Source organism: Chionomys nivalis, chromosome 4, assembly GCF_950005125.1.
Source record: "Chionomys nivalis chromosome 4, mChiNiv1.1, whole genome shotgun sequence".
NCBI lineage: Eukaryota > Metazoa > Chordata > Mammalia > Rodentia > Cricetidae > Chionomys > Chionomys nivalis.
Window position 1 is genome coordinate 91,220,063 of NC_080089.1, and position 1,089,716 is coordinate 92,309,778.

General features: G+C 42.8%; 9 protein-coding genes across 13 annotated transcripts; 3 read left to right on the plus strand and 6 right to left on the minus strand.

Annotated features, from left to right (window-relative positions):
- Window positions 1-18,996: 18,996 nt before the first annotated feature.
- On the minus strand, window positions 18,997-38,499 carry Dipk2a (divergent protein kinase domain 2A). Its single transcript, XM_057768797.1, has 3 exons — window positions 37,626-38,499; window positions 25,099-25,402; window positions 18,997-21,768 (listed from the first exon to the last, which is right to left on the minus strand). The coding sequence occupies exons 1-3, from the start codon at window positions 38,280-38,282 to the stop codon at window positions 21,437-21,439; spliced, it is 1,293 nt and encodes a 430-aa protein (XP_057624780.1). The 5' UTR covers window positions 38,283-38,499; the 3' UTR covers window positions 18,997-21,436.
- A 96,246-nt stretch (window positions 38,500-134,745) lies between these two features.
- Window positions 134,746-135,354, minus strand: LOC130873559 (proline-rich protein 23A3-like). The gene has a single exon (XM_057768397.1). It carries the CDS (start codon window positions 135,352-135,354, stop codon window positions 134,746-134,748), a length of 609 nt encoding a protein of 202 aa, XP_057624380.1.
- A 15,329-nt stretch (window positions 135,355-150,683) lies between these two features.
- LOC130873560 (proline-rich protein 23A3-like) lies at window positions 150,684-151,457 on the minus strand. The gene has a single exon (XM_057768398.1). It carries the CDS (start codon window positions 151,455-151,457, stop codon window positions 150,684-150,686), a length of 774 nt encoding a protein of 257 aa, XP_057624381.1.
- Window positions 151,458-160,328: 8,871 nt separating this feature from the next.
- Window positions 160,329-179,944, minus strand: LOC130873561 (proline-rich protein 23A3-like). Its single transcript, XM_057768399.1, has 4 exons — window positions 179,927-179,944; window positions 176,063-176,227; window positions 165,396-165,516; window positions 160,329-161,176 (listed from the first exon to the last, which is right to left on the minus strand). Exons 1-4 carry the CDS (start codon window positions 179,942-179,944, stop codon window positions 160,329-160,331), a joined length of 1,152 nt encoding a protein of 383 aa, XP_057624382.1.
- Window positions 179,945-183,705: 3,761 nt separating this feature from the next.
- On the plus strand, window positions 183,706-727,978 carry Slc9a9 (solute carrier family 9 member A9). Its single transcript, XM_057767041.1, has 16 exons — window positions 183,706-184,037; window positions 199,990-200,192; window positions 225,602-225,679; window positions 227,117-227,193; window positions 321,489-321,604; window positions 360,899-361,004; window positions 433,836-433,974; window positions 436,835-436,940; window positions 461,313-461,401; window positions 515,524-515,637; window positions 517,024-517,135; window positions 549,787-549,940; window positions 620,646-620,697; window positions 635,056-635,135; window positions 724,272-724,377; window positions 726,408-727,978. The coding sequence occupies exons 1-16, from the start codon at window positions 183,863-183,865 to the stop codon at window positions 726,633-726,635; spliced, it is 1,935 nt and encodes a 644-aa protein (XP_057623024.1). The 5' UTR covers window positions 183,706-183,862; the 3' UTR covers window positions 726,636-727,978.
- An 85,874-nt stretch (window positions 727,979-813,852) lies between these two features.
- LOC130873406 (60S ribosomal protein L17-like) lies at window positions 813,853-814,430 on the plus strand. The gene has a single exon (XM_057768226.1). It carries the CDS (start codon window positions 813,876-813,878, stop codon window positions 814,428-814,430), a length of 555 nt encoding a protein of 184 aa, XP_057624209.1. The 5' UTR covers window positions 813,853-813,875.
- A 56,292-nt stretch (window positions 814,431-870,722) lies between these two features.
- Window positions 870,723-874,946, minus strand: Chst2 (carbohydrate sulfotransferase 2). Its single transcript, XM_057767697.1, has 2 exons — window positions 874,203-874,946; window positions 870,723-874,098 (listed from the first exon to the last, which is right to left on the minus strand). The coding sequence occupies exon 2, from the start codon at window positions 873,914-873,916 to the stop codon at window positions 872,324-872,326; it is 1,593 nt and encodes a 530-aa protein (XP_057623680.1). The 5' UTR covers window positions 873,917-874,098; window positions 874,203-874,946; the 3' UTR covers window positions 870,723-872,323.
- Window positions 874,947-918,979: 44,033 nt separating this feature from the next.
- U2surp (U2 snRNP associated SURP domain containing) lies at window positions 918,980-977,237 on the minus strand. Of its 5 annotated transcripts, none has more exons than XM_057766716.1 (28): window positions 977,175-977,232; window positions 968,394-968,438; window positions 966,245-966,376; window positions 961,189-961,287; window positions 959,114-959,228; window positions 958,552-958,685; window positions 957,746-957,813; window positions 957,148-957,242; window positions 957,032-957,064; window positions 956,856-956,938; window positions 955,750-955,915; window positions 955,363-955,574; window positions 954,393-954,436; window positions 951,318-951,422; window positions 949,684-949,750; window positions 949,447-949,610; window positions 947,531-947,693; window positions 947,061-947,140; window positions 945,236-945,323; window positions 942,976-943,098; window positions 939,714-939,870; window positions 938,513-938,608; window positions 937,692-937,758; window positions 935,247-935,406; window positions 928,995-929,105; window positions 926,731-926,849; window positions 925,119-925,295; window positions 918,980-923,615 (listed from the first exon to the last, which is right to left on the minus strand). In XM_057766716.1, the coding sequence occupies exons 1-28, from the start codon at window positions 977,217-977,219 to the stop codon at window positions 923,477-923,479; spliced, it is 3,087 nt and encodes a 1,028-aa protein (XP_057622699.1). In that variant the 5' UTR covers window positions 977,220-977,232; the 3' UTR covers window positions 918,980-923,476. The 5 variants fall into 5 exon arrangements, with proteins under 5 accessions (XP_057622699.1, XP_057622698.1, XP_057622701.1 ...); XM_057766715.1 differs by having other exon boundaries at window positions 957,029-957,064; XM_057766718.1 differs by lacking the exon at window positions 966,245-966,376 and having other exon boundaries at window positions 957,029-957,064; window positions 977,175-977,237.
- Window positions 977,238-1,025,272: 48,035 nt separating this feature from the next.
- Paqr9 (progestin and adipoQ receptor family member 9) lies at window positions 1,025,273-1,031,115 on the plus strand. The gene has a single exon (XM_057768887.1). The coding sequence runs from the start codon at window positions 1,025,935-1,025,937 to the stop codon at window positions 1,027,054-1,027,056; it is 1,122 nt and encodes a 373-aa protein (XP_057624870.1). The 5' UTR covers window positions 1,025,273-1,025,934; the 3' UTR covers window positions 1,027,057-1,031,115.
- Window positions 1,031,116-1,089,716: the final 58,601 nt, after the last annotated feature.

Sequence of the window (1,089,716 nt, forward strand, 5' to 3'; positions counted from 1 at the left end):
ATGGCCCATCTGTTCCCTGTGGAAAGACATCTTTGTGTCTTCTAATATCTTTTCTCAATTATGAATAAAATTTCTATCACCCATATAAGATTTCATGTGGACCTGTGTTTTCAAAGTCACCCCAACTTCCAGTGACTTTCAACCTCTACAAGTTCTGAAAAAATTACAAAGGGGTTCAAAGGTTTACTCTCAAGAGTTTCTTCTGAATGGAGTTTCCCAAGGGACATAAAGAATTCCCTCAAATAGAACAGAAACATCTTAGAAACACAGATTCACACTTAATGTTTTATTACATAGTTTATATAAATGCTATGCAACTGCTTCCTATGGGTATCTTGGCACAAATGAAATTCCTGAACCGCGATAAAGATGCAACTGGAGTAGTACCAATCAAGATTTGTTTTCACTATCCTTCAGCTGATAAGAAATGAAAAGTTTCAGTGCAAATGAGAATAAGAAGAGGGTTGTTTTCTAGGACTCTCGTCCTCAGAACGTCTCCATCTCAGACACATATCTTAGCGTGCACACATAATCAAAGGAGAAGGCTGTGCAGAAAAGTGCAAGAACCTCATGGGCGCAAAGTCCTGCACTCCCACGCGAAGGCCAAGGCTTGACGTATGCAGAACTAGAAAGCAGCACACTTAATTCCCAGCCATAAATTCTCTGCACTCTGTCCAGTGTGGGCCAAGGCAACTATTTTCAAACATGGACACATAAAATAAATTCCATTGTTCACAGCTTGCGGAGTTTATTTTGAACCGCATGAATCATGTTTAACATTTATATGAATTTTTATTTATGTACTGAGTGTTACTTCAGATCATTTCTTCCCTTGTAACCAGAAGAGATGGAGACAAAAGCAGTCTACAGGAAAAGAAGCATTCAATCAACCCCAATGGCATCAGCAGCACCGTGACTGGAAGGACAGGCAGGGAGGGAGGAAGGGAGGAGAACTTGCCTTATTCCACACAAAGTGAAACAGAAAACAATAGCAGAAGCCGCTGGGAAATGCCAGTTTGTCCTGTGGCTTTGGCGCAGACATCACTCATGTTATTTAATCCTTTACGAGGCTCAGGCTGGTAAAATGACCAAGGGAAGGTGGTACCTACTCCTCATCTCTGGGCAGCTGTGACCACACAGGACAGTGTGAGCCAGCGTAGTCAAATTTCATTCTGCTTTGTGGGCATCAAGAACAATGAAATTTTTGTGCAAGGTCATACTATTTAAAATTCTATGGGACCAATTTACATGTCTAATCCAGTTCTTGTGGTATTGTTTTACAACCAATTGTTGTAAGGTGAGGATTACTGACTAACTAACCAAATAGTCAACAAAGAATAAAACGGTGTGAAAATCAGTGTTGAGATCTCTTTCTTTTTAGTTGAAGTGCATACTTGCAAATAGTCACAGTGTGCAATTTGTTAAGCTCTAGTGTTCATGCAGCTGTGGAACCATATTAACAATGAAGATAGAACGAACACACCCTTGAGGAGTAAGCCCCATCTACCTGCCCTCAGGGTCACTCACAGTTTTCCCATCCTAGTAAAAGATGCTTAGAAAGAAGCAGAAGTGTTCAGAATGAGTCCTACTACTTTGCCCCAGCCTATTTTGAAGTGTCTCACCTTAATAGGGACTAGTTGACAAGCAATGAACTAGTTGACAAGAAATAAATTATCGAATTAAACACCCAAACTTAATTTTCCCTATTTTGAGATATTCCAACACCTCTGAGAATATCAGTATGATCAGAGAACCCACTTCCAATCCCACAGGTATCTTTGCATAAAGGCTGAAGGAGTTGAAGAAAAGTGTATTTGAAACAGAAATGTCAGGTTCTTTACATATCTGTCTATCACCCTGTAATGTGATTTCCCTCACTCCAAATCTAGTGAAGGAAATTCAAGGAGCAGTCATGAAAGTCAGACTCACCCTGAAGACTGGGGACACAATGGACAGAGAGAGGACAGAAAGATCAAAAAGAAAGGGGGCTCTCGGCCAGAGTGTGGAGGAACTGGCTACGTGAAGCTCATTGTGCTGGAGGAGCAGCTGCTGGGTCAAGATCCTGCAGCTTTGTCTCTGGGTCTCCTGGGAGCTACAGGAAAGAGAGACAATACAGTGACATTTCCTACGCTTCCAGGAAAAATCACCTGGGTAGGAGCATACGGACTCAGTATGGAGGACGCCAGGAATATACAGGAACCTAAGCAGCATTCCAGCCCACTGCTAGTGATCAATGCCCCTTCAACTTCATGAGCTTCCCCTTACAAATCTCTGTATAAAGTGCCTTCCCAACCCAAACTACTGGAAAGTGTTCTGTAGGCAAAGTTGCCACACACACAAAGTAGTGCTTCCCACCTCCTGTCTTTCCAAAGGCTGGTCGGTCATCCTTCAGCTACTGGCAAGGGTAATCGTCGTAGCTTTAATGTACTCTAGTTGAGTTTCTGTCAACTCGCAATCAAAGAAAATTAGCTCCATTGGCCTTTCCATTTTTCCACCTGTCATGTATTGTTTTAAGTGCCAGTTCTGGACTGTGCCCAGTAGGTTCCTATGACGAGGTAGGGCCATGCTTGCATGGCTGTCATATGTAGTTCTTCCTAAAGGTAGAGGAGCTAGGCGGGGCAATATCCTTTCTTATCTTTGAATGGCTTGTGCTGTGTTCCAAAAAGGACATGGAGAGCCATTTAGATCCCAAACCGTCCAGCTGACATTTGTGTCACATCTCCCATCCAGTCATTGATTTGATAGGAACCTCTGTTTATTCCCCTAGTCATGTCATGCTTACACGTTTTCTTAATATTCACTTGGACATTAGATATCCTGACAAGACTGTTTATAATATTTGAGTTTATATAATCAAAAGCTCCACTAGGTTCTACTGAAGCAAAACAACCGTGTTCTATTATTCTTTGATCAGTAATAGTATGTGGAGGACAGGACACATTTTCCTTCCTACCTGTTAACTTAGTTCAGTAAATTCAGTAGACTATTACAGAGGAGGCCAATTTTAACACCCTAGACAAATAATCTCATGATGAAAGCGAGCCAGGACAATCACTAAAACTTTGGGAGAAAGAGGCACTAGAAACTATTTCACAGAATTAATTTAGAGTGTGTTCTGAGACACAAGAGGTTCCTTAAATCATGAATTCTGTTTTAACAGAGGCCGTCATCACTGCTATTTATGTAAAACAATTTCAGCAGAAGAAAGTTTTGATTGAAATAGGCAATTGTTAGAAGGAAGAAGACGCATATAAATATCTTTCCTAATATGAATAAATAATCCTGTCTTCTTATCACTAAGATAATTTAATCATCCATCCACATTAATTTAAATTTGCCAATAAATATTTTAATTAAAAATAAATAAACACCTTTAGGCAAGCGTCTTCTAATGAAAATTCCAATTTCATAAAAGTAAAATGCAATTAGACACTAATTTCTTGGGTTGAAATTTCTGGTTATTTGCATGCTGGATAAAGGAGATTGTTACATGTTTGGAGCTTGCTTGTTTAGATGTTAAATAAAAAACAGCATAGCATCTAAAATTCGAGAATTTATTCTCATTCATCCATTCAATAGTACTTCTGTGTCACTGCCTGGCAATATTGTAACCATCAAGTTAGAACAGTGTTGCAAACATCCCTACTTTGTGGGCATCACACACTGAGGAGTGTAACAAGTTTTTCTCTGTCCCTCAACTCAGCGCCCAAAACACAACACAGAAACTTATTATTAATTGTGAAAGCTTGGCCTTATTTTAGCTTGTTGTTAACTAGCATTTATAGCTTAAACTAACCGGTTTCCATTTGTCTACATTCTGTCCCATACTGTCCAGCCTGCTTCTTCCATGTCTCCTGGCATCTCTCTTACACCTAGATTCAGCACCTACTTCCTCTCTTCACCTGGAAGTCCCACTTATACCTCCTGCCTTGCTACTGGCCATTGAGCTCTTTATGAAACTAATCCCAACAAATACAGTGTACAAATATTCCATAACAGAGAAGAGTTGATAAGTGGCAATAAAAAAAAATAAACAGCTAAGATATAGAGTATACAGAAACTCACCATGGAGAAAATTCAGTCTGGGGAGGCGCAGACTTATACTTAATGCAGCTTTCCACAGGTGAGCGCTTATGTCCAATTTCAGATGAAATTATAATTTTGTTTTACAAATATTTAAAAGAAATATGATGGTAACTTAATGAATTTAAGATCTAGTAGAATGTAGAGTTATTTAAAGACGTTGAAGAACATTCAAAGGAGGGCAGTTTCATAAAGCTATAGTAATAGCTTCTATAAATAAAAAGCTTCACAAATTCTACAGAAGAGCACCTATTTTGCAACAAGGTCATCCTCCACACTCAACCCCATCATCTCCACACCCCACAGAACACAGCTATGCTGCTAACTCAGGTCGGGAAAGGCAACAGGGAGATTGTGATAAGTCAGTTTGGGGAAGGCAGCAAAGAGGCGGGCAAATGGAGGCAGATGGAGCTTCAATACAGAACAAATACATTTCCGGGTATTTCTTTTAAGGCTGTGGTGTCCACATGGAAATTTCGGTGAAAATTTTTGTTAAGGATCATTTCCTCGTATCGTAGAAAGCACACAATCAGAATGATTTTTCTTAGTCGAGATGATATGAATGTGCTAAACATTCTCTTTCATTCAGCTCACTTCCCTTCTGACTACTGAAGAAACATGCACACTGATTTCCAGGGCAGATGTGCAGAGGGAAGGCGGGGGAGCCAACATTTCCCAAAACTTTTAACAATGTGCTAAAACTATATTTGAGATAGGAAAAGTATATTCAATAGCAAATCAAGAAAAATAAAGACAAAATTCTATGAAAGTGTTAGCTGCCCTTGAGTTACTTATTATGTTACCTTGGAAAGACCAAGGTGGCATTCAAGTGAGTTTTCTTTAATGGCTCATATGGTGGTGCTGGACAGATGGCTCAGTGATGAAGAGCACTGGTTACTCTTCCAGAGGTGCCGAGTTCAACTCCCAGCAATCACATAATGCCTCACAATCATCTACAATGGGATCTGATGCCCTTATGCAGACCTACATGAAAACACAACACTCATTTAAAAAAAAGCCTCATATGGTGCTTTAGTCAAAGGTTTATTGGTTTATTGTACCTAATATATTATGTCAAAAAAGCCACCACAATATGAGTAAATGATTTACATCTGTGACATGAGCCACCATGCACTGAAACTGTAGCTAGCATGAAAGAGGTACTGAGTCTTAACAGTTTTTTAATTACTTAGCCTCATACATATTACCACAGATTTCCACACTCTGCAGCATAGTCTGTCTAAACGTAGTCACTTGACATTAGATGCCAAGGTGAGGATGCTGAGCTTTGCAGATCACGCTCCCGTCTCCCAAGGGGCAGCTTAACTGTCTACAGCTTCCACTTGGAATGTGCAGTCACTAGTGGACAAATGGTTACTATGGTGAGAAAACCCACGCTTAGCATGCTTTTATATGGCTTCAAAGTGGTAAAATAAACTCACTTTCCTAATGACTTGATAACAGAGGAAAAAAAATGAATGAACAAGCCTTTGTGGTCTTTCTTTCTTTTCTTTTGTTTCAATGCTAGTCGTTTTATTCCTTTAAGAATGGTTTCTCAAGGTTGGGGAGATGGCGCCTGAGAAGAAGTACCTGTCGGACAAGCATGAGGACTGAAGTCTAGCTCCCAGAAACTCACATAAACGCTAGGTTGCTGAGGTAGCCCACCTGTAGTGCCAGCACTTGGGAGGAAACAAGGTAGCCCAGGAACAAACTGACTAGCAGACTAAATGGGCGAGCCTCAGGTTCAAAACTGGATCCTGCATCAGTAACTAGAAAGTCATTGAAAGAGACATCTGTCGTCAGCCTCTGGTCTCCACATATAAATACATGTGTGTGCTTACACAGACACATGAACTATACACACACACACACACACACACACAAACATACATAATGATTCTCCAAAACACTTTCGTTTGCTAAAATATTGACAAGCTGGTCCGGAATGTGTCCCTGATTCTGCTGGAGACAGGCGATGAGTGTGTGAAGGATGAGTTCCTATTGCTATGATGCTTCTTCTCTCCTAGTGTCCCATCTGTGTGACTCTAGTATACTTAGCCACAAGCAGAAACTCCCTGTACAAAGGGAAGAAAGAACCTTGCAAATGAGGCAACACATACAAGAATGCATCTCACTCAGCTGAAGGCCTGCAAGAAGCCAAATTCTAAGCACCAACAAACAAACAAACAAGTAAAGAAAATGAAGTCAGGCAAGTGGGGAAGATCACCGTCAGGGACATAGCCTTAAAAACATCACGTTGTTATAAACTTGCCAAGAGGAAATTAATACCACAGAGAAAAATAAAACCTTGCCAAAAATTTGAACAAAGTTAAAAGATCTGCAGACCCATAAAAAAAAAAAAAATCTTTGGCCAGTAGCCCTAAATATAACCTGAGGTGACATATGAACCAAAAATGCTAACCTCATCTGATGGGTCATTTCCTAAAATGTGACTTAAAAGTGTATTTTTTAAAGAAAATATAAAACAGCTACAAATATTACTTTTATCTTTTGTCAAATGCAAATTTGGAAGTTTTATTAAAGCCATACATAAAGACTTACAGCCTGATGGCTTGAATTCATGCTTTTCGTGCTATTCATTTTAGTATCACAAACCGCACAACGAAAGGTGGTAGCGTAACATTTCTTAATTAAGACAGAACTAGTTTTATAAAATACTTTGGAGGAAGAATGGGGATCTCAAATGGAATCCAAGTTTGTGAGCTATTTACTTAAAGTGGTGGAGGCGATTTCTTCTTCCAAAGATATGACATGAATCATTTTCTCTTCAGGGACCAAATTACCTAGATATGCTTTTGACAGCCTGGACGGCTTGTCGGGATAACAAAAGCATTGCTGAGGTCTGGAGAGCTTAACAATTTTCCTCCTGATTGCCAAGATCCGTCTAGATCGTCGAGCTGGCAATGGCACATTACAATGCCGAGCTCGGATTTGTGAATTAAGAGCAGACAAAGGATTTTCTCCAAATCAGACTGAAGTCTCTGCGCTGAGAAAACTATGCATCTCAAAGGAAAATCAGAATCCTGAGAGAACTAAAGATGCTTATCTTCCAGCTTAGAGTTTCATTATGGTTAACATTACAAATGCGTTTCTTTTTTAGATTTAAGTATTTCCTCACACACCCATTATATTTAACTCTTCCTTTAAAATATATGTCAGACTACCATGATGGAGAGAAAAAGTATAAATACCTTACATAAACCCTAAAATAAGCATAAAAAAGAGATTCTGAAATATTGGCCATAAGTAGCTAAGTTATAGAATTTTACCAAGAAGAGACTGAAAGAGAACAAATATACAATAAAGGCAGCACCAAACAGGACATGAATTCCAGAGTCCAGCTACTGCTACCAACTGCCTGAATACATTGACTTTAACCTCTCTTTGTCTCTTTTCTCCTATCTTTGCAGAATAAAATAAATTCAAAGAACTTAATGATACACCACCACTAATTTGGTCACCTAAGTTTTACTGACTTTTATTGGGAGTCACATGTAGTTACAGACACTGTGTGGCACAAATAATTCATGGCAGTGTCTAAAATGGCCTCATGGTTATATTTAGCAGTGTGTGCTACTTGTCACCTAAGACAAATGTCCCCAGGATCCTTCACCAGGAAGCACTGTGTACAAAGAGGGCAGTAGTAAATGCTTCCAAATCATTTAACGCATTTAGACGTAACAACATCCTACCACATTCTACTGATCCAAGCCAGTGCCAGGAACAATCTCAGATCCAAGACTGAGAGGACAGAATCCACCTCTTCAGAAGACGAGCAGAGATGTTTTATTGCAAAAGATGTTGGCTAGCAGATAGATAATAAAGATTCTATCTTCACAATTAACTACTATATGTTTTGTGTATTCCCCCCCACACACACACACATAGAATATCAATTACCAATGAAATAACATGGCATTTAGAGAAAACTGCATTGTCCTAAGTTACTTTGGAAAGCAGTGTTTTGACTGGAAATACGATAAAAGAAAGGTGCATAAATACTATGCAATGCAGGTACATATATAGTTTTAAAGGAGCATAGGTACACATATATTTTGCTAGCTACTTTTCTTGCCATCATGACCAAATACCTGAGAGAAGCAACTTCAAAGGATTAACTCTGGCTTACGGCTTGAGATGGTACATGCTGGTTGGGCAACTCTGCCCATGATGGAGGAAGCCTGGCAGCAGTGATTGCTAGGTCCCACATATGGCAACTGACAACTTAGCCAAGAGTGAAGGTAACTGATATCCCTCAGGCTCCATCCCTACTGCCCTCGATCTACCAGCTACAGCCACGTCCAAAAGGTCCCCCAACTTCCCAAAAGAGCACCAGTAGCTGGGGGCCATGAGTTCAAATGCATGCTGTGCCTATGAGGGAAATTTCACACTCAAATCATAACACACTCTAGTTTCCTTCTCTACTGCTATGATAGAACACCAACTAAAACCAACTTTGGGGATGGAGGAGGTGGTATTTGGCTTAGAGGTTATAGTTCATTATTGAGGCAAGCCAGGGCAGGAGCTCAAGGCAGCATCTGAGGCTGACCTGCTGCAGAGAGCCCATGGAGGGCAATGCGTAATGGCTTCCTTCCAGGCTCATGCTCAAAGCTACCCTTCTTATACAACCCAGGACCACCTTCCCGGGGTGAGACTGCCTCCGGTGGGTTGGGCTATTCTCCATTAACTAGCAACCAAGAAAATGCCCCACAGACATGCTCAAAGGCCAATCTAGGGGCGGCAATTCCTCAGTTGTGGTCCCTCTCCCCAGGGGTCTCCGTGTCAAGTTGATGAAAACTGAGCAGCTCGCACACATAATCACCGCGTTACAGAAATGCAAAATGAAGATGAATATATCAAAACTCAAAATGCAGCAGGTAACAGTTCTCTGCACAGCTCATTAGGCTGGCTCTGATATGAATATATGGATATACTTGATGCATTATGCATGTATTATTTTGTAAAACTAAAATGAAAGTTTTATAAGGCTTTCTGAAACCCACATTCTTCATAAAACATACCGCTGAAGCTCATGTTTCAAAGTCCCATATAGGCCCCTTTAAAGTACTTGAAGACACTTTCCTCTCAAAGATGGTTCCTCAGTTATTGAAAATTCAGGGCCCACAGAACCTGGATTCAAGTGAACAAAAATAATATATATATCTGCAATTCCTTCATAGGCAGCAGGGGAAATTTGCTGCCTAGAAACTATCTTCCTATTTTAATCCTTAGATGGATACCTAGTTTTTTCTTATTATTTGGATTATTACCCATTCAATACTAAGTAGGAGTTTGGATATGGTTTGTTCTCCAAAGGCTGGAAGCTTGGTCCTCAGTGTAACACCCCTGAGAGGAAGCAGAATCTGGGAGGAGGTGGAGGCTGGTAGAAAGCAAAGAGGTCAGAGGTCACAGAGAACTAGTCTCAGAGAAATGAATGTCCATCTCTCAGGACTGGGCTAGTTGCTGGTTTGGGATCAGCTCTACACAAGAGCAGGCTTATTTTACATTTCTGTAATAAGCACATATAAATTCTACACAATTATAGGTCTCTTCATTTTCCACACATCTATAATATACTTTGCTCATACTTGCTCCCTATCACCCTCTTTTGTCCTCCAGACTCATGACGGGAGCAGCCCCATGTTGGGGTTCCTTTATACACTGTGCACCCCTCTTCTGCTCCTGCCACATGGCATCAACCACTGTGCCACTGCAGCGCAAGGCCCTCTGCAGGTAAAGATATCCAGTTTCGAATGTCTATGTCAAAGCCATGAGATAAAATTGACCTCTTTTCTTCCTAAACTTCCAAGGCTCTGGTATTTTCCTTACATGAGTATTTATGCGGTGAGAAGCGTCAGAGCACACGTCACCCAGCGTAGAGACCAGAGGACAGCCTGTGAGAGTCAGCACTCCCCCTCCACCATGCGGGTTCTGGGAACCAAGCTCTCAAGGGCTTTACCTGCTGGCACGTCTAATCAGCCCTTGGTGTTTTTTGATGGACAACACAAAACGGACTGAGAGAGGACCACTCTGAGACATATTCTTGACACCCGGTGACCCTACACTCAACACAGGCACCTTGGTACCTTGTCTCACAGTGGTTCTCTTAACCCGGAATGGGGCGGTTTGGGACATGGGAAAATAAATGCTGGCTCCTGAGGAGGAAATTGTGAGCAAGCTGAGGGTCTGAGAAGGCCACGATTAAAAACAGTTTGTCAACAGTAAGTAGAGTGTGTCTGCGTCTGCACCGAGCAAATGAAAGACACTTTCAGAGAAGGAGAAAGAGCAACAGTAAAGCATTGGCATGGAAGCAGGAACCCCGGAGGCAGAAAGTCCCTTAGGCTGGATCTTAGGAGATACAATCGCTCTGAAATGAGGAACGAAAATATAAACATAAAGAAAAACAGTCCAAGCAGGGCATTGGCAGGCATATTTTGAAAAAGTTTTTCTTACGATCTGGCTTCCCCCAACTCCCTCTTAGGAAAGCTCAGGGTTCCTTAAGGAGTCGAGAGTAGAGCTATTCCCAAGGAGGGTCAAGTCAAAGCTCAGCAGGGGTAAGCCACTCACTGACCTACGCTGAGACTAGGCAGAGTGTAGGGAGAAAGAAGCATAATTCAAGCTTCGCAAGAGGCTAGATTAAGAGCTTGGGATGATCAAATTACGTGCGTGAGTGCATGTATGCACGTGTGCGTGCCTGCGCGCATGTGTGTGTGAAGTGCTACAGTGAAACTCACAGTTCTGTAGACTGTATATAATGCTTAGGATAGTAGTAACCTAAGGAGTTTGGGAATGAAGCTTTGTGCTCTGTGAAGTAGACTGGAGACTCTAGAATTGTAGCACAGCCCTGGGCAGCCTCACTGTAGAACAGTGAAGCGTCACTACAGTGGACCAGGAAGAATGGAGATTAGAAGAAAGAAGTAAAAACAGTTCATGGAACTTCCGGGACGGGTGTGGCATGTGACTAGGACTGGCGTGTATGGTGATAACGTGTGTGGACACCAAGAGCCGGAGGCTGGACTCAGATACCATCTTGGCAGCGTCCCGTTCTGCAGTCTCGGGCAAGTCACTAACACAGCAGGCTGCTTTAAAGATTAGCTATACAGTACTTGGCACAATGCCTATCACTCAAAATGTGTGCGTGAGGAGCAAAGTTATTTAAAATTATGTTCACAGAACAAACGTAGGCTCTCCTGCTTTCTGACTCCTCGTCCCGCAGCAATGGATCCCTCCAGTTCCCCTCTCTCTTCCCCTTCCCCCCACAGTGCCATGGAACTGGTCTATGTCCTTTCCCAAACCTTACAAGGGTGACATTCAGCAGCTCTAAGCTGATTCTTTAAATTCATTTGCAGTAGTTAATTTCTTCCTTTCTAGCAACACAACCAAAGAACCCAGGGAGCTTTTGCACTTCCGCAATTTAAGCCTACGTGGACACTGCTATAGATGGGCAACACCCAGTTCACTTGAAGTCACTGCCACCCCCTTCCTGGTTCTGGAACAAGAATAGACAACTCTGTACTCTCCCCGAAGGCACCTGTCAGATGTGCTGAAAGATGTGTGCTCGTTTAATGGTTCACTGGTGCTTCAAAATATCAAAGACTGAATTATAACAGGGCCTAACAATGTTAGTCCTAGACATATATCCCAAAGGATTAAAAGTAGGGACTTAAACAGATACCTACGCGTACAATGGCATTCGTTGTGGCATTATTTACAATAGGTAAAAGCTGGAAACTCGAGTACAAACCAATAGATAAATGCATGAACACATGTGATCACTATATACAATGGGTATGAGCCAAAATGAGAAAATATTGATATACAAGACGACGAGGGTGACATTTGAAAATAGTATGCTGACTGAGAGGAGCCAGACACAAAGGACAATTATTGCCCCGTGAGTCCACGGTAAATTATCTACCACAGGCCAATTACTGACTTGAAAATTACCAGCGACAGAGGAAAAGGGAAACGAAGTTATTTCTGAGTTTGAAACATTTTTGAGATGATGAAACATTTTGAAAATAGCGATGACGGTTGCACACAGCACGGCAAATATAATTTACGCTGTTGCAGTATGATTTTAAATGGTGAAACTTTGCTAATTTTGTTTTGCATGTTTTCCAAAACGTTAGAAAAACATATCACACTAGAACAAAAAGTCCACTGTCTATCAACTGTTACAAATAGATCCCAAGATTTGGGTATCTAAAATCATGATTTGTTTTGTAATCCAGTGTCTAACACCGGCTAAGAGCTAGGCAGTATCTGTGGAGTGGTATCATTGCCAATACTAGCTCTAATTTGTTATTCCTGTAGTTACTGGGTGTAGAATAACCTCTAAACATTTTGGTAAAAAAAACTGCTTTGGGATTTTTTTTTTTTTTGTATGCTGTGAATATGTGTTATTCTCATCGGTTGATGAATAAAGCTGCTTTAGTCAATGGCAAAGCAGAATAAAGCCAGGTGGGAAATCTAAGCAGAGATACAGAAGAAGGGCAGATTCTGAGAGAACTGACTCCCTGGCTCTCCAGCATGTGGTAGAAAGTGTGAGTATTCTCAACCTCCCTTCCCCATTGCCAGTGACTCACTCACTGGTATCCATGGGATAGACAACAGTGCTGTTTTTTCCACTTTCCCTTCCCTTTAAAAAAAACAAAACAAAACAACTGTGTCATGAATCACCAACCGTCAGCTTCCCTGTCTATGTGACCCAAGGGGAGCTCCGTACACATGCTGACAAAGGAACTCTGGTTTTCCAACCCCGCCTGCGATAAGTGACAGTTGATGCTAATGTGTCGCACTGGGAAGCCATTGTCACATCTTTGTCAACAGGCTCAGAGACATCCCCCCCCCCTCCTCAATTCTTGCATCTATCTCTTATTCTAAATCACACAGGAAGGTAAAGTGCTATTGTTTTTTCAAGCCTCACAGACTAGCTACTAAGGCATTGGAAAAAAAAAAAAACACACCACGGATAAAAGATTTTCATGCATTAATAGCAGTAAAAATTAAAGGTAATTCAGTAAAGGTTAATCTAGTTTTGGAGAGTAAGAAGCCCACTTTCATTTACTATTCGGGGGGGCGGGTAGTTTAAGTGAGATGAAGATCTCCACAGGACAGTTTGGAAGCTAACCTGAGGAACAAGTGGTAAGGGCCTCTGAATTGGCAGTTCAACTTTTCACATGGTACTCATCCATGGACGGGCTGTTTGTGGAAGGATATTTCAAGCAGCCTGTTTAATGAATGTGGAATGCGATTAGACAAATGGCTAAGCAAAACACAGCATGTTTTGATGCATAAATAGTTTACGGTGACTTAGAAGAGGGTTTCACTATGGCCCATAGCCTGACTCCCACCTGCGTTGCTACAGTAGATATTAAAAACTGTGGCACGGGCACAGGAGAGGGTAAAAGGGGAAGAGGCACCCATGTCTCTAGATCCACCCAGGTGTTTCTCCTCACTTGCCAGCACTTCCCTACTTCCTCACCGAAGACTCGGCCACGCCAAGAGAACTCAACCTCACTCTTTCTCCTCTGTACTTGCTTTGCTTTCTCAGGGAGGAGCATGGAAACAGTATGGATCTGATTTTGATGAGTTTACATATTTAGTTATATTTTACCGTTTTTTTTTAGAAACCCCTAATCCTTAAGTCACAGTTACTAGTTTCCTATAGTATTTAACCTGTTTTTTTTTGGGGGGGGGGTGCAGGGTTTCACTATGTAACAGCCTAGATTAGCCTCAAACTTTTAATTTCCTTTCTTGGCCTCATGAGTGCTGGCTTACAGGTGTGCCCCACATGTACCAGACAAACTTAAGTGTTAAGTATCCCACCATGAATAGAGATTGCTGTATCAATTTATTAAGTTATTTCTTCAGTAAAGATGATCCTAAATGAATCCACAGTCTGGCAACAAGTAGCCAAAGACCGTCATTGTAGATCCTTTACATTGATTTGGATATTTCAATAAAAACGGGCAAGTTAGTTCCATATGGGAGTTTTGAACTACCTACTCTTCAAATACGTCCCCTCCCCCGCACAAATTATTTTTTTTTTTCCATAGCTGACTCTGAACATCCTGTGAAGTACAAGGAGCTGCAAACTTGGAATCTTCATACTAAATAATAGCTTCGGCCATTTCCTGTGAACCACAGCGGGGCATTCTAAAAAGAAGACTCTGCTGAAAGCCTCTCCCCAGCTAAAGCTGGGAGGTAGAAGCCACAGGTGGCTGAGTGCCAGCAACTAGCAAGAAGCCAGTCAATGAATCCTGAGTGAAGTTCCGTGTTTCTCTTTGGGCAAAGCATCAATGCTTGTGACTACAACTTATGTGTAGCACTTTACACTTCCGAAGTGTTTTTCCATATACCATCCAACCCTGCCCAATAATCTCATAATCGGAGGCAAATAGGCATTCTAGTTTCAGACTGAGTACCTGTCTGACAGACATTCAATAGCTTATCCAAGTCACAACTGGATCAAACTCTCCACGGCTTTACACGGTTCAGTGGCATGCTAGCTTTTTTTAAGTTGTATTTTCAATGGCAGAGAGATATCTTTCCCTTGGGAACAAAGGGGTATCAAGTGCTTGTGGTTTCTATTTATACTTTTAACAGCAGGCAAAGATTCGTGTATGGGGTTGGGGAATGTGTGTGGAGGCCACAGGACAATCTTCGGTGTCATTCGGTGTTGATCTGATACTTGTCTGGCAACCTCCTTACTAACTGAGCTATCTCCCTAGTCCAGACCACCAAGGATTGTTCAAAAAAAAAAAAAAAGTAGTGCTAGAGAAAGATAAAAACTACTCACAAAGCCTAATTACTTCTTAATTACAACATTGATTTCTCTGCTTTCCCAAGACAAAACTGCCTGCAACTTCTGATCCTTAGTTTATACTACTTCTCAAAATATTTGAAAATAATTTGCCTTTAAAAAAAATCACACAAGAACCACAATGTTTCCTACCAATAATGGGGGAAATCAAAGAAACCCAAATCTGCTGTATTACTAGAAAAATATGAGCACTGTTTAAAATTCCACAAGATATCCTTCAAGGATGGTTACTGAAACAATGGGAAACACACGTTATAAGGCAAATCTCAGGAAATAAACAATTGTGGGCAGATGTTTTCATCACCCTTCTTCACTCTTTACCCATCCAAAATTAACAAGTCATTCTTCCGAAATGGAGATAACCCACATTCACAGTATAACTGAGTATAACCACATAGTTATGATAGCTTAAAGATGCATGGGTGGTGTCAGAATGGCTAAAATCAAAAACACCAAGGATAGCCTTTGCTGGAGAGGTTGTGGAGAAAGAGGCACACTCATTCATTGCTGGTGGGAATGCAAACTTGTGCAACCACTTTGGAAATCAGTGTGGCGATTTCTCAGGAAATTTGGGATCAACCTACCCCAAGATCCAGTAATACCACTATTGGGAATATACCCAAGAGATGCCACATCAAATGACAAAAGTATCTGTTCAACTATGTTCATAGCAGCATTGTTTGTAATAGCCAAAACCTGGAAACAACCTAGATGCCCTTCAATGGAGGAATGGATGAAGAAAGTGTGGAATATATACATATTAGAGTACTACTCAGCAGTAAAAAAACAATGACTTCTCGAATTTTGCGTGCAAATGGATGGAAATAGAAAACACTATCCTGAGTGAGGTATCCCAGACCCAAAAAGAGGAACATGGGATGTACTCACTCATAATCGGTTTCTAGCCATAAATAAAAGACATTAAGCATATAATGTGTGATCCTATAGAAGTTAAATAAGAAAGTGAACCCAAAGAAAATCATATAGTCATCCGCATGGAGAGGGGGAAGTAGACAAGATTGCAGGGCAAAAACTGGGAACTTGCGGGTGAGGTGGCATGGGGCAAAGGGGAAATGGGATGAGAAATATGAGAAGGGGAGGATGGGAGGAGCTCGGGGGATTGGGATGGTTGGGATATAGGAAGGATGGATACGGGAGCAGCGAAGTATATATCCTATCTAAGGGAGCCATCTTAGGGTTGGCAAGAGACTTGACTCTTGAGGGGTTCGCAGGTGTCCAGGAATATGTCCCCAGCTGGTACCTTGGGCAACTAAGGAGAGGGAACCTGAAATGACCCTATCCTATACTGATGAATATCTTGCATATCACCTTAGAACCTTCATCTGGCGATGGATCGAGGTAGAGACAGAGTCTCAATTTGGAGCAACGGTCTGAGCTCTTAAGGTCCAAATGAGGAGCAGAAGGAGGGAGAACATGAGCAAAAAATCAGGACCACGAGGGATGCACCCACCCACTGTGACAGTGGAACTGATTTATTGGGAGCCCACCAAGGCCAGCTGGTCTGGGACTGAATAAGCATGGGTTGATTCCGGACTCTCTGAGCATGGCGGTCAATGAAGACTGATGAGAAGCCAAGGACAATGGCACTAGGTTTCAATCCTAATACATGAACTGGCTTTGTGGGAGCTTAGCCTGTTTGGACGCTCACCTTTCTGGACGTAGATAGAAGGACCTTGGTCTTCCCGCAGGGCAGGGAATTTGGACTGCTCTTCAGTATCGAGAGGGAGGGGGAATGGAGTGGGGGGAGGAGAAGAGGAGTGGGGATAGGGGGAGGGAAGTGGGGGGAGGGGGCAATATTTGGGAGGAGGGGAGGGAAATGGGAAACGGGGAGCAGGTGGAAATTTTAATTAAAAAAGAATAAAAAAAAAAAAAGATGCATGGGTGGGACTAGAGAGACACCTCAGTGGCTAAGAGCACTTGCTCCTGCAGAGGACCCAGGTTCAGTTCCCAGTACTCACGTGGTGGCTCACAACTATCTATAAATCCAGTTCCAGGGAATCCAACCTGCTTTTCTGACATGCGCACTGAGTCCATACACACATACAAGCAAAACACTCATAAAATACAACTTGAAAATAAAAAAACCTAAAAATATGGGTGAAGGCATCTTACAAGAAAGTACGACTCATAGCCAGAGCCCTTGAATACAAAGAGAAATTGGTTCCTTAGTGATACTGCAGTTCCCACTGGGTTATTCATCGCAAAATAACACAAACACAGTAGCATTTGTAATAATGTGCACCCTAAAGGGGCAGACTTTAAGTCTATACTGTTTGTACGGCCTATAGCTGCCAGACATGAAAGAAAGTAAAATTCTAAGGCAGTCTCCTAAAGACAGACTTAGTAAATGGATGCTGGGGCATCTACCTACCTGGTGTCTCACGGTTTGAGGTCAAAGAGAACAAAGCCCTTGCCTGTCTTTAAGAACTGAGTTTTCTATCCTCTTCTCCCTTTATCTTTTCGTCTTTGTTACTTTGTCTGTTGGGATTCTTCTATCTCTATGTGTTACTATAAATTCTCCCTTCCCCAAATTTATAATTGGGAAAACGCATGATTTGTCCTTTTACAATATGATCTTCATCCCACCATGTGCTTCTATCCCTTAAAAGTTGCAGACCGTGGGAACATTGGAAAAACTGTCTGGGCCCGTCAGAGAACAGTTAGAAAATTGGGCCCAGCTTTTCTTTTGTAACTATGGGTAAGTCATCTTACAAAAGGAAAACATTCTTGTTCAAATCTTAGACTTACAAGCTAACACTATATATTAGTAATTTATAGCTTGCTTAGCATAAATATCATAATAGGTATTTTAGGGCTTCAACATGTTCAAGTGGAAATGTGAAGCTGATGAGGTTATCCAGGTTGTCATTCTGTTGTTTAAATTTTCATTAAAGAGATATTCTCAAGCTGCAGAGCTGATGTTTGCGTTTCTTTTACCTCTTTTAATCCTATTGTTTTTCCATACAGCTTTTTGTAGAAAATCGTGTCATTTAGTGCTTGGAACTCAAAATCTGAATTCTGACTATACCCAGTGCTATCCTTTTATTTGTTTCCTGTTACGTGTACTTTCTATTAATGGACAGATTAGGCATGTGGCCAGATTCCACAGTACCGGTTGGTTTTTGACATAGGTGTCACTGGGCACTTGCCACGGAGTCTTACCAGACCTGTCATCGTAAGGTTGGACTGCAGGTCCAATAGCCACCCTGATCCACGAGTATGTTCCCCATCAGCTTTTCAATAAATAGCTTCAATATGACCACCATGTAGATTTGCTAATGCATCAGGAATTTCAACCTTGTGCTAACAGTCTTAATTAGAATTCTAGATGTTCTGCAAAATTTCCTGGTATCATTAGATTTCTTCAGAGATAAGGCAGGGTGCTTCTTTTTATTCTATCCACCAGTTTCCCCAAGAACTTCAATATCTTCTCAAAGATGGCGTAACTGATGTGCTGATGTGGACTGCTGCTTCAGTACCACTTGAATTCAGAGACTGCCATCTAGAATGTGTCTCAATCCACTTTGGCTACCTTCTCACTTGGTCATGACGATGTTCTATCTATTCAGCCTGTGGTTCAGAATTCTTGTAGTTGGAAGTATTTATGAAAAACTTTCTGCTTTGGCAATACTGAGGTATTTCACTCATTTTTGATTGGTTATACTGTGGCTTTGCTGGAAGTAACACACCTGAGGTGTACTCCTGAATCAAACAACAAAGCTAAATTTGCTTCAAAGAAACGTTTGGTAATGTTGACAACTTTAGAAGTTAGTATAATAGCTATGAACATTATATAATTCTCTTATTGGCATTTAAAAATTCCTAAGCTCCCCCCGCCCCCCGCCGCCCTAGATCTTAGTGGTAGGTTTTAAAAGGTCATTATTACAGAAACACACAGCATACATTTTGAGCTCAGCTTACACCCAATCAAAACAGTTTCCAAAGACTGAAACAGAAGTGTTTGTAAGGGGACAAGAATAACAACTATTTTTTATTCAAGAAACACTTGAATATTTGAAGACAGACTCTGCAAAGTATGGTTCTTAAAGTATTCTTTATTAAGATCATTAAAAGTTGCAGAGACAACTTTATATTTTTATAAAGGCACAGGGAGACAGTTCTGATAAAATATTCAAATTAAACAGTAACGTACAGTACAAAAGACAATTTAAATGCACATACAAACCCCAAATGTTTGATTCAAAAATATTTTACCGCGTCTATTAATGGGCAATGATTAAAAATATAAATTGCTGCTGTATAATAAATATCTGAATGTGAACATCTTGATAGCAAAAAGAACAAAATATTTATTGCTTTTCACATACATATTTTTTCCCTGTAATTTAAAATTCCTAATTCTTTTACTATCTTCTCAGTCTTCTCCAAAGATAAAAGAAATTCCACATACTCTCTAATGGTGGTTATACCTGAAGTAGCCATCACTCCCAGCAGCGCTTCTTCACTTCCTGCTCTGTCATCACAACCGCAATCACTCACCAAAAATAGGAAGATGTGTGTGGAACCACAGGTGGCTCCTGTGAGCTCTAGCCTCCATGTTATGAATATGTAGAAAATATAATAGTGTTCTGTTTTGAAATTGTATATTTTAGTGTAGCTCTAAGGAAGAAGCAAAGGAGTCTTGTGAGACGATTTCTCCTATTCCCCTCAAAAAGGTTTCCAAGTTGTAAAAAGTTAGCTTAGCAAAATCTTCAGTGTTTCATTGAGAGCTATGCAATCTACTGGTGCATAAGAAGGAACACAATGCAATGCTTTATAATGGAGCTCTTTTACCCTTTGCCTTCCCATTTTAACTGTGGATTAACTCTATTGCTGTCTTCATCCACTTTGGGCTAAGGAACTAATTTAGGATGGTGCAAAGAGACTTTCCATCACGACAATCAAATAACATGGACGTGTTACCACAAATAATGAATCAGCTTAAGTACTTTTGCTAGTACATTTGAGGAAGTCACTTGCCCACATCATGTTTAGATGATATATAGCAGCTACGAGCGCACCTAGCACAGGGTGGATGATCAATAAATAGTTGCTGAATGAATGAAAAGGACAAGCTTGGCTTTGGTTGTGCATGTTTTAATCACTTTCTGTTTTCAGCAAGTCAGTCAAGAACCCACTACTGCACACTACCCCAAACTTTACTGCAAACAAAAGCAACAATTTCAAACGAAAACTATTGCCTGTGCTATTGAAAGTCAACTTTTACACAGAACAGTTTTTAAATAGACAAAAATTTTACACATTATTTTGTTAATCTTTCTACTCATGTATTTAAATTTGATGTTCTGATATTTAGCAACTGGGTAAAGATCACAGTGGGCAGACAAGCTTTATAAAAAAATTATTACTATATCAATAAGTAAAAGGTTCTGATACCTAATTAAATTCTAACAATGATTACCGTGTTCATTTTGAAAAGCCTACCAAGAATACGATGGTAGAAGATCTTCTTTCAGTTATACGTTTTTTTCTAAAGCAGTAGCTCAACTGTCAGCATTAAAGAACAGGCAGATTTTAATTTAATAGTGACAGCTAAAACACTGAAGAGGGCTAAGAATTGATCAGTTCTCAGTTCTAAACATGGAATGTGTCTAATAGTTCTTTGGCATATGCATTACTATCTTGGACTAGTTAGCATTTAAAAACATTGAGTTTTATTGTTTCTTTAATCAAAGTTATCGAAGTGTAGACTGCTAGTGTATTCTTCTTAAAGCCTTTTAGCAAAGGATGCGGTGACATTTTGTAGCGTATGCTGAACGACGTGTTCAGTATACACTTAGAATTACTGGCATTGAGGGATTTAACTCTTAAATAACCTGAAATGATCTCATGCAATGATGACGTACAGAAGGTTGAGGGGAGATAAATTATTTACATAATGAAATACTAAGATCTCTGTAAAAACAGTAAACCTGGGAGTCCTGCTCTAACAGTTAAGTATGTACCGCATAGCACTGAATGAAAACTACTTATATTAAAATTTAAGTGAACACCTATAGTAACCTGGGTGTGTAAAACTTTTTAAAAATGGAAAATAATTTTACACATCAGAAGGAAAAGGTGGCCTATAAAACAGGCCGATCTAACTTGACATTCAAAGTAAATGCAAGAGATTCACAAAATCATGAGAGCACGCAAACTAAGTACCAAGTCCCCTTTGATACACAAGCCATGTAACTATCAGACTCCTTTCCAATAGCTTAACAATGTCATTAATCCACTCAGGTACGAGAGGGGGAAAGCAGTCAATGGTTCTCACGTCTCCAAAGTGAAGAACGGAGTCGCAGAAGCATCATGTGGACTTGGATGTAGAGCAATGTCTTATTTTGATGGGTGTTAATGTAAGATCTATCAGAACAAGTTCCTCATCCTCTGGTATAATACTTCCACACTGTGTTTTTTCTAGGCAGTCTTTTGGTGGTTAAGTTTTGCCAGTGCTATTTCAGCGAAGAAAATCACCAACTACCTCACGTTGTGACTTAACTGTGCTAGATATCCACGCAATTCTTTCGCAGCCTGGAATCGGCCATAGCGCTTCTTGGGGTTGGCACACTCATCCAGCAAGGCCTCCAGTCGGCCATCTTTGGCAATTTCACTTGGTGGATCATGAAGGAGTCCTCCAGAAGTGCCACGCCAGGTGGCATGTCTAGATAGGAGGTTTTGACAAACAGCATAGTAATTGTGGTCCACAGTAACGCGAGCACAAAGAATTTCTTTTGAAAATGATAAGCAAGCCTCCTTGTCACAGTCATCAAACTTGCTTTCATACCATACGTCCCAATTCTCAGGTTTATCTGTGAAGGAAAAAAATCAGAAAATTTATCTGAAAACCAACTTATTGTTCTCTAAATAGAACATCCCATTAACACATAATGTGTTCTATACTTTTATACATAAAACATTTGATAGAGTTAATCAATATATTAACTCAAAAAATTCATTAGTTAATATATTAATTCATAAAAACATCATTTATTGGGATCTCAGGTAGAAGGATCAAACAAGGCCCTGACCATTTTTCAGGTTCATCTAGGATTTTCTCTAACCTAAAAAGGATCACAAAACATCACCTAAAGCTACAAGACTGGAGAGATCTAGATTTCTGCCTGGAGTAGCAGAAGGCTGCATAAGAACACCTGTTTTCGATCTGAAAAGGTAGCAGTCAAGCGATGAGAGAAAACAGCACTGAGCTCAGAGTACAGGATCTGCAAAGGGATGAGCACAGGGACATTGTTCCACCTGGCCGAGGAAACAGCCCTGCAGCTGGAATGTGAGACAAGCACCAGGAAACAGGTACAAGGGAAGGGAAAAGACAAGCCGTAACTTGCATGATCATTTGCTGCTTAGAAAGGTAACTTTCTCAGGACAGGAGGGACTAGGCTGATGACAGCAGGCCTGTGGATGGGTAAGCCTGATGACCCATATGAAGGAAGGAGACAACAGAGTCTCACAAGCTGTCTTCTGTCTCCACACAGGCATCATGGCATGCCCACACTCACATAAGTGTAACTTTAAAAAAAAAAAAAGTTACCAAAACAACTAAGGAAGGTCCAGAAAGGAAAGCCAAACCAAAGAAACATTTGAGACAAAAATTAAGACTAAGCAAGCAAAGTTTAAGGTTCTAACTGGATGGCAGGATAGGTAATAATATGTAACTAGAACTAGATTTGAACCCCTGGACTTAAATTCCGAAGACTAACACCATATGACAACACAAAAGCAAGCAGGTTGTTAGTGAAGTCAAGGCTTAAAGAGCAAGTAGCAGCCTGTACAAAACAGCATCGAGCCTCCTTATGCAGAGAAAATGCACTCAGCCCAGAAACAAAAGGTTCATCCAGGGAAACAAAAGTCCATTATTCCTGAGAGTAATGGACAGATACAGACAATAAAGCAGACAGAGTAGGACCAAATCACATAGCCCATGCCCTGCAAGAACGCTGGATTCTACCAGAACAATAAGAGGCCATCAGACCCACTTAAGCAACAGGAAGCTGCTGGCATTAGCTAGGAGAAAACAGGTTATTTATTTATTTTGGTTTTTCAAGACAGGGTTTCTCCAAGTAGCCCTACCTGTCTCAGAACTCCCTCTGTAGAGCAGGCTGGCTTTGAACTCAGAGATCCGCCTCTGCTCCCTGAATACCCGGATTAAAGAAAGGCGTGTGCCACCACTGCTCGGCAGGCACAACTTTTAAAAAAGGAAAGCATGGCAGTCACAAATATACGAAAAGGAAGAGGGGAGCAGGACCCGCAGTTAGGGCATCACTCCCTGTGGAAGGAGTCATGACGAGTCAAGGGAAAAAAAAAGCCCCAAGCAGGGCCGTAAGGACCACAGAAGACTCAGTGACTACACAGCAGCAGCTTAGCCACGCGGGCCAGAAGCCACAGCCTGGCAACTCTGACGGTGACCTAAAGCTGCTCAGGCGTTGAGGTAAGATAAGAAAGTTAAGATTCTCAAACAGCTCTTGAATTTGGTTGAGAAAAGATCTCAATTTAGCCCAGGATGGCCACTAACTCAGCAAGTACCCTACCCTAAGATGGCCTCAAACTTGGGATACTCCTACTTCCAGAATACAGACTTTATTTATCTTTGACACTTTGAAATTCCTATGATATCTGAATTTCAAAACATGTCCTATACTTTACCTAGCAATCACACAGAGAGCTCACAAACAAACGGACAGCAAAGTCTGGAGCGAGATGAAATAATCATAACGTTAGATGATTATTTTAGATGATTAATGAGGTCAGATCTGCAGTGCTAGACATCATCCAAGTTAAAAATAAGACAAAACTATCACTCTGGGGACCCCAGAGAAGGAAAAAAAAAAAAAAAAAGAAAAACAGAACATTCCTGTGAGACCCTACAGAGAAATGAAGCCTCCACTAAAGCTGGCACCTGGATGAGTTGTAACAGCATAAACTTCCTTTTGCATTAAACAAGGGCTTTGCAACTTCTTCCATACACAACCTCCTGTTGCTCAAGAAATGTCTATACAACTCTGAATGTATAGGAATATAAACCAAACATTTACTGAAAAGAAACCATAAAAGATTATTATAAAACAATTATTTGATATATAGCTGTGCCGTTTATTAAAGAAAGGAAAATTTCACATTAATGGATGAATGTGTGTTTATTTTTATGTAAGAATTAGCTCTCAGTTGAGTATCTAATATTGAAGGACACAGAGCATCTCGACATTTTTCAGAGCTGATATTTTGAATTTGTAATAATAGTCAATGTTGGGAGTGCCACTGTGTATAAATACATACCAGGAAATAGCAGAACTATGTTTTGAGCCATTTCAGAAACTGCTATCAATTTTGTCCCAATCCCACACCAAAACAGATTTTTCAAATGAAAACTTAAACCAGCAAATCAAACAGTAATTTTTAATATCAAAGATTCTAACATAATACAATCTAAAACTATACTAATTTGATATTTATATGCCAAGGAATGACTATAGGGAAATATTAAGCTTTCTGTGGTCCAACATTTCTATAGTTTATAGGAACTGTTTGCAATTCATAAGACACAGTAGTCTTCAGTCTGTATCAAGGCATTGCAGGTAGCAATGACTGGAGCTGTACGGGCTGATAGTGTGCCCTGCACTTTACACAGCACATACAGTGTTCAAGGCTGCAGTGAAATTACATGATACAACACAATCACTGGTAGAATTACCTCAGATTCATTATGTACTTGATTTTTGAATTAATTTTTGCTTCTTTCACAACTTAGGATCATTTGACTATTGCTGTATTTGTTTCCACACCAACACATTTGGTTTGCAACCCCTGAGGTCATAATCCAGTTTAAGAAGTTGTGTCCTAAACCACAGAGCAGAGTATGCAAAAGATGTGCATACATGTACACATACTTCCACAGACTCTACAAGGGGTGGGGAGAGAATCTGCATTCATTAAAACACAGGCATTTTACTAAATAGAGAGAAATTCTAATTAGAAGAATGACAAATATTTGTTCATCCTGATTATACAAAAAATTTTTTAAAAGACACGAGGTTGTTATCTCAAGAAGAAACTTAAGTTTTTATTATAAATATAACATTTAAACACAGAAAATGTACCAAAGATAAATCTGAAAATTAAATACTTACTTTGTCTAATTAATCTTTTGTCAGCAACTAAAACATTTTCAGCATCCACAATGATTACCTTCCCATCTCGAGGACCAACCGCAAAATTGTCAAAGCTGACATCCAGGAGGTAGAGTGCAAATTCAAAGTCATTGTTTGTAAGCTGCTCTGCTATTTCCATTAACTGCCAAGCAAGGTCAACTCTTTTCTCCCATGGCGCATTAAAGTAACTCCACAGCTCCTCTCCGACATAATTCACAGCCACCATTCTTCCACAAGCTCCGAGATATTTTGCAAATGGCCAACCTTCATCAGATGGAAAACTCTACAAGAGAATTAATTATCTTAATATTATAAGGCAGCCTGATGAAGTTAGCTCAGTGTCTCCCCAGATGCTCTCAGGAGAGTCCTACTAGATACAGTCCATCGATATAAACCCCATTTTCCCTCCTAACTCAGACCATTATTACTACGGACCTAAGAAAAGTGTGAAAAACTTTGTTATTTGCAATCTGTCAAGTCTTACTTTTCAATATCTTAGAATATAAGGCATGAGGTGCTGCCTTCTTACACTTCTTTCGGTTCTGCAGATGCAAGCAGTCAATGGTTTCTTTTGAAATGGACAGTTCTGAACACACACGAACCAGTAATTATTTAGCTCATTTGGAACTGTGCTAAGCGGGCAATAAGGGTGAACTATCGAGGTTCTGTTTAGCCACAGGCTTTTATTTTAGAAGACCAGACACTGAACAAACCGTTCTGTGTTAGTTACTACATTTTGTACAGTCTTAGAGGCTTAAGCAATTCAGAAACAGGCAAGGAGTCTTGAACTTTTAACAGTTTCCAAGATGGGGAAGAATAACTGATCTTGGTTAACACAACCTCCATCCTGAGCATCTATGGTCTTGTATTAGTCTTATTTCCCTTTCCCACTTGCCCCAGCTACAAAATTACTTTTTCACATTAGTGAGGTTTTCAAATAGGCTCTTTAATTACTGGGAAGATTCTAGTTCTAAATCAAAAGTAATGCTTTTATAAACATAAATAGATCATTTTCAACTTAATTATCAACTAGATCTGCCCATAATCCCATGCTGGGTGGCACTCAAACTCAAGGTCCTGTGCATGCCAAGCAAACACTCTACCTCTGAAGATACTTTCTACTGCTAAAATGTGTCTCTAAGAAATGAACACTGGAGGAAAAAAGCATGCTAAGAGTTATAAGTTTCATAGTAGGATTATTAGGTCAGAGTCTGGTGTCACTCTTGTACTTCTTAGCTGGAGGAAAAAAACAAAAGGAGCTCCAGGGGATGAAGGTGAGCCAGAAGACAGTAAGTACAGCTAACCTCACAGCACCCCAGAGAAACCACTAAACCCACTTCTACTACCGGAACCTGAATAATCTATGTACATTTAAAAGAGTCAGAGATGTGGTCCTCTTAGGAAGGAAGAAAGGGAGGGAAAGAAGGAGGGAGGGAAGGAGGGAGGGAGGGAGGGAGGGAGGGAGGGAGGGAGGGAGGGAGGGAGGGAGGGAGGGAGGGAGGGAAGAAATGCTAATTTTGTCTAGATCTTTAATTGTCCAAGCAGATTGTCTTTACTTTAAAATTCCTATGCTAGCCGGGCGGTGGTGGCGCACGCCTTTAATCCCAGCACTTGGGAGGCAGAGGCAGGTGGATCTCTGTGAGTTCGAGACCAGCCTGGTCTACAGAGCTAGTTCCAGGACAGGCTCCAAAACCACAGAGAAACCCTGTCTCGAAAAACCAAAAAAAAATAAATAAAATAAAATAAAATTCCTATGCTAGAACAGAAACATCTTTAGAACTAAACCTCACCTGTAATCCCTAGTTCTCACTTATGCTCCTTTATAAGTAGACAGCAGTCATACTTTGCATATACAACTTTTACTTTCAAATCGAAGTATACTATGACAAAATATTAATTACATTGAAAAATACCATGGATCTTAAATATAGTAAATTAATGGATTCACTCTGGGGGGCAAAGTCAATGGCTACTTAGTCCTTAGAAATTAGAGATAAACGATGTTTTTAATCCTTAACAATATTTTTATTTCTTTTGGGCACTAAGTGACAGATCACTCATGTGGAACGCACAGTGCAAGAGACTATTCACAAACCACCACACACCGTTTCAGCTTCCCTCGCAATTTAAAATGTCTCATGACCTTGACATTTGGTTAGACAACAGATCTAGCTATTTCTCAGACGTGTGAATGTATCAAGATCCTGACATGACAAAAATGGAGCACCAAAAATTTACTAAGAATGTGGAATTACATTATTTTGTCATGTAGAAAGTAAAACAAAACCACCTCCATACACTGTTATTCCCACGCCATATTGTAGAGCAGACACAAGCATATCTTTGCGAAAATAAAATGGTCTTTGACAACAAGGGAAAAGGGATCCCTGCCAGCATCTGCACATGTACAAATGCCTCCTTGTTTCTGGAGCCTTTCCAACTGGCAAACAACAGTCAAATGTACACTTCATTACCCGTGCCCCTCATACAGGAGGGCAAAATAGATGAACAAATGCCACACGGAATGACTTTTGTATTAGCATGGTGATTTTTGACGATTTTTACCTGAAATTTTATGCCTTATTTTAAGAAGAGCACCACAATTCTTTCATGTAGTTTGCTTGCTATCCAATCTTTTGGAAGAACTTTAATCAGTGAAGTCACACCATTTGTTCATAAGACAGTATTTGTTCACTGTATAATCAAAATACTCTTCCTTAATGAAAACTAATTTTTATTAAATACACTGTAGTACAAAAAAAAAGGCTCAGGGTTGGAAGTCAAGATACTTCTGTAATTGCATTTAAAACAATTCTGGCATAAAGCAAAATACCACAATCAAGCAGAGTGACATTTTTAATTTATTAGAGCTTGGATTTGGTAAATATGAAGCAATATTAAAAATGAGTTGTTGTAAGTCCGAGGAAATATGAAATTATATTATTGAATTATTTACAACTGAAAAATGTGCAAAAGCTTCTCAAGCGAAGGAAAGAATCTTCACTTAGAACAGTACCAGCTGCAGCTCTAGGAGGGGCTCTCAACTGTTTGTAAATGTTGGCAAGATATTAATGCGTGTATAAAACATAAAGCGTCAATGTTATAAAAATAAAGACCGCACAAAGGTGCAACAGTTGTAACTCCACATGTTTACTTTTCCATTAGTGTACTTTAAAAGTTAAATCAGTGACAGCACAAAGACATCTATGTAATATTAATGTAAACATAGAAATTATTTTCATGTAGCATGTACTGCAGTAATAGAACATGTGTGTGTATATTATGTGAGGCCCTGGAAAAGACTGAGATCCACAGAGACAAACAGAACTTATTAAAATAACTAATATAAGCATAGTTAATGGGTCTGATCTAAATATTTAAATGCCTTTAACATTAACTTGAAAAATAAAATATTTTGATCATGAAATGTAATACAAATTATCACATCTAGGTATTTTGTTTATTGTTAAACAATAAAACCACAATCTATTGGAATATCATACAATTCAAGTGATGTCAAAAACAGCAATGGACATACTGACAATGTCGGAAAGACAGAAGTTTACTAAGGTCATCTTCCACTATACAAAAACGCCTCCCCCCCCCAAAAAAAAAAACAGGGAGCTCGTATACCATTTACACGTCAAGATTATGGGAAAAGACAGGAAAATTCAGAGATGTTACACTTTCTATTCCATACAGTTTTCAACACAATTTCTATACTAAGACAAAAATACTGCACAGCACATAGGAATAATAGGTTTGAAATGATAAGGGTAGACTCAACCGTTACCTCTCACTACCTGAACATAATCCTTCTTCCCCCACTCCAGACTCCAAAGTCAAGCCACTTCCCTCAATCATCTGCTACAGCTTCATGGCATTTCTTTCCACTAAGAATACATTTCAAATGTTAACATAAGCCTGGGATGTACTTACTGCATCTACAGTCGGTCTAATAACACAGGCCTAAATAGAGATCATGTAGCGGAAATAATTCTAAATTATTTTGTATCATAGTAATTGCTGTGGAATGCCGTTAGTAGCATATGAAATTACCTTTATAAAATCTGAGAAAATTCTTAAAAGTAGAATACTGGATTAAAAACAGGTAGTAATCTGCCTTGAATCTATCTTGATTATTGCAAAAAGAACAACAGCTGGCCGTTTGCTTTTTTTAAAAACTTTTTATTACCCTTTTACTTTAGGTCAATTAATACTGTACTAATAACAATGAATTAATTTATAATTCACATAACCATCTCAATATATTTGAATCTATCTTTCTAATACTAAAACACAATGATTTTGTTTTGTACTTTGATAGTAATAGGTTAATGAAGCATTTGGAATTTGTTTTGTACATGTTACCAATTTTTAAAGTCTTGTATTATTGGTACTTAAGGATGCAGTATACATTTTCCTAACATCATATTTTTTAGAAAACTTGCTAACAAACTTGTATAGTAAAAGCTCCTAGAGGAAAGTGAATAGACTGAATGGTTCTTGGTCATCTTTGGAACATGTTATTCATAGATGTCTTATAACATGTCTCAGCACATTTCTTGATGAATATGTGGATTTGGAGAAGCAGTTCTTTAGAAAGTTGGTTAAACTCACAAAGCACATAGCCCTTTTCTTTTGGTTCTTTGATTACCTGACTGAAGACAATAGTACAAATATCATTTCGGTTTTACAGAGGAAGAAAACAGAGCTCTCAAATGATTTACTATTTTGCTACGTATGACATGAAACTAACAGATCAAAATGAGGTCAGCTTATAAAGATTTGTGTTCTACTGTCTTTTTCTCTTATGTAACCAAAATTAGCTTTATATCCTAAATTTTAAATACCCAAATTCTAGTCACAGAAGAATTTGTATAATCATTCAGGAGCTCACCGCATTCTACTGAAGATACATATCTGCAGGTCACAAGAACTATCAAACAAACACAAGAGAAATGATGTAAAGAGGGAATTCTTAATATAAACTAACTTCAAAAAGCCTATCAATCATCAAAATATACAATCAGTTTTTGTATAACAAGCATTTCTGCACAAAAAAACAAACTTAAGAACATTTTAAGAAAGCAAATATTACAAGTAGCACAGAAATGTGTAAAGGTTTAATTTCAATCTTAGAATTATTTTAAAAACCCAATCTGAACGAAATCCCAGTGTGGCAATACATGTTGTAACAGCTGTTCATACAGATTAGTCAACTGTGCTGTGCCGGTGACAGACTAATGTGTTCACAGTTTTCTGAACTGTCTGGAGGGGGAATATAGTAAAGTTACTGGAATGATTTAATAGCTACTTAATTTTTGCTAGAATTTCTCTAAGATCTTAGCTTTTTAATTTATACTGGGAAGGAGTGGCCAAAAATATATCAAACTGCAGCAGACACCTAAGAACTAAAGATATTTGAAGTCTCAAGATAAGCCTCTTTTCTCATGAAATCAATTTTTGAATGCATGTTCCACCCACCTCAAATTCCAACATTAACCAAGGCTTTGAAAATAGCAAGGTGGTGTTATTCACTGAACAGTATGTCAAATGGCTGTATGCAAAACTGGAAACCAATGCCAAATACATTTAACAACAAAAACTTACTTAAATTAAATAGAAATAAGTCATCTTGTAGAACAGTTTTTTAAAAAATCTCCTCCCCAAACTAACTTGGCAAAGCTTTCTGCAACTAATGTCAACAGATCCTGCCTTACCTGTTGCACAAAGAGCAACTGTTACCCACATTTCTAACTTGAATGTGTAAGTCCAAATGCTACATGAAAATATTTGCTCCCAATTAAAAAGCCAATAAAAGAAAAAGAACAACAAGCTTCCTTAGCACCCGATAACCTAAGAATGTGATCTTACTTTAGTCAACACAGTACTGACTGCCTTGGTTCCAAGGCACAACCTTTCTTTAGGACAAGAAAACATCTGCTTACAGCACTGTCTCCCACCATTAAAAAAAAATCTGGTGCTGGTGTACGAAGATTAGGATTCTGGTTGTCTTGAATTTAAGATGAAACAAATTTTCCCCACTCATTTCTTCTCCGTGCATCCTTACAAAGGAATCTAATAGTAGATGCTACGATAACTCACTTCCCTTCCCATCTTAACTCAAAAGCATGTCTTAAAAGTTACTTTCCTCTCTTCTTCCTTAAATGCATTCTCTAAAACTACTTCACATTCTCTACTGCTTTGAAGCTCATCCTGCATGGGTACATTATACTAAACTACCCTTCTCTATTCTGGTGGAAGATCCCACTTGAAGCCCTGATTTCTTATCACCAGAGATCTTCCTTGTCCTCCACGTCCTCTTCATACGTAAAAATCAAACTTATCTTGTTCTTGTGTACTACCCAAATTTAATGATCCAGAAAGCAGAAGCTGTGCAAATAGCATCCTGATCTGTCTTCTCTGCTGTGAGCCAAGAACAGTTGCTGGCAGTATTCAGCAATGCCAGAGGAACTCAGATATAACTTCCCTATTTTATATCATTCATCAATGTCAGTGTACTGAATAAAATTATAATCAATGATTTACCAAGAAAAATAAATGATTTATTTTGTATTTATGATACTTATTCTACTCCACTTACCTCATACGGAACAAATGTCTAACGTCCCCCCATTTTAAATGACTGTTCGCAGTAAACTAGAACCTGAAGCAGTAGCTATGTAGATATGTACAAAGTGTGTGTATGTGCATCACATACACAAACATACATATGGAAAGTGGTACATGAATATCTGCCAAGCTAAAAACTGTATTCTGACACATATAACAGCATAATAGGCCGGGTGGTGGTGGCGCACGCCTTTAATCCCAGCACTTGGGAGGCAGAGGCAGGCGGATCTCTGTGAGTTCGAGACCAGCCTGGTCTACAGAGTTAGTTCCAGGACAGGCTCCAAAACCACAGAGAAACCCTGTCTCGAAAAACCAAAAAAAAAAAAAAAAAAAAAACCAGCATAATATACTAAAGGTATTTTTTAATTACTATAGCTGTCTGAAAACTAAAAAAAAAAACTTGTAAATAATATGCTGTAAAGACTTACATTAATAAATTAAAGGTATTTTACATATATTACTTAAACAGTTCAATCTCCTTTCATCTTTAAAACAATCCTGTTTGATAAGTACTAATTACATCTTCATTTTATTAATTAAACTTCAGGGTCTGAAGCATTTGAGTGACTTGCCCATGTCATCAAATAACTTTATGATATTACAGAATATAGGTGGGTATGATTTCAGCACAGACCCCACCTTTCTACCACCTACTATCTACCTCTGTACTGAAAAAAAATCCCACACCCTTCAGTATTCAATCCCTGCTCCTCTGAAGGAGAGGAATATACTACTTTTATGATGGACCCAGGCACTCCACCCTAAATGAGACATCTGATGTGTATAGACCTTCACTTCTGGGCTTATATATAATGATTGCAACTGGTAAGTGTCTATGTGAGTGTGTGTGTGTCCCCTATACACTAAGCTAGCTACTTGTGGCCCAGGGCAGTCTCTCTAACCTTTTAATGCAAAAGCCTTACAAGACAATTTGCCAAATGAAGAAGCAAAATTTAATTATTTTTGTCTGCAATTCTAATAAGCTCTGTAATATCTCACAGATAACTCTTCTTTGCAACCTATAAATTGGATAAATGATTTCAGTATATAACTTCTAAAACTTTCTAAAGGCCATGCTTGGTGACTCATGCCTGTAATCTCAGGACTTGGGAGGTAGGACAGGAAGATCAAGAGTTCATGACCAAAAATAAAACTTTGCATGGTTTATAACTATCCTTCCTACCTTAGACTCATCATTTTCAATCTTTAAGATTTTTCACAACCATTTAAAATTCACTGTATGTGTAAGAAATGCAAGAACCTTATTACTTTACTATACAGATGATGAGTGCAAGGTACAGGAATAAGTTGGCATTCTGTGAAAACTTAGAAGCAATCAATGACAGTAACATAAGCCAGGGCAGTTACAAGGTAGAGAAGTGGAACAAAAACCAGCTTGACCATCCCCTGAAAAACTAACTGGCCACTCAAGACCAGAAAATCCAACCAACAGTAAGCAGAGCAAGCAGTAACAAAGATAAAAAGATCTCTATTCCCAGTGACAAGTGTAAGGAACAGAGACTAATCCCATGCATAGAAATAGGAAACGATACTTCTTTAAAAGATGTCTGTTCCACTGGCTTTCCTAACTTAAATATGTAAATAAATAAATTCTCTGTTCATTTTCAGACTTGAAGTGTACCAAATTGTTTTTGCTATTTTTATTTGTAGTTTCCTGAAGTACAGTCAAGTGTCAAACATGTTGATGAAGCCTCGGATTCAAATGCTTAGGAACTCTGATAAAAAGTGCTCCCTCTGCCCTGTAGGGTGTGAGGCTGCAAGTCTAGCACCCGGGGCTGAAGCAGGAAGACTGAGCTGAGCATCAAATGAAAACAAAGTATCAACCTCTCATGTGTTTTGAAGCCTAAATGCAGGAATCCAATTATTAAAATCAGCTTTTAATAAAAAGCTGAAATAAAAAAATTTGAAATCTCCAAAGCAGAAAACACCCATTCTAGAAACTCCCACTAAACAACATGCTTGGCTCCATGGTTTTCTGCTCCTTAAACAGATTCTTGCTTTTATTTTGATGTCTGAAAGTTTGAAGTGTGTAAAATTTAGAGATAGGAAGAAAAGCTTCAAAGGTTATTCACTCTGGCCTCAAGCTCACACTCTAGCAGAGATCTAGTACCCTAGTCGGCCACCAATCCTCTTTTAGAAGAGATTAATTAAATCCATTAGTTAAAGGTAAACTTAGAATACAAACAACTGCAACAAAGAAAAACAAATTTCTCAAGAATTTGTGAGTTCCCCAGCACAGTCTTATCAAAGAACCTAACAGACTCATTTAAGAGAAAAGAAAGTTACTCATGTAAAATAAGAAGACAACAACAACAAAAAACAATGCTTGTCAACTTACCCTCACTCTTATCTAAATGACCACAAGCCTCTTGTCTACTTATTGTCACAAGGCACTTGGAAGTACATCCTCCTTAACACAGCTTGCTGCTGAGGCTAAAGCACAACTGAATGCCTCTACCAAATTCCCTGGGCTCTGTCAGGTGGAAGAGCTCAGTAGAGCTGAGGTCCAGTTCACAGTCTGTCAGCATCCACACTTACACCGTATTTCCGGCAGCTGACCTGCACTAGGTGATTACAGTCACCCTCGGTCCTTATGCTAGCATTTATTCACTGTTTGCAAAGCATCAAGCCCTATACAAATGCTCTGTATATATTTTGCCTTTTACTTACAAAAGCAAAGCTTAAAAGTCACAGCTTGAACAATGATAATTGCATGCTATAAAAATTAAGTCCTATTAAAACCATGATTCAGAAAATTTAAGGCATATAAAGTTCTACCAATATAATATAATTAAACAAATTCCTGGCTCTTCCCCCTAAAACAACCAAGGGCTTTCTTCCCTTGCCAGCACTCCTAGGTCAGTCACAGACAGTGGCTGAATTTCAGCATCTCCAGACACTTCCCACCCTGATCTCCCCCTGTTTAAGAACAGTCAGTACAAACACCAATAGAAAAGTTAGCAGTGGAACCTTCCAAAGTTCTACTTCTATTTTCAATGATCCAAGATTGTTATTACACATACAAAAAAAAAAAAAAAAAAAAAAAAAAAAAAAAAAACCGGCTTCCCAGTACCGGGTGAGGACCTGCTAAGCAGGAGACTAAAACTCTTGATTGGCTGAAAAGGTCCTGGGGACTGTCCTGTCTATTGCAGAACAGCTTTCCTAGAAGCCAGACTAACCGGTGAGACCAGTAAGAACAAGAACACTGTGCTTGGGCAGCACAGTCTACAGTTAACAGAGTGTTTGTGTGTGTGTGTCCTACAGACAACACTTTTCAATTCATTTTTCACTGTTTCTTAAAATCTGGAGAGCTAATGAGGTAAAATAATCTGTATTTTCATTTCTTTCACCAGTGGAAATTCACCAAAGGAAATGTCAAGTGACTAATTCATAAGCATTATGATTATGTTACTTCTGTAAAGAACAGTTTGATAACACAAGCTCAAAGGGTTTTTTTCCCCAAAATTTTAGACAATAGAAATAATTGGACAATAAGAAAAATCTAGATTGTCTTCAAGCATCCAAAAATTCGTTAAGTGGCTCCCTCTCCTGGAAAAAACTGAAAGGTGAGTTCGCCTTTAAGTAGTGGAGCTCCTTAAAGACCCCTTTTAAAACTGTAAAGAAGCAACTGTGACCTTCCTATCAGCACCAACGTCTTAACACGATCAAGACAGCGGGCTTCACAGAACCTGTGTGCACTAAGTATACAGAATGCACCATTAACAAGGAAAGCACATCGTGATCTCATTTACCAGATAAAAGCAGCTACTTCCTAACTTACTGATTGATGCCATCGACAATTCCCAGTCACACCACTCATACTTTCAAGCGCTTACAAAGATCAGGTATTTCTGTAAGGTAAGCAGCTACTCCAGGATCTCAGGTCAAACTTCATCCACTCAGGGAGAAGGAAAAAAAAGAAAGAAAAACCACACTAGTAAAAACTCCAAATGTATCTTTCCCAAGTATGTAACATAATGAAGTATTAGCACTATCCCTGGGAGCTGGGTTGTCTAAAGATGGAATTTAGGAAAGCCAGGATCTAGTACAGCTTTCTCCCATGCCTTTATCCTGAACTAAGGTAACCTGTTCAGCCACCCAGCCACCGTGCCATTAGCTTTCAAATCAAGTGAGAAAATGTCAACTTTTTGCCACATCATCACCTGAGCTGTAAATAAGCAGTGGGGGAAGTTAGTCAGGAAACAAGCCACAAGCTCATTCGACTATCTCAACTGCAAACCAAGAGGAAACGCCAAAACTGCAAGGCACAAAAGCACTCTGGGAGAAAGCTTTGCTGTGCGAAAATTGCAAGCCAAAGTTTCTCAAGTTCAGACGCCTAAGTTTATAAAGAGGCAAACACAACGTTTCTGAGAGACTAATCTTAATATTAGTTGTTCCTAATACATTTCCACTCAGATTCAACCTGATAAAAATCGTTCAATAGGCACTCAGTATTTAAATGCTGGAACTGTAAATACATAAGTTCAAGTGCTAAATTTTGGGACCCCAAAGAATTTGACTATTGTCTTCAGTCAAGGACACTGCTAAAGCTTTGTCCAGGGACTAATCTTGCTGATACAAATATAGCTGGGGGGGTGGGGGACAAGGTAATCATATATAGGGACCCAACCTTTAGAGTCTGAAAATTGATGAATAAAACATTTCTCCAAGGTAAGCTTAACCGATTTTACACACTGTTCACTAATGGTCAGAGATAAAACAGTATTTATTAAAAACTGACCAATCACACATATCCTATCGGCACCTTACAATTTTACTGAGACTCATATTAGGACTTCACCTGACCAAATATTCGTGCTAAGATTACTTGGCTGAAATAGTCAAAGCTGATTTCTCCCGACGAAGAGGGACGTAGAAAACTTTTAAAAAAATAAATCAATAAATATAGTACATTCCTATTCATAGTTTAATCAACAAAAGCAAGGTCCAAAGCCTCTAGCCATAAGTGACATTCTTAGCAGAGAAGGGGTGTGTGCTACACAATCAATTACTTGTGGTTAATTTAAAATCACTTTCCCTGGCATTTGACTTACAGAACTAGAAAGTTTCCCTGCAGTCAAGAGGGATCACACCCCTACTCTGCAGTCACCGCCCAAGGGCACAGCACTTTAGCCGGCGGGGGCGGGGTGTGTAGAAACACAAACTACTCCAAAGATAAACGGGATTTTTCTCTTATCTTTTTTCTTCTGGCTGCCACCAGTAAAAAGAATCCATTCTATCTTCAAAGTCAGAAGAGAACAAATAAGTCAGCTGGGCTGGAGGCCAGAACCTCCTACCCTCGCTCCTAGCTTTGACCTAAACACTTTAATTCTTTCCTTAACCGGATTACCATATGACTAGGACAGATCACCGGATCAGGCCGCAAACGGCCCTCCCCGCCTTTAGCCTTCCCAGTCCAAACCCAACCCTAACTTTCCGCCCCCCATTTCCCAGCTTCTGATTCCACGCAAAGCCACGAGTCACGGATTAGCCCCCTTCACTTACCACCACCCCACTCTTTGATCTCATCTTCCCCACCTGGTCCCAAAACTAGCTGAGTGACTATTAGGGAGAGGAGCTAAGAAATCAAACAAAGACTGACCCAGGGAAGTTAGGCTAGTCAGGAGGGTCAGCACGGGAAGGGTGACCTTGGTGCCCTAGCACTCAGAAAGGGCTGCGAGGGGCACAAGGACTCTCCAAGGCACAAGAACTGGCATCCAGACCGGGACCAGCAGGAGGGCGGAAGGAAACTCGCGGAGAGGCATTTCAGGAGAGTTGGGGACGCACCCCCTCTGGCGTTGGCGAGCCCCGCGCCCAGGTAGCGGTAACGGCCCCCAGCCCGCACCTACCTGTAGCACCAGCGGCTCGGGGTTGAAAGCCAGGGTGAGCAGCAGCTGCATGCGCTCCGAGTCCTTGAGGTTGCGCAGCAGGAAGCTGCCCGAGTCCTTGGTCTCGGCGTAGCGGCGCACCAGGCGATCCAGGAGGCGCTGCGAGGGACAGTGCACCAGGTCCGACCAGCCCTCCACCGCCTCCGGCGTGAGAAGCCGCACGTCGCCGTTGAGACGCGCGAACTCGGTGCGGGGCATGGCCTGGAGCAGGTCGCAGCGCGGCCGGCCGGTGGCCCGCTTGCAGATGCTCTGGTCAAGCTGTGCCAGCTCCCGCTGCGATCCCAGGCGCTTGAGCACCACGCGCCGGCGGCCGCCCTCGCGGGGCTCGCCGTACTGCGCGAAGTACACGTTCTTCACGTTGAGGAAGTCCAGCAGGCGCAGGCGGCCCCACGCCTCGAAGCCCACCTGGCCGTTGAGGAAGCGGCGACACCAGCTCGTGCCGAAGCACGCCGGGCACTTATTGAGCTGCAGGAAGCGCCGATCGGCGAGCTCGTTGCGCTGCCAGGAGGCGAGCAGCGACGGCGAGTGCAGCAGCATCAGCACCAACAGGCTGCCGAGAGCCGCCAGCTTCAGTGCACGGGACAGGCGGCCCAGCTTCAGGGGCACCAGGCGCCACATCCCGCCCGCGCGCGGCAACGGCCGGGGCCGGGGCCGGGGCGGCGGGCGAGCGCACCCCGAGCCGCCCCACGGCGCCGAGGCCCGCGGCGCAGACGGAGGGCGGCAGCGAGGGAGCCCGCGAGCGGGCTGCGCCGGCCGAGCGCGGCGACTTCCCCGGTCGACGATCTCCACAACTCCCGGCGCCCTCCTCCGAGCTCCCCGCCCTCCGACTCCACGGGCGCCGCCTCCTTGCCCGCCAAGTTATAGAGGCGCGGAGAGGGGCGGGGGAGGGAGAGCGGGGCCCGCGGCCGCGCGCACGCGCACTCCCGCCCGGGACGCTAGAGCTGTGCCTGCCGGTCCCGGGCGAGCAGCGCGCGCGCGGGGGAGTCAGGAGCCCGGACGCTTCACACTAGGGAAGCCGTGGGGGGAGGAGGAGGGGGAGGATGCAGCGGGCCCCACGCGCGGGCACGCCCGAGAGCGAGGGGCGGAGTCGGGGGGCGGGCCGAGCGCGCCGCCGAGAAGCGTCGGCACGAGCTCGCGAGGATGGAGAGGGGGTGGCGGATGGAGGGCGCTCCCGGGAGGGCGGAGCTCGGCGGCTCTGCCGCCGGAGACCGTCAGAAACGGTTACTCTGCTGTGACCGTCGGCTCGGACGGGCGCGGCGGGAAGTCTTTGTGGGAAGGGTCTCCGCGGGGAGAGGGCAGAGAGAAGTGCGCCGCGGAGCACGGCGGCTCCGGCCCGGAGCGGGCGGGGGCGGAACCCAAGCCTGGGGGCGGGGCTGGAGCGAGGCGGGGCTAGAGCTCGGGGGCGGAGCCGGGCCGCCCGCTCCGGGCCTTATATGGAGTGACGCGCGCGTGGGCAGGGTCGGGGTTCTGTGACTGGCGGGAGCCTGGGGTCGCGCGCAGCCACCGCGGTAAAGCCTGGGAGCAGGCGGTGCGGAAAGCTGCAGCGGTTGGTTCCGGGCCGGGTGGCCGCTGCGGGGCTGGCGCTGTGTCTGCGGAGGCGGTAACAGTTTCGCTGAGTGAGCACTGGCAGCTTGAGGTCCTGGCGTCTGGAAGCCGTCCTCACCGGCGCCGCCAGGCGGGTCCCTGAGGAGCGCGGTTCCCCACGCTGAGCCCAGGCCTGTCTCGCTACCAGGACGCGTTGCTAGGGCGATGGCCTTGGGGACCCCGGCTGCGAGGTGTGGCACCTGTGCTGGCTCCTGATCTCAAACTAACACCAGACTACGGAAATAACGTGGCCTAAAGTGCGTTAAGTTTTAGAAGGTCTGGGCTCTTCAAAATAGGTTCTATTAGGACACTTTAAGTTGTAGCCTTCCTGCGGTCTAATGATAGCGCGCTCCTGGGACACCGTCACAGACACTTTACTGCGTTAGTTTTCTAGAGGTCACACAGGAAAATCACGATAAAGGTAAACTCTCCTGAGACAATGAGCGTTATCTAACACCAGATTACAAATCCCTTTCCTGAATTTTCTCAGTCTGACAGGAGCACGTAGACTCGCTCCGAAAGTGTACTGGTGGGGTTAATGTTTTGTGCTTTATTGTCTAGGAGTTGAAACTTGGGAAGAAATCTTAGAGTATGTTCAACATGGTACTGATTTTTACATGCTGTTACAGAAAACGCATTTTAAGATGTTAAAAACTATGCAAAGTGACTGAGAAAAGTGGCTGGCACAGAGGAGCATCCCATGCCTCCTTTGGCAGGATTTTGATTTAGCTTGCCCATCAAGCATCCCACAAGGCCATATGATAGCTTACGTAGGCAAAAGCTCAAATGAGGTTTCCTCTGAGGGGACTGGACACTTGAGCTACAGGATTCATTCGTGCCGCTTTGGCAGTTGTAAACGAAGCGAATAATTACTAACCTCTGTATTGTCCTCAAGCCCCTTTGACGTGCTTCAGAGATAGGTTTTAATACTAGACAGTGGGGGATTGCTTTAAAATAAACAAAACGAAAATATATTGGCGTTATTTTATCGGTGTAAACAAGCAAGGTTATTACTCTATACAAGATGCTTGGAGGTTCTTTGCATAAAATAACTTTATATCTGTTTAACGGTTCTGAATTTAGGGAGTGAGTTTGTATTAGTGACCTTTCTGCCTTAGTCTGCTCAGAGTGAGTGAGCATTTAGCGACATGACACAGCACATTTGGCTGTCTGAAGTTCTTTGCTATAGTCTTCAAGAATTTAATAACTTTTGCAAGAGAAAAGTTTTTTAGAGACCATGAGATAAACTCAGAAATTGGAAAAGATCAGTAAGTATTAATGTACTCTTCTTCCCCTTTCCAGTAAACTATGGGATGCTTTTAGCTAATGGATCATAAGCTGCAAGCCAAAGTTCTTGATCATTATTTTAAATAATGACAATGGAGTTTTCAGTGTGGCTGCCATTGTTACAAATGTGTTTGGTACAATTAAAGACCACAGTGGTTTAAATAACTTTTTTTCATTTATTTATCTGCTCGCACACACACAGGGGTGTCACTGGGGTTGGGGTGGAGGTCAGGGGACAACTTGTAGAAATCAGCTTTTTCCCTCTCCCTTGTGAGTTTACGGTGATTAGGAATTCAGATAGCCAGACTTGGCTGCAAACACTGTTACTTGCTGAGTCATCTCACCAGCCCAAGATCACAGTGCTTTGATACCAGTCATCTAATTTTAAAAACATTTAATGTTATGCATGTGTGCACACCTGTTCATATGTGTATATGCGTGTGAACACGCATTTGCATGCTCACGTGCCTGAGTGGATGTGTGTGAACTGCATTCATGCAGGAATCCTGGAAGATGAGAGGAGTCATCAGGTTTCCATGGAGCGATATGAGTCTGGTCGACCACTTCAAATCACATCAGTGTCTAAGGACACTAATCTGGAACATTCTGATCTGAATGGCCAGTGCTGGAGCCATGGAAACATTCCGGCACATGCCGCTGCCAAGAGCCTTGTCTGGGTCTGTGGCCCTGTGGAAGCTTGGGTCTGGAGTGATGTTCATGGCTACAGTTGCCACCAGGGGCTCTGCGAATGTCTGGGGTCTGGCCAGCCACGTGGGACTACATTGATGCTGGGGCCATGCTGCTACTGGGGCTGTGCTGATCTGAGGGGCCTGTGCTGCTACCAGGACCTTAGTGGTGTCTGGGCCCAAGTTGCTGCCAAGGGTCATGTCTAGGTCCTGCTGCAGCTGGAGTCTCTGATGGTGCCATAATCCATGTTAGCATAGGATCATTGGAACCATGCTGTGCTGAGCTGGCCCACCCTTCACTGGCCCTGGGATGGCTTGTTCTGCCCCTCACTGGATATTGCAACAGGGAAGCTGGCCCTACCCCTCAGGGGAAATCTCGCCTTGCACTTGAGAACGATGGCCCCATTCCTAACCATAGGTGTGTAACTCATTTGGGAAGCATACTGGACCCTGTGATAGGGAATGCAAGTGAGGCAACCCTTAGGGCATGAGAACAAAAGAGCTCACCTTGCTCCGAGTCATTGGCCATGTGGTGGCATGGGTGAGGGAAAGATCCCCTCCACCTCTCCATTACCCCCTATGGCAGGTGAGATAGCTGGCTTTGGGGACATAAGGGCAGGAACACTAGCCCTGACCCTTACCAGCTGTAGTGCATGAGATAGTAGCCCCTGCTTCCTATCTGGGCAGCCCGCTAGAGCTGACCTTTTTGTTAGGGACATGGGCGAGCCAGCCCTGAGGACAGGAGAGCTGACCCTGCCCCTCCCCTCACCATGCCCCTAAAACAATTGGGAGAGAAGTTCCTGCACCTTGCCTTGACAAAACAGTAGAGTGGCCCTGGCAATATGAGTGAGGGGGACGTGGATCTGAGAGACCAGAGAGCAGGAGACCTGGCCCAGCTCCTTGCTGTAGGCTGCATTGGATGAGCTAGCTCAGACAGCGCTCAAGAGATCATCCAGGTAGTGAAGATAAGGAAAAGCTAGTTAGCTGATCAACCCAGATACCACCCAGGCCTAGGCCCAGAACCAGCACTGTGAATTAGCCCACCCCAACATCTACCGAATCTGTAAACTGCTGGGCCATGTGAAGGGGAGGAATGTAGAAATACAAAACAGAGCCCATTGTTGGTAGTGTAGCAGAAACCAGAGGCCTCAAGCCAGATCAATGAGTCCTGGCAATGAGTACTTGAAAGATGAACAGACCAAAGGGTAAACTATGTGGCTCAATGGGCCACACTGTAGCTTCCACGAAAAGCTTCTCTTTTTGTTTGTTTGGTTTTTGGTTTTTCTTTTAAATTTGGTTTTGTTTAGGTGAATAGGTTGCAAGGGCAGAGGGAGGACTCCAGGGGACAAGGCGATAAGTGGGATCGGAATGCATGATGTGAAAGCCACAAAGAATCAATAAAAATAAAATAAAGTTTAAAAGGTGATGAGAAACATTGTGGTTCCCAATTTGTAAAATCTATTCTTAAAAAATAAGCTAGCCTGAAACAGTAACCATTGAGCCAACAGTGTGGTAAGAATCTACCTTTGGGGCAGGAGAGATGGAGCCCCCGTGAAAGCACTCTGTGCTCTGAGGAAGACAGCGGTTGGGCGCCAGCACCCATGTTAGCTCACAACTGCCTATAACTCCAGCTCGAATATATCTGACACCCTTTTCTAGCCTCTGCAGGTATTTACATGTGTGTATACTCACATATGAACCCACATACAGACACTTACTTTTTAAAAGAATAAGTCTTTTTGTTGGATTGCAGTCTACCTGTTGGAAGTAATGCGCCCACTTCCAGGCTTGCCTATAAAGTGTCCTTTGTACTTTCCCTGCTTTTTGGTTAGGGAAATGCAAAAGACCTCAAAACACTGTGCCGATGCTGTAAAGGACGGCTTGAAGAACATTTTAGTTGGCAACATATTTGTGCATCTAGAAGAATGGATTTTCACTAGAAAATGGTGTCTATAGAGGCTGTTTCCTGGCATCTGCTCAAATAGCACATATCAGAAACCTTTAGGTTTCAGGTAAAAGGCAGTGATACCTGCTGGTAGTGCAACACAGAAACCATAGTCAGCCACTCCTGTGCTTCAGAATCAGTTCTTTCCAACTGTTAAATGTTGGGGGGTCAGTGATATTTCATTTGTATTTTAATAAATAAAACTTGCCTGAAGATCAGAGAGTCAAACAGCCCCACTGGCTAGCCTTACAGAGCAGACAGTGATGACATACCTTTAATCCCAGTAGCCACCACTAGTTTGCCATAGAAACCGAGCAGTGAACACCTTTAATCCCAGAACTAGAGAGGATTATAAAACAGGAGAAGATAGCTCTCAGTCTCATTCTGCGATTCCTGGAGGCCGGATTGCCATTTTGCATTGAGGTAGAAGTAAGAGCCAGTGGCTGGATGTTTTGCTTTTCTGACTTTCAGGCTGAACCCCAATTTTTATCTCTGGGTTTTTATTAATCACGCTACAGTCACATTCTAATTGTGTCCCTTTGGCCCTCTTTTCCTATTCTCTATCTCTTAACACAAGGTTTTGCGTTCTGGATAGAACCCTAGCTGGTCTCAGCATGCTTATGTTTTAAGTATAAGCTTACTACTGCCTCCTGGTAAATCGTATTTCTACCATTTTGTTACTGTTTTTCACTTGCAGCTGTTCAAAAAATTTCTTTAGTGCAGATGGCAAGTTATAATTTTCTTTCTTGTAAAATAGGAGGAAAGTGTTTGTTGTTGTTTCCCTCTTTCGAAGCTCTGAAGAATTTGTGTTAGTGGCATCATAGACTTTTTTTTTCTAATTGGTGATAGTAACTATTAATAACCAAATTATATCAATGTACTACAATGACCGATGAGTAGGAAAATAACACCACATTTTACATCTCAGAGTTCAACTGACCTACTCTAAAAGTCTCAGTCTTTGCCAAATCACTGTTGACAAAGTGATGGATGCTGTGCTCCTCTGAGAGCATCCTTATGGGATTATTTAAAATTATCCCTCTCCATCTATTTGGAGTGTCTGTACTGCCTTGGCCCAAATCAAATATTGCTTCAGGCATTTGGACAACGTAATGACCTACCTTGTCTTTTAGGCTTTGGCTCTGGCAAAGTTTGAAGGGACCTTGTTAAATGTTGTCATCACCCATTATTATAACCCAGGCTCATATTCTCCAGGTATACTTGCCAGTTTTGTTCCATATCCAGAATCACTGAATAATTCGCTTAAAGGGGAAAGAAAAAAATGTGTTTTTCTGGGGAAAGCATAATTTTTTTCACTTTAAGATTATACAACCTATGTAACATTGCTTTTCTGCTTCTCCTTAACGTCTTGTGAAAGATGGGAGACACAGCCCCTGACCCTATAGAGAACAGCTCATCTCCCTTAAAATGTTATGGCTTTTCATATGTGGAAGATTTATCAAAACAGTGTTTGTCTTGATTTCCCAAGGATGTATTAATGTACCACACCACAAAGTTGCTAGCTTTAAAAATAGCCTGAAATCCGTTGTCTCACAGTTCCAAAGATTACAGTCTAAAGTCAATATGCTGGCAGTTTTAGCCCGCCTTGCTCTGGGCAAAGTATACCTTGCCTCTTTCTACCTTCTGGTGTTAATCAGCATCCTTTTCATTCGTTGACTGTAGATGCATGACTCTGATACTTTGACTTCACATAGTGTTCTCCTTGTTTCTTTTTAAAGCATTTCTCATTTTGAAAATCAGAACTCCAGACATATAGAATATAATGCAGAGGAATGGCAATGATTTTACTCTGTGTTCTTCAATTACAGGGGCTGGCAATAGGACAGTGTTAGGAGACAGGGCCTTGAAGGAAGGATGTGACCATAAAGTCCCTCTTTTGTGAATGGGATTATGTGCTAGTTGAAAACAGCTTCATGGAGGGAGTTCCTCTCTTGTTTTTCTCTCTCTGACTATGTGAGGAAATAGCATTTCTCTATACCATGCATAGAACAAGGAACATTCTTGACTACTAAACCTAATAGCTCTTCGATCTTACATTTTTCAGCCTCCAGAATTGTGATGAAATATATTTCTATTACTTATTAATTTCCCAGCGTGTGGTACTCTGTGAAAGCACAGAAACAAACTGGAAGAGATGGAGGCCAGGTGTTTACTAGTAGATCTTTAGATGTAATAGTGAATGATGCAACTCCCATGTTCTCTATGAGGTTAGTTACATCTAAAGTGATATACAGAATGTGGTGGCGTTTCTCTTATAAGCAAGATTCATAGAGCCAGGAAACAGTTGATAGATAAAAATGGAAAGGAATCCCATTACACTTAACTGCTTTTTTGTCCTAAAGCTTGACTTATCATGGTGTTTTCTGGCCAGTTAAAAGTAACTCTCCTTAAACAATAAATATAAGGTGATCCAAGATGACATGCAGGCACTGTCTGCTAGGATCTTTAGGGAGTGAGCTTGGAACATCTGAGTAATAGCTATCAGAAAAACTGGAGTTGTGCAACACTATTCCCGGAGAGACATGAGCAAATGTCTGTTCACACCAGACAGGGAACAGGTACACAAATATAAAAAGAGTTGAAGGTGAGTTGCCCCGTGTGCTAGTTAGCATTTTTGTCAACTTGATACAAGTTAGGGACATCTGGAAAGAGAGAACCTCAATTGAGAAATGTCTCCATTGAACTGTCCCATAGGCAAATTTGTGGGTCATAACCTTCACCAGCTGTGGTCCAAGAGGGAAGAATGCAGCATCTCATGTTGACAGCCAAGCCTGGTAATGTGTAAGATGCCCGCAGGTGGCACCTGGTTGAGTAGCATGAGAGCTGTAGGATTGAAAGGGTCATGATGGGAAGCTGATGGTTGACATTGTAAGAGGCCAGGAGAGGCCATTGGTGAAGGTGCAATGTCAAATACAATGAAAGCCCCAAAATTGAGGGGTCCTGGAAAGAGGCTGAGGCTCGGCACCATATGCAGGATTGTAGTTCCTGAAGAGAGTCTAGGAGGCTATAGTGAATGTGAAGCCTGTGGAGACCCCTGTCCTGGAGATGCCAGGACTGTGAGATGAACACCAAGGATGGTGGTAGGTGTGGCATGGAGCAGGCCTGTCGTGTGGTTTTAGACAGAAAAGCCAGAGAAGTGGAGCTGCGTATGCCCTTTGGAAGGGCAAAGAAGTTTGTGAGTGAATCCCAGATGTGGGGCATTGAACTGCAGGATGATTTACACCACTGGTTTTCTGATTACACCCATTTGATTGTAACTGTGTCCTGGTTCTTGCCTCTTAGAATAAGAAGTATGTAACTAACTTTTTAATGTACAGAAGCCTGCAGTTAAGGAACTGTGGATTTTTAGACATTGAACTTTTAAAGACTGTAACACCTTTAAAGGTGTATGTGTTATTTCTCACACCACAGAGACCTTGAAAGTCGATTTACTATCTTTTTTATAAATAAAGAAGCTGGGATTTGGGTATTTAAATGATTTGTTTGTTGGTCACAGAACTAATTTAAAGACAAATTTCAAAATCAAACTTCTGATACTATTCTACATTCTTATAAACTAGCCTTTAGTAGTGATTTCAGTAGAATTTACTTGATCTATTAAGATTTTCCCTTTAAATTACCAAAAAGTAGTACTTCTGTGAACCTCACTCTAGAAGCCAAAATAGCTTGTGTGTGTGTGTGTGCGTGTGTGTGTGTGTGTGTGTGTGTGTGTGAGAGAGAGAGAGAGAGAGAGAGAGAGAGAGAGAGAGAGAGAGAGAGAGAGAGAGAGAGACCAAATGAGTTTAATTAGGGTTATCTAAAGGAATATGGGTCAGGGCTTATTTGCAAGAACATTGTCAACTTCCCAGTGGCTACACCACCAAAGAAAATGTCTCTCCTTTCCCAAAGGAAAGATCATAAACTGCCTATAGATCTTCAGAATGGCCGGGGTCTCATGAGCCTCTCCCTCTCAAGCTAAACTTTATTTTTATTCATTCTAAAGGAAACTTATTCGTAGCTGAAAGAAATCATATTTAGTCATAACAAGTTTGTCTGAGTAACAGTCTTAAGATACCTCCTGTATCATCCTACATAGTTTTTACAATTACTTTTTTTTTTTTTTTTTTTTTTTTTTTTTATTGGTTTTTCGAGACAGGGTTTCTCTGTGGCTTTGGTGCCTGTCCTGGAACTAGCTCTTGTAGACCAGGCTGGTCTCGAACTCACAGAGATCCACCTGCCTCTGCCTCCCGAGTGCTGGGATTAAAGGCGTGCGCCACCACCGCCCGGCTACAATTACTTTTTGAGTACATCCCGTGGACATTTTAAAATCATGATGGGAGCAGTTCTTCTCTGTGTTGCTGTAGTAGAGAGTTCCAAACTGTCAGGTGCCAGTGCAGTTTAGAAGATTACAAGTTTAACCTGCAGCACAAGCAACTCACTTTGAAAGGGAATGACCATCCTTACTATATTTATAAACTGTATGTTAAACTTTAGGGGGGAAGCATCATGCTTCAAAGAGCTAATTGGCTCAATAGATTTCTGCAATCCTGATTGCTTGGGAGATTCGGGTGTACACATCAGCCCTATTGTCTCCTGGGAAGAGTGTTAAAGACATTCCAGGGTTAGTGGGGCCCTGTTGAACTCTGGTGACACCTCACTGTCTGCATTGAGTTCTAAAACATCCTCGTCTAGTCTTTCCTTCTTGCTCTAGATGCAGCCTACCAGCAAGTACTGTTGGGTTCATTTTCTGAATCTGTCTCTTAAAACTGTGACTGTTACCATTATGATGGTCTCTCATCACATCGTCTCTCACTTCCAGTAGTTTATGTTCGCCTGCTTCTGCTTGACCATTATTGTACCACCCAATCTATGTGGAAACAGGAATAGTGTTTTTATAATATAAATCAGACCCTGTTTACTACCCTGCAGCCCAAAGCTGGTGAATTACAGGCAAGTTGTATCTGGACTATGGACTATTATCTTTAGCTTGCCCTTGGTGCCTACACACCTTTAGTTTGCCCCCCTCTAATGGGCTTTCTCTCTGGGATTGCCCTACCCATGCTGTGCTTCCAGCATTAGTAGGGACACAATGAACTTATCGCTCTAACTTCAAAGACTTTACACTCGCTATTTCTTTGACCTTTTACTGGAGAACTTTGTATAATTCTGCTCATCATTCAGGATTATGGTCAGATGTCCCAAACGGTCCCAAAAGCTTTCTCTGATTGTACCACCACCAAATTCATTTTCAGTCTATTTCACATATTAAATATTATTAGCTGTACACTTTAATTGTTCTTTTTTAGAGGAATAGAAGTTTTGTCTTTCCCATGGCTCCATCCCAAGTCTCTTGTAGAGTTTCCAGTGTTAGATGAAGTAAGCATTTTCAAGTGAATGGATGAATGTATTTATTTATTTAAATATTCATCATTCTAAAACTGAGTGAAACAGTTTAATTTTATGTGTAGTCCTACATTAATGAAGTTATTTTGCTTTGGAAAAAAAAAGTAAGTTGGCTAAAATATTGTACCAATTTAGGGTTTGCTGAGAAAACCATTAACTGCTTCCAAAGACATGAAGCCTAGGAGAGCAGTATGTGTCTTCATCCACAGCTCTGGTTATCAGCCTTGCCCACGCACTGGGATCACCTGGAGAAGCTATAAACATCTGAACTACAGAACCTTTGGGGATTTAAGGCACAGCAATTAAAAAAAAAAATTTCCAGCCAAATATAATGGTCAGCAAAGGCTAGGAACTACTGATCCATGAGGTGTCTCTCTCTCTCTTTTTGCCTGCCTTCCTTCCTTCCTCCCTCCCTCCCTCCTTCCTTCCTTCCTTTTTAAAATCTCAATGCTGAAAATGGTTCAGAATGAAAGAAAACACTCATCAAATGAACTAGTGGGCGAATGAATGAATGAGCATTGGGGCCAGTGGTAGAGAGCTTGCCTAACGTTTATAAAACCCTGCGTTCAGTTCACACCACTGAATAAAAATAAAAATGTATTTGCAGAAATTGAAAACTATTTTTAAAACATTTAAAAAGTATAGTCTACTAATGAGCTTGCCAGATTTAGCAAATGAAATGAGAGATTCCCAGTTAAACTTGAGATGTAGAAAAACAGCTTACTTAGTAAAAAGAAAACATCAAATATTGCATGGGACATAATTATACTAAAATATATTCATTATCTATATTTAATTCAAATTTAACTGAGCGACCTGTATTTTATCTGACATAACTAACTAGTGATGAGAGGACAGTTAAGATTCCGTTGTAAAATTCAGCATGTTATTAAATATGTTAAACAATTCACTGTGAAATGGTAATTTAATCTCTACTATCTTCTGCTATGCAAAGTTGCCATAAAATAGTCTATTATCTTTAGGAATGAAATTAATTTTTCCTTTTTAAACCTTTAATAAAGTAATCATAAAAATGAAATGAGTTCCTACATGCTATTAATGTTCCAAATGAATATAGAATTTTAAATATTTAGTATCTGATTTTCAGTTACCCACCTGTGGGTTGCGACCTCTTTGGGGGTCAAGCGACCCTTCCACAGGGATCTCATATCAGATATCCTGTATATAATTATACTATGATTTATAATAGTAGCAAAACTACAGTTTTGAAGTAACAACAAAGTGATTTTATGGTTGGGGGTCACCACAACATGAAGAACTGTATTAAAGGGTCACAGCATTAGGATGTGTAGGAACCACTGCTCTAGAGTGTGCTGCATAGTCAAACTGCCATCTAAACATTTATCTTTGTACCCAAAGATTAATGTGGCTCTTGGCCCTCATCAGAGAAGCTTTTTGCAAGAAAAGCTTTTTGAAAAAATATGTTGATACAGAGATTTACAATGGGCTGATATGCAAAGAATATCTGATTATGTAATGCCTAGTCCCCAAAGGACCAACTATGCTACTGCAACCCCAGAACCAAAGCTAAGGGACCGTCAACATTACCCCAACCCCACCACCAAGGCTCAGGGACCATCTATGTTACCCCAACCTGACCCCAAGGCTTTAGGACCATCAGTGAAACAGGGGTGGAAACTGTGCTCCCCAGAAGTTGGGGGTGGGAGCCGACTACAGTGAAATTGACTGAACATGTCAAGTCTGATACACTCATGAACTCACTGATACTATTGTTAACTGTACAAGTACCACATAAGATTGAGCCTCTCGATATTTCATCAGGGAAGAGAGAAGGACTCGTGAGTTCTCATCCCTTCCTGAAGGATTATTGACAGTTGATGGTGACTTGGGGGAAGAATGTCCCTTTCTTCAATGGTGTGACTACAGACAGATAAGCTGTTCACGCTCCAGTATATAATATATCCCACCCATGGTCAACCATGCAACCCACGGAAAAAAAAAAAAATGAAAGTAGGAGGGGACTTGTGAAGAAGAGGGTTTTCAGTAGAAGAAGGGGGGATCAGATGGCAATGGGAGGTAATGGGTACTAAAACTCATAAGATACATGCATGAAACTGTCAAAGAAAAATAAAATTTTTGGAAAGGACTATAACCCCAGCCTCTGGATCAGGGACTACGTCTTAGAGACTCTATTTTGAATTCTCATTCCATTCCAACGAAGTGTGAGAAGGATTTCAGTCTCTCTGGCTATGAAGCCTTATTTCTCCTTAGCTATTTTCTACCCATATTGACCAGATAAAACAAAATTTCTGTAGCTGTTATAAATATGGCCTGTCATCAATGACCAACAAAATTATTGCACAAATCAGATAATTGGTCATGTGTCCTACTTAGCATTGACTATAGATCTGACACAGCTTAGAATCACAGAAAAGCGCAGTCTTGATTGATTGTGTTTGTCAGTTTGGTCTGTGAGCATGCCTGTGAGGGGTTGCTTATTGGTAACTGATGTAGGAGGGCCCAGCCCACTGTGGGTGGTGCCGTTTCCTGGGTAGATGGCCCTGTGCTATATAAGGAAGTTAACTGTGGGCACTGAAAACTGCTCCCCCAAGCAGTTCCTTCATGGGTCCTATCTCCAAATTCCTGCCCTGACTTCCCTCAGTGATGGATTGTGGCCTGGATTTACAGGCCAGTAAAATTCTTTCTTCCCAAGTTACTCTTTGTCAATATTTTCATGAGAGCAACAGAGAAACGAGAAATCACACGAGTAGAAGCTTTCTGGATCCGGACTTCTGCTTACAGGGCCTTCTATGTTCTCCTGGCGGGTTTGCAAACAGCAAACCAATGCCTTCCACAGCTAGCTGAAGAGTTTGTGCTCTGAAATTCACCAGCAAGCAGATGTGATACAAAGATGGATTAACCGTAGATCTAGTATAAAGGATGAAATAATGAAAATGTACTTCACATTTCTGATTTTTTCCATCTCTGCCCAGACGACAAAATAAGGAGTGACTCCACAGCTTCCTGCAGATTCTGTCACATGACTTTCTTAGACTTCAGGTCATTCACAGAGACTGGCTTTTAGGAACGGTGTCTTCTGACACTTAAAGAGAATGTTTTCCTTTGAAACTTGTCTAAATAGTGGAACAAAAACTTATAGGTGTTTTTATTTGCTTTCTCTTATTAAATGTATGTCTTCACAAATTTTTGCCATCTCTAATTTTAATGCAAAATGAAAATATCAGAGGAGGAAATAAAACAGATCTACTCAAATAGAAATGTCTAATTTACTCTGTTATGCAGGAACTACTTGTGCAATGGCATAGTCAGGCAAGCCGTAGCGCTCAGGCTGACAGTCTATGATGAGAGTCATTTTTTCGATGCAAAGTGTGTTTGGCACCACACGGCTTCATCAGCATTCCATGCCCAGCGTTGTCAGAGCCTGCAATGACATGGAGAAACCTGGGAGTTCTCAGCATGCCGTGACATCGGGGACAACTGTGAGTGTGACAGTTTTTGTTCAGGTTTTGTTCCTCTGGCCATTATCCTGGGGCAGTGTCTGCTTCGCCTAGCACTCTTGGAACTGGTAGCAGTTGTTTGCATCTACTTTTGACTTAAGACAAGAATGGAAACTCTTGGTATTAGATTTATGACTCCCTGGATCCTAATTGCATATATCATGTTTAAAATGTGGCTTCTGTGTATTCATCTCATATCTTTAATCGGTGCCATTAGGAGTAACAGGTATTCCTTGATGAAGAAGTACAGTAAATATCAGAGCATAGGAAGGGCAAGGGCCTTGGTTTTATCTTCTTGGGTTCTGACCCTTAGCTGTGTCTCTTATTAGGGGAATACCTTTTGGCAAAGTACTTAACCTTTCTAATTTTAGTTCCCTCGTCTGTAAACAGGAGACAGTATTTTCCTCCTGGAGCCATCATCCTAGTGTTGACAGGTTCCAAGTCAGCACCCCGGCCTTTACCTTATAACAGCCACACATGGGTGCTGAGGACGCTGAGCTAGGCAAACAGTTTTCGCTCCCTGTCCGCTCTCCTTCAGGGAGAATGTAAAAGTCCACTCTAGTGAAGTGACTGCCACCCCAGGATAAGCTTATTTGTCACTCACACCATTTTGTCGTTTCTGTCTCCGGTGAGCGGTTGCTCCTGCTTTCAAGGCTTTTAGCGCAAGCTAGCACAGCATTCGGCTTGCTGGTCATTTTCTCCCTGGGAACTTGAGCTCAGCATAAATACTGCCACACTTGCCTTCAAGTGGCTCGGATCTCTTGTCTGTTTTCTCAATCTCTCTTGATTGCATCAGCTTTACAAACAAAGTCCACATGCCATTCTAAACCATTTTGATTTACCAAAGCCTCTCCCATCTCGTACAGAGTGTGCCGCATCATGGAGTTCAACAAAGCTGCCAAAGCCCTATATGAGACCTGAGATGTCTTCTGAATCAGTTGCTTCCTTAACTCTTTGGGGAACACAACCTATCTGCCCAGTGAACTGGACATCATATACTGTCTCTCTCATGCCCACTCTCCTCAGTTAAAGTCTGTCCTTGTTCTCTTGTCTTCCAAACTCTCCACAGGGACTTCAGCTGGTGATGATCAAGTGACCTCACAAGCCAATTCATCAGGGACAAATTTGCCTGTATTGTTTCAAACTATACTCCCTTTATCTCAATGAGGTATGAGCAGTTAAATTATTCAGTTTCTCTGCTTCCATGCCTTTCAGACTGATCATAACCTCCCCTATGCCCCACTGTTTCAGGAGCCAGGTTCTGGGAGGCTCTGTCATTCCCCATTTAAAATTCTTCCCCAATTCGAACAGTTCAATTGCACAATATCTCTTGGTTATCACTGATTCCAGTACAGGCCATTAGGAAAGATGCCACCTGCATGCGGAATCATGGATTTTCCCCTTTATTAAAGATAAAACCTGATTTCTATCACTTCTACCACATTCTCCTCACTGTCCAAATGAGTTCCAAGGGACCAAGGGCTCCTTAGAAAGACCCAATTGGCATCCTTTCTCTTGCATCTAGCCAATTCTAGGAACCAGCAAGCCAACACTGCAATTTCATCTTTCCCTTTGCCCAAGTTTCCTGTCAAATCATAAACTAGATGAAACAGAAAGTGTAGTATCTGCATGTCTTTTTTTCCATTGAAGTTCCTCTGTCAAATTAGTAAGTTCTTTCTGGAAAGACCAAAGCATACAACTGAAGCCACAACCTGTTTATTATCACTTCTTGCATGCCTACTTCCAGCGATTTTAGTACATTCTGTAGTCTACCAGCAGTTTGGAGAGCATCTGCACACTTTCATTGTGGACAATACCATCCACCAGTGTCATATGTCACCATATGCCTTGTTCAGAAAGATGTGCGTCTTGGGATTCCTCTGAAGTACACTCTAGTCTCGGATACCTGGTCTTAGTTGCCTGTCATACCACCAACTGCAGAAACATGCAATCATCACTATAGAAAAGAGGCATAGCATGGGGAAAGGTCCCCATTTCCAGATCATTCCCTTGGATGGTCCACCCTCATATGAATCAGCCTCAGTTGAATGTGTCAGGTTCCACCATATGTGCCACATAACCACTTTTCCCAAACTCATGTTTGGTTATCAGTTCATGTTTGTGTTGTGTAACATTTCATGGGTGCTGAGAGGAACATAAACAATTGCATATTCACTTCAGATAGGATACCAACAACAGACCAGAGTAATAATTGTACCCAAGTCTATTAATGAACCAGTTAGCTAATTGTAGCTACTTAGTATTAGTACTTACCCACACCGATGAATGGTTACTTACATGAGCGTGGGTGACTCAAGGTAACTGCATCACAGAACACCCCAACTCTCAGCATGGGTGGAAACTTCAGAAAGCTGCACAGCTGGAGTTCCATGTTCAACCACAGGCCAAGCAGCAGACCGATAGAAGACTTTCTCTCCCAAGTATTTCCTACTTTTATCACCTTGAGGAAAGAGACATGAGTTTTTGTACCTTTCTATACTTGGAAATGTTTTTAGTTCTGAAAACCCAGGCTAGAATCTTTTAATAAGGAAGAAAGAGTCATACAACTAATTACTCTGTAGTGGTGAGGACAAAGGAGTCAATGTGGTAACTACTGCCATGGAGACAAGTGGCCATAAGCTCAACCTTGATGCTGGCAATGAGCAGAAGATTCGAGATACATATTTCTAGTATCACATCATCAGGTGTAATTAGACTTTAAAAACTAGTAGGGTTGTACTTATTTATGTTTGATGATACTTGACATTCTAGAGAAACATGTATTAGATAGTACACTGCCCATAATGTAACAGTAATGATAAAAATAGATTTCAAGAATGGTGGTTCTATTTTCATACCATATTTATGACAGAGATACTACTAGTTTGATTATTTGTTTATCTGCAGAGTCTATTCCTGGAAGGAATAGTCTTTGAAAACTCTTAGTGAGCCATTTGTGACTTCTGCATTTCCAGAAGTAGCTTCATGTAGTGAGAGTGTCTGCTTTAAAGAACATCCCAAGGCACAGGAACTAATTAGAAGTTCTAAGAAGAGCTACAACAATCTACTGAACCTTCATCACTAAGAATTTTTAGGTCACTTAACCATGAAATCTTACGCCGAACACAATTTAGTACCATCCGTAGGGTAAGATGAAGACTTTGGTCACTAGCAACATTGATACTATTTCACTTACTTATTGTTGACATTTATTTGTTGATTCAAAAATTTGCTACTTAAAATTCTTATTTTTAAAAAAATGTTTAGAAAGAATAATAGCAAGACATTTCCTCAGGTTTGTGTATGTACCTTCCTACTCATGACTGACACTGAACTCAACTTGGTGTGGGACCATGGTCTATATTCTGTCAATTATATTTTAAATAAACACTGATTGGCCAATAGCCAGGCAGGAAGTATAGGCGGGACAATCAGACAGGAAGTAGAAGCCAGTCAAAGAGAACAGGAGAATTCTGGGAAGAGGACACAGTCTTGGCCCAGACACAGAAAAAGCAAGATGTGACTGCCTCACTGAAAAAGATACCGAGCCATGTGACTAACATATACTAGAATAATAGGCTAATATAAGTTATAAGAGTTCATAAGAAGCCTGAGCTAATGGGCCAATCAGTTTATAGTTAATATAGACCTCTGTGTGATTTCTTTGGGACTTAACTACTGCGGGAACCAGGCAGGACAGAAACCCTGACAACATCAACTTGCCCCAACCTATTCTCTTGTTACTTCATCATTCCTTATGGGATTTTTTTTTTTACAATATCTATTAGTAGCACTCAAAGTCAGTTATTTACTTATCTAGTTTCATGCCTACTTATGAAATCCTAGAGGACTTGTACTATAATGATCTTCATGCTCCTAATATCTAATATCTGACTTTTAGTAGAAACTTGTTAAGGGGATTCTCTTGTGAAATATAAAATTAATTCCTAGATATTTTAGACTTTCTGAAAGTTATGAACAGACACTCATTGGAACAGGTTGTTTAACGTTTGAGGAATTCAAGCCAACTGATTTGTAACAGTGCTTTGCCATTGTGTTTTGATGGAAGTGTTTGCTCTAAGGAAATTGATGAATACTAGAGTTGAGGCTACTTGATCATGGAAATCCAGTTGTTAAATATCAATAGCACAATATTATATATGCTTATAATGTGTATATAACTAGATCTACAGATGTGCAATCTAAATATCTCATATGAAGTACTTCTTTTCTTAGTATATATTAATTGGACAGAATAATGGCTTTTACTGTGACACTGTTATACATGTGTCCAATGTACTTCTATCTGTTCACCTCCATTACATTTTAACAGGATAAAATAATTTTTAGATGCTTAAAATAGTTTGCAATATAAATGAGGCGATAAGAGAACTCACTTAGAATTATTTTTAAACATTTACAAAGTACTGTGGGAAGACCAGGTTTTTCGTTTAGTGTCTGGGTGCCTTGAAATTTATAGGCACTCAGGTATTGTATGAGTTGTGGGGAGAAATTGATGCCCTAAACAGACTTTGTGTTTTAAGCAGTGGGCCTTGGAGGAGCGGGAGGGAGGTGGGCTTGAAAAGAAGCAAATGGAAACTCCAGTCAAAGGTTTAAAGATAAACCTATCAGTGAGTTATATTTTCATAACTCTGATTAAATAATTATTTTTGCTTCTGATTTTATAGTCTCCAAATACAAATTTATAAAATATTCCATTCAAAACAAGGACATAATCATAGCTTTAAATGTTATGATTTATGGATATGGAATTTGGAAGTGACTAGATGACCGAAACACACCTCCACTGCTTCAAAACTGCCGTAGAAAGAGCTTGAGATGGAAAATTCCCCTTCCTTCTCATTTTGAGCATCTTACATTGATAGTTATTTGTTTCCAAGAGCATCAGTTGCCTTATGTACACCAGTCTGCTGATACATGGACTGTGAGGTGGCTGCAGAACGCCAGTGAAAGTGCGTTCCTTGCTCACTTCTGTATTTGCTTGCTTGTTTTTTGAGAAGAGTCTCCTGTAGTTTTGCTCTTGGCCTCAGTGTTTAGCTGAGGGTGACCTTGACTTAAAGTCTGGGATTACAGATGTGTATCTTTATATTCAATCAAAGGATCAAACCCCGGGCTCGGTGCATATTGTATAAGCACTGTATGAATTGAGCTCAGCCCCTCAATGCAAATATTTGACCTCACATGAGATGCTACCTGCAGGATGCCCCAAGCAGTTTGCTCCTGTTATTTCAAAGAAAATGAATCTTTGAAGTCAAAAGTAATACAGCTAGATATAATATGTTTATTATAAAATGTTTTTAATTACGTTATACTCTGCATAGAGTAAAATAAACAGAACTTAGAATCATGTTTAGTTATTTTTTATACATGTAAACCTCTGTAAGCAACCCTTTTTCTGCCCTTCTTTGTCAGTCCCATTCTTCTCATTATCATGAGACTGCCATCTACTACCATTGATTAATTTGTTTGTAAAAGATTCATTCTAACTCTCTTTAAAGTGACTCATTAAAAACTGAGCATGTTAATGGGGTAGTTTCAACACCTGTCTATGTTGTCATGTATTCAATACAATTCAATTCAATATTCAAATAAGGTTAGACGTGTCCATCTTCTCAAACTTTTACCTCAGATGCCTTGCTCATGGCCTTTTGGAATGCATTTCTGTCATGCCGAGCCACCTCAGGGTAGAGCCAACACTAGGACTTCTTACCTCTGCCTCCCTATCAGTCTCTCTGTCCCCACTCCACCTTCCTTCTGTGCCTCAGTCGCTGGTGGCCTTCGGTCTCCTCTCAACTTCTCAGAGAGCAACTTGTGAAGGATGGATCTTTAACAATGCATTCTTCGCTCTAAAACACAGAAGGGACAGTTTCTATTTGGAGACTAAGACAAATAAATATAAATATATTTGTATTATATATTTAGTTAAAATAACAGGTGCTCACTCTTCAGCACCTGGCAGTATACTCTAATCCCTTAGGAATAATCAGTGGCCATTTGCCTTTATTTACTCTTTGCCTACAGTTAAGCTATAAATAGAACGCTATTCTCTGGAGGAGCTCACAGACTAAGAGCTATGAGGTCCAGCGCCTTTCATCTTTCACAGGCTTTGCTGTGTATGCGTCCCTCCTGAACAGGGTGTTTTAAAACCAGTCTACAATTAGAATGCCGTTCTTCACAACCCTTAAAACATCATTAGCTCAGCCTAGTTTGAAATAAAAAAAAAGTTTTCTTTCACCATGGGTCAGAACCACAAAGCCAAATGTTTTGTTCAAATGAGACTTTGTATGCTCTGAACAGAGGGTTTCTGGGAAAGACCTGAAAGGCTGTTTTTCTGCTGTGTATCTGTAAGGATGAGCTAGACTTCAGAGGCCAGAATGCTAGCGGCTCTACTCTGACAGTATAGGGTGCTCCGTTTCCAAAGCTGTTTTAGAGATGAGACAGAAAATGTAATGAAACGAGCTCCCCAAGACAGCTCTCTCAGAGTGCTGCCTTCCTGGGTCGCTCCCCACCTCTGTCTACGCTTCAGCCCATCTATGATTCACAAGAGAGGCACAGCTCCTGACCAACCCGGATCCTGAATGAAGACCAGCAAAGGGCAGACTGGAGACTGACTGCCTCCTTAGGAACCAAGCACCTTTTTCCAAATGGTAATTCAAACTTCATGAAATTCTACACACAATTAGAAATATAAACGTGAGCATTGTGCGGAATGTGTGTTCTCTAAAGGCCCTGGTTCAGAGTGGATTAACGTTACCCCTGTTGGCATTGTTGGGCTTTCTCCTAGGTTGTCAGTAAGAGTGCCAGAAAGGGCATAGCCTGCCAGCAACAGCTTCATAGATGGGCAGAGGCCCAGGACTCGGTTCGGGATCAAGCACTCCATGTAAATGTGAGACATTGTCCGGTGTAAGAGAAGAGGACCAGGGAGAGCCTCTGCCAGGCCTAAAGTACTTGAAGTAATAAAAACCAAACCAGAAACCAGGACTTCAACTAACATGCCCTCCACTTCTGAATGGCTGGTGTATAGTCTCCTTCCTTTCTGCCTAACCTTTCTGCCTTGCCTAGCTTTATAAACAGCTATGCCTCTGTCTACGGTCTTCCTGCTTTCTTCCCAGAATAGCTAACACTGCATTGGTTCGTGACTAGTGACATTTGAAGTACAATCCTGTTGCCATGTATTGCAGATTGCCTGGTACTCTTGGCTGTCAGCATCTCTCTCCCATCTCACCCTCCAAGTCCCTTAGTGTAATCTGCAAAACTGTCACAAATGAAATAATTTAAATATCTTCTTCTTAATAATTTTGTTAAATAAATTACTCCATCCATCATCTAAAGAAACGATTTTCTTTCGAAGACTTCTTTCAACGCATCCCTCCCAATTTTCTAAGCTTAACATTGAAGTAAAAATTTTACAGCTGAAAATTTGCCTAAGTATAATTTTTCTTTTCTGTTAATCTTTCAAAATTCAGTTTAAATGAACTCAATGAAATGTTTTCTGGTGTCCATGTGCCCGGCACACATCATAAAAGATAAGTGTCACCAAGTCAGGTGCTCACAGTCTACGATATGAAGGCTTCCCAAGAGTCCGAAGTTACCAGCCAGTGTTTTGCATTCTGCTTGTTGCGGGTAATTTGAGAGCCTTGTGTAGCACTCTAGTTTGCTGTAATAACAGGTAGAGAGTAGGCATTTCCCCCTGACATGCTGTTTCAAAAGTTGAACATGTCTTCCCGATATTATTTCATCCTTTGTAGGCAACTTTGAGCCAGTCAGATGGTCCTGAGGATGCTAGTAGTTTTCCTTGACCCATTGTCTCCCCTATAACTCTAACTATTATCTGATTTTCATCTGGTCTGCTTTTCTCCGAGGGACAGCCCCCAATGGTCTTTTATTGAAAATGTTGAATCGTTAATTTTCACAGCACACGCAGAACTAAAACATTTTCCAGTTAATGTTTACTTGAACTTGTTCAAACAAGGGTGTCGAAGCAGACGGTGGCATTTACAGAAAAGGGCTTCAAACAACCAACACTTGGTCAATATTTATTATGCTTCCTGGGTGATCTAGCTGTAAATAGCTCATTTTAGCCATCTGGTTCCCGTGTAAACTTACAATGATGGAGTGTTTTAGTTAAAACCTGAGAAAGCACTATCCCAATTTTATTTTAAGATAAAAAACTATTCATTACATATGTTTTGTATAAATATTTAGAGTTCAAATTTATTGCCAAAAATAAAACCAAATCGTATAGGCATGGACAGGCTGTCCCTAGCATTCTCATCTTGCAAACTCACTTGCCAGGTCTCTGGACAGACAAACATGAAACACTGGTTTGATGGGAAAGATATTCGGAGTTCAAACACAGGAAAAACAAACACAGTCCTGGCTGTTTTAAGTAAACTCCCTGTCCTGGGGCCTCTTTCTCCTCTCTGTCATGAAACATCAGCACAGTAGATTCACCTGCAGACTTGTCCACAATCTTATGAATTAGATCTGAGATAAGACCCTGGAAAGAGCATGTTTACCAGATGCCTTAGCTGAATCTACTCTAGTGTGCCCAGTACCAACCCGTGAGAAGAGCTTCAGTTGACAGAAATCCAGTTCAAATCACCAGTATCTGTGACTGGCACTGCTGTGTGGACTCTGAGATAGCTTGCCCCAAACCCCAGGACAATACAATCACAGAGGCCTCAAGAATGAGTGAGACAGCTGCTGCTGAATGTCCCGTGACTCATTCTTTGTTTTTGCTTCTGTCCTCACAAGACTCCCAGCTGCTGAGGAAGTCCCAGTTCACACATCTCAGCATGAGCCAGAAGGGACGACTTCCCTGGCCTCCAGATACCTAACTGTGGTCAGGAAGACATGGTCATTTGTCAGAACTGAGGGACTAAGTGATGGATGAGAAGCACTTATGGGAAGTTGCTGGGAGAAAGCAGCAGCTGGCTGGGTACAAACTGCCACAGGTGCTCATGACAACTGCATATGAAAATTGACTTCTAAATTTATAGTGTCCATAAACCAATAACAGCACATACATTCACTTTCAAACATCACCTTCAAGTCTAAAATATTCTTTCCAGAAATAGAAATGTATTATCAGATTAGACATTAAAAAAAAAAAACAAAAAACAAAAAAAACAAGGACAGTATGATAGGCAATGCTCATGGACAAAGGCAGAGACTAGTTGCCTAGAAACAATTATTTCTGATTCTATTGTGACTTACACTTCCCAAAGTCTTTTCATAAAAACATACTGTGACTGGGACAGCACTGTGATAAAGGACAAGAGGACCCCAAACAGTGTCCAAGTGACTAACTGCACACATAGAAAAAAAATCAGGGATTTGGAAATGTGGCAGATGTTGTTATAAAGAGAGAATCCACTGCTACAGGTCCTTAACTGAAGTCTTAACCTCTTAGACTGCTGTGGGAATCCCTACAGCCAGTAGCCTTTAAGTTACCCGCCCACTTGGGCGTGGCCCCTTGTGCTGTAATGCTGGTGTAAAGCTCATGTTCCGTCTCTCTTCCACCTGTGGGATTCTATTGTTGTCCACATTCGAGCAGAGGACTATGATCTATGAGTCCACCTCTAAAGAAATAACCCTTTATTATACTCAGTTCTGAGCTCGTGGGGATTTTTTAGTGTACGTCTTCATCTGGCTCCCACGTGGATCCAAACTCCACACCTACCTGGTGAACCCGTCTAAATGGCCTAAATGGTCCACTGCCCAGAAGGTCTCTCACCTACCAAGCAGGTTTTTTTTTTTTTGTAAAACCCCCACCACAGCGGAGCTAAGTATGAGTGGTGACTTGGAAATATCCCAAGCTTACACACATTCCCCCCGATACACACTGCTGCGTTCCCTGCCTCACAGCAACTTGCACAACTTCTGGTTTGTGCTCCCCGCTCCTGATTTTTGGGCTCCTTGCTTTTTGTACGGGATTGGTTAATTGCTTGTAATTTATCAAGCAAAGCATATTTGTCAGTATTTAACCAGCACCGTGGAGGAAAACCAAAGCAGCTCAAGTCTGTTAATGGCATCACAGGTTGCACTGCTGGTCATAACTCCACAACCATGACACCTTCTGGACAATAAAGATTATAACACTTAAAACAATTTACCAGACTTCATAACACAGGTAAATATTTTATTAATTAATAAATCAATAAACTTGAAAATTATATAATGTCAGACAATATTACCATTGAGAATTTTAGTAACCTCTTTGCTAATATTATGGATTATATTCTGCAAGGCTTATATGGGTATTGTGATAATCCATTTATTGGATATTGGGACTCAGTTTTTTTCTTCATATTATAGCCTTAAGAAAAGAACTTTTAGAAATGATACAGTCTGGTTGAGACATTTGACTATAATACTGAATCTTGGATAGGAGAAGCAATTTCCAAAGATATGAGGAGACATCAAAATGCCAAATGTTTCATTGTGGTAGAATAAGACATCTGAGAACAGATTGTAGACAAGGAATTCCTAGAAATAATGTCTCCTCTGGGAATGGCAAAAATAAAAGCTATTAACCTTCTGGATTATGGAGAATGTGTGGCAAAAGCCAACATTGGACCAATGAATGCAGAACAACAAAAGACAGACAAGGCTACCTGATACCATTGGAAAACTCTTTGGCGGGGGGCTTCTCACAGGCCCCTGAGTCAAAAGTGGTCCAGTCATTCACAGTCACTGTAGAGGACATGTCTCACAAGGAAAATTAAAATATCCAGAGCCTTCTATAAAAAAAAAAATACTGAACGTACTGTTCTGGATGGTGGAATAAACATGGAGGGTGAATCAAAAATTCCAATAGGAAATAAGAAACATATATTCTGACAGACATCTATAAATGATCAAAGACCAAAGCTAAGAGTGCATATAAATGGCATTGTAATTGTGGGATTGATAGACACGGGTGCAGATGTGAGTATCATTACTCCAGAATCTTGGCATCCAAACTGGCCTCTTCAAGAGGCAGATGTTCAATTCTTAGGAATTGGAACCCTATCTCAAGTGAAACAAAGCACAAGATGGGTTGAATGCATAGGGCCAGAAGAACAGAGAGGAAGGTGGAGCCCATATGTGGCTAATATTGCAGTGATTTTATGGGGTTGTGACTTGCTGCAGCAATGGAATAGCAAGATTAACATTCCTGCAGTCCCAGAAACTCATAATTCTGGGAAGGATATTATAATGTACTATACACAAAGGTCACTAGCCCTTCAGGTTGTACAAAAAAATAAAGCAACTACCAAACCTTTAGAGGTACCAATGGCCCTACCTTTAAAATGGTTAACTGAAAAACCAATACAAGTTAACAGAAGACAAACTGTAGGCTTTAGAACAGCTGGTACAAGAGCAACTAGATGCTCAACATATTGAAGAATCAACCAGCCCTTGAAATTCTCCTGCATTTCTTGATAAAAAGAAATCTGGTAAATGGAGAATGATGACAGATATAAGAGCTATCAATAATGTAATTCAACCTATGGGCCCTCTACAGTCTGGAATTCCTCTTCCTTTTCTGTTACCAAAGGGATAGCCTGTTATAGTTATTGATTTAAAAGATTGTTTCTTCACTATACCTTTACAAGAAAGGACAGAGAAAAAATTTACCTTCACAGTGCTTACTTAAAATAATTCTCAACCTACTAGGAGATACCAGTGGATTGTTCTACCAGGGAATGCTTGATAGCCCCACCCCATGCCAATATTTTGTAAGTCAACCATTGGAAATAATATGTAAAAAATTTTCCTAAATCTATAATTTACCATTACATGGATGATATTTTGCTATCTGATTCAAACAAAGATACTTTGAAAAAAATGTTTGAAGAAGTAAAGGAAGTTTTATCAAAATGGGGATTACAAATTGCTCCTGATAAAGTACAGAGAGGAGATTTTGTCAATTAACTAGGTTATAAAATAGGTTTACAGAAAATTAGAATACAAAAGGCACAAATTAGGAGAGACCGGTTGTGGACTCTTAATGACTTTCAAAGATTGTTATGAGACATTTCCAGTCTATGACCAGCTTTTTGGATAACACATGATCTAATAGTTCATTTAAACAAAGTCTTAGATGGTGACAAAGACTTAAATAGTCCCAGAGAATTAACAGCTGAAGCAGAAAAGGAATTCATTGTTTTTGAAGAAAAATTGCAGGAGGCACGTGTGGATAGGTTGAATTCAAATATTAATTGAATTCTAGTCATATTGCCTTCCAGAATTTCCCCTACAGGAATTTTAATGCAAAGGGAAGATATTATCTTAGAATGGATCTTTTTACTGCGTAAACCAAGTAAAAAATTTAAAACATATGTGGAAAAATTCTCTGAATTAATTATAAAAGGAAAATTGAGACTTCATCAACTAGCAGGTATAGACCCAGCAAAGATTATAGTGCCTTTTACTACTGATGAAATTTAAAAATTATGGGAAGAAAATGAACCTTGGCAAAGACCTTGTGCTAATTTTTTAAGGAGATTGATAGCAATTATCCCAAATGTGATAGAATTGACCTTATAAAGAGGACTACTTGGATCCTTCTTCTCATTGTACAGGACACATCAATAACTGGAGCTCACACATTCTATACTGATGCAAATAAATCAGAAAAGGTAGGTTACAAATCAGAAGATTTAAGTAAGGTAGAACAAAGCCCTTACAATTCTGTCCAAAAGGTAGAATTATATGCTATTCTCATGGTGCTAAGGGATTTTAAAGAACCTCCTATGGATATGGGAGCAGGGAAGTATATATCTTAATTAAGGGAACCATTTTAGGGTTGGCAAGAGCCTTGACTATAGAGGGGTTCCCAGGGGTCCAGAGAGATGTACCCAACTAGGTCCTTGGGCAGCTGAGGAGAGAGAGCCTGAAATGGCCCAATCCTATAGCCATACTAATGAATAGCTTGCATATCAGCATAGAACCTTCATCTGGTGATCGATGGAGATAGAGACAGAGACCCACATTGGAGAAATGGACTGAGCTCCCAAGGTCCAAATGAGGAACAGAGGAGAGAGAACATGAGCAAGGAAGTCAAGACCGCGAGGGGGGCACCTACCCACTGAGACGGTAGGGCTGATCTATTGGGAGATCACTAAGGCCAGCTGGACTGGTACTGAAAATACATGGGATAAAACCAGACTCTCTGAATAGGGTGGACAATGAGGGCTGCTGAGAAGCCAAGGACAATGGCACTGAGTTTTGACCCTACTGCATGTACTGGCTTTGTGGGAGCCTAGCTGGTTTGGATGCTCTCCTTCTTAGACCTGGATGGAGGGGGGAGGACCTTAGACTGCCCACAGGGCAGGGAACCCTGACTGCTCTTTGGACTGGAGAGGAAGGGGGACGGGAGTGGGGAGTGGGGGGAGGGAAAAGGGAGGCAGGGAGGAGGCGGAAATTTTTAATAAAAAAAATTTAATGAAAGAAAGAAAATGGAAAGGAGGATAGTGAGAGAACAAAGTTACAATTGGGGTGAGGGATGATGAGAGAGAAGAGCAGAGACTGTAGACAGACAAAATCAAATTCTGTATAAACATGTCTAATGCTTTCTACAGACATAAATAAAAAAGTACCAAGATCAAAAAAAAAGAACCTCCTAATATAGTCACTGATTCACAATATGAAGAAAGAGTTGCATATTGAAACTGCTGAATTTATACCAGATGATACAGAATTTACTTCATTATTCATACAGGTTCAAGACATAATCAGGAATAGGCTCTGCCCCATATACATAACACACATTTGATACCATAAAGGTCTGCCAGGTCCTCTAGCACAAGGTAATGCAGAAATTGATTGATTACTGATTGGAAGGGTGTTGAAGGTTTCAGAATTTCATAAGACACATCATGTCAATAGCAAAAATTTAAAGAAAGAGTTTTTTATTAAATGGCAACCAACTAAGGACATTATAAAGAGATGTCCTACTTGCTCTTTCTATAACCAAACACCACTGCCTGTAGGAACTAACCCAAAGGGTACTCAAAGGAATGAAATCTTGCAAATGGATGTGTTCCACTTTGAAGATCTTGGAAAATTAAAATATATACACCACACCGTTGATACTTATTCAGGTTTTCAATGGGTAACTGCTTTGAGCTCAGAAAAGTCTGATTCAGTAATCACACATTTGTTAGAAGTTATAGCCATCATGAGTATACTTGCACAAATAAAGACAGATAATGGTCCAGCATATGTCTCTAAGAAAATAAAAAGGATTTTTTCTCATTATAATATAAAGCATATTATAGGTATACCAAACAATCCTACAGGTCAGGCAGTTATAGAAAGATCAAGTTGAACTATAAAGGATATGTTAAACAAACAGAAAGAGATAGAAAATACCCCCAGAAATAGATTAAATAATGCTTTATTAACCTTGAATTTTCTTAATACTAATAAGAAAGGACAACAGCAGCAGGAAGACATTGGATAATAGAAAAAACATCTGAATTAAATCAGCTGGAGTATTTCAAGGGTGTGTTGACCTCACAATGGAGATGTGCTACATTGGGGAAGGGGTTTGCTCTTGTTTCAGTAGGAGGAGAAAAGTTATGGATGCCATCAAAATTTATAAAGATTTGGTTTAAAAAAGAGAAATCTCTTGAGAAAGAGAAATGCCAGCTCATCCACAGAGGTGACAACCAATCAGGTGGTAAAGAAACCTCCAAGGTTTGGGGCAGGGTTCTCTTCTTGTCTTTGCAGGAAAATACTCATCTTTAAAAAGTCAAGAGAACCTGGACATCTAGATGCCTAAAGAGGAAAAGATAATTATCCAGATAGGATCCCCAAACAAAGAGAATTACCATTTATGAGGACAGGTCATCTGAGGGTAAGAATCTCTGAATATTAATTAGAATAATAGTCATGACTCACTTAAAAATCAAATCTGGCTTTGGAGTTGGACAATGGCTCTGTCCTTCTCTAAATCCAAGCATGATGTTAAAAGAAAAATTTAGAGTTTCTGTCTCATGTCAAGAGCTGTCTGGTATGGGACAGAAAGAAGAAAGAATTTAGAAATAATTTTACTTTTCTTTATACCTATTTTAATCTCTATTATACCTTTTATTGAATATATATCTGTGTAAATAATGTTTAAGTTTTCCACAATGAACAATGAATTCTCCTGCAGTAATCTCTGAAGTTTCCAGAAAGAAGAAGAGGCCCCACAACAACAACTCCACCTGGTTGTTATGATGTCATGATGCTGATAGCATTACTATAGGACCTGTTTTGGGTACCAGCTGCTCAAGATGGTTCCAACTTGGTTAGCTGAAATGGTGCACTTTTTTTTTTTAAAACAATGTTCTGGCCAGAACTCCAAATAGAAACCTCAGAAAAACCCTATCGAATACTCAGAGACTATTTGCAATTATACCAGACAGTAGTCTTGAAACTTAACCATCATTTTACTTTCATAGGATCCCATAGAAAGAACATGGCCCCCATGACAGCTGGAAGTAATTCTAGAAGACGATGTTCCCTCTCCCAACAAAAGTTTGTCTTCAAGGTTAGGGACATCATTTAGGGGTTGATTATAATTGGTATAGGGTTGGGGGTTGGGGGAAAATTTTGTAGGCTCAGGATCTCTTTGGGGGGAAAAGGAAATTGGACAGGATAATATATTAGTGTGAGCTTACTCTAATAATAATAGTGAGTAATAGAGGAATACTTGTGAGCTATTATTTATAGGCAATTTACATTGTTATAGATTCTTGTATACTCATACAAACTTAAATTATATTGAATATGTTTCTATTTTTCTTTACAATATTTGCATACCTAGACAAAGTTATTTTGTCATATTTTATGCTTCTACCTCTGCTTAACAAATTTTGTATATTGATACAATTTTAGGATATATTGCAATATACATTTCTACCTCTGATCAGAACAAATAGGATACAAGAAAAAAGACTGTCAAATCTTACCAAGACAGGGTAAGACAGCTTTGAAAAATTTCCTGCCTCTGAAAATGGTCTGTCAGTTACTCTAGGACTTAGCCAAAGTTGGTTGCTCCAACATTGCAAATAAGACTTTGGGTGATTGCCCAGGTAGCCAGTTGTCTCTGTCTTTTGTTGCACAGTTTGGAAGTTGCTTGATTGCCCTTCCTGCTTACTCAAGTAGTATTATTTCCCTTCTTGGGTCTTTGATGGGGTTGAAGACTAGATAGTTTTAGTTACTTTCCTCTCATGACTTCGCCAAGTTATTTATAATACAAGACTTAAACTCCATTGGATAGGATAATTATTGAAATATTTATCATGTTTCTTGCTTGATATTGTTTTTTAAAATATTTATTTATTTACTTATTATGTATCCTGTCTACATGTATGCCTGAAGGGCAGAAGAGGGCACCAGACCTCATTACAGATGGTTGTGAGCCACCATGTGGTTGCTGGGAATTGAACTCAAGACCTTTGGAAGAGCAGGCAATGCTCTTAACCACTGAGCCATCTCTCCAGCCCCTTGATATTGTTTATGCTGGTTGTAATTCTATTTTTTATACCTAATATTTGTTCTTATTGTATATAATTTTGTATTAGGCTTAGAACTCTCTTATTTAAACAAAAGGGGAAGGTGCTGTAGGAATTCCTACAGCCAGTAGCCTTTAAGTTACCTGCCGACTTGGTCCCTTATACTATAAATGTGGATGTAAAATGCACGTTCCCTTTCTCTTCTGGCTCTGGGATTCCTTGCTATTCCCCATTTGAGCAGAGGACTATGATCTATGAGTCTACCCCTAAATAAATAACCCTTTATTATACTCAATTCTGAGCTTGTGTGGGATTTCTTTTTAGTGTCCATCTTCACTAGACTTTCTCAGTTTTCTTAAATACAATCCCCCAAGAATCAAAGCTCTTCACCTTTGTCTTCATCTGTTCTTCACTGCCAGTGAATGAAGTGTATCCTTCCCTGGAAGGGATGGTGGAGGGGAGTAAGACAGAGACAGTCTTCAGGTAAAAAAGGTCCTGGGTTGACCCAAATCCTTTGCTGAAAAAAAGGTTCATAGAAATGTCCATCCTTTCTAATTGAAACCATGTTCATTTATATAAACATCAAAGACCTATTTCTTTATACAGTTTTTCTTTTCATAAAGATGAGATCAATGTTCTCATTAAGAGATCTCAAATATAGCCATAGCCATCTCTCCATATAAAAGCCAGTCCAGCAGATGATTTTTGCTTGGGTTAATTTTCCCTTTTCTGTTTAAAATATTCTTGTGCTGTGTAAGATCTAAAATTCAGCTTTTGAAGGCTCAAGGGAATGACATCAGAGGTTCCTCAAGTAGCTGCTGTCTCTCTGAGCTCGGATGTTTTATTTCCATCATTAAAGATTTGTTCTTTTTGGAAACTGTGCAGTATCCTGCCTCTTTTCAAACTCTAAGGTTTTGAGTTATAAACATATAGACATATGCATTTATTTACAAATATACAACTCTAGAGTCCCTAAAATGTTAGGGTACTTCCTTTAATACAGATTCTCCTTAGCAACCAGGTCTGCTATAGAAAACATTTTATACACTGTCCTAAAGATTTTTCTGCAAAGAACTACTACCATTTTGGCAATAAAATGGATTATAACGGTAAACAACAATGCTTCCTTCACTAAAAAAGTAATTACAGTCAGTTGATGTTCTTCCAGATGCACAATAAACACTATGTAATGGCTATACATACACACACCCTGTCACTAAACTACGTTATATTGATTAGTACCAAGGTAAAAATCTAAGAGATAAAATGTTTATGTCCTCTATTAGAATTCCAAACACGGATACTAATTACATACCATATATTATTTAACTTACCAATAATAAAATAACAATATATTACTGGCTAGTAGAGGAAGTTTGTGTGTGCATAAGCATACACACACACACACATTCTGAGTTGTTTTATATGCTGACATGGGATTCTTAAATTATGATACATTTTGATAAAGATTTGTCTATTGGCCAAAAGGATCAATGAACACTTTCACGTTAAAGTCGCTGTTTACATTTTGTTAACTGCATTAAACATTGGCCATCAGGCTCAGCAGTCTTTTGTGTCTGTGCAAATGGACCCAGTGGGGTGCGAGAAGAAAAATAACAGAATTTTTAAGTCTGCTGACTTTTTACACACTTGAGGTGACTGTTCTTGTGAACTGCTATAAGATCTAAGGTGGGAATAGAGGAACACCGTGCAAGGATGGTGTAAAGAAACCTATTTCCTGAGTGTGCTGGTGCGTAGTGGTGTTTTCTGTAACATCACAAAATTTGCAATGTTTATGAACCGTGTTTAAGGTTTTGAAGAACCTCCAGGCTCATTTACATCAGAGCTGGGCTGATCTAATTTACATTCCTACTAGCAGTGTGCAAGGTCCCCTTTCACCTGATACTTGTTATTGTCTGTGTTTCTGTCACCAGGCATTCTAGCAGAGGTGAGGTTTTATCTCATGACAGTTGTCATTTGAATTTCCCTGATGGCTGCTATGTTGAACACATTTTCAGACACCTCTTGGCCACTTGCATACCTTTTGAGAAATGCCTTTTCAGGACCTTTGTCCATTCTGAATCTGTTTATTGGGTGATTTTTTTGGTTTGGATTTGCTATTGAGCTGTTTTGAGTTCTTTGCGCATTTTGGATACAGACCCTTCCCCTCTCTCTCTCTCTCTCTCTCTCTCTCTCTCTCTCTCTCTCTCTCTCTCTCTCTCTCTGTGTGTGTGTGTGTGTGTGTGTGTGTGTGTTCCTTTTCACTCTGTTGATTGCTTTCTTGCAGTGAAAGAAAGTTTTTAATTTGCTACAACCCCACTTCTCTAATTTTTTTTCTGCATGTGTGTGCACTGTGCCTCTGTTTGCATGTACATAGGTTTGTTTTTCCCATGTCACCCCACTTTATTTACTGAGACAGGCTCTCCTGAACCTGGAGCTCACTGATTTAGCTAGCTTAGCTAGCCAGCTTGCCCCAGCGATCCTCTATCTCTACCTTCGTTGTGCCCACTTTGCTGGCTTTCATGTGGGTGCTGGGGGCTAGAAAGCTGGTCCTCATGTTTTATCCAGTGTGCCATCTCCCCAGCAACCCATTTGTCTCTTTGTTTTGTTGGTTGTTTTTGGTATCATAGCTAAAAAAAGAAAAGAAAAGTAATTGCAAAGACTAATCATTTAGTATTCTATATTATTTTAGGTCTTATGTTTAAATTTTTAATTGGCTTTGAATTAAGTTTATATAGGGTGAGGAAACAATGTTTTAAACATATGGATATTAAGATTTCCTGGCGCCATTTAGAGGGTACATTGTCCTTTCCCGTAATGTACTCTTGACACCTTTATCAAAGATTAGTTTTACTGGACATTCTATCTCTCTCCTCTGTGTGTGTATGTAGGTGTGTGCATGTGTGGATGTGAGTACACAAGGAAGCCAGAACATCTGGGCATCTTTCTTTATCTTCCTTTATCACTTTCCACATTAGTTTCTTTTAAGATTTTTCTTCTTAGAAAGTTAATTGTGTTACATTAATTTCTTTATTGTGTGTACCAGAGTGTGTTTGTGTGGGGGAGGTACCCACATCCCATGGCATATGTGTGGGGAGGTCAGAAGACAGTCTGAGGGAGTCAGTGAGCCAGAGTTCTCTAATTCTGCCATGTGAGCTCTGGGAATCCAGTACAGGTCCTCAGGCTTGGCTGAACGTGCATTTACTCACTGAGCTATCGAGTTTGCACCATTCACAATATTTTTTGAGACAAGGTCTGTCACTGAATGTGGAACCCATTGATTCAGCTAGGCTGGCTCAGGGGTCTGCCTGTCTCTGCCCCACCTCACACTTGCCCAGCATGCACTGCGCTGAGTCGTCTCCCTACCTCCTACATAACTGTTTTTAAGACAATATATATAGTGAGTGTGTGAAAGATAGAGACAGACAGACAGAGACAGACAGACAGAGATATACAGAGAGAGACCGTGTGTGCATGTTTGTGCATGTGTGTGTTTAGGTAAGGGTGTAGTTGTCACCTGTGTCTGTAAAGGGCACAGGACACCTTAAGTATCTTTCCTGAGACACCATCTACCTGTCTCTTTTTAAATTTGAGACATGGTTTTCTACCTAGTATGAAAGTTACCCATGAGGCAGGTCTGGCTGACCAGCAACCATAGAGATCTGCTTGTCCCCAGCTCCTCAGGACTGGGACTGCCATCGTATGCCATTATGCCCGTTTTTTTTCATAATGAAATTTGACCTCACGTCCTTGTACTTGCAAGGTAAGTGTTTTATTGATTGAGTTTGCACCCCAGTCCTACAGCACATATTACTTTTATTGTGTAGCCTTATACTAGATTTTGGAATCAGGAAGTGTGATTCATTAGTTTGTCTTTGTTCAGGTACTTTGGTCATTTGGGGTCTTTTAGTACTCTGAAAATTTTAGGGTTGTCTTCTCTATTTTTGTAAAATGGTTGAGGTTCTCATAGGAGTCATATTAAATTTGCTCATCCTCTTGGGTTGAATATCTTTATTCATGAATATCTTTAAAGTAACAATACTTTAAATCCATGTACACAGGCTACTTTTCTGATTATCTGTCATTGGTTTCCTTCATCACTTTTTTTCTGTCAGTACACAGAAATTTGCCTTTAATTAGCTTTTCTACTTGCCTGCTGTGTGTGTACGCACACACGAGTATGTGTGTGTGTGTGTGTGCATGCACGTGTGTGTGTGTGTGTGTGTGTGTGAGAGAGAGAGAGAGAGAGAGAGAGAGAGAGAGAGAGAGAGAGAGAGAGAGGGAGGGAGGGAGGGAGGGAGGGAGGGAGGGAGAGAGAGAGAGAGAGAGAGAGAGAGAGAGAGAGAGAGAGAGAGAGAACATGTGTGTTCTCTTTGGACATTGAAATGGGTAGACTTGTTTAGATGGTTTTGTTGCTGCAGAGAAACTCTGCTTAGTTTCGTGTGCTGCTCTGTGTCAAACAGCCTTACTGAAGTACTGGGTTCTAAGGCATCTTTGTTCCTGAGTCTTTAGAGCTCTTTGCAAACTGTGATCCATCCACTCATCGTGAAGTCTGCAAGCTACATTGTTTCACTTATTTGGAAAAGACTGAGATGCTTATTTCCCATTTTCCTCCTTTCTCCTTTTCTTTACTGTTTGTTCTGGCTAGGAGTACTTTCCTGTAAGTGTTAAATAGAAATGGCAGCAGAGATCAACCTTGCTTTGTAGCAGGTCTTAGAATGAAAACTTTCAGTTTTCTGCTACTGATTTTGATGTTAGCAGGGTGTAGTAGTTAACTGCTGTAGTTTGGTAATGGTTGCATCTCCAGATTCCTCAGCTTCCTCCACCTAACCTGGGTACCACATCCACTGCATGTTTTGAACCATCCCGTGCTGTGGGACAATGGTCTTATACCCTGTCACTTGTATTGTTTTAATAAAACACTGATTGGCCAGTAGCCAGGCAGGAAAGTATTGTCAGGGCAACCAGGCAGGAAGTAGAGGCAGGCAACGAAAATAGGAGAATCCTAGGAAGAGAAAAGACCCAGTCTGCAGTCGTAACCTAGACACAGAGGAAGCAAGATGAGAATGCCTCACTGATAAAATGTACCAAGCCACGTGGCTGACACAGATAAGAATTATGGGTTAATGTAGGATATAAGAGTTAATAAGAAGCCTGGGCTAATAGGTCAAGTAGTTTATGATTAATGTAAACCTCTGTGTGTTTCTTTGGGCATGAATGGCTGTGGGACCGAGTGGGGACAGAAACCTCTGTCAATTGTCCTGACTTCCTGGAGATAAATCTCTCTTGGCCATGGAGTATCAGCCTTTCAAAGTGCTGTCACTTTCAGTTTCGCTAATGTTGGATTGGTTCATATCTGTGTCAGTAGAGATGCTAGCCTATGGTACCATTTCCTATGGTGTCACTGCTGTCCTGGAAACAAGATGACTTGCTCTCACGGAGTGTGGCAACAAGTTGCCTTCTATTTTCCAAAAGAGTTTATGAACTTAATAAAGATTGTGATTATTTCTTCCCTGATCTTTGGTAAAATTCTATATGGTGGGCTGGAGAGATGGCTCAGAAGTTAAGAGCATTGCCTGCTCTTCCAAAGGTCCTGAGTTCAATTCCCAGCAACCACATGGTGGCTCACAACCATCCGAAATGGGGTCTGGTGCCCTCTTTTGGCCTGCAGGCATACACACAGACAGAATATTGTATACATATAAATAAATAAATATTAAATAAATATTTTGTAAAAAAATGATATTTTAAAAAATTCTATTTGGTTCTGGAATTTTCTTTACTGAAAATGTTGGAGATTATTGTTTGTTTGAGAAAAGATCTTATTATGCAACCCAGATTGTCTTCAAACTCACAGTCCTTCCACATCAACTTCCCAAGTCCTGGAATGTAGGCATGGGCCCTATTCCCAGACTTAAAGGGAGCTTTGTAATTATCAATACAGTCTCTATTTATTATTGGTATGTCTAGGCTCTTTAAGGAGTCATGGAAAAGTACATATGTCTAGAAATTTATCAGTTTCTTTACATAGAGGCATAAGGTACGTTGTTTGCGATCTTTTTGAAAAGACATTTATCACTAGTTTAGCTCTATCCTATTACTTTGTACTGCTTCTTTGATTTTAATGGTTTATTTCTTAGAGGAGTGGGAGGAACACACGTGCCACCACAGGCATACGAAGGTCAGAGAATAAATTATAGACGTTTTATTCCTCTACCACAGGATCAAACAAACTCGGGTTGTCAGCCATGGGCCAAGTGTCCTAACCCACTGAGCCATCTCGCTAATCCTCATCTCTCTATCTTTCAATAAAGTTTGATATTTTTCTTTGAAAAAGAAATACAAGCATGCCGCCTGTCCTTTCCTGTTTAATTGGCCTTGGCTTACAACTTGTCTTCTTGTGATGCTCCTTGAGGGCACTGACTGGTTCTCCTTCTCCAAAAACATTTTACTTACTGCTCAGCACTTCATAAATGCTCATGAATCCTCTGCTAGTACAAATTCAAAGAAATAAGATCCTGGCATTGATCTGGAAGTGACAGGGTATTTATTTATAGGTAATAAATGGTAAATATTATAAAAAAAAGAGCATGCTTAGAAATATAAACAGTATTTGATTAATTGACCTTCCAACTAGAGTAATCTTAATCATCATGTCCGGAAAAAAGCTGGTAGATATGTAGACACTGACTCTAACTACAAACCTCTTTGTTCTCTGTGTGACTGCTCCCGTGGTAGGGTTGACACAGGGTAGAGATGCTCAATGATATTTCTGGATGAATAATTAATGAGAATGGATAGAGAAGGGATCATGCATTATTTAAACCTTGGAATGCTGTAGAAATGGGCCCCAATGCACAAGTAGGTCGAGTAAATGTTTCTTGGACCTCTTTTTTTTGTTATATTTTTTGTTTCTCTCAAGCCCTGGGGTGCATGGCTTAGTGACTTTTGAAGCCCAGAACTGTCCAAGAAAGCACAGTGCTTTTCTGACACACTCCCTCCGTTAAATAAATCTCCATATTGCTTTTCTGCAGAACAAAATTTAACACAAACTGTAAAACAACAAAATGAAAGCATAAAGCCATGTGTAGTGGGGCCTGCCTATAATCACAGTATTTGGGAGCTATCATAAGTTTGAGGTTAGCCTGGGCTACATGGTTTTAAAAAACCAATGATGAAGAAAGTAGCACAGTGATAGAGCATTTGCTGAGCAGGTTCAAGGCAAAATGAAGAAACAAAAGGCAGGTGATTGACATGCTGGGCTCCATAGTGAAGAAGAGATCAGAGAGGAAAATTCCCTATTGTCATGTTAAATTACACAAGGCATCAACAGGAAGGGTTACAAAGACCTGTCTTCTACTAGTCTACTGAAGTTCAAAATCTCAGAATTCAACTCAGAATATAAAACATTTTTACTAAAAGAAATTTACAAATTATTTTTATATATTTAAATTTACCCAATTTTTTAAAAAAAATTAAATTAAGTCATGACAATAAAGAGGTTTAAAGAAGAATTTAACCCTTAAAGCACTTTTAATTACATGTATATGAATGCCTTGTGAGCTTATGGGTATCACTTGCAAGAGCCCACAGAAGCCAGAAGAGAGTACCCCATTCCCTCAAACTGGAGTTACAAGTTGTTGTGAGATTTTACGTAGGTGCTGAGGACTGAACTCTGGTATTCTGCGAGAGCAGTAGGGGCTCAGAATAACTGAGCCATTTCCACACCCAGAATTCCACTTTTTTAAAAAAGAGTGAATGACGGTATAGATTCTCTCACAGAAATTGTAGCTATTTGGAGAATAGTAGCAACGTTTTCTCAGGAACCTTTCGTGTGAGTCTTGTCAAGCTGTAGGAAATGAAGGAAGTAAGACTGCTGTTGTCATCGAATTACAGCTCAGAGACAAAGATCTAACTGTAGGTCAGCAGCCTCCCTGGACAGCGCATCATCTGATAGTTCTGTGGAAGGAAGGAACTTCCGATGGGATGAATGAACCAGCCACTTGCTCAGTCATGCTTCATCTGCTTTCCAGCTAGACCTCAGAGTCTTGCTAGTGTCCCCGTGGATACAGGAAGTAGAACCAGTGGGCCGGGCTGCACTGTTCCCATGACTGTTTGTTGTTATACAGCAGCTTGAACACTGGGTTGGGGCATGCTGGGTAAGCATTGCTTATCCTCAGTCCTCACCTGCACAGGGACTCAGTGAATCACAGCACTTTCTACTTCTGCCTTCCGGGTGCTGGGATTACCACACAGACTGCCCCAGAGCTGCCACCTCTGACTAATCTACCTGACTTTTGAATTAATATAATTAATTAATAATAATTAATTAATTAAATCAAAGCCATTTCAATCCAGATGTTCAGGTTGAGCTTTCTGCAGAGAGTGCACCTAATGCTTTTTACCAACTATAGGATTACTTATTGCCAAGCTCTAGGGCTGAGATACTCATTTCTTACAGTATGTTATTTCTTCACATTTTTAAAAAGGATTTTAGCTTTTACTAAAACAAGAAACAGCCCATCTGATACTGGCTTATTTTCAAAATAAAAACAGTGTATCATCAAGATAGTCAATAAGTTGTCTGATCTGTCCTCATGTGGATTTATCTACTGCACAAATTAAACTCACTCCATAGCCTGGGCTGGCCTTGCAGTCACAGCAAGCCTTCTGCCTCAGCCTCCAAGTGCACGGACTGCTGGTATGCCAAACTAACCTCAACTGCCAGTGAGTTCCATGCCCTAAGACAGAATTCTTATTACGCCTGAACAAGTTGGCATTTTGGTGACTTCCTCCAGATCAGATTTATTTTAGGATTCAAGTGCCGAGGTTTGTCTTATGAATGAAGTACAAAACAAAGTCATGACCGTTTTTCAAGGTTAAAATTTGGCCTAAATCCAAGATCTAGCAGTTCAGGGAGCTCCCATTTAAAGAACTTAGCTCTAAGCTCATCTCCCCTGGACTGTCTTACCCCAGAAGAGACTTTTACGTAAAGCATACATTCTTGAAGAACAACTCAAAGGTTGTTACGTTGTCCTAAGGGGACAGCACAATTATTTCACACTGCATGGCAGGACCAAGCTCCCCACTGCACCATTAGCAGCTCCCTTCTTAATGATTTCATCCCCAGAGCAGCTGGGCTAAACCAGTCTCTCCTGCAAGCCAGCCTCTCAAGCACCCACCCAGCATTTCTCAGTCCTTAGCTCAAACACCCCCTCACCCCCATCATCACCCAGATGGGGTGACTCTGAGTGGTTGCTGGCTGAATAGTCCTTAGGGTGCAGGAGAATAAAATCTTCTGCCTCCTAGGAGAAGTGGGAACAAAAACTGCCTTGGTAAGACGGTCTTTGAGATGCTACATCATTTTTGTCTTGAAAATAAACCAGTATCAAATGGACTGTTTCTTATTTTAGCATAAGCACAAATGCTTTTAAAATGCAAAAAACAATGTACTGTGAGAAAAATGAGGATCTCAGCCCCTGAGCATCGTGCTAAACGGTCCCATCACAGGTAAACAAGAAGGCCTTGAGGCTGGTGATGTAACGAAAGGCTATGACAAGAATGTCAAGAGATTTCGAACTGTTTGCTAATGAAAGACTATTTTGAGAAGTATTGGCAATATTATAAAGCCAAATGGTAGGCTAGCATTCCCCTTAGTCTTACTCACAGTCCATGTTAATGTGTTTTGTTTGAATGTTAGCCTAAGGAAAGTCATTTGGTTTAACTTGATCACTTTTCATGCCTCTTGGTGATCTGATGCTAAGGCAACTTACTTTGAACTTCAGGTTTTTGGGTTTTGGTTTTTTAGTCTGTAACATGGGGTTGCTATTTGTTCTGTATGTCGTAAAGATTAAATGGTATACAGACAACTCTCAGTATCCATGGAGACCAGCTTCAGGATCTCCACATTTATTACCTGTGGAGACCAACACTCGCGGATGCCAGGTCACTTCTATAAAATGGCTTAATAGTAGCATATAACCTGTGCATCCCTCTTTAAATCACCAGATTATTTATAATAGCAAACACTACCTATGTAGATGGTAGATACAAGAATGTGCTTTCCTGACTTGGAGCTCATAAAATAATTAAGTACAATACCGAAAAAAAAAATTCATGTATTTTCAGAGAGACTTTTTTGAGGATCATTTTAATAACAAAAGCACCAATATTTCTGGGCAATACTATAAACTCAGTAAAACCTGGCAAGAATCATAGTTACACAACTTGCTGGCAAACAGTGGTTCCTTCAGTGAAAGCAAAGGGTCTCTAGAAGTTTCTGCATAATTTTACACTGTGTGCCCCCTTCTTTAGAAGATTATCTCTTGTTTTGTTTTATTTGTTTGTTCATTTTGTTTTGTTTTGTTAGAGATAGGGTCTTTCTCACCATATCCCTGGCTGTCTTGGAACTCACTATTTAAACCAGGCTGTACTCAACTCACAGAGATCCACCTTCTTTTGCCTCCCAAATGTGGGTATTAAAGGTGTGTGCCACCACATCTGGCTCTGTAGAAGTTTGTACTGAAAGGAGAACACTGGGGTACAGAGGAAAAGAGATGAGTGAGAGTCAGCGACATTTTCCGCCCCGAATATTTTGATGGTTGGTTGTTCGGACCTGAGGGTACACAGAACTGGTTGTAAATTGTATATCTGTAATAAGAAGAATGTTAACCTCCGAAATCTCTCTAGCATGAAAGCTAAGTGACAGCCACCTGCTTAAGAAACTGTAAAGTGACATCTTGTTTATTTTATTCTCCCAAGTATTCATTCCTCCGAAAAGACAGCAACTTTCAATTCAAATGGCATGTGGTAGGACAATTTTTTGAGTAGCTGCATTTTGGAAAACAGAGGATTGTTTGGGGATGATTCCTAAGGCAACCCCAAACAATGCTAATCTTGGCTGTGTCTAAAAAGCCACTCAAAAGAATTGGTTGTAAGAAATGGAAAGGAAGAGATTTATCCCAGCTGTGGTCATCATTCCCCAGTACAAACGCTAAAACGCAACAGTTGGATGTCTTGTAAACAAGGCTTAAAGGCCACTCTAAAACCAGCAAACTTAATAGGTGTCTAATGGAGAACATAAATAACAAATGTTTGTGTGTTGTGCTGTAGGATAAAATATTGGTAAAAATAGCCTGATTGGGTTTAAATGCTATACCTCAAGTTGGTTACAAAGAAATGTACCAGTGAGACCATGAAGGATGGGAAAACAATGCCCTTGAGTTACAATCGTCATGGTAACCTGTACACTGCAATGTAAGTCCCTTGTAGATCACCCATCTCCTGCTATGCCCCACATAAGATTTTCATAGATGAGATGATCTGCATTTTAGACATTAAAAATGAGGCAAAGGATGCTAGAAGCTAAAATGACTGTATTAAGAATATAATACTTCCCTGTCCTTTCTGTACATGTGGGATTTCTGAAGATGGCTGACGACTTTCACAATTCAGAGGTCGGGTCAGTCCCACCCTCATCCCACTAGAAAGGAACTAGATATGTGGACCACAAGCACATGGGATGTCAATCATCAAAGCACTTGGAGACATTACAATACTTCTACTCTTATCAAATAATTTGGGGATTCATTTAATGTAAGTTCCATGAGCTAGGGGGTGGTGGTACATGCCTTTAATCCCAGTATTCAGGAAGGCAGAAGCAGGTGGGTCTCTGTGAGTTCAAGGCCAGCCTGGTCTACAGAGTCAGTTCCAGGATGGCCAGAGATACACAGAGAAACCCTGTCTTGAAAAACCAAAAAGGAAAAAAAAAAATGTTCCATGGTGTATTTGTGTCTAACTCTTTTCTCTGACATTTAAATTTTTTTTTCTGAGCCTTGTGTGTTTTTGTGACTCAGATTAGTTCACAAGAGATAGTCCCTTGAGCTCTATTTTCAAATGAAGATACATGAGTAATGGGTTACTGCTTTCGAAATGAGCACTTTGTGAAACTCAGATACACATTTTTATTGAAAACAAACTTAGTCTGAAAATTACAGTGAGTTTTTGTCTTCCTTGTTTTCTTTTTTTTTAAACAGGGACAGTAAGTGCTTTGCTGAAGACACAGTTAATTAATTATCTGTGTACCACTGGCAATATAGTCATGTCTCTCACTTTACAAAAAGCCCTGCCAAAATTGTAACTGAATTGTCTGTTTTACCAGTGAGCTTTTGTCTAGAAGAAAATACAGGAATGGAAGACACCTTGCTCATAGCACCCAGGTAAAAGACGATCAGGTAAAACCATTAAGGAATCATTTGAGAAGTTAATGGAATAGGCACTGACTTTAAGAATCATAGGTTCTTAAAAAAAAAAAAAAAAACACAGAATAGTAAAACGTTTTCTAATTTCACTTTTAGGTGGCATCTTTTATTTATTTATTTCTGTTGTCAAAAACAATAAGATGCATTCATCATTTTGGGTAAATGACAGTAACATTCCAATTTTAGGCAAGCAAGGCAACCCTAAGCAGTATCTGCTTACATTGATAAGCCGGCAAGCTCTGCTTGACCCTTTTGCTCTCTTCAAGCATGTTAGCATGTGCACTCTCTAGAGGAAGGTATCTAGTTTACATGGGAATGGACAATAAAGAAGGAAAATGATGTGCTGCTGTGCAGTTTGCTGTCCCAGGCTGTAAGGGTTTCATTTGGGAGCGTTTAGCAGTGGAGAACTGGAGAAGGGCACAACGCCACTTCCTTAGTCACGAAGGGTTCTTGCTGAGATCCTTATGTCCCTTGTTATCTTGGATCTATTCCTGTAAAGCTTGTAGTAATTTTCTAAAAAAAGAATGCGAGGGCCTAACTGCTGACACATAATTACAGCAGTATGATGACGGCTCGTGCTATAATCCACTATAATCAAGGCTGGATTCTCTCTGATTATATGTCCAGTTGTTCTCAGCCTTGAAACAGTTGCTAGCAATGTTCTTGAGAAGCAATTTCCCCTTGTTCTCAGTCCTTTGTGAAGTCTGCTCGAGCATTTATTGTAAAATCTTGGAGACTTTATCCCCCAGACACTCACTACCTTCTACATCAAGTGTCATACATAAGTCGTTTATTTTAGAACTTAGCCGGGAGACCTTAGCTTTCCACATCAACAAAGAAAAATGAGAAACTGGAGAGAAATGACAAGAGAATTGATGCAAATAAAAAAATAGAATTCTAAGAAAAAAAGAATTGACATTGACCAGCTTGATCTGTAGATCTGTTTTGCATGGCTGGGTGCTTTCTTCACACAAGACGCCTCTATGTGAGGACTCTGTTTGTCCTCGGAGTGGAGAAGCATTGGTAGTCAAGACTGGCATACTGCACTCCTATGTCGCCCACTTCCTGTGCCTACTCGGTCCAGACAGTCTCGGAATGACTCTGCATAAATTGCCTCCCCTTTACTGTCCTTCTGATGAAATGCACATTTTAGTGTATACTTTCATCCGCTAAAGACCCCTTGTATACACCCAGTGATGTGCCCATGGGAGCAGCCTTACTTGGGGAACTGAGATAAAGAAATACTTTATCCATCTGTTATTTTAGTCTGCTTATACTACTATGACCAAACAACACAGATTATGGCTTACTTTGGCATGGGTCTAGAGGCTGGAAGGTCTAAGATTAAGGTCTGGCAGAGGGCCAGCTCATCACTGTGTCCCCACGTGGTGGAAAAAGAGCAAGCAAACTTTCTGGTGTCTCTTTTTATAAGGACTAATTCCACAATCAGGGCCCTACCTTTATCACTCTATTTGACCCCAATCTTATAAAGACTCAGTCTCCAAAAGAAGTCACATATGGTTAGAGATTAAACCTAAATGTTCTTGGTGGAGGAACACAATCAGTTCTAAACACAAGCATACATTTTGAGCCCTCCAGGCTGGCTGTCCTGCCAGCAAATCTCAACCTGAAGACAAGGGAACAGTATGTTCTTGTTGTGCCAGGTGATCCACAGAGTTCTGGGACAGGAGGGAAAGGTCACTTAAGTGTAGATCTGATAATACTGAGGAAAGTCATAGTGGTCTCTGAGCCAAGGAATGTCAGAAGAACAAGGTTTAGCCACAAGTTCAAGGAGACATGTGGAATCGAGTTTTGAAAGCTGGCTAATGACATTGTTGCCCTGACTCACTTCCTCATGGGGGTCTCTTGGGGATCCTCTAGAGGAGATTCATGAGTCCTCAGAATGTAGACACCAAACTCTACAGAAGGATTGGCTAGAGCTAATACTTCTGTCTGCTTATTCTCTGCCCGGAAGAGTTGAAAAGCACAGCTGCCTTCAGATGCAATTGAAGTTTAGTCCATTTCCTGCTCACTCTTCCCTTCTCTGTTTCCCTTGTTCTCTTAGGAAAATGATTTGCTAAAGATTAAGGGAGGGCTAGGGAGATGATTCAGTGGATAAAGTCTTGGATATACAAGACGACCCGAGTTCTGATTCCCAGCACTCATGTAAAAAGTCAGGTTTGATAGCTTGCTTCTTTAGCCTCAGTACCAATAGGTAGAGGCAAGAGGATAGCAGGGGCTCCCTTCATAACCAGTGTAGCTGAAATAGTGACTATCAGATTCAGTGAGACGGTTTCTCAAAAAACAAAGTGGAAAATGACAGGGAAAGGCACTTGACACAAACCTCCCCATCTTTGCAGGGGCACAACACACACACACACACACACACACACACACGGTATAGGAGTCCCCTCTGTGTGCTGTGATTACAATGAATGGATAAAGAAACTGCCTTGGCCTGTTGATAGAGCAGAACTTAGGTAGGTAGAGAGGACTGGACTGAATGCTGGGAGAAAGAAGGGCGGAGTCAGAGAGAAGCCATGGAGCCACTAGAGACAGATGCTGGGAATTTTACCCAGTAAGCCACAGCCACACACACACACACACACACACACACACACACACACACACACACACGAGGATTAGGAGAGATTGATCTCTATGGATTTCAGTTTTCCTAGTTGTGATGTATGTAAACTTGCCCATGGACCCAGACTCTGCTCAGATAGCAGAGTTTATGGGGGAAGCAGAAGCAGACCCATAGCATAACAGACAGCACAGGCTGCAGCTCCTCGGCTTTGCTCTACTGCATTCACCAAGAGTTCTTTGAATGGGAAACAGCAACATATTCTGAAACTGAGACTTCATCCAGGGTCTCAGGTGAAGACTAGGGGAGGAGGGTGAGTTTGTGTTGAGATGTGGTTTTGAATGTGAGAGGTGTATTGGAGAGGCCCTGGCTTGGGGCATAGACTCATAAGAAAATCACTGATGGGTATTGCATTGAATCTCTAGATTGCTTTTGGTAGAATTGCCACTGGCAGTGGTACCAGAATTTACCCCTACTGCTTGTACTGGCTTTTTGAAACCCATTCTCTTTGGATGGATAACTTGCGCAGCCTAAATATAGTAGGGAGGGCCTTGGACCTTCCATAGAGCAATGTGCCTTACCCTCTCTGAGGAGTGGATGGGGGTGGAAGGGAAGGGGGAGGGAATGGGAGGAGGAGGGGGAGGAGGAACTGGGATTGGTATATAAAATGAAAAAAGATAGTTTGTTTTCTTTAAAAAAATAAAATAAAGGAGCAACATTACCCCAAAGGTAAAATTTCATTAATGTACATATATAAATGCATATATTAATATGTATTAATACATAAAAAATCACTGAGTCCTCTTCCCAATGTGGGAGCTAGTAAGAAAACCTCATGACATAGCACAGATTTCAGCTCACGGTCAAAAGCAAGAGGGACAGAAATAGAAACCCTTGATCAGAACTGTGTAAAATGAAGTAGGTTCTTTTGCAGAACAACAAATTTCCTGACACTATGGACACTGAAGAAGGAATGGTCCGACGCCTTGTAGCGATAGAGCAGTAGACTCTCCCATATCAGATGAGGCTGGCTCAGATGGCATTGGGCTATTATTATCGGAATATCGCAGGTTCTCTGGCATCATCAGAGGCAGAAGCACCAAAACAGAGAAGTAGCTGAGGAAAAACAGTGTTAAGATGCAGAGTCTATGAGTCTATGAGTTCTGATTGCAGGTGCCGGGTCTGGCCATAGCAACTTCATCTCCTCTCAGTGAGGATGACCTCAGCTTTCCAGCATCAGCATCTTGGGTCAGGCTAATTTGCATATGACTGATACTAGCAAGAATGTAAAGATAATTCCTAGAAGAAATGACTGCAGAAAGGAACGGTTGTCACCTCTACCATATGGGTTCATTTCATTGTGTTTTTATGTTTGTTCTGTCTTCTTAGCATATACTCATTGTTACGAATGATGGATTTCATTTTGATGATTTCATAATGTAAACCATGTACTTTTCTTATTTTACCCACCCCATTGTCTCCCACACACACACTTTATTGTTGTTTTCCTTAGGCTTCAGTGTTGAGATGGACCAGAAAGTATAGATCTCATTTAACTCTGACAAAATGATTTGATCTGTAACAGCCAAGGTAGTATCATGGAAGAAAAACATCACATCTGGAAGATGTCCAAAGGAGGCATGCAATTTCTCACAGGGCAGAAAACATTCTAATGTGGAAGATGATCCGTGAGTCAATGTGGCTTCTCACCAAAGAATCAAATGTTGGGTGCTTCATCCCACCTCTTATGAACGTATGCTGTAGGAATTCCAACCACCAGTAGCTGTTAAGTTACCTGCTCGCTTGGGCGTGGTCTCTTATACTATTTATGCCAAAGTAAGGCACAAGCATCCAGCCTCTTTTCGGCTGCAGGATTCAGTTGCTGTTCTCTGTTCCAACAGAGGATTGTGACTTGTAAGTCCACCCCTAAATCAATAACCCTCTATTACTCTCAATTCTGAGCTAGTGTGGGATATCTTTTAAGCATCCTTCTTCAAATGTATGTGGGAATGGGAAATATATAAATAAGACAATTCTACATGGGATCTCTATAACAAGTATAAGAGGAGGCTACTTTGGTCAGTCTCTATTATTCCAAGGTCATAGGTTTATACTGCTTATTGCTCATTTCTCACCACCCAGCAGTTCTGAAGTACTAAGGTCAATACCTCATTTCTTTGGTGTCCTTTCCAGAGAGGTCATCATTCCTGGCTGGAGTCTTATGGCAAAGAAGCAATGCCCAAATCGTGTATCTGCCAAGGCAAACTGCTTGCTCCATTCAGCAGAGACACTGAGGCCATCTCTGAGATTGTCTGGGTCTCTTGTGTCAGATTATTACTCCAGAAGGACAGAGTGGGTTGTTAGGAGCTTCCATTTTGCCAGGAATGAAACAGAGTTGGGTAGACCAGAGTTGGATTTATTTTCAGCTTCTATAATTAGCAAGTTCTGGCATCTTTGTACTCTGAATGCTAAAACCCGCCTTGACACCAAATCCTGGCCTGAGGACATTCCGATTTTTCTATGAAGCACTTGTGTTCTCTGGAGGACCAGATATTTCCAAACTGCCCTGAGAACTATACAGAAAAGGCCCCTGCCTACCACCTATATCAAATTGCAAAAACTCAGTTGTTTTATAGAGTGACTATATGTGTGTGTGCGTGTATGTGTGTCTGTATACATATATAGTGACTTACAGAGCAAATGAGAATTGCAAGACACTTATGAGCTGAGATGGGACTCTACCCAAGTCAGAGGACATTCAGAGTTGAGGACTCTCGCCTGCAAAAATGGTGGTGATGGAGGCAGGGCAGGGGATAGCTGAAGAGAAATAACCACTTGCTTCCTTTCTTTTGAGGTGTTGAGCCTTTTGAGAAGGGAAAAAAATGTAAGAAGGGGAAGATGCTCCCTTCAACATGACCAGTAGACCAATGCAATTTCTCACATAGAACGCCTCTCCTACATGAACTAGTGTTCACATCTGGAAGATAACCAATGGATGAATGCTGCTTCTAAACAAGAGTCCCTCTCCTTTAGGTGTGTGTGTATTCACATCTGGATTGGAGTTTGTCTGGGTCACTGAACCAGTGAGTCGTCTGGTTTATCCTCTCTCGCTGCCCACACCAGTCTGGTTTATCCTCTCTCTGCACAGGTCAGAGGGGCCTGACCCTTTAACCATCAGGTCTCTGGGGCCAGTGCCTAGGGAGTGGTTAGGAACAGAATATGGGTTCACACTATGCGTTTTCCAGTTCCCATGCTACAATATAGAGAGGGTTAGGTCCTGGCAATAAGATTCCAGATCAGCTGAATTCTAGAGTCTGATACCAGCAAATCGGCCACCTAGAATGATGAGACCACCTATCCTTGTCACTGGATCTGGTCACACTGGATCTGGTCACTGGAATTAGTTTTCTAAGGCGTCCTTGGCAAAGCATCACAGACTGGCTATCATACCAACATCTATTTCTTTTTTTCACAATCTTGGAACTATAAGACTGGAGAAAGTAGAGCTTCTGAGCCTCTATTTCTACAATTATAAAACGTAAAGGGAAATACCTACCCCATGAGTTTCCTGAGGATATTTTTACTTATGCCATTTGTAAATAATCAAAAGACATTTGGGTTCTGGGGTCCCAGCGTGACTGTTGCATGATTTCTGAACGTGCATATGAGTTATAGCCTGGTCTTCCCAGTCACTCCACTGAGCCTGTGTGGATATATATCAATGTACATTAACATAAAACAAAAGCAAAAAAACCCTGTCACTTTAGATAATAGTTCATACATGTTCCTTTTCATGGAGTCTGTATGTGGAATTTTAGTCTGGGATAAATTGAAAGTTACAATAAATTCATGTATTAAAAAAATGAAAGAAGGCCAGCTTTCATTTTGCTGCAGTATTTTTTTCTTTCAACACTTTAATTTTAGAGTGAAGCAATTCAAATTATGTTCCCTAATGGTCTTTGGTGCGCATTTTACAAATTGAAGAAAGAACAAAACAGAAGAGAGAACCCGTTGCTATAATGGGTTTCATTTTTCTTCTTTCCTTTTTAATCTAATGTTTTTGAAGTACTTTCCCATGGGAATAGAAGTTCTTTCACGAAAGTTGAAATGAAAGGGAAGAATTCTCCACACAGAGAGGCTCACAAACACGTTTCCTATCTCATCTCCATGAGTAAAATGTGCTTTTGCTGACCTTACTGAGGAATGCAAGCATCATAAACGGAGGTCATCTTAGAAGGAAGACTTCATCTCAGGCAAACGGAGAAGAAATGTGCTAAGAGAGAATTTGCTTTTCCTTCTTGCTCCTTGCCTGGCAGAACTGATGATTCTGTCCTTCCTGGAGGCTAATGTCGGAGGTTAGATAGAGGACAGGACAGTGGATGGGATAGATGTTAGCCCACAAAGGTGTGTCCTGAGATGGGCAGGAGAACATCACAAAGGGAGTGAAGAAAGGCAACAGGCTTAGTGACATTTTCTGATCAGTTGTGGGGCATTTTAAGGGCACAGGAACTGTGTTTGGAGATCTCTTTTCTCCCTCCTTGGGTAATTCTTTTGCCCTTCAGCTAACCTCAAGGGTACAGATTGCTTTTACATCTTTCACCTACTTCCCCTATGGACCTACCTGCTGAGACCCAGGCCTGGTCCTAGGAAATGTTAGCCCTTTTTCAACGGTCTCTCCAGCTTTTCTCAAATCCAGATAATGTCCCAAATCCTTTCTAAATCACACGGTGTTGCCAGATAAAATACAGGGGCCCAGCTGAATTTAAAGTCTCGATAAATAACGCCTTAGCGTATGTTACTTTATCACCATTGCCTCCAAATACATGACAGGAATAAATTAAGAGGAAAGGTTCATTTTGCTCATGGGTTCAGAGGCTTCGCTTCATCACGGTGAGGAGCATGGCAGAGCATCTTGCCCCGTGACAGGCAGGAAGCAAAGTGGCAGTGTAACTGGGACAAGGTTTATCAACCCATGACTTCCTTAAAGCAGAACCACCTGCCACAGTCCCACTAGTTCTCCAGAGTCATTTCGAAGTTTGAGCCCACCAACGCCTATTTGTGTGTTTTCGATCAAATTAACGAAGGCCCTATGTATTATGACCCAGCTTTTTTTTTTTTTCTTTTTGTTTTTGCCAATTTCTTTGTTGTTCGGTTCCCCCCAAACAGGATACTAACTCTGGGTTCCCCACAGCAGACTCTGATATGAACTGGAGTCCGTGCACATCATTTTGGATGCTTTGAAAACACTGGTAAGGAAAGCGGATGGGGGCATCACCCGCAGTGGCTGTCTAGAGCTGAGTCCTGTGGGGGAAATTCTGAGAGACAAAACCCGTTCGCACTCAGCCCGCCTGTAGGCAGGAACAGCTAGGCTGTTCAGAGCTACATTTGGAGTGCTGTTCCTCTCCTGTCACTTTCCCAGGAGATGAACAGTGATCTTGCCGTCCATCTGAAGAAATGACCTCTACCTGATGCAGAGGCAGGCAGGTTAGAGCACATTGCAAAGACAGGGGAAATCATCATGCCTAGGAACAGGGGCAAGGGTAGCTGCAGTAGACACTATGTTTCTGTTTTCGGACACTCCATGTTGCCACTCTCTCAGACTCTTTGCATCTCGTCCCCACAGCCCTTTGTTCTACTCAGATTGTAGCTTAAACTTTGACTCACGAACTCAGAGGGGGTCATAACTGAATGTGGGGGTCGTGAAAAAGCCGAAGCAACACCCTGCAGCAGCCCGAAATTAATTCAAAATCAGATGCACAGTGAATCCAAGGTATTTCTGGAAGGGCTCATTGGTGTTACATCACCTGACTTCCCTGCAACCTTGATTCTGAACACACAACATGCTCACTTCACACCATGCCGGACCACACACCATACAACTCCAACAAATGCAGTGAGCCTGAAATGCCTCTGCCCAGCTTGAGGCTACTGTATGCTATGAGTTGCAGTACTTTTATTATAAATGCAAAGTCTCTGGCTCCTATAGAAATATAATAGTTTAATTAGAAAAAACAAGACAAATTTTTCTATTGTCATTAAGCAGCATGCAAGCATACAATTGTTATATCACTGAATTGGAGTGAGTTAGAATATTATGGTTTTTAAAACTGTGGAGTTGGAGTATTCATTGCTTGGCAGTGTTTACTGCTCTTCCAGTAAGAATATGTGGTGATTCACAACTGTGATAATATTTTGTGTGTGCTTCGGCAAATAAAGCTTGCCTGAAGATCAGAGTGCAGAGCAAGCCACTAGATAGCCCTAGAGGCCAGGCAGTGGTAACATACAACTTTAATCCCAGGACTCAGGAGACAGAAGCAGGTGGATCTCTGTGAGTTCCAGGCCACCCTGGGCTACACTAGATTGTTCCAGTCTATAAGAATCCTCCAGTCTGAGGATTCGTAGAGGCAGGATCTTGCCCACTTTGGTCTGAGGATTTGGTAGAGGGAAAAGGTCTCTCTAGTGGCTGCCTCCTTTACTTCTCTGATCCTTCATCATTTAACCTGGTATCTCACTACAGGTTTTTGTTATTAAGACCAATTAGAATTCACATTACACAAAACCAACTGCAACTCCACTTTCAGAGGATCTGATACCCTCTTCTAGACACCAAGGTCCCCTGCACTCACATGTACACTCACATGTGCACACACACACACACACACACACAGAGAGAGAGAGAGAGAGAGAGAGGTACATAATTTAAAAATATAAAAATCAGAGCCAGGCGGTGGTGGCGCACGCCTTTAATCCCAGCACTTGGGAGGCAGAGGCAGGCGAATCTCTATGAGTTCGAGACCAGCCTGGTCTACAAGAGCTAGTTCCAGGACAGGCTCCAAAACCACAGAGAAACCCTGTCTCGAAAAACCAAATATATATATATATCAACCTTTAAAAAGTGCTGTTTCAGTTGCTGACTTATCTTTTATTTAAAACAAATTATTTAATGGATTTGGCCTGGAATTAGGATAGAATTTTTAGAAAAAGTTTGAAATGTCCCTGAAGATGTACGCCTTTTGCACTAAGTATTTATGTGAACCAGTATACTCAGCATTGGTGATCACTCAATTAAAGTATCAGCCAGCTCTGGACAGTGCTGAAGATGCTCTACATCCTGGAGCATCAAATATTCAGCCAAGATTTAATTCTTTAAGTAAAAATAAATAAGCACATCCAAATCTTAGCAATTTCAAATTGCCATACTTAAGAGACGAAGTTTTCTGCCAATTTAGCCATTTGTGAACATTTTATTAAACTGTGCTCCAAGGAGCAGGCCTGTGAGAGAGTAGGTCAACTTAAAGAGTCTCTCTTGATAGGAGGTATAAAGGATGGACTCTCTTCCTCTGAGTGACCTGAAGTGACCTGTGAAGGCTTGCTACTCTCGTGGTTCAGAAAACCTTACAAACAGTACAATTCCAGTGTACTTCGTGTTCGCTGTAATACCTGTAAAACTCCCTGGGCTTTTTGGGACTCTACATATCTGAAAATCTAGGTGAACATATCACTTTAAAGGAGACATATATGTCACTCTGGTGATATGATGGCAGACTTGGTGGGTGTGCCCAGGCTAAACTAGGGGAGTGAGGGTGGGGTGGACAAAGTGTTAGAGAACCAAAAATCATGTAAAATATTGTGATATATACTTGAAAATGGAGAAAGGAATCTTGAACTCAAGGGTTTAGACATGGATCCTTTGGTTATTGAAAACATCCAAGCGAGCAAAGCACCCAAAATGATATCACCAAAGCTATGGAGCTGAAGGTCACAGTGATCCCCATGCCTCCACCCTGGTAAGTAGTACCCTTGTCAAAGCTGGTCTCCAACAACCTACATGGGAGGCGTCCTCTGCCACACTGAGAGGATCCTCACAGGATAAGAAGACGGGAGGAAAGGAGCCCACATCCAAGAGAGAGAACCGTAGGAAACAGAACAGGGTGAATCACATGGTAACGAACTCAGCATACGTGCGAACACTTACACACATACTGATTTCAACATAAAATGTTTTTAAAAGAAGTAAGAATGGGACCAAACTGAAGAAATCAATAACTTTTCTTATTTTTCAGAGAAATGAGGTCACGGGGCAAACTGCAGCTCCCCAAATTGGAATGATAGACAATCAGACTGAAGAATTACATCCTACTGTTTGAAAATCAAGCAGAATCCTTCCTGAAAATGATTGGGGAGTGGGGAAACCCAGACTATAATTGGAAAATGCTGGCGGCTCAGGGTGAATATGGTGGTCAAAAACCCCAGGACACGTAGTCAGACAGGCACCCTGTACTTTGTCGGTTTATTTCCAATATCACCAGGGGGTTTTCAAAGTAAATACTGAAGGGAAAACAGCCGTGCTTTGGTGGAAGGAGGAGAGACGGAACTCTTGATGTCTGCCAGAGCTGTCTGTTCTTGCCAAGGTCTGCACTTAGGAGGATTGATTTTCCCAGAAGCTAAACGGATGGGTTTTTATCAGACTGTAACTTGTCTTAGAGAAGAAAAAGAGGAAGCACGACTCCTCTAGTCATCACCACCCCACATTAACAGAACCTGAAACTTGCTGATGGAGTTCTTACTTCAGGAACACACAGAAAGTTGGGAATCCAGCGACAGGACCCCAGATGGTGCCTTCTCCCCACACCACCTCACGCCCTGCTGGGAAAGGTCCATTTCCCACGCTTCCGTTTATCTGTGGTGAGAGCGACAATCAGACACCATAGCACATCTGGAATTATCAGATCAGCAGTGGTTTTGGTAAAGTTTTACCTGACACAGTGTAATTTTATGTATTTATGGATACAGAGCGATGTATTCCAATTCATGTATACTAATTAGTAGATTAAGGTAATTGTTATTTCCATCACTTCAAGCATTTATCAATTCCTTGTAGAGATCAAGAATTTTTGCCGGGCGATGGTGGCGCACGCCTTTAATCCCAGCACATGGGAGGCAGAGGCAGGCGGATCTCTGTGAGTTCAAGACCAGCCTGGTCTACAAGAGCTAGTTCCAGGACAGGCTCCAAAGCCACAGAGAAACCCTGTCTCGAAAAACCAAAAAAAAGAAAAAAAAAAAAAAAAAGAATTTTTGAGAACCTTGTGATTAATACAGTAATCAAGTTTTTATAAAATGTGATCAGAAGGATGAAGGCTGAAGTTCTGCTATAGACTCTAAATGAACAGCCACCTATAATATAGAAATGACAGACAGAGAATGTTTTTACTATGCTCACTAGGAAATTACACACATGGCACAGGAAGACTCTCTGAGGTTAAATGTACAAAAGCAGTCACTTCCCAAACTGAAAAACAGACAAAAGTCTGGAAAATAAAAATAGCAGGGTACCTAAGGATTGTCATACAAACTACAAACCATGCAACATATGTGTGATGGAATCACAGGAAAGGGGGTAGCAAGAGCAAGACTTTGAAATAGTAACTAAAGACTTCCAGTTAGGAAGCCATGCTTCCAGAAATCCCAGCTAAGACTAGTAAGTGAAACCAAACAAAAAGAGAAAGTTAAAAAAAAAATCAGGTTAGGCATACTGATACACACCTGCAATCCTGGAACTCAGAAGGCTGAATAGGGACTGCAAATTTGAGGCTAGTCTGGACTTTTTCATTGCTAAATACCAGCCTGGAATATGTAGTGAGTACCTGTTACTAAACAAACTAATCAATAAACTCCACCTCATCCTATATTAGTCAACTTCTCATTAGTATAACAAGAAACCTAAGGTAATCAACCCAAAAAAAGGAAGCTGAGTTTGGCTGCCAGTCTTACCCTGTGACTTTGGAGCACATAAAAGTAATCCATTATAGAAAGAGTGGGTAGCCAGGGAAACTAGTGAATCTTAGGCAGTCAGGAGAGGAAGAGAGAAAGGGAGAGACAAAGGAACCATAATTCCTGTCAAGGCTGTCCCCAAAGACTAGAAGCATCCACCTCACTCCCAGTAGCACCAAACTGAAGACTAGGCCTTTAACATAGTGGCATTTCAGGGACAGCCCAGACCTGAGGATAACAGAATAGCATTTAAATTTAAGAAAGTCCAAGCTAAATTAAATATCCTGAAAGGAACCAGTTTGGGGGGGGGGGGGGGTGAATGACATGACCCCACAGTCTCTTGAGCGTTTGAATGCTCTGTCCCTAGGTGGAGCTGCTGTTTGGTTTTGTTTAGGAAGTATGGCTTTGTTGTTGTAAGGGCTACATCACCAGAGGTGGGATTTGGGGGTTTAAAGACTCACATCATTTCACATCCATCCTCTGCTGCATGTTTGAGGTTCAGGATGTAAGCCTTTTCTCCTGCTCCAGCCGCCATGCCCACTGTCGGCTGTCTCCACTCCACCGTCATGGAGAATAAGCCTTGGGAACTATACGCCCAAATAAACTCTTCTATGAGTTTTCTTGGTGTTTTATCACATCAGCAGAAAGATAACTATTATACTTTCCCTACAGAGGACAGGAGGGAGCGGACTTCTCAGAAGCCAAGTAAACAAAACCAGAATACCATGAGAAGTGCGGAAAAACAAGGACACCAACAGAGAGTCTCCACCTAAGGAATATTCCCTCAAAAGTGAAGGAGAAATAAAGCCTGCCATGAAAAAACAAAAATAAGAAATTTGTTGGTGTTAGATGTAACTTGGAAAAAAAAAACAGTAAAATGAATTCTCCAGATAAAAGGAAAAGAATATAGGCCAGAAATGCAAGTCTACAGGCAGAAGAGTATTGGAGATGGAACGAGTGGGAACAGATTAAAATGAATGTGCTATTCTTAAAGTTTTATTTAAAGTAATAACACTAGCAATGTATTCCATTGTGTCTGACACGTGTAGCTGAAATGAATGGTGCAACAGTTGAGGAGATAAGGGGGGGGAAACTCAAAATATTTTGTAATTATGAAGTACACACACTGACTGCATTGCAGAGTTATTTGAAGTGGATTTGAATTGGTCTCAAAGATAAATCACAAATGACAGAGTAATCGCTAAAGACATTGCTAAAGAGATAATCTAAATTGAAATGCTAACAAAGAATAAAGCTTGAAATCCTAAAATGCTAATAAGAACCACAAAAGGTAAAGACTGGAGAGGAAAAGTAGGAAGAAAACAAGGGTAACTACCAGAAAAAAAGATTAATCTAAATATTCCAACAGCAACAAAAGAAAAACGTATTATCTTTGGGTCTGAGCCAAACCTTTTAATGGCTGAGCCCTGCGGGAGTGAGAGCTAGGGAAAGATGCCCTCCCCACCTAGCCCCTACCACCTGTGGTGGGCAAAGGCGCTGACCTTCCTCCTTACCAGATGCAGGACTCAGGAAAGTGGGATCTCTCTGTGTTTCAGGCCCACCTGGTCCAGCAAGCTCCAGGACAGCCAAGGCTACACAGAAAGACCCTGTCTCAAGACAAGCAAACAACAACAACAACAACAAAGAATTCTATCTTAAATACGAAGATCTGTACTGACTGTAAGTAAAAGGATGAGGTTATATGCTGTGCCAAGAAGAAAAGTGAGAATACATAAATACTTTTAGACAATGCTGACTTCAAGCATTAGGGGTAATGATGGCATCACATATCGATAATGCTAGAAGATATGGCATTTTTAATATGCATGCAGAAGTAACTGAGTATCAAAATGCATGCAGCAAGAACTAATAGATCTCCAAGGACAAATAGATGAAACCACTATTATAGTTGGAGAGCCAGTGGCTCTCTATCAGAAACAGACACCTCTTAACCTGGCAAGGAGGCTTAATGGGAACAAATGTGCCTGCTGCCAAGCCTAGCAGTCCCAGTCGGACTGCTGGGACCCACAAGGTAGAAAAAGAGAACCAGCTCTAGCAAGTTGTCCTCTGATGTGCACATGTATATAATGCATGCATATAAATAAATAAATGTAATTTTAAAAAAATGAATAGATTGATTTTACAGGTAGAATGAACATGGTTTATCTAAACAGCATATGTCAACCAGAGATAATTGATATTATTTGGAGTTCATCCTCAAAAAGAAAATTAAATGTTCTTCCTCAGTGTTACATGGAATTTTCTCCAAAGCAGACCATACTATGGACCATAAACATCCTTAAAAAATGTAAAGGAGTAGAAATCATATGTTTGCTCTTAGTTAGTAGTGAAACTAAACTAAAAATCAATAACAGAATGATATATTAAACAGTCTAAAAGTATACAAAAATCAATAATACTTAAATCAAGAGAAAATTTAAATTATTTTAACCTAAACAAAAATGAAATTTGTCAAAGAGAACGGGGCTCAGTCAGTGAAGGTCGCTCTTATATTGCAGGGTACAATTTTAATATATATATGAATTGTTTTCCTACATACCAGCAAAGAACAAATAGAATTTGAAATTAAAAACATATCACCATTTATATTAGCATTCTAAGAAACTTCTACTTAGCATCAAATACAATAAAATAAAAATTCTATACAACAAAATCTACAAAACTCTGAAGAAATATATTGTATTTCTTACTTTTCTACTCCTGTGGTAAAGCACCATTTTTATGGAATATTATTTTTAACTAGGCAAAGTTGTGTTACTCTTGTTTATGCTGCAGAATATTACTTTAGCTGTGAAAGGAGTAACAATACATTTGTTTATGCTGCATTTGTTAATGATGCAACAGTGTGTTCAATTATGTAAAGATGTGTTTTATTTGTTTCATCTTGCCTTCTAAGATGAAAGCTGACTGACAAATAGCGAAGCAAGAGAGGAATAGGTGGGGCTGGCAGGCAGAGAGAACAAGTAAGAGAAAAAATCTAGGTTCAAAAGTAGAAGAGAAGAAGGAGAAGAGAATGAAGGACAAGGAAAGGGACACACTTGGAGCAAGAAGCCAGGCAGCCGCCAGCCAGATAGGAGAAGCAGTAAAGGTAAGATATACAGAAGCAAAGAAAAGTAAAAAGTTCTGAAGCAAAAAGTAGATAAAGGAAAACAGGTTAATTTAAGTTAAAAGAGGCAGTCAGAAATGAGCCTAAGCTAGGCCGAGCATTCAAAACTAATAAGAGGTCTCTGTACCATGATTTGGGAGCTGGTTGGTGGCCCTAAAGAGAAAGTCTAGTACACACCAAGACTAAGGCAGTAGTATGAGAGGAGGGGATGCTGGGATAGGGGGTGTACAAAAAGTCTATGTGCTTATGTCCAATCCTTCTGTATGTAGGGACATAGCCCCACCCATTGGGGGCGTGTTCGCCTCGGGCTAATGTTTACGGATAAATCTGCCGGGCGTGAGCCCAGCAGCCTTTTTTGTCTTTTGCTCCGCCGCGGGAACCTGTGGTCCTGTAAGTCTATTTCCTTATTAAAGCTGTATATATCTATATAATCTGTCTACATTCATTTGCTCCGCCACATTTGGCGCCCAACGTGGGGCTATTTTGCCCCCGACCCGGCACAGGGGGGGCGCAAGCTCCACCCGGGCCCGCGCCCTAGGTTTCAAGGCTCACCGCAGCGGCCCTCCTACTCGTCGCGGCGCTTGCGCCCCCCCTGTGCCGGGTCGGGGGCAAAATAGCCCGACGTTGGGACGCCAAATGTGGCGGAGCAAATGAATGTAGACAGATTATATAGATATATACAGCTTTAATAAGGAAATAGACTTACAGGACCACAGGTTCCCGCGGCGGAGCAAAAGACAAAAAAGGCTGCTGGGCTCACGCCCGGCAGATTTATCCGTAAACATTAGCCCGAGGCGAACACGCCCCCAATGGGTGGGGCTATGTCCCTACATCTGTAAGTTAAAAATGCATTTAAAATAAAATTATTAACTGAAGTATTCAGTGACAAAAGTTTTACTTCTACCTCCTGAACTTCCGTTGCCTTCCCCAAAGCCAGTTAACTCCTGGGGTAATGATAGCAAGCAAGGTCTTATAGAGCAGCAAACTGAAAGAGATGTCAACAACATCTCAGTGAGAGCACGGTCATCTCTCAGTCATCTGACATGGGGTCAGATGCTCTCCCCTCAGGAGTTCTGTCTAGTTCGGCTGAATTCATACACCAGTGCCTTGCTCTGCCATCATCAGAGAAATCTCCTCCTGCAGCAAGCGGGAACAAATACATAGCTCCACAATCAGATAGTACACAGAGAATGAGAGACGTTGGAGCACTCGGGCCTACACGGGATGTCTCTATCAAATCTCTCCCCTCCGGGTTCAGGGAACCCTGCAGAAGAGGAGGTGGAAGAGTGTAGTGTAAGAGCCAGAGAGGATGAAGGACACCAGGAAAACAGGGTTCTCTAAATCAGCAGGATCAGTGCACATAAGGAACGCACAGAGATGAAGCAGCATGCGCAAGGCCTGCACAGGTCTGCAGCAGATGGGGTAAGGAGAAGTGGAAACAAGCCCCCATCCCTAATCCAGAAGCTATCTCCAATTGATAACCACTTACAAATGAAAATTTAGGTTTTTGCAAGGGAGTCTCCCTCGGAAAGCAAACTATTCTTAAGGGTAGGCTGCCTGCCCAACAGTAGATGGCCGACAGAAAATGAACTCAAGAGCGTCATTGAAGGTTCATTGGCTTATAAGGTCATGTCAGGGCTCTTAAAATATTATATATATATATATATATATATATATATATATATATATATATGTAAACACACACATATATGCATATATATTCTTTTTAATGTATAGATCTTTTATGTATATATTATGTCTTGCAGGTTAGTGTTTTTATGGAGTCCTGAGCAAGTGAACGAATGTGTCTCTGCATCTCTACCTGTTCCCTGTGCCTTTTCTTGGGCCCTTTTCTTTCTGTTTGTTTTGTTCTAGTCTAATGTGTCAGTTTTTGTTTTATTGTTTATCTTATTATATTGTTTTATTATCCCATTGAAGCCTATTTGTTTTCTAGTGAGAGACAGAAAGGGGGTAGATCTAGATGGGAGGTAAGGTAGGGAGATACTGAGAGATGCAGAAGGAGGGGAAACCTCAATCAGGATATATTATGTGCACAAATATAAACAAAAAAAACAGAAAAGCAAAAGAACAATAATTATTTTCAATAAAAAGAAAAATTTCAAAAAAGAGTCTTGCCTAGTGAAGGGTAGCCTAGCCCTGGAGACTAAGCCAGAGGTAGAAGAACAGGCGACACCTGCCCAGTAGGTTTCTGTTTGCATACAATATACAGAAAAGGCAAAGCTAGAGGATGGGCAAACCTCACAAATTAGTGGTTGATGAGGGCTGCAAGAAAGAAGTCGCCCAACCGAGTTGGCTAAGAGATGTCTGGGGTTTAGGGAAAGGGAACTAATGAAAAAATTTCTAAAATTACAGTGACGGTGGGACAAATTTGAACATTAAACTCTCTCAGGTCTACTCTAAGGTGGGCAGAGTGGCTCATGCCCATAAGTGAAGCACTTGGGAGGACTGCAGTGAGATCAGAGCCAGTCGGTGTCACACAGAGCATCCTAGTAAGTCTAGGCTACAGAGCAAGACCTCGTTCCAGAAACACCAAGAAGAGCGGAAGAGGACAGTGAAGGTGGCGAGGGTGGAGAGGAGGAGAGGAGTGGTGAGCGGACATGCTCTAAAGTCAATTCAACTTTACCCCACAAAACCACACTTTAATAACATTGTTTACAACACGGAAGGCATGACAACCCGAGCATAAAAGTGACCAAATAATCAAATGATTGCAGGGAGGAAGACAATGAGGAGAAAGAATCAAGGCGGAGAGGGAGCAGATATCTTTGCTGACCTCCAGCATCTAAGGAGAGGCTCCTTGTGAGTGCCTTCATGGTTTTAAATTTTGCTGAATATTTTTTTTAAGTAATTACAGTAAATAAGGGTCAAGAAGGCAGCTGTGTATCCTCAGCTCCTCTGTGAACTGTGTTGGGCTTAGAAGACTGCATCAAAACCAAATGAAGAGAGAGAGGATGTGTACAAACTGCTGGGTTCTTGTGAAGGCCACCTCTTCGCTCTGAATGGACTACTGTGCCCTGCGTAAGAAGTCACCAATCTTGGAATCTTTCCTGGTGTTTCAAATAGGGTCAAACATGATCCTCTGAGAACTCTTAGCCCCCATCATATCTGTTTCCTCATTCTAAAGTTTGTTCCTGCTGAAAGAGAAAAACAGCCGCTGAAACTCCTCATATTGATATCAAGACTGGTTTCCAAAAGTACACCCATCATCTTGATACCATTAAAGGCACCTGAAGTTTCCATCAAATGCACAGATGTCAAACAGCTAAATCGTGAAGTTGGGCTTGAGGTGTAGTGTTACCCACTTAGCACTGAGCTCTGTGAGAACCAGGCATCTTCTCTTGAGCATCCCAGAAAATCACTATCACACATCATAATATCGTGCTGTAAAAGGAACTATGAGAAAGACCCCTGTCACCTTTGCCCTGGGGAAACTGTCCAGAGCAAATCCCACACACCCTTTCCCAACCACCACCCAGGAGCTTAAAAACACAGTGAGTTCTGTCCTTGAGCATCTTTTCCTGTTTAGTTCTGCTTTTGGGAAGGTCAGAACTATTTCTCTTTAACTCCAATTACTTCAAAAGTTATTTTAATGTGCTTTCTATATACCATCCCAATTTGTAGACTATTTACAAAGAGGTTTAGGTTGATAAGCAAGATCTTTCATAGTTTAAAACTTTGCTGTCCTAGAGACAGGGAACCATAGCTTAGAAATTTGCTGCTACTCCCATCCTTGTTTGCAGAGGAGAAACTCATAGATATAGCCCTCATCTTATTACCAAGACTATTAACCACAGAGGCATTATTAAGTTATAACTGAAATACCTCTAAAGTTTTGGGAGCAACTGAAATCTAAAAGGCATGTAATTGTCTCATAGGTATTCTGAGGATGGAAAAAGAACTGGATAATCATCAGGTCCTCTAATCGTTCAGCCAGATCTTTCTGTACCACACTCACACCGCTCACCTCTGGGCTCACGTCTAGGGACCATCCGAAGAGGTCACTGCTTCTCACACCCAGTGTATTCCAGATGGTGGCCTGAGGGGTGTGCTGTACATGACCCAACATTTAAGCACTTAAAAAAAAACCCAGTTCCCAACCTAACACACTTCTTGGGTTAGCTCATAACAGTAGTTCAGAGCAGAGAGGTCATAAAATGTCTGGGTGTTAAGAAACTGGCCAATCTGCTGCACTTTGTCCCTCTGCCCACTGGGTTAGCCTGGCTCTCCTTCATGCTGGGAGAAAATTTCCTGTTTCTCCTGCCCCTTCATGGGATCATCTCTTAGAAATATGAGAATCCTCATGTTTCTGTGGAGAATCTCAGTGTGACACAAACGTTTTCAAAGACGAGATAGTTATTTGAAGCACATTTATTGATGGGATTTTTCCGCATAAGGGACATAAAAGCCTCCTTGTGAGAGCCCAGGCATTAGACAGGATCTCTTCTACTTTGGGATTCCCAGAAAGCAAAGTGTGAGAGAAATCACACAGCCTTGAAGCAATTTGGTTCTATCATGTACCGATTAGCAATATGTAGACGCCCTAAAATTGGTTATGACTGTATATTGTAATGACTTCTTTTTTAATCGTGACTCACAAACTGACTAATGAAATTTTAAAATACAGCCAACAGACTTTTTCTTGGGCCAGTCTGTTCTCAGTTAGGCTCCTTTGCTCGCCCCCCCTTCATGTACACGCATAAACATATGTGCACAAAAACTCCTCTTCATCAGCTTAGTCACTGGAAGCTGGAGGAGGGTGAAGATCAAAGTTTCTTTATTTCTACATTACACGTTTTCTTAAATGATTAAACACAGCCTAAGGACTCTTACTTTTTTGGGAATCTCATTTTCTTTTTTAAGCCATTGTCTACTTGACTCATTGGAGAAAGGTGGTAAGGAGGACAAAAGCTTTGGTTAATGTCTTACTAGTATGACGGGGCCCACCGGAGAAGATCACACAGAAACCGTCGATAAACAACTGAAAGTCCTTATCCCAGCTGGCTGGGACCACACTTAGGTATTTAAGACCCATATGTAGCAAGTGTTTAGGGTAAGACATTTTGAAGTACAGAAAACGCATCCTGGTATCTCACTCTGTAGCTGCAGGGAGAGATTTTTGTACACGCAGGCAGTTTAACAGAAGCTAAGAAAAGCTAATTGGGGCATCTTGACCTCGGATTCCTAGACTAGAGTTGGATAATTTTCCACAGGATTCTCCCTCATCAAGGAGTTGAAATTCTAGTTAAACCTAACATGGCTTCTGCACTCTGCAGGAAATACAAGATGCAGGAGCCTCTGCACTGTTTTGCCCTAGCACAAGGAATAAACTAAGACGCCAAAGTGAGGTTCAAGGGTATCAGCAGCTGTTCAACTCCTTTGACTCAGTCGTGACTCAGGAATGTAAGCAACTGTCTTCGAGGCCAGCCAGGTTTCAGCACGTTCCTTTGGCTGACAATGGCTTGGGGTGGAGTATCTCTTTATATTCTTGAGCTGTGGGGAGAAATCTTAGAATTGTAAGCTCAGCACCTCGGTTGCTTCATCTTCTCTTCTAGGTTTTACATTTATGGTGAAAATTGGAAGTCACAGATTCGACTTACTTAAAATTGTGCCTGCCACACATAGACAGTTATTCACAGACGGTAGAAAGAACACAGGTTTGTTTTTCTTTTTTCTACGACAGTAACCAGAAAAATCAAGTTGTTTAAACAAAATCAGCACAATTAAAATAGAGTAACAGATACTAGCTTCCACACCAACATAAATGCAGGATAGTTTTTCTGGAGATTGCCTAGGAATCTTCATTTTTGGAATACTTATAACTGTCACAAAGAGTATGTACTGACAATATAGCATACTGTTGCTGGCTTTTCTATCATGTGCTCAAATAATGTTATTTTGATTGTCACCTTTAGTGAAAGCCAATGTGGAAGCCAATAATCTCTTCATTAGTGAAACTATGCTTAGGTGTCTTTTACTTAACACACGGTGAGAAGTATTAAGTTTCCTTCTCCATTTGTAACTGTGCAAGGTCAGTCACCGGCCTTCGTCTGGCTTTTTGAACATAGAATGTGTGTCACCAAGAGGTGCGTGTGTCATTAGTTCTGAGCAAGCTTTGATGTTGTGGCTGCTCCTTTCTCCCCCAAATTCTGAGAGATAGGAAAAAGACAGCTGTGAGACACCACACTTTACAATCTAGGGAGGTCACACAGTGACAATAACATGAAACAATTGTGTCCTATAGCCATAAAGGTAATTACTTCCTAGTCTCTCGAGACTAAACAACAAAAGACTCCCAAAATGTAGCAAGTGGTGTCACATGCTCCCTCCTGGTTCTTCTAGAATTCAGATACAAACAGTTCACAATGCACAGTATAATACTCGGATTTTATTTGGATATATTTCTAGAGATTGGTGTCTCTAAAATCAAAAGAACCTAACAGAAGTTATGAATGTTAAGTAGTATTGAGATTTATGGTAATCAGCTTGTGCTGCCATAAGAAACGCCATAGCCTGAGTGGCTTAAACAAGGCAAGTTCATTTTCTCATAGCTCTGGGGGATTGCAAGTGTGTGATTAAGGTGCCAACTGGTTCAGTGCCTGGTGAGGGGTTTTTTTTCCTGATTTACCTTCTTGCTCTGACCTTTAAAAATGTTTTTATTGGCATGTTTATTCGTTGTATAAAATAATAAGTTTCCTTGTCCAGTTTTCATAGATGTATATAATTATGCTCACCTTTTTTGGTCCTCCCTTGGCCCACCCTTCCACTGGTCTCCTTCTTCTTGCTATGTCTTGTTCTAAGCCCACTAATCCTATAGAATTAGGGCCTTACACTCACAAGTTGACTAACTGTGATTACCTTTGAAAAGTCTTATTTCCAGAAGCAGCCACGTTATGGTTTAGGATTTTGTTACATGAATTTAGAGATGATAGAGCTTCACCTACAGCAACTATATCTTTATTAAATTAGAAAATATATTTTTATCAAACATTCAATGTAGGAAAAAAGACCAGACAAAAACTCAGACAGAGGGAGGACTTTTTTCAGGAATTAAAACATAAACATTAGTATCATAGTGTTTTAATCCCAGAAAAATGAGTTGCCCTTATTTGTGGACTCATTTTTTTGTGCTGTGAACAGCTATTAAATAGGAAGCATCTCACAGCAAGCTGTTCCACACTTGTGAACTAGCATCTTTGTCACAAGTTCCCACAGATTTCTCTGCTGACTGGCATTGTTATAGCAACCGGAGTGCCAGGGGAAGTTGTCATGGCCATGATAATCATGAAATATCACTATGGCAACAGAAACCTCTGGAAAGTTTTATTTTAGAAAAGGAAAGAAAAGAAAAGAAAGAAAACAGACTGTCAATTGGAATTGGAATCAAAGAGGGCTACCAAGGGGGTAAAGGTGGAGCTGTAATGAACACGAGGTTGGAGCAAGGGCCAGGGCAAAGATGAATGATTATACAGAAGCTGAACAAGCAAGGGAGGCGGGAAACAATAACCAAAAACAGAGGGTGAAGACGTGGCTTGCACAGGAAAGAGGGAGACAGGAAGGAGCACGCGAGCCCCAGCTGTGGGCATACCCCCAGGAGTGTCACCCATGCGTGGCATACATTGCACTACCCCAGGATAGGTAGACGAGAAGGGGTGCCAAAGGCTCTATTGGAACTGCCCAGATGCTGACTTTCGTACTGCAGGAATATTTCGAATGAGCCACAAGCTAGTGAGACAGCCTAAACCAATTTGTGGAGTGCTTTTGGCATGGCACCCTGCTGACTAGGAATTCTTATAATATCTGTGTTCAGAGGCACCACATTTGAATGTGGCTCTTCTTCATTGGCCATTGGGATTGCTTCAGACAAAGGCACAGTGCCATTAGCTCCATTATAAATACATATTTCCTTCATTACAGAAAATTAATGGACTTTCTTCCATGAGAGAATTAAGGTAATTCTTTAATATTCTAAAAGAGTAAGTGGCAATGTCACTTGGAATAAAACATTTTCACCTAATATTTTTCATGTTTTATTATCAGTCAGGATCGAAGTTTTTATGGGTATATATATATGTAATATATATATACATACATATGTGTGTATGTTATCAAAAAGTGCCACTAAGATCTAAGATGTTGAAAATTTTTATTTCTAGAATTAAGAAATTAGTTTTCAAACATGAAAGAATAAAGGAAGAATGGAAATAGAAGCAGAAAAGGACATAGATAATGGTTGCAATCATAAATAAACAGAGCAAAAGGAAAATAACAAAAGCTTGAGATGAAAGTACAGAAATCAAACGGGCAGTCTGGGTATGTGTGGAAATATGGGCCCAGGAGTTTTAACAGGACTTTTGTAAATGGTGTCTGTTTTGTCTGGGCACTGCATTTTAGTCGTCATTTGCTAGCATGCTAAGGATGACCAAGTACTTACTACATAGCTGAAGATGACTTTGACCTTTGACCTTTAGGGGTGAATGAATTAACCAGCTGATAGTAAGAATAAACCTCTACAGGAAGGTGTGGTCTGTGCTCAGATGCTCTGCCCACCCGTAATCATCAAAACTACGCATCATCCATCCACCTTCAGAATCCGTCCCATGAGTGTGGACATTAACAATTTATAACTCCTCTTTCTTCAAGTTCATAAACAAAAAAGCAGCACAAAGCTTCTTGCTGCATAATCTTCACTTCAAACAAGCAAGGTCTCTGTTGAAGAGTGCATCAATACACTAACTCTGTTTCCCTGCACACACACACACACACATACACTAAACATTAGTTGATGTGGAGGTTTGAATAAGAACAGCCCTCATACATAGGCTCACATATTTGAGTGTTTGGTTTTCAGTAGGTGGGGCTGTTTGGGAAGGATTTGAGACACGTCATTGTTGGAGGAGGTGTGTCACTGGGGATTTTGAGGGGTCAAGAGGACTTCCGCCATTCCTCATGGTTGCAAATGAAGATACTAGCTCGCAGTTGTTTCTTTGCTCCACTGTCACAGGCTCTAAACCTCTGAAACCTTAAGCCAAATGCTTTCTCTTTAAAGCTGCATTTGTTATGGTATCTTATCACAGCAACAGAGAGTGGCTAGGACAGTGGGAATACATAAAAGTCCATGAGAGAAGCTGGGCAATGGTGGTACAGACCAGTAATCTCAGCGTTTAGGAAGAAGAGGCAGGAGGATCAGGAGTTCAAGGCCATCCTTCCCTACACTGCAATTCTAAGGCTATCTTGGGCTACATGAGATCCTGTCTCAAAAAGAAATTTAATAAAATAGATAGGCATGTTATCTCATGCCTACTGTTCTAGCATCTGGTAGGTAGAGAGGATCTCAAAATATTAATAATAATAATAATAGTTATGAAATATATATTGTTCTACCAAAATATCCAAAGTCCTAGATAAACAAGTAAAGAAACAAAGGAAGTTAAAAACACATGTATTTAGGAGTCTAGTCAGGGACTCTACTCAATGATATGTGCGTGGAGTCTGAGTGTTTTACTTGATGGATGGAACATAGTGAACAAACGAGTTCATCATCCTGCTCGTGGCTATGATGTTGTATTTTATCTTTTCTGGGGCTTTCTAATTCTATAAGGAAAGAATGCTGGCATGTTTTGCAGGAACATCTATCTCCACGGCGCTGTGGATAAGTCAGATGGAAGAGACTGCAGATGGCAGGCACGCTGCAAACCATGTGCAGAGAGAGACCCCTGCTGGAACCTTAGTCTCTCCACTGTAACCGAGAATGTCTAAATCAACCCAGAGAAACTGGTTGAGAAAAGAGAGCCATGACTCTGCAGGTTTGAAGATTAAATTGGAACATTTTTGGTCCAAGATAGAAAATATTTAACTTCTAAAACACACAGACACACACACACACCTTTAACAAGAAGGATTTAGAGGATTTGTTTCTATTTCCTTTTCTTCTCCAAGCTTGAGAAATGAAGGGATCTGACTGGCTGCCCAACCTGGCTCTGCTCCCCAGTTAATCCCTTCAGTTCTGGAAGCCTCGGTCCCATGGGGTGCCATGGCCACTCCTCTGCATTTCTCAGACACTGTTGTCAAGCTTGGCTGTTTTCCTGGGCTGTGGGAGAGCATGTCTCTGGAGGTGGCTATTGGCTCCACTGTGGATTAGTGCTGCTTACTACTTTTTCCATGGTGAGATTTAACCGATTCTAGAGGTCTGTCCTCTGCACCTGTTCCTACTAGGATGCTCTGAGTGATGTTGCTGGGATCCGTGATTACAGATTATGAAAACTGAGTTTCCAGGCAGGCCATGTAAATAAAGATTGCCTTGCCAAGATAGCGAGCCAACAGATGCTGGCCCTGGAGTGACAGACGGATGGTATGTTACCCAGCCTGGAGCAGAAAGTGGAAGGCAGAGCGATGCCTGCCTCAGCTCGTATGCTTTGGTGAAGTCTTCACCAAGCGTGTCTTAGGCAGAAGATAGGCACACTGGAATATGAATTTACTCCCCTCCATTCCTACCCTTTTCCTGTTTCCTGTCTAAGTAAAATGCTATAAAAATATCCTCTCTTCCCTCCCTCAGAGTGCTACATGTTCCCATTCCTTCCTCCTTTACTTGGACCACATTTAAATCACTATTTTACTGATGACAAATTCTGGTTTTTGTTTGTTTTGTTTTGGGTTTGGCTTGGTTCTTTGAGACAGGGTTTCTCTCTGTAGCTTTGGAGCCTGTCCTGGAACTTGCTCTTGTAGACCAGGCTGGCCTTGAACTCACAGAGATCCGCCTGCCTCTGCCCCCCAAGTGCTAGGATTAAAGGAATGCACCACCACTGCCTGACTAATTCTGTTTTTATATACTCATGCTTTCTTCATTTTCCTGCTAATATTTTATTGTTATCTAACAATTCTACATATATGTGAGCTATGGTGTGATTTTTGATGCATCCAATACTAGCTATAATGATCAGATCAGTATACTTACATTTCTCTCGCTTTGAACACTTATTATTTCTTTGTTGCAAACGTTCAAATTCCTCTTTTCTGGCTACTGTAAAATTTGAACTGTGCACTCTATTTACCCTCCTGTGCACTATGGCACTAGAATTCTTTCTCCTTTCTGTGCTACGTACTTGTTATCTGCTTTCTCTCCAACCTTCACCTCCTCCTCGCTTCTTAACATGCTCTGCATTCTTCCTTTCTGGCTTCTGGAATATGCTGGGGCTGCTCAGTGATGACCACCATCTCTCTCAACTGGACATCTACACTTATCTAAGAACTGGTATATTTAGCATTAAGATAGTCCATGTCGGCTGCTGGTGCATTTGAGGTTGAAATTCCAAAAATAACATGAAGGCCATTCCTCATATTCTGCATACTTGTTGGGTTTCTAGTTCCCTCTCGTGGTAAACACTTCTTTCCATTCTGCCATTCTAATCTTCACAGCTCCTTGAGGTTGTTTGTATTTTCCAACAATATACATTGTCTGTTACCATGACAACAGTTGCAAACCACCACACCCCTGCCTTTTCTCTGTTCTAATCCTGCGCCTCTCACACCCCCCCACCCCCCACACCCCCACACCCCTACCCCCCCGTGAAAAGGACTGGGAACTTCTTTACATTATCACTCTACCTGGAACTGACCATCATTTTGTAACATTTTAGACCTCGTTGCTTGCCTTCCGTCTTCTCCAGGCTGAAAAGTCTGCATTAGTCTTCTTCTAAGTAGTATTCCTAGTGTGGTTAGCCTGGGACTTAACTCCCATAAATTGCACCTTAAATAGTTGCTGAATGTGTGGTCAGGCCTTTAAAGCTGAACCCACACGGCTCTGAAAAGCCACTGGCAATGTAGATCACCTGCTGTTGCAGGTAACGGACAGATCGAATAGATTTTTATAAACACTGTATCAGGGCACCCAATGGTTTGCCAAGAGAAAGAGCAATTCAGTCCCATCATGTCGAAGCCGGGCACCACAGGACCAAACCGAGCAGGGCAAAGGGTTACCTTCAGTCAAAGTGGTGATTTTACTGAGTTTATGACATCATCCAAGGAGCACAGGGTGGAGGCAGATGAGGGGAAGGAATTAGAAGGTAACTTCATAAACTGAGTTTTTAAAGACAAACCCTTTACTCTGATATGCCAGAAAAGTTGCTACAGTAAATGCAAGGTGTTCATAATGGCACTAGTTTTCCTTTACATGTCACAAAATCCGTATGACTGTACTGAACTTCTGAGTCAGGGGGAGACAAGATGCCATTACATTAGTATTCCATGGGAACCTCCAGTATGTGAATGAAAAGCTGCCAGTAAGGGCAGGAGAGGGCTGACCATAGGGAGTACCATCATTTCTGCCTGAGAAGAAAGGGCTGGGATGCCTGGGCATCTTGATCCCTGCTCACCAGTGCCCCTCTATTCTGAAAGAGGTAAGATGTCCAGTGTTCACCATTTGTATCCAAAAGCAGCTGCTTCTACTTTGAAGGCAGCAAAGAACTGGAATGTTAATGACAGGGGACCAGATTGAGAACTGTCGGCTAGTGTTTGGAAATACAAAGGGGATTGAACCCTGGCGGGGATTGGGAGGATAGGGAGGGTGAGTCAAGCTGGAGCACCTGGCCCCAGAGGATGAACAGGGAAAAGAAGCCGAGCAGAAGCAAATGCCAGCATAGACAGATTGGCAGGGTTAGGAGACAGAACACCCGAGGCGTGCTGCACAGAGGGTGGCCACTCCATGTGGAGGAAGGCATGGGTGGGAATGAGACTGTAAGGGCCAAGCGAGTTCATTTGTCACATTGTGTTCAGAATCCAAACACTTCCTCTTCGGGGTTAATTCTATAGAAGAGACACCACCTCCCCCCATAGCATCACAAGGGAGGCAGATGTTGCTTTTCCCAGTTCGCTGGCAGTGAGGCCATGGCGTGAAGCCCAGGATCAGCCAGCTGCTCCAGCTCAGAAATTTAAGATTTAAGGGTGTGTTGCTAAATTAGCACAGGTTTCCCAGGACACAGGGATTAGGGGAAAGAAACTTAGAAGCCCTGTTTCTGCTGGGACAGTGTTATCCTGAGGAAACAGTGGAGGTGAAGCAGAGCAGGAGGTGAAGAGAGTAAGTAAGTGTGGCCAGAGGGCCACAGCTCCTCAAGAAGACAGTGAGCTCTACCAACAGCAGGTGCAGGAAACGTGGTCAGGCACTTGTGGGCAGGCTCTACATTGGTGTGTGCAGGCTAGATTAGCCTGGAGCTTCTTGGGCTCAAGTCACAACGGCAAGATACTGGCTCTATTTGTTATCATTTATAAAAATGGTGACCGGAGGCTGGTCCCACGAGGGGCAGGGTGGGACCACCTGAGACTTCAGTGGGTCCCCTTGGCGGGTGGGAAACCATGGCAGGTGAGAGACAGACAGATACACCGTGAAGAGAGAGCTGGGTTATGGAGGGGAAGAGGAGAAGCGGGGAAGGAAAGAGGAGAAGAAGAGAGAGAGGCAGAAGCTGCCTTTCCAGACAAAGGGCGGGAGGAGGGGAGGGAGAGAGAGAGAGAGAGACAGACAGAGAGACAAAGAGAGAGAGAGAATTAGCATGCAGGCTGTAAAGAAGGTGGAGATCCACTTGCCTTGGAAGTGGGGAATTGGGAGTGGCCCTGGCTCACCTCTTAAAGGGACAGGGTGACGGGCCAAACGAGAAGATTACAAGACTATTAGTGACTTTTCTTATTGCTGTGATAAAATACTTGACAAGCAGCACTTTAGGGAAGGGTCGTGTGACATTAACATCGACACACCCCACATAGGAAACCAACAACAGACCAAGGACACCACCAAAGTCCAACTTGGTGAACCAAGGAGCTTTACTAGGGTTACTTACAGGAGCAAAGTAAATCAAAGAGAGTCACATCACATGAACTCACCACAGCCCATGAAAACTGGGAACCTGGAGCTCACTGCACAACCTACAGGCAGCTCGACAAGCTGAGGGTGGGGGGTCTCCTCTCCATATAGTTCAGATGGGCTGGTCCCTGATTCTTCCAGGCCGCTCAGCTACTCTGAGAATCTGAGCGAGCCCAGCCCGTCTGAGCAGATCCCTTGCTATGTTTTACTGCATATAAATGCTTGGGGATGGAGAATCTTAGTCTGCTTCGTTTCAGGGACATCCTGAGTCTCTGAGCTGTTTGCTTCTGGGCTTAAAGAGCTTCTCTTTCTGATGGGAAGTTTTACTTCCCGTAGGTGTAATTTTCTGTCCCGCCAGCCAGCTCGCAAAGAACGACACAGAGATTTTTACTACTAATTATAAATGCTAGGCTGAGAGCTTAGGTTTGTTTCCAGCTAACTTTTATGACTTAAACCAACCCATTTCTGTGAATTTACTTGCTGCCATGTGGCTCATCGCTTGTTACCTCATCTTGTACATGTCCTGCTTCCCCTGCATCTGACTGGTGACTCCACCCCTCTTCATCCCGGAGAGCTTTTGTCCTGTCTGCAAGTCCCACCTAACCTTCTCCCATCTAGCCTTTGGCCATTTAATTCTTCATTAAACCAATGAGACCAACACATCTTCTCAGTGTACAAAATGATTAGTCCATAACAACCTCCTCTGACAACATCCTGCTGGTTCACCTCCCTTTTAACATCCCATGAGCCCATGAGCTTCCCCACTTAGAATAATGAGCCTCTGATCAAGACGAAGGTTTCAATCTGGGGGTAAAATGCTGCACCACAGAGCTCACATTTTGAGGCTCTACAACCCACCATGGAGGGATGAATAGCGGCAGGAGCAGGAGACTGCTGGCCACACTGCCTTCACAGTCAGGAAGTAGAAAGGGAAAGAGTACCCATTCCCACCTGACCCCCATACTAGGAACCCTCAAGATCAGTCCCCAGGGGTGGGTCGCTTCCTTCTGCAAGGCTTCAGTTTGTACAACCTTCTCAGCTAGTGCTACCAGCTTGGTGGCCAAGTGTTCGCACAGGAACCTCCAGGAGATGTGACTTTAAAACCACAGAACTTACCATGCAAAGCCCAGCCCCCTTCCAGTGATGTGATGAAGGAGGTAAATTTACATAATCAAGTAGGTGAGGTGACAAAGTTTACAGCAGAATTTCACTCACCAAAAAACTAGCAAAACCATCCATAGTCTGTGTCTGGGAAACCACCTTGAAAGTAACCCAGATCTGAGAGCACTGGACTCCCCAGTTTGGGCGTGCCATGGAAACTGGGTCTCGGACCAGTAAGTAGTCAAAGAAACCCAGAGAACTACGTAAGGACAGACCTTAGTGTTCAGGTTGGCTCTGCTGGCAGTGGCGGTGTAGTAACTGCCCCCTTAGCTAGGAAAACAGGAGGAGCTATTGTTTTGTTTTTTCTTTTTCTTTTCTTTCTTTTTTAAACTCTCAGTGGATGACGTAAGCTATTGGATTTTCTTTCAGCAAGAACGTCTTAAATTGCTAGGGAGGAATTTTCTTGCCTGCACCCGACACCCCTGATGTCTATCATGATCCATTATTGGTTGTTTTACAAAATGCGGTATTCTTCATTTGCTCCAGATGAAGGATTGTGCAAACACACAGATACACCGAGGCACTTGAGATAAGCAAGAAATATTTTTGGGACTCCAGAGTCTACCAGAAAGAAAGGGGATTTATTAGAGCGGTTGCAGCCCGTGGTCCTTCTAGTCCAACAATGGCTGCCTACCAACCACAAACCCAAGAACCCAGTGGTTGTTCAGTTCATGAGGCTGGATGTCTCAGCTGCTCCTGACAAATTAGGCTCTATGTCAGTGGAGGAATGCGCTTGCCAGACAAAGTGAGGGCAAGCAGGCAAAGAGAGCAAGCTTCCTTCTTCCATGTCATTGACACGGGCTGCCAGCAGAAGGGGCGGTCCAGGTGAAAGGTAGATCTTCCCCCCTTGGTGATGTGGATTAAAAGTGAGTCTTCTCATTTCAAATGATTTAATTAAGAAACAAAAAATCCTTCACGGGTGGTTCTAGTGGCTTGGATTTTAGTTAATTCCGGATGTAGTCAAGTTGATAACCAAGAATAGCCATCACATACATGCTTTCAAATGTTTAAAATACTATATCACATAGTGGAAGACAAGAACTGGGTAGTGTTTGCTGGAGGTCAGTGTGTGTGCAACGTGTGTTCTGTTCGTTCACTTTAAGCCTCTAACCATGTGTGATAAAAGGCACTTCAGAGGCAATGATTCACTGAAGTTTCTTAGGTTTTGTAGCATTCCCCCACTGCCCGCCCCTGCATCTTTATGTATCTTATTCTTTTATCTATGAGCTCCTTCTTGTATTAAACACAGCATTTCACATAGAGTGAGAAATGATGTTCGAAAATGTTCAGCAGATACAGTCATGCCATTTGTTACAGAAAAAAATTAGCCTTGCAGCCCAATTAAGCGGCTACTTTGTATTCACTCCACACGCTATGGCAATGGCTTTTCATTTTCTTCCGGACCTCTACAGCATAGCAATCTTGATGTCTCATCAAGCTTGTTAAAAGAAGAAATTACCTGTCTGCGTAGTCTGTGCATGTATAAGTCTTTTGTTTTGGAAAATGACAGTGGCTGTGATTACTATCTACGAATCACTCAAGTGACGGTATATAATTAACCGTCATTTCTACATGGTACCCACAAAGCTTCCCACCTGAGTTTAACCACTTGTTACCATTTGTCTTGTGGTTTGTTCTTCTCCTCATCATTTGTAACCTGCCATTTAGGGAGGTTTGCTCAGGCTGTGTTTTTCGCACTAGCCAGAGACCTCAGGCCTTGACAGCTCTTAGTGGTGCACGCTGACATGTGTATCGAGTCTTACTATAGTCCAGGCACTGTGCAACTTAGGTGCTGGCTGGGAGCCAGTCAATTAGAATTTCCTTGGTTCTTCACATGAGCCCTTGGGGTTTTACATGAAAATCTGTATGATCGCAACAAAAGCCCCAGCTATCCTAAAGACTAAGGAAGATTATTTCTCTTATCTCTTGGTCCAGAATGAACAGAGCTTCTCTGCTTCACATGGCCATTCAGGGATATAGCTTCTCTCCTCCTAGCTTGCAATCTGTCTTGGCTCCTGGCCCTCACTCTGTTACTAGCTTCATTTCATGGAGGTGGAGAAGCAAGGAGGAGGCTGATGGACAGTTTCTTAAGCTCCAAGCCTGAGCTTCTGTATACAATTCACAGGTTGCCAGCAGACTTAAGACGTGGTATTCCCTGGCTACAAGCGTCCAGGCACAACCTCATTTTTAGGGAGGAGGGAGGAGTGGACATGGCTTAAAAACAAAGCAATAACAACAACAAAAACCTCGTAGTTAGGATTCTGTTGCCGTGATAAAGCATGGATCCAAACCAACATGGGGAGGAAGTGTTTATTTCAGTTTACAGGTTATAGTCTACCATCAAGGGAAGCCAAGGCAGAAGAAGCTCAAGGCAGGAACCTGGAGGCAGAAGCTGAAGCAGAGATCATGGAGATCTCCTACTGACTGACTTGCTCTCAGGATCACATTCAGCTATCATTTTTTATACAGCCTAGGCCAACCTGCCCAAGCACAGGACTGCACACAGTGAGCTGAGCAATCGCACATCAATCTGAAATCAATAAAATGCTCCACAGATAAACCCACAGGCCAATCTGATACAGGCAATTTCTGAATTGAGGGTTCCCTTTCCAGGGGTGTCGAGTTGACAGCTAAGACTAGTTAGCACATCCAGGAAAGGTTTGCCTCAGCTCTCCTGCAAACCCATCTCTTGGGTTTCAAACCATGGTAGTTGGAGTGTGATTGGCCCCATCAGCTCATAGGGAGTGGCACAATTAGGAGGTGTGGCTTTGTTGGGGTAGTTATGACCTTGTTGATATAGATGAGGTCACCGTGGGAGTGGGCTTTGAGGTCTCCTATGCTCAAGTTCAGTGTGGTACTCTGACCACTTCCTGTTGCCTGTGAGTCAAGATGTAGAACTCTCAGCTCCTTCTTAGCACCACGCCTACTTGAGTGCTGCCTTGATTTCCACCATGATGATAATGGACCAAACCTCTGAACTATGAGTGAGCTACCATATGGTTTCCTTTATAAGAGTTGCCATGGTCATGGTGTCTCTTTACAGCAATGGACACCGTAACTAAGACAGATATATTGTTAGTTGGCTCGTGATTTCAGAGAGTTTGGTCTATGGTTGCTTGGCTTCATGCACTTGGAGAGAATGTTACTCTTGGGTTTATGTGGCAAGGGAAATCTATTCACCACATGGCTCTCCAGGAGGCAGAGAGAAAAACAGCAATGACGAGAAATAATGTATTTGCTCTGAATAACTTCAACTTCCAACTAGACCCACCTCCTAAAGTTTCCATATCCTCGCAAAACAGAACCACCAGCTGAGGACTAGGTATTCAAAACTTGCGTCTATGAAGCTTACTTCGTGTTTAGTCCATAACAAAAGTCATGAGAAGATAAGAGCTTGGACTCCATGGTGTCATGTTGACCTTATTCAATCTCTCTGTTACCATATTTGATCAGGCTATAAAATGTATCGCAGAATGTCCAGAACTTGTCTAAATATATATACCTTGACTGATACTCCTGGGTACATTGATGCAATCATCTGGGACAGTTATCCTTCAGTTCCTGTCATTCTCAGTGGCAAGATGCTGGGCTTGAGTCCCGCTCCATCCTGGTATACTCAGACTATTGTGTATGAGCCCAACCTGGGAAGAGGTGGGGGAAAACAGCCAGGGCCAAAGGAAAGAACACACCCAGGAGGCTGTGTTAGTAAACACTTCACTTATTTGGAGAGGGCAGGGAACACTTATACACTGGGAGGAATGGCTGGTTGGATCCATGTAGAGATATGTCATTGATTATGGCAAGAACAGCAAGGGAATTTTCATTTGTGTATGTGGGAGCAGCAGAGGCCAGGGGAAGAAATATTATAAGGTCATATAGGAAGTAAAAGAAGGCCAGGCTGGGATGTTTCAGGGAAGCCCAACTGCTGGGGTCTGCTGGCACCTAAGTAAGGCAGGGAAACAGTGACAGTGAAACTCCTACCAATCTCAGTATGAGAAAATCCATGGTTTTAGGCATGCTGCGACTCCTTCTTAGCTTCAGGCCAGCTCCACAACAAGAGTAATCATCTATGTGATGGACATGTAAAGAATCAACTAACCCACTGATGCTGTGTCCAAACTGCATTTTGTTCAAAAACATTTTTTTCCCGCTGCTCCTTTAAGCCTCCCCATCGATCCCATCCCTGTTCCTTTGCGTCACGGAACCACTCTCTGTCAGGGATCCCCAGTGGCCACACCAGTATGGAGCTCAGGTAGGCAACCTTTATGATAGAGTATGGTGTTAGGGAGAGAGAAAGTAGAAACTAGAGTGGGAGGGCTAAATAGGGAGGGAGATTGGAGAGAGGGGTAAAAGATAGAATGTGGAGAAAATGGCCAAATGACCCAACCTGACAATAATGGGTCATATGCCTGGGAGAAAAATCTACTATAATCATGTATGATTCTTCCTGAAGGAACACAGCAACAAAATGACTCCCAACTGCATATTGTTATGCCCAGAGATCAGTGCATTGCTCAACTCTCATCAGAGGAGCTGCTTCTTGCAGTACAGAAAGACTTGGGAGCATGCAGTCTTAAGTAAGATGTTTTTATAAAACCTTTCCCCTCAAGATTCAGGGATCTAAATGGAATAGGAGGCAGGAAAATTGTGTGAGACAGAGGTGGTGGGTGACTCCAAGGAAAGAGTATTCTCCTAGCACAACAGGACTGGAGCACATATGAACTCAGAGAGACTGTGGCAGCACACACAAGACCTACACACATCCAAGCCAGACATAATGCCAGCCCTGGAAAGGGAATGTGGAAATGATTTGCAAATGTTACCTTCTGACAAGGGGAAAACTCAGCTTTCTCCAGTGGAGTGTCGATGGATAGGTATATCAACAGCACTTCAGGGCAGGCCCCATGCCCAGGGCTAGTTGGCCAACACACACACACATGCACACACACACGCTCACACACACACATGCACACACACACAAAATCCTCCATTTTCTTTGTTTGTTTGATTTTGGAGGGAGGGTTTAAGGGACATTTTTGCTTATTAGTTTTTTTGTTTGTTTTTGGTTTTGGAACTGTTTTTTGAGAGATAGAGTGAGTAAAGTTGGATAAACAGGGAGGTGACCTGAAAGGATCTGGGGAAAGAGAAACATGATCAAGATATGTGTTATGAAAAGAATTTTAAATAATAATAAAAAAAATCTTTTCTTCATTGTGGATTTGGACACAGTGACATCAGTGGCCATGGCTGTGGAGTGGAGTGGGATTCAGGACTTCGAAGCTTCCCAAGACGTATTGAGTCAAGAGATTCCTGACTTTTTTAGGATCCTGGTGTTTAATGACATACAGTTCATGCAGTTATGGGTTTCCCCACTGACGGGCACTGGCTTTGATGAACTCAGTGCCCACGTCACTAGCTCAGCCGAAGAACAGAAAAGGAAGAGGGCCTGAGGGAAGCAATAGCCAAAGCAGAGAGGGCAACTGGAGGACCGCCTGGAATGCCTCTAGGAAAATAGACTCCAGGTCCACAGACATAGGAACTGGCAAGGACAGTGGCTCCCCTGTGCTTGACCCTTCTGACTTCAAACTGACTCCCAGAATCCTGGATAAAGAGGAGGCCTACAGCAAGACTGATGCCATAGACCCCCGGAGTACAGAGGAGAGCCACAAAGAGCCCGCATTGCAGAATCTTGTATGATGAGTCAACAGCACAGAACTGGCAGAGAAGCAACAGGAAAAAAAAAGACTTTTGGAAATTTTCCACTTGTTTTTAGAAATTCAAAATTCTGGAACTCGGTGTGAATCAGCTTTGTCTCTGCTTGAGAGACACAGCCAGAGAAGATTTCTATTTCCCCAGCTATGGTCATTTATGTCAGTAATCTCAGCATTAAGTGGACAGGAATGCCATTGTGAGTTCAAGGCCAGCCTGAACTACACACACAAAATAATTCCAGGCTAGCCTGAGTATACACTTTAAGACTGTCTTGGAGTGACGAAACAAACAGACGTTTCTCAGAAGTGCCAAGTCTCCCCTTTGATGCAAATGGGACAGTTCAGTGACATCAGGGGTAGAGAACTCAAAACTCTGAACTGTCAGAGGGTGTCTGGTCTCCTTTTGCTGTGCTTATCAAGGAAGAATCCACACCCTGGCCTTGGAAGTTGATCCTTCAGGCCTGAAATGTCAAGTTTTATCACTGAAATTCAAGCACTTTTTGCTGCCACAGGAAGACAGAGGTACCCACATGGCGACTTCAAATCTCTTTGTTTAGAATGTATATATAACCCAGCCAGGGACTCTACACTGGGAGTTACCCTTATTGCATCAGAAAGCGAGAAGGAAACTTTATCTTCCCTGTTGTACCTAGGGACCATGAATATAGTCTACAGTATAAAATGAGCCTCACATTGGGCAACTCATTATAAGAAACCAGATTTGTTGAAAATCATAAGCAAAACTAAAAATTTTGAATAAGAATCTGTTTAAATGGTATGGCAGATAAAGAGTTTTAATTTTAAAAAGTAATCAAATGTGTAAAAGTAACTACTCACTAGGGGCTGGTATTGATTTACATTTATAATTACAAATAAATTGGTTTAAAAGCAGCTTTTGCTGTTATAAAAGCAACTTTGGATACAAGTTTTGTGTAAGGGAGGCATTTGCAAGTCAGTTGATAGTCAACCTCCACTCACAGTGCCTCCAAATTCTGTCTTATTGGTCTAAAATCAAGAAGCTCTACATCTACGTCTCCTACAATGACCCCACAGTGCTAAGGGGTTAATATTGTCCCCTTGATTTTACATATAGAAGCAGAGGCTCACAGAGGTTCTACTATTCAGTGGAGGCCATAGACGGTACTGTTCCACCTCCAGGTTCTCTCATTCCTATATGGCCAGACCTCCTTCATGGAGCCATCCTTAGGACAACTCCTGATTGGGTGAAGCTGATACTGCCTAACTCCCAGGCCTGGGGAGATATGTGTGTGCAGACAGATACAATTCCAACAAGAGCCCTCCTTTGCTGGTCAGTTAGGGCCATCTCTTTCCCCCTGCAGCCCTCCCTCAGTCCTTCTGGTAGATGGTAGGGAAGTGTCTCCAGTGAGCAGGAGTATCTCCACTTCAGCAGGAGTGTCTCCTTGTCACCCGGCTCTCACCAACCCACAACTCTTACGTTTGATGCAGATCTTGTCCCTGTCAAGGATTATCACTCCCAGCCAGAAATATTTGTTGTCTTCTGAGCTTCCAGCGCTTTGCTGTGGATTTTGTTCTGCCTTTATAGGCAATACAGAAAATAAACAAGAATAAAATATACACGAGTACCACACACACTCATACACATATGCAATTGACTGCACATTGTAATACATGCTATGAAGTTTTAGACCCATGTGGTTGCAAAGTTGGTCAACAGATGCTTATCTTCTTTTTCCTCTAATTGTTATTGTCTGAAGATTTGAGCTTTACCCAAGTTCATATGCTGGAAACCCACATATTGGTACTAGGAGAAAAAAAAAAAAAAAGAAAGAGCTTTGGGAAATGATAAAATCATGATGATGAAGCTCATGATGAAAGAAATTGTCCTTTATGAACCAGGCCTGAGAGAGCCGCTTTGCCCTCCCACCATATGAAGACAGAACACATGCCATCTATAGGACAGGAAACAAGTCCTTGCTAGACAACAAACCCTTTGGGACATCAATTTTAGACTTCCTTAGCTCAAGAACTGTTAAGGAAGAAACTTCTACTGTTTACAAACTACCGAAGATAGCTGTTTGTTACAGTGGGCTACATGAGCTAAGACCACAGCTTATGAAGAAAGGGCCATCCAAAAGGGTGACTCTGATCCGTAGGGGTCCTTGGCAGTATCTGGAGACACATTTAATCAAGGGAGGAGATGTCACTTATATCAAGTGAATAGAGGCTGAGAATGCTACAGACCATCAGACAGTGCACAGGGCAGCCCTCCACACCCAGATGGGCTCATCTAAAAACACCAGGGTTAAGCCCGGCGGTGGTGGTGCACGCCTTTAATCCCAGCACTCGAGAGGCAGAGGCAGGCAGATCTCTGGGAGTTCGAGGCCAGCCTGGTCTACAAGAGCTAGTTCCGGGACAGGCTCCAAAACCACAGAGAAACCCTGTCTCGAAAAACCAAAAAAAAAAAAACACCAGGGTTGAATCCTTTTCTACCAAACCTGATAAAGACCTATCTGACACTCAGGGAATTGTGATTTGATCTTTCCATTGTTTAGGTCTTAGACGTTAACACTGATAAACAGCAAGTGGCTCCTGTCTAGTATCAAAGTTTTATTATCTACGTGGTCATTGACCATTATTTGACCATTTTTCAATCATTAGCATTTTTTATTTTCTAAATAAAAAAAATTACCTGATGGTCATTATTCCAAGTAGTTATACTATATAAACACATAAAATTAAGAATATCTAATTGAGCGATATTAAGCTATTTCTCCTACAGAAAATAGGCCAATGCAAATAGAAAACTGCTTATCAGCTATTAATATTTATGACTCAGACAGGCAAATGTTCCATGTCTCACAGTGTTTTGAGGCAATTTCTGTTATGGCTTATTTTAGTGACCCGACTCGCCTTAGAGGACCTGTTGGTCCTAGAAACACATTGCTTACTGTACTCTGGGCCTTCTCTCCCATTAGCTGTGGCCTAAGCCTATTGGCCTGTATCTGTTTCCTTTATGGGAATCCTCAGGCATAAGAACTCCTGAGCCTACCCTACCGACATCTTCCAGAAATACCATGCTTTTCTTGTTCCTAGCCAGGTCCCCAAATGGGACTTCTAGTAGTAAGTAGGCAGTCCTTGGGGTCAGAGCTGAGTCAGGGGATGTTCAACAAGACTAAACTAAGATCTATTAGGTTTAAAAAGGAGACATGAAGGAAGGAAGGGGGACATTCTGGACATGTCTGGGGAGAGTGGCAGATGGAGATGACTAGGGTCATATACACGCATGAGATTGTCAAATAATTTGTAAAAGAAGGATTCTGAAAAGCAAAGAACTCTCAAAAAAGGGGTTCCCCCAGGGTGAACCCTCTAACCCCTCTCAGAACAAAACATTCTAGAATGTGAACTAACAAAGTCTAAGACCTGTAACATCGTAAATATATACTTCCTCAGAACACCACTGGAGTGTGCCAGAAAACTTGGAAAAACCTACTGCATTTCCTGATGGGCTGCTCCAAGGAAGACAAATCTCTTGAGAATCAAGTCGCCTTAGGGTCCCCTCACCTTTGAAACCCAGGTGTGGTTTGTGCTTGGGGGCATTCTGAATATCATTCATTCATGTTTCAAATTAAAAATGGTATGAAAAAAAACAACTCAAAAAATACGTTTTGTCTTTTTCTATCCTCCCTGCCTCCTCTTATCTTCCGTGCCCCTTCCCCTTCTAATCCTGTGCCTACTCAAGTCCTCTGCGTAGCCTCAGTCAGGGGATTGCTCCCAAGGAAATGACAATGTCTGAAGACATTTTTGCCAAGAGTTGGTGGCATCAGTAGGAGAGAAATATTATAAAACACTGACACCAGTTGTGCATGCCAAGGCAGAGAAATTCCTCCTCCCCTCTGCTGAGAGTGGGCATTAAGACTCCAGGGCAAGCCGGGCGGTGGTGGCGCAGGCCTTTAATCCCAGCACTCCGGAGGCAGAGGCAGGAGGATCTCTGTGAGTTCGAGACCAGCCTGGTCTACAAGAGCTAGTTCCAGGACAGGCTCCAACACCACAGAGAAACCCTGTCTCGAACCCCCCCCCCCCAAAAAAAAAGACTCCAGGGCAACCAATTACCCAACCCATGCTGCCATACAAGGTATGTCCAATGTGAAAAAGTGAATGTGGCTACACGCTAAGAAAATGTCATGGGTAGACACTGAAATTTGAAGTTTAGTTTCATATACCAAAAATATTGTTCATTTGATCATGTAAAAGATACAAACATATGTAAAACATATATAAATACAAACATATATTAAAGAGGCATGTATAAAAGCTTCCATAGTCTGTAGATCATGTAATGGATGGTGGCCATGAATGAGTCTGAGGGTCCATGCCTTGAAAAGTGTTGGCTTCCATCTGATTTTTGAGGAAACACGGTATTTTCATTAAGCAAATCTATTTATTCATTATCTGGGTGTTTTGTTTTGTTATTTTTTTTTACTTATAGCATTTTAAAGTATGATTTGTGCTTTGTATGGTAAATACTAGTGATTCAATTAAGTACTATGAATGAAGGATGGACCTTTTATGTAAGCAATGATGTTATGTTCTGGTCATTAAGAACTGAATTTTTTAATAAACTCCTGGTCCAGGGAAATAATTCTTTCCTCTAAGTGTTTATGACTTGCTTCTTTAATCTCGGTCCTCTGTCTCACTTCTCTTGGCTCCAGGCAGTAGTTCTCAGAGTGAAGTCAGACCCAATTTTCTGTGAGGTTGAAATTTCACCAGGGACAAGTTCATTCAGATTCTGGCTCATTTACATTTCAGGCCTGCAATTTGATCTGGTTATCACTGGTTGGAAAGAAACTAAGAACTTTATTTTGTGGGCTGAACTGGGAAACCGAGTCCTAGGAAAAGAGAGAAAATGGGAGTTCAGAGCAGTGACTTTCTTTTTAACAAAGTTACGGAGTGGTCTCAGAAATTCTAAGAGTTTGACAAGGGCCATTTTCTAAACAGCCTGAGAAAAGCTCCATATTTTTTTGCGGGGGAACCAAAGAGGGAGAGAGATGCACCCCAACCCAGAACAAAAGTAGTTGAGATAGTGAGGCTGAGGCATGCCTGAGATTCCCTGTCACACTTCAGCACTCTCTCCTTTTCTTAGTGCTGGGAACAGGGCTCACAAATCATTTTAGAACCAGTGAGAAAATGGCTTGATCAAATACAATATGAAAGATAGAAAAAAAAATCAATAATTTTTTTTAAGTTTATTTACTGGAAGTCATAAGGAAGCCAAAGATCCTTTGCCCCATATCAACAAAGAATCATCCCAAGAAGAAATGTCAGAACATGTGTGATGTTCAACACAGCACTTAACTGAGAACTGTAAGAAAAAGATTGAACAGACATGGTAATTTGCCCAAGTTCTAATCAGTGAAGCAAAATCACCACAAGGGGCCCAGAAGGGAAAGATATTGAGGTGTGAAGTCAGTGTGATGCTATTGTTTCTGCAGAAGGACTGTCCTCACGACAGCAAGTCTGCAGATGAAATGGGCCTGCGGGGGAGGCCACTAGGACCAGAGAATTTGTGTCCTTCTTCATCTCCAGCTTCAGTGACGTGGATGACTCACATGTTAGCTCCTACTCTTTCTGCAGAGCATACCGTGAGCTGGTTAGCTTTTGTCCTCCTAAGCTGGAACCCTCTGGGAAGAAAGAATGGCAATCGAGAAAGACCTCCATTAGATTGGCTTATAGGCAAGTAAGTGGGGAGCATTTCTTTGATTAATGATTGGTGTGGGAGGATCTAGCCATTGTGGGGGATGCCACCCTAGGCAGGTGGTCCTAGGTTGTATACAAAAGCAAAATAAGTGAGCTATTGTAAAACAGTAAGTCTGCTCCAGTTCCTGCCTCCAGGTTCCCATCAGAGTCCCTCTCTTGGCTTCCCTCAATGATGGACTATGATGGGGCATATAAGCCAAATTCTTTCCCTCTTGAGATGCTTTTGGTCATGGTCTTTAACACAGCAACAGAAAGCAGAATACAAATGGGTATCAAGAAGAAGGTTTGAAAGAGAAATGTTTCTGTTATCATTATAAAGAAGTGATCAGTACTACAAAGGGCAGCAGTCCCATGAGAGGCAGCAGCAGGCCACCCGAGGCTGGTCCCCTTGGCGGGTGGGAGACAGACAGATATGCCATGCAGAGAGCTGGGGTATAAAGATTATTTAGTAGGTTATGGTGGGGGGAGGGGGAGAAGAGGGGAAGGAGAGATGAGGGGGAGAGAAAGGAGAGAGGCAGAAGCTGCCTCTCCAGAAGAAGGGCAAGGGGAAGGAGGAAGGGAGGGATGGAGGGAGGGAGAGAGAGAGAGAGAGAAGCTGGGCAGGAGAGGAGGCAGGAGATGGCCTTGCCTCAGAGGAAGGGGAAGTTGGGAGTGGGCAGGGCTTGTTTCTTGAGAGCTTGTTTGGAGGTTCTAGCAGGGGAGCGCAGCTACTCGTATACCCTTGACGGAAGACCGGTCCTCCTCTATTCCGGGAAGGTCGTCCTCTTCGACCCAGCGCACAGCTTTGGGAGGGACGCACATGGAGCGGTGAGGGAGGAAGGGGACACCCGCCTAGCCAGCCAGATCAGCCGAATCAACCCTGGCGATCAATGGGGTGACAGAAGCAGCCAGATCGCCCTCACATCCCAGGGCTTGTTTCTTAAAGGGACAGGGTACCCAGGTGACAGGTCAGGCCAGCAGATTACAACAGTTTTCCTATCAGCTCCGGTATTTGAACATTTGGCCTCTAGTTGCTGGTACAGTCTGAGGAGATTTAGGAGGTGCAGCCTTGCTAGAGGAGTACATCACTGCAGGTAGTCTTTGAGAACATATACCCTGCCCTATTTCCAGTTCTCTTTCCCCTTTCATACTTGCCACTGAGGATGTAAGCTCTCAGCTTCCTGCTCCAGCCACCATACCTGCTGTTTGCTGCACCGCTTCCCTGGATGATAAAATCTTAACCCCTAGAACCATGAGCCAAAATAAACTCTTTCTTCCAGAAACGTCTTTAGGTCGTGGTGTTTTATCATAGCCACAGAAAAGTAACTAATATTTACCCATTAAACCTGGCCCCAACTCTAAAACTCTGGGGGCAAAGATCCTGATTGAACTAAAAATGCTGTAGACCTGAATTCTGCTTCATTTTTCACAATTAAAGGCATGCAGTTTTCTTAGGGCTAACCCAACCAGAAGCATGGCAGAGGGCAGGGGTCTCTGGGAAGTCTGGTTCTAGTCAATCCAGGTTGGGTCAGTGTAAAGCGACCTCACAGACTGTGTTGGACTCGCCAAGGTGTTAGCATTAAGGTGTTCGCATTAACTGGTTCCCCATGCAATCCTTGCAACAATGCTCTGGGTGAGGTATTACTGCTGCTTTATAAATGAGGAAATAACCCTCAGGTTACACAGCTTGCCTGCAATCACATAGGTTGCAAGTAACAGAGCCATCCCATAAACCCAGCAGTCTGGTAAGGCTTTGAAATGCTAGGCCTCCCCAGATTAATATGTTTTAATATCATCACGATTAAAATCCTCATGGACTGATTGTAGAGAATTTTTAAAAAATTTCTAAAGGGCACCTTGCTATAAAATCCCAGTAACTGAAGTCTGTGTCTATAGGGATCAATAAAGCATCCGAGATAGCCCTAAACAGAAGAACGTCAATGCACAATTGCCAGAGAAAAACAGAACTCTGCCAATGGTCTGTGAAAAATGCCTGTTGGGGAAGAGTCTGATGGGATCCTGTCCCTCAAGCATCGCAGCGCGCAGTGACACTGGCACTAGTGAATTTTAGCTTGTTTTAGTTTGTCTACAGACGTCCCATGACTTATCTAGGAGAGTAAAGCCTCTGCGGTCACGTCACGTCTAGTTATGAAAGTGGGTGGGAATTTCAGGAGAGCAACCTTCTCTCTGGAGGCAGAGGCTTAATGGCGGCACGGCTCTTTATCATGAAGGAATTCGCAGGGAGGTGAATGTAAAGAGTCCATTCAAAGCCCCCACCCACTGCATACCTCTTCAGGCAGGGCTTTTCTTGGCCTTCCAGCTCAGCTCCTGAGTGTGTTTGACACTAGATAGAATGTAGGGTAGGGAAACCTCACACTTTGTCCCAGACTGACAGTTTTTCTTAGATGAGACTTGTTGAAACTGAGGCAGTCCTGGGTAAAATGATAAATAAAACAGAAGGCGAAGTGGGTACTATACAGCAGGCCTTGTCAAGGTATGCTGCTAAACAAACACGACCATGACATGCACCAGAGTTAGTGCAAGAGGTTTACTGGGGGGAGGAGAAGAGCGAAAGGTCCTGTGGGAGTGGGGACTTAGGAGAGGTAGACAGACAAGAGGAAGACGAGAAACAAGAGGCAAGATGAGGCAAGAGAGAGATGAGAGACAAGAAAGGTAAGAGTCAAAGAGAGTGAGCTGGGCCTGGGGGGCACCTTTAAAGGGTGCACATGTCACATAGCTGGCGGTGGAATGGCCCCTGTTGACAACAGATGATGTAACTGTTTTGGTGGCAGAGGAAGGCGACTGCTATGGAAACTAACCCTGGGAAAACAAGGATGGTTGGTCAACAGAGTAGGTGTCCTTAAAGGGCAGCAGTCAAACCTACTCCCCACCTCTCCTGTCCTCACAGTGTGTGTGTGGCAGGTTGGGGGATGAGGGGCGGGAGGGGGACATGACTGTGAGCAATAAGCACTTATGCCTAAGTGTCACTTCTCTTACTTAGCTCTGTGCAGCCCAAAGTCATTTCAGCTAAGGTAGCTCCAGAAACTAGTGGTTTAACATCTGTCTAGGGCAGCGGCTAGGAACCTGTGGGTCGCAACCTCTTTGCAGACCTCTATCTCCAAAAATATTTACATTATGAATTATAACAGTAGCAAAATTACAGTTATGAAGGAGCAACGAAAATAATCTTACGGTTTGGGAAACTCACCATAACATGAGGAGCTGTATTAAATAAAGGTTTGCAGAATCATAAAGGTTGAGAACCACTGGTCTAGGGGATTTCTGAGCTCTTTCTGGGGTGATGTGGGAGTGTCATATATCAATCTGTTGCTTTCATTGATTAATTAATAAAGAAACTGCTTGGCCTAGGTTAGAACATAGGTGGGTGGAGTAGACAGAACAGAATGCTGGGAAGAAGGGAAGTGAGCCAGACGCCATGCCTCTCCTCTCCAAGACAGACGCGATGAAGCTCCGACCCAAGATGGATGTAGGCTAGAATCTTCCTGGTAAGCTATTGCCTCGTGGCACTACACAGATTATTAGAAATGGGCCAAGCAGTGTTTATATGAATACAGTTTGTGTGTTGTTGTTTCGGGTATAAAGCTAACCGTGCGGGACCCGGGAGGGATGAAAAGCAGGCCTGCCCGCAGCTCCTACTACACTGGGGTACAGACAGAAAATTGAACATTCAGGAAAGACAGATGACCAATCTACAGAAAAACCAAAGTAACCGTTTTATTGAAAGTGAGCAAATAGCTCCCTTTTGGGTCGGAGAGGATCAAGACATGGTAGTCTGTGGGACCCAGTGACAAGCTCAATAGAGGCCCAAGTCTCAGTAGTTTACCCTAAGTCAATACCTGGTTCCAAAAATGACCACAAACTGAGACCGCCCAGGCACCACCCAGGAGCAGACCATCCAAAGGAAATTCCTAACGTTCCAACCATTGTAGATAGGATCACCGGCCAGCACACACCCATCGCTTTTCACCAGAACACCCCTAGACAAATGTCAACCCATCAAAGGTCCTTAACCTTAGAAATCCCTCACCCCAACCTTTGCTACTATAAAAAACTTCACCCCAACTGAGCTGGGGCTCTCCGATCACACCCATACCTTGGACACATGGAGAGTCTGAGTTTGTGAACTTGTGTAAGAAAAAAGGCTCTTTGCTTTTACATATAGGACTCAGTCCCCTATTCAGTTCTTGGGGGACTCTGTGATCTGGGCATAACATAGTCCACTAAACCAACTCCAGGTTGGGTGTTTTGTAGCGTGCTGGGTTCCTCTTCTTTTCCCATTGTTCCTATTTAGAGCCCTGTCTTTCTGTCTTTCTGTCACTTCTCTTCAATATGTCTTCTGGGAATAAGAAGCTAGGGTCTTAAAGCGCCCACTCTTACCTGCCCTCTCTCCCTATGTCTCCATAACTCTGCCTCAGTGGGGGAACACCTTAGCTTCGTGCCCTCCACATTTTCTGTCAAATGAAAACACACACCAAACTCCCTGAGTGGCATTGCAAGGTCCCCCAAATGGGCTGAAGATGAGAAAGAGGACCCCTCCTCCATTTCCTTTTAGGGTTGGTATGGAATATATCCCAACAATATTAGTCAGCTTTCTGTCTCCATGACAAGACTCCTGACACGGGTTTGATGGCTTTAAGCCTAAGATGGTCAGCTGCATTGCTTTGAGCCTCTGGTAAGGGTGGTGTTTTGAGAATGAATGTCAGAGCAAACTCCCTTATTTCCAGCTAGTAAGCAGTACAAAAGACCAAGAGACCAGAGTCCTACAGTCTTTTCTAAGGGCACAATGGCCAATGATCAGCCTCCCACCCCACCACCCTGAGCACCGAGCATTTGCACAAGACCTTTCCGGGATGTTATCAGTACTGCAGCAGGTTTTTCATTTTAGGCCTGTTTCTAAGGATTGGCCAATGGTTGCCCTGGTGTTGATAAATCCCGTCAGCATTATAAAGACACCATTTTGGAGTATGCGAGCACCCGTACATTGCTGGCATTTCTAGGTCTTAGAAAACAATATAACATAAACTGTTAGAATTTTAATGTTTCATAATGTTTCTTAACTACAAATAAAAAGAAAGAAAAGAAGAAAAGAAAAGAAAAAAATATTTCAGAGTGTTGTGTATGGCTTCATAGAATGACCTAACTGGGGCAACAAGGGAATGCAGAAAGGTCAGATGCACAGACTATTGTGGTGTACAGTTGCCACCCAATGGACTGTGCTTTCTCTAATGAGGGGCACCAACTACACCGAGAAGCTTCGCCTATTTATTTTACAGTTAAATCCAGGATGGGTGTTCTGTATACAAAGGAACATGGAGGCAGGTTTAGCTAATCTTGATAGGAGGTTTCTGTAGCGGAGCCCTCTCAAGTGGTAGTCATCTTGGAGGAGGAAACTGTGGTTGATTAATTCTACACACATCGTCAGTTTTCACTGACATTCATGTCTGCAGCAGAGGGAAGCTTTGATATTTATCTGAGCCTCTCCCAGGGAAGTCTTGGCCTCTCCCATGTGTGAGGCACTGGGATGCTTAACACGGTTGTGCTTTATGTCAACAGCACACAAGTCACTCAGGACTCCATCCTCTCCTCACACATTTAATCAGGGCTTCCTCTGCTTCCCACACCAGAGCTATGGGAAATTATGAAGCAAGAAAAGACTTGGTACACAGAAAAGTTAACTTATTTTATTTTTGTCTTGGACTCTCACCAGACAACCTGGCCTCAGACTTGCTGTGTAGTACAGGCTAGCCTTGAGGTTGCAGTCATCTTCCTGCCTCTGCCTCCCGAGTTCTGGTAGCAGAAGACTTGTACAAAAAGTTACATTTTGATACATCAAATATTGCACTCAAACATAGAAGAAAAACAATAATATTTGGAATATAGTTCTAGCAAAATGACAAGAAACTAAGATAAACCAGAGTTACATATTTAAAAACCTTTGCAAATAGTGTGAAATCTACCTCTCATCAGTTGCACTTGTACCTCATCCGTTCAGGCTGCCCTACCCATTTTCCAACCCAGAAGGATAAACTGAGACCACTGGATGTACCTCTTGCCCCCGCCCCTATTAACTCACCATCTGTCAGTGGGAAAGAGCTTTTAAATCAATAAACCAGACCATGCCACTACTCTCTCTCTCGACTATATGACTTTATATTGCATCTAGAACAAAACCCAGTTTTTACATGTCAGCTTTGCCATCTGTTACTGGTTATGTCTCTGACCTGGTTTACACTGCCCTTACCTGAAGGCAGGGACTATCCATATAGTTAAACCACCGCATGTAAAATGGTCTCTGACACAAAACACTCACTTTTTGCTGAGGTAATTAGTTAGTGGGGGCTGGGGAGATGGTTCAGTGAGTAAGCACTGGCAGTACAAGTGGGCATGAGTTCAAATTCCAAACACACAAGTAAAGCCACCACTGTACCGCTGTGCCGCTGTGCCCCGTGCCCCTGTGCCACTGTGTGCGGCCAGAAGTGCCCATGACCCTAGCATGGAAGGGTAGCAACAAGTGAATCCTTCCCTGTAGGTCACTGGCCAGCCAGTCTGTCCAAACAGTAAGCTTCATGTTCAGCTAGAGAGCCTGTCTCAAGGGAATAAGGAAGAAAGCAAGAGTCAAGAAGATACTTGGCTTCCAACTATGACCTCTGCATATACATCCACTGGGGCTCATGCTTGCACACACACACACATACACAACAACACACTCCATATATGTATAAATGTTAAACAATAAAATAATAAATGAATAGGTGACTGTAGAAATGAATTATCCAACAATGTTTCTAAAGAAAACACATTAGTCACTCATAGCAATATAAGGGTCTCCTCATATATTGTTTGTCAGAGTTCTAATTAGAATGATTATGGTGGCATATATCTGTAATCCCAGCATTCGGGATGCGAGGCAGGACAGTCAAGAGTTCAAGGCTAGCTTCAGTTACATAAAAAAAACTCTAGTCTACTTGGGCTTATCTAAAAAATAATTTTAAAAAAGTTTAAATTTAGACTGTAATTTGGGAAGCATTTGAAAAATAGTAATGTAAAATGTTGACAGAGGTTTCTGTCTCACACGGTTCCGCAGCTGTTTAGCCCCAAAGAAACACACAGAGGTCTACATTAATTATAAACTGATTGGTCTATTGGCTTGGGCTTTCTATGAACTCTTATAACTTATATTAGCCCATAATACTTGTCTGTGTTAGACATGTACCTTGGTACTTTTTTTGGCGAGGCAGTCACATCTTGCTTGCTTTGTTGTGTCTGGCTTCCTCCGTGTATGGGTGACAACTGCAGACTGAATCTTTCATCTTCCCAGAATTCTCCTGTTCTTGTTACCCCGCCTCTACTTCCTGCCCTGTCGCCCTGCCTATACTTCCTGCCTGGCTACTGGCCAATCAGCATTTTATTAAATAAGTTCAATAAACAAATCTTTACAGGGTAAAACCATTGTCCCACAGCTGTAAAACATGGGTCTGAAGAGATGGTTCGGTGGTCTAAAGCACTGGCTGCTCTTCCAGAGGATCTGGGTTCAAATCTCAGCATCCACACAGCAGCTCACAACTATCTGTAGCTCTAGCTCCAGGGGATCCAAAACCTTCACACATGCAGGCAAAACACCAACACACATGAAAATAAAAATAAATAATCATTAAAAATAATGTAACACATATGGAGATGGTATATTTTTAAAATTTAATATTTTCAATACTTAAAATATAGAATATAGCATGCCTGGTGGTCTAAATGAGAGGGTTTATTGCAGTTCATTAGTCATAATGGGAAACAGAACAATGGACATGTCCATTAACAAAGGAATAGGAAAAACATTTTAATAGGGGAAAGTTTTAATAAACCCTAATTTACTCACATGGTAGAATATTCTCTTGGTGTTGAAATATTTTGAAAAACATTTTTATTCCTAGGGGCATGTGCCAGCTTAAAAGTTATTTCAAATGCAACAGAAAAGTCTAAACTTAGTTGAAGGTACAAGTCATAAACAATCCCACACCAGTTTGGAATTATGATTAATAGGGTGGTATTTATTTAAAGGGGAAAAAACTTACAGATCACCGTCCCAGACAACAGCCCTCTGCGCAATTAGGAAGAAATCTAGTCACCGGAACCGGAGCAGGAAGTAAAGAGAGCGAGGAGGGAAGTAGCCGCTTTTTTAAAGGGAAAGAGACCACGCCCCAATGGGCTGGTATCTCAGCGGCTATTGGCTGGAGGAGCAGAAGGACCTCCCGCAACACCTCCCCCTTTTGTTTAAGTAAGAGAGTTCTAAACCTACTATGAAATTATATACAATAAGTACAAATATCCTATTCTAACTAGCTTAGGTCTTATATAATAAATAGCTTGGCTAAGTCATGAGTTGAAAGTAACTACATTTATATAGTCTTCAACCCCATCGAAGATCTGAGAAGGGAAATAATGTCACCTGAGTAATTAGGAAGTGCAATCAAACAACTTCCAAAACATGCAACAAATCACAGAGACAACTAGCTACCTGGGCAATCACCCAAGATCACGTTTGCAGCGTTGAAGCAACCAACTTTGGCTAAGGCCTAACATAACTGACATACCATTTTCAAAGGCAAGAAACTTGTCAAAACTATCTTACCCTGTCTTGGCAGGATATGACAGTCCTGTTTTTTCCATTCACAGATACTCTGTATTTCTGTCAGTGGTTGAGGTATGGGCATTTCTTTGCCCAAAGGCCAGTTCAGCCAAGAAGAAAGGCTCCAGATGGAGTGTCTTTGGTACTCAACATTCTCTCGGGAATAGAGCGGTGTTGCCAGGAGCAATTGTGTCTCACTACCACAAAACTCCGAGTTAGATTAAAGGCCATTTTCTACAGCTCTTTGAAGAGGTTGAAGATTATCTATCTATACTGAGTATAATCTCTATGTATCTAAAGAACCTGATTAATCTAATTATAAATGACAAACTTAGAATACTATTGATCTATATAATTCTCAATACCTATCTAACTTAAAGACTAAGACAATAAACAATGTGAAACAAATGAGGGCAATGACCTCCAAATATAAACAATGTACAAATATACATTGCAGTATGGTAAATATATATCAATACACAAGCAATATGTAAGTATCTTAATCAGAGGTAGAAATGTACACTGCAATATGGTAAATATATACAATATATATCAATACAATATATGTCAATACATAAAAAATGTTTTTAAACAGAGGTAGAAACATGCATGCATACAATAGTCAATATAATTTCACTTTGTATCAATATATAAGAATCGATACCAATATATTTGTCTCAAAACAAAAACTCACAAGTACCAACAAGTACCAATCTATTATCCCTCTTTTTTTTTCAAATGATCCCTGAGCTTATAAAATTCCTTCCCCAACTCTCAACCGTATACCAATTATAATCAACCCCTAAATGATGTCCCTAAACCCAAGGGCAAACTTTACTGGGAGAGGGGACGTCATCCTCTAGAGTTACTTCCAGCTGTCATGGGGGCGACGTTCTTTCTGGGGGATCCTGTGAAAGTAAAATGATGGTTAAATTTCAAGATCAATGTCTTTTAAAATTGCAAATAGTCTCTGAGTATTTTGTGCACGTCTGGCCAGAATGTTGTATAAGAAGTGCACCATTTCAGCTAACCAAGTTGGGATCGTCTTGTGCAGTTGGTACCCAAAACAGGTCTTATAGTAGCGCTATCAGTATCATGACGTCATATCAACCAGGTGGAGTCGTTGTTATGGGGCCCCATCTTCTTCCTGGAAACTTTAAATGTCACTTCAGGAAAAACTCATTGTTCATTGTGAAAAACTTAAACATTAATCATATTCACTCTGTCTGCTATGGCGAGTAACCTCTTTGGAAAAAATCTCCTAAAAGTTTCCACTACTTTTGTTGTTTCCTTCTCCTAAGATCTTTTGGAAATACTGGATATCATTACGGCATTCTTAGACCCGTGAGAGATAGTTTTTGATTTCGCTGATGCCCCACCTCGCTCTCCTCTTACAGGTTCTATTCTTTTTCTGAAGGATTGCTCAGTGGGCCCTGAGGACTTTGAGTCCCTCTAGCACTTCTTTTACCAAGTCCTGCAACATCCCAATGGGAGTCAAACACCCTATGGAATGAGGATAACCTTGGTCTTGGGATGGAGTGTCTCCTCCCCCCGAAGGCTGGAATGCATGGAGTACCTTCACTTGCTATGCTGGTGATCCTTCCACCGCCCAAGGACTGGACTGAGGGTGGGGCTCAACACTTCAAATTACTCAATCCAGACAAATAGCCCAGCATCAACCTGGTTCCTAAAACAGGTGTTTTAGTTTATTCGAGGTCTGATCAAGTTGAGAACCAAGAATATACACCACACATGCTCTGTCTATGAAGGTCTTCTTACCCTCTGATTTTATTCTGTATTTTGTTCAACGCTAATTTATTTATTACTTTTTGTTTATGTGCGTGTGTGTGTGTGCCTGTGCTGGCTTTTGTGTACTGCAGGCATGAAAGAGCCTGGGTTGGAGAGGGTGTCCGTCCTTTGGTATCATCAAGGGTCTTCTTCATGTGAGTGCTGCAAGAGCACTAAGTCCTTTGGTGTCAGTGGTTCTCAAGCTTCCTAATGTCTCGATCCTTTAATACAAGTCCTTATGTTGTGGTGACCCCCAAATCATAAAATTATTTTTGCTGCTTCTTCGTAACTGTAATTTCGCCAGGGTGTGCATTGTAATGTAAATGTGCAGGTTCTTTAATTGGGTACCTGTAGGAAAGAGTCATTTGACCCCTCAAAGTGTTCTCCACCCATAGGTTGAGAGAGAACCTTTATTCTAAGTGCTGAGCCATCTCGCTGGCCATGCTGCTCTTCTGATATCTTTCACATTGCCCGATGTAGCCCAGCTTACCCTAGAACTTTTTCTGTTTCTGAGTGTGGGCTCCAACTCCTGGGTCATCTGCCTTTCCCTGGATGACAGGCATGCCACACCACCCACCCACATTGTGCCCACCCCTCATTCTCTCTCTCTTATTCACACACACACACACACACACACACAGAGAGAGAGAGAGAGAGAGAGAGAGAGAGAGAGAGAAAGAGAGAGAGAGAAATCTCTCTCTCATAAAGCTATTTATCCACACCATATAGTATGGTCTATATGTTTTATTAATAATAAGTGATGTTGGAATTAGAAACATTGCTTTGAAAACAAAAGCATTTTGCAGTAAGAAATGAGTTTGAGTTTCTTGGATAGCAAGCCAGACTTCACAGATATCTGGTATCTTCGGCTTCTCAAAAGCAGCGAACTAAAGGGCCATAAACGAGGTTTTCTTTAGTAGCTGTCCTGTCTGTCTGTCTTTCAAGTCAGAGTTTCTCCGTGTAGCCCTGATTGTCATGAAGAGTCTGAAGAAAACCACTCCAGCAGGTGAAGGGATGGCTGCTAAGAAGCCAAGAATCATCGTCTACTCAGGGCAAGGAAACATCTTCTTTGGGGTATTTGTTCCCCAGAGAGCAGCTTGAACTGTCCAGGGGGACCAAGGCAGGCACAGTTCTCCTTCCGGTCAGGAGCACACAGAAAGGAGACTGGCAGCCTAGCAATGGCAGTGCTGCCTTAGTTCCTGAGATCCATGCTTGGCTCACCGAGGGTTCTTAGAGGGAACCACCTGTGCAGAGGAGGTGGCAGGGAAGGTTTTGAGATGAATCCCAGAACTGGAAGAGAACTTTCTGTCTCTGCAAGGCAGCTTTTGAGCTTGAGGGGTGAGATCCAATGTCTGCACCCTTCTCCAAGTCCTTCTCTTCTCCCCTCCATAATGTGCAGTGAAAAGTACTCACTGTTCGCCCAGTCTCAATGGCAGGTTACTGGGTGTCTCGGGGCACCCTGGGAATCCCCTAGGGAGGCCAGATAAATGTCCGAGGTGCTGTTTGTTGGGGTGCAGTCGTCGTCCCTTTCCTAGAAGAGGCGCCTCTTGGCCTTGCACGGTGGCCGTGGAGGCTTCTGAGGACTCTCAGAGGTTTGTTCTTGATGACTTGGAGGAGGAGATGGAGGGAGAGGCTGCAGTTGCGAGCTGGGCAGACGCCAGCGCGTGTTGCTTTTGAGGCTCCAGATGGAGCAAGGAGCATACCTCTCGGCACCATTGAATCCCTGGCCTAGGGCAAAGACGTGGTGGTCCTGGAGCATGTCCGGGACAGGGGCCTCCTGCGTGCCGGCGGGCCAGAACACAGTCTGTCCCGGTTGGGAGGAGGCCTGGAGGCCCTCGGGGACCAGTATGATGGTGTGTCCAGGTAGCGACACTCGCCTGACTGAGGTCGGTTCGGGCTCCAGCAGCAGGTCGACGCCTTCCACGTGTAGTTGCATGGCACATCCGGTGGGAATGACCACCGTGGAGGTGAGCTCTTTGCTGGCAGGCCTGACGGATGCTTCCAGGTCTGGCTGTGCCAACGACCCCAGGCAGGCAGGCTCCTGGAGGCGGCGGCGCTTGGCAGGGTTGGCGTCTTCTGGCTGCGGGTCCCAGCAGGGCACCGGGTAGACCCTGGGGCTTCGCGGAGGCATTTTCAGCATGTTGGTGGCAATGAGCTCTTGCCCCTCGGTTGCGGTTGCCAGTGCACAACAAGGTCCGAGGCAGGTAGGTTATGGACCTGGGCGCTGCAGTTCTTTGCAGCTGTCGTCTGGTTTCTGCAAGACACTCTGTGGACTCTCTGGGACAGAGTGGATGCTACCAGGTTGACAGGCTGCTGATCAAGAGCAGTGGTGGGAGGACCTGTCTTCCTTATATAAGCCTTGCTTCCAAGGAAGCCCCGCCCAGGCATGGGAGGGGCCTAGGGAGTGGAAGACACACCCCAGCCCCACTGTCTCTCGGTTGCCCTTGCAGTTGCACAACAGGGCCAAGGCAGGTTATGGACAATACCTCAACGACAGAGTGTTTGCCTGGCTTGCTGGAGGCCAATGGGCGTCAGCCCTTAATGAAATACAATATGGATTAATGTAAGGACTTTAGAAAACCCATAATCCCAGGATGGGGCAGAAAAGGACAGGGTGATTAGCAGTTCAAGGCCAGCCTGCTACTGGGCGTGTTCATTGCCAATTTGCATTCATAATGATTTCAAGGCTAGAGTGAGAGCTTGAAATCAAGTCTCCAGGATTTAGTTCGCAGATCCTCCCAGTTCACACAGGTGGGAAAGGAAAATTTCAAAGTGGATAAGTTGTTGGATTTGAAAACGATAATTAAGCACAGACCTGCTTTTTATATAAGTGGACCTTTGATATTATCCCTTCCATTTCTGTCATCTTGTTGTATTTTATATGTGTTCGACAATTGAAACCAATTTACTCTTTATGACTGTCTTTCTCTCTCTCTCTGTTCCCTCTCTTTCTCTTTCTTTACTGTCTCCTCTTCGAGCATATTCTCACACATGCTTGAGAAGCACTATAGTTCACGGTGACATCTTGGCCCCTTCTTAGAATCATGTATGTGTTTGTGCATGTATGTATGTAATTATACCTAATGGGGGTCAGCTGACCCAATCTTATGTGTGGTGTTCTTGCTGTGTGGCCGTCAGTTGATAGGAGAGGTTGCCACACTTTCTCAGTTGCATCTTCATTGAAATTTACTCACCACTTAAATGATATGCTTCTCTATTGACACCATGGATATATTAATATCCTATTGGAAAATACGTTAAAAGACAGGCTGACGTTTGAGTGATCACTCTGTCTGCCATGGCGAGTAACCTCTTTGGAAAAAAATCTCCTTAAAGTTTCCCCTACTTTTGTTGTTTCCTTTTCCTAACATCTTCAGGAAACACTGGATGTAATTACGACATTCTTCCACTTGTGAGGGATAGATTTTGATTTCGCTGATGCCCCACTATGCTCTGCTCCTGTAGGTTCTGTTCTTCTTTCGAATGATTGCTCAGAGGGCCCAAAGGACATTGAAGTCCCTCTAGCACTTCTTTTACCAAGTCCTGCAACATCCCAATGGGAGTCAAACACCCTATGGAATGAGGATACCTTGGTCTTGGGATGGAGTGTCTCCTCCCCCCAAAGGCTGGATTGCATGGAGTGCCTTCACTTGCTATGCTGGTGATCCTTCCACCGCCCAAGGACTGGACTGAGGGTGGGGCTCCGCACTTAAAATTACTCAGTCCAGACAAATAGCCCAGGATTAGTCTGGTTCCTAAAACAGGTGTTTTAGTTAATTGGAGGTCTGATCGAGTTGACAACCAAGAATATACACCACACATGCTCTGTCTATGAAGGTCCTCTTACCCTCTGATTTTATTCTGTATTTTGTTCAACGCTAGTTTATTTATTACTTTTTGTTTATGGGCATATGTGTGCATTTGTGTGTGTGTGTGTGTGTGTGTGTGTGTGTGTGTGCCTGTTCTGGCTTTTGTGTACTTCAGGCATTAAAAAGCCTGGGGTGGAGTGGTTGTCCATCGTCTGGTATCATCAAGGGTCTTCTTCATGTGGATGCTGCAAGAGTACTAAGTCCTTTGATGTCAGTGGTTCTCAAGCTTCCTAAATCTCAACCCTTTAATACATGTTCGTATGTTGTGGTGACCCCTAAATCGTAAAATTGTTTCTGTTGTTTCTGATTAACTGTAATTTTGCCCAGGTAAAATACTGTAATGTAAATGTTCAGGATTCCTCATTTCAGACCCTTTGACCCCTCAAAGGCTTCTCCACCCCATAGGTTGAGAGAGAACCTTTATTCTCTTGCCAAGCCATCTCTCTAACCACGCTGCTCTTCTGATATCTTTCACATGGCTCAATGTAGCTCAGCTTACCCTTGAACTTTCTCTGATTTTGAGTGTGGGCTCCAACTCCTTGGTCATCTGCCTTTCCCTGGATGAAAGGCATGCCCCACCACCCACCCATGTTTTGCCCACCCTTCATTCTTCCTCTTTCATTCACACACACACATACACACACACACATATACAGAGACAAATCTCTCTCTTATGAAGCCATTTATCCACACCATATTGTATGGTCTATATATTTTATTAGTAATAAGTGATGTTGGAATTAGAAACATTGCTTTTAAAAAAAAGCATTTTGCAGTAAGAATTGAGTTTGAGTTTGTTGGATAGTAAGCCGGACTTCACAGAGATCTAGTATTTTCGGCTTCTCAAGAGCAGCGAACTAAATGGCCATAAACAGGGCTTTATTCAGTAGCTGTCCTGCCTGCCTGCCTGTCTGTCTGTCTGTCTCTTTCTTTGATTATTTTTCAAGTAAGAGTTCTTCCGTGTAGCCCTGATTGTCATGAAGAGTCTGCGAAGAGAAACCAGTCCAGCAGGTGAAGGGATGGCTGCTAAGAAGCAAAGAATCATCGTCCACTCAGGGCAAGGAAACATCTTTTTCGACTGGGGTATTTGTCTGTTCCCCAGAGAGCAGTTTGAACTGTCCAGGGGGACCAATGCAGGCACAGTTCTCCTTCCGGTCAGGGGCACACAGAAAGGAGACTGGCAGCCTAGCAATGCCAGTGCTGCCTTGGTTTCTGAGATCCATGCTTGGATCACCGAGGGTTCTTAGAGGGAACCACCTGTGCAGAGGAGGTGGCAGGGAAGGTTTTGAGATGAATCCCAGAACTGGAAGAAAACTTTCTGTCTCTGCAAGGCAGCTTTTGAGCTTGAGGGGTGAGATCCAGTGTCTGCACCCTTCTCCAAGTCCTTCTCTTCTCCCCTCCATAATGTGCAGTGAAAAGTACTCGCTGTTCGCCCAGTCTCAATGGCAGGTTACTGGGTGTCTCGGGGCACCCTAGGAATCCCCTTGGGCGGCCAGATAAATGTCCGAGGTGCTGTTTGTTGGGGTACAGTCGTCGTCCCTTTCCTAGAACTGGCGCCTCTTGGTCCTGCACGGTGGCCTTGGAGGCTTCTGAAGAGTGCAAGTGCGCATGAGTGTGACCGCCTGCCTGCTTTTGTGAGTGTGTGTTTTAGTGTGAAGTTGTTGTTGTCGTTGTTGGTAGCGGATCAAAGAAGGAATCAACCCGTAGATGTCCTACAGTTTGTATTGCCTTTATTTGCCAGTGTACATACAGAACCACACGAAAACTCTTTGCCCACCCCCTACCACAGTCAAGTGAGTTCCTTGTCCCACCCACACTTAATAGGTCCTAGAGATTTTCTTAATTTGTAAATTCAAATTGAAACGGAAATTAACAAAGTGACACTTCAACTTTTCATGGAAGGTCAAGCTTGGTAATACAAGTGGATTTTTTTGACTTTTACTATGCCTTTTTGGAATTGAAAGTCGACAAGGACATATGTGTCACTGAGTGAATAACTGATCTAGGGCAATACCTCAACGATAGAGTGTTTGCCTAGCGTGCTGGAGGCCAATGAGCTTGAGCTCCTAATGGAATCCAAAATGGATTAATGTGAGGATTTAGGACACCCATAATCCCGGGATGGGGGAGAAAAGGACAGGGTGATTAGCAGTTCAAGACCAGCCTGCTACTGGGCGTGTCCATGACCAATTTGCATTCCCAGGATTTCAAGGCCAGCCTGCTAGCCAGCTTGAATTCAAGTCCCCAGGATTTAGTTTGCGGATCCTCCCAGTTCACACAGGTAGGAAACTCTCAAAGTGGATAAGTTGTTGGTTTTGAAATCGATAATTAAGCACAGACCTGCTTTTTATATAAGTGGAACATTTGATATTATCCCTTCCATTTCTGTCATCTTGTTGTATTCTGTGTTTGACACTTGATACCATGTTTACTCTTTCTGACTGTCTTCCTCTCCCTCTCCATTCTCTTTCTCTTTCTTTACTCTCTCCTCTTCGAACATATTCGCACACATTCTGAGAAGCACTATAGTTCATGGTGACATCCTGGCCCCTCTTAGGATAATGTCTGTGTTTGTGCATGTATGTATGTATTTATACCTAATGGGGGTCAGCTGACGCAGTCCTGTGTGCGGTGTTTCTGCTGTGTGGCTCTCAGTTGATAGGCAAGTTACCACACTTCCTCAGTTGCTTTTTCATTGAAATTTCCTCACCACTCAAGTGATATGTCTCTGTATTGACTCCATGAATATATTGATATCCAATTGGAAACTACTTTAAAAGACAGGAGGACAGTCGTGTGATCACTGTCTGCCCTGGCGAGTAACCTCTTCGGAAAAAATCTCCCCAAAGTTTCCCCTAATTTTGTTCTTTCCTTCTCCTAACATCTTATAAAATACTAGATATCACTTTGACATTCTTACACCTGTGAGGAATAGATTTTGATTTCCCTCTAGCATCTTTTCACCATGTCCTGTAACCATCCCAATTGTTGTAAAACTCATGATGGAGTGAGGATAACCTTGGTCTTGGGATGGAGTGTCTCCTCCCCCCAAACGATGGAATGTATATCATACCTTCACTTGCTATGCTGGTGATCTTTCCACTGCAAAAGGACTGGATGGAGGGTGGGGCTCCCCACTTCAACATGTTCAATGATTAGAAATAGCCCAGGATTCACCTCTCATATGCAAACCCAATTGTCCTATCACAAGCTCACCAAAATTTTGCCTTATATTTCCTTAAAATGAGTCTCCGTTGTCAATTAGAAAGTGTGTATATTTATAGGTATAGTGTGGAGCTTTGATAGATAGTCAGTTTGATAGCTTGGAATGATTGAAATAATTCATTGGCCTACTCATTACCTCTCACTGAAATCTCTTCTTGTCTGTGTGTGAGAACATTTAAAATACCCTTTCACAGCATTTTGGTAGGAGCATGTCTTCACTCCCGGCACTTATAAGGCTTAACAAGCAGGAGGATCTTTGTAAAATTGCAGCCAGACCAATCTACATAACAGAGGAAAACAAAATACTCAGATAGTTTCTTATTAGTAAGTTTGAAATATTTATGACAGAAGTATTCTTGTGTAGCTGTTTCCTGCATACACAACATTCCCTCGAGGGATGGAAGAGATTGACAAGGCTGAAGAAATGCAGAAAAAACACCATCGTCCTTACATGGCTCCTCCCAGATCCAGGAGAGGAGACCATCTGCCTCTTAACCCACTGTTATTCCACTACCTTCTGACTTCCGTGTTTCGTTTGTTTGTTTTGAGATTTTAGTTTTCATTTTATGTTCATGAGTGACTGAATGTCTTTACACAAACTGCATGCAGTGCCTATGAGATCCAGAAGAGGGCGTCAGAGCCCCTGGAGCTGCAACATGTTGTATGGGCGCTAAGAATTGAACTAGGGCTGTTTGGAGGAGCAGTCAATAAATGCTTTTAGCCACTGAGCCATCTCTCCAGCCCAGAGAAATCAGTTTTCTAGTGGATTCTTTTTCCTTTGTAGTTATCTATCTGCTTTTTCTGCAAATCTTCTTTCTTTTAATGTTTTTTTCCTAATTGAGATCAAATATACTTTATCTGTACATATTTATTTTTTAAAAAAGTTAATTTTTCTTTATTCTTTCTTTTAAAAAAAGTTTTATATGCATTGGTGTTTTGCCTGCGTGTATGTCTGTGTGAGGTTGTCAGATCCCCTGGAACTGGAGTTACAGTCATGAGCCGCCACATGGTGCTGGGGTACTGTGGAAGAGCAATCAGTGCTCTTAATCTCTGAGCCACCTCTCTCTGGGCCCCCTGTGTGTGTCTTCTTTTTCCCTTAGCATTTGGTGTCTTGTTGACTTACAGTAATGTCTGCCTATTTATCCTTTTCAGAGCTGTGTTTCTTCATTTAGGACACTCTAATCAGAATGATATACATTCTTTGTACGGCACTGTAGGATGTTACTTACATCTGTCTTCAGAGGTGTCCTGAGCACTGATCTCGTCATGTCTTTTATCCTTAATCCAGGTAGGAATGTGGTCATTCCTCTTTTGCTAGACTAAAAGTTTCAGACTTTCTGTAAATAGCTTTTCCCCCTCCCCCAGTAGCCCATTGTCCACCTCTGATACTTTCTTTCATTTCTGGAGTCATAGCAACTGGAAAGTCCAGGCATCTTCAACCTCTTCACATTGCTCTTCCTACTCTCATTGAAGCTGTCTCCTCTGAGTGCCTTCCTTTCCCTGCAGGTTTTCACACTGGGGCTCGTGTTCTCTTCCGTGGCCCTGTTCTTTCCAGGAGTTCTACTGTCCACTGCTCTTTCCTGGTGTAGCCCCCTCTACCCTCTTCCAGCTCCAGGACCCCTCCTGCCAGTTGCCTGATTGCTTGTGGTTCTTGTTCTTTGATCATTATCTTCTACATTGTCATTTCTACAGATGATTTTAAAATATGATTATTATTAAAATAGGTATTTATTTCCATCTTGTACCATTTTCCTTCAACCGAAATCTCACTTGCCATATTTTGGTCAATATCCACATTTGGTATGGAACAGGCACCTCAAATTACACGTGTGCCCAACTGAACTCATTATCTTTAAAATAAAAAAATTCTCTCAAAGTCTTTCCATTCCTTTTAAATAAATAACGTTCTCAGTGCCCGCTCTCTCACTGCCAATGAGCATCTGCTAGAACAGCTCCCACTGTCCATTGCCCCAGCTCAATTTCATATTTTATATTTCTCACTTATCTCATGGTTTACTTTTCCCTAATTTGTTGTTTGACTCCTTCCTTACGGTTGTGTTTCAATGTTTATGCAGGATGCTTCACAGAGGCTTATTTGCCATGGTTATAGTCATATTTTTCTCTTTTATGGCCTCCATCAAATCACATTACAGATATTTACAATGGATAATTTCTTTACCACTTGAAGGTCTGCTTCTCCTTTCCCTTATTTTTCTAGTGTTTTGTTTCCTTATGTGATCTTTGACTTTTGATTTGTAGAACTTTAAAATAACTCTAAAGCCATTTCTGACAACTCTGAGGCCTCTCAGCAGTAGTGCCTGCCCCCCCCTTCCCTGGGAACCAGGAATCTAACAATTAGTCTTCGAGAACGTTCTCCAGAAATTGGGGCAAGATAACCTTTAAGATGTTGACTCAGTTCTTGATGTATGTGCCAGGTGGGAGGCCTCCTGGAGACTTAATTTGACTCAGCCCCTGGGAAAGGGGTCAAAGTGACCCTCAGATGTTTCCCCTTACCTCATCTGACCTGGCAACTGCCCTCCAGCTAATTATTGGTAATAGCTCTTTTTGAATAAGCCAATCATAATAGTCAAAAAACAACCCCAGACACGTGCCTTGCTTCTATGGCTTTTTCCTTTAAAAGTAGCCTGTACCAGCAATTTGGGGTCTTTCTGGCCTCTCTAATGCTGAAAGACCCTGTCATGACAGAATTAATAAAATCCTCATGCTTTTACACCAGCTGTGGTGTGAGAGATGGTTTGGGGCAACTCCTCCTCGGTGATTGGACTCTAGGGTCCAACAGATTCAGGGCTTAGAGTTCCTGGACTATTGTCCCTAGCAAGAAAGTTAGTCCTGGGTACTAGTGTATTCTCCCCAGAGAAGGTTAGTTTGCCTTTTGCCAGGCCTCCCATTGACTTGCCCTGTAGTCAGACTGTTGAATATCTTAAATATCACCATAGAACCTTCATCCAGCAACTGATGAAAACAGAGGCAGAGACCCACATTGAAGCACTGGACTGAGCTCCCAAAGTCCAGTTGAAGAGTGGGAGGAATGAGAATATGAGCAAAGAGGTCAAGACCATGATGGGTACACCCACTGAAACAGTCTACCTGAGCTAATGGGAGCTCACAAACTCCAGCCAGACTGGGAAGGAACAAGCATAGGACCAAACTAGTCCCTCTGATTGTGGTTGACAGTTGCATGACTGGGGCAGACTGAGGGGCCACTGGCAGTGGCACCAGGATTTATCCCTACTGCATGTACTGGTTTTTTGGGAACCTATTCTCTTTGGATGGATACCTTGCTCAGTGTAGATATAGTAGGGAGGGCCTTGTACCTTCCACAAAGCAATGTACCTTACCCTCTCTGAGAACTGGAGGGGGTGGGGTGGGAGGGTGTGTGGAGGGGAGAGAGAGTGGAAACTTGTATTGGTATGTATAATGAAAAAAGACAGTTTTTTTAAGTTAAAACTTTTCTTTTTATTTAGACAGAAAAGGGGAGATGATGTATATGTGTTGCTTTTATTTGGTTAAAGAATAAAGAAGCTGCTTTGGTCTGTGATAGGGCAGAATAGAGCTAGGTGGAAAAATTAAACTGAATGCTGGGAGAATGTAGGTGGAGTCAGTGAGACGCCATGTAGCCCCATGTAGCTGCTGGAGGAGACAAATGCTGAATGTTGCCCAGTAAAGCCACAGTTTGTGGCGATACACAGATTAATAGAAACGGGTTAATTTAAGATATAAGAACTAGCTAGTGATACACTTAAGTGATTGATCAAGCAGTGATTTAATATAGTTTCTGAGTGATTATTTTGGGTCTGGGCAGCTGGGAAACAAATGAGCAGCCTCCAACAACAGGTGGTGGTAGTGCATGCTTTTAATCCAAGAACTCGAGAGGCAGAGACAGGTAGATCTCTGTGAGTTCGAGGCCAGCCTGGTCTACAGAGTGCATTCCAGGACAGGTTCCAAAGCTACAGGGAAACCTTTTCTTGAAAATACAAAAACAAAACAAAAGTGATGCATTGGGTATCAAATTTCCAAGGGAGGATATCTTTGATGGCTAATGCTGGTGCCACCTTGATGGGGTTTAGAATCCCCATGGAAATTAATCCACAGTAAGTTCTGTGAGGGGTTCTCTCCTGGATTAAACAAGGTGAGAAACCGATCCTAGGTGCAGGCGTCCTAGATGGAACGCAAAGGTGTAAGGGAGCTGGGTGGCACTATCGTCCCTCACTTCAGCAAAAATGATGGAACCAGATGCTTCAAGCTCCTGCTATTCCCTACCACGATGGACTATATATCTGAACTGTGAGCCAAAACAAAAGAACACAACAACCAAAACCAAAACCCTCCCTTCTTAAAACTGCTTTTGCTGGATGATTTGTTAGAGCACAGAGTGGAAACTAATTAGCTTGTTGGAGGCACGACTCTCAAGAAGACTAATGCAGCTGTAGCAGGAACCCGGTTTTGTAAGAGTGGGCTGCTATAAAAGGAGAGAAGCAGGTCACTGTGTTTCTCTGGCTCCCTGCATCACCACATGCTCTCCTGGTTATGCTATCTGTCATGTTTCATGTAGCCAGAAAAAAAAAGTATCCCACAAGACATGTCAGCCTCCATTTTGTTTTTCAATTTTTAACAGTGTCTTTTAGGTATTCTTTGACAATTTCATACATGTAAATAATGTATCTTGTTCACATGCATTTCCAACTCTTCCTTATTCGCTCTAGGCACCTCTAACATGTCCCCTTTCCTACTTCACGTCTTCTCATCCCCTCCTCCTCTTCTGAGCTCAATTGATACTGTCTGTTGTAATGTTGTCTGACCTCATGCGCTTAATCCCGTGCATGTCTTGTGCAGACAACAACAGCTAATGAGCTGCAGTGGCCACATCATGTCCATACGTCAGCACTGCACAGCCCCTCCTCACCTCCAGTTTGCAGTCTTCCCACCTCCTTTTCTGTGATGCTGTCATGGTGCCCCTGGGGGTGTGGCTGACACGGATGTCCCACTAGGGCTGAACACAAGATACTCACTTATTCTTAGCACTTTAAGAGCTGTGGGTTTCTGTATTGGCTGTTAACCACTGCAGAGAGAAGCTTTCCTGGTCAAGGCTGAAAGTAGCAGCGGTCTATATGTATAAATATAAATATTGAGAAGGCAGTTTGGCAACAAATCTATTTATTAATACAACAACATTAGGTTCCACCCTAGGACCTATGACTTCCAAGCCATGGATCTTTAATCAAACTTACTTGTATTCAAGGCATTAATTTCTACCTGTGGAACAAGTCTCAAAGTCAATACAAAATCAGTTGTTTACCCCTACGGCCTTCCAACCAATATTGCATCAGTGGGCATATCTTGCCTGGCAGCTTAGCGCTGCAGCATGTAAAGTTTCCTACTGGCTAATAACGGGATGTTATTATACCCAACATCTATTTTAAAAGAAAGGTACCACTATCACCTCCATCCCAAAGGGGAACCAGAAAATGAGTAGTAAATCCAGCTGTTGGCTAACTAGTTGACCTTTTAATGTATTCATTGAACTGAAAATACAAGTTGTGGTAATTAAAGATTGCCATTCCTACAAGGAGCTGAATGCTTGCCCATCGTCAAACAAATTGTGAAAAGCAATTGTGGAACCGCTTCAGCTTTAGAGATGCGCTGCAGACCTTCCGAGGGGGAGTGAGCCACCGGAATGCAGGCAGGCGAATGGAAAAGGCAGGACGGCCCATCCCGACAACCACATTGCACGTGAAGGCGGTGAACGAACAGATCCAAACAGCAGGCTCTCAACGACACAGAACAGCAACAGGATATTCATGAGGAGCCCCAGGGAGAGCCTGGAAAACAGAGGCCTTGAGCCAGACCAATGACTTATGGCAATGAACACTTTCAAGCAAACACGAATGGACTAAGGGATAAACTGTGTATCAACGGGCCACATGACAGCTTCCACGACAAGATTCTCCTTCCTGCTCTGTTTTCTTTCTTTTGTTTGGGTTTTTCTTTTAAATTTGGTTTTGACTGGGGGAGGTTGCGAGGGGCTGGGGAGATAAGTGGGATCAGAATGTAGAATGTACGATGTGAAATCCATAAAGAACCAATAAAAGTTAAAAGAAAATGCAGGATGAAAAAAAAATAAACTCCCACTCCCACTGTGTCCACCAAAGAAAACTGCTGAGTATTGAGATAATCCAATATGATGAAGAATAAATATATTTACAAAAAAGGTAAAATGTATTATCAAAGTAACATCCACAGAAAAAACCTATGACTTTAAGGGGAAGTTTTAAAATAAGGAGATAAATACCGTGGAAAATTAATGCAATCTTGAAATGAGAATTTTCTTAGATATATTATTAATAGAATTCTAGAATGAACTAACGAATAGTTATTATGTTATAATCATATAATGTTAAGAATTACGAGAAATGTCTCCTTATGGCTTCACAGGTTTGCACACTTAGGCACAGTCAGAGGTACTATTTTAGGAGATCTGGAATCTTTAAGAAGTGGAACCTTGCTAGAGGGAAATAGGTCACAGAGGTGGCTGCACTGGCTGTGTTTTATGTCAACTTGACACAAGCTAGAGTCATCAGAGATGAAGGAGCCTCAGTTGAGAAAATGTCTCCATGAGACCCAGCTTAAGGCGTTTTCTCAATTAGTGATCAATATGCGAGGGCCCAGCCCATTTTGAGTGCCGTCATCCCTGGGCTGGTGGAAAGCAGGCTGAGCAGAGCAGCAAGCCAGTCAGCAGCACTCCTTCGTGGTCTCTGCATCAGCTCCTGCCTCCAGGTCCCTGTCCTGATGTCCTTTGGCGATGAACAGCAACGTGGAAGCATCAGGTGAATGAACCCTGTCCTCCCAACTGGCTTTTCAGTCATGGTGATTTGTTGGGGCAATAGAAACCCTGACTAAGACAAGCTGATAACAGCATGGTGGGGTATTACTGCGACAGACCTGGCCACACTTTGGAGAAGATTGTGGAAGGACTTTAAAACCTTGGGCTAGAAAAGCCATTAAACATTGAGACCTCAATGGGATATTCTTTGGGAGCTGGGAAGAAAGAATGTAGGGAGCAGTGCAGAATATGGAGGCCTGGCTTGTGAAGTTTCAGAGGGAAATTTAAAGACTCTGTGTGTAATGATTGTCTGTCTCTTTAAGAGACAAGCCACACCCACTCCCTCCCCCATCTGCTGAGACAGGCAGATCTTCAGCTTCCAGCCTGAGTTCTCTGTTTTCCGTCTCTCCCTTCTCTCCCCTCCCCTCCCTTCCATAACCACTAAATAAATATATAACCTCCCTCTGCATGGTCTGTCTCTCAGCTGCCGCTGCCACATGGCTTGCCAGGCCACGGGAGACCTGCCGCGCATGCGCAGTCTCGTGCACTGTCCCTGCCTGGGACTGGCTGCTCTGGGGACCCTCTGCCCCCTGCCTGCCATCGCTTGGAGACCTGCAGCATTTCTGCTGCCTGCCACCACCGGGGATCCTGCAGCTTTTTAAATTTTTCCATTACACTGTGGCCTTAATTTAAAGACAGTGGCTTTGAGTTTCCGGGCTTACCCTACTTTCTGCCCTCCCTCTGCTTCCTGTGTGTAGAGTGTAGAAAACGTGATAAGGCAGCCCATCGCTCTGGTAGCCATGCCATGCCTTCCCTGCCGTTCCGAATTCCTGCCCTCTGAAGCCGTAAGCTAAAATAAACTCCCCTGTGTTGCCTTTGATCATATTTTTATCACAGCAGCAGAAAAGTTACTAACACAATGAGTCCTAAAAGATAGACTGAGCGCTGCCATCATACATTTGACTGAATTTTCAACCCGAGGATGGATGGGTGGGACACTCCAAGACAGAGTCTTTGGTGGGATTTCAGGTAAAAGATAATTCTCAATACCACAGTCAACTACATTCAGTCATGCCACATAGAAGTAGCTCCTTGTGGACACATTACAACCACACTGTGACATGAAGAAACCAAACAGTATTTTAAGTATGGTAAAATGAAGCCAGATGGGGTAGCACACACCTGTAATCCTGAGACTTGGAAAGCTAAAGCAAGATCAGGGCTTCAGGAACAGCCTGGGCTACTCAGCGCCTGTTACGAAGAAAAAAAAATCAAGTACAAAATACTTCAAACCTCCCAAATTGAAATGTACAAAACCAAAAAACCCCACACAGTATTTTATTCAGCAGATGACCATTTATTTAAGCCAAAAAAAACCCTCAAAAAACAAAAAACGGTGAGACACTAAATTAGTCTATTCAATGTACTCAAGAGTCATGCTAGAATTAAGAGTAACTATGTGTAGAATCAAGGGCTGGGGAACAGACCACAGACACCACATCCTCCACAAAGGTGGCTAGAAGCCTGAAGCCAGCCCATGGACATGCTAGTGAGACAGAGGAGGAAGTTCAAAGTTTCCGGCAGAGATGGACAAAAAGAGCAGAAGAAACTCCAGGAGCTAAATGAGAAGCCTGCAGGGAGGGGGCCTTGGTCATAGGCAGAACAAAGATGAGTGGTTTTATTTCTTATGTTTGACCTGAGATGCCGGTGCCCCTGGATTCTTTCCACTTCTACGGAAACTTCCGGGTGCCCTACCAGTTGTTTCTCCCACCAGTGTCTAGAGTACAGCACTGTGTTGGTGTCTACTGTGCATTTAAGAATAAACTTTAGTAAAAAAAAAAAAAAATCATCCAGTGATTGACAGGCTATTGATTTTTACTCTGTCATTTCGGTCTCAGGTTAAATAAATTTTAGAATCCTGAAAAAAAGTGAGGATGTAATCAGGCCATTTTCAAGCATACAATTCTAAGAATTTACCACGCAAACTCATGGCTACAGAACCAAGACAGGATGGACACGGGAGATAACTATGAAAGCATAGTTTTTGTGCCACTAAGATGGGATCGACGGGGAAAAGCATTCACTATCCAGGTCTGATGACCTCAATTGATCTGATGAACTCATGCCAAAGCAGAGAACTGAATTCAGATCGGGCCTCTGACTTCCACAGTGTGCTGTGGTACAGACACACCATGGCACACGTGGTCCTGAACTCACACACAAATCACACACATTCACCCAAACATACATCAATCATAAACTAAACAGTTAAAAAAGCTGTGTGTAAGAGCTAGGCTCTGGCCCATAATCTCAGCTCCTCTGGTGGCTGATGGCAGAGGATTTCATATTCAAGGTAGCTCTAGGTTGAAGAATGAGTTCAGTGCTAGACTGGGCAACTTAGTGAGACCCAGTCACAAATACAAAGGAGAGAACTAGAGACATAACTGTATTAGACTCCTTGCCTTACGTTAAGTATGCATTAATGCAAAAAGAAATTAAAAGCATACACACACATTTATACACATACATTACATACATACACACACAAAACTATATATATATATAGTGGTTAGCCGGGGAACAGAGAAGAAAGATTTGGTTCAGTAAGCTGGGAATTCTGAACAGCTGTGATTTTAGGAATGATCTTGTAGACTTCACCTTTACCAGTAACTTTTTAAAAATAAAAAATAAAATAAAATAAATAAAAAATAAAACAAGGCAAATATGGTAACTGCATACAAAACATTACAACTTAGGTTTACTGGAGAAAATTATTTGAGAGTTTAAAACATAAAATAACATGGGATAATAATAACAAAAACATTTTCCATCAGCTTACTGGTGAAATTTTGATGTGAACATACTAAAAAAAGAAATGCATACACAGGTATTTGATCCTAGCACTTGGGAGGCAGAGATGGTGGATCTCTGTGAGTTCAAGGCCACATTGGTCTACAGAGTGAGTTCTAAGACTGCCAGAGATACATAGTAAGATCTTGCCTAAAAATAAGTATATAAATAAAACAACAAACAAAAGAAAAAGAAAGCAAATGCATATCCCAGTGCGTGCTGAAAACAGCCTGTAAAATTCACCATAAATCTCATCTATAAAGAAGAGACAGAAAAGGAAGATTCTACCAGTAGCTTCGGAGATTGCTGAGAATACTGCACATTCAAGTAAGTAAATGTCATAGCTCACCATGGTTCTGGGCCATTTCTCAAGAGAGCAGCCCGAAACACCCAAGGAGTTGAGTGTTGTCCAACTCTTCAAAAACTCATGTGGAAAACAATAAAGGCCACCGAAAGAAAAGAAATCTACTTATTTCTTGGTTAGAGAATTAACAGGTAAACAGAGGGTGTTGATAATTTACCACTAGAACTTCTTGGAATCTGTTAAGGCCGTCGGCAAGAGTCTATGGTACTTTAGGTCAACGAGAGTGGCACTTTTATTCCTAAAAAAGGTGACTAAGTATCTTGCATCTAGGGGCAGAGAAACCTCTCACTTGAGGGGCATCAGGATTTGTGCAGCGCAGTTCATTCACAGAACAGTCGCTTCCTGGCCTTGCACGGGGACCTAGGAGAGGACAGAGGACGCTGCTCTTGGGGATTTGAAGGAGATGGAGGCAGAGGCTGCAGGGGTGAGCTGGGGAAGGGTCCCAGCAGGTAGCTGTCCTGGTCCCAGACAGACCTTGGAGAATATGGCTCTGCATTAGGGGAAGGCCCTAAGGGATATGGTTCTGGGATGTGGCCCTGAGGCCAAGGAGTGGGCATCCTGATGGTGGAGGAAAAGTGCTCACTTGCCTGACCAGCTGGAGGATCCATGCATGGTGACAGGGAGCCAGAGTCCTCATCCTCATCAAAGGATTCCTCTTGGTAGGAATCTTCTAGAATGAACTGACAGGAGGATCCCGGCTGGAGGACTAGAAGGTCGTCCTCTGGCATTTCCAGGCCAGCGCCCCCCTGCGGGGTGGCGGACAAGAACCCAGGCTGTCCAAGATGGTCTGGAGCCTGGAGGCCCTCGGGCACCAGGATGATGGTGTGTTCGGGGAGCTCCACTTCCAGGACCGAGGTGAGATTCGGCTCCAGCAGTAGGTCGACGTCATCCACCTTCAGTTGCACGGCAGAGCCGGCGGCCAGGTACACCACGGAAGTGGGCACATGGCTGGCGGACCCGGCGGGCTCTTCCAGGTCGGGTGTCGCCGGGGGCTCTTGGAGGCTGTGTTGCTCGGCAGGGCTGGGTTCTTGTGGCTGCGGTGTCCAGCAGGGTTCGGGGTCGGCGCCTGGGCTGAGGGGCCGCGCTCCCAGCATGCTGGTGGTGATGCGGGGTTGGAGAGGCGAGGAGGGCGGCGCGGATAGGTGCGACGGGGCGGCTGAAGTCTCGCGCTCTGGGCACCTGGGCTCCGCCTAGCGCAGGGAAATCTCGGAGCTTGGGCACGCAAAGCCGGATACGACTAGACGTCAATCAGTTTTCAAAGGGTGAACCGGAACCCCGGTCAAGACGAAAAGGTCAGGTTAGGCTTCGCCTTCGGGAGCCTGCGTCCTGGAGGCTCCGCCCAGGAGTGTCGGACTGACCAATAGTCTTGGCTGTACTTGGGTAATACTTTTTTTTTTTTTTTTTTTTGGCCTATAGGAAGCAGAACAGGTTTCACCTCACCGCTTGACCCATCAGGAATAGAATTTCAAGATGGCTCGTGACTAGAACGCTTGTGGTTTCGGGTGTTCAAAAGAGCACTGAAAAACTTGCGCTCCTTAACCCTACCCCCACCTCAGTTAAATGCCATTTAAAATTGCTTTAGCGTTTCCTACCCTGTGTTTAGAGAATGGGTTACGAGGTAGTTGGGCCTGATGTGAGACGTGAAGTACTCACGGCTGAGATCATACGTGTCTTCGCGCAGCTGGTAAATCTCTCATTCCGGAGACTGAGGCCAACATGAACAGCAGGGTGACACATGGTCTCACAAACAATAAAACAAAACAAATCTGGCCCAGAGAGGGCTTGATAGGTAAACGCTCTCTTTTCCTAGCTCCTGATGATGTGCGTTCGGTCTTGGTCCTACATGATGGTACACTGTGGAACATACATATACATGACAAATAAATGTAATAAAAATTCAAAAAGAAGCCAGGTGATGGTGGCGTACGCCTTTAATCCCAGCACTCAGGAGGCAGAGGCAGGCGGATCTCTGTGAGTTTGAGGCCAGCCTGATCTACAAGAGCTAGTTCCTGAACAGGCTCCAAAGCTACAGAGCAACCCTGTCTCAAAAAATAAGTAAAAAAAGAAAAAAATAGAAAAATGAAAATAAAAACTTTTTTTTTTCCTTCTGTGAAAGGGTCTCTTACATGTTACGCTTCAGGCCTGGACTTGCTTGTGTAATGGAGTGCTTCCAACTCCCAAGTACTGGAATCAAAAGTCGTGTACCAGAAGTGGCTTTATGCCACGCCTAGAGCTGAATTCAGCGGATTTTCTGCTTGCACTTGGCCTCTAAACCTGTGGTTCTAAACACGTGGGGTGCAACCCTGGGGGTCCAATGACCCTTTCCCAGGGGTCACATAACAGACATCTTACATGGCAGATATTTGCATTATGATTTGCAACAGCAAAAAATTATAGTTATGAAGTAGCAATGAAATAATTTTATGATTGGGCAGTCACCACAACATGAGAACTGTATTAAAGGGTCTCAGCATTAGGAAGGTTGAGAACCACTGCCCAAACTAAATAGAAAATCCCCTTCTCCAGCTTTAGAAAAAGTGTTTTTTTTTTTTTCCCTGATTTTAGTTTTTCAAGACAGGGTTTCTCTGTGTAGCCCTGGAACTTGCTCTGTAGACCAGGCAGACTCAGATCTGTCTGCTTCTGACTCACAAGTGCTGGGATTAAAGGTTTGTGCTAGCTACCACTGCTGGACCAAAAAATACTTTAAAAACTGATAGTGATACTGGGATTTGCCTCTAACTGCATGTACTGGCTTCTTGGGATCCTATTCTCTTTGGATGTATACCTTGCTCAACCTAGATGTAGTAGGGAGGAGGGCTTTGGACTTTCCACAGAGTGGGGTGCATTGCCCTCTCTTAGGATTGGAGGGGGGTGAGGTGGAAGGGTGTGTGGAGGGGAGTTGGAGGAGGGGAGGGAGTGGGATTTTGAATTGGTATTTTTTCTACTTTATTATTTATTTATTTATTTTGGATTTTTCGAGACAGGGTTTCTTTCTCCGTAGCTTTTTGGTTCCTGTCCTGGAACTAGCTCTTGTAGACCAGGCTGGCCTCGAACTCACAGAGATCCTCCTGCCTCTGCCTCCCAAGTGCTGGGATTAAAGGCGTGCGCCACCACCATCCGGCTATTTTTTTTAAGTAATAAAAAAAACCAAGTGGAACAATTGTGTACATGCTTCCTGAATAGCAAGGACTGCACTATGATCTATTAAATTTATAATTATTTTGTATGTATGGGTCTTTTTTCAGCATGTATGTCTGTGTACCACATGCGTGTAATGTTTTATGGACTCCAGAAGAGAGCACTGCATACCCTGAGGATGAGTCATGGTGTGGGTGTTGGGAATCAAACCCGAGTCTTCTGGAAGAGCAGCAAGTGCTCTTATAGCCAGAGGCATCTCTCCAGTCCCCTTTCTTTTTAACTTATTTTTTTTGTGTGTAAATTCATACATGAGTACTATTTTTGCATCATTTCTACCCCTCCCTCTCTCCCTCTAACTCCTCTTGTGTCTACCGCAAATTTCTGACCTCTTCATTGTCACATGTGTATCTTTATATGTACACATGAATACAGTCTGTTGACTCCATTTAGCCTTGCTTCCATGTTTATTTATTTAGGGCTGATGTCTGGGGTTTGGATAAACTACTTGTGGGGCTTATCCCAGAAGAAGACTGATGATGGAGGAAGGTCATTTGTCAATAAACAAACTGCCTTGGCCCATTTGATAGGCCATCCCTTAGGTAGGTGGAGTAGACAGAATAGAATGCTGGGAGGAAGAGGAAGTGAGCTCAGATGCAGGGCAGCTCCTCTGAGAGACAGACGCCATGCTCTCCTCTCCAGAGCAGACGCGATGAAGCTCCGACCCAGGATGGACGTAGGCTAGAATCTTCCTGGTAAGCGCACCTTGGGGTGCTACACACATGAATAGAAATGGGCCAAGCAGTGTTTAAAAGAATACAGTTTGTGTGTCATTATTTTGGGGCATAAGCTAGCCAGGCGACCATGAGCTGGAGCGGCAGGAACACAGCCCACAGCTCCCCACTACAGACTGACTCACTCTTTCAGGAGCCAGTTATCGCCTGCAGTTCTTCATCTAGGGGTAGGGCCTTGTGAGATTTCCCTCATCCTCATTGGTGTATCAACTGCTGTTGTCACTGTGCAGGCCTTGTTAAGGTGACCGTAATTTGGAGTTTTCATGGGTGTAGCTTTTATTTTTTTGTCATAGGGAACATAATATCTCACAGCAGATGTCCGTCCTTTTTTTTTTTTTTTTAGAGAGAGAGAGTTTCACCATGTATCTCTGGTTGGCCTGGAACTCATTATGCAATTATGTCACAGAGATCCGTCTCCCTCCGAATCCTGAGTGCTGGGATGAAAGGCATGGACCACCATGTTTACCTGGTTCTCAGTATTCTCTGCTCCCTCTTCCATGATGTTCCCGGAGCTTTTGTTGTAGAAGTTGTATTGTAGATCAATACAACTTGTATCAATTGGAGTTGAACACTATCTGTTGCAAAAGAAGCTTCATTGATATGGAGTAAGAGCTACATTTATCCATGGGTATAAGGGTAAATATTTAGAATACAGCCAGAAGTTATACTGTTAGGAAAGTGACTGTCCTTAGGGTCCATCAGCCATGGTTAGTTGTCTAGGTTTACAGTGCTGTGTACGAATGGCCTCATACTGAGCAGGCTTTAAGTGCAATTGCACAGCTGTTGGTAGCTGCCACGATGCAAATATGATGATTGTACCCTTTGGGGATATCTTGCCATATTGGTCTCTGTTGTGGTTCATAGGCTTACTTACATCTGATTAGAACTATTGATTGCTTTTCTCCAGTGGTAGCTTGCAAGGCATTTCTGGATGCTATGAGTGCTAGTCATTAAAGGGGAGGCTTCCAGGTCAGTTCCTGCTCGATTCCTGTGTCTAAAGTGTGTATCATTTTTAGCAATTGCATTTAACCTTTGAGTTCTGGGAGGCAACCAAGGACAGTGGCAATAACCTATGTTAGTGGAGTCTCTTGAATTCCCTCACCAAAAACTTGGAGAGAGGTTTCTTATTCTTGTGCTTGGCACTGGTGGGGGGGGGTAATTGTTAGGTAGTCTATGCCTATCCGTAAGTATTTTCCTGGGATAATTTATTTAAATTTTGATATCAAGGATTTAGGATATTGTGATCAATATGTGTATGAGATTGATCATTTTTACCCAAAGAAATGTAAGTTCATAGTCAACTATGGTAGTACACACCTATAATCTGAATACTTGGAAGGCTGGGCACATCCTAATAATTCTTAGAATGTCACCTTCAAGGTCAGCCTAGGGCCAAGACAATTCTACAAATATTAATTGGTCTTGTCTGAGGTTAGGGAAAAAAATCAGGTTTTAATTTAGCTTACATCAAAAGCTTAAATTCCACATTTTCCTTAATACCTAAACCTAATGGTCTCAGGGAATCTTCAGAGAAAATTGGTGCATGAGCTGACACACATATATGTATACACACACACACACACACACACACACACACATATATATATATATATATATAATGTATATACAGTTTTAACTGTATGAGTGTTACTGTACCACATGACAGTACCACATGTACCTCCATGGTGCCCAAGGAGGCCAGAAGAAAGCTTTGGATCCCTTGGAATTGCAGTTAGAGATAGTGAGATGCTATATGGGTTCTGTGAATTGGACCTGGGTCCTCTGGAAGAGCAGCCAGTGCTCTTAACCCCTAACCCATCTCTCCAGTCCCAGAGCAAGTTGAGTTTAAGAATATATAGTTAGATGTTTTGAAATAAAAGAGGCACCAGTAAAGGGAATACTGTCTTCTAAGAAAAACAAGCAGAATTTTGAACAGGATGAGGCATCAGCTAACTGTAAGTAGAAACACATTACAATCAAGGCTGTGGAAATATAGACAGAGACGGGGGGAGCACGTCATGGAACAGGACACCATGTCCCTCTTGCAGAGATTGGAGAAAGTATCAGAGGCCTAAAAGAGCAATTTCTATTCTTCTCTTTCGTATAGAGACTCGGGATTCATATTCCTGAGCTACATCCTCAGCCCACTGAGACATTTCATATATTGAGACCTGAAGCAGGAATTAACGCAAAGGTGTAGTTCACTGAGTCCCAAATGACAGATTTCTATGATGAACCTCATCCATGTGAAACTAAAGTGAGCAGATTAATTACACAGCCACAGCAGTATGAACACAGAAACTTTATTCAAGATGATAAAATTCATATTTTATTTGTATAATTTTAAACTTTTTACTTACTTTATATACCACCCACAGTTTCCCTTTCTTTCTCTCCTCCCTGTGCCTACCCCACCCACTTCTCAGAAATGGTAAGGCCTCCTATGGGGGAATCAACAAGGCCTGCCATATCTGGTGGAGGAAGGCCCAAGCTCTTCCCCACTGCTTCAAGGCTGAGTAAGGCACCCACCATAGGGAATGGGTTCTAAAAAGTCAGCTGATGAACCAGGGACAGATTGCTTGGGACCCAACAAAAAGAAACTACACAACTGTGACACACACGCAGAGAACCTAGGTGAGTCCCATGCACACCCTAGTTGTCATTCTAGAGTCCATGAGCTCCCGAAGGCTCGGGTCATCTGTCTCTGGGTTTGCCCATCATGATCTCGACTCTGTTTGCCTATATCATCCTCTTCTTCCTGTTCTGCCCAGTGCTGTGCTGTAGATCTTTGCATCTGCTTCCATCGGTTACTGGATGAAAGCTCTATGGTGGCAATTAGGGTAGTCACCAATCTTATTACGGAAGAAGGCCAGTGCAGGCACCATCTCCACTGTTGCTAGGAGTACTAACTGGTGTCATCTTTGTGGGTTCCTGGGAGTTTCCCTGGTACCAGGTTTCTCCCTAACCCCATAATGGATCCTTCTACCAGCATATGTGTTTCATTGCTCTCCCTCTCTTTCGTTCCCATAAACGGACCTTCCCCATCCCTCATCTTTGCATCCCCCATTACCTCCCGTTTACACCCTTCCCTGTTTACCCAGGAGGCTTCTTACATACATCACATAACAGCAGGAAAGAACAGTATCTTGAAGTAATGTGAGAAAATAGATGTGATTTTAGAATCCCAAACACAGCAAAAATAGCACAAGTTTGTAGGTGTCAGTGAAACATTTCCAGACATAAGCTAAGACTTACCACATAGGCCATGGAAGAAAGAATTTCTGAGGCTGTTCAGTAGGCTGCTCAGAGGTGGTGGCTCACACCAATCATCTTAGCACTCGTGAAGCTCCAGCAGAAGAACTTTAAGTCTGAGGCAAGCCTGGGCTACACAAGGAAACCCTAGGCATATAAAACTGAACATTGTAGTCTAGAAAGAGGACAAACGAGGGGCCAGTGGGATGGATCAATGGGTAAAGGTGACGGAGGCCAGACCTGACATCCTGAGTTCAAGTGTTGGGACCCACAGGATAGATGAAGAGAACAGAGTCCTGTTAGCCTCTGACATGCACATGGTGCCAGGCCACTAGCGTGCACACACAAGCAAAGCAAAGACAGAAATGTGTTTTTTTTTAAATTGAAAAGAAGTAAGAAGGATAGAAAAAAGGACTGAGGAGCATAAACAGAAAAATGAGTAAAAAAACTGGTAATGAGCTTGGAACATTTAAAATCTAATTATTGATGTTCCCAGACAAACTTTGTTGATTTGTTTCCAAATTAGCTTTATGTTGATATCTACTTTATTAGTATTTATTTATTTCATAATAAAATATGGATCAGTTTTGGAATGGGCCAGCGGTTAGAACACTGGTTGCTATTATAGAGGATCCTAGTTTTATTCCCCGCACCCAGATGGCAGCTCAAACTGTTTTTAACTCTGCAGGAAATCCAATGCCCTCTTCTGGCCAAGAGGCATTCAGGCTTTCATGTGGTATGTGTGCGTTTATGTACATATACATACATATATATATATATATTGCTTTGTATATACATGCATACAAAATACATAAATATGTACATGTATATGTATGTCATTTTCTTATGTACATTTTAATATTAGTTAATAGTGGTTTGAATAAAAAAAAAAAAAACAGCAAGCCAGGCAGTGGTGGCACACACCTTTAATCCCAGAACTCGGGTGGCAGAGGTGGGCCAGGCTGTTCTACAAAACAAGTTACAAGGATAGCCAGAGTTAATCAATAAAACACTGTCTCAAAAATTAAAAAAAAAATCAGGACATTGTTGTCTCAAACCTTTAATTCCAGCACTCGGGAGGCAGGCAGATTTCTGTGAGTTTGAGGCCAGCCTAGTCTTCAGAGTGAGTTCCAGGACAGCCAGAGATACACAGAAAAATCCTGTCTCAAAAAAAAAAAAATACACCAAACACATTTACAAAAGTATACAATGAAGTCAGACTTGGTACCATATACCTGTAATCCCAGAACTTGGGATGCAGAGGCAGGTAGATTCCTGTTGGTTTCAGGCTGGATTGTTATCCGTACATGGTGAGTTTGAAGAAACTCTAGACTATAGAGGGAGATCATTTCTCAAAAAACCCAACCCTACCAATCAGCCATTCAAACACTCTCCAACCTCCCAAAGAAAAACTCCCCAGAGTATAATGACAATCAGAGGAAATCCTATGGATTAGCAGGAGTGCAGAGGGCCTTCCTTACTCGTCGTGTGTTCTGTCAGCATTAACTGATGGAAAAGACACCATGGAACACCACGCTCAAAACAAAAACTTCTTAAATGTTACCATGTGACACCGTAAGGCAACTCATCAATCATTTCTGCTTCTAACCATCTCTGCTCATGTATCTGAAAGAGGACCTAACTTTTACAATGTCCTTAGTCCCAACCCGGGTTTCATTTGTCCTATAACCGTGTTTTTGTGTGTTTGCCAAAGACTCAAGGCTCAACGTTGCTTATACATGAAGGTACTCTAAACACAAGTTTTTAAAATACAATTTTATTAAATTATTAAATACAACATTTTGACAAAGCCTTAGTACTTAACGAAAACCAAAACAGAAGAATCTAATTTTTTTATGATCAGAAACATTATAAAGTAACATCTTCAGCAAGACAAAAACTATCTAACTACTATGTACAGAAAAGCTAATATTCTATTATAAAATTTAAGTAATTACATTCTATATGACAGGAATGTCCTTAACAAATAAACTTCAATTGAACTTAACGATTTCATAGGAATTATTAAGGATAAATAAGATGTATTAGATATGTCAGAGGCCCCCAATTTCTCAGTAGAGATACTGTTTTTATTAAACATCCAAAAGAAGGTACATAAGATCACTAAAGAAATTAATAAATTTTGTTGGATATGAAATAAACATAAGACATATCTATACTCAAGTTACAATGAAAAACATAAATTTGAGATCTAATTATTCTAACAATATAGTCTTATAACAAATTATTGTAACATTAGAATTATGATCCCCAGAACTGGAGAACTATATTAAAAATATACAAAATGAGATCAAAAGACTTATTTCTTGTTGAAAGAAAAGGTAAAACCAACTCCTCCTAAAGCAAAATCAAAATAAACCCCAAAACAACCCCCACCAAAACAAACAAAAGCCCCATTTATTTAAAAAAAAAAATAACATGAGCTGGGTAGTGGTGGCACACACGCCTTTAATCCCAGCACAAACGGCAGAGGCAGGCAGACCAGGACTGCACTGCTGGAGCTGCCCAAGGGTGACTTCTGTATAGAAAAAGTCTAAGTAAGCAGTCAAGTCAAAGAGCAAATGCAGGCGAGTGTCAACCAGCACGTGATCTGGAGGCGATGATCTTCCTTCCAGATATTCTGGCCAACCAACAATCCAATATTCTGCATTCTTCCCATTTCAGAAACAAGAGTATCCTTCTAACCTTGTAGGCTGTGCACTCGCGATGGCGTTGGGAAGCCAGTCTCTCATTTGAGGGTCATCCGGATTGGTGCAGGGCAGTTCATTCACAGAACAGTCTCTTCCTGGCCTTGCATGGGGACCGAGGAGAGGACGGAGGACGCTGCTCTTGGGGACTTGGAGGAGGAGATGGAGGCAGAGGCTGCAGGGGTGAGCTGGGGAAGGGTCCCAGCAGGTAGCTGTCCTGGTCCCAGACAGACCTTGGAGAATATGGCTCTGCATTAGGGGAAGACCCTGAAGGATATGGTTCTGGGATGTGGCCCTGAGGCCAAGGACTGGGCATCCTGATGGTGGAGGAAAAGTGCTCACTTGCCTGACCAGCTGGAGGATCCATGCATGGTGACAGGGAGCCAGAGTCCTCATCCTCATCATAGGATTCCTCTTGGTAGGAACTTTCTAGAATGAACTGACAGGAGGATCCCGGCTGGAGGACTAGAAGGTCATCCGCTGGCATTTCCAAGACAGCGCCCCCCTGCGGGGTGGCGGACAAGAACCCAGGCTGTCCAAGATGGTCTGGAGCCTGGAGGCCCTCGGGCACCAGGATGATGGTGTTTTCGGGGAGCTCCACTTCCAGGACGGAGTTGGCATCCGGCTCCAGCAACAGTTCGACGCCATCCAGCTGCAGCTGTAGGACGCAGTCAGCGGCCAGGAACACCATGGAGGTCGATGCATAGCTCGTGGCCCCAGCGGGCTCCTCAGGGTGGAATGGCGCCTGAGAATCGTGGAGGCAGTGGCGCTTGGCAGGGCTGGGTCCCTGTGGCTGTGGTGTCCAGCTGGGCGCGGGGTCCGTGTCAGAGCTGCTAGGCTGCATGTTCAGGATGTGGACGGCTCTGTGGGGCTGTTGAGGCGCGGGGTGCAGCGAGGACAGTGGCGCTGGTGCTGGCGGAGCGACTGCAGTCACGGGCCCTGGAGTCCTGCGCTTTATTCACGCCCCACCGGATACACCCAGGACGTCAATTAAATCCCCAGTGTTGGACCGGAAAGTGAAGTCGTGAAAAGTCACGCTAGGCTCCGCCCCTCGAGCCTCCAATTCAGAGGCTCTGCCCAGGAGTGTGGGCTGGACTTTCCAGTAGCCTAGGCTGTACTCTAGAAATGCTTTTGGCATAGTGCAGCCAGAATATCTTCCGTGTGTTTTATTTTTTGGTTTTTCAAGACAGGTTTTCTCTCTGTAACAGCCGTAGCCTACCTGAAACTATCTCAGTAGACCAGACTGGTCTGAGACTCACCAAGATCTGCCTGCCTCTGCCTCCCGAGTGTTGAGATTAAAGGCATGTACCAACACCTCTTGGTTTATTTTTAATGTTTTTGGTTTTTCGAGACTGGTTTTGTCTGTAGCTTTGAAGCCCATCCTGGAGATAGCTGTTGTAGACCAGGCTGGCCTCGAACTCACAGACAACAGCCTGCCTCTCTTCTGGAGTGCTAAGATTAAAGTGGTGTGCCCACCAGCACCTGGCCGGCTTTTTTTTTTTTTTTTTTTTTTTTTTTTTTTGACAGATTCTGAATAGGACTTTAATATGGCTGATCTTTAGAATTCTGTTTTCGAGTGTTTCTGAAATTTAAAAGACCACCTAGAATTTACCAGGCTGGTCTACAAAGCTCTAGGACATCTGAGACTATAAAGAAAGGTCCTGTCTCTTCTCTCTTAAAAAAATAATTACTGAAAAGAATGCTTCCTCCACTTCCCCACTTCATATCTTTCAATGACTACAGAATATGGCATTTTAAATGTTTTAATAACTTAGGGCTTTTCATGACAATGAGACACGTCTGCTCCTGGCAGCACCAGCTACTTCAAGAGAAAGATGGGCATCAAAGAGGCTCCTTATGGAGTTTGATAGCCATATGGGCAAGAAACTGCTCTTGCCTGGACTGTTGCATAAACTGGACACAAAGAACCCACAGAAAGAGGACTGTTGAACTTGCCTAAAGGTGAGATGGTCTTTCGGGGTTCCTAACCTATAAAAGAGTCTACGAGACATTCTGCAGGACACAGCAAAAAGTGACTAAACTGTCTTTAAAATTTTCCTGCTTCATGGAAATGTCTGCTAAAAACTATGGGCCTGTAGGCTGAAGATGGATGCCCCAACGGTACAGAGGAACTTTGGGTGACTGTCCAGGCAGCAAGATGTCTCTGTCATTTCTAGAGTTTTCTTATTTCTTGTTTACTTAGGTAATATTATATCCTTCTGGAGTCTTTAATGGAGTTGAAGAATAAATAGATAGTTATAGTTTTCCTTAGTTATGATAAAAGATAAAATAGATATAAATATTATAACTGTAATTCTTGCTTGATAACTGTTTTGCTATATGTAATCTTACTATGTTAAAGTGAAAGCCTTTCTTTTTTGTTTAAACAAAAAAAGGGGAAATGATGGAGGTGGGTCTTGTATTAATCTGTTGCTTTCATTGGTTAATTAATAAAGAAACTGCCTAGGCCCATTTGATAGGCCAACCCTTAAGTGGGTGGAGTAAACAGAACAGAATGCTGGGAGAAAGAAGCCGAGTCAATGAGTTGCCATGATTCTCCCACTCCAGACAGACGCAGGTTAAGATCTTTCCTGGTAAGCCAGCTCGTGGTGCTACACAGAATATTAGAAATGGGTTAGATCAATATGTAAGAGCTAGCCAATAAGAGGCTGAAACTAATGGGCCAGGCAGTGTTTAAAAGAATACAGTTTCCGTGTAATTAATTTGGGTAAAGCCGTGCGGGCGGCCGGGCGCCAGGAACGCAACCCGCCGCTCATATTACTACACTGACTCTGCTGCCCAGGGACTTGGAATATTGGTGTGTACCTAGGCCACGCCATGCACCTCTTTTCTTTCCTATAGAACACTTCGTGAACTTATATTTCATCATTGCTTGGGATGGTGCTAATATTCTCTGTAGTATTTCAATTTTAGTATATAGGGTGCCCAACTACAAGGCATGCTTTTTAATGGTAGAAAAGGTTGATTACTGTAGGCTAAAGTTGTCTCTATCTCATTTGAAATACTATATGTTTAATCACCTGTGCTATGTTTTTATTTCTTCAATTTATTAAAAATCTGGTTTGTGTAACTCTGGAATATATGACTCTCATAACTCGGCTCCATGAAAGTGTCATTTAGCCCTAGTTGGATCTGGTGATAGTATTTCATATCATCTGGCAATATGTAACATCTGCCACAGGGTCTCAGCCTCTTTGCCACTGTGTTCCAGCTCTGTCAAGCACAAGGGTATGTCTGGTTTCATCTGGATTCGGTGCTGTTTGCAATTGTGTGCTGGTTTGAGTAAGAGTTGTCCCCCATAGGATTGGTCACTTGAACACTTGATCCCCAGTTGTTGGTGTGGTGTGGGAAGGTTTAGGTGGTATAGCTTATATCCCTTGGGGGGTGGGGGATTCTGGGGGCTGCTTTGAGATTAAAATGCCTTGCCAGCCATCTTCTAGTTTGTTCTCTCTGGTTTGTGCTTGTGGTTAAAGATGTAAGTTGTCAGCTTCCTGCTCCAGCCATTGTGCCTGCCACCTGCTGCCATGCTTCCTGACCAAGAGAAACTCTTGCCCCTCCAGAACCGCAACCAGAATAAACTCTTCCTCCTGTCAGTAACTCTGGGTCATGGTGTTTTATCACAGAGAGAGAAAAGTAGCTAAAACAACGAGTGTGGCTACTAAGCCTTTCCTCTGCGTGTACTACATGCCAGACTGTTGCTCTGACAACTTGAATTGTTAGCGTGCTATCTCATGCCACTCATAACACCTGTGTGAGAGAGGGAGAGAAGGACACTTAAGGGGACTGAGGGGCGCAGAGCTTGATGGCCTTGCCCGCAGTCTGCAAATGTCAAGCTAAGAATGTGCCTACACTGGGTACTCCCCTCTGCTGTTAGGTCCCCTCACACTGAGCCTTCTCTTTTGACCCTGGCCTCTTCCCAAGCCCTTCCTCGGGAGGAATCTGTGATATTTCTCCACATCCTGCAGGACTAGTCAGGTCTTATGAACTTGGTCTCAGATGCTGCTCCGAAGCTCCTGAGTCACTGCAGCCTTTACCCCCCACCCCCATCGCCTGCCCCAGGACAGGTGGACAACAGGCATGAGGGCTTTGTAGGTTCTTCTGGGGAAAGATGGGCACTTGCCATAATGACTAGGACCTTCCAGAACCTGTTCATTCTAGGCTGAATTCTTGTATCCGCCTCTACTTATACGATGAAGTCCTAACTCCCTTGTGGCAGCATTTGGAGATAGGGCCTTTAGGAAGTAAATGGACTGAGATAGCATTTCATGGGCTCCATGGGTTAACCCTCTCACGTGACGAGAACAGCCAACTTCTGAGTCACATGATGTCTTTTTCTTCACGTCCTGTTTTGACTTCAAACTGTCAAACTTAATGACAGAAAAGTCGGTTTGAGAATATTCAGAAAAGTCATAACAAGCTGTATTGTTGGGGGGGAATCTTACTATGGACTTGGGGGCAATGTCCAACTACTCTTCATTTCTTATATTACATTTCACTGATTTTTATGAATTGAACAACATGCTGTAAAGCTAAAGAGAAAAAACAAAAAGGAAAAATTAAAGATGCATATTGCACAGAAAAAAATTTTGGCTAGCATTTCAAAACATGCCTCTGACTGATCCACACTGGCTGTGGGCCTTCCCCACCTGCGGTCACCTCCTTTATCTCAGGTGTTTCCTCCGCCACTCTGCCACACACACACACACACACACACACACACACAGAGAGAGAGAGAGAGAGAGAGAGAGAGAGAGAGAGAGAGAGAGAGAGAGAGAATAAACTTGTATTTTAAACTTGACTTTTCATCCCCCAAGCCATTTGGATCAGGAAGCCTAACATGGAAAACACAAAGAAATGCAGCCACTCTGGAGGCTTTATCTGGGATTTTTTTCTGCCTTGTCACCCAGAATGTGGCAGAGGAGGGAAAGGAAGGGACTGGTTAGTCACTTGTGCTATTTATAAGGCCTCCAGGAAAAGCTTGAGATAGTGGGAAAAATGTCCTTTTCTTTGTATTTTTCATGCAATTGTTTTCCTACTCTGCCCTGCTGGCCTCAGTGTCACAGAAAATCCAAAGGTGGCCATATCCAAAGCAGCTACATGGCTTTGGTCTTCTTCCATTCACCTTCCTTTCCCCTTTTCACGCTCAAGGTCACGGTCACAAAGTCTCCCACACTGTCACCGAAGAGGATTTCTGTGTCCAGCTTGACTTTGTAACTAATGATCAGAGACCCAGAGAAGCCACTCTGCAACATTCAAAGGTGATTAAAAATGAGCCAGCAGGGGCCTGGAAACATGGCTCAGTGGTTCTGAGCACTGGCTGCTCATCCAGAGGACCAGGGCTTGATTGCCTCATGGCAGCCCACCAATGTGAGCAGATCCAGTTCCAGGTGATCCCACACCCTCTTCTGACATCCGCAGGCACCATGCATGGAAGAGTGGCACCGACATGCACGCAGGCAACACACACACAATAAAATACATATGAATAAAATAATAAAATAATTTAAATAATAAAAAAAGAACCCACAGAATGCATGTCATGGTAGAAAAGGCTCAACTCAGAAGGATCATTTTCACTCAGGTAGATTTATGAAAATTTTAAAATCAAATGAACTTTTCCTGAAAGTTGAATCAACAAACAAGCTGATATTCTGAACAATGCAGTTCTGCTTTGTTTTGCAATGGTGAACCTGAGGGCCCACACTGTGTCCTTCCCCAAGGACAGAGGGCCAGAGGAGCACCATTCATCTGAATTAGCCTTCCACGGCCTTCTGCTCTTAACCAGGTGTCTCCGAGACTCTCTTAGAATCTCAGTCTTGGGACTTTTGGAAGTGACTGAATCCGAGGCTAAATACTAAAAGACACCCTTGTTACCCGCTGGTCCTCTCTTCCAGAGATCCTTGGCAGAGGCACTGAGGTCCCATGTTGTAAGGCATCCCACTGAAAGATTCTGGTGTCTCAGCTGACAGCCAGCATCACACACACACACACACACACACACACACACACACACCCCAATCTCAGTCTGGGGAATAAACTGAAACATTGACATTCAGGCAGCCTTAGTCTTCAAGCTACTCTAGCTAAACAGGGCACCTGTCCGCTCAGTCTTCAAGTGACTCCTGCTAAACAGGGCACCTGTCCGCTCCCAGCTCTGCCCAAACTGCAGATTCATGAGAAAAATAAATGAAGGATTATTTTAGGCAAGTGAGTGTCAGGATGATTTATGAGCACACAGTGATAAAGAGACAGAACACAGGGGCAGTGGTGGGTAGGTTTTGAGATGATCCCCAAAATGTCTTCTAAAATCAAGGCAGGGACACAGGTGCCTCGGGCACAGCTGGAGTCTGTTTGGTCTCTTTCAGGATCTGCTGGCCCTCCATCGGTTTCTCTCCCTTTGACCCTGGAGTTTAGAGATAGGGAGACTGAGAAACAGCTAACACGCCTTTGACTTTGGAGGACGTCTTACAGGCAAAATGTCACTTTAATTTTGACAGAGATGACTAGCAAATGGAGGAGCTGCACAGACAGTCTTTTACCAGTATTGTCTTCTGTTCCCGCTGGGAGAATCATCCAGACCCACTGTCTACATTGCCTAGGGAGTGAGTGGGCAGTAACTTAACAGTCGACAGACTGAGGCCAGTGGCCAGTTTCATCAGCACGGGTCCCACATGTCAGGCAAACTGGTGAAGGCCCAGCACTGCGCTCTGGCTGTGAGGAACTGGGCTCAGGAGCCAAGCTGGGAAACCTGGCTTTGCCATTGGTGTCCCTACTGTGTCTAGCAGCTAATCTTCCTGCACGTCTATTTCCTCAGCTCAAGGCTGGCTCTGTGAACACTTCCTGCCACTTAGGGTGGCTGTGAGATGCAAAGAGAGACATGTGATGCACTAACAGTAGAGTTCAGCACAAACTAAGTCCCCGGTGTACAATGGCTGTTATTTTTATATTCCAGACACCAGATCTGCCATCCTGTGCGATTTATCCTAAATTAAGTCTTTGTCAGTAGAATTTAAGTCATAGATGAAGTCCGTGCCGGAGGGAGACTCCTTTGACTGTAAGAACTGGTTCTGGCCTCTGCCCACATTTGATAGCTTTGAACACAGTAGGCTGGGCTCAGTGGAGGCTGGAACAAGAACTTTGCAATGAATGGGAACTAACACCTGCCTTTCCTAAATTCCCAAATACCATGCAAATTGGGGTCTCCAAGAGTTGTGTTTAAAGTCTTTAAGGCACTGGTTCTCAACCTGGGGGTCAAATGAAACGTTAAAAGACCCTTTCATAGGAGTCTCCTAAGACCACCAAAAATACAGATATCTACATTTTAATTCATAGCAGTAGCAAAAATTCCAGCAATGAAGTAGTAACGAAAATAATTTTATGGTTGGGGCTCACTACAAAATGAGGAAGCAAAGGGTCGCAGCATTGGGAAGGGTGAGAACCACTGCTTTCAGAGGATGTGTGTATGTCAGGGCTTGCTTCTGCTATGTAGTCTCTTTCTACAGGCAAATGTGACAGGGGCCTGTGGAGCTTTTCTGGAGATGTCTTTTCTGGTGGTGTTTTTTCAGTGTGAGAGGCAGCTGGGGAGACGGTGGCTGCAGCTCCTGGCCCGTAGCATGCAACACAGGCGGTGCCTTCCCCCACCAGTCACCCCTACCCTATCACATAAATGGCCCCTTCTCTGCCTCGCTTGCTTCCAGTTTTTTTTTCTTGTGGGAAATGTGACTGATTCCAGCAGGAGCCATGCATTTGTCTTCCCTACAGCGGTCTTCTGCTAAGTGACTCATTTGTATAACATTCTCCTAGAGACCAGATTGTGCTTCTCCTGACCATGTGTACAACAAGGGAAGGAATAGGCAGTCAGAGGTTTTTAAAAACAGGCTAAGGACAATTCCTGAGAAACGTTAGCAAACTGGGCTGTTGTATTTACTCGGGAGAAAGACTGCATCCTGTAGCGTCATGAATCGGGCTGTGCTCTGGACAGTGAGACCATTCGGGGTGGCCTTCAGCCATCTTAAAATACTGACTGAGTTTATAAGCTATTGTCAGATATTTCCGTAGCACTGAGAAACTGGCTTTTGAACAACCATCATTTTTCAAAAGAACTTCCCTTACAGGGGCACACGGGGCATCTCGGAGACTATCTACTGACCTTGGTCCCTTTTCCTCGCTGCTTCCCTCTGCTCAAGCCAGAAGGATACACTAGGGAAGAAACAAAACAACAATAAAAGAAACCATGCTTGCACTGCTTTCGTGGTAGTTTGATGGCCTACATAGTCTCAAGCATTTCAACCCTTGGCACCTAATTGACGGCTTTGTTTGAAAGGTTTAGGACTATGGCCTTGCTGGAAGAAGCGTGACAGTAGAGGTGGGATTTGAGAAGTTGAAGACTCTTACCATTTCTAGTTCACTTTCTGCTTGGGTTGGAAGTTCAAGACATGAGTTCTCTGCTTACTGCTCTAGTCACCAAGCCTGCTACCTGCCGGCTCCCATCTGATTCCAAGACACTAATTCTCTGAATCTGTAAGTCACTAAGACACTTTTTAATTGTCTTGCCTTATCAGTGATCATGTGATCCAGGTCTAAAAGAACTGGACATGAGGTAAGATCTGTTAAAACAAACAAACAAACAAACAAGGAATAGATGTAATTAGTCTCTTTCTTTTGTATTTAATACCTTCAAAATAAATATGTCATGAGGAACTGGAGTCGCTATTTTGTGATCAGGAAGTGACAAGCCATTACATCAAAGATGACAAAGACAAAGTATACAGTGACCTTGGATCTTTTATGTCACTATGGAGTTGGCATCATCCCTTGGTACCTTACCCCAATTATTCTCCTTACATGGGAATAATATTAATAAATAATTGTTTATGTAAACAAATGGTTATGTAAAACAGTGTTTGTAGGGCCTTCTATCCCTTATAGTCGTATTTCCAGAAAACATGGTTGGGTCTTGCTATCTCCTGGAATTGGTTCTAAAAGCCTACCCTGCCTAGCCTTGTAGATAGCAACGTCTTTGCATGCTCAAGTCTCTTCTGCTAGGCTGGGTCATCAGATGGCCCAATATGAATTGTGATTATATTCCCATATGCAAGTCATCCCTGGATCATGTATAATAGCTAATGCAATAGGAATGTCTGTTAGCAGTTAGGCTGAGTTCCTAGGGCACAATGACAAAGGAAAAAGCCTATGCGTGTTCAGTTCAGATGCTTTTCTAAAAACAGAATCTTTCCGTCTGAGGGTGCTTGAATCCACAGCGTCCAGCCCACACACCGGGAGGGCTGGCTGTGTTTTATTTATACCACCCGGGGACTTTCTGAGGAGCACAGCAAGACAGCTGCAGCAAAAGCACACCGAGCCCTGTGAAACGAGAATGAATCTTAAAGTCTCCTTTTAAAGGAATCAGATGGTTTTCTGAGAAACTTGGGGCGGGGGACGGCTTAGAGGCGAGCTTGATGCTGCACTGGGAGGAGCTGTGCACCGCTTCCCGCAGCCAATGAAGGCTGCTGCATCCCTAAAGCATTAATAAGCAGTTAGTGCTGTCGAAGCTCTTGGCCATCGTTTGGTATTTAGTCCTCAGGATGTCTGCATCAGATCCTAAATCTCATCTACCAGTGGAAGGACCAAAGACAAGGGTTTCCAAAGGCTCTCTCAGAAAAGCCGTGGGCCTCGGCAGATTCAGGATGAAACTCGAAGAACTTAGTGTGCCCTTGTAATGGACTTTCTCATGTGCGTTTGACCTGACACAGTTCAAGGAAGCATTACATATTTTTTAAAAAAATATCCCATATGTGTATTTAAAATAAAATTCATATACATTCATGAAATGTTACAATGAAACCCATCATTGTATCTAATGACAGTAAAAGATGAAAGAAGAAAGAAAGAAAGAAAGAAAGAAAGAAAGAAAGAAAGAAAGAAAGAAAGAAAGACCCTCCTGTCCCCACTCTGCCACCTGCTTGGCATGAGAACTTGGAGAAGTCACTTCCTTTCTGTATTCAGCTCAAGTGTAATGGCTGCAATGGTGAGTCTTAAACGAAATGGATAGCAATGCTCATTGCCCCGGAGGGCCTTAAAGCAATCACACAGGCAAGCAGGGGCACACTGGACACCAGCTACAGAAGCTACCACCTAGCCTGCTCTAGGTGGCAGCAAAGGTGCCTTAACTCTCAGGATGGCACTGTTCCAACCAAACCTGTTGCGTTTAAACTATTGTTTAGCCATTTCTTCTTGGCTTGCTAGAGTCTGGCTGAACCTGTCCTGAGTACATTTTGTAAAACCACTAAAGACAGGTCCTGGAGAAGAGAGAGGGGATGATAATTGGTTCAGCCGGTCATCAAGGGCAGAGATGGTCACTTGCCCTTGTATAGGTGGCCCAGATGGATGAGTTTGGGGAATGAGGAGGCTGCTGTGTAGCAAGCAGAAGTCTATCTCTGAGCAGAATTCTAATGTCAGGAGGAAATGATAGAGCTTGTTGAAGAAACGCTATCTTGGAGGCAGGTGGCTGACCAGAAGTGTATCTTGCAGAAAGTAGGTAGAATTTGGAATTTCCTATTGGGACTCGTTGTTGGGAAGAGGGCACTTTGTTAGATGTTTCAGTCTCCAAGACTGGAAACACAATAGTGAATGTGTTCATTTTCTTTCTTTCTTTTTTTTTTAAGATTTATTTATTTATTGTGTACACAGTGTTCAGCCTCCTTGTATGCCTGCATGCCAGAAGAGGGCACCAGATCTCATTACAGATGGTTGTGAGCCACCATGTGGTTGCTGGGAATTGAACTCAGGACCTTCTGAAGATCAGCCAGTGCTCTTAACCTCTGAGCCATCTCTCCAGCCCCAAATGTGTTAATTTTCAAATCCCTTTGTGCTGGTAAGAATAGATTGTAAGTTACAACTATAGCAGCTGCAACCCAGCCTTCTAAATATGTTTACTACCCAGAATGCTTAGCAAAGGACTGTATTTTCAAAGTCCAAAGTCTCTGCTAAGCTTCTCTCCACTACAGATGGACTAAAAGAAAAAGGACAGATGAAGAAGAGCAGACACTAGGCAACAGGAACTGTCTGTGGAAGAAGGCAGGAAACCAAGAAGAAGAGGAAAACATGAGGAGAGAAATGAGAGAAGGCAGAAAGCCATGTCCTGAGAGGGGCAATTGCAGAATCAACAAGCGCTCCACTCAGTGCTGGGGCAGTGGATGCTGTGGGATATTTGTGTGAAGACATGTTGCTGTGATTGGTGCAATGAAGAACTGAATGGCCAGGAGCTAGACAAGTGGTATAGGTGGGACTTCTGGGATCACAGAGGACTGGGAAAGAAGAAAGATAGAGATGCCAGGAGATACAGAAAAAGCAAGAAGTGAAAGAGGAGAGGTAACAGCCATGAGCCATGTGGCAGAATGTAGATGAATATAAATGAGTTAATTCAAGTTATAAGAACCAGTTAGAAACAAGCCTAAGCTATAGGTTGAGCTCACATAATTAGTAAGAAGTCTCCTTATCATTATTTGGGAGCTGATGGGACAGAAAAATACTCGTTATAGGTGCATGCAGAAGGAAGGAAGGTTTTCCCTTCAGGAGAAATGGGGCAGAGAAAGGAGAGTGTGCTATTTGTTGTTCCAGATGGCTGGAGTAATTAATCATCTTTATGTCAATTGTGTTAAAGTTTGTATTGCAGAATCACAACAAATCATACTCCAAAGCAGTGATGGCTTTAGTTGAGAGGAAAAAGTACAGATGAGAAGGAGAGGAGAAAATATTAGCCAGGTGAGATGTGTCAGAGATCAACCTGGGGTAGAACCTCTGGGAAAGAAGGTATGCAACACCTAAGAGGAAGCCAGGTGTTGACAGTTTTTCCACAGGCATGGAAAGGAAGGAAGAGAAGGAGAGAGAAGATGGAGGGAGGAGATGAAAGAGGGAGGAGGTGAGGAGGGAGGAGATAAAAGAAGGAGGGAGGGGGTGAAGGAGGGAGGGGGTGAAGAAAGGAGGGGGTGAAGGAGGGAGAAGATGAAGTGTTGGGACCATTTGGAGTCCTGGCCTCCAGCTGCTCTTCCCTGGTAGCTATCTTTATTTTCCTTCTGATTTGAGCTACTGAAAGCTGTGTCAAAGTTGTTTACCAGCTCTGCTTCACGAGCACGTGTTGCCTTGCCTTGAGGATCAGAGGATAAGGTTTTCACCTGTTGGCCCACCTAACCGTTGGGTATATAAGCCTCCGTGGTGCTATTGATAAAAAGGGCTTCTAACGAGTGACTAGGGGTCGGTGTCTTTGTCTGTCTCTGTGAGTCTTTGTGTGTTTCAACCTTCAGCCCTTGCCCAAACCTCGCGAACTGTATGGTAGCGCATAAAGCGCAGACAAATTGGGCGTTGCAGTGAAGGAAGGAGGAGGTGAGGAGAGATGGAGGAGGAAGGGATGGACAGAAGGACGAGTTCAGGCACTGGACACACAAACTCCTTTGAGGGAACTCCGTTTGGCTGTACTGGCCTAGTAACTGATGTCTCGCGTCCTCACACGGCTGGCTGTAATTTGCTCGTGTCATTTCTTTGTCCCTTCTTTTCTAATGAGGAAGTCATCCCGCAGAGTCAGCTCCAGGGTCTGGGGTTCCTGCATAAGCAAATTGAAGTCAATGCTGTATACACAGCGTAATTTAATTTGAGCCTGTCCAAGCAGAAACTGCCACCTGACCTCCACAGCTCAAACAATCAAATACTTTCTGCAAACACTTTGTAAGCTTTTCCCCCCTCGTGCCTCTTGACAGAACCTAAATTGTTCACGCTTGGGCGCTTGAGCTCCTGTCAGGTCAAAGGGATTCGCTAAAGGTTAAGTGCAGCTGAGTTGATCTTTTAATAGGACTTATTTTTGAATAAACTGTTAGTACTACCAGGTATTTGGGCTCCATTTACTTTATGGCCCAAATTGATGCATCCATCTCTCTCAATCTCTCTTAGGGCAGTGCTTGCCAGTCTTCTGCTAGTGTCAAAAATCATCCCAAAGAATTCTCACACCAGAGCTTTCGTTGCAGGGTATCTGAGATGTAAGAAGCAATCTATCAATCTCTCTAGATAGATAGATAGATAGATAGATAGATAGATAGATAGATAGATAGATAGATAGATAGATTTTTGTTATCCCCAGAGGAAAAATCTTCCTTTTCTGTTTGGCGCAGTGGCCCTTGTACATCGTCCTCTCTGTGACAGCCTAGATCTTTCCCTAGGCAGTCAGCCAGACCCATGGAATAGAACCCTCAGGCAACTGGAATCCTTCTCAGGGAGCTTCCACTCTTGCAAAGGGAAGGAACGTCTTTGTGTCATTTTCTCTCTTAATGAGTGTGATGGCTGGGGAGCCATCCGAGATCTTATATTGACACACGCTCAGGGAATGAACACAGACTGCAGAGTCCTGAAGTGCAAATCTTACCCTGGAGCCGTGAGATGGCTCAGAAGTTAAAGGCCTTTACACAGTGGCCCGAGGAACTGAGTGTGAGCCCCGTATCTCATACAGTGGCAGGAGAGAAGTGACTCTAAAGAGTGAAGGCACCAGAAGGAACCTAAAGAGCAGGTTAAGACCGCCACATATGCACACACCTGTATTCACACACATACAAATAATAAATAATAAAGACCGTGTCCAGTTTGAGAATAGGAAGGTACTAACTAGGGGTGGAGACAGGCAAGATGGTGACGGAATGGTGACAATAGCAGATGACTGTGTAGGACTGGCGGGTGGGGGGGTGGCTTGAGAGTCTGCCCCTTGTTTTCCTGATGAGACTGCTCTGTTCTACTCTCCTTGACTGGATGGAGAGCAGAGAGCTGGAGGACAGCGAGCAGTGAGCCCCCTCTGATCTGGAGACAGGACATTTCAGCCCTTCCTCAACTGCATTCTCCTGAGCACCCAATGCTGTCTAGGCTCCCCCGGTGTGCCAACCGAGGCTTGTCTATCACCGAGTTGGTTTATATCACTCTCTGGGCTGGGGGAGGATTGCTTCTGATACATGTCATTCACTGTGCTGGGGAGGAATGGAGCAGAGAAACTTAAGGTTTAGGAATTCTGAAGGTATTCCCTACCAGGAGAGGGTCCTTAACAACACAGAGAGGCATGCCTTGCAAAGAGGAATGGCAGGGAGGTGCAGTTGAAGCTGAAGGTGGCAGAGCTCAGAAGGAGCAGTGCTGAGTCTGATGCTTGGTTGGGAAGGGGTGGGTGGAGCAAACCTGGTAGAGGGACCAGGACCTTCTCTGCTGGGTCTCCTTTGAGCTCCACAGTTCTGAAGGTCATGCTGACACTACCCGTCCAGAGACCCTCCTCTGAGATCTATGGTATTTGAGAAGCAATAGAGTGTACTTGCTGTGTGTTCATACCATGGGGATGTTTAAATACAAGATTGAATTTCCAAGGATAACAATGAACACAGTTCAGAAAAAAAACTTGCAAATTTGCAAAGTGATTGTATTTGTCATTGTATGTTGGGTTTTTTTTTTTTTTTTTTTTTTTTTTTTTTTCAGACAAGGTTTCTCTTAGATTTGGAGCCTGTCCTGGAACTAGCTCTTATAGACCAAACTGACCTTGAACTCACAGAGATCTGTCTGGCTCTGCCTTCCAAGTGTTGGGATTAAAGGCGTGCGCCACCACTGCCCGGCCATTGCAACCCTTTTTTTTTTTTTTTTTTTTTTTTTGGTTTTTCGAGACAGGGTTTCTCTGTGGCTTTGGAGCCTGTCCTGGAACTAGCTCTTGTACACCAGACTGGTCTCGAACTCACAGAGATTCACCTGCCTCTGCCTCCCAAGTGCTAGGATTAAAGGCGTGCGCCACCACCGCCCGGCTTCATTGCAACCCTTTTTTAAAGTAAAAACTTCTGCAATGTTTTCCAGGGCAAGCATCTGACACTCAGAACCAACTAAGGAGACAAATCACTTGAAGTCAGCCTCCCCAATCCATTCTCTTCAGCTTTAAAACTTCAAATTTAGGAGATCCAATAGATCCTTGTCTTCACACAGGTCCTGGTTTGGCCCAGTGAGAACACTTTCACTTACTCTACCCTCTGGACATAGTTCTCACAAGGAAGCTTGAGGCCCTATGGCACTGTTTCACCTCCTATGGACAGAACATGATCCCGGGACCCTTGGACAGTGTTCTATGCTAGGAGACTATATTTCATAACAAAGAAGGGCTTTCACTCTCTCTGTGTCTCACAGTCTGTCTCTCTGTCTGTCTGTCTCTCTCTTCCTGATTTCCTGACTTCTCAGGTAAGAACAAGCTAGCTTCATGTCCCAGGTAGGGGCCTTACCTGGGCAATCTTTGCCCAGGCAACGTCCATCCTAGAGACAGTATGCAACACAGGGCTTGTGTTTGCAGCCAGGTGCCCAAGTAAACTCAGAGTCTTAGGCCCACACCTGGATGTACCCTCAGTGTGAATATGCAGGTTCCGGATGAAAGAAATCTGCCAGTCTAAGCTGTATCCCCTGCTAATCTGATAGTGTGCCTGCCTGTCTTTCCTGTGAGTGGTTCCTTCATTAGTTAACATACTGGAAGGGAATGGGAGTTTTAGATTTTTCAGTACTTCTAAAATGTGGGTTGGGGAACATGATCATGACCACTGGACGCGCACAGGTCTTATGTATGCTGCTGCAGTCTCTGGGAGTTCATATGTGTATCAATATTGTTGTCTCTTGAAAACACTATTTTCTCAGAGCCATCCACCACCCATCTCTGACAGTTTTTCTGTCTCTTCTTCTGCACAGATCCCTGAGCTTTGAGGGGAGGGGCTCCCACTTAGGACTGAGTGCTCCTGCATCTCTCACTCTCTGCACACTGACGAGTTCTTCATTCTCATCTGCTGCAGGAAGAAGCTTCTCTGATAACAGCTGAGCTAGGCACTGATCTGTTTCTCCACGCAGGGTGGCCACTCGGGTTGCTGATAGAAGGTGCTTTTTCAGGTCGGTGGCTGACCCAAGGAGCAAAGATGGCTAGAAGGAAAATCAGAGGGTTGGCAGGGGAGAGTTAAATGTCCAATTCTTGGAAACAGGTAAACTAGAAAGGATGTGTCCTAGCTGCCACTGACAGTTGGGAGGAGGGAGCTTCAAAGGTCAAATAAAGAAGGCAAGGCGGGGAGAATCAGCAGGGCCAACTCTCTCAGTGAAAGTCCAGACCAAGAACACCATGAAGAAAGAACTAGCCTTTTGCATTGATCTTATTTTAAATTGTTACTTATGGAAATATGCAAAATGCATTAAAAAGAGATCAGAACATGCACAACTTCCATGTGTCTATCTCTCAGCTTCAGCATACCTCTGCACTCCTCCAGCACCTGCCAGACTCCTCCCCTGAGCAACTGCTGAGCTGCCCCCTCCCCCCACAGCACCTATAAGACTCCTCTAAACACCTACTATATTCCTCCTCCCCCTCTGAGCACCTGCTGGACCCCTCCCCTGAGCACCAGCTGGACCCCTCCCCTGAGCACCTCCTGGATTTTCCCCAAGCACCTACTGGACTCCATCCCTAAGCACCTGCTATATCCTCCCCTGCAACAACCCTATAAGCACCTGCTGGTTTTCTCCCTCCCCTAAGCACCTGCTGGAGTCCACTACTCCCCTCTCTTGGCACCTGTTGGACTCGGACTCCCCTCCCTGCTCTAGGCACCTTCTGGACTCCCTTCCCTGCTTGAGGCACCTGCCGGACTCCCCTCCCTGCTCTAGACACCTGCCGGACTCCTTCCCTGCTGTAGGCACCTGCCGGACTCCCCTTCCTGTTCTAGGCACCTGCCGGACTCCCCTCCCTTTTCTAAACACCTGTTGGAATACTTTGAAGTTACTTCCAGACATCTCGTGATTTCATCTGTATTATTATTTTAAACAACTAAGTTGTGTGAGCTGCTTTTGTTTGATTTGTGTTTTTTGAGATAAGGATCTCACTACATTGCCAAGGCAGGCCTTATGTCAACCCTCCTGCTTCCCTGATGCTGGTGTTACAGGCACAGACACCACGCCCAACTAAAGGAATAAAAATTTGAAGAAAAAATTAACTATAATATTATTTCACACCGAAAATATTGTAATATTATATACTGTCCACCAATTTCCTAACGTCTCTAGTTTTGTAAATAACACATATATGGTGCATACATAGACGTAGATTGGTTTGAATCAGGGATGTGTTCACATCACATGTGGTTGGTATGTCCGCTACTTGTCCTTTCATCTAACAGCTCCACCCCGTTTTGTCTGTAAATTTGTCAAAGACACTATTATTCCTTTTTTTAAAATATTTATTTATTATGTACACAATATTCTGTGTGTGTTTGCAGACCAGAAGAGGGCAGCAGATCTTGTTACAGATGGTTGTGAGCCACCATGTGGTTGCTGGGAATTGAACTCATGACCTTTGGAAGAGCTCTTAACCACTGAGCCATCTCTCCAGCCCCACTATTATTCTTTTGAATCTAACATTTTGATAGCTGTTTTCTGTAGGGACATAGCCCCACCCATTGGGGGCGTGTTCGCCTCGGGCTAATGTTTACGGATAAATCTGCCGGGCGTGAGCCCAGCAGCCCTTTTTTCTTTTGCTCCGCTTTTCCAGTGCTCCGCGGGAACCTGTGGTCCTGTAAGTCTATTTCCTTATTAAAGCTGTATATATCTATATAATCTGTCTGCATTCATTTGCGCCACCACATTTGGCGCCCAACGTGGGGCTATTTTGCCCCCGACCCAGCACAGGGGGGGCGCAAGCACCACCTTTCCCGGCTAGTTGCCTGAGCTCAGGAAGGCGATTTACAGCGTGCTCCCTGCTCGCTTTCCCTTCCCCCACTCCAGGCCACTACAGTCGCAGAGCAGCGACCCCCCACAGAGCAGTTAATAGCTCCCTGCTTCTTCCAAACCCTCACTGCCTGATTTAAGGGAAGCAGCTGCGGTTTTGAAAAAAAAAAAGCCGCCAACCCCTTCCCTTAACAGGCAGTACAATAATTTTTGTTTTGAGTTAATTGTTTCAGACCGGCTCTGACTTAGACCACGTGGACTCAGGTACATTTCTTTAGCCACCACTGGCAGAAAAACTTCATTACAGGTACATAATTTTCTTTTATAAATAAAAAAAATGTCTAAAAACATTACCATTCAAGACTTTAACAGCCTTTTCAGTTGTACCATGTGGGAGATTTTACAAAAAGTGTCTGTCAGCCCACAGATATGGATCTTTCTGGGATTCGTAGTTTTCCTTGGTACTGTATGGTTTGATAATAGAAATATGATAAAGTCTTTACGAGACAAGGTTAAACGCTTAAAAACAATTGAAAATGACAACAATCTTCTCAAAAATCAGTTTAAAGTTCTCCAGGCAAAAAACAGATCTTTGTTTAACACAACTCGACAAACTAAAAAAAATTTAAAAGAGGTACAGGCTGATGTTAAGGAAAAATTCATTACTATGGAAAAAGAAACAGCTGATTTGAGTCGTAAGCTTCAGTCCCTTTCAGTAGGAACTGAAGCATTAACGGCTGATATTAAGAAAAAATTCATTACTATGAAAGAGAAAACAGCTGATTTGAGTTGTAAGCTTCAGTCCCTTTCAGTAGGAACTGAAGCATTAACGGCTGATATTAAGAAAAAATTCATTACTATGAAAAAAGGAACAGCTGATTTGGATCGTAAGCTACAGTCCCTTTCAGTAGAAACTAAAACATTAACTGAAAAAATCAAAACTACTAAATGTGACAATCGGATTTTGTCTAAAGCTTATGACAGATTGACAAAAAGATTATCTATACAAAAAGGCACGGTATATGCTATAAAAATTGGCTTTAAGTGAAGGACTCTGAGTCAGCTGAGTGATCTCAAACAGAAAAGCAGAAAGAGAGCAGAAACTCGGGCCCAGAAACCGGGGCTACTTACAAGTGAGGAAGAGGTATCAGAATGAGATCAGTCTAAAAGTATAGAAACACAAAAGGAAAAAAAAAATCTAAGTTTGCAAGGGGGGGCAGTTAGATCTCAGGGCTTTTGTTTTGACAGTGAACAGCTATAGCCAGGTGTGTCTGCAGTCCCAGCTCTTGAGAGGCAGAGGCAGAAGAATTGCCATGAGTTCAAAGCTAGCCTGAGCCACATAGTAAGTTCCAGGCCAGTCAGAGCTACATAGCAAGACTTTGTCTCGAAAAGCAAAACCAAACAAAACGAAGAATCTTATTCATTGAGATTAATGAATAAGTACTAAATACTTCAAGTACTAAATACTGTTTCAGGATAAACTTTTTTTTTTAAGTCCATTTAGGCTGACATTAAAATGCTGTACTTTGAGCTACTTATCCAAAAACTCAACACAACTTGGGATCAACATTAGATGTTTAAACATTAACATTAGTTATTTGTTGGAATCACATTTAGATGTTTAAAATGCTCAAAGAGTGCACTGTCACCCTTTGATGTGGGTAAAGGAACTTCTCACCCTTTTAGGGCATCATTTAGAGCACTGACCACACAGGTCCCAATAGTGTACAGAAAGAGTTCTCATGAGTACAAGGGCAGCCTTCTAGTGCAATGCTAGTTTCTCAGTATAGCACTGTTGGATCACTGAAGATGATTTCCAATGTGCAGACAGTGTCCATGCATCCCTGTCCCCAATTGCTTTCTCTCTCCTTGGTACAGTTCCTTGTTGGTTTATACCAACGCAAGCCAACTTACTTTCCTCTTTCCTTCCATTTCCCCCTTTTCTTTCCTTACTGAGATTTTTGTTTTGCTTTTGATTTGGTTGAGACACCACCTCAACCTGTAGCTCCGCATGGCCTGGAATTCACTACACAGCCCTCAGATCCACATTAGTTCTCTTCCCAAGAGCTGGGATTGCAGGCAGGAGCCGCTACCCCTGGCCACAGGAAACTGAATTGATGCGAGTCATAGGGCTGCAAGGGAACTGGAGTAGTTAGTACTCCAGAAAGGCCGTGTGCTCTTAGACAAGGACTTAGGTTTTACATGTGTTTATCACGTGGACATGTGAAAGGGGAACAAAGAAAGGGAAGTGCTCAGGCTTCTGGCTTCGGGGTTATCCTGGCTGATAGGTTCTTTGATCCTGCAGTGTTACTCCCCTTGCTCCCTCTCTGCCCCTGGTTCCAAGGTTCCTACTCCATTCCAACCCAGAAGCCTACAGGGTTTGGGGCAGTTGGAGCTACTGGGGCTAGCCTGCACCTTCTTCCTTGTCTGTGGAAACCAAACACAATAATAAGTCAGTAAACCAGTTTTTTCCCTTATGACTGGTCCCTCAACATGTGCAGGACAGAAGAGAGGCCAATGGGCCAAAGCTTGTTTTTATTGAAGAAACTTCCTCCAGAAGTTAAGAAGTATATAGACAAAGGGGAGGTGATTACAGGAAACAAGGTAAGAATGGATAAGATGACAATCGAGGGGTTCCCATATGGGCCTTAGATTCTTAAGGCCTTAGATAGAAAGTCATTGCCCCTTTGATGGCTTTGGGATAACAAGGCTAAATGACAGGCACAATGCCAAGCTTGCCTGGTTCCTGCATAGAGCATGAGACGAATTCCTCAGGATCTCTTCTCCCAGCAACCCTCTAACACCAGTGCTCACTGCTGGCTGTAGAGTCTGTGCTATTCCCTTCTGTGTGCAAGATCTGCTCCACCCTGGCTTGTCCTGGCAGTACAGGTTCCCCTCTTTGATTCTTTCTCTCTCTTGGGCTTTGTGGACAAGCTGAGGCAGGTCATACTGACGCCAGTAAGCCCAGCTGATCTGTCCTTTCTCTTTCTTACCTCATTTGCATGTAGTTCATTTATGCAAGTTCATCTATATATGCCTGTGTGCTCATTTGCCTGGGGCATCTTGGGATGAGCACCTTTCACTCAGTTCCCAACAGGTTATAAGACAGGGATTTAAAGTCATTTAATAATTTCTCTCAGGCTGTATTTTGCATCCCAGGGCTGTGCTAGTTAGGTTTTGTTTGGTTTTTGTTTTGCTTATTTTTTTTATTTTGTTTTTTGTCAACTTGACACAAGCTAGGGTCTTCCTTCTGTCGGCATCCTTCATACAGACAGCACAAAGTCTAGAAATCGGGAAGTCTTGGTGTTCCAGTAATCTGCTATCCTAGTTTTTCTAGGACACAAAACTATTACTGGAAATTGGGGTCTTAGGCAGGCTTTCTTGGGTTCTTGGCATCTCATCTAAAAAACTGAAATCAGGGCTCATACTGATTTACAAAAGAAGCATGGTAACTTTGATCAGAACAAAACCACAGTGCGGATTGTAGAGGGACACACAGACAAGATTGACAGCTGGCCACATGAGTGACAGCACTCACAAGGGTCAGAAGTGCCAGAGGACAACTTGCAGGGATCTGCTCTCTCCTTTCATTCTGTGGGCCTAGGGAATTGAACTCAGGTCATCAGGTTTGCAGCAAGCACCTTTACTCACTGAGCCATCTCGCTGGCCCCTTTCCTTTTTTAAAACAGATGAAATTGCATGGCCTTTCCAGAGGTGCCTTGAATGGGATTGTGAACTGGCAATAAGAAAAAACAAATGAACAAAAAGTCACAGAGTTGAATGAGGGAATTATAAATCTGTTTTACTATAAATGGGTTTTTGAGATCCCCAGCTTTTAAACTGGGAAAGCAGAAAGGCCGTGTGCTCTTAGACCTGAAGACAACGCCTTACTACTGTAATGTTCCCATTTAAACATCTACGGAAGCCGAAGAGCGTCTCTGTCCAAACCTTCCCAGAGCCTGCTGATACTGAGCTTCCATTCTCCACCCAGCAGACTTCCAGGTGAGCAGCCCCTTTCTCTACCCACCCTCCTCAGTGCTTCTCCATGGTCTCATGTCGGCATCAAATTCAGAGTTTTTGTCCAGTCAACCAGACATCTCACTCTCGTTCTCACCCACGGATCACATCTTACTGGGTGGAACGGTGAGGTGGATGTGGTAAGACAATCAAAGATCATGGCTTTTCTCAGACAGAGAAACCATGAAAGAGTCACCCGAAGTGACTGTGACTAGTGATGACTTAAAAAGCAGCAAAACAGGAAGCGCTCAGGTTTTGAGGTTTTGGATTTGTATTATCTTATATAAATCTAACGACTCAACCTGCTGGGTTGCTAATGACGAAGGTGAGGCTGCTGGCAACTGCTCGCGAGCAATTGCTGACAGGCTTCAAAACATCTTGAATATTAGTCAGCAGGGAGCTGACTGCCAAAAGGGGCCTTGCATAGGAACATCTGCACTGCACACAGATGCCCCCTGCCAAACCGAGTACCCTGAGAAAAGCCAGCTCCAGAATTCATAAGCAAAGAAGCTGAGGCAGGGGAATTGCTGAAGTCTCCCAGAGTGCAAAACTAGTTTTTGGATGGGTTACCTTCCAGTGTCTGTGTAGCTCAGCGAGTCCTCAAATTCACATTGGTCCTCCTGCCTCAGCTTTCTGGATGCTAGAATTATGGTCTGGAAGTACCTAATATTATTATGTGTTTGTCCAGAAACCTTTAGTGGCTTGGATTCTACATACTCAGTGAATCGCACGATAGAAATGGAGACCTAATTCAATCACAGTAGAAAGCAGACATTAACATTCCTCCATTGCCAGGCGGTGGTGGCGCACACCTTTAATCCCAGCACTCGGGAGGCAGAGGCAGGCGGATCTCTGTGAGTTCGAGGCCAGCCTGGTCTACAAGAGCTAGTTCCAGGACAGGAACCAAAAAGCTAAGGAGAAACCCTGTCTTGAAAAATCCAAAAAAAAAAAAAAAATTCCTCCATTACCACCATGTGGTGAAGTGCTGGGACTCCAAGGCATACCTGGCTGCATGGTGATTGGCTGTTAAAAGGAAGTGTTGATGTTTGCCAAGGAAGAAGAAGAACTGGAGGTGCCACTGTCCTGAACACCTCCCCATCTCCTTCCTTGTCTCTTCCCTCCCTCCCTCCCTCCCTCCCTCCCTCCCTCCCTCCCTCCCTCCCTCCCTCCCTCCCTCTCTCCCTCCCTGTCTCTCTCCTCCTCCTTCCATCCCTCTCTTCCTTCCTTTCTTCTTTTCTTCAACATATTCAAATAGATATGGGCCAGGGAATCACATACCGGATCTGGGCTTCTCAATTTAAGAAATAGTCCCGTGTAGTCATATCTGTCAATCCTTATCACATGGGAGAATCTGGTGGGGAAGGAGAAACCTGAGCAGGTGAAGGCAGGGGTCTGCACTTGCCCTTTTGAATGTGGAAAATATTGATGTGGTGAATTGAACTGTTTTATTACTAATCTATAATTTGCCAGTTGTACATCTTAGACATCATACTGGAAACAGGAGGGACGCAGAGTCTACATATCAGCATCCTGCTTTTAGATCTGACCTCTGTGGAAGATCTCCTCCCAGAATGAATCATTTACAGACAGAGTCTTCGATGATGAAAGCACCCTCTGGAGTTTGAAAAGAGACGAGGCTGCTTTAAGAGAGAAACAGGAAGTTGTAACTAGAAGCCCTCTGAATGCTAAGCCATCTGAACGCTTGTGAAGTAGCAACAAAGTAGCAGCGTTTATTCTGAAATTCTGTGGCCACCAGTCTGTCCTAGGCAAAGCTCTTCAAAGTGCTCACCCCTCATCCAGGGATTTCTCTGAGCTTCACGTTCTGGGAGTGGAATGGCGGGGCAGCTTCGGCTTACGTCAGGGAAGGATGAAGATCATTTTCAACACCAGGGAGCGGTGGAGCTGCTTGCCTTTAATTTTTTGCTCATCCTTACCATTCTAACCATCTGGCTATTTAAAAATCACCGATTCCGCTTCTTGCATGAGACTGGAGGCGCGATGGTGTACGGTGAGTGTGCAAACAGTGGGATTGATGTGAAACTTGTTGCCCGGGCGTAATTAGAGACTTGTGCTCAGATGGCAAAGTACCGACAAGTGAGGAGAAGATGCTGACTGAAGTGTCATTAGCCTGACGGGCGGTGCAGCGATGTTATGAATGCTAGCCTCTTTCTAGAGAAGCGACAGAAATTCGCCTGCTCACAGAGCTGCTGTCAGAGCCCCGTTTGAGGCAACGCGCTTTAGGCGAGTCTGTTGACAGCTGCAGTCCTTTGTCATGCAGGGAGTCATGGGGCACCAGTCTTGAAAGTGGGTTGTGGTAGCCTTGCGGTAGAGCAGCCTCTTCCTCAGGTAGCCGGAGGAGCCTGCAAAGTTAACCCAATAGCTTCAGGATCCCTGGAGGAAAACGCTCTCCCTCCCTACTATCTTCAAGAAGAAATACTTGTAGAAGCAGATCCCACCCCATTACAGGAATAATTGTGTCAAATCCTTTTTCATCATATGAACACTGTCTAAGCTTCTGGTAATAAATGTGTTAAACTAAGAGTTAAACCAAGATTTTCCTATGCAATACTGCAATACTTTCCATCTCTTAGCCTGAGTTCTTCTGATCTTGTTTATAATCCTTGTTTGTGCTTTCACACACTTTCTCCTGCTTCTGCTTTTTTTTTTTTTCTTTCTTTTAGACAGGGTCTCTGTAGCCAAGGCTGGCCTAGAATTTACTAGGCTGGCCTCGCACTCAGAGTGATTCTCCTGCCTCAGCCTCCTTAGTGTTGGAATAATAGGTATAAGTAACCACACCTGCCTCTTTAAACCACAGGGGAAAGTGACAGTTTAGGGTTTAACCTCCTAAGGTGATTTTCTTTCTGTGCAAGTACCACATCATTCATCCTTTGTAGAAAGTTTAGTAAAATGTGATTATGTAGTCTATGCAGACTAGACTGGATTATTTAGTTTTTTTTTAAGGTGAGATACTAGGTACCAGCAGTGAACTGGTACCAAGACAACCATCACACTACAAACTAGCCTCACTACCCCTATCCCACCTAGCAAAAAATAACAGTCAAGGGGATGCCAAAACACACAGTGAAGAACAGACTTTTTGACTTTCCCTCATTTCAGAAGTCTCGAGGTCCTTTCATATGTCTGAGGTCCAGGGAACAAGATGGGTGCACTTTCAATGTGCTAAGCATGTAACGTTCTGATGTTAAGCATGCTCAGCCATGGAGTGGAGCATGAGAAGTCCTGTCCTTAACTAGATCCCCTGTGAGATACTTGGGCTATGGGACAGACATTCAAGGCCAAGCAGACAGTTCATTATCAGGTAGCCAATTTAGAGCAGAGCTAAGTTCCTTTGCACCGAGAGTCGCACAGCACACAGCAAAACTTTTCTGGCTGGGGGTTGAACTCAGAAATTAATATCGATCAAAGTTAACATGATATCTGCCCCAAACAGAAGGACACGGTGCTTTCAGAGGCAGAGCCCCAGGCATGAGTCATTCATCCTCTCTTTCTCTATAATCAATTTACCAGGATCCTTCTCTGTCTTGGGTAATAAATAATCAAAAAGATACAGGATGTAATCTGAGAAGCCAGAAACAGTGTCATCCTTAGCATCATCTCCAAGGGTTGGGCATATCTTAGTGATCTGTCACAGATTTAAAAATAAGTCCTTCTTGGAGGAAAGATTACTCCACAGCCTGAAACTTGCTTGAATTAAAGCTATTGTTATCAATGAAAGACCCCCGGTAGGGACCTTCCCTCAGGTGGAGACCCCGGACCCACAGACCAGGCCGAGACCACGAGTCGGATGCAAACTGCAAGAGGTTTATTAGGTAGACACAGGTACCTGCGGGCGGCAAAGTCTTTCGGAGGACTTGCGCACCTGCAGTCTGGGAGGAGGACTTTTTATAGGAAAGAGGGCAGCAAAAAGCAATTTACAGAAGCAGAAGCTTGGTTATCGGAATGAGGCGGGGGGCATGAATGGTTTTCCTCTCCCAGCATGGATGTCTGGCAGCAGACATCCTGCTCTTATCTTATAGATATCCTACTTTGCAGTCATCTTGCTTTGTAGATGTCCTATCTTATAGATATCCTGTTTTCCTCTCAGGAGAGCAGGCTAGCTGCTGATCCTGAGAATCTTTCAAGCAAACAGGACGTTTTCCCGGGGAGCCTGCTAGCTGCGGGTTCTGAGGAGGGGGTCTGTAGGGTCTTTCAATCAATAGTTATAAAATTGTTACCAATTTCCTTCTCTATGGTAGGGATGTTGTTTTATCAACGTAGTTAAATCAGTTTTACTGATTTAATCTTTGATTAAATTTTGGCTGATAGGCAGGCATGGAGGTCCTCCCCAAGCTGAAGAGCCAGGCGGCATGGTCATTGCCATGTGTTCTCACACACTTCAGGCTGTTGATGAGGTTCTTGTTCATTTTCCAGGCTAGGCTCTGAAACTAATTCATCAGGATGGCCTCCACACTCCTCTTCCAGGATAATCAAAACACTGTACCTGAAGTGTTCCATGCTTTCTGTCAGGGGTCAAACACAGGGAAAAAAGGAACTCTGAATAGTAAGCGGAGAGAACTTACTATTGCATTGGTTTTCCAGTCTTTGTAAATGAATATTGAATTCATACAGTGAAAAGGGACCGTGGCAGATAGAATCATCAATTTACAGAGGAAGTGGGAAATATGGAGGTCATGGTATTGGTTTGGTGTCGAGCTAGGGTTCATCACAGCTTTCAACTAAGGATGCTGAGATAGTAATAAGTAAATTCCTTCAGTGATATTCCAGGGGAGGGGAGAGAGAGAGTGAGTGTGCAGGGGGTGGGTGGGTGATGAAGACATTCAAATGAGCAAGCACCAAATATATGCCCCTATGTAAACACTTCAAGAATTGGCCATACCATCTCTGTCCAGCAGGTCTGACAAACTGAGATTCCAGGGTCAACCCTTTCTCTATCTGAGGATGGAGAGCATTGTTTCTACAGTAGACTGGCAAGAGGCATAATGGGGACCAATGGAAAAGGAAGGTGAACTTAAAAGTTTTAATTGTCTTGTTTTATGAAGGCAGACACCTTACAGTGGACCGCAGCAGCCCCCATCCTGCAACAGGCTTGCTGCCTTAAAGTAGACTTGCAACAATTCTCTAAACCCCTCAGGTTTGCCTTGGAGAGTGGTCTTTTTCCTCAGGATTATCAGCAAATTAGGCTAGCAGCCCCTACTTTTCTGGTTACCTCACCTTGCCATCATCGACCGTTTGCACTGCGTGCCATTTGCCCCCAAACTGAGACAGGGATTTTCTTCAAGGCAGCACAGTCCCTGTATTCCCTCAGCCCAGTCCACTACCTGTCTCTCTGCAGGCGCTCTGGTAAACTGTGCTGAATGTCCCTTAGAAGATTTAATAGATGTTGCTACATTTAATCAGTGTACTTGGGAATCCAATTAAAACAATTTCTCGGGATCAGAGGCTTAGAAAATGAGCAGTTAGAGATAATCGAGGGGCAAGGTGACCAAGCGGAATGTTGAACGCTTCTTTCATAATTATTGTTAGGAACAATTTTCAAGTTGTTAACCATAAAATATCATATGCAGGGTTGTAGGGGCCAAGAAGTTTCCTCTGTGTTGATTGGAAATAGAACTGAAGATATAAATACAAGTAATTGCTTATAAAAAAAAAAGGTCTTCTCTCATTATTTTGGGTCATGGGATGCTTTTAAAAATTAGCAGCGTCATTGTAGCAATATTTGCTTCACCAGGCATAGTGGAGGGTGATTTTCGTTCATGACATCCTATGGCTCTGAATATTTCAAAATGGAACAGTAAGCAACAGTAATAATCATTTAAACTGGACTAAAAGCCAGGATGAACGTTAATGGTCAAAATATTGATTGATGGCAGCTGGAACACTTAGTGCTGCTTATTCAGGACCTGGAGTCATCTCCTCGATGTTGATAAAAAAAAATCACTGGCTCCTTGGTCCCAGATAGCATTAAGGAATCCATTGTATCTCCCTGGAGGCTGCAGGACATTTGCAATGCCATACCTTTGAGAGTTGGGATTTAAGATTAGGGACAGAACAATTTAAATATCGTAGAGTTCTATCTTTGGTTTTGTAGTCATCCAATTAGAGACTGTCCTGAATCCATGTAGAAATCTGTTCATCATTGAGTAGGAACCAAGGAAATTCCAAGTCTCTATGCTTAGACTTTTGAGTTCATCAAAAGCTGTGTCATATTCGAATGCTTTTCAATCCTTTAAGAGTATTCTTAGCTAAAGTTTAATAGAACAATTTAATTTAACGAACAGGTTTTTTTTTCAGGTTTAAAGAAACAATAATCACAAAACTGTCTTTCCCCAGACCTTTTATAGAAATAGTTTGCATCCCAGCCCGTCTCAGAGGTTCCAGGATGAAACTGTATTGCTGGACGTGATGTTTCTCCACCTTACTGGTCCACTTCTGTGCCCCTGACAGACTGACCCACTTTCCCCTCTGCCCTGCCCGAGTGGTCCTCTTTGGGCACTTAGCCTGTTGAAAGCTGGCAAACTCTGTAGAGAAAGAAGTCATGCTCTCTTTGAGGTTATTGCTTTTAAGGCTGATTTTTTTTCTTTCTCTCTCAGTAGTGGGGATGTATTGTTCTGTTATGTGACTTAATTTCTGGTCTGATTTTTCTCATCTGTGAAATGAGGAGGAAATGAATTCCTTTCTAACTTCAAAATTTCTCCAAACTTTAGGCCCAGGCAGACATTAGTCAGCCAGACATCTTGGAGTTACTTCCATTAAATCAGTAACTTTCTCTGTGGAATCAAATAAGCAATCCTGAGATCTGGTCCTTTCTCCTAGACACGATTTTACTTAGTAGCACTGATGTATCAGTCTTTGTTCATTCAGCCTGCTTTGATTTTTAATTGGGTGTTTAGTAAATCTTACTGAATTTCTATTGGCATTCCTCTACCAGAGCCCTTCAGGGTGGCTGTGGGCATCTCTGTAAGTTCCTTTCTCACTAAACCAGAGTGGCTCTGCCTTGACCTAAAGGATCTGCAGGGCAAGTACTTAAGATCGAGAGTCTCCCTTATGCTATAAAAAGCTTGATTTAGGTGCTTTAGAGATCTGTCCAAGGTCTTCCACACTGTGTGGTGTCGGCTAAATCAAATATGTAGAGGAACTGAATCAGAGACTTTTTTTTCTGCATAAGATGTTGCATTGGGGCATAGTGGAATACACCTGCAGTCCTAGCACTTGGGAGGCAGAGGCAGGAGGATGAACACGAGCTCCATTTCACATCATGCTGATTTGCATAGTAAGCTATAGCCCAGTGAAGGCTGTGCGTTAGACTCTGCTTCAAAAAGCAGACGGGAGAGAGGTTTTTTTTTTTTTTTCTTTTTCTTTCTTTTAAAGTGAAGTAACCTCTGTATTCTAAATAAGGCTGTGTACTGTGTTGAGGTCCTGACCCTTCGGAGTTGGACAGCTTTGGTCTGGCTGCCCCAGTGTCCTTCATTGCTCCTCTCAGGCCTGAAAAGGCTACTGCCCGTGCACACCAAGAGGGGGGTTTGGGACTCAAGTTATTTATGAGCTATTATTTAGAGTCTAATTGAACTAAACTCATGATTCATGACAGGGAATATTAACATTTGACATCTCAAAAAGTTAATATATAATAAAAACTAGCTAAAAGCAAAAGTATATAAAATGCAATTTTTACAGCTGTAAGGACTTTACACGTATTAACCCCGTTTAATCCTCGCCACAGTCATTTTTAGATAGGGAAACTGGGACAGCAGAGAATCAAGGAACTTGTCCGATGTCACACAAGTACTAAAAGTCAGGTGTGGGACTCAAAGCTTACCAGTTTGGGTCTATGTGGCTTCTAGGTATCATATTGTGCATGTGTGTGTATGTGTGCGTGCACACGTGTGTGCTCACTCAAACGTTCATGAGCACACAAAAACGCATAAAGAAGAGATTATTGCTTTCATGTTACAGATGAGGAATCCAATACTCGGAGCCACTGAGTAACTGGTAATTGCACGGCTGTGTTTCATACTCAGGACAATGACACCAGTGTTCTTCCAGCCTCAAGCATTCACTCCAGAATAGCTACTGTGATGTACAAAGGGTTTATTCTGCTCCAGGCAATGGTACCTGTGCTGGCTAGTTTTATGTTAGTTTGACACAAGCTAAAGTCACCTGAGAGGAGGGAACCTCAACTCAGAAAATTTCTCCTTAAGATCAGGCTGAAGGCAAGCCTGCAGGGCATTATCTTAATTAGTGACTGATGGGGAGGGTCCAGCCCATTGTAGGTGGTGCTATACCTGGGCAGGTTGGCCCTGGATTCCACTGAACCTCATAGACGAGAAAGTGGGAAGTACACTTGAATGCATTGGCACAGGAGACCACTTCCTAAATAGAACCCAGTAGAACAGACACTGAGAGCAACAATTAATCAATGGAACCTCCTGGATCTGAGAAGCTTCTGTAAAGGACACAGTCAACAAGACAAAAAGCCAGCCTACAGAATGGGAAAAGATCTTCACCAACCCCACATCGGAAAGAGGGCTGATCTCCAAATTATACAAAGAACTCAAGAAATTGGTCATCAAAAGAACAAATAATCCAATTTAAAAAAGAGGGATACAGACCTAAACAAAGCAGAGAACTCTCAACAGATGAATCTAAAATGGCTGAAAGACACTTAAGAAAAAGCTCAGCATCAGAGAAATGCAAACCAAAACAACTCTGAGATTCCATCTTACACCAGTAAGAATCAAAAACACTGATGACAGCTTATACTGGAGAGGATGTAGGGTAAAGGGAACACTTCTCTATTGCTGGTGGGAGTGCAAACTGGTACAGCCTTTTTGGAAATAAGTATGGTAATTTCTCAGAAAATTAGGAAACGACCTACCTCAAAACCCAGCAATACCACTTTTTGGGTATATACCCAAAGGATGCTCAATCATACCACAAGGACATGTCCTCAATTTTGTTCATAGCAGCATTATTTGTCATAGCCAGAACCTGGAACCAACCTAAATGCCCCTCAACTGAAGAGTGGATAAAGAAGATGTGGTACATTTACACAATGGAGTACTATACAGTGGAAAAAATAATGACATCTTGAAATTTGTAGGCAAATGGATGGATCTAGAAAACATCAGATTGAATGAGGTAACCCAGACCCAGAAAGACAAATATAATATGTACTCACTTACAAGTGGCTTTTAGACATTAAGGCGAAGAAAAAACAACCTACAATTCACAATCCCAGAGAACCTAGACAACAAAGAGAACCCTAAGAGAGACATACTTTGATCTAATGTACATGGGAAGTAGAAAAAGACAAGATCTCCTGAGTAAATTGGGAACATGGGGATCATGGAAGAGGGTAGAAGAGGAGAGGGGAGGAAGGGAGGGGAGCAGAGAAAAACACATAGCGCAACAAAAACAATAAAAAAAAAAAGAAACAGGCTGAACAAACCATAGGAACCAAGCCAGTTAGCAGCACCCCTCCATGGCCTGTGCTTCAGCTCCTATCTCCAGGTTCCTGCTCTGTTTGAATTCCTGTCCTGGCTTCCTTCAATGATGAATAACAATATGAAAATGTAAGCCAAATAAATCCCAGCCCCCAAGTTGCTTTGGGCATAATGTTTCACCACAGCAAAGGAATACCTATGGAAGTACCTTTAGAAATTTACAAAATAAAATATAAAGAAGTCAAAGAATTAGAAAATGTACAAGCTGCACAGAGTTAGCGGGAACACTTTTAAATGTCTGTGGTCTCAGATCTGGGTCACCACTGTGTTCTCATCAGAGTTTGACCATCCAGGCATCGAGGAATTGTGGACAGGAGCAGTTCAGTTCCTTTGTTACCCGAAGCCTCAGAAATGGTAGTGTCCGGAACAAAATGCCTAATGTAACCCAGTGGATGCAATACTGTGACATCAAATCCATGCTAAGTACCTGGAGCTGAAGTATCCCGGGGAAAGTGATTTGGCTGCCTGGAAACACCTGCTCACACCCTTGGGAAGCTACCTTGCCAATTGTCTCATTTAGATTTTAAGTACCCGTGGATTGCAGAATGTGTGTGATGGACACTCGCTTGACAAACAAGAGTGGATTTGTGTGAATCATAAAAAATGAACTTTTGCCATGTGTGATTTGGACTGAATTTAATTTTTGGAAGAGTCTGGAAGATGATCACTTTTTTCTTAGGGGTCTCAGAACCCTGAAAGCTTTATGCTGAGTTGACACCGTTGATCTTGGTAGAATTCCAAGGCTGTAGTCTCAATCCTACTGACTATTGACGGGAACTACTGTCTCTACTGTCATATACATTACTTCTAATAGCCTGGGTCCAGCATTGATTCATCGGCTAAAGAACAGTGACCAAAAGCAGATGGATATGATCAAAAACTCTGGGCTGTGCCCAGCAGTCTGTCAAACCATCTTCTAGGTGGCTTCCGTGTATTTACTCTAGTGTTACACTAGGAAAGGAATTAAACAGGGAGTTGCTAGCTTCATTTTTCTATCATCTTTTCCACCCCATTAGGGTGAAAACCATCTATCTTCCTTCTAGGAAGCCCCTGTCACTGTCCACAACATGATGCTACTAGGAGGAAAATGACAGACAACAATCTCTGTGTAAAGCTATGAAGAAACCATTGTTTATCCATTACATATCTAGTTAGACACTCTTGTCTACAGTTCTGCTGACAGCTTCTTAGGGATCATAAGGAAGGATGTTGTTTCCAAAAAAAACTGGTGCTGGAAGTAGCTTCCAGAGAAAAGTAATCTACAGTCCATGTTAGAAATCCCAAAACCCAGTGAAATGTGTGTGTTTTGTGTCACGAATGTGTTTGTATATGTGTATGCTGTGTGTTTTGTATGCACACACATGTGTGCATGGAATATTGAGTATTATCTAAAGGGTACCAATGATGGGTCCTGACTAAACTAAAGTCTAAAGCAAATCACTAAACACGAACTTGTTGGAAAATGCATTTGGACATTGGCATCCAAATCTTCGTCACCTCTTTTGACCAGTGTGAGTACCAAGACTTTGACAAGGTGAAAAGAGAACAGATAACTATAAAATAAGAAGTTAAAAGTATCAGAGATGAAGTTAAACTCCAATACCTGTAAACGTCCACCGCTTGGCTTTCTTAGACTCTCATGCTCTTTCCTTCACTGGCGCCTTTGTTAGCCACCCCACCTGCCTGATTGTCCAGTCTGCACTGTGGTCCCTCATCTACACATGCTTCTCCATGACAGCTGTGTGTCTCCTCTTCTCCACAGACTGAAGTCGTGTGCATCCTTAAAGTCGTTGGAGAGGACCGGGCTATCTGATCTTTCTTTTAGATTTTCTGGAACTTGACATGTTAGTATTGGTTTTTCAAGACAGGGTTTCTCTGTAGCTTTGGAACCTGTCTGGAACTAATTTTAATAGACCAGACTGGCCTCAAACTCACGGGGATCCGCCTGCCTCTGCCTCCCAAGTACTGGGATTAAAGGTGTGTGCCACCACAGTCTGGCTTCTTCTTATTTTTTAATAGAGTTTTAAGACATGTTCAGGGCTGAGTATGCACCTCAATATCAATGCTTGCTCAGAGAGTACAGGACCTGGGTTCTATTCAGCAACAAGTGACAGAAACCCTGTCCCCTGACTTCCCTCACCTCCCTTTCTCTCAAACTTTTCTATGAAGCTCCCTGACAGGGTACTCTTCACTTGTTATTTGATGAAATAAGGTCACATAGACATTCCAGAGCTACTAGTCTACAAGAGGAAAAAGAAGGTGCCTGGATCCAAGGATGAAGTCAATTAACCCTGAGCATGTGGCTGTGTGGGGAGGGATGGGCAGTTAAAAAAGAACAGGGCATCCTGTGTGTGTGGTGTGTACATTTGCAATATCAGCTACTGGGGAGGGGCTGGCATCATGAATTTGAGACCCTGTCACAAAACAAACAAATAGGACTTTGCTACATGAAGGTAGAGAGAGTTAGCAAGCACTTGTTTTTTACCAGACATAACAGGTCGAGATACTTAGGAATTCACCTACTTGGTTTAGAGAAGGGGCAGGCCATCGCTCAAAATGTGGAGAATCAATTCCAGAACCCAGCTGTCCTGCAATCTTCATGTAGTATGTGCATGCGGCTTCTAAGATCTTATGAACTCCATGCAGCATATGAGTGGATGCTGTGTAGTAGCCCATAATAGTCATACCACAGTGGGGCTAGCTGTGCCCTTCGTCTCCAGGGAAGAACCAATCCTACAAAACCGAGTCCCATGGGAGCTGGAGTTGTGCTGTGCCCTGATCTGGGGCACTATGCATGACTATGTGAACACAAAAGAGACTGGGATATGTCTGTACTTTGAAGACCATTCTTCCATAGGCTGCCATTTATGATTTGTAGAAGTATTAAGGTCCCGTCTATATTTCTCTAAGCAAAGCCCTGTCAGAGAGACATTTCTGTACCATATTGAACAGCTGTCAGCAGGATGCAGAGAACTTGGCTGTGGGATGAGGTTTATAGTGAGACACTTACAGTGTCTTATTCTTAGAGGACATTAGCATGGCAGGATTGTGCGGAGGAAAAGGCCAGTAGATTGCTGGCCTATGCTAATGTTTTATGGGATAAGAGCATTTTATGTTCATTTTCCAGCTTTCACAAGGCTCAGAACATCTTACATGTCTGTGACATCCAAGTAGAACAAGGTGGACAATGAACTAAGAGAATCTAAAGGACAAGGCTGGTATTTCTGAATGCTCTTTGATGGGAGTGTTCCTAAAGCTCTGTCTGCCTCCTCTCTCTCTCTCTCTCTCTCTCTCTCTCTCTCTCTCTCTCTCTCTCTCTCTCCCCCCCCCCCCCCTCGTTCTCTGGTTGTTTGTTCGATAAAGAGTCTCCTATAGCCTAGTCTTGCCTCAAACTCTTGATTTTCCTGCCTCCATCTCTCTAGTGCAGGGATAACAGGTGTGTGCAACCACACACCACTGCCCCCCTCCCCTTCTCTATGCTCTGACATAGAATAGCTGTTTTGCCAGACATCTGTTCAATGACAGCTGTACAGAAAGCCCTTAAGGACAGGGACATCATAGCATTCATTGAGGTGTTCATTCTCTGTGACAATTTAAAATCCCTGGGACTGGCGGACTACATAGCAGATCCTTTCCTTCTTGACGTCAAGGGAGTTTGTGCACTGGAAAAACTCCAACTCTGCCTGAAGGATTTGTCTTTCCTGAAGGAAAGGAGATAAATCGCAGCACAGCGCCTCTGCCTTAAATGGTCTCATTGTGTAGTTACTGGAGGTCTTCCGCAAAGCAACACTGGATCATGCGGGCTTGCACGGGACTGGCTCCTAAAGCAGTGTAGCTCACACTAGGTGAGCAGAACTCAGGGAGGGAGACCTGTGTACCAGGCTCCGACAGAGCATTTGTTTGCCGAGGTCAGGCCAAGCTGCTTTTTCAGGTGCTGGGTGCTCTGGGAATAAAGCTCTGTAAGGGAAGTGTGACTCTGAGGGAGGTCAGAGTTCCTCCCCCTACCCTAGGTGTTCAGACATTCAGACTTCAAGAAGCATTCGGGTGGTGGTTGTGGCGGTGCACGCCTTTAATCCCAGCACTTGAGAGGCAGAGGCAGGCTGATCTCTGTGAGTTCAAGGCTAGCCTAGTCTGCAAAGCGAGTTCCATGACAGGCTCCGAAAGAACACAGAGAAACCCTGTCTTGAAAAACAAACAAGCAAACAAACAAAAATTTTAAAAAAAGAAAAAAAAGAAAAAGAATCCCCCGAGGCTTCTTAATTAGAGACTGCCTGCAAAGGTGACTTGGGTCTCAGACGTGGCTGTGAACAGGTGCTCTAGGAGGTGATCCCTTAAAGAGGCAGGATAGCTCCTTTAATTGTCTGATTGTCTTGGTTTCCAATGGACATGGTGCTTTTGTGGTTTGCAGCTATGGTGGCCAGTCTTCTATTCATCTGTAATTCTGTGACTGGCACTTCCTTTATCCTGTGTGTGGATAGGAAAACAATCCCTTCTCTTCAGAATTTTCTTCCTCTCCGCAGCCTTCCTATCTCTCATCTCCCGCGCGATCTCGCCAGTCCAGCCTCCCGCGCGATCTCGCCAGTCCAGCGCATGCGCCAGCTCACCGCTCCAGTTTTGTGTCCGCATAGGCCCAGAGCACTAAGTTTGCCTGTGAAAAACCGTGGGAGGCTGCGTTGGGAGCACCTGGTCTCTGACAAGCAAGGATTGTCCCTCTGCTGTTCCTGCAGCATGGGTGTGCTAGCCATGTTGTCTCTGGAAACTGCCAAGATTTGATTCCTCTGAACCTTTGGGGTTTGGTGGTTTGGCGCAAACTAGGGCCAGAACCTTTTGGCTCATATTTTAAGTTGGCGTCTATAAGAAGTAAGTGCTGGAAAAGATTAGCTCTAGAAAAGAATTTACTCTGAAAAGCTCCTTTGACAGAAAATGGGGAGGGGTGTGAGAACTCTGGGATAGCTGTCTGTCTCTGATGTTGGAGAAAGGAAAGGAAAAGAGGTTGTAAGGGGTCTTTAGCATATACTACAGTTCTAAGAAAGGGTTGCCAAAGTTACGGGGCGATTGCACCCATGGCTGGCCTTCAGAAGGGTTCCTGGCTCCTTGCCTTAGCAAACCTGCTGGGCTCAGGCATTGGCTGTACACGGGGTATAGGATGCCTCAGCATGAACGCGCTGATAAATCCTGGGCACCGATGCTAAGTCCACGCCGACTGCCCTCCTCTCAGGAGAGCCGCAATTGCGTGACTATTTACATCTGCTTATTTCTGACTGCAAATGCCTCTACTTACTTCAGGGTATTTCTTCTCAAAGTCTGAGACCCAAGATGGCACAGGACTATTTAGGTTTGGAGGCCTTATGTGAACTTAACCACGCCAACAAGTAGGCATTTGCTATTGTGGCAAAAACTTGCTTTCTGTTCTTGGGAACTGACTATGGGCAGGATACTTTTTGTTCATTTCTTGTTATCTCATTGAGAGCATTTCTCAAAACTAGGTAGCTTACTTACTAGGGGGTTTGGAAGGACATTAATTTGGGTTCTTTCCATTCAGACCCCTGCAGATTGTTTTGTGCTTCCTTTAGTGTTATGTCGTGGACTAACTTTTAGGAGAGAAGTTGATTAAGTTCTTCCACAGGCACCTAAATAGCGCGAGGCGTGGGGGATGTATCCTCTGCCCCCTTATGGGTGGTTAAATTGTAAGCATTCAGTACCATGCCTAGAAGGTGTTCACTCTTCTGTGGACTGATAAGACATCATTGCCGTGGTGAAATAGCCAAGAATACAGCAAAGGCAGGGTTTATTTGAGTTCATGGTTTCAGATACTTCAGTCTTTGGCTGGTTGGTCCCATCTCTGTGGCCTGCGGTGAGGAAGAAGATCATGGAAGTAGGGGCACAGTGCCTGGAGCTCTTACTTCATGGCAGAAGCAGAGAGAGACAGAAGGAGCTGAGATAAGGTATGGTTTTAGGGAATTCCCCCAGTGACCTTGATCCAATCATGCCTCGATAATTGAACCCAGCAGCTAAGGACAAACTTTCAACATATGAACCTTTTGGAGGGACCCTTTTTATCTAAACCATAACACTTAAGTATCTTTTCTTGTTCATGAAAATTGTATGCAATATTTTTATTATGGAAGAGTAAGTTAAAGATATGAGGCAAAGATAAGTGAGACTTTTAAAATTCATCAAAGAAATTTGCTAATTTGTTTTTTCTTATCCCTAGTCAATTCTCCACATTGCTGCCCAAGTGATAATTCTTATATAAAATCTAATTATTTTACCATCTTGCCTATAATCTTTCACTAGTTCTCATTAGGACTGAACTGAACGTCTTAGCATAGCTGAGTTGCCTTTTGATCTCCTCTCTCTCTCCTCTTTCCCTCACGTCCCTTCCCCTCTCTTCTCCCTCCTATATCCTTCCTACACCACTAGTGACTTGCTAAAAGTATCAGATCTCCGAAGTCCCTTTATACTGGTACATTGTCCTAATGAGGTTATCACTAGCAATTGTGAACACAAAAACGCCAAGATATTGGATATTTATATAACAGGTTTCCCTCATAGCAGCCCAACACAAGTGCTCCTGGCTAGCAGATACCCCCTTTCTTTCCCCCACTGCACATAGACACACTCCTGGTTTCTCAGGGACCCAGGTTCCCTCTGACCCGTAACACTGTCTGTCTTTAGGATCTTCAATTTCTCCCCATTCAGCCCATAAGGGAAGGAGAGAAGAGAGAAAATTCACTCTATATTCTCTGCCCCAACCTAGAAGTGAAACACAGCACTTTTGCTTACTTGCTATTGATGATAATGGGCCAGAGACAAAGCAGCCAGTTCCTGGCTGAGCAAGTATTTCCTCCCAACAGTTGTGCTGGAGAGAGTTTAGCTCCAGATTCACTTTCTACTGAACTGTGATTCCCATGGCTACCCAGATGTGCAGCCCAGATCCCACTCACTGTCTGATCAGCTCATGGAGATAAGACGTGAGCTTCAGCTTCTCCTCGGACTCTGCATTATTTAGTGCCTCTCTCGACAACAGCGCTCTTCCCAGCTGCCCTGGCACATGCTCTGCTGTGTTAGAGTTTCCTGCCTATGGATCTTCAACTCATACAAATTAAAGCTCAGACAGGCCCGAAACTATGTTTTTTATATAAGACCTATAGATTGTGCGGAACAAAATATTTAATGCCAAATATCTCACTGGAAAAATGGAATGTTGAGCTTGGTAAGGTAGTGGACGCTGCAGTCTCCGCCCTTAGGAAACAGAGGATCTGGAATTCAAGGCTACCCTTGGCTACATAGTGAGACTGAGGCCAGCCTAGACTACACATGACCCTGTCTGAAAAAAGAAAAAAAATAAGACCAAAAGAAAAAAAATGTTACTAGATTATAGTCTTCACAAGCAAGAGGCAAAACTTCCAAAATTGAGGTTCAAAGAATAAAGTTGGGTGATTTCTCTGAAAACACACACGTCAATCCAAATTTTAAATCAAGAGCTGTTTTGAGCCTCTCAAGCTTTTTTCTCCATTTTTAAAATAAATCTGTATTTTAAAAGTTTGTGACAATCTTACTACCATGAATGTCCTAATAGATTTTAGAATCTTACAAGTCAAGGATTGGCCCCTTGTATAAAGTATGCTATGTCATGAGAACACTTGTGACTATGGGCAAGCAAAACTTAAAACTGCAGATTGTTTGAAAGGTTACAGAAAGGTACCTTATTGCCTGGCAGGAAGTACGTAATTTGTGGCTGGAGAGGAAGTTCCTTGATCCAGTGGCTTGGAGACGTCACTCAGGAACCTAAGTCCATCTGTACCTTGAACCTGTGTCCTTGAACTAAACCCTCTTCTGGTTGGTGCCAGATACCTGCCATTAAAAATGGAGAAGTTATTGCTTTCTTATGCCCAGGAAGAGCACAAGGCCACCTCTCCCACTAGGCCTGATACGTAAAGCAATCATGTCAGTGAGAAGGGGCAGTTCTCCACAAGACAGACCTTCTCTAGGGAATCCATCTTCTGAGTAAGCTGGGTTCTTAGAGCTGGACTGTGGTGGCGCACGCCTTTAATCCCAGCACTCGGGAAGCAGAGGCAGGCGGATCTCTGTGAGTTTGGGGCCAGCCTAGTCTATAAGAGCTAGTTCCAAAAAAAAAAAAAAAAAAAACACAAAAAAAGAGCTAGTTCCAGGACAGGCTCTAAAGCTACTGAGAAACCCATGAAGGAAAAAAATGGGAATATATTAGGATTATTCAGGCAATAGTGTCCATGATTTATTCTAATAACATATCCCAATGAGTTAGTATCTGTGAGTGAACAATTTTCAAACCAAACAATGGCCCCGTGTTTCTTCATGTCACTTCTCTAGGTTCCAAATCAAGCATTTGGGTCATTCAATTACAGAAGACTTAGATCGCCTTCTTCCAGGACAATGATTTGTTCTTTGTTTTAGGTCTCATAATGGGATTAATTTTACGATATGCCACGGCACCAACCGATATTGAGAGTGGAACCGTCTACGAGTGTGGGAAATTGTCATTTAGCCCGTCAACTCTGCTAGTCAACATCACGGACCAAGTCTACGAATATAAGTACAAGAGAGAAATCAGCCGACATAACATCAGTCCCCACCAAGGCAACGCCATACTGGAGAAGGTAAGGGTGCTGTGGGCTCATGTAGCCTGGCTGTCCATAACTGATAGATCTAAGCTTCTCTATGTGAGGTATGTACCTACACTCCTGTCCTTTTCAACACTGTAACACTGGGGCATTGAACACATAAACACACTTGTCAGTAGTTTTCATAAAATTTGGGGAAAGATTTTAATATACTTCTCTGCCAAGCCAGAGCTGTATTTAATTTTGAAGACAAAATCTTTCAGCCATTTTTTCTTTCTTGAGTTGTATTCCAGTGTTCATGTGTGTGCTGTTAGTGGTCGTACATGTTACCAGCTGGCTATTTGGTTCAAATATCCCCAGGCTAAAGAGGAAATAGAGACAAATGAAAATGTTCTCGTTTGTGAACCTTGGTCTAGAATGGCTTTGGCTGCCAAGAGAAGGCACTGACTGCTGGTGAGCGCTTATAACACATTGGCCTAGAGTCTGCCCAAGAGCTCTTCGCCATGGTGGTTTAACTAAGGGATTTTAGGTTAAAAATTGCAAAATGATTCATATTTTAAAAACTAATTACAGGCTTGGGATGTAGTTCAGTGGTAGGGCACCTGTCTGGCATGTGTGAAGTTCTAGGCTTGGTTCATCCAGCAAAACACACACACAAACACACACACACGGGGGGGAGGGGGGGTTATGCTGCCCATTTGTGACCGTAGCTGCTTTGGCCACTAGCAAGAGACCTTGGTCTTACTGCAAACACTCAGGATGAGGAATCAGCTTCAACCATCCTTTGTGACCTTGTGTGTCGAACATCACCCTTGAGATGGTGAGATCCTGTTGCCAATGAATGAGTGTGGTAGGAATCAGAAGCTTGTAGGAATTACCTGAGTCTTTGGGTCAGAGGTGAGCACTCTCTAGTGGGATAGTAAGGCATTTTTATCACTTTTATCCCATACAGACTTAATTTTCTTATTCAAACATAGTTCCAGGCTATAGAAGAGCATTCCTTTAATCCCAGCACTTGGGAAGCAGGAGTAGGTGGATCTTAGAGTTTGAGGCCAGCCTATTCAGAACAGTGAGTTTTGGGACAGCCAAGGCTACACACAGAAACTCTGTTTCAAAAAACAAACAAAAAAACCCCAAAATGAAAAAACAAACAAACAACAACAACTACAACAAAACCCAAAAATGAAACAAAACAAAATAAGAACAAAAACATACATTTGGGGCAAAAGGGCTCGAGTCAGTGATTAAGGGTGCTTGATGCTCTTACTGAGGACTCAAGTTTGATTGCTAATTAGATCACACACACACACACACAATTTTCCCGGTTTTGAGAGATTTAGAGAAGGGGGGTTGGTTTTCTGTTTTTTTCCCTTTCAAGATGACCGATTTACAGTCTTTTTGTCATTTTTCTTCATTATCTTCCACTAATATATTTCTATATTAAGTGTGTGATAGGACTTGTTAGGACTCAGGAAAGTCAAATTATGTTAAATAAAATTACACTGAGCTAGTGAAGCAGGTCTGAGTGCACAGCAAGGACACCGAATAATGCACTTCTGTAATAAATGGGGCATCTTCCAGGATTCATGTTTTGAATGATCTCAGTCATATGATTCTCTTTATCCACAAGGAAATAGAAAATTGTTTATCAAAAATAATTTTATATAGCTTATTTACAATACATGATATTAATTTTAAAACATGTTTCAATTTTATGGGTTTATTTATTGTGAGTCCAGGTCTCTGTGTGTACCCTAATGTTTCCTGGAGCTCTGTGTAGCCCAGGCTACCTTTGAATTCACCTTAGCCTCCCTAGCGCTAGGCTGACAGGCATGTACCAGAACACCTGGCCACTTTTACATTTGGCATTTCCTGGATCTAAATTACTTCTCTCCTTCTGCTCCTACCCAATTTTGTCTGTATTTCTACACAGCAGTACTCCAGACAGGTTGATTCTCCAAGGATGCTGGAATTATTCCTGTTGCCATAGCGATTTTGTTCTCTAGCAGGACTGCCCATAAATACCTGGCCAGAAATTTTGGGACTGTGTTGTGATACAGTAATGTCTTTATCAGCAGCCACAATCAAGTGTTTGCTTTTGAATATTTAAGGCAAGAGATGAAAATATTTCTTTCAGTGGTCAGATTAGAAGCTGTGCTCCTAGGGTGTCTCCTTGACATGACTCCTGGATACACTGCTAAGCCAGGAGACTTTGAGTGAGAGTCAGCATTTGGTGCTTTAAGGGCCTAGGTTCTGTAGTCAGTGGCCCTGTGCCCAGTACAAATACTCCCGTTTCTGCTGGGGGAGAACAAGACATCTTCCAGAGTCCTTGCTGCATTAGGTGACTTCAAGGGGACTGGATTTTGTTCTTAAATAATTGGCGTGTGACTGACTTCATATTTGTTGCTCATGTGACATTATGAGCAGATCCTGGGACTGTATAAATGTACAGCTGTTGGCTTGGCTCCCTCTTGACTTCCCTACTGTATGCATCCATTTATATCGATCAGCTCCTTTCTATAACACAGATCATACGGTATGTCATTTCCCCTAGGTTCGTTTAAATTACTGTAGTTTCCAACTTCATTTAAAAAAAATATTTTAAAAATATATCTATTTTATTTTATATGAGTGTTTTGCTTGCATGTATGCATGTGCATCGCATGAGTGCCTACTGTTAGCTGAGGTCAGAAGAGGGGGTTGTATCCTCTGGAACTGGAGTTTTGATAGTTGTGGGCTGCCATATGGGTTCTGGGGACTGAACTTGGTCCTCTGCAAGAGCAACAAACTGTGCTTGTCCACTGATCAATCTCCTTACTTCTCTAAACTTTGTTTTTAAATGCTACCTAAAAACATAAAATTGTATGTATCAATGGGGTATCATGTGGCGTTTTCAGATACATACACATTGTAGAATACACTTAAATAATTCTTAAATGACCATCCTCTCAAACACTTACCATTTCTTTAAGCTAGAAACAATCATAATCCTGTTCCTACTTTGTAAACTGTGCAGTATATTACTGTTATTAGTAACCATTTTTTCTGAGTGAGCAAAAACACAACAGTCTTTTAAAGACTCTATTATTATTAGTGTTTTAAATTGTGTGGATGTGGATCTGGATGTGAGTGCAAGTGCCCTTGGAAGTTAAAGATCAGAGGTGCTGGATGCCCCTAAAGATGGAGTTAGAGCTATGAGCCACCCAATGTGGGTGCTAGGACTCACACTCTTGTCTTCTGCAAGAACAGCGGTGCTCTTAACCACTGAGTCGTCCCCAAGTCCTGTCCTACTGACTTAGTGCCTGCAATGGTCTGTGCCAACTGTCAGCTTTAGAGGATCTGGAATCACGTGGGATATGAGCATCTAGGCCGGTGCTTCTCAACCTGTGAGTTCCAATCCCATTGGTAAACCTCAATCTGCACAAATATTTACATTACAATACATAGCAGTAGCAAAATTACAGTTATGAAGGAGCAACAAAATTAACTTTATGGCTAGGGGTCACCACAACTTGAACTGTATTAAGGGTCGCAACACCAGGAAGGTTGAGAACCAGTGCTCTAGGCGTCCCCTGAGGAATGATGTAATCCTTGAGTCTGACTCTGAGGGGCTGATTACATTAATTGAGATAGAAAAACCCATCCTACAAGTAGTTGGCCCCATTCCTGGTCTTGAGTCCCAGACTACATAGAAAGGGGAAAAGAGAGCTGAGCACCCATGCTGTTGAATTCTTGACTGTGGATACAAGAGCCGTTGCTTTGAGCTCCCGCAGCTGTGACTTCCCCATGTGATGGACTGTGCCCTTGAATAAGTCACTTCACCTTTAAATGACCTTTTATCAAGGTATTCTATCATAGCAAAGGGAAAAAGAAACTAAGACAGCTCCCACTGATCAACCTCTCTCTGTCCTTCCCCACCTCCTACTCATCCCAGGCTTTCCTCACTTCTACCCTCTCTTGTATGAGATCAACTCTTCTTCTGAGACTTGTAAGAATGTTTTAGTTTAGATGAGCTGTACAGAAAGCACCAGTTTTTACACCTTACCGTTCTCACTGCCCCTACTCTTCCGACCTGGTGTTGGCACTGTGATGCCACCCTGCCGACATCTCTGTCATTCTCACTGCCTCCAACAACGGTGCTGCCTTGGTACCGCAACATCTGAATGCTTAGTATTTGCCAAGGTTAGTAATCTGTGAGGCTAGGGGGCTAGAGAGATAGCTCAGATGTTAAGAGCACTGACTGTTCTTCCAGAGGTTCTGAGTTCAATTCCCAGCAACCACATGATGGCTCACAACCATCTGTAATGAGATCTGGTGCCCTCTTCTGGTGTGTATATACATAATAAAAAAGTAACAAAATGAAAAAAAAAAGAGTGAAAAGTAATCTGTGAGGCTGGTTTCTTCACGTACTCAACATCTGTTGGGAGAGATATACCACACACTAGATAGTGAACTCTGCATGGACAGGGACAGAGACCCTGCCTCTTAATGACCAGTGTATCCTTAAAGCCTGCCATGGTGCTTCATCCTAAATGACTATCTGCTGAGTGCATAAAGAAATGGAAAATTTGAATAAATCTGCAAACTTGCCAATATGTATGCATCTGAAGAAAGATGCATGGCTTGAAAATTACCATCCTGAATTTGATAAACTTATGGTGTCCTGGATGCTAAATGTTTTAAAATTTTCAATTATCCTCTCATGTTAGTTGTACATATGCAGATAATAAAATTAGTGTCTACAAAGATTACATGATGGGCCAGAATCCAGTGCCAGTGGGAAGAAACCACACTGAGATTCATAGCACTTGATCCTGAGTCGTGACAGCTTATTGCCCCCACACACTGGCCAGGCTCTCCAAAATCCCAGAGAGAAGAGACTGAGGCCCAGGGAATTTCAGCTCCAAAGGCGGGAGGAGGTGGGCAGTTCAGAAGTTCCACAGAGTGGGGTGAAGAAGCCACCACAGGGCCCCACTGAATCACCTTCTTTTTTGGCATATATTACAATGAGTAGTCAGACTTTGTATCTACATTTAGGATTTGACAGTCAATTTTACTCTCAGAAGAATGGAGTGTGAAGCTTGGATGAAATGCCAAGGATTTGGAGAGCTGGAGGAATCCCTCTGCCATGCCACGCCAACACCTCTCGGAAAGTTTTATATGCGCACATGCATTTCTGGGATGGCTAGGGGCTGGTGGTGCTTGGCAACAGACACAGCTCAGTGCCCTCATGCACTCCTTCCAATAGGAAAGTATAAAGCTGGAAAATTGAGAGCTACTGGCATTTACAGCAGCAGCGGTATGCTGTGTGCTTATGCTGCATGTAAGCTTCAGGAAATACCATATGCTAAACCTGTTCTATTTATGCTCAACACAGGTAAAAACGTAGGACAGAAAAGAGTGTTTGACTTAAGAGACAGGTGAAAACGGTGATGCCCATGTCATGAGTAGATGTGCACTCAAGGCCACCGGCTGCACCTGTCCTGTTCTGCTCTGTAACCACCCATTTAGTTCGCAACACCGCTTGCCAAAGTTGTTCTGTGGATCCTAGGTATATTAATTTTAAACTGTTGGGGCAAACAGTATGTTATATAATAGTTTTACAAATGTTAACTTGTCAAGTAATATTTAGGACTAACGATTTCTAACATTCATGTAAATAGGAAGTTTAATTTTTTTCAAAGGAGATGGAAATTTAAAAAGTAAAAAAAAAAAGCTGGGTGGTGGTGGTGGTGCACGCCTTTAATCCCAGAACTCAGGAGACAGAGGCAGGTGGATCTCTGTGAATTCGAGGGCAGTCTGGTCTACAAAGTGAGATCCAGGACAGTCAGGGTTGTTACACAGAAAAACCCTGTATCAAATAAACAAACAAACAAAAAGTAAAATAAAAAATAATACAAAAAACTATCCAAGCATCAGGGCTGGAGATGTAGTTTGGTGAGAAAGAGCTTGCCAAGGATGTGGAGGTGCCAGGTGTGATTCTCAATACCAGCCAAAGAAACAACAGCCTTTGTCTATCCTTTAGTATCAATGACCTGAGTCCCCACAGTGATGCTTCTGAAATAGACACGATTTCCAGGAGGGTATGAGGAAGCCAGAGGAGAACAGCACCTGAGCAACACAGAGTCAGCAAGGGCAGGTGCCAAAGGGAGGGTTGTACCAGGATCCCCAGGCGCTCACAAGGGGCTGGTGTCCTGCTGTGGAGGGCAGACAGGAAGGCTTACAAGGAAGCGCCCTGATGGATGGATTCCGGATACAGTCATGTGGGAGGATGGGGTGAGGGTGGGAAGACATTTCAGGTAGAGAGGGGCATGGTATGCAAGGGGGAATGGTAATAAATATTTCAGGAAAGGAAACATTTCTGATTTGGGGGAGTATGGAAGACTGGAAAGGCAGGAGAGGAAATGAGGGCAGATCTCAATGTCGGAAACCACTGAACAATACCAGGTTGTGTGTGTTCACTCTTCTTCAGAGTCAGCAGAGAAGGGGAGGTTAACAAAGGCAGAGGGTTGCTTAGGATGCAGTAGGCAGGAATAAAGCAAAAGCAGAAAAAGCACTTGGGTGGTGACCCAGGGACAGGTGGAGAGGGAGGACAGGTGGCAGGTAGGGTTCCAAAGAATTGGGCACAGGGGAAGCTACATGGTGTTCCCTGGTGAGCTTACAGAAAGGAGGGGTGGGAAGAATGAAGAAAGGGCAGGCGAGGAGCTGGGTTACAGGGGAAATCTCAGGACGACAGGAAGTGGTGACTTCATCAATGTGTGGATCCCATTATTACATTCACGTGTATTAGTACATTATGTATTTACACTGCCCAGCTGGGAGGGTGAGTTGCACATTTGATTGGAATGTCATGCAGATCTAGTATGTATTTAAAATGTTGTCAGCACTTAAATTTATCGTTCCTGTCCCCCACAAATCTCATGACTACAGTGTATCCACAAAGGAAACTCGGGGTGAAATTTGCTAAGTCTTCACTTCCTGTTTGAAAAGTGACACTATCAGTTGGTTAAGGGAAGTGGCTTTAGGGTGCTGAGCTATATAATGTCCTATTGTTTCAAAAAGGAGAATCTGGGCCTCTCCCAGTAGGTCACAGAACATGAGTAACAACAGGATCATGGTTCTTAAGGATGTTTTAAAGAAACTTCTGGACACGGCTGACTGTGTGGCTTCAATCTGCTTGTTCTCATTAAGTGGATCACTTAATTGTCTGTTTTTCTCTGATTCTTACATTTATCTGTGAATTTTCTGGTTTTTCACTCTGCTTGATGAATTTCCTGCACAGAGGCCAGGACCCGAGCTCTTCTGAAAACAGAACATTTTAACCAGGGAAAGCGGCTGGACCAGGAGACAAATCTGTGCAGTTAATGCTAGCGCACTCCTGGGAAAGATGAAGGGCTGGGGTACAGTCTCCTGTGTAGTTTCCCTAGGCATGCTGGGAGGGAGCGAGCCTCCAGGTGATTAATCAGCATCAGGACTTGGAGAAATGCCGGTGGGCTGCTCTCAGTGCAGTGGGTTTTATCCTTCACAGTCTACAAAGGAACAGGCGTAATTATTTGTGCTTCTCCATCTGGACTGGTCTTGACTACTGCATGAGAGGGTCCTAGTGCAGCCTGAGCTTTGCAGAGAAGACCATGAGGATGCCTGGACACTTAGATGCTTTTATTCCAAACCATAGTTAAAACAACATTTGTATAAAGAAACAAATCCATTTATAAAAGTTCGAATGGGTAAATTGTTATGAAGGGGCAGCCCTTTTGGGTTGGTCTATGGTGAGGGCGTCAGATGGTATCACCTCACAGTGGCAAAATGTTCAGGAGAAGAAGGTCATATGTCAAACAATAAATATGGTGGGTGGCTTGTGACCAGGCTTCCTCTTGCTGTAACAGGTATCTCTAAAGAACTCAAGGGGGTTGTGTGAGATTACCTCAAGACTCAGGTAGGCGTCACCTTCCAAAGGGTCCACATTCTGTCAACATCACCCTGGAGGAGGAGCCGTCAGTCACGATGTGACCACACCTAAACCATAACAGTAAACACAAACTCCTCAGTAAAAAGTCTCGGAGCACCCACTATTACCCTATTTGTTTACGAATTACATGCAAACAACACATGACATTATAACACACACGTAAAAGTAGAAATCTTCAAGGATTAGTCAAAAATGAAACAACCAAACCCCCTCTCATGGCACCTCTCTAGCACAAGGGACACTCACTTTAGGGGTCACCACAATGTCATATGTTTTATTAGAACTTTTTTTTTTCTTTAACTAGTTTTGTCTTCATGCACTCTAGTCCTTGATAATGGGATACCACTAGACAAGGTAACATAAAAGAAGGTAAACTTGGCTTGTCTTTCTGAAGGCTAAAAACCAAAATCAAGTCACCCACCTAGTGAGAACCTTCCTACAGAGTCAGCAGAGAGGAAGCCATCAAGTGGTAAGAACAGGAAAGGGGAAGAGACCAAAACTCATTCATCTTCCTGGAACATACTTGTTAGGCTTTAAATCTAGATTTCTTTCCCTAGAGGCTCACTGTAGTTTTCTGTTGTTGTTGTTGGTTTGGTTTTTTTTTTTTTTTTTTTGTACTCTTTGGAGGTCTGCCACCCAGTTCCCAAATAAATACATGGAAATTCATTCTTACTTATGAATACCCCACTTTAGCTTGGCTTATTTCTAGCCAGCTTTTCTAACTTAAATTATTCCTTTTCCTTTTAGCTACATTTTGCCTCTGGGACTTTTACCTTTATCTTTCTTTCCTTCCTATGCTGTGCCTGGCTGTGTGATGGGGTGGCTGGTCCCGGGCATCCCACTCTCCTTCTCCTTTTCTTGCTCTTTTTTTTTTTTTTTTGGTTTTTTGAGACAGGGTTTCTCTGTGGTTTTGGAGCCTGTCCTGGAACTAGCTCTTGTAGACCAGGCTGGTCTCGAACTCACAGAGATCCGCCTGCCTCTGCCTCCCAAGTGCTGGGATTAAAGGCGTGCGCCACCACCGCCCGGCCTCCTCATTTTTTTTTAAACCTAGATTTTTTTCCTACTTATTCTCTTTGCCTGGCAGCCCTGCCTACCCCTCTCCTGCCTTGCTATTGGCCAGTCAGCTCTTTATTAGACCAATCAGGTGTTTTAGATAGGCAAACTGACACAGCTTTACAGAGTTAAACAAATGCAACATAACAGAATGCAGCACATCTTTGCATCATTAAACAAATATTCCACAGCATGCACGAATGCAACACATCTTAAACTAATATTCCACTCCACAGCAGCTCACCTTCTGAACATGCAGTCTCCAGCTTCTGGCTCTATTTTGAAGGCTGAGGAGACTTTCTGAGAGCATGGCCTGGCTGGTGGAAGTGGCCCGTCCAGCCTGCTTTTGCTACATTTTCATCTGCACCCAGGTGAAGCACCTCAAGTTCTACCACACTGCACCCATGCCTTCTTCTCTGTGATGGACTGAAATCTCTCAGTGGCCACGGTAGACCCTTCCTCTCTTAGGATGATATTTTAACAAAAATATAGAAAATAACAAGTGCAGTCCTGTACAGTAATCCCCTCCTGAGAACAATGCCAATTCATTCTTCAGACTCAGCCCCCATGAGCCCAATGTCTCCTAAAGGCCCCACCTAGTCGTGAAATTGTGTTGGGATTGAGTTTCTAACTCGGAGCTCTGGAGGACATATGAAAACCACAGAAACTTAACTGTAATCTTCTATGATGTTCTGCCTCCACAGCAATAAAGCTCTCTCCCCCCCCCTCCAGAATCTAGTGACTTTGTGTACCACACCCACAGTCTCAGACCACTTTTCATCCTCCCTTTGGAGTTAGTGGTGTCCTAAGTCCGTATTTCCCTCTATGATGCTTTGATTAATCTCTCTCCTCCCCAAACTTGACCTCCAGGAGGTCAGAGCCTCGGTCTGCTTTCTGTCACATCGTGTTTATGCGCAAATCAATCCCACACCAGTTATGATTTAAAGGGATATTTATTTAGGGGGGTAAAACTCACGAAACACCAAGCGTCAGGAAAGGAGCCTAGTCGCCTGAGCCAGAGCAGGAACCAAGCACCGGAACCAAGAGAAGGGGCCCGAGGCTTACCGCTCTTTTTTAAAGATAAATAGACCACGCCCCAGTGGGTTGGTATTTCAACAGCTATTGGCTAAGGAGCGGAAGGCGTTCCTGCAGCTCAATGGGCTCGCACTTCCACTTCAGCGACTATTGGCTGAAGGAGTGGAAGATCCTCCCTCAGCATCGCGTTCCAAGTGCCTGTCATATGTGGATACTCAGTGGATCTAGGGACATAAATAGATGGTGCAAGTAGGTATTGTCAGTTTCCGCTTTGAGCTAAGATCTGTCACCACCACGGTTTACTGTCTGAACTGCTGGCTACTCTGTACTGAAATGTGCCATTGGTTTTTCCTCAGGGTAAAATATAAGGGCTCTGAAATGGTTCTTGCTACTCAAAGGCCTGCATTGCTACAAGTCTCCAAATACTCTAACGGGGAGAAGTGGGGGCAGAGAGACTGAAGAGAAGGCTGAGCAGAGGCTCGGCGAGTCAGAAGGAGCAGGAGGAAGAAAGAGGCTTCCTATTAGATGTTGCGTCTGCGTAGATCCAACTGGAAATGGATCTCTCACTATCTCTCGTTTTGCTTGGCTCCTTCCGAAATGCTAAACTAGCGGAGCTGCAATGTCACCATCACTGGTCTCCAGGGAGCAGTTACATAAAACTCGGTCCCATGGCACTCTCCACGTTTTTCCTCAGGCCACCTGCCAGAAGCCCCTCCCTGACAGCTTGCACAGCTGGGGCAGTGCACACAGAGCTGAATGAAGGATGCTGAGAGCAGGCAGCTGGGGTGGAGGGTGAGGGGCCTCGCTACTCTTCTCATATAATTTCTTTCTTTTTTTTGATTTTCGAGACAGGGTTTCTCTGTAGCTTTTGGTTCCTGTCCTGGAACTAGCTCTTGTAGACCAGGCTGGCCTCGAACTCACAGAGATCCGCCTGCCTCTGCCTCCCGAGTGCTGAGATTAAAGGCGTGTGCCACCACCACCTGGCTCTCATATAATTTCTTATCTAAAAAAATACGTATTCAATTGTTCATTTATCATCATCATCATCATCATCATCATCATTATTGGTCCTGGGATAGCACCCACAGGCTCACTCATGCTAAGTGTACACACTCCAGCACCTCACAGATAGTTTCTCATCGCAAGGCCTACTGGGCACTGATTACTGCGGTTCTTCAGGCTGAGCCTGACACCAGAAGTTAAATGAATCTTGTCTTTCCTTTTGCCTGTTGTCACTGAGTCCCCAGAGAAGCATGGGCCCACAACAGGGTATAAGTACCTGGAAGTTTTGCCTATGACCAGAGGAGGAAGAGGCCTGAGGGCAGAGGGCCATAGAAGAGAAGCAGGCCTCACATGTTACTGTCTCCTAGGGAAGCTGTGGTTCTGCAATGGGCCTCAGAGCCAGCCTCATCTGAACCATATGATCTGGACCCTGAAGGACCAAACCGTTCCGTGTCTAGGTAGCAGACACTCTGGGAAGGGCATGACCTTGGGAGGCGTGGCTCTCCCAAAGTAACCTTGGCAGTCAGTGAGTGGAGTAGACTTACCCCATCCCTGCAGCAGGAACAGCAAGGATCTCTTCTAGATGGCTCTTTACAGCATCATCACAATACTGGCCTCCTCAAGCCAGATTTCATGCCCCCAAACTGCACCTATGTTAGTTAGCGCAGAGTGCGCCTCAGGGGACCTGACTAGAATATGAGGCTCGCCTAACTCTTAGAAGCTGAATTTCAGTACATTTTCAGACTTGCATGAGCCAATTGTGAAATTTGACAGCATGAAATGGGTCACAATAGGAATACTTATGCCACAAGAATTGGGAAATGTTTCAAACCAAGCTTGTAAGATTTTATTCCCTCAGGAGAGATGATTTGCCAGCACGGAACATGTGCTCAAGTAATTACATTTTTAGGATAATTGAAGTATCCAAACATCTCCGTTTTTATCTCTCTAAAAAGTCCATCTCACATAACTGGCTGTCTTCAGAATCCCTGACAGACAGAGCCTCCCAACCTAGGCTTAAACTCTGGCGCCTCTAATCTTATGAGGAAGTACGTCGAGCTTTCCAGTCAGACCCGGGAGTGAATCTCATCTGGCCACTCTCAGGAGTAGGACCAGAATGCTAATCTCTCTGAACAAATTTCCCCTGGTCTGTAATGTAGGGGTTAGTGATCCCGACAGCAAAGGTTTGCTTTCCAAAGCTATATGTGAAAATACGTGTTTAATGTCAGACATGTTGTAAATATTAGTCCGCTTCCATTTCCCATTTCTGTAGCATTTGCCCCTGACAGGCGTGAATTCCCCTAGTGTGAGGGGCCTGAGGGGGGTTGATGGAGGAGGGTCTGCGGCTGCTGCTTTTTTCCTGCACCGTTTTTTTAAGGTGAATGCGGGCATTTAAAAGTACATTGACTCATTTCAGTCTGACTTTCTGCTGATGTCAGCAGGCACTCCCCCCCATCCCCCCCCCCCCCCCCCCCCCCCCCGCCATCCTGCTCTGACCCTGCTTCTTACTGACTCAGCCCTTCCCAGTCCAGCTTCCCCAGGCCGGTTGCTCCCCGGTGAGATCTTGTAATGGGGAAGCTGGATGCACAATTCATAGCTGAGCCTAATAAGGATAAGGCAAACTCCAAAGAGTTGCGAAGCTTAGGAAGCAGTGGTGAGACCGGGATTCCCCTGTGTCTGGTATGAGGGAAGCACGGTGTCTTTGGCCTGAGGTATCAAGGTTGGCCAAGAGTAAGGTTTACTCCAGACAGGGGCGGGGAGGAAGCATTCACTCCTAATGGAAGAATAGATTGGGTGTATGGGTCCTGAGAAAGTCCACTGTGGTGGGAGAATAGCCCCTTCTCTTGTCCACCTGCTTTTTACTCTTCAGTCTGTCCTATACCAGCCTTAGAACTGAGCCTCCCTGTCATGTCAAAACCACAGACTGTGAGGTATGCCAGGTCACAACCCCATGAAGGTCAAGCCGGAAGAGATCGGAAGCAGTCCATGCAAGCGTAGAGTGGGTGAAAGGGTGAGAAGTCTTGGCATGTAGGGTCAGGAGGAAGCAGCTATAGCCTTTGTCTTGCAGGCTGGAACTTGAGAGTGAAGGGAGAAGCTGTGTACGATTAGGAGGGGACAAAGACATTAAGTGCAGCCAGGCCACATGATCTCCTGAGTCGAGAGTCACATAGGTGACATGGGGAGTAATCTGTGAGATCAAGAAACTTAAGCAGAAGACAGGAGTCTCTCAGGCCTTGCCGATTTGATGCCGTGGTACTGTCTGGAACACCTCAGATATGACAGGCAATGAGTGATGCCTGCAGTAGTGGACTGTGTGACTTTAGTCTTCTTTTGGGGACAGAAGGGACACTGTGGCTAAGAGGCCAGTCGCCGAGCTGTATGACTTAGTTCAAATGTTACTTTATATCTATGTGACTTAAGGAATTCTAGGTAAACTCTGCAGGTCCTATTTCCCCATTTGTAAAAATAAGATATTTCTGTTCACACTCTAATGCCATCATGAATTACATACAAACAAACAAAGCACACAAAGAACTTAAACTAATGTCAGGAGTTGAGCAAGTGCTCACTGTACTGACTATTCTTTCTTCCACTGAAGTCACTTTTGCTGTCAGCTAACCTGCTGGAATCTAAAGTTTGAATCTGGGCCATGTTGCTTACCAGGTATGTAACTTTGGGCAAATCACATACTGGGGCTTTCGTTCCACATCTGTAAAAACAAGGCAATTGCAAGATTTAACTGGAAAGGTTGTTGGGAAGAAAAACTGAGTTGCTATGTATATAGAAAGTTTGAAAATCAAAACAGCATTATGGAAATATAATTTGTTATATTTGTTAATTATTATGAAGAATTGATAAGTGGTAGATATACAGGTACTCGCTTCATTCTTTGTTGTTCCAATTTGTAATCTGTAGAGTTGTTATTATTTGTGATATGAATTTTATTACATTTTCTCTATAACTTCCAGGAAATATCACAGAAGGCTCATTTAAATAGAAATGTGTATTTTGAAAGGAAAGAGTCCAAATAATTCTACATTATACAACCACCACGGAAAATTTTAGATGTCTAGGCTCTCTTATTAAGTGTGTGTATTTCTAGGAAGTTTAGACAGGATCTAAAACTTTGTTCCTTCCTATTTTTGCCTAAACTTAAACCTTTTCTCAGATGTTTAGAAACTCGAGTGTAGTAGACAGACTCACATTTGATATTTGTGTTCTTTTTAAATTTTCACTGGTGTGAGTGATATTTTAGTGTATGCCATCTAGCCAAAGCCTTCCCTATCTTCTGGAGCACTAAGTGGGCCATCTATCAATGGCAGGCATGAAATATTTATTGAAATAAGTGCTTTCTGTATCTTTAAAAAAGCACTTGACAGTGACCGCAAACCCAACAGAAATCGGTGGGAAAAGGAAAAACTAGGGCCTTCCCTGGGACAATTGGCTCTCCATATGACAGAAAGAAAATTACTGATTCCCCATTTCATGTCTGTAACATATAAATTTCATGAGAATTAAAGACCTAATTGTAGAATACAATACAAAAAATGATAAAAACTGGGGAGAAAATGTAGTTACACTATTAGAATATGGAAAAATAAAACCATTCCTATAACTAAAATAATATAAAAATTCACACATTTCACAACATTGAAATTATGTAAGAGACTGTCAACAATGTCACAAAAACAAATTATTGAAGGAGATGATAAGACTAGAAGAATGTATTTGAAATATAAGTAAGTAAACAGATTTGTATCAGATTCTTCAAGTAAACAAATCAATAAGGAAAACCAAATTGGATAAAGATATGATCAGGAATTACCCTGAAGAAATATCATAAAAGCTCAACAAGCAAAATAAATATACTTATTTCATTAATAATGGAAACAAAGTAGACAATGTGATGTTTACTATTGATCAAACCTCCAACTCCAACAAATTAGAAAATGATCAACCATAGTGTTGGCTTGAACGTGGGAAAATAGTCTGAAACTCTCCAGCTCTCCAGTGGGTGTGTAAATGAGGTCTCAGTTGCAACATCTATAAAGGGGCAGTACACGTTGCCTACTGCTTAACAGTCCACATCTAGAAAGGTTTTTTTTTTTTTTATTTTCGAGACAGGGTTTCTCTGTAGCTTTTGGTTCCTGTCCTGGAACTAGCTTTTCTAGACCAGGCTGGCCTCGAACTCACAGAGATCCTCCTGCCTCTGCCTCCCGAGTGCTGGGATTAAAGGCATGCGCCACCACCGCCCGGCTTAGAAAGGTTTTTGAGTGTATACCAATGCATAAGTACAAGAATATCTTCTTCAGTATTTTGTGTTGACGGAAGATATAAATCAGCCTGTCAGAGAAGAAAATCTGGATCTATCCTCCAGTAGAATGTTCCAAGGCAGTTTAAGCAAATAGATAAGATCCACATGTTCATTAGCATAGATAAATTTAAAACCGATCTCATATGTAGAAACCAAGGCACAAAAGGATATTTACCAGATTCCTAGAACATAGACAATGTATAGTGCTGATTATTGTTTATGGATACATGCAGAATTAAAGAATACAGCTGAGGAAGGAGAGGACCCTGACTTCCAGGCGTGCCTTGCTTACTGGTTGAGATGAAGATGGATATCAACCAGATACACTTACACTTTCTAGAGGTATGTGGGGCAATGCATGCCTGCCGTCTTAGCTATTGGGAGGTCGCCATAGGAGACTTGCAGCACATTTGAAGTAGCCTGGCTACATAGTACCAAACTACCCAGAGCTACATAGTCCTATCTAAAAGATCACCACCCCCAAAAGAATCTTGAAGTCAAATTAATATATAAATAAAATAAAGGATAATAATTTCTAGCTTAGAATTTCCCAGCCCAGTGCTGCCCCCAAGTGGCCAGGATTTGACATGTATGCCTTGATTGCTCCAGGGTTCAGGTTTAGGCTAGAAATTCTAATAATTTTTATCAGAGGAACGTTTCCTTCGGCAAAAGCCTGACACAGCCTCACAGGGTATAGAGCAGGCAAAGTCAAACTGCTTAGGCAGGAAGAGAAGTTGAGCCCTGGCAGGAAGAGAGGCTGAGCCCTGGTAGGAAAAGAGGTTGAGTCCAGGCAGAAAAGGTGGCTGAGCCCTGGCAGAAAGAAGGACTGGGCCTTGGCAGGAAGGGAGGTTGAGTCCAGGAAGGAAGAAAAGCTGAACCCTGGCAGTAAGAGAAGCTGAGCCCTGGCAGGAAGGGAGGTTGAGCCCAGGCAGGAAGGGAGCCTCAGCTCTGGCAGGAAGAGAAGTTGAGTGGTGGTAGATGCTGGGCATGCGCAGGACAAGCACCCTCCTCCCATTGCCTCCCATACACAGTAGCTCCTGTACAGATGCCTCTCTCTGCCAGCTCCGTTTCCATCATCGCTAGCCTATGTAAGGCACATCCTAACTCTCTGACAAGTGCCCACTACATTTAAGATTTAGGGATTCTGCATAAAAATCTGGGGAAATGGAAGAGTATTTCCTACATGGATAATCATCCCTTAATGTGGCCAAGCCACAGTCTTAACGCCCCGAGTAGGATTTCACGGATTCAAAGACAATCAGCAGCTCACTCTTTATTTGCAATGTTGCTTTTACCACTTGCTTCATTTCCTAAGCTCATTCAACATCTTAATTTTGCCGTACTCCTCCCTCCAGCCCAGCCCCCACTCTTCTCTTTCTTCCCTGCTCATCATCTTTGTCCCTTTATCCCCCCCCACCCCGCTACTTCTCCCCCTTTATATCCAGTTGCTATTTTCCAGGCCCCTAAAGGCACCCACTCCCTGAGAGAGGGGTCCAGAGCCCACCGCACCTGCTTCTTCAGCACACCCTTCTTTCATAACCCCTGTGCCCATTGGAGTCAACCGAAAAGATCAGTCTATGCTTCCAAACCACGAAATCCCAGTCTTCACATCGCATTCTCCGTACCTGGGCATGGTGGGCTCAGTCCCTTCCCAGCCCAGTTCAGAGATTCATCCCTAGCAAAAGCACGGTTCGTTTCTAAAGTTTGTGTTCTTGGCCCTGTCTGAAGCGATTGAATTTCACATACATCGTGAATAGCTGGGGGAAATGTGTTCCAGATGTGGTGCTAAGAAATTATTCTGAGAACGAGGTTATGTACACAAAGCCCCAGCTTCCCCACGCATCTGTTACTGGAGCTGGCACCTGCATCCAGCCGCAGCAACTCTCTGTAGCTCTTTATTGGACTTTTCTACAGCTGAGCTCTTTGTCACTCTGTCCCGCCATCTGTCTCTATCGTCTGTCTCTCTTTGTGTGTGTCTCCATCTCTGTGTCTGTCTGTCTCTCTCTATATCCCTCTGTGTGTATGGGTCTGTCTCTCTGTGTCTCTCTCTCTTCCCAGCCTTGTCCCTCTTCTTTCCATGACAATCACTCTGCAGAGACCCTGCCGCACTTCGGTGATTATGGAATCTTTCTCCTTGGCTCTATCTTGCCATCAAGAACACTTCTCCACGTGTTCCAGACAGTCAGTCTCAGTAAGCTGAGGCTCGCAAGGCCTTGGGGAGGTGTTGGGGGGTCCTGACCCTCTTACCCACACCAAGTCAGCAGGTCCCCAGCCACATTCTCTGTCACTCATCCAGGTGTAAAGCCGTAGGTCTCTTCTTTCTTTTCTTTCATTTTTACCTCTCTGTTTCAACCCTAAGCCCTGCTAATCCTCCCTGCCATATGCCTGGTTTATTTTAAGCAAATCCTCGTTGAGTGAATAGCTGTGTCCTGGGTTTGTTTCTTCTCATTCTGTCACAGCCACCTCCTTTAGCACTGACAGTCCCTTGTGCTGGCTTTGGTGACTGCAGACTGACAGTGTCTTCCTTCTACCCAGCTCAACTTTGATCTCTGCAAACTAATCTCAAAGGACTTATTTTTTATAAAGGATAAAAGAAAGAAAAGAAAACACACACTGTATTCTTTGAGTAGGTGAGACAGTCACATAAATCAGCATTTAAAAGATTCAACAGTATATGTTGGGATATTGAAGCATCTGTCCTTTGTCTCTCCTGTTGGCCTCATTCTGCCGCCAATAGAGAAGTAGATGGGAGGTCAGAGGGCATGAGAAGTGAGCTGAGTAAGGAGGAATTCAGGGATAGAGTGGGGAGAGAGAACAGCAAAGACAGGGGTCCCACTTGGAAGGAGTATTTATTACTTCCCCCTGGATTCATTGGTTGGAACTCAGACATAGAAGGCACCTGACAACGAGGAAACAGTCTACATGTCAGGATGTGTGAGTCTTGGGCAGTTTCAGCTACCCGTGCCAGTCATACAGTTCTGCCCCTTGTCCTTTGGAGATGACAAATGGCAGAAAGCAACTTTATCCGCTTATAGGCTGCTTCTGTAGTTTTTCTAATAATTGTATCAATTTCAGCTGTGGATTATATCACAATGGACGACCCAGGCCGTGGGTCATCCCACCATCTTCTCTGCTTTGTGGGGGTCCCGTGCATGCAAGTCTATTTACAGAAGAAAAGAAAATTCTCAGGTTAGATGTTGTTAGTTGAAGAGGGATGGACAGTATTTTCATAGCCATTGCCAAATTGTATCTCTTAGAGATCATACAAGTTCGTATTCCCACTAGCCATTTAGTGTTTGATAGTGCTTATAAAAGTGTCTTGATTTGTCTTCATCTTTGAGTGAATCGAATTCAAATTCATTACCAGTGGATTTGAGAGAGGTTTAATCTGGGTTGGCATGGACCCATTGAACCTCCCCTTTCCTCCCCGTTCCTCTGCCTTGTTAATTTCTGATCTGTGGATATGTCTTGTGTCTCCAGCTCCTAGACCATTAGCATTTTCTTTCATTTAGATTCAGACCTATAACGGTTGGAATCCTGCAAATTCATTAATCCTCTGAGGCCACTAGCTTGTAGACACTGCCCTACTGTGTAAATGAGGAAATGGAACTCAGAGAAGTTGAATAAGGAGACCAAGGCCGCCTGATTAGTGTCATGGCATGGTCTCATTAAGTATTTTGAGTCTGCTCTTTCACTTCTGTAGTTGAAGTTAAAGTGAAGCTGGGGTAGAAGAAAGGACAAGCAATACCCGAGAACCACCACCAGGAGTGTCCTGTGGCTACGTGCCCCAGGTCATCCAAGTTTCCTTTAAAGTCTCCTATTTGCACTAAAAATGCGTGCAGACCACGAATTCTACTTTTTAATATAGCTTCACTTATTTTAGTATTTTAAAATATTTTAAGTTACTTTCTTCCAGTTGTAAGTGAACTCCCACGAGCTGCTTGCTTCCACTGTGGCTTGGAAGACCCTGGCCTGTGGGTCCTATAGCTGATGAATGAGCAGGACTCTGCACATAGGAGGCCTATGGATAGACTCCTATTGATACCGCAAATCCTAGCTCATCCAATGCTTTGACCTCCCAGAGTGGTGTCTCTGTACTGGAGAACTTCAAATTAAAGTTTCCCTCACGGCATTGTGCGGCAGGTGTACAGTTTGTTGCCTTTCTTTGCTTATAGCCTTCGGGGAATCGATCTCTTATGCAATGTATCTTCATCTTCCTTACAATAAGAGGCTTGCTAAATTTCCAGTGATAAAACTGAAGATGACTGGACATGCCATTCGGCTATCTGTTTTGACTTGTCCTAAGTAATCAACTATTCTCCGAATAACAAAAGTCGAGTTCTTAGTCCCAAATCTTTCTCAGTTATATGAAGTTAGTTCCCTTGGTAAGTATGCATTTAGTTGGCCAATACATACACAGTCAATTCCCAGTGATGTTCCTGTCATGTTGACGGACACTGGGCATGCCATTAATTTCTTCTTCTGTCTTTGGAAAACAGGGATAATTGCATTTGCCAGTTACCACTCAAGAATGTTGTCAGATGTGATGGAATACTGTTTTTAAAACAAGTCGCTGGAAGGACTAGGTCACATCAATCATAGTCCTTCACCAGTGTGGTTCTTTTAGTGTTTATTTACTTAGTAGGTCGGTAGAACACTGGAATTTCTTCCCAGACAAGTCATCTTGAGTCATTGCTTGCTCAAGCCCAAATATAGTTTCGTATCTATAACCTTCTGAAGCCTCAAGAATTAAGCTTGGAATATTCTTTCTGTCCTTGGAAATTTTCTAGTTTGTTATCTCTGGGAACATACTCATGGGCCATTTCTAGTCAAATACTGGTACATGTGAAAAATAGCATTTCAAATAGACTCCACTGTTGTGAACATGCTGATATTTTATTCTCCTCGTGTTATCATTAAGATTTAATCCCGATGTTTCAAAGTCTATTTTCTTGAAATGTAGATAATGCTTGGATCTTAAAGTCTCAGATCTGTTGTTTTAAATCAGCCACATCTCAAAGAGTGAAACATAACGTTTGGAAACTAAAATGGTGTGAAAGTAGAATCTTGCTAACTGTGTAAATGTTAATGTGCTGTCTGACTGCCACTAGTCACTACCAATGTGAGAGGTAAAAATTCAGTCCTTCAGAGTAAGAGCTCAGCCTGCCATGTGGCTAGTGGCCACACTTCAGTTTCTGATCACATGAAGTTCTGATGGGCAGGGTCTGTTCTGCATGTAAATTGTGTAAATTCTTTGATGGGCATTTCGGCTCTCTGTTCTTCTTTACTTTCTGCTCAGGGAACACCCACACACACCCACACACGCACCCCCCCTCCACTCACACATCAGTATTTTAATTTAAAAGATGTATAGTTTACCCCTGACAGCCACCTCACTATCAAGGCCACGACTGGAGTATAAGTCTCAGGAATATGACACGTTGGATTTCCAACGGAGGCTGGGCCGATGGCAAATCCAGCTATTTCTGAGAAATTGCCCAGATTGGAGTCAATCCCAGAACTCTGATTTAGCAGCGACTAAGCGTCGAGCTAGGCTAAGAGGAACACAAATCTGTTTGTATACACAAATAAATCCCCCTGTGCTGTGTGCCTCTCTCAGCCTGCCAGTTTCATCTGGCTGCTTCAGAAACTGTAATCCATTGGTGCATTGGTTAACCTGTGTGCAGAGAGTGGGCTGTTCTGATTAGTGAAAAGTTCTGCTTCCACAGTTAGCCTGGTTTCTGCAGGAAAGCTGCAGAGGCAAAGGTGAGGAGGTCTTGCCACCTAGCTTCCACCTTCCAGATGTTCACAGCTGTATGCTCACCCCTCTAGCTTCAGCAAGGCTCCGCTGCTTGGAACACTTACAGCTGCCATGCAAATCTAGAACAATTAGAGTGTAGGTGACCATCTCAGGAAGAGTCAACCTAGAGGGAGCATTATAATCTCAGCCCACACTTTACACAGATGTGGAACGGTCAGGAGATCCTGGTAATAGAGGAGATCTTGTTGTTGTTGCTTTTTAGTATAGAAACAGTCTTTCCCAGGGAAGAGCATACTTATTGCTTATCTGGTAACAAATGGTCAGCCCTGAAAGTATACATATAAGTAACAACATACAGACCAAGCAGGTTGTAATTTTATATTTTTAATATTTATGCTATAAATGTAATTATAGTATATATATTTATATATATACTATATATATTTATAAAATGTTTTCTATTTTCATATTTGTAATTATATTTTATTACATTTATTATGTATTTAGTGTGTATATGTATGTCACAGCACACAAGTGGAGATCAAGGGCTAACTGTGGGAATTGGTTTTCTCCTTATAGCATGTGCATCCCAGATATTGAACTCAGATCATCAAACTTTGCCAAAAATACCTTTACCAACTGCGCCAGATAGTTTTATGCCAACTCAATACAAGCTAAAGTTATCTGAAGAGGATGGAACCTCAGCTTGATGTGCCAGGCCTTGTTCAAGTCCATGCCTCTTTCTGAATGGAGACAGAGGAGGAGTGAATGGGGTGGAGGGTAAATGGGATGTGGGGGAGGAAATGGGGAGTGGGGACTGTGCCCCACACTGGGCACCAATTTCTTGTCATACCAAGGAGTTCCACAATAGCCTGGAATGGAGTATAACTAAGGTTTACTTATCTGGGGATAAACTCACAGTAAGGGTAACGATCTGCAGTCCTCTCTGTGCGCTGAGAACTGGAACTGAATCCAGCTGCACATAGGACTGTGCATGCTTTTTGTCTGCATTTATAGTACATGAGATCACACACAAAGTGGACCAGTATCTTAAAGGCTACTGGCTGAATGAGTTCCCGCAACACTCGGTATGTAAAATGAATAAAACAGTTAATTGAATAGAATAAAAGAACAATAAAAAGGAAATGCCTCCATAAGATCAGGCTGTTAGAGTGTTGTCTTGATTAATGACTGATGGAGGAGAACCCAGCCCATTGTAGGTAATGCTGTTCCTGGACTAGTGGTCCTGGGTTCTAGAAGGCAGTCTGACCAAACCATGAGAAACAAGTCAGTAAGCAACATTCCTCCTTTGCTTCTGCATCAGCTCCTGCCTCCAGGTTCCTGCCCTGCTTGAGTCCTGTTTTGAATTCCTTTGATGATGAGCAATGATGTGGATACCTAAGCAAAATAAATTTTTTCCTCCCCAAGTTGCTTTTAGTCATGGTAACCCTCACTAAGACACCCACTGAACCTTCTTACAGGTTCATTACTTAAAACTTCTTAGTCATAGATTTTATTTTATTAGTAATGAATGCTTAGAAATTGCTAACTGGGTACCAGGTTGTGGTATAGGGCTTTACAGGCGACATCTCTTTTTTTTTTTGTTTTTTTGTTTTTTTGTTTTTTTGTTTTTTTGTTTTTTGGTTTTTCGAGACAGGGTTTCTCTGTAGCTACGGAGCTTGTCCTGGAACTAGCTCTTACAGACCAGGCTGGCCTCGAACTCACAAAGATCCGCCTGTCTCTGCCTCCCGAGTGCTGGGATTAAAGGCGTGCGCCACCACCGCCCGGCCCAGGCGACATCTCTTAATCCTTATAACTTCCTTGTCTGTACACAACATATTATTGGGTTTGTTGTACAATAAAGAAATCAAGGCACCAAGAAGATGAACAGCCATCCAGGCCAAGGAGATGGGATTTGAACCTAGGCAGCATGGCTGTTAGTGCCCACACTCTTACAACTATGCTAGGTAACCTAGATAATGATGATTCTATAGCATAAGGGATTTAGGGTTGAGATTGGGCCTTTTGACTTACTGCCTCTTTCATACACTAAAAGCCAGCAGCTTGGAGACTTAAAAAAAATGAAATTATAACATTAATGTTGTCCGTTACTGAATTTCTAAAGCAAAGGGAAGATGTCTTAAGAACCAAGAATGAATTATCAAGCATAAACTCTGGCAGAACTAGGCTAACTTTTTCGAAAATAATGGGTAGCTCATTTTACGCATTGGGTGAGCATCACCAACTTTACTCTCTGTGGAGATTGCTGGATTCAGAGCGACTTTTATGAGTGAGGCAATGCACAAAACACATAATGCAAGATATTCTCCCCCCCCACCCCCGTGTGTGTGTGTGTGTGTGTGTGTATGTCTGTGTGGATATATATATTTAGAGAAGCAAACAAGGGCCTAAATGACTCTTCCTTTCCTGTCTTCCTCACCACCTGTCTGTCAACTGTCCATCCTGTCTCCCAGCACCTACAAATGAGGCTGTCTTTTCCCCAGCACCAGGCCTGGATTCTGCAGCTGTCACCAACTGCATCTCTTAAAGCGGTGGTTCTCAGCCTGAGGGTCGCAACCCCTTTGAAGGTTAAACAACCTTTTCACAAGGATCCCATATCAGATAATTACATTTTGACTCTTATTAGTAGCATAATTACAGCTATAAAGTAACAGCAAAATAATCTTATGATTGGAGGGTCACCGCAACATGAAAGACTGTCTCAAAGGTTCACAACATTAGGAAGGTTGAGCGCACTGACCTGAAGCATGACGTCAGATCTATCTCATTTGTGCCCCAACTTTCTCCTGAGACTCTTCTATCCAGATTCCCATAAGTCTCATCTTTCATTTCTTTGGCCTCTTTGGCCATGCTCCCGCCTGGCTTCCCTGACCTAGCCACTCCAGCCTTGGCATTCTGCTCCTTGCCTCAGATCTCTGCAAGTGTTATTCTTTTTACCTGGGTTATCTTTCTTCGCTTTGTGCCTTTTTATGATTTTTCCTATCAGCTTGAGTGTTACCTCCTCAAAGAGCCCCCAGGAGGGCCTGCTGGGTGTCATGATCTGGATTTCTTCACACAACTCTTGGTCCATTGGAAAGTTTGTTGGTCAGTTTAGCTAACAGGGATCTTGATCAGTCAGTTTTGTCTGCCTTCACACCTAGTGACAAGTTCTAGAGCAGTGGTTCTCAATGCTCCTAGTGCCATGACCTATTAACACAGTTCCTCAGGTATGATGACCCAACCATAAAATTATTTTATTGCTACTTTAATTTTATTACTGTTATGAATCATAATGTAAGTATCTGACATGCAGGATATCTGATATGTCACCCCCACCAGAGGGGTGTCTGAGGGATTTGGATGAAAATCCTAAAGGTAAGTGGGTCTTAGGGATGCAGTGAGTGGTGTGTGTGTGTGTGTGTGTGTGTGTGTGTGAAAGGGGGGGGGAGGAGAAGAAGAAGAAGAAGAGAGAGAGAGGGAAGAAGAGGGAGAGAGGAGAAGATGAGGATTAGTATAGGATGGTTTGAGAAGTCAAATGAACGCTCTGCAACTTGTCACATGTGCAGTAGAGACTGGATTCAAAAATTCTCACATCTCATTTCATTATATTTCACATTAAATCATACTTTTTGGCTAAGTTTGTTTTAACACAAGTAAAAAGCAATGTATAAATGCTAGAAAATGCATTTTCATTTTCAAGCGTGTTTTCTTCAGTTTGGAAATATATTTTAAACTTTGGAGGAGAATAAAATAGAGAAAATGAAAACCAAATTTCAGTTTCTTTTATTTCAGAAATACTTTATCAGCTAAAAACTTGTTATCAGCTAAAAACTTGAGCATTACAGCTTTTTAACCAAGAAAAAGTAAAACATAATTAAAAACGCTTGAGTTCATATTATGAAGGAATGAGTGTGCATGGTGATGCCTACCCTATAATCCCAGTACTAGAGAGGCTGAGGCAGGAGGATTGTGAGTTCAAGTTATTCTGGATGTATAGCGAAAACTAGGATAATAAAGTAAAATTAGGAAAGACAATCAAGTTAAGAGAACAAGTTTCTTCCCTAGAGAAATTTTATTGATATTTAATTTTGTGTGTTATTGTTAGCACCAGGATGAAAAAATCTACATTATATATTTAAATATTATTTTACAAGATGGTATACTTATAAGTTTCTAATTTTATGGTTTTTCTTATTTTTATCTTTGCTAATTTAATAGCATGTCAATATAGCTTTCATATAACCTTTGCAAAAGTGTTATACCTGTTTTCTAAACACGTGTCTAACTTTACTTTTGTCTTTCTTTGGCAGATGACATTTGACCCAGAAATCTTCTTCAACGTCTTACTGCCTCCCATTATATTTCATGCGGGATACAGTCTGAAGAAGGTAAACCTAGGCAGCCACCCTTCTTTTACCATTAAGTAGAGAATTTGGCCAGCACCAATGAGAAGTAGTTATATATTACGGGATTTCCAATTCAGTAGGAACAGCATCATGCAGTAAGTGTTCAAGTCTGACATTCTCAGAATTCTTTTAACTCTATTAAACCTATGCTCAGGGCTCAGTCATACATAGCTTGTCTAAAAGTGAGATTTGCTGTAAATGCAAAATGTACCCTAGATATTAAAGTCTTAGCATTTTAAAAAGAATGAAAATCATCTCGATAATATTTTATATTGATTTCATAAAGAAACTATAGCATTAGGAATATACTGTGTTAAACAGAACATTTACAAGCTCCATTTCATCTTTTAAAGGTTTATTTAATGTGCCCCTGTAGGAGATCCATCAATGCATACATGACCTATGCGATTCGATCATTGGACAGTGTTATCCTAGATGATGTGCCCCAAGCACTCACATTCTAGCTGCCACTGGGTTTGTTACCAGGGAGCAGAGTCAGGAAGACTGGGGTTATTCACAGGGAGAGCCACAGTTTTCAGTCTCTGAGCTCCTGCCTGGCGGTTCTCGGGCACAGGCTGACTGTCCCTGTCACTTAGATGACTGGTGCTGTACCACAGAGTGGGACAGAGGGATCATGCCACTCCTCTGCTGCCTAGTCCCCACCTTGGAGACCCCCTGGGGCTTTGGCCTGCCATACCCTGCAGTAAGGCAGCTTCTTCATTACAGACCCGGATGGGTTTTTGTTGTTGTTTTGTGGACTCCAGGCTCCCTCTTGCTGTCAACGCTGGCTACTCCGCTCTCACTAAGTCTGGAAGGGAATTTCCCTAAGCAAGCATTTGCAAGGATTCAGGCTAGATTTTTGCGGGTCATCTTTCATCAGACCCTACCTCAGTGCTAGGCATCATTTCATTTTCAACCCATGAAGTGTTTATTTAGCTAGGGTTTTAGTGTTTGGTTATAACACATTCAGAAGATGTGTGGTGGGGAGAGCACAGAATATTCTATGAAAGTCAGAAGCCATTTAAGTCTTTTAGAATAATATTTTGAAAGTTAAAGGTGTTGTGTCTACAAAACCCTTCTTGACAACTGTGTCTCGATTAAGTAATTGTCCCAGAGCCCTGACCATTCATGGCCCAGCCTGTTCCTCTCCTGGGTTCTAGGTGGTTCTGTGGGTTATCTTTCCCCTGTTGTCATCATTCAGATTTTTTTTTCTTTTTTTGCTTTTCTTTTCTCCTTATTTGTGGAGAAATCACTTGATTAGATTCATACTCAGGTGAAGTAAATCTAAGGATGAGGTTACAAGCAGATTTGCCTAAATACTGAGAGAAGGGGAGGCTATGAGGGCCAGGCTTATTCTTACTTCCTGTTTCAGTACGAAATGCAGATGTACTTTATGAAATATTTTCTGTTTCTCCCCAGAGGCACTTTTTTCAAAACCTGGGATCCATTTTAACATATGCCTTCTTGGGAACAGCCATTTCCTGTGTGGTCATAGGGTAAGTGACATTCGGAGCCTGAGCTCTTGGTGGCTGGAGGGCATCAGTCTGGGACGGGATCTCAGACCCCTGGACTCTTGCTTCTTGGACCAAGTGTGTTTTCTTTTAGTGCATCTCATTTGGGTTTGTTTCACTTGGTTTGTGTTGTAGCTGTTTTGTTGAATTACCATAGTGGGAATCTAAGATGTTAGGCAAGCCTCGTGCCACAGAGTGCCATCCTCAGACATCACGTCTTGATAGATTTCTTTGAGCTATGGTCCAACATTTCTGTATCTCCTGACAAACATAAGGCTTTAGAGCAAAGCAAACTGCTACTAGATGACTGGATTTTCTCTGTGAGTTTGTGCTTCGGATTTAGGGTGTGTGCACCACTTGGCCTGAGTTATGAGAAACCAACCACATTCTTACTTAGCTTGAGTAATGGATATGGTATCAATGCATTTTCCCATCATCTTTGTAAGGCCTTACCTATATTTGACAGAAATGTAGCAGTGACTATATGCCAAGCATCTTCCTCTAAACGGAAATTTATAAGCAAGGAGTTTGAAACAGGTAACTCAAATTCCAGCAGAACTGTAAATGTCTGGGGTGACTTTGTGGTTGCCACTCTATAGAATCTGAGCTTTTTTGTTTCTCAGTATATTTATTGGTTATGCTGCTGGTCCAGAGTCTAACTGCAGCGACTCTGGCACACAGCTCACCATAAAGCAAAAGAGGTCCAACACGCTGAAATGTGTCCAGAAATGAAAATGATAGCCCTCTGCAGACAGACGTTCAGGTGCTGCGGCTTTGATGATGTATCCATCTTAAACCAGGAGACGCGCCAACTCTACATGTTTGTTTATTTATTTATTGTTTTACTCTCTGCATTTCTCAACACTCTAACCAAGAAAGTGATGCTGAGCGCACATACCAGTCTCGCCTCCAGCTTTTCTCTTATGAGGTGTTCTGTGTGTGCCGGCCAGAGCCGAGGAGGTGTTCGGGGCTCTGCGCAAACCCAAGAGCAGGGAGAGTCTGTGACGAACACTTGTTTAGTTAAGAGTGAGAGCCACTGATCTCTGTACTCTGTGAAAATGCATAGCATGGCTAAGGTGGGGCGGCAGCTGAAGATTTTAGCTGCCAGTGGAAGCCTGCGTAAGTGAAAACTCATCACACGTAGACTCTTGAGTGGCCCTTAAACTGCCTGTGACCTGACAAGTACAGCGCGCCTGGTCCTTCACAGAGCGGTTCGGGGAGGCCTCCATGACCCATGTGTGTATGCAGGAGCTCGATTATGTAAGTTTTGAAACTGGTAAGGGCCTTAAAAATCATTGAACGCCATTAAACCTGCTCAGTCTGAAGAGAAAGCATCTTGACAGACTGACTAATTAGGCCAGGGTTATTATCAGTGAGAAGCAGGGTCACGGTCAAGACAGAACTCCAAAGCTTAGCTCGTGACCCAGTAGAGTGTAGCTCTTGACCTCCCTACACCCCTCAGCACCGTACCAGACTCACAGAGGGTTCTGAGATACATGGCCTCTCGACAGGCATTTGTTGGTTCATAGCAAACATCAATTTTAATGGGTCTGTATTATGGGGATCTGAGTTTTATAATGGATGAAGTTTCAAAACAACTAGACAGTACTTAATTATAGCATAATTAGTTTTCATTAATATCCTGTTCCCTTTTTATATCATCTAATTTTAAGTATATTTACATGTATTTACATTTTATACTTTAATTTCTTAAGATCCTCTATTTTTTTCTTAGGTCTGAAATAGTCCTTAAAAAGTAGAAGGAACCATGCATGGTGTGCATGATATAGCTTTTCCAGAATGTTCCAATTTAAGAGATATGGTCATTTTCACTTACTGCAATTAGGATTTAATTTGGGAGGGGAGGAAGGATCACTGTGTAGTTCATTCAGGTTAGCCAAGGTTAGCTTCGTAGAAAAGTCTAGCCTCGAACTTGTCACAGCCCTCCAGCTTCCCAAGAGCTGAGCTTCAAGGTGTGTTTCACAGCACTTGGCTTCTTCTACTGGATGCTATGTGCATAACCAAAATTTAAGTAGTGATTTGAGGAGAAGTGTAGTTCTGGGAAAATCTTCAAAACTACGCTCCTTGTTTAAATCATGCGTAATAGGAGTCACAAAAATCTTGCAGGCTGCTTTCTTTTTGATTTTTTTTAAGATTTTATACACAAGTACCATAGTTACATCTTTTATAACTCTCTCCCCACTCCAGCTCCTCCTGGGTCTCCCCATATCTCTCCCAAGTTCATGACCTCTTCTTTCTTGTTTCATCTATGTATGTATGAATATATAGATATGGCTTGCTGAATCCATTTTTTTTTTTTTTTTTTTTGGTTTGGTTTGGTTTGGTTTTCCTAGACAGGCAGGGTTTCTCTGTAGCTTTTGAGCCTGTCCTGGAACTGGCTCTTGTACACCAGGCTGGCCTGAAACTCCCAGAGATCCGCCTGCCTCTGCCTCCTGAGTGCTGGGATTAAAGGCATGCGCTACCACTGCCTGGCTCCCATTTTGTATTGTTCATATGTATCTGTGTTTAGTACTGACCACTGAGGGTTGGATAACCGTCAGGAACTTGTCCACAGAGAAGACTGAATCTCTTTCTAATAGCAGCCATTAATTGCATATAGCTCTTCACCCAGAGGTGTGGCCTGTGAGATTCCCTCCATTCACGTTGGCATGTTAACTGGTGTTGACATTGTGTAGGCATTATTTAAATGACCATATTTTTGAGATTGTGGGTTTGGCATCTCATCATAAGACACAGTGGATGCCCTAGTCCTCTGATTCTTACAGTCTTTCCACCCCATGTTCTACAAACTTCCTGGAGCCTCAAGTGTACGAGTCGTGTTGTGGATTTATCTGCTGGCCTGCACAGCTCACAGTCAGTTGTTCTCTGTATTTTGACAAGTTGTAGATTTCTGTAATGGTCTCCATCCACTGTAAAACCCAAGCTTCTTTGGTGAGGAATGAGAGCTGTACTCTTCTGTGGGTGTAAGGTTAATTATTTAGAATGCAGTTAGAAGTTACATTAGATTAGGGAAATGGTTTAAGAAAGAGAGTAGATTCTCCTTTATGGACCATGACATCTCCAGCCATGCCTAGTCAGCTAGGTTTACAGTATTAGGCATTAATTCCATCCTATTGAGCATGCCTGAAATGCAATAAGAAAGTTTTTGGTTACCTCCAAGATATAAGTGCCACTATTGCACCTTAATATATTGCCATCCTAGTCACTGTTGTGGATTATTGCTTTACAGCTAGTTGGGACTTTTGATTACTTTTCTTCTTTGGCATCCTGCATAGCACCTTCTGGTTTATCCTTAGGAAGGTTTCCACATCAGATCCCACTGAATCATTCAAGTCCTGTGTCTAAAGTATGGTATCTTCAGCCATAGAGACTTACATTCAAATTCCAGGAGGCAACAAAAATACAGTGTAATGCCTGTGTTGTTTATTGGGTGTCTCTTGGACTCCCTTGACCAATAACTCAAAAAGAAGTTTCTCTTGCCTAGGACTATGATTATTTTTATTTGGTAGTCTATGGCCCTTGGAGAAGAATATTATCACCCCAGGTGGCATAACTTCATTTAAACTTTAAACTATGTATGTGTGTGTGTAGACTCCCACATACCATGGCTCTTCTTCCACCATGTGAATTTCAGGGATCTAATCGTGGTTGTTAGGCTTGATGATGAGCACCTTTATTCACTGAGCCATCTTGCTGGTCCAAGATACTTTTATAAGAGCAATGAGACTGGTATTCTCTTTAGTTTCTCTGTTAATGGAGAATTTAAACCAACTGTACAATACCAGAAATATTTATAGAAAGAACAGCTAGCATTTTGAATTTGTTCTCTCATGCCAGGTGCTGAGATAAGCTTTTCACATATGCTATCTCATATCATCATAACAATAACCTCATGAGATAACCGCTGTTGTTACTTACGTTTGGGTACAAGGCTGCCAAGTCTGAGACTTTCTCAAAGCTACACAGCAATCAAATAGTAGTGACTGGTAGAGCCTGCCAGACCCCAGAGTGCGTACTCTCAGCAGCCCCATATCCTCCTAATACAGCTCGCTACAGCACTCGCGTTCTGCATTGAGTCACTGCACCTGCCTGATAGACTAGCACTCCAGTGATTTCAAGTTCATACATTTTTCATTATAGCTAATGATTATGAAATCTGGGTATTTAAGAATTAGCTGTAAATATGACTGCATAGAAGAAACCAAACCTTCCATCTCTCACTGGAGGCAGCTAGAAGGAAGCTAGAATATACTTTACGTCTTTAATGTTACTGGACTCTTGATAATTTATCTGGGAAAACCTGTATTCATAAATATGAGGTTGTTTACATTGTGCATGCCAACATTCCTCAGGACTGATTTCCCCATAGGCACCCTTAATACACACAGAATATTAAGATGCCCGGCAGTCTCTTCTAAGAGACACAATCCTGACCAGGGCTTCGTGGGTGCTTGTTGCTGCTCTCTGAGTAGACATCTGCTCACCTGGGGATCTTTAGATCTACTGATAGGGTGAGCCCCAGCAACCCCCAAATACTTAGCCCTAAAGAAGGGGCACCTTGGTCACTGAGAAGCTAAATGTGAAGCTGGCAGCTCAGAGGGAAAAGCTAACACTTATTCGTGTCTTTAAACACCAACCTAGGAAGAGAATAAATTCGAGATAAGCCCTCAACTTGAGCAACAGGAACCCTGGGGTTGTGCACAAAGAATTCAGGGAGGAGTGAAGGTCTTTGAGTTAGCTGTGAATTTTTATAGGTGAGGGCCTGCACAGATCTCCCCATTTCATCAGACTCTTCAGGGAGCTACAATCTGTATGGAAGAAAAAGAAAAAGAACCTTCCTTTTCTAAAAGTCAGGGCAAAGACATAGTTGCCACAGTTAGGGTTTTATGGGACTCTGTATTTAGTTAGGACTGAAGGCGTCTTCAGAATACACTGAGAGCGGCTATAAAGTCTGGAAATACACACATTATCGCTTTATCTTGTGTGGTAAGGTAGTGACAATACAGTAGTCATTATGCATTTTTGTTCCCTGACTTGACGGCCATCTGTCCTGTTGACTGAGGAATGGAAGTAAGGGGTTGTAAATCTAAAATAACCACTCAGGTTTTTACAAAATGACATCAAAACCATTTTCCAAAGTAATGTTACCATTTTTTTTCCTCTTAATGTTTCACAATCCAGTCGGTACAAAATGAAATTGCATCGTAGCCGTCACGTGCTGTTGGTGGCTATACCTTTGTCCATTTCCCACAAACTCTTTCAAGCTCTTTGCATGTGGCCTATGTTAATCCGCACTCACTTGCATGGCTTGGAAGTGCATCTCTCAGGTTGCAGAGCGCTTAGCCATTTTGTATTCATTTTTTATTAAGCCCTTCTCTGCCAAGAACTCCTATGGTACCTTTCTCTTAACTACTCTAAACTTACGTTGTTTGTAGTGTGTTCACTGGGGTGACAGTTTCAGTTCTGGTTGACAGTAGGTTTCCAGTTAAATTTTTCATCTCAAGTGTACAGCCGATTTTGGGAATACCGTTTATTAGCTAGGCTTGCATTTCTTCCAGGTATTGCTCGCTTTATTTCTTAGCTCTCAGTTCTATTGGAATGATCCATAATCTATGTCCACAACTAACTACTACTGATTAGTCTTAGTTACCCCAGCTTCTTAGATTTTAGCGTTTTATACAGAAAGACTCAGGCTATATTATTCTTTAGGAAACATTAGTTCTTTATTTGTTCATATAAATTTACTACAATACATCTATGAATATACAAACATTTCACATTTATTAAAACTGTAGTTTGTACATAATTGCATATCTTATGTTTTTGTTAGGGATCCCCATGAACATGAACAGGAGAGAGGGTATTTGTGGCTTCAGTGGTAAAGTAGAAATGTGATACAATTTAGACCCCATCAGTAGGAATATAAACAAGTAAATTTATACAATATAAAAATTCACAGCAGGGAAAAGCAGTAACATTATCTATGACAGCATAGATGAATCTCAAGAATACTATGTGAAATGGGCACATTTGCTATAGCATCATTGTTTGTAACTGACAAACACTGAATACACACATGTGGATGTGAAGATGTGTGTGCAAACGTGTATTAAGTAAGGGACTGAAAACACAGAATTCAGTGCCATGATCAGTTCTTGGAGGAAAAGGCAAGAAAGACACGGAAAGAAACACAAAGGAGACATATATTAAGCCCAGTGTGCTGAGCCATGAACTGCTGTTTCTCCGGGTACACCATCTAGTGTATTATTATGATGTATAACGCATCTTCTGTATAGCCTATTGCATGTATCAATTACATTAACCAGAACATGAAAGGGATAAGGAGAAGGAGCTATTTAATGGGCTTAGACAATTTCGCTTTGTTACCCTGCGGTTCATTTCCAATCCTGGGAAACTATTCTTTTATTCTTTTCCTCTGTGTGTTTTAATGAGAACAGTTGGGGTTGGCAGGCAGCAGCAGAGAGGCACAAATGCCAAGGGAGGGTTTGCCAGGACCCCCAGGTTCACTCTTACAAGTCCCAAAGCCCCTGTTTTCCCTCTTTCTTCCATCCCCACTTCTCTTTGTGTTCTCTTCTCCAGGTCCTTTCTTCTCAGCCACCTCCTCTCTGTCTCTTGAGACCTTCTGGACTGCTCTTCATGTCTCTCTCTTTCTTGGACTTTGAAAATAGCTCAGGGAGGCCTGTTGGGCCAGGCTACCAGGCCTGGACCTCACGGGTGCATTCATTTACTCTGGATTCCGAGCTGGTTGGAGTAGCTATCTCTGGTATCAAGGGGGAAAATAAATATATCCCTTTCCACACACAGTTGAGTAAGAAATATGATCTCTAGTCTGTGAGGGGACTGCACATGCTGTGGGCAGGGTGGTTTCTTCTCTCCATATCGAAGCAGGCACAGACTCTACTGCTGGCAGCGGAGAGGAGAGGGGTATGTGTGGGGAGAGAAACAAAAGGTAGGAGGAAGAGACGATGGAGAAGCATCAGAGGGGCAATTTGGAGGTGGAAGAGCACACACAGATTTGCTAGTCCCATTCCCCTGCTGCCTGCATGGTGCTGGAGCTAAAACTGCCAGAGCTGGGAAACAAGAAAAAAAAACTTCCAAAGAAAAATGAAACCTGACTCCAAATTGGCAAAAGAAATATTGGAAGCACTGAAGGATGTTATGTAAAAATGCTGGAGTGGAACGAGAGCAGTGTCTAATCATGAAAGAAAAATGTGCAAATTATTAAAAAGTATTCTGAGAGAGGTTTTGTCTGAAGAGCCCTTCCATAGAGCCATCTAGCTGAAGGCTTCTAGCGATGGGATTCCTAGTAAATGAAATAGCCCAAGCCTTTCTCTTATCCTTTAGCACCTAAAATGAAAAATCTGTTTTCTTCCTTATTTAATAAAAATTTGATAAAAGAGTTACAGTATATGTAGTACTGCTTACACCCCTCCACACACATTCAGATAAAAAGTAGGAAAAAATAAAGGAGATTATATTCATTTTTATTCCATGTAATAACCTTTAACTTCCAATTATTGGTGTCTTCAAACAGCCTCCATGACTCAGCGGTTTAAGCAGGGCTCTCCTGGGTAGTTTCTGGTCTAAGTAAAATGGGCTCTTCACGTGTGTCATGATTGGCTGTGACTTTTGGCTGTGACTTGGGCATGTACTCAGAGTAGTAGAGCTTCAGAAACACGCCGGGGACTAGAGAGGCTTCTGGGGACGTGACTGCTGACCTGAGAAAGCCAAACAAGGATCCAGGAGTGGATAGCCTATCAGATAAGACATCCCAGCAGAGGGCAGCAGCCAGACAGAGCGCTCATGCTGCCTGTTGTTCAAGGAGGCCAGAAGACACGACAACAGTTAACCATGGTGGGGAGGCAGTGCCAGGCCACATCTTGACACCTGTGTCCTGAAGTTTAGCTATGACTTGGCTGACCAGAGGGTCGTAATTAAAGAGCCACCCCTCCCCCTATGGCAAGACTGTGAAGATAAACCTAAGAAAGCCATGGTAGATAGTAAGAGAACAGGCAGGAAGTGCTAGAGTTTGACTCTGGCTCTTCCCTAGGGGCAATGTGAGCCATGTTCAGGTGAAGAGAAATAAAGGCCATCATCATCAAACATAAATTTCTGACTTCAACCTGCTGGGAGACCTTGCTGGTCCGAGGTTGCAATCTACCATGGCCTGGCAGCTCTCTCCGAAGCTCAGCAACATGGAGGACTGCCTCCCCAGTGAGACTTCTAGCTCTCTACCTGACCTTATCTGGAGACTCCTCTGTGCCCGGAGGACTGGCCTTCTCTGAAAGCTGTCTCTAAGCCTGGATACCTGATTTATCTCTCGTGTGACCCTTGGCACATTTCCTGCTAGAAGCCTTCCAGATATGGTAACTGAGCCTTGTACTTGAAGCTTTGCTATAGGACCCTGCTGCCACATATAAAGCCTTAGGATAGGAGCACACCACTTAATGATGCCCTGCCACTGTCCCCAGTCTCTATGTTCCCCTTTCTTTCTGGAATAAAGCAGAGTTGTAACATGTAAATGGTTTTCCTGGAGTACTGTCTCCAAAGACCCACAAGTCATCAGACCCGACTGTGCTCACTCCCTTGCGCTCCCCCGCCCCTTGCGGACAAGTAGCCTTCCCAAGGAAGAAGCAAACCACAGAACCTTCTCACTGTGGGTTTGACTGTCAAATACATCGTGGTCTGAGTCTCACACACTAGCCCTCCTCGTTCTTCCCTGGGCTTCCTAGTAGGCTGACCTTCTATTGCCCTTGCTTTTCATTGATCAATAATTAAATTGCCAATGAGAACAGTGGAAATATGTGAGAGCTCTACATGCCCTCGTTGTCAAACAGGTGGAAGAAACAAGAGAAGTGGCTTCATCTAGCTCTGTGCGCATCTTCTGAGTGCTTAGCCCTCACTGAGCACGCTGTCTTCATTGTCTTGTTTTAACCTCACCAGAGTAAGCACAGATAGTTGTTTCTGTCCTTGGCTGCCCCTTTGAAGGCAGGCACCCAAGGCTCTGATTGTTTAGTGACTTTTATGGAATGTCACTGGTTCTAGAGTATGCCAAGCCCGTACTTGCAGTGAAATTGCCTCCTTGAGCCTCCAACACATCAGCAGCCTCAGGAATTTGTTAGACATGCGCAGTCTCAGGTGGTGCTAGGACCTCTTGAGCCCATGTTTACATCTTCACAAGGGCCCCAGGCGACTCCCACTGACACTAAAATGTTCCACGTTTTATAATAATTTTCTTAGGATTTACTAAATCCAGACTATAGGCATGAAAACAATTTCAACCACTACTGAATCCATATTATTCAGAAACCACGAAACTAAACCAAATCAGCTGATTTTATAATTCATAGCCACAGGATTTATACGACTCCCGCCTAGACATAATAGTGTATGTGCATTATGCAGGAGATAATTGGTAGAACACTGTTAGCTTGGCACAGAGAAGCATCACAGGGAAACACATTCAGTGTTGGTCCACGGATTTTAGCACTTCAGGTGTGGGAAGCACTCAGCCTGACTTAACAATTACACTCCGATGTCATTCAATTAAAATGGTCCCAATAAAAAGACTAGAAGTCAATCTTAACTACAGTTCTGAGAGGTTTACTGGCCTATTTCACTCTTGCCGGCTACTCTTCACTGCTTGAGAGACAGGTGGAGAGATCATTTCCTATAGGCAACCCATGTGATCAAGGGAATCACGACTACAATGGTGACATCATTGCTCAGCATTGAAAAGCAAGTGCACTCTTGAAGGTCATTGCCGTAGGACTCTCAGCCACTTGCCTTTCAGTTGCATCTCCTGCCTGTAAACTGTAAGAGTGAGTTTGTTCTCTTTAACTATACTTTTCTTGCAAGTTCTAGTACTTTCTGAAGCTATTGGTGTACTAAGGGTGCATTTGTTTTCTCTCTTCAAGAAAATTCTACCACATAAAAGAGATTTTTAAATACAAAGCTGAGTGTGGTAGCCCTTGCCTGTGATCTAGAACTTATAAATCGAGGTCTTCAAGGTCATCTTCAGCTACATAGACAGTTAAAGACCAGCTTGGCTACTTGAGACCCTGCCTCAAACAAAACAAAATTTAAAAGGGAATTATAAAGTCAGCAATGACAGCTTCTTGCATCCTTTAAGAACTTTTCACATGTCAACCACTGCTTTGCACGCTCTCTCTGTAGAAAACTCACTTGATCCTTCAAGATTTCCCTCAAAATAAGACAGCCTATATTTACTTCTATAAAATGTCCCGATTTTGCTTTGTTAGAATGGTTTTCTAATTTTTGTTGCAATAACAAGGAAGTTATAAAATATTTCGAGAGATCTTCTAATTTGTTTTATAGGCTTATGCCAAACATTTCATTAATTTACAAGAGAAACTCAAGGAATCTCGAGAAGGAATATCCACATAGAATGTATGAGACACAAAGCAGACCCTAATGTCAGTTATGAGCTTTAGTCAGTGTAAATGTATCAACATCAGGCTGGAAGCTGTAACAAGTGGACCAGATAGTGCAAGATGCACTGTGAGACTAGCCTCAGGGGATGTGATCATATTTAGAATCTTTCCTGCTCTACTCTTTATAAACCTGAAACTGCTTAAAAAATAACCTGTTCATAATACAGGATTTCTGTATTATAAATATTTTATACGATCCCTTTCTTAATATAGACTGTAATGTATTTTCCACGGCACCCTCTGTCCCATACTGGTTGAAAGTTGGCTCCCTTTTAGGTACGTGAACTCCTCAAAGTCATTAGGCCTGTTGTAGATGGAATCTCTTGTATGATGGTCTTTTTCCACTTCTTCTGTTTCCTGGCACCTGGCCTTCTGAGACCACTAGATGCTGGACTCTAAGGCTGGGTGGAAAGTCTCCATTAATTAGTCTCATAATTAGTCTTTTTCTCAATATTTTATATCTGCTATGAGTTCCACGCTTGCTCAATAGCTCACACTTAACCCTTTAGTTCCTCTCTACTAAGGAATGGAGATTAGCTCTCTTGAGACCTTTGCGTCTTCTCTTTAAGTGTCCACACTGCACTATTGACAAGGTCATGAGTAGATGAGAGAGCTGCCTGGGACTTAGTCTATTGTATTGCTGATCCTTAATTAACTGTAAGTCAGAGCATCTTTTACAGGTCGTACCTTCATTATAGTTTTGGTGCCGGGTAATGTGACAGCATTCCCTTCTTTCCACACCACCTGTTAACCGCTGCTAAGTCTCCCTGCCACTTCTCTTTCAATGTTCAGTTGTTCCTATTGATTTCTTAGTAACTTGATATTCTATCACCAAATCCTCGTCTTCCTAGGTAAAACTTGGTTTCTTCCATGTCAAGATAAACTGCTTACGTGAATGTGGCAATGTCGCTGTTAATCCGCGAGAAACAGTAGCTCTTGTAGGTTGCAGATTGAGTGCCTCCCCAGAAATCAGTGACCTGACTATTTCACACTGCACCGCACAGGGCTAAATACAATTACAGCCTTATCCCTTAGGAGTGCAGAAAGAGGGAAACATTATCCTAGGAGAGGGGAAAGCGAAGAGAAACTCATTTGAAAGAACGTGAGCGTTTATTGTGCATGGCTCAGGCTTGAGGGATTAGTTTCCCTTCTGGTCTCCCTGTGTCTAAGAGAAGGCAGCACAGGTTAGAACCACAGAAAAGGTGCTGTTTTCCTAGCCCTCTGCCCTCTGCCCACAAGCAGTGTTTTTGTATAGCTCACCGTATTTTCATTGTATAACTACGAGAGAGAGTTAGGGCCAACATTAATCTACTGTACGGATACAAACACCAAGGTCCGGTTCCTTCCCAAAATTCTATTAATATTTGTCAAAGTGGAGGATAACCATTTGTTCAAATTTCTGACTCTGCAAATGTTTTCCCAACAGAGTTAAGGGCCTACTCACCCTTGAAACCTGCTCTTCAAATCAGTCACCCCAAACAGAAGCAAACAAAATTTGAGACTTATGAGAGGTGTGATAAACAGTAAAATCACATGTGTTATGTGTGCATCTGTGTGCACATGTGCACTCAGTCACAGCACCTTCAGTCCTGAAACGGGGTTTAGCCCATTTTATTTCACCTGCTTATTGTGTAGGCGAGGATTTGACATTTTCCTCAGAGATGTCCATCCATAAAGGATGATGAATGTAATAAAGTTGTTCAGAGCCTGGAGGTAAACCTTCATCTTACTAAGAGTCTAGCATCGGTGACAGAAGATGTTTCAAAACTGAATTTAGTTCGTCTAGAGGAAATTATATACACAGAGCATGCAGGTTGGCTAGCATTAACACGGTCAATTACAGCCCAAATTACACGTTTCAGGAGCCATGTCTCTAAGCTCTCCTTAGACTCAACTGATCCGTCACTTCCACTGACCTGCTGTTCAGCTTGGCTACATCCACTGAACTTCTAGGGGGGAAGGAAATTGGTTTTCTGTTGGAAAAAACACAAAATCACCCTAAATGTTTTTCTTCGTTTCCTTCCAAATTTAACTAATTTTCCATCTATCATATTAGGAAAACACAACTACTTTGAAGGTATATTCTTAATGGTTGTCAAATAATTTCCACCCACCCTTTTTTTCCCTCCCTCCCAGGATTCCAGAAGGATAAGTTACAAGGAACATGCTTAGCCAGCACAATATCAGTCCAAAACACATGCTCTGATTTCATTCCTTCCATGTTGAAAATTCCAATATTCAGAATGAAATGGAAATTATTTTAAGTTTCCATGAAATTAAAGAGATTATAGTTTATCCTTGAGTTGTTCATAGCTATTTAAATAGGCTGGAGAACTTTTGAATAGTGTTAATAGTCTTAGGACTTAATTATGAGCATATGTCACGGTCAGTTAAAACCGTAGAATGAGGGGACCTGTCAGGATCATACCAGAAGGGGACCTGAACTTAGTTCAGTGTTGTGTGCACAGACCCGTGTGCTCAGGGAGTTGAGTATTAACTGACTTGGGGAATCCCTTACAAAACTAAATATCAGCGTTTAGGAAGATTCACAGGGATGTTGGAGAGAAAAGCTTCCTAACTGTTAAACGTGACAATAAAAACTGGATCATTTTGTTTACCATAAAAATGTTAACTCTAGATATAGACCTAGAGACACAGAACTTGTGAGGCTGAGGCAGGAGGATGACTCACAGTTTAAAACCAATCTGGGCTACATAGTGAGTTTGAGATCAGCCTGTGCAAACTAGCAAGACTCTGTCTCACAAGCCACCCCCAACCAAAAGGTTTTCATTCAGTGTGCCATTTTATTGCAATAATTTACAGAGACTGTTAGCTGAATTAGTTAATCCTCCCAACTGATCTTGAGAAGTCAACAGGAGGGTTGATTCAAAGAATTCCTCTTTCTGGGGTCATTCACCAAGGAAAAGAGGACTTGGCAACATTTTTAGGTAACAGTTCAGAAAATATCTTTTGGTTTTAAGGTTAATAATGTTCATAAAATGGATAATTAATTTTTCAAAACAAATTTTAATTTTATTAAAATCATCAAAAAAGTATCTAAAATACATTTTCAAGAAATGATATTTTTTCAAAATACTTAGAAAGCTTCTATTTTGTGTTTGAATGTTTTCCTTATATGTATGTCTGTGCACCACACGCATGCCTGGTGCCCTTGGAGACAAGAGGGCACTGGATCCCCTAGAGCTGATGTTGTGTTTAACTGTGAGCCATAGTGTAGGAGCTGGGTTTTGAACCCTGGTCCTCTGCAAGAGGAGCAGGCATTTAACCACTGAGCTATTTTTGTACCCCAAGAATATTTTTTGACTAAAAAAAGACTCTGAGATAAACTTTTATTCCAGTTTTCTTTGACTGGAGTGAGAAAAAGAGAGGCCATTGGATACTTAATTGATTTCCTCCATAACGTGGATTTTTCCAGTTGAATGTGTGTAGCTGGATTTCAAGAAACTCTAACTGTTTGTGTTGAAACAAAATTCTAGTTTCCAGAAAGAGCTGAGAGTGCTGTGTTTCAGGCATGGCCTCAGTGCTGGGTCTCCCAGCATCAGTCTGGGGGTTACAAGAGTCAAGAACAAGCTTTTACAGTGTTTTCTGAGAGTTGAGAGAATTATGTCTGTTAAATATAATAAGAGTGTGGGGCCAGGGAACAAATAAAATGTTGTTTAGGGATTGTATTGTTCACCAGAAACACCACATTCGTGTATCTTTTACCTTGTCTATGGTGAGTTCTTTGTCCCATTAAAGCTAATTTCCACACTGAGAATAGGGTTTTAGCACCCTGAAGTGAGTCTGCAAAATGCTTATGATGGGAAGTGTTAAACTGTACAAGCTTCCTTTAAGAAACATGTGTTGGGATACATTCTTCTCCACAGAAACAATGATCCCGGCAATAGTTACACAAAACACGCATTCGTGACAGAAGGGAAGAGAATGATAGAAGAGTGCTTGCGATGCGTCATCGAGTAAAAACATCTAATCTAGAAAGAAAATCTCCTCTTCTAAATTCTGATTTTTGACATCAAAAACTATTTAACCCTTCTGTTTTAATTTATAGTTTTTCTCTAATAAGATAGTTCCTAAAAACCCACCAGCTCATAGAGGAGTTAATTGAGAAAAGTAGCCTTAGTTTAAAGGAAAGATTTCCTGATTTCTCTGTTTAAAAGGAGGACAGAGGGGCTGGAGAGATGGCTCAGAGGCTAAGAGCACTAGCTGTGCTTCCTGAGTTCAATTCCCAGCAACCACATGGTGACTCACAACCATCTATAATGCCTCTCTTGGCATCTAGGCATACACACTAGCAGACTTCTGTATGCATAATAAATAAGTAAACCATTTTTTAAAAGACCTGTCAAAAAAGTGGAGGGAGGAAAAAAGTGGGAGGAGGCAGAGAAGACCACAAACTGTAAATCCTTAGACTTGAAGTGTTGACTGTATAATACCGTAGAATTTTGTTTTCAGCGCCTCCCCCTTTCTTGTTTAGATTTAATGGTTTTTGTGCAGTGAGCTCTCCACTGTGTAAGTCCTCCAAATCAGAATGAAGAACACAACCTAGGAGTAAGTGGTTTACACAGAATTTAGTTTAAGACTATGGGTGATGATTTTACCATTACCCAAGGACGGAGAGTAAGTTAGTGGTGGCCTTCATCCCCATATACTTCTGGGGTACAAATGACAGAGTATGGACATACTGTCCCTAACTTAAGCCAACACAGTTTTAGAAAGCAATAGAAGATCAGTTCCACTCCCCCCAAATGTAATAGATTTAAAGAACAGATATTTAAATTTTGAGGGGATAGATTTTGTTTGGAATATGAAAGAATGTTACGTTTTCTCAGAGTTCAGTTCAAGGATTTGCATATAAACCAGACTCAAAACACAGCAGAAACTGGTGATCTAGGATCTGTTTTGATCTAAAGTGACTCAGAGTCAAAGATGATTTCAAATGTGCTCAGAGGCACTTCCACGTGTTATTCCTAATTCAAATCTCGAAATTGTTTTGAAGTTCTGATCACTTTGCCTGCTGGGAAGATGACGTGGGCCTTTTTAAAGCCCTGTTTTAATAAGCAGATGTGAAAAGCCATTTAGATAAAATTATTTAGATAAAATTACATGTGGGTTTCAGAGTCAATCAAACCGTAAGCACGAGGAGTGGAGTATGGGTTATATTAAGATGGATGTTGGAAAGGCAGAGACAACTGTCACCAGGGAGGAAAGGAAGCTATGCTTCCACACCAAAATGTACAAAATGAGACACTCCTGCAAGGTAAACGACCTGACTGTCATGGCTGAGCAGCCATTGGCTTTTCCATTGTGCCCTCTGGTGGAAAACTTCATAAACAGCAATCTCAATGGTTCTGAATTCATTTGATAAAATTTTCTGTAAAATCAAACTTCAATTTTCAGGAAAACGCATGGCAAATTTCGGTTAATCCAACTGCCAAATTTTGCCTGGAAGTGAAAAATAACTGTAGGTAAACTTGGAAGGAGTGAATTATTAATAACTGAATTCTCCAGTGTTCCATCATCACTTCATTAAATCCCATCAACTCTGAGTTCAGTCTGGGACATTTCTTCTTCATTATCCTGTTGCTTTAGCATCTCCCCAAGGCAGCTAAAACCATCTCCAGGCAGCAGACAGTTGCATAAATAGGCACTAAGTGCATCTTCTTCATCCTTCTTTAAAGAGGGGTGTGTAAAGAGCAAAGTGAGTAGGACTGAGCCCCTCTTTGTTATAATAGAGTCCTGAGATCTGGGATCCATTCCAAAGTCATCACTGAACGTGGAAACCAAATCCATGCCCTGCATTGCTGGGCAGTAGAGACGAGGTACATGGTGGAGAGCAGAGAGAGGCCAGTGACTCTCTGTGAGAAAGCTGGGGAGGAGAAAACACACTGTGGCACATGCTTCATTGCTGTCACAGAATGACTGACAAGTGCAGCTTAGGGGGGCTTGATTTTGGCTGATGGTTTAGGAAAAGACAGAGTCCATCATGATCAAAAAGGGCGGAAGTCAGGGGTGTGAGTAGTATGGTCACAGCGTGTCTGTAGTCAGATAGCAGAGAGGAGGCATAAAACCACAGGGGCCACCCCCAGTGACTCGCTCCTTCCAATGAGGCTGTATCTTCTAGCGAGGGTCTACAATCTTTCTGAACAGCACTACTAGCCAAAGATGCAGCGTTCAGGCAGATGGGCCTATGAGACGTATTCACACCGTAACTGCGATACCAGTGAGGTGCCTGAGTAGTTTGGGACGAAGCTGAGTAGTCTCAGAAGGGCTGGAAGCTCACTGGAACATTTTAACCCAGCTTTTAGGATACCCTCAGATCGATCCAAAAGGCTTAGGCTGGGCATCTTGAGTAGAATATGAAAATTTTCACAGTTAGAAGATGTCACACAATTGTAGCTGAACTTCTGGTTTTGCTTCCTGAAAGAGTGTTTCTTTTTCCCCTTGTTTTAAAATATGCAACGTGATGTACCTCATAGGAGAAGAACCAATACATATCAGCAATTTTCATATCTGTGATAGTCTAGTACTTCCCATATGGGAATCCATTCAGGCCTCACTCTCCACAAAGTAGTTAATACCTTGTCCTTAATTTACAATGACAAGACAGGAGCTTAGAAAGAAGAGAGACCATGCGGAAGATCAGATGGCAAAAGCGAAGAGCTGGGTCTGCCCCCAGTTAACAGGTCTCACACCATGTTCATAACCAGTGTACAATGCAGCTCGAAAGTCCCTGCACAGCTACAAAAATGAACCCCTCGCTAGTAGCAGTCAAGTCTCCTCCTCGTGCCTGTTCAGTGGCTCCTGGGAGTTCACTTAGCCATCCCAGACAGCTGAACATGGAGAGTCACTGAGTCTTGCCAAGTTCGACTCTAACTACTACACTGACTTATACTGTAACCATCCTAGAAGAAATGAAGATATTCTAAGAGGACACTTGGTCCCTCTCTTCGCCTATCAGACTGCAGGAAGATTGGATCCCAAGAGCTGGAGTTTTCCCAGGTTTCCTGCTGGCAAAGTAAAAGACTGGGCCCTGGTACCAGTCAGAGTGGGAGCTTGTCTCCCGGGGAGCATTTCACACAATTCTGATTTGCCAGCACTCTCCAGACCACGATGGTAGGTGGGACCATGTCTCAGCAGAACTTTTTAGCTAAGGATATCTCTTGCCTTTTATTTAAACCCAAACCTCATATGAAGACCCCAGGAGGATGGACTCGGGACACCACTGAACCAGTTCATTCGCCACTCTTCCCAGTGTGGACACTGAATAAATCTCTTTTCTCAGCTTTTCACTGTTACTTCTCCATTTAATGTAAGGACAGGTGACTGAGCCTAGCTTGTCAGTAATAGACGGGCTCAGGCTCTGACCTTAACTTCTATAACACTATGGCTATGACATGGAAGCACAAGAAAAAGTTTACTAGTTGATTGATAATTGATTGAGGTTCAAACCCCCAGGAGTATTGCTTTGTGTGTCCTTTTGTCTTACATATAGGCAGTATCCAATGTCAAGGCTTAAAGAGATGTGTTTGGCTATCCCATCAACAAGGCCTGAGCTTGCTATGGTTCCTCTTCATTGTCAAGTTGATTGAACTGAGATGCAAGGCCATCATTAAAGCACGCCTCTGGGAGTGCCTTGGTGTTTCCAGGGAGGATTAGCTAAGCGGGAAGACCCACAGTGGTGATGGATCCTGGTCAGCCAGTTGTTCTCAACCTTCCTAATGCTGCAATCCTTTCATCCAGTTCCTCCCGTTGTGGTGACCCCCCCCCCAACCAAAAAATACATTATCATTTCTACTTCATAACTGCAATTTTGTTACCCTTATAAATTGTAATGTAAATATCCGTGTTCTCTGATGGTCTTAGGTAACCCCTGTGAAAGAGCCACTTGACCCCTGAGGGGTCAGGACCTCCAGGTTGAGATCACTGAGATAGACTGAAAAGGGAACACAGGCTCTTGTTTTTGCTTCCTCAATGCCCTTATGTGAACTGCAATGATCTTCCACACCTTTCCTGACTCGATGGACTGAAACCTCCCATGCTGTGAGATCAAAGGATCATCCTGAAGCTGTTTTGCTCAGATGTCTGTCACAGTGGCTGACACTGACTGATACACTTCCTGATGGAACCGCTCTCTTAGTTCCATTCTTCCTCCTGGGAGACAGGGGTGTAATGGCTTGTATCAGCCAAGAGAGAGCTGATGGCTCACGTCTCAGGCATAAAGACACTGTAAAGATGGTCTAAGCAGCATCTCTTCAGAGCTCGAAGCTCAGAGGTATCTCAGATGTAGCTTGAAATTGGGCATTGTGTAAGCATTTATTCCGTGGAAATCAACCAGTGTTACAAATCCAGGAGTTTCCTCCTGAACCACTGGTTGTTGAACATTAACAGCACACCACAGTCACAATGGAGATTCATAGGCACCGTCTGGCAGCCTCAAATATTTTTTTCTAATAAAACCAGTGATTTGAACAATATACTATCTTTTTTAATTTGAAAGATGAAAAGGAAAGTCGAGCATTCAATAAATCCCACTGCGATTCTTAGCAACACTAATTTAAAGTATCATTTAACCCTTACCAGAGATGAACGTCAACCCCATGTTCATATTCCCCAAGAAGTCAACCTTGCATGGAGTTGCTCGTAGGAACACAGTTGATGCTTCTGGAACTGGCAGCAGCTGGTGGCACCACCTGGGGCAGTTGCCCATTGGTGATGTGTCTTTCACAGACTGGACTGAAAGCCCACAGTGCTGGCTAAGCAGCACCTCACAGTATCGGTCCCATCATCTCTTCCCTTGGGGTGAAAAGGCACCTTCAGTATTTAGCCAATCCTGTGTCAGTCTATGGCAGGGGTTACCCTTGTTTCCAGGACTGGGTCTCGCTTCAGACAACAATGAAGCAGTCAGACCACTCGGAAACCCACACAGTAAGGACTTAACGAATGAAACACATGACTTAACCCAAAATTGCAGGCCATTCTAACTGGAATCTTCCTTTTCTGATACCAGCACTCGAACACATTTTAATTTGCGGTACTGAATGCATAATAAATAGTCCTTTCTCTATATGTTGGGACCATGGAATTAAGTCGCTTTTCCGAGGATTATGTCTAATTGTCAGAGACTTCAGAACACTGGGGCGTGAGGGATGGGGGGACAGGGGCCCCAGCATGGGGAGTTAACTGCACATGCTGGATGGCATAGACTGGCCTTTAGGCCATTCATCAATCATCACACACCTTCCTCCTGCACCCCCTTGTCCTGGCAGCAAAGCTTCCCTGCCTGCCAGCAGTCTGGGTCAAGTTGATGCCATTCTGCATCCCATGGGAACCAGTCTGCTGGCATCTGTTCCCCAGAGTATGTATGTATAACACACACGTGCCGCGCACACACACAGAGAGACACACAGACACACACTGCTCTGTGTCTAGATTAGGCCACCTGCCTGGACAAGCCCTGGCTGTGTCCGATGTTATGACAGCAGTACAGCTGTCCAGGGCCGGCCACAGCTATGCCTCTGCCCGTCCACCCACCCATTTCTGTAACTTCTGCTGCCCAGCCTGCAGGGTGGGCTGGAAAGGAAGCAACTTCTTCCCCTGCACCAGCTCAGGAACAGGATGTGGTCAGTGCGCCCTCCGGCCCCTGGGAACTGAGGAGAGGGAGGACAGCTGTCTACTGCTGTTCTTCCAACTGCTGTGTCAACTCCCTCAGCAAGGAACATGGCAGCCAGGAGAAAACTGAGTCTTGCTGACAAGGTCTATTCTAAAGGTCAATGAAATCCCATGATAGTTCAGGAGTTTCCTGATGTCTAAATTATGGTAGATAGTAATGGAATGATACAGTCTAAAGACTAAACTCTGTTCAGAATCTCTAGGCATCTCTGGGATGGAGATTCTAGCTTTTCTCCTATTGAAATTAACTTTAGAGATCAAATTGATAAGGGATTATATTAATACATTTATGAGGTCAAATTCTAATCAAGAAACTGAATAAGAAGCCAGCAATGAGAATGGCTTATTTACTTGATATTTGCAATGCATGCTAAGCTATCTATAGGCAATCACACCCACGATATTCAGAGAGCCTGTTTCTTTAATGGGGTTCGCCATCACAGTCAGATTCTTAGGAATTCCACCCACCTAGGCCTGTCTTATCTCTGAACTGAGAAGGGTGCACAGTGCACTCTACATGTGAACAGTGCCCTCCCTTGCAGCCCACTGGGAGGCGGGGAGGCAATACTGTAGCCAGAACACACGATCCTGTTTATCCATCATACAGGGGTGTACATCATGGGCCTCTTCCCAGAGTGCTTTCCATTTCAGCATCCCCTAACTTGCATGTTATATTGTTATGTTTGTAGGGAAATTTTAATCCATTATGTCACATAGAACTACAAGTTAATATCTTGGAGATATGGAGTCACAGGTTGCTCTCAGACAGAACCAGAAGAGGGCATTTATAATAGAGTGGGGAGGTCTGTGTTTTCTTGTATTTTTCCCCAATTTTTATTTCATTTCAGAGGCATTCCTTAGGGACAGAAAAATAAAACATTACACGAACTAGGCTAGTATCCACAACAGAATTCAATATGGGCTTGTTTGCACTAATGTTAATGGGGGTAAGGATCGCATGAGCCCACCTACAGGAATAAACAGGAGCGGGCTCATGTAAGGAAAGCCTGGTGTAGAGAGGGCTCCAAGTAAGTCAGGTGTGAGGAAGCCATCACTTATTCTTAAGATTATAAAACAGAATTTTATTTTGTCCTAACTTGTTAGCTTAATTATCAGTAATATCAATCACTGACTACTCACAGTGTGTCGAGTAGTAAAGGCTCCACCATACATGGTGTCATCCATTCCCAATCATGTTATCATGTGGTTCCCTCACTCAACAGTGGAGGAAGTGAGCTTAGAGATGTTAGCCAACTCAGCTGCGGTCCCAAGCCATGGAGCCATGTAGGTCTCTTCTAAGAGACCAAAAGGGTTTATTTTTTAAAAAGCAATTTTGTTCATTTACTTCATGTGTGTTTGTGTCTCTCTGTCTGTCTGGTGTGTGTGTGTGTGTGTGTGTGTGCGTGCGTGCGTGTGTGTGTGTGTCTGCCTGCCTGTCTGTTTGTCTGATTATCTATCTGTGATTCTGTGTTGTGTCTGTTTCTGTGTGTGCATAATCAGGAACCCCTTTAAAGAGAGTTTTCCGGGGTTTCGGAAGCAGTTTCTACAATGTTTAGATGGGATACATTCCAATATCTCATAGGAAATATTCCATTGCTGCTGCCACATCCTCCCAGAATTGTTTTTCATGCCCTTAAACTATAGAACAACCAGCGAGGCGTGGGGTTATATGCCTTTAATCCAGTATCCTGAAGGCAGAAGCAGGGGGATCTGTGAATTCAAGGCCAGCTTGGTCTGCAGAGTGAGTTTCAGGACAAACAAAACTATACATATATATATATGTATATATATGATATATCACACGCGGGAGAGAGAGTCTGTCTCAAAAACAAACAAACACAACATTCAGTCTTGAATATATAAGCTGAGGCTAAATCGTAGCACAGGTTATGGAGAAATTAAGCAAACCAACTCAATTAAGTGATTGCTTTAAAACAATGCTGGAAGCCCAGGTGGTGGTTTCTTCTGATTGCTCATTATAACCATCATTATTGAGACTAGGCAGTGATGTTTCTCTAAAACCAAAAATTAACCAGTAAGCCCCACCTGCCCAAGGACCAGCTAACTTCTTGGAATGTTGGGAGTTGTAGGTCTTGAAAAATAACAACAAAGCCTCATGGGAAATTATGGGACACTATGAGTTTTGTCCCAAGACTCATGTCTTAGGTTTACTCAGCTGGAAGTTCCAGGGAATGGTCCTGATCAAAGTCTATCTTGGTCAGTATTTAATATTTTGATAAAGTTTGCTTCAAATTTGGCCCCAAATGGTGGAACTGGTTTTTCTCTGGTGAATCTCAGATTTAGTATTTCTCCTGGCTGAGAATTGGTGAGAGCGAGGAGCCTCTTGTGCACAGCCCCTTAGTGTCTGGCAGTCAGGGAGTGAATGTGGAATAAAAGTGAGAGGAAGCCATAATGCTGAACAAGAACAGAAAGGCCAGTGTGCTGGCCACATGTGTGTGGCTGTGCCTAAGACTACAAAGGAAGCAGCTTAAACAGGAGAAAGTTGGCCAGGGCCCATACACTTGATGGTGGGAACAAGTAGTAAGGAGGGTTTTTGCCAAGAGTGTACAGAAGAAGGGAAGGGGTCAGGTGGGGACCAGGTACCACTTGAAAAGGCACACTCCCCACCTTCAGAACAACACCACTGTCTGGGGAACAAGCCTCCAACCAGTGGGCCTATGGGGACATTTCATATTCAAACCACAACAACCAGAAAGATGGAAAAGCCTAGCTCGCAGGAGAAAGGGGGTGGTGCGGCTGTTATTTTTTACCTTCAATTTCCTGGTCCAAAATTTATACCAAGCAGATCAGCATTGGAATTCACAGGGTCTCACTTCAATAAAACTTATTTTGATCATGAAGCAAATTCTGGAGGAGTAAGAACTAAGAAGATGTCATTACTGTCTGTATTATTAATTCTACATCATTAGGCTTCCCTGAGTAATCCGTGGTTTATAAGATGGAAAGATGTCAGAAAGACACATGGAAGGAGAAAACGAGTTGGAAGCTTGATATCCACATAGCCATTTGTGTGGGGAAACAGGTTGTTATTTCTCCAAATGCGTGGCATTTGAACAATTCTTGCTGTAACGGATAGAGGAAGGGTTATATGTCTAGCTGAAGAAATTCTAACCCCTTTCACAGCTATATACACAAGTCTATATTAAATGTTCTTTACAGAAAAGAGCGAGGACAATGCAAGCAGCTGCGGAAAGTCTGCAATGTTCTTTCCAGCAGCCTTGAATGCTATAGAGCAATAAAAATGAGACCACTCCTGGAGAGCCTTGCAGCTGAGGTTAGGAAGGCCGCTGCCCACAGAACTACCTGTCCTCCTAATCAGATGTGACGAACAGCCAAGGGACTCCTTCCCCAAACCCCAAATCTTCCAAAGGTCAGCGCTATCTTATCTACTTGTATGCTAGGGAGAGGGGAAATACATGCACTTGATGTGGGAAATTGACAGGAAGTGGGGTTTCCTCGTCTTCCAAGTTCTCCTTGCTCAGTGCTGCTCAAGGATGCCTTGGCATGAATGCCATGAAGATGCTGAGCCTCCGTTCTTCAGTGTGCTCCCTGCAGAGCTGGAAGATGCAGGAAAGGGTGTTCCGCAAACCCTAACCACTTCTCTCTCCAGCTCAGGTGCACACACATCAAGCTGCCCGGGATGCTGCACATTCTGCCTTCCCATGATGTGCAGCAATTATGGATAGACCCATCCCAGCTATTACAACCATTTTACAAAGGGATCAGCTAGTATACTGGAAGAGTGGAATTCTAGGACACACAGAAACTTTAGAACATCTCCTGTCTATACCTTTCCTTTGTAGCAAAGAAACGGAGACCCAGTGAGGCAAGCACCCACAAGGAAAAGTCAATCAGCTCCTTTGAACCGCTGCTCCGAGTGGCCCCTACCTGGGAGCCATCCTCCCACACTGCAATTCCATGCCTTCTCCATATTTAGCCACCTATGGTTTGGTTCACTCTGGCCTGTTGTCTGACCATATCTTTTCCAACTTTCTATCATAAAATATCAATATCAACTTATCCTTAATATGGTAATTTCTTCCCATGTGTTTCCTCTGGCTTTCGTTCTATATCTAGGCTGAAGTTTTGTGCTCACAATTCAGCTGCCAATCAGAACGTCCTCTGGATAACCACTAGGCCATTGTAAAAACACAGTGTGTGTCCTCTGTCGGTCATATATGGCCTCACCAAAATGACCAGGAAGTCATGGAAAATCTTTCAAAGGCTGGTACTATCTCACATGTCTGTGGGCTGGGGAAAAGGGAGAGGGAAGGAGACCTCCTCACTGGCCTAAGGCAGTAAGAGCTCAGGGATCGTGCAGGTCAAGGCTTAAAGCTTTGCTACATCAACCGCTTCTTCTATTGCCTGGTCTCATATAGCTGAGATTTGGCAGATGTGTGTCAAGCGTGGCTGGGCTACATGTGTCCGTTGTTCAGTAGACTTGCCTACACCTGTTTTCATGGTGCTGGCAGGGGACTTTCAGGAGCAGAAATGTACCAGAAGAACTTTTAAACCTTTGCTCTGCTTCTCTCAGCAAACCTATTGGTCAAAGCAAGCCACTTGATTGAGGCCGTGGTCCAGTTGACAGGACCCTGCAGAGTTACACGTTAAAGGGGTGAAGGGCTGGAACCAGGAATGCAATCATCTCACCATACGTCCAGAGTTAAAACTCAGTTGTGACAAGAAAGTCGTATTGGATTTATCTGCACGGAGCCCAAGTTGATTTGGAGGCAATGGGTTATAATAGTGATTTTATATCAGTGATCAGAAATTTCTGGTTATCATGAAGAACAGTTGTTAACAAGTGACAACTGATGCTTATTTCTGCATTGAAGAACAGCTAGCGGTTCAATACTATTTAATTCAGTTGCAATTCTTTACCGAGTGTGACGTGCTATTAATGAATGAGCAGCTAAGCCGCAGCAGTGTTACATGAACCCAGTGGGACCCCAAGTAAGCTTCTCCATCTTTTATAGGCAGCATGCTGACAGTCTGATAGACCCACGGGGTTTGAGTCCCATAAAGCTGGCCTTAGGGCTCCTTCTTGTTTTAACTGGGATGGACTCCGGGGTCCTTACAGAAAACACTGAAAATAATGAAGAGAATTCATTTTGGAAAATTCAGCAAAGGAATACTCAGCCTTTCTGTATCAGAGGTGGCCACTAGAGGGCGGGACTGTTCACCCAGCAGTTTTCCACATAGGCTTAAAGCAGAAGAGGAAAAGATCAGAGGCGTTCTGCTACAGTGTTTCAAAGGGGATATTTAAGAATCAGAGATCGTAGACTATCTTAGCAGAGAGGCTAGTGTATAATAATTTAGGAAATAAATGAACATAATTAAAAAGAAGCAAAGCCAGCTTATCACGTAGTTGGTATGGAGAAAGAGAATTCCTCCGACTTGATGCAGCACCCCGCTGTTTCTGTGTTCTGGTTTTACAAATCTCGATACCTTTAAACTTCCACTAGGTGGCGCCCCTGAGCCATAGTCTATGGTTTATGGCATACATGAAGAAATGTGAAAAGCCTTTTATTTTGCTTCCCCCCCCCTTCAATTTTCATGACTTTTTTTTTCAGTTTGAAGGATTGCAGAGAGGAATTATTTATCAGTTGGTATATTAAAGAAAATCTGGCATGTCCAAACAAGCCCTTCAAAGGTTTTTTAGTAACACCTATCACAAGACTGAATTGATAGAGTGTAAATCCCATGAGGGCATTTTATTGTCAAAGAGAAAGGGGAGGGATTGTGTTTCTCTCTGAGAAGCCACAGTGACCAAATCACACATCAGCTATTGGGACTGATTTGTTTGTGAAGATATTTTAAACCAGATGCCTAGATTCTTACAACTCAAATTATCTTTGTTCTGAACTGAGTAAGTCAGTGGCGACGGAAAAGGTAGAAAGAAGCACATTTCTAAGATGTGGGGATGAAATACCTCTTGCTTTGGTAACTGACGTAGATATCTTAATGCCACTTTGAGTTGTACCTTGTGAATGTCACAAAGGTTCTAAGGGAAGAGAGGAGAAACTTACCTGACTCCTGAAATGTCACCGGGAATTCCAGTTCTTCACATTGAGAAGACTTATTGTTGCCCCCCAAACCCCAGTAGAGGGCTGGTAACACTGTATACCAGGGGTCAAAGGTCAGTCATCTTGTCAAAAGAAAACCCTGAGACCTAGTAATTCTTTTGTTTGGAGCCCCAGAACACAGCCTGAGTGAGGAGATTCGGGACCAGCTGCTTTTGTCTGGGTTCTCTAGCTCTGTTGGCAGCTTCAGTTTGTCCTCTGAGTTCAGCTCCTGTGTCTAAAGTCTTGACCCTGTAAACTTGGCCTTCTCGTGGTGGTAAAATGATAATGGCTTACCATCAGAGACTGTGACTCCCAGTTCAGGGCGAACCTGCCTCTGAATTGTGTAGCTTGCTCTCCAGGCCTAAGTGTTTTGCTCTGTAAAAGAAGGAAAGCGGAGTGACTGTTTATCCCCACACAGTGACTGGAATTCCTGCAGGAAGCCCAGGGCAACCTGAGGAAATAATCGTGGGTGGCACCGTATGTCCCCTCTTTCACAGAAGTGTGGATCACATGGAGATATTGCTGTGACCATCACCATACAATTGATGCAACACATTGCCAAGTTTTATTTTGAAATATAAAAATTGTGCTTCTGCCTAACTATGCTGTTTTTGCTGTTTGTTAAGGATTTCGTGGCATTTGCTTTCACTTAAATTGAAGCAGCTCAGATACGAGGAAGGTGTTCTATGAAGAAAATTGGCGTTTGTGGTATTAGATATGACAGCAGTAGTTACTGGGTTTAGCCATCTTTCTGAAGCCAGCGTTTCCCGTCTTTCTCATGTTTTAAGCGTGTAGTTCATCTGGAGATGATACTTAAAGAAAGTCTTATTGAGATCATGGTTCTGAGTCCTTCGATTGGTCCAGCTCCTAGTAGAAAATTCCACAACTACCTCAGAGCATGTGAGATCGCACACAGGGATCTGGCCGGCAGTGGGTTTGCGTGGGTGGGTTTGTTGCCAGTCCTGTCAGTAGAAAACATGGATGTGTTGGTACCTGATACTCTGAGTATCTACAGGAAGTCTATAGGACTTCCAGAAGGCTGGCTTATCAGACAGAAGGCAGAAATGCATGGACAAGTAGGAACCATACATGGGCATCTCTGTGGTATTCCAGTCGGGATGGTGATGTGATGGTAAAGAATATGGGGAAGCCTGGGTAGTTTCTGTGTCATCAAATCTGAGAGCAGCAGAGGAGCTGGGCCTCAGGAATACCCTGGATTAAGAGGTTGGACAGTAATTGCTCGCTGTGCATCTCTGTGTCTGCTTTCTTCTCTCTCTCAGGTCGGGTAGGAAGAAAGCTGACTATAGAAGCAACTGCATTGTGTTCCTCTGCAGGAAAAGATCAGTTGTAAATTGGCCATTTCCACCCCAGGCCCCAGTTTCTAGGAAAAGACTATGAGTGTTGGTTGGGCCGTGTGCCCACCTTGGTTTGACAACTCTGACCTCTGATGTCGGGAACCCACTGGGGGTGACCTTAGTGGTCCTCAAATGACCTGTCATCTGGAAACTGGCATGGCATGTCTGATGTGGAAAGTGACAGTGTTGCCAAATGGTTACAGGGAGGGACTAAGATCAGAGAGCCTCTTCAGTCCCTCCTCTACCCTCAACAATGTTGGGGCAGGTTGTTTAACTTTCTCTACATTAATTTTTTCAGCTGTGAAATGAGAGTACCCACAGCTCTGGTAAGGTAAAAAGAGTGAATGTTTGTAAAACTGGCAACACGATGCCCACAATGCAACTAATAAATATTTGTTGTTGAGATAATTATTAAAGGGCCCAGAGTTTATCGTCATATATGGAGTTGTTTGGCTCTGACTGGTACTGTTTGCAGTTCTGAAATTGTTTGGTACCACTTACATCACCACCCCACTACCCTTACTTGGCTCATGTTCTCTGTGAACAACTTATCTCCACACAGCTATAGGTCTGCCTGTATTAGTTACTTTTCTGTTTCTTTGACAAAAATATAACCACAAAAACAACTTATTGGAGAAGGCTCTTTTCGAGACCAGCCTGGTCTACAGAGCTAGTTCCAGGACAGGCTCCAAAGCCATGGAGAAACCCTGTCTCAAAAAAACCAAAAAAAAAAAAAAAAAAAAAGAAAAAAGAAAAAAAGAAGGCTCTTATGGCTTACACTTCAGGGGATACATAGTCTATCATGGGGAAGACAGAGTAGTGGGCAGGGAAGACACGGAACGGGCTGTTCACTTGCATCTACACTTAGGAAACAGAGAGTGAACAGGGGGTGGGGTGGCATATAGTCTCACAACCTGCCCCCAGTCACCCTTGTATCCCAGCAAGGCTCCACCTCCTTAGGGTTCCGCAACCTTCACAAACATCAGCACCAACAGGGACCAAGTGCTCAAATATCTGAGCCTATGAGGGACACTGTACATTCAAATCCAAACTCACCTTTGTCCCACACAGGCTCGGGGCCATCTCTTGATGCAAAATGTATCTGGTCCAATTTCAGAAGTCCTCTTGATCTTTAATAGTCTCAGCACCATTCAAAACTCCAAAGTCTAAAGTCTCTTCTGAGACTTGAGGCTACCTCTTAATTGCGACTTTCAAGTAAAATTTATATATATATATATATATATATATATATATATATATATATACACTGCCTGATATACAGAGTATGCACTCACATTTGAAAAAAAGAGAGAAATGGGCCACAACAAGGAAAGAACAGATAAAAGCAAGATGGAATGGGGTCAGGGGTGGGGCACCCTGCACCTCCAGGACTGGCCTTTGGGATTCATGGTGGAATCATTTCAGTTCCAGGTGGCTTAGGTAGCCTTGCTGCCAGCTCTGCTGCTGTAGCACACACAGCCTCCCTCGGGCTTGTCTGTGAACATCCTGCTGGATATGGACTCTCTAATTAATCTCCATTGCAACTCAGGGGTCATCTTTACCATCTCTCAAGTGACCTTAGCATCTTATAGTGGTATCTTTATGGGTGCTCTGACCTTGTCACATATCTCCTGGCCTTTGTAGTTCTCTGGAACCTTGGTGTGGTGTAAGACCCTACGAGCCCTTCAATCTTGTATGTTCCATGTTCGTTGACTCAAGGGCATTGGAAGTCCCAAGTGATCAAGGGGCACTGTTAGAGTCCGGATCAATGGAAAGCTTGTTAGACCTCATGAGAAAGGGACAACTCTCTGCCCTTCCTCTTTGGGAGCAGGAAGTAGGGCTGCCTAAAAAGGGTGGAGACCTAATCCCAGTGACTCATTTCCTTGAGTGAGGTTCGGCTTCCTAGAAGTTCTACAGCTTCCAAACAGCGCCACCTACTGGGGACCATGCATTCCAACACATAAACCCACATCTGACATTTCAGACTCAAATTGTAATATTGTCTGGAAGACGACTCTTAGCCTTCTTTATACTTTGTCATTAATGACTTCTGCAACCATTGGGTACTAGAAAAGATCTCTACTTGGAAGAAGAAAGTAAATGCAATGCCATACTGTGAGAATCATTGAGTGATTTACTGAGACTATCATAGCATGATCATTCAAAAGTAATTCCTATCCAGCTGTGGTGGCACATACGTTTATTCCAAGCACTTGGAGAGCAGATAATGAAAGATCGAATGTTCAAGGCCAGCCTCAACTTCATAGTGAGATCCTGTCTCAAACAGCCTAACAAACAAATCTGGATAAAAGATCTCTGTGTTTCTGAATACAGCAGTACATAACAGACACACCAACTAGTATAAACCAGAACTTGGTGATTAGGTGAGTTTTTCATTTAGGGAAGCTAATTGTGTACACTGCAGACCCTTAGGTGAGGGCCGGGGACCAAGAGCCAGCAATGCTCTCATTCTGTAGAACTGGGCATTATAAATGGTAGTCATTAAGAGAGGATTCTACTTTTAGTCAGGGGCAAGGCCCAGAATGCAGAGTTTCACAAATTGGGCTATCTGGGGACGATCCAGGCTGATGGAAGAGGATGAAAGGAAGCAGGCTTGAAAGACCCCGTGACTGGTGGCAACAGTAGTGAGGACCGGTCCAGCCTCCCTGTTTGCATGCTTTCCCCGCTGTTCCTTTCGCCTAGTGACTGCTTGCCTTTGATCATCTCCTCCTCCTTCTTCTCTTCTCATTATCTTCATATTCCCTGCCAAGTCCTCCATGGTCCGCTTCTGAATGTAGAGGAGGTGATGGTATCACCTTCAGCCATACCATCCTTAACCAGAAAATCGCAGGAGACTTGTACTGACAACCAAACAAACATGCAAAGTCAGGCCTGAAAATGTCAAGACGAGATGTGGGATGCGTTAGCTTTGGAACTGGACACAGTGGTTTGCACCAGTGTGGGTGGCAGAGGCACAAGTATGGAGTCCTCAAGAAGGCATTTTAGTGTCTGGAAGACTCAGATGTGCACTGATTTACAGTGTACAGGGAATTCTAGAGTAAGAAATGTCCATACATGAGAAAATAGCTGGGGAGGGGGTATACTCTGACTATTTAAAATGGATTTCAGAAAACAGACATTAGGTCAAGACTACAACTCATAGATGTATCTTGTTTGCCCTGATGTAAGCTTTATAGAAATGTCCTTTTGTATCTGATGGGAGCCATTTTCTTCCCTTCCAGAAAATGTAGCTCTCTCTTGTTCACCATTGAGCCACTCTTCAGTTTTGCTTCCTTAGAACTCAGAGGCGTTTGCCTCTGCCTGGTGATTTTGACTTAGGTGTCACAAATCTGTGTTACTGGAAAGCGAAGGAAACTCTAGCTTACTGACCTTGCTCTGATTTTTCTTTCTGGTGGCATTTCTGAACTGGGTGGTTGGTAGCAGCAGCAGGGAGGACTGGTCCCAGCCTTCCTGTCTGCATGCTCTTGCCCCTGTTCCCTTTGCCTAACGACTGCCTTGCCTTTGGTGATTTCCTCCTCCAGCACTGTTTGCGAGGTAGTCCTGGGCCATTAAAAGAAGCCTTAGGCCCAGGCTGCTTTCAGCCTTGGTCAGAGGAGTGAAGGGTAGCATCATTTTAGTGATGGGCAGCAGTCAACACAGAGGTCAGGTACCTAGTGGAGTGTGCAGCCTAAAAGGGCATGCATATCCATCCCGACCCACTGCCACTCCCCCACAAAGCACAGAGAACACCTCTAAAGAGAATGCAGAAACAACGTCAGAGTAGGAATACGAGGAGGACTGCTGAGAAGCGTCCTCTGGCTATGATGTAGCTAAGACACTGTGAGCTTACAGCAGCTGGGGGTCCCTGCGCAGGACCAAGCCAGCCCCAAATATGGCACAGATGGCACCATCGCCGGGCCCCATCCCTTACTGAGGAGCTACGGGCAGTTCATAGCTGCTGGGGCATCATTCATTTTTGAGGGCGTGGCTCCTGGGAGGACTCCACTGCTCTGGTGGATGGCCCCATACTCATGCACATACGGACAGCACCACTGTACTCAATGGTGATTTCAAAAGAAAATGTCATGAAATAAAGAAAAGAGGCACGAAGTGGCAAGGGGTCCTGTCGGGAAGAACATGAGGGGAGTTACGTGGGGAGATGGGGAGGAGAGCCAATCATACTTCACTGTAAATGGATGACATTCTCAGAATAAAAAAAAAAGTTTAAAAATATGTAAAGAGATAAAGGGAAATAGATAATAAAGACAAAGCAAGTTTTAAAAATAAGCCTTGATTCTCTACCTTCTCTTGTGCTTGGCTGCGAATATTTTGGTTCTTCCTACAATTTACCTAGGCTGCCATAGAAGGCATTCTCAGTTTCTATATTTGTTGGTTCACGATTTTTGCCTGTTCTAAAAAGACATAAGGCAGCTTGCAGTAGTAACAAGACAATTAAAAACAGGATCAGAGCCATTTAGAAAGTCGATTCAGAGGACGAGAATTACCAGTTTGTTACTTCAGTCAGACGTTTAACTTAACCCTGTGTCTCCTTGGATGAGGGAAAAATGGGTTATATAATTCTCTTGTTCAATTGAAAGGAGTCACACAGATTTAGGGACAGAGACCATGTGTGCTGACATTAACATCTGATAGTATTTTGTTACATGGATTTACATACCCATTATCCCTGTTAACATTTTCAGCCTGTCTGTATTTACTGCTGCCAAAATGGGTTATCCATCTAACAAACCAGTTCTATCCCCCAAGTGTCCTGGATTCCGATGCGCAGAGTTATAGGACCAGTAAGTGCACCTGAAAAATACATTATCCCTATGGTCGATCCATGACAGATTGGCCTCAGGACCCTCACGAATTCCCACATTAAGTATTCTGAATTCCCCCTATAAAATTATCAAGTTCTCCCACACATCTTCACATATCTTTAAATAATGTCTCAATTGCTGGTAATACTATAATGAAAATATTTTATAAACAGTTATGTCCTTTGGGGAAATGAAAGGAAAAAGTCCGGACATATTTAGAGCAGGTGAAAAGTCTACCGCCGAATGCTTTGGATTTGTGATTTGTTCAATCTGTGAAAATAAAACCCAGAAGATTTAACTCATATGCCTTGGAACATCTTTGACTGTTAATGGCTACATGTTTAATATACACAGGACAAAGACGAAAAGGCGAATCTGGGTTTAGAACAGAGTTGTCCATGGATTTGGGAATCAGACGCTTTTAAGGAAGCGGAAGTGGAACCGAAGAGTATGGAGGAAGCTCACCAGCAACTCCACTTTCCCCACTGAAACCCCATAGCTTTAGTCTGTGCATTTCAAGGGTTAGCCTAGCCTGACTGCCACTCCAGAGGAGAGTCCCCTTCCCTGAATAGCCCAAAGGCCTCTGGGTATTTGCTCCATATGAGACAGGGTGATGGGTGGAATGCCATTTCTGTGACTGTGGGGTGCAGGAGGAAACAAGATCTGGTTGATACGAAGCAGTGATTTACCTGGCACGGTCTTCAGAGACTTGCCCCTCCAGCCACCACTGCATCACACAGACATGCCACTAGACACGTTCCTCTCTGAACCTGTTTCTCCAGGTGTTATGAGGTACCCATCATATATCTCCATTTCTCCCCCTTTTCTAAGGAACTTACAGTTTACTTCAACTTACATTACTGGGTTGGGGACGGCATTGAGATAGGGTCCCACACTGTAGGCCAAGCTAAACTTGAACTTCTGGCAATCCTTCTGCCTCAGCCTCCTAAGTATAGGGATTTTCCTTCTTGGTTCTAATGTAACAGTCCCTTATTCTCCCTCCAGGGACATTTGAAAAGTCATATGCATAGTCAAGCACACAATTTGCATATATATTTGGAATGTGTTTGGGGTTAAGTATATTATGGCATTATATTTTAAGTGACTTCAAGTTCATTTTGAAACTTAGGGGCATAATACAAATGAACTGAGTAAATAACAAATCATTAGGTTAGCTCCGTGTTTGTGTGTGTGTGTGTGTGTGTAAGCCAGAGTCCAATGTTTGGATCCTCTCTTAGCTATTATTCGCATACATTTTGGGACTTGGTCTCTCACTGAACCTGAAACTGACCGATGTGACTAGACTGGCTGGTCAATAAGGGAGTCCCTGTCCCCACCTCCCCAGCTCTGTGTTACTGGTGTGTATGACTGTGCCCATCTTTCTGTGAGGGTCCTGGACACCCGAACTCATATAGAAGATGCCTTTCCAGCCGAAGCTTCTCCTCAGCCCCTTCAGTTCCTGTCAGCCATCGGCTGTGTTTCCCCTTCCTGCATGTGACTGTTTAATGGGACATTTCCACTCGGCCATCACAGAATCTCACGCATGTCTTTCAGATGGCGTGAGAGCCCCTTTGTTTCTCCTAGCACTCTAACTCGTTTTCAAAATTGGAGAGCTTATAAAAATATCAATATTAAATGACCAGGACCAAAGACGCATAATGTTCTAAGTCAGTGGTTCTCAACCTTCCTAAGGCTGTGACCCTTTAATACAGGTTCTGATGTTCCGGTGACCCCCAACCATAAAATTATTTTTATTATTACTTCATAACTGTAATTTTGCTACTGTTATGAAGTGTAATGTAAATCTCTCTGTTTTCCAATGGTCTTAGGTGACCCCCGTGAAAGGGTTGTTCAACTTTCAGAGGGTCTTGACCCCCAGGTTGGGAGTTAAGTGTTCTCATTTCCCTATGTCTGTGAATCCAGTGTGTAAAATTGTTCTGAGATGCTGTGAGCAGAGTAAACTCATGAAAACATGCCTGTGACCACACACATGTTTGGGGAGGGGGGCGGGGAATGGTTACCAAGTCTTTTGTTTACATATTCCAGAGGATCTAATGTGTTCAACCTGGCAACTCACTGAGATAGGACTGTCTTCAGTGTCGTTTAGGGGTGGTTTGGTAGCAGATGAGGCTAGCCCAACAGCTCTCTGTGCTCTCTGAAGGGGCTGAGGCTCCTAAATCACCCCGTGTGCAAATACCTATTCCCTAGTAAGCTGCAGTTATATGATCATGCATCTGTGGCAGGAGTTTGATGGTGCTGTAGACCACTTGAGCTCAGCTCTTATGATTTATTGAAACATCGGCTCCCCTTAAGGGAATTATAGACAGATAATTGCCACTTGTCCAGTGCCATAAACCGAGTCAAGTGCCTCTGGGTTTCTCTATGGTGAAACAAGATCCAGCATCGGGGCAGGAGGAGTCTCTTATTAAGACAAAACAGCTTAGCAGACAGGAACCACATCACCCGAATGGGACTCTTTCGATATTCATGGCCCTGGAGTTCTCCTCACCAGCCACTCCGGTGAAATTGCTGCAAATGCCTGTCTTGGAAGAGCTTCTGTGATAATTTCGTTCTTTCTCCGCATCTCCAAAAGCCTTTGTGATATTTGCTTCTGTCACGGGCTTTGTCTCTTGAATTCTGGCTCCATTTCCACCCTTCTGTTTCCCCCTTGTTCTTTTCCTCTTGGGGTGTCCTCCCCTGAATGACTTATCCTTTTCGGCCATGAAACCCTTTCAACAGCGCCATCGCTCACACGGGAACAGGTCTCTTCTGCACATTCTGCACAGGACTCACTGAGGCACCATGTCAATCAAGCATATCCATGGCAGGTTTAACACATTTCCCAATATTGTCTGCAGATGCTCTTCAGAGTAAGAAATCCAAGGATCCATTCATACACAAGTAAACACTCCCCTGGCAGAGAGATCTTGTTGGGAACTTCAAAAAGAAAAATGGAACAAAGGAAGAATAGAAGTTATTCTTTGGTAGGGGCTTCTGGCACTGCACATCGCCCTTGTATAGAGGGGTAAGAGCAGGGAACATCATCAGACTTTGTATCCCAACCCTATGGTTTCTACATATTGGGGTTAACTCTGTGTGAAAGAGACAGGGCCAGATACCTCTGCTTTATCGCCAAGGTGACTCTCCTATTGTCTTTGCACACTGCTTCAGTCCTCCAGCATCCTGGATTCAGGAGATTATACAAGACAGCATTCCCTCCTTTAGGTCTTTCTCTTGAGAGTCTTTTACAGGTTTCTCTGTTGAAATTCTGAGGGTGGGTAGGCCTTCCACCTTTCCCCTGCCTTCTGAAAAAAGAAAGAGCTAGCATGACCCCTGGATACAGTACATGGTCCATCTCAAGGTTTTTCTTCCCTCTGCTGGCACAAAGTCTTGGTGAGTTAATGTGATGGAGTTTATTTTTCTTTATTAAAAGTCTTCCCCTTGTCTCTCTTCCCTCCCCTTCTTCGCACACATCTTGTTTTAAATATTAATGTTACGTGTCCTTCTGGTCAGTGCTGGCCATGCAAAAGTGACCCCAGTGAGACCAGGGATGGTGTGGTGGAAGAGGAAGAACTCCGATTTCCATTGTGCTTAATCACGTCTGTGCATCGTCAAGAGAGCATCGGAGACAGCAATCCCTGTTCGGCTGCAGCACACAGAGCACTAGCAACCAGTCCTATAAAACCCTCTGAGGGTGCTATGGATAACATCCAGGGTGAAAGTCCAGTTGTGGTCACCAGTGAATGTGTCAGAGGATTCTAAGAACAAAAGCTAGAGCTATATTGGGCCGGGGGGGATAGAAACTTGTGGCATTCCATCTTGGAGGAAATGTCCCGCCTTGTTCCTCTATCTGCCCATAGGCTAGGATAGAGTTTTAAACGGCCTGTAGATGAACAGAGAGGAGGGGGAGATGCAGAGACCCCAGAGCTCAGAGTGTCTGAGGAATGCAGCTTCTGCCAGGCGCTCTACCTTGGAAGCACTCAGGAAGCAGAGGGATGCGTCCACCCCTTCCCCCACACAAGGCAAATCTCAATTTGGCTGAGAATCCTCCCAAAGGTGTCAGAGGCCGAGGAGGGAGAACCTTCAGGTGGCTGTGCGTCTTCGACAAGTCGAGCAAAATTTCCAGAGTTGCTCTGCTCCAAGGGAATGAAAAGAGAGAGCCGAGGTCTGAACTTCAAAAGAAATGTAACTAAAAATGCCCCCCACTCTGATTTTAATCTTCTCATTGGTCCTTTCTGCGAGGGGGGGACCTGAGTGAGTGGATTTGCCCTCTCCTTCAGTAATTCAAAGCTTTTCAGAGCGGGTTCATCGGCAGGGACTCCTTACCCCAGGAAACTGTAATTGGAGGTAAATATTAATTCCAGAGGAAGGCCTCTGAGCTCGAGGAGCGCGGCAACAATGCGCCTCCAAGGAGCCGCTTCTTTTCTTTTCCATATCCGTTGGAAGCAGATTGTGGGAGCGAAGCTTATCTCCCATTTTTATCCGTTTTTAACAATGCTCTGCCTACTGCTAGTTAAACTGAGCCGCCTTAAGCTCGGCACAAAAAGCTCTTTTCAGGGCATCTACTAGATAACTTTTTTTATATATAAAAAGAAAAGAAATCTTTTCACATAGCTCTCCTGGTGCCCTTTCATGAGTTGGGGCTCTGTACAGGCAGCTGAGCCTGAGATGGCTTTTGAGGACAAAGCCACCACCGAGTATTAAGTCCACATTCGTTCTTGAAAGCAACCTCCATGTTTGCGCCCCTCCCTTCTGCATCCTGCGCACTGTGCCCCCACTAAAGCACAGGGGGACCCTCCGAACCGAATCCACATCTCACCCACACTGGGTGACGTTGCCTAGCGTGGGCAGCCTTGTCTGGAGCCTTGCATGTGCCTGAGGTGATGAAAAGGAAAATTCGGAGCCCACGGAATGGTAGCCAGATGCCGCTTGAAGCCTAAACAGCTGTGTTCCTATCAGCAGCACCGGGTAGATGGCTGCTTTCCCTGCTAATGAGAGAAATTTCTGGAATTTCTCGTTTTCCTTCAACAATAAGGGCAGGGGTGGTGCTCACTCAGCGGCAGCAGCCGCTGAGATTTCTAAGGGACTCTGTAGTTTATTTTCAAACCTCTGAACATCTGAACATCACTTTGAAGTAAAGCCTGCTTTGAAGCAACCCTGAACCGGGTCCTGAAGAGCTTGATGAGCATCTGAGAGGCTATTAAAAAGGTTCTGGGTGGAAGAACCGCCCGCTCCGCTCGTAAGCTATCTGCAGCGCTGATGAGATGGTCATTTAGGGTGCTGGGACCCTGGCCCATGAGCATACCCGGTTTGAAGGGAAAACATGGCCTCATACACGCTGGTCCTTCCCGTTTGCTTTCCTTAGCTTTCTTCGGCATTTGCCTGCTGAGGCCATAGCCCCCTCATCACTCTGAGTCACTAACCTTACAGGGCAAAGGGCAGTGGAATCAGATGGCCCATTAGTGTCGTCCCACACTGGTACAGGAGGTACTTCTTTATACTTTTTAAAGACTTGGTGCCCGCTGGAGGGATGAGGGATTAACTCTAGGGTAAGGTGGGTTTTTTCAGCCAGCACAAGCCCTGTGAGGGCTGACAGCTATGGGCTGTCTTTAGAGCAGGAGGGATGGTAAGTCCGGTGTTCTGAAAAAAGATGAAATCTGTGTCACATCACCCGCCACCATCCCCTGGTTACACTAGAGATGCTTCCTCTGCTGGAGGCATCCTGTTCTTGACTCGAAGATGAAATCTTTAATAAAGTCAATGCCTCTCAAGAGAGCGCAACTTTCCGTGTGCCAAGAACCAGGTTGACAGCATCAGGCAGAGTACCCTCGACTCCCCCTGCAATGCCGAACCAAGACCAATGGAGGATGCCCTGAGATCTCAGAGAAGCGGCACTTAAAGTGTGCCCTCTCCAGCAGACTTGAGAATGGGCTCTACCGGCTGGAGAGGACAGCGCCAGCATTGCACAGAAAACTTGGATTTCAATAGAGGAAAAAAATATAAATATTTATCTAATCACATAATTAGAGAAAATCTACTGGCCTCTACAGTTGCAATCTAAATAGCCCACTTCATTAAAATGCAGATCTTGTGAAATACTTTCAATTATTTTCTCCTCCAAATGGTTTTATTTATTAAGACCAGGAAGAAGTATTTGTCTTAGATAACATTAAAATTTAAATATATTTACATATACTTATGTTACATATAAAGATGCTATAATGATTTATATTTAGCACCATACACTTGTCTAGACAAACTGTTCTGGCTTTACTTTTCCTATTTTGCTTGGACTGTCGATGCCTATTGGTCCTGAACTAGGGCCTCGCAGGACTGCATCAGCCTCGTTTCCTTCTGTGTTACCAGTACAGGACAGCGGGCAGATTTGTCTACACAGGTGAGGGAAGTGGAGAACTGAATTATTCAGTGAGTTTGATTAATGTTTATGTCAGAGCAGGAACTAATGTATCAGTAATGGGGAAGTTCAATTAGTGCTTTAATTAATTAGACTCCCATTTTTAGCCATATTGTGGAGGATAATTATTTGTTAGCTTTGCTTAGGACCTGGGTTAAGGCTCTGATTACCGGTATTTTTTTTTTTTAATACAATACAAGGAGGTTGGGACTCTCTGAAGCAACACGAACCAAGATTAGAAAATGCCAGTGAAAATTTAAACTCTTGTCATTTCCAAAGTCATTAAAGGCTGCATGAAAAGCTGGAACAAAGTTTAAAAATAAAATCGTTGGAACTGATGATAACTGTGGTGGGGCTCTTGGAGGCACTGGCTCTCCTCTTTCTTTTGTATCCAGGGTCAAATTTCACTGTGATGTCAGGAGCAAGTGGCTACCAGGCAAATTGATGATGGAGTCACTTTGCCTTCCTGTCTCTGCTAGAAGCTTCCTTTACAAAATCCAAATGGTAACGCCACTAAGGAATATTCCAGTTCTGGAGGCTGAATTCTGAGACGGGAGCAGAATGGAGCAACGCTTTCAGGGGCGCCTGCCTTGTTTTGATTCCACCCCAACTCAAAGCCTGCTCTTAGTGGCACCGAAAGGCAGAGGGACTTACATTGTGCACAAAGGACCTGTGGATAGACAGACTCTGCTTTGGTTTGTGCTCTTAGGAAGCCGGCAGCCCTCGGACTTTAGTATACAAGGGTCACCACACAGAAATACCTCTTGAACCCAGGAGAGCTGACCCGATGGACCAATTAAGGGATATTTGCAGATGAGTGAGAGGATCAGAAAATTAGAGACAAAAATGATCAGTTGTTGGGCATTTAGGTTAGGAAATCAATCAACTATTCACATCAACTGTGGCTTTCCAGTATGACAAAAGCAATATGCTACTAAACACTAAATGCACTGCTAGACACATGGAAGATTTGCCTTTAAACGAATTAGGCAGCATTTAATATTCATTCCATAAAGTACCATGGCTGTTCTATAACATCTATTGAGCTGTTCTGAGTGGGAGAGAGAAAATTCCCCGCCCGGCTCTTTGATTCTCAGCCTTCTGTTGTACATTATGACTTCTGTGGTGTTTGTGGAATGTGACTTCTTCCTTGATTTAGCTGCAGATATGTATTTCTCAAAGGAAGACTTTTCCAGTTGTTTGTGAGAACATCTACTACCAGAGGTCTTTGTTTCCCCAGCTGTAACAGTCTCGGTGCCTCCAACAGGTCGAAGATGTGAACCGTTTCCATGAATACTGTTTTAAAGTGGCATGGTAGAGCGTAATGTTATGTCTTCACCGTATTTAAAACATAATGCCTTAAACTTTCTTCAGTTTATCGACATGCCCTCCTGAGATTATCCAGGAAGTTAGAAAGTAGACTGCTGTGTTTAACTGCCAGCTTTTAAAAGCGGATCCTTGTACCCACATGCTCACTTATCGCAACGATCAAGCCTGTAATTTTAGCTTGTACCTGTCTTCGGTTAATATTAGACTTGTTTTTAGTATCTCTTTAAGCCTCCTTTTAATGATTTTTATGTCATGGGCATGAGTCTTTCATGTCTTTAAGGTGTCTGAAGGAAATCTCTGTGGGTAAGGGTTCTCCGGGAGGAGGGTGATGAGAGCGAGCCAGCAAACGAACAAGTGTTTTTAAAAGCGTACAAGTGCATATGGCCTTGTTCCTTGCACTTGGCTGCTGTACCCAGCAAATGAGTGCAATCAGGAAGGAAGACTGGGTATGGATTGTATATTCAAGATATATGTAGTGAACATAAATATTTAATGTGCTTCTCACTTGCTGGTAGGAAGAAAATGATTGACAACACATAGCCTCTGCTTTCATGGGAAAAGAAGGTTATAGATGTATTTCTGCTTCATATGATAAGTTCTAAAAATATGTGCATTTAGGCCTCCTGAAAGGATAAGGCCTCATGAGAGAGCTCCCCTCCCCCCGTCATCATGGCAGCAAACTGAAAGGTGGCCCCAGCGGAGTTAACGATGCTTTGCTAGAGCCTCACTGGACTGATAGAAAAATGCTGTCTACCACGCAGAGCTTGGGCGCTCCGGAAGCAAGAGGCAGTGAGGCCTGAAGGTGCACCACCTGTATTGTCAGAGGGTGGGGACATGACCTTCAGCATTTGTGGAGGGCCTCACCTAAGAGGGACAACCAGCCCGTACAACTTGTAGACCATCTGTGGTCGTGCTCTTTCAGGAAAGCAAGCACCACATCAGGCTCTGAAAAAACAGGAGGAAACTAGTCAGTAAGATCCCAGTCCATGGGGCATCCTCTCCACCGCCATTCTCCATCCTCTCCATCCTTCATCCTCTCCGTCCTTCATCCTCTCCACCGGCATCCTTCATCCTCTCCACCTCCATCCTCTCCACCTCCATTCTTTATCCTCTCCATCTCCATTCTTCATCCTCTCCACCTCCATCCTCCATCCTCTCCACCTCCATCCTCCCCACCTCCATCCTTCATCCTCTCCACCTCCATCCTTCGTCCTCTCCACCTCCATCCTCTCCATCTCCATCCTTCACCCTCTCCACCTCCATCCTTCATCCTTTCCACCTCCATCCTCTCCACCTCCATCCTTCATCCTCTCCACCTCCATCCTTCATCCTCTCCACCTCCATCCTCCATCCTCTCCACCTCCATCCTTCATCCTCTCCACCTCCATCCTCTCCACCTCCATCCTCCATCCTCTCCATCTCCATCCTTCATCCTCTCCATCTCCATCCTCTCCACCTCCATCCTTCATCCTCTCCACCTCCATCCTTCATCCTCTCCACCTCCCATCCTCCATCCTCTCCATCTCCATCCTTCATCCTCTCCACCTCCATCCTCTCCATCTCCATCCTTCACCCTCTCCACCTCCATCCTTCATCCTTTCCACCTCCATCCTCTCCACCTCCATCCTTCATCCTCTCCACCTCCATCCTTCATCCTCTCCACCTCCATCCTCTCCACCTCCATCCTTCATCCTCTCCACCTCCATCCTCCATCCTCTCCATTTCCATCCTTCATCCTCTCCACCTCCATCCTCCATCCTCTCCATTTTCATCCTTCATCCTCTCCACCTCCATCCTCCATCCTCTCCACCTCCATCCTTCATCCTCTCCACTTCCATCCTCTCCACCTCCATCCTTCATCCTCTCCACCTCCATCCTTCATCCTATCCACCTCCATCCTCCATCCTCTCCACCTCCATCCTCTCCACCTCCATCCTCTCCACCTCCATCCTTCATCCTCTCCACCTCCATCCTCTCCACCTCCATCCTCCATCCTCTCCATCTCCATCCTTCATCCTCTCCATCTCCATCCTCTCCATCTCCATCCTTCATCCTCTCCACCTCCATCCTTCATCCTCTCCACCTCCCATCCTCCATCCTCTCCATCTCCATCCTTCATCCTCTCCATCTCCATCCTCCATCCTCTCCACCTCCACTCTCCATCCTCTCCATCTCCAGGCGAGATGCTCAGTAAGAAAACAGTGACCCCATAGTTGTGTTTGATGAGATCCCAGTTCGCCTACTAAAGAGACTGCAGGGATTCATGTGTAAGTGGTGATGTTCCCAGAAGCAGGAGTCCAGTCATTAGGAGAGGTGACAGTTGCATGTTCCAGACAGACCCCAGGTTGTCAACGAACTCCGCATCTTTGGGAAGCAAATCAGAGGAAGGAGGGGTTGGAACCTAGGAAGTCAGAGCCCACACACAGAGCATGGTGGAGAGAGTGGCTTTTGTACTAGGTACCTCAGGTTATGCTTACAGAGTTTCCACAGGGGAGGAATAAAAAAGAAATCCCTTACTGCATGGTGGCTGTATTCGTAAAGGTGGGTTTCAATGAGGAACTGCTGCAGGAAGTGGTCCTTATTTAAAAACTCAGGTTCAGAAACAACAAGGACAGATGAGGATTTGGGGGTAGAGTTGGGTCAGCTGAAAACTTCAACAGCTTTCTCGCTGAGAGTAAACCAGGGTGAGCCTATATGAGAGGTGAGGAATTTGTGAATAGACTTAGCAAGATTCCTGCTCTTGAAGAGAAGCCCAAGGTCCAAGGGGCGGGGCAGCATTTAATCCAGAACTTGGGAGGCAGAGACAGGCAGATCTCTTGAGTTTGAGGTCAGCCTGGTCTACAGTGTGAGCTCCAGGACAGCCAGAGTAGTTACATAGAGAAACCCTGTCTCAAAAAACAAAAATAAAACAACAACACCATAAAGAATCTTTGTCAGTCCCTCTTCACATTCGAGAAAACAGGAGATGCCTTCTTCATTCTTTTGGATAATGTACATTCTCTCTTTCAATTGTCTTTTGTTTATGAAGGGTCAGTCAAGTCAGCTAAGCTGCTTGGTAGCAGAAGAGAGCTGCTGTATTTTGTGAACAGACAAATATTTAGGAGATTTTTTTCTTTTCTTTTTCTTTATTTTTATTATCTTTATCATCATCATCATCATCATCATTATTGGTTTTATGAGGCAGGGTTTCTCTGTGTAACAGTCCTAGCTGTCCTGGAACCAGCTCTTGTAGCCAGGTTGACCTCAAACTCACTGAGATTCACCTGCATCTGCCTCCCAAGTGTTGGGATTAAAGGCATGTGCCGCCACTGCCTGGCTAAGAGATTCCTATGAAAACAGACTCATGTTTCAAAACTCAGGTTCTGGATCTAAACATAGTCAGTGCAAAAGATTTCTAGGTCTCACCCTGAAGAATGTTTAGTTGTTAGAGTGAGAACAGCTGAGTTTTAGCTATGTCTGGTTCTTTCAGACTTGCTGAGTCCTAATTCTGCCACCAACTTCTAACATTTTTGGATCATAGGTCAAGAGCATCAGTGGTACCCCCAAATCACATCTGGATATTTAATGTAACAAATCAAGTTATAAGACTGATAGATAAATATTTTTATTCTTCTTTATTTATTATTCATTATTTATTAATGGCCTCCAAGTCAGACTCAGTCGTAGTCCTTGACACAAAAGGTTCTGCTCCGTCCTACCCCCAGTTCCACTTCAGTTCCATCCCGAGCTTAGACATGGGACTCATGGGGACCTAGAAGAGTCTTGGGACCACAAGAGCAAAGAACTCTGAGATCTCAGGTACCTAAGCATGGCTTGGCTGGATCTGTGAGTCTATACACTCACCAATATGTGGAGAAAACCATAACAGAGCCTGTAAGCAAAGGTTCTGAAGTGCTGTGTGTGCATGTGTGTGCTGCTTTTGTTGTCCGTTGTTTTCCAAGGAGAAAGTGAGAGAAAAGAAATGGAAGATAGAAGGACAGAAAGCAGACCACGTCTTGAAGAATTCTAGAACAGTATTGGAAATGGATGAGACATGACTGTGTTGGTTTCTTCTGGTTTCTCTAACTGGCAACCACTCACCAGAAGACATTAAACAACAAAGATATTTTCTTTCAGGGTTCTGGGCTGTGAAATCTGAAATCAGAATCTCCAGTAAAAAGCACAGCATCCACAGGTCCCGGCTCCCTGTTGACATCAGGGCCACCATTGATTCACCTCTCTGTTCTGGTGGCTGCCGCAAACCCTTGGTATGTGGCTACATCATTCCGGTCTTCAAGGACAACGTCCTATGCTTCTTTCTGCTCAGTGCTTGCTTCTCCCTGTGTGTGCATTCCATCTTCCTCTGCCTCTCTGTCCTCAGCATTCATATGATCATATTCAGAGTCCACTTGAATAATCTGAGATTGATATGTCCATGTTAATATTTGTAATTTAATTTTATACTCAAAGTCCCTATTTCCATTTGAGGCCACATTTACCTACTCTAGAGACGAGGGTCTGCTGTCTTAGTGGGGGCATTGTTTTGTTTCATGGTTCAAGTAAAAGCATTTGGTGGGAAGAAAAAAAAACCTATTAGTTTCGATGGAAAAGGCACATAAAGTTGTTAGAAAGTTTAATGTGGTCAGATCAATATTTCAGTCTTGGGTGTTAGAGACCATTATCAGTGGTGACAACTTTTTAAAAAGTTATGACTTGATTCCATGATTAGAAAGTAAAACTGACAGCAGGTACCCCAAAACAATGAGCCTTTCCAGCCCACCACGTTTCTAAGTTGGTTCTTATTAATTGCTATTTTTTACTTGTAAGGAGCAGGCCACAAATTATGCCATGTAGGGAAGAAATTATTTGAATAGTTTCAAAAAGGTGAATGTCCCCCACCTTGGCAGGTCCTGTTGACAGGCTCTTTTCCTGAGAACTGAAGATAGCCGCCGTGAATCCAATTCAACTTTTCAATTAAACCCAAAATGCATTTCTTGAGAGGCAAAGAACTGCCAAGCCCTGGGCTTCGTTTTCCAAATAGAAAGATAAATTGTATCTCGAGTGTGTCCTCCGAGACCTCACAATTTAGCACATGAGAAGGGATGGTCGTAGACAATTAAGAAAACAATACCAATAGAGTATGTGATGTCAGAGGGTTGTGATTGAAATTCAGGGACAGAGGAACACGTGGAAAAAGAGCAGACCCCAGGAAACTGTCTGATATTCAGGGGTCACTTAGTACTTATTCAAGTAAGCTGCTCTTACCTCTTATCTCACGTACAGCCTGTACAATGGTCCCCAGGTACCACCTTTCTCCAAACCCATTCTCCAAACAGGAGACCATGTTCATCTCTGCCCACAACCTGCAGTTGAATCTGAACTGACTAGAAACAAGAACTCGTTCTGAAGTCTCTTAGAAACAAGAGCCTTCCTGGGCTACCACTCTTTGGGTGGTTTCTATGATCCAGCCACATTAGCATGCACCATTCTAGAACCTTTGAGTTCCTTCCTGCCCCAGGGCCCTGTCTCTACCCTAATGTCCCAGTAGAGAGAATCCATCTTCATGAGAGGACACTCCTGATGAATTGTCCCCTTGCGGCAGCTGTCAGTTCCCGAAAGGATGTCTTCCGTTCGCTCCCTTCCACCCTCCACTGCGATGCAATTTCCTTGAGGCAGGAACCTTGTTAATACTGTACAATATCTCATCCCTGGTGCTTGTCACATAATAGAACAGTATTCTGGCATCTGGGATGGCCTGGAAATTCAAAAATCGGTACTCCTCAAGGTGAGCATCCGGAAGAAAGAATTTCCTGAAACAAAAACAGCAGTTACCACCAATAGCCCGTCACCCTGGTTTCCTAGGCGTGGGTGGCACTGCCCTCCAAGCCCCTAGACGTACTCAGGAGTTAACGCCATAAAGCTCATTGGGCACAGTTGTAAAGGTTTTAGTGTTCCATTCTTTCCAGACTCATGGGCTAATCATGGAGCTAGAATTATGACACAAGAATAAAAATGAACTTAACAAAGCACAGCAGAACTTAAAGGAACAGCAGTCCAAGAGAGAACTCTGTGGAAATCTGAATTTAGCTGCATCCTTTCCTTCCTTTTTAGGGTTCTTTTTCCGCACCCCAACGACAAAATGCTTTCAGTTCCTTTGCAACTAGAAGCTCATAACCAAAGAAAAATGTGTCTTGGTGCCTTAAAAATGGTCAATGGCCAGTATTTGCTATTCATGCTCTGTTTGGCCTGAACACTTCATCTCGCTTTCCTTCGAGTTATCACCCGAGCATGAAGCTGGTATTGTCCGAATGCCTGTCATATTAAATTAGAGGTTAAAAGGCAAAACCTCCTCTGTGGAAAAGCCCGGATGCTTTGAAGAAAGCTTCTGGCAGTCAAAGTTGGAACAGTAAACAACAAAAGAGGATAGCGGAGCTGAACTAATGGCTGTAATTGGCTGTCAAGGTTGGACTGCGTTGAGAATAATGCCTAATTCTGCTCTGGGGTACCTACCTTACCTAAGGAGGGGTCCCTTAGTGGGAGAACTTCTGATGAATGCTGTCCTATTCCTCTCTCATTAAAAACTTCCTCTGGGTGTTGGCATGGTGCAGTTCTATAGAACGATATAAATATATATATATATATATATATATATATATATATATATATATATATATATGACTTGCATCTTATTCCTCTGATTCTTGCCAGGTTTAGTGATTTGCTTGACTAATCCAAGAAACATTTAACACTGTTTTTCACTTAATCATTTGATTAAAAAAAAAAGTAGTGATGATTTTTGAAGCTTGTCTAAGCCATTAGAGCATTAATTAGTGAGTTCTAACTGTTAACTAAATAGCATGGAGGCACAGGCTCCGTTGTTCTTTTCCGGCAAGAAGAATGAATGCAGGGTTCAGGCAGGATGCTGAAAGGAGGTGGGGTACTAGCGAGAGAGGGCAAATTTTTCTATTATTGTGGTTCGGCTCCGAAGGGGTTTCGAGTCAAGGACACAGGTATAGACTATGGGTGGCTGTCATCGCAGATTAAAACAGCCTGCAGTCCTCTGTGCCTTATGTTCAGGCTGCTAAAGGGGACAGAGGGGATCTGCAGATATCCACTAGCCTTGTGGCTGTCTGAGGACACCAGAATCAGTGATGACAACTGGAACACAGTGCCACTTTCAACAAAATAGAAAAATTGTCATTAGCCAGGCGGTATTAAGAATTCAGAAGTTCCCAAAGAGAAAAATGATGCTGAATCCTGTATCTCTAGTGTCTGAGACACGTTATGTATTTCACTGATATTAACTGCGGTTATTACTATGGACGGTCCTGGATGCTCACCACTTGTGTTCTTAGCATCATAATGCCCAGGTGGTCCTATAGTCTAAACATTCCCATTCAGGGGCTTAAAGGTGCCAGAAGTTATTAAGATGAATTTTTTACACGTATTCATTGCTAAGGAATTATGCAGCAGAAATGACTGACAGTCTTCTAACTTTCATGCCTCCATTCATGAAACAGTTCGGAATGTCATGGAGCCCACTAGCTCATCCCAGTGTATTCAAGAACATAACACAAAGGTCCCCTTCTACAGTGCATCCTGTTGTCTGACCCCTGGGTACCACAAGCAAAATGGGAGTTAGATTTTGATTCTGATTTGCCCCACATATATGGCCCTCCATGACAGTCCTATTCAAACAATCTGAAGAGGGCCTCCTAGAGACAGGAAATAGATTCTTCTGGAGAAGTATGATGTATTTTATTCTTCTAAGCAATGGGTTCTGTGCTTTTTTAAATTACTTTTTTATTTTTTTTTTATTTTAAAGTAGTTTTTTTTATTTGTTTATTTTATTTTTTTCTTGCTGATTTTTTTTATTAATTAATTAATTTAATTATTAAAGATTTCTGCCTCTTCCCCGCCACCACCTCCCATTCCCTCCCCCTCCCCCAATCAAGTCTTCCTTCCTCCTCAGCCCAAAGAGCAAGCAGGTTTCTCTGCCCTGTGGGAGGTCCAAGGACCACCCACCTCCATCCAGGTCTATTAAGGTGAGCATCCAAACTACCTGGGCTCCCACAAAGCCATTACGTGCAATAGGATCAAGAACCCATTGCCATTGTTCTTCAGATCTCAGTAGTCCTCATTGTCCATTATGGCCCTTAAATTACTTTTTTAAAATTTATTTTTCCATTCAAAAATTTACACTTCCTCCTCTCCTCCCATTCCCCTTCTGCTCCCCCACTCACCCTCCTCCCTCCCCCTCCCTCCTTAAGAGAGGGCAGGGAACTCTGCCTTGTGGGAAGTCCAAGACCCCCATCCCCCACATCCAGGCCTAGGAAGCTTTGCATCCAAATAGACTAGGGACCCAAAGAGCGGTACATGCAGTAGAAACAAGTCCCAGTGCCTTTATCAATGGCTTCTCAGTCAGCCCCCATTTTCAGCCACAATCAGAGAGTCCAGTTTGATGGCATGCCCATTCAGTCCCAGTCCAGCTGGATTTGGTGAGCTCCCTTTAGAACAGGCACACTGTCTCAGTGGGTGGACCAACCCCTAGTGGTCCAGACTTCCTTGCTCCCCACTATCACACTGATGTTTATCTCAAATATCACCATAGAATCTTCATCCGACGGGTGGAGATAGAGACAAAGTCCCTCATCAGAACAATGGACTGAGCCCCCAAGGTCCAGTTGAAGAGCAGAAGAAGGGAGAAGAGGAGCAAGGGTTCTGTGCCTTGAAGCAGTTTTAGATATGTAGGAACACTGAGTGAATTAGCTTTCCTGTTCCTCAGTTTACCTATTAACATATTATTTTAGAATTCACGTGGTTCATTTATCACGACTAATAAACTCTGCTTAAACCCTGTTCCTAAACATTGTTTGTTGCAGTTTCCTTCCCACCCGCCAGCATCCCTTCCCTGTTTTAGGATCCTATCCAGTATTCTGAATTACATTTGGCTGTGAAATCCCCTTAGACTCCTCTTGGTCAATTTCTCAAGCTTGCATTTGTTTTAATGATTTTGACAATTTTATGGGCGTTAGACCAGGATTTCTGGGGTCTTCCACTCATGATTGGATGGGGGTTTGGGGGTTGGGGAAGTACAGTACTGTCTCCATCACATTGTCCCAAAGGCACAGACTCACAAGGTAACCTATGACAACTGATGTTGACTTTGACCCCTTGCCTGTGGTGGTGTCCTCAGTGTTGCAGTCTTAAAGCTGCCTTCCTCCCTTCCCTGCTGCACGATCTGAAAGGAGTTCCTCCTGTCATGTTCTCAACTTTCGGTGGAGTAGCTGCATACTTTTTAAAACGTCTTCTCCGTGGGGACATTTGCCTCTTTCACAACAGTTGCTTTATTCAGTTATTTGTTTGCGTCAGTGTGGACCTGTGGCTATGTCTATACTTAGGTTAGCATTCTGAGACTCCTTCATTAGGTTGCAGAAATGATATCAACTTTGTCCACTGGGAGCTCTTTCAAATGGCCTGCATGCCTGTCTGGCATGCAGATGCCACTGTGAACTTTCTTACTTCCCTGGCAGCACAAGAAACTCCAGGCTCACGTTGAATATTCCTTTCTCTGTATTTCCAGCACAGGGAGGTTTCTTTAGAGAGCCTGCCTTCTTTTTGTTGGAGGAGGCCGCTTCTTGGTCCTGCCCCCCCCCCCACTCCGCTGCTCAGCCCCAAAATAATCACACAGAAACTGTATTATTTAAATCACTGCTTGGCCCATTAGCTATAGCTTTTTATTTGCTAACTCTAACATCTTAATTTAACCCATCTCCATTAATCTGTGTATTGCCATGTGGTTATTGTGCATGGATGTCAATATCAGAATATTTTACCTCTGCTTCCATGGAAAAGAACTTGAGTCCCATACTACAGTCCAACACTACTTGATCATTCAGCTTGCCTTTAGTCTCACAAACTCTGCTTGTTTCCACAAATATTAAAGTTAGTTCCTTTCTCCTTTATATTTTCATGAGATTTTTTACATATTATTTTATATATACTATAATATATACATGTTATATTAATATTATATTTTCTCTTGTCAGTCAACATTCATTTCTGATGTTCCCCCAATGGGAAAACATGATTATTTATTAAGCAGATTAATCTTATGTTAATTAATATTGTGTATATGATCCTCCTTAAAAAAATAGATGTTTTTATTTTAATGACTATGCACTTGTTTTGCTATTACTAGAAAAGTACATAATTGCTTATCAAAATGATTGTGTCATAAATACTATTAATTAGGACAAAGATAGATATATTTAATTTAAAAACTGAATCAATTAAGGAAACTTGATGGGTAACTGGGAATGGCTGCAGTTTGGGAGATCCAGAATGCATTTACCTACAAGGGCCATACTCTACTTTTTATAAATTATCCTTTCAAAATCCAACTTCTTCTTTAGATTCTAAAATTAGGACACTATTGACAGTTCAAAATGATAAAATGGCCCATGTGTGAAACATTTGAAGTTGATACTAAATTGTGCTATATGTGTGGTTAATTCATTTAGTTAAGTTTGTATGTGTGTATGTGTGTGTGTTCCTTATATTCCTTCTGAGTGTTGTGTGATATTTTTTTTGACATTGTTATAAAGCATTTTATTGGGGGAGAGAGGCAGAGAGAGAGAGGGAGAAGAGAAAGAGAGAAAGAGGGAAAGAGCCAGAGGAAACGCGTGGGGTGTTGTGTGATATTTTGTTGGTTTTCTGACAAATAAAGCTTGCCTGGACATCAGAGAATGGAGCCCACTACTAGTTAGCCATGGAAGCTGGGCAATGGTGGCTCACACCTTTAACCTCAACACTCATGCTTCATGCCTTTAATCCCAGCACTGGGGAGATGGAGACAGGAAGTGATATGGTGTGGTGGAGAAAAAATGTCAGCCCTTTTGGATGGATGAACAGAGAGAGGTAGGAAGCAACTTGTGGTTGCTCCCAATTCTCTTCCATGTTTTTGTTTATACCCTAATATCTGACTCCTGGTTTTTATTGATTAGGATTAATTAGATTAATGCTTCATCTATGCATATATGTGTGTGTGTCTCACACATATTTATATTTCCATTTATGTGTCTATAACGTTTTGTGTAAACAGCAATGCTTCTATCTCTAGTCTCCTATGACTGTATTCTCCATGTGGCAATCATCAGTCTATAACTCAGCTCACTTCTCACCAAGTTGAATGCTTCTGTGATAGGGCAGAGTGGAGAAAACTCCAGGATTTTCTAGCAGGAGAAGCTGGAAGTTGCCAGTATTTTCAGCAACACAATCCTAGACATGTTAACTCATCCCATGGAAACCCAGATGAGAAGGAGCATCTTGGATGGCACATGGGCATGATCAAATGTCTTAGTGGGATATGGCATGGGGGTAGTAATGGGAATTCTGACTAAAGTCAAAGAAATACACATAAACACACACACACACACACACACACACACTGAGACTTTACTAGCCCACCAGCTGCTGGGGCCCATCTCCACAGTTTCCAGTTGACTACATCTGGGTAGACTTTCATTTCAAACAAATTTCTTGAAGACATTGATGCTGCATGAATAAGGATCACCCTGATTCACTGACCTAGGTGTTCACATGCTGGCTTAGAAGAAGCAAAAGGAAATGCTTGCCATGTATGTGTTATCATAGAAAATATCATTTCTTATAGGCAAAAGCTTGCATATGAAGTTTAGGAATCTAAATAAATAAACTTAGACCTGGAGTCTCCTTCATCTTACTGATCACAAAAGATGATAACGCGGGAAAGGAAGAACTTGCCTGTAAGGGTGATGAAAGATACAATCAACATATCCCTTTCAAGGCAAAGAATATCAGATTTAAGTCTGACTCCCCCCCTTATTGGGATTTTAATACATGCAGATAATGTGTTTTGATTACGTCCACCCCCAATTTCCTCCGATTCCTTGCCTATTCCCTCCCACCATCACTATTCCCTCTCAATTTCCTCTGCCTCTATCTCTGTCTCTCTTCTTCTTTATCTATCTACCTATCTATATCTATCAATCTATCTACCTATCTAGCTATATCTATCTATCTATTATCTATCTATCTATCTATCTATCTATCTATCTATCTATCTATCTATCTCTACCTATCTAGTCTATCTATCATCTAACTATATCTATCAATCTATCATCTCTCTATCTATCTATATCATCATCATTATCTATCTATCTATCTATCTATAACAATATCTCTTTCTAGCACTATCTATCCCATCTCTATCTATCTCTATTTATACCACTTCTCTTCCTCCCATAGAGTTCACATAATGATGCTTGTATGTGCACAGGAGGACCATATCCTGGAGCATGGGAAAATAACCTCTCAGGGGCTTAATAAAATTGATTCCTCACACAAACCACAAAATATATCTCATGCCTGGCACCATTAATGGGACCAGACACTCAGGGCGAGGTACGGCGAAGGCCCTAGGGGAAACATGCTACTGTCATTCTGCTAAATGGACATAGTATAAACTGACTTCTAAAGACCAATCCTCTTTCCCAGAGATTAGTCCATCTCTCAGTCTTCAGCAGACAAGCTTTGTTTTGCAGTAGATTAAAAAAAAAACATAACTAGTCAAGGTTCAGAGAATAAAACAACAGGAGAATTATCAGCCTTTAAAAGGATGTCTGTGTCACACCCCTCCTTCCAAGACTCAGGGATCATTGAGGAAGAGAGGCAGAAAGGTTGTAAGAGCCAGAAGCAGTGAATGGCTACAGTGAAACTCTGCTTTCCAGACATAAGAGCGCACGCACAAAGGAAGTGACAGCGACTGTCGCCACGAGTACAGGACCTGCAGGAAATCAAGCCAGGTGAAATTCCAGCATGGAAGACAGAGTTGGCCAGGAAATTCCATCCCTAGATGGGGAGGTTTGGCAATGAAGTCTGACTTTTTGATGTCAGGGCCTTGTTGTTGTTGTTGTTGAGTTTGGGTTAGCTGGCTCAAACAGGATAGCCCAAAGAAGGACTCTTTTTCAATCAAAAATATTTTGTACAGCTTTAGTCCATCTAATGTATATTAATATCAGAACTTCAAGGTAATTCTTAGCCTTAAATATTGCAATTCATTTTTTTAAGGAATCTCTCTTTGATACAAAATGAAATATATGGAAATAGAGGCAAAATCTGAGGACAGAGATAGTCATTTTATCATTATTTCAAAGTAGATATCGCAACTCATCCTAAAATCCAGTATTAAGAAGCCATTAACACATAATATGCTAAATATGAGCAATAGAATATTCTTCAACTCCTGCAAGTCAAAATTATAAATAATGTAAAATCCTCATACTATCATTTAAAAATAGACTACTGTAGCATTCTGTAAGTGGTGTGAGTCATAGATTGGTAAAAGTGTATAAGACGTAGATCGACACGAAGTGCTCCGAAGTGAAATACAATTTATCATAGACTTTGAGTTCTGCCTCTAGATACAGATCCAGTGGGCATCAGCTCCAGCTTTTACCCCTTGTCCTCATATTTTTAATTTCATCTAGCATTTGGTACAAACCCTTAACAACCTGGAATCTCTCTAGAGACGGGGTGATGTGATAGGAACATCCTTATTCTGAGTTTATGCTGTTTAGGTAACTCTTGCTGGACCCCCCGCCCCAGCTTTGGCGCAGAAGCTGGTCATCACAGAAACAACGGAACAAGTAGAGCATTGACCTCTTAATCCCTCCCTTTTCCCCACCCAACCAAAAAGTTAATTCAGTCCCCAGTGGCCAATGGTTCACTCTACTTATGCCTGTATGACCCAGTCTCAATCAAACTGAATATCAGACAGCTTTGTACTGGCATAGAAGCTGGTCATCATGGAGACAAAGGCACATGTAGAGCATTGACTTCTTAGTCCTTCCCCCTTCCCTACCCAACCAAAAAGTAAGTTCAGTCCCCAGTGGCCAATGGTTCACTCTGTTATGGCTATACGACCCAATCAAACTAAATATCAGACAGCTTTGGACTTGCCGAATATAGAAAGCCACTAGGAGGACATGTGTGCTTCATGCCCATCCCCACCTCATCATGCTCCTCTCTTCCTTTTGGCCATTTCTGAGTAGCATCCCGTGTGAGGAACCAGTACTCCTGGGCAAAACACTTGCCCAAGTTCTGTAAACGGTTCTAGTAAACAATTGACATTACTCTAAGGGAGTTGTGGGAATCCCTGATTTACAGCTAGTTGGTCAGAACTATAGGTAGTCTGGTTTTTTGAGACTGCCATTTCAAGTATGGACAGCCACAGGGTAAGGAGACATTTAACCAGTTGGGATGTGACAGTTACTTAAGATACATACTATCAGAATGGAATTGAATTGCCAGACACCCTACCGATGACGGATGAACTGAGGAGCTGATACTAGAGAACACCCTAGGAATAATATTCTGCTGTCACGGTAAGGGATTAATCAGGAAACAGATCCATCCTAGGTATTAAAAACAGAAAAAAATTTAATTATATTTTTGAGCTTATAAACAATAGGAAAAAACAAAGAAGAAAGTCAAGGAAATATTTTACATGGTGCCCCAGACGATGGGGGACTCTAAGATGAGTGAGAAGCCATGAAAAACTTTGCCCCGTGCAGTTGCCCAAGCCTTGAGTGCAGGGCTAGAAAGGGATTCAGAGGCTACCATAAAGCTAACTTCTGCTAAGTTTCACCCTCTGCTGTAATAGGAAGATAAATGGCCTCCGAGTTGTAGCTGCCTCCCAAGCCTAGAGATACAGCATGTCATTAGCAGGGAAAATAGAAGTCAATCACAGAACCTGTGATGGGGTCTAGGAAATGTAACCCTTGGTCTTTAACTTTCCAGGAAAGCCCAGAAACATCATAGGAATAAGTGTGAATCACTTACACTGGTTTTAAAATTCTAGCAAATTATCTTGAAATAATTTGGTGAGGGTTAATTTGCAGAATACATAATATATTAACATACATACAGTGTTAGCAGGAATATATGATTAATTTCATATATTTGGTGGCTATAAGTATTGCTCATTCTAATGGTGATGGCGGTAAGAAAGCTGATGTGAGTGGGATACGACTGGATATCTGTCTTACATATTAGCCATATTTTCAAATTTTCTACATTGAAACTTAATACTTTTTATTTAGATAAAAAGGTAACTTAGCCCCTAACATAAGCACTAAGAAGTGAGTCATGTTTTCTGTAGCTTCATACTAAATATTGGTGTAGGGTATGCATGTATGAAGAAAGTCTAATTGTAGCAGATAAGTGAAATATGTTTTTACACCAGCCAAATGCTTAGAGTCTGAACCAGGCATGGACACGTTTGAAACTCCAGATTACCATACCACCAAGCTCTGCCATCTAGGGCGAGTTCTTATGCTCACTTTAATTGGTATTATAGGCATTGACTGAGTTTGGAATCAAGTCTTTATTTCTGTGTTCCAAGCTTCACTATTCTACCCGCTGTCTTTCCCAAACAAAAAATGCTTCTACCATGCATTAGAACATCTTGGCCCAAGCTAGAAATGGCAAGTGGCTAACAGAAAACACTAATTGTACCTAGGATGAAACAAACAATAAGGAAATGGAAAGACATTGTTTTCCATGAGCCCAAGAGAAAATCCCAATGAAAGGCTAATTAAAATACCAGGACAGAAAATGTTGCTTTCAAGAAGAAATTATATAAAAGATTTGGAAAGCACAGTCCTTCCAGAACAAGTCTTAAATTGCAGCATACCACCACGGCATTTTTAATGTGGCATGCAGTCTATTGAGTTATTATTGCTGGCTGTAAATCTTCAATAATATAAAACAGGATAACTTGATATTTTAATCAAGGGATATTATTAGAATGACTCAAAATCTGAGCTTTGTTCCACTTAGTGTATTAAAATAATTTTTTTCAAATACACCAATTATGATTGTCATAGTAAGTGGGAAATAATTTATTTAGGAGAGAACCTCGGTCTTAATACTCCCTACCCACTGACTCATAGCTGATTAATACTTTACAAACCAGCTGCAGCCGGCCTCAGAAGAGCCGTCTCATTATTGGTCCATTATTGTGTTAGTCCTTTTCTCAGGAACTGATTAGCAGGCCAATTAACAGCCTTCTCCTTAGAGTTCAGCTGCTTGGAGGGGGGAGGGGATGTCCCTTCCGTTGAAGCATTTGTTTCAATCACCTATTTTGAACCTGAGAACTAAGAATAAACAGGAGAGAGATTTAGCAGTCTTTGGTCCTCTCAACATTATTAAAAATATATCCGAGATGAAATCTAAAGGAGAAAGGAAATGCTTATGCTTTGCTGCCTCTCCCGTTGCTGCAACAAAGCGCCTGATGACAGCAACTTAGGAAAGGGTCTCTCTTGGCTCCCAGTTCAAAAGTACAGTTCATCACAAAGGAGAAGGCAGGTGGCAGGGGAAACTGGTCACCTGGCATGGATAGTCAAAAAGCAAAGGGGGGTGGGGTGTGTGGTGGGGGAGGGGGAGCTGCTGATACTCAGCTCATTTTCTCCTTTGTATTCAGTCCAGAACCTTAGGTCGTGAAATGTTACTTCCCGCTGGGTGAATCTTCTCCTTAACTGACCCAATCTAGAAATCCCCACATAGAATTCCCAGAGACTGGTCCAGTCAAGTAGATAATCAATACTACACATTACATCTTACTTTAACAAAACCCTCTAGTGTATGCTTTTCCTGTTCTACTTTCTTTAATAGTCTGCTTCCACTGAACCCACATTCTTAAAATGTGGTATTTAGTCTTTTTCCCTCTGAATCCAAATGCCTAATATTTTATCTGGCATATAATAGCTGTTCAATAAATGCTTGTTAACAAGTAAGTGAAGACTCTTTATGATGTGAGTGTTCTTACCACACTGAAGGCAGCTCACAAGCTAGAAGAGAACGGGAAAGAGAAGCTGAGCAACGTAAGCTCGCAGGTGCTGAATTATTAAAGGACAGGCACGGGAAAAGTGCGAGACAAAGATGGCCGGTGTTCTGTCAAGTTGGCAGTTTGGGTTAGAGCAGAGCCGTCTTCCTAGAGAAAAGGTCATATATGTTTCAAAGATTTGCCAAGAACTCAACAAGCCAAAAGGAAGGTTTCAGAACAAAAGCACAACCTATATAAAGGCATGGACTTTTGGAAGAATACTTTCTGTTAAAAAACATAACATTATTTATAAAGTCCATGTGTTTTTGAGATTTCATAGTCAAGATTTTCCAAACAGAAACATGACAAAACTTGGGGAAGAATGGACAAGTGAAAAGGAGAATGTGAACACTTAATAATTGAAATATCTAAGACAACAAGATCTAGAGGTGCACACTAAGTTGTTCACTGTCATGTGGGAGAGTACGGGTAGAGTTCATTGAGTTCCTTTCCTAGAACCATCTGCATACATCCTGACACTGTGCTGTAGCAGTTAGCGTGGGCTCTCTGCTACACCTCCTTGCTTATTAGCAGTTGGCAGACTCAAGGAGTCAATTCATTTTCCAAAGACTTCTCTGATGGCCATGAAATCAGAAGGAGCAAAATTCTATTTTGCCTCTAGTTATTCTGTTTGTTTGTCTTGTCTTGTTTTTAGTTACATGTATAGCCTGTCCATTCATTCATTCTATGTTGCCCGACAATTCATTTATTCATTCCATAGTCCAAGCTCATCAATGGCAAATTCTGCACTGATCACTGATCTGTAGTCCTCTCTGCCATGCGTGAACATGAGAAAAGCCACCATCTCAGATTTCACTTTCGCCAGGGTCACTGAAGTGCTCATGCAAATCTAATCTTACTTATAGAATATCTCTTTAATTCAAGGATTTCACATTGAACAGAGTATTACATGTTGAAGAATTCCCGGGGTTCCCCCACAGCAGAAGTCCTTTTATTTGCAGATTTTAGGGGTACCTCATCTTATTTTCTGCTTCAACTTATGGATTGCAGAGGTTTTAATAATCATTAAGATTATCACTTATGGGTCTTGTTCTTAAATTTGTATTCTTTGGGGAATGTGAAGAAAGAAGAGTTCATATCCATATTTTATCAAGAGGCGATGTTGACTCTCACACGCATGTATACTGACTTTGTCAGAGACTACATTCTCTGTCCTAGCTGGAAAGTTTTCCCTGTATTCAAAGCAAATCTTTCATTCTGACTATGCCACTGTTTGCCTTGTCATAGATGAATCTAACTAGGCTGTAGCTAGAGAGGAGCAATCACCTCCCCCCTTTTCCTCCAGGTGCTCTAGCCAGCATTAATCAATGTTCTGTATCTATAATTTATGCATTCTAGATGTCTCACATAAGTTGAATTACACATTTGTCCTCCAGTGTGTTTGAATATATCACTTATTTTTGGGATTCACATGTTTTCATCTATCCAAACACCAGCAACATTTTATAGCTGTATAATTTCCCCTTAACTTGTCTTCATTGGCCACCTACATTTTCTCGACCTTGGATTAGCTATGTAAAAATAAAGAATAACATGTGGTCCATGTTCTCAGGCTGTTCATCATAGCAGGATAAGAGAAGGACTCATGGAAGACAGGAAGCAAACAAATCAGTCATCCTGGACAGCGTTCTAAGGATTCTCAGCATGCACACTGTAATAAAGCTATGAGGAAAATCTCACTAAGATACTCTATAACAGATGGAACAAAAACATGTACTTGCAGAACGGTAATTTGTGTTGGTACCAGTACTGGGGAAAGGTGGGCGCGTCTGTTTTCTTCTTGTCCTCTATCCAGAGTCCACAGCTGATGTAAATCCTGGGTATTTTCTCATCTTTAGCCTTAGCATAAGAATGCATGACCTCACTGTTTATTTGTGCAGCAGGTTCATTAAGACTGCCTGCTTATGTCTCTTAGAGGAGCCACAGCAAGGTGGACAATTAGTTGCCTCGGTCCTCTTTGTGGGCAGCTCACATCTGTCTTCATTCCTCCCAATCAAGGTACTCTCCACCAGAAACCTCAATGAGGCAAGGAGCTTTCCCTGGGATGGACATTGGAAACAATCCTTAGGTCTTATTCTCCTGGACAATTCTGTCAATCCTAGTGGCTTCTGTTCTCACCTTCTCAGTCCTAGTCCACAGAGCAGCAACACACCAATGTGTAGAGCCCTCGCTTCCCTTCCAGTCCCCTCCCTTTCTAGCCTTGAATACTAGACTTTCTACTCTTTGATCTGGATTTAGGGGTATAATGGGGCTGGAAAAACTGGTTCAGGATAAAGGCCTTTTTGTCCAAATCTATTCATCGTATTCTAAGTTTTTACAGACCTTTGATTTCAACATTCAAAACACGGCCTTTTAAGAAAACCCCAAATCATTTTCTATCCTACTGCTATATATCTTAAAGTATAACATCTAAGAAGCTCGGAATCAAAAGTTGAGCTAAGGTAAGATGAAAAGGAAGTAATAGTTCGTAGATGCTATTATTTGGGAGTGTGCTGGCTAGTTTTATGTCAATTTGATACAAGCTAGAGTCACTGGAGAGATGGGAGCATCAATTGAGAAAAGGCCTCAATAAGATCAGACTATAGGTGGGCCTCCAGTGCATTTTCTTAATTAGTGATTGATGCAGGAGGGCCCAGTCCATTGTTTTGGGGGCCACCCCTGGTCTGGTCGTCCTGGCTTCTATAGGAAGCAGGCTGAACAAGCCAGTAGGATGCCCATTACCTCTCCAAGTTGCTTTAGTCATGGTGTTTCATCACAGCATTTGGAACCCAAACTAAGACAGGGGAAAACCTCAAACTTAGTTGACACAAAGAGTAAGGCAAAGTTCTGTCTTTCCCTAATGGTGCTCAGTCTGGACTTGTCTGCCCATCTATCTATCACCTATTGATCGATACTCTTTGGGTGGGGCGCATGTCATGCATTTGTTATGACCAGAGAACAATGTGGAGAAGTCATTTCTTACCTTCTGCCGTGTTAAATCAAGGTGTCTGTTGTTCTGCTGCTGCCTCAGGCCAGCTGTGGTGTCTGTGGCTTCCAGACAGTTCTTTCTTTCATCTCACCATAAGAATGCCGGAATTATAATTCAAGGCCCTGCATCTCTTTCCTTACATGAGTTCTAGTGATCCAACTCTGGTCAATAGGTGGGTGCAGTGAACACTCAATTTTTACCCACTGAGCCATCTCACCAGCTCCCACATCCTTTTGTAAAAAACTTCTATCTGTATCATCTAGAGTGTTAGTTTCAGTCAGCACATTCAAAGAAAGACGGCCTTGCATGGTTTGCTTTCTTTCTACCTTTCTTCCTTTCTTTTCTTTTTAAACTGAAGTTTGAAATTTTTGCTTCTACTTCCTAAGTACTGGGATTCCAAGCATGTGCACTAGACCTGGCTGAGTTTCATGTTCTGAATGAATTTGTTCTAATGATAACCATGCTCTATTTTGGTAATTTTTATTTCTTTGCCCCAAGTTTCCAATTTATGCAGCTCATGGGCTGGCCTCCATCATTTTCTGTGAATAGACAATGTTCCTTTAGAGAAGGCAGAGTAGCAGTGCCTTGGATTCCCAAAAGGGGCAGCCTGGAATACTGTAGTATTTAGTATGATTCTATTGAAGTGTGGATTCATTTATTGTACAATTGAATGCTAAACACGTAAATGAGAAGTTAACGTCAAAGTAGTGAGAGGTTGGTCCTCAAATCCCCATTCACAATTCTCATGGGTTCTCATGGAGACATCCACACTTGCACCAGAAGGTGACATCGTGTAGAGCTCTTTCTTTGAGGTCAATGCCGTAAACACACACTTTTGTTTATGAGAAACAGGTCATTGAAGAGAATTAAGGTGTCTCTGCCCTGACGTGAGGGCAACAAGAGCTGCCCTAATGTTCTTTGTAAACCCTACTTTGTCCACAACTAGATCACAGATATTACTGAAAAGGACTTGGGAGGCTAAGTTAAGGACATGTGTATTTTTAGCAGATATAAACTGATAATAAGATTCAGACAGTGCAAAACATTTTAAATTCATGGCACAGTGTACTTACCTTTTGAGGTGTGAGATCTGGGCCTTCTGTTGTCATCAAGTTTATCCTCTGAATCAGCGACACATGCTCCAATAAACATCAAGTGACAGCTCCTAGTCACTAGCCAACACAGGGTTCCTGGAACAAGTCCAATCCACAGGCACAGAAGCCATGTAAATAAACTCTGTTGGGCAGGTCATGCCCAGAAAGTGAATTAAACTAAGACATCAAGACAGTGCCTGAACACACTGCTGTAGCTGAACAGATGGTCATCAAGAGGAGTCCTCAAAGGAGCCACTGGAGTCCAATTCCAAGCGATGTCTCACATCCGTTGGCAGTCGGAGAGCGGCAGAAGCAAACAGATCATGAGGGTGTGATAGCACCTAGAAAGGAATGATCGGGCTCTAGGAAGACCTGAGCGGAAGATATGCTGTCCCCATTTAGGAAGGGATAATGGACAAGGGATGACTGAAGCCTAGGTACCCAGGAAGAGGACAGTGGCCTTCAGGACACATTCTAGGTCAGAGATGTAATGGAGCAAGTCATTTTGTCTTATCTTTTTGTTTCAAACCTAATTTGTGATTTCTCCAGAATTGTCTGTGTATGCTCAGTTCAAGAGCATGTTCTGTGATTGCCGAGTGGAATGTTCTAAGTATGTCTATGCTGTGCATTTGGTCTAGAGTCTTGTCTAAGTTCCATGCCTCTTTACTCATCTCTGGATGTTCTATGCAGAATTAGAATGGGAATAAGAGCCTATTCATATGTTGCGATTTCTCCACTTGATATTGTCAACATTCACTTTCTTCTTTTACATTTTAATTAATTATTTTCATACAATACATTTTGATTATCTTCTTTCCCTTCCCCCAACTCCTCTCAGATCCTTCCTACCTCCTAATTCACCCGACTTCATTTTTTTTCTCTGTCTCTCTGTCTCTCTCTCTCTCTGTCTCTCTGTCTCTCTCTCTCTCTCTCTCTCTGTTTCTCTCTTAAAATAAAACAGGGTGAAATAAACAAAATCAAAACAAAGTGAAAAAATAAAAGAAGAAAAACAATCCACTAAGACAAAATATACAACTAAGACCAACCTACAAGGTCTACTGGTGTAGCAGTAGCCCAAATATTATGGGAGTCATCATCTCAACTACCTTTTGTTGGCCTTAAGGCCCACTTCATGATATAAAATCCATATCATGGAGCACTGATAAGAGGGCCAAGAACCTGAGACTAACTAGGTCATAGGTCTTCATGAAAACCTACTACTGCTATTCTGCTAAAGGAACATACAGATACAATGATTCCTAATGACTTATTGCTGTACCAACAGAACAAAGCATCACTCAGTCCTCATCAGAGAAGCTTCTTCTTGCAGTAGATGATAACTACCAAAGAGCCTCATAATTGGACACTGTGCAGAGAGTGAGAGACTTTGCCATGCTCAGCCCTGAATGAGATGTCTGTATCAATTCCCTTCCTGCCTGAAGGCTTTGGGATTGATGCATAAGAGGAGGTGGAAAGAGTCCAAGAGCCAGAGGTAGTAGGTAGGCCATTCCTAGGCAACTGTTCTCAATCTGTAGGTGGCGACCCCTCTAATGGCCAAATATCAAACACGATCTCATGTCAGATATCCTACATATCAGATGTTTACATTACGATCATAACAGTAGGCAAAATTCCAGTTATGAAGTAGCAATGAAAATAATTCTATGGCTGGAGGTCACCACAACATGAGGAACTGTATTAAAGGGTCGTAGCATTAGGAAGGGTGAGAACCATGCCTCCAAGGAAACAGTGTCTTCTAGACAAATCAAACATATAGCATGCGAACTCACAGAGACTGGAAAAGCACATACAAGACCCGCACACATTCAAACTAGACAAAATCTCAGTACTGAGCAGTGGACACCAGTTTCTACCCCTAGCCCAAAGTCTGTTTGCAGCTGATACCTGCTGGAAAAGTGAAAGTCTGTTTCTCCTAGTGGACAACACTAGGTCTATAAACCACACTCTGGGGTAGGCTCCATGCCCAGGAGTACTTGGCTACACAAAACAGAATCCATGCTTTTTGCTTTGTGTACGCACTTTTTGTTTAATTTTTGGTTTTTTGTCACATCTTAAGAGTCCCATGTTGGTCGTGAGGCACGTCATTTGAGATCATATGGACAGGAGACTTCTTGAGTAGAAGGAGACAGGTGTGGTCAAGTTCTTCCTACCTCAGAAGGAGGCGCAAAGACACTCTACAGATGATGCACAGAAACACCTGTGACCTTGAGAATCAAAATGGAGAGAAAATAAACGAGGACAGATAATGTTCAGGGATGCTCCATCCTTTATAGACCCTGCACAAGCCTGGCAAGAGCAGAAGGGCTCAATTCAATGTTTTTTGACTGTAAATGTTATGTTGAGAGCATTGGTTGGAAGCTCAAGCTTTGGGAAGGTCGCTGCTGATTGCCTATTTGATGTCTCCTCTCCTTTCCTACTCCCTGTAGAGTCCATATTTCATTTGAGCATAGCATTTATTTCTCACCCGCAGGACTCTGTGGAAAGTGGCTTCTTCCCTAGTCCAGTGGGAAGTTTCTGTTAGGGTGAGCAGCCCTCCTGCTAGAGGGTAAGCTAGATCTGGCCAATGAGATCTCTGGGTCATCTCCGACTTCTGGAAAAAGATTCCTCTATCTAAAGGTAAAATGACCTTTCAGTCTGGAGGCTTGTCCTGTCTATATGGAATGGATAGAAGGTGATGCTCTAAGCCATCTTTTGACCACAAAAGAATTTAGTCATCAGTTCATCAGATAGCTCTGGTAGAACTTAGCAGTAAGTGAGGATTTTGCTCTGGAAGCCTATGGTGTCTTGACTGATGCTTTTAAAAATGCTGTACCAACTTTTTAGAAAATACAGCAGTGGTTTAGGAGCAGAGATAAGTCAGTCTACAAGGCTTCATCGTCTTCTTGTCCATTCATCTGTCTATTCAATCATCCATCCATCCACCCATCCGTCCACCCATCCATCCATCCATACACCTATGCACCAGTATATTAATTGAATGCTCATAATATGCTATGCATTTTGATGAATGCTAGAAGTTATGAAAATAAAGTAGAAATAACTCCTGATCTTCCTACATTCATAGCCTGGATAATAGATCATATTTAATAATACGACAAAGTAAATCCTGTTAAACAGCAAACTACTGGATTTCTTGGTAATGTTCAGAGTAATGAGTTATTATCTATAAATCACATTTCACACACAGAAAGTGAATAGAACATGATCAGTGTATGTCCTGAGCAGTAAACCTGCAGAAGCAAAGAGCTCCTCCCATCATTGCAAACCCAAATCCACACAGAGATCAGGCTATGTGTAGATGTACTCTCTAGCACAGGTGAAACCCAGAGAAAGGTGAGCTAGATAAGAGGCTCATTTATTTAGCTCCTAGAAGCAGGTATGTTTGAGCAGAAGGGTTGCTGGTCCACCAGGAGAGTAATCCTTGCTTTTAAGCTAAAATCGCCCTGCCCATGTTCACAAGATTCTACCAATGAAGCCAAAGAAGTGAGCACTCTTTTCGAAGTCTTCATGCTTCACTAGCTGGCTCTGATTGGCAAAATCAGTTAAGGATTTCTGTCTACCTCATTTACTCCTAACATGTGCACTTGGGTTACACAAACCTTTATTTAAACAGTTATTTGCCATGCGTGCTCTAGTCTGTAGGATGAGGCTAGGAGATGAATAGTAGTAGACTTGGGACTTAACAGTTTACAAGTTAGAAGGGAAAATAGACACAGCATTTATACAAAAAGGTGTGCAAACAGGTGAAATTATTGAGGGATGCAGTGTGGGGAGGTTGGCCAGGTACAGAGAACAGGCTGTGTTTCTATTGAAGGATGGTTAACAAGAGTTTTCTGTCTGGGAATACCTTCCAAGTAGAAGGAGCCACAAAGACAGCGAACCCCAGTCAAAGCGGCTGTCTAAGGTCACAGTTTTCTAGGGAGAAGAAGTCATGAAATGATGAGTGGGATGGGCATTAAACATTGGCTGAATCAGAGCCCAGAGTGATGGAAGATGGGCAGGACTCATGAATCAGCAGAGGTCTCACTTGGCATTTTCAGAAGCCTGGATATCATTTATCCTCCATTTATTGAGTTTCTGCCATGTGCCACATACAAGAAAATGAAACATAGTGTCTGCTCAGACAAAATTTGTATTAGAGGAGGAGACAGACATGGACAAGCACTGAAGTGCTATCATGTATAGGGCCCCATCTACGTCAACACAGCAGTGTCTTACGGTCTTCAGAACATCCAGGGAAATAGAAACTGCTGAGCTGGCTTTGCAAAGGAGAGACTGAGGCACAGACCAGTTAAATATCTTTCCTAAGACATTACAGATAAAATGAAGCAAGGTCTGGGTTCAAACTTCAGTTCATTGGGTTTCAGGACTGCTGTAACATAGAAATCCGAAAGCTTAGTGGAGTCGTATTTAACTCAAGTTGGATGTATATAATGTTCTAAAAATGAGAAGAACATGAGGCAATCAAAGTTGGCAGAAAGAGCAGTCTCAATGAGGTGTGGAGACAGCGAACTTGCTGCCTGATGCTAGTGCTGGGTATTGGGTTTTGCCACTGTTATAGGGCAAGAAATGAGCCTGGAGGAATCAGATTAGAGACTGCCTTTGAATGAGGAAGCTGGACATTGTCCGTCCTAGCTTGTTCCATGGACATCAGCATAACTGCATCCTCATTTCACCATCACCTTAACTGATGTTCAACACAGTTGTTAATCCAAAGGGAGTTTGGATTCTTATTATTTATTATGATTAAGACATGGTTTATTCTTAGCCAACATGATTGAGCATGGTCTAAGAACATGGATTCATGGTTCTCCACATGACACACTCTACCATGAAATTGGTTATGTGAATTGTTTATTTGGTCAGAGAACAAAAGTCACTACATTCCTCGAATCCCTTGCTGGGGACATTAGGGAGACAGTTACAGCACAGGATGAGTGAGGTCGATGCTGTCAGAGGTTTCAGATGGCGCCTGATGACATTCTTGGTTTTGCGGTTGATGGAAGTGAATCATCTGCTAATTTCATATATTCCAAGTATTTTTACCTGATAGTTGAAATGATGTTAGGTCAGATACAGGATGGATAATAAAAGTATTAAAAATAGCCCCCGTAAGATGTGACTTTCTCTCTGGAACATCCCAACTCACTCGAATCAGCCAATCCTAATCAGTCAATCCACAGTCTCCAGTGTAGTTGTGTCCTTCTCAGGAGACTTCAGTTCATACTCTGCCCTCACACTGTCTCTTGATGAGGTACTGAGACCACTCCCCATCCAGCGGATGGCCGCTCAGGGTCATCCTTGATGTCCCCTGCCTTGTTCAGCGAATCAGCTCTCAATGATGCTCTCTTTGGGATACATATCTAATCGGATTCCTTCTCTATCCTCACTGTGGCCTCTCTCCCCACAAGACTGGCACAGGAACCCTGTACCTGGAATACAATAAGGGTCCTCTTTGGCAACTCTTGTCCTCCATCCAGAAGCTGCGGAAGTATCTTGAAAAGAACTTAGACTTTCCGCTCTGTTTTGTATTTTCCTATGGCTTCTCAGGAATAATCCAAACAGTTTATCAAGCCTGGCGAGCATCTGCTCTCTTCTCCAAGCTCCTCTCACCCTCTTCAGTCCACTTGGATCCATTTTCTTCTCCTGGAAGCCTTTCAATTCCCTCTTGCCTGGAGGTCATAGTTCATACATTAGACTCTACCAGACACAATCTGATCTAGAGCTTTACAAGACTTCTTCAGATTTTAGCTTCAATGACACTTTACTTGGTCCTCCTGTCCCCTATCATCTCTCTTCAATTTGCTCTCTATGTTTAATATCTTTTTTTCTACAGTGTTCCCATGACAGGCCATCTCCATGTCTATCTCTTCCTTTGCTCTATACACTCCCAAGAGGCAGGAAGTTGGCTCTGTTCCCATCCAACCCTTAGCTACTGTCATTAGAAATGTAGTTGTCTTCTGTCAGATGTCTAAGAACAGTTCCGCCTACTAACACTAAATAGCTAAGACAGCTGTGAGACAGGAGGTGAAGAGGAAAGCCACATGCAGGACAGGAAAGCGAGCTTTGCCTTGGCAGGCATGCTGTATGAGGGCTGCTTTGGACAGTGCCTGACAGAGAAAGGGCATCAGTAAATATTTGTCCAATAAATTAATATTGGCAAAATGATTTGTGAAGTGTGCAGGCAAATACTCCATAAACAACAGATTCCATAGAGTCCAGACGAAGGAAAGCAATAACCCAAGTACAGACGGGTCTTGCTCAAGAGCGTGTTCTTCGTCTATAAAGGGGAAGCTCACTGTGAAGTAATGTGTCATTTTCTCAGCTGCCTTATTCTTATTCACTACCCAAATTGAAGGCAGGATTCACTTTGTTATGGAAGATGAACCCTGCCAGCCATGATGTTTTGGCAGGAGAGAATCAGAAGCATTTCCCCTTGGTAGTGAACAGAAGTTGATTAGGTAAAGAGTAATCTAGCAATACCGAGGGAAGTAAGAGTGGGGTCTAAAGAGCAGCCAGAGGAATTAAGAATGTGTTTGAATGCATATGGTTCAAGCAGGCTGGTGGCCAAGGCCATCAGACTTGGTTTACAGAAGGCAGTGATGGTTCACTCCACTGCTGTGATGGTGTCCTTAGAGAAAGCATTTTATAAAATGTTCATCATGTATAGCTGGGAAAGTCTGTGTGCTAGAGCTAAGTTGATTAGAAGCAAAGTAGAAGGCTTTAGACTCTTGTCTCCCTATGCAGATGCTCAGAGGAATTTGTTTTTAAATCTCTAGTTATCAGTCAACAAATATTTATTGAATACTTGCTATGTGCCAGACAGTGTTAATTAAAGTTTGCTCTCTCCTGTCATCTTAAAACGCTCAGCTTTTATCTTTGTTTGCCTTATAATTAGAGAGTCCTTTTCTTAGTATTGTATTCTTCAGTTCCTCGTGACTTTTTGTGGAGGCAGGAACTTCTTAGGGCTAAACTTTGAAGTAAGTCACCTCTATTCTCCAGCAACTATTGTAAGGTCCTACAGGCAGTCCAGACTCGGGACTGCACGTGGGGTGCTTCTGTTATGAAGAACTCCTTGAGAGTGAAGAGAGCTAAGTACCAGTTGCTTACTCTTTTTCCCGAGTAACCATAACCTCCCTGAATATACTTTCTGCTCATGAGCATTTTAGACAGTACATGGATTATTTCATGCCTCACCTAAGAGGTTATTATTTACTTAATTAGGTCATTATCTTAAAAATTTTCTAGCCAAAAAGTGTATTTGCCTCTTATTTCCTCATTCTGAAGATACTCTTATTAGTAGCTTGGTGGATGAGCATTTCATTTGCTGGAGGGATGTGTTGAAAACAAATGTGTTCAGAATATTCCGGGGCAAAAACAAATCTGACGATGTACTATGTGATAAGAATGAATACTATAGAATAATGATTCTTATGTTTTTCTTTAAAAATGAAATTTGTTAAGCTACACTTGCATATACTGCAAGCTCTCCTTTTAAGGGTATAAACTAGATGGCTGTTAACAAGCGCATCTGTCATTTAGTGCCATCTTAATAAACAGAGCTTTGCTGTCTCCCTATGAGTGCCCATGGTTCCCTGCACAGTCAGTCCCCAGGCCCTTGCTTAGAACAATGGTTATTTGGAACTGTGTTTTTAACTTTATGCAAGTTGTTGTCTAGAGTACAGGAAAAGAGACAGCTCCTGCTGTTGTATGATAAAACTTTTCTTGGGGAGACACAACATACACCCCCAGATCCCATAACACACCAATGTACAGATAACACCGAAGTCCATCTTAGCTAACCATGGAGTTTTATTGGGAGTAATTACCAAGAGCAAAAACATCTCGAAGAAAGCCCACCCCAGAATGGGTGACAGCTCATGAAAGCTGGGCACCTGGAGCACCCACCCTGCACAGCCTGCAGGCAGACCAGTAGGTGAAGAGTGTGTCTTTCGAGTGACTCAGTTGATCCAAATCTCTTCCAGGTTACTCGGCTGGTTTCTGCTTCTTCCAGGCAGCTGGTCTGATCTCAAGAGTCTTCTTTGTTACTTTGTTCTCTTCTATCTGAGGAGTACTCTGAGATTTTATTGCTTACTCTGGCAGGGAGGGTTCTAGTAATCTGGGCAGTGTCAGGGACTTTCTGACATGTATTTTGAGTTGTTTGCCTTACTGCTTAAGGAACTTCCTGCAAGAAGAAATGTTTCCATCTTGAAGGAAGCTGTTACACAACACGTGCCTTCATGGTCTTTAAATTATAGCAAGATAATTTTTAAAAAAAGCACGGAAGAAACTCCGCAACAAGGAGCTGTATACACGGATGAATAGTGTGTCCAGAGGCCTGGCAGGGATGGGAAGAAGGAGGGCCAGACTAAGCAGCCTGAACTCTGGTTCTTGTCCATACATTATTTCTAATTCTGTTTCTTGTTTTCCCACCTATAAAATGATAAGTGTCACCATGAGGCCTCTAAAAGCCCTTCTGACACCATAGTCTTTGCTTTACATCTGAGGGTGACTTCTCTTGTGTTGATGTTCAATTTGTATGGAATTCTGTACTCTAACATCTGTCTTTTCTGAAGTACATTTAAACAAAACCTCTAATATAAAGCACTCCAAAGTCTCCTCATCAGAAGCAATTATTAGAGTGTCATTTCAATCTATTTACATAATTTAAAATAATTTCAAGGAACTACCTTCGGTTCAGTTTTAAGAAATATGTTAACTGATGGTTTTCCAGCCAGTTCAAAGATGCTCTTTTCAGTGGTCCTCACCCTCCCTGCTGGCAGGCTCCCTTACCAGTGCTACAGTTTCCACAGAGAATGAGATAGGAGAGGACATGGGAGAAGTGGCCTCTAAGAACTGTTTCAATTCCAAGAAAGACAAACTGCCATCTCTTGATACAGATAAAGAACTGGGTCTTTTTTCTATGCGTCCTGCACCTCTGATCTTCAGAGCTGTTTATTTCCCGTCAATAGGCAGTACTTCTCAATCTTTAACAAATGAAACCTTTCCAATGGGGCTTATGTTAAAATGTACACCTCAGTCTGAGTTGGGGCTCAGATTTTTCCCTAATTAGACTGTCCTCAGGTAGATGAGATGGACCAGAGAACACACCTGCATGGTCCGTGCCAATGAGGAGTTGGAACTGGGATAATAGAACCACCAAGTACTCTTTGAAGTTCTCTATGTGCCCAAGGCACATAGATGAGAAATCTTAGTATGCTTAGGGAACAGGCCATCTGTGTCTTAAACCCTGGGTAAATCTGACAGTACTGCAAATGCTATTGAAAAATACACATGTTCAGTAGGGTGAGCAACCCAGTCATCCAGCCTTTGTGCTGGAAAATCTGTTGTCCTTTGAATTAACATGAAAAATGTGAAAATAACCCCCTGCCTCAAGTCCTCGGGGACCTGTATGCCAGCTGTCGATACTCCATCCATCACTACTCTCGCCTCTGGAAGGACTCAGACGTGAGGCAGCGTGGTTTGGTTCCATCTACATGGACACCTGATTTTAAAGCTCAGCATCCGTCTCTGTGCATGGGGTCAGAACAAAGTTTTGTCCTGACTTTTCAACAACAGTTATTTTTTTTCAGTCCCCACTCCCCCCCCCCCCCAAGCCCTGCGTTTATTGGTTTGTTGATTTCTGAAAGCAATCTTTGCTCCATCAATCACGTACCCGGAGAGACATATTATTTTTATCACCTAAGGAAAGCAGGTGCTGAAACTCAGAGCAGATTTATGTGTTGTTGGGTTTATCTATCTGTGGGGTATCTGGACTAAATCAGCCTGTTGGGTTGACGAGACAGGAGGCTTGTGGAGAGTCAATGTCACACTACCCATCGTCAGGAGGTTGAGGGGAGGAATTACGACTCGCAAGTTGGAAAGGAAAGGCTAGATGATATTAGCGACGGCTGGCACTGGTGATGTGGGATCCAGACTAGATGGAAACTCATTTGAAACGAAATGAAGAGATCAGAGACAGCCAGATTATGGGTGTCCTGAGCCCTATGCACTCTTGGCGAATATTAAAACTGCAATTAACTGAAATAATTGAGCCTTAAGAAAGGAGAGTGGGTAAATAGATAGAACTTGGTCTTAGAGAAAGTCATAGCGAGACCAATTAGTGGGCACTAAAGATAAAGTTTGCAAAAATAAAAAGTTGAGGAGTGGGAAGAAAAATGTCACCAGGCACAGGCATGAAAAACAGCAGAAAAAAACAACCCTCCCAGCTCTTAAGGCAACAGGCTTGGAGACTAGGCGGTCTGGAAAGGAAGCCTGCCCCATACTGAATGCAGCACACGTTGTGAAACTTCGGGAGTCCCTCCCCACTTAGGTACAGTGGTTTATCTCTCGGCCGAGGAGGGGGGCGCTACTTGTTTTAATTGGTCATGGTGACTTCCTTTAATCTGCCAGAAAAGCTGCTGGGTTAAGGCATGCTTGTAACTTGACAGCCTCTCCTCTGTGTCCATCCAATTCTTTAATACTCGACGTGATAGAGCCACTTGCTACTATCTTTTAGACTTTTAGAAGTCTTGAACCCAGAACCATCCAAATTCTAGGCAAGGGTTCTACCATTAAGCAACATCCCAGTCCTTGTTTCTTTTTTAAAGATTTATTTTATTTTTATTTATGCGTTGTATGTCTTTCTCCCAACTACAAGCTATTTGAGTGGTTCAACATAGGTGCTATGAACAAAACTCTGGTTCTCCAAATGAGAAGCAAATTCTCCTAACCACTGAGCCTTCTTCCAGCTCTGGCCCTTGATTTTTTGGGGGGTGTAAAATCTCCCTATATTGCCCAGGCTGACTTCAAACTCAAGATCTGCCTTTACCTTCTCAGTGTTAGAGTTGTCAGCCTGTGACCCGCCTTCCCCTTGCCTGTCACTTTTGTTCACTTAAAAAACACTTTGTTTTAAAAAGGTTCTTGAAGGCCACCTTACCATAGTACTTTTTATTGTATGCACTGATCTGTTATATTGCTGAAATGCAAGAGCACACCTTTATTAAAAAGATATCATTGAGCTTAGAGTCCAGGGGGTCTGCCTGGCCCTTGCCTGGGCTTCCCACCATAAACAACACAAACCTGACCAAATAGTCTCTGAGACTTGACACTCATCTCAGGAGGAGCCTCCCTGTTTCTCACCTTCAGCTACCATTACTCAATTATTCTCCCTCTTTTCCTTACCTTCTCTCCAGCACTATAGAGAGCGCTATTTATCATGACTGCCTTTGGTGTTACCTCACAGCGTGTGAGGAATCTGAAACCTTGGTTGTTATAGGAGGAAGGCTCTGGAGGGAAGCTCCCCACCTTCACAGTCCCTTCAGAATGCCTCTCCTTTGCCTCTTCTTTCCTGAGAGCAAAGGGTACAACACCCCCCCCCCCCGGGCTCACCCCCAGGGCCTCCTTCCTACTGTGTGTCTTTCATGGAATCCTCCCTGCCCACACCTGTTCTTGAGCCTATACCACATTCTCAGAGCAAACGTCTGGAAAGTGTTTATTTTGACAAAGACAGAAAAAAAGATGGAACGAAGACTGTTTCAAAGAGAATTCCCTCTCTGATCACATGAGTGGCTTGGCTTGGCTCTCATTTGTGTATCCTGAAATTGTAAGAGACGTAGGAAAGGGTCTGAACTTCATTAAGAAAGAGAAGGCATAAGGAAAACACTCTATGATGTAGTCTACCATCGTCGGTTAATTCTTCCTGAGGCGAGGAGGCCGGATCTCACCTCCCATCTCTGCCTTCCTAAAATGAACCTAGAAAACAGACCTGGGTGGGAAAGGCTTGTCAGTGCTCTGCTGGTTCTTTAATAAAGGCTAATTGAGTGTGGAGGTGGATGGGGCTGAGCTGGGGAGCAGAGTGGAGAGAGCAGAGGTGGCAAGGAGGAGCAGTCCTGGCTCTGTGGAGTTACACAGGGCAGGCGGGATGCCAGGAGGCCTAGAGAAAGTTGAAGGTGTTTCATGTGGGCAGGAGAGCCTTGTTTCCTGACACTTCTCTATGTCTGGGCTGAGCTGACAAAAATAAAACTGCACACCTGTTCATTTGTTCTTTTCTCAGCAAGTAAGGCCAGAGGCATTGGCAGCCAACTCTATCCTCCTCAGGGGGCTCCAGCCTCACAGGGCTGGTCCTGACTTTGAGTGCTAGGAAAAGAACCAGAGAGAAAAATCCTGAGTCTTACACAAAGATCTGTTTTGATTTTTCAAATTGTTGATTACATTTATAGCCATATGCAACTTTTTAAATGTTTGCTTTATGATTCAAGAAATAGGCTGCATAGTGATCTATCTATCCATCTATCTATCTATCTATCTATCTATCTATCTATCTATCTATCTATCTATCTATCTATCTATATTTTCCTATGTGGCTATGTATTATCTATCATTTATGTATACATATGTACACATTAATATTTTATGTATTTAGCTCTACAAATATGTATTATCTTATATAATATACAATATCTTACATATACTACATTACCTCTATTTTGCTCAATATATGTATAGTTGCATATATTTATGTATTGTTTTTCCTTAGTTTTATGTGCAAAATAGTGTGTGTGTGTGTGTGTATGTGTGTGTGTATATGTGTGTGGTGTGTGACAGGTTTTTACTATTCATCCCAGAATAACCTCAAACTCATGTTCCTTCCACCCTGCTCTCCAAAATGCTGGGATTATAGGCCTGAGCTATCATACACTACTCACACATTCATAAATATGTATAAACATATGTATTTGTTTTTGTTGTGTGTTATCAGAATCTTTACAAATATCACTTAGACTTAACATAGCATGTTCACTTTCAGGTCTTTAAAAAAATTCTGCTGGCTCCTTTGGTTAGGAATCATAGCCAAGCGAGAGAAAGGCAGCAGCCTCGTTATTGGATTGAGTGATTATTGAGTGTGGATTCTGTAGAAGCTGTTTCCAGCGCAGAGCTCCGAGACAGAGCCCTAGGGGACAGAGTTCTGGAAAGCTGCTATCTGCACAGACAGGCAGCGACAAGTGTCCTCATGGCCAGCCTGTTATGCAGATTGCTGAGTGAGGGATAAAAGCTGATGATATAATCTTTTCAGGTGTCCCCAGATGGGACAACTTGATAAAGGCTGGGTGGCCAAAGCTAGCTGGGAAGGAATTAGGTCCCGGGAGAACTTGTTAGCTCCTAGAGTCCTGCACTTGAAGGGTTTATGGGGTCGTGGACCACTTTTTACCCCCTTTACCCTCTGAGCATAAGGGGTTTACCAGTGTTTCTCTGGCACTTGTCCCATCCATGTGTGCTATCTAGCCACAGCCCCAAACAGAGTGACTCCAGCTCACCACAGAAATCTCTGTGGATGATAAGCAAAATACACCCTGCCCCTTTGAAGGTGTGTCACAGTAGGTGTTTGCTATAGTCACATGAAATGGACAAACACAGGCAATTTTCCATGTGGGAAGCCAAGAGAGTCCAAACTACACAAAACCAGACTAGAGATAATCTAGTCCTGCTATTGTGTATTGCTTCTTTCTTTGGGAGATGCAGGGAGAGGAGGGTAGGGATTGGCCTCTGAATTGAGACCCGAAGGGTATAGGACTGTTTCAGTTGGATACAGAAGCACAGTAGAGGCAGAAAATACGCCCAAGAGGGAAAGAGGGCCACAAAAAAGTAAATTGTGTCATTCCATTAGCCCCGTGTGTTGTTCAGCAGAAATACTGTACCCATGTTGTCACATGTTGTTTCCAGGTGAGATGAAAATGCTGTTTTTGTAGCGTTACCATCTCTGACTTTATTGTTTAGAGCCTCGCCAGTCAGGAAACATGAGTAGAAACTCAAAGCACTGACTACTTTTATCAGGGTAAAGGGAACTGCTATGGCATGGGTAGTAAGTGTACCCTAAAGGCCATGCAAAGAGGAGCTCGGACAGTGGCCAGTGGGGCATCCTTTATGAGGCTTAACCTAGATGCAGAAAGTATGTCATTTGCCTGTTCAGACCAGGAAGTGTCCCCTGCCTGTCCTGTTTCATGGTTACCTGAGGTGGGAAGCTTCTCTTGCTCGAACCTCTGCTATAGTGTTCTGCCCTCAAACCCAGAAATGACAGAGCCACGTGACCACAGATAGGCCTGGAGATCTGAACCAAGAGCAGCATTTTTTTTTTCCTTTAAGTTGATGATTTTTCCTTTGGAATTTTGCCATAGCAACAGAAAGCAAACATGCTGATTAAAAGCTAAAGACCCAAACTCTCATTGCCGATTGAATCCTTCATCTGCAAAAGGCATTAAGTGAAAACTCAGTAATAGGGTGAGTACATTGAGAGAGCCTCTAGTCCTATCCCAAAGAGCCAGTAAACTGAAAATAAATGACACCTCACCCAGCTGACCAATTTACCCGTGAACACTGCTCTTCAACTGCCATGGGACACCCACGCCGAGCCCTTCACTGTGCGCGGTGTCCCATAGAGATGCGGCCATGTGTTGACAGAACATATTAGGAAATTAATGTTTCATTTGTCTGTTGAAGAAGTAGCATCCATTTATTGAGATGCCTACTGTGTAGCTGCAAAATAGTCCCACAGGCTGGTATTGCTGTCCTCAGAGGGCAGAAGAAACCAATGTTCCAAGCGGCTGTGTTGTTCTGGGTTAAACCTGCTGAATGGCAGTGCTGAACTCAGCATTTCCGTAAGGCCCTTCGCTCTGCGTTCAGCTGCCACCTGGATAGGAATCGAATGTATGATAATTTTTAAAAATATTTTATTTTTATTGCTGTGCACGAGCACGCACACGCGCATGCGTGTGTATGTATGTGTGTGGTCTTCATGGAGGCCACAAGAGGGCATTGGGCTTCCTGAAGTTAGATCATCACAGGGGATTGTGAGCTACCTGACCTGAGTGCTCTGATCCGAACTCCCATCCTCTATAAGAGTAACAAGGCTAGCGTGAGCTCACTGACTCCAGACTGACAGCTGGGGAACCTGCATTGGATCAAACTAGGCCCTCTGAATGAGGGTGAGAGTTATGTGACTTGGGAGTTTGTGGGGATCACTGGCAGCAGGACCAGGATTTATCCCTAGTACATGAACTGGCTTTTTGGAGCCCATTCCCTATGGAGGGATATCTTGCTTAGACTAGAAACGGGGGAGGACCCTGGTCCTGCCTCAAGGTGATATGACAGACTTTGTTGACTCCCCATGGGAAGGAAGCCTTACTCTCTCTAAGGAGTGGATGGGGAGGCAGGATGAGGGATGAGGGAAGGTTAGGGGAGGAGGCCCAGGAGGGGTCACTGGGATTGGTATGGGGAGAGACAGGGAGAGAGAAAGAAAGAAAGAGAAGCAAGCACCTCTAACTGCTAAGCCATCTCTCCAGATGTTCATGTTAATTTTTGATCAAAGGAAAAGGAAAACACATGGGCTGTTGCAGAACTTGGCCTGGGATCCTACAGAAGCCACCATAAAGGGTTCTAGAACTAACTGAAGAGTCTGCCTCTGTCAGGTGGGAAGGGTCTGGAAGGTACTGGAATCCAGGAACTGCATTTCTGAGGCAGGCTCAGATGAGAGGGGTTAAGAGTCCAGGAACACAGCTAAGTCTGACCTGCTCCTGCTAGCACGCTGCTGCCTGCGCCTTTAATTCAAATCTTTTGCTAACAAAGGCAGAAATGTTCTTTCTGTGCGGACTTCATTGGTGTTACAGATACTGTATCAACAAAGGCCTGAAAGAATTATGCAAGGAAAACATTTTCCCCTGAGTTCCTTCTCAAAATCTTATGTGTGGGGGAGGGAAAAAATGTAAGCAGAATAGACAAAGAGATGTAAGTAAACAGCAGGCCAAACCAAAGGCAAGCTTGCACATCCAAAGGCTGCAAAGGGACGTCGGATTATTTCAGGGTTCCGAGTGTTGGTTTTGTCAGCCCTTAATGTTTTCAAATCAGAGGATCCAAACCTGCCAGCTCCTGAGATATAAATAGTGTTGAATGCTCTCCTCTCCCTCCCCAGCTTCCGTTGTTCCTTTTCCTCCTGTTTAACTCTCCATGACCGAGCTGATTTCCATCTTTTGCAAACTGAGCTTTTAATCACCCACTGGATACATTCTTCTGTCGCTCTTGAACGCAAATGATCAGCTGCTCAATTTTTACCACTTGAGAAAACTGCATCCACATTTTGAAGGATAAACCTGCTAATGCTGCTACTGTTGGCAAAACCATCCCTTGTTCCTTCCCTTATCTGCGAATGGGCCAGGCCACACAACAGCAAAAAGTATGTTCTTTGAGGCTTCCTTCTACCCCCAGTCCCGGTGATGTGGCCATCCAAAATGGAGGCATGAGATGATTGCTAACCATGCTTTACTGGAAGGAAAATGTGGTTCCAGTAACTAGAAAGTTGAAGTTCATAGATCGGAGTCTACAGACAAATGCAAACAGGGCCAAGGCGAGAAGAGCAGTTCAGCAGCAAGTGCGGTCAGGGTCCCAGGAAAAGCATGCAGACACTGCCAGTCAGCTCTGGTCATTTCCAGGAAGACACAGTCCAGCGTGGCCTCCACTGTATTTTCTCACAGAAGTTCACAGCTTGACTTTTTCACATATAACCCTTTTATTGTTAGTCAATGGTTCTGAAAAAAAAATGTAAAATACTCTCCTGGCACTCAGCTGCCAGTGTGCAGCTTCTAGTAGTGAGGAATAAAGGGAACAGCTCTACTAAGACAGCCCTATTAGGAAATGGAAGACTGTGCGTAGTTCAGGGCCTTGCTACTTAACAGTGTATCCAGAGCTCAACAGACTCGGTGTTGCTGTGATTGAATCCAGAACCTCAGTCCTCATCCTAGGTTTGTTGAATTATGGTCCATGAGTTATCAAGGTTCCTGAGTGGTTGGTCTGCATGTAGGGTTTATGATGATAATGATAACCTGCATGAATGTAGTGTGGGGACATGCCTAATGTCCTTAAAAAAAAGAAAGGCCTCCAGCATGACACACCTACTCTGGGGGACACCCCAGAGCCTTTAAGTTCTCAGAACAATTGACTGACTATCAAGTAGCATGTGATGGGGTTCACTGTGTGTCCTCACCTTGCTGTGGTTTGTCTATCACCCCCCTCCTTTCCCCTCTTCCTGCTCTCATTAGTTGTGGTCAGTGAGCATCGAACTGAGGCCTTCCAGCAAACAGCAAAAGAGCCACAGGAAAGGCAGGGCTTTGGGAATTTCTTACGCTCTTGCTCCAGATGGTCCTGCTTTCCTTTGCCTGAAGTTCCTTGTAGCACGATTAGTAAAAACTCAGAGACAGATATTGGGGATCAACCTGAAGATTAGAAAAGCCAAACAGTCCGTCCCTGGCTCTTACCTCTACCTGAGTCTGAAATGGCGATCCTGCCTCCAGATGTCTCAGAATTAGACTGTGTCTGAGAGCTGTCTCCTCCCCTCTTATATTCCCCTCTAGGACTGGGATTAAAGTTGTGCACCACTACCGCCCCATTTCAATGGCAAACTAGTATGGCTAATGGAATTAAAGGTGTGTGTCACCACTGCCTGCTCTGTTTAGCTGACCAGTGAGGTTATTTTACTCTCTGGTCTTCAGGCAAGCTTTATTTATTAAAATACAAATAAAATACAACTACAGTTCCTGCTGCTTCCTTAGTCAGCATCTTGCCTGTTTGTCTGTAGTTGCTGCTGTTAATATTCATTCATTTTGTTGTTTTGTTTTGCCTCGGTCCTTTTGCCCATCATTGTTGGAATTAGAAGTCCCAGTCTAAGATGAGTTCCTGACTCAGATGCAGCATCCTTTGAGGAGACTTCATCTTCTCAGCTTTCACAAACTCCTATCTAGTCTAATAGATATTATTTAAGCAATAATGATAGGAAAAGAGAATGTCCATACTCATCTCACATATCATTTTTCAGGCATTTTCTTTCCATTATTAGCTGAATATATGAATATATGAGACACAGAAGCCAGAGATATGGAGAACCAATTCTTAAATGTATTGACATTTGAGTCTGAAATAGAAACTTAATTTCTCTTTGTAAGTAGCTCAAGATAACACTTCTATCAAATTCAGCCAAGTTGCTGTGGACTTTGATGGCTCCGTATTCACTAAGATAGAAAACAACCTATTCTTTTTGGTATAAACCTCACATTTTGAAAATGTATTTAATCAAAGATAGCATCTTTGAAAATAATATCTCTGAAAACTGTGTCATCAGTTTTTGATGTCATTCCTCCCCCAGCTTTATCATGAAATTGGGGGATTCAGAAGTTTTTATTTGTTGGCTTAGCAATGTGAGGTTTCCTATGTGTAAGTGACCCTGAGTTCTCAAAACCAGAGGAGCCCTGCTGTTAAATGTGACGGAAAGATCACTAGACTTTGTGTTCAAGATCGTTTGGAAAAGCGAATACATGGACTCCAGTCTTGTGGGGAGTTTCCTGGTTTGCTTTCTATTGCTGTGATAAACACAAGGACCAAAAGCCACCTGGGGAAGAGAAATTGTATTTCTTGTTTGTTTGTTTGCTTGTTTGTTTGCTTGTTTTTTTTTTTTTAAGACAGGATTTCTCTGTGTTGCCTTGACTGTCCTGAAACTCACTCTGTAGACCAGGCTGACCTCAAACTCACAGAGATCCACCTGTCTCGACCTCCTATGTTCTCGGATTAAAGGCCTGCACCACCAACACCCAACCTCTTAAAACTTACAGTCGATTTCTGAGGGAAACCGAAGCAGGAACTCAAGGAGGAGGGAGGACACCTGGAGATGGAAACTAAAACAGAGATGACAGAGAAACTCTGACTTAATAGCTTGCTCTCATGGCTCGTTCAGTTTGCTTTGTTATAAAGCCCAGGATCACCTATTAAGAGGTGGCCCCACCCACAATGGGTTGAGTCCTCTCACATCAACCATTAATTAAAATAATACCCCACAGGTCACTCTAACGGAGGTGTTTACTCACTGTGGTTCCCCCTTTCCATGTAAACCTAGGCTGTGTAACTGCCAATAAACAAACAAATAAATAAACAAAATCCTAAACACTGCATGGAGTTAAATAAGTTACTTAAATGTTGCCTCTGTGTCCTGGGGAGACAGGTGTCCAGCAGATGAAGATCATTTCTCCATCTCTTCTCATTTTCATTTCAGACTACGTATTCAGAAAGGATGCTGTTAGGTTAGAAAAAGGAACAAACAAAAGAATGCTGGTTAACATTGGCCTGTGCTTGGTTTTCGGTTGACGAAGGTTGCATTTATTTTGTTTTAATAAATAACTAAATGCTAGAAAATATTATCAATTACAGAATTGTCTTTGTTCCTCTCTTTCTCCTTGCTTTTGTTTTTCTTCAGACTTCAATAAAGATATAAACTGTCAGAGTTTGAATTTAATTTAAAAGTCACTTATTCCTTCTCCTCACTTTGCTCCCCCCAAATCCAGATGTACATCTTTGTAGAAGAACCCAGTATTCAGTTTGCAGAATAATTAAGGGCTGCTTCAATTCAGCTATGGAAGGAAACTTCTACCTCCCACAGAAATCCAAATGACTCTGACTTTCTTGAATTTTTATTGTGTGAATGACTAAACTAACAAAGCAAGGTTGTGTTTGTCCCTTTTGCTGGTATCCTTCCTCACTCTACTCAGGAAGATTTAAGATTTGTGCTTGTGGTATTGGGACCAGTGTTCATTTTGATGAATGTTTACTGAAGGATCCCTCCAGAGCCAACATAAAGTCAACTGGAAGAGTCATCTCTTCCCAATTGGGTCTGGCAAACTTCAAGGACGAGTGTAGACACAAACATGTGCTTTCATGTAGAAAACACCTACCTAATGATGTCTCCAGGCAGCTTCCAAAATAGAGCTTCTTTCGACGATAGTTTCCAGGAGAGAGAATGCTAAGTAGTTTTTTGTGCTTTCCAGAAAAAGTGACATCTGGGAAAAATGGAACTAAAGGCTTGAAACATTCAGCAGGAACTCCTGGTCAACCACATAGATTATTATAGTGTTTGTTATATTACAAGGAAATCAATGAGAGACAGGTAGCTGCCTCTGGTCAAAGACCAAGGCTTCCTAATTAACAGTCTGAGCAGTCTTTCCTTCTCTGTTATCCCTCTAGACTGTCTAGTATCTTGTTTTCAGTTTGCAACCCGCTACTGCCACATAGTGTTGAACACATAAATACTGGGCACTGAGTTCAAAATTTATTGTACGTAAACAGTTCTTTACTTTTTCTCTTAAAACTTTGGTTTTTTTTTTTTTGTTTTTTTTTTTGTTTTTGTTTTTGTTTTTTTACAAAGTAAAGACATCAATATTTTCTTCAGTTGTATCCTTAAATCAAATTAGGTTTGCTAAATAATAGGCATCTTTGTTCTTCAAAACAAAGGAGTGGTTATATAATCAAACCAACTGTAGACCTGCTTCTTCTTGGCCGTCATCTGCAGACGCTTCATGCAGATACAGTCTGCATTGTGCCTGAATCAAAAGTCTCAACTCAGACCAGACAAAGGCTCATAGAACACTTTACCTCTATGCCTAATAGTACAAAGCCATCAATTAAGCTGTGGGTTGGGGAGGAGTGGACATGGAATAAAGGGATAAGGGTAAGTTTATCTATTGTCTGGTGGTATACAGATTTGGATGATAGGCCAAAATGCCCTGACTGATCTGTTAGCATTGTTCTTCTGTAGGTCTAACATTAATTTGGTTACTTACTATTATGTCAGGAGCATCTGAAAACAAAGTCTAGATAGACCTTCTTTAAGAGATACTTGGGTTGCTGGGCATGGCGAGCAAGAGTAGTGATGGCAAAGCTCAGGTACATTGTGGAATCATTTCTAAATGAAAGAAGATGTTTTAGATGCTGTTGTCCTTTAAAGTATTGGGGCAATTTCTTTTCCATTTGGCTAGTGGATGTTTTGTTAGACTCAGAGAACTCTGTCCACTCTGAAAAGTGGACTGAATTATTATGAAAGAAGTTCACCCCATACCCTCAAAGGAATTTCAAGCCACAGGTTGTGTTAATGCAACATAAGCAAAAGGGGTTTCTGCAAGCTTTCCATTCTAGATTTCAAATCTTTCAAAAGCCATTGACACAGTTGAAAACGAAGCGGGGCAAAGAAATCTTGTTTGATTTTCATCTTTCACAAGATGAATTGTTCCCTCTATCTTGTCATTAATAATGACAACATATTTTAAGGTCATCAATCAAAGCGCAACTAACGTGACGTCTTAATTTGAACTAAATATGTTTTACACATCTGCATTATTTATCAGCTGACTGCTTGCTGGGCTATTGATCTGACTGGGGAAAATTCGGAGGGCTGCCTTTTCTTGTCGTTTTCATTCTGTCGCACCCAGCGGTTGTTTTCAGGGTTCCAAATGGTACAGCTGGAAAAGAGAAATATGCGTTAGAGACTATAAAACGAGATGAAACTTCCCAGTGCATGATATATTAGGTAAATTATATTCAAATCACAAGCTTTTTTTCCCCCTTTGCTGAGAAAGGCTTCAGGGGATTGACATGGATTGCCAGTTCAGGTGAATTTAGGAAAAATAAAAATCACATCCCTGGTTCTGCTGCCAGCTGGCTTCAATGTGGCTTCAGCTAAGTCACTGACCTGACCAGGTCTTGATCCCTATTGTTCTGTAAGAGTTGATTCTGGACCAAATTACTGGGCTGTTTCTTCCTACTGTCATTCTAAACAACTGGTTCCAAACAGTGCTTAGTTTCACTCTTAGAGAAAGATGGCAGAACACAGAATAAGGATGGAGAACTTCTACACACCTTGTGACAGGTCCCTTCGTCTGTGCAAGGGGAATAGTGGGAGGTGATTCTCTTCTTCCCAGCAGGATGAAAACAAATGAGATGATGGTCAAGCATGTTCTTTCAAAGGTGAAAAGTCATGGTCAATGGTCAGAGGTTCATTCACAGCCTCTCTTCTGCTTTTGCCTGGGTAAATTTCATAATTTTATTCAAAAACACATCTTAAAATTATTATTATTATTATTGTGTGTGTGATGTATATGTGTGAGGGACATATGCCATGATACATGTGGAAGGCAGAGGACAGCATAGAGTTACTTCTTTCCTCTCACTTTTATTAGGTTCTGGGGACCGAATTCAGGTCACCAGGACTATGAGACAAGCACATTATCCACACAGATGTCTTGCTGACTCCCTCCACTTGAGATTTTTCTGGAAATCTTCCCATTATTATTCATCAGAGGATATGTGCATGGCTATGTATGCATTATATTATCGCACACAGTACTCACATATGTACACACACATATTTCACATCAGATAATCTAAGCTGATATGATTAGGTCCAAAACACCCAATTTTTTTTTACATTATTCTGTTAATTAGCATAAATGTGTTCCTTTAGTAAACAAAGACTGTCTTCTGAGGTTTTTACAATATTTAAAATGAAAATCTTGAGGATTCATTTTGGCATGTTCTATAAACTTCTTAGAACCTTTTGCAGGTGACCACCATCAGATGTGACCTAATAAAAGGAGAAATTGTCCATCTATTACTACTAATGTGCTCCAAGAACTATGTATCCTAATTTAGGGGGTCTTACTAGTGTGGCTTAGGGCCAGCAACAATGGCACCACCAAGGACCGTATCAGAAATGCAGAATCTTGGACCCCACACAAGCCCTCTGTTTCCATGTATTTGGCTTAAACATCGGAGCACAAGAAGTGATGATTTAGAAAATGTGTGTTGGACCCTGAGCACATCAGAAAACAAAGGACAAACTTTAACTATATGATACTGGGTGCCACCTACTGAAAGTCTGCCTCATTTTATCAGAAGTCAGCCACAAGGTTCATATTCGTCATCATAGCCTTTACATGATTCTAATATGCGGAGGAGTTTGTGTCCCTGTGAATCAGGAAAGTCACTGAACTTTATCCGCAGCACACGCATTACTTCCAATTGTTTTGACAGCCATTTGTCTCTTCTAAGTTGTGAGTCTCTGTTCTCTTTCTCCCATGATCATGTCTGATCCTAAGCAACCCAATGCCTTCTTCCTCCTGACCACGACTCCCCTTCTCAGGGCGTGCAGTCCTTCAGTGAGTGTGGCTGAACTTGTGGTCTCTTCAGGATTCCTATCTGCCTTGCACAAGTATTGTTGCAATCACTGACACTGAGAGACAGGTATGCTCTGAGCTGGACAACAGCTCCTTTTCATATTTGAATGGCTAAAACTACACTAGACAGGGGATGTGATAAGCATAAAATCAGGATGCCTTGTCAGGTTCTGCCTACATGCATTTCATACTTTGGACCAGATTTCTTTTCTCTTCAACATTCAGTATTGCAATTATGCCCATTTCATATTCATGTTAGGGTTTATATCATCTTTCCTCTAAGAGACTTAAGGCACTTCACAGAAGGGAATCTTGCTCCCCGACAGGCAACCATGTAGTTTTCTGTAGCCGCAGGAACTAGCTCAAAACTGCAAGAATGAGTGAAGCTTCAAGAAGATGCCAGGAGAGTGACAGGATAGAGACAGATGCAAGGAAAAAATGGATTCATCTTTCTTCCAACATCTCAAGGTCACAGACTGGGATCCCATCCAGGATTAAATAGCAATGTATTTTATCACAGCTTGCTGTCTACAGTATTTTTCCCTTTTGAAAAATCAAGGCGGGTAGTGGTAGATCCACACAAAACTACATACAGGACTGGTTAGAAGGAAATCTGAAATAGAACTCCTACAACTGCAGTCCACGCCCAGAGGGAACACCCTGGGCATATCTAATCCTGAAATAGATAAGATGTCTCCACCAGAAACAAAAGACACAGTGATGGACTTTAAAGCTGGGGAAACTATGGCACAGCTATGTTAAATTTCATTCTTAATAAAAAAAATAGTAAAAAGGAAATGTTTTAAAATCTCATTTATATTAATTGTTGGTTTTACCTGTTTATAAAATGAGAACCATGATGGCTGTCCAACTGAGTGCTCTCTCTCTCTTCTCTCTTACACACACACACACACACACACACACAAGTTTCAGTGAAAGTATAACATATGAGGTGGTAATACTCCCCCCAAGAACCATAGAATATTTAGCAAAACCTCCAGTAGCAGACATGAGAAATTCCTTTGAATTGTTGTCTAGAGGAGTCCAGGAGGCTCCCAGAACCATATGGGGCATTACTGCTGCCCGTGGTTGCCGTGTGGAAGTTTAAGGTAAGTCCCTATTGCTGAAGACATCACACGCTTGAGTCGCTGGGCTCTGAGGATTTGTGCTGGAGCTGACTAGAAGGCCTCCTTCCTGAAGCTGGTTTTTATTCTACCACAAGATGCTGTGTGAAGGGAGGAATGCAATTGATAGTCCTACCCATTTGTGGTGGCTGTGAAGCGCGACAATGGCCAGCATGGCCAGAGATCCCCAATGGTGCGATAGTGGCACTTACGTTTTAGCAGTAACCAACAGAAATCTAATTGAATTCAATAAGGCCTGCTTAATAAAAGAAAAACCATGTCTGAAATTGGAAACCTACAAGTACAGGTGGCTACTGAAGTCATGGATTTTAAAGGGAAATCTGCTTTTTCCACTTCCTTATACCAGTGTTGTTCCTGACTGCATTCTAAACACTTAGAGTGTAGGTAAGTTTAGATCTCACACCTTATCCAAGAAGATTCTTTGGGCAGCAGCAGGAGACTGTTACAGAAAACCACAACTAGTAAAAATACATAGTAACACCTTATGGGAGCATGCTCAGCCCCAACTGATACATCTACAAAAATGCTACTACACCTAAAACTTAGGGAACTTTGCAGAAAGAGGGTGGGGGATGGAAAGACTGTAAGAGCCAGAGGACCAGGAAGTCTCACATGAGATTGTGCCTTTCACCTGTGATAGGGAAGCTGCACCCATAAACTTCAACAGCATGGCTGGCTAAACAAGACCTGAACAATCTCAATACCATTTGGCATCCCAGTGTGGACAAGCAGGAAATCCCACAGGTCCCTACCCTTAGATGAAGTGTTACAAGCAGTTAACTGCCAAGAGGGAGGATTAGTCTTTCCTAGGAATGAGGCCCTGACTGGTTATCCAATACCAAATGCTTAGCTCTAAAAAACATAAACATTCAGGTAATGCTAAAAGGACCCCGCTGGCTATATTCACGTGTTTATTTATTTACATGCATCTGTAACAACAACAGTTAAAGATGAGGCCATGAGCTGGCGCGGGGTAGGCATGGAGGGGTAGCAGTGGAGTAAAGAGATGATGTCCTTGTATTTCAATTAAAAAATAATAAAAAGAATTTGTAAATGGAGCTCAACACAGAACAGGCCTATCTCATGTCCCAGTAGTAAGTGGCAGATGGTGGTGGCTCTAAGATTACCAGTGGCTGAGTTTTATTTTGTTTGTCCATGAGGTTTTTTGTTTGTTTGTTTACTTGTTTTTCTATGTCAAGAAGAAATTGCCATGAATAAAACAGAATTTACAGTTCAGGACAGCAATCCGAAGTCAAAAGCTCACATAGTGCTGGGGCTCTCTGAACAGGATCCTTATCTGGATGCATCATTCAGGTTCAACAAATAGGTCAGCTGACTCTCCCAGCCTGTCCCGAGCCCTCTAAGTCCCCCAAGCCAAGCGTATTTCAGCTAACTTGAACTGGACCTCTCACAGGCACAGCGCTTCTTTTTATGATTTCTCCTGTCTCGGGCGACTTCTCCCTTCCTAAGGGTAGAAACCATGTGTTGAACTAGTTTTGTAATTTTTACAGGGCTCAGCAGAGACTTTTATGAAAGAAAATGCTTACTAGTACCATGGAACATGACAAACAGTGACGGGGGAAGGACTATGAATTTGACACCCATAAGAGCCACATGGTCCCACAGACACCCAAAGGTACATATAATCCTGCCATCCAGAGTCCACTTCGCCATCTCATGCACCTAATCATAATGAAGCAAAATTGCTATTGAAGCTCTTCTTTGTGAACCCCGGTGAGACATGAGCATCTTCAAAGCATCTCACTGATCTGAAATCAATTCATGTCCCACCCCAGCGCTCTGTCTGGAGAAAACGTGAGTCCCCTCCTCACCAGATACCTGGGAGCAACTTGTCTCAATTTCTTCATTTTCCAGTCTCTTTTCTACCCGCTATGGTCTCACTTTACACTCTAATGGCCCTAATTAATTGGTCCTCTTGACACCTTAACTTCTCTGACCTCATTAGCACATCTTCTCCCTTTGACTCCTGTAAAGCTCTCATCTCTGGTGACAGAGTCCTAGCCTCTCTGTTTTCTTCATTCTACTTTAACTCTTTTGAAGTGACAGGGTCCCCGGGCCTCCGTCATGGGCCTTCTCCTGCATGTTCTTTCTAGACTCTTATCTACAGCCAAGGCTAGACTAATACACCTCAAATATTGCTCTCAGTTCCAAGTCGGAAGCAAACCTTACACTGATCTATTTCAGACACGCAACAGCCTATCTCACTACTACAGACTCAACATTTCTAAAACAGAATTTCTGTAAGATACAGCTCCCTCAGATTTCCCCAGCACTCAGAGTTGTGCATGTAAGCTGTCTTCTCTCTAGAGCACTTAGTCACACTGTGAATAAAATGTAAGTTACAAATGGGCTAATCACACTCTAAGTGTAATCTCCCTGAGAGCAGGAGTAATATCTACTTGTAATTATTTGTTGAATGAAGAAATTTAGTGTTCAAATTAATGAATTCCTGAGTGAGGGAATGAATAAAATCGGCTAGAAGACCCAACCCCATGCAGCACAGCACTAAGAGCTTGTGAGCTCTCCAGTGGGACATGGCTATCGAATGGAGGCCCAGTAAAAACAGTGTGATACTAGCATCATCTACCGCACATAAACAAATAAATAGGAAAATATGCAATTCAAAAGGAAACATTTAGGCAGAAGGTTCAGAAATCCATGGGCTGAAGAGACAATTTAGGGCACTGTTCTTCCAGACAACCTGAGTTGGTTCACAGCCCCCACACTGAGTGGTTCCCAACTGCCTATAACTCCAGATGTATGGGGCCCAACATCTTCTTCTGGATTCAACAGGTCCCTGCACTCACATGTACATAGTCACACACAGAAATACACATATACATGTTGTGGAATATTATTTTTACTATGTAAAGATGGGTGCATTTGTTTATGCTGCACAATATGACTTTAACAGTGTAAAGGTGTGTTACATTTGTTCATGCTGCCTTTGTTTAATGATGTTTAGCTATATAAAGACGTACTGCATTTGTTTAATTATGTAAAGGTGTGTTGCATTTGTTTAATGATGTGATGATATGTGTTTAGCTATGTAAAGATGTACTGCATCTGTTTAATTATGTAAAGATGTGTTTTATTTGTTTCACCTTGCCTGCCTAAGGCACCTGATTGGTCTAATGAAAAGATGAACAGCCAATAGCTAGGCAGGGGAGGGAAAGGTGGGGTGGAAGGCAGAGAGAATAAATAAGAGAAGAATGAGAGAAGAGAAGGAGAGAGAAAGAAAGGGAAATGCCTGGGGTCAGTCAGGCAGCCACCAGCCAGTAAAGACAGAGAAGGACGTACAGAAAGAAAGGTAAAAAAGCCTGGAGGCAAAAGGTAGATAAAGAGAAACAGGTTACTTTAAGTTAAAAGCGTTAGCCAGAAATGAGACTAAGCTATACTGAGCATTCAAAACTAATAATAATTCTCAGTGTCATGATTTGCGAGCTGGTCAGTGCCCCCGCCCCAAAGAAAGCCTGGTACATATAAACATAATTATAAATAAAATAAATTTCTAAAAAAAATGTTCAGAAATTTATGTGCACATTGATTCTGGGGCCTGTGGGTTCCAGATTTCCTCACTAGTGAGTGATCTATGTCTGCCTGTTTCTTGTGCTCAGGCAGATATGTGATCCTGCAGAGTGTTAATGAAAATAACCCAAGCTTCCCTTGCTTAGCCTTTAAGGGTTCAAGGCAAAAACCCTTCTTTCTTGGTGATATAGACATAGTTTGGCAATGGTTATTTTTAAAAAGAGAAAAGAAGGAAAGAGAAATTTTTAAAAATATGGACATGAAAATGACATATTTTGAAATTATCCAAGCAACTGAATGCTCTAGAACCCTTTTGTTTCGAAACATTTTCTCAGCATGCCTTCGGGTATGTAGTTTAGAGAGTGTGAGAGACGATGAAGAAATTGAAAATTTGTACATGTATCATGAGCACTCAGTAAAGTGAACTGAGCATTTTCCCAAATCCCCTTGCCCAGTGCCCTCCATTGGAACAAGTGACATTCTGCCATGTTGTTTCTCTAGTGACCTGCAGATTCCCACCCTGCGGTCTCCACAGCACCTGTGCTCCACTGTCCAAAGGCTAACACCCATGGGCAGCGTGCTCCTGAGAGCCCAAACTGAAATCTGTGTTATCAACAGCTATGCTTGATGAGGCAGCTCCTGCCACTGCCCACCCCTCACTTGGAGGCCACTAATTTCAGGGACCCCTGGCGACCTTTAACTCGGGTTTGCCATTCTGAGACACCGGAAACGGTTTCTGTGAAGGGCTGACAGAAGACAGCCCTCTGTGAAAATACATGACTGCTAATGAGTTCACTTTTTAACCTCCCTGTTAACACAAGCATAACTAATTGTCATATTAATAACAGTGTAGCAATGACAATAGCGTGTCAATATATGAAGAGCAGAATAAGAATAACTTATTGCCGTTAGCAGTGATACTGACTATTGTTAGATCAGTAAGAGTAAAAATGACCAAAATGAGTTAGTTCATACTATGCTGGCCTCAGTTTTGAGATTTTCTTTTTGCATTGATTTATTTATGTATTTATATGCTAATTCAAGGAAGTAACTGTGATTATGATTACTTTTGTCCAGTAGTTCATCTGGAGTAAATTATTAATTTACATTTTTAAAGCAGATGTGCGTGCATCTCCACCCACACACTGATTTCAGTATTCCAAAGCATTGCAAAGCTGTGCTGAGCGTTTGTGTTTGTCCACCCAGATTCAATTCGATGGCGGCTCACTGTGTGACTATTTAACCTCTGTGACTCTTGATTGTCTCATTTGTGAAGGGGATAATTATGATGCCTTCCTCAGAGGATTGTGGGGATTAAATAGCACAATGACTATCTATTGTCTGTAACAGAACTCACTAATGTACATTATTGTTTGTTTCTACCACGGCCATTATTTTAAAAGAATTGGAAAAATGCAGTAAAGCAGAAGAAAAGTTCACATTTAATTCCTTTTATGTAACTGCTATTAACACTAATAATGGATCCTGTGCTGTTCTAGTTTTCTTTCTATTGCTGTGATAAAGACCATGACCAAAAGGAACTTTAGGAGTTGTAGGGGTGGGATGGAATGGTAGGGGTGTTTGGGTGCAGGGTATTCAGGGAGTAGGATGTGGGGACTTAGACCCTACTGGGGCAGGGAGGGAATGAAGAAAAGACAGGCATATGGACACAGGGACAGAAAGCTGGGATCACGTGGTCTGGACTCTCAGCACTCCAGAAGTGTAGCATGGATCATGACAGCAGTCTTCAGTCTGAAAACACCCGGGGAGAAACTACGGTGAGCATTTTCTGCACATACTATCAGTCCGCACACTAAGAATCTCCGAGGAAGGCTTTGCCATTTCCCTCATGGTCTTACCTGGGGAAGGCTTTGCTATTCCCATGGTGTTGATGTCCTCGATATTGGCTGTGCCTATGTCAACAGCGTACATCCACTCAAGATCTCATACACTTCGGGCTTCCTCTGTTCCTCACCATTAATGAGAGCCAGATCACACCTGAGACTTTGAGAACCTGACTCGATACTCAACATCCAAAGTTGTCCCAGAATGGCTCTCTTATGGAGAGATAGCCAGCAGACTCAGTCCTCAAGGCTGGGACCTGGGAAGTGTTCGGAGAGAAAAACTGGTCCCTAACTCAAGATGAAAGCTTGAAAACTCGGGTTCTGCTATCAGTGAAGGCATCAGCAGCGGAAGCAACAGCGGGGTAAATCACTGGTGTGATGGGAAGCCAAGCCAGCAAAAGATGATTTTCCTTCTAGCTACCGGTATAAGGAGCTGAAAATGCCGCCCATAGTCAGGGTGGACCAGTGCACATCCATCAAGGCAGTTCCTCCAGGGACAGTCCCTACTCAAGGGATTTTAATTTGTGACAAGTTGGCATAAGAACCAGTCTGATAAAAGAAAAGGGTTTATTTGGCTTAGACTTGCATGTCATAGTTCATTATCAAGGGAAGTCAGAGCAGGCACCTGGAGGCAGGAACTGAAACAGAGATCAAGGCCTGCTCAGTTTGCTTCCTTATACTACCCAGGAGAGCCTGGTCTGGGGTGGCACCATCTGATACCTAAATTTATTCAATTTCAGAAATTTAAAATTTTTTATTTATTAAGTTTTGATAATAAATTTTCTGTACCCAAATATTTTTGCATATAATTTTAATGGTTGAGTATTAGTCAGCCATATATGCTGTAAATATTTTTGAACTGTTGCTGTAATAAGTACTTATGATCTGAAACAAACTGAATATCTATATATTTCACAACAGATTTGGTAATTTATTGATATTAATCCATAGAAAAAAATTGATGAAATACAGACTATCTTAACAGTACTTTTAGGGTGAATTGCCATATTGACTTATATAAGGACATCAGTTTTGTTTGTAGCAATTGTATAAACAGGACTTTTAGCTTCCTCTTAGCATCACTAAGCATAGGTAGCAGGTCTGTGTGTACTTTTCTCTGATCCAAATTCATGGCTTCTGAACAGTATGCAGTAAGTATATTTCAACTCTGAGTTTCTTCTTCTCTAAAATTAGCTAGTAGATACAGACCTCAGGGATGTGATCAGTTTGTGATGTTTATTGTGTTTCTGTGAGTGATGGTGTTCAGTGTCTGAAGCACAGTTCAAATGAGACAGGACCTTTGTGAAGCCGGGATGTGAAAAGGGCTGAAAGCAGGAATAATGAAGACCATTCCTCTATCCAGGATGTAATTGTCCAAAATGTCACAGGACTGACCATCCTGGCAGATTCCCACCAAGGGAATTATGTTGGTGACAGATATTATTTACATTTCTGATTATTTTCATGTTTGTCCATACCACTAAACCATATGGTCAGAAGGCACAGATCTTGGTTTGTTAATTATTAGTAGAAGACCTGATATAGTTGGTGGTCAACAAAAATACATATTGAACAACACCAACAAAATAAGTTGAATGAAGCTTCCCTGGGTCTGGTGGGAGATTTTTTTTATTTGGTAGCCAGTAAGTGCCTCTTCATAACTCCAGTGGTCAAACCCCTACTGCAACAGTGTTTACTAATATTGAGTACTTTCGATCTGGTTAAGATTCAGTTCCCACCCTGGAATCCATACTCTACAAGTCATGTTGAGTGTCTTATCTAAAGTTCACTGTGGATCCACTCAGTAGTTCAATCCAGCAGATGGTGTCAGCCTCAAGATTTTAAGGATATTCCAAACCTGCCCCTTGGACTGTTTACAGTGGCTAAGAGTCCATTGCATGACACAGCTTATCAGTATAGTGGAAAATATAAAGCCATTCTTCAGGCAACACGTTCTGGTGGCTAAAATCCCCGGCGTCAGAACCAGGCTGTCTCCATTTAAGCCTAAGCATCCTACTAATTTGTCATATTAGATAAGTCACTGCATCACACTGTATAAATATTGTCAACCTTACAGGATCAACTGCGGATTACGTTAATTAAAGCACCTAAACAAATCCCATCTCCACCTTCCAGGAGCAGTAGGGAAGCAGCTCCCTGAGAGGGCTGAGAGAACTGGGCACCAGAGGTTGCTTGTTTTATGCGTTCTCTAACGTCTCCATGGGCCATTATTGTTCCCCTATCTGATGAATCCTGAGGGTTCGACGGTTTTGATAATACCCTGAGTCACATAGCTTGAATGTGAGAGTGGCTGTTCAAACACAGCTCTGTCTGAACTATCTCCTTACGGAGGTAGTTTTCTTAAGAGAATCGAAAGCGTTGGTATCAGTGTGGAAATCGTGAGGTTCTATTAGCTGATATTTAGCCATTTCCTAGTCACGCTCACAACCTCAGCACATTTTTTTAAAAAGTAAACCTCAAGTGCACGTGAGGATCTCAGCATCTGTCTAGAGACTGGACAGCCTGCAGTTCCTCAGGACTGTTAATGGCTTTAAATTATATTGGTACTGAGCACCTATTCACCAGTCTCTACATTCTCTCTGTTAGGGTTTAAGCAAAAAGACCAATCCTTTAAATAAATAAATACGAACTTTAAGGTTTTCATTAGCACATGTTATCTAAGTGTAATAGGGGGTTCGTAATGATATTTTCATAAATGTGTTTGATGTATTTTGGTCATATTACCCTCTCCTGTTTCTCTTCCTCTCCAGCTGACCTCCTTTCCCTTCTTAGCTAGTACACTTTGTACTTTCATTTCTTAATTTTATTTCAGATTATTGGGTTTTTTTTTTTTTCATTTTGGTGAATGAGCTTAATTAAGGTTCCTGACAGAAGGTACATGAGTGATATGTTATTTGCAGGAGCACGGGCACCTTAACCCATGTCTCTTCTGCTTTCACCTGGAAAGATGCTTCAGGTTTTCCGTGAGAGTAATGTTAGCTCACAGAATACACTCTCAGCCACCTCAGGACTCAGTACAGGCTTTTGCCCAGGTTTTCAGTACCAGATGTGAATTCCTTCCAGTGAAGAAGTCTTCTCACCACAGTGACAGGCTTGAACTTTGAACCCTTTTCAGGCACTCCTAGCAGATACAACAAGAGAAACTGGAAAGAAATCCATTTCCAGACAGCAACACGGCTCCTGTGTTTGTAGGCATGATTTGCTGTGCCACGTTGGGCACTTTTTGACATCCCTGAAGCTTACTTTATTTTCCATGGCATAGGCTAGCAAATACTCCATTGCCACTCGCTAGGTGAATGGGTTGTGACATTCAGTGAATGAACCGTTCAGAGCAGAGATACCACAGTGGCCGTGAGTTGTCAGGTTTGGTGGCTTACGCATGGTACATATCCAGGAAGCACATCAGAATCCTCTCTGAGACAGCCTAGGCTTGCACAGGCTCCAGCTTGATGTTTCAAGGTCCTTTGTTTTTCTTCTACAGGTTAATTATGTATGGCTTTGTGAAGGCCATGGTGCACGCTGGCCAGCTGAAGAGCGGGGACTTCCATTTCACTGACTGTTTGTTTTTTGGGTCACTGATGTCTGCTACAGATCCAGGTAACTGTTCAAATAATGTATTTCTTTCTTTGAAGAATCAAACATTGGAATGGACGGTTTCTCCACAGGTGGTCATCTAGTCTCCCTGGCAGTGAGTCTTCATTCCTCATCGCAGGCTTTGACGCATCTGCCAAGTGGCTTAAACGGAAAGTCAGGAAAGAGAAGAAAAAGAAATAGGCGATATCAGACAGCCCCCGAGAAATTAGACAGAAAGTAATCTCCATAGTGGAAGGGACTTTTTAAAGTCATTATTGCTTCTCTTGAACTTAGAGCCATTCGGAACTGTTTTCCTTAAGTTTGCCTCTATTTGATATATCTTCTTTCAAAAGTTAACTGTTGAATTAAATGGTTTAAAGTTTCTTTTAAAATTGTGTGCTCTGGAACTTTCTAAACATGTCAAGGATAAGGAGCAAAGTAAATAAGATTGCCAGCCGCCCTTTAGGAGTCCAGTATGAGCACAGGTTCCTCATCCACTCCTGTTTATTACGATGGTATCGCATTAAAGTAAGCGTCAAGTATCTTATTTTGGTATGTAAACATCCTGAAAGCAACCCTTGTTGCCATTATAAAGCTACAACTATTTGTGATCATAATTTAATAATATGAAACATCCAGTCACTGTTTAAATATCCTCAGCTCACTTGTTCCTGTTGCCATTATTGGTTTGGTAGTAGTTTATATGAAACATAGCCAAAGATGACACATAATTAGTTACAGTGTCCCCCAAGTCCCAGTGTTTCTTATGGTTAAAGCTAGAGGCTTAATCAGAATCAGACTCAACCTTTTCCTGTCATGATTACTGTAAAAGTGATGCTGGGGAAACCACATCAGAAGGCAAGTGGTGACTGGTGATTCTGCTGTCAGCTTAATCCAGCGCAGCCATGAGTTGCCACTCCAGCAAGAATGCCAGGATGCACCAGAGGAACGACATGGGTCTCTTATATATGGAATGAAAGAGGAAGCTCACTGAGGCTAGTTTTTGTGCCAGCTCAACACAAGCTGGAGTCATCAGAGGGGAGGTACCTCAATTTAAAAAAAAAATGCTTCCGTAAGATTGAGCTATAGGCAGAGAAACCTATAGGACATTTTCTCAATTAGTGATTGATGGAGGAGAGCCCAGCCCATTGTTGGTGTGGCCGCCCCTAGGCTATTGGTCCTGGGTTCTATTAGAAAGCAGGCTGAACAAGCCATGAGGAACAAGCAGGTAAGCAGGTACTCTTCCATGGCCTCTGCATCAGCTCCGCCTCCCGGTTCCTGCCCTGCTTGACTTCCTTTCCTGATTTCCTTCAGTGATAAACAGCAACATGGAAGTGTAAACCAAATAACCCCTTTCCTCCCTGAGTTGTTTCGGTCAGGGTGTTTCACCACAGCAATAGTAACCCTACCTAAGACAGAGGAGAACCACGTGATGTCTCAGGGTGTGAGAAGGGAAGGACAGTGATGGGTCTTGAATTTCCATTTGTGATATTTAGAGTGTCAGGATTTTGTTCTGGATTAGATGTGTCAGGAAGTAAAAGGAATTTCATGATTATCCTCTCAGTTCAGTCTTCTCTTAAGAGACAGACCAGACTAAGCCTATATCTGTGATTGGTAAAGAAGCCCCATTTCCCTCTCCGTGGTTGGGATAGACAATGTTCTGTCAGTTTGGGCTTGGATAACGCTCATTATTTATGTTTAGAGATGATTATGTAATTCTTGTGTTCGTTCTGCTCCACCCTGCTCACTGCTCACAGAGTCATATGCCTGAGGTTGTTCTGTGGGACTGTTTATGTCCAACAGGGGAACACTAGACCTATAGTGTTCACTAGAAACATAGTGAAAGGTTTCTGTACCCTGATATTGCAGTAATCTAAATAAAACCGAATTTAATAAAAAAAAAAAAAGGTTTAATCTGAACAAAGCAATTCCTGCGTGATCTGGGGGAGGGGGAAAGTGTGTGGAGAGAGAAGAAACCATGTGGCAGGTCTAGGGGCCAGGTCTTAAATACCTCAGGCATGGTCCTGAGCATCTGGGGGGGGGCACTTCTTGACAGACTTTCTCGAAGGGGCGGGGTCTGGGGTGGGTGGAGTGGGACCAGGTGGAGCTTCCACCTAAACAGATGGTAGCAGCCAATACTCCCTGACCAGCAGTGTTGGCATCAAATGAAGTATACCTGTGCTCTCTCAGGCTCTGTCTCAGAATTTAACAGTGAACACAGTTACTCCCTAGGCACAGATAGCTGACAAACTCTACAGATTGCAGAGTCCTGTCTACCCATTGACTGCCCCAGTTCCCATGATGGTCACTCCTAATTCCAATATAGTCTCATCAAAGGAGTTTCACTGTTCAGTTACTTGAACTCTCCATGGTTTAATATAAACAAGAACTGTTGACTGAGTTTTCTGTCCTGCCCAGTTGCCGTAGTTAAGTCCCAAAGAAATCACACAGAAGTCTACATCAACTATAAACTGATTGGCTTAGTATCTCAGGCTTCTTATTACTCTTATAACTTATATTAGCCCATAATTCTTGTCTGTGTTAGCCACGTGGCTTGGTACCTTTTTTGGCGAGGCAGTCACATCTTGTGTCTTCTGTGTCTGGGACAGGACTGTAGACTAAAACTTTCCTCTTTCCAGAATTCTCCTGTTCTCATTGCCCCTCCTCTACTTTCTGCTTGGTTGCCTTGCCTATACTTCCTGCCTGGCTACTAGCCAATCAACATTTTATTAAAAATAATACAAGTGACAGGATAAAAGACCATTGTCGCACAGCAAAAAACCAAGATTATTTCCTCTAATTTACTAATTTCCAAAATAATGTGTTGTTTCCATGGCATCCACCACATGTTACCAGCGTGACAAGTCTTTAACACACGTCTTTCTGAAGATGTGGTTTTAACACAGCTGTTCTGGTTCAGTCTGTACTGACCACTCTTTTTCTACAATTAAAGCACTCCATTTTTAAGGGTGGGAGAGGTCTTCATGTTTCTGTTGTATATTTTTAACATGACTCTCATGGTCTTTGATAAACTTTTTGCATTTAGGTAGGTCTAAAGTTCCAGCCTTATCATCTATGACTTCTGTCCCTCAATTTAAAAATAGTCATCTCTCCCAAAAGCCTTGGGTCTTTTAAGAGGAAAATTTAAGGACCACTTTTGCTACTGTTTTCATTGCTATTGGCTAGGTCATTATTTTTAGACCTCTATGTTTAGACAAAGTTATACAAGAAATTCATTTTAATATTTTCAGCTCAGTTTTAGGATTATAGAGATTTTTATTGGGATGCCATGAATTTTAATTTGCACTTGCATTCTCTTCTGCTTCGTTTTCTTCCTCCTTCTACATTAATATAATTTTTACTTGCTTAAAATATATACTCTCAAAATCATCTCACATACATTAGTGCTAAAAATATAGCAACTGAAAAATGGCTTAAGATTTCATGTGGTTATTTTTAGCCTTTGAGTATATCCCACTTGGGATGCAGTTAAAAGTTGTTCTGTTTTTAAATCACTTGAAATTATTCCAATGTGTGGCTAAGCCCAAGCCAATCACAATAATGTTCTTCTGCTTCACTGTGCTTTTTTGTTTTGTTTTAAGATTAGATTAAATATCCCAAGGATTCAGAAATGAAAAACCTCTATGGGGGCTGGGAGCCTAGCTGCTAGCCCTGTCCCCTCTGGCCTGACTTTTTGGACATGTTGGTGGTTGTTGAATTACATTTCCATCTTTAACATAAACATGTTTGTGTTTCCATACCTGCAAACATAAACACCCTCTGGTCTACACTGTGCTACACCGACTCTTTGTCTTGCTTTATTTAATTAGAAGCGTTTTAGACATTGACAGCATCTAAAGAGCTCTCTTATTTCCTTTTATAGCTACAGAACAGGCCACTATTTAACCATTCTCCCATCAATGGGCATGTAAGAATGTTTTCTTGTTCTTTTAAATTAGCAATTGTGCCGCAATGAACAGTTTTTAAATTAACACAGCTTTTCATGTGTTTCCCGTGTGTCTTTGGGAATGATTTCTAGAAATAGATATTCCTAGATACTGAAATTCTCCTCTAAACTGTGGACCAGTTTGAATCATGCTAGTGATCTATGGAGGTTTATTTTCCTCACAGACATGCTGAGGCAAATTTAGGATCCCCCATAGGCTAAGGGATTTACATCTCCCTGTGGTCTGCCCAAGCCTTTCTCTTATTATGAGTGAGACCGAACATTTATTTACATGTTGAGGAGACATGAAGATATTTTTTTTTTCAAACCCTGCTTTGGAGCCCACAGGATAGATGAGAGGATCAGAGGTCCATGTGGTGTAAAGAGATAGACTGCTCCACCCCAAGGGTGAGGGACATCTTGGCTATTCCATCACTGCTGAGAGATAGATTTCCATTGCCATTTCCAGAATGATTCCACACAACATCACATGCCCCAGGGAAATGCAGAGGTGGCTTGGCACAGCCAAAGCACAAGCTGAAGACGAAGGGTTTTCTCCCTAGTGATTTTCCAGCCAGTTAAGGCTGTACTCTTCAGCTAAATATGAGCATTCAGCCGTTCAGTGCCGGGTCAAATTTCGGGTCACCTTTATTCAAATGTGTGTTACAAAGCATCATTTGTTCCCCGTCTCAACAGTGAGCTTATCGCCACAACCTGAGTTTGTTGCATTCTGACTGACTGGGTTGTCTCCAAGCATTTCTGAGGTGTGTCTTAGCTTTGTTCCTTCTGTTACTCGTGATGTTCCCAAGGTTCTATTTAAACAACACAGAAAACAGACCAAAATGGTGGGAGGAGGAGGATCCAGCCTGGGAAATGATTATTTACCTGCCTCGTGTCAAACAGCTAAACAAAAGAGGCCTTTAAAGTCTCACAGCGGCTTACCGCCAGGACAGGCATACAGAGAACCGAGTCCACCTTCTCAGTCTGGCGTGGGCCAGCTGTGCAATTCGGGCGGCTCTTTACTGCCTTAGATTGCACGGATTCTTGCAGGTGATAAATCTTCATTCTCTTTCCTTTCTCCTCCTAACTCTTCAGATGAAGACACTACCTCTTCGTCTGTCCGTAAACTGGAAAGTACCAACCACAGCCCTCACGCCCTTCCAGCTCTAGTGGCCCGTGATTCTTATTTCTGTGAGATTTCTTTGAAAATGAACTTTAGTTTTAAAGAAAGTGCAAAATCAACCCAAAGCCAGTCAGTTGGATAGTTTGGGGTTCTAACCCCACTCAGCAAATGCAGTCGCGATTTCACACGGCAGAAGCCTGCGGCATATAAGCAGGAGCCCTGGCTTCCCATTCTTTACCGATAGCTAATTGTTATATTAAACACATTGAACCCACTCTCTGCTAAATTGGTGTAATTTAAGATCTTCAATAACCTTAAAACACTTAGTTAATCTTACCCCACAATTATTCATTTATTGCCTAAATTCTCATGACTCACTAACTTATGAAAGAGAACCTGTGCTCTCTAGGCCTGATGGTTCTTGGCCTTTAATTCTTTAAATGAATCCTTTCCCGTTAGCTGCACCCTGAGCCAGGGTTATTACCTACTCCTAAATATCTGCTGGAGAAGCACGTTTAGACTCGAATGCTTCCTGCCTGTTTCAGATTCTCTCCAGCTAGCTTTGGTTTAGTCCAGCTAGTAAAACTCCCAGTTTAGCTAGGACGATTTGACCATAATTTGATTAATTTTATCTCACTGATGAGGCCCTTGCTGCTGCGATGATCAATAGCTTGGCCATGAGTGGATACCCTGGGACAGACGACCAGCTATGCAGGCTAGGCAGCAGGGTACAGGAACATCCGCTCAATCCGTGAGGCAGCTTTGCTTCATACACATCCAGAATAAGGAGACCAAAAACATGGGGCAGAGACAAAGACATTGACACACAGGAGTCAAAGGCTCTAACACAGGGAATGAAGGTCTGACTTAATAATCCTGCTGTCAGATGGTCAGGCCCATAATGGAACCCTCTGCTGCTGTCTCGCCTCCTGGCTCTTCCTTCACTCCCTCAGGACCATTTGGTAAATCGAGACTACCAAAGGTGATGATTTTGACTGAGACCTAAATGCCCATTCAGCTGTGGTAGGTAAGACAAGAGAGGGCTCTTTAAGGCCCCTGAAGACACATGGAACTCCAGCAGATCCACATGCATTGGACATAGCTGGTCCTGTCTTTGCCTGGCTTGTGCTGTCTCTCTTCTGAATCTGCCTTCCTTAAGGTCTCTGCTCAAGCGCCAACTTTGAAGTAATGCTAGCTTAGCCCCACCTATTAAAAACCACAGCTGCCTCTCGCCCTAGTCACCTCGAAAGCCTGGACCCATGCTCCATTTATCTCAACAGTATTTACCAACACGGAATAGTTATTTTTATTGCTCTATCTAACTATTGATGATCTGTTCCTTAGGCGGGAAGGCTTTTCACCTGTCTTGAAAAGCTAGTACGTCTACTGTCTGGAACAGTGCGTTTTCAATAAATGAAGTAATGAGTATTTTTGTGGAAGGAACTGTTAGAGCAGAGTCTGGAGCCTTGAGAAGAATCTCTTTCAAGTTCGAAATGGGAAACAGTCGAACATGCAGGTCACCGCCGGTTATCAGATGTTTCATGGCTCTGGAAAGGTCGGGGACATGAAGTTCAGGTCAAACTTGGTCTATAGACATGCTTGCTTCTGTTCTCTGAAAAGATACAGCTGACTGAAATGAAGACGTGTGCCTTTCTTTTCTAGCCAAGTGGACAGAATTTCTTTCTCCCTGACACGTAGTCAGGTTGGCACTTCCTGAGAAGAGCAAGTCATGGTTCATGGACTTGTGGAAATGTAACAATGATGTAGGCATTTTAAATCAGAAGTTACTCAAAGTAATAGTGTCTTTTTAGAAAAAAGGAAGAATTCCACACATTAGACCATGTATTAAGCAATCAACCAGAGAATTCTAGAAACTCATCCCGGCATTTGACAAGAGCAATACTTCCTGCAAGGTCCATAGAGAGCTGCCCGTTCAAGCATATGTGATCTGCGCCTCTTTGAGCTCCATCCACTTCTCTCTTTCTCTTTTGGATTAAAATGTCTTCATTTCATATGCTGCAGCTGCACTGGGACTCAAATACAGCTGCAGCACTTTGAGCTCCAGAAGTCTCATTTCATGACGCAAAACTGGAGGGCAACTCTGACTGCATACACTTGGCTGTTTCTCCCAGGGGACTCACTCCAGGCTATTGTGTATTTGGGTCAAATTAACAAAAGTGGGGGTCTACCGTCCTTTCCAGTAGCTTGCAAAATATATACGGCTACTAAACATTTAGACTGTAACAGGCTCCGTCAATATATACTATAAACATAAATACACCCTCTGTTTCAAAAATTTAATATTAAAAAATATCTCGTTCATAATATTTTGTTGTTTTTGCCGTGCTGGAGATCGAACCCAGGGCCTTAAGCATTTTAGGCAGGAGCTGTGCCCCTGATACATGAAATTAATTTCACCTGTTTATCTTTACTTTTTAAAATATGACCACTAAAAGTTTAAAATTATCTGTGTGTCCTACATTACATTATTGGATAGTGCTTCAATAGAGCGATGTCAAAGGGGAAGACTATAAGCCAAATACACAATCCTTAATTTTAAAAAGCCACCACAATAATTTAAAGTTAAACAAAGAATCAGGAAGGCTTACAGGGTGTGGTGGTTTGAATAAGAATGGCCCCATAGGCTTATAGATTTGAAAGCTTGGTCCGTAGGGAGTGGTGCTAACAAGGATTAGGAGGTGTGGCTTTGTTAGAGGAAATATGTCACTAGGGGTGGGATTTGGGATTTCAAATGCTCAAACCAGGCTCAGTGTCTCTCTCTGCCTGCTGCCCATGGATCTGTATGTATACTTCTCAAGCTCCTTTTCCAGCTCTGTGTCTGCCTGTGTGGCTCCATGCTTTCCACCGTGACAATTATGGGCTGGACCTCTGAATGAAGAAAGCCCCCGTTAAATTATTGCTTTTATAAGAGTTGCTGTGGTCATGACATCTCTTCACAGCAATAAGAACAATGACTAAGACACAAGGCACCAGATGGATTGTGGCCTTTGTTGAAATATGGGTGATTTATACTTTTTGAAATTGAACTAATATGCCTGATACTGTTGAAGGAGCGGTGAGCCACGTCCCTGCCGCCCCAGCTCCCGGCTGCCTGGCTAGCTTATGCCCTGAAGTAATTACACGGAAACTGTATTCTTTTAAACACCGCTTGGCCCATTAGTTTTAACCTCTTATTGGCTAGCTCTTACATATTGATCTAACCCATTTCTAATATTCTGTGTAGCACCATGAGCTGGCTTACCAGGAAAGATCTTAACCTGCGTCTGTTTGGAGTGGGAGAATCATGGCAACTGCCTGACTCTGCTTCTTTCTCCCAGCATTCTGTTCTGTCTACCCCACCTACCTAATTTTCTGTCCTATCATGCCAAGCAGTTTTCTTTATTAATTAACCAATGAAACAACAGATAGAAAGATGACCCTCCTCCATCATGATACTTTCTTTCTAAAAATCCCTTTCCAGTCTCTTTTTTCTACTGTAATGCATAATGACCTATAAATTAATTTACACCCATGCTTCAGAAGCAAAGGAAAGAAAAAATGCAGTAAATATCTGGGTGATTTAAATACCACAGATGTGCCTTCTAGCCCATAAATATTGCAATCTCTGATTGGTGAAAGGCAGCTTCAGCAATCTCAAGTCCGAGGCTTTCAACTGTCCCTCTCCTTAGTGGAGCATAAATAAAATGCCTAACAGTCCTAGACACTGCCCCTCTACCTTCCACTACCTACATGGTTTGTATATGTGTGTGTGTGTATGTGTATGTGTACGTACGTGCATTTTTATACAGTTTGTTGCAAACCCAGCAAGTCTGACAATCGACATTATGCTCGTCCCATTTCAAAGTGTGTTGAGACATTTGATGTTCCTAAATTAGGTAACTGCTCAATATCAGAAATAAATGTTTATGTAAAAGAAGTCAATAGAGACTACCCATGGAGTTGGTTGGGAAAATATAGCCCATAACTCTTTTCATGGAGTTTAGCGTTTAAAACTAGCTGATGTAGATGATTGGTTAAGTTCTCCAATTAAACAAGGCAAAATATAGTGCTCGGTATAAATCATTGATTTGTCATTGCCATCACTAAAGGATCTTTAGTGACTGTATGTAAGAGAGTGCCTACAGATGCCACAGAATACAGAGGGCTTGCTGCTATGGAGCACGTAATAGACACGCAGTGAATAAACAGAAGAGTCTGCAGGGTGTGACAGACTAATGTTTAACTCTGCATTCTATCAGAGCAACACTAGCCTTAGTTTCCCCACTTCTGAGATGGGGCTACGATTTATTAAAAAGCTTGCCTTTGAGAGTGTGTGAGATGACGCATGACTTGGTTGTCGTTATCTCACAACGACACTGAGATGGAAATAGCATTTGCTGTAGGTGTGCACACTTGAGCTTGTGTTTCTGGCAATGGTACTAAACTCTTCATCCTTGGGGGACTCTCTCTTGGATGACTGCTTTCCTCCGAGGGCTGTGTGGTCAAAGTCTGAAGTGTGAGGGGTAAAATGGAGTGGTCTTTAAGAAACAAACAACACTTTCACTTCCATTTCCTCTAGCAGGAGATTAGGATTCTTAAAAGTATTGCCATTACGTTTAGATATTGTTATTAAATTTAGATCATGTCATTTTATCCCTAAGTATCTAACATCATGCACATGCCTGAACAAGAGTCATTCTCTTGCAGAAACTTTCAAAACCTTGCATATCTTGCGAAGGGTTTCAGAAGTCACTGCTACTACCAACTAATGTGCTCACTTTCAGATTCCCAGATTGTTCATTTTGCCTGTAATCAGAATGCAAGCACGATCCACAGGTGACACGTAAGTGTCACAGCTATGCCTTCTCTCTTAGTCCAGAGCCATGTCCCCCGACACCATATCTTTTATGCTGTTACTGAGAAAATGACATCACTTCTGTGGAAGGAACCTCATTCTGTACTAGACAGTATGCTTCCTGCTGCACACTCATGTTCTCTTTATCTGACTGGCAGGTAGCTGCCCCATCAGGCTTGCCTGCCACAGTGCTCCGTGGTCTGGTCCTATTAGTTCCATTAGGAATGGTAAGATGGCATATATATTTTTTTCTAGTTCTACCCTTTCTTCAAAATCTTTGGCTATAATGATTCCTGCAACAAAACTATCCTATGTACTTATTCTAATTTATTCCTTATACCATCAAAAAGGATTATACAGGCATCCTCTGGACTGTTGTTCAAATGAACAATCCATAAACAAACTTCCATTATAGACATGTATAAATTTAACTGCAATGCCAGCATTGCACTAAAATGCTAGCAGCAGTTTTGCGGTGGGTGAAGTGATGGCCCCGCAAAGCCCTAATCCCCGGAGCCTGTGTATATTACATTAGCTTTCTTGGCACAAGAGACTTTGCATATGTGATTAAGTTAAGAACCCTGAGTTGAGGAAATTACCCTATCTAATCATGTAGGACCCTCCAAATTGAAGACCCTTTCCTGGCTTTGATTAGAGGAAGATGTGACTATGAAAAGAAGTCATAGAGAGACACAGTGTCAGTGCGGAAGGTGGAGGAAGGGAGCTGTGATTTAAGAAATAGAGGTGGCTATAATGCCAGATGGAACGCCCAAGGAAACCGATCATCCCATGAAGCCTTATGTTAGTTACTTATCTATGATTCTGACAAAACCCCTAGCAAAAACAACTGAAGAAAGAATAGGCTTCTTTTGTCTTCTATTCTACGGTGGCAGAGAAGTCTTGGCAGCAGGGGTGTGAGGAAGCTGGCTACATTACATCATCAGTCCTATCCCACCTGCGGACTGGACGTGGGGATTCTCTATAAAACCTGAAGACCTGCTTAGGTTTCCATCAGAGAGGTTCCATCTCCTACAGATTCTACCACCTTCCATAATAGCACCATCAGCTGGAAACCAAGGGTTTCAGCACTGATACTGTGATGGATGTTTCACATTCAAACCTCTAGCAACGACTGTAGCCCTACCTTAATTTTATCCTACTGTGATTCATGTTGAGATCTACCTACAGGACTACAAGTTGCTAAATTTTGTTGCTTTGGGATCCTAGAGTTTCAGTTCGCTGTGGCAATAATTTAATACTGATATAATTATTAAATATTAGCAACATGTAATTAGGGTAAAATTCCCCAAACTCCATCATAAAACTTACTGTAGTTGTTTTCTTTGATCAAGAATCTAGATAATATGTGATCATTGCTTTTAGAAAGAATTTAAAATAACAAAGTAGTAAGATGCTTTTCTAAAAAGAGTCTTGAAGGATCATGTAATCTAACATTTTTACTTACGAAGAAGACATGAGTAATTTGTCTCTACAATAATCACTTGCAAAGCTAGCCATTACTAACTGGAAGAGCAGCCATGCCTATAATTCATCACTTGGGAGGCAAGAGGTAGGATGATCCAAGATCTGTGAGCAACCTGGGCTACTTAGCAAGTTCCAGTGTGTACTAGGCTACCTAATGAGGTCCTGTATTTAAAAAAAAGTTCATATTTGTGATAGTTAATCATTATTATCAACCTGAGAGAATTTGGATTACTATGAAAACACCTTTGAGTATATCTATGAGGGTAGAGGATGTTTTTAGATGGGCAGGAAAACCTCCCTGAATGTGTGACACCTCTCCGTGGGCTGAATCCTGGACCAAATAAAGAGAAAACCAGCCAATCATCAGCATTTGCCTCTCTCTACTCCCTGACTGTGTATCCACTGTGACCAGCTGCTTCATGCTTCCGCCATCGTAGTCATGACAGTGACAACAAAATGACCCTCAAACCGTGAGCCAAAATAAACTTTTTGCTAAGTTTGCTGTGTGAACTATTCTGACACAGCTAAAAGAGACATAACTAAAACAATATTGCAATTACTCTAGAGGGTTCCTGAGAGTTAGCAGTGGATTCTGGGAGAATGGCAACCTTAACTTGAATCCTCTATCTTTTGTTTCTCCACATATCTGACTTTTACAAGCTCTTGGTTCTCCCAAGTGCTGGCAAAGTCACGAGCTCTGTGTTGTTCCTGCAGAGGGATCTTTCTGTATCATGAATTGTGTGGTCATCAAGATCCCTGTACCTGCTACAGAGGAGGCTTTGCATGGGAACTGGAAGGTTATAAATGTAAAAAGTTGTGTTGTAAATCTGTGTACTTTGGACCTTCACAATAGGAAGAGGACAGAGGTCGATGTAGATCTAAAATTAGTGAACTTGACCTCCTTGGTTCCTGGGTAGTAGTATGGTAGCGCCCATCTAGGGCCGAAGGGCTAGCCATGCTGCTTCAGCATAGCTATTTATAGAACTGCTAACACAGAGGGAAGTCCTACACTTTCAAGCTCTGGGAAACAAACAAACAAATAAAAACAGACCAAAATAAAACCACGAGATTTCTTAGCAGCCTGAAAGAGGAAGAGCATTGCAAACAAGCAGAGTGCACACCCAGGACACTAATTGTTTCAGGAGTTGGAAGGAAGATGCAGTGATCTTGGAAGGGAGGTTAAATAGACCAAGGGCAGATATGACCTGTGATTTTCCAAGTAACAGCTGAACGGAAGAGCAATATATCCCACCATAATAAGAACCAGAATTAGTGGAAGGTTATATAGAAGAAAAACTGAAAAGCAGAAAAGGAAGTTTTAAACATTTGGTTATTTTTATTTGTGTGGAGTTCACATGCACATGCATACACTTTATATATGTGGGGTTCACATGCACACACATACACTTTATTTGTGTGGGGTTCACATGCACACACATACACTTTATTTGTGTGGGGTTCACATGCACACGCACACACTTTATTTGTGTGGGGTTCACATGCACACGCATATACTTTATTTGTGTGGGGTTCACATGCACATGCATACACTTTATTTGTGTGGGGTTCACATGCACATGCATACACTTTATTTGTGTGGGGTTCACATGCACACGCATACACTTTATTTGTGTGCAGACGTCTATTTTTTCCAGAAGAGGGCATCACACCTCATCAGCTGGAGTTACAGGCAGTTGTGAGCTACCAAATATGGGTGCTAGGAACTGGAATTAGACCTGCTGGAAGAGAAGCAAGCATTCTTCACCCTTGAGCAAACTATTTATTCCTATAAAGTAACACTTTAAAATATGTAAACCAAGAAGATAAACCCAGAAACTGGATGACTAAGTTAAGAGGCATCGTATATAGAAAAATATAAGAACCAGCATAGGGAAGGGCTAAAACAAACAAGTAATAATTATACAAACAAAGCAATTTTTTTTTGCTCTGCGCTGATTTAAAAAAAAAAATTCAACCCTTCAGATTAAATTCATCTGAGTCCATCCCGTTTCAAGCAGGATTGATGAGAAATCTTAAAGTGTATGTCTTGGCAGCATTCCTAAATTACATGAAAGAAGAGAAACTAGATAAAGCAATTATATACAAATGTAAAAAAAAAGCTATTTGTGATGGGAACCTTAGTTGTCAACTTGACACAACCTAGAGTCCACCTCAGAAAAGAGGCCGTCAGTAACTGCTCTTCCTGGATTACGAGCTGAGCAGCTGTCTGTTTCCTGCACTGTGACTTGCTGCGATGATGGACTACCTGCTTGGGACCTCTGGCTAAAAACTGAACCCTTCTTCCCCAAGCCACATTTGTCTGGATATTTTATCACCTCAACAAAGATGAAGCCAGGACAGTGATGGAGGTGGGTCTTGTATTAATCTGTTGCTTTCATTGGTTAATTAATAAAGAAACTGCCTAGACCTATTTGATAGGCCAACCCTTAGGTGGATGGAGTAAACAGAACAGGATGCTGGGAGAAAGAAGCCGAGTCAGTGAGTTGCCATGATTTTCTCACTCCAGACAGACACAGGTTAAGATCTTTCCTGGTAAGCCAGCTCGTGGTGCTACACAAAATATTAAAAATGGGTTAGATCAATATGTAAGAGCTAGCCAATAAGAGGCTGGAGCTAATGGGCCAAACAGTGTTTAAAAGAATACAGTTTCTGTGTAATTATTTCAGGGCATAAGCTAGCAATGCGGGCGGCTGGGTGCCGGGGACGCAGCCTTGCCACTCTTATTACAACAGGACAGCACTGGACTTCCCCTCTGGAACATTCGGTGTTGGAGCACAGAGCATGCAGTATTGTAGTGGCTAGATATATGTTTACCAATTTAGGAAAGCAGGAAGAATTTGATTAAAGAGTAATTATGTTGGGTACCCTCAATAAACTTATTTAGAATTAGCTATAATAGAGAAATAAAAAGTAATGGATTGAATAATGTAACTAATCAACATGATATATGAGATGTTTAATAGGTCTTTACCTCTCTAATGAAAAAGTGCTTTTTGTTAATCAACAGAAAATTTCAAACCTTGGCTGTGTATTTTGCCACAAAGGAACATCAGTAGAGTATAACAGGAGCAAAGAATGTGCTCGTAATAATCTCAAATCACATTGCCTAAAAAGCAAAGGAGACAATAGATCTCTTTTTGCAAATTAGAAGAAATCAAGAGGGAAGTATTTAATGTCTAGGATATATAGTAAAGAAAAACTTTGGAGCTACGCTTAATAGACAATCAGACAAAATGTTGTGGCATTAAATATATTTGTTATTGAAGGAAAACCCCAAATATAAAATAATTTAGAACTTAAGATAAGAGAGCAGATAGATTTAAATCAAACTAAAATATCCATAAAGGGGGAATTAATAAAGATTAATATCCTGATTAATAAAATAGAAAATAAGAAAAAGCAAAAAGCAAACAGATAATTATGCCCAGGAGTAACTCAGTGAACAACTGGAAGGAGAGATGTAGTATGCACGAACTTCATTGGAGACAGAGAAGACAAGGATAAAATCAATCTAATGGGCAGAAGTCAGATTCTTCAATAGCACAACACCCAAAGTAATATTCCATGCAAGTCACAAGGAAAAAAATTAACCATGAACAAAATTACAATAAACTTCTCTGGGAACAAATAAAAATCTGGAACAGAAGATTAGAAAGATGAGAGAATATCTACAATTGAAAAAGTACATGGTCAGATGATTTCATAGCTGAACTACATCTCACTTTCAACAACAAAGAACTCTAATAAAACTTAACTATTGCAAGCCATTCATAAGTATGAACGAATCCTGTTTATTTTAAGATGGCATGATGCTGAAATCAAAATACTGAGAAAGAACCACAGCAGGAAGTTGTAACTCACCCTACTCCGACTTGTAAATTTACTAGAGTTCAAAATAAGACACTTGCAAATAGAAGCCATTAGTGTTAGTCATAAAAATTCAGACACAACCACTGCATTCCTTGTGGCTAAACTCTAAACATTCTCAGAGGAGACCATCAGTAAAAGTTAATAAAATAAATAGATGCGTCAAAATGATAGTAATGTTAAGTGGACTGGAGATACAGTTCAAAGGTGAAACACTTGCCCATCGTGAAAAAGCCTTGGGTTCAGTTTTTAGGACCCCAAAAGCAGACCAAAAAAATAAAATCCCACTAACTAAGCATAATACTTTGTGATTGTAAGAATGGCCAGTCCACATAAAATCTACCAATTTCATCCACCTCTTAGGTATAAAAGAGGATACAACATCTGACATATTACTGAGATAAAGGTATTTGAAACCATACAGCTACATTAAAAATAACTTCCAAATTTAAAGGATGAATTAAAATAATTTAAGTAACTCAAAGTATCTACTAATACTTTAAAATCTAATAGCCTATGACATCTTAAATAACAGTTTGAAAATAGATAATTCCAAGATGTATTTGTAGCATACTTTCTTCAAAGCAATTGGCATAGAACTATAAGTAATAAAACAGAAATCTAACACATTGTATTATCAACAACTCTGACTCCTGGATCCTTGGCTGAGAGGAAAAAGTGACCCAGGAAACCTTGTGAGGGAAACATGCAGAGTCTATCACTATAGGGAAAGCTTCTAGTCAATAATACTGTTCAATGACACTTGCTGTGGGATAATGCTCTTATACACTGTAAAGATTTGTCACTCATATTGGTTTAATAAAATGCTGATTGGTCAGTAGACAGGCCAAAAGTATAGGTGGGGAAATCAGACTAGGAGAATTTTGGGAGGAGGAAAAGCAGAGAGTCAGTCATCATCCAGAAGCAAAGGAACAAGATGATAATGCCCTACTGAATAAAAGGCCAGTTTGGGTGACTAGATGAGACCTAACCTTAAAATGAAAAGTATACAAAGGGCTGAGGATATAGCACGTGCATAGTGTACATGAAGCTCTGGGTTCAAGCTCAAGAAATGCCTCCCACTCCCTACAATAGCAACAAAATATCTAGAAATAGAATACAATACCTACAAAATCTGTAGATACTTGAGGTTAGTATTGATTATTAATATTAATTAATATTAATATTGAAAATTAATATTGAAAATCACAACACATTACGTAATGCAACTGTCATTATAAAGAAATGAAGAGATAAATTCTACAATGGGAAGTCTTAATTAGGTACTCTTTTTTATTTCACTTGCTACTACATGTTTTTAACATAGACTCTTTTTAAATAACAAATTCCTTAGCAAGTTGCATTGTCCCTGTACTTCTGATGTCTCATTCCAAACACACTAATGTCAGTCTTTGTGCAAGAATCTTTTTGAAACCTTGTATTCCTGGAAATATTTTACTTATACCATCTTATTATAACAGCAGTTTGATTAGATATAAAATTGTGCATTCAAAGTTCCTTTTCTTCCCTATTGCTTTAAGTTTAAGTATTTGAAGTTTAAGTATGTATCTCTTTACATTTTTAGTTTAATTTGCATCTGTGAATCCCATTATCCAGATGCTGTGCCCCTATTTCTTGCCTTCTGTTTCTCAATATTTGTTAATAAATTCTGTGTCTTAAATCTTCCTGATCCCATCTGATAGAGCTCCACTGTTGAATTTTCCATTTACCCAATTCACTTTTTCATCTGTATCCATTTATCCACCATCTTACATCTTCCTTGTTTCTGTTCTGTTCTTTTTTTTTTTTTAATTTCTAATTTTGTTTGACATTGGTTGATTGTGTGTGTATGTGTGTTTCTGAATGTGCATACCCCAGTGCACATGTGGAGGTCAGAAGACAATTTGCAGGAGTTGGGTTTCTGCTATTACCATGTGAGTCTCCGGGACTGAACTCTTGTGATAGGTGCCTTTGCCAGCTATGCCATCTTGCTGACTATATAGTTTATCCCCTTACATTTCCTCTCATTTGTTTTTGTTTCCCCATCTCTTTGACCAATTTAATAATTATTAAATAATTTAATAATAAAACTTTGATAGAACTATTCTAATACTGTTTCTGCTTGTTGCTTTTCTGTGTTGTTTCGTGAATCCTTTGGCTATGTCGACAATTAAATTGACAACAAGTTCTGGAGTATGTCCTCAAGATTACAGCTAACCACTTTCACTTGCTAACATTTCTCTAGCCCAATTACCTGGGGTAATTGACTTTTAGAAGACATTAACCACAGAGATCTTTTTACTCATCTCAAGAGGGGTAGCTAGACATCTGATATTGAGAGGGCAGGGAGGATTGCTAAGCTTTGGTGGTGCAGAGGACAGCAACCTAATAGGTACTTACCTGGTATAATGGTCATGAGGCCCAAAGTTGAGATGTCCTGTGTTAGCTAACCCTCTGGCACGGGGCTTAGACCTCAGGAGAAAACAGCATTGCAATCTGCTGACCCAGGATAAATGAAGAGGGTTTTCAGAGTCTATGTCTTTCCACTCCAGAATTTTCTGTCATGCTCTGATCTAACTCTAGTGAATGTCTACCCAAAGACCTAGCTAAATGTGCATGCTTCATACGACCGAGAGCCAAGCAGTGAATATTCTAATGAAATACAAGTCGAAAATATAAACATTAAGCGAGCTTAGTTGTTCTTGTTTCTTGATTTTTTTTTCTGTCTCATTCTTTGTACCTCGAATTGCCTGCTCTTTATACATAGCAATTCCAAACAGCCTTTCTTCTTCCTAAGATTTCTCATGACTTTTGTTGTTTGTCCTATTTCCAATTCTCTATAGACTTCTCCATCATTGGTTTTGCAGGAAGGTAGTAACGTATTATATTACTTTCATAAAAATGTCACCTTCTCCTAAATTAATTCAGTATACTCTCAAGGAAAGCATAGTACTTTCAAATTGAAACTGATAAAATAATTTTAAGGTTTATGATGTCAAATAAAAGTAGAAGAAGACCTGCCTAACCAGATACAGGAATATCACAAAAATTCATTATAATCATTCAGGATGGCATTGATCCAGAATAGGAAAAAAAAGATGATTAATAAAAATATCCCAAAATAAATGAGAATTTGAAAGAAATGAAAACATGATAGATTCATTAACTACTACTTGCACAACTGATTGGCTATACCTTTAGAAGATGGTATTTATAAAAATGTATTTGAATTAAAAGGTAATAAATCAAGCTTCAGGAAAATTCATAGACCATTTTAATTATGAATATAAATTGATCTTCATAAAGAATAGAAACATGATTTATAAAATGCCTATTTAAAAATCAAAAGAGCTTTAAATGGGAAAAAGATATTATAAACAAAATCAGAGGACAGACAACACATTAGGGGAGTAATTCACATGCAAATGAGTTCTTACTCTCTCTTTAAGGTGATAATCTGACAATATATACCAGGAACATGGGCACAGGCTAAGATCAGGCAATTTGTAAAGGATCAGATCGACTTGGCTACAACATGACAAGTTGTTCAGGTTAAGGGAAGTCATAGAAATGTGCAATAAAACAACAACATATCATTTTAGCCTTCACAGTTTGGCAGCAGCTTTGGCAGGTATGCAGGGAAAGTGGACTGTTACCCATTTCGAGCAGAAACACAAATCATTAAGAGACATTTGGAAAGCAATTTGGCACCATTTAATGTAACTGCAAACATGTAAGTCCTCCACCCAGCAAGGTCTTATAGAAGTCTAATCCACACAAGAACAATAAATGATTAAACAAACAAGCTAACTCTTAAGGGTTTACGAACAAGGATGTTTATTGCAACATTCCTAAGGGGTTGGAGATCGTAGGGCATCTTGGTCCTCTACAGAACACTATGAAGTCAATTAAAGGGTAAATTACTGCTCTTCCCTATAGACTCCAGGATTTTCTAAGAGATATTTTTCACTGTGTAAAGTAAGAGGCAGAAAGGCATATATAAAATGATTCACATCTTTTAAATCAATGTCACACTCTCCTGTATGTATCTGGAGTTAAGTCCTGTGCCTGTGTCTGTGTATTGTTTATCCTTGATTTGGACCTTGAAAGGGACTCATGAAGTACAGTCATGCACACTGCTTTTTCCCCTCCCTATCACCACCTTAAAAAACATCATGGATGCTTCTCCTTGCCCACTGGTAGATAAAACCAGATCCTGAGGTATGTAAGGTGCCAGCAGAGAGTCAGGTTAGGAATGAGAGCCTCCAATTCCATGTAATAATGCACATTTTAAATTCAATTTAAGGTGTGACTTTTATGACCTCTCCCTCATTTTTGAAGACAAGAGAAGAGGTATAGAAAGGGTCATCTTTCTCCCATGCCTTGTTTGTCACTCACTGGATATAGTTTCTGACTTGTCCAAGGTGGGGAAAGTGATGAGAAAAATAACCATTTCTATGTGATTGCTACAAGTCACGCATTCAGAACACCTGTATAGCCTGGGCCCGTGAGCTTTTCAAGTGAGTCCCAAACATCATTCCATGCCATCCACACCCCTCAACCTGCTCCCCGGGGGATCTCTTATGTTGTCTGTTGGCCTAGAAGGAATTCTTTCTAAAGCTCTGAGAAGAGGGGTGAGATTCCCCAGGCCACCCACATGAGTAGGCCAGAGTCTCAGCTCAGAAGAGGCAGAAGCTCCTCTACAAATCTCAACCTCCAGAGAGAGCTAAGGCCTTGGGATCCTTTCATCAGTTTACTGTGGGAGAGAGGTTAAAGAGCCAGGCAGCTGTCTTCCAGAAAAGTGGATGAAGACCACACATCTCACCGTAGAGAGGCTTCTCTGCGCCTGTTTCAAATCCCGATTTAACATCTGTTGCAAATATGTGTGGTGATTATGACAAAGAGGAATTTAGTGCGAAGACAACCTGGCGGGACATGTGCTGGATTGTAAAGTTGGGGAGAGAGGGAAAATGGGAGGTTATGGGAGATGGGAGAGGACAGCAAAAGCAAGTATACCATGAAAGCCAAGCAAGCAAGTAAACCGTGTGTTTGTGTAAGCCTACCTGTGTGCTTGAAAGGGAAACCACAGATAGAAATTAACCAATTCTTTTTTTATAGTGCACTAGTAAAAACTACCATGAACGTTAAAGGAAAAGATCTGAAAACTCAATACGATATTGTGCATATCATGAAATTTAAAACAAAATCAGCAAATTCACAGATGACATGTGAGTCACACATCTTTGCTTCCTCCAGCAGCTAGCATGTGCTAAGAATACAAATCACCCGATGAGGCTCTGAGCGCTGGATACAGGCCTTTGTAAGCAGACGACTGGCCCCTGCTAATTGAATTTAGAAAACTCTGTCTGGAGACTGAATTAAATGCATGGATTTTAATTCATTTACTAAAATTAGATGCCAACAGGCATATAGATCTAAAGTCAGAGTCTGTTCTGCTCGTATTTAGCTGGACCATCCCCTATTTGACACGTGTCGTGGATTAGTGCTGTTTTTATTATTGAGAGTTAAGAGGCATCAGGTCTCACACAAGTCCTGCTTCAGGAGCACAGGGCAAATTCAAGATGGCTGCATAACCTTCCTAGGCCTTATTTTCCTTGTGTATTCCTGGAGCAAGGTGTTGGTAGCTAAGATCAATGCCACATCCAGTTATAAGTGTTTCATTTTAAATACTGAAGGCTCCCAGGAGAGTTTGGTTCACTGGGTCAGGAGCTGGTCCCAATGTTGCATTTCTAACAGATATCAGTGAAAAATGATGGAGCTGGCCCATAGAGCGGACAAATCTAAAGCTTGAAGGGCGAGAGAATCACTTTTCAGAGTAAAAACGATGAATTGTAAAGTGAAGTAAGTTCACTACCAGTGTTTTCACTAAGGTAGATATCTGTGCAAACCCTTGTGGGACACGGCACAGTTTTAAATGTGTCGCATCTCAATTCTTACTGGAATTATAAGAAGGAAACATTTTCCCATAATAATTTCCTTCTAAGGCAATGTGAACTTTTAAAGTCTTAGTGCCCAGGAGCTTGGTGCACAGAGAAAGAAGAGCAAGCAGGGGTAGAGCTCAGTGATAGAATTCTTGCCAAGCATGTGCAAGGTTCTAGGTTCTTTCCTCAGTACTGCAACAAATAATTAAAAATGAAGACATTGATAAGGAAAGAAAGAACTATAAAAAGTGCTGCTGACAACATCTGGGACTGTGTACTGTAGAGTGCAGGGTGATGGAGTGCAGGGTGGAGGGTGACTGTGAGTGCAGAGCGCAGGGTGACCGAGTGCAGGGTGACTGAGCGCTTGGTGGGTGAGTGCAGGGTGGCTGAGTGCAGGGTGGCTGAGTGCAGGGTGGTACTGCAGGTGGAGGGCTGGTGCTCTATGCAGAGGAAGACGAAGACCCCAATTGGAATGGAGGAAGTCCGCAGCTTAGTGCCTTAAATTCTTAGAAATTTGTATTGCACGTTTTTAGGCCTTGTCAGAAGAAGACAAAATCAAACAAAAAGTGTTTTCTGTTTCGCCATAGAGCTGTTAGCAGATCAAATATAAGACACTTTGTAGAAAATTATTTCTAAATTGCAAAGTGTTCCATAATAAGTTCTATAAAAGAACCTAGCAACAGTCCCCTCTCCTTGGGTGCATGACCAGCTCGTTGGATGCCCCTCCCACAGCACTCTAGTTATTTGTTACTGTGCATAAAACTACCAGGAGTACGTTCCCAACAAAGTGACCACAATAAAGAATCTTCTTCCTCAGGCCACCTCCCACTTCCAAGGTAAGCCACATGTGTAGAAACATCGAAAGAAAAGGAAGAAAAGGAGCATTTGTAGTTATGCCCCTGTGGCAACTTTCCTTGTCCATACTTGCTGCACACTCAAGGATTCTGAATTCATAGCAGTTGCTGGTGTGAGGATACTGCCACTATTGCCCCCTCTACTAATAAAGTATGGCCAGAGTGACTTCTGTGCTGGGTCTCTTTGCTGTTATCTAGATCATAGATGCTCTGGTAGGCTAATGAGCTGTGGGCACTGACGGCTTTTATTCCCTACCCACTAATGTTTTGCCACCCCGTCCTACCTTGCCCGTGAATTGTAAACCCCCATTCAGATCTGTGTTTGGGTTGGCCCTTCGCTAACTGTTTAAGTCAGCTCCGCTACTCCTCTAATTAACGATGCTGATGCTGATTCTTTGTAATTTGACTGCCATTCCACACCCTGAGTCATTGTCTGCAGTTCAGCCCATGGGATGTGTGTTTACCATCCTCCCCAGAGCTCACGGGCACAAAATATGGCTTCTCATCTTGGGCTCCTTAATGTAGGATCTTTTTTCCCTCTAGAACAAACTCTCCAACTCAGAAATATGATTATTAGTATTATTGTTTCCATGTCGTACTCAGAGAGGAGCGCTAGAGAAATGCGCACCTGTGACCACCCATCTTTTCAGTTACTAGCCCTTTCAGCAAGAGTTGTCCAAAATGAAAGGCATCTCCATACACCCCATTTGCAAGTCAAAATCTTCTCTTAGCATTTAAGGAGTAGAAAAGCAAAATCTGAGAGAGCCACCTTCATTGTTTAAAGTTCGCCTCAGTGTGACTATTCCGAAAGCACCCGGGCTATCTTACCTTTGATCGCACTGATAATCTGAAGACCCTTTCTATTTGGGGTTACTATGGTTACGCTGCACGGGTGATGTGTGAGCTGCACTGCTGTTTTGATAAAAATAGGTATTAACTACCAGCCACGGTGCTTCTCATTTCGAAGCAGCTCTAGCAGAAGCACAGCAGCGTTTTTAAAGGGGGCCACGAGGGGTGCGGAGGAGCGTCTCCAAGGCAGCGCAAGAACATCTGCATAAATAATGGTGATTGGTCATGTGTATAAAAATATTTTTAATTAAATTCCTTCTAATTAAACAGACATTTTTTGCTGAATCCTTCTCTGTTATTTGCACCAAGCTTAGCCTTGAGGAAGATGGCTGATTAACAGACCCAAGAACCTTTAATTAAAAGCAGAACTGTTAATTTTTGGAGAAAATCCTCTTCAGTGGGGTGACTTAATTGGGCTGTCTCACATCATTTCTCATTTGTCATTGAACTCCTCGGTTAAAGTCTTCATATTTCTTTTTCAGCATGGGAGAAATGGTTACTAGCCTTGATGTAGCCCACAGAGTTTGTAATTTGGGGGTGTGTTTTCCCCCTGTCTTTTTGATCATGCTCTCGGATCACTTTTGTATCTCACTGTTTGATTGTGTTCTTCGTTTATTTGTTTTGTTGGGAACATGTCATCCTTTGGTATATCATATTGAATACTGATTTTTTTTTTTTTTTTTTTGGTCACCTTTTGGTTCTCTCTGCCTCGTATTTCCTAGTGTCAAGTCACTAGACACTGGGCTTATTGTCTTTGGTTTCACCATCCTACCTTGAGAATTCAAAAGAAAACTGAATAACTTTTTATTCACACATACACACATCAAAATAAGCCATCCAGATGCAATTGACAAAGGAGTTTCTTCAGCATCACCATTAACATGGAGAACAAAGACAACACTCAATTACTCTGACGTCTGCTAAGTAGCACAGGAATATACAGAGGTGTGTCATCTGTATTCTTAAAAATAAAAACCAAACTCTACAAAGTTCATGGACTTGAATTATCTGTGTGGTCACTGTGGAGAAACATGTTTGACCCTACTTTCAGTATGTTATAACTGAAAGAGAAGACTGGGTTGGGACTGTAGTAGAGGACCCGAGTGAGGAAATATTCATGTGCTTTCCTTGAACTCCAAAGAAGAAGATATTGCATCTCCGAGGAAGCCTGAACATCTTAGCCTAGAGCATTTCCCCCTGAAGCTATCAGGCTTGGAGATAGTGCTGGCAGACCAGCCATTTTCCCTGTGTGATCTGCTGTAAGCCTGCACAGTGTTATTTAACAGCACTCGAATGCATTTTCTCAGTCTATCCAATTCCATGTTAAGCGCACTGTGATAGCATCAGTTTAAAAACCTCTATATAAACCTTAGTCTATAAAACACCCTCATAGAAACACAGATTCTATTCTCGAGCAAATTTACTCAGAAATAAAAATACCAGCTTGGATTTATATTGTGTATCTCTTTCAAAGAACTCAAATAGCTTCCACACACAGCGTTTCTGTTCATTTCACATCCTTGTCTCATGAAGAGAAGAGCCACTTTTTAGTCAAATAATTGAGGTGCAAAGAAATTTGAAGATAACCTGAGATTTCACAGGCAGCCGATGAGAACTAGACGAGAGCCCTAGGCTTTGTATCGCCTTAGGTTTCTGGACCGCGCTGTTGCAGGGCACTGACATCTCTGTGAACAGAACGTCTTACCAGATCCAGCCAACTTTCAGCCACCTGAAGATCAGTAATGTTTTTCCTCTCCATCTCGAAACAGCATCCCTGCCTGAGTGTCAGTAAGCAGAAGAAGCACCCCAAAGCTGATGAAGAACACAAAAGTACACATTCCACCTTTTCTGCACACAGAGTATGCCATCTACTGATAACAATCTTTAATTGTGTACACACATACATGACTTGATAGATTTGGTATACCTGATTGGATCGCTACCATGGCCAGGTGATTGGATCGGTTCGAAGAAGCAGAGGTTCTAAATACTTCATGGCTTAAGTCTCTAAAGCTCATAAGCAGCGGTGTTAAAGACAGATCCCTTCCAGTAATCGGTCCCCCACCACTGCTATTTCTCAAGTCAGGACAGCAGTGTGCCAATCAAGCCTTGAGAGAAAATGACACTCAATAGTCAAGAGTCAAGTTCTCATTTTATTATCGATCTCATTTAATGAGCAGCTACTAGGCCGCATATTCTGAGAGAGATTCCAAGGCAGCTAGGAGTAAGGCAGACAGAGGTATTCCCATCCCCCCATGTCCCCCCTACCCCCCACCCGCATACACTCCAAGCCTGTGGAGGAGTGTAGCTCCAACCAGTCGGGAAGAGTTTAAAAGACAAAGCAGCAGCAGTGGGGGCAGGGGAGGGGGCTTTGTAAACACAGGGGAGCCCTGCAACAACTAGTCTTGTTGACTAAGGCTCTGTTATAGCTTTTTAAAGACTCCCTCACCACAAGCCAGCACCGTGTTCTTTTGAGAAAGATGACAGGCCAGCTAGTGGAACCAGTAGCCCTATTCCTCATCTGTAAGAGACAGGCCTGTGATGAGCAGGGGGTTTTCATGCTCTTCCAGGGCTGCAAATGTGGTGACCCTCTCAACGTTAGCAAAGGATCCTTGGGTTCCCACACTTCTGGGATTAAGGCTGGAGAGGCAGTCCTACCCTCATTCCGGGGGAGAAGGTTAAACTCATCAATGACTTGCACAGTTCTCCACACTGCATTTGAAGCCCTGTTACTGGAAACCACTCCCTTGATCCAGCATCACAGCAGGGCTCCTTCTGCATAATTAGGAAGATGTGAGGAATCCATATCCAAGATCTGCAGCTCAGAGGTTGCATTCTGAGAGTTCTAAATTTTGAGACGTGGAAGGACCTTAAAAGACAATCTTATTCATCCTCCTCATTTGCAAACAGGGACCTTAAGATTCAGAAAGAGAAGGTAAATGTGCGCACAGGATGCGCAAGGTTGTAAGAAAGCAAGGTTTTACCCTTTCTCTACTTGATATCTCTTCCTCTCCTTAAGCCATCTTATGTCAGAAGGGAAACAAACAAGCAGAGATTATCACTTGTTTCAACACTGGCACCAACAATAATAGTAATGGTAGTCACGATGTTTGTCCACTTTCAGTACACTAAGCTCTTTGCAGAAATGATTCCTCTTAACCATTTGCCAGAATATCTGAGGATTGAGTGTTTCCTTTCATTTACTTACCGGAAGCTTTAGTTGGGTGGATAACTGGCTCATTTGCATCATAGTTGGGATCCCAACTCGGGTTGGCTTGACACCAGAGTCAGGTTTCTGACCACCTTCCTCTACACCAGCATAGTAATAAACAACAGGGTCTCACGCAGAGGTCTTGCTTGAGAAGCTGCAAGTCCAGTAAGGGAGCATCAGCTTCACAGAACAGACTTGGAGGTGGTAATAAAGGATGGCCAGCTATGCTTCAGGATACTGGACAGAGCTGCAGCAAGACTCCAGGTGTCCTGACGATGGGGTTTCAAGAACACACTGCAAAGACATTTGAAGCAATTCAACAGTTCTGCAGACAGCTGGGAAACAGCTGTGGTTGATGGACCTCTCTGGCTTGCTGCTCTTGGGAATGGAATGGCTCTGCTCAATGAAAGCAGTTCATTCTCAGCAGTGTTCAAAGGCAGAGCTGCAGGATGGAGGCTTTGAAAGGCGGTGTCCAGTCCACACCTTCCGTTTATGAGTTAGAGAGGATGGTATACATTGGAGCAAACTGGATCCAGAAGTTTTTCCTTACTGTCTGGATCTTTTTAGGGCACAGTAGGCAGTAAGATCAAATTGTGGGAAAATGAGCCAAGCAGAAAAGATCATGGATGTGTGAGGTCAATGCTTATACATCCACAAGGGTGGGTGCTACCTTAAGGGTAAGGTGTGTAGGGTAGCCGAGTACCCACTGAAAAGTTTCTGTGCCTTGATAAACCTCTCTGCTGATGTAATAATCTAAATCAGATATAATCAAACCAAATTAGAAAAAGCCCAGATTTAATGGATACAAACACTGGCGGATGGCTTTCCAGCCACCTAGAGAGTAGATGGGAAAAAAAGGCCAGAAAATCACATGTTTGTTCTCTGCAGGGGAGTTTAAATACCCTGTGGGAGTTGTCTTGAGCATCTCTGAGGAGGAGTCATACTGCTTTTTCCAGGGCAGAGTCTGGACTGAGGCAGCTCCAGGGGAGAGAGCTTGAGTCCATTTGAACATTCCAGACTCTTAGGATAGATATATGGATGCCAGGGGCTGGGGTGACACTTCCACCCAAACATTCCAGACTCTTTGGATTTATGGATGCCAAGGGCTGGAGTGAAGCCTTCAGCCAAACACCCACTAGTAGTGGGCTGGGATTTTCCTTGATCTAAGAAAATTCTTGAGTCCTCGGGTTAAGAATCCTTCAGACATTTCCCTTTTATGTGGATGATCTAGATAACAAACGCTTTGTTGTTATTTGAACAGAAACGGTGATAGTGTCTATAAACAAGTACTGTAGGCCAGCGAGTGAAGAGAGAAGCATTGGACCACCTGGAGAATACACAGCACAGAAACTGTTCCTACCTAAACATTAACCTTGAGAAGTTCATTCATTCAACCAACCAACAAAATTAAGGCTCGCTGCTTGCCAGGAAACATCAAGGCGTTGACAAACACATAGCTGAACAGACAATATCAACAATGACTATCTTTTTTTATATAAAAAGATGTATTTATTTTTATTTGATGTGTATGTGTGTTTTGCTTGCGTGCATGTAAGTGTATCATATGTGTACAGCGTCTGAAGAGGCCAGAAGAGGGTGTTGAATCACCTAGAACTAAACCCAGTCCTCTGCAGGAACAACAAGCGATGTTAGGTGTTGAGCCATCTTTCCTGTCCCAGTGACTAACTTGGTACCCCAGAAGACCATGTTTAGTGCGTGTGTGCTATTTGGGGGGAGGTAATAGTGGTAACAGTGCTTAGCTGTTCCTTTCACATAAGAAAATTCATTGGCAACTGAACTCCTTATTTTTGCATTATTTTCCTTCTAGAAAGATTACTGTAAGGTGCTAAAACTTTATGACTAGCAAAGCTAATTCTTGCTGCAGTATCTGATGTAATATAACACCTTCGGGATGGAGTTCTGTCTCCTTGCCTGACCTTGTAAACTGCTGAATGGCAAAGTGTGGCTTGACTTCTATTATTGTACTCTCTAAAGCCATAGATTTTTCCACTGCAGATAAAATTTGTCTATCCATCCATCCATCCATCCATCCATCCATCCATCCATCCATCCATTCTTCTATTCTTAAAACAACTAAAAGCATCTAGGTGGTAGCACTGTTTTCCTTAGAATCAAGAAAAGCAGATTTATGGATCCTGATTCCTAGGGAGTAGAGAACTAATCAAACAGCCTCTCCCAGTGACAGGCACACAGACCCACTGCAGGTGGAACCGCCTGAGAAGTGGTTGGAGGCCTGAGTCTATATCTGGAGAGAGGGGAAGGCTGAAGACAGAGTCCCGTGGGGAATGTGTGGTGAGAAGGACACTGAGGACGCTTTCCTGGGCAGTGTTTGTGTTAAAGCAATGAGATTCAGAAGGAAAGAGAAAAGAGGTCAGAGAACTTGAAGGAAAACCACAGGAGGCTAGTCTCCCCAGACAAAGGAGAGACAGGAGGAAGCCAGAGTCTATGCCTCACATGGAGGGGTCAGCAATCTGGAAGCAAAGACAAGGTGCTCAGGAGGGCTAGGGCCTCACACATGGCATCTATGACTGTGAGAAAGGGACTCTGGGTACCACATTTCATGTTTTTAAGCTTGGCCAATTTTATGAATGGCTTTCTGCCCATTCTGAGCCTAAAAATGCTAGACAATTACTATAGAAAATTCAGATTAATGAAACAAAATGCCCCAAAGAGAAAATTCCTGTAGTCCTTGTTTACTCCTTCCTCTGTGGGGGCTAACTTTGTGATTTGAGACTTATTCTCCCAACACCTAACTTGCCCAGGCTGTTTATTGACCTGTCACCCTGGTCTGAACTCCACTCGTATCAGCAGCAATTCCTCATGGCAGTGTGACCTGGGGAATAAGGTGACATTATGAGGTATAAAATCATATTCCGAGGGACTGAGTGATATGCCGTGTGATGATGGCACCAGGAGGTATATTCACAGATGACTACATCAGTGTTTAATGTTAGTGCCATAGCTCTGTAGGCAGAAACCCATGGCTTTTACTTTGGCCCAAGCTTGTTTTTGTTAAGCATGATCTAAGATATAGTTTTATGTATGTGGTTTATTTTATGTCAATAGTGCTATTGTGGCAGAAAAGGCTGTGCAATAGCTGAGAATAGGGTCATTCTGGGCATATCCCCATTTAGGAGCTCGGGTTCTAAAGAGTATAATGCCAGCCCACCCATCCTGTTCAAATTTTTATGGTCCGGGGGCCCAGACATGTTAATGTGCTAACAATGTAATAAATGACGACATAGCCAGCAGACTTTGCCATCATACATTTATTATCTCACTCCTTTGAAGGTTAAAAGTCCAATTCAGCTGGATTGAGTTCTTTGCTCTGAGTCTCATAAGGTCAGAGTCAAGGTTTTAGTGGGTTGGATTCCTTTCAGCAGTCCTAAGAAGAATCTCTAAGATCATCTGAGTTCCTGGCAGAATACAGATATTACAACTACAGAGCTGAGGCCCCATTGCTCACTAACAGAGTCACCCATGGCTGTCCAAGACCTCTCTCTCTCTCTTTCTCTCTCTCACTCTCAGGTCCACCAAACCCTTCTACCACCTACAGTGTTCCCAACTTGTCCTTTTTTCACTTCCCTTGGGGTTAGTTTTCTCTGGTTAGCCTATCAAATTTCACATACACACATCCTTTGTTATTGTTGTTGTTGTTGTATGAAGTTCATTTTTATTCTGCCATTTTGCTGGTAACAATTTATAGAATCATGATTAATGGCAATCATTTTTGCACACAAATTGTGAATTTACTTACAAGCAATAAATGTTGCTGAGAGAAGAATATTTGTTACATACTTAAGTATCCAGTGCCCTGTCAAAGAGTCTAGAGGGCACCAGAGAGGCTCAAGGTTTGGCCAGCCCCCAGGGATCTCAGGATCTTAGGCAGGAACACACCACCTAGTGCACACACTCTAAAAACAGCGTGTCTTCATCATTTAGATCTATGTCTTCCGAAGTATCTGCTTTCTCTTGTCTCACCTCTCATAAGATTCTTTTCTGTATCATGAATTTCAAAACTATATCTGTGGAACATTCCCTTTTTAAAAGTATTATTAATGTTTTGAAATGTCATACAATGTGTTTTGATTGTATTCACCCTTCACTTCTCTTATCTATGGTTCTAGGCGTTGAATCTTTAGACATGTGTCATCAGTTTGGAGCACCTATAGAATCCAGGAAACTGGAAAGAGACCAATAGTGGAGCAGGGAAGAAAAACCTTAAGGAAGGGGAGTGGATAATAGAACAAAGATGATATGTATAGGGAAATAATAATGGGGGAAACATTAAGGTGGTGAAAGAAATGGGAAGGAAGGACAGAGGAAGGAACCGGGGGAGGGCTCAACTTGTTTGGAGAGCATATGGAAACATGTTTTAAAAACAAGCTACATTGATACCCATATAATAGAGTTTAACTGGAATTACTCTATGCAGGGGATTATGCTCCTCTCCTAAACCAACAATTGCCAAATTTCAAAGCCCAGCAACAAATATGGGATATCTTCTCCAGAGTTGTTGGTCAGAGGAGCCCAAAGACCCCGTAAATAATGCAAGCTTTTACCATTGCTCTTGATTTCCTACCATTATTTGAACCATATTGCTGAAGACACCAAATGCATTGGTTAGAGGACATAGAGAAATCAAGTTTTGGCGCTGATCAGAAAGCTTCTCTTCTGGCTAAGTAGCATAGTACTGGAAGGTGCCATGCAGGCTGTTGGAGGAAAACAGACCATCGGCAGTATAACCCAGTTATGCATCCTATGAACTGCAATTAATGACTGCCATAGCAACATAAGCCCATGAGTGTAATAGTTGCATGAATGTTATGGGGGTAACCAGCATCTTTATGATTAGATTTGAGGCCTGTTCCATAGGAGAAAGCACATATCTGGTACCATAAATCTGGCAAAGAACACATAGCTGGGGAGTTTTTGTCCCCAGGGGTGAACCTACTATTATTCTGCTGAAGGGACACAGTATCAAACATCCCTCTATGCTGGTTTCTCTCCACATAGATTACCACATCTTTCAGGCCTCGTCAAAGGATTTTCTTTGATGAGGGTAGTGGTCACTATAGCAATGCACAACTAGTCAAAGTGCATAGACCAAATGTCAGTGAAGTGCTCAGCCACAAGAGGATCATATATAGCATACTCTCCAGTCCGAGTCTCAAGGCTCAGGGACAACTGCAGAAGAAGGAATCGGAAAGATTGTAAGAGCCAGTGGTCAGAACGGAGTGGAAGCCAACAGTGTCTTCTGGGCAGGACAGAACTGCTGCACTCAGGAACTCACAGAAGCTGTGGTTGCCTGCAAAAAACCTAGATAAGCAACAACCTGTCAATATTCTAGTATACTGACAGGAGGGGTTCACCAGTCTCTACAACCGTCAACATTCTAGTACAGTGAAGGGAGGGGTTCACCAGCCTCTACCCCTGACTGGATAACTGTAAACAATGATGGCTTCTGAGGGAAGAAGAAAAGTTTCTTTAAGGGTGTAGTCTCTGGTAGACTGACCATGCTTCAGTGATGGCCCCACACCCAGAAGTATGTAAGCAGCACATGTTTGAGTAAAGGACACAAGGTTTCACCCTTAAGGACTCATGTAACTAAAGTAACTAAGACTGGCCATTGCTTTGGATGGTCTAAGATGATGTGTCTTTTAAAGGTCATCTGCCTTATATACATTTCAGAGCCCTTGTAGCCACGTAATAACATATATTCACACATTCCAGGTGTGATTTAGTTCGCTGACAGATTTGGGAAGGGAGCACTGTTCAGATTCTCGGTCAGGATGACTACATGGCATAACCCTGCCCTTTGCAATGTTGGGGTTCAATTTCAGGCTAGGCAAGCTCTCTACCACTGAGAAATGTCCTTAGTCCCTGATGACCCCACCATTCAAGTCTGCTTTACCCGTTCTCTCTCACACGCCAGTGTTATACTTGTTTGTCCTTGGATACTTTCTCTATTTTGGAACTATTATGTAACATTCCTCTGGGTCTTTATCTAGAGGTTGGCAAATTATGGTACACGATAACTGTTTTGTATCTTTTTATAGTAAGAAAATTTGTGAAACACTCCTATTCTGTGTCAGCCACGATCGTGACTAACACAACTGTCTTGACTTCTCGCATCCCTTACAACTGGTCTAGGTAATGAACCACAGAATTGTGTTTACTTCCAGGTGATGAGCTTTTTTAAGCGACCCATTGCCAGCTTTGGCTGCTCTTTTCAGCCACTGGGCTTTGCTCTGAATGTATTGTATGATTTGTAGGTAAACATTTGCCTGACATTTTCAGCGTTACGACGGCAAAGTGCTTAAGCATCATTCTGGTTGGAGAACGCTTGTGTGGCAGGGTGAGTCGTCTTCACTTGGATAGCGGGCATTCTGCACAGATCCCCATTAAATTCCAACATGGCTCATTAAACCCCATTGGTGAGAAAATTGGGTCTTTGTTAAATGTTTATGTTCTCTGCTAACGTTAAATTTAGAATATTCTTGCTGTAGATACCTTTGGGAAAAATTTCAAGGCACTAGCTGATGTGCCAAGCAGATTTCAATCCATACACTCCCAGAAACAAGACCTAGGAACTAGTCCCTGCCTGGGTTGATTATTAAATATATCTCTTTGCAGCATTTATATGTTAGCATTTGATTTTCTCATTTCCAAAGCTCGTGACCTTCTGGTTACTGTTTTCTACTCCCAGAGACCAGTAGGGGCTGTACTTGTGGGTTTTGAGCAAAAGGTGAAATCAATTATTTTCAAACACCATGCAGCCATGAATTCAAGGACAGGATTATGATTGTCTGTGCCTTCTCAGCACACCCTTCCTTTAAAGAAACAACTCCCCAATATTTTCCTTTCGAAAGACTGGCTTAAGCAAATACAGATACCAGTGATGGAATTACTTTAAAAATAGGCTCCCGGGGTTAATGTAAAAAGACGACCATCTCCTCACTGGAGAATTTCTGTAAATCTTCTGCATGTACTCTCAGAGTCAGTGGTTGCTGCACGGCAAAAGATGTTGTGACACGGGGAGCCTTTCTGGGTGTGGATCCAACATGCGAACTGAGCTCCCAGAAACTAACAGAGGCTCTATTTCCTCACCTGGTGTTGTAGTGCCTAGGAAATAGGGCATTATATGCTCACCTGTCTTAGGACAGTCATTCACAGACATTTTATAACATGATCTTTCACAGCTCACTAAAATGAAGAAGGACCTCAAAGAGTTTCTATTGATGTACCTATTATCATTTATCCCATTAGAAATTAATACAAATCTCAAAATGTCATTCTATTGATTAGTTTAAAATATAAATAATTTACATGTGACTGTAAATAACATATCTTATGAAAGATACATTTCTTTTCCAAGAGAAACAAAAAATATGTTGAAAAAAGACAGCTTTGCTTTATATTTTTGCAAAGTTCTTCAGTGTGAGAGATAAGCAATAAAAGACAGAGAATGCTTGCATCTGCCCCTGAATGCAATATGCTGCATTAATACTATCCTATGGCCTTTTGAAAACTGTACTGCATATGAACAAAAAGTAAGAATAAAAAAATGCCAATGACACTTCCCTGTTATTGTGAAGATAGTTCTGACCTTGAAGATCTTCCCGGCTGTAATTCAAGAGACTCCAAGGATACCTGAACTCTCCTTTGAAGTCATCACCCTGGCCATTAGAGCTTGTTTCTAAGGAGACCTGGCTGGAAGGGCTGCACCAGGGTGCTACCGTATAACATCTTTATCACACTAACTCAATACCTAAAGCATGTATCACCGTGAAGGTCAAATAAAATTGCCATGTTTTAGGGCTAAGTAATTTGTGATGCTCTGTGGAATGTGCAATTTAGAATGACCCTACAAAGCAGCATCCAATGATGGGTTTTCCAGACATGGCATCATTCTTTGACCTAGTTCAAAAGGGTAGGATTTCTGTTATAGTTCTATTATTATGACTGACGGAACCCCACTGGCAAAACCCATCCATGAATTGATTTTATAGTCAAGCGCATGGAGAGGGAGGATCTAGACTCAAAATAATTCCAATATTCCAGACTATTCCCACAAAGCAATAACAGTTTTAGAAACTCCCCTATAAATGCTTGCTATTTGTAGGAAAGAATAAGTTCATGGTGTTCACTTAGAAAAAGAGAAGAATGCTCCCTCATTTATATATAGATGCATAACACCTGTCAGGACAAGCAAGGCTTCAGCTGCGGGAGCCTTAGACATTTCTGATTCTCCATGTGTCATGGACAAGTGTCATACATACTGATTTGCACGGAAAGCAACAGCGAGTACTCCAAGGAGAGCCAGCGTTTGACAAGGCTGAATAATGACCTGGAATGACAAGGGAGGAAACTATTGTGTCTTGTTGTCTCTCAACCTGCGCAGATCTTGTGCTAGGTTGCTGAGTACTGGCACATTGAAATACCATTTGATATTTAAATTCCTTGTAAAACATCAAGAAAATATGGGCCAGAGAGCTACTCACAAAGGTTCTAAGGCACGAACTGTCACTAAATCACTCCAAAGACTTCAGAGTCACTGAGAGATCTTCCAGAAAGTGACCGTTTTCAGACGGGCAGTTAAAAATACACAAAGCATCATTTAGCTGTTAGCACATTGGCATTCTGATGGCTTAAACAGTCATTATCTTTATTTTTTGCCCTAAGAATGTTTTCTTATTTTTCTGGTTGAGTTCTAGTTGGAGCTCCAGTATGATGAGATTAATAAAAATACTTTAGTATTTCAGTGTTTGGATTTCTTTTTGATTGAAAATTGGTTTGATTCTGATAGTTGGTTGTGAACCTTGAGCTCAGCCTTCTGGAGATATCCAAGCATTTCCAGTCTCCAGGGCCCAATTCATGCATTGATGCCAAGCTATCAGCAGATGATCTTGTGTTACTAAGAAACATATAACTTCCCTGTTGCCATCAATTGTCTTCTGTCTTTTTCAGACAGACCCCTTGGTGTGGGAGGTCCTTCTGTCTATGTGTTGCTTTCATTGGTTAATGAATAAAGAAACTGCCTTGGCCAATCATAGGGCAAAAGAATAGAGCTAGGTAAAGAAAACTAAACTGAATGCTGGGAGAAAGAAGATGGAGTCTCCAGACAGATGCCATGTAGCATCAAAGAGGAAAGATGTGAGCTGTCAGCTAGAACCTTGCCTGGAGGCCACGATCCTAGTGGTAAAATATGAAATAATAGAAATGGGTTAACCAAAGATATAAGAGCAAGCTAGCAAGCAATACGATTAAGTGATTGGCCAAACAGTATTATTGCAAATAATATAGTTTCTGTGTGATTATTTCGGGTCAGGACAACTGGAAATGAACTAACAGCTTCTGCCAACAGACCCTGCTCTGGTAGTTCCTTTTATTCTGTTCTCTGTGTTCCACTTCTCTATCCTCTGGCTTATTCTACTCAATCTATAACACTGGATAGCTAGTAGAAAACTCTACTCAGCTCTGCCTTCTAAAGATGTGGTCTTGATTTCTATCCCATCTCACCAACTTCTCAGAGATATAGTGGCACCACTGTCTTGCCACTCATCCTGTGGCAGTCCTACACTCTTGGCTGCTCAAACAACTTTCCCAAAACTCTCCCATGGTTCAGTGGCATGTGTCAGTGGCAGATTTCACTCTCTCCCAGTGACCTAGATGAAAGTACTTGCCTGTACTGAGTGGAAATAAGGTCATAGGCAATTATATCCCCTATTACCAACTTGAGAAGCAAAGTTGACTTTTCTGTAGCTAAAAGATCAGCTCTTAGGGCTGCAGAGATAACCCAGCAGTTAAGATCATTTGTTGTTCTTGCAGAAGACCTGGATTTTCATTCCTAGCACATACATGGTGGCTCACAACCATCTATAACTCTAGTCCCAGGAGATCTGACACTTTCCTCTGGCCCCCCAGGAACCAGGCACTCATGTGGTACATGTACATACTTATAGGCAAAATATTCAGATACATAAAATTAAGAATAAAGAAATAAAAATCTGGCCTTAGAAAGTGTAAGAGAAGAATGAGTGACTCTGCAGTGGCAGCCATGAGGAGGAAGAGGAACAGTAGTGTGATACAGGCCAAAATGACCAGATCCTTTAATAAAACTGTGAGTTTGGAAAATCTAATTGTGCCCCCTCTTCTTCCTATACATGTGCCTTACATGTGCTATCTAGAATGTTCTCTTGAGGTCACAAAGACTCATCTGAAATAAGTTCTGAGTTTTAAGCTAGCCTTGGGTTAGGACTGGTCTCCCTAACTCAGCAAGATCTAAGAAGAGCTGCTGTGAGTTACAGTAGGACTGCGCAGCTGAGCATGTAGGACACTCTGTGAAACTGAGCACTGTCTGTGAACCAACTAAATGAGTTCTTTTAGAAGTTCCCAGCTCACTAGCAGAGTGGGTGGCTAATTTCCTGACTCACCTATTCAACTCATTTTCTGTCCTGACAAAACAATCCCTCCTCTAGGACACACTGGCTGACTTTATTCTGCAGCTGTTCCAGTTCTTCATGGGGTAGATAGGAATGCGCCAAGTAATAGCTTTCCCTTTTGTGTGGGATATTGTTTATGAAGCAGAGCTCAGTTCTTTGTTCAGAAGGAATAGTGTGGATGCCAGATCAGTTTTGTGGATATATAGTTAAAAGACTTTCCTCAAAATAACCTCGTGCTCTCTTTGGGAAAGTGCAGAATCAGTCTCATAGAACAGAGTGGATACCAATGAGCAGGAACTTGGGGATAGGAAACCAAACCCTATGCCACATATGAACCTGGAAAACCTCCCCAAGAGTAGAGATGGGCCACATGCTATCTTCAGAGCTCAGAAACAAGTGCAGCCAGAAGCTGAAGTTAGCACGTGAGCTGCAGTGCAAGAATTTTCTGCTAAGGAATAGCTTGTATTTTATTCCACAAGATCCCAGGAAAAGGAGAATGGTGTTAACAAAAGCCTCAGTAGAAACCTCATCGCTTTGGTGAGGTTCAGGCTCCTGGCTGAACCTAAGATGGAGAAAGCAATCGCAAAGAAAAACACATGCTGCCCCTCCCATCTCCACCTGCAGAGGCTGCTGATTATAGCAAGTGTTCGAAGCTACTCAGGAACTGAGGGGAGACCTGTTATTTGCCTGGTGTGATTAATAGGGCCCTCTCAGCTGGAATAGTGAAATTGATTCTATCCTTGGTTTTTAAAAGGAAATCAGGACCTGTCTCCATTCTAATCCATGACCACCTTCTCTCTTTCTGTCTTCATTTGTTTTGTCGTTATATTCTTATGGTAGTTTCTCTAAACAACAACATTAAAGCATTAAAGAAAAGATAAAATGGTTTAATTAACAGATAAAATTCATCTGTGTTTATGGTGTGTGGTATGGTTGATGCCCATGAACGGCAGGAAGGCTGATTGTGCCAGTGAGCATGTGCATCCCTTCACATGCTGATCAATCCTTTTGCTCTCTGTAGCAAAAAAAAAAAAAACGCTTAAAATCTACTCTCCAGCAATTTTCAAGTATGTAATACTTTATTTTAAACTACTCTGCCCTTACAATACTCTCTCTTGCTTATCCACTCGCTAACAGCATGCTAGATTGCAGCAGAGTCCTGCGGGATGGGAATATGAGAACCAATAAATTGTGTATAAGAACTGTGGTCACTGGCCTAGGTGTACCTTCACTGATGTGCAGGACTAGCAGTGTGTGTGTGTGTGTGTGTGTGTGTGTGTGTGTGTGTGTGTGTGTGTGTAAAAACTTAGAACCTGATTTCATACCTCTCCCTGTCTTGGATCTTTTACTGGAATTGCTGGGCATGCCTGGAACCCTCTCTCTATTCTGCTTCTGCATTGATATCTGAGCTTCACGTCTAAGTGCAAACCAGAATGTGTCAACCCTCTTACTAAAGACCTTCAGTTGTTTCCTACTATAGCAGACAGGACAACTTCCAAATTTCTTGATGACTTGCAAAACCTGCACACTTAACTCACTGCCCTGCCCTGCCCTGCCCCCCAAGCACTCTATTTGCCTCACACTTCATGAAATAGGAGAGGAAAGAAAAGAACTGAAAATACCCATTCTGCCTTAAAAACTTTACGATCAGTATCATTTTGTACCACTCTCTTTCCCTCTTGGCAATCAGTTCAGTGGGTCATTTTCCTAATGAGTACTGCTCACACTTTGCATAACTTTTTTGAATATTGAGACACCAGGTACTTTTGAGGAGCACAAATAATCAGTGAGTGGTGTCTGCTGCCCTGATTGATTTACAAAGGGCTAAGATCTAAACAGCATGTAGTAACTGAGCAAGTTCAGCCCTGGAGAACACCACGTTTATTTTTATGGCTGAATATGCTTCTAGGAGCAAATGAGAGCCAGGACCTGGTTGCCTCTCCCTTCACAGTAATAGAACACTGTAACAATACTCATTTCTCCATTCCTTCATGCGTGCATCAGATAACTACTACATGCTAGCCAGACTGGCTAAATTAATACAAGGGTTGCAAATTGGATCCTACTACCAAGGATCCCAGTCCTTTCTATGAGTCTGTGATTTGATCCAAATGCTAGGATCTTAAAGGAATGAACCCACTCAAAACTGAGGGGATCAGGGATTGAGGTGGAGTTGCTTTTAAAACTCTTAAAGAATGAATAAAAGGATCTTTGGAAGCAATAGTATATGTGTATGGCCCCCCATAAGTGTGTGTATCCTCCTTTCCCACTTGTGTGTGTGTGTACATGTGTGTGTGTGAGAGAGAGAGAATTGTGAGGCACATATAAGGAATGAAGGAATGGTGGAAGTCAATGCCAAAGGAATTCCTGCCCTTTTAGGAGGAGTCAAATGCAAAAAAAATAGTTTTAAAAAGTTCAGTATGTTTAGAAAGTTGCAGCAAATTCAGTGTGACTTGAGGGGGGCAGCAAAGGGTGGGCCAGGTGTGCAGAGAGGCATCACTGGAAGGTAAGTGTGGTATAGATAAGACTTCTTCCCTGAGGGCAGAGCAATGACAATCTATTTTTTTTTTTTTGAATGAAGATCTCATGTTGGTATGGAGGGTACGTTTGAGAAGATCACTACTTAAAAGGGATCACACCAAAGGCAATCTCATGGCTGTGCCCTAACCAACTTGTCACCTTTATGTGTGTCTTCCTAGTGACAGTGTTGGCCATTTTCCATGAGCTACACGTGGACCCCGACCTGTACACATTGCTGTTTGGGGAGAGTGTACTGAACGATGCGGTGGCCATAGTCCTCACATAGTAAGTACCAGCTCTTGCCTCATTCCTTTAACCATGGTTCCTCGTGGAGGTAATTCCTGATGTCTTTAATAGACTCTTCCCTCTTTGACAGAAAGATGCAGACACTTTGTAGCTTTTAAGGAATTGTTATCACAGAAGATCTCCAATAATGGGCACAATTCATTAGGCACCTAATATCTAATACTGTTAATGGCTTTCACATTGCAAGCTTATTATGAGATACTGCCCAGAGGGTAGCAGATTTTTTTCTCGGTGCATATATTTCGTTGATTCACTGAAGGTTCCTAAGATGCATGGAAATGAGCTTTCTCATTTCAAATCATTGCCACTTAGTATGTTCCTCCCACTGGTTGCTTTCCAGTGAGCAGACTGACAGAAGCTCTTGAATTTAGCTTTTGGCAGATGGGGTCCTAGAACTCAGGATCACAACCCTTTACCTTCTCCATGCAGATTCCGGGCTTTAAGGCGTGCTTAGGTCGCTAACTCTTCCCACACCCATGTGACCTGGAAGCTACCTCAGCTGAATGCAGGTGCGACTTCCTTTTATACCTAGGGGCTTCTTCTCAAGAAGCCCAGCACGCTTTGTCCAGCTCCTCTTTAGACATGTAGACATTTATATTTAATAAATGCCACTCTGGCAGCTTTCAGTGTGTCCGGGGTCTCGCTGTGGTTTTAGATTAAGACCAGCGCTTTGGGCAACTGTCAGATATCCCCAAGGAAAGTAGCTATCTGATAATTAAATGTGACAACAGAATCCTGTTCCCAGCGTTAATTACTTCAAATGCAGTTGAAAATATATTGTACAGTAACAAAAGAGTTTTAAGGCAGACCTCAGGGATGGAAGTGGGAAGCAGGCAGAGCCTGGCAGTCCTGCCAGCTAGTTTTCCAGCTTCCTTTGTTTGCCAGTTGACATTTCTTAAAGCTGCCTCTCTCCGAAGCTGCCACTGAATTCAGCCTCGTCTACCTGGTCAGAGACACACACAGAACCTCTTCTGTGTCACGGATAGTTACCAGCGTGTATGAATAAAAGCAAAAGCCGTGGGCAGAGTCACAAATGCAAAAGGATGCTTTGAAAGCAATATCAAGAACAATTAATTAGGACACCAAGAATCCTTGTCCCAGAAATACTAACATTAAAGGAATATTTGAAGAAAAAAATTGAAAATCTGCTGAGTCCCTCATTTTTACTTTCTGAGCCGCCAAATAGTAAAAGGCCAAGCCAAGCAAAACCACTAAAGCACAAAGGAGCTGGGCAACCCTCATAGCTCTATCCAAGGTAGGCTTGGCCTCTGCCCAGCACTGCCACTCACAGTGGCTCCCATTAAAAATGAGGACTTGGGTATGAATGTTGCCGTGTTGAGTATAAGCCCAGAGTACTAGAAACTGTTTCTTTTTCATCTCAAGTCCATTTAAGCCTCCCTAACCCAACTACGTGTGTCTAAATAAATTTTAATCATAAAGTGGATGTCTGCCCCTGACCCCCAGGCATAAAGAATGTATTGGAGGGTTGCTCCTCAGCTTGTGGTACTTTGAAGGAGAGTCTGGAAACCTCTGGAGGTAGAATACAGATGGAGGAGGTAGATACCTGGAGTCTGGTCCTTGATGGCATAGATCTTGACCCCTTCCTGTTCTCCCACATACAGACACTTCCTGTATGCCAGGAGCAGTTACTACATGCCCCGACTGCCATGATGTTCAGTACAAACACATGGGTACAAGCAGCCCCAGAGGAGGCTCTCTGAAACCATATAAGATTTATCTTTTTATATCCAAGCTGTTTCTTTTAGGTGTTTTGGTCACAGTAACGAAGCATTCCTGATACATGGATCTTGACAAGGTGTCTTTCTTTCTGGGCAGGAGGCAGCAGACGTTCTAGCTGACATCCTGCAGTCCTCAGCTTGTCTATTTTCACACTATGCAGTGTCAACCCAGGGAGTTGCTATTAAAATAAAAGTATATCTGAGGAGATATCGTCCAAAGTCCACACGGGAGGACCTCCAGGGTCTCTGCCGTGAGTTTGTCTGACTCTCAGCCTGTGTGTGTGTGTGTGTGTGTGTGTGTGTGTGTGAGATGGCCTAGCTCTAGCTTCTCTGTCCACTGGCATTTCCTATGGCTCACCTTTTCTCCCCTTATATTATTTTCCATGTGTTTTTTTTACTTGTTCACTCATTTCTTATTAAAAACATTTTGGAGAATTTTATAGTGAATACCATATATACATCATTTCTATCCTTTCCTCTCTCCATCCAATCCTTCAGTATCCCCCTACTTCCTCTCCAATTCATGACCTCATCTTTAATATTACATATGTATATGTATGTATGTATGTGTTTGTGTGTTATATACATTTATATAGAACCTACTTAATCAGTTTAGTGTTACTTTCCCTGGAGAAAATTGATGTTCCCTCTCTTGTCATCCACTGATTGCCTATAGTTTTTTATCTAGGAGGAGGGCCTTGGGAAATATCCCTCATCCATGTTGGGATATCAGTTGATTTTCTCATTATGCAGGTCCTGTTTAAGCAACCATATTGAGATTTCCTAGGAGCAGGTTCCCTGTCGTGTCCAGAAGACATTAACTCAGAGTAGGCATTCTAGTTCCTCTGGCTTTTGCAAACTATGGTTTCATAGAGATGGCCATATTAAACCCAAATCATTGGTAACTATTGGCCTTTGACGGGGTGTCTAAAGCCTTTAGAAACATGTTCCCATTAACCTTCCCTTCATCGGCCATAAAATTTTATTTAAGGACAATTCATTCCATTCAATTTTAATACTGTGCATTTTTAATTGTTAATATTCTAACAATAGTTTGCTCTAGTATTTAGTGACATTTTTGATTAAAGATGCTTTTCTTCGATAGTCTATGAAGGAAAATATTATAATTAATACTGTTTCTTAGGTTAAATATCCTCTCAGTTTCAGAGAATTGATTTATAATTGAATTTGATTTTCCCTTCTCTCCTACATAGCACAGAGTGATGAGTGCTGTATTATGTTTCTATGATTTAAAATGATCCAGCAATTCTTTGTCCTGAAATAAAAGTAATTTTAATTAACACAAAAGTTCTGAAATTAGCGTATCTCTGATCCATATTGTGATTGCTAGTGTATTGGAATATCCTTTCCAAATGAGTGCATACTGGCTCAAAATGAATGAATTTTATATGATGGATTTGCCTTTCTAAAAGTTGTTAAATAGACTTTGAAAGGAGGCAAAAGACAGAGCAAAGAGATCTACAGAGGGTTTACGTGCTTGAGTCCTAAACAAAGACATTAATTTCAGAGGCAGCATGGCAGAGTCAAAAGAAGCCACAATTAGAAGTCAGATCTGGTGTCAGGATCCCCATTAATTAACTGTGCAATCAGTACAGTTTTCACAGAACCAGCTCTACCATTGTAAGCAAACAGACTGTGAGCAGATGTAAGTGAGCAGCAGCCATAGAAACAGCTCAGTAAAGGGCCCTGTGAAGTGAACAGAACTCTGCCCCCTCACTCCTTCAAGCTAAGTTTCCTCTTTTGGTTAGGAGGCAACTGCTACATTCTTCAGTACAGAGCAAGAGCCATTGCCTTGTCATTCCCAGCCTAGGGCTGCTCACTGAAGTCAGGGAGACCCTGCATTACTCACCCAACTAAGCAGTGTGCAAGGAGATTAGGGCTGTAAGGGACATCACTTGACACCAAATGAGCTGAGATGGGGAAAGCAAAACTATTGTCCTACTAAAATTTCCATGAATGAGAAAAAGTAAATACCGGATAGAAACATAGCAAAAGTTAGCATACCAGAATTGTGGTTTTATATGCCCATAGTCATCTGTGTTTGCTTACCCACAAATTCTAAGAGTAGTTGTTTAGTATACATTACAAAGTTATTCTGAGCAATTAATAAAACAATACAGTTGAAAAATCTCTGTAGTCTAGGAAGACTATGTGATAAAAATATTTTCTATTTATGTTATCATTCATATCAATATCTATTACTCTACCTATAAAACTTTCTGTTTTCATTTGACTGACCTGCTTCTAATGAAGTAGTCCCTCATAAATATGAAATTTTATCATCCAAAGAATATAAGGGATAACCATCTTTACATATGAGTTCCCCCATGAGAAATGTCATATGTAAGTAAGACATGTTGGCTAACGTTGACAAATCAAGAAGCAAAAGTTGACATATATTAAGGTTGTGAAGTACTTATTGTATAGACTCTTTCCCTGGGAAGATATGAACAAATAAAGCATGAAAACTCAAGCAAAACATTTAAAACCATATTTTGTTTAATAAAAAAAAAACCCACACACATAAGACATCTCAAATAAATAACTTAACGATGTACCTCAAGGTTTTCATGGGGGGTAGGAGCCAAATTTAAAAAAAAAAAAAAGTTAACGAAAGTAATAAGAAAAAAAAAGGCAGTGTTTAATAGAGATCAAGAAAATAAGATATTTTCTAACTCCATCCATTTTCCTGCAAATTCAAGATGTCATTTTTTTCTGCTATATAGTACTCCATTGTGTAAATGTACCATATTTTCCTTATCCGTTCTTCAGTTGAGGGGCATTTAGGTTGTTTCCAAATTCTAGCTATGACAAACAATGCTGCTATGAACATAGTTGAGCACATGTCTTTGTGGCACGATTGAGCATCCTTTGGATATATACCCAAAAGTGGTATTACTGGGTCTTGAGGAAGGTAGTTTCCTAATTTTATGAGAAATCACCATACCAACATCAAAAGGGGCTGTACCAGCTTGCATTCTAGCAATGGAGGAGGGTTCCCTTTACCCCACAACCTATCCAGCATAAGTTGTCATCAGTGTTTTTGATCTTGGCCATCCTTACAGGTGTAAGATGGAATCTCAGAGTTGTTTTGATTTGCATTTCTCTGATGACTAAATATGTTGAGCATTTCCTTAAATTTCTTTCAGCTTTTTTGATTCCTCTGTTGAGGGTTCTCTGTTTAGGTCTGTACTCCATTTTTTTATTGGATTATTTGTTCTTTTGATGACCAATTTCTTGGGTTCTTTGTATATTTTGGAGATCAGACCTCTGTCTGATGTGGAGTTAGTGAAGATCTTTTCCCATTCTGTAGGCTGTCATTTTGTCTTGTTGACCATGTCCTTTGCTTTACAAAATCTTTTCACTTCCAAAGGGTCCCCTTTATTAATTGTTTCTCTCAGTGTCTGTGATACTGGGTTTATATTTAGGGAGTGGTCTCCTGTGCCAATGTGTTCAAGTGTACTTCCCACTTTCTCTTCTATGAGGTTCAGTGTGGCTGGCTTTACTTTGAGGTCTTTGATCCATTTGGACTTGAGTTTTGTTCATGGTGATAGATATGGGTCTATTTTCATTTTTCTGCATGTTGATTTCCAGTTATACCAGCACCATTTGTTAAATATGCTTTCTTTTTTCCATTTGATATTTTTTGCTTCTTTGTCAAAAATCAGGTGTTCAAAGATGTGTGGATTAATATCCAGGTCTTTGATTTGGTTCCATTGGTTCTCCTGTCTGTTTTTATGCCAATACCAGGCTGTTTTCAGTACTGTAGCTCGGTAGTAGAGTTTGAAGTCAGAGATTGTGATGCCTCCAGAAGATCTTTTATTGTACAGTATTGGCTGTTCTGGGTTTTTTGCTTGTCCATATGAAGCTGAGTACTGTTCTTTCAAGGTCTAAGAAGAATTTTGCTGGGATCTCTAGATTGCTTTTGGTAAGATTGCCATTTTTACAATGTTAATTCTACCTACCCAAGAGCATGGGAGATCTTTCCACTTTCTGGCATCTTCTTCAATTTCTTTATTTAATATTCTTTTTTTAAATTAATTATTTTATTTATTAAAGATTTCTGCCTCCTCCCCACCACCACCTCCCATTTCCCTCACCCTCCCCCAATCAAGTCCCCCTCCCTCATCAGCCCGAAGAGCAATCAGGGTTCCCTGCCCTGTGGGAAGTCCAAGGACCACCCACCTCTATCCCGGTCTAGTAAGGTGAGCATCCAAACTGCCTAGGCTCCCACAAAGCCAGTACGTGCAGTGGGATCAAAAACCCATTGCCAGGGCACCAGGAGAGCCATCACTGGGGTGAGTTTGTGACCCACGGCAGCAGCCCGGGACAGGGAACTCAGAAGTTCCTCATCCCCCCCATACTTCCTGGGCTCCCTGCAGGGACTCTACTCCCTGATACTGCCTCTCTCTTCCTATCCCACCCAACTTGCATCCAGAACCCTTCTTCCTTCTGCCGCCTTCCCTCTTTGGGCACATAACACCACCCTGCTCAGCCTGTCTGGGCGCTGGGGGCGAATCCTCAGGGCAAGCAGGTGGGCAAGAGTCCCTTTGTTACTCTGGCCTGCTTGCACCAAGCAAGGTAGGCGCTTTGTTTATGAACTACCCAACCAACACGGAGAGCTAATCTCAGCACCAGGAGAGCCATCATTGGGCACGGAGATCTGATATTGGCACCAGGAGAGACATCACTGGAGCACCAGGAAGCCATCACTGGGGAGTGCCATCACTGGGAAGGTACATCAATAGGCAAGGAGACCTGATCCTGTAAAAGAAGATCCATAGGAGAGCATTCGGAGGAAGAGATGGGCAGGCACCAATGCAAGAATTCACCCAACAATCTGAAAAACAATATGAAACCACAAGAACCCAGCGTCCTCACAACAGGAGGACATGAACACCTTAATCATGAAGAAGTAGAAAAAATTGACTTCATGAAAGTGATTGACGCCCTTAAACAGCATGTAAAAAATGCCCTTATAGAAATGGATGAGAAGTATAACAGAAAGTTTGAAGCATTGAGTAAATCAGTGAATGATACCCTAGGAAACCAAGGAAAAACAATCAAACAGATAATGGAAACAGTTCAAGACTTGAAAACTGAACTGGAGGCAAAGAAGAAAACACAAACAGAATGCCGGCTGTACATGGAAAATCTAGGTAAACCAATAGAGACTACAGAAACAAGCATAACCAACAGAATACAAGAGATAGAAGAAAGAATCTCAGATTCTGAAGATACCATAGAGAAAATAAACACGCTGATCAAAGAAAACAGCAAGGCCAACAAACTCTCATCACAAAACATTCAGGAAATATGGGACACAATAAAAAGATCAAACCTAAGAATAATAGGAGTAGAAGAAGGAGAAGAAGTGCAGCTCAATGGTCCAGAAAATATATTTAATAAAATTATAGAAGAAAACTTTCCCAACCTAAAGAAAGATATACCTATGAAGGTTCAAGAAGCATATAGAACACCAAATAGGCTGGATCAAAAAAAAAACATCCCCTCACCATATAATAATCAAAACACAAAGCATACAGAATAAAGAAAGAATATTAAGAGCTGCAAAGGAAAAAAGGCCAAGTTACTTATAAAGGTAAACTTATAAGACTTACACCTGACTTCTCTATGGAAACCATGAAAGCCAGAAGGTCCTCGATAGATGTACTGAAGAAACTAAGAGACCATGGATACAAGCCCAGACTACTATACCCAGCCAAGCTTTCGTTCACTATAAATGGAGAATACAAAATTTTCCAGGATAAAAACAATACGTAGCCACAAATCCAGCCTTACAGAAAGTAATAGAAGGAAAATCACTAACCAAGGAGTCCAACAATGACCACAATAACTCAGATATCTAGAGACCCTTCACCAGCGCAACTCAAAGAAGGGAAACACACAAAATCTACTACTAAAAAAGTGACCGGAGTTAACAACCACTGGTCATTAATATCACTTAATGTCAATGGACTCAACTCACCTATAAAAAGGTACAGACTAAGAGATTGAATACGAAAACAGGATCCAACATTCTGCTGTTTACAAGAAACATACCTCAACCACAAAGACAGGCACCTACTCAGAGTAAAGGGTTGGGATAAGGCTTATCAAGTAAATGGACCTAAGAAACAAGCAGGTGTGGCCATACTAATTTCTAACAAAGTTGACTTCAAACTTAAATCAATCAGAAGAGATGGAGAGGGACATTTTCTACTCATAACAGGAACAATTCATCAGGATGAAGTCTCAATCCTGAATATCTATGCCCCTAAAATAAAAGCACACACGTACGTAAAAGAAACATTGCTAAAACTTAAGGCAGCCATCAAACCGCACACATTAATAGTAGGAGTCTTTAACACTCCTCTCTCACCAATGGACAGGTCAATTAGACAGAAACCTAACAGAGAAATAAGAGAATTAATGGAGGTAATGAATCAAATGGACTTAACAGACATCTATAGAATATTCCACCGAAATAGGAAAGAATATACCTTCTTCTCTGCAGCTCATGGAACCTTCTTGAAAATTGACCACATACTTGGTAACAAAGCAAACATCCACAGTTACAAAAAAATATTAGTAACCACCTGTATCTTATCAGATCACCATGGATTAAAGCTAGAATTCAGCAACAATGCTACCCCCAGAAAGCCTACAAACTCATGGAAACTAAACAGTCAACTACTGAACCATACCTGGATTAAGGAAGAAATAAAGAAAGAAATTAAAGTCTTCCTTGAATTCAATGAAAATAAAGAAACAACATACTCAAACCTATGGGACACTATGAAAGCAGTCCTGAGAGGAAAGTTCATAGCACTAAGTGCCCACTTAAAGAAAACAGAGAAAGCACACATTGGAGACTTAACAGCCCACCTGAAAGCTCTAGAAAAAAAAGAAGCAGACTCATCTAGGAGGAGTAGAAGACTGGAAATAATCAAACTTAGGGCTGAAATCAACAAAATAGAAACACAGAAAACAATTGAAAGAATCAATGAAACAAAAAGCTGGTTCCTGGAGAAAATCAACAAGATTGATAAACCCCTATCCAAACTAATCAAACGGCAGAGAGAGAATTTGCAAATTAATAAGATCAGAAATGAAAAGGGGGACATAACCACAGACACAGAGGAAATTCAGAGAATCATTAGATCTTACTACAAAAGCCTGTATGCCACAAAACTGGAAAATGTAAAAGAAATGGACACTTTTTTAGATAAATACCATATACCAAAGTTAAACCAGGACCAGGTGAACAACCTAAATAGACCTGTTAGTCGCGAAGAATTAGAAGCTGTTATCAAAAACCTCCCTTCCAAAAAAATTCCAGGACCAGATGGTTTCAATGTGGAATTCTACCAGAACTTCCAAGATGACCTAATACCTATACTCCTTAATGTATTTAACAATATAGAAACAGAAGAGTCATTGCCAAATTCCTTTTATGAAGCTACAGTAACTCTGATACCAAAACCACACAAAGACTCAACCAAGAAAGAGAACTACAGGCCAATCTCACTCATGAACATCGACGCAAAAATCCTCAACAAAATTCTGGCAAACCGAATCCAAGAACACATTAGAAAAATTATCATTATGATCAAGTAGGCTTCATCCCAGAGATGCAGGGCTGGTTTAACATACGTAAATCTATCAATGTAATCCATCATATAAATAAACTGAAAGAAAAAAACCATATGATCGTTTCATTAGATGCTGAAAAAGCATTTGACAAAATTCATCATCCCTTTATGATAAAAGTCTTGGAGAGATTAGGGATACAAGGGCCATACCTAAATATAATTAAAGCTATTTACAGCAAGCCGACAGCTAACATCAAATTAAATGGAGAGAAACTTAAAGCCATCCCACTAAAATCAGGAACACGCCAAGGCTGTCCACTCTTTCCATACCTCTTCAATATAGTTCTTGAAGTTTTAGCAATAGCAATAAGACAACATAAGGGGATAAAGGGGATTCGAATTGGAAAGGAAGAAGTTAAACTTGCATTATTTGCAGATGATATGATAGTGTACATAAGCGACCCCAAAAACTCCACCAAAGAACTCCTACAGCTGATAAACACCTTTAGTAATGTGGCAGGATACAAGATCAACTCCAAAAAATCAGTTGCCCTCTTATACACAAAGGATATGGAAACAGAGAGGGAAATAAGAGAATCATCACCTTTCACGATAGCCACAAACAGCATAAAATATCTTGGGGTAACTCTAACCAAGGAAGTGAAAGATCTATTTGACAAGAACTTTAAGGCATTGAAGAAAGAAATTGAAGAGGATACCAGAAAATGGAAGGATCTCCCTTGCTCTTGGATTGGGAGGATCAACATAGTAAAAATGGCAATTCTACCAAAGGCAATTTATAGATTCAATGCATTCCCCATCAAGGTCCCATCAAAATTCTTCACAGATCTTGAGAGGACAATAATCAACTGTATATGGAAAAACAAAAAACCCAGGATAGCCAAAACAATCTTATACAATAAAGGAACTTCTGGAGGCATTACCATCCCTGACTTCAAACTCTATTACAGAGCTACAGTAATGAAAAACAGTGTGGTACTGGCATAAAAACAGAGAAGTCGACCAATGGAATCGTATAGAAGACCCGGATTTTAACCCACAAACCTATGAACACCTCATTTTCGATAAAGGAGCTAAAAGTATACAATGGAAGAAAGAAAGCATCTTCAACAAATGGTGCTGGCACAACTGGATGTCAACCTATAGAAGAATGAAAATAGACCCATATCTATCACCATGCACAAAACTCAAGTCCAAATGGATCAAAGACCTCAATATCAATCTGAACACACTGAACCTGATAGAAGAGAAAATGGGAAGTACCCTACAACATATGGGCACAGGAGATCACTTCCTATGTATAACCCCAGCAGCACAGACATTAAGGGCAACATTGAATAAATGGGACCTCCTGAAACTGAGAAGCTTCTGTAAAGCAAAGGACACTGTCATTAAGACAAAAAGGCAGCCTACTGACTGGGAGAAGATCTTCACCAACTCCGCAACAGACAAAGGTCTGATCTCCAAAATATATAAAGAACTCAAGAAACTAGACGTTAAAATGATAATTAACCCAATTAAAAAATGGGGTACTGAACTGAACAGAGAATTCTCAACAGAAGAAGTTCAAATGGCCAAAAGATACTTAAGGTCATGCTCAACCTCCTTAGCGATCAGAGAAATGCAAATCAAAACAACTTTGAGATATCATCTTACACCTGTCAGAATGGCTAACATCAAAAACACCAAGGATAGCCTTTGCTGGAGAGGTTGTGGAGAAAGGGGTACCCTCATCCATTGCTGGTGGGACTACAAACTTTGGAAATCAGTGTGGCGGTTTCTCAGAAAAATTGGGATCAACCTACCCCTGGACCCAGCAATACCACTCTTGGGAATATACCCAAGAGATGCCCTATCATATGACAAAAGCATTTGTTAAACTATGTTCATAGCAGCATTATTTGTAATAGCCAGAACCTGGAAGCAACCAAGATGTCCTTCAATGGAAGAATGGATGAAGAAAGTGTGGAATATATACACATTAGAGTACTACTCTGCGGTAAAAAACAATGACATCTTGAATTTTGCATGCAAATGGATGGAAATAGAAAATACTATCCTGAGTGAGGTAACCCAGACCCAAAAAGAAGATCATGGGATGTACTCACTCATAATTGGTTTCTAGCCATGGATAGGGGCCACTGAGTCTATAATTTGTGATCCTAAAGAAGCTAAACAAGATGGTAAACCCAAGGAAAAACAAATAGTTATCCTCCTGGCTATGGGAAATAGACAAGATTACCGGGCAAAAAATTGGAATCTTGGGAGTGGGGTGGGATGGGGGTGAGGGGAGATGGGGAGAGAAAAGTGTGAAGGAGAGGATGAGGGGAACTTGGGGAAACGGGATGATTGGGGATAAAGGAAGGTTGGATAGGGGAGCAGGGAAACTCATGTCTTAGTTAAGGGAGCCACCTAAGTGTTGGCAAGAGACTTGAACTTGGAGTGGCTACCAGGTGCCCAGGGCAATGTCCCCAGTTAGTTCCTTGGGCACCTGAGGATAGGGAACCTGAAATGAACCTATCCTATAGCCATACTGATGAATATCTTGCATATCACCATAGAACCTTCATCTAGCGATGGATGGAGATAGAGACAGAGACCCACACTGGAGCACCGGACTGAAATCCCAAGGTTCTAATGAGGAGCAGAAGGAGGGAGAACATGAACAAGGAAGTCAGGACCACTAGGGGTGCACCCACCCACTGAGACAGTGGGGCCGATCTATTGGGAGCTCACCAAGGCCAGCTGGACTGTGACTGAAAAGGCATAGGATAAAACCGGACTCTCTGAACATGGTGGACAATGAGAGCTGACGAGAGGCCAAGGACAAAACTACGGGGTTTTGATCCTACTTCATGTTCTGGCTTTGTGGGAGCCTAGACAGTTTGGATGTTCACCTTCCTAGACCTGGATGGAGGGGGGAGGACCTTGGACTTTCGACAGGGCAGGGAACCCTGACTGCTCTTGGGACTGGAGAGGGAAGAGAAGAGGAGTGGGGGAAGGGGGAGAGGGGCGGGAGGACGGGGAGGGAAATGGGAGGCGGGGAGGAAGCGGAAATTTTTTTTTTCAATAAAAAAAAAGCATACAAAAAAAAAGAAAGTATCAAAAGGAAAAAAAAAACCCATTGCCATTGTTCTTGAGTTCTCAGTAGTCCTCAGTGTCCGCTATGTTCAGCGAGTCCGGTTTTATCCCATGCTTTTTCAGACCCAGGCCAGCTGGCCTTGGTGAGTTCCCAATAGAACATCCCCAATGTCTCAGTGTGTGGGTGCACCCCTCATGGTCCTGAGTTTCTTGCTTGTGCTTTCTCTCCTTCTGCTCCTTCCACTTGTTTGGTTAGAGTTACTCTGAGATATTTTATGCTATTTGTGGTTATTGTGAAGGGTGATGTTTTTCTGATTTTTTTCTCAGAAAAAAAAAGAAAATATATAGAAACAAACAAAAAGTTGGCTCATTAAATAGATAAACAAAATTAACAAACCTCTAACCAAAATAAAAAAGAAACCCAAATGCCCTTTATAATATGCATGATAAATTGTTAACCTCTTCAATATAGAACATTTGCATGTTCTATGTGGAGGTTTGAAATAAAATGACCCCTATAGGCTCATATGTTTGAATACTTGGTAATGATAAAAGATACAAAATAATCCCTCACTAGTTCTGAATTATGTATTAAAAAGGGTTATTTATTTAGGGGAAACTCATAGACCACTGTCCTAGATCACAGTTCTCTGCATGAATGGGGAACAGGAACAGAGTCTAGCAGCCAGAAGTGAGAGCTGGAAGCAGGAGAGCAGTTCAGGCTTTACAGCTGTGTTTATAGTATAAGAGACCATGCCCAAGTGGGCTGGTATCTTAAAGGCTATTGGCTGAAGAAGCTGAAGGAGCTCCCACAGCATCTTGGTCCCTAGTTGGTGTAGCTGTTTGGAATTAGGAGGTGTGACCTTCTTGGAGGAGTTGTGTCACTGGAGGCAGGCTTGCATTTGCAGTTAGTTATATCTGCTTCATGGTTGTTGTCTCAAGATTGCTAACTCTCAGCTACTGTTCCAGTACCATGCCTGTATGCCTGGTGCCATGTTCCCCACCATGATGGTCATGGACTTTAACCCTCAGAACCATGAACTCCAAATTAAATGCTTTCTTTTGTAAATTGCTTTGGTCATGGTGTTTTGTTACAGCAATTAGACAAGTAACTAAGACAGTTACCTTGGGTAAGTTACATAACTTCTCAGTGCTTTAGTGGCAGTTACTTTCAGGGATGAAGGATGGTAGCAGCATGTACCTCATTAGGTTAGATAGGCCTAGCTTGTTACACTCAACACATCATCAAACATTAGTTTCTATTATTATTTCCATCAGCAAATATCAGTAATAAGAGGTAAGCATTATGGAACGACTCACAACCCATATAGAGAATAAACAGAAAGTGAAATTCTAATGGCCAGTAACTATGAATAAGATCTGCTTAACTTATAATAAATGAAAAATTAAATAAACACTAGTGTATCTTTTTTAAAAAAAAAAAGCAAGTCTTCAAATCTTAAAAATTCAATATGACATAGTCATACCCATAGAGATGGCTTCTGAGAAACAAGAATCCTCCCTTGTTACTGACAAAAGAGAAAAGTGATAAACATTTACAAAGATAAGCTAGCAATATTTAGTGAGAATCATTAGACCTTGAGTCATCTGATCAGGAACTGTTTCTAGAAGTTTATCCTAAAAATTAGTAGAGGCCATGAAGTTGTGTATAATGGTTGCCAGATGGTTCACCAAATTTTGTGCATTAATGTCACCCATCCCACACACTTAAAATTAACAGAGAAGAAAATATATTGATGTGAAAATATGCATAATACATTTTAAGGCAAACAAAGCACCCAAATTTATAATATTCATATCTAATAAATAGTAATAGCTATACTTAGTAAATAGTAGGATAATTAAGTATATAGTAAAATCTAGATTGGCTATAGAATTCCAACCAATTACAAAGCAATTTCAAAGTCAACCATAGCTATAAAATGAGAATTTGTCTTTAAAAATAAATCAAAACAAACACCACCAACTATATGTGGATAAAGATATACTTATGTATTATTTATGTTCTAGTTTGCTTTCTATTGCTATCATAAAGACCATGACCAAAGCAACTAGGGAGGGGAAGGATTTGTTTGGCTTACACTTCATCACTGAGTGAAGTCAGGGTAGGAACTCAAAAAGGTTCAGAACTTGGAGGCAAGTATTGAAGCAGGGACTGTGGAGGCAGATAATACCCCCACCGACTTGCCACAGACAGGCCAATCTGGTGGAGGTATTTTCTCAACTGAAATTCTCTCTTCCCTGATGCACTTACCTTGAGTCAAGCTGACAAAAAGAACCCTAACCAGACAAATTATGTATATTATAATAATTACATTATCTTCAAATTATATATTTTATGTTATCTCTTTATTTTAGATTGAATTATGAAGATAGAGTTAAGTATACTTGTTTCTATTTCTGTGTAAATTACTTGCATATCATATATGACATATATGCTATTTCCACACAAATATAATTCATATGCTTAAAGTAGTAAGTACAGCAGTGTGTTGGAACATATTCTTTGAAAATCGTTCCACACTATATAAATGCCTCCAAGTTTTCTTAGAGATAAACTAAGGGCCTCCGTAACGAGCAGGCTCTCAAAGGGTAATAAATACACACTAAGTGCCTTTATTCCTTTTATTCCTTGTAAAGCAAATACTGATAAGGATGTCCAGTGCAGCTCATTAAAAGAGAGACACAGAGCAGTGATTTTCCCGTCCTCAATGAGGGGGCTGTGCTGCTTGGAAGTTTTTGCTAGAAAATGTCACAGAAAGTGGAATGCCGGTGAATGCTTGGCACTTAACCACAAGTGATGTTTTGAAAGACCACAGTCCTTAAGGCCTGTGGTTCTTGAGGAGAGTTCAACATGAAAGCTAATGGGATGCTGTGAGAATCAGCCACGGAATGAAAAGGAACCTCGAGCTATTAACCGGCCATTCACTGAAATGTGTTCAGCACCTGTGGATGCAATGTACAGATTGCCTGGATACAGTCACCCATCCCTGCCCTCAGCAAGCTGGGCAAACAATAACTATGACAGGATTTAATATGTGTAAGAAAACATTTCTCTAAAAGTCAATTCAGAATTGCTGTAAAGTTTGGACATATATAAATAGGTCCGTAAGGAAATGCCATACATTCTCTTCTAATATCATTTCTAAAAAGAATGCAAACTCCTTCCTGGCAACTTAGACTTTTCTCTGTCCCCCATGACACAAACTAATTGTTTGGCAGTTCCTCCAATAATTACTGAGTGAATCAATTAGGGTCTTTTCAGGTGCAGATGCAGGCATTTATTAATTCTCTCATTAACAACCTTTCCCGAGGACGTATGTTTAATAGTCTTTGTTGTGCTTCTTCCAACTGTTTGGAAAGCCCTGTTAGCTGCTCTCATTAGCTCCGTGTCTCCCGTTGGCTCCTACTGGGAAACATGGACATGTGGAGAAGGTATACCTTGCTGAGGACAGTGAGAGAAAACTGCCACCGCAACCCAGAGGTACATTTCTCACGAACCTGCTTACCTTAGAAATAAGTCCCTTATGTCTGGACACATCTTTCTGAAGGTGACTCAGAAATTAATTCTGGCTTGGAAACTGATAATCAACCTGAATTGCATTTGTTTTGATGGCTGTCTAGTTATATATTCGTGTATTACATAATTAAAAGAAAAATAATGTATGGCTCACTTTGCCTAAGGACACTGTCTGGACCATCAATTCTATGCTAATGTCGTTTCTCAGACACTAGGTGGTGTCACATGGCAGGAGTGGAAAAGTCTCCCTGGGCTCTTTAAACAGGGCTACTGTCCTGAGCTGACAGCGGCTCTGAGTCAGACAGTCCCAGTGGGGGACGGCACACCTGTCCACTGCTGTCGCCTTTGGTTTGGCTCACCCCTGATCTCTGGTTCCTGTTTCCTGACCATGACTTTGAGGTCACCTTTATCCCAGCTCTTCAAGCCTCTTCAGATCTCTAGGCTCTGACTTTGACTTTCTCTGGTGACCCTGCTCCATCTCTTGACTCTCAGATTAGATCTAATATTTGTTTGCTGTTTCTTCAGAAATCAGTACCATGATGTAGAACTTGGCTTGCTCATGCAGTACCATGAATGACAAAAATAGTCTACTGAATGTAACTAAATACATACTGTGTATCCATATTGATAGTTCTGTATCTCAACTCTATTGTACTTTGATTCAATGGTCTATTAGTCAGATGTCAGAGACACAGACACAATTAAAACTTATGTAAGCAAAGGAATTCACTGGTTTAGGCATCAGCGTAGTGCTGACTGGCACGTACTGGGCTAAAGGATCCCATGTGGCTGTGTCTTCTCTCTCATCATCCTTATTGTCTGAGGGCAAGCCTCTGTCTGAGGGCAAGCCTCCTCTGTGTTTGCTCATACATGTAGATGGCTTATTCTGTTAAACAGGAGAGGATATTTCTAGGCATATGCAATTTTGAGCTCAAAACAACAGTTCATTTTCTCAGTATTTTGCATATCAATCACAAAATCTCCAATTGGCTCTACCTATATTAGGTGATCTCCTGTAGAGCAATCACACAGTACTTCAAGGGAATTAGGACATGGTTATTGGTCAGATCTGAATCTTGTCCTACTCTGAGACTGCAGTCTTGTGGTCTATTTGTAAGAAGAAATCAACTACAGGAAAAGTCTGGCAGACTTTCCAAAACTGTAGCTGCCTTAGTCATCAAGACATGGTGTGTCAAAGCAGAAAGACCCCTGTGCTATTATAAGCATGAAAACATGTTCTATCTCAGAAAGCAAAGTTCTTTTCTGCATGTGTTAACTGAAGGATAGAAAAATAAATTCTCTGTGTTGCAGACAATAAAAAACATCACAGCAAGAATGGGAAAGGCCCACTCTGCGGGGGTGCATGCTCTCATGGATGTTCAGAGGCTCTGGCACTGGGGTTCCATTTCCCATCTTTTGATAATGTAGCTTTGATGAAAATAAATTGAATACGGTCTGGGTTTTCAGAGTTCTCATTCAGCCACATCTGCTCTTCCATCGACCTGAAGAGGTGGTGAAGAGCTTGTCATTGAATTAGAATCCAAAAGATCAAAAGCCTTGGCCCAGGCAGTGTAAAATCAGGAATGTAATTCTATATCAACAGAAAAGGTGAAGAAGACAATTAAAACAGTGTTCCCTCCCACACTCCCCTCTCTCCGTTAAAATAGCTAAAATACTTTTCATAGGCAGGACCATGGAAATCCCACAGGACAAACAGAACAGTTCATCCTGAAAATGAGCTCATACCCAAAAAGGAACAGTCCACTAAAAGACACAAGTCCACCTGAGGGAAAACCAGGCATCAAGCAGAAGAGAGAAAGAGGGGCAAGCACCCCGAAGGCAGAGTCTAAGGAAGATTATAAAATGGGCATATTAAAACTGACAGAAGAGGCCAGTAGAACAGTTAGGAAGGAAGAGTTCAATGCAAAATTGAAGCTTGGAGTTTGGCCAAGAAAAATGCAAATATCGATATTAAAAACTCAATAGCTGACATAGATGTCATATTATAAACCAACTGGCTAGTGGAAGATGAAGTTGATAACTGATCCAGAATGGATGGAGCTCAGGATTGAAAACTAGGATAGTTTGCTTAAGAGATGTGAATGATAGCATAGAAAGAAATCCAGATGACATCAGGAAAAATTTCAAAAGGAGAAATGAAAGAGAATGATGTCAGGTAGTCTTTGAAGAGTTAGTGGATCATGATTTTCTAGAGCTGAAGAGGCAAATTGAAAGCTTATTTAGAAGTCCTAGCAGGGAAGCTCAGCTACTCATTTACCCTTGACCCGTCCTCCTCTATTTCGGGAAGGTCATCCTCTTCGACCAAGCATACACAGCTTCAAAAGGGACACACGTGGAGCGGTAAGGGAGGAAGGGCACACCTACCTAGCCAGCCAGAACAGCTGAATTCAACCCTGGCCATCAATGGGGTGACAGATATCACAGCACTTGAGAGGCAGAGGCAGGAGGATCTCTTGTGAGTTTGAGGCCAGCCTGGTCTACAAGAGCTAGTTCCTGGACAGGCTCCAAAGCTACAGTGAAATCTTGTCTTGAAGAAAAAAGAGAGAAAAAAATAAAAAGAGGCAAATTGAAATATCAAATAATATTTACAACTTGATAAGTGGAAACTAATCTATTGTGAATACATTTTAATTTTTAGTTGTTTATAAATACCCTCCGTGTGTGTAAGCGTGTGTGTGCACATTGCACGTGCATGCATTTGACCAGATAGTGATTCATTAATTAGGAAGCATCAAACTCTAAGTGAAATAATGGGACATAAGTAGAAAATGTAAAAGGCCTTTAAGGAAGTGCTAAGAAGAGTGGGGAGAATGAATGGTTGAAGTGCAGTGAGATCAAAGATCAGTAAAAACAAAGTACAAATCTTAAGAGAACCAGAGAAGTAAGATTGGGTTCTTAGTATGAAGGTCACTCACAGCTACAAATTGCCCGAGAATAGTGTCCTCATTAGCAGTAAACACATTCCAAGAAGAGAGGAGTGTCCGAGGTCTGGTGGGAAATAACTAATAGCCCAGGAACCCAATTCTACAAGAAGGTAATTTAAAACTAAAAATGAAATATACTTTCAAATATAGTTTACTATCCATTTATCATCAGTTATACATCTTTCAAAGGATGTAATTAAGTAGAAATAAGAAGCTTGACTCAGTAAGAAATAAAAAGCAGAGGACATTAAACTCAGGTATTGAAGAAATACTCATATGTAAAATGAGAAATGACTGTGGCAGATATAATGAAGATGAATAGAGAAGGGAGAATCAGGTAGACAGTGATTCCACATTCCACTATGATATTCAAAGTCAGTGGGTAGGAGATAGCTGCGGGAGGAGAGAGAATGCGGACACAGGAGAGATGCAGTGAAGATCTTCTTATTGTAGCACTCCAGATACTTCTCTATGCTGTGCAGAGTTGCCGAAATCAATGGAAGCCTATGATGAAGTTGCAGGTACTCTCATCATTTTGGACTGTGCATGGTACCTTTGTTAGGAAGCTGGGTCTGTCTTCTGCCACACCTTGTTACTCGGTAATAGGAACTTCACATTCATTTTAGCCCACAGTTTAAAAATGTATCCTCTTGCTTAGAGGCCCCACACAGTGCCCTAGTCTAAACCCAGAAAAGCCAGTCATAAGAGAATAAGATGTGCTAAGCTATCTGTACTCGAGGTAGCCATAGAACCAGGGCTCTTATAATTAACAAGCGAAATTACTGATCCATGGGTGAGAATACCCATGCTGGTGTGGTGGATTCATTTTCTTCCTGGAATCAGTCTACTCGGGATACTTAATCAGCATCCACTTTATTAATTCACCATAGGAAATTACCGTCATTGGGATTTCAAGAGCCCCAAAGATCTTATGGTCTTCCTTGCCTCTTTATGCAAGCATCCTTCTTGTACCCGATTTGCATACAGGATAAACACTATCCAGAGGTGTGTGTGGTACATATAGGGACAGGTAGAGATTGACTTCTCTGTTGGTTATCTTTATTTTTATCCTTTACACAAAAGAAGTTACATTCCGATGGGACCTGACATTTTGGATTCTTGACAACCACCACTGTTGTCTGGGTTTTGGTCCTGCCTGGTTTCTGTCCTCCCACAAGATCCCACAGCCATTTAGCTCCAAAGACATCACACAGAGGTCTGTATTAATGATAAACTAATCAGTCCATTAGCTCAGGCTTCTTATTAACTCTTATAACTTATATTAACCCATTTTTCTTATCTATGTTAGCCACATGGCTTAGTGCCTTTTTCAGCGGGGCAATCACATCTTTCTTCTTCTGTGGTTGGGAGAAGACTGGGGAGGAATGGGCTTCCTCCTTCCCAGAATTCTCCTGTTCTCATTGACCCACCTCTACTTCCTGTCTGGTTGTCCTGCCTATACTTCCTGCCTGGCTACTGGCCAGTCAGCATTTATTTAAAACATAATTGACAGAATATAGACAATTGTCCTGCACTATACCACCTGAACACACAGTAATATCCAGGATCATTCAAAACTACTCAAAGTTTGACAAGATAAACAGAAACAGCCCTTTCCCCTCTGCATGAAGCTGTGATGGTGATCTGCAGTCTGCAATTCTGTAATTCTTCTCCATTCCTCCATGGCTCACCTGTAGGTGGAGTTTTCCTGTCCTGTCAGCAGCTCCCAAATAAACATACAGAGACTTAATATTACTTATAAATGTTTAGTTGATCACTCAGGCTTGTTACTAGCTAACTCTTACACTTAAATTAACCCATATTTCTTATCTATGCTTCACTACATGGCTCGTGGTTTGTTACCTCATTTTCTATATGTCCTACTAGCCCAGCAGCTGGCTGGCATCTCTCTGACTCCACCCTTCCTCATCCCATCATTCTCAGTTTGATTTTCCTGTCTAACTGTATCCTCTTCAGCTATTGGCCAGTCAATTTGTTTATAAAACCAATTATAGCGACATATATTTATACAGTGTACAGAAGATTTATTCCATAGCTCTAACCAATCCTTCCTTGGTACACCGACCTTTTGCCATGATGTAAGTCTATTGTTTGTCTCTGTCTTTCAGTGTCTGGTTGGGAGAATTGATAGCATTTTCTGGTTTCTGCCTCTGCCATGACCAGTGACATTCACTGATAGGATGGTACCTAGTGGCGGATGGTGGTTCATACTGGGTCGCCAGCTGTAGAAGATAAGAATAAACATGACTTTGACCTCATATCAGGCAAAGTTCCTAAAGACTGAAGAACTTTGGCAATGTGATGGAAAACACTGAATGCTGATTTTTTTTTTTTTGTTTTTATGGTGGGATATCAGAGACTTAGAGTCTAGAACTCAGCCTCTCGTACCAGGGTAGAAGGAACAGCCTAATACAAAGGCAAAACTCTACAGTTTCAGGAGCTGTAGATTAAGCTCTGGAGCTCTGGATTAAGAATTTTTCATCATAAGGCATGGTTTATATTTTGTCAAACTTAAGTTTGACGTCTCATTCTGCACAATCAGGAGAATATCTTTTATTTAAAGTACTCTATTCTGACTTCTTTTCTATATTTTTTTTCAAGAAATAAGGGGCAAAATCAATATTCAGTCATAATTTTGGCCCACATTAAAATTGCTCATGGCCTGGAGAATATAATCTGTTCACATTACCTGGGTTTCAGAATGCATTTACATAGTAGGCTTGTTATAAGTCTGACATGGGTTCTGCCTTCCTGGGGCATGTGATGCTCAGGAAATCTGATTAAACTTTGGGAAAGAGCAGCTGTTCTGCGATAGTGAATGAACTCAGGACCCATTTTTCAGAGCCTGGCTGCAAGGCCTGGCATCCTCACCAGCCATTGGATGATAAATGAACTGTCCCTGAATGCCCAACTCCCATGCTAATAACTTTAAAATATCAGTTGTTTATGAGAATCAAAAAAAAAAGTTGGGAGCTCTGATCAATTTTTCCATCCCAGGGGTCCACAGATACATCTTTTTTTTTTTTTTCCATTGCTGAAATGGCAGGCAGTGTTGAAAGGCCAGGGAAGAAATCCATTCACCATTTTCATATTCTTATGGGTTAACAACATCAGGCCTCTCATATCAAACTATTGTAGAGTGGGTGCCCAGTAAATTCTCATGAGGAAATGAGACATGAAATCCAGATCAGTCTCTGCTGCATTTTCCTGTCATATCAGAATTATAATGCAGCTTCATCTGGTATTTACAGAGGTGTGGCATTCAGACCAGAAATATGAACATTATAGTCCAGGCCAGAGGGCTTCTTTTCCAAATGACAGTTAAACAGTTAGATGTGACTAAGTGCCATGCATGGGAGTGTCATATTTGAGAGTATTGATGTAAATCTTTGCCTTAACGTGTGTAGATTTGTTCTGTTCATCTTTCTCTGTTTCTACCTTGTGTGTTTGTTTCTGCAGAGATTTGAACATACATTTTGATATGAAAGGTAACCCTCGAGATTATCAGACATTGCCTATTCTCCAGTCTTTCCTTGCCATGATCATAAAAAAAAGTCGTAGAAGAAACTATGTTTTAACTTTTTAATAATTCTGATAAAATTTTTGGTACAAAACCATTGATCTTAAAATATCCCTCAGATGTAGATGGGGGTGGATTTTGCTTCTCCATGGAATCTGTCAGCTTTCTCATTTCATCCAAGTGGGAGCCTTAATATACTCAAAGAAGAGTCTATTGGGAAAGAGACTGAACTGAAGCTGTGGATTACATAAACAGATCAGATAAACTTTATAGGGAGCAAAAGTAGAAAATCAGACTTCAAGTGGGCAAACCTGGTCTCTGGGATGGGAGGGTCCAAAAGGCCAGGATAGTCATTACACAGGGAAGGATTGAAATTATAAAAAGTGAACTTATAGAAATGTTGAATATGAACATCAAAAAAAACTGTTTAGTATATACGACTTGAATTAGTAAATATAAAATACTCAAAGGACCAAATATTAGTGAATTCAGAAATCCAGCTCTGCAGAAGAACAGAGCCATCAAGAATAATAATGATGTTCCTCATGCTAGCCTTCACAAGTCTAAAATAATTAGAAGTCTTAAATAATAAATGTATAAATATCTAAAAAGAAAAATCTTACTTTTGGCAATGGGCAAAACAGTCTGAAAAATTAGGGTTATAGTTTGAATATAACCCCTAAATTTTATACATTGGAATCTTAATCCACAATACAGCAATGCAGAGAAATGGGACCTTTAAGGAGTGATGAGGTCGAGTCTCTGCTCTTGTGACTGTATTAATGCCATTGTCACATGAGTGAGTAAGGCTGTTTCTCTCTCATACACTCACCCTCCTTTGCCCTCTGCAATGGATTATACAGCATAAGACCCCTCTTAGGTATGGGGCCCTTGATCCTAGATCCTGTCTTCAGAACTGCAAGAAACAAGTGACTTACTTATCTTCTGATACTCTGCTATGGCAGCACAAAATGAACCAAGATGGTCAATAATCTAATGAATGAGCTTGAGAGTGAGTTTGGAGATCAAGGGTGTTTGCTGCTCTTTCAGAAGAGCAGGGTAAGGTTCCTAGAATCCAAATCAGGTACTCACAACCCCATGTAACACCAGCTCTGTGGCATTCAGATACCTCTCTGGCCTCCTTGGGCACCTGCACACCCTAACGCACATACACAGACGTACATGCGTACACACATTATTCCTGTGAAATAGGGCAATAAATGGATCAAAAGGGTTGAAGAGCTGCTGGGTCCTAGACCAGTTTTATTTGGAATTACAAACAGCATGAGAGACGCAGAGATGTTGTCTTTTGAGTTTCAGGAAAGACACATGGGACATCCAGGAAAGAAATCCAGGTCATGTGCAGAGGCAGAAAGAATGAGGCTGACCTTTGACCTAACTAGTGACATCCAATTTAGAAGATGGAAACACAGCACGCTTTCCCTTCTAAGGGAAAGGGTGTGTTTCCCCCCCAGCATAAAGGCTTCATCACTTTGAGAGTTTTAATAAATATGGTAGGGCAGTGGGCTGTTCTTCTGTGAGAAAAAGTTAAAGACCTAATTCTCACCATTTCTAAAATAAATCACAAGAATTACAGAAATGAACGCTTAGAAAAAACACAAACTAAAAGGAAGTGTTTTAAGTGATTTTTTAAAAATGTTAATGTCTTCTGATTCAAAATCTAAAAACAAGGCAAGATGGCTCTGGTGATGAAGTGCCCATTGTGTCAGCATGAGGACCTGAGTTCAGATTCCCAGCACCCACATAAAAAGTCAAGTATAGAGGGCACATGCCTGTAACCTCAGCGTGTAGTAAATGGAGCAGTGGGCTACATCCCGCCGCCCGACTGACTTACACCCCAGGCTAATCACACAGAGATCTGTATTAATTAAATTGCTGCCTGGCCCATTATCTCCATCCCCTTATTAGCTAACTCTCACATATTGATCTAATTCATTTCTAATAATCTGTATTGAGCCATGAGGCTGTGGCTTACAGGAAAAGATTCAGCGTGTCTGACCTGGCAGCTTCATGGTGGTAGCTCTCTCTGACTCTGCTTTCTTCCTCTCAGAATTCTGTTCTGTCTACTCCACCCACCTAAGGACTGGCCTATCAAAAGGCCAAGGCAGCTTCTTTATTTAGCCAATGAAAGTAACACATAGACAGAAGACCCTCCTACACCATCAGTGCTTAGAGTCCGGGCAGGGAGCAGAGATAGGAGAATCAGTGGGGCATGCTGACCCACTTGTCACACTATTTGGTGAACTGCAGGGACAGTGAAAAGACCCGGTCTCAAAACACATAATTTGCAAAGTGATAGAACAAGATTCCCTCTTGCTTCCACATGCATACACATACATACACGTACATGAACATCCATACAGCACACATGTACACAAATATTTTTAAAATCCATAGAAATAATAAAAATTTAGGCACTATACCTGAACTTAAATTTTAAAAAATAAATAACTTGAATAGAAAATGAAAGATGGACTATAAGAAAGTATCTGTAATATCTTTTATAATATTAATATCTTAAACACACAATGGACATCTAATCATACTAATAATATGATGCCATTTTCATAAAATTATGAGTGATGGATGCATGAGCTTCTGTTTATTATATACAGGTATGGATATATTTCTTTGCATACACATAGTGTTGCAAAGTTGGAGGACAACTGGACTCATGTACTTTCTGGCAGTATTGGCATAAGTTTTAAATATGTCCAACAAAGCAAGTTCTAGAAACCTACGTCAAGAAGTATTTGCTTATATCAACAAAGATATCTATACATTGTGGCAGTCTGCCAACAATAAAAAATGTAAACAGCCAAAATGTCTATTGATAAAGAAGAGATTAAATATATCATGCTATATGCAAGCTGTGAAAATTTCTAGGGTTTTTAATAAATGTATCATACAGAAAAATCTCTAAAATATTTCAAGTTATAAAATTTCTGAAAAATGTACATTACATAATAACATTTATACAAAAGACTGAATAGGCTTAATCAATGCAAATGAATGCAATAGGATGGCTGTAGGCACTATGTTCTTTACACTTCTACATTGCCTTAATCTTTAATGCAGATTCTCATATTACTGTTATACTTTGATAATAAAAGTGATTTAAATAACAAATATATTTTAATATGAATAAAGGTATCTCCCCTACTTACCTAATAGAATTTAAAGCTGTATCCTTATCAATTATAATTGGAATGATAGTCGGCTCACCTTTGTTGGCAGGTTTTCGTTTACTAATGAATCAACGGATGAGTGAATGAGTGATTGATTGATTGATTGATTGATTGATTGATTGATAGATACTTAATGGGGATCTCATGGCAGACACTGGTAAAAGGTGTGTGGAAATATATGTGTCTATATAATGAAAATTGTTTATAAATGTTGAGAGTAAAACCCCAGAATGAGATACGTGTCTCTGTTGCCAGAACCATTGATTGAAAATTGCAATCTTTGGCCGGCCAACCAGTCCTCTGAATGATTAGCTTGGGAGTTTAATCAGTGGCTCCGAAAGAGAATAGCCCTAACCAGTCCTGTCAGAACCTCTCACTGGATCAGAGCTGGATCCAGGTCGGTGAAACATTTCACATCAGCATCCCAGAACACGAGAGCATTTGATCAAGGCAGCTCACTTTAAAGATGCATTACCCAATTTCCTAGCCACATAAAAATGTTGATGAGGCATTAGATGTATGTACCATGAACTTGTCTCAGAAAAATATGTTTATATCAACTCAGAATTTATTGCTGCCTATGGAAGAGCTAAGTGCTTTGCAGGCCAGTCAGCTAATATAGATGTGTGATGGCCCAGGATATCAAGCAGTAAGATGATAGGAAGTCAGGGCTTAACGAAGATTGATGCCATCCAAAAATGTTTCAGCTTCCATTTGCATTTTAAACTGTGATGTTCAAACATAACCAGACATGACCAGTTTGTATCCCCAGGATTAGCTGCTGCGCACTCTTGTTTTCAGTAGCCTTTTGTTGTCACTGTCTCTCCCTTGGCCTCTCTCTCTCATTTGGCTTCTACTGTTCTGTGCCTTGTGGCTTCTCTTAACAACAAAGAATTCCTTCCAAGACATACACATACATTGTGTGTGTGTGTGTGTGTGTGTGTGTGTGTGAGAGAGAGAGAGAGAGAGAGAGAGAGAGAGAGAGAGAGAGAGAGAAAGATTGTCTCATATAGCCCAGGTTGGCTTTGACCTCACTAAGTCAAGGGAATCCTTGAACTCTTGATTCTGCTTCTCCTGCCTCTATTTCCCAAATTCTGGGATTACAAACATGCTCCACCATGTCTGGCTCCTTGGTCTGAAAATAGTAATCATTCTGTAAAGTCAAGCTCTTTTTTTGTTTGCTTGTTTGGGTTTTTTTTTCTTGGTTTATTAATTGATTTTTATTGAGCTTTACATTTTTCACTGCTCCCCTCCCTGCCTCTCCTCTCCCCTTAAACCCTCTGCCAAGGTCCCCATGCTCCCAATTTACTCAGGAGATCTTGTCTTTTCCTACTTCCCATGTAGATTAGATCTATGGTCTCTCTTAGGGTCCTCATTGTTGTTTAGGTTACAGCCCACCTGACTGGCAAGCATTCTCAAGGACTTTACAAATATGGCTTCATTTCCATCTCTGAACCTCCAGAGAAAGCACTCTTTGGAATCATAGATTCCTTGTGGATTTAAGGTCAGTCAGTCCAGTTGGGAGATAACTAAATTCCACTCTCATTAGACAACACCACTTACCTGGATTAGGTGATCTCAGCAGACAGCAAGATATCACTGAGGAGTTTTAAGTTTTTTCTCTCATGTTAATTTTGCTGTTCCCCAGTCTTTTCAAGTCACTGAACTGGTATTTTGTGGAGGAGGCTTCCCAGTATTGAGTGACAGGGTATTTAAGAAAATTTTAAAGTTGTTGCCCAAATTTAAAATAAAGACAACATAAAAATCCAGATTTCTGGCTTCATTTTTAAAAAGCTAGCAAATGCAGTAAGATTGGGAGAGAGTGTGTAGATTTTGCCTGACAATAGTTACCTGGTATTAAAAAGCTCCCATCTTTCCCCTTAGCCCAAGCACAGGCCTAATGTTGTACCCAGAGTTTCATCTGCCTAAGACAGTTGAGTTGGTCCAGTGACAGAGATATGCTCTTATGCCAACTGCCGACGTACAAGAGTGACATTGGCCCAACATGACCCATCCAGCTCTGGTGGCATCCAAGCGCCTGACTTTAAGTTAAGTAAGAATTTCTTCTCTGATAGGAAAATGCTTTAGATATTAAAAAAAGAAAGAAAGAAAGAAGGAAGGAAGGAAGGAAGGAAGGAAGGAAGGAAGGAAGGAAGGAAAGAAAGAAAGAAAGAAAGAAAGAAAGAAAGAAAGAAAGAGAAAGAAAGAAAGAAAGAAAGAAAGAAAGAAAGAAAGAAAGAAAGAAAGAAAGAAAGAAAGAAAGAAAGAAAGAAAGATGTAAAGCTATCAAGAATTAACTGTTTTCTCTCCTACAAATCCCCATGTGCACTCTGCGGTCTCTGGTCGCACTCGCTGTCCCTGCCGCTCTCCACTGAACAAGTTGGTTTCTGCTTTCAAAAGTGAATTAAAGTTTTTGAGCCAAATGCAGGGATTATTTTTAATCCCTATGAAATTGTATGTGGATTTACACAAGATGCTTGGCCTCTCATCAGAAACTTGTGGATTAATACAGAGAATTTAGAGCTCGATGCAAGCAAAATTAAGTAATTGCATATTGATTTGTGTAGCAATAAGTTCCAATACTTATAGTAGCTTAACAGTGAGTTCTGCTCAAAAACTTATTCTGTTTAATATTTTTATTAATGGTTGAACTCCTGGGAAACATGGCAAGTCTGTCAGGTGAGCAGCTGATACGGGCCTGAAAAGTAAATAAAATGTAGCATAAAACATCAAGATTCATATGTAAGAGAGCAGCAGGCTAGAGTAAGGAGTACATGTGTATTAGAGGGCCCTTTGACAGGAACAGTCCCTGAATTATTAATTATTGTATCATCACGATATTTTATATGACATTTAATCATTAATAGCCAGATTCTTTAGACACAATTTGCGTGGTTTAGAAAGTACACAAGTATATCGAATCTCTTAATGTTTGAAAGGGGAATTTTTTAATGTGCTATAAATCATAATTCTACTTTTGATAAACTCAACTGGGACCTTATCAATTTTTCCCCTTAAGCTATACCATTAGTAAGTCAGTGTTAATTTAAAAAACCAGGCAGAGAGAATCTACCTTAGCTTCTATTATAAAAAGAACTGTGGGACTGGTGAGGTGGATCTGTGCTTACAGAATGGCTTGTGCCATCAAGCCTGGCAATGAGTATAAACCCTGGAACCCACATGATGGAAGAAGAGAACCAATTCTTACAATGTCCTGTGGCTGCCACATACGCTCTGTGGCTGCCACATACACTCCGTGGCTGCCACATACGCTCCGTGGCTGCCACATATGCTCCGTGGCATGTTCACACACATCTACACCTACAGCCACACGATCACTATATAAATGTAGGACAAAGGAACTGTTTGGCACTTTTCTCTGCAAGAGTCACTTCTCAGGGCCAGAGAGATGGCTCAGTGGTTACGGTCTCGTAATGCTCTTGCAGAGGACCTGAGTTTAGTCCCTGGCACCATATCCAGGTCACATCATGCCTCTGGAACCCAAGGCCTCTTGTACTCACATGCATATACACCCCCATGCACACATCACACATCTATAATTAAAAATAAAATAAATCTGTTTCTAAAAAATTTGGCAAACATGTTCAGGCAAAAGGGCAATGACTAGTGTGTAATGTGTTTGTGACTTCCTGAAGTTCTCAGAAGAGAGCCACATGACAAAACTGGAGAATACCACCTTGTCATCCATGGTCACATCCAGAACACCTCTGCTGTCCTTGGGAAACAGCAGACCAGACAGGTGGTTGGTCCTTCTGTTGTTTCTCTGAGTTCTACTTTTTCCATCACATAAGTTGATTACCTCGAGGGCTTATATCAATGTATCTAAAATCCCTAGAAAGGTAATTTACTTATGAGTGACCCAAAGATGAGTATTGGAAAGAATAACAAAAGGTTGCCTTTTTTTCCTTTTGTCCCTCCACCCCTTGACCAACTTGAGAAGAAATGGCTACTGAATTCAACCAAACCCTACACCTTTTTTTTCTTATTGAGTCACATATTAGCATCTAAGGATATAAAATGGTTTGTTTGGATTTTCATTACCTTCCTGAGAGTGATTTCACAGCTTCTCCTTCGCAGCACCTTCAGTTGGTCCTACAGACATACAGCTAGGTACAGAGAGACGTTCTCCCTGGCTCCAATCCTCAGCATCTCCCCCTCCCCTGTAGCACTTGCTTTTGTTAGCTGATGCTTCTTTAGTCCGTGTGTGCTGAGTGAGGGGTTTGGAGAGCAGATGTACTGTCACTGTAATTAATTGTTTCACACTAATTGATCAGCGACTGGAGTGGACAGACCAGTGATTTCTTCAGTGTTCTCCCTCGTGTTGTGACTCAGTGCAGTCAGTTACATTTAAAGACTATCACCTTCCTTTCCTTTGATGCTGTCATCAAAGATGTAGCCTCTGTACATTGCAGAGGAACACAGGAAGGGGCCTTGAATTTACCCCGAGACTTAAAGTAATTAAACAAGAAGAATGCAGTTTTTTTTTTCTGTTAATGATTTCTGTGTCTGGTTTATTTATTTATTTTGGCAAAAGAAAAGAACATAACTGAGTTACATTTAAAGAAATTATTTACAAGATTGTAATTTTGTGCACATACACAGGCATGGGCAAATGTCACACATATACAACTGGCTCTGTGTTTTATCAATCATTTTTGTTGGTTTCCATTGCATATAGATTTTTCCACAAGTAATCCCTTCAAACTAAATGTATTACAGGGAACTTAGACAAGTGAGAATGAATTTCATACCATAGCACAGAAACTAACAATAAAAAGAAGCAGAGGGATCTGGGGGCCAGTTTGGGTACCAGCTACCACTGAGTTCTGCAGAGTCCGGCTCTTTTACCTACAGGATGACCTCTTCTGACTTCACCAATGACAAGTCCTTTGCCGCTTGTAACCACGACTGAATGGAGTGCGGTGTGTCTGTGCCAACAACAGTGGTTCTACCCATGGAAAAGTGCAAATATTGCAGATCCTCATGCTCAGGGTGGGGCAGTGGCTCAGGCATGCCTGGGCTGCTGTTCTCTCTTTCATACTGATTAGTGACATCAAGCAGGAACCTGTTCCTCCGTTTGTTACAGCATGATGTGCTGTGTGTACTAGGATGGAGCGTCTGCACCAGCTCCTGGCCACTGTTCTCTAAACAAGGGCAGCAAGCTTCAGGGCTTCCCCAACCCCGCTACAGCCTTCTGAATATAGCAGTGACTTGCTAAACTCATTCCTCCTGGTGTGGGATAATTATTCTCCCATTTTTGTTTTTCCATTTTCAAAGAATAGTTACAAGCTCTGTAATAGTCCGCTGGGATGTCACTGAAGCCTTCCTGGGAATTGTGCTGGGCACCCACCTCTTGCTGTGCTTATAGCCTTGCCTTTGGCCTCTCTACTGCTGGGTTCTAGTCAACCATGTTACTCCATTGGCCTACCAGAGCACATCCCCATTGATGTTTATTATTATCTATTTACTGTATGTTCTGAGAGTAATTTATATCAGCCATCTCCATCTCCCTAAATTATTATGCTTTATATACTTCAAACTCCTACTTAGATGAGAAACCTTGCACTGAGGAAGGCTTGTTCAAATCCTTGCCTAGAAACTGGAAGGTCTTTGCTATAATTAAGTGTGATAAATGGAATAAATATCAAAAGAAAGAAATCAAAGAGTTCCCACATGAGGAAATGAACTGCCTACAGATGAACACAAGAACCACAGTGTAACTGGAGGTTTCTCTCCCACTCATCAGTTCCTGAATAACCAAGGCTTAATATTAACTGCAAACTGTTTAACCAGTTAGCTCAGGCTTATTATTAACTAGCTCTTACAACTTAAATTAACCCATTTCTGTTATTCTTTCTTTTACCATGAAGCTTGAAACTTGTTACCTCACATCTTGGTTCTCCCTGACTCTGCCTTCTTTTTTCCTTTATCTTTGCTTGGGTTTCCCACCTGGCTCTATTTTTCCTGGCTATGGACCGAATCAGCTTCTTTATTAGCCAGTTTGATAATAAAAACATATTCACAGCAGACAGAAGGGCATCCCACATCACCACAGCATGACTCCGAGACAGGAGCCATGAGGGATAGGGAATTCCTTGGTTAAGGCTAATAAGAAGCTGGTATCAGTGTCAGTGAGAAGATAATGGGCCAAAGCCACCAGGGATGATATTTAGCCTAGGCTACTTCCTATCAATCCTAGACAACTAACATGGTCTATCTAATGTCCAACAAAACATACTTTTGTGGAACTTTGGAGAAAGATTAATGAGATTAGCTTTTTGTTAACTATAAGATATCAGATAATGATTTACTTGGCCTCTTACATTGGGATATCAGAACCAGCTGAGATACTATAAAAGACAAGGCCATATTTAGAAGTGTTTTTAAAATTCATTCTATTCCAAAATTTCCAGACATGTGTGCATCTCTCTGTTGTCAGCTGGAAAGAAGTGGAGATTAAGGGGGACTAGTTTATCCTCTTATACAAAGCTATTGTCCTGGTAAAATGAAGATTTATGTGCCTTCCCTTGGGAGTGACACAGCCCAACACCATGAGATGAATTTTTATCTAGGGCATGGTGAGACTTCTCACATGCACACTGAACTGAAGGAGAAAGCCTCTGTAAAAATGGGGTGCTAAGCTGTTGTGCTTGGAAAATGTACGTGCATTATGCATAAATTGTAAATTTCTGCAAAATTTGAAAAACCTATTTTCATCAGAGAAGTATAATGGTTGTAGTTTGTGTCGAGTAAGCACCCTTTCTAAATAATAATTATTCTATATAAATGCATTTTCTTTTCTCTCTCCTATATACAAAATTGCACTATTCATTACAAGTTTTCTCCCAAACTGAGCACTGTTTGTTACCTTGCTCCAGAAGTTATGTGATCTTGTGGAGTCAGTATGTCCCAGGGTTCCCCTTTAACCTCTTTGTCTCCCACCTTGTCTTAGTTACTTCTTGTGGGCGTCCTCCAACTCCAATCTCCATTGTTAATGAAGTACAGGGCTTAGAAAATTGCCTTTTCAGTGCCCATGCATGAGTTGGGTGATTGCTAATGAGTTGTTGGGGGGGATCTTTGTGTTCTGGGAGATTCTTTTCATTGTCATAATGAAGTTCTTTGAGAGACCACTCCATCTCTCATGCTGGCAGCATGACTTCAGTCTTCTGGTGTGATGCCCCTTTTCTCTTCTCCTTGGAGAAATGAGCTAAACCTTCTGTGTCTTTCATTCTCCATTTGAAAACCACTGGACTGAAACCTATAGGAGATTCTATCTACTTGCTTTTTCCTCTTTTCAAATAAATAGCTGTTTTGAGATTATCTCTACATTCGCAAGTGAACATGGGATTTCAATTTTGAGAGGGAGCTGAGCCTTCCCCCTGTGGGGAATATACTAGAAGGCTCAGAGCGTCTTCCTAGCAGCTAAGAAATGACTTGGCTGCACTGTACATAGGGGGTCTAAGAAGAATGCAAGATATTCTGTATCAGGGCCAGGCTGGCCCCACAGTGGCCCCTATCCTACCTACCATCAGGACGCGGTGTGGTTTGGGAGGCAAATGTGAAAGTTCAGCACAATATTCAATCCCTGTAGAGTGTGGTGGTTATCTGTATCTACCAGAATTTAAAACATGGAGTCTACATTGGACCCCAAGGCTCTAGTTCTTTCTCCCTTCAGAGTTTTAGAACCGCCCCCAACCCCGTTACCAAAGGCCATGACTGCTGGTCTAAGGAAATCTTTTCAAAGGGCTTCAATGCTTTACCTCCACTTCCATATCCCTGATATGTAAATAAGTCAGTAAGGTATGTTAAGCATAGTCATACTGATCTCAGGACTCTGTTGAGGGTATTCTAATGAGGGTTGGGAAATGGTTTAAGAGGTCCTTCTTTCTATGTGTTGCTTGTATTGGTTAATGAATAAAGAAAAATGCCTTGGCCTGATAGGGCAGAACTTAGGCAGAGCTGGAGAGATGCCATGGATCCGCCGCAGACAGACACTGGGAATTTTACCTGGTAAGTCACTGCCATGTGGTGATATATACATTAATAGAAATGGGTTAAATTAAGATGTAAGAATTAGCCATTAAGAAACTAGAGCTAATGGGCCAAACAGTGATTTAATTAAATGTAGTTTCTCTGTGGTTATTTTAGGGCTAAGCTAGTCAGGCAGCCAGGACAAACAAGCAGCCCCTCCTTGCAACAGGGAAATGCTAAGTGTCAATGCCCTTCCTCCCACCATTCCATTATTCCAAGATCTACTTGAATCTCAGTCCCTGCTGTTTGCTCAGCCATCTACAAATGTTTTAGGAATCATCTTGTCACCTTCCATATGACTTCATTTAAAGGCCTTTGCCAATTCATTTTGGATTTCTTCAAAAGAAGTCTTAACTGGCCTCACACCCTTCATTCTCTGTTCCCTTCTGTGTGTTCTTTATGCGACTCTCGGAGTCCTGTTCAACAAAAGCCACTCTTGTTGGTCAGTGCCCTGCTTCAAACCCTATAGTGACTCTGGAAACCTTAGGAGTAAGACAGCTCCTCAGCTAGGTGCACTGACCCCTCACTGAACTACCTCTGCTTTGAACTCTGGCCCTTTGAGCCAGGTTGGGTAAGATGGACTTCAGAGAGACTCAGATTGTCTACATTATATATATGTATACAAAGGTGGCTGATGTTTCTGAATTCTGTCTAGTTACTGCCATGCAGAAAATAGAGCTAAAACTGATAGATCTAAATTTTCAAGAAAAATAGGGATCTCCTTTTTTTTTTTTAAATGTGATGTTAAATCCTGATGTTAAAATGTTGAAAATACTTTGTTTTCTTTTTCACAAACAAATAAAAGGAGAATGAACAGTCCTAATGAAGGCAGATGATCAAAGGAGCCTGGAGCTTCTGAACAGCCTGCCCTCTGTCTCTATGTTCTACTCCAGGGTCAAGCAAGTGTTTTGTTGAAACTGGCTACATGGGCCATGCTGCCACTATGAATCCTCTTCTCGGTGCTGGTGGTATAAAATTAGGCATGCCCATGGGAGAATGAATTAGCAGGGATGTGCTCCAGTGGAAAGAGGCTATTTATGAGCAACAGGCCTACTCCTGTTGACTGGGTTCCTTCTGCTGATTTCTGCCTGATCACACTAAGGGATCTCAGGCTTATCTGGAGACTATTCACAGTGGCAGAAATGCTCTTTTACATAAAATTTCTCAGTCATTCGCCTGACTCTTTTCTGGGATAGAACCCAGAAATACCTATCTTAGAAGCCGTGCAGGACCTTTCTGAAGTCTGGCTGTTTGGTGGCTCCTGTCCTCCTGTGTTACCCTGAGGGTTCTGTCCCCACTGTTCTATCTGCTGTGGACTTTTCTGCCTCTGACCATCTCTTTGGCAGGCCCTTGACTAATATCTAATTAATTGAGCAAAAAGAGGTGATGAACATCATCTAATTTGACATCAATCTCAAGACTTTTTACTTTGTGTGTAGAAAGATGAGGCGAGAGGGTTTTGTATCACTCAGGCTGACCTTGAACTCACTCTGTATGTAGCTCAGGCTAGCCTCAATTTACAGCAATCCTCCCTGCCTAAGTCTTTCAGAATGTTAGGATTATAGGTAGGGCCCACTATACCCAGCTCGAATATTTTAATGGGTACGTAATAATTGCATACATTTAGATAATTATAACTTTTCATAATTATACCTCTTACTGTGTAATAAACACGCTGTGCTGATGATGTATACATTGTATGCTGACCAAAACATGGTAATTAGCATATCTGTCACATCAAACAATTATCTTTTTTTTCTGGTGAAATGTTCAGGATTCACTCTTTAACACAATCCACTAACTGTCGTTATTACCAAACTGTGCAATAAACATCAGACTGACTGCTCAGATCCACCATAACATCATCAAACCCTTTCTCCTCCTTCTCCCTATCCTCCGTGGTCTCTGGTTAGTCACTATTCCACTTTCCATTTCTTCCTGCTGTCTCACACAGGTTCCACAAGGAAGGAGCTCATGTCCTCTCTGGCTTTCTGTGTCTACTCAGTCTAGTCACGTTACCATAAATGACAAGATTTTATCTGTTTTAGAAGCAAATAATACTCCCGTATATGCATCTCCACCTTTCTACTGATATTTGGTTGGATCCTCATCCTGGCTACTGTGAGGAACACCGCAGTGTGCAGAAATTTGGATACCTCTGCACACACCCCAGTGTGGGACTACTGGCTCCTGTGATCGTTCTGGTTTTAATTTTTGGACCATCCTCCACACTTCTCCCCATGATGGTTTTACAAGCGGCATTCTCGCCAAAGCTTTGCTTCGCTCTCTGTTTCACCCACACTTTCTATCTTTTGTTGTCAGCTGACCTGTAGCAAGATTGCATCTTGCAGTCATTGTGTTTGCATTTCTCTGATGACTGGTGTTCCTGAAGCATGTTTCACAGACTGGTGGCCATTTGTATAACTTCTTTTGAGGACTGTCCTGTGTAGCTATACAAAGTTTTGTGTTCAGTCCTCCTAGTACTGAAAAATGGTTTTTATTTTTCCTCCTTAAATTTTAGTTCTAGTTTTTTTGTACATTTGGTAGCATTCAAACTCTTTATTTGCTCTTTCTGGGGTTTACACTATAATGTTAGGTAACCAAGCTTCTCTAAGCGTTTTAGAAGTATGCAGACCATAGAAGTGGGTGACAATAGATTACTGTATTGAAAAGAGCTCAGATTCCAAATTGGTTGGATGAAGATGAACTTCTTCTCTGCCTCTATCACTGCCAGTGTGGAGCCTGAGAAAAACTACTGAGTCTCCCAGATACCTGCTTTCCTTCTGAATGAAATCGACCTACACAGTTGTTGTAAGCCAGTATGGTAAATTATTTAAAACATCCAACTAACACATGATAAAAACTCAACAAAGGACCAAGCAGTGGTGGCACAAACCTTTAATCCCAGAATTTAGGAGGAAAGGCAGGCAGATTTCTATGAATTCAAGGCCAACCTGGTCTATGGAATGAGTTCAGGGACAGCCAGGGCTACGCAAAGAACCCTGTCTTGAAGATAGATAGATAGATAGATAGATAGATAGATAGATAGATAGATAGATAGATAGATAGATAGATAGATCAACAAATGGTCCTGCTACATTTGCTACTACTACTATCATTATTATTATCATCATCATTGTTATTATTGCACTTGGATTATTGTGTCATGGGATGGACCTAGTCAATCAGCACGGAGTGGGTACTTTCTCCATTTCTTACTAACTGGCATCAAAGATGAGTCTTGTAATTAGAGACATTACAGCAGCTTGCTCTGCAGTGTTCTCCCAGAATAGATAGCTGGAGCATGCCAGTGGTCTATACCGGATCCAGCCAGGGACAAAAAACAGATCAGGAAGGCTGATGCTAAGAACCATTCTCAGAGGTTGGGATGCTCTGACTCCCTTTCTCATACCTGTATGCAGTCTTAGTAAGTGATCAAGAGTTTCACTTGAAAGTGTGTTCATCTGTTTTTGTAAAGCTAAGTTTTATTTTAAGATTCAAAAGAGCTGCATCTGAGCCAGTGATAATGTGGTAGCCACTAGATTCTTGCATCTAATGGCGATGACTGTCATCACTTGCAGTATAGCAGCCAACAGATATCCAGTGTACCAGAGACCAGAAGCTAACAGGCTTCTGGCTCTGCCAGGCATAGTGAGGTGGGCCTGGGTGACTTTGCTCTGTTGCTAACAGCAGCATCCAGCTGACATCAAAGAATATTATGCCTTCTGTGTACACAGAAGGACAAGAGGGCAACAGTGTCCCTGTCACCAATGTGACTTTGCTAAAAGCATTACTATTAGATTTTATCAAGGGAATCTCTTCTGTTTCCCCATCTAGACAACAAACAATAGCAACTCAGCTATCTGCCAACAATTTTACTTTGGCCTTCTGGCTTTGCAGCATCACGATTTTGGAGTCTTCCAGACAAGGAGCTCCTATGTCACAGCAAGAGCTGGGGACACACCAGCCAAACTGGTCTTCAATACAGAGGCACACTTGAGCTACCCTCCTCCTGGAGCCTAGCCCCACTTCCTGTTGAGCCTGAAATGTCTGAAGGACCACTTGATTATCTCCCATGGTCATTTTAACACATGGATATAAGCTTCTTTAACCTTCTTTGGGCTTCCATTTTCTAAGCTCATGATTATCTCTTGTAAATCAAAGCAAGGTAGTATCTGAGAGAATGCCAAGCGCCCCTCCTAACACACAAAAGATCTGCATTACTGTGGAATGTGAATTGAGAGTTCTACCATCCTTCTTGGCAGTGGAAAATTTCTAATGTCCTAACCATGGTTTATAGCTTTCTTACACTAATAAAAAGAAAAGCCTAGGTCCTCCTGGATGCTTATTGAATACCATGAGAACAAAGACATGATCCAATTACAGCACACCCAGAGAGCAATTTCTTCTCCTTTATTAGGTACTCAGTAATATGTACTATGCTGTCTTTTGGAGGACCGTGAAGTCAAGTGCCTGGAGTATGAGGGGAGCTTTGCACTGTTTCCTCCGGAGTGGGAACTGTCTCTGAATAGGTGTTGTGGCTCATTAGAAGAAAGACACAGAAGTGATTGTGTTAGAAGACAGCACAGGACCTGATCCGTGGCTTGAAGATGATGCATAGTGAGGATGGGAGGGGAAAGAGATCAATAATGGACCCAGTATTCAAATAAAGAGGAGCCACTAGCCTTAACCCTCATAAATGATCTCTTCATCACTTGCTTTGGTCAGGACTCCCAGAGGACAAAGAAAAGGACCAAGGTTCAAACTTGCTCATGACAAGTTTCCCACTCTTGGGATAATACCATTAGTCTACCCATGAAGGCAGAGACTTCCTGACTAACTCTTCATGAGGATCCACCTCTTAACACTGTTGTATTGGTGATCAAGTTTTCAATATGTGAATCTCAGGGTCATGTTCAAACCACAGCTTCCTTAGATTAATTTTAAAATGTAATATAATCTGCATGAAAATAATAAAGCCATGGTTCCTAGAATTGTATTGCATTATTTAAATTTCATAAGGAAGAATAAATGAATTACATTGTCTAAAAATTCTAAAAATTAAGAATGAAATAATACAATTCCTATAATTATTGGAACGGGATACCAGTATAGAAAATAAACCAGTGTGGTTAAATGAACATCATGGAACATGCAGAAACAAGAGATTTATATCACTGGACATGTATGTACATGTGTTACAAGTATATAAGCAGTGAGACAGTTATACCATGAAAGAGGAAAGTTATAAAAGTGGGCATTTAGGTAGTCAATTATTTAAACAAACAAAGAAAGCATGTTAATTCTACCATCATACCTCATATGTAAATAGGTTCCAGATAATTTGTTTTTTAATATTTTTGTATTTTGAGCACCTCCCTGCCTGTCTAAGTTTGTTCCCTCTGCCTTTCTCTCTCCTTCTCTCTCCATAGATTCAAATTTGTGTTGACTAACTACCTTTGGGTGTGGCACCTGCCCTGGAGTGGGTAGTCAGTATTCATACCATAAAAGAAAACTGCCTCTGTCTCTCCCTGAAGATGCCAAATGACAAAATCTTCTCAGTTAGTGATGGACTCCATGTCCACCTCCCCAGCTCTGGTGAGAGTTTGTCTGGCCTCAGCTTTCCATGGGTCTTGTGCATGCTGTCGTACTTGCAGCAAGTCCACCTGTGCATCTGTCCTGTTGTGTCCTGAAAACATGGTTTCTTGAAGTTATCCACCACCTCTGGCTCTTGCAAACCTTCTGCCTTCTCTTTCACGACTGTCTCTGAACCTTGGAGAGGAGAATATTAACTCTATTTAAGCTTCTTTTAAGTTTTAAAAGCTTCTACAATAATATGTTTCTATGTGGTTTTCTCAAAAGGTTATTCATCCCTCCCCATATAGGTTTCTGATAATTTTATATTAAAAATATAACATACCTTAAATGCTGTGATAGTGAACAGTACTAGTAGAATACTTTTTGGTTTTAAGATTGGGTTATAAAATTTGAAAATCACAGTATTTTGAAGACTCGGTGAGGGCCTTTTATATACTAAAATTAAAATTAATTTAAAAAATAATTCTATAGGATTTTGCATTGAATTTTCTTTTCAGTGGGTTAACAACTATCGCTTCCAAAAACTTTAACCACTCACTATTGATGTTTGGAATACTTTTTTCCAGATTTTTCTATTTTAAGACCTTTTTATAAATATAGGGAATATATCTCCGCTCCCTTTGGGTGAGATATTAATCACAGGATCCTAACCACAGCACAGCAAACACAAAGAGAAGTGATTGATCACGCTAAAAGTAGCTTACATGAGAGCATATTTTGTGTCTTTTCAATATTTCCTGGAGTCAAGGAATCAAACAGAGACAAGAATGAGGCAGTATGTTATCGGGGTTCTCTTGTAATTGCCGCCGCTGGTTCCAAATTGTTTGCCACATATTTCAGGGCCTGCTGCGCTACTTTTCCTCTTTTTCTACATTAGAAAAAAAAATCCATATTGGTCCAATTTGGACTTCCTCGTGTGCTTCAAGTTTCTAAGGGAATTCTTTGAGTAAGTTGTGTTTAAAGTAATTCCTTTTGTTTATGTTTAATATTCAAATCAGAATCACAGGAGTCTCTTCTATAAGCAACCTAGAACATTTCTGTGCCAGGCTTCGCAGAATTCACCCTGGGGGTGTATGAATCCGCATCTTGGTGTAAATCAGCAGGGGGTTTCCTGTGCCTGTCACTTCAAATTGACAGACTAGTTGCTGGTGGTCTGATTTGCTGAAAACAAGGAGATGGAGGCTAGCTAAATACACACAGTTCTGCTGAGGAGCCTTGCCTAGCCTCAGGAAGCAGTTACTACCTGGGCCTCCAGTTACGTTCACACTGTCATAGGGGCACCCTAACCCCCAGGTGCCTCTTGCAAATGTAGGAGCATGAGGGACCCCTGAAGAGCAATGAGCTTTCAACTGGGCTGACTTTGCTCATTCACCTAAGATACTCCCCATAAAGGAGAGGCTGAGAACAAAAGACTGCAGGGTTTGGGTCTACTGTGTGGAAGGAGTCTACTGAAATAGCTGGACTTGTACAAATCATGTAGGTACAGGGTTCGAGACATTGAAACAAGCAGAAAATGCAAAGTTGTTACTTTTGTTCTATCAGAATCCTTCTCCCTCTTCTCCCCTCCCTTCCCTCCTCTTCTCTCCCCTCCCCTCTCCTCCCCTCTCCTCCTCTCCTCCTCTCCTCTCTAGCACCAGTGGCTATGCTGTCTAAACTCAGGACTGGGGTCACTATAAGGTCCTGTACCTGAGTCCACTCTTCCTGTCTACATTTTATACACCAAACATCAAGTATTGAGGGCTGGCCCACACTATCACTTCAAAGAGTCCAGTTGCTCTGTGCTGACTTAGGGATCATCTTCCACCAAGATCCACTCAGAATTAGCCCAGGCCACATGTTCTCACTCAAGTTCCAGGGCTCCACAGCGTTTCTAGTCCATCTCACGAACAGGGTTTAACAGATGACGGCTTTGGAGACCATCTGGCTGTTAAAAAAATGACCCAGTGGTAGTTTTCCCCATAAACAAGTATTTCATTCTGGAGTTTTATTTTCCGGCCCCCTCTGCCCTGTTACTGATTTCTACAGTGCCGCAGAAAGGTTATATAATAGCATTATTGTGTTCTCTCTTTTGAACATCTACCACTCTGGGTATACAGGAAACCAAATGACTAAATGTTCAAAAACCTACATTATTTGAAAAAAAAAAGCAACTTAACATTTACTGGTTGAAGATTCTGATAATTATTGTGTAGTTATTGAGATAGCTTAAAACCTTTTTAAAGGATTGACTAAGGGCAGCACCTCGCTTCCAAAGAATGCTCCCTCGTGACAACATGATTCCACCACTTGTACCAGTGACAGAAGAGCACCGAGCCGGCCAACAGCACAGAGGGTGCATTTGACTAAGAATCAGCTCAAGTTTTGCGAATTAAGGAAAAGTGTCAAAAAATTACCAAAAAAGCCCAATGCAGTTTAGTGTTTTTCTTCTGCGATTTCTACCAATAAGCACAAACAGTGTATGTGCTGTGGAAGAAAACTCCCAGTTCTGACAAACAAAAGGAGCTGCATGAGACCCAGGATGTGCTGCCCACTCAGAGATCCGCGGGCCACACTGTGTGTGGCCTTGAACTGTGTATTCGCATGGTGCACTGACCTGACATAGAGACCCTGACTTACCACAGTGTCAAAGCACGGGAAGCCAGCCATCCCTTGTCAGGCGTAGTTGGATTTTTATTGTGGAGATTTTTTTTGTTGTTATTGTTGTTAAAATTTTACTTTTACAAACAGGTATAGCAATAACTAGTAGAAATAGAAATTTATGCATAAGGGAAGAAAAGCCTTGAAAGAAGAAATATTCTGGAAATCGACAAAAAATATCTCTAAAAGAACATAGAATGAAAGGGGACCAAGACTGCCTGTCGGTGAAAACAGCTCATTGTTTTGCAATCCATCCTGAGTCGTTTTATTTATTACATTTTTTAGAAGCTAGTTGTTCTCTGTGACTGAGTCATTTTATTGGGTGATATTGCATTTTGAGGGGAGCAAGTAGGTAGGGATCAAAGAAAGGCTCTCTGTGTATGAGGTGTTCTTGCCTGTAACATGTTTATACCTGTCTTATGTTCCTTAAGCTCCTGTGCCCACCCAAAGGTCAGTGTACCCTAGATAGAAATGTCTATCAGCTACTAATCATGAATGCAGAGTCAGCCCTAGCCTGAACTCCTTTATCTTCTAGCTGAAACTGTCCCCCTTGCTGCAGTCACTGTCTTCACCCGGATGCTTACTACCTTGTACACTTGTTTCCCAGACTCCTCTCTTCCTCTGTTATCTGAATCTCTCTTGTAGCACTGTTCTCTTTCCTCCTTTCAGATATGCCTGACTCTCCCTTCTAAACCAGTCTGTCTCCATGTCCGCATCATCATCTCCTTAGCAATGGGTGTATTTTTCTGGGCCTTTTCTCAGCAACACTAACACCCATGCTCGGCCACTAGAGACTCTCTCTAGTCTCTCTGCTAGTCACCCCGCCCCCTCCCTTCCATCCCATTATCTCAGACAAACCTGCTTCTTCATGTATTTTATCCAACTGTCTCTTCTAAGAATTTGACCGTCTCTACATCTTCAAATCCTCTTTGATGCCCTCCCTTTGCAATTTATTACTCTAACTCCTCACTCACTTCCCTCTCTACCTGGATTTGCATAGACTCCCTTGTACGTTGTCTACCAGAACTTTTTTCTTGAGAGTAAGAGAACCTTGATTCTGTGCTGAGCTCCTTTTTTCTTCTACTGTTCCTGTTTTCCACCCCACCCCCCATTCCACCTATTTTATGGAACATTTTCAAGGAGAGCATTGTTTAGTAGCTTTCTAGAAGTGATTGTACATGTTTGGGTTTTTATATCTGCTTATTCATATATGTATGTACACCCAGCATGTGGGACAGAGGATTTGTGGGAATTGGTTCTCTCTTTCCACCATATGGATTCCAGAGGTCAACCTCAGGTCATTAGACTTGGCAGCAAGCATCGTTACTCACTGAGCCTTCTCACCCAGTTCATTATTTTTTAATCATTTTGTTATTTTAGGTGGCTTAGGATTTCTATTGCTGTGAAGAGACACCATGACCACATCAATTCTTATAAAGGAAAGACATTTAATTGGAGTGGCTTACATTTTCAGAGGTTTAGTTCATTATTATCATGGTATAGCATGATGGCATACAGGCAGACATGGTTCTGGAGAAGGAGCTGACCACAGACAATAGGAAGTGATCTGAGTGTTGCATTGAGTGAAGCCTGAGCAAAGGACACCTTAAAGCCCAAAGACCTCCCCCAGATTGACACACTCCCTCTAACAAGGCCACACCTACTCCAACAAAGCCACACCTCCTGGTAATACCTCTCCCTGAGAGCTTATGGGGGCCAATTACATTCAAAATACCACAATGAGTATGGGTATTATACCTGCATGAATGTCTGTGCACCACATGTGTGCCTAGCTCCCATGGAGGCTACAAGAGGGCATTAGATTCCCTGGAACTGGAGTTATAGGTGATCATGAGCCACCATATGGTAGCAGACAATCAAACCCAGGTCCTATGGAAGAGCAGCCAGAGTTCTTAACCCCTGAGCCCTCTATTATTACATCCCTCCAGCCCTATATTATTACAGTTTTTTGCAGTATGGGGATTTGAACCCAGGCTAAGCAAGTGCTCTGCCACTGAACTGTGTTCACTACTCCCCCATGATTTTTAAATAGTAGATGGTGTATGTGACTGTGTTTTCCACTTGTGAATGGAAGATCCTTTGACTACAGAGCTAGGTTAGAAATAAGGTCACCTTGAAAATGTCCAGGCAAATTTCCTTGTCATCAGAGAGTGAGTACCGCATGCTTTCCACCCCTTGTCTGGTTAGCAGTAAAGTTGGTCCCTGTCTCCTGTTTGAAGGACCCAGGGAACCTGGAATGAGTGGAGAGTTCTCCACTCTCTGAGCTTTGTATTTGGTGGGAGCTTTAATACAGGAACTCTCATCGTCCAGCCCCAGGAGTTTTCCCATGCTAGTCTCTGGCAGTTTCATCTTTCTTCTTCACTTTAATAGGATCCACTTAATAAGAACATTGCGCCCGCCAATGCAACCTCTTTGTCTCATCTTTTCTACTTCTTTGTCCCATACATCTACCTAAACATCTATTTATCCACTGAAGTACTTTCGAGGCAACTTCCTCAATACAGACGTTCCAAGTTTGAAATTTTTGTGTTTAGTTCTGAGCTTCTGAGACCTCTTGCTGTTCTCTGAATGTTTCTACTTCTACTCTCCTATTCCCATTTCATGAATGCAGTATCTCCTCTTGCCTGAGAAAATATTAGCACAAAAAATGATGTTGGTGCCTTAAGTAGTGTTTGTTCAGGTCATCCGCCGGCCCCAGCTTTTTGTTCTGTTATCTGTTTTCCTTTATGTCTCCAGAGAGGCGAGGCTTAATTAACATCCATATTTAAGATAGAGGTGTAAGAAACCTAAAATGGTGCAGGAAGGGAGGAAATTCTGAGCTTGTCAACTGGAGAGCATTGCTTGTAAGCTAATCGGAAAACCTTTTTATTTGGGTCTGCCTCCAGACAGCATCTGTGAGCTATTCTGTCTGCCCAGACAGTTCCTCTGATTGAAGCTCTATGTTGAGTTCTTGGAACTCTGGAGTAAAGGACCTGAGGTTCTCAGTAGAGACTTTGACTTCACCCCAATTATTTAGTTCTGTACCCCACTTCTTCCCCCAGGTCTGTTTTAGTCTACAACCCCTTAGTTCAGTTTCTCAAGAGAGTAAATCCTCCAAAATGTTGGGGATGAGAATGGGTGATAGCTGGCTGCTCAGAGGAGTCTTGATACTTTCAATGAAAACAGGATGCTGAAGTTTATTAGGAAAAGGGAAGAAAATTCTCAAAGTTCCAAGGTTGCCTACAAGAGGTCCTCCCAGGTTGAACGTCGGAGAGTTTGGTCCTGTGAGGTATAGCCCAGGGCTTACGAAAGAGTGGGGCCGGAAAAAAAATCAAAACCAATTTATGCTGTAATTTAAAATATAGTGAAAGTAGCTCTTCTTGTATGTGGGAAGGGGAGCGGGATGAGTCATATGGAAATTTCTTTACAACATTGCTTATAATAATAAAGAACTGAAATAAGCAAAATGTCCATCTAAGCAGAACTGGTTCATTAAATATATTAACTCTATATGAGTGAAGTCAGTCTAGAAACTCATTTGGAAAAGCACCCAATATATAAATTAGATTAAAATGCAATTTACTAATATATGTGTGTGTGTGTGTATGTGTGTATGTATATATGCTTCTTACTCTTTTAAAAAGACTACATAATTGCTAATTATACCCAAACTATGTTATAATTAACTATAGAGAAGCATGAGACTATTTCCAGTGCTTACGTCGGGAAGGACTCAGGATAGGAGAGTGGGGAAGGACTGTTTTATTTTTACTTCATGCCTTCTGCATTCCTCGTGCAAATATATGTCACGGACAGATAAGGTTGTGAGAAAACTTACTAACAACTTCGCTATCTTGTTGTCCAAACGCCAGATTGAGTGAATAGTTTAGAAATGTGATTGCAAAAACGTGGCTTCTGGGCTGGCTTACAGAGAGTTGGCCCACGAGCTGGGACTTCTTCAATCTGCTTTCACGCTGCTGTTCCATCACCAAGGGTTCTCCTTCGCATTCTTTGGGGTTTCTGGTTTGTTTGTTTCTGTTCTGTTTTTTGTTTGTTTGTTTGTTAAAGGTTTTGAGGTCTTGCTTCCCAGCATCTTTACTTACTTAGCATGCTGTGATTTCCTGGTGTTCTGTTCTCTTGGGTAGTGCGCCATGGGCGCAGCCAGTCTGTACACTGTATACTGTACACTGTAATGATAAAAAGGCTAGTTCATCAGTTCTGCCCTCTGACCTGGCACAAGAAATGGATCCGATATGGGGTGGCCACTGAGCACCTCTCATGAGACACAGTGAACCTGCAACAGAGCTAACCCTCTAGAAGTTTCTTTTGTTCCAGAGAAGAGAAACTTTTCAAATACTTCACCAAATAATTTTGGTATCTGTCACCCATATGGGGCTTAAAAACAAAAACAAACAAACAAAACAGCACACTCTTATTCCCTGTTCCTTCCTCCCATCTCCTAAAATCCTTCTTCCCTGTATTGTCCCATCCTAATCAGGGTAGGTGTTTCTCAATCAGCTTTTCCCTCGTGTGCCTATGTCTGCATCCTGTGCCTGTGAATAATCTATTCACATTTCTTCATCTCCAGTCCAAGGGAAGGGCATCACGATGCTCTTACGTATTTCTGTCAGACAGCACCAGCCACAAGGAGCAGAAAATCATTTCCAGGACAGAAAATCAACAACAGCTTTAATTTTTTCACAGCACTTGTGAGGCAGAAGCAGGAGGATATCAGTGAGTTCAAGGCCAGCCTCATCTACCAAGCGCGTTCCAGAACTGTTACACAGAGAAACCCTGCCTCAACAAAACAAAACAAAACCAAGTCTAATTAGGAACAGGTTCCAGTGGCAGTTTCCAAGTTCACAGACGTCATCAAAGGTGATGATGGTGTTGTCTATCAGCCTGCGTCATACTCTGGTGTCTCTTATCTATAAACCAGGTACTGAGGCTCAGAAGTTTCCTTTCCAGGGAGGTGAGAGGCAGAGGGGTGAGCAGCAGCCTTTTCATTATTGTTAAGGTTTGCATCTCGTTGGGGTATGGAGAGATGCTAGGATGCTTGTCGAGAAGGTACTTCTCTTGAAGTGAGAGAAGACAAGATACTCAGTGCTTCATTTGAATTGCCTAAGGTAGAGGGATTCACCAGGATGAAAAGAGGCAACTCATGGCTTACGTAACTAATCAATCTTACAGTTTATTTTCTATCTGCTATTACATTTTCTAAACTTATCTGCATTTTTAATTCTAGATGTAAGTTATGTCACTTGCTATATAAAATTCTTCCAGGACATAGTTATCCATTTTCATATACTTGGACCATTTTCCATATTTTGTCCCTGTTAGCAACAGTGTTATGTGAGCACCCTTGTATATCTCTTTGCAGTTGTGTGAGAATTTTCATACACATGTAAATCAAACTATAACACATTAATTATGTTTAACATATTTTAACATATTAAAATATAACACAAAGCGTATTTCATGTGCAAACCATTTAAATGCTGACAAAGCATGTATGTTTTAGGTGTGAATGTGTCCCTTCTGACTTTGTGCTTTCATATATGAAGGGCTGTTTCTGTTCTTGTTTGCTTCTCCTGCTTCTGTGAGATGGAGTGCTCACCGTCTCTCACTTTTTGATCACTGTCGTTTGTACAACTGTACGGGGCCCGGGGAGTTCATTCTGTTTCTTTCTATTATTTTTATTATCCTTATATTTTAGCATGCATAATTAACAGAGTCCTGACATCAGCGTCTCTAGCAGTCTGGACATTTGATGTTTTCAGTATCTCACCCTTCCACCCTCGTGTTTCTCTGTGTACTCCTGGCTGTCCTGGAATTCACTCTCCAGACCAGACTGGTGTCAAATTCAGAAATCCTCCTGCCTCCCAAGTGCGGGGATTAAAGGTATGCGCCACCACTGCCTGGCTCAGCTAGGTTTTTAAGGTATACGTATAATTTGCATATAAACATATATAGCAGTGCAGGAGGAGTTCTACTTTGTTTTGACTCTGTGGATGTTGGAACCACCTCTACAGACTATCTGTAAATTATACATTCTCAGACTCCAGTTAACCCTTACTGATGTGAGGTCACCAAAAATAAGAGGCCTTAAGGGTGGTTTCTGTACAACTCTTTTAACATGTGCCAGAGATGGTATCTGCCAGCATAGACTAAAGCGGAAGTTACCGATGTCCAGTCCACTGACCCCACCATCCAGATCCCATCAGCCCACAGACTGCGTAGCCAGTGACACGTTTAATATTTAATGTGCCATTCCAACATTTTAAAAGGGAGAAAATTGTACTCCATGCATTTAAAATTTTAGTTTCTCATAAAAAAACAAACAGAATAATCCTGAGAAATCACTGTTGGGCAGTGTGGGCATGGGCAGGTGTGAACAGCTTCAGGCAGCTGATAATTCAGACAGCTTGACCTCTGCATGAGACGTACAGCTTACAGGCACCCGAATTTGCAATTTCTACTCTAAAGACTAAAAAAAAAATTGCAGCATCCCAGCAAATAAATCACCATTAAGACACCATTAAATATGTAAGAGGTTGATTAATTGAGCTAGTATATGAGATGCGTCGTCCACACAGGGCAAGACAGAGCAAGCCTGCTGTGACCTCTGAGAACAGAACTGGACCTGGGGAGGACCTGGGGCTCTGGGAAGGAAACATGCCACACTAACCAGCTGCAGTTTAATTGAACACAGTGGACTGATTGAATGGGGATGAGCAGAAAAAGGAATTCCTTCTTCCTGTCGCTTTCCGTAGTCGCTGGCTCTCTTTAGAGCAGTGGTTCTCAATCTTCCTAATGCTGCGACCCCTTCATACAGTTCCTCATGTTGCAGTGACCCCAATCATAAGATTATTTTTTGTCGTTACTTCATAACGGTAATTTTGTTGTGGTTGTGAACGGCGATGTAAATATCTGTGTTTTCCAATGGCCTTAGGGGATGGCGGTCCACAGGTTGAGAACCACTGCTATAGAAAGAAGCTTATCCTCTGATGCTCTCAGTGGGCTTCAGTCTATGGGGCCTGCACTGGACATTCCCATGGAGACCCCTGGGTAACAAGTAAGGATAGGCAAGAACAGGACATGTTTCTAACTCCGCTAGATTCCTTCTCTGCACCTCTGCAAGAACCCAGCTGTATCACAACCGAGAGGAAGTGGTGTAGACCCTCATGTATCTCCTCCTCATCTCTGGCACGCGACCTGTAAGTCTGGCCAGAATTAAGACGAGAAATGATCTTTTATTGTGCTGCAGTCTCTTCCAAATAGAGTGTTCCCACATATTTAGAGGCAGCTTTTAAAGGTGCAGCTTGCATACATCCACACCCACTCCACTGCACCCCTACCTTCTCGCCACGCCCTTGAGGAGTCTTCTTCCTCGGCCCCAATGCCTGGGGCTCCCAAGCAGGACTGAAGCTGGTGGTCACACTGCCCTAGACGTCTTCTCTCTCCAGCGCTCCCACCTTCCTTCCCTAAGGTGCAAAGAATCTACTTGCCATCTGTCTTTGGGGTTGCTTCTCCACACAGCTTCTCATCAAGAGGGTTTGAGTTTCTTAAGAGCAAGTCCTACTTGCTTTCTACTTCTGTGTCACTGTTTCCAGAGCCCAGCATTCTGCCTGGCCATAACACACACTCAGCAATTTCATAGGATCAGGTGTCTCCCTTTTCTATGCTGAGGAAGACCTGAAGGGATCGGGGGTTCCCTTCCATAGATCTCACGTGCTGTTGGTCCAGAGGGCCAACAATTTCTTGACAAGGATATATACATTTCTTTCCCAGAGGTAACAACGCAAGATAACTTGCAAGAAGATGCATGAGAAAGAGGAAGAAGGTAGCAAAAATGGTTCTCCAGTGCACATGCATTCTTGTAGGGGTGAAAACCAGGGCCTTGTACATACTAGACATGCGCTCTACCACTGAGCTCTACCCCCACCCTGGGATGACTTTTCAAAGGATGACACATTACTTCTGTATCCTTCTGTGGCTGCACAGACCAACCCTGGTATCAAGAAAAAGGAGACTGAAATGGAGTGTGGTTCGTGAGGATCAGGAACCATTGAGGATCATCTTGACCACGAGCTACAACACTAACCCAAAAGACTCCCCCAAAAACACTAACCTGTGCCTTCAAGTACTGGATGGAGACCCTGCAGAAGTGACTTGTTTAAGTAGGTGTCACCATGCATGCTGTTGACCCGTGCATGCTGTATACAGTTCCATTCCTGGGAGACAAGTGCACATGGTCAGAGCGGGTGAAGTGCCAGGCTTGGTCACACATGTCTTTCCATCCTCGCACGGATATAAGCCAACAGTTTCCTCCCCAGAGCCCATATCTGTGGCACTTACAAGAACTTGAGATTGCAGGTATTTTTGCTTACATGATATGGAATGGAATTCTTGTCTTTTAAATTTTTCTTCTCCTGGATGGCCATTCTCATCCACAAGTCTTGGAAATGTCTTTTGACAAGCTCAGTTTCAGTAGGATTGTCTCTTTCCCCCTTTTGTTCTATTGTTTTGTCAAGATGGCCTTTGCTGTGTAGCCCAGGTGGCCATTTCAATCTTCTAACCTCTGCTCTACCTATCCAGTGCTTGGGCTATATCAATGAGCCTGGCAGGAATGTGTCTTCGGTGGCCCTCAGGAAAGGAGCTGAAGCCGAATGAAGGGAAAGGGGCCTCTTTGGGAGAGACCAGATACTGTCGTCAATCCCACTGTATAGGTAAATTAAGCAGTTTGATATTACAGAGATAAGCATCAAATATCATTTGCAGCTGGAATGGCACAGTTAGGCCATCTTAGATTTGCCTCCCTGGTGCCCGGATTTCTTAGAATCTTTTAAAATCAATTATTAAAGTATTAATATGAGTAAAATATCAAGTAAAGCAATACCTAATAATAAGTAGTGCTAAAGCTTTAAAAAAAAAAAGACTTTCTAGAAGATAAAAAAAAATCGCTAAAATTAACCAACTCTGTTTAAAGGCAGGGCATATTTTCAGCAACTGACCTGGCACAGCTGGCCTTTCTCAATGGGGAGAGCAGACTCTTAAGAGGCCGACTTTAATATTTCACATCGAATTCTGACGAGGCCTGACCTGGAGCCCTTTGGTGTGAGCCTCAGTTGTGGCTTTGGTCAGGAGCCAGCATGGTAAAGAGGCTCTTCGCCCCAGGCCAAGCTACCAAAGCTGGTCCTATAGGGAATGAGCCTGCAACTTGTGAGGCAAAAGTGTTCAATAGGCCTCCTCTCCCCTCCCTGAAACATCAAATAATGTAGCACCAAAACTGATGCTTAAAACGATAATGTTCTAGACAAAGTCTGTAGAGGCAACTGATTGTTAAAAGTCAAGCAAAGCACTGGCTGAGAATTTTAAACAATCAAGAACATGGGAAAATAGCTCTCCGGCAGTTAGACGGGCCCTTCCAGGGGAGAGTCTCTCCTAGAAGGAACAGCAGGGCCTGAAGCCCCAGCCAACAGACTGTGAGTGCCGTGGAGGGAGGGAGGGTAGGCAAAGGGACAGTGAGGACAGTGGAGGGCAACAATCGCCCGGTGAAGCATGGAATCGGAATGCGCATGGGCTCTATCCTTGAAGTCACATTTGCCTTCCGTCTGATACAGCACTTAGCAAATTGTGCAGAACTGGGTTTCAGTCTAGGTGAGTCTAAGTGATAGCCAGCTGATGGACTCTATCAATATCGTCCTAAAGGTTGCTTCCTGGGGCTCTGGGCCTGGGAACCGATAAATTTGACCACTTGTTTTGTTAGCTGGAGATCTACTTGTCCTTGGCTTGTTGTGCAGTGAAACTTCAGCAGAACACTTAGATTCCTCTTTGCTTGTGGGATACCAAGTCTAGGGGAATATGGGCAGATAGCTCTTTACAGGACTCCATTAGCAGTAAGGATACCTTGCCATCCGTGACTATTAGCATGATCCTAAGAGCCCTGCGAGAGAAATAAGGAAGACTCATATTGTCATGGCTCCCTCTTCACAGATGAGCCAGTAGAGACAAAGGGTTACATATATAACCGTGCTGTGTGTACCATGGGTCACCCTAAGGCCTTATAATAAATACACTGTCAGTTATTGTGCCTAGAGAATCCAAGAGCCTTCTCCCAAGAGCACTGCCTAACCTGGCAGATCTGAAACCTGCTCTCCCATCCCTCCGCGTTCCTAACACATGCACTATAATGGAAAATTCCAGGATCCATACCAAACTGCAGGGGGCAGTTCACAGTTTTCTCCCCTGCCTCTGAGTTCCTGAAACAGTGGTCTGTCTACTCGGATTTGCAAAACTTATGTGAGAAAATATTACTCTGCTTCATATCTCTTCTTTGAAATTACAAACCTCTTGAGAAAGGGGGTCATATTTTATCTCCTAATCATCTTCCAGCCCAGGCCCAGCTCTGGACTTTCACTGACTGAGGCTTAGGGCCTCTTTGTTCCCCAAATCAAACGCAGCCAGTTCTCTCCAGTAAACATAATTGGAAGCAGCAGTCTGTCTGAATCTACTGTGCTGCATACTTAAACTAGGAGTAAGAGGGTTAATATACAAACTCGGAAAGTATTTAAGACCAGGTTGGGAGGCTGAATGTCAATGTGTAGTTTTCAAAACAGTCTTCAGAAGTGAGCTGGCGCAGGGAGAAGCAGGCTGAGAGGAGAGTAAAGCCTGTCTGCTGTGGAAATGAATTTAGTCAAACCACATTACTGAATTTCCATGTCCAGATGAGATACTGTCAAAAGTCTGCTATATTTGTAAATTCTGAATTACTTTTCATCTGTGGGTAGAGCAGGTTACAAGTCATTTCCCATCTCAGCAAACTGATGGTTATGTATTTACCATCTGTTTCACTTTGTCCCCAGTATCTCTCAAGTCCTAAGTGCTTAGTAGGCCCTCAGTAAATACTCCTGAGTGCACAAATGAGACCCCATCAAAGGGGAAGACACTTTGAAACCTAACTCTCCTGCTGTTATTGAGCTAACTTCTCCCGCGGGTTTTCATAGCTATATAGAGACAGGCGACCAATGACCACTGGCAGCATTGTGCTCGCATCCCCACTCACCACGCTGCTATGTTCAGTTACATCAGGTCACACTGAACTTCCCAACATGCCTTCTTGGTCTTCATCCAGGCCCCCCAGAATGAGAGAGGAAACCCGGTGGTCATTTCAAGAAAGCTGTAGCCTGGTAAAAGAAGATTGGCAACAGCTAAAGCATTTCTAGGGAAAGCAGCAGCCTCCCTGTGTCTATACCAACCCTGTCTCCCCACCTTCGCTGTTCTCCACAAGGTGAAGTACTTTCCCCACCCTCCCCTTCTTGGGCTGATAACCAGAAGGTTGTTTACACCCAGACCCACAGACCAGCTCTCCAGATGGACTGTTAGTTGAGTTTGGGAAGGGTGACTTCAAGTATACCCAACATACAGAATGTTGCCAATTTCCACACATTTTTTAATATTTTGAAATAGTGGACTATGGTCCACTTATAATGTCACCGTTTAAAATTGATAAACTAAATAGTTCTACTGATTATTTCCCCTTTCTTGTAGACCCTCCTCTGTCCAGAGAGGGCTTCTGTCTGTTCTTCATTCTTGCTACCCCTCCCCACCCCTACTTAGGACAGAATAACTTACAGGTGTGTCTGCACTGGGTCGCCAGCCAGAGCTGGGATGGACTGGGCATTATTTCTAGACGTTTGCACCAGTGTCTTCATTCTCCATATTCTCACTGGTTTCTGGGCTTACAAAAGACATGTGTACTATTGATATCACACTTTGGTGTTGAACGAATAGATGAAACACTGTGATACTTCAATTTCTCAACTGTAAGTTTTTATTCATCTGTTGTAATTATATCCAACGTATTGTATATGTTGTTTCTATTAACATATAGAATTGTAATGTCTGAGGGTACCTGAAGGAATCTGGATTCCTCCTTCCTATGGTCACGTAGTAGCTCCATTCACAAGGCGATTTTGAAGAAGAGGGAAGTACTGTTTGATACCAGCACAGAGACTCTTGCGAGTGAGGATCGAACACAGGCTATTGTTTAGATCACAGGAAGTATAGATTCCGTGTCTAATTAGTAAGCCACAGCTCAGCCTTGTATTAAGGAGAGCCACCACAAAGGACTTTTGCATACTAAGATACTTAGCAAAGGAAAGGAAAGCCCTTATCTGAGAATTCAAAAACCACTTACACTTCCCAAGCAACATCCTTTTCTTTTTGGATTCCTGGACATTGGGTAATTTGTATTGACTACAATTCAATGCTCAAAGCAATGACAAAATAACTCTAATCAATTATGAAGCATTGATGGTCAGGTAATCTCCCTTCTGTTGCTTTTCTTGTGAAAAATATGGTCAACTTTCCTCCCTTCACTATTCTATGGCCACAATCCCAAAAGACACACTGCATGGTAACATCAGCAGGAAGCAGTCCTCACATGGTTGAGGGGTAGCCAGTGGAATCTTGTTTAGGAGCAGGAGGTCAGACCACCACTTCAGAGCTGGGAGTTCTCACATCAGTTTTAGCATCTGATTTGACTAGCAATGCCAAGCCCTAAACAAAAACAAGCAAAAGATACCTGCTCCTTCAAAGACTAGTGGCACAGATGAGAGTATTTTGCCCTTGTTGGTGCCGACTAGATCACACACATAGAACAACAAACTGCCTTCTCTGGAAGTACCAGAGAAGCACACGTGGTCTCTCTGGAAAGTCCGTGTGGTTTTAAATTGCTGGTGGTTTCTTTGTTTGGTTGGTTGTGGTTTTTCAAGACAGGGTTTTTTGTTTTTTGTTTTTTGTTTTTTTTATAGCTTTGGAGCCTGTCCTAGAACTAGCTCTTGTAGATCAAGCTGGCCTCGAACTCTCAGAGATCCGCCTGCCTCTGCCTCCATATTTATAATGTGTAGGTGGGCAGCTGTAGAAGCTGAGGTAAACAGGGAGGGGTCGCAGCAGCAGTCACTCCTGGAGTGGGATACATGTGGATTTAGGGGAGGTAGGTTTTAATTTATCAACTCCAACTTTGATTAGAATGATAGCAAGTGGCCATCTCAAGGCCACCTACAGCCCCACCCTTTGGTCTATTAGGGGAACAGCATCTTCATCTGGCAAAGGCTGGAACCCAATCTCCCGTGGTCTTCTTTTAGGATGCCTCATGGAAACAGCTGTATTGTCTATCTTTGTATGGATACAGGTTTTTACAAGTGAAAATTGTCATGGCAACAGCTGCAGCCACTTAGTACAGAGCACTGGAAGGGATGCAGGTTTGTGCGGAAATATATGCTCTCTGAATAATGTGCACCTTTACACACCGTGGATTTTTTCCACTAATCTTTCTATTTAAAAACAGAGAAAGGGTATGAGGATATGCTCAAAGAAATTCACCAGGAAACGGGAAGGCCCAGGGAACTGGTAAGTGGTGGGTGGAGCCTTCTATCTGCATGTGAAACCATACATGTTAAACAAGTTGGGTCAGTGGGTGGCTATTTAACAATAGCTGCTGGGTGCAGCCAGGGGTGGGTGCACCACTCTTGCATCGAACACCCTGATTGATACCCAGCGAGCTATCTGATCACTGAATCACTGACTAACAACCTCAGTGACACTTAGGATGTTCACTGAATCTAGTTCGCAGCCTCTTTTAGCATCCTCCCTTCCTTGGAACTCTAAGGACCCTCTAAATTTGAGACTACAGGAGCCAGTTTTCTCCCGTCTTTGTGGGTAAGTATGGGGTAGCTAAAAGGAAGCTAAAATTTCCCCTTAAGTCTGAGAGAAGTAGCAACTTTCGTGGACTCATAATTAATGTTCTGGTACTTTCCTTTTCCTGAACGTTCGCCTGAGTTAAAGGAGTTCCAGGAAAGTGTTTGCTTTGACCTGGAGGAAGAGAATCTGTGTATTAGGTTTTTCATAGCCCATAAGCGAGACTGTCATCTTAATGACCCCATATGCCATATCTTTGATGAAAACAGTCAGATAATCCAACAGGAACTGTTCAACTAAGAAGGAACAGAGATGTGACATCTACTCTGGGTAACTTATGGGAAAGATAAAACCTCAATAGGCTGGTGGCCTCCAGAGCTACAGATGAATAAGCCTTGAGTGTAGGAAGAACATCTATCAAAGCCAGTATCCTTCATGCACTTGTGACAACCTCCAACACCTAAAGAAATAGAGGACTGTGGGCGCCTGTGAGTGAAGAGGGTCTGAGAAGAGATTACAATGCACATTCCCATTAATCTCCCACATGGTCCAGACCTCTTAAATGAAAGTCTGTACTTCATGAGACCCGGAGCTGTAGTGTGTATATTTCACCTCCATAGTCATCTTTTGTCCAGGCTTTGCCAAACTGTGTTGTGCCCTAGTTCTTTCCCACATCATTCAGAGGAGGTGGAGAAACCCACGGAGTAAAGCTTGGCTCGGGGCTACAGAAAGCAGATTGCAAAAAGACTCCACCTCATTCTGTTCTAGAAAACGACAGAAAGCCAGTCTCTTTCCCCTTCTAATCTCAGCCACCAGAGATCGTTTTGTGTGTGTTGTTGGGCAGGACGATATAATACAAAGCCAGTGTGCAGGAAGCTGGGGGCTCCAGCTCTCTCCTTTATGGGGCCAAGCCTGTTCCCTGTCCAAACCAACCAAGCCAGAGTCCCAGAACTGCCTCCTGGGGATCAGAATGCCACCATGATTCTCCCCAGCGAAATCTCCATTGCTGCTTTCAACGCTCACGTTTACTCCTTACGGCGTTTGTGGGCAGTTTAGGGCAAGGGCAAGGCTCCCAGTCCATGCAGAGACTCAGAGGTTCTTCCTGGCCATCCTCACACTGTCTCACACTGCTTCAGAACTTAGCTGAGAAGTTCCAGAGGAATGTCATTTTAGAAGAGGGTCTCTTGATTTAAATCCAGGAGTGGGAGCGGGAGCATTGTAGGAGAAGCTGCTATGAAGAAGGAAGATGAGGGTTTTCTGCTCGACAGCCTTGCAGGGTGCGGTGACCTCGGGAAGAAGAATGAGAGGGGTTGTAGGCAGAGCAGTGATTCCCCACTGGCATAAAATGTAGCTACAATGGACTGTATTGAAGCCAGAAGAGAATGTGGATCTATGACGGGATCTCCCTAACAACTGACCCGGAGGAACCAAGCTGAGAGCTCCAGGGAGGACCTCTGTAGGAGGCCTGAGTCAAGAGAGTCATGACGGCAGCTGTGTGTGTGTGTGGTATGTGGTGTGTGTGTGTGTGTGTGTGTGTGGTATGTACATGTATATGTGGTGTGTGTGGTGTGTTTAGTATGTGTATGTAGTGTGTAGTGTGTGTGTGGTTGTGTATGTGTGTTGTACGTGTGTATGTGTTTGTGGTGTGTGTGTTATGTATGTGTGGTGTGTGTGGAATTACGTATATGTGTGGTATGTGTGGGGTGTGTGGTATATGTGTGTATATGTGTGGTGCATATATGTAATGTGTGGTGTCTGTGTGATGTGTGTATGTGGTGTGTGTATGTGTGTAGTGTGTGGTATGTATGTGTGTGTGTGCTATGTGTATGTGGTGATGTGTGTTCATGTATGTGTGTGTGATGGGGTGTATGCATGTGTGCGTGCACATGTGTCTGTTCTGAAGAACACAATTCAAATCTCACTGTTCCAAGTCCGAAGTGCTGTTACATCCTATCTAGATATACTCAAGTTTGCTTGGTGATGAGGGCCTGAAGCGTCTTGCCACAAAAAAGGCCTCCCTTGGGAATCGTATTGAATTCTGATAGAAGAACAATGTTTTAATTACCTAAAAAAAAATTCAGGAGCAGCCAAAGATAGATTGCTACTTACTGCCAGATAAAGAAGGCATCCCACCTTTTAAACATCAACATTTTGTTGTGCCTAGGGGGAAGGTTTGAATGAAAGCTAAGCTTGATCTATTTCTGATTCAAATGCTCTTCTTTCTTTGGATAACCGTTGGGTTACTTTCCTCTTTGAATTATTTTTGCTGGTTCACTGCTAAATAAATACAGAATAAAAAAGAACAAAGAAAATGTGAATATTCAAGTTAAACTAAGTTATGTGAAGACACCCAGTGGGGAATATCTCATGAAGGAGCCTACCTACTGGGCCACCTCCTGCTAACCTTTTCTTTAAACATAGACCTGCAAAACCATTCACAGGGCGCGGGCTTCAAGGTTGAGCTTACAACACAGAGGCTTTGCTGCAGATCGGCAAGGGATCCGATGTCAATGGTACCATTTACTACATGACTTTGGCTGTGTTGCTTAATAGGTCTCAATTTTCCCTTGTAATGCGCAAACAATACTATTTCTGCTATGGGTTTGTTGCAAGGATTAGCTAGTAATGTATTCAAAACAATGATCACAATTCTGGCTTGCAAAAGTCCCTCAATAAATGAGCTGTTAAAAGTGAAACGAAGAACCCTCGGAGTCCCAGAGAATTTCACTGCCGAACGTTTTGCTGAGCTAGACTATATAAGCTTTTCAAGTTAAGTATGAAAGTATCATTAAAGGGGCACTATGCAGGGTGAAGGCTCAGTTCACTAAAACTATCTTTTCGTATCATTCTGGTTTGTTCTATTATGGTTTGAAAAGCCAAGAATTTTTACCTCCCTATTTTTTGTTATCAGTTAACATTCTTTTTCTTTTTTCTGAAATTCAGAATTTTAAGAGTTGAATATTTTCAGTGGGATTCTCCAGACCCAGAAGTCCTAATCTCCAGCTCCACAGACTGGACAAAGTGGAAGGAGTGCTGGTCGGGAAGATCAGGCCAAGCGTGGCTTGGTTGCTGCCCAGTTCTCTGGGACGCCATGACACTGGGGTCCCGGGGCTGGCGCTATTACAGGATAAACGCATTTTTTTCCCTCTGGATGAAATTACTAATAAAATAGTCATGGTACTGTAATCTCTATTTAAACACAATAAGCTTTTCCTAGTAATGTGTGTTAGCATTGATTGACAAATGGGCTTTTCATAAACAAAAACAGGGATTTGTTTTTTCTCAGCACGTGATTTTAAGGTCCCCCCTTTAGCCACCCCGCCTTCACACACAAAATCTGAAAAGCCTCACAGTCCTGCATATTTCCTTCTGTTAATTTAAGGGGCAGCCTCCTTCCCTGTGCCACCTCACCTGTTTCCATTTGGATGCTTTCTAACAATAGCCCCGAGGCGTTTATTTTAAACTGAATTTTCTAAGAAGGCAGTAATAGGTTTGACTAAAAGTCTAATGAATACACTTAATCCAGAGGAGATAGTGAGGTCTAATTATTGAATTCTACCCTTTTGCCCAAAGAATTTGCAATTTATGTATAACCTTCGTTCCATCTGAGATGTATAGCACAACCCTAGTTCGTTAAAGAGATCGCATGGTTGCTGAAAAACACCCACTCAATAAATTCAGAGAGCCACCAAAAGGCAGTCGTTCTACCTGCTGGCCTCCAGGGGGAGCAGCCTGTCTCTGGAACTTGTGTGGTTTCCTCTTGAGCCATAGCCAGTCTGTGTCCTCTAGGGAGTCCAGTTCTTTAGTTTGAAGCTGTCTCAAAGACACGTGTATAGCCGGGCGGTGGTGGCGCACGCCTTTAATCCCAGCACTTGGGAGGCAGAGGCAGGCGGATCTCTGTGAGTTCGAGACCAGCCTGGTCTACAGAGCTAGTTCCAGGACAGGCTCCAAAACCACAGAGAAACCCTGTCTTGAAAAAAAAGACACGTGTATACCACGTGGTCCTAATCACCAAAGTATTATATCAAAATTTAGTCTTCAAGGGACAATTTTCTTAGCTTCTGGTGTGCATGAATGTGCGTGCGTGTGTGTGTGTGTGTGTGTGTGTGTATGTGTGATGATATATCATAAATGACACTGGATCTTACAGAAATCTAGCCATGGGTGAGCTGAAAACCAAGACCTTGGAATTGCTGAATCTCATATATTCTGGTTGATCCCCAAGAGCATTTAGCCCTGGTTGGGGTGGCCATGTGGCTTTTTATGTACTGACATATTGAACATTAATGTCAATTAAACCATGACTGAACAGATTGATCAGCTCAGATGTCGATTCCTCCCTCAAACCTCACTTTCTGGGCTGGAGAGATGGTTCAGAGATTAAGAGCACTGACTGTTCTTCCAGAGGTTCTCAGTTCAATTCCCAGCAACCACATGGTGACTCACAACCATCTGCAATGAGATCTGATGCTAGCACCATATAAATAATAAATAAATGAATAATTAAATAATTCTTATTAAAAAAAAACTCACTCTTTAAATCACATATGGATAGGTGCCAGGATCCTCCATCATTTTCTCATTATTTTGTCATTAGTCAATCTTAGTTTCCGGAGGAGTCTGGAGCTCAGAGCAGCCCTACGCGACCCCTGCTGAGCTGGAGGCCTAGGAAAGGTCATGACTAAGACACAGAGTTGCTCCCATTACCGATATCTTGTTTCACACTTGTTTTACCAATCGCTTTACCTTTCACCTCCCCCTCTTTGCTCTGCATTGGTGTTGCGTACATATTAGGGCATGTGGATCACGTGCACACTGCGAAGAAAACTGAGGGGTATCCTTCTAACTAAAAAGCATGTGTACGTTGACCCAGTTCAGTTCACATCATGGCTGGACTCCCAGAATCACTGATTTCTGGACCCCAAGCGGTTTGTGAACATGCAGACTGTGGCTGAGTGTCTCACTTCTAACTTGAACTTTCCTGATTGCTCTCTGTTCCAACCATCACCAGGCCTTCCAGTTACCTCTTCCCCCGGCTGTAAACTGTTACAGACCTAGACAAAACTGACCCTTAGGCTCCCAACTTCCTGGAACCAGGCAGTAGCTCACCGGCTTCACAAGGCGAGTGTTGGCCTTTGTGTTGAATCTCTGGCTGAAAACTTTATAAGACTCTATTGCCAAGTAATAGGGGAGATCTGTTAATGAATATGTGTTATTATAAGCTGTGTTGCTGAAATTTAAATAGAATTTACCAGAGATGACTCAGTTTTCTGTAAAGTATGTACTTTCTAGCAATTTCTGGATATATAACTTAAGAATATTAGGTAGAAGAGAATTTTTGTTTGGTAAGCTTGGTTGATCTTCAGGCTCCATGCGCTATATAAAATTCAAATGTGTGGATCCTGCTCAAATGCTTTAGTTTAAGATGGTAACAGGTGCTTCCATCCCAAACATAACCTGGACTTGAGTGAAATTCTCTGCAGTTCTAAAAAGATGGATGTTGAGATTTACTTAAGCTAAGCTGTGATTTGGGACCACATGCAAACTTAATTGCTAATGAGTGGGAAAGCAGTAGCAGGAGAGATGATCTGAGTGAAATCAGTTGATCAGGGCAAATATTTTCCAGGCGTCGCCTTCTCTATCAGCTGTGTCGGGCAACTGTTTATAATCAGAGAGGGACGAATGAAAAGCACCCCAGATTAGGAAGGCAGCTAGTTGTCTGTGAAACGCCCTTTGCCCCAGCCAGAGGAAAGCAACATTTCAGTCAGCCACTCACCAGCCATGTCCTCAGCACACAGCCCTTGAGGAACACTCGGACACCAACCCAAATGAGCGCCAGTGTCTGATTCTTCTTATCTCCATGTAGCATATAAGGAGTGGTGAATTGGCTGCCCCTATGAAAGCACTCAGTAGGATTTCTGTGTTATGTATTTGTGTCTCAGGGTTCCCTTCCATGGGAAAACAGTTAGAAATTCAGCTCTGTTTGGTTGGCAGGACAAATGGGAATCTTTAGTTCTCAGGCATTGTTAAAAATGTACATACCTCTGATTTGTTCAGTACTATCCTGGTAACTCTATAGGCCTCATTGAGAAAAAGGGAAATTCAGTATTTGATCTAATTGTGTGTATTGCTTATTCCATCTTAAAAGATTCTAATGAAGTTCTGACACATTAATGGCAAATCCTAACTGTCCCCATGGTCTTAGAAATGGTCCTTAATTTTGACTAATTTTTTTTTCCGGGGAAATGTGATAAAAGAGGTAATAATCATCTAGTGATGCTAATATAAATATTAACAACTATAAAGTCAGCCTCTCTGGGGAGCTTTTCAATGCTCCAGGTGTTACATCTGGATGTACACATCTAATCCTAACCCTGAAAGAAACGTTACTTAAACATAATTTTATTGCTATATTTTGTTCTGAGAGTAAGATAAGTAATTGCTATAAGGAGACAATGGTGGCTACATGTTGCAAGCAGGGTGAGCAATAGGTGGATTGGAAGCCAGAGCTAATATTGACAGGAATGTCAGGAGACATGGATACAGTTATTTACTACAAAGAAAAGGTCTCTGTTAAGAAATCCTACCTATTGGTTGCCAAATCAGAATGGATATTTTAGCTATCATGATCTTTTTCTGCCTTGCAATCAGGACTAGAAGTCCTAAAATCTTCATCTTCTTAGAATGGTCTTCTCAGAATGGATTGTTTTTTGCTGAGTCATTTCTTTGCCCACTCCCAGGTGGTGCATTCAGATGTTCCCCTTCTTAGTTAGCAGCATGGATGTCTAGCAGGGAGCCCTGAGTTGAGAAGCTGGTGTCCCATTGCTGTGAATCAGGCTGGGCCAAGGCTTTCCCACCTTTGACTCTGTGTATAGATGAGAACACTTTCTTCACTAGGTTGCTGAGAGGATTAAAGACAATGAAGGACATAAAGTCTCCTAATCTCATTAAAGCCATAGCTTCCTCACCTAGAAAATGAAATAGCAGTGCCCCTGCTTCAGGGGGTTATGGTGAGGCTTGTATGAAATAATGCTTACAAAATGCTCAACATTTTGGACAGGAGTGAGAGGTATTTTGAGTCCTCTATTAACCTGAAATGAAAGAGAATCCGACTCCATTCTCTGGTTTCAGACTTGGGGATTAATAGTTGTCTGACGTGCACTTGTTTGTATTATATTTTCATTTTTACTAGGCTTCCATTGTGAGTGGCTATTGACCCACATTTCAGTATCATTTCTATTTGACTCCGAGTTTTGCATATCACACGACAGTCGGAGCTAAGATTTTATTAATGAGGATTAATGAACACAGAGAAGTTGGAAAGGGGGGATCAATTCCCACCGGGACACAGGAATCCTGTTCCCTTTACTCTCCTTACCCCCATCTCTTACCAAGGCCCATGGCACTCAAATTCCTATTTCTGCTTTAAAAAAATAAAAAGGAAGAAAAATGGACATTCTAAGAGTGTTTGCAAGCTACTTTCATCTCTAAGGCTATCTAAAATTCACTTTCAATATTAGGTATGAAAGAAATTTTCTCAAAGCCGACAGACTAATTTAATTCTGACAAGAATTTTCAGGCTAAATTGCAAGGTAATTTAGGATCGCCTTTCAACGAAAATGCACATATAATTCACACACACACGTACACCCCCCTTTTTTTTTAACCACTTTTAAACTTGACAGTTCTTTGTGTCACCTTGAAGTTGACGTTTAATGGACCAGAGTCACTTAGGAAACTGTCAAGGGCATGGTTCTGTGCTGAACTTCCTGTTTCGATACTGTTCGATGCTGACGAAATCATGACACCCTTGCTGCGTCCTTTGAGAGACTGATCACTCCTTCCTGGCTGTGCCAGTCTTTCCAGCAGCTGTGTGTCCTTCCTCTTTCCCTGGCAGATGTGAAGGAAGAAGGAAAATCAGTCAGCGACCCTTCAGTGAGCAGTTTCCAGGCGCCATGGTAACAACTGGCAATTGCATGGTTTTCCTTGATAGCGCCCTGGCTAGGCATGCTTCGTTTTATATTTAAGCATCTCCAACTTCAGAGACCTCAAGGCTCTTTTGTAGAACCCATCCCATTCTTGTTCAGATCTAAGAACCAGGACATTGTGAAGTGGAATATAATCTCAAATATCTTCCAATGGTATTTTACTGGCAGGCTTTATCTTCCCTACTAGAAACATAAAGCCAGTCATTTCTCCACGGGGCCTCCCATCCCTCCTCTTCATGGTCACCTTTCAGACGCTTGTTGCACCTGCTCCTCTGAAACCCATCTGTCCTTTAGCCTCTTGTGTGTTCCTTGGTCTTCGTCCTCACTGCCCCTGTCTTTTCTGCGATCTCATTCCGGGGTTAGCCTCTAGCTGCTAGGTTGCTAAGGAGAGATCTGACTGCTTCAGTCTTTGGCTGCACTGTGATGTCAACTCACCAGCCGTCCGACTTCTTCTGATGTTAGAATATTCTGTACCTTTTCCTCAGCCCTCCAAACTCTTCAGCGGCTGCCCTTGTAGCCCTAGAGGAAAATCCTAGTGCTGACTTGAAAAGCTCCCCAAAAGTCAGTCACATGCCCGCTCTAGCCCTGCCTCTTATCCTTCACACATTCCTCCAGCCCTACTGGTTCCTTATGACTCCTCTGGTCCTCCATGGATGCTCAGCTTCAGAGCCCAGGAAGTTCTTTCCACCTCACTTCCCTCACAGTCAGTCTCTGGCAGCCTTTCTGAGCAGTGCAGGCATGCCCTCCGTCACGCCCTCCGTCACGCCCTCCGTAATGTCCTCCCTTCTTCTCAGGCCACCTCAGCTTCTGTTTGGCGGTTGTCAACCCATCATGTATTTGTTTGCTGAGCTGTATTCATGTTGTCTTCTCCACTGCAACGTGAGATCAGCTGTGTTTTGTCTCTGTTGCGTCCCCAGTGCTTGCAACAATGTCTGCACACAGTAGGGGCAATGGATATTTGTTGGTAAAATGGAACAATTTGGCTTGAGATTGCATTACTCGCAGTCTGATTTTGACACAACTTCTACTTCCTGCAGAATTGTCCTTGTTTTTTTTTTTTTTTTGTTTTTTGTTTTTTTTTTTTCTCTCGTGGCTGACATTAGAATGACAAGATGTTATTTGTCAAGGGCCTGGAAAATCATCACTCTCTGCGTATGAATCTGGGCTCTTCGCAAGCAATCATTAAATGATACTTCAGAAACCGAAAGAGTTAATTAATGAGCCTCCCCTGGCACAGCCCTCTGCCGGGCCCCTTGGCCCTTGAGAAGGTGAAACCCTATGCTTCTAACTCATGCTCAGTGAACTTCTGGCCAAGACCTCTTATTATTAAGACAGCTCTTCTAACCTCCCAGGGTGCCTGGAATGCCCCCAATTCCTGAAGCCATTATGTTTTACAGCAGGTTCTCTTGACAGAACTTCATCAGCCTCTGGCAGAACATAAGCCCGAATAATGGGCAGGCAGACGCCAGAATGAATTCCAATGTGTACACACAATTCTTGGCCCCATAAAAATCAATTCCTTATTCATAATTAAGCAAGTTCCCTGGGAAAGGGCACGTTGGTATAGTTATTAAAAGATAAATAATAGATAAGGATCCACTTGTTTCTTGTTCTGTTCATCTTTCTTTTCTTAGTACAAAGAGCTTTAAACGCAAACTAACACTGTAATTAATTCTTTTCTCTTGCCTGGTTCCCGCCTGTGACTTACAAGTCCAACAAAATGAACTCCTAAGGAAGTTCATGGCTGTTTCTGGGCTGGCTGTCGCTCTTTTAAAATGTGTCCCGAGGAGCAGAAGGACAACCCAACCCCAGATGAGGAGAAAATAAACTGTAAGCCCCTGACATTAAATAGCACAAGACACAGGAGCGCTTTTCTCATGAACGTCTTCTGGTTTTTCAGATTGGGTTAGGGACTCGGTTGAAAATGCAAAGGGCCTGCAATGGGGCTTCATAGTGGAGAGACCCATACCTGCCAACTGCTGAATTCAAGGGACCAACCAGTGCCGTGGTCTGAGAAGGATGGAGATGTCCCCATAGAGTTGTAGCACTGAGAAGGATGGAGATGTCCCCATAGAGTTATAGCATTGAGATGCAATGATGCTGCCCCTCTTCATAGGAATGCTTCCTCTCTCCTCAGCCACAAGCAAGGGGCTCCCCTAAATCAGTGGACAGCTGGAACTGCCAACTCATTCTCTAAGAGAGAGCTAAGTCCCCCTCCAAGTCAAAGAAGGGAATTCTTGGTTATAGATCCTAAGATTGTGGGGCACAAGCACATAGGGATTGGTACACTTTCTGTCCTAAAGAATTTAAAAAGCAGGAACCGGTTGAACCAAGACCTGTAGGCTCCCTGGTTTGCTGTATTTGGAAAGCAGGTGAGATCAGCTAGTCAGTGCTCTTTCTTGACCTAGAGGACTTCCCAGGGGAACCTTCTGAGATCAGGAAAAGTGGTAAAGCCACTGAGGCCCAGCAGCCACTAATTCAAGCCATTCCGATAAGCAGGAATATGTATAGCTGGCAAGGAAAATGAAGACTGAGTTGGTACCCAAGAAAGAATTCTCAAGAGCACATCAGCTGAGGCACATCCAGGAGAATGATTCAATGGGAAGCAGAACAGAGACTTGAGCATGTCTTGTCAAGAACAAGAGCCAGGCACACCCTCTAGCACCCACAGAGAACCAGCAAGGGAAGGACCTCGCTGGTGCTCATCCCTTCAAGAAACCATTTGGTGCCCTCTAGACTTTTCTGTGTGGAAAGGAGGAATCCTGCTGTGAAGGTTGAGGTTTAAAGCTGGACTTAACTAAGCTTCAATCAAAAAAAGTAACTGAATAATGGAGTTTGACCAAGCCATCATCCTCCCCTTTGTACTTATCCAGCACAAAGGGGAATTTTACATTGTTCAAGTAAAGCAGTTCTAGGGGGGAAAAGCTATTTCTTATTTATGTTGCAACTGATCAAGAACTCTTGTCATGAACTGGTGTCAATAGTTTGAGTTTCTTTGTTAGAGATTAAAATTTTGAAAGAAAAATGGAAAGATATTTTAAGAATATATTTGGCTATAGTAATAATTTTCACATATTTTTAAATGTGTAAATGGAACACAGTATGTTCACTTAACATTTTTTTATAAACTTTCGAGTGGCATTGATTTAATGTCGGCAAAAGAAGTGAGAGTAGACTGAAAGGCACAGAAGAAACTTGTTCTAAAGAGTCATCTGAGTTGCAGAGGACCATGCAGGGCACAGTGTAACTACATAGCTGCCTGCAACCTGAGGCCGTCCCGTGGCCTGCCTGCGGTTTCTATAAGCAACTGTGTAGCGAAGTATTTTAAGGGCTGCAGTGAAGAATATCAAGAGTGAACAGTCTTGGAAGCTGAGAGGCTTGACTTAGCTATAACAGTTGGAAAAGGGTGAGTCAATAAGATCCAGGACGGAAAGGTCCAAGTCATGGGTGGGGCCAATGAGACCATGCATTCCTTACTATCTATACTCTCAGTCTCGCTCAGTCGTTTTTCCCACAGCATCTCTTCTTCCTTTCTTTTCTTTTTAGCTCCCCCTCCTTGCTGCCTCCTTTTGTACCACGAACCCACTGTAGGTCACAGAATCCTCTGTACTAAATACTTTTGTATGCACCAGTCATTCCTGTCCCTTAGAGATCTAGACCAGGGAATAGTCAGCAAAGGTTTGGCTCCAAATAGATGAAAGTTTTCATGGGACGTCTATTTTGAAATCCTTCCTTCAGAACTAAACCAAGAGAGAAAAGGAAGAAGACACAGTCAGAAATAGAAAAAAAATGAAATTTATCATTTGAAGAAGGAAGATTTCCCTAAGAAATTAGTATCTAGTTTCTTCCAGGCACCAGATGCCATTTGAAGAGCTTTAAAATGCCGAAGCATTTAATTGTCATAGCAACCCTACGTGGTGGGTACTAGTATGATGTTATAGAAATGGGAATACAAATAGTTTAAGTAATTTGATCAAGGTCACACAGCCAATGAGACAGAGCCAAGATCTGCTTCAAATTCAGATACTTGGTGCTCCCTATGCCACCAAGACTTTTCATTTTAGGACCATTGTATTATAGGCATAAGAAAAATTAGTTATTGAGAAATAGCAGACAGAATCTTAGTGGTGCCTGTGAATCTTAAGTGGTACATTGAAAAATAAAGACCTTTATTAATGTTGTTTCTTCACGTTACAATACTTCATTTATTTCAAATTTCTTAGGTAGAAGGGCCTGCGCGTTTATTTCCCAGTTTCTGCTGAGCAGTCAGTTCTTGAACAGGATAAATCGATAACCTAGACTTATTTCCATCTTATGAGATGAATATTTAAACACTCCTGGGTATTTCTGGTCATAATATTTTCAAAGCTATCGGTTCCATCCTCTTCAAAACTCTAGTGACTATAGACACCAGCTTGTGCTGTGCACAGTGCCTCTTCGGTACTCTGAAGGACGGCCAGTGAACAGGTACAGAGAGTCTACTTCCTTCTCCCTTTTCTTGTTCTTCCAAAGTTTTTACCCACTAATGGTTCAGCCATCACAGCTGGCACAGGGGTCAAGTCACAAGAGCTGACATTGCTTAATCACTCTGTATATGCAACCTAAATCTTGGGCTGTTTCCAGCTTCTAAATGTATCTGCTATACCCAATACAGAGGCTTAGTGTCACAACTGGAAACTAGAGCCCAAAGAGATGTCTTTCCAGGACCAATAATCTGGAGGACCCATTCTCTGAAACCTTGAGAGTGTAGAGAAGGTGACTTCCTCGGGACAGCTAGCTTTCCCTTTCCTCCTGCATCATTCATCCCCAGAAGCCAGATGACATCACTGCTAAGTTCATCTTAAATAGAGTTTTGGGACCTTCTTATCCCTGGGGAGACCCCTGCCCAGCCTGCCAGGACAATGTCCCTTCATGCAGTTGATCAAGAACTCTGTGATGAACGTGACATCCTTGAGATACACTGCTATGGTGCCTTGTCCCTCTAAACCCGCTCATATGACTAGTTCCTTGCTAACAACCTCAAGAGTGGACAGGAGGTCAGCCACACCCCTCCTGTCCATTGTTGAAACAAAAACTTACTTCATATTATAGAACTCTGTCCTTTGCCAGTGTAAGACTTGAGAGAGTTTTTCGCAGGATGATGATGATAATAGGGATAAACAGCTTCCATTGAGTCTTTGTCTGAGTGCACATTACTAGCACTTACTGAGTAACCCTGGAATTGACAGCGTCTACACAGGGGTTTTCCATGTGCTTCATGCACTCATAGGTATGGAGGGATACTAGCATCCCTATTGATCAGGTGATGAAGCAAATGACGATTTGGCTCAGGTCTCCAAGCAAGAGGTGCCAAAGCTGTGACATGAGTAACAAGGCACAAGAGTGATTCTCAGAGTTGGGCTGAGAACTCCAATAGTATCCACAACATGACTACACCTACTCAATGCCTAATAGAAATATTACAGGCGATAATTCCTTTTAAGAGTTGACTTTTCAAGACTCTTTCTTCCTTTCTTTTTTTTCTTCCTTTCTTTCTTTTTTCTTTCTTTCCTTCTTTCCTTCCTTTCTCCCCTCCCTCCATCCCCCCTCTCTTTCTGCCTAAGAACATCCCATCATCTTTAACAAAGATTTCCACATGCCAAGGACTAGACAAAGAAAAAAATGACCCAAGTGAGGTTGCATAATGCTTGACGTGTACATAAGTAAGCCAACTTTGAACACAGGTTTTCTTAAGGGGGGTCCAAGTATTGTAGCTGGTACCTGCTGTAACACCCACTCACCTTCATCTGAGCAAAGGCTCTGGTACCCCAGAAACTATTGTCTTAAAGTGAATATAGTAATTCCCCTGAACTATTTTCGTGTTAGTGCTTGTTTTCTCCCAAGGAGTAGTTTTGTTGTTGTCCTTTGTTTGTTTTGTTTTTTAATAAATAAGAAACAAAATGTTCACATACGAACTGACTAGCTATGTGACTCTGATTTTTCTTTTCTTCAGCTACTGTATTTTAGTAAACAGGGAGAAGCACTGGACGACGAGCCGTAATTGACCTTGTTTATCTCATGCACAAATAAAAGATTAAAATTATAATGTAGGCATAAGATAATGAATGCTGTATAAGTGAGCACCCTTCATGCAGAACTACAGCTCTGAGGAATGCCCTGTCACCCAACTCTTCCTCTCCATGTGGCTTCCTGTGCACACTCCTATGTTCCAGCCATAACCAGGCAGCAGCTATGCCTTGAAGGTGCCCTGAACTCCCCTACCTCATTGCCTGTCTTGTTACTCCTTTCACTGCCTGGAATAGTCTCTCCTGATCAGTCTGTTGACTTGACATCAAATACTGTCTCCTTTATTCTGAAGTCCTGCATCTTCTTTTGTACCGTTCAATGTTTTATAGCTCTCGCATCATCGCGTTCAGCACTGTGCTTGTCATCGCATCTTAGGATTTTCTGCTTAGAGTGCACCAGCTGGTGATTGTTGAGCTTGATCTTGCTTCCATTCTGCGTACGTCTCCACCTGTCTCCAGTACCCTGCATGTAATGTCACCCAGCATAGAGCAGGCACCTGGTGATTATATTCTGGGAAGACTTATGACCAACAAATTCAATGGACTGCCTCCCTAGACCAAGGGCTTTTATACCTTTCTCTTCTAGTAAGGCAGACATCACAGAGAAGCACTTGGAGCTGGATAAACATAGGCTCTATCGTGTTTGGTGGACAGAAATAGGACAACATGTCCCAAAGACCATACTTTAAAATCAGTGGGGCCAGCAAGATGTGTTGAGGTTACACCCAGGAGCTTTTTGTTAATGTACACTTTCTCGCATATGTTATAAAAATAAATTTAGTATATCAAACTTAAAATTTTATATGTATTCTCTAATGAAAGCTTTTATACCTGGATAAAAGTGAAATTGGTTTGAGGAAAAGCAGCCCACAAGTAATGGCATAAGGTGTCACCAGCTGTCACTGGGGATACCAGGAGCACCGAGAAACAACATTTCCAGGGAGATAATGTAGGCAGAAGTTTTCCTGTGCTATGAACACTTCCCAAATAACGGACATGAAAATTCAATATTAACTACCAATGCTCGGCTGAGAGCTAAGACTTGTTCCTCGATAAATCTTACACTTAAATGAACCCATAATTTTCTCTATGCTTTGCCACGTGGCTTGGTACCTTTTCTCAGTACGGAAAGCCCATCTTGATTCTTTCTGTATCTGGGGTGACTCTCTGACTCTGCCCTTCTTTCTGCAAGAATCTTCAGTCTCATTGTCCCACCTAACTTTACCCTGCCTTGCTATAGGCCAGTCAGCTTCTTCATTAACCAATGAAAATAATACATAGTCACAGTGTACAGAAGGACTATTACACACACAGCCAGATGGAGATGGGGGTGAAGAGGTGCCAGCTCAAAGGGTCAGAGCCACTGGTACAGCCTCCAGAACTTTAGAGTTATTTCCAAAGCTCTATATATTACTATATATTAATTAATTGATTAATTAAAATACTTTGAAAGAAAGGGAAGGATTCTCCCTTTCATGTCTCTTCACGGAAATGGAGATTTGTGCTGGGTAATATCAGCGTGAACTCTGGCTTCCCCAGTTCCAGCCCTAGGTTTCCATCAGCCCTGGGATTTAACACCTTTCCAGGGCTTGGAAATTACAAAGACTCACAGGTGTGTTTGCTCCTCTGCTTTGCTGAAAGCCTAGCATCCCACAGAAGGAGGAGCGCTGCAATGACCCCACCCTCCCACACCTCAGGGCTCCCCTTGCCACCATTCATCTTCCTTCTCCAATTAAGAGATCAAAGCAGAAGGGTCCAACCTGCTTTGGGGGCTTAAAGGCATCCATAGAAACCCAAAGAACATTGAAGAGTCCCACCTTTCCTTACACATCTTCCCGAGGGAAGGCTGGAATCCAGCCCTCCTCCCGGCTCCTAACTAGTGTCCTCGAGAGGCAGAGAGCCAGGGCAGAGAGGCAGCAGGCTCCAGCCATCCTGGCGTGAAGGACTCAGTTACATTCTCTATAATCCTGTATAATCTCAGTCAGCATGTGTGCTTTTTTCCTTCTCCACATAGCTACTAAGTCCTTTCCAGAATTCACTGCCAGATCCTTAATTTTTTTTGGCTAATTTTAAAAACTCCATGTTAAAATTAAAACTATAAAAAATAAAAACTCTGAAGTCTAACTTCGTTATTCTCCCTAAGCGTTCAGGGTTAGTGCACCAGCTCATTTTAATGCTGTACTGTGAGGTGTTTATAGTCCTTAATATAGGACACACCTAGTCCTTCTCATTAGCACGCTAGGATTTGAAGCCTCCATTAAAAAAATCAAATATAGCATCCTCAGAAACATCTACGTAAGCCAAGTGGGATGGTTCATGCCTACTGTCCATTTGGCAGGTGGATACAGGAGGATTTCTATGAATTGGGGCCAGACCAGGCTACAGAGTAAAAAAAGACCCTGTCTGAAAACACACAAAGAAATTAACTAAACAGACTGCCTGTTGGTGGGTTGCATTTCTCTGGGGAGCGCTGTCTATTGGCACAAGAACTAGATGTGAGAAATGACCTTGGGTGGCTGTTGCTATTTATCTCTGTGGGAGAGCGGGGGCCTTGCCTGTCCAGGGAGTTAATGCTGTGGGGTTCTGCACACCCCCGGGGCTCTCTGTCCACAGGGTTACACTGGAGAGAGGAATGCTTTGTGGCTTATGACAAGATCACGGCAGAATATTTTGTGCATGCTGTGATCTGTATCGCCCATTTGTGCACAGGCCATAAAAGTGCACTTTTTATCAGGGACATTTGTGAATCTATAACAGCACTGAAGACATACGGCCTCTAAATAATTCACAGCTATCTATCGTCTCAGCAGATTCCATACACACCTGCCATGTTTTAATGCCTACTTTGCTCAGAAACAATATTCTTTACGACTCTCCCAATATACAAATGTTTACTGACTGACAGTAGTCTATGGATACCCTGGGATTGGCCTGGAAGAGACAAGGAGTGCTTGCTGCTCTCTCTACCTCATTCCCCTGTTTTTCCTGTCGGTTCCTCTCAGCAGCACCCAGTCTCACTGGAAAGGAGGTGCGCAACTCTGGCTGCCACTGACTAAGCTACCTTTTCTCTTTACAGCTCCATATCCATCTACAGTCCCAAGGAGAATCCCAACGCCTTTGACACTGCCGCCTTCTTCCAGTCCGTGGGGAACTTCCTAGGGATCTTTGCTGGCTCCTTTGCAATGGGCTCCGCGTATGCAGTTGTCACAGCACTGATATCCTTTGTCACTGTGTGGAAGCCGGGAACAGTGTAGAGCAGCCAACAAGTATGAAGTCTTTCGGAGGCTGAACGGCCTCCTCAGCAGTGAGTGGTGAGACCGGTTTGAATTGGATACAGCAGTGCTGAAGCCCCCGCTCTGGGTGACCAGGAGGCATTGGATCAGTGCCAGCAGCAGAGGGGGCAGGTTCTTTCTCTGCCCACCATCAAGTCTACCGCTGTTGCCCATGCTTTTTCTTAGTCAGATTTAGAAAAACTGGCACCTAAGGAAAGTTGTGAGCATGGGACACCAGGATTGACTATGTGGAGGTAAAGAGAAAGAACTGAAGAGCCAAGGTCCAAAACAGAATAACACCAGCTACAGTTGAGAAAGTCAGTGAGCTCTGCTGTCAGTTAGCAGAGGATAGGGCAGACCAGGACAGTGACCAATGGGGTTTTAAATGCTTCACAATTGTGCTGTGGAGGGGGAATGAAGAAATGATGGTCGCTGCATGTGCCTTCCTTTTATGTCCTAGTCTTTAGACGGAGCTATGGCAGAGGTCACATGCTGTCTGGACTAGAGTAGTCATAATGATGATGGAAACACCGAGGGAAGGGACAGCATGTGCCAAGGCCTTCCCAGGGACCCTTTCATTTGAATCCACCCTATAGGACATGTTATCAATGTCGTCTCTTGACGCAGAAGATTAAGGAGGTAAGGGACCTCCCATACTAACCCTGGTTCCCACAACAGTGAGAATGAGCCTGGTGGTATTAATACCAGTTGGAATTTACTGGGAATGTTGGCACCCTCCACGATCCTAAGGATATTTCTTTTTTATCTCAGACACTTTGTACAAGTATCCTGGAAGGTAGATAGATCCTGGTTTTGTTCTAATTGTACAGCTGAAGAATCTCGAACAATTAAAGCGAAACAATTTCACTGTGGTCACACAGCTAGGGTGCTTCAGGGCTAGGATTCAAAACCAGGCTTTTACCCTGCTGGCAGAGATGAAGTGGGAAAGTTGGAATCAGACCTCCCGTCAGGCTGGTGTGAGCAGGACGTGTGGACACAGAAGTGAACAGGCCAGTGTGGAAAGGGAATAATCCTGGAAGCTGGAAGTTGGCCAGAGGTCAGGTCACATCTGGAAGAAAGAGCCTAGAGGTAGATGAGACAGGGGGCAATGAAAAGTGTTCCATTATCACACGGGGGTCAATTGTGTGGCGCTTGGCGGTTTTAGCCCGCTCTATAGACAGGCTGTAGAGGAGGCAGGCGTAAACAGCTATCTGTCCGCCCCTACCATGGACACTGTGACCACATTAAGATAGTCTTCTCTGGTCAGGTCCTCAGGCTCCAGGCTTGCACTTCAATTCAGACCTAATGACTTCCTGGAGGAAGTTAAAGGAGGGGACCTTCTATAGCCTACTTAGATACTGATAATCAAACAGGTGGAAACCTTCCCTTTACAACAAACTGAAAATATTAGGAGAGCAAACCTGAAGAGAAGCAAAGCCTCCCTCCTAGCCCACAAAGGGGGATGCCGGGAAGGACTTAAGGTAAACTATTTATTTCACAGGGAGAATCACATCAAGATCTTCCAAAACATGTTTTCAGGGAGGATGTTTTGCCAAAAGAAGTTAATCTAAACCACCAACAGAAAAATGCACTGGCCTGCCAGGACTGTTCTGAGTGTGCCATTCTATACAGGGGCTGGTGCCAATGGTCAGATAATGCCAGCATCTCATTCTCCCCCAGAGAATGGGAGGCACTTAGATGCCTGACTAAGGGGAGAGCACATTTCAAGTTGGGCCGTTCTGACTCTTGGTATTCGGTCTTTCTAAATTTTAACAAATCGCTTCTCATACACTTACCTCATTTCACTCTCCAGACTCGGGAAGGTGAATTGTTCTTATTGCCAAGTCCCATGGGACAGAGGTGGGGATTGATCACACACTGCTCAGAAGTCACACAGCCAATGACTGGATAAGCCAAAGACTGAACACAAATGTTCCATCCTAAAGGTTAAAGTCCATGTTTTCCCCTACATAATATACACTATTCATCTTTTAATGGAGAATAGGTTTCATATTTTCTTCTAAAAGCATAAGATTGTAAGCCAATCACGTCTCGCTATTTTCAGGGGCACTCTGTGCCTAACAAACATGTTAGCAACATAACACTTTCCCATCATCAGAGGCTCCTAACCATCTCCACATAGCCCATTCTTTGCCCAACCTGGGTCCCTGTCCTTTAATTCCTTTCTAATTTATAGTTTACAGATTATTGCCCAAGTATCACCTTTGGCCAGATGAACCATTGCTTGCCAAAAGGTGCCTGACCTAAAAATAACAGTTTCTCCTCCATGTGTTAATACCACAAGGGCTTGCGCAGTTCCCCTCTCTCTGTGAATAACTATATCGCTTGCCCTGTTTCCACCCCTAGAAAACGGGGTTCTACAGAGGAGTTAGCCTCAGGCTTCATCCTAGGGACCAACACCACACCTCCTCTAAGGGGCTCCTCTGGTTCCAAGGCTCACCCCCTTTGCTTGGCCTTCCTCTTCCTGCCAGTGTTTCTGAGGTGATACTCCAAGGGCCAAATCATACTCAGGGGATTTCATACCCACAGCCTGCTGGGTTTACTCTTAGTAGATACTTTTTAAAAAAAATCAGAGCACTGGTTTGAATTTTTATGGGTGAATTGAGCCTGCAGTGAAGCATAAACCCAGGCTCCCCTTCTTAGGGCTTGCGTGCTACACCTACTCAGATATGAAAAGTCAGCCTTTTATTCTGCGACTTTCATCACCAGATCCATTCCTCTTAGCCAACAAGCAGATTTAGTTACAAAAACAGTGGTTGTTTTCCTTAACACATCTTGTCACTTGACCAAATTTACCAAGCTTTGTGAATTCCCGATGCTGGAAACCGGCCTGTTTTTCCTCCTTTCTTGGAGTGCCTTCCTGTCTGCAGAGGCTGCCGGCTTAACAGGTCAGTACCTCCACATGCTGCAGTGTGAGCAAGACCTGTGAATGTGGCCTGGTGTATGTGTGCTCTCCCTGGCCCAGCAGGAGGGGGAATGAAGGCCCTCTTAAATAGTGAATCAAATGGATTCTCTCAGAATCAGCCTCTGCAGGGTTCTCTGGAGAGAACTAATAAAAAAAAATCCATCCACTTTGTGCAAAATAGTTTAACAGAATGATTTCAAAATGTTCTTTTCTCCTTTTTGGACAGGAGGGGTTGTTGAAAGGACCGGCTTAGGGTTTTGATGGATGACTTTACAAATGAAAGGCTGTATGCCCACAGCCAGCCTTGCTGGGGGGAGGGAAGTGGCAGCAGCCTCCAGTGTGGGCAGCCTTTCCAGGGTGTGCACAGCTCACAAACAGCAGTGTGCGTATTCTTCGTACAGCTGCCTGGTCAAGTCAAAAAGCCAAAAACCAGTGCGTGGCTCTACAGTGTAATGTCCCATACAGCCAAAAGTCTCCAGAGTCTTCTGAGGTTGGATAGTAAAATCCAGAGAAAGCTGTCTTAAGGTCCTATGGACTTTGAATCCTTTGCCATGAATTTTCCAACCAAATGGCTGGCCTGTCACTGCAGAAGCTGCACTGGGGTGGCCGTACTTCTCAGGTGATTTCCATGTACAAGAGTCACGGAGGCACTGCAGTCTGACTTCCTGCTGTCCTCTAGTTTCAATCCTGGGTCCATTTCTCCCCATGACGTTTTAACTGACAAGCAAGCGGCAAGAATCTCTACTATACTCTACTATACCATTACCCATAGTAAGACCGGTGTCCTTGAGGTATTTTCTCTCTAATGATGAATAATCTAAATAACAATTAAAATCTACACCCATTAAGAATGTCTCACAAACCAGTTTACTGCCCGTCCAAGATGATCTCATCTGTCTCCAGAAAGACTCAAAAGTAAGAGGTGCCCCAGCTGACTGTGTGGTGAGTGGTGAGGCTGAGAGTTAAAGCTAGAAAAGTCAAATCCAAAGCCTTAGGCCCATGGCACATGAACCTCCTCTGTGGGAGACCAGGATGGCCTCCAAGAGAGGGTGGTCACTGGGTCCCAGGAGCCTGCTTTGTCTCTTTGCTCTGAGGCTGGCCATCTGTGCCCTTTGCTGCCATGCCCATCGATTTAGCATGATGACCAACTGATAAGCTGGCCTGAAACATTACAAAGCCTACATTCCTACAGGGTTCTAGCCAGAAAACTGCCAGGAAGGTTCTCATGACAGTCTAACCAAGACTGTACCACCAGAGTCCACCTTCCTAAGCACTTCATCCAAATTATTGCCATGCAAAGACTGCTATATTAATATATTGCCATGGCATGTAACAGAGGAGTTTGCTGCAGAGAGTGTGCATCTGGGGGCTAGGGTAGATAATGCCCTTCAAATGAAACAGTATAGGCAACCTCTCCTACCACAGTTGTTCAAAAACATTGTTCCCCCTTTCTCCATATTCTATACCCTCTTCCGTACATAAGCTGTGAAGTTATCTACATAATGCTAACAGCTAAGAATAAATACTTGACCTTCTGGAAAGGTTAGGAAGTGTCTTGTAATAAAGACATTCAAGTGTACACACATACACACACACGCGCACACGCGCACACACACACACCCCTAAAACTGGTACATTTATATGAATGAAGATTTCCTATTTCTGGGTTCCTTTCAATGAGATCTTGTTCTAGAATCTACATGCAAGGTTACAGTTCACAGGAAGCTCTACCTTGCTCTTTTACCTTTCCAACCTGACTCCCTCAGTGGATGCCTGAAGACTAAGGATCCAGCCTCACAAGATGAGCCCTTGCAGGTATGGGCTTTAGTAACAGGAAAACCCCAACGTCTATGGCTGCACCCAGCAGAAGGCTCTCCTGCGCAGTGCTCCAGATTTAGGCAGTATGCCTAAGAGGCGTTTGATTCAAAGCAAGCTAGGTACGAGCATTGCCTATTGCCAAAGACCAAGCAGACAAATCACTTGTGTGTTTGTTATTTAATCCTTGCCTATTTCCAAATTGGATTTGCGACAACTCATAATACCAACCATGCATGCATATCGTGGGGCCTCTTAGTTGAGGATAAACATCCCTGTTCTGGGATAGAGATTTTCTGGAAAATTAGGCAGCTGTGTGTTGCTATAGTTTGGCAATAAGCACGGCTCTGTGCTCTTTGGGAGCCAAAGTCAAAAGAGACCATGTTGACAAGCCCGGGACTAAAACAGCCTTGTCAGAGGGAGTCACTTTAGTTATAAAAATGAACCAAAAAAAATTTAAGGGGACTACTAAAATTTTAGGAGATTTTATCAGCTGGATCATCATTTGTGGAGTTTGAGCATCTGAATGGAAACGTCTTTAATAATAATTTTGAAGAAGTTCGAGACGTGTTCTTCATGTGGTCATTTCTCATAATCACCTCTGAAGAAATCTGAGGTCTCATGCCCAGTGAAATTCTCTCATCTCATCGCAGTATAAGGATACCATCCTAGACCACAGCAAATTAGCATGGTGCAAAGATAAAACGGTTTAACATATGCCTAACAAATAAATACACAGCAGTGAATACAGGGAGGTATAAAATGGGATGAGCTAAGGAATGCTTAAGACCAGAAGTCATGAGGACTTGCTTGTCTGGCACACGAGCAGTGCAACATGGAGGACCTGGACATGGTACCCATGTGCCACCATTTCCCAGAAAGACTCCCTGAACCCAGGTATTGCCAAATGTGTCTGTAGGTGGATTTTTCTGCCCCTCCTGCCAGCTCCCAAATCACGACAGAGACTTATTATTATGAAATCTCAGCCGATAGCTTGTTACTAACCAGCTCTTACAACTTAAATTACCCCATTTTTATCAATCTACTTTTTGTCTCATGGCTTTATTACCTTTGCTCTGTACTGACCATGCTGCTGCTTCTCTGACTGGCTGGTGACTCTCGAAACTCCGCCCTCTTCTTTTTAGCATTCTCTCTGCCCTGAAAATCCTGCCTGCTATTGGCTATTTTTCTTTTTTCTTTTTTTGAGACAAGGTTTCTCTGTAGCTTTGGTGCGTGTCCTGGAACTAGCTCTTGTAGACCTGGCTAACCTCAAACTCACAGAGATCCACCTGCCTCTGCCTCCCGAGTGCAGGGATTAAAGGCCTGTGCCACCACTGCCTGGCGGCTATTTTTCTTTTTATTAAACCAATCACAGTGACATATCTTCACACAGTATAAAAGAATATTTCCCAACCTAGGTCCTCAAGGACCTCACCCTAGAAGCAGGTCTGTGAGTCTTCCATGTCTAGTTTATCTCTTTTATAGGTTCTATGAGTTTGATTTTTACAGATGACTTGGCCTGTAAACAGAATTTCTGCCACTGTGGCTGTAGCATGTCTGTTTTTAAATGCATATCTTCACTTTTTTATTTAATTCTATGGAAAGACATATTTACTGTATGAAATTTTAGAAAATATGCATTCACAGAAGGAAACAAATTAGAAATAATTTGTATCATTACTTCCTATTTATAACTATTATTAACATTATACTGTGTCCATTTAACAAAATGTATGCATATATATTTACATTCACATACAACAAATTGATTATGTACTTAAATATACTCAGGCATTTAGATATTCAATCTAAATTTAATTTAGAAAAGCAATAAGCAACTTGCTTTCCTTACTCAACAGTTTATAATAAATGCTTTTTATGACATTCAACACTATGGCACATAAACTTCTACCAAGTCTTTTGATTATTTAGTACTAATAATTTTTAGGTAATAATCCTTATAGCTAGGTGTCTGAGCTAGGGTTTCTATTGCTGTGAAGAGACCCCATGACCATGGCAACTCTTATAAAGGAAAACATTTCATCAGGATGGTCTGCTTACAGTTCAGAGGTTCAGTCCATTATCATCATGGTGGGACATGGTGGCATGCAGACAGACATGGTGCGTGGAGAAGTAGTTGAAAGTCCTATATTGTGCAGGTAACAGGAAAGGGTCTGAGGGTCACACTGAGGGAAGCTTGAACAAAAGAGACCTCAGAACCTACCCCCACAGTGACACACTTCCTTCAACAAGGCCACGCCTCCTAATAGTGCCACTCCCTGTGAGCTCATGGGGGCAAATTACACTCAAACTATCATACTAGGAATGTGGATTTTATTTATAAAACTGCCTAAAAACAAACTTTCCGGACTAATATTTTGCTTATGGGGAACTGTTCTAATTGTCTTCTGTAAAAATCATGCCCCCTTCAGCTTCTGCAAACATGGGTGGTTACTCCCATCAACCTGTTAAACACGCTGAGCAGATCATGTTCCATTTCCTTCTGTACTGCCCTCCTACTGAACAAAAGCATCTAATGGCATGCTGTTGTTTATCTGCATCTCTTCTTTGCTGAACCACCTGTGAGCCCCTTTGTCCTTTCTTCTCATTCAAATCCTCATCTTGTCACATTTGTTTTCATTCTTCTTTATCAAGCAAATTAAGCTGTCATTTGTCATATGTTCTATGAATATTCTTCAATATGCATCTTCCTTTTCATTGTATTTTATTGTGTGAGTGTATATGTGTGTGTGTGTGTGTGTTCACTCGTGTGCGTGCATGTGTATATGGTGTTCATGAATGTGAAGACCAGGGATTGATACAGGTGTTTATTTTGGTTGTACTCTACCCTACTTATTAGAGCATGGTCCTTGCTGGGGTCATAACTCACTAATTTAGTTGGTCTAGCTAGCCAGTGTCCTCAGAGATCCCCTGCTCCATCTTTCAAGTGATGGGGCTACAAATAGGTCATCTCACCGGATTGTCATTTACAGGAGCACTGGGGATCTGAACTCTCTCCCTTGTGCTTGCTCACCCAGTCTTTCAGTCATGGAATCTTCTCTCTGGGACCCTGTTTCCTTTTAAATATCTTATATTTTGCTTTTTTGTATCAGGTAATGTGGTCATGTAGAAATTTTCATGTTTTGTATAAGTTTATCCCTGTTCTACAACACCCAAATATATATATGCTTTATTATAGTAGCTCTTTGGTTTTATTTGTGGAGTAGAATAGGGATTTGATTTCCTTCCTAAGCCAATTGTTCTAACAACGCAAGGATTTAAATCCATCTGCATATCATGTATTATGTGTATGTTCTTCACTTTCTGTTGTTTACTTAGCATGTGTTCACTCTTTAAAATATTTTCACCTTCATGGTTTATCTTAATATTCAATAGATCAGGGCTGGAAGGCTGCTAAGTAGTTCAGAGCACTGACTACTCTTTCAGAGGACCTAGGTTTGTTGCATGGTGGCTTACAACCATCTATAACTCCAACTCCAGGGGATCCAACACTCTCTTCTAGTTTTTATAGGAACCGCAAGCATGTGGTGCACAGACAAACACACATGAAGGCAAAACACCCATAACTTAAAAATAAATATAAAAACTTTAATGCTGTGGGACAATGGTCTTTCCTCCTGTCACTTGTATTATTTTTAATAAAATGCTGATTGGCCAGTAGCCAGGCAGGAAGTATAAGCAGGACGATGGTGACCAGGCAGGAAGTAGAAGCATGGCAACGGGAATTATGGGAAGAGGAAAGTTTCAGTCCGCAGGTGTCACCCAGACACAGAGCAAGCTAGACACAGAGCAAGCAAGACATGACTGCCCTCACCAAAAAAGGTACCAAGCCACGTGGCTAACACAGACAAGTATTATGGGCTAATATAAGTTTTAAGAGTTAATAAGAAGCCTGAACTACTAGAACAATCAGTTTATAATTAATGTAGACCTCTGTGTATTTCTTTGGGACTGAATGACTGCAGGACCGGGTGGGAGAGACACCTCAGTCAACACTTTAATATATTTATACATCTACATATAGGTATATGGATATATTGATTTATCTGCTAGATCAATATCCTATGTTTTATCTTCATTTTTAAAGACCCCTGTGCTATTTATAGTACTCATATATTTTTACTTCTAAACGAATTGAAAATAATGTTGTGTTTCAAACAGAAAATAATTTGAGAATTATGTCCCTGTATTTATTTAAGTCATTTTATGGCCCTCAGTAACTTTTTATGGTTATCTTCATATTAGACTTACAAATTCCTTTTTAAGTATCTTTTTAGCTATTTTATAGTGTAGGGTTCTGCAATAAATGGGGCCTTGTTTGTCCATATGCATCTATATCTCACTACCATATTTCATTTACTCTTTGTGGTTCTGAAATCCTGAAGTACTGACCTGATATGTAGGCTTGAAGGGCAGACATTACAATAGACTATCAGGTCGACAGCAAGACTAAAGCATCCCAGGCACTCACTGTGTATCTTGTGTGGTGTGTGGGGGGTGGGGGCAGAGATCTACATCAGGTGTCTTCTTCAATCCCTGGCCCTCTAATTTCTTAAGATGGACTCACCCACTGACCCTGGAGCTTAGCTATTTGTCTACACTACTTAGCCAGCAAGCCCCAAGGACCCTCCTGTCTCTACTTCCCCAATACAAGGATATCAGACATATGTTGTAGCCCTCAGTTTTTTGTTTACTTGTTTTGTATTATGGGTTCTGCAGTACTGAAATCAGGTCCTCATGCTTGCACAGCAAGCACATTACATCCTGGACCTCCCAAGCCTCGGTGCTGATCTTTTGAGTCTTGGAATAAGTGAGTACAGTTCATCAGAGAATCAGATTTCCCAACTCTGCACCACACATTCCATGATACAGTAGTGAGTGCTCCTGTACCTGACGGTACGGCTATAGTTCCTTTCCAGCCACTGGCTAGGCTATCCCAGAGCAGATCAGCAGAGCAGATCATCATGAATTTCATGAATCTCTAGCTTGACTTCCATACCTTCTCAGCTAAACATTGACATGTAAATAGGAAAAGAGCCTAGTCTAGCAGAGTGTAGTGGCCATGTGCTGGTGCCTCTGTTTATGATCCATTCTCACTTCCACTGACACGCATATCCCAGTGTCAATTAAGGAATAACCCTGTGTTCCACTGGATATAGTATGGTAAGCAAGCTGTGTCACCCTCCCTTGCTAAAATGATTGACAGCTTCTGGAGTTAGGTCCACCAAATGTTTTCCCTGGGACAGGAATCTTTAGGACAGGGATAGGAAGATGCACAGTTGTTGGCACCTTCTCTTTGCAGTGGCAGAACCTTGTTGAGACCTTCTGTTCATTCCTGCCAGCAGAGCCCTGGCACTCGCTGCCTTTTTTCCCCCTGAGAGCTGCCATACTTCTTTCCAATAAATTCTCCCTGGTGGCAGTAGCCAGGATCTGTTTGGATTGCTTACAAAGAAGCCTAAATGGAATCAAGGAAATAATGATCTACGGGTATTTCACAACGGAAACCACAAGTGGATGACAGACCAGGAAGGAAATAAAGTTCAAAGGCAGCACAGCCTTGAGGCAAGAGTACTTGGGACTGTCGTATGCCAGGTGCATACTTAGCGACAAACAAGCAGACCAAAAAAAAAAAAAAGACGGTTTGCATGGTGCTCGTTATCCTTGTCATTTCAGCTTTTTATTAGATTCGTTATGAGCACTTCATGGGAATGGGGGCTTCCTCACCACCACGTCTCCCACTCTCACTTCAGTTGTTACTAATTTGATGATGATCATTTGATTTATTTTCATCATCTTTCACTTCAAGGGCTGTATTTGCCACCACCTCATCTCAGGCTCTTGGAAACTTGCACCTGCAAATATTCAATAGTCACACAGAAGAACAGCTTTTATAGAAACAAGTGGCTTTTAGACATGCAAATGAGGGTGGCATTTCTGTTCCCCAAAGTCTGGTTTTCCTGCTACTGGAAGCACGACAAGTGCAGTTGGAGAAGCTTACGGAGAAAGACTGGACCGAGGCAAAGTGTGAATGCAGTCTTCCTCGGGGAGGGAAGTGTGCACATTGAAATGGCCACTATGGGTTCTCCCTGGCAAGGAATACTAGGAGGAAAGAATTTATAAGACTATGTCTACCTGGCTTTCACAGCCAGCTGTGGAGGGAGCAGCCGCTGGCATCTAGCTCCTCCGCTGAGTCACAGGGGCTGGAACAAGCCATTCTATTAATTGGTTCTTATCTCTTCACTGCTAAAGCAAACGGATTCCATTAGTATCCAGTGGAGGGACTTTGGACAAATACATAAATGTGGCTTTTGAGGAAATGCAAGACCCTGAGGTGTTCTCTCTTAGAGACGCCTGGTCTACCTGCATCCATGACTTCTGATCAGGTAGAAATCTCCCCATCCAGAGACCTACTTTCTAAAAGTCATCAGGTTACTAAAGCCATTATTTTAAATTGAATATTGAAAATAATTCAGCAACATTATGTGTAGCATAATCCCTAATAAAATTAAATCCTGTCATAGGAGCTGATGCATAGTTTATGAAGATAACAAAGAAGCACAGCTGGAAAGGTTATTTGAAAATTTATTTTTATAATCTCTTTCCCAGCAGAGACTTTGGGGGTCCCATTTTTTGCCAGAAGCAAACTTTCAGGACTCTCATTAAATAGCAAAGTGTGTGATTTCCGAGGGCAACACTGACACGGTGTCTAATGATTCCCTGCTCCTAGGCACTGCTGTAATAAATGCATCTTCCATTTTTAGATTCCTGGGGCCTATTTTGTAGCCACTGGAGGAAAAGGAAAGGGTATGACATGCCTTCCCTCTCACACACAAAATTTAAACAATATAGCCCACTATTTATTCAGCTTGGAATGGTTTCCATCTGAGAAAATAAACTTGTCAAATCTGAAGGAAACTAGTCTTGATTGCTGAGCAACGCTGACGGGCTTTGAAGTGTGAGCCTGGAGAATAAAAGGCTCCATGAAAGATAAATACATAAACAACCACCGAGAATCTAAGGCAGGTCCTGATCTGGTTCGTTCTCTGGGACAGCTGACCAAGACATGAAACGAAGATGCGCTAGGCACATGTGTGGACCACAACAGTGGAGTCACGTCTGTCCTGTCACCCACATGATTCTGTTGGTCTGCAGTCTCAGGTCCTAATTACACCGCCTGGTAAGGAAGAGCTGACATGTGTCAGGTCAGTTCGTGAAAGGCTTTTGTGGAGTGGAAAGGAAACCTGAGAAATTCTCTCTTTCACAATACCTGAAGAAAATCGCTCTCCCACTGCGGTCACTTTACCAGACATGTTGAGACTTCACTTGATCTCTGGACTGGGCTCTGCGTCTCATCCTTACCATCTCACCAACTGATAAACTGGATTAAAGATTCCAAAGAAAGCTTTTGGCTTAGAGGGGAATGTGTTCCATTTGGCATGCCTCTGACTGGGCTGGGATATGGTTTATGCTGCTCAGTATGGCAAATTTTCATAAGGGTCTTAATTGGGACTGTTTCTCCAAATAAATCTACCTGGCACCTCTTGACATAACACTGCTCTAGATTTCACACTGACAGGAGGATGTAAAGTTCACGTAGACAAAACTCACCAGCAGATAAGGAACAGTGTTTACCAAGAGCTTTCAGGCTGCAGGAACAAGCACCTGTCATTCCCAAGGATTAGCTACTAGCACACTGAACTGAAGCATGGCCAAGCATGCCCTGATGTGGGTTTAGTAAGCAAGTATAGCACACATTTCTGCAGTCGGACTTTTCTTTGGGCCTCCAGCTCACAAATCACAACATAGAGACTTATTAATTATAAAAGCTTGGCCTTAGCTTAGGCTTGTTCCTAACTAGCTCTTATAACTTAACCATTTATTTTAATCTATGTTCTATCATGTGGTGTTACCTCTCTTCCATCTTGCACCTCCCGTTTCCTTTCCATATCTCCCAGCATCTCCTACAGCTCAGTTCCTCCTACTTCCTCTCTTTGCTGAGAAGTCCAGACTATACCTACTGTGCTGTGGGATAATGCTCTTGTACACTGTAAAGATTTATCACTCATATTAGTTTAATAAAATGCTTGACCAGTAGCCATGCAGGAAGTATAGGCAGGGTGACCAGACTAAGAGAATCCTGGGAAGAGGAAAGGCAGAGAATCAGTCACCAGATGCAGAGCCAGATGCAGAGGAAGCAAGATAAGAATGCCTTACTGAGAAAAGATTCCAAGCCACATGGCTAAACATGGGCAAGAATTATGGGTTAATTTAAGTTGTAAGTAGTTAATAATAAGCCTGAGCTAATTGGCCAACAATTTATAATTAATATAAGCCTCTGTGTGTTTCTTTGGGATTGAACAGCTGCAGGACCAGGTAAGACAGAAACTTCTTTCTGCACTCCTGTCTAGCTATTGGTCATTCAGATCTTTATTAAACCAGTCACAGCAATACATTTTCATGTAGCATACAAATATCCCACAATATTTCCCCCATATTGTCTAAATAAAAAGGAAAGAATTCAACTCTAATATAGTAAATTTACATGTATTTAGAACAGTTATCAAGTAAGAATTAAGTTTATAATGTCAAGTCTACTTGTATTTAGCATATTTGGATAAAGTATTCTAGTATTTATCTTATCTTGATGAATTTAAAGATTTATATCTAAACCATTTTATCATAACTTATATTACCATCTTCAAACTATTTTTATACCTCAAAACATTTTCTTAGATAGACAATTTAAACTTTTATGTGTCTCGACTTTATACACTTTATACCTCTTTTGTGAATTTCTTTTCTAAATTTGGTAACAAGGAAAACTGTAACTATAACTATCTAGGCTTCAATCCCATAAAATACATGAGAAGGCTATAATATTACCTGAGTAAACAGGAACTGTAGAGCAAGCAATTTTCAAAACTATACAAACAACAGAGACATTTGACTGCCCGGACAGTCACCCAAGTTTCCTCTGTAATAGTGGGGCATCCATCTTTAGCCTACTGGTCTAGAATATCTGATAGACTTTTCTGTGAAGCAGAAATATTGGAGTGTCCTACCTTGTCTTAGCAAAGTTAGGCAGTTACTTTGTGTTCTGCTTGTCTAATCTGTACAGCATTCTGACAGCAGCTGAGGCAAGGGCGGTTTCTTTGCCATAAATTTTCATATGGAGGTTCTTTGATGCCCACTCTCCTCCTTTGAGTAAATTGGTGCTGTCAGAAGCAGATGTGTCTCATTGTCATGTAAAGTATTGTGTGATTAAAAAAATTTAAATGCCATATTCTTTGTCTTTCAAGTGTTTGATGACCATCTATTTATCTATCTATCTATCTAAAATGTATTTCTGTATGACCTTGAGAACACCTAACATGACTACAGGTTTTATTGTTATAGATGACTAACTACTAACCTGAATATTTAAATTATCCTTAATGGTTTATAATAATAGCTTTTAAAGAGTAGAAATTTACATTACATTTTTAAAAGCTGCATAGCTACAATACCTTAAACAAGAGTAGAAACATATAGATAGATAGATAGATAGATAGATAGATAGATAGATAACAAAAATACTTAAATTTGTATCAATATACAAAAATATCTTAAGCAAGAGTAGAAATATAAAGTATATTCTAACAAAAATAACCTTAAATTTGAATCAATATATAAAAATCCATACCAATATAAAATATTTGAGACTAGTGATTGTTCAAAAGTAGATTCAAAAATCCACCCTTTTATCCCATCATTTCTACACTATATCCCCCCCTTTTTCCCTTCATAAAGAGATCTCTGAATACAATCTTCTTCAGCTTTTTTCCTGACCATGACTAATAACAACTTGTAACCAACTCCCCTAAACAATGACAAATATCTATAACCCACCGAATGACCAGAAACCACCCACGCTACCTCTTAGGAATGTGGGTGTCATTCATGTTCTCTAGATTGCTTCCTGTTGTCTGAGGGTAATGGCATCTTTAGAGAAAAATAAGATAATGGTCAAGTCCTGGGAGATCTAGCTGTATTATTTTTTATTTAGTCTCTGATAGGAAGGTCTAGAGGTTATCTGAAGTGCAGCTAGAGTAGTCTGTGAGGCTGGACCATCTCAGCAGCTTTGCAGTTGCTCTGACTGCAGAGTTTTGAAGAAACTATAATAGATCCATTCTGAGAGGCTACTTGACTTTATTGGTGTCTGGTTCTTTTATTCTGAAAACATATAAACTTTTAAAGGGTAACATATAGATCTGTATTAACACAAGTATGGAATATTCAGCATGCACAAGTCAGTTAAAAATGATTTTGTAGTCAGATTTTTTTTTGAACCACCAGCTCACAAATAATGATGTGGAGACTTATTAATTATGAAATCTCGACCTTAGTTTAGGCTTGTCCCACTAGCACTTATATCTTAAATTAACCCATTTACTTTAATCTATGTTCTGTGATACAGCGTGTTACCTCATCTCTCCATACTACCCATGCTGCTTCCTTCCCATTTGTCAGTAATTCCACCTTCTTCTTTCCAGAGTTCTTTCTCTGCTTGGAAGTCCTGACTATACCTCCTGCCTAGCTATTGACCAGTCAACTTTTTATTACACCAATCGTAGAATACATTTTCACACAGTGTACAAATATCTCACAACAAAACTCCTCTTATTGTAGCTTACCAGCACATGCCTGTACTTTTTTGAGCCAAATTACCATTCATGTCAATAACCAAGCTACCTGTACAAGTAACAAGCCATAGTAATCTTACCCCTGCCTTCTTCACTGTGAGTGTTCTCAGCCTATACCTCATAGTGTCAGGAGGCAGAGTGAGAAAAGTAAAATGAGTTCTCGAGAAGTATATTCTGCACAGGAGTATAAAAATTGCCATACTGTGACACAAATAACCATTGCACAGGTGATGGCAGAAAGGATAGTCAAGGTTATTTCCCGCTACACACCTCAATGGCTCTGTTCACTCCAGCAGTGTGGGGAAGGGCAATCTCTTGGCTTCTTTCCCTAGTGCTGTGATTAAATACTCTGACAAAAGCAATTTGAGGATGGGAAGGTTTAGTTTAGATCCTCGTTTAAGGTACAGTCCGAGGCAGCAGGAGCCTGAAACACCTGGTCACCTGCAGGCAGAAGACTGAAATAATGAATGTGTTTAGTGCTCAGCTTGCGTTCTCCATCCATACAGCCCCAGTGCTCCTGGCAGGCAGTGGTCCTGTTCACAGTCAAGAGGGTCACTGACCATCAACTAACATAATCAAGAGAACCCCCTACAGGCATGCCCAGAGTCCCTTCTTCCAGGTGATTCTAGATTCTGTGAGACAGGCAATTGTCACTAATTCTCACTGACAACAATTGGTTCACTTAAAAGCCTTCAGGATCCTCCCCGTGTGGAACAGCCACACGAGAGGGGACATCTCCCGCTAATAGGAAAAATTACTAATTAGAAATTCCAGGTATCCCACTACAATTGTGGTCATTGATTCTAAACAAATGGACAGGCAGGTGGGTTTAAGGCTGATGCATTACCAAAACTTTAGGGAAAATGTCAGGGGTCTAAACAGCAACAACAAAAATTTTCTCTTCTTCCCCATCCCTCAAGTTGACCTGTATCCATTATTACATTTGTATATTAGTAAGAATTTCTTAAATTCTTAAATTGATAGGGGTGGGGGACGGGGTTGTGCTTAGTGGAAATTTAAAAACTTTGCAGCCTAGACATGAAACGATGCTGAAATGTGTGCTCTGTCTGCACCAGTGTAGTCCGAATGAGAACCTAGGTTCCTGCTGTTTCCTCTTACAGTCTACAGACTCCTGACCAAGCTACCCAGCTGCCAAACAAGGGGAACAGGACAGCAAATGTACTCTTTGGAAACTTAGATTCCTTCATATTCCCTGAAGGAGTTTTCCATTCCGTTAAATCTTTGACTTCTCCGTTCCAAGTTCTTCCCGCTCAGTGGTAGCAGCAAACCTGTCAGAACGACTCTTGTACTAGATCAAGAATAAAAAAATGCATAGCGTGGAAAAATAGCCCATCAACCTTGAAACCCTCAGAGTACTGTGTAAGAACAAGACACATTGTTTTCTCTCTTAATCTCTTTCTGGGTCTCGTAATATAATCAATATTTCCTGTCTAAAAATGCAATATTCTCCAATTTTAGAAACCCCTCAAGTCTGCATTTAATGTCAAAGAAAATCATGCTTCATGTGACAGACATTTATTTTTACACTTCTCTGTCTGAAGGCCTTGTCAACTTTTAATGAGAAAAGGATAATGTTGTATCTGACTGAGACTATAGTTGATTATGGACTTGAACAGAACTGTTAAATATAAGGGGGAAATGGACTCTACAACTAATCAATGCTCATAAACATTTGTTTATATGTAAGGATATAAATCTTCACTCCAGGTTTTCTTTTCAAGGTAAATAAGCATTTCCTTAAACAGAGAAAAATTCATTTGACAGACAACTATTTGAGCCCCTGAATGTTCCAGAAACCATTATGGGTTGGAGATAATAGAGACAGAAAAGTAGTGGACACAACTCTTAAGGATAAGGAGGCGGACAGGAAGTCAGTGTGCATCTGTAGGGCCTCATGCGGTCCTTCCTTTCTATCTTCCGTAGACCTTGACGCAATGGAAGAACTGTTGTGTTCATACCACAGACACTTCAAGCTGGAAGATGTTTAGGGACGTTACCTACCTTCAGCAGTGCTTGGCAGAGTTTCTTGACTCTCACAGGCTAAAATAATAAATAGGTCCATGATGTGCCGCATACCTTTTTATTTGTTTTCATTTGTTGTTCACTGGAGTACATATATTCCTTTGCAGTAAGATTATGAAGTTCTACCTTCTTCCACCTTTCAGTTATCTTACCCCAATTCAAAACTGCTAATGCAGACTGCCTTCCTTAATTTGCTGAGAAGACAATGGGACTTAGTGGAAAGCAATTAATTTAAATTGAACCAATCATCCAATTTGTTCAGCATCTGAGCAATCGCCTATGGGTCCTAGGCCTCCTTGTTCCCTATGTAGCATTATTCTTTTTACATAATTTCCAATCACAAATGATGAACCTTGGTCATGCAAGCAAGCAAATTAATACGGAGGACTCTAAGGGAGTCCAGAAGCATAAATAACAGACAAGGGTGCAAATAGTATTCAGTTACTCAGAAGGCAGTAACTGTTCCATGAAAACTGACCTCTCTGGAAATAATTTACATACCACCAGTATCATTATTTTACCAAATAGCTGTTTCCTGGATTTCCTTGCCAGTGAGTTTAAACTGAACTGTGTGCTTTGTGGTTTCTCAAAAACAGTTCTTTTAGCTAGTGACTGAAAGTGTTGGTTTTAATTTTTGTTCAAAATTACATAAATGAGCCCCTGTGGCCGAGCCTTTTATGACCTTGCCCACCCCTGAAAGCTCCGTGGGCAGGCGCTGAAAGGCGATTTTGTGCACAAACATGAGTCAGACACTCTCACTTGCTCTCCACCACTTCCTGGTTTCTTCCAGAGTTGCATTTAATGGCTGCTTGTTTTTCCAGAGGTGGTGGAAATAGAACCAGTATGATTTATATGATACAGCATAAAGAATAGTTCCCTTTTAATTTTATTAGTCAGTTGAGAATTCCATTCGAAATGTTTTGATCGTATTCACCTCCCCACTTTTTCTTGGTCATCCATCCAGGTCCTGTACACCCATTTTGTGTCTTCTTTATTATAACCCATGTGGTCCAATTCATGCTTCTCTTATATCCATGAACCCTGTACATCTTTTAGTAACCTGCTACTAAAGCGTGGTGGATCTACCAGGGGTACATTCTTAAAGGAAACCACCAACTCTCCCTCTCCTGGCAGGGTTCTGCTGTCAATAGCTTCTCGTCTATCTGTGGAACTTAGTGTTTACCTCTGTTATCCATGCTAGGATTTTGTATGGCTCAAGCTGGCACAGGATTGTGTGTTCTGTCACAACCACTGTGAGCCCATACATGCAGCTGCCCTGCTGTGTCCAGGAAAGACTGCACCCTTGTGATTCCCCACGCTTCTGCTCTTGCGTTCTTTCAGTCCCCTCTTCTGCAGTGAGTCCCTAGTCTCTAGAGCATGGGTTGTCATATGTACATCCCACTTAGGGATGGGAAATATGCAGTTTCTTATTCTTTGCACCCTTTGTGGGTCTTTTTGTGTTAATCACCTCCTACTGCAAATAGAAGCTTCTCTGATAAGGGTTTATATATGCATTAATAAAAGTTTACAAAGTTAGGTCACTAAGAGTTAGTTTAATAATATGTACTTTGAGCAAAATAATAGTGCTAGGTTTTCCTCTGGGGCTTATGACCTGTCTAGTTGTACACTCTTGGCCCCAGTAACTGCTCTAGGTATGAGTTGCATTTTGTAGAAGCAGGCCTTAAATCAAATGGGAAAGTGGGTGGCTGCTCCCATCGTGCCCAGGCCACTTTTGCACCAGTGGGTATGGGTATATCTTGTCACATTAGGCGTTGCTGTCACTCCAGGAGTTCACAGCTGGGTAGGACTGATGATTGCTTTTCTCCTCCAGTCGAATGCATAGCATCTTCCAGTACTGTGAAAGCTAGCCAGTAGGGGGTGAAGCTTCCAGGTCATTGTCAGCTTGGTTTCTCTATGCTCTATGATTCAAGTATGAGATATCCTCAGAAATAGGGTCTGACTATCAAGTTCTAGAGGGGAATCAATAACATTGGCAACAGCCTGTAATGTTTAGGGGTCTATGGGACTCACAGACCAACAACCCCAAAAGAGGTTAACCTATTCCTGACCCTTCCCTCTATTCCCTCCACTCTCCTGTCCTCCCTCCCCTAACTTTAACTTTTCCTGTTGTACTATTCCCCTTTAACCTTCCTATCACTGAGTTTGCCCCTCCGTTTAAAGCCCCTTACTAATGTGCCTGACTTCTATGGGTTTTCCCAATGAAGCACACATATCTGAAAATTCAAAGCTGTCATAACAGAATGAGAGACTTTTATCTTCACGAATCCATGTTGTCTCACTCGGAATGATTCTTTTTAGTTCCAACCACTTATCCACAGATTTCAGTTTTTCTAACAGCTCAACAATATTCCGTTGTGCAAATATACCACGTTTTCATTATCCATTCATCAGCGGGTGGCCAGCTAGGCTGTTTCCAGGCCTAGCTACTGTGAACAGAGCAGCCATGAACTGCCTTGGTGAGATTATCAGGAGAGAGGAATATTCACCTGTTTTCATCATTGCAGTAATGAGGGGAAAGAAGGCAGCAGATGATGTCCAAGGCTACAGAATGTAAAAAAGCATGCAGTTCTCACCACACAGGTCAATGGAAAAGGTGGTGCTTCTTCACTGAATGCATTTCTCTGGCTCGTTTCTCCCCTTTCATGTCTTCTTCATTTCTTCTGCTTCTAATACTTATGGGGAAACTTTATATTTACTGACTTTTAGAAATATGCTTAACTGAGTTAGCATTTTAGTTTATGGCATATTGCTCGAGACTCAGAACAAGCCTATGAAACATTTGGGAGCTATCCAAATGAGAAAGCTGCATCTTCAAAATGTGAAGTGATTGGCCAATACCACCTGTAAGTGGGGATGCAGATAAAATCCTGAGTGAATGGGTATAGCCATGTCAAGGACCCCCAGTGCCTCAGATCCATGGAAATGGCAGAGCCTCACCCTGGTCCCTGTGAAAATATTGAGAGAATGTATAGGAAGATCCAACCACAGATTCCTCTTCCCAGATGTTTATAGCTGAAGACTGCTTCCCTATAAAGACTCCCCAACTAACACTAGCTAACCCTTCCTTCCTGTGCTGGTCATAATAAACAGACTGAGTTCCCAGGGTGGTAGCATAGTAGGTGCCCCACATCAGAGCAAGGACAACCCACCCAATCCCAGCTTTTCTGTATGTGTGTCTATCATTCCTTCCGCATCTATCATATCTTCATTCCCACTCTGTCCCATTAGGTTTCCCAAGTCATGCTAGACCTGGCAAACACACATTTTATAACCGTTACCAGAGTCAGAAAATGGCAGCCTGGGTAGGACAGAGACCTGAACTACTCTGGGCTGCTGAGAGGCATGGAACACGCTGTTATCTTACCACTCTGGATTTTACCACCATCTGTATTAGTAGAAGCTAGCTGATCCTTTATTATACTTATTTTGAATCTATTTTATGCCACATGTCTAACTTCTTGAAGTTAATAGTCCACTTACTATCAATCTTTCTTTTGCTAGTAACTTCTATATAAAGCTATGAAATTTCCTTCAAATTATTTCATTTTTATTCCCTTAGTTTTGACAGAAATAGACATTCAGTGATATTTATTTCTAAGTAAGTTATAATTTCTCATTTTATCTTCAACCCCAGCTTCATAAGAAAAGTCTACTTTGAAATCTCTAAAAGGCACATATAGTTGTCCATGTCTTTTTGTTAATTTTTGACCCTATGACACTTTGATAAAAAGATGTGATCATTTTATAGTAGTTCAATGATAAGAATTGGTTGTTGTCTTTGGAGAAGAAATTTTACTGAACTAAATTGATGGCAAAATATATTGTTAATTTACTCCATGTAAGTATTTTCTTAACCCACCAGTATTATTTTTTAAAAAAAGAAAAAAATTAAGTAAAGCCCTCAGAAGTTCCACATGACTATTGTTCTCTCAAACAAAAATTTATTTCATAGAATCATGTCGATTCTAGAAAACCAGAGAAGTAGAAACAGAAAACGTACACACACACACAAAATCTTTAAAACTTCCTTAGCATTAGCAAAAGACACTGATAAAATAAGAAATACAAAAGGGCAACAAGCTGTGTGTAGTCCCAAAAGAATCAAGAACAAAGTAAAGATCTCATTTTAGGGTCGTGCAAGGTGAGGGCCAAGTTGTGAGACCAAGGGTGAGTTGACTTTGGTCAATGATTCTTTCTTTCTTTTTTTTTTTTAAAGATTTATTTATTTATTATGTATACAACATTCTGCCTTGATGTATGCCCGCACACCAGAGCAGGGCACCAGATCTCAGTACAGATGGTTGTGAGCCACCATGTGGTTGCTGGGAATTGAACTCAGGACCTCTGGAAGAGCAGCCAGTGCTCTTTACCTCTGAGCCATCTCTCCAGCCCCCAATGATTATTTCTTATGTTTGGTCTAAGGACTAGAACATCTCCTGATATTATAAAAATGTAGAGTTTGGGGGCTTACTCTAAAATAATTGCATTTCAATAAGATTCCTCGTGCTTGCTGATCTGGATATTCATTAATTCTGGTTGAATTCCACAAATTCTCTTGTCTAAAGCAGATTCTTAGATCACAAGAGCACTTGCAGAAGGGTAGAGGCTTCTGGTATGTAAAGAAGACAGAGACAGGCTGTAACTATGCATCTCCTGGAGTGCTGAGAACAGGCAGTGTGAGGAGAAACAGCAGTGAGAGAGAAGAGAGGGCGTGGGTCCCTCCTGCTGAGCTGCCTCTCCTTGGGACAGACATTGCAAGAGTCCTCATTTTCCACGTATTTTTTTTTCATAAAGCAGTTTATTTGCAGCTGTAATCCACAAGTAATCAGCTTCTTTAAGTGAGATTATTCAATTTCATTTTAATTAAAAAACAATGACATCACCCCAATCCTTTTCCTCCCCCCAACCTCTCTCATACTCCCTCCCCTCTCAAATCCATAGTCTCTTTTTGTTTGACTATTACACACATAGTAGATATATAGATAGATATTATATATAATAATATATACTTTAAGTAAGCATATATAATATATTCATATATATTATAAATTGAGATTTTAACTCAGGGGATTTATAAAATGTGTTTAGGAGTAAGTAAAGCATAGAACCTTCTACTTGATGAAAAAAAGCCCTTTCTACAGTGGAAGACGATCATTAGCCTGAACATATCCAATGATGAGAAACTTCATACCCCACTGGGGAGTTGGACATATGTCCTGCAAAGGCCAAGGAACTAGAAATAAGAAGCCGTGCCCCAGTCTGAACTGCACCTCTTCTTCCATGTTCCTAGGTCTTACCTATTTCTACTTTTGAGCCACTTCTTTCTGTCTCAAACCCCAGCTACATTTTATCACCACCTATTTTGACCAGATGGAGAACTGAAAAGAGAATGAGCTGAGGCCTCTAAGGACATAAAGTCTCGCCTGCCTTGATTTACCCCATAGTCCAGGTTCTAAACGGGAAAATACAAGCTGCTTTTATTTCAAAATGGCAAGCATGCAAGGGCTCTTGAAACCATCCAAGTTTAGAATGAGAGGAAAGTCTCAAGAGTCCCTTTCAAAAAACAGTCAAAAATAAAAGAGAAGCCACTAGGCCACTGACACACAGCTGAATGCAGGCACTTGGGTGGCCTGGTGATGTAGCATTAGTAAAATCAAAGAAGGAACTGAGGTCATTCCAGATAGCCCATGTGAACCGCAGGACCAGGCAGAGCTATTGGAAACAAATAGGAATTTGGAGATGAAGCTCCTAGGCCTCTGGCCCGGAAGACTCTCTTTGACTGCTCTTGCTTTCTGAGACGTGTGTGGAGCTGGCCTGGAGGTGCCATAAAAAACAGACAGTGGAATGGCAAAGAAGGCTGGACCTGACTACAGAACTAGGGGAAGAACCACTGTAAGGTGTCGCTGAGCAGAAAGCAGAGCCATGAACAGGGAGTCCTCTGTACAGTGTGCTGTGCTCCCTCGAGGGCTGCGCTGACAGAAGCAGACAGCACCCACAGGAGAGTGTGGCCTTTGATGCCTGGAGCTGGGATCAGTCAAGACAGAAGGTGGATTTAGAGCTAAACCACTGACTGGTGATTAGTGCAAAGAACCCTTGTCCTCTTGTCTCTTACATGTGGCTGTCTGAAACACAGAACATTTAAGGCTGCTGTGCAGGGCCCTACATGCCAGCAGCAAAAGGACTAGCTAGGCTGGGTGTGGAGAAGTATCGTTACAATTAAAATGTGTATTAGAAACAGAACGCTGTCAACTCCAAATCTGTTTTACAAGGGAAAATGTTAAGGATGCTACAGTTCCCCTTTGCTCATAGGGTACCTGGTCCAAGTCCCCACCAATGCCTGAACACTGGGCACTACCTAACCTACAGGCCAGAGTAAGAGATCTGTAACAACAAATACCAATCAAAAGAACAATTAAAACAATAAGTTGAAATAAAAGCTATTTTACACTGACATGGTTTTGTAATTCTCCATCTAATATTTTCAGACCAGAATTGAGGGCAGATAACTGAAACCACATTGTGAAACCACAGATAAGATGGGGTGGCTGACTGGGCATTGGTGGTTCACACCGTTAATTCCAGTACTCGGGAGGCAGAGGCAGGCAGAATTCTGTGAGTTTGAGGCCAGCCAGGTCGACAAAGGGAGTTCCAGGTCTACAAAGGGAGTTCCAGGTCAGACAAGACTGTTACCAGAGAAACTCTGTCTCGAAAAACAAAACAAACAGAAAAGGGGGTAGCTTAGTTGATGTATTTGATGAGGCAATTTCAAAATGTGTTTGGCTTGTAAAAGTCATTCTAATCACAGTAATTTGTGTGATTTAATTAATTACCGGGATATAGAATTATGATCATGTATGCTAATACAAAAGGCCAAATCAACCTCGTTGCTTTACTTTAATTGCAGCAGCAAGCTTCTGAGCACATGATTTTCACGGTTTGTCATACATACCATGGAGCCATACACGTGGTTCTGAAAGAATTTTGCGGGGACATTGCAAGTTAGCATTGCAGAGGAGGCAAGGTGATGAAATGCAGCAGATGAGGGAGCCTGCTCAGCGGATGGAGCGAGTCAGCTCAGAGGTGTGATCCCCACCATCAGATATCTGCTTCCCTGGATTATCAGAAATGGCAGTTTTCAGATAGACTGAGACCACCTCAGAGCATTCTTCAGTGGCCTAACGTAGGTAGAAAAAGCAAAGGAAGTTGGGGGAACATTGCAATACCGCTGTCACTTCCAAGGTGACCCTCAGTAAATGACTTTAGTTTCTCCCTTATTCCACAGGGAGAGAAATATTCAGTTATTTATTAACAACACTCACAAGTGTCCTGTGTTTCTCTGAGAATTAGGGGCCACAGGCTCTGGTAAGCTCTGCTTCTGTGAGGAAGGCAGGAAAATGGACACGTGCAGAAACCGTTAGGTGGATAGCATGGAGCGGGGAGAGAAAGAGGGATAAAGAAGGATGAAAGAGTCGGTTTTACAAAGTGAATAGGGGAGGTCTGTCTGGTTATGTGACATCTGAAGAGACACCCAAAGGAAGGAGGGAACCTGCAGGGATTCCAGAGAAGAGCTCTCCCAATTCTGGGATTCGGATACTCAAGGACCTTGTGTGTAGAAGGAACCAAGAGTCAGGAGGCAATGTGTTAAAAATGCGGCCAGAGAGCTGTAGGGAAGGAAAGGACGGGTAGACCCTGTGAGTACGTTCCAAAGTCTAGGTAGAGGACACACATGACCAGATAGGGTCACTATCTCTGTATGAACAGAATATAACAAACCGACTAGGAAGTCAAGGGCTTCACCTAGGAAGCCATTCTGTCATCCAAGCTATGCATGAGGATAGCTTGGGAAAGGACATCAGGGCGAGAGGAGCTGAAAAGTGGTTGGGCTTGAACAAAGAATGCAATTGGTGTTGTACAGTGAGAGGAGAAGCCAAAGGCAGGAACAACAGAGAAAATGAAGACAGACAGGGCCATGCTGAGCAGAGGAAGGCAGCAGGCAGGGCTGCTGAGTCACTGGGAGCCTGAGCCGGTGTGCAAGGAAACAGCAGTGCAGTAAGCAGGAAGAGGGAGAGGAAACCAAGGCCCTGTAGGTGTCCACCATGCTGAGCTCTGGCTCTGCAGAGTGTCTCTTAGTCCTCCTTTTTCTCAGAATGAACTAATTCACTGTCCTCCACACCGTCACATGTATTGGTGTTCTCTCCGGATTATCAGGATATTGTTAAATTAGTTTCCTGGGAATGAGGGAGTTGGTCAGCGAATCCTGATTCAGGGTAGTTAAGAGAGATGCTTCATCGTATTTTCAAATAAACACAGAGAAGCATTTGATGACAACAGTATATGGATGGCGATCCTTCTACTACCTCAGCATTTTTACCTCACTTGAGCATCTCTGGAACTGGTTGATTTTTGATAGAAATTCTGTGAAGAATAAAAATATTTTACTTTTTACTTTTTAGAATTTCCCAAGACATGCTAGGAAACTAAAAATTTACCAAAAATCTTTAGGAATAGTGTGTGTGTGTGTGTGTGTGTGTGTGTGTGTGTGTGTGTGTATTCCTTCTTGTTTTTATTCTTTATCCAAAAATGTAAAACATGTTAAAAAGAAATAAGCAATGGAAATGGCTCTGTGCTGGTATCCTATTAACATGTTTAAACAATATTTTATCTGATACCAACTTGAAAAATAACCAGTATGTAAATAAATACATGCAGTCTACATATGAAGAAGCCCAACCCTTTAAAATTCTTTATTTTAAGCTCATTTGAAATGCCAGTATTCCGTTCACATAGCTCTATACTCTTAAGAATCATCAGCATTTAATTTATGAGTGTTTTTAGATGGAAAGCCTCTGCTGCTTAAAATTCAGCGCAGTCCTCTTGTTCTGAGTTGAGGAATACTTATCTCCCGTGCTTTTCCCCAAGCCCCCCTCTATGCCCAATTCTCCATAATTAATCTAATCTTTAATCCAGAGTAGAGTGCAGCTCTCACCCAAACCCACCCAGGCCAGGGACACCATCAGAGGCAGAGCCGAGGAACAAGGAACACATTTGTCCTGCTGTTGCTGTTCTCTGTCCTCCAGGGGCATCTGGCCTGTGTGACTTCATGTAGCATTGAAAGCTGTGAGTAACGTGGCTTAAGAACAAACTGGAATAGACCACAGCCCTGCTCCCTTCAAGAAGAACACGGCTTAGGCAAAGGTGTTCACTGGTCCTCAGCTGCAGAAAGAGCACACCCAGCTCTGCCAGAGAGGCAAAGGGGCACACAAGGTCTCTTGTCTCCTGCTTGGCAAGTAGAAGCACTGGAAAGAGCAACAAAACCCTTGTCCGTGCCTTAGGTGTGTGATTCATGGCTTTCGAGACTAAATTATGGTACGACAGGAACCTCTCCAGGCTCCCCAGGGCGCACAGCGGAAAGCGGATGTGCCAACGTTTAATGGGAAAATGCGGCCCTGTTGTTGGCACTGGCTCTGGGAAGCCCTGAGTTGACTCCCCATTTTTCTTCATGTGTTTCTAAGATTAGCTTTTCTAACTCGTGACTAAAGGATCATTTCTCCCCAGGAAAAAACTACTTCCATTTTTAGTAAGAAACTACCGCTTAATGCTTTTCTTTATGTTTCAACTTCAAGACCTGTTTAAAGCAAGTAGCAAGATTTACCAGGGGTTTCATTATCACGGTAATTATTGCGAGTTTTACCTCTCCTGACATCAAGTCCATTTTCCAGCCCTTTGACATGGGAAAGAAACTCGGCTTTGAATGGTCTTCTTTTGAATTTCAGGCATAGTTGCTGTTCTCTTCTGTGGAGTCACGCAGGCGCATTATACCTACAACAACCTGTCATCAGATTCCAAACTGAGGACCAAGCAGGTAAAAGAAAATTCGTGCCTGGTTTTGTCTATTTCTTGGTGCAGTATTTCCATAGTCACTCTGACAGTGCACGGGAAAAGAATTTTATTAGTCAATGAAAAAAGTAAGCTTAAGGCTTCTTCCAGGTTGGATATTTATAGATTTTTTCCCTCCAGGATAACCATTAACAATTCTCTTGGTAAGCAAAAATATAGTTATAATAGTCTCTCCCTCCTGAGAGTTGTGGAGCATGAGCTGTTGGTCTCAAAGATGAAAGACCTATAGTAGGAATAATTCACAGTCACTTACATCTAAAGGCTGCATAAACCGTGTGGAGGTGGGAAGTTATAGAGAAGGAAACGAAGAAGAATGTGTAACAGTGCTTGGTCTTCAGCTGAGTGTTTTTGTTTCCATATGAGCAAAATGTGCCTCCCTTGTTCTGAGGATGTATCCGTGTGTGTGTCTGCGGAAGAACATACATAGGCTCCTTCTACTAAGACCCACTTAGCCATTCTTTGCCAAGTGTATCCTGACAACTAGGTATGCAGAGACTGAAGATGACTTTTTCTTCCAGGAAAAAACCTTTGTGGAGGCTACTGATGAGAACAAGGCATATAGTAAGCACCCAATCATGCTGTGCCAGATATTAGGACAGAAATATCTGGAGAGTGTTTGGGGAGCATTCAATAGGGCATTCTCCCACGGCTGTGCCTGGGAAAGTCAGGAGGAGGTTGCCAAAGACAATACCCAATCTGGAGCAATAGTAAGGAGGTACCAAGTCAGATGTAGCAAGGGATGGAGAGCATTAAAAAGGACATTTAAGGAGATGGAGAGATGGCTTAGCAGTTAAGAGTTCTGGCTGTTCTTCCAGAGGATCTGGGTTCAATTCCCAGCACCCACATGGCAGCTCACAACTCTCTGTAACTCTAGTTCCAGGGGACCCCACACCCTCATACAGACATGCCTGTGGGTTAAACACCATTGTACATAAAATACAAATAAATAAATTATTTTTTAAAAAAAGAAAGAAAGGGTACTTGAGGCTAAGGGATTGGCACAGACAGTCTCTTAGGAAATTCACTGATGTGCTATAGATGGTTTAATGGACTTAAAAGTAGATAAAAGCTAAGTCAAGGAGACACGCATGAGGAATGAGACCACACGGGCAGCCTCGGGATGGGAAAGGTTGATCGTATGGACTTTATGAAGGAAGTTGAACTTCATCCTAAAAGTAATAGATGCTTCCCAACCCTCCGAATTCCGATACCCTTTCGTGCTGACCCCCAACCACAATGTTATTTTGCTGCTACCTCATCACTATACTTTTGCTACTGTTATGAATTGTAATGTAAATGTCTGGTGTGCAGGGTGTGTGAGATGTGATTCCTGTAGGGGGTCACAACCCACAGGTTTGGAAACTCCTGGAGTAGAATAACTAGAAGGGATCTTTGTTTCAATGCTCTGGAGTCCAGAAAATGGGGCAACAGTGTCCATGATGAGCTCCGTCTAAGGGAAGATATGCACCGTCTCTCTTCATTTTCAGTGGGTTTCTGGCAGTCTGTGCTGTTCTTCCTTGATTTACAGACAGAGCATCCTGACCTGGGCCTTGATACCCACATGGTTTTCCCAGGCCCCAGCCTCTCTCCAAATTTCTTCTTTTAATAAGAACATCAATCATATTGTATTAGGGCCTATCCTACTCCAGCGTAACCTCCTCTGAAGTGATTGCATCTGCAATGATCCTACTTCCTAATAAGGTCAACTTCTGGGGCACTAAGGATTAGAACTGAAATACATACATCTGGGGGAAGGGTGCACAACTCAGCTCAAAAAGCTATTATTGAGATCCTTAAAGCAGACTTGATGTCAGCCTAATCGGAGTTTCATTTTAGGAGTCTCATTCTGGTTGATGTGGGAAAAGAGGACATAGACAAGCTAGCTTTTGCTACCAGCAACAAAAATTGGCTCTCTAAATAACATCCAGTAGTAAGCATTTAGTTCCTGTATCTCTAAGTGTCCATCACTTTCACTGATGGACTTGGTGGTCTGCTATATGGATTGAGCTTGTCCGAGTGTCTGTGGATTTGTTGGGGTGTGTATGCTAGGATAAGCTTCCCCAGGGCACCTTTGCCAGTGCCTTCTGTGAGTACTAAAGCAAGTCCACTTACAAGCATCAGCTTGGATCACCTCTCCCAATCATTCTATATGACTCAGTACAAAATAAGCAGACAAGCAAGTGCCCAACAGGCCATGAGTAAGCTTTGCAGTATGATTTGGCAGGGACCGTAGCTACAGGACATGATGAAGAACTGGACTCAGTGATGAGATCTATCCAAAGTGCAGATGAACACATAGTAGTCAGAGATTTCTCATGTGATGCTGCAGAGTGGGCGTAGGGAAAGGAAGACAGCATCCCAGCCAAATCTGGACTTGGCTAGGAGTTCCTGAAGGCTTACTCGAAGCTCTCTGCAGTAACTCTGGTTTTCACCCTCCCCTCTTTGTTGGGTCTTAATCTCAGCTTGTCCTGACTGTGTCCTTTTCTTGAACAGGGACTCTGCAAGGCCACACTTCCCCAGGTCCATCACTTTACTTCAGTTGGATGCTTTATAGACATCATAAAATAAAATTTCTGACATTTTGACAACCCTCCAATGAAACAGAAATAAACAATCCAAAATACTGATACTAAAACCCAGAAACCCCCGATTCCAGGATCTTTTCAATTATGAGGACTGGTAGCATTCTCCTGGGCATTAAGGGAAGTGTCTTGGGCTGGTTTTTCCTAGCCTCGTTTGGTTCTCTCAGCATTTGTATTCTGGGAAGCTGAATCCTGTTTAGAGACTTGCACTTTTAAGTCATGCTATCTAGACTGCTCAGCAACACTTCAAAGATAACTCGTCTCATGGTGAGACAGCAGTCCAGTACCTAGGGGAGACAAAGCCAAAATCAGTGCCTTCTGTTCTCCCTCTGAATGTCATGACAAGCACTCCCTGACAGGCTCCCAATCCATCCCATGGCACTCTCTCTCCTTAAAGAAAGAGGTTTCTACGAGCTTATTCTTTAACTCCCAGATAGCGGCACACCTGCACTCTTGCTCCCGCACTGCCTTCTGCCTAGGTGAGGTCGAGGTTTAATAAATGCTGATTCTCTTCCACTTTCTTCTCGTGTCTCTCCTTCTTTTCTTCTACCACATCTACCATTTCCTATTCATTTTCCTCTAATAACAAATGCATGCATGCATATTTATAGATGCATGCATACCTATGTTTATATATGGGGGCAATAGGTAACCTATACTCCCATATACAGTCTCTTTGGTTACTGCTCTGCAAAAACAAAAAAACAAAAAAAAAAAAAAAAAACAAAAAAAATGAGAGCAGACATACTCAGCCATGACTGCTCAGGGTAGCCAGAGAAGTTCCAACTCCACATGTAAGTTAGAGACTCACAGTGAGTTGTACAGAACCTCCAAGGTATGGGTTCCAGATGTGGCCAACACATTCCCACTAAACATGGGAGTGCTTTGGAAAATATTATGTGACATCACACAGCTGGAGGACACAGTGTCCCTTCCCACCCTGTGTCCACACTGCCAACGTGAGGCGCAGCTGTCTAACCTCTTTGCCTCTCTCTTCAGGACCATATAATGGGACATTAAAAACTTAACAAGGGAAGCCTTGAGGGAAATCTGTATAAATCAACTTTGCGCTATAAAACCTGAAGGTGATAGAATTTTGAAGGAATTTCATCCATCAACATTGCCTATTCTAGCTAATCAAATAGCTATATCTGAAAACAAAGGCCTCTGAAAAATTATGTGTTCCCGATAGCTCTGAGAATTAAAATCCTTTTCAAGAATTACATTCTCACCTTAAGACAGGTTGTGTAAATGATTGTCCTCTAAATGTTAGGTGAATTCATTTTTTTCTGGAGCCTGTGTGGGGAAAACCCCTGAGTCTTTCCATGTGTTAGCACAAAGGAACATGTTGACCCCATGGTGTATCCAAGGCAAGGAGTAGCAGAGTCAGCTGACACCCCTTGTTAAAGAGCACACAAACATGGCAGCAACCCTTTCCCGTGACTGGGCATGGTTAGCTGCTTCTGCATGTGAAACTCTGTTCTAGAGGCAAGCAAGTTTCACAAGCCCGGCCTCTGGTCCTAGACATTAAATACTCTAGGGACATTCAAGGTGAACCTTCACATACAGCAACCTAGGGAACCGCCAACCCCCAACCATCAAAAAGATATTCTTTGGGCCACTCACAAGAGCCCAACATGCCTCTGCCCTTCCTCCCTCCACATTCCTCCCCAAGGCAGTCCTGCAAGCTGGTCATCTGGCCAGGCTTCCAGGTTTTTCCCATTAACTACCTTCCCCTTGCTGGAGGCTAACTTGCAAAACCATGTATTACCAAGCCATCCCTTTTACTAGACTTTCTCGTTCCTTTCTCATAGTCTCCACCTAAAACCATTTCCAGCAGATACATGTGCAGCCTAAGAAATCACTGTTATTACATACGACATACTCGTTTGCTTCATATATACCTTTTAGCTCCTTTGACTACCACTAATTACCTCTATTCATTAACTAACATTTTAAAGAGCCTCTTAACCAGGCACCACTCAAGGTACAAGCAACACAATAGAGAAGGGTCCTTTAATGTAGCGCTTTATAGTAGTCAGAATGATTGACTTTAGATCATGTATTTACAGTAGTCACAAAGTCAGTAACAGGACGAGAAATGGAGATGGAGTTTGTGATTTTCAATAGGGTATCCAGAGAAGGCCTAGGCCAGACAGATATTTCACAGAGATAGAAATGGGAGCCATATTAATGTTTGGAGTATCACTGTTTAGAAATCGAGAACAGCTCATAGCAAGGTCAAAAGGAAAAACATGGCTGGAACAGAGTGAACCAAGGAGAGTGTAAGAGACGACAGCATAGCACCAAGGGCCAGGTCACAGAGCATCTGAATGAGGTGGACAAACACTGGAGCACCTTCCTACAGGAATGCATGTGCTGTGACTTAACAATGGAGGACCCTCGTGAGCCTAACTGGCTGGTGGACAATCAGGAGCCTGTGTTGACTCAGTCAGGTGGGGTAAGCAATAGGCAGTAAATTGGAACTATAAAGTCACTGGCTGGACTTAGAGTACTTGATGTCCAGGGGAAACGTCTAAGCCAGATGTACAGCGTTGGAAGTCTCAATATCAGTTACATGCTTGTAGCTGATATTGAGAGATAGGGCTTAGTGGGAAGTCTTAGATCTCTGGGGATACACCCTTAAAGAGGATTGTGAAACCCTGGTCTCCCCTTTCTCCTTTACTTCCTAACCCTGGGATGAATAGTTTTATTCCACCACACACCTCTGCAGTCATGAACTACACCTTCAAAGCTATGAGCTAAAACAATTCTTCTCACTATAAGTTAATTGTCTCAAGTATGTTGTCATAGTCAGTAGGACAAAGAAAATCTGGGATCGTATTTATCCCCTGCTAGAAATCAAAAGGAGATCCCAGCTCATTAAGGAGTGTGGTGAATTATGCCAGTGGGGATGAAATAGCAAGAAAATGGGAGATGTGAAGGTTGTTTGCTGTGGGATAACTCTTCTGTATACTGTAATATATGCTGCACTTATTGGTTGGTAATAAAAGCTGAACAGACCTATAGCCAGACAGAATACAACTAGGCAGGAAAGCCAAATGGAGATGCAGAGAGGAGAAGGGTGGAGTCAAGACAGACTCAAACCATCACCCAAGAAACAAGATGCCAACAGACCAGTAAAAGCCATGGCCACATGACAATACATAGATTTTGAAAATGGTTAATTTAAATGTAAGAATTAGTAAAAAGCCTGAACTATAAACCAAATATTCTGTAGTTAATATTAAGCCTCTGAGTGATTGTTTAGAAGTGACTGTGGGATGGGGCGGGACAGATAAACCTCCATTACAGTTGATAACCCTGATACTACAGACTGGCAGAGTGGCAAGGAAAACCCAATGAAAACCAGTCCAAGACAGAAGAGGAGGGAAGAAATTTGAGCCTTCCAAAGGGATTCCACTGCAAAGGGACCAGCACAATGAATTGAGTAGCTGACTGTAGTGGTCAACGGGGAGAGTTAGCTGTCCTTGTGTGCTGTGGAGTGATGGGAAGACTAGGTGACCCGTCAGAGAGGGCTTGCCAAGTCTTCTCAGAGGCAGATGTCAGCTTCAGACTTTGCAATAGTGTCGATCAAATGTTCAGGCCTCTTCTTAAATGTTTGTTATTGGAAGGTAAGAGGGTAACAGTTAACATCACTTGTTCAGTGAGGTTTTCACAGTTGGCATGGATAAGGGGACAAAGGCTTGGTGTCTTAGTCACTGTTCTATTGCTGTGAAGAGACACTGTGACCAAGGCGACACTTATAAGAGTGAGGGACTCATTTGCAGTGGCAGAGTCTGTTATCATCATGGTAGGAAGTATAGTGGCAAACAGGAGGTGCTGGAAGAGTAGCTAAGAGCTACATCCTTATACATAGACAAAGAGGAGAGACTGAGCCTGGAACGGGCTTTTAAAACCTTAAAGCCCATGGCCAGCAACATACTTCCTCAAACAAGGACACACCTACAAACCCTTCTAAACCTTCCAATCAATCCCACTCCCTAGTGACCAAGCAGTCAAATATATGAGCTTATAAGGGCCATTCTTATTCAAACCGTCACACTTGGCTACTTTTAGCACACTTTCAGCTGGTTCAGACAGTAATTTTTCTAAATCCTCTATCATACTTGAAAATGTACCAGTTTGGGTTCATTTTACCTTCTTAACTGGAATGCGGTAGGATTGGACATATCATGTGTTTGCATTTGAGAAGCTAGAGTCCTTGTCAAGCATTCACGGGCAAACAATAGCACCTTCATTATAGCATTCTTTCCAGATGTTTATTTTATTTCCACCCCCCCCCCATGGTATTTTTAGTGTTTATTGCCATTGAATGGGAAAGCAGCAATGCAAATCCAAATTTAAATTTCCAATAAAAAGAGACAATGGGAGCCAAATTGAATGTGCTATGCATGACTTTGCAAGAAAATTCAAATGAAGGATTTGGAATATGAGAGAAGCAAGCAGAGGTGGTGAAAGAACATTTGACTGAGAGTCTGCAAAGAGGAGTCTTGCCCCAACTCTGCTCCTCAGGTCAGCATCCTGGATACTTACCACATGTGAACTCTAGTTTGCTCACTGTAAAATGAATGGCTGAACTAAATGTGTTGTCAAACATGTTCCAAACCTAATTTTCTGTCCAACACTGAGCACAAGGTACACACTTGGTTTCTTCTCTTAAAATACAGTTGGGAAAGGATAACTTGCTTTTTAAAAAAAGTGATAATTCATGGAGATGTGATGAGGGCCTGAAATTGCCAAATTAAATTCATGATTGAGGCAATCAAAAAATAACATTTTTAAATTCAATGAGGACTGCTGACAAGTCAAGAACAATGGCACTGGGTTTTGATCCTACTGCACGTACTGGCTTTGTGGGAGCTCAGGCAATTTCGATGCTCACCTTACTAGACCTGGAAGGAGGTGGGAGGTCCTTGGACTTCCCACAGGGCAGGGAACCCTGACTGCTCTCCGGGCTGATGGGGGGGGGGACTTGATTGGGGGAGGGAAATGGGAGGCGGTGGCGGGGAGGAGGCAGAAATCTTAAATAAATAAATAAATAAATAAATAAATAAATAAATAAATAAAATTTTTAGTCCTGCTGAGAAGAAAAATTTCACACTGAGAATTGGACGGTTCTTTGTGGAAAAGTTCTCAGCTTGAACCAAAGTGAGTGGTTGCAATGACTTTTCCTAAGACTACCTACGTCCATGGCAGAGAGTATAAAAGTCACACTGGCAGTGCACAGCATCTCAGGACATGAACAAAAGACTTTCCAGGTTTGTTTTCCTTTTAAGCATATTCTGAGTGTGTACTAGCATGACAGTGGTTTCATGGCAGACACGACGTAAGGCTGGAAAACAAGGGCAAAAAAGACAGTGATTCCCCTTAGGAATTCCTAATATAGTGTAGGTCCATATACAGAGGGGGTTGCATCCTCCCATGGGGCAAATGCTGACATGGAGGAAGGCCCAACATGCCCTAAGAACCAGAAGATTAAATTGCTTACTGAAGACGAGCTGACCCTGAGAAGTTGACCTGGGACTTGGAGACTTGAAGTTTGGTTTTGATAGTAATCAGGAGACCACCATGCAGGTATATAGAGCACAAAACCAAAGAGAACTAAGTAATTAAGTGCATAACATAGAAAGAAAAAGTAGCAGAAGACCCTAAAACAAAGAGTCAACATGGTGTTTAGGACCCACAAGGTTTCAGTAAGGTGGAGAGGGTACCTCTGGCTGCTGGCATAGACCAGAGGGCAGAGAAGAGGCACATGGGAGACAAACAGGGAGGTGATTTCAGAGGGACCTTGTATTCCTCAGTGGGCTGCTTTGGACAACTCTATCCAATTAGGCTGATGATTGCTTAAGATCTTCAGACCCATGGTTGATGTTAATCAGATGATGAGATTCCTGAGGAAAGTCTTAAGGGTTAGTTATGAGCAATTGATTGTTATTATTATTGATCTTAGCACTGCATTTCCTTCTAATAAGACACTCACGCAAATACTATTTAAATTCACTCCAGCCTTTCAAGACTCTAGACTCTCATCTCTTAGGATGTTTGGTCTGTAAGAGATATTTATGGAAATTTTTCACTTGTCTTTCGCCTTAGACTTAGGAGCTCACTAAAATCTAACTGAATTAATAAGTAAATTAATGAATGACTGGATTATGACCATGAACATTCCAAGATAAAAATTAAAAAGGAGAAACAATATGTGCTAATTAATGGTTTCTTTAATTCTGATAGCACACATTAATTTAAATTTAATGAGCTGACTGCATAAGGCTAATGTCTAGGGTGATCCTGAGACACGGAAAGAAAGATCAAGTACAGTGCTATTACTTGCTCTGTCTCCAGTAGCGTGTCTCTGCCTTATTGATTTGCATTACAGTAGTTTTGGATTATGGTTTTGTGCATTTTTACCTCCTTCAACACATTAACAAAAGCAGTCACATTTCGGGCCAGTTACCTGTTCTGAGGCGGTAGAGAGAGAGAGTGAGAGTGGGGGCAACTGTGCCCGTGCTCCCCTGACTTCTGAGAAGATCAAAGACATCTAGAGAAAGCATAGGATTGCCTTGATTTTTTTTACTCTAATTACATGTCCTTTGTCAAGATTTCTACCACTTTTCTTCTTCTCTTCATTCAGAGTACCTTTAAAATATTATCCGAGAAGGGCTGAGTTTAGAAATGATGGCAAAGTGTTGAAATTTCTCTGTAGCTGAGCTGGTGATTCTTTTCAATGAAACTCATTATGTTGTAGAAAGGACATTTAGTAGTTTGACTAATAAGTGTTCCCTTTCAAATGCTAATGGAAGCAAGGCTCCCACATCGAGGCAAGAACACGCTGTACTGTACTTTCAGTGCCCAGAATTTCTGTGAACCCCGAGTCCAGAAGCTTTTCCTCCACAATTGATAGGACAACAGGGGCGGGCCACAGATGACCACGTGGAAGCCCAGTAAATTCCCTCTGCAGGCTGAGCACTGGATCCCAGGGGACAAGGAGAATAAGCATAAAAAAGACATAAGCCAGGAGACATGCTTCCCCTGGAAATTTTTTCATGTAAATATTTTTTCCCCTCTGACAAAACTAGAGTCAGATTGTAACTGCTCCAGTGGTCCTTACTGGTCTGTTAACCTCACATCTGTGTTTGTTGATAATATATAACATCCCACTGTGGTTGGGAATTTCAGGCCAATGAAGACAAACTTAAGTTTTACATACATTCATACACACACACACACACACACACACCTCGCCATCCATCCATCTCTCACTTTTAGACAACAAAAAATACCATCATCAATGCTTAAATAGCAACCTATAAATATTTATGACCCATACTCTTGTATGATTATGTCAGATTCCATGCAAAATGAGAAAAAATGTGTCTGAATGGAGTCTAATCCATCAACTGTCCTGATCCCTACTTTGATGACATTCAAGACAGATGGTTACCCATTATTACCTTAAAATTTCTAAGGATGGTTATGCCATAACCCCCTTTAATGGCCCATTACACTTTTAGCATTCTACTTACAGGTATAGGTATGAAGGGCTTTAGTATCATAATAGTGTTTGAGGGTGATAAATGGGAATGGCGGTAATTTTTCTACACATTTTAATTAAATTTTATTGATGCAGCACAGAAAACATCAAGGCTGAATGCATATGCCCAAGTGTGTGTTTATTAAGAATGTGGCCAAATTTCAGGCTGCTATTTCCCTGATGGCCTTGAAGGACGTAGAGAATGTAATCAACAGAAAGCCTCTGTCTCGTTCCTTCAGGAGAGAAACTGACTTGCTTCTAGAACTGTGACTCAAAAAATCCAAAATCAATCCTGTCCGTGGAAATATGATCTGGAGCCCCAAATAAAATGGCTGACAGGGAACTTGGTTTTAGGAAAGTCATTAAGGTGGCTGTGCTGTAGGGCACTAGGGTTGGAGTGGGGATGGTTGGAATCCCCTCTGGTCTTGAGAGGGAAGAGAATACCCATGGTAGTGGACCTGCTTCAGGACAGAGGAGCAGATAATGAGCTATTGCTGGTACATTTTCTTTTTTTTCCAAGCTGGTAAAAACTACTCATTAAGACAGGCTTCTTTCCCCGTTCCGTGCTGTGCCTTGATCTGGTCAATTTAAGCATTCAAAGATGAAGTAGAAGGGAACAGAACCTGATCTTAAAAAAAAAAAGGAGAAGAAGAAGAAAGAAAGAAAAGAAAATAGAGAAAAGAAAAGGGTTTTCTTTGGTGGGAAAGAAGTTTTGATCTTGTTGTCACTGTGAGAGCCTGTGTTCACATGACCGCTCCTCCCCAGAGACCCGTGAAAACAGGGTTGTGGAGACATCCACCTGGATAAGGTTACTTTGGATTTCCATAAAATGACATTTTGCTCAGCTCTTGACTTGCTTTTCTTTGAAGTTTCTGTCTGTGATTCTGTGGGGTTCTGACACGGGATGGGGTGGATCTACGAGCCACTAGTAACAGACAGGCGTGGAGGGCTTCATCGTGCCAGTACTTTGAATGGGAAGTGGCAGTGTGTCTTTGTGTTCTGAGATCTGGTGCAGCTGCTTCTGGATCGCTAGTGGGGAGCACTCTACACAGGGTCATCCCTAAGGCCAGAAGAGAAACTATGTCTTAACTTTTTATGTCCTAATGCAGGTGTTCTCAAATGGTTGTCTGCAGGCTGATAGCAGAGTGATTCATTTTTATGACACTGTCTGTACTCATTTCTGGCATAAATTAATAATTTATAGCACTGTCTTAGGGAAAACACCACCCTTCTTCTCTCCCTGTGCTGATTTATTGTTTGCCTTTTGTCCTGCTCTTAGTGCACAACGTTGAGGTCTGTATGAGACTTTTCTTTCAACTAAGTATTTGAAGAACGCAAAGTTTGAGCCCACCCAGAGGAAAACAGTCTGATTTGTTAGGGAACATCTCTTTCCTTAAAATTCCTACTGGATATTTCCCGGAATGGATGTGCTGTTTGTAGAATTCTGATACACCAGCATGGGGACAATGGCACTCTTTAACGGGTTCCTCTATTCTTTAGACAGTAAACACCAATTAAAGTCTCCAGAATGTTCATCGGCAATAAAATGTGTTTAAACCTGCTTGCTGATTTGCCTGAGTTCTAGGCCACCCAAGAGAAGGAATCTGGATTTTATTCATAATTGGAACTCGAGTATTTATAAGTTAATATGTAAAGAAAAGCCTTTAGAGGCAACTCCCTGGAAATGAAAAGGCATGTGACAGATCCTGAGGGCTGGTATCCTCTTGTAGGATGAACTTGATCACCCCAACTCACCCACCTGCTGGCATGCCTGCACTATGCAAACAATGATTGACACTTGAGATGGTGGGGGGGGGCGTGCTTTGGGAGTAGAGGCAAGAGAGTTTCATCAAGAACATAGGTATCTCTACTGGGGCCCAATCCTCTTCTCAGGGTGATGAAGAAAAAAAAAATTAGAGAGAATTTGAGCAAGTAACCAAGGAACAGAAAGGGATCTCTTTAAAAAAAAAATCAACACATACACACACACACACACACACACGCAAAGCTATTTTTGAGAAAAAAAATATTAGAAAAAGCCATACATGCCAAAGACAAAGAGGCAGGAAAGTATGGCTTAAGACGCCAGTAGCAGAAATAGCAGGTGCCCCCAAGGAGTGAGATGGTCCTGGGATTGCAGGTGACAAATCCTGATTAGTGTGGCTGGCAGCCTGGGGTGCTATCTGGGCAAGCTGGGGCTAGCTGCAGCTCTGTGTGTGGGAGGGGACAAACAGAACACAGAGCCAGGCAATGCCATGCGTGAGAGGGGCTCTCGACTCTCTTAGAGACTGCTAAAGCAATACACATCAAAAACGTTGTTCATAAATCCCAGGTACCTGGACCTTATGCTCAGGACTTGTGATTTATTTAGTCTAGACTGGGGCATGGCTGCGGCATGAAACTATGCTTAAGTAAGTCTACCGAGTGACTAAGTGGAAAAACTAGAAGGCACAGAGCACAGCGTGGAAGGACTGACTGGTGGGCTTTGGATGGTAGTCCTCAAATCAGGCTGCACAATTGAAGCAGTTTTTAAAAACCTATGTTTGGGGCCCCCCTTGAAGTCTCTGATTTCTTGGTTCTGAAGTGCAGCCTCAGCAGCAGGAATCTATGAAGTTCCCTGGCAGGAGCAACACCTGAGAAGCAGTGATCAAGGGGACGCTAAAGTCAGTAAGGAACTCCTCCCTTGGGGATTCTATAAATACTTAAGGAAAAAGAAAACTGCCAGGGATTTTATATTCTGTGTGAGTGGGTGGAGACTACGCGACTCCAAGATATGACTGTTTGTGTAAATGAATATATTTTTGTAGGTGGGATGACTTCAAGACATCACCAAAATAAGTATTCTACAGTTCTCTGCTTTAGAAAGGCAACCCCACTGCCAAAGCCCGAATCCACAGATCCCTTTTTCAGGTGACTTGGCCAAGGCTCCACTGAAGAGTCTCATGCATTCATTGTCATACTCATTGTACCAATTGTAGCACATGAAACCATCCTACTACAAAAAAATTAAATCTATCTTTACCCACCCTAACATTGTAAAATATTCAACCGATTAATACTCGTTGAATATTTGTCTTTCACTGTCTATGATAGTTTAATGAAAAATAATATCTCTACCTCTGGTGACATCAACCACTGACATACATGCTATCAGCTCTTGTTTACAAAACAGGAAACTGGAATGTGAGCAGAATAGTAGATCATTCACAGGAGACTCTACAGTAAGTAGAAACACAGCAAAAATTGAGACTGGAACCAATTCTAAGTCCAGTGCCTTCCCATCACCAGCATCTTTCCTCTATCTCTAGTTTGTGAGCCAGAAGCGTCTCCTGGCCTTCCATATTCCTGCTCTTCCTTCGCAAATGCATTTCCAATGGTGCCCAGAAAAGAATCTGCAAAGACCCGATTTTATCCTAAACCTAGAAAACCGTAAAGTGTGTCCACTTCACCTAAAACCATTTGGCACCCCAACAAGCAGCATTTTGTGGGTTCAATACTCTTGAAGCTGAAGGCTGAAATCTAACTGAAATTTCGTCACCTGAGCATAGACTGTTTCTTAAGTGACAATGACTGCAGTTAGCATTCTATCCATTTGTGAATTAGGGCACAGCTTCCCATGACTGTTGCTTAAAAGCTAAGGCCCACTCGATGCTTTCCTCAGAACCACATACAAAGAGAACATTTTATAGATAATAAGGTAAATGTCTGAAGCTGAATCAAATGTGTGTTTGAGATTATCTGTAATTGATGTGCAAGCATTGTGTAAGTCAGTGTTACATGTCTGAGAATTTTTAACATTCTCAACAACTCTCATCCTCAAAATATTTTGTTGTTCTCAATGAATCGCACCTTTGTCTGGTAAGCTACAAGTACTCCGAAGCCCCATTATCACCCAAGGAATGTATTCAAGGAGTTGATAATAGATAAAAAAGCCTCTATTTCCAAAATCATATTTAACTGCTCCAAGAAAAGTCACCCAGTGATCTCCAACGTTAAGAAAAAGCAACTTTTAAAGGATGCAAATTCACTAATAATGGCCAACTGGGCATGGAAATATGCTTCCCAGGTATCACTGGCTGAGAGCAGTGGCATGCAGCTGGATTGAGGTTTCTACTTCTCATGCTTATCTTTCCGCTCAGGAACAATTTGCGCTAGCACATTTTGTGATATGAAAATTATCCCGATTCCATGACAGAACATTAGTATTTTAAGCTCTTTTTAAGACTTTCTCTAATCTCTGTGTTCATAAGTGGCTCAGTTTTACATATATTAAAAAAGATATCCATAAAATAATGTAGCGCTCTCCTGTGGTGCATATGTAGGTTATACGGCCTACCTTGTCAGCGCTAGAAGCACATGCGAGCCATCACTTCCTGAGTGGCCCCTGGGTCACCAGTCGTGATGAATGATGACCTTCAGGGGCCGGAATCAGACCTGTCTTTCAAAAGAAAGGTGGCTGCTTTTCTATTGTTCTCACAAACGTCCTCAAGAGTAGTGAGGTCAAAGCAATGTTTTTTTATCAGTTTCTAATACTCAACCCGGGAATTTGAGAAGAAATCCTTGATTTGAAATTGCATGGAAAGTTTCAGCTACAGTTCGCACAAAACCCAAACTTTATGACATGGTTTAAACAAAACGTCAGATGTGCCATTAGCCTCCCTGGGACTTCAGTAGGAAGGGTGACTCAAAGGACACTTGGAAAATGAAGGCCATTGCTCTCAAGACATTTTTCTCTTCTCATTGTCTAGTATCAAAACTCATTGACTAATACTGTCTGCATGGAGCCAAATGATCCCTTAGGCCAATAGAGACCCCTTCAGCCAGCACTTGGAACTTGGGTGGGCTCCAGGCTCCCAGCTCTGTACTCTTGCCATTTCCTGAGAGTAAACAGAAACGGGGCCAAAATACTGCAGAACTTAACACGATCCAAGGATTGTCCCACTAAGTCGCTCCTGCCACTGGCATCCCCAGAGCATCGATCGGGTCCTGACCTGGGGAGCAGCACCTCAATACTCCTGGAGATGTCTGGTGCAGAGGGCTGTGACAGAGAGAGCAGTTTCCCCTCAAGCTCAGACTCCAGAGCGACCATTTTGATAAAACAAACAAACAAACAAACAAACCTAAACAAAATAAAACACTATAAAATACTTCCATTTCATAGTCAGGCTTCAAAAAGCCATATTGTGTTGGTAGTTCTATGAAATGGAACGTACATGTCATTTAAAGTCATTTTCTTTTCAAAAATTCCATAAGAGCCTATGTCTCTCTCTTATTGTGCATCCTTCTGACATCCAGGTTTCCCTGACCCCTGAAATGTTATCAGGTTTAATTCCTGTGGGCTGGTCTGAACTCCCTATATGAAACGTGACAACTGAACTAATTTTCAACACACACAGTGTGAGGTTTCTCTCATAAACAGAACTGTTTTGGAGTGAACCTGGGCAAGGCGGTTGTTAGGCTCTGACTGTAACTGTATGAAACCTCTCTCAGGAAAAGCATTCACCACAGCTTTGTGAATTAGTCCAACTTGTAAGCTCTCACTTGGTTTATCCACAGGTCATTAAGTTTTAGACAGTGGGTCAGGTAGACACTTATTGCATTACAGAGAGATCTACATTAATTTTTTTTGAAAAAATATACAGAATAACTCTTAATAGATGCTCACTTCATTAACAAAGAAATGCCATTTCACTCTCGCTCCAAAGACCTTTCTCTGACAGAGGGGCTTTCACAGCAATGGGCCTGCTGGAATTCCTTTATCCCACTCAGACATAGTTTGCAAAAATCCCTTCACCTCCAAATGATTCAAAGATATGAAATGTAAAGCTGTGGGCATTTTTCTCATAGTTATAGGTCTCTACCACAACAAAGGTCTATTTTCTCTGCCTTACTCCTCTATTTCAATCTCTTCAGCCTCAGCAACACAATTTCCATAACTCAGCATCTTCATCCGTTTCAACTGGATTGGATCTATAGGTATATTCATTCCAGGACTTAGATATACAAATACTGATTTATCCTGTGTACCGAGGCCAGTCTTTAGCCACCTCAGCACCTCACAAGGCAGAAGGGTGGGGAGGGAGCCCCCTAGAAGGCCTGATTTCTCAGCCTAGGTCTGTTGGCACACCAGTGTGTGTCATTGAGCAAGGGTCAGTTGACTCTAAGTCCTGGAATTCTGGCACCATAAGAGCAGAGGCATGTTCTGTTTCTTTGCCAGTGTTTTACAGTACCCAACTGTTTGCTCGGGGTAGGCCAGTAATGGATGAGCCTCTGTGTTCTCATCTATGAAGCCTAGGCCCATGGGAGTGCTAGGATTAAAGATGGCATGACTCAGCTGTCACTGGAGACTATAAAGGCAGTTAGTAACTGGGCTAGAGTCACCTGGTCCTTTGGGGGGCATAACAAGGAAGTCTCACCCCATGGAAGTCAGAGGAGTCCTTGAGAAAAGACTGCAACACCAAGAAGATGGGAGAAAACAAAAAGCACTGGGAAGGACAGAGGCACAGCCGTTGGGGACCTCATCCAGGACAGCTGTCTTCTGAAGGAGTAAGGGCCTGGCATGCTTACAGTGTTCACATATGTGAGGAACAAGCCAGAATGACTGAGAATATCACTGGACTCTGAATTACAGGGCTGGAAGGAATCCTATTACTCAAACAAACCCAGAGTGTCTACTGGGAAAGTGAAGTTCAGAGATCTCCAAACAATACATTTCTTTTCTTTCCCATTTTCTATTTGACTTTCACGCTTTCTACGAAAATTCAAACCCACAACAGTTTGTAGAGGAAAACCCAAGTTTTTTGTTTTGTTTTCTTTGTTTGTTTTTACCTCTATAAACAACTGCTACTAGTAAATACAGGTTTGTTTGGTTTTTTAACCAGAGGGGTAACAGATACATCTCAGATTTTTTTTTCTGTGCAGTTGCGTTTGAAAACAAAAATGTGATTATACTGTATATGGGAAGTTCTCAAGCAGGACTGGTTGGTTGTTTGTGTCTGTTAGTTGGTGAGCTGCTGAACTGGTGGGTTGTTTTGTCACCGTGACACAAGCTAGTACTGTCTGAGAAGAGGGGACCTTAACCGAGAATATGCTTCTATCATACCGGCCTGTAGGCAAGTCTGTAGGGCATATCATCATCACCATCATCACCATTATCAATGACTGAGGTGGAAGGGTCTAACCCACTGTGGGTGGCATTCCCCTGGGCAGGTGGGCCTGGATGGTGTGTGAGAGCAGCCTTGCAGAACACGCTAGTGAGTAGCATTTCTCCATGGTTTGTGCTTCTGTTCCTGCCTCCAGGTTCCTGTTGGAGTTCTCTCAGTGATGAAATTTGATGGGGGATGATAAGCCAAGCAAACACTTTCCTCCCCAAGTTGCTTTTGATCAGAATGGTTTATCACAGCAAGAGAAGGCAAACTAAGACAGCTGGGTTTTCTTCTTGTTTTTGTTTGTCCCGAATGGTGGGATTAAAGGTAGTAAGCCACTGCTCCTGCAGTTCACAAGGGTTTGATAACACAGTATTAGACATTACTGAGGTCCCCGAAGAGTTTGTTTTTGTGTCTTGTGTTCAGAGGCGGGAAGTCACTGCCAACTCAGTTTTAGCAACAACCTGAAGACCCTATACAGTCTTTAGACAACATATGTCAAGGCTCTTCCCCCAACCCCATGGCCAACTGTTAAACATTTACCAGCATAGGGATAATTACAGGGATTAATGCTACTATAGTAGAAATTTTAAATGAGGATTTAAAAATATTAGGCAACTTATTTCAAAATGGCAATAATATTCATATCACAGGTTCACATAAACAGCGCTTTCTGGTTACATATTTGCAAATCTCCTAATGTCTGATTATAGAAGGCAGCTGAAGTCTCTCTGCTTCAACTGGCATCAGGCTGTGATGTCAGGCAGTCTCTGGAAACCTCTACTGGACTATATTCATGAGAATGGATGCTGAGGCGAAGCATGGCTTCACTTTCCAGTCTTGAAGATCCTGTCTCCTCTCTCACAGACCCTCTGCAGAGGCCTCAGACAGTCCCAGGGCCACTTTCAGGCTTTGAAGCTGTTGCACATACTTTACTTTTGACTTTTATCTTCTTAAAGAGATATATGTGTATGGATGTGCATGTTCACAGCACACACGGGGAAGTCAGAAGACAGTCTTCAAGAGGAAGTTCACTCCTTTCCTGATGGGGCCTCGGTGAGTAGAACTTGGGTCGCCAGGATTAGCAGTAGGTACCTCCTCCAAGAGTTGCTTTTAGCAGCTGAGCCATCTTGACAGCCCAGCTTTTTATCTTTTAAAAAGCTTCCCCTTCCCAATGGATTTTGATGTAAATCTTCATTAAAATGGCTCATGTCATATAGGCTAATGATTACCTAGATCATTTGCTGTTGCTTTTTCTATTTTTTATTCTATATATTTTATTATCTAGAGAACAAGAGAATACAGAGGAGGCAAGATGGAACCCAGTAAAAGTTGGGGTAAACTGCCTCTTTGGGGGAAGTTTTGGGATGAGTACCCCATGCTTATTGTCTTACTCTGGTCAGTGTGACCTCCAGCCAACAGACAGATACACTGTGACTGTTGTCACAGTTTAAATCTCTTTATCCTCCATCTGAATACAAAAGCACACAAAGATGTCCTCACAGCTCTTTCAAGAGGATCCTGAATAAACAAAACCCCTCTGTGTTTACCACAGTCCCCAGAGAGCAAGGAGCAGAATTAGGAGGGAGGGAGTGTTAGGATATAGTTGACATTTCTTGAGAATGAAGATTTAAAAAAAAAAAATCTCAGAAACTGAGCAAGAACAGAATGCCAAGATGAGGCTAGGGTGGAAACCAAGTTCATTGATAAGAATAATAATAGCCTTTACATCGTGACACAGGCCCCACTGTAGACTCATCCCTTAGCTTCTAAAACTCATCCTTAGTTCCACAGACACAAAAGGTTGTGGATGCTCCAGTCCCTTTTGTAAAGTGATACAGGATTGACATTTAGCCTAGGCTCACTCTCCACTAGACTTTAAATCATTTCTGCATTACTTAGGATTCCCAATACCTCATGAATTGGGTAAATAATTGCCAGACTATGGTGTTTAGGAAAAGGTCTGTATATGTCACAACTTACGCAATGTCTTTTTTATTTTTTTCAAATACTGTTGAACTCTGGCTGGTTGAATTGATAGCTATGAGACCCACGCATGGGCCCAGGGGAGCTGACTATATTCACCAAATGAAAGCAAGAATAGGATTGTAAGGCTTAAAGTTTCTATAGATTAGTTCACACAGGTGTCCTAACAAATACAATATGCACGTTCAGTTTTGTTTTGGATGTTTTATTTTTCCCTTGTTTGTTTGTTTGTCTTGTAACAAGGTCTCACCATTTACCCCATGACAATGTGGAGCAAAGCATTTTTTCTTTCTTCTTCTTTTTCTCCTGAGCTCTAGAGTCAGAATCATAATTAAGCATTGCAGCTCAAGCTTCTGATCTATAATGGGATTATTTTGCTCCATGAATAAAGTTTAAACTATCAAAAGAAGATAGGTTGACATAGGCGAATCCATAGCGGGGCAATTTCTCAATGAGTGCAAATATCGTAGCTAGCAACCTGCAGCTGTGTTCGATCAGAATAATGTCTTGAGGAATAAATAGGCTGACAGCTCAGTGTGAGGCCAGCGCCAACCCTTCAGAGCTGTCTTGAGTCTTGTCTTCCTCCCTGGTGTTAGCAACTATTTGAATAATGCTCTCAAAGTCTTGAATAAACTGAAAAAAGGAACACAAATTTTCTGTTTGACAAAATGGAGAAACTCCTTTCTAGGTTTTCTGTTAGAAACCATATAAGAAATACAGCAACAGACATAGTACCTACCTAATCATTCTAGACTTCCAGGTAAGAATGGTTCCCCTTTTAATGTAGAATCAATGACTTTATAAATACTGTATAAATGTATATAAATATAGTGTCATAAAATACTCTGGCTTTTCAGTCTCTTCTAAGAGGTTAATGGTCATTTATGATCACAGAGTCTTTGAAATTGAAAATTATGACTTCTACTCTCTTAGACTTGTTAAATTTTACCTTAGTTTTCTTAGAATTAAAAATCCCTGCCCTGCTGTGTTTTTATTTTCACCCGGTAAATAAATCTGCCATTTTTTTTTTTTTTTGAGAAGAGGGGACAAAAACAGTAGTCAGAGCTCTCTGCTGTCACCCTCAGTAGTCTGAGGAGTTCCCTTAAACTCTCAGGGACCTTTACTCAGGCCAAGACAGTTGATAAAACTGGGTTGCAGTTAAGCAAAGGTGTTTCAATACAGGTTTAAGAACAAAGGCGAAGATAAAGAAACAGGCCTGGAAGGAAAGACAAGGCACATGTGAAGCATGGCTGTAGCTTCTGAAAGGGAAGTCACAAAAAACAAGACATCCCAAGCATTGGTATGGGACCTTGAAGGGAGAGTCAGATGTCTCAGCCTCATTTAGTGTTACTTTAACATTAACTACGAAGGAAATAGTTTTTCAAGGTTAGGTCCCTTCACAGCAAATATTGTAGGTTTCTGTGTTTCTTGCCTCTCCATTGATGAGAGATGAGAGGTTGCTCTCCCTTCCTAAGTCCCCACAATCTCCCCCTCCTTTCCATCCTGCCCCAAAGCCATTCAAACAAAAACACTGGATCTTCCCGTTTGCAGATGTCCTCACAGGATGACATTTCTAAATAAAACAGTCTAATGCCCTTGCTTGATTTAAACTCTGAGAGGGATTGCATAGCAATTTTTAGTAGAAATAGGGCTAGTATTAGTAGAAATTTGTTGTAGAAGAATTAAAAAAATCCTCTCTGCCATTTCCCTGTCTCCCAGGTTTTCTATACATTTTAAGTTGAATTTGTTTTTTTTCCTGCCTCTCTCAGTGGTGGTATGAATCAGGCCAGGAGATACTAATTCCTTCTAGAAAGGCATTCCCCATCCTGGGTAGGGAATGTATCTCTGACCCTTAAGATGCTGTAAAGGGAAGGAGTTGGTGGCACACACAGATTCACCTCATTTGAAGCTCACTCCCTCACTACTGGTCCAGGCTCTTCCTTCCCCATCTTTAGTCACCTTCGGGCTTTGTTCTTTTTCTCTAGAGTTATACTCTTAGCCAGTTCACAGGTCCATCTCTTCGTAGTGTTCATTCTCCTGACCTCTGAGTCATGAAGAAAATCCACAGCAGCAGTAACAAACTCCTCATCCATCAGGACACCTGCTATACCGTTAGTGCATAAGACCCAAACCATTCCTTCTTGTAAACCGGCAGAAAAGGTACATGGTTAGCGACGAACACGCAAAAGGTCATTTCTCTTCCTCAGCGCCCTGCCTACTAGAGCAGGACGTTCTCTAGGTCAGATCTTCAGCAGTGTTCCCATTTGATATTTTAAGCCTTATAAAAAGAAGTGTGGGGAGGGGTTGATTCCACCCTGCTAAGTAGCTGTTTTGGTTAATCTTGATTATTAACTTGATTGGACTGAAAAAAAATTATGAGATTGGTAAAGCCTGTCTTTTCCAGAGATGATTAGATCCTGTGAGCTCCGACCTAAGGTACAGGAGATGGATTTGTATCACGAGGGTATTGTTGGGAGGTGCTGAAAGGGAGAAAGTTGGACCCAGGTGGAGGAAGATGACTGAGGTTGTGTTCTTGGCACTGTGACATGCCATGGCCCTTTTTGGTTTTTCTCTCTCTCTCTCTCTTGCTCTCGTTCTCTCTCTCCTCTCTCTCTTCTTTCTCTCTCTCTCTTCTCTCTCTCCCACCTCTCTCTCTCTCGCTTCTGTCTCTTTCTCCTCTCTCTTCTCTCTATTTATCCACCATAAAATGAAGACTCTGCTATCACATGGTCCTGCCATCATATGGTCTTGCCTCCATGATGTTCTGTCCAAGCACACAGGCCCAGGCAACCATAACCCAAGCCCTCTAAAAGGATGTAGCCCAGAACCCCCTGCTTTACATCATGTCAGGGATGTTGCTATTTCATTAGATAACGCCTGACACATTCAGATGCAGTTCTGCTAAGAACATGAGCACCAAGACGACTAGTCAATCGGATGAGAAGGAAAAAAATAATATGCCTAAAATAGTTCAAAATCTTCGCTTTGAACCACAGCTCCCTGCTTCCTACTTTCCCAAACCAACAGAAAATCGTAACAGTAAAACAAACACAAGTAAAAGCAGGTGCTAAGCGGTGTCACCTGTCCCTTGAACACTTTAACAATGCTATAGCCTACCATGCTTCCAATGTGTTCATCCATCTGCTTCAAACACTAACATATTAATATAACACTGAAGCTTTAAAAAAAAGAAGCCCCGGGTTCACATTGCATGTTAGATGTGAAAACAAAATAGCAAAACTCGAAACTACGAAACCTCCAAAAGGCAAACGACATCTCTGAGATGCACCTTCAAAGCATCTCATCATTGTTCTCTTATGGCTTAGGATTCCTAAGAATATACATCTAAACCTGGAAGGAGCACATTTCAGAACTGGAAACAGCAAAACCTGCTTTGAAATAAGAAAGGAGCACCCCAAATAACCCTGACTCTTACTACAAAGCAGCCCTGCTTTAAATGAATGCAACATAATCTATGTATAAATCCACAGTTCCCCAGGGGTGGTGGAGCCCCTCACCCCACAGGGAGCTTGATATACATTTCAACAGGTAAGATAACATTGTTTTGCTTTCCACCTCTTCTTAAGGCTTACTAAGTTCAGGATTCTTAAAATGACTTCCAACTCAATATTTCAAAGACTGTCTACATTAATACCCTTCAAAGACCCAAAGTTTGGCAAGGAATAAAAATTATTTTTGAATGTGCTTCATGAATTAATATTAGAGAATATGAAGCGTTCCCTCTCAGCAAATTGAAGCTGAATAAATTGTTCTCACAACACATAGAAATGGAGTCTGAAGGCTGGACGGAGAGCAGTGCAGCATGAGGAGTCTGAGGGGACCTCTGCGGGGCCTCGGGATGCGGTTCTCTCTCTTAAATGATACACATGTCCACTTCCTTAAACCCAGTGCAGATGCTAAAACGTAGGATGTAAGTCTATTAGCTTGGAGTTAGGTCCTGGACAACTGGATATGCTGTGCTGCTGTGGCCCCAGAGTGGTGGCTGCTAAGGTGACTGTCACACCCGCAATGCTTGGGCACGGTGCGCTGGCGCATGCCTGTGCAGCTCTTCTCAGCGATGAGAAGTAAGCCCAGAGACTTTCCTCCACAGTGCTTTCAGCCGTCTCTTTGTCTGCTCACAGTCTTGGACAAGCAGGTATTTCTGTGGTATGAGTGTTTAAGTTCCCAGCTTATTTAGAAAACCCAAGCTCTCATTCACAGGCCAAATGGTTTCAATGACATCTTTCATGTAGCTGCTTCTCTTTATAATGATAGCATAATTCTCACATTATATTGGTAAATACAAAACAGAATAATAAGACTAGAGGAAAAAAATCCACCTACTTGAAGGTGAGCATTGTAATTTGTTGAAGGAGCTGCAGGCTGCTTCCCGCAACCCAGCTCCCGGCCACCTGGCTAGCTTATGCTCCGAAATAACAACACACAAACTGTATTCTTTTAAACACTGCTTGGCCCATTAGCTCTAGCCCTTACTGGCTAATTCTCATACCCCGATCAACCCATCTCTAATAATCTGTGTAGCACCAGTCTTACCAGGAAAGATTCAGCATGTCTGACCTGGCAGCTTGCTTCATCGCTTCTGCCCTGGGGAGCAGCTGCATGGCATCTCACCTCACTTCCTCTTCCTCCTAGCATTCTGTTCTATTTACTCCACCCACCTATGTTCTAACCTATGAGGCCAAGCAGTTTCTTTATTAATTAACCAATGACCTTCCTCCATCAGTAATTGCTAGTATTTTGGCCATTTTCCCTCTAGTCTTTTGTATCAATTTTGATCTAGTTACAAATATGATGTGTGCATATAGTACTGCACACTGCACTATCTCTCTGAGTTAGAATCCAAGCATGTCCCTACCAACTCTGATTCCTCTTCTGGATTTTGTCTTTCTTGCCCAAATAAAGCTATTTTAGATACTATCTGCTCTTTCGTTACAACCTGTAGGCTTTGGTAATTTCATTCTTTCACATTTCTGGCATTAGTTTGACTTGGATTTAAATAAATTCATTTCTTTCTTACTTATGCAGCACATTCTACAAAAAACTATTGATATTATCTAAGTCGTATGTTTAAAAATAATAGAATGTCACTCAGTCCCCAAAGGAAGGCCCAGAAACCACTCCAAAGTTGCTATGAAATATGGTAACAACCTCTCCAGAGTGGCCCAGAGAGAGCATGTGGAGACTCACACGCTGCCTCTTCCATCTAGAGGACACTTCAGGGTTGGCAACCAGCTTGAACATGATGTTTAACTCCTCTGAGCCTCTAAGCCTCATCTACAGAATTGGTGAGAGTCCTTCTCTCACCCAAGGCGGTGGGTAAGTGTGCCGAAGCTTTGACCTCATTATTTACCGGGACACCTTTTCAAATCTGGGTTAATTTAAATGTAGTTTATAAGCATTGTAGTAGCATTTCATTTGTATTTTAATAAATACAGCTTGCCTGAAGATCAGAGAGTAAAACAGTCCCACTGGTCAACCTTAAAGACCAGGTAATGGTAACACACACCTTTAATCCCGGTAGCCACACTAATTGCCATAGAAACCGGGCAGTGCATGCCTTTAATCCCAGTGGTACAAGCCTTTAATCCCAGCCCTAGAGAGAATTGTAAAATGAGAGGAGACAACTCTCAGGTACAGCCTCATTCTGAGATTCCTGGAGGCAAGATTGTCATTGGACTGAGGAAGGGATAAGAGCCAATGACTAGCTGTTTTGCTTTTCTGACCTTCAAGTTGAACCCAAATTTCTCTATATAAGTTTTTATTAATAGTGATTCAAAAAATAGAGAAATAACATTTTATGGAGGGTTTTAAAATATGAAAACTAGTTTCTATATTAACTGCATTCGCTTTTCACTCAACTCCCGTATATTTCTCCTAAGCTCAGTTTCTTTGACATCTGGATAGTGTTTGATACTCTGTGTTCATCCTAGTGAAGTGGGGATGCTGATTCCACAGATCTGTCGAAATGGGGGAGCTTTATAAGATTCAAAGGATCAGTGTAGAGAGAATTTTAGGGATTTTATTTTCAAACTGTAGATGAGTGAAGTTACATTAGTCCTGTCAATCACTGGCTGAATAGTTGTTGACATATGAAGGAACAATGTATCCATCGCATATTCATACCCATAAATCTACGCATTTCCTCTCCCTCCTTAATCTGCATGCTATTCACTCCCAGCCATCTCTGAGTACCTCAACTGATGGGCTGAACAATCAGTGGGTGGGAAGTCTAGAACCTTGGCCTTCTGTCTTAGTTCAACCTCTGTCCTCTCCCTCTCCTGTCTCAGTAGGCTCTTACATATCCCCGGCTTCCTTAGCTCTTTCTTCCCTGGGGTCTTTAGGCCCTGAACCCAATTGGTTCTCCTTGGTTCAGTCATCACAGCGAAGTTTCATTCTTCAACCCTCTCTTTACTTGGTTTCTCTGAGACAGACAGCCCTTTCCTGGTTTGCTTCCTACTTTCTGGTCTTCACTTCTCATTCTTCTGTTTTAATAAGAAACTGAAATCTACATTCAGAAAGATCCACCAAATCGTGTCCTTTTATGGTATGCTAAAAGTGAATATTACCATTAAGTTTCATTGTTTAAGAGAGACAACTGTATTTAGTTCTTTCTTCTTTTTATATTGTTTCCAAGAATCCAAAAAAAATCTTTTTTTTTTACTTGATATTGATTTTTATTTAATAGGTAATGACTAGCCATGGGGGGATTAATTAAAATTTAATTTTAAGAAATTTTTTTAATTTATTTTTTTGTTGTTGTTGAAAAAAATTTCCGCCTCCTCCCCATTTCCCTCTCCCTCTCCCCATTCCTCTCCTCCTCCCCCCACTCTCCTTTCCCTTTCCCCAATCCTCTCCCCCTCCCCCCACTCTATTCCCCCTCCCTCTTGAGACTGAAGAGCAGTCCAGATTCCCTGCCCTGCAGGAAGTCTAAGGCCAGCTGGACTGGGACTGAATAAGCATGGGATGAAACTGGACTCTTTGAACATGGCGGACAATGAAGGCTGATGAGAAGCCAAGGACAATGGCACTAGGTTTTGATCCTACTGCATGAACTGGCTTTGTGGGAGCCTAGCCTGTTTGGATGCTCACCTTCCTGGACCTGGACCAAAAAAATCTTATAAGAACAAAAGATTACAAAGTAATAGTTAATACTATTACAAATAGATAATATGTATACCATCAATACTTTGCTACCCTCTCATTAGCTCCTTGCCCCAGGTGTCATGGGGTGCACCCTATTGTCTTGACCATCTTCTAACAATCTCTCATTGGGAATCCCTACATGTTAGATATTACAGAAAATTAAAAGGAACCCCTCATTGTACCCCTCATGTTCACAAGAAAGTTTATATGATGAGAACCTAAAACTTCAAGTTCACACACCTTGAAACGAATGTTCAGGCTGTAACCTGACTCAGCACTCCCTCTACATAACTCAACAGACAGGTAGCCGATTAGAAGATGCACAGGTGGGAAGAGATGTCTATGAAGGAGCAGCTTTCACTTCTAATGAAACTAGCTATAGAATTGTGTAATTTATTTACTTACCTTCCCAAAAAATTAAGAGAAATCTTAAAGTAGTGGTTTTCTTCAAGGTAAAAGAATTATCAACTTACAAGTCAATTTTCTCTAGCCTTATGAAATCAGGTTTGCTACTCTAAGGCTGGTCAAGAACAAGAGGTCACTGACCCTAGGAAGAAACCAATTAATGTTTTGTTCGTTTGTTTGTTCACTTTGCTTTTGCTGAATGGGCATGTCAAATTGTCTTCTAACAACTTAAGTTTATATCCAGAAAGTATCTCTGCTCTCAAGTCTTTTCCGAGAAACTTCTTTGGTACTAGGTGATAGTTAATACAAATAGTCACAGCTGGGCAGTCACTTAGAATGACAGTTCTGTGCTTGGTTCTAAATGGGACATCTCTGCTACCCCACGTAGGATCAGTAAACACTGCAGAACACACAGCAGAAAGACTTTAAGAGCCAAGGATGAGGAAGGGTGCTGTCAACGTCTGTCTTCTGATCGTGGCGTTGGCCATTGTCCTCATGAGCTCACAAGAGCTAAGGTTGTCTACACAGGACCCACACGAGATTAGACCCATTAGCATTTCCTCATGGGTGGAAGAGGACTATGAGCTCTAAATCTTCTTGAGAAATTATATTCAGTTTGACAATGATTGCTAGGGGAAGGGCGGTCATTTTCTTCAGTGCTGTAGCCATTTAGTAGTGTAGGCTCTGTTTTTTTTTTTAAAAAAAATGCACTCATGCTTCCAACCTAGTTAAACACAGTGAGCCACCAAACTAAAACATGAAGGGAGAAAGAAGAAGGGGTCATCAGAGAGGGAAGGAGCCAAGAGTATGTAATGAAGGTAAACATGACTGAAATCCATTATGTACATGTATTAGATTATCAAAGAACACAAAAATTGGGGCAAAATAAGCATTCTGTTTTTTAAAATGAGAACGCACTTGAAAAAGTCCAGTGCTGGCCTTTTCCTCATCACTCCCAAGTCCTATGGCGTCAGACATTCTGTGGTTAGAAAGGAACTAAAACTGACCTTTTGTTTTCCTACCTGTGGCTTTATAGAAGTTAAAAAGACTTTCTTATATGGTTCCCAAAATGAAAATAAACACCAGCCTGGTGCTTACATGAAATCAGGGCAAGACGAAGAGGGAAGAGGCAAGTAAAGCGAAGCCAATGACTCTCTTCTCTACAGCCATCATTCTCTACTTTTTCAGGTAGTTTTAGGTTGTGTTTCACCTGGATTTTATGACTATTTCTTTGTGCTTTCCTTCCTTCTTGCAGATTTACAGTACAGTGGTAATTATGGCATGGAGATAGAAAGTCAAGTCTTACCGTAACTGGGTCCAAGGGGCAGTATTAGGCGTCTCGAGGGAGCCACTTGCTTCTGTGACACCCTGAATGTGCCCAGTGTTCTCTGGTCTTGGCAGCTTCTTGAATTTTGTGGGAATACTAGATGTTCCTGATGTTTCTCTTAGGTACGGAATGATAAGCAGGTACAGGGATGGTGACAGGAACATTGACAAAGCATTGCGGAAGGTCCTGTGGATGTTTCAGGACTCAATAAGAAAGAAAGCTAGGATGGACCAAGTGCCTGCTGAGGGCATATTGGTAGAGGATGAAAGCCTGGTACCCATGCTGAGCTTAGGTCATTTCAACGTAACAAGACTGTCAACATCTCTGACTATGAACTCCCAGTGGGGGCAGGGAGCAATGTGTTTTATTCTTAACTGAATTCTCAGTGACTACTACATCACTGGCACAAAGTAGTCAACTGGTGTGTTAGTAGTTTGCAAATGATAGTTGTAAACTATGTTTGTATCTGATTTATGTCCTACATTTATCTGGTGAATAGTCCTTAAATGAAACCAACTTTGTGTAACAATCTCTCTGATAGCATTGGGAATGTTCTCGATGGAGGAAGATGTATCCCTTGAGAAATTCAAACCTCAGGTTTGACTTTATGGGGGCTTGTGGTTTAAATTTATATTGCCTGTGACATCCAGGAAACTTAAACTGAAAAATCAATTTCAAACCAGGTCTGAGATTGGAACAAAGCAAAAACAAAGATAAAGCATCTTTGTAGGGCTATACTCTCAGCCAAGGCCACAAAGATGTCACCTCTGCTAAAGTGCCACCAGAGCAGTGGGAGGGGAAGGCACAATGAAGAAAATGACCATGAGAGGCAGCAGAAAGAACCAAGCAGAGAGCCCCAATTTTCCAATGGTGTAATAATTGAATACAGTTTATACAATATTTGTGTTTAAATTGATTCCAATGGAAAAATTAGAGTACAGTGTTAAGAGAGAAACAGAAATGATTGAAATAAGGAGCAAATATATTGCAGACATTAGATCCTTATAAGAGAGTTTCAAACGTCTGAGGCCAGAGAGATAGTTCACTGGTTCGGAACATGGGCTGCTTCTCAAGAGGACCCCAGTTCAATTCCCAGCACCCACATAGTGACTCACAACTGTAATTCCAGTTCCAGGAGGTCTGATGCCCTCTTCTGGCCTCCACAGGCACCAAGTATATACATGGTACACAGACATACAGGCAGGAGAAACCCCATACACATAATTATTTTTAAATAAAAATACAAAGGCACCAAGGAAAATTTATGTAACTTAAATATATTTCTTATAATATAATACAATACAGTGACTAACTTTCCAAGTAGCAGAAGGCTAGAAAATAAAAATAATCAATCAATGCAAAGGAAAGTGGGAAATAACAGCAATAAGTCCAAAAACAAAGGACGAAGGGCAGTCAGAGCAATTTGGGGTTCAAAGGCTGAATTACAATCAAGTGTATCAAGAACAAACAAAGTTGTAAGCAGAATAAACCTTGTGAGCAAACAGAGAAAGAAATTTAGATTTGATTCTCATGACTTTCCATTGAAGTAAAAGATAGAGAAAGAAAAGTGCAGATAAGTGCCAAGCGTGGTGGATAATAGCAGACTGAACCGGGGTGCACGACCAGAATTCAGACGTAAACCACAGCAGCCCTCACAAGCTGACTTCTTGTCCCTTTCTGCCACCGCCCTGCTCTCTCCTGAGAAGTTGGTTGTCCTTAGGCCAACAGCATGTTTTAGTTCTGGTTTTCAACCCAGATTTGACTAGAGATTTAAATACAAAAGGCAAAATTCATAAATTTTTCAGAATGTAGACTTTGTCATATCAGCATCTATAAAAATCCTGAAATTAAGAATATATTCAAAGAAGAAGACTGATGAATTTTACTACATCAAGATAAAGAATCTTTCGTTACCAAAAGGTATCACAAAAGCAATAATCTAGTAAAACCTGAGAGAGAGAAAAAAACTGCAGCCAGACAAATGATTCCCCAAATATCAGTTCCCAGAATACACAAGGAATCCCCCTAGATTCAGGAGAAGCACACTGTCAATTAGTTTTTGAAATGGACAAAAGAAGTAAATATGCACTTCGCTGGAGACTGTGTCTTTATGGCAGTCTACGTATCACAAAATGTTTGACGTGGTGATTACCTAGGGAACTCAAAAGTGAAACCGTAACTACCAGATTGGTAAAAGCTAAGAAAGGATAATACAGTTAGAAGCCGAAACTGGCGCAGACTAGTTACAGCCTCAGATCTGAACACTAGCGGTGTATTTTTGATCAAGTTACTATTCCTTCCTCTTTGGTTTCTCCATCTATAAAATGAAGCTAATAATTCTTCCCACCCACTTGAGTCTATTTTCTGTTACCAGTACCAAGAGATTAAGATTGTGTTCATGGTTCTGTCCCAGTATTGAGGGTCATGTCTGGGGGTGGACTTTTGATGCTAGAGTTTTGAGCTGGGGCAGAGCTTCACAGGTGATAGGAACACAAGAGAAACCTAGACAGACCCACTGTCAAGATAGCCCATTAATCATTAATCATATGACTGGATTAATTTATCCATAAAGGCAGAGCCTTCATCACCTCTTAATATCTCATAACGGGGAAATTTTAACCTGTGTTCTGAAGGGGACAAGCCATATGCTGATGAATGCGCCAGCTCATGGGGTTACTGTGGTAGGCAAATTAGTTATCATGTGCAAAGTGCGAGAAAAGGACCTAACATGGTGGGGATTTTATTTGTTAATTGTGTGCCTTAGGTCAAGTGGTTAGGTCAGGTTATTAACCCTGAATTGATTAAAGCGACATTTATGTCTCAGATGCCTGTCGTCTAGAAAACTCAAATCCAAGGTTCTGTCAGGTTTATTATCTAACAAGAGCTTCCTTTCTGGTTTGCAGAGAACTGTATTCTCTGATGGCAGACATGGAACAAGAGGAGGCTGTCAGATCTTTTTTGTATAAGGGCACTGAACCCAGGATCACATAGTTACCCAACCAGAGAATATACCCATTGCATCGGGAAACAGCACTTCAACATATGAACTTGAGTGAAACGTGACCATTCAGTCAATGGCTACGTTAATAACTGTGACTGTAGCAGGACCTTGGGATTCTTGTATTTTCTGTCTGTATTGCCTTGCTAATGATCATATTCAGAATAATAGATTATTATATACTTCCAGCCCAGATTCCTAAGCTATCATCTCACACATTTATCCCGTCTCAACATAGGCATGCACATTTCTAATGTTCTCAAAGACTTTAACATGCCTAAAACTATCTGCTCATCCAAATGCCCAATCAGGTACACCTTCCTTATTGAGACGAGTCTGTCCTTCCATTTGTTCAGGTCAAACCTTCTGCTGTCAACTTTGATTTCTGTATTTCTATTACGCCCCAACGTCAAACTTCAGTAAATACTCTCAGTTCTACTTTCAGTGTGTGTGTGTGTGTGTGTGTGTGTGTGTCCTCTTCACAATCCCATTACCACCTCTCTGACCCAGGATGCTGGCATCTCCCAGCTAAGCTATTACATTAGCCTTCACACAGGCTTTTCTGCCTCCGCCCTGGCTCCCTGCAGGCTATTCTCAACATAGCCACTGAATAATGATGCTACAGCATACGGAGGACCTGCTGTTCCATTCCTCTAAAGCCCTCCAGGACCTTCCCATCTTCCTCAGTAAAAGCCTAAACTCCCATGAAATCCTGTAGGTCCCTGAATAATCAGATACTGTGTTTGCATTATGACTGCCTCTATTTCCACTCCATCTGCTGCATCCTTGGGGACTTCATATTGCTGCTAACTCTATCTGGAATGTTCTAGATGTTGGCCTGGCTTACCCTTCACTTTTTTTCAGATCTTAACCTAAGTGACTTTTTTTTTTCCATTGACATCTTTTTCCAACACTGCCTAAAACCTCAACACCCATCTCCATGCTTTATATCCCCTGTGGGTTGGAGACAGAATGGCTCCCATAGGCTCATATATCCAAATAATAGGTGATAAGAGAGAACTAAATTGAAAGGACACTTTAAGTCATGAAAGAAGATATAAAATTACTCATTTTTTTACTCTTTCTCAGATTTTCATTTTTTAAGCGATGGATAGGTGCACAAAAATATATTTAATAGTGAAAGTATAAAATCCAATGTGAAGTTCAACAGTTTCAAAATAGTTATTCTGACTCTGTAGAAGTTCATTAAGATTCATAGACTTTGAGTCTAGTTAGTTTTGGTGTCTGATTTTTTTTATTTGCAAGTTTTGCATAATAAAGTTTTAATAAAAATGCTGGTAAATCTCAAGAACAAAATGTTGAGCAATATATGCAATGCAGTTTTATTCCTATAATTTTTAAAACATGAAAGTAAAATTAATATACAACAAAATACAAAGGAAAATCAGGCAACAAAGTATTCTGTTTTAAAAGGATGACCAAGAGGGGGATAAGAAATGACAGGATTCTGGGGACAATGTTGTGTTGTTTTTCTTTTCTTATTCTGTTTGTTTCTTTATTTATGGCACAGTCAATGTTTATTGACTGTCATGGTTACAAAAATGCCACAGTGGAAACCTGAGCTCATTCTTCTGATTACCCTATTTATTTGGTCTTTACTTTTGCCAGGATCTCTACCTTCTTCAAAATGAGACTTCTTTTCTTTCATTCTGCCTCATGAGAAGACAATGGAAATTATTTGTTTAACTTGAAGCATTTCCCAACAGAATAAATCTCACTAATCAGATCTTCCATTCAGGAGACACCATATTTGCCACAAGACTGGCCAACAGGAGTGATTTGCCAAAGCAATTCACTTCTTATTGATTTTGCCATAACTACTCTTGTAGATTAGTTCATTTTCTGTCCCTCTATGTGCCACACAGTTCCACAGCCCTCAGTGTGTTCTGAGGCCTTGTAAAACTTGGCAAAGGTTCCATGCATTGGAGATCTGGCAAAGAGAGCAAAGCTACAACAGTCTATGACATTTGTGTTCACATCACTGCTGCCTCTGACTCTGGAGGCCGGTTTCTTGAGTAGATAGATAGATAGATAGATAGATAGATAGATAGATAGATAGATAGATAGATAGATAGATAGATAGACAGACAGACAGATATTGCCTTCTTTCCTTGCCATTCCAGCCATTCTGGTATCAGCTCTATCGTGGTCCTATATTCTTGTCATAGTATTTAGCTTATTAATAATTAATTTCCCCCTTGTCTGTAGAAGCATCTTTGAAGGAAGAAAAAAAACTTTTAATCAGTCTCCTTTTCCTCATCTCTGCTAAATTCTTTTATTTTTCTCTTAAGGGTTTATGTATAAGAGGAAACTTTTATTTCTCTTTCCTCTGGAACCTTCTTTGGTTCTGGCTAGAGAAGAGTTCGTTGCTTTTCTTCCACTATATAAGATGTATGTGGATATTTACAGTATTATTTGTTCTTGTTTCATGGTTATAATTGTTCCATGGTGGCTATTCAACAGATAAAAAATAATTTTGACAAAAATTTAAAGGGAATAAAAGAACATGATTAAAGAAACCAACTGGCTGGTACAAATTAGAGATAGTCCAAGCTCATAATTAATTAGGAATTGAAAGTAAAACAATAACAGTGTCTCTAAGAATGAAAAAGTACAAAAGTTAAACATATTGTGTATTAATAAAATTTCAAGGAAACAACTGGTGCACATAGATAGGGGAGTGGTGCTCTGTTTTGAAGAACGATTTTGTAATAACTGTTGAAACTAATCATAGGTAAAAGTTTATTTGGTATATTTTCAAAGTAATAACATTTTGAAAACATAAAAAGGTACTATTTCATTGAATATATCTTTTTAGATGAGAATATTTATGTGGTTGGAAATGCATCAAAATGGGTACAAAGAAGCCTCTGTTAACAACAAAAAATACTTTTGAAGGGCACGTTTCCACATTGCTTGTTTAATTGTAAGTAAATTTTTAAAGGAAATCAAATAAAAGCTGCATACCAAAATTTGCAAAATGCAGCTAATTAAATGTCGCATTTAATTGAGATTAAGCATTTATAACCCTTAGTGTTTATGTTAGAAACCACAAAAGTTCTAACTTTAATGAGGTAAGGTGCCATTGTGAGAGGTTAGGAAAAGGCACTCTGCACAAATCTAAAGAATGCAGAATTCAGCAAAAAAGGAAGATAAAAACGGAAATAAAAGAAATAAGAGATGAAACTGCAGTGGAGAAGAGCAACAAGGTCAAAGTTGATCCTTTGACAAAACCGACAAAACAGACCATTCCAGTGAGTCAAAATGAAAAAGCAAAAAATAAACATATCTATAAAAGAAAATGAGGTCCTCAGCAGAGAGACTTTGAAGATTAGAAAGATAAGGGTATGTCACGAAGCATTTATGCAAGTGAATATGAAAGTTTAGATTAAATGGATAATTTTTTAGACACATAAGCTCTAGCAAACTTATATGGAAAGAAGAAAGAAAGGAAATTGAATCAGTCACTAAAACATCCATTCACCAAAAGCACAAGGCTTATGTTTTTTATAGGTGAGCTCAATTTAGCTTTCGATTTTACAAAAGTCTTTTAAGAGAAAAGATGAAGCAGGGATGCACCCGCAATCATCATCACAGAGCTCACGCAGTACACCTGAGGTCAAAGCCAGTCGCCATCAGTGTCTTAGTTCCTCTTCTTGATAATGTGATAAAATAGCCCAATTTATTCTGTCCTGCAGTTCAGGGATCCAGTCCATCTTGTCAGCAGGAAGGAACTTGAAGCAGCTGGTTACGTGACATCCACAGTCAGGAAGCAGAGAAGGATAGAGGCATCCTGCTGCTCAGCTCTGGTTCTACAGTGTGCAGCTCAGGACTCCAGCTAGGGAAAAGTGCCACCCACAGTAGATTAAATAATCCCAACCAGCATACCCAGAGGCCTGTCTCCTAGAGGACTGTAGCATTCATCAGGTTGACAGCTGAGATTAATCACCATCGGTAATGAACCTGAACCATGTACATCAGTCTCACAGACATAGATTGGAACAAAATAATACCAAGCTATATTCATCAGTGTTTAAAAAGCACTAACCAATCTAGCTCCATCCTAGGGATGGACCGGGACTCTGACGCTCTTACACTTTTCCCACCTCCACTTCCATAGCACTCCCTGAGCCCCGAGGGGAAGAATTTGGCAGAGACATCACACTTAGAGCTGAGGATTCCATGCACATGACCTGTCTGGGGATCTCTGGATCTGGTCCCATCTGCTGCAGGAGGAAGCTTCTCTGATTGGAGCTGAGCAAGACACAGCAGAATGTTCTTAGGAGACACTTCGTTGCTACGTTCTTTTAGCAGGTTTTGGTTTTCCCCCTAGGTCCCCGGCCTAACTAGTCTCAGGTTCTTGGCATTGAATGGAAAAGTTTCAACACATGTTGGTTAGATGGTTTCTTGGAAAAACAGAATCAGAAATAATTCCCTTTCTGATAAAGAATGTTTAATTAAAAGCTATAGGGAATGATAGATGGTGGTGAAGCCTTTGCATTATAATCTCTTTTATGTAGTCTAGAGCAATGGTTCTAAATCCTCCTAATGCTGCGACCCTTCAATACCCTTCAGGTTATGATGACCCCCCAACTGTAAAATTATTTTCCTTGCTACTTCATAACTATAATTTTGCTACTGCTACAAATCATAAATATCTGTGTGTCCCAATGGTCTTAAACTACCCCTGTGAACTATTAAGTCTGTCCACTTTTATATGTGTTTTGGTTGTTTTCTATTCTTTTGGTTTTAAGCTGTGAGCATCCAGGGTGTTGATCTGTGTAATTGTCATATGATTGCCTTACAAGTTCTGAGACGAATCCTTATTGAGTTCAGGCTTTATATCCTATACGTCTTTATTGTTTTGCTCCTAAATGTCCATAAGAGAAGATTATAAAAGGCTACTCAATTGGGGGTGAGATGTACGAAGGGTTTACTTCTTCCCCCCTCCACAAGAGTCTGAAGGGATACCCCAGTGTCTATATAGGCCTATCCCCTTACATGTTTGCAGACATGATTCAGTTCCAGAAAACAAGGCTTCATTAGCAAATTACTGAGGTTCTGAATGACCACAACTACTAATAAATATCCTGAAAGCTTAACATCATAAAGAAAAAAAAAGACAAATCAAGAATTGAAAATTGACATAATTAATACTTTAAAGAACTAAAATATAATAGAAGTCATATGGAGCAGGTATAAAAAGATGTAAGAGAAAACACAAATGTTAAACTCTTTCTTTTTTAAGTTCACAAATAGACAATCGACTAGGCGTTTTTCACCAACACAGAGTTTGAAGCAGTCAATTAATGGAAAAGTCAGTTAAACCAAGGAATCGTTAAAACACACACACACACACACATACATTCACACATAAATCTTAGACATTTGCTTTTCATTTACAATATGTAAAAGCATATTTGTTAGTTTTTTGATTATTTGGTGTGTTAGCTTTCCATTACCATGACAAAACACTTAAGTTAATCAACTAATAAACTATAAAAAATAGCTTATTCTGGCTCACATTCTCAGCCATGGCCACTTGGCACTATAATCGGAGCCTGTGGCAGCAAAAGAACACCATAGGAGCATATTGCAAATGAGGACATAGCACCTCAAGGGAGCTGAGATGCAGAGAGGAGCAGACAGCCAGTCCCAACATCCTCTTTAAGGCCGCATCCTCAGTGACTTCATTTCTTCCATTAGGCCCCATATTCCAATAGCATTGCAGGCTAAGTACCACACCTCTAAATCATGGGCCTTCGAGGCCGTTTCAGATATCAGCAAAAACAAAAGACAGTATTTGTTTTAAACATCTGTCTTTTGAATATTAGATTTTAAACTTGTCTTTATTATATAAAGCACCCCCAAAATATATCTGTCTAGCTCCATTTCTCTCACTTTAGGCCTGAGCCATAAGCCAGACACTGGCAAAGTAATATAAATTAAGAAGGCTCCTATATTTAAATATGCAGCATTTTACAGTTGTCTTGCTTACTGATAATTTAGCAGCATTTGCTAAACAGCTTGTGTCAAGTCTTCCGACATGTTTAATTTAGTTCTGTAGAAAGCATCATCTCTCCTACACACTCATTTTTAATAAATCGATATAGCTAAATACATAATAACTTACATAACATTTAAAGCAGAGGTAACCAGGGCTGAAAGGTTTAGTCAGGAAAATGCTTGTCTTGCAATCATGAAGACTTGTGTTTGAACCCCAAAATTCACATTAAAAATACTCAGAATGTTATAGAGGATGCTTGCAATTTTGGAATGCAAGGGTGAGGATGGGAGGTGGGGCAGAGGCAGGCTAATACATGGGGTTTGCAAGCTCGCCAGCCTAGCTGAATCAGTGAGCTCCAGGCCAGTGAGAAACGATCTCCAAAAAAGTGGTGGGCAGCTCTTGAGGGATGACACTTGAGGTTGTTCTCTGGCCTCTACATGTATGTGGATACATGTATAACTGTACACATACAAACATACATCCTCACAAATAAATAGAACTAAATGAGTATAAAAAGATCATACAAGAAGCACACAGACCCTTGATGAGCACAGCATCCGTGTGGGGAAACAAAATTGCCTGTGCGCCTGGAAGGGACCTACCGGCCATCAGCATTTAGTGTGTGTGATGCAGGAATTGGTGTGTTCCACAAAGCAGCGGAAGTTAATTTCAGTAGTTGAGTCTTTCTCTGCACGCAAGCCAGGGATTTGCTTAGCATGCAGGGGAGATTTTGAAGCATCCACACATACCCAAGAGAAATTTCTGAGAGCCCTTTGTGAGTTAACTCTGTTGTGCCTAAATATGAAAGTAAAATTGTCCATCAAATCTGAGATAAAGATCCCCTCTGGGCAAAGCGTCTATGTGAAAGTAGAACAGCCTTCCCCAGAAACAAAGAGAAAGACCTTTTGATGCTATAATAATTCATAATTTTGACACTTTCCCTATGTTGTAGAAGACTGCAGTATCTTAAGTTCTAAGAGGCTCTCTGAAGGAGAGTTGTATAAATCTCACTGAAAAAGAAAACTCAATGAAGTTAATAAGCACAAAATAAGAATTTTCTGGCATCCAACATAAGCACTGATAATCTACACTCACTGTTTTAACTGTGTGCTCCGAAGGAGCAAGTCGAGCTGACCTCATTTTCATCAGCCATTGATTTATTAGTAGTCATGTCTTCATAAAAATCATTTGATAGTGTTTCTCAAGTTGAATGGTATTATCCAAATGTCATATTTTTTATCTTTTATTTCCATTGATTTCTTTGATTTATAAAGACTCTTTCACTGTTTCTCCTTTCTCATCAGGCACAGCAGAATCAATGTTCTGCTCTGGGCCTCCTGGCTTTCTATTGAATGCCTTTCTGTGGTCCGTTCTGCCAGAGTTAAAAAAAAAAAAATTGAGCTCAGAATCTTCTGAATAGTAATGGTAATTTTTAACCCTCTGCTTGTAACTTTTTGTATTCCTTGCAGCAAAATCGATTAACTCTCTTACCACCTAGAGAACAAATATAAGGAATGTGAACATCATTATTTACATTCAGTGTGAAGTTGAGTTTTATATAAATTCATTAGATATAAGATCAAATTTAAAGACCCAAACAAAATATCAATGCCTTCTCCAAATTGTGAAATATCATCCTCCACGATTTTGTTAAAATCAGACCCCAAAGCAAAAGTTTGACAGGAAATGTGGTCAAATTAATAGTAAATCAATTTAATTGGTATTCACATTCTTTTCCCTTAGAAATAAAGACTAGTGGAAGGATGGTCAATAAGTTTTTGATAAAGTTCTGGTGCTTGGTATACTGTGTATGAGTATGTAAAATTGCCTTCCTTAGAATGTTTGCCCATAGAAATTTAAATATGAAAATGCATTAGCGTAAATAATAGTGTTCATTAAGAATAACAAAAAGCACAAAGCAAGTTTCATTCTCGAGCTCTTCCAGTTGGTGATGGGAGAAAGTGCTATTTCTGATCCTGGCTTCAACATCTCACTGCAGAACAGTGGGGACAAAGCTCAGACAAATGAAGAACAGTTTGATTCCAGTGTTTCCTAGTGATCTGGTCTTTCTAAAGCATTTCCCAGCAAAAATAGCCAGTCATGAAACAGTACTGAATAAAGTCCTAAAAGGTAGATGTTTTAATTTACGGTATTTTCATCAAAGGAGTGGGGTTGTATAGAGACCAAACATAGTTGGTGAAGTCTGGGGTAAATGATGCCACAGGAACCATGGAACTGTTGGTGAGCAGAGTATCAGCCATGTCTTGGGTAACTGTCATTCAGATGGATAACAAGGGCAGGAATGATGATACCCAATTTGAAAGGTTTAAAAGGGACAGCATTAGAAATCCTTTCTTCTATATTGTTATGGCCTGCATGTTTGTGCTTCACCCTCCTTATTCATGTGTTGAAATTAGAATCCCCAGTGTAATTGATATTTGGAGAGGGGGAAAATTGGGAGATTCATGGCTCCAAGTGCATGATGGGAAGACATGAGAGAATTTAGAGAGTTTTCTTCTGCTCTCACTGTGAGGATATATCCAGTTGTCACGAGCCAGGACAGGTTGCCTTATCAGACTCTGATCTACATGTGCTTTGACCTTGAACTTCCCACTTTTCAAACTTAACAAAAATAAGTATTTGCTTATTACTGACACAGTCTGTAATAGATTTCTCATAGCAATCTAGACTGACCAAGATATGAATATTCATCATACCCCTCCCCAACCAAGACTTTCCCATAGGCTAATGAGAAAGATTAAAAGATACTGAAGCAATGTACCACAGCTAGAGAGAACAGTTATGAAAATTACAGGCTTTCATAATAATGATGTGTCAAGATATATTTCTCAGAACAAATACTGCTTCCATGATGGGGATACTGATGGAGAGGTTCTATCTGTAATAGGGGTACAGGGGATAGTTATCTCACTTTAATACAAGCCCAAAACCTCTCTTAAAATAGTCCTAGTGCAGTACACACAAGATGAATGAGACCAGAATGACTAAATGGGGAAAAAGATTTTTAAAAGGGAGGAAAAGCCTTTTAAAAATTAGTAATGTGCGAAAATTTTGTACTGGTACCTAATATTAAAACCAGTGTATCTCTGCACTTATTAACTGAGTGACTTTTTTTAAAAGCACAATCTAATCTTTGCAATATACACGTAAATATATACGCATATAATATTGCCTCAACTCAGGAATTTTCTTTACCTAATGTTTATTGGTGAACCCACAAAAAAACTAAGTTTGTTATCCGACAATTTTTTCCAGCGCTAGTGCCGTCAAGTTTCTGTAAAGTGATTTCTCTAGAGGACTTACCTGAATGGCTCATTGTTACCATAGCCCCACCACATACATACACACACAGAGAGAGAGAGAGAGAGAGACAGAGACAGAGACAGAGACAGAGACAGAGAGACAGAGACAGAGAGACAGAGACAGAGAGAGACAGAGACAGAGACAGAGAATATCTTGGTGAAATTCTAGACTCTAGGCCCTGCATACCAATTACCCTCAGCAAAATATTTATTTTCCAGGCTAAGAAGACTATAGAAGGAAAGGGGGCAGTCATCTGTCATCGAGTTGGCTCTTGCTTTTATATGTTCTGAACAAAGTCTTCTCTGCTGCCAGAGCCAAGTGGGACAAAACGATGCTCCAGATGACTCATCTTCTGTGAGCCAAAGGAGTATAAGTGAGAGAAGTAGTCAATGTGATTAAGTGTTAAATTTCATCTGAACACAGGAAGGGATTTTCAGAGTTATATAGTCACACGATGTCATTTGTTTCCTTATGTAGCATGGTGGCTTGAGTAAGAATAGCCCCCATAGTCTCTATATTTGGTGTTTGCTCTCCAGTTGATAGGACTTTTTTCAGAAGGATTTTTGGAGGAGTTGTGTCACTAAAGGTGGGCTTTGAGGTTTCAAAAGCTCACACCATTCCCAGTGTGCCCCCCCCCTCTCTCTCCCTTATGGTTGTTGTATAAAGATTTAAGTTCTTAGTTAAATTAAGTTTACTGCTCCAGCACCAGCCTGTTGTCATGCTCCTCACCATGATTGTCATAGACTCTAATCCACAGAAACAGTAAGCCCCAGTAAACTCTTTCTTCTATAAGTTGCCTTGGTCATGGTGTCTCATCACAATAGAAAAGTAACTAAGACAAGTAATTAAGAGGTTTCTGCCTTTGTCCCTAGTCTATTACAGGCCAAGCAGTGCACTCACAACCGTATTGGAGAAATTAAGAACTGGGTAGATGTCTGCACTCTATTACAGATTGATTCTGTCTCTGAAGTCTTGTGATTATAAGGCACAGATTTGTATGTTCTTGAATCATAAAAAGAGATCCAAGACCAATATTATATTGGGACCAATATTTTTGATCCATACCATCGAAATATACACACTGTAAACCTGGAGACTTAGGAAACACTCTTGACGGTACGTGCCATACATAAATCTAACACTGCAGAATCCGCAGTTCAATAATAGCGAAAGAAAGAAAAAGTCGTAAGTAGAGAAACCTCCAGAAATGAGAATATTATTATCAGTGTTTACTGGCTAAAGTAATTTGGCAAATTGAAAGAAAACAGCCTTTCCCTTAAGTTATAACCTTGAAGATTTCAAGAAAACCTGGCTATAGTAGTTGTTCACAATTTATTCAGTTTAATGAAGCCCAATTCCTTGAAGCTGTAACTACATTTATTTCCTATATTAACTTTAGTGGCTTAATGATGTCTATTCATCTTCCTAAAATGTGTTTTGTTGTCTTTTTATAGGCTGGGCTTTTGAAGGAGTCATGGTTTTTAAAAGTAAAATTAGGTTTAGAAAAGACAATGAAATGCGAAGGGTGAGAGAGAGCTGAGTAGCAAGCAGAGGCGTGCAGACAGCCCCAAAACAGCTCAAGCAAAGAAGCATTATGATAAGTGCCTTTGCAGTATATTACAGAAAATAGATAATCTCAATGACTTCACCTCCAGCAGAGGGATCAGAAGCAGAACAGCATCTCTGTAAAGTACATCTTATTCGAGACATGTAAACAATCCATACATATTACCTCTCTATAATTCTATATGCAGTCAACATATTACTCTAGAGCCCAGCTTCTTAAACTGTGGGGCCAGACTCAACATGGGGGATCGTAGATGAGTGTGAGGGTCATGAATAAATTTGTAATTAATATAATATTTCTGATCATTCAACAACTAAAAGTTACACATTCAGAAAACGTATAAGGAACTCAAGTGTTTCTGGATGCATTCACTCCTTAGCACTGTGCAACTTCACCACAGCCTTGGTTCTAAACATGTGATATACACTTTGCACTGAGCATGCCTCAAATTAGATAATACAACCAATTCTACCTGAAGGTCTTCTGCCCAGATGCAAGACTACTGTATCTTCTAAACTGCCCCTGATGAAATATAATGATTTAATTACAGAAAATAAGGAGGTGGTGTTTCCCTACCACCAATCTCTATGTATTTCAAATTATTATATCTTTGGATTGTATTATGTTACAGTATTGATTTAAAAATTGCTATTTGAGTCACTGATTCAAGTTTCTTAAAAAGCTATTTAGTGAATTTTGGCTTGGAATTAGAAGAGTATTTCCAGAAATTTCTGAAATGACTCTAAATATGTCTGTAGTTTAAACTATACATAAGTAAGATGGCATTCTCAGAATTGATGATTATGAAAATCAAATTATTGATCAATTCTGAAAATGTTGAAGGTGCTCTGCATCCAGTGGTTTCAAATATTCAGCCAAGACTTACTTCTTTATATAAGAATAAGCAAGGACATTCATCTCATTATTGTGAAAGTGCTTTAATCTTTATAAATGTTCAAATAAAATACACATCAAAAATTGTTTTAAAATCTATTCCCTTATGATTCATTATGATTGTTTGATGTACACACCTTTGCAATTTATATACCTATATGTTCAAAGTCCTGTAAAGTTTCTTGAGTGGGAAGGGATTACTAGCTTAAGAAACTCCCATCCAAAGCACAGTGGAGGTTAAGAGTTTCTCTGAGGGAGGAATGGTAAGTCAGAGAGGGCTCATTCAGAGAGAAATTAGTCTTCATCAAGAAATAAGTTTTCTCTTGTGTGATGTTTGAGTGTGCAAAGGGTTGAACTTGATGAATAGATGAAAGTAACAGACATTTGGGAGAAGTGTCTGCTGCCGTAAGTCACTCTTCCTTAATTAGCCTTCATTAACTGACAAAAATAAGTTAATAGATTAAAAAATAAGTTTCAGCTAAATTTAGTTCTTTATATTAAAACTGCAAGTGAAAATTATCTGGTCAGAGTCTCGTATGGCTTCCCTTTCAAGCCCAGAGCTGTTTCAATGAACAAACAAAATATAAGCATAAAAATGTGGCTCTCAAACTCTAAGTACAGCAGGTGCTAGCTCCTGAGTCTATGAACAAGCATCATTATATTAGAACATGAATTTCTCAGGGAAACTGCACATTCTTGCTGAGGTAGTCTAGGCCTTGGACCAAACTCATGATAGCTCCCTTTGTCTGTCCTGTGTTTCACTTGAACAAGGCATGTACTTGCATGCCTGGATGCAGTCTCCCTGGCTGTAAAGTGGGAATAATAGTGCCACGTCATGGGTGCACGTCCTTACAATATAACTTGCTTAGAAATAATCTGAAGTTAAAGTCTTTAATGTCTCCCAACATGGTAGGTCTACAAACACTGGAGTTCTATCAGCGTTATTACTATTTTAGAAGTTACTAATACCGTTATTATTAGAAGACTCTCCAAGGAGTGCACTTTTCCAGTAGGTAACTATGAAATTTCTTCATTGTGAGAAAGACCTTGCTCTGTGGTAAAATCGTTCTCAGAAGGTCCCAGTGATAAAGACCTTCATGACATCTCATCTGTCATGCCATGACCACAAGGGTGACTAGGGATCACTTTGGCAAAATTTCTCAGTATGTGGAACTAAGCAATTATAAAACACTCTTGAACAAAAGTTTATATTTTTAATGCTTCATTATAATGGCCACAAATTCCACAGCGCAAGTATTTTTAAAAATTTACTTATGCCCTAGTTTGTTCAAAATATTATACATTCACTCAACTGTATTTACTAGTGAAATCTGAAATGTTTTCAACAGAAAGCTCCGATGGCACATCGTGCCATCCATAGAGTGCTTGCCATGTGCCCTTGAGGGTTTAAGGTCCATTCTCTAACCCACGTCACAAAGTTTTGCACAGGGAGGTGGAGACTGAATTAGCCTTGAGACTTGCTGGCCATGCAACCTCTCCTAATTGACTAAAGCCCCAGTGAAAGGACCTGCCTCCAAAAGCAAGGTAGTTGGTGCCCAAGGAGCAACATCCAAAGTTAATTCTTTACCGTCACACACACACACACACACACACACACACGCACGCACGAACAGCCATACATGTTTACCAGCACATACCCAGAAAGAAAGCCAGCAACAAAGGAAGAGATCCTAGTAAAAAAGAAAAAAACAAAATTCCTAAATATTTTTTTAAAAAAATACATTAACTCTGGAATAAATTTCTAGAGAAAATAAGATAACATTTTTAGTCTTCGTTTCTACAGATTATGTCAAGTCCTGGTACGCTAGCTGGACTTTGGTTGTTGTGTATTTGGTTGGTTGGTTGGTTGGTTTGATTTGTTTTTTTTGTTGTTGTTGTTGTTGTTTTATTTTTGTAAATTTTATACAAACTAGAGTTACCTAGGAAGAGGAAACCTCAACTGAGGAATTGCCTCCATTAGACTGACCCATGGGGACTGTTTATTGATTAATGATTAGCCTAGGAGGGCCCAGCCCACTGTGGATGGTGCCATTCTGGGCAGGTGGGCCTGGGCTGTAGAAAATATGTGAACTGAGCGAGCCATGGAGAGTATGCACCTTTCCTCAACAGTTGGTTTCTGCCCCTGCTTAAGCTCCTGCCCAGACCATCCTAAAGATAGACTGGAAAGGGGATGAAGAAGCCAAATGAGCCCTTTCCTCCCCTGACTGGTCTGGGTCAATGTTTTCTCGCAGCAAGAGAAAGCCAGCTAGAGCATCCAGTCTATCCATTCAATCCAGAATGAATTTCAGTGCCTTTCTTTATCTAACTACATGGAAATCACTAGATGTGCTATACTGTCCTCGGCCTGAGTGATGTTAAAGAAGTCATGTGAACTTAAGTTAATATTTAATATGTCTAAGTTTTAATTAATATTTAAATGTTTGTGAATTTAAATTAATATCCGTTAATGAGGTCACACTGAGCTATGTAAAATTTCTCCACATGACTCACGGTAGTGTGAGTTCATCCTTCAGAACAAACAGGAAAACATCTGTGAGAATTAGTGATCAACACATTTCATAAAACAGGTGGCTTCTTAGGTTCTTAGTAAGGAACTCATGCTGATCTGCAATGTCGATCTAGTGAGTGTTTGCAGAACAGGGTTTGCTGAGCAAAGTGGTTGCTTGATGGACACATGAACGGCTACCATGTGCTTCCAGAATATTTAAACAGCATGTCCACTTAGCAGTTTGAATCTTTCCTGCTCTCATCAACACTATTAGCTTGCTTTTTCTCCCCCGAAAAACAGCTCTGCTAAGCACAGAATTCTTTTAACCGGGGTCACCTCCAAAAATTTGCACACTGTGAATACATGCAAGCAAAATAAATATTATTTATTATGCTGATAAATAAAAAGTTAGGTCAAGTTTTCCCTGACCCTGAGTGAGAAGGACATAGATTAGAGATTTTTCACACTGATTTATGAGTTGGCTAGTTTGAGGTTTGTTGCTGTTGTTACTATTGCTGCCTTTGGGATGAAGCTTTGTTTTTAATTTTTATCTGTTCATTAATTTTTGCCTAAATTGGTCAGTAATTCATTTCCTCAGAGATTGACTACCTGAGGCCTGACTCAGACAATGAAGTTTTAATAGTCAAATTGGATTTGTCGGAAGAAGGGCTTGCTCTGGAGTCCCTTTTGAAACATCTTTAGGAGGTTTTGCATGTGAAACCAAATTGAATTCGCCCCCAGATTTTCATTAAGTGCCTCAAGAAGGAAATAATTACAACGCCCGCTCATTCAGCCCCTGATGTTACAGGCTAGAGCCAGACAGAGCAGTGCTAATCAGTACGGCTGCCTTGCTATTAAAGGAACCTTTTTAAAATGCTAACAACCATCACAATTTAAAATAAGTGAATCTATCAGATTGTCAAAGGTCTTTAAAAATTGATAAAAATGAATGTTGGCAGGAGTACGGAGGAGAGGGTACCCACTGCAGCATGAGTAGAGATGCAAATTGGCTCATTCTTTGTGAAGGGCAGGGTGGTGGGATGCCCAAAATGGAAAATGAATGTGTCTCCACTGCCAGAGAGGCCTGTGTCAGGAAATCTACCTGAGGAGTAATCACACACTAGGGGGAGAAGCCTGGGCAAAGATGCTCAGGGCAGCATTGTTTGTAAGTGAAGAATTCTGAAAATAATCAGGTGGCTGGGAGCAAGTACTGTGAAGTCCAATTTAGGAGGAGGAAACACAGAGGGACAGTGTGCCACCATGAAGGATGTTTAGCACCTTCAAATTCAGGTCTTTGTATGAAAAGAGGCTTGTGTAGCACTACTGAGTTATATATATAAAGCAAAAATCATTGAGATTATCTATACAAGATGTGTTCAGATGAATCCCATGTTCCATGTGGACTATATGTCTGGGCTTAGGTAAAGGGAGAGACCACTGAAACGGATGCTCTACAGGAGGGGAAATGCTGCTGTGTTGCTATCCTCTTTCTCTACGCTGGAAAGCAGCTTTTAAAGAAAGCAGAAAGTAGACTAGGACAGGGCTAGGGAGCCTGGTGGCTTCCTGGAAATACAGAGGCACGGGCCAGCTGCCGACACAAGGCTAAAGGAAGCAAATGCTTGGAAGGATTTTTATTTTACTTTACTATGTCGGTTCTAATCTTTCATTTAATGTTTCAAACTATGAAAGCAATAGTTCCAAAAGAAAGAAAAATTAAGGTATCTCTCCATAAAATAAGCTATGTGCATACGTGCTTATGAATGCATTCAGATGGATTCACACACAAACACGTTTTATATTGCTTTCATTCTTCTTTCATTGCTTAGCAATGAAATGCTTAGCAAAATTCCCAGACATATATACCATTATGTGAGTGTGCTATTAGTTAACCATTTTATTTATTCATTTATTTAAGAGTTCCATGTGTACACAGAGGGAATTTTAATAATTTTCACCCTATTACCCTCTCTCATACTCTCCCCCTCTTCTACTCATTTCTCTCGCCCACGATGTCTCTCAGTCTCTCTCTTACTTTCGCAGGTTTTTTTATGTTTCTTATGTTTTTTATAAATTGTTGCTAATATAAATAACTCTCATATTATCTTCTGGTTGAGAATTACATACAAAATCATGAATGGCTTACTGCATAACTCACAGTTGGGTTTGCCTTTTTCATATAAGTTGCTGGTTCATCCAGAGTGTGTTTGAGAATAGCAAACAAGTTAGGAATCATTTTGTTATCATTGACATCCCCTGCATTGTAAAATCACTCTAAAGAAATTGAGAATGATGAATACTAGAAACTGGTGGATGAGAATGCCTGCAGATACAAAAGTGAGCGGCTGATAGTGATGCAAGGCTAAAGGAAGCAAGCATTTTATTTCTTACATTTTGTTATTTTTTCCTCCATATCATCCAATTTGTACCGTCATCTATTCCATGTCAAATAGATTTTATCTCAACATAGAAATACAACTCTCACCTCAAAAGAGATAAGAGAGGGTTTATTCTAGAGTCAGTTAGGAGTGACCAGGAGCGCAGATCTAGGTTATTCCAAATTCGATGTTCCAATATGGGAGTCGTTGCATGAAGTTTTAGAACAGAACAAAGAAAGGCATGAGATGAGGTACTTTTTAGATACATCAGTAGGTGGTTTCAGTAAAGCAAAAGTCTTGACCGTAAGCCTTAGATGATGCGTGATGATTCTTTGGGTGGTGAAACTATGGTTTGTTAAATTAATTCATTCTAAAAGGCTTCTCTCTGTTAGTCACAGACGGTTAGGTCCAACACAAGGGTGAGCAAGGAATGGTTATTCATGGGGCTGAAGACAGCCCACGATAAATTGTAATTAGAGTCTGGCCCTTCAGCATCCCATCACTGAAGTTACGTTCAGTCTCTATGTCTTTGCAGGCACACCTCTTCACAGGAATTCACACCTATCCCCTAATTATATTATAAAACAGTAATTTCTCCTCAGGCTGGTATGCATTTTATTGTAATCCAAAAAAAAAATGTAAGAAAATTGGCAGGAGCTACCGACAAAAGTGATTCTTTTTTACCTTGAAAAAGAAGAGCTATGGCTGACTAGTCAGGAGAGCTTGCTCTCAGAAAGCTGGATAACATACAAAAAATACCCATCTGGAAAAGTTGACAAGCTTCCAGGATTGCCAGGACTTGAAAGGCTAAGATACTAAATAAAGACAAATTAAAATAAAAAAATGTTATAAGTAAATAATACTAAAGATGGGAGAAATGAATGCATTGGCAGATAGATACAATACAGAGTAATTAATCATCAAAGCTGGAGGCACAACTTAAGAACACTCGTCACTTGTGTCAGGAACAGAAAAGATTTATCAAGAATGAAGTTGAAAATAACCTATATTGGAGGAAATTCATAATGCTAAGTATACTAATATTAACAATATTACAAATAATTATATGGCCCATAAATATAGGAATACAGATCATTCATACAAATAGAGATTCTGACTACACCTACTAAAATAATTACATCTAATTCAAAATCTTCCTACAGATGTAACTGTAGACCCAGAATTCTTTAAGCTCGTAACTTGTTTCTAAGTTTGACTACACAAGATATACACTTGTATATATTATACAACTTTAACTACACAAGATATACACAGCAGCCAACATAGTAATATCAAATAAAATTCAGTAGCATATGAAAAGAAAGCTTTGTGACAAATTGAGCTTCCCACCTGATCTATAGGAATCCTTTTAATCTTAGCCTGTCATTGGTCATCTTGACACAAACTGGAGTCACCTAGAAAGAGCAGACCTCTGTTGAGGAATTGCTTCCATCATATCGGCCTGTGGATATGTCTATGGGGCATTTTCTTGGCTACTTGCTGTGGGAGGACTCAGTCCAATGTGGGCAGCGCTGCAATTGGCAGGTGGCCCTAGGTGGTATAGAAACGCATGCCAGGAAACAGCACTCCTCCATGGACTCTGATTCAGTTCCTGCCTCCAGGTTCCTGCCTTGGGTTCCTGCTGTGATTTTCCTCAATAATGGACTATGACAGGGAAGTGTAAGCCAAATTAAAATATTTCCTTTTCAAGTTGGTGTTGGTCAGTGTTTTATCACAGCAATAAAATGCAACCTAATAAGATTAAGTAAAAAAAAAAATTATGAAAATCAATACATTATTTCTATTCCTTTATCTCTAATATGTAGAGAATTGAAGGGAAAATTACAATGTGTAAATTATTCTGAACTTGATAGAGAAACATTGCACATTTTTCTTTTGGGATTAAAAATAAGACAATGATAACCTTAGTGTCATATATATTCCACACTATATTAAAGGTTTTGTCAAGTGTAATAAAATGAGATTAACAGATATAAAAGATGCCAAATACACATTGGCTATAAAAAAAACAATCAAACTTACTCTTATTTTAAAGCAGCATTGATTTTGAAGTCTAAAGTAAATCTATCAATAAATATGAAAATCATTACATAAATTTAATAAGGGCCCAAATAAAAGATCTATTTAAAAATCAAATATATATGTGCATATATATGAATCTAGCAATAAACAATCAGGAAGTGAACTTAGATATGTTTTTGCTGTTTACAGTAGCAACAAATCACAAAATAGTAGTAAGTGTAAGCAAAGATGTCCAAAATATTCATGCATAAATTATGAAGTGTGGGAACACATATGACTCAGTTTCCATCTGGAGTCATTTTTGACTTAAAGAAGTCATTTGAGTTTAAGCTTGCCTGCTCTGCTTTGAGGGCTGTGAAAGACTTTTGAAAAGAACACTGTGTCTAGTAGAAGTATACTGCTGATGACAAACCTCAGGAACATCAAGACAGAAAGTAAGGCTGCTCCCAAGCAACAAGCGCGTGTTAGTTAAGAGGTTGCTCACTCAAGAACAAGAATAGTTCTGATTAAATACTGACTGACCATCTGTGCCGTGCTTTATTCTGCTTCTGTATATAAACAAATTCTGAAATAAACTCTGGGCTGTTTGGCTGTTTTTGCATGACCAGACAGACCTCCCTATTCTATCCTGTCTTATGTCAAATTGTTCACATTGACAAGATGGTTTCTAAATTCAAATATCAAGAAGAAAAAATATGAATTCAAAAAAAAACTAAAAAGAAAAAGAATCTAAGTATTGGCAGGAATATGAAGCAATCGGAACCACTGATGGGGGTGGTACTACCATTCTAGCAGTCCGCATGGCACTCCATCCTAGGAATTCTCTGGAAAGGGAAACACTTAAGAGAGAATCTCACCATTGCTCCAAGCTGAAACAGCACAAATGTTCATCTACACTAGTATTAATAAGCAGATTATTAAATATTAATATAATAAAAAATTAACTGCTATACAAAAAATGAAGAATCTCACAAATATTCTATTGAGTAGTAGATGAAAAAGTGGATATATTGTCTAATTTTGTTCATAGGAAACCGAAAAGCAGAAAAAGACAACTGGTAGTGTAAGTTCTAATTATGAGTAAGTGTGTGTGTGAGCCTAGACAGAGGACTAGACAGACCTTGGGTGCTAGCAATCCTCTTGCAAATTTAAATTGTTGACATATATTTACATGTCATATATACTTTTCTGTGTAATTAAAAATCAATAAAATTATTTTAACATATGTAAAAATCAAGAAAATTCTGAATAACTTAGAGCATGGGACCAGGCTAGTGCTATGGAGCACTGTGACCCGTTATGGATCAGTGTTACTTAAAAAGACCATGGGAGTCGACAGAACAGGCCACAGTGGGAACAAAGAAACAGACCCAGAATGAACTTAACTGCAAAGTGGAAGTTTTCTGCCATGTGGATGCACACAGATCCTGATAATGTGCAGTAGTAAGTTTCAGTACACTGAGTGGATACATCGAACTAAAATTCAGCATTATCAAACGCAAGGAAATCTGTCAAGAGAACACTTAAAACCACAGACCCAAAGTAAAATGAACAGTAATAGCACCTGTCATACCTCCGCTAAAAGAACTGTGTCCCAAAGCCCCTTTTCTCTAAGATGAGTGACGACAGGCAAGAATAATAAACTTTCTTATTATCTTAAAAAGGGTCAGAAAAATTGACCCCATCCCTTTTAGAACAGAAAGGACCTTGATTTTGCTATGGGAGAAATTGGGAAAAGGGAGCTCAAATAGAGCTAAGGTTCCGCTTCCCACTTAGCCATTTCCCTGTGATCACAGATGGCTGTGGATTGCTTCTGCCAGCATCCTTGTGATTCCTCATCCAGTGGGAAGGTGGGTGTCCTCATCCCGGTGCTCCTCAAAAGCGCTGTTGAATTGCTTTGGCTCCAAATATACCAGACCCATTTTGAGGCAAATGTGAGGTGCAGAGAAATGCATGGATCTGAGTTATTTGGTCCGGAATTCTGGGCTTCATATGCAAGCTAGAGAGGCTCCAGAGGTGATAAAGGCTACGGAAAAATGCAGTACACTCTAGAGGGACAGTAGTATGAACACACAGAAGAGGCTGGATATATGCCTGGTAACAAAATATATTAAGGAGGCTGCTAGTTGTTTCCAGCTGCTTAGTCCTGAAATAATCACACAGAAACCAGATTAATTAAATCACTGCTTGTCCCATTAGCTCTAGCTTCTTATTGGCTATCTCTTCCATATTAATTTAACCCATCTCCATTAATCTGTGTATCGCCACGTGGCTGTGACTTATCGGGTAAGGCAGTGGAGCTACATGGCTTCTCTCTGACTCCGCCCTTCTTTCTCCCAACATTCAGCTTAGTTTTTCCCTGCCTGGCTAAGTTCTGCCCTGCTATAGGTCCAAAGCAGTTTCTTTATTCATTAATAGTAATTACAGCATACAGAGGGAACTCCCACATCAACAAAATGTCCTCTCAAGGATGAAATACACTTGGAATAGGTACACAAAGTCCTTTTTAACTTTGTCCTGACATTTGCTTATCAGTGTTAAAACCTAGAGTGCTGCTAAGAACTGGGCATAATTGCTCCCTTCTCCCCCCCAAATTTAGATATCAAACCAGTGGGGTGTTACTTGGAGGTAAAGACTTGGGAAGTAGTAAGGTCCTAATGATAGTTCCCTCATAATTTTAATCAGTGTTCTAATAATAGACAGAAGAAAAGTGGACTCTTCTGAGAAAGGGGACTTTCGGCAGTAACAGATCAGCTATCACTACCACCTTGTACATCTTAACCTCTAGAATTATGGGAAACAAACTCCTGTTGTTTAATACAGACAGACTAGATCTTTGTTAGGGCAGCTCACGGTGATGGAAATGATGATCAGATCTTGCTTTGGGGAAAAATAAAGGCATAATGAGGTAGCAAAAAGCTTTCCATCTTCTGTATTCCCCAAGCCTGCATTGTACATTTGCAGTAGTTATTTGAGTGACAGTATTTGTTTACATTAGCTGCCCGAGAATGGGAGCAGAGTGCTCACGGAAATTGATGACGCTGCCACTGCAGAAAGACCATCTTGTTCCGAAGGAGCAGTGTCTTTTTTAATCCTTCCTTTCTATTACTGGTTTTAAATAATGTTTCTGACAAGATCCCGCTTCCCTTTCTGTCAGCTGTCAGGGAGCAGGTACTGGGCATTATTTGTGAGGCTGTAAATACATTACATGAAAAAATAATGAGTCCTCGCCAAGTCGGGAGCGCTGCCTCCAGAGACATTTACCTAACGTGATTTATGGAGGTCCGGGAATGAAGTTTCAGAAACTTCCAAATGGAAAGACTGGATCATAAAATAAAGTCTCTGCCAGATCAGACTTTGGGATAGCCCCTGGACACATTTCCCTTTTACTTTTATTATGGAAGTTAGAAAACGCTTTTTCTGTTCAACTTAAATTGTTTAGTTAATGGTCTAAGAATAACTCTGGGGAGAGCCCCTCAGCATAGCGTGTTATTATTCCATTCTTCCGACTGAATTTGATGTATCTATTGTGTTCTTGCTGCAGAAGCTGATTCCTGGGATTAATCATCCCCTTTACTAGCTAGAAACTGTAGACATTTAATGGATATACCTACATCAGTCAATTTAATGAGTCTCATTGTCTAGGGTTTGAAATAAACTGATCACTCTAATGTTAAAATATAATTGATGTTCGTCCTCATTCCAAGTTTTCTACGTTTGTCTCTCCTGCCTGCCTGAAGAGGCCAATTTAGTTCAAGCTACTTTTTTTCCCATTCATTTAACCGGGGCCTTGGAATTCAAGCATATCTACTGGTTGAGGTACGGACAGGCTAAACAATCTTAGAGTTTTTACTATAGCATAACTTGAGAGGCCACTCAGCTTCCACTTCCTTAACAGGAAATATTTTGTCATCCTAGTAGGAATGGTGCTGTTAATGCCACCCCACCTGAGGTATCTCTGGAAGCCTGACAGGTTGAAATAATAGGACACTAGCTTGGCTGTGGCGTGCATTGCTGGGCAGAGAACCAAGGACGTCAACAGACCTGATAGCAGGAGCTCAAGGCCCAAGTGGTGATTTGCCATAGGAAGGAGGATTGCCCAGTCAGTCATCAAAGTTACAATAAATACACTGTACACAAATCTGAGTCCTAACCAGTGGGTTTTGGTCTTTGTTTTGCTTTCAGCTATTTGAATTTATGAACTTCCTGGCTGAGAACGTCATCTTCTGCTACATGGGCCTGGCTCTGTTCACGTTCCAGAATCACATTTTCAACGTGCTTTTTATACTCGGCGCCTTTGTATCCTTTGAAGAAGGAAAATAGAGAAATGGTTAAACCTTTTTCCTGGTAGGACTTTGAAACCATCATAGAAGTCAACATGACCATTGCACTTCCAGCATCAGAAGCACTGTGCTCATGTAAGTTTCTCTCCATCAGTTAACACCTTCTGGGGCTGTGAAGTTAGCTCAGCCAGTAGTGTTTGCCTTACAAGCATGAGGACCACAATTCAGTTCCCAGAACCTACAAAATATCCAGCCATGGTGGTACACACTTGTAATCCCAGTTCTGGAGAGGCAGACACTTGCAGATCTCTAGGACTTGCTGGCCAGTCAGCCTAATCTAATCAGGAAGTTACATGCATGCACACACACACACACACACACACACACACACAGATCATTTACTCCTTAGGAGAATAGACAAAATCTAGACCCCACTTTTAATATAGAGGGTGTTCCTTCTGTAGGGCTGGAGTAGGAGGTAACCCCCAAGGAAGCAAGTATCTGATCAAAGGGACACTGAGCAACTACAAATGTCCCTAAGAAAAACCTGCAGCTCTTGCCCTATGACTTGGAAAATGGGATGATGCCTCCCTCTGTCACAGGCAGATGGTCTTAACTTCTGGAGAACTTGCCATCTCCCTGTCCCTACTGTTCACCTGAATTTGGTGTCAATTTCTCACCGCTGGGATTCTGCTGAGCTCGCAAATTTTATCTGAAACCTAGATCTTAGAAGGAAGAGAGCTACCTCACTCCAAGTAGCTTCATCCTACAGAGGACAAGCTAGAGCAGACAGACCACCAAAGAAGGACTAGAGACAACAGCAAAGGAGGGAGGCTTACGGCTGAGCTTCTCAGTAGATGTTCACTTCTGAGACTTTGCCTTTAGGGAAGTAGCTCCTGATGTAGCAGTTGAAGTATATATGTTGACAGTCAGCTCCTCTCAAAATTAAATGAAAAATGTAAGCAAGCCTGCTAGAAACAGGCACATGAACTGATGGGAAGTGAGACGGAGACCACCATTGGAAATATATTTATTCCTTCCAAAGTGCTCATGGAGAAGATAACACCACGGTGCCAGGCGTCACTACTTCACAGCTTCCGGCAGAACTGAAGATAGAGTCAGTCACCGGCAAGAGAAATGTGATGGGAAAATGTAGTGATTGAAATGGCATTCCAGCACCAACTTTCAGCCAAGCATATGTTCAAAGAAAGACAGAGTTTTATGTCATCCTGGGAAGGAACTGACATTGAACGATGAATTTGGTGAGCGAGTTAGACATAGATGAGTTGTCATGTTTATCCTTGTTTTCTGGGTCATATCCTAGAGAAGCATATGGACATGATATCTGAGCTCCTTCAGTCGGCCCCTCTGCGGCTATGTTTTCCTCAACGCATCCCAACAGCTAGCGATTTTTGTTGCCAGAGCCTGCAACATTTATCCCCTCTCCTTCCTCCTGAATCTGGGCAGGAAACAGAAGATCCCCTGGAACTTCCAACACATGATGATGTTTTCAGGTATGTGGGTTCATTGCTCATTCATGTCGCTGCCCTCCTACCTGTGCAGAGCACAGAACGCCATGGGGGACCAAGAATACTTATGGAAAACCTGAGTTGTCTTTACCCTTGGACTCAGCACCGTGCTCATCCCTCAGTGCTGAGCAACAGGGAGCACTTGCTCCCAATGAGAAGGGAAGTTAAAGAGAATTCACTGCTGTGACCTTGAGTATCTGAGCAGCAGTGAGCCTCAGATGAGCACAGACTTTCCTCTGAGCTATCAGAGCAGTTTCCATATTGAGGAATTTGATTTCTATCTTCTCCGTTCCAGTATATAGTATTGAACGGTACCATCCTCCTCCCTGCGCCTTTACCATTCATGCAGGGCTCCAGAAACTTCTCGTGGTTGTCACAGAGATAATCAGATCCATGTGGGCTCAGTCATTAGTTGAAAAACATGTTAATTAAGTACCCGTAGGTGCCTAAGTGTGGATCCAGGCTCTGTGTGATGGAAACACCAGTCTCCTCTCCCAGGTAGTGCAATGTTCTCGTTGCTAAGATGTGGACAGAGTATTTTTTCTAGAAGAAAATATAGCAAGTGAGTTTGCAGACCACTGAACTACTCTGAGGGATTGCAGTTGTTTTCTATTTATCTTTCCCTAATTGGAGGCAGAATTCAAAGACTCTCTGTCCTCTCTCTCTCTCTCTCTCTCTCTCTCTCTCTCTCTCTCTCTCTGTGTGTGTGTGTGTGTGTGTGTGTGTACACCAACAATGCATTTGGAGGAGGCCATTGGCAGGTCCATGACATTAAAATGGAAAAAGTGTGCCATCAGAACAGTGCCAAGAGAGCTGGGGCACATAGGCAAATATGAAAAAAGTGAGAGAAACCAATATTTATTGATATGTGTTGTTTGCTGCTTATAGATCATCAGTCCTAGGAAGCTAATAATAAGTTGTTTTGTGCATAGGATTTCAAACAACTTAAGTACTTAGGCCAAAGACAAAAACATTTACAATCCAGACTTCACCTCCATGTCAACCAAGTGTTTTGGAAATTCACATTTTATATTTTTGGTTGTGAGCCTAGCTTTTAATGGCTGAGTCATCTCTCCAGCCCAGAAATCCACATTTTAAAAATTATTTTATTATTTTATGTGTGTGGCGTTTTGTCTTGTCTGCATGTGTGTCTGTGCACCAGATATGTGATTAGTGCCTATGGAGGCCATCCCTTGGAACTTAAGAAGGATGCTAAAAAGAAATCCTATACTAGTTCAGAATTAAGTATAATAAAGGGTTATTTATTTAGGAGTAGACTCACAGATCACAATCCTCTGCACAAACGGGGAACAGGGACTGAGTCACACTGTCGGAAGAGAGGCTGGACCGGAGCTTTACATTGGCATATATAGTATAAGAGGCCACGCCCAACTGGGTGGGTAACTTAAAGGCTACTGGCTGTAGGAATTCCTACAGCATAGAACTGGAGTTATAGATGGTGATAAACTGCCATATGGGAATTTCACCCACATCCTCTAGAAGTGTTCTTAATCATCAAACCATCTTTCCAGCCCCCAAATTCACATTCTTTAAAGTGGTGCTGGATGTAGAAGGTTTGTTCCCTCCTTGATTCTGTGCTAGCCTAGTCCACAGAGCACCTGCTGCAGCTCCCAGGTTTGGAATGAGTTGTCTTATCAAATATGGGTACGTGGAGAGCCATAGGTACACCTTCCGAGGGCCTCTGACAGGGATTTCTAACACTTCCAGACATGCGATGGTGAGAGTCATAAAGAAGGTGAGGTGTCAAATTGACAGTGGTCTGTGGCTTAGGGCAACACTGACCCTTGATGGTGTACTGACTTCTCTCATGTGAAAGTAAAGGTAACTCTATTCACTTGAAATTTGAAGGCCAGCACTGGAGTGCAAAGTGTTATGTGATAGGTGCTGCAGGAAAATAAACAAACAAAGAAACCTTAGTAGAGGCCAACAGTGTGGTACATGCAGACAAGGATTCATAAAAGGTCTACAATCTGATGGTGTCTTTATGCCTTTTTAACCCTTTAATTGATGTTCACACATAAATATAGTAAGTTTTTGGTCATTTTTTCCTCCCATTAATTACCCTCTGTCATTCCATTTCCTCTCCACTAAAATATTTTTTCTTTCTAACAAATCCCCCTATGATTTTTGTGTCTATTTTACTAAATTTTTAATGGCACAGGAAGCTTGATAGTGGCTGCTTGCATGAGTTTAAGCAAAGGGTAATTTACTGGATCTGGGCAGTTTATCTGTGGATTAACACCCCCAACAGTCATTAACGGTCCACAGTCCCTCAGTGGGGGTAGGTAAGATCTAATGAGCCCTTGGCACAGGGTCTAAGGAACCCATATTGGTAAAACGGTGATGGACCCGGTCTTATGCGGATCTTGTGCAGTTAACTACAGCCAAGATGAGTTCATGTGTCCAACAATCAGGTCTTCCCCATCCTCTGGCTCTTATATTCTTCCTGCATTCTTCCTGCTTTCTCTTCCGAGTTTCTCTTCCATGGGCTTCTCTGAGCATGAAGGAACTAACTGGCTTAGGTGTTCCGCTTAGGACCATGTACTCCACCGCCAGTTATTCTCAGCACTCTAGGCAGTTGTGAGTCTGTGCAATTACTACAGCTCACTGTCAACAGAAGCTTCTCTGATGAAGGCTGAGAGCAGCACTAATGGCTGGATATAAATGTAAGTGGTTAGAAGTTGGTGCCATGTCCATTTAGCAGAACAACAGTAATAGGTTCCCCACTAGAGACCATGACTGTTGCAGCCATGGGCGCTCTAAAAGTTTGCAGCATCAGGCATGAGTTCCTTCCTGTGTATTGGGCTGAAAATCCAATCATAAAGTGGTTGGTCATTTCATACTAGTCCTGCCACCATTGCCCTGTTGAGCACATCTTGACTGTCAGCTTGTTACTGTAGGTCATGGGGTCCACAGCTGGGTAGGATTGCTGCTGGCTTTCTCCCACAGAGTAAAGCATCCTGACAGGGTGGAACGGCCATCAGAGAGGGGGCTCCCAGATCGACTCCACTTGACTTCTCTGTGTCCTATAACCCAAGCCTATAGAATCTTCAGCAATAGAGTCTTACTGCCTAGTTATGGTGAGAAAACAAGAACTCCTAACCAAACAGTAGTCTATATTGTTTGGGGGGCTTCTGAGGCCTCCTTGACCAACAACTCATCATAGAGAGGTTGTTTAATAGCCTAGAGCTTCTGGGGGAAAGCACTGTTTATCCATAGCACGTCTACTTAAACCGTGTGTGTGTGTGTGTGTGTGTGTTAAGTGCTCTCAAGTTTGACTCCCTAACCCTGAGGGGTTGAAATGCTTGGTTTAATTCATGGGGATGCTGGTAAATGTATTACCATCACTGAAAATACTAGCAAATCTAATCTTAAAGGCATTAACTATATGTGACCCTGATGTCCAGAGAATGCTGCAGGCTGTCAGCATCTATGTCACCTGTCAAGTTACTTCTACATGTTTTTAATAATATTTTTTTAAAATGACTAATATTCATAGTATTGCTTGGTACACAAGGAAAAGCAGTGAAGTTTCCATTAAACAACTGCCCTCATTTCAAACAATGTTACATACCTGTGTGATGGGACCCAATGATATCACAAGTCAGAAGTCTCATTTTGCCTTCCCAGAGCCTTTGAAACTGGGGCAAGACAGGCAGGGATTAATGGCCTTTATTTCTTGGTTGCTATTTTGTTTCATTTTCCCTCTAATTTTTATTGTGAATTCACACAACATAAACTTCATAATCTTAGTGCACAGTTATTAGATGCATTTCTAAACTGTGTGATGATCACCGCCCATGGTCACACTCTTTACATCTTGTAAAATGGAAACTGTATGCATTAAACATTAGCTCCCATCCCCTCCAGCCTGCAGAAACTACTGTATTCCTTTTGGCTTCTATGATTTTGGCTACTGTGGGTTCCTCATTTATGCACAATTGTGTTATTTTGTCTTTTGTGACTGCCTCGGCATAGTGTCCTCAATGTTTGTCAATGCTGCAGAATAATATGGAATTTCCTTCCCTTTAAACTTGAATGATGGTCTCTTATGTGTGTGTATAAATATCATATATTGCTTACCCAATCATCTATCACTCTTGGGTTTCTTTTTCTTAGATAGTACAAAAAAAAAATCCTGCTATGAACATAGGTACACAAATCTCTTTAGAAACCTTGCTGACAATTTTAAATATATATCCAGAGATAGAATTGCAGAATCAAATGGTAATTCTACCTGCTAATTATTTGGGGAACTGCCATACCATCTTCCATAGCAACTGTAGTATTTCATAGACCTACCAATGGTGCCAAGAGTCCCAATCTCTCTGTACCATCACCAACACTTGCTTACTTTGTATTTTATGCTATCTCACTGTATGAGGTAGCAGCACATTGTTTTGATTTGTATTTCCTTGCTCACTAGTGATGTGTTGAGCATCTTTTCAGGAACACATCGGCCATCCATCTTTTTACTCATCTCAGATCAAGTCTTGTCTTTTGGTCAATGACTTTCAACAATTCTGATTCCTAGATATTGACCCTTTATGAGATAGATGATTTGCAAATGTTCTCTTCCATTCAATTTGTTTCTGTTATGTTCTGCTTAATTTGTCTTTTGATACACACCATTTTTAAAAGCTTTCATGAAGTCTAGTTAATCCGCCATTTAATTTTATCATCTGTGCATTTGGTGTCCTAACATAGACCATTGCCAAATCTGATGTCACAAAAATTGTAACCTGTATTATCCAAAGAATGTTATTGTTTTAGGCTTGGCTTGGTTATTGGTACATATGTACATGTGTAATTTGGGAGCAGAACATCATTCTTTTACACCTGGATACCAGCTGTCCCGTTTGATTTGTTCAAAACTGCACTTGCTTTTTGACTGATCTTGGCAGCTTTGTCAAAAATAATTTGACCACACATGTGAGAGTTTATTGTCAGGTTCTTTTTTCTATCCCATATGTTTGTCTTTTGCCTGAACCACACTATTAAGATTTTTGAAAATTTGTGTGGGGTGGGGTGATGTGTGTGTGTGTGCGCGCGCGCGTGCGCGGGTAAGCTGTAGGACAACCTATGGTGTTACTCCTCAAGTAACATCCAACCATTTTTCTTTTTACCACATCTCTCATTGGCCTAGAACTCACCCACAAAATTAGGCTGACTATCTAATGATCCCCAGGTCTCCACCTGTCTCCTCATCTCAAGCATTGGGATTGCAAGTGCACACGACCATGCCCAGACTTTCCTCTTAACAAGGCTCTGGAGATTGAACTTTGGTCTCATGCTGTCTCCTCAGTAATTATTAAAGGGTTTTAGTAAGTTTTAAAAACATGGAAACTTGAGTCCTCTTTGTTCTTTGTTTTTTTAAGATTATTTTGGTTATGGAGGGTTCATTGAGATTTGTAAGAATTTTCTATGTTTGCAAACAAAATAGTTGTCTGGGGGTTTTGAGAAACATTAAATTAGGTAGTATTGCTAATCTTAACAATATCAAATCTTATAGTTCATGAGCATGAAATGTCTTTCCATTAATTTCTGATTTAATTTATTTTACTATTTTATAATTGTAATTTTATCACATTGGTTAAAATGTAAGTATTTTTTCTTTTTCTGCTGGAATTACTTTTATAATTTCCCTTTCAGATATTTCCTTGTTGGTTTATTAAAATACACCTGATACTTGTGTATTAATTTTGCATCTTTCTATTTTGCTGAATTCATATGTTATCTGTAATAACTTTTGGGTATGTATATGGAATCTATAGAATTTTCTACATATAAAATCTTCTCAATTCTGTGAGCAGAAATTATTTCACTTCATTTCTAACTTGGATAATTTATTCCTTATTTTTCATTGTTTGTTCTGGCTAGAGTTCTTAGCGCTGTGTTGAATAGCAGTGGTGAGAGTGGGCAGTCTTTGCTTTCTTCTGAACAGAGGGGCAACTTCCACCCCCAAATATGATGTTTGATGTCATTTTTTCACAAGCGGCTTTTGTTACGTTGAAACGATTTTCTTTTATTTCTAGTTTTCTGAGCATCACTTAGTCATGAAATGCTGGGGAGGGACCAGCAAAATCGCTCAGTGGGTAAAGGTGCTCACCACCAAGCCTGACAACATGAATTCAGTTCCTGGGTCCCATGTGGCAAAAGTGGAGACCCATTCCTGAAAGTTGCCCCCTGACCCCCTGGCCTTCACACACACACACACACACACACACACACCTCTAAATAAATTTAATTTTAAAAGAAAGCCAGCAAACTGGACCAAGTGTCCTTCCTGCATAAACTGATGTCATCATGTGATTTGTCCCCTTCATTCTGTTGATCCAGTTTGCTCCTCTTTGCAGTGCTGAGCCATCTTTCTGCCCTAAGAATGAATCTCACTTGGGTATGATGAAAAATTCTTTTAACATGGTGTTGACTTTGAGTTAACGTTTCTTCTTTCAGTAGGGATGTCAGCTCACTAGTTTTCTTGAAGTTTCTCTGCGTGGCTTTGTTGTGAAGGCGGTGCTGAACTTTCAGGATGAGCTGGGGTGTTGCCCTTTCCTCTCATTTCTTTAGAGGAGTTTTGCAAGACAAGTGTCAGGTATTTTTTTTTTTAAAAAAAAAAAAAAAAAAAAAAGCACTGGGAAGAATTCATTCAGGAAGCCACCAGGGTTTGCAATGTTCTTTCTCACGAGAGACATATTATCGGTTCCATCTTCTAGCAGTTATGGGACTGTTCAGATTTTCTGTTCATCTTTACTGAGCATTCCACATTCAGCTTGCTTACAATTCTTAATTTCTACAATGGATGGTAAGTCCCCATCTTTAGTTTTGATTTTAGCAATTTGAATTTTCTTTCATTTCTTAATACATCTAGCTTAAGGATTGTTCATTTTGTTGACCTTTTCCAGGAACCAACTTATGGGTACATTTATTTTCCCCGTAGTGTCTCTATCCTCTACTTCACTTATCTCTGCTCCAAACTTTATTATTTCCTTCTATCTGGGAACTCCAGGCTTTTTTCCTCATTCTTTAAATCGCAAGGTTTGTTTGTTGGGCTGTTGGCACAAGATCTTTTTTGTGTTAATGGGAAAATAGCTACACATTTCTACCTTCATCTCATTGTATCTTGAAGATTTTGCTACATATTTTATTCTCAGCCATCTCATAATTTTCTACATCTTCTTCAGATGCCATCTTTAATTTATTGGTTGCCTTTATGCTTGTGCGAGGATATGGCATGTGTGCGCAAATACTCAAAGAGATCAGGAAAGGGTGTTGGATCCCCTTGATTTACAGTCAATTATGAATCATCTGATGTGGATGCTGGAAACTGAAATGGGGTCCTCTGGAAGAATAGCAAGGGCTCTTAACCACTGAGAATCTCTCCAGGCTTTCAGCCTCCGAACTTTCCGCTGAGTAGTCTGCTGACCATCTCACCAAAGACTCTGCATATGGTAAGTCATGGAGTCCTGCTTATATGAATCCTTCCTTTGTGTGTGTGTTTGTCTTTTGATAACTAAATATAATGTCTTTTCAATATTTATCTGTTTGGGTTTGCCTTCATTGAAGTTCCTTGGATTTCTCAGTTATTTATATCCATGCCTTTTATCAAACACAAAGGGGAAGCTTCCCCCGACCCATTATTTCTTTGAGTGTGCTCCGTGGCCTTTCTCTTTTCTGATAATGTGTCTCCTTGATGTTATCCCATCCTTAGGCTCTCAGCACTTTCCTATCTTTTTCCACCCTTTTTCTTGCTCTCAGTAGCATCCCTTACCTAATCAATGATCTTCTTCTGCATGCTCAAATACGCCTCAGAATTACTCTAGTGGATTTATATGTGAGTAACTGTGCTTCCCAGTTCCAGAAGGTTTCTGGATCCTCTAGGTTTTCCACCTGCTTAATATCTACAGTCTGTTTATACATACAGTGCGGTGTTTTGAAAAAGAAATGTCCTCCACAGGTTCTGTATTTCAGAACTTGGCTTCCAAGTTACGCTGTTTGGGGAGGTTTAGGTGGTGCAGCATGCTGCGGGAAGCATGTCACTGGGAGAGGGCTTGGAGGTTGTATAGCCTCACCCTGGTTCCAATTTGATCTCTCTGGTTTGAGATGCAAGCCTCTGCTTCCTGTTCCTGCCTCTGTGTCTGCCATTTGCTATCATCCTCCCCCCCCCCATGCTGGACTTTTATCCTTCTTAACTGTAAGTCAGAATAAGCTTTCTTCCTTATGTCATCTCGGTCATGGTGTTCTATCACAGCAACAGTAAAGTAACTCTTTCCTTATCTTCCTTTGCTTCAGAGCCTTTTAAAGGGAGTTGTTTCTGTCACTACTGATATAACCTTCTGCTGGGTCTTTTTCTGTTGTCTTTCGCTTGCAAATAGCTGGCAAAGCTGAGAATAGACTTCGTTTTGTGGTAGTTAACAATTAAACATTTTAATCTAATATTTTGTAAATTCAGAAAACATACATGCTCCCTGCCTTGGGTTTGCTTTCTTTTGTTGTTGTCATTTATATTTGTTAGATTAAATTTAATTTAATTTTATAGTTATTTATTTTAGCTTGAGTAGGCTGTCCTCCTGTAAAAGATCAACCTGAGCTATAAGCATCTCAGGTCCTTCCAAGCCTTTGGCTTTCTCTGAGCTTGCACAAACACTTTCAATATGCAGTTATTCTTTAAATGTGCTAGTCTTTAATATGTGACTCCTGAACGTTGAACAAGAGAAAAATGAAAGAGGGAACATAAAAGGATTCTTGTCCTTTAAATCTCCAGGAACTCGTTTCAACCCAAAGGTGAGGAGTTTGCAATGCTGAGCAGAGGTGCCACAGCGATGGCTGTTGTCCTCTCTGTTTGTACCTTTGTGATGAGGACCAGCAATCAGCTGTCAGAGTCCAAGCCCATGACATCAGCCTACTGGTTCATTCCAGTTGTTTATAAGGAGCTTCAAAATCTCACATGTCAGACTGCCCTTTGATAGACAGCTATTACTTGTAATCAGAGACTGCTCATTGATTTCCCAATAGCCCAGACTCGAAACTATATTAATTACAACACTGCTTGGCCAGTAACTCTGGCATATTTCTAGCTAGCTCTTGTATCTTAAATTAACCCATTTTCATTAATCTGTATCGCCATGAGGCTGTGCCTAGTGGTTCTGGGCATCTTTCTCTTTTGGCAACTACATGGTATCTCCCTGACTCCGTCTACTCTCTTTCTACGTTTCTTCCAGCCTAGTTATATTATGCCCTACTATTGGCTGAAGCAGCTTCTTTACTAACCAATGGTAATAAAACATATTCACAGCATTCAGAAGGGAATCCCACATCATCTCCCCTTTCCTGTCTAAACAAAATTGAAGGTTTTAACTTTAACATGGTAAAATTACATATAACAAAACAGGTTCAAGCAATAATTACAGTTACAATGTTTAGCTTCTTTGTATCTGGCAAAATTAAAGTAAATATACTATCGTCTATTTAATCTTTGTGAGTCTAAAGTTTCATATCTAATTTATCTTTTATCATAACTGAGGAAAACTATAACTATGTCTTCAAGTCTTCAAAGACCCCAGAAGGATATAATATTACCTAAATAAACAGGAAGTGCATTTTAAGCAACTTCCAAGGTTCTAGAATTGACAGAGACATCTTGCTGCCTGGACAGTCACCCAAAGTTCTTCTATAAACTTGGGGCTTCCATTTTCAGCCTACAGGCCCATAGTATCCAGCAGACTTTCCCATAAAGCAGGAAACTTGAGAGGCTGTTTCACCTATCTTAATAGTTCGTCAGTCACTTTCTTCTGCACCCTGCAGAACATATGGCAGTTTTTTTCTGTGAGGCAGGAACCCTGAAGGACCATCCCATCTTTTAGAATGTTCAGCAGTCACTTTTCCGTAGGTCCTGCATGTCCAGTTCATACAGGATACCATCAAGCAGACCAGGCAAGAGCAGTTTCTTACCCAAATGGCTAAACTTGTCTCATTGAAGGCAAATTCATGAGTTTCTTTAATGCCCATCAACCTCTCTGAAGTAATTGGTGCTTCCAGAAGCAGACATGTCTCACTGTTGAGAAAAGTCTAAGTTCTTAAAACATTTTAAATGCCATATTCTGTAGGTCTTTGAAGTGTTAAAGATTATCTAACTGAAATATATCTCTATATATCTAGAAAACTTAATTAATATAGCTACAAGTTTGACTATTATAAATGGCTACCTATTAATCTGCAATTTTTAATTTTACATTACATTTTAATGAGTTGTCTAAACAGATATTAAACAGGAACAGAAATACATACAACAAAATTGACCTTAAATTTGTATCAATAAACCTAGATCCATACTAATGCAAAGTATTCATCTCATATTATATCTCCTTTATTTTTTTAAAGAGATAAACTGTGACCATTAACGATTTATATCCAACCCCTTTTAAATGAAAACAAACGTTTATAAATAATCATTTTAGGAATTTGGGTGTAGTTTTCTCCAAACTGCTTCCTGATTTTTGTTGGGTGAAGTATTTTTAGGGTTCATGGAGAACTTTCAGGGGGTATTGTTCCATCAAACCACATTAGTCTGGAAGGAATTCACAAGTTCCCATTCTTTGTGGAAACAAAAGCAGAACCTCTTTTCCAAAGTAACATATCCTTAGATTCAAATTTTGAAGTTAAGATATATATGTTGGTTTAGTTTAGCAGCCCCCCCCCCAGAATCAAATTCTCTCTGCAGTCAAAAAATTCAAAAACACAATAATATATATAATCTAGACTCTGTGTATATTTCATCTTAATGTGGCTTAATTTTCTTTTCTCCTATACTCTATGACTGTCTATACTCTTTTATATTACTTTTACTGTCTCTTTAAAGACTTTGTTTTAGTTTTTAAACCTATTTCTTTTTATAACTGTCTATACTTTTTTCTTATCTCTCTCAGGCCTAGTATATTTATCCAACAATGTAACCCATTCAGAGGTCTTTTTTTTTATCTGAATTTGTCTTTATTATACATCTGTAATCATTTTCTGACCAGGAGCACTTTTTTTTTTTTAATGCTAAGCAGGTATGGCTAGGACCAACTCTGTGACCCTGTCTGTTTGCTCCACCTAGTCCAACATGGTAGAGGCATGTTCACCTCCTCTGTGAGCCATGCACATTAATGGGTCTACATCACCATTAAGAAAATTGTAGCACTCTGCTCACCAGACTCCATTTAAATGTTCCATAGCCAGACTTCCTCAAAAGAGCCAGAATCATTTGTTCTGGTGAAGCAGGAAGCCAGCTTTTAAAGGAACCACTCAGTTTTTGCTGCTAACGCTGAGTCAGGAAGCCTTCTCTTAATAGAATTGCTTTTCTGTTTGCCTCTAGCAAACAGAGCCCACCTGAGAAAATGCTACCAAGAAGCCATGCTTATCTCTATTCTTTTATGTCTAGAATTCCTTTCCAAGCTCGTTCAGGTTTTATGTGGACATAGTTGCCTCATGTTGGCACCATTATGTAATTAGAGACTGCTCATTCATTTCCTGGCCACCCAGACCCAAATAATCACACATTAACTGTATTAATTACAACTCTGCTTGGCCAATGACTCAGGCATATTTCTAGCTAGCTCTTACATCTTGAATTAGCCCATTTCTATTAATCTGTGTATCACCACAAGGCTGTGGTTTACCAGTAAAGATTTTGATTATCTTTCTTCTTTGGTAGCTACATGGCATCTCCCTGACTCTGCCTACTCTCTCTTCAGCTCTTCCAGCCTGGCTATATTCTACCCTCCTATAGGCCAAATTAGCTTCTTTATTAACCAATTGTAATAAAACATATTCATGGCATACAGAAATGAATCCCACATCAATTACCATACTATCCTAATGTGCTTTCAGTTGCTGTGATAGAAACAATGACCAAAAGCAACATGGGGAGGAAAGGGTTCATTTGACTTACATGTCCCAGAGATAGTTCATCACTGAGCAAAGACAAGAGAGAACCCAAGGCCTGGAGACAGGATGCTGCTCAATGGTTTGCTCTCCAGGGTTTGCTCAGCCTACTTTCTTGTATACCCCAAAACCACATGTCCTGGAGTAGCATCATCACACACAATGACCTGCTCATGCCCCACCGCCACACACACATCAATCATTAGTCAATAAAATGCCCGAAAGACATGTCTACTATTCAATTCTCTCAACTGAGGCTCCCTGACTTCTGTCGGGTTGATAAAACTAACTAGTATATATACCAAGAAAAAAAAATGATCAGACTTACCACAATTTATTGTTGGAAGCTTGTAATGGATATCCCAAACCTTCCAATTCTAGATATCTAAAAGCAGTTACTGTTAGCATTCAGGCACTTACAGTGGCCTGCTCTCAGGAACCTGGCAGGACAAGTCAGCCGCAGCAGCCAAAATGTGACACTGGAGCCACCGCAGCCACCAAGCAGAGCACTCTCCCTATACACATGCACTATACCTCTTATAAAAGTAAACTTCCCACATGAGTTCCGTTGTATGGTGTGACTTTACAGTACCCCCTGTCTCCAACCCACTAACTAAACTAAACTACTACAGTTTGCCACCACTAAACTACTACAGTTACATCAGACACACTCCAGCAGTATAAGTGTCATCCAGGTGAAGAGATGAATCCCTGTTCTTTCCACTCTCCCTTTCCCCAGGGTCTCCCTGTCAGAACATGTAGAACATATCAGAACTGGGCATCCTGCTTACAACTCCACAACCCATTAAAGAAATAACTGTAAACTGAACCCAGCCTCTTGACTTTGAACTTAGAATCTAATCTATATGATACTACCACAGATTTACTCTTGAAAAATGGGAATACAAGTTAAATTAGAGCCATGTCTTTCCTAAAGCAAGCCAGCACCAGCATGTGTGGCATGTCCCTCCTGCAAACCCCAACCTTGTCTAGTTCACAAAATGTTCAACACATGGGTGGGCTCCTCCAACTGACAGGTTAAGGCTTCACGATGTCTCCACTGGTGAGTACCACACACAAGGTGACATTTCTCTAAAGAAGATACTACACACTCACCTTTGATTTCCTGTGTGGATTCTCACAGCTATAGCTCACTCAGAACCTAAAGTTCAGAGTTTCCTATTTGCCAGAAAACTTGTGTGTGTGTGTGTGTGTGTGTGTGTGTGTGTGTGTGTGTGTGTGTATACATGTGTGTGGGAGAGAGCAGACAACCCCAGATGTTAGTCCTCAGGTGTCATCCACCTCATATGAGACAGGGCCTCTCATTGGCCTGAAACTAGCCAAGTGGGCGAGGCCGACTCTTGGATGAGCGCCAGAGATCTTCTAGTCTCTGCATCTCCAGAGTTAGGATTATAAGCATGTCATCATATCTGTCATTTTTTGAAGTGGGTTCTTGGAATCAAACTCAGGTCCTCGTGCTTGCAAAACAAGCACTTTTCTGACTAAGATACATCTCAAGGCTCTGAACACAAAGAATTCTAAAGGTCAGTATAATATCACTGGAGCCAAAGGAAGAGGTTTGCAGAGAGAAGTAAACAACATACTCACATTCCTGAGTAAATGAGACTGATACCAGCTGACACCAAGAGGAAAATGCAGCCACCTTAGAAGATGCTTGCTTCAAATAGAGGCTAAATGTTAAAGATGCCTGAAGTGTCTGGGGCCCTCTGGTGAGGCATGTCATCAGTGGTCCCCTGACAGAATCTAGTTACCCATGTTTATCAAATAGATTTAGATGGAACCTTTCTTTGCCTAACTAACATTTTATAAGAAGACCTTTGTGAAGAAAACCAATGATGTTTTTCTAAAATGTGAATGTAAAATCATTTTTTTCTTTTATTGAAAATATAGGTTTTTTTCTCATATAATATATCCTGATTAAGGTTTCCCCTCCTTCTACTCCTCCCAGTTCCTCACTACCTCTCCCCACATCCTGATCCACCTCCTTTTTGTCTCTCCTTAGAAAACAAACGGGCTTCTAAGGTACGTTGATAAAATAAAAGATAAGTTAAAACAAAACTATCTCATTGGAATAGGACGAAATAAACAAACCGAAGGAAAAGAGCCCAAGAAAAAGCATAAGAAACATATATACATACACATACATATATCTCCAGAGGTACCACTGAGTTCATTTTCTTTTGGTTGTTTTGTAGTATAGTAGTCTGGGCTGGTATCTGTGCTCTCTTAGAGTCTAGAGAACATCTATCCAGATTCTTCTGGTTTTTAAAGTCTCCATTGAAAAGTCAGATGTAATTCCAACAGACCTGCCTTTAAATGTTACTTGGTCTTTTTCCCTTGTAGCTTTTAATATTCTTTCCTTGTTCTTCATGTTTAGTGTTTGATTATTATATGTTGAGGGGATTTTCTTTTATGGTCAATGGTGTATGCTTCTTGTACTGTGGTTGGTATCGCCTTCCTTATGTTAAGGAAATTTTCTTCTATGATTTAGTCAAAAAACATTTCTGTGCCTTTGGTCTGGATTTCTTCTTCTTCCTCTATTCCTACTGTTCTCAGATTTGGTCTTTCCAAAGTATTCCAGATTTCTTGGGTATTTTGTGCCAGGATTTTTTAGATTTAATATTTTCTTTGACAGAAGTATCCATTTTATCCATTCTTTAGTGTCCCAGGTTCTTTCTTACACCTCTTGTGTCCTGTTGGTGAGGCTCTGAGTTTCCCATTCCAGTTCCAAAGTTTTTCATTTCCAGAGTTCCCTCAGTTTGAATTTTCTTTATTGGTTCTATTTCTACTTTTAGGTCTTAAATTGTTTTATCTATTTCCTTCCACTGTTGATGTTGTCGCTGATTTCTTTAAGGGATTTATTCATTTCCTCTTTATGCATCTCTATTGTCTTCATTTGGCTGTTTTAAGCTCTTTTTCTTGTTTCAACTTTGTTAGAATATTAAAGCCCTGATGTGGGTAGAGTTGCTGGGCTCAAGTGGAGACAAGTGATTCTGGCTGTTTTTTGATGGCTTTTATGCTGGCATCTAGCGGGGATTATAATTTTAGGTGATAATATCAGATGGGTTGTTGTTGTTGTTGTTTTGTTTGTTTTTTCTTGGTTTCTGTTGCACTCTCTGGTTCTTAGGAGGATATAGTGGCTGTGTGTTGATTGATAGAAAATTCTCCTGGGATCCTGATAGGTGTGGCCACTGGGAGTTCCAGGTAAATGTGTTTCTAGGTATCCGGAGCTGACACTTAGGAATGGGGATGAGTTAGGAATGTTAGAATTGGGGTGGGGGCACACTCCTGGAGGTAAGCAAGGAATTCCACCAAGATCTGCCTAATCCCCTGAGGCTGGGGGCAGAGAGTAAGAGCCAGGCAGCCTGCTACAGAGCTGGGAGGAGACTGGGGATGGATTTGGAGTAGGGGGGAGAGGGTGAAGATGTGAAGCTAGCCTTCCTGCTTGGCTGGCTGGCCTACTTTCTTCTCTGGCAGGCTTGGTTGGCAGGTTCCCAGGGAATGCCTGCTGGAATTGTGGGCTAGGATAACAGAATGAGTGGGGAAGAAGGCTGGAGGAGATGATCTCTGTGATCTGTTAGAGATATGGTCTGAGAAGCGGAGGAAGATACTGTAGCAGGCTTCCTGCTACAAAGGTGGGTGTGAGACTGGAGCATCCCACTGAGAGCAGGGGAGAGAGAGGTGATGGTCTGTAGTTAGCTCACCTGCTTCCCTGACTGGCTGAGGGTCTGTGAATTCCAAAGGAATGCCTGCTGATGTTGGGGGCTGGGATAATGGGATGAGTGGCAGGGAGGAAGGCTGGAGGAGAAGGTCATGTGATCAGTTGGAGATGGGGGCAGAAAGGAAAGAAAGGATGCAGGGTCTACTACCAAGCTGGGATGAGAATGGGAGCATTGGATTTGGAGGAGAGGAGGCAAAGGTGAAGATCTGAAATTAGTCTACCTGCTTCCTGGCATGAGTCATAAAATCATTTTTCTATCGGTCACCCAGATAATCCTGCAACGCATATTTTTCTGCCAGTGCAGGCTCTAAGGTGGGTATTCGGGTAAACAAAGACAAAGGTGCCTTTGTGAGAGAGATTTGGCTTGGCTTAGTCCACTAAGTCCATACACTTCAGACTCAAATGTCAATCACATAGAAACCTTAGCTTTCTGCTTCGGTCGATGGTGCCTACCATTTGATAAATCTCCAATTTATCCACCCTCACAATTTGCACACCTTTTGACATTAGGCAGGAGGGGGATATGTTTAAAGCAGAGGTAAATTCTTTGTGAACTTTGTGGACCTAAGTTTTACTTTCCTCTTTGTACCGTAGTTCAGATCCTGGAAAGAAAATCCTAACAGAGCATCCTGAGTTGTGTGGATATTCTCATGTAGTTTCTATTTATTCTCATTCGAGAGAGCCATGTATATAGGCTTCAGGCTCCTTAAAACCTGGCCGAACTGACCTCCAAATGTGGATGGACCAAGAAATATGGGGCTGGAGAGATGAGTTTGTGACTAAGAGCTCTAGCTGCTCTTCTGGAGGACATGGGTTCGAGTCCCAGCACCCATATGGTGACTTACAGCTGCCGCTAACTCCAGATTCAAGGGATCTGAAGACTTCTTCTGGCCTCCATGGACACTGGGCAAACATGTGGTGTACAGATATATATGCAGGGAAAACACGAAGATGACCAAATATTTCTGAGTAAAGCCCTCGTAGTTTGTGGATGATGCAGAGACCTTGCCCTACCCCCATACCTCCATCCCTTGCCTCCAGAGGAATTAGACTAACAAAACAACAGACTGAATTTCTCACATAACAAGCCCACATACAATTTCTTCAATATAGACTAGTAGTGTGTATACACAGCCATGGAACAGTGGTGGGTGGATCATGATCGCCTGGAGAGGAATCTGGACCCCACTTCTCTGTCTTAAGGAGTTTTGAGTGATGACCATTCTGTTGGTAGTTTAGATGCTGTTAAAGAGACAATCAAAGAAGTTAATCCTGAGACAGATTTAAGACTTTTTAAAAACTCAAGGCCAAGAAGCTGTAACTGCTCTGGTGTGTCCTGTGACATCCAGGACAGAGGGCTTAAGCAGAAATGCTAAGCTCCCTTGAAACCACTCCAACCTCACTGATCCCAAGCACAGTCCTGGTAATGCTCCAGTGAACAGCCCTGCCCCAGCCCTCAGTTCCCTTGAAAGCAAAGAGGCTGCTCTCTGTGGTTTAAATTAAAGGAGGAGATGTTTTTCGCACAAATTAGCTTCCCTATTGATGTGGTGCATATTACAAAGATCAGTCTTCTTGTTTTAATTTAAATCCATGTGCTGCAATTTTTATTTAATTCAAAACTAAATAAGAGCCAGGAGCTGATAGAAGGAGGGGAAATACCAAGCCTAATTGAGCCCTGACAGCCTTCTTGAAACCACTGATTTGGGAACTGTAGACTCCCCGGGCAGAGGAGCTACCATGCAGAGATCCTCTGCATATCTGGCTGGGAGACTAGAAAGTGTGGTTGCAGAAGCCAGAGGGTGTGGCAAAAGGCACCTTCCCCCAAATCCATCCCCTTTTGCTGCACTTGGAAGAAGACATAGAGGCCATGATGTGGCCTTTCACAAAAATCAAGACAACTTTTAACTAGGGGAATGTGACTACAATGCAGATTTATATGGAAATGCATCCCTCAGCTCATTGCCCAATCACCAAAACAACAAAGCCAAGTCCACCAGACTTTCCCGACTGTGTTCCCTGTCCATTCCATCATCCGCTGGCTCATGCTCATGTTCCAGTAGCGGCCAGCACCACAGGAAGAGGAGAAATATGTGGAAGAAAAACTTGAAAGTCAATTTTTCGTCAGTATTTATTGTTTCCCCTCAGTTGTAAGAAGAATGTTCCCAAAAGTTATTACAATTAGTGGCTTCAGTTCTGAGTATGTCATTGAATTCTGTTTGCAGGCTTGTCCAACCAGCATGGTCTGTGGACCACATGCATTCTAGAATGGTTGTGAATACATCCGAACACATTTGTAGAAGATGATGTCATGTTACGATGCCAAAAGACTGGACATTCCTGCTAGCCACTTCTAGGTGCCTCCATCTGTCAACTGATCAGCAGAGCGCTGTTTATCTAGTGACTGAATGCCTTCCAATCCATTCAGGCTAATCACTTTCTTCGAACCACCTTTACTTCTTAATAATTCTATTGATTCTTCAGACCTCAGCTTAGACCTTTCTTATTAGAAAGCTTTGTGACACCTCAAGTCTGAGCTGATATCCTTCTTATCTGTTCCTATGGCCCCTCATGTTATCCCTTCCTAGAAGATTATATTCTACCATGGTTGTCAGTCTATCTGTATCCTCTTCTAGGTTGGGAGTTTTGTAAGGACTTTATAACTCAGCCCCAGAACACTCCATGAGGAAACTGATTATCCTTCTACATATACTTGGTAGACAATAGGCAAATGCACGGACAAATATACCACACTGTCCACCCAACTTAAATGGTACGTTTAATGTACATTGCCACTGTAAATTATCCATTCTATCTTGTGTTATTTCCAGGAGATATTACAAAATTGCCCTGCCAGCTCACACCAGCCTTGCCCATTTCCATAGGTGGGAGAGAAACAACAATAATTTCAAAGCAAGAGATTAACGAATGAAACCTACTATTATCTAGCCTGAAAGTTGGTAATAGTAACATGCCTTCAAAAGTAACGTGTGATTTTGAAAATACTTTTCAAATCTTTGCTTGCTCTATGCTGGGGGAATGTGTTTGCTTTCTTATTAAAAGCCCTGAGGTTATTTGAATCAAAACTGAAGTTAAACTCAAGTTATACTTAGGAAGATAGTATTCTCAAATGTGTGTTCTGGCTTACCTAAAACTCGGAAGTCGGCACCTGTAACAAGGGTTTGCCTTTCCTTTCTCTTGCTTGCGGGACAGCCCAACCATGCCATTACCCTCCGCGCTTCACTCTCCGGCCTACCTCTCTGCAGCCTTCTCACCTTAAATCCAGGGCTCTCCCCGTCCTGTGCTCCCTCTCCTCCCTGCCCTCAGCCTATCTTGTGAGCTAATTAGTTCAATAGTAGGCCACTAACCAACTAATGGGGCACAGAGATGGGACTTTTCTCCATTAGAGGATAAGAATGCCGAAGCCCCCTCTTTCTCAGGTGGTAAACCCCGTGGCCTGGGGCAGGCATTAGTGAGTGGTGATGACGATAGGTCTTCAGAGGGCTTTAAATGGACAGGATTAATCAGCTTACGCAGGAAACGAAGCACAAAAATGCTCTAGCCACTGTGTCAAGCAATCACAGAAAAAGTCATCTGGGTAATGGACTTGCACAGCCCTGTTGTGGCAGAGCAGACGGGCATCCCAGAGCCACATGGATCACAGAGCCCATTAGCTCCTCGCGGTTTCACCCACTGAGAAAGGGTGGTGTGGTTGCGGTGAATACGGAGTAGCTGAGACACAGCTGAGGGTGGTGGCCAGCCCCATCCCTTTGTTTGTCTGATTAGTAAGTCAGAACATTAGCATTCTCACTCAGCTCCGGAGTACATTTATAGCTAGAATGACTTGCTCTTGCATTTTTAAGCAGCAAGTCAGATTTTGCTACATGGTATACCACAGTCTTTCATAAATAGGAACTACTGTTCTGTCAAAGTACAAAGAATTCAGGCTTTGAAGTGGACTCTACCCTTTGTGATTCGTGGGTTCTAACCCATAGCTTCCTAGACTGCCAAGTAGAAAAAAAAATGTTCCTAGCCTAGGTGGTTAGTATTGACTACCAAACTACCTATACAGTTGCCTTGCGACTGGAAAGGTGGCTCAGCTGTTATGAGTTCTTGCTGTTCTTAAAGAGGACCTGGGTTGGAGTCTCAGCACCTGCCCCTCAAAGCTCACAACTGATTGTTAACTCCAGTTCCAGCAGAGCCAGTGCCCTCTTCTGGCTTCTATAGGTATAACACACATGTGGGTGCACATAAAGATAACCAGGCACACACACATAGATATAAATAAAAATAAATAAAAGTTTTCAAGGATACTTTAAAATTCAGCCCTGCTGCCCAGAAACTGCTCACTTGGAAACACATAGAGGGAGAGCGTCTTTTGCTTCCCTTCGACATCACAGATGACAATCCAGTCCTCACAGGAGGAGTATCCCAACAAACTGCCTGCTGCTCTCATAACAGCAGCCTGCCACAGACGGAGGTCTTCATTCTAAAGAAAAGCTGACTGTTAATCCCTGTGGAGGACACAGTCTGGGGCAGAAGCTAAATGCAAGCTACAGATCTGTCCCCCTGCTTTGTTCTGTCCCTTCAGGTCAGGGCAATTTGATATTCCATGTGCAGGCATATATTCTGGATCACTACACTAACCAAAATGTGAAAACTCAAAGTTCTAGTCTGTATAAGAAAAAATATGGTGTTCCCACAAGTTGACCCATGTAAAAAAGAGATCCTTTTTTTTTTTTTTTTTTTTTTTTTGGCATTTACGGAGGGTGAGAAAGTGACAGTATCTTGAAATGACCAGACTCATTTATCTTTTGAGATGGTGCAACCAATGAAAGCATATGAGACCCCAACACACTCAATAATGAAAGGCGATAACCCAGAATGTCACTACTCCCCATGTTCCAGGAATACAATCTTATAAGGACACAGGACCATGAACAATTTAGACACTCAGTTCTACAAGTTTCATGGGCATTTGGGGTTTTCAATATGTCCACAATGAACAAATATTTTATTGATAGTTCTAACCAAATCAATCTTCCACTGAGGCAAACAAACAGGCCATGTAATTCTATCCTGTTTTCTGCCTGAATTTACTTACTAATCGTTTGCTGGTTTGGGGCATGGCGTAGACAAAACCATAGAAAACTATTAACATCAGCAAACCAATTTCAAAAAATTAGTCTCATTGTGCCAGCACGAATCCCTTGTAATATCTGCCTCGGGTTCTATAGACAGAGCTCGACATAAACCAATAGAATTGATTCAAATAAGTTATATGTGTAAGTGAGCAAGAAGCAGTTGCATTTGCAAATGCCTTGTACTGAACACCCATAGGGCAGTTGAGGAACTTAAAATTGTGCAGCATTAGCTCTGATATATCGAGAAAGTTCAAACACTCACTGGTCAGCCTGTGTTTCATACACTGACCGAATTTGTGTAATAAGCAAGACTTCTCATGCTATCTCCCTAACTCCCAAAGGCTCTGCCAGGAATCTGTTCCAAAGTCTAGAGCTTTAGAGGACTCGTGATTCCTACTGAGAGAAAGAAGAGTACCCTGGCAGCTGCTCTGTCTCTGACTCAGTCTTTGCTGCCATTAGCAAAATGGTCACCTGGGTCATTACAGCAGCCACCCTCTGCACACTTTTCAATCCCATGGGCAAACATAAAAGCATAAAGTTTGTTGGTTTGGGTGTTTTCCTTTCCTTCCTTCCTTCCTTCCTTCCTTCCTTCCTTCCTTCCTTCCTTCCTTTCCTTCTTGACAAGACGTACGCTGTATGTATCCTAGGCTAGTCTAGGAACTTCCTTTGTAGTCCAAACTGTCCCCAGACTAATGGTAATCCTTCTGCCTCAGCTTCCAGAGTGCCTGAATTGCATGCATGAATCATTATACCTGCTGAATACTTTTTGCCCTTCAATACATTCCTTACAATGGCACTCTTCCTGATGGGATGCTCACTCCAGCTGCCAGATGAAATGAAGGTTTTGATTGGAGAGACCAAGTGTCCTGGTTAGTTCTTGTCACCTTAATACAAGTGGGAATCAGATGGAATTGAGGGACTGCCTGCATCAGGTTGGTTTGTGGGTATGTCTGTGGAGTATTTTCTTGATTAATGATTGATATGAAAGGGACAGTGCTACACTGTTGGGAGTCACCTTTTTTGGGGTGACTTCTGTTGCGATCCTAGCCAGGTAGGTTCATATGTTTCGGGGTGGGGGGAGGGGACTAGAAATGTTAGGTAGGAGGAACAGAGATAAGAAAGAATCACAGAGACTTGGGATAGTATAATGAGGGCACTCAGTCTCCTGCATACTGAGTTCTGAGTTTGCCCCCATGTTTAATTTTCCATACACTTTTAAATCCCAATACAAAAAGGAGGGGGAATGCAAAAGACTGCTTTAACATGATATAAAGGTCAACTAGAACAGTTATTTGCTTCAATACTTGGGACATCAAGTCACTAATTCTTGAGAAAAGCATTCTTTTGTTTAGGCAGTGAACCCACCCTAGACCAAGTATCCTGAAGGCAGTCACTCCCGAGGTCAGGCCTCCTAATTCTAAAGAAGGAGCAGAAGCATGCTAGAATTTTCTGACCTTTGGTCAGAGCAGAATAGACCTACCTGTATGAGCCGTCTTAATGTCCCAAACACCAAGTAACCATACCCTAGGACAGGGTGTGTAGCCACAGTTGTTGTCAACAACTTTGAGCAACCTCAAACTCTCTGACCTTCAGACAAGGTGGAATAGGTTCACATTTTCGGGCCTCCACACTACCCTCAGCAGGTGATGCTGGGTTGAACAAGAATGAGAAGCTGGCAAGCAGCATTCTTCGGTGGCCTCTGATTCTGTTCTTGCCTCCGGGTTCTTACCTTGAGCTTCTCTTACCTCTTATCCTTAGCTTCCCTTGGTGATGAACTATCAAGGTTTAAGATGGAAATAAACCCTTTCCTCTCCAAGTTGCTTTTGGTCAATGTTTTGCCTCAGAAATGGAAAAGCAAACTAGAATAATGAGCCAAGCTACATTATCATTGTCTAGGGTAGCAAGATCAATGTGACCTGTCAACTCTTTTAGGAATGAAATCTCAGTCAGGCGTGTTGGTGCATGGCTTCAATCCCAGCACACTGGAGGCAGAGACAAGTGCAAATTCAATGCCATACATACATAAATACATACATACATACATACATACATACATACATAGTGAATTCCAAAATAGCCAAGTCTATACCTATCTCAGGGGGAGAAAAAAAGAAAAAAGAAAGGCAGTTTTGTGTCTACCACAAGCCTAATAAATAAGATTCTTTAGAAGTTGAAGAAATTCTGGGACCATATTCTGCAGAATCTGGAACATTATTCAAGTATGTTCTATGACAAGTAGCCATCTTTGCTAAAGCAGCCTCTAGAGAATTAGTTATTGTTTACATCAGTGTTACAATAATATTATAATGTAAAACATCTCAGATATAAAGTGAGGTTTATCAACTCTAGGAATTTTTGACATTTAAGTTCCACTAGTTACTATGGTGGCTATTGTGTGCATTGTGAATCTCTCCAGAATCCCTGACCTCTGCCTTGAGGATGACGGCAAAGTCTCACTAGCTCCCAAACCCCACTGCACAGCCCAACACCCCTGCTTTCCAGCCCCAGGACACCCATAAATGTTTCTGGACCTTGCCAAATATGCACTGGGGGAAGATTGCCTCAGTTGAGAACTTCTGCTCTACATGGAAAGTTTTGAGTTCTCTTGAACACAGCCTGGCCAGGAGTTGAGTGTGTCTCAGAGGATGTCGACTGTCTTTGGACACCCACTGTCGGAGATGGAGCTCGCAGTCAGTCCACAGTATGCTAGCACATCCATCTTTACTATATAAAAACCAACTTCTAAAGCCAGAGGCAGCTCTGCATGTTGACTTCAGAGCTGTGGCAGAGTTAATCCCATCCCCAATTACCCTTCCTGCTGCCCAGGGCTTCTAAAAACAAACTTCATTCCAGATAAAAATGTATTGCTATTGCATTACTTTCCTCCTCTGCAGCCTTGAGTTTTAGTAATGCAAGTTCTTGGGGAGATGAAGGAAAGAAAGTTCTACTTGTCTAACACAAGCCTGCTTTCTAGAAGGACTCAATTTATTTCTGAATGTGGACAATTTTTCCTCTGCAAACAATCTGTTGACTTCCCTTCCCTGTGATAAAATGATGTTGAATTGAAAATGGAACCACGTAGCAAGGTTGCACGATTCGGGAAAGCGTATTTTGAAACCAGACTGACATTTTTGCTGAAAGTAGTTACCCTGTGCAAGGTCATAAGACTTTAGCAAGTGTAAAAGCTATACATAATTCAATTGTAGACCTGTCCCAGGCTTTGATTTACCAGACTAATAATAAGAATGTGCTAGATCTTTGAAATCAACCCCCTCACAGCAGTTGAAGTGAGGGGGTGGGGAGACTTAGACTGGCTTTTATTGCAAATGGAAAAGACGGGGAGCTGAAAGACTCCCGTAAAGGACAATTCTTTCAAAGGACAGATAGGTTTCTCGGGAACATTTCTGCACCCCAGTCCATCTCCTGCTCATTTCCTTTTGGATTCCAGTAACACTTTCAAATGCAAAAATGACCTTTCCTTCCTCCATTCATTCCAGTATTCATCACCTGGCAGGCTCAGGGAGTGCTTACCCTGAGAGAGAAGCCATTCCAGCGCCAGGGGGATGTCACAGCAAATGCCACAGACTGGGGCTGCCCTTCCGCAGCTTACTTTTTAGTCAAGAAAGACGAAAAAATACATACATTCCAGATACAATGAAAATACACATGCAAAGCGCTGGGTGAAGGTGGAGGTACTGTGCTCGTGGGGTCTGGCAGGCCTGACTTGAGATGAGCAGCCCAAGATGAGCAGCTCAGGGACTGCCAGGGAGAGGCAGTGTAGCAGGGAGGAGAAGCTTGGGAGCATGGGAGCACAGGCCAGCTGAGGGGACAGGGAGCACAAAGGCCAAGAAGCAAACACCAACATGGCTTGCAATAAACTTTACCTTCCAGTACTTTTCAAATCCCAAAATATCCCCTCCTCCTCCTACTCTCTGTTTAGAGGATGCTAACCACCCTTGAATTATGGATTCTTCCATCTAAGCATTTGCCTGCTTTGCCTCTCCACTGGGGAGACTAATTGACCTCTCATATAAATGTAGCTATAATCCAAGCCTTGCTCACTCCCCCCCACCCCTGGCCTCATCCCCAGACACATTCCTTATATCATTCTGAGTGCTCAGGACACTGTATTTCTGGCTGCCCCCTCCCCACACACACACATGTCCTCCTCCTCCTCCTCCTCGTCCTCCTTTTCCTCCTCCTCCTCTCTCTCTGTCTCTGTCTCTCTCTCTCTGTCTCTCTGTCTCTCTCTCTCTCAAACACACACACACACATACACACACCCTCAACTGACCCTGACCCTCCCACACCCTCATCTGACCTCAGACGTGTACTCTGGTTGAAGATCGCAAGTCAACCTTAAAATATGCATTTAGAAATGAGTTATCAGGGGCTGGAGAGAGTGCAGTTCTCAATAGCACTGTCTGCTCTTTCAGAGGACCTGGGTTTCATTCACGGCACCCACATGGCAGCTCACAGCTGTCTGTAACTCCAGTTCCAAGGGATCTAATGCCTTCTGGCTTCTTCTATAATCACACACACACACACACACACACACAAAAGCTGTAGAGTCCAACTAGCATTGATCTTGGGTGCATGTGCTTGGGGCTAACCCCTTAGGATTGGGGTATGATCCCCAAAGAAAAAGAATAAAAGCCTTTTTTTTTATTCCCTCATCCCCACTGACTGCCTGTAGCTCACCATCTACAGATGGGCCCTTGTGGAAGTCTCCTCCATCATGTTGGCGTGTCAACTCGGCGAGATCTTCGTAGTCAGCCATATCTCTGAGAGTTTATAGAAGCAGCACTCCTATCATATCCCGAAGATATGATTGCATAACAGTCACCTGGGTCCCCAGGCTCTTACAATCTCTCCGTCCTTTCCTCCGAGATGCTCCCTGAGACTTAGATTTAGGGGTGGAGTTACTGATGTACCCTTTGGGTCTGAGTACCCATGGTCACTCTACATTTTGTCTCTGTCTGGTGTAAAAACAAGCTTCCTTAAAGAGATGAGAAAGCTGCACCTATCTGTGGGTGTTAGGAGCATTTAGAAGCGTTTAGAAGGTTTTAGTACTTCAGTACCAGATTCCTTTAGTAGGCTCTCCCCTAGGCCTCTTGACTGCTCCAGCCATAGGTTCTTGGCTGGGTTTATGCTATCAGGCACAAATTCCCTAGAAGTCACTGGGCTTTAGGTCAAATCAGATAGCTGCTGGTTCCCTTGAGATACAAGCACCACTGAGATCTTGCTGGTTCTGTTGCTGTGATTCTCAAGCTGTCTAGCTGGGTAGCATTGTTGACACTTTTTTTCCCTTGGTGGCTTGCACGGCACCTTTCAAGACTATGAAGGTTAGTCCTCAGAGACGAAACCTGCAGGTCAATCTAGGATGGTCTTTCTAATCCTGTGAGTGAAATGTGGCATCCTCAGCACTGGGGTATTGCCTCCCTGTTCCGGAAAGTAATTGAGAACAATTTTGATAGTCTATATTGTTTGGGGGAATGTCTTGAACACCTCTGAACAACAACGTGAAGGTATGTGTTCCTTACCAGGTTAACCTATAGTTCCTTGGGGGAACATATCCATCATTTTAACTGCATTAAAACCATATGTATGTAGGGACTGGGGAGATGTCTCTATAGTTATTAACACTAGCTGCTTTTCCAGAGGACCTAGGGTCAATTCCCAGCACCCACATGGAGGCCCACAACCATCTGTAAATCTAGTTCCGGGTTGTTTGATGCCCTCTTCTGGTCTCCACAGGTGCCAGCCATGCATGCGGTACACAGACATGCATATGGGCAAAAATCCATATACGTGAAGTAAAAATAAAGTAACTATGTTTAAAACTATATACATGTGTATCTGTGTTAATCTCTCCCCCAACCTGTGTGTGTGTGTATGTGTGTGTGTGTACTGTGGGTTTTACAGACATCTTATTGTTATTTCCCCTCCTCCCTCCTGCTCCACATTGTAAGGTGTTTGTAGGACTCAGGGCCTCAGGGAAACTGAACCGTCCTTACTCATTCCCACTCTGTGTTTTGGCTAAAGCTAGGCACATAATGGGTGCTCAGGAGATATTTACCGTTTTGCATTACCGCTTTGTACCTTAAATAAGAATGTCTGCAGAGCTATTTATATTGCCGTGGTTTAAATGCAGCTATATATATCTGACCTGTGCCCATTTGCAGCACCTTTGCTACTGTGTAATTGATTAAACGCTTCACGTTTGCTTTTTAAAGATAAACAGGAAAGTGCACATTTTCTGCAGCAGGGGTCCTTGCTGGAAATCTTTCTTTGGCTTAATAGTGTTCTATTGTTATGAGCAGAACATCAATATAATTAACATAAGAAGCCCTTCGAGGCCAATTTTAAGTGAAACCACATTTAATTGTAGGTATTTCCTTTATTCCCCAAGATGATGATAACTTTCCAAGTGGGCATATAAAATGTGTCAAAATCCTCACAGAGTCAATCTCTTTAAAGCAAAATGATGTAGTCTACCAGTTCCCAGAAGGACAGAATTCCTTTGACTAGCTGACCAAAACTAAGAGAATAAAGGTGAACCAAGGGGTCCGAGTACTCAGAAAATAAAATAAAATCCAAGCTTTGCTGTGCTCTGAATTTCCTATGATCCCCAACAAAGCTGTGTATGCTCTTTGAAGGTAGTGTTTGGCTACAATGAAAAATCCCAAGATCAGTATCAATTTTTTTACATCTTGGTATTTTTCCAGTAGCCTGATAGTTTTTTCCCAGTAGCCTGAATGACTTTTTTGTTTTTAATTCTAAAATCCTCCATGGCCTAAATCCATGGTGTTAAGAAGATGGGGTCAGTATGCACAGAACTCCGTATAGGAGGAAATCAATATTTGTGCATTAATCAAAGCAATGAACAGCCATTGATTAGACATTTGCCCAGGCTCTAGATGTGTGAGACCTTCTAGACTCACAAGGGGCAAGCAGGACAGGACAGCACTTTGGCCTCTCGGAAGTTCTGAGTCAGCTTCACTTGATCCACTCAGCAAGCTCAGCATCCCAACCCCTCACATCTCACTAGGGGCAAGTGCCATGAGGCTGAGTGTGACCAGGGCAAGATACAGATGGTCTCTCCTCCAAATGCCCTCAGCTCTGAAGTTTGTCAGGTGCCCATCCATTCAGAGCCATCCTTTCACGGTGTCTTAGAGCTTGGACTTAATAAACATTTCCCAACCTGCCACAAGGTCATTGTCATGCTTCTCTGGTCCCTCCCCCATGCCCAGAAATCTTTACATTGCTTTGCCTGTGAATATAGGCTTTAATATAATTTCATATATTAAAGTTTCATATAGATTGACAGATATGTTTCCATATATGTGTACTGGAGAGTGTTGAAAGATCTGGAGGGAATGGAGGGACTTTGTTTCATTTTATTTTGTTGTTGTTGTTGGGTTTGGGAGGAATATTTTTTATTTGGTTGGTTTCGGTTTTTCGTTTTGACATAGGGTCTTATTGTTGCAATCCATACTAGCTTCAAAGTTGATATCCTCTTGCTCTAGCCTCCTGCGTGCCAGGGTTACACATCAAACCTGCCACTATTTTGAGTACATGTTTGAACTGAGGACTGCTTACCTAGAATCTGCTTAAGGACGTAGTGGCGCTAGTTTGGCGGAATAACCATGCATTATTAAACATGTTTAGGAAGGTTAGTGGGTGCTTTCTACCTTGTCCTTGGTATCTAATATGGATGAGTTAGCAGTAGGCAAGATACAGAATGTTTTCATTTGTAGTCTCTTTTCTACTATTTCTTATAAAAACTCCAAAGAACTACAAGGATTTATAGCAAGAAACAAATAACAAATATTAATCATTGTTTAATGTCTCATACCTCTACCGTCACCTCATGTGGGCAGTGCCGCTTCACTGACATCTCTAGCAATATGAGTTGGAGGGGAAGAGAAAATGAAAGGATCGCTTTCTGTCTCCAGGTTTGCACCGTGATTAAACAACCTCGACCCATAAATCCTGTCCTCGGATAAGAGGAGTCTGTCTCCTTGCATTCTCACTCACTAATGATGCTGTTTGTGTATCCTGGAGAGAGCATTATTCAAATTGTCCCGGCGCTGGGGCTTCTTGCTGTTCTCCTGGCTTCTCTACCTGAGTGTGAGAGCATGAACACCTGTGGTGGGGGTGCTGAGCGTTCAGAACTTCTGATGTAAAGGAACGCTTTTATTAATGTCTACTTCAAACGTTATCGTCCCTCTCTTCAGGCCATTTCCTTGTCTACATGGAGATTCAGAATAATTTTCTTCTTCCATTACATTGTCCCTTGGAGGTATTTTATAATCAGATCACATGTTCCGCTCTCTTTCCGAGGCTTTTTTTTGTTTTGTTTTGTTTTTTTGTTTCAGGCAAAATGTGTTCAATCTCTCTGGCCTCGTCCTCTGTCTCTCCTATCACACCACTTGTCTCTTGTATGTTCTCAGCATGGACAGAACAAAGACAGAAACATTATAATCTAAGGTCTGGGGGGCTGGGATGACTATAAGGTTCCTCATCCTATCCAGTATCTGGTGGTTTTTTTCAATCATTTGAAATGTAAAATAACAATTTGAAATCCCAAAACTGTTATAAAATGCTATCTGTCCTTTGGCACAGCCACAGACGTTTCTGTCTTGATACTAAACCACCTGTGAGTACTTCTATAACATCCTCATAAGATCAGACCCATTTCCAGTGCCTTATAGAAAGGGAACCGTGAGGAAGGTCACTAGACCCTCCCCTACGATGCCAGCTGCTTGCTCCTACCCACAGGCAGCTGCAAGCAGTCCTGCCTCAACTGCACAGCTCTGGAGTGCTGGAGCACACAGGAGGTAGAATGTGAGCTAAGGGGGAAACTTCATCCATACACCCCCTTTTCAGTAATGTAGCTGTTGAGGGGTCCCCCATGTGTCTGGAAGCAATCCTAGTTAAACTCATTGGTTCACCAAGCTGGTCTTGGATGGGATTATTTTTCTGGTCTGTCGCTGATGTCATATTTCCGGGAAAAGGGGTATTTGTTCGCCTCTACCTTGGAGAAGTAACAGAATAAACTACAAAAAATATAGAAACTGGACCAATGAAATTACATATCCCTGCTTTAAACCTTCCTATAAAAACAGCTGAATCACTACCTCTTTAACTTCTGCTTGCTGCCATTATAAACCTTTCTCTTCCTGCTCGGCAGTGTTATTTCTGCCACAGTGCTCAGCGGTCTCAGGTCACCCCCAGCCCCCTGCTTTGCCTTCTTTGCTCCTCGGACTGTGTTTTCTCCCCATCTAAGTCTGCATTTCTGTTTTTATTAATATCATCCCACTTTGACGTCTGGCCTTTCATTTTGTAATACCTCTTGTACTTAATACAGATTCATAAATATACAATTAGCATTTTTTTTTTACCATAGAACAAAAAGTAAAACAAAGAAAAAGCACTTCTGATTGATGAGTTTTGGTCCCAGAGTTTGTGAAAGCCGGCGATCGCTCCAGGATGTTTTAGGTGTCGGCTAATTGGTTATTCATTTTCAGGGGTCCTGGTTTTCCTTGTTATCTGACACATTTAATTTAGAAAAGGAAGTGTTCGCCAAGGAAGGTTTTATTTTGTAGATAAATACAGTATAAATCTAAAGCTTTACAAGAAAGCAAGAAAACCAGAAAACTATGGTTTTGAAAACAAAAAGTCAGAAAGAATTGTCATAGGCCCACTCTGTACCCATCAGCACTCAGGGTGCGTGCTACAAGAATGGGCACAGATAAACGGGATAAATGGAGAATTCAGAAACAGACTCACAATACAAGCAGCTGATTCTGGACAGAGGTTAGAAAAATTAGAAAAGCAGTCAATGAGAATAGTAGATGTCACCAGCAAAAGATAAGCACAGCCCAAGCCTGCCTCTCGATATGAAAACTGTCCCAAGACGGTTGTGAACTTAAATATTAAACTTACAGAAGAAAGTATTTGGGGGCTAGCTTTATGCAGAGTCCTTAGAATTGACTTCAAAAGTACAATTTATTTGAAAATTGACAAGTTTCACTTCATCAAACCTAAAAAAGATTGTCCTACAAAAACTCAAAGATGAGAAAAAGAAGCTATGGAGTAGAAGGCAAGATTTTCTCTTTTTTTCTTTTTTTTTCTTCTTTTGGCATTTCTGAGAAAAAAAATATTAGCCTTTTGGATAAAATTTATTAGCGAGGAGGAATGATCATACTTCTGCTGAAACCAGCCCGTGGCTTCCTCTTTGCTGATTCTGTGTTTGGCCCCAATGCAGCCTGTCCTGCGCTTCTTGTCTGTGATGATGAAACCTGACCTGCCCAGCACCACACAGAAGTCCTGCCTGTAGATCTCAATGCTTGGGTCATATTTGATGCTCCGTTCAATGTGTTCTTGAATCCCAAAGCCAAAGTTTCCAGTATCTGAGAAGTTATTTTCCGTGACTCATTCTCCCGCACCTTCAGGCCTCTCCAGAATTTCTTCTGCCTTGGCTCCATGGACAGTGCAGTGAACAGAAATCTCCTTTCTCCTGATGCCAGAGGACCTGATGGTGTACCTAGCTTTAGAAAAGTCAGGCCTGTGAGCTGCTCCAACACCTTGGCTGCCCTGGTTAGTCTGTCCCCGCTCTCCCCAGCACAGATATTGAGACAGAGCTTGCAGATGTGAAGGTCCCACATGGGGTTCTCCTTTTCACCTTGTTCTTGTGACATGATGGAGGACAGAAAGAGAGTGGAGGCATTATTTTCAAAACATTGCATCTAACAAAGACCTGTTATGGACCATGTATAAAGAATATAGCACACAGCAATTAGAAATTCCAGCAATGCAATTAAAAAATAGAAAAAAACAGAAGAGCTATTTCATGTAGCGAAGTACACAGGCAACAAAGTAACTAATTAAAATATTCAATGCTTTTGGTCACGCAGAGAAAAAAATTCAAATCATAATAAATTACCGTTCCCTACCTATCACAACAGTTTATACTAAAAAAAAAAATGACACCACAAAATATGTCAAAAATGATGGAAATTAAGATGATTTTATGTTGCTAGTCAGAATGCAAAAATGGTAATTTCTTTATACATGAAGCAAGCAGATACCACACCACTCTGACCATAATCTGGAGCATTATCTCCAAGAAAGAAAAACGTGTCACACACAAACCTGGATGCCAACTAGAGCAGCCTTCATTTAATCTCTAGTAACTAGGGAAAGTATAGATGTTCTTTAACAAGCAGGTGACTAAACAAAGCACCCGTGAAACGTCCGTACCGTGAATTAAGGTTAAAGGATGGAAACAGACCTCTGGTCCAATCAATAGCGTGAATACCCGGAGAGTTCTACTGGACAGACAGTGACACGGTGATTCCATCTTTGACGTAAAACAACCGTAAACTGACAAAGAATTGAGAGCAGACTTACTGGTAACCACAATTAAGGGGTGTGTGTGTGTGTGTGTGTGAGAGAGAGAGCGACAGCGGGTGAGATTATAAAAAGAACAGCAAGTGAGACTCCTAAGTTGATGGGAAGATATGTTCTGTGTCTTCACTGTGTAGACAGACATCAGTGTTCTGGCTAAGATACCACGCTGTTTCATCACAAGATGTTATCACTGGCAGAGACTTAAGGAAAAGTATTTCTAAGTATTTCTGTATATTTTTTTTCTCAGAACTCCATGTGAGTCTATAATCATCTCTGAATAAAAATTTAATTAATAAAGAAATTATGTTAGCAAATTGTGAAGCTAACTATAGTGAGAAGAGAATGAGTGAGTCCTGATACTAACTTTCTCCTCTCGGTTTCTCTGTAAGGCCTGCGGGGCGCCATCGCCTTCGCCCTGGCCATCCGCAACACAGAATCTCAACCCAAACAGATGATGTTCACCACCACACTGCTCCTCGTGTTCTTCACTGTCTGGGTGTTTGGAGGAGGAACCACCCCCATGCTGACGTGGCTTCAGATCCGGTAAGTGACTCTAGTAAAAAGAGCAAATCACTGAGAGGCGTGGCTGGACGGTCCCATTTCTAGTAAAGCTTACTTGGTTGGGAGTGCAATGGTAGATCTGTACTTCAACTGTCCCCAGAGTCGCCGTGACCTCACTAGCCGGGGAAAGCAATATGACCTACCATCTACTGAGCTGCTTTTTTCAACAGTCTTGGAATGATGCCTGTTTCCAAGCTGTCCTACAAATAGATTTTTTCACCTGTGACTTCCTCCATCTGATGATACACACTTATCCTCAAGATACCCGCAGTCTAGGAAGACTGATAAAGAAAAAGCAGCAAAACCAACAAGAAGGCAGATTTGCTTTGTTTTTAACTCCTCCTGGCACTAACACCTAAGACAGGAGAAAATACTGAACATGTATTTGGTGAGAGAGCCATGTGTTTCTCAAGGGGGATGCTGGAGACAAGCTATACACTGTCTCACAGAAGAGAAAGCCAAGGTCCCATCAGAAACCCTTTCCTAAGCCGTGCCTGCAGCCGGCTGCTACGAGTCTGGATTGTAGGGGTAGCAGACAATTGGATAAAAGTAGATAGTCAATGCTGGTCTGGAAAATGGATAAATCTGTCCTAAAGTGTTCTTGTCTTTATTTAAATATTTCTGTGACCCAGGTCCTCATGTTCATTCCCCAGAAGGTAAGGGATTAAGCAAACATTTCATTTCTCACATCCATATGTCATCATGACCCTCCCCAGTTCCTATCTATGCTCTAGGATGAACTCCTACCTACCGTATCTGATAGGAAACAATCCTTCTAACTACAAAGAGTTTCCAAGAAGACTCATATTAACAGGGACTGCAATTTTGGCACCTTTGTATGGCACATTGATTATGATAAAAATGAAAATCATTTATGAAAACTTAAATGAATTTAACAATAAATACAAATGCTTTTGTTATGCATTTGCAAGAAGTTTTCCCATTTGCAAAGAAAAAGCAGAAACAAGCCCCAGACATTTAGCATAAGAAAGTTTATGTGTAAACCAGGCCAAGTGCTTGCTTGTTAAACAAAATTTCAGGGGGAAAACCCTGTAAACGACTGTGAACATTACTAAATACACAAAAGTGCTTTGACTAAAGGTGAACAGAGAGCATTTGGAAATGCTTGTTGAATTATTTTCTAGCCATATAAACGTGGCCCGCAATTTCTTTCACAGTGGTGGGTACCTGAAAACTCCTATGGATGAGTGCACACATTGCATTAAACTCTCAAGTGCCAGATCCCCTGCAAATCATTAGAGAGACAGTGTGTGTTCAGATTTCTGGAAAATAAAATTCAGTAGTTTGGATCCCTGCATGGAAAAATGAAGGCATAGAAGACAGAGCTTCAAAGAACGGAATTCCTACTGAAGCCCCAGATACACTATCAAAGTATTCTATGGAGGACATAAGGAAGAGATATCAAAGTCTCCTTAAAGTAATCAAACATAATTTGTTTTCTATGATTTCTATGAGTGAGGAATTATTCTCAAGTTGTCCCCAAACTGATAACATATTTCGTTTAGCCAGCTCTTCCCTAGTCTTTCCAGTGGCCTGAGCTGACTGCCCTTGGGTGTCATAACTCACATAGCCTCTGATGCCCAGTTCGTGGGAAGAAAGAGGGATGACAGTGATGACAGTGGACCCTTAGACTGGCGAGAGAAGTTCTTCAGGTGACAAGGTTGATAAAGGAAGGAGATGATTGTCAAACATGGCATCCAGGATGAGGGGCTTGAAGGCCAACCTAAGTCAATGTCATTTTCCCTGCCACGATCACAGTGTGGGGTCACCTTATGGAGCTGCCCCAGTTGGGGAAGATTCCAAAAGAAAAGGCCCAGGTGAGTCAGCTATCCAGACAGAATGAGAAGCATGAATAGGACCACGATGAATGTCCGGAAAGGGAATAATGGGATTCAGACACGTGGAAAGGGTGGTGTTCTCAGCAGAAAACCTGAAATCAGGATAGAAACCCCAGGGACCCATCCGATGAAACCAAAAGGAGAACATTAGAGGATACATATAGGAAGATATTCAGAAAGTTAGCTCGGGCAGATGGAATTCAAGGCAAGAAGAACATCTAAAAGCCAGGATGTAAAGGAGTACATACGCAAAGCATGGATGTGTGATGTGGGTTGGGTTCCACTATGTCATAGTGATCTTGTCGTAGGCTCCACTCTCCTTTCCTGGTTTATGACATTGTTAAAGAAACCATCACATCTAATTCAGCTTTCAAACTCACAACGGCCCATCCACTGCACTGTTAGCAGGGTCTGCTTCTTCACCATGCAATGCCCCATTCACCAGTGTTCATGTCCGACTTTTTCCATTGAACAACAGCAGGCAAGCTGCAACTTGGATAGAACACCAGTGGTGAAAGCTGAGGGATAGGAGGCCAATGTGCTCTCACACGAGCCCCACAGCCTCACTAGAATATGATTTGTTTACATATTTTACAAGCCATTCTCTTCTTGAGCTTTACATTTTCTTCTCTTTTAAATTATTTGGAAAGTCCTTGAATTAGGTTTTCTTTTTCAATTCCTATAGAACTTTTCATTCAATTACAAACTACCACAGGAGGAGAGAAAGGAAAATGTTTTTGTTGGTAATGATGAGTAACAATACCATCCGTTTCTCTTTGATAGACATGACTGAAACAGCAATGGTCATGTCATGGAGATACAAATAGAGATTTCCACCTCTGAGACAAGCTTGCTCTTAAGCCTGGTCCTAGCCATGGTACGAAGTTCTTGACCTAAAGCAACTTAATTTCTTTTAAAGATGGTAGTAAAACATATTTAAGGAAATAAATTGAAAATAAATTGGACGTTTTCTTCTTTTTAAATGTTAAATGAAAAGGACTCCTCCCATGTTATTTTGGTTGCAAAAAGAAAAGTAGAGTTTCTCCTTGGTCAGAGTTCAGCTTTTCCCTTTCTTAAGGTACATAACCACGACAGTTAAAAAATCCAACACACAGTTTGTGAGGACCCTCTTCACCCCCACTCCCACCCCCACCCCCCAGACCTCCACCCCCGGCCCAGAGACGAGTAAACAGGAACACCAATTCAAAGTTCACAAGTGCTTACAAAAGAGCACCAAAGTCCAGAGGCCCAGCCCTGTGGAAGTGGTACTGCATGACTAACTGGGGTGGTAATGCCTTTCTTGGTTCAGGGTTGGGCACTGTGTGGAGCTAGCAGACTTAGCCATCCTTGACTGAGTAATAAGCTATTTTGTGTTGAATATAAGATCATAAAATCTAGGCACAGAACCTCTCTCTGTGTGTCTCTAAACTCTAGCATTGGGATGATGAGTGGAGCTACCTCTCAGCATGGGTAAACCCTGGCAATGTGACATCATGGGGAGACTAAGAAAAGAGTGAGCCCAACACCTTGAACAGAAAGCCGGTGCCCCGAGATAATAGAGAGGGAGCTCATCTGAATGCCTGTGGTCTGCCTTGATTAACAGACCCTCTGGGGTAAAGAGGTCTACATTCATAACAAGACAGGCTTGCTAAAAAGCAAGCGCTGGAATTCTCTGCTCCAGGAAGGACTGGGCAGGCACACTTTTGGAACAGAGATTCTCCATGAAGTCTTTCTCAGTGACTTGCAACAATTAAAGTTCAACAAAGCCAGGCCTGACCTGGAGGAAATCTGACTTTCTCAGCTACAACCTAGAATTAAAGGAATTACAGGAATGTATTATCCCTCCCCATTCAAGCCAAGACATCCCATACTCTCTCTTCAAATCTAGGAAACAAAGTTGCATGCACCAACTTGTGTCCATTACAGGGAAATGCCTGTTAAATAGCTTGACTCCTCTGGTGTTTGGTATTTTAGTTATATATTTAAAATTGATTCTTGGGTTTTGGCCCAAAGCCATGCAAAATGCTTTCTTTATTACTTTTGCCCACTGGCTAAGTTCTATAATAGTTATCACTGGAATGTACACAGAGATAAGGAGAGTTCTGTCCAGATATATGTGTGTATATATATGATATATATACATATATTTTATATATAAACAGTAGCAGGTTTAAGTACAAGTGCTTACACACAAAATTTCCTGTATTACTGAGGTGAGGAAACACCAATAATACAGTGAAGGGATGCTTATAATAAGTTCTCCTATTTATCTATTTGGTTTCCTCCCAAGCACCAAAGTTCCTAAGCATGCTTAGCTGTAACATGAGGGCTGGCTTGTTGGGGTTTCCATCCCACCTGGTACCCCACAGCCGTCAAGTCCCAAAGAAAATCACACAGAGATCTCCATAAGTAATAAAACTGATTGTCCCATTAGCTCAGTCTTCTTATTAGCTCTTGTAGTTTATATTAACCCATTATTCTTGTCTATGCTAGCCACATGGCTCGGTACCTTTCTCAGCCAGGTAGGTCACATGTTGCCTCTTCGGTGGTCTGGGCTGGACTGGGGGGAATGGGCTTCCAGATGAAGGCGTAAGTCACAAACAATCCCACACCAGTTTCAAATTATGATTAATCCCTCTGTGCGATCAAGAAAGGAGTCTAGGAGCCCGAAGCGGAGCGGGAAGCAAGAAAGCCAGTGGAGGGCAGTCGCTGCTTTTTTAAAGAGAGAGAGACCACGCCCCAATGGACTGATATCTCAGTGGCTATTGGCTGAAGGAGCAGAAGGAGCTCCCACAGCACTTAGCAATAGTGCATGTGTGTGATGCGTGCACAGCACACAGAGTTTGAAAATTAGTCGTTCCCTGACTCTATCTCTTAGAAGTGTAGGCTAAAAGCTCCAAATTCAGCCTCTCATTTCCTCAGTTTTCTTAATCATAAAATGAGAGTGATAACAATAATACTGCTTTAGAATTTAGTAGCATTAGGTATTTAGCATACAAGAATTGAAAACATGCAACAGATGCCCAATACTCCAATAAACCCAAAGGATATCTCTGCACCTTTTCTTAGCCACATACTTATTGCTTATTGTGATAATCACAAATACAGTGTTATTAATTGGATTCATTTGTGGAAGCTTGTTTTCAGGGAAAATAGAAAGAAATAGTCTCTGGAGACTTTAGTTCATTTTGTACTGTAACTATATTCATCAATTTAAGAGACAACTCTCCTACTTATGCGTTCAAAATGATAGACTTCATTAAAATCTCACAGCTCAAACAGAGTCTTCCTAGATATGCTCCTATTTCCATCTTCACATAGTAAACCTTGCTTATGCATTTTTCAAATATCTGACTTGTGCCATTTTATCAATTTATATTTTATGTTTATGTCTTATATTGATTTTAAACCAGCTTACACATTTTTTGTCAAGTTATCTCAATCAACAGACCTGAGAAATACTTTGTCTCGTGAAACATGGGCAACCAGTTCACTCCCTGAAATAGAATTATACTTTCTGTTTCTCACCCACTGCGCCCTTTTGGAAATTATTTTCTACTTTCTATAGATTCTTCTATAATGATGTCTAAATCTAGGTATTTATTGCTAACATCAATCTAATTTGACATATTAATTATAGATGTGGGCCAACTATAGCAATCTACCGCGGACCTAAAGGAACGGCATGTTTGTAACCAGTGATAAGAGTTAGCTGCTCCTATGTTCCCAGCACCAACTGGTGCTTTAATGTGCTGTGCTTACAGATACAGAGTCTCCCCAGTTTCAGAGATGCATTATTTACCACCATAGCCTCCAGTAACACACTCCACTAACCCTGTTCTTACTTATTTTCTCTGAATGTCAGCATCAGTGAGCTTCACCCATGTGTGTGTGCTAAGTTTACCAGACAACCACACTCCACTCTGTGAAAGGCAATGTGTCTGACTGTTAGAAAGAACCAGTCAAAACAGTTGCCTTTTTTAAAGTAAAAGACAAAGATTTATGTGAAATATGAAGTCTGACAAAAATGATTTAACTGCAGTTTGTGGAACATGTTATTCAAGGGTGAGGGAAAACTCCCGGTCCTGCCTAAAACAGAGCATCTGTGCCCACCCCCATGTCTCCCAGTAAATGCAACTCAAAGCCCTTGACCCAGTACAAGTAGCAATTATGGAAGACTCTAAAAGCAAATGGTAGGATCCAGCCTAGAAACCCATTAGCAGATGAACAGATAGAGAAGAACATGTTATACACGACAGGGTGACATTTTATTCTGCCATAAGGAAGAATAAAATTATGGCATTTGCAGGAGAACGGATGGAACTGGGGTCGTTATGTTAAGCAAAATAAGTCAGAATTAGAACAAACCCCACATTTTATCTCATATGCAAATTCTTGGTGTGTGTGTGTGTGTGTGTGTGTGTGTGTGTGTGTGTGTGTGTGTATGACGAAAGAAGAAGGATCATGAGAGGGAAGGGAGAAGAAGAGAAACAAGGAAACAAGGTGGGAGTGAAATACTTGGTACAAGAGTAGGAGGCAGCAGGAGGGAGCCCGGCAACAGGAGGCCAGAAGGGGACAAGGGAGGGCGGTAGGAAAGAGGAGTGAATAAAAACAAAATATTTCACAGGTATATGCAAATAATATAGCCTAACTTTAAAAATTAATTTAAAAAAGAGAAAGAAAAGTAAAAGCAAAAGGTAACAGTTCAGGGAGTAAACCAAAGGCCAGCAGTGAGGTTCCCTTTTCCTCTTTTGTATTCATGAGTCTCTTGACTTGGGACCAACAGCAGTTCAGTGAATGGATTTCTGCATCAAGGAAAAGAAAAAGAACCATGAGGGAAATTCTTTGCTTCTGGTTTAAAGAAAAGGCAAGTCACAAAACTCTAGGCCAAAAGAGTAGGGAAGGAAGGAAAGGAGGAGGGAGGAAGGCAGGCATGGGAGGAGTCCCTAAGTTTGTAGTTCTTTTTTGTTTTGTTTTTTTTGTTTTGTTTTGTTTTGTTTAATCCCTGATCTTAGACAAGCATGAGGCAGCAGGTGTCTATGGCACTAACAAATGAAAAGATACTTGAAATTCCCCCAAAAGGAACTGTGGGTCTGTGACCACAAAGGAGGATAATCCCATTGCAACTTCCCTCCTGCTCCTCTCACCAACTATCCTGGAGCAGGCGTAATGTTGTGGAGAAGGCATGGGAAACGCCCAGCATTTCAGGAGACCTGAAGGCTTTAATTCTTCAGGAGGGGTGAAAGGCTTTGAGGAATCTTGTAACATGAGAAGATGACTGTGGCCAGAAGAGGCTCAAGCAGGTGGCTCGGTAAAGTTATCATTAACTCTGGGATTTTCCTCGAGCTGTGTGTATTTAGCTAACCCTAAATAACACACCACAGCACCGAGAAACAAGCTACATAGTGGAGCCCAAGTCAGAAGGAACAGTGGGTGGCAGACATGTAAGACAGCTGAATAGTGCTGCAAAAGCTTTGAAACTAAGCTGATAATTGGAACTACAGGCAACACAAGACAGGTAAGAGCTGGTGCTCTCTACCTAGAAAAAATAATAAATATTTCACAAGAGAATCTGATCGAATCATTTCACATAATATTCAAATTCTCTAAGATAAGCCCATAATCACTGAGTATAAAATTATATATCACAAATAAAAATATAATAGATGCCAACCTAAAGATGACACAAATAAGGCTTTTATGAGCATACATCAAGAAGTAAAATCAAACACACATGTATACATATGCACACACATACACACATATATGGATACACACATGTACACACATATACACATATGCACACAAATACAAAGAAGTAATAGCAAACCCAACAGAAATAAACTAAAATTTAATCAACAAAAAAATAAAGATGCGAAATGGAAATAAATGAAGCTTTCAGAACCTAAAAGCAATGCTTAAAGTGAACTATCTACTGGGTTGGCTTAATGGCAAAATAAAAGATGGCAGATGAAGGACTTGGTAAACTTGAAGGTTGTTAAGATCTTCCCTTCTAACAATGAGAGTGTGTGTTCACCAGCAGACCCATTCTGGATAAACACACAAAAGGAATTCCTTCAGAGGACAGAGAACCAATCGTGGAGGAAAATGAAATGACATGAATAAGATGGATGTAGAAATAGCAGGCATCAGTATAGTAAGTGGACTTTTTCTCTTTGGTATCTTAAAAACTCTATGTATTGCTGCAAGAAAAAAAATTAACATTACAGATTTTCAAAAGAGAGGGTGGATAGGTATAAAGGTCTAGAAAATGGTAAGTTTTCTAAGATCAACTAAAGTGATAAAAATTCCATTTAAAATAGATTATGAAGAATTACATGTTTATATTCTAATTTCTATACTGGTTGCAAAACTATGTAAAGAATCAGAGTATATTTCAAAACTGAACTAATACTAAAATGAAATACAAAATAAAATCAACAGCACCTCTCCTCAGAAAGCAATAAGATAGAGGAAGAATATTCCAAACAAAAGTCAAGTGGTAAGATGATATTTATCTACACCTAAATGTTAACGGAGGCCATTCATTCATTTCCCAGTCTCCCAGACCTGAAATAATCACACACCAACTATATTAATTGCAATACTGTTTGGTCAATAGCTTAAGCATATTTCTGGCTAGCTCTTACATCTTAAATTAACCCATTTCTATTATTTTATATTTTACCACAAGACTCAAGGTTTACTGGCATGGTTCTTGCAGGCGGGCATCCTACTCCTTTGGTGGCTACATGACATCTCTCTGACTCCACCTTCTTTTCTCCTCTATCTTTGCTTGAAATTCCCACTTGCTCTATTCTGTACCATCATAGGCCCAAGCAGCTTCTTTATTCATAAACCAATAAAAGCAACACATATACAGAAGAACTTACAACACTACCCAGGTACATCAATTATTGCATCAATTAAATAAAATCAATAGTCACAACGAATAAAAACTAAGAATCAACTATGTGTTGCCCATAAGACACATACTTGACTAATGATGTAGGTGTGATACAGTTAGTTAAACATAAGGTAATTAGAAAAACTTCGCCATGCAAACCCCCAATGAGGCCTTGCACATAAAAATCATCTGAGGAAGAAAATTTCTCAGGTTGAAAAAAAAAGAGAGAGAAGGAGACGTTATATAACGATGAAAGGATCGGTTTATCCAGATTGTATGGCGACAGAGAATGAGCACACAGCTAACAGCATTGCTTTCCAAGATGCACCAAGTCTGGCAGATCCCAAAAGAGAGATGGACAAACCCACACTTAGAACTGAGGACTTATAGCACTCTCAGCAACTGACAAAGCAAGCAGGAAAAAGGGGGACTGGAGTTCAGGAGACAGAAACAATGAAGTGGATTTACTGAGCATAAGCACACTGTCATTTCACAGGCAGGTATTTAATTACCTTTCCTGTGTCTCTATGACATGGGTATGCCACAGATACACACACACACACACAGAGTTAGTGCACATACACTAACTATATCTCTAGGTAAAGGATCTCTTAGTAGTACTGGGATGGAGCCCAGGGTTTTGCATATCTTATGCAAGCACTCACCACTTAGCTACAGACTGTCTTCTATGTGTTTTATATTTATTTTTCTATTTTTCACTGTTCTGCTTGAATATTGGGACAGACATCATATTCTTCTTATCTAAGCATGCATCTTAAAGGCTAAATACATTCTATTAAGTATCCAAAATACACATCTAAAAAGACATTATGACAGCATTATTTTCAGTAGATGTTCAAATGTTCCTTGTTATTGCAGAAACTGCTTGATAGGTGTTTTTAAATTCAGGATTTAATCAAGGTAATATATTGTATTGGGACCTTACTCTTTTTTTCCGTGATATTGATTTTTATAGAAGAAACCAGGTCAGTTGTTTTATATGCTTGTCCACATTCTGGACTTGTTTCTTCGTAGTGTCAATTAATATATTCTTTCCTGTATTGTATTTCTTATAAACTAGAAATTAGGTCAAGCCTTAAAATTCAGGTTGAGTATATTTTTTCTTGCAAGAATGCCCACTGGTGATGTTGTGTGTGTAATAATGTGCATAGCTTGCTTTGTCTGTGCATTTGGGGGCCTTGCCCTGCATGCTTCATCCGGGTGTCCACTGTTGTGATGCTCAGTTCATTCCCTTGGGACAGTAGTAACACCTGTTACAAAGGCACATTTTTTTTTATTTTATAATTTACTTTCAATCTGTTGGGCAATAATTGAGTACCATATAAATACCTTCTTTCCAACAATCCTGTTCTTCCCAGCTAAGCATCACCACTTGTGATGTATGTTCAATTTGACTATTGTACTTGGAGTGATTCGGTTTAATTTGCTCTTGATATCTAACCTTTTATATGTGTGCACATGTGCATATGTGTGGAGACTGGAAGACAACCTCAGGAATTCTCCCTCAAGTATCTTCTGCCATTTTTGTTTTGACAGAGTCTTTCATTGGGCAGTAGCTCACCCAGCAGCTAGACCAGCTGGTCAGTGAACCCCTGGGATCTGCCTGCCTCTTCCTCCCCAGCTCTGGGGTTACAAGAATCTGCCACCGCTCCTGGCATTTGATCACAGGTTCCGGGCTTTAAGCTCAGGTTCTCCTGCATACAGAGTGCCATGCTTCCTACTAAACTGTCTCTCCAGCCCTTGACATATGATTCCTAGACAGAGAGTTTCTTTCTTGCCAAATGATTACCTTTTTAATAACTTTTTCAATGTTCTGGGTTTTGTTGTTTTGTTTGGGAGACAGTTTCATGTAATCCAGGCTGTCCTTGAACTCCTGATCTGCCAGCTTCTTTCTCACCAATGCTGAGGTTACAGGGATACAACATCATGCCTGACAAACCTAATTGCTTTTTCTCGGTGATGGGGATTGAGTCCAGGACCTTGGGCATGTTAGGCAAGGGCTCTAGCATTGAGTGACACCACCATAATTTTCCCTTTAAAAATATGACATTTTTCTTTGTAACCAAGAACAAGTGGGTACATGTTTTCAATGCGTGAAGAAAGTGTGTATTTGATGCTTTAAGGAATAAAGATCTGTATGTATGCATTGGGTTAGCTACAACTCATTCAGCTTCCCCACATCAATAGATCTGTTTTTCCCAAAGTGGGGCAGATTATAAAAGGTGTACATCAAATTTCCCATTATAATTTTTGTAGTGCCAGTCTTTTTTCTATAATATTTGTTATTATAATGTGCCATGCATTAGTAAGATGTGTGTCTGGTTGCTGTTTGTGAGACGTGTCGTTTGTGATAGATATCAGCTCTGCCTTCTCTCAGAAGTAAAACACAATGGTCCCATCTTCCTTCTGTGCTAATGCCCCGTCTTCATCTCCAGCCCTGACAGTGTAGAACAATAAGGTGCCCGAGCAATGGGAACATGGTGTATTTCTCAGCCCCAGGCAGTGGGGGCTCCTCTTTCCCTCGTTCATTTTGGCTCAGTAAGCAGTGCATAGACCCCGACTTGGATAGATTTCAGCACTTTCATCAACATCATTTAATTCCCTGGAATCTTTAGTTTCTCATCAGAAAATTAAGTCTTTTTTTTTTCATCTGTTATAACCTTTTACCTGGTAATGCACGTTTTAAATCTAAATGAAACCGCTTAAGAAAAATTACAGAGTAAAATCCAAGGAATTGCATTAAAATGCCCATTTCATGTCTACCCGAAAGATCAATTACATAACCAAAATATGGGATTCTAACTGGAGTTATTAAAAATAGTGCTCAGGTTTACACTTAGCATCCCATTGAGGAAATTGCTTTAGACGGAGAACTGCCTATTAAAGGCAAAATATGGCTTAATGACAGTTTCATTGTACTCAGGGCAGCTATCTGGTTGGGGAAAACGCCAGAGGTATGTTTTGAAGAATATTTTTTCTTTTTCTTTCTTTGTTTTCTTCTTTAAACTCTCTTCAGAGCTGGGATCAATGCAGTATAGAATACAGTCAGTAATGAAGCTGCACCCATTTTGGAGATGGTAACTGAGTGTCTCGGCCATGTGTACTCTCTCAGTGGTACTGGCTACCTTTATTTTCAGTAGGGTCCAGTCTGGACATCAGGATCTCCACTGTCACTCCAAGCCTTTTTCCTCCCTCTCCTCCCAGATGGAACCTGTTAGCATGAGTCCCGGGCAGACAAACCATGTTCTGTGCCAAGATCACAGCACGGTGCCAGGGAGGGTCTGGTGGGCCACTCTCGTGGTAGCCACAGACCGCTCATGGCTTTCTACTGTTCCCTCAGGCTGCTCCGCCTGCTGCCCTTGTGTCCTTGTGAGTTACAGCTTATTCTGGCATAACCATCAAAATAATCCCACTTTTCTCTCCTTTTAACTCCCCCTCATCATGAGCCTGCTTTTTTATTCAGTACTTTTGTCATTTTAATAGGATTCTCAAAGAGTTGAAGATTATTATTCAAAACACTAAACTTAATTCTGTGTTTTATTAGTCAATACCAGGCATTTGATCAAGTGGTTAATTTTTTTGTGCACACTAAAGTAATGTTTGTTACCTAAAATTAGAAATAAAATATTATTTAAAAATTGTATTTGCCTGGTTCATTTCACATGAAGGTAATTATGGTTAAAATTTTAGTACGTTTTGCTAAAAATTAATTGTTTTCAATGTTTCTATTAACAAGAAAAGCCTTTTTAACATTTAAAAATATTTTTATGTGCATTAGTATTTTGCCTGTATGTATATCTGTACATCACATGCGTACCCAGGACCTGAGCAGACCAGAGAGGATGTAGGACCCCTACATCTGGAATTACAGATGGTTTTGAGCTAGCCTGTGGGTTCTGGGAGCCAAACCCAGGTCCTTTCTGAAAGCAGCAGGTCCTTTTAGCTATGCAGGCACCTCTCCAGCCCTTCCAACCTGTTTATACTGGTCCAAGATTAGTGCGTTGTTTGGAGGAAGCCCGCTTGTTGGTCCCAGCCCACAAGCTTAGCCCAAAAATAATCACACAGAAACGGTATTAATTAAATCACTGCTTGGCCCATTAGCTCTAGCTTCTTATTAGTTAACTCTTACATCTTAATTTAACCCATTTCTATTAATCTGTATATCACTACGAGGTCGTGCCTACCAGCCGAGATTAGGCATGTCTGACTCTGGCAGCTCCATGGCTTCTCTTGACTCTGCCCTTCTTTCTCGCAGCATTCAGTTCCATCTTCCCCATCTAGCTAAGTTCTGCCCTGCTATAGGTCCAAAGCAGTTTCTTTATTCATTAATGGCAATCACAGCACACAGAGGGGACTTCCACATCAATGCATGTTCTTGAGGGTACATAACAGGAATTTAAAGCTTTGTCCTGGTTCCAGGAGCTCATTTCTTGGTGTTCTGCAGGAAGATTCCAGTTTTCCTCATGCAACAGAGTATCTTGATGGGCTCTATGCTGACCATATTGCATTTGCTAGCACTTGAGTCTTTGATGAGTTCCAGACTCCTACAGATTTGGTGTCTTCTACCAGACAGGTGCATAGATTTCCCCATCATCCCCTTAGGACCCCTCTGGTTATTTATCTCCTTTTGCCGAAGCTACAGCTAACAAGTGGAAAGTGCCACATTTATGATACAGACCTGCGGCATCTTCTCCTGGCCTTACTGCTTCATTCCCAGGCCCTGTGACCAGTCATTGCCTCCCACGCCTGGCATCTCCAGCCTGGACCATCTTACAGGACATTTATCCCCTCCAGATAAAGTGTTACATCACAAATGCCAGTTTTCACCCTCATCCTCTGGCATCTCCATTCACCCTGTGGTGGTTAATGGTGACGTAACCTTAACGGTATCTAGAATCACCTAAGAGAGAAGCCATTGGGTAGGTGTGTTGGTTAGCTGTATGTATATTAACTTGGCACAAACCAGCGTCATTAAAGAAGAGAAACTCTCAACTGAGAAAACGCCTCTATCATATTGCCCTATAAGCAAGTCTGTTAGGCATAATCTTAATTAAGATTGATTTGGAAGGGCCCAACCCACTGTGGGTGGTGCCATCCCTGGGCAGGTGGTCCATAAGAAAGCAGACTGAGCAAGCCAGGAGGAGCAAGACAGTAAACAGCATTCCTCCCTGGCTTCTGCCTCAGTTCCTGCTTCCCCATTCTTACCCAGAGTTCTTACCTTGACTTCTCTCAGCAACAGAGCATAACCTAGGAGTTGTAAGATAAACCCTTTCCTCCCACGTTTCTTTTAGAGCTTTAGTGTAGCAATAGAAAAATAACTGAGACAGCATATCTGTGAGGAATTTTGTCATTAGAGTAACTGTGGTAGGAAGAGCCCTAGGCAAGGGCAGGGCCGTTTCATGGGCTAGGATCCTGAATGAAGAAAAAGTGAGAGCTAAGTAGTGCCAGTACCTCTCCAGGCTCCCTGACTGTAGATGCAATATGGACATCTGCTTCACACTCCTGCCGCCACGCCTTCCCCTCCATGATGGACTTCCTCTCAAGCTACATGCTGAATTAAACCCATCCTTGCTTCCGTTGCTTTGGTCAGGTGTTCTGTGGCAGCAATGGGGAAAGTAACTAAAGCCCTCAATAAACATCCACTGAACCATACTGTGAAAGGCAACAGATAAAGCGTAGACTCAGAGAAAAAAGTCTGTGACTTTGTGGGACTGACATTATACCCCTAGCTTTAGTCTTCAAGGCCTGCCCTGCGACAGCACCACTTCTTAAATTGAGCCCGAGAGAGGGACTACAGACAGCTTCCCAGTTTCTCTTGCAATGCAGACAGGCAAGGATATTCTGTCTCTGAAATGAGATAGCAGGAAGTCAGTTGTTTCTTTTCCCAAATGCTCTAACATCAGGGGCTTCAGTGGGGCTGTTTTCTCTGGGTCTTAGAAAGCAGTGACTCGGAAGCTCCCGAATATTATCAACAGCTGCTAACTTTATCCTACTCTGAACAGAAGTCACATAGAGCATTTGCTAGCCAGTTTACCTGGCTGTGTGTCTTAGTTAGGGTTTTATTGCTGTAAAGGGACACTATGACCACAGCGACTCTTACACAGGGAAACATTTAATTGGGGCTGGCTTACGGTTCAGAGCGTGGCGGCATTCAGGCAGACATGGTACTGGAGAAGTAGCCAAGAGTTCTACGTCTGGATGGGCATGCAGCAGCAATACAGAGTGACATGAGACCTGGCTTGAGCTTCTGAAACCTCAAAGCCCAGCCCCACTGCCATACTTCCTCTAACAAGGTCACACTAGTCCAACAAGGCCAGAGTTTCTGAAAGTACCACACTCCCTGTGAGCCTATGGGGCCATTTTCATTCAAACCACTACTCTAGTTTATATGCTCATGGTTGGTGAACAGGGTGGGTTTTTTTTTTTTTTTTGTTTTGTTTTCTTTCCTTTTCTGAGGTAAATTGATTTTGAGGCAGTGATTTTCAGCAAGAATTTCTCAGTTGATGGCAAAGCAAAATAAACAAACTAAAACACCAAAGACTATGGGAGTAAATGCATTTTATAAAGCTATGGCAGAGGTTCCTTTTTCTATTTACTTGTTTTACTTAATATCTCTGCTTTGAATCCTTGATACAAACATTTCTTAATCTGTTTTTAATAGCTCACTGAGCCAAATCCTCAGAGTATATAGTCTGGTCAGGCGCCAAGGTGAAACGAAACTGTGGCCTGTGTTTATATCTGCTGTCTGCTTCTCACTGGGTATTCGGTGTGTCTGTCTGCTTTCAGTATATGTTATAAGAAACAAAGAACACAAGGTAGGTAGGCTTCCCAGAAGTGTGTTTGCAGTCCAGGCTCCTGGGAGAGGAGGTAGTTTCAAGTGTGTGACGAACATTGCATGGAAATAGGAAGGCCAGATGCGCCGGTATGACACTCAGCAGACGTACTTCTGGGACTCCTCTGTCAAACATCCATCCATGCATGTAAGCTTGTACACATTATGACCGTGTGTGTGTGTGTACACCCTACATTTCAGTATACTGATATTCTTTAATTTCTTCCCCAATATGTCACATAATCCCACACAGGACTTTTTCTCTTTATCAATGCAGCCAGTCTTTCCACTTTCATTACTGGGTGGTCACTATTTCCTCTTTATGTCCGATAGACATTAGTCAGCTCCTCTGAGAACCTTTCTCTGATTGGCCTCTAACCGCCAGTGTCCTCAAACTTCTCTTCCTGATAAATCCCAGACCCAGGAAATAGTTCACACTCCTCTTTTATATCCAAATTATAGTTCTCCACTGTAGACTGTGGGACTTCTGAGGGGGAAGGGGAATCTGCCTCCCAGCTCCTAGCACAGCCCCTGGCATACAGTAGGCACTGGACCCATCAATCATCCTGAAGTTCCCAAGCCCATTCTCTCTCACACTGCTTAGCTGGTTTCCCTCCATTCTCCTCGAGCCCCCATCTCTTCTTTCTCAGCTTACTTTTTAAACTGATGATTGTTCCAGTTCACTAGAGCAGAAGCCATCAATAAACGATTTTACAAGTCTCCCACCAAATCTACCTTGCTGCCTGCATCAGCACCCTTCAATTCCAACTTCCATCAAACTCCAGTGATCAGACTGGCACTGCTCCATCGAAGGTCTATGGTTTTGCTTGTGTGCCAGTCCCATCTTCTCTCAATTGCTGAGATACATTTTCTCAACATTCCCTAAACTTGGCAAAACCAAGATAGAGGTAGGAGTGGGGGCAGAAAAAATGAGGAAGGGAAAAAGAAAAACTCTTTTTGTGACAGACCCAACCTGGTGCACAGGACTCATGGTGCATGAATTGATGAATTGAGACTATTTCTGAGAAGTAACAGAAGGACCTTTTAAAAGAACTACCAGCAAATAATAAGTCCTCCCAGGAACCAACTCCCCAGAGAGAATCTGCAGTTTCCCTCCTCCCACCTCTGTCTCTCTCTGTCTCTCTGTCTCTCTGTCTCTCTCTCTCTCAGTGTGTGTGTGTGTGCTGTGTTTGTTTGTATATGCACACATGCATGTGCATGCAGGGCCCAGAAGTGCACATCTGCACATCTGGCATCTTTATCAGTTGCTGTTCACCCCATATTTTGAGACTGCATCTCTCTCACTAGCCTTGAGCTCACCTTTTGATTATACTGGCTGGCCAGCAAAACCCAGGGATCAAAACCCTGTCTTCAACCCCACTCCATCACATCCTGAGGACACAGAAAGGTACCACTGTACCAGAGTCCTCATGTTTGCAGAGCAAATGCTTTGTTGACTTAGCCATCTCCCCAACCTCTCAAATTGTTTTCTGTCTGTTCCAAATGTTCTAGGCTCCAGCACTGAGTCCTGGACATGTCACATCAGATACTTTACTTTTCTTTCTTTTTTTTTTCTCCAGACAGGGTTTCTCTGTAGCTTTGGAGCCTGTCCTGGAATTCATTTTATAGACTAGGCTGGCCTCAAACTCACAGAGATCTGCCTGCCTTTGCCTCCTGAGTGCTGGGATTAAAGGTGTGCGCCACCACCACCCAGCTCACCTAGGTTATCCAGCTCAGATACTTTTCTCATAACTATAACCAAATTCCTGATACAGATAAATCAAAGGGAGGAACATTTATTATGCTCCTGGTTCCAGACAATTTTTCACTCCACAGCTACTTGGTCTCAATGTGATTGGACAGGACATCACTGCAGTGGGGACATCTGCCCTCAATGTGGCAGGATGGAACACCACTGCAGTGGGAGCATCTGCCCTCAATGTGATTGGACAGGACATCACTGCAGTGGGGACATCTGCCCTCAATGTGACTGGACAGGATACCACTGCAGTGGGGACATTTATCAAAAGAACTTCTTCACCTCAGTGATGACCACAGGCAGAGAAAGAAAGCTAGCGACTAAGTACAGGACAGCCTTTACAGGGGACATGCTCCCACCCCACATCTACTTCTTCCAGCCAGGATCCAGTCCCCAAAACAACACTACTTTCTGTATACCTGCCTTTCAAAACTTGAGCCTTGCGGGGACTTTCACGCTCAAACCACGACATTGGGCCCCACATTTGCATCACAATTTTATGGAAACCTGTCAACTTCATTGCCATCTTTGAGCACGAGAAAAATAGGATGCCAGGACCTTGCTTTACAATTGACTGACCTCACTCTTGACCCTGTTTACACAGAGAAAACCTAGGCATCTGGCCAAATTCAGTACTAAAGAATTTTGCTGCAGGAGTGTTGAGTTTGGTTTCCTTTTTCATTTTTACATGAAAACAGTTGGCGCTGATTCTAAGTGTTTTTAGGAAGTCAGTTAAAACATCAAGACGTAGCTGCAACTCTTTTATGAAATGTCATCCTTTGTTTTGACCTTGCTTGTGCTTAGATACGGAAACTTGTGTGATGTGGCTGTGGGGTGTTGAGGTGGCTTAAGTCATTGCAACACCCAGTGGAGGTCAGGGAACTCTGAGTCAATGGTTCATTTCCTGTTTTATTAAGCCAAGGATTGCCACTGAGTATATGGCTGGTATAATATGACTCAGGTTAGGAACTGAGCATATGGAATTTATTTCCTGGCCAAAAGAACTAGAATTCAATTGCTACCAGAGTTAAGTAGAAAACGTACACTTTCACCTTCATTGGCGCTATTCCTTTTAGATTTGTGGGGACTGTGAGATTGAATTTAAACATGGTAGCATGGATTCTGGTTACTCAGAACTAAGAGACCCGGTGGGACTATTGCCTTGCATTCTCAGCTCTGCTCCTGCTCAGTGAGTGACCTTGGACATCACATTTCTGTGGATAGTCTTGGAAGAGACCATTGCACACTCACACTCAATCCCAAGCTGAAAAAAAAGAAACTCATTGAGACACTGACTTTACTACCATGACCCGCCTGTAATCTGTGGATTTATTCACTTATCCAGTTGTTTGTATCTTAAAGTATAGCCTTTCACGGCAGCACCTCCGGGTGCAGGCAGCACATTACCACAGAGATTAAAACGGATAGAAACACAACAAAGCAAAGCAGTGACTGTAGAAACAGCACAGATTATATCTTGAAATACTAGAATGCCGAAAACCTTTCAAAAAAGACCATTCACCTCATTAGACTAGCAGGCACACGTGCACAGAGAAGAATCTTGGTAGAGGTTTTAAGGGATCATAATTAGCAAACTTGTGGTGACAGGGACTGGGTCAACCTCCCCTTCCCAGCCCAGGCTACGCTCTGCTCTGCTCAGCTGGAGAATGGTTTGCTTTACAGTCCGTCTTAATGTGTCTCTTCAGCCAGCAAGCATTTCAGAGGACTCAAAAGCCTCTTTCTTTCCTAGAGGCTGTAACTGGAGTTCTCGTTGTACATTACATGGCTTAAATGGCAGTTGATCATGCTTAAGTACTGGAAACAATCAAAGGACCATGACCTCGGAGAACATTCTTCCAGCTGAGTAGGAAAACCCTTGTCAAGCATCTCCCATTCCCACCCCACCCCCAGCCCGGTCAGCCTGTCGGTCTCCTTACACAGCATTGTGTCCTCTCTTGTCCTCTCATGTGCTTTAAGTAAGACCTTATAATTCTTAGCCTCACGGTCCCACTTGTCATCCTAGTGTAACCTGTAGCTTTAAACAGAATCTATGTGGGGATCAAGCAGTGCAGGGAACAGCAGGACTGTGGTTGTCATGTTTTCTAGCTTGGGAGAGCTTGGGGAGCCACCAGCAGGGCACATTGCACTCATTCATGGAAGACATCACTGGCTGCAGCACAGAGCCCTGTCTTAGGAAGCCCATCTTAGCATACAAGTGTCACTGTACGTCCATTCTGGCCAGACTTTCCTCTTCCACTCCAGACAGACAGCCAACTGTTTTAAGTGCTCCACACTCAAAGCATGTCACACCCAGTGCCTTCACATGTGCTGACCTTGTCCTTCTAGCTTCAAAAGTCCCCTATCCCATCTAGATTCATAGGGAGACAAATGTTCCCTTCTCCACCTTATCTAGGTACTGAACATTCTCAACTACAAGTACCTATGCCCTGTTTGAGTCAATCTATTAGACTGATGTCCCACTTGTTTGGGGGCTCCCTACAAAGAACCTGTCAAAAACAAGCAATTAACTAGAGGGCATCTCAGTCCCACCATTTTCCAAGTGAGTCACCTGAGCCTCGATTTTTTTCTTCTGTAAAACAGGGGGGCTGGAGAGATGGCTCAGCGGTTAAGAGCACTGACTGCTCTTCCAGAGGACCGGGGTTCAGTTCCCAGCACCCACATGGCAGCTCACAACTGTCTGAAGATCCAGTTCCAGGGGATCTGACACCTTCACACCAGTGCACATAAAATAAAGTAAATAAACAATAAGAAATATTAAAAAAAAAAAACAGGGCTAACGTGAGACTCTCCGCAGGTAGTCACTCACAAGGTCGCTCATTCAGAAATGTTCACTTCCTGCTGCTTCTAGGCATTTCTCTATGCTATGAGGACAGAGAACAAAGACCCATTTCCTAGAGACTGCATTATACTCAATGTGATATAGACAAGAACCAATTAAGATTTGTGATTTTATATGATGATCTTTGCTAAGTGTTGGAAGGGTAAGGCGACAATGGAAACAGTTATCTATTTTAGGAAGGACAACCTTCCTGAGAAAGTGACTTTGATCAGAAACCTTCTCCATGAGGAAGGTTTTAACCATAAAATCCGGAGAGCAAAGATTCTCTTCTAGGAGTGATGAAAGGGAACAGGGAAGGCATGGCTGCAGAAGGGAGCAGTGGGGACCCATTACACAGGGGCTGCTCAGCCAGGGCAGCCACTGGCTTGTCATAAGGTGGAAGATTTGGGCATTTGGACAGAGCAAGTGATCTGAGTGATGGCGAGGTGCATTGTGGGAAGATGTGCAAATGCCCCATTGTCTAGACGATATTTTAAAGACCACAGTACAACTGTAGGGTTGAGATAGAGAAAGGGAAAGGCTACAGAGAAGCAGACCTCGAAAAGGTGGAAACCACAGCCCGCCAGGGCCTGCACTCAGTTCTTCAACATAGCTGCACGGCAGACATTGGCTCTCAGATGACAACTGACAATCCCAGTCTTGGGTTATCCTTAGCAACACAGGAGATGCGCACCTTTTCATGACGAGACACCTTGACTGACCTTTGGGCTTCTCGTGGCAGAGGAAAGATGGCAGGCTGTAAAGAGACTGTGGACATGTGCAAAGGTATCTGACAATTAAGGAATGTCCATTTGGTTTTAAAATGGTCCGTCTGAAGTTTCCTATGAGAATCTCAGGAGTGGTGTTCATTTCCCACGTTCCCTAGCATATCTGCACACCCATTTCTGCATAGTCTGGAAACAAGACACGCTCAGCATGTTCTGCCACAAAATACAGCGTACCGGGTTAGGGTGAGAACTGAGAGAGGTTCTGGGTTGGGGTGAGAACTGAGAGCGTTTCGGGGTTAGGGGGAAGACCTGAGAGCGGTTCTGGGTTAAGGGGAGAACTGAGTGTGGTTCCGATTCTTCCAAGTTACTGATACTCACTCACTGGTTGCCAGGTAAGTGTTTACCGTCATTGGGGACACAGAAAGTAGGGCTAGCTGAGTGTCGGTAAGAGGAAGGGAAAATGGAGATATGACCTAGCTAGCAAGGATATGTCAACACAGCCATGTCCTGGTGAGGGATGAGCCTGCTCAAAAAGAGAAACTTCCTGATGCCACAGAATGGAGTTGCCCCAAGTCAAGTCCTAAATTCAAAAAGGAATTCTCTAGAACAGCTCCTATAAAACCCATACATAATTGTGTGCCAAGTGCTCAGGAAGAACAGCCCCCTAAGTCAGTGAGGCTCATTTCAAAGCCTCTTCTGCTCGAATGTATTTAAAGACTCCATTTTTGCTAGTGGAAATCCTTTGGGGGCACAGTGCTCTTTCTAACCACGAAGCTGTGATCATTCTGGGATTTCCCATCAAAGAGCAGATCACCGGGCCCAGTGCAAGCTCTGCTGGGAAACTAAGGCCGGCTGAGGCCCTCGGCTTGCCCTTCCATGCTCCCACTGCTTTTTCCTAAATAGTTTCACACGCCTGATGAGGTGCGTACCCCACTCTGCCAAGAATGAGCGGAAAGGAAACCTCTGGCAATTCTCATGGCATGGAGCATAGGGCAACTAAAAATTTTATTAGCCTGCCATTGAAAGACTTCCTGGTTTCCTCCAGGAAACGCTTTGAAATTGCCATGTTTTTCAGCACTCGCAAAATCTTCAAATGGTGTCTCTGCTGCAGAAGAAAATGGCAGGGGGAAGCAAGCACCTTCTCGACTTCCATCAGTGGGATTCCCCTCTTTTTTATAAAGTTACTCTGCCTCAATGGCCCTTTCCAGCCATGAGCATACCAAGAACGTAGCTGATATGCATGATGGCACTCTCCAGAGAGGGACTGGAAATTTGCTTCTAAAATCTTCAACAGGAACTCCTCAGACTCTCCTTTACCTGGGAATGACTGGACCAGGCTAAAGCAGACGTCCCCCAACAATGCATCTAGGGCCAGCTAATTCAACTAATTCAAAAACCCCCCATCATGCCAGGGGCAAGCTGAATGTGGTGACAGGGTAGCCCCAGAAATGCCTTCTTTCTGTTAAAGTTTAAAGCCAAAGTCAGATGTCAGAGTTCTAATGACCTCCCCCCACCCAGGGTGAGTGGCTCCTACTTTGTCCTCAGGGCTAAACATCTTGTCTTGAATACCACCTACCAAAGCCCTAAATAGATGCATCAGCCTCTCGAGTCTCTGCAATATCTGCCCCACCCTCTGTCTTCATACAGAAAGCAAGCGTTGTAGGTAATGCTAAGGAGAGGTGGGAAATAGATACAGGGAAGAACGGAATGTCCTCAAAGAGTTTAACCTAAGTAGGAGGACAAGCCACAGGCACATGAAACCCTCGTGACTCCCCACATCAGGTTTGACAACAGCTTCCAGGCCCTTATTTCCAGTCTCTGTGGCATGTCTTGTTCCGTTTCCCTTATCCCACCTGTCTCATGCTTAGATGAGCTTTTCCCATCAGAGACTAAGCCCTTCCCCTTGCCCCACATTAGACTCTGAGTGCACAACAAACTGAGCCAGCGGTGGTACAAGCTCATATCTTAGACAATGGACTAATGCAGATTCTAGTCCTCGGTATTCTTCGTTTCTTAGCTGCTGTGCATCCCAAGGGGAGTTTCTTTACCTCTCTTTAACTCTGCTGTATCACTTTTGGAGTGAAGTTGATCATACCTACTGTACAAGACTCTCTTGGAGGATTCCCTGGATTGGCCCACAGGAAAGGCTGAGTGATGTCTGGCATGTGGGCAATGCCCATGATTGTCTTGCATTCGGAAAGCTGTCGTATGCACTGCTGTTTCTCCAGGGCACAGGTGCTGTTCATATACCCTGGGCTTACACATCTGCAGCTGGACATAAAGCACCCTATAAAAACTCATGAGTTCAATGTTGAACAAGAAAAGAATTTAATACATGATTAATTTACAGATAAACAAACCTTAGTAAGGATACAGAAGGTCATAGCGTATAATAGCAAAAGCCCTGGGCTCTGACCTAAGAAACTGAGTTTAGCCAATAACATGACCTTTACCCATCAAGTGAGCCCCTGAGTCCTCTTGAACAATGACCTTCCTGAACTGGGTATGGTCTGGTCCTGGGGGCTGCATAGGAGGCTGAGGTGTCTCAGACCAGTGGCTGGAAACTGGAGACCAGTCTCTGCTCAAGAACCATGTGCCTTGGGCTGGAGATGTGGCTCAGAGGTTAAGAGCACTGGCTGCTCTTCCAGAGGTCCTGAGTTCAATTCCCAGCAACCACATGATGGCTCACAACCTTCTATAATGAGATCTAGTGCCCTCTTCTGGCCTGTAGGCATACATGCAGGGGCAGAACATTGTATACATAATAAATAAATCTTAAAAAAAAACAAAAACAAAAACAAAAGAACCATGTGCCTTGATGGCACTCTCCAGAGAGGGACTGGAAATTTGCTTCTAAAATCTTCAACAGGAACTCCTCAGACTCCCCTGTACTTGGCACAGGTTTGGAAATGACTGGACCAAGTTAAAGCAGACGTCCCCCAACATTGTTTTTCCATATCATCCCTACCATCCCATGCAAACTCACACATGTGCGCGTGCACACACACATACAGCCCAAGGGGTATTATTATTATTATTATTATTTATTAAGATTTCTGTCTCCTCCCCGCCACCGCATCCCATTTCCCTCCCCCTCCCCCAAACAAGTCCTCCCTCATCAGCCCGGAGAGCAGTCAGGGTCCCTGCCCTGTGGGAAGTCCAAGGACCTCCCACCTCCTTCCAGGTCTAGTAAGGTGAGCATCCAAGCTGCCTAGGTTCCCACAAAGCCAGTACGTGCAGTAGGATCAAAACCCAGTGCCATTGTTCTTGACTTCTAAGCAGTTTTCATTGTCCACTATATTCAGCGAGTCTGGTTTTATCCCATGTTTTTTTAGACCCAGTCCAGTTGGCCTTGGTGAGTTCCCGATAGAACATCCCCATTGTCTCAGTGTCCAAGAGGTATTCTAAATAACTCTCCGTGCTGTCCTGAAAACACAGTACCTCAGGTGCTTCCAACCCCAGCACTAACCCTCGCTCCATGAAGGGAGTGAAGAAGAACCCAAGCCCCTATGGTGAGGAGACTGGGCTCCTGGCTCCTGCCACCTCCCCAGCACATACGTGACATGCGCGGGATGGATCACCAGCTCCCTCAAGCCAAGCTGCTTGTAAACTGTGATGGACCTGCTTAATTGTTTCGCCTGCATAAGCACATTTTGCTTCATCCATTTGTCAAGCTGAGGGGAGGCTGCTTTATAAAAGGGGATTTAATTAAATGTTTTGTCCCTGCCTGGCCTTTCCCTTCCGTATCTGCATGAGGCTTGTGTCATATTTTCCCTGGAGGGCAGGAAAACAATTTAGTCAAAATGAAGGATCCATTGATTACTATTGAAAAAGGAAATGCCAAGCTAACAGCTCCCCTCTATAATTTCCTAGTGACCGTAAAAGAGAGCCCAGTCATTTAACTTAAAGGCAATATGTTTCCCAGTCCACCTGGCTCTTCTGTCTTCTGTGCATGCTGCTAAGTTTATAGTCTTGCTCAATAGGAATTATTTTATGAACACCCGTTAGAGCGATTTTTCTTCAGTGAACAAAATAGGTCTTTCTAGTTAGTAAAACCCTTTAATTGTTTCCACCTCCAGTTTGGTGACTGAGGTCAGGAGTCAATTTTTTTTTCCCCAAGACCCTAACAGGGAGGTCACAGCCTGTTCCTGTCATCTGACCACAGCTCTCCCACAGGGTATAGAATTCAATTTGCCCTGCTTTCCTGCCTGCTAAGCTGCCTCGGGCCTCAACTGTTCTTCTAGCAGATATAAGATGCTTTCTGGGTTAAAATCTCAGATCCCTAGATGATGCAATGCCACCGAGCTTCAAGAGAAGCAGAATGTATTCATCCTCTGATAGAGCAAACTATGGCAGGCCGCTTGCTGGTGTCCCCTTCCTGCCCCTGCCGCCCTGGGTCTACTGACGACTCTCTTGGAATCTGAGCATGTCTGGCCAAGAATGAGAGAGGTCTAGACATAACCCACTTCAGTTTGAGGGAAAGGGAATTGAAGGGGAAAGAGGGAACATAGGACTGGAATCGGGACAACATGAGCTGCCACAGGAGCAGGCGTGTCACCTCTGGATTCTTTAGTGTCCTTTCCAACCCCAACAGTCTGGGATCCATTCCCACTATTGAGCACTCGCTATGGAGAAGTCACTGTGTCCAGGGGACTAGGGAGGAAGTTTGGAGTGCTGCTGACGTGTGGCTCAGGAGTGGCAGAAGCAGGCAGAATTGACTTTTTAACCAAACAAACATATCAATAGTGAGAGTCCCACCAGGGAGACTTGGTACCCTGCCCGCTCTGGAAGAAGGAGGCATGAAGGTAGACCCATGCAAGCGTGTCATTCTTCCCAGGATGCTCGTGCTCCTGTGACTAGAATATGGTCCACTAGAAAACACAGCTGCTGACCTCTGGATGGGAGCTGCTCAGCCAGGATGCATTTACACCTAATTGGCCACAAATTACAGTACACAGAGAGGAACTGTTTTGTTGTGCAGAGTTATAACAAGAACCCTGGCCTCCCCCAGCCCCACCTCCTTCTACACTGCAGTGGTCTACAAAGGGACCATTCCCTTGCCTTCTTCACTCTGCCTTTGACAACTCACTGGACCAAACTGGAAAAGACGCACTGGAGATGACAGTAACTCACCTCTCAGCTCCTGGGGGACCGAGCAGAGCTGGTGGGAGCTGTTTTGAATTTATAGCACTTTCTATCCGAAGACCTGAAGTTGCTTTATTACCATGCACCATTGACTCCAGTGGTCACAGGGCTTGGTTTCTTTGTTTGCTTGTTTATCTGTTTGCCACTGCCGACTGGGCCTTGGACTGTATATGCTATTCAAGTGCACGGCCACTCAGTTATGTCACCCACCCAGCAGTCTAAAATTGCTGTGTGGGCAGTGGTGACCAGCCAGGCTCATTCTACTGCTAAACACACTCATAATAATTTTTCTTAGGTGAGGAACCAGCTCATTAGTAGTTAAGAGGGTGAGGAGGTGCGCCTAGGCAGGGGCCATGGGCCAACCCTGCCAGCTGCAAGACTCCTCCTCAGTCCCTTCCGCTCCTATTTTCCTTGGTTTTCAGCTGCTCTGCTCTTTCCTGTGCTTAGACTTCCTGCCTGTCAGCCCCTTTTAGTATAGCACTAGACAGCAGGGAAGGCCTCCCACCAGCCCTGGGAGAACTTGAAGGAGACGCCCATAGGGGACCTCATGGTCAAAGCACAATGAGATGACAAGAAAGAAAAGTGACAGGATGTTCGTCCGTGAGTTCATCAGCTCTCAGGAATCACAGGAGAGTCCAGTCTAGTGAAAGCTAAGCAAGGGTCTTCCAGGAGAGCCTCCAAAGCTTTGCTCTCCTTTTCAGCTCTCCTCCCTCCTGTTCTTCTTTCTTAAAATTCAGCCTCTCACCCATCGCCCACTGACCCTCAATCTATCTGCAGAGTCGGAACTGTGTCTGCTTTATCATTGTAGCATCTGTCTTGATTCTCCAGGAGAGCCACCTTGAGAGAGGTACTAGGCCTTGGTGTGACCTTGAAATATCACTTTAATTAAGTGAAATTAAGTACGTGGGAGGTTTCATGGTGAAAGCTTCATTGTGCCCGATGCCTTATTATTTATTATCTTCTTATTGGAGCCACTTGAAAGATCAGAAAACAGGTCGTGGGAGACAGTTACTTATTCAAAGCCAGACAGGCAGTAAACTATAGTGGCTAGGTCCTGACCCCGAGTCCATCTGCAGCACATCGCCCCCTAGTGATGAAGAGAGGAAGTGAGACAACACCCTCTGAAAAGCGGTCCTGCATAGGTCCAGAAGATGCAAGCCATTGGAACTTCGGGGCCACTGAAGCTGAAGGGTTTAAACAACCTCTCTCCTTGCTAGTTGTTCTTAGTAAAATTTTCAGAGAGACCCATTCCGATGCCAAGAATATGTAGATGCTCTCGAGATTTGGAACAGGACAGGACAAGAGAGAAAGAAACGAATAAGCAGGCTATAAATTAATTGCTTTCTGGGATGTGTTTCAGAGCGAAACTCCCTGTGTTATTCTCTACTCCTGGTACCTGGTGCTTAAAGGGTTAGGAGACATCCCGTTTTCGTGTTGTCAGCAGGTATCAGTTCATCTGGCAACCGCGATAAATCAAGGGCCAGTGTGAAATTGGACACTAAATGTATTGGACGTTATTATAAAAAGAGAAATTGGATAATTTCTACTCATTTCTATCTGAAAATGAAAAACCGCCAGGGTAATGAATCTCCTTGATCTGCTGAAATGCCTCTGGGTTATAAAGTACTTTTCCATCAGCGAGATAAGCCATCAAAACACACAATGCAAATTGTGCACAGAGATATTACTAAATAACAGTAAATAAGCATCCCTGTTGTCTAGAGGGATAACCCTCTAAAAGAATCGAGGGATCATCAAAAAGCACAGCTTCAGCGTGAAGAGAGGCTCTTGTTGGTGGGAACTTGAAGTAAAAAGAAAGAAATCTTTAAAATCGTTACGTGAACGGTCCACTCTCTATAAAGACAGGAGCCAACCATGGAGATAGATTCCTATGATGGAGCCCAGATAGATTTGCTTTAGAAGGCAGATCAAGCCAAAGGCTCTATTTAAATAGTTTCTCATCATCTGAGTTAACCTCTTTCTCATTGTTAAGGTGAAAGCAAAGAAAGTCACACCACCACTAGCCAGGCTCTAACCTCATACCTCAGATCTGGGGGATGCTGTTGATCTCATCAGAGTAAGTCCTGAACCCAAGGAAGGGGAGTGATATCAGTTCTGGGATAACATTCAGGCATGATCATCTAGGCAGCCATCATTCTGGGGAAGAAACGCAGCAGAATTACTAAAACATCTTTATAAATAAGGAACCACTCCAGTCTGGAGCCACCTGGTTTCCTTTTTATTATTATTTTTTATTTTTGGTATGAATTGGGAGTATAATCATAATGAGAAAGCCCTCTAGAAATCACATTTTTAGTCCTTCTTCCTATATTTGATGAGTTACCATTTACTATAAACAAGACCAGTCCCATCTGGGCTGCTGGATGAATAGACAACAAACCCAACTACTGATCTTCTGAGGCCCAGGTCCCAGTGCAAATCTCCACTATTGAGAGGATTCCCACAGAGCAGGTGCTCAGGACCATGCTAGCCTCACATAAAACAACCCACATAGATAAAGGATACAGGTATATGTGTGTCGAGTACTTGAAATAACTCACGTAACAATAAGAAAGGCAATACAGGAAGTGAAGAAAGGAGAGGAGAGAGGGAGGGAGGGAGGGGAGGGGGACAAAAGCTTGTCCTCTGGGAGTTTTTACTATAACAAGAGGAGATAAATCATAAGAAAATAGCATGATAACTATGCAAATTATATATTAGATAAGTGAAGTAGAAGAGCGGGGGCGGGGGGATACAGGGTTAGGACTGTGTGGTTGGGATGTGACCTGAAGTAGGATGACTGAGGGATGCCTCAATGGTAAGGTGTCTCTTGGAAAAGACTAGAAAAGGAAGAAGGAAGGGAATGCCAGCTGAAAAAAGTGTTTGCACCAAGCTTGTGGGCAGTAGTGTCTCTGAAAAGTCCAGCCCTGTTGCTGGAGTCTTAGTGAGGAGGAGAGTGGCTTAGCTAATGGAGAAAGAAAGGGGGTGGAGCTTCCTAGGGTTGATTAGATATTAAGACAGGGCCCTTAACTGGAGAAAAGCTGTGTTGTGCTGGAGGCATCAAACAGCTCTGTGAAGAAGAGGGATGTGAGCTAGCTGGTGTTACATAGAGATATCTGTGCTGCATCCTGCAGGGAGGCTAAGGTGGAGGCCAGGAAGCCATGGCATCAATCTGGGCAAATCCAGAGTCTAGCCACACTCTGAGTGCTAGAAAACACTGGAGCCCAAGGCAAAGTGTGGGACTAGATCTTCAAGAAGGCTCGCCCAGAGTTGTGACCTGTGTCCCGCAGAACAATGGTTTAGAGGAAGGAAACAGGTGAAATCGGACGGACTGGAAGCACCAGATGGTAGGAGCCTGGAATCTTGGGGCTACTGTTTGATATGAAACTAGGAAATAGCCCAGTACATGACCCAGCAAACCTGTCTTGTCTTCTGTATTATAAAATCTGGACTCAACATCCCAGAACTGATACAAAAAGATGAGCAATAAAGGTGCTCACTTGAACTCTTTCTGGTACCCATGGTTGCTTGTCCTGGTCCTAGGAGGACTACCACATGTAGATTCAAAAAAAAAGGGGGGGAGGGAGAGATGGACGGCGACAAACAAAGAGGGGAAGAAGCAAGCAAGGGAGGAAAGAAGATTGGGAGGGAAGGAAGCAAAAGAGTGTTTGGTGAATCATCCCATTTTTCTAACCAGGAAACAAAATCTACTCGAAGCTCCGACCCAACAGATGTCTGCTTATGTGTGTCTGGCCCAGCTGGGCATGTGACCATCCCTGCTTAGAAGGGGTTCAGCACAGGGGTGGCTCTGGTAGGTTAGTCACCCAAACTACGTATACAAGCCCATGGTCCACCGACTGCAAGTGAAGACAGTGCTGCCCCAGCAGCAGAATGAGGCTCTGCTGGCCTCCTTGACTTTTTTAGAGCTGAGCTTGGAGCAAAGAGTGATGCCTGGGAGAGCCCTCCTCACCTCCGATGTCATTGTCCTGCCTCTTCCACATGGCCTCACGTGGAAAAGCCTTCTAGGCTCTGCTTTTTCTCTCAGTCTGTGAGCATCTTTGATTCACCAGGCGTTCATACACTGTGCTGATACATGGCATCCACGTATCCATGGAGAGAAGATGCCTGTGAATGAGCCCAACTTAGTACCAATTGTCTGAGTCAGGAGTCCCCAAGATCCATGTGTTGGGAGGAACATATGGCTGTGCATCAATAAACCATACTGCGAGTCAACCGGGATGGATTCTTTAGATATAGCCTACATTCTTGAATCCCAGGTTCCTATTGTCCTTCTATCTTTGCTGTTTCCAAATCTGTTCACATAAAGGTTCAGGTGAAGTCATTAACCCTGAAGCACAAATGACTGAAAATGACCTGTCTTCCAAGTGTGTTTTTATTTTAATAGCTGCCAAGCTCCTGGGGCTCGGACTGAAGTGTGGCACAGGCTGGGCACCAGAATATCTGATTTGTGTGTCTAGCTCTGTCACTCGCTTCTCAGAGAATCAATGCATTTGAGGATACAGCTTCCTCTTTGCAAAATAACCAGTGGCCCCCCTCCAGGTCCTCCCTACTCTTTTGCTCTATGCAGTGAGCCAGACATATCTCTGCTCCCAACGAGCTGATGGTTTTCAAGATAATGGAGAGCTCTTCTTTCTGCGGCTTCCAGCACATACTGACATGCAGCTGGCACTCAACAGATACTTACACAGATAAGCTATCCACATGGTGGTTAGAAAGATGGCAGAAGTGGACTCCTCTTTCCACTCTTCCTCTTGGAGGTAAGCTCACTGGGCCTTGGCCCTCTGTCCTGCTTCTTCCTCCTTTCCTCCTACTGTCAGACAGTCACTGTAGACTCCCGGGAGACCTTCTTCAAACACCACTGCGTATACTGTTGGACTCCGTTACTAATGTGTGGGTGACCCTGCTTTGAATGTTTTATTAGTGATAAGAACAAGCACATCTAATGCTCTTTCAAGTTTTTTTCACCCTCTCCTCTACTCTCTCTTGGAAGGCCAAGTTTTTTGAGCATTTATGTGTAGTAGTTTCTAAGAACTGTGTTTACAGCCAGCTGAGAGACAATAGTGAGAGAGCCCCAAGATACAAACCCCAAGAGAAATATGTATATATATATAGTGCCCTAAGCTAATGGGGAACAAATCTAAAAGATGAAACATCAGAACCCACCCAGGGCATACTTCTCTCACACATGTGGCTTTCTGCCATTTTAAGTATAGAGCCAAGATTAATTGGATGCCTAAGTCCTGTTTCAGATATTCTGAGACCATCATTTTTTCATAATAGAGTTTGGTACCTCATCCTTTTTTCCCCCTTTTTGTTCAAAGTCCTTCAAGTTGCTTCAGATCTAATTTTATTGAAACATAGGGTACAATTAATAAGCAGGTTACTTTATAATTATAATCAGTACAGATCATTTACTCCACTATAAAAGATGCCTAAAGCATAGGAAAATCTCAGAATCATTTTATATATCTTATAGTAACTCAACCATCTGCCTAGCTATTAATTATCTATCTGTCTATCCATCCATTCATCCATCCATCCATCCATCCATCCATCATCATCACTAGTAGATTCTCATGAACTGGCGACCTGTGTTCCATGGTCATAGCCTAATTCTAGCCTCATGGTGTGCCTACTGTCGGAGGGGATATAGTAGAAACTGAGAGATATAGATATAGATATAGATGAAACAATCTTAGAAGGTCCTTATAGCAGTTGTCATATGCAGTTCATCAAGCTCACAGTACCTGGGTCAGAGTAAGTACCTTTTTCATAGTAAGCACAGAGTTCATTGAGGTGAAAACATTACTCAGAAATGAACAGGGCAAACAGGAGAGAAATAGGGCAAGAAAATGGAGAATCGATGGACTCAGAGCTTATTTTAAGAAAGGAAACTAATATATTCCCATAAGAGATTCCTTCCATAACTGGATCAACATGAAATTTTCATTGGTTTAATTGTGAGGGCCAAAACAGTTTCACACTAGTGAGTGAATATAGAAGAGTTGATTAAAATACCTTCTTGAAGATAAAGTCATTGCTACAACCTGAGCCAGTAAGAGCTAGTAAACAGATAATTACATTATAACGTGTTTTTTTAATTGTTAATTATAATAAAAGAAGCAACAACCCAACAATAATTTGCCAGTCGTTACATCTGTGAAGTTTAAATGGGAAAATTGCCTCTTGTCTCAGCAAGGATGTAATTGATTCTTGGGTACTTAACGATATAATACCAGTTGCTGTCTGCTCTTCCCTCTTCCTTCAAAGAGCTGACACCATTATGTCACTGATATAAATGGAATCTTGAAGGTGTATGAAAGATTCTGTATTTTGAGAGGGAAAAAAAAAGCCAGTGTCTCTTTGTTTGGAGCAGGGCATATTCAAATGGAATGTCCCCTTGGGACAAAGTCAGAGTTGAATCCAGCTAGAGTATTTCATCCTATAAATGGTCCTATAAAATAAAATCCCATTTTGTCCTGTTAGCAATGGTCATTATGAACCAAATAAAGTGTCTTAAAGTATCATTGCAAGGGACTGTCTGATGATGATGCAAAGGAGCCTTGTCAGAGGCCATCTGCTCTCCAGTCGGCTGAACCTCACTGGAAAAGTACACAGAGTTCTTGAAACAATTTGATCAGTGAAGATGAACTACAAAAAAGAAAAGTGCTCAACAAAAGATGGTTTGTAAAGTATTAGCCTTATGCTCCCTCCCCCAAACACATGTAGCTCTTAATATTGGGTCGTTACAGCTGATATCAAGGACACAAAGATGGAAAAGGCATAAATCCAAAGAATCAAAGTAGATCTGGATTCCCTTCCCCACCAGAACCTTGCTTGACATACTCTTTAAACTGTTCCACTTTTAATTGAATTAGCCACACTTGGTGGCAGACACCCTTTAATCTTTCGTAGCAGGCCAGGCTTGCATATTTTAAAACAACGTAAGAGACATCTTGTCAATGAGGTAATCATTTTCTCTTCAGTCCTGTTTGAATTATTCCAAATACAGTACTTTTACCTGATAGAATGATTATGCATAGTCAAAAATAAAATTTTAAAATTGTCAGACCTTGAGGATTGCATCTCAAATGTATACCAACAGAAAATTCCATCTGAAGATATAAACATATCTGTTATATGACTTCTGTTTATAAAACATACAGCTATCCGCCTGAATAATAGGATGAACCATACAGTAAGGGTACCAGTGGTCTTGCCAGGCACATTCTGTGAGGGAAAATGGATTCATTCAATGTCACAAGACTATGGTTTGTTACCTCACATCTTGCCTCTTGGATGACTACATGGCGTCTGCATGACTTTGCCTTCTTTCTCCCTGCACTCAGTGTAGTTTTCCCGCCTAGCTATATTATGCCCTGCCATAGGCCAAAGCAGCTTTTTTTATTAACCAATGGTAATAAAATGTATTCATAGCATACAGAGGGGAACCCCACATCAGTATGTTTCGGGAGGCCAGGCAGGTTAGCAGGCAGAGCACAGGATCAGGGCCAGGGCCAGCTGCTGGATTCTCACTTGCTGTGCAACATTGAACAAATGATTCGCGGCTCTGAGTCTTGATTCTTGAACTTTAAAATGTGGAGGATGCTCTCCCTGTCTACCCCTGTAAACTACCAGAGTGACGGTGATATGTAAATGTATACTGAACTGTTGCTCTGTACAGTGTCTGGCAAGGAGAACCAGACACAGAATTCAAATATGAATCCCCCAATTCTGCATCTCCACTCCTCTTACTACAATGTGAAGTCATAACCATAAGATTCACCATCCCACTGAGGCAGGGCAATAGAAAGCCCAAAAACAGTTAAAATGATAATATGAGTCTTTTCCAAGTGCTGAAAACAGCATCTGGACGTCCTGAGTTGCATTTTTATGGGCTTTTCACCCTTTCTCAACATCCCCAAGGCAAAGCAGAAGCAGGAGGAGCGAAGATTGCTCCAGCTATAATGATTCCACTTAAGGACTTTCTGCCGTTGAGTTTCCATCGTCACGTTTAACTGTGTAACTGTAACTGAGGATGACTTTGATTGGCTGTACCTCTGTTACACCAAGAACTTTCCAAACCCCTTACTAATCCTTCCTAGATGCCTTCAAGAAAGGCAATGCTTTGTCCATGTCATAAATCAGAAACAGGAAACCTAGAAAGTTTAAATAAATGACTTCCTCAAGTCCCTGCAGCCAGTCTGTGGCCAGGTGCAGACTGAGCCCAGAGTGCCAGTACCCTACCTGTTAAGTTCTTACTGTGTCCCGAGAATCACGTAGGATGTACCCCACCACTGTATTAGAGGAATTCTAGACAGGTCCTTTTGAACAAAGAAACCAATTAAGCTTGCTGCAAATGAGCTCTGGAGATGCCCCTCCTCGTTCCTAGCATTCCACACTCCCCTTTTCAGGAAGTTAGAGAGCACAATAAACGGAGTCCTTGGCATCTTGTTGCCATAGTATTTCTACAGCCCAGCTGGATGAGCTGGCATCTGCTTAGGAACTAAAAGAACTCCCACAGAGGTGAACGTAAATCCAGCACTATAGACCCAACACTTCTCTGTATGTAACTTATTTCTTCTGGAACCTTGTGCATGTGGGATGGGCCAATACTTTGCCTGTTGAGTGATCAGAATCTCCAGCTAAAATTCGAGTTCTTTGGAGGCAAGGAAAATGTGTCATCTTTGTCCTTCCTAAAACAGGTTAGGGCATCCATACAAATGTACTTGTTACCTAGATGGACAGATGTGTGATACTTGTAATCCATCCTTAGTGATGTGTGGAAAGGGTTGAAAGGGGAGAGAGAAGTCATAGTTAAGAGCTCAGTGAGATATATTATACATTTTCATAGCAAATAGTTTAAATCAACAAAAAATTTTAAGTACATTAGAGAAATGTATGGGTACCAAGCATGTACTCCAGAGAAAGACTGCCTGGTGAAGCCTCATTCTGGTTCTTACTTCCTCTGTGACCGTCAGCAGCCATTTAAGCTATCCCTTATCTATAAGATGTGGTGACTGTGAAAAATTGATTTAGTCATAAATGTGAATTTATTCCCTGGCACACAGTAGGTCCTCAGCAAGTATGGCGTTACCCTCCGCTCTTATTGTCAAATAGGAAGATCCCGATGGGGCAATAAAAAGAAAATATTATGCCCACAGCTACATAAATGAAGAAAATGTGTTCTTTGTCCAAAGCATTCCACAAATTAAATTACCATAAACTGGCAATTTACACATGTAGTCCCAAGGGAATGGACCCAGGAATGAAAATGAAGCTGCCACAAGGTGAGAACTCAAATATATTTCCCTTCATCGTTAACATAGTGTGTAATGAGAAAATCAGCACAGTCACTGGGTGTGAAAGCAGACTTGGGGGCTCCATATGCACAGTCCGCAAATACAGGTTATCAGAAGAAGCTGCTATGGGTCTTCCCCCTGCCACACTTAGGCCGCTGGAGGTTGGGAGAAGTTCACACTATCAAACTTATTTACGCTTTACACTCATTGTCTCAAGATTTAAATTGGCTGCAGGTTACATAGCAGGCTTTCTACATTTCTCTAGAAGGCTCATTTTCCCTCTTAGATATCTAAATCATTCCTGGTCCATCCTTCACAAACCTTGGATGTCTTCCCCACCTTCCCCCATCAGCTAAAACCAAGCACCCTTCAGATATGAGCCCTCATTAGGCCTGCCACCCAATTAAACATGCTCCTTCCTCTACATGTCCTGTTGGAATAAGGGCCACTTACTGGCTCCTGGCCACCTGGCTAGCTCAGTCAGTAGAGCATGAGACTCTTAATCTCAGGGTCTTGGGTACCAATTTGTAGCAACAGGCCGCTTGTTGGTTCTCCAGGGTCCCCTGCCCATAAGCTTGAGTCAACTCAGTTTCTCATGAACTAAGGACTTTTTATAAAATGTGTATTGTTTTTCTTGACTCTCTACAATATGCTTATGAGTTGGTAATGGAATTAGCTCCACATTACAGACAAGAACACTAAGATGGAGAGAGCATAAATTGCTATCCCTGGGCCACAGTACTAGGAGGGGATGGATCATGCCTCCACTCCAGAGGCTGAGCTCTTTCCCCTACAAGCCTCACCAGGAAGACTAGAGAGCAGCTGTGAAAAGAGAAGGCCATAAAGCCCGGTTTTCATAAAAATCTTCATTGCTTGAAAGAGACCTCTTCTGGGCCTGCTTTTTCTTGAAGGGAATGAATGAGAAAAGGATGCTCTCCAGTGCTCAGGACAGGGCTCGATACTCTCAAAACTGAGAGCCCAGAACCCTGGCATCCCTCCTCTGATGCTCCATCCATTGCCCAGCATCTGTGATACTGGATCTAATAAGACACAGTTTCTCCAGATCCAGAGGCTCTCGGGGTCTTGGAGGCTGTTCTGGCATAAGTTGAAAACCATATGGGGAGATGGCTTGAGAGTCAGGTTTCAGTCAGCTGGAGCTGCCATAACAAACTCCATAGCCAGGGTGATCCTGAGCATGGACCACTTCCATATAACAATTCTAAAGAGTGGGGAGACAAGATTTTACTCCTGGGTGGTCCAGACAGGCATCTCCTCTGTATCTTCCCATGGCCTTCCCATCCCTCTGAGCTTTCTCTCTCCTTCCTCTTATAATGACACCACTGCTGTTAGATTAGGACCCCTCCAATCTGGCCTCATTTACCAAAATTACCCTCTAAACATCCTGTTTCAAATGAAGTCACACTGGAGGCTAGGGCTTCAACTTGGAGTTGAGACCATTGCAATGGGTATTCTAGTCTGATTTTGTTCAGTGTCTACCAGGTTGTGTTCAGGGAGAATTAGAAGACAACCTTGCGACAGTTCTCTGGCCTTCAGCTTGGGAAAAGCTTCCTGCCCTAGTAGAAGGCTCACCCCCCCCTCCTCTGGAGCCTGAGCTCCAGATCCTGACTGCACTCCCTCCTCCACAGCTCTTATCCCTCTGCTTTCTCTCCCTTCCTTCCTGCACCAGCATCACTTCTGTTCAGATGAGATCGTGTAGCCTATGTCAGCATCCCAGAAGGCTCTCCTATGTCACTCCACTAAACAATCACCCCTCTTTACCCTACCTAACCGGCTCTCCTCCAGCCAGACTGCAAGACTCTGGCAATAGACTCAAACAAGATGACTTTGCTGAGTTTCCCCCCTGTGAAGAAATAGTATTGAGCAACCTGGGGTATATTCTCATAGGTACATAGGTATACACTCATGTGCACACACACAAGTATTCCAGATCAATGTTCATATACATATATTCAAATTAAATACATACACAGATATAAAGGCACACATACCGACACATATGCACACACAGTATTGAGGGGATTGTAAGAGGGAAGAAGAGAAATTGTAGTGTAATTGAGAAAACAAATGATACCGAGGCTAAAGAAAAAAAAGAGTTCAGGCTGAATCTTACTTTTCCACTGAATACTGGCTCTTCCATTTTCCACACATTTTTTAAGTGCCTGCTCCATGACTGGCCCTGGGCAAGACATTGGCCCTTGCTTTTAAATGGCTCATTTAGAGAGATAGAGTGCTTAGGGGGTTTCTTAAAGAGGGCAACAGGCCTTGCACCAAGGAGAGAGTTAGTATTCTTTTCACCCAGGAAAGGCGACTTCAAACACACTGACACACCTTTACAATAAGCACACACACGGGGGAAACACAACATATTATCTTTGTATTAATTAGTATTCTCAATATGACTTCCAGAACAAGACCAGGAAAATGGCTCCATAAGGCTCCCAAGCCTAAAGATGCTAGCTAGCCACTGGGGCAGGGGCAGGGGCAGGGGCAGGGGCAGGGGCAGGGGTGGGTGCAATCAGAGGCTTTTCTTCACTCATTCCCTGGGCCTGCAGACATATGGCAGGTGAGAGTGTGGACCTCTGTTTCTCCCCCTCAGCTTAGGTCCCGCTGCCATCCACAGCCTGTGTCACCTGAGTCCATCTGTAAAGCAAGGTGTCTGCATTCAGTAGTACGAGCCACGCCACTGCAATGAGCCACCCTTGAAAACACAGCACCTGTTCTCGAGTGCGATGGCTTAATGGGAAATGTCCCCCACAAGCCTCTGTGTTGGAGAATTTGGTACTAGTTTGCAAAATGATTTGAGCCAATTTCGAAGCATTAGTGCAGAAGGCAAAGACAGCGAGGTAGTCACCAGAAGTGGGTCGCAAGGCAGAGTCAGCTTTGTACCACTTTTACGCCTATGCTCCCTGCTCCCTGACCCATCAGGCTTTGAAAAAGTGTGTCACACAGTCTGACCACCACACACCTAACAGTCTAGTTGGCGTGTCTTCCTTTCTATGATGGACTGTATTTCATGAGCCAGGAGCTAAAATAATCCCTCATTCCAAAATAGTATTTCTGTCGGATATTTGGTCACCGTGACAAAGACTGTAGCAAATCCATCAAAGCCTCTGTAGAATCAAACCTTTCAGCACAGACTTCAGAAAGTGCCCACACAGATGTCCTCATGGTTTATCTCTTCTGTCAGCCATCTGGCTAGGTTCCTGCTTCTGAATCCTCTGAATCCCGGGCAATGGGGAGCAGCCCTCACATCAGCTCAGCAGTGGTTAACTGAAGCTCTAGCTGTCCCAACCCAGTTGCTCATGGGATGGGAGAAAATGTCAGGAAGATCTGCCTGCGGTGAGCGTTCATGAATTCTTGAGTGCCAAGGATATCAGTCCTTTGGATGAAATACCAGCTGAAGCTCCGTGGCCTTGCCTCCCATGTGTAGTAAGAAAACCACAGGACTGGTCCAACAATGGTTGATGTCTTTGATTTCCAGTATAGGTGCAATGCCATCAAGAGTTGGGGTCAACTTCCTAGGAGACATCGTGGAAAGAAATGAGGTGACAGAGGTAGAGGATATCATGTTCGGTGCCACCACTGAAAAACAAATGGAAGTGGAGGGTGAGAAAGGAAAAAGGTCCTAGTTGCGACTTCCTGATCTTCTGAACAATGATGATATCTTAATTACACAATGAGGAAGAGCCTTCCACTTGAAGGGAATATGTCCATAGCCACAGCGGGTGGGGAAGGCACAGCACAGCTTTGGAGAAAGGGAATATTCCAGGGTTGGAAACACATAGCGGATAGAGTTTGCTCTGGTGAATGAGCCTGACCTTGGGGAACAGGAAATCACTAAGAGTGCTGAGACCTTAAAAAATGGGGAACCACTGAGGATACTGGGTACGTATCAAGAGGAACCTATGAACTTTAAGGTATCTTTCCAAGAGAGTGCTGTCCTTTCAGGCTTGCCGCTTAAATCAACAGAAGTGAGATTGGGGGGCAGATTTCAAAGGACCCCTAAGGACAGGGTTGGAGGAGGGGCTTTAGGTTCCATGGTAACCAGCAACACCTTCCAGCCCATGGAGGAGGAGCACTCCTTCTCCTTGGAGTAGAAGTCTCCTCCTTCATGGGTCTGAAAGAACCCATCCACCTTCCTCCTTAGAAAAGGATTCTTCTCTGAATTTGAAGAAGTCATTAAGTCATACCAGCTACCGACCTCTTGGGCAAAAAATGTGGGTTTTTTTCATGAGTCATGGCAGTTCCAGTTCACTCTGTTGAAAGGGGGGCTTCGTCAGCACCACCAGCAGAAGGCCAGAAACATGAGCTATTCACATGCTACCTACCTCTGCTCTGTCTGATCAAATACTCCAACTGACTGAGCAGGACAGGCATTAAGGAAGCACACAAAATTGATTAGAGAATGGAAAATTACAGTGATTGAAAGGGACTCTGAAACCAGAAGAAATACCAGGCTGAATAACGAGAGCTGGCGGCTTCATTTATAGTTGAACTAATGGAAAGAGAAAGAAGACATTAATAAAAGTAATTAAAAAGAGATATAATAGGAGTACAGCAAAGGCTTTCTGGAACAAAGACTGATATTTCTGAATTTTAAAAATTCAGTAGACAAATTTTAAAAAAAGAATATTAACTGCTGAGAATAGATTTCATGTTCTAAGAGACTGAGTTTCTGAAGACAGAAAGAAATCACCCTCAAATGGAAATTGTATGCTAAGAGAAAAGGAATTAGAGATAAATTCAAAGAACAACTGCATCCACATCGGTCAAGCTGGAAGACAGGAAGTAAGAACACACCAAGAGTGGTAAGCAGACAATGAAACAAAGTACTGCGAATGTTCCCTAAGCTGAGGAATATTTGATATCTTCGAGAGCCAAAGGATCTTGTTACTTAGCTTCTCTGGGATCATGAACTATAGGCTCAATATCCTTTGCTTTACAGCTAGTATCCACATATGATTGAGTGCATACCATGTTCATCTTTCTGGGTCTGGGTTACCTCACTCAGGATGGTTTTTTTCTAGTTCCATCCATTTGCATGCAAATTTCAAGATGTCATTTTTTTTTTTAATCACTGAGTAATACTCTAATGTGTAATTGTGCCACATTTTCTTTATCCATGCTTTGGTTGAGGGGCATTTAGGTTGTTTAAAGGTTCTGGCTATTACAAATGATGCTACTATGAACATAGTTGAACAAATGTCCTTGTAGTATGATTAAGCATCCTTTGAGTATATGCCCAAGAGTGGTATTGTTGGGTCCTGAAGTATGTTGATTCTCAGTTTTCTGAGAAACTGCCATACTGATTTCCAAAGTGGCTATACAAGTTTGCATTCCCACCAGCAGTGGATGAGTGTTCCCCTTACTCCAGATCCTCTCCAGCATAAGCTATTGTTGGTGTTTTTGATCTTAGCCATTCTGACTGGTATAAGATGGTATCTCAGAGTTGTTTTGATTTTCATTTCCCTGATGGCTATGGATGTTGAACATTTCCATAAGTATCTTTTGGCCATTTGATATTCTTCTATTGACAATTCTCTGTTTAGTTCTATATCCCATTTTTTAACTGGGTTATTTGGAATTTTGATGTCTAGTTTCTTTATATATTTTGGAGATCAGTCCTCTGTCTGATGTGGGATTGGTAAAGATCTTTTCCCATTCAGTAGACTGTTTTTTTGTCTTATTGACCATGTCCTTTACTTTACAGAAGCTTCTCAGTTTCAGAAGGCCCCATTTGTTTATTGTTGCTCTCAGTGTCTGTGCTACTAGTGTTATATTTAAGATGTGGTCTCTTGTTCCCATGCATTGAAGACTACTTCCCACTTTCTCTTCTATCGGGTTCAGTGTGGTCGGATTTATATTGGGGTCTTTAATCCATTTGGACTTGAATTTTATGCATGGGGATAGATATGGATCTATTTTCATTCTTCTACATGTTGACATCCAGTTATGCCAGCACCATTTGTTGAAGATGCTTTCTTTTTTCCATTTCTTCTTTGTCAAAATAATCAGGTGTTCATAGTTGTGTAGATTGATATCTGGGTCTTTGATTTGATTCCATTGGTCAACTTCTCTGTTTTTATGCCAATACCAAGTTGTTGTTATTACTATAGCTCTACAATAGAGTTTGATGTCAGGGATAGTGATGCCTCCAGAAGTTCCTTTATTGTATAGGATTGTTTTGGCTATCCTGGGTTTTTTCTTTTTTCCATATGAATCTGATTATTGTTCTTTCAAGGTCTGTGAAGAATTGTGTTGGGATTTTGATGGAGATTTCATTAACCCTAAGAAAAACATACATAGATCCACCTAGAAAGGGGAAATAGACAAGATTGCCTGACAAAATTGGGAGCATGGGAGTAGGGAGGGCAGAAGGGGAAGATGAGGGGAAAAGGGAAGGGGGAAGGAAAACTTGAGGGAAAAGGATAGTCAAAATGGAGAAAAGACAGAAATGAGAGCAAGGAAAGAGATATTTTGATTAAGGGAGCCATTATGATTTTGACTAAGGGGCTAGCAAGAAACATGGCACTAGAGAAATTCCCAGGAATCCACAAGAATGACCCTAGTTAAGACCCTAAGCAATAGAGGAGAAGGTGCCTGAACTGACCTTGCCCTATAGTCAGACTGATGAATATCTTAAATATCACCATAGAACCTTCATCCAGCAACTGATGGAAACAGAGGTAGAGACCTGCATTGGATCACTGGGCTGAGCTCTCAAAGTCCAGTTGAAGAGTGGGAGGAGTGAGAATATGAGCAAAGAGATCAAGACCATGATAGGGACACCCACTGAAGCAGTCTACCTGAGCTAATGGGAGCTCACCAACTCCAGCTGGACAGGGAAGGAAACAGCATAGGTCTAAATAAGTCCCTCTGAATGTGGGTGACCGTTGTATGACTGGGGCAGACTGAGGGGAACCAGGATTTATCCCTACTGCTTGTACTGGCTTTTTGGGAACCTATTCTCTTTGGATGGATACCTTGCTCAGCCTAGATATAGTAGGGAGAGCCTTGAACCTTCCCCAAAGCAATGTGCCTTACCCTCTCTGAGCAGTGGATGGGGGTTGGGTGGGGAATAGGTGGAGAGAATGGGAGGAGGGGAGTAAGTGGAAACTGGGATTGGTATGTAACATGAAAAAAGATAGTTTGTTTTCTTTTTCTTTCTCTCTTTCTTTCTTTTTTGTTTTAAAAAAGACTCAGGGAATCTTAGGATGAATTAGTGAAAACTAACTTTTTGGAAGAACTTTGGCGAGATGTTTAGACTTCAAAGATAGGCAGAGTAGTAGTTTTTTTATCACGCTAGTAATGCCTGAGAAGGGGGCTGTCTGGGCTCACGGCTTCAGAATTAGCAATCTGTAACAGCTAGGTGTGTTGTGCTGGGCCTGTGGTAGCACCATGCGGTGGGGACGTGTGGTAGTACAACATCATGGGAAGTTCAAGGTGAAAAAGAACCAGGGCTTCCACAGACCTGTTGAAGGTACCCCAATGACCTAAAGATCTCTTGTTGGGCCGGATCTCTTCACTTCCCAACATTTCTAAGGCCCAAGCTTTTAACACATGCCCTATGCGGCCGTTCCTGATCCAAACTATACAGGAAATGGATTTAATTTTAAGATAGCAAATGAAGACACAGTCACCTGTGAAACTCAGCGTGTAGCACTGTAGTTCTGGATATGACCCGTTCACCTAGATTTCTTGTTGCTAGCCCAGGGTAATAGATGGCATCTCAGGATGACATTAAAGATGTACAGGTTTAATATAGACTGTTCCCGGAAGAGTCCACTGACAGCTCTAGAGTATGAGACAGGGCCCAGCTTCTTCATCCCTCTCCTCCACTGCATCTCAGAGATTGGGACTAGGGTGAGTGGGTAGAGACCAAGAGGTCAGCATTTCCTCTTCATTATTCCACTCAAATGCCCTACTTAGAAAACTATCAGGCTTCTCAAGAGATTTGTCCCTGAGCATTTAAACACAGTCTCAGTTGTAGCTCAATGACTATTAAATACAGCTTAAGAACTCTAGTCCAATCTATGTTTTATTTGTCCTTACCCTCCTCCTGCTCCTCCAGCCAAGAATTCTAGCAACACAGCACTGAGAAACTCAGATCCGAAAAAATCAGGATCTTTATTATCAAGATAACTCTTTTAGACAAATCCAAGAATGCATATTCTGGCCTCTGTGGAAGGCATTGCTGTGCAGCTTCCAGGAGAAGCAGCAAGCCAGTAGTAAGATGCACTAGAGACAGAAAAGAAAGAGCCAGTCTGAGGGCATGCTAAGAGGATGTCTCCCAACCCACACCTCTCCTCAAGCCATCTTGATTTTTCAGAAGATAGCTTTGCAGAGTGGACCTGCTGGTTCCTCTACCACTTGTACTATGTTAGGTGCATGGTAGGACAAGATGATGGCTAAGCTGAGCACGCCATTACTGGTACCAGATTTGAAATCAGCCTTTATGGCGGGCTGCTCAAGACCTTATTAGATGCTGATAGTGTTCTAGATTCCCATGAGTCTATTGTTACCCCATAGGGTTCTCAGGTTGGTCCTTCCTATCCTGTCTCCCATATCTGAGCATGCTGCCGTCTGCCAGAACTTTAAAGGCTGCCACTATTCAGTCAAAAGAAACACAGGCCATCCACCACCTAACAAATGAAGCCTGGAAGTTCACTTTGAGTTAATACCCTTGGAGGTAATTGAATGTAGCCTCTGTGGCCTGACCTCACATCCAAACGAGCTCGATGCGTGCTCAAAGAAAATAAAGACCTAGGCATCCAAAGCAATTCTGAGAGCTGGTGACATAATCACTGGAGAAAACTGGTGTCCCTGAGCCCAGAAGTAACAAGCCTCCTTTGCAGGAAACTGTCAAACTGTATCAAGGCAGGAGTTCTTTTCTGTTCAGATCTTTTATAAAGTCAACCCCTATTTCTCCTGGCTGGCGATTCTCATTAGCAATCCAAATAAAATGACAGCATAATGGCCTAGGTCATCGTCTTTTTTTTTATTAGCTGTATTTCTCTTTATAGATCTATTGAAAGTACCACTTTGAGAATTTAAACAGGTGAGGCTTTTCTCTCCTGTCTATGCACTAACATCATTCTTCTCTGTGACACTGGTGTCTTGTCTTTTGGCGTTAGCTGATGAACTTTTAATAATGTTCCAAAGGAGGGGTCTCAGGACTTGACCTTCAGATAAAGAAGTGTGGAACATTTGATCTAGGGAATATCACATGACTTGGAAAAGACCCAAATATCTGAACAGTATGCTCCAAGTAAAGGCACACAAGGCAGTTTCTTAAAGAACTGGCTTCCAAGCCAGGCGGTGGTGGCGCACGCCTTTAATCCCAGCACTCGGGAGGCAGAGGCAGGCGGATCTCTGGGAGTTCGAGGCCAGCCTGGTCTACAAGAGCTAGTTCCGGGAGAGGCACCAAAGCTACAGAGAAACCCTGTCTCGAAAAACCAAAAAAAAAAAAAAAAAAAAAGAACTGGCTTCCAGGATATGCTTCTTCTTGTTGTTTCTTTTCTTCTTTTTTTTTTTTAATTTTAAAACAGGAACTATTTGTTCATAGCTTCATGTATGGAAATAACATACTTTGATCAAGCCCCCATTTTCCTCCCTCATCTCCTTCCACTACCTCTGAGCCCTTTTTTCTTCCCAACAAGTTTTCTCCCATAGCTGTGTCTTGTTGTGTGTGTGTGTGTGTGTGTGTGTGTGTATCCTGCATTTAACTAGGATTGCCTGCATGATTATTGGGGGATGGGGAGGGTCTCATATCTACTTGAGTAAGGCCAGACCACTGAAGAACGATTCCCCCAGCAACCATTAAGTGCCCGTAGCTCCTCAAGGAGCTCTCTCATCCATGATGAAATGTTGATGCATACAGTCTTGGGCGGGTCTTGTGTAAGCAGCCACACCTGCTGTGAGTTCATGGGTGCAGTGACTGTCGTGTTCAGAAGCCAGCGTTCCACAGTCCTCCTCCCCCATTCCTGTCGCTTGCTCTCTTTTCATCTCTTCCGTGTATTCTTGGTTTTTGGAGAGATAATATTGCCATCGTGCTTGTACTGAGCACTCGGGTCATTTATTGCTAGCCTCTGACCATTTATATACCTTTACATTAACCACTGCTCATAGAGAAAAGAAACTTCTCTGACCAGTGCTGAGAGAAGCACAAATTATGACTAGAACATGTTTAGAAGGCGGTTTGATATCATGTCTATTTAGCAAAATAACGGTTGTAGGTTTCTCTAGCGCAGTGGTTCTCAACCTTCCTAATGCCCAACCCTTTAATACAGTTGCTCATGGTATAGTGATCTCCAACCATAAGAGTGTTTTGTTGCTACTTCGTAGCTGTAATTTTGCTACTGTTATGAATTGAAATGTAAATATCGGAATGTGGGATATTGATATGCAAGCCCAAACGGATCACGAGCCACGGGTTGAGAACCACCGCTGTAGAACCTCTCTAATGACTGAGCCATGGGGACTTCACTAGGTTTATTTAACCAGGTATAAATTCCCTCCTGTCGAGTGAACCTACAGTCCAACCCAAAAGTGACTGATAGCCCCCACAACGTCCTGCCACCCTTTCACCAGTGGCTGCAGCTTTCCTGGCAGGTTGGGAGTGGAGCTTATAGCTGTGTGTAAGACGACTGATAGCCCTTCTCCCCCAGCAGCCTGCATTGTACAGCTAAAGCTCTAGGCAGCTGGGAAGGAGCTTCCAACTCAATTCCGGCTTGGTTTCTCTGTGTCCCTCAACCCAAGTGTGCGATGTCTTCAGGAATGGGGTCTTAACATCTAGTTCTTGTGGGCTACCAAGAACAATTACAATAACCTATATTATTTGGGAGTCTGCATGGCCTCCCTAACCAAGAACTCATAAAGAGGGATCCCACACGTAGCACTGGGATTTTTGTTTAATAACCTATAGCTTCCAGGAACAGCATTAGCCACACACTCAAGGTACCTCCTTCAAACTCTTTTTCTTTTCTTTTTTTTTTTTTTTGTTTGTTTTTGTTTTGGTTTTTTTCGAGACAGGGTTTCTCTGTGGCTTTGGAGCCTGTCCTGGAATTAGCTCTGTAGACGAGGCTGGTCTCGAACTCACAGAGATCTGCCTGCCTCTGCCTCCCGAGTGCTGGGATTAAAGGCGTGCGCCACCATCGCCCGGCTCAAACTCTTTTTCAATTATATTTTTAATTAGCTTAAAAGACAATCCGCTTTCATCTGACTTTTCATACCTTTGTTTGGGCTAGACATACAAACACTCCTTGGTCCCCTCATTCTACTGTTCCTGTCCTCACTTAAACCTTACATGTCTTTACATTGCAGTATTGCTATTGTCATCATTATCAGTGGAGAACAGGACTTCCTGAGGCCTGTAAGCAGGATGTGAAGGTTAAGTAGGGGAAATAAGAATGCAGCTCTGCTCCGATAGGATCAATGTTCTTATAAGAAGCATCATAGAACTCTTAATTTCTGGAAATAAGTGTGAAGGAAAAGGCATTTGAGCACACAAAAATAAAGTGGCATAGAGGCTTAATCAGAAACTGAGCTGGCCATCCTCTTGCCCTTGGACTTTCTAGACCCTAGAATTCTGATGGCAGCTTTATGTTGCATAAGCCATCTGGTACTCTATAGTATATAGTGGTATATTATTTGTGCTTTAATAAATAAAGCTTGTCTGAAGATCAGAGGGGAAAGCAACATACTAGTCAGCCATACAGGCTAGGGAGTGGTGGAACACGCCTTTGATCCCAGGACTCGGGAAGACAGAGGCAGGCAGATCTCTGTGAGCTCAAGGCCACTGTGGGCTACACAAGATTGAATCTGTGTAAAAGAGAAACAAAGCTCACACAAAGGTATTTGGGATCACACACCTTTAATCCCAGCACTAGAGAGGTGGAGACAGAAGCTATATGACTGGGCAGAGAGAAGAGTATAAAGGGGAAGAGACAGGAACTCAGTAAAGTGTGGAGTGTGGGGTTGGCAATCTGAAAATTGCCACTTTGGTCTAAGCATTGGTAGAGGTAAATGGTCTATCTAGTGGTTGACTGCTTTGCTTTTCTGATCTTCAGGTTGAACCCCAATATCTGTCTCTAGGTTTTATTATTCATGCTACAATGGTATTTTTTGGCAGCCCAAACTGACTAATATACCTACTGATTCAAAATATTTATTCTAACAAGAGCCTCTATGATAGTTACATGTGACAGTTCAAGAAGCCTTCTGCTTCTGTTGACCTTGGTCTTAAATTAGAAAACGCCTTGCCTGCTCCAACCATCATTTTTCATTGGAAAAAATTTGAGCAGTATCCAGAATAACACTCTCTGAACATAATGACTATTTTCTAGTCTCAATTTATCATTCTTGAATATAGAAGAAACCCATGGGCTCTGGTTAAAAGTGAAGAGGTAGCCTGATGTGGTGGCACATACCTTTAACCCCAGTACTTGGAAGGCAGTGGCAGGTGGATCTCTGTGAGATCCAGGACTACCAGGGCTATGGAGGGAAGAAGGAGAGAGAGAGCAGGCAAGAGTGAGAGCAAGGGCGGGGGCTGCCCTTTTTAGGTTCCTTGTGTGACTACAAGACTGGCAGTTGTACTTGGTTTGCAGGAAAGGCGTATAAAAGTATAACCAATGGTCACGTGGTACAAGAGTGACCTAAGTGCATGGTTCTTTGACTCATGCCTTATGCTCCCTTCCTGTGGCACACATTTTATTTTTGGTGTCTGGTGTTCTGTCTACCCAGGAGTTCAACACTTGTGGGATTATGTTGTTTGGGGCAATACTTATGAAACCCTTTTTTAAAAACTTGGTATTTTCCCACATCTAGAACATATTAACCATGCTTTTGTGTGTTTGTGTCCCCTCTCAATTTTACATTGAAATTTAATTCCAATTCAATATTGGAATGATGGGTCTTTTAGGTGATGAAGGCATGAAAATTTCAACTTCCTGAATGGGTCTGTCATTTATTTACAAACAAGGCTTTGGAGAACAAACTGATCCTTTTGTCCTTCTTTCACGTGAGGCCACAACATCTGTCTCCTCTGGGGGAGGCAGCACTAAGGTCCCTTCTGGGATCAAAGAGTAGCCCTCCCCCAATACCTTGTTACCACCTTGATCCTGCACCCCAAGTCTCTAGGCCTCTGTAAAATAAATCACTTAGGTTATAGAATTTTTGACTGTGATAAAGCTTATCTCTTCCTATTTCTTTGGTATCAATAATATTTTGTGAGAAAGTATATATAACCACAATAAGAATAATAGGCAAGGGCCGGGCAGTGGTGGCACACGCCTTTAATTCCAGCACTCGGGAGGCAGAGGCAGGCAGATCTCTGTGAGATCAGTGCCAGCCTGGTCTAGAAGAGCTGGTTCCAGGACAGGAACCAAAAAAAGCTACGGAGAAACCCTGTCTTTAATAAATAAATAAAAAAAAAATAGTAATAGGCAAATGTGTCTTACTCCAAAAGGTTATTACAAATAGCAATGGACATTGACAGAGGATGACTGGAAAGGAAATATTTAAGTTTATAGAGAAATACAGAACACACTCTAGAAAAGAGGGTTCGACCTCACCAAGGGAAGACAGAGCAAGCTCAGTCATTTCTGCCTGGCTGGAGACAGCAGGTAGTAATCTACAGTAACCGTGTTGATACTTGTAACTTGGGCTTTATTTTAAACTTAAGTTAGAACATTTCATCAAAGCATTCCCAGTGCTAGATTTTTTTTATGTCACTATATGACTTCTACATATTGCCTAATTCTTCTCCAAGAGAGGTGCAGAGAGGCCTTATGCCCACCGGACAGTTTTGCTGTGTTTTCCCTGACTGTTATAAAGTATGCCTTTCTACAATCCAGAAGGTGTACCTGTGTGAGTTTACCACTTCCTTTCCTCATTAATAGAGTCCAAGGTGAATGTCCCCTAAGGTAGCCTTTCCTTCTTTGTCATTGCCGCTCTGTATTTTTGCTCAGCACTGAGAGCAGAAAAGCATTCCCTATTGTGGCTTTCAGTTTTCTTTAGGCGATGAAGTTGTCAAAAGAGAAAAACCAAGAATTAATCAGATAACGTGTGTCTTTCAAAACAGCCCAAGTTTTCAACAGATATCTAAAGCACCAAACACCCCAAATAGCAGTTGTTGTCTGATCTTTGTCAGTTTGTACTCATTGTTGAGAAAAGTCTATCAACCAGGCCTCAAGGGCTTATGTATGTAATAATCCTGGCACTAGGAAGGCTAGATCCAGATGACCCCTTCGAGTTCAAGGCCATCTTGTACTCCATAAGGAGTTCCAGTTCAGCCCAAGCCACAAAGTGAGTCCCTATCTCAAAACTAAACAACACACACACAAAACATAATCAAAGCTAGTGTCTAACCAGGCGCTCTTTCTTTCCATCCATGTATCAGTACCATCCATGATTTTTCCTCTAAGATTTGCTGCACTTAATTGCATGCCTTCCACAGCCACACACTCATGCGCATGACTCGGGTCCTCTGTTGATGAATGTCTGGAGCCGGGTCTACTGGTCCACTAGTCAGTCTGGTTATGCGTCACCCAAACAGCACCACTGCTGAGGGGACAGGGAAGAAGCAAACTCCCTGAGCGCTGTTGCTTCTGGTCACCATTGCTGTAGCTGTAGCTGCTTCAGGGCACACAAGGCAGTCTCTATTACTAGCCTTTATAAGTTCTGTTTCTCTCCTTTATAGACGCAGAAAGCGAGATTCCTGAAAGCCAAGGCTTCTGTCACTGTCACACAACTAAAAGGCATTGTGCCAAAATTCAAATGGAAGTGACCCTGGTTCCAAAGCCACCCAAGACATTCACTACATATCTATCTACAGTGTAACACAGTGAGCTCTAGAGTGTGTTCAGTACACCTGTCTACAGGGTAACACAGTGAACTCTAGAGTGTGTTCAGTAACTGTCTACAGGGTAACACGGTGAACTCTAGAGTGTGTTCAGTAACTGTCTACAGGGTAACACGGTGAACTCTAAAATGTGTTCAGTAACTGTCTACAGGGTAACACAGTGAACTCTAGAGTGTGTTCAGTAACTGTCTACAGGGTAACACGGTGAACTCTAGAGTGTGTTCAGTAACTGTCTACAGGGTAACATGGTGAACTCTAAAGTATATTCAGTACACCTGTCTACAGGGTAATACAGTGAACTCTAGAGTGTCTCAGTACACCTGTCTACAGAGTAACACAGTGAACTCTAGAATGTGTTCAGTACACCTGTCTACAGGGTAACACAGTGAACTCTAGAGTGTGTTCAGTACACCTGTCTACAGGGTAACTCTCTATGCTTGAGAGTGTTTTCAGATGTGCTGAGATATAGGTATATATTATTTTTAGCATCAATATAGCAAAAAAATCACCATTTAGTTCCAGTGCATCTTTATTTTTATATTTTAAGAAAATTTTTGTGAATAATGTTCAGAAGTGAAGATCAGCTTTTGAAAAACATCAAATGCACTTTGAATTCTGTTTCACTGAGATGATAGATTGCTGCCATGTAGATCTAAAATGGGGAATATCCCAGAGATTAGTCAACTACTTTATTGGTATCATGCATGAAGCTGGGAAACTTTAATTTTGAAAATACTTATTCTAGATTTGAAATATATCAATTAAGAGATTATAGATGTTCCTTACTTTTGACTATTCTTCACATACTTATATCATCAGGATGAGAACTTTAAAGTTTCTGGAATTTTAGATAACTTGTAACTTAAAGTGAAAGAAATAGGCTATCTTATTAGATCCAGAGTACAAACCACATTCAATTTTAAATGCATAATCAACAATTACTGAGTCCATTCAGTTATTTTTCTTCCCCAAATCTTTATCATCTCAGCGTACTTACCTGATTCAACATTTACCCATTTACAAGTCACACTAAATCATTTTGACTCAAAAACAGTATTTAAAAAAAGGAAGAGATAGTGGATGTAGCCTTTTATAAGGATGGGATGGTCCAAATTCTTACTTCATAGTATTTATTATATGATAAGATTATTCCTGCAGAATGACTAAAAGAAGGCCATCTTTCAGTTCTGCTTTAGAATGGCACTGTTCACTATAGATTTTCAAGTTTGAAATCCATCTAGGAGGTCATTATCTGCAGAGGAATGACCTAAACTGTGAATCCTACACAGTCAGTTTGACCACCAGCCTTGCAGTGGAGATGCCTGCTGACTCTTTGCATCTGTCTTCCCAATTTTATCTAATAATGCTGAACTCTCTGACTTTGTAAATTGTATTCTTTTTGCCATAATGAGTGAGGAATGAAAAATTCTGAATTTTCAATTGTGTTCAAAGGAAACTAAACACAGACTGTAAAGAAAGTATTTCCTGTCTCCTTTGTGCCTTCTGACAGGTGATAAAATAAAATTGGCAACATAAAAATAAAACCAAAGAATGGTAAAATAATGATGACTCACTTCACTATTGTAGCTTTCCTTTGTGGTTTTTGTAATAATTTGGTCTTTTTATAAAATTATTAAGATAAAAGTGAAAATAATAGATAATAATATAATAATCCCCAGAATAATGAAAAGTTTTTTTAAGGTTTAAGAAAGATCACTCAGATTTTATTGTATATCTTACCTTTCAAAAAGAATTCAGTAGACCTATGTGATAATTATAAGGCAAAAACAACATTGGTTTTTAACAAGTGAAATTTTTCTTTGTACTGGAAGATTAATAGGATGAAATTTTAAGTCATAGAGTATTAAAAATTGCAAATAGAACTACTCAAAGGAAATGGAACTAAAATTAACTACAATGGACACTGAGAAAGAGGGATTAAAATATATAACTAGTATATCAACTCATGACTTCATAGAAATTATAACTTAAGATAAAACTAGCTTATAAAAACATCAATTGAGCAAGTCTTGTAAAAAAGACTCCTCCGTGAGGAGCTTGGTAGACCCTCTCTTAGAGAGGAAGGCATTTAGCTAGTGAAATGATAACATAATGGTTTCATCTCTAGAGACTGATCTTAAGGTATGATGAAATTTCAGAGTATTATAAAAATATAGTAGCATATTTCGCTATACACATTGATGGCTTTATGAAGGCATTTTTATTCAAATCTATCATGTAATGTGACTGTATTCATTCGCATGACCTCCCGCCTGCCCCCTCCTTACAGTCTAGTTCCTTTCCCTGGATATTTTCACTTCAGTTTTCATGTAATTCATACATGTAGCATGTGTGCACATGCATCTGTGGAAAACCTAGCATTAAAAAACGAGAGGAAATGTGGAATGTTTGTCTTTCTGAATCTATCTTATTTTGTTTCGTCTAATCTCCAGTTGCATCTATCTTCCAAGAAACAACATTTCATTCTTATTTATGACGAAACAAAGCTTCACTGTGTATTTATATCACATCGTCTGTATATATTGGTAGGCACAAAGGCTGATTCTATAGCTTAGCTATTGTGAATAGTGCTAAAATTAAAAGTATAGATCTGGAAGTATCCGTGGTATATATTAATTTAGAGGCCCTTTACCAAAAAGTGGTAATAGCTAGGTCATGTGATGGTTATACTTTTTTGTTGTTTTGGGGGAAACCTTCATTATGTTTTCCAAAATGACTAGACTACATTACATCCCTACCCTCTTCCACGTCCTCAAAAGCACTTGTTTTTGTTTCTTTTATTAAAATTTTAATAAATAATTTTTCTAATTATTATTAGTGTGTGTGTCTGCTTGTGTGTGTGATGTGTGAGGGAGTACAGGCATGACCTTGCCAATGTACTCATGTGGAGGCCTTTCAGGAGTCCATTCTCTCCTATCACCATGGGTGGCTAATCTTGTTTATCAACTTTATACACCTGGGAAGAGGAAACCTCAGTTGGAGAATTGCCTTGATCTGATCAACCTATGGACATGTCTATCAGATAGTTTGTAGGTTGATAATTTATGCAGGAGAGCCCAGTCCACTGTAGACTGAGTACCATCCCTGGTCGGCCTGGATTGTCTATATAAGAATTTGAGTCCGGAATCAAGCCAGTGAGCAGTGTTCTGTGATCTGTGCTTTAGCTCCTGCCTTAGTTCCTGCTTTAGCTCCTGCCTTGGATCCCTCAAGTATGAATTGTAACCTGTAAACTAAATAAATCCTTCCCACCCCAATTTGGGCTGAGTCAGTGTTTTATTGCATCAACCGGGAGCAGACTGGGACCCTCACTAAGCCATCTCACTGGCCCCATTTGTATTTGTTGTTTGTTTAAATGACAGCCATTCTTACTGGACTGATATGGGATCTCTGTGTTGTTTAATTTGTGTTTTTCTGATGCCCAAGGATACTGAACTTTCTTTCCCTGTGCTTATTGACCATATGTACATATTTGGAGAACTATCCACGCGTTAGTCTATGTATTGACTGGGCTGTTTGACCTTTTTTACTATTTAGTTTTTGTGTTCTTTATATATTCTAAATGTTAATTCTCTGTTGGTTATAGCTAGCAAAGAAGTACTTCCATTGTGTAGAATGTTCCATCACTCACTTCCTTTGCTGTACAGAAACTGTTTAGTTTCATGTCAGCCCACTTGCCAGTGTTTACGATTGCTTCCTGGGCTATTGGTGTCCTTTGTAGAAAGTCCTTGGTTATGCCTACGTAAATGTTTTCCTCCAGCCGTTTCAGAGTTTCTAGTCTTACATTAAGGCCTTTGATGCATTTAAATTTTTCAGTACAGGGCAAACTATGGGAATCCAGCTTCATTCATCTGCGTATAGCTGTCCAGTTTCCCTAACACCATTTGTTAAACAGGCTGTGTTTTCTCCACTGTATGTTTTGAAACCTTTATTAAAACTCAGATGGTTGTAGCTGTGTGGGTTTGAGTCTTAGTCCTCTATTCAGTTTCACTGATCTGCATGTCTGTTTTTATGCCAGTACCATGCTGCTTCTGTGACTGCGACGGTAACACAGCATGGACCCTGCCTTGAGAGACCTCCAACGCTGCTTCTTTTGTTCAGGAGTGCCTTGGTTATGCAGTGTCACTGGACTTCCCTATGCATATCTAGGTCTGGGAAATGTCACTGCAATTTTGGTAGGCATTGTATTGAATGTGTAGATTGCTTTCAGCAATACAGCCATTTTCTTCATGTTGTTTCTGCCAACCCCTGAGTATATGAAGTCTTTCTATATTTGTGTGTGTGGAAGCCAGAGGATGACTCTGTGGAGTTGGTTCTTCTCCTTCCCTTTTATGTGAGTTCTGGTCCTGAAAATAGAGTTTGGGTGGTCAGCCTAAGCAAACAGTGCCTCTCTTTAGTGTCCTCTTCAGCCCTCCAGTGTCCTCTTCAGTCCTCCAGTGTCCTCTTCAGTCCTCCAGTGTCCTCTTCAACCCTCCAGTGTCCTCTTCAACCCTCCAGTGTCCTCTTCAACCCTCCAGTATCCTCTTCAACCGTTTCCCCTCTTGGTGTTTTGAGAGTGTTGTTGTGGAAGTCCGTCACTCCCTCTGTTAGATTCATCCCTACGTTTTTTGTTTATCTTGAGTGTGGGTGTTTTCCTGACTTTTTTCTTGGCATCTTTGTTTTTGTTAGACAGGAAAGCCCTAATGATTGTGTGTCCTGTTGTTTTGCTGAAAGGTTTACTCATATCAAAAAGGTTTTTGGTCCAGTCTTCAGTGTCTCCTGTGTACGGGCTCCTATGACTCAAATTGGGATAACTTAACTTTTTCCATCCTACTTTTATCCTTTATTTTTCTTTGTCTTGTCTCATTGCTCTAGATAAGACTTCAGGGACTATATTGAGAAAGAGCGGAGAAAACAAGCATCTTCATCTCATTTCTGAATTTAGAGGACACACTTTTCTGCTTTGCCTCATTTAGTTCATTGTTGTTATTGGATTGGGTTACATAGCCTTTACTGTGATAAAGTATATTCTTGTTAGTTTTTTTAAAAAAATGAAATTTATATTATTTATTTTATGTGTATGTCTTTGTTACATAAAATAAAATAAAATAAATCATCTAAATCTCTGTCCCGCCTCTCAGTTCCCCAATAACCACACGGAGACTTCTTATTAACTGTGAAAGCTTGTCCTTAGCTTAGGCTTGTTTCTAACTAGCTCTTGTAACTTAAATTAACCGAATTCTATTAATCTACGTGTTGCCACATGGATTGTGGCTTTTACTTCTCCTCCTACATGCCCTGCTTCCTCTGCTTCTGGGTGGCAGCTCTACCTTTTCCCCTTTCTTTGTCCCCAGAAGTCCCGCCTAACCTCTCCTGCCTAGCTGTTGGCCATGCAGCTCTTTATTAAACCAATCACAATGATACATCTTCACACAGTGTAAAGGAATATTTCACAACAGCTGTATGAATATTTTTGCCTGCATTGTATGTGTATGTACCACATGGGTGCCTAGTATCTATAGCAATCAGAAGAGAGAGTCTTAAATGACCTGCAACTGGAGTTATGGATGGCTGTGAACCTCCATGTGGTGCTAAAAACTTAATCCAGGCCTTCTGTTAGAGCATTAAGTAAGCTCCTCAGGCTGCCTTCCTGGTTTCTTCAGGAATGAGATGTCAGATGTTACCAAAGAAAACAACTATATTACAACTATTGAGGTGACCGTGTAATTTCTGTCCATATATTTATGTGGTATATTTATTGATCTGCATATATTGAAGCATTCTTATATCCCTGAAAGTAAGCCAATTTTAGTAATAATGAATGAACTTTGTATTTATATATATATATATATATATATATATATATATATATTGCATGCAGATATCTGTGCACCACATGTGTGCCTCATATGACAGAGGCCCGAAGAGAATGACGAATCCCCTAGGACCAGAGTTACAGACAGTTGTAAGCAACCAAGTGGGTACTAAGTATTGAATGTGGATTCTCTGGAAGAGCAAGCAGTGCTCTAACAGCTGAGCCATCTCTCCAGTCCCCTTCTAAGGGTATTCTTGAAATCAGTTTTCAAATATTTAATTTAAAATTTTTGTAATGCTGTTCATCAAGGGATTGGCTCATACTTTTCATTTTTTAAAACTGTTTTTCTAGTTTGGTATCAGGGTACTAACGGCTTTGTAAAATGAGATTAATAGCATTCCTCCCCTTTCTAATTCATGGAATAGTTTGAGAGGCAGTGGAGTTAATGTTTATTTGAAGGACTGGTGGAATTCAGCAGTGTATCCATTTGGTTATAGACAGTATTTTTTGTTGGGAGATTTCCACTACTACTTTGGTTGCTTGCTGTATTCCTTTTAAGTTGTTTCTATCCTCTAGGTTTAAGTTTGGTGGGTCATATGTGTCTGGAAATTTATTCAGTTCTAGATTTTTCACTGTATTATAACATAGACTTTCTTTGTGTATTTGTATGATCCTCTAAATTGCACAGGTATCTGCTGCAGTGTCTCCTCTTTCATTTCTAATTTTATTAATCTAACTGTCTTCTCTCTCTCCCTTTCTATTTTGGCCATTTAGCTAAAAGTTTACCACTCTTGTTTATCTTTTCAAAGCATCAACCTTTTATCTTATTGATTTTTGTGTTGCTTTTCTTCTATTGCTCTTTTCATTTCCATTCATTAATATCCACCTGATCTTTATTGTCTCTTTTGATCGACTTGAGTGAGGTTTGGTGGCAACACTGGTGACCCAGCAAGAAGTGGGCCTTGCATAAACACCAAAACTTTACTTGCTCTCCCTTTCCAGGGTCCTAACAGTCAGTGCTTGCTATTGGCCAGACCGATCTAAAGTCAAAGGGTAAGAGAACTCAATTGATGCTGTCCACATCTGACAGGCTCTAGAGTCTAAGGAGCAAGAATAGGTGCAAAGAAGAAGATGGGAAAAGTCAGAAGAGTTCCCAAGGGCCCAATAGTGATGTGTGAAAATGGTAGTAAGGTTATTTCACCCAGGAACATGACAGAGTAAGACAGCAGGATCCCAGGGATGCCCACAGAGCTATCCTTCTCAGGGGTGTGCAGATGCTCACTCAGCACCTGCATGACCCCAGGGACTTCTCACTCTCCTCAGTCTGAGCCTGGCTTACTTACCCAGTGACTTGGGGATTACTTCCAATAGGAATTAAGAAAGGAAATGAATTACCTCAACCTGTATCATACACTGAATAGTTTGATAAAGTCATCTCTTTTGACTTTCCCCCTCAATGACCTGTAAGTAGAGTCATCCTACATGAAATAAACAGGGCTAGTATGTTTACAAGCAAGCATTGCTGGTAAACCCTGAATTTGGAATATTTTATAAGTATAGGTCACTGATTCTAAACTTACGTGTTCACAGTTAACATTTCTGAAGCAAACGTTTGTCATACAATGAATGGTATACCAAATATAAGCAACAGTCACTTTTCTCTTGGAAGTACATAAAGTAACAGCATGCCTTATGATTGATGTCATCCTAGGTTTAGTGCAAACCAGCATAATTACTTTAAAGATGCACTAAAAAAAATCATATTTCCCAAAATAGTTAGCAAAACAACAGTGATCTTGATCTATTTCCCACCAATATTCTATGAATGGATTCGTGGAAGAAGGAAGAAATTGTCTCGGCTCTCATAGGTGCCAGGGTCCAGCCTCAGCTTGGGTTCAGGTCCTGAGACAAGGAAGGGGCACCGACGCAAGCAAAGATTCTGACCACCAAGTGGATTGCACTCAAGTGGCCCCGAATAGCTCAGGCCGTCTTTATTTCTACTTAAACCAGGGTTGCATGAACAGCTTCTATTTTTGACCTTAAGAAATAGATCGCAATTTAAGGAATACATCATGATCATTATGAAAGCCCCATTGTTCCCCATTATACTTCCCCAAATACATCTTCCCGCCCCTTACACAACCTTATTCTAGACATAGAGCTCAGCATTTTTACAGACTTGACTAAATATCGAACCAGCCGCATCCTGCTCTTGCAACACTTACGTCAGCTGGCAGCTCCTTGTGGTTATAAAGTTAAAAAGTAATAGACATGGGCACAATGCTTTAAGGATAACGATATTCAAACCCAGACAATTCTTTCATGTTTGTATACAATTATGCTTTTATTCAGTTCCTTTTTCTACAAGAGGGTGCCACGTCTCAATCTCTCTGTAGAAGACAGACCCTGATAAGGCACTCTTTCCCATCCCTCTATACTTCTTCTACCAATAGAAGCTCCTATGTATGACAAAGCTGGCTCTATCCACCCCACATTTTGTTTTAAATTTTCTCCTCTTGGAGCATACCAAAGCATGATTCTGTGTTTGGTGTCCGGGGCATTTACTCTCAATAGTTGGTACTATGTGTACTCCTGAGGTTTTCTCCCTAGTCTGTATATGCATGCCCTGATCTCTTCTCTAGAACTGTGAGACATAGTTACTGTTCCAAATGTTGTTTTCTCATATGTAGATAACTATCTCATTAAGTCAGAAAAGTTCCCAGGTTTGGAAGTTGTAATTGGTAATTCCAGATAAGAGATTTGAGAAACATTAGCCCCCTGTTGAATCTTTGGGGAACATATTTGAAAAGGAACAGAATCTCCAGGGAAAATTACAGCTGTTGCATGTGTGACTGACAAAGTAAAATTAAAACCACCCAAAGAATCACCAATATAATGAGAGAGAAAAGGGCCTGCAAGCTGCATGAATTTTGCAAATTCTTACACTGTCCCGTGGACTACTGATCCTTGCCAAGTGAGAGTCCATTTCCACGAATGCCTTGTCCTGAGGAAACCCACTGGACAGGTAGCTGTGTGCTGACCCAAGACTAGGCTGCACAGCTCCTAACACACAGGTATTTACCTTCAGGATGTAGAGTATGTGAGTTAAAACGTCAGTTCGCATGCACCAGTTGTTTAAGCTGTCACCATGATCTTCTAGAGTCATCAGCTGAAAAGCCTGAATGATGCATTATCCATGAGCATCCACTTAACTCTCATTATTTCATTTCCTGCCAAATTGATGCTGATGCTGTCCCCATGCTGTGCATTTTCTGTGGTCATGGTGATAATGTGCAAGCCTGTGTGATACAGCACCTTCCTCCTCTCTCATCTTTTCCTTTCTTTGTCTGTTCTAACACAGCTCCCTAATAGCCTTCTCATCAGTTCTTGATTCACTTTCCTGATTTTAATCCATTAATTCTAATATCAAAGTGCATTTTTCAATGTTACGCTAGCACTGAGCATGCATTCCTCAACGTTTTGCATTTGAGCATTTAATTTCACTTCAGCAAAGTCAGGCCAGTGAGTTCTCACATGACACCATGCTTAACAGCAGTTGGTTTAAACCAGAGGAAAATATTGTGTTTCTGTTGATTTACTTTTTTTCCCTAGTGATTTACTTTAATCCTACTCAGCAAGAGATGGAAATTATTTTCTTGTCTTTTGATGAGTCATGACAGTAACAGCTTCCTAACTTATCCATTATCTCTTCCTGTCAATTTCCTTTGTAAAATCAAGATATTTGTTCAGTTTAAACAAAAAGTAAGGTTATATATTAAAACTGTTTATGACTTAATTCTTCTAGGGCTACAGAAAACCCTTTTTCATTTAAAGAATGTGTGTGTGTCTTATGAATGTGCGTATATATATATGTCATAAATCTGAGTGTTAATTATTAATAACACCATGTGATCTTATAAAGTGCTAAGCAGCTCAAAGGAAAATAAGTTTTCACTTGCTGAGATTATAGATCACAATCTACTTCTAATTATGGGCTTAAATACTGGTTTCGGCAGCTATTATTCATCCCAAAGCCGTTTTAATTTCAATTTCAATGATTTATTAGTGTTGGTGAAACAATCTTCTTTGGCTATTTTTTGTTTTAGGCCCACATGGTTCATAACGTTGCAGCATCTGCAGGATGCTGGTGATGGGTGACCAGTAACTATAGATATACTGGCACAAAATTACCATAGAGCCCAGCTGCAAGTGTGTTGTAATGACGAACTTAAAGTAATTACTTACAAACCCTTCCCTTTTTTGTTTTAATGACTAAAATACATGGTGTTACAATAACTTCGTGTTTTCTTCCCCAGATTCGTATACTGCATATAATGCATGAATATCACCTATTTGAGATTTTTCGTGTTAGGTAGTATTGTGTTTCTGACTTCATGTTTTATCCTCCGCCTCTCTTATTCCAGTGCTCTGTGGGAGCATCTACCAATAACTGTAGTTCGCTAGAGATTTTATTTTCACGTTCTTCTGACCCAATCACTTTTACCTGTGTGACTACAAGCCCAAGAATTACCTCTGCCCAGTTCTTGCCTTATAAGCCAAATTTCCCAAGAGCCACAGAAAAACTCATTCTTTGTTAAGAAAGGCAAGGCATTAGCTCTGAGAGAGGGTCATGATTTGTTGGAGATAGCACTTTCTCAAAACCTAACCCACAAATAGGAAATCTGATTTGGGATGGAGTGTATCAAACAGATCACAAGAATTTTACCTTCTGTGTTGGATGATTTTACCTTTTATGTGTTTATTGTACTTAAACATCCATCAATCTTAAAAGCATTGTTGCTTACCTCTAAGGATTCTTTCTAAGGCATTATTGGACAAAAATAACTCCTGGTTGTCATTAGCTTTAATTGGAGCAGCTTTTTCTTAGATTGTGCTAAGAGGACCTTTTATATCCTCTAAATACGTTTCACCTTTATGACCCCTTTGTCAAAGTCCCCCCGATTTCTGCAGGAGATTTTCATACGGCTAGGGTCCTTGTACTGCAAGAGCATGTACATTCTAACTCCTCCCCTGGCTTCCAGGGCAGCTGGAAAACACCCAAGAGCAGCAGCACAAAGATACTCTCAGCTCTCTCCAGACCCACACTGTGCCCCAAACATGGTCTTGCCGGAGAGCCAGGACTCGGCCACAGTTCACTGCAGCGAGGCGTGGCTCAGGGGGAGGGAACGATGTCCTCCCGAATTGCCATCTATTTCTTTGCTTAACTGTGAGATAGCCACGAAGTCTCCAGGTATTAGGACTTCCACTTTTCCCCACAAACGCCCAATAGTCCAGGATTTATTTTCAACCACTTTCTATTTCATACCAACACATAAAGCATGCGCCTGTGACTACTTTATATTCAGCAGTAAAATGTCTTTTCCCATATAACATGTTCAGCCTGACATTGAGAAGACACCCCACCTGATAACACACTAGACTTTAAACAAGCTAATCCACTTGAAAGCATGGTTTTTGTGGGGATGTGCATTTGGCTCTGATAAATCCCTAATTGCTCAGGCAGGGCACCCACAGAGAAGCCTTAGGAAAGAAAGGCCAGCTGCCTGGCTAAGCTTCAGCATCTGTCTTCCCACCAAAGGGTGTCAGTGCACTTGTGGCTTAGGTCAAAATAAATTAGTCTGCATAATCATTCTTAATCCAGTTTCTATCGGATCTTCGCTGTTGTTTGAAATTAGCTTACCTCTTGGCAGAACTAAACACTTGGAACTTAAAGGAAGTTTTGCTCAATGTGAAGAACGGGATGTATTTCTATCTGTGGCAGGCGCTTGTTTACTGAAGTGTAATTTTCAGAGAGCATAATATTTTTAGCATCTCATACGTCTCTCAATGGTATTCCCAAGTTGACAGATGGGGTTAAACCCTTGCCACATGGCGTAGCTGTGCAGGCAGAACACACCTCCTTTTCTCAGTCCTCATACCCCCAAACTCTATTGTCCACAAACCTCCAGTAGCATCAGAAGTCGCAAAGAAAGCCTGCTTTAGGGCCAGGTGAGATGTTCGGTCAGAGATTTCAAACCAGAATGCATGGGTACAAAGACAGTGCCATCGACAGTCAGCACGAGGACAACTCCAGTTTCCAGGCACTTCTTCAGTAGGCCTTTGCTGGGCCCCACGTAGGCCATACTCACAAATCCACCAGGGACAGATGCCGTTCGTATCTCTATCATGCTGAGAAAGCAACTGAATACCAGCTCCTTGTCTGGAATCAGGCAAAGAAGCGCTCTGATGAGGTAGTCTTCAGGATTGTGGTAAAAATGATGCATGCCTCTTGATAACGGCCCTGGAGCATCTCCAGTAAACTCTAGCAGCAGAGTCTAACAGACCAGACTCCCTTTGCCTGCTCAGCTTGACAGTGTTTTATGGAATCCATTCCAGAATCTCTGTTAAAAGCAGATTCGTGTGGGCAGCTCAGGACAGCAAGGCAGGAATGCCAGAATCACCCCTGGGTCCAGTCACGTTCAGTTTGATAACAGGTCAGGTCCAAAGGTTTGGGAAGTGTAACCTAGAACAAAGGGTTTCTGTAGATGGGTCCGTGCCAAGAAGGCAGTTTTGCTCTAAGAAGCATCCTCAGACTTGTGCACTCTGGGAGCAAGGACCGCAGTCACTGTGCATCCTTCATGGCACACTGTGGAACCTCCTGCATCTTCAGCTTCATTTGCATATTTCCTCATGTCCCACCTGCAGAAGGAGAGCCACCCCGGAGTCCACACTCGTGCTCTGAAACGATGAGCAGAAGTGTCCTGCTACCTACTCAGTGACTGACCAAAACCCTCACTGTAGCAACGTTGCTGTTACACTCCATCATCTTTTGCTTCACAGTGGGTGGGAACTGTTGCTTCTCCTGAATTCAAGCCAGACTGAAATGTGGTTGTAACATGGCCCTGATCTGTGTAGTGAATGTTTCATATTCAGTGTATTATGTCTTCCCAGAAAATGTTTGCTCACCTCCAAGTTTGCCTAACCACCAATCTTTTGAGCCTCTTTCCTTACAGACTTCCACAGTCCTTAAGTTAGATGTCCAAACTGTCTTCAAATACTGAACTTGCCACATAGTGAGCATTTCCAGTCTATGGTCTTGTGTTTGAAGAAGCATGAGTTCTTTATTCCTTGTGCTTTACTTGACAGTCCGAACATCTCTTTCAGACAAAGAGCAGAAAGCTGGAGGTGAAGAGTTCATTTCTCCCGAGTTGGTAATCTGGAGATTTGCCATGTTCCATTGCGGCAGAAGTGCTCTGACCTTATGACCCTGAGTTTCAATTTCACTTCCCAATTGGACGTCATTTGGGGAGAGTCTGACCTATACACCCCCCTCTTTAATATCGGAGGGAAAAAACCCTTTCATGTGTCCTAAGTAGAAGTTCAGAGACATCTCCACATGAGCCTGTCATGAGCCCCTTCTGCATCCCACCGTGCGTAGCCACACCTCTGAGATAGATCACCTCTTCAACTGCATCTTAAATTACATCCTAATGAATTCTCGGCTAGACCACTGATGCTGTTCAGTAAATGACCTGCACTTCCAGGAGTCTTGCTGGACTCACAACACATAACTCCAGGGATCTTTCTAATACTCCATCCTAAGCATAGCACTCGAGAGTCTTTAGAATTCAGCCTCCAGACACTTTGTAGTGTCAAAGAAGCAACCCTGCCTGCAATCAAGCTATTCACCACATTCCCGCCTTCTTTATACTGCTGTGCTTTTGCTCAGAAGTCCCCTCCCTCAGCCTCCTCTTCTTTTGCCATCAATCTCATTCTCAGTTTTCAGTACCCAGCTCCTCTAAGAAGCACACTTAGCTCTCCCGCAGCCCCTCTGTCAGGTTCTTTACTGGTGTGTTCCCATTGCCGTGTGTGATGATCCTTCCTCCGCACTGTAGTTCTGTGTGGATGGCAGAAGTCCTGTTATTGTCCTTTGTATCTTAGCATATGTCATTTATAGAAAATCCACCCTTGGTTTTAACCTAAGATGTATTTATCACCTGATTTAAAGTATATCAATTACTCCCTAATAAGAATGACATTAACTAATATTCTATGGCTATTTCTTGGGTGGCAGCCAATGTTTTGTATACTATATATATATATATATATATATATATATATATAGCTGATTTTTTCCTTGTTGAACTACTTAACACACTTAGTTTTTATTGTGAACTTGACACAACCAAGAGCCGAATGGAAAGAGGGAGCCCCAATTGAAGAAACACCTCGATCAAACTGGCCTATGATCACGTGTTTTGGGAATTGTCTTGATTATGCAGGCAGGGTGGGCCCACTATGGGCAGTGTCAACTCTAGGTAGGTGATTCTGGGTTGTAGAAGAAAGCAGACTGAGCATGAACTGAAGAGAACAAGCCAGCAAACAGACTTCCTCCATGGTTTCTGCCCCAAGTTCCTGCTTTGAGTTCTTACTTTTGGCTGTCCTCAGTGAGGGATTGTAATCTAGAAAGTGTAATCCACATAAACCCTTTCCTCCCCAGGCTGCTTCGGCCATGGTGTTTATCACAGCAACAGAAAGCAATCTAGAATATGTATAATGACCTGTAAAATGGACCCATGCTTATTGCCATTTGCAGTTGAGAAAATTAAGATTTAAAGAAGTTACACAAATGTTGGAGGGACCAGGGAGGTGGCTTTATGAAACCTGTTGGCCTAGGTTTGACTCTGAAAATCCATGCTAAGTTGGAAAGAGAGAAGAGCTCCCCAAAGTTGTCCTCTGACCTCTACATGTTGTGGTACACTCTCCCACACATACATGCACCCCATACTAATAGGTGAAACTTGAAAACTTTCAAAGATGCCAGTGGAGTAAATGAGAGAGGTCAGATTTGAGACCCATGCTCCAAAGTCTGCTATTGTGTCATACTGAAATTAAAAAGGGAAAAGGGTCACGGCGCCTTCTTCCACTTAAATTTGGTTTACTTTCTTGTTTCTCCAAAAGAGGTTACAGTACTTTAGTTATTAGACTGGATTAATTTCCGTCGTACATACTATAATAACATTTAATCAAAGAATGTGGGAGGAGCAGTGGGGTACATTGGCAGATGATAGTCCCCATGTAGTCCCCGAGCACTAGCAGGTGTCTTTCGCACTGCCCCCCTGTCAAGCTGTATTTATGTGTTCAGGATCAAGTCACTCTTCTCTTACTGAAAAAGTCCTTTTTCACTCTGTGACATCAAATGCCATTCTGAGAGGAAATAGGTTCTTCTCCTTCACTATGCAGCCCATCCACTGGAGGCTCAAAAGAATCAAAAGCCTTCCTAGGACCATTGGAAGCCACATAACGAAACTAAGGCCTAGTACCATTTCACTGCCTCTCCACAACTGCTGAGTGATAAGGATCAGCAAGGAATTGTTAGTTTTAATGGGAAAAGTGAACCTTTTGTTAGTCACATCCATTGCTTTCCTGCTAAGAAAAACCCAACTTGGAAGCATTCATTTGGCTACGGTTGGGTATGGGAGCATCCAGAGATTTTATTATGTCTAATAAAATCCACCCAAGAATGGAGGCTGCATTATGGTCCACAAGAGATGCATTTTGCTCTGAAAATGGAGCTGGATGCTCACTGTAAATGAGGAACCCAGAGTGAGATGTTGGAGGGCACAGCTGGGAATATGTGCAGAACTCACTTTCATTTCCATTTGAATACCACAGAGGCAGCACTCCACTTGCTTCAAATTAAAAGGCACATCAAGAATGCAAAATGTCATATAAAATTTTAACCATACTTTCTAGTTGATTTTTTAATCCTTTACCGTCTCTTTGTCTATTTTCAGATAAAGACTTGATCTTCTGTGATGTGTGCACATCCATTCTTGGCCTCCTTTTTGGAAGGCTACCTGTACCCTGGCTCTTTACCTGCCTCTTGCATCTTTTCTTTATGATGTAGTCTTTTCCTTTTTAGTGTTTCCATTTCACCTTCCTTTGTTTTCTTCCTGATTAGCTCTTCCTTCTTCCTTCCCTTTCTCTTTAGCTATCCTCCTTTTCTCCTACTCCATCAGTGAGTTATGCACACATACATATATAAACATGGATAGAATTGATACCCTGGCGTCCTACTGTGCACTGTCATGTGGCTCAATGTGGCCGTTGCTCTAATTGTTGGATACCTCAATGCAGAACCTAAGGGTTTGTCTAGAGACACTGGTAAGCAACAAACATATCAAGTCTGAACTCTGGGACTACGGACAGAAACTACTGATACTAATAAAAACTAAGAGCAACAGTAGCTGATAGCGTTAAGAGCTTTCTATGTCCTTGGTTCACTCCGTGAAGTCGTATTGTAGTATTGCTCCCTTTGTACTAGAGAAGAAACTGAATAGCCACCCTGTACATGGTCCAGGCCATACAGGTTGAGAGGTAGATCCATGCTTCCCAGCCTGGGTAGTCTGGCTTCAGACCATTCCTCTTAACAACTGAGCTTCATTGATACTTCAGCAGCTGAAGAGTAGCCCTGGAGTGGGTTCCAGTGAGAGTGGGCAAACACTATAGAACACGAGCTTGTCCTGCAAGCGACCTCGGTGCAGCCACACAGATGAACAGGGGGTAAGCCAGGGTCACATACACAAAGCAAGGTGATCTCGGGTGTTCACAGGAACTACAGTTGGAGGAGTTCTTCCAAGGAGGGTGAAATTTTTAGGAGAGGAGATCTGAGACCTCTGAAGGCCTCAGGGCAGGGGAACCATAAAAATGACAGGAAAAGAAGAACAATGTTTGAAAGCTCAAGAAAGAAGACAGGACATCACAGATGCCCAGTGGCAGCCAGTGTGGCCCAGACCATAACCCTGGAGACTAGAGGAAAGAAGTCAGGTCATGAGAAAGGCTTGGGTGAAGCAGAACACAGAACTCAGAGACAGGTTAGGCACTGGCCTAGGAATGACGTCCAGTTAACAAACAGACGTGAGGCAGTAGGTCAGAGTGGCAGAGGGGAGACCTGACAGTGGGAGAGGGGTCTTTAGCTCCACTTCGTCTCATTCACCCTTGGTTTCACTTGGGGAGCTGCTGTGTACACAGGTAGCATCACAAGCCTGGGTGACATCATGTCTTGTTTCTACAATCGCTCCAAACCCACAGGGTACAGGTGATCTTTAATGCATAAAAGTGAGTGGAAGCAAGGTTGTCCCGAAAGTATGTCTCTTTCGCATTCCGGTTTGCTGCCTTGAATAGAAGAGCGGGTGATACAGACATAGCCAGAGCATTTGCTTAGCCCTGGGGACGCTGTGTGAGTGTGCCACGCACATCAATAGCCACTATTACATACGGCTATCAAGAAAAACACAGAAAGCCACCCTTAGAGGAAATGTGGGAGTTAAAACGGAGGGCGTATGAGATGAGGTAAGAACTGTTTCTGCAAACCCTTCTACGGTGTTTGAAATTTGTTAGTATGTAATAAAAGTAAAACTAAACATGTGTCCAATTTAATCTTCAGGCCACTAGTCCCACGAAATAAAAAGTGGGGCCGTGGTGGGTGACATGACACAGAGAAAATATGCTAACACGTTAGTGTTGCAGCCAGGAAATCAAGGGAGTCTAATTGACAGATTAAAAAAATAATAGTATTCAGGGAACATTTAATGTGGTCATAAAGAGGTTCACACACCTCTCAGAAATCATTTTAAAGTAACAAGCATTAGGTTTTATGGGACCAAAGGTGATGCTGAGCCCACCCCCACCCCCAGTTAAGTCGAGAACACCTAGGACCCCCGTGTTTAAGGAGGCAGGAAGCCAAGCCAAGCAACATATTTTAGCAAGATTTTTTTTTAATCCGAAGTCTCGAGTGAATGGTGTTTCTCATGTTGTCCCTTCATGGCATTTAACTACCATTTTTTTTCTAAATTTTATTTTCCTTAAACCTTCCAAACTAAATACATGTGGGGCCATTTCTGTTTGCTCCCCTGCTGTTCACCCAAGCTACCCACCCCCCCACACCCAGAGCACTTCAGATCCCTCCCTGCTTTAGGCCCAAGACCAGCAGCAGCCTGGCCGGAAACAGATCTCCTCCTGCAGGGAAATAGGCTGAGGTGGGGAGGGGCGGTGTCTCTGAGGGGCGTTGCCCACAGGAAGCCAGTGAGCCCTTAATCGCCTGCCATCCTTCCTCAGTTCCATCTGGCTGCCGGAATAATGGGAATTAGAAGTGTCTACTTTGATTGCGGCTGGGGAGAAATGCTGAAATTTTGGTGAGAAACCTCAGTCCTGCCTCTTTAAGAGCTGGGTTTCTTAAGGAAATTTCAATTCTCTTCTCTCCAGTGTTGGAAGCAAAGCACTAGAAAAAAAGGCCCCCCAAAGTGGCACACCAATCGATGCTCGGGGATTTCAGTCCAATTCGCAGCCCACCCAGGGGCCCAGCAGTAGGACGGGGTTGAGGGTGGGGCAAAAGGGAGAAGGGGAATGGGGCGGGGGTGGGGGGCTGGGGCTGGACTGATGCTGTTGAAATGAGGCCTCAAAGGAACTCCCTGCATGAGTAGAAAGGCTCAGCTCCACCAATCCATCGCGGTATCCAAGTCCCAGGGAAAAGGGCAGCTGGGACCTCCACACCTGGAACTCCTTTGGTCACGCCCCGTGATCTCTGCCTGAACTGGACTTGAGGGGAGGGTGTCTCGATTACCTTCTACCCTCTCAGCCCTCCCCCACTTCCTTTCTTCTGTCCTCCCTTTCTCCCTCTTACCTTTTCCACCCTTCCTCTTACCCCCACGTCTGTGTCCCCCTTTCTCCTTCATAAATGAAATCGTTAAAACACCTTTGCCTACTATACTGGGGAGAATCAAATGTTAGTCCGCTCGGAGCCCTATCCACCAGTCTGAGTGCCACAGATTGAGACAATAAAGGGCTGTTCCTTTTGGTTGCTCAAGCAGAGGGGCTCCCTGTGCCCAGGGGCTTCTGGTTTGCAGGCATTGGCTATTTTAAGCAGGCCTCCTCGTCTTCACTGTGCCTGTGGTCCTTTGACCAGCTCCCTGCTCTGGGGAGGATTTCTACCTCTGCCATCACTCCCAGCCAGAAGCCTGGAGGACGGCTGAGGAGACATTTGAGAGAGGTAGAGGCTGAAGCAAAGACTAAAAGTCTAAAGGCAGGCAGCCTTCACAGGGGCTCTGCGGGAGCCTGACATAAGCACTTCCTCCCACACTTGCAGCCCACCCCCAACCCAAGGGGCTCACTCTATGGGAGAGGAAATGCAATCAGCAGAGCCCCTCGCTTGCTCTGGCTCCTCCAGGACCCTGGGAAGAACCCCAGCACTGTGTTCCCAGGGTTTGTGTTTCTGTAAGATTTGGGAAAGGAGAATGTTTTAAACACAGACTGAACTGCTGTTTCTGTCTGCTGCTGCTACTACGGCTCCCCATTTGCCCTCATTCTTCTCTGATCAGAAGGCTGTGGCATTTGGGGGACCCAACCCAGGAGCCCCTGAGATGAGCATGTATTACATTTGCAGTAAGTGGGATATATCTATACTAGTCACAGTGACTTCTGTGTGTACAAGTCTTCTGTGTGTGCAGGTCACTGCTGGTCGACCTGGGGTAGGAGCAGCGAATAGAAACTGAGCACAAAGACTGTATTAAATGTGAACAGAGCCTTTGGCGCCTAGCAGTCAAGGCCTGCGGGTACTGGGGGAGGGGAGGGAAAACAAGGTATGAGATACACAGAGCCAGAAGCAATTCTAGAAAATGAAAACTCAGTTCTCGTGGATGCCAGTCAAAATGGAAATTTCGCAATGTATTCAGAAAGGAGGCACGCGTAGCGATCAGTACATTGCACATTATTTATGGAAATTGCATGAAGTGAAATTTATCAGGAATCTTGCATTTGGCGGATTACCATAACAGTGCTGCAAGGAGCAAGCCAGTCTGGAAAAGGAAGCATGCCTTAGTTCCTCTTGGCTATCAAGAATTTCAGTATAACTGGGGAAGGGTCCCTTTTCTTTCCATCCTCACTAATATAAGATCATTATCAGATAAAGGAAACATCAAAGCATGCAAACAAATTTTACAGAGGAAAAGGGCATTTTAGAGGTATGTGCTTAATTAAAACATTACAGGATTTTCTATTGTTGTTGTTATTGCTATAGATTAGTTGCATTTACTAGCTTTACAAAATTTTTGTGATTTCTGCTTTTCTAAAGACTCTCTTTAGAACATTCCATAGTTGTGTTTTCTATTATTTCATTAAAGAATATCCCCTGGCCAAGCTGTGTAAGTTTTAAGCCCCAGAACCTAGACCCTCCCTCTGGACTGCCCACATGACTCTAGACAAAACTTGATTTTCTCTGCATTAAAGAACCCTGCTCCAGGCTAAGGACCATGATTATGGGAGAGTTTGCTCCTCAAATCCTGTCTTTCTTATGGTGCCTCCTAGCCCATGTTCTCAGGCCGAGGTCAACTGTGCAGGGTCTCACCACGATCAGTTGATTGTGGGTTTTGCTTCTGAGGAGGCCACGTGGATTCCTGACAAACCTTTGCTCACATTGGTGTTGTGTTTAGGTCAGCTGAGGATTTGATTGACGGTCCAGATCTCGTCTCCTCAGCAACAGCACTTATGGTTCTGTTCTCTTTGTCTTTTTGTTTTTGAACAGAGTTGGTGTGGACACGGATGAGAGTCTGAAGGAAGAGCCCTCTTCACAGCAGGCAAGTTGGATAAGTCAGTATACAAAACACGGTCTGGTCCATAGACTGGTGCATGCTTATGGAGCAGATAGCCAGGGTAGCTATTTCTAAAAGGAGTTGCCTCTGCTAATCGTGCATAGGGCTTCAGGGTGTTGGTTATGTTTAACCTATGAATGCTCAGAACCAATTCACTACAGCCGCTTGTGACGTCAGGAATCCTGAAAACAGGCCTCCTGGTTCACATCATGCCCAGCAGCTAGCTCCTCAGAGCTCAGCTAACTCACTCAAAGCTTCTTCAGCACACAACAGATGAACCTGTTTCTCCCGAGTGGCTTCTCATTCATCAGATCTGGGTGTTCAGAAATACTGAAACAGGCAAGAGACAGAGAAGCAATTGAGGTGATCCATTACTGACCTCACTGAACAACCATTCTCTACAAAGACCCAAAACGCCTTGGAGAAAGTTACTCAGAACAATGTGCTAATCCCCTGAGTAGAAGAAAATTATTCTCCAAACCCTAGCTTTGAATCTGCCATCAAGGTAGGGTCTGTCATCGGTGGTTAGTTGCCCCGGCGGAGAGGCTTGTTGGTGAGAAAAACCTAACAGTGACATTGCCTTAGCGATTTCTAACTTGATCCCATACCTTAGAACAGAAGAGCTATGTGTAGGGATTTCCTACATTTGCTACAATTAGAAGTCTGCAGACATGATCAGGATCATGTGGTAAATATATGGCTTTACTTGATAAACTGTGTTTTGATCATGTTTGGATTTGAGGACAGTCCCTGCTTTGATTTCATGGATTCCCTCTCTTAACATCAATGTAGCACAGCTGGCTGCCATTCCTGGGCAGGAGGCCTCTTCCCTGGGTCAGACATGGGAAGAAAGAAGAGCCCCTGTTCTGCAGAGAAGGCTGAAGCATGAAGTTCATGATAAACATGACTCCTGTGTACTTTGAACTCGGCTGTCATGTGTGTCCCAGGGCCATATGGTGCTCTTTTCACAGACTATTGCCCCGGAAACAACCTCAGCGTGGGCTAGAGCTCGGCATGACTGCCTGAAGTACTGGGATGAGGGCCAGCGTGATGACCTGAGAGGCGGAATCAAAGCCATCACTGGCACTGTAATGAGTTGTGAGGAAAGTCTGGCTGTGGCTGAGTTTCCAAAAGCATTTTCATCTACCAGAGGTCAAATAATCTAGTCTCCGACCTTCAAGCAAAACCTTTATCTAAATTCTATCCTTTTCATGTAACTTTTTCTTCACAAGACAGAATAAGAAAATTCATCAAAGAAAATTCTTTGTCTTCCTCTAATGGCCTAAAATTTTTATAATCACATATAATTATTGGTAAAAAAAATTTCCCACTAGCCTAACTCCTTTTTAAAATTTATACATATTTTAGCTTATTCATACAACACTTTAAAATAAAGTTCAACATTGTTAATTCAGCAATGACTCTTACCTGGAGATATTACCATAATGAAAGGGATTTTTTAGTTGTTTCAGAAATAGGATTGTGCTCCATAGAAAGAGAACATTAGGTGACATTTGGGTCTTGGAAAAGCTTTCACATCTTGGAGTTTCAGCTTCCCTGTCTGTACAAAGGGAATGATAATGACGTTTACCTCAGGAGGCTGTTGCGGAAATCACAAACTGAGGGCTGTGGCGATGACTTGGAGGATGAAGTGCTTGCTGCGTAAGCACAAGGTCCTGGGTTCAGATCCCCAGCCCCCATAGAGAAGCTGGGCATAGGGGTGCACAGCTGTAATCCCAGGACTGGGTAGAGGTGGGAACAGGCCGGTTCTGGGGTTCATTGGCCAGCCAGCCTAGCTAAAACAGTGAGCTCTAAGTTCAACAAGAGCTTCTGGGCTCAAAACAAATAAGACCAAGAAACAACAGAGGTAGATGCCCATCATCAAGCTCTGGCCATCGCATGCACGGAATATAAGCAAGCATGTCCATATACATATGTGCCTAACACACACACACACACACACACACGTGCACACACACCATTAAAATAAACCAACCTCATCTTATAAAAGATTGTAGACAGTTAAGACTACTGCATATAATTAAATAATTATGCGTGTTAAATTTCAGCAGAAAGAGGAATAATCAGGGCAGAAACAGACAGAGATTAAAAAAAAAAAAAAAAAGAGCCGAGGAAGTAGGTTGCAGGGCCTACATCCTTGCTGTGCTCCACGTACAAATGAATTTTCTGTCACCCAGAAAAGGAAATAATCAGTCACATACTAAGTCCTTCTCTTTGGGGGACAAAAAGCAGTGTCCGGTGGTGCGAAAGCAGGGGTACTCACCCCTGTTCACCGACCTGTCTCAGCATACCTTCCTGCAGGGGACAAGAGGGGGCTCTCTCCGTGTTTAGCGGCTCCTACCTTAAATTACACGCTTCCTGGGGCGTCACAAGAGCTTCTTGTGGGCATTCTTTCTCGCCATATTGTTTGTTTGTTTGTTTGTTTGTTTGTTTGTTTGTGATAGGATTTTACTGTGTTGTTTAGCCCTTGTCTGTTTTGGAACTCACTTTGTAGACCAAGCTGGCCTTGAACTAAAAAAGATTCATCTGCCCTGCCTCCTGTGTGCTGGGATTAAAGGCTTGTACCTCCACCACCATATTCTTTAGCTAACAAAGCTATCAAATAGCAAAACCTGTTCCAGAAAGAGGTTGGAGTCATTGTTCTCTTAATGTCAAATACCAGAAACAGTTGACTCCAACCAGTAGTTGGCCACAGGATCCATGCAGCTGCCACTCACCTGAGCGAGTGTTTGATACCTTCCCAAACCTCTGTCAAGATGCTCTCTGCTCCCCTTTTGCATGGCAGAGCCTTACTTTTCATCAGGATCTATTGGTCCCAAGCATAAGTCTGATTCTTAGCAAGACTATGCTTCCTACTTGCTTTGCATTTATTAAACTATGTGTACATTAACAAGATGAAGAAGGAGGATAAATTCTGTACTGACCAATCATAACAGCAGTTCTTATCGAGAAGCTGGAACTGTTTAAAGTCCTTACGGCCATTACTGACTGTTCAGTCTCAGAATCAATACTGAGCACGTATAAGTAAATGTGGCTGCTCGTAAAGGAATCTCCACCTTCCGAGCTGCAGGGAGTGCCTGTGGGATGGGAACTTGAAGCACAGTTCCCTTTTTTGCCATGCATGGTGGTGCAGTCTTAGTATACCAGGCTCTGGAAAGCAAACTCCAAATGCAGCCATGAAGCTTTCAGTACACACTGTTTGCAACTGTGCTGTTTTGAGAAAGGAAGATACTGTTTATGTCTCAGAAGCATCAAAAACAAATAGGGCACCCCTCCCCTGACCCCTAGAAAGTCTTCCTTGTAATTGTGTCCCTGTTCTTGGAAACATGCCTTTGTGACGTAGGTAAAATCTCTGGAGTACCGCTCTTGCCTTTGATGGAAATTTCTAGCACTTGAGAGAACTTGGTGTGGCTTCTTTTTCCCTTTTCATCATTCTGTCGTAATCTTCCTATTGAATGCTGGCCATGGTTTTTAGTACTGTTCTGAGTACATTCTATCGTTATCCCAGTTTCGAAGATAACCCTGAACAGGTGTTCATCCCATCTACAAACAAGGAAACTGTACACACAGAAGGCAAAGGTGGGCTTTGAATGTAGGTAATTTGGTTCCAGAACATTCCATCTTCCCGGATATGCATGCGTTCATGCAGTAATCATTGACCCCACTCCTGTTGAATGCTAAGCTCTTGTGAGGAGAGCTCCCCCACTGCCTGCTGTTTTTATGTCTTCTCCCACACAGAACTTCTGCTCCGGGGAGGGACATCTAGCAGAAAAAGATAGGAGGTAAAGGTTGTAAGGTCAGAGAAAGATAATAAAGCAGGTGAAAAGGTAGAAAAGGGAGGAGAGCTCACTGGCTATATAGGACAGGCCCACGAAAGTACCAGTTACTAGAAAGCTGAAGTCAGACAAGTGGAGACGAAGGCAGTGGTCCAGTCCAAAGCATAGCAAGGATGCAGGCTCTGAGTCAGTGGGCTGGTGTGAGCCCAGGCAGAGCAGCGTGTGGGCCAGTGTGTCTGGAAGTGAGTGAATGAGGCAAAAGTGGGTGAGATGAGGTAGGAGTGATGAATGGGACCAGTACCTGAATGCGATGGCAAGTTTGCTCTTACTCTGCGTGGGACGGACACACTTAACAGTTTCTCAAGCTTAGAAGTTTTTCATTTCTTCTAGCCCCATTCTGCCAACTGTTATGATAAAGCTCATTTTCAGCATTACTAGCATAATTCTATTTTTAACACAGTGCTAATGTCTCCAGGGTTGTTCTTAATATGAGCTTGCACTTTCCTTTTACTTCCGGTGGTTCCTCTCCGGAAAGTCTGGTTTTAGTTGTTCATTCTGTGCGGGTAGAACCTTGGTTCTGACTGCTGTGGTTCCAGACAGTGGAAGCCCGGGCGCAAAAGGTCCCAAGAAGAGCAGAAGGACACCCACAATAACTGAGCAGCAGAGATTTAAAGGATAAAATTTCTTCCCCAGAAAGACTCACGCTAAGTAGAGACACAAAGAAATGTCTGTCAAATATGAAAGGCGTAAGCTCAGTGAACAAACACTCGTCTGCCAAGTCTCAGAAAGCCATAACCTTGAATGCCTTTGAAAATTGCAATCACTGGGGCACAATAGAGGAATTTATTCCTCTGCACAAATGACAGTTCTTACTGGGTCCTCTAGAGAGGTACAGAGCGCAGAAGCATAGGTAAGTTCATCCCAGGGAGAGACTAATTAGCAAAGGCAGGGTCATTTGTTTCATTACATTAGATGCACTTTTCCATTGTTTGTATTTTCAAATATTCCTAGTAAGACAATAAGAACCAAAGAATGAACTCCACTTACAGCCACCACAGTTGGCAGTGAACAATCCCCTACAGCCACCATACTTGGCAGTGGACATTCTCCAACAGCCACCACACTTGGCGGTGGGCATTCCCCTATGGTCACCACACTTGGCAGTGGACATTCTCCTGTACTCACGTCACTCCTTGAGCCTTTGCAGTCTCACGGGAAGTAAAGTGCACATGATACCTAACAAGTGTTTCAGGAATGGAACACTAGGCTCAAAAATTGATATGGCCCAGATGAAACTTTTTCATGCTACATTGTAACTAAAACTGTCTTGATAAAATAAAAAATAAGATGAATATCCCTAAGCAAATTCCTTGGGTTTTTCTTTGGCTAACACTGGAATTTTTGTTTGGTATACTTAACTATGTCATACACACCCAAAAACGTACATTTTTACCCACTAACATTTTTATGTAGAGAGCCTACATCCACGTATTTCTCTTACCAGCAGATTCTTTAATTTTATGCTCTAGAAAGCAGGAATAATAATGAAGAAGCAGAGGGAGGTGGCAGATACAACTTAAGGAGCGTTTTTTATGTACATTTTATTTATAAGATTTAAATCATCTTTAATTTTTAATTTAGTCAGGATATCTATTATTATAACCCTATCTTAAAGAGATATGGTGAAAGTTTTTAAAAGGAGCCTTTCCTAAGACAACCAACCAGTGACGTGTTGAGACAGTACTGAACGCCAAAGCCATTGCACCCTGGCAATCCTCCATGGGCACTTGTCTAGCGTGTGTACAGCCTCCCTTCCCATTTACAGTGACGTGATCCCTCTCCCAGCCAGTCTAAAGTCTCCGTTCTATCAAGAATATAAGCAGATCCTCATTTCAAAGGCACAGAGGACTTTGCTTTAGTCTTCATCCTTTACTTGATTATCTCAATGTGGGGTCCATCTCCCCCCATACCCACTAAGCTGAAAGCCTGTCCGTTATCTCAGAAGTCCTCATCACAGTGCATCAACCTTCAGTTATGGTGGAGTAGGCTCTACACCCTCTCCCGATCAGTCTCTGTTCCTTGGTTCTTCCATTAGCAAGGGCTGCCTGTCTAAAACTCTTGTTCCTGTGGAGGTCTAATGGAAGAACATTCCAGACAGAACAAAATCCCAGGGGAAGGAACCTCCACAGCCTGGGCGATACGTAGTAATGATGCTGCTACAGCTGCAATAACCACAGGGAACATTCGAGACTATGCATGTGGAAGAGAAAGAGGCAGGAGCCAGCTTGTGTGGTTACCTGTCACCACAGTGATGCTGGGTAACACACTCAAACTCTAAGACGTGTGCAACAGGAACCCCACTACTGTGTGCTACCTTGGGCACACCGTTCCACTGTCAAGAATGTAGGCTAAAGCATGCATTGTTTCTTAGGGCTAGCCTCAGTTCTTATAATCTGCTATTGCTTGCTACATTTTATTCACCAGAGAGAGTTTCAAGAACATCCTAGAAAGTAGGTAGGTAAATAAGCAACTCTTCTTTGGTGGAAAGTACTGCCAGGTTTCATTGGAAAGATAGTGGCACAGAGAGTTGAGAAACTGGTATCTCTAACATAACTCATCTGCCATTTGGTCTACAGTAAAGAGTTTCAATTTTATAATAGATAAATTTTGAGTCTTTTGAATGTGATTGACTTTATTTTATGATTATGAATGATCCATCTTGATAAACATTCTGTATGAAAAGGATATGTCTTCTAGCATATGTTTTAATGGCATACCCAACAACTGCAGGATATAGTTGGTATAATATTACAAAAGTGTCAGTCATTGGAGGAGAGGATGTAGGTCAGTTGTTGAAGTGCACGCCAAAAGGCATGGATTCAACCAGTGTTGCTGCACCTGTTTGGGATTGGTGGTACATGTGTGTATACTAACACCTAACGCGTGGTGACAGAAGGATTAGAAATTCAAAGCTATCCTTGGCTACACAGCATGGGAGTCTCTCTCAAAATAAAAGGCTGGGTAGGATGATGTCTCAGATGGTAAGGTGCTTGCTGAGAAAACATGTGTCTGGTTTCAGGTCCCCAGCACCCACACGAAAAGCCAGGCATAGGGATATATGTCTGTAACCCCAGTGCTGTCATCAGCCAGCCAGCCTAGAAGAATCGATGAACTCCAGGTTCAGTGAGAGACCCTGTCTCAGAAAATAAAGCAGACAGTAAAACGTCATCAACTTCTGCCCTTCATAAACACATGTATGCACACCACATGCACATGTTCTCATACTCACACATATGCACCACACACATGTACACAGAATGTTGGCTACGTCAGACTGATTCTGTTTCAATCTACTCATTTTACCAGTTGCTGATGCAACTTTCCCCATGTAGAGGTTTGCCTGTTTCTCCTTCATAGTTTGGCTAATACTGCCTCGTGTTCTTTGAATATAGGATTCAGTTTCTTTTAATACTTTGAAAATTGTATTCTCTTGCCTTCAAGCCTTTATTTTTTCATGAAACATTAGAAGAGTTTATTTTCTTTTTGCCGAACATAATTTGATCTGTTTTAATTTTATTTTTTATCTTTGGTTTTAGAAGCTTGACTATGGTTTGTTGTTCTTTAAATTTATCCTAATTCAGATTCACTGAGTTTCTTGGATTCCATGTAGATACTCTTCATCGAATTTATGAAATTCAACTGTTGTCTTCTTAAACATTCTGGTTTTTGTGTTCCCTGTTCCCTTCATGCATTGCAATCATAGAATTGTTAAGCCACTTTATATGTTTTTCTTACATCACTTAGGCACCTTCCTGTTATTCAAATCTTATTTCACCACAATGTACATGTTCGATGCTTTAATTTATCTCTTTCAAGCTTACCACCATTGGCAGCATCCAGTCAGCCCTTAAGCAAATATAGTCGATTTTTCTTTCTAGATATTATGTACCTTTGTTCTGGAATCTCTCTTTTATCTCTTTCTTTTTTCTTCCCCTCTTTCTTTTTGTAGCTCACAGTTTTCTTCAGAGCTTTTCATTTTGTTCTTATTATCTCAGTGAGTTTAAATTCTCCAGCATGTTCTTTATAGCTCTTTTAAAGCCTTTCCCTATTAATTCTAATGCCCAAGTTATTTCAAGGTCTGTTTCTATCGATTGCCAGTTTGGGTGTTTCATTTTTGTTGCTTTTTATCTACAGCTTATCCTGTTGTTCTCTGCTGCCTATTACGCGATCATTGAGTCCTATTATTTCTGTGATACCAGGCACCCCACATGGCACACCACTGCATATTCTGAAAGTGATTTTGAAGTCGTTGCATAGGCAAAGGAACATGGCTTTCTTTCACTTTGCTTTCAGAGGGATGTTGGATACTGTATAATGGAGCCCTGAGTCAAGATGTGCAACTCTTAGCTTTATCTTGGTGGTTGTGTTTCGGGGTGGTTATTAGCTTATTTGAGGGTAGCTTAAGTCGGGATCTTGTTTTGTAAGAGGCATTGTCCATTGTGGTGTGTGAGTGAATGTGGATACAGGTATGTAAAAGGGTTACCATGCCAACTAAACCACGCTGTAAGTCCGGTTTCAGGTAAGAGTACTGTGGAACAAGAATGATGACATGGTGTGAACCCCTCCCATCTTTAAGTTCATCCTTGTATTTGTCTTTTGTTTTCGTTTTGTCTTTGTCCTCAGTCCTCAGTTTGTAATATGGTCACTTTGGACCCATGATTAGTTTTTGATAGACCGTTAAGAGGAGAGATAAATTTTCTACCTTACAAATAAGTTATTTGGAAAAAAAAAAAGACTTCTCAGAGAACTATGCAAATGCAGGCATCATCTATTACATTTTTCAATCCATATGAGTACCTTTTGTATCTATAACCCACAATATATTGTGAGCTAGTTAGTATTCACTATCTACTGCTACATAATGACTTAGAACAACACATACTTATTAGTTCAAAGTTTTTATGGGTCAAGAATTTGAAAACAACTTAACTGAGTGTTTCCACTCAGGGTCTCCTATGAGGTTCCAGACAAGGTGTCAGCTGGAGTGATTGTCTTTGGAAGACTTTTCTAGATCCAGAGAATCCACATCTATGTTGACAGAAGCCCCCGAGTTCTTCCTAACTGTATAAGACTCTGGTGACACACGGAGCATTCCACAGGCCTGCTACAGAGTCATCACTTGGAAGCCAGCTTCTCAGAGCAGGCAGTCTAAGAAAGAAAGCAAAGAGAAAGTTCTGGTGTCTTTTTATGAGCGAATCTTGAGCATGGCATAGCATCATATCACTTGTCTAGTACATTTTAGTCACTAGATACGCGTTTTTAAGTACATGCTGCACATAGTGTTGAGGGGAATTAGGCTCCATTCTCTTAAGGAAAGTAGAATAAAAGAATTTGTAGGGAACTATTTAAAAACCAATATTGCATTTTCCTGAGCCAAACAATTTATCTTCCCTGTATAAAGATGCATGTGTTACCAGCCCAAGTCATATGAACCAGGTTCGTTCCTTGGCAACTAACCCAGGTAGTACAGGCTACCTGTGAGTCTATTGAGATACCTGGAAGGCAGCTCATTAGAGTTTTGCCCATCTCTTGATCATTATCTGCCCCCATGTTTTTTTCTTACTCATGCATTTACTGATCCTCTTCTTTGGAACATATAAGAATTTGTCTGGAAAGGCGGAAGGTGAGAACATTTGCATAAAGTGTTTCTCTGTGAGGATTAAGAATTGATGGCTGACCTTTTAAAAACTAACATCACAAATTTTCCATTTGCCCTTCAGTTATGATATGAGCCCCCCTCAGAATCCTGGAATCTTTACCTTTAGAGCACAAAATGTGGTTCTCTTCTTAGTAATTAGTAAATTAAGGCATAAATTTGAGATCACCGCATAAGACTCTCCATTCTGGTCAGAGGTGATAAGGCAAAATACCAAAAAACAATTCCATCTTTGTGGACCACCAAATAGCAGCTTGGGAACCCAGAAAAGGCCTCCTATCATTGTTGAAATAATTTCAGAACCCATTTACTAATCATTTCACTTAACTTCTGTCATTAGTATTGCATATAAAACATTGAGGAAGAGAAAAGAAAACACTTCTTCACATACCCATCTTAGACAAGCAACAGTCCACGTGCATCTGGGTCCCTTCAGGGACAGCCTCGTTTGCACAGTATTTGGTAAAAGCCTCCACATTTGCTTAGTACTGTCCTTAGAAGCCCATTCAGCATGCACTCCTTCCTTGCTTCTGTGTCTGGCTTTTTATAGGTTTCTGGTTAGAGCCTTTGGCTTTTACTTCACCAGTCCAAATAAACCCAAAGTAAAGAAGACCATCATAACTTTTCCTCTCAGCGTGGAGCCACACATAAGGGCTCAGTAGAAAGAAAACGATCCACTTCCTGCTGTGCCCTGTCAGGTCATTTCCCAGTCTCTACTCTGGTCCCTTGTTCGAAGAGGTGGGGGTGGGGAAAAGATCAGATTGCCTGGCCATTTTTAAATGTTCCCAGAAACAGAAGATAATAAAGGAGCCAGAAATTCCATATACATCCATCATCCTGCTTCTTAGACGTAGCAAGGCAAATAAAAGGTAGAATTCAACACGCTTGAATTTCCAGTTCCCATGCAGAACTGGGGAAACCTGAGGCTCTGGGTCCGTGAGTGTATCATTGTTATTCAATGGAAGAAAGTCCAAACCTTGGTCTTGGGAACATTTAAGAATCCATCTGGGGGTAGAAAAGGTGAGGACATGTTGTATCCTATGCTTGTTCTAAAATGCATATTCCTTCTCTGGAATAAAGAAACTTAAGAGAGAATAACTGTTGTTAGTGATAAAGAAACCCACCATGGAGCTGTAGTCCACCCTCCTTCTGATGACTGCTTCCGTCCGCTGTCCTTGAAGCATGTATAGATCGCTATTTCAGAACAATGAAGATAGACTGATGCCCCTCCTGTCCTCCGCACAGCAGGACCGTTCTAAGGGCCTCCTGTCTGTGCTGCCTTATCAGATGCCTTCCCTCTCCACCATGACTGCCGAGGCTGGCCTTCCCTTGGCACCTTTATCTTTAGCCCCCACTGCTCAAGCGTAACACACACTGGACTGGCTCATTTATTTCTGCTCATTTATTAATGGCCTTTCATAACCAAGTTATTAAGTCATCAATAACTCCAGAGAAATAAATGTATAGATCCAGATCTGGGCTAACAGATGTTTAAGATACATATTGAAATCTTTAACTAGGAGCAGCATAACAGTCAATTCTTGGTCATCAGTGAAAGTTTCCCACCTGGGAAAACACATTCCACCCTGTTTTGGTGCTGTTAGAACTCCATTTACTTCTTTACAAAGTGAGATGAATAGCGTCTCCATCTCCGTCACTCAGCTAAAATAAAGGTTGTTTTTTAATTACCTATGGCACTCTTCAGTTAACCAAAAAAAAAAAAAAAAATTGTAGATGTTTTTCCAGAATTAAATCCTCTCAGGAGAGCTTCTAAGTTCCACTTTTGTATCCTTTGGAAGCAAAATAAAAACAGGGAGAAAGAGGAGAGACAAGGAGGAGAAGATCTAGGAGCCTAGAAAACCCTGAAGAAGTGTGCCCAGGAGTCTAAGTTGTATGTAGCTGTTCCCTCTCTCCATGAGCACCCCAGAGTCTGACCTTGTCTTCCTGCTCAGAGACCCCTTTTGCCCTCATTGGCCTCCTGTTTATACCCCAGAACTCAAACTTAAAATATACTTAGAGATCTCCATGTTCCCCACTCACCTTGGGTTCCTAGTCTTTAAAACAGAGGTAATGAGAAAACACACTCTCGTGACTTGTTATCAGAATCTACAGTGTGTAAAAATCATTTAGGATGTTGTCTGACATTGATTAGCATGTGTTCAGGAAGCAGCCACTGATTTTAGGGGGGTCAATAGTACAAATATAGTCATTCCAAATGGTTTTAGTTTCTTAGAGACCAAACAGTCTGATCTCCTCAATTAATTTTACAATTAAGTGTGTTATAATCTTAGCATTCACTAGATTGAGGCAGGAGGATGTCAAGTTTGAGGTAAACCTATGAAAGAATCTGAGGAAGAAAGAAAAGGGGAGGGAAAGGAACATAAAACTATGAAATTTTGCTGCCTGTTAGAGAATGGCTGTGCTGTCCGCAGTTAAATAGGAGACCCTTGGAGGAAACACTGTCTTTGGAGTCCAGCAATTCAGTCCTAGGCTCAAATTGCTGCACTTCTTGCTAACTGTGTGACTTTGTACTCACATCTTCCTTTTTCTGGGTGTCTCTAGGTCCTTGAGCACAAAATAGCTAGAACTCAACCAACCTAGATGGATTGTGGTGAAAATTGAAAAATAATGATTGGAAAAATTAATGACTGAATAATGTGACTAGCGCACTGCCTGGAAGTTAACGAGCGTTCGATAGCAAGGAGCTGTCATTATTTCAAAGCCGCTCAGCTGAGCTGTTGGAGGCTGGCAGCTGAGCCTCCACATGTTACCCAAACTCACCACCTCAGCACCCACCCTTTCTTCCTAAAAAGGGGGGAGGGGTCCCAGCACTTGCTTTTGTCAAGTCTCCTCAGTGGCTGTTCTGTGATTAGTAGATGCTACCAACTATTGCAATCACCCATGCCTGTGGATGAGTAAAACTCCGAAAGTCCTTGTTCTCTGGGAAAAAGAAAAGGAGAAACTGAGAAGGAAAACCCTCGTATTCTGTGCAGAGATTTTTTTTTTAACTAGTCCAGTCCATTGTGAAAAGTTTTACTCTGGCAGCTGAGCCCTGCCATGCTGTGGGCGATGGAGGCTCATAAACAGCTTGCCCAGGCTGCTTTGTTGACACCATTGCTCTGATGCTGTTGTGGGGTAAACATAGCTACAGAAAGACAAGGAAGCATGGAGAAACTGAGCCAGATGACTACATTTCCTTTAGAGAGACAGGAAGAAATTCTAACTCTTGATACCAACAATGGCACTTTATCATTCACAGACCTCATAATGCCCACGAGAGAACAGACTCTCATGGAAGGACTGGCGATGGAAAATGAGGTCTATAGTCCGTTGGGTGTGAAAAGGTTACCCTCTTGAAGATTTTTTTTCAAGGTCATTATAAAAGGTTAGAAGGTCTTTACCCCAGCACTCAGGAGGCAGAGGCAGGTGGATCTCCATGAGTTTGGGTAAGTCTGATTGATATAGGAAGCTCCAGAACAGCCAGTACTACAACATAGTGAGGTGTTATCTCAAATCCAAAAACTAACAAAGCACAGCATAACATTGGACTATTAGAGTGTTAAGGGAACCTTTAAGGGACTGTCTAGCCTATCTGTTCTCATTGTTTGCCATGGAATCTTCATCACTATCCCAGGAACGGTGGTATTCCAGGAAGTATCCTGTAGGAAGCTTTCAATTTTTGAGATGTTAGAGATCTTAAGACAGAAGGATGGTGAGTTTGGGTTTAGTTTCAGTGTGAAACCATTTTCTGCTGCCCCATTCTCGACAAAGGGTACATGGTAAATAATAGTGAGACACACTTGCCTTTCTTGTATTCCCATTTCTTGGAGCTGTGGCATTCGCTGGTAGACATTTCACAGAGAAAAGCATAGCTATTCATCATTATCAACAATGGAGGGGCTGGGAAGAGCAAGAAACAAGTTAACGTACAATGAAATCAAATCAGGCTGGGCTTGAGGAGGCCGACTTCAGCGTAGCGCGTGGGTTTCCACGGTCTTCCGTGCATCATTGTACATCAGAACAATGCTCACTTTCTTGCTGATCAGCCAAGTCATAGTATAGTTTGAAGTGGAAATTCTGGGCCCAGACAAAGCAGAAAATCGGTACTAAGCCTAGTGTAAGCAGCCGTCACAATCAAAATTGATTAAAATTCTCTCTCTTTAATATGCAAAATGGAACACTCAGACATCAAAATGCTCACAAAGATTCATCTTACCACAGTATAAGCATCTTTAGCACAAGCCTTTCCAGTTGCTTTCCTGGTTCTCTACCTCTGATACTGCGCTCTCAGGCAATAGCGTTGGATACATTCTTTCTCTTCTGTCCCTACAGTTCTTATTGGTTTTCCGTCAGGAGCATCTCTTTGAACTGTTCCTAATCTTAGCAGAAAGGCAAAACCCAGTCACAGCCTTTACCAGAGATCTATCAAAAAGACAATGAATGAAAACTGATGTAACCAACATTAGGTTGTTATTTCTCTAGTAATTTCTTGATAATCCGTAAATAAATGCCACCCGGATTTGACTTAAGTGGACTGCAAGATTCCTACAACAGCAATGTGAGAAAGCAGATTTTCACTGGTGTCCAAAAGTGTTATCTCCTTAGCTAATTAATAAAAAGTGAGATGATTAAGAAAGAGAATGCTGAATAATGCCCCCCAAAAAAGTCTCATCCACATAGTAAGATCTCTGAGCTAATTTTAAAAACTCCTTCACCATTAAAATGAACATGCCTAGACTTCTTTTTTCAATATGTCATTAGTCATGCAGTTAAATTGGTCGTGGTGTGACATGTATTTAAGATGTACCGTTGTCTGTGGTCTCTCTCCAGGAAGCGAATTCATTGGGCAAGAACCTGACGAAGACAGAGAGTGCACAGCTCTTCAGGATGTGGTATGGATTCGATCACAAGTATCCTTTCTAATGACAACCTGGCAGGTCCTCCTGGGGACAGATTACTCTGCACCCTCATCACGGAGGAATAGGGCTGCTACTTCCTGAGGAGCACACAAAGGTAAAGCGAATTCACGGGCAAGCTTACACCAAGGAATGATTTCAAAACCTAAAACCACATAGACCATTGTGACGCGTGGAAAAACAAAGGAAATCCCTGTGTAAAATGTACATGATGTTTCTGTGGTGATCAGGTATTTAAATGTTGGATAACAAAATCGCACGGTCCTGAAGAATTTATCTATTTTGTTCTATATAAAGGTCTTACAAGGTCTTACTTCCAGGTGGGCTGGCCAGAGACCTGCTTCACCAAATGGTCTCAATGGCCTTTGCAAGCTTTGGTTGGTCTGATGGGCGTGGACAGGCCTGAGCTAAACCCACTTCCCAGGAACCACTGTATATACCCCTTGTGTCCTGTGTAAAACGATGGGGTAGGAGGAGCAATGAATGGGCTGAGGACCAGAAGTCTGGTTCCCCATAGTATAAAACAATGTTGCTCTTTGTTTCCCCTCAGGAACACTTAGGTAAGCTTTTTACTCTGCAAAGAATTTTTAAAAAAAAATTCTAGCCATCAGTATGAATGCGGCAGTTCAGACATGCCCTGTCATGTGAGTTCGAGGGCTGAAACGCCAGGCTGAAGTGCTTGGCCCTGTAGGAGCAAGCCGTCCATGGCTAATCCAGTCAAGAGCTCCACGCAGGAGGAAACAGACAATTGTGCAGTGAGCTGAATGTGTTGGGTCCTCGCTGGTTTTCTGTAGTGACAAACTCCCTCTCCATTCAGTGAGAAAAAACCAGTCTCTGGGATTAAAACCCAAAGCAACGATTAAAACCACAGCATGTCAACAGGAGAGGGGAAGTTAAGAGGAGAGAAAAGATCTTTTTGCAAGCTTGCTAGAACTCCGCAAACAGGTGAAGGAGGAGAAGCTATAACAGGAGGGGCGAGGAGGCAAGAAATATGGTAAATTCACATCTGGGATGAAAGGAGCACAGATCAGAGAAGGACTAGAAGTTAGAAAGGAAGGTTGGGAAGGAAGTGAAGAGAAGCCAACTGAAGATGCACAGAGAGGTAAGGAAGAGCATGTTCGTATGTAAAGTAGAGAACATCTATCCTTGAGTGCTCCATACCACATGGTGCTGTGGAGGGCGGGGCTTGGAGCTGAGCGGGGCTTAAACTCATCTGGGCTGTCTGTGGCCAGCTTCCTCACTGTCAGCTCTGCATTTGTGTAGGCAGTACAGGCTACCACCCTGCAAAAAGCAATGCAGCTTGGTCATTAGTGGCCTCTTGCTCTGGTCTCATTAGCTACCTGGAGCATTCCTGGTCTCTAGGGAGTTTGTTCTTGGCGAGTTATTGCAGGTTTATACTCCTTCTGGACTTTTCTTCTAGAAACAGGTGCCATTGATTTCAGTCACTGATAAAACCAAATTTATAGGAAGGTGTAAGAATTGACTGAAGAAAACACCTAATGAAATACACAGCTAGGAAATAGGACATCAGAAACCTGGTAAGAGGGTTTTATATTCTTCCTCCAAATTCTGAACGTGCTTTGAGGGAAGCTTTCCAACAAAGGAAAAGGATGAAGTAGAAAAATTAGCTAGGAGACAAGAAAATGAAATTTGGAGCCCACTCAAATTTTTAGCTTGGAGCAGCGACTCTAAATTTAGATGATGTCACAGTTTTTAATCTCACTTTCCACCAAAGGTTTATTTCCATACGATTAAGGACAGCCTAGTAGAAATGAAAGCAGATTTATCCTCTGTGTAATATCTCTCTGCGCGGCCATGTGTCCTCCTTTGCATTCATTCCAGAAACTGCAGTGCAGCCATCATTGCGCCAGTACCCTTTCTCAGAGACAGGGGTTTTGTGTCCTAATTAAGGTCTGAAGTTTACCTGGAGAGGAGCAGGCCAACCAGTTTTAATTCTGTGACCTCGTCATATAGCTATATTTTTAGACAAATTATAAATGTGGCGTTTTACATTCACTCTATAACCCTGTCACCCTAATAGGTTAGGCTGTGCCAGTCATTGCCAAAGTAGGGACAGGCCCCCACTGGAATAAGGTTACCTAACCTTGACCAGAGAAAATATTGGGATGCTGGTAGAAATGGGCTGTACAGTGCGGAACTATTGAGACTTAATTTCCATAAAAATCCCATCCCACGCTTAAAGCAGCATAAAGAATTTTGGCTTGTTTTTGTAGTACTGAGAGTTTAAACCAAGGGCCTTACAAATGCTAGACATGAGCTATACACACACACCCCTTTTAATTTTCTATTTTGAGGTAGCATCTTGCTAAGTTGCCCATACTGGTCTTGAACTCAGTCAAGGCCTTGCCACCATCTTGCCTCAGCCTTCTACGAAGAATTCCTGACAGAATGGAGAAGGTAGTTCCGTGACGAACTGAGGTTGGAGCTGAGCGATGAAAGGCCTTGGGTTTGAGTCCTAGCACCCTAAAAGGGGAATTTTTTGGCAAAAATAAATAAATGAACCTTCAGACACACCTGAATTAGACAGAGTTCTCCAGAGAAGCTGCAGGAAATCATCAATTTATGCATATATGCATGTAGAGACCCATTTCAAAGAACTGGTTTGTGTAGTCATGGAAGCTAACAAGCGTACAGTTTGAAGGGCACGCGCTCAGCCTGGAAGCCAGGGTAGCTGCTAATGCTGCAGTCTTGAGGAAGAATCCTGCAGAGCCTCCTCCGTTCTGCTTTCAAGGCTATGCAACTAATTGCAGGAAGCCCACTGGGTAATTTATTTACCTCGAATCGACTGGTTGTACATTTAACCATATCTACAAATGCTTTTGAGAGTAACATCAAAAAGAGGCTTTAACTGACTACTGAGGTAGTCTCTTAGAAATCGTGTCATGATAACCCCCATTCCTATGCAGTGGATACCCAATGTTCAGACTCGAGGGTGGTTTATTATTTCAGAATTATTAGCAGTAAAGCAAACCACTGGGGCTCACTTTTTTGTTGTTTTATTTTTACATGACAAGTAATTCATACATACATTCTTAAGAAAAATTTCCTCGAGACTACAGGGGTTGGGGGAATTACACAAATGAAGATTTAATAAAGACGGCCAGTCGCCAAGCACCGTACGGAGGGCTTTCCACTCAGCCCCGCACTTCTGTTCTAGGCTCTGCAGGAGACTGGGAGTGCTAGAGAATACACACAAAGAGACCATTGGGGTCAAGGGTGGCCTCAGTGCAGCACCCTGGGCTCTCGTGTTTAACCATGTTGTTAGAAGCCTATAGTGCCAAAACTGATGATTAATGACAGTTTCAACACAATTCAGTGTGGGCAGCAATTCTGAACGATGCAACAGAAAGAAGAAATTGAGACATAAGGGGATGGTGAGGAACAAATGCTATTGGGTACTACCAGGTACTGACTTCATGAATCTTAGATCCTCTCTTTTGATTTGGATTCTTACCACCACCCTTGTGACAGAAAGCCAAACTCCCAGATCACTTACCTAAGTAGCTTCATGTTCTCCAGCTGGTAAAATTCAATTCTGTTCAAGCCCAGATCCCTTCAAAGGCCACAGAGATATTCAAATGAACTTTACTGTGAGGAATTCTCTTACTCTTCTTATAAAACCAAACCCCTTAGCTCACTATGTGCTTGGAGCTGCCCTTTAGACAAGGATGAGCCTGATTCCTCACTATGTAGTGCGCCTCTCAAATGTCTGTTGACAATATTCTGGTGAGATCAGGGTTAGGGGTCAGAGTTGGTCACAAAAGAGAATACCCACCATGGAGGAGCTGCTAAGTTTCTGAGTCATATCCTCGAAGTTTGGGTTGGGCTATAACCACAACAGTAGAGCAGTCAGAATGTGTGAGGTCCTGCGTTCAATCCCTAGCACCATAAAAACAAATCATATCTTCAACTTTTCTGGGGCATAAAGTTAAATATGCAAGGGACTTTAAAAAGTACTTCAGTCTTCTAAAGCAATAAATTTAGTCTAACTAAGGTCCAAGGAGGCAGAAAAATGTAAACCAGACATCAAACGCCTGTATCAACATGTCCCCGTGGGGTGGAATAGCCTTCCCTATCCAGAAGATTAAAGTCAACTCTGGCCCCGTGTGCCCTGTGTGTGTCAGGGACAGCTTCTTGCTGGCTCTCCCCTCAGAATGCAATGCCTCTATCCTTACCATCTCTCATTCCTCTTGCCTGCAAGACCCTCCTGGCGCTATATTGGAATCAGCAAGTTCCTGTATGGCATTCACTCAGTTCTTCTCTGCTTTATAATTTCCCTACAGACGTACTTTTTAGTATATTATGTGCTTTCTTTTAATTGCCTCCTCTGACCAGGATATATTCTCTCTGGAAATGAAAATTTGGGTCTGTTCTTGTTCTGTGGTTGTCCTTAAGACACAGAATAATGTCTGGCAGGGAGAGGACACTCAATAAATATTTGTTGGTTGAATGAATTAATGATGAATGAACGAATGAATCAGACAAGCCGGAAAGCAAGGTTTTCTATCCAAGGCACCTTCACTTCAGATATTGATGTAGCAAGAAACGCATATTCATTATCTGAAGGTTACTAAGTGAGCCCGCAAGCAGGGCAAGGCCAATTGGATGGCAGTGGTTTTCATCTAGGCTGCCCCATATAGACACTCCCCCCTAGCCTATGTGTCTCACTCTCTGGACATAGACAGCCACACACCTGACACGGGTCCCAATTACCTTAGCTGCCCTCAAGCCGGTTCTCCCTTCTTAAGTCCCTACCCTACACAGGGAGAAAGAAATACATTCTCCCCCACCCATTAATTTTCTGGTGTAACCACCAGGATTTTGCAAGCCTAATTTACTAGTGACTTAATAACACAGGAGCCCCAAATTTCATGGCTTAGATTCTGGTTAAAGAAAGATGATTATCTACTACATACAAGAGAGGACTTTTTAAAAGTCTAACCTCTTAAAGGATAAACTCAAATGACCCAGATATTGCATGTAAACATGTGTTCTACTCCGCGGCTGAAGTTGTGTCTAGCCTAGTCCTGGCTTAGAGGCCCTGTGTGCTCTGTACGGGTGACTGAATATAGCTTATCCCAATGTTGGTTCTATTAACGTTAAACCCAAAATTTTAGAAGCCCCTACCAACCTCACTAAGAGTCTCATAATGAGCAGGTTAAGAAGCTACAATTGGTGCATCCTTATTCATATTTTAAGACATCTGGTAGAATGATTGGGCTAGACTCGGGTGTTACTGGTGCGGGAATCTTGCATGCCTTCTCCATGACTAATGGTCCTGCTGGCTTGTTGGCCGCCTAGAGTCTCCCTCCATTCCGTCATTTATCATTGCTCTCCTTAAGCATGTGTATATATTAGTCCTACCAAAGCAAATGACACAAGATAAAAAATGACCTTTTCCAAAATAAAAAGGGCAGCATCAAATCATCTTGAGCACTTCCCCTGTGCCAATATCAACTAACATAAGAACTTAGTGTGCGCTTGCCAGCATTTTACGTGGTGCAAAGAATTCTCAGAGATAAGAATGAGTTGGCAAATTGACTCAACAGTAGAATTTCAGAAAGCCACAAGGGTAAAGAGCTCACAGAGCTCATGGACCAAGTGCCTACCAAACAAAAGACCACTGAAGACGTGTGAGTGCCGTGGCTCTTGTATGTTCCCGTTGGGCAGGATGACAGACTCCCTGAACCCTAGGGCATGAGTAGTTGGGACTACAGCCTAAGAGACACAAACGCTGAGCATCTGGATTGTTTTCCAACAGTATTTTGAATCACAATTTAGGGAGCTTAAATGAAACAACAGTTTTATCTTAACAGAGAAAAAGAAAAAGGGAGTGATAATGGAAGAAAAATTACTTCTCCTAAAACTTGACGGAATGCTTTTCTAAGAGTGGTCACTTTTACGTTGAATCCTAGGTGTGAATATTATGAGCAGAAACCTCGGTTTCAAATGATGATTCCCCACAGTGCAGATCTTCCCTGTGCTGACTGCTGGAAGCAGCCGAAAGTTCTTTACTGGAGTAGAGATATAGGCTTTGTGAATGGCTGAGTCTGCCTTACACAGTGTTTCGGAAGAGCAGGGACTTCTGCTTCATAAACAAGCCACTGAGCCCAAAGATGGGAGAGCCTCGTCTGAGGTATCCGGTGTTGCTGCTGGACCTGAAGTGCTCCTGTCCTAGGCATTTGTGCATTGCCAGTGCTGCGCTCGTGTCTAGTATTGTCTTAGTTGTCATCATAGTATTGCAATATCATCATTTCTTAGTAGTTCATTAGAAGTTTCACCAGTCTGGACATGAGGCACATTTTATTTTCATTAGCAAGCAGAGAAGATAGCAAAATGTGCAGGTAGCACTTTGATGAGTGTCCGCTATGTGCCAGGTGACACATTAGGCAAGCAGTTCTCAACCTGGCTATCACGATCGCCTTGGGAGTTGAATGACCCTTTCACAGGGTCACTTAAGGCCATTGGAAGACACAGATATTTGCATTATGATTCATAATAGTAGCAAAATTTCAGCTATGAAAAAGATAGCAATGAAAATATTTTTTTCTGGTTGGCAGTTATCACAACATGAGAATCTGTATTCAAGAGTTGCAGCATTAGGAAGGTATAGAACAACTTCATTAGATGCTAGGTTTCTGTAGCTAACAAGGTAGGTGGGCACCTACCTTGAAGTTCTGCTGTTTGCCTTGTTAAAGTGAGTGTTGGCCCCGAATCCTTTTGAGGCCACTAATGAGAAAGAGCCTTGGGGATGGGGGATGTGTTTAGAGGAGCTCAGATTACAGACATACATACATTATAGACATACAGTCATTGGTAGCTCTCACTTACAAAATGTAATCAGATGATCCAAAGTAGCTTCAGGGGAAGCACCATGATTTGTACATATTTGAGACAAGCAAAAGGTAATCTGCTTCCTGAAGGCTGTCTCTGACTAGCTCCCTAATGGCATCCTCACAGAAGAATGCCTACAGCGTTGTGTCTGCTTTCCCCAGGAAGCTGGCCAGAAGGCGTGCTCCCACAAGGAGCAGCAATTCTGCCACTGCCTCCATCCCTGGGCTAGTTCCTTGGGCATTCCAGTTGTCTTTTGGTCACCCTTTTCCTTCCTAGGTGTCACTGTTGAAATAGCTTACATCTAGCCCTTGGTTTTAGTCCCCAGACAATAGAAATTAAAATTAACTGCAAGAAAAAGCCAGTTTCCTGGGCCCTGTGTTCTAATGACATTGTGGCGGAAGCAACACCCAGGACTTGTAACAGGGTAACAGAGACCGTCATGTTCAAGTCTCCTGTGGATCTTCACTGCCTTCTTCATGTGATAGGATGAATGCATGCTGCCCTTTGTTTTGTCTGCATCCTGAGAAAGCTGACCAGTTATTAGTAGCCTCCGACTGAAAGCAACCCAACTCACTAGCATCCCAGAATCAAAACACTGAAAACACTCAAAGAGTGCTATTTTCTTAAGTACATCATAAATCCATAGTTGGAGACAGCTCTCCGAGACATTGACTGTAAGTACAGATTTGACCCTCTGAATTCCTGCCCAGACACTATGGCCTCCCACTGTCATTATGAAAACCAGGCTCCAAAGATGGCAACTGAGTTTTCCACGATAGTCCTAGAGTTAGTTCTATGTGAGCTTTAAGACCACTGAAATGTTTTTTTCTCTTTTTCTCATGAACATATTTTAATACTATCTCTTTAGATGAGAATGCTTTCTTATTTAACCTCCTCTTTAATCAAACAAAATGAAAATTGAGATTTACACAACCACAAAATCAAACTGTAGGTCCACCTTTTTTGAAAAATAGGTTCCCAAATTATTTTAAATTATGACATCTAGGCAGTCTCTTAAGGATTTTCCCAAGGTACAGCACTGTCTTAGACATTCCTCATTCCTTCGCTGATTCCTTATTTGACTTGTGGCATGATTGTCAATGCCATCTTAGGCTCCTGATACATGGTGTAGACAAATTCCACAGAGCTGCTATTCTGATACGGTTTCCTTTGATGGTTTCTGATTTCTAGGCATCCTTTTAAGAAGGCGTTTCTAGAATGAAGAAAAGTACCCTCAAATGTCCCACTGTTGCCTTTTATCAAATATAGAAGATCCGCTTTCATGGCCAGCCATTGGTTCTCTGCTGTGAGTCACTTCTTTGCCGCTTAGCTTACATCAACTGCAATTTGCTGTTGTGGCCTACCCAAGATTAGTCACATAATCATTTGGTTTGTTTTGATTATTAAAGGGGTTCACTCAGGGCACTTGGAGTGATGCTTAATAAACTGCTAATTTTACTCTGCATTACAGCCACGGTTCTAAAAGAAGTGCCGTGTGGTGCAGTTAATGTTCATTATCACTTGTTCGCTGTGAGTCGCCCAACTCCCTTTCTTTGACACCCCAACAATAGTGTCTAGTTTCGCAGCTGTATTTTAGTATGTACGGACGACTTCGGGCTCCGTAAGGAAAAGCTTCATCTGGGCTGTGAGCCACACAGCTCTCATCTGACCCCGGGTCAGCAGCCCAGACTGGGGCTAAGCTGCACCATTTTGTGCTCGGCGCTGTACACACAGTCAATTCGCTTATAATTTCTCCTAAGTTATGGTCCATCCTCCCATAGTTACTGTTCTGGAAATTATGCCTTGGAGAGCAATTTGGACTTGATAGAGAAGTGCAGCAATTTTTTGATTCCACAATGGCAGCAATGCTAGGCTTTGATGATAATTATTCCTCTTGTACCTTCCCTCGATAGAGGAAGCCTCCCAATTGCCCCTTCCAGGTGAAACTGTGCCACTTTGCCATTAACGATGTGATGTCATATTGATGATTTCTGGGTTAGTGTTGTATCCTTTGAGCTAAAGATATTCAGAGAAAACAACGTAGAGACTTTTAAAATCGAATGCGCACTGCTTCAGTATTGCCAGTATTGCATTTTGGTTTCGCATTTCTTCCTCCTTGGAGGTGGGGGAGTCTTCTGTTATAAAGTTTAATTGTCACTTAGTCACTCCTCAACTGTGGCAACCAGGGTATTTCCAAGTTATAAATTCACAAGCTACCAGAGACATGCTATCAGCACAGAGGGCTGCCGCTGCCTGCACAGATTACCGCCTAGCAGGAGCCTGGTCCCTCTGGAGGACTGAAGTTGCTTAGCACCTGTCTGTATATAAAGCCATTGTAGGCGCCATACAGCACAGAGCGCCCCAAATCAAGGTCTCCCTCACAGGGTAGACGTGGCGATGGTGCTGTCTCAGTGTATGTCACACTGCCTCGTAAGTGTGCATGGACAGTGACAACACACTGACGCTTCACAGGGGACGGACTTACTAGAGTCATAATTACTGTTCTTCCATGGAGGAGTTAGTTTCCTAACGTGGAATTCAAGGATGAGACAGGAGTCTGAGCATTCCAAACAAGGAGAATAGCATGATGGTAAAACTTGTGACAGATGTAAATAACAGAATATCAGCAAGGCAGAGAGAATCAGAAGAAAGAGAAGAAAGGCAGTCTCCAGAGGGCAAGCGTATTTCCAGAAAGGAATGCATTTAAGCGGTCAACAGTTACAGTCACAGTAAGAATTCTCAGCTACATGTGGTGCCCCATGCATCTGGGAGGCAGAGGCAAGCAGAGCTCTGTGAGTTCAAGCCCAGCCTGTTCTGTATGAGTTCCAGGGAGACCATGTATTAGAATGGGGCTGGGGAGAGGAGGAAAAGAATCCTCTCTTACTGCTAATTTATATTTTGTCTGGTGGATTAGTGGCTAAAAAATGAACGGAAGTGTTTTTGATTCATCCCCATGACATTCATTGATCAGAACACCTACACTGAATACTTCCAGAATTTTTCTCCCTCGGGGTGGGGGAAGTACGTCTTCAACCTTCTTCTGAAGCTGTAGAAGTAAATTAGTCATCAGATCCTAGTCACAGGGACAGAGGTCCCGTTTATGAGAACAGAACACTCTAAACTGAACCACTTCCAAAAATCTCCACTTCTCAGTGTCGCCCCTTGGGGATTAGGTTCCAACGGATGAGTTGTGGCACCACAGACAGCTGGAACACTGAGAAGCTGTGGAAGTCAAAAAGAAGTGCAATGAGAAGCAGCTCTGGAGAGTCAGGAATCCATGTGGAGAGGACTTAGGCACTGAGTGGCCGTCAGAGTCGCCCAGGAAGCTGAGGGTGCGAGAGGCTTTCTGACTGGTCAGCAAAATCACCAGCAAGTGCAAGGTGTTCGGCAAAGCACACAACTGTCAGGAAGTAAAGCCTAAGTGTTTTCCCCGCACAGGCTGTCACCCACACATGTCACAGGCAAGGAAATCATTTTTCCTCTTGAGAGCGGGAGATGAATGCTAAGCACGGAGTCCCCCAGCGCCCTTGTTATAGTGATGACGGCTAATGACCAGATGTCCAGTGATGAGACAGGGAGAACAAAATGGCCTTGGAGAGTTGCTTCCCAAACAGTCACTGATTTCCTATTTGGGTAAAAATTAGTGCAGTGAAATTCTCATTCTACTCTGAATGATCTTCTGGGTCTTCAGCCTGCACTCGAAGACATAAATGTGTTAAAATAGGAAAGTGCTCTCTCATAAAGAGATTGAGTCTTAGATTTCCTCTAATGATGATGAGCCAGTAGCGTAAGAATTCAGGGCAAAGTCAAGCAGAATACTTTCCAGCTAAAAGCCCAGCCATCAGCCAGCTGACCTGGTCTTTAGCTAGCAATCTGCTGTCAGAAATGGCAGGATTTCCAACAGAGATCTTAGCTAACCTAGCAGAAAACGTGTGGATGAAAATTCACTTTGGAAGAAAAAGTTGCTCTTTGTTCTCAGACTGGTAAACTACAATGTCACCAGCCTCCCAGCCATGCCCAGCTTCTAGGGCAGCCTGTTGCCAGCAAGAGTGGCTGGTGCTGTCGTCTTTCAAAAGCAGGGGAAGAAGCACAGGGGAGCCACCCTCCTCCCAAAGGAAGCAGATACATCCTGCAACCCTTGCCTTTGACACCCCTTGGAGCTATTTCCTCAAAATTCCTTGAAATCCTGCTGTGTACAGGGTCTCATTGACGTGTTGCCTATAAACACAGCCGGAACACAGGATGCTGTGCAGGCCCATGCCTGGAGTTCTCATGTGGACTAACCAGCTGGTACTGGAAGGGTCTGGAGCAGCTTTGCGTTCTCCTCCCAGCTTTTCCCCAGCAACTGCAAAAACTGTTCCTTGCATCCCTCACTCTGGCCTAGGCTTGGATTGCAGGCACACGGAGTCATTCTGGGCACTTTCAAGTGTAGCACGCTAGTGTCTGTCACGAAAACTGGCATACGCTACAGGCTCTAGGTGCTGAGAAACGAAGGGGTCTCCAGAAACAAGCACCCCACATCTTAAACAGCTCCAGCAATATAAGCTCAGAAGCCTGTTCTTGAACTGGTTTTGACCAACGTTTCTCCTTCCCTGGAAGTCCTGGGGCCCCTGTAAGCTGCGGCGCTCAGAAGATGAGCGTTATGGCAATTGGTAATTGTGCAAACACTTCACAAGCATCAAGTGCTTCATAAAGTTGAAAAGATACTAAATTCAGTGGCAGGTTTACAGGCCCGAAGGCCCGGAGCTTCTCTACGCAAATAGAAACAAAGGATTTTATTACATTTTTATTGTTTTTAAATTCTAGCTGATTTCCCACTATATTCAAGATTATGAGGAACATGTAAGTTTCCTCTCAGTCATCAGACACATCTGATCAAAAATCTTCTTCCCTGCCTCTTTGTTTCCCACAAATCTCACTCCTCGAAAATGCCACACTGCAACATGGCCACCTTTGACCTTCCCGAAAGGAGCTGATAGCCTCTGGCTGGCCAAGGCCTTTCCTTCCTGATGCAGTCTTGTCAGAACTGTTTGTATTCCCAGGAGGAACTGCACTTAAGTCCCTGCTAAACGTGTCTTTCTTGTGAGTTCAGTCTGTTGCAAACTTTAAAAATTTTGAGGGCCTGTTAGATTTCAGTTCGTGGTTTGTAAGCCGCAGTTCAGGACTCAGCAGTGGGTCTCAAAGTCAGTTTAGTGGACTCCTAGCCGAATTTTTTTTCTTTTTCTTTTTTTTTTTCTTTTGGTTTTTTGAGACAGGGTTTCTCTGTGGTTTTGGAGCCTGTCCTGGAAGTTTTTAATACATCGGAGTGTACCGCATTCTGTAAGCTTGATGTCTATTGGCATTGTGCCCTACCATGCCTTGTGCGGGAATTCTCAGGACTTTCCCCCAATTGTTTTAAGTAGTCAGCGAGACAACGTGCCCCAAGAACCCAGAGGAGTGGCTCATCACTTGGCTTTGGAAAAGTACAGAATTGATGCCTTCGAGCTGGACTTAGGTAGAATTTGACAGATAGGATGGGGATAGTGGGGACAATAGGAAGTTTGAGGTTCTGACGTCTTAAGTGTGGAACCTCAGGCTCCTGGGCCCCTCTGTGCCGCTGTTTTTAAATCCACTGGTTGAGTCACATTTGCCCTGCAGAATAGCTGTACCGTCCAAATGGAGTGAGCAAGAACGAACACGGCAAACAATCACTAGGTGTGCTGGGGGAGAGTCACTGCCTGGCATGTTCAGGACTGGCTGTTAGAAGAAGACAGTCTAAAAAGTCACATGAAAGAAAATGTGTAAAGGTTTTGAGTGCTGGGGAAATTTGTCAGGCTGTGATTCGGGAGACAATGAAGCATCAGGTAGTGTGTGAACACAGGAGTAACACTGGCTGCTTTTAGAAGGGCTGATCTAGCAGCATTGATTCAGACGTCACCAGATACCCAATTATGGTAGTTACAGTGGGAACAGACAGGAAAGGGGCAAGGGCTATAGGAAACTCTTGCTCTGAGTCCTGAGAATCAGCTGTGACATTATTGAGGACATCAGATCTACAGAGATAAAGTGTCAGGCGGTAAGGAAGTAGGGGTCCGGGTGACCATAGGTGCCCTGCTCTGGTGACCCTAAGTGGAATGATACAGTCATAGTGGGCAGACTGTGATGAGAGATAACTAGCGAGTGGATCCCCTCCCACCCAGGTATTTGGGGAGTTCATGCAGAGCCAGTTCTTGGGGATAAGCAAGCCACTTCCCTCACAGATGGCTTTCTCTAGACCTCTGAGTGAACTCACTTTTTCTCTTCGAGCAGCTCGCTTACAGGGGAACGCTCCACAGTTAACACCCCGTGCAAAGAGAGACAGAACATTTATTTCAGTATTTTGTGCTAATTTGGTCTCGTCAACTTGTCGTCTGTCTGTAGACCTCACCGAAATTCACCTCAGGCTAACTCGTGTCATGAACAGGCAAGGCTGGGCCACATCCTACCAAGTCAAGTTCAGACTCATTAGCCCCAGGTGGCACAGCGTGAGTCTGACGGCTCAGTTCACACCGCTGTCGCTAAGCTATGTAACGTGGGGTAACTGCTGGAACTCTCTGGACTTTGGTCTATAACATATGGATGATGACAATAATAACCTCTACACAAAGGACAAATCTCCTGAGTAAATTGGGAGTATGGGGACCTTGAGGAGGGGGGAGGGGAGAGGCAGGGAGGGGAGCAGAGAAAAATGTAGAGCTCAATAAAAAAAATTTTTAAAAAATCAATAAAAAAATATAACCTCTATATTGCATGATCTGGGTGAGAGTCCCACAACTGTACACAGCACATGTAACAAAGAGTGTCAAAAAAAAGATGATTACCCAAAGGCATGAATTTGATATTGTTTCACCCTAACCACCCCACAGCCTTTCCATGTTTCCATAGAAGGGTTCATGTTGGCTCTGCCCAAGCAGAAGCTCTGCCAGGACTGGTCTGGCCAGTCCTGTCCCTTTAGGAGCAAAAAAACTGTAAAACCAGCTCTAACTGCCAAGCCTTATGAAACCATGGAGAGGAGCATGTGAAAACACGGGTTCTCGGGGTGTGAGGGTTCTTACACAAACTTGCATGCAGACTGCATTGGGTTAGGGAAGTGGCTTCTGTGGCGAAAGAACAGAGAGGGAGTTTCCTTTAGCTGTCAGACAGAGAAACAAGTCCTTGAAGGCCTGGTACAGGCTCACATAGCCAGCGAGCCTGAGTTGCAAGCCTGATTCATAAGTTGCTGCTGCTGACTGCTGGGACCCAACTGCATGGTCTTTGAACATATGCTTGAGTCTATTTGGGAAACACCTGTTTTTTCCTACATTGAACACTGTATTTACTTGAATAAAAGCGATTGCAATTTATTTTCAGGATCACATGAAGCTATTGGACTGGTGGTGAGGCAGGAGAAAGCCAACCACCCCAGGACTCTGCTGCCTGTAGCCAGAGACCACTCCCCCCCTCCCAATACTTGGTCCTCCATCCTTCAAGACTAGAGCAAGTAGTCTCAGTTCTGAGTGTTGATCTTCAACGAGGGATACTTGGCTTTTCCAGACCATGCTGAATTGGAAAGAAGTTATTTTGTTGGGACGGTCTGTAGCTGGGCCTTAAGGTGTCCAGAGAGCAGAGGTAGGGAAACTGAGGCTCAGAAAATCTAAGACTAAACTTGAGAGCCAGAACTCCCATATTGAAGGACCATGTCCCTGTCCTACGCTTTGTAACACTGGGCCTCAAAGAGACATAGCTTCCATCTGATTTCTGATGTAACCAAAAATGGCCAAATTTTTTAGAATGAGTTGTCTTTGAGGAATTTCTATTTCATTTTCATTCTTCCCATTGTCTGCTTCCTTTGACTCATCTTCGTCTTGGCTTCCCTTCTTGTCTTTCTAATTGTTCCATTTGTTGATGCAAACAAAAATGTACTGGTTCCTTTCCTCCCCTCCCATCTTATGAAGCCAGAGAGCCTCTTCTGCATGGAAACCCACAGAAAGTCATGCTTATAGAAATGGATGGTCACACTCAAGGGGGGAAAGTAGCCTGGTGTTCCCTGCAGCGGGGAGCTAGATCCGTCATCTCAACTCACACAACAGCACGGGCTAAGATTCCAGCCTCTGCCCCAGGTCCATGCTTCAGTCCAGGTTGGCCTTTGAACAGTTTTTTGTTTGCTTTTGTGTTTTGTGTTTTGAGACAGGGTTTCTCTGTGAAGTCCTGGCTGCCCTGGAACTCACTCTGTAGACCAGGCTGGCCTCAAATTCAGGGATCCTCCTACCTCTCTGCTCCCTGAAGACTGGGGTTGAAGGGGTGTACCACCATTCTTTGTTTTTATTTGTGTTTTGGTTGGTGAGTAGGAAAGTCCATTTCCCTTCCTGGAATTCCTGGTTGCTTGCCTGCCTTCCTGGGGAAAAGAAGGTTACCCTGGCTATCACTCATCATTCGGTGTAGAAAATCGGGGAGTCGGATGAAAAATGTTGTGAAGTCTGACTGCAAATTATTTCATTACTGTTTTCCTATCTGCTTTCTACATAGCAAAGTTTTCATTACTTTTCTGTTTCATCTTATCTACAAGTTTTTATAAAAATACTACCAAAAGGCTACTTAGTACAGATAAGGGAACGACACTCTAGAATGAGTATATTTCTGTTTTCTCAGCCTCCTCTCAGTTAGCTCGGCTTCCTTTTCACGAGAATGGCGGATGATGAGGTGCGGTTCCTGCTTGAAGAAGATTTTGATATTCATCCTTTTCCTCTACTTTCTCCTCAGCTGGATGGCAAATCTTGGCATACAAGGATCGCCTTTTACCTTAGCCAAATGAAGAGGAGAGGTGGCCTTTCTCATATTCTGAGAGAGTTGTGTCTGGCATGTCAGAAATCACATTCACATATGAACGTGCCTTAGCGTGGACTCGTCTGAAGTTTGCTTTTGTATAGTTAGGCCTCCAGCAAACCTGATGGGGAGAGAGAACTGTTAAACATTAGACCCAGTTCTCTTTCTCCTTTGTTTTAATCAAAAGGAAATTCTTTACATTCAGAGCCTTTAAAAAAAATTGCAGCTTTCAGAGGAACACATGCTTTTCCTCCTTCTGTAGGACAGCTGTGTTAAAGGTGGCATACCGGTAAGTGAAGTCCCTCTTCAAGCCGACAGAGACTGGCTCACACCCTTTCTTGGGGTGCCTCTCTGTCCGGGGGAGAGCCATGCATCGCTATTTTCACAACAGCCCTAAAAACGCTCCAGATTCTGCTATGTCCGCTGTGCCAAGCAGTAAAAGCTCCTACCCTTTGCTTCTAAAGCAAGCACAGCTCAGTTGAGGTAATGCCCTTAACTCAATCTGAGTGGTTGCGTTACAGAGCTTCATACCTTAAAGACTGGTTTTCGACTTCTGTCTAAATGTTTGATCATCAAGTCCAACCAATCTGCACCACCCAGCACCCCCTACCGCACATCTCCCATTGTTTTGTCTTCAGTGACTTCATAGTCTACCCTACCTTCCCCAAATCTCCAGCCCTCTGACTTCTCGCTCTGAACAATTGATCTCACTTCCTTCCTCACAAAGAATGCGGAAGACACATTGGGTGGGAACTGTTCCCATCAACCTGTCAAACATCAAAAACAGTTGATTCCTAGGATTTCTTCTTTCTGGTGTAGTCAACCTCTGAGCTACATTCTTTGAAATGACTTTTAAATGCATAATTCCTGACCACTTAACAACAGTGACATGAATAAAATCCTGCAGTGACTTCACAGCCCCTCAGACATCACCGTCCCTTCCAGTCCAGAATCCTCAGAACACTGATCTTGCGAACTATTCGTTTTTCCTAGCTATTGAGCTGCTGCCTGGCTCCCCCTCTTTCCCAGTGCAGCCTGTCAATCCCCAGGGCCACCCCAGTACCAAACACTGGGTATTGTCAGTGCTGTTCTGACCTGTCTTCAGCAGCAGCTGACACGGTTGATCTTTGGGCACTGCCTTATTGACGTGCCCTTAGTCACGCCCTCCTTAGCTTCATGCTGTCTGGGCATTTCCTACCTCTCTTCTGGGCAGGCATTTTCAGGCTCATCTTCCTTTTTAAAAATATTTCTTTTTTTAAATTACAGTGTGTGTGTGTGTGCGCGCGCGCGTGTGTGTGTTCTGAAGCATGTGTACCCTATGGCACATATGGAAGTCAGAGAACAACTTACAAGCGTCTACTCTCTCCTCCCACCATTGGGCATTGGGTCCTTAAATTGAACCCAGGTTATCAAGCCTGGTGGCAAGCGCCTTTATCCATTGAATCATCTCACTGACCTGGACTTACCTTTTTTCTTTTTTTCTTTTTTTTTTTTCCATTAAATGTCATCATTAACTATGGTGCTGTTAGGATCTTCCTTTCCTATTACTAAAGTCTCTGTCTTTTCCTTTCTAATTCTGGGATTAAAACGACGTGGGAACCAACACAGAGCCTACATGTATCTGCCCACCAAGCTCTGAGTCCTAGCTGCCCTCACTTGGTGTTGGGGTTGCATTGGTGTGCCCCACAGGTGCAGCCGTCATTTCCACAGCGGATCTGGGGAGTCCTCCTCCAAGCCCGATCCACAACCGTTCTTCCCTCTGTCCTGATACTGAAGCAGACGTCTGAGAGTTTTCTGGATACTTTCTCCCATCCAGCTGTGACACAAATTGTCATTTACCCTTGCTGTTGCCTTCACGATAAATACTTCAGAATGCTGACATGATTTACTGTCTGGTTGGCTTTCTTTTTTTTTGGGGGGGGGGGGTTTCGAGACAGGGTTTCTCTGTGGTTTTTTGGAGCCTGTCCTGGAACTAGCTCTTGTAGACCAGGCTGGTCTCGAACTCACAGAGATCCGCCTGCCTCTGCCTCCCGAGTGCTGGGATTAAAGGCGTGCGCCACCACCGCCCGGCATTGGCTTTCTTTTAAAGAGCAATGCAACCTCCCTCTGCCCCTGCCCAGTGCACCAAGACAAGAAAGAATTAAGAGTGGGGGAATTGTATCAGTATAAAATTCTATTCAGAACCAGTATGTTTTGCAAAAAGGAAAGAATCAGATGCCCGGAAACACTTTGCTTTGTTTTTGTTGTTGCTGTTGCTGTTCAGAGAGAACCTTGGTAGTGGGCACCATTTTTGTTAACTCCTACAGGTCAGAGTCACTAAATTACACAGAAACACACAAAGGACTCCAACCTGCATCAAGAATGTCAAAACGTTGAAGGATTACTGTCTCCCCACCATAGATATTTATATCCCTTATATTTGGTGACATTGTAAATGAATCTTAAAATGAATATTTTGATCATTGAATCTTATAAATGAGCATATTCACATTGGGTTTTTCAAAAGATTCATAGTGTGGCCTATAAAAGAGACATCGGCTAATGTATTTTAAAAATGCCATCTTTTCCTTTAGCAGAGAACCCTACACAGCTAGGATAAATATTTTGTCCTAGTCTGTTTTAGTCATTGTCTGTTTGTTTGTACACTAGTAAAGAAAACATCCTCCTCCACAAAGCCTCAGGAGAATGAAGAGTTTCAGTTGTTCGGGAAGTAAATGTTGTGTTTTTGCAAACAATCTCTTGTAGCCTTATTGAAGGCCCAGCGTTCATAGGCACGTTCTCAAATAATATGCTTTCCTCTGCCAATACACAGAGCACCCCTCGGTTAATACAGACCATGACTAACTGTGACCTGAACAACAGATGACATCAGAGATGGGATGCTAATTATTCCTGGAGTTATGTAGGCTTGTATGGCTAAGTCATTCTTTCAGCCATAACGTCCAAGCCCGCCATTGATCACTCACCAGCCTGTAAGTTCATCTGGACTAGTGCTTGTATAGTTTAGAGGAGTGCTCAGATCTCCGCTCACAGACAAGAGCCCCTGGGTCGTAGAACCCTAGCATGGGCAGAGCCCTCAGGTGAAGACAAATCTCTCTCATTTTTAGCGTTCAGCAAGGAAACAAAAAAGTGCTTCCCTTTCTAGGTAACTGCAAATCCCCTTTGACACCAGGGGAATCAGTGGCAGACAGATCACCTGAACACCCCAGGTTCGAGCAGAAGGCCTCATTCATCGCGCAGAGACATAATAGGGACTCCTGCAGTTTTTTTCTCTGCATTTCCGTACTGCAGCCAACACCACATTATGAAGCCGTGTCATTGATTTGATTGACTCCCACTCACAGTGGCTCTCGTATAGCTGTTGAAAATTACTTTTGCCCCCCCCCACTCACACCACCACCCTTTACATCTTGGTAGAACATCTTATTCTGAGAATTGACTTATTTTCGCCCTTTGTTCCCACACTTTTCTTAGGAAAAGGATTTTTAAGAGAATGCCCCCCACCACTCCTGCCAGCCCCCAAAGGAAAAGACTCAAAAAGAATTTAACGTTTCCTGTCACACACATGTCCATGTGACCACACACAATTAGTCTCCTGGACAATAGAGAGGGGTGAAGCAGGAAAAAAATATCTATAACTTCTCATCATGTTGACTCTATGGAATACACTACACAGTACAATGGTCTATTAAGGTTAAAAAGCTTTACCTCCTCTACTGGGTGTCTGAACGGACCGTATCGGTCATTTTGGTGAATAAAAGAATAAAGATTAGAAAATAGGATAGTTGCAGATTTGAGCTCCAAAAGCGCCGGTGCCCAGACAGCTGCAACATCACTTGTATTATTACAGTAATTTTTATATTACTAGCATTTGAGAACTATATTACCTGGCAGCTGAGGATTGCTTTGACAGTTTGCCCACAGACAGGCGAGACAGGAAGAGGGAGTAATTCTTTCAAGAATAGACAGATGTTTATGTGTGTATTTGCACATGTATGTATGGCCTACTGTACATGCCTCGGCCATGCCAGGCATGCTCTACCTAGCCTGAGTGATTAAAAATAGATCTCTCAGTAGGAAATTTTGGAGCTCATTTTTGTATTTTGAAATAAGGTGATATTTGATGATTTTTTAAACATCGCCTGGTTTTGATAACTTGTTTTAGTTGATCTTGCGAACTCTGGTTCTGGGCAGCTGTTTGTCTCTGCAGGTTTAGTTGTGGACACTGATCTTGTTGACCCAAGGGTGGTGGCACTGAGTGTGGTGTTTGATATCTAAGGCAGTCAAATAATAGCCTGGGCCGGGTCGGCAGTGCACTTTGTAAGCTTCTAGCCCAGAAACCAGACTTGCTGGGCCATAAGATCAGCAGTCCTGGTGTTTGTTCTCCACTGATGTGTCCTCCAAAGGGATCCAGGCAGCACCTTCTGAGGTGCTCAGCGGATGGTTAAGAAGTGTTAACGGTGCGCCATAGAGCTGGTGCTTCCTCCGTTATCTTTGCCTGCCTCCTAGGTGCATGAAGAACTGGGTTCACCCACAGCATGGTGGTCCCATAACACAGCCTTTAGATTTCCCAGGATGCAATGCAGCTCAGCTTTGAGGACCATTCAGTTATATGGGCTTCCTTTAAGGGATTGTGCTTTATTTTATGTTCAGAAGTTTGTATTCTTTTTGTTAAGAGGAAACCCATAAAATGAGTAGTCCTCAGGCTCTACTGTGTTCTTGCCCGTGTGAGTAAATGCTGGAAGAAAAACAAGGTAATTTACAGCCTACGACATTAATTCTTCTAATAAATCACAATTGCGAAAGATCTCAATCCCTCCAGAGCATCATCTTCTACACTCACCTGTCAGTGTAGTTTTGGTGAATGAATAAGATTTCAGTGTGTTCGAGCGAGGTTCAGAAATCCTTTGAGTTGATTATTCTAAAATCCTCTTGAACACCGCAACTGCAGGCATCAGAGGCTCTCAAATGGATCCCATCTCAGGTACGCATGCCCAAGACCAAGGTTCGCCGGAGCTAAACCCATTGCTCCAAAGAGCCTGCTAACAGAGGCTCCAAAGAACAGTGGGAAGGATCCCAATTAAAGCAAATTGCCTCCCAGTCATGCTAAATTAATGCTGCCCTGAGACACTCTCAGAGAAAAGAATTTATTATATTTACTGGAAGTGCCAAAAGGTATTTGGACAGACTATTCAGCCTTAGGGATAATGAGAGAGACAGTCTTCAGAATTTTGTTAAGGATTTCGTCAAGAATTTTCTTAGAATTAAGGGTCCTTTTCAGCTTTAATTATGATTCAGTTACCAGCAAAAGCTCTTGAGTTCAGACGATTCTTACTGTGGAAAATATGGCTAAATGAGTAAAACCGTTCCTGATGGCGCCTGATACCTCGCGATGCATGAGCAGTTTCTCTCCTTTGCATTCCTCACACTAACCCATTTGTGCTCTCACCTTAGTGCAAAGGAAAGGGTCCTGGTGGTAGTTTCAAGGCCTTGGGAGAAATTTGACTGAGTGCAGACAGACCAGAGTAGAAGGCCTCTCTGGAGTCAGTTGTGAAATATGAGCTGGCGAATATAGTAGGGTGAAAAATTAATGTGAGTGACATCCAAGGAAGAGTAGGGAGTCAATGCCACTGACAGCAGGAATCCCAAAGAAGGGGTGGGAAACCCACCAAAGACCCAACTGGTACCTCCATGAGTCTCTCCAAGAGTCCCCTGGCTGCAGAATGGCTGAAGAGTGTACCATCTGGTTCTCTATTGAGAAATTGCCAGTATCCATTAGTGCCTGTTTCCTCCGAGTTCCAGCCCCCAGGCCCACTGCGCTTGGCCATGACAGGCACTCCAGAAATACCTACTTGATGTTTAATCTGCAGGGAATGAAAAGAGTGCGTCAGTCCATTGATAGCAGAAACCCTGGGGTATTCCAAGGGAAGCCTCGCTGTGTTTCAGGTTGGCAGTGGGCATTGTCTTTTGACTGCTAGTGCTTCTTTTCCTGATTTATTTGCTTGGCACTTCACTTCTGTGACTTGGCCTGGCTGTGAACAGAATCTGGAGCCTAGGGCTGTATTAAGCTGGTCAAGCATAAAATTATAGCCTTGTTAGCTACTGCAATGCACAAGGATGGGTGCACAGGAGACTAAGCAGAACCCAACAGTACCAGGGACTTCCAGCATAGATTTCCAAGGCACTTAAGCTGATTTAGTTTATACAAGTTTACATTTTATATCCTCAGTGCTTTTGAGATTTCAACTTGGTAACAGGCTTCGCTTTTTAACCAAGTCGGTTAACACCCTTTGGAAGCTATGACTGTGGAGAGTGCCACCCGCCTTTTAGACAGCTCCATCCTTTCCCAGCATTTGTCACTTCGGAGTGCTATTAATAATGAGAAGAAAACAGTGAATTGAGCAACAGTTGTTAACACGAAGCCAGGGACCAGAAGTGAACGCAGCCAGGCATAGCTTTGTAGCAGGGAAGAAAACTATCACCCTGTCTGCGATCATTGAGAAGTCCAGAGAACAGCCCAACAGTCTGCTCTCACTGACCACTGTTCACCAGGCGCAGAACATTTTTAAATGATGTGGCAATGCAGTGTTTTGGAAGGCCTCAAGAACACTAGAGAAGGATCTGGAGAGCAATTGATTCACATTAAGAAGCAAAGTAGGTGTCAGTGCAGAAGCAGGGGTGAAGGTGCACACCGGGGAGGGGGAGAGGTATAGAGAGACAGAAAAAGACAAAGGAAAGGCTTACCACCCTCCAAGTGAGAAGTTAGCAGCTGGTAACCCAAGCAGAGAAACCCCCAGCGCCAGCCCTGAGCTATCACAGGTGAGTGAGCGAGCTGGAAGGAGCCTTCCTTCCCTTCAACCTCACTTCACAGGAAACTCTGCAAATTGCAATTAATTACCCAAGAAAAGGATGCCAGACAAGGTAACCTAGCAGAGGAGGAGGCTGAAGGGTCCCTCTCCGAGAACCAACCGTCCACATCAGGAGTGCGTGCTAATGAGGAGATTGTGAGACAGGGCAAGGTGGAATTCCAGGAGACTCACAAGTAATTGCTGGTGCTGACTGAGAGGAAAAACTATGGATAGTAGCATAAGCAAACCAAAATACCTTGCCTCGGGCTGTGAGCTGACAGGGTGTTCTGTCGGGGAAGCATCAGTAAGATTTAAATATGGCACCTGAAGGATCCTAGATTTCTCAACCTCTTCTTATCTATAATTCACCAGCAAAGCTCGAGAGAGAGCAGAAGTCGAGGCAGGCTGAGTCTGTGAGATTTTCTTCCAGGCTGTAGAGTGTACAGACGTGTGCCCTCACAGAACGTGAATCTTAAAAACAGGATCTGAACCCCAACTCTTTCACTTAACACCTGAGGGACTTGAGCAAGCTGTGTTTTCAAATCTCTGGTTTCAGTTACTTAAACTGGGAGCCGCGTGCCTCCACAGTGATGCTGTGTGGTTCACAAGGCTACCCGTATTTCACTCATGATCCTCAGCCTGCTCTGGGTAGTTTTTAGCATGAAAATTACCCATCCAGCCGGGCGGTGGTGGCGCACACCTTTAATCCCAGCACTCGGGAGGCAGAGGCTGGCGGATCTCTGTGAGTTTGAGGCCAGCCTGGTCTAGAAGACATAGTTCCAGGACAGGAACCAAAAGCTACAGAGAAACACTGTCTCGAAAATAAAAAAAATAAAAAAAAAAATTTACCCATCCATTCTGACACCTTTTCTCTGTCCAGTAGCTGCTGTGAGTCTAAACCTCTTGAGGCCATGGGGTACAGCCAGGCATGCCTTTATTTTAAACCAGTTATTTTAAGATGTGTGTATATGTGTCCCAAGATCTGTGCATCTGATTTAGGTTTAGGAGTTAATCAGAATATCTGATTAAACTGAGCTGAGTAGCAACTATCTTGTTTTCTCCTCTTCCTCCGTCTCGTGCCCTCTCTTCTCTCTCTCCCTCATCTGTCCCTGGGATTCACAAAGGTGTTTTTAGATATAGAACTACCCCGTCTGTTTATTAGTCTGGCACAGAATAGCATAAAGACCAAATTGGGCACAAACTGTTATCAATGACTTTCTCTGTGTGTCACGAGTTTCATTTTGCAAATGAAAACATTACAGAAAGAAGAATCTAGCTTTCCTTACAACAGAGGATCTGAAAATGGACTTAGACCCAGCCAGGTGACATTTGTAACACTGGCATTGCAACCAACATAAATGCTTTCTTCTTTCTGGAAACTCTCCGGGTCTCCAGATAAGGAACCTGGTGGTCCAGTGGGGTAAAGAAGTGTGAAGACTAAACACACACACACACAATGAATTATGTTTAAGAAGAGTTTTGATTTATTACATATTACTCTCATCTTTAAAAATATGTCACTTAAATGGTGTTCAAGGACCCCTCTCTTCTTCATTTACCCTCAAGGACAGGTGACCCAGAAATGTGTGATTTTGTACTAGTGGGCCACAACTGGTTGCACGGTGACTTTGGCTTTCAGAGCTGCTCCTGTGCTGACAGAGAAAGCTCAGGTTGGGAAAGAAAATGACGTGAGAGAGGCCAAGGTCACCATAGGCTGTGGTGGCCTTCCGTTCTGCAGCTTCCAAGATTCATTCTCGAGTTCATACAACGGTCTCTCAGTGCTTCCGAAGGAGGAAGGCTCCAACTGCCTGGGTTCATGCTTAGAGTTCAACTTTCTTACAAATAAACCCTGGGGTTCAGGCTGTCTGGAGGTAGAGCCAAGAGGCCTGTAGTGCCAGGGAGATTCTGCTATAACATCTACCAGAAAGCCCAGGGAAAATCCTGACCCTGGGAAGCAGGTGCCTTGGCAGCTTCAGGCTGAGCCGACCTGATCTAGGGGCTTGTGAATGACCAGATGGGGTAAATGAGTCGTTCTCAACCTATGGGACTTGAGCCTTTCGGGGGGGGGGGGTGAAACGGCCCTTTCACAGGGTCACATATCAGACACCCTGAAGCCCAGATGTTTACATATTACAATTCATAGCAGTCGCAAAATTAGAGTTATGAAGTAACAGCAAAAATAATTTTAGGTTGGGGTCACCACAGCATGAGGAACTGCATTAGAGGACCACAGCCCTAGGAAGGCTGAGAACCACTGAGGTGAAGGGACGGCCAGAGGAGGGTTTCTTAAAGCACACTTCCTTCTGGCTGTCATCAGGTTGCTCCCTGTGGCTTCAACCCCACTGTTCTCTGAGCAGCAGGGCACTGAACACCTTTTCCTGAGCTCCTCAGCCTCTCGCATAGCTCCCATGACCTAATGTCTCACCAAGCCTTTGTCCATTGTTTCAGCTGGATTGTTTCTTTCTGTGTCTGTCTGTGAGAGGTCTTTATATGCCCTGAATATTAGCTCTTGTTGATGGCTTACACGCATTTTCTCCCATTCTCTAGGTCGTTTTTCCATTTTGTGTTTCATGTCCTGCGAAGTTTTATGATTTGATATCCCATAGTTGGTCTATTTTTCCTTTTATTATTCTTGATGTCATAGCAAAATATGATTTCTAAGCCCAGTGTCGCAAAGCCTTTCCTCCTTGTTTTCTTCTACGAGTTTTATTCCTTTAGGCCCTCTCCCATTTTCAGTTTGTTTTCCTTTACAAAATAAAGTTAAGGTTGCAGCTTCACTGTTTTACATAGAATCTCAGTTTTCCAAAGTCATTTGTTGGAGAAACTGTCCATTCCCCATTATATGTTCCTTACACTTCATGGAAAATAATCTGACCATATCACAAGATTATATATAATATTATAAATTATAATAAGATTATATATAATATATGTAATATTACATACATATTTCTGTTTTTTTACTCTCTTGATTTAAATTTCTGTCTTTATGACAGTCCCATACAGTTTTAGTGATTGTAGCTCTGTAATATGTTTTGAAATAAGGAAGTATAAAGCCTCCAATTTTTGTCTTTATTGCCCATGTTTTGATTACTTGGCAGTCCTTCTGATTCTTGATAAATAATAGAATTTTTTATTTTGTTTTGTTTTTTAAAGAGTGCCCTTGGAATTTTAATGAGAATACTACTGAACTTGATAGATCACTTTGCAGTGTGGACATTTGAGCAGTCAGCTGGTCATGTGGCTCAGTGGGGGAAAGATACCTGCTGCCAAGTTTGATGACCCGAGTTCCATTCCAAGGTTCAAGTGGAGGAAGAAAAGAACCAGCTCCCAAAAGCTCTCCTCTGACCTCCACACAGGAGGATCGCATGCACAGAATAAAAAAATAATAATAATAAAATAAATGAATAAATAAGGAGTGTGGCACCCCGAGAGGTTCATGTCACGTGTCTGCTTTGACTGCTCATATGTGAACAGAACCTCTCACTTAAATCGAGCAGTACTTTTTCCCAGGGATCTTGCCTCTGCTTCGCGAGAGCTGGGATTACAGGTAGATCACCTCATCTGCTAGGCATCTACACCAGATGGAACCCTAGTCCTCACACTTCTGAACCACCCCCCAGTCCGCTTTGGTTATTTATTTTTTACTTTTTACATTTATTTATTCATTTCCGCAATTCTTTCTCCTGACACATGGTAGCAAGATATCTTCCAGTTACTTGCGTCTGCTTTCATTCTGGTCTTGGTCCTTTCCTCTGTTTTTACTTATGCCTTTATTCTTTTTGACCCTTTCGTTAATCGGACTGAGTTCTTAATTTCATTTCTGTCTTATTTAACTGTTGATATATGGAAAATTAACTAATTCCTTTGTGTAGGTTTTGTATGCTGCAACTTTCTGCTTTAATGCTTAGTCTAACAGCCTTTCATGGGATTTTTATTTAAGATTTTCAGCATGTAAAAGTTGATCATATTACTGCTTCTTTTCAAGATGAATCACTTTTATTTCTTTTTTCCTACTGAATTGACCTGGCTAGGCCTTCCGTTGTTACCCTGTTGAACAGCAGCAGCACAAGTAAGCAAGTTTGTCTTAATTCTACAAACTTGTTTGGTTTTACACATGAGGTTGCTTATGAAGATTTCTAAAGTTTATAGCCTCTTGTGCTCTTCACCGCGGCCTAGCAAATCTTTTTATATAATATATAAATATATAAATCTAAGGACGCCATTGTGAATCAGTGTGTGAGTTACAGTGCTGCCGTGACCTGAAGAGGTTTTAACTTCTAAAGAAAATGGCTTGGGTCTCTTCCTGACAGAGCCATGGTTACCATGTCCTTTATCTGTGACCCTCGCACAAAGGAATGCTTTAATCCACACAAACATGATCACAGTTCAGCCCACTTTGTAGAAGAGAGCACTGAGGCTTGATATCACAGAGAAAGTTGAGGAGCAAACTGGATCGTGAGCCAAAATCTGTCAGACCAGAGAGTCCACACTGGCTCAGGGAGAAAGCAGTTCTCGGTATGGCTCGCGCCTGGATTGCCTCGCTTCTTACGGTGCCGTTTATTACAATTCAGTGTCTTAACTTCCAGCAACATTTACTAGAGCTGTTTCCTGACATGTGATAACCAAGGTTATTAATTCAGTCATTGCGTCTTGACACCAGCTGCCTGCTGGTGACGGATATGGACCTGGACCTCACCTGAGAGTCATGTCTGCGGTTGTGACTGCTTTGTTCGTGTCAGTTGTTGAGGACGTGGACAGGATCAAGATAGAATTTTCAGATGATTAAATTAATAAATTCAACTGATTGACATACATAAATAAATTCTCTACCCAGAGATTTCCCCTATCCAGAGCAATGTGTCTCTCAGCAACTATAACAAATGATTTTTTTCAATGTTGAATCAGTGAGAGGAGATGGGAGGGAAATGCTGCGTCTCCTTGGCTTTCTTTTCTTCCTATAACATCTGCTATGGTCCTCTCCCCCTCTCCCCACTGTGGAATCTTGGAAAGAGCCCAGCTGGAAGGGTTGGCTTCTCTTCCCCATGATAATTTTAGAAGCAGAAGCTAAGGAAACGCATGGAGTTTTGTCAGGAGACCACACAATAACAAATAACGTTAAATGCCCCTTGCTTGAGTCCTTTGTTAGGGACTGATGATCTGATGACTGAAGGCGGCAGATTCAGAGCTCTGCAGTGTGACACACTCCAGCGTCCTTTATCACTAGCCTGCCGTGAAGCTTCCTGGCTGTGGGCTCAGGTGAGGAAGCAGCCTGTGGCCCTAGACATGGGATCCAGATTACCAATTAGATGCACATCTTGGGTGGGGGCTATCTGTGTAGAGACTCGAGACATTTTTGAAAGAGTAAGAACCCAGCATGCGCAGGGAATATTCTAGCTACCAACAGTGCCCTCCTTATCAGTTCTGATAATTAGGCAGTCGTTATTTGGTTGATAAGTGACATCTGGCAAAACAAATCAAATTTTATAGACATCTGTGAAAGACAAAGTGATGTTGTCTTTGATTTGAGGTTACTTTTTTATATACATTGGACAAGAATCACAGTTGAGAAAACATGTCCCTCAAGACCACAGGGTAGTGTGCACATTGGATTTGAGACAGTGGGAAACATCGTGACAACACTAGATGGGCAACAATGATCAGCTCTAACCCTAGAGAAATGCTCACATAACCCCATCAGCCATCCCCAAAATATGGCAGTTGGTTGGCAGTTGTAACTACCGTCAGTTGCCCTATGGTCTTGAGTAAGTTAACTCAATGTTTCCAGGTCTCCAAGCCTTGGCTACTTCACCTGTTTACTGGGAATAAAAAGGGATATATGTGAAAAAGTAAATGAAATCATATACCTATATGCAAGTCAGTAGGCACATACTTAGAGATGCACCAAAGCATTTGTTTCCAGTATCCCCCCCCCGAATATTGGCAAATCCTTGCTCATCTTTTTAACTCTTTCTCTTTCATCTTTGAATCTATGTTGAAGGAGGTAAAATTTCCATTAATTATCTACATAAATAAATGTTTTCATGAAAAGAAACCCACAAAAATAGATTGCAATGCTTGAGTGCACAGAACCACCTGGTTTGATTTTTATTCGGATTAAATCTGGATGAGTTACCCTGAGGTGCAGCCCTGGTTGGGTGTTTTTATAAAACATCCCAAGAGACTCAATATGTACCAAAGCTGAGAACCAGTGGCTCAAGCCAGCAACTCCCGTCTAATTTTCCTGATTCTTGATTCTTCCCGCTCAGTTTCTTCTCTATGCTACTACTTCCAGAATTTTCCAAGCTACCAGATCTGACCTTGACACTGGCCTGTTGAAAATCTTAGAGCTCTTTGCCTGTAGCAGACAGCGTTAAATAGGCTTCCCAGTATGCCATTTCCACTAAGTTGGTTGTGGCTTCTCAAACCTAGTGTGCAAGATTCTATAGTGGCAGGAAAGGCCACCGTTAAGAACAGAGGGTAAAGAACTCTGAGTCTGCCCCTCCCAACAAATGGGGTGAAGTCAGCACACAAACACAACCAAAGATCTTGCACAGGTTACTCGTCCTTCAGCCAGAAGCTCAGTTTCTTATTGTTCCTTCCAGGCAGAAAGCCCCAGTGGCATGCCTTCACCTCCTCCCCCAGCTCCTTGCTAGAGTGGCCCTGCCCTTTCTTCCTCCCAATAACCCCTGACTCCTATTTCAGTATTCAAGTTGAATGTCACCTTTCCCAAAGATTTCTGACTGCCCTGAATGCAATTAGTCTCTGGCTCCACTTCTAAGTTGCATAGGTTTTTTTCTCTTCTTTCTAATTGATTCTGTTGTGCTGTGCAGTAACATACTCTGTGTTTACATGTGTGCAGCCCTCCTAATATGCTGAACATCACTGATAGGGAGGGAGGGAGGAAGGGAGGGAGGGAGGGAGGGAGGGAGGGAGGGAGGAGGGAGGGAGGGAAGAAGGGAGGGAGTGAATGAGTGAGGGAGGAAAGGAGGGAGAGAGGGAGGGAGGGAAGGAGGGAGGTAGAGAGAGATGGAGGGAGGGAGGGAGGGAGGGAGGGAGGGAGGGAGGGAGGGAGGGAGGGAGGGAGAGAAGGAGAGAATGAGGGAAGAAGGGAGGGAGTGAATGAGTGAGGGAGGGAGGGAAGGAGAGAGGGAGGGAAGGAGGGAGGGAGAGAGAGATGGAGGGAGGGAGGGTGGAAGAGAAGGAGAGAATGAGGGAAGAAGGGAGGGAGTGAATGAGGGAGGGAGGGAGGGAGGGAGGGAGGGAGAGAAGGAGGAATGAGGGAAGAAGGGAGGGAGTGAATGAGTGAGGGAGGGAAGGGGGGAGAGAGGGAGGGAGAGAAGGAGGGAGGAGGGAGAGATGGAGGGAGGGTGGGAGAGAAGGAGGGAATGAGGGAAGAAGGGAGGAAGTGAATGAGTGAGGGAGGGAGGGAAGGAGAGAGGGAGGGAGGGAAGGAAGGAGGGAGTGGGGTCGAGTCCTTAGGTAGGAATGCTCACTCATCCTGTTTCCCAGTGAGTACTGACACATAGTAGGAGTTCAGGGGGAGCCTGCGGAGTGACGAGTGTCTGTGGGCCCTACTGCCACCCATCTGCTGCAATAATCTGGGCTCATTCTGAGTCATAAAGCACAATCTGTCAAAAAAGCTGCCATCTGGAGAGACATCTCCCCACAGCAGCCTTTCCTTTCCATCTTTAGGCCTGTGTTGTTTCTTATTCAACAGGAAATAATTAAATGCTAGTACTGACGCAAAAATAACTCGGAAGCTATAAAAATCATAAACGTCTATTAGCGATATATCGCGTAGGATGCGCTGGGGCCGAGCTGTTGTTCAGCACCAAACGTTTAGCACCCGGGGTCTCTTCATGCATCAAGTGTGCAGGCTCCTCTGCCTGTGTCTAGGCGACTGGTAGCCCCTCTCTCCTGCGCAGATCAGTCTCAGGGCTCCCTCAAAACCAGCCATGCCCTGGACGTGTAGAGGAAAAGTACTCATTCGTCCCAAATTAGTTAATGCATGCAGGAGAAAGCCTGCAGCCATGAGTTCTCACTCCACCCACTTGAACCCCCAGTATTGGACTTCATGAAACACAGAGGGAAATCTGGCCCAAAAAACTGTGTATAAGCATAACACTGGTGCTCAAAGAGAGTTAAACTTTTTTTTTTTGATTCCTGGTGATTTATTCATTTAAGTAAGCATCACTGCAGAATGGAACCTATTTCAGCTCCATGCATAAGTGGAATATCTAATAGAAAATTACATTATAATGAAATATGCATTAATCCAAGCTTTATAAAAGTACTTCTCATGTTCTGTGGGCATCCAAAAGTTTAAAATGCATATAATCCCATTTTAGTTGCTGTTCAAACAATGGTACATTGGGTTAATGTGCTTAATTAAAAGTCATATTTGAGACATGCAACAGGGCCATTAATTTACTATTGACATTCACTATCACATAGTTAAGCATGTGGAAACAAGACAATGGGATATGTCACTGGCAGGATGGGAGGAGGATGTTTTATAATGTTCAGGATCTAGCAGGTGTTTGACACGCAGGAAAATGCAGCATGCGTGCCCTAAAACATTAGACGTTAATAATAATTTTTGGATAAAGAGGTGCTCTCAAGAAGACATGCATACACTCTATGGCTTATGTTTAGATGAATGTTAGTTATCAAGATGTTCCCAGGGCTCCTAAACTATAGTTGAGATTCCCTGTGGGCACACCGCTGCCCAGCTTTTGATGAGCACTGTCCTGAGTTCATCCTTCTGTCCTAAAGTGCGTGCTCAGGTTAACTGCCATACCTCCTCCATCACTCTGCACACTGCACATTCCGGTTGTGGGTGAGCAGGTCCTAGTCCCCCAGCTCTCATCCTCCACCCAAATCAAAGCCTGGTTGAAACTCAGGGTCAGCCCAGATTGTCCTTCATCCCACTTTGACCTCCAGCATCCTCCAGGTTTTCTCAGGGTTTCCTTAGAACTACCCTCCCTCAAAAACCTCAGGTCCAAACCCAGAGCTAGCCAAAGTGGAACACAGCAGAGAGCTTCAGAAATACCTGCGTTGAGTGCTTGTCTGGGCGAGAAATACATGGTCTGAGTCCTGCCACCAAGGGCACCTCAGCCCCTAGCAGAGTTGAGAACTTACAGACCAAAAGGGGAACCATAATGACGCCAGGAAGAGGAGTGGAAGGGAAGGAAAGACCCTAAACCAGAGAGGCCCAGCCTCTCCACCAGCACCAGGAACCTGAGGCCACAGGAGGCACAGAGTCAGGTGAGGCTACCAGTGAACAGCTGTGAGCCTTGCTAGGCATGGAGGCACAGTACCCACCCACTCTGCCAACAGCAGCTAGGTCTGATTGCTTCACTGGCCCATCTCCAACTTCATGTCAGTAAGGTTCGAATGGTACCAGGAAGCAGGGGTTTCTCTTCATCTCTGTTTCACGTGGGCTTCTTCCTCCTAAGTGACCACTCAGCATCCTGTCTGGGCCTCTCATTTTCTTTCTTATGTCCCAGTCAACTTATTTACTGATATATCCACCCTAATCAACTTTCCCATTTTCCCTTCCCCCTTTCCCCCTCCTCCTCCCCCCACTCCCTTCAAGAGACAATGAATGAGAGGCTCTATAAGTTGCACTGACAGAAGATTCCCCTCTGCCAAGTGCAGCATTTGCTGAAAGCAGGGAAGCAGAGTGTGCAGCTTGGCTCTGCCGTACTTGGGAAGCAGCTCCTGTTAACTGGGTGCTTCTCCAAAGCTGGTCTTCTGACTCTGTGATCTGTTTTGAACAAGCGCCACTCTCAAAGGTCAACATCATTGGCAAGTTCAAGGCCCACAGCGGGTGACAAGTCACATGTCCAGTGCCCTTTGGCCTGATTTTTACATGAATGGAACATATTCAGGCAAAATTAACAGCAGAATATAAACACTGAGGCTTGTAGGCAGGCAAGCAAAGGAAGCAGTGCCCTGAGACAGATCTATGAGGATACTGGGGGTTGAGTCAACCTCGTGAGGAGCAGCTAACTAGACATCTAACGGCCAAAGAAACACAGATGTCTGCGTGCATGAGTGGGACTTGAGAATGTTCAGGAAGTTCCCAGTGGGGCTTGGGAGTGACAGAAATGACTTCCAGGCGGAGACTAGAGGTTCTGAGAGAGCAGACGGCACTGAGCTGGGCTTTCCAGCACTATGTGGTGCTGAATCCAGGTGATGAACAGGGGATGGTTCCCAGGGGTCAAGGGCCACCCGGACTTCACTGTCACATAGGAACTCGGTTAGAATGGTGGAAGAGGTTAATATTGTTCCACAAGGTACCTCTTACACCATCTGGCCCTGTGTCTAAATTGATCCCCCACCCCCAGTTCTCACACATTTATGAGGAGAGTTCCTTTCACAGACTCACTGGACCCCACCACAGCCTACAGCTATTGTTCAAAGTGCTTTTCTTTACATGTGGGAGGTCATGACTGTTCAGAGAGGAAGCTAAGCCTTCACTTGGATTTATCATTGCCACTCTGGGAAGCTTTTAGGCTTCCTTCTTTCTGTCCTGTCTGCAAGCACATTGAGGTCCAGGAGATATTTTACAGGAGACATTGCCAGTCCACAAGCATGCTCTCAGAAGACCCACAAGAGCCATGTGCACTCTTTTTTCAGCTGGAATGATCTTTTAACATGTATACTGTGCTGACAGATTCAAGGAGCTCATTACCACCGAGGAAAAAATGTTCACCATATAAATGACCGCTATTTCCATTGTAAAATCATGAACAGAAGACAAGAGAGTCTTGTGACCATTAAGTACACAAAGACACACACCTCACTGAATAAACAAATACATAGTGCCCACTGTGTGCCAGGCACCGAACTTGGCGCATGCAGCCCCTGTTTTTATACAGCTTCCAACTGGATAATGTAGTGGGGGGGGCAGATTAACAAGAGGAATAATTACACCATGTGATTATAATTTGATGTGACAGAAAACAAAAGAAGCAAGGGACGGTGTGAAAGGAGGTAGTGAGAGAAGGACTTTCTGAAACGGAGGCGAACAGGGAGCATAAGGAACTGAGAACATTCCAGGCGAAAGGCGCAGCTTGTGCAAAGACCTGGGAGGAAAGAGCTAGACACGTCTAAGAAACAGAAAGCCAGCATGGCCAGTGGGGAGGAAAAGCCAGTGAGGCACAAGGCAGCCCATTCCACAGGCCACAGCCACCTGAGTGGAGCTCCCATTCCAAATGGAGTGGGCGGGCATGCGTGCGGTTTGATCATCAAGGATGCCCTTGGGGTTACTTCTCTTCAGAGGACTCTGTGCTGTGGAGATGGCTGGAATGTGAAGTCTTAAAAGAAGCAATTGCACTCATGTAGACAAGAGCTGGAAATCACCTGGGTGGGGAATCAAGAAATCATAATGTCTTGAGATCTGGCCTTGGAGTAGAATCCCAAGACTTTGTATGTATTGAGTATGGGAAGGGACTGAAGGAAAGGGAGTGTCAAGGCTGATTTTCCCAGGGTCCTGACTTACACAGTCCTGTGGATGATGGTGTCATCTACTGATAGGAGGGGTGTGATGAGTGTGTGTGTGTGTGTGTGTGTGTGTGTGTGTGTGTGTGTGTGTGTGTGTAAGAGAGAGAGAGACAGACAGACAGAGAGAGAGAGAGAGAGAGAGAGAGAGAGAGAGAGAGAGAGAGAGAGAGAGATGGTTATTGGTTATACTTGACTGTTGACTAGATTGAGAGACACCAAGATTTGCAAAGCATACCTCTATTTACGTCAGTGAAAATGTTTCTAGTGGGAACTAGATCCTGAGGGCTCTTCTCAGCTGAATAATTAAACTCATCCATGGATTCAGACTTTGAGCAGACTACTAGAGGACAGCGAGACTGGAGAGTGGGTCCATGCTAGGGGAACAAGTCACTAGGGCATACCTTTGAAGGCTCTCCTTGGCCTTGCTCCTTCTTGTCGCTCTTTCTTTCTCTGCTCTCCCACCACCCATTAGCAGACGGGTAAGCAGCCTCCTATACGTGTTCTCAGCCCCGAAACAGCAGCACCAACCAACCATTTACTAACAACTCTAAACCTGTGAGTCATGCAGCACGTACTAACAATTCTTGAAATCTTGATTCCAAATAAACCCTTCCTACCTTGAGCTGTTTTCTCAGATATTTCATTACAATAATAAGAAATAGACTAGGGACATGGAAGACTTAAACATGAATGTCTGCCCGTCTGTCTGTCTGTCTGTCTGTCTGTCTGTCTCCCTTCGTTTCTTTCCTTTTTACTGGAAAGGATACAAGAGATCCTTGTTTTGGAGCCATACTCAAAAGACCATGGTTCAGGAATACAGATTTAAGCTATGACAAGTCCTCTGTTTCTCAACTTGAAATGTCGATTTAAATAAATTAAACTTGAGATTTGCCGAAGGTAATGGTGAGTAACAGATCAAGGCAAGCCTGGTCTAAACCTAAACCTTCCCCACTCCTTTCCCAGCTGGGACTGTGAGCAGCTCAGGTTGCAGCTGCAGCAGAACCTTCCTCTGCCTGGGGTGTGACTTGGGGCACTGTTGGAAAGAAAGCATGTCTGTGGCTAGACCAGGCTAGCCTGTCACCTTGGAGCAGTGCCCATACCTCCCCACACAACTCCCACTCTTGTTCAGGAAGGCCAACACAATCCTCCTGCCCTCACCGTGTCCCCTCCAAGAACAGGCACTGTCGACCAAGTTGAGGAAAGAGGAAATAACAGCAAAGAAAAGCAGTCTCTCCCCACTGACAAATACATTGGGGAGAGTAACAGCACACTGCAGGCAGGAGTGTAGGACCAACTAAATAACTTAGGGTTACACTTCAAGCATCATTTAAAAAATATCAGAAACTCACAGCCTGTATGTATTCTAAATGGAACTAAGTGTCAGAAAGAGCAAACCTTTTGATTATCAGTGTGAAGAACATGCCAACACTCTAATTTGGTAGGTCTTCTTCAAATCTCTAGGCATACTATCTTATAATAGTTAATATCCTAGAAGTAGTCTTTGGAATTTAGGACTCAAAGAAGCAAATATAGAGACACTTTGGACCACGGAGGGTCTGTGAGTAAGAAGAAGTGTATGTCCAACCTCTCCTTTCCTTGCTTGTACCAATGAAGGAAGAGGAGGAGGGGGGGGAGAAAGAGGAAGAGGAGGAGAAGAAGAAGAGGAGGAGAAGAAGAAGAAGAAGAAAAAGGAGAAGGAGAAGGAGAAGAAGAAGAAGTCGTCAGAACCAGCACAAGGATGGATGAATGGGTGGACAGACAGGCAGAAAGAGAACAGAAACAGATCTGAATAGATGCTAATGATTAGGCATTAACTAAAGTATTAGTTTTAGAGACTAAGAAGTCCCCAAATAAGTCTCAGACAGCTGGAGCCTTGGAGAGTTGATGGTGCTCGTTCTTGTCCAAGCCCAAGGTCGAAGACAGGAAGCCAGCATCTAGCTGTGAACAGGCAGAAGAATCAAATTCTTACTTAGCCTTTGTGTTCTAGGCAGGTCTGCAGCTTGTTGCCTGAGTCCCGCCCACTTGAGGGAGGGCCATTTGCTTTGCTTGCCTACTATTCAAATGTTAATGTCACGCAGAAACACCTTCACAGTTACCCCACCACCACCTCAGGCACACCCAGAAGAATACTGAATACAATAGCTAGGCATCCCTGGAGCCAAACCAAGTCCATGGATACAATTAGCCACAGCACTAGTATAACTAACTATTCATGAAGGGAAAAGAGTCATTTGAGAGTGACCAAAAGAGCAGGATTCCTCTGTGCTCCCCCTGCTAGCCAAGGGCTTGGGCTTAGCCACATACCTCACTCCATGGAGGAAGAACAGGAAGCTGCTTCTTGGACAAGCTGGAATGTGGAAAAAATGTTCCAGTCAGGGGAAAACTAGGCTTCCTAACAGAGGTCCCGGGACCCAGTGTATCCTTCCTATGCCATGTGGGTCTTGACCTTTCTGGGAGACTCTGTAATGTCCTCCAACTCTCAAGAGCCCAGCATTACCAAGGTGAGAGTCACTGTCACAGAGTACACTCTGCCTTAAAGCACAAACCGAAACCCTTGAACCACTGGCCTTCCATCCGTGTGGATTTACAAATCAGCCTTATTTAGAGGCCCCCCTGGCTATACCGCTGCAGCTGATTCTTCTGGCCTTACTACTTGCATAATCATTAAGTGAGAAAAGAACTCTCTCAAAACTTAACTGGCATGTAGACCACAGTGCCCAGAGCAGATCTTAAGTCTCCTTGGAAACAGAGAACACAAACCAGACAAAGTGAAACTGGCGGCTTCAACATGAGAGACAGTCTGTGAAAAGCCATTGTGATACACAGAGGACCTCAGGTGGGCCACGCTGAAGATCAGATAGCAAGGTCAGGGATGCCCCGGTACAGGGAGAGAGGCCCTGATGGGCTCCACACGTTACCCTCCCAGCCTCTCCACATCTGTCATCACCAGCAAGTCGCCAGCTTTGCTCTGCAGTAGAGCCCACAGTAAACTGAGCTTCAAACAGTCGAGACAGGGCATGCTACCTTGCTCTCTGCTGGCCTCTCGTTAAGCTGTGTGATATCAGGGATTTGTTTTATAGTGTAGCTGTAACCAAGTACCCAGGCTAAAAATGACTTTAATTACAGCTTAGTCCTCACAGTCATGAAGGTTGCCTGCTGCAGATGAAGGTGTCAGGGGCCCACAGACCTTCCAGTGGCTTCCGGGAGGCATGTCTCCTGGCCTCATCTCGCTTGTCATGGTGGCTGGCATCCTCGGCATTACTTGGCTTACTTATAGTGTCTGTCCTGTCTCTGCTTTGTCCTTCCTCTAGAAAGGGACCGGTTATATAACGGCATCCTATTCTAATAAATGCTGGTCCTCACTTTGTAACAGGAGACTCTATTCCAGTATGTCACAGGTTTCAGGAGTGGGGCTGGAGTGTATATTTTGGGGAGGATATCACTCACCTCCCAATGCTTCATAGGGTTTCCTCCCTTTCCAGACAGTGCTGGGGATTGAACCCAGTACTTTGCTCATGCTGGACAAGTGCCTTACCGCTGATTTCCCATCCTCTGCCCTACCCAGAGTATGCCATCATGGGTACCTTAGCATACAGAAGTCCTCTAGCTCCCATGCCCAGGCCAGTCCCCCAAACTAGCATACCACAGTGAATTAGATAGCTGAGCCACCTACTCTCCTGCCGCTCACCAAGGCATAGAGAGGCAGACTTTGAAAGAAGAATAGAGGAAGAGAGGTAGGAGCTCGTCCTTGGTAAGGTCAAGAGGCCATTTAGCCAGCCCTAAGTGATCCCCAGCAAATGATGGTCCTGACACAGTAGACACCATGCCATGAAGGAGAGACAGAGACAGAGACAAAAGGACCGGCAAGGGCCATCACTCTCATTTCCGAGCAGGAAATAGAATCATGCTCTCAGAAGACATTGCTCCCGGTCCTCAGGCCAGCACTCTCCGCTCCCACTTTGCCCTGATCATCTTGACATGTTTCTTATGAGGCTTTAAATTTCAATTTCAGCCGAAACCCTTGGTGACCCGTCGCCTTCCCCTCTAGCTGTTCCCCCAACCCACCGCTGGCCCATCTATCCTGTAGGATTTGTATCCTACAACAGACAGCAAATGTCGGTGAGGAAAGAGACAAATGGCAATAATAGCCCAGGAGTTGCTGCCTCTTTCCTGTTCGCAGAGGCAGCTTCTAGAAAAACCTTGCCTGCTAATTAAATAAACCTTTCCCCCTGACAGATGAGAACAGAGGGGAGATCTTATCCAAGCAGGAGCTGCCCAGAGTGGCAGCCTCTCTCTAAGGGAACTGACTTTCAAGCAGGCAGAGAACTGGAATTTTCCAAGTGCCTGACAAAGGCATGAAACCATCCCCCAAGCCCCACCCTCCTGCTGCCCAGGGGGAAACAATGCAGTGTGGCATGTGGGCCCTGGGCCTAGGACTCAAAGAGACAGTCGAGGAAGCTTTGATCCTAGGTTGCTTCCTGTGACCACAACTGCTCCCTTGAAGACTTTGGTGACTTGAGTCAGAGATGACGCCACTCCCCTGAGACCAATTGTTGTAAAGGTTCTGTGGTCTTCACATACCAGGTAGAGGTTTTGGAAGTTATTTAAATCTTAGATGTAGTTGTTGAAAGTAGATTATGTAAGAAGTTGTAAAACTGAAAAGTAGTTTTCATGTCCAACACCCCCAAGTTGGTGGTTGGAATAACCTTCTAGAAATCTCTCTGTCATGAGACCTGCAGAGATAGATGGGGGAGATGGAAGAAAACAGAAAAGTGAACATTTCAGGCCTTGTAAGTAAATAACAAAATTTGTGACTCTGCTTCAGGGAGGGAGGGAGGGAAGGGAGGAGAGAGAGAGAGAGAGAGAGAGAGAGAGAGAGAGAGAGAGAGAGAGAGAAAATAGATCCTTTTGTCTAGTAGGCAGATGGTCCACGTCTGGCGAAGGTTTGCCCCTCAGTTTCATTACCGCACTCCCTAATGACCTCGCAGTTCCCTGCTAGTGGGAGCCTCAGAACTGTGGGTGGGTAAGGGAGGTGTTTTAATCCCAACAGCAATAGGGAAAAACACAACAGGCTCTTCCTTGGCTAGCCCCTGGTGGGCCTGGTGCTTGACTAGAGGGAGAGGCTGGCAAGTGCTTGCCTGATTTCCTCTTCCCTTCAGTCAGCAGAGGTCTGGGTTGGGTTGGATATTTGAGGGGGATCATCTGTTTTTCCCTTGGCAAAGAACTTCCGTGGAGATCTCTCTCTGTCTCTCTCTCTGTCTCTCTGTCTCTCTCTCTGTCTCTCTCTCTCTCTGTCGCTCTGTGTGTGTGTGTGTGTGTGTGTGTGAGAGAGAGAGAGAGAGAGAGAGAGAGAGAGAGAGAGAGAGAGAGAGAGAGAAGTTAACAATTATTGAGTGCTGAGTGCATTCCAAGTCTTTGCCCATATAAGGGCATATGGTTAGGCTAGGAGGAAGAGCCAGTGCTGTGCTTTCTACTTAGCACCTTGGTAGAGGGCAAGCTCTGTACTTGACTCCCCTGCCTCAGTATACACATCCTAGAGATGAAAACAATGGTATCTCCCCACTCTGTGGCTTCTTAAGAGAAGCACATGCAAGGTACTTGGAAAATGTTTTAAGTTCACCCCTTTGCTCTTAGCACTGGCCATAACATCCTCCCCCACTCCTTCCCACTTTTTTTTAGTTTTCCCCACTGCCCTATTTTGGTCCATGTCAGAGTCAGGGTTTACTGAATGTCCAGGATACAGTACCTTCTGTATACATACATGATCCGGGATAACAGGCATTCTCTCAATAGAACTGAGATGTATCAACGTCAACACAACCTTACAGGCATGTTCACTGTGCAATTCACTGCATACAGCATAGTCTTCTGGTCACCATGGCAGCCAGTGCTTCTGCAAACTACTGTAGTATAGCAGAGGTCCTTTTGCCACCAAGTTTGTTATCAATACCACTCCTGACACTTCCAGAGATTCCCACCCATGTCTCTCAGGTCACTGAGCACAGAAATTGAAGTCCTCTGCTGATTTTCCTTGTCCCTACTGGGATAGAAACAAATTTGAGAACAGAGAGTATGGCTTAAGGAGAGTTGTTATTGTTCTCATTGGCTGGTAAAGTCTTTGATGCACTAGACATAGAAATGTCGATCGGATCTGTAACTGCCCTGGCAGACACGCTGATGTTCTAAAGAGTCTCTCCATCTGACTATCAGAAACAGTGGACCACAGAGGAAGGCCATTTCCCCCAGGGATCTCATGCTGAGAAAAGGAAGGGGCACCAGCCAGAAGAGGGAACTAGGCTCCTGGAAACAGATTTCACACAGTTCCAGCACCTTGCCAGACCCCCTTACAGGACAAGACTGAAACCCAGACAATAATGGGTTAGTGGTGGGTGCACCACAGCTTAACCAGGACTGCTGAGCTGTGCATATCCCTGCCCTCTGTTTAAACTTTGATCTCACGTGACTCGGTGGGTGATCGGGGCAGGGGACTCACTGGAGCTCTGTTTCCCTCTTTTCAATGTGAGCACATTGAATAAATTCTCTTTTTCTGCTTTTACTATTCCTTTGGCTCTTTCAACTAGTTGTCTGGGGATGGTTGACTGAACCTGACTTGAGACACAGGTTGTGATCCCCAAGGTTGACAATAGATCTGTCAATAAGATGAAATAAAACTGGCAAACCCACCCTCCCTATAGAGCACCTCTTAGGCCTTGTCGGTAGTGGGTGGCTAAAGATCTGGGGAACGGTTTTATCTGGGTGACTTCTGCAGTACAGCCTTCCTTCCTCCTGTCTTAGCGCCCAGTACTCTAACTCCATCCATCCTGAACAACCATCAGCCCCAGCTGCTTCAGAGAAATATAATCCACCCACCTGCTCAGAAACTGGTAGAGTGAACAGAGCCCAGGCAAGGAAACTAAGACTCTTTCTAAGCCACTACATCTCTCCATACAGATCAGCCTCCATTTTCTCTTCTCTTCAGACAGAGCACAGGGCCAAGGGATGGAGTTCTCAGCACCATTGTACATCAATATACGTTTAAACACGACCCCAGGGCAACATTAAACAGAGTGTCTATTTCTAACTCTGCCCAGTGGAATCCTTACCATTAAAGAGATAACAACAACAACAACAACAATAATAATAATAAAAGCCTGAAGTTGGTACAGACTAAAAGTATCATTAAAATTCTTTCACGAAAGGACAGGCCACCCCTGGGTCTTTGTGACCTGTCTGTGGCTCCTGGTCCCTGACCTAGCACACAATTTTTAACTAGGAAGATTGCATGGTGGCATCTTTCAGTCCCTGTTGGGTGTGGGGATACTTGGCGGGAACAGCCAAAGCCACAGAGGGGAAAGCAGGAGACCTTTGAGCTTTGTTTTTGCAGTGCCGTGTGGCAAACTCATGAGCCCTGGAGACGCGGAGGATATAAGATGGAGCTGAACAGCATGGTCCACCCAGATGGAGCCTGTTGCCAGCAGAGGTGCCCCCCCCCCCCCCACCGCTGACTTTGTCAGGAGGAGTCAGCTATATCTTCGCAGAGACCTAATTTAGAGAACAGAGCTGGTAATGTGTGCCCAATGTAACAGGAATAAAGTGTGACTTCCATTAGTTAGATGACCAGAAGATGGACTACGCCTTGTCTTTGCTGGGGCCCTGCAGCTGGAGCATTTTAAATTTCATTATTCTCGAAAATTGATTTTCTTTATTCGATTTACCTCCTCATCAGCTTTCTACTAAGACGGCCCCGCTGTACCGCCGTTAATAACCACAGGACTCTGAAATTTCCTTGAGTGTCATACCTGGGGATTATTTGTTTCTGCGAATTAGACTCTTAACTCTAATGAGAACATTCAAAAAACCAAACAGTGTTTTCTGTTTAACATCCTAGGTGGGGAAGGGCTGAGCCCTGCCCATGGGGCCAGCAGCTGCTCACCGAGCAGTACAGTGAAGGACCGGTTCTCAGAGTCCCCGGAGCAGTTCCGAGGTTAATCTCCTGGAGTGTGGCTCTTGCCCACAGCACTGTAAGGCTGCCTGGGCCACCACTGTCACAAATGATATTTTAGCTCCTGCTTTGCAGGCAGAGCCAGGGCATTTGTTGGGGCCAATTTACAGTCCTTATGCCAAGCAGCCCAGCGGGGAGGAACTGGGCTCGGGTACATGTCTATGACACAGCCCCATGCAGGGTTTGTCCACGGGGAGAAGCCGGGTTAAAGGTCTTGTGGGTCATCAGTTGGAGAAATTTCTTTCCTTTGGGCCAGTTTGGAATGATCTCGAAAGATTCGTTTCCATGGAGTTTTGGTTTAAATTCTGAGTTCATTGTAGTGATACTTGTTCATCAATTTTAAGTGGAAACAGCTGTTGTGTGTCACGCCCACAATCCCCCGAAAACCCTAGAAAATGTTAATTCAAACCATCCTCTTGCTGCTCTCAAACCTACTCAGAATGCTCACTCGTCTGGTTCTGTGGGCTGCGTTTCTAGGCTCTTCTCTGGAATTATCCCTCTGCAGAGGGATACGGGTGATCATGGCAGAGGGGGGTGCATGAGCACGGAGGACCCCAGGATTCAGCACACATCCAACGAGATGTAATGGTGTGCCACCTTAACAGCAAAAACCGGGGTCCATGGGAGACACCCACGGTTCTCTCCTCACTGGTCCAGAACACATTTATTGAAGAGTTACTGTGAGCAACAAACAGTGGCCTGCTGGGTTTGTACAATAGAAAAAGCGGCTCTCAAGGAGCTCCCAGCCCGGCAGGGGAGAGAACTTTAAAAAATCGCAGCAGCGAGAACTAAATGAGAAAGCTGTGGTGGCCGTGGTGAACAGGAGCTCGGTGAGGGGATGGATGCTGAACTCATCTGTCCTGCTTACACTCAGCATCCCACAGAGAAGCAGGAATGGGTGACTTGACCAGTTCCATGCTTGCCTATAGCATGGTTCCTCTGGAGACCGGCTCTATCCGGTATAGGTCGGCTTTGGTGCACTGTGCCCCTATCTACTGCCATGTTCTATGGAGCTCTGTCTGGCATCAGAAAAGCCAGCGTCAGAGCCAAAATGGCTCCCCAGCAATGCTAGCAAGTTTTCTCTCTAAAAGCCGCAGAAGAATGTTCATTCCTCTACTGCTCGTGGGGACGATGATGGTGTCTCTGCCAAGTAGGAAGAATGCCTAGAATATTCTTGGACAGTGATTCTCAACATGTGGGTCAAGACCCCATTGGTAAACCTTTATCTCCAAAAACTATTTATAATTTGTAACACTAGCAAAATTACAGCTATAACATAGCAATGAAAATAATTTTATGGTTGGGGGTCACCACAACACGAGGGTCACAGCATTAGGAAGGGTGAGGGCCGCAGCTCTAACAGGACGCAGTGGGGAAATGGAACTGTTGATGCTCTGGCCAAAGAGCATGAAGGCACCTCATGGCCACTGTGTTGTGTCAGAGACAAGCAAACCTGTCTCGGCAGATGTGGCTTTCAACCTCTAAACTACCAGAGCCCTCCACACATTTTCTGAGTGAAAGTTACTGTGAAACTGTTTCCCTGTGGCTACAAAAATAAAGAGAGAGAGGCTAGGCTGTCAGGGGATTGACTCTGTGGGATACAACTCACCCCCATCATTTGCCCTCCCTCTGTGAGGAGCTCTGTGGCTGAGAACAGCTTTAGAAACAGTGAGGATGCTGTTCTCCCACTGACAGCCCGAAAGCCGGCTCTGAAGTAGCAGCCCACTACCTGGGAGGACCCCTGTGGGGGACAGTGCTGTGCCTTGTGTGAGCTCTTGGCATCCCGTGTTTTCTCCAGCGGGAAACAAATGAATTCCGGCCTTTTGTGGTTGTTTTCCTAACTCCCTGAGTCCATAGCCAAGAACATAGCACCTCAGTGAAGTCTCCGGAACCTGTGGGCTCAGTGTTGCCCAGACAGCAGTCTGAAGGTAGATGTCTGAAAGGAGTAGTGTGTGTCTGGAGAGCCTGTGCTCTAGGGTGGAAGGCTGACTGAGGAACTCACTGAGTCTTCAAGGTGAAGGGGTTGTCATGAGGCAGGGATGCCATCTTGGTCTGAGTGTGAGTGACAAAAGTCTGGGGACAGCTTCAGTCCTCAAATGTCTGACACCATCTAAAACAGCGTCGTCTCTTCTGAAGAGGGTAGGGTCAGGATCGGGATGGAACACTGCAATGGGAGGGACTGGGGACAGAGTGAGACGCCCTTCCGGGTAGCTGCGGGAGTCAGGTGCCTGGAGACGGAAAGGTGGGGTGATGATACAGCTGGCTTTCCTGGGGTGGAAGGGCCATGCTGACGCCTTGGTGAGTGACAGTGAGCAGATCACCTGCTCCTCAATTCTGGAAGAGAGGCAGAGACGTCAGGATGGAGATTTGAGCAACAACCATTCTCGTCCATGAAAATGCTCGTGCTTCTGCAAACAGACCTTTGACTGAGGGCTGGTGTAGCTTTCGAGTTAGGCCAGTGTTTGAAAGCCACGTCTGTTTTTCCTCCGGAGTCTATCCCTGCTCCTTTCGACTTGGGTTTGTTTTGAGCCTGTGGTGGTAGCTTTTACCTCCCACGGAGCAACTCTGGTTCACTAAATGACACACGTAGGTCTTACTCTGTCCTCCAACACCATGACAGAGCCACTGATTATTTTCCTGAAATGTTTTCATTCCCTGTATCTTAGAAATCACTTAACAGACAAAATGTCATAATTCAAGCTTTGTTCCCCCGTGAACAGTGGAACTTAGTGTTTTGTTTCTCCTTCTAGGAGACAAACAGAATGTTTCTATCTGTCAAAAGGACTCATGTAAAAATTTTCTCCATTGGATAGAGAAGTATGATATATTTTCAAAATATTTTCTAAGACTGTGTCTAGAATGTTCTTAGACACATTAAAATATGGAATGACAATCTTCACTCATCATTTTTACAATATCTAGGGTTGGTGTTCTGGACACATAGGGCAAAGTCAGCCGGAGCAGTGAGTAGGGAGAAAAGGACCCTCCCAACACATTTCCTGTCTCTACTCCTGCCAGCACAACTGGATGACCATCCCAAGGAAACATGCAGAGGAGGGACTCTGTCCCCATCAATTCCATTTAATGTTGTAAAACTGACATTTCACCTGCTTCAGATGGAACTATACTTGGGCCGAATTCTCCCAGTTATTGTCCCTTTGTTCTCAAGGTCAAAGCTGTAGTTATTGGGAATAGAAGCACCCAGCCTGCCCAGGAGGAAGTCTGCTTTTACCTGGTACCCAAGGAAGACTATCTCTGGACTTAGGAAACTTAAATTCTCAAATAAACACACACACGCACGTGCGCACGCACACACACACACACCTGGAAAACAGGTGCTATTTGTGCAAAAGGGCGAGTAAACTGTTCAGTTCTTCCCTACTGCATAGCAGTCTGACATCTAAGTGTCTGTCTGCCGCTGATTTCCCACCTAGCCTGAGGAGAGGCTCTTAACATTACAACAGGGAAAGCAGGCATGTTAGTTTATTAATGAAGACCACTTCTGACTCCATGCCAGAGTAATATGCCATTCCACTCCCAAGCTATAGGAGGTCTCTGGCTCAGATAGAATGAAAATAGTAATATCAAACTTACTGTCATGCTTCTGCTGCTTTCTGGACCATTTCGCTGTCTTTACTTCTGGATACACCCTTCTTTTCATGCTGAAAGGCAAATCCTACACCATGGGAGGAGATGCTGGCAGCTAAGAGGTCTCACGGCTCGGACAGACAGCTCCAATCTGTACACAATGGACTTGCTCTTCACAGAGTGTTGAGGACATTGGAGATCAAACCTGGGATCTCTTATATGCTAGGCAAGTACTCTACTATGAAACCACACATATAAGAAGCTACCTACTCTTTTTGAAACAGGGTCTCACGAAGTTGCCCAGGCTAGCCATGAATTTACTCTAACTCAGGTAGCCTTGAATTTGTCTCATTTTCCAGAAGAACAGTGGTACCAGTCTGTTCCACTAGGCCCAGATTGAACTTGTTTTTAAAGAAAAGCCTACCTGGGGGCTGGAAAAGTAGCTCACTGGTTAAGAACACTCACTGCGCGCCCAGAGGACCAGGGTTCAATCCCCAGCGTCCATGTGGCAACTCACAGCTCTCTGTGACTCCAGTTCCAGGGGATCCAATGCCCTCTTCTGGTCTCATTCGGTGCCAGGCACATACATGGTACATAGACATTAAGGCAGAATAAAACACAAGCACACATAAAAAAATTAATTTAAAAGAAAAAGTCTACTGACTGAGGCAAGGAGCCCATCTTAATCTGGTCTGAGATGGATGGCAAGAGGCTCCCTGAAAATCAAGCTGTTTACAGTTATTCCCTTTTCCAACCTTTGGCAACTCACTTGACCTTTCTCAGAATCCATTTCCTGGTATCTAAAAGGAGAAGCCTGAGGACATCCCACATCCTCCCAGATAAACAATCCGGTTTAATTCAAAGACATTCTTAGCTTCGGGGTGATTAGAGGCCCAGAAGATTTTTCTAGAACTTAAATATTATTTTCTGTTTATGAACATTACAACTAACTGTGTTTGTCAGTGTTCACACAGCCAAGCAAGTATGTAGGCGCCCCAGGGCACTAGTTCTTCTGGATGCCCCAGCTCTCATCACCACCCTTTCTACACATAGGACACAGTACCCCTGCTATTCTCGGGGTCGCTAGCACAGGCATTATCTACCTACACACTCTTCTCAATGGTTGCACAAAAGTTGTCCACACGGAGAACATCCCTTACATCAGGAGAGTGAACAGGAAACTGAAGGCATCCAACTCTGACATCAGTGCACAATTGGATTCTAAATTGGGATTTAAAAACCTTGTTAGATGATCTGGTTTTGTTTTATACCACCCCCACACTTTGCTCCAAGCCTCTCAGCACTCGTTGGCTTGATACCAATTGTAAATCCATAGCAGCCTTCTAGAAAGATGACTCCTCAGCCCTGTGGGAAAGGAAGGAAGTGCCCACCAGAAATGGTTCCTAGTCTACAACCTCACTCATGATCCCACCCTGGCCTTCTAATCATGGTGCCTCAGAATCTGAGCCCTTGTACTTTGTTACAAAGCTTGAAAATAGAAAAAATGGCATGTGGCCCTGGACACCCTGAGTGTTTTGAAGACCCTTCTGGTCAGCTGGAGCTCAGCCATCAACATTTCTGTGGTAGGAGAAGGTGGCACCTGGCTCAGAAGAAAGCAAGCCTGAAAAAAAATGAGTAAACAAAACAAAATACCATCCTCCCCAACAAGAACTAGGCATTTGGCCCTGGGCCAGTTCATGCTGAAAGTGAAACTTTCCATTTTTTCTTTAGAATAAAGTCACAAATTACCTTAAAAATGAGTCAGAGCCATTGCACAGCCAGGGCTCAACTGTAGAAAGACCAGAGCACACAGGGTGGGCACGATTTGAGGAGCAACAAGGTTTCCAGAGCCAGAGGCTGTTTTCCCCTTAACTCTTTACCCCTGGGGAAAGCTCAACACGCTCAGCCACCAGGCACATGAACAAACGCTCCGTGTTTTCACAGGGTTCAGACCCAGGACTGAAAACACTCCGTTCCTTCCAGCCTTCTCTCGGAAGGGAATGACTAGATAACATCAACATAATGCTTAGGTCAGGGGAGCCAAAAGGTTAAGAAAAGCTCCTTAAAGACAGACACCATCCATTTACTCAGCAGAGAACACAAGAAAGAAAAGGTCTGGAAACCCTCCACACTCCTAGTTGAATGTAAACAGACTACAGAGAAACCAGGGAGTCCCTTCTGTGTTGGGTATCCATGCTTTGAAAAAACAGGAATACTATGTTAAAAAAAGAAAAACAAAGACAAAGAAAGAAAAAAGAAAAATCACATAGAGAGCACACATGACAAGTCATGTTTTTCGTTTTACTTTTTGGTTTATTTTCTATTTATTCTTATGAAAAATTATTCCAGAAAGAAAGAATAATTACAAAGCACAGTCATGGATAGAGGCATCCTGATGTTCCCTTAGACCATAAGAAAACAACGTAAAACTGTGGACGACCGGCTTAGAGTCCCACATCCCCCATCGCATCGTATGGTCATCTGAGCCCTTTAGCCTTCCTAAGCCTCCAGCTGCTCATGTATGAAATGGGTGATCTTTGGAGGAATTCTAGAAATAATCTAGGAGCCCTTCATTGTATGTATTCAGAAGGTAGAAACTTCATTATGGGGATGGAGCTTGAAATCCAAAGAGAATTCCTGCCAGCCTAGGAAGGGAGAATGGGCTTCCAGAAGAACTTGAAGGTCTTGCTCATGTTTATACATGTTACAGACTGGCCAGGACAGATTTGGAGCTGGTAAGCTTTTTGGAGAGTTCTGCAATCCCTTTGTGATCCTGAAGCAGCTGGCATGGCTTTTGGAAGATCGCCCAAATCAGACAGTGTCAAGGAAAAAATTTAGGCCACAGACAAGCTTGGGAAGCGAAGCTGGACTTCAAGGAAACAATCATTGCTGCATGTCATTTACCCAGGCCATGGATGGGCTCAGTGCAGTTAATGTTTGAGGCTTTAACCCCCAAGCCCTGGTTTTGGACCGTATCATCTTCAGGACCAGGTTCACAGACACAAGGCCTGTTCAGTTACTGGTTCCCCACTCAGAAGGACCGAGTACTTGGTTTAATATTCCACCCAACCACTGGTTTGAAATCCTTTGTTGTTTTTAAACAACATTTTCATTTTGTATCGATCCACACAAGTTAAGTAGAGAGTCCCCATTATTTCTGTTTTTTATATGTGTTAGCAGAAACTTGAGGAGATTCAGTTGTTTGTTCTTGGCCTGGCTACAGACATCTCAGCAAGGGGAAGCAGGGGTAGGCGCACAGAGCTGAGAGGGAAGCTCCCTGGGTGGCATGGTTTCAGAGCCCTTGGGAATCCCCTGCTAACGATGACCCCAAGTCTCTTTGCTCTGGGGTCATGTGGCCAAATACGGTTATGACATATCCCAGTTTACCATAAAGTAATTCTTTGTCTGTACTAGAATCAGGAGAGTCCCTCGAACATCAGGCTGAGTTGGTTATTCTACTGAGGGATCCAAGTATTGCTTTCCAGAAGTGTTCCGGACCTTGTCTGTTATGCCATGCGCTGTGCCTGGTGGCCCACAGATATGCCCTCCAAAGATGGGACTCACACAGATAACAAGCTAAAGAACCTGATCCACGCCGGGCAGTGGTGGCGCACACCTTTAATCCCAGCACTCGGGAGGCAGATGCAAGCGGATCTCTGTGAGTTCGAGGCCAGCCTGGTCTACAAGAGCTAGTTCCAGGACAGGAACCAAAAACTACGGAGAAACCCTGTATCGAAAAATCAAAAAAAAAAAAAAAAAAAAAAAAAAAAAAAAGAACCTGATCCAGGAATCCATGGTGGCAGCTAACTGACTATCATTGCAAGGCTGGGAACCACACAAATAATCATAGAGGGTTCAGTTAGCCTGAGAACTAGCCTGCTGTGAGTGATATCCAGAGCCCAGAGCCAGACTGCCAACAGTATGAAGGCCTGTAGGCAGCACGATGGACCAGAACCTGTGTGCCGCCTCAGGAGACCCCCAGTTTGTCCACTCTGTGACCTGACCAAATAATGTCCCTTTAGGAAGCCTGAATTTCATCATTTGGAAATCAGGGAAGTAGAATTAAACTCATGAGTGAGCGTCGAGGTCAAAAGGACAGATATACAGAGTGCACAGTTCACTGTCGCCACACTGGAATGCTTCACCTTATGTCTACTCTTTCAGTATTTCCAGAGCTCTAACAGGAGCCAGGCTCTGTGGGACAGACTGAGGTACTGCTGGCATCCATGGAATCAGCCAGTAGCGCACTCGTGAATGTTTAAAAACCAGCTATCCGGAGGAAAAGTAAAGACTACTTGATGGCATATGCCAGTTCCCGTGGCGTAATTACTGCCCCTGTGGCACCATCTGTCACTGGATACAGAAGTAGGAGGACTGTCCATCATCTTACTCTGTGGATCCCTCACCAGCTGAAGACCGAGAACGGACACACTGTGGTACCATGGCAGAGAACAAATCATCAACACAATGGAACAAAATGGGAAGGGCCTCCCCAAAAGACACGTGTTCCACTAGATTTGGCAAATGTCTGGATATAAATGGGTAAAGCAGCAGCGGTAGGGAAGGGTGAGGAGGGAAGGGAACAGAAGATGAAAGCGTATCTGAGAAAAGCCTGGAACAGAGGAAGACAGGGGTGAGGAAAAGCAGAGAGCAGAAGAGCCGGTGACAGCCTCTGACAAGTTCCAGAGCTGGGTTCTGGGCAGAGGAATGCATGGCACTATCCCATGGTTTAGATCACTCTGGCTGCGGCGTGAATAATGCAATCTGAGACACACAGGGCAGGTGGTAGCCCAGGCCGAAGAGGCTGGTGACCTGGGCTGGGTTTATAGTCAGCCGTCCCTCTGTCTCCCAACACTCCCCAAGGATAATCAGATCCCTTATGTAGCATGGTGCAGTATTTGCTGAGAACCTCCACAAATCCTTCCGAATGTTGTGGTTTTTTTTTTTTTTTTTTTTTTTTTTTTTTTTTTTTTTTTACTCTTTTCCTTTTTTTGCAATGCTAGAGATGGCACCTAAAGCCTTGTGTGTACAAACGTCTTGCTTCTGAGCTATAGCCCTATGCTGCTCATATCATCTCTAGAGCACTGACAAACCTAATGCCGTGGAACTGCCTTGTAGACAGCTGTTTGCTGTGTATTGTTAATATGACAAGGAAAAACTGTCTGGATTTGTGCACTCTGCCATATTCTTCCCAGATACTTGAAATCTGTGCTTTGTTGAATCCACAGATACAGAACACTAGAATATACAAGCTACAGTTGTGTACTTGTTGAATGGGCATTCCCTGAGTTTGTGCCAGGCACCTACCACTGTGCCAGGCCCTGGTAGCCCACCAAAGGGAACACTGCCATGGCCTTCATGAAACTTACAGGCAGGTGAAAATGCCTTAAAAGCTATAGGAATGGCTAGATCTTTGGAGCTCATTGCATGGTCAGCACAGCCCTGACTTCTTAGCAGTCACTGTCCCATCGAACCCTCACACGCTTGTGGGGACAGACACAGTGTTGCCCTTGCTGGAGGTATTGAGAAGGAAGCTGGTAGGACTGCAGTTCAAGTGCCTAGAGTCTATCCAGTCTATCCAGGATTTGATCCCATTAGGGACAGAAGGCATGGGGATGTTATAAGAAGGGCAGAAGGGAGCTGGGTCCCCTGGGAAACTCCTAACCTCTTGTCAGTTAGGCCCAGGCTTCCTGTACAGTGGTCCCACCCCAGCTCCTCTGCCTCCATGATGACATGGTACACAGTCTTGGTCCAGGAAGCATCTAGGTTGGCTTCAAACAAGCAGAAGAATGATGCCTGTGTTCATTTAAAAATATTATTTTAAGAAATCCATTTTCTGATTTTGCAGGCCATGCATACCAATAGGACCAAGCAAATGATCACAATTCAATTAAGTTGTCAGTTAGAATACAGCACAAAGGAGCATTTGCACCACTATTTTGTCCTAGTCTACATTAAATCTGACAAGTGACAAGCATTGCCTTCCATCACAAACTAAGAAAGAAACTGTAGAAACAGGCCTGTGGCTGTGTCTCATTGCCAGCCAGACCCTGGCCGGTAGATATGTTTCTTATCTTCAGTCATTTCTTTTTATATGAGGTGATGGGCGGCTGGTTTTGATCGTGGGCTTTAAAGAGAAATGACCTCTACTAACTGCATTTGTCATATTTTCCAAAAGATTTCCTTGAGACCATTGAACCCTCTAATATTTCTATTTGTGTAGACAGCCTCTTTGCTGGGCCTTCTCTGCCTAGCGATGTATTTCCCCTTGGCAACCCTTCATAAACACACAAAGACCTAACTTGACATGAATTTGTATGAACAAAAACTCTACTTTCTATACTTTAAGGTCAGACAAAGATAGTTCAAGCCTTCAAGTTACAGTTTCTAACCACTTAGGAGCCATGTAACTCTAAGAAATGTCCCTACTTTCTCTGGGTCTATTTCTTAGTGAAAATGTTATCTCCTAACTTTCTGTGGTTGTCAAGAATTAGAAATGAAGCCGGGCGGTGGTGGCACACGCCTTTAATCCCAGCAGAGAGGGATTAAATTGGGAGGCAGAGACAGGCAGATCTCTGTGAGTTCAAGGCCAGCCTGCTCTGCCTGCAAGAGGTAGTTCCAGGACAGGCTCTAGAACTACAGAGAAAAAACAAACAAACAAAAAGAATTAGAAATGAGGTAAAGACATAAAGTACTCAACACTAAGAAAGTGTGTTGCTTCTGTGAGCAGAAATGACACACCCGCAGTCTACTAAAGTGACAGTAACTCTGGGAGAGAGTCGGGAGGGGATGGGACCACCGACCAGAGGCTGGGGAGAAGCAGCAGTAGAAATGGCTAATATTCTTCCCAGAAATCCGCTCACTGCCCTCTCTTTCTAAGCTACCCAAGCATCTCACAGCAGTTGGAGTTCAGGATTCTCAAGGTGATTGAAAAGGGAGTTCTTGTGTCTTACTGTTTTCTGAGTTAATTAAAATGGAATCTGTTTCATAATACTAGTAATTAGTAGTAATTCTGATATCTTGTTCAGGATCAGATATCGAAATATGTGTTCTCCATAGACCCAAATCAGCCAGTTGTTGTAAGATACATGCAGAGGGAGCAGTCACCAGGAAAAGGAAGTGGTGCTAGGCATTCCCTCCCTGGGCTTTCAGAAGGGGTTACCTCTGGAATGACTGCTGTAACTCCACCTGATGCTCTTGGCCTTCCATCCTCATAGCAAGACCCTTAAAGGAAGGAGGGATATTGAGTCAGGCTTTCAAGCTTTTATTAATAGCAGACAGATTCTTCATGTCTGGGAAGAGTCATTCGCATTCTCCTCTTTAAAGAAACTCAAGGAGACGCGACCTTACCAGCAGAGATATAATAATTTATTGGCTTCTCCAAAGATAGATCTTGAGTGTCCCACTGATGAGCCAAACTTGGCTGGACTCCTATCAGATCTGAGGACTTCAAACCAAGTTCCCCACCACCTCGGGGCCAAGATGGATATTCCGAGAGATATCACTTTCCCCTTCTCCCGGTGTCTTTCTGGGAAGGTCAGGGCTCTGGCTCCCCTCTCAGTGCTGTCTCAGCCTTGGGAGCCACTCTCCAGTTCCTCCAGTATCCCTGCTGCTGCTGGAGTCTAACGAAGGCCTGTCCTAGACAGGGCCATCAAGTCATGTACTTCCTGACAGCTCAGCCATTAAGTGCTCCAAAAGGATATGGCCACAGTGTGGGTTTTCCCAGTTCTGGTCTCCCCAGGGCCATCTTTAGACATAGCCATCCCTAGCGAAGAGACAGGAGAAATGGAAAAGCACTAAGGAAATGTCCTTTCTCTGTTATGAGCAAGGCTTATACAAAGTCAACTGGAAGTACAGACAAAGGAAAGCACAAGCACTGGCTGTGCTTTGGCTCGCTCACTCCCCATTCCAGCTGGTGACTAAGAATTGACCAGAATCACCACTCCCCACAAAATCCCAAGGCTCTTCATCCAGTATAAATGTTTTCTGAGGTCCATGCCGACAACAGCCAATGGGGCTTTTAAGTTTAGCTTTCTAAATAATAACCTGTGAAGACTGGGAGGAAAGAGACAAGCTTGAGCCACCTTTTTCTTTCTTTTTCTTTAAACAAGGGCAATGTCTATGCCGATGCAAACCTAGTCCTTTCTGTCTTTAGCAGGCGGGGAGAGGAGACTCTTGCAAATCACCCAGACTGAAGTGTGGTAGAGTACCTAGTCTAGCATGACACAGTACCATCAGGTTCTGGTTCCACCACCATTGCTTGCGTGACCAGAAACAGGTCGTTTACAAATGCCTCATTGGGGTCTAATTTTCCCCCAGTAAAAAACAGTCTCACCTTCCTGGAATGATGATTCTCATGGGCACATTCCACTCCCTTTTATCTCTGCCTGAAACCAAAAGCTTGGCCCTTGCTGTCTCTTCTCACCTAATCCCAACCTTGGCCCAGCACCAACCTCGGACACACGCACTGCACAATACTGAGGGCCACCTTCTTCGCTCCCCAGCTCCTGTTCAAGCCCCTTCCTGGAAAGACTGCTCCCTCCGCCAGCCTTTCCCCAAAATGCATGCCTGGAGCAGGGAATGTCTGTGTTGACCCAAACCTTGGCACTTAGATAACTCACTGGATTCAGGTATTCCTGTGAGGACTTCCCTGGAGTTCCGGAAGCTGCCTCACACGCCACCCCAGCACAGAGAGCTCCTTCCTGGCTCAGTTTGATTGGCTTTTTGTTTTTGTTTTCTTATCTACACCCTCCCTGTATCATCTGCCCAGGACCCAGGCAGGCTCCTTTCCCTAAATTATAGGAAAGCTGTTTGTGAACTAGCCGTGGCCCTGGAGGAGTGAGGGGCTGCAGGACAAGACGGAGACTTGGGTCCACATTTAGAAGGGAAATACCGAGAGGTCCAGTTGCATCTCCGTGGGGGTGGGGGCAGGATGTGGTGGGTGGGAAGCCTGCCAAGAAGTTGTCTGTGGTATTAGAAGAGGATGCCTGGTGCTTAGCTGAGGAGGGTTTGTCATGTGGGAGGGACTTCTATCTTGCAGAGGATAATTGAGAATGAGGAGGATTGTGCAATTTGAAAACTTATAGTTCTAGACACCATGAGATCCCTGACCACTCACCCACATTGATTCTGCCCTGCTCAGGCCCAACTCCCTGGACAAACATGTCCTCCCTCATGACAGCTCTAGCCTCCCTCCCTGACCCCTGCCCCTGGCTCTTTATCCCTTTCAGCTGCCTTCTTCCTTCAGCCCTGCCCCTTCTGCTCCTCACGCCTGCCCCTCTGCTCCTCACCCCTGCCCACCATTTTTCACTTTTTACCTGTCTGGCTCAGGGCCTCTACTCCTCCCACTCCAGTCAAGCTTCATGGCCTCCAAGCCCTTCCTGCCTCTCCCCTGCAGGGCTCTCCCAGGCCTGTGCTTCATTCTCCCTACTGTTTATCAACACCAACACCTCACGTTCACCTCCCTCCCTTGACGTCTGCCCATTCTTCTTTCTGGTGTCATTGGACTCCCCTGTACCGCCTCATCTCTGCTACTTTGTCCCCTCATTGCTCTGACAAGCATTTCCTTTTGAATTTTACTGAAGATCAGAGGACAAATTGCTGACCTCCGCTCTCTACTTCTACCAGAGACTGAACTCAGGTCATCAGGTTGGTGGCAGGAGCCTTTGCCTGCTGAGCCATCTCATTGACCCCGATAAGCATTCCTTGAGTTACTTCTTGCTGGATGCGGGCAGCATGCTCCATCCTACTGAAGCAGGGATGTATACCCCCATTTGGCAAAGCCATTGTGCACTCCCTACTCCCTATCTAAGCTCCGCAGCTCGTCGCTGCCACACCAAATTTCAAGGGGATCCTGGCAAGCTATGTCAAAAGTGAGAGGGTCACAACACCTGAAAATGAAGTCTTCCGGTGTTTTATGCTAGGATGAAGCCTTTTGGCCTTGGATAAAGTTGAGTGTCCAGGAAGACACTACCTGAAAACACTAAGGGACAGTTAATCCTAAACAGTAGTCTCAACTTTGGATCAGTAGAAGAATGATTGGGGAACCTGGCAAAAACACAAGGGCCAGGGCCTGTCTTGTCTAGGCTCTGCTTTTCGTGGTCTATCCTCCTCTCTTGTCTGGGTGCTCTGCATCTTTGTGGTCTATCCTCCTCTCTTGTCTGGGTGCTCTGCATCTTTGTGGTCTATCCTCCTCTCTTGCTGGGTGCTTAGCATCTTTATGGTTTATCTTCCTCTCTTGCTGGGTGCTCAGCATCTTCATGGTCCATCCTCTTCTTTTGCCTGGGCTCTGCATCTTCGTGGTCTATCCTCCTCTCTTGCTGGGTTGCTCTACGTCTTTGTAGTCTATCCTCCTCTCTTGCCTAGGCTCTGCATCTTCATGGTCTATCCTCCTCTCTTGCTGGGGTGCTCTGTGTCTCTGTGATCTATCCTCCTTCCCTGGTAGACGAACTGCTGCCTCGTGTGCCTCTAAAACATCCTACCACACAGGGTAGCTCTGGTTTCCAGATACACCACCTGGCTCCATCTCCTGAGTCCCTTTGTCCCTTTGACTCCCACATTTCCAGTGGAAGCCCGACTGAGAAGTAGACTAACCCCACCACAGCTTTTTGTTTTTAAAGTCATTGCTGGCCTCGTGCTGATTCTCTGCGCCTCCCGGTGAATTCATCCTAAACTCTGCATGAGAAGAACAGGAAGCATTTGGCACCATCAAAGGAGACAGGAGACTGGTGTTTAACACACAACTGATCCCCCAGACTCACAGACTGTCTTACTTAACTGCAGCATTCTAGTCAGTGAATCAGAACAGCTAGGGCGACTAGAAGCAGGGATGTTCTGAAGCTGCATCCGAGGGCGTGCCCATCCTGGGATCACTTTACGGGATTATTCAAGTTCTGCAAAGGAGAAAATATGGAAATGCAAATGGGAAGAGTTTCCCCAAGGTCCTGCTGAAGTCAGTGGTGATAAAGACTATGGGCTCAGGGTTTCTTTCTCTTGGACAACAGAACACCTCCCAGTACAGATGTTAAATGGGATATTACCTATAAAGTAGAGTGGTTGTTGTTGCTTTAAGTTCTCACTTGGCTATATTTCAGTGCAAACCTCTTATGGGCCAAGGGTCCATCTGAAGGGAAATTAATTACTTAAATACAAGATGATTTGCTGTCTCCCTGTTTAGGTGACTGGTTCCTAAATTTGCTTACGGAAGTGCCTAACGGACCCTGATGCTCAGGCCTGAATTTTGTGGATAAGGCTGAATTATTCACTTTAAATCCATATGCAGCCAACTCAGAGTGGTGGTCTTGGCACACTTGGAAGCCCCTAGGTCACTGCAATTAACTCAGTAATGTCCCAAAGACATTGCAATCTAACTAGTAGAGGGCATGGATAGGACTTATTAAAGGCTCCCACCCGGGGAATTCTAATATACACCTGATTCAGAACCACTGCCCAGAGTCTTGCTCCTCACAGTTTAGTTCTGTGGGCCAGGAGCCTGGACCATGACCAAGAGCTGCTTAAAATCCCAGGTCCCACAGACCCGTGGAACCAGATCTGCCTTTGAACAATAGCTCCAGATAATTTGAATGCTTTAAAAGATTGGGAAGCACTTTCTAGAGGACCTGTTTTTACACTCAAGAGGCCTACAGAGGATAATCATCCTCCAATTAGATACAGAATAAGCACAGAGTGAACTGAAGAATTTCAGAATGACAATAATAACAGCTAATGAATAATAACACTCTGAGGACTCTCCTTGCATTATCTAATTGGATGTTCATCATGACCCTGGCTATGGATATGAGCTCTGTGATCATTTCATAGCTCAGCCCTAGGTGAACAGTAGAAATATCACCCAGATAATCAGGTGAAGACACACCTAGAGTTTCCAGGATTCAGGATGCAAATGCCCTTGCGTTAGCTGCTTGGTCAGTGTGTCATGTGCACATGTCAAACATCTGGATGGGTTACAGATGTACCCAGGTCCTGATTCTCAGCACCCAGCACAGAAGAAATGTCTTCTAGCAAGTTCTGCCTTATTCTACCTTAAGTGACAGTTTCAGCAACTCATCCTTTCTACCCACCACTGGCCAGAGAAGAAGCTGTGTCCCCTGGGATTAAGGTCCTACTTAAGGTCACCCAATTCCTTAAAATTAGAAGTCCTAGCTGCCCACATACATCTTCTCACCACCGTCTTCAGAGTGTCCTTCCTAGTGAAAGTAACTTCTCATCAGGGAACTTGTAAGGTCTCCATCACCACCCCTAGGCCTCCCTAGAGCCTCAGGGCAGTTCTAACATTGTTCAGTCTGCGGACTGACTTTTACAGCAAGCTACCCCAGGGGCCAGCCTGGAAGCCCCAGCCCTGAGCTCTGGAGCCAGAGCCCCTGCCTGCCACAGGCTTCAGCTTCTCCACAAAGAGGGTTCTTAAGGGGCTTAGCTTTAAACTAAGCTGAAATTTACATGCTGCTTTAATCTTCTTAGGGCCTTCTTTACTCCTTAGGGGCAAAAAAAAAAAAAAAAAAAAAGCTGTGATGCTTTAGGATGGAGAAAGTAAGTAAGTAAGTGGTGGCTAGCAGATGAAATATTAAATGCTCTTTCTGCGTTTTAACCCACTTTCCGCTAAGGTCATAAAGAGTTGCCATCGCCAAGAGAAAAGAGAACTGGCATTATGAGCATGTGCTCAGTGCTGGGCATTGGGAGCACAGGTCAGTGGGCATGTCTAGCATCTCATTTAACACCAACCAAGGAAGCTGAGATTAGAGACAGGTCGACTGCCTTAAAATCACAAAGTGGCGATGGTGGCCTCAAGATGTGTTTTATCACCTGTGCTTCTCGTTCTTATACCCCCAGCAGAACCTTCTTAGGGTGGAACAGCCAGATTCTAGAAAGACTAGACCAAGCAAAGCCTCTAGGGCAGAGCTGCCCATCCTAACCCACTCAGCTGTGCTCCTGAGCCAGTGCTCGCGCTGTGCTGTGGACACGCTCCTCGGGGCAAGCATGAGCCAATCACGAAGAGTGAAGTAGCTCCCCCATGCACACCCTACAGCGCTTAGGGGTCTCCTCTCTCTGGCAGCACCTGCTCTGAAGCAGCAAGTTGTAGTGTGAGGTCTTATTCTTTTGGGTTTTTTGTTGTTGTTGTTGTTGTTTGTTTTTTGAGGGACCCACCACCCGGTTCCCAAATAAATCACACACGGAGGCTTTTTCTTAGTTAGGAATGCCTGGTCTTAGCTTGGCTAATTTCTTGTCAGCTTTCCTTATCTTATATTATCCCGACTACCTTTTGCCTCTGGGCTTTTATCTTTCTCTATTTCTGTATACCTTTCTTTACGCCTTTCTCCATGGCTCGCTGTGTAGCTGGGTGGCTGGGCCTGGTGTCCTCCTCTCCTCCTCGTTCTCCCTCCTCTCAGATTTCTTCTTCTATTGATACTCTCTGCCTGCCATCCCTGTCTATCCTTGTTCCTTCTTTGCTACTGGTCATTCATCTCTTTATTAGGACCATCAGGTGTTTTAGACAGGCACAGTAACACAGCTTCACAGAGTTAAAAAAAAAAGTGCAGTGAAAACAAAAGTTACATACCTGAAAATAATATTCCCCAACAGTACATACGGCATTTCAGTGCCCTGTAAGCAGCCCTGAGTCTTGCTCTTTCCATGACCACACCTACATCTTGGGACATGAAAGCTCACAAGGTGAAGCAGGATGATAACAGGGCAGGGAAATGCATCTCCCTGCTCCCCAGGAAGAACTCTTGTTCCCTAAATACAAGAACAAAGACGGCAATGACTGACTCAGAGGGCTGTGGCAGAGCAAGCTAAGTAAATGGAGGGTCATTAGGGGCTATGTGGTCAGTATAGGCTTTCATCCCTGCCTGTTTCCTCAGAACCTCTTCTAAATCCTTCTAAATTCCTAATCATCACAGCCCTCCCTAGGATGGGCACACACAGATTCCACAGAATATTAAGACAAGGGCAGCTCTTCCAACTTGTAGTCCAAATGACTAAAGTCGTTTGCAGAGCTCACCAGGTGAAATGAAGCTCACGTTCAGCCTTTCTCATTCATATGAAGAAAACTCATTCTTTGCCCATTATTTAAACTCCTTATTTGAATTTTGCACTTTGTCAAATGCAGATCGGCAATTTTTGTGTCTTTGTTGGAGATTGCCCAGGCCTAAGAGTTCCACAATCGCGTGCGCAGCCCAAGGGTGACTACTCACCACCATTTGAACTCAGTTCTGAGCCCAGTACATCCCTTCTGCCTGTCTGTCACCACCGTACATGACTGCTAGCCTCACGTCAAGAATGGACTCAGCTATAGAACGTAAACCAATGGACAAACACTAACAACAGACTATCCTAAAAGGAAGCTAAAAACAAAACAACCCATTACAATCTCGTCAAAAGGGCAAAATACTCAGAAATAAACTTGACCAACGTAGTGACAGATTTGCACACTGATAACTAAAAACACTGACATTAGAAATTAATGAGAAGATATTGTATGTCAGTTCCACCTGAGGCGAGACACAAATCCATTTGTCATGCTCACCAAAATTCTAATGGCATTTTTCTCAAACAAATAGAAAAGATAATCCTAAAAGTCATATAGAACAGTTGTTCTCAATCTGTGGGTCTTGACCCCCTCAGGGACGAATGACCCTTTCAGGGTAGTGACATATCAGATACCCTGCATATCAGATATTTATATTACTATTCATGACAGTAGCAAAATTACAGTTATGAAGTAACAACAAAATCATTTTATTACAGAGCTATAATAAAGTAATTAAAAGAGTATACTACTAGATAAAATGGATGTTTTAAGTCAAAGGTCTAGGTAAGAACGCTCTCAGTTATCAGTCCACGTTGATGCAATAAAGCCATGCATGTTCAGCAGGAGCACAAAGAACACAGTGGGAACAGGAGAATCGCGCAGAACTGATAGAGCTCGAGAAACCGCACATCTCCGTCCCAGTCAGTGAAGCTGGAACCCGATGTCCCACCAACCCAAAAGTCAGCTTAAAGTGTTAAACAGCAGACCTGATAGTATAGCGTTTCTAAAGGGAAAAGTAGGGCGATGTCCCCATGGCATTCGTCTAGGCAGCAGTTTCTTGGCTAGGACACCAACAAAGCAAACGAAAGACCAAAGCCGGACCAGGAAGGCCAGGTCAACCGACAGCTTCTTCACCATCAGGGACATAGCAAGTGGAGTGGAAAAGGCAGCCAACAGAGCGGGAGCAAGGTTTGCAAGCAGTGGATCCCATAAGGTCAATGTCCAAAGCATCTGGGGATTTCTGCTACTCAGTGGCAAAAAATAACCTGCTTTTAAAGGGGCTGGAGACTCGAATTGGCATTTCTCTTAGTAGATGCTTACAGTTAGTGCATGGAAAGGTGCTTGAAACACTAATACACAGGAAAACACAAGTCTAAATTCTTTTTTGCCTTTATTTAATTTTTTTTATATACTGACCTCAGTTTCTCCCCCCCCCCTTCTCCTCCAGTTACCTTCCTCCACAAGTGTCAACTCTAATGAGGTCCTTGTCACCCTGGTTGAGGTGGCAGTGATGGACGCTGTTTTGTTTTGTTAATTGAAACGTTGTGAGTCTGTGAAGAGAATGGAATGCAGTTATAGGGCCTTGAGTGAGAGCACAGACTGATGCCGCTGTTGTAGAAGACAGTGGTGGAACCGCCTAAAACAATTGAAATTTAGCAGGCCTCAATAATACGTGCCTGTAACCTCAGGACTTGGGAAACTGAGGCAGAAATACTGCGGTTTTGAGGCCAATCTGGTCTGTGAGGTAAGTTTGAGGCCAGCTTAGGCTATGTGACAAAACTCTTTTCCAAAAGCTTAAAAAATAGAACCATCTAGCCTCCCAGTTCTGAGTCCGTCTTCTAATCAACTAAAAGCTAGACCTCCAAGAATCTTTGTAATTCCTCATGGATGCTAAGATGTGAGACCAACCTGTCAGTGAACGGAGGGAGAAAGTGAGGCGTACCCGTATACAGGGATGCTACCTAACCTTTGAAAGGACAGCACGGAAGCACCTAGAGGCCACGATGCTTGGACAAACCCAGGCACAGGAGGCCAGATGCTACTAGGTAGCGCTCATATGCCGTGTCTAAAGCAAATGCAGTGGGGAGGAGTGGAGTGGTCTTTCCAGGGCCTCAAGGAAGGAGAAGGGGAACATCCTGCCCGGTTGCTGCCTCCTCTAGGACAGCAGCACCGTTGCTGTCATACAGAGATCCGTGTTGACCCTTTGATGACGCAGCTGCAGTTGACAGTTGAGCTGAGTAAGAACATGCTCAGAACACAGCTGTCATTTCAGAGTTCCTACCACAATTAGTTAATCAATTTCCAGAAATCATTCAACTCTGCAGGGCATTTCCTATTATTGACTACTACAGGGCCCTGAAATAGAATAGTAGAGAGCTGCCTGGTGCCAGAAAGCATGGGCCCTTCTTTCTCGGTAGGGAAGGGTGTCACGGGCAGGAGGCAGGGGAGAAGGCGAGAGCCTTTGTGTAGTTCTGCATATTTGATCCGTTTAGTTTCATGTTATCACCTAATTCCAGGAACACTGGAAACAGTCTGAAAGCACAAGCCAAAGCCAGCTGGCTGGAGAGAGAATGGAAGAGGGGGCAGGTCGGGCTAAACGGTGTGAGTCATTAGTAATTAAACTAATTACTGTGGCTGTGGGTGTGGGTAGGCAAGGTTAGATGTTGTTCATTGTCAGGTAAAGCATCCTCTGTGACTTGGAGGTAGGGAAATATGTTTTTAAAAGAGTGTCTTTGTGCTGTTTAATATCCACTGAGATTAATTTTCTCCAAACCAACCCTCATCCCACCAAACCAAGAGTAGCATAAACTTCCAAGGGGTTAATGGGCTAGCCTCAGGTCAGAGACTTGATTGTCATCATGGTAGTTTCTCGAGCACAAGTGTCTCTTGTAGCTTTTGATGCTTGTCTGCTGTCTGTGTCCAGAAAGCCCTCAACATGCCTACAGGACATGGCAGGCAGAACAAATGAAAGAGCCTTCCAGATTTGAAGAATGAAAGAAGCAGAAGCTTCCAGGCCAGGATAGAAGACGATAAATTTCTGTGAGGACTGAGTGGGAAAGGAGAAAGTCAGACAATTCTAAGTGATCAGCTGCCACTTCGAGTTAATTCTGTCACCCCGGGGGGTGGGGGGGGGGCTCAATGACTACCTACCAGTGCCTTCATTTTAAAGACAGGAAATTCACATCATAAACGCCAGATTAAGAGTTCAAAGTCATCCTTGGCTGCAGAGCAAGTCCAAGGCTAGACTGGGCTGCATGAATCAGTCTTACAAAAGAGAAGAGAAGAGATGTTGACCCTTGCCCTATAATCAGAATTCTCTTAGTCCAAAGCACAGACAGCTAAGGCTCCCAAATTCCTCCTCCTTGTGTCTCTGGTGTATGAATTTAGTGTGTTCTCCCCCACTGTAAACACCAACATCTGGGAGACAGTGGGCAATTTGGACTTAGTTTTGCTTAGTTTTATTTGAGGCTAAGTGAGTCCCACAGCAACAACAACAACAACAAAATCAATCCTGTATTTTGCCAGATAGACATTATTAAGACACCTGGATTAAATGGAGCATAAATAATAGTCCATTGATTTTTTTTATCCGACTTGTTGTAATTTAGTTTACAAGAAACAGAATCATTCTCAGCTTTCCAAGCCCATGATGAGGGTGAGCGTGCCTCCAAGCAGCTGTGGGAGCCCATGTGGCATCGCCCATCAGGTTTGCTCTAGTTGTTTCTATAAACATGAACAAGACTAGAGAGGTCTGTTATTTTTCTCCTCCAGTTTTTCATACCTGGCCCTAGTTATATGCTTCATTTACAATGAATGTCCCCTGCAATAGCTACAGTGTTCAAAGCACTGAGCTTTTGCAAAAAGTATGAGAAAAAAAATTGAGGATTCTTTCTTTAAGATATGATCATGGGGACTAAACCAACTTCTAACTTGGAGATTAGCCCATGCCTGGGTTATTACTCAAGAATTATTTAATAATTTTCAATTCTTTCTGGGCCAAATGAGGCTCAGATATGCTGCTGTGATTGGCAGGTCCATATTGGAACTCACAGCCACCAATCTCAATTGTCAGTTAGGTCTCTTCCCACACCTCACCTCTGCACAGTAAGACTCAGGTGAGTTCCATTTCGAAGGTCCTCCCTTGCAGAAGCAGGGAGTCCTGAGGGCAGTTAGAGGGGAGATGTCAATTATGGCCTGAATGAGCAGCTCTAGAATACTAAATAGCGTAAACTGGTCTTTCATCCCCTGCCCCTTCCAGAAGCATCTACTCGGGTCAACTGTGTGCACAGCTCCCTCCATGTACATAGTATTGGTCTGGTGAGGGGGTATAAAATGCTAACATAGCGTGAGGGTTCAGAATCTCTCCAGATGCATAGCTCACTGCCAAGTGAGGCTCGGACTGGTGCATACAAGTAGGTCATCGAAAGTCACCGCAAACCAGGGCAGCTCCCCTGGCAGGAAACATTAACCTGCAGAAGGAATCTTGGCAGCAGGTGATACATTTCAGCCAGGCAACTGTATATTTTATTTATGAACCAATATAAGTGAATGGATACACGAGGAGAGGACTGTATAGAAAATGTGTCCTTAAAGACTCCACTGTAAAGACAGAAAAAGATGAATACCTCCGAATACTCTAAGTTACCCCTCAACACCACTACCACCACCAAAGAGAGGAGGGAGCTAATGCTACAACTCTAGGGTCTTCATTCTTTCTCTTTTGTCCCCCAGCAGGGAAAACATTAACATGCTAGCTTCAACCAGTGGAAGCACCCTGAAGGCACAGGGTCATGAAAGGTCTCACATGTGCGCTCGGTTCACAACCATGAAGGTCTTGCAGTTTGGAAAATGTCTCAGAGGGTACAAATTTATCTTCATAGTGTCTATCAGGTGTGAGCCCATCTAGACAAGGGACATGTTGAGATTGGAGAGGCCATGGCATCTCTAAGACCAGCACTGCAGGTAGAGCAGGACAAGGAAGGACTCCAGCTTGCCTGAGAGTGGCCCAGGAACAGGAAGGTCAGCAGAGTTGATCTTCACTATGAGCACTGCCCTGCCCAGAGATGGAGAAGAGGGATGAGATGTGACCTTCACAGTCATGGAGCCCACACACATGACTTTATAGCTTTGGGATACCCCTAACCACAGGGTCTACACATCCAACACGGGGAGCAGGGGACTTTGGTATGGTCAAGGAAGTGGCAGACGGCAGGTTCTGTGGAAAGTAGGCTGAGTTAGATTCATGTCTCAAATGTATAAATCTCAAATGTACAAACTGAGGCGCACTCCCTAAACATTCTGACTCCTGCTTCACTCATTCAAACATTGGACATAATACCATAAGTTCACAGCTATTATTATCTGCAAACCGAATGTGCTTCATGGTTGGTTTGGTGGTAAATCGGACTAGAACTGAGGAGGCAAAACCTCCTTTAAGTAACATGAGGCTGAACGTTACCGCTCTTCATCCCACAGCAACCACTACCAGCCCTCCGAGAGCGTCTAAGCCCAAGGTAAGGCTTCCACCCCTGTATTTGCCTTGTGCTGGCCTCACACCTGGCTCATGTCTGCTCCGGTCGGGTAGCAGTTCAACCAGGAAGAGCTGAAGACTGGCTCTTCTTCTGACACAAATGTAGTATGTTTGGACTCTCCTCAGCATCGGCCTTGCTGCCTAGAGCAGAGATGGGCCAAGCCCCCAGCTGCCCTCACCTAAGCTCACAGTAGCTCAGGACAGAACTGCCCTGTGCCATTTCCTGGGTCTTTTCTCTCCCACTTTAAACTATAGAAGAGACATCAGAAAGGGAACTTGTGGTGACGCATCCCTATCCTAACATTTTGGGAGGGTGAGGCAGGAGAATTGCCAGAAGGTTCCAGGCCAATCTGGGCCTCAGAGTAAGTTCTAAGACAGTTTGAGCTTCATAGCAAGAAAGGAGGAGGAGGCGGGGGTTTCCACTGAAGCCTTTAGGGGAATCCTATCCTTCTGTAATGTACAATTTAAAGAATTCTCTCTCAGAAGAAACAATAAGCTGGCACTTCTAACCCCTCAGGCCTCATCTTTTGGTTAGTGAGCTCTGGGTTCAAATTTACCTGCCATAGCCAAGGCTATCTCTACAGAAGGCTAGAGAAATAGAGTGTGGAATGGGCCCTGCTCAGAACGAGCCCTGCTACCTGGTCCTCTGCCACTCAGTAGTTTTCCTTAAAGGTCAGAAAGGTTTTATCCTACAGGAAGCGCCCAAGGCAACCGTCCCTGACTGCAGTGAAGTCTCATCAGTGTGGCACTTTGATGTCAGAAGCTGACAGCTGAAAGGCTACAGGAATAGACACTGGGATGGTGAGGACGGAGACAGGGCAGTGCTCTGACCTTCCTGTCCCTGGGCCACTCTCAGGCAACCGGAGGCCTTCCTTGTCCTGCTCTACTTGCAATGCTGGCCTTACAGATGCCGTGGCCTCTCCAACCTCAAGCTCTCTGTCTTCAGCCAAGTGCAGATTCCCAGCCTACGTGAAGCAAGAATTCTTTGAGTCTTGACTGTGAGCCAGGTCCTGGGCAAGGCACTAAAAAGATGCGTAAAGCACAGCCCTGCCTTAGACGGATGTCAGGCTTTCGGCTACCCAGAGTGCCACAGCCCTGTGCTGGTTCTCAAAAAGGCCCTGTAGAATGCAAAAACTGGGTGATGGAGAAGGCAAAGGGGATGGTGCCAGGGATCTTGGAATCTGAACTCATTGCTTAGAAATATTCTGACTCTACATGGCTTGTGTGAGATTCTGAGCTCCTTCGTGCTGTACCGTTAGTTATCCATGTTGCCTGTCCACCTGAAAGACAGTGCCAGCTTATTGTTTCTTCTGAGAGAGAATTCTTTAAATTGTACATTACAGAAGGATAGGATTCCCCTAAAGGCTTCAGTGGATCTGCCCCTCTGTCTCATCTCACAAGATGCTCCCTGATATTCAGAGGGTTGGTGGCATTAGCCAGGCCATCTGGTGCATCCATTTCTGTGCCATGTGGGATGACTGAGGGCTTTGTCAGAGGGAGAACAGTCAAGATTTAGCGCCATGGGGCATCCAAGCCCACTGACAGTGTGCAGAGGCGGAGTTTGCACTGGACTTTGGAATCTGGGACCACATGGCCAAACTGTTGTTTCCTGCTGTTGTGTTTATCCCTTAGACACTTCCTTACAATTCTGTACTGAGCACATATGAAAGTCAGCTACTTTGGGAAACAGGCATTACCATCCTCTGTATCAGATCTCTGAGATGCTTCTCCTGTCCCTCCTTCCTCTAGACTTCTGTGCCCTGCAGTATTAGAGCCTGACATTTGAGTTACGTTCTGGATAACTGAGGAGGTGGTGACCATGGACAGTGGTAGAGTCCAAAGGAGGCCATAAACCAGGCTCAAAATGTACAGCTTCATGGGAGGATATTGGTCTCAGAGGCCAGCTGTGTTAGACTCTTTCTGAGGGCCAGTGGAGCCATCAGTGTTTGGTTTTGTTTAGTTTTGATTTGTTTTGTTATCAGGGAAGCCCTGTGATCTCATCAGCTTCATAGAAGACTATCTCTGGCCTTGACTAGTACAAGTAGAGCAAAGATCTGGGCTTATCAGCCCAGCCTATAGACCTGTAATGGTATCATCACAGTTCTGAGAAGAGGTACCAACAACCCGGGTGGAGGAATTAGTTATGGGCTAAAGAGGAAGGAGGAATGAGCGAGTAGACAGATGGACTGACAGACATGTGAATATAAGGACGATAGAAATGCCTTAGGAAGATGGGTCAGACAAAACCTGATGGTTGATTTGACACAGTAGAGAAAAGGAAAGGAAGACTTGTATGTTAGCGTCTGTTGGGTCATGAAAAGAGGAAGAGGCCGTTTTGATAAGACGTGGAGCACAGAGGGGGAAACGGGTCTGGGAAAAGGAGAGATGGTACATTCAGTTTTTGTCAGAATAAGTGTAAAATGTCTTATTGTATGTCTGAGAGTCCTTGACTTTTTTCCAAAGCTTCAGTGCTGAATGGGTAAAGACAATGGGACATTTGGGGGAAGAGGGGGGAAAAAATGATTCAGAAGCATTCTTGAAACTGAATGAAACAAAAAGCCAAGTCAAAGTGTACCAGGGCAGCCTTGTTACTGGTACCAAGGATCACTGCTGCTGTTGTTCAGGAGGCAGTGAATTGATCCTCCAATGCCAAGATCCTCCGTGTAGTCTCCTCTTTTGTGGGACGGGAGCCGATATGAACAAGGACCCTGTAAGCATCCCTCCCACCCACCATGAACACAGAACCTTGGAGTCCAGTATGACAGCCCAGCTGGGGGACGACCCATTATCAAATGGTCTCCGGTGGGGACAACCAGTTATCAAATGGCCTCAGGTTTAAAGTCAGTTGATGGATGATCGGGAAGCCATTCATCAGCTGTGACATCTCCAAAACATCCCTGGGTCCCTGTGAACATAGGGAGTTGGGACAGTGGGATTTTTGTTGCTCAGACCAGAGAAGAGCAAGGCTTTTGTTTGTCATGATTGTTCTTGGGTTTGTCAAGGTCATTTGAAACCCTGTAGTTGGTTCTCCAGCCATTGTTGGCTCTGAGCTTCAAGGCATATTAACATTTTTCACATTGATCTTAATCTAAAAAAAAAAAAATACTAGAATTCACAAACACTTTGGTGGTCCTACTTTATCCTTGTTAAAGAGGAAAAAATAGTTTTCTGAGCTGACCCCATCCATGGGGGCTCCACTCAGAAAACTGCACTGCAGTGGGAGGCATTTTCTCTATAGCGATCATAAAGTCACCTTCTCTAAAAGCAGCTGGGGCAGTGGCAGCTGGAGCCCAATTTCTAGAACCCTGGGGCACCTGAAGATGTATTATTCACGCTGAGCGGTCTAACACTGTAGAGCAGAGGCCTGAGCTCTGCAGAGGAAACGAGAAAATCCACACATCCCTTCCTGATGCGTTGTAGTGACCCAGAGTGAGTCTTTTAAAGAGGGCCTAGAAAAAACCCTGAGCCCTGAAAGCAGATCCAGAGTCCTGTGTTGGTTTTTCACTTGGCGATCTTCAGAAACCTCCAGGCATTTGGTCTTAAAAAGTGTGATGTGTCCTTTGATATATTTTTTTCATTGTTGTTATAATGGAAGCCCAGGCTTAGCTTCTTCTCCACGCTCTCTGTGTATAGCTGGAATAACAATCCTCATAATCAAGCATTTAAGCAAACAGAAATAATCACTTGAAAGCCATTTCCCATGCGCTCCTTAGTTCTCAGTTCACTCCAATTCCGTTTAGAAGGAAATGTTCCATTTTTATCCATTGTAGTGCTGTCAACAGCAGAAGCAATGACCAGCTCTCAACATATAAAATTAAATCCACTCCACTTTTTCTGAATAAAAACAAATCAATCAAAAGCCTGTGTTCTTTTCCAGAAAAAAAAAAAAAAGCCTTTTTGATAAGGACCAGCACTTACCAGAGAACACCATCCTTGTCATGAAGCTACTTAGAGTAAGCAATTGGTGTAACTTGGGGTCTGTTTAAAACAAATCAAGTCATTTATCTCTGGGAAATGTTTTAAGTCTTCCGCATGCCCTCTGGAGTCTACTTTATGTGACTGATCCTCTCCACCTAGGTCATTCCTAATTGAAGGGCAGAGGTGTGCAGGCCGGTGACTCTAAGAAGCAACCACCATTATTCCATTAGTGCCAAAGAATGGGCTGCCGAGGGGGAAAGAGGAGAAAATGACGGCACTGGCCTGCACGAGCAGCAGCACTGGGAATTCTTCCAGACCCGGAGGCAGCGGCTCTACCGTCAGCTCCTTCATTGTATGCGCAAGGAGAGCTTTCCTGGAGCTGCCTGGAAGCTGAGGGGGGGGGGGTCTACCCCACCTTCTTCTTTCAACTCTAGGGCCTTGAGAACCCCAGGAGCAGCCAGCAATGGCAAGCATGAAAGAGAAGCCTCCGGAGTACAAGGGAAGACAAAATATTTCCCCCTTAGATCACAGCACCTTTCCTGCTCACCTGTGGCAGGCTATTATTTGACTCACCGAATAAATCCCAGCATGCTTTACTACACACGTCTATGTCCACAAAGCAAAAACCCCATCCCAGCTGTGAACTGACTGAGCCCAAGATTGAACACAAAATTGAAAATGTTACCAGCCTTGCCATCTCTTCTCACTCAGTGCTCACTGTCCATCCAGAAGGGCACCAGTGGGCATTTCCCCCTCCTCCCTGCTTGTCAGCTAGTGTCCTCCAGCACAGTAACCCAAAGAGCAAGGCAAGAGAGGACCTGGGAAACTCCGCCCACAAACATATCATGAAATCAAGGAAAGGGAAGCTTTTGCTTCAAGATTTCTAGTGATGTGGACTCTAATGTCTCAGAGGTGAGTCGCGTTAGCATCTGTTTCACGGTCTCTCGGGAATTCAGAAATAGTCTCCTAGAGAGTTCAGAGTCGATCTGCATTATTTGAGTCTTGGAAAACTCTGGAAGACACCATTCAGATGGTCATTTGGAGTCTCTGAGGTCTGTCCACTCTGGTTGCTTTCCGGATGTGTATTATTCCAGAACTGCATCCCTGACCAGAAAAAAAAAAAAAAAAGTCAGTGGGAAAGACAGACCTTCACTCCATAGCATAGAACAGTGGCTCCTTTAGCCTGAGCAGGAACACTTTGTGAAGCCCCAGCTGAACTAAAGATTAGAGCTAGAAGGGAAGTCACCAGGCAGGAAGCACCAGTGACTTGCTAAGAGCCTGGCTGCTGCCTGGACTCCTTTCAGAATGTCAGATTATTCCAGTGATTCTGAATGGACCAGGCTTCGGGGGCCCTCTTCCAAATGCTCTAAAGGTCATAGGCCCCGTCCGCATCAGCACTGCCAAGTCATTGCCAGAGCTCTCAGGTAGGTCCAGGAAAGCTAATGGAGAGCTCCTCGCCCCTGCCCACCACGCTTACCTGCCGGGAATGCACATGCCCTTATTGGCAAGCACTCTTAAGCTCAGCAACAGAAAAAATTCAATTAGGAGAAAATGAAAACAGCTACCATTCAGTCAGCAGATGGCAGATGGAATATGGAATTTCCAGCTTCTAAAGTCATCAACTTGAGATGCCCTTGACCTCCCTCTATCTGGTTAAAAGAGAAAAGGACCTGTCAGTTTGTGTGTGTGTTACAAACCCTGAGATTGCAGCCTCTCTTGGGGGCTGAGTTATAAGCAACTCCTCGGCTGTTTAATTTCCCAAATTCTCAAAGCACAACTCCTGGATAAAACCTTGGAATGAGGGGAGGGAGAATTTCCTCTTCCACAGTCCTTTCTTTTTCTACTTTGTCCTCCAGGGACCCGGACACAATGTGACAAAAGTACTAACACTTCCATCTTTACAAATGGAAGTTTCCAGTAAATTTTCCAGTGGGGGAAAAAATCTTTGCCTAACAGTCTATGGTTGGTTCTCCTACCACCGAGTCGTGCCACAGAGTTCTCAGGTTCCTTCCACCTATTAGGTTGATAGCCTTGGGTGTCAAGGATACCACGCCTCATAGTGATGCTGTTTTCCTAGGAGACCTCTCCAATGACTCAGCCTGAGCTAAGGAAGCAGTTATACTGCTTCACACTCCAGACACAAGCAGGGGGTGGGGGCACGTTCCTCAGTACAACTCTGGGGAGTTCTACCCGGTATTCCCACATCCTGACTACATGGCCATGGTGGCCTCTTGGTCCCCCAGTGCTCTGATATCCTCAGCCTTAAGATGAGGATAATGATAAACAGACTAAAGAAGATGTTTCCTAGGAAAATCTGGCATGGAGCCTCCAGTGTACTTCATGTCTATTAGATAGTAGGCATCGAGAATGTTTCAATCCTGAACTGAAAGGACAGAGAGTCAGGAGTTGGCTGCTTTTGATTCTTAGATCAGAAACTCGGTGATATTCATAGACTTGGGGAAAGGACATAGCGGGTCTATATCCATAGCCTGGACAGGACCCCTGCTCTCAGCATGTGTGCACCTTCCCTGTGCAAACAGGGAAGACCTGGAAATGGTTATTCGATAAGCAATTGAAAGGAGTTAGAAATATGTGTAGATCCAGAGCAACCAGCTGTCTGTATCATGCATGTTGCTAATAGGAAGTCTTGGGCTTTGGTAGATGACCCATGAATAATGGCAGAGACCCCTCCATCACTGATGATGTCTGCCATGAATAATGGCAGAGACCCCTCCATCACTGATGATGTCTGCCAATAGGATGCAGGTTTTCTGGAGACATACTTAAATGTTACAAGAGGGTCTGGGCATCAAAGTCCTGTGGAGTCATGGTGGAAATGTTTTAAAATCCAGTTTTCGTTACCAAATTCCAGCTGGCAAAAGCTCAGATTGAGCTTCAGCTATCCACAGCATAATCACATCCCTGGAAAACTACTAACACTTTCTTCCTTACCACTGCTGAGCAGTAGACAGACGCGTGTGAGGGGCAGCTCACCGTCATTCTGAAACGTTAGAGAGGCACCGCACCTCAAGGTCACAGTCCATTCAACTTCCCAATTTCTGAGGTGATTTCCAAAACAGGCTTCAAAGTTGGGACAAGAGCTAATTCCCATTGAAATGTCTAGAGCTAGCATTAAGTGACTCTTCTCTCCCAGGTCTCCTAGCAGCAGCTGGATATTAACAAGGAAAAAAAGAATTATCATTTGGGGCTCCAGCTGCCTGCCACTTTGTGCCTCTTTAAAAACTGAATAGACTTCCAGTTCCACTCAGCTCTGTGAGTCTGCTCACAATTGCAAAGGAATGGTAAGTAATCGAGGCGAATGGAAATGACTGGAGAGAGGAAGGCTGCCTGCAGGCGAGGTGCTTTCTCCATCTCTTCTGCAACATGGCAAGCAGAGCGGTCCCTGCCTCTGCTTTGGCTTACGTCCATATCTGTACCTTCCCAGGAAGGGCCCTAGAACTGTTTATTAAAGCGAGCGCACCAACACCCACGGCAAACCTACCAAAACAATTTTTATTATTTTTACAAGGACGGACTAATCATATTATGAGTCACAGTTTAATTTGCTCTCCAGTGGTTTTATTTAGCCAAAGGATCAATTTTGTTCAGGCCAAATAACACTTGGAGTGGTTTTAATAAAACGTGCATTTTCCGTTTCTCTCATCACATTGGTTCCCTGGTAGCCATGGCCTCTACTCCCCAGAAAATTTGTTGGTACAGCAGATACAGGCTATGCCCTCTTAGCAGCCATAATCTGCCAAGATGGGAAAGCTGGTTTTGTATTTGTGCTGAAAGGGGTCTAGACCCGCCCCCCCCCCAGTGGTGAAAACTTTGATCTGGAGCCTAAAAGCATCTTATCCAAACATACATTCATTTAATCTTGCAACTCAAGCATGAAGGACCCTCCCAGAGTGCCTTGGGAGGGCCAAGGGGACAGGGCTGGGGTTTGCAGAGGAGCCGGGCAGCCGTGTCTGAGGAGCCAGTTATCTCTGATCCCTTGTCCCACGGGAAAGGCCTTGCCTCTTGAGGAGGCTAGAACAGTCAGGCGAGGCATTCTTCCTGGTGAGGCTGCTTCAGGGCTTTCCAGGGACACAGTTTTATGGCAGGAAAATGTGATGGCAAATAAGAACTGCCCTGGGGAATCCGTAGCTGAAATTTACAGCTGCACTTTTTTTCTTTCCTTCCAATAACGGGTCCAAAGGACTTCATCAGTGCCATACCCCCAAGACTTTATTACTTACCAGCGAAATCCAAAATAAAATACTAAGGGAATTTGAATGCCAAACCCAAATCGCTCTCCAATCTCAATTTGATCCATCAAACGTCACTTGAAGGAATTAGTTTCTGGTCACTGGGCACCAAGCACTTGTAGGCACGAAGAGGAGTGAGCAACAGTGTCCCTCCCTCCAGATACATGCAGCAGAGCCTCACAGGAGGAAAAGCGGGCTCCAATAATTTTGATGTAATACATGGAACCAGAACGGTGAGTGGGGGGGGGGCTTACAGAGCCTTGGTGAGGAAGTTCTCTAGTGGACACAGAGAGGGCAACAAAGAAGCATTGCCTGAGGGACCTGCACCCTCCGGGGTTGCCTTGGGCTCCCTGTATTAGTTACTTTGTCCTTACCATAGCAAAACACCTGACAGAGGCCACCTAAACCAGGAGAGTTTGCTTTTGGCTCGTGGACTCAGAGATTCCAATCCATCAGAGCAGTAGGCAGGGCAGAGTGGTTCTACCCTGATGATGGGAATGTGGAGGAAGACAGCAGGCAGAGAAAGCAGGCCTAGTTAGAGCAGCAGGCTCTAGATCAGTTAGAAAGCAGGCTATAAATAAACTATGAGGCAGGGAATGGAGCTGAGTGATGTCATTGGTACGATTATAATCCCATTATTTTTTCTTTGTGCCAATCTCAATGTGTGCTTTTTATCTATCCTAAGTTTACTCTTGGCCTCAAAATAGCTCCTGAGTCCCAGAAGATGCATTCAAGTCCTAGACAAGAAAGGAAAGGGGATACAATTAATGCTTTATTTAACTAGTTAGAAACCCTATCCACCAATTCCTTCCATTTTATTGGCTACCTAATCTGTTGAAGAAGTAGGAAAAGTAGGAAAAGTTAGGGCTTTTATTGTAAGGTAGGGAGACTAGGCACTGGGCAGGCAAGCACCACCCTCAGATTTTAAGGAGAGACCTAAGAGTCTATGTGCAAAGTTAATATCTATAATAAGTATATGATGGAGATGAGGCGACATGGGTTCTGCAGGACATCTCTCACGTCCACCTTCATAAAGAAGCCTTGTCTTTTGAAGTACATGGCATTTCTAACCTCGGCACAGGCACGGAGGTTTCTGTCCTTCACAGAACACTTCTATTTGGATGAGATTTCATGTGACCCCACCGTAAGGTGAAAAGCTAAAAGGAAAACATCTCTGGTTCAAGCAAGGCGTGGCAGGGGAAAGAGCGCCTTGCTTTAAGACAGGGAGTAAGGGGTCCTGAGAGAGTGGGAAAGAAAGCATGAAAGGGTCTTTGTTCAGAGACACACGATCTGCATGTGACTGAATGGGTAAAGGACTCCCACATGCCAGGGTGTCCACCTGCAGTGAGCAGCGTATGTGAAGACCCAGGGAGACAGAAGCACATTAGAAAGAATCGAGCTTCATTTCAGGAAAGCTTGTGAAAGAGCGTGGCCAATGAGATTAGAAGGAAATGCAGGGAATTACCCTGCAGGTGTAGTCTTACGGGCCCAGTCATGACAGAGACCTCCAACTCCATCTCTGACAGTTCAGGATAGTGGTCGTGTCTTTGCAGGACAGTTTAGTGGTCATCAGGATGCACTGGGGTCTGAATCCTCAGTGCACACAGGGCCTGTGCATACAGCATGGAGTTCATGAGACAAAGATCCAGCCAGAATCTGGATGCTTGCACATTTGAGTGGTAGAATCCCACAGAAAGAGTGAGTCCACTGACTAAGGGAACTTAGTCCGAGACATTCTGGTAGGGGCTGAGGAAAGAAAGCACTGGAGTGTGCTCTTCCTCCTCCCGGGAGCACTGTTCTTCACTCTGGGGCAACAGAGAGGCCAGATGTGCCCATAAAATGGTTTGCAGACTATGTGACTATCCATCATGGGTTGTGGGATCATTTCAACAGCTCAGAATTAGCACTTTAAAAATAAAATAAAGAATACAATATAGATCTTGAACCCTGAATCTTAAAATCCAAATCTAAAAATCCAAAATTCAGACCTGAAACTCTTTCATCATGAACGTGAAGCCACCAGCAGAATATTCCTTTCAACCCCCAGCCTCGTGAGATGGGTGGGTCAAAACACAGGTACACACAAAAATAATAAACTCACCAGTAGAGCACTGAATTAGTACATATGAAACATAAATAAATGTTGTGTTTAGACATAATGCCGTCTCTGGGATATCTCATTATGGGTGTATACATATCCCTATCCAACCGTGAATGTCTCTGAGAGCCCAAGCATCTCTGACAAGGCATAGTAAAAGCATAGTAGTCATATTGAGATAGACAAGCTGTGCTGTAGCAAATCTTCCTAAATCTCAGTGGCTCATCTAACAGTTTTGTTTCTCTCTCACTTAAGGCTAAGAAGAGGTGGATGAAGTCTCTGGGCACAACTCCTTACCATGTACTCAGGGTAATCCGAACGCTGATAGTGGCTACGCCCTCTCACCCTTGGCCTTTGTAGCAAAGAGTCAGATAGACAGATGCCCATGTGTCCATATAGAAATAATCCTTGTGCCAGGCAGTGGCAGCACACACATTCAATCTAAGCACTCAGGAGGCAGAGACAGGAGGATCTCTGTGATTTCGAGGCCAGCCTGGTTCAGTTTCAGGACAGCCAGAGCTGCACAAAGAAACCCTGTCTCAAATAAATTATAACCATGATACATGGATCAGCATTGGTCATATATCCAACTTACCTCAAGGATGCAGATGCAGCTGTTTTAAGTACCAGAAAGAGAAGGGAACTGGACATCAGAGAAATCGAGCTGGGAGTGGGCAGACTAGCAGATGAGAATGGGAGGAATGCTGTCAGCTTGTCCTGGGAAGACATGAATAGGTGTCTGCTCGTCCAGGAAGGACACTAAGGAATAACAAAGAATCCACCCATGTCCACCTTGGTGAGCCAACAAGTAGTGGGAGGTTACTTCCAGCATGAATGACCCCTGGGCATCTGCACCATTAAAATTCCCATTTCTGCATGAGTGATGATGACTCACAAAAGCTGCATCCCTCAAGCTCTTTGTCCAACTTGCAGACGGCACAAGGGTAAAGTTTGCAAGAGATTATAGCACGTGACGAGTAACATGTGGCTCTTCTCTGTGTCCTTTCCAAGAAAACAGAGTTCCTCATTCCTCCTAAACAGCTTTCACTCCACAGCTCAAAAATAACTCAGTATATCTAGATCAAATCAATGAGTTATAGTCAACATTGTATTGCCAATCTCGTGTGTCTGTCTGTGTGTGTGTGTGTGTGTGTGTATGTGTTAGCTTTGTCTTATTCAAAGGGTCAGCAGAGATATCTTACTAAGCCGTTTGCTAAATGGCCAAGAACAAAAAGTGACCATTGAATGTGGGAAATTTAGAAGGTGGCCTCAAGGACAGCTAGGAACTGTGGACAAACAAAAGCGAGAGAAGGCTGAACAAAAGTGTCGTTGAAGCCCTGCTGCTCCATGTAAAAGCCCCACTTCTAAGCAGATACCTCACTTTTATAAAGACATAGCCACTCCTGGGTGAGGAGGGCCCTGATCCTCCAAGTGCTTGATTGGAATATCCTGCTGTGAAGCTGTGTCATTGCCATACAGTGAGCAGTATCTTCTTGGGGACTTAGGGGAGAGACTCTGCAGTATCTGAGAAAGGGATCCAGCAGCCAGCCAAAGAAGTATGGTGAATTCTGCAGGCTGTGTGGGTGATGTCACAGGAGTAACTTGACTTAAGATGTTTGAAATATATTTATTTTTAAAAGATTCACTTATTTTTATTCTGTGTGTATAGGTGTTTTGTCTGTGTGTATGTATTGCACCATGTGTGTGCAATGTCTGAGGAGTCCAGAGGAGGGTGTTGGAGCCCCTGGAACTAGAATTATACAGGGTCATTAGCTACTTTGTGAGTTACTAAGAGCATCAAACCCAGGTCCGTTAGAAGAGCAGCCAGTGCTCTTAGCTGTTGAGCCATCTCTCCATTCCTGAAATATCTAATTTCTAATACTCGTAACTTCTCAAAGGAAACAGTGAAAAAGTAATAATAGTAGCTACTATCTATTGAGTGAGTGCTGGTTATGGGCCCAGAATGGTGCTAGAAGTTCTGTCTATTTTCATCTCTTCTAGTCCTCTCCTTTATGAGGTCACTATGGTAAGTTATTTCCAGCTTATAAAAGTTCAAAGTTGTCAAAAATTTAGCCATTCATGGATAATCAGTAGCAAAGTCGTGATTCAAGCCTAGTCTGTCCTTTTACTTCCAAAATAACCTGTAATGTAAATAAACAAGTAACAAACGTGGATGCCCCCAGAGTAGTTAGGTATTATAGATTGAATTGCACTTCCCGACACTCCCTCCCTTGCCAAGAAAGACATGTGGAAGCCCTCACCTCGGGACCTCAAAATGCAACCTCATTTGTAAATAGATTGGTTGCAGGTCTAATGAGCTAAGAAGAGCTGAGATCATACTGGAACAGGGTCCATTATCACAGGTCTCAATCCACCGACCTGAGAGGGTCAACTTCAAGGGCCCAGAAGACTTCATTTTAGCAAACACAGCAGGAGCTTCTGATGCAGTCAGGTGACCAGCTAGTAGAGACTGGGTTTAGACTTTCTTCTAAAGATCCAAAGATGTAGATTAGATGAATTCTAGGGTTTCCTCCTGATTCCAGTACGTCTGCTGGTGTATCTTGAGTCCATTTGGCCTACTTACGCTGGTGCTTTGGTATCTGAGAACACTCACCTTTCCTTTAAGCTTTCCAACAAACATTGATGCCCTTTCTCTGTCCCTGGATTGTCTGGATCCAAGGATCCAAATAGATTTATCTTAGCCTGTGATAAGGAGATCCTATAGCTAAAACCAACCTGGGGACAAACAAGATTGTTAGCGTTCTATTTTATCAGTCCTTAATCTGCCCTTGGGCTTAATCATTCCTGGGTTTCCTAACTCAAGTCTCTGGGGGAATGGGGATGAGTTTCAAGACATCTGGGAGCTCTGTAACGTCCTATAAAATTGCATACAGATGATGAACATGCTGGCACACTTTCAGAGATAAATCCTCTGCCGGGGAAGGTGGAGAACCATGGCTGCAGGCATCATCTGACTTCCCAGCTCACCTGGCTGTGACCCTGGATGTTCATTTTGATAATTCTGAGGGACACTGATCAGGAGCATGTCTCAGGCAGCTTGAGCACTCTGGAGGACTCTAGGAGGGCGGCCATGGTATCAACACTAGGTCTTTGAATCTCTACAAACACTTTTATACAAATGGGTGGAACAGTTCGATAACAAAGCCAGATATCCAGGGACACATTTCCAGCCAAACCAGGGTTAAGCTGTCTCACAAGACCCAGATGACAAGTGGGTAGAAACACAAGCATCTGGACGGAAGGAAAGAGAAAGAAACTGAGTAGTGGTATCTGGGAGAAGCTGGGAGCAGAAGCCCCTAAGAGCAGACAGCATCCTTGGGAAGTTGGGATGCCTTTGAAACATGAACACAAATGTGAAAGATGTTCAGGGAGTAGAGAGCACCCACTCTCTCGGGAGAAATGGAGAAGTCTCTGTAAGGCACGGGGGGGAGGGGGGGAACTACAGCAGCCAAGAAACTGCAAGCTCTCAGGATAGATCCACCAAGCCAGGGGGAGAAGCTGCTGAGTGGAATCTAAATATATGTGAGGTTAGCAGGGACCGGGGTGGGGGGGCAGTAAACAGGCAGCAGAGCTCAGAATACAAGCCACCCTATTTAATGTCATGTTAGACAAAACAGAAGACAGACTCTGAAACTGGAATGGCTTCCTGAAACCAAAGTCTTTCCATAAGCTCAAAAAAAAAAAAACCATAATTTAATATAAAAATGAACACTAAAAAAATGGCAACCAGGTCCTAGGTAGCTCTTACAGAAAAAATAAAACAGAAATAACATACACAAGGAATGTATGCCCAAAAATACAGCTATAAAGTAAATCAGAACTATACCATCACTCATTAGCTAAGTTGGAAAGCAATATGCAAATGATACAAGACACAAAAGAACAATAATCATAATCATAAAAACTTAAACTCCAAAAATAAAGTCATTTTAAAAATCATGGCTAAATTACACAGAATATAAACCAAATAAACAAAATGAATAATACCTTCAGAAAAAAATAACAGCTGGTGAAAAGGCTAAAAATTTAAATAAAAAAGAAAGAAGACTATAAAAAGAATTTGAGAGAAAGTAACAAATATCAAAGGTGAGCAAAGAGAACTGAACATCCGGGAAACTGGGGCCCCTAGAGAAGAAAGGCAAAACACATGCATTGAGTTTTTCTGCCGTGGCAAAACAGCCCAAACAACCAGCCTACAGGAGGAAAAGATTTTCTGGCTCCTGGTTGCAGAGGTTTCCGGCTGCCCTGCTTTCGCCAAAGGTGAACATCACAACAGCGAGCCCAGGCATCGGAGTGGGCCGTTTACGTGTGGTAGCCAGGAAGTAGGAAGAAAAAGAATGTTAGACCCAAAACACCTTCAACACCTTGTTCCCGGCTGACCTACTTCCTCAGCCGGACCCCACCCTCTGCCGCTCTTTTCAGTCATCGGGGGTTGTTAATCCATTCATGAGGATAGTGCTGTCACGACCCAGCCATCCAGCGTGAGTTTGGGGTCAACACTTCATATTCAAACCACAAGAGCAAGGAAAGAGCAAACTGTACATCAAGAGACCGTTCCTGAAATAACAGGTTTGGAACGGCTTGTAGAGCGTGCCTCATGCCTACGACCATCAGCCTGGAACAGACAGCATCAGGCAAATGTTAGTAATATTAATAAATTCTAAGGCAAAAGCCCTTTGAGGATCGAGGAGAAAAGCACATGATTTACATTTTCATTATGCGTTCAGGAGCAGCTGCTTGTGTCAAAAGAAAGAGAGTGATATATTTAAGATACTCAAAGAAAGTAAGTCAAATGATTTTATTTCCAGAAAAATTGACTTTCAAAATATAATGGGCACTGATGTTATCAATATACAAGAGCTCAGAGAATATTGATCCCATGAGCCTTTCCTGAGAAATCGATTGAATAACAAGTTTCAGTCTAAATGACTTGTGAGGCATTGACAGAAGATTTGATGGGAAGCATTTGATGCCCAGTACTTGAACAGCCAGGACCAGGGAAATATTAATAGCCACACAGTCAGGCAATATAAATAAGGGGCTGCTATCTATCATTACTATAGTGTTTTGTAAATGGGAAACTAAAATACAAAAGGGGTGTTAATGCAAAAAAATAGAGTATGCAAAAATTAACATTTTTGGTAATTATTACGGTGGCAACAGAAATATTCTATGTCTGCTCTGTGTGCAGTATGGGAGATAACAAATGAATAATTATGGAAATTTCTAATTATTTTCATCATGTCCTAAATAATTAGAAACTGGTACTTCAGGTGGAAGTATCCATAGGAAGGCAGGAGATATTGAACCTGAAATACATAAGGGTCGCTGTTAAAAACAGACTACACACAACCTCCCCCAGCTCCACACTCAACCATGTCAAATTAGTATCCTACAATTAGCTATAAGGAAAGTACTTGCCCCATGGATATATACGATGAAGAACTCCAAACCAGACTGCATATGTATGTATGTATGTATTTAGGTATGTGTATGTGTGTATCATACGTGTGTGTTAACTATTTATTTGTTTAACTTAAACAGGAAGATCCATGTCATTTACTTCTATTCCACTGTATTTTGCAGTCCTAAAGTATCAAGAGTCTGGTTTTGAAACACCACCTTTTAACTAAAAGAAAATATGAAATTTCAGGGAAATCTTTGATCTAAGGTGTGAGTCAAGATATGTATAAGATGAATCTGAAAACAATAGTCATATAGATGATAAGAATGATGTCAAAGATAATGAAACTGGAAATAGAGGTAGACAGATCTCTATGAATCTGAGGTCAATTCAGATCACTATGAATGACAGCCGGGATCTTGTCTCAAAAAAAGAAAAACGATACCGGAATCCTGTCACTAAGACTCAGGAGGTGTCTTAAAAGACTCATTAATCAAAGATGGGTCAATTTGAGCATCAGCAATAATAACTAGAATCAAATAAATTTAAACTTACCACTTCACAATGATATTTAACCAAAAACAGTGGTCACTTTTAGAAACACTAAGGAAACGAATCCTTGTGTTAAATGCTGGCGGCACATGGAATGGCTCAGGCATGTCTTCCATCGCAAGTGCCCCACCGAATGCACCAAATGAATGAAGGCCTCTTTAAAATAGTCTACCTATTAAAACTACTCTAGAGATAGAATTTCATTAGTCTGACCAGGAATCAGAAGACATACACTCTTTTCATAGTGGGCAAGAGAAACTGTAGTGTGCAGGAATGTACTTACGGGCGATAAAAAACTATAGTGCAAACTCCAGGACTTGGTTCATATAAAAACAAGGATGTCAGGTCCCTGTGGGAGGAGAGGGACACTTGGGTGAGGATGAAACACGGGCAAGGGATTTTGCAGGTGAATGACCAAGTCGTGTTTCCAAGTGGGCATGGTTTCTTGTTTTATGAAGATTTATTAACCTATGTGTTAGATTTATAAGGTTTGCCAATTCCCTCTTCCTCTCTATAATGAAAATCCTTTTAAAATATAATCAAGTGTGCTCACCTGGTAAAACACAGGGCCCTGAGTTCGATCCCTATCACTAGAGAGAAAAAAAAAACAAATATAATAAAGGTCAGAGTCTAGAGTGGGCAATCGTGTTGTAAACAGTTTTGAAGCAATATGGCAAATGCTTTCAGACAGGCAGGTACATGTGGCGGTCAAAGCGCTGTGGAACTGAAGCCGTTCAGCAGGGCAGGTCTAAAGAAGGCTCCTGGGAGGAGGAAGCACACCTCTTGGGCTTTAGGGGACAGCCTTCTCCAGAAGGATATGTGAGGGACAGAACTCAGAGACTAGACTAGAGGGGTCTCAGCAGAAGACCATGTGAGGGACAGAGCTCACGGCCTAGACTAAAAGGGTTTCCACTCACCTGACACTGGCTTCCTCTAGGCAATCCAGGGCCCTTGAAGGTGTTTATTCAGGAATTTGTTTCTTCCTTTGTGGCCCTGCAGACTAGGGCAGTTTCCTCTGAATGGAATGCACGATTGTTGACCGAAAGAGCATATGTGATTCTGTGAATGAATTAGTGTCACCTGCCTTTCTATTGTTTTAAAGCCAGAACATGACATATGATCTGGTGGGGCGGGGGAGGATTTTGTCCTTTGATTTTTCTTCAGAGTAGCTGCTGTGAAGACATGGCTCCAGCCAGCCAGTCTCTGCAAGCACACTGCACAGCTAGAATTCCTCTTTCAGCCAGGGAGCTGAGGGATGGAGGAGAACCCTTCCTTCCATCTGAACCCTACATGCCAACTCTGCACAATGGCCCATTACATGCTTAAACATCAAGGCAAGACAGTGAGCATCGGGTGATACAATCTGACAGAGCCAGTGGGAAGAGGAAAAACACACTTTGTTAGGCTGCATTTCCCTAGAACGAAACAGAAAGGGTGTGATGTGTATCCTGGAATCAAAGAACAATTGGGGGTGTGCGAGTCTGGGTGTCCTCTGCTAGCCCTGCTCCTGCATGCTCTGCAAACAGAACTGCGGGGCTCAGACAGGCGAGAGCCAGAACATGTAGGACCCAGGAATTCTGCAGGAACCTAAAGGCTGAGAGTCAATTTGGCATCCAGTCCAGCATGCACTTACCCTTCTCACCCACCTGGCATTCATCCCTCACTATCTCTGCTGGCAAGCTGGCACTGGAAGCTTAAAGTACTCAGGAAATGCAGTTAATAGGGGGTTAAAAAGACTGGAACTCAGAAAGTTGTCTGCTCCCAGGCTTATTGATTTATAAAATGGGACTATAGCACCCGCCTCTACTATTAAGAAAACAAGATAAATGGGAATACTTAGAAATGAGTGGTCAGAGTGTTCCTAAAGACTTGACCTCGAGACACGCACTTTTCTTCTGTGTAAAACTGGGTCCTGGCAAGCACGCCATCCATTTACCAAGCCAGTACATTACAGGCTCATGTGAGTGCTCCCAGAAAGGATAGAATTTTCCTCCACACAAGCCAAGACCTGATGCTCTGATAATCCCAGACCAACATCAAGAATTCATTGTCTCAGGTCAAGTATCTGTATCGTCACTCAGAAAAGATAAAACAACCATCAGAGGCCATTGCGTAGACATGGGCTCAGAGCCAAGTAGGCTGCTTCTTGTCCTCATCCTAAGCTTTGTAAATGTATGGATAAAAAGGTATCCTCATTGCCCTCCCCTGTAAGGTTTATAGGAAATGGTGGCAGCATCCCAAAGAGTCTCCATTGTGTTCCAGACTTGCCTGATCTTTGGCCGGCTGCATTGCTTGTTAAAAATAATAATAATAATAATAATTAATAATAATAATAGTAATAGTAATAATAATAAAAGAGTCCCTAAAAATAAATAAATAAAGCCCGAGATGGTGGCTCATACCTGTAATCCTAGCACATGGAAGGCTGAGAAAGAATGTCTGTCATGAATTTGAAACTGACCTGGTTCACAGAGTGAGTTCCAGGCCAGCTGGTTAAATGACAACACCCTTTCTGGAGCTCCAGTGGTTCTGAATCCGAATCTCCAGAGATCTCTGAACTCAGAATGTGTAACAAGGTTCTCTAGGCGAGTGGAGTTCTGAGGCTAGTTTAAGGGGACGCAAGGGGCACAGCTGGGAAGAAGCGTTCCACCCCCTCACGTCATTGTCACCCAGCTTCAGTGTCCCTGTCTTTCCCTAGTTTGGTACATAACAACAAAAATGTATGACAAGAAACAAGCTTACAAGGATCTCAAAACCAGACTCAAGGTCTGGAGATATAGATGTCTGATTCCACTGTGACTTCTATAACAAAATACCATAGACTAGTTGGTTTCAAAACACATAAATTTATGTTCTCACTGGTCTGGAAACTGAAGATTTAAGAGTAGATGCCAGTATGGTCAAGTTTTGGTAAAGCCTTTTCTACTGATAGAGAGAGACTGCAAGTTTCTTCTGAGGACACTAATCACAGCATGGGAAACCTATACTGATGAGCTCATGACACATGTGATGACCTCATGATATACACTGATGCCCTCATAACATCCCACTTACCCCTTAAAGCCTCTGGCTCTACTTAAGATCACATTGAAGCAAAGACTTTTAACCAACACAGGACTCTGAGAAAGAAAACAAATCTAGAGTCCATACAAAGGGGTAATGGGGCTTTAAAGGGGGAAGATGAGCCCGGTCTTTGCTTGTCACCGATCTGTGAAAAGTCACTTAGACAAGGCGCAAACACCAGTGAACATCCATTAGTTGGAGCAACTTAAAATGAATAAAGCATGATGATCCACAGTAACCAAAGCATCAACACAAAGCAGAGATGAGAGGCTTTCCTGTGGCTGGGTACATCAGTTGTTAGTGCAAATGGATACAGAATTTTGCTCTAGTATCTCTGGCCAAAGGAGAAAGACATTTGCTAATGGCCTTTCCTATTTCGTGTGCGTTCAATCTCAGCCTGGGTTCCAGCTTCTACTCATTCCTGAACCAAACCACTAGTGCCTTTGAAAATCAGAAAAGCCCCTGGTCTCCCCCAAGAGCTTAGCATTTTGTCTCAGCGCATTCTGAGTTTACAAGGGAAGCAAAACTAGCCATATAAATGCCCCTTGAGGACTCTGCCTCCCAAAACACACACGAGAGCCCTAATGAGAAAAATAACACATTCTGCAAAATCTGCTGTTGAGGATTTTTTTGTAGATCAAAAGATTTTTCTTGCTTTTTAATAATTCAGGTAACCTTGGAGATCCAGCTGCTTTTCCGATACTGCTTAGCAATGAAGAACCAGAAAGTTGCTGCTTCCCCCGATTCCACTCCATCATCTTAGTAGGCAGGTCCAGTTAGTCTGTCTCTAGGAGAGGGCAGAACGCTGTAAGGAAAGAGTCCACAGTCTCAGGCCAGGTCTGCTGGGTTCCCCTGAGCCTTTATCTGCCCTCACTTAGCTGGTGTCTTTATTATTTAGCAATCATTTATTGAGTGGTTAATTCCAGCCCTGCACCCAAGGGTGCTACAGGCTGGAAATGAAGCCTTTTGTCTTCTTACACATCGCTACTCTGCTTCTGTGGGTGCTCGTCTCTGTCTTGCACTGGTGGGGTGTGTGGTCACAAACAAGTGGGTAGGAGGGAGTGGGGTGGGGTGTGGGGGTGGGCGAGAGAGTGAAGCGCAAAGGTAATTTCTTATTTTGTGTCATCACCACTCTTCCTGGGATCCCCGCTGTCTAATAATACGAGCTCAAGTTATCCGTTTGACCTCTCTTGGCCTTCCATCCTCAGAAAAACCTCATGCATCAGCCTTCTCATTCTTCTCGGGAACTCATGCAGAACCTACTTTTATCCCTCACCCCACACCACCTTTGAATATCATCCTATACCAGAGGCCAAGCACATCCTCTATGGCCATCACTAGGCAAAGATGTTGGGGAGTACAGCCTCAGCCCCACATCTCTGTGGCAATGCATGGAGCTTCATATCTCCCATCATTCAAGAGGTCCTGCTTTCTGGGGTTCACACCGCCATAGAATTGTCAAAGGGCATCCCATGCTTGCCAGGAGTCACGCACCAGCAGAGGCTCCCTACCTCTCCCTCCCTCATCCCTTCCTGCTAGCCCCTACTCGGTAGTTTTCCATCAACACAGCTGTCCAGGTACAAGATCTGCTTCAGAGCCCGTAAATCCCAATGCTGCACCAGTCCTGGAGTGGCAGTCGTGTTTACCGTCATTATTGATCCACACTATTGCTTAGACAAGGACTAGAACATCAAAAACAAATTTTAAAAGTCAGACAAATGTTCCAGGCCTGGTGGGCAAAGTCATGGAATCCCAGGTACTTGAGAGACTGAGGCAGGAAAACCACCAGTTCAAGGCAAGCATAGACAACTTATTGAGACACCTTCTCCTTCCACATCTCAAAATAAAGGTAAAAAGCAGGCTAAGGGGTGTAGCTAACTCAATGGTAGGGTTTCTTCCCAACGTGAATGAAACCTTAGGCTTAATCCTAAATATCATTAAAAAAATAGCATCTGAATAGCAAGTCAAAGTATAAAACCCTTCTGTTTATGTTACTTTAGTAAGTCTGAGGCTTGGATGGGTTAATAACTGGATCATCAGTTGTACAGTACAGCTGATGTTCCTGTCTGTGTCTTCTTTGAATAATTGTGGACCCTGTCCAGAAGGAGCTAAATGCTTCTGTTTGGTTTAGTTTCTAATATCCCCCCCCCCAAAGTCCCTAGAATTTAGCCTTTAAGGGTTTGCTCTAGAAGTATTGTTCATAATTTAAAGAGGTACTTCATCAGGATTAAAGAATGTTTTTGACATACTTTAAATTTGTACTTTACTTAAATAATACTGTTTTGTTGATTTTGCTTCTCAGCACACTGAGAAGCATGGTAGAGGTTCCCTGGACCTCTCTCGCACTCTGAGAGCCTTGACCACCGTGGCACCTCTAGGACATAGTTGAGGTATCACCGCTTAGGCCTCGAGAAACCAAGTTGGCTCTGTGTCCCTTGGTCTTCAGTTAGCCAGCAAAAAGTCTTCCCACAGATTTTCAGGGGCCTGTGTGTATGGTCAACCCTGACAGGACACCATGTCCTCCTGCCCTGGCTCAGGAGAGGCTCCGCTCACTAGCACAAAGGGACACCAAAGTTCACTTTTAGACAACTCTGTGGATCACCTGCCATCCCTGACTCTGTCTTGATAAGTTCCCAAGGAGTTTGTGGTGGTTTAAATAAGATTGGCCCCCATAGACTCCTGTGTTTGAATGCTTGGCATTACAGGAGGTGTGACCCTGTTGGAGTAGGTATGTTCTTGTTGGAGGAACTGTGTCGCTGGGGGCCAGCTTTGAAGTTTCAGAAGCTCAAACAAGGTCTAGTGTCTTAGTTCACTTTCTGTTGCCTGCATAACAAGATGCAGAACTCTCAGCTCCTTCTCCAGCACCATGTCAGCCTGCACGCTACCATTCTTCCTACCAAGACAATAATGAGCTAAACCTCTGAACTGTAAGCCGCCCCAATTGAATGTTTTCCTTTATAAGAGTTGCTATGGTCATGGTGTCTCTTCACAGCAATAAAACACGAAATAAGACAGAGAGGTTTGGTGGTGGATTCAAAATTTCAAGAGGTGAGGGGCATGGAGGGATGGCTCAGTCATTAAAGGCTAGGCTCACAACCAAAGTTGCCAAAGGAAGACTTTAGGTTATATAAAATTGTAATATCTTTAGGCCTTGATCCCTTCATCCAGAAAATGAAGGAAATAACACTCTAATGAAAATTAATAGGATATCATCAAGGGCTTTCAGATTTGTGTATGTGCTTATAAGATGTGACAGCAAAGCCAGTCTCTGAAGGATAATTTCTTCCCTGCCCCTAAGCTGGCCTTACCAGCCGCTCATCTTACAGGAAGCAAGCTTCCCGTTTACATGCAGCACTGCAGACTGGCTTGTACATTGTATCAGTCATTTCCCTCCCGGCACGCCTAGGCTGTGTTCCCAGGATTCCCAGCTTCATCGATGCTTTACTGTCAAGTGATCTGGAGTCAGAGAAGACCAGAGCTCCTCGCTCTGTTCCTGTAGCAAGTAGGTAAAAGGAGGGAAAGAGGTGTTCTTCAGGTATGGGTGGTTCCTACAGACATCCCCCCACCCCCGATCGTCTCACTCCCAAGTGCCTGTGAGTGGCTGCAGATCTTCACAAGCCAACTGATGTCAACTGCTTTCCTTTTGCCCCTTTCTTTCTTTCTTTCTTTCTTTCTTTCTTTCTTTCTTTCTTTTTTTTTTTTTTTTTTTTGGTTTTTCGAGACAGGGTTGTCCCTTTCTTTCTTAACATTGTTTTGCAGAAAGTTGATGAAGTGAAATACTCCCCAGCAGAGGAAGTAATATAAACTTAAAAGTCGTTTCTAATATAATGGTGGAATAATCCCACTACTTTCTTTCAGTTAATAAAACAATAATAATAATGCCACATGCGGCTGCCTCTGGGGCTTGCGTTATTGATGGGTTGGAGGAAAACACAATGGCTTCAGACGAACAGGTTTTCCTTCTAACTGGTTAGAGCACTTTGGGATGAAGAGATGGGAAAGACAGGTGCTAGACAATAGAACAAACCTAGCAGCAGCTGATTTGCATAATTTTGTATAGAAGTGTGCTGATGTATAAAGTGACTGTATTGAATCCTGAAAATGAAGAGTCTTGGAGAGCATTCCATGTTGACTACCCAGTTTTGAAATAGCTGAGCATTTTGTGAAATACCTCTTGCTTCTTTGTGAAAATGACTGGTATCTCTCTCTCTCTTTCCCCCTTACTGCGCGTGCGCGTGCACATATGTGCTCACATTCAATTTTTAGGAAACACACTTTTTATGCTGTTGTTCTAGGTGGTTCTTCTGAATGCATTCTCTAAGCAGTCTGGCCATGGTGTGAGGGCTGGAGGGACCAAGGGGGATCTTTGCATCTCTCTCTAATGTATGCAGCACCTTGGCCATTCCTGCACGCTGAAAGGCCATCTGGAGAGCCACAGTGCGTAAAGCAAAGATTAAACCCAGCAATTCTTGCAGGCCAAATGGCTTCCTAAATGAGGAAGCTGAAGATTTAAAGGTGAACATAACTGTCTATTTGGGCAACAGGCAAAGGTTTCTGCTGCGAGAGAAATGAAAGTCTAACTTCCTTTTGACAAGCTTTCCTTAACAGCCCCCACCCCAGATATCTGAAGCCCATCTTAACCCACTCGGGTCCTCCGCTCACCACCACGCTGCCTGCATGGTGTGGCCCCGTCTCCAGGCTGCTCACCAGTCCGCAGGCCTATGGGGTGAGTGAACAACGGTCAGGTGGGGCAAGCCGGGTGAGTACCAATGAGCTAGAGACCTCGGGACTCTTCCTCTCTAGCTTGAGGAGGAAGCAGTTTTGACATTCACTGCACCAAGAAGTATTTCTCTTCTCTGCTTGGTTGTTGCTGATGGTGGCTTATTCTTCTTTTTTTAAAAAGGCACTTTTTTTTATTTTTGCCAATATCTTTAATCATAAGATGAACTTAGAAAATGTAAAAGTGATGCTTCTTCACAAACTGCTGTGTTTTGAAGTTTTGAATATTAGGTCTGTGCTTTATAGCTCAGGGGAGTAGAATAAAAACCTACTGAGAAGCAATTAGAGTCATTCCCAGCAAATCCGAGTGTCAGACAACTGAAGAAGAGCAGAGTCTGAGAGCTGGAAGTGGCCTAAGGAGCCGTCAGCCAGCATTTCCTTACAGGAGGCTCTTTCTCTCCACAACCGCAGCAGCTGGGGGTTTCCCCGAGGAGTGTGATAGAAGCAATCTTCACACAACACATCTGTTTTAAATAGCTCTCAAATGCTCCCAGAGTAGGCTAAAGGTGGGAACCCTGTCCTAAGGTGACCCAGCCAACCTTTGCTGTGCCCTGACTTGCTGTCATCCTCCCAAGTCAATGGAAGATGAGTTGAGATGCCACTCCCTTCAGGGGACCTTCTGGATGAGGTGACCATTCTTGGTCAGATCTCTTTATTTTTGATGTTATCCTGTCCTCTAGGGTCAATGCCAGTCATTCCTAGTCTTGTCTCAAGAAATGTTCTAGAACCCCATTTAAAGTGAAATATGACATCTTCAGCAGCAAGACTTTGCTGGAAGGCAGGTGCCCTTCAAAATCAGCATGGGACTTTTTTTTGTTTTAATACAATCTTTTCTCATTTTACATGCCTGTCCCAGTTCCCACTCACTCCCCTCCTCCTGCTGCCTTCACCCCTCCCCCACATCCACTCCTCAGAGAAGGTAAGGCTTCCCATGGGGAGTCTACAAAGTCTGGCATATCACTTTGAGGCAGGACCAAGGACCTCCTCACCGCCCCCCCCCCACACACACACACCATATCTAGACTGAGCAAGGTATCCCTCCAAAAAGAATGGGCTCCAAAAAGCCAGTTCAAGCAGTAAGGATAAATCCTGGTCCTACTACCAGTGGCCACACAGACTGCCCAAGCCACACAACTTTCGCCCACATTTAGGGGCCTAGTCTGGTGCTATGCAAGTTCCCCTTCTGTCAGTCTGGAGTCAGTGAGCTCCCCACTAGCTCAGGTCGACTATTTCCGTGGGTACCCCAATTATGATCTTGACCCCATTGCTCGTATTATTGTTCCTCCCTCTCTTTGGGGATGGAACATTTTTAAGAACACGGAATTTGGCCGTCTTGATTCTAGCCAACCTTCCTGGGTGCCAGTGAAGAAAATCCACCAAAGCCCACTCTTCTCCTCTCAGCCCAAAGAGATGGCTCATGGCCTCTTCTGACCTTGGGCTTGGAGACTCTTTGAGGCTGTGTAGGAAGCCAAGTTTTCATGAGGACGCAAAGAATGCTGTGCCACGAACAAGCACAGATGGGCCATAGCAAAATTAATTCTAAGAAAAAGGGGGTCTCCAGCTCTGGAGAGAGGCCCCAGTCAGTAAAGTATGAGCTGTGCAAACATGAAGACCTGAGGGGGGATCCCCAGCACCAGCCATGCGCCTGCAATCCCAGCGCTAAAGAGAGAGGAAGAAGTAGATCCCTAGAGAGCTCACTAGCCAGCTAGTCTAACCAGACTGGTGAGCCCAGGTTTAGCAAGAGAAGAGAGTGTTGCTTGAAAAAGGGGTGGGGGGCAGTGGAAAGTCATTAAAAACACCTGATGTCAACCAGCGCCTCCACCTGCATGCATGTATGTATGTATGTATGTATGTATGTATGTATGTATAACAAACACACACAAAATCTGTTTGCTTACACAATGGGGATCCTGTTTCTGCTTTCATCATGAAGTGAACCCCCCCCCTCTCTCTCTCCTCTCTCTCTCTCCAAACCAGGATCAACTGAAAGAGGATGATGTGGAATGTATCATAAACCAAGATGAACTCGCCATGAATTACCAGGAGCCAGGCTCCTCCCCCAGCAGTCCTGCCGCAAAGCTAGCTATAGACCAGAAGCCTTCACTCCAGACCCCAGGCAAGGAAAACATCTACGAGGGAGACCTGGGCCTGGGAGGCTATGAACTCAAACTTGAGGAGACTCAGGGTCAACCCAAGATGGACTAATTGGCATGATGTAATCACAAGTAACGCAAGACCACTGAGGAATGCCAACAGCCTAAGAGGTGATGCAGAGAGAGACAGAAAGAGTATTAAGAACATAAATGGACAGAATCAAAACCTTGTCACATGTATCCTCCCGTGCCTTCAGAAATGAGAATTCATTACCTTCCCTCTGTATTATGTAACCTCATTTAATTATCTGACAGCCATTTTTACTGCTGGATTGGGGGCCAGGAGAGTCAGGCCTTTAGGATGATCCAGATGTGCCGGGTGTCTAGGGGGGGCGCCTCCTCCTGTTCCTCAGACAGCTCTCCAGGCCCTTCACGTGGATTTTGGATTCTATTCCCTTAATTATGGAGCATTAATAACATGAAAAAAGAGCCCCTGCGCATAAGTAATAATTCTTATCTCTTAGGACCTGACTCCACTTGTTCTAACCGACTCTAGGGCTATGTTCAGAGCCGAGTGAGTGTTCAGTGCTCACTCTCGATGGCCTCAGAGAATTTGCATGAGTTGGGGGCCCTGTTGTCCTTGCTGGCACTCTGTCCATACGGTTCTTCCCACAACTCCAAAGAGCTGCTTGCCTCCAGGTGTGTCTGTGTTAAGGCGCAGGGCCTCTTGCCAGCCTAAGGGGACTCTTTCCAGGGAAAGCTGGTTTCTTTCCCACATGCTGTGTTTCCTCAGATAAGCCTCCCTCCCTTGTGTACACTGGAGGAGCTTCTTGGCTCTTGAAGCAGGTTCCCTCTGCATGCTGGCAAGTCCTATTTTGCAGGATGATCCTTCCATATAGGGGAGACTGTGCAGGGGCCCTGACCTTTTCCAGTTCCAACATTGGTGACTGGATGGCAACAAGAAGACAAAAATAATAGGGCTGGTGGCATTTAGGCCACACTAAGGCACCAAGGACAAGCACCAATCCAGACCAACCCCTTGTCGGTGTGGCTCAAATCTTCATTGGAGAGACCAACACAGTAGCTTTTAATTCAGCTGCATGACCTGTGCCTTTGAAGCCAAAAGATACCTCAAGCCTAGCTTCTCTTGAAATGCAGGTGTTGCTGTTGAGCTCCAAAGAGCAGGCTTCAGACTTGGGAGCCCAAGACCTGATGGCCTTGCTTTTGAGGGACATGGAGAATGATGTCTTTCTCAGGCCCAAAGCTTAAAGATGATGCATGCTTCGCTGAGCACCCCGTAGGCCTTAGACCTGTGGTATCAGGTATACTGTTCTGCATGTCCGTTTTCTTGCTCCCAAGTAGTAGAGACTGGGGGAAACTTTTATATTCAGCTAAGGAAAATCTTGTCATGTCAGGTATATATGGCAAGGAGAGAAGTTTTCTAATTTGACATCATCCTAATAAAACTTTGTTATAGAGCATGATCGTGTTGGTTATCGATTCATTTCAAGGCATCTCCTCTGACCAGGCTAATTGAGAGCTCACATTTTGTCTGTAGAGAAATGGGTGCAGCAAGTACTACATGCTAGCATAAGGGAGATGCATGGGCCCTCGGATCCATGAACAGCTAAAGGGACTGGAGCAACAAGTCATTGAAGGAATAAAGAAATCTGGAGAGGATGTCGCAAATGAGGGAAACTGAATCAAGCTAAGTGGCACAGCATCATTTTATCCCACCAGAGGTGACCAGAATCTATGAAGTTTTAAAAATAGAGAAGACACTAAAGGAGGAAGGAAAGAGGTCCAGAAGATGAGGATTCATCTTATTTCTGCCCCCATCAAGTGGAAGCAAGAGCCGAAAATTTGGTATTTGCTTTGTGTTAAGGGGTTGGGGGAGACGTCCAAAAATTCCAATGGTAATGGAAACAGGAAATGGAAGGAAGAAGAATTTGGACTACCAGATGAAATAAAGTAAGGTATTGAGGGGAGGGAGCAGTCTAACGTCAACACCAACTCACGAAGAGTGAGTTAGAACAAAGCTAGTCTCTGCCTCCCCATGGTTTCTCGGTAAGAGACAAGCTCTCTTTCAACCTGCCATCATGAACTACTGCCAACAAGGGCAGTGGGGATAACCTCCATCAGGCTGGATCCAAGAGTAGGATCCAATCATATGTGAGACAATGTTCTCATCTTGCAATGTGACTACCAGCCTTCCTCGCTAACAGAGGCTAGTGCCCAGTTAGCCATTCACAAAGGCAAGGCTCGCTATGCTACCGCTGGGAAGGATAATGAATTATGATCTTAAGCAATGCCCTGGGCTTTGATTAGCAGCCTCATAACTGTGAAATGCAAACCTATTATTTACTGCCAGTTTCTAATGAATAATAAAGGCACAAGTTCTTTATTCAAGCTACTAATATTTTCCTTCATTATTAGAGCTCGAACCAGAATTCTCATTAATTAGATGACTGGCTCTTCCTTGAACTTTTTAGCATGGGTACATCACACACATGCGCATTCACACCCATAGAGTTTGACTCACTACCATGGCCCTGTCCAGAGCCTCTATGGTGCTTCCCGTAATACATGGATATGTCTGAGCAGGCCTGAAACCCAGTATCATATGTTATTATGATCTTTAATCATCATGAACTTTCTCAAAACTTTTTTAGAGATCAATTTAATGATATAAATCAAAACTGAAATTTTAAGTCCTCCCTGCACTACTAATGTCATGTGCAGAGCGGTTGTTTATAGTGGAAAGCAGGATAAAGGGACATTTTCAATGTAGCCACATTTTGGAAGTGGTACAAAGATGCCCAACGGACCCCAAGTCCAACTCGGAATCCTAAAATGAGAGTAGCATTTAAACAGAAGGCAAGAAATATGCAGAACCAAGCCTCACATCCGTGAACAGCTAAAGGGACTGTTTGGCCAAGGTGTGGTCCTGTCCACCATTATCTCCGCTCGAGTCTCTCCAGCAAGACTGACCGACAAGCTACAAATCTGTCTCCAAGAAAGATTAGATTCTCCTTTTGATGGACAAATTCCTCCTCCAGTTATCACCAGGGCTTCTGGGTTTTTTTTCTTGCAGCAGGAGATTCCTGGGGAAATATTAATTTGTTGGTATAAATTGTTTTAATAGTATAAAAGCCCAAGAGAGGGACATAAGTGTCTCTTTAAAATGTATTCATTTCTGCCAGGCAGGCTGGTTACATTTCCCCACTCCTTCTGTTTGTTGCTTATTTTTGTTTGTTTTGTTTGAGACAGGGTCTTTTTACAGACCCGGTTGTCCTAGAACTACCTTCAAGCTGTCCTTGAAATCACAGAGATCCGCCACTCTTTGTTTTAACAACTCAGTGAAACATACCTGCATCTAAAACAAATATAAGTAGAATACAAGCAGGAGCCAAGGTTAGAAGACATTCAGTTCGTATCCGGTACACAAGAACCATTTCTGCATTGCTTCTTGGCTTTAGTTACTTTTGGAGGGTCTGGCATAAGGAACTCCATCTTGTTTGCTTGAGACAAAATCTCACTATGAAGCCCAGGTTGGTCTCAAACTTATAGCATCTTCAACTTCCCAAGTGCTGAGATTACCAGTAAGCATTACCATGATTTTGGTTCTGACAACTCTCCCTCCTTTGTCTATGAACACTCTTCTCTGAAGATAGCATTATCTAACCAGCAGAGGGTTTGTTCTCTCTTGTGTCTCATTGCCAAAATAAGATTTGCCATTGGTTGGTCTGATTTGAGCCTGCAAGTGTGTGGGGAGGTGGGTAAGAGACAGGTGTCAAGGAATTAGTTCCAGGAACCTTTTATAGTTGAACAACTAAGAAGTCTAGAAGAAATGGCTCATGGGTCAAGCATTTCTAGAGTCCGTTCTGTTTATTCTGCAGGTAGTGTCCTGACATCTCAACAGTGTTGTCCAGGTTCCTGTGCCAGAGACTGTCCTTCTGCAGAATGTTCACAAATGACAGCTTCATGAAGCTTAACACACAACTGTCAAGAGTAAATTCTGTTGAAGAACACTAAAAGATAATATTACAGAAGACAGAATAAGCCAGAGTAGGACTGATTTCAAACCTGTACACAAATGCCCAATGCCTATTCATTCTTAGAAGGCTTATATAGTATATAAGTATATATATATCTATATATACATAGATACATAGATCTAGATACATAGATATCTAGATACATAGATACATAAGCATATATACATAGTATATATGCATGTATAGATAAAATACTCCCCCCAAAGCATCATTACACTGAACTATATAAGTGCCCCATATATATATATATATATAATGTATATATTATATATATTAATTTAACTTCCATGTTTAAAACAAAATTTAGACTCTTTGGTTCACTAGGATAAGCCTGCCAGATGGACAATCAAATTTTAGACCCTGTACATAGACGAGGAACAACTCCTCCAGCTACTACAAAAGGATTACATACAAGTAGACCTCGCATGTCTGGTCACACAACAGAGCAAAGAGATACAGACCAGTGTTTCAAATAAGAAAACTGTTCAAATGTCAGGTTTTCCATTTGACTATACCGAAAACAGCAATTTTTATTCTGGATATGTGAGAAATTACACATATTGAAAGCATTTATTAAAACAACTTGGTTGTCATCCTGACTAATACATCACGGTACATCCATCTCATAAAGCAGAATCTTATGTGTTGATGTAGTCAGAGTTCTGAGACACTGCGCTAGAGCAGCAAAGTGCAGAATGCAGGCTGGGCTATGTGAGGAAGCTGATAGAAGCGCTTGGCTGTTAGGAACGCGAAGGAGTAAACCTTCACCCTTGTCTCTCTTCAATTTTACAACAGCAGATATATTATTTATTCAAAATAAAATAATAGTTCAACTCTCGTGAAATAATCCAATGCAAAAAGCTAAGCTACACTGGGAAATGGACTGGAAAGCAGGAAACGCTGTCATTTCCAACACTGTCTTTGTCTTTGGGAGACCTTAGGAATGTGAAGTGCAGCCTCCATAGCACCGAGCACCGACCCCTTCAGCACTCACCGGTGCCACTCTGCGGAACTCTTTGACTATGAAACGCCACTGAAACTCTCCCTACCTCTCAAATAATTAGCACATTTTTTTTTTAAAAAAAGTGGCTTCTTATCAGATAGCAAAATACAGGAGAAGGAGACTGTAAGTAGAACAATGTGCTGCTGACCCAGAAACAAGCGAGATCAGGAAAATCAGTGCAAAGTCTAGAAACAGACCTGCGGGTATATTTAGAAGGCTAGTTTAGGAAACACGGCATTTCAATTTGGGTTGGGGATGAGTGGACTAATTGCTTTTCAATTTAGAAAACGAAAGAAAGAGAATATCCTCCGATGCATGGAAAACTCAGTCCCAAGTGATGGAAATGACTAAACACAAAAAGTAGAACAACAGGAAATTTAAAAGTAAATAATACTTCAAAACACGCAAGTGACCGAGCATGTTGTCTTCCTGAGGCAGAAACTAAAAACAAATACAAATATGTCTTTAAAATTAAAAGCTTCCTATGTTAAATAAAACCAAATTTGAAAATAAGAAACTAACTAGGAAAAATATATGTGTGTGTGTGTGGTTTGGTGTTTGTGTGTGTGTGTGTGTGTTATCTGTATAGGTTGAGGATTATTCTCCAGAATATAAAATTTATTTTATTTATTTATTTATTTATTTATTTTTGGTTTTCTGAGACAGGGTTTCTCTATGTAGCCTGGAACTCATTTTGTAGAACAACCAAGCTGGCCTTGAACTCATGAGATCCACCTTCCTCTGCCTCTCCAATGTTAGGATTAAAGGTGTGTGCCTCCACCACCAGGCACAAATAACTCTTACCAATACATGAGAAAAATGCTTAAAAGATGACCAAATTTGAAAGAAAAAAGATGGTGCCTAGGAAAGGGTTAACTGTTGTGCACCTTCTAGTCAGAATTTCTACTTTAATGTAACTCTATAGAACACCAATAATTGATGTTTATGCATCAGGAAATATATAAAACAATCTTTAGTGTGACATTGTTGCTGCAAAAATGTTAGGGGAAATCCCAAGATACCTGTCAATAGCAGAAGGGTCACCTAAACTGTCCAGTTCTGTGGACCAGTGCAGCAATCACAGGCTATGATTAGCCCATCTGCATGCACTCAAATGGAACTATTTCTAGACTATCATCAGTAGGGTTTAAATATGAAATATCCCCATAGGATCCTGCATTGATCATGTATCATAACCAGCTGGCGGTGCTCTTTTGAGAGGGAGAACAATGTTAGGAGGTGGGACCTAGCTAGCTAGAGGAAATAGTCACTGAGGGTATGTCCTTGCTCATTCTCTCTCTCTCTCTCTCTCTCTCTCTCTCTCTCTCTCTCTCTCTCCCTCCCTCCCTCCCTCCCTCCCTCCCTCCCTCCCTCCCTCCCTCCCTCCCTCTATCCATATTCTCCTTTCCTCCTCCCTTCTTGTGGCTAGGAAGTGAACAAATTTGTTCTTCCATACCATTGGATCTCGATGCTTGGTCTCCTCAAAGTACAGCAACAGGGTTTGCCCTTACTCTGAAATCACACAAGTCATGAGTCAAAATAAATCCTTCCTCCATCTAGACTGGTCTCAGATATTGATCACAGTAACAGAGAAACCTGAATACCCCTGTCTTTTTTGTGAAAAGCAGTCTGGAATGATAGAAGACCAACAGGTGTTAGGATTAAGAGCTACATGGAGTGAGGTTTAGGGTTTGTGTTATTAATTTTTTATAATGGTACTGTAATCACGATTTCTCTGTTAAACTAGCTTGAGAAGTTTAGGAAAATCTGCGTATAGTGATATTGACTTGAATTCTGTGTCAAGTAAGAGAAAGCTATAAAAAAAAGCATGCGGGGTTTGTTCTGAGAGTGGCCTGGCCTTCAAGATGGGGGAGGGGAGAGTAAGAAAGACTTCAGAGCTTTCCTCTGAGGGAGATCTTGAAAGATGAGAGGCTTTCCAGATCTCCTCGTCCCTGTCCCATGAGGAGAAAGGGGAGTGGAGTCACTAGAATGCTGCGAAGGGGAGAGTGGGAGGGGGAACTCCACACGGTTACCACATGGGTTGCTATGTGTTTGAAGGTGAGAAACGGGGGAACAAGAGACAGTTCTGGGGGTGTGGAACAAACTAAGGAGCACCACAAGCCTGTGTGAGCAGGGGATCAGTGAAATATGTAACACAAATAATAAAAACCCAGAGATAGATACTAGGGTTCAACCCGAAAACCAGAAAAGCAAAACAGTCAAGCCACTAAAGAAGTCTTTCCTCTACAAAGGCTGGGTAACTGCAAACTAAGCCTCTCTCTCCTCCCATTTTATATTTCCTCTAGTGGTGTATGACTCCCTAGTACTAGGATTAAAAGTGAAGCACCACGACCTGGATCTTTTTCTGCATTGGTCTTGTATCGTCCAGGGAGGCCTTGAACTCACAGAGATCCCTCTACCTCTGTCTCCCAAATTCTGGGATTAAAGGTGTGTGCCACCACTGCCTGACCTCTGATCCTTAGGCAAGCATTATTTAATAAACATAAATAAAATATCACTATAGAAATAGTTGAGGCAGGGAAGATAATCCCATGGGCCGGGTGGAGATGGACTGCCGAGGACAGAGACAGTGGACTGCCTAGTGTTCGTCTGTGTGGGTGTTATTTTGCTAGCTGAGAAGGAAGATGTATCAGGCACTTTTCTGTTGCTGTGACCAAGACTGGGACCAACCTGTAAAAGGAAAAGGTTTATTTTGACTTCCAGTTCCCGAGGGAGAGTCCATATTGGTGAGTGAGGCATGTGGTACCTAGAGGAAGAAGTTGAGAGACCAGACCTTTAATCACAAACACAAGGCAGAGACTGAATCTGAAGTATGGTGAGGCTATCAACTCTCAAAGCCACCCTCAGTGATGTACTTCCTCCCCCAAAGGCTCCTCCTCCTAAACGGTTCATAATGTCCTCAGACATTATGAGTGACATTTCTCATTTAAGTCAATACAGTGTCAGTGGAGAACAAGGCAGGGTCTAGATAAAATTCAGATGTAAACTACACACAGTTGTAAGTGCAGGAATGTGGAAGGAAGGGGAATCCAGATACCAAAATGGCGCCCAGCCTAAGGCTTACATAATGACTGATGAGTCTTTCCACTGGGAGGGAACCGAAAGGAAGAATCAGTTCACAAAAAAGGCAGTTGATCTGGTTCTGAACAAGATGGAACTGAGGCTCCCATGCAGCACCTCTAGAGTTAAAGAGGTGTGTGTAAGTGGATTTAAAGTTTAGTAGGGGGCTAGAGTATGTCATAGTGGCATGGCAATCTTCCAGGACTGGCAAGGTTGTGGTTTTGATCCTCAGCATTGCAATAGCAATAATAACAGTGATAAAATTTAGGTGAAAGTTCTAGGCTAGAGATGTGGGTTTTGAGGGATGAGATGTGCATCCTGGGATCATGGAGGAAATGTTCAGGTACCATTGACTCTTGTATTTCTCTAACGCCTGTATAGAGATTCTGTGTGTTCTCTATGCAGCAAGGCTCTATACGCTCTGTGAGGAAAACCATGACTATCTCCAAGAGAAACCGCAGTGGTTGAAGTGCACCATGGGAGCACTACAGACAAGAAAGAAAAGGAAACAAGATGGAGAGCTGAGGCATGCTAACCCGCATAGCTGGACAGACTTTGCACCTGCAAAGCACCCTGGAGCATCCCTAACTATGAATCCAAGGCCTGACATTTGCATGGAATGGACAATTAGACACAGAACACTGTTGATTTCTGCCGTCTCTTTATCTGTGTATCACACACCTGCCCTACCTCTCCCCAGCTGTGACCTGCCTGAGCATATTATCACTTCCCCAGTACTGATCTGACAAATGCTTTGCTCTTGATAACTCTTAGAAACCACTAGAAGTAGTTCACTTTCAGGTGGCAAAGCCAGGAGTGCCACTTCGCTGTCCTGTGTCAGTGGCAGGTCAGCTTTTTTAATCTGGTCATTATTTAGTCCCTGAGGACCCGGATCACCTTTCCCTTCTCCCAAGACATCACACTGGTCTATTACATTGATGACATTTGGACCTAGTGAGCAAGGGGTAGCTATTATTTTGAAGATAATGGTAAGACATTTGCCTGTCAGGGCTTGGAAATAAACCTGACAAAAATGCCAGAGCTTTGGACCTTGGGGAAATTGTCCAGTCTGATAGTGTGAGGCTTCTCGAGCAATCCTCCTGGAGATGGAGGTGAGTTGTTGCATACGGCCACTTCTGAGACTACAAACGGCACAATATACAGTGACTGTAGACAGGTAATGGTGTGTTCTTTATCTGCTGATTCAGCTCATTTACCACGGTAGAGTTATAAACCCCTCCAAAGATATGGCACCCATGAATGTGGCTTTACCTGATAAGAGGATCTTTGCAAATGTAATCAAGTTAAGATGGGATCATAGGGGATTAGAGCGAGCCCTGATTTTAACAACGAATGTCTTTATATGGAAATAGAGACACACAGGCTGGCAGCAGAAAATGGAATGATGTCAACAATAAGCCAATGAAAGCCAATGCTGGCTACAACTGCCAGAAGCGAGGAGACACATGGTGGGGGGGAGGCGGCATTTTTCCTTCAATGCTTACAGGCTGAGACTCTAAGACCTTGAGTGCAGACGCCTGGCCTCTGGACCTGTACGAGAATAAATGTCTAAGTTTTTAAGCAATCCGTGTGTGGCGATCTGTTACAAGAGCCCTAGGAAAGTCATGTAGGAATGACCTGAAGAGTTGTGAGTTTGAGAGGATCTCTGAACAAGAGAAGGCTTTGTAATTGATCCAAGAGACAGTGCAAAACTTTGCACATTTGATAGTACTGGCTCTGGAAAGTTCCTGCAAATGAATCACCATTCAAAGCCTTGGGATTTCAAAGCAAAATTCTACTGTCCTTTGTAGACAGCTACCTATGGTTGAAAAGTAATTCAGTCTGTTGCTGGACCCTGGACTTTAGTAGAGACTGACACCTCCCCATGGACCATCAAGGTGAAATGTGACCTGAGCTGCCATGTAACCAGGGTGATTTGTAGCCCAAGACATGAGGCTGAGGAAAGTGGCATATGAAATGACCAGGCAGGCATTAAAGGTACATCTTAATTTACGTGAGGAACATCTAAAAGTGTACTACTTTCTTTCTCTTCCTCGCCTACACCCATAGCCTTGCCCAGGCCTGGCTTGCAGATGGTTTTGCATGATATGCAGAGCGCAGATGTGGACACCTGCAATGCTGTGGTCAGTTCCCCATCATCTCTGAGGGAGGGAGATGCCAATCAGTTCTCACAGTGAGCAGAGTACTTTGTTGTCCCCTTTGTTTGGATGAGAAGTAAGCCAAAGATAAAGATCTCTGCTATGGCAGAGTTTTGGCCAGATGGCTTGAAGTTTGAAGTAGTGTGATTGGAAAATTGGAGGCAAGAAGTCTGACAAAGAGGAGTGTGCCAAGATGTCTCTGAGTGTGCAAGGAATGATGGTGTTTGTGTTTCATATCCATTAAATAATAATCATCCCAGCAACAGTAGATTTTAATAAGTGAAAAATGAAGAGAATGACCCATTGTGTGGGTGCCAGTGAGTCTCTTTGTCCAGCCACTGGTCTACCCAATGGCCTCATAAACAGTGTTCACTGTGGCAGGCATGGGTGTATGTGTGAGCCTAGCAATATGGACTTTCCTTCCCCAAAGCCAGCCTGACCAAAGCCACTGCTGAGTGCCAGTCTACCTCTAGCAGAGACCAACACTGAGTCCCCAGTGTAGCTTGGTTTACCTGGGCAATCGGGCAGCTATCTGGTGGCAAACTGATTCCACTGGGCCACTCCCATTGTGGAAAGATAGCCTTTTAGTTTTACTGGAATACATATTATGGGTACTAATTGGTTTTCCTGACACAGTTCTTCTCCCTCACACAGGAAGGAAAACAAATGCCCTCATAAACCTAAGTTCTTTTGGTCTAGAGGTCTAAGAAAAGATGGATTCGTCCACCCAGAGACCACAATATTCTGCTTGGGTAGGCCACTCTAGTCCTCAGAAAACTGGAGCATAGACAAACAGGGGTGTTGCTGTGAAACTGTGGTCTGAAGCTGCCTTCCAAGAAGGAAGTGAACAGCTAACTGTCTAGTCAATGGGAAACTACAGGAACGCAAATAGGAAAAACTGTTCATGTCCCAGACTCATCAGGAGTGAAATCTCAAGTTGCTCTGGGGACTTAAAAACCATAACTAGCCACAGTTCTTCCTGAGACAAAAGGATTGTGGAGAGCTCAGAGGAAGACAGCTATAAACACCAGCTACAACATGGTGAGCTACTGAAGTCAGGGTTCAATGGCCATGACTCTTTCTTTCTTACTTTCTTATATTTTGTAATATCATAGACATTTTAAGCTAATACTTTTGTTGTCTTTCTCCCACAGTACTATCATTCAGTATAAGACAGGTTAATGGTAGCTAACTTTATGTCACAGTACTAAGTGACAAGAAGTCAATGAAAAAGAAGAAAAACTGCTACAAGGACTTTCATTCTCTTCTGAGGAAAGGGTCAACATGGTTTCTGCTGTATGCAAGACAATGGCAACACTGGAAGGAACTGGGACATTGTTATTGTCTTTATGTTGAGACTGAATGATTGAAGGAGGGACAAAAGACAGGGATGGATGTTCATGGTGACCTCTATGTGCTGGTTTGGCTCTGTTGTGGTCCTCACTATTCAATCAAGTACTAATCTAGTTATTGCTAAGAAGGTGTACTTCATAGATGATTGATGTCCATAAATAGTTGACTTTAATTAAATAAGATTGTTCCAGGTGGCCCTGATTTCATCCATTGAAGGCCTCAGGAATAGAACTGAAGTTTGTGGAGAGGAAAAGTTTTACCTGGGGACAGTGGTGCCCACACCCACCCAAAGGTTCTAGTACCCTAGTGGTAGCTTGTTCTCCTGACATTACGCTTGCTTAAGAGAACCTCACAGTCATACAACATATCACTACCTTCCCCTCCTACCCTTCAGACTAGATTCAGGAAGACATCGGCAATAAGAATATCAACAAAACTTAATGAGGGGCATAGACATCTGAAGGAATCAGATGTTTTCAAAGGGACCACTTCAGGCATCTCTTTCTATTAAAAAACACTCTTAGTGTTGATCTGGTCAGTCACCCCAGCCTTCTCTGGCTGCAGTGTGATTCAAGGAGAGCTCATGTTCATGTTCATAAAGCTGGTCCTGAAGCAAACCCTTAAAGCACCAGAGACCAGCAAAGAAGCAGTCAAGTGCATCCATTAATCATGTCAGCACAGTTCTTAGGCTGGGTATGCGAGGCTTTTTGAGGTATAACAAGCTTAGCTATTTAACATAGAAGGTTCCGTATGCTTCGTAAATATTTTCCACCAACCTGTCATTCACTGTGTGCAACAAACAATTAGTAAACCCTTTTAATAGACTACTGATAATCACGGTCAGGCACTGCCAATGTGAGAGCCTTTAATGAAATAAACGTGACTGGGGAGAAGGAAAAAGAGTAGTGGCCAGAAAGTTCACTGGTTTGGAAGCATGACCTCTTGCTTCATCACCTCGTCACCCTAACTTCTTAAATGTAGCAATGACTGGGGAAGAAAGGGGATCTCCTCCAGCCTACGGTAGAGAAGCTAACTACAACACTATAGTGGTCAGCTTCTGTGCGTGCCAGGATCTGCCTCCCCTCCTCTCCTCACTGGGGAGCGGCTCAGCATGGACTTAATGCCAAGATCAGACTCAAGTGCTCCTGTCTCCTAATGAGGCCCAAAGCAATACAAACTCATACTGGCCTCTCACTTATCCCACGCCTAGTCTAAGGGAACTCTCAGTTAGTGGAAACCACCAAATAATCCTTCTTGAAAGCATGTTTTCCACCCACATCTAGCAGATGGCAAGCATGACAACATGCCGATTAAGCAGAATTCAACCGAATTAAATTTTGGCTTCCTTGTACCTGGCACTATCTCCTGAGTAAAGAAAGGGAAAATGCCAGCAGGACGGAAAGGAGAAAAACATGGACGAGCCTTTGTGTTAGCCTTACATTTCTACACATGCTATCTCCTTTCATCCCTCGGACCCTGGAGACACCGTCTTAAGATCCTTGCCTATGTACACAGTCCAAGGAGACAAGGGTCTAAGTTACATGGGTGACTAATGGAAGAAGCAAATTTTGAACCCAGAGTATTACAGCTCCATGGGCCTTGCCCTGCGATGCCAGGCTTCTGGGAAAAATAGTATGGTGTACATCGAGAACACTTCATGCACTAGCATTGGATGGAACACCGGATAGATGCAGCCCAGCAGGATGGGTTGTATGGTACTCAGACCAGATACAAGGTACCAGAATAGAGGGCAGTGCAAAAGGGTGAGCTAGAAGACCCCAGAACCTAAATTAGTCAAATCTTTTTTTTTTTTTTTTGTACAATAAGTGGACAAGACCTTCATGAGTCCAGCAGCAGAAAGGAAATACTCTCCTGTCTAACTTAGAAATCAGTGAACTAGCTTTGATGAAGGCAAGGACCCAGGCCAGGGTTTTAGGGTGCTGGCTTCTCTACCTTCTCTTCTCCCCTTCCGCTCGACCTCATTCTCTACTAGGCCCAAGGCATGGCAAGATGTTCGCCAGCACTTTCTTTTGTTTTTTTCCTGGTTTTTCAAGATAGGGTTTCTCCGTAGCTTTGGAGCATATCCTGGTGTAGGAGCCCACTCCTACAAAGTGAGCTAGGGTTCCTGGGTAGGGGATCCTCGAGGCCAAAGAAAAGTCAGATGAAAGAAACAGAAGACAGGATAGAATTGGGAGGTCTGTCTGGTCATGCCGAAGTGGCCAAACAGCTCAGAGTTTATTTCAGAACTTGCTTATATACAAAAGCAGAACAAAGCATAGCACAGATGGTTAGTTAGTATCTAACCACAGGACCATTCCTGTCCTTGACTGAGCAGCCTCCTCTCTCTTCAACATGTGCTTGCTGCTTGGAAGCAGCCTTATTTTCTATCTTGATGTTCCTGAGGTTTGTTGTCAGCAGTATACTGTGTACTAGAGTGTTCTTTTCTCACGGGCTAAATCAGAAGTCTCTCACAGTCCTCAAGGTTATAGGAAAAAGCAGAGCAGGCAAGCTTGAACTCATATGACTCCTTTAAGTCATAAATGACTCCAGATGGAAACTGAATCACACATGGGCTCCCACATCCTGGAAATAGCTCTCATAGATCCGGCTGACCTGCCTCGGCCTCCTGAGTGCTGGGATTAAAGACATGAGCCATCGCCACCTAATAGGCTTTGATCATTCTTATGGACTGTAATTCCTAAACCCTAAGGGTAGCTTTTTCCTAATTACACTAGTAAAATCCTAAGGATGCTGTGATTGGCCGTCTTGTGCCTTCCACTCACTTCTGAGCAGTTATTGGGTCAGATAGTCTATGGATGCATGCCCATCTTACGGAATCTCAAACACAAGGATTTAGTGGACCACCTCCTGTAAGAAACAAAAACTAAGTTCTGTTGTGGAATATTTGCACACAGTGTGAAGATGTATTGTTGTGATTTGGTGTGATAAAAAGCTGAACAGACAATATCTAGGCAGGAGAGACTAACTGGAACCTTCAGGCAGAGAGAATTCTGGTAAGAAGAAAGGTGGAGTCGCCAGCCAGATGCAGAGGAAGCAGAATGGGCAGTGTGAAGATGAGGTAATGAACCTCGGGGGAGGGAGTAGATTTAAAATATGAATTAATTTAAGTTCTAAGAGCTAGTTAGGAACAAGCCTAAGCAAAACCAAGCTTTTATAGTTAATAAGTCTCCATGTCATTATTTGCAATATGATGGTCCTGACAAAAAAAGGACTATTACCTTGTGTTGTAGCTTCCTAAAGTAACCTGCACAGCCAGCAGGAGACTGTGGGGATAATAATTAATAAACACAAAGCATTTCTGCCAGATGGCCTTGGATCTTAACCCTATGAGAAATCAGGTGTCACACAAGGATAGTCACAGAGAGAGGTGTATGTGACTTGGAAATGTGACTGCTTGCCGATGTCCAGCACACCTCTTCACCATATGAGGGAGCCAGCTTGGAAGGGATGCTCCTTCAAATGACGACCGTGGCAGGTGACCTTTGACTACAACCTATGAAAGCTTCCAGTGAAGCTGTTGCCCAATTCCTGATCCACAGAGACTGTAGAAAAGTAGATATGTACTACTGTTTTACGTTGCTGGCTTCAAGGTTGACTTTTTATGCAGTGGTCACAATGTAAAGCTCCTGAAGCTACAGAAAGAGCTCTGGAGCCATGCAACCCTTAAAGCACTTCTTGCAGGAAAAGCAAACCCTTTGCTTAACGATAAAGATTGCGTCTCCCCATCTCAGCACATGCGTATCCGATCTCCCCATCTCAGCACATGCGTATCCGATCTCCCCATCTCGGCACATGCGTATCCGATCTCCCCATCTCGGCACATGCGTATCCGATCTCCCCATCTCAGCACATGCGTATACGATCTCCCCATCTCGGCACATGCGTATACGATCTCCCCATCTCAGCACATGCGTATACGATCTCCCCATCTCAGCACATGCGTATACGATCTCCCCATCTCAGCACATGCGTATCCGATCTCCCCACCCTCCGGACCTGAATTCACGAATAGAAGGCAGTGACAGCACCCAAGTGGCAGTAGTCACACACCCTCTGATCAGAGTCACACAGGGGTTCCACCGGGGTTGAAAAGAGAGACAGTATGGGCTCACTCGACTAACTGCTAATTGCTATAAGGGAATAGTAAGAAGAAAATTGCTGCAGGCTTCTAGAGGGTTCTGATCTGGGTATAACAGTGAAGTGAAATGGCATTCTTTCTGTAACCCATAGGAGCATTAGGCTTAGGTAAAGCCATAACAGGAAAGCATCATGGTCCTGGATCACCATTAGGCCTGCACACTGGACCAAACAGGAGAGCTTCTACAACTATCAATGCATGGTTCCCACCCCTGGAGCCTCAGAATCAACCCAGACTGGGGCCAAAATCCAGGAGTATTTTTCAAAGCTCTCCAGGTGTGCAAACAACGTTGATAACCAGGTGTTGCAGGATATTTAATCACACTGTGAAACCCAAGACTGTGTTAATAAAGTCAACCTTGGAGCCAGGGAGCAGGGCCAGCAACTAGTTGATAGGAATTAGCCATAGAGAGCATTGAAGATAGACACACATGAAGTAGTAGGGATTTATTTGTTTGGAATGGTTGGAAAGACCCTCTCTTTTGGGTCTCTGGCCAAAAGGAAAGGTTAACCAATTGCTTCTCAGCCTCTTTGAGCTAGCAGGTTTTCATTCCAACATCTGACTCCTGAGTCTTTATTGTAAATAGAACAATAAAGACTGGTTTAAAAACAGCAACCAGGAGCGAGCTGGTAGAACTCTCCAGAAGGGAGAGTCATCCACCATTTGCAGAAAAAGCTTCAGGGACTTCCTAGAGCAACTAGGAGTCAGCATGTGAAAGATTTCAAAACCAGAGAGATTTCAAAAGCTCAGGAGAGGAGAAGAACCTGAGCGAGAACAACAGCAGAGGTGTGGTCATGTGACCTGGGGCTATGGAGAGCATCCCGGTAAAAAACCACCACAGGTTGGTGAGGACGCTGCTGAAGTTCCCATCCTAATTCCATGCCTCAGCTGTTAACTCCAATTCACAAACCCTGTGAATCATCAACTTCTAAATCCTTGGCAGGCAACACATTTGGGATATCATTTTAGGGAGCCTCAGCTGCTGCCTGGACAAAAGAAGACAGAAAAATAACTGCTCTCTTTGAGGCCCCGTGACGGAGCAACTGTGTCATGCGACATACCGCTTCAAATTGTCTCCTTTCATTAATACCAGATAGAAGGCTGAAAACGGCATCTGAATTTGGTTCAGCTCTGCCTCTGTCTACCGTGGATCTATGTTGTCTAAGTGTGTTCACTCCCCACTCACACCTTCAGTGAGAACTATCCCCACTCTCACCCCACAGTTCACACCATGCAAAAGCAGAGAAATTATTATCGGTCTGACAGGATGTGGCCATTCTGAGTGTTTATTTCCTTCCCTCAAAGGCCTGTTGTTGCTCTTTCTGAAGTGAGCATGCAAGCCCTTCTCCTGGCATCAGATTAAAAAGGGGGCTTGTGGAAGAGGACTTCTTAAATTTTAGTATGCACCTGGATACACTAAGGATCTTATTAAAATCAGGCAGGAAGTCTCGATAGAACGTCCCAGATGACACTTCCCAGTTCATCAGTCTCGGGACTTCTATGTCTATAGGCAATCCGGAAGTTTCAGAGCTCAAGCAGCCAGAACATCTTTACCAATTTAACCACATTACCCATTTAAAATGTGTTGATGGAGATTTTCATAGAAATTCTTATATTATTTTAAGTATGTATGCATATGACAAAAGTGGATTTGTGGTTTGCACCAGCTAACCCTCTAGTTAATATAGGGCAAAGTTGGTTCTAAGATATTTCACCTTGTTTGGGTGTCAATGTTTATACTGGATATGAATCTCTTCCAGACTAATGTGGTTTGATGGACCAAATATGGATATACAAATATCCATTTTAGTTGTTAGCATTATATTATCAGAATTCATAAACCTTTATCAATCACTGAACTGTAATTTACTAGGACATAAAAAAGCAGACATGGAAGTAACAATGAAAGCATCAAAAATCTAACATGGCATCCATAGTTGATGTGGGATTCCCCCTGTATGCTGTGAATACCACTGGTTAATAAAAGACCGTCTTGGGCCTGTGCAGGACAGAATAGAGGTAGGCGGGGAAACTAAACTGAATCCTGGGAGAAAGAAGGCGGAGTCAGTGAGACACCATGGAGCCACCAGAGGGGAAAGACACCAATTGCCAGCTGGAACCTTGCCAGTAGGCCATGCCCCTCATGGTAAAATATAAAATAATGGAAATGGGTTAATTCTAGTTGTAAGGGCTAGCTAGCAAGACACTTAAGCTTTTGGCCAAGCAGTATTGCAAATAACATAGTTTCAATGTGATTATTTCAGGAATATGAGTAGCCAGGAAATGAGCAAGTGGTCTCCAACTACACATAGAGATTGCAAAGGGGACTCCATAAGAGCATTGGTCCTGATTCAAGAGGCCGGGCATGTGACTCTGCAGAGCTGACACACGCACAGAGAAACCTTCAGGAGAAGACTCTGAGATGCTCTTAGCAGTTCACCCCTCATTTCTGCAGGACTCACCCTATAGGAGGCTTGCTAGAAGTGAACATGAAATTGAAATATTCAAAACAGAGACCGGATCCTTGAATGCTTCCAAAACAAGTCAAAAATATTTTCCAGTACAAGAATCCACAAGTTTCATCCCAATGAAGTAGACTCCTAAGCCACAGGAATGTCATTCAAAGTTCAAAGCAAGAATACCTAGCAGCAAAAATGAGTCAAGCTAGAGTTTCACCCAAGTATTTCTTAAACTAGTTTAATTGAAAAGAATAAAATCACCAGGAGTGGTAGCGTGTACCACAAAACCCAGCTCTGAGAGATCACCAGGAGTTGTAGCGTGTACCACCAAACCAGCTCTGAGAGATGGAGGCAGAAAGATCATGAGTAAGTTTAAGGTCAGCTTAAGCCACACAGCAAGATCCTCTCTTGAAAAGCCAGAAGAAGATGAGAGAAAAGGAGGGGAGGTTGGGAAAAGGAGGAAGAGGGGAAGGAGGGAGAAGAGAAGAATAGACTCTAAGACAGTTTTCAAGGCGAAAACCCTTTCTGATCACTCAGGTTTGCTAGTTAGTACTTCACTTTTCAGTGGTTCCATGTTCTGCTTAGGCTCAATTGTCGTCAACTTGACTAAATCTGGAATCATCTGGGAGACAGTATCTGGGCGGGCCCTGGGGGTTATCTTAGTTAATTACGGTGGGAAGACCTCCCCCACCCCAGCCCGCTGTATTGCCTAGGTTGGAATCCCAGACTCTACAAAGTAGGAGAAAGCAAACTGAACACAAGCATCCTCCTTCTGTGTTCCCAGACAACAGATGCAATAGAACCAGCTACCTCAAGCTCCTCCCACAGAACGCCCCAATATGATGGGCTTTACCCTTGAGAAACAATCCAAAACCTTTCTCTCTCAGGCTGCTTTTGACAGGTTTTTTTGTTTGTTTGTTTCATCTTGTTTTTTTTTCAGTCCCAGCAACAGGAAAGCAGCTAAGACTGACAGTATCATCTATGTGCCCAGAATACAAAACGGCTCTTAGCTGATGTGAGAGATGGGATGAAACTGAAAAGCATCTTCCAGTCTGCGAAACCCTTGCTGCCGAAAAGACTTTAGGCTTTGAAAATGCTTATTCTATGCCTGACGGAACAGACAAGGGAAGAAGTGTTAGGGTCCTCCAGGCCAAAATCCTGCTAGGGCGACCAGGAGGGTCTTAGCTAGGAAAATAAGCATTTCTACCCTCACATTGCTTTAACAGAGAGAATCATGATGGCCACCAATACACTTTCTATTCTCCATTCAGTGATTATCTAATGAGAGCCTGTAATATGTGTGGCATTGTCCTTACCCATAGAAGCTATGCACTAAAGCAAGAGACAGATGTTGCTAGATGATATATTACCAAGCCACATAGCCCCACAGGCTGTAAGAGCAGGGAAAGCGGGTTGAGATATGTCTTGGAAGTTAGAGCTTGCATAGAGAGTATGGCCTCTGTGAGGAGATGGCATTTGAGACTTGACAAAGACGCTGAGTTGAGTGAGATACATCTGTAAGAAGAGGTGTCCAGGCTTGTCTGGAACTTTCCAGAACAGCGAGGAAGCAAACTAAGCAAGGAGAACCGTACAGGTCAGGGTGGGAGGAGCCAGGGTAGAGCAGTTGCAGCAGCCTGTCCCAAAGACTGGTTTCATTCTCAGTGAAATACGAACCTGTGGCAGCCAATCGTGGGGGCTGTCAGCAAATGCAAACCTAACTTCTAAAGGAATCACTCTGGCATTTCGTGAAAATAAACTCGAGGCAAATAATATTGATCTGAATTGCTTCATGACAAGCTTAGCCACATGAACAGCGAGGGTTTCTTGAGTATGTGCGCACATACTCTGTGTCTGGATTTGTGGACTTTGTGCCCTCACACATACGTGCGAACACACACTCTGTGTCTGGATTTGTAGACCTGGAATTTCCTTTTCGTAGCAACCATTGGCTTTTTAGGTAACCTTTTATGTGTGATCTTGATCTAACACGAATGTTACACATTTAATATAAACTGCAGTCTTTACACTTTCGTTGGTTTGGTTTGGTTTTTAGCACGCCTTGTAGAGCATGCGCGGTGACTGTTTTGCGCTTTCTCTTCCAAGGATTCTACGTGTATGGCATGGTGGGGCTCACTAGGGTTTGATTTTAGAGAAAAGAGATTTTTTCCTCCATGGCATTGACTAGTGACTGCCAGCAGAAGCCACTTCATAACTCATCGTTCCAACTTTGTTCCTCACGATACATATCACAGCAATGTGTTCAGTTCCTGAACAGCTTGACTCTGTCTCTGCAAACTGAAATACCATACTTCCAATGTTGAGGATAAGGCATCGGGATTTAAAAAAAAAAAAAAAAAAAAAGTCTGTAACTCCCATATCTGGAAGTGGCAATTTTCTAAGATAGCTTTTTTTTCTCTTCTGAGGAAAAGAAACACATGGTTTATTAATGGCCGTACTTGAAAGCCACATCTAAATATTATGACAGAATTAGAAGAAACTTACAAATATAGCCAAATAGTAAATAAGGAATCCATTTACCATTGGCTTCTCTGCTAGTATATCTAAATCTCTACAGCATCACTAACCCCTTTCTGGGCTCGTGGATATAGAGAGAAAACACTGAAATTTTGGTTCACCTTCTACCCCTATAGCCTGAACTCCCTGACCCATACTTTTATTACCAATGACTTATAATTATGAGTTAAGCCTCTTAAGTTCAGGAAGGATATTAAAGAGGGAAAACAGCAAGCTCTATAGAGATGCTCGTCCGTAGCCCACACTCCCATTGCTCAGCTGTGGTTGCCCCACCATAGACCTTAGACTACAGATTGTCATGGGACAAAATAGAACTAAATTATTATGATTTGCTGTTTGAGGTACGGGAAATATCGCTGAATCTTTTCTCCGTGAAATTGGCACTAGGGTGCCACATGCCCACTGGGTAGCTCATGAATTGCTCTCATTTTGAGAAACAGGCTAAGAAGTGACAAGCAAACCCAGCCCATTCCCTTGCCTATCACAAATCAGGGCTTACTGAGTGCCGCTGACAGAGAGCCTGGGATAAAGTATATGAGACAATTCATTTGAAGGGAAAATCCTCCTAATAATTTTCAGTCTGCGATAGCCGCTTGTGCCAACAAGCCAAGTGAGTTCTCAGACTGATGGGCCAAGTGCAGCCATAAAGACAGTGACCTATCCCCATTCAAAAGAGGCAAGACTCGTGAGTCCATCTGGCCCCGGATGAAAATGACCTCTAGCTATCACACTGCCACAATGACAGCTCTTCCCTCTGACGCCCACTGAACATGTGGAAATGGGACAATTACCAGCTCATTCTCTCCAGACAGCACTTCACAAGCATTTACAGGCGCCCTAACCTCAAGAGAGCTAGCTTGCTCCAAGGGGCAAGCTTCTCTCCCGCCTATGCAATTAGCCCATCTATATATCTCCCACTCTGAGTTGATCTGCTGAAGGACAGCACAGCAGGTCAAGTTCAAGTGCTGAAGGCAGATAGCACAGATGAGTGAGATTGCAGGGAACCCTCAGTGGGGGAGCATGTTGGGCCGAAGGCCTCTGAACAAATGTGGATGCTCTGGGAGGCAGGATAATATTTTGGCCATGTGGCTTGTGATAAAGAATTGATAAAGACTGTTGTGCACAGTCTGAGCCAGGTGAAGAAGAAAAGTGCACAGAGAACAAGACCAGACACTCTCATTAACACACAGTCCCTGAAGGACAGGGGAGGACTGTCATTTCAATATGGCTTTCATTCAACGCGATCACAAGAAAGAAGTTACCACTAACAAGCTAAAATGGCAGTTGGTTAAAAGAGAAGAAATGTGGGGGCTAAGCCAAGCAAAGCTGTTAGCCCAGTCCCAGGAAGACAGAGATGCTGAGCTGGGTATCGTCACCTGGGAAATTGTCCCTGAGTATTTGTCTTAGTCACTGCTCTGTTGCTGTGAAGAGACACCATGACCAAGACAACTCTTAGAAAAGACAGTGTTTAATTAGGGGCTTGCTTACAGTGTTAGAAGGTTGGTCCATGATCATCATGTCAGGAAGCAGACAGGAATGGCGCTGAAGCAGCAGCTGAGAACTTTACATCCTGAGCCAAAGGCAGCAGGCAAGGAGAAAGAGACACTGGCCCTGGAATGGACTTTTAAAGCCTCAAAGCCCACTTCCAATGATACACCTCCTCCAGCAAGACCACAGTTCCTAATCCTGCTCGAATCGTTCTGCTAACTAGGGACTAAGCATTCAAACATAAAAGCCTTTGGGGCTATTCTCTTTCAAACTCCATAGTGTTCAAACTGTTTCTTGGAAAGTCTTTTTTTTTTTTCACCTAAATTGACAAAGGAGGATAGAGATTTGCATTCTTCATGAACCAGGTCTCCTGCCTCTGCTTCTGACACTTCTGGTCCAATTTCCACTCAAAATACCTTCTCCTTTCAGGATTGTGAGAAGAAACGTAAAAGCATGTTTTGCCTGTCCCTCCTTTGTGTGGTATTGTGTGTGTCCTGTGAAGACAGCAGGTATTTCTGCTCAGAGCTAAGACTGTCACCACACATGGAGAAAACATGGCAATAACGGTGGCACCCAGAGCCACTCAGAAGCACATCTGCCCGACAAGATACCACCAGTAAATCCATCAAGACGTGTGAATTAAGCCATCTGAAAATAACCCAAAAGATGCAGATGTGTGGCTGAAGGGACTGGGAACACTCAAAACTCCAATCAAGGGGACCAGAACATCATTTCTAAGAAACAAAACTCAACTGCAATTGTAATTTGAGATAAATAAATCTTAATCAATTGCGTTGTATCCAGTTTAAGAACGGATTTTAGAATGCGAGGCAGAGGGGTTGGCATGGAGCACAAAGAGAGGAGCCACAGAGCTGGGAGTGACAGCTTCATCCCAGCACAGGTCTGAGGGGAGAGTTCTCAGGTCAGGAATCAGCAAGATAACCCCAGCCAGCCACAGGGCAAGACTGGCACATCGGTCTCCTCGGGGCCACTGCAGAGGAGGAGGAACCCAGCTGCTATGATCTCAGCTCGCAACCCTGAGGTGCCCAGAGCAGCCCCAACCCCCGTAAATCCCACATACTGATCTCCACTAAACATTTCCATTCTACAAGAACAAGAGCCGACAGGAGTAATGGCTGAGTAGCTAACTAATTCAAGAAAAAGACTTGCCATGCAGAATGAGGACCTGAATTTCATCCTGAAATTTATGTTTTAAACAAAAAGTGGGATCACATCTCTGTAACCCAAGTACTAAGAGAGAGGAAGTAAGCAGGAGGACCCCAAGGGTTTACTGGCCAACTAGCTAGCCTAGTCTAATCAGTGAGCTAGCTCCAGGCTAATGAGAGGCTGTGTCTCAAAAGCCAAGATAGATGATACCTAGTACTTGAAGAATGCCATCAGGTTGACCTTTGAACTCTACACACATACACCCACACATGTGAACATACACTCATACATACAGATGCTATACCGACATAAATATAAATCAATAAATTAGCAAGAGCCTTCTTTGGAAAATAGCTGTCCTTCCTTAACTAAATGTCTATAAGACTCTCTGATACACTGCTCCTTCACTGAGATGATATCATAGCTCAAAGCAACCTTATGAGGATAATTTTTCTTTCCCTGCTACAGGAAAAAGGCTTCCCAAATAGCAGCATAAATACCATCCACCATCCTTACATGTGCCTGACGAGAGCTGTGTCAACACCAGCATCATCATCGGACTCTTATGACATTAATTGGTCCTAGTCACACGTTGAGTCAAATCACCCTCCCTCCCATCTGGCTAAGGTCAGGTCCCTAGTGAATTCACCACCCTCCAGGCTCTCTGGGACAGATCCGCTGGCCTTCCACCTTCCCACAACAACATTGAAATCTGAGTGAAAGGTTTAAGTTTGAGTTTGTCAACCAATGAAAACCCTTCTATTACCACAAAACCCAACGAATGGACAAGTGGACAGATTTAACCATTGCCTGCGGTGGTTGGGCGTAGACTCCAGTGACAGGTGCTAGAAAGGGGGCCCGGAATTAAAGGGCAGGCTCTTTGAAAGTTTGCCCAAACCAAAAATTATTCTTCCCTCATCTACAACTGGATTCAGGAAGTCCATCCACATAGCAGAGGAAGTCAGCTGCACACCATTGCAAGCATGTGATCGATGTGCTTCATGGTAGAAGGGGGTCACTGGAAGAAAAGGCCTTGAGGCAACCCAAGCCTTGACCTGGGGCACATCTTAGTTTCTCGCTTCTATTGCAAATAATCGCAACTTTAGTTGCTTCAAACATACAATTTATTACCAGATAACACTAGAAATCAGAGGGATGGCACCCATCCAGAGCTCGGACTTAGGGCAGGGCTGGTTCCGTTGCGGGGTTCTGAGAGTAGCTGCTGTGTCTTGGCCCTTTCTGCTTCTAGAAGTTACCAGAATCTGTGACTTGTGACTCTTCCTTGGATCAGTCAATGTCTTATCTCCAATTCTCATCTCCCTGGTTGCTACTTGCTTAAGAGTATTAGATTACAATGGATCCACCTGATAGCCTAACACATTCCCACTCTCATCCCCTTATACATATCTACAGAAGACCTCCCCGCGGAGGAGGAACTAGGAAGTGAGCATCTCTGAGAGCTATTATTCAACTTACCCTGAGTGCCATAATTGTGGGATAGAAACAAGAGTGATGGGGTTACTGAATGTTCGTAAGACTGATTCTGACGGACTGTACTATCGAACAAAGACTTGAACTTATCTGAAATGGGCTGGCCTGATTCACTACGAGGCACAGGCTGCCAGAGGACATAATGAGGGCCAAGGACTATCCCAGGTAATACCCAGAACTAGGCAATACCCAGGGACTATCCCAGGCAGTGCAATATAAGAAGAAAATACTGATAGAACCCAGAAAACATCCTGATCCTGGCCAGGTCCACATTTTGTGAGCTAGTATTGAAGGAGCTGAAAGTATGCTCGTTATGCATAGTATCTTTATCTTGATACTACCTGTATCTTTATTTTGTAGAGTGGGTGAGAGTTATATTTTACTCTGTATACTTAAGTACCCCCTTTTCTTTTCCTTATAAAGCTTAGGGCAGATAATTACTTTAAATCTTATTACGCAAATTACCTGAGCAGAGGTCCTAACTTAGGAGGTCACTGTGCCAGGTGTGAGATGGGCAGCTCAGAGTGCACATCATGTGTGATAGCACTCCTCTGGGAGACCCCCTTCTATGCCAGGCATGCAGACCCAGGTCCCTATGAGCCCTGTTGTCTCCCCCAGGTCCTGTAACAAGTCTAGAAATTAGGAACTGCATACTGTCAAGCTTGACTTCCAAACTAGGTCTATCTACATCTTCCTGAACACCTAGAAATATAAATGATAGACCCCAGTGTTACAAATGTCCAATCACAAGTACATAAAATGCATTCCAAGACTCTTCAGAGCTTGACTGATCTGAATGCCTAGATTGTATTCCAACCAGTCACCATCCTGTATGGCTGAGGTCCCATCCTCAATGAAGCCTTTTGATCGTATTATCTGTGTGGACATGATAAATTTACATAACTTTTCTGAGCCCTTGACTTCATTATCTATGAAATATTGATTATGATCTACCCATAAGTTATGAACATATGGCTAAAATAGAATTATAGAAACATTGGAGCACACTATTTGATAGATAGCTACTGATATGTTTTTCTGACCTATAATATGTATAATAATATAGTTAAGGTTTTTGTAAGACTCGAGGCAGGTACCACAGATTGTGCTAAAGACACAATACTAAGCACATAGAAGATACTGGTTCCCAAACTCCTTCTTCACCTAAGCTTCCCAAAATCACTCTGAAGAGTTAACTATAGATGGAAAAGTATTGTCTTCAGAAAACTGCTGTTCAAAAGTAAGCCTTAACCCACCCCTCCTGTCTTGTCCCTCACCCATCAGCTTCTAGGTACAGAATCATTTTCATATGGACTTACCATACACTGTTACCCAAGACCTGACCCCTAAGAAGATGGAACAACATTCTGCAGTGGGTTGGTATATATATACACACATACATACATACATACATACATACATACATACATACATACTACATACATACACTGCAGTATCCAGGGAGGCACCTACTAGGGACCTTTCATTACAAGATGATCAGTAACAGAATTACAGTTTTGCCAAGCTTAAGGGGAAACACAGAATGAAGGCTTTGTTGTCCAGCATCACAGGAAAGTCCAGTCGGCATGTAAAGTAGACGGTATTGTATCCATCTCTTATCTTTGCTTTCTCTTGCTCTGTCTCCCTTTCACAAGAAACTGTACTCTGAAGGCAGCTTCTAGACACCAGACAAGAGCTTTTTTTCTCCACAGTTTCAACAAAACCCCTGTACTAGATTTCAGTGGGCCACATTGGGCCCAGTGACCATCCCTATACTAGTCAGTGAACCAAAGGGATAGCCCATGCTAACTGGTCAGGCCTGGAAAGCATACCTAGTCCTTGAATCTAAGGTATGCTTATGGCATGGGGGAGGGCAATAAGGAGCAGCTTCCACCTGAATCCAGGCCCTGGAAGCTGGTGACAAGTAGTTTGCCAAAAAGAAATCGTGGCTCTTGGATTAGAACAAACTGGAGAAGAAACATCTCAGGAGGTCCCCAAGTCAAACCAACAGGCCCTGGAAGTGTGGGAGGAGACACATCAGCAATGTAGGTTGCAGTTATTGTCTGTCTGCCTATTGTTACAGAAAGAATCGTATCTCTCATCTGCCATCAGAGCCAGCCCTAGCGTGTGCGTGCTCGTTTTCTTTGACTCTGCTGAAGAAATTATATTGTCTCAAGTAGATTAGCTGAGGTTACAGCCACGTGACCACACCGCCTGGTCATGGACAAGTGAGGGTGAAGAGATGAGTCTAAGCTGAGACAGAAGGGCAAGAGGGAGCGGAGGCAGGGAAGACCACCCTTTAGCTTGACATGCTTCTTTCTCAGACAGTGTCCGTCAGTGCAATTGGGTGACAGAAACAAGAGAAGATTTAAAAAAAAAAAAAAACCAACGTCCATTACCGGCTCATTGTGAGGAGCCCTGACCAAAGCCTGCTGAAGTGAAAATGACCTGTAGCTCCTGTGCAAGGTGTCACACTTCCTCATCAGTCCGTGGCCGCTAGTAGTTCCGTCACCGCCCCCGCACATGACTACTTAGTTGCTTTCTTATGAACTGACTTTACCAAAGGCTTGTGGAAAGACTAACCGAATCATAACTACTAGTCTCTTTTACCCGCCACTACATTTTAAGGACTTCTAACAGATTCAAAAGGCTTAATCTCCCCCACTTCAGAGGCTGATTCTATTCCAATTCTACCCCTCCTGTTGCTTCATTTGACTCTTCCGTAATCGCTTTCACCTTGTGCAATTCCTTTGCCACATGCATCTCGACCTCTACTTAGAGGAGTTTTATCCTCTGTCTACAGTTCCCAAGGCTAAGCCACCTTTGCTTCAGCATCTGCAGAGAATAATAAATGTTGCTCACGTGAGAAGACATTGCTGACAGGTTTGGCCATGTCTGCAAAACATGCCTTTCAGGATCAAGTGATTTCACACCAAACCAACAACACAGTCAAGAATAATGGCTCTTTATTCTACCCGGCCATTAAAATCATCCAAGGAGATTTTTAGAACAACTCTGCCTCAGCCTTCAACACAAACCTCCAGGGTTGGGGCCTACGTCCAAGAATTTTCTTTTGAATGTGCAGCCAAGGTATGAACAACTACACAGAAGCTGCTGGGACTCCTGGGGCATTGAATCAGATTTCTAATTCCTCTTCAGGCTGCCGACACTGGGGAACGATGTGTGCAGCCGTCTGAGGGAGTACATGTCCCGTTCACCGTCCTTTGTACCCGAGGATGGTGAGCTGATGAACTCCTGAGGCTCCTGAAGTTGGATTCAAGGGAAGTCAAATCTCTGGTGTTTGTGAGGGGAATAGAGAAGCCTGGTTAGTCGCAAAGGAGGACAATGACGATAAAGTGTGATGGAAGCAAAGGAGAGAATGAATAGGGACCAGACCGTGCTCAACAGCCACACCTCGAAGTGACCACATGAGCAAGGACTGTTGGCCAAACTTCGGCTCTTTACCTGCATGCCCTAGAGCCATTCTGTTACCCTCCCTTACCAAATTCACCCACTTAGAGAGCTTCAAATGCTTCTTGGCACTTAAGAGATCTCTAACAGAAACAATGGGCGTGAGGTAGCCTGTAAACCTATTTGTTGCTCTACAGTAACCAAATGTCCAAACAGCCAGCCGAGGAGGCACATCCTCCCACTGCATGCTGCCTTTACCTCCCTCTCAGTCATTTTAATTCTGTCATTTAAAGAAACAAAAGACAAAATCCTAAAAATGTTCCCGGCAGGGTAAAGGATATGTTACAACTCCCCTTGTGTGCCGAAGATAAATGCTCTGGAAAGTAAGTCGATCAGAGCTGTTCAAAACTGAAATGTGTTCAGCATAAATTAGAGACCCAGAAGTCTTCACAGTCTGTTTAAAAAGGGGGGAGGGAGTAAAGCCCACCAGCTTTCAAAAATCACTCTATATCTACAAATATACTTGGCGTTTTCTGTCAAAATTTCTCTTTTGGTATTCAGAACAAGAAGCTAGCAAGAGAAAATGAGGTGCAAGAGGGGTATTAGCCGTTCCAAAGGCCCTCGGCCACGCAAACTGGCCCATAAACATTGAACAGTTCCCATGAGGGGACAATCAGAGCTAGCATGCCATGCAGCGTGGCAGTTATTCTCCTGCATCCCCTATTAGTCCTAGAACAAGGCAACCTAAGCCGCTAGGTGACCTTCCCTGTTTCAGAAAGGCAGAAACCTTAGCTGCTTTGAGCCTGGGGAGCTGACCAGAAAAGGCAATGGTATCTTGAGTCTAGAGGACACAATGAACCATGCCATGCTCCATATAAGAGGACAGCAGAGATGGAGCCCAGGCAGTTCATTGCATAAAATCACCTGAGCAAATAACAATGTCTGGATGTCTTACAGGAAGACCTGTCTCTCAGTTCCCATAGAGATGATTGCTATCATCTTTTTCCTGATCTTTGTTTCGTCCATTCACCATATTGGGAAATACACTCCATGTCTATCATCTGCCAGTCTTGCTGCCAAGCGTGATGTAGCCTTCAAGCAACAGCAGTGAATTCCTTTCAGCCATGGAGTGTGACCAGAGCTTGGCTTTACAAAGGTCTAGAATGCAAAGGGAGAGAAGCTTGGCCCATATCGAAGGGCAGAGTTGGGAAGGCTTTCTGCAAATGTCAACTGAGCTGAATATTGAAGAAATTAATACCCAAGGGGGAAATAGAGCAGGTGCATCCCAGAGAGAAGAGTGTACAAATTAGAGTGTACAAACTGACCAGGAAGATTATTCGCTGTGGCTGGAGTGTGAGCTCAGAAAGAAAGACCAGATAGCAAGAGGGCTAGGCAAATCAGAAAGAATGTTTCAGGCTATGATAGACTTTATGCTAAGGTAAGAGGAAACCATTAGAAGCTACCTTAGTTACTTTTCTATTGCTATAATAAAACATCATAGCCAGGTTATCTTATAGAAAGAAGAAAGCATTTATTTGGGGGCTCACAGTTCCGGGGTGAGTCATGGTCATCATGGTGGGGAGCATTGCAGCAGGCAAGGCATGGAGATGCAGCAGTAGCTGAGAGCTCACATCTGATCACAGGCAGAGAAAGCACTGGGAATCCCATGAATCATCCGAAACCTCAAAGCCCACCCCCAGTGACAGTCCTTCCCCAACAAGACCACACCTAGTCCCCCAAACAGTTCCACCGACTTTGGAGCAAGCCGTTCGCAGTCAAACCAGCACAGCAGCTTCCAGTGAGATGAATAGCTAAGGGGAAACAAATGAAAGATGAGGTGGAAAACAGGAAATGGAAACAGGCCGGATAATTAGGAATACCACAGAGAAACTATGGGGCCTTGAGATGGAAGAGCAGCGTAGACAGTCCAGGAGACTCTTGATAAATCACTGAATGCAGAGAGACAGAGAGAAAGGGGGCTACGCTGAGCCAAATTTTCCTACTAAAAGACTGGCAGTGGTGCTGAGAGCATCGTCCTGGAGGATGGTGCTGAGAGCGTCATCCTGGAGGAAACGTGTTGCTGGGCAGAGAACAGGGACTTCAGTTTTTGCATTAGCCACAAACTGGCGTCCATAGACAGGTGAATTTGAAAGCCTGGATGGGGAAGAGAAGCTCAAGAAGACAAGCAGAGCCCAGAAAGCCAGATGGAGGCAGGAACGTTTGTAAACTGATGGATACCCTGGCCAAGGCCAGGAACCTAGCTATAGGACAAGAGGGTGGATGGAGACGGAACCTGAATGCCGGATAAGAGAATGGTTGAAGCCCTGTCGATGTCTAGACATGCCAGCGTGGTTATCAGTGACTGGACGCACAGCAGGTGATACGCAGGCTGGGCTCCAAGTGAGTGACGTCTCCCATGACTGTCCTCATTTCTCAAACGATCAGATAGATGCACAGGGCTTGAAGAACAGGCCCAAGGCAAAAGCTCAGTCAGCAAAGGAGCCAAGTTTTATCATCCTTTTATCTGACTACAAAGTGCACACTCTTAACTAATATGATCAATAGCAAGGACTGTTTTCACTAAAGAAAACCGTTTCTTGTCTTCTGCTCTATGCCCAGGAAGGATTTGGATTTTAAACTCAAATAATAAAGAAGAAACTTAATGATTTGGGGGATAAGGAAGCAAAGAACATTAAAGTCACCCCAGAAAAGGCACCATTCACAGCCTGCCTGTGTCGGGGGCATCGAGGCACCGTGGAGGCCTGATGCCAGGCGGTCCAAGATCTGACAAGCCAGCCAGCACTGGCACTTTAATCTAGTTCATGCCACGTGAAAAAGAGATGATCTGCCTGGGTGGTCCAGGGACTGAGGTGCCTAGGCATGAAGGTCAGGTGGAACCTTGCCGAAACCAGCTTGTTTTCCTTAGTAAACCACTCAAAACAGACCTGATCCCTTCTAGTCTTAGACGTGACACACAAATGGTTTCATGACAGCATGCACCCAGTGAACACCTTTGCTCGGCAGGGGGTCTTGTTTGAGAGCTGGTTTTATCTCCCACATTCTTCAGTGTTCAGATAAGGGCTTGGGGGTGGGGTCCTTCTGAGGGGAGCAAGCTGATGCTGTCCCTGCAGCACACATGAAGAACTGTCCTCCTCCTTGATTCCACACAGCCAGCTGGATCCTGTCATCTCAGGAACGGATGTATCTCCCTCCCCAGTCCACTCCATCCCTCCCTCCCTCTTCCCCCACTACCCTCCCCCGACACACAAACATACAAACATACGCATACACACATACACATGGCTTTCCTTCTAGCAGAACCCTATTGCCTGCTGAAGAGTGCACTGAAGCAGAAAACAAATGCAGAGAGTGACAGACAGCACAAATGTTTGTCCAATTAGCAAGAAGAAAATTATAAGCCCCAATGGTGACCACTCATGTTGAACAACCTGCTCAGCAAAGAGCCTTGTTAGATGTCGCTCTGATCTGGGAACTGTTCATGCCATCACTGACCTGCGTTCCCCAGCATTTTAACAACACGGCCCTACTCTCATGGTATTAATCCAGGGCATGGAGCCATCAATAATTTTGGTCCAGATGTAAACCCTTCAGGAGTAGCCCGTGCTCTGTTTGAGTATCTTTTAAATCTAGATACACCTTCGAATCAAGGTAGCTGGTAACTATTGTAGCATTCCCGTGGCCTCTGGATGGCAAACTTGCTCATGGCTGTTCATACAGTCATCATTCCAACTGAATTAAATGCTTGTTTTCAAGATGGGCGTTGAGGTTCAATGATGTCATAAAGGTTAACAAAATATTTTTCTGCATATTGACATTCAGTGAGCTATTCTGTCCATGAAAAGTGCATCATGGGTCTAGAGAACTGGGGATAAATCTGAGAGTCGCATCAGGCTAAGGCAGCCGTCACCTCTAGAGTAAGAGGCAGGAAGAAAGGGAAGGGCAGGAACATGGTGAGAGCAACCCCACCTAGAGCATGTTGGGACCCTTAAAACTTGAATTTTACTTTATTATTATTATTTTTAAAAAATATTTATTTATTTATTTATTATGTATACAATATTCTGTCTGTGTGCATGTCTGCAGGCCAGAAGAGGACACCAGACCTCTTTACAGATGGTTGTGAACCACCATGTGGTTGCCGGGAATTGAACTCAGGATCTTTGGAAGAGCAGGCAATGCTCTTAACCACTGAGCCATCTCTCCAGCCCCCTGAATTTTACTTTAAATATAATGAAAAGATGCTGTTAAGTCTTTAAGAAATAGTTGCAAAAATAAAATTAAAAAAAATAAATGACTGCTGTGTTCTGAAGAACAGTGTGCTAGGAGGTGTCATCGTAGCCTAAGGGCTGTTTGTAGAGGGCCGGGGTAGAGTGGTGTAAATCGAGATGGAAACAAGTGATCTGGGCAGTTTGTATTAAGCTGGAATACATCAGGTTTGTAGGTGGGGTATGGAGAATGTGGGAAAATAAGAAGCTAGGACTGATTCCCTGCTTTGGGACTGATTCCCTACACTTGGGCAGGTGAGTCTGAAGCTCAGAGGAATTCACTAGAACGAACTGTGGATTTAGGAGGCAGCAACCTATGGCTGCTATTTAACAGCACTGATTTAAAAGTCGCATAATAATCTATACACAATTACGTATAGATCTGTGATGGTGCACACCTGTTATCCTAGCTCAGGAATCTGGGGCAGGAGGACCATGAGTTCCTGGCCAGTCTATGTAATGAGACCTTATCTCAAAATCAAGGAGTATGTACAGAGAAAGGTACACAAGACCAGGCTCTATGGAACGGAGAGCTTCCGTGGGGGCGAGATACCAGCCAGAGGCAGTAATAAACAAGCAAACGAAAAGGGCAGCAAAGAGAAACGGTCATCGGTGATAGCAAAATCGTCTAAGACCCAAAGACACTGTTGACAGGATGAAGCTGGTATTGTCCTTAGTCACCACGGCAAGTGCCTCCTCAGTCATGTGGTACAGATGAGAACTGGATGGGGGTTGACTAACCAAGGATATGTAGCCACGAAGAAATGAAGAAAGAATGTGTAGACAGTGTTCACATGTCATTGACTAGGAAGACACTCAGAAAATACAAGAAAAGAACAGTAACAACTGAAATAAGTAACCAACTTACTTGAGCATGTACTAGGAACCATTAATAGTCTCTAATCTCTGTAAGAGTCCAGTTTAGTAGAGAGTATTCACTATATCACCAAATTTACAGAAATTTGGTGACTATTATATAGTGTATAAGTTTAGTAAATAAGGTTTCTATGCTGTATAACAAATTTATCAGCTTAAAAACTACATATTTCTTCTTGCACAGTTTCTGTGGGTCAAGGAGCCAGGAACGTCTGAGTAGGAGCCTCAGGAAAGCTGTAATCCAAGTTGTCAGAAATGGGTTCCCATCTGGAAACTCAACTGTGAGATTATAACTTCTAAACTTCTTCGGACTATCAGTAAACTCTATCGCTTGTGGCTATGAAGTCAACAGAAGTGGTGAGAGAGAGGAGGGCAGGGAAAACTGGGTAAAGTCACAGAATGCAGAAGTGGCCTCACTCTTAACACAGAATGTAATGTAACCACAAGAGTGACACATTTTATGGCTCAGAAATAAATCACAGGACTCAGCTGCACTGAGGGTAAGAAGGCTGTGCATCTGGGTTCACACGAAAAGAAGAGAACTCTGGGTACCTGGCCCAGCATACACATTTAGTGTCATGGGAGCAGTTTTGTCGTAATTTGGACACCCATTCTTTAGTTTGACCATGCCGACCCACAGGTATATCAACAAATCTCTACAAACACAGGAGCTTTCTGAAAAATGTTACCCGCTAGCTATGGAGTCACAGCTACTTCTCTACCACTCAAGATGCCCAAGGTTAAGTCAGCCAACCATCTGATGAAATGTTTGATCTGCGGCTAAAAGGTCAGATCATGGGGCAATATGAGGTGGCAGGAAGTTAGTTGGTTTGGTGACATTCACAGTGATCCTCAACTTCACAGTTCTGATTTTAAAGGCCTATCACAGGACCAAAGACTCTTGGAGCCAAGAGGAATCTCCAAGGTAAAGTTCAACCCCTGCCCTTGAATAAGGGAATCAAGCTGTTTGCTACCCAGTGCAAACTGTTGGGGATGGAAGGACGTGAATGGACAGAACATCTATCCTCAAGAAGTTTATAATCTAAGTGGAGGAGCACAGTGGTTAAAATGTAACAAAATATACAATAAACACATGCTCTTTAAATTGTTTGTCATTCTGCTGAGGCCAAATGCCCAATGGAAAGCAACTCAGAGAAGCAGAGGCTTGTTTGGATCACAGCTGAGGGATGCTTGTGTGTCAAGAACACCATGGCTGCAGGAGCGCCACACTGCTGATCACGCTGTGTTGACTACAGAGAGCCATAAACACTGGTGTTCTGCTCTTTTTTTCCTTTTTTATTCAGTCCAGGACCCAGGCTCATGGAATGGTGCCACCCACAGTTAAAGCGGGTCTTCCCACCTCCGTAAGCCCCTAGATAATCTCCCATAGGCAAGCCCAAAAGCTAACCTAAGCTAGAAAAATCCCTCACAGACATGCCAAGAGGCCAACCTAATCTAGATAATCCCTCACGGCCACACCCAAAGGCTTATCTCCTAAGTGATTCTAGAACCTGTCAAGCTTCCCGTCAGCATTAACCACTGCATGCCCTGTAATAAAATTCTACTTAAACACCCATCTGTGGAGCAGCTTCAGGAAGGGCCAGACGTCCTCACCAGAACAGAGGATATGCTGGGTTTCATTGCCCAGTTCAGGGCTCCTTGAGCCTTTAATCCCCACACATCCAGCCAGGAGCTATTAAAATGCAGTAGCTCCTCGGGCAGGTCTGGATAGAGCCTGAATCCTTGCACTTCTGAAGAGTCCCAGCCCGTAGATGACCCTTATTCTCAGTCCTCCTCTGAGTAAGTCTCAAGGATCTAATGGTGCAATTACATAAGCATGTCTTCAAATGCCAGTCCTTTTCTCTCTCCTCCTCCTTAGTCTGTCATTTTCTCTCTAAACTAGAGACACAGGAGGCCAGTGCCAGGATAAGAAAAGAGACCCTGTGACTTCTGGGTCATTCCTGAGCACATTCCTGGAGAAGGTAAGATGCCTTTGAGTTGACCTGAAGAATTAATCTGCTGTTTCCTACCTTCGGCTCACTCACAAACCTCCCTTTGTAAGGAATAGTAAATGATTTCACCTGTACCCCTGCGAGAACTGAGTAATACAGATCAGTGTGTCTTATTAACCAGGAACTGTGGCCAGCCTTGGTGCACATAACATGACAGGACAGGCTGCTGAGGATGAGAACAAAGTAGTAGTCAAGGAAGCCAGCTCCAGAAGGAGAAATAGGGATGAAGAGAGTAAAGGCAAGAATTAACAAAGTGTCCTGATGTCCTTGTGCTTTCAAGATGGCAACCAGACCCATTCTGGATAAGAATAAGTCACAGGCATGCTAAATCCACAAAGGCATTTACCCATCTAACCATCTATCCTCGGTGCTGATCCACTGTGAGTCCTCGGGGTACTTTAAAAATGTTGGAGGCCAGGATATAGAGCCACCGCCTCCCAGATATGGAAAAAAACTAGTAAAATACAAATTAACAGCTATTTATTGCCAACACGTAGCGGCATTTTAACCCTGCTCACTGTTCTGCTTTGTTTCCCTAAGAATTTTGTTCCATCTGAACTCTATTTGTGGCTTCTGCTCACCTTGCAAAATCTCCTGAGCAAACAGGATGATTGCCAAGAAATCACAGCAAATTGCCAATTAAGTAAGTTTCCCGTGGCCAGTTATTTCCAAAGGATCCTACAAAAACCCCTTTTCTTACTTATGGGAAAATATGATTTTAATGTGGGCTTTCGGGTGCATACTAACACGAATAACACAATGTGAGATCTGAAAGCTGGTCCTGGCCTTACAATGTGGCAAGCCTTCGTGGAGAACTATGAACTGAAAAGAAGGCTCAAATGACAGCAAGTGCCAGGTGCCAAGTGCGCAATCTAACGGTTTACTCAAAACAGTCTGACGATAGCAAGTAAAAGACTCATTCATACTTGTAGACCTGAGAGGTCCTGTGTGTGTCGGGCACCTCTCCTGGCAAAGCAACCAAGAGCAAAATCACAACCATACCTTGAACTATAGCTTGATAAACTCCTCTTACCCCACCCCCTGGAACAGGACCAGGTAGGCCCAACCAAAAGAGGTTGGACTCTCAAAGGCTTGTGGAAAGCCGTTTTTATTACTTCCCAAGGAATGAGGGAGTCTCACTTTGACTAATTGTCATCTTCTATGCCTCCTCCAACAAGGCCACACCTCCTAATCTTTCAAACACATGAGCCTATGGGTGGTCATTCTCATTCAAATCACCACATTCTGAGGGCAGCCTGGTATACTTTGTGAAGTTCTGTGAACCAACATGGCTGGTGACAGTGCTGAGCCTCTTTGTCACCAATGAGGATGGTAGTTCTCTGGTTCTACGAGAGTAGCCAGATGATGATCTTGAAGGTTCTAGATGTACTCTGTCCCTGTCCTCACAGTTTCCTTAAGTATCTCTCTGTGTCATCTGACATCTTGAAAGCCACCCACCACTGCTCTTTCTAGCACCATTAGCCTTCAGATGTCCCACTTACTGCAGCACCGCATCACCTTGAGCTCTGAGCTCAAGTGTTCCCACCCCTTCCAGGATTCTTTCCTCTCCCAGAACCTCAGATCTGTTCAGATCTGCTGTTCCTCCCATTTCCAGGCCAGGCTCAGGTCTGAGGCTCAGTAGACTGGCTTCTCAGTCAGGCTGCTCAGTCAGCATCTCTGCTTATCTCCTCCCTGACACCCCTGATTTCCCTCAGTCAGTCTCGAGGAACTCAAGAATAACTACTAACCACAAAAATCTATTTGAAGACTCTCCACAGACCGTAGTGGAGTGATACCCAATCCCCACACTTATCTCTAGTGACGTGTGTGTGTGTGTGTGTCTGTGTGTCTGTGTGTGTCTGTGTGTGTAGGGGTCTTTATTAATGAGTCAAGAACACAGCATTTTTTAAAAACTAGGTCTATCTAGGAGAACACAGCATTTTTGCTCCATTTTCTAGCACAATAGTTGATATTTTTCTCCTCAGTACCTAAGATGAAATCAGCCTTCCTGTCCTCAAAGAGACAGCTGCATGACCAGTAAATGGCTGGCCAGAAGCCAAGTAGGAAAGACACCCTGTCTGTAGTAATAGGAATGATCCCAGCTGAAGACAAACTCGCAATCACGTGTCACTTAACAGGGTTACATTCTGAGAAACACATCTTTAGTGACCTCCACTTGCACAAACACCACTGCTGTAGCCAACTGCTTGGGGTGGGCCCCTGGTGCCATCAGAGACTTGAATGACATGAGATTTGAGAGACAGTTGCCAATATTACACCTCTAAAATGATGACTGAAGTATCGAACGAAAGTGTACAAATCAGTAGCAGATCCTTTAAAGATTTATTTTGTGTGTGTGTGTGTGTGTGTGTTGCCTGCATATAAGTCTGTGTACCATGTGTGTGCAGTTCCAAAACAGCCCAGAAGAGGTGCACTAGAGTCTTTGGGACTGGAGTTACAGCACTTATTGACCACCATGTGGGTGCTAGAAATCAAACCTGGGTCCTCTGAAAGAGCTGCCAGTGCTATTAACTGAGGAGCCCTCTCTCCAGGCTGCCATAACTGAATTTGATTGGCATTATCATGTTTTGTGGGTTGCATGTGATTGTACATGCTATTCCATTGAAGAATTAGCAGTGAGTAGATTTGCCTTTGTCAGCGCAGCACCCAAACACTGCAGAGATGGCTCATGCGCAAATGCCACTAGGTGATGCATGCTCTGAAGCTCCATCGTGAGCTTTCCATTGCATTTACTTGTTTATTTATTTATTATGTATGTGTGTGAGTATGAGTGTGTGTGTGTGCATGTGTGAAGGTCAGAGGACAATTTACAGAAGGAGCTTTTCTCCTTCCATCATGTGGGATCAAACAGCTTCAACAACTAAGCCATCTCGTGGTCGTAATCATATCTTATTGAACTACATTGTATATATTGACTTTTGTTGTTGTTACACCAGTGTGTTTCTGTCTCTCTCCCTCCTCTCTATCCCTCCTTCCCCCCTCTCTCCCTCCCTCCCTTCCCTTTCTCCTTTTCCACTGCCCCCTCCTCCCTTCCTACTAGCTTGCTTTAGCAGACACTCTCCTTGTCTTCACTGGGCTTGAACCCTTCACTTCTAAGCTTCCCTTCTGTTGCACTGACTTGACTGGCCTTATCCGCTGTCCTTCAGATTTCCCTTCACTATGCTGGGAGGAGTTGGGCCAGACTGGGGTTAGGAGGAGTTAGGTAGCAGAATCGACCTTCAAAACACAAGGTCTCTCTCCATGGGTCTCATTCTTTTAATTCCTTGGAGTTTATTCTTGTAAGCTATACTAAATATGAGAAAGCTAATTTTCTTCCAGATGGAGAGCCCATTGTACTCACAGGTTATTAAATAAACCATTCTTCTGCTACTGAAAAAAACACACAACACATTTTCATATACAAAATTCTGTATATAGAACGGGATCTATTTGTGAATTGTCCATCTGTGCTCTGATCTATAGAGCTATCTTCTGCCTCTACACATAGATTTATGATGGTGAGTTTAGTATCTTAATATTTAGCCAAGCAGCTGCCTCTTTGCTCTGTGGTTTCTTGATATTTACTGACTATTCATGAGCACTGTTTCTTCATATGAAATACAAGATCCCATAGTTACTGCACCAAGAATTCTGCACTGGAATTCCAGGTATTTCATTAACATTCTAAGGTTGACATGGTTTGTTACAATGTTAGCCCTGCCCACCCAGAGTTTAAAGTTTTTCCACTCCGTCAGATGTCAATTTATTCTCTTCCATTTCTTCATATAGGTTCTATACTTTCTCTCAAATATTTAAAATTTTGTTAGTATTACAAAAGGAGCATTTTCCTACTTCTGTTTCTAACATGATCTTGTAAAACTATTTAATTTATTCTCTGAGAAGATCATACAATGTATTTTGACCACATTATCTCTTCTGCCCAACTCCTCCCAGATTCATCCCTACCTCCCTACTTACCCGACTTTATGTCTTTCCTGTAGTTAATTATCTCTGGAAACATGCCCACAGACACACCCAGAAATGGCCACAGCATCTCCTCAGGGACTCCAGATCTAATGACACTGACCATGAGGATGCCAGCGGGTTTCTATGTTGTCCTCATGTCTGTACTATTTGGGTAACAACTGATATTGATGTCAGTGTTACATTGGCTTTATTAGTCAAATTTGAGAGATTTTTCATCATTTTCTATGATCGTTAATAGTTTTCTGGCATTATTTTTGTTTTAAAGACGACTACTACTTAATCTTAGGCAAAAGGCCAAGAAGCAATTTTTATCTGAACACAACATATTAACTTGTGAAATTATCTGACCTCTAGTCACATAATTATCTGACTTTTAGTCTACATAACCTTTATGATTCTTCCACAATAATTTTTCTATTAAAATTGTCCATCTCTTATTAGGTCATTTTTGGCAAACTATATTTTTCTAGAAGTGTGTATTGTTTTCTTTCGGATCAAATCAACAAACAGTGGCCTCCAGGCCAAGCCTGGCCCAACATCTCATGTTCTACAGTTCCTGAGCAAAATCTGATTTATAAATTTTTAAGCGTTTGAATTTGGAAATGGCATTTAAATGCCAGCATAATACCATTCAGTTCACAATGTCTAAAATATTTACTACACATGTTGGCCACCCCATATTCTTCATTTTGAAAACTTGCCAATGAGTTGTATGAGATGTTCCTTTGAGATATTTTACCTTTGCTTTATCTGCTATTCCCTTTTTCTTACCCTGATCTTGTACATGTTGCTCACTCTCCTTTTTACCAGCCCAGGAAGAGTTTACAAAGCCATTCCTAGCTTTTGCAAGAAAGTAGTTTTTATAGTTACTTATACATTCTTCTCTCACTTCTCACTCTTATTAACTCTAACATTGGTTATTTTATCACCTTTTATAACTATTTTGTACCATTTTGAAAAATAAAATGCTTTCACATAATCTACAACCTAAGGCCTTCTTATCACTTCGTTTACTTGATATTTCTTAGGAGAATAGTTTCAGATTTATTTGGTCTTACTTCCCTCGAGTATCCACAAAAGGACAATGTGAAACTGCTCTGGGTGTCTCTAAGATGCCTTCTTCTCTTAGGGAGACCAGCTCTTCGAAGTCACAGTGGACCCAGCCGTCAGTGTTCCTGTCTGGTCACAGTGTTGGTCCTCAGTGAAGCAAGACATTGTTTGTTTCTTGGAAGAGGGTCACCCTATGCATTCCAAGTTAGTTCCACAGATGTCCCTGCTCGTTCTGCAAGTTTCCACACTGCTTATCTCTGAGTGGAAGTGTCACTTGAGAAGTTCGGCCATCAGCCCGCACCCACAGCGCTGCTGAGAGACTGTTTAAATGGCTTTCTGACTGACGTGCCGAGGGATTTTGACTGTGTCACCAAAAGAACCGTCAAGTTCTTGCATGCATGGGCAATAACAGCGAGGCCATGCCGCTACATGACTGACAAAAATCGAGGCCATGTCCCACTTGCAGAGATGTCAAAATAAAAAAGTCAAGTGGGTCTTTAAATTGATGAAATATGGTAATCTTTACTTCCTGTTTATTTCCTGCTACTCAACATTTTTGCTATTTTTTAAGGTATCTGATGTTTGTGTGGTTGCCCTCCTGCACTGCTGAGGACATTTAAAGCTATGAGTTTTTCTGTGATGATGACTCCTGCAGCAATGGTTGTTTTTCATAGGAATTATTATTCTTTTCATTGCATTTCAATGGGTTTCAAACTCAGTTTTAATTTCCATTATACCAAGCATTATCCGTTCATTCTTACTTGCCTTCAGCGGCTGTTTCTGGGACTTTCCAGTCTCGGTTTATTATCAGGTTGGGTTCTGCTGTATGATTCACCTTGTAAAGTTCCACCACAAAGAGATAAGATTAGCTCAGTGATAGAAATTGTTGAGCACACGCTAAGCCCTGAGCTGGTGTTTGAGCCTAGCACCCAAACCTTTCTTTACAGTGATAAGACATCCGCTGTGGTAACATATGTGCACTAATTTATTATGATTTTTTGACGTATAGTATGTATAAGGTTTATTCAAGAAAAATGAGGTAAATACAAATATAATAGGTTAAAACTTTAAATCAGCTCAATAATGGCTTCGTTCAGTTCCTGCCTGTCTTACTCTGTTGGTTCTAGTTATGAGAAAGAGGGAAAGTAGGCAAGTTGCAAGTTGAGGTCTCTGATAACATGGAGCCTAAAGGGGGGCCGCAAAGGCCAGCTCATGTCCCTGTGCTGTCTCGGGTTGCTGAGTCCTCTGATGGGAGTGACTGAAAGCAGCCAGAAAGGGAGCTCACCCTATTTTTTTCCTCCTGTGCCGGAGGTGCTTACATGTAGTTTGTGAATATCCTGTGACTTTGGTACATCTCGATAAATATGGTTTTTCTTCTTTTTATAGTATTTTTTTAATGCAACTGCAAGGTACAGTTATTCAGGGCTGTTTCTTTTTCTCTGTTGCCTTTCTCACTCACAGGCATTGATCTAAAACAAATATTGATTCCACCTGTAGACCTGCCTGTGGAAACCGCTTCGGGTTCTGCCCCAGCTCTTCTGTTCTCGTGGAGGCTGCTTTAAGCAACGGTTTAATCTACCAGAGCTGTGGATTAACATGCTCACGGAGAGTCCAGCACAGGTCACGCAGAGGTCAGGAAGACTTTCTCCTTGTAGCTACTCACCCTGGAGAGCATGACCTTTAAATGTCATGGGAGCAGAGAAAAAGGAGAGAGACCCATGCAGGCTTTAAGAGCCATGACTGTGGCTAACTGCACTTCTGCCTATGTCTGATGGCCAAAATCCAGGTTCAAGCCCCCACACTAACCCAGGAAGGGTCCTGGGGAAAGCAGCTGTCGTTCTGCCTGACCAGGAACGAGCATCGTCCACTTCTCTCCTTGTATCTTCTCAGCTGCTGGAGCCAGCTCTCAATCCCCTAAAGCGGTACTTACTTCTTAACCACTCGATGCTGATACCTTTTTTTAAAAAAACATACAGCACTACAGAACTTTAATTGAGGGAGTTTACATTGCCAAAATTGGAAAACAGCATTTTTGTTGACACAGTATTATTAGTGCTGTTTTGTAGTCCTAGTACAGAAGTTAAAAATTGGTATTCCAATGGAAGGTCTTAATAAGGCTCAATAGTTATGTTACTTTTGGAGCTTGAGAAATATTTGCAATACAACCCTATTGACATATAAGAAGATATCCCGAGGCTATGCAGTCTTGTTTACCTATGAGTGAAAGGCCATGTTAAGAAGTGGGTCTGAGCATCAGGCTACAATAATGTTGCAGATTCCCGGCAACTAATACGAGACTTGCTAAAAGCACTCTCAAAATTTTCCTTGCTTCTTTTCTTTTCTTTTTTCTTTTATTAAATTTAGTTATATCCAGACTACAGTTTCTCCTCCTTCCTCTCCTCCCATTCCCTCCCCCCACCTCCCCTCTGCCCTACTCCAATCCACTCCACCTCTGTTTCTGTTCAGATAGCCCATGGACATCAACAAAAGATCAAGTTGTAGTAAGACTAAGAACTTCCCCTTGTGTTAATGCTGGGCAAGGCAATTCGTTATTAGGAAAAGGTTCCCAAAAGACAGCCCCTGCTTCCACTGTTGGGAGTCCCATAAGTAGACTATATTACACAACTGTCACATACATGTAGAGGGCCTATAATTCGTGATCCTAGAGAAGCTAAATAAGAAGGTGAACCCAAAGAAAAACATATAGGCATCCTCCTGAATATTAACCTTCATCAGGCAATGAAAGGAGACAGAGACAGAGACAGAGACCCACATTGGAGCACCGGACTGAAATCTCAAGGTCCAAATCAGGAGCAGAAGGAGAGAGAGCACGAGCAAGGAACTCAGGACCACGAGGTGTGCACCCACACACTGAGTCAATGGGGATGTTCTATCAGGAACTCACCAAGGCCAGCTGGCCTGGGTCTGAAAAAGCATGGGATAAAACCGGACTCGCTGGACATAGCAGACAATGAGGACTACTGAGAACTCAAGAACAATGGCAATGGGTTTTTGATCCTACTGCACGCACTGGCTTTGTGGGAGCCTAGGCAGTTCCGATGCTCACCTTACTAGACCTGGATGGAGGTGGGTGATCCTTGGACTTCCCACAGGGCAGGGAACCCTGATTGCTCTTAGGGCTGACGAGGTAGGGGGAGTTGATCGGGGGAGGGAGAGGGAAATGGGAGGTGGTGGCGGGGAGGAGGCAGAAATCTTAATTAAATAAATAAATAAATAAATAAAATAATCTAGACACAAAAGGCAGGCTCCGCATGATCTCAGCCATTTGTATAATAGGTGGAAAGTCAGCCTCAATGAGGCTCAGAGTAGAATGATGACTGTCAGAGACTGGGGGACATGGGACAAGGAGGTATGGGAAGGTTAATCAGTGGGCACAAAATTACTGTGAGGCAGAATGGGAAGGGCTGACCTGCCAGTGCAAGTGACTGTGGCTGACAGTTGCATGCCACATATCATCTTAAAATCCTAGACAAATGGGTTCTGAAAGTTTTTACCATACAGAAAAGACGAATTTTGAGGAGATAGCTATGTTTATTATTATTTTAACTTGATGCAAAATATTTGCATGTGTTGAAACATGATTTGGTATCCCACGAGCGTGTACAATTTTAAATGGTAATGTATCTGTTTAAAAAAAAACACATTGATTTTTTAAGAGACAAGGGGAAAAGATTCAAGTATGTCTTCAGTGGGTTTTAAAAGTAGAAAGTGGAAAAATGTAGAGTTTTATTTATCCAATCACTTGTTTGGTGTCAGGATCCAGCCTTGACAGAGTTCACATGTTCCAGGGGAGGGGCATGTGGATAAGAGATTTTTAGGCAGAAGGAGCACAGGTACAGAGACACAGAATAGAATCCGGAGGGCAATTCAGTAAATACTGAATTTACTCATTTTATTTTCCATATGCTTATATACCCCAATCCAAAAAGGTGGGGGTGGAGAAGACAAAAGACTACTTTAGTATGATACAAAAAACAAACAGAGCAATTACCTCTTCAAAACCTGAAGCCTCAAGCAACTATACCCTAAGTTAAATATTCTGTTGTTTAGGCAGGATATGCAGTGACCGCACTTTAGGCCAAGCATCCTGTAAGGTAGCCACTCCCCGTGTCAAACCTCCTGTCACATCCTTGAAGGAGCAGGAATAGGCCTGAACTCTCTGACCTTTGGTCAAGGTGGAACCAATGCACCTTAGTGGACCATCTTAAAATCCAAAACACCCAAGTAACCACACCCTAGGTCAAGATGTCTCGTTAGTAGCTACACCTTAAGTCATATCTCTCGTCAATAACCTTGAAGGAGAAAGAATAGGCCTGAACTCTCTGACCTTAGTCAAGGTGGAATAGACCCACTTCTGTGGGCTCCCACAGTTTGGTTATTAAGCTCTAATTTTTCTTGAACTCTCCTCAACAAGGTCCAGTATTAGCTTGGGTGTCTCATATCCACAGTGTATCATGATATATCAACTCTTCATAGCCATTGGTTCCCCATACATAGATTCAACCAACCTGAGTCAGAAATACTCTGGGAAAAGAGTGTTAAACAGTTCCTGGTGTGACTGTGTAGTTGGGAATCTTAATGTGCTTTCTCTTACCATAATAAAACACCATGACTGAAAGCAACTTAGGGAAGAAAGGATTTATTTGGCTTATACATCCTAATCATAGTCCATTATGAAGGGGAGTCAAGCCAGGAGCTCAGTGCAGGAACCTGGAAGCAGAAATTGAATCAGAGGCTGTGAAATAAAAAAAAACAAAAACAAAAACACTGCTTACTGACTTGTTTCCCGTGACTTGATCAGTTACCTTCCTTATACAAATTAGGACCACCTTCCTTATACAAACTAGAGTGACACCATCTACAATAGGCTAGGCCTTCTCATATCACTCAATAAGAAAATGTCCAGCAGGCTTACCTACAGGCCAACCTGATGGAGGCATTTTCTCAACTGTGGTTTCCTCTTTTCTGATGGCCCAAGCTTGTGTCAAGTTGACAAAAAGCTAACCAGCACTGGGATGGTTGCTCTGTATTTAGTACGTACAGACTCTTCCTCATCATTATACCCTAATCAGTACCGTATAATGACAATTTACATAGCATTTACATTGAATTAGACATGCAAAGTGATATAGAAATAATAAGAACACGGAAGAATATGCGCAGTATGCACAAATATTACAGCATTTTATGTAAAGGGCTCCACATTCTCTGCTGAGTTCCTCTGCCCTTCCAGACAGTCTTCTTGGTTAGTATCTTAGTTACTTTTCCATGTGATACATCCCATGACCAAGGCGACTTATAAACGAAAGGATTTAATTTGGTGATGGTTTCAGAGGGTTCGTGATGGCAGAGTGAAGGGAAGACCGAGAGCTCATGGCTTGATACACAAACACAAAGCAGAGAAAGAGAAATCCCTTGAGTCTATTAAAACCTCAAATACTTTCTCCCAGTGACACCCCTCTCCCAACAAAGACACACTTCTTAATGCTTCCCAAACAGTTCTTCTAACTGGGGATCAAGGATTCAAACCCAAGAACCCTGTGGGGGGTGTTCTCATTCAAGCCACTACTGTTGGGATCTGGATACCTTCTCCCCAGTTTCCTTACAGTCGCCAGTTCATCAAAAGGAAATATGTGCCTGCCCCAGTGAACTTGAGGAACGGAAGTCCTTCCTTTGTTGTGACACCGTCTCATGCAGCCCCAAGAGAAGCAAAACGGCAGCAGCCTTTTCCCTTTCCACCCTTCAGATGTGACTCAGACACTTGTCCTACTGGGACCTGTGTCAAACTCACCGGTGTCTCCACTCAAGACTTTCTCCTAGGCTTGAAAGGAAAGAAAAACGTGTTCCAACCTTCCAAACAAAACCGTCTCTCATTCTATTTAGTCATCTCATTACCTCAGTGGCTGAGGGATCTCAGGGCCCCAGAAAGACTGTGAGCATATGATTTGCATATTCTGCATGGCAACTCCAGTCTCCCCTTTGCAACAGATAGTCTTGAGGCCCTGGCCAAAAGGAGCACCAAAGTGGGCATATGTTCTCAGCCTGCTACATTAATCTAATGGAAATAGTAGAGGTCTGAACAGATATATCTGGATAAGTCTTCCTACAATTCCAGAACACCATTACTTACGTCAGCTTGGAGTATCACTTCAAATGCATTTACTACTTTGTTAATGGTTTGTATATGGCCCTAGCTGGAAAATATGTCTTTTTAAAATGTGTCTCGGTCACACTCTTTTCTTCTCCTGATTTTTTTTCCATCTTATGAAGGAAAAGAAAGAAAAGAAAAGAAAAAAAAAAAAACACTGGTTTCTGTTTCTTGAGTAAGGTGAAGAAAAATCAATTAGCTCCTATCCTTAATAAATAGTGTAATTTTAACTATTGTCAATTATTTCTTTCCCTAAAGAAATGGAGAAGTAGAATGGAAGTAGTAGGATGGAGAACTGCATTATGCAAAGATAGATAGATGATAGGTAGGTAGACAGGTAGATAGATGATAGATAGATAGATAGATAGATAGATAGATAGATAGATAGATGATAGGTAGGTAGACAGGTAGATAGATAGATAGATAGATAGATAGATAGATAGATAGATAGATGATAGGTAGGTAGACAGGTAGATAGATAGATAGATAGATAGATAGATAGATAGATAGATAGATAGATAATAGGTAGGTAGACAGGTAGATAGATAGATAGATAGATAGATAGATAGATAGATAATAGGTAGGTAGACAGGTAGATAGATAGATAGATAGATAGATAGATAGATAATAGGTAGGTAGACAGGTAGATAGATAGATAGATAGATAGATAGATAGATAGATGATAGGTAGGTAGATAGATAGATAGATAGATAATAGATATGATAGATGATATTGAGATAAAAAGAGATACAGGTATATATATAGAGATATCTGTATATGTAGCTATATAGATAGAGATATTCCCCAAACATCTTGGAAGAGGGCATTTGCAAGCTTTTGTCACTGTGACTTGACAGCAGAAACCTGGTGTTTCCAAATTTGCACTTTCAGATGGGCATCTGTAGACCAATATGCAGACTCCTCTGCACCCCAGAGATGATACTGTAGTAGCCCTTGGGGGTCAGCTACCACCCCTTCCCCTGAGCTCTGGCCCTATGGGCAGCTGAGGAGTCCCTTGGAACAAGTCTTCCTGTAACTAAAATAACTTCTCTCATCTAATCTAACTGCCTCTCTCCACTATTGCTCCATCATGAAAGTACATCTCGGGTTTTATGGAAAACACAAAATTTCTCCTCTTTTAACACAAAATAAACAGTCTTTCCCAGAAGCACTTATTCAGCCAGAGGGAGGACCCAGCAGGATCTCTCTATCTGGAAGTTTTGAGAATGACTTCACGAACCTGAAACTCTCTGGAAAATGCAGCTCCTGCCACAGCAGAACAATGGAAGACTTTCCTACTCTTGAACTTGAATCCAAAACCTTGATTACACCCACTCTTTGGATAAGCAACTGCCCTGCATGGAGGGTGCTACAATTGTTTGTTTTCTTTAAATAAGGAAATGCTATTTCTAGAATTACAACAAAGGGTATTAAAGAGAAGCATGAACACCTCCTCATCCCACCCTTGGGAGTTAAATTGAAGAGCTTGACCCTTCATTTCCCTAACCATCTTAAAATTATTTAAATATGGTGTATAAAAGTAGATTCTATCATGGGTAATTTTTATTTAAATGTTTTATTTTTGAGAATTTCATCCTTGGGGATTCCTTTTACATTATTCCCATCCCTCCATCACTCCCAACTCCTCCCGTGTCTCCCCCACCAGTTCCTTTCACGTGCACGTGCACGCATGCACACACACACTCACACACACTCACACACACAGCCTACTGTGTCCATTTAGTGTTGCTCTTATGCACCTGTGTTTAGGACTGACCACTTGGGACTGGATAACCTATCAAGTAGCTTGTCACTAGAGACCACTCGCTCTCCTCTCCTTGGTATATCAGCTGGCGGTGTCATTATGTGAATCTTGTCTAGGTAACCATACTGTTGAGATCTCCTGGTGCAGCTTCCCTGCCAAGTCTAGAAGACGCTATCTTGCATCAGGTGTCCTGCTCCTCTGACTCTTAAAACCCTTCCACCCCCTCTGCCATGGTGTTCCCTGAGTCTTCGGTATTGCAGGTAATACAGTAATACAGGGCTGTATTGCAGATGCATCAGTTGGGGCTAGGGACTCCATGGTCACTCTTTCTCTGCATTTTGACAAGTTATAGATCTTTGTGGTCTATCGACTTAAAAAAAACAACTTCTTTGATAAGGCATGAAAGCCACACTTATCTGTGGATATAGTAAGCACTTAGAATATAGTTACAAATTATATTAGTTTTGGGAAATGGCAGTAGTAGGCTCCATTTCAAGGTCTATTTGACAAGTTTTGCAGTACAAGACATGAATTCTCACCTATTGATCAGGCCTTAAGTCCTATCAGATGGCTGTTAACTACCTTCAAGGTAATAATGTCACTATGGCAACATCAGGAATAGCATGGTTTCCAGGCTTTACAACTAGGTAAAGGATGTCTTTCCTCCCTTAACACCTTGCATAGCATCTTCTTCTTCTAGCACTATGAAAGCTAGTCTTCAGTGAGGAGGTTTCCAGGTCAAATCCAGCTCATATCCTCCAATGCTGCATCTGAAGTGTGTAGTGTCTTCAGCAATAGGATCTCAAGTCTAGGAGGCAATCAAGGGAAACAGAAATAGCCTCTACTGTTTTGGGAGCCTCTTGAATTCCCCTAATCAACAGCTTGGAATAAGGGAAGGTCCCCATATCCAACACGAAAGTTTTGTTACATCAACTATGGTTATTGGGAGGAGCATTATCTCCCCCCCCCATGAAACACAGATATTTTTAAATAATACCATATTGGATACACTACAACTGAATTTTTTTCCTTCTTAGATATTGTGCTATAGATAATAGATATCACGCTATAAATTTGGCTCTACACAACATATATTAACGTGAACAGAACAGAAGTTTCTTTTTACCTGACAATAGTCCTAAGGTAGACGGTCCAAGAATCCTCTGGAATGCTGCACCATGAAAGCTGTCCACCTCACATCCCTTCATAGGTCATGACCAGATCATAGTCATATCCTGGCAAGGAAAACTGGAGAACGTTGTCCTCTTTGGTGTGTATGGCGAAAGCCACAGCAAAGGGTGTCCTTATGAGGGCAAGATGGGTGAACGCCAAGCTGGTAGGCTTAGCCATGGACAGAGCTCTGGGTATGATCTGTTTGCTCTAACTCATTGCATTTTAATAACGTCTCACCTTTCCAAAGTGTGGCTATCTCGCAGTTTGCTCAAGCATTTTTTTATATCTGGAATATGGGCTTATTTCCAGGTTTTCAATGTTTTCCTTTTGCCACAGCAAGCAAGAATATTGAATTTGAATGATCTTTTTCAAACAAGCCCACTGTATTCTGACTCTCCTTGACTGACAGGTGGAGAGACAAGTACTAAGCTTTTCTTCTTCAATATTAAAGAATCATGAAGCTGACTGAAGAAACACCTGTGAAGGACCACAGTACCCCCTTTGCTCCCTCCGTCTTCTGGGTGCTAGTTCCTTTCTCCGTGAAAGGAGCTAATGGCGCTCACAGAAATGGAGCTAGACACAAGAGCTTAACGAAGAGGAGGCTGCCTTTGGGAAACAGCAGTTACTCGGCAGGTTTTCTCCTGACAACAGGTTGGGAGCGGCGCTCTGGCAGGTATATCCTTTAGGTTCATTGCTCCTTCAAAGCTGAGAGTTTGCTGCTGCACAGTTCCTGGCAAGAAAATGGCTTTGTGTGAAAATGAGGATTCTCAGAATGCCTGTTCATTCTGAGGAAAAAACAATAGAGATAGGCAGAAAGGAGGAGAACATGGGGACGGAAGAAGGGGAGGAGGGAAGGAGAGAGGCAAACCTGTACAGTAACATGTAGACATGGGGAAGGGTCAAGCAAATGAAGCTGTGTTTTAATGTAAATCTCTCTGGTTCTGAGGAAAAGGAGCTCATTTGTCTATAGCTAGGAGGCATCTCAGGAGGGAGAAGAAAGCTGGACTCAGGGAAAGGCAGAGCAAGAAGGAAAGGAAGTTCTCTGGCATCCGCTTCACTCCTCCCATGCCACATCCCAAGACTCTAGCCTTTTCCTTTAGACCAGCCTAAGTGAAATGGGTTGTTATACAATTAACTCACATTTCATCGAGAACAAAAAGGATGCTGGTCCATCCATCCTGGGTCAATGAACTGTGGCTAAAGAGGTCAAGTCTAGTAGTGGAAAACTGGTTTCCAAGACTCCATCATCAATGGTACAAGTGCAGACCTCCAGGCTAGAGTCCCTGTGATCTGAAAAGACCCTCAGACAAAGTGACACATTGAATCTCTCAATAAAAGAGATTACCCTTCAACTCATATAAATTTCTAGATGTTACTGACTGTTTTAGAAATGTCACGTGGTTTAGAGATTCAGATCACACAGGCAAGGCCATTCTAACAGATCTGCAACTCTGGTTAATAGTGTTAGCAAACCCTCTGCTGTAAATCGGGTGGAGGATGAACATTGCTTTCCACCCCCCAAATGCTAGGCCAGCCAATGGGAAGGGAGGTCTGGGGTTTCTCGTCCTGCCCAGACCCAACTATCAGGACAGCCATTTCACCTCCAGCATATGTAATGACCTTCCTGCACCTAGCAAAGTGTAAATTAGGGACAAATCCCATCTAAGAAATAAGAACGAAGCCGGGCCGGGCGGTGGTGGCGCACGCCTTTAATCCCAGCACTCGGGAGGCAGAGGCAGGCGGATCTCTGTGAGTTCGAGACCAGCCTGGTCTACAGAGCTAGTTCCAGGACAGGCTCCAAAACCACAGAGAAACCCTGTCTCGAAAAACCAAAAAAAAAAAAAAAAAAAAAGAACGAAGCCGGATGGTGGTGGTGCATGCCCTTAATCTCAACACGTGGGAGGAAGAGGCAGGCAGATATCCCTGTGAGTTTGCAGTCAGCCTGGTCTACAGAGTGAGTTCCAGGACAGGCTCCAAAGCTACAGAGAAAACCTGTCTCGAAAAACCAAAAAGAAAAAAGAAAAAGAAATAAGAGAGTTGAATTTAGGTTTTAATAGTCCTGACATCCAGCATGGAGGAAGACCCTGTGGAAGAGAGAGTCGATGTGTTCTAACATCCATCCGATACATTTCAGAAGAGTGAATTGGTGTCCCATGATAGGAATCCCAACACCTGCTACTAAAATGTGCTAGCAGCCAATGGGACCAATGGAACCAATGGGACCAATGGAACCATTGGGAACAATTTTACACATACAAGCTTGCACCCAGTCTTCCCACAAAACATATGCTTCTCTGGACTTTATGCCTTGTGGGTCTTCCTTTTGGTCACTTAACTAGAATAATGATCTCTACCTCAGTTGTCATCATAAAAGGTGTGTAAGACCATCAGAGGTGTGGAATTCTACTCTAGGTCAATGGAACTGTGACTGAAGTCCAATACGCATAATCTAATTGGAAGTGCTGGGCTGAGATCACAGCTTTCTCATCTCCAGCAGTGTCGTTTCTAAAAGCAGCCTGGCAGCCATCGCTGCATCCTACAGATAACCAACTTAGATCTGCCCTGGCACTCAGAGCTTGTTCTGTAAGAAGAACCAGGATCCCGGAAGTGTAGATGTTTCTATTCTTTCTGGGAAAGAAATTTCAGGTCAAGTAAGGATGCTGAAAGGCAGAGGGCCAGCTTTAAGAGCAAAAGAAAACAGTGTGAAGGGCCCCCAGCTGATGAAGATGTGGTCATTTGAGAACTTCATGGTTGACTGAAATACTTTTTTTATATTTGTATGAAAAACTGTGATGTTTCAATAACACTCAGAACAAAACTGGTACTATAAAGTATTCAAAATATGCCTGAAAGCAGAATGTAAACATGATAAATTATGCTCAATATATGTGGAATGTAATCATTACTGTTTGGGGTTTTTTTTAGAGTTATATAAACTGGGTTTATAAGACAAATATTTGCATACACACATTCATATATTGCATAGGCATAGAAAAGTAAAAATTAAAAACTTTTGCTAAAGCAAAAAAAAAAAACTCATGGGGAAATTAGAAAGTAAATCAGGATCAGGAGGGATGGAGTAAGAGCAGTGGCCACAAGCAGTGGGCGTGTTGAACCCGGGAACCACAGCAATCACACACATGACTCATTCCAGAATCCAACCACAGGAGCCAAGAGACCAGAGGGCCTGGGCTACAGCAAAGGAATGGTGGTGTGTGTGTGTGTGTGTGTGTGTGTGTGTGTGTGTGTGTGTGTGTGTGTGTGTTTGTGGGAAGAATTACCATAAGGAGCAAAAGGAATTAGGCGTAAGAAGTAGAGTTGAGACACAGTTGCAGGGGTGTCCTTAGCCAACCCCATGGGGGATCGTGGAGGTAGAAGGGCCCTTCAGAAGGTGCAGCTTGAGGCAACTAGTCTCATTTTCCACCCCTGCCTTGGCAGGAAGCTAGAGCAGACACGTTCTGGAATATACCTCTGGCAAGGCATTCTTCTCTTTGTTATAGTTCTCCAGGAGCAACTCAGAGAACCTGGGTTGTGTGTGTGTGTGGGGGGGGGTGCCTTCCAGAGGCAGGGGTCTGGGGTACTTATAGCATTCACTGCAGTCCCCTCTGCCCTCTCACCTCTCCCTCCCAAATTGTCTGCTTCATTTGTGTGACTCACCCATTTAGAAAGAACACCCCCAGAAACCTGTTGGTTTCTTCTTCTGAAGAAATTTGCAAGAGAACAGTAAGCAGGGGCACAGTTCAGCCCTGCCACTGCTGCGGATTTCCAGGTTGCATCAAGGTCACACGACACTGCGGCCCTGCTTCACCCAGGATGTGAGATTTTCAGTGGTTTAACCAGGCTAGCGCAGGGTAAGCTAGAACGGCCGGCTATCTTGACAGCATCTAGTAGTCGCCGCCTCCTCTGCAGCTTCTTATTCGAGATGCCTCAGTTTGCAGCTCTGTTGAAAATTTCTTCACTCTCGACAGAGCTCATTTCCCACATATCCTAAAACATTTAGGCCCTCGTGTGGCACGTGACTTTTTCCCTCAGAACCATCAGAGGAGAGTCACCTGACTTGATGTACAGGGCAGCATCAATCCGTCTCCTGGTTATCATGGCCAATTGACTATGCCAGACTGATGGCTTTTTTCCCTCAGTGTTCTCCGGTACACAGCCCCCAAAGAGACTAGCTGTTACCACGGCTTAGAGTTTGCTGGTACTCTCAATATTCCCTAATGGAAATATCTGGAACTTGTAGGTCTAGAGTTGTAGAGAAGGAACTAAAACTCTCCAAATAAGGCCAACCCAATCATATCTGCACCCTCTCCTTCCAGGATTCACATGCCCTCCCTACTGGGGACCCTGGACCCAGAATTCACATGCCCTCCCTGCCGGGGACCCTGTACCATCCAACTGCTTGTTGGCTTAGGGTATGTGCTCTGTTCTGAAGAGTGGGACCCTTTCTTTCCAAGGTATCCTCTCTAAGATGGGATCTCAGTTGTGTTTTCAAGAGACTCTTTTTTTTTTCCTCTATCAGAACAGAAACTTCTGTGGAACCAGTAGGTCCCATGGTCATGTGCTCTCTGTCACACACTTTCTGCTGCAAGCAAAACATTCGCTCCAGTGAAATATTCTATCAAGTCTCATGTCAGCGGACAAAGCACTTGGTAAGTGGGGGCTGGAGAGATAGTTCAGTAGTAAGAGCGCTAGTTCATCTTCTAGGACATGGTTGTTGGTTCTCAGCACCTACCTGGCAACTCACATCTCTAACTCTAGTCCTAAGGAGATGTGATACCCTCATCAGGAATGCATGTGATGTGCAGACATACATGCAGGCAAACCATACATACTCACAAAAATAAATAAATAAAAGTTTCAAACAACAACTTAGCAAGAGCCTGAATGGTTCACCTGTGCAATGTGCCAAGTCTCCACACCTCCCAGAAGGGAAGTGACCCTGTGCAGTCTCCACACCTCTAAGGGGTAGAGTCTATATTTAGATTCATTATTGGTGTCTAATGCTGTCAACTTGACCACTTGGTGTTGGCAGCAACTACACCCAGTCACAGTAAATGGCCACCATCTCAGTCGCCATGGCAACTTAACTTTGGTGCCAGCATTGATGTGACTGTTGACAACAAACCAAGTCATTCTGTCTTCTTGTCAACATGTGCCTGCCACAGCTGAAAGTGTATGAATGGAATACCAGGCCAGCTGCGGCAGGGGAGGGGGAAGTTGGGGGAAAGAGTTCATTGATATGAGAATTCTCTTTCAGGACCCAGGACCTACTGCTGGAAAAAAAATGACTAAGCACCTTACTTTTGGACATGTGGAGAAGCCAAAGGCCCACCCCAGGCAGGTCTCTTTGCTTTGCCTGTACTTTTCTATGCCCCCTGTGTCCCATTCACCAAACAACTGTGAACCAACTCAAAAATAGACATGAGAAATTCTCTTGCTGCTGATGGAATAGGAGAGCCCTATCTGCTTGGGAGGATGTGAGCACGGTGAGCACATACTACGTATGTGTGCAGGTGTCCTTAGAGACCAGAAAGATCCCTCAGAGTTGGAATTGCAAGCAGCTCTGAGCCACCCAATGTGACTGTTGGGGATGAAGCTTGATCCTCTGGAAGAGCAGCAAGCGTTCTTAACCAACTAACCATCTCTCTGCCCTATATCTGCTTCCTAGCCAATTCTTTCATATTTCTCTCTTCCTGGAAGGCAGCAGGCAGGGTGCTTTCCAGGATCATAGTAGCTGCCAGCTGGAACTAGCTACTAATTATTTGAGATTTAACCCAAACTCATTTCAGCTGAGGAGTCAGCTCTACTGCCAGGGTTGGAAAGAAGGAGAATGAGGAGGAAGAGGAGGGGGGAGGAAGAAGAAGAGGAGGAGGAAGATGAGGAAGAAGAAGGAGGAGGAGGAGGAGGAGGAGGAGGAGGAGGAGGAGGAGGAGGAGGAGGAGGGAAGAAGAGAAGAAAGAAGGAGAAAACAGAAAAATCAAAACAAACTTAGATTTTGTGGCTGTGTTTAGTACAGTGGACAGAAAATATTCCCCTACTTAATGCTCCCAAACATCCCAAGAGTCAGGCAAAGATCCAGGTTTTAGAACCATCTTCTTTATAGGTGTATTTTTCAGCATCCAGGGCACCTGAAATGCAAGCGGCACATGCAAAAAACTTAGCAGGAAGTAGTCAAACAAACTCTTCAATAAGTGTCCTTCCTTTCCTTCTAAAGCCTTTAGGTCCTGCTCCTACAAGAGATGACCTCCCTGGGCTCATGACCTCTCCTGGAAATCTTTTACCCTTGAGTGGAATCCAGGGTCTCAGCTTCCTGCACCACTTTAAAGTCCACAGAGGAGGATGCAGTGGGGCCACTCTGTTCCCATGGGTTATTTTGTTTGGTGTTTGTTTCATTTTGTTTAACGCATGCTACTGGCTTTCTTTTCATTTTATATTGAGGCAGTTTTTAAACTTCAGAGTCCTGAGTCATCTTGTCAGCAAACCTCAGCCAAGTAGTCCTGAGCCATCCTAGTGAGGAGACCGTGGTGAGCACTGTGTGCCTGGCCCTCTTTAGTACTCCCTGCCCGGCAGAGACACAAAACGGACTCATCCCACGGACAAAGAGTCCTCTGGTTCTCTAAGTGACCTTTTGTGAGACGAGTGGAAGAGAGAGAAGGAAGGAAGCAGCCAGACATGGTGACACACACCTTTAGTCCCAGCACTCAGGAGGCACAGGCAGGAGGATCTCTATGATTTGGGGGCCAGCCTGGTTTAGATAGCAAATTCCAGGCTAGTAAAGTGAGACCAGATCCTGTCTCACAAAATGACAAAAGAAAGTAAAAAACCAACAGAAAACAAATTCTAACAATATAGTTTGATTAGCCCAATATGGTCAAGAAGTTCTCATTTCTACTCTCAACCACCTTACAAAAGCATTGTTCTCCATGCCAAATACCCAGGACTTGGTGAGTGTTTACAACAAAGCCCATCACAGTCTGAACCAGTTTCACCACAAGTGTTCGCAAGGAAGTGTGCTTCCTCTTCCACCAATCAGGGCTGCCTTGGAAGCTCCCAGGAGAAACGTCAGGTTCTAAACCCAGTGTTGTCTACAGGTGTTTCATGATAGTCAGAAACTGAGAAGTTGTCCATTACAAGCCGAGTTTGTACTTAATAAGACATCTACAAAGTAAATAGCAATGTCATCAATCCCAGCTTCCATGCCAGGAGTGAGCTCTATCGATCTTGGAACTCTTGAATATATACATCGTTTCCCCTAAAAGCTCAGACCCCAGAAGAGCTCTAAGGTCAGAAGCCAATGTCTTTGGTGTTAATACCCATTCTTTCTTGTCTTCCCACCCTCCCTGCTTAAGCTCAGGAATTCCTTCCTTTAATTTCCTCTAGATGATGGAGCAGGGCCTGGGCTAAATGTCTGTGCCCCACCCCAGGCCTAGTCTGAAAACGGAGCCCCAGGCAATGGCATTAGAATGGGCCCTCCAGGAGATGAGGAGGCCAAAGCAACAGAGCTTGAATTGAAACCATTGCCCTTCTCAAAGAGCACCACGGAGCCCTTGCTTCTCCCATGTGAAGACGTAGTGAGATATCAGCACACTGCTCTCAGGAGAGTTGCTCAGAAGAACCCACCTACACTGGCATCATGGTGTCACACATCCAGGCTCCAGAATAAATGTCTGTGGTTTGCACCCACACAGTGTTATGACATTTGGTGATAGCAATGGCAAGGACTTCAGAGGGAGTCCATGTTGACATCACTCATGGTATCATAGGAGTCCTAGATATGGAACTTGTTCAAAGGACACCTGAAACGAGACATTGACTGACCACTGTGATACAGTAAATTCTCCTGACCCTTCAACAGCCCTCTGAATAAATCATCATTTATTGCCATAGACAGACAACAACAACAAACCAGGCTCAGAGAGGGTAAGCAAGCTGCTCAAGGCCAAACAGCAGCTAAATGGCAAAAATCAATGTCTTAAGCCCAAGTCTGCCTGATTATGAGCCCACGTATGATAATCAAAAGGAGATAGATATAAAAGTGGGTTATAGCTTAGGTCCCAGAAGGGAACTACCTACCATTACCCTTCTTGGTAAACCCAAAGAGCCAAGTTCAGATCTTAATCCTGCATCTTGCAGAAACCTGAATTGCTCTGGCATGTTAGTTCACATGTAGAAGAAAGATGAGAATGTTTTCAACACTGAAGTTAGATTATGCCCTTTAAGAAGTACCTGCTGCTCGGGGCCTTGTCCTTGTCACCATTCCCAATGCTGGGGGCTAGCTAGTAGTAATGCAGATGAACTTCCAGCTCTCAGGAAGCCTGGCAGTAGACAAGTAAACTAACAAGGCCATCTCCAGGGACTGGTCAGTGTCAAACACCAATGGAGACCTGGTATAACAGAGCACTTAGAGGCAGAGACAGGAGGATTTCTGTGAGTGAGACCCTGTTTTGGTGCAGGACAATTGTCTATATTCTGTCAATTATGTTTTAAATAAACACTGATTGGCCAGTAGCCAGGCAGGAAGTATAGGTGAGACAACCAGACAGGAAGTAGAGGCAGGTCAATGAGAACAGGAGAATTCTGGGAAGAGGGAGGCTCCCTCAAAGTCCTGCCCAGACACAGAAGAAGTAGGATGTGACCTGCCCTGCTGAAAAAGGTACCGAGCCATGTGGCTAACATATACTAGAATAATGGGCTAATATATGTTATAAGAGTTAATAAGATTATTTACAAAGCCAAAGCAAAAAAAAAAAAAAAAGAGTTAATAAGAAGCCTGAGCTAATGGGCCAACCAGTTTATCATTAATTTAGAGCTCTGTGTGATTTGGGGAGGGGGGGGCTAAACGGCTGTGGAACCTGTTAGGAGGACAAAAACCAGGCAGGACAGAAACCCAGACAACACTGTTTCAAAAACAAACAAACAATCAGAAAACAAGCAACAACAACAGAAAAGATTAAAGGAGACAGGGCATGCAAAATGCTCGGCCCTGAGCTTAGCATCAAGAGGGGGTCGCAACGTGACTTAACGTGAGCTGTGCCATTGACTGGGTAACCAGACCAGTACTCATTCCTCAGTTCTCAGTGGAGTCTGGGAATCTAGGTTGAGGTACTGGCAGATTTCACTTCTGGTGAGGGTCCTCTTGCTGGCTCACAGATGGCTGTCTCTGTGTTATCCCCTCTCAAAAGATGACAGAAAAGCTCTCTAGAGACTCCTTTTATCAGGATGCTAATTCTCCACCTTCATAACCTTTGCAAAGTCCATCTCCCGCTGCTCTCACGTGGGAGATTAGGATTTCAACATATGAAATCGGGAGACTCAAACATTCAGACTCAAGCATTCTGCTCCTAAGCCCCCCCGCAAAAAAAATTCATCTTTCTTCGATGTAAAATGTATGCATTCCATCTTAACAGTTCCAAATGCCTTAATTTATTCCAGCATCCACTCAAACTCTAAAGGCCAAAGTCTCATCTAAATGGCATCTAAATTAGATATGGATGAGACCCAAGGTGTGATTCATGCAAAGGCAAAATTCCTCTCCAGCTGTGAGACTCTTATATACTTCCTGAACTCAATAGCAGGATAAGCATGGGTTCGACATTTCCATTCCAAAGGAGGAGATACAACAGAAGAAAAGGATACAGCCCCCATGTAAGTCCAAAACCTAGCAGAGGTAACAGCAGTAGATACCGGGGCTCCAGAATAGCCCCGCTTAGTTTCATGGCTCACCCTCTGGGACCACTGGATGTTGGCTTTGTCCTGACATAAAGAAGGAGGCCTGTGGATATCCAGGGTTGGGGGCTAAAATAAAATGATGCCTGTTATTTTTTTAGTTAAAATTGGTAGTATTTAAATCACCATTAGCAAAGCAAGTGTCCAAAAGACTCCAGTGAAGTCAGATTTGAGTCTCTGGGCTGTAGAAAAGGACAGGGTACCCTACCCCTACTCTCTCATCTTTAGAAGGAGGTGGCTGTGACTCTGCAGTGTACAGGATACTGAAACATGAGATGGCGAAAGGTCTGTGACTGTCGTGGGATGGGAAGAAAGCCAGGGAAGGAAGAAGTCACCACCACCCCAAGCAGGGCTTGTGACGGGGCCAATGTAGCTCTTACAGTCATGGTCGTAGTTCTAAGCATTTCAGACGCCTAGAAGGTGAGATGACAAAAATAACTGTGTGAATTTTGTAGGCAAGCGTGAGCAGGATTGTGAAGCATCTTTAAACGCTCAGGAAAGCCAGTGTCTGAAATATCCTGACTCAGCTCCATGTGAGCAAGGAAACTCTCCTGCCCCGCATCCAATGCCCACGCTGAAAGCCACAGTATCCTCAGCATTCTTCTCTATTGAAGGGCCTGACTACTCTTCCCTAGGTCACTTCTTCCATAACTCAGCTTACCAATTACTACTGCTTAAGGGCAACCCTGATGCCCCCTGTGCTGCTGCCAGCTGAGCAACCCAGGTGAAGGCTCCTTGGCCTGTGTGATTGGAAACACTGCTTGTGCAGCATGCTGTTTGACGTTATGTGGACGATGCCAAACAACAGCCCCCACTTCCTTGTCAGCCCTTTGCCTGGACTGGAATCCCATCTGGTTGACTTGGCGGACAGCTTTAGACCTAGCAAGCAAACGCGTTAGAACATTCCAGGCCTTTCTTCTGAGCTCTTGAGAAATGCAGAGGTGTAGCTGCTATATCGTGAGTTACAAGCTCTGACCACCCAAAGCCCTGGGTGACTTACCACCAAAGCTCCATGGATAGCCTGTGTCTGTGTGAGATCCCCTCTGTTCAACTGAGGCATTCTTGGAAACACAAGACAGGGTTTCTGCAAAGAAAACTGCATGTTCCAAGTTTCCTTGTGTCCTTATAAAGAAAACCTGTTTAGACACAACAGGTGACCAAGCACTGAAGCCAGAGCTGACCTTTGACGTGGTTCTAATGGAGGAAGCCACCTAGAGCTTAATTCTCTTGACCTTTGTCTCTATGCTCTGGGGCATCAGTGGAGAGTAAGGAGGCCTTGGCTGGTGGCAGTAGGGCAGGAACTTGGCATCATCTGTGCTTAGCATCATCAAGGAACTAGCTTCTCCAGCCCTTGCCTTAGTGTGAGGTTGTCATTGGTGGTTTCTCCTCTAGCTCTAGGCATAAGCATCATGCACGATGAGTAACATCCCGAGTAGCACTGCGCTCCATTCTGTCCTGCCCTACATATAAAACCAGGTGACCACAGTGCCTTAGACAAAACCTTTACTCCAGGGAGTCCAGAAAGAGCTCAGCCTGTTCTCCGGAATCTTCGCATTCAGAGGACAAAGAAGAGGGGTTCTGTTACTTTACTGTTCTCATTTGTACTACTTAGAAATGTTCCTAAAAACTCACTGGTGTAACACAATGATTTAACAGTGTTCATGGTTTGTAAAGGGCCTGGGAGAGGTGGCCAGTATCTGTCCTGTGACTTCTAAAGCTTTAGGTGGAAAGATTAAGATTGTTGGGAGACCAAAATAATACCTGAAGACCTCTTTGCACACACCTGGGGCTTGGGCAGAAGACTCTCAGGAGCTGAGGTTGCTGGGTGATTAGATGCCTCCACATAAGCCCACCCCCAGGCAGGGCTTGGGCTTCCCCACAGCATCAGGCTGCAAAGAAGCAGCCTCTTTATCCAGCTTCCCCGAGCTCTGAATCTGAGTATTCCTGTGAGCAGTAAGACAGTTGGAGTGATTTGGGGACTCAGCCTAGAAAGTCCTTAGCACAACTTCCTACCATTCTCTCTTGGTTGCATCCATCCTTAGATTCCCAAGACTCAAAGGGAAAGCATAGTGACAACTCCTCAATAGAAAAGCATCAGATTTCCAATCACCTCTTAAATCACTTCTTTTCCTGTTAGCAGAGAAGCAGAGTCAGGCAAACAGCGGCATGTGCCTTGGGATCAGAAATAAGCTGCATTTTCAGAAAACAATCGCAGAATATTCAGACTTCTAGAAAATGTCTTGCAAACTTTCCCAATTGCCAAATCCCCGTTCAGCAGCGCGGCTGTAACCTGGACCACCTACCCATCGATTTCATCTATAATTTAGCAATCAGGAAGGTTAGCACTTTTCAAAATATGTGAAGAGCAGCCCCTGCTCTCTAGGAGCTGTGAAGTTTATTGAGGAAATATATAAGCTGCTCCACGGCTCCTTTTCTATTGGTTAGAAGTTCTCCCAGCATCCTCTCCCTCTGAAAATGGCAGGGACCCTTGTAACCTGTTTGCTCCAGTCTACCTATCTGTAAAATGGATTTATCCAGCCCTGGAAGAGAAGGTTCTTGGGAACGTTTTCTGTATTCATAGCGGACTTTACAAGCCTCAGAGACTGGGCTGTTTAAATGCAAAATGTTATGACTATCATTTCATTATTGGAAAACCTAAACATCAAGAGGATGCTTCTGTTACTCCGTTGCTAGGTTACTGACAGACCTCCCTGCCTGCTCTGAGATGTTGAGACTTGCTGCAGCTTCGCACCAGGGCTGCCTTTCCTGATGAAGGCGAGGGAGAGAGTTGACCTAGAGACAAATGGCTGTGACCATCAGCAGGGGGAGGGGGGCTTTAGCCTGCAGGTACCATGGCTGTGTTTTCTGGCTCTTGGAATCCAACAACACAGCTTCATCAGTTCTAAGCAACTGTGGGGCTTCTCCGGAGAAAGTTCAGATGCCTCTCTGAAGAAGCCACACCCGTAAACACTTTATTGTCCACAGAGTGAGGAAGGAGATTGTCCAACAGGGCAGGCAGACAGTGACACCTGGAACTCCCTTCAGATGCTCAAGGCATGCCATCGCCCTTGCTACGTGCTTGCCACATTTCTAAGGGAGCAGAAAGAATGTCATGCTGGTAAGATTGTACCGTGAAAACTATTCCTTCCAGGGACACGTCATCGCCTGTTGGCATTCATACTGTAGATGCCACAGGCACAGTCTAAAGGCATCCCAGATATGACATTTAAATACAGTGACAAGTATTCATACACACACACATGCACACGCACACATGCACATGCACACACACGCATGCACACACACATACACTTATGCCCACACATGCGTGCACATGAACACACACACAGACACACACACACACACACACACACACATACAGTTCTAGCCCTGCCTTGCTTCTGGTGAGGACAGTTTACTGAACATAGTCTTCTGCCAGGGCAAACTGTCAACAGCTTTACCCTGGTAAGCCTTTGTCTCTATAACCATGATTTAAGACAAGCAGTATCATCCTGGCTCTCAAAAAAACCCAGGGATATTTTTCTCTCTGGCCATAAAAGTGTGAAGAATAATTTTAGCCGATTCCAAAATGATCTCATCAATGGGGAGTGATATTCAGTATTCAACAGAAAGCCTCTACCCATCTGTTTCCTTCTACAGCGGCATGGGAGAAGTAGCAAAGAAATCAACAGAGTTGTTACAAATGAGCAGTGGGGGAGGGGCAGAGAACGGGAAAGGCAGAGCTGGGAGAGGACAGCTGGACATCAAGCAACAGCGGGAGAATCCTTCCTGCACTAGGTAGGGAATGGAGATCAGTGTTCCGTCAAAAGTCACCAAGCCCACTCATTTGTCACCAAAGATTTCCGGAGACTCTTCCCTGTGCCAGGCGGGTCTTGGAGCCTGGAGGCAGCGGGGAGCCTGGGATACACACAGATCTGTCAAAGAAACCAACCATGTACAAAAGAAAGAAAGAGAGAAAGAAAGAAAGAAGGGAGGGAGAGAGGGAGGGAAGGAGGGAGGGAGGGAGGGAGGGAGGGAGGGAGGGAGGGAGGGAGGGAGGGAGGGAGGGAGGGAGGGAGGGAGGGAAGGAGGGAGGGAGGGAGGGAGGGAAGAAGACCACCACGGGAGCCATCAAAGAAACCCTTGCCATAGTGTGCATAAGGAAATGAAACTGAGACAGGGAAGTCACAGAAGACCTCCCTAGGAGGTGACATTTGTTCTACAGAGACACCTGGAGCCTGTGGGTGGTGACTGGCAACAAGGCCACTCCAGCAGAGGCTTTTGCTGTGTGCCCAGGTAAGGAGAGAAAGTGGGTCTCCACTGTTGCCACCACTGCGACAGGAATGAGAAACTGAGCAAGCGCAACCAGTGGGACTCTGTCATTCTCCCCCACCCCTATCCCCGGGACATCTTCCTAGGGACCCTCAAGAGGATAGCATTCTGTCACAAGGCTTGCATCTTAACACCTCTTCTGTCTGGAATGAAGTCAATGATAACTTTCCGTTGACTTTCTCATTGAGCACATTGTCCTCCTTCCAACCAAGGGGCTCATCACTCTTACTCACGACCCCCTTTGACCCTTCCTGTCTCACTGAATGTCTCAGAGAACCCTGCAACCAAACAATATGGCTTTGCAGCACGCTGACTTATGGGAAAGGAAGTCCATATGTACATACGGTAAAGCTATGTTCTTCCAACTTCTCCACGAAATTAAAGGCCCCTGGCGCCGGGAGTAAACCAAATATTTCTCTTGATGTTGAAATAACTTCTCAAGAGGACTCATCTCACAAGATAAACGCAAGCAGCACCCCATCGATTTGCCATAAAGTGAGCCGGAATGAACCGGCTCTGTGGGAAGGGCCTCCTTGTAACTCTCCATCGAGAATTGCTTTCTGGGATGTGGCTCCTCTGTTTCCTCTGCTACTGGAAGCCTGCGCAGAAAGGGGCAGCAAAATCCACGAGAGCTGGCCCCGCTCACTCTATCCAGTCACATCTGCCGTCCTGCAATAAACATTCTATATGCAAATCGCCTCGAGTGACTCTCCAGAAATTGACTCGTTTCTTACGATGTATCTTAACAGCAAAAGAAATTGAAAACATTTTTATGGCTTACGTCCATAATCCATTCCTTCAGTGTGCGCTGTGTTTTTAGCCAATATATTAAACTCTTCTTTCAGTGCTTGCTAAGGCGATGATTCATTTATTTTATTTTATTTTTTTGTGGCAGTGGTGGGGGAAAGCGTTCACGTTCACCCGAATGAGAGCCATTAATGGCTACCACCAAAGTGAGCTCACACTTCCACTGCTTTTTAAATTGAATGGTCCCAGTGAGGAAAGTTGTGCAGATTCAAGCGATTATGACACCGAAATTAAGCCCCGTTCTTCTGGAAATGAAGTCTTGGGTGGACATGTGCTCTGCCCTGCGTTTCTTTGCCTGGTCATGAAGCTTTGTCTACTTAGGGCCTAAGCTTTACCATCCAATCAAAGAGATCAAGTAAAGCCACTGTCCCGTGCTTTCTTTTTTTAGTCGTGAGATGAAGGTGATTGTGTTGGGGAGGCTGCCAGGGATGGTAAATGCTTGGTCAGGCTATTGGGAGCTTCATTTTCCTCCTAATCCCATTGCTCTTAAGAAGAGCCTGGCAGGGACCTTCAAAGCCCTTGTTTCTTTTGTTCAGATTCCTTGGAGCTTTGCAAAATGGTAACATGACCCAGGCCTCCCGCCTTGATCAGAGGCCCCCCTCCCCTCAGAACTCCCCTCTCGCCCCTGCTTTGGATCTGACACAATGCTAGTGTGGGGTGGTCTTCGATTTGTTTTTATCACAGAGTTGAAAGCTGGAAAATAGACAAAATTGAACGGACTCCAAAGTGGACTTGGTTCTGCTATTTCCCAGAGAATGTCAGCAGTGCGTGGGGGCACGTCCGAGGCTCTGTGAATGGCCCTGACCGCGGTGCTGTGGGCTTGTAGCAGCATGACTCCTTTTGGAGACCACTTGTTATACAAACTTTGTGCCCTAGATAGCAGACTTGGGACTATTGCTACCCAAAGGAGTCTGAGCAAACCTGACAAGACTTCCTCATCCTACCGCTGAAATGCCCCGGTCCAGGTCCCTATAGCCAGCCAATGCAGAGCTGGGGCAGGATCCAGCCTTCCTAGTTCAGAACTGCTTGGATCAAACCAGATTCCTGTGTACTTTTATGAGTTTCTCCATGAGAGCTGGACTCGGGATTTTTTTTTTTTTATCATTCATGTAAAACTAAGTTGGCCTGCTATTGGAAAGATAGATTGTGTTAGGAGATGAAAGGTCACACGTGCCATATTCAAGGGAAACACCCAGACAGCAAGAGATTTATTGAGTAAGTGATTTATTAGAAGTTGCTAACAACGTAGACAGACTGTGTACTGGGGGCTCTGAGCAGAGGTTAGGCTCGTGTGACACAGCAGAAGAACCTTCTTTCAGGGTTCAGAGAATGGGGAATGTTCCACACCACATGGTTGACGAGTGCCTAAGCAGTCCATACTTGTAAAGAAGCTGTCTGTGGTGGGTGGGGGGCTGGTTGTGCCCTTTGAGGAAGGAAAATGTTATCTCCGTATGGGAGGGCATCTAGTTAGAGTTCATTCATCATGTGGAGTGTGTTACCCAAAACTCTTGTTAACTTGAAGTCTGTTAACCTGGGGCTTGTGGCAAAATCAGTTATCATTGCTACAAGTGGGTAATGTAGCTAATTGGTCTTAATAAAACCCAGAATCAGATCATAGAAGTAAAAGAGCCAGCCACTAAATAGACTTTTTACCTCTACCGAATCCTCAGACTGAAAGGGGCAAGATCTTGTCTCCACAAATCCTCAGACAAAATGCACTGAGCTTCTGTCTCCTCCCACCATATATTCCTCTCTCCACCCAGCCATATTCCTTTCTGTCTCTTCTCCTTAGTGCTGGGATTAAAGGCCTGTGGCTCCCAAGTACTGGGATTAAAGGTGTGAGCCATCACTAGCTCTGATTCTCTTTTAGACTGGATCGATCTTGTATAGCCCAGGGTAGGCTTGAACTCACAGAGATTCATCTGCCTCTGACTCCCAAGTGCTGCTATTAAAGGTGAATTTTGACCACAAGAATTATATATATATATATATATATATATATATATATATATATATATATAGAGAGAGAGAGAGAGAGAGAGAGAGAGAGAGAGGGGGGGGGAAGGAGGGAGAGAGGGAGACAGAAAGAAGAAGAAGAAAGAAAGAAAGAAAGAAAGAAAGAAAGAAAGAAAGAAAGAAAGAGAAAAGAGAAAGGAAAAAAAGAAGTGCTAAGGTATCTCAAGTTCTAATTGTTGGCTTTAGACCCATAGTATTTTGATTCTCCATGCTCACTGTTGAAGTTCTGATGACAGGGGTGTAGTTCATTGAAATTTTAAAAACGCAGGCTTTGTCCTTAAAAGTTTCCTAGGAACTTTACAGTTTCCATTGACAAGCATGACAAATATGGGTCCATGTGTCACATTGCTAAGATGACCTAGGACCTAAGTAGGCAGGACAACAGATCTTCAGGAGAGAGAAATGGCTGCTAAAGTCATCAAGGAAGAAATTTTTAGATCCTATTAATCTATGAGTCATTGTAATCAGGAGTAATTTCTGTCCTGTTTCTGTATCTGATTTAACATTGATGTAACAGAGGTAGTATATCTAATAAAATAATCAAAAATATAGTATGTATCAAAGAAGAAAAGCCAATGGATGAAGGAGACAGAGACTGCAGCTCAGATGAGTTCATTTAAATCGTCACACACCCCAACTATAGTAAATGGAGATAAAGTAGAAGAAACCTCATTGGTTGGAGTCAGTAAATATTCTTTTCTTTTTTCTTAATAGGAAAAAACTTTGTTTGGGACTTTAAAAGTTTGGATTTAAAATATAGGCACTCCCCATGGAGTTTCTTCTAAAAGACTTAAATTAAGGTTTAATCAATTTTGAATTAGATTCTTAAAAATCCAAATTATACTAAATAATAAGGAAATCATGTTGCCAAGATAGTGAAAACACTTGAATCATTTTAAATGATCTTTCTCAAGGATGATGGGGGGGAGGTCTGAGTAAACAAAGTTACACTAGAGGGACCCAATGGCATCATCACTTGCTCTTCTATCAGAACTGAGATGAGCATCCTTTTTGTCATTAAGGAATAATACAGCAAATTTTTGGATATTTTTTAAGTTCGACAAGATTTACGAAATTTAAGAGCATGGTCCTTTCCCTTGAGGCTGGAGAGGAGAGGGTCTTCTTTCAATTAATGAAATAATTTGTTTGTCTTTACTTTGCAGGCACTTACAGTGGTAAACTTTCATTTAATTAGTGCAGTTGTTCATTTAATTATGAATCTGCATGACCAAAGATCATAGACTTGATGAAATTTTGCATAATAGGCCAGATTTATAAAGATTTATGTTTTTGTCCAGCAAAGCACTTTGTGTTCATTATACAGTTTAACAGGATTGACTCAATAACTCTTTGCAGCCATTTTTTTCCTGCTGCAAAGGCAGTATCTGTGCAGTAAGTTGTTGAAGGAGAAAGGGTGGTATGTGAGAGAGCCTGCTTTTGGTCCTGGCCGCCCGGCTAGCTTGCACCTGAAATAATCACACAGAAACGTATTCATTTAAACACTGCCTGCCCCATTTGCTCTAACTTATTATTGGCTAATTCTCACATCTTGATTTAACCCATTTCTGTTAATCTGTGTAACACCACGAGGTCGTGGCTTACCGGGAAAGATTGTAACCACCGTCAGTCTCAGGCAGGAGCTTCATAGCGTCTGCCACTCTGCCCTTCTTCCCAGCATTATGTTCTTTCTTCCCCGCCTATCTAAGTTCTGCCCTATCAAAAGGCCAAGGCAGTTTCTTTATTCAACCAATGAAAGCAACACATAGAAAGACCTTCTGCCTACAACAGTGAAACGGGTTCAGGATTTCAAGATCTCCATATAAGAATAAAGCAGAATCCTTGTTTTCCATGGCTGGCTTTTTGTAAACAATTCTGTGATTGGATAAATACTTAAGAAAATTATATTGTAAACAGAATTGGTATTAATTTCATTTTAGTGCAATGGAATTCTAACCACAAGACTTACATGTCATATGTGATCTATGATATATATGTTATATAATGTATCTAACCATCCCTTATAAATTTTTATATAAAATCTTTTTCCATCCCAAAGCACTTCCCTTTCTTTAACCTTCTCTCAGGAAATTACAATGCCTCACAAAAGCTAGTTATTAACCCAAGTACACTGTAAAGGGAAAGCTGTGTTGATGGTGGAGTAAAGCACATTAAGATGATCTGTAAGTTCTATGTATATATTTCAGGAAAAATCTCTTTCTCTTAAGACGCTTGTGGCCATCTGCATACCCATGTGCATGTTCCCTGTGTACAAGCAGGTATACAGCATTATGTGACCTTAACAATGGCAAGGCTTCACCAAGGTTTCCTCCACCCCTTAGGACACAGAGTGACACATAAAGACAGTTTGCATACAAGTCACACTTATGAACACAGATTGCACACAACAGCAGCACATAAAATGACAGCATATTAAATAACATGATTGCATGTAAGCATTGAGAGGGCGAAGGCCCGAGTGAAGGCTTTGAGCTGAACAGACAGTGTTTAGGAAGAGTTCTCCTGCAGAGGAGGACTGTAGCTGGGAGAAAAGGTAGGTAGCTTTCAAACCCCCCATGCATGCAAACTCATATGTGTACACGCATGCGCCTGCACATACACACATACATGCACACGTGTGCGCGCATGAGCGCGCGCGCGCACACACACACACACACACAGGTCTTACTGTTTGTGGCTGAGAACTGCTGGTCAGGGGAGGGGTTAGGAAGGATCAGACCTTCATGTATTCCTAGGATGGAAAGCAGTAACAAGAAGTTTGACTGGGGAGATTTGGGGGTTCTGAAGCATTTTTGGATCCTCTTGATGAAATATTGAATATTAGGTTAGTTGTCTGAGAATGAACAGTAGCAAGCCCCACTCAATTCTGAAGTTACTTTGGCTGGTGTGAGTCAAGTCCCTGAAAACTTACTGGTAGTGGGAGTGCATGCTCAACCTTGTTCTAGAAACATGTTTGTTGTTGAGGACTGAGCTTTCTGATTGGCTAAAGCCAGGATCAATAAGTTGACTTGGCTGGCAGGGTGGGGGTTGAGTTGTTTTTTTTTTTTTTAATGTAGCTCAGGGGTGACTCGGTGTGGGCGCTAAAGAATGAGGGCCCATTTACATCTGGTTTGTGGTGAAATCTGGTTTTACTTTAGCCACAGTCAGCAGTGAAGAAGACAAGCTTGTCCTGGAGGGGTTGAGAATTTGTAGATTATGACATGGTGAACTTTCTGCTGGGAGAGGCAGTGGCTGGTTATTGAATTAGCCCTGGACTTTAATGCCTGGTTATTGAATTAGTCCTGAGACAAGTCTAGGTGGGGCACCACATGGAGCGGAAAGACTACATGGTGAATGTGCCAGGCCAGGGAGAAAGGAGCAGGAAGCCCAAGTGTTTCAGAGCAGGGGAGAACTCAAGAAAGAGATTCCATATGGTACCACTTAGAAGAAACTAGATTCTGTGATCAAAGCAAAGGAGTCTGACTAAGGTGGGTGGGGCTGGGGGCAGGTGAGGGTCAGGGCAGCCTTTTATCTCCAGCTCAGAAAAGTGTAGCTGGAGGTTTCTTGTACCTCCTGGTCCCTGGTCCTGCAGTTGCTTTTAAAATAACCACTCAGAGGCCTAATATTAATTACATACTCTTTGACCTATTTGCTCAGGCTTATTATTAACTAGCTCTTACAACTTAAATTAACCCATTTCTATTAGTTTATTTACCATGAGGCTCATGGCTTGTTACCTCACATCTTTCTTCTCCAGCAGCTGCTTGTGTCTCCCTGACTCTGCCTTCTTTCTCCCTGCATTCAGTTTGGCTTTCCTGGCTAGCTCTATTCTGCCCTGACATAGGCCAAAGTAACTTCTTTATTAACCAATGATAATAAAGCATACTCACAGCATACATTAGGCATCCCATATCAGAAAAGTTTCCTTGTCTGAATAACCAGAGAAAGAAACTTTGGGAAGTAAGTTTTTAGTAGTTGGCAAGCAGCATACAGCAGGCAGAAAGGAAAATTCTTTTAATTCTTAAAAAATGGTTTTAAGGTAGAAAAATGTTCTGATACTGGAAGTCTTCAGCCATTTTCTATCACAATAGGAGGTTGCCTAGGTCTGAAAAAATTCTGAGGTCAAAGGTACACATTATGAAGTATGGGGTGAGCAAGCTGATTGGTGGGGAGGGATAAGAAAAAAAATCCTCAAAACTCTAGCTCCCCTCTGGAGGCGTGACAAGTGTCATGAATGGCAATCTGAGTGGGAATAAGTGTCCTTAGATTGAGCTGGCTGAGAGCAGTGGGCTGTAACCCAAGCAGGGCGGAAGACTCTGACCCAGTACCCAGGTTGTCAGAAAAGCTAAACAGCAGGCCTCTGTGTATGTTTTGGAGGAGGGGAAGAGGGGACTATGGCATCCCATAGTACGTGATTATCATCAAGTTACCTCTGACACCTTCAGGAGCAGGGGAAGAAAAGGAGTCTAATGGTTCAAGAAAGAAATCTGGACCTAGAAGGTGGGGCATTGTCCACTTAGCTAATCCGCATCCATCACACAGGTTGAGTCACGAGGTAGAAGGCACAACATCCAGAGTACAAAGCCCTTCCAGTCCTTCCATCACGCCTTTACAAAGGCAATTAATCCCTCTCTCTGTAAAGCCCCCGTACCCCTCCTCCCAACACTGTGGCTTAGGAGATGAATTTTTGTCATGACTTTGGAAGGCGAAGGGAAGTGTCCTGGAAAGGGGGAGAGGCTGTTTAGAACATAGCCCTCGGGAAAGCTGAAGGTTTTCATGAGGACGTAACACTTGGCCGTCCCTCTCTAGTTTGACTTTTTTAAAAGAAAGCGATAGTGCTGAAGGAATGGACCCAATCTGCCACCCACCTTAAGGACCTTAGTGATCAGTCTAATCCTTTTGCTAAAAATAGGAGCAATCAGCCAACCTCCAGAGACATCCGAGGGAAATCAGCATCCTGAAAGAGAACCACTGTAGAAAAAAGAATAACAGATTACCAAGAATACATGGGTGGGTTATTATTTTTATTTTTTAAATTAACATATAAAGTAGCAGGTATCATTATGGCATTTTCGAACAAAGTGTGTTTTAGGATAATTTCCTTCCCTTCATCTCCCTCATTCCCCTGCTCCCTCCGATCTCTCCTTGTGATATGCCCACACACAATTTCAAATGGAATTTTTAAGAGGCAGGGCCACTGTCACACGGCACCAGAACCACACAGGGTAGCCTGAAACCTTCCACGCTAACCCCAAACTCACAAGTACGGCCTCCCAAGCTGCTAGAATTGCAGGCATGTTCCACTACAACCAGCCCCCATTGCATTTGCAGTAGTAACTTTTATTCTTGGAAATGTCATACATTTATGCAATGAATATTGGCCATGTTTATCTGCCTCCAGCTAGCGCCCGCCACCCAGTCTCCCTCTCAACTTCATTGTCTTCTTTTTATCTATTTACTTTTCTTCCTGATAACCCCCAAATTCACTTAATGCTGCCCTTCTGCACAAAGGAGGATAACTGTCCACAGGGGCATGAGCAATCTGTTAGCAGCCATGTCCTCCCTTCGTCAATCTCTGGCTGCCAGTAGCCCCTTCAAAGGCCGTAGGGGTTTGGGAGCCCCTCCCCATCCTTGCTGAAATTTTGAATGGTTTGATCTTGTTCAGGTCTTATGCAGACAACAACAGCTACTATAAACTGATGTGTGCAATAGCCACGTCACAGCTAGAAGTTGGCGTTATACAGCTCTTCGCCTCATCCACTGGTGCAATTGTTTCTACCCCTTCTGCCAGGTATCCAGGGCCTTGGGTGGAGGGAAGGTGGATAGAGATGGCATCCACATCTGGTCCTGTGGAGTTACTTCTACTCGGCACTTGAAGCAGTCATGAGTCTCTGTGCTAGCCACTGTCACTGCAGAAGAGTCTTCTCTTACTGAAGTTGAGACTAGTCAATATGTACAACTATACAACTATAAACATAAATATTTAGCATGAAGCTTAGAAGCTTGACCACTTAGTAGGAAAAAAAAAGTTTCCCTTAGGATCTGTGATTTCCTAGCCATGAACTTTTGAGCAGGTTACAGTACCAGACATAAGATCCTTCCTGGGGTGCAGGCCTCATATCCAGTCAGATATGTTAACCTCAATAACTGCTATGCCAATATTGTGCCAGTGGGTACAACTTGCCAGCATGTCATATTGTAGCACACAGAATTCAGAGCAGACCATTGGTGTCTTTTCTCCCTCTGCAGCCTACTTAACACCTTCTACTGCTATGTAAGCTGATCAGCAGGGCAAGTGTTTCCTGCTCAGTTTGCGGTCGGTTTCTCTAAATCGTACACCCTCTAAGTGGTGTAGGGTCTTACTGTCTAGTTATGGTGGGCAACCGAGAGAAATGACAATAGCCTACATTATTATAGGTGCCACAGCATTGTCACACAGGACACAACTGTCCAAACTCCCTTCTGTAAAGTGTGTGTGTGTGTGTGTGTGTGTGTGTGTGTGTGGTGTCTGGCATTTCTCTTTAATTAGCTAATAAACTTGTGGATTTCTAGAAGGCTTGTTCAAGAATCATCAGTTTTGACTAACCTACTCCCTACCTTCACTCAACCTCTCTCCCCACTTAAATTTTAACCCCAAGTATATCACCCCCTCCTTTTCACCTCACCTGTGTTCGAGTGTCCCCTCTAACTGAATACTTCTCTTGGGTTGAAAGATCGTTAAGTTTTCCTGTAACCTTAACAAGCACCCTACATTTTGGTTAAGCCTTTGTCAGCACTCTATTTCGCCATTCCCCATGCCCAGCCATGTTTGAACCCTTCGCCACTCTCCCTTCCCCTCCCCCACCTTGGTCCTCCAGTCTATTTTCATTTTACCTGTATTACACTACCCACCTTCCCTCAAGGCTTCCAACCTGAGTGGTCTGCTCCTAGTTTCCTGGCTTCTATGTGTACTCCAGCATAAACACATAAAACAAAAGATATATGATATGATATGATATGATATGATATGATATGATATGATATGATTGATATGATACGATATGGTAAAGATCATGTGGCTTGTGTCTGAGCCTGGCTGACCTTACTCAGTATAATTTTTTTCCATTTCATCCATTTACCTGGAATTTCATGGTTCCCCTTTTCTTTACAGCTGAGAAATATATCATTATGCACGTGTACCACATTTTCCTTGTGTCTCTTCAGCGGCTGATGGGCATCTTTGTTGATGCTCTTTCTTGCATTTTGTGAATTAAGCTGCAATAAACAAGAATGTGCAAGTGTCTCTGTGGTGGGATACAGACTCCACTGAGTGTCTGCCCAGGAACAATACAACTGACCCAGATAGCACTTCAAGTCCTGGCTTTTTGTGAATCCTCCAGGATGGTATCTACAGTGACTGTGCTACTTAAACTCCCACAAACAATAGATTAGGGCCTCCTTCCTCACATCCATGCCGACATTTGTTTTCATTTCTATCCTAATCATAGGTATTCTGAATGGGCAGAGCTAAACTCTTCAATAATTTTAACCTGCATTCCTGGGATAGCCAAGGATGTTAAACTCACTTTGAAGTGTTGAGAAGCCACTGGCACTTTTCCATAGCCTATATTTTATTGGGGTTGTTTGTTTTCTTGATTTTTTTAGGTTTTTTTTTTTTTTTAGGTTCTCAGAAAAGGAAAATAGCAACCAAGGGAAGAGGCAGCCCAGAGAGTCGATCTTTGGCAGCTGTACATTTGACTAGTCTCTGAAATATATAGAGAATGTAACAAACTAAACAGTAGGAGGATTTGAAAGAGGCTGCACCCATCAGAACAGGACGGGATATTGAAACAGTACAGATAATAAACACACTTAGAAATATTTAAATAGAATTTAAAAGTAAAATCAAATAAAGGCAAGAGAATGAAAATAAAGAAATAACAAGAAGGTGGAAGAAACCGAAAGATGTGGGAGAAGGAGCCAGGCCCAGCTGCACAGGCCTATAATCCTGGATACTCAGGAAGCTGAAGCATGAGAATCCTAAGCTCACAATTAGAATGAATAACTTAGAATGGGACCTTGTCTCAAAAAGAATTGTTTTAATTTCAACAAAGGGCCAGCGATGTAGCTCATTGGTGTGAAGTCCTGAGTCTGACCCTCAGTACTCCAAGGAGAAAAAAAGAAAAGCATGATTTGGGATATTAGATTTTAACCCAAGAATTCTAATAATAATCCAACACAGAGAGAGAGGTGGGAGTGTCTATAAATCAATCATAGAAGAAAGTCTCCTTGATGTCTGTCAATCACAAGAGTCAATGCTGCAATGACTGAAAACAGTGGCCATGCCTAAATATGCTCTCCTGAAATCTAAAACATCAAAGATAAAGAGGAAATGTAAGACTTCCACAAGAAGAAAAAGAATCTACAAATGTATTAAACTTTTCATCAATCATACTGGATTTTCAAAGAAACCAGAGCAAAGAGCCAAAGTGGCAAAAATTCTGATCAATTATTTTGTACCTAAATTCAATACCTATCCAAACTATCAGTCTAGTGTAAGGACTTTATAACTTTGCATTTAAGGACTCAGAAATGATAGGTTCCAATTGTCCTTTCTAGGAAACTTGTCTGTTACTATGTACCAGAAAAAAAATTGAATAGAAAAGAAGAGGGAAAAAACACATAAATCAAGTCAGAACGGCAGTGATCACAAAAAATACCTCGAGATGATACCCATTCAGTAATGCCAAAACTAGAAGTGCAGGATGGAACGGGAACTTTAAAATGTCTTCAATTAAGCCAACATTCTTACTTCAATGACAGTGTAATGAAGAAACCTGGGAAGTTTCTTAAATTCATAAGGACTACCCAACATAGTTAGAACATTCTCTAGGCTGCCTGAGCAAAATCATAAAAGATAGGAACTTGGGTAATCATTTGCATCTTCTGAAATTTGATTTTTTAATTTGTAAAGCAAATGGAAGTAAGATGCGGTGGTGCAGTGGTGCACACCTTTATCTATAGATCTTCAGAAACTGAGACAGGAGCATCACGAGTTCTGGGGTATGTCCTGAGACTTTGTCCAAAAAAAAAAAAAAAAAAAAAAACTAAATATAGAATAATTCCTGGGCTGGAGAAATGGTTGAGCAGGTAGAAGTGTTCTTGTGAAGTCTCAAGACCTAACTCCCATCTTCAGGACCAGAGCTACATAGTGAAAGCAGAGCACAGATTCCCACAAGTTGCCCTCTGTCTTCCACATGTGTTCTGTGGCACACATGTACCCACGGGTGTGCAAACATACATGCACACACACTCCCACACGCATTCACTCACATACAATAATAAGAAGAAATTAAATGATAATGCTTACTTCATGTTGTATTGAACAGTAGATGAAATCATGCATACAAAATACCTAGAACATTGCGCTCAGCATTTTCCCCTAAAAGGCTTATTTTTATCATCCTTTCTGTACCAAGAAAAAGAAAAAAATCAATTAGAGATTTGGAGAAAGATAAAATGAAGCTGTCAAGAAATGTCATATGTCAAATCAAATAAAAATACAGTGTGATTTTGAGTGACTGAAGGAATGCGAAGCTGAAATCAGAATCCGTTTGATCTGAAGATGGGGGTTTTGCCTCGGAGTGCCATAGGTTTAGAGTTAAGATTATTTTCATTCTCCGTTAAGTCTAATCAAACTACTTGGTTCTCTACTGAATAATATTTACATAATCACAGTTTCCAACTGCCATTTAATGGTATTCAGTTTAAGAAACTAACCTCTCCTTAAAGCACAGAAGACTTAATTATAGCCGCGGATCAGAGTATAAATGCAATAAACTTTGATCGTGGAAAATGAATGATGGGAAGTTGAGAGGAGCCCATAGAAAAGTGGGGAGGAAGTCTGTGGTCCTCACCTTCTCTCCAGACACGATGTCTACCCAAGAAACAGTAGTCCCACCTGCTGTGATGGCTTTAATGGTGACCCAAAGAAGACGTTTTAAATGACATAACTTGAGAAATGGTGCAGAAGAAGATGAGTGATGTTTATTAATGTGCTGGAGTCTGGACTTCCAAAGCCACCTTGCCTTTCGGGACTGGGGCCTGACAGCTCAGGACGGATGTCCTGCATGCAAGCAAGGGGATAATGTCACTGTGATTTTATGCCTGGATGCTATCAGAAATTTTTCTTACATGTTTGAATTTTTTATATTACTTACATTTTAATGAATCAAAAATCTCTCGTTCTCCTAGCCAATGCATATTTATAGAGTGCTATTCTGCTCCAGAATCCAGGTTCTGGGGATTAATAAATATAATCCTTGCAGTGAAGTAAAATCTAGAATTCTTATCAGCGAGACTGACAGTAACGTGGAAATTATTTGATCAATAAGCTGATTTCAAGTAATTAGTTCTACAGAGATGTGTTGTAGAGGGGAATGTACAATCTATCTAGGGAAATCAAGAGAGGATTCTGAGGGAGCGGGGAAGAGAGACTTGAACAAGGAGAAGGTGACCAACCATTCCAAGGTGTGGAAAAGTGTTGCCTGAAACCCAAAGTGTGGCTTGCTCACAGGCTGGAAGGCAGGCCAGTTGGTCAATAGAATGGGTAAGGGGGAGATTATGAGTCACATCAGAAAGCGGATGGAGGCCAGATTTGATGGACTCTTCTGAGTCACAATTAGTAATTTGATTTTTGTGTAATTAAAATGCAAAGTTATTAAAGAATTTTAAGTAAAGGCGTGATACCTGAATTGACTCTTAATAAATTTGTCATTTGAATCAGGCAATATGATTACACAGGCAATGATTTTAATCACTTTCCAACTAGGAACAGAATAAGCTGTCATCCAGGAGAGGGAACAGGGGATGGGAGGCAAGGTGATGTGATGGCTTCTAAACAAGGTAATAGCGGAGATGGTGAAACATCCAAATTCAGAATGTATTTAAAGGAGAATGAAAAGACTATGGATAGATGCATGCATGGAGGGTGGATGGATGGATGGATGGATGGATGGATGGATGGATGGGTGGATGGATGGGTGGGTGGATGCTATGGAGAAAAGCAAAGGCTCTACTGTAGCTACCAGAATTTTGTCAGGAGAAAATGCCAAAACTGTAGTCAGATGTTTTTTGGACTCCAGCTCCCAAATAATGATAGGGAGACTTCTTATTAAGTACAAAAGCTTGGCCTTAGCTTGGGCTTATTCCCAAATAGCTCTTATAACTTAAGTTAACCTGCTTATATTAATCTTCATTCTGCCACATGATGCATTAGCTTTGATCAGTACCCTGCATCCCACTTCCTCCGTGTCTAGCTGATACATTCTCCATCTCTCAGTTCTTCCCCAGAGTTTCTCTCTCTCCCCAGACATCCCACCTATCCCACCTAGCTATTGGCCATTCAGCTCTTCCTTAGACCAATCCAAAGGTAGAGACACGTTTCACAAAAAGATTATTCTACAACACAAAACTATGTGAATAGTGGTGCCCTTTGCTTAAGTGAGAATTCAAAGAGCAACCGTTTAGTAGTAGCAGAGACTTAATTCTGCCCCTACGTTTTAGCCCTGTTAAATCTGAAGCATCCTTTTGACATTCAGGTAGCAGCAATATATATAAGACTGGTGCCAGAGAGAAGCTCTACACAGAGGTGCAGTTTAGAAGTCCCAGAGGTGGACTGCATTTTACAGCCATGGCATTCCATATGATCTCCATGAAGAGAACACAACCGGAAGTCAGAAGAAGACACCCCCAGAACAGCCAGTGAGGCGTCCTGACTTGGTAATCCAGAAGGAAAACCACAAAGGCTGTGAAGGAGAGACTGATGAGGTAGGATGTCAATCAACCAATGTGTGATGTTACTGAGAAGAAAGAGGGGCAAGTTTCGGCCGAGCAGCGTGGTCAGCTATGCCAGGTGCTGAAGAAAGCACTGTATAAGGAAGAGATGGAATTGCCTAAGGTAAGAGCAGTTGCCCTGGAATAGCAGAGACAAGCCCCACCAGCATGGCTGGAGCGGGGAAAAGGAGATGAAGAATCTGAATTTGGAAGTTCAGATTGGTTTGTAGAGACATTCTGTCAAGAAACAAGAAAACCTTGGTAACTGAGCAAGATATGAAGTCAAAACAGGCTTTTGTTTTTACTTGCTTTGTTTAAAGTGGCAATATCAAAGTCTGTTTGTATGCTAATTAGAATGATTAATTAAACAGGCAACTTGCTATTGGAGAGAAAGGCATACATGCAGTAATGAAGTTTTTGAGGAGACTGTAAATGATGGGAACGCCATCCAAGCCCAGTTCTTGCAATTGCACAGTATGGCTCAAGGACCTGTTACCCACACCGACAGATGGAAGGCGAAGAGCTCTAGGTTCATGCACATTGACGGGGGATGGAAAGGAAGCACTTCTCATGTGACTGCATCATTCTCCTCCTAAAGCCAACCTTGCCATAGAGTTAGCCAGAAGATGAGCTGGTTAACTTGTTAACCACTGCTGTCTAGCGTACTGTTCAGGATGATGTAGAGTTAGCCAGGAGATGAACTGGTTAACTTTTTAACCACTGCTGTCTAGCATACTGTTCAGGATGCTGTAGAGTTAGCCAGAAGATGAACTGGTTAACTTGTTAACTATGGCTGTCTAGCGTACTGTTCAGGATGCTATAGAGTTAGCCAGGAGATGAGCTGGTTAACTTGTTAACTATGGCTGTCTAGCATATTGTTCAGGATGCTGTAGAGTTAGTTATCCAGGAGATGAGCTGGTTAGCTTGTTAACCACTGCTGTCCAGCGTACTGTTCAGGAATTAAGGAGGGAGGAGGGGTGTGAAGTGTACCTACGACAAGGCAAAGCAAATATCCAGGAAGCTGTTACACTGTTGAGCTGTCTTGAGCGATTGGTGGAGTTTCTGGATGATAATATAGAGGGGAGAGGACTCGGGACAGTTTGTGGGTTTTCTCTAGAAAGATTAATCCATTCAGCTGGAATGGAATCGACTGATAACTGACCATCAGGACAGGAAAGGCGCCAGGCGGGAAAGGGGGAGGAAGAGGACGTGGGAGACAGTGGTACAATGAAAACAAGTAAAGGGTTGTGTCCCAACACAATCGCGTCTCCAAAGGCGCTACAACAGGAACCCCACCACAGCCACCATCATTCGGCACCTCTTTTCCGGAGTGACTTTGAGGGGCAAATTTCCCCCTCCCTTTAGATCTAAGTTCATCATACATGTCATTTTAACTCACAGAATTGAACAGAAATTGTATAGATGAGCTTCTGGCGTGAAACATTAAAGGATCTGCAGCTGCAACCTTTGCTAAGTAGAATGCTTGCTTTTGAGATCCAGCGGCAAGCAGGGAAGCCTAAGGGGAACATGTGGAGGCCATACTGATAAGCGCGTGGAGAAGGGCGGGAGGGAGGAAGAGAGAGAGAGAGAGAGAGAGAGAGAGAGAGAGAGAGAGAGAGAGAGAGAGAGATCTCATAGTCACCATCAAGGCTCTGGTAAACCAGGCCTTCTCCTCTAAGTCCATTCGCTGTCTGACTACAGCCCCATGAGAGACTCCAGCAGATGTGGGGATGAAGAACCATTCAGCAATCCCTTCCCAATTCTGACTCACAGAACTGTGGGCAAATTGGTGCTTTAGTCTACAGTGTCACATAGCTAGTTATAAAATACTCCTCAACCTTGTCGTCAGCCACTGGAGGGAGATGAGGAGCGCAGGTATGCTGAGCTGTGGGGAATGGTGGCAGGGCCAATACAGATGAAAGATTTGAAGTTCCCATGAGCCCAAGGATCTTCTGAAGCAGAAAGCTTTCAATAAGGAGTTGTTAAGACTAGAGACGGTACAAAATATTGACAAATAATTGAAACCAATATTTTAAGCTAATTCTGTCGCAACTGATGCAAAGATGGTGAATACAGTCTCAGGACTGGGTGGCTGTGGTATGTCAGAGGAACCAGCAAAGTCAAGGGACGACTACACAGATGCTGCTGCCAGAAATACTGATAAGGAGACAACTTACCAGGTAAGGGGGTGTTCTTGGGACCAGATTATCTTTCTACCCTGCTGGAACCCCTGGGTGTGTTATCAGGCAAAGCACGTGATCTCTTTACACCCTACTCTACCCAGCTATAAAATGAGGGTGGTGTTAACATCTACCATAGAGTACAATTGGGATTAGATAAAATAATGTTTTAAAGTCCTTAGAAGGGTCCAGGAAAAGAGAGGTTTCCCACTAAATGGTAGCTTGGATTGTCACTGGCACCAGAGATAAAGGCAGGCAGCAGAGCAGGAGCCGGGGAGCCAAGGATGAAGGTCAGTGAAGGACAGCAACAAGGTGGGGTAGCAGGTGGCAGCATCTGACGACGTGCTTCAAAGGGCTGTGGTCTTTGAAGTTGAAAGCAAGTGCCATGATTAATTAAAAGCTGGAAGGGGGAATAGGAAGGAAGACACCCCCCTTTAAGGCCCAAAATCAAAAGTGTCTATGTGAGGAGGCCACAGAGAGAACAGTGTCCTTGGGGACAGCCGGGTTCCATCACAGGAGAGAAACAGTGAAACAGCTCGGGGGAGATAAAGGTTTATGACTGTTGATGGCAAGCTATCAACTCCAAAGGCTTTGGACAGATGAAGAGGAACAGAAGGGTCCGTTTCAAAGTGGATAGAGCCATGTGATGATAAAGGCTCGGCAGTGACAGGTTCTCTGATGAAGATGAAGGGGTGAAGCTGAAATATTCATGACCTACATGGGGTTGGTCCAGGAAGTCTCCCCGGGAGAAGTGTGGAGAGATCCGAGACCAGCTGTGTAGTCTTAGGGTTTGTGGCAGTGTCTATGGGAGCTCACAGGCACCATATCGAAACTCCTTCCCTATGTAAGTCTTCAAAGGTACCTGGGAGGGAGAGAGGGGGAGGGAGGGAGACATACACAGAGAGAGAGAGAGAAAGAGAGAGGGGGGGAGGGAGAGGGGGACGGAGGGAGGGAGGGAGGGAGGGAGGGAGGGAGAGAGAGAGAGAGAGAGAGGAAGAGAGGGAGGAGAGAAGGGAGAGTGAGAGAATGTATTGTTGATACCAGGGCATGAGGTCATATGTCTTCTTCATCACTATCCACCTTATTGGATTGAGCCCAGGTCTCCCACTGAACTCAACATTTGGCCAGGTTGAGCTGCCAGAGAGCCCTCAGGATTCACCCGTCTTTGTCTCCATAATGCCGAGGTTACAAACACACAGTCATGTCTGGCTTTTTACATGGGTTCTAGGGATTTGAACTCAGGTCATGCTTGCAGAGCAAGTAATCTTACCCACTGAACCATCTCCCCAGCTCCATGGGAATTCTTACCACAGCAGAGGCAAACAGCACTCTCCTGTGTCACCCTTAACCTTAAAGAACACACTGGATCCCTGGCTACAGAGAGCAGTGGGGCATGGCAAGGGCAGGAGGCCACACCAGATGGTGAGAGGACCAAATGAGATCGTGAAACACCGAAAGTAAGGTTTACAGAGGAAACAATAGACCCAATTTAGAACAAGCAACCAATCAGGAAGCAAAGAAGGGAAAAATCCCCTGCCCTGCTCTGAGGTTGCAAAGAAAGAAGTGGGAAGCCTCCAGAAACCCTACAAAAACAAAACTTGAGATAAGAGATCTTTGTGTGTTGTGATGGGTGCTGCTGGAGAAGGAACCTGGTATGCGAGATGAAGCCAATCCTCAGAAAAACATTGGAGCCAAACTATTCTGCTGAAGGAAGTTAAAAAAAATAAATAAAACCCAAAAAAAGTACCGTTAACTCTGTGCATACTCACACACATAAACACACACACTCCACTGACTAAGCCAGAGACTGCCCCAGAAACATGGGAACATGGAACTGGAGTTAAGCTGGACAAGCATGCACTCAGGCAAACGTTGCAGGCTGCAGAGGGCAAAGCGCAGAGCAACGGTAAGGGAGCATGCCGCTACAAAGGTAAACATGCAAGGCCCCTCTGGAGCCACAGACACTGAAAATGCTACCCACCACCAAAGAAGCAGGGATCAAGCCATGGAGCACCCATGCTGAAGGCAGGAGAGGCTTATTCTCGGTGGGAGAGGCAGACAGAGGACCAGTTCAACACAGAAACTCAACTCAGAAGCAAAACAGAGCACAGATTTCACCTAGTCATTCTAGCAGGTCTTTTTTGAACACTGGGGAGATAGATGGGCAGCTGCTTGCCCACTGGCAGAGTTCAGAGTGCAAAGATACCCCAGGAATAGAAACCCACAGTCAGCACATAAAACTAGAGATACTGACGATTATACCGTTTTCTGGTTTTGTTTTGATTTACTTTTTATTATTTTAATTTTTACTTTCATATTTTTATTTTAAATTTTTTGTTTTCATTTTTATTTTGCTTGAGTAAGCTCTATGATTGCTCTGCTTTTTTTTGTACTAAATCTATTATGCTCTCTATTATTTCTCACACCTTCAACCTTCTGTTATGGTTTTATTGTGAAATCATCCTCACAGTCTCCTTAATCTCTCCAGGCTGTGAACTCGGAAAGCTGTAATAGCTTGACAAGATATGCCCACTGGTGAAATAGTGGCATGTATTATGGGAGTAACCAACCACTTTCTGATTGAATCTAAGGCCTGCTCCATGAGATGAAACCTATTTCTAACACTGTTAAAAGGGTCGTGAACCTATGTAGAGACAGGTCATGGGTCCTAAGGGTGAACCTAATACTATTATTTTGGAAAATGGACATCATATTAAAATGACTCCTACTGACTTATTGCTATACCCGTAGGTCAGAGCATTTCTCATCCCTACTCAGAGAAGCTCCTTGTAAATGGCAATTAACACAGAAACCCTCAACAGGTCAACAGGCAAAGAATAAGAAATTTCAGCATTCTCAGTTCTAAATGGGACATCTGTGTTACACCCTTGCCCCTCAGGCTCAGGGATCTTCATAGAAGAGGGGTTGGAAGGATTGTAAGGGCCAGAAGTAACATCAAGAAAACAGTGTTTTCTAGCTGCAACAGAGAAGACGTTGCACATGTGAGCACACAATGATTATGACAGCATGCATAAGACATGTACAAGTTCAAACAGGCATGCGTAAGACATGTACGAGTTCAAACAGACAAAAACCCTAGCCTAGAGGTAGAAGGCAGGAATGCAATTCCACCACTCACTGAGGAGCTATTGGCATTTTATAGCTTCTGGGAGAGGGCGAGTCAGTTTTCTTTAATGCTGTGACCCACATTAGGTCAACCACAGGCAGGGAAGTCCCTACTTTCAAGGTTAGTTGGACAATACAGACTTTATGGGGACGATGAAGAAAACTCAAATTTTATGGGAAGGGAGGTCATAGTGGAGAGAGAGATAAAGGGAGAAGTTGGAGGAGAAGTGAATATGTTCAAAATACATTGTATAAAATTCTCAAAAAATTAACAGAAATATCTTTTAAAATATGCAATGTCTTTCAAGAAGGTTCAAACAAGTCAGTGAATGATGTGAAGACAGCAACTCAGAGCCTGAATAAAGAGGTCAATTATGTGGATGAGAAAGTCTGCAACATGGATTAAAAATTCAGTAACATAAAAAATCATTAAAAAATAATAGTCTGAAAAGAAACCAAATAGAAATATTGGAAATTAAAAAGTCAAATAAATTCATCAGATAAAAACTATAAAAATATCATCAATAGACTAGATTAAGCAGAAGAAAGAATACTGTGGATGGAAGACAAAGTTAAAAAAAATATCACATTGAGACAGCCATAAACAAAAAGTAATCAGGCCTGGTGGTACAGTCCTATAATCCCAGCTACTAAAGGATGCCATGCTGTGGGAGAATGGTCTGTATCCTGTCAATTATATTTTAAATAAATGCTGATTGGCCAGTAGCCAGGCAGAAAGTATAGGCGGGACAACCAGACAGGAAGTAAAGGCAGGTCAAGGAGAACAGAAGAATTCTGGGAAGAGGAAAGCTTGGTCAGCAGTCATAACCCAGCTACAGAAGAAGAAAGATGTGCCTACCTCATTGAATAAGGTACCAAGTCTTATGGCTAGCACAGACAAGAATAATGGGCTAATATACGTTATAAGAATTAATAAGAAGCCTGAGCTAATGAGCCAATCAGTTTGTGGTTAATGTAGACTTCTGTGTGATGTCTTTGGGACTTAACAACTGCGGGAATGGGGCAGGACAGAAACCCTGACAACAGTGCCAGGACTGAGACATCACAAATTCACAAGGATCACAAGTTCAAAGATAACCTGGGCTACAGAATGAATTCAAGGCCAGCTTGAGCAACTTAGTGAGATTCTGTCTCAAAATAAAAACTAAAATGAAGGTGAAGATATATCTAAGTCATGAAGTACTTGCCTACCAGGCAAGAAACAACAGCCACACATTCCCATCTTCTTCTGCTGCCACACTTTCCCAACCATGACAGGTTCTATTTTCTAAAGCCATGAACCAAAATAATCCTCTCCTCTATTTCATTGTTTATGTCATATGTTTTGTTAGAGAGTCATGAAAAGGAGCTACCATGCCTTAATAATTTTACTGTTGTTGCTATTTTATTTCTTTTTCCCTTTTCTGATTTCTGATCTTGAAGACCTTGGGTTCAACAACAAAAGAAAAAGAAAGAAAATGATACTAAAGCATTCTCATGACTTTGTAGGACTCGAGGACATTATCAAAAGACCAAACCTGATCATCTACAGGATAGATGAGCTACCCTGTAGAAGGGAAGAAGGAGCTGAGAAAAAAAAAGAAACTAATTTATAGAAAAATCTATTCAATGAAATTGAAAATTTTCCCACACCTAGGGAACGATATGGACAAATAAGTACAAAATACATCTAGAACCTCTCCACGATAACAGGCCCTCCAAGCCAACGTACTGCTTAAATTGCAGAACAAATAAAACTAAACTCTGGAAGGGAGAAAACCAACACTTTTACAAAAACAAATCTACTCTCTAATATCTGGGAAAGCATGGAATCATAGAGGTCAGATTCTTGAAGTAAATAACTGCTGAACAAGATGATTCTGTCCAGAGAAAATATTCTTTTTAATTGATGAGTACATAAGGATCTTCCAAGACAAGCACAGACGAAAGCTCCTTATGATTACTTGGCTAGCATTACAAAAGATGCTTAAGAGAATGATACACAGAGACAAGGAAGAAAGTCACTACATGGTTGCATTAAAAAAATAATAATAATTACTCCCACAAAGGGACCAGATAAATAAAGAACCAGGAAAGAATCAAACTGTGTAGTTCAGAAAACCAGAGCTCCATGAAAAATAAGGAAGAAAGAAAAGAAGAAACACTCTTTGAACTAAGAAAACAACCAGTAAAACCAACAAAATACTTCTGTACAATAACCCTAAATGTTAATGATCTCAGTTCCCCAATTAAAGGATACAGACTTGTAAAGGAGAAATGGATCAGCAATTAAACGTGTGTTCTGCACTTACTGAGGACCCAATTCAACATACATGATATTCTTGAATAAAGAAGTCATTATGAAACCCATAGCTTTGTACAGAGAGCATACACTAATACAATTATTAAAGAGAAAATAAACAAATAAACTGTACCTCAAGAGTGAGGTGTGGATGACCAGAGGCAGTCTGCTCTTTTGTTTGTAAGGCAGAGTGGGAGCATCAATATGATCCATTCATGATAGCTCAAAAGATGATTTCTCTCTGCCAGGGACACAAAGGTTGAGTCACCTGACCCTGAATGATTGAACGGGCATCAGAACTCAACATCCCCCATGGGAAAAGAATGGGCATTGTTCGTCTTCACAGTACCCTGACAAAAATCAGGAAATAGAGCTTCTTCTGGCAAGGAAAGGTCCCAGGCATGTGGCCTGAGAAGCTCACGGTGCTTTATGGGAAAAAGGAGGTCTTCCTCTCTTTGTGCTCACAATTGTCACCAGCAGTCTGCAGGGGGATAATGTCTCAGTGAGGAGCCCCTTACACTCCACACCTAAACATAGCTCACAGTGGTGCTGCCTGGATGTAGACCGCACATCAGCTTCCCTAAGTTTTTCCATGATTTTTTTAAATTATTTTGTTTTATACATCCTGACCACAGTTTCCCCTCCCTCCTCTACTTCTAGTCCCTCCCTTCCCACTTGCCCCTCTGCACCACCCCCCATCCATTCCTCCTGTTTCTCTCCAGAAAAGGCCAAGCCAGGCCTCTGAATGGAGATCAACCAAACACAGCAAATCAAGTTGCAGTAAAATTAGGTGCCTCTCATATTAAGCCTGGAGAAGGCAACCCAGTATGAGGAATAAGGTCCCAAAGCCAGCAAAAGAATCAGAGACAGCCCCTGCTCGCACTGTTAGAGTCCCAGAAGAAGACCAAGCGACACAGCTGTCACATATGCAGAGAGCCTAGGTCAATCCCATGCAGGCTCCCTGGCTGTTCGGTCTCTGTAGGCCCCTGTGAGCCCAGGTTAGTTGATCCTGTGGGTTTTCTTGTGATGTCCTTGACCTCTCTGGCTCCTATATCTTCCCTCCCCTTCTTGTGCAGGACTCCCTGAGGTCTGCCTAAGGTTTGACTGTGGGTCTCTGTATCTGGTTCCTCCAGTTGCCGCATGAAGCCTCTCTGATTACAGTTCTCACCTTGCTTTTAACTGTGTGACCTTGGATTAATCATCTCCCCCATCTGAGCTCATTTGTCTTTGGGGTTCTCCACAGACCAAATGTGCAGGTTGGACTGGTCCGATCCGTGCATGTCTCTATGCTATTAAGTGTCTGGCGTGTGAGGTAGGCACCAAGAACAAGGGCACCTCTTCCTGTAAGCGGCCAGAGGTGACCCGTGAAGATGGTTCGCTACTCTCTTGACCCAGAAAACCCTACAAAATCATGCAAATCGAGAGGATCAAACCTTCGGGTTCACTTTAGGAACACCCGTGAAACGGCCCAGGCCATCAAGGGTATGCATATCCGAAAAGCCACCAAGTATCTGAAAGATGTCACTTTGAAGAAGCAGTGTGTGCCATTCCGATGGTACAATGGTGGAGTCGGTAGGTGCGCCCAGGTCAAACAGTGGGGCTGGACACAGGGTCGGTGGCCAAAAAAAAGTGCAGAATTTTTGCTGCACATGCTGAAAAATGCAGAGAGCAATGTTGAACTGAAGGGTTTAGATGTGGACTCTCTGGTCATTGAGCACATCCAGGTGAACAAAGCACCTAAGATGCGCCGACGAACTTACAGAGCTCACGGCCGGATTAACCCATACATGAGCTCCCCCTGCCACATCGAGATGATCCTCACTGAAAAGGAACAGATTGTTCCAAAGCCAGAAGAGGAGGTTGCACAGAAGAAAAAGATATCCCAGAAGAAACTGAAGAAACAAAAACTTATAGCACGGGAATAAATTCAACATGAAATAAATGCAGATAAAAGTAAAAAAAAAAAAAAAAGAACAAGGGCACATTCTTTGAGAGACAGACATAAGCACACCACAGTGCGGTGTGGGGACTGTGGCAGCGTGAAGAGAAAACTGGTGAAGCTTAGAGGAATCCTTGCTGCTCTTCTGTCTCACATGTGACAAATTCTGTCCAATGGGAGGCCAATAAAAGTATGTGACTCGTGAGCAAAGGCAGAGAAGAGCTCACCCGAACCCTCCAAACTTCGCGTACCTTGGTGCGATGTTCCTGGGATGCCTTACTGAGGCAGTAAAGCTATAAGAGTTAGACAGCTCCAATGCCTGGGTCAGCACACGCTAGGTAGATCATGGGTTCAAATACCCCATGATGAGCTTTGAGTGAGCAATAAATAAACTCCAACCATTAAGTCTGGGGAGAATATTTGTTACTGTGACCAGACTATTCTATCTCAACTGATACAAACAAGACAAATAACCAATGGTTGAAACTGAAATTGCTAAGGTGAGTGGGTATGATTAGCTTCTGGGTTTTGGACTGGCTGAGGACAACGCTGAGTTGATCGTCATAACAGAGAAAGATTGATCCCATAACCCTTAATCTCTACTGCTGAATTTCTTCCAAATAAGTGTGGAAGAACACATTTCGAAGTTTTCCTGGAGGAACCCACCCACCTACACTCATATTCATACAAACTAGTTCAGAAGCGAGGTATCACCTGGGGAATTACAGTCCCACGCCTTCTTGGCCACAGTGATTAAGTTAGCCATGGGAATGTAAAACAAGCCATCCCAGAGGAAGCTCTGAGCCTGTGATGTGTTTCTAAGAGCGTCACTGGGGAACATGGCTCTTTCTTGGTTATGTGTAGACATGTAAGGCTGTACCCATTGGAAAGAATCTGCCTAAAACAAAAGCAGCAAAGATAAAGCAAGAGAGCCCAGGTATTACTGTTTATCCTGTCTGGTCTAAGGCAGGTCATAACTCTGGGTCATGCCTTGGATCTCAGCTCCAATCAGATTCTCTCCCACCCCTTCTCTAGCTCCTAGAATTCTCCTGGTGTCTTCTTAAAACTCATTGAACATCCACAAATGTCTCCACATCTTTCCTGAACATTCCTGTCACCTTGATCCAACTGAAACTCCCTTCTGAAAAGCACTACTTCCCCTCCAGGCCTTACATAAGCAACAGATTTCCTTCCCTGCTTCAATGGGGTTCTCCTAGCTCCACCTATTGTTTGGGCGTGGGTCTCTGTATCTGTTCCCATCAGATGCCAGAGGAAGCCTCTTGATGACAATCAGGCTGGCACCCATCTGGAGTTTTGGTATGGCCTCTGTGGTTGCTTGCTTACTTTTTTGATAAAGGAATTCACTATGTAGCCCAGGCTAGGCTAAAGCTCCTTATTTAGTCTGGGTCACCTTGAAATGACCTCAGCATCCCAAGTTTTGGGATTCTAGGCATGTACCACGCCCCATACTCCACAGCAGATCTTGTTTATTAAATTTACTCATTGGTTATTTTTCATGTAAACCTCATGGTGGGGTCTAAGTCCCCCAATAGATTTCTCCCAGATAATCACACCCTCTTCCTTGATGTGCCTTTGCATTCTGGGGCTCTTCCCCCAGCCCCATTTCATTCCCCTCTTGACGGCTCCTCTCTGCCTCTGGTTCACATCCACCTCTTGCCCCTACAACCAATCTCTTCTCTTTTTTCTCTCTGCTCACTCTCCAGGGGTCTCATCTGAGTTCATGGCTTAAAATGCAATGATGATCTCAGCTCATTATCCCAAGAGGGAACTTCAGATTATTCCCTTAGCTTCCTGCCCAGTCTGGCTGTTTGTGTATCCAGTAGGCATCTCCAACTTAACTACTCAAAACCAAGTTCCTAATCTGTCTTCTTTACGCTCCCTTCCCTGCCACCCCCAAAAACACGTCCCATACTCAATGTTCCCCCTGGTCTCATCCACTGTCCACACCCAGTGCCCCCCCGGCCTTATCCATCACTGCTCTCTTGGATTGTTACAGTCACTTTATAATAGGCCTTTTACCTTCTCCCTTGCCCCTCACAGTCCATATTCATCAGTTCTTTAATATGTAAGGTAAATCAACACACCTCTGTTAGAACCCGTCAATGGTTTCCATATGCTCTATAAAAGTACCTACTGTCCATACAATGTCAATAAAGAAAAAGAAACTCTTTGCATGCCTTGGCCTTGCATGCCCTGGCCACCTGCCTGACCACCTCTCTTTTCTTTCACCTTTTCTGCTTGTCACTTTTACCTCCTGGTGCCCTGGACCACAGCAGGCACCCTCTCTAGTATATGTAACCTGAAACATAAATTTGTTAAATTATAAATAAATCTGAACCCTCATGTTTGTCTTAGACAACGCTAAGGTTGCCATGGCTGAGATTGTAGACAGAAGTCATTCCTCACCGTTCTGAACACCGTAAGTCTGAGATAAAAGCCCGAGATAAAAGCCCGAGCAGATCTAATGACCCGTGAGGACATGTCCCTACTTTTCAACGGCTGTATCCTCTCACGGTGGAATGCAGAGTCAAAGAACGAAATTCCACATCTCTTGTTTTATGGGCGCTCAGCTCATTCATGAGGGCCAGTCTCATGACCTACGTACCATACCAGGGCTTCACCTTCTAATGCCATCTCACTGTGGGTCAGGAGTTCAGCCATGATTTATGCACATGACCTCAAGCATGAGGCTTACTCAGCCTGTGATCCTTTCATCCAGAAAATAGATTTAAAAATTTGTATCATCCTGCTGTTGCTAAATTTTTGGCATCACATGTATGATGTGTCTTCCATTGTGCCAGAATTTGATAGTTAAATACAGTGGTTGGTGATGGTTTTCTCACTCATTGATACTAATGCTGCAAACTCTAGCCAGTAATGCAGTTCTGCATCCTGCAGGTAATCTTCCTTATGCCCTTCTAGAACCTTCATGGACAAGATTCAATATACTCAGTATATAGCAGTCAGGCATGGCCTGTCCGGGTAGACTGTTGGCAAGACAGCCCCTACTCCACCCACGAGCATGAGGCTTCATCAACAGTCTTTCATGTAAGTACACTTTTTCTAAGAGAAAAAATAGCTCACCCGTGTGACAATGATTCCATCATCCGGGACACAAGGGTGGTATTCTGTGCAATGAAAGTAATTTACTAAATGGTCCTCCAGTGCTGTGGAAGAGTGAATTCATTTTGCACAGGTCACAAGTTTACATCCAGAGAGCGGTTTCCTCTCTGCCAGAGCAGACCCAAGTCTAATGGAAAATTGAAGCGCAGTACCAACAGTGGTTCCCATTAGTCCTGGTCCTTGGGAGCCTGGCTGAGGGAGAGAGATGTGAGCAGCGGCTGTCTGGGGAGGACCCAGATGAGTCTCCATTGCCACTCTTGGGACTGTCCTCTCCTATGGAAGGGGCCAAAAGACTGGAGAGTAAGAAGGTGAGGGGAGCGCATACAAGTTGTCAAAAGAGAAGACAATAGCAGAGGGTTCAGGCCACAGACAGAAGCGTGCGCGTGGAAGTTCAGTAAGGCTAGCCCTGATTCTGTCAGGAGAGTGCACACGAATAGAGACGTGTGAATGCACATCTTTCTCCGTGTTGTTGAAATCACAATCCAGACACAGACAACTTACAGCATAGGATACTTGTGATGTCTCTCTCTCTCTCTCCCTTCTCTCCTTCTCTCTCTCTCTCCCTCTCCCCTCCCTCTCTCTCTCCTCTCCCTCTCTCTCTCTCATTTTTAAATGGTCTCCTCTTCACATGTGCGTGCCCTCCCCAGGGCTGCTTTTCCCAGATACATCTCAGTGTTTCTCAGATCTGCATTTAGAACCTGCCCTTTTGGAACATTCAGCAATCACTCCAAAATGTCACACAGGGCCTCCCTACATAAGGAGACATCACAGCACACCCCACCAGAGCATGTGAGGTTCAGCACCACACTTCCAAGCTTACTTTTCAGGCTGCCTAAGATCAGAAGACAATCCAACAAGGACAACACTGTTCAGCGGTGTGAAATCTCCATGGAGCAGATTTCAGACAAGCTCTAAAGGGGAATGGAAGAGGGCAGACACAAAGTCTGAATCCCTGTCTGGTTCAGTTGCCACTTTCAGCCACCCCACACCTCTCTCTTGCCTGCTAGAACTATTATAGTCCGTGATTTTATTGTAAAGAACCAGTTTAAAATCAGGCAACCCTGGTCTACAGAGTTTTTTATATGTTTTGTAGAGGGGAAAAAAAGATTTGATCAAACTAACTTGATAAATCCCAGGTTTTTCAAGTCAAGGACTTCCATCCAAGAAGCTCCTAAAAATGTTAGTTAAACATTAGATAAACGCATCCATTCATAATATGGACATCTGAACCATACAGCAGCGGGATTATCTGAGACAAAAGTCCCCACTGGTTGACAATGGGTTAGCCCAGACACTCGGGGGCCAAATTTCTGGGTTTGGATCCTTGCTCTTCTCTTTATTAGAGGGTGGCCTTGATCTAGTCACGATCTCACCTTGTCACAGCTCTCTGCTTCTCTGTGTCTATGAGGAAAACAACAGTCACCACACCTGTTCACATCATTCGCATGAGATTTAATGAACTTAAAATGAATAAAGTATTTACACAAGCAGCTACCAACAATGCTTTCGAAAAACTGCGATGAATATAAATCGTTTCAGGCTCTCAGAAGCAAACTGGTGCATCCAGCCTTGGGTGGAAAAGACTCCAGGGGCTGAGGATATGACTCAGCCACTAAGACCACTGGCTGGGTTCAATTCCCAGCACCCACATGGCAGCTCCCAACCATCTGTAACTCCAGATCCAGGGGATCCAATGCCCTCTTCTGGACTCTGAGGACACTGTATACATGTAGTTCACAGATATACAAGCAAGCAAAATACTCCAATACATAAGATAAATTAAACTAAATTATTTTAAAAGAATATTATTGGTTTCCTTTATAAAAAAAAAAAAGAGCATCCCATTACTCTTTCCCTTCCTAAAAACTGGCCTGTTTTTAGTCTGTAAACAAAACAACAAATGCTTAAGTTAGGAATTAACAAAACAAAAAGTTGATGGGACATTATACAATATGCAGATGTAGAAAGAAGATGCTCAGAGTAGGAGGTTTTACAGAAAAATACCAGATCGGGACTGAATGCAATTTAGCCTGATTGCACAAAGTCCCGGGGCCTGGGAAACTGACATTTCATGCAGCTGGGTATGCAGACCAATACATACGGGCACGTTTGTGTGTGCCGAGCAGTAAGTTCCCAGATTTTGCTGTTAAATTGCTGAACCGAGGGGGGGGGGACTATTTCAGTAACATAACACTATGACCCTATCAACATCCTGAACGCTTGTTGGGAGGTAGTTTTTTTTTAATGACCATGTTTAAAGGATTCTCTTGAATAACAATGATTATGAATCTGTGTTCCTCCAAAAGTCCCTTCTGTGACATCTGTCACTGATATCTTTGTCTCCATTCCCTCTCCCAGTCTATCCCTTCCTGCTTTGCTTAAGACATAAGTAGAGTCCAGAGCTCATCCCACCAAGGCAAGCAAAACTCTAAGACTTTTCTAAGCTTGCTTTCCAGACTCGCTGACATCAGAAGGCAATCCGACCCGCAGCGCCACTCAACGGCGTGAAGTATCTACTACATAGATTGCAAAACTCTGCATTGTCCTTGTATTTGCTCAATCTCATTGCAAGTTTCCTCTAGATGACTTTCGTCTTAAGGATTTGAGAAATGGTTGGAATCCTTCTGGACCGTCAGTCCTCCGTGTGGGAAAGCCACTCTGTCAGACAGCTTCCCAAGGCTGGAACTATGGAAGAAGCCAGTAGCCTCTCTTCCTGTCCTTGTCATTGTTAACCAAACCTGGGCCTGGGCATATCACCAACAGTTTGGTCCCTGTCCCCACGTCCATTCTTTGACCTTCTCCTTGCAGTGCTGAGACGACCCCGAAGAAAACATCAGTCTGGTGCACTGGACTGAACCATTGGCTTTGGAGGAAGTCGGGAGAGGGAAGAGAAGACAGCATCTTTCCTTCCTGCTCCCTCCCTGGCTGGGAGGTGTTCTCTCACAGGGGCCTGCATCCCCCACTGTCCTGTGCACCGCTCCACATCCCTAAAGGCCTGGGGTGTGTTTATTCCCTTGATTTCACCCACGCTCTTTTAAGCAGCCTCTCATCTGCAGTCTCTTTGACTGTAAATTGGATTTATTGGCTGACATATTGACGGTTAAAAGAAACTTAGCTTCAAACATACATAAATCATTTCTTGGCATTACATTTAAAGAAATATATCCCATTTGCATGTACATATAACCCAGCTCTACCCCAGGTGAGTAGCCCTGCTGAAGAAAGTCAGGCTTCCTGCAGATACCTCAACTTCTTCAGAAGCTGTAATACCTGGTTCCTAAATGAGTTCAAGTAGCACATATGTAGCACCCACTTACAAGACAGAGATAATTGCTTAGTCAAGATTAGAAATGTTTTGAAGTGTATAAAGTAATGTTCTCTTAAAAGAAAAAAAAATGTACATTGAAATTTTTAATTTAGGATCTCACAACATTAATCCACTTTGGCAACCCTTTCGGGTTCCTGGCCTTTCTCCTTCCTTCCTGGGACCTAAATCTCTTCAAGGCTAAATTGTTCCTGTCATGTAAACTTCAATGATTCCCACTTAGAAGGGCATTAAGTAGCCAGTCTCCCATCTGGCATCCAGCCTGATCCTGCATGTGGTACTTTCTGTTCTTTGAGCCGTTCCAGTGCTTCCTCCTCACTGACCACAGCTTCACACAACTGGAGACTCTTTCTCGTGGCTTTTTTCTCAGCATGTGGCCCCTCCCAAGCACTCAAAAAATATTGTCATAAGAATGAAGGAATGGACACAGGAGGCAACTTCCTGGTCAGTAGTACAAACACTAAGGCTGGCAATTAATAAATGGGACCTCGTGACACTGAAAAGCTATTGTAAGACAAAGGACACTGTCAAAAGGACAAAATAGCAGCCTACAGAATGGGAAACGATCTTTACCAACCCCACATCTTACAGAGGGGTACAGGTCTAAACAAAGAGTTTTCAACAGAAGAATCTCAAATAGCCAAAGAACACTTAAAGAATTGTTCAACATCCTTAGCTATCATGGAAATGCAAATCTGAGATTCCATCTTACACCTGTTAGAATAGCTAAGATCCGAAAACACAGATAACGGCTTATGCTGGAGAGGACGAGGAGTGAGGGGAACACTCCTCCACTGCTGGTGGGAGTGCACGCTTGTACAGTCACTTTGGAAATCAATATGGCCGTTTCTCAGAAAACTGGTACTTCAAGACCCAGCTATAGCACTCCTGGGCATATACCCAAAGGGTTTTCAATCATACCACAGGACACTTGCTCATGCTGTGATAGACACTGCTATGTTCACAGCCGCTTTCTTCATAATAGCCAGAACTTGGAAACAACCTTAGAAGCCCCTCAACCAAAAAAATTGGTAAAGAAAACGTGGTACATTTACATAATGGTGTGTTACTCAGCTCTTAAGAACCATGACATCATAACATTTGAAGGCAAATGGATGGAACTAGAAAAAAAAAGTCATCCCATGTGAGGTAAACCAGACCCAGAAAGAATAACATGGTATGTGTTCACAAGTAAGTGGATATTAGCTGTAAAGGATAGCCACGCTACAGTCCACAGACCCAGAGAGGCTAGGTCACAATGAGGGCCCGAGGAGGGGGGGTCTGCATGGATCTCTCCCTGGGAAGAGGCAATAGAAGAGATCTCACGGGTGGACTAGGGACGTGAGGGGGTGGAAACATGAGGACTTGGGTTGAGGAGTAAAAGGAGGGGAAGAGTCCTGAAAGAAATGACTGGAAAGAGGGTGGCGCATTTCAGGGACAGCTAGAAACCTGGTGCACGGAAACTCCCAGGAATCTACAATGATGACCCACATAAAACTTTTAGCAATAGGGGATACACTGCCTGAACTGTCAATCTCCTGTGACGAGGCAAGACTTCCAGTGGAGGGTCTGAACCCCAAACCAGCAAATCCACCTTTGATCTACAGTCTGTCCTGCCTGTGGGATGTGCTGAAGTAAGGGTGATTCAGAGACTGAAGAAGTGGCCAACCTGCCGCGCCCCAAGCCCCCGTCTGCGCTCTGTGCACTAGAATCCAGTTTGTGAGCTTCGAGCAAGGGGCTAGAGGTTGAAATACACAAACACACAGAGACAGACAGACAAACGGACCTCCAATCACTGGTACAAAGCCCCTTTTTTAATAGCACCATGGAGGCTTAAATACCCAGCAGTCAATGGCCAACAGGTGAAAATCTTATCCTCTGATCCTCTAGGCAAGGCACAGCTTTTAGTAACTCCAATTAGAAGGCTCTAGCAGGGAAGAGCAGCTGAAGGCCAGGACTCCAATTGGTCCCAACACAAACCAATGACTGGTCCAGCCTGAGACCCATGACATAAGAATCCACCCCTGACACTGCCTGGAGCACCAGGACCCAGAGGATGGATGGCCCGGAGACCTAGGATTGAACCAAACGCAAATGGAGAAAAAAAATGTGAACATAATGATGCCCAACAATATATGCTATACTTATAGGTTGGTGACTGCCCCAGTTGTATCAGAGAGGCTGCATCCAGTAACTGATGGAGGCAGTTGCAGAGACCCACAACCAAACTGACACCAAGTTTGGATAATCCTGCTGGAGAGAGGGAGGAAGCGTTTATGAGCCAGAAGGGTCAAGGATACCACGAGAAAGCCCTCAGAAACAACTAACCTGTACTTAAAGGAGCTCACAGAGTCTGAACCAACGACTAATAAGCCTGCATAGGACTGGCCTAGGCCTTCTACATATATGTGACAGGTGTGTGCTTGGTCTACTTGTGGAACTCCTAACAATGGGAGCAGAGGCTGTCCCTAATGCTTTGGGGAACGTATTTCTCATACTGGATTGTCTTACCCAGTCTTGATACAAGGGGAGGACCTTAGTCTTACTGCAACTTGTTGATATCAGAACTTGCTGTAACAGAACAAGCAGCCCACTGAACACACACCACGGGATGGGAAAAGACTTCTCAAACGTAAAATCTGAGGACACTGGAAAGTCTTGAGAAAGCCAGGGTTTGCAGGACCAGGAGCCCCTGTGAGGAGACCCCACTGTGGTGGGCCCAGCTGTCCCCTTTTTCTCTTTCATGTGTGCTAGGTGTGGAAAGGCTGAGGCCAAACAATAATCAGCCCCTAAGATACAAAATGATGGAAGGAAGGAAGGAAGGAAGGAAGGAAGGAAGGAAGGAAGGAAGGAAGGAAGGAAGGAGAAAGATAGAAAGGTAGATACATAGATAGATAGACAGACACACAGATGACAGACAGACAGACAGATACAGTTAGATAGAAATAAACAAATGGTTTTGTGGATTTTCAGGAGCCTAACAGTCTAGAGAGACAAAAAAAATGGAGTTCAGGGCCAGCGAGACTACTCAGATCAGGAAAAACTATAAGAGGGAAGGGCAGTCAAGGCAGAGCCAAAAGTCTGGACAACATCACTCCTGTGAGACATTTACCGACTCCTCAGAAACACCTAGATTCGGGCAGAAAGAGGCCTCTCAGGGAGAAAGGAGCCAGACAGGGCTACTGACAGTGTCATGTAGCAGAAGAGTCTAAGGTTCCCTGGAGAGAGCATCATTCAGAACCTGTAACCTTTGTACACACTATTGGCTATCAGTAAAATTTTATAAGACATCCAAGAGACATGACCACGAGATGTTTTAAAAGCAACAGGAGCAGGCTCAGTGGTGGAAACGCAAGGCAGAGACAAAATTCCTTGCCTGGCGTGCAGAAGGCTATGCATTGCATAAAGAATAAATAAAAAATAAAATTAGAAACAGGCTCTCTAGAGACCCAATGAGTTATTTAAGTACTTCTGAACACCTAAAGTTGCTAAGCTAATGAAAATCTATAAAACTGAAAATTGCACCAGGGAATTAAATCTATAAAAGGTAGATAGAAATTCTAAGTTGATATTAGCTTACCCTAACATGCACAAAGCCATGGGTTTGATCAACACTACTAAAAATAAATGAATGAATCAAATGAATGGGTATTAAAATTAATTCAGTAAGTAGATTTAGCTGGAAAGGGGACTAACAACGTGGAAGACAGAAAAGTAGAAACTGCTCCAGAAAAATAAGGTAGAAAATTCTGCAGGAGATACAAGAAAATCCCATAGAAGAATCCAACATACATGGGATTAAAGGAGGGGAAGTGGGGCACAGAGCAATATGTAAAAAGACATTGACCGAGAACAATCAAAGTTGACAAAAGACATCAAGTCACAGGGTCTAGAAGCACCTCAAGCTGTACAAAGATAAATGCAAAGGAAACACCAAAGCACCTTGGTGATGTGGGATTCCCGTCTGTATGCTTTGAATATGTTTTATTACCACTGGTTAATGAATAAAGCTGTTTCAGCCAATAGCTCAGCAGAGCAAAGCCAGGCGGGAAATCCAAACAGAGATAGAGAGAGAGAGTAGGCAGAATCAAGGAGATACGATGTAGCTGCACAAGGAGACAGACACCAGACTCTTACCAGTAAGCCACAGCCTCATGCTGATACATAGATTAATAGAAATGGGTTGATTCAAGATGTAAGAGTGACCTAGAAATATGCCTGAATCATTGGCCAAACGGTGTGTAACTAATACAGTTTCTGTGTGATTATTCAGGTCTGAGCAGTCGGGAAATGAACACACAGTCTCCGCCTACACCTTGGAGAAACCAGGAATAGAGTTCAGCGGCAGAGTCCTTGCCTAGGATGCATGGGCCCTGGGTTTGAGTCCCAGCAAGAAAAGACACCCAGATCAAACTACTAGACAGCAAGTACAAAGACAGCCTCAGAGAGACACACAAAGGGGAACATTGAACTTCAGAAGATCAGATAAAAGATTCGCAATTCATTTACTCAAGTACACATGAATGTTTTTAATTTATTAAGATGGTTGAGCCTTAGCAAAAACAGAGGTTAAAAAAGACATCATCCTTTCATCTGGCTCTCCAAGCTTAATGTCAACAGAAAAGTAAATACAAACACGATCCTCATAAAGTCTGCCAAGACAGTTGTTTTCTTAAAAAACATCAAAAGAGGAGCATGAAAGTTATAGAACATGTGTGTGTGTGGGTGGGTGGTATTGTTACACACACAGAAGTAGCAACCCAGGAAAGACACAGAGGCATGACACCAAACATCCCAATGAGCAATAACGAGTTGTCTCTTGGGACTCAGTATACAGAGAGATCAGAAAATAGAACTGAACAGCTGCAAGCAGATTTGATAGAAAGTTGAGGCCCACCACAAGGAATTTTTGGCAAGAAAGGACCTTAACCCAAGACATTCTGTAGCTGGAGTTATCTGGAGCAACATGAAGGGTGCCCATGAGAAGAAATCAGTTTCTGCCCACAAGGCCAGCTAGACCGCAATCTTATGTCCTGCTCCAGACAAGCAAGGGATGGTGGGACCTCCCCCTGAGGCAGCAAAAATAGAAAAGGAAACGTAAGCATGTTTCAAAGTCAACAGCAACAGGACTGGGCAGCTGTTGATTGTAGGAAACACAAATCTAAGAGAAAGTTGACTGAATGTGCAGGTGATGTCACAGAGGTTTTAGGGTATATGTTTCTTAGAGACAACATCACAAGAGTTGTTGAGTTTAGAAATATCCATGACCCTTTCTGAAATGCCTGTCAGGGAGCTGGACAGAACAGCCTGCAGTCCAGGCACTGTAGCAGGCGATATCAAGCTGTAAGGGCCCTGGAGGGGATGAGGCAGCCTAGAGAAAGCTGGCAGGGCAAGAACGGAGTAAAGGTGAGTGACCCCAGACCACATCTCAGTAAATGAAGATTACCCCAAACAAAACAGACTTGGGTTAACCATTCTGAGATCTGTGAAATATTTTAATTGAAAAAAATCATGAGGGCACTCATTAGACAAGAAAACCGTTTGAGAAGCTGATCTATTCCCCTTCAGAGTTTATGTTTTCCTGGAGCCTTTTGCTTTTCTGCTTAGACTGCAGGAACACTAATGATGTGAGCTGTAGTTAAAGAGCATTTCCCAAGTCTGCCAGCTGAAAGTTTCGATATGAATAATGCCAGAGGCATGGAGGGGAGAGTTGAAAGGCAATATCTATGCTGTGTTTTAAAAATAATGCACGTCACATAAAGAGAAACATCATTTAAAATGAGATGAGGGCCTCATAATATTAATTAGTAACTTTGATTTAAGTGAGTATCCGCATCATCGCTGCTTGCGCATGTCAACTGGGGAGACTGGTTCTGTGCGGCAGCCGGTTTCCCTCGTGTCAGATATGACTTACGGACAGGAATATGCCGTCATCAGTGAGAGCAGGAGCTTTTGGCTGCCCTCGCATTATTGCAGAATACTAAAGTTCAGGTCAAGAAGAGCAGACTTCCTTCTGCAGCAGAAATTCTCTCCCAGGGTTACACCGGATGTGATTTGAACTCTTGTGGTTTTTGGCCACTTGTAGCTTGTTTCTTAAAAAGTCTGTTGATCTACTTACTTCAAGTCCTTAGGCTGTTCCAGAAAGGCAAAATTAGTTACAGTTTTTCTCCATTTGTCTTTAGAAGTTACTCCCACAAAATACTTTGCTGCGTCCCTAAAACCTGGCACCCTACTGAAACACTCCCCAGTACAAACTATGAAATAGTCCATAATTACTCAGCACCCCCATATAGTCAAGTCAGTCCCATGAGCAAAAAAAGAAAGAGAGAAAAGAGAGAGAGAGAGAGAGAGAGAGAGAGAGAGAGAGAATAAATAGGAACACAAAGGGAGACAGAAGTTATGTTTTAAGGAAATAACCCAAAATACCAAGATGTTATAAGCAAGAACTAAGACGGGCAGCGTCTGGTATTAGCCTCATCTGGGAAGGAGCAATTCTTAGGAATTGTGCAAATCCAGAAGTTCCATAGAGGAGGAGAGGCTAACTGTAAAACACTGGTGCATAGCCTGGTTTTCTATTATTTTTCTGTTGTTATGAGAATAACATTTGCCCTACATTTTGCCACCCAACTGAGGGCCGATGGCTTAGGTTTGGTGTTTCCACGGGGTTGCAGCCACTGAAAAGCCACACCTTCGTTATATGCTGGAAATAAGGTCAAAGCTATAGTTCCGCTCACTCCCCAGTCCACATCTGTGTCTCCTGCACCCACTTAACACACACATACCCACGGAGTGGGGTGTGACAGAGAGACACAGAGAGAAACATAACACAGAGGAAAAGCAGGGACGATTCTTTCCCTGCAAATCTGATGTCTCACTTGAGTGGGATACTTCAGCCTGGTGCAGGCCAATCCAGGCGAAATGGCTGCCTGATGGTCTCTGGCACAGCCAGCCCCTTGTTCACAGCTCTTCGAGCAATTTCCTTCATTTAGCTGGTTTTACTAGATTTTTCTCTCTAGGATCTTATGGTTTGTCACTCACCAAACAGTTATTTAACACCTACAATGTGCAAAGTGCTCCATAGAGAAGAATGTACACCAATGTTGGGACTTGGCAAGATACGTGCTGTCAGTTATGGAGAGCAGACAGGCTCCTCTAAGTCTGGCAGGCAAGGTGCTATCTTAGAGGTGTGGATGGACAAAAAACTACAGCATGTTGTGAACTTTTAGGTCTGCAAACCCCAGGACTTTTTGCAGGTGACTTACTAAGTTCACGGAGCACTACGCAAGACGGGGTTGAAGTGCTCACCAGCAGTTTCCAAGTGCACAAAACTGAGAGTGGAGTCTACGCAAGGATTGCTTTGTGACCAGCGGGGGCGGGGCGCTCACACCCAGAGAGGTAAAGAGATTTCATTGGACGCAAGAGAAGAAAAGATCGACCTTAGATCTGGGAGATGCTGATAAGGAACATCTAAAAGAGGCCCCAGTTTGTTTGGAAGCCTTTCATGAGCTCTTACTTGATAAATCTTTCCATCTTCTCTCTCTCTCTCTCTCTCTCTCTCTCTCTCTCTCTCTCTCTCTCTCTATCTATCTCTCTCTCTCTCTCTCTCATTGCTGGCATGTAATGTCATCTTACCTTGGAGCAGCTTACAGCATTTGGCAGTACTAAGGAAAGGAGGCTTCAATTGGGGTGCTTAAGGAAGACTTTATGTAAAAGGGGATATCAGAAGCCAGCCCAATGGGGAAGCCATTTTTGCTCTCAGATGAAGTCTCACATGTAGCCCAGGCTGACCTCTAACTCGATAACCTCCTGCCTCAACCTCTGGAGCAGCTTAGGTTACAGGTCCACACCACCACACCCAGCCCCCAGTGGGTGAATGATGAAGAGACAATCACAGGGCAATAGGACAGAGTGCATCACAGGCATCACAAGATCCCTGGGAGCAGTGTATGGATGGGGATAGAGAATCCCAGCCTGGTAGAGCTGCAGAGGCCCGTTCTGCAGGAGCGTGCCTGCCACATTGATTTTCCAGACCGAATCTGACGTCAGCATGTGCACACTGAGGAGTCTGACAGTTTCTGAGCAGGAAGGGCGATTTGATTCCGTCGTCTATCTGCTTGCCCTCCCCCATCACACTGCCTCAATTGTTAATGCCCTGGAAATATCTCTATTTCAATTAACAACTTCCCAGAGGCAAAGGGGGGAGTGTTAATCCAAGGAAAGAGATGTCAATGAGGTAATGTCTTCGGACAGAAGCTTCCAAGTACACCTCAGAATACTAAGGTAGTGTTTCTTTTTTTTCTCTTCTATTTTCTCCTCCTCTTCCCTGCCACATCCCCCACCCTGCCTGCCCTACCCCATCCTTCTCTGACATAGGTCTTGCTATGTAACACATCCTGGCCTGGCGTTCTGTATATAGCTCAGGTTGGTCTTGAACTCACAACAGTTCTCCTGGGTGCTAGGATCACAGGTATGTTACACCAGATTTACCTCAACTAAGGCAGTATTTCCTAAGGCCCACTGCTGAGATACAAAAAAAAGGGGGGGCTCTCCGTTTTCCCCCAGATAACCAAGCTATTCAGGCAGTTTACCGCATAGTCTGTACCAAGCATCACTCAAATTGGGAACAACTGCATTTTTCTCCATCCACTGCCTACATATCTGTTCGATTAGACATTCCTTCTCTGTCCCTGCACCACAACTCAACAAACCGAAAATTTTCCAATCCCTGTCGGCCCCCACAAAGAAGCTTGCTTTTAATAACAAAAGTCCATTCTCAGACTCAGGCTAGTCTCCATGAAAATAACCAGTCCCCTACAGGTCGGTGTTCAATTTCCTGTACCTCACCAAACCCCACTCCTTCTGTTTAGCCTGGCCAAGCACAAGAAGAGGATGGCTAGACTTCTACCGTGCCTTCATGTGTAATCCACGCCTCTCCTAGAGTTGGAGTTAGAAAAGGGGGGAACAACACAAAATGGATATACATCCTATCTAGCTGATATTCTTAGGGTCCTGGGTCGGGGCCGTGGGAGGACCCAGCCCCGAACACAGGAAGAAAAGGCAAAGCCTTATCTTCTAGAGTAGAGGCTTGGCGGCATCTATCCAGCTACCTGATCTCTACTCTCCTCATGCAGGTTGGAGGTGTTTATTGCTCTGATGGTCAACTCTTAAATATGAGCAGTGTAAGCCGGGCGATGGTGGCACACGCCTTTAATCCCAGCACTCGGGAGGTAGAGGCAGGCGGATCTCTGTGAGTTCGAGACCAGCCTGGTCTACAGAGTAGTTCCAGGACAGGCTCCAAAGCCACAGAGAAACCCTGTCTTGAAAAACAAAAAAAAAAAAAAAAACAATGTAAATATGAGCAGTGTATATTCAGCGAAACTTCTGAGGAATTTACGATCTGGTTGTTACTGGCTTTGGGGCTTCAGCAGAAGTGCTAAGTGGGTGTCTGATGCAGACTCAAGTTGCCAGTCGCTGATTGTGGCAATGCTTATCTCTCCCACTCGCTCACAAAACCACAACAAATACAAGGCAATGGCGATGGAAGAACTGCACAGGAAGCCTTCAGTTTGCTCGAATTTATTTTCAATGTATTAGTGAACTTTGACGCCGTAGGCATAACTAATAACTGATGTTTAAACACGAAAGTAGAGCCTTTCCTCTGCTTGAGCAATTACGATCTACCAAACACTACAGAAATGTCCGACTATGTGGCTGCAGAAGCTCTCCAGTGCCATGTTGAGTACGACTCTGTGTTACTAAACCACACATCGTGTGGGCAGATAAGAAATCCTCCCTATTTCGTACTTGACTGAGGCAGGAAATGGCAGGGCTACAGGGAAAGGCTTTGTAAACAGCATTGCTATAGGCAGAAAATGGTGGCTTCATGTACGCAACCTCACAGCACATTTCTGCAGTATTTCTAACATGGTTCTTCGGTTATGAGGACCTTTGGTCTCTAGGACCAAATATGTGCTGTTCAGTGTCAGAGACGTCACTCCAAATTCACCAGTGCTTGGGCACACATACCCATGTTCACTTAATATCCTGCTGCAGCCAGTTCTTTTTTTTTAACTTATTTTATTTTACAAGCATTGGTCTTTTGCCTACATGTATGGCTGTGTGAGGGTGTTGGAGCCACCACATGATTGTGAGCTGCCATGTGGGTGCTGGAAATTGAACCCAAGTCCTCTGGAAGAGCATTCAGTGCTCTTAACCTCAGAACCATCTCTCCAGCCCCTGCAGTCTGTTCTTTGGCACACACAGCGAGTTGTTAAAATCCATCAACTGCAGGAAACATTGGCCTCTGCCTCTGCAAGAAAAAGTTTAATGGAAAGTCTCTATTCTTTGTCAGTTTCTTACATTTCTCAATTATGCAAAATGTTTAGACTCATAGGCACATTGCTCAGCTAACGGATATCCATGGAGCCCCTACTAGACCCAAGATCCTATGGAACCTACCCCATGTGCCAAGGAATCTCTAAGATTAGGGTGCTCAGCCCATCCACCATCGCAGCAGGTTACAGCACATTTGCCTGTGGAGTCAACTGCAGAAAGGGCTGTGGGTTTAGAGGGAGAAAAAGAAAGAAAATGGAAAGTCATCAAGAGGAAGAAGATATTATAAATCCCTAGCAGAAAACACTGGAACTATCAACAAGGGGGTTTTAGGAGGATCTGGGGGTGCAAAGAAAAGAATATGACCAAAATATATGAAAAAAATAAGTTCTAAAAAAAGAAAGATAATTACACTTAAAGAGAAAACAGATCTAGCGATACAGTTCTGAGATTAGGAAGTGTGACTCACGGAAGAGTCAGGTTTTTCCATTTGACAGATGGGGTCACACATCTTCTAAGTCTTTACTACCCAAAGCATGGCCCACAGACAAACAGCATCAGTTTCACCTGCCTGGAGCTTGCTGAAGATGCAACTCTTGGGCCTGACACAAGAGCTCAGTGTCTGGATTGCAAAACAATGTCTTCAAATGCTTCATAGGTGTTTGAAAGCTTGAAAATGAATCGGTCCAGGTGTCAAGCGTTAACTGCACACACTGTGCAAGCACATGTGCACACACACACACACACACACACACACACACACACACACTGAAAATAAGAAATCCACTTAGGCATTCTAAGCTACAGAGATGGGAACAACTCAAATCGCTGGTGCTTCCCTCTGGCACCCATTTCCTTCTGTAGGAAATGATGTTTGAGCAGTGGATTTAAAACTCCAGAGAGCCTCTTACCATCAAGCAAGACAGCCAGAACAATGCTGAAGAGGATCTCACCCGTTCCTGGGACAGCATTTATAGTGTTTCAGGATATAACCACATTATTTGTAGCTTTAACGTATATGTTTACACTTCTGAAAAAGATTTGTACTGCAAGGAAAGCATCCAATAAGTCTCTGAATGGCCCCAAAGAAATACCAGGTAGAATAAGAAGGTAAAGAAGAATATGCTTCAAGCATCTTGGATATATCAGACATTTTGAAATAGATATGGTTTTGAGTTGCTGATAATCCAAGCAAAAAGAGAAATATGGTGAGCTGATAAATGCATCTCATCACGAACATCCCTCTTGAGAGGAGATATTTTTGGTAATGACTACTTATCATCAGAAGGAAGAAGTTTAGTATTTACTCAAAGAGAAATGAACAACAAAGTCTTCAGACAACAACAACAAATGAATTACGATCTTGCTTTGCATGGTGTAGCTATATCTGAATGTCTTCATGATAGATTTCAGTATACAGATTTTTCACCTCCTTGGTTAATTTTGTTATTAAGTGTTTTTTTTTCTTTCTTTCTCTCTTTTCTGATTCTGTGATGGAACACAGGGCCTGGGGCATGCGGGGTCAGCACTCTGATACTGACTATGCTACCAGCCTGGGATTTTTTCCTCTCAGTTCCATTTTGGACAGTTGTTATAACGATTTCTTTTGATAGTCCACGTTTATTAATTTTGAAGTAAGCGGTCTACTTTTTTTTTCATGTTTAGTGCATTTTATGCCCTGAGAGTTTTTGCTGCTCCGAGATTACTAAGACATTTCCCTTGTTTTCTTTCAGAAACTTTACAGTTCTGATTTTAGAGATTTTGACTTTAATCCACTTCACCCTTTTTATGGATCCATATTTGTATGTGGGCCGTGATGGGAGTAGAGGCTCACTCACTCCCGTGTAGATGACCTGTTGTCGCAGAGTTATTCATTAGAAAACCTGAGACAAATTGGTCCCTGGTCAAAATGCCCGTTCATCTTAACCTTTGTAACAATCCCATGGTGTATTTTGCTACCTGCTTTACAAATGAGGAAACTGGGCACTCCGCAGACGGGCTGTCCTGTAGATGAGACACGTGACCCAGACCCAGGTTCGCTATCTGTAAAAACAAACCTTTAGAAATCACGCTACGTAAATGTCCTCCTTCAAAGACCCACCGAAACCCTTCTTCCCCAGGAAGACTTCCCCAACGCACGTAGTCTTCCTCTGCCTCACTTTTCCAAATTCCCGTTGCCCTCAGACTTCTAATTTAATCACAGTGACAGCTGTTACACCGCTCTGTATCATTCCCTCTGGCTCCTTTATGTTAACCCTCAGAACTGAGTTTCCCAGTTCCAACAAGCCTGTTTTGAGGTATCAGAGCCAAGTCTGGATGTGACAGTTTTCTGTATCAGCAGACACAGTGACAAGTGCATAGGAGATACTCGATACAGACTGTCTCTGGGTGTCACTTAAAGCCTGAGTCCTATGCCCTCATGCTTAGTTCAAAGTACCCACTCACTCTAGTTCGTACCAGATCCTGCCTCGGTCGGCCTGACAGCGACTGTCACACACAGAGCCTCTGAGGACATGGGGCAGACCCTTCGCTGCCTCAATCTTCAACCCCAGATGTGTTATCCCATTGACAGAAGAGTGGTCAATTTTGAATCGGAAAGGAATTGACTTCAAGAGGATTGCAAACTGCCTACTGAGCAAACTGAAGTGAATCACATTCGGATAAATGCAGTGGTTTTTCACCCACAACACAGCCTTTCCAGAAGCCCCTAGACAGTTGGCTAGAGAGACTCAGGACAGGAGTCTAACTCTGGACTGATGGTGCGAGATTTGCAGGATTTTGTTGGGAGAATTCCGTATGTGTGTAGATTAAGGAAATAGACAATGAACTGTCATAGAGAGGGAAACGTGCGGTTGAACCATTAGATCTCCTTTAACCCCTATGACACAGCAAGAGGAGACAAAGGAAGGCGTAAGTTTAAGGCCCAGCACCACGCATCAGTCTCTTAACGTATCCACAGGCTAGCACCTCTATCGGGTTTCCTGCTCTTGGGGATGCGGGCACCTCATGGACTCTTTAAACAGCTCAAGGTCTGCAGGACAGCAGTATCCGTGATCACGAAGTAAAATTCTGCAGGTGTATACTCTACACATGTGCCTCTATGGCCTGTTCTGCCTTACAGTACAAAAGATCACATTCAGGTCACCGTCCGAAATTGTACCCACCAATGACAGGCTGCATTTACTAGGAGATAAAGGATTCTTCAAGATAATACTGGTCCAGCACTACTTTCACCCATGAGGTTGTATCCAGCATCTGAACCCTGTTGCTCCCTGTAGCTCCTCTTATCCCTGATTCTTCCTCTCTCAGGAAGACCAACAGAGACAGCGTGCAGCAACTGCTTCTTAAACTGAAAGTCACCAAGTCCCTACAGCTGTCCCAAGCAATAAGTGAACAGAGTTCTTAGACATGGAGCTGTGACAAGGGGACTTGAAAGCACTTAGGTCAGGGTTCCTACGCATCCCACAGCAGCATTCTAAAGAATTGAGACTGAGACGGCCAGTCTAGCCAGAAGACAAGAGATTATTGAGAGGTGTTGCCTGCAAGGAAGCCCACCTTGGGGGCTTTAAGCACACCAAGAAATGTGTGTAAGGAACAGCAATGTTGGAGGACAGTGATGTCTGAGAGTTTGAAAAGTTCCAGGCCTGAGGCCCATTGTAGGATAACAGGCAGTGAAAAAAGAATCCTAATTTAATTCTCCTGTTTTTTTTAGGAGAGCTGATGGAGCCATTTCTACCGATCCCAAGGACTCCATCAGCAGGCAACGATGAGGTGACTGCAGTGGACCCTGGGGACCCCAGGACTGAGAAGTAAGGCTGCCTCTAGAGAAATACGAGGTGATGGGTCATAAGGACAGAAAGCAACTGCAGCAGAAGGGTACAGAATACAGATGGGGGTGAAGGTCCCGGAAAGAAGAGTGCTCCAGATGCGGTAGCCCAGACAAAAGGAAGTGTTCAGTTTCTGCTTATGAGAGTCCTCTGCTAAAGGGGAGCAGTCAGACAGTCCTGTGTCCATGACAGAACCTGGGTCCCAGAGCTGGGAGAACTGGGGCCAGCAAATTCACATGCAGAAAAAAGAGATTTCTACATTTTCCTTTACCTCAATTACTAGAATAAGTTCTCAGCTTCAACTTTTAAAAGCAGACCTCTGTAATTAAGGACGAGTCTCGCCGTTTCAAGACCTGTGAGGGATTTATATAGTAAAATCCAATCAGTGTGTAAGCGTTCCTCTTATGGTCTCCTATGGTTGCTGCAATTTCTAGAAACATGGGAAGAAAATAAAAGCAACGGGGAGCAATTAACTAGAACTCAATTGCTCACAGAAACGTAAGGAAGCGCAGATAATTTACCAGCATCCAAGAAGCCCTATAAACCACTGTCCTTTATTAGGGGCTCACCACAGTGAAGGCCCTCTGCCAAGAGCCTCGCATACAGGGCTTCATTTAGTTCTCCAGAAGACTATGGTGATAAGAATATTGGCGAGATACACAAACCATCTCAGGTAAGGTTTCTATCGAGCCTTCGAGAGTTAGTATCCATTTTGTAGGTAAGGGAAGAATGCAAGGGCACTGAATAACTTCTCCGTGATTGTGCAACTAGTGTGGACCAGAAAATCAACACAAGTTTCTGGTCCCACTTCTGTGCCTTAAATTGGCCAGAAACCATCCTCCCCACCCCCACCCCCGCCACAATATTGATGACAGAATTGGGCCTTGTAGAAGTTAAATATCATCAAGGAACACCGTCTGGTTGGGTAGAAGAGCCATTCTTCCCATTCTCAGATTCCACACCTTAAACTTTGTTATTATATTAAATCAACCCTAATAGTTTAATTTATATTGGAATTTTATTTGAGAGTATCATAAAATTTAACATCAGAAAAATCCAAGGGTCTTGAGCCAACATCCATGGCGTGGACACAGGGATGCTGGCTCCTGGTCCCAAGTTCTCAGAGCTGCTCTGGCACACCACTGCGGAGTGAAGTCTGGCAGCTTTCCTTCGCTTCTATGAGCTGGCTACCTCCTCCCTGCCAGCATGCCCCTCTCCTGCTCAAGCTGCTTCTCAGATAGGGGTAACTCCTGTTGTACCAACTCAAGCACTCCTTCCTGAATCTCGAGGCGGCAGAGACGGTGCATCATTTGATCCAGACACTTGGCATCAGAGCCCACTGCAGAGACCAGGGTGACTGGCATGAAGGAGCTGCCAAGGAAAGCATGTTTGAGAGACAAGAAATGGGAGTACACTCTCGTTTTATGCATCTCTGCAATTTTATGCCCTGGTCCTCTGTCCCTTGCATGGCTACACTTTCCATAATTATTCCCCATTTAAACAGATAGATTTATCATCTTGCAGTAAATAGTTCAGCTGTCTGGAACAGGATGACAATGAAGGTGAGCCCTTCCAACTTGATCCTCACAGCTGGTTACTGTAGTCGAGAATCACTGGTGTGGAGGGCATGCCAAACCAGACTGCAGCTCTCTTGGCATTCCATGGGCACAGAGTAATTTTGGAAAATGCTAACCAAGGGCACAAACTCAGGTCCAGGTCATATTGGCAGGCTCCACGCTATGCCAGGTAGTGCGTTAGTTACATCACATGCATTATCTCATTGCTGTCAAACAGGCTCTTGTAACCAATCCATCTAACAGCACTAAAGTGAATGACATAGCCACACAGAAGACCGTGTGGGAGAAGGGAAAAGAGCAAGGCAATTCTGGAGCCAAGATCTCAACCCAATCCAGTAAGACCAAAGGCAAAAGGGTGCACATTGAACAGTAACTGTTACTGGCAAGCTTTGTTCTTTTAGGGATATTGACTTAGCAGCTCTGAAACAAGCTGTGTGTGTGCACCACTGTTGAAGATAAACAGATGCACTGTTTGTGGGAACCAAGGTCTCTCTAGTAGAGAAAGATGCTACGATTAAGGAAAGGGAGATGGTTGGTGCTAGGATGAAGCCAAAGGTAGCAGTGTGAACCTATGGCTATTTTTGAAATTGTGATAAAATATACAAACATAAAACACTCAATCAAAGCCCTTTTAAGGTGTGACTCTAAACATTTACACCATACACTTCAAATTGTTGTGGAATCCTCATTACTACCCACTTACAGACTTCTTCTGTTATTTCCAACTGAAATTCTCACCTCTGCTAAGTGGGGTTGCATAACATAAGTCCTTTATGTCAGCCTTATTTCAGCTTGCATCATAGTTTCAAGATCTCTCGATGATGTAGCATGTATAAAAATGTTATTCCTATGGAAAGGGCTAATTCATACTAAAGGCCTTTCAAAAAGGTATGTGCAATATGTTTTAACAAAATTAATCTCAAATTTGTATCAATATAAAAAATTGTATAGAATATGCAAAAATCCAAACCAATGTAAAATATTTAAAACCTGATGGATGCTTTTTAAAAGTAGATTTAATAATCTACCTTTTATCTCATCATATCTATATACTCCCGTTTTCTTTTCAGAGTATATTCAGTAATCTATCCTTTTACCCTATCATATCTGTATCCACTTTTTTCTTTTCAAAACAAGAACCCCGAATCTAATCTCCTTTGTTTGGCACTTTATTTGACCATTACCAGTAATGACTTGTGCCGGGCAGTGGTGGCGCACACCTTTAATCCCAGCGCTCGGGAGGCAGAGGCAGGCGGATCTCTGGGAGTTCGAGGCCAGCCTGGTCTACAAGAGCTAGTTCCAGGACAGGAACCAAAGCTACAGAGAAACCCTGTCTCGAAAAAAAAAAAAAAAAAAACAGTAATGACTTGTAACCAATCCCCATAAAGAATAACAAATACCCATAACCACCAAACCAAAAAAGACCAAAAACCACCCACTCCACTTCTTGGGAATGTGGGCATTACGTTCTTAAATTTACTTTCTGCTGTCTGGGGTAATGATATTTTTAGGGGATCATGAAAAGGAAATTTTGAGTTAATTGTCAAGTCCTCGGAGTGATAGTTGTATCATTTATTGTCCAGTCTCTGCATAATGGGAGGAGTTATTGGCATTTGATTGCTGACAGGAGAGGAAAAGGCAGCTTTCCTTGATGGTGTGTGTGACACCGGGTGGATCAAGCACAATCCAGGGCAGACCCCACACCCAGGTAATGCAAAGTGGGCTGGGTAGGTTTTTTTTAAAATGAGAGAAAGAGAACATGAATTTGGGTGGGTAGGGGGGTGGGGGAGGATCTTGGAGGAATTGAGGAAAAGGGAATGAATATGATAAAAAATACCTTGTGTGGATTCTCAAATATGAAAAATAAGATAATTTTTTAAAGAGTTTTATTCCTTATGTCTGAATATTCTGCTGTCTGTATATGTGCTTTTGTTATCTATTCATCTACTGAAGGTCATTTGAGCTGTTTCCATATTATGGCTGCTATGAATAAGGCTGCTGTGAATGCTTGGCTATGAATGTAACACATACACAGTAGCAATGTCTATAGTGTGGTGATTTTATGTGTGGTGCTTTGTATAATCATCACACTGTCTTCTGCACCATCTGACAGTTTCTAGAGGACCCTAAGGTTCTGGTATCTGCTTATCCTCCCAGATGCTTTCACAGTTTAGGTGACCCTAGCCATGAACAGAATTTCATGGAGGTCGTGAATGCATTTTTCTAATAGTTGCTGATGTTGAGTATTTTTTCCATATTCTTACCAACTACATGAATTTTGAACTCCCTTTTCTATTTCTTAAAAAATTACCATTTGAGATTTTGACAGGAATGGTATTGAATCTGTGGATCTCTTTAGCCAAGTATGGACACCTTAATATGAAGTCTACCAATCACAAATACAAAATGTCTTCCTATCTATTAATATCTTTGTTGATGTCTTTCAGAAGCATTTTGTAATAGTGTAAAAAGTCTTTGAAACACTAGAAGAAAGGATTTTGGAAGTTTTTATCATAATAATATGATCAATGCTTGAGCAGGTAAGTTTACCCTGATCTAAACATTGTACAATGTATATGTGTATCAAGACATCACATTAACTCAAGTTGTTAACATTTATGACTTAATAACTAATAAATTTAGTTTTTAAAATATGCAAAACACATCAAAGGATGCTAATAAATGAATCCATCTTTTGCTTCATTGGTAAATGTATTCTTGAGAAGTTTATTCTTTCTGGTGCTGTTGTAAGTAGAATTTGTTTTCAAACTGTTCATTGTCAATGTAAAAGCATAACTAGCTTTGTATGCTCAACTTTTATCCACAATTTTAGGATTCATTGCTAGTTATTTGTCTTTTTGTGCAATCTTCAGAGCTTTCCACATATAAAGTCATGTTATCTGTGAATAGTAGAAAAATGTATTTCTTATTCTCCAACTTGAATATCTTATATTTCTTTTTCTTGCCTCATTCCTTGGGCTCCAACTTCCAATATTATTTGAATAGAAGAAGTACTTCAGCATGAAAGAGATTCTTTCAGTGTTTCTACCAGTGAGTTGGATGAGATTCTAAAATAGGAGCGCTACCTGTAAAATAAAATTGATAAAAATACTAATAATCTATATTTTGTTAATACTATACCAGCATTTCTTTCTTAGTTTTTCTAATTGTAATTATGTAAGGTTGAACATTGGGAAAGCCTAATAAAAGGTTTTTGCGGGCTTTCTGCATTATTTTTGCATCTTCTTTGTAAACCTACAAAGATTTCCAAGTGACAGTTTGCTTTTATAATATATGGTATTATCATTGTTCTTGGTTGCCCACCAGAACTTGAGTGTATGACTCTTTGCTGAAGACACCATATACTTCGATCATGAGACATAGAGAAACCAAGGTGGAACTGAACTAGAAGCTTCCTCCTTGCTAGGGGATACCTTGCTAGTGTTGGAAAGGGATATACAGGCTGCTAAGAGAGAGAGAAGAGACATTAAACGTCTTACCAAATATGAACCTTGTGAGCAATAATAGCAACCTGTTATGGGGTAATCAACTGCTTTCTGATTGGACTTGACGTCTACTCTATAGGAGGAAACTAATACCTGGAACCTGATCAGTAGCCATGGCTGAGGAAGTCAGAAGCCCTAGGAGGGGAACTCGCTACTACTGTTTGAAAAATGGCCTTGTTGTTCATTGAAAAATGGTCTCATGTTCATATCCATAGATTAGAGCAGCTCTCATCCGTGGTCAGAGAAACTCCTTACTGCCTTGGATAGTAGTCAAGAAAGAGATTCATAAGTTGTCCAAGTGCCTAGAATAAGTGACAGTGATGTACTCAGCCCTAAATAAGACCAGTCATACCACGAAGGCTCAGAAAACACCACAGAAGAGGGTAGAAAGAATGTAAGAGCCAGGGGACGAGAACATATGCAGCAAAAAGCCATCTTGTGGATGTGACAGAGTCATTGCACTCAGGAACTCAGAGCATCTATGGTCACTTGCATCAGATCTTTGCAAGGCTGGACCATCAGCACTTCACCATGGACAGGGATGGGCCCATGAGGACTACAGGCAGTGTGTGGTTATGGGGAAGGAATGTCATTCTCTCGGTGGTGAGGCCACTGATGAGCTGTCTGTTCTCCAGTAAATAGCCTCAGCCATAGTCATGCAAGCCAGTCTCTAGCTGGACTCAGTGGGTCACACACAGAAAGGAGAAATGAGAGCAGCATGGTGACCTGGAAAGAACCATTTTCAATAGCAAAGGGGATGAGTGTGAGGAAAAAACTCTCAAAAATAAAATAAGTAGATATTTAAAACCCAAAAGGATGCTTTGGTATGCAAAAAGAGGAGGTAGCCTTTGTGAACCTTTGGGTCTCAAAGGATCTGTTCAGGAAGATGGGCCCCGCTTCAGTCTTCATGAATTAGTTCTCTTAGGAGGTGTTCAGCACGATGCCACTCTGCAGTTTGAAGCTCCTGGAGGGAGTTGTTCACTTGGTGTATTTAGAAAGAACTCGGTACTGTGCTTTGGCTTATTCAAGCTTTCATCGGAGGAATTTCTCAATTAATATCTGAATTTATATTGAGGAAAGTTCTCTAGGGCAATTTGTTTCATATCTGAAACATGAAGGTATCTTTTCAAGGTCGGTTGTGAATATTAACCAGTGTCATGGTTAAGAAAGAACTTCATCCATGGTAGGTACTCAATAAATACCCTTTCTTTTATCTTGTTGGAAACATTTTAGAGTACAAAAGAAAAGCAAGATGTGGTACCATGCCCATCCTAGTGCTTATGAGGACAAAATGCAAGGTGTGAAATGGTTACCAAGAATACTGTCCATTGTGGTCTAAGCAGAGGTTAAATTCCCTCCAAAGCAACAGGGTGCCCCAGAGCAAACTGCACAGAAAGGGCATGGGGGGAAGGGGCATGCGTTGTACAGCAGACCCAGGCTAGGCCAAGCTCTCTGTGCACAGACAGAGATAGGGATGTGGCTAAGAAGAAGAGAATTAGATAGCTGAAGACAGATGTGTCTGGGTAGGAACCACATCACATTATACAAGAAAGCAGTGGACAACACACATGTGAGCTCAGGATGGATGTGAGGAAGCAGAGGAAACCCCTGGTCAGGTAGAAGAGAGACAGAACACTAAAGATGAGGAGAGGCAGGCTGAGTCACGATTAGCCTAAAGCTGGGGAAAATGGGACTGGCTGTGAGTAAACACGGGATTCAGGGCAGTGATTTGTGTTCCAGGGTGGACTGTATTTACCAGTCACAGAAGTGTTTTAAACAGCGAAGCCAGGTGATGGACCCACAGCCCAGTCCTTCAGGCTCAGTTCTAGTGCAGAAAACCACAATTGTTTTGGCAGATTTCTGTGGAAAACGTGTTTAGGTGCCTATAAAATCACCAAACTGCCAGAGGACTGAACTGTGGGCTGTTCTGTTGGAACAAAGCATGGGCTGGGGAGGGGGTGGGGAAGTGGGGGGGGGGGGGACTAAGAACTGATGAAGCTTTTTTGTCAAAGCTTCTGGATGGCAGCTATCAAAATTGTGACTATGTATACAGTTGACCTAGAAATTCCAGTCTAGAGAAAAAAATCAATTCTATTCTATTCTAGAAAAAAAAAACTACATATAAACACAATAATGGATATGCAGGAGGTTTCAAAGGAATCTTATTAATGAAAATTATATATTTAAACAAAAGGCTAAATAAAGTATAAAATAAAACATTACAGGACCAATAATGGAAAATATGGAGGGGACTGTAAGGGGTGGCTCAGGCGGAAAGTGCTTGCTGCACAGATGAGAATGTCGAATTCAGATCTGCAGCACCTAAGGAAAACGGTTGAGCTCCCTGACATGCCAGTAATTCCTGCACTGTGGAAACAGACATGTGTCCTGGAGCTCTGGACAGCCAGTCTAGCCAAACTGTTCAGCTCCAGGTTCAAATGAGAGATCCTGTCACCAAAATGACGAAGTGGAGAAGTGATTGAGGAAGATACCCAAGATTGACCACTGTACTGGGATGACCCGGGAGAGCAGAGTCTGTTGACCTCTTTGCTGTGCCTTCTGCAGCTGAGGTTGTACCTGAAGAATACAGGCAGTTGATCTATAGGTAAAGTGGGGAAGGGGAGGAGGCTGAGCATCCAGGGACACATAAATCCCATCCAGGTAGGACACGCTTGAGTCCTTCCCAGCAGGACCACTGTCACCCAGCTCTATCCACCATAGCCCATCTCCAACGGACTCTGCACTCCCTGGTAATCCCAAACCCCTAGATGTCAAGAAAAGGAGTGGGGAATGGGGGACACCTGCCCCCATTTGGGACTCACCCAGGACCAGCTCTCTCTGACTCCACCATGAGATAGATACATTTAAAATGCATGCTTCAGTGCTGAAGAGGCCAACAGTAACGACAAGCGTGCTTGGACCATTCTGGCATCTCATTTGGTCATCAAGCAGGTGCCTCACACTGCCTACTCACCTGCAAATGTCTTGCAAATTCATTAGCCTCTGACTTTTTAAAATATCTATTTATTTACTGTATGTGAGTGTGTCTGTGTGTATTCATGGTGTACCACGTGCATGCAGGAGCCCACAGAGGTCCCAAGAGGGGTTTGGATCATCTAGAACTGGCCACTAGAGCAGAAATGTGGGTCCTGGGAAAAGAATCCAGGTCCTCTAGCAACCAGTAAGTACGTTTAACCACAAAGCCATCCTTTCTAGTCCCACCTCCTTGTCTGTGATCTTTGAGCACTTTGAGTCAGCTCAGCACTGTAGGAGAAAGGTTCGCAGAGAGGAGGCAGCCTCCCCCACAGCAGAGAAGCAGCCGAGGTGATGCACCCTATCCCAGATGCCCAGGCACGAAGAACTCGAACAGATGGTGGGAGAGCAGAGGGGCCGCTTCAGTGAACCCAGGGTTATAATCCAGAAATGAGTTAAAAGGCCTGGACTGAGGAGACAAAAAAACAAAAAAAACAAAATCAAATTCAATTGAGGTTCATAAAACTTCCGAAGCATATACTGAAAGTGCCTTGGCAACCGACTGCTGAGCCTTCCCATAAATAACGCAAGGACGAAGAGGTGAGGAAAGTAAAACCCAGGACCAGGGGAAAATCCCTTCTCCCACAGGGAGTACAAAGGAGGGTGGCCCCTGCAGTGGGCCATGGCGCTGGAAATCAGGGACAATGAGGCACCTTTGGGAGGCCTGGTTCATCTTAGCTTCTTCATCCATTTGACTGTTTGCAGGTAGGTGGTACTGGAGCGGTTCGTTCAGCATCTGATTATGTTTGCTGAAAAAAGGCAGGGCTCAGAATGGGGTTAGTTTCCACACTGCCAGAGTAGTTTGCAAACACCATCAGCCCCTCTGCACCTCACCACACTGCTCCACCCGACCTCCTCATCTGGTGTAGACACAGAGCAGACAGTGGAGTCCCCATTTGCTGGTGACTGGGAGAGGCTGAAGATGATTTTTTCCAGAAGAACATTAGGAGATGGGTGAGGAGCGTACAACTCTACTGGGAGCTGCAAGAAATCCTGTCCCTCTCCCTGAGCCCATGTCCACCGTGAGTTCATGTCGCTCTACCTGAATCGATGTCCCTTTCCCAGAGTCCATGTCCCTCTTCCTGAGCCCATGTCCCTCTCCCTGAGCCCATGTCCCTCTCCCTGAGCCCATGTCCACTCTCCCTGAATCAATGTCCCTTTCCCAGAGTCCATGCCCCTCTCCCTGAGCTCATGTCCCTCTCCCTGAGCTCATGTCCCTCTCCCTGAGCCCATGTCCACTCTCCCTGAATCAATGTCTCTTTCCCAGAGTCCATGTCCCTCTCCCTGAGCTCATGTCCACTCTCCCTGAATCAATGTCTCTTTCCCAGAGTCCATGTCCCTCTCCCAGAGCCCATGTCCCTCTCCCAGAGACCATGTCCCTCTCTCTGAGCCCATGTCCCTCTCCTTGAGACCACATCCTTCCTGATATCACATCCCTCTCTGAAACCATCCTGTCCTCTATAACCATAGTTCTCTTTCTGAAGCCGTGTCCCTCTTTTGGAAGCCATGTTCCTCTTTCTGAAACTGTATCCCTCTTTTCCATCCAGGAAACTGGATCCTGTACCAAGCAAGGGAAAGAGAAAATTCAGTAACCTGGAACACTTTGGTCACTCAGTTCCTTCTAAAGAGCCAAGAAAAGCAAATCTGACTGTCCCTGGCTTCTCTGGCAGCTCTCTTCATTTTTGGTCAAGTCATTCATAGCTGTCAAGGTGGACAATAGCTGCTTCTGAAACAATAGCTGCTGGGCAACAGGTTTATGTGAGAAACGGTGCCAGGAGGAAGCCAGGGGATGTGACCAAAAGGAAGAGCCAGGACAAGAAATCAGGTCAAAGAAGAGAATAGAACCTAGCCAGATCCGGACACAGAAGCATCTGCTTCCTTACAATGAGTTGTTTCAATTGATTTTTTTGAAGAATCAAAAGACACAGGAGGCCAGATGCCATAATTTAAGACAAAGCAGTAGCTAGAAAAGCCAGTTCCTTATTGAGACTGTATATTGTTTTCATTATCTGTTCATATGTGCTCTGTTTTCCCATAAACCCCAGAGCCCCTTTCAAAGGGTGAAGTTTGTGTGTCTGCAGACCATTGATACCGAAGCTATCTGGGCCAGTTAGAAATACAGTCAGCTGCACATGCGAGAAAATCTGACAGGCAAAGGCTTCAAGGATAATGATTTATTGGTCTTATGCAGAAGAAGTCCGGGTCAGCAATCTGGGAACAACTCCGGAGTTTGGCGCCACAAGCCTTGTGTTTCAGGTTTCTATCTTCACTCTGTAAAGTTCCAAGATAGCTGCAGCTCTTTCAGTCATTACCCTGACATTCCAGGCAGGAAGGAGAAAAAGAAACCTAAGTGGACAGCATTTGTCTCCAGAAAGCAAAACCTCCCCCCCACCCACAAGTCCTTTAGAAACAAATTAACAAATCAGGAGCCAAAATAGGGTCACATGGCCACTCTTTAGCTACAAAGAATCTGATATACTTTTAGATGGACATAGTCATCAGCCCACCAAACACACACTTCATGGTGCTAGAGTGACAGAACCATCGCAGAGTAATCGCCAGAACTTGTCCATCCTGGAAAGAGAAGCAGTTACACTCCTCCAACAACTGTGCAATCGCCACCAATTCAGTTCACAGATCACTCAAGGAAAAAAATGGGTACAGACCTAAACAGAGAACTCTCAACAGAAGAATCTCAAATGGTTGAAAGACACTTAAGGAAATGTTCAACATCCTTAGTCATCAGAAAAATGCAAATCAAAACAACTCTGAAATTCCATCTTAAACCTATAAGAACGACCAAGATCAAAAACACTGATGACAACTTATGTTGGAGAGGTTGTGGGGTGAAGGGAACACTCCTACATTGCTGGTGGGAGTGAAAGCTGGTACAGCCCCTTTGGATATCAGTATGGTGATTTCTCAGAAAATTAGGAAACAACCTTCCTCAAGACCCAGCAATACCACTTTGGGGTATATACCCAAAAGATGCCCAATCGTACCACAAGGACATGTGCTCAACTATGTTCATAGCAGCATTGTTTGTCATAACAGAACCTGAAAACAACCTAAATGTCCCTCAACCAAAGAATGAAAAAGGAAAATGTGGTACAGTTACACAATGGAGTACTACACAGCAGAAAAATAATGACATCTTGAAATTTGCAGGCAGGTGGATGGAGCTAGAAAACATTATATTGAGTGAGGTAACACAGACCCAGAAAGACAATTGTCATATGTACTCACTCATAAGTAGTTTTTAAACACAAACCAAAGAAAACCAGTCCACAATTCACAATCCCAGAGAACCTAGACAACAATGAGGACTCTAAGAGAGAGATACATGGATGTAATCTATGTGGTAAGTAGTAAAAGACAAGATCTCCTGAGTAAATTGGGAGCATGGGGACCATGAGAGAGGGTTGAAGGGGGGAGGGGAGAGGAAGAAAGGAAAGTAGAAAAATGTATAACTCAATAAAATTAATAGGAAGGAAGGAAGGAAGGAAGGAAGGAAGGAAGGAAGAAAGAAAGAAAGAAAGAAAGAAAGAAAGAAAGAAAGAAAGAAAGAAAAAAGGAAGGAAGGAAAGAAGGAAGGAAGGAAAGAAGGAAGGAAGGAAGGAAGGAAGGAAGGAAGGAAGGAAGGAAGGAAGGAAGGAAGGAAGAGTACTTAGTGGTCACATCCTGCCTACCCAGTTCCCCAGTTCCCTGCAGACGGATTCCACTGAACTTTCAACTCCTTTCTATAAAGGGCTGCTGTAGGAACTGAACCATCACCTTGAAGGACAGGTCAAAGGTTATAGTGCTTGAGTAAGTTGCCTGGAGTCACCTTTTATGGTCCGTGGGGGCCAGGTGTGAAGGCCAGGTGTAAAGTCACATCCGGGTCCTTTGCCCTATATCTAAGAGAAGCTTGTGGTCAGCACAGTATGTGAGGCCAAGGGAGATGCAGGAGAGCCCTGTGGGAGCGAGGTGTCTAGGCTCAGGCTTGAGTTTGGAGACAGCAGTAGCTGATTTATTTCGTGGTCCCAAGTCACAAGGTCCCATGAGAGAATATCATTCTATTTTAGAATACATTCCTTTGGATATGCAGGCAAATGGCTGGATGAGAAATCCTCCTGAGTCCCTTTAATGACAGCTCAGGACAACCTGTCCTGAGCAGATGCCAGAGCCTGGAGTAGGCTCAGGAATCCAGGAGAGCAGGTGAAAAACCTGTTTCTCCACCAGGACACAGGGGCAGCTGCACAGTCCTCAGGGGTGCCTCGAGAGGCAGATGGTATCTGGAAACACAAAGTGGCACCTAGCAAACTTGGTGAGCATTCCAGATCCTTCAGCAGGAAGAGGAGAAACCCAGAAAAGACCCCTGCCCCCAACTGTAGGGAGTCAGCAAGGCAAAGGAGGCAAAAGTTATTCTTCCTTCAGAAGCTGACCTGGGGGACTCTGGCGTCTGCAGGAAGCCCTGCTCTCTGAATGAATCACTGGAATTCCAGGCCTCGTGTCCTCAGGCCTGCTGTTCAGAAAACTGTCTACCCAGCTGGGAGGACATCAAGATAAGCAAAAGACCGGGGAACAGCTCCTCGCCAAGCAGCCATCATCTGGAGGCTAAGCACACTTTTCAGGAAAAATGCTCAAAATCACCATTTTTCTTTGTTTATACCATCTAGCATGGGCCGTCGTGCGAGAGACACATTACTGCAGCTGTGACTACCCTCTGTGCATGCTCCTTGCTTCTTTCACAAAATGCAATTACCCCTCTCTCCACGCTTTTAGCCAAAGATAAAGTTGTAACAATTTAAAAGGTCAAAGCCGAGATCAAACTGTGTGTGTGTGTTTTAATCTTGATTTTCGATTTTAAAAAAAAAATGTAAATCAGGCCCAAACTTCAAAAATAACAAGCCTCGTGGGCAGACGATGTTTGTGAGAGGCTTCCCATGACAAGCAAGCTGCCTCTCGGACAACGCGCCTTGCGCCTAAGCACCAGATGTCAGCTCCAATGAGACGAGGTATCTGCTGCGGACTGGTGAGTGCTGGCATGTCACTGAACAGGAACAAGGGACTGGGATAGAAACATCACCAGTCCCCAGCCCTCCGCAGCTGAAATCCACGCTGTCTTCCACACGATGACCATGACAATTTATCTGCCAATATTGGAAATAAATGCCTTGGTATGTCCCTATCGATCGCAGTTATTTTTTCCCTGACAGAAATCGCATCTGCTAACTCCATCCCTGGGTATTGGCGGGGGGGGGGGGGTTCGGGGATGATAAATTCCACCAAAGGGCATCATAAACTGTCATGAAAAACGAGCCCCACTTACATGGAAACAAAACGCATTCACTTACACCCGGTTGCTCTTCAACAAGAAATAATGAAGGAAAACGGGGCTAAAATGTGAGCCGCAATTCTTAATGGCATTTTAATAGTTTAAATTAGGAGCCAAAGGCCTCTCGGCATGTGGCTTTGCATAAACATTGCCCTTTTGTGATATTAATTGGGGTAAGGAGAGATGTCAGATGCCAGGCTTCCTCTCAGCTACCATAGAGCAGCAGAGTTGTCCAGAATCCCTCGGAAGGAACAGGCAGCCCCCTAGGAGCACCCCCACATGGTAGAGTTACACTGCCGGTGTGCCTGTCCCTGCCGCTGCTGCATGTGCAGGATCATAGCAGATGAATCTGACAGTAGTCACGTGATTCTCCTCAGCCACTACAGAGAGAGTCATCAAAATAATAAGATTCCAGAAGAGAGAGCCACCAAAGCCTGAGAGTCATCAATCAGGAGACATTCCTAAGAGTCCAGCATGCCAGCAGAGAAAGCAAACTCAGTTCTGCCAGGGAGAGTGGATGGTTCTATGCTCACAGCCGCATGAGTGTTGTAGACTAGTTCTAAGACAGAGTCTTCCTTCATCACTGTTCCACATCCTGAGGACAGACTTGTAACCAGCACAGGTGAGGGTCGCACTCTTTGTGAGTCCTCAGACTCGTTCCTAGTCCAGGAGACAAGCCAGCGCTCGGTCTGGGATCTCAGCACTTGGAAAACTAAGACAGGACGAGTACAAGTACAAGCCAATATAAACTACACAGTGGGTGTCAGAGCAGCCTGGACCACATCCTGAAACTCTCTCTCAACAAAAGTAAAGAAAGAGAGTGGGGGGCGGGAGGAAGGAAAGAAAAGGAAGGGAAGGGAAGGGAAGGGAAGGGAAGGGAAGGGAAGGGAAGGGAAGGGAAGGAAAGGAAAGGAAAGGGAGTCTACAACCCCAGCACTCCTAGGTGGAGACTTAAAGTAAAGACCAAAGAATCCCCAGCACTAGTGGGCAAGTCAGCATGGCCTGTGGAGCGGAAAGGTATCAAAGAGATCCTGTCTCAGAGGCAGAAGCGGGGATTGACACTTGACTCTGCACATGTGCTATGGCATATGTGCTACACACACACACACACACACACACAAAATGTGTGTGCACACACACAGAACATAACAATAATAAAAGAGAAAGAAAGGAAAGCAGTGAGAGAGGAGGAAGAGGGAGGGAGGGAGGGAGGGAGGAAGGGAGGGAGGGAGGGAGGGAGGGAGGAGAAAATATCAGGCAAAGTGTGAGTCACAGGAAAATGAAATTAGAAGATGGCTGTGATGGTGTGCGTTTATAATCCTAGCGCTCAGGAGGCTAAAGCTGGAGGAAGGGCACGAATTCTTAAGGCAAGCCTAGACTGCATAACAAGACTCTTTCTCAAAAATGGGAGGTATGGGAAGAATCTTAAGGGAAGGGGGGAAGGGAGGGGAGGAGAGGGGAAAGGAAGGGGAGGGGAGGAGAGGGAAGGAGAGGGGAAGGGAAAGGGGAAGGGAGGGAAAAGGAGGGGAAGAGAAAGGAAGGGAAGGGGAAGGGAGGGGAAGAGGAGGGAGAGGAAGGGAAGGGGAGGGAAGGAAAGAGGGAAATTGAGGAAATTAGGGAGGGTGCTTGTGGAACCAGAGGAAATGTTCAGAGAAAGGATGGCCATCTGATCCCTTAATGGCCAAAATGAACACTGTGAGATGGCAGGAAAGGCATCCCAGGCAGAGGATACTCCAAGTGAGTCAGTACCCAAACCCCTCCCTGTACCCCACACAGGCCCACAGACATGCAACATACCTGTACAGCCAGCCAGGTCTCCAGGGCAATGTGGAGCGTGCTCCGCGCATGCCTTACTGGCTTATTGCTGTAGAAGTAGCACCAGGAGATCGAAGGGCATGGATTCCCGGGAGAATGGGAGAAGATCAATGCTGTGGTCCATGCGCACAGAATGTTTACAGAGACCCCTCCTGGGCTTTTCATGGCTGACACCAGTAGTGCCACGTGAGTCACAGACAAATGGGAAGGGCTAAGATCTTTGGCAGCCACCAGGCAGCTTGTTAGACTTCTGACAGATACTGAGGGGCTGCGAACCTTGTTGTCAAGGCAGCTGGTCTGGGTTAATCATAAGTTCTCCAAACCTCTCGTGATGGCCATGGGAGCTTCTTTTATTGGTAATGGAGGGCACATAATTGGAACTGAGGACTGTTGGCCTCAACAGCAAGAGCCAGCAGGAAGACAAGTGGCCTTGGGCCAGATGAGAGCAGTTGACTTCTTCCTCCACATAGGGGCTCTCGCTGAGGAAATGCTCTTCCCTGGGGCATCCTGTAGTGTCATGTTGGGTTTTTAGTGCTTAACCCAGAAGACTGAACTGGCTCTTATTTTTGTAGAACACAGTGTCAAGTCAAACCACTCAGGGGGAAGCATACTTCTGCTGAAACGGTCACTTGAAGCACACAAGAAGTGCGAGAGATGCTGGGTGTCTGCAAATCTTCCCCTAGGGGAGGCATGTCTCCAAAAGGCCTAGCAGGTGGCCTACTTATAGGCCCCTCTTGAATAGCAAAGAGACCCAAAAGTAGTGAGGTCAAGTCATCAGAGTGAGGGCTGTGTTATTTCTGTAGTCACAGCCCAGCTTGGAGCATTCAGGAATGGCTGCTCTTTTGTGGAATTGGTTCAAGGAAACTGTAACTGCATCTTAAGAAACTAGACGAAATTCTTCCTCACTTTTCTCTCTCTCTGAAAATCTTGAGTTTTTCTGTCTTCATCTGTCACTTGCCACCAAACACATCAAGCATGACATAAGAAAGTCTTTGTGGATAAGAACTGGGTGTTTTGATTTATATGATTGCTCTAACTGCATTATCCACATGGGAAATTGTTGGCTAAATCAACATGATTGAATTGTGTTCCCAGATTTTCTCACCAAGCTGTGCAAGTGATTTTGATGAAGAACCCATAGAAAATGAAATAAAGACATCCTGCCCTGAAACAGAACAAAATAGCTCTTGCACTGGCAGATTGGGCCTCGGCGCCCATAAATTACCTGCTGACTATGCACATAACCGCAATGTTCCTTGGAGGAAAGGATCTTGACAGATGTATTACCAACTCATAAATTGAAATTTCGACCAAAGCTGTACATATGTGGCAACATTATTGTTTTACACAATGAAAAGTATAATTACTTCGACTGTGACGGTGCCAAACAGCCGTGTCGGTCTGGTTTTTATTGCACGTGATTGAGCAATGATGCGAACAACTGCCTGGTGTGTTGGTCAGGCTGTCGTCACTACAGCAAATCCTGGAAACAATCTGTCCGTTGTGGTACTAGAGGGTTGAACCTCAGACCACATGCACGCTAGGTGAGGGATCTCCTGCTAGATAACCGACCTAGAAAGAGAACGTGTTTATTTGAGTCAGAGTTGTAGAGGTTTTCGTCTGTGGCGATTTGACCTCCCTGCTTCGGGCCTATGGCAAGGGAGCACGTGACAAAACAAAACCACTCACCTCAGCCAGAATGAAAAAGGCAGAGACCAGGGTCCCACCATCTCCTGAGGACATGCACCTTTAATCAGTTACTTTTGCGTGTTAGAGACAGAAACATCTAACAGAAACAGCATATGAGAGGACTCACAGTTTCAGAAGACCTCAGTCTACCATGGCAGGAAAGGGATAACTGTGTGCAGAGGCAGAAGCATGTGAGGAAGGCTCCTCACATCATGGGGGTCCAAGAAGCAGAGAATATGCTGGACCTAAGGTCAAGTTATCTGCTTCTAAGCCCACCCCCAGCAACCCACTTCCCCCAGCCATACCTCATCTTCTCAAGATTCCACAGCCTCACAAAATGGCACCACCAGCTTGGAAACAAACGCTGAGAACATGAGCCAGAGACAGACAGCTCAAATTTGAACTATTATATGTCCCATTACCTAAAGATCTCCAGTTACGCTCCACCCCTTAAGGCCTCCACCCCTTCCCAATAACCATCAAGCTGGGAACAAAGGGTCTGACATAGTCTACATCCAAACTAATAGCACTGCGGAATTGAGTTAGGGGCCAGTCTCTTCACACGGAACACATAAATAGAGCATCAGAGTTAGGTTATCCTGGATCCGGTGTCTTCTCATCTAGGCCACACATAAGTTTTGATTGACTAGTAGAGGAATTGTCAGAACAGTAAATATTTAGTAATAATTTGCTGCTACACAGTAAATGAAAATAAATATGTGTGCCATTGCACTGTAGCTGTTAGAATGGTGGCATATATCTAGACACCTCACAGACTGCAAAAATAAATCCACAAGACAGAAGGAACTGGAAGAAAAAGAATGAAAAATGGCAGCAGCCAGTAAGCCCACCTGTACGGAGACAAAGAGGTTCTGTCAGAACGGCCAGATCCAGCTCCCTAGCCTTAATTTATAAATGCCATCCACCAACAAAAGGAATCAGGGTTCCTGGGAGGAAGGACTGAATCTGAGTCGGTAAAAGATGAACCTAAACTCTTTCCTGCTGTTAAGAATAAGACGCCTTCAAACACTGATGGGGACGTGTTAGGATGACACAGGAGCCAAATTCACCCATCCGGGACAGTTTCATCAGGAAAATAAGTAATGACAGAAATGCGTGATTCCCTCCAGGATACAATAGAATCCATTCATCCAGATACAAATACTAAATTGACAAATAAATATGAGAAGAAGAGGCTCTGTCTTTGTGGAATATTCCTTCACACCGTGTGAATATATGTGGCTGTGCCATTGGCCATGCCAGAGGAGCAGCGAGTTGTAATTGAAGTTTCATGTGTCGGCCAAGCAGAAGGGCACCCTCTGATGGGTCGGTCTCGATTAGGCAAGGACACTGGACTGCAGACCCTGGGATGTCTTTTGCTTCGGCTGTGCCTTTACGTGTTTGCTGCGGCTCTCTTTCTCTGGTCTCTAGCATGGTGTGAGTGGATGTGGTGAGGTCGCCACTGTTTGTAATACAGTGTGTTTATCTCTTGGAAACATCCCGTTCTACTGGGTGATTTTACCTATGGATTGTCAAGAAGATGACCCCTCCCTAAACTGTGCTGCCTAATTTGATAATAATAATGATATCTTACAGAGTTTTGATGAATAAGAATAAATACAAGGATATGTCTCACAGCCAGGGTCTGTGAGTCTCACCTAAGGAGATGCTGTACTAAGAAAAAGTACCAAGCAACATGGCAAAGATAAGGAATATGGGTCAGTTTAAAAATAAGAGTTAGCTAGTAACAAGCCTGAGCTATTTATTGACTGATCATTTATAGTTAATATTAAGACTCCCTGTCGGTTATTTGGGAACTGGCGGGCAGTAAAGAAACGTCCACCTGCATGTCTTTACAGTAGAATTTCAAATAAATACAGAAGAGATGACAGATATGGAACAATCAGTGTTTGACAAATACAGAAATAGCAATTGTTCCAGCAAGAATTATCAATGGGTGCTAAATTAAATGAATACCAGTGGATGGTCTCAAAGTATCTCTCCATAAAATACTTATGAATTGCATAGGGAAAGAGAGTAATATTTCAATGAAGAACCCTTTCAAGTACCGACAGGTCAGCAGTTAACATCATCAGTTGGGGAACAATCTTATATCTTATGTGCTTTCTGACATAAAGAACAGCATGTGTTCTTGACATTCATGTCAAAAAATGAATAGCCTGTATTTAACCATCATGAGACATTAGACAAACTCTAATTAAGGAACTAAGCTTGGAGTAACTGGCCAGTAACTTACAGCAGTATCAGAGGTCATGAAAAATAGAGAACAAACCTCTCCGCGAGCCTCTAGACAAGCTACTTCATTATTCATTTATAAGATGGGGCCAATAATAGCAGCCAGATCACCTGGCTCAGATAAAGACTACAAGAAATAATACATCAAGAGCTTTCTGGCACAGAGGGCTCTCATCATCTTCCTCAGCGTGACTATCCTTTTACTTAGGAAGCACCACTGACTGCCCCAACAGACTCCAGTTGCTTGAGAGTGGTGGCTCTGACCAGATTGGTCACCTGTGGAAGGAGAATCCATCTATCACTGACCTCTTGAATTATTTAAAAGACAAACCTACTTTCTATAACAGAGACCCAAAGTACCAGTAAATTAAGCGAGGCAGGTTACTTTGGGCATGTACCCACCTAATCACATGTGGTCCATGACTCTTAAGATGCCCCCTGTATCAGAACCCAACTCTCGTCTTGATAGGGACTATTGCCAGAAGGCTCATGACATCATTCATATTCTAGCCATATCGTGAAGCAAAAAAGATCAGGAGGAAGGACGTACCCCATAGAGGCATAGTCGTGAGCCACACCCAGTGGCAAGGAAGGTTGTGAGATGTGGTCTTTATTTTGAGTGGCCTGGGGACTTAACACAACTTGGTGCTCCTTTCACTGTAGATGACTGGAGAATGCTTTCGGGGAGCTACCAGCAATCCTGCTCAGTGCGTCAGAACACTGCACTCAGCACTCCTGCCTGATTCTCTAACCTGGTCCTCCCCCTTGCATGTTATAGTATTCCTCTTTTTCCTTTTGGTACCTGAAGAGATAGACGTTCCTTTCTATACCAGACCTTCTTAAGCTCTTGGCCACCTTCCAGCAGGGATCAGCTTCCCCTGCCCAGAACTTGTCCCAAAGTGACATTTATCGCACTGTTATTTATTAGTGTTCCCACAATGTAAACTACATGACGGCCAAGAATAAAATATACCACGTTCCTAGGCCATTGTAGCACTTTTTATTTCTGTTGAATATGATGTACACACTTTTGAAAGTCCATATTTGAATTTCCAAGCTAATATTGCTTTGGCTAATGGAAGAATCTTCTTGGCATAAATATGACCACCTCACCCCATATCCAGTCAGGTGGTAAAGAAAGCACCGGTAAAATCAAACCCACTGCTTAGAAAGGAAAAGAAGCCAGATGTTGCATGCCCCGTCCTGATGCTGCATGCCCCACAGGACCCTACGGGTACTTGTCCTGTTCTTGGCTTGTCTTTACACCAGCTGAGATAGATTCCTGGTCCTTTCTTCAAGGAAATCAGCCAAAGCTGGAGCTGCCTCCAGCCTGAAGTGGGGTGCTCAACCTCTTGAATGAGAAGAATTTACGGTAACATCGGACTCCATTGGTTGAAGATACAGCAGAGATGGCTTAGGAACATGAAAAACCTGCTTAATGTTAAAAAGCCTTTAGGTTTTTTCACATCAATTTCTGGTGTGGGAGGTCCTTTTGTCTATATGTTGCTTTTATTGGTTATTGAATAAAGAAACTGGCTTGGCCTGATAGGACAGAACAGAGTTAGGTGGGGAGAAGCTAGGCTGAATACTGGGGGGAAGAAGGGTGGAGTCAGAGAGAAGTAATGGAGCTGCCAGAGACAGACACTGGGAACTTTAGCCGGTAAGCCACAGCCTCGTGGCAGTACACAGATTAATAGAAATGGGTTAAATTAATATGTAAGAGTTAGCCAATAAGAAGCTAGAGTTAATGGGCCAAGCAGTGATTTAATGAATATAGTTTCTGTGTGATTATTTTGGGGCTAAGTGGCCAGTAACCAACAAGCAGCCTCTTCTCCAACAGATTGGTGCCCAACAAATTTCTCCTTTGGTATCTTGTGAGCACTGACAAAACTGTATGAGCCAAAGAAATGAAGCATTTCACCCAAAACGCTAAATTTCCTTGGCGTCCTACCCTTCCCTTTAGTTCCAAATTAAAATCTTAAATACACATTTGTGGATCTGTGTTTTATTTATTTAGTGCAAGAGACTGAAAGATGCTTCTTAGGCTGTTTCTCTTGTCCAGGGTTCAGATAAAAAGGGGGGAATGTGCAAACCACTGAGGCCTGACAGAAGCACAAGAAAAAGAGTTTTTATAGTGCTAGGCCATCAGGCTTTCTGTGCTCAGCGGCCTTAGGACTTCCATCCCACTTGATACCTTCAAACTACATAAATTCTGTTTCGGAACAGGTTAGAGTGGCACCAAGCAGGTGAACAAGACTACCTTCTCACTTGGAAAGAGGAAACAAAGACTTTTTTCTCTCTGGAAACTCAGGGGGAAATGACAGGTAGTCAAGGACTCTTTCATGAAGAAGTCATCAACTGGACAGATCGTTCCGGACCCTTGGCCTGTGAGTCTGTGATGTCACTATCCATCAATGTCGCTATCCATCAATGATCCTTGGACTTCTTATTGCTTACTGGTTGTTTGATGATCGGCACAATGCAGAGCCAGATCTGTGATCCTCAGCTGTCTGCCCGACAGTGACCAATGTGCTGTCACATGAGACCATGAGAACTGTCTCATTGTAATGTATACACGCATGCACCCACAAAGCCATGTCCTAACCCTTTTTATTAAATGTTTATTTTATATGTATGTGCTATGCCTGATGAATGCCTGTGCACCACTTGAACACCTAGTCCCTACAGAGACCAGAAGAAAGCACTGAGTGCCCTAGAGCTGGAGTTACAGGCCTACCGACTGACATGAGTACAGGGAATCAGATCTTAGTCCTCTGAAGAGTAGCAGGTGCTCTTAACTGCTGAGCATCTCCCCAGCCCCTTAATCCTTGTTTTTTAAGAATATACCTTGAGCAAGATGACAGACTCAGAGTGTTAATTTCCCAGCCTGCTCTAGACTGACTTGCAGGACGTCTTCACAATGACTTGAGAGCCTGATCTCTAAAGAGCAATGCTCACGTATAACTAAGCTTCATAAGTGTGTCTTTATTGGCAACGGGTCACTACAAGTCAGAGCTGTACTTCCAATTAAACAGGCAACTAAGTCTTCTCTGGTCAGTCTATACCAAGCTGATTCAAAGTCACATAAAAATGTAGTCTCTTTCCCCATCCCCCTGAGAGGGACATTTCCATCAAAGTTGATAATTCGGTTCCAATTGCAGGAGATACAGAATGATGATTCAAATTAGCAATTACATCCTAATTGTGTATTTGGATTGGATAACTTGAAGATTTCTTTGAAAAAAAAAAAAAAACCTAAAAATAGAAAGCCAAGAATCATTCGGTAATTACTCACACAATAGGAAGGAGTTTATAATTCCTTCATTCTCTTGTCAAATGACCACACCTGTTCTAGGCTTTGATTTGGCAGGAGTTACAGTAGCCATGTTAATCTAAATGAAAACAGCTATCCACTCTATCAGGGAGATAGAGTTCAGTGGTAAGTCCCCAGGGAAGAGAGCCTGTCTCCACTGTCTCTACCAATTACTAGCTGTGTGACCTTGGCAGCTTACTTCACCTCTCTGACCATCAGTTGTAGACACGGTTATGAGTAGTGGCAATCTCAAAGGCTGCTGTGTGTATATTCAGTCCCTCATGGTAAGGATTAAACAATGCATAGCCAGTAGCTGGACCCATGCAGAGGACCAAAGTTACAAATTATCATCCACTGAAGGTTAGAGGATAGTTGAGCCTTCTATTCATCCATTGTGAAATAAAAAGATGCTTCTCAAAAGTGAATGAGCCACCAGCCTAGCTGGTGTAAAAGGACTGGTTTCTCTCCCGGGGGAAGAAAGCATTGTTCTGCATCTCACACTTTGGATGCACTGAAACACTGTTTGTTTGTTTGTTTGTTTGTTTGTTTGTTTGTTTGTTTGTTTTTTAACCCTGCTCAGGTTTGATATTGTACAGTGTTCCTTATCTGTGAGAACGTATCCTTAGAAGCACACACGTGCATGCATACACACACTGTGAGAGTTCTTTGCTTTCAATGGTGATAATCATTGTGGCCAAGCACAGAATACTCTCGCCCCACCCCAAAGTTGAATATCTTCTATAAGGTGTCCTGTTTAGTATGTAATAGCTTAACTCTGCAATTTATTAGAGTTGTAAACCATGTGACTGTCAAAAATTGTATAAATGAGGATCCTTAACCTACAGCAAAGAAACAAAGAAAAAGACCCTTGTGGGGTGAGAAGATGTAAGTTGGCATTGCTGGAATGTCCTCATCGGAGCGGTGAGGACACCACCTTCATGTGCCAGGAAGTCATGGAAGACTGCTGTGGGAGAGAGAGGCATCGTAGCATTTGCCACCCAGAGAACTGACTCACACTCGGGCTGGAGGCTGGCAGAGCTCAAGGCCAGAGGTCTGGAGCTATTTCAGGTGTCCCGAAGGGCCCGGCAGAAGAGCAGCCATGGGGCCCTGAGAGTGTTCCTCTCCAGCTTCCGGATTAATGCCTCACCTTCCAAGCTGCAGAAAAGAAGTGACTCATTGTGTTTGCCCTGCATTTGTTAAATTTGTACAAGTCATTTCTGTTAAGTGTATATGCGTATAAATGTGCATTGTGAGTCTTAGATGAAACCCGTCTTTGCATCCAAAATCCACCCATGGGTTATGCTTGAGTGTAAAACTCTTTAGAGTTGAAATATATTCTCAGTGGATGTGCTGAACAGGAATCAGGGAGAATTTTAAAGAGAAACATCTGCATTGTCATTTATAGGCAATGGAGAGTTCAACAAACGGAACTTTGATCACCTGAAAACAAGCTCAGATGGGGAGATGTGTTCATGGTTAAACTGCCTGCCCTGCAAGTGTGATGACCTTAGTTCAAACCCCAGGACCCATGCAAAGCCAGAATCTGTAGCACGTGTCTGGGGGTTGTTCTGTACCAAAAGCTCAAGGCCAACTAGCCTGGTGGATATGATGGCAAAAAACAGAGATTCTGACTCAAAACAAGGTTTAAGGTGAAGACCACCACACACGTGCCCGCATACATGTATTAAACATGCATGACATGCATGTATAGACACACACAAATAAAAATCAAGATATTTATTATTTAGTGTTCTTTATATACTGCTTGTTTGCCTTCAGTCCTCCTAATAACACAGGCACAAAATTTTTTCTGAAGTTCAAATTCTGGAGTCATCCACGTGGCAAACATGGTGCAAGACAGAAGCCCAGAATTCATTTAACATGAGGATTCCCTAGACTGTGCCAGAATTCAGGTCTCCATTAGCCTTCTCCAGGCTCCCCAGACTGCGAGGAACCCTGTAGGCTGTTAACATATCCAGAAGAAAGCAGGCGCTCTGCCTGCTGCAGACTGCCAGAACACACAGAGCCGGGGGGATCCAGACATTCAGGGGCTCTTTTGCCTCCCTCCTGCCATGGGGAGGGACCAATTTCAGATGTCACACCCAGCAATCAGAGCATCTGTGTGTTGCGGGAGGTTCGCAGCTCCTTCAACATCTGTGAGTACAAGGATTCCCAGAGCCCTCTGAGCAGATAACCTCTGATGGAGTCTTTACGGAACTGGTAATCACCAACACAGCCTCTCTGGGCCAGATGTTTGCAAAATGAAGTAGACTACAGACAGGTCACTGGCGCCGTCCTTCCCACAAGCGCAGGAACCCCTGGAAGTCGTATTAAAATGCAGATTCTGATGTAGAGTGAGTGAGGTCTGAGGACCTCCGTTTGAGTCACATTGCTGAAACATGACACTATTCCACTCACAATGAAAGAAACATAGTTAGGAGAGAGACCAGGTACCAGGACCCAGCCTTCTGATGGAGGCCCACAGAGAACAGGAAAAGGGCCCTGTCTTATAGGAGGTTGGCTGCTTACCACACACTAAGTAAATTCTGCACTGAATACCACCCCTCACATCTTCGCCTTTAATAAGTAAGCTTGCTTCTAAACCTTAACAAAAATATCTACTGGTTCTACGTGGGCCATGTGTTCAACCCTTAACCAAGCGCTGTGATCTTTGGATAATCAAGCTTCCAACTGCAAACCCTAGAGTTTGGAAGAACTGAGCACAGCAAGACAGCAGACGGCGTAGATTCCCTCAAGCAAACCAGCCACTCCACAGACATTCACTCACTACTTTGTGTGCAGAAGACACGAAGTGGAAAGTGGGATTTAATTGCTCCCAAGGAGATTGCCAGCACATTGGAATATAGACCGGATCAACACACATCAAGCAATCTGAAGCCTGTTACAAATGACTCTACAGACAGGTGCACAGAGAAAAGAGACATGGGACGTGGGATGCCCTAGCAGATGCCGTAATGAGCTGGCTGGTGTGCTGGGACATGAAGAGACTGAAAAAATTGTAGGACAGCACATTGTTGTCTTCAAAAAAGGGGGGGCAGCTGTAAGCCTTTGACGCCCATCACAACGACTGTCCCTCTGCTATGGCCTCTTCTAACATGATCCATAAATGCAGTGTCCCATTTGGGCACCTAAGTCATTTGACATCCTCGCTTTTCTGTTTATCACGTCCATCTTCATTCCAACACATTTCTCCTAATCCTTGATTAATAACATCTTCACCATCTCTCAAAGTAGAGGTTTCTGGAATTCCTGACATCACCATGTGTACAATCTGTTCCGCCAAAAATATAGATGACCAATCAATCTTTCATCTCCCATTGCTTCCAGTGCTGCATCTCCCCTGCTTCTCCACTATGCATCATCAGCTACGTGTCTCTTTGTACCCAGCCTAAAGCTTGATAATGTAACTAGAGAATAATTGACTAATCTTGCAATCTGTTAGAACCACAAAGGTCCAGGTAGCAATGCTGACAATGATGATGTTGGTAGTGATATCATTTGTTAGTCCCTACTGAGTCTGACTAGGAGGCACATTTATTTCTGGTTCTGAGTCAATAAGTGTGGAATTTTATTTGACTTAACTTCTCTCAGTATTGCTCAAGGAGAGCTCTATTGGCATTTGCACAGAACAAGCCTTCGTTTTAAAAGACTGTTGGGAACAGGGCAAAAGACTTGGCACTGCTTTGCTGGCCTGTCTAAAATCCAGTACTATTCTAAAATCATACGAAAAAAGTGTTGGAGGTTCTCCTTCAATAATCTGCTGCCTCGACCAGATTGGCTTCAGGCACAGCCCTACACCCACTTAAAAACTGCTGACTAGAAGAAAAAGAGACACTCTGGCCATCCAGACTGAACCTACTCTGCATTCTGAACTCGAATAACCCTTCCCTTCCCCAAGTCCTGGTTTTCCCTAAAAGAAAACTCCTAACAATGTTTCCACCTCCCGCTTGCAAGCCTCAGATGATCAAATGAAATGTTATTAGTGAAACTAATTGGTGAGTTCATTAGGACGGTAACAGGAAGCTGTGAACAAGAGTTTAAGTAAGTAAGTATGTGTTTTTCCGTACCACAGTTATTCTGGAGACTAGTGGTTCATGGTTGGTGTGGTGACCTCACCAACAGCCCCGGTTCACCTACCTTTCTGAAAACGTCTTTTACCATCATGGCCGCATGTCACTCAAAAGATCGACCCCCACTTCCATACTCAAATCTGCAGGTTATCCAGAAACAGGAAAAAGAAGAAAGATGAAGGAGGGAGAGAGGAAGAAAGAGAGAGAAGAGAGAGGGGGAAGGAAGAAAGGGAAAAAAGACAAAATGTGATGTTTGAAAACGGCTGGTGTTCCCAGCAGGCTTCCAGTTATGCCTCCTTTATTGTCGTGTGATCGTTTCTAACTCCAAAGAAGACTGGGGAATATTTTTGGATAAGCATACTGCCTCCCTGAACAAAATTAAGGTTCTGTGTGTAAGGAAGAAAAAGAAGACGTATAGTAGGTAGGTGGGAAGCTGGCAGGATCCTTAGTAAACAGCAAAGTACTACAGAAGCGTGCAGCAGAATGATGGCAAAGTCTTGAAAAGAAAAAAACCAACCATGAAATACAGTACCTTCAAGAATTTTATCACAAGAATTCCATCTGGCACGCCGTTTATCTGTATGACTTGGGACTAAATAAATGACGGTCATACATCCAATAAGCTTGGCAGCCCAATTAGCTAACGAGGCACACACCTCTGCCCACAATGCAGAACACTCCTCGTGCGTATCAGACACTGAAGCAAATGGCATCTGATTATTCGTGGCAGCCAGAGAGTCATAATAAAAGTGCATAAATGAGCGTAAAGACTTTGTGGGTTTGAGACCACCTGGCATCCATTTTACATGTATCTAATCGTTACAGCCCACCTTCCCACAAGAAATGCCTTCCCCCACATGACACACAGGTTGATGGGACTGTCAACCAAAGGGTCCTACTCAGGTGCCAAAGAAAACACCTGAGTCAACCTCAACCAATCCAACTCGGTCTTCCAAGACCTCTGAATGTCTGAAGCAAGGGATGGGGGAATAAAAGAAAGGGAAGGGAAAGAAATGGAAAGCCAAAGAGACGGGAGGGTAGGAGGAGTGAGGAAGAAGGGGAAGAACGGTGGGAGAGATCGAGGAATAAGGAAAATAAGAAGAAGAGGGGATCCAGCTTGGCTCTTCAGCTCACCAGTGGGCTCCCCCATCTGCCCTCATGTTTTCCTGTTCTCCTCCAGCGATTTGAGTCAATATGACGACCAATGACATCAGAGAGATGTTCTCAGAGCCCCTCAGCTGTAGGTTTCCAGGCAGACTGTGTTGGCCCCCAAAGCCAAAATCTGAGATCATTCCACAAAACCTCCAGATGTGTCCATTAATTAATTTCATTAGGAAATACTGGAGCTGCCAAAAGGCTACAAAAAACCTAAGAATAAAAAAGCTTCCAGATCACGAGGCAATGGTGGCGCATGCCTTTAATCCCAGCACTTGGGAGGCAGAGGCGGGTAGATTTCTGTGAATTTGAGGTCAACCTGGTCTGTAAAGAAAGTTCCAGGATAGCCAGGGCTATTACACAAAGAAACCGTCTCAAAAACCAAAAAATAAAAAATAAAAATAAAAAAAAAAACTTGCAGAGGGGCTGGAGAGATGGCTCAGAAGTTAAGAGCATTGCCTGCTCTTCCAAAGGTCCTGAGTTCAATTCCCAGCAACCACATGGTGGCTCACAACCATCTGTAATGGGGTCTGGTGCCCTCTTCTGGCCTGCAGGCATACACACAGACAGAATATTGCATACATAATAAATAAATACATACATACATACATACATACATACATACATACATACATACATACATAAAAACTTGCAGACCACCAGAGAGGTCCTGGTCAGAACCTCACGCTATGGTGTCTAGTTTGTGACTCTTCTCTCATGAGAAATGCGAGTCTGAGCACAAGATTTATACCTCATACTACACATCTGTGAATGGCAGCTACACCACCATATCAGCTCTTATAACGGGCCAACATGCTTCAACCTGGCTTCGTCTGTACCTGCCCACTGAGTTCCTCATGCATTGTCTCAGCTTCCTGATCAGGCCTTGCCCATGGAGCTGTGTCAAGACCACCTCACCATCAAGTGAGGTTGCCTTTTGCTCAGAGTGGGAGAGACTTTGTCCTGCTCTTCTGTATGAGAACCAACCCTCCACGGACAGACTCAAGTTCTGACCACCACCTTCTCTGGCCCCTCTGTGTTCCGCCTTGGTGGAAACTGCCCAGAACACAGAACCATCACTGAGGTCTCCTCAGGGATTACATTGTGGCTCAGCCAGGTGATCAAGTCCTGCAGGACAGCTGTTCCTCAAGTCCCTGGCCATTGTCTCCTCTTCGTGGGTATCATAATCATCTCCCCTGTTAGGCTCCAACATTCTATCTTGTCCTTATTACTCCTTCCTTTATCCAACCCCAAAATTTCCCACCCAGGCTTTCTGGAGAATTACCTTCCTCTCCCAAAATGGCCTATTACACTGTTTGCTAAATAAAAGCCATTATAAGAGAAAATTTGACCTGTGCTTAAAATAGCAATCACCCTTTCTTCTGTTATATATGAGTGCTTCTCCAAAGATACTGGCACCTAGTCAAAATGCGGCAGGTACTCAGGGTGCCTCTCTCAGAAAGCATTTGGCTGGAACTGGGGTTGGGGGTGGGGGCTTGCTATTATCTTGTCAACACTTAAACTGCAAACAGCGTTGACCCCAGATGTACTAAACAAGAAGTGACTTGCCCCCACTAGTGACCTTAGAAACGACCCACAAGGAGATCACTGACTCCGGACTGATAACTGGGGAACCTGCAGAGGACTGAACTAGGCCCCTGAATACAGACAATGATGTGGCTTGGGCAGCATATGGGGCTGCTGGCAGTGGGACCAGGATTTAACTCTAATGCATGAACTGACTTTGTGGAGCCCATTCTCTATGGAGAGACACCTTGCTCAGCCTGGCATGGTGGGGGGGGGGGGCGACTTTGTTCCACCTTAAGAAGGTGATGGGACAGACTTAGTTGACTTCCCAGTGGGGGGCCTTACCCTCTCTAAAGAGCTGATGGGTGTTGGGTGGGGGGAAGTGAGGAGCAGGAGGAGAGGAGGGAGGGGGAACTGGGATTGGTATGTAAAAAAAAAAAAAAAGAAATGACCTACCTGAGCCCGTGTTCCCTTCTGCCAAATGAGACCCATCCTGTCGTCTGTCATATGGACTCTAATGGACCCTACTTACAGGACATTTGTGCACAGTTCCTGGCACACGGTCATCCTGGCACATTCGGGGCATCCGAAAGTGAGATGGGAACATTGATAGGATGTCATAGAGAACACTGCGCATTAAGGAGTCATTTGGGAAGTATGAAAACATAAATGAAACACTACAGGCAGCTCAGTCTTAGTCTGCACAAAGGGAACTCCCAAGCCACAGCCTTAGGAAAATACTGGGTTCACCAGTTAATAGGGCTGGTTAAATAACTGTACTAAAAACCACAGATGTGGGTGTTGGCACAGAGAGAAGATGTGTTTTGTTTTGTGCTCCGTTTGTTTGCTTGCCTTTTTATTTGTTTATTTGGTCTTTTGGGGTTTTGTGGGGGGGGTTGTTGTGTTGTTTTTGTTTTTCAAGATAGGGTTTCTCTGTGTAGCTTTGACTATTTTGGAACTCACTTTGTGAAGCCAGGCATGGTAGCATACACCTTTAAGCCCAGCATTCCAGAGGCAAAGGCAGACAGGTCTCTGTAAGTTCAAGGACAGTCTGGTCTACAGAGTAAGTGCCAGGACAGCTAGGGTTGTTACACAGGGAAACCTTGTCTTAAAAAAAAAAAAGAAAGACATGTGCCAACACTATCAGGGCTGTTTTTCTTTTAAAAGGTAATAACCCAATTTCATTCTTCATGTAGGTGCTGAGCACAAAGATGAAAACATGAAATATTTTAATTCCTCTTAGGCACTAGTGCAATCCTAGAGAGACTGAAAATTTGCCAGAGTAACTGGGACATCTCAAAATGGAATTGTAACATTTAGACCTCAATGGTTCTTGAAACTTTTTACAGTCCCTGAAATGCTTAAAAGATGCTCAGATTGGCTGAGACCTCTACAGTTCACAAATACACAATAGCAACCTGCATTACAGTGACACTCTTTCCTGTGGCAGACTTTTAAAATTATCATTTTGTTTGACAATAATTCACGTGTTACTTTTCTATGGAGGAGGGTTCAAATTTGTTCTATTTCTGTTTCAAACTTAGTATCGAAAAGACTGCCATCTAGATCCTCCTTGGGAGTTAATGTGCTATTCCTTTTCATCCATATTAATTCGTCTTGCTTTCTTAGCTTCTGTTAGCCCTGCATCTGAAGGTTGAGATTTGGTAGAATGTAGCTGTACTGAGTCTGAAGCTATTTGACAGAGCATTTGTTCCCAAATTGTCCTGTTCTGGTTTCTTGGGTTGAATCTTTTACTTAGCACTCCCTTAAGAGATAGCTATATGCACAGAACCCTTGGTCCCAATGAAACACAAACATATACTAATAAGATCCAGTGCCGTCCTTTCTGATGGATCTTTCCTACGGGAGGAAAACAGGCCTACCAGCAAGTGAGTCCGGCTTGCAATGAAACATCCTGGCAGATGGGTACACAGTGTGGCAAAGGAGACTAGGGAACAGGAAGACATTTCTACATCTTGAAGCAGGGTTGATAATATGTAAAAGCTACAAAAGATCCAGGACCTTCAATGGTAAACAAGAACTGACAAGTAAGGAAGAGATCTTAATGGTGCATGCCTGCAAACCCACGAGACTGAGGCAAGAATTTTAACCCAACCTGGGTTACGTAGCTGAGTCCTTATACAACAAAAAAGAAAAAGAGGGAAAAGGAGAAGGAAGCAGGGAGAGTAGTAGAGACTAGAAAAATGATACCCAGGAGAATATATCTAATGAATTCTCAAACCTATCATAAAATAATCTCAATCAGCTGTACAGAACACAGTAAAGAGGTATACCAGTTGGCTTAGTACACCTGATCCCTTTGTCTGTTGGATACATTGTAACTTGAGCTTTGCTTTTCCATATTTGGATGCTGTTTTTATGCACACTAAACCTACAGAGAGAGGTCCCTATGCAAGTTCTAGGAGAAAGGAAATTTGGTTAGCAAAACTTGTCAGTTTCCTTGTTCTTCATCCTACGTGAGACTTCTGAGCTGCTCTTGTGAAAGTGGTCACAGAACAAGTCCTCGTTCTGTCGGTCTTCAAGTGGATGATCTTGAGTGTTCTCAAGCTCCACTGATGACTGAAAGGCACTGCCAGTAACTTCCTATCGTCAGCATGGGGGGGGGTTGTCATGTGCACACTGAGTTATTCAGAACTTCACTACCAGAGTGTCCTTAGACACCTTTGCTTTCGAGACTGTCACATGTAGTAACTCCTGCTTCTGAAGTGTCCCTTGCCCTTCCTCTCCCTTGCAGCTCGGCATGCCGTTCCCTGCATCTGGAAGCCGGAGCTCTAGCGGCACACAACCTGTACAACTGCATGGCGCCACATGCTTAGGAAGGCTTCACGGTTGGCTTAATCTCCTGCGTTGTCATCTTGAAAGGCCTACTCATTTTGTTAACAAGGAGAAGGCGTTTTAACTTTGTGCTAAACGTTGCAAATTATGCATCTGCTTCTATCCAGAAAGCAAACCCACTTCGAGGTGAATTTCTATAAAGCCTTGTCCATACACCTGACACGGGAGCCCTCACAAAGTGTTTCTGAGTCCAGTTGTGTCACGGTGATTACTTTAGCCATCATTCCCTTTGCAGAGCGACTGTCACAGGCATGCGAGTTTAAGCAGCCCCCAAATACTTTTGACATTTTTTTTTGCAGCTAACTGATTTGACCAAATGTTATGTTTTGACCTTGACTACACTTTATCATCCCATTAGCAACTGTATAGATCAGCCTTCCCCCTTTAAAGTTCCTTCAAGTTTATAAACACCAGCATCCCCAAACACTGACTCAAAACTTTCCCATGGCACAGACTTAATGTGTTAGGTCGAATTTAACATTTTCTTGAGCACAATCCGATTAAGGATATGCAGGGGTTTGATAAATGCTAAGCCTTATGACTTCTGTTATTAAAGACTCACACCAGACTCTGCAGCTGAGCCAGTCAGTAGCTCTTCCGTGAGCTGCAAAAACAGCAGCTGAATAGCCACAAGGGAGGGAAGTTATTTTCTTAGCCTTGACAATTTGAAAGGGCTCTCCTTAAGGTGAGTGACAAGGGGGGATCTCTAAACTCTGAATTCATCTCTGGACAGCCCATCACAGCTCAAGCCATTTCTGCCTTTGTAGCTGTCATTTTGTGCCTATCCGCATTGGATCCTGACATAGAACTGTCGTGGCTCTGATACAATGATTGCTCATTGACTCTCCAGAGGCCTGAGATCAAAAGTGAGCTCATCACACACTGTTAGCAGATATTAGGGCTTTCTCTTGAGGGCCAGGGTTGCAGTTCAGTTGGTAGAGAACTTACCTAGAATGCGCAAAAGTCCCAGGTTCGATCCTCGACATCATACAAAACAAGCGTGGAAGCATGGTGGTATACAATGATAAGCCGAGCATTTGGGAGGTAGAAACAGGAGGCCAGAAGCTTAAAGCCACTCTTGGCTGTTTAATGAGGTTAAATGTCTGAGTCAAATGAAAACTGCCCCCCCTCCCCCCCCCCCAAAAAAAAAAAAAAAAACATGACCTGGGAATGTGACTTCATCATAGAGCACTTGCTTAGTCTTGCTGGGTTCAATCCTCAACATCAAAAAAAGAAAGGAAGAAAGTCTCTTGGTGAAGACCCCTTAAAGAAAGTTCAGGAACTCCATATAGGGTATTGCATGGGTCTGTGTGTTGAGGCGGGGGTGGGGGGGAGTAAGGGGGTGACAAAAGACACGTCATCACGGGCTACCATGTCTAAATATGTGACCCACGTCTCATTTCTCTTTCTCTTTCTGAATTCATGTCTAGAGACTGTGTTTCAAACATGATCTTTATTTAATTGCCCAGTTCCCAGGGAATATTAACTTTCTCACCCAAATTCACATTCATTTTGAACCACAACTATACAGGGCAGAACTGACTGTAGCCAGGCTGTGAACACACCGGAGCAGGGAACCCTTGTCTCACTCCGTATCCAAAGCGGAACAGACTTTCCCACAGCAGCCATTGCTCTACCCGGCCACAGCTTACAGCACATTTTATCAGTCTATGCATCCACAGCACTCAAAATAGTAAACATCACAGTTTCTTCAAAACAAACTTCACAGACCACGCCACCTAGGCACCTGGGCAATTCTGATCCACAGTTATATGTCAGATCCCTGCCCTCCTGTGTTTGTGCAGTTTGGAAAACAAATACTGAAAACTGAATTCATTATTTTGAATTTGCCTCTCCACATTCATCCATTCTGCAGTTCTTTCTAATTCCCTGGTGGGAGTTAAAGGGCTGGGTCACCTTGGAAACACCACAGGTGTACCATTGCTTGCTGTGTTCATCTACCAGAGCCTGCAGGCCAGGACCTCCCCCAGAGGCCTGGCACTGGCACTGAATAGGTGAACATCTTCTCTTTCCCTCTAAATGTCTCCCGTATCTGATAGTTACACATTTCATTTACTTATTTAACAAGTATGTATCAAGCACTCACTGTGGGGGAAATACCGAAGGGCACAGATTTGCCCCGGTCCCTGGACCCAGGGGACAGTGTGAATGCAACCTTTCATTGGCTCTGAGATTCCTGAAACTCAAGCACCCAGCCTGCACCTCTGTCTTGTTCCAAACTCCTATTTGTTGACTAGATGCGCTGCCTGGATTTCATTCTCTAAATGGAGCTTCCTACTTGACAAATACATTCCAAAGTCAAAGGGCTATGCCAGGCATGTCACCAGTCAGGCCGAACTCACAAACAGAATCTCTCTGACAGATAAGCTGCTCTGAGGAAAATTTCCTCCCGCTGACGGACATCCTGCCAGGTTGGGCAATGTGAAAGGATTGCTTTCAACCACGCGGCCTCAGAAATGGTCACAGTTCTGCTGCAGTTTGTCATGGCCCAGGTCTGCCTGCACCAGGGGCCGACAAGAGCTTGTTAACGCCAAAAATGCTTCTCCGAGCTCTGGCAGCTAAATGTCACGGATATAACTATCTCAGCCTCTAGTGGGAACAACACCCAGCTCACTTTCCTAGAATGCAGCGAGGTACAAATCTCCAGGAGCAACAATTCACCTTTTCAAATTGCAGAGCCCAGGAGTGGCAGAGTGGAGAGACTGCAGCCGCTACAAAACAAGGAAAATACAGAGAGAACCTCTGCAAACAGAGGAGGGGAGAGCTGTTGGGATTAGCTCAGAATTTCCTCTCAGCCGAGGCCACGAAGGCTCTGCAAGCTGCAAGGCTCTGTATAGCATCTAGGAAAGCTTTTAAACACAAGATCCAAAAACATAATTCCAGTCTAGGGTGATCCGAGTCGCTGGAGATACTGGAAAAGAATAGAAGGGAGCTGCTTTAAAAACCTTCAGCTCAACCAGAAATGAATTTCACTGTGGCTGAAAAGAGCTGGTTCTGATGCCATACAAAATTTGTTTTTAAATGGTTATTTTACCCAGAATCATTGTTTTTTAATGACACTACCCTAATTTGCTAAGCCTTTTTCATCTATAGTCACCCAACATTAATATTTATTTTGTTCATTTAATTTTAAAGTATTCTTAAATTAGAGCTCTTACAAAGATTCCCCTGCTGCTGAAGGCACTACCATAAAAAGTACTATGGAAATATTGAGCAGTGTTATAGTAGCTGTCTAGCTCAGTCACAAGACATGGCAAACAATTTCAGTAGATTAGGAAATAATCATTCTAAGACACCTTTTTTTAAAATGGGCTTCTTCGTCTTGGATTTCACATTGTAATGATAATTAAACTCAAGAATCACCTCATGTTAAAACATTTCCTATGTACATATTATCTTTCTTTTTTAAAATAAAATCTTCAGCATTCAACCCACATTTGTTAGCTTTCCAGAATCTCATAATAAATTACTGTAAAATAAAGCTGCAAGAAAACTGGGCTTGTACCGCATTTAATATAATAAACAATATACAACTATACTGTCTGTTTTTCCTATTTGGGTTTCATAATTTCTTAACACAACACCATACAGAATACTTCAGCACAATATGAGTTCAGGACATGGGAGTATCATAACCACTGCTGGGAAATTCAATGCCAAATCTCAGAATCCCAGAGTAATTCATTTTTATTTCCTCTTCCTCAGAATCCTCTTAGTATCTAAAAGTTCTTAGTTAGAATCCTACACTGTCTGCCTCATGTACTTTGTTTTGCAAATTTACCTTTAGGAAAATAAGGAGAACACCATGGCTCCGGGACACCCCAAGTCTCCAGCAAACTATTTCAAATTCCTGTCCTTTAGTATTATTGGTTTGATGGGACAAGAGGAGGAAAGAAAACCCGTGGGTGTCCCCCTAGTCCTCAGTTACAACTTTGCCTTAACATGCCTCCGGATACTGTGTCAAAGACAAAAACTCTCCAAGCGGATATTTCTGTCCTTCCACTAACTACAGAGATTGCTGCCACCACGGCCAATAGTATTCACTCCATTTTGAAACTCATATTCTAATTATTAGAACTTTAAAAATATATATACATATGCCTTTAAATTTTCCTCTTTTTTTCTTTCTGAACCAAGTTCAGGAACAAAAACAGCAGTCTCTGCTTCAAGGTACCCTGTCTCAACTCACAATACAGTAGTAACCAAAACCGAATGCCTGCAAATCTCAAGGGCTTGTTTCTTCCTTTCTCTCCTCAAAGCTGAACAGGAAAGTAGTGTGTGCTCTCCTCTCTGCCCTGCCTGGTTTTGCCTGTAAAGACTGCTTCCATTCCTGGGCAGCTGGCAGGCTGTGGACTGCACTGAGAAAACAGCTCCCAATTATTATGAAGGCAGAGGCTTCTCCCAGCTTAGCTGTCCCCCAAGTAGGGAGAGGAGGGGAGCAGAGGCCACCTGAAGTTACCAAGACAAGTAGCACTGGTAAACCCAGAGTAATGGAGGCAAATATTTAAAAAAAGAATATTATTTATTATCTTCTTTATTAATACTCACATGTCACCTTTGCTGTTTTACACAAAAGTCTACTTTTGAAGGATGCCTCCTAGGTTTACCAGCCCGGTGGGGGCTTTCTGCTCTGGGACCACTTCCCCCTTCTCCACCCACCCCACTCCACATCCAAATTAATCTTACACATTCACAGATGCCACAAAAAATTTGTAAACAAGATTTGCGTTACTGGAATTTTGATTTATCGACATTCCACTTCAATATGGAAGGGAGGAGAGAGAGGATGAGAAGGGGAGAGGGAGAAGAGGTAGGGGGACAGGGCAATTTGTCAGAACTTTCAAGTCTTGCCTTTTCTGAGGTGTGTGTGTGTGTGTGTGTGTGTGTGTGTACGCGCACATGTGTTGAGGCTGTTCCTTGAAATTCACTGACTCAAAACATTGACAGCAAGTGCCGGTGTGGTTATTTATATTATATATCTATAATAGAATATGTGGGCTTCCTCAGCTTGGGTCTGGGCTGTGTTTGTTTAAACACAACACCATCCTCTTTGTGGGTGTCTCCAGAGGGTGTCAGATCTCTTAGGATAACCCTCTCAAAGCCGGGGCTTCCGAAGCAGGGTCTTGCTGAGGTCTTTGACCTCTTCAGGGCTGTTGACCCGCTCATAGCCCAGCACTGCCATAGGTTGGTAGCAAAACTCCTCCACCTGCTTGATCTGCTGGAAGGTGAGCGCGGTCCGCCAGGCATTGGCGGCCTGAGTGGCATTGCGAGCTGACACCACGAAAGGCTTAGAGGATGAACCCGAACCACTGGTCATGTTCAGGGCAAACTGCTCCATTTCAGGACTCACCAGCAGCCCCACAAAGTCGTACACCCGCCGTAGAGTTTTAACCGGGTCTCCCACCAGATCCTCGTACCTCACCACTAAGTAGTGTCCCTGTAGCCAGTCAGGGGGCTGCAGGGCTGTCTGCAGCGTTTTGGCCATACTGTTGCAGATAACCTCCATTGCACCCAGAGCATGGTAGTCTGCTGGTCCACCCATACCCTCCTTCTTGGCACCCAGCTTGTGGCCAGCGGCCTCCAGAAAAGGCATGCGGTGGGCTCTCGGATCCCGGCTTCGCACCACCTGTAGGCTTTCCCGGATGAGGCCGTGGCGTGAGCGGATGCGGGAGCTGGCAACCGCGCGAGGATCCCGCACCAGGTGGATGACCTTGAGGTCCAGGGCTGGATCTCGAAGCAGCGGCGCCAACACAGCCACATCGAAGACGCGCACGCCCTTGATAACCAGCGTGCGATATTTGCGGCACTCCTCCTCGAAGCGTGCCAGGCGTTGAGGTGGGCACTTCTTACACACGCGGTCGTCCACCAGCCCGACGACCTCCTTGCGGTAGGCGGGACAGAGTGGCGAGGAGCACACCACCTTGTTGGTGGCTGCCCCAAAAATGCCCAGAGTGGTGAGGTTGCGCCCCCCACTGCCGGCGGGGCTATACAGCTGGAAAACCGAAAGATCGCAGCGGTACAGAGCGCTCAGCATGTCCCGCGCTGCCCCCTGCAGGGAAACCGCGTCCCCGGGGTACAGTTTTTGCCACACGTGCCACACAGGCTCGTAGAGGAAGAACACCTCGGGGTTCTGGTTGAAGAGCTCACCGAAGAAGGACGAACCGGAACGCCACGTGGTGAACACATACACCAACTGCCGCTTGTCCCCTCCACCCCTGGTGCCTCGAGTGCCATTGCCTGGAGAGGCCGCAGCTCCTAAAGCTCCCGCCGCGGCTGCGGGAACTGCCCCCACGCCGGCTGCGGGAGGGCGGTATGGAGTACGGGGGTCCATGCGCGGGTGAGCGCGGGGTGGCGCTGCAGGAGGCGACCCCGGCCGTCCCCAGCCGCCCCCTGTCGCCCCCGCCGCGGCACCCAGAGGCCCGTCGGGGTTGCACTGCTGCAGCGGCTCCTTATGCCACTTGTAGTCCAGAAGGTTGAGCATCGTGAGCACCAGCAGCAGTGCGTAGCCCGCGCACAGCACCAGCGCCTTCCTGCGAAACACCTTCATCCCGAGCGGGGACGCAGGCCAGCGGCGTCCTGCGCGCCGGGGCCACGGCGGGAGCAGGGCCCGCTGCACGGCGGCAGGCGCAGCCGGCAGCGGCCGGGGAAGCGCGCCCGGGGGCAGAGCTCGAGGCGAGCTGCGGCTCATCACAGGCACAGCCGGGGCCGGCGGCGCGGCGGAGGCGGCCCTGCAGCCCAGGAGGGGGACGCTGCAGGCCGGCTGCGGGCGCCGGGACTGGGGCCGCCGATCCGAGGCGGGCGCGGCGGCAGAGGCGGCTGGTCCCCAGCGCCCAGGGCTGGCTCTCCCATGGCAGCGGCTCCGAGAAGGACCTGTGAGGGAAAGCGAAGTGAATGGGTGAGCCCAGTCTCCCGCCCAGATGCCTCCTCCGCCTGAGTAACGCCCACCCCCCGGTCTGCGGACTGCCCCCACTTACCTGGAGCAGCGGATGCGCCCCAGAGCGTCCCCGGATCTCCGACCGGCGGACTGTCCGACTAGCGCTCTCCTCGGTTTCTGTCTGGTTCTCTTCTGCCGGGGGTCCCCAAGCCTTCGAGGGAGCCCCGGGACTCCGCCGCCCTAGCCTTAGGCAGAGTTTCCTGGCAGCGGGCGCCCTGCAGCTCAGAACGGGAAACTTTCACCGGGCCCAGAGCCCTGCTCTGCACTCCACCGAACGCGGCGCGTCCCGGCTCCAGCGACGTCTCCCCCGAGTCTCTTGAGACCGCAGCTTCCCTCCCGGCTCTGGGGTGCGAAGCAGGCTAAAGGCGACAGTGCGGAGTAGCTTAGATACGTCCCAGCTCCAGGCTAATCCGTTCCCCATCGCTCGCACTCGGCCTCCACGCAGCGAACCTTCCCATCCCTCCGGCGGTGGCGGAGAGGGTAAAGCGCGGCCCCGCAGCGGCGGCTGCTTCTTCCATCACCCGGAGGATGTCCGGGCAGGCGGCTCAGGCGAGCCCCGGCGCTCCGTGGCTGCGAACTGGCCCAGGAGGACCCTGGACACGTAGCTTTAAGCAAAAGAGCGGGACCCTCCCCGGCACCGATTGCTTCTGCCCAACGAAGTCCCGAGGTAGAGGAAGCCCCCGCTGCGACCGCACTAAAGCGGCGCCCGGGAGGATGCTGCTACCCGACTCCCCCTACGCCGGGCGCCTGCAACGCGCTCGGGCCAGCCTCTGCGCGGCTCCTGCCAGCCCGCTCGGGGTTGGTGCGCGCTGCCGTCTGTCGCCCCGGCTCCTCCCCTTCGCCACGCTACCCCCCCCCCTCCTCTGCCTGTCCCACACCCTCCCTCCTCGTAGCTCCTGACTCCCGCCGCCGCCTCCTTAGGGGCTGGAGATGCGACCCGGTTCAAGGCGGCGCCTCTCGGGCCGCCATCCGCGATTCACAGAGCTCTAGGTCTTCCTGGAGCCTGATTCGCGACTCTCCTGCGCAGCCGGAGACTTGGGTTCTCAGCGACTGCAAGACTCACTCGGCTCCAGTGTTCGCTTTCGAGAAGAGTTGGCGATAAAAGTTTGGGCAGAAATCCTCCGTTCGTCCCCAGCGGTCAGCACTGGTGTCCCCCTCCTAAGGAGGAAGCAGCGCAGCCAGGCAGCGCTGGGTATCAGGAGAACACAGTTCTGAGGCTTCGACTCCGGTGCTCGCCCTTTCCAGTTGGCTTGTGATTTCTCCCTCAAGGAGGAAGTAATAAATCTTTCTGGCCCCCGGGTCACTGAAGGGATTCAGAGTGTGCTTTTCGGCACCCTATCCGAGTATCCCGGACTAGGACAAGGCCCCTAGGTTTCGATGACACCCCCCCCACACACACACACACACACACACACCTCGCCAGGCAGATGCTCTAGGCTTGCGCTCCTAGCGGAGCTTCCACCTCTGCTAACATACTCTGAGACAGGGCTGCTGGGGGAGGGGTGGACGCTGTTTTATTTTCTAGTAAAATACTTTTCAGGGCCCCTTGATTTTAAAGAGGAAGAGACGAGATCAAAGAACTTGATCACAACGGAAAACGTTCTCGGTCGTTGAAAGTTGCTTTTTTAGTTTGATCTGCGTTGGCTTTTTTTTAACTTGTGAGAGAGCACGAGAGTGAACCATAGCCCCAACCATAAAGTGGAGCAACTACAGTAACCCTAGGTGATGGCAGGGGCAGGATGGGTGAGGATTTGAGGGCAACATGGGAAAGACTTGTACTCCCGTTTCCACCTAGAAGGCGGGCAGAAAGGTGAGTCATTGTGGTCCTGAGGTTCAGCCCTGTGGTAAACTGCGAATCACTGGGAAGCTGATTGCCCCTGTCCCTTTGAAGCTTTCACAAGTAAAACACCATTACTGCAAAATGATCTTAAGTCTATCTGGAGCAGCCTCCCTCGGCCTGAAGACCCTTCTAAATCCATTGATGACATGTTTCTTCCGGGATTCATACAGAATGTTCTGGGTACAAGGATTGTTGGGGGCGGGGGATGACAAGGATATTGTTCTGTGGCTTTAACTAGTTTTGTTTTGGTTTGGTTTAGTTTAGTTTCGGTTTTTTTGCTTTATTTCGATTGCTGTTTTGTTTTGTATGGGTTTAGTTTCGGGCTTTAAAAATTAAAAATAGCATGATGTAGGATCAGCGAAATGAGTGCTTGGTTAAAGGCACTTGCACCCAAGCCTGGGATCTGAATTCAAGTCCTGGAATGCACAGGACGGAAGGAGAGAACAGATTCTTCCAAGTGTCCATATGTGCTCCCTGACGCATTATGCCCGGGTCCCTACACACACAGACAAGTAATACAAAATGCTAATGGTTTGATTTGGTCCTGTTTTCCGGAAAAATTCATAATGTCACAAGTATTCAACTGAAATATTCCTTTATGGTTTTAATAAAGTGTATGGATAAGACATTTCTAAAGCAGACTTTACACAAATTGGGATGGGAGAGCAGAGTTCAGTTTTTAACATTTATAATATAGGGAGGTACAATGCCACGCACTGATGTGGAGGTCAGGGGACAGTCTGAAGAGTTGGCTCTTCACCATGTGGATTCTGGGGGTATAACCAAAGCCTTTACTGACCCATAGACCCACCGAATCTCACACATAACTTCCTTAAGTAAATGCACTGTTTTATTTCCTCTAGGAAGAAATGAACCCTGGTCGGGCGGTGGTGGCAGTCAGGAGGCAGAAGCAATCAGACGGTTGTGAGTTCAAGGACAGCCTGGTCTACAGAGAATTCCAGGACAGCTAGGGCTTTGAAACCTGTAGATGTTGCCAGTAGATGCTAAATGAGTTGCCTTCCATCTCTCCTTTTTACCCACCTCCACCTCCCTCCCAGTGTTGCTTCAAATATATCTCCCCCTTCTTCCCTCTGCCCTTTCCCCCACCAAACCTGCAGCTGTGTTTTGAATGGAAAAGACAAAACTGATGGAGGAAACAGGAATAGCAAAAGGGAGAATAACACACTATGGTCTCCATCACTATTCCAAGAGAAATACCTCCTAAGAGTTAGAGGCTAATACCTGGGTTTGTGCTTCCCCTGAAAGCACTCAATAGCAGTCATTTGAGGTAAGGACCCTTTTAAAAAACAATTGTTTGCATAGAAACAATTTTGATGCAATTGTGTAAGGCTTTCCTGGAGTTGGCAAAATAGTGACTCCATTTGTCAGCCGCCTCCACAGTGATGTTCCACTGCGGTGCTCAGCTGGCATAAATTCACAGGTTCTGGCATCTCCACCCTCTCCCTGCTTGCAAATATTTTACTATTTGCACAGTGTCATGATTAATTCCAAACTTTGTGACAGCTAATGATATTCAAAAACTAGATGCCTTTCCACCTGCATTCGCCCAGGAATTTCTGCCCTTTGAGTATAGTAATGACACACACACACGCAGACACACATATAGATATAGACATGTAGGTATATGTAATAAATCATATAACAATTTCACAAGCAGAGAATCCCATCAGACCTCAGGGCTGTCCTAAGTGTCAAAACACTGTTTAGTTCATTAAAATTTGATCTCTTCTAGAACGCCCTTTGAGCTGTCCTGAATGGTGCCCTTTGCACTCCTGGAAGGCACTCTGGCTTTGTCCTGCTCCGGGACAAAGAAGGTTTCAAATATTCTGTGGTGTGGAAGGCCAGAACCCAGCCTTGGGGAAGTGGCAGAGATCAAATGTTTTCTGTCTGTCAGAATCTGGACTGGGGAAACCTGATGCTGGGCTCACCGCTGTTTCCCATCTAGGTCTGTGCGTGAACCCTGGGCCCAGATTTGCTTTGGGAAATGCTGTTCCTGAGCAGTAAGAGTGTACACAATTGGTTCTGAAATCTTTGTTTTCATACACACTGCCCTCATTAGTCCAAGTGGCTCCCCTCTTATATATTTTATATGAATATTTCTATCTACCTACTACATAGACCAAGAACACCCAAAGGCAATCACTCCCACTAAATTTAGTTTAGACGTTTTTTAGATGAAATGGTCACATCCCAAAGAGCATCATAAAGAATGTTTTCCTTTTCCAATCTCGAAAGGAAATAGCTTGAATAATCTTAAGATTATAAAGAAACTGGGGCAATCACTTAAAATATTCCCATGAGAAAAACAGCTGGCTCAGGGGGATTTTAAGAAGGTGCTTCCACACTTTGAAGGCCTAGGTAGCGTCTGTCTTGTACAAACTGTTCCACACAGTAGTAACGGAGGAAATGCTCCCCCAGCTCACCCTAGGGGAAATAATCTGGAAGGACGCAGGGGTGGGAGGAGAGAGACTATGAGTGAGGATGAATGCATAATGTGTACAAACATATGGGAAAAGTAAATCTAATCAAATTGACGGGAAGGACAGTGCTCTGTAATCAAGTCATGTTTATCCCAAGAGCATAATGTCCACTTAATGAATATTCAGCACCTGCAGAATATCAGGTGCTGCTCAAGTTCTGGAGGATACCAGGGAGACACAGCCAAGTCTGCTCTCCCCCCTCGTGGACTAGGAGACATGCAGTGCTTACGCATTTAAAGGAATACGATTGCTCCAAAGGCAAGTATTGTGATGATACCTGGAGCCGCTACTTTACACTGGGGAGGTGACCTTTGCAAAGGGGAAGTGATCCTTCCCAAGAACGAGGGCACTACCTGGGAAACTGAGGGCGTGAGAAGTGCATGCTGCTAACACCACAGGTACACGACCCTGAGTGGGAACGACGTTGGTATCTTCAAAAAGCAACCAGAGTCTGGCCATAGGATTCAGAGGTTAAGAACACTCGCTGACTGCTCTTCTGGAGGTCCTGGGTTCAAGACCCAGAACCCACATGGCAGCTCACAGCTGCAACTCCAGTCTCATAGTATCTGATGCCCTTGTCTGGCCTCTGGACACTGTACACAGTACACAGGCTTGACATGCAGACAAAACAGCAATGCACAGAAAATAAAAGTAAATAAGTCTGTAAGTAAACAAATAAAGCAAGCAAGCAACAAGCACTGCAGTTGGACCAGAATCCAATGAAGAGGTCACAGAGTCTCCTAAGTGGGGTTTCCTTAACCTTAAACTTTAAAAACAGCCTGATAAGAAGCCTTAAAAGGGTGTTGTGGCTGCCCAGAGGGCCAGGAACCAGAAGCTGGATAGCCTGGAGACATAGGATAGAACCAAACGTGACTGGCTAAAAAGAAAAAAAGGAAGAAGATAGAAAAGAAAATCCCACCTCCTGAAAACAGGCGAAGAGTTCCAGTAGGGGGACTGGGACACCACCCATCCCCTGCCTACAAGATGCACGGGGTAAAGGTGGTGCCAAAATTGTGAGAGTGGCCGACCAACGACTGACCCAGCTTGAGAGTTATACCATGAGAGGGAGCTCACCCCTGAGGACCAGGACCCAGAGGGTAGCCCAGGAAGCTAAGATAGAACCAAACTCGACTGACAAAAAAAAAAATTTTTAAAGCCAATGCAATGATTCTTACTGATACTCTGCTCATTGGGTGAGTAGCCCAGTTGTCATCTGAGAGGCTTCATCCAGCAACTGATGGAAACAGATGCAGAGAACCACAGCCAAACATTAGGTGGAGCTTGGGGAATCCTGCAGAAGATCAGGTGGGGCTTGGGGAATCCTGCAGAAGATCAGGTGGGGCTTGGGGAATCCTGCAGAAGATCAGGGTGGGGGGACATTGAAGGAGCCAGAGGGGTCAAGGAGACCACAAGAAAATGGCCCACAGAATCAACTAACCAGGGCTCACAGGGGCCCACAGAGGCTGAACCGACAACCAGGGAACCTGCCTGAGTCTGACCTAGGACCTCTGCATATATGCTACAGGTATGTAGCTTGGTTTTCTTGTGGAACTCCTAACAGTGGACACAGGGACTGTCTCTGACTCTTTTGCCTGCTTTTGGGACCCGTTCTTCCTACTGAGTTGTCTTGCCCAGCCTTAATATAAGGGGAGGTGTCTAGTCTTATTGCAACTTGGACATGCCATGTTTGGTTGATATCCTTGGGAGGCCTGCTCTTTTCTGGGAAACAGAAAAGTGGATTTGGGACAGAGGAAAGGTGTGGGTTGGAAGGGAGGCTTGGAGGAGAGGGGAGAGGGAAATTATGGTCTGCATGTAATATATGAGAGAATTTATTTTAAAAAAAGAAAGAAAGGAAAAGGATATTGTAGGAGAAGTAAACTCCGATTTACTTGCTAAAAACACATAGCTAGTTTCCAAGTGAACCCCCTTTGGTATCGTCCACAGTTAAGCACGCTCCACCCCATACCCCACCTGGACGTGTTCAACTGAACAGAATCATTCCCGTTGTAACCAGCTGTCTGCCTCCTGGCTCTTGCCTTAGCACCGGATGTTGTTAGCAATAAAGTCTTTTGTTTGTTTCTGCACCTTTCTTCCTAGACCCTAATTCAGTGGCTTCTTAAACATTTTTTTCTCATGACCCCTTTCTGAGAAAATTTCATATAACCCCAGATACACAGGCATATAAAATAGTATGCAAGTAAAATATCTACTGGTAATATTATATGTGAATATATATTATTTAACAAAGAAATTTCTTTTAAAATAATTATTTGACACAAATGAAAGTTTACATACTTTATCTGCTACTAGTCTCTCTTGGACAAGATCTGTGACAAAAACAGCCTTAAAAAGGGAGATTATTTCAGCTCCCAGTCCACAGGTACAGTCCGTGGTGGCAGAGAAGTCCTGGCAGCAGGACCCGGAAGTGGCTGATCACATCGATTCTACAGTCAGGAAACAGAGAGGTAAACACTACCTACAGTTCAGTGCCTTTTCTGGTTTTTATTCCATCTTAGATCCCATCCCATAGAGTGACCCTACCATGAAGATGGGACTTCCTACCTCAACTTACTCTGGAAAACCCCTCACAAAATGCTCAGACATTTGTTTCCGTGGTGATTCTAAACCTCATCAAGATGATAGTTAAGACTGACCGTCACACACACTAATCATCTGATGTGGTTTTTTATTCTTATAGAGCACATTAAGTTTTGGTCTGCATTTGATACTGCAAGACCGAGAGCATCTTCAACACTCTTTAGGGCAGATGGATATTTGTATCATATGATCATCGGTGCTGAGAACACTTCACCTAAATATACAGTACAAATGACAGAAACCTGTGTAGAATCATTTCAGAAACTCCTGGAAATTTTGTCCTAAACCCAAACCAAAATTATTCTGGTGTTCTCTGTCCCAGCTCCACATCAGAATCAGTAGCATCACCTCCGCCACCTTACCCATGGCCCTGTTTCTCAAGAACCCTGGGCCGCGGCTTCCTATGGCCCTGAGCATCCAGGACTTCCTCACCTAGCAGCAAATTTGCCTGTGGTGTTTACTTCCCACATGTGGGGGAGGATGTGGTCACAAAACATCTCACCACAAATATTTGCTCTGTCCCACAGGACTGTTGAGATCTTTTATTATTTAGCTAAAAACTCCTATTCAAAAAAACAAAAACAAAAAAACCAAGGATGTGAAAACCTCAGGAAAGCAAAGCCAAGCCTGTCTGAATCCATCCCATGAGAGCCTGAGCAACCGCTAAAATGAGTTGAAAAACTTGACTCTGAGCTTCCTAGGAAGCACAGTGAAAAAGGAAAGCTCCTTAGGAGACTGACAGCTTTGGCATGGATGCAAGAAAAAAAAATCCTTCCCAAGGTTCATTCGTGTGTTCTCTTTGTTCACTTTTATTTCCAACAAAGCGAAGCATAACGCGTAGCAAGTAAGCGTGCAGTAAGTACTTACCGCCTGGTTTGCTGTGTGTCCCTATAAATGACTTCCGTGGTAGAGACGACTATGTCCTTAAGGCAACATCCTTAAAGATGCAGCAAGGTAAAATCAGCTCTTTCCCCAGCTTTCTGCCAAGCATCTCCCACAAAAGCGGAGCTGGGCTCTGCTACCCTCAGCAGCTAAGTGTCTCGAGGCATTCTGAAAATCATTTCCCGGTGGGCTTTTCCTCCTCACACAGTCCATGAGTTGTGAGCCCACTCTATAGGGGAGGATTCTCATCCGATTTTGTAGTGTGCCTCCCCCTCCCCCAGAGCTTCAGTCTGTAGGAATTTTCCCTCGAGCCAGTTTTGTCTCCTGTGGGGCTGCCCCTGGCTGTAGGTGCTGGGACGCCTGGCTTCCAGGGACCTGCTTCCAGGAGGAGGTTGTTCCCAGGCACTGTGGGCATCTTGGACCTCCCTCTCTCCACGTGACTCCAGTCTCTCAGAAGATGTAACCTTGCATTTGCACCCCAACATTGGAAACCTGTGAGAACTTTGACGGTGAGACTTTAGGTCATGATCAAAAATGTTTTGAAAACAAGTAATGAGTCACCAGAACCAAATGTCACAAGGAAGGAGAGAACACGCCACATCAGTAGGAATTCCACAAGTCTATTGTCTCCACAGCCAGAGAATTTTCTTTAAGCCAGATAAAAGGACATTTCCCTAGATACCCCACAAAACCTGCCAGAGTCCATCAGTGGGAAGCTTCACTCTATTGACGGAAGTTAACTTCCTTAAAATTTAGAAGCAGGATGTAGATACTCACTGACAGGAGTTGGAATCTAACCTAGATCTAACTCCCTACAAGGTAACCTTGTAGATCTATGTTCTCAGTAAAAATGTGATTGACACTAGGCCTGAGTGTCTGTCCGTAACCCAGCAGTAAGAAAAGCCCTCACACATGATCACAGGGAGACACTGGGTGAGGACAGATGACCTCAGGGTAGTTAGTCAACAGTGACTTCTCTCCCACCCAGAAAAGAACAAGGAAGACCATCAGGGAGGAAGGAAAGCAGGTGAATAAGGTCACGGGGTCTCTCAAGTGGTCTAGCAACTTCTTTACTGTTTCTTGCAGGGACATTGGTGGTGGTTTGGGGGACAATTTCTGAACGGCTATTAGCCCTTACAGTGACCTCATAAAATTGAAATGGAGCGCTCTCTCTCTCTCTCTCTCTCTCTCTCTCACACACACACACACACACACACACACACACAGCCCCACACCAGTGTGCAGAGATAGAGAGAAGCAGGCAGTTTTCAGAGCCACTTGCTTCTCTGACCCTGAAGTTTCGGTACAAGACCCAACCTGTACAACAGTATGAGGCCTTGGTACCAAGACATGCAAAACAACATTTGCGAATTCTCAGAATGATTCCATCATTCTCAAAAGCAACAGAGATGACCACTTTGCCTGCATCACATGGAAAGGAGAGAAGGCTATAGAGGCACTTATTTACAGTCACAAGGCGTGGTCACACAACTTCCCCATGAAGAAAAATGTTCTGGGAATGCCCTGAGCCACACAGTACACATGGCCACACACAAAGGCAAATTCCATTCAAAGCAGTGTACTCTAGTTCTCGAAACTTGCAGCTAAACCACTTTGCAGCAGCAAACTTCCAGAAGGGACCCCGAGCTTCTGTGTCCAATTCCTATGAAATGCTGGAGAGTAAAGTGGAATGTACCATCCCACGCAGACTTTGTTTGATATCACAGGAAGAAAGCAAGTGTTCAGAGGCTGGAGAGATGACTCAGCAGTTAAGAGCTGTAGAGGATCGGAGTTCAATTCCCAGCACCCGTGCCAAGTGGCTCACAGTTGCCTGTAACTCCATCTTCAGGGTGATCTGATGCCGTCTCTTTGTGGTACCTAGTCTCGTAGGCATGTGTGCACATGCGAACACAGACACAGAGACAGAGAAAGACAGAGAGAGAGTTTTCGTGACTTTTCTGCTACCATAGCAAAACACCATGATTAAGTCAACTTATAAGAGAAAGCACTTAATTGGGAGCTTACATTTCCAGAAGATTGGAGTTCATGACCGTCATGGTGGGGGAACATGGCATGGGACAGACAGAAATGGCACTGGAACAGTAGCTGGGAGCCCACAGCTGGTTCACAAGCACACAAGGCACAGAGACAAAGAGAAAGAGGAAGCCTGCCCCAGTGACACACCTCCTCTAATAAGGCCATGTCTCTTAATCCTTCCCAAACAGTTCTACCAAGGCGGGGGGGGGGGGTGCCAAATATCCAAATATATAAGCCTAAAGGGCCATTCGCATTCAAACCACCATACCACATAGACAATAATAAAAAACAAAACAAAGCAAGTGATCAACTCACAGGGTTTCATTCTCTCTCCCTGGCTCTCTGGTTAGCTTTTGTCTCTTTCATCTTCTATGTCAGTGTCTGGGTTCTGGGTCCCCAGGGTTCTGGGTCAAGACTTTTGCTCCGATCTTCCCTTGGTTCCATGCCAAAAGAGCCGGACACAATTTCAGTTCCGAATCTAGTGTCCATTTTCGGCTGTTGCACCCTCACCCAGCCCGTCTTTCTTCTCAGTCACGACATTACATGGGCTCCCGCTTACCTCCGAAGAGCAGCCTTTCAGGGCCAGTACAGCTCCTGCCACTTTCATTTCTAGAGCACAGAAAGCTTTGTTGATGTGGGGAGCGGTTTCACTCTCTCTGCCTTGTTACTGTCTATTTTTGTGCCGCATTTCATTGTTGGGACTCGGCTTCTCATGCTGAAAATTCTCTGCTGCAAACCCCTGCTCCACTTAGAGGTTTTGGAGCCGATCTGCATCTTCATGCCACAGGTCCAATTCCAGGTCTCCAAACACCTAAGCCCCTAACCTTCCTGGGAAAATGTCTTGTTTTTCTTCATCTCCAGCCAAAGCCCAGTGTGTTACTTACTTCAGAATCAAGCTGATAAGGTAAAATTTCTGTGCAACATAAGAAACTGGGAATTATCGCCCCAGCGTGTTCTGATTTGTGTGACAAGTGTCTGGCCCCATCTGGAGTCACTTTCCTATCATTATTTTAATAATGGCTATTTTGCTCCCACCCTAGTCCATCTTCTCTGACCAGTGGGCCTTAGATTCGTTTCGGTTCATTGCTTCATCCTCATTATGGAGAACAAAACGGTGCTTCTTCAGCACCAACACCTGGACTCAGTCTGGTGAATGCAGAGTTAATGTATAACATTTAGTAATGGGCCCCACCGCTGGCAGTCACAACACAGAGGGAAGACCTGTCACTGACACAGACAGGAGCCTTTCCTGCTGATGGGAATGAATTCTCCCGGTTCACATGGCCAAGACCGTTCTGGAAGCTCTGACTCCCTGGACTGCATGGTTCCGTCCACAGCAATGCTAACCTCATATCTTTACTTATTTGCCAAATCTGTGCCGGTGCCACCAGGTCAGGGATCCCAGAAAACCATCTCTCCAATGTGGCCTTTCTACTTGGAATGCCATGTTACGGAGAAACCGGAGAGACCATGCCCTAGGGGAGGCGTTGGCTAAATGACGGTTTCTGCAAACAGCTGGATTGTCCAGCCCTGTCAGCGAGGAGTTAGGGGCTGGATGGCACTTGTGAGGATCCCACATCACTCGGGCAGTCAATGGCTTACTTATGTTCTTTGGGAAACCTTTGGAAATGTGTGCTCAACAGCTGTGAATGTACCCACAGCCTGTCCCCTGTCCCAGCCTGGGTCAGCAATCATATATCCTCAGAAACAACCCACGCTGTAATCCCCAAACAGCATTGTCCATCTGGTGGTGTAAGGCAAAGTGCTGATTGTGCACTCTGTATTTGGGGTTCTTCCTAATTTGAAAAGTCTTTATTTACCCGGAAGCCCCACCCCAGCGCTGGGTCTTTCTGTCAGTGCCAGGCAGACAATGCCATCTACTCGCACAGGCATGGTTTATTCTCAAAGCAATTTACAGATGCTGGGCCTTATAATTTCCCACTAGAGAAAGATGGAAATTTCAAGACGCTGGGAAATGTGATACTAATGCTGCCCATAAATAGCCAGGTCCGGCCGAATTTTAGCATCCTCATTTCACGGCGTCCTCTAAGGAACACTCAATGCCCAGCCATGTGCTAGGCTTATGTCGAGAACTGGGAACTGTGAGCCTCCTACATCCACACATTCTCCTCCCAATGGCTCTCACAGAAATGCTGCCTAATGGTGGCAAACACGCAGGTGAGTCTCCTGGGCAGCATAAGGATACAGAAACCTGCTGAAACAGCCCACCATTGCTGGCAACAAAAGGCGGAGGAAACAGGAAATCGCCCAACTGTCCCACAAGGAGAAGGCCACTTTGAGAAAGTCTATGCCCAGTGCCTCCTGCCAGGTCCGCAGCTCTAAACTAATCTTTTAGATTTTCTGTCTGTCAGGACCTACTCAGAGTGAGGCTGGAATGCCCCCCCTCCACGCACACCCACTGCCTCCTTAACTGCAAGGGGTCTTGAGAAAAACCTTGTTAGAAAACCCTTCTCAAGTTGCAGGTTCATGGTCAAGTGCAGCACCCATTTTCACAATGGAAGGCCTTATGCTCCAATGCCAACCTCTCCCCATAGACAACCTCATCCGGGGAGCCCTCCAGAATTCCTGCAGAAAGAGAAGCAGCCCGTGTCCAGGCTCCTTCTGCAGGTCCTGTATGAACTACTGAGCTTATTTATAAGGGAAGATGTGTGCTTGCCCGCCTCCCCCATCTTCATCCTCCCCTCCTCTGCATTCATTCTTTGCTCCCAGGTACAGTCACTACTGGCCTTATTGTGTGTTTGGTATTTGCTTTCATCTGACTCACTGGCTGAGACTTAACCTAAGCAGATTTTAAATAGAAGTTATATATCACCACTATAAACGGGAAGTCATTATTATGTTCCAGAAATAAAAGTAACTGAAGCACAGATATAGCAAAACCGAGAGGAAGTCATTAAATTCTGGTTTGACTTACACGTGTTCCTGCTTTCTTTTGCATCCAAAGGCAGTGGACATCAGCCATTAGACAGTGACAGAGGCACACACGGTCCCAGACTGCGCTGAGAACAGTGTCTCACTCTTCTGAAAACCGTCTCACAGACCTTAAGTAAATACTAGGGTCCCATTCTTTGGGAATCAGTGCTCCACGAGTTTGAAAAGTTCTCCAAGATAAGGGTTAAATTTGAGGAGAGAGGCAAGGATTGAAAGGCAAACATATCACCACGGAAGAAATCAATCAAAACATTTGATCATGATACGCATGTTCCTGAAACTACTTCAGAGCTTAGCATGAGTGCTTCGCATACGGAGTGTGAGGGCCAAATATTTGTCGAGGGGATGAATGTACAAACATCCCGGTTGTCAGACTGACTTCATACCATTTCTCAGTTTAACTGCTCCGGGAACCTCCAGCGCCTCAGCTCAGGGTCTGCTTAACACAACACGAAGTCCACCCTCAGAGTTCCTACTCCCGTGTGGCGTGTCCCGGTTGCACAAGAAGCAGACAGCAGCTGATCTGCACGTGGTTTGGTTGCAGTCAGCTTGGTCTTTCGCAGAGGCCCAAGTGGTTTTATTGTTTGTAGATCACACTTTCTGCTGACACTCGGTCATAATACACACGGCCCGAATCCATCACTTAGGTCTCAAGTTCAGGTTTTAGTTTTGACCCTGCTGTTAGTTTGTGTCTGATGTTAGCCCTCCATTCCCAGCTTCTCTGTACCCGAGGATCAGTGTTTACAGAGAGGAAACTTAATATGATCTCACTCCAACCTACTCAACATGTATTCCTGTTGTTTACTTTACTTTTCGGTTTGTTTGTTTGCTTATTTTTTTCAGATGCAGGGTCTCACTCTTGTATTTCAAGCTGGCCTGGAACTTGCTGTGTAGACCAGCATAGCCTTGAACTCAAAGTAATCCATCTACCTCAGCTTTCTAATGCTGGAATTGCAGGCAGGCACGAACCATGACGCCCAATGCTCTTTTCTTTTTTTTTTTTTCTTTCGAGACAGGGTTTCTCTGTGGCTTTGGAGCCTGTCCTGGAACTAGCTCTGTAGACCAGGCTGGTCTCGAACTCACAGAGATCCGCCTGCCTCTGCCTCCCAAGTGCTGGGATTAAAGGCGTGCACCACCACCGCCCGGCGCCCAATGCTCTTTTCATTCTTGGCTCATGAACATTGCATATGATGCTACTAAGAGTCAAGAACATTATTTTGAAATCCCTGTGTAATAAACACAAAACCTGGCTGTTATTTTGAAATGCTTGTGAAAACCACATATACACAAGCCTACTTTGATTGTAAAAGTTTATAGCTAAGAAAGAAGTTTTTAACACATGTGCTTTGCTTTTTGGGCTAGCCAGATCATCTTTGTAGGATACTTTATAGTCAACTATTCTCTACACTGAAGTCACATGAACTTCTGTCTTTGGACTGCTCTACAAAAATCCAGAGACTTGGTTGCTTAAAAGAACAGGCCACTCACTGCTTCCCAAGCTCCTGAAGGCTGGAAATCCAAGAATGAGTTCGTTGATGAAGCTCCCAGGGTACATATTCCTCCCAGCTTGTAGTAAGATGTTTTCTGTTCTGCCAGCCAGCTCCCAAATAACAACGCAGAAATTTCTTATTAATTATGAAAGCTCAGCCTATAGCTTAGGCTTGCTCCTAACTAGCTCTTATAACTTAAATTAACTTATTTATATTGATCTATGTTCTATTTCATGGTGTTACCTCTCTTCCATCTTGCACCTCCTGTTTCTTCTCCACGCCTCCTGGCTTCCCGTGGGCACCTAGATTCCTCTTCTTCTTCCTTTTTCTCCCTGGAAATTCTGCCTACACCTCCTGCCTAGCTGTTGGACATTCAATTTTTTATTGCACCAATCATACCTTCACACAGTGTATAAATATTCCACAACATTTCCCCCTTTTGTCTAAATAAAAAGGTTTTGACTCTGACATAGTAAAACTATATAAATAAAAACAATTATCAAGTAAAAATTACATTCACAATATTTAGTCCATATGTATTTGGCAAATTCAAAGAAAGTACTGAATTATCTATCGTATCTTAGTGAGTCTGAAGTCTTATATCTAAACCATTTTCTATCATAACTTATATTACCATCCTAAAAATGTCTTTTTAGACCTAAAAACGTCTTCTTAGATAAATAATTTAAACTTTTATATTTCTCAATTCTATAAACTTTATATCTCTTATGAAAGTTTTTTTTTTAATTTGACAACACTGAAAACTGTATACTATCTAGTCTTCAATTCCCACCAGAGATAAAAGAAGGATATAATTATCTGAGTAAACAGGAATTGCAGAGAAAACAAATTCTAAAACTATAGAAATGACAGAGACAGCTGACTGCCTGTATAGTCACCCAAGGCTCCTCTGTAACATTGGGGCATCTATTTTTGGTCTGCAGGCCCAGAATACCTGACAGACTTTTCTGTGAAGTAATGATTTTGAAGAACTGTCCAACCTTGTCTTGGCAAAGTTTGACAGTCACTTTTTTGTGTGTCCTATTTATCTAGTTTGGACAGTATATTCTCAGCAGTCGAGGCAAGGGAATTTCTTACCCAAATGATTAGCTTTGTCACATTGAAAGCAAACTCTATATGAAGGTTCTTTGATGTCCATCATCCTTTTTTGAAGTAAATTCATGCTACCAGGAGCAGATGTGTCTCACTATTATGAAAATTTTTATGTTATTAAAACATTTAAATGTTATTCTGTAGGTCTCTGAAGTGTTTGAAAACTATCTACCTATCTAAAATATATTTATGCATGACCTTAAAAACATATCTAACATGACTACAAATTTGATTGGTACAGATGACTAACTACTAAATATTTATTCTAAATGTGTTTATTCTAAATGGCTTATAATAATAGCTTTTAAATATTAGAAATTTATATTAAATTTTTAAACAAGCTGTGTAGCACAAATTCTAATTGGTTTTAAAAATAAAAACCCCGAGTCAGATATTAGAGGCAAAAGTTGAAATATCAGAGAAGCAGAGCAGCCAGCCACTAGTTCTTACCTCTATGAAATCCTCAGACCAAAGAGGACACCCTATCTCTACAAGTTCTCAGACTTGAGTTCCTATCTCCTCCCACTTTATATTCCTCCTCCACCCAACCATACCCCTTCCTGTCTCCATCTCCCTAGTGTTGAGATTAAAGGCATATGACTCCCAAATATTGGAATTAAAGGTGTGAGCCACCACAACCTCACTCTAGTTCTCTTTTATATCAATCTGTGTAGCCCAGGGTGGCCTTGAACTCACAAGGATCCTTCTGCCTCTGCCTCCTGGGTGTTGGGATTAAAGTTGTGCACCACCACTATCTGGCCTCTGTGACTAACTAGCGACTTATTCCACACTCTGATCCTCAGGCAAACTTTGTTATAGCACAAACAAAATATCACCACAAAGATGCATAGGTACAAAACATTAAACAAGAGTGGAAACATATATACAGTTTAGCAAAAATAACCTTAAATTTGTATCAATATACAAAAATCCATAATGATGTAAAATAGTTGAGACTAATGACTGTTCAAAGGTAGATTTAAAAATCCACCCTTTTATACTATCTTTCTATACCCCCTTTTCCCTACAGAAAGAGATCCCTGAATCTAATCTCTTTTATTCAGCTTTTTCCCTGACCATGACTATTAACAACTGTAATCAAGTCCCCTAAATGATGATAAATATCTATAATCTATTGAATGATCCTTCCCTTGATCTTGTTATAATCAGCTCATGGTGAACACTTCCACAGGGAACACTTGTCTTTTGGAAAAGACGCTGTCATATCTGTAAAAACCTTGCGACACCATGTTTTTTCTCTTCAAAATGGGATTTATTCTTAGACTACCTCAGCAGTGTAATCTCTGCAGGGGCAGTGGAGTGACCTTGCTCCATTCCCCTAAACCAGTAGGTTTTGGAGGTTTGGCATTCACTCTTTGTTCTAGCAGTCAAATTTACATAGAGTCAGTCCCACCAAATTACCTTCTAACAGACCACAAAGAAATTTCTATAGAAGATGGGCACTGAGCAGGAAGGCAGCATTCCCCACCTTTGCTAACAAACAAATACTGAGCATCCTCCAAAGCTGGTTATCACCAAAGAGATTAGATAAGAATGAGTGAATCCAGAATTCAGGGATGTTTAGTAACTATCTAATCATTTGGAATATCAGATACTTCCCCTTGAATACTGGTTCTTTCCTGGGTTGGGTCACCTGTTTCAGAGTACTGCTATGTCAAGTTCTATCTGCACTTTTTGTGATTTTGATATGCATATTATCATTGTCCTTGCCTATGAAATTTTCCAACTATGTCTGTAAAAACTAGAAACCTTATAGAGATCAGCCCTTACTCTTACTCTTCTTCCCCTTACTCTCCTTTCTTCTCCTTATTCTTCCTTACTCTCCTTTCTTCTCCTTATTCTTCCCCTTACTCTTCTTCTTATTCTTCCTCTCCTCTATGCCCTCTTCACCTCATTTTTTTTTCTTTGCATGAAAAATGAAGATGCAGAGGTAATATACTTGAGTTAATTTTTTACCCTCAGATCTTGGCCTGCCATAGACATCCAATTCTGAGCCCTGAGGGGTACAAGGCCCCTGATAAGTCTTGTTCCATCCCCCCAGCTCCCAAATAATAACACAGACACTTTTCATTAATTATGAAACCTTGGTCTATAGCTTAGGCTTGCTCCTAACTAGCTCTTATAACTTAAATTAACTCATTCAAATTAAAGTACATTCTATCACATGGTGTTACATCTCTTCCATCTTGCACCTTCTGTTTTCTCTCCTCTCCTGGCATCTTCTGTGTGCCAATCCTATTTCTTTTTCTCCATGGAAATTCCACTTTTACCTCCTGCCTAGTTATTGGATGTTCAGCTTCTTCTTACACCAATCACAGCAATACACCGTCACACAGTGTATAACTATCCCACAACACTGGCTTGCAGGCAGCTGCCTTCTCACTATGTTCTCATGTGGAAAAAAAATTCTCTCCTCTTCAAATAAAGTAACTAATTCTATGATGAAAGTCCCTTACTCATGACCTAAACTGTTTTCTTCACAAAGGCCTTACCTCCAAATACCAGTTAATTCCTGACTCTGTGCATTAGGGGAAACATAAGTAGGTTCATATCAGGTGTTTCACATGTATACATTACTAAGGGAAAACAGAGTCTGTTCCCCAGTAGGCTTGGCCCTTCTACCCATTTCATCACCAGAATTCAATATGACTCACATATAGATCCAACATATTTTTCGAAGCTGTTAAAAGAACAAACTACATACAGTGCATATGTGGTCATTTCCTTTCCTTGATCTTGTCATAATCAGCTCATGGTGTGAAAGATGGCCACCTTCCTGGAGGCTCATTTTCTGTGGCATGACAAAGTCCTCAAAAGAGTCGGGCTCATTTTTAAGGATTTTCATATTCTTCAACAGTAGTTTCCACTTTTGCTGACATCCAAAGCGCTTGTTGAGATGAGCACACCACTTGCTATCTCACATAAAGGCCAAGACGAACCGAGAGAACATCAGACAGGGAGACGAGGTAAGAGAATTTGCTCATTTCTCTAAACTTCACAAGTAAGTGAAACTAGTTATGTTGCTTGATGTGCACACATAAGTAGAAGATTATAGTTTAGAAAGCAGGGTTGTTGGAGACTGGAGAAGAGGCTCAGCAGTTGAAAGCACTTGCTGGTTTTGCAGAGGACCTAGATTGAGGTCCCAGCAACCATGTGGTGGTTCACAACCGTCTATAACTCCAGTTCCAGGGGACCTAACACCCTTTTCTGACCTCTGTGGGTGCCAGACATGCATGTGTTTCACATACATACACTCAGACCGCACACTCATGCGCTTAAACTTTTTCTTAAGGCAGAATGTGCTTTCCACAAAAATCAGATAGTAAGGAGAAGTTTATGGAAGAATTTGGAGGAAGGAAAGGAAAGAGAAAATGAAGTAATTATAATCTCAAAAATAAAACAAACAATTTTTAAAATTTGGAGAGTGATCTTCTTTGGAGAGTTAGTTGGTTATATGTGATTGTTCATCAGTATGAACTACTGGGTATATTTTCTGTATAGTTCTCTTATATGTAACATATTTAACAAGCTAAAAAGAAATAAAAGGAGAAGGAAAAGAAGAAGGGTGAAGGAAGAAGGGAGGGAGAGAAGGAGAAAGGGGTAGGGAAGGAAGGAGAAGTAGGAGCACACAGGGAGAGAGGAGAGGGAATACTAAAAGTAGAAAGACCAATGCCTCTACTCATGATCCTACTTCAGAAACGTGTACAGCAAAGAAAAGCTGTGTCTAATAGTCTTAACTAAAACATCACAGCATTCTCTAACAGCAGCTAAGTGGAATGATATCAAAGTTCAAAACTAAAAAAGTAAGTCCGTCCACATGCCCAAAGTCTAGGCGACTATCAGAGAATGTTAAAGAAATGCAGTCACAAACAGGGAATTCACTGAGTGTGGTAGCCACAGAGACACAATTCCCAGATGCTGGTGCCAGGACAGGCTGCAGACCCAGCTACAGAAAGAGGGTCTGGAGCCCTCTTGCAGCTCTCAGCTACTTCATGTTTGACCCAACTCCAGAGAGCCACTGCACAACCAAGTCTGTTGACTCCGTAAGAAAATAATGCCCTGCGGGAAAGCAGCACAACAAATGGGAGCCTTAGCAGACATTCTGCCCCCCAGCCAGTGCCCAAATAACCACACAGAGACTGCTATTATACATGTTTGCCCGATAGCTTAGACTCATTTTTAAGTAGCTCTTACAACGTAAATTAAGCCATTTGTATTCATCTATGTGCAGCCCCCAAGGCTCGTTTACCTCACCTGTGTGCTTTATGTGTTGCTTCTTCTGAGTCTGGCTCACAACTCCTCAGACTCCTCCCTCTTCCCAGCATCCTCTTAGTCTGGTTCTCCCTCCTAACCTTCTCCTGCCTAGATATAGGCCAGTCAGCTTCTTTATTAAACAGACCACAGTGACACGTATTCACAGTGTAAAGAAATACTCCACATTGTCCCCTGAGTGTCCACATGCAGCACAGCTGTCCCACCAACTTGAACTTCCATCCTCTTGGAGCCATCATATGCCGAGTTGCCGACATTTCAAATCGGGACATCGCATATGAAAACTCAGGTGTCTAGCTTGTGTTGAAAAATCTGAAGAGATACCTACCCAAAACTTGTATTTGTTTTGGGTATTATGCATGTGTGGTGTAGGTGTGTGTACATGCATGTTCATGTGTGTGCATGTATGTGGGGGTGCATGTATGTGTGTGTGTGTAAGCCAGAGGTCAACACTGAGTGTCTGTCTCTATTGCTTTCCACTCTTTTTCCTTTTGAGACAAACTCTCTCACTGAACCTGGAGCTCACTATTAGGCTAGAAGAAGAAGTCAGCAGACTCCCAGGATCCTTTTGTCTGACTCCCCAGTGCCGACACTATAGGTACATGACTCTCTGCCTGATCTTTCTGTGTCAATGCTTGGGATATGAACAGTCCATGACAGCTGGGTAGTGGTATTTATTGGGGGGGTGAGGGGAAGGTTTTTTGTAGGGCAGCTTCTTGGTTGTTTTGTGTTTTGATTTGGTTTACTTTTTTTCTTCCTTTTATCTCCTTCTTTTGTTGTTGTTGGTTTGGTTTGGTTTGGGTTTTGTTTTCTGAGACAGGGTTTCTGTGTGTAGCCCTGGCTCGCGTTAAACTCACTGAAATCTGCCTGGCTCTGCCTGGCTCCCGAGTGCTGGGATTAAAGACGTGCACCACCACTACCCAGCTTGGTTTCTTTAAACAGGTATCTCAGGCTGGCTTTGAACTCGATGATATGTAGCTGAGCATAACCTTGAACTTCTAATCTTGTGCCATCACCTCTCGAGTACAAATAGCACAAGTGTTTGCCACTTATGCCTAACTGGAGGGCAGTTTTTTAAAAGCACGTAAATACATACACACACACACACGTACACTGGCTTGTGAGAGGAGTATATTACAATATGGCGCTGTGAGTTCACTTACAGACAAGGAAATTAACATCCACAGTGACTGAGCCAAGATCACGGATTAATCTAGTTTACGAGTTAGAGACAGCTTTCTGCTCTCCACCCGGGTCTGTCTCCTGTAACTTCCAGCCTATTCACTCTCGCTCTGCCTCTCCACCGAAGAAATGGAGTCTCGCGTTGCTTTTGTACATTTAAAGTCCTGCCCTCTTTTAAAATATAAGAACGAAGATGGCTTGCTGTACTTGTTTGTTTTGTGCCTTTTAAATCTTGGCAACACTGATTCGACAGGACGCTAGGAGCACCGCCACTGAACTGCTTTTTTTTTGTCAAGAGAAATCTATCAGTCAGTGGTCTTTTTGGAAAACACCGCGTTGGACTTGTAAAGACTCTCTCCCTTCCCGTTCTCGCTTTCCAGAAATCAGAAAATAACCGCTGCAGATAGCTAAGACCCTGTCTTCTCACCAGCAACTCTGCTCAGCTGAGGAAAGCGATCAAGCTTAAGTTGTAAAGTCCAGGTGGAGCCTGGTTCACAAAGTCGCTGTTTCCCACACAGGAGGCTCGGGCGGCAGCGCAGGCTCCGCAGTCCTCGGCTTTCGTCGGTTTATGGTTTACGTTAGTGCTTTAATGCAATTTTAATAGGTAGTGATTTTATTTTGTATCTAATGAAACCAACAGAGTGTGAACACAGACATCAGAATTTGGAAGATAATGAGTCTGTTAGTGCTGGCGCTCGAGTGAGCGAGGGGCAGCACTTAAGGTAGGAAGAAAAGACTGCTTCAGAAGAGGTCTGTACTGGCTTCATTAGGATGGTCATCAAGTGAACGACTTCATAGCGGATCTAATTAGCCAAAGGATGTGCAAAAGCAGCATCTTCCTCCTGCTAATTAGGCATCTAGACACCAACCCATATTAGCTACCTTAAAACCAAGTCTATAGGTGCCCCTGAGATGCTTTGTGGCAAGGGGTTTTACAGGGCATCTGACTGTGGAGCTAACACCATGGCAGAACTCCCAGCCCCTGGCTCCTGAAGATGGGTCTCTATATGGCTGCGCCTACATGTGTCATGGCCTTCCCTACCAGAGAAGGTGCAGCCCTCAATAGCAGACCAGAAACAGGAGGAAATTCTCATGAAAGGACTTACCTAAGGAGGAAAAGGTAAAGAAGGCAGGGTGTGAGAGTGTGTGTATGCAGGTGTGTGTGTGTGTGTGTGTGTGTGTGAGAGAGAGAGAGAGAGAGAGAGAGAGAGAGAGAGAGAGAGAGAGAGAGAGAGAAAGTTTTGCCATGAAGAGCTGTTCTGGAACAAGTGATGGCAGAGACAGTCTGGACACAGTAGTGCTGCCTCAATTGGGGCAGAGGCATGCGGCTAACACTGAAGTCCTCCTCCACTACCCTGAAGTCCTCCACTGACCTGAAGTCCTCCTCCACTACCCTGAAGTCCTCCACTACCCTGAAGTCCTCCACTACCCTGAAGTCCTCCACTACCCTGAAGCCCTCCTCCACTATCCTGAAGACCTCCACTACCCTGAAGCCCTCCTCCACTATCCTGAAGTCCTCCTCCACTATCCTGAAGCCCTCCTCCACTATCCTGAAGTCCTCCACTACCCTGAAGTCCTCCACTACCCTGAAGCCCTCCTGATGCTGGTAAACAGGATCTCCCAGCACAACTGCTGGACTTCTCTTATCAATGTCCCTGTTACACCGGCTTTTCTTTGACCCCTACCCATTTACCTGAAAGTACAGGTTCCCATTTCAAGAAAACTCAGATCTCTAAAGGGGAAACTCATGCCAGCTACTGGGTGCTATAAGAAACGGTCTGAAAGAGGGAGATTAGCAGTTAAAGCGTATGACCAAAGCTTCCGTGGTGGCACAGGCCTGTAATCCCTGCGCTCGGGAGGCAAAGCCACGCGGATCTCTGTGAGTTCCAGGACAGCCCAGGATACATAGTGAGACCTTGTCAAAAAGAAAAGAAGGAAGTTAGGAAGGGAGGGAGGGAGGGAGCGGGGGAGAGAGGGAGGGAGGGAGGGAGGGAGGGAGGGAGGGAGGGAAGAAGGGAGAGAGAGAGAGAGAGAGAGAGAGGAACTAAAATACAGCAAGAAAAGTAGACATGAAAAATACATTCAGGAAATTTGACACCTATTAAATAGTAATTCCAGTAAAACTAGACAATCATACCTGAAGAGAAAAAAAATCGTCAGTTGGGACGAGGGGCCGACTCAATAATCTAATAGAAACTTATTTCCTACCAAGAATATTATGCCTTGATACATATCGAGTCAAACATTAGAGTAAAATACATTCCCAGTTGAAAGCGAAAAGATTTATTATATTTCTTAGTAGAAAGAACTAAGTAAGCAAAACTCAACGAAGTAAAACAGCGCATGCGGTGCAGCTGAGCACACGCTTACAGAAGTGGAGGACAGTTGTTTCTCAGGGAAATTCTCTGAGCTGAGAGTTTGGGGGAAGTCTCCTTCAGTAGCAAAGACTCTTGCTGTTCTGTTTTGTTTTAATTCTTTATGGAGTTTTTCCTTGTTTCTTTTATTTCACATTTCTCAGCGATAGAACTTTAACTCCTGCACAGGCAAGTGTTCTAACCCCGCACCAACCCCTGCCCTGAAGGGCTGTTTGGCATTGTTTGTTAAATGACTGTATCTTTTCTTCCCCACGCTTCCAGTTGGAGCTGGCTCTAGCGGCTGACACTTACACACCAGCATTCGCAAAGGTCGCTGGCAGGTTTTCACATTCGAAGTGAAGACAGGATGGAGGTCTGTGTTTGAACTACAAGCAGAACACGACTTAGTAAGACACGACTCTGAAAATGACAGGCATGAACTTGAGAAGGAGCGTGGGCAGGGGAGGGAGAACCCTGGAATGACCCTCTCAGACGCCAGAGTCAGTCTGAGCAGGGGCGCTCACGAGCTAAAGTGTACTTTCTCTTTATTTTCCACTTAAGCTAAAGAACAGTTTAATAGGTTCTGCCTTGACCTTCTCACGCACACACAAATCCCCGTGCTTTCCTCAGCTTCGCTCCCATTGTCCTCTGAGCCTTCCTTCTTGGTGGAGGAAAATTCAGTTTCCACTCAGGGCTCATAAATCAAGAACGAGAGGCACAAACACATTGCATCAGTTTATGATGGTGAAGGCTGGGGGAATTCAGACAGAAACGACTGCAGTGTCTGCTGGGCACGGACTTCGGTGGCGGAAGGAGGCGTTCGTTCCCACCGTCCAGTCCTCCATGTGTTTGAAGTGTATCTTTCACCGCGGCTCTGGCTCTCTTGGGGGATTCTTTCATGGTGAAGGAGAACGCTCACCTGCACAGCATGGTGGTCTCCAGGGCTGTTTTCTCAGGGCAGTGGACAGGAACAGAGGGAAGAGGAAGCTTCACAGCCTTCTCCAGGCTGGGGACTCACGCATCTTTTCAAACCTTTACTTAGTTTGATAAATAAGATCAAAATAAAATCTCACAAGCTTTTCTCTTTTAAAAAAAAAAAAAAAAACAAAACGGTATTTGGGCTGTGATGGTGCATGTCCTTAATCTCAACGCTTGGGAAACAGAGGCAGGTAGATCTCTGAGTTCAAGGCCAGCCTGGTCTACAGAGCAAGTTCCAGGACAACCGGAGCAGTTACACAGAGAAAGAAACCCTGTCTAGGAAAAAAAAGTAACTGTGTGTGAACTCTAAAAAATATAACAATTCCATATACCTTTAGTATATAGTATAAGAATATCTATCCAAAACTGTTACTTCTGTCCCAAATATCACATCGTGACTAAGGAAATTCATAGGAGGAAGAGTTTGGTCTTAAAGTTTCAGAGGGAGAATCCATCACGATAAGGAGGAATGGCAGCCAGCCACTATCATGGAAGCTGAGAGATCACATCTTCAACCACAAACATGAGGTAGAGAGAATGAGCTAGAAGTTGGGCCAGGTTAAGAATTCTCAAAGCCCATTCCCAGTGACTACTTCCTTCACCAAGGCTCCACCCCTAAAGGTTCCACAATGTCCCCCAACCCCTACCAAAAACAGCGCCCCCAACTGGAGACTAAGTGGTCAAGCACCCGAGCTTATGGGGACATCTCTCATTCAAACCCCCACGGAGCGTCCATTCCACATCCATCCCTACCCTGCCAGAAAGGTGACCTCGAAGCCCCGCCCTTGTCGTAAGTACTAGTCTTGACTGTCCAGCCAGCAAAGCCACAAAGGCCTGAGCTGGGGATGGGAGTAGTTGGGGAACAAATAATGACAAGGGAAGAGAAGGAGGTGAGAACAAAGGCAGGAAGAGAGAAGGATAAGGAGCCCATAAGGTTCCTGGAGCACCTATCTCTGTCCTGCCTCGGTTGCTTGTGCTCTCTCTTCAGGTCAAGAAGGGAGACAGAAGGGGGAAAGGAGAAGTTGCATGGCTGAGCATTTATCTAGCATATTAATCAGGGTTCTCTAGAGGAAAAGAAGCAAGAGAATGAACATACATTCTCTTAAATCTATTAAAACAGCTTTTGTTAGATGGGCTTGTCTGATACAGTCTATGGAGTCAGGATAGCTGTCTATATACTGAAGAGGCTGAGAACCTTGAACCTGCTGAGTCCACAAGGCTGGGCACCTCAGTAGTCCAATGTGGTGCTGCAGGCAACAATGACTTTCTGGGGAGCCACTGGTCCTCATCCAGGTTGGAAGCCCAGAAATGCAAAGTTGTTACCACTAGAGGAAATCAGTGAGGGTGGCAGCAACAGAGTTGATGACATCACAAGCGGCGTAACTGAACTGCCCAGTAAGAGGAGAAGGCAACTAGGCAGAACCCGAAAGATTTTCCCTGGGACTGCCCTTTGTCTAGTGCCACAGGAGGTGCGGTCCACATTTAGGATGACTCTTCCTGCTTCAATTACCCTGATGAAGACAATCCCTCCAGGTGTGTGCCCACACACACATCTCCTAGCTGATTCCAGACACAGTGAAGTTGACCACTGTGAAGATGCACCATACATGATGTCTGGACTGAATTCTCAGTGTCAAACAAAGGGGTATGTGAAGACTCGTCTGGGGGCCTCGGAGAAGTTCAGCCCAGCTCAACTCTGAACCCTGGCCTCCCCTCAAGCCATGGCAAAAGGTCCCCGCAGTTTTCTCTGCCTCTGATCCCTCCTTCACTCTAACATATCTGACCTGACCCTGGTACAGAGAACCTCCCTAAACCCACATCTGGAGTTTTCATTTTGATGTAATTGGGGTGGCATCCCATGACTTTCATTCATCAAATCTGTACTCCCACACACACAGCTATAGATACCCATACTATCGCTTCATGATTTCCTTCAAAATAACATTTTTAAACTTAAATACATGGATTTTTCAGTCATTCTAAGCAACAACGCCCATGATACTGTGGGCTTCATGTACTGTTTATAATTTTTCTCAGTATGCCTTACCTATGATAATTATTAATTAAAATGTGTTTATTGTCTACCGCTGAGAGACATCTCACTGGTTTATGTCTCCCGCAAACCTGTCAAGAGTATATCAGTCAGAACAGAAACTGAGTTTGATTGGCAGATAGAAATAGATTCCATGAAGGTGCTATGGAGAGAGGTCATCTCACCGAGCAGAGAAGAACACAGGGGAGCCAAGCTCAGGAGGGACAGAGTCAGGAAGTCTGCTCCTAGTAGAGGGGCCGAGAGACTGCCTCGGCTTCATGCTGATACAGCCGCTGGCACAAATGACAGTCAAGTGTTGTCTGCCTATATGTCACTGTCTGGTTCATATTCCAGGAAAGAAATTCCCATCAACATGTTCAGGTACCCTGCCCACCCCTTAGCTGTTGGTGCAAGTGCATCTGTGAATATGCTCTAAGATGGGAGTGGGTGGTCTTCCGGGTTCAGATAGGGATGCCCTGGGCCCGGCTTCAGATAGGATGCCCTGAGACCTGCTTCAGAAAGGATGTTCTGGGCCAGGCTCTGGATAGCATGCCCTGGGCCGGGCTCCAAAAAGGATGCCTTGGGACAGGCTTCAGATAGGATGTTCTGGGTCGAGAGTCAGGCTGTTGACAGTAACTGTATGGGTTTTCACATTGTTCCATTTCTAAATCCATCTGTCTTTCTTATTTTTTTTTCTTGAACTTTCTTTTATGTGCTATTATTTGCTTTGGAAACCTTACAAGCTAGTTTAAGCATGACACATGGCAAGTTGTGAAATACAGATGACGCGGAAGATGGTACTCCCTGGTCATGAAAATGATTCACACTCGGTCTACGCACAGGATGGAACAAAGAAGACGAAACATGGGTGCAGGGAGCAGGCTTTGGGAAGTGCTAGGGTGCAAGGCTTTGGGAAATTCTAGGACAAAAGCACAAGGAAAGCCCTGGCAGCTGCTTGGCCGTAGGACCAAACCAGAAATCAAAGGGTGAGGTCCACACCGGATTCTCTGCATGCTCGGGTTAAGCAGTCCTGCCCTTCCTTGGAGTACAGCAGCTAAGCATAGAATCTCCATGGGGGCCAACTCACTTAGCGAATGCTTCGAGACTGGCTCTTTCTATGTCTCCCTAATGACAGATTGTAGTGAATGTTCAATACACTTCAACAGATGTGGTAGGAAAAACCAATTGTGCAGTTTAAAGCAAGCAGGCTGAAATTCTAGATCAATGAATTCTGAGTTAAATGTTTCTATTAAAAGTGTGAATTCAGAGAATGGGCTCCAGTTGAGAGACCGCGCCTTAGTTCTCTGAGGTTATGCCTTTGGAATGTTATCTTTCTTTGAAAAATCAAAATGCACCAAATAAGATTCTTTTATTTCCAATTACTCAACAAAAATGAAAGATCAAGGCATCCAGGGGTGTACGCACACCAGACATTTCCACATAAACCTACATAATGCACTGCTCACAGCAAACATTTTAATCGGAGAAATAAATATGCTTAATATCAGCTGTCTGGTTAGGCAATGAACTGGATCTCATCTTAAGCTATTCATCGTCTTTCCAGAAATCCCCCAATACAGTTGAAAAAAAAAGAAAAAAGCTTCTCAGAAAAAGAATAAGAAACACAATGATTTATTAGCTCAAGAAAGTAACAGGGGAAAGATTTGAAAAGACACTATACCAGAAACCAACGCCTGTCTCATGGTGAAACCCCATGAACATGTGAGCAGACTCTACCCCTCCCCCACTCAATAAGACCAAAAAGGATTGAGAAGTCCCTGGTTCCTTTGCATCTAGGACCCAATCTTTGACCTCAAACTGTCTGGTCCCCAGTGCAGAGACAGGGATAGCAGAGCATCAAAGAAAATGTGGCCTTGAGAGTCTGTTCTGTATGGGACTCTGCCATTCTCTCAGCCAGGTTTGCCTCTTCCTAATGACTCTAGGATATACTAAGTAACTCTAACAATAAGGACTGTAGCACACAGGGATCAACCCTGATTTGCACAGTATCAAACCCCACTCATTCCTGGGGGTCACTATGTTTTGCTTGCTTTTCCACCACTAATACTAACCTATTTGCGGAATTCCAAAACAAAACAAAACAAAACACGCTTCGAAAAATGAAAACAGGCCTGTGGCATTGTTAAGCCATGCTGTTGAAACACGCGCGTCCATATGTTCTTGACCCAGATTATTTTACAGACGAGACTACTACAAATGTCAGAGGCAGAGGAGCAAAGACTCTATTACACAGCCATATCCACGCTGCGGTGCCTTCTGGCAGTAAGTGGGAATGCAGCCGTGCAGCAGCCTGCTTGGACTTCAGGATTTATGGGCATTAGTTACGAGAAGAGAAGGGCGTCTGCCCAGATCCAGCGAGGCGCGCTACGGCGGCACAAAACGCGCTTGTTTCAGCAGCTTCTACCTGTATCGCTGTGCGCATGTTTTCCGCCTCGTACCTCTTCCTTGCTACTGAGATCACTGCAGAACTGCAGCTAGGAATTCATCTTACAAGTTGTTTTCTGCTGGTCAACCGTGGCAGAGGCTAGGGACCTGTTAATCCTGTCAAAAAGAATGAGCCCAGAAGGAAGAAATGCGGCTAGCTGAAGCCTGCTCTTGGAAGAAAAGGTCACTTGCCGAGAGGTGGGGGTGTGAAGCGGGGAATCTCAAGAACAGCCCTTCATTAAGGCTGCCTTTTCAATCTTACAAGGTCAAGATGCCCACAAACATTAGAGACTATCTCACGCCTCTATTTACAAACCCTTCCCACAGTATCCTGTCCCTTCTCGTTGCAGATGTGGAAGGTGAAGACGAAGGGCCCTGGGCAAGCCTCACAGGCCGGCAGTACCAGAAGCTCCCAGGCACCAGACACCCAGACAAGAGTACCGTTCTGCTCCTTGCCTGACGTCAGAGACTTGGAAAGCTGGTTCTGCTCTGCCCAGCCTTTGTCATCCGCTACAACACCTTGACCCTATCTGATTTTGGTTTTCCTCACCTGCGGCTTAGAGAAATCTCTGGGAATCAGCCGGTCACCCACGCACCCAAAGTATCTCCACTGGGCACAGATGTGGCTGTTGCCAGCAGGCCTCAGAGCAACTCAGAGGTTCCTTTCTGGGAGAAGATGGTGCCAAGAAAATGTTACAGTAGGGTGCACAGAGGGAGCCTGGCAAAGAAACCGTCTTCACGAGCCCTGCAGGCAGCTCTACTGGGGACTCCTGAAAGGGAAAGGAAGTCTGTTCTCTAGCTTTGCATTCTGTCTGTCCAACCTTCCACCTCCAGGAGGAGGCCCATACTCAGTGTACTGATAGAATTAAGAGAAAGGCTGGTCGGGGGAGGAGGGGTCCCACCCCTGCCTTTCCATACAGCCTGGAAATATACAGGCAGAAGTGGTATACAGCCTCGGGCCTCTGCAAGGAGTCTGAGGTTGCCCCCACTCTTGTGGTAGGGGAGGTTGGCCACGCCACATTTACCCTCAGCCTGTGCCCCCTTTTCAGGGGGCATTGAAAGGTCTCTGTCCACTCAGAATAGATGGTCAGTTGTTGGGGACTGTGGACCCCCAGACCCTGAATGTCCTGTGCCAGAGTAAACAACTTGTTATTCTTGCAGCTGCTCTGAGCACGAGACCCTGATGGCAGGGGAGTGGTTTCCGGTGGCTTGCAACTGAAGGGTGCCGAGAGCTAGGATGTGGCCATTGGTCAGGGAAGGCAGAATATAAGCTGCCCTGGAACACAAAAAAGTTGGCATTCTTGGGGAATTCAAGGATGACCCATGTCTTTGTCAATGTGTGTGTGTGTGTGTGTGTGTGTGTGTGTGTGTGTGTGTGTGAATCTCCAGCCCCTTGCTGGGCTCACAAACTGTCCCGTAGTGCAGGCAGTATGCTACAGGCGTAGCATGGAGAGCAGGTAGACACTACAATCAGTTTCTCTGGACAGGTGGCCCCTGAGCTCCAGCTGCCAGCTCCAATGGCATCTGCCCTCTCTAGCAGGTGAAAATATGCAGCCCTGGTTCATCCACCATGCCCAGCATGCCTCTGGAATTCCTTTCTGCACAGTAACTCCGAGGCCCGTTCTACTAGACCACATCACAATGGGCTAACTCCTTTGAGAGTTTCAATCATTTGTGTTAGCATTTTTCAATATTATTCCTAGATGAGACAGGACTTTATTACCATTGCAAGCTGCCCTTTTCAGTTCTAATATTCTCATATTCTCTGCATCCCAAGAGGCCCCTTTCCTGACAAAGATATTTACCTTTGATATGTGTAACTTCCTGGACTCTAAAATACGATGGTAAAGCTATTAGCGAACACAGTGGCTTTTATCTCCTCCAAAGCAGGACTCACGCCATTACTAACTCCATTAAGCTATTCTTCTTTGCATCGTTCCCCTTTATCCCCATATGTGGGGAGTGCTTATTAGAGACTCTATCTTGGATCCACCAGGGGACCTACAGAATGAGGCATGGCATTTTATTAGCCCAATAGATTACATTCGTGATGGAGAAGAGAAAGAACAAGATGACCTCCTGGGAGACCCTGGTACACTTGGGAGACCTCAGCACACCTGGGAGACCCTGGCACATCTGGGAGACCCTGGCACACTTGGGAGACCTCAGCACACCTGGAAGACCCTGGCACACCTGGGAGACCCTGGCACATCTGGGAGACCCTGGCACACTTGGGAGACCTCAGCACACCTGGAAGAACCTGGCACATCTGGGAGACCCTGGCATACTTGGGAAACCTCGCACACCTGAGAGACCCTGGCATACTTGGGAGAGCCTGGCACACCTGGGAGACCCCAGCACACCTGGGAGGCCCCGGCACATCTGGGAGAGCCTGGCACACCTGGGAGGCCCCGACACACCTGGGAGAGCCTGGCACACCCACACCACCCTTTCTCACTGGAACAGAAGTGGAGATATCCAGGCAGGGGAGGAAGAAGTGTTGTCCTACATCACTTTCACCCCAGAAAGGGCAGAATTCAGACGTTTTCCTAGAAATCAACTCTGCCGTCCCCACTCTGGATTCTCATGCGCGTGGTTAGCTTTCAAACTGGAGCACTTCTTAGGGTCACCAAAAGAACTTGACTGCTGGGCCCTCAGGTCCTGGCTCTGCAGCCTGGAGTCAGGCCCAGGATAACCATTTTCCCATGACTGCTGCCGCTCCTGGTCTGGGGATCATGCTTTAGAACTAGTGGTATTCCAAGATGGGCCACTCTAGGGAAGTCAGTATGAGCAAGCTTACCAGGCAAGCTGTGCCCTGGTCCTCGGGTCCTCGAGTGCCCTGTGAGAACAGCCCTCTCTTTAGGAAGCCAGCCCTCCTAGGAGGGGCCCAGGTCCATTCACTGTGACTCAGGCCAAGTATACCAATGCTCATTATCTCAGTCCCCAACCTACTTCTGCCAGTTTTAGCCTCTGACAGGATGAGCTACATAATCTGGGGGTATCAGGAAAAATGAAAAAAAAAAAAAACTCCAGAGCCATTTATTCACAAATTAATTAATTTCAGTAGAGTGGCAATTGAATATCAATCAGAGACATGCCCTTCCCTTAGGACCTGGTTCCTTCTCAGTGCCATCTTTCTGCCTTGTGCCCTCACACATGAGACGCCTCCTCCTCCACCCCACCCCACCTGCTTGGCTCCATAGCTCTTACCCCTCGTTTGAAAAAAGAGTATTGGTATTTTTGAGGAAGGAAGTTTAAATGCCTATCAAACCTGTAGACCGTTCCTCCTCTTGAATACAGCAGTTTCACCCTGAGGGATTTTTCTTTCTGAGGATGTATTCCTTGAAGTGTTCTTACAATGCTCAAAACCTGTTCCTTGTACCGCATATGTTATAAAACAAAATGGAAACAACTAAAATGTCTGTCAGCAAAAACAAGGCAGATTTATAGGCAGCGACAAGGACATAGATCCAAGGCATAGTGAGGATGAAAAGCAGTTGGCTGTGTGGAGGGAGGGACCCAGGACCAGGCTCAGGGAGTAAGGTGCTTAACTGTGGCAGCATGGGGACCTGAGTTCAGACCTCCCGCCCCAAGTGAGTTCAGACCCCCCAGCACTGCTCAGAGCCCACATCAAAGCTGAGCACGGGGTCTGGAGGCTGCTCAGCAGTTAAGAGCACGGGCAGCAATTCCAGAGGACCCAAATACAATTCCCAGCACCCACATGGCAGCTCACAACTGTCTGTAACTCCAGTTCCAGGGGACCCAATACCCTTACATGGACATACATGCAGGCAAAATGCCAATGCACACAAAACAAAATAATCATTTTAAAAAAAGGAAAATAAATAAATTAAAAGTTAAACTCTTTCCAAGAAGAGACCTGGACTACCAGCCAGGACCACGCCTCCTCTCACACTGTGACAGGTCTATAACCTTCACCCTGGTGCTGTGAAGCTTCCCAGGCTTCCTCCAGGCTGCCTCTCCACACGTCAGGTCTCCTGGGAAGTAGGCTCCCATGGAAACCCCAGAAACACATGCAAATGGAGAAGCACTTATGAAATGTGTCTCATATCTATTACTTTATTTGCTTTTTCGCTTTAAGTTAACAGAGTCTTCTTTCCAGGTTTCGGACTTTGGGTCTGTACCAGAACACCCAACCGGTATTCAAGATTCCCTGCCCATTGTTCTCCTAAGTTACAGGCCAGTTTAAAGCAGGCCCTTGTTCAAAACCCGCTATGGTGCCTGCTGAAGGAAGCTAGGAAGCCTCAGCCTGCCCTTCCCAAGCCTCTGCAGTGAGCTTCCTCCTTGCCTTCCCAGCCTCACAGCCTCGCCCCTCTGGCCAAAAGAGAAAAGAATGGAAAGGTATGTGCTGTGCCCTTAAGGAGTTGCCCTGAAGTTGAGTCAAACAGATGGGTAAGCTGGGGGTGGGATGTGGGCTTCTTACTGCTCCCCACCGCCCCCACCAGCTTTGCTGCTGGTGTCGCAGTTCCAGTACTGATGGAGAAAAATGAGGCGGAGGGATTCTAGATGTTAGGAGAGTAATACAAAGAGACAGGACCGCAGAGAATGTATTCAGTATCTAATTACTAAAGGGCGAGTCCCAGTGTTCAATCCATCCCTTCACTACCAAATGCTTTCTATGCTAGGCTGGACAGTCACCCCCACTTCCAGTCCACAGAACAGATATGCTTGGAGGAAAAGACATCCCTCAGGACTCCCCAGGGATGATGTCTGTGACACCCAATGGGAACGATCAGACAGTGTAGAGTCAAAGTCACACGTGTAGCAGAAGTGTGTGTGTGTAGTACAGAGGGGCAGGCCATGTCATGTCCTGCAGCTGGCTAGCTTAACCCGGAAATAACAACATAGAAATTGTATTAATTAAATTACTGCCTGGCCCATTAGCTCTAGCCTCTTGTTGGCTAACTCTCACAACTTGATTAACCCATTTCTATTAATCTGTGTGTTACCACGAGGTCGTGGCTTACCGGCATGAGTCTAACCAACGTCTGTCTTGGGCAGGAGCAGCATGGCGTCTGCCAAATTGCCTTCTTCTCAGCATTCTGTTCTGTCTACTCCACCCACCTAAGGGCTGCCCTATCAAAAGGCCAAGGCAGTTTTCTTTATTCAACCAATGAAAGCAACACATAGAAAGAAGACCCTCCTACACCACGTGTGAGCAGATTGGGCAAGCAGGGCCACATAGCTCAGTCAACACTAGCATCCTGGCCCTTCTCATCCACTGTCACCTGCCTTGTGACACCTCTTGTGGTGTATGCTCCCATGTCACACACCTGCTCGTTCCAAATTACAAAGTCAGTAACTAAACAAGAATGGACTTATAGAATTTTAAAATCCATATTTAAGTCATTAGTTTAAAAAAGAAGAAGGTAGGGTGAAGAGAAATCACCTATCTGTGTGATTTCTACACTACATTTTTCTACATGTATTTCTACATGTTTTAATGGGGTTTGTTTTTGTTTTTGTCTTACATATTCCAAATAAAATTCTGGTGTTTTTTCTGTGTTTTTTCTATTCTTTCCTTAGACCTACCCTTTAAAAGCGGGACTTCCAGATCAGAAAATGATTAGAGTATGGAATACATGGCCACACTTCTTCTTGAAAAGGATGTATCAATTTAAAGTGCAATAAGTATAGAAGTTTTGGCTTATATAAATGTTTAAAAGAAAATTTAAAATATATTTTTACAACCAATTAGCAAGAAAGATAGCAGCAGCATTCTGGAGTAGGTTGGAGTAAGAAGGATCTAACCTAACAGTCCTGTCAGAATCCCCTGAGGAGGTGTGTGTGTGTGTGTGTGTGTGTGTGTGCATGCACGCATGTGTACATGTGAAGACTAGAGGTTGACATTTGGCGTCTTCTGAAATCTTTTTAATAATGAGTCCCACTAAAGCACCTTGGAGAAATGGCTGTTTCAGGTCTGGAATAGAAGTGTACAAGAGGGTCTTGGAGAATTTGTTATTTATAAAAAAACTAGGAAGTTATGGTAAAGCAATATTATCTATTCAAAATACTCAGGGGCAGCTTGAAGAGGCCGCCATGGCCAGAGAGACGGATTGGTAGGCTAAGAACTGCAAAGAACTAAAGCCCACCAAATCCATCAGAATCAACAAGCTTCCACGATGCACAATGGCCACTTTAGAGAGCAATAGCGATAGACAGCCACAGAACGACTTTGAGAGCTAAAGGAGAGAATCCAGCATTTAGGCTGCCGGTCCTCAATGAACTGCACTAATGGTGGAGGCAGATAGTCACCAAGGAGAAGTCTCTGTGATAATCAGTAAAAAGCATGACCAGTCACTCATGCCACAGAGACACCATGAGCCTCTGAGGGACTACACACAATCTCCTGTCATGGAATCATGTCAGAATGCTTAAACTTTAAGTGCAACCTAGAATCAGGAGAAATTACGTATTTTTAGAAAGTAAAACGAAGGTGGACAAAACCTAGACTGTGGGTCAATCTAAAAGAAAACAATCCAGTTTCTTTAAATAAAACTGAAATTGGGGCACATCAAAGAACTAAAAATATTTGAGAGCTATATCAAGGCATGAATGAATCTGATTTAGGTTTCTATGGGGGGGGGGGGAACCTTGTAAGACAATTGTGAATTTGTGAACACTGCCAGTACTGTGTCTGATGACACCAAGAAGTCACATGCAACTTTTCGTAGGGGTGCTACAGTATCTTGAGCTTTGCATTCTGGATCTTGTGAAGAAACAGCATGCTGACATAGGAATAATTACAGTACCACATCTGGGAATTACACAGGCTAAAGTGGCTTTGAAGCCTGGGATCAACTCTACTTTTCTTTCTCCTTTTACACACTTTGAATTTTTCCAGAATTTAATGCAAACAGACACTGAGTCCTAGGCCCCTCTCCAGATTTGCTGGATCCAAGATCTGAGTTTTTGAGAGTTCCATGAGTCTTCTGGAGTTGACCTTTGGGCTGGTGCCTGGGAAACTGATGACTCTAGATGTCTGGAACACACAGACAAGAAATGTCTTGCTCACACTCAATCTGTAGAAAAACCTAGGCTGCTTCAGTCTGACCCAGAGTCCTTCATGAGATACCTGCAGACACCTGTGAGCCTTCCATTCCTGAGGAACAGGATGCTTTGACCCAGTTTAACTACACATGCCCAGAAGCTCTCCTGGGAGATGTCTGGGATCTTTTATCACCCCTGACCTGAAACCATTCTTATTTGGCTGCTTGATCTGTGAGGACCTCCGTGTCTTCTCGGTGTGGAGGGTGACTCACAGACAGCTGTTCAAGAAGGGACTATATAGAGAGGTCACAGCCTTTCCAGTCACCCTCCAGCACCAGAATATAGCTTTAGCAAAACTCTCTGTATCCTTATCTTTTATGAGTTTTCTTCAGATAAACAAAATGCAACCCTTTTGGTTAGGATGCTAAAGATGCAAAAAGTTTTGTCAATAATGCTGGATTTTGAATCATGAACAGTATAGGGAATACCCAGTCCCGGGGTTATTGGGATACTGGAGGGGAGGGGTGACCTGTAACCTGAGGCAAAGACAATTGATTTAGTCTTAGTAGTTGTTGTAGAATATTATTTTAAATGGTGTCACATTGGTTTATGCCCTAGAACATTTGTTTAATGACGTAAAGATGTGTTGCATTTGTTCAACTCTGTGAAGCTGTGATTCTTTGCTTAAAACACCTGATGGTCTAATAAAGAGCTTGAACGGCCAACAGCTAGGGAGGAGAAAGGATAGGCGGGGCTGGAAGGCAGAGAGGATAAATAGGAGACATGAGGAAGCAAGAGGGAGCAAGAGAACAAAGGGAGGAGGATGTCAAGGGCCAATCACCCAGTCACCCAGCCAGCCACAGAGTGAGAGCGAAAGTAAGATCTACAGAAGTAAGAAAAGGAAAAAGCCCAGAGGCAAAAGGTAGTTGGGATAATTTAAATTTAGAAAAGCTGGTAAGAAACAAGCCAAGCTAAGACCAGGCATAAATAAGTAATAAGATTCTGTGTGTGGTTTATTTTGGAGCTGGGTGGTGGGCCCCCAAAAGACCAAAGAGTAAAGAGTCAGAGTAAAAAGCAACCAACACGTGGTGGTCTTAGTTACTGTTCAATTGTTGTGAAGAGACACTACGACCAAGACAATCCTTACAAAAGAAAGCATTTTATTATTAGGGGCTTGCTTGGTTTCATAGGGTTAATCCATGGCCATTACAGTGGTGGGGGAAGGCAGTGTAGGCAGGCAAGCATGGCTCTGAGGGCTCACAACTGATCCAAAAGTTACAGGCTGAAAGAGAAAGGCTTTGGGTGGGCTTTTGAAACCTCAAAGACACCACCAGTGACATTTCCTCCAACATGGCCACACCTCCTAATCCTTTCCAAACAGTTCCGCTAACTTCGGACCAAGCATTCAAATATACAAGTTCGTGGGGGCATTCTCATTCAGACCAACACAGTGGTGTTATAACAAAGAGAATTGCAGGTTTAGTTGATTCACAGAGAAGGAAGTTGAAACCAATTAACCTTAAGAATGAGCTTTATAGCCGGGCGGGCGGTGGTGGCGCATGCCTTTAATCCCAGCACTCGGGAGGCAGAGGCAGGCGGATCTCTGTGAGTTCGAGACCAGCCTGGTCTACAAGAGCTAGTTCCAGGACAGGCTCCAAAACCACAGAGAAACCCTGTCTCGAAAAACCAAAAAAAAAAAAAAAAAAAAGAATGAGCTTTATTAGAAGAGCAAGACTCACAACCATGAGACCATGAGCAGACCTTGAAATGGGTATTATGAGCATTCTCAGAATGCCAGGAGTAACAGTTTGAAAGAGCAGAAGAGAGAGACCATATGTAAAGCATGGATGTAGGTGGGGAGAGCCTCATGTACAGCATGGGGGCGGGCAGGAAAGATCCTTCAGAGGAATTTCCCACCAAGGAGGTTTTCTGTCTCTTACAGGCTTTCAGGGGATGGTGGGAAGCTTCCTGTGACAAGATTTGGTGTATCACAAATTATATGGCAAGGAGCCAGGTGTTGGTAGGACCCATACATTTATCTCATAGCTACGAAAGGGAGAGGCTGAACTTGCTCTCCTAACCCATCTCTTGAGATTTGTGTCCTCTAACCTTCACAGCAAGGTCCCTGTCAGCTGCAAGTTGTGTGGCTTGATTTGAGATTACCAGACCCTGGTTGCGAAAGGCTCTGACAGGAAAAGGAGGGTTGAGTGTCTGGTTTTCTCATGACCATTGTTTAATGTGAGGGCCTCTTCTCGACTCTTAGCGATGGTGGTGTCACTATTAACCTGATAACCTGACCACTCTTTGGAAAGAGGCAACCCATACCAAACACTCTGACAACAGGCTTGGGGTACCCTCACTCATGGCAAAGGGAGGGATGCCTTCCTCTTCCACACGGCAGCATCTGATACTCATTCCTGCTACTCTGTAGACAATGAACACAAAATAAGATTTGGAGATAAGAATTCATAATATAGTGTCCGATGAGCTCTCAGTGAAGAAGGGCCTAGAGCATCCATCCTCATCTTCATTTTGAAGAAGACTCCCAGGCGAATCATCTGCCAGCACACAGTAGAACTAACTGGACACACACCAAGGGGTCTCTCTTTGGAAGAGGACAGATACTGTTGCTCAGTTTGAATTTTTTTTTTTTAACTTAAGAAATCTCTTCTTTGATCCCCACCAGGCAACATAAGCATACTTAGGGTAATATATTTGTACATACACAAAACTAACCCTGCAAAATTACACATGAAAATTGAGAACAGGTGAAGTCATCCAAAGACTTGCATTGAAGCTGGTATATATTTTCTCTCTTTTATAAATAGTAGAGTGGTTTGAAGAAGGGAAATGGGCTACAAAAGACTCCTACTGGGTGGCTTTGGCTTTGGGCCTCAGCTGTCAGAGGAAATCGGTGAGCATCTGGGGACATGGCTGCCACTCAGCATGGTTTATGCAAGTGTGACTGCTTTAGAGGCACAGATTTCTCCAGATGACTAAGCCAGTTACTTCACTCATCTAGACAGCCTGCCAAAATCCCCTCCTGCTGTAGAGTCTAGAAATCTCCCCAGCTGGGAACAAGTAATTTCATCCGATTTGAATTCCTTTCTGAAACAGTGTGTCACAGATTCCTAGGGCTGGCAGAGGTGTGGTACATACTCATTTCCCAACACTACAAATCGAAAACAATGGCACCTTTTCTTCCTTTTTAAAGAAACCTGACAACATGCACCATTGAACTTTAAAATGTTTATATTCTTTGACCCAATAGTTCTATATCTAAAAATAAGCCCAAACTTTTGTGTGTGCTAACGGTATCAGACATGGTGAGTCATCACAGCATTGTTTAGAATGGGAGGAAAGTAGAAACAACCCAAGCTGCTAGCTGGATACTGGCAAAGTACACTACAGTAGATGATCTGATCATAGGTACCCTTAACTTCTCCACATTGATGGCAGAGGGGTGGTATCAGGCAGTCCCTTCCTGGAACCTCTAGCCAAGACAGAGGCTGAACACTGGGGCTTCCACCCTTCCTGGCGGGGACCTGCTGGACTGCCCTTGTAATCAGTTCCTAAGCCTGCTGCTTTCTCTCTCGGCTGCACTGTCATTTCTCTGCCCCCAAATGGATCTTCCCAGGGAATTCATTATTAATACAGCTAGAGACAGTCTTGTCTTTTTAAATCAAAAGACACGAAATAGTAGTTACCTAACCACGGTTCCAACGAGTTTTCCAAAGTGTGTCTTGTAGTGCTTTAGCCTCCTGAAATCAGGTTCAAGGCCATGCATGGTCAAGACAGACTCCTGTAAGGAAGCCTGCCTAGCCCAACGTAGTTCAACTCACAACTCGGCTCTCCACACTCCACTAGCCCTCGGCAGTGCACCAGGAGGCGGTGGCAGCAGATGAAAATGCTGAAGACAGAAGAATCATTGTGTCGTATACAGTTTCACCATTTCCTGATGTGCCAGCAAGAGCAAGGAGTCCTGCTCATCTGCTGGCAGTCCTGCGTAAGAAGGCAAGCAAAGTCAATCCAGGCGAACACTCAGCCTCTGTGGTGGGGAGGAACCACAGGACCCAAGGAAATGAGGAGAGTGCGTATTTAGATGAGAGCTGCTACATGTTGGGCAGTGCTGGATGCCTTACCACATGATCGCGTGTAACCTGCACAGCCATGAGCCCCTCTCTGGTTTCCCTGCTGCTCTTGTACGTCCCATCCTGTCTGTGTAACAGCCATCTTTTTATTTTTTTATTTTATTTTTTTTTATTGAAAAAAATTTCCGCCTCCTTCCAGCCTTCCATTTCCCTTCCCCTCCCCCAACTCCTCTCCCCCTCCCTCCTCTTCCCCCCTCTCCCTCTCCGGTCCAAAGAGCAGTCAGGGTTCCCTGCCCTGTGGACAGTCCAAGGTCCTCCTCCCTCCATCCAGGTCTAGGAAGGTGAGCATCCAAACTGGTTAGGCTCCCAAAGCCAGTACGTGCAGTAGGATCAAAACCCAGTGTCCTTGGCTTCTCATCAGCCCTCATTGTCCGCCATGTTCAGAGAGTCCGGTTTTATCCCATGCTTTTTCAGTCCCAGTCCAGCTGGCCTTGGTGAGCTCCCAATAGATAAGCCCCACTGTCTCAGTGGGTGGGTGCACCCCTCACTGTCCTGACTTCCTTGCTCATATTCTATCATATTACAAAAGCATTTGTTCAACTATGTTCACAGCAGCATTGTTTGTAATAGCCAGAACCTGGAAACAACCTAGATGCCCTTCAATGGAGGAATGGATGAAGAAAGTGTGGAATATATACATATTAGAGTACTACTCAGTGGTAAAAAACAATGACTTCTCGAATTTTGCATGCAAATGGATGGAAATAGAAAACACTATCCTGAGTGAGGTAACCCAGACCCAAAAAGATGAACATGGGATGTACTCACTCATAACTGGTTTCTAGCCATAAATAAAGGACATTGAGCCTATAATTTGTGATCCTAGAGAAGCTAAATAAGAAGGTGAAACCAAAGAAAAACATATAGCTATCCTCCTGGATATGGGAAGTAGACAAGATTGCCGGGCAAAAACTGGGAACTTGGGGGTGGGGTGGGATGGGGGTAAGGGGAGATGGGGAGAGAAAAGTGAGAAGGGGAGGATGGGGGGATCTTGGGGGAATGGGATGGTTGGGATAAAGAAAGGGTGGATATGGGAGCAGGGAAGTATATATCTTCATTAAGGGAGCCATCTTAGGGTTGGCAAGAGACTTGACCCTAGAGGGGCTCCCAGGTGTCCAGGGAGATGTCCCCAGTTAGTTCCTTGGGCAGCTGAGGAGAGGGAATCTGAAATGGCCCTATCCTACAGCCACACTGATGAATATCTTGCATATCACCATAGAACCTTCATCTGGCGATGGATGGAGATAGAGACAGAGACCCACATTGGAGCACCGGACTAAGCTCCCAAGGTCCAAATGAGGAGCAGAACAGTCATCTTTTTAAAATTGTATCTTGCTTCCCCTACACAAACAACCTAAAGAACTCAAAGGTCCTGAAGTCTGACATTTGGATTGCCTCATTAATGAGATTGTTACAGTGCTGGCCTTCCACACCCTTACCCCAGGCTCCCTGGTCGCATCTTGTGCCATCCTCCACTCCTCCCTGTACTCAGGCTATGGTGCCTCCCATTTGTCAGTGAAAGGGTACTGTGGTACAGGGTATTAAGACAAGCTAACTCCCAGCCTGTTCAGCCTGGAACTCTGCTCCCACCGCCAGCTCCATCCTACTACTGAACCCCCAGTTCAGGCATTACTACCCTCTGTGGCAGTTCCTCTTCCTCTCCTACTGTTTTCCATTTTTCAGAACATTTTACCATCAGAAGCCATCCTGTTCAGGTCTGGGTCTGGCCCCTTCCATTATTGAGTTCCTTGACAGTAGACTTCTCTGTGGGAGCCCATCTAGCTATATTAGAGTTGATAAAAAGCTTAAGACTACTACCAAAATCACTTTACAAACAACCTAAAGAACTCAAAGGTCCTGAAGTCTGACATTTGGATTGCCTCATTAATGAGATTGTTACAGTGCTGGCCTTCCACACCCTTACCCCAGGCTTCCTGCATTGAGCTGCTTTAGTCAAAGGATCTATATACATTAAGCAGTTGAGAGGAACATCATTCTGGCCAAAACCAGGTAGTTTGTTATTTTCGTCTTGTTCCCAGCACACAGTGCAAAGGAAAAGCACTAAAGGCTACAGAGAAGAAAGAAAAGCACTGCCAGAAAACCCGGAGAAGATAGAGGCAGGGCAAGTCTTCCAGTGACCCCCACCCCCCACACACACACCCCAAAAGCCCATCACAGGTACACCTTTCATTGCAACGGAGACAAAGTATCAATACCCACAGAGCTTTTGCAAGGCTCTCAGGGACCCACAATTCCCCAGCGGGTGTTATGCAAAGACACAATATAAACTGGCATCAGACACCAAGATCACAGTGCAGGCTTCCTTCCTATCACCTGAGTTCTTTAAGGAGATGAGGTCCTGAGAAAACTGGCAATCTGTGTCACTAAGGACTTTTGAATTCCACTGTAAAGTCTGGCCCTGAAAAGCACCTGAATTCTTCACTGAATAGACACTGTCAGTATAGAAGCCACGAGTACAAACCAAGAATATTTTAGAGATAAGCTAGGAACAGATGTGAGGTATAGAGCAGGCTGCTTAGTTCTTGACACCAGACTTCCTCCCATTCTCTACACAATGTTAATTCTGGTTCTATCATTTAATATTCACAAAATAAAGGTTCCAATAGATTTTATTCCAAAACATATGCAAATATTCTGAAAAGTTTTAACAAGTTCTTATGTCAATCATGAGAATAAACAAGTAAAATGATCAGGCCCACTTCACAACTTTCTCTAACATACCTGCTATTTAAGTCAAATTAAGCACGCTTTCAGGGCAATCAATTCAGAATTAAACCACTATTTTTAGATGCAGATGTAAATGCTTCTTGAGATATATGGGGAGTGGTACCTCTGCCTTGTGGCACTCACAGAATTTAGCATCAATGGGCATACTGCAGATCTTTCTGGGGAACACATTCTTAGGACAGATATACCTGTGCACAATATAAAACATATAAGCTACACATAACATGTCATTTTGAAATTTGCAGAGCATTAAGTTCACGTTACCTAAATATTATGGCAGTTAGAAAAGATAAAGTCTTATTAATAAAACAATTTCTGGTATCTAATACCTCCCTACACTCCTGGAGAGGCTCGTCAAGGCTCTGCTAGCCTTTATTGGAATGTTAGCACAGCAAACTTGATGAAAAGCAGTTTCCTGAACACTTTAATAAACCGCTTATGCCTGGTAGTTGCTGCACACTCCTGTAAGATATGCTGAAACAAACAAACAAATCAACTAATTCCACTTCTCATGATGGGAATATTCAGCTGGTAAGGCAGTTGATCTGCGACGGTGTTTATTCAGGGCAGCGTTTCAGCTGTATGATGTTTTTAATCAGCTAGGCTCCTCCAAATGCATGTTTTACAGCTCAGAGAACTCCAAAGGAGCTTTGCCAAAGTCCTGAGGACATTACCACAAAGCTGCTATTTCTGAGTAGAATTTAAAGTCTAATTTCCTTTTCAAATTCCATATAGTTATAGATCTAGTCTAAAAGTAGTTTTAGGGCACATTCCTTCCTGCACAAAGCTACAGGCTCTAACTGGCAAATATATCTAAAATACAAGTGTGATCATGTCCACTTGGCCCGCCTTCATTTTCTTAGAGAACTTTGTTCTGTCAATGTCCTTATGAAAAGTGCTTATTTTTGCTCAGTTCTATTAATTTGCATAGACTTAAACAAATAAAAAAAACACACCTTGGACAACAAATCACACACCTTATTTCAGTTGTTCATGGTCAGCATCTCCTTCCAGAAGTCTTGACTAGAATTCCACAATAGCAGATGACAACTGGCAAAGATATTTTACTTTATACCCTTATTACTTTGAGACAGGGTCATACCATGTAACTCTGGCTAGCCTGGAACTATGTAGACCAGGCTGGCCTCAAACTCACATTATTTACCTGCCCCTGCCTCCCAAACGGGATTAAAGATGTGCACTACCATGTCTGGCATTTACAATAATGTTTTCTTCTAAGGGAACTGAGAACAAAAGGTTATCCTGGGTTAACAGATTAAGAAGTGACTAGCCGGGCGATGGTGGTGCACGCCTTTAATCCCAGCACTCGGGAGGCAGAGGCAGGCGGATCTCTGTGAGTTCGAGACCAGCCTGTCTACAGAGCTAGTTCCAGGACAGGCTCCAAAGCCACAGAGAAACCCTGTCTCGAAAAACAAAAACAAAAACAAAAACAAAAACAAAAAAAAAAAAAAACAAAAAAAAAAAAAAAAAAACAAAGAAGTGACCGATACTGTGTAACACACACCAAAAGACCACAGAGGTTAAGAAATGTTAACCAAATGTAGTGAATTTTTTAAAAAATTTTTAAAAACTGTTTAAGTGGTTTCGTTTTTGTTTTGTTTTACTTAAGCACGGGATGCTTCCACCATCAGTTCCCAGGAATGCTGACTATTCCTTTAGTACCACGAAAGAGTCACTATGCCGCTGCGTAGATGTGACTGCACCACCAGCTCCCAGGGGACAAGAAATAAAGCACCACACATACCCTAACCTGATCCCACAGCCCAGGTTCTTCCTCTTCTACTATGTTATCATGCAAGTTTTAAAGCCCCCAAATGAGGTTCTTTATTCTAAAACAATCTGACAACACTGTTAACTAAGAAGAGGAAAACAACATTCAAAAACCAAATCAGGAATTTATCTCCCCTCCGGCTTTGTAGCAAAATGATTATCAAAGCAAGCTCTAAGCTTAGCAAGTTCTGAAAAGTTCCACTCCTTTCCACAAGCCAATAAACAGAACCAGAAAAGCATCTGAGTATGGTCATTAATATTAATCTACTGCAGTTTCAAAACAGTTTGCTTCCCGAGTACATTTTGCCAGGCTATGACGTATTGGTGTGAAATTACATCATACAAACCATTAGAGAGACCACAGAGCACACCATGTAGTACAAATGGTAAAGAATTTTAATTGTTTTATATTTCACTTTCTAGATTAGTCAAAAAGCAACAAAGCAGAATGTGGCTGGTAAGGGGCATGGCAGGGGGAGAGGGGAACTCAATGGGTACAGAGTTTCAGTTTTGCCATGAAGGAGTTATATAGGTTGGTTGTACAACAATGTGAATATACCCAACACCAGCAAACTGTACATTTTAAAATGCTTAAGATGGCAAATATTGTCAAGAGCATTATCATAACTAAAACAAAACCTGAAAAAGGAACCAGTGAGTTTTTAGTGTGATGAAACCATGTTGATTTTAAAAATCAAAACACATCACTAATTAACAAGCTGATATTTACAGTTTGGTGAATGGATGGCCATTATTTCATGCTGAAGTCTCAAGTTTTCCTTGGTGAAATAAACAGAACTTTAACATAAGTGTATGAAATTTCCTAGTTAATAGGGATCAGCTATCATGAAACTATCTGGTGAGAATGTAAGAGCATAAAATGTCGCAGCTGTGTACCTACAATGGACAGACACGGCTCCTCGCATCACCGTTCTGCATGGGAGAAAGCTGGTGAAAGCTAGGTTACCCTATAGGGCTCCCAGTAGAAAACTGTACGCAGAAAATTACATCAACAGTCTAAATTTACCATTGAAAACAATGTATTTTATTTAAGTAATTAAAAGTAAAAAAAAAAAAAGCAATAAAAGTGAATTTCATGAACTTTGCGACTAATCTTCACGGCTCGTCTGGAAGCAGCTCCACTGGCCGTCCATGGAGTCTGCCCCACTAGGGGCACTTTCGCGGAGCCGCTTTCCTAGGTCACTCCACTTCTAGAAATCTGTCTTTTCTGCTATTTCAAATCACCAGAGACACAACATATAAGACCCTGCTCAAGTTAGAAGAATAACTCTAAGCACAATTACATATGAAAGTGAGGACATTTTATCTACAAAACTATACAAATTACCATTATACACATAATTCATTTACATTGGAGATCCATGAGGTGGTACTGAATCAACAAAGGCATTGAAATTAGCAATGGAACAAGGCTCACTTGGAACAGCAGCACATTCCCATCTCCTTGCCTATCATTACACTCCCCTGGGATTTATTGTCGTTTATTAGCTAAATCCTAGAAAGTTGATAAAAAAAAAAAAAATGAAACAGTCGAAAGGATAAGAAACACTCCCTAAAATCTATCCCAAAACATGCACGTGAGACGTGGAAACAAACTTTGTTACTAATCACAAAACCCTTTAAACTTACAGTCTTCACAATATCTGCACTGAATTCTCTGTGGCTGGGCTTGTCCACTAAAAGTAAAACAGTTGGAAACAAGAGCAAAAGGCTTATTTCTAAAAAGTATTGTATTAGAAAAGTGGTACTGTTTATTTTTAAAAGCAACTTTCTCTGCTAAAGAAATCACACTGCTGTGGTCATCAGAATAGGTTAAAGCACTTTGGCAGAGGTTTATCTGCCCTCATTTTTAACCATGGCAAACTATTATCGTTCTGTAATTTTTCAGAACTTATACCACCATCACAGCAAAAATGTATAGGATATTTCTAATAAACCTAAATTTGATCATGAACAAAATTTATTTAAAGTATTTTTAAGTACTCAAGAATATTAAAGAATGGGGGATACATAAGTCAGAAAGAAGAATGTCCTCTGACACTCTTTAAATGGAATACAATTCTCAATCTCAAGTTAAGACCACAGGAATGGTCTGCAATAAAGAAAATTGGGTCAGCATAGAGCAATTTCTACAAAATTTAGCAAAAAAAAAAAAAAAAAAAGCCAAAAATATTGTGAGCCAAATAAAAGGATCCTTTGGGATCAGGGCTTTCTGTCTGCCCCAGTACTTTAATCTCCAACTTCCTAGAGACAGAAACCCCCACATACTGACTCACAGCAATACTGAAATACAATGCCAAAGAAAACCAAACACAATCCTTTTAAGTCACAGGTCTCTTTGGTAAAAAAAATCCACCAGCATGTAACTTTGCACCTGTGTGCAGAGAAAAGTGAGACAGCATTGCCTTGGTAAGGGACCCTGTTTTAGGCCCTTTGAAGGGACAGACCACTGAGGCTCTGCTCACACATGCAATTCAGTAGAGGACAACAGCTTTGTGCTACACAGCTAGAACCATCTTTCCTGTGACTCAGATCATGTGTGAGCATTCTAAGTCAACTCACAGCAATTATGCTGTATGTTCTTTAGATATGAAAACTAAGCTATTAGGAAAAATATGCAGAACAGTTTACTTCTTGTAAGAACATACCAGTTCCTAATCCCACGACACTTACAAGGAACATGTTTTTGAGATAGGCTCTCTGTCTTTTGCCCAAGCTGGTCTCAATTCCAGAGCTTATAATCATTGTGCCTCTGCTGGGAACAGCTATGTGCCACCCAAATCCACTGTGAATTTTAACAGCTTATTCTAGATGTTTCCTCATAAAGTAAAACTGGAAATAACCTAGTTAATGCTATTTACAATTCAATAAAACAAAATTCAACACAACTTAATATATACATTAAAAAACTCCAGAAAATATTCTGTCAGGTCTAAGTAATTTCCCATCTACCCAAAAGGAAGCCAAGTCTATCTGCAGCAAAATTTAACTATAATAGCGATGGATCCATTGCAGTAGAAAACACTACAAATGAACACCCAAAACCAAGCTCAGGTTTTTTACTCAGGAGAGAAAAGTAACTAGCCATCATAACTTGCCTGAAAAAAAAAAAAAAAAAAAGAAAACTACTTTCTGACCAATTATTTCTTGGCCTATCCAAAGACCCAGAGAAGAAAAATGTGTGCCTTCTGTAACAGCTGTATTTACAAAGGTCTTTAAGTATCAGCACCAAATGTTCACATAAATTATTCTAAGCAACTTTAAGGATTTAATATTTCCTAATAAAGTAGGTAAACAAAGGACTGAACAATATTTTCATGCTAAGAACCACTAATGTCTAACAAAATGATTGGCTCATTTCTAAAGCTGCGTGGGGAAAACAAGCCTTACTGTCCAGCTAACAGGACTACTCCCCTATCACGGGTTAGGAAGCCTCACTGTCCAGCAGACGGGACTACTCCCCTATCAGGGTCAGCAAGCCTTACTGTATAGCTGATGTGACTACTCTCCTATCAGGGTCAGGAAGCCTTACTGTACAGCGGACGGGACTACTCCCCTATCACGGGTTAGGAAGCCTTATTCTGTGATTAGGCAAAATTAAGTAAACAAGGTGAAAGGATTTTTAAAAGTAGATTAAATAAAACAATCTGTTATTAGAGGAAAAACAAAACTAGCCACATAAAGTACCTAAATGAAACACTGAAAGCAAGATTGACAAATACAGTGTCAGTCTGAGTCTATGTCACCCTTTATTACATTATATTCACTGCAGTATTTTGATCAACATTCACAAGTTTTCCTATTTCTCCCTCAGACTACAGCAAGTTCTTTCCTGTTTATAACAGAATTCAACTCTGCAAATGGTTTAAGTCAACTTTTTGCACCTTGAATTTACAAACCACTGAGTGTTAAAATTGCCTGAAAACCATTTAAATTTTTATTGAAAGCTGTACTTCAAACCCAAACCTTCAAAACAGAAAAGCTGTTTCAAACAAATTTGTACAAATATCATGATACCAGTGTTTTAAAGATAACCTACAGACAATTATAAAAAGGCAACTATTATACAAAAGAATTCTATGGCAAATCTTTTTTATAAAATCTTTTATAAATAAACTTGCTTCATGATAGAAGATAAAAATTAAATCTACCCTAAAAATACGTAATTGCTCAGAAGACGGGTTGAGTGCTTTTGAAATCATGTTGCTTCTTTGAAAAATGAAATTTTAACTGGGCAACAAATACCACATCATACCCACTCACTCAAGCCTTCTCATCTCTGGGTATGGAAACCTTACGGGTTTTATTTTGGTAGCCACCTTAGTAAACATAAAACACTAGCTGCTTTCACACTGGAGCTTGTACAGTGCACTAGGTGTAAAAAACAGCAATAGTGCCAAATTCACTTAGTAGGTCTTTAAGGGACTTGGTGTTACCAACTGGGCAAAAAAACAACATTATAGTTTTCTGTTCAGATTTTATTTGAAATCTAATTCAAATTGTCAAAGCTACAAAAGAGGGGAAGACATCTGTATTATGTGTCTAAGTCACAACATCCTAAAACAAAATACTACTACTGCCAGCAGATCCATTATACACATTTCTGATGAAATTCATTAGCACAATAAAAATTTCATCTTGAGAAACAGCCACAACAAAAGTAATTTATACAATATAAAACAATGACAGGTCTACAGATGCAGTTACTCATGAGTTTACACATGCATTCACAAACAAACAAACAAACAAACCCAGGAATGCTCTTTCATTAGAATTTTGTTTTTGTGTGTGTGGTTTTTTTTTATTAAAAAAAAAACAAACAAAAAACAAACAGACCATTCAGGCACAAAACAAACTTGCATTTCCAATAAGTGACAGGATCTTAAAAATATATGTCAGTGTTTGTTTTTCTTTGACTTTTTATGAGACCTGTGTGGAGACCGGGACTGGGATCTGGATTTCTTTCCTGATTTCTTAGGCGACCTAGACCGAGACCGCCTAGACCTTTTAGGCGTCCTTGAACCAGATGGCGACCTGCAGAAACAAATAAATAACAATATCTGAGTACTTGCCTTCCAAAACTGCTTACATTCTTATATGGCTTAAGATAAGCTTCAAGTGGGCATATAAGCCACTAATAAAAGAGCAAACTCAAATTTATTCTTACTGTATACACACACAGATTTATTTTGCACTTACCATTCATGTGTGATCAGTCGACAAATCACACATGATATAAAAAGTCAGATTTCTGAACTTTACTACCGCTCTACTGAGAGTGTGTATCTTTAATAAGCTCCCCAAGAAACTAATACTCCCAAAATTTGAACCTGTAATCCACAAGATAAAGTTCAAGGTGGGAACTAAGACATTCACACAACTTTAAAAGCACAGAAGCTGTGCATTCTATTGATGGAGGAAGGTCATTGGTTAAAAATAAAGAAACTGCTTGGCCCTCATAGGTTGGAACATAGGTGGGTGGAGTAAACAGAACAGAACGCTGGGAGGAAGAGGAAGTGAGCTCAGATGCAGGGCAGCTCCTCTCAGAGACAGACGCAATGCAGCTCATCGCCAGGCCAGATGTGATGAAGCTCCGACCCAGGACGGACGTAGGCTAGAATCTTCCTGGTAAGCGCACCTCATGGTGCTACACACCTTAATAGAAATGGGCCAAGCAGTATTTAAAAGAATACAGTTTGTGCATTGTTATTTCGGGGTATAAAGCTAACAATGTGGGAGCCATGCTGTGGGAAGAGGCCCGCAGCTCCCACTACATTCTATGATTTTGTGGGGGAAGAATTTTCTTACTCAAGGTCATTTGAAACAACATAATCTGTTGTTTTTGACACAGGGTCTCCCAGGTAGTGAGTGGGCTTAATTGCACCTGCCACCACATCTCACCCCAGTAATTTTGCTAAGTTTTGTTCATGAAGATTTCCCAAATAAAAAAACATATACATACACATACATATGAGTATGTGTAGTCTTGAAGAGGAGAAAGTCATCTATTACATAAAGACTGCACAGAAAATGGTTACAATAATGAAATATTAGCATATATATTCAGGTGCAGCTCAAGAAAATTTCCCTCTGTAATATCAATATATTTATGAACTACTTTTGTGGAATTAAAAGGCTTAAATAAAATATGAAAGTGTGTATTGAAGAAATGATCTAGATAATATTCTATTTCCTTACCCACATACTTACTTCTGTGAGGAAGAGGTATTCCTTCTCTTCAGTTCTGACAAAATCTAAGGCTATTTATTACCCAGAAACAAAGATCAGAATGAAAAAGTAACACCCCATCCCCAACAGTGGACATATGAAAATCCTTGGCCAGCCTTTAACTGCTAGAATTCTTCTATACCTGAACCATGACAAAACTGAAATAGGAGCAAAAGAGATAATCCAAAATAATTAATAATTTTTCTGGTTTTTTGAAATCTTAACAAAAGGGGTGGGGGGCAATCACATCCTCTTCAAAGCTATAGAACACTGGTGATTGACCTGTAGCTAAGGGTGAGTTGCACTTACCTTTTGGCTTTCTTGCTAGCATCTCTAGGAGAATCTTTGTGAGATGACCTGGACCGTGAGCTTTCTTTATGAGATCTTTCTGAGCGTTCTGACCGTTCTGATTTTGGAGATGGGGACTTCACTCGCCTACCACTGCTACTCCGAGATGGGCTGGGAGAAGTACTATGCCGTCTTTTCCTACAGAACAAAGCACATAAATTCTATAAGTGACGAAAAATACTTAAGTATTCATTTTCAATTTTTACTGAATTAGCTACAAATGCTTCCCAGCTTACAATAACTTAACTCTCACTATTCATACTAGTACTATTTTCCAACAACAGTCAATTCCTTTATTTCATAAACAAGTAAGTTTATGGGCAAAAGACAGTTTGCACAAAAAAACAAATGAATTCAATTTTTTTTTTTTTTTTTTTTTGCTGTAAAAGAGAGATTACTACGAAGATGAAGAAAATCTGACATTTTGGACTGGATAACAATGAAGATTTTTCTTTTTTTTTTTTTTCGAGACAGGGTTTCTCTGTGGTTTTGGAGCCTGTCCTGGAACTAGCTCTTGTAGACCAGGCTGGTCTTGAACTCACAGATATCCGCCTGCCTCTGCCTCCCGAGTGCTGGAATTAAAGGCGTGCGCCACCACCACCCGGCCAATGTTACCACTTTTACTGAACTTAGATGACCACTTAACTGGCTGCAGGTGAAGTAGAAGGGAAGAACTAAGAAGAGAAGTAGAAGTGTTTTAATAGGTGGAGCAATTGGGTGAAAGATACATGGGGATTATTTGACCTATTCTTATAACTTCTATGAAACCGAAATTACATCAAAATAATAAGACAAAAAAGGTGGTATTTCTTTGTTAACCAATCTGTACAATTTTGCTTTTTACAAGTATGGACAAGGTGATTATGACAGGTTTCTCATTTGCAACCATTAGTTTTTACAATGTGGAAAACTTTGATCCTATTCAGTGAAGCAGCTGCTTCGCTCACTAGACATTTAAGAACTATAGAAGTAGAACATGGTCCAGGGAGGTGGTTCAGCAAGTAAGAACTCTTAACCTGAGCTTGACCCTTTGGAACCTACATGGCAGGAGAGAACCAACTCCCACAGCTCTCTTCTGACCTCCACAAGATAATGATGGCATATATGTACCCCAAAGAATAACACACACACTAAACAAATAAAATAAAAAGTAAATAAAAACTCAAAGAGAAAAACTGGAACCAAGAACTTAACATGATGAGCAAGCCACTGTGGCTTCTATATAATTTTCTTTCATGACGAAAAAAGATGCTTACAGTGGAGTTGAGTGGCAAATATAACAAGTTCTTATGTAAGCCGTGGGGTTGATACCCAATAGTGTAACTGAATTCCTACAAGGAATTAAGGCTGAGGATACCATATGAACCAAGTAAAGAGATGATGTCCTAATTAGTTAAGCCAAAAGGCAACTGCCACTCTCTCAGTTAATTCTGCCTCCTACAGGCAGAAGCCAACCAAGTATGTTTATTGTGAAAAGGCACTTCCAATTTGTTGCTACTAATGATAGAAATACTTTAAAACCTAACAGCACTCCAAATCTGAAACAAGGCAGAGTAACTACGACATGCCATACCTTTCTTTTCTTGTTGGAGTACATTCGTCTTTCTCCTTCTTGTCTTTGGATCGGGATTCCAATTTTTCTTTATCTTTTTTGTCTCTTTCTCGTTCTCTTTCTAACTCTTTCTCCTTTTCCTGTTTTGTTTTTTAAAAGAAAATAATTGTTTTTAAAAAATGTCAGTCTAGGCTATCCTATGTGTCTAATCCCAGCTTCTCTAAATAGTAATTAAGGTATGATTATCATTTTCATTTTCAGAAAATATCTAGCCATTTCTCATATACCACATCATCATCATCACCATCATCATCATCGTCGTCGTCGCTGTTCAGCAGCAAAATATTTCCTGAGTGCTCATCACAGCCCAGACAACATAGTGACAATTTTCCAAACACTAAGTCATTCTGTGATCCTTTACGACACTATCACTCTCAATCTAGATATGGAAAACCTGGCTCAGAAAGTTTAAGCACAATGACCATGGTCACACCAGAAAGTCAGGAACTCAGTCTAAGAGTTCCTATCCCTTCACATCCCTACCACATCAAAATAAGGGAAGGAGGTAGAGAGGGAGGGAGAGAGAAGTAGAAGGGGAGGGAGGGAGATAGGGAGGGTTAAGGAAAGAAGAAATGAATCAGGAAGAGCTAGCAAGCAACATAACTGACCTTCCCACCACAGATTTCAAGAGCCTAGTTATAAAAGCAATTCTGCGTATACAGCAGGTTCCCTTAGTAAAACATTCTTGCCAAAGACTTTATTATAAATAATGATAAAAGGAAATGTAAACTGATTATATAATGATATAATTATATAAACCAGAAAAATAACTATTCATTCCTAGTTGTCCTAACTGCCATTTCTCAATAAAATTCTAATTTCTATTAATAGCAGAACAGTCAAAGTAGTGGCTAAAGATACTGAACCACCTTAGTTCTTTAAGAGCAGAAATAGAATTTATTTATAATTGGCATATATCAAAAATGTTATCTAACTGCTGCTTCCTATTTTTAAAAAGAAATTCTTATAACTAAACACTGGCAAATTCTTTTACAGAGCCAGACCAAAGCTACTTTGTCTTGTGGGTTATAAACAATCCTTTTAACAATGGCGCAACTGCACTATTGCAACAAGAGAACCACACAGACAATACCTAGGTCAAGATGCATAGCTGTGTTCTAGTGAACTTTATATACAAACTGACAGAGATCATAGTTAACTGACCTTCAGCACATGCCTTCTAAAACCACAATCTTGTCTCCAAGTAACACTCATGGGATACAGAAGACTAAACTAGCAACTGACATATCTTTTAGTTTGTAGTCACTGAGATTCAGGGAGCATTTCAACATGTCATCTTCAATGCAGACTAATAACCAGTTACCATCACCAAAGGGACTCAAAAGGGTAAAGACAACTAATACCATTTTAAAAATAATCTCATTTATCTTTTTCCCAAGTACATCACAGAATATAAACCCAAGGAGATACAAAGGAGATCAACTTCTCTTAATGATACTCAGTATACACTTACCTGAATGAAGATAAAATTGTTTCTTGATTGACTATACATTTTATAGAAACTATACTACAATTAGTCTATTTTAAACATTCTGATTTAAAACTACAGAGCAACAATAATAGCAATCCTACCTATGACCCATCAGAGAAAACTCCAGTGGCACACAGCAACGATGGCATAGGATTCCACAGTCAGCACAGCTGTCCAGTCACTTTACTAGGCAGCTCCCTCCCACCATTTCTGTACCTATAAGCTCCTAGGGATGCCTTTTTCTTATTTGATAGTGTTACTATCACTGTAATGATGGCCAAGATACAGGACAAAATAGCAATTCCAATGGAAGTCCTGGGCATTTCCATAGTCACCACATGGGGTCCTAGTTCTAGAGCTCTGCACATCCCTAACTCATTGAACCTAAAAAGCCCAGCACTCCCTGATGCCATAAGTATTCTACCCCTTACTACACCTTCCCAACAGCAGGACTTTCCAGCCCTCCTCTTCACCTTCCTAGGACTCCTGGTTCTTACTAGCATCAATGTAATGTCTTCCCATAGAATTTTCCAGTTAAGAAAGCATATTCTTAGCAAGATTAGCTAGTCCATGGGTAGTGCCCAGAATAAAATATTTCTAACCATCATTCAATATTTATACATTAAAGACTACTGTTTGCAACGTACTTCCCTTTAGTATGCTATGACCCTAATAGTCTACAGATAGGTAGGTAACTGTGGAAATGCTATTACTGAATAAACATATTCCTTACTCGTTGCAACAATTTATCTCTGTAGTGCTCGACTTGTTCCTGGAAGCTCTGGCCTGGTTTTTTAGGTCTCTTTCCAGATTCCAATTCATCTTGAAACTTCATAACTTTGAGCTGTAAAATAAGACATTTTTTATAAGAATTTTCTATAACACTTTCTCAAGCACTGCTTTTCTCCTACAGCAAAGCAGTGACTGGTTAGGACATGATCAAAACATAACCACAATAGAAGGTCTGTTAAACAAACCCTCTACACAAAATTCAAGCCATCAAACACAAACATAATATTCTCAACTTGGAGAAGATTAAACCATAGACTGTTTTACATCCTTAAGAACATACTTGTTAACCTAACAGTACCAGTGAATTTGCTATCTAGTTTTCCAAATCAGAAGGAAAAAGTGAGTACAGGCAAGCACACTTGGAGCAAGATTTAAAAGTCAGCAGGACATAAACAGAAAACAGGTTAAAAGCAACAAGATAAACAATGGTGGTGTTCTAGTTTCAGCTCCTTAGAACAACATACACAGCTGCATGGTATGAAGGCTCCACTCTATTTACAGCAGTGTAACCACAGACCATCAAAACACAGACTTAAACCATATTCAGACCGTACCTTTTAAGAAGAGTAAATACTGATTTAAAAAAGATCAGAATTTCTTGCTCCATTTCTTAAAATGTATCCCTTAGAATATCCATGGTCTGTATTCTGTCAATTACATTTTAAATAAACGCTGATTGGCCACTAGTCAGGCAGGAAGTATATATAGATGGGACAACCAGACAGGAAGTAGAGGTGGGTCAAGGAGAACAGGAGAATTCTGGGAAGAGGAAAGCCCATTCCTCTGCAGTTGGGAGTCCACCAAAGAAAAAGCAAGATGTGACTGCCTCACTGAAAAAGGTATTGAGCCATGTGGCTAGCATAGACAAGAATGGGCTAATATAAGTTATAAGAGTTAATAAGAAGCCTGAGCTAATGGGCTAATCAATTTATAGTTCATGTAGACCTCTGTGTGATTTCTTTGGGGCTTAACAATTGCGGGAACCGGGCAAGACAAAAATTTCAGACAATACCCTAAGCTTATATGATGAGTATTTCCTGTAGCATGCTAGTAGACCACTTACATATTCATTCTAACATTTCTGGCTAATTCTATGCAAAAAATCACAGATTCACACACACTTGCAATGGGTAGCAATCTGAAAGCCTACATCCACCATCACAATTCCCCTCAGAAAAACCCAAACATGTAAAATCAGTAACAGAAAAAGAAAATATAAGAAAAAGTGAGACTAACTTCACATTTTATTCTGGAGATTTAAATATTTTGACCAACCCTTACTCCCAGAGACAATGTCTTACAATCTATTCCAGGCTGGTCTCAAACTGGTGACCCTGACCTTCCCAGTGCTGATTATAGGGGTGCTGTGATTATAGGTATGCATCACCTTGCCTGAGTAAAACTTTTACAATTCTGTAAAGACTACTAAAAAAGATAAACGTGGGCCAGCGAGATGGCTCAGTGGGTAAAGGTGCCTGCTGCCACATCTGATGACCTGCTCCATCCCAGGGACCCACATGCTGGAAAGAGAGATCCACAGTTGTTTTGACTTCCATTTGACTGATGTGACACATAAAATAATAAATGTAATTTTAAAACTTTTTGAAGAGAATAAACTCATGATAAAACTTAAAGTAAGACACTAGGGTTGGAACGATGGCTTGCTGAGAAGATCAAGTGTCATGCGAGCCTGACCACCTGAGTTCAACCCCCAGTAGCCATGTTTACCTGGATCTGTAATGCTAGTACTCCTACATGACACAGACATGACAGAGTCACTGGGAAGTCTGCAGGTCACTTATCCTGGAGCACACAGAATGGCAGAAATAGTAAAGCCTGCCTCAACAAGGGATAAGAGAACAGACTCCTGAAATTGTCCTGACTTCCACACAATGCACCTGCTCTCTCCTCCCACCACATCCCCTAGACAGACATACACACACACACACACATGCACACGCACACACACACACACACACTACAAAATTACTAAAATAAAAACTGTGAAAGCTTCCAGGAGCTTAAATGTCCATGAAAATTTAAAAGGTAACAGTAGTTTCCCTTTCAACTAAGGGCAGGAAAGTGATGAGTGAGCAGCACATGGACATCCCACACCTGTTCAACCCTGTCTACTTAAGAAATAAAGAGAGCGTCCTAGCAGGCTAATATCTCTCTACTCTATGTGTAGATATGCATTTGAACAGACTATATACTTAGTAAGGCATTTAGGAAATGAAGCCTGTGCATTGGAAAAAGGTTCTAATCCTCTCCCTGCCCCACAAGTTAAAGAAGTATTGCCACAATGTCTGAATTCATGACTGTATCTTCTAAATTCTTTGATTTTTGTCCTTTTTCTACCTAGTTCACTTCCATAGCAGTATTTTATAAACCTGAGACTTAAGATTCTCTCCATCTTTTCCTTCAAACAAATCTTAAAATTAGTCTTTACACTTTTCATCTCTTAATGAATTATACATTTTAAAAGACGTCAGACACTAAATTGAGAGAAAAAGCAGGATGATGCAAATGCCTGAATTCACCACTGTATGACTCCTCCTCTGACCAAATTCTGTTGCATAGAATGTAATGTTGGTAACTGGCTTAAAAACTAAGTTAAACAATAAACTGAATTTTTTGTTTTGAATAATAACTCAGTTCTTATTCCTTAGAGTAGCCAGCACCCTTGGTTTTTGTTGCTGTTGTTTTGTTTTTGTTTTTTGTTTTTCTTAGAGTCTCTTACTGAAACCCGGAGCTCAACAATTAGAACAAGCTGGGTGGTCAGAAAATTCTGCAACTTCTGCCTTATCCTCTCTGGTGATGCAACATCACATGCACAATACCAAGCCTGGATATTTACATGTGTTCTTGGAATCTAACTCAGGTCTTCAAATTTGCATGGAGAGCTCTGTAGAGACCACACTGTCTTCCAGCCTATTTTATTTGAGACAGAGTCTCACTATGCAGCCAAGCTAGAATCAAACTTGTAATCTCTGATCTCTGCCTCTTGAGTGCAAGGATCATAGGCATCAGCCACCACATATGACTAAAATTATTTTTTGAAATCATTATAAAATCCCACCTTAAGAGTTCCTGACACTAGGACCTAACTAAGGCCCAAACACAAGTTAAGATACCCATAAAAAAAAGTGACCACACTTCTCAACACAAAGGGAAACAGTCAATGCAGATGCTGCCTTGAGACAACAACCAGGCTCACATTCTCACTTCAACAGTCTTTTGTTAAGGACAAGCAGAAAAGGTTCCCCATCACCAAAGACTTTTCTTGGTCTTTGGTTCCCAGCATTCTACTCCCCAACCTCTGTTGGCAGAACCTGGGAAAGCAAGCAGCACAGGAAAAATAGTACTAGCCTATCTTGTCTGCACAATACATGGTCATAGGTTTTCACGTGTTTCTGTAGAGAATAAGTATTGTAAAGCCACAAGTCCATTGTTTCGTTTTTTTTTTTTTTTTTTTAATTAATCACTGGTTTAAGGTTTAGCTGTTAGGCATTTTTATAAAGACACCACATTTGAGGAAAGAAGAAAAACTGTGGTATAAAATACAGTATATAATAAAACTACCTAGAGAAACTAATTTAGAACTGTATTCTTTACTTAAACAGTTCTCTAATAAAAGCACAGGATTTTAAGACCCAAAACTGATACTCAAAGGGACAGGGAAGCAAGGTGAGAAAGCATGGAAACAAAGTTTGTGAGACTTGAGTTTGATTAATCTGTTACCTGCTGTGAAACCACTCCATGACTTAAATGCCCCAGAGTAACAATGGAGAAGAATCTAGGTGCTATCAAGATGAAAACCTACCTGCCTTTTAAACCTAGGATTTGGCTTATTTTCCAAATTCTGAGATAGGTGAGAATTATGAGAGCAGGGAAGATAATGAGTGAAATTTTAACAAAGAGATAGGGAGCAGACTATAAAAGATCACATACAGTACACACACAATATACACCACATATATACAGAATTTGAAAATGATAATGCTCATAAAACCCAGCTAACAAAGATACATTATATGGTTTTCTTCTCTTTATATTAATAAGGAAACAGAACATTCTAAAACAAGAATTAGGCAGTCTGTATTGGCATTTTTTAATATCTGTGTGAGTGCAGACACACCATGAAAATTCACGTGGAGGTCTGATTAGGATCTGTCCCTCCACCGTGTATGTCATAACCATCAAACCCAGGTCATCAGCTTGGTGGCGAACACCTATTCTCACTGAGTCACCCCTTCTCCCCCAAGCCCTATATTGACATTGTAACTCCAATTATCAAGAAAATGTATTTTTATTGAATGCAGTCTTTATTTCTACACCCTACTCCCCAGTCCTGAGGATTGAACAACCAGTCTTTTACATGCTAAAACAACTACCCTAGCAGAGAACCACATTCCTCCCCCACCCCCACCCCCGCCAAATACTCAGTGTTGCTTTCTTTATAGTTTGAAACAGTCTGCCCAGGCTGTTCTTGAGCTCTCTAGGTAGCCCAGGTAAGTCTCTACTCATCCCCTTCCTGACCCAGGCTCCCAAGAGTCTGAGGTTACAAACATGCACCACCATGTATAGCTCATTTTTACTCTTAGTAGCTGTGCCAAATTAGGAAGAGCTGCTCAGACAGAGTAACTCTAGAGGACGACGTCCCCTCTCCCAGTAAAGTTTGCCCTTGGGTTTAGGGACATCATTTAGGGGTTGATTATAATTGGTATACGGTTGAGGGTTGGGGAAGGAATTTTATAAGCTCAGGGATCATTACAACAGTTTCACAGGAAGAAAAAGGTCCAATAGTGAGTGTGTTCACCTCTACACAACACCTCATTCCTCTAAAATTGTTAAGAGAACAAAGGAGTGTCCTATGGAGAAAGTAATTAAATTATCTCTACATACTAATGTAAAGCTTATCTCTACATACTAACTAGAATCATGCTGATTCTGCACAGGGTTAAAACAAAATGTTTTCTTTGGTTTGGTGACACTAGGGAAAGAGGTAGTGGGAAAGAATACGCCTCCAGTGATTATGTAGAAAAGTAGGAAGGAGATCATCCAAATACAGCATGTATCATAAGAACTAAGATGCTGGCACATCGCAGGCATTCCACATTACTATTAAGTGGGTACTATGGATTGAGGACTCACATATTCTTTTCAAGTTCTAGACTAACTGGCCATTTTGCTGGAAAAGTTTACCACCCTGAGCACTCAATAATGCTTTTCTCCTCATGAGGTCCTGTCCCTCCCTGAGGATCTATAACACTTAAAGGTTCTCATGTGAAGGAGTGACTTCCCTGTAAATAAGCTCTTACCACTCAAGATCCCAAAGCAAACCTAATGAAAATTCATTGGGAGACGCACACATTCCAAGCACTGACAAACAGACAGACACATACACACACACACACACACACACACACACACACACACACACGCACACACTCACCACCAGTCATGAAAATGTAAGATTGATTGGAAACAAGAAGATGCTCAATGGAAGTGTGGGGGGTGGAGGGGACAAAAGAGGATAATGGGAGTTGAATATGATCAAAATACATTAAATCAATGCATGAAAATGTCATAAAACTCATTATATATAGTTAATAATATGCTAATAGAAACCATTTATTTTAAACTTCCCCAAATGCTTCTCTCCAACAAGTCCAAGTAGCCTGAGATACAAAACAAACAGCATTGTAGAAAAGGAGTAAGAGAGGAGGGCACAGTTTGCCTGAGATAGTTTGGGTTTTTTTCTTCTTAATGTTAAGACTCAGGCAATGTATACACTATACTATCATAAAACCTTTCAAAGAAACCACTATAATTAATAAAATGTAAACCTAAATTCAATGTGTCAGAAAATATTTTATTTTTACCTAGTTATATATGGTAGGCATTCAAAATCAAATGGTTTTTCCTATTCCTTGGAATCCATTTCCCAGAGGCTCTCCTGTATGCCACGCATTCGAACAGAGAACAAAATACACACGTACACACATCCAAATAAAATCATAGAGATAAGTGGGACAGGAAACAAGGCTAGCGTTGAGAAAAAGGGATACTTGAACTAAGAAGCAATGTTAACTCGTTTCCAAGCATAAAGAATGCTGTGTCAAGAGGAAGCTGACTTCGTGTGGAACGTTAAAAACCACTAAAGTAGTTTTCATTTGAATGCAATACAAACCTCAATTTCACGAAGCTTAGCTCGTTTTTCTTCACTCATTTCTGAGTATTTAGAGAACTTAGACTCAGTCATTTCTTCTCTGACAGGGTTAGAATACAAATGATGCTCTTCTGATTTGGAACTCTGAGTGTCTTCTTCATCTTCACTTTCTTCTTCTTGACTTTGGAAACAGAATACACTGCATGTCACAGCAGGGAAACAAAGTACTGTATTTTACAGTATGGGTATTTGTTTCTCATTGTCCTGGACCTTAAATGATACTGCAGAACAACTAAAACATTTTCTGCACGTATTTTAGACAGTTCTGAAAAACGTATCCTTCTACAGAGAAAGTTGAGTTTCAATATAATATAATCATGCTTTTAATAAATTCTGTGGTAATGTTATCAGTGTGCTTTTCATTCTGCAACAGTCATCCAAGGAAATAAAATGAAGAACAAATGAGTGTTGCATACGCCTCAGTTCAGTAAACTCATGAAGGCTTGTGCATAAAAACCCCAATGTTTAACCCTCCTTCTGTAAAGTATACTCTAGAAAATACATGATTTTGTCACATTCACCATAAAAACATGTAAGGGCCTCAATCCAACACATAAGGACCCCACCTGATTAGCACATTATACTAAAGCACCACATAAAGTTTGAGCATTAAAAACCTTCACCTAAGGTTATAGCTCATCCTGAAAGCTAGCTCTTTATTCAGCTCTTGTTTTATTTATGTTTATAAAGTCTGTACTTTCTTTTATTTTATATTCATTTATTTACATGTATGAATATTTTGTGTACCATGTGCATGCCTGCTGCCCATGGCCAACAGGAGAGGGTTTTAGAACCCCTGGAACTGAGTTAAGAATGGTTGTGAACCTCAATGCAAGTACTAGGAATCAAATCCAGGTCCTCTTCAAAAGTAACAAGTGCTATTAACCTCTGAGCCCTAGCTACCTGCTAAACTTTTATGAAATGTGGAATTTCAAAATTCTAAATCTATACAAAATTCATTACAAATGCTACTATTTTTAGCATTTCTTTCCATCTGCTACAAGTACTAATTTTAAACTCCACCTCTACTAAAAATGCAATAGTTTATTATTATATGAAGCAGCCCTCAGCAAAAAGGCATTTCTGATCCTGCCACTAGAGAGTAGTAGTGAGCTGTAAGAAATGTTGAAGGACCAGGAAGCTTTGTGCAAATCAGCGTTCCTCATCTGCATAAGCCGACGCTTATATTAACATGGGAGTTCTAAGAAAAATTAAAAACAATCTTACTTCTACTGACCCATGTTTCTAGCAATGATTACTTCAACATCAATACTAAAATAAACTCATACAGTAACACAAAAATCAATTTTATGCCCCTAATGCTTTCAGAAAATGAACCTAACAATGTATCTGGCATTCTCTGATGAACTTTATACCCTTCACTGTAAATTGAAGAATTATTTGATCAGTACAGTATATAGTTATGCTAATATTTGAGATGTTGCTAATGACAGAGTCATGGATATAAAAGTCAACAAAAACAGTTTCAAAGCAAACTAACATGAATGATTCACTCTAGTATTCTTCAGTTCCTGAGACCTATCGCCACTGATTTGCCACACTTCTACTTTCTAATCATTACCAACGTACTCAGTCACACCAACAGAACTGCCAGTTTCCCCATGCCATCAAACCGTCTACAAACTACTGACTGAGCACACTTCCTTGCAAGCCATCAGTTCCTCTACCAAGTACACACAAATGCACATTCTGTGCTGGGACAACAAAAGGGCTTCCCCGATTTTCTTCTTCCATCTGAGAATAAAAGATTATAGTTTTTACAGAATAAAAAGTTCTTCCCAGAATAATCTTGATAGCAATTTTTCCTATTGCAAAACTCTTATTCAAAGCAATGAAGCTTTATAAAACTTATCATACAAACTTTACATTCTTACTACCACAATGTTAAAAGCAAAAATACTTCTGATGATTGCAAAAGAGAAAACGATCAAAAAATCATCATTTATTTATACTCATAAAGCCCACTTATTCTTACCTCTTCTGACATGCTTTCATTTAAAATAACAAAATAGTTCTTAGCAATGCACTATCCAAAAGAAAAGGAGTATAATCTTCCCACTTAACATTTTAAAAATCACTTTTTTGCAGATACAAAACAATATTTAATGACAAAGATTTGAAACAAACACAACAGATGAAATAATAGCTACAAGGCAGAAATGTATAGTCTCGGTTAGAAAACCCATCCATGTGAAACCTAATGCAAAGACCAGAGACCAAAACTCTTTATTCACTGGGAAAAAAAATGAAGACGAAAGGTGATTCTCTCACAAGGATTTGAAGGTGAAGTTATCCTCTTCACTATTATTTCAACTATAACTGTCAGTAAGAAAAAGGGGTGTATATGTGCAGGGAACTGTGTGTGTGTGAAACTTAGATTCTTACTTTTGGTTTTCTTCTTCTTCTGATTCTTCATGCTGGTCAAATAGCTCCCACTTGGAAGTTGTCACAGCTGCAAAGGGAAAGGTAAATTAGCTTTCTGCTACAGCACAGTAGAAGCCCAGCTTTAGAGCTAAAAGTTTATATTACAGAAGCTTTTATCTTCATCTTATCTTTTCATGTACTATACATCTTTTCTCATACCTACACTATCTATGCAAATTCAGAAATTATTAAAAGCACTGTCTGTATTTCTATGGTGAATGGCATGACTTATTTTATCACATCAACAAATACTAACAGACACGGGTCCCAGTAAGTGTAAAGAGAAAGGCAAATGTAAATGGGATCTAAGAACCACTATGGGAGGTCAAAACTCAGTTTCTAAAACAGATTTCCAAATGGATGCTGCTTCCCATCTACACTTTCTATAGAAACACCTCAGCCTGAAAGGTTATCATGATTTCTGTAATTGTACTCTCAAAGCTTCCAAATTGCAGGATCTAAGACAATTACTAAAGGAGTAGTAATTTAATGAATTTCACTGAAATTCAACAAAGTCCAGTGAATGCTTATGACAGACCTAAAACATGATAGCACTGACTCTGAAGGCTGAAAACAAAGGTTTTACATACAAAGAAAATATACACAGGCAAATACAAAGGCACCAGTAATTATTGTAAGAACTCAACTTTCTTCCCCCTCAGCAAGCACTGGGGATTCAACCCAGTGCCTTACACATGCTAGGCAAGCACACTCACTACCAGTGAATACACCACTATCCCAGTACACAACTGCATAAAGCTCAGTATTGGTGACTTACTCACCTTGTGCTTCTAATTCAGATTCATCTACAGCCTCCCATTTTGATGGGGCAACTTTAAATATGGGTTCATTCTTCTTAGAGTCTTCAGTTGCATCCACTATTGAAGAAAAGATTAGCTATATATTAGGGGATGACTCAAACTAATGGGCTTATCAAAAAGCTAATAAAAGTAAGTCCACATGTAGGAAAACACTGACAGCATCAAGGATTATAATTAACATACTTTTTTGCTTCAACCCAATTTTTAAGCAGTGCAAAGCTTTCTTTTACCATAGCAGACACAACCCAAGACCTCTAGGAAATGCCTGAGCCTATGAACACCTCGGAATTATGCTGTTTTCTTATCCACACATACTTATAAACAAGGCACAGTAAAAAAAGTAATAGAAACAATCATGGATGTACTCTGATACCTAAAACTTATGAATTTTTTGGAACTGTCCATTTAATATTTGTAGACCAAAGTTAGCAGCGGGTAATTTTAAGCATGAATAGCAAGGCAGAAAATGGGCTTAGAGGAATTACTGCATAGAAAATCAGGTTAAGCCGGGCGGTGGTGGCGCACGCCTTTAATCCCAGCACTTGGGAGGTAGAGGCAGGCAGATCTCTGTGAGTTCGAGACCAGCCTGGTCTACAAGAGCTAGTTCCAGGATAGGCTCCAAAACCACAGAGAAACCCTGTCTCGAAAAAGCAAAAAAGAAAGAAAGAAAGAAAGAAAGAAAGAAAGAAAGAAAGAAAGAAAGAAAGAAAGAAAGAAAGAAAATCAGGTTATTAAACACTTTAAGCATATGGAGCTGAGAGGAAGAAAAATAAATAATACTTAAATCATTTTCTAAACTAAAAATGCCATACTTGTATCAACACTTTAATGTAATTTTAGACAGGAGAAGAGACAATACTGAGCATCTGACATCATGACTACAATCAACACAAATGTTGCACATAGCTTTAAGACAACTGAGACAAAAGAGGAAAGCTGCTATTATGATAGAAGAGTGGCAGTCCTAAAAAGATGACTGTAAGAAAGCCCTTTCCTTGCCACAGTGAAACATACTGCTAGATATCTGAGTTTCAAATGTCAGAAAAGTAACTTGACACAGTCAGAAACTAAAACATTTCTCCAGAACACCATGTGTGAAATTAAAGCATTCTGGAAATTAAACCTCTTAGTTAGTCTTTAAATGTTTGAAATTGGAACTTACAAGGCACTCCATCCAGATCATCATCAAGACTTTTTATAGGGACTCCATCAAGATCGTCAATGGGAGTAGCATCAATGGGAATCCCATCCACATCTTCCAGAGGCGCACCATCAAGCTCTTCCTCAATGGGAGCACCATCAAGATCATCTGGGACATCCTACATAAACATGCACTACTGTAATATTTTTTGACTTGCTTAAGTCTCTCACTATTAGATTAACAAAATCCAATACCAATCAATGTGGCTGGAGCCAGACACAATGCAAACACACACTTTATTGTCTAGCCAAAGCATCAATCATCTATACGTTTATTTATCTAATATGTACAAAGTGCTTGTTATTGGTGCCAGGTAGCATGTGATGCAAGCATGAACAAAATCAGGTCTGGTTCTTCTGTCAAAGAACTTAGTAAAGGTTTTTGTTGTTTAGAAAAGAACAGAGCAATAGATCAAAAGGGTACATCACCATCTTATACTATATAATAATTAAATTTTACTTAAAGAAGTCAGAAAGTACCCTAAAGTTACACTTAGACTGAGATCTGGTAACACACAAGATCCAGAAAGAACATGTACGAAGACCAGTGGCAGGAAGAACACTGTACCTGAAGAAACTAAAACAAGAGTTTAAGAAGATGGCAGAAAAGTAGCTGTCTCCTCACCAATTGGTGAAGGAGTCAGGGAAATCTACAAAGGAAGAGAAAAACATCCTGGAAAAGAACAGAATCAAATACATGTGCAGCTCAAAGTGTAGTCAAAAGCAATTTACTAACCTCACTAAAGGGTACTGCATACTGAGCCCTCAAAATGCGGCTTCTCAGTAACACTCCCTACTGCAAAACCCCAAAAGGATAGTCAAACCTACAGGTACACAGGCCACACCACAGCAACAGGAAAAGATGAAAGTCAAAGACCGCCCAAAGATCCTAAGTCCTCAACTAGGAAACTCAGATACTGATATAAATTAAAAGTCAGAAGAAACTTTGCAAAGTTTTCTTGTAAAACTAATGAATGATACAAACCAGGCCCTACAGAAGAGTCAGCAGAGAGAAAAATTGTTAAGAAAGTTAACAATATGGCTTTAAAAAATTAGAAATGAAAACCTCAATGAATCAAATAAAATTACAGTAGTGAGTCAGCAAGACGGTATGGCAAGTGAGACACTTGCATCTAGGCTTCAAAATCCAAGTTCAATCCCTGGACAAAGTAAGGTGAGCAAGAGAGGTTGATGAATGTTGAGACGGCTTCTGGCCTCTCTTCGTGAGCTATGGCAACTGCATGCCCGCCCACACCATAAAAAAAATAAATTAAAAAAAAAAAAGAGGTTGGGTTTTTTGTTTTTGTTTTTTTTAAGCTGTGGGGGGCAGACTGGGGAGAGGGCTCAATGGTGCAGAACACTTGCTCTTCCAAGAAAATCTGGGTTCATGCTCAGCACACACAAGGTGGCTCACAACCATCAGCAATTTCAATTCCAGGGGATCTGAGCCTTTTGTCTGATCTCCATGGGCACTACCAGGCATGCATGTGGTACACACACACACACACATGCAGACAAAACACCCAAATGCATATAAATCTAAAGCAAAACAAAACAGTAGGAAGTATCACCAATACTCTACCAAACAGAACAAAGAATATCAGGTATGGAGGACAAAGTGGATGAAATATTGCACTCAAATATCAATAAGGAAAACAAATGAATAAACGATCAAGACCATAAACATCCAAGAACTCTAGGATATGGCCAAGAAGTCGAACCTAATCATCCCTGGGATATAGGACAAATTCAGGTAAGCACTAAAAATACAAGGGATTAATGGATTCAGTGAAATTTAGGAGCAGCAAATTTCACAAATCCAGAAATTTTGAAACACAAAAGGTACTTGGAACCCCTACATGGTCAAGACAATAAAATACAAAGCAAAGTAGCAATAGGTAAGGGGAACATGTCAACTAACCCACAAAGGCAGAAGCACCAGAGTAGTATCTCTCAGCAACCCCAAAGTAGGAGAGCAGCGAATGATATAAATCAAGTTCTGAAAGTAAATAACTGCCAACCATGCTATATCTAGATGTCTTTTAAAACAGCAAATCTGTCTTTTAAACACTGAGAAATAAGAACATTTCAAGACAAGCATAAACTAAGGCAGTTCTAAAGCACCAAACTAGCACTGCAAAAGATATTTAAATACTATATACAAAAAGACAGTCTCAATCACAAGCACTAGGAATGAAAAAAATTTCAGGAAAGGATGAATAAACAAAGAAAAGATAGGAAAGAACTCATCATATCTAACCTGATAAACCAGCAAACCCTGCTCCTAACGGGAAAAACTCAAGAACAATAAAACAGATCAAAACAATGAACAATTAGGATAACAATTAGGAAACCTTTCTCAATAATAACCTTAAACATGAATGACCTCAACTCACCAACAGAGATTCATGTGTTACTACCAGAAATGAAGATGAAAGATTTATAAACCATTTAGGAGGGAAAAAGCAAGAGAATGATGAACACAATTTGGTACCATCAGGTTGCATGATGTATGTTTACTTTTTAAGCTAACTTTAGAAGTTTTTATACAGAGATAATCCCCAACTCTTGATGGCTTGACTTACACTTTTTAAAAGCTTGTAACAGTGAAACACAATACACATTCAGTAGTAACTGTACTTCAAATTTTGATCTTTTCTTAGGGTAGTGATACAGTGTAATGTTGGGCAGTGGCACTTAGTTATGGGTACCAGTCAACCATCTGATCATGTGGACAAACAATATCTATCTACAGTGTTTCATTTTTAAATACAGGTCTTCAGTAAGTTAAATGAGATACTAAATACTTTCTTCTAAACTGGGTTTCCTGTTAGATCATTTTAGCCTAGCTATAGGCTAATTTAAGCTCTATGAGATATTCAAAGTAGGCTAGGCTAAGTGGTCAGGTTCAGTCATATAGGTACAAGTATTCAATGTATCTTTAACTTAATGAAATTTATTTAGATTATGAAGAACCCCTTGTAAGTTGAGGGGCTTCTGTATATTATCTATATTCTACTAATATATCATAGATCTTTTTATGCTAGGAAAAAAAAAACAGCCACCATCACATAAGAACACAACAATGACCTGAATATCCCTGTCATATCTCACATTGACTCCTGGGTTATTTAATGGTAAACAGAGGCATTTTTCACAAAGAAATGTTATATATGTATAAACCTCTCTCTCCCCAGAACAATTTTTAAGTACAGAATACCTACCTCTGTTTCCTTTTCTTCAATGATATTTACAAGTCCTAAGAAAATATTTTGAAGTTTGATCAAAAATGGCTCTGGGTAGATTGCCCAATCTTCCCATGCTCTGAAGCAAGTCATTACCCGTTGCTAAATAAACAGAAAACAGACAGTCAATGACAGTTAAGGTAGTATGTCTCAAATGAGGATAACCAATGTAATTTGATGAATTTTCCTTTAAGTTGCTAGATCATTTTTCTTCAAATTAAAAAAATAATTATATATGTCATTCCCAAGCTTTTTAAAGCAACATTATCTTCCAAGAATAAAGACCTAAAAATACTTGGGGGGGGGCACCACTTGTCTTTTAATTAAGGCCAACTCTTACATTGTCTTTAGTGAATGTGAGCCACATTCTAAAAAGCAATCTCACAGTGCCTTCTGGTAACTAGAAACCAAAGCAATCAAGCTTGACCCTGAATGCATTTGACCCAAAGATGTCTTGTTTAACACTTTTCTTTACACATTTCCTATACTTTTCTAAGAAGTATAACTTATAATCAAAATATAAGACTAAAAAAAATTTAATGGATCTGTTTGAATATTGTAGTGATTTAAATAGGTAAAGCCCCCATAAGACTCATATGTTTGAATGCTTGGCACACAGGAAGTGGCATTATGGCCTTTTGGAGAAAGTGTGTCACTATGGGGGCAGGCTTTGAGGCTTTCTATGCTCAAGTTATGTCCAATATAACACAAAGTCTCCTTCAGCTGCCTGCACATCAAGACACAGAACTCTCAGCTCCTTCAGCTCTTTCTTCTCTGCCTGCAAGCCACCATGCTTCCAGATGATTATGGACTAAACCTCTGAAACTATAAGCCAGGACGAATTAAATAATTTCCTTTCTAAGAGTTGTTATGATCATAGTACTTCTTCACAGCAATAAAACCTTAACTAAGACCAATATCTATATAATGGGGTCATGGGACACTTCCCATACTAAAGAAATTTCTCAACGAAGTCTTCTTCCCACAACAGTATATTCATTTATTCAATTACTACCTTGGGTGGGAGGAGCTTTGACTGGCCTTTTCCTAAGATTGGTCTACAGCTTAAAGTTAAGGCTATTGATTTTTCTTTTAAGAGGTTATTTTAAAAAGAAAAAAAAACTGAATAGGTTTTTTTTCCCCTTCAAAGCAGCTCATTAAAATTATTCTCAGTCTGTCTTAAACATGTACTCATGATTTAAACAAGAACAGTGTCCAGTACTCCTCATACTCCAAGAAATTTTAAATTTTCCACACAACTTCTGAAGATCAAGTTTCCAGATCATTATCAAGGACATTCTCAAGCCACCTTGTGCTCTCACGACTGCACAGCTAATGGTGTCCACTCTATTTCTACCAAGTTCTGCACCCAGACACAGCTGTGAGGAACTGTGTCTCAAATGGCACTCTGCTTTCATAACGACACACTTCACACTAGGGTACAGAAGGGTCTTTCTGCTCTGGTGACAATCTGTGGTAGGTGGCCAATAAATCTAATCAGTCTTCCTATTTTCTGGGGGAGGGAATACAGGCCAATGCTTCAGGTCACCCTGAGATTCTGGAAGAAGTGGTTGGCTGCTGCCTTCCATGCTGTTCCAGATCCTCATCCCAGCTCTAGCATGGTACCTCAGCAGACACAGGGCCAAGTGGCGCACCTCCAGGCTCCATGCCACAGTAGGTGAGGCCACATATCACAACCATCTGCTATACTGAAGCTATCAATGCCCTGAAGATACTTTCTACACAACCATGAATAACCAAAATGCATGTTCCTAATCCAGACAATTTATATATATCATTATAAAACACATGGTCTTCTGAATATGTTCTGTGAGGAGGAAAAAAAAAATCAGTATTAAAAATATTTAAATAAGACTTGAGGACCTGAGTTCAGCTCCCAGCACCTACATCAGTTGGTTCACAATTCCCTGTAACTCTGACTCCAGGGAATCCTATACCTCTGACCTGGATATGCACCTGCACACATGTACACATATCCACACAGAGACACATACACATAATTAAAACTAATAAATCATTAAAGAAAAAATTTAAACTAAGAATATTTAAAAAAATAAAACTAGAAACTGTCTGACAATACAATATTTTAAAGAACTTTGAAGCATAATTTCAATAAGACCAAGTCTTAAATATTATATTTGTCTTACATTCTTTTATAGCCCTCTAATGCCCTCCTCCTCTATAACACACCAGGGCAAAAACAATAAAATATACATACCTTAAAATTTTCAGATTGTAAATGGCCTTGAATTGTACGATAAGTAGCATTGAGGTCTGAAAATATCTGACATAGCTTTGTTTCAAAACTGAAATTCAAACAATACATTCTTTAAAATAGAATTTGTTTAAAAACTCACATTCTCTTCAGCCTGCTAGCCAATGAAAACCTCTCCTGGTCTTAGGGATAAAGCAAATTAAGAAATGTAAAATACCAGTGTCCTTTAGCAAGCAATTTTATATTTAGGATGAATTTAGCCATCTGTCTCTCCTCTTTTGTGTCATATAATAGCAAACTTAAAAGGTAAGTGATGTATAGAAGGAAAAAAAGTATTAGCAGAATTAAAAACCGGGCTCTCTTCTTGATCCCATTCTCCTTCTCTCACCTGCACAAGTACTTACAGACACATATGCATATATACCTAGTATAGGCGAACCTAGGACTTGCTATGTAGCCAAGGATAACCCTGAACTTATCCTCCCACCTCAACATTCCAAGTGCTAGACACATACCACCTCATCTGATTTTATACAGTGCTAAGGACCAAACCCAAGAGTTTGGGGCACACCAGGCAAGCACTCTACAAACTGCACTCCACCCATCCTTAGGTCATCAACTGTGGTTTCAAAGGATCACCTGGACAGAGAACAGACCAGGGGGGATAGAAGGAAAACCAGTTAGGAGACTACTGCTGTAATTCAGATGAGACAATGGGAATACAGGCCAGCAGCCAGGAAAGTGGTGTCAGTCAGCTTCTGGATAGATTATAAAATATGTTTTTATCAATAAATAGTGTTATGGACAAGGTATGGGGTTAAAGAGAAAGAGGGGAGTCTGAGAGACTTCAAAGAGCTAAAGAGACTAAAATGCAAATCAGTTTCTTCCTGACTATAGAGCTTAGCTAGGATGACCTTGAGAGCTGTGGATCCTCCTGCCTCTGCCTCTGGACTGCCAGGATCACAGTGCGCACAACCGGTTTTAAGTGGTGCTGGAGATCAAACCCAGGGGTTCTTCATGTCAAGCAAGCACTCAACCCTGAGTTACAATTCCCAGCCTGGGCCAGAATTTTGAATTTCCTTTTAGAGTCAATTCCTTTCCCTAAGCCTGACTATTTAATAAACACAAATAAAATGCATGGTGGTTCATATTATAATCTCAACACCTGGAAGGTTAGGGCAAGAGAATTGTCACAAGTTTAAGGTCAAGTTTTAAACTTAAGTTTAAGGCTACAGAGTAAACTCTAAGCAATCTGGGTGAGAGTGAGACCCCATTTCATTAAAAAAAAAAAAAAATCAAACAAGAGTAAGCTACATGGCTCAGAAGATTAAAAACATTGCTGTCAAGGAGGACAACTTGAGCTCAATCCCTGGACCCACGTGGTGGAAGGAGAGAATCAACTCCAAGTTGTTCTCTGACATATGTTCAGACATACGTAAACACAAATAAATGTCATTAAAAAGAAAAACTGAAAAAAGTTTTCAAAACAACTAATTTAGCTCACACTGGTTTATTTCAATAAGCATAAGTCTATTTCTTTAAAAATTCTACTAAATTTCTTTTAAATTGTATTTATTATTATTGCTATTATCATCACCATTATTATTATTGGTGTGAGGGTTGAAATCAGGGTCAGAGGAAAACTGTGGAATCATTTCTTTCATTCAAACTTAGTTATCAGGTTTGTATGGCAAGCATCTTTAACCCGTTGAGCCATCTCAATGACCCCTAAAATTAATGAAGAATACTATCAGAACAACCCTCCTTTTTGATCTCCTCATCCTCAAATCCATAATCTCAAGAGTTTCAGCTCGTATCTTATACTTACAATTTCCTATAATATGAAGCATTGGCAACTTTGGCTGAAGAGTTGTACAAAACATCAGAAACCAAATATAACCTGGCAATCTGTAATACAAAATGAGACAAAAGGAAAACATTAGCCAACAGCATACCTAAAAAAAAAAAAAAAAAAAAAAAACAAAAACAAACAAACAAACAAAAAGAAACAAATAAACCTGTACACTCATTCCCTGAAACAGTGACAGAGGCTAAGTTTACGTATAATTTAATAGTAAATACTAATTATTACTATATGAGATCCATCATTGCAAACACAATTTTCGCAGGAATACAACCTACTGATTTACTTACATTTCAACCAGTTTATCAGCCAAAAGAATATATAAAAAATAATTCATCAGTCAAGCTCTTCATGTAAAAATAAGCTTATTCCAAGAAAAAAGTCAACTATTACCCCCATTAACTAATGTTCAGAAAGAGAAGCCATTTCAATACCTTCTTGGGAAGAGGTGTCTTTAAGATGGACAACGACTCAGTAATGCAATCCACTATTTCTTCAGCAGCTTCAGCATTATTAAGACAGAAAACCATGGCATCTCCAATATCATTTTTTCTTGGAGTTAATCCTCGCAAGATTTCTTCTAATTTATCCCGCTGTCTGAATATAAGTTTTTCACTTATAATTATTTAAACATAACATCCCAAATGTTCCAATAACTACTGCTCACAGACTAGGTGAAGTCTGTGAGAGTTTCTTTACATCAGTTACCATGTTTACCTCACAAAAACTAGCTTAAAATCCACTCAGATAAAATGGTTTTAAAGACACCACCACCCATCTACACTTTTTTTTAAAGAACTTATACATAGAGCAGAATATTTTTTCTAAAATTAACAACATATTTTGTGACTTTTTAAAAACTTTAAAATATGTAAATTTCAAATTATGGTCATTTAAAGTCTCCAAAAGTATTCTACTCTTACTAACCCCCATTAAAATAGAAACCGTTCAAGTTCTCCATAGCCTTCCTTTGGAAGAACTATTACTTTAGCACTTCTACAAGGAACTAAGTAGGACTAGCCTTTTCTGTAAGGGAAACAATATTTTAGGTCCTGCAGTCCACATGGTCTCTGAAACACACTTCCTCTACTGCTATTATTCCAAGGCAGCCTTACATACATGTAAAGAAACAAGCACCACTGTGTTTCAAAAAAACTTTATTAGGAAGGCAAGATGGCAAAGTAGGTAAAGGCACTTGCCTCCAAGTCTGATAACCTGTTTCATCCCTAGGACCCACAGTGAAAGGAAAGAAGAGTCCTGCAAGTTGTCCCCTACCTAACCTCCACATGCACGCCACAAGTACGTACACACACACAAATAAGTAAATGTAATAAAAACTTTAACCTTCGTTTACAAAACAAGAAGATAGCTATATTTAGACTAAGGACTAAATCTATAGCTAATGTAATGACCATAAACCTAAAGGAATAAATACACTCAACAACTATAAGACTCCACTGAGCAAACACCCTCACCAAAATGCACTGATGAAATGGGTATTAAGTCTTCCATACTGTGCATCAAGTATGTAACATTACACACTAAAATCTTTTAGCCAACGTTTTCCATGAGGTATGAAAAACTTCTAAACACTTAACATGTCTGTCTTTTAAAATGTAGTTAACTCATTGTACCAGCTCAGAATGAGCACTAACTTTTTTTGTAAGATTTAATTTTTATCTTATGTGTTTGAGTGTTTTACCTCCATGTATGTATATACATACACAACATGCATATCTGGTCTATGGAGAGGCCAGAAGAAGATATTTGACCCTAGAACTGAAGATATAGATGGTTGTTGGCCATCATGTAGATGCTGGGATCTGAACCCAGGCCCTTAGCAAGAGCAACAAGTGCTCTTTTTAGGTGAGCCACCTCTCCCAGTGGACACTAATAATAGTGTTTTCCTACCTGCCATCTCAGAACTACTACATACTATTAGTAGTATTTCCATAGCTCTATATAAAACTATAGAAGTAGTAATGCCTGACCCCACTACACAGTCATTTTTCTTCTTTTATGTTGCACTCTGGCAAAAATTCTCTAGTAATTTAGTGTCTAGGTAATTTCTACAAGAACAGTTAAGTACTGCAATGCTAAAGAAAGAGCTCAACTATGTTTAAGAGATGATCACTAGTTTCCTAAGGAAGAGGTCAAGGTCAACAGGATACACTCTTATTATTTACCACTGTCTTTCTCCAAGATATCTAAAATCATAAAACATGTTACTATTTAACACTGGCAAGTGAAAACACCATTTTATCACATGGCTGAAAGAGCTATAGCAAGACAACTAAAGACAGCGACCAATAGAGCAACTTTCCTGAACACAAAACAGAAAAGCTCTTACTCTTCCTTGAGTGCTCCCTTTTTACTAGGCTCCTCCACAAAGGCTTCGGCCTCTTGCTCTTCTGACATCCCATGAAGGTAAGGATTTAATGGTGGTGGCCTCCAAAAAGATCCATTTTTGAACATACGAAAATCTTCTGTCCGCCATTTAGTTGGAGAATCTCCCTAATAATTATTAGAAAGCTATTAGAAAGCTCTAAAACTCAGAGTTTAAGTCAAAGTAATTGACCCTACTTACCTGCAGAATAGAATAAAGCTTCCACCTGTAGTAAACATGCGCTGGTGTCTGGTTTTCAAATAAGAACCTAAACAGGACAAACAAAACAATAAACACCACATTCTTTAGGAGGGTGCTATCTACTTTAGTGTCTACATGAAACCAGCTACTTGTAAGCCTGAGAGGGAGGGAGGGAGGGAGGGAGGGAGGGAGGGAGGGAGGGAGGGAGGGAGGGAGGGAGGGAGGGAGGGAGGGAGGGAGGGAAGGAGGGAGGGAGGGAGGGAGAACAATTATCAATTAAATAAAACAAATGAGAAATATTATTTGCCCTCTTACTTCTAAAGACCAAAAGCAGAGTCCCTGGGGCATGGAGCTAGGGAAGGGGTCCTTTTATCTTCCATAATATTCACCTTCCCCGTCCCAGACTGCCTTAGAAACTAATATAAACACTCAGAATGACTGATTTTATAATTTAAAAAAAAAAAAAATTTGTTTGGCTGTTTCAGACAGGATCTCTCTATGTAGCCATGGCTGTCCTGGAACTCACTATATATACCAACAAGCTACCCTCCAACTCACAGATATCTGGCTCCGTTTGCCTCCAAAGAGCTAGGACTAAAGGTGTGGACCACCATGCCATAACTGGCATTATTAAGCACAGGTCAGAGAATATTCTCAAATACTAGAGAGGTTTTCTCAGCATGTAACTTGAAAAGCTTTTACCCTATTTAATATAGTATAAAATCAACGTCTTAAGTAAAGTGATTCAGATGACAAATTTCCTTTCAAACTACTTTGCCCAATTCTAGCTTGCTTATGACTCCTTCACTGGAAAGCATAATGAAAGCTATTTTCCTCCAAGACAATGCTAAGAGCTAAATCTTTATGGTCTTAGAATTTTATTCCTGGGGGAAAGACACACACACACACACACACAAACACACACACACACACACACACACACACACTGCTTGTTTGTGTGTATGCATATATGCACATCACAGAACAAAAACAGTCAATGGACAATTTTGGGGGATCTGCTCCCTCTTCCTCCCACATGGGTTTTGTATTTTGAACTCAAGTTGCCAGTTTGGCAGCAAAAGCCCTTAACCCAATGAGCTGTCTCACTAGCCTATTCTTGGAACCTGGAAATATTTTTAATTTCAAGAAAGAAAGAAACAGAGTTAAAAGGCTCCATTTGAGGGTTAGCAAAATATAGAATATAGACATAGACTTTAAAAGGAGCTGGTGTTGATTTTGCCTGTGACTCTCAATACTAAAGTAAGATAAGTACAGGGCAGTCTAGGCTACAGAATGAGATCATCTCACTCTCCCCTTCATCTGCCTCCGAAGTACTCCGAAGTCAGTCCCAAAAGACAAATGAGTTATGATTCTACACCTAAGAGATATGTAGAATAGTCAAATTCACAGAAATACAAACAACAGTGTTTGTGAGGGGTTAGGAGGCCAGACAGATAGATGGAGAGTTACTCTTTAGTGAGTATGGAGTTTCAGTTCTGGAAGGTGAAAAGATGTCTGGAAATGAACGGATAAATGGTAATGCTGTAAAATAATGTGAACGTACTTAACGCCACTTAAAAATAGCTAATGCTAAATTTTGTTAAAGATTTATAACCATAATAAAAGAAGCACACCTGAACATAGGATTGTTGATTTCTCTGTTCATAATCATAGCTTCAAACATTGGCCCTTCACGCACAACAAATTCTATCATTCGGTGTATCAGAGCGAGCAAATTCCTACAACAACAACACAGTTAAAGAAAATGGATTCAGACATACCCCTATATAAAACTACACTTGACCTAAATTACTATAATGGTGCAGTTTTTAAAAAAAATCATTCTGCTGACTAACAGAATTTAATACAAAAAAGCAATCTGGAGCACACATTAAAGGCCTTGTGTATTAAGAGGGGATGGGGCAGGGATGGGTAGAGGAATGGGAAGGAAGGAGAGGTGAAGGAGTATGGGAAGCCACAAGACAGCCTTATAGTAATAGACTGAATTTCCTAAATACCACTTAATATTATTTTCAAAATTCAAAAAAATTAAATTATAAATAACAACTAATTGGACGGCTGCAAATATATATAAAATCAGCAAATTACAATTTGCATGTTACAGCCATCTAAAAATGGATACAATATTTTTTAAAAGAAAATAGTCCTAATACAGACACTTCACAATTATATTAAGATGTTGTAACCATAACTTTAACTTATAAAAATGCAAAACTATTTAACAAATTTAAGAACTGATTTAATAAAAGACCCACCCAAATTCCTGTGTTTCTAGTACACATATACCAGATGGAGTTTTTATTAAATCTGACCTTCAATGAGGCAACATCCCTTTGAAGCACACTTCAAAATTAGCTTAGAATTCCTAATGTGTAATTCTGCCTGCACAGAACCAATCAATGAAAAAATTATATTGTAAAGCCACGAGTCCTACCCTTTACAAAACAAGGGACATGGTGAGATGCCCACTTCTGAAATGCTTATTCCAAAAAGATATGAGCTACTGTTTATTAAGTCACTTTATTGGTTGCACTCACAGGAAGAATTTTATTTTTTAAATCTGAAAATAAAATCTTCAATAAAAGATTCCAAACTAATTTCGGACCGACTACTATGTCAGCAGAAACAACTCTGCTTACGTATCCATAAGCTGCTCTTGACCTCCTTGTCACCAGTCCCTAAGTACAAAGTTGGCAAGTCCAACTGGGAAGAGCAAAAGGATACTGGCTCTTGGTATAAGACACACATAAATTACATTTTGGGCATTCTTGGCTCAATTAAGTCCATGTAAAACTGCTAAAATATAAATATTGTTATAGAAGACAGATTTTTTTGAGGGGGCTCTATAATACTTTGCTTCAAAGTACCTGACAGTGAAATAATCTTTTATACTGACTATATTTTCTAAAGTTTTCAAACAAGCCTACTCAAATGGACACCAATATTTTTATATAGTAAAAAAAATAATTCTAAAGGTCAAAAAATTATATGGAAGTTTAAATCTTTACAAAGGGGAAATTATTCATTTGGAACTATCAATTCAACTTCAAACTATTCTAAAAAATCGTAATTTTAACTTAAAAATTCTCCTCACAAAAGTATTAACTGCTGTACGGATATGCAGTACTGCTCCCAACTGAGAAGGAACTCAGGACCCATGCAGTCTCTGGCACTGTTTAGAAAGGGGCCATGCAGATATTACTAGTTCTAAAATCCCCACTGCTATAAGGCAAATTAAAACTCAGGGAAGTTTCAAGTGCAAATCATAATACATGACCAATTTACCATGTGGATAAACATTATAGACCCAGAGACGTCTATAAATGCAGTCAAAAACAACTTGACTTCAGCAGTTTAAGGAACATGAAAAATGGTTTATCAAGTTTAAAACCAAATGATTCATTCTAATGGTAAGTCAAGACTTTTCAGCAAAATATATACACAAAATTTGCTTAGAAATAAGTTGAGTCACACATAAAATTACTGGACATATTTTTGAATGCTAAAAAAATACTTTCCCTGTGAACATTTTAACAGTGGAAAAATAACCCACTATAGTTTTAAACAGGCTTGTAACTGATAAAAATCTATCTTTATAAAATTACAACTTTAAAGAAAATTAAAATATTTCATAACTATTTAAAATCAAAATCTGACAATCAGTTGTTGCTGTCTTGGAATCAAGAGTAAAACGTAATCATAGTCTTCCCTTAAGGATTATGTAATTTTCTTATTTGAAAAATGACTTTTTTTAAAAAACAAAACATAACAGTGTAGTACAAAAATGTTATATTTTAAAGTGCATTATTTTATTTTTAAACAGCAATTATCTTATTCTGAGCAACCACAACAAAAAAAAAAGTCTCTCAGTTATAATAAAACCACAGTTATCGGAGTCGATCGTACCAATGTCTGGTCAAAAACTGTATACTTTCCCAATCCATCCCATGATGTTTTCCTGGTCCCCCGCTGCCGCAGACAGTTCAGCTGGTGTTGCTCACCAAGGCCAATGTCAAAGAGAATTTGGAATTCTTTTGTGTTCATTTATTATTCAACCAGTGTTGTGTTCCTGTGTTTGGGAAAAGGCTGAGCTTGACTGAGCAAGAGCACACCTACAGCATGATTGTTCTTCATTAGCAATGTATTAAAAAAAGAAAAAAGGGGAAGACTAAAAAAATCCTAATATGTCTAGTGTCCATGAAGACAATTAGAATTTCTTCTCAAATCAATTACAAAAAAAAAAAAAAAATACAACTGCACCTCCTATAAGATCTAAAGCTAAGACTGTATATTAAATGCAGATAATCCAGAAACCAAGAGAAAAGTAATAGATTGGTTCAAATTGTAACAATATCTAAAATTTAAGACACATTTTATTTAAAATGCCTATTTTTCCCTTCACAATAGTTTTAAATTACCAGACCAACAATTCCACATTAATCTATTTAAACATTCTAACTTCTAAAGCTATTTAGCTCTCTAAAGTGGTAACAATAAAAACAAAAGAAAAGATGACATAAAATTGCAAAGTGTACTAGACTCATTTAATTTATACGTATCCCCCAAAAGCACTGGGAAGGAACCATTGCTCAGTCAAGATAATACCTTTTCCTCAACACCATTTCTTTTCAATTCAGAAGGGGATATTGTCTATATTTAGATCAGTAATAATAAAGAAAAACATGTACCTTTCTGTTGGGATAACCACTTTGACTATGGCTTGCGACAGAGTCTGTATATGAAGTCACATCAGATAATAAACATAGAATATGTGAGTATTGTTAACAAGTAACAAGCAAAAATATACATAATGCATTGAAAACACTACACATCTAATCACAAGTTCTGCAGGCTATCACTGCATCGGAAGTAATTATACGCTACGCAATTACATAAATGCAAATGGATGTGTTCACAGTGAACAATTAATGTTCACCAAATGCAAAGAATCAGAACATTCCTGCCAGAATGCACATCAATGCACTGAATAGGTACTACACTGAGAATTATCAGATAAAGATTTTAATTTGTGAAATAATTAACTGTTTGCCTCTGACCATACAGTTTGCTACTTTGTTCCCAAGCCTTTAAAACCAGCCCTGTGATTTCAAGTGTAATTAACTCGTAACAGAACCAACAAATTCTTACAACTTGAAATTAAGTTGGTTTTATGTTTAATAAAGAAAAATACTCACCCTTTGCTTTTACTAGATTAGTTAACTATTTCTGAAATACCATATACGCTGTTATAAAGTCTACTACCTCAAAAACTTGAAAGCTAAGTTAGTTTGCTGCCATCTAAGCAATTAACTATTTAGGTGTTTTTTCTTCTAATTAAAAAATCTCTTAACCAAATAAAAGCTAGCATGTTCTTAGAACAAAGAAAATTCAAACACTGAATTCAAGCAAATCTGAATACAACACTGGATGGGGGAGGGGCTTACTGAGTGGTCAAAAGGGAATGGTAGCCACAAATAAAAATATGACCTAATGATTCAATATAGGGTTTCCATGGACTAAGGCAGGGAACATATCTACTTATTTCTTTATGAGTTGCCAGAGTAACAAACATAATTCTATAAAATTGTTGAAAAGAAATACTACCACAGATTTAGTATTTACATATTAGATGCAGCTCTATGTACATTTTTAAATTACCTTCTCGAAATCCTCCTTGTTTTTAGGTGGTGGTAACATGGGCGCATTGGGGTTTTTTAATCGCTCTCTAGGCTGCGCATTAAAAGGCAGTCCGGATGGAGGTGGGGGAAGTGTGTGTTCCATCATAGAAGGCGGAATGTATATTGGATGTGGAGGAATAGGTACAGCTTTACCCCAACCTAACTTCATTTCAAAAGACATAATCATTTTCCCTACAAAAGAAAAAAGTTACTTTAACAAACCTCCAGAAAAGAAAGCATTTCTGGTAACTTAAATTAAATTTCCTTAATAGGCTTTCAAATTTGACATAAATTCGAAGTATAATTTTTGTGAATAATCTATACCAAAGAAATATCTAAATTCTATAGATGGACCACAGAACTTTACCATTTAAATTTTTTAGAGCTCTTTCAGCATCTCTTCTATTCATAAAAGCCACAAAGCCACAATTTCTTTCTCTTGCTCTTTCTTCATCAGTTCTAGGCCACATAATTTTTACACTAGCTAATGGTCCAAATCTTCCAAATTCTTGGCATAGCATTTCTTCATTCATCTATCAAAAGATGAGAGCGTTTGGTTATGTAACACAAAGGAAGGGAGGGGCAAAAATTCTATGCAGTTCAGAAAGCAAAATTTTTACAAAGTAAAAAGCAACATATTAATGCTACAGTATTGCATTTAAATTCTAGAAACTCAAAACAGGTGAAACCCTGTCCTACCACAGTATCTGCATTATTTTCATATTAGAAGTCTTCTATTTTACTTAAGTAAGTAGCTAGGGTTTAGGGTCTTAGAGCTACTGAAACCAAAGTCATGTCTGAATTCTCTTCTTGTCTGAAGATCTTGGAACCCACAAATCTATTTGGCAGTAGTTTATATCTATAAATTGAGCAGCATTTCAAGCAACAATGGGGGAGTGCACCTGTCGATAATGGAAGGAAAACCAGAGTGCACAGCTTTCCGGTCTCTAGTACCCATCTACCAGGGTGATCAAGAACAGAATCAGAAAACAGTACATACACAGCAGGGTCAAATGTATAATTTTTTTTCAACAAAATATTTCATCTAACCTACCATATTCCCCAAAACATACTAACCAAACTGAAGCAGAGAAATTAAAACATTGAAGCCAGTGTGGTATCATGCTGCAGAGGGGAGGTGGGAAACAGGAAGAGCCCAAGCTCCAGTTAAAGCAGGAAAACAAGGCAAAAAGGGAAAAGCACAAGGAGGAAAAGAAATGGAACTCCGTAAGAAAGCAATCTATACATCCGAAAAGGCCCTCAAAGAACACTGTCTAGTTACTAAAAGGGAAGACATGTCTTCAAGAATGTACAGGAAACAATTTGGATCTAACCAGTAAGTCCCAAGTTTACAAAACAATTATTAAATAATAATTCCATCAGCTTTGTCAGCTTCACAACCTAAATTTTAGTTTCCTAACTAACAATAAAAATAAACATAAGCCAACACCGGCTTTATTTTACTTATTTTACCTGTGGATTAATGTTTCCAAGGTATAAATTAGTAGTACTTGGATCTCCTACATCATGTGAGCCAGGTGCATAATCATCAAGAACTAAAACAAGGGAGAAAAAAAAAATTATACCCTGTGAAATACAAAGCTGAAACAATTTCTATTACGTAAAAAAGCAAAAAACTGTATTACCACCAGATGATCGATTTCTTCTTGAAGGCACATCCACTGAAAGAAAAAAAAACAAAACAACTCTTAGTTTTTAAGATAATAAATCATAAATAATGTATATTAAAATAAACATCACTTACTAGAACGCCGCTGACCATCAGAATCTGACTGAGGAGGCTCAAATCGACTTAACCTGCCCTTTGTTTTATGTCTCTCATCACGTTCTTCCTGAATTCTGTTGAAAATATTTATAGTCAACTTAGAGTAAGCCACATTCATATTTGGTAACAGAGCTTATCTAAGTAACATCTTCAAAAAATTGAATGTATTTGCATTACCAGTAATTATAACCAAGACTAGTGAGCCCATCAAATTGCAAGACAGGAACAAGTACATCTCTACAAGTCCACACTGAACAATAATGCCTCTTTTGGGGTGAAAAGAAAATCCAACATGAAACTACTGCTTACATTTTTGCTCTTAATAGATTTGATGACCTCTACCCTTGTGAATAACTAGGATTCCAGATAAGAAATAAACCAACTGCATTAAATCTACAATTACAAGCAGCAATGGACACTGACCAAATGCTAGTTGACTCTCAAGCACATGTTATCATCTATTGTTGCTAGAGTAAGCTCACTTGCAAGCCAGCTGATAATAACTAGTATACATACCGACATCTCGAATTATCAGTCCAGTATGCCTATCATAGAGAATTTTCCATATAAAACTTACTGTTTTAGTTCTTCTTTGAAAAGTTCCAAATTGCTTTTTTTCTTTTCTTTCTCCCCTTTCTTCAGTGGCTATGAAGAATATGATAAGTTATAGTTGAAACAAAGAAGATTAAACAAATTTATGATTTCTTTTGGCAGCGATAAAAATCTTCTAGAATTGCAAAAAAGCAATTTTTGGAAAACTGTGAATATACTAAGAATCCACCTAATTACATAAATTTGAAGCAAATTTTAAGGCGTGTGAATTACATAGCAATAAAGCTGTTACATTTTAATTGCTTCCAGCGCTATCTTAACAACCACTCAAGAAAAACAAAATCAATTACATCACTATTTAATGTATCATATTTAATTAACTAAATGTGGCTCCAAGTGACTTGATCCCACATATATCAACCTATTGTCCTCTGTAAAACTCCTATTTCCAATGAATAAAAAACTCTATAATGAGAAATTAAAAGATATATCAGCTCTGACAGTAATCCCCAAGAAGTTCTAAAACCATCCTAAGAAACATGTACACATTGCTAATAATTTTAGGTTCTTAGTTCAGAACTGTTTAAAAGAACATTACCCTACATTTACAACAAAAATTTTGACTTGCAATATATGAATACAGTATCAAATGTTCAACGAGTACTATTGCCATGTCCTAACCTAATCTACCATGAGTTATTGAGTTAGACAACATCAAAACTCAACACCTACTCCAAGACTTAAAAAAATTTTCTTGCCGAGAATACACTCAAAATACTAATGACAATGCCAGCTTCTAAAATGAATGCTCAATTATTAATAATTACTTACAGGTTTTTTCGTTTCAATCACAAGAAGAGATGGTGGCCTTTCATTGGATGACTGATTTGGAGGATTTTTTTGATCTGCAAATCTTGAAGATGGCTTATAGATTTTACCTCTTTTTTCATCTGTTTCATGTTCATCTGAAATTTAAAATGCTAAGTTGTAAAACTAATTTCATATAATTTTTGTTTTTGCTATTTTTATTTAAGAAGAAAATTAAGATGTTTTTAATATTAAGATTTGAATGTGAAATTAAATTTACATTATTACCATTCTACCAGCCACGGTTTAATCCTTTATAGCAAAACTATGAAAGATTAAATTTTCTGTAATATAATCTGCTTTTTTTTAAAAAAGTTTGGCACTAAGTTTTTTATTAACTGCTTCATACAGTTCTGTTAATCACATTCAGTATCTCTTCATTACTCCATATTTGGGGATTTATTTTGCTACTTAATTTAACCACCAGAGGGTGCTAATAGAAAAAGAAATGTGAAACTCAAGTCTTCCATAACATATGTGCTGCTGTGCCATCCAAGCTTTGTTCAGTCTAGATCTCTGGACTCACCTTTAGCTGCATTAACAACCCCGCCTCGAACAAATGTTTTCACTTTATTACCATCACTTCCTTCAAAAGCAGCAAGAAATTCCTCATAAATTTCAGCAGCTGCCTTTTCATCCTCCTAAATACATAACCAGATATTAGTGACATAAAAACTGCTGTGTGGATGTGACTTGTTTTTTGGTTTTGGTTTGAGACACGATTTCACTATGTAGCCCAGGCAGACCTGAACTCAATATGCAGACCAGACTAGTCTGGAACAGAGATCTGCCGCTTTCACCTACCAAATGCTAGGATAAAAGACAAATGCCACTATGTAGAAGACAGCTCAACAAAGAGCAATGGCTCTTCTTCCTGAGGACCTAGGTTCCAGTACCCACATGACAGCTCACAACCATCTATAACTCCAGTCCTCGGGGATCAACTCCCTCTTCTCAAGTCTATGGGACCAGACACACAAAGGGCACAAAAATAAAAAATATACAAGCAGGAAAAACACCCATACACATAAAAGAGAAAAACAAAATGAGTCTCTTCTTTCCCAAATAATTCTAATATCTACAACTTGGTAGACTTTGGATATTACCAAAAATTATATGCTAAATATTTAAAATATAAGGCTTTGCTCCTTTACTTGAAATTCAGAGAAGCAGAAAGTAACTCACCAAATATGGGTAAGCAAGTAAATGTATTTAAAGACAGTTCAAGAGTCAAACTGTAAGAGAAATGACTAAATAAAAACATATTAACCTATTAGCATTTAAGAAGTCCTCCAAAGTATGATGACTGAATTCATCAAATATAAAAATTTCATTCTCAAATAACTGAAGATCAATAGAAGCAAAGACACAGTGCTTATTTCTAACCTGGCATTAAAGAAAAAACTAGAAGAACTAACCTTCTCAGCTATACATCATCTAAATGTCATATATATACACACACACACCAAGCTGGGTATGGTCATGCATGCCTAGGTGAAAGCAGGAAGACAGAGTTCCTGACCAGCCTGAGCTGCATAGCGAGAATCTACCTCAAAAATCCAAATCAAACAAATCAAGAAAGAAATACATCCCAATAACAAGTAGAAAATTGTACTCAAGAAAGGGTAAACATATCAGTAAAAGGAGTGGCTAGTGTCAGAAGGAGATACATGGACTTTCCCATAAATGAAACTGCATAACCACTATTTGAAAAGAGATAAAATGAAATCAATTCTTTGCGTTATATGTCAGGAAAAACTGCATAAAGATTAAAATTTCTTAAAAATGGAAACAACCCTAGGAATTCACTGGGATTCTCCTAAGAATGCAGATTCTATAAGAAAATACAGGGAAATTCTTCTATAAGTCAGAAATGGAAAAGTAAGGAAAACAAGAAATCATGGGGGAGACTGGCAACTGATTATAACAGGTTTTACAAGAATAAAGCAGAAGAAAAATAAAAAATACAATGGAAGGAGGCTACTCAACTGTATTCCCACTGAAAGAACTGCGAAGTCAACACTACATTGAGGTATTATTTCCACACTACAGACTGGCAAAGACCCCGTCAATAGGATTCACCACATGCAAGTGTATGGGCTGGGGCCCTCACTTTTACTAAAACACCATTCACTCCAACAATCTCCCCTTTCAGGAGTCACAAAAGAAAAAAAAAGTACCTATTCATAAAAAGCATTTGTACTATAATATCCAAAGAGCAAAACCACAAATCCCTCAATAGGCTTTTAAATGAACAGACTATTAAGCCATAAAAATGTAGACTTTTTCTATCCTACAAGTAGCCACAAAGATAACATTTGGTTAAAAAGGTAAATGGAGTTAAGTACTCTCACTCTACAGCATGTTATTTCAAGGGAAATGGGACGATACAGTATACACACACAAACACACACTTTGACAAAAAGAACACATCAAAAGGTAACTAATCATCACACAGAGGACAGGCAGAGAAGCTGAGCTCCTCTGTGTGTGTGTAGAGTTGCAAACATCTAAGAAGTAAACTCTTCAGGAGACATGGCTTCTACTGCTCCCTTACACAATCATTTCCAAGTACAACCTAAAATACACTTCAAACATTACCTTTTTCTTCAGTTCCTCTTGTTCCTTCTTACTTAAAGTTCGCTTTGCTGTGCTCATTTTTCCAATACTGAATGCTTTAAGCTTGTTTTCTAGAAGAGGCTATGAAAAGAAACAAAAAGATTGTCTTTACATACAAATTTTAACATTACCTATGAATTTAACACATTTGAATTGACAACCAAGTCTTTAAAAGAGTTACTGTTTTAAAGTATCAATGCAAAGAAAAGCTAGGGTTACTCCAAGCAGATGCTATCTCAGGCTGGGTCTGTAAATACCCACTCATTGAGGAATGTTTATTTCCTAACTCTAGGCTTTTTTAAGAGGAAAAAGAGGTTAAAATAACAAAGAAACAGAAATCAAAGTGTAGTTGGGTTTTTTACTCTTTGGAGGCCCACCACCCAGCTCCCAAATAAATACACAGAGACTTATTCTTAGTTATGAATGCCCAGCCTTTAGCCTGGCTTATTTCTAGTTAGCTTTTCTAACTTAAATTATTCAGCTCCTCTTTAACTACGTTTTGCCTCTGGGCTTTTTACCTTTCTTTATTCTACATATCTTTCTTTCCTTCTTACTCCATGGCTAGCCCCAGGTGCCCTCTTCTCCTTTTCCACTCTTCGCTCTTCTTCCCTAGATTTCTATATATTCTCTCTGCCCACCAGCCCCACCTGTTTCTCTTTCCTGCCCAGCTATTGGTCATTCAACTCTTTATTAGATCAAAAGGGCAGGCAAAGTTAAACAAATGTAAGAAAAAAAGAATGCAACACATCTTTGCATCATTAAACTAAACAAATATTCCACATCATAAACGAATGTAACACATCTTAAACTAAGATTCCACAATACCAAGACTTAGAACAAAAACAAAAGCATAGAGGGAAAATATAGACATCTCCAGGCAAAAGTAGCAATGACAGAAAACAGATCCTCAAGTGAGAGGGTCATAAATTTCTACTCTCAGGAAGCCATCTGTAAGTTCCAATTCAGGTATAACAAATCACATCACACCCTTTTATAACCTGACTAAGGACCTTATTTATCAAAAATATTGGTATTAACATAATTTCATTTTCTTTGCTGAGAATGTACCATCTACTACAAATTTCAGTTGTCAGTATATATAAAACTCTATCAATAATTTTTGAACAATAAATGAGTAATCTGAAAATCCAAAATCTCCATACCACAAGTGGAAGGTTCCATACCTGATCTCAAGGAACAGGTTGCAGTCAAAAGCTAGGTGCAAAATACTGTGTAACAAATTACCTTTGGGCTGTATGTATAAGATATATACAAAACTGAGATGGATTTTATGTTTAGACTTTAGTCCTATGACCAAGATACCTCAGATAGAAGAAAATATTCAAAAGGCAAAATCTAAAAATAAAATAAAATAAAAAAATAAAATTACAAAATCTAAAACACTTCTTATGCTAAGCAAATGAGTTACTCAACTGTTGTAAGAACACTGTATCTGGCAGCACTGAGACCCAGTGGGTTTAAAAAGGAAAAAGTGGAAGTCATCCTTCCCTCCTCCATCCTTTTGTTTGCCCACTGACATCTCCACACACACAGGCTTAGCTAGCTCCAGATATGGAAGGGGGTGGGAGGTGCCTCTGCCTGATAAATGAAGCTCTCACCCCTCAAAGAAGCTTCTTTCTGCAGCAGAGACCACCACAGAAAACTACAACTGTTCAAAATATAGGTAACAACTGACTGCAAGGTGCCCAAACCCAAGGAATATACCTAAAACACAACTGGAGGAAGAGACTTCAGAGCCAGACCAGCAAGTCTGCTTTGAGATTATCTCCTAAAAATAAATGAAGCCACACCCATGATACCTTAACATGGCTGCCTAAACAGACTCGAATAATAACACCACCAACAGACATCTTAAGTGGAAGAGGGAAATCTCCAGGGGCCCTACCTCTAGAGAAGACAGGAAACTAAAGACTGCTGAGAGGGAAAGTTAGGTTTCCCGGGAATGAGGTCCACAACCAGTAATACGACACCAAGAGATCAGCCCTGGAATCACATACACATGAGCAACACTAAGACCAACTCCGCAAGTGGCATGTGGAAAACAATAATCATCAAGGAAAAAGGGGACATGAATTTGAGAAGGAGCCAGGAGGTGGGGACACCGGAGGGGTTAGAGGGAGGAAAGGGGAAATAATGTAATTTTGCTTTAATTAAAATTTCAAAAATTAAGAAAAAGAGCAAAAAGTTGGAAGGGAAGGGAGATGTGAGAGGAGTTGAAAAGGGAAGAATGGAGATTGGATTTGATCAAAACAGATATACATTGAAATTCTCAGTTTTTAAGAGAAAACATTTTTTAAAAATTTAGTACATTTTATTTTTGTGTTTGCATGTGACAGACAGAGTGCATGTACCAAAGCATGTGTGTGAAGGCCAAAGAACAACTTAAGAAAGCTGGCTCTCTTCATCCACCATGAAGGTCCCAAGGAACAAACTTGGGTGGGTCAGGTTTGGTGGCAAGTATCCTTACAACTTGAGCCACCTAGCCAGTCCAAGGGAACAGTATTTTAATAAAGCCTTCATATGTACAATTTAGAAGCAGATGCCTTCTGAAATCTGGTTTAAATAGTCTATAGGCTTTCAGTTGTTCCATGCTATTCATTTGATTCACAAATTTAAAAGGTAGGATTGTTAATTAAATACAACCTAAAATACTGAAATCTGAAGTGTTTCTCTTCCTTATTAAAATGAAAAGTTAAATAACTAATTACTTTGAAAATTCGTACAGAAGAGAAACACTGAGGCCACTTAGTGAAGTTACATCAAAAGACCTCTGGGAAAGATAAGCAGTTAATAATACAAAAGACAATAAATTAAGCAATCTCTCTCAAGATTTTTACTTATTTTATGAATGCTTTGCTTGCATATCTGCATGTGCACTACACGTGCGCCTGGTGCACAATGAGATCAGAAGAGAGTGTCAGATCCCCTGGAACTATATAGATGGCTGTGAGCCACCTGTGGGATACTGGGAACTAAACCCGGGTCCTTGGCAAAAAGAGGCGAGTGCTCTTAACCACACAGCCATCTCTCCAGCCTCAAAAGTCAATTTTTTGAACAGATTCAAAAGTCACCTTCTCCTCAAAAATGAAAGAAAACTGTCTTGCCATCATTCAAGGCCACCAGAGTTCGCTTAAAAGGTTTAAACAAACAAAAATTACACAGAAATTCAAGGAAAAAAAACACAATTTTAAGAAACAAAATTTGTGGCTGGGAATGGTGGCATATGCCTTTTATCCCACCCAGCACTCGGGAGGCAAAGGCAGGCAGATCTGAGTTCAAGGCCAGCCTGATTGACAGAGCAAGTTCCAGGACAGTCAGGACTACAGAAACACCCTGTCTTGAACTGGCCCCCACCCCCCCAAGGAGGGGTAGAAGGAAGAAAGGGAAGGAACGAACAAAATACAAGATTTGTGTGCTCAAACTTTATTAATATCCTAACAGCTACATTTAGGTATCCAGAACAGATAATGGCAAAGAAAATTACTGAGTGTTTCTCAAAGAAACACTACAATCATTTATGTAAAAGTTAGGTTTTTTTCTGAAATAAAAATACTGGGATAATATGCTATTTTAAGATGTATTCCTATGAAATGTATCTCGGAAAGGTAAATATATATTTATGCTTAAAAAAATTAGAAATATATGACCAGGCTGGATGTTTCGGAGCAAGTCTTTAATCCCAGCACTGTGGAGGCAAAGTCTGGAAGATCTCCCACGTTGAGAGTTCTAGTACATAAAGGACTGCATAGAGATCCAGATCCTGTCTTTTTTTAAAAAGTAAAAAAAGTTCTGGGCGGCGGTGGCACATGTCTTTAATCCCAGCACTTAGGGAGCAGAGGCAGGCAGATCTCTTTGAGTTCAAGGCCAGCCTGGTCTACAGAGTGAGTTCCAGGACAGGCTCCAAAGCCACAGAGTAACCCTGTCTCGAAGGACCAAAAAAGAAAAAATAAAAACCCGTGATCAGGATTTAATGCTGGCTGATGACGACTTAATATCTTCTGAACTTTTTCAAGAGAAAAATTAAGTTGTACACTTTTAAAAAATAGTGACAGGAATTGAATATAGGGCCTCATACATGCTAGACAACTATGCCACCACTAAAATACCTACCTCAAGAAAAATTACTTTAAATAGATTTTTAAAAACTAAAAGACCCAGGGATGCTCTGTAGTAAAGAACCCATTTCTCAAGGAGATTAACTCAGTCAGTGCAATGTCTACATCAATGAGAACCTATATATGGATCCCCAGAACCTACGCAAAAAACCAGGGGTAGTGGCTATGTAACCCCAGCAGTGTGTGCCTGAGGCTCAACAGTTAGCCAGGCTTGCAGAATGGAAGTGGAGCTCTAGATTCAGTGAGGAATGTTGGTTCACAATATACAAGGTGGAGTGACTGAGAAAGACGCCCAATGTTGACCACTGGCTTTTACTTGCACCTACGCACACATACACATATACACACACAGAAGAGAACCTCTGTGTTTCTGATTGTCCCAGGACTCCACTTATCCAAATGACTAATAACTAGTCCTATTTGTTTTCAGAGAGGACTGCATCTTTTTTATACTGTGCATATGTTCACATAGTGGGTAGGTGGTATGCACACCAATGCATGTCTGTGGAGGTCATAGAACAACTTTGTAAAGTCATTTCTCTCCATCCACCTATGCATGGGCTCTAGAGATCTAACCTGGGTCTAGGCTTGCACATCCAGCACCTTTACCTACTGAACAATTTCACCAGATCAAGAACTGTCTTAATTGGCTGAATATGCCTAGTAGCTCAATAAACATGACAATAACCACTTTATAGTTAATGTTAATTTCCAAATAAAATTAAACATCTTCAATGAAACATCTAATATAAACTACGTATTTTTCTTTAAATAAATGGGAGTTTATTGTTAATAAAAATATTAATTTCAAATAGTATAAAATGAAACAGTACCAACCATCATACTCAGCAAGGACAAAGTAAAAGTGTTAACCATCCTTTGTCAGCTTTAGCAATACTCACTCTTGAAAGATTCTGATGAGGAGAATCACAAAGGCTTTCACGGCCACTTTCATTCCTATAATTGTGTTTTCGTGGGCTTTTAGGTCGTGTTCGACTTGGCATATCACTATCTGAGGGTCCAGATGCATCCATCTTCAGATAAAGTTTTAAAAATGGTTTCAAAAATAACATCATAGTACTAAAAACTAGAATTAATCGAAAGTGTCTATATATTGACAAATTCCACTAGGTTATCTAAAAACACATCATTAACAACATCATCTTATAAGTAAATTCCTTAAGAGTTTTTCAAAAACTCTGACTTGCCCTTGAAAGCTCAAATATTATATTGGAAACATTTGTTACTCTTGGAGTAACAAGTTCTTTCCTTCTCTTTCAAGAGAATAACCTGTCAAATACCCAAGTCAGATAACAAGTTTATACATCAGGCATTCCATGAAGTAAGAATGGTACTTTATAGAGTAGTTTACTCAGTCGCCCTTACTACAAACGTCATAGGCTAGGAAGTAGCAGACTTTATATACTTGTTTCATCACAGAGGATACGAAAATGAAAGACCCATACATGAGTCGAGTCTTAAGAATTTTACAACTTTACTAAAAACAATACTTTTTTAAGTCAAGGTCTGTTAAAATTGTGGGTCAGCTTCAACTTCATGATTCCACAATCTTCCTTCCTGCTGTATCCTGGGGTTATAGGCATAGCCCCCACCCAGGCTCACCCTCTAAAACATTTTAAACTACCTATTTTACTGTATATGATAGGAATGAATACAAGCTTATTTTAGAGTCACTTCCTTGATTCATGCTAATGTGCCAATAGTTTGCCTACCAGTTGTTTCTGCACCATCAGGGAAAATGTTAACACAAACAGAAAGGCAAATAAACCTCGGCATTTTTACAAAAGGTTTTTTATTGGGGCCTATGTGAAGCATGGGGGGAGAGCACATGCGCACTTGTACGTGCTTGAATCTAGAGTCCAAAGGTTGGTGTCAAGTATCTTCCCTAGTCCCTTGCCACCTTATTATTTGAGGCAAGGTCTTCCACTGAACCTAGAACTCAACAGTTTACAGAAGCTGGCTAGCCAGAGTACTCCAGGGATCCATCCACCTGTCTGTCTACCCAGGACAAAGGTTAAATGAAGCAGAAACCACCATGCCCAGCTTTCACACAGATACTGTAACGAGTACTTTACTTACTGAGCCATTTCCCAATGCCCCTATTATAAAATAGCTCTGAGTTCACATATTCCCAAAAAGTTCTCAATAGCTTGTAGGAGGCGCCTGCACACCATACTTTGAATATTGCTATAACATGGGAAAAAACAGCCATTGCAGTATTCAAATGCCAAAAGGGTTTAATAAAATAAGGCATGTACCCACTAAGAAAACAAATACATCTACCTTTCTATAGTGGAACATTATATCATGAGAAAGAACTGATCAGCACCCTCTATGCCAGCTGATTTGCAGGGATTTTGAGAGGCAGGTACAATGTGCAGCAAGAAAAGGGTGTATATAATATTATATAAACAAATACATTTATAAGCACAATAAAAGATAAAAAATACATGTCAAGTTTCTAATGCAATATGAGGTGCTATGAGACAATGGTCTGGTACCCTGTAAAGATTTTTATTTGTATTTTAATAAAATGATGACTGGCCAGTAGCCAGGCAGGAAGTATAGATGGGGCAACCAGGCAGGAAGTAGAGGCGGTGCAATGAGAACAGGAGAATTCTAGGAAAAGGAAAGGTTCAGTCTGCAGTTGTCACCCAGACACAGAGGAAGTAAGATGAGAATGCCTCGCTGATAAAAGGTACCAAACCACATGGCTAACATAGACAAGAATAATGGGCTAATGTAAGTTATAAGAGTTAATAAGAAGCCTGAGCTAATAGGCCAACCAGTTTATGATTAATGCAGACCTCTGTGTGTTTCTTTGGGAATGAACGGCTGTGGGACTGGGTGAGATAGAAATATAAGTCAACAATGAAGGAGTTTTTTAAAAACACACACACACAAAGGCAGACACAATTAAATGTTCACACAACATAATTGTATTCATTTGCCGTGTAACTCATACATATATATATAAAGAAAAATTGTATTTTCTAAGGAAAAACAAAAAATGCTATCTTTTCTACTTACATGCGCATCTGAAGATCCAGATGAATGCACATCTGATGATCGGCTCTACAAGTATCAAAACAACAAAAGCAAATATTTAAAGGATCAGAAAGTCTTTCACCATTGTTTCTTATGCTGCAGAGGTTTAATCTTTCCTAGCTTTCAGCTACTGCTTTTCAGCTAACGAAACTGAACAATACAATTGCATTGTCTTATAAAAAAGTTGTGATCTAGGCAAATGTGTTGAGAAAATTCTTTAAAATTAAAAATGCATATTTTCCAAATACATGGCACAAATGCAAATGAAAAAATTTTAAATGTAACTACCTTTTCAAAGTAAAGCCTACAGACTTAATCACTATTTATATAACAAAACATTTATACAAAGGCTTCTCCCAAATCCTAACACCAACACTGCCAGGGCAGCACTTCTTCGCACATAGAAATCTCCCTTCCTTTTTCTAGTCGCTCAGAGTAAACATAAACAATGATTTGTATCAGCAAGAAAACACATGCTTTAACCTTCACTGCTTAGTAGAAGGCACAATACAATATTCACTGCAGAACTAGTTCAAGGAAAGGAAAATCTTATCAAATCACCATTTTCAACTTGCTACAAGAGAGTTGCTTCTGTCAGGCTGGTATAGTGCAACCATTTAGTCCCAGCACTCAAGAGGCAGAGACAGGAGGATCTGAGTTTGAGGCCAAACTCTGGGTAACTCAAGACTATACAGTGAGACCCTGTCTCAGAGAAAGAGCAAGTCAGTGAGAGAAGTGGGCTATTTCTAATGAAACATGCCACAAGGCTAACTTACGGAACAGCAGAAAAAAAAGTCTTCAAATACTACCATTTTTTAAAAGAAATCAACTGTTAAAATTTCACATTACTTTTTTCTTAAATAACACATTTCAGAGTATATAAGGTGTTGAGTATTGTTTTAATTACCTCATCTACAACATTTTCTTCTCTAAAATCCACTAAACTGAGACTTAAGCAAAAATGTGTAAAAGGCAGCAGGCATTGTGGTCCCTCTCACCTTCGTCTTTCTGTCTATCTATGGTTTGTCCTCAATTTTTATTGTGCCCTCCCCTGTAAATTTTATTCTCCCAGCTAGCTTTTCTCAAAAGTAAAGATGATGTGGGGTGTCAGGGTAGTTACCATCTAAACTACGTAAAACACATCTTGGTATCTGTAGCCATCTGGAAATTAGAAAATCCAAAATAACAAATACCTATTTTTACAAAAGAGGAATTCAGCCAAGAGGGTAAAGGAAAACAACTGCGTTCCAAAACACTAGTATTAACCACTAGAAAACAAAATTAAATGTAACAGTAACAAGAAATAGAAAATCTTCAGAATTTTTAAAATTTTTTTAGAAAAAACACAAATTTTATGAAAAAGTTCATTCATTCAAATCACCCTCTGAAGACTCATTCCTGGACAAGAAGTACTAAATTATTAAATATTATTCATCTACTACTAAAACCATATTAAAATTATCTAAAATTATTTATGTGTAACACGACTTTATTCAACAGCTGAAAATCCTACAGAGAACCCTCTGCAGTCCACGGGAACTGCCAAGGAACCCTGAGGCAGCAGCGGTTTGAGGAAAGCAGCTAAACCAGCATCTCCTTATCTGTGTGTCATAACCAAACAGCCTTTTCTAGGGTTTAATCTTTTTTTTTCATTTCTAAGATGTAAAAATAAAAGCCACAAGATACTATTTTAAATCTCTTCAGACTGCCAGACATTTGTAATCTAGTCATCAAGACTGTCGCCTAGGGCCACTGAGACAGCAGGTAAAGGTGCCTGCCACCAAGCCTGATGACTTGAGTTCAATCCCTACGATCCACATGGTGAGAATGAACCAGCTCCCCAAAGTGGTCCTCTCCCCACAATAAGTAAAAACTAAATGTAACACCAAAAATTAGAAAGGGCTATCACTTAAATAACTGTTCATCAAGTTAGTAAATAATCTCAAAATCAAAGGTAGACAGTTCAAAAGTCAGCTACAACGTGCTGACTTGTAAATAAAGCAGTAACAGTAGGACCTGAGATGAATCAACTGATTTCAACTAAGGTAAGGTGTCAATATTTACTGCAAACCTTTTACCAAAGATATGCTGCTTAGTTACCCAGCATTCAGATCAGGGTAATGTTATGATTAACAAAGATATGCAAATTGAGGTTCATGAGACTTTTACTTTATGTGCATGGTATATGTATGTGTCTTACGAAGGGCAAATAACAACCCATAGAAAGAAGTCAGTTCTCTCCTTCTACCACCTGAGTTTCAGGGATTGAGCCCACGTGGTCAGACTTGACAGTAAACACCTTTACCTGCTGAGCCATTTCCCTGGCCTAGACACTAATATAAAGAAAAGACAGTTGAAACAATATGGTTATACCACAAGAGCATGTGTGGGCAGGCAAATCTTAACCTGGCAGGAAAAGAAAGCTTGCCAGAAAAACTTCTAGGAAAGGATATGAAGATATTTGTATATCCCTCATAAAGCCCACAATACAATAACCTCTAACCTCTGGCCCTCCAACCTTCAAATTCTTTCTAATTGTATTTTGGAACAACTCTCTAAGTTTGGAATTAAATTAAATTGTATTTGGAACAACTTTCCAGCTCTCTAATTTTATTCCCTATATTCAAACCTCTCCAGAATTTAGTCCAATCATTATCTGTCCAGTCTTGTACCTTTTATTCTCCCTATGGAAGAGCACTGAAGACTACCTGGACTGATCATTCAACAGTTCATTTCCCAATCATTTACTGCCTTCACCTTCCCCAGTTCTTTCTAATGGCCCCAAACACAATCTTCACAGCTCTGCTCACTATTCAAAGCAATCAATCAAATTCGACTAAGCTCTGGACAGCTCCCCATCTCCACTCAAGCAGGTATCATTTCCTTCTTACTTTCAGACACTTCTGACAGCTCTGCCCTGTTCTGTGTACTGACTCTCTCCTGCTATACTGCATGCTCCCTCCCTCAAACTCTAATTTCTTATTTGAAATGGGGGACCTCAGCATCACACTCAAAAATCAAGCAACAGAAAGAACTTCAATATAACTGTTGACTTATACCCAGTCTACACAAGTACCTACCAAAGAAAACTACACTCTAGATCTCACACCACTCTGTCCGCTCATTAATAAGTGGCTATTCAAGCCAAACCAAGGTTTCCACTTAAAATACAACAAAAACACGTACAATATGAAGGTTGGAGGGATGGTTCCGTGGTTAAAGAGCACTGACTGATCTTACAGGACCTGGGTTCAATTCTGAGCACCTACACAGTCGATCACAATCATCTGTAACCCCAGTTCCAAGGGTCCATGTGTGTGTCTGGTATTCAGACACACACATGGTCCACAGACATACATGCAGGCAAAACACCCATACACATAAAATAGTATTTTTTAAAAGCTTTAAGAACATTAAAACATTCTGTATAATTATTTACTCATACTCATAAAAAACTATCAATATAGGAAACACTTAAATAAATTTTTTAATGTCTCTAAATTTTCTTAAAAGTTGAACAGATGTATAACTCTTTAACAATAGTCTCAAGTGTTATTTCAAAACTTATTTCTGGGGTTGAGGGTATACTTCAGTGACAGAGTGTGCACTCAATGTGTACAAGACCCTAGAATCAATTCCCAGTGACAACTCAGTTAAGAGGCAATATGCAAGATTAATTTTTTTATTTTAAAATTCCACAACAAAATTTTTATTATTTATTTCAAAAGTGATGCTCTTTGTAAAAAAAGGAAGTCTTCAACATGTACACCAAATGATCTCTTCATTCATCGGCCACTATGATAAATGTATTTTCTAATGTTTATTTTCCAAGGGTTTCAGAAATAAAAGCCAAAAGAATTAAAAGAAAGGCCTTTAGAAAACAAATCAGTCCAGTTGTGGGTCACGAGCCCTTAGAGGTCAAATGGCCCGTTAACAGCATTGCCAGTTCCAGGGGACTGATACCTTCCTCTGACCTCCTTGGACAGCAGACACAAACATAATGTATATAGACTATTACACTCTGGCAAAACACAAAATACAATAAATATATCTAAAATCAAGTCTAAAACATACTCATCAAGAAAATGCAAATTCAGAGACCAGAGACGTAACTCCATTCGGAGAATGTTTGCCGAGCATGCACAGGCCCTGGGTTTGATCCCCAATACTTTATACACCAGAGGTGACACGTGCCTGTATTCCCAGCACTCAGGAGGTGAAGACAGAAAGACGGCAGTGTGCAACAATTCCCTTCAAGTAAGCCTCCATGTTGGAGAGAAGATCTTCAGACACAACATTCTAAAGGGAGGTGAACATTCCATCCTGCAAGGAAGCTCAGAAAATAATCCAAATGCTTCAGGAAGTCCCTGAAACTAACCAGGTACCCTAAACTCCTACCTTTTCAAGGGAATTAAGTACTGAATACTCCTGAAAGAAACTCTCAGACCAAAGTGACCTGAAAGAGAACAGTTAAGCTGCCCAGAAGACTCTCAGACAAGCTGAGTTATCTGGAAAAAGCTCAGATCAACTGCAAATAGCTGTTTTCGAGTCATTTCTGCTCCTGTAAATGACATCTCACATATGCTCCTGTAAGTAACCCCATAAAACACAGTGCTTCACCAAGCTGGACTTTGCTGGTATCCTTACTTTGGTCTGCCTGTCAGTTCTCTCTCTGGAGTAAGTAGACACTGGTTCACATCACCCCAGAAAGTGTTACACAAGAGATGATTTTTAAAAAAGAAAAAAAAGAAAAGGGTACTGGGGCAGGCGAAATGGCTTACCTTGTAAAGGTGTTTGCTGCCAAGCCTGGCAATCCCAAGTTTGATCTTCAGGACCCAAGTGACAGAAGAAAAGAACCAATTCCTTCAAGCTATCCTCTGACCTTAGACCATGCCCACACATAAACACCCACAATAAATGCATTTAAAAAAAAAAAAAAGCAAATGGATACGTCACTGCCAGAGTGAAATTATCATTCTCTTCAAACCCTCATTAGTATGAATATGCAAACAAAATAAGGTCAAATAGCATTTTTTTTCTTTTTTGAAACAGGTAATCTGTGTAGTCTTGGCTGTTCTGAAACTTGCTCTGTAGATCAGGCTGGCCTCAAACTCAGAGATCCACATACCTCTGCCTCCTAAGTAAGTGCTGGAAATTAAAGGAATGGACCACCACCACCCAACAAAATAACAAATTTTTAATAAACTATTTTAATGGTTAGCAATATCTTAGGTTAACAACCATAGGTTCTGTCTCTGCCCTTGGAAACAAATCTATAATGGCTCCAAAACCCCTCCTGAAACCAAGCAACACTTTACAAAACTGGGGGGGGGGGGAATGCAATAAGAAATTTCTATTCATTCCTAAAATATGTGCTCAATATCTACCAGAAGATATTATTAAAATAAAAAGTTGAGAACAATTACATAAAGTGTAGATCACTTGACTATAAATACATAAAGTTAATTTTAAAGCTCTAGTGGTTTGTGTATTTTGTAATTAAGAGACACTGGGGGGGGGCAAAAACATGGCTCAGAGATTATAGGCACTTGCCACACAGCCTAGAAACCTGAGTTTGATCCTCAGAACTCAGGGTCCTCTGACTTTCACATAAGCATTGTAGTATGTACTACTAACCAGGCCTGACCCTGCTTAGCTTCTGAGACCAGACCAGACCAGGCGCAGAGAGATGGCCCAGCAGTTAAAAGTGCTGCCTGCTCTTCCAAAGCTCCTGAGTTCAACTCCCAGCAATCACCTGGTGGCTCACAACCATCTGTAATGAGATCTGGTGCCCTCTTGAGGAAGAGACCTGGTCAGTCATCCTCATCAACTTACAATTATGAAACCCAATACGTGCTGCCCATGCACACTTCAGCATTACTAGGACATAAATTTCTATTTCAAATTTCAATTGTGGAGTGAGGGTTCAAACACAGACGCTTCTTGTAAAAGAGAAAGAAACTAAGAAACTTCACCATTGTCAATGGCAAAAGACCCGTATCACGTACAAAGATGACATTTCTTTTTTTGGGGGGGGGGGGATTTTTGAGACAGGGTTTCTCTGTAGGTTTTGGTGCCTGTCCTAGCTCTTGTAGACCAGGCTGGTCTTGAACTCACAGAGATAGCCTGCCTCTGCCTCCAAGTACTGGAATTAAAGGTATGTGCCACCGCCGCCCAGCTGACATTTCTTCAATATCTAGGAATATTGATGGAAATACCAAAGACCATGAAACAGAAGTATCCACTTACTTGACATACATTGTGGAATACAAGATAAATACCTATTATTTCAGAGAAAGAAATCAAGTCATATGAAAGGCTGGAAATTCCAAATACGGTAGGACTAGCCAAAATGATCTTATGATCTAATAAGGTCTGAATCTATATTCGAAATTAAAAACCAGCAATTTGAGCAGTCATTCTGACAGCTGATGTACGAATCACAGTACCAATGTGTCTCCTGAAATTTTGAAAATCAAGCGCTATTTCCTTTAAAAGGAAAAAGGAGCTGGAAATGGTTAACATATACCTATAATCCCAACTCTGGGAAAATAGAGGGAAAGAGAAACAGAACGCTGAAGGTTATAGTGCAAGCTCAAGCCAGCCTAGGCTACAGGAGTCACTGTCTCAAAAACCTAGCAGCCAGGTGTGGTGGCACGCGCCTTTAACCCCAGCACTCTGGAGGCAGAGGCTGGCGGATCTCTTTGAGTTTGAGGCCAGCCTCTTCTGCCTAGCGGAGTGAGTTCCACAACAGCCAGAGCTACACAGAGAAACCCTGTCTTAAAAAAAAAAAAAAAAAAAAAATCTGTAATAAGATGAGAAAAGTTGAGGCTCTAGAGATTAAGCAATGTGCCTTAATATTATCACAAATATATTTAATTACCAAGTCAGGATTTGAATCCAAATGTCTTGTTTGTTTTCAAAACCTATAACACCTCGCCACTCAATCACAGCACTTCCACACTGGTGGAGAAACCATGGCAAAACTCTGAACCTTCCAGACACCAGTAAGAAACTGTTAGCAGCAGGGCAGTGGTGGCCCACGCCTTTAATCCCAGGCAGAGTCAGGCCTGGTCTACAAGAGCTAGTTCCAGGACAGGCCTCCAAAGCTACAGAGAAACCCTGTCTCGAAACAAACAAAAAAACCAAAACAAAAAAACGAAACCTGTTAGCAACACCTAAAGGACTATAAGCTGAAAAAGGTGCTAAGAGAAAAATCAACAAGCCACTTAATACTTAAAAGGAACAGCTCCGCATTCATGGGCATGAGAAGTATTCTTTCAGAAGGAAGTCTGCACGCATACATACTTTGAAAAGTTTTCAATATATCCAGGCCTCAAGTGGGGGGTACTTAATACTCTGAGAAGAAAAAACAGAGCGTTTATGGAAGAGGCTGGCTTTAACAACAGTCCACCAATAGAGTGAGAAGCTGTTTTTGCCATGGGTCTGAATGAAGGCTGGCAGCATGAGGTACCCCTTTCTTCACCTTCTCCTCAAGAAAGGTGGAAGGGAAATCTACTTGAGAAAGGAAGCTTACAGTCAAGGTTTGGTGTAAGGCATCCAAAACTGCTCTCCACCACAGTTTCACCTAAAGAACGTCTAGTAAGGCCATTGTATATGCAAAGTAAATATGGGGCAGTCACTCGGCGAAATGGCAAAAACCAAAACTTCAGTCTTATTAGAAACAGCAAGTATTCAACGTGTTGTTTCTCAAAGGAAACAGCAAATACAAGACTCTCTTTTCTGTAAACTTAATGACTTAGTAATTGGTAATCATACACTTTTAAGTCCCTAGACTCTTTAAAAGTGTTACCCAACTTGGGGTCTGTGCATCTAATGCCGCACAACTGCGTTATGGCAGTACTTTACTTACTTATCACCTTTAGTGCTAAGTTGGGGGATGAGAATCTCAAAGCAAAGTAATACAGGATAAAAATAAAATAAAAAAAAAAAAAACGATTAAACGCCCTGGGCAAGATGGCAACTAATACCAGATATTACACAGCCTTCCTAACAAACGACTTTCACAGCTCAACCGTTTCCCCAGCAGTGCCCTGGGCTCCCGGCAAACTCAAATGCGAGGTACTATTCATTGGGCACTTTCCAGTTCTACGGTAGTTTTCTTTCCCAGCAGAAACCCCACACAGCGATGGAGACCCCCAAGTCTGCGGCCCTCAAGAGTGGTGCTCACTTTCCACTTCCTGAGAAGTGATGGAAAAGCCACATGTGGAGTCCCAGGGCACAGAGAGCTGCCCCCTTCGCACGTCCCACCCCGAAGCCCCCACTTGCGACCGTGCTGGCTCATTTCCTCCAAGGTATGAGAAAAACTGAGTAAGGCCAGGAGCAAGTGAGACCCAAAATAAAGAAGGTGGGGGTGAAGGAGAGGAACAGACACTTAAGATCGGGAACATTCCCGCCTCTCCCAGGCGCTAGCCCGCGGCCTCCGAGCGCAGCAAGCTGCGACACAAGGACACCGAACCGATATTTCAACCGCTTGTCTGACCCCCCCTTCAAAGCCAAAAGAGGGGCGAACCCCGCTCGCCACCGCCCCCAGGCACGTTAGTGTGAGACTGGATCCCGGCCGGGACGGACGCGCGCTCTCAGGCCTCTTAACCTGCGCACCTTGGTGCAGCGGTGCCAGGCCCACCGTGGCGACCAGGCCTTAGGCCCTCGCCCCAAAGAGCTCTCGAAAGCCACAGATTTCTGGAGGGCCCAGAGCACAGGGAAAGACCCGAAGACGGACGGAGATCTCTAAGAAACTACCTTTGAACTGGCCTTCTGAGATCCGCCTGGCGTTTTGTCGGCCATCTTGAGCTTTGCTCCTCCTTCAGCGGAGGCAGCAGCGCGGGTGAGTCGAGCACCGAAAGAGCAGATCGCAGCGGAGCCCGCCAGAGACCTGTCAGGCTGAAGAGCCGAGTGCCGAAATCAAGAACTCAGCCGCGCCGTGGTACAGCGTGACTTCCGCGTCACGTCGCGTCGCGCGCCCCGCCCACTCCTCCCGTCTTCCGGTGAACTGCGGCGTCTGGTCACGTTGCGCAGCCGGGGAATTTAGGGAATCTCCTTGACCCGACTTTCAAGGCCAACTGATAGTTCAGGCCTTTTCTTTCTCGAGCCAACCGGCGTTCGAGGCGAGCGGGTTCTACTTCCTGGGGCGGGAAGGAAGCTGCTCCTTAAAAGAACTGCGGTAACCGCGTGGGCCGAGCGTCTCGGCTCAGAAAAGAACTAAATCTGCCGGTCGGGACACTTGTTTGCGCCACGGCCCCTCGAGAGCTCAGATTTGCAATCTGCTCACGTTAAAATGGTGAGCAGTGACCTAGTGTTGGGATTGCAGAGTTGGGAAGAGGCATTTGGCCCAACCTGAGAGTAATCGGATTAGAAACTGTTTTAGGATGTCTGAGTATGGTATCTGCAGAGACTAAAAAAAAAAAAAAAAAAGGTCGCGAATAGAAACAGTGTTCTAAATCGAGCGTATGTGTAAATTTTATTTTTCTTTGTATTTATTGTTAACTTCGTAGTGCAAGCACGCCATAACAACTGCGCTAAGGTTAGAGGATAATTTGCAGCTTGGGATCCAGGGATCGAGCTCAAGTGGGCGGGTTTCATTTTACCCTCGGAGCCATCTGACTGCCAGTGTCGATTTCTTTGGAGCACAGTCACAAAAGCTGCGCAGCAGAAGATGGCTTTAACTGCTGATTCTCTTGTCTCAGCCTGAGGTCCTGGAGTTAACAGTCTTAGGCCACCACACCCCTGGTTTTTAGTTGCTTTTGGTTTGTTGGTTGTTTTGTTTTTTTTTTTCTTTTAATTTTTTTTTCTCGGTTTTTCGAGACAAGGTTTCTCTTTGTAACAGTCCTGACTGTCCTGTCCTGGAACTCACTTTGTAGACCAGGCTGCTCGAACTCACAGAGATACCCTGCCTCTGCCTCCCAAGGGATTAAAGTCTGGCCTATTTTCTTTGTTTTGCTTTGTCGAGACAGGGTTTCTCTGAGCCCTAGCTGTCTTGACGTTAACTTTGTTGACTTTACTGGCCTCAAGCTCAGAGATCCACCAGCCTCTGTGAGCCAAGGAACTAAAGGTGTGCAGTTGAGTTTGTCGTTCTTTGAGAGTTGGTTTTTGTTTGAGACAGGGTTTCTCTGTAGCTTTGGAGCCTGTCCAGGAACTAGCTCTTGTAGACCAGCCTAACTCTAATCCCCGAGTGCTGGGATTAAAGGCATGCACGGCCGCCACCCGGCCATTTTGAGAGTTCTTACTCAGGCTCAGTATTCAAAGGAAAACTTGCTTGAGGTTAGTCTGGAATCAAGTGGGAAAATGGAAAGGTATCCGGGTAGAAATAGTTGAAGTGAAAGCCTTATGGAATATGTGAGTACCATTCATTGTACAGGTCACCATAAACATCCAGTTGACCAGGAGTAGGGAGGGGAAGGGAACAAGTTCACATAGGACGCTTGGGTAAGATCTGCCTGCCTCTGCTTCCTAAATGCTGGGATTAAAGGCGTGTACCACCATTACCCCAGAGCCCTGCTGTTTTTAATAAATAAAAGCCTGCACAGCGTTGTGACTTACAAAAACTGGCAAATATAACACTGTACAAAACTTGAGAATAAGGACAGCAAACAAGGAGATAGTTTGAAAGTAATCCTTGCTGGGCGGTGATGGCACATACCTTTAATCCCAGCACTCAGGAAGCAGAGAGAGGCCGATCTCTGTGAGTTTGAGGCCAGCCTGGTCTACAAGTGCTAGTTCCAGGACAGACTCCAAAGCTACAGAGAAACCCTGTCTTGAAAAAAAAAAAATAAATAAAAAGAAAGTAAGAAAGTAACCCTGTACATAATTGATGCTGAAGAAAGGACCAGTAGGGGTGGGAGCTCAAAGAAAATTAGCTCTGAGTGTGGGAATGGGGTGAGGAGATGGCTGGCAGATTCACAGAAGCAAGAACGTTTACCATGCAGAAGTTGAATTTTATCTTTTGGTTGATGGGGCTATGGTGAAGTGGGGGTCAGAGAAGCGCTTAGAATAGGAGGCTATTTGTTGGACCCTCTAAAAGGATCAATAGAATCTGGTGCCAGGCACTGAGGGGTAAACGAGCAAGGCAGTAAGGGTAGAAGCCATGATAATAGCAAGCCAATGATTAGAAAGTAACAGTTGCCACACACGAAAGGACAATAGAATGCTGTTCTGTACCTTGCAGCCCAACTGAATTTATTTCCATCCTCAGATCCTGTTGTAATAATAGCGGCGGGGCTGCGCCCCCGGCACCCGGCCGCCCACATGGCGCATGGCTAGCTTATGCCCCAAAATAATTACACCGGAATTGTACTCCTCCAATCACTGCCTGGCCCATTAGTTCCAGCCTCCCATTGGCTAGATCCTACATATTGATCCAACCCATTTTCAATATTCCGTGTATGTAGCACCATGAGCTGGCCCACCAGGGAAGATCTCAACCTGCATCTGTCTGGAGTGGGAGAATCATGGCGACTCACTGACTCGGCTTCTTTCTCCCAGCATTCTGTTCTGTTTACTCCACCCACCTAAGGATTGGCCTATCAAATGGACCTAGGCAGTTTCTTTATTAATTAACCAATGAAAGCAACAGATTAGAAAGAAATCACTCCCATATCAAGATCCTCTCTCTTCAGTTCTGAGCCTCTTCTCCAAGTCTGACCCTCACCTGTAATTGAAATGCAGTCAATGTTTTACTCTCTCTAAAGATACTACTTCCTTTGGGAAGGTTTACAGACTTCCCTCTCCAGCCAAGCCTGTTGGAAACCTGTTTCTGTTTCCATGGGAACCTGTACTTCTCCAGCTAGAGTTTACCACATTAGATCTTAATTGTTTCGTTTAGGATTAGAAAGTGAAATAATGTCCAGGCGTGGTGGCAGGTGGATCTCTGAGTTGAGGCCAATCTGGTCTACAAAGTCGGTTCTAAGACAGCCATAACTACACTGAGAAACCCTGTCTCTGAGGGGAAAAGTAAGAAAGTAAAAATGATCGCCTGAGCAGAGGAAGGCTTGGGAGTTCTGGCAGTTCCACCAGCTCAGCTGTCTTGACTGTATGAATATATGCAGTTCCTCAGTCAAACTCCGAAACCCCTAGTTTTGAAAACACTTTTTACATCAGAAAACCACAACCAGTCAAACTGCAAAGTTGTGGAGCCCATTCTCAATGGATACATCTGCAAAACACCTAAGGCTTTGGGAATACTGCAAAAGAGCAGGCAGAATGACTGTAAGAGCCAGAGAATCTGGGTTTGGCTGTGAGGTTGTAATATCAGAAACTACACCCACGGTCTCACAGTGTGACTGCCCTGAGCAGAATGACACCCATGGACATGCCAAACTGGACAGAGAAGCTCACAAAGCCTGAATCCTGCACAAAGAACTACAGGTGGCTTAGGAAAGCTGGGAACGGGAGAGGAGGTTTTCCCAGGGAAGAACACGCAAATTGGTTGTCCCAGTGCCACTCAGCTCTGAAAACGTACGTGCAAGTAACATTTTGCCGACCAAACAGGATGTGTGTGTGTGTATGTATGTTATATATGCATATATTCATATGGTAACTGAAAAATTGAGGCCATGGTTTTGACGGGGAGCTGAAAAGGGCATGTGGGAGGACTTGGAGGAAAAGAAAGGGAAGATTTTGTTATAATCTTTCTAAAATCAAAATAATTTGTATTAAATATTCACCCTTACATGTTTTTTAAACAGAATTCAGAACTGGGCAATGATGGCGCACGCCTTTAATCCCAGCACTTGGGAGGCAGAGACAGGCGGATCTCTGTGAGTTTGAGAGCAGCCTGGTCTACAAGAGCTAGTTCTAGGACAGGCTCCAAAGCAACACAGAGAAACCTTGTCTCCAAAAACAAAACAAACAAACAAAAAGAATGCAGAGTAAGGCCCAGGGCAACTTGTACAAATGTGTCCTAATAGAAGTAAGACATAGGTCTTCATTAAGACCAATTAAATCAGCCAGGTGGTGGTGGCGCACACCTTTAATCCCAGCTTTTAGGAGGCAGAGGCAAGCAGATCTCTGAGCTCAAGAATAGCCTGGTCTACAGAGTGAGTTCCAGGACAGCAAGGATTACTTGTTTCACAGAGAAACCCTGTCTCAAAAAGCAAACAAACAAAAAGACCAACTGAGTCTATTAAAAATTGCTGGGTGGTGGTGGCGCACGCCTTTAATCCCAGCACTCGGGAGGCAGAGGCAGGTGGACCTCCGTGAGTTTGAGGCCATCCTGGTCTACAAGAGCTAGTTCCACAACAGGCTCCAAAGCTACAGAGAAACTATCTCAAAAAACAAAAACAAAAAAAAACTTTGAAATCATATTTATAAACAGTTTAGTGCATTTAAACCATGTCATCTTGGCCTGGTTATCCAAACTACAAACTCAGAAGAGTGACTCATTAAATTATTCCAAGTAGACTCATACATGAACCTCAAATACAGAATTTGATTACTGTTAACCAGGGGCTGCAATGAGTAAAAAGCACTGTGCAGTTCTCTGCACTTAGCATTGCTGCTCTACCATGACAGCAAACACCACTTTCGTCTTCCTCGACTGTCGTCAGCCTTCCTGTCCTCACAGGCATCCTCTGTTCAGTTTTCCCTGCAATGGCCCTTTTCATCAGAAGTTGCAAAGTAGTACCGACAACAGACCATCAAAATATTTTATTTAGCTTACTCAGATTTTTTTCTTTGAAATTTGACCTAATGTTTTAAAATTGGGATATTTTACATAAAACTCAGATTTTCTTGGAAAATGGACAAGATCAGCAATTCTATGGGACAGTCCCAAACTGAATAAAAAGTGGGAAAAGAGAAAGTGAGCTGAGCACTGGCATTCCTCTCTCCCCGCTCCCACTTCCTAACTGAGGGGACAGTGTAACCAGCCACCTCACACTCCCACTGTCATGTGTCCCTGCTAGGATGGATCGGATCCCTTCCAACTTTGAGCTAAAATGAAACCTTTCTTCCCTGAGCAGCTTCTGTCTGGAATCCTGACACAGCAACAAGAAAAGTAACTAACACAACTGACTGAACATTGATGATTTCAAATGAACACAGAGAATGTAGGGGCTGTGAGAAGGTAAGGAGCGCCAGTGGTAAATGTCCCTGCAAACAGGGCTGTGTGAAGATGACCCAAGCTGAAGAAACAAATACAGAAGCTCCTATTCTGGACCTATAAGAATCAGCAGTGTGGAAGGCAGAGCAGGAAGGCAGGTAGAAGCAGATACAGTTTCCTATTGCTGCCATAACAAATAACCACCAAGTCTGGTTTATTAGCAATACAAATTTCCCATCTTACTGTTCTGGATGTCAGAAGTCTAAAAAGTGTGGGCAGACCTGGGTTCGTTTTGAGGGTTCTGGAGGAGAATTTATCCCTTGCCTTTTCCAGCTTCTGAATGAAGTTCATCTACAGTCCTCAGCTAGTGGCTCAACGGAGAGCTGGAGAGCTTCAAAGGCAGCAGTACAGCATTTTCTAACACGAGTACCTTTGTGAACCCAGGATCACTGTGACAATCCAGGATCATCTAAAGGGACTTGTCCAGCCATGAAATCCTCTTAGGATGTATGCTAGAATATCTGCATGTTCTGGGGACCATTTGAAGAGCCCTGCTCTAGTCCACAACAGCTATAGTGAAATCTCCGTTATCTATATTTTGTCCCTGGCAGGCATGGTATTTGAACCCTAACCAGAGAACTAACATGGAATGGTCCTAATCAATACAGTCATCTCTAATCATCTAGGTTCTGAAATCATTACTAGAAAACTCAGTCGGTGTAGCGCCTGCACTACGGGACGGTTCATGAGCTGGGAAAGAGGCTGGAGATTTAAACACACACACAGAGACACGGGGACAGGGGTCATCCTTGAACCAAGAATGCCCACTTTATTGTGCTCAGGGGCAGCTTATATAGTGCTCTGGCCATGCCCCAGCTCTCGGGATCTTTCAGCTGCAGACTCATCAGAACACAGTCCCCTGCCATCAGGGTCTCAAGCTCAGAGCAGCTGCAGGTTGCTCAGAGCAGAGGAAAACAAGTTGTTTACAAGAAACTCAGAGTCTGGTGGTCTGCATACCCCAACAAGTGGGTCAAAGATGTGTTTCATGTTCGAGGCCAGCCTGGTCTACAAAGGGAGTTCCAGGACAGGCTCCAAAGCTACAGAGAAACCCTATCTCGAAAAACCATAAAAAAAAAAAAAAAAAAAAAAAAAAAAAAAAAAAACCATGTGTTCCAGGGAAGATGAGAAAAGACAGGCTGCTGTCATCAAAGGGCCTACTGGGATCAAAAGACACAATATGGTAAGAGTGTTGGAATTGGAGCCCGAGGTACACTCACTGCTGTATCTGAAGGGCCGCAACCAGGCTAAGTACCACACAGAGAAGCAATAAACGTGTTATCAGATTAAATCAGTACCAGAGCCGGGCGGTGGTGGCGCACGCCTTTAATCCCAGCACTTGGGAGGCAGAGGTAGGCGGATCTCTGTGAGTTCGAGACCAGCCTGGTCTACAAGAGCTAGTTCCAGGACAGGCTCCAAAACCACAGAGAAACCCTGTCTCGAAAAACCAAAAAAAAAAAAAAAAAAAAAAAAAAATCAGTACCAGAGAAGGGTCTGAGGAAGCACAGATAGAGCTGGGGAGAAATGTCGTGATGGGCATTGCTGAATCTCAAGGAATGCCGGTTCAGTTTATGTTTGCATCTCTGGGAGCTGGAGATATGGCTCAGAGTTAAGAACAGTGATTGCTCTTCCAGAGAACCTGGGTTCAGTTCCTAGCATCGACATGGCCATTCACAACCTTCTGTAACTCCAGTTTTAGGGATCTGATGCCCTCTTCTGGCCTCTGTGGGCCATGCACATGGCTCACAGACATCACACAGTCAAAATATTCACTCATACACATAAATAAAATCTTGTAAAAATTTTTTTAAGATTGTATCTCTAAGCAGGTAAAGGCACTTGGTGCTGAGCCTGGTGACCTGGACTGATCCCTGAAACCCACCTGATAGAAGACAACCAACTCCTCTCAAGCTGAGGCATGTTCATATGCACATATAAAAAAAACACATACATACATACATAAATGTAATAAAATTATAATTTCATCTCTGAGAACTGGGGATGTGGCTCAGTTGGTAGAGTACTTGCCTAGCAAACACAAAGTCCTGAGTTCAACCCCCAGCCCCACAGAAACCAGGCACTTTAGCATATGCTGATAATCCCAGCACTTGGGAGGCAAAAGCAGGAGGATCAGAAGTTCAAGACTAGGCTGGGCTACATGAGACCCAACCTAAAACAAACAACAAAGGGGTAGTATATGTAGGGACTGAATCACAGAACTTGATACAAGCCTTCCAGAGAAAGATGGAGACCTTGACACCTGACTATTTTTAAAAGGTCAAATAATGCTAATTTGAAACAATTGAAAGTCTCCATATACAAACAGTACAGACCTTCTCATCAATTTACAACTTTTTTTCACTCCGAGAATGGTGGGATTTCTACATAGACAGGCTATATAGACTTCAGGTGCTGCCTTGCCACATAGCGTCATTGCTAAGGGCAGAGAAAATAAATCACCCATTTTCAAGACAGGGCCTCTCTGTGTAGCCCTGGCTGTCCCGGAACTCACCCTATAGATCAGGCTGCCTTGAACTCAGAGATCTGCCTGCCTGCCTCTGCCTCCCAAGTGTGGGGATCAAAGATGTGTGCCCCCACCACCTGGCTCTCTTTCTTAAAATGGAGACTCACTATATAGACCAGGCTGGTTTTGAACTCACAGAGATCTGCCTGCCTCTGTCTCCTGAGCACTGGGATTAAAGGCGTGCCCCACACCAGTACCCCAGCAGGGTTTCTGTGAAGACCCCAAGAACCTCTTGACGTGCTATCGTTATAAGTCTGAATCCTTCTTATAACTTACCCTTGTCGGCCAAGCTTTCAGTGAGCAAACTGGGTCTGTTCTGAGGCTGCAAAAATAAATGTGCTTAAAGGAAAATAACTTACAGGAGGTTAGATGTGTGATGTTAAAAGAAAAAAAGAGGCCGAAAACCACACTAGCGCAGATGTTTACTTAGAAACGTCTGTAAGAGAGTCAGGGTAGCAAAGCTATGTGAGAGACCACCAGGGATGCCCCAGCAGTGGGGCCTGTCCTACGTCTCCACCGGCTACATCCAGCAGAGTAGCCCTGTTTCCTGAGGAAGCAGAGGCTCTGGGAGGAGACAACTGCCTTCAGGCTGCCAGCCATCATTCTCCCATTTTCATCCCTACACAATTAAAATCAAGTCTCTGTTCCCTGTTCCCATCAGCCCCTGGCAGCCACCACTTAGCCTTGGATACTACACAATCATTGTAAACACCACATGTAAGTGGATTCTTACAATAGTCATTATTTATTATTATTATTATTATCATTATTATCATTTGTAACCAGAGACTGCTCTTTCATTTCCCAGCTGCACAGACCCGAATAATCACACAAAAACTATATTAACTAGTAAACACAGCTTGGCCTATTAGTTCAGGCTTCTTATTAACTAACTCTTACATCTTAAATTAACCCATCTCTATTAATCTATTTATTGGCATGAGGCTGTGACAACTGGCATCTGGCAACTGTCTCCTTCAGCAGCTAAGGGCATCTCCTTGACTCCGCCTACTTTCTCTTTATATCTCTTCCAGCCTGGCTATATTCTGCCCTGCTATAGGCTGAAGAAGCTGATCTTTGAGGCATGGGAAAGACAGAGGCTGCAGGGTAGAGGCTGCAGGGTAAGAGCCTAAGATCTTCCAGCTAAAGGAATAGCAGAGTCCTGTTCCTCCTTTAGCCATTAAAAATCAAATGTTCCTATTTGTCCAATCCAAGAGCTTTGAAGTTTAGTCTTTCACTTTTCCCATGTCGCTGGAATTTGTAGAGAGATGCTGTGGATAAGGCAGACAGCCCTTGCTTTGGGTTTGCAGTTTGGTTCAACCGCCCCCTACTGGCAATTTGGCCGTAGTCATCAAAATGTAAGGTACATGCTGAGAAGCCACCGTGTGGCCAACGACCCAAAGCATCCCAGAGTATGCCAATACGGGACTTTCAATTATGGCCACAAATCCAAAGAATGTTGTGTGGAATGGGCTTGAGATGCCACGACATGTCAAAGTGAGGGTTTCTTCCCGAACGACGTGGAAACTGCAATTACATGAGGAAAAGTATGGAAGTGCAAAAAAAAAAAAAAAAAAAAAAAAACAAAAAAAAAAACAAAAAACAAAAAAAACTGCATATGTAGATAAAAATGCAGTACACCGTGGCAGGTGACCCCGATGACCTCCAACCTAGATTAGCCCCTTATTTGATTTCCTTCCCTTGACTGGTGCTTCAACCTGATGACTTGCCTCCAACAAACAGACCACAACAACAGTGACAGGTTGTCCTTCCAAGATCAGCTTGGCTTCATATCCTGGCTTCTTGTCCTGCAGTTTCTGGTCCCAAGCCCCCCTCCCCTTGCTCTAATGCAGCCAGTTCTTGTTCTTGTGCTCCTATTGAGAGGCCCATGGAGCAAAAACCTGAAGGAAGGCTCAGGCCAAAAGTCAGAGACCAAACGAAGCTGCCTGTGAGGAGCTCTGCCCTGTCTGCAGGGGTCTCAGCAGAGACCTACGGAGAACCCGCGCCAGCTGGCAGCCTGACCCAGCCTGTGTAAAGAAGCCCTCACCAGAGCCAATTCAGTTCTGAAGTAGAAAGAATGCTTATTGTTTGGCACTAATAAAATGCTGGGTAATTTGTTATACAACAAATCGCCTGATGTGATGTACCAGGTATATTTGTGAACGCATTCGTGCAGTTTATTCCTTTTAACGCTGGAAAGTCTCCTTGTCTCTAGGGAAGTAAACAAGACTCTGGGACTCTGGTGGCAGGACATACACTCTCTCACTGTAGGCCTTCTTTGCTGTTTATTTTGGGATATGTCCTTGCGTCAAATGAAGACAAAAGCCACATTTAAGTAATTAGATAATGGGAAATAATTACTGTTGGTTATGTGTTGATCTGCAGTCATCGATTCTCAGGGGTATTTCTGAACTGGTGTGTGTGTGTGTGTGTGTGTGTGTGTGTGTTACCACCACTTTTTATAATTCTAGTGTTTCATTCTCTTTTGCTTTTGAGATAATGTCATACTAATGTATGACAATGCAGCCCACATTGGCCTTGAACTCACAACCCTACCAGTCTCAGACTCTAGAATTCTGGGATTACAGGCAGATACTACTATGCCTGAATCACTATTCACAATTCTTTTTTTCTTTTTCTTTTTTTTTTAATTTTTATTCTTTTTTAATTAAATTTCCACCTGCTCCCTGTTTCCCATTTCCCTCCCCCTCCTCCCACATATTGCCCCCTCCCCCAATCCCCTCCCCCTATCCCCACTCCTCTTCTCCTCCCCCCACTCCATTCCCCCTCCCTTTCGATACTGAAGAGCAGTCCAAATTCCCTGCCCTGCAGTAAGACCAAGGTCCTCCCACTTCTATCTAGGTCCAGGAAGGTGAGCGTCCAAACAGGCTAAGCTCCCGCAAAGCCAGTTCATGTATTAGGATCGAAACTTAGTGCCATTGTCCTTGGCTTCTCATCAGCCTTCATTGTCCGCCATGTTCAGAGAGTCCAGTTTCAACCCATGCTTATTCAGTCCCAGTCCAGCTGGCCTTGGTGGGCTCCTAATAGATCAGTTCCACTGTCACAGTGGGTGGGTGCACCCCTGGCATAAAAACAGAGAAGTCGATCAATGGAACCGAGTAGAAGACCCTGATTTTTAACCCACAAACATATGAACACCTGATTTTTGATAAAGGAGCTAAAGGTATTCAATGGAAAAAAGAGAGCATCTTCAACAAATGGTGCTGGCAGAACTGGTTGTCAACCTGTAGAAGAATGAAAATAGATCCATATCTATCGCCATGCACAAAACTCAAGTCCAAATGGATTAAAGACCTCAATATCAGTCCGAACACACTGAACCTGATTGAAGAGAAAGTGGGAAGTACTCTACAACACATGGACACAGGAGAACACTTCCTACGTACAACCCCAGCAGCACAGACATTAAGGACAACATTGAATAAATGGGACCTCCTGAAACTGAGTAGCTTCTGTAAAGCAAAGGACACTGTCACTAAGACAAAAAGGCAACCCACTGACTGGGAGAAGATCTTCACCAACCCTGCAACAGACAAAGGTCTGATCTCCAAAATATATAAAGAACTCAAGAAACTAGACTTTAAATGCACTGAACTGAACAGAGAATTCTCAACAGAAGAAATTCAAATGGCCAAAAGACACTTTAAGGTCATGCTCAACCTCCTTAGCGATAAGGGAAATGCAAATTAAAACAACTTTGAGATACCATCTTTTTTTCTTTAGAGAATTTTATTAAAGAAATTGAGTCATTTGTCCTATAGAGACAAATGAGGTTTTTTTTTTCTTTCTATAATGTAGAATGTTTCATGCTCAGGAGTCATGCTCATGTTCCTGTATCATCCAGGCCTAGCCCCTGTACTGCCTGAGCAAGCCCAATGACTAGACGGCATCTGCATCTCCCGTCATCAGCTGCAGTGGTGCTGGAAGTAAGAGACCCCCACAAAGGCCCATTTGGAAGACTGTCGGGGAATGGTTTGCCAACTGAACCATAGGATCTTCGTTTTAAAATTCGTATTTCTACATGACAGTTTTAGGATACTGATTTTTCGAGTTTTTAAAATATTTCTACGTGTATTTTGTCGGCACATATGTATGCGCACCCGTGTATGCCTGGTGCCTCAGGAGGCCAGAAGAGCACGTCAAATTCTCTTGAAGTCGAGTTACAAACCGTTGTAAGCTGGGAACAGAATCCAGGTCCTCTGCAAGGGCAGCAAGTGCTCTAACCACCAAGCCTCTCTATCCCACATAATTCTTCATAATATTATTAACATTCTTCAATAAACAAAAATTCCAAAGGCCCATTATTGCAACTCTCCTTTCTTTCTTCCTTCCTTTCTTCTTTCCTTCATTCCTTTCTTTGTTTTGCATCTGTTTACGTTCCCTGTCCACAAAGAAATCTCTTCAGGCTTTCCCTTGGGCACCTTTCCCATGGCTGCACCCGAAGACTCCCTCCTTCCCCTTCTCTTAGGCAACATGGACAAGCACCTTCGTTTCGTCTCTCTGTTCGGCTGGTTCCTAGTGCTCCAGCCACATCTGAGTTCCAGCTCTTCCACTGAGTTTCCTGTCTGGCCCTTCCTGTGTGATTAACCCCTATGGGAACCTGCAGTAGACTCTTCCAATACCCTTAGCTCACTCATGCCTCAACCCTCTCACCCTGTGCCACAGTGACCAGACCCCTCACTATTTGGGGGCTGTATACTTAGTTTCAGATGGATTTACATGACCCTTACTACCATTTTTCTGTCTTTGTTTGTTTGTTTTTGTTTTTGTTTTTCGAGACAGGGTTTCTCTATGTAAAATCCCTAGCTGTCCTGGAACTAGCTCTGTAGACCATGCTGGCCTCAAACTCACAAAGATCTGCCTGTCTTTAACACCTAGGCAGTAAATAGGGAACAGCTGGAGGCGGGAGAGTGGACAGTGGCACGAAATACACAAATGTTAGCGCCCTCCTCCCGCCAACTCCCATGAACCTTGCTTGTCTCTTTTAAGACTGGCATGTAAACTGGGCGATGGTGGCACACGCCTTTAATCCCAGCACTCTGGAGGCAGAGGCAGGTGGATCTCCACGAGTTCGAGGCCAGCCTGGTCTAGAGAGTAAGTTCCAGGACAGGCTACCCAGGGAAACCCTGTCTCAGAAGAAAAAAAAAAAAAAAGAAAGAAAGAAAGAGAGAGAGAAAGAGAGAAAAAAAATGGAGGGAGGGCACTTCTTAGAAACCATTCCAGCAAATTTTCACTCAATGTGGTCAGAGATGTGTAAATACCAATGCTTAAACCAACCGATTGCCAGGGAAGAAGATGAAACAAGATGGCTAGGATTGGATTATATGGAATACATGACCTAAGATTTGTTATCCAAATGAAATCTAGGCTCCACTGAAAGGAGAAAAATGAAAGGAAATAACTTACACTCTTTTTTCTATTGGTTTGTTGTTGTTTTGGTTTCTCTGTGTAACCCTAGCTGTTCTGAAACTCCTTCTGTAGACCAGGCTGACCTTGAAATCAAGGTTTGCTTGCTTCTATCTCCCGAGTGCTGGGACTAAATGCATGGACCACCACTGCCCTACTTCCTTTTTGTATTGTGATAACCCAGGCCCACTGGTTTTTAATCATTTAGCTGAACTGTAATATTATAGTTACAGATTCTGCATCATTCCTACCGCCCGCAGATCTATCTTGTAAATTATTACCCATGTGACCCAAATCCAGCACAGAACATTGGTTTTAGCACATTTAGCCATTGCTAGCAGTAGGCTTACTGTTTAAATAAAATACTATGGGATCTGAATACCAAGAGCAGACCACAAACTCTGGATCCAGGCTGATGCTCACTGAGGAAGAACGGTGAACTCTCACCTTGCCCCACTGACCAGCCTTTTGAGTGAACATGGAGGGTAAAGGGGCCATGAGTTGAAAAGCCGGGCAGGCTGTGTGGGATGAGAAGAGTCTAGACCCTGTTCCATGGTACAGGCACGTAAACCTAGCACAGCAAATGTCAGTTTTCTGGATCTCTCGTTGCCTATGTGTAAAACTGAGATAATAACACTGTGCTGGATAGTTTTATGTCAGATTGGCACAAGCTAAAGTTGTCTGAGAGGAGGGAACCTCAAGTACAGTACAGAGCCTGGTGGCGCTTCCTGCAATGCCAGCCTCAGAAAGGACATTGACCCTTATGAGTCGAGCCTGACCCACAAAGAATGCCCTGTCTTAATGGGGAAATGCACTGGGTGATTTTTTTGTGTGTCTGTGTGTGTCAACTTGACACAAGCTATAGAGTCATCAAAGGAAGGAGCCTCAGCTGTGGAAATGACTTATAGAAATTCAGCTGTAATGCATTTTGTTATTTGGTGATCAATGGGGGAGGGCCCAGCCAATGGTGGGTGGGGTCATCCCTGGGTTGTTGGTCCTGGGTTCTATAAGGAAGCAAGCTGAGCAAACCATGGGAAGCAAGCCCCTAAGCAGGACTCCTCCACGGCCTCTGCATCAGCTCCTGCCTCCAAGACCCTGCCCTGCTTGAGTTCCTGTCCTGACTCCTTCAGTGATGCACAGCAATGCTGAAGTGTGAGCCAAACAAACCCTGTCCTCCCCAGCTTGCTTTCTGGTCATGCTGTTTCATTGCAGCAATAGAAACCCTAACTAACCCAATAGACACAAGGAGATATTACAGAATATAAGAAATAAAAAATGAGGCCGGGTGGTGGTGGCGCACGCCTTCAATCCCAGCACTCGAGGCAGAGGCAGGCGGATCTCTGTGAGTTCGAGACCAGCCTGGTCTACAAGAGCTAGTTCCAGGACAGGCTCCAAAACCACAGAGAAACCCTGTCTCGAAAAACCAATAAATAAATAAGTAAAGAAAGAAAGAAAGAAAAGGTATTGAGGGAAATAAGCAAGGCAATTTAGAGTGGGCTACATACACACTCTTTCTTACCAAAGCACTCAGCAGCAGGACCCCCACCTACACTGGACTGCACACAAACCCCAAAGCACTCAGCAGCAGGACCCCCACCTACACTGGACTGCAGACAAACCCCAAAGCACTCAGCAGCAGGACCCCCCCACCTACACTGGCCTGCACACAAACCCTTCTCCATACAAAGCTACCAGTCACTCTGACCTGTAGTTCTCTATAAACCCATATTAACCCCTCTTTTGTGCTCAAATACATCTTGGAATATAGCTTGGGACCAGGGCAGTGGGCTGGTCCAGACTGAACTCATTTTGGGTACACGTGCTGGAATGCAAACTACATCCCGTGAGTAAACTCTTAGGAAAAATCCTTTGCTTGTACCTAATTGGGCATGCCTGTGATCAAATTCAGATGCATTGTGGGAAAGGATATGGGAAGTGGTTGCATAACCTAAGCCTGTCAATCAGAACAGAAAAGCACCCAACTTCGCCTCTAGTAAGCAAATCCTCCTGGACCCAGGAAAGGAAGCCACCGGGCAATGGTTAGGCCCCAATCTTGAGCTGCACCAGTCTCTCAGAGCCAGGCTGCTCTCTAGTGTGTATTCTTTAGCCTTGCTTTTGAATAAAACCCTTTGTTAGCCTCTTGTGTGTGCTCCTTCAGTTTGAAGACTACACTGGAAACACCCAGAAAATACAGGCACTCCAGCAGACCATGAAGAAACGACAGGACTTCATAAGAAAGCTGAGCAAATGATAAATGTACAGTTTAAAAAGAAAAGGCCCAAGGTCTACTAAGAATATAAAGAAAGTTACAACTTCGTTAGCAATTTTTGTCCCTATAAGAGTTGTGAAAAGCCGCCAATGCCAGGTGGCCATGGGGAGTGGGAACTATTAGTTCTCCTGGTGGGAGTTTATCACACATCTATAGCTACAGAGAAAAGCACCCCAATACTCCTGACTTACAACAGTCATTTTACTAGCTCACAATTCTGGAGGTAGGGAGTTTGGAGTGGGCTCTGCTTGACAGCCATTTTCTGCTCTGGTATCTCGTGACTCACTGAAGTGTTTGGCATCTCAGGTGAGGAGGTTAGCCTGCCTGGAGCTTCTCCCCACGTGTCTCTCAGCCCCGTGAGGTTAACTTGGGCTTCTGCATGACGTAGGAAGGGCTCCAAGGCTCCAAGCGCAACTGTAATGGCTCCTGAGATCTGGTGCAGACCTCACACAACAGAGTTAGAAAATACTGTTACTGCTCAAGACGTGTACAAGATTAAATCCAGAGCCAGGGAAAGGGGGGATGGAAAACAAGCGCCACTCTTTTCTCCCCTAGAGACCGAACTCGGGGCTTGTAATTAAACCTTTTGATGGGATGTAATTAAACCTTATAGGCCTTTCAGTGGCCTTTACTATAGAGAAGACATTGGTTCAGCCATTCTAAGAACAATCCTGTATGGCTCTTAAAATTAAATATATTTAATTAATATATATTATATATATAATATAAAATTAAATATATTCAGTTCTATGGCTCAGAAATTCCCTTTCCTGCAATATGCATCCCAACTATATTCCTTTTTAGGTTCATAAGGAGAAAGATTATTTTGGTATTAGGGATTTAAGAGACAACTGGCTAACTGTGATTTGCTGGGAGAATTATCAGAAATGAACATACACCAAGAGTTGTGTGTGATGGCACACACCTGTAATTCCAGCACTCCGGAAGCAGAGGCAGAAAAATCATGGAAATTTGAAGCCAGCCTGGTCTACATAGTAATTAATTCCAGGATAGCCAGGGCTACACATTGTAGTAATAAGAGGCGATAGGACTGAGTCCCCGGCACCCGGCCGCCCGCATGGCTAGCTTATGCCCCGAAATAATTACACGGAAACTGTATTCTTTTAATCACTGCCTGGCCCATTAGTTCCGGCCTCTTATTGGCTAGCTCTTACATATTGATCTAACCCATTTCTAATATTCTGTGTAGCCCACGAGCTGGCTTACCAGGAAAGATCTTAACCTGCGTCTGTCTGGAGAGAGAGAATCATGGCGACCCCCGACTCGGCTTCTTTCTCCCAGCATCCTGTCTGTTTACTCCACCCACCTAAGGGCTGGCCTATAAATGGGCCTAGGCAGTTTCTTTATTATTTAACCAATGACCTTCCTCCATCAACACATTTATTTGATTGTAATACAAGATAGTTCTCAGAATGATGCACCTATCAATGCTGCTCATAATAAAGGTCAGTGGGAGGGTCATATATAGAACCCCCAACTTAAGATAGAGAAAAGGGCTCTGAGTTCAATCCCCTGTGGTGGGAGTAGAATTTATTCCCCTTCCCCAATTTCTTTTGTATCTGATTCTTGACCTTGTGCTTTTTCCTGGACAAGAGCCTATCTCAAAAAAACAAAACCAAACAAAAATAGGGCTTGGGATATAGCTTTGTGGGCAGGGTGCTTACCAGGCATACAGGAGGCCCCGGGTTCAATCCTCAGCACGAGGCACGGTGCTAATGTTCCCAGCGCTCTGGAGGCAGAGATAGATCAGGAGGTCAAGGTCATTTTTGACTCTGGGGAGCAATCTAGGCTGGCCCGGGGTCTCAAAACACAAGTTGGCTGAATAAACGGAAAGTATATAAGATGCACACAAAACAATAAACTGTATAAACAAGAAACAAAAGATACATATTAAACACATTACAATTAATGCCATTAGGTATGTCTTAAAAGGAAGTGAATAGGGGAAAAAGAGATAAATAATTGAATCAATGCATCAATCAATCACAGAGAAATCCAGCCAGACCAACTATGATATACCCGAAACTGAGAAGTGTAATTACCTGAAAGCCCTTTACTTAAGGTCCAGGAAGAAAGAGCATGACCATTGTTCCTTCATTTCCTCTGTCCCTTCCAGTGCACATGTCCCATAAAATATTAAAGCATGGCCAACAATAGTAAGAAAAAGGAAGAACTAGCCCAGGGACAAAACTCACATTTATGAGTTACTCTTTGTAAGCCACTTTCCCAGGTAAATTCAAGAAAACATGGCCTGTTGAGCATCTGTGAACTCCTGCCAGAATCCAGCGCTAACAGACCCAGAAATGAGAAGTTCTTCCATTAGCAATAGTGTACAGCACTCTGCCGAGGAACCTCGCGCCGTTGGCCCCAGGACAACCTTCCATCACTTTTGTAAAGATGACCACTACTCGTTCCTAACTGAGCTGACCTTCCCTCCATACGGGACCAAAGGGCTCTCCTTCCAGGACAGCCAGCACTACATGGAGAAACAACCTCAAAAAACAAACAACAAAAACAAAAATTTAAAAAAAAACATAAAAAAGAAAGACAGGGAGAGAGAGAGAGAGGGAAGGAGGGAGGGAGGGAAGGAGGGAGGGAGAGAGAGAGGGAGGGAGGGAAGAGGAGAGGAGAGGAGAGGAGAGGAGAGGAGAGGAGAGGAGAGGAGAGGAGAGGAGAGGAGAGGAGAGGAGAAGAGCACACCCTGATATCCTGATTTTCCCTAAGTTTGTCCAAAGAGACCCTGATTTATTGTAGCCGGGCACAAGGACACTCCACAAATGACATTGCTTTTGAAATCTTTCTCTGAGTCCTACCTATTCTTAGATAAAATTCACTAAAATCAGAATTCTTCACCACCTACACTGATAGTTGTGTATTTTATGCGGATTCTCTTGTTACTCTCATGGGCAAATTAGACTGTAGTTAGTTTAGGTTTCCACTGCCAAGTGAGTGACGGGATCCACACACCTGGGTCTAAACTAAAAACCACATTTGACCTATTTGGCTTGGGAAAGGTGGGTAGTAGCTAAAGATATTTTAATCATTTTCTTCCACAGGTATGCCATATGTTGAGATACATTTTTTGTGTGTCCCCCAGATTTTTTAAAAGAAGAATGCATAGAGTTTAAAAATTAATTAATTTAATCTGGATGTGGTGGTTCATGCCTTTAATATCTGCAGTCTGGAGGCGGAGACAGGCGGATACTTGAGTTTGAGACCAACCTGGTCTAAAGAGTTCTAGTACAGCCAGGGCTACGCAGGGAAATCCTGACTCCAAAAGTCTACATATAATGTGTGTATGTATGTATATTTATATGTATATATTATGTACATATAACACGTGTATGTATGTATGTTTATATGTGTATATATTATGGACGTATAATACGTGTATGTATGTATGTTTATACGTGTATATATTATGTACATATAACACGTGTATGTATGTATGTTTATATGTATATATATTATAGATGCAGGATATGTTGTATGTGGGGAGTATATGCCACAGAGTGGACAGCTTTGTGGAGTTGTTTCTCCCCTTCCACTTTTATGTGGGTTCTGGGGGGGTGTCTAGGCTGTGCAGCAGGTGTCTTTACCTGCTGAGCCATCCCGTGAGACCGAGAGTCATCCCGTGAGACCTAGAGTGAGAGTTTTTACTTAGCTTTTCAAATAACAGTCTTTTTTTTTGTTTTTGTTTTTTTTGTTTTTTGTTTTGTTTTTTTTTTTTTTTTTGAAAAACTAGGGGCTAGTGAATTAACAGTTTGAGTATTTAACCACTAGAGGGCATATCACACATGGTATTTGGGGTTGGGTTTACTCTCTCCCCCTTCAATTTATAAACTCAAAATGTAGATTTCAAAGTGTATCAGAAGATAAGAAAAAGAATATGCGATAAGTGGTCTTCATATAAGCGATTTTCAGGGAAGAAGAGGAGGAGGAGAAGGAGGAGGAGGAGTCCATAGGCATGGAATGAAGGGTTTTTGTTCCTTCGTTTTGTTTATGAGTCAGGTTCTCCTGTTCACACTGGCTTCAAATTCCTGTACAGGAGACTGGCCTTGAACTCCTGGTCTTCCAGCCTCCACGTCCCAGGGGCTGGAATTATAGGCACGCTCCAGCAAGACTAGCCTTGTGGTAAATGTTTAAGTCGGAAGAAAGGGATGGAGGACAAGGGGAAATCCTTGAAATCTAGTCTGGGTCCTGCCTTATACAATCAAGTAGAAGCACAAACCTTTTCATCAGCACAGAATGGGAGGAAAGAATTCGTGTTTGCTCTAAAGTAACAGGAGGTGCAGTCCTGTGGACTGAAGGCGAAGGAAGCTTCAGGGAGTACGGAAAGGGAATTCCATGCTTACATAGAAGCATCACATTATTAATTAGGTTGTCTTATTGGCCACATATTTATATTATAGAAACCTAAAAAGTACAAATCAGTAGACATTGAGAGGTCAACTCTCCTTCTCCCCTGCTCTACCTACAACAGCCCCCCACCTTGAAGGACAACACCCACTAATTTCTTATATATTATTAACAAAAACACGTATTTATTGACTTTTAGCTTGGGAGATCCATGACGGTTTCTTCTCCACAGAATGCCATGCCTCAGTGCTTTGTCCCCTTCTCTCATCACCTTTGCCTTTTCCAACTTAAGTCTTGGTGATCTTCCTGCAGCCGAGCACGGAGTGGCTCGTTGTCAGCAAGCCGCTCGCCATTAAAGGCACCACACTTTTAAAGACGTGGTGCTGCCCCACAGTTCTATTATAATTATGCTCTTGTTTAACTTACTCGGTCTCCACCAAAGTTCTGTCTAAAAGCAAAGCTGCGATGAATACCTCTTTATGCATGTCGGTTTTCTATGCCTGTATCTGTAGGATAAATACTGATTGAATCCAAAGATGCTCACAACTGAAGTTCCTGCTGATGCTGTCAATTCATCTTCCTCTACCCCCTCCCATCCTATTTTTCTATTATTTGTTTGCTGTGTTTATACTTGATTTTTTAAATTTTGTTTTGTTTTTATCTTGGTCAACATAAACATGAGCAACAACATCTCCTGGTGTTTCATTTTGTGTTTTTCATTCGAGGGTCAACATTTAAAAAATACTTTATTGTTACTTTAAATTGTATGTATAGATGTGTGTTTGTATATGGGTTTGTGTAAATGAGTGCAGTACCCACTGAGGCCAGAAGAGAATGTCGTGGAATATTGTTTTAAGATGTGTTACATTCATTTATGCTGTGAAATATTTGTTTTAATAATGTACAGATGTGTTGCATTCATCTATGTTGCATTTGTTTAACCCTGTGATACTGTGTTACTTTACCTATCTAAAATACCTGATTGGTCTGATAAAGAGTGAACGACCAATAGCAAGGCAGGAGAAAGGATAGGCAGGGCTGGCAGGCAGAGAGAATAAATAGAAGGAAAAATCTGAGAAGAGAAGAAGAAGCAAGATCAAGAGCAAGAAAAAAAGGGGCTACCACCCAGACACACAACCAAACACAGATTTAGAAGGAAAAGAAAGGTATACAGAAATAGAGAAAAGTAAAAGCCCAGAGGTTGACTGGAGCGATGGCTCAGAGGTTAAGAGCACTGACTGTTCTTCCAGAGATCCTGAGTTCCACTTCCAGCAACCACATGGTGGCTCACAACCATCTATAATGGGATCTGGTGCCCTCTTCTGGTCTTCAGGCAGAACACTGTATACATTTAACAAAACAAACAAACAAACAAACAAAAGTCCAGAGGCGAAAGATAGACAGGATAATATCAGTTAAGAAAAGCTGGCTAGAAACAAGCCAAGCTAAGGCCGGGCATTCATAGAAGCCTCCGTGTGATTTATTTGGGAGCTGGGTGGCAACAAGCCCCCCAAGAGCCGAGGATACAAGGGAGTGTTAGATTCTCTGAAGCTGGAGTTATAGGCAGTTGTGAGTCACTGGATGTGGGTTCTGGGAACCGGCTTGGGTCCTCTGCATAAACAGTTTCTACTTTTAATTGCTGAGTCATTATCTCTCCAACTCTGAATATCTTCCGTATGTTTAAGGGAAAGGCTCGTGTTAATCACGGAACAACACTGTGTAAAAGGGTACACTTCCAGGCATTACCAGCCAATTGAGACAAGAGGGGGGAAGGTACCCCGAAATGAAGGACAGGAGAATCTGAGCAGTGCCTGAACCATCCCATGAGCAAACCTTCCAATGCTACCCCTTTAGCTACCAGGCAGGCCCAGAATACTTACTGCTTTGTATTTCGGAACCTGGCTCTTCCCAGCAAGCTGAGAAAAAGCCAATGCCTCCTGGAACTCAAAGGAACAAAACGAGGCAATCATTTCCAAAATGTTCCTCAACCTCCCTGACCTTCGGCCATGCAGAGCTGATTCCTTGGGGCCTTTCCCCTGCATTTTAAGATCAACTCTGTTCAATAGAAATAAAATCATATATATATATATATATACATATATATATGTATATATATATATATATAACTTCAATTGATCTAGTAGCTATTACATTAAAAAAATTAGAAGCAGAGCCAGGATAGAACTGTCCCATAATTCCAGTCATTCATGTATTTTACTTTGTAAAATCCAATCTATAAAATAAAGAAGGAACTTATTGATTTAATACAATATATGCAAATATTATCATACAAATATTATCATTTCAACATATAGTCAATATTAAAGACCATCAGTGAAATTTTTTTTCTCTTCTGAATCCTCATGATCCAAGGAGTCTATTTATACTCACTGCATCTCAAATCAGACCAGCAACACTTCAAGGGTTCAGTGCCAGCATGTGTCTGGACTAGCATCATTAATATTCTCAGAACCCGACCTTTGATCTGCTCATTGATTACCCATCCCAGCAACACTATGTGCAATTAACTGATTATTAGATATCAGCAAGGCACATGCCCCCCTACTGAGCTATATCATAAGCCTCTACAAGCTTCCTGGAAAAAAAAAAAGTTAAATCACACAGCTAAAGGGATGGTTTTTCTCATTCCCCTCGCTCTGCAAATCCAAGACCCCGTTCTCCAGCCCTTCTTCTGTGTAGGTGTGGTGGTTTGAATAAAACGTTCCCCATAGGTCCACAAGAAGTGGTACCATTAGGAGGTGTGGCTTTGTTGGAAGAGGTGTGTCACTATGGGCTGGCTTTGAGGTCTCAGAAATCCAGCCGGGCTTAGTAACTCTCTCAGTCTTTTCTTGCTGCCTGTGGATCCAGAAGCAGATCTCTCAGCTGACTCTCCAGCACCATGTCTGCCTGCGTGCCACCATGCTTCCCGCCATGATGATAATGGAATAAACCTCTGAACTATAAACCAGCCCCAATTAAATATCTTCCTTTATAAGAGTTGCCACAGACATGGAGTCTCTTCACAGCTATAGAAACCCTAACTTAGACAGTAGACTAGGGACAAGAGTGGGAAGAAAAATTCTTTGTTCATATTTTAATACTTCTTGGATTTTAATCACATGAACATATTACCTGCCCCTTATAGAGCAGAATTAAAAGAGATGTGTCTGTGTATAATGTCCTTGATAGATGCCTGTCTAGCTTTTATAAAAAGAATTTAAGATCACAAAAACTCTGTTCTTTCTTTCCATGTTGGTGTGTAATACATGTTCTACCCAGCAGAAACATACCCTGCTTGTAAGCAACCATTCTGCGTTCCTTATACCAAATATTCAGCCAAGTTTTCTTCTCATTCCTGTCCTTCATCCCCACAGGTTCCACACCAATTTCATGATAAACTTTGTTATTTTCCATGACAACGGAGTGTTCACATGCATTTTAACCAAATGTGAATAGAATCTAGATTCTTCTTCCTCCTTTTTTGTTTTATTTTGTTTTTCATTTCTTCAAGACAGTGTTTCTCTGTGTAACAGTCCTGGCTGTCCTGAACTTACTCTGCTGATTACATTTGTTAGTTATTTGGGTAAGAAACTGCTCTTGCCTAGACTGCTTATGCTGTGTGGGTATGCAGGACCCACAGAAAAATGACTGCTGAACTTACCCTAAAGTATTAAAATATGAACAAAGAATTTTTCTTCCCACTCTTGTCCCTAGTCTACTGTCTAAGTTAGGGTTTCTATAGCTGTGAAGAGACTCCATGTCTGTGGCAACTCTTATAAAGGAAGATATTTAATTGGGGCTGGTTTATAGTTCAGAGGTTTATTCCATTATCATCATGGCGGGAAGCATGGTGAGACAATCCTCCGGGGTTCCTGTTTCATGAAAGAGTCTGCAAGACATTCTGCAGGGCACAGAAGAAAGTGACTGACAAACTGCCAATATAGGCAGAACTGTCATGGAAAGTCTGCTGGATACTATGGGCTGAAGATGGATGCCTCAACAGTACAGAAGAACTTTGGATGACTGTCCAGGCAGTGAGATGTCTCTGTCAATTCTAGAGTTTTGGAAGTTGTTTATAATGTACTTCCTTTTTACTCAGGCAATATTATATCCCTCTGGAGTCTTTGATGGAGTTGAAGAATAGTTATAGTGGGGCTGGAGAGATGGCTCAGTGGTTAAGAGCATTGCCTGCTCTTCCAAAGGTCCTGAGTTCAATTCCCAGCAACCACGTGGTGGCTCACAACCATCTGTAAAGAGGTCTGGCGCCCTCTTCTAGCCTTCAGGCATACACACAGACAGAATATTGTATACATAATAAATAAAAAAAAAGAATAGTTATAGTTTTCCTTAGTTATTATAAAAGATAAAGTATATATAAGTATTGTAACTTTAATTCTTGCTTGATACCTGTTTTGTTATATGTAATTTTACTATGTTAAAATTAAAACCTTCCTTTTCATTTAAACAGAAAAGGGGAGATGATGTGGGATTCCCCTCTGTATGCTGTGAATACAATTGGTTAATAAAGAAACTGTCTTGAGCCTATAGCAGAGCAGGACAGAACAGAGCTAGGTGGGGAAAACTAAACTGAATGCTGGCAGAAGGAAGGTGGAGTTTAGCCATGTAGCCTCCACAGACAGAAGTTTACTCGGTAAACCACAGCCAGGTGGCAATACACAGATTAATGGAGATGGGTTAAATTAATATGTAAGAGTTAGCCAATAAAAAGCTAGAGCTAATAGGCCAAGCAGTGATTTAATTAATACAGTTTCTGTGTGCTTATTTCAGGAGTCTGGGCAGCCAAGAAACAAACAAGCAGCCTCCATAAAACACTCTGTAGACCAGACTGGCTTTAAACTCACAGAAATCTGCCTGACTCTGCCTCCCAAGTGCTGGTATTAGGGCATGTACCACGACCACGTAGCTTCTTCCTCCAATTTAAAAAATATATTATGTGCATTTACTGCCTGATCATCTTGAAGTGTCTTCCATTTCAATCAGGACATCTCTTAGAGCATCTTCATTCATATGTATCTGGCTAGTTTTATATCAACTTGACACAAGCTAGAGTCACTGGAGAGGAGGGAACCTCAATTAAGACAATACCTCCATAAGATCCAACTGTAGGGTATTTTTTCTTAATTAGTGATTGGTGGGGGAGTGCCTAGCCCATTGTGTGCAGTACTCATCCCTGAACTGGTGGTCCTGTGATCTATAAAAAAGAAGGCTAAGCAAGTCATGTGGTTTTGGGGGCTGTGGACCCCCAGACCCTGAATTTCCTGTAAACAACTTGTTTTTCCTCTGCTCTGAGCATGAGATCCTGATGGCAGGAGAGTGGGTTCCGATGAGTCTACAGCAGAAAGATCCTGAGAGCTGGGGTGTGGCCAGAGCCCTATATAAGCTGCCCCTGAGCACAATAGTGTGTGTGTGTGTTTAAGTCTCCAGCTTGAATACAGTCCTGTAGTGCAGGCCCTACAATGGGGAACAAGCCAGTGAGCAGCACCCTTCCATGGCCTTTGCTTCAGCTACTGCCTCCTCCAGGTTCCTGCTTGAGTTCCTGTCCCAACTTCCTTCACTAATAGACTATGAAGTGGAAATGTAAGCCAAATAAACTCTTCCCCAACTTGATTTCGGTTATGGTGTTTCACCATAACAATAGTAAATAACCCTAACTAAAACGATATGGAAGCATGGTGTTCTGTGTTGCTAGTCCATAATTTAATCAGATCCTTATCAAGCAAGTCTTGAGTTGTCTTTAGTGTACACTGTTCCAACCAGTGCTAGACTATAAACCTTGTACTTAGCCACTTTCAAGTATGCAAACATGTCTTCAGGATAAATCTCTCAAAGGAAAACTGCATAAGGTATAAATGAACAGCTAATTTTGATAGACATTACTAAGCTGACCAACATTAACTTACATTTTAGGAGTTTTTTTATTGTTGCACTAAAATATTCTGAAGTTCAGAAGGTAGATGGTATAGCATATGGGCCCCTTAAGATGGTAAGTCTTGATTGTCAAATTGTCAGCTCGATGAGCTCTAGAACCCCCTATGAGAGGAGGCTCTGGCATGTCTGTGGAACATTGTGTAGACCAGGTTGGTTGAGGTGGGAATACTTGTCCACTGTGGATGGCACCACTCCATGGGCTGAGGGCCCAGACTATACAAAAAGAGGAAACCCATTTGATCACAAGCACTCATGGCCTTCTGTTTCCTGGCTGTAGTGTGAGCAGCTGTCTCAAGCTCCTGCTGCTGAGATTTCTTGGCCATGATGAACTAAACCTCAGAACTGTGAAGCCAAATAAATCCCTTTCTACCTTAAGTTGTTCTCATTACTGTTTGTTTTTGTTTGTTTTGTTTTGTTTTATCACAGCAGTGAAAACAAGTAACTAACTGTGATGGTTTAAATGAGAATGGCCCCCATAGGTTCAATATTTGAATGACTGATTTCCCACTTGGTGGAACTGTTTGAGAAAGGTTAGGAAGTGTGATCTTGTTGAAGGATTACGTCTCTGGGGGTGGGCTTTTAGGTTTCAAAGCTTTGTGCTTACAGATCAGGGTGTAAGCTCTCAGCTACTGCCCTGGTGCCATGCCTGACTGCCTGCTGCCATGCTTCCTGCTGTGAAGGTCATGGATTCACCCACTGAAACTGTGAGCCCCAATAAAATTTCCCTTCTATAAGTTGCTTTTGTTATGGTGTCTCTTCACAGCAATAGAAAAATAACTAAGACACTAACACACTGCTCCTATTGAGGCTTATTATTAGAATAACTGAGGTTATTCTAAATTGTTCTATAAAAACAATGATAAAATAAGCATTTATTTGTAAGATCCCTTGTGTATTTTTCCACAGTCGTTGACAGAGTGAAGAGAGAGGGAGAAAAGTAGGAAGAGGGGGAGACAGTGGGGAATATGGTACCCGGAAAAAGATAGTGAAGCAGAAAGTGTCATAGGGCTTAGAGCCACAGGAAGGTCTGAGGTTTTATTCTAGACCAAGATTATATGATTTGCTTCCCAAAGATCATCCTGTGAGCCACCTGGAAAGTGGTTGGAGGGAGCTGTGGTGTGACACCTAGCATCAGAGGGAGGCCTAGCTGGAGTGAAATGAACAAACTCTTAGCAGGGGGAAGCAAATTATCACAGAAAATGCCCTGCTTCCTACAGTGGCCACCAGGAAGCACTCTGGAGAGTGATATGAGGGGTACAGGAATAAATGAGCCAGATAAGACAGGCACAGCCTCTGCCTTCAGGGATTTAGCAAAGAGTTGTAGGTTATGGATCATTGCACCATGCACGGTGTTACAAAGATTGGATGCTTTGCACTTGAAACACTGCTTTGTTACCAGGTCAAGGTTTTCTTTTTTTCTCTCTCTCTTTGGCCCTCCAACCTCCCTTTCCCTCTGACCTGCCTCTTCTCTCTGATTTCTTTATTGGGAAGGGTTAGTGAGGAGCTTAAATGGGATCACTTTGAAAAACTCTGGTCCTAGCTTCCTAGTTCCTTTTTCAATTGTTGTACTACCCCCAACAAAAACAAGCTTAGTTCAGCGAGAGTTTTTTGGCGCATGGTTCCAGATTACAACCCATCGCGTCAGGGAAGTCACGGAGACAGAAACCTAGGGAGAGGGTCACGTTGCATCCACAGTGGAGAAGCAGAGAACAATGAAAGCATGTTGCTACTCACTTCTCTTCCTCCACTTATCTAGTCCAGGATCCCAGGGAACAGCACCACCCACAGTGCTCTTTTCAGGGTAATACAATCAAGATAACACCCCTCCCCCGCCAGAGCATGAGCAGAGGCCCATCTCCCAGGTGATTCTGTCCAGCTGATAATCAACACGAATCATCCCAACAAGATTCTGAAAAGTACTGAATTATATTTGGTGAATGGGTGAGAAAAAAAAAATTTCTTTCTTCCCCATTTGCCTTCTGGAATCCCTGCCAGCCTTTCCTGTCAATCATGTGGGTTCTTCTTCAGCTCTGTAATGTCATTAACAATGGAGAAAACTGGGCTCATTAAATTTGTGCAGCGGTTTGCCTGAGTCATAAGCTGGGAGGGAAGGCAAATTAATCGCTTACATATTTTTAATTTATTCTCTTTCCAAAGTCACCCTTTTAAAAGATAAAATATTTATCTCCTCCATCCTTTGATTATCAGGGAAGTTTTAATATATCAGGAAGAGTGGTGAAGGCGTCCATTTATTTGATTAATAGATATCAAATTATTCTGGTTCAGTTTATTGTTTTAGACCACATTTCTGTAGGGACATTAATAAATGTGATTGCTTTTGCTAGAATGTTCGTTAATCCTGTGGTTTAGTGTGTGGATAATGGAACATGCTGTTCTGCTGCCTCTTAGGGAGCTTTCCCTGCTGGCTAGCCAAAAAGCAAAGAAACTGATTTGACAAACACGTGTGCAGCCAGAGGACCAAGACAGTTTTCAAATCTCTTTACGCTCTCAGACAACGGCACAAAGGTACGCTTGAATATAGTTTTCTTTTCTAAACAGTTTTTTCTCCATCAGCCTTTTAAAAATTTAGCAAAGAAATCTGAGAAGCAGTCGCTAAGGACTGAATGGCGTCCCTCCCCGTTTCCCCAGAGTGAAGCCGTAATCCTCGGTGTGCTTGTGTGTGGATATGAGGCCTAGGAGAGGTGATGGCAGTTTTCAAAAAAAAAAATCATCAAGGTGGGTCCTTAATGCAGCTGAGCTGGTGTCATTGCCAGGGTGCTCTCTATCTCTCTCCCTCCTCCCCTCCCCCCAGCTCTCTCTGTGCCTCTGCCATCAGAGATGCAGCCCTTTGCTGGCCAGGAGGAGCTCTTGCCAGGAATTGACCCTACTGGACCACGATCAGACCTCAACAGTGGAGAAAATATAATTTCAGGAGAAGCCACCCAAGTCTGTGAGACAACGCCATGGCAGGGGAGCTAACAGGACAGCAGACTTCGGAAATTCTAGAATGGTGCTCCTTGCTGTTTCTGGTCAAAAGGACTGTATTCGGCTTGGAGACCTTACTTACAATCATTTGCTTTATCTGTTTGGGGGTTTTTGCCTTCTTTATGGATAAGCATCCCCAAGTGGACAAAACTGTATGATGATGAAAGACTGCTTTGTTGATTCAGGTCACCCCAGAGTTGTCAACTGACATAATTTTAGTCACAACATCACCAGGGCTTTCTAGTCAAGGACAAATCGATGTTTGACAAATAAGTGTCAAGTCAAATGTTAACTCTTATGTATACCTCGAAGGTCCTCTGCCCCCAGAGAAATCTATATAGATCAATGCATATGTATGCAGGGCTATCCCCCACCCCCATCCCTTATTGACAACATGAAATTAAAAGCTTCTCACTCAAGGAAGCTAGCTAAGAATGCACATTTTCCTACTCCTGTCCCAGAGACTGTCACTGTGTTGATATTTTTAAAGGAGAGAAATCAAATCAAATCATCAAAGAATAGGAGAGGAAGCCAGTGAAGAACAGTATAAAGCTGGAGGAGAGATAAGGAAGCAAAGATCCAGAACATATCAGGGAAGAGAAGGCAGATAAGGCCAAGAGCTGCCAGGGAACAGCGTTGACAAGGACCTCACATCCAGACTAGCACAGTGCAGCGCTCTGCTTTCTGTTATCACAATAAAATACCGGGCTGTTTTATAGAGAAAAGAGTATTTAGCTCACATTTTGGAAGCTGAACATCTGGAATTGGGAGGCGGCATTCGATCAGCAAGGGCTTCCTTGACTGTAAGCATCACATAGCAGGTGGGATTATGGCCAGATGGTATGCAAATCGGAGAAGTCAGACGGTAAAACAGGAAGCCAGAGAGAATTCAGGGCTCAGGGGCACTCCGCTTTGACAACTCGCTTGGGTGGGAACTATTGAGGTCCCATAGAACTACCTTAATCTCTTCATAGGGCAGTGTCCTCCATTGCCTAATCACCTCCTATGAGCCCCCATCTTTTAAAGGTCTGCCTCCTCTCAGTTCTACCTCCAATTTATGAGACACACTCCTGGGTCTTTTTTGGTTTGGAGGCCAAACCATAGTGCAGGATGCTATCTGAAAACACATTAGCTACCATGTCATCACCCCTGCTTTATCATTTCACATTAAAATTACACATACATGTAACTAATTCTTTTGTAGAACTACATAATATTTCATAACTTGTTCTCCCAATCCTTTGTTTAAAAAATTTTCAGATTATTTGGATGTAATCTACAAAAAAAAAAAAAGAACACAATGAATTTCTTATATATCTATGGCCTTTATATTGACATTTTTGTTTTTATAAGTTACATTTTCAAAAGTAAAACTTCTGAGTCGAAATGCACAGATAAATTTTATTTTAATTTGCCTGCCAGCTGGAATGGCATTTCCAGGAACTGCAGTAGTAATCCCGAGGATCACCCATATCAATACTGAGTGGGGGTCACCTGTTCTCTGTCTCCATTCAATGCCTGTGTTGCTGTGTTGTACTTCTTTTTTAAGACTGGTGGTTTCTTGTCTTCCTACCTTATCTCTGTGCTGAGATTCTTATAAATACTCTTCTGCATTTTTTCTGTTATTTTGTTATTTATATTTCTAATCAGCCTGTTTTTATTAGAGTGTGAAATAATGTAAGTAATGAGGATAGCTAACATTTACTGATGAATTTCTACGAGCTAGGCACTCTGAAAAAATACTGTCTAAATTCATATAGATAAGAAAAGTGAGTATTGTGGAGCTTGAGGAATCACCCAAGCTCACGTGTCTCCTAAGACTAAAAACTGAGACTTAAGCTGAATCTTACTCTGGACTATCTCCTCAAATATCCAGATGAAGAGCTAATTAATACCTGTCCTTTTCCATTTAATTGGATCACACATTCCATCATGTGCACGTGTGTGTGTGTGTGTGTGTGTTTGGTATTAAGGATCACGGGGCACCACACATGCTACAAGGGTGGAGCTACATTCCCAGGCCCCAAACTTCAAGCTCTCAAATGTGGTCACTTTGTCTCTGGAGTCCACTGCATTTGTGCCACCACAATGCTGTTTTTCATTTTATACTTTCAGGGTAAGCTTTGTTTTCTCTTTGATAAGGCAAGTCCATGACAAAACCATCTAACAGATTAATAAATTTTGGATGTTTATTCTAGGCAAACATTCAAATCATTGGTCCAGTTCCAAAGAAAACAGGTCTGTGCATTTTGATTTGGATTACATTAAGTGTGCCTTAATTTGTTAAGAATTGACACTTACGTATTAATCTCTCTCTTCAGTCACATGATACAACGTCCACTTATTTAGAGTCTTCAATAAAATGTTAGACATTTCTAGCTCTTTGTACTCTTATATGAACTCCCTAAGCCATCATGTTGTGAGTAGGATATGTTCACATATGTATCTGGTAATCACAGAGGTAAAGCTGAGGTGTGTGTTTATGAGCCGAACCTCTGTTTTTGTTCTTGTTTTGGAAACAAGGTTTCACTGTGTAGCCCAGGCTGGCCTGGAACTCATTACATAGCCCAAGTTGCCTCAAAAATCGAAGTTCTCCTGTCTCAGCTCCTGAGTGCTAGATCGTAGGCCTCTGCCACCATAGCTGGCTTCTAGATTTTGCTTTGTTAAAAACGTACCCTGCAAAGGCTTGCTCCCTTTTCTAGTTAGATTTTTGGACAGAGAATGTTACACCTTCTTTAAAAGCCACTTGCAGCAATTGCACAACAGCGCTGAGGGCAGCGCCATCCCTTGTCCCTAGTCATCTTGACAGCGACCTTAAGTGTTCACTCAGGAAAATGGTGCTGATGGTTGTAAACCAGTCGTTGACGGCTTTCGATAGCTTCCTTGTGCTCCTAATGTGCTTAGAATTTATTATTATTAATGACTTTGGTTTGCAGCTCAACGATAGAGCACGTACCTAACATTTGGAATGGCTTAGGTTCATGTTCCTGAATGGGGGTTGTATGACTACTTATTAGTTTGTTTGTTTCTTTTTGTTTATCTGGTTTGGGTTAAGACAAGGTCTCCCTGTGTAGGTCTGGCCTTGAACTTGCAACCCTCCGATCTATGCATCTTTTAGTGCTAATGTCACAAATGTCACAGGCCTGTGCCACCACACCCAGCCAATTATTCGCTGGTTTGTTTTTTTTAAATCTAGTGTCATAATCACATAACTTTTGCCCTTAAGTTGTTACAATATCATGGACACTGTGGTATTTCCAGGGCTGTGGAGTGCACAGCTGTGGGGCATGCACTGTGTGGTCATCCGGGCACCTCTGCCATTCTGACCTTGGTAAAAGTTGAGCCTTTTTTTAGTTTACTGTGTGATTCCACCATGACCTTAAAGCCACAAAAATCTGCTACAAAAGACACAGCACAACAATTACAGAACGCTTTCTGTTAAGAAAACACATGTAAACGATTCTAAATAAAACAAGAGAATATAATCCGGTCGTGTTAAAAACTGGCAGCAAACGATAGGAGACTATAACTCCAAGCCAGGACAAGGAAACCAAAAATATAAGCTAAGAGACTTAGCGGGGGAAAAGACCAGATACACAAATGATATACCAAGTAAACCAGAAGCTACATACTAAAAACAACCAGTTAGGATTGCAAGTGAGAAAATCCTACTCGGGGTTTTAGGAAGGTTTTTCTGCCTTCTTTGAGAATTTGTGAAATGCTGTGTTGAAAGTGGCAGTAAGAAGGGTGGAGCCCTGTACGCTGTCTGATGATTGATGCATGTAAGCCATTTATGATAGAGAGGGATGCATGCTGACTCAGCGGGTCTCCTTCCTTCAGCCTGACAAGGGCACCAAAGGAATTCAAAACAATCCTGGGACTCTCAGAATTACTGATTAAGCTTCGTTTCTTAAGAATTCTTGTAGTTAAAAATTCATTTTTTTTGGTTCTTGCTGGCCTTTGCATCAAGGGGCACGACTGATGTCACCCAACAGTCTTCTGGATTGTCGTTTTCAAAAAGCTACACAGATTGCTTGGGAATCCCTCTGGAAATGCAGAACTGAGATCTCTCATTTGTGGGAATTTCCCTATTTCTAGGCATATGTTCGTTTATTTAAGAATTTGACCTGTATTGGGCTTCTGTGATGTGAGGTACCAGGTACAGGGAACAGTGTGCTAGGCTGGTACCTGCCCTTAGGAGCTTGGGGACATGGATTGTATTGCACAGAAATTGTGAGCAACCCACCCTGGTCCTTTGCAATAGAGTACCATTGGTAAATGAAGAACCATCCCAATGTTTAACTGCAGAAATTGTTTTGTTTTTCAATCACAGGCAGATTTTATGATGTTAGAGTCTCTAACTGTTCATGCAGCCCACCTGATTCCCCTGACACCCCCTTACTGAATATTTTTCCTCTCTTAAGCAGGGAGAAGCTGGATTTCTTCTCTGCCCTTTCTCTAGGGCTGAGGCCAGCATGCCTTAGCTCACCCAGCAGGCATCTCCCCTCTGTCTTTAAGGTGGGCCTTGCCCCAGCCTTCATGCACACAATGGTGTGACTTCAGGGTCCCAGGCAGAGGTCCCCACACATCTGGGATTCCCTGTGGGATAAGCAGGGAAAGCCTGACAGAGAAGTGAAGAGGAACATCTAGGGTTTTGTTTTTGTTTTGTTTTATTTTCTTAAAAAGAAATTTGTTGAAACAGAAGCCACCCACCTTTCACATAGTTCACTTTCTAATTCTATTCTTGGGAATATACAGGAAATAAAATAATGAAAAATTTTAAGTGCCCAATCATAATTCTTTGACTATCAAGCACTCCCAGTGGTGAGCCATTGTGAGGGGCTGGAATGTCACAGAGACACCTACAGTGGAAATACCATGTGTGGCTCCATTGAGGCAATAGCGCCATTAAAAACAGAACATGGGATGGAATTCACACACGGATGGTAAATGCACGAAGAGCTTTAGTTAGTTTAAAAATGACTTAAAGAGGATTTTGGGGGGCTGGAGAGATGGCTCAGCAGTTAAGAGCATTGCCTGCTCTTCCAAAGGTCCTGAGTTCAATTCCCGGCAACCACATGGTGGCTCACAACCATCTGGATTGAGGTCTGGTGTACGCCAAACAAGACCTTTGCTCTCCGTTTCTTTGGTCGTGTGTTCCTCGCAGCAATAGTAACCCTAACTAAGACATCCCTTCTACAGATCACACTGAGGGCAGCTGTTTAAATCAAACCTGGTTTCTTATCCCTCCACCCCCAGTCCAGATGCTGCCTCCATCTCTCTTCCACAGATGTATCCAGGATTTCTCCAGGATGTTCATCCTCCCCAAGGAGGCTGACTGCTGGTACCCAGGCAGGACTTCTGCTTTCTGAGGTCTCCTCCCAAGTGTGTTCCCCCCAGAAACTTCCAGTTGAAGTTTAACACTTAATCCTCTCCCCCACCCCCAGTGAACTGGGTGGCCAATATCCACCCACCCCCAGGGGTTCATCCCTTTAAATCTCAATGACTGATCCTGGTCAGACATACCCATTAAAAGAAGACTGCCCTGGAAAGGGCACCATCTTAAGCTCACGTTTCACAATCTGGTACCCAAGCTTCTTGCCGCTTAAGGGGGCACTGGAGTAATCGAACTGTCTTCCTCTCACTGGTACCATCCTGTGGCTGGCACACTCTACACGTCAGTCTTCATGAGAACTCTACAGGAAAGTCACGTGGTGCAAGAGTTTAGACAACGTTCACAAAGTTAAATGTCTAGTCCATGACAAAGTCAGACTTCAAGCCTGGGCTGGTTTGACCTGGAAGGAGAGGTTCTTTAAACCCCCACTCACTGCGCACCCAGGTAGTCTCCAGGAAAACCAGGATGATAGTCAGAAATGCAACTGTGAGGTCTTGAGTTCACTCTCCACCCCTCTAGGCTTTGTGAGGGAGCTGCCCAGCGGAACAGAACAGAAGAGGTTGGGAAAGCAGGCTATGGGGCCCCATTGTATCCCAGGGACCATTGCCATACTGTCTGGGTTCCCTGTTCAGCACACATATAGGCTGGTAGTCGTTTACGAAGAGAAGAAAGGACCAGATCTGTCCCCAGTTATCACATGAAGAAGCAGGACAGGACTCCATCCCTCCTCTGCCCTGCCTTTTCATAGGGCAGCTCCAGACTGGGGAACCTAAGGGGAAATGTTTGTGACTGGGCTGTAAGACTGGCCCACTGGAAGGAGATTCACCTACACCAGGAGGTTGAATGTACAGATAGAAAGAGGGAATACATTTTGCATTCAAGATGAAATAATATCATCATAGACTCTGCCACAACAGCAGACATGCAGAACACAGAGAGGAACCATGACCTTAGGAACAGTGTGTCTGAAAGGTCAGGCAGCGAGGCATACACTGTTCTTTGCAGCACTTGTTACCTGCTGCAACCTCTCCCTGCCACCACATTAAACACACAAACACAAGCTCTCAGAAATACAAGACTATCTAAGTTTCTTGCTGACACACCAGTAGAAAGGACAGCCAACCTCACAAAGCAGAATGTTGCCCCCCTTGTCTGTTACTGATGCCAAGTCAACTCTCCCGTGTGCTACCTTTCACAGGCCCACATTTCCCATAGCTCATTTTCTTCCCCAGCTCTGGGCTCCAGCACAGGACTCTCTTTCAGTATCTGTGCTCCTGGAGAGGCTGTCAATCAGGTCACCTGGCCCCTGAAGAACGCACTATGTCTATCGGCATCAGAGGAGAACATACCCAGGAATCTTGCTTGCAAGAGTGGCCTGGTCTTTTCCCACAGGGTTTTGCCACTGGGCCATGTGTGCATCACTGTAGCAGACCATGCCAACTGTCAGTGCCAGGAGTGGACACGGCTTCTACATAAGCCGGTTCCTCTCTGTGTCCGCATGCTCAGCTGTGCTTTACCAGAGCACGGTGAGTGGTCTCAGAAGCTCATTCCACGTTGGAAACCCCTAGTGTTTAAAACCAGCTTCTTCGAAGAGGATGGTAACACTAAAAGCTCAGGCCAAAGGCAAAGAGTGTAGATTTCTCAGATCTGCGCTGACATTTATTGTATTTCTGGAAAGGGGAGAGCACAGTGAGGCGCTGCTGAACGGTAGGGATGCTAAACGATGCTATTAATAAAAGAGATTTCAAGAATTCCCTTTGATGCAAACTACTTTGTTCGAATTGACCTTTAAAATTCAAATGAAAGCCCTGCAACTCTTCCTACCAAGGTATTCTATGTTCTATGTCGTTTCTTTCCAGATAAATCGCCAGTCCAGCATGCCAGCACGCCTTGTACTAGAAGCTCGGCTGAGTGGGGGTGAAGGATGTGGCATATAGTGCTTTCTTTTTATTTTTCCTTTCTTTTTTTTTTAAAGGTCCCCAAGTGATTGATGGAGAAGAACGGAAACCACTAACCTAATCTCTGCGGTTCACAGCCAACAGCTTTTGTGTTTTCTATTTTTGGTTTCGCAGGTCTGGGTTGTGGAGACTATGCCAGACCACTGTCGATACAAATACTCCGAGCTAAGTCTATACTCTGGGTTTAGGAAGCATTTGGAAGAGCCTTAGGTAACTGTATTTCATTTATTGTGTGTGTGTGTATGTGTGTGCATGCACGTGCGTGCGTGCGTGTGTATGTGTGCACGCACTTGAGCACCTGGGAATCCAACTCAGGTTTTTAAGCTCGATGACAAGTACCTCGACCTTCTGAGCCATCTCACAAGCTCATGGGAGCCTCTTCGTCATTCCATGGACATTCATGAGTTGCCCACTGTGCACCAGGCACTGGAGAAAGACCACTGAGCAAAGCTCCTGCCTCTATGTATCTTACATTTCATCAGATGAGAAAGAAAACGAATAAAAACATATCACACCTCATACTGAAAGCAGGGGTGACGCTAAGCAGAGACTGGATGGAGGGAGACTGGAAGAGAAGCATGCGAGGAAGAAAGAAGTAGAGAGCTCTAGTGCAAGGGCCCTGGGGCAGCTCCTTCCAGTGAACTGAGAAAAAGGTCCCTCCTCTCCAGGGCAGAGAGCACACAGCTGGCTCAGGACCTGGTGGCAGAGCATGACTGACTCTTTCTCACCTGGGTCACTGGGCAGGGGACAGCCTGGGCACAGCCACAGGGAGCCTTTCCTAGCAACACACATTGGTGACCTTAGAGGAGCCACAGGAAGGTTGACAGGGCCAGGAAGACGAGGACGGAGAGTGGAAATTGGCCATCCTAGTTTTTTGTTTTGTTTTGTTTTGCTTTGCTTTGTTTTTCGAGACAGGGTTTCTCTGTAGCTTTGGAACCTGTCCTGGAACTTACTCTGTAGACCAGGCTGGCCTCAAACTCACAGAGATCCACCTGCCTCTGTCTACCAAGTCCTGGGATTAAAGGTGTGGCCTGGCCCCATTCCAGTCTTTTTTTCTTTCTTCTCTCAAACCAAGCACTACCAACTAACTACATGGGACAAAATTCAAAGACTCGCCCCCTGGCCATACATACACACAGACATACACACAGACACACAGACACACACACACATACACACACACACCGGGTCTCCTCTCCATGAACCGTTAACAAGACACCATCAACAAGGAGGAAGCAGCAGGATTTTAAAATCATATGAGCTTTAATGATAATACTCAATATGGAAGCTGGCCATCTCCACATCTCATTCTCATAGAGCAATTTGTCCTCCCTGACTTAGCCCTTGGTTGTTAGTATCTGTTCTTAACACTAGTCTCCCTATGGCAAGACATTCTACACAGCACAGTCAGCATGGCCCAGCATAAATATAAAATATTAGTATGTTTCTTAATTACAAAAATCAAGTAAATCAGATATTTCTCACTCTTTTTTTCATGAGATTTCCTTTCCTTGTATGAGACTTTTTTTTTCTGATTTGTTTCAAACACCTTACAATGGGGCTGGAGAGACAACTCAGCAGGTGAGAGCACTTGTTCTTGTGGAGGACACAGGTTTGATTCCCATCACCCACATGGCAGCTCACAGCCATCCATAACTCCAGTTCCAGGACATCTAATGACCTCTCTGACCCCCTCAGACACCAGGCACACATGTGCTACATAGGCATGAATACTCATAAACATAAAATAAATCTAAGAGAAAAAAACCTTAATATGTAGCTTTGATATCTCCACATTAAAATTTTTGGTAGCTAAAACTGAAAAGTAATTTGAGAATATAATGCCCTAGGCTGTTTACGTCAACCAGCCCTGCGTGCCGTTGTTTCCCCTAAGTGGCTGTCAATGTGGCCATTGCTGGGTGTCTTGTTTGAAATGCTCAGGTTGCAGGGCTCTCTAGAGCTGGGGATACAGGGTAGAATGGGAGCCCACGGAGCCATTCTGTTCCCCCTCGTCTTCCCTCCCAAGCATCTCCGTAAACACAGTTAGTGCAATCATCGGGAACTCTGAAAAAAGCACAGATGGCCATGCATGCGATGTCAAGCAGGAAAGAAAGGAAGGCTCCCTCGCCAGCATCCAGATCCATGTGTTAACTACAGGTGAGTGAGGATGGTGTCTGGATGTCCAGCACACTGGGCAGACACTAGCAAAGGAAGTCAGTTCTCTGGGACTGACAGCTGTCTCGGGGATAAGTGGGTATGGACAAGTCTCTGAGGTGTACATGGTTCAGGTCCTCACCCCAACCTTAACCCCCACAAGGTTCGGGTCAGAGATGGGTGAAGGTATTCTTTTTTTTTTTAAAAAAAAAATATGGTTTGTTTTGGCTCTTGGTAGTTGTGTGACATGCCCACATGTGGAGGTCAGAGGTCAACTCCAAGAGTTAGCTCTCTGCTGGGATTCGGGGACTGGACTCAAGCCGTTAGGCTTCTCAGCAAGTGCCTACACCCGTTAATCATCTTTCCAGCCCCTTTAGCACATCATTTAGAAAAGCATCCAAAGCTTAACAGTACTCAGGTTGGTACTGAAATCTTCCTAATATAAAAACAGCTGACCCAGGAAAGTCATCTTAGAATGGCTGCGTTAAAGCATGGTGGGACCATCTCCCTACAGCTGAAAACAAGATGGATTCTGTTTTCACTACACCATGCTCCATTTCATTTCTCTGCTTTTCCACACCCCCCACTTCGTACTACTGGTTTTGATGCTTATTAGTGCCTTAAAAATGCTCAGTATGGATCCAGCAAATAACCCAATCCAGCATTGAGAAGTGTCTCTAGATAGGGAATTAAGTGTGCATAAGATTGGGGCAGTTACAGCCAAGACTTGGTGGAGGGAACAAGAGAAGTAGGAAGGAAGGAGGGATGGAAAGATTCCAGAAGTACAAGGCAGGGATCAATAATGCAACAAAATAGTTGGGTGTGGTGGCACATGCCTGTGATGTAGTGGCACACACTTGTGATCCTAACATTTGGGAGGCAGAGGATGGTGGATCTCTGTGAGTTTGAGGCCAGCCTGATCTACAAAACAAGTTCCAGGACAGCCAGGTCTGTTATACAGAGAAATACAGTTTCAAAAAAGCAAAAACAACAACAAAAAAGAAATCATCTTGGGCTATATAAGATCCTATCTTTAAAAAAAAGTGATGTGTGCTATCCTTCTGTATATGTGTTGCTTTTATTAGTTAATGAATAAACTGCTTTGGCCTATGGCAGGGCAGAATACAGTCAGGCTAGAAGAGATATAGAGAGTAGGTGGAGTCAAGGAGATGCCATGTAGCTGCCAAAAGAGAAGGACACGCTGGAACCACAGCCTCGTGATGATACACAGATTAATAGAAATGGGTTAAAGATGTAAGAGTTAGGGACTGGAGAGATGGCTCAGAGGTTAAGAGCACTGCCTGCTCTGCCAAAGGTCCTGAGTTCAATTCCCAGTGACCACATGGTGGCTCACAACCATCTGTAATGGGGTCTCGTGTCCTCTTCTGCCTGCAGGCATACACACAGAAAGAATATTGTATACATAATAAATAAATAAATTAAAAAAAAGATGTAAGAGTTACTTAATAAGAAACCTGAACTAATAGGCCAAGCAGTGTTGTAATTAATACAGTTTCTGCATGATTTATTCAGGTCTGGGTGGCTGGGAAACGAATGAGCAGTTTTCGTTTACAAAATTACACCCAACATGGGGCATGGATCCATATTAAACTTTTAAAAAAGCTTAAGAACTTTGCCGGACTGAAAAATGTGGGCTGGTCTTTCAGGGTTCCTGCTTTACAAAAGAAACTGCCAGACATTCTGCAGGACAGAAAGAAAAATGACTGACAAACATCCAATATAGGCGAGACAGTCTTCCAAATTTCCTGCTTCATTGAAAAGTCTGCCGAAAGAGCAATCAGGGTTCCCTGTCCTGTGGGAAGTCCAAGGACCACCCAACTCCATCCAGGTCTAGTAAGGTGAGCATTCAAACTGCCTAGGCTCCCACAAAGCCAGTATGTGCAGTAGGATCAAAAACCCAGTGCCATTGTTCTTGAGTTCTCAGTAGTCCTCATTGTCCGCTATGTTCAGCGAGTCCGGTTTTATCCCATGCTTTTTCAGACCCAGGCCACCTGGTCTTGGTGAGTTCCCGATAGAACATCCCCTTTGTGAAGGGGGAGGGAAATGGGAGGCAGTGGCGGGGAAGAGGCAGAAATCTTTAAGAAATCAATCAATCAATAAAAAAAAAAGTCTGCCGAATACTATGTGCCTGTAGGCTGAAGATGGATGCCCCAACATTACAGAAGAATTTTGTGTGACTGTTCAGGCAGCGAAATGTCTCTGTCAATTCTAGAGTTTTGGAAGTTGCTTACAACGCACTCTCTGTTTATTTAGGTAATACTATATCCTTCCGGGGTCTTTGATGGAGTAGAGGACAGATGGTTGTAGTTATAGTTTTCCTTAGTTATGATAAAAGATAAATTAGATATGAAACTTCAGACTCACAAAGAAATATTGCAACTATAATTCTTGCTTGATACCTGTTTTGTTATATGTAATTTTACTATGTTAAAGTTAAAACCTTCCTTTTTATTTAGACAGAAAAGGGAAGATGATATGAGATTCCCCCCTGTATGCTCTGAATATGTTTTATTACTATTGGTTAATAAAGAAGCTGCCTTGGTCTATGGCAGGGCAGAATATAGTCAGGCTGGAAGAGATATATATAGAGAGAGAGAGAAAGAGGAGGCAAAATCAGAGAGATGCTATGTAGCTGCCAAAGGAAAAAAGTGCTGCCGGAACCTTACCAGTAGGCCACAGCTTCGTGGTGATATACAGATTAATAGAAATGTTTTAATTTAAAATGTAAGAGCTAGCTGGGAATAAGCATGAGCCATCAGCCAAACAGTGTTGTAATTAATATAGTTTGTGTGTGATTATTTGGGTCTGGCTGGCCAGAAGCATAAGTAGAGTTTCCAGCTACAACTATAACAAAACAAACTAGATCTGTTGTGACAGTGGTGCCCACTTGTAACCCCTGCAGTTGGGAGGTAGAGGCAGGAGAGAAGGTGAAAGTTCCAAACCAGCAACAAACAAACCCCCCCCCAATACGCACAAATGCATACGTGCACGCATACACACCCAATAAAACCCTCTAGTATTTATTTGATCATAGACTTTCCAGAGAGAGAGAACACATGGCAAGGACGTAGACCAGTGAGTGATCATAGGCAAAAAATAGGTTCCTAGAAAGAAAAAAAAAAGATGTTTCCTGTTCCCTGTGTAAAAACAACAGTGTGCAAAGAGGCCTCAAGAGTGACCCCAAATGCTTGTGGCTTGCACATGGGGCCCTGAGATGAATGTGAGATCACTGGCACACGTCAAGAAATTGGTACACATAGAGTGTGGTTCGCTTCTCTTGGTTTAGTGAATGAACCTAGGGAGTAATAACCATGAACATTTCCAACAGACACTGAAGCCATAACAATGAATACTATTGCGTTTTAGAACTGAATGGAACTGGTAGTGAACTTGAAGGCCAAACATCCTGGTAACCGAGGAGCCTTTTCCTTGATGTTAGGTACACATGACATTTCAGCTGAATACTTTCCTTCCTCTACCCATCAGTTGTTATAATCAATTCTATTATGCTAAATTTAAAGATCATCTATGAAATCAGAGTGTATTGCTTGCCTCTCTCAGCTGTTCTGGGTCCAGCCTACCTCGGGATCAATAATTCATTCACTTGGAGAATGGTCTTTAAAGATGCCAGGTCAGTATTCAGCCTTCACATCACACATGCGCACACACCTCGTTTGGCATCATTCTTTTGGGGACTCTCTGGCCAAAGCCAACGGGTACCTGTATTCAATAACCTTTATGGCTGACCTTCAGGCCCAGATGCACCAGTATGTTTTTCTCATCAGTTGTGCTCATTTAATTATTAACAAGGCTTTCCAATGACAATGATAAAGAAAATTTAAATGGAAGCGATTAAGCCACTTTCCCAGAAACGTTCAAGGCTAACCATGAAGGAATTTCCCAGGACACATTGCCTTGCAGAAGCATGAATGAGGGGATGAATAAGCATTCACTAAAGCTCTGTCACCTGGTTACTTAACTTCTCTGAGCTGGTCTTGTTTTCTGTCTCAAAAAGGGGATGGTGTAGTCACCTCGTAGAGGGTGTTCTGAGAATCAGTGGTATAGGTAAAGCTCCCACCAAGGAAGCTGAATATAGTACAGCAAACAAAACAATTACCACGGATGGGAAGTCAGCCTATAGGTCTGTAACTATTAGGGTCCCTACTCTGAGATTCTCAGTCTCAACTCTAAACTCGTGCCTACATAACATGGAAAACATGCCCTGCTGTGATGTGCTGGGGTGCTTACAATGTGCCAGGCAGTGTGTTTTAAGAAGACCTGTAGATAAATAGTGAGGCACTTGGTAATCTATGGTCCACACTTGCCTCTTTCTCAAGTCAAGCAAATGGCAACCTCCCAACAGGTCATACCACAAGCAAAACATTGCAGGTGATGACAGGCTCCTCCCCAGAGGATAACCTGGAACCAGGTTCAATGCGACAAATATGAAGCCTTTGTAGAAAGATAACTCAGGCTTTGGGCAGGAAACACAAAGGGCAGAATTAGGAGGAACACCCCAGACGGTGACCCCCAAATGCCCCTCATGGAGTCAGAAGGGAGGAGTCCATCCTGAAAGAAAGGGGATGAAAGCAGGTGGGACAAACAAGGGCAATGGATCATGGAGCAGAGGTCAATAAACAGTTTTGAACTCTCTCCTTATGGTGTTGTGCCCCCCGCCCCACACCAGACCACATTTACACATTCAGGACATGCTAGGTGTTTCATGATATCCTCACAGTACAGACACTGAAAATAAGGAGATCCAATTGTGCAGATGTTTGGACATTTCTCATCTTAATTAATTGCTATGTGCACCTGCTTTGAAGACCACCCATTGGGGAAGGGGGCAGGAACTTGCTGAGGTTGGAGAATGGCCCTGACCCTGAAAGGTGGACATAGTCTCAATAAGTCTTCCTCGGCTTGCTTTTCCCCCCTCAAAAGATAACCCTGTTGCCAACTTAGAAGCAACAACTCGAGAGATAAGAACCCAACCTATCAATGGGCAAGCCTTTCCCACCAGGCTTTCTCCAACGGCTGTCACAGGTACTCTCTATACCATTAGGGAGCTCAGACACTATTATTCTATTGTGACTCTCTCTGGCCTGGAAGAGAGTGACTGAAAACAACAGCAAAGCTATTTGTATTTGGGAGAGAATGGAACATCTCTGCTCAGCCTGAATGTTCGAGAGAATTCTCACGCAGACTCTTGAGGGCAGTGAAGTTGAAGGTCCACTGTGGCTTTTTACTTGGCTGGTTCGGGGCAACAATGAAACTGAAAAACAAAATTAGCTCTCACTGTCATGGCGATGTAGTCCTCAAATTATAGCAGTTCTGGAGGCTGAGGCAGGAGGATATACAGTTCAAGGCGTGCCTGAGCTCACCGAGTGAGCCCAAAGACAACCTGCTTCATTAAGACTATGTCTCAAAAGAAAGTTTAAATAGGGATGAAAATGTAGTTCTGTGGTAGAGTACTTGCCTGGCATGTGCAAGGCCCCAGGTTTGAACACCAAAACAAAAGAAAAATCTCTCTGAAAATAGGTATATCATAAAAGGACTTGCTCTTCTACAGGTTGAAATTGCTGAAGAATTTTTTTGTTACACTTCTTTTTCCAAAAGAAAGACACACAACCAAAGAAAATCCTATTGGGAGAGAAATCCATCTGGTTTGCTACAGCAGTTCCAGGTAGCTCCATTCCTAGGACGTGGAGCAACCCAATTTACAGTTTCTGTATTCTTGCCAACTAGAGCCGCTTTCCAGTCTTGGGAGACCTTGCTAGCTTCTATCTCTGAATGCCAGCATCAGCTTCTCAGTGTCACTCCTGATGGTTTCTGGCCAACAGGAACATTGCAGAGAGCCTGGTTCCCTCGAGATGCCTAATCTACGGCACTGCCCTGGGAATGACAGCTGGCCTATTGCTTCTATCTGCCTTGCCAAGCCCTACGATATGTGCATGCTTTTCGCTGACAAGAAGTAGTTAGATTACCAGAGGCCAAACACAAAACCCAGCTCGTGTAGGACTTGGGCAAATGGTTCTGTATTTCAATTTCAAGAATTAGAGAACCTCATCCAGGGGGTGGTGGTGGCACATGCCTTTAGTCCCAGCACTCAGGAGGCAGAAGCAGGCAGATCTCTGTGAGTTCGAGGCCAGCCTGATCTACAAAGCAAGTTCCAGGACAGCCGGGATCACACAGAGAAACCCTGTTTCAAAAAAGCAAACAAACAAAGAATTCAAGAAGCTCTATTGGTTGTCAGTAGTTAAGGAAGACTGCATTGCTGCTCTGTTTGATGATGAAAGCATCTATTATAAGCTCTGCCATTTCATTAGTTCCTCTCTATCGCTCTATCAGGCAGCAAGGACAGTTGTCTGGACTCTACACCAGAGAAGGACCATGAACGCCACTTTTCCTCTGCAGCACAATCTGGTTCTTCTTGTTTGGATATTTTTAAAGGTCCTTCTTGGGATTTGTATACATTTTCATATGTGTGTATCATGTTCCTTGCTCACGGTCACCCTGCCCATTACATCGGTTGGTTTTGTGCCTCATGTGGGGTTAGGAATATGAAAGAAAGGAAGAAGGGCAGTGGTCACGAGACTTTCTCAAAGAAAGAACATCACAAAACAGTTTTTGACTTTACAGCTTTGTAAAAAGAAAAAAAAAAACACTATATTTTACCAGAGTCAACTCTCATCACCTTTTATTGTTTCCTTTTTGTTTTTTGAGACAGGGTTTCTCTGTGTAGCCCTGGCTATCCTGGAATTTGCTTTGTAGACCAGGCTGGCCTCGAACTCAGAGCTCTTCCTGCTCTGGGTCCCAAGTGCTGGGTTTAAAGGTGTGTGACATCATGCCAGGCCAGTTCTATCAGCCTTAATTAGAAAGGCATATACTACTTAGCTATATAGAGATTGTGCACAATCATTTAGTCAATCCATCCTTCTGCTTGAAGCATTTCTTTACCATTCAGAATAATGTTTCACTGTGGCATTTTCATCAAGATGAATCACTGTGCTTTGCACATACTCACCCGTCTCCCCTTCTTGGTAGAGCCTCCCTCTCTTCCTCCCTCACTGGTCCCCCTCTTCTTCCAGCCAGCCCACTGCCTGCTCTGAGAGCATTTGCATTGATATCTGTAAAAATCCAGTTCTGCCTGGTGCGAGGGCCCTCCTCTTCAATCCCAGCACTCAGAGGCAGACACAGGTCAATCTCTATGATCTCAAGGCCAGTCTGGTCTTCATAGCTAGTTCAAGACCAGACAGAGCTACATACTAAGAGTCTGTCCCCAAAAGAAAAACAAGGCAAAGAAAATCAAGTCTAGGTCTGTATGTGAAAGAAAAATCTGTGAAATAAACACAAAATTTCTCCCAATAATAAAAGTTGCTGCTTATGCAAACAAGGGGTTGCAAATGTGGGAATTATAATATGATCAGCACCTTTTCCAGGCCACAGCTTACATTGTTTGTGGGGAAACAAAAAGAATATGAACAATTTGTTTCTTTATGATTTGCCTGCGGTTCGGATTCAGCATTCATCCACCTGAATTAAATGCTCGACTCTTCTTAATCAATTTTACAAATCAGCATGGGTCCCTGTTGTGGATTTTTTGTACACTGTGTGAAGATGTATTTGCTGTGATTGGTGTAATAAAAAGCTGAAGGGCCAGTAATTAAGCAGGAGGTATAGGCAGGATTTTCAGGGAGAAAAAGGAAGAGGAGGAGATAATTGAGGTGCAGGGAGATGCCAACGAGACTCGGAATGGGTGGGATATAGAGAAGGGGAAGGAAAGGTAAAAAGCCCACGAGAAAAATATAGTTTGTAACCAGTCTTGCTATGCCCCACTAGCCAGCTCCCAAATAATGACAAGGAGATTTCTTATTAAGAAAGCTTGGCCTTAGCTAGGCTTCTCCCACTATCTCTTATAACTTAATTTAACCCATTGATATTAATCGTTTGACTCATGGCTTTTTACCTTTCTTTGCCATTCTGTATGTCTGACTCCTTCTGAGTCTTGTTGGCATCCTGCTGCACCTACGTTATCTCCTCCTCTTCCTCTCTCTCCCTGGGAAGTCCTGCCTATACCTCCTGCCAAGCTATTGGCCCTTCAGCTTTTTATTACACCGATCACAGCAAATACATCTTCACACAGTGTAAAATATCCCACAACAGGTCCCTTTTCATGCGTTAAAGGGCAATAAAGCTTATTTAAAAAAATGAAAAGCACTAAAAGGGAAAAAGAAATAAAGGAAAATACCAGCTAAAAACCTTCAACAAAGTCCAATTCATTACAAACCCACGAACCAGAAACATGTGATAGGTCAGAAAGACACAAGGCCAATGTGAACCTTTGGCCTAGTTGTGCAAGCATTTGCTAAATCAATGAATGGAAACTATTTCAGAGAGGATTGAAACTTAAAAAAAAAAGATGAGTAATTATTCTAAACATTTACAATAAAAAATGACAGTTTAGTTATAAACAACTTATCCATAACTTAGATTACGTTGTGCCTCTACGAAAATCTTTAACCTCCTTACAGGATTTGCTTTAATGATAGTGACCTTTCAATTTTAAAATGAACATGAAATACATTTTAAAAAGAAAACTGAAAGCCTTTTCCTAGGTGAAATGGTCCTTTCTTCCTTCCAGTGTCCTGGCTGAAAGAGGTTACTGGGTGTTCTAGATACATACATGAAGTCTAAAAGTAGCCTGTCTGGGTTCAGATTCATCACCTGGGCGTGCTCATGATGGTCATGGGGCCTTCATTTCTTTATCTGCAAAACGAGGTAATGAATATCTAAGACATTTTAAAATTCTCCCTAAAATTTTAGACGTCACATATACCAAGGTGAAGCACTGGTCTGAAGAAACCACACCCCAGCTGTCTCTGGGCCATGGGACATGGTGAACATTTCAACACCACAGGGAAACGCCATCTTGGAAGCCTAGGGTATGGTATTTTTATGCCACTGCCCATCACAAACCTTTGAACTCTTCAAGTCTCCTTTTCTTCAAATCCCTTGCCGAAGAAACCCAAACTAGCCCGCCAGTAGTCCTGGTTATGCAGAGGTCTATCCAAGCCGATGCCTCTTTGTCTCTAGAAAGGTCTCAACTCTCTTTTCAAGTTCCTTCTAGAAGACACCTATAGTCTTCCCTCATCCACACCCTCCCGAAACTCCTGAACAGCTCTGCTTGGGAAAACCTTTTAAATAAATTCCTCTGTTCCTTCAAGGCATTCAGTTCCATAACATCGTCTTAAATTGTTCTTCAAAATCTGTTGTCGAGCCTCGCCCCTGAGCTCCTCATCTGACTAAAGACACAAAGGGGTGAGCTGGAGCTCTCATGTTGGTGAGTTGAGCTGGAGACCAGTTTGGGGACTGTCCCTTTGGACACCACAAAGAGAGAAAGAGAGGAGAATAGTGACGCACCTGAATAGAGAAAAACTAAGGCTTGCTGTGGATTGAGTAGGAGGGCAACACTCGCGCACGCGCGCAAACACACTCACTCACTCACTCACTCACTCTCACTCACTCACTCACTCACTCACTCACTCTCACTCACTCACTCACTCACACACCGGTGAGAGCAGGGTGGAGAGGCAGCACCAGGTATGTATCTGACAACCGCAAGGCGCGGATCCGGATGCCGTCTCTAAGCGGGTATCGCAGAGCCCTCCCTGACATCTCGGCAGGTTACAGTTAGAGCATCCCTCCGCCCCGCCCGGCTCCCCACCCCCCGCGAACTCGGGTCCTCAGTGTCCTCTAGAACGCCGGCGTGGCTGTCGCGCTTCGAACCCCCTGGTCCACTCTCGCCCTGAGCGCCGGCGGCCGCGTCTCTGGCCAGCCTCCGGGCCCCGCATCAATCATTAACGCGGCGGCGTGAGCCGCTGCAGCGCCAGAGGGGGATGGGGGGGATGGTAGGCGACGCGAGACAGGGGACACCTCCATCCCTCGCCGCGGCGCAGACACCCTAACCCCGGGGGCCCCCGCCCTGCGCGGCGCCGCCCTCCCCCGCCAGCGCCTCGCGCACATCCCGCCTCCCGCCGCCCGCCCCGCGCGCACGATGCCCAGTCACCGCCGCGCCGCCGCCACCGCAGTCAGCCGCGCCACCGCCGCTACCACCGCAGCGCGGCCGGCTGCGCGCTGACACAGGCGAGCGTGGCGAGGGCGCCGCCGGGAAGCCGCGCGCAGCCGTCACCCGGTGCCCCGAGCTCCCGGAGCAGCCGGCTCCCAAGCCGAGGCCGCGTCGCCAACCTGCGGCCGCGGTCCCGCGCGCACGCGCGCGCACAAAGGCTCCGACGGCGACCGGCGCCCGAGGTGGCCTTGCGCGCGCCCTAGCTCAGCCCGGGGCACCATGCCGCGGCGCCTGCAGCAGCGGGGCGCGGGCGCCAAGGGACCGCCAGCCCCTGCCTCCCGGCGCTCGCACCCCGCCTCCGCCCCCCGGAGCCCGCCGGCCACCGCCGCCAAGCCGCTGCTGCGCTGGGACGAGGTGCCCGACGACTTCGTGGAGTGCTTCATCCTGTCCGGCTACCGGCGGCTGCCGTGCACGGCGCAGGAGTGCCTGGCCTCGGTGCTGAAGCCCACCAACGAGACGCTCAACTTCTGGACGCACTTCATCCCGCTGCTGCTGTTCCTCAGCAAGTTCTGTCGCCTCTTCTTCCTGGGCGGCAGCGACGTGCCCTTCCACCACCCCTGGCTGCTGCCGCTGTGGTGCTATGCGTCGGGAGTGCTGCTGACCTTCGCCATGAGCTGCACGGCGCACGTGTTCAGCTGCCTGTCGCTGCGCCTGCGCGCCGCCTTCTTCTACCTGGACTACGCTTCCATCAGCTACTATGGCTTTGGCAGCACCGTGGCCTACTACTACTACCTGCTGCCCAGCCTGAGCCTGCTGGACGCCAGGGTCATGACGCCATATGTGCAGCAGCGCCTGGGCTGGCACGTGGACTGCACCCTCCTCATCGCGGTCTACCGCGCGCTCGTGCTGCCCGTGGCCTTCGTGCTGGCCGTGGCCTGCACCGTGGCCTGCTGCAAGAGCCGCACTGACTGGTGCTCCTACCCCTTCGCCCTGCGCACCTTCGTCTTCGTCATGCCGCTCAGCATGGCCTGCCCCATTATGCTGGAGAGCTGGCTCTTCGACCTGCGAGGCGAGAACCCCACGCTCTTCGTGCACTTCTACCGCCGCTACTTCTGGCTGGTGGTGGCCGCCTTCTTCAACGTCAGCAAGATCCCTGAGCGCATCCAGCCGGGTCTCTTCGACATCATCGGCCATAGCCACCAACTCTTCCACATCTTCACCTTCCTCAGCATCTATGACCAGGTGTACTACGTGGAAGAGGGCCTGCGCCAGTTCCTCCAGGCGTCCCCCGCCGCACCCACCTTCTCCGGCACGGTGGGCTACATGCTGCTGCTGGTGGTTTGCCTGGGGCTGGTCATCAGAAAGTTCCTGAACAGCTCGGAATTCTGCAGTAAAAAGTGAGCCTCCACCCGGGAGGAGGCTATGGTTTGCCCACCTGTTTGCGTGGAGTTTCTGTTGTTATTGTTGGTTTGTTTTCAAGTTTTGTTGTTTCCTTTGCTAGAGGAGGGTGCCGTAGACAATAAGGAAAAGGTCTGGGCTAGTTGGGGACTCCCAGTCCACTGGCTTTGGAAGAGGAGATGGGGATGAAGAGGAAGGAAAAGGGCCTCTGGGAAGAAAATTAGGTTTTGTCTATGATATCCAGGGATTTTGCAAAGACACTGAAGAAAATCACAGAACCCCAAGCAGTTGGCTTTCCTAACAGTCTTCTGTGTCCCTCAGTGAATCCAGGCAGGTATGCAGTAAAGAGGATAAACACAAATCCCTGGCTGCCCCCACCGCAGTCTAGAAATGCCTGGATTTGTCAAAAGAATGGACCTTTCTGTGTTGAGAAATGGGCACAAAGACACAAACCCAGGGCTTAACCCGCTAGACAATGCATGGAATGTGAACATAAGTTAATTATTTCAAAATGTTTATCAGATGTTATTTAAGTGATAATATATACAATGATCTTTTTTTCATAATTTATCAAAGCCCATGAGACGCGCTGAGTTTTCTCCGTCACGCAGTTCTGGTTTTGCAGCCTTCTGCATTGCACTCGTGAGCTGGACATCAGGACAAGCTGCTTAAGCGCTCGACCACATTTTTAAACAGTGTTTTCTGAAGGCCCGTGAGTGTCGTGATAAAGCCGAATGACTACTTAGGGACCCTGCTTAGACTGTTGGTGAGGCCCCAGTGGTTTGTATAGGTCTCCAATTCCTACTTACTTTAATGTAGTCCACAAAACCCACCCTGGGTTTTGGTTTTTATTTTTTTTTTTAATCTTTTAATCTGATTCTTTCCTCTCTACTTATTTAAGTTGCCACTAAAATAAATGTGCCTTTTGAAGCAATGCCCAAATGACTGGTCCTCAGACACCGTTCTTGTACCGGGAGAATAGCGTATTCTTACTACTTTTCTGCAAATCATGGTTGAACAGAAGGGAAGGAAGACGGGCTTGGTTTTAGGTTTGTAGTGGGAGCAGAAGTAGCGCAGAGGTGTACAGCGCATATGACTTTTGCAAGACTCAGCCCTCTAATGTGGCTGAGGTTCCTGGGGCAACCAACAAGGAATGGGAGAGAGGACAGGAATGCACGTAACCTTGCTTAACCTTTAAAAGGCAATCAGGAGTACGTGAGGCAGTTCTATTATGAAAGTCAGGATCGTGCTGCTTACTACTGAAATTTCTGAGTTAAGACTCCAATTGTCCAGTTAAACACCAAAGTCTCATTTGAATCCAGACTATGGAAATGATTGGCAGGTTAGCAACATGCCCCCAGACTCTTCCAGTGACCCTACTGGCCAGTGTTGTTAGACATTTCTTATACATGTTAACCTGTCATTAAAATGGCAGCTCTTCATCACAAACCACCGAGGTAGTGTATATTAAATATTCGTCACGCTTCTTGGTAAGCCCTTCTGGCTAAGAGCCAACCACATTGGTAAATGGGAGTCTCGGCTTCATGGTATAATTTTAGGCAAGCACATGAGGTACATGAGCGGTTACCTCAGTACTGGTCAGACGGTGCTCCCGAAAAGGTAGCTGTTTTGTTTATGCTCTTAATTGCTACTGTATTTGTAAATAGTGAATCTTGGCACAATTCCCTGGAGGAACCAATGCCCTGTGTGTGTTCACTTGCACACACGAGTTAAATTCCTGTGTGCGTATTGACTTGAGGGCTTCTTAATGGGATTTTAAATACACTTTGCACAACCCTATGAATGTCAGTGTCTCATCCTTTGCTGCGCACTTGCCACAGAGGCTGAACCTCAGCGACTCTTAATTCAGCACGTGTGATCAAGGATAACTGGAGATCAGGACACAGCCACGTCGACTTATTTACACGTCACTGTTGTAAAGTCGCAAAGAACGTTCCTTTGTGAACTAGAGAAACAGGTTGAGGAGCATTTTGTAGGTTTGTTGTTGTTTTGCTTTTGTTGAATGGGACCCCCTCCCCCAGCTGACACACACACTTTTAAAAGAGAGAGAGAGAGAGACATCTGAAAGAAGCTGTGAGCCTGAGGACAGGAAGGAGAACCCAGAATTTGCCATTTTAGGCTTTGGCTGGAGGTCTTCCAGGTCCCCTCTTGCTATGTGCCTTTGTCTTTAAGCAGAGGCCACTTGAGGATGAAATCATGCCCGTATCATTTTCCAGTGATTATGATGCATGAGCCAAGGAGATGACCTGCTTTCCCAGGAAAGGTCTCCCCACCCCGTATGCTCCAAGGAGAAGGAGGATCCGCTTCCCCCTCCTCCTGGCATTTCCCTTCTCCGGGTTCCTTTCCTCCTCTTTATGAGCCACGAGCATTGGCCATAGGGCATTCTAATTGAAAACAGCGGTTCAGCTTCCCTTCCTGTTTGCAGATAGGTACCACACACACCATCAAGCTCGGGGATGGCTTGACTCCGTGTGACCGGCTGGATTATATTATTCCTGCTGAGGCAGATAACGCTGTTTTAGAGCAAATATTTACTCGGTCCCCGTTTGCACAGAGCTAACCAGGCTTGTTATACGTTTCAGGAGTAATGTAGCCCTCAGAATGAAATTCTTTAAAATATACTTTTCCATGAGCTCCATTTTGCCACAGCCATTAAATTCAGATTTGTTTTTGTTACATTTAACAGTTCCCAATATGTGGCAAATTATAAATAAGAATTCACTCTACTATCTTCATATAATCTATTTGGCAATAACATTTTGAAGGATACTATGAAATCCATCTTATTTTCACTTGCTAGTCACAATCTAGGTGGCATCTCCAGGAGCAACCCCTTGGAGTTCTGCCTGGGAAACAACTGTCTGATTCTGTGCCTGTTGTTCTGTGAGTGGTCCCAGGGCTGGCTGGCTAAGGTTTAGTTGTTTAGGGGGAGAGCCTTTTTTCTTACCCGTCTTGCCTCTCAGGTGAAGAAGGTGACCTTCCAGAGAAAGGAAGTACAAGTCCTTCATGTCGTGACTGGCTTGTAAAAATAAACATGATCTTTTTCCAGTGCCCATCCGCGTTCCATAAATAACCCAGGGAGAAAGTATGGGGCTGCGTAACTGTCCAGAGTAGCCTTCATCTGCTTCCATTCATAAACCCCACCTGTAAGTGCTTACAGTCAGAAAACCACTTAGTCTCCTGTGCCATCCTCCTCTGTGTGTGGCAGAGAATGTAAAATTGGTAAATGTTTCTGCTTGGTGATGAATCTGGGGGTTAACTCCAATAAGTCAGGATAAGCCAGGATTCCTTCCTTCCTTCCTTCCTTCCTTCCTTCCTTCCTTCCTTCCTTCCTTCCTTCCTTCCTTCCTTCCTTCCTTTTTTTGAGACAGGGTTTCTCTGTCCTGGAACTAGCTCTTGTAGACCAGGCTGAACCTCAAACTCACAGAGATCCGCCTGCCTCTGCTTCCAAGTGCTGGGATTAAAGGCGTGCGCCACCACGCCCGGCTAGCCAGGGTTTCTTTATCTTCAAATCCCCCAGCTAATGAATTGGCACGAAGCTGTGGTAGACAGATGTGGTGGAAGTTACTTCTCAAGGGTTTTCTCATTGGCTAAAGGTGACAGAATTCAGTCTTCAAACTGTTGTTAGAAGGCAGGGATAGTTGTGTGCTCAGTTGTGTCTCTTAGTCTGCAGGACTCTGGACTCTGTTACGTGGTCAAACATACAGATGCTAATTGGATCTATATTATATAATCTTGGATAAATATATCCATCTAATTGAATATTTAGTTTTGGAATAGAACAAAAGAAGAGATGGCTACCTTTAAAATTAGATTATAAAATCTTAGAATGTTACCAGCCACTGGAATGGTTTTTCTCATCTTGTTCTTCATCTGCTAGGTTTGGCGTTGCTGACTCTGTTATGATCCTTTGACTGATATCCACCTTGTCTTTGTGCAACCTCTCTAGTGATCACTGAACATCTACTGTACATGAGACATTAAACAAGGATACGTGCCTCCATCCATAGTATTACAAACATTACCAGAGTTACAAGTTTGAGCCGGGCGGTGGTGGCACACGCCTTTAATCCCAGCACTTGAGAGGCAGAGGCAGGCGGATCTCCATGAGTTCGAGGCCAGCCTGGTCTACAAGAGCTAGTTCCAGGACAGGCTCCAAAAGTCACAGAGAAACCCTGTCTCGAAAAAAACAAAACAAAAAAAAAAAAATGCAGAGTTACAAGTTTGAGTTCTTTCTCTCATTGGTATAAGATCAGTAGGCTAGAATCTTATTTTAATTAACACAGTAATTATCTGCAGCTTTTTGTTTTTTTCTCTGTTCCTTAGCCTAAAGTCAAAAATACAAAAAAACCAACCAACAAACAAACAAACAAACAAAAAACACAGTTGAAACCTTAATTTACCATTCAGGTATAAGAAGAATATGTGTATGAAGAATTTAGCATTTATCATCACAGTAATGATATTGCTAAAGATAAGCTACTGGAAGTTTTACAGCATCCACACCATTCTGAAGAGGGCTCCATTCAAAGTGCCTAACACAAGGTGTAACTGAGTGACTTTCATAGACAGTGTGGTAAAATCAAAGCAAGACCCCTCACAGGCGTGAGTTTAAATGCTTAAATCTCCAGAAAGTTCCTAGCCTTTTCCTCCCTTCCTTCCTTCTACAGTTCTTTAGTTACAACTTTCAGAGAGCATCTTGAAAAAGAAATCACTTGTCAAAAGGGGGGATCATACATACATATATATATATATACATATATATATATATGACCAAATATGCATAGGCATACACACACACACGATTGGCAGAAGGTGTAGGTAAGATGTAGGATTGGATTCAAGCTGCCGGTATGGGGCAGCAGCTCACCCATGGACAGTGTTACCTGGTTTTAAATGTTGTCCCTAGAAAAGTATGTGGACTCGGAGGGTGTCAGTGTTCAAACAGGTGGCAAGGGATCCTATTTGGCATCTTAATAATATCCTGTAGCTTTTGACTACAGCACTGCGTGCCGTGGGATATTTTGAGTAGTACGCTTATCCCATGGCTTAATTTATTTCCATAAAATTAGGGCATAGGTCAAAAGGGCATCAGGGCCTAATTGTGAAGCACATTTTGAGTCATTTTCTTGAAGGATTGCCAGTATTTGTTCTTTTTTTTATTTTTTGGTTTTTCGAGACAGGGTTTCTCTGTGGTTTTGGAGCCTGTCCTGGAACTAGCTCTTGTAGACCAGGCTGGTCTCGAACTCCCAGAGATCCGCCTGCCTCTGCCTCCCGAGTGCTGGGATTAAAGGCGTGCGCCACCACCGCCCGGCCTTGTATTTGTTAACATGTACTGCCAGACGAAAGCAAACAAGCGTAGACCCCCCTTGAGAAAGATGGCTGAACCAGGCATTTAGGATATTCCTTTATGAGGGGCCACGAGCCTTCCTATTGAAGTCTTAGGGGTCTTTGATATTGTTTTTCTTAATTACAAAACAATTATCAATGCATACTAATCAAGAAAACCTAACATAATTTTCTGTTGTCATTCCCCAAAGAACAAACATACTGCCTTTCTGGTTTGTGAAATTTTCACTCATTTGTAGGCTGTTTTGGATTTGCTTTGCTTTGTTTTAGCGTCTTACACAGTCTGTGAACAAGCTGCAGAACTGGATAGTTTAGTTATAGGTCAGGACCCCAAATGCCCATTTATCTGGGAATGGTGGCAGTGTGTGCCTTTTGGAAGCTCCGAACACACACCTGTGTGCAACAACACGCAGTTCCGACTTGGTGCAGAAAGAGAGCAGCCTCTTTCCACTTTCGGAAACGCCTGCCCCCGCCAGTGTCAAGCTTCAGAATGTAGCACAGAAGCTTTGATGCATTTTGTTCCGAACATGGCGCTCAAGGAAATGTCTGGAGTGTGCAAATTTATTCTCGGAAGTCTAAGAGTGGCAGGCCGCCTTCCCCATGCCTTACAACTCGACCCAAAATATGCAATAAACATTTGCACTCTAGGCAGAGTTGGGAGGAGTCCTCAGCTGGTTCTTTGGCAGAGCCATAAAGACCTTGCTTCTCATGGGTTACCCCCACACCGAGATAGGACACCATGTCAGTGAACCCTGGTTCTGGGCAAAGTGTCGGGACACGCTTCTTCTTTGGGTTCCATTTCTATTTAGAAAGTATAGTTGTTGTTGTTGTTGTTTTTTTTTTAACTTGCTGGATGCAAAACAAGACAATTCATGGGGAAATTTTTTAAACACGTTTTAATTTTATATTCGAAAGGTTTGTAATAGCAATTTGTTTGTTTAAAAAAGCAAAACAAAACAAAAAAACAGGCTTTAGCAAATGGATGAGGACCAGAGCTTTTTCAAAAGCCTCATCTTTGAGCATTTAATCATTCTGAGTTCTTACCCAAATGATAAAGGCCTCTTGGATCTTTCAAACTGTAAATATTGTGTAGTTTTCAAAAAAAGATAACCATTTTGTTTTTGTTTTTTTTTAAAAAAAAAAAAGACAAAAAAGTATCAGAAAGATTCTAGGTGTGTAACAAGGCTAAACTTTAAAGTTTTTTATAAAATGCTGGGTAGAAGGCTCGATAGTAGAGGCCTGTCTCTGCCCCGCTGGTTTCCTTTTCTGATGATGCAACCAAGCAACTGAAGGACGTGAGGCATGTTTCATGTGGATGGAGTGCCCTCATAGCAAATCACGGCTCTAGGATGCTCTGCCTGCGCACTTGCTTCTTCCCCATGAAGCCCTAAGTCCCGTGTATTGTTGCCTGGACAGGAAAGCTTCTCATTTGGGGACTGTAGGAAGGATTCTGTGGCAGCTTTTCCTTTTGCTTAGGCACGTGGTAGCTCTGAATCTTCATTAACCTTCACCAAGCTATTCCAGTCACCTTTGAAGCCTTTGCTTTCCACAAATCTAGCCTTGAAGACATGGGTTCTTAAAAGGATTCCCTGTGTATTTAGGCATTCCACCCTCTGCCTTACGAGAGGGATGCTCAAAGGGCTGTTTGTCTTCATGTTCTTCAGGGCAGGGGCAGAGGGGGGGACTTAACAGACCAAATAGAAAGGTTTCATCTCTTGTTTTTAAATTTCATTTAATGGTGACAGCAGAGAAGACCGGAGTGAAGAATAATGTAGGCATAAGAATCACTGCTTGTTAAATTCTTAGGCCACCCTAACTCTGGTCCTCACCCCGAGCTGACTTAACTGGCTAGAGAGGCATTCTGAGGATGGAGGAGCTTCCAACCTGGACTCTAAGGTGGTCTCAAGCCCATGGTCCATTCATGTCCATTCCGATAGAAGACCGTTCTTTCATCATAATTTCAGATTTCCAGAAAAACGAGGCAAACTCATCTATAGAAATAGATACTATTCTGGTCAATTCTGTGCATGTGACTGAACAAATTTCCTTTCATTTCTGTTGTATAGTTCACTATGAGTTTAATTTTTTGAGACATTTGTTTGCTCCTGTCTTGAATATGAAAAAAAAAATCTGTGAAAATGATATAACTATGCGTTTTTTGCTGAAAAACAAATATATGAAATAAGAATAAATACTTTGTAAGCACAGTGCTTTGAACTGTGGTTGTATGCCTCTGCAAATGTTCAGATCATATTCTTCAGCTAACTATTCACAAACTAACAGTAAAATATATAGAAAAACTCCTGGAACTCAGGAGGCTGAGGCCAGCCTGGGCTACATAGTGAGCTACAGGCCAACTCAAGATATCTAGCAATTCTCAAAAAAAAAAAAAATACTTTATTGTATGTGAAATACTGATAAGTATAAGGAAATATGACAGTCAGAAGAATATCGTTGACCTGAAAAAATCTTTAGTATATTATTTTTACATTTGCTAAATGAAAATGGGAAATTCCTAAGGTACTTTGAAGTCATATTGATGGAGGAAGGTCATTGGCTAATAAAGAAACTGCCTTGGCCCATTTGATTGGCCAGCCTTTAGGTGGGTGGAGTAAACAAAACAGAATTCTGGGAGAAAGAAGCCGAGTGAGGAGTCGCCATGATTCTCCCACTCCAGACAGACGCAGGTTAAGATTCTCCCTGGTAAGCCAGCTCGTGGTACTACACAGAATATTAGAAATGGGTTAGATCAATATGTAAGAGCTAGCCAATAAGAGGCCGGAACTAATGGGCCAGGCAGTGTTTAAAAGAATACATTTTCCGTGTAATTATTTTGGGGCATAAGCTAGCCATGAGGGCGGCTGGGTGCCGGGGACGCAGCCCCACCGCTCTTATTACAACATCATATCTCCCATGATACCAGCTCATTGATTTTAAAGGGTCCATGGCCCACAGGTACTGGGCAATGAACACTGCCCTTGAATGCTGACAGTGCTGGGAATTTACAATTTTTTTTTTTAAACTGGGAAGGAAGATCCAACTGAAGCCTTTTAGCTCTGAAGCATTTTAACCCCTTTCATCACACGGACGCTGTTGGAGGAGTATTAGGGACAGAACTTTTCCATTTCAATGGAGCAAGATTTATAGAAGGAGCAAGGTCGGTTCACAGTATCCAGAGGGCTGACTGGTCAGACATACAACGCTGGCGATTCCAGCTAAGAACACCGCTTTCCTCCAGAGTTGCTCTCCAGGGCACTGCTACCAGACAAGCCAACACCAGCTGCTCTCTAGCCTGGCTGTAGCTATCCCCAACTCAGATTCCGGGGAAAGAGCATCTGATTGATCTACCTTAGGCCACGTGGTCTTTTTAAAAGACAAAGTGGGGTATCTGTCATTTGAGCCTTTTTTAGAACCACCAGAAAGGTAGAGAGAGTTTCCCACAGGAAGGCTGGTAGGCAGACAAAATAACTGCCAGCTAGACAAAGCTGGGCTGCTAGCCATTTCATCCACCCTCTGTGCTGTGGGTAGAGGCAAACCCCAGATGCCCATCACTGTGGAATATGAAGTCCATGTTACCTTAAGGGAAGATAAGAACTTGTGTCTGTGGCTGCCAGTCAAGCCAGTGTCCTACTACTCTGGGGTCCCTATTGAAGGAAGGGAGGAAGGGAGGGAGGGAGGGAGGGAGGGAGGGAGGGAGGGAGGGAGGGAGGGAGGGAGGGAGGCTAACACACTAAAAGAATACCAGCCCTAGCCCCCCCCAGCACACACCCTCCTTCACAGAATACAACCACTACACAGATGCTCCTGCTCTTACACCGCTCCCCCCTTTCCCCAAGACAACCATAAATCCTGACTCGGTACTTCAGCCCCCAGAACCACCCTCATTCAGGTTAGGATTCATGCACTGTGTAGGACGTCTGGCCACCTCCCAACTTGATTTGAGGCCACCCCTAAGAGGGCTACTCCATCTGAATGTCCATGAGTGTTCAGTGCCTCCTGGACCGGCCAGACACTTTCCTGATGATTTCAGACTCACTGGCCACCTGTCCTTCACCCATTCTGTGTGGGAGAGCTGCTCCCAGGCTTCCTCGGACTTCATTTTTTTTTAAGGTCCTGCCCATGGGATGAAATGGCAGAAGGCTGGATTGGCAGGAAGAGGGCAGAAGGAATTTTCCACCTCCCCAGGCTTCTAGGTTTTGTTGTTGTTGTCATTGGTTTAGTTTTTTTTTTTTTTTCCTGAGACCTCCACCCTGGTTGCTGTTATCAACCATTGTCTAGCCTGAGAGAGAAGGGAAGATAAGAATAGGGCCGGCAGTGGCAGTGGGCCATGTCCTGAGAAGGCTGTTTAGTCTGGGCCTGAAGCCTACACACCTTTGGACTTTCTCTTAGAAGCCAATAAATTCCCTTCATCACAGAGTTCGGCGTATGTTGGACTGCTGAAACCAGAAGTATCTTAACTCTTCTGTAAGACTTGCTCACCTCAGTCACGTGTGTTAGGACTGTTATCAAACTCGGGGTCACAGTCTGTACCCAAGAAGTGAAGTTTGGCCACAGATCCTTGAGAAGCCATTTATAATAGCCAAACATAGTTTAAAAAGAAAAAACAAAACCACCAAGGAGATGCATTCATTGCAGCCCCCTTGGGAAGAGGGACAGAGAAAACCAGTGTCCCCACCCCACTGCCACGACCAAGTTCATCTTCCGGGTGACCCAGCGTTGTCTGGGCTTCATTCTCACCTTAAAGGTGGCCTGGCAAACTTTTGGAAATGTGAAATCTCTTTTCTGCCCACCTCAACTGAACTAGTCCAACACTGTAGCACCTGTAAACTAAATCTTTGTAAAACATTGCTAAATTTTTAAAAAATTACTTTTATTTATTTATTCGGTGGGAAGTTGTGCCATAGTACATGTGGGGAAATCGGTGAACAACTTGAAGGAGCTCGTTCTCTGAAGCATTGTTGAGTAGGTTTCTGAGATAGAAACAGCCCATCCTGCAGGGAAGCTCCTTAAACAGGAAGGTAAACAACTCAGAATAGCTTCAGGAAGTCCCTGAAACTGATCAGATTCACTAGGCTCCTCTTTGACAGAGTAGCAACTAAAGCTTCCCTTAGGGAAGCCAAGCTGCACTGAAGACTTCTCAGCCAAGCAGAGCTGTCACCTGTCCTGGCATGGGCTTTGGTGACATAGTTGTCTTTGAGTCATTTCTCTCTTCACCTGTAGGTAACCCCTCATCCATATGCATGTAAGTAAGAAACCAATAAATAATCAAAACTCATTGGTTCCCAAAGTTGGACTTTGGCAGTATCTGTACTTTGGTCTGTTATGGGTTCCCTCTCTGGGGTGAGTAGGCCCAGATGTGTGTTGCATCTCTTCAGGAAAAGCTTTATCACACAGCACACTGGGATTGAACTCAGGCACCATGGTGACAAGTGCATTTATCTGATACCTTAGGCTTCCCGTAGCTGTGACGCAACACCACGACCAAAAGCAACTGGGAAGGAAAGGGGTTGTTTCAGCTTACAGCTCTTGGGTCACAGTCCATCCCTGAGAGGAGTCAGAACAGGAACTGGAGGCAAAAACCCAGAGGCAGGAACTGAAGCAGAGGCTGCAAAGGAACTCTGCTTTCCGGCTTGCTCAGCTTGCTTACTGAAACAACACAGAGCCACCTGCCCAGGGGTGATAACCACCTACACTGAGCTGGGCCCTCCTACATCAATCATCAATCAAGAAAATGCCACAGACTTGCCTACAGGCCAATCTGATGGAAGCAATTTCTCAGTTGACAGTCCCTCTTCCCAGACATGCCTAGGTTTATGTCAGGCTGCAGACGTCATCTTGTATACCCAGTAAGTTATTTTGCTGGTCCTGCGATACTTCATTTGTAAGTGCAGATTTTCTGCATCCCGGCAGGACTCAGCCAGTGATCTTATTGTGATACCCACAGTTTCCTTTCTCCATCCTGTCCTCCAGCGCAGGCATTTCTAGTCTCCAACCCCACTACTCTTCACCTCTCCTCCGATTTCAGCTCCCACCACTGCCCACCTGTTCAGATACCACACTGTATCCATCATGCATTGCGCTCCGGTGTGTTCTCAGCTATTTCCTCCCGACTGAATTAGTCATGAGAGCATTAAAATGTGAACTACTAGTGGCTTCCTCTCCCAGTTGAGAACACTGCCTTGCTGTCAGCCCCCACCCCCGCCTCCATACTACCCTCTGATCATTATCCACCCCCACCCCCTTTACAGCAGGCCTTTGGAAAAGTGCTTAGGGGGTTGTCCTCGCTTTCTTACTGCTCACTCCTCCACCCACTGTGCTCTGGGTTCATTAATGTTTCTGCAATCATTAACCACTTCCTCATTGACTAATAAAAAATTATGTATTTGTGTGTGCACATGTGTGGTGTGTGTGTATGGTATACATAGGGCAGGGAAGCATGTTGGTGTGTGGAAGCCCACGGGCCAGTGTCTTCATCTACTATTCTCCACCTGAGTTTTCAAGACCGGCTCTCTCAGTGAACAAGAAGCTTGTTTTTTCAATCAACTGGGATCTGTGCATCTGCCCTCCCGTGCTGCAGTTACAGACACACGCCACCATGCCCTCCCGTACTGCAGTTACAGATGTATTCCACCATGCCTGGCTTTTACTTGGAACTCAGGTCCCCATGTTTGTACGGCAGGTAGTTTACCCACTGCGCTATCTCCCCAGTGGGACAGACATTTCTGAGGTCCTCTTTTCCGTTACTCTCTCCCAAGACTCTCTGTGTTGCCTCTGGACCCTTCTGCTGTCCTCACATGACCGCCTCTGCCAGATCGTCTCCTCCATGAAGGCACGGAGGAAGGTTCAAAGTATGAACAGAAGCCATCGACATCACTGAGCTTCTGGTCTCGGTCAGCAGTTTTCTGACTCGGCTGCTAGGCATCAGCACCTCTGCTCCACCAGAGTACTGTGTTCTTGTTCAGGAAACTTGACCTTGAGATCAGACTCCTTTCGTTTATCCAGTGAGTCTGTGAGGCAGCCATTGCCAGATAATCACCCCCTCGCTTCAGCTGCCTGAGTGAGATCTGCTGTCTGCAACTGAGTTCAAACCGACATCCCAGATAAGCAGAGAAGAAGAGGATCAAAAATTGTGGGCAAGCTGGGCAAGAGGGTAACTGAGGGAGATAAGAGACAGGAGGATTAGGAATTCAAGACAGTTCTCAGTCACATACTGAATTCCATTCTTGCTTGGGCTCTATGATGAATTTGAGGCCAGTCTGGGCTTCATGTGACCTTGTTATAAACAGGGGCAGTGGTGGGAGGGGATTCTGGAAACAGGGAGGCATAGCTCCATGTTCCCCAAACCACTGACAAGCATACTGTTAGGCTTCTGATTTTTTTTTTAATCTTTAATTTTTTAAAAAAAATTCTTGGCAAAACAAAGCAGATTTTGTACTAGGCAGCCTCTGGGGAGTTTGGTTCAAAGCAAAACAAAATCAAAATAATAAACATTAGAAGGATAATTACCTAGAAATTTCCCTCTTTAATGGGAGTTTTGAATGAGTAAGGGAGGTACAGCATGGATACTAGAGTGTTCATTGGATGAGGGGCTGGTGAAATGGTTCAATGGGTAAAGGGACCTGCTGCCAAGCCAGATGATCTCCATCCTGGCCCCACATAAGATAAGACTCCTGCAAGTTGTCCTCTGAGCTCCAAGTGTGCACAGTGGCATGTATATGTGCACACACACACACACACACACACATAATTTTAAGAGTATATATCAAATAAAAGAAATCTAAAAATAAATACTATAAAGTGTTTCCATAAAAAAGATAATTTATACACTGTTCATATCAATTTCATACTCCAGTAACCAAAAGGTCAGTAATATTGTATCTTGGTTAGTTTTGTTGGCTAGACACAAGCTCTACTCCATCGGGAAGAGAGAATCTAATTGAGAAAATGCCTCCAGCAGATTGCCTCTAAGCAAGTTTGTGGGGTGTTTTCTTGGTGGATGGTTGATGGGGGAGGGCCCAACTCATTGTAGGCACTCATCCATGGCCTCTGTTTCAGTTCCTGCTTCCAGGTTCCTGCTTTAAGTTCCTGCCCTGACTTCTCTTAGTGATGGATTATGAAATGAAAATGTAAGTCAAATTAACCCTCTCCTATGCTGAGTTCCTTTGGACCACAAAGTTTGTTTTACCACAGCAACGGAAACCTAACTAGGACATACAGGAGGAGTATATACCAGGACATACGTATGTAAGGCTTTCTTCCTGTTGAGGACAAGGTGCTTGTGTTTATACTGCATCTGCTGTTTCTACTAGCAGCCTTCTGAAATTCCTCTGAAAAGGGGTCTCTCCTGTTGAACCCACCAATCCTTGGTGGGACTGTGTTAGCAGGCTTAGGAAGGTTTGTCACGAGGGGTCCGTCCTGAGCTTGTCCCTTCCTTCTCTGCACACATCTTGCAGTTGTTGAGTTAACCCAATAGTCTTTCCTTTTTTGTTATTCTTTTCCCTATTCCACTTTGAGCAAGGCTGAGGACCTCTGGCTTCCTGGGTGGTGAGTAAGGAACTTGCAGGTTGTGACTCCAAGTAGAAAGCAAAACGCTAACAAGAAACTGAAACGAAAACCCACAATGCTTCTCAGATCTACCAGATAAACGAGGTCACAGAGTGACTGCCTGGAAGTGGAGATGGACATGGAGCCCAGAGAACCCAGAGCAGGAAGCAGTCTAGAGTTTTGGGCTGTCTTCGTATTTCATTCACCCCACCCAGAAGACATGTGTATTTCTCAACCAAAAAAAAAAAATCACAAAGCTTACTGAAAAAGAGGGGGATACCCATAGTTTCAGGACACAGAGCATGCACCAGAATGAAGTCCAGATCTGGCAAGAATGTTGATATCAGTAGACTCAAAACAGTTGGGCTAAGGTTTCCAAGACAAAACAATCAATATTTTAGAAAGCTAAGTTATCTACGCAGAGGGCGGAATGTAAAGATTCAACGCTAGGTGTGGTGGGGCACGCTAAGGGCTGGGGAGGTAGTTTAGGGACCCAGCACTGTCCTAGCATGGGGGGGGGGTGGCTTTATTCCTAGTGCTTCAAAAACGCAAAGATTCCAACACAAACCCACAGGGAAAACAGGAAACTGAGAAGCAAATACGGGGAAGTGTCTAAGACTGTTTGCAGCATGTCCTGTACAGTGGAGATAAGAGAACTAAGAACCAGTATCTGACGCATTAGGCGCCCGGCACCTGCAGCCTGCGCCCGGCACCTGCAGCCTGCGCCCAGCACCTGCAGCCCGCACCGGACACCTGCAGCCTGCACCCGGCACCCGAGGGAAGAAAATCACTCCCGTAGAACTTTCACTACTTTTTCACCACTTGTAAATGAGGTTCTTTCCTTTCTGTCTCAGAAATCCACTCTCCGTTCCTGTTTGCCAATCTTTTTTTTTTTCTTGTAAGGTAAAAGAATTCCTTGGAAAGTATGGGGATTTACCTTTGAGATTTGCAATGCTGAAAGCTATAGTATTTGCAAGAGAGAACGCTTCCCGACCTGCTCGCAAGAATTTCCTCCTTTCCCGCCTGGATCCTCTACAACATAGAAGAACATGTAGAAAATGTCCAGAAGGGTGGGCATCATGTGGACGTGTGTCAGTATAAAACACAGTTCTCCTCGAGATGTAATCATTGCTTCCACATGATTGCCATGCACAGTGGCTCACTCCTGTAATCACAGCACTTGGGCTAAGGCAGGAGAATTGCCATGAGTTTATGCCAGCTTGGGATAGTGAGACTCCAAAAGGGTTTGTACTCCAACCCCTCTTGATTGAGTGGTGCTGTATTGGTGGGGCTTTACCTCACGTGAGCAGGTCTTCTCTGACGGTGATCTAAATGTGAGCCTCAAGTTCCTTCAGGTTCTGATTTTCATTCAAAGACACATAAGGTACAAAAGGAGACTTGTTAAGATGACTCAACAGGTAAAGGCTCCAGCACCACGCCTGACAACCTGAGTTCAATCCCCGGGACCCACGTAGCAGAAGGAGAGAACTGACTCCTCCAAGCTGTCCTCTGACCTGCACACGTAAACCATGGCAAGCCTGTGCACACTCACACAGACACACACACACAGAGAGACACACATACAATTAGAAGTAAAAGAGAAAAGAAAAAGAACAAGGAGTGAAGGGTTCCTGTTTCAGAACCACGCTTGTGAGTGTGTGTGTGTGTGTGTGTGTGTGTGTGTGTGTGGTATAAGCATGTGCACATGAACTCGGGTGCCAAAGGAGGCCAAAATAGTAGGTCAGATTCCCTGGAGCTGGAGTCATAGGTAGTTGTTAGTCACGTGATGTGGGTGCTGGGAACTCAGCTTGGGTCCTCTACCAGAGCGGTACACACTCTTAACTATTGAGCCATCTTTCTCCTGTTGAGCCCCCTTCCTCTAGTTTTGCTGTATAGTTAAATGGTTTCAACAAAAGTACCTGTCCGGTCACAGTGTCCTTGGCTCCCTTCACAAATGCTGGGGCCAGTTTACAACTTCTCCTAAGAAGTCACATGTCGTCGTGAATAATAGATGGCCCTAGAAAAACGGCCTAGTTGTTAGGGCTGTGTTAGGGTCTTGAATTATCCATGTGTGTGGTACACTGTGTGGGGTGCTGTGTCGTTATTGTCCACAATCTTGTGTAGTGGCAGAGTCAAGTTCCTTACAAGTAAAAGGGGAAAAACTGTACCCCAAATTGGGAGTAGGGGGATTCTTAAGCTCCGTTGCCCTCACCCCCTCCCACACACCATTCTCAGAGACGCAGGGTTACTATGTTTGTGAGGTTTCCAGAAAGACCTCTTTTGGAACCAGGTAAGACAGCAGAAGGGAAGACGGTCTGGATAGAGAAAGAAAGGCCTGGAACTCGCTGGATTCCTGCAGGAAAAGGCTGGGGAAGACACTGTGACTGGCCAGCAGCCTATGGGGTTTTTTCCAGGCGCAGGAGGCAGGAGTTGGGACTCTTTGTCTGGTTAGAAGGCAGCCTCTACAGCAGGGTCTAGCCTCTTCTGCTCCTGTTGTCTTTGGGCCTGTGGTAGCCAGCTTCTGACTGGAGTTGGGGCTATGCTCTAGGGTTCTCATCGTTTACACCCTCAGATTTGGTCAGGCTTTGACCCCTTACACTATTATTTCACAGTTGTGTTCCCTAAAACAAGCTGCCTTGGCTGTTTGGCCCTCCACTCCTCAGCTCTAGAATGGGCTAGGAGTCTATTTTACTTCATAGCAGCTTGAGGAGTTAGTGAATCCCTGCAGTGTGGTTTTGCTCAGCGTATCACTGCTATTCAGTTCATTTTAGCCAACACACATTATGTTACCTCAGGCTCTTAAGAGCACTTATCATAGCTGGGCCGCGTGGTAGTGCACGCCTTTAATCCCAGCACTCAGGAGGCAGAGGTGGGCAGCTCTCTGTGAATTTGAGGCCAGCCTGCTCTACAGAGTGAATTCCAGGACAGAGAGACTGTCTCATAAAAAAGAAAAGGGAAAGAAAAGAAAAAGAATACTTATCTCACCCAATCCTTGGGGGGGCGGCAGGGGGAGAGGTCTGTACATTCTAGAAACAAGCAAGACATGAATGAAGACTTTCCTTCTAAATCCGTGTGCTGGTTGTTTTTTGGTCAACGCTACACAAACTAGAACTAGCTGGGAAGAGGAAACGTTAACTAAGGAAATGTCTTCCCCGTAGGCACGTCCTTGAGACATCATCTTGATTAATGATTGATGTGGTCTAGGCTACCGGTGAGCCACCCCTGGGCAGATGGTCCTGTGTTGTATAAAAATAGCTCACTGAGAGAGCCATGGGAGCAAGCCAGTAAGCAGTTTTCCCTCTGCGTCAGCTCATGCTCTGACTTCCCTTCACGATGGACTATGAACTATTATAACCCAAATACCCTGCCCAAGTTGCTTTTGGACATGGTATTTTAGCACAGCAATAGAAACCTAACTAGTTTAGGACAGTAAGTGATGTTCGATTGAAATATAATATGAAACACACACACAATTTAAATATTCTAGCAGGCATATTAAAAGTACAAAAGCAAGTGAGTTAACTTTAGTATATGCTTTATTTGATCCCCGTATAACCAAAGTCTTACCGCTTCAGAGTGTGCCTGTGTGCCGGACAGCTCATGGTAGCTGTTCTCTGAGGTCTGTGCAGACAGATTTCCTTGTCATCATTTGGATATAAGCTCAAAAGTCACCATCACTCGGAGCAGGTAGCATGGGCACTTCTCCCTCCTCCACCCAAACACGCTCCTCCGTCATGCAGTAACCATTTTCTTTCCTACACATCATTTGTCACTCAGTGAAATTCTTCATTGCTTCTTTCTCTGCTCGAGTTTGTGTTCACTTGCTCTGATAAACACCATGAGCAAAAGCAACTTGAAGAGGAAAGAGTTCATTTCAGTTTTACAGGGAACTCAGGGCAGGAACCTGGAGGCAGGAACTGAAGCAGAGACCAGGAAAAAGCGATGCTTACTGGATGGCTCAGTTTGCTTTGTTCTTGGACCACCTACCCAAGATGGCACCACCCCCAGTGGGCTGACCCCCCCCCCCAACATCCGCCATCAATCATTAATCAAGAAAATGTGCCTGTAGACTTGCATACAGGACAGTTTGATGAAGCATTTTCCTAATGAAGTTCTTTGTTCCCAGATAACCCTGGTTTGTGTCAAGTTGACACAAAAGTATAACCAGTACTTCCCACGTTGGAGCCTAAACCGAGACTGAGTTGGGCCTTTCCCACATGTCACAATCCCTGGCGCCTTGTTAGGACTCTTGTGTGTGTGTGTGTGTGTGTGTGTGTGTGTGTGTGTGTGTGTGTGCGCGCGTGCGCGCCCGTTTGTGTCACATGAACAAAGGAGTGAATGGCTAACTTGGTAGTCCTTCTTGGAAGAAATAGTTTGATGTGATAAGAGTCTTAGCTTCCAAGAACAAGAACCTCTAACCAGGGGAAAGATTGCTGCCCCCAAAACAGCCAAAATCAGCGCTTTCTCTACATGCTTCCAAATGAACGAAGTAAGTAGTTTCGCTTTCTAACAGAATTAGAGGCATTTGAGTTTGCATGCTTCCTGAGACATTAAATTCTGAAGTCCCAATTAAGAAGGATAACATAAAAGAGCAAGGCCAGGTCCTCATAGACCCTCAAATGAAGCTTCCGGTTGACACAAAAGCTGTGTTACTGGCAGTGATGCGGCATTTGTTTACTGAAAACAGCGTGAGCTCCCAGAGGGCCAAAAATAGACAAGCTCAGTAGCATGTCTACCTGTTCTGCACATAGAACGGCCCAGTACCAGTCAAAAAGGCATCTCCGCATCATTGAGTAATACTATAACTGAACAACCCTAAGGGAATCAGTACTCACAGGGGCACAAAGACGGACACCTCTACATTCGATGATTAACACCAGGCAATACCAAATGACTCAGCTCCTATCTTCAAGCCAAGGCGTATTAGCGTAGCTCTCCCGCCGTGATGACAGAGCTGCTAGATGCTCCTTAAGAGCCTCTTATTTGTTGCATAGATTATCTGAAACTTGTGCCAACTCAAAGATTTCTTTTAAGAGTCTGGCATGGAGGCACAAGTCTATAATCCTAGCATTTGGGAAGTGAAGAAATGCAGACTTCAGGGCAATCCTCAGCTAAATAGTGTGGTGATGGCCAGCCTGGAAGCACAAGACCCTGTCTCAAAAACAAACAAAGGAAACGGAAAAAAATATTTAAAATACTTAATGTTGGATATAACATTTTGCAATTATCAATGCTGAGTTGGACAGAGTCCAGGAAGACTCAAGTTACTACACGTGGCTTAACTCACTGATAAGAGAACAAATAGGCCGGCATAGTGGCTCACACGCCTATAACCCAGCACTTGGGTGGCTGAGGTAGGAGGATCACTGTGAGTTTGAGGACAGCCTGGGCTACAGAGTAGGGCCCAGGTCAGCCTGGGCTAGAGTGAGTCCCTCCAGATAAAGAAAAAGAACATGACTGTGGAAGCAGATGAGGGAAGTGTCCGGGAATACAGTGTGCGTCTGTTCAGTTGAGATCATTTAATATCGCATTCCTGATAAAGTTAAATACTTGGTCTACAAGTCAGTGGCAATACTATTAAAACCTGGGCAAGCAACATGGTTAAGGCAATGACTGTATCTGTGGCACTAGTTTCTGATAGAGTCACTCAGCTCTAAAATCTGAGTAGAGGGCTGGGCAGTGGTGGCGCACGCCTTTAATCCCTGCACTCCAGAGGTAGAGGCAGGCGGTTCTCTGAGTTCAAGACCAGCCTGGTCCACAGACACAAAACATAAACTAGGATGGAAGTTTCCAGCCTTGGGTGCATGGTAGCGTGACCTAGGGAGCTCTGTGGGACACTGATTCGTAGGCTTGGTCCTCAGAGAGACTACCTCACACCTCTCAGAGCTTTAGAGCCTGAAGTTTACAAAGTCCCCTTGGTGGCTCCACTCACCAGTCACGTCTGGGAACCTCTGCAGTAGAAGCTCACAGTGCCTTCCTAGTTCCTAGGGTTCAGAGCCATCTGAGTTCCCACGAAGCTCGGTACCCAGGGCTTCTCATTTGCTTACAAACCACTGTGACTCATTTTAGAATTATGATTTTCTTCTTCTTTCTCCACCTTCTTTGGAAGTACTGGGGATCAAACCCAGGGCCTCACATTGGCTAGGCGAATGCTCTGCCACTGAACAACATTCCGGGCCCTGTATTTCTTTTTCTTAAAGTTCCCTAATTATAAAGGATTGAGTCTCTGTGAAACCTAAATCTGCCTCTAACCAGAAACTGTACTAAACTTAGAAAGCTATAGCCACAGGGTAAACCCAGCTTTCTGCCTGCTTTTGTATGGCCCACAAGCTAAGAATAGTTTTGACATATTTAAATGGTGGGGAAAAAATCAACAGAAGAGTAATATTCCATGACATGTGCAGTTTAGATGTCGGTGTCCGTAGATACGGCTGTGTCACTCTTGTGTTTTCTGTGGTTGACATAGGGCCACAGTGGCAGGGTTGGATCGCTGCAGTAGAGATGGTGTGACGTGGAAAGTTTGAAACATTTACTCTCTAGCCTTTTACAGGAAAGGTTTGTGAACCTCTGACCTATAAAATCAAATTATAACATGGACACACCAGAAAGAAATGATTTGAAAGGACTGCTTTACTTAATAATAATAATAATACAAAGCCTGACAGAAGAATTTTTTTTTTTTTTTTTTTTTTTTTTTTGGTTTTTTGAGACAGGGTTTCTCTGTGGTTTTGGAGTCTGTCCTGGAACTAGCTCTTGTAGACCAGGCTGGTCTCGAACTCACAGAGATCCGCCTGTCTCTGCCTCCCGAGTGCTGGGATTAAAGGCGTGCGCCACCACCGCCCGGCTCTGACAGAAGAATTATTAAATACAGCTTACAAACACTGCCAATTGTAGAAGTGAGAAATTTAGCTTATGAGCATTTACCAGCCATTAAATTTAGACACAAACATCGAAGACCTAATGAAACTGTAGTAGTGTTTGGAGCATCAGGTAGACTGAGTCATGTCTAGTCTGTAGATTGGAAGCCACAAAGGTTAGTAAACTAATTCAGGATTGGCATAAGTTAAAACCCACCAAAGCAGAATTATAGGGAGAATCTTGGGGAATAGTTGTAAATGACATATGCAATTAGCTTCACCACTAACCATAAAATAGTATTTCCCTGAACTAGGAAAAACATAATGAAATGTTGTTAATGCTACCTATCAAAGTTTCACTCTGAGGGTGGATTAGTAAACCAGTCAGAACAGGTCTGCAAACAACATTCGAAATAGAGCAACACAAATGATTGGCTGTGCCGGGCAAAAATTGGGACAGTTCATCGAATTTTGACACCAAAACAAATTAACAATATTGATTTAACTGTACGCTTTACGGAAATATGACAAAATTGTTTGCTGAACTGCAAGGGCCACTGTGAAGGCCTGGGGGCCTCTGAAAAAACTCAAGAAGCAAAGATTATAGAGGCAGCCAACGTGGCAGCTGGGTAGCATGGCTGCTGACCGGGCAGTTTCTCAATAGGGCAGACAGCAGGTGGAGAGCTAGATCGAAGGACAAGCCAAGTGGGAAGCTCAGCCAGTGAGGACAAGACTGGGTTAGGAGGTCAGAGATAAAAGCGGAAGCTTGGCTATCCGGCTGACTTAGCGGAGATCATGTTTGGACTGGCCAAAATCAATGGCTGCCCTTCACTGACTCCAGGGCCTAGTCCTCTGTGAAGGTTCATTGTGTCTGCTGTCACAGCTGGCTGTTTGGCAGGGATCTGATCTGCTTTTTGGAAGAGTGTAGGTCCTATGTTCCAAGTGTTATACCCAGATCATGGAGTCCCCCCAAAACCAACTAGGAGACCAAGTCTTGTATGTAAAAGCAAAGAGCCTTTATTATTCTTATACAAGTTTGCTAACTCAGACTCTCTGTGGCCAAAGTATTGGTGTGATCAGACAGCCCAGAGCTCAATTGGGGTGGGGTTTTTATAATAGCAAAGTTTGGAGTGAGGGATTTCTAAGGTTCAGGACCCCTGTGGGCTGACATTTGTCTAGGGTGTCCTGGTGTGTGCAGGTGGGTAATCCTACCTACAATGGTTGGAACGTTAGGAACTTCCTTTGGCTGGTGTGTTCCCGGGTGATGCCTGGGTTGTCTCAGTTTGTCGTCTTTCTTAGAACCAGGTATTGCCTTAGGGTAAACTACTGAGACTTGGGCTTCTTTTGAGCTTTTTCAGGCTGGGTCCTACACCAAAGTCACTTGAGAATATCCCAACTAAAGTCAAGCCAGGCTGGGTCCTACACCAAGGTCACTTGAGAATATCCCAACTAAAGTCCAGCATTTCCATCTTCCTCCTTCCTCCCCTCCTTTCTCTTTTGCATACCTTCTTGTGACACTAGAGATCAAACCCAGGGCCTTGTGCATTCCAGGGAAGTACTCTATCATTGAACTACACATCCAGTCCCAAATTTCCACCTTCGCAACAGAAGAGACTTGGGAGCTGTGGGGTAAGGGAAGTACACGGGGAGTGATTCAGAAGGCAGGTGGGGAAGCGGTATTGGGAGCATCTGCTACCTGTCAGGCCCTTTGCACATGGTGTTTGCTTATCTGCACTTTCCTTCCAAGTAATTATTGATCCCATTTCATTGTGAAAACAGAGCATGCTCCATATTCACAGCCAGCAGCTGGGAGACGCTGAGCTGCAGAATTCCTAAGTGCAGAAGCTAAGGTGTGAGTGCAAGTCTGCCTGCCTGCCTGTCTGTCTGTCTTCCAACTCACCATGCAGCTCCAGGGATGCACCCCTAGCAGAAAAATACCCACTGGGGAAGCACAGCATCACCACTATGCTCCCCCACATTCAGGGGCCACCAAAACAAAGCTTTCCAGGGCTACAAAATGAAACTGAACTAAGACCTTTCACTGACTAACAGTCTCTAAAGCAGAAGCCCACTCTCTTTCCCCATGGCAGCCTCTTTCTTAAAACAGCTCTTCTAAGTCTCAATCTAGGAAACGTTCAACATTCGGTGGCTCTGAAACTTTGCAGAATGAAGCTCCCAGGTTAGCTGCCAACGCTGTCTCTTTCTGGGTGGAAAGAGTTTGGCTGTTCTGGCTGCTCCAGACAGCACCCAGTCCCCGCAGTTCTGCGCCTTTCACCGCAGTCCAATTAGGAAAGTGGTTGCAGTTCTCAGCCCTCCCTCCCCTGGGGGTTTCTTTTCCCGGGCCATTAGAGTAATGAGTCACGTGATCGTTCCCTTAGGTGATGGGCAGGGGCAAAAACAGCTCCTGGATCTTTGTGGAAACAGCCCCCACCCGGGGTGGCGGGGTTGGAAGGAGGGTGGATACTCGCTGGATTTGGAAGTCCAGTAAATCAGCTGGCCAGTTTGTAGATACTTCTGCTTCCTTCACAACTCTCTCTCTCTCTCTCTCTCTCTCTCTCTCTCTCTCTCTCTCTCTCTCTCTCTCTCTAATATGGCTACTCTTTTCTCGAGTCACAGACCACTCAGGAAAGCTACCGGATGAAATTGCAGTCAGTAATGCCACCTTAAACAATCCTGTCAGCTCTAAATTTAGGTTTCCCTTGTAAACCTAGGTCTAATCTCAGATTAAACAAAGCAAATGGCAGCTAAGTAGCTGGTATCTTCACGACCTCGGTGTCTTCATCTGCAGACAAGCAGCCAGCTTTTCTGAATTTGCAGTTCAGGAAATTGCCTTCCAACCCAGCATAGGGAAAAGGAAAACTTATTTCATCTAAACAACCATCCTGTAATTACAGGATTTGGGTTTTGAGTCACTTCACTTAATCTTTGCATGACCCAGAATTCAACTCGAAAAATTAAAAGAGCAGCAATTTCAATTCTATTTATGAAAATTAACATCTTAGCTGGAGTTAGTGAAGCTGGGGGGAAGGGAACATAAATTGTTAGGCAAAGGAACACAGCCTTATTCCAGTGCTGTGGAAACTTTAGTTATATGCTATTAGCATTGTAAGAAGTAATCCGTGTATTTCTAGATTTGTACAGGAGGATGTAATAGCCAGAAGATGAACCACGGGGGAGAGACATACGAGGATTCCACCCATGGAGTAACCCCAGTAGCTTATCAGATTTAAATAAAAGATTGATGATGATCCTGAGTTTAAAATTTAATGTCCAAGCTACCTATTAAATTTTACATGACAAGGCTCTGGGCTCTGCTGTAAATCAGTAAAATCAATTATGCCCTCATCTCTTTTATAAGATGAAAATCAGGTAGACTTTCCTGTGCTTTCTTTGAGATGGGCATCTTCTTCCATTCATTTTCATTTCTCAAAATTTATTTATGAGAAAATTTTATGAGCTAATGACATATGATATACCACATTCATATATACCACATTAAAGTCTTATTCTGCTAATCTTTTTCTTTCTTGCTTTCTTGCTTTCTCTCTCTCTCTCTTTTTATAAATTTATAATAACTACTACATTTGCTGAAACAAAGCAATGTGGTAACTGGATATACTCAAAGTCCAGGAAACAGTTCTCAACTTTTAATTACGTTGAAATGTATCCTCTCCCCGAGAAGGGAGCGTCAGGCAGCCGGACACGGCCGTGAAGAGACAGCGCTCTGTAATCACAGCTATGCACCTTCTTGTGCAGAGATGTTTAGTGTCTGTTGATTCAGCACCGTAGTTACTGGGCCAGCCTTTCCCCCAAAGATAGGTCACAATTCCCCGGAGCCCTCTTTGGTGAAGCCCATTTCTCAAGTGAGTTAGCAACTGTGGAGAAGGTAAATGACCTTTTTAAAGTTTCAATTGGACAGGGAGCCTGAGTAGGCTCCTGAAATGCCACCCAGAGGCCATGGTTGGCAACATTTATTTCCCTCTGCATTCTGTCATCAGTGTTTCCTCTGATCCCTTCCTGCCCTATTCTCCCCTCCCCGGGGTTGAGGGGGGCAGGGAGAAGAAGAAATAATCCTGAATAACACAGAAGTAAATACTGTATACCCACATCACCAAACTGTGTGTCTATAAATGTAGAAGATAGAGCGTTCCGTGTGTAGACTGTCCAGGCGTGTGGTGTATTTCCAGTCAAGTAGTGAAAGATGCCCCTCAAGAAATAAAGGCTCACACACGACCACAGGTCATCATTAAAGTATTGCAAAATAAGGATTTTTAATTGGCTCATTAACTCACAATTGGAATTCAACAGATAAATTAAAAGATCATGATGAAATAATCTAACTCTTTATTTTCTTTGTGCTGGTAGAGGTCAAGAGAAAATTCTATCTCTTATTTCTAAATTTCTTAATGTTTTAGTTCTTTCGTGTTGTTGTCATTTGTGTGTGTGTGTTTGTGTGTGTGTGTGTGTGTTTTCCCCAGTTCCTGGAATTGAACCCAGTGTGAGGCCAGCACTCTACCACTGTGATACATTTCCCAGTGCTCCCTGTTGGGTGCTCCCTGACCCAACACTTTATTTTAAGACGAAGTTTCACCCAGTTGCCCGGACAGGCCCTTAATTATCTACATAGCCTCTGTTATATAGCCGGAATGTGCCATCCTCCTGCTTCAGCTTCTCAGTTATCTAGGATTATAGGCATGTGTCATCATGCCCAAACTGGAGTAATGTTGTAGGCACGTCAACTTATCCAGAAGGACATTCTAAAGAATATTAATCTTATATGCAGATGAATGGATAAAGAATATGCAATTTATACAGAACAGAATTTTATTCAGTCATAAGTAAAAATGAAATCACCGTATCTGTAGGAAGATAATGCAGCTGAAGATAAGAGAAACCAGTCAGAATCAGGCATATGCCACGCTCTCTCATATACAAAACCTAGGTGTGTGTGTGTGTGCGCGTGTGCACGCTTAAACTAGACGGGATCATGAGAAGAGAAGAACAAATTTAGAATGCCATTGGGGGAAGGAATGAGACCATCAAAAGAGAGGCAGGCTTAGACAGCTAAGTATGCATGAAAATGCCACAGTGAAACCCATTACTTTGTATGCTAGCTTTAAAAATTAACTTAAAGTGGTTATATAAGAAGCAATAATTCACGATATTTGTTAGAATTCAGGCCTTGTCCTGGTTTGCCCTGTCATCTGGCTGGATGTACCCAGACAATACCCTGGCCAGCCCAGGGTCGTAGTATGTACACAAGTACGAAAGGTCCCTTTAAGAGACAAGTCCCGCCTACTCCCGCTCTCTTCCTTTCTGCCATTTTCTCTGAGGAGGTAGCTTTCTGTCTCTTTCTATCCCCATCCTCTCCACCCCCTTCCCTCTCCTCTCCTCTCCTCTCCTCTCCTCTCCTCTCCTCTCCTCTCCTCTCCTCTCCTCTCCTCTCCTCTCAATAAACTCCACACTGAGGCTCTGTCTGTATGGCGTATTTATCTCCTGCCTGCCTTCCTCACCCACCATGGGACCTTGTAGACCGCCTTGACGGGTTATTTTGTCTAGGGTTTGTAACCCGCCTGGCTGGTCAGTTATTCCAGGGTCACGGAGAGGCACCACCTGAAAGACATAGGCTGATAAGCAGGAAGGAGGCTAGGCAGATTTGTCGAAGCCTCCACTTATTAGAGTCATGGTTACAGCTTATATAGCCCCTGGATGAGGAGCTTGGAGGGCTGGGGCACGGGGTCTTGCCACGTGGTCCACGCCCATCACGTAGTCCAAGAGGTTACGATAGGTCAGGAAGTCACAAGTTGACCCACCTAGTTCTCTAGATAGTTTGGAATGTGAGGCAGGTTCTGCTAACAGATAGCTCTCAATTAACAGTTAATTTGGGTGTGGGATAGGCTTGGTCAATAAGACTATTCTCAATACAATTGGGAAGTGGAGCTCTCTGCAAAAACTCCTCACGGCGGTGCTTCCTGTAAATTTTGGGGGGACACGGCTCCTGACAGGACCTGCCAGGGTTCCAACTTGTGCCGTAATCAGAACAATATTTACGTTTTTTTTTTTCTAATTTCAAGTGTAAGATTTGGTTCTTTTCCCAAGTCGCTCATATTAGTCCTTTCTCCATAAAACCCAATACTTAGAAAAAAACAGCTATATGCTACCTGTTTAAATTTTATAGAATTTTAATGATACATAAAATGTAAACACTAGTTTGTGGATCAAATATTACAAAGCTATGTAATGGAAAATTATTAATCTCTCCCCACCATAACCCACCAGAAACTTAACATCTACATTGGTTGTACTAGAGGTCTCCCATTAGTAAAATGCTTTATTACAAAGGTTTTTAAGTCAAAATCAAATTACCCATATTATTCTGTTATTATTGGTCAGGATTCTTGGCTGCAAACAACAGAAATAAGTTCACGCACCCAAGAAGGTTTCAAGAATAGCAATCTAGGGACTTAACTCAGCACCTAGCAAGGCTTTATCCTCTCTGTGTTAGCCCATTCTTAGGCAAATTGTCCTCTTGGCTCACTTATTTTTTTTTTTTAATTCCCATAGAGGGAAAGGCAGACTGGAATTCCTTTCTTTCAGGAGGGATTGACATTATTTCTACCATTTTGTGCTTAGCGACTCTAGCTGAATCAAATGACTGTGGACAGAGAAAAGCTCAGGCTGACATGACTCGGCCTGCCCTGGTCAATAAAGCCAGACACTAGATGGATTAGCAAAGCCTGGCCTAACAAAAGAACACGTTTGCATGCACTGTGACATGTTTTCTTCACTTGAACAGAGTTTGTCATGGACGTTTATCCGTATAGAGTTTTTTTTTTGTTTGTTTGTTTTGTTTTTTTGTTTTTTTGTTTTTTGTTTTGTTTTGTTTTTCGAGACAGGGTTTCTCTGTGGTTTTGGAGCCTGTCCTGGAACTAGCTCTTGTAGACCAGGCTGGTCTCGAACTCACAGAGATCCGCCTGCCTCTGCCTCCCAAGTGCTGGGATTAAAGGCGTGCGCCACCACCGCCCGGCTTATCCGTATAGAGTAATCAGTGTAATGTTCGCTATGGCAGATTAAAACCCTGTAGCTCTGTTTAGATCCTATAAATACATCATTTCATTACTGGTAGATATTCCGTTGTCTTTCCCTCACCATACTACAAACATTACTGCAAGAAACAGTTATGGTACGCATGGTGGTTTGAATAAGAATGGCCCCCATAGGTTCATGGATTTGAATGCTTGGTCACCAAGGAGTGTTGTTGGAGGAGGTGTGGCCTTTCTGGAGGAAGTGTGTCACTGAGGGTGGGCTTTGGGGTTTTAGATGCTCCTGCCAGGCTGCTGTCTTTTCCCTCCTGCTGCCTGCTGATCCAAATGTAGACAGAACTCCCAGCTCCTCTCCAGCACCATGTCTGCCTGGATGCTGCCATGCTTCCCATCATGACAATAACGAATTAAACCTCTGAAACTGTAAGCCAGCCCCAATTAAACACTTTCTATTATACGAGTTGTCGTGGTCATGGGGTCTCTTTACAGCAATGGAACACTGACCAAAACCGTATGATCTAGGTTCAGGAGAGTCCAGTCTTTTGACATTGGGACAGAATATTATCATCTGCGGAGCTTACACTCCAGAGCCATACAACAGTTTTATATATCTATATCACACACCAAATCACCTTATAACATTTTAAGTAAGTTGGTGATTTTGCACTAGCTACATTCAGAGCTATCACTTTTAGTGCACACTGCCCCTCAGCCATGGGTTGGACATGCCTGGTAGTATGATATTTATCTCTGTAATAGAGACCCCAAAAGTGGTGATGAAAGGATCCAAGGACAGACGTTTTTATACTCCATAGTTTTGCCCTGGTTATATTTCAAACCTGCTGCGGCACCCCATCAAGTCTGAAATGAGAATATTGGTTTCCTCATAGTTCTAAAGTGCTGTATGTTAGTGCAAATGCACTGATGTTCACAAATCTCTATGGTAAATGATAGCATATTCATAAAGTCAAAAAGTGAGGAATGTGCACTCACACATGAAAAATATTTCAAATTTCTGTTTTAAAAAAGCCTTAAAAATTTAGTAGAATGGCAGTGGTTGAGATTACTTGTGGCGAATGTGACAGAGGTATGGGGTCCCTGATGCACGTTGACTTTTCAATATAACGACTCTAGTTTTCCACATTTTTGTTTTATACTTGTCTTTACTTTTTATGAACAGTTCCTGATTTTTCCCCACCAATTAAAATTTTTATTTATGAGCTGAGAGATGACTCAGTAGGTAAAGACACTGCCAAGCCCGAGTTCGAGTCCCAGGACCCACAGGGTAAGAGAAGAGAGCCACCTCTAGCAAGTGGTCCTCTAGCCTCCACATTCATGATGCGCCCCACCCCCTGCACACACATAAAAACAAACTTTTAAAGCCTTTTTCTTAAGCATAGTCTTGGGGGTATATATTTACTCTATTACGTGTAGTTGATATGCTAAATTATATATATTTCCCAAAGGTTAAATTCTTTATGAGGCTATGATACATTATTCTAAGTTGTTTTTATATTACTGAAAAGTTGCTGCACCCCAATAAGCCTCTCCGCCAACGCAGCAATCCAAATCAGACCAAATCAAACCAAATTAGAAAAATTTGGTACAATGCTTTGGGATGATTTTCTAACTTCCCAGAGAGGAGATGTAAAAAGAGACCAGAAAACCACATGTTTGTTTTCTGGGGATCAGTTTCAATACCCTGTGGGAGTGGTCTTGAGCATTTCTGGGGTGGAGTCGTCATTTGGTGGACTTTCTGAGCTGTGGCAGGGTTTGGAGAGAGAAGGGGGAGGGGGACTTGGGGTGAAACTTCCACCAGAATGATTACTTCTAATTTTTTATGTAAAATTATAAGGAAAAAAATTCTTTAGACATTATATTTTTAAGCTTTCTTTCTGCGTAGACATTTGTAGGAATTCCTGAAGTGAATCATAACATTTTGCCTTTGTCCCTGTGTGTCACTGTCTTGCCCCCCACATCACCACAACTCTCTTGTCTCCCCGCCTCCTCTTCACCTTCTTGTCTCCACACACAAACAGTCAATATGCTTCAAGTTTTTACTGCAAACTAAAGTTGATGTAGAAGAAAGTCAAAGCAGCAGAAGTTCTAGAGGATTTCCTAACAGATTTGCTTAGGAGACGTTAAATCACAGAAAGCAGAATTTATCTAAGGGAATGTGGCCACCAAAAATACCCCAAGGACAAATAGTCTGCTAAGTAGGCTGGGTTAGAACTATGCTAAGACCGCTACTCATGCTTGTTCCCCAGGATTGATTCCTGAAGAACATGACTCTAGCAGAGATCAAAGAGGCCGCGCAAGGTCACCATCTATGTTAAGTCCTGGCATGCCACACACACAGTTCTCTTCTTGAGGGAAGCATAATTCTGCCAGGTGGGCAAGATGACCCTGGGTAATGGCCATGGGAAAAGAACCACCCTGGTGTACTTGAGAAATAAATCTGGCAATATCTTTGTTGTGTAAATCTCCCGTCTGCCAAGTGACCAGACTTGGAATCTCCTGTCTCTGTTCAAATTGTTCAGAGTGTAACCTGGGGCTGGGACCTGAATGAGATTTAGTGATGACCGTGTATATGGAATACATAAGCTTAAAATCTTCTCTTTCAGCCCAGCTCTTCTTTAGGCATTAGCCAGAACTGGGTAAACACTGTGGAAGAGCTTTGCCTTCACTAATCTCTAAGTGTGGGGAGTGATTCTTCAATAGCATATTATTTCTATAACAATATCATCTCACTTTGCAATCAACTGTGGAAATTTTTTACATGTATCCTCATGGGAAGAGAGGATGAATACACACACGCACACACACACACATACACACACACTTCTATGAAACAAAGATCCTCCTCTCAGAAACACTAAATACACTAGGGGGAAAAGCGCCATAAGCAGTAACCAACAGAAACAGAAGATGACATTATCATTAAAGCACTCTAAAGATTTAGGTATTACCTATAATATTATTATATTTATTATATATTAATATAGTTCAGATATAAAGTAAGATAATCATGTTAATTTTAGAATTACAAGCAGGCAGTGGAAAGCCATGTTGAAATGTCAGAGGAAATACATTTTGCTTTATTTCAAAACAGGGTCTCATGTACACTGGGCTGGCCTTGAACCTCTGCTCCTGGGCCTGAAGTGAGGCAGAACATGATGACAGAGAGGGAATGTAAAGAAGAGCTACTCACCTCGTGATTTCCAAGACACAGGGAGAAGAGACAGCAAGGGGTCAGGGCATGATGGAACATGCCCTCAGTGACCTGCTTCTTCCAATTAGGCCTCACCTCCTCCAGTTTCCACTGCTTCCCCAAACAGCATCATTAGCTAGGGACCAAGCCTTCTATGTATCAGGCCTCAGGGGACTTTTCATACCCAAACCGTAGCAGGGATAACAGCACTGCAGTTTATTCAAGGTAGATTCTGCGTGTACTCTTAAATTGTGTGGGGGCATCACCACTTAGATTCATGTCTTGATGACTCTGTGAATAAGACCTCCACCTAGACAGCCTGTCTCCCGTGTCTTCGTTACAGTGGTGGCTTAATCCAATACACACAATTTGAAGGCAACCCTGGCCCTCTCAGCATTAGATTGTTCAAGCAGGGTGGAGACCACAGAGGGACAGACAGACCAGGTTTGCAAAGCCGACAATACTGAAGCAGAACTGGTTGAGAGCTTGGGGAAGCAGCAATGGTTGGGAGGAATAAATTCTGTTCCTTCTCATCTGCCTTCCCACAGCCAACAGGGAAGTGGAGAGTTCTCAAGAGGATCCTGCTGCTGAGCGTGGGTCAGCGTTGAGTCCTCCCTGAACTCTGTCACCATGTGACTGTTTCCTGCCCAAACCACACACCAGCGGCGGAGGCCGTACACACTACACTAACCATCGGTTGTTGCGCAAACCACCCGAGGACACTCACGGCCAGCACTCCCGCGTCAGCTAGGGCCTTCTGTGCCTAGTAACTGAAAGCCCAATTTAGATGGACTCAGGCAACAATATTAGGGCTAATAGTTCCACTGGGGGTCCTCAAGTTTAAGCACTAAAAATGGATTCTAACTAATTAAGGGCGCTACCAATTTGTTAAAAGGATAGTTCAAAGGCTGGGCAGAAAGGATGGCAGTCAGATCTCTCCAGAGATGCGAACTGGTGAACACAGTGCCGATAGACAGGGATGCTGTCGTGTGTTTCTAGATGCAGGTACTAACAGCCATTCCTTGAAGTCCCCACAGGAGAGCTACTGCAACCATTGCTGCTGCCCCACCAAGACGAATCCCCACTTTTTGGCTGATCCATCTCTCCAGCTCAGGACTTACAAAGCCTTGTCGGGGGAGGGAGGGTCCGATGGCCAAGCAGACAGGAGCGCCTGTGGCCTGGGGCTGTGACTATCATTTTTTCTGCCTTAGGGACAGCAGGTGGCAAGGGAATCGTCAAGTCTGGTGAGGTGTTCAGAAGCAAGTCCAGGGTCACGCCTGCACCCCGCAGAGTATGTGTCCCAGAAGTTCCTGACAGTTCTGGGTTCTGGGTCTCCTCATTCTTTCCACCGCAGGAATTCTGTGACTTACCAGAATCCACCCTTAAGTCTCTGGTTGATTTGGGCTAATTAGTGATCATCTTGGGGCTTGGGTAAAAGCCACATCATCCCACATGAGTAGCAGGACTGTTTCAAGATGAGTTCAAGCTAACGGATGCTGTAAAGAAAGCATCGCCCCTCCAGCCACTTTGATTAGTATTTCAGAATTTCCATTTTCTTCTTCTCTTATTTTTCCAATGGTTTTAATATGTATAGTTATTACTCCCCAAACTGTATGTTTCATGGGAATTAGCCTATCTTTAGACACTCCTTAGATCTTAAAAGCCTAATGTTCATTCCTAGATCTTTGAACAAGATGTATAATTATCATGTGCCCTGAGGCTTTGAGGGACTTTGTGTAGAAAATTTTAGTTGATACGGTTTAGGCCTGGAATAAATAATAAAGATTGTTTCTTCCTTGTTTTGCTGTCAATCCACAACCGAAGCAAAATAAAAGTGAGTCAAAGAATTAAATGGGTAGAATTAAATTTTATCAGTTATTTTCAGCTTTCACAGAAACTCATTGGGTAAATGCACAACATAAGAATGAATGCATCGCCTCTTTGCATAACAAATATATGAGACTCCTCATGAAGGATTTGAACTACTTGGAGGAAAGTCATTGACTAAACAAAAGCATGTTTATGTCTCTCAGAGCCTGAGAATTGGGCTCTTAGGAGATGGGTGGCTTGTGTGTGGGGGTCATCCCAGGATCTATGTTTTTAATTAATTTCTTTACCTCTTTCTTTCTTCTTATCCTCAGTCTACAGTACAATTGATATAGCTGGTTATTCCAAAGGACTCATTTCTTCAAGAGTGTGACTGACCCTGTCAGTGCCCAAACTAGTGACCTCCGAGTAAACCGATTCTGTTCTTTGTAATCGCTGTTTTGACACGATTAAGTATTCAGCAGATTGAACTGCAAGAAAAGTGCGGAGAGACCAAGGTCGTGCAACTAAATCCCCCCATTATCTTGAAACGACCACTGGGGAGATCTTGTTTTCAGAAGTCTTTGTTCAGAGGGAGTTAACTAGTAACTGGCTTAAATAGTTAACTCGAAATTTTACCAAAGCAGGACTTTATGGATCAAGTGTCCATTTCACAAGTTGTTTATGGTCAATTCGGTGAACCCTGAAAGATTCCCTGGCCTTCATTCCAGAGCTCTAGGGAAGAAGCTCTGACCCTCAGATGGAAAGCCGCTGTGACTGGAAAGTGGACCTGCTTGCCCTGCTGAATGGCAGAGGTGGTTGACAACCCAGTCCTCCATGTCTCCTTGTATCCACTCTCTAGCAACGGGACTTTGTACTTTGTCTCCCTCACAGTGGGTTCTGCGACTGGGTTTGGCCATGTGACTTTGCTTTGACCAATGGTTCAAGACAGAAGTAAATCCTCACTAGCTCAAAGCCCAGGCCAGTGAGGATCTGGTAACACTATATATTTTATTACCATGGGCCTGTGAGATTTTAAGGGTTTTCATTCGTAGAAAATCTTAGTTGATCTTTAGTTGATCTTGCTGGGTATGGTGACTCATGCCCTTAATCGCAGCACTTAGGAAGCTACAGCAGTCAAATCTCTGTGAGTTCAAGGCCAGTCAGGTCTCTACATAAGCAAGTTCCAGGACAGCCAGGGCTACATAGAGAGACCCTGTCTCAAACAAAAGAAAATATTCAGCCGATAATAAAACTATTATGTATTTATTTATCATGTGTGTGAGAATGTAGTATACTGTTTGAACACATGTGTACAGGCAGGTACAGACTCCTACCATGGGCATGGATGCCAGAGGAGAATGTCCAATGCCCTGCTCAATCACTTTCTGAGACAGGGTCTCTCCATGAACCTGGAGCTACAGCGGCTGACCACCCGGCTCTCAGTGACCCTCCCATCTCCATCCCATCACAGGGCCGAGGTTTCAGGTGTGCAGGATATCCCACCCAGGTTTTTGTGTGGGTGCTTGGAATCTGAACGCCAGTTCTCATGCTTATGCAAAGAACACTCTCACGCACCGAGTTATCTCTCTAGTCATTTGAAAATGGTGTTATTAGTTCTTCTATGAGTTTAAGTTAAGAAATAAAAATTGGGCTGGACCTGGTAATGTGAACCTATAATCCTAGCTGCTCAGGAAGCTGCGGCAGGAAGATCGCAAGCTCAGAGCTGGCCTGAGCTGCAGAGTGAGTTCAAGATCAGTCTTAGTGAAATAAGACTCAGAGTATAGCTCAGTGCGCTGAAAGAAACGAGAAAGGAAAGGCAAAATCAGGATATTGGCAGGGTGAAAGATTTTCCAGCCTCCGAATAGTCATCGATTATCAGTTAGGGCCACTCCCCAAGGACAAAGGGCTCAAAACTCCTCATAGTTGTGGGGAGAGTGCTCTAGTTCCAACTGAAAATGGCCTTCAAAGCCCGTATGTTAAAGGCTTAGTCCCCAGTTTGGTACTCTTGAGGGATAGTGAAAAATTTGAGGTGAGAGAGATTCTGGTTCATGAGGGTGAGTCCAGAAAGGAGAGAGCATTCAACTGTGTTTCTGTAGAAAACATGGACAGCTCTCATGTCCCTCTAACTGCTCTGTGCTGGCACTGATCTGAAGACTGGTGTATAAATAAGACCGACCTGGTCCTTTCTGGTGAGGCGTTTACCATCTTACTGGGATCTGCAGGGGGCAGTGGGGATGAGCAGGTGAATGAACAAACCAAGACGACAATTCCAAGTGGTGATAAAAACAAGACTATAAGAGACGCCCCTCCATCACAAATCCAAATCTGAGACTGCACCAGAAACAAGGAAGAAATATACAGGTCTACAAATCTATGCAAATCTAGGCAAAAGCCACAAAAGTCCCTGGGACTGAGGAGGGACAGCTGTGGCTTGCTGTGGGCACAGGGTAGGCAAAGCAGAGGAAGCCATTGTTGGCTGCAGTAGAGGTGGAGATGCAAGTTTGCTTCTTCTGACCACTCTCTCTGGCAGGTCATTGCCTGGCACCTCCAGACTGAGCGGTGAGGTCACACGGGGACAGTATTAGTGTGGGACTGGCCTGGTAACAGTTGCAACATCAGAAGTCTGAACCCCCAGCCTCCGCCACAGCCCAAAGACTAGCGATTGTTGACCGGGACAAGTGCAGAAGGTAGACAGCGGGCAGAAAACCGAGGCAGTGGCTCCCTGTGGGGCAAGCACAGTGTCCCTCCGTTTCTTCATCTGCGAATCGAGGATGGTGCATGCTCATTGGGTCGTGGTGACTCCTTGAGAAAATGCATACAAGGTGATTAGAATGTGTGTGTATTTAAACCTCTGTCCCGGGTGTACATCGCGTCCATCCTCAGACAGGTCTCCATCAGGACAGAAGGAGCATACTCACTGTGGAGCTGCACATGAGGTCGGGCAGTTGGATGCATCTTGGGAGAAAGGGTGAAATGCACGCTACAAAATACTGGGAGTCAGTTACAGGTGCACATATGCGTGACAAAGGGACCTGGATCTTTAAACCCATAATGGGACGCACCCACAGAAAAGAGAATGAAGGCCCTGGTACCCCTGTGAAAACACTGAGCAAGTCAAACCCTTTACATTTGGTAATATCCAAGGACATACAGCTCTACTTAACAGTGAGTGTGTATGTTGAAGGGCAGAGAATGGAGATAGAGACCAAGGGTGAATGCAGAAAACATCCACAAAAGACAAGAAATGGCTGTACTGGGGACCAAGTTACGTGACTGACTTTTCGTGTGAGGCAGAAGAAAACAAAGAATGGAAGGGAGGAAAGAAGGAGTTGGGCAACTTACTAGATGGTGTCTGGGTTGCAGGTTAGCTGTCTCCAGTAAAAAGGGAGGTCCGGGCAAGCCTCTTGGAGGTGGCAACATACAGGTTGATGTTAACTTGATAATGGAGCGATACTCTGGGGATAAGCCTTCCAGGCAGAAGGAATGGCATGAGACCCTAAAACAGCAACGTGACATATTCAAAAAGAGGGGGGAGGGGGAAGACGTGTGGTTAGAGCATGGTGAACTAGTTCTAATTTTAAAATTCATCCAGTAAAGCCTGTCCTTGTCCGCTAAGTTTGCACGCGCTGTTTAGGACGACTGGTTCGGAGAATCGGCAATACCCAGGAAGGAGGTCCCTCTCTGGGCTTAGGGTGAGCTGCCTTGTGAGAGCGAAGCCTGGACCGAGCTCAGGAAACCTGAGAAAGGAAGTTTGGGACTGCCGATCGCCACCCCCAAGAGGTAGAAACATCAGTGGATGCAGGCTTGCCGCCTGAGACTGAATAGCAGAGTGATCCGTGCGTCTGGGCTGCTACACCAGCTGTCCCCACTGTGTCCCAGCTTGCCACTTGTGAGACTGGCCACCTTGGGCTCACATCCTTGAAGGCTTGGGCCTCGGTGGAACCGTCTGGGGAGGATTAGGAGGCGTGGCCTTGTTGGAGGAGGCGTGCTACTGGGGGCAAGTGGTGAGTTTGCAAAGGACACCTGCCCTTTCAGATGTGCTCTCTGCTTCCTGCTTGGGCTTTGAGATGTGAGTTCTCATCTGCGTTCCACTGCTATGCCCACTGCTTGCAGCCACACTGCCCTGACATAGTGGGCTCTTCCAAGCCCCCAAATAAACCCTTCCTTCTATAATTCGCCTTGGTTCTGGTGTTTCATCACGGAAATAGAAAGAGTAACTAGCTCTCACGTTGCTTTTGCCTTCCTGGGCTCTTCCCTGGGACCCCTTTCCCACTGAGCCCTCTGCCTTTTGAGTTCTGGGCTCCTGTTCCCTTTCCCAGAGACCCAGCCAATCTTCTTCAAAAGCACATTTGATGGGTCCAAGGTGCAAAGCCCCAGTCTTCGTTCTATCCTTAGCTGTCAGCCTGGCACGGCTGTCGAGTACAGGTCTGCCCCTTCTGAAACAGGTACAAGGGCAGTGGCAAACTGGTCGTCATCTTTGAGATTCTTGAGGATCCTGGCCTATCTTGATTTCCACCTCTCCTTGTGCTTAGAAAAAGATAAAAAACCACAGCTCCCCCATAAAATGAGTTAGTTTAGGGGCTGGAGAGATGGCTCACAGGCTAAGAGCACAGGCTGCTCTTCCAGAGGTCCTGAGTTCAATTCCAACACCCACATGGTGGCTCACAACCATCTATAATGAGATCTGGCGCCCTCTTCTGGCCTGCAGGCATACATGCAGGCAGAACACTGTATCCATAATAAGTAAATAAATACTTTTAAAAAATGAGTGAGTTCACATATCACACACACACATTTAAAATAACGTTTAAAAAAGTACGTTGCTTTCTGTGGTAAAACTCTCAACCAGAATTTGTCTATCTCAAAATAACCATAAACAGCCTCAATCAGCACCATTTTTTCTGTTGTCCGCAAATAATTTTTCTCACTAGAACTACTGTGGGTCATAATAGTAATATTTCTTTCAGTATGTACTGGTGTGTGAGAGGGGTGTGTTTAGGTGTGTGGGGTGCAGAGGCTGATTCTGCTAGTGCTTGTGGGGGACAGAAGACAACCACAGGTGTCATCTGTCCTTTTGGGGGGCTCTCATTGGAACCCTAAGCTTGCCAATTAGTCTAAACTGACTGGCCAGTGAGGTCCAGGAATCCCCCAGTCTCTGCCTCCCCAGTGCTGGGATCACAAGTGCACAGCCATGCTCAACTTTTTATGTGGGTGTTGGGGATCAAACTCAGTCCACATACTTACTCAGCAAGCCCTTTACTGCTGAAGCTGCTTCCCCAGCCTCACGATAGTATTTCTTAAGAGTTGTATGCGAGATTCCGACTTCTCCCACTGATGTGTGCACTATCACATTCTCAACAAAAGAGACACTGGAACTTTAAAAGATCCAGTGTTTTGGGTTTTTTTTTTTTTTTATTTTTTATTATTGTGTGGGTACACATGCCACAGCATGGGTATAGTCAGAGGACAATGTTGCCATTCGAGTTGTCTCCTCCCACCTGAACGTGGGTTCCAGAAATCTAACTCAGCTTACCAGGCGTCTGTGGTAAGCACCTTTACCTGCCAAACCATCCTGGGGCCCAAGATCCAATGACTTGTGTTAACTAGAGACAGGTCTCTAATCCAAGGTTATAGGACCCAGAATTCTAGGATGGATTTCTAAAATTCTGGTAAATTTTACAAAATAAAATGTGTTAAAGTTTTCCCCAAACTACTGACTTCTCTCCTGAACGCAATTTTGTCGGAGACCCAATCTTATTGGCATCCACAGCAGTGATGGTGGCTTGGTCAACAATGGACACAGGAACCACAGCAACCATATAGAATTATGAAGGAGCTAGAGGGTGAAATTCTCCCCCTCCCCGAAAGGACTCTCAGAAAAATGATTCCAGGTCTCCTATATGACCAAGCAATCCATCACACCCTAGAGAGGTACATAACCCACGGGTTGTTGGTAATGCTTATATGAGACACCCGATTGCACTGCCAACTGTGCAAAATTTTAACAGATATTCATATCTTATAATAATAATTAATAATGGTGATGATATAGTACTTGATATTGATAATAAAGGACTTACCGTTTTATGTGTTTATTGACTTTTTGTTTTTAATCAACCGTTTGTTGGCACTTGCTAAGCACACACATTGCTGCCTAGGTGTGCCTCTGATTGGATATTTTACCTTTAGACCTTTTACTTCTAGAAACGGCCTCCTGTCAAGCAGTTGTGGCATAAGGCCGGCAGGACCCCGTCCAGCTCGGGTTTTCCGTGATTCTTCAGGTGAATTATCTATAGAATCTAGGTGTGTGCAAGCACACTAAAATATTCACACAGCCTTGAAATCAGCTAGCAGTGCAGATCTCACAATGCAACACACGCCTGTACTTAAAACCGCACCCCCCCAGGGTGTTCAAAGGTTTTTACAATAGTGTAATCATTTAAGGCATAATATTTCACAACTGTTTTCCAAAGAGCAGCAGAGAAAAAAATGGAAGAGAGATGTTAGGATTGAGATACCCTGTGTGCCAGCCTGTTTTCTTTCTTGTTTCTAGCTTCTAATTCTTTTTCCTCCATTTTTTCCCTCATTCTCCGTGCTAATGACTTAATTACTTTTTGTGGCAATGTCTGAGCATTGTAACAATTGTAACAATTTTGCTGTAGTGAGTCTGGATTTCCCAGACTATCATTGGAGGTAGAATTTATATTCTAAGGCTTTGTTAGACAAACCCGAACTCCGGGCAGCGAGAGGCCAAGGGGGGCGAGAAACGATGGTTTACACCGAGCTGGGTCCTCTAACTCTAGAAAGCAGTGTAGGTTGCTTAGTCAGGTCAGGATTTTGAGATAAACTACATGGAACCATTTTCCTTAAGAGTCCTTTTTGGGGAGGGGAAGAATTCACTCCTACACTCTCTCTCTCATCCTTCTTTGTCTCACTGCGCACCAAGTTCTTTTTTTTTTTTTTTTTTTTTTTTTTTTTTTTTTTTTGGTTTTTCGAGACAAGGTTTCTCTGTGGTTTTGGAGCCTGTCCTGGAACTAGCTCTTGTAGACCAGGCTGGTCTCGAACTCACAGAGATCCGCCTGCCTCTGCCTCCCGAGTGCTGGGATTAAAGGCATGCGCCAACACCGCCCGGCGCACCAAGTTCTTAGTACAAAATAACTTATGAACCTCCGAACAGTATAGAAGCAGCTGCTGTGGCATTTGCCCCTGGTGAGTGCCAGACTGAGTAGTGAGTGGGCACAGAAAGGTGCGTTCTTACAGCCTGAAGCCTCCTGAGCTTTATCACACCGGCATACCCCACATGGTCCCACTGAGTCTTGTGCCTTATGACGGGGGAGCCCTGGTGAAAGGCGCGCAGTGCAGTGTAAGGTACAAGGCGGTGTACCCAGTAGCAGCGGGCACGGCCGGGCTGCCTGAGCAGGGAGAACTCTACACAGAATGGCTGCTGTAGCCTTGGAGTCCTGAGAGCGCCTGTAGCAATGGCTAAAGCGTCCTGCCAAAGGTTGAAAGGGGATCTTCCTTGAAGATCAGCTTAGCGCTGAGTAGGATCGACGAACTCAGACTGGCAGAACATTCTCACCTGGGTCTAATGCTCGCACGGGAGGTTTCTCTTGGTTGTATGTTTAGAAGTGATGGTTGGTCATTGAGAATGCTCATTTTAACTTCACCAGCTATATCAGGTTGCAGTCTTAAGTAATAGCTCCAGAGAGTTACTGGTCACTGATCCCATCTGATTTTCTTTCCTTCCTTAAAAGGTACATTGAAGACTAGCCAGATGGCTCAGCGGGTAAAGGCACCCGATGACCTGACCTGCATTTGATACCCAGGCCCCCCATGGTAGAAGGATAGAACCAACTCCAGCAAGCTGTCTGCTGAGCGTCACCTACACACGTGCAGTGGCGTGCAATGCCCTCATACATGCAAATAAATAAATAAATCTTTAAAAAGTCCACCAGAGACCCCGAAGGTGATGGAATAGCCAAATATTCCCATTACAATGTCCTCCTTATTAAACTGCTAACCGGCATCAGCTGCCGAATTCACAGGAGAGCCCAAAGTAAGTTTAATGCTACGAGGCATTTGGACCCGAAGGGAGACAGTAACATTTAAATCCGCGTTCATTTTAAACGCAGAGTTGCCCATTGTTCCCGGGAGAGAGCACCGGCTGTATTTGATGCTCACTCTTAGTTATCTTTGCCATCTCCCTTCCCTCCCCTATGTGTATGCAGCCCTTCCCATGAACTTAACCTTCAAATAACTTCTGCACTTGCCACAGCTTTGCAATAAATCCAACTAGCATACAACACTGCCTGTCCGCTGGCCAACTCAACTCAGAGAAGCCCTGACCTAGATGGGGCTATCAACATGCAATTGTTTGAGAGCTGAGTCCCTTATGGCGCAGAATCATCATTGCTGCTGGAAATGCCTTGGGTGCAGTTCCATCACCAACCTGTGTGGGGCGCGCTGCTTCTGTACTCAAACACTAGATCTGAAATAAGTCATGGCAGAACAGCGGCCATGACAGCAGCTGAGCAATTAAAACTTCAATCTTTCTCATCAACTTCCTTCTCTCATAAAAGCTTTCACAGAGTGCTCAGGATCAAATTTTGAAACAGCAAAACAGTGTAAATTGCAAGCTGTGCTTTGGGGAGCGGGGCATATTAATTCAAATTCACATATGATAAACTCTTGATAAACTGATATTGACTCTTTTTTGTAGTAATTACTGTTAATCTGCAATGTTATTAGTCATTTCAGTAGTTAATATGAAGGCATGTGTACTTTTTCTTTTGAACAATAGAAATGGAATTAAGGAGGATAATCAATCACATTCTCTTCTCTCGATATGGTAATAATTTATTACTTTTTTTAAAGCTGGCCTACAAAGTTTGGACAATTCTTTTTCCGTTCATTCCATGCTTATTGATAATGGGTTATGGAGGCAGGCGAAGGATCTGTCTGCTCCTTGTGCAGATATACAAGGTGCCAGCTCCCGATGACCAGGCAGGTGAGGTTCTGTCCTTATCTTCAAAGGTCTTATACTTTATATAAAAAATAATAAGCTCTATCTTTACATATGACTGTATGTATACACATTGTTTATATGTACCTGTGCTTTTATACTTACACGGTACTATTAGATTTTATGATTACTCTTTAGCGTTAGCTGGAGACTACTATAGCGGTAGAGCTTTGGAGCGTTCTCCATTTCCCTGGTGACAGCTCTGCCTCTCCTTAGGATTTAAAACACCATACAAAAAGGTGGAGGTATCTGTGCTTTGCTGAGGCTCATTAAGGCAAAGTTATTTCCTCCAGGACAAAAGAATAAAATTTAAGTTCTACTTCTCCCTCAGATCCAAAACATTACTGTTGTCTCCACCTATTTTTATATTTTTTGGGAGGGGGCATTGGGGGTTTGTTTTGAGACAGGGTTTTTCAGTAGCTATGGAGCCAGTCCTGGAACTCACTCTGTAGACCAGGCTGTCCTCGAACTCATAGAAATCTGCCTGCCTCTGCCTCCCAAATGCTGGGATTAAAGGCGTGAGTCAACACTGCCCAGCTGATATCTCCATTCAGACCACTTGTGGTGCTGCACACCTTTAATCCTGGCAGGCGGGGACAGATCTTCAAGAGTTCAAGGTCAGCCTGGTCTGTGTAGCAATGTAGTGAGTGCCAGAACAATCAGGGCTCTGTCTTTAAAAAAATAAAAGAAAATGGAGTTAATTTAGCCAGGCCTGTCAATCCCCCAGCTGAGATTCCATCCTCCAAAAAACCTGAAGACGCTTTACAGAGAAAGGAAGATTAGCTGTCCTCTTAATGAGATAATACGCTTTTCTTTCCCAGAAGCCTCTCCTCAAGGAAGCCACTTGCACACCTTTCACCAGGCAGCACTGCAGAGCCTCAGGTTTGTCACGTGCCTGGTTCCTTCCTTCTTTCCTTCCTTCCTTCCTTCCTTCCTTCCTTCCTTCCTTCCTTTCTTCCTTCCTTCCTTCCTCCCTTCCTTCTTTCCTCCCCCCCTTCTTCCTACCTTCTCTCTCTCCTTCCTTCCTTTCTCCCTCCTATTCTCTCTCTTTTCTTCCTTCTTTCCTCTTTTTTTTCTTTCCTTCTTTCTAACTTCCTTCCTTCTTCGTTCCTCTCTCTCTCTCTTTCCTTCTTTCTTTTTGACACTGAATTCTAGGTGTGCTTTTCCTGATGCTCTGGGCCTCCATGCTTGTTCTCTGATGCTCCACCCCTTCCCTGTCCCACCACACAGACACACTTTCTGCCATTTCACTGCTTACCAATCTCCATTACAAAAGACACAGCTTCAAGGTCACCTAATCAAGTCTCTAATAAACAGATCTACAGCCTTAGCCAGGACACCATATTGCTATTGCTGACTTCCTTCTGCTTTTGTTTCTGTTAGCTCAGTGTTATAGATTTTGTCCAGCATTTGTGAGGCCCAGGGTTCAATCCCTAGCACTGTACAACAGAAACTACTTTAACAAAGTTCTCTATAATAGTCATTCAGAAGATTGCAAAATGTGCACTGGAGGAAGCTGTCAGCTTGATAAAAAAATCATCAAATCCTGTTACTTCTCTGTCTTTAAAATGTAGTAGTATCTAAACAGTATAAATCACAAGAACCTCCAAGGAACAGAATCAGTCAATGAAACGGCAACTTGCTGGCATAGAAGAGAGAAGAAACATGACACCCGGGAGAATATTTACTTCTCGACATATATTTGACATTTACTATTTAATAAGTTCTGAATGTTGAACTCGGCCATAATCATGAGTGTCAATTTTTATATAAAAAATTACATTTGTCCGTGATTATTTCCCCCCAGGAACATTCTTTTTGGTAACAGAAAAATTAAGTGGCCTTGGATCTTGAAACTTGAGGAAAGGACTTTTTTGTGTGTCTCTGATTTTGTTTGTCATAGCAGAGAATCATAAGAGCCCCGTGTCAGCGCCCGCAAGGAGAACTCTGCCCTCATTCCTTGGTAATGACCCGAGAGTTGGACACTGTCCTGTGTTTTCACAAACATGTTGTGTAGGGTTTTCCACTCAACTACTGACATGACTCATTATTTCTTCAGAATGATTATCTAACTTTTTTCTTTTGAGACACCATTTCCAATTAGATACTCATTGCAATAAAAATTGAATGTTTTGCTAAAAGACTTAGTGAGATCCTTCATCTGAGAAAATTCTACCTTTACGGCACTATAAAGAAATTTGAGTTCCAGAACTGTTATGCGCAAAGGTTTTAAAAATTCAGCAATAGTCCCTGCCTTGGCCAGTTTCCCAGCAATGTCACTGCGCCTTTCCCCAGTCAATCGCAATGTGGGCTTTGCATCTTAAGGATGTTCAGTGTGAAAGAGTTCTCCTTTGGCTCCACCCCCTTCTCCTCTCTAGCCACCTGTCTTCCATCGAAAAGTATTCTGTGGGATTCTTTTGAAAATACAAGTGAAATTAAAATTGCCATGTTTTGAGGTTATTTTGTTGTTGTTGTTTTAGGGGGTTTTGGGTTGGTTTAGTTTGTCTTCCTCCACAGAATTCTGGGTCAAATATGGAGGATTCGTTTCCATGAGGATTACTTTTATATCCCTTTATAACTAATTTATGATTTACCCCTTTTTACTTGATGAAAAATTCATAAGTTGGTTCAGATCATTATCTCAGATGGATCTTCTAGAAGAACCTAGCCATTGTAGACACTGTCTCAGCATTGCAGTTGTGGCTTCACCTCTAGTCCCAAGCTTCAGGGCGGTGGGTGGAATATATGAGGAAGTGGGAATACCCCCCCTACCCCCCCCCACCCCCCGCAGTGAAAGCATCCTGATCCCGCTCAGCTGCTATCCGTTCTGGTACCAGGTGGACTGGATTTAAAGGCCCAACAGTGGCCTTGGGGAAATCCTGAACCAATGTTGTGGTGAAATCTTGTTAGTGATCTAACAAAGAGAGCTTTCCTGAAGACTGAAGGGCAGAGCTAAACCACTAGTTGGCTATAGAGGCCAGGCAGTGGTGGCACATACCTTTAATCCCAGTACTTGGGAGTCACGTGCTTTAATCCCAGCACTAGGGAGGTGGAGACAGGAAAGGATATGGCTGGGAAGAGATAGGAGGGCGGGAGGAGACTTCAGTTCATGGCATTCAGTCTGAGGATTCGTGAAGACAGGATTTTGACCACTCTGATCTGAGGATTTGGTAAAGGTAAAAGGTATCACAAGTGGCTGGCTCCTTCTCTGATCTTTCAGCATTTACCTGGATATCTGACTGTGGGTTTTGTTTTGTTTTATTTTAAATAAGACTAATTAGTATTGTGTTACACAATGCGAGCCTGTTTTTTTTTTTTTTTTTTTTTTTTTTTTTTTTTTTTTTTTTTTTTTTTTTTTATGTAATGAACCCATTAGGGTCCTATCAGGAGACAAAATTCAGACCAGTTCTCTGAGCAGTGAAAATTAAGTATTCAAAACATTGCTGACTAGGTGTGGTAGTTGGAATGAAAAACACCCATAGGCCTGTGGGGAGTGGCGCTATTAGGAGGTGTGGCCTCGGTGGAGGAAGTGTGTCACTGGGGGGGCGGGTGTCGTTGAGGTCTCAGATACTCCAGCCAGGTCCAGTGTCTCCCTCTCTTCCTGCTTCCTGCTCATGCAGATGTAGAACTTTCAACTGCCCTCCAGCACCTGTCCGCTTGCCTGCTCCCCTCCCTCTCCTTCCGTTATGACAGTGGATTAAAACCTCTGAACTGTACATGTTTTCCTTATTAAGAGTTGCCGTGGGGGCTGGAGAGATGGCTCAGTGGTTAAGAGCATTGCCTGCTCTTCCAAAGGTCCTGAGTTCAATTCCCAGCAACCACATGGTGGCTCACAACGATCTGTAATGAGGTCTGGTGCCCTCTTCTGGCCTATAGGCATACACACAGACAGAACATTGTATACATAATAAATAAATAAATATTTAAAAAAAAAAAGAGTTGCCGTGGTCATGGTATCTCCTCACAGCAACAGAAGCCCTAACTAAGACTCTAGGTATGAGGCTAATGGTTAAACAGGACACTAAAGAATAGCAGCGGCTGCAGGAAGCAGTTGCTGCCCCCAGAAGTGGGGCAATGGGGTAGGGAATTAGAATAGTAATCTAGGGTCCCTGAGCATTCAGCTCTCCCCAATGCTTACATAAGTGTTTTAAAAGCACATTTTAGAGCAAGCAACAAGCTTCAAAGTGGCCTCAGTGTCGGAGAAAGATCCAGGCTGTGGAGATCACTCTGGAAGTGAGAGCCCCCAGACTGGGTCAAGAGCGCATTCACGCTCCTGGTGACAGACTCCTAAGTGGAATGTTTACACAGTGTCTACAAGTAGTCCGGGCGGTGAAGACACCTGTGAGGGAAGACGGGCAGCTGGATCAGACGGAGGAGAGGCAGAACTGCATCCGGCTGTGACAGACTTCAGCTGAGTGACCCTCAGAAGGAACTCAGTCTTGGGTGCAATCCCGTGGCATAGTGCCATGGTCCTGAACAGAGAGATTGCACACATCCACAGCATCACCCATCAACTCAAAACATTGTTGAATCACACACACACACACACACACACACACGAGAAAGGATCTCATGTGCCTCTGGCTGTTCTCAATCTCACTATGTAGTGAAGTCTGGTTTTGACCCTTGATCATTCTTATTCTGCCTCCTACATGCTAGAACTACAGATATGCGTCACTATGTCTACCTGAAGAAAGATGTTTATTGAATCACTGCTCCATGCAGACCCTGGGAATGCATCACTGTTGGAGCGTAACAATGACTGAGGCAGACAGAAGTCTGGCAATATACAGCTTTGTTTACTGAACATTTCTTTGTTGTACTTGACCTCATCCGTAAATTAGGGGTAGTAATAGCTCTTGACCCTCATGTTTGCTGTAAAGAGCAAAGGAGACAATGCATGCTGAGTCTGTAACACTTTGCATAGCACATGGCAGTCGCTCAATATTGGATGCTGTGACTAAAATGTCAACTCTGCATTGTCTAAAGATGACCTGGAGGGCCAACAGACCAGTCAGGTCCACTGCTGTCACTGTTCCCAGGCAAGTACAGGTGCTTGGGAATTCAAGGGCCACTGTGAACTCTGCATATTCTCAAGACTCTTACATAGAACTGCATAGCATTTGTGCAGAACCTGGGCCTGTTAAACTATGTCTACATTAGTTATTACGGGCATTAAGTACATTGGGAGCCAATGGAAGTGCCATGTTGATAGTTTTTGTACTGTATTTTTAAGGGAATAATGATGCAGGAATGGAATGCTATTTTTTTTCAAAATACTTTTGATTAATTTTTGGTTAAACCTGCAAATACAGGGTAAACTTTCAGTGTAGAAAGTTATGGTTCCCAGCAGCCTCCCCTGAGCATTGATGACCAGCCTGTCAACAAACAGAACAAGAGGGCTACAAAAAGATATGTGACAACTCACAGGGCTGTCTGACTGAAATCTCCATGGGCATAAACATGGCCCCTCTCACCACACCCTGCCTAACTAGGCCACCAGCCCCGCGTGAATCACTGTGGTTTATGCACCAGGCAATCCACCCACGCTCCTGTCCATCTCTCCACCGTGGTTCTCCTCAGCTCTACTCCCTTTGTCTCTTACATGAGGCTCTGGACAAGACACCACATCTAGGAATTGCCCATTTCCACACCCTTGATTCTACCACCACAAACAGTGCTATCGAACAGCCCCACCTGTTGCTTGTGCACACAACACTGGGGTTCCCTTTATCTGATCTTTCAGTGGGTTCCAGCAGTGGGAGCAGAGGGCATGGGCCTCGAATGCAAGCCTTTGGGAGAAGCAGGAAGAGACACTTTGGGAGTTGGTCCTTCCTGTGATGTGCAAAGTCTATTCAGCCTCTAGAGGATGTTGGAGACCCAGCAACAGCACTGGTCTTGACAGCCACTGAAACACCACAGGCCTCTGTGACAAAGGATGGAGAGGGCCAAAGGCGGTGAGTGCCATTTAAACGCTAGATGAACCGTTCAGACCATCCACATGTGATTCCTGAAGAGACCCACAGACACCACCCTTGTATGGCCTGAGAAGTTTCATTTACATAATTGACAACTGTTGTATGTCACGTAACCCTCATACTTCCTTCTGATAAATACAACAAGATTCCTTTCAGGGTTGTCACCAGCTCTGCTCTCCCAAATCTTAAAATTATGATGGGGTTAGTTCAGCACTTGGCTTGTTACATGGCAGTGTGACTGAAGCCACAATTACTGACATTTAGAAAGAATGCCACTTTTTATTATTATTAGCTAAAATTTTATTCTTGAGAATCTCATACATGCATACCTGAGAATTTTATACATGTATATGATGAAATATAATCATTGCTGTCCCCTCATCTCCCTTGCAAACTCTAACTCTCCTCCCCAACACACCCCCAACTCAAACTGTACATATTTTTTTTTCTTGGTTTTTCGAGACAGGGTTTCTCTGTGGTTTTAGAGCCTGTCCTGGAACTAGCTCTGTAGACCAGGCTGATCTCGAACTCACAGAGATCCGCCTGCCTCTGCCTCCCGAGTGCTGGGATTAAAGGCGTGCGCCACCACTGCCCAGCAAACTGTACATATTTTTAATAGCCCACAAAATCCAGATTGTGCTGGTTCATACATGCATGGACGTTGGAGTAAAGATGATTATGCCTCCCTGATATAGGAAGTCCTGCTGTATATGTGTTGCTTTATTGGCTAATGAATAAAGCTGCTTTGGCCAATGATTTAGCAGAGTAAAGCTAGGTGGGGAAATCCAAACAGAGATGGAGAGAGAGAGTAGGTGGTGTCAAAGGGACATCATGTAGCTGCCAAAGGAGACAGATGCTGGATGGAAACTTACCAGTAGGCCCCAGCCTCATGACAATACAAAATAATAGAAAAGGGTTAATTTCAGATATAGGAGCGTAGGTAGAAACACGCCTATGCTGTTGGCTGAGCAGCATTGTAATTGATATTGTTTCTATGTGATTATTCGGGTCTGGGCCGTCAGGAAACAAGTGAGCAGTCTGTTTTACACTCCCCGAGAAGTTATCAACTGCCAGTCGGTCCTCAATAAGGAACAGGTAGACCTGGACACTGTCTGCCCTGTAGGTGCTGGAATTCTGACTGATCTGAAATTATGCAGGTCACCCCAGCTGCTGTGAATGCATGAGTGTGATGGCGGTGTCCTCTCCAGAAGACAGCACGTCACAGCCCTCCTCCCCAGCCTCCGGCTTACGTTCTTCCCACCTCTTCTTCCACTACGTTCCCTTATCCTTGGTGATGATAGTGGGGGCCTTAGGGCATGGATAGATGTTCCGTCTAGAGCTGAGCAGTCAGCCTCTTATTCTAGGCAAGCTGCACATCTGTCCGGTGACTGCTGTCACTGAAGATTGTCACTTTTGGTCACAAAAACTGGGGTAGGGATGGAGCAGCAGCCAAACAGAGCCAATAAAACAGGATGTGGTTCAGGAAAGGATAATTATTGCTTTATATTAAGAACTGATTTAATTTAGCATTATATTTGAGGTATTAATGAAAATAGATGAAGAAATTAAAAATCATTCCCACATTCAATATAAAGGCATTTAACACAGTAAAAGCCTGCATCTTACAACTGATATCAAAAATACGAAATGCCCCATGTGTATAATGCATAGACTATAGAATGAGGAATTCCTAATAAAGGGCCATAGTCAGAAAAGCTGCACTCTTTCTGGTCTGATGACTCTAGTCTACACAGCTGTTTTCTCTAATGCCAACCTAGATCTCTCAGGCAAGACTAACAATACCGAACATTCTTGGACAAGGGAGACCCTGGGCAAGCAAGATGCAGGCTCTGAGAAACAAGCAAACTGGTCTAGTGTTCAAACAATGTTTGAACGTTCAAACTACTAGCACCTGAGAGCCCCAGTTCTTACATCACATACTCAGTCTGGAAGTTAGTTCTATTTCTGCAACAATTTTATGATTACACAGAAAAATCACAACGTTTCAGATGATAAATTCATATTATACGTTTAAGTGTCTTTTTTCTTTTTGTTTTCTGTTTTTCAAGACAGGGTTTCTCTATAGCTCTGAAGCCCATCCTGGAATTCACTCTGTAGACCAGGCTGACCTCGAACTCACAGAGATCTGCCTGCCTCTGCCTCCCGAGTGCTGGGATTAAAGGCATGTACCACCACTGCTGGCACGTTTAAGTATTTTTAAATTGATCTGTACCGCTTGGTGAAGAAGTGGCCAAAATAAAAATTAGGAATTTTTTAGAAATAAAAAGCAAGATGCATTTGAGGTTCATAAACATATAAATGGGGAGGGTAAAATTGGTTAAAAAAAAAACCAATAAGTACTCACAAAATAATTAGTTCTTTCCAGGCTGTTGTAATAAATAAAGAAAACAAATCTGGAAAATGAGAACATACAAGGAAATATTTTTAAAGCCATAAACATAAGAGAAGGAAAAGTCACTATACGCATGTAGTATTTTCTTACAAGCACCTTCTTTAATGTAAAGATTCTATATAAGCAAAGTAAGATACAGGAGAAAACAACCTAAAGATCAGTTCATTGGAAGAGTTTAATATCTTAATAATTTTATTGTTTCTAAGGTCTTCCACAAAAGAACACCACAATTCTTCAGTTTATTGCAAACACATCTTTCAAAAAGTCAGCTATAAAATTGAAGCTACAAGACTAGGTTTTAATTACTGGCACTATACAGTAAAGCACAAAGTAGAACCATTTAAATAAAAAAAGAATAATATTCCATTGGGAAGTACACACAGTAGCTTTTTTTCTCTCTCCATATCTGTATCCATTGATGATGTGTATAGGCAATCAGCCTTGTGGAATTAAATTCTTACACACCAGACAGTCAAGCTACCTATTACAAACTAGGGAGCTACTGACATATGTATAGGCTAGTTTCGAAACAATTGTAATCTTTTAAAAACTGCAAAAGCCACGATTTGCTCAAGAATGCTGTTGTTCACATACCCCCAGGTTGTCCTCCAGCAGACACCAGCTTGCCAAGCTTCAGATGGCAAAATGCTAGGCTGTTGTCATTGCTATTACCCCACTCACTGCTGTTTCTTGCTCTGGGGACTCTGATGACAGATGTTATTGAGAGATCATCACCCTGGGGCCACCCCTTCTCTTCTTACAGGTGGATCCATTAAAGCAGAGCCTTCGAGTCCATAAGATGTGAGGCCTGACAAAAGCCACCCGCAAAGTCAATGGATATCACAATGTTCTGTCTGAAAAACTCTGTTGCTTCGTCAATGACATTGTTGATTTCGGGGGTTGCTCTATTCACTCTTTTCTTAATTTGTCTTTTGGCTTTGTTTACATCTGTAACTCTCTTCTAATTGACTTGCACAAAGCCACCGTGACTGGCCATCTGTAGAAGAAAGTCAACACCTACCAGTTTCTGCAAGTTTTCCAGCCTTTAATTCCATCTAGAATTAAATTCTTGCCCACCAGACAGTCAAGTCACCCAATACAACCTGAAGAGCTACTGAGTGTTTTTTACGTTAGGTTCCAAACTTTGGCCAAATACTCAGTTCCACCAGTGATATCCTCTTACATACTCAGTTAAGTTCAGCATTCCACAGGACACATCATTGCTTTCTCACAGTCTGGGGGAAGAGGATTTCCAGGCTCTATGATACCACCTGCTGCTAGCCTCGGGGGGGGGGGGGGGGCGGTCTCCCAATAACTACTTCTTATCCAATAGACTTGAAGTCTGCTACTGCTGCAAGCATCTTGTGAATTGGTGGAGCAATAACTTGCAATTGAACCAACTGGGAAGAAACAAAGGTGACTGGCTAGGGTCCAGTGACATCATTGGAACTGTGGAGGCCCAAAAATGTGAGCCTGAAGGCCAGAGAGTTTTAACTTGTTCAAAGTTGTTGACAGCAAGTGTGGCTACACATCCTGACCTAGGGTGCAGTTACTTGGTCTTTTTGACATTAAGATGGCCCATACAGGTAGATCCACTCCATCCTGACCGATGGTCAGCATATTCAAGCATACTTTTGCTCCTTCTTTTGAAATAGGAGGTTTGACCTTGGAAGTGGCTGCCTTTAGGATTCTTGGTCTAGGATGGGTTCACTGCCTAAACAACAGAATGTTTTTCTCATGGATTAATGGCTTGATGGCTCAAAATATTGAAGCAAGTAACTCTTATAGTTGTCTTTGTATCGTGTTAAATCAGTCTTTTGTCTTCTTCCCCCTGTTGTATTGGGATATAAAAGTGTATGGAAAATTAAATGCAGGAATTTTAATATTTACTGGAACTCCCTTCCAGTACTATCCTATGTTTTCTGTTTTATTATTTTAACTTGCATCTTCATTCTCTTTGCTATTTTTCTAATCCCCATACCCCTACCCTGGTAAGTGGTATTTTTGTCCAAGCTGGTCTCCAACATGAAACCAAGATTCGTCTTTAAGTTATGAAAGCCAATTCACTTTAGTTTTCCTTATAAGCGTTTGTATCATTTCTCTGTTAAGTTTCAGGTATCAGACAAGCAGCGTGGAGTTGAACATAAGATGACATAGTCCAATTTTAGTCTTTCTTCAGGTAATCTTTATTCTAGCCTTAAGATATAACCAGGAGTTGTGGTTTTATTATCCCATTGAAGAGGTAATAAGATCATGTTCTTGTTATTTTTAAGGACTAGCCCAAGGCTTGGAGTTGGCTACCTTCTGATTTGGGAAACAGGAAATGTCAACATGATAAGGACATCAAGACACAGCACTTAATCAGGTCTATTTACAAAGATGGTCTTGAGAATAATCTTAGAAAATCATCTGACTATTACATTTTTTCTTTCTACATCTATTAATGTAATCTTGTTCTACCAGTGGTCATGTGTACTCTACCACACAGTTTCTCATGTTAATGAAGAGAAAAATTGCCTTTAATAAACAAATTCAGTTGAAGAGTAAAAATGTAGAAAATACTGGAAAGCTACTCATCAACTTCATTGACTTCTTCAGTTTTTTTTCCCCTAGAGATGACTATTGCTGAACCTAGGGTACCAGTCTGTACCCCAAGAAATAAAGTTCAACCACCTGTACTCAATAAGTCAATTAAAACATCCAAATCAACAGTAAAAACAGAAAGTGGAGATTTATCCAATATGACCACATTGGGAAGGGGACAAAGAGATTTAGTGACATTCAGTTCAGCCATGTGCCCATGGAGCTCCCTATCTGAAAGCAGAATTGACAACAGTTACTACAAAAATCAGTGCAGGATTTCCTGTTCCCAATCCTGGGAGCCCCACAGTTGAGCAATACCCAGAGACATTCAGCCAGATTGAATCTGGGAACTGTTCTTTTGAGAAAGAGTTGACAGTCAACCTCCGGGTCAACATTATATCTGCTGTGGCCAGGACTCTGAAGCAGTTCAACACTACATGCTCTAAGTGACTAGCATCACTTAAATGCTCCAAAAGGACCCGTTTCTGTCCATTGTGCCCATAAGCAGTGCCCCAGAAGGTTTCCTCTTCATTCCCACAATTGTGAAGCTTATCTTAGTTTCTGGAGGGAGCCAGTAAACACCTGACATCTTGAAAGGCATCAGCTAGGGTGTGTTCCTTCTCCCTTCTTCTCTGCCACTGACTTCTCCCCTCTCCATGCCCATGTTTCCCAAACCCAGTCTCTGTTACACTGCTATACTGCTGTGGAATGATCCTTTATACACTGTGAATATAGTGTATAGTGTATAGAATTAACTTCATTGGTTAATAAAGAAGTGACTGGCCTCTGTCTGGGCAGGAAGAGAATGGTCAGGAGGGTCAGACTAGGAGGATGCCAGGAAGAAGGGTAGAGTCAGAGGAATCGTGAGCAGACACAGCAAGATGGGCATGCGGTTCTAAGAAAAGGTACCAAGCCACATGGCAAAATGTAGATAAGAAATATGGGTTAATTTAAAATGTAAGAGTTAGCTAGTGGACCTGGAGAGATGGCTCAGAGGTTAAGAGCATTGCCTGCTCTTCCAAAGGTCCTGAGTTCAATTCCCAGCAACCACATGGTGGCTCACAACCATCTGTAATGGGGTCTGGTGCCCTCTTCTGGCCTGCAGGCATACACACAGACAGAATATTGTATACATAATAAATAAATAAATAAATAAATAGTAACTAGCTTGAGTTATTTATAAATCATATTAAGCCTCTGTGTCATTACTTAGGAGTGGCTCACAGGACAGAAACTCCTGCCTACACTATACCTCACTAGAATCTCCCTGGGAGTAGGAGTGCCCATAGGCTTCATTGCCCACCAGCTACCAGATATTCAGGTACTCCCTACTTGCATTCTTAACAGTTTGTTTTATTTGCTTGCTGTTTTGCCTTAAATAGTTAATTTTTCTTAATTTCCAAATTCTCTTGGCAGTAATAATGTTGAAAGTAGAGTTATTTGTCTATTATGCCGCTGATGGAGATATTCAAGGTGTTTTCAAACTTGCTAGAATTCTTTGACAAGAGGGTAACCTGAGGATGGGTTCAGTCATATGTGGGTCACTTATAATCATTCTGGAACTAGTCACACGGTCTTGTAGTTTTCAAGTTTGTTTTTCTTGTGTGGTCATATAATCTCCATGTTTGTGTCCCCCTCAAAATTTAGAAGTGAAAACACCAACCTCTGCAGGGGCTGGGCTTAGGGGGATGGGTCCTTTTGGGGGTAATGGGGCAATAGAGCTCGGGACTGGAATTAGTGCCTGATCTACAAGATCAGGTCAATTGCTTTGCTCCCTCTACCAAGCAAAGACACTGTGGGAAAGCGGCACCCATGAGAATCAGTTGGCATCCGCATACTACGAGAACCTCAATCCAAACTTCCCAGAGTCTAGAGCTTGAGAAACAAATGTTTGCTGTGTAAAAGCCACCGAGTCTAGGGTCCTGTCACCAGACATGTTAAAGAGAATAGTCTCTCTTTTTTCTATTACAACTTGAGAGACTTTTACTGATAGTGTAGTGAAGACTGGGTGTTTATCTCTTACTTTTTTAAAAATAAGGAAGGTAATCCACGGTTGTCCCTAGATTTGAGACTCAAGGAGGACACAACCTGAGTAGCTGGAGGAGGCAAGTGATAAAGGTGTCTTCTGTGTGTGACTCCTGGTAGGTGACTACTATAGGACAAAAGTGGACAGGGAGCTGACTTCCCAGGCACCTGAGATGAGCCCCACCCCCACCAGCCCTCCCTACAAGCCTAGTGAGACAGAGAGCATAGATGGTGGGAGGGAGACCTGGGACACTGATACCTGCAGTCCTCAGGGCTGCAGTGTAGTACTGCCCCATTTTCTCCACCCCCACCTATCCCAAGGCAAGGAAAGCAAAGTTGCCTGTTAGGATAAAACTCTAGCATCCAGGCAGTGAATCCCATAGGTCTCCTTTCAAGAAAAACAAATCTTCTGTAAGGGCTGTCATTGGCTGGCAGCCCTGCCCACCACACACCGGGATCTACAACTTCAGGCATGCCAATGCTAAACTCACCCTCACCTAGTCTGCTTTCTATCTGCGATCAGCAGTACCCTTCACAGCCTCCCTGTCACTGGGCCATCTTCTTGCTAAAGTTCTTCACTGCTGGGGCCAAGCTATTCCTTAGGCTGCAGTAGAGTCTGGAGTTCTGCTTCCCTTCGTTCCTCTGACTCCAAGCTGAGGTCAGATTTCTCGTAGTCTCAGGCTCTGTAGTAGGAGGTCACTTGTTTATTCTCAGCTGCTCAGCCCCGAAATAGTCACACAGAAACCATATTAGTTACAATACTGTTTGGCCAATAGCTTAAGCGTATTTCTGGCTAACCCATATCTTAAACTAACCCATCTCCATTAATCTGTGTATCGCCACGAGGCTGTGGCTTACTGGGTAAAGTTCAGGCGTCTGTCTCTGACGGGGCTACATGGCTTCTCACTGACTCCACCTTCTTTCTCCCGCATTCAGTTTCATTTTCCCTGCCTAGCTAAGTTCTGCCTTGCTTTAGGCCAAAGCAGTTTCTTCATTCATTTATGATATTCCCAGCATACAGAGGAGAATCCCATATCAAGGCTCTCTTAGAGGCATTATTTTGCAAGTCTAATTCTGTCTTGGTGTTTGCTACTCAGAGGACCAAACCCACACATTACAAAATGAATGAGACTCTTCAAACATTAAATCCCTCTTTTAAAAGTAGGAGGCAGCAATGATGAAAGTATTTATAGAGGCCAAAGGAGGACTTGGGTCTCTTCCTCAGGAATGTCCTTTACCTCCTTTGTTGAGACTGGGTTTCTCATTGGCCTGGAGTGTGTCAGTTAGGCTGAACTGGTGAGCCATTGAGTTCAGGGCCCTTCCTGTGTGTGCTATTATGTCTGGCTCTTTACATGGGTGCTGGGGTTTAAACTCAGGTCCTCATTCTTGAGAGGCCAGCGTGTTACTGACTGCACCATCTCCTCAGGTCCTAAAAAACAGGCTTAGAGGCATTCTCAACAAGGAGTGTGGGGACCAGACTCTGCTGCGCATGCTGGATCTCCAGGACCTGCTGTTGCATTTGGTATTGAGCAGGCTCCTAATAACAGGAAAAACAGAAGGAAGGGAGAGAGGGAGGAGAGAGGGAAGGAGAAAGGGAGGGAGAGAGAGAGAGAGAGATTGGGGGACAGAGGAAAGGAGAGAAGGAATGAAAAAAGAAGATTTGGATTAGCCTGAACTAAAATCTAATAAAGTGTTAGTAAATGTTAAAAAAAACAATTTGAATAGAAAATCTGCAGGCAGATGAGCAGCCTTGATTTGAAATTTAGAAAAGGAGCATCCCAAAGTGTGTGTTTCTAGCACTGTCTGGAAGACAAACATGTACAGAGACATGTACATCTCTATCTATGTAGGCATGAATGAAATGTTCAGGACATAAAACACAAAATATGCATTTATATGCCTAATATTTTTCACAAAATATTTAATACTTACAAATAAGACCTAAATATGCCACAAAAATAAAAGGAAAGTGAGCCAGCAATAATAGCAACAACAACAAAGTGTCTAGACACCGCATGGAAACACTGCCAACCAATGCCAGCTCCAGGCACAGAGGCGGTGTGTCTGCTGAGGGCACTTCCCATTGGTGCGGTTAGCCGAGGGCAGGAGGTCAGGAGATTGCTGTTGCTAGTGTCTGGCCAGCATTCCCAAGCTCAGAAGCATCAATCCTAATATCCCTGAGAGGAAGAAAAAGAGCCAAACATGAAGTATGTTCTGATTAAGTTCAGTCAAACAGGCAAGGCTAGCACTGGGGTTAAAAACAAACAACCATTTAATGCTCATGATAAGTTTATGCTAATGTTCGAGTGTGTTGACATGGCATAATGTGTTCCCGTGTTGAGAATGATGCTCTCCTCTCGTGTATCTTCTTCTGCAATTATCTTAGCAAAAATGTGTGTCCAGAGTTCTCCTTTCACAGGAAAAATGAAGTTTTTTGTTGGGATTATTTCACCAGCTTTCACAAGTCTGTAAAATATTTTTAGAATTCTCAGAGCAAAGGAGTTGACTTAGGCTTTAAGCCAGTTTTATTGATATTGTGGATTTGTGACTCTATTCATAAGTGTAATTTTATATGTGAATATATGTAAGTACACATGTTTGTAAACTCTAGGGATTTTCTCTCAAGTTCTAAATTAGAAAGCAGCCCTTAGTTATTCAGTCTCTTACCTCCAGTCCCTTTGTCTCTATAGAACATTTATTTGGATAATACCTTTCATGTGATCCTACTTTTTCATAAATGGTAGCACTAAAACAATCTTTCGATGTAATAACAATCCAGGCTCAAATGGCTCTTTCACTCCAGGTGTTCAGTAAGCAATGAATGCTATGGTTTTCCTTGTGAATTGGCCAGATTCTCTAATTGCCTACTGTGCCCTTGAGGACAAAGAGGTTCTCCAAATAGCAGGTTAGAGAGGATGGAGTAAATGGGCCAATGTGGCAGTAGTGTCCTCTCTCTCTCTCTCTCTCTCTCTCTCTCTCTATCCTTCTTTCTTTCTTTCTTTCTCCCTTCCTTTCTTTTTAATTTCCAGATTTTACGTAATGAACAGATGTGCTGGTTTGAAAGAAAATGGCCCTGAAGGGAGTGGCACTGTTAGGAGGTATGGTGGTTGTTGGAGTAGGTGTGGCCTTATTAGAGGAAGTGTGTCACTGTGGAGGCGGGCTTTAAGGTCTCATATATGTTCAAGTCACACCCAGTAAAACAAACCACTTCCTGTTGTCTGCCAATCAAGATTAGAACTCTCAGCTCCAGCACCATGTCTAGCAGCACGAAGCCATACTCCCAGTCATGCTCCCTGCCATGAGGATAATAAACTAAACCTCTGAAACTATGAGCTATCACCTCAATTAAATGATCTCCTTTATATATAAGAGTTGCTGTGGTCATGGTGTCTCTTCCCAGCAATAGAAACCCTAAGACAGAGGTTACTTCCTTTACACTAAGGATATTGTTACTTAAGACACTGCCCCCACCAACAAAGCTGAAAAGCCAATTTGATTTCATTCCTTGGTGTGATCTGCACCAACCTTCTAGAACCAGTGAGTGAGGAGGAACGTCTGAGAGAGAGAGGGAATCCGGGATAATGGCCCCTGCTACTCTGAGTATGTCTTGTTCTAGACTCATGGCTTCTTCTCACCAGCCAGCTTGGTGGCTCATCTTTGCTGTCCTTATCCTTACCTTGGGTGGACCTATGGCATTGCCTTTCTTGCAGACAAATGCTAGCTTGCTATGAGTCAAGGTTATGAGTAATACTGAGCCCAGTGAGACAGTCAGGCTAGTCAGATACAAAATGTACTCATGACTGTACATTTACAGGACGAGGCTATTCCCAGGTGGTAAGTACACCTGTACAATAAGATCTGTGTTACGGGCAGCTGATGCTAATCCCTCTTACAGCCAAAAATCTGCCTCTACAAGTCAAAACAATGAGACAATTTAGAGGTATTTTGGTATGATTTAGTGGTCCTAATTGTTTTCTATACTTCATACTTCTTATTGCCACTCATGGTCTATATAATTGGTTTCTTTTATTATTGTTGTTGTTATTATTATTTGCAAACCCAGGGCCTTGCACATCCAACCATTATATCACTGAGCTATATCTCTAGGCTTTGGTTTGATGGAGTCCAAGCTTGCCTTGAACTGTGATCCAACTTCCTCTGCCTCCTGAATGCTGGGATTGCAGGCATGAGCAACCATAACCAGCTAGCATAATTTGAGTAGTGTTTTGATTATCCTTATATCTTCCATTCATGACTTCTCAGTACTACATGGTAGAACTATTGAGTTTTCAGGAGTCTTTGTAATTCTTGGGACTCTAGCTCCATAAGGAAGCCTTATGTGGTCTGTTGTTCTGCAACACTGACCTCAGGTTCGGTCTTGGAAATGTTTGCTTACACGCTACTTCCAGGGGATTAAAGAGAAGACAAAAATAGATAATTAAAACCTTGAGTGAGCGCTCTCATTCAGCTCTTGGTCACATTCCCCACCTGGGTGCCTGAGGAATAGTGAATGGGCTTAGTGTTCCCAGAACCACAAATCACAAGGAGGGGTGGCTTCTTGCAGAAGAGATTCTGGGAAGGCAAACAGCATCTGCAAGTCCATTTACACCCACCGCCTCCATGTGCATTTTGCATCCTGATAGAGGTCATGAAGAGTTAGCTTACAGTACTGATTAAAAGCTTGATTTTTCAGTCAGTCCGGGTTCCAATCCCAGCTTTTCATTTACATGAATTAACGGCTTAGTGCTTTGGACCTCAGAATCTCCGTCTGTAAAATGACAGCAGACACTCTTACCCCACAGACTTGAAAACAGAAGCAAGTTAATCTTATTGTCTTTTATTTTGATATGTTCGGTTGCTATTTCTTAGAAGCCTGTTCTTTTCTAATGAGAGACCCAAAGGGAGTGGATCCAGAGGGGAGGGAAGGTGGGGGAAGAACTGGGAGGACTAGAGGGACAGGAAACTCTAATCAGGATATATTGTATGAGAAAAACTGTTTTCAACAAAGGGGAGAAAAAGAAAAATAAAGAAATAAACGTTAAAAAAAAAAAAGGAAAAGCAAAGCAAGTGAAATGTTGCCGTGTGGTCCCTCTGTAACACCTGATTTTGGGAGGAGTATTGGGAGGGTAAAGGAAAGTTTGCTGTTGGGAGCATTTGTCGCATTTGTCGCGAGCGATCATTGACCATGACGCAAGTGCAGCTTACAGCATTTGATAATTCAGATGTCAGCCCGCCAGAGAAATTGTTCTCAGGTGGAGGGGCCCTGCCCAGCAGGCCAGCAGAGCCACCACCTCTGAAAACTGCTGCTTCCATCTGTAATTTCACTTGTGCCATAAGAGCAATGACATCGCCCCTCTACCATGCATTTTCATGTAGTGTGTATATGTAATCTCATGGTTACATCTCACTCTTATGGGCATATATATCTGTGGGTGGTCAGGAAGATGACTACGTTCTCTACATTGTGGTCGGAAACTCAGAAACCTGTTCTCTATCATAGCCTCACTGATAGAGCAACTTGGCCAGACATGGGTCCTTCTGAACAGGTCACAGACGGAACTGCCACAGATTTTACTTATGAAGGCGCAGGTGTTTGACCCTGCAGGATCTAAGCCCTTCAGAGGATTTATGGTGAACTAGGGCGATATTGAGGTGTCTGTCTTTGTTCTATCACAGTCCTTCAAGAGATATTGAAGCACTGATATTGTCCAAGTTTCCTTAATCACCACCTCCCTACTTTGACTCAAAAAAAAGCAATTAACACTTTGTGCCAGTTTTTGAGCAAAGATTTTAGATTCAGCAAGCTGCTTTTGTTTAGATCCTGAGATTCAGACAATAAAAAAAGGCTATTAATTTTCTAACCATGTCTAGATATTATTAATCGCACTTAAGAAATATAAAATAATAATGTACTCCTCATATTTTCCTTAGCACTCTCAACGGTTTAGTTTTCTCCCTTTTTAACCTGTGGCAGCCCCTTTAAGGGATGGCTGGAACCTCCTCACAGCTGCAGCTGTAGTTGGCTGATAATTTTTTTCTATATCTTCAATGAATGCCTGTGTTCCTGAGATAGAACCTTGGAACCTTTTTGATTCCTGACAAGTTGCTAATGGATGTATGTATATACGCTTGGGATTTTGTAATAGTTGGGGAAAAGGAATGTAGAAGATATAAATTTAGAGGAATAAGAATGTGGAAGAAATAAGAATGTTAGAATTGGTACAGAAAATTAGAGCTAAGAAATTATAGTCAATTAGGACAAGAGAATTAGAATTGAAGAAGAAATAAAGAAAATGACCCTGGCTGGTAACCACATTTTTAAGTGAACTTTTAATTGTAAAGTTGAAAGAACATAGAGTATCTAGTGTCACGGGTAACAGAAATCTTACATGTTGATATTATTATTTCTCAGGACAAATTCAGGGTCTGATTTGCTGCTCAGTGTAGAGCACTTGACTAGCAGGCATCAGGTTTTACGTTCAGTCCCCAGCATCAGAATAACAGTAGCAATGACAGCAGCGAGACCTAAATGGGGAGAGAAAAAGCTGAATCCAAGAAAGATATTTTGAGCGCTGTAGCATTGGTTTCAAAGTTTTACACTGTTATATTTTCCCAGAAAGAACATAATGAATCCTAACTTTCATAGCTCTAGCAAATTAAAAATATTATGGAAACATCAAGAATGCTGCATTATCATTAGCTTAGGCTGTACAAAGAATGCCCACACGGATAGCTTCCCAGTCCTGTTTTCTTCCTCACATTATGGACTTAAAAGTCAGAAGACCAATGAAGTACAGTAGGAGCACAGAGCCCACCTGAGCGCCTCCAGGTTCAGCTCGGAACAGTGAGAAGGGAGAGTCCGGAAACTCTCATGGCCTCCTCTCTGCCTAATCTAAAACCCTTGCTGGACTGGTTTTGAGGCACCTTTCAAGATAACCAGAGGAAGCCAGTGTGGTGGTTTGAAAGAAAATGCCCACCAAAGGGAGTGGCACTGTTAGGAGGGGTGACTTTGCTGGAGGAAGCGTGTCACCGTGGGGATGGGCTTTGAGGTCTCATATGTGCTCAAGGCACACCCGGTATCTCAGAACACGTCCTGTTGCCTGCACAAGATGTGGAACTCTCAGCTGCCTCTCCAGGACCATGTCTGCCTGCACACCGATGTGTCTCACCATGATGATAATGGACAGAATCTCTGAAACTGTAAGCCACCCAAACTAAATGTTTTCCTTTATAAGAGTTGCTGTGGTCATGGTGTCTCTTCACAGTGAAAGAACACTAAGACACCAGGTATCCTGTTGCTATGATAAACCCCATGATCAAATCAGTTTCGAGGAGGAAAGGTCTATTTGGTTACACTCCCAGCTAACAGCCCATCTTTTATAGGACTGATGCCAACCTGTAAGTGATTGGTGGAATTTATGATGCATTTTAGATGTTTGCAAGGTTGATGAATCAACCAGAGATAAAGCAGCAAACACTAGATGCTAATATTCCGCACAATGCATGCTAACTTTACAAGAGGTCAGTTCACTGGTGGTTTTGTACATGTTCCGATGACTTCTTTGTGCTACCAGGCAACATCAGAAAGGGTATCACACACTTGTGTGAAGAGAAGCCCTGACCCCTCACTCTGCCATCCTTCAGATGATCTCAACAGCTCCCTCTGCTTCTGTCCCTTCTTGCCCTAATTGCATCCAGAAACTGACCTCACACATGTGAAGTGTACACACACCTTCAGAGGTCCCTTGAGTCTGTCTCTAATTTAACACATTAAACATCTCAGGACATTTAAGGTTTATAATTTTGGA

Excerpts from the sequence above, each read along its gene's own strand:
- LOC130873406 (XM_057768226.1), top strand. The coding sequence starts at position 813,876 with ATGGTTCGCTACTCTCTTGACCCAGAAAACCCTACAAAATCATGCAAA.
- Paqr9 (XM_057768887.1), top strand. The coding sequence starts at position 1,025,935 with ATGCCGCGGCGCCTGCAGCAGCGGGGCGCGGGCGCCAAGGGACCGCCA.
- LOC130873559 (XM_057768397.1), bottom strand. The coding sequence starts at position 135,354 with ATGCTGAAAATGCCTCCGCGAAGCCCCAGGGTCTACCCGGTGCCCTGC.
- Dipk2a (XM_057768797.1), bottom strand. The coding sequence starts at position 38,282 with ATGTGGCGCCTGGTGCCCCTGAAGCTGGGCCGCCTGTCCCGTGCACTG. Across the intron at positions 25,403-37,625 it reads CCGAGCCGCTGGTGCTACAG|AGTTTTCCATCTGATGAAGG; the intron begins GTAGGTGCGGGC and ends ATTCTCTTGTAG. Across the intron at positions 21,769-25,098 it reads CAAAAGATTAATTAGACAAA|ATAAACCTGAGAATTGGGAC; the intron begins GTAAGTATTTAA and ends TTTCCTTCACAG.
- U2surp (XM_057766715.1), bottom strand. The coding sequence starts at position 977,219 with ATGGCCGACAAAACGCCAGGCGGATCTCAGAAGGCCAGTTCAAAG. Across the intron at positions 947,141-947,530 it reads AGACACCTCTTCCCAAGAAG|ATTGCCAGGTTATATTTGGT; the intron begins GTATTGAAATGG and ends TTTGTATTACAG. Across the intron at positions 923,616-925,118 it reads GCTAGCAAGAAAGCCAAAAG|GTCGCCATCTGGTTCAAGGA; the intron begins GTAAGTGCAACT and ends TTGTTTCTGCAG.
- LOC130873561 (XM_057768399.1), bottom strand. Across the intron at positions 165,517-176,062 it reads AACTCGTCAGTGTGCAGAGA|AGTGGCTTCTCTGGGTCTCT; the intron begins GTGAGAGATGCA and ends TGAATGTTGCAG. Across the intron at positions 161,177-165,395 it reads CGTGAAAAGGGGAAAGGAAG|TCGCTCCGCCAGCACCAGCG; the intron begins GTGAATGGAAGA and ends CCGTGACTGCAG.
- LOC130873560 (XM_057768398.1), bottom strand. The coding sequence starts at position 151,457 with ATGCTGGGAGCGCGGCCCCTCAGCCCAGGCGCCGACCCCGAACCCTGC.
- Slc9a9 (XM_057767041.1), top strand. The coding sequence starts at position 183,863 with ATGGCGGGGCAGCTTCGGCTTACGTCAGGGAAGGATGAAGATCATTTT. Across the intron at positions 227,194-321,488 it reads ATTTCCTGTGTGGTCATAGG|GTTAATTATGTATGGCTTTG; the intron begins GTAAGTGACATT and ends TTTCTTCTACAG. Across the intron at positions 461,402-515,523 it reads CCAAACTGAGGACCAAGCAG|CTATTTGAATTTATGAACTT; the intron begins GTAAAAGAAAAT and ends TTTTGCTTTCAG.
- Chst2 (XM_057767697.1), bottom strand. The coding sequence starts at position 873,916 with ATGAGCCGCAGCTCGCCTCGAGCTCTGCCCCCGGGCGCGCTTCCCCGG.